The sequence below is a fragment of the Sphaeramia orbicularis genome, chromosome 14 (assembly GCF_902148855.1).
Source record: "Sphaeramia orbicularis chromosome 14, fSphaOr1.1, whole genome shotgun sequence".
Lineage (NCBI taxonomy): Eukaryota > Metazoa > Chordata > Actinopteri > Kurtiformes > Apogonidae > Sphaeramia > Sphaeramia orbicularis.
This window is the reverse complement of record NC_043970.1, coordinates 53,203,050-54,104,852: the sequence shown is the minus strand read 5'-3', so window position 1 is coordinate 54,104,852 and position 901,803 is coordinate 53,203,050. Positions and strand designations below refer to the sequence as shown.

General features: G+C 38.0%; 2 protein-coding genes and 2 long non-coding RNA genes across 13 annotated transcripts; 3 read left to right on the top strand and 1 right to left on the bottom strand.

The window, feature by feature from the left end:
- The first annotated feature begins 103,957 nt into the window (after positions 1–103,957).
- auts2a (activator of transcription and developmental regulator AUTS2 a) lies at positions 103,958–797,897 on the top strand. 10 transcript variants are annotated; one of them, XM_030154094.1, is made up of 19 exons: positions 103,958–104,105; positions 111,648–112,385; positions 286,278–286,487; positions 411,966–412,067; positions 584,886–584,915; positions 719,367–719,415; positions 755,825–756,371; positions 761,243–761,535; positions 767,542–767,786; positions 770,708–770,752; positions 775,203–775,298; positions 775,396–775,467; positions 777,831–777,860; positions 780,398–780,469; positions 784,556–784,694; positions 789,017–789,097; positions 790,702–790,785; positions 793,051–793,291; positions 795,231–797,897. In XM_030154094.1, exons 2-19 carry the CDS (start codon positions 112,092–112,094, stop codon positions 796,516–796,518), a joined length of 3,918 nt encoding a protein of 1,305 aa, XP_030009954.1. In that variant the 5' UTR covers positions 103,958–104,105; positions 111,648–112,091; the 3' UTR covers positions 796,519–797,897. The 10 variants fall into 10 exon arrangements, with proteins under 10 accessions (XP_030009954.1, XP_030009950.1, XP_030009955.1 ...); XM_030154090.1 differs by having other exon boundaries at positions 784,553–784,694; positions 793,039–793,291; XM_030154095.1 differs by having other exon boundaries at positions 761,240–761,535; positions 767,542–767,765; positions 784,553–784,694; positions 793,039–793,291.
- LOC115432960 (uncharacterized) lies at positions 305,109–305,474 on the top strand. Its single transcript, XR_003937272.1, has 2 exons — positions 305,109–305,163; positions 305,228–305,474. It is a non-coding gene; the product is annotated as an uncharacterized LOC115432960 (long non-coding RNA).
- A 60,145-nt stretch (positions 797,898–858,042) lies between the features above and the next one.
- On the top strand, positions 858,043–864,573 carry LOC115433559 (uncharacterized). Its single transcript, XR_003937381.1, has 4 exons — positions 858,043–858,176; positions 861,619–861,623; positions 863,764–863,774; positions 864,563–864,573. It is a non-coding gene; the product is annotated as an uncharacterized LOC115433559 (long non-coding RNA).
- Positions 864,574–877,004: 12,431 nt separating this feature from the next.
- Positions 877,005–896,166, bottom strand: LOC115432461 (coxsackievirus and adenovirus receptor homolog). The gene is given in 9 exon segments (XM_030153308.1): positions 877,005–877,365; positions 877,368–877,403; positions 877,406–877,464; positions 877,466–877,538; positions 880,314–880,318; positions 880,966–881,104; positions 883,605–883,727; positions 883,826–883,981; positions 895,946–896,166. Coding segments are annotated over 9 exon segments (912 nt in total). The 5' UTR covers position 896,166; the 3' UTR covers positions 877,005–877,264.
- Between the last annotated feature and the right edge of the window lie 5,637 nt (positions 896,167–901,803).

The window sequence follows — 901,803 nt, the reverse complement described above, 5'->3', positions numbered from 1 at the left end:
CAAAATGAATGTGATTTTTGGATTCAGCACCAAAATGATCCTAAATCAGCTCAAAAAACTGAAACAATACATTTGGTGTTGACCAGTGTAATCAAGGATGTTGAAATCATTTTAGATCAATTCAATCTAAAGTGGATCAGACCAGTAAATATGATCATAATAACCTATAAATAATGAAAACTGCAAATTTTCCTCTTTGTTTTAGCATAAAAAAAAGTAAAATTAGAAAAAAAAAAAAAGTTACATTTACAGACTATCCTTTGACAAAAAAATATGAATATCCTGAACAAATTTGAACAATCTGAAAAGTCTTAAGAGAAGTCTGTGGAATTTAACAATATTCTGCCTGTTACTGAATCTGTAAGTTGTGATGCACATGTATAATGATCAGCTTAGGTGTAAAATTGTTAACATTGCACTTTTTTCCTTCAGAATTTTCAGGTTGTTCATATTTGTTCATGTTATGTTCAAGTACAGTTCGTAAGTGTAAACATTTTCATCATGGTCCTAATTCAGTTGAAAAAACCTCGACAACTTGCAAAAAACATTTTTTTGCAACCTAGTGTAATTTTTTAGAGTGTGGTTAATGTCGGGTTGAACCTCCACAAATTGAATGGAAGTTAATGTGAGTCGCATAAAAGCACAAACAGCTCAGTTTCTTCTGCTGATAAGAGGTTCTGAAATGAAAGATGCATCTTCCTGTATAAACAAAAACAAGAAACCAAGAGTGGTGACACCTTCAGCGCTGAGTGATAACACTCTGCAGCGATGGAATTTTAGAAAGGAAATAAGACGAGCCAAGAAACATTTATCATCCGTCCTAAGTGGTGTGAAGATCTCCGGAGCTCTGAACACTAACATTCATCTGCATTCAGATAAACTTCAACCTATTAACTTATTCATGCTGTCGAGCTGCCATGAGGCTCACTCTCATTTCCTTGGCATTTGCAATCCTCCTCCTCCAAAACGCCGCTTTCGCATTCTGATAAATGATTGCTTTAACGTTGCCAGACAAATTACTGTCAGATGGCACTGTGCAAAACAAAACAAAAACACAAAAAAACACCACAAGTCATCTGCAGAGTTGTCCGTCGTCGGTAACGAGCCCAAACAGGAAACACACCTTCTTGTGCCATCGCCGTTGGCGTGTTGACAAAACGCTGTAATCGGAGCTAATGAACCATTCATCAAGGGAGATGATCTGCTGCTGAATGTGGCGCTAATATTGATGACGGAGACGATGGTAGCCACGACAACGCGTCAGACCACCCACCACATCCTGCTGGTCCCACAGGGAGGAGGAAGACGCCGATTAATTACTGACGGAGTTCAAAGGGATTTAAAAACTGCTTGTACGACGCCATCCATTTTATTGGATTGTCTGTACCTTAAACATCCAATATGAACCAAGTTCATATGGATTTGATCCAAATTAACAAAATAACAGATCAAATGGTTAATGTTTGAACTTGTATGATTGCCATACAAATGACTGTGATCAATGATATTACCAACAATCTGTTAAGTATATTACTAGTGTAACTTTATATACATATAGAAGAAGACATTTATCGACACAGACACTCAGAACTTTTAAAATGTATCATATTGTTTTCATTCTGGTAATAAACAAAAAAAATTAACATGGAAGACATGCCTATATATTTCTTTTACCCCGTGACCCTCACAAGGACTAAGGAGTAAAAAAAATGGAATCAGATTTTTTTTTTGGATTTTCTGTACTTTAAACATCCAATATACAAACTAAATTTATGTGGATTTGATCCAAATTAACTAAATAACATGGTTAATGATTACTGTTGAATTTGTATAGAGTAGTACTGAAATAAACATTTGAGCTGATTGCCATACAAAAGACTGTGATTAATGGTATTATCAACAATCTAGTTTAGTTTTATACAAATATAGAAGCCGTTTATTGATGCAGACACTCAGAACATTTAAAATGTATAATGTTGTTGTTTTAATTCTTGTAAAAAAAAAAAAAAATTCAGTGAAAGACATGGTTTATATTTCTTTTACCCTGACCCTCACAAGGACTAAATGATTTTAAAAATGGAATCAGATTTCTTTCTGAAGAATTTTCTGTACCTTAACATCCAACATACAAACTAAATTCATGTGGATTTGATCCAAATTAACTAAGTAACATGGTTAAATGTTGTTTGAACTTCTATAGAGTAGTTTTGAAACTGAAATTTGAGATGATTGCCGTACAAATGACTGGTTAATGATATATCAACCATCTAGTTTTTTATACATATATAGGAGACATTTATCGACACAGACACTCAGAACATTTAAAGTGGATAATGTTGTTTTCAGTCTCATAAAAAACAACCAAATTAACATGGAATAAATGACTATATGTCTATTTTCTTATGCTATGACCCTCACAAGGACTAAACAATTAAAAAAATGGAATCAGATTTCTTTTATTGAAGGATTTTCTGTACCTTAAACATCTGACACATACACCAAATTAAATTCTGATCAAAATTAACAAAATAATTACAAGACACTGTAATCAGACTTAATGAACCATTCAAAGGAGATGATCTGCTGCCTGAATGTGGCGTTAATATTGATGACAGAGACCAAGTAGCCACAGCGCATCAGACCACCCACCATATCCCACTACTCCCATGGGGGGGGGGGGGGGGGGGGGGGGGGGGGGGCACCAATTAATTACTGACTTGGAGTTCAATGGCAATTACAGACTGCTTGTCCGCTGTCATCCACTTCAGTCCACACCACCGCGCTGTACTTCCCCAAAAGACCAGACCAGGAAAAGAAAGGAGGCCGGACCTGAAGGAGTCTGGGAAAAAAATGTAAGTTCAGGAACAGACAAAGAAACATATGTGCAGAGAGACATAATCAGACCCCGGAGGAAATGAGAGCGGATCTGCATGACTGTGGAAAAGCTTTTTAGTCATCGTTTCAAGCAGCAGTGGGAGTGATGCGATGGAAGGATGCTGGAATATTTAGACTGACTGCACAGAAACCTAATCAAATCATACTGTTGTTGTGGTTTGTTGAGGGTTATGAAAGCCATCCTGTGTTTATGTGTGAGATTACGGAGCGGTGCAGTCCAGGTCTAAAAACAGAAGACACAGGAAGAAGCTTTTTATGGAACACAGAAAAGATCTATACACTTTAACCTGAGCCACAACCAGGAAATCCATGAACTCACCTCACAGCACAGTCTGTTTATCCAGGCTGAAGTGGACGATTAAACGTACACTGTAAAATAAATAAATAAATAAATAAATCTGTAATTTAACTGAATTTTCACTGTTTATTTTACAGATTTTTCCTGTGTTTTCAAGATACAGGAAAATATCAATGAAATTCCAAAAAACAGACTGTGATTTTACATGTCAAATGGAAAATAACACAAAAAAACTGTAACTGTGAACAACCATAAAATTTCCATTTTTTAAAAGAAATTTTTTTCTTTTTTCACAGAAAAATACAGTTAAAATTCATTTGCAAATGTATCGTAGTTTCACAAATATTTTTTTCTATTTATGAGATTAAACTGTTCATTTAAAGTTTAATACTGTAAGAAAAAAAAAAAAAAAAAAAAAAAAAAAAACGAGATAAAATTACTGACAATTAACCGTAAAAGAAGTATTAGTTCTGTCAGTTGAACCAGACTTGTTTGTTAATTGACAAATATCTTGTGTAATTACAGGAGGTTTCACAACAAAAATGTTGAATGAATGTATTTTTGTTAATGTATAACATGTAAGCCCTATTATTTTGTTTTATAACAATGTTTGTCCATATTTATAGGTAATTTGATCTTTTCAATACATGTAAATATTCTTTATTAAATATTAAAAAGTCAAAAAAAAAAGAAAAAAAAAAGAAAAATCTCATGTAAAGTTAGGGCAAAAACCTGTATTTTAATTATGAAAAATTACCGTATTTTTATGAGATAGACTATTTTCTGTTATTTAACAGGATTTTTTTGGCACCCCTGCTGCCAGAATAATACACTTTTTTTTACGTTTTTTTTTTTTTTACAGTGTCACACTGTTTGAAGCATTTATTACATGTAACGATGATAATTAATGGGCAGATATTGAAAGGTAAGTTCCTGAAAAAAATAGGTGCAAAAAAACTGGCAAAAAACACATTTTTCTGACACTTTTATTGCATTTTAGTGGTGATCTTAAAAGGATTAAAGGGTTCAAGATCAGATCAGGCCTCAGGCGGCAGAACAAACAGTCCACATGTACATGTCTTCTGAATATGAATATGGATCTGGTGTTTGACAGTCGGTGTAATCTGGTCTGTGATGGCGGACTCTGATGCCGTTTGATCGTCCTCTCATGTGCGGACGTGGGTTTTTCTCTTTGAGCCTCTTATGATTGGTTGAGTCGGAGCATGAAGGACTCCATGAATCGTGGGTTCGAGGGCTTCCAGGTGTCAGTTTCAGCAGCAGCAGCAGGAGGAGGAGGAGGAGGAGGCGAACACAGGCGTGAAGAGGCAGCACAAACACTCTGACAACTACAGAAAGTGAGAACATGTACGGCTGAATAGTGTGAGCAGCGCTTCTGCACAGGGTGGAATGTACCGGCTGATGTTTTAGATGAACCACCTTGAACTGAGAGCCAAGTCATCTTCATTCACATTCGTATGAGGATGAACGACTCTGCGTTGAACAGCTCCTACACCAGGGCTCTCAAACTCCTGTTCTTTCAGTTTGATCTGCAGTGGGCCGAACCAGTAAAACAGAAAATAACCTATAAATAATGACACATCCAAAGTTTTGTGTCTTTGTTTTAGTTAGGGATGGGAATCAAGAACCGGTTCTGTTTGAGAACTGGATCCCAGTCACTCGATTCCTTGGAATCGTTTGTCTGCCTGCTTAATGATTCTCCTTATCGATTCCGCCTTCGTTGTGCATGCGCGATGACGTCACATGTACGCTGCATTGTTTGGTCAGAACGAAGACAACATGGTTTGAGCAAGAAACGGTCCAAACAGACCGCACCAGGCCTAAACAGACCGCACCAGGTCCAACAGAAGACCGCACCAGGTCTAAACAGACCGCACCAGGTCCAAACAGACCACACCAGGTCCAAACAGACCACACCAGGTCTAAACAGACCACACCAGGTCCAAACAGACCACACCAGGTCCAAACAGACCACACCAGGTCCAAACAGACCGCACCAGGCCTAAACAGACCACACCAGGTCCAAACAGACCGCACCAGGTCCAAACAGACCGCACCAGGTCTAAACAGACCGCACCAGGTCCAAACAGACCGCACCAGGTCCAAACAGACCGCACCAGGTCCAAACAGACCACACCAGGTCTAAACAGACCACACCAGGTCTAAACAGACCACACCAGGTCCAAACAGACCGCACCAGGTCCAAACAGACACCCAGGTCCAAACAGACCACACCAGGTCTAAACAGACCGCACCAGGTCCAAACAGACCGCACCAGGTCCAAACAGACCACACCAGGTCTAAACAGACCACACCAGGTCTAAACAGACCACACCAGGTCCAAACAGACCGCACCAGGTCCAAACAGACCACACCAGGTCTAAACAGACCGCACCAGGTCCAAACAGACCGCACCAGGTCTAAACAGACCGCACCAGGTCCAAACAGACCGCACCAGGTCCAAACAGACCGCACCAGGTCCAAACAGACCACACCAGGTCTAAACAGACCACACCAGGTCTAAACAGACCACACCAGGTCCAGTTGAACACTGTCAAAGCTTCCATTTCTTCTAAAGGTGGAATCCCTCCAATCTGTTCAAACATTTGTCCACATCTGATTCATTTACAGGAATGTCACGTATTTGATTCTCTACGTAGTGGTGCTCGTGAATCTAACAGCAGAGTGAACACCAGGCCCAGTTCTGGTTCTGGTACGGGAAACAAATGTCGTACCTCCTCAAATACAAGTTTCTGAAGGTAGAGGAAAGGAAATGAGGTGCACAACAACAGGAGACGAGCCAGTTCCACATATTAGAAATGCAGCGATAGAGGAATTAGTAAAACATCTTTAGTTTCACTTTCACTGTACCCCCCCCCCACACCACACACACACACACCCGAACTGGGCCCACTGTCATCTGTTCTTATTTGTACATACTGTATATGTTCTATTTCTGTGCAGAGATGGAAATATAAAAGACAGTTAATGCAAACAAACCCATTTGTACTCTTTTATTCCTTCACTCAGTAAGAATCAATGAGAGAATCGATAAGAGAATTGGATCGATACGCAAAGTTGATAATGGAATCGGAATCATTAAATTCTTATCGATTCCAATCCCTAGTTTTAGTGCAAAAAAAACTCCATTAAATTATGAAAATACTTACTTTTATAAACTATCCAAACAAAAAAGATGTGAATAACCTGAAAAAACTGAAATTTCTTAATAAAAATCAGTGTAATTTTCTCAGTCTTCTTCCTCCACTTCTCATTAGTCCATGTGCATTCTGGATCAGATCTCCAAAGACACTAAACACTGAGGAACAGGAAGAAAAGAGTTCAAACTGGACTGAATTTAATACAGACATTTGGACACATCTGTTCAGGTTAGTCACATTTTATTGTTACAGGATAGTGTGTAAATGTAAATATTTTCATAATTTAATGTTATTTTTTGCACTAAAACAACATTTGAAGTTGTCATTATTTATAGGCATAGTGTAATATTATTTTTTTCACATCTGTCGGTACATTTGTCGGTTCTTCTGCTGTTATTATTTGACTGTAGATCAGATTGGTCTGTGTGGAACCTGAACTAAAATGAGTTCCACAGCCTGGACTGTGGAAGTTTTGCACTTTGCAAATTCATCCCAGGGGCCAAATTGGAACCTTTGGTGGGACGCATTTGGCCCCCGGGCCACGTTTGACACCCCTGATACATACTTAGCTTTTCAAATTTTCAAAATATAACAAAAATGAAAAATATTTCAAACAGGAAATCATTCTTTTATGGCCCAAAATATAGTAAAAATCATTATTTGTAACTTGACAAATTGACAGAAGTGGCATAAAAACACATTTTAATGTGGCTCATTTTTGACCCGTTTATGGAAGCGTTTCGGGTCCAGACACTGGTACATCTAAGGCTTAAAGCACAGTCTTGTCACCTTTAAGACTCCACCATCGATCGTCGTCTGACTGTACCGACACTGACCCTGTGATCACATGTCAGTGATTAGCATGACTGACCCTGGTGTTAAAGTCTGAACCAACTGCACGTCCTTCTTCATACAGACTCGTCCCGTGGTGCGTTCAGGGACGACGCTGTGATGCCGTATCTGGGCCGATCACCCGTCTGTGCATCTGATGGGGGTTTTCTAATCTGACAGGTAACCTGCCCACCAGACGCCAAGACGAACGACTCCCGGTGACACCGCCCCGCCTTCCTCTGCTCCGGATCACGACTGAATCGGCCCTGAGGTACGACGAAAACTAATCGATGTGTAACAGTGTAACGAGAAGCATGTGTAAAGAGTCTCCACAGCCTGTTTACCGTTTCGATAAAGGCCTCATTAAGAAGACGTAGATCTGGGATGGTTACATACGTCTAATTCAGGGCTGTCAAACTCATTTCAGTTCACTTCCACAGACAGACTAATCTGATCTAAAGTGGGCCAAACCAGTAAAATAATATAATAATAGGATAAGAACTGATAATATCAATTCCAAAAATTTTTCTATATTTTTGGTTGAAAAAAGTCAAATTCCATAATGAAAATGTTTACATCTACGAACTGTACTTGAACATAACACAAACAAATATGACCAACCTGAAAATTCTTAAGAAAAATAAATGCAATTTTAAGATTATTACGCGTAGTTTATCATTTCCACATGTACATGACAGCTTACAGATCACAGTGGGTCTACAAATACACAAAACATTTAGTCAAAGGCAGAATGCTGGTACAATTTCACATACTTCTCTAAGACATTTCAGGTTGGTCACATTTTTTTTGTCAAAGGATAGTCTGTAAATGTAAATATTTGTGTAATTTTACCTTTTTACACTAAAACAAAGAGAAAAATTTGTGGTTTTCTTTATTTGTAGGTTATTATGATTAAAGCTGCAACTGATTAATCGATTAGATGCTTGAAGCCAATGCAAAACTCACGATTCAATTAATTGACCCGAATTGATTGAAGGGAAGTATTCAATTGCAGTTTTCCTGAATTGAAGCTTCTTTGTGCGTCACAATAAGCGTCCGTGTGAAACACAACAGTGGAACCAATGTTTAACAACAGAGAAATGAAGGAAACAAAGCTTTGATTCAGGAGAACTGTGATACAAACAGGCCTCATTGTCTTTATTAAATACTGGACCTCTCAAGAATATATATATATATATATTAATATTATATATATATATATATATATATATTTTTTTTTTTTTTTTTTTTTTTTTTTTTTTTTTTTACTAATAATGTTGATATTTGTTTTATCTCTACACACAATTTGTTCCACAATTACTCCACGATAGTGATACAGAAACTTTTTAATGTAGTGTATACTTTATGAATCTTTAAATTTCACTTTCTCCTTAAATCACACTCCCTCTTTCACAAAACATTTCTTGAATATTGCCTGAGTTGCAAAGTGTTTGTTAAAATACTTAGTTAAAAATAATAATATTAATAATATGGAAAAGCTGTGCAAATGTTTTATGTTTTGTTAAAAAGTAATGAAAATGTATATTTGAAGTTATGTGTATTATGATCCTGGAGAATGTAGTTCGGGGTCAAGGGTAACAGGAAGTAGGAAGTGGAGAGAGAGAGAAACATGGTGAAGACGACAGGAGCGTGTGTGAGTGGAAGAATGACCCGGACAGTGTGTTCAAGAAGAAAACAATACCAGTTTTAGTGCATGAAAGTGGTCGGATAGATCCCTAAAAGTGACTATAATGGTGAGAGACTCTGTGTTTAACAGTACTTCGGCTAGAAGTCCAACGGTGAAAAACATAGACGGCGAACTCAGTGAGTTAGCTGCATGTGGCTAACTGTGGACGGACTGAGCTAGCGGGTTAGCTAACAGCTAACGGTTACCTAACAGCTAGCAGGTTAGCTAACAGCTAACCGCGGACAGCATGCAGACCCAGAGGACACAGACTGAGCCCACAGCCAGCACTGGAGGAGACGGACATCGCGGAGGATTGCCACGGACTGGAGGATGACTGTTTACTGGTTTGTGGATGTCCTTTTCCCCTGGACCGAACGGATTAACGTTTCTCCGGAGCTTGTGATACAGGTACCTTTTTTATTTTATTGCCCTGAGGGGTGAAGAGGCCATCTGGTTTCAGGCTGCGGTGCACAGGCCTGCAACGGTGAACATTTGGGTTTATGGTTGTTATTATTATAATTATTATTATATTTTTTTGGTTTAAGTTATTGCTGGTTATAGAGGGTCTGCAAGTGATGTCACCGCTAGCGGAAGTCACCGCTGTTCCACCCACTGAGTGGCAGAAAGAGGGAGATGAGTTTGGCTTGAATAGCTATCGTTTTAGCGGCGACCTAAAGCCAAAGACAGAAGAAGCAGATGGATCGCTGCAATTCATAGAAATAACTGGAATCCAGACAACCAAACCTAGATTTGCAGTTGCCATTTCATGTCAGCTAACGTTAGTTTATGCTGTATTCTTGTGTAAAATCATCCCTTAAATTCCATCTGGTTCTGGCTAACGTTCCTTCTTAGTAAAGCTCTTAATGTTAGCATCTGTCATTTAGTTCTAGATTTCAGAACTGAATCGTTTGTGTCTTCAGTTGTGTGATTGTGAACCTTGTGCTCTACATGATTTGTAAACTAGCTTAAACTGAGTCTAACCTAGTTTTCCAAATCAGGGGCTCCTCTAGCACAAAGCTGTTGGATCTGTGTTGGATCCAGTATTTGATGTGAACTGTCCTTAAATCTCCACAGTACCAGTAGATCATCCACTCACTTGGGTCAGTACTAAGGGTTCAACTCCAGTAAATCAGTAGTGAACTGTGAGCACTACTGCTGGGCCTTTACCGCCCAAATCACCGCCAAGAAAATGCGTCTGCACTGACACAAAACCTCCAAAACAATAGTATGTTGAATGAAAGCACTCACCAGCTGGAATCCTCTAATGAACCAGGACCAGGATGGACACAACTCTGGGTCTGTTGGATGCTTTCAGCCTTTGCATTGGGGATTTTCCTGGCGTTGAACTCAGGTTCATATAAATGTCAGGATAGGTGATTTCTGTCACAGATCAGTGTTGGTAGAACACTTGTTGTTTGGTAGCTTGTATGGATCCATGTCCAGTCCAGTTGTCTTTAATTTCATCTATATTCCACATTTTTCCCGGCCTGGCTTTAGTTACTGCTATGCTTCGCTATGTTGAGCGGGTTTGTTTTTGCCACTCAGTCTGACTGAGAGGGGCGTGGCCTGGGGGGAAGCTAGTTCGCAAATCATGTCGAGCACAAGGTTCATAATCACACAATTGAAGACAAAAACGTTTCAGTTCTGAAATCTAGAACTAAATGACAGATGCTAACATTAAGAGTTTTACTAAGAAGGAACGTTAGCCAAAACCAGATGGAATTTAAGGGATGACTTTACACAAGAATACAGCATAAATTAACATTAGCTGACACGAAATGCCAACCACAAATCCAAGTTTCGTTGCCTGGATTCCAGTTCTTTTTCTGAATTGCAGCGATCCATCTGCTTCTCCTGTCTTTGGCTTTAGGTCGCCGCTTAAACAATAGCTGAGTGCTTTTTAAACCTATTTGTGCGATCAATGGCACAACAGCTCTGCCCCATTTTTTAGATTGTTCTAAAGTTTTCGCAGTATTCAAGCCAAAACCGCTACTCATCTCCCTCTTTCTGACACTCAGTGGGTGGAACCACGGTGACTTCCGCTAGCGGTGACGTCACGTGCATACCCTCTATGCAAGTTTCAGCAGAAGTGATAGGAGGAGGAACTATTCAGAACCTGGTTAAAGCCTGTCAGCGGTAAAGTGTCATAAAACTATAAATAAAACTGTATCTGCAGTTGGACATGGGCTTTAAATGTGTTTAAAGTGGCATTAAAAAGGGCATTAAAAAGCATTAGATTAGATTTACTGCAGACACCCTCAAAATGACCCCCTTCATTTTCAATGGAATTTCATCTGAACGTTTGATTCATTCAACAGCAAAACCAAAGGACTCACTCACAAAATGGATGATGTTGTTCTACTGCTGTTATACTTTATGTAAACTTTGCTTTTCAAATTTTCAAAATATTCTAAAAATTTTTTGCTTACCTTTTATAGATTTTATGACATTGTAGTTTTTGTATTACTGCCCCAAAGGCCTCAGTAAATGGACATAGATCTGGAATCATTACGTACGTCTAATTCATAATACTATGAACCAAAGAGAAGCCGTGGAGAATGAAACACACTGTTCTTTTTGGACATTTGATGTAAAGAACCTGTTTGATTATTGACTTTATTCCTTCAGATTCTTCCTAATGAAGCCTGTTCATGCTTTACCTTTGTCTTTTATGCAGCAGGTTATTGATACACAATGATCCATGTACCTCTGCTCATTAAAATATGACGGAGGCCGCGTGGAAACAAACAGCATTTAGATGCAGCGCATGAGCGATTACATGTGAATGGCCTCGGTGCGACACAGGCGTGAAGAGGCAGCAGAAACACTGACAAATACAGAAAGGGAGAAAATGTACGGCTGAATAGTGCGAGCAGCGGTTCTGCACAGGGCGGAATGTTTTTAGATGAACCCCCTTGAACTGAGAGCCAAGTCGACGTACGAGGATGAACGACGCTGCGTTGAACAGCTCTTACACTGGCAGTTTGATGATTCAATATTGAATCAGATCCTTTTCATGTTCGAGGAAATCCTTTAAATTCCAAGTTTAGCTGATTAAAAGTGGAATGTGGACTCAACTCAAATATTATCTGAGTTACTGATATGTCGTCTCAGACAAATATGTAATGATTCTGGAAAAAGTCGATACACAGACAAAAGTATGTGGACACGTTGAATTCAGGTGTTTGGGATTCAAAACAATACTGACTATTGTCATAATACACACTACAAAGAAAAGTTAAGGATGTTTAAAATTTTGGGGCAATTTTTTCAGTTAGGATTCTTGCACAGCGCTTTTTACTTTTTTGCGTGTGAATTGCATTGAAACACATTTTTTTAATAACCAGACATAGTTTTATTTACAAATGGCAAAAATGACTGTAAAAATATCCTTAACGTTTTGTCTGTAGTGTAGTTTTATATTATGGGATATATCATTACATTGGTTAGTTTTGGTTTAAATCGTTATCTTTGCTTCTAAAATGCCTCAGAGATGGTTTTTACTTCATTTCTCTCAACATTGATTTTGTTTTTTTTATCCATGACTATGATTTTAAATGTTCTACATCTACATTTATAAAATATTGTGCATGCTCTGACTGTAAATAATAACTTTCTACCACAACCAAAATCTACTTATGATTATTGTAACAGGCCTCAACGTCTACAGTCAGTTTTGTCCGTAAGTGTTAATAGTGTTATATGTTTTCAGCTTTTTTCTTGAATTCTGTACACGGATACATTGGTCTAAATTGTTAAATGATGATGGAAGCCTGGTGAAAACAAACGGTGTTTCGATGCAGTGCATGAGTGATTACATGTGAACGGCCTCGGTGTGACTCCTCTGGGATCCGGGAAGCTTTTCTTATGTAAAGCAATTGAACAAGGGAGCTGGTGTGTCTAAATTTACACTGCAAAGGTAAATTGCTTGAGGGCCGAGCTCCGCCACAAGTTAATTCTCCCAATTATGTCGCAGCTCACCAATAAAAACCTCCTGCAATTTTACTTAAAAATTACTGCAGGTAGTGTCGGAGCATTTTAAAGAAACTGCTAAGGATTGTGGTTTTCCTCAAACACCCGGGCTTAAGTCAGGACTTTGATTAATGACCTACATGGAGGCTGAATGTGAGAGTATTTTTTATTATGTGCGGCACAACCGCTCTAATCCTATAACGAACGAGATGTGAAGGACGAGGGTTTGGACGGTGGAGTTTTGTTGTGAAAAGCCTCAGTGGAGTTCATCGTCTTCAACCCAAGTCTGGTTCACTGCGTTAAGAAATAAAAGCAGAATTCATTTTCCAATAAACCGTATGGCACAGGTGTCAAACATGCGGTCTGGGGGCCAAATCTGTCCCGCCAAAGGGTCCAAATCTGGCCCTTGGGATGAATTTGTGGAAAACTGCAAAAATTACAGTAAGACGTTAACAATCCTTTTAGTTCAGATTCCACATTCAGACCAATTCAATCTGAAGTGGGCAGGACCAGTCAAATACTATCATAATAACATAGAAATAATGACAACTCCAAATTTTTCTCTTTGTAAATGTAAATATTTCATGTATTTACACTAAAACAAAGTGTAATTTCACAAAAAATGTGAATAACTTGAACAAATATGAGCAACCTGAAATGTCTTAAGAGAAGTAAGTACGATTTTAATAATATTCTGCCTGTTATTAAATGTTTTGTGTTTGTAGATCCACTGTGATCTGTAAGTTCTAATGTACATGTGTAAATGATAAACTGAGGCAGAATATTGTTAAAATTACACCTATTCAGTTTTTTCATGTTATCACATCTTTTGAAAGGATAATTTGTGGATGTAAACCTTTTCATACTGTATTTTTTTTTTCTTCACTCTAAACCAGGGCTGTCAAACTCATTTTAGTTCAATTCCACATTCAGCTAAATTTGATCTGCTGTGGGCCAAACCAGTAAAATTAACATAATAATATATAAATAATGTCAACTCCAAACTTTTCTGAATGGTTTAGAGCGAAAAAAAAAAAAAAATAATTGCATTATGTAAAGGTTTGCAACTACAGACTCTTTTCAAACGATGTGAATAACATGAACAAACTGAAAAAATAAGTATAATTTGAACGATATTCAGCTTCAGTTTATCATTTCCACATGTACATTATAACTTACAGATAACAGTGGATCTACAAATACACAAAACATTTAGTAACAGACAGAATATTATTAAAATTGTACTCACTTCTCTTAAGACATTTCAGGTTGTTCATATTTGTTATTACCTCCGCCAAGGAGGTTATGTTTTTGCCAGGGTTTGTTTGTCTGTTTGTTTGTTTGTTTGTTTGTTTGTCTGTCCGTTAGTGTGCAACATAACTCAAAAAGTTATGGACAGATTTGGATGAAATTTTCAGGGTTTGTTGGAAATGGGATAAGGAAGAAATGATTAAATTTTGGTGGTGATCGGGGGTGGGGGGGCCCACGGGGGGTGCCACTGATCAGCCTTGGCGGAGGTCTGCGCTCTCCGAGTGCTTCTAGTTCACATTTTTTTGCGAAATTATACTTTGTTTTAGTGCAAATACATGAAAATATTTACATTTACGAAGAGAAAAAATTGGAGTTGTCGTTATTTCTGTTATTATGTAAAAAATTATAATTATTATTGTCATATAAGAAATGGGCAATTTGACTGCAGATACTACTGAATGGTGCACATCAGGGGATTTAGAAGTGGGTATACGCAATGAGGACTGAAAAATAACGTAGGTACTCCGTACACCGTCATATACCCTGGACTACACCACTAAATATACCCATAACCTGTATTTAGTCCATAACTATTATTCAGAAATATAGAGCTCAGGATTGACTAAAGAAAATACTTGTTTAAAAAACTAGGATCAATATTGGTAGTTGAGAAGAGGACATGATTTACCTGAATTAAAATTAAATATGTATTCTCTTCTGTTGTATATTTAGCAATGATTACACTGTAAATTATTTTTTTTTGTTTGTTTTCATGTGGAAACATTGAGTTAATTGTAAATAGGGTTAGTAAAGTAAGTCTTAACTTCAGCCTAAACCCTTTCAGTCGCATTGGGTATGGAACAATGGATATGTTGTTTATGTTTGTTGTTTGAAGTAATTAACGACCAAATAAACTACTACTACTGCTACTACTACTACTACTGGTGCTACTAAACAGGCAGAATCTTGTTAAAATTGTACTTACTTCTCTTAAGACATTTCAGGTTGCTCATATTTTTTCAGGTTATTCACATTTTTTGTGAAATTATACTTTGTTTTAGTGTAAATACATGAAAATATTTACATTTACCAAGAGAAAAATCTGGAGTTGTCATTATTTATGTTATTATGATGGTATTTTACTGATCTGACCCACTTGAGATTGAATTGGTCTGAATGTGGAACCTGAACTAAAAGGATTGTTCATATCTTAGTGTAATTTTTGCAGTTTTTCACAAATTCATCCAGGGGCCGGACTGGACCCTTTGGTGGGCCGGATTTGGCCCCCAGGCCACATGTTTGACACCTGTGCTCTAAACCATAGAGAAAAGTTTGGAGTTGACATTATTTTATGTATTGCGTTGTTATTTTACTGGTTCGGCCCACTGCAGATGAAATTTAGCTGAATGTGGAACTGAACTGAAATGAGTTTGACAGCCCTGCAATAAACCGTACGGAGACCACAATCGCAATAACCACGGCGTGGAAACACTAGCCTCCTGAATCGACAAGTGGAGTGTGTGATTGCTTCAGCGCAAAGACAAATGTTTGGTAAAATACTGTGAAATGAGCATGAACGTCGAGCACAGGATACATGTAATGGACATGATGAACTCCGCAGACGTTACATTCCTCCTCCATGAATATAAATAACCGGGACTGGAACGTTTTCATGGTTCAGGAGCTGAGTTTCACATCTTAACTGTCAGGTGAGTTTTCACATTTCTCATTTTTCATCCACTTTTTCAGCAGGTAACGTATGGAAATGTAAGACTGTAGTGTACGGAGCAGGATGTGGGAGTAGAACCTGAACGCTGTGTAAAAATAGAACATATTCTACACTTATGCAGATACAACTGTGGCAGGTATGAGTGGAAAAGACCTGCTGAGCTTTTCTAATAGCAGTGAAGGAGAATTCAGGTTTGATGAAAGGAAACACGCTGTTAATGGATGTTATTGAGAGTAGCATTAACGTAGAGGCTTCTAAATCCAGACAAAAACATTCCTCTTTTCATTTATCTGTGATTCAGCTCTAAACATTCCACCCAGGTTTTATTTCACTGTAAGTTTTTATTCATTTGTACAGTTGAAATGCCATTTTGAGCAACTGTACTTTATTTGAATCCTATTAAAATGTACTTCCTGACTTTTTTTATATACAGGGTGTCCCATAAGTCTCCATACATAGGAAAAATAAACGTTTCTTGACATAAACCATTTTTATTTCTATAATATGCTCTATATGACTGCCATTTTGTCGGGAACACATTTCAATGCGTGTCCTCCACTGCTGAAGAACTGTAAAGAAAAACATAAAGAAATACATGTTAGAACCATATGTATTATGTCTCCTATGTATGGAGACTTATGGGACACCCTATATATTTCTATTACTTACAGTTTAGATTTTATTGTTGTTTTTGTAAATGTAGAGCACAGTTATACACAAATATGTACATTTCATGGTTATTTCTTCCAAATTTGCTCCAAAAACATGTCATGTATTATTTCAACATTCCTTTTTATTACATATAACCAGTGATGTAGTGGTCCCTGGAGAAGTGGGTATACTCTCAATTTTAGCCTTATTTTTTTTTAAAGTAGTCCAGGAAAAAAATTAATGCCCTGTTTTAGAAACAGTAACATGTCAGACTACTCTATTTAGTTTACCCAAAAATCCAACAGTAGTATTTTCTCACTATTATAAAATATCATGACTTGATCAGGAGCAGTTTCTAGGTTTTACTGGAAACACAAGCAGCTGCATGAATGTAAATGGATTCAACAAGAGGAAAATACAGGATAACCTTAGCCTTTTATACCAATTGCCTTTCATAACATTAGCCTTCCATAACGTCAGCCTTTCATAATGTTAGTCTTCATATCATTAGCCTTTCATAACGTTAGCCTTTCATAACATTAGCCTAAAGAATGTTAGCCTAAATAACGTTAAGCTTTCATAACATTAGCCTTTCATAACGTTAGCCTTGCATATTAGCCTTTCATAACATTAGCCTTTTATGACGTTAGCCTTTCATAACGTTAGCCTTTCATATCATTAGTCTACTCACACAGTTTAACTATTGGTGACAAAATCTCTTGTCCTCTAAATGTGCAGTCATGTGACCAATAGTTTAAAACAGTGACTCATTCTGAAACCACCTTAAAATTTACCTCAGAATTCTGTATTCCATCAAAGTAGGTTCTCTCTATGTGTCACTCACTTGAAAGACGTTATTCTGCCTTTCTCACTCGCATTTCCAATAATTGCGCGTCTTTCAACGAGACTTGCAGTGACCTGTCAATCAACTGGGGGGGGCACTGGCACCTGAGGAGGTGTCCAGTCAGGTTCCAGAGGTGGCCAGCACTAGTTAGCAATATTTCCTCAACGTGACCCGCCGTACTCTGCCTCTGATTGACAGTGTTGTGTGAAAACTTTCTTTGGTAGATTACCCTCAGTATTATAATCTGTCAAAATGACGGACGGCCTTCAGAATTTTCCATCATTTAAAAAAAAAAATCAGTCAATGATGGAATATTTTCAGTTAACGCGAGCTCTGCTGACAACAGTTGCAAAGAGATTTGCGGACTTGGAACTGACTTTGAATCGCGACAAAAAAAGTCGGTGCATATGATGCATTGCAAAACATGCGCCCCCAAGACTTGTGATTGGTCCGGTATAAAATAGATGGGGCATAATTCACAGCGAATGGAGCAGTTCCAGACTGTTTTCACAATACTGAATACACTGAGAGAAGCGGATGGATGGACAGGCTTTTATAAAATACCTTTAGTTTAAGTTCAGATGAGGTTTATATGATTTATGTGTGTCTTAACACATTCATTTGATGTATTAGTGTGAGTAAAAATGCATACTTTGTACCTGAACAAATCCAAACCCTTTCCTATGGACATAATCCAGCTGATATTTGTCTTCTTTAATATTTCCTCCTGGACATGTGAAGCTCTTTGTTTGCCACTGAATCGACCTCCATGGCTGAATGGAGCTGTCGTGCTGCAGGATGGCAGTCGACACCATCTATTGTGACGCTGCTTCTTCTGCTGCTGCTGCTCGATGTGTTTTATCACAACGCAGCTGCCCAGACAGACAGCTTTAATCCATCAGTTCATTTATGAAGATGCTATTACCAAATGAGGGCCTGCTGCAGCTCGGCTCCACTGTGTTTTTTTCCACAGCCTCTGCAGTGTCGTTCTGTGACGGCTTCTCATTTCAGAGCACACTGCTCTGTCATTCTCTAAATAAACACAGATATGCCACAAGCAAAATGAGACCGGAGACTATCTGATGTGATGCAGTGCTGCTGCCGTGCCGGCTGGGCTGAATTAGCAGACGTTTTATACCAGAGTATTACATTTCCCGTCATTGGCAAGTGTAGGCCAGAATCTGCTCTGCCGTACATTTTCCTGCTCCTTCTAGCAGCTCCATAAGATTAGTTATTTTCATTTACATATATGGTGAGAATATGCAAGCAAATGAGGCAGGGAAATTAGAAGAAAGGGAAGCCAAAGTGGTTCCAGGTGGTGCACCGTGATTTTAACAAGGATGGAATAATTGGATGTATTATGAAATCATAAAAGATTCATTATAGCCTCCGTGCTGGAAATGGGATGAAAGTGAGGCTGTTTGTTCTGCGTTGGTGTGGATGTGCAAATCAGGTGGTGTATGAGGGATGTGCAGATCCAACGGAGACACTTACAGGCTTTATTCTGGACAGACCTGCTGCATCCAGGGTTCATCTGAACTCATTTGAACTCTGTCTGCAATTCTAGTTTTACAGCATTTCTGTTGCACTTTGTATGAGGCTCATGTTGTAAATGTTTTGTGGGGGTTTTTTTATTTATTTATTTATTGCGTTTTATAGTTTTCCAGCGGGTACGGTTACATGATGTTTTTTAAATCTGATTTCTTTTTCCAGAAGAAATTAATCCGGAACTTTCTCTGCTGTTTACATGGAAATGTTAAACCCGAATAAAGGTTTACATGAGAAATGTTTATTCGGTTCTCACAGCCCTTCTGTTAGCTTAGCTTAGCATAGTCACTGCATTTCCATGGTCACATGTAGCCAGTTTTTTAAAGGTGATTTGTTGTCTTTTGTCAGTGATTTGTGAAATCCGAGTCTCCCTAATTATTTCTTTAGATCTGCGACTTACTGCACTCATACAATCTGTGGACTGTTGTGTTGACGGAAGTTGGAAAATCTTTTTGTTGGAAGGGATGCATGAGCTAAATTAGCTTTGCTTTAGCGTTTTAGCTTTGCATTAGTTTTTATTTGCCAGATTTTATTCCTGCAGTAAGTCACATGACCATGATCTGAGCCTCAGTTTGTGATCATATTGACCCCAGTGGACTAAAGGAATGATTAGGGAGAACTGAACTGACCAAAATCACTCCTAAAATACTACAAATCACCTCTAAAAGCCTGGCTACGTCTGACCATAGGAATGAAGCCATTATGCTAAGCTAGGCTAAGCTAAGCTAACGTTAGGGCTGCAGTTCAAACTGTTTGTCCCACTTGTGGAACTCATTAGTTCATGACAAATGAATGAATCCAAAGCCAGTGTTGAACTGTTCCTTCAGGGTTTTCCAGGCTGGTAGATCCCATCAGAATATTCCACTGGAACGCTTTGGGAAGACTAGACTGCAGTGCAGATTCTTCCACCAGCGCAGAATGTGTGCGTCATCGCCACAGGACAAGACACTGAGCATGTGCAGAATGGAAGGAATAAAGTCCAAATGGAGTAAAGGCTTTACATGTCCAGGAAGAATTTAGACCGCAATTAAAAGGGGATTAAACCACTGACTTTAATTGGGTTTAAATTTAATCCCAACTTTTCTCTATCAACTGGAATAAGGTGTTTACATGGACATCTGAAATAGGATCGAACCTTTAATCAGTTTAAACCAGGAATAAAAGTTGTCATGGAAACGCACGGATTGACATGTACATGTTAGGCACATACAGATATTCACATACATATCTGGGTCCGATCAAGCGAAAGTGAACATTAACATGAAAAAGTACATTTGCACACATCATTTATCATGTGGGCTGATTTTATAGCTAAAGCTCTCTGTATTTTTGGAACTCTTATCCTTTTTAAAATACAACTTGCATAACTGTGTATTGACTGGTACTAACACTGCATTAATAATGAGTTATAGTTATTGTTAGGAGTAATCAATAGTGTTTACAGTGATGGCATTTCAGCCCTATAGGAGTCTCACAACAGGTCGGGTCAAATAACTCCATAAAAGCCCCGCGGGTTGAAAAAAACCCGACTCGCACATCACTACCGCACGTACCTCAGAATGAGTATGAGCAGACCGTGAAGTGAAAGTGAAACTTATAGATGCTTTACTAATTCCTCTAAGCCTCCCACTGTTGTGCAGCTAATTTTCCTTTTCCCTATCTTTGGAAACTTTCATTTGAGGGGGCAGGACGTTTGTTTACCCCCCACCTTTCCCACCCCAGAACTGAATCTGGATGAACCCGATCTCATGACTAAATCCGATCCAATCTTCTAAATCAGGGCTCTCAAACTCATTTTCTTTCAGGTTCCAAATTCAGCCCGATTTGATTTCAAGTGGGTCAGACCAGTAAAATATTAGCATAATAACCTATAAATAATGATAACTCCAAATTTTAGTCTTGGTTTTAGTGCAAAAAAACCCCATTAAGTTATGAAAATACTTACTTCTATAAACTATCCAAACAAAAAAGATGTGAATAACCTGAAAAAGCTGAAATTTCTTCAAAAAAATAAGTGCGATTTTATATGCCTCAACTTATCATTACCTCCGCCAAGGAGGTTATGTTTTTGCCAGGGTTGTTGTTTGTTTGTCTGTCCGTTAGTGTGCAACATAACTCAAAAAGTTATGGACAGATTTGGATGAAATTTTCAGGGTTTGTTGGAAATGGGATGAGGAAGAAATGATTAAATTTTGGTGGTGATCGGGGGTGGGGGGCCCACGGGGGGGGCCACTGATCGTTAGTGTGCAACATAACTCAAAAAGTTATGGACAGATTTGGATGAAATTTTCAGGGTTTGTTGGAAATGGGATAAGGAAGAAATGATTACATTTTGGTGGTGATCGGGGGTGGGGGGGCCCACGGGGGGGGCCACTGATCAGCCTTGGCGGAGGTCTGCGCTCTCCGAGTGCTTCTAGTTTAGTATATGCATTTGTTTAGATTTCAGGTTGTTTATATTTGTTCAGGTTATTCACATTTTATTAAAGGATAGTTTGTAAATGTAAATATTTTCATAATTTAATGTTATTTTTTGCACTAAAACAAAGACAAAAATTTGAAGTTGTCAATATATAGGCACAATGTAATTTTTTTTTTCACATCAAACAGATAAGAAAATATAGTCTTTTTTTTTTTTTTTTTTAGGTTATTATGTTATTATTTGACTGTAGATCATATTGGTCTGTATGTGGAACTGGAACTAAAATGAGTTCTAGTGCCGGCTGATACATTTACAGCTCAGAATCTGAATGCATGGACAGAAAATATAAAAATGGAGCTCTACATTAGCTCACATTTAACCCTTTCATGCATAGTGGTCACTCCAGTGGACAGCTATTCTACAATGTAATTTAACCTGAACTTCTATAAAACTACCTGCATAATATCTGCATGTGTGAATATAAAGGCTAGGACATAAAATGTTATTAATATTTAACTCATAAAGACCCCGCTTCTTTGATGGCAGTTCCCAAATTATTTTTTTCTCTCTATTAACCTTTCTTAAGTATTTATCACCATTTATTATTATATTATTCTCTGCATTTAGCTTTTTTTGTGTAGAGTAGGTATTTTCCTATATTTAATCTGTAGGTCATGTTGATGTTCATTGAAGCTCAGAGTAAATTCAAAGGTTATTAAATCAGAAATGGCGAAAACAGAAAGAAAGAGTGACTTTTTCAACAAATTTATCATTAATCAAGTGTGTCCATCCACTGTCACTGATCCAACTCCATGGGTTTTACTGGTGAATCAATGTTGTAGAAGATGACGGTGTTTCCATGGTAACTACGGAGCCTCGAACGTCCAAATATGGTCATATCTGATGACCGTGAAAATGAAGAACTGTATTTTACACCAATTATTGACATTTTCGTGCAGTTAAAAAACTGTCCAGCTGAGTGGACATTTTTTAACTGCATGAAAAATAGGTTCATCAAAAAATTTCAATCCCATCGAAAAAACAAAAAATTGACTAACATTCTCATTATTCATGCATGAAAGGGTTAAATTCTTTTGTCTCAACGTTTCCTGTATATGAAGGTTACCAGTTGCTGAACACAGTGCGATCGGGCTAATATAGAAATATCCAGCATCTGTGGATTGTGAAGAATTTAGAAACCTAATTAAGTCTTGTCGGTTTAATAGGCATGGGGTATGTTCATCATTAGGAGACTCATCACATATTAATTATCGACCTAATTGTGTGTCTTCCTTCCAGCTTCGGTCCAAAAAAAGCTTTTATATCAAAAATAACTGCGCTGCTTTCATGCATAAAGTAGTTTGAGAATCTCTGCGGGTGCGTGTTGTAATGGCGGCTGGAACTCCAGGCTTTGTGCATTAGGCATTAGGCCTTGTTCCTGCTGACGGCGGAGTTCTACCCTTCAGCAGCTGTTTTCATTAAGTGGCTTCGTACACGAACAGGACAGGAGGCGTTTAGTTACAGGCAGTCTGACAAAAGTTCCCACTGCTTTTAACCCTTTCATGCGCAGTGGTCACTCCAGTGGACAGTTCTTCTCCAGCTGTTCTCTTGTATATTCATGGATTTTGTTGTTTTAATTCCATATCAGCTAACACAGAGGACACTTGTGCACCATCCCATAATACACTGACATTCATACTATTACTCTGTGATACGGATCATATTAAATGGGAGCTGAGTGTGACTTTAAATTTTGCTCTACAATGTCAGGTGAATATCATACATCATACATCATGAACCAAAATGGGGAAGACAAAAAGTAATGTTGCGGGTTGTTTTGCTTGAAGCATCTTTTCTTTTCGCAGATGTGTCCGTCTTTGTACTGAACAGTCAGTGTCAGGTCAGGTTCGTGTGTGCTGATCTTGGAGAAAAGGTCAGATTCTAAGAAAAAGATCTTATCTTGCAGGTTTGTGGTAAAAGTGAGCTGAGTTAACCCTTTCATGCATAGTGGTCACTCCAGTGGACAGTTCTTCTCCAGCTGTTCTCTTGTATATTCATGGATTTTGTTGGTTTAGTTCCATATCAGCAACACAGTGGCTGTTTACACACCATCCCATTCACTGATTTTCAGACCATTACTGTCACTTTGCTGTTCTTCATAAACTTGATCTGCACTAACATGTTCGAGTGTAAATCACCTGTTATTTGTTAGACACAAAGTTTTTTTTTTTTGCATGTTATTTCCATAACGTGAGTATTCTGACTTTTTCATGTGCAAGGAGGAATAAAAACACTCAAGAAAAGTATTTACTAAGGTTCTCGTAATTCATGCATGAAAGGGTTAATCTTGATTATGAACTTAGGGACTTTCTGTGGTCAAGAATTGCTCAAGTGTTAGAACTAGACGTACTTAAGGAAACTCTTTGTGTTTAACTATGCAGTTTAAGCTAAACTGTAGGTGCAAATGTCAAACCAAGGTGTGATTAACTCAGGTGAACTTTCAAAATGTGTTTTTTTGTTAGAATTAGCTTACGTGGAGTTATTGACGTAAGCTGTGACATGTTTTAGCCACAAAAGTGTTCAACCAATCATTGAGATTATGTACCAAATATGGAAGTCTTCCAAGTGACTGAAGACTATAAAATGTGATGATGAGATGAGACAAAGTCAGAGACGGATAGTGTGTTTGATGCTAGGCTAATTAATAACTGACTTCTTTCTTTTTGTAACCTTTTTCTATTTTTGCCTAAAGCAAATAAATCAAGTTTTGTTTTAACTTTTTAAAATCTCAACCCTTCTTTTTTGGTGAGTTCTTCCATTTCTCCTGGTTTGGTCCATCCATCCAAAACATAACTGGTGAGCTAACTTAACACAGTGATTTGCCATTGATATAACATGCAGCTTCATATTGATACTTGTACAGACTAACGCCCCTATTTTGGTCTCAGCGCCTCCTTCACAGCTTTCTCGTTCCAAACCCCCCCCCCCCCCCCAACAGTGTTCCAATGCCCCTTGGGGGGCCGTATCGCCCCTGTTGAGAAACACTGCTCTAAACCATAGAGAAAAGTTTAGAGTAGACATTATTTATAGGTTATGTAATTATTTGACTGGTCCACCCACTTCAGATCATATTTGGCTGAATGTGGAACCTTATTTTTTTTTATTATTATTTTTTTTAATTAAAAAAAAAAAAAAAAAAAAAATTAAAATAATTACAATTAAAATAAAAAAAAATAATAAAAGAAAAAAATGGGGGAAAAAAAGAAAAATTAAACAATAAATAAATATAATATAATAATAATAATGAAAAAAAACAAAAAAACAAAGGAAGTGGAACCTGAATTCAAATGAATGTGACATGCTCGTTTCAGAAAATCGTCATATTCTGGGTAAAAATGGAGAAACACTGACATGTCTTTGAATCAGTTTGTTCTGTCATTTAATTCCAGACTTTTTCACCGAACGGATCCTGTATAAACACAACATTAATCACTGTGTTTTCAGTGTTGGATCTGACTTCAACCAAGGCGAAAACAAACAAACAGAAACAGACGGTTCTTAAAATGACGGATCCCTGAAGAGGCGGGGGTGGGGTGGGGGTGGTACTGTTCATGCGAGGGAACCTTTAAATCCTGCCTCTAAGGCCAGTTGAAGCGTACACAGACCCCCCCACCCCCACCATCCCCTAGGGCTCATTGATTTCCCAGCATCCCCTGTGTGAGGATGCATACATCGTAAACGCGTCGCAGAATTATACGCACACCGCTTTCTATAGTCAGCTCATCACTGTTTGCAGCTTCTGTACCTCAGGATGCTTTAGGTTTTCTTCCCTTTCTTCTGCAAAAGAGGCAGTTTTAAGAAGTCAGTGTATTATTTCACTACAGAGTATTGAGACGTTTTTGTTACTGTGAACAGAAATAATCCAGTCAGACACCATTTTCCATTGCTTTTTTCAAGGTGATTTTCCTGCTTTTTCTGAGGCATTAAATGTGTTTTTCAGCTGGAGTGGACTGCATGAGGGTCGCATTATATCTGGAAGGAACTGGACGGCTTTGTTTATTCATAAAAACAGAACAAACACTGCAAAAACACTCACTGTCCTGGAAATGTACCCTACTGTTAGTGGGTCCAGATGGTACCAATGTAACTTCAAGTGAGCAGAAATAAGGTTGAGGTAAAGTAAGGTACGGTAGGGTAAGATAAGGTAAAGAAGGTAGGGTAAGGTAAGGTAAAGTAGGGTAAGGTAAAGTAAGGTAGGGTAAGGTAAGGTAGATAAGGTAGGGTAAGGTAAGGTAGGATAAGTACTGAAAGGTAAGGTAGGGTAAGGTAAAGTAGGGTAGGGTAAGATAAGGTAGGGTAAGGTAGGTAGGGTAAGATAAGGTAGGGTAAAGTAGGGTAGGGTAAGGTAGGGTAAGATGAGGTAAGGTAGGGTAAGGAAAGGTAGGGTAGGTTAAGTTAAGGTAAAGTAAGGTAGGGTACGGTAGGATAGGGTAAGGTAAGGTAGGGTAAGATAAGGTATGGTAAAGTAAGGTAAGGTAGGGTAAGATGAGGTAAGGTAGGGTAAGGAAAGGTAGGGTAAGGTTAAGTTAAGGTAAAGTAAGGTAGGGTAAGGTAAGATAAGGTAGGGTAAGGTAAGATAAGGTAGGGTAAGGTAAGATAAGATAAGGTATGGGTAAGGTAAGATAGGGTAAGGTAGGGTAAGATAAGGTAGGGTAAGGTAAGGTAGGGTAAGATAAGGTATGGTAAAGTAGGTAGGGTAAGGTAGGTAGGGTAAGATGAGTAAGGTAGGGTAAGATAAGGTAGGGGTAGGATAAGTTAAGGTAAAGTAGGGTAAGGTAGGATCTGATGCTAAAAGTGTTGCTGTTTAACAGACTGTTGTTTATGTTTATGAAGGATGGAAATTTAACCAAAGAAGATGAAAAAATTGTCTTTAAAAGTCAGAAATATGACTTCATCAAAGTTGCATATGATAATCCATCACATTCACCGCTCATTGGTCCGGTCATTTAATTGGTTATTCTCTCACAGAAGGTAAAAACAAAAGCGATGTGGCTGCTGTTGAGTTTCCTCCTCATTCTTGCTATTGTTTCTCAGCCTGATCTTTAATCTGATTTAAACTGGAGCTGAATTAAATAACAGTTTCATGCGTTGCACATCCCTCTCTCTCTCTCAGCGCTGTGTATTGGAGACACCTTTCATGATTTACAGATTACTAACTGCTCATAGTGGAGCTTTTAACATATGAAAGAAGCAGCTGTTGTTTTCAGACGTGTGTGTGTGATTGGTTCAGTGTGTGTTGCTGTTGTTGTGCTGCTGTGTATCAAAGCAGGGAGGCCGAGGCCGTGGAAACGCACTGCTGTTGTTGTATCTGAGTGATATTCACACCACATTTGTTTTCTTCCACTTCCATATGCTTTCCGTCGCATGAGTTGTAGGACGACATGTGAACCTTTAGCTGCAGCTCGACGGCACGCCGCCTGATTTTACAGCATATGTAAACATAACTTTGATGTGGCGGCGCTTGTATAAATAATGCATTTCATGAATGAATGCGCAGGGGATTGTGAAAGGGTCATAGTGAGTTTACACAGCGATATGAGGCAGATGGAGGGCAAAAACTGAGAGTGAATAATTTAACAGCACAACTGAACGGAAAGTGACAGAAGGACGGTGGAGGATGAACCGGTTCGATGAGTCACTGCAGTCTCCCACTCCTTCACCGCGTCAGGAGGAAAACTTAATGCGATTCAACCCTCGTCCTTTGCCTTTTCGCTCTATAGCAGGGTTGTCAAACATGCGCCCGGGGGCCAAATGCGGCCCGCCAAAGGTTCCAATCCGACCCCTGGGATGAATTTGCAAAGTGCTGTTGACTAATTTTAGTTCACGTTCTGCACACCAGGTTCTAATAGTTTCTGGATTTTCATTCTAGTTTAGTTTATTTAGTTTTTGACTTTTTCTCTAATTTAGTTCGTTTTAATTAGTTTTTAGAGGCAGGTTGCTATGTTTGTTAGTTTTCATTTTTTATCTAATGCATTAGTTGTAGTTTAGTTGTAGTTTTAGTTGTCTGTTTTCTCTTCTTCTCTGTCGTCGTATTCAAATAAATCCCAACAGGACTCTGCTGCTTGCTTCCCCAACTTAAGTCTCCATGTTTCCAGGTAGAGTGGGGACCAGAAGCGACTGAACACCACAAGTGAACACAAGTGACGAGCAAAAAGTGTCGTATGGTGCCGCTAGCTAAAAGTGGCTCAAGTGAAACAATTGATTTTGTATCAAACCAACATTGACAAAGATGAAAACGAATGGAATTTTATCCATAATTTTTATCCGTTTTAGTTAGTTTTGTAAACACACAATACAGTTTCGGTTAGTTATAGTTTCTTCTTTTAATTACAGTTTTAGCTTACCGGCTGTCTGTCATCGTCTGTCGTCCGTTACAAAAATTTCAATCATCGTCTTCTCCGAAACTACAATTCCGACTGACTTCAAACTTGGTATACAGCTTCTGTATGATGATGTCAACACAAGGGATTGAAATTATTTAGGATCCGGATCCGATTCTGGATTTGGTGTGACTTGAAAAATTTTCCCATTATACAGATAGGAAGTGGATTGATCCAATAAATCAGTATCAATGATATCAAGTGTGAATTTGAATTTTTACAGATCTGATTGGAATATGACCAAACATGGAATATTTCTGTAATAAAATAAATACACAGAACTGGGTGAGAATAAATGACATCTGGATACATTTCCCAAAGCTTTGAATTTAAGGTAAGCTACAGGGCCATTGGTCCTGTTTTATTTATTTCAGTTAACGAAAATGTTTTAACCTTGCCACGTACAGACCAATATGATCTCCAGTAAAATAACAGCATAATAACCTACAAAAAATAATGAGTCCATGTTTTCTTCTAGGTTTGATGTGGAAAACTAAAACAAAAAAAACATGACATTAGGTCTGTAAATAATGAACAGCTTGAATTTTTGTCTGTTTCAGTGGCACAAAAATTAACATTATGAAAATATTAAACATTACAGACTATCCCGTAACAAGTAAATGTGAATAACCTGAAATGTCTGTATTAAATTCAGTCCAGTTTGAACTCTTTTCTGCTGTTCCTCAGTGTTTAGTGTCTTTGTAGATCTGATCCAGAATGCACATGTAAAAATAATAAGCTGAGGCAGAATATTGTTAAAATTGCACTTATTTTTCTTAAGAAATTTCAGTTTTTTCAGGTTATTCACATCTGCTTTGTTTTGGATAAGTTTTTTTTTTTTTTTTTTTTGCACTAAAACAAAGACAAAATTTACAGTTTGTTATTACTTATTCGGTTATTCTGTTATTATTTTACTGGTCCACCCACTGCAGATCAAATCGGGCTGAATGTGGAACCTGAAAGAAACTGAGTTTGAGAGCCCTACGCTATAGAATGTCAGACTGGGCTGCTGATGTAGACGGCGGTTTGCATAATTGCTGCTTAGCAAAGCCGCAGAGTGACAAAAGCAAATGTGACATCAATAGGAGGAAATGTAATAATTGAAGCAGCTTTGCCATTGAGCTGGGAAACAGTTATCAGATGAGCACAATCTCCACTTGATAGCACTATTGGTGACACTGAATCCCCTATTGATTTCCACTGACATACCGTACATACTGTAGCACTGAGGAGAAACAGTCTGTCATGCAATTAAATCTATAGCAGCTTATTGATTCCTTTTGTCAGCAGAGAGGCTGGATGCACAAGAACTGACGGGGCCTTTTCTTCTCTCACACGAGGCAGAAATAACAGAAGCAGAGCGACGGCTGCAATATGCACCGAACGAAAGACTAGGGCTGTTAGAAAATATCGGTTCCGCATGTATCGTGATATTTCATTTCACAATAAAGTAATCGATATTAAAAAAGTACTGTATCGATATTTTTAGGTATTTATCGAATGTTGATATTGTGGAGGTTAATTTTAGTTTTTTTTGTTTTTCTTTTTGTTTATATCTTATTTATTATTATTTAACACTCTTTTATTTAATAATGGTAGTTACTTTGTTTGGATGGAACTAAATCAGGGCTGTCAAACTTATTTTAGTTCAGTTCCACATACAGCCTAATATGAAAATAAAGTGGGCCAGAACCAGTAAAGTAATATAAATAATAGGATAATATAACTTTCAGTGGAAAAAATTAAAATTCCCTAATGAAAAATGTTATATCTATGAATTGTACTCGAACATAACAACAAAATATGAACAACCTGAAAATTCTTTAGTAAAATAAGTGCAATGTTAAGAATATTACACTAGTTTCTCTTTATACAGGTTTATCTCATCTTACAGATCACAGTGGGATCTACAGATACACAAAACATTAAATACAGGGAAAAATATTATTAAATTCTACATACTTCTCTTAGACATTTCAGATATTCACATTTTTTGTAAAGGGCTAGTCCTGTAAATGTAAACATTCTTGTGTATGTACTTTTTTACACTAAAACAAAGAGAAAATATGCATTTTCATTATTTATAGGTTATTATGATAGTATTTTACTGGTCTGATCATTTTAGATTGAAATGACCTAAAATGATTTCACATCCTTTATTGGTAATATCTTAGTGTAATTTTTGCCGTTTCACAATTCAGCCCCAGGGCCGGATTGGACCCTATGTCGGGCGCGGATTTGGCTCCCAGGCCGCATGTTTGACACCTGTGAACTAAAATACTGTTCTGATGTTAGTTCTGATCTAAGAGAATCTGACCATTTGAACAGAATCTGAAACTGTAATGTCTGTAAAACAGAATTGCAGTTTGAACACAGGAACATTTTGTGATATAACATCAGATCCTCTTGGGATCAAATAAAAATGTGTTTAGTATTTGTGCAGATTTCTGCTGTAATTCCATTCTTTCAGGAAATAATATTTAAAAAAAGAAACAAAACCAATAAAAAATTGCCTTTTAATAGTATTGTGTTATATCATGATATATCATATCGTGATCCTAGTATTCTGATTTGTATCGTATCACCAGATTCTTGCTGATACACAGCCCTACTACAGACACCCTGCAGTCTGGAATAACCTGAACCGTCTTTTTTATTATTGTTATTATTATTAGTTATTTTTTTTTTTTTTTTTATTTATTTATTTATTTTTTACTATTTTTATTTATTTATTTATCTATATATTTTATTATTATTTTTTAATTTTTTTAATTTTACATTTTAGTTATTTATTTATTTTTAAAAATTTATTTATTTATTTATTTTTTATTTAAAAAAATTTTTGGAACCATCTTAAAGTCTCACACACAAAACACACTTGTAAATAGCACTTCGTTTGCACCCGTCTTTGTTTCTTCATGTCTATGTCTTATGAATTCTCTTATTGTTGTTTGTTTCTTTGTCATCCCATCACAATATTTTGTCAAGCACTAAAAAAAAAAAAAAAAAAAAGAACAAATTGTATGAAAACATTTTAACATTAATACAGTGCTGAGCGCAGATTACGCATCTTTTCTGGCTAGAACGGTCTGTCTGGGTGGGATACAAGAGGGTTAAGACAAAGGTTCTGTATTTTCATAAATGCTGTAACTCCATTATTGTTCTGAAACATCTCATTCTTTATTCTTTTCGTCGTGCGTCTGTGGTCTCTGGTGTTGTGTAACTGCAGGTGTGTGCTGTTCAGTGGATGTAAATCCTGTTGTGTGTGTTTTGTGTCGACACCGGCTTGTGTCTACACGTGTCCTTGTCTGCTTTAGGCGGCGGCTGTGCGCCTTACTCTGCTGAAGACTTCTGGACACATGTCAGTCCTTTCATGTTTTATGAAGGTGCCGGCTCAGGGCTTGTTCACAGCGTGAGCTAAAGGCACAACAAGGGCACCTGTCACTTGATAGCACACCTATTGTGCTTTCCTTTCTCCCAGCCTTGTTTGAAAGAGAAGCCCTTAAGAGATGGAGAGGAGGAGGAGGAGGAGGAGGAAAGATGAGGGAGGAAAAAGGAACAGGGCTTTTATCTCTCGCTGCTGCTTCAATAATAGACAAAGATAATAATTGGCAGTAAAGGCTGAGTGAATGGCAGCGTATTTCAGATTCAGAAGGAGGAGGTGAGACTCTCCACAGGTCTGTCCTGGAATGTTTCCCTCTGGAAATGTCCCATTATTTTTTATTTTTCACTCACAGCTATTTAACTTTATTTGTACTGATATAAGTCAAAACATCAGTTGGGAATAACACACCAGCTGCCAGAAATTATAGACCTACACCTGCAAAAATCAAAATCTTACCAAGTGTATTTTGTCATTTCTAGACCAAATACCTCATCACACTTAAAATAAGACATAATTTCCTAAAGCAGGGCTGTCAAACTCATTTCAGTTCAGTTCCACATACAGTCTATATGATCTGCAGTGGGCTGGACCAGTAAAATATCTAAATAATAGGATAAGAACTGATAAATAATGTCAACTCCAAAGTTTCCTAAGTGTTTTAGAGTGAAAAAGTAAAATTATGCAATGAAAATGTGTACATCTACCAACTATCCTTTAAAATAATGTGAATATCATGAACAAACTGAAATTTCTTAAGAAAACTCAGTGCAATTTTAACGATATTCAGCCTCAGTTTATCATTTACACATGGAAATTACAACTTACAGATCACAGTGGATCTACATCACACACAAAACATTTACTAACAGGCAGAATATTGGAAAATTTGCACTTCAGACATTTGAAAATGTTCATATTTGTTCAGGTTATTTGCCTTTTTGTGAAATGAGTTTGTTTTAGTGTAAATAAAGTAAAATGACATGAAAATTTTACATTTATAAAGAGAAAAATTTGGAGTTGTGAGTATTTATAGGTTCTTCTGACAGTATTTTACGGATCTGACCCACTTGAAATTAAATTGGGAACCTGAACTAGAATGATTAATATCTTGGTGTAATTTTTGCATTTCACAAATTCATCCCAGGGGCCGGATTTGGCCCCCGGGCCGCATGTTTGACACCTGTGGGATAATCTTATAAAACATAAAAATAATCTGACGTTTGCCGTCTTTGGTCTGGAAGGGGGAAAACTGGGACAGAAACAGCCTGATTATCTTTATGTGAACTCCGCTTTAGATTTTCCAGAGATTCCAAGCGTCCACAGCACCCGGTCAGTAACGCTAATCATCATCATGTGTGACGTTTTCATTCACTTCCATCTCAGATGCATCAGCAGAACCGACCGGGGAGCCCGAGGTGGTGGGAGCGGCTGGAGGACAGACGAACAACATCCGAACATCTCCTCCTCAACGTGTTTCAAAGCTTCTGCAAATGAGCCGATCAAACGCAATTCTGAAGGAGAGTGGAAGCTCCTTAGGCAAAGACGGAGCACTTATTAGGAGACGGAGTAGATGACATTGATAAGGCTTTTTTAAGAAGCACTCTAGGGGACTTTTAAAATCCCTTGACATGTGTTCTTGTTAGCACATTTAACACTACAACAGCTCTGTGTTATCTGGTAGCCAGAGAGAAAGTGTGATGGGAAAAGCTCATTTCCACGCTTCTCCACCAGTACATTCCAGAGGCTGAAATATAATATGCCAGCGTTGCATCAGGCTCTTGTTTCTGCTGTGAAAGCAGCTCCCTCCCAATTGTAATTTAATCCAGTGCTTTAAAGCCTTTATTGCAAATCATTGGCTTAGCTATTAGGCCGGGTTGTAAGTGTGGCATTTATGGTTCTAAACAATGTTTGGCTTTCATAACTAATGATCATTATGCACTGTTTAAAGCCAGTGTCAGTGCAGAACTTGGCACAGCTCAGCAGGCCACAACAAATGACATTTCTGACTGAATGGTGGAGACGGTGACGGGGCGGAAGGTCGACCCGGGGCGAACGACGACTCCGGCGCTTCTTCAGTTTCTGTTTGTCGTTGTGTGACTGAACTACACACTCCAACCTATGCCAGGAATCTTTTAATTACTTGGCTCCGATCTTGTAATCAGTGTGTTCCTTTGTAAAATTATTTTCCAGATTGATATGATTAGTGTTTTCAGTACGTGGAGGCCTTTTCTGTGGTTCCTCTACTGAGTCAGTGTTTGTAGAATGCCAGCAGCAGTACGCCGACTTGTTTTGGTGTTCTGTAGTTTATAGCGAACAGAATCTGAGGGTACATTTCATCATGTAGAATAATGAAACAGACCAAGGTGGGATATGTTCTACTCTGTTATGTTCATGCGACCGTTGGTGTTGGAGGTGGTTTGTTTGTGGACTCTTCTTTTGTTCATAGTAAAAAAGCGTCCACATTGGAGAAACCCCCGCTGTAAAAGGGTTTGTTGGAACGCAAACCATATTTTCTTAAACCCAACCGTCTGTCTGTCCTTCCATCTTTCAGCTACCTCAGATTACTTTCTGAAGTTACCATGATACACTCTAATACACAGGTGTCAAACATGCGTTTCGTAGGGACATCCTTCATGTAAGCTGTGGTACATTTTGTACTTTTAACGTGGTTCCTTGTTATAAACGCCATCATTCATCCAATTTGAGCTCTTCATCTTTATCCTTCGCGCTGACGTCCATTAATTCTGCAGAGTGTCGTTCTCACTGAAGACGAGTGACAGCTGTGACACCAGCACGCTTTGGCTCAGCTCTTACACAACGGCTGAAAATACAGCGAAAAAAAAAAAAAAAAGCCCTGAACATGCATTATTTCTGCACACGTCTCCGACAACACACCAGCACCTGACTTCAATTTCAAGAAGCTACTGAGAGAAGGCAATGGGCTTTTTGCATTCCCTTTCAACCGGGGAAGAAGATTTATTTACTGTGACAGCTGCATGTTTCTTTTCTTCCCATCTCGATCCCTCATTTTCTCTCCTTGCTGTTTGTCGGGGCTCGGCGCTGTTCGGTGGGGAAAAGCCTGGCGGCGCTGAGATCTGTACGAGGTTTCACAGGCGTCGGGAGGCAAGCTCTGAGTGATCTCCTGGAAGAAGATTTAAACTCTGGGCTCTTTAATGTGTTTCTGTGGAGGCAGGCAGGTGGGTACACGGGCCCCATCATCTACACCCCCCCGCCTCCGAGATGGTGTGGATGGCGCCTGAAATGTGAATAAATTAGGAGCGAGGCGCTGTGTTGATGCTCCAGGAGATAACCTGGGAAAGTGGGGAGAGATTCTTCAGCAAATAGTTCCCTAAGGTTGCAGCCATGTGAGCAATAGCAAACTATTCATCTTTGCGTGTTTAAGCGAGGTATGGATGTGGTCTGGGCCTGGGGCGCTGCAGCGGGTGATTTATTTTCATCTTCTTTGCTTTAGGTTATTCCTCTCTCGCCTCTTCTCCTTCGGGTACATTGTAGCGCTGTAATGGGAACCTAAAATGTTCTGTGTCAATACAACTATGAAACAAAGTTAATAGAATATAAAAAAAAAAAAAAAATCAAAGATACCTAAAGAATAGTTTGACACATCATCCATCTAGCGGAATAAAAGCCCAAACGTCTCATTAAACGACAACCAAAATGCAAATACCCACGAGGAAGGAAACCTAATCAATAATTCATGAATTGTTCACATAAGCAACAACGAATCAATATTCTGCAGTCTGATCTGAGAGGGCCGTCTGTTTCCACAGCCACTCGGAAAATACCCCAAACTTCATTTTTGCAGTTTCGAAACAAATAAATAAACATGACGACACAGATTCGGGTTTAGTGTCAAATGAGGTTCCACAAAGACGATACATGAGGATCTGATTTAGAGCTTTAAACCCACAGCTTTTAGACACAGAGAATACACACTGTAAGACCAGATAAGTTGAGTTTACTTAACCCTTTCATGCATGAATTGTGAGAGCTGTAATCAAGGTTTTTTTTCTTGAGTGTTTTTATTCCTCGAGGCATTAAAAAAAAAATAAAGCGATAGAAGTTGTTTTTATGAACCCATTTTTCATGGAGTTGCAAAAATGTCCACTCAGCTGGACGCCATGCTTGAAATTTTTGAAGCAAAGAAACATATTTACTGATAAACTGTGTGAAAACTATGAAATAAACACATTTTTAATGCAGATAATCTGATGTTTTTTCACATTTTAACACACACTAATGCTAGTCATTACTCGCTTCATGGAGATAATATGCAAAAAAAAAAAAAGAAAGTTTAAAAAAAAAAAAACCTGTTAATTACAGTTTAATAACAATAACAAGCAATTGATTTCCACTCAAACATGTCAGTGCAGATCAGGTTTATCTAGAACAGTAAAGTTACAGTAACAGGATGAATATTAGTGTATGGGATGGTGCATGCACTGCAAAAATCTAAATCTGACCAAGTGTATTTTTCTCATTTCTAGTTAAAATATCTCATCACATTTAAAATAAGACATAATCACCTATAGAAGAACTTTTTTTTTTTTTTTTGCTTAATTCAAGCAAAAAAATCTGCCAGTGGAACAAGTGAAAATGATCTTGGTAAGATTACTTGAAATCAGATTTTCCAGATCTATTGTCTATAAATCAGTTCTTATATTTCACTGAAAAGTTCCTCTGTAGGTTTTAATGTCTGATTTTAAGTGTGATCAGATATTTGGACTAGAAATAAGAAAAATACACTTGGTAAGATTTAGATTTTTGCAGTGTGAGTGTCCACTGTGTTGGCTGATATGGAACTAAAACAACAAAATCCCTGAATAAACAAGAGAACAGCTGTCCACTGGAGTGACCACTATATATGAAAGGGTTAAAAAATCTGAGGTAAGCGGTTGCCTTAAAAAATTTCAGTAATGAGTAATGAAAACTTGAGTGTATTAAACTGAAATGCTTGATTTGAATGGAATTGCTATTTTAAGTACAACACACTAAATGCCAAGTAAATTTAACTTAAAATTAGTTTTAATATCAATTGTTTTGTGTGATCATTAGATTTAATATCATCAGTTTTATATATATATATATATATATACATATATATATATATATATGTATGTCTGGTCACACCTCTGCTTCCGGCTCAAAAAAGCCAACACGCCAACGTCTGGCTTCATTTTTAACTACAGTCTATGTTTTATACCAAGACAGTTCCTGTTGTTAAGATGATGTCACCGAGCTATAAAACTAATTCCCAGGTCCAAACAGTCGACAACAGCAGAGCCTGTACACCGGTTCAGCTTCAGAAGAGGCTATTTTAATTTTATCTTCCTCAAATAGAAGGATTTGTTTCCACAGTGAGTATTTTATCTCCAGTAGATCATGATTTTAAGGCTCTTAAATCCAGTTTCAGCTCCTTTTACAGCAGTGCTGTGCTGTGTGTCGACATAAATCATGACTTTATTTACCTTCAACTCAACTGGACAGAAGAGATAAAAGGCTGACAGGTGAAACATGAAGTGTGAAGATGTGAAACATCTTATAAAAGCCTTATTCGATATCAGGAGAATCCATAAAGGTCACTCTGACAGATGCACTGGGAACTAAGTTAGCCAACATGTTAACATTAGCTAGCACCAAACATCTTTTTTACCATTTCTGTAACTTAAACATTAACTTAAAATTTGTTGCAGTGTCAATTGTTTTGTGTAATCATTAGACTTAATATCATCAGTTCATTGGACTCAATTCCATGTATATTTAAAGCCAAGTCAAGTTTATTTGTATCACACATTTCAGCTTGTTTCCAATGGTAAAGGTGTTGGCAACCAGGTTATGAAAATCTCATGTATGATAGCATGATAAGTAGAACTTGTCTGCCACCACTATCTGTTTGTAAACTACCATTTAATCCTGCATTGTGCAGGTAATAATTTGAGGCAACATATGAGACATGAAGGGAAGAGCATGTATGTGTTTGTCCTGTCCAGCATGATTACATTCATCCAGCGGTAGTGAACTGCAGCCTTCACACTGTAGCATCATCTGCTAACAGTAGAAATGTCATTAACAGCAGCAGAACCACTTCTGAAAATGGAATATGGAGGCAGGGATGAAGAATTCAAAGTAGAGAGAGGCTAAAATCTCCCAGCATACCTCACAACCTTTAAATACGGACATAAAAGTGTGCCTAGTAGATAGTCAGGGAATGTTTTTATTCATTTGGTGAGTTTGGCGGAGATCGGGCCTGTGAAGGCTGAGGAGAAACCCGTACAAACACCCTCCTGTGATGGTGCGTTAGGGCATTAACTGAGAAGTCGGTTTGTCGATGTGTCGACGTCTGTGGCACAAGTCGACATTACTTTGGAGGAGTTGACTAGTTGTGTGTTATTCTCTCTCCCTTCCATCACCCGACAGCGCACGAGCCGTCATTCAGCGCATGTCGATACTCTCGTCTTTAACATGAAAACATGCAGCGCAGTGAGCGGTAGTGATGCGTGGATCAGCAGACCTGGGTCGGGTTGGTGTGGGTCCAAAAAATGTCACTTTATTTTCGGGGCAGGTCAAAAAATTCCACAAAACGGGTTAAAAAAAAACAAAAAAACACCCGTGCATTAGCAGTGCAAGGCCAAGACTGAAGGAAGATGATGACTCAGTAGGATTATTAAACTGACTGTGATCTATTTAAACTGTGGTGTCAGTAATGTTCTGAACCATGGAAGCAGCACCGATACTGAAGAACACTGTGGACAGACAGTGGGTTTGGATGAGTCTGTTGTTTTAGTTCATTCAGACACTGCGCTCTTTTCTCTAACATGCTGTGTGTCTTTTCTGCCGCTGTCTGAACCTTTAACCATTTTATGTTGTTCAGTTAAATTTAACAGAAAATTCCAGGTGTTAGCCTGTGTTTGTTTTGGTTAAATGTCTGAGAAGGACTGCTGATGCTTGTGTCTTAGTTTCTTATTCTGCTCTTTACTGTGCATTGTTCATGCTCCAGTTAATGTTAGTGTAAGTTGCTCATTGTTGAACATCTGTGTTGTTCCTCTGCTGTCAATGTGATGACGTCAGCATTAGGGCTGGGTAAAAAAATTGATTTAATCGGTCTTAGATCGATCTCATTTTAATTTTACGTAACTGATTAATAGTGGATGAGATCGATTTTCAGAGCAGGACCGGGAGTACGCAGAACCGCGGGTGGCTCCGTCTTGTGAACCCCTGTGGAAGACTTGGTCTCACTCACAACGGCTCTGACATGGAGGAAGGGTGAGGAAAACCCCTCCTCCCCCTCCACCCGGCCTCAAACTCGAACACGCAGTGTGAAGGAAGTGGCCGCCCCGCGAGTTGTGGAACCCGGTTGTTCTTAGAATAATAAGTTGGATCCAGGCTATCACCTATGGCTGAGTATGGAGGAAGAGGAAAGCGACAATGTCCGACCGCTACACACCCACCAGCCCCACTCTGCTCCAACCAACAATTACAGAGCACCCCACCCCCACCCCCACCCCCAGTGAGTCGAGCCTCCAGACATAAACAGAATAAAGATGACCAAGAAGTCCGTTCTGAGCCGCTGTAGAAGCATGGACATGTTTGTGTCCTGTTCATTATTTAAGAGCACATTCAGCTACTTCTGCTGAAATGTCAGTTTTATTTCCTTTCTAATATCAATATTTATACCAGTATTGATGTGTTGCATGACTGTGGCACTCAAATAATCAGGCTACAACTCAAAATTGTACTTTGGTGTCACTAAATTACTCTGAATCAGTCAATTAATACTGAATCAAGTCGATATTGAATCGAATTGAATCGAATCGTGATTAATCGATTCAGAACCTTATGAATCGAAATCGAATCGATTATGGAAATTGGCCATGATACCCAGCCCTGGTCATCATACGACAAGTCGACTCCACTTCGACTTAATTGACAAATAAGTCGATCTGAAAAAATCTGGAGTCACTAATGCCCTTGCGTGCATTATGTAGTAGGATTCGCCATCACCGCCGCCATCGTCCTCTCCTCAAAGTCACTGACGTTTTGATTGAGATCTTTTGGCCCTGCAGTGATCCTGCTGTCTAATTCTACCAGGGTGATGCTGTCTGTCACAGCCATATGCTTCAGATGCTTCACCTAGAGCCATGCAGATGTTTAGTATGCATGAGCTGGCGCTGGAAGACTGATAGCCGTCCGCCTCGGGCCTTTCAGCTTTTACAGCCGACTCCTCTGCGTGTCCCTATCATCCCTAATGATTCACTCAGGACCTGATCTGAAAATAAAAATGCGATGCAAGGTTTGGAATATGTCATTAAACAAGCAACAACACATTCTGCCCAGGGTCAGTCAAAGCCATTAGCCAAATTGGATCAGTTTTTAGGTTCATTACCTCTGTGTGAATTGGAACGCTTGGTGGGACATTTAGTTCTCCAGGCTGGTTCTGTGCAGTCCAGCCAACACAGGTGTTCAGTCCGACTAAACGCCAATGACAATACACAATTATTTATTCAGAGGCAAAAAAATTGCTCGATAATAGACTTTTCCTCTGGAGTTCAGAAAAAAATGTTTGTGGTAACTTCCAAATCAGTTTTCCTCTACATTTAACTTTTCCAAACCAATTAATCACCATTTATTACACTGTAAAAAAAAAAAAAAAAAAAAAAATTAAAAAAACGGAATTATTCCGGCAGCAGAGGTGACAAAAAAATACTGTTAAATAACGGAAAATAACCATCTCATAAAAATACGGTAATTTTCCATAATTCAAATACAGTTTTTTGCCCTAACTTTACATGAGATAGATATCTTCCTGTATCTTAAAAACACAGGAAGAATCTGTAAAATAAACAGTAAAAATTCTGTTAAATTACAGATTTTTTTTTACAGTGTGCCAATTAATATGAACAAATAAATACAACTATCACTATGTGAATCCTGTGCCAGTGGGCCTGAGTTTTTTCACACATTTTGTCGGATAATTTTAAAGTATGGCTTACTATTCATTGAACAGATATTTTCTTTGATGTGAAATATTATTTACAATTCCACAGTCTTCATCAGATTAGATTCTATGATTCAGTTTATCCATTTGAGGGTCCATCCCTTGCCAATTATCACCAAAAGTATATTTTGTTTCTAGCTTTTAGGATCAGCCAATCACAGCTTTTGAAATGATGACTCATACTTAGGAGCAGGTCGACCACACCTCCTCACTAACAGGAATTTCTGTCCATTCCTGCTCAGAGTTCTCCGACTGTTCTGGAATCACTCCTAAGCTCAGACTCCTTGCTAGGAATTTTTCGGTGAAGTTAGGAGCTCTGTGAGAGGATTCTCAGAATCTGTAGGAATACGGGCCCAGGTTTTTAAGGAAACGGTGTAGATTTAAACCTGATCCTAATGTCATTTTACTTTTTTCACTGGTATTATTTACTGGTCTGGCCCACTGCAGATCATATTGGGGTGAATGTGGAACTGAACCAAAATGAGTTTGACACCCCTGATTAGGGCTGCACGATTTTGGCAAAAAATAAAATCCCGATTTTTTTCTTCTAAAAACTCGATTTTCGATTTTTGGGTTAAAACTACAAAAGACAACAGAAGTCAGCATGTTGTTTTTGTGAGCAGCCCACAATGCAAGGCACTGCTCTGACCTCAAATCTGTGATGGGATCATGATGGGCCCACAGAAGTTTTATTTTTTCAGTTGTTTTTTTTTTTCATTAAATCTTTATTGAATGAAGTACAGTATACAAACAATGTATACAGCAAGAAAATAACATAAGTTTGCCAGGGGGAATACACTACAATACAATGTCCAAATCAGAGCAAATACTGATGGTTTTTTGTAGCCTTTTTGTTTCCAAATTTATGTAACAGCTTTAAATAAAGTTCAACATCTTTCAAAAAAAAAAAAAAAAAAAACTGGTTTTGTGTCACTGAATTTACATTTGTGAATGAAAAATTTAGCAACGTAAGATGAGTGATCCCCATGCAGCTATATTTCAATTGTGGGATCTGTGCGTGAAACATCGGCTTACGTTGGTATCAGCACTGCAGGTTCATGAACAGATTTAAAGTCCGGTCATTACACGGACTTCTGTGACAGACCGCTGTCACAGGTAGGAGGAGGAGCCTACAGTAGCCCGCAGGCACACGACCCGGAGGCACAAGAGAGATGAAATCGATTTGACAATTTTCTTTTTTAAAAATCGTCCAAATTAAAAAATCCAATTTTGATTTAAAATCAATTAATCGTGCAGCCCTACCCCTGATATATATGATACCAGATGGTCCAAATACATATTATATTCAGAGAGGTAAACGTTGACGTGACTAAACGGTGCTTTTTCGATAAACTCCCTCTACTGTTAAACACAATAGTGGCTCTTAAGTGTTTTACCCAAACAGGTGAAACAGTCATGTTTTGTGAATCTGAATTGCAAAGAACCTCTTAAGTGTTTGACATCTGTGACATCAATTTTTTTGACGTTTTCGAGTCTATGAAGTCAATTTTCACTTCCAGCGCATTTCTTCAATGAGCAGCTGTCAGGAATGTGACTCACTCAGGCAAAAAATGAAAATGGTCTTGCTCACAGAGTAGAGTAGTACTAATGTCATGAGTGCAGAGTGTTTGAGCATTTCATCCTCTCCAAAAAGAAAAAAAGCAGTGCAATAACAGGCGACGAAGAGACGATCTGTCACGTCCCTCTGTTGAACATTTTGACAGTCATGGCTGCGGCTGAACGGCTGTTTGCTGAGCTTTAGTTAAAGGTAAAATGTGTGGTAGCTCCCATTTAAACCCTGTAGACTCCCACTGGAATAATCCTCTGTCATAACCTCTGATTCTGTCGGTGGTAAAGGTTTGACCTGTAGACACTCTACCTTCAGCTGGATTGTAGATTTTTGCCGTATTTGGGACATTTCAAGCAGTGTTTACAGCGCTTTACGGAGTATACTGAAATATTATTTTAATTTAGATAGTTGAATTTTTAAGCTCAATCACATGTTAGTCCCACAAAAACCCAGAGAGTGTCATCAGTCATCTGGAATCTGTTCCTCTAAAAGCTAAAAATAGGACCAATGGCCCTGTAGCTTACCGGCCAAATTAAAAACTTCGGTAAATGTATCCAGATGCCATTCATTATCACCCAGTTCTGTGTATTTATTATATTACAGAAATAGCCCATGTTTTGGTCATATTCCAATCAGATCTTTATTTATTCTGGCAGAAAACACAGTATCAGTCTCACACAGGCAGACAGCACAGCCAAACTGCCGCATTCTCGACTAACAAAGTAAATACAAAGTGAATAAAATACACACCTGGCAGAAAACACTATCAGTCTCACACTGTCGAGATAAAAATAAAAAAAATCCAAGTTAGCTAACACCGCACGCCAATTAGACCATGAACATACAATAAAGAACATTACCATTCACAAACATGCTCAACCGACAGGGAGCCACAAACACAACAGTACAAAATAACCATTCAGATAGGAAATAAAAAAAATTTAAAAGATGTAAAATAATGACAGGACCTACATGTGTGTACTCACCAGGCAGTAGAGCCCGACCGATATGGGATTTTTGGGGCCGATACCGATATTGGGGGCTAAAAAAAGCCGATATCCAATTTATTGGCCGATAACCGATATATTGTCCGATATATGAAATAAGAACACTGATCTACACAGGATATAATAATCTTATATTAGATAATTGTGGACAGGTGGATAAACAGGTGCATAAATCTTTGTTTATCTCACAAATATAATTGACACAACTTTCAAATGCAAACTATTCAATCACAAAAATAATTAGAGTAAAAAATCTGACTGAGCACACAATTCTGTTTTCACTCACACATGTGGATGCGTCTGCCTCACGACACTACAACTTCTTATGTAGACTAAGGACTAAACTGAGCATGTGCAGAGTGAATTAGGTGAGTCCTAAGTTGTTCCTGATTGGAGCAACTGCAAGAGTTACAACTGACCCGTGTTCCAACTGTCCCCAGTCTCCCCTACACTATTGACACCCAGGCCTGTCTGCAGAATGAAACTGTGAGGGAGACAGGAAGTGCACGGACATGGGGGTGTGTGGGGGGGTGAATACTTCATAAGACAAGGGGAGGGGGGGGTAGTGGTCCATCCTGTTCAGAGCGCGCGGTAGTGGTCCATGATTTTCGCTGGGGGTGGTGTGGGGGTTTGCAGTAGCTCCGTGATTATGTGATTGTGTGTGTGGGGTGATAGCGTCATTGTCCGAGCAGGAGTGAAAGTGAAACTAACTCGCTTTACTGTTCGTCTGACTCTCCATGTCACACACACAGGAGCAGCGAGCGACAGAATCTCCGCGCAGCAAAAAAAAGTTAATATATCGGCCACATCGGCTACATATTGGCGGATGTTGATTAATTGCTGAAACGCTATAATCGGCCCGATGAATCGGCCGATTAATCTGTCGGGCTCTACCAGGCAGACAGCATCTCCCTGGGGTGGACGAGCCTAGTTCGCAGGGGTGTGGCGTTTAATGTCCATAAAATAAATTGTAATTAACACAATAAAACAGTGTGAGACGGTAAGTGGAATCCTAGACTATATACATGAACTCTGTTACATTAGAGTAGGTCACATCTTGGTCAACATACTAAACTGACAGATTTATGAACACAGGACTCAGGGTTTGACCGTAGGCTGTATTCACACCAGGAAAGTCTGATCGATAGTCCACTGGCTTTGGGCCAGACCAAATGTGTTTTGTTTTTTTTTTTTGGTGCGGTTCTCTTTCACATTGTACATTTTTTGTAAGTGGACATAAATCTGTAAACAAAACCACATGTGTTGAGGTCGTTCATCCATTGGACAGAAATGAGCAGTGTCCATTAAAGCGCTCAGTCCAAAGTGAAAGGACAGGATCATGGACATGTTGTGTGCTGTTTTTGTTATCGTCATAGCGATCTGGTTTTTAGCTTACCAGCCGACAGGTCGTAAGCTATTGTCGTCTTCGTCTGTCGTCCGTTACAAAAATTTCAATCGTTGTCTTCTCCGAAACTACAATTCCGATTGATGTCAAACTTGGTAGACAGCTTCTGTATGATGATGTCAGCACAAAGTATTGAAATTATTTCGATCTGGATCTGATTCTGGATTTGGTGCGACTTTGACACATTTTCCCATTATAACAGATAGGAAGTGGATTGATCCAATAAATCAGTATCAATGATATCAAGTGTGAATTTGAAGTTTTTACAGATCTGATTGGAATATGACCAAAACATGGGCTATTTCTGTAATAGAATAAATACACAGAACTGGGTGAGAATAAATGGATCTGGATACATTTCCCAAAGCTTTGAATTTGGCCGATAAGATACAGGACCATTGGTCCGATTGTTTTGGGTTTTTTTTTTGGTGTGGTTCTCTTTCACATTGTACATTTTTGTAAGTGGACATAAATCTGTAAACAAAACCACATGTGTTGAGGTCGTTCATCCATTGGACAGAAATGAGCAGTGTCCATTAAAGCGCTCAGTCCAAAGTGAAAGGACAGGATCATGGACATGTTGTGTGCTGTTTTTGTTATCGTCATAGCGATCTGGTTTTTAGCTTACCAGCCGACAGGTCGTAAGCTATTGTCGTCTTCGTCTGTCGTCCGTTACAAAAATTTCAATCGTCGTCTTCTCCGAAACTACAATTCCGATTGATGTCAAACTTGGTAGACAGCTTCTGTATGATGATGTCAGCACAAAGTATTGAAATTATTTCGATCTGGATCTGATTCTGGATTTGGTGCGACTTTGACACATTTTCCCATTATAACAGATAGGAAGTGGATTGATCCAATAAATCAGTATCAATGATATCAAGTGTGAATTTGAAGTTTTTACAGATCTGATTGGAATATGACCAAAACATGGGCTATTTCTGTAATAGAATAAATACACAGAACTGGGTGAGAATAAATGGATCTGGATACATTTCCCAAAGCTTTGAATTTGGCCGATAAGATACAGGACCATTGGTCCGATTGTTTTGGGTTTTTTTTTTGGTGTGGTTCTCTTTCACATTGTACATTTTTGTAAGTGGACATGAATCTGTAAACAAAACCACATGTGTTGAGGTCGTTCATCCATTGGACAGAAATGAGCAGTGTCCATTAAAGCGCTCAGTCCAAAGTGAAAGGATAGGATCATGGACATGTTGTGTGCTGTTTTTGTTATCGTCATAGCAATCTGGCTTTTACAGATGCAGACGTTGACACAAATGTTTGAGCAGTAAGAGTGTTTGATGCAACGTCAGGTTTACAGTATAGTAGAATTCATTTCTCAACGACGAAGACACAAACATCCATCTACGGAGGACAGTGTTCATGTGTGCACATCATGTTGTGACTGTCGTTCTTATTCACGCAGACGTAACAGGTCTGAAGTGTGAATTCTGCTGGTATATCACAGACTGTTCTCCAAAAGCATTAGTGCTCCGTACTGCTGACCTATTTGGATCTATCCTATATCACTGTTCAGTTTAGCCAGGGACAGAATTCCTGAACTCAGGTACAGTTTTCTGGGGCTGATGAAGTTGTTTATTATTTTTCTTTTCAAGCACAACAGACAAATCTAACCGGAGTTCTGAAAATGAAATGTCCTCATGTTACTGTTTTACAGAAGCACTGAATCCAGCCCATACCCACACTGAAGCTCAGTGACTGGGAACAGAAACCAAAATGATACTGGCTTTGACCTTTGACCTCTGCCTTTCTACAGTGTGAATATGAACTAATAATGCACCATTTACACTAGAGGAAAAAAAAACAAAAAAAAACAACTGTGTGGGATCAGGTCTGGGCTGCTTTCACACCTCAAACGAACCACACCAGGGTTCATATGGAACCATGCCCAGACCACCTTCAGCTGGGTCTGGGTTCACTGGTCCAGACCACCTTCAGCTGGGTCTGGGTTCACTGGTCCAGACCACGTTCAGCTGGGTCTGGGTTCACTGGTCCAGTCCACCTTCAGCTGGGTCTGGGTTCACTGGTCCAGACCACCTTCAGCTGGGTCTGGGTTCACTGGTCCAGTCCACCTTCAGCTGGGTCTGGGTTCACTGGTCCAGACCACCTTCAGCTGGGTCTGGGTTCACTGGTCCAGGTTCACTGGTCCAGACCACCTTCAGCTGGGTCTGGGTTCACTGGTCCAGTCCACCTTCAGCTGGGTCTGGGTTCACTGGTCCAGACCACCTTCAGCTGGGTCTGGGTTCACTGGTCCAGTCCACCTTCAGCTGGGTCTGGGTTCACTGGTCCAGACCACCTTCAGCTGGGTCTGGGTTCACTGGTCCAGTCCACCTTCAGCTGGGTCTGGGTTCACTGGTCCAGACCACCTTCAGCTGGGTCTGGGTTCACTGGTCCAGTCCACCTTCAGCTGGGTCTGGGTTCACTGGTCCAGACCACCTTCAGCTGGGTCTGGGTTCACTGGTCCAGTCCACTTTCAGCTGGGTCTGGGTTCGCTTGTTTGGTCCGGAACAGAGTTTGGTGGTTTTTATTCACACCAGCCCAAAAGGTCCAAACCAAGGGAGCGAACGAACTCTGGTCCGTTTGAAACGAACCAGACAAGGCAGGTGTGAATACAGCCTTAAACACACTTTTAAATACATATGTCCACATAGGATCGTACACAACAAGAGATAAGAGGTAAACACACTGAATGTGGGGTTTTACAGAGTTGAGGAATCACATCTGCTTGACTTTAGAGTCACATGACACCAGTCCATTTTCTGTGATCCAACCCACCTAGCACAAGGGGGTCAGCCCACAGTTAGCCTTGTACATCACTACCACTGTATTAAGGTCAACAAGATCATGTCTTTTCAGTAAATTAAATTTTAAATTCTGTAAAAATAGGATTTGTTGTTGCATAAAAATCTGCATTAGTAATAATTCTTATTGCCTTTTTTTTAAGTAAAAACATAGGATGAATATATGAATAGTAATTTCCCCATATTTCTGCACCATAATTTAGGTATGGAAGAATGATAGAGTTATATAGAATAAGAAGTGAATATTTATCAAGTGTAGTTCTCATTTTACCAAGTACAGCTATGTTTTTCGCTAGTTTTGTCTTTAACATGTTTATATGCAACTTCCAATCATGTTTACCATCAATGGTAACACCTGAGAACTTACTAGCAAACACTCTTTCAATTTCTACGTCATTAATTTGGATTTTAATTTGATTACTTATCTTTCTATTTCCAAAATAATATATTTTGTTTTACTCAGGTTCATTGAAAGTTTGTTGATATCAAACCTTTTTTTTTAATGCAATGAGCTCGCTTTGTACCATGACTATGAGCTGCTGCAGGTCCTGCTCTGAGCAGTAGAGGCTGGTATCATCAGCATATAATATACATTTAGACTTTTTTTTTTTTTTACAGCTCATTAACTACATTACATGTTGGCATACAGCCACTTCTTACTGACTAATACTGTGAGATGATCCAGGAGGAAAAAGGTCAAAGAATTCTGGAATAGGGATGTAATGATTACCGGTATAATGATAAACAGCGGTAAAATTGCAGACGGTTAGTATTACCATTTAAATTGTAATTATCATGATAACTGTGTTTGATTACTGCACTTTTAGGGGAAAAACCTTATGTGAAGATCTGCTTTTATGTCAAATATTTGAGTATAGTTTTAATTTGTTACAATTTTTATTTTCTATACCTAATATTTGGAACCAATATTCACTTTTAAAGTCTTTGAAAAGGTTCATTAAACATCTGTGTGTTATTTATGCGATAAAGTATATACATTTTTCAAATTGGATTTTATTTTTTGTGTTGTCTGTCCTTTTATGTTTTTATAGTAGGTTAAAGTGAAAAAATAATAGGCAGATGATATAGATGAAGTTGTGCTGAAAAAACAGATCCCAAACATGGGTATAGTAAACATTTGTTTATATAGTATATAAAGGCAAAATCAAAGGGACTGAAAAACGGACAAAATAGACTCAGACCACTAAGGGTTAATATTTGAATGTTTCTGCAACAGAAGGGACATTGTGCCTATTATTATTATTATTATTATTATCATTATTAGTAGTAGTAGTAGTAGTATTAGTATTTATTATTATAAATTCAACTTGGTTAAATTATTTCAGTGTGTGTATTAGTACTTTTTGAGCATTTTGAGCACAATTTCAATAATACCACGATAATAATGATAACCGTGATCATTTTACTCACAATAACTGTGATATTAAATTTTCATATCATTACATCTCTATTCTGGAATTTCTATTTTTCCGTCTTTTCATCTGACTAAGAACATACTTTTCAAAAATAATTCCTCCTTTTCGTACTGCCCACGTAACAGCAGACGGTGATATTATTTAGGATGTGATTGAACGCTAACTTTACCAAATATGTTGTTTTATTTTGAATTAGAGTCTGAAATCCTTCCAGATTTTCACAATCGGTCTCATCAGTTGCTCATCGATATAGAAGCTTTGACATTAAAACAATTTTCCTACATTCATGACTGAAACCAGCTCTATGACATTATCATTTTACACTTATAAAAATATCTGCAGTGTGAATATAGTCAATAGGTGAGATATGTGATGGTGTGGGCGGGTATATGTGGGTTTTAAAAAGGTAATTACTGTGGAAAGAAATCTGAAAATAAGGTTTTATTTTTCCATTTCACAGCTTTTTTTCTCCTCATTACCACTCGCTCTCCTATTCAGTCTATTGCTCGCTCAACTGCCGCTATAGTCCAGGTAAAAATCCATCTCTATTAATCCAGAAATCTGTGTCCGGTTGAAAAAAACAAACCATCACACACTGAGGATCATTGCTGAGGTCAGCGTGTAGTTTTAGGTATTTTACTCAAGTGTCTTGCCCATTACTAAAAGAACACCTTTAATGACCATAGGATATGATGGTAATAAGCACCAAGAAGGCAATATCTCAAAAAATAAGCTTGTAACTGCAAAAATGAGAAAAACACTGACATTGCAAACCTTATGGGGGTCATATTCACACTGAGTATTGCACCATTAGTAGCTGGGTTTGCTTGTTTCAGGCACATTGCATCATATGCACTATATATCACACAGGTTGTGTTACTACGTTTGTACGGTGTTTGGTGTTTCAGATCTGGGAGCGCTTCTGCAGGGAGAGGAAACTGTTTAGAAAAAGTTGTACAGCCATCCAACGGCAAGACTCACCAGCGCCCAGAAAGAAATATTAGTTACCAACTTGAAAACAAGATTAGTGTTTTGTGCAGTGTTTTGTGCTCAACAAACCCCCTGATATGAGCCAGTTCCACTGAATCCCCCATGCAAGTTCCATTATGTTTTGAAAACCATCCCAGAGGACTTTCTTTTTTTGGAAAATCTTGAGGGTTTTTTGACAAGAGGAAGGAGAAAAAAAAAAAACAGTAAAATGCAGTGTGTGGAAGCTGCACGGTATTCTTCTCTCTTCACAGGAAATTTATGCAAAGCTATTCATGTGCTGCTGCTCCTCTGATCCACGTAGATGCACAAGCACTTACAGACGCATCAGTGTGGAAAAAGAAAGACAAGCTCCCATCAGACGTCTGCTGGCTGCACCAAGGGCTGGAGGATGACTCTGCAAAGGGTTGACTCTGTTGCACGTGTCATCAGAGGGACGCAGATGCATTAAGTTTATTAAGCACTTCAGTAACACTGGGAATATTCCTGCTTTTTAGCTTACCGCCCAACAGGCCGTAAACTGTTGTCGTCATGCGGTGTCTGTCGTCGGTTACAAAAATTTCAGTCGTCGTCTTCTCCAAAACTACATTTCCAATTGACTTCAAACTTGGTATACAGCTTCTTTATGATGATGTCAACAAAAGTTAGTGAAATTATTTGGATCCGGATCGGATTCTGGTTGTGGTGCCACTTTGAAAACTTTGTAAATGACTCACCTGCTGTGGACAAAAGTTAGTGCATATTGGAGGGATTCCACCCTTTAGAAGAAATGGAAGCTTGGACAGTGGACCTGGTGTGGTCTGTTTGGACCTGGTGTGGTCTGTTTAGACCTGGTGTGGTCTGTTTAGACCTGGTGTGGTCTGTTTAGACCTGGTGTGGTCTGTTTAGACCTGGTGTGGTCTGTTTGGACCTGGTGTGGTCTGTTTAGACCTGGTGTGGTCTGTTTAGACCTGGTGTGGTCTGTTTGGACCTGGTGTGGTCTGTTTAGACCTGGTGTGGTCTGTTTGGACCTGGTGTGGTCTGTTTAGACCGTTTCTGCCTCAACACCATGTTGTCTACATTCTGACCAAAACAATGCAGCGTGTGTGTGACGTCATCGCGCATGCGCAACAAAGGCAGAATCAATAAGCAGAATCGTTAAGCAGGCAGGCAAACTATTCCAAGGAATCGAGCTACTGGGAACTGGTTCTTAAAAAGAACCGGTTCTCAATTCCCATCCGTAACTTCAGGTTTATTTTCTTGATTATTGGAGAAAATGTCCAGGTTACAAATGTAACACTAGCATAAAAATACAAAAATATAAAGGTAATTCAGGTAAAATGTGGATTTAAAGGTGCCGTATGTAGGATTGTGGCCCAAACTGGTACTGCAGTCACATCCAAATACTGTAGAGCTGGTCTCCTCTGCCCCCCCAGACCAGGGGTGGACAGATCCAGCATGAGCCTCTACTACTAGTGTTTCCACTACTCCTGTCCACCACACCATACATTTCAATCAAAAAAATCCAGACCAGACTGATTCTACAGGGTGTCCCATAAGTCTCCATACATAGGAGACATAATACATATGGTTCTAACATGTATTTCTTTATGTTTCTTCTTTATAGTTCTTCAGCAGTGGAGGACACGCATTGAAATGTGTTCCCGACAAAATGGCAGTCATATAGAGCATATTATATAAATAAAAATGGTTTATGTCAAGAAACGTTTATTTTTCCTATGTATGCAGACTTATGGGACACCCTGTACATCAGTCTAACATGGAATAGAACAGACAAACATCCGGAACATTCAAATAAAAGTTTGCACAGATTCAGAAGGTGGAGAAAACAGAAATGAGCCTGAAGTTTACCTTTGACTTCTGCCAAGTACTAGAAGCACAGACCACTGCTGTAGCGGAGCGCTGGACGACTGCTGTGAGTGAGACCAGTGTTGGAAATGAACAGGACTCCCTCATGTCTGGTGAATGACAAGGCCATTATAGAAATATGAGAACAGAACCCCTACATACTGCACCTTTAACCTATAGAATAGAATAGAAGAGAATAGAACATAATGGAAAAGAATAGAACAGTAGAATAGAACAGAGTAGAATAGCACAACAGAATAGAATAGAACACAGTAGAATACAACACAATAGAGTAGAATAGAACAGAAGAGAAGAGAATAGAACACAATAGAATAGAATAGGACAGAATAGAACACAATAGAATAGATCAGAATAGCTCAGAACAGAATAGAATAGAACACAATAGAATAGAATAGAATAGAATAGAATAGAATAGAATAGAATAGAACAGAACAGAACAGAATGCCCTTTATTGTCATTATACTGAATGTACAAGATGGGAGGGCTTCTCCTTTTTCAGTGCAAACAAGTAATTATAGATAAAATATAAGGTGCAAAATATATACAAGATAAAGTCGTACAACACAGTGCAGTTAGCTCTATGTACAAATATGAAGATAAAAGAATAAAAATTCAGAATATAAAAAATGTACTGCACAGAATGGTGGAGTATTTACAGAATAATTATAGTTCACAGGGTGTTCATGTATGAATATTGGGGTAGTCTGTATGAGGCAGCAGTGACAGTGGTCGATTATTGCTCATTATTGCACATTATTTTGGGGTGGTGATGGCTCTGGGAAAGAAACTGTTTTTCAGTCTGTCCTTGTTTCAGGGTTTGGTTTACATTTGTGTCGTGATGAAAAGGTTAAACTGATGTTGTTTGGATGATTAAACGCAGAAACTAAAACATGATGTCTCTCAAATGAACCCTAATGCATATTGGACTTGTAGTTCTAAATGTTAAAAGGTTAAATTGCGGCCCATTTGCAATAATTACACAGGCGGATTAATTATGCAGCCCTATTTATTCTTACTAATATTATTTTTGTTGACGTATTTGCAGATAAAATTAAGGCTAAGTGAATGAATATGTGATAAACCATGGTGTGCTGAGTGTGGTTTCAGCTCTAGATATGGTACACTAAGATGTCATTCCAGTGCGAGTTTGCTCAGTGTGTGTTTCTGCAGGAAATCTTCCTCCGACATCTGTGTTTCGAGCCGAGCCAAAAGTGCCTCAAAGCCCGGCTCTTCTCAGGGGCCTCGCTTTCATCCAAGTACATTACATGCTGGAGAATATGCTAATCAAGTGGAGGCCAGTGGAAAAATGACGCTAACACATTTTCTTTTCTCATCATTAACATCGTAAACTGGGTAATTCAGACAGCCTCCAAAAAATGCCTCATGTTAATTTAAGATACGTAACTGGGTAAACACTGACACCGAGGATGAAATGAAGAGATATTAAAGATCAAACGCTCCCCGTCTAAAACCACGCTGAGCTGCAGAGCGCTGCGTACACCCACATCTGCCTGGAGTTTGATTGCTCCGCAGGAAGCTCAATGTCCTGGGTTTGTACACTGTAAAAAAAAATCTGTAATGTCACAGAATTTTTACCGTTTATTTCACAGATTTTTCCTGTATTTTTAAGATACGGGAAAATATCAATGAAATGACAAAAATAGACTGTGATTTTGCACGTCAAATGTAAAATAACATGAAAAAACTAACTGTGAATAACCATAAAATTTCCTTTTTTTTTTTTTTTTTTTGATCAAGATCTTTTTTTTTTATTTTCAATTTTCAAATCCACAAAAACATACAACTTAAACACGAAACCACTGCATCCAATTCCCATCCACCAGCCCTCCCATCCATCTAATCCCCCCCCCCCCCCCCCCCAAGCACCGGACCCCAGACCAATCCATCTATATCCAGACATAATACACTTACATGTAGAAATATACAAACACCCTTCAAACACATACATGTAGAGACACACACATATACATACACACACACACACACACACATATTTATTTATTTATTCATTAGGGCTGGGCAAGTTAACGCATTATTACCATGTTAATGCATTCATTAAATAATGCGGACATTTTTTTTCTCTCCCGTTAATGCTGTTTTATTCTAACTCCTATTCTTCTGCTTGTGTGCGTGTAGCAATTAGCTGCAGATAGACAACAGGTTTACCAAGACAAGACGGACGCCCAAAACTTGTGTCCAGATCTGTTCCTGTAGACTCACTGTAAAACTGACACATACAAACAAAATATGTCTGAGTTCTGTTCACTGCCTTAGTACATTTACATGGCATTATACATTTAAATGAATGGGAAAATGACAACTAGCTCGATGCTAACTTGAATGGGAAAATCCATAGACACGCCAACGATTAGCATTTACAGATTAACTATCTATTAATTAATTAATTAATTAATCTTGGATAATCTGTCTTCGGACCAATGAAGACGATGCAAAAATTTCTGTTTTTAAATTTTTTTTTCTTTTTTCGCAGAAAAATACAGTTAAAATACATTTGCAAATGTACCGTAATTTCACAAATATTTCTTTTCTATTCATGAGATTAAACAATTAATTTAAAGTTTAAAACTGTAAAAAAAAAAATTAAAATGAGATAAAATTACTGACAATTAACGGTAACAGAAGTATTTGTTCTGTCAGTTTAACCAGACTTGTTTGTTCATTGACAAATATCTTGTGTAATTACAGGAGGTTTCACAACAAAAATGATGAATAAATGTATTTTTGTGAATGTAGAACATGTATAAGCACTGATAAACTGTCCAAATACAGTTTTTATCAGTGGACTGGACAACTGAGTCTCATTGAAAATTATTTATATATATATTTATAGGGAATCGGATTGTTTTAATACATGTAAATATTCTTTATTAAACATTAAAAACTAAAAAAAAAAAAAAAAATCTCATGTAAAGTTAGAGCAAAAACTGTATTTAAATTATGGAAAATTACCGTATTTTATGAGATGGTTATTTTCTGTTATTTTACAGTATTGTTTTGGTGCCCCTGCTGCCAGAATAATACCGGGGTTTTTTTGTATTTTTTTTACAGTGTATGTGTGTGAGTGCGTGGCTCAGCTGTATGCTGATCTCATCTTTTATCTGGTTTACATCTACTTTGATCTCTGACATTTATCTGCAGTTCATCTTTCATTCTCGCTGCTTCTCACAGCGCCGGCACTTTCCAGGGTCAGTGCATCTTTCTTTTTTTTTTTTAAAGTGATGACGGGTGAAAAGTGCCGCCGGTGTCACACTATCAAAGACGGGGTCGGCGCCGTGAACAGACAAGGGCAACCGCCACCTTTTCACTGGACTCCCAGCAGGTTTCTGACACGAACCAGGGCGTGAGCTCAGCAAAAAGGAACCAGACGGGCAGTATTTGACATGTGTTTATCTCCACAGGAATACACGCAGTGGTGGGTCTTCACACATGTACATAAATATGACTAAAACGGTCTATTTGACACCTAAGCCTTCAGTGACTTAATCCACCTTTTAACTCATAAAGACCCAGTGCTACATTTGTGTCCGTTCCCAAATGAGTTTTTCCCTGTATTTAACCTTTCTTAAGTGATTTATCAGCATTTATTATGTTTATGCATTTGGCAGACGCTTTTTTTCCAAAGCGACTTACAGGGGAAAACCAATCAAATCACTCAATCAATCAAATTTTATTTATATAGCACCAGATCAGATTATTATAATATAATACATGTAATAGTTAGCTTTTTTAAGTGAAAATCATGTCTTTTCCTATATTAAATTCACTGAACATGTAGATCAGGGTTCTCAAACTCAAGTTCTTTCAGGTTCCACATTCAGCCCGATTTGATCTGCAGTGGACCGGACCAGTAAAATAAGAACAGAATAACTGATAAATAATGACAACTCCAAATTTTTGTCTTTGTTTTAGTGCGACCCCCATTACATTATGAAAATACTTACTTTTATCAACTATCCAAACAAAAAAGATGTGAATAACCTGAAAAAATTGAAGTTTCTCAAGAAAAAAAGTGCAGTTTTAACAAAATTCTGCCTCCACTTCTCATTTGTCCATGTGCATGATGGATCAGATCTACAAAGACACTAAACACTGAGGAACAGGAAGAAAAGAGTTCAAACTGTGCTTAATTTTCTTTAGACAGGTTGTTCATATTTGTTCAGGTTATTCATGTTATTGTTACAGGATAGTTTGGAAATGTAAATATCCTAATAATTTAAAGCTATTTTTTGCACTAAAACAAAAACAAAAAATTTGAAGGTGTCATTATTTATAGGAGTATTGTAATATTGTTTTCACATCAAACCGAGAAGAAAACATGTAGTCATTATGTTTTGTGGGTTATTCTGTTATTATTTGACTGTAGATCATATTGGTCTGTATGTGGAACTTGAAGTAAAATGAGTTCCACAGCCTTGACTGTGGAATTTTTGCATTTTGTAAATTCATCCCAGGGGCTGGGTTGGAACCTTTGACGGGACACATTTGGCCCCTGGGACACATGTTTGAGACCCCTGCTGTAGATGGACCTGGGTAACACAGAGGTGAAGTGAGGACAGCTTCTGCTACACAGATGATTTTATTATTTTTTTTATTAGGTAATTGGCTGCTGCCACAGTACTGTGGCACACAATATGGGTTTGTCTGTTGCCACAGGCCAATCAAATATTAGTGTTTGTACCAGAGCCAATCACAGACACTGTTCCATGAACTCATTCTCCTCTTGTTGCCACAGTACTGTGGTGATATATGACGTATAGTGCAGTTCATTCTTTTGTTCATTTTTCTAACACAGTACTGAGGCACCTGATGGAAGAAACCACAAACTGGTGATAGTATAGAGCACAGGTGTCAAACATGCGGCCCAGGGGCCAAAACCGGCCCACCAAAGGGTTCAGTCTGACCCCTGGGATGGATTTGTGAAATGCAAAAATGACAGAAGATGTTAATCATCAAGGACATGAAAATCATTTTAGGTCATTTCCATATAAAGTGGATCAGACCAGTAAAATACTATCATAATAACCAATAAATAATGAAAACGATAAATTTGTCTCTTTGTCTTAGTGTAAAAAAAAGGAAAATTACACAAAAATGTTTACATTTACAGGCTAGTCTTTTACAAAAAATACGAATATCTGAAATGTCTTAAGAGAAGTGTGTGGAATTTTAATGATATTTTCCCTGTTATTAAATGTTTTGTGCATTTGTAGATCCACTGTGATCTGTAAGTTGTGATTCACATGCATAAATGATAAATTAAGGCGTAATATTAACATTGCACTTGTTTTACTAAACAAACCCCCCCCCATTTGAAAATCTTTAGGGGAAAAAAAAAAAAAAGCTACTCCGACCAGGAATTAATCCCGAGAGGCATTTTGGAGTCAAAGATAACAATTTAAACCAAACTAACCAATGCAATATCACTGGGTTACAAAAAACTGTTTTTTGCAAGTTGTCTAGGTTTTTTCAACTGAATTCGGACCATTTTGTACCGCTAAATCCAAAAATGACATCTGTTTTTCTCAATCAGGTCAGGTTTTTTTGCTAATTTGATTTTGAAAAATTTGATCTTCTCACAAATTGATTACATTTTTGTGACTTCATCAGTTGATTTTTTGTATAGTTCTCACCCAAAATAGGTTTTAAGAGAAAAAAAATCATTTGATCACTTGATTCCTGTTAGGTACAATGGTGTATTCACCGCAGATGGAGCAGAATACGTCAGGCTTATTTTTGCAAGATCTTCTAGTCGAAGCCATTTCATTCACCTGTAATATTAAAAAAAACATTCATCATAAATTGGCAAAAGTAAAATCTTCAGAACTCATTTATTGCAAGAAATATGAAAGAATTTTGTATCATATGATGTGAAAATGCCCATAAATGTAAGCAAAAATGTTCAAAAGCCAATATGTAGCATAGTTCAGAAAGTTGACCTGATTGAGCAAAATGAATGTGATTTTTGGATTCAGCACCAAAATGATCCTAAATCAGTTCAAAAAACTGAAACAATAAATTTGTTGTTGACCAGTGTATTTATCCCATAAGATAAAACTCTATTCTGTCAGTAGTCATTATTGTTTTGTATCTCAGACCCCTGTTAGAAAAGGAACACCTGAATTCAACCTGTCCACATACTTTTGTCCACATAGTTTCAATATTGCCCATAATAATAATCCCCATCGGAATTTTTCACCACAATTTAACCTCTGAACATCAGTATTTAAAGTTTGATGGCAGATTTAATATGATTGTTTTGTATCCCAGACCCCTGTTAGAAGACACACACCTGAATTCAGCATGTCCACATATCCTTTGATCCAAAAAGTGTATTTTTAAGCCTGTAATTCCAACCAAAGCTGTGGTTTTGACAGCTCTACACATGCTTTTCTTCGTCTCCTCCTGTTTCAAAGTGATGCAACATCTCCAGCACCATCGTGCCTGCGAAGCCTGGCCTCCTCCTGCCGCCTGCTTTCCTTCCCTGTCACTCTTCCTACCTTTCTCATTCCGCCTCTATCTTTTTCTCTGACATAGCTCATTACATTAGTGGGGCTGTGTAGTTAACCTAAACGTGCACACACACACACATACACACACAGTGCACGTGCACGCTCCGGGCTGGTTGGAGTTCAGCCACGGCTCTGTCACGCTCTGTGACCGAGGCTCGACAGCAGACAGACAGCGGGCTGTTGCTTATCAGACAAGCACTGAAATGCATGGCACTGTAATTGCAATGAAGGGATAATTTGACAGGCGTGTGGTTATGATAGCTGGCAATTCTCTTCTTTTCCCTGTATTCCTGCACTGACACACACTGTAAAAAAATCTGGAATTTAACATCTTCTACAACATCGATTCACCAGTAAAACCATGCATGGACACACTGGTTTTATGTTCAGTTAATGATCTATTTTGCTGAAAATATTTTTTCATGTTACGACTAAAAAATAGTCAATACATGCAGTAAGACAACACAGGAAAACACCAGCTTTTAACTGAATAAAGGCAAAAGTCAAATATAATATTATGCACTGTAAAAAAAAAAAAGTCTGTAATTTAACAGAATTTTCACTGTTTATTTCACAGATTTTTCCTGTATTTTTAAGATACAGGAAAATATCAATGAAATGACAAAAACAGACTGTGATTTTCATGTCAAATGGAAAATAACACGAAAAAACTGTAACTGTGAAGAACCATAAAATTTCAATTTTTAAATTTTTTTTTTTTCTTTTTTCACAGAAAAATACAGTTAAAATACATTTGCAAATGTATCATAATTTCACAAATATTTCTTTTCTATTTATGAGATTAAACTGTTAATTTAAAGTCTAATACTGTAAAAAAAAATAAATAAATAAAACCAGATAAAATTACTGACAGTTAACGGCACCAGAAGTATTTGTTCTGTCAGTTGAACCAGACTTGTTTGTTCATTGACAAATATCTTATGTAATTACAGGAGGTTTCACAACAAAAATGTTGAATAAATGTATTTTTGTGAATGTATAACATGTATAAGCACTGATAAACTGTCCAAATACAGTTTTTATCAGTGGATTGGACAACTGAGTCTCATTGAAAATTATTTATATATATATTTATAGGGAATTGGATTGTTTTAATACATGAAAATATTCTTTATTAAACATTAAAAAGCAAAAAAAAATGCAAAATCTCATGTAAAGTTAGGGCAAAAAACTGTATTTTAATTATGGAAAATTACCGTATTTTTATGAGATGGTTATTTTCCGTTATTTTACAGTATTTTTTTGGTGCCCCTGCTGCCGGAATATTACTTTATTTATTTATTTATTTTTTTCAGTCTATGTGTGTGAGAGCGTCACTCAGCTGTATGCTAATCTCATCTTTTATCTGGTTTACATCTACTTTGATCTGTGACATTTATTTAACAGCATTTTTTCGGCACTGGAATATTACTGTTTTTTATGAGTTTTTTTTTCCAGTGCATGCACACACAGCTTTTAAATGAGGCGAAGAAGCCAACCCCTCGACAACAGTCGTCATGTTCTTGCAGACATTTGCCTTTTTACTCAGTTTGTCTTCACATTTCTTGTTTCATTCTAAATCTCTTTGTGTGCGGAGGATCATAATCACTATGAAGACAGTTCAGTTCAGGCTGACTGAACACCTTTGTCTCCAAGTTGTATATATTGTTTTTCAGAGAAAGGTTTCAATTCTCATTTCATCATGACTGACGGCACAATTCATCACTCGCAGGTCTTCGCGAATACATTCTTTAAACAATGCCAGCGCATCATCGCTCAAGGACTGAGCAAACGAGCAGCGAGTACAAACCAAAACAACCTACATTTCATGTTTCCTTTTCTTCTCTCGCCTTCGGAGGCAAAATGAAGCTGTCGGGCCTGTGTTTTCTGCCGGTTCAGACTCCAGCTCTGTTCAAGGACACACATGCAACTGAATAAAGCATGACTGACATCCTGTCATCTGCAGGAGGACGGACTGGGAATGGGAACGGAAATAGAAAAGCTCACCTTTGGTTGTTTGTCAGTTTGGACAGAAGATGGAAAATCTACAGACGGACACAGGAGACGTTCACACTGCAGGTCAATGTCAGCCACACCTGGTGCTTTTTGAACGTCTGTGGCTCATATCTGATTCTTCTATGACAGTCTGAACAGCACAGTACTGTCATATACACTATATGGACAAAAGTATGTGGACACGTTGAATTCAGGTGTTCCTTTTCTAACAGGTCTGGAATACAAAACAATAAGGACTAGGGCTGTGTATCGTCAAGAATCTGGAGATGCAATACAAATCACAACACTAGGATCGTGATATGATATATCACGATATATCATGATACTGTTTTTATTTGTTTTGTTTCTTTTTTTTATTGATTATTTCCTAGAAGAACTGAATTACAGCAGAAATCTGCACAAATACTAAACACCTTTGTATTTGATCCCAACAGGATCTAATGTTATATCACCAAATGTTCCTGTGTTCAAACTGAAATTCTGTTTTCCAGACATTCCAGTTTCAGATCCTGTTCAAATGTTCAGATTCTGTAAGTTCACAGCTAACATCAGAACAGGATTTGAGTTCAATCCCAACAAAGGAACTAACATCTGCCTCTCAGACAGTAAAAAGTGCTTTTAGGATGCTTCAAATAACCATTATTTAATAAAACAGTGTTACGTAATAATAAAATGTAAACAAAAAAAACAAAATGAACCTCCACAATATCTGCATTTGAATAAATATCTAAAAAATATTGATACAGTGCTTTTTAATATTGATACAGTATTGTGAAATGAAATATTGCGATATATTGCAGAACCGATATTTTCTTGCACCCCTAATAATGACAAATGTTATAATAATGGATTAGCCCTTTTCTTTTAACACATACTCAAAGCACATACAGTGGATCCATTATTCATTCACTCACATATTCTCACTCTGGTGGTGGTAAACTAGGCTGCAAAAAGGGTGTCTAAAAAAGAGATAAAAACACTAAATCTGATGAAAAAGGTGCTCAAAACAACTGAAATAATTGTCCGTGCAGCAAGATATATCCGGATCCAAATCATTTCACTAACTTTTGTTGAAATCATCATAAAGAAGCTGTATACCAAGTTTGAAGTCAATTGGAATTGTAGTTTTGGAGAAGAAGACGATTGAAAGTTTTGTAACGGACGACAACAGATCAAGACGACGATGACGGACGCCGCATGACAACAATAGCTTACGGCCGGTAAGCTAAAAACTATCAAACCTGCTCTAAAAACTAAAACTAACTGAATTAGAGGGAAAAAAAGGTCAAGCCTAAATAATCTAAACTAGAATGAAAAATCCAAAACTATCATAACCCTGGTGTGAACGTAGCGTTAGCGTCGTGTTGACTTTGTAACGGTCTGAAGCTGGTGATAGCGCTCTGTGACAGTGAGTCTGAACCAGCCTTCTTTTATTTCACTGATGACTGCTTTCTAAGCTCATACATTAAACCCTGGATCCTTTGATTGCTGAGCCAATTGCCCGTCCTCGTCAGGGCTTCGTTAGCGCTAATATCTGACGTCTCTGTAATCACGCTGTAATCTCTGTCTGATCTTAATCCAACACTGATCTTTTCCTTTGTTGATCTTTGTCTTCTCTCGTCCATAACCCTTTTATTACTCATTTCCTCAGGCTCTCTGCTCTTATTCTTCAATTAGAGGTTTGTTTTTTTCTTCCAGATACGTCGGATAGAGGTTTTTTCGTATGCTCCTTCCTGACAGGCCTGCTCCTGCTTGAAGTGGGTGATGTATGGTTTTATACAGCGCCTTATGGCCCCGCCGCCGCCGCCGCAATGACACGGACCCAGAGTCATAACCTGGAGGAAGGAGGACGGCGAACAGTCAGGTAAGAGTTCTGAGAGCTCCTGTGGAGGACTGGTGCATTAACCCTTAGATGAACGAGTGTCTGGACCAAGGTTCTAATAGTTTTGGATTTTGACCTCCGCCAAGGAGGTTCTGTTTTTGTCAGCATTGGTCTGTCTGTCTGTTTGTCTGTCTGTCTGTCTGTTGTCTGTCTGTCTGTCTGTCTGTCTGTCTGTCTGTTGTCTGTCTGTCTGTCTGTCTGTCTGTCTGTTGTCTGTCTGTCTGTCTGTGTGTCTGTCTGTTGTCTGTCTGTCTGTCTGTGTGTCTGTCTGTTGTCTGTCTGTCTGTCTGTGTGTGTGTCTGTCTGTTGTCTGTCTGTTGTCTGTCTGTCTGTCTGTCTGTCTGTGTGTCTGTCTGTTGTCTGTCTGTCTGTGTGTCTGTCTGTCTGTTGTCTGTTGTCTGTTGTCTGTCTGTCTGTCTGTTTGTCTGTGTGTCTGTCTGTCTGTCTGTCTGTCTGTCTGTTTGTCTGTGTGTCTGTCTGTCTGTCTGTCTGTGTGTCTGTCTGTTGTCTGTGTGTCTGTCTGTTGTCTGTCTGTCTGTCTGTCTGTGTGTCTGTCTGTCTGTCTGTCTGTTGTCTGTGTGTCTGTCTGTTGTCTGTCTGTCTGTCTGTCTGTGTGTCTGTCTGTGTGTCTGTCTGTTGTCTGTCTGTTGTCTGTGTGTCTGTCTGTTGTCTGTCTGTCTGTCTGTGTGTCTGTCTGTTGTCTGTCTGTCTGTTGTCTGTCTGTCTGTCTGTCTGTCTGTCTGTCTGTCTGTCTGTCTGTCTGTGTGTCTGTCTGTCTGTTGTCTGTCTGTCTGTCTGTCTGTTTGTCTGTGTGTCTGTGTGTCTGTCTGTCTGTCTGTCTGTGTGTCTGTCTGTTTGTCTGTGTGTCTGTGTGTCTGTCTGTGTGTCTGTCTGTTGTCTGTGTGTCTGTCTGTCTGTCTGTGTGTCTGTCTGTTGTCTGTCTGTTGTCTGTGTGTCTGTCTGTTGTCTGTCTGTCTGTGTGTCTGTCTGTTGTCTGTCTGTCTGTCTGTCTGTCTGTTGTCTGTCTGTCTGTCTGTCTGTCTGTCTGTTTGTCTGTGTGTCTGTCTGTCTGTCTGTCTGTGTGTCTGTCTGTTGTCTGTGTGTCTGTCTGTTGTCTGTCTGTCTGTCTGTCTGTGTGTCTGTCTGTGTGTCTGTCTGTTGTCTGTGTGTCTGTCTGTTGTCTGTCTGTCTGTCTGTCTGTGTGTCTGTCTGTGTGTCTGTCTGTTGTCTGTCTGTTGTCTGTGTGTCTGTCTGTTGTCTGTCTGTCTGTGTGTCTGTCTGTCTGTTGTCTGTCTGTCTGTCTGTCTGTCTGTTGTCTGTCTGTCTGTCTGTCTGTCTGTCTGTCTGTGTGTCTGTCTGTCTGTTGTCTGTCTGTCTGTCTGTCTGTTTGTCTGTGTGTCTGTGTGTCTGTCTGTCTGTCTGTCTGTCTGTCTGTGTGTCTGTCTGTTTGTCTGTGTGTCTGTGTGTCTGTCTGTGTGTCTGTCTGTTGTCTGTGTGTCTGTCTGTCTGTCTGTGTGTCTGTCTGTTGTCTGTCTGTTGTCTGTGTGTCTGTCTGTCTGTCTGTGTGTCTGTCTGTCTGTTGTCTGTCTGTCTGTCTGTCTGTCTGTTGTCTGTCTGTCTGTCTGTCTGTCTGTCTGTCTGTGTGTCTGTCTGTCTGTTGTCTGTCTGTCTGTCTGTCTGTTTGTCTGTGTGTCTGTGTGTCTGTCTGTCTGTCTGTTGTCTGTCTGTCTGTCTGTCTGTCTGTCTGTCTGTGTGTCTGTCTGTCTGTTGTCTGTCTGTCTGTCTGTCTGTCTGTCTGTTTGTGTGTCTGTGTGTCTGTCTGTCTGTCCGTCCGTGTACAACATAACTCAAAAAGTTATGGACAGATTTGGATGAAAATTTCAGGAAAAGTTGATACTGACACAGGGAACAAATGATTAAATTTTGGTGGTGATCGGGTGGGGGGGTGGGGCCACTGATCTGCCTTGGCAGAGGTCTGCGCTCTACGAGTGCTTCTAGTTTTTAGCTTACCGGCCGACAGGTCGTAAGCTGTTGTCGTCATACGGCGTCTGTCGTCTGTTACAAAAATTTCAATCGTCTTCTTCTCCGAAACCACAATTCCGATTGACTTCAAACTTGGTCTACAGCTTCTTTATGATGATGCCAACAAAAGTTAGTGAAATTATTTGGATCCGGATCTGATTCTGGATTTAGTGCCACTTTGAAAAATGTCCCCATTATCAGAGATAGGAAGTGGATGGATGCAGTAACTCAGTAAATCTAAATGATCTCCAGTGTAAATGTCTCCAGTCCAGCCCTGATGGGGAGATGACCAGAACATAATGTCCACATGCTGATCAGGATCTTCTTCTGGATCTGGAACTGACGCAAAATTTAACATGGGCTCTTATGGGGAAAACATTTCAATCGTCTTCTTCTCCTAAACTCCGGTTCTGATTGACTTCAGACTTGGTATACAGCTTCTGTATGATGATGTCAACACAAGGGATTGACATTATTTAGATCCGGATCTGATTCTGGATTTGGTGCCACTTTGAAAAATGTCCCCATTATAACAGATAGGAAGTGGATTGATCCAATAAATCAGTATTAATGATATCAAGTGTGAATTTGAATTTTTTACAGATCTGACTGGAATATGAGCAAAACATGGACTATTTCTGTAATAGAGTAAATACACAGAACTGGGGGAGAAGAAATGGATCTGGATACATTTACCTAAGCTTTGAATTTGGCCGCTAAGATACAGGGACATTGGTCCTATTTTTTTTTTTTTTTTTTTTTTTGTCATTTCGTTAGTTTTCGTTAACGATAATCAGTCTGATAATTGGTCTGGACCCTAAACTCTTCCATAAATGGTTCAAAAATGACTCATGTTAAAATCTAAATGTTTTTATGCCACTTGTGTCATTTTGTCTTGTTAGAAATAATCATTTGTATTATATTTTGGTCCACAAAAGAATGATTTAATGTTTGAAATATGTTTTATTTGTATTTTTTTTAACATTTTTTTTTTTTTATATTTTGAAAATCTGAAAAGCAAAATATATATAGTATATAATATATAGTGTATAACAGTAATGATTATGTTTTCTTCACTGTTCTTCTTTTATGGCTCTAAGTTCATCTCCACATCATCTAAATGCAGTTAACAGACCGTGTGGAACATGCACATGTCTTTATTTAAATCAGGGCTGTCAAACTCATCTTAGTTCAGGGGCCACATTAAGCCAAATTTGATCTGCAGCGGGCTGGACCAGTGAAATAATAACATAATAATATATAAATAATGTCAACTCCAAACTTTCCTCTATGTTTTAGAGCAAAAAAAGTAAAATTATAGAATGAGAATGTTTCCATCTACCAACTATCCTTTAAAACGATGTGAATAACATGAACAAACTGAAATTTCTTAAGAAAACTAAGTGCAATTTTAACAATATCATGTCTCAGTTTATCATTGACACGTTAAATTACAGCATACAGTGGATCAACAAATACATGAAACACTTAATAACAAACAGAATATTGTTAAAATTACACTTCAGACATTTCAAAATGTTCATATTTGTTCAGATTTTTTCCGTTTTTGTGAAATGTTTGTTTGTTTTAGTGTAGATACAGTAAAATGACATGAAAATATTTACATTTATAAAGGAAAAAATTTGAATTTGTGAGTATTTATAGGTTATTATGATAGTATTGGACTGATCCGACCCACTGGAGATTAAATTGGTCTGTTTGTGGAACCTGAACTAAAAGGATTCAGATCTTCAGTGTAATTTTTGCATTTTACAAATTCACCCCAGGGGCCAGACCGGACCCTTTGGCCGGCCGGATTTGGCCCCCGGGCCGCATGTTGACACCTGTGATTTAAATGATGAATGTAAAGTTTCCTCCTGAATGTGAAATGCATTAACACCCATCTCTCTCCGTTGACCTTACAGAGAGTTGCTGGGATCTCTTCAACCAAGAGCAATTAAAAGAACAGCGGGATATAGATTTCCGTTGGCTGGATAAATGTGGTTGGGAATTCTAATGTGTGTGACTAATGGTACACCGGCAGTATTTAAGCATGGTTCTCATTAATATGTTAAGCAACCGGCGCTGGTGTTGTCAGCACCAGTCCTCCTGAAATCCATTCAACGCCGAGCTCAAATGATTCGCACTCCCTATTGTGTACGAGAGCCGACATCCCCTTTGAGATTTCACACAGTTGAAATGACTTTTACATGGTATTACAGGATCCAGAAGAGGCTTTCAGGCTACAGGGGCTTTTACAATTTACAGGATGATGTTCGGCGGAGTCACAAAGGTAAGAGATGGAAGTGATTGGAAGGAATGGAATAAAGCTGACATCCATCTGAGAAAAGTGGAAAATGGAGAAAAAGAACAAAAAAACACGGACAGCTGATTAATAATGTCACACAGTCATCCTCCTCTTCATTGTCTTCTTCATCCTCATCAGGCCTGAGATCAGTGTGAATGAAAATTAGAAGAATTTATTAATCGCAAAGGGAAGTTATTGTGTGTGACAGCTGTTCTATTCAGGTGGAAAGAAAAGGAGATAGATAGATAGATAGATAGATAGATAGATAGATAGATAGATAGATAGATAGATAGATAGATAGATAGATAGATAGATAGATAGATAGATAGATAGATAGATAGATAGATAGATAGATAGATAGATAGATGTCGGATGATCAATTAAAAAGTTCACAAAATGAGGAAAAAATGGAACACAATATGCATCAAAATGAGTAAAGACAAAAAAATAAGCAGCAAAGTTAGTGAAATAACTAACCAAATGAGACAAAACAAAAAAAAGAGACCAAAAAAGGCAAGAAAATGGATAAGAACAAACACAATAAGTAGTACAATGAACTGGATGGATGGATGGATGGATGGATGGATGGATAAGAAATTTGCAAAATATGTACCACACTGTTTAAAAAAAAAAAAAAACAGTACTATTCCAGCAGCAGGGGTGCCAAAAAGGTATTGTTAAATAACGGAAAATAACCATCTCATAAAAATATGGTAATTTTCCATAATTAAAATACAGTTTTTTGCCCTAACTTTACATGAGATTTTGCTTCTTTTTTTTTTTTTTTTTTAATGTTTAATAAAGAATATTTTCATGTATTAAAAAAATCCAATTCCCTATAAATATATATAAATAATTTTCAGTGAGACTCAGTTGTCCAATCCACTGATAAAACTGTATTTGGACAGTTTATCAGTGCTTATACATGTTATACATTCACAAAAATACATTTATTCAACATTTTTGTTGTGAAACCTCCTGTAATTACACAAGATATTTGTCAATTAACAAACAAGTCTGGTTCAACTGACAGAACTAATACTTCTGTTACCGTTAACTGTCAGTAATTTATCTCGGTTTTTTTTTTTTTTTACGGAATTAAACTTTAAATTAACAGTTTAATCTCATGAATAGAAAAGAAATATTTGTGAAACTGTTACATTTGCAAATGTATTTTAACTGTATTTTTCTGTGAAAAAAGGAAAAAAATTCTTTTAAAAAATTGAAATTTTATGGTTATTCACAGTTACAGTTTTTTATTTTCCATTTGACATGTAAAATCACAGTCTGGTTTTTGTCATTTCATTGATATTTTCCTGTATCTGAAAAATACAGGAAAAATCTGTAAAATAAGTGAAATTCTGTTAAATTACAGATTTTTTTTTTTTACAGTGTAGACAGTATAATATCAATATAATAATTACAGAAATCTACATGAATAAGTGTTGTTATTAAACATGTGGTTATAATGAGGAAAACAGATAAAAACAGGAGGCGGATTAATAATGTCACACAGTGATCCTCCTCTTCCTCCTCCTCTTCTTCGTCTTCCTCCTCCTCTTCCTCCTCCTCTTCGTCTTCCTCCTCCTCCTCCTCTTCCTCCTCCTCCTCTTCCTCCTCCTCTTCTTCCTCCTCTTCTTCCTCCTCTTCTTCCTCCTCCTCCTCCTCTCCATTCTCCTCCTCCTCCTCTTTCCTCCTCCTCTCCCTCCTCCTCTTCCTCCTCCTCCTTCTCCTCCTCCCTCTTCCTCCTCCCTCTTCCTCCTCCTCCTCCTCCTCATCAGGCCTTAGATCTGAACTGCTTCAAACTCAAGCTGCATCTTCTGTTTGGCGCGCACCGTCCAACTCCAGTTTTGTATTTTATCAGCGCATCTACAGACAATTTGCCAGATTGGAACACTTTCCCTTCCATCTGTCACAAGCACGTCATCAATTTGTTTTGTATCCTGCCATTCAGCGTTCAGCGCCGCTTCCAGAACGCCATCAAATGCCTTCTAATGTAAGTGTCAGGACATAACGTACCCAGAATCGACGGCTCGGTGTTTTTTTACGATGCCGTCCGAGTCTTCAGACAGTTCCCATTACCTGCACAGACCACACCTGCAGGCCAACACACAGGCCTGTCCAGCATTCTGTCTGCTGGTTGGTACCAGGGCCGTAGAATAGTGGAGGGACACTAGGGACCCCCCCCCACCACCACCACCACCAGTATCCATCCACTACTGTGTAGTCCCGATCAGTCCAACCTCTGTCCGTTAGTTTCAGTCAATGATCCTGGCACACAAAGGGTTAACAGTCGGTCTGTGCTAGAAGTCCCGCCTCTAATGTAAATATCGCTCTCCGGTTGGCTCTTTGGTTTGGCTAACGTACATGTGATTGGCCGTCCCCACTGTCCACTCCATCTACTTGTAAAAGGAACTTGTTACTTGGAGCGCTAATTTAAGTTTTCATCATGTTTACATTGTTCTGTCTGGGTCACATCAGCTAGACGGATCTGAATATCAGTGGAGTCAGTTACATGTACATTTGGACGTGTGTGTGTGTGTGTGTGTGGTGTGTGTGTGTGTGGTGTAGTGTGTGTGTGTGTGTGTGTGCGCGCTCAGTAATTAGGATGTAAAGGACGTCAAAGAAAAGAAAACTGGACGTCAGACACTTCTATAGGAAGTCCACAGTCTAAGTTAGTTCAAGGGTCTAGAACTGTAGAGGCTCCAACACAGATACTGAGGAAAGACACTATTTAATGACAAACAGATACACTTTTATTAAAAGTTACTTTACTGATTATTTTCAGATTATCTATGAAAGAGGAGCAACTGTTTAAAAAAATACAATGAAATTTTGTGGGGAAAATACAATAAAACCTCATATTCTAGATGTGAGTTTTATCCATATTTTTGGAGAATAAATGACATGTAATAATTGAAAGTAAAATCCTTTTTTGCTCAGACAGTAACTGTACCATCAAACTGTATGAACACTGTGTCCCTAATCTGTTCATATGTCATGAATCAATACATTTATGTCAGGTGACCGACAGTAGAGGAAGAGGAGGAGAAGAAGCAGCTGTAAATTCCCAGGTGAGGTTCAATAATAATGCATATGTTAATCATTAGAATAACTTTGCAGAATGCATTAAATTTTTGTATTGTCTTTAAATATTCAGATATGCATTATAAATATGTCAGTTACTGAATTTTTTTTCTGACTGATTGTTTTCTCGTTTGATCAGCTCTACATGATGTGAAATTATGATCGCAAATGCAAAAAAAAAATCAACTTTGAGGAGTGCTGCCTTCCATCACTTTTGTGTCCACACCAATGTCAGAATTAAACCTACTACAGTTCTAATGTCCACATGTGCATTTGTGTTTTAAGATCCAGTCTAGATCAAGGTTCTAATAGTTTTGGATTTTCATTCTAGTTTAGTTTTATTTAGTTTTGACTTTTTTTCTCTAATTCAGTTCGTTGTAATATATTTTTTGAGCAGGTTTGCTAGTTTTTATTAGTTTTCATTTTTTTTCTAAATGCTTAGTTTGTTTAGTTTTAGTATCAATTTTAGTTCAGTCGTCTCTTTTCTCTTCTTCTCTGTGGTCGTATTCAAATAAATCCCAGACAGGACTCTGCTGCTCTCTCCAACTTTAGTCTCCATGTTTCCAGGTAGAGTGGGGACCAGAAGACGACTGGAAACCACAAGTGACGGACCCAAGTGTCGTATGGTGCTGCTAGCTAAAATTGCTAGAGCGAAATAAATCGTTTTTGTATCAATCCGACGTTGACAAAGACGAAAACAAAGGGAATTTTATCCATAACTTTTATCTGTTTTAGTTAGTTTTGTAAACACACACTACAGTGTCTGTTAGTTACCATTTTTTTCTTTTAATTATAGTTTTTATTTATTTCAGTTAACAAAAATGTTTTTTCAATTCTAGTTTTCATCATTTCATTAGTTTTTGTTAACAATAACCTTGATCTAAATCAAGGTTCTAATAGTTTTGGATTTTTCATTCTAGTTTAGTTTTATTTAGTTTTGACTTGTTTTTCTCTAATTCAGTTCGTTTTAATTCCTTTTTAGAGCAGGTTTGATAGTTTTTATTAGTTGTCATTTTTTTCTAAATGCTTAGTTTAATTTTAGTTTTAATCTTACTTTGGTCAAATCTTTTATCTTCCTCGCCGTTATATTCTCATAAATCCCAGACAGGACTCTGCTTCCTCCCAGTATTAGTGGGGACCAGAAGACAACTCTCAACAACAAGTGAGAAGAAGTGACGGACCGAAGTATCGTATGGTGCCTCTAGCTAAAATTGCTAGAGTGAAATAAATCTCTTTCGTATCAATCCGACGTTGAGAAAGATGAAACGAAGGGAATTTATCCATAATTTTTATTGTTTTAATTAGTTTTTGTAAACACAATACAGTTTCAGTTAGTTATCGTTTTTTTTCTTTAATTATAGTTTTTATTTATTTCAATTAACAAAAATGTTTTTTCAATCCTAGTTTTCGTCATTTCGTTAGTTTTCGTTAACGATAATAACCTTGATCTAGATATATGTAAAGTATGAACGTCAGGAAAAAAAACCCTAAAAAAAAACCAGTTTGACCCACTTGTGCATCTAAGTGTTAAAAGAATATTTGTCTGAAATCTCTTTGTTACAGCGTTAAAGCCGTCCATGAAAGTGCAGCAGCTTGTCCTGTAATTGTAATTGTCCTGTTCCAGTTTCCTGGAGCGAAGCTGAGTTTACTGGACTGAAACAAAAGTGGTGGCAGATGATTTTAGATAAAGAGGAAACAGCACTTTGGTCAGAGTTTATCACAGACCGAAGCAGCTCGGAGCCTTTACTTTACACATTTCCACTGCACTCACACTGTCTGCTGGTTCACTGACAGACTCATTTATTCATCATCAGGAAAATGAGGTTTATTCTGATAAATAATCAACATGGAGTTCATACGGTCTCAGTCATTTGCATTTTTTCTCTGATGAAATACAAACCAGATGATGTTTTCTTATTGTTATTTACAAAGTTATGAAAAAAAAAAAATCAATGTGAAGCAAAAATTATTTAAAAAAATCGACAAAATTAACAAAATAGCTGCAAATTGAAAAGAATAATAAATAAAATTGATTTAAAAATTACTAAAATAATTAACAGAATGATCAAAAATAATGAACAAAATCAACAAAATGAACAGAAATGACCAAAATAATTAACAAATTGAACAAAAATGACCAAAGTAATCAACCAAATTGAATAGAAATGACCAAAATAATCAACCAGTTGAACCAAAAATGAACAAAATAATTGCAAAATGAGTAAAGTAATAAACAAAATGAATAAAAATGACCCAAAAAATCGACAATGACCAAAAAGAATATACAAAATGAACAAAAATTAACAAAATAATCAGCAAATTGAACCAAAAATGACCAAAATAATTGCAAAATGAATATAATAACAAACAAAATGAATAAAAATCACCAAAATAACAGAATGACCGAAAAGAATAAACAAAATCAGCAAGAATCAACAAAATGGACAACAAATTGAACAAAAAATTAACAAAATAATTGAAGATGAATAAAATGATAAACAAAATGAATAAAAAATGACCAAATAACCAACACATTAAACAATTAATTGCAAACTGAATAGAATAATTAAATGAATTTTAAATTACCAAAATCATCAGCAGAAGGACCAAAAAGAATAAACAAAATCAGCAAAAATGAACAAAATAATCAACAAATTGAACCAAAAATGACCAAAATAATTGCAAAAGGAATAACCAGCAAAATGAATAAAATATCCAAAATAACGAACAGAATGAACAAAAAGAATAAACAAAATGAACAAAAATTAACAAAATAATCAGCAAGTTGAACCAAAAACGACCAAAATAATTGCAAAATGAATAAAAATGACCAAATAACAACAGAATGACCGAAAAGAATAAACAAAATCAGCAAGAATCAGCAAAATGAACAAATTGAACAAAAATTAACAAAATAATTGAAGATGAATAAATAATAAACAAAATGAATAAAAATGACCAAAATAACCAACACATTGAACAAATTAATTGCAAACTAAATAAATATAATAAAATTAATATAAAAAATTACCAAAATAATCAACAGAATGACCAAAAAGAATAAACAAAATCAACCAAATGAATAGAAATGACCAAAATAATTAACAATTGAACAGAAATTACCAAAGTAATCAACCAATTAAACCAAAAATGAACAAAATAATAGCAAAATGAGTAAAGTAATAAACAAAATGAATAAAAATGACCCCCAAAAAATCAACAGAATGGCCAAAAAGAATATACAAAATGAACAAAATAATCAGCAAATTGAACCAAAAAATGACAAAATAATTGCAAAATGAATATAAAATAAATAAAATGAATAAAAATGACCAAAATAAGCAACCATTGAACCAAATTAATTGAAAACTGAATAGAATAATAAAATTAATTTAAAAAATTACCAAAATCAACAGAATGACCAAAAGAATTTAAAAAATGAAACAAATAATCAACAAATTGAACCAAAAACAACCCAAAATAATTGCAAAATGAATAAAATAACAAACAAAATGAATAAAAATGTCCAAACTAACCGACAGAATGACCAAAAGAATAAACAAAATCAGCAAAAATCAACAAAATGAACCAAATTACCAACAAATTGAACTAAAACATCCAAATGAACTGATCAGATTTCAACTGGAGGCTGGTTTTGTTTGTTGGTTCAGTGAAACAGACTCATTGAATCATCATCTCAGATACTTATTCAGATAAATAATTACTGTGGAGTAAACACGGTCTCGGTCATTTGCATTTGTGGATGTTGTCAGAGGTTCGTTTCAGATGATGTTTTCTTCTCGTTACCTACAGAGTTGTGAAAAAACCAGAAGCTCTCCACCAGTCGACGAACAGAAAGTGCAGCTGCATCGTCAGCTGTTCTTCCTCGTGTTTGAGCAGACGACGGCACATTTACTGGAATTAAGAGTCATTTTTCATCTGATTTGAAGATTCCACGCTCGGTTCATTTGAAGCATCTCTCCAAGTGTTGTGATTTAATGGATATTCCAGAAAACGGGCTAAATAAGAGTGCACATGTGAGAATGAGGAGGTGGTTTGGCTGTTGAAGCAGCGGTGGAGTGGACCCTGGAGAGGTGGGAGAACCTCACTATGTGACCTTTTTTTTTTAAGTTGTCCAGAAAAACACCCTGTTTTAGAAACAGTGACATAGTCAGACTACCTCTGTTTAGTTCACCCAAAAATCCATCAGTCGTGTTTGCTCAGTATTATGAAATGATCAGGACTGGATCAGGAGCAGTTTGAAGGTTTGACTGGAAACACAAGTAGACTGCATGAATGGAAATGGATTCAACAGGAGGAAAACACAGGAGAACGTTAGCCTTTCATAATGTTAGCCTGAATAACGTTAGCCTGAATAACATTAGTCTTTCATGTTAGCTTTTCGTAACATTAGCCTTTCATAATGTTTGCCTTAATAACGTTAGCCTTTCATAAAGTTAGCCTAAATAGCGTTAGCCTTTCATAATGTTAGCTTTTCATAACGTTAGCCTAAATAACATTAGCCTTTCATAACACAGCCTAAATAACATTAGCCTTTCATAACATTAGCCTTTCATAATGTTAGCCTTTCATAACATTAGCCTAAGTGACATTAGCCTTTCATAAAGTTAGCCTAAATAATGTTAGCCTTTCATAACATTAGTTTTTCATAATGTTAGCCTTTCATAATGTTAGCCCAAATAATCTTAGCCTTTTCATCACGTTATCCTTTCATGATGTTAGCCTTTCATAACATTAGCCTTCTATAACGTTAGCCTTTCATAACATTAGCCTTCATGACGTTAGCCTTTCATAACATTAACCTTCATGACGTTAGCCTTTCATAACGTTAGCCTAATGACATTAGCCTTTCATAATGTTTGCCTTTCACAACATTAGCCTTTTGTAACGTTAGCCTAAATAGCGTTAGCCTGTCATAACATGAGTCTTTCATAACATTAGCCTTTCATAATGTTAGCCTTTCAAAACATTAGCCTGTCATAATGTTAGCCTTTCATAACATTAGCCTGTCATATCATTAGTCGACTCACACAGTTTAACTATTGATGTCTAAATCTCTTCTCTAAATGTGCAGTCATGTGACCAATAGTTTAAACTGACTCATTCTGAAACCACCTTTAAACTGACCTCAGAATTCTGTATTCCATGAAAGTAGGTTCTATCAATATGTGTCACTCACTTGAAAGACATTTATTCTGCCGTTCTTGTTCGTATTTCTAATAATCCAAAAATGAGGGGAAATGTGAGAGTGAACGAATAATGGATAAAATAATGTAAAGAGCTTTGAGTGTCCAAAAAAAAGCACTACAGAAAATCTGTAATCCATTATTATTATTATTAGTAGTAGTAGTAGTAGTAGTAGTATTATTATTATTATAATCATGTGTCTTTTATTGAGACGTGCAGTGACCTGTCAATCAACTGGGCGTGGCACTGACACCGGCACTGTCCAATCAGATTCCAGCGGAAGAAAAAATTCACCTCTGTTTTTCTGAATTAACAAGATAATTATCTTGTAAAAACAGCTGAATTTAATTTTTTTCAGAAAACAGTATCTGGTTAATTCAGAAACACAGAGCCGAATTTATTTTTTTGTGTGTGAACACAATGCGCTTACGTAGAAAGGATAGTTGGTAGATGTAAACATGTTCATTGTTTAATTTGGCTTTTTTCACTCTAAAACACAGAGAAAATGTTGGAGTTGACATTATTTCTATATAATTGTTCTTATTTTTCTGGTCCGCCCACTGCAGGTCATATTAGGCTGAATGTGGAACTGAACTAACATGAGTGTGACACCTGTCGTATATGTTAAAGGAAAGCAGAAGGATGCAGTCTGAAGCCAAATCCTCACACGTCGAATCAGATTAAAACATAAATATGATTCTGAGGGAGAGTTCCCCTGATTAATTTCTAATGATTTGTTTTTGTCGCTGCTTGGGACTGAATCATTCATGTCTACTTTTGTCTCCCACACAGCGAAGCGTCGGATGTAACAGTTTTTCCTCGGCTCCACGACTGCACTTCAAGAAGGATTTAACAGGATTTATGTTTTCATAATGTCGGGGTTTTTTTTCAGTAAATCACTTGCCAACGTGTCAGTCTTGAGCACTTTGAACAAATGTTTGAACAAAAGTGGGAAGTGTAACGTCTGCGTGTGGATTTTTACGAATGAAGAACTGAAAACGGTGAAATCAATTAATTTTTCACAAGTGTCGGTACTTATATTTAGTATTTCCAATTAGACCAAAACAAGCGACCTCATTTCATTTTACGAACTTTCACTAAGATTGAAAGTAGAGAAATCAAGTTTAGTCTTTACCTTTAACATCTATATCAGATAATTGTTCATTGAAGGACCGCGCTATAAAAAAAAAAAAAAAAAAAAACACAAAAAAATTGTGATATTCCAGCAGCAGGGGTGCCGAAAAAATACTGTAAAATAACAGAAAATAGCCAGCTCATAAAAATACGGTGATTTTCCATAATTAAAATACAGTTTTTGCCCTAACTTTACATGAGATTTTGCTTTTTTTTTTTACTTTTTAATGTTTAATAAAGAATATTACATCTATTAAAACAATCCAATTCCCTATAAATATATATATAAATAATTTTCAGTGAGACTCAGTTGTCCAATCCCTGATAAAAACCTGTATTTGGACAGTTTATCAGTGCTTATACATGTTATACATTCACAAAAATGCATTTATTCAACATTTTTGTTGTGAAACCTCCTGTAATTACACAAGATATTTGTCAATGAACAAACAAGTCTGGTTCAACTGACAGAACAAATACTTCTGTACCGTTAACTGTCAGTAATTTTATCTGGTTTAAATATTTTTTTTTACAGCTTAATCTCATAAATAGAAAGAAATATTTATGAAATTACAATACATTTGCAAATGTATTTTAACTGTATTTTTCTGTGAAAAAAAGAAAAAATTATTTTAAAAATGGAAATTTTATGTTTATTCACAGTTAGTTTTTTCATGTTCTTTTACATTTGACATGTAAAATCACAGTCTGTTTTTGTCATTTCATTGATATTTTCCTGTGTCTTGAAAATACAGGAAAAATCTGTAAAATAAACAGTGAAATTCAGTTAAATTACAGATTTTTTACAGTGCAGTTTGATGCATCTGCATCAGTTCATTTCCTGTGTTTTTCAGCTTCTGTGTGATGCAAATTTTGTCCAATCACAGGCATTTTCAGACAGGTAGGCGGGTTAAATATGTAATTGATAGCTATACTCACTAATCACTGATCAGACACAACCTGAACACAATTTTACGGTTTTACTTCCAGTCTCAAAACTCTGAAAAGTGGTTTAATCTTTTCACAGTAGTATCAGATTCTACTCCAGCCTGTAGGATGAATTTTCAAATTGAAAAATTTTACACTGAAAACATTAACGGTCAGTGGTGTCAAAATCATTTTAGCCTAATTTGATCACAACTGGGTCAGAGCAGTAAAATAATAACAGAATAACCTGTAAATAATGACAACTCCAAATGACAAAGTGCAACATTTAACACTATTCTGCCTGTTATAAATGTTTTGTGTCTTTGTAGATCCACTGTCATCTGAAATGCACATGTATGAATGATAAGTTGAGGCATAATATTGTTAAAATTGCATGTTTTTTCGTAAGGCTGTTGATGTTAATCATTGTTTTTGCAAAAGGAATGTTTGTAAGTGTTTACATTTTAACATTTTCATAAATTAATTAGACTTTTTTGCACTAAAACAAAGACAAAAAATTTTGATTGTCAATATTTATAGGCTATTTTTGGATTATTTTCCTGGATTTTTACGAATATTCCCTCAGACCGAAAAGGGAGAAATCAGGTTCAGTCTTTGTCTTCTGTCTTTAACATCTTTATCAGATCAGTTTTCATAAAAGGACCGCTTTAGTGCGTCTGGAAAAGTTACAGCTTCCAATCTAACTTTAGCGTAACTGTTGGCTTGAACCGTTAGCCTCATCTGACCTCCATTTCACTGGGCCCAAATGTAATTTGTGTTGAATAGAGGTCAGTACATTCATATTAGCCAAATGACATCCTCAAATTCAGTTTCAAATTAATTTGTTCTGCAGACAAACTGTAATTTGTGCGGTTCGGAGGCTGGCAGCCGTCGTGTTCTGCAGCAGGAGGAAGGACCTGGAGTTGTAAATACATCACAGAGTTGTCATTTATCTCAATAAAAAAGGAAAGTGTGCCTTGAGAGTAGCTCATCTAAACTGCAGAACGCAGCAAACCGGCTTTTGTTGAGACAGAGATATTTTCAGCAGCTGGCATATGGAGGAGATGGAGGCAGCGTCGAGCCCGGCCAGATGGAGCCGCGTGTTGTTCACCAACAGCGAGCGCTCGCTGACATCTCCAGGGAATGGAAATAGAGAAAAGACTGGCATGTAATGAAAGTTTCTGGATCCGAACCAGTGTCGCCCTTAATAATCCACTTTTAATTGCAAGGGTTTAGTCGTGTAATTATTATGTGGAAAATTGTGCTCTGAACATTGGAGATTTTAAATAATTAGCATTTTTTTAATTAATTGAAGACACAGAATTTGGAAGGCATGTTGTTTGTCTGTTTGGAGCGACTGAAAGAAAAAAGTGAAGTGATTCTGCATTTACCTGTGCAGCCAAAGCGGAGGCGTTCACCATCAACAGCATGATGTGGTGAAAAATTCAAATGGGGATTTTTTTTTTTTTTTTTTTTTTTGGAGCTGCAGCCAACAATCGATTAGGTGCTTGAAGTGAATGCAAATACTCACAATTGGATTAATTGACTCAAATTGATTGAAGGAAAATATTCTATTATGGTTTTCCTGAATTGAAGCTTCTTTGTGCGTCACAATAAGCGTCCGTGTGAAACACAACAATGGAACCAATGTTGAACAGCAGAGAAAAGAAGGAAACTAAGCTTTGATTCAGGAGAACTGTGGTTGAATGATTTTTTTGGATCACTTTGAGTCGATTAATGGGTTCCAGCTCAATTATTATTATTATTATTATTATTATTATTATTATTATTATTATTATTATTATTATTATGGGCAGTATTGAAACTACATGGACAAAAGTATGTGGACACATTGAATTCAGGTGTTTCTTTTCTAACGGGTCTGGGATACAAAACAATACTGACTAATGTCTTAATATAGTTTTATAGTGGGGTAAATATCTTTACATTTGTTAGTTTGGTTTAAATTGCACTGTATGAAAAAAAAAAACAGAAAAACTGTATTATTCCGGCAGCAGGGGTGCTGAAAAAATACTCTTAAATAACAGAAAATAACCATCTCATAAAAATATGGTAATTTTCCATAATTAAAATATAGTTTTTTGCCCTAACTTTACGTGAGATTTGGCTCTTTTTTTTTTTACTTTTAAATGTTTAATAAAGAATATTTACATGTATTAAACAATCCGATTCCCTATAAATATATATATAAATAATTTTCAATGAGACTCAGTTGTCCAATCCACTGATAAAAACTGTATTTGGACAGTTTATCAGTGCTTATACATGTTACACATTCACAAAAATACATTTATTCAACATTTTTGTTGTGAAACCTCCTGTAATTACACAAGATATTTGTCAATTAACAAACAAGTCTGGTTCAACTGACAGAACTAATACTTCTGTTACTGATAATTGTCAGTAATTTTATTTGGTTTTGCTTTTTTTTTTTTTTTTTTTTGTACAGTATTTGAATTTTGAATGAACAGTTTAATCTCATAAATAGAAAAGAAATATTTGTGAAATTACGATACATTTGTAAATGCATTTTAACTATCTTTCCATGAAAAAAGAACAAATTTCTTTTAAAAAAGGATTCACAGTTACAGTTTTTTCATGTTCTTTTACATTTGACATGTAAAATCACAGTCTATTTTTGTCATTTCATTGATATTTTCCTGTATCTTAAAAATACAGGAAAAATCTGTAAAACAGGAAAAATTCTGTTAAATTACAGATTTTTTACAGTGTGTTATCTTTGCTTCCAAAATGCCTCAGATGGTTTTTACTTAATTTCTCTCAACACTGATTTTTTTTTATTTTTTTATCCATGACTCTGATTTTAAATTTTCTTCCTCTAAATTTCTAAAATATTTGTCATGCTCTGGCTGTAAATAATAATTTTCTACCACAACTAACCATCTACTTTCTTTACTTCTGACTGAGGAAGAAAAATCTCTTATTAAACTTGAAGGAAATATTGATGTTTTTGTCTCAAATCCTCATGAACAGGACATCTTACAGCTGTAGACATGATGTGTCCCAATATTTATGTCCATATAGTTTATAAACATCAATATTGCCTTCAAGTCTAATAGGAGATTTTTTTTTCTTCCTCAGTCAGATGTGAAGAAAATAGATGGTTCATTGTGGCAGAAAATTATTATTTATTGTCAGAGCAGGAAAAATATTGTAGAAACTTAGAGGCAGAACATTTAAAATCAGAGTCATGGATAAAAAAAAAAAAAAAGTAAATGTTGAGAGAAATTCAGTCCAAACCATCTGAGGCATTTTGAAAACAAAGATAACAATTTAAACCAAACTAACCAGTGCAATGATATTTATCCCAGTATACTCCAAATCTTCTGTTTCAGACAGATCGAGGGTTCTTTCACTTGTTGATTCATCTCAGATGCAGTAAATGAATAAATAAAAATGGTGAAAATTGTAACTATTTGTAGTTTTGGTCCCTGGAAACACCAAATATCTGTTGTGGGTCTTGAGCTCTGACTGTTTGTGGAATCTGATCTGAGTATTTTGCTCTTCAGACTGTTTCCATTGACTTCCACTCGTATTTTGGACTCTGAGCGCTGCTGTTGACTCGTCACCCTGGCGCTACATTAACATTCTTCTTGGAGTAGAGCACAGGTGTCAAACATGCGGCCCGGGGGCCAAATTGAGCCCGCCAAAGGGTCCAATCTGACCCCTGGGATGAATTTCTGAAATGCAAAAATACACTGAAGAAATTAACAATCAAGGATGTTCAAATCATCTTAGGTCAATTTAATCTAAAGTGGATCGGAAACAGTAAAATACTATCATAACCTATAAAAAATGAAAACTGTGAATTTGTCTTTTAGTGTAAAAAGTAAAATTGCACAAAAATGTTCACATTTACAGACTATCCTTTTACAAAAAATGTCAATATCTGAAATGTTTTAAAACACATGTCAAACGTGGCCTGGGGGTCAAATCTGGCCCACCAAAGGGTCCAATCTGACCCCTAGGATGAATTTGTGAAAAACTGCAAAAATTTCACTGAAGATATTAACAATCGAGGATGTTCAAATCATTTTAACTCTTTCAGTGCCATGGGCCGATCAGATCGGCTTTACGAATACAACCTTTAAAGTGCCACGGGCCCATCAGATCAGCTTTGGAGAACACGCCATATTTGTGTACAAACAAACCATCCACCCCCATTTCTTTCTCACATTTCGATGACGTTCTTTCAAATCTTCTTGCAAATTACAATCAGTAATGAATTGGCTGCGTCCGGTGCGTTTTGAATCTAAGTAGCAATCGGTCGGATGTTACCGAGCGGTTTTTGACCAAGGAAGAGCTCGCGTTTCGTTTTCTGCTTGGGAAATTTTATGAATGAATTTATGAATGAAATCATATGCAAATTAGATGGCCATTTTGTAGTAATATCGTAAACACAGCGATCTGTCAAAACAGTCCCATCTGCTAGAAAATGAGTTCTGATGACGATTCAGACTTCGATTATAAAAACAACGCGAAATACTGAAAAACGGCCAAATTCTGTGGCACTTTTAAGGCTTATTAGCCCCTTAACTGTCTGGCACCGAAAGAGTTAAGGTTCTACACACACACACATACAGTCCAATTAGATTTGAAGTGGGTCAGAACCAGTAAAATATGATCAGAGTAACCTATAAATAATGACAACCCCACATTTTGTCTTTGTTTTTCGGTGTAAAAAAGTCAAATTACATGAAAACGTTTCCATTACCAAACTATACTTTTACAAAAAATGTGAATAACCTGAACAAATATGAACAAACGGAAACATCTTAAGAAAAGTAAATGCAGTTTGACCAATATTCTGCCTGTTACTAAATGTTTTGTGTGGTTGTAACGCACGTGCAATTTAAACCAAACTAACCAATGCAATGATATTTATTCCAGTATACTCCCAATCTTCTGTTTCAGACAGATCGAGGGTTCTTTCACTTGTTGATTCATCTCAGATGCGGTAAATAAATAAATAAATAAAAATGGTGAAAATGGTAACTGTTTGTAGTTTTGGTCCCTGGAAACACCAAATATCTGTTCTGGGTCTTGAGCTCTGACTGTTTGTGGAATCTGATCTGAGTATTTTGCTCTTCAGACTGTTTCCATTGACTTCCACTCATGTATTCTGGACTCTGAGCGCTGCTGTTGACTCGTCACCCTGGCGCTACATTAACATTCTTCTTGGAGTAGACTGTGGAGCAGCAGATCATCCTTCTGATCCACATAATCTGTCCAAATCCTTGGGAACAATGCCTCTCTATTATGGAAATAGAAACCACCAGCATTACAACTTTTATCCCCGGGGCTTCCTTCTAATCTGCGTTTGTACGTGAGGCCGCCGTCGTTGCGTAGACCGCTGTTTTTATGGCTGTTACCGCTCTCCATATTTGTGTTACATGGTGTGTTTATGGGCGTCTAATGAAAGGCCTGTTGTAAAGCGCAAGTCCGCCCCTCAGGTTGGTTGTGATGACGCCGGCTCCTTCCATAATGGACTGCTCCAGTAGGTGGGCCACTAAATTAATGACTGGAAAACGACTCATCCCCAATAATGCAAGCCGGCAACTCGTTGCAGGAGGAGAGAAATGAGAATCAAATGGAGTGGTAGTGTCCTCCCCTCCCCCTCCCCCTCCCTCCCACGCTCTGCTTTCCCACCTCTGCTCGTCCACATGAACCTACAACCTCTGCACGAACTGAAAGAAAAAAAAGAAAGAAAATTCTCATGTCATTTTGTCTTTAGAATCCACTTCATTTGGGGGCTTACAGATTCTATTAGAGTCATCTTGTGTGCATTGCACGGTTGCTGCAGGGCAAGGGGGGGGGGGGGGGGGGGGGGGGGAGGGGGAGGGGAGGGGGAGGGGAGGGGAGGGGGAGGGGAGGGGGAGGGGAGGGGGAACAAGCTCCTAATACTAATAAACGAGGCTGACTTTGCCTCCCCTGCCTGTGAGATGGGAGAGAGAAGAACCAGAGTAATTGGAAAATATCCTTGCCTCCCAGTCCAGAGAGACCCCCCCCCCCCCCCCCCCCCCCCCCCCCCCCCCCCCCCCCCCCCCCATTTTTCAGTACCACCCCCACCTCCTCCACCTCCCCCACCTCCTCCACCTCCCCCACCTCCTCCACCTCTCCCCGGCCTAAATAACCATCCTCTCTGTAGAAGTACATCTGTCTCATCAGATTTTGAATTATAAAAGCCACTGAGTTTCAAGCACTGAATTTTTTTTTGCACTGAAATTTAGGATCTGACATTTTTGTCTCTGAGTTCAACTGTGTTCACACATTTAGAATAAAAAAAAATTCTGATGCAAAAACTTCAGATCATACGTCTGCGCTGACCGTCTTCCTGCATCGGTGTCACATGACCAACCTAACGTAACTTGATTGGCTGGCTGTCAGTTTGACTTGAGATAGAATCTATTGCTTATCCTTGGTGTCCCGGATGTGCAATCAGAATTTTTTGCATCTGAATTTTTTGTCGTCTCTTTTCTCTTCTTCTCTGTGGTCGTATTCAGATAAATCCCAGACAGGACTCTGCTGCTTTAGTCTCCATGTTTCCAGGTAGAGTGGGGACCAGAAGACGACTGGAAACCACAAGTGACGGAGCAAAAAGTGTCGGATGGTGCCGCTAGCTAAAATTGCTCGAGCAAAATGTTTTGGTTTTTTTCTTCTTATAGTGGATAATTTTTGGGGCTGTTCTGTTTTGTTTTTGTTTTTTTTCTTATAGTGGATACATTTTTTGGACTGTTCTTTTTCTTCTTATGTGGATAATTTTTTGGGTTCTCTTTTTTCTCTTTTAGTGGATAATTTGTTGGGCTGTTCTGTCTTTTTTTTTTCTTATAGTGGATAAATTTGTGGGCTAGTGGATAATTTTTTGGGCTGTTCTGTTCTGTTTTGTGTTTTGTTTTTCTTATAGTGGATACATTTTTGGGCTAGTGGATAATGTTTTGGGCTGTTCTGTTTTGTTTTTTTTCTTATAGTGGATACATTTCTGGGCCAGTGGGTAATGTTTTGGGCTGTTCTGTTTTGTTTTTTTTCTTATAGTGGATACATTTCTGGGCCAGTGGGTAATGTTTTGGGCTGTTCTGTTTTGTTTTTTTTCTTATAGTGGATACATTTCTGGGCCAGTGGATAATGTTTTGGGCTGTTTTGTTTTGTTTTTTTTCTTATAGTGGATAAATTTCTGGGCCAGTGGGTAATGTTTTGGGCTGTTCTGTTTTGTTTTTTTATAGTGGATACATTTCTGGGCCAGTGGATAATGTTTTGGGCTGTTTTGTTTTGTTTTTTTTTCTTATAGTGGATAAATTTCTGGGCCAGTGGGTAATGTTTTGGGCTGTTCTGTTTGTTTTTTTTTTCTTATAGTGGATAAATTTCTGGGCCAGTGGGTAATGTTTTGGGCTGTTCTGTTTTGTTTTGTTTTTTTATAGTGGATACATTTCTGGGCCAGTGGATAATGTTTTGGGCTGTTTTGTTTTGGTTTTTTTTCTTATAGTGGATAAATTTCTGGGCCAGTGGGTAATGTTTTGGGCTGTTCTGTTTTGTTTTTTTTCTTATAGTGGATACATTTCTGGGCCAGTGGATAATGTTTTGGGCTGTTCTGTTTTGTTTTTTTTCTTATAGTGGATAAATTTCTGGGCCAGTGGGTAATGTTTTGGGCTGTTCTGTTTTGTTTTGTTTTTTTATAGTGGATACATTTCTGGGCCAGTGGATAATGTTTTGGGCTGTTTTGTTTTGTTTTTTTTTTCTTATAGTGGATACATTTCTGGGCCAGTGGGTAATGTTTTGGGCTGTTTTGTTTTTGTTTTTTTTTTTTATAGTGGATACATTTCTGGGCCAGTGGATAATGTTTTGGGCTGTTCTGTTTTGTTTTGTTTTTTTTATAGTGGATACATTTCTGGGCCAGTGGGTAATGTTTTGGGCTGTTCTGTTTTGTTTTTTTTTTCTTATAGTGGATACATTTCTGGGCCAGTGGATAATGTTTTGGGCTGTTCTGTTTTGTTTTTTTTCTTATAGTGGATACATTTCTGGGCCAGTGGGTAATGTTTTGGGCTGTTCTGTTTTGTTTTGTTTTTTTATAGTGGATACATTTTTTGGACTGTTCTTTTTCTTCTTATGTGGATAATTTTTTGGGTTCTCTTTTTTCTCTTTTAGTGGATAATTTGTTGGGCTGTTCTGTCTTTTTTTTTTTCTTATAGTGGATAAATTTGTGGGCTAGTGGATAATTTTTTGGGCTGTTCTGTTCTGTTTTGTGTTTTGTTTTTCTTATAGTGGATACATTTTTGGGCTAGTGGATAATTTGTTGGGCTGTTTTGTTTTTTTTTCTTATAGTGGATACATTTCTGGGCCAGTGGATAATGTTTTGGGCTGTTCTGTTTTGTTTTTTTTTCTTATAGTGGATACATTTTTTGGGCCAGTGGGTAATGTTTTGGGCTGTTTTGTTTTGTTTTTTTTCTTATTGTGGATAAATTTCTGGGCCAGTGGATAATGTTTTGGGCTGTTCTGTTTTGTTTTTTTTCTTATACTGGATACATTTCTGGGCCAGTGGGTAATGTTTTGGGCTGTTTTGTTTTGGTTTTTTTTCTTATAGTGGATAAATTTCTGGGCCAGTGGGTAATGTTTTGGGCTGTTTTGTTTTGTTTTGTTTTTTTATAGTGGATACATTTCTGGGCCAGTGGGTAATGTTTTGGGCTGTTCTGTTTTGTTTTGTTTTTTTATAGTGGATACATTTCTGGGCCAGTGGGTAATGTTTTGGGCTGTTTTGTTTTGTGTTTTTTTCTTATAGTGGATAAATTTCTGGGTAATGTTTTGGGCTGTTCTGTTTTGTTTTGTTTTCTTATAGTGGATAAATTTCTGGGCCAGTGGGTAATGTTTTGGGCTGTTGCCCCTCTGGGCCGCTGTAGAATTGCCCTGTGTATGAGTTGTGCTGTACTCCTAAATCTGCCCTGCCTTCTGAAGCAGAAACACAAATCTTCCTGTCGAGGTTAAAATCCTGTTGCACATATTTACAGTTTCCTGAACTGCTCATCCACGGCCGAAGGTTAATTTTCCGACCCGGCCGCTTTACACCCAGTGTCCGTCTGTAATTCCCAGCCTTTAGTATTCATGAATCCCACATGGTAATGGCAGAAATCCGGTGACACGTCCTCGACCCCCCCCCCCCAGACCCTCCATGACTTGATTATGTTGGAGCTGAAACCACATGCTTGTGTCAGACCTCCGCTGTACTTAACACCAGCCAAAGCTGCCTGAATGATTCTCTTTTATCTCAAGTGGCTGAACTTGATGTTGAACTTGTCATCTCATGAATTACTTAGCGCTGAATGTTTCCGTAATAGAGCCGCAGATAGGCTGTTTAAACGAAGGCGCTCATGGTGGTGTGTGTACGGATCTGATAAAATCATTAGCGCAGATGGGTTGTTGTTTTAGTAGGTCAGCCATCATCGTCAGTATTCCTGGTTGTCACTCAAAGAAGCTTTTATTTTGGTTCTGGCAGCTCAAGGTAAACATCGCAGCATGTTATTCTCTCTTTCCATCTCCTATGAGGTTATATTTGGAAGCAGTTTTACTTTATTTGCTCAGATGACAGATATGGAAAATTACAGTACTCCTCAGAGCCGACACAAGAAAAAAAAAAAAAAAAAAGTATTTATTGAAAGAAAAACAGAAAATGGGAGTAAATGATGCGCTGTTAGAGCTGGAACATGCAGCGAAAGGTCAACCCTGGCATCTGAAATGAGGAGTTCATACACAGACCGTCACAGCAGCCAGCATCACACTCTGCCATGTGTAGAAGTCCTTCAACCATTCACTGATACACTGTAAAAAAAAATCTGTAATTTAACAGAATTTTCACTGTTTATTTCACAGATTTTTCCTGTATTTTTAAGATACAGGAAAATATCAATGAAATGACAAAAACAGACTGATTTTACATGTCAAATGGAAAATGACACGAGAAAACTGTAACTGAAGAACCAAAAAAATGTCAATTTCTTAAAAGAATTTTTTTCTTTTCTCACAGAAAAATACAGTTAAAATACATTTGCAAATGTATCATGATTTCACAAATCTTTCTTTTCTATTTATGAGACTAAACTGTTCATTTAAAGTTTAATACTGTAAAAAAAAAAAAATAATAAAACCAGATAAAATTACTTACTATTAACCATAACAGAAGTATTTGTTCTGTCAGTTGAACCAGACTTGTTTGTTAATTGACAAATATCTTGTGTAATTACAGGAGGTTTCATAACAAAAATGTTGAATAAATGTATTTTTGTGAATGTATAACATGTATAAGCACTGATAAACTGTCCAAATACAGTTTTTATCAGTGGATTGGACAACTGAGTCTCACTGAAAATTATTTATTTATATATATATATTTATAGGGAATTGGATTGTTTTAATACATGTAAATATTCTTTATTAAACATAAAAAGTCAAAAAAATATGCAAAATCTCATGTAAAGTTAGGGCAAAAAACTGTATTTTAATTATGGAAAATTACTGTATTTTTATGAGATGGTTATTTTCTGTTATTTAACAGCATTTTTTCGGCACCCCTGCTGCCGGAATAATACCGTTTTTTTAGGTTTTTGTTTTTTTTTTTTACAGTGTACGCTGCAGTTGTGCACAAACGTACATGTGCGCTACTATGGTCGGAATTCATTCCAAGGCAATGAAAACTTCCACACATCCAAGGACAAACATCTCCCCTTTCTTCAGGTATTTTCTCCCTGCCTCCAGTGTTTGAACATCTTTGTGGTAAATACACTTCTCTCATTGTCAGAGTAAACGTGGGTTTTATTCAGTATCCAGATATTCAACATTCATTTGGGAACGTCCACAAAAGTCGCACTGGGTCTTTCAGGGTTAATTTACAAATGTTGTCATATATTTACATTCCTTTTAAACTCTTAAATTAACCCCTTGTGATTGGTTAATATTTGACATGTGTTCCAAAAAAGTCCCTTTTTCTTCAGTTTTCTCAGTTTTTGATACAATAACCCTCAACTTTCATCTGAGCTTTTATGAACATGTAAATCAGGGCTGTCTAAGTCATTTTAGTTCAGTTCCATATTTAGCCCAATTTGATCTCAAGCGGGCCAGACCAGTAAAATAATGACTGAATAACCTATTAATAATGACAAATCCTTTTTTTTTTTTTGTTTTAGTACAAAAAAACCCCAATTAAATTCTGAAAATATTTACATTTTACAAAAATGATGTGAATAAACTGAAAAAACTGAAATTTCCTTTGAAAAATTAGTTCAATTTTAACAATAGTATGCCTCGACTTATTATTTCTACATGTACATTTACACACAGTGTTCCATAAACATTTGGGAACAGGCAGAATATTGTTACAGTTTTGGAGTTTGGAACTAAAATTTGAACAATGTCTTCAATATTCCGTCTGTTATTCTGAACACAACTGCAGATCCCAGTGGATCCATAAATGCACCAAACATTTAGGAACAGACAGAATATTGTTCAAATTGCACATTTCAGGTTGTTCATCTGTGTTTTTATTTAGGTATTTATTTGCATTTTATTGTGAAAGAATAGTTTTGTAAATGTAAATATTTTCACAGTGTAATGTTATTTTTTTCACTTAAATTTTTTCCACATAATTTTTCACAAAGAAAATTTGTAGTCGTCATTATTTCTGGGTTATTGTGTTGTTATTTTGACTGTAGATCTCATTGGTCTGTATGTGGAACCTGAACCAAAAGGATTTGTTCAACCTGGACTGTTCAGGTTCAGTTTTGCTCTTTCATCCTGCAGGGCCGGAATGGAACCTTTGGTGGGCCAGATGTGGCCCCTGGGCCGCATGTTTGACACCTGTGATCGACATGATCAGTGAATTAAATATAGGAAAATATATGATCGTTCACTGAAAAAAAGCAAAATGCAGAGGAATATATTTCAGTAAATGGTGATAAATCATATGAAAAAGGTTAAATAGATTTTTTTAAAAATATATAAATTTATTTGGGAACTTCCACAAAAGTATCACTGGGTTGTTAAGAGTTAATTTTCAAATGCTGTCAGATATTAACATTCATTTTAAGAGTATTAGCCCCTTGTGATTGGTTCATATTTGACGTGTTCCAAAAAGTCACTTTTTCTTCAGTTTTCTCAGTTTTTCATCCAATAACCCTCAACTTTAATCTGAGCTTTTATGAACATCTACATGATTAGTGAATTAAACGTAGGAAAACACATGCTCTTTCACTGAAAAAAGCAAAATGCAACAGAATATATTTCAATAAATGGTGATAAATCATATAAAAAAGGTTAAGTAGATTTTTAAAAAATCATTTGAGAACTGCCACAAAAGTATCACTGGATCTGTACGGGTTTACAAATGTTGTCATATATTAACATGCATTTTACGACCATTAACTCCTTGTGATTGGTTCATATCGGACATGTGTTCCACCCTCTGTATCCATGAACACAGACCAGACAGAGCTCGTTGTAAGTGCATCACTACAGAGGGGAATATCTAAGTAAGGACTATTGTTCTGCTCTCACAGTGCAAATAATCAGGGTTATTATCGGGCTGGTAGGCAGAACCTGGAGGGGGAGGAAAATGAGCTCATTCTTGGATGGAGAACCTCTTTGTTGCTCTAAGTCCTGTGCAGTTCAGCTCACATTAAGCTCATAGAGTCCTTCCATCCCACACCAGTTTCCTTCCACAGGAGAAGAAGTCGAGGTAATACTGATAATACTGCACGAGGGATGGAACCAAAGCAACATTTCACATCACGGTTATTGTGACCAAAATTATCACAATTATCATTATTATCGCGGTATTGTTGAAATTGTGCTCAAAATGTTCAAAAAGTACTGATACACACTGAAATAATTTAATTTAATAAGTTGTATTTTGAAAAACAAAAAAAAAAAATAATGATAATAGGCACAATGTCCCTTCTGTTGCAGAAACATTCAAATATTAACCCTTAGTGGTCTGAGCCTATTGTGTCCGTTTTTAAGTACTTTTGATTTTGCCTTTATATACTCTAGAAACAAATGTTGGTAACACTTTACAACACTGGGTTACAAAAAAATGTTTTTTGCAAGTTGTCTAGGTTTTTTCAACTGAATTGGGACCATTTTGCACCGCTAAATCCAAAAATGACATCTGTTTTTCTCAATCAGGTCAGGTTTTTTTTGTTAATTTGATTTGGAAAAATTTGATCTTCTCACAAAATATAATAATTAATACCAAAATCAGATTGGTAAGCACACTTTATGAAACTTGTGACTTGATTCCTGTTAGGTACAATGGTGTATTCACCGCAGATGGAGCAGAATACATCAGGCTTATTTTTGCAAGATCTTCTAGTCGAAGCCATTTCATTCACCTGTAATATTAAAAAAAACATTCATCATAAATTGGCAAAAGTCAAATCTTCAGAACTCGTTTATTGCAAGAAATATGAAAGAATTTTGTATCATATGATGTGAAAATGCCCATAAATGTAAGCAAAAATGTTCAAAAGCCAATATGTAGCATAGTTCAGAAAGTTGACCTGATCGAGCAAAATGAATGTGATTTTTGGATTCAGCACCAAAATGATCCTAAATCAGCTCAAACAACTGAAACAATACATTTGTTGTTGACCAGTGTAATAAGTCCACACTATGAAGCATTAGTTCAGCATTAACAAATACTGAATTCATTATTTATAAAGCATATTTCTGACATGAATACTCATTAATATATGGTTTATAAACACAGTTATAAATGTTTTACTCATCATTAATAATCCTAATCCTTCATCATTCACTCATGCAGTTTGTTTTTATAATCTCATGTGCTATGTCTTTCCTTTGTTAGAATAACTCAGACTTTTTTGAGTCTTTATTCATTTCCAACCTTTAAATGTCATTAGTAAATGCTTTAGATGTCATAGATAGTGCACACTTTAGATGAGCTCACACCATAGACTGAATTAATGAGTAGGAAGTGTTTTAGAACGACCTGAAATCAGGAATTTATGTATTAATAACTGTTTATAGGACATCTATTGTAAGTAAGTAAAGCTTCATTTATATGGCACTTTTTAAAACAACGTGTTACAAAGTGCTTGACATAAAGAGGAGATAGATCAAATCAAATTAAATCAAATTTTAAGCCAATTTACAGAAACCCAACAGAATCCTCCAGGAGTAAACACTTGTGACTGGTGACAGTGGAAGGAAAAACTACCTTTAACAGGTTTAAACCTGGAGCAGAGCCAGACTGAGGAGGATGGACGACTGCCTGGACCAGTTGGGGTTAAAGAGAGAGAGTAAAGGAGGAGAAAAGAGAGAGCGATAGAGAGAGACTGGGGGAGAGGGGGGAGGTAGGGGGAGACACATGCACAGATAACTGAACTAGAACATGTATAGAACAGTATAATAAACACTATCGTAACTATATGGATAAGTGAGTGATGACGATGAAGGTAGAGAGAGGCAGGACCACAGCAGCAGGTCCAGAGATGATCTTAGGAAAACCTGTGAAGATCCAGGGAAAAACCGGTGATGATCCTGGGAAAACCTGTGAGGTGATAAAGCACAGAGACTCCAGGGAAGAAGTCAAGTCAGTAACATGAATTCACTGGAGCGTAAACAGAAGAGACTTAATGAAATACTTGTTTATAAAAGTGAGTTTTTAAGAGTCGCTTGAAGGTGGATTTACATTTATTTTATTGGAAAATAAATGTGAGTTAGTATAAAATACACACTAACATATTCACTCACCATTAGTACATGTGTGAATAGTGTATGTGTGAGCAGAAATGCACATCACAACTGGTTTGTAAATGATGCTATACTCTATTTTTAAATGTTGAATCCATAATTTATAAAGTATGAAAATACCATCATTAAGCACAATGTAGATGAGCTTATTAATGATGAGTAAAACCATTATAACTGTGCTTATAAACCATATATTAATGAGTATTCATGTCATAAATATGCTTTATAAATGATGAGTTCAGTGTTTGTTAATGCTTAACTAATGCTTCATAGTGTGTTCTTATTCTAAAGTGTTACCCAGATGTTTACTATACCCATGTTTGGGATCTGTTTTTTCAGCACAGCTTCATCTATCTCATCTGTCCATTATTTTTTCACTTTAACCTACTATAAAAACAGAAAAGGCCAGAAAACACACACAAAAAAATCCGATTTGAAAAATGTATATAATTTATTGCATAAATAACACACAGATGCTTAACGAAGCTTTTCACAGACTTTAAAAGTGAATATTGGTTCCAAATATTAGGTATAGAAAATTAAAACTGTAATAAATTCAAACTATACTCAGATATTTAACATAAAAGCAGATCTTTACAGAGGTGTTTTCTGCGGAAAAGTGCAGTAATCAAACACAGTTATCATGAGAATTAGAATTTAAACGCTAATACTAACCGTCTGTAATTTTACCGCCGTTTATCTTTATACCGGTAATGGTTACATCCCTATACTGCACAAATAATGGACAAATACTCCTCAGTGGTCGTAGCAGGTGAGTGTGAGAGTAATGCAGGGCTTGTGTGGTTCTGTTTTGTGAATCCGGTTCTTTAATTACCACCATCTGCTGTGGGTTAAACGTTCAGTGGGAACAGACAGAATGAAGCCTTGTATTCTTACTTTACAATTAAAGAAAATGAGCCTCAGAAAACAGGAGTGCGTTGTGTTGCCTTCCACGGTAACACATGTTGCAGGATGGTCGGAGTGTGATGGACGTCTCCCCAGGGTTTCATCCTGTTCGAGGCTGTTTTCCAGCCTGCGTCGAATGTGGAAAATATCTGCACGGCAACAGCAACGGCAACGGTGCAAAAACATGACCCAGTCCAGATCTGACCTGTGAGTTTAAGGGATGTTTGAGGTAAAGGGGTTTCTGTTAGCGCCAGCGTTTGTTTGCTACTGTCTACTAGCTCAGTTATTGACCTTTGACCCAGACAAACAACAGTAATAATAATGATAATAATAATAATAGTAGCAGTAATAATAATAATAATAATAATGATAATAATAATAATAATAATAATGGTGATGATGATAATAATAATAATAATAGTAATAATAATAATAATGTTAATAGTAATAATAATAACAATAATAATGATGATGATAATAATGATGATGATAATAATAGTAGTAATAATAATAGTAATGATGATGATGATAATAATAGTAATAATAATAAAGATGATGATGATAATAATAATAGTAATGATGATGATGATAATAATAATAATAATAATAGTAGTAGTAACAAGATATAATAATAATAGTAATAATGATGATGCTGATAATAATAATAATAACAATAATGATGATAATAATCGGAGTAATAATAATGATGATGATGATAATAATAATAATAATAATTATAGTAATAATGATGATAATAATAATAGTCATAATAATAATAATAATAATAATAGTAAAAATAATAATAATAACCCATACAGACCCATATATTAACCCTTTTTGAACCCAGTGCTACTTTTGTGTCAGTTTCCAAATACAGTTTCTCTATATTTAACCTTTCTTTAGTGGTTTATCATCATTTATTGTAATATTATCCTCTATATTTTGCATTTTTCAGTGTAAATCATGTATTTTCCTCTATTTAATTCACAGATTATGTAGATGTTCATTAAAACTCGCAGTAAATTCAAAGGTTATTAAATCAGAAACAGAGAAAACTAAGTAAACAGTGTGTTTTTCAGTCCAGTCTGTCGTGAACTGAACATAAACCCAGTGTGTCCATCCACTGTCACTGGTCCAACTCCAGGGGTTTTACTGCTGAATCAATGTTGTAGAAGATGACAGTGTTTCCACGGTAACTACAGAGCGTCTGTTTAGTAAATTTTTTAAATTAATTTTGTTCATTTCTATTCATTTTATTTATTATTTCATTTGTTTTTGTTCATTTTGTCCCATATTTTTTTATTTTCCTACATTTTCTTGCCTCTTTTCTTATTTTTTCTTCAGTTTTGGGACTTATTTTGTCCATATTACTTATCGACAGTGTTTCCATGTTCATTACAGAGCCTCTGTTTGTAAATGTTTTATTCCATGTCGAATTTGGAAATTATCTGCACGGCAACAGCAACGGTGCAGAAACATGACCCAGTCCAGATCTGTTGTGTGGGTTTAGCGGATGCTTTGAGGTAGCTGTGTTTCTTTTACCACCAGCGTTCGTTTGCTACTGTCTCCCAGCTCGGTGGTTGACCTTTGACCCGGGGGTGAAGGGTCATTTTTAGAGCAGGTTGAGAAGATGCATTTGGAAAGGATTAGCCTTGACCTCCCTGTCGTCTCTGACAGATCTGGAGGCTCTGAGGAGGTTCCGATGCAGTACCTTTCTTCTTTCCTCGTTAATGTTTCATTTATTTGAGATTTGACCGATTTTTACACAATACTGAGCAAAATACTTTTACATGACCATTCGCATTTAACTGCATCATGTTCTATTATTTCTGCCCTCTCCACTATGAGACATTCAAAGTCAGTCCTGATTTTGTGTTTGCTGTACTTATCTCTTTTATTGTGTTGTTACCTCCACCAAGGAGGTTATGACGGATTTGGATGAAAAGTTCAGAAAATGTTGATACTGGCACAAGGAACAAATGATTACATACAACGTAATAATCACTATCCCACGTTGAGATCCTTGGATTGAGCGATGTGTGCGAGAGCGAATGAAGCCGTAAAGGCAGAGAAAGTTAGTTCGAAGGTGTAATTAAAGCTGATTATGGCGGGGGGGGGGTAGCATTCGTCTTCCACAGCTAATGAGTAGAGGCTGAATTAGCCGCTACGCCACTTTGTCACAAGGACACTCCTCCACCCCCTCCTCCTCCTCCTCCTCCTCCTCCAGGACGGGGTCAAGGTCAAGTGTATCCCCTGGCGTTCTTCTTACAGGTCAGTCGGGTGTGTGTGTGTGTGGGGGGGGGGGGGGGGTCTGTGCTGCTCTGAGCCTCTCCACTCAGCCTTTGCATCATTAAACCAGGCTAAAAATACACAGCCCACCCATGGAGGAGCGGTCCGGCTCCATGCTGACTCTCCTGGTCATGTGACCTGTGTCATTTTTCACCCTGTCTTTAACCCTTTCACACATTTCTGCGTCCACCCTCATTCATATGACAGTCACTCCTGAACCCGTCTCACTATCGACAGAATTCAAACAAAACTTGGGCTTTTTCGATTGGCTGAGGGGGAGGGGGTGGAAATGGGTGGAGCAGAGAGCAGCAGAGTGCAGCCGGTGAGAGAGAGATGGAGGATTTCTATCCATTTTTGCAGAGAATTCTTATAAATAATTGTATAGAATAGTAATAGTGGTGTTTTGGATTGTTCTACTGGTGTATTTTGTTGTGTTTTTGTTGAGTTTCACTGTTTTTTCCACCTTTTTTTCCACTGATTTTGCCTGTATTTTTGCAGATTGTGCCGTTCATTGATAGTTGTATTTTAGCTGTAAATATTATACAAATGTATGTGCATTCTTTATGTTGTCTTCTGTTATTCACAACTTTCCGACACGATTTTCAAGCAAATTTTATCTTCCGTACTGCCGAACTTCAGTCTGTCAGTATTCTCTGAAATATGATGGACCAAATCTGTGGAATAATCTAAGACCTGAACTTTAATCGACATCTACTTTATCATTGTTTAAAAAGCATCTGAAAAGGACTTTAATTCATGAAAAAATGTAAGGCTGTGTATCACTCGATTTGTATTTGATGATTTGTAATGTGGATTACATTTTTATTGTTTTTACTGTAGTTTATTATTTCAGTTATATTGCATTTTTTTTAATGTTTTTTTTGTGTGTATTGTTCCTTTCAGGGGAGGTATTCATATAAGCCTTCTTTTTGGCTTCTAACCTCTCCTGCACAATTTTGTTACTTCTTTGAATGTTGTTGTGTTTTTTTCTACTGCTGGTTTATTTTGTGCAAATAAATTAACAAAGCATATATATACATATATATAATTACATGCCCTGCTCCATGAATGTCTCGTTCCAGTTTGGCATCAGGATGTCCTGGTTCAACACCTGACGCAGACCTTGTTGTCCCAGTCGGTCTGACTCTGTCATTTATCGTAACGCTCATTCAGAGGTATAGGCGTATAGCGTAAAGGGCCATCTGGATCCATGCTTCGCTCCTGCCAGGATTCGAACCAGCAACCTTCTGCCCCAAAGTCAGTGATGCAAACCACTGAGTTATCCAACCGCTGTCATCAGACCGACCAGATGGTCATCGTGGTGGTGGACAAACATGGACAGACAGCAGTAGTGATAGATGGAGCAACCCCAAGTGATGGCAACATCAGAAAGAAAGAGCATGAGAAGCTGGAGAAACACCAAGGACTGACAGAGAAGATGTGGGTGAGAAGGCAGCAGTGGTCCCAGTAGTGATGGGGGGGGGGGGGCACTAGGGGCAGTGACCCCCCCAAACTGAGAGGATGGAACCAGCAGAGACCAGGAACAACAGCAGAGACCTGAGTCCAACAGAGAGCAGGCCTAGAACAGAGAAGATCCTGAACAGAACCCCCAGACCTCTGGAAGAGGACCCAGTCTGGAGGAGACACCACCCAGGTGGGACACAAGAAGATTTATTTATTTTTTAATATAAAATCTATATGCAGAGAGGTAACCAGGGCAGAAAGGGATGTAGTGTCTGTTTGACTCAGATGATGTTTTTGTCGGTGAACTGAGGGGCTCTGTCTGCAGCCGGACACAAAGTGAACACAGACTATCACACAAGGTCAAAATGACGAGAAAGAACTAAAAAATAAGAAGAACATGGACACAGAACAATCTAGACAAACAAAAATGTCTGAACAAATGTAAAATAGTTGAAAGTTTATTTCTGTATTCTCATAAAGTTTCATTATGTACATTTACGGTTGTTTTTCATCATAAATATAAAGACTCGTCATTTTTTTACATTAACACTTTTCAGCATTTATTACATATAATAATAATAATAATAATAATAATAATGCTAATAATAATAATAATAATAATAATAATAATAATAATAATATTAATAGCCCAATAAGAAAAAAGGTGCAAAAAAATAGGCAAAGTAGACATTTTCTGACACTGTTATTGCAAAAAAAAAAGAAAGAAAGAAATCTAGGCAGCCTGTTATAACAGTCGTCCATAAAGGGTTACATTTGTCTTAGGAGGCTACGACGTTACAGTAACATTATCAACAGGCTCACTCCCTTATTTTTATGATCATTATATGAATCCACACTGTTGTTAATGTTAATCCCACAGACGTTAATGGACCAAGAAATCCATCCACGTTGGTGTAATGAACTGCTTCAGGACCATCCAGCTGTTCCCTTCTATGTGTAAATTCAATCATATTCTTGTATTTATCATTTGGTTTCACTCAGGCCAATCGTTCTGCATTAAACCCATAGAACGTCTGTAAAACTGGACCTTAAACATAATAAGATGTCATCACTGTCACATGGTATGCAAATAGAAGATGTGAAGTTTTTATGTTTTGTTAATTTTATTGATTTTAAAGCAATTCTATGTGATAGAATAGAATAGAATAGAATAGAATAGAATAGAATAGAATAGAATAGAATAGAATAGAATAGGCTTTGTTGTCATTACACCACTAGTGCATGAAATGGCAGTTGTTTTGTGTTTTTTTTACTGTTGTTAGATGACTGAAGTTTTTGTCATATTCAAACCATCCAATGTCATCAGTATTCAGCTGTTGTCTGGTTTCCTCAAATCAAGGAAAAATCTGCCTTTAACCCTTTCATGCATAGCAGTAAATATCAGTCAAGTTTTGCTCAGATGTCCATTGGAAAAGCGACTCCAGTTAGGCCAAACCGTGGATCAACAAACGGCAACTTAGCAAAGATAAGAACATCCCATAATAACTTTGTACCTTCATAAGTGTCGAAGAAACGCTGACATTTCAGCCTCAAACTCCATTCTTTTCATTCACAGCTGTGTCCACTTAAAACAACCTGTTCTTCCATTTTTATCACTTATTTTCTTTGACAGTTGTTTCTTAATGGTTCTCACCCTCAACTTGGCCTTCAGTGACTCACTACTCCCTCTAGTGGTCAAACAAATCCCCCGCTCTATTGCAGGAAATAAATTCACTAAAATACATCAGCATCTATGACGGAACTTCACAGCTCTTTATTCTAAACACTGATGAGAATTAGTAGGAATTTTTATAATATTTTAAAGTACACTGTAAAAAAGTATCTGTAATTTAACAGAATTTTCACTTTTTATTTGACAGATTTTTCCTGTATTTTTAAGATACAGGAAAATATCAATGAAATGACAAAAACAGACTGATTTTACATGTCAAATGGAAAATAACACGAAAAAAACTGTAACTGTGAATAACTGTAAAATTTCCATTTTTTTAAAGAATTTTTTTTTCTTTTTTCACAGAAAAATACAGTTAAAATACATTTGCAAATGTATTGTAATTTCACAAATATTTCTTTTTTATTTATGTGATTAAACTGTTAATTTAAAGTTTAATACTGTAAAAATAAATAAATAAATAAATAAATAAATAAAACCAGATAAAATTACTGACAATGAACTGTAACAGAAGTATTTGTTCTGTCAGTTGAACCAGACTTGTTTGTTAATTGACAAATATCTTGTGTAATTACAGGAGGTTTCACAACAAAAATGTTGAATAAATGTATTTTTGTGAATGTATAACATGTATAAGCACTGATAAACTGTCCAAATACAGTTTTTATCAGTGGATTGGACAACTGAGTCTCACTGAAAATTATATTTATTTATAGGTAATGGGATTGTTTTAATACATGTAAATATTCTTTATTAAACATTAAAAAGGGGAAAAAAAGCAAAATCTCATGTAAAGTTAGGGCAAAAAACTGTATTTTAATTATGGAAAATTACTGTATTTTTACGAGATGATTATTTTCTGTTATTTAACTGTATTTTTTCGGCACCCCTGCTGCTGGAATAATATGTTTTTTTAACTTTTTTTTTTTTTTACAGTGTAGGAATACTACATACACAGACCCTTTAAATGCATTGCGTTAGTATTTAAATGTTGCTCCTCAGGTTTTTTCGATTCTTCGTGAGGAAACTGAACCGATCATTTGAAATCTGCTTTGAAAACCAATAAATCAACAAATCTGCTCCCATGTTTAACAATAATCACAATGTGTTAAAAGTGTATTCTTCCATCTATAATTGGTTTTAATGAACATTAAAGTATTATTGTATAATTTTCAAACTGTCCTCAGGTTATACTTGATATTTGACTTTTATTATTCTGTACAAGTCCTTCATGTGCTGCAAATTATCATTCGCCTCCAACGCTATGGCACTCCTATGATTTATCTATGTACATCTGTCACTATCAAACAAACCATGAATTAATAACATTTAGCCTGGTTTTATAAGGAACATCTGTTGTGCTGCTAATGAAGCCTGTATTGTATAGAATATGTTGTACAATAATGACATAGAATTATGCATTTGACAGAAAACATCCTGTTGCGACATACCTAGATTATAAAGTCAATAATTAAGTCATTCATTATCAACATATTGTTATTTTTCTGCTCGTACATGCAGTTACGATCATCTGTATTCTAGTAACACATTATAAATGCAAATAAATCATTAAATCTCAGTGTCGTCAGTTCAATTAGCATGTGACTAACTGTACAGTAATTATATTTTCCTGAACCGGGGAATCCAGGACTTTAAATCAACAGTGTTCCTAACGAGACGGATCAGACTGAAGTGAAACAGCTCTGCCTTCACAACAAGGTGTGAATGTATTTATTCCTGCTAAATGATGCATTCTATGGATTTGGAGTAACTGCCGACATAATCAGGTTTTTCTCTCAAGGGCAAAGCAATATCAGAACAATAAATCATACAGCAGTAACTGCACCCGGACTGCTTTTTACCTCCTCTCCAATCAGTCCCAGGGTTTTACTTATGCTGCCTTTGTGTGCCACGGGAATTATGGGAAATACTAGTTACGGACTTGAAAATTGCACATGAACACCCCCTCACGTTGTATTTTCCACTGGAGATTTGGGAAAAATGTAGATCCATGAGATGAAAATAACCTGTGACCTTTTCAACATGGTGGAGAACGACAAGGGATTCAAAGCAGATGATAAACAATACTTTTATGAACGTTCTGCTGCTGTTAGTGGATGGTTTTGCACTTTTATAGTATACACTGTAAAAAAAAAACTAAAAAAAACCCGATAATATTCCAGCAGCAGGGGTGCCAAAAAAATACTGTAAAATAACGGAAAATAACCATCTCATAAAAATACAGTAATTTTCCATAATTAAAATACAGGTTTTTTCCTCTAACTTTACATGAGATTTTGCTTTTTTTTCCTTTTTAATGTTTAATAAAGAATATTTACATGTATTAAAATAATCCAATTCCCTATAAATAAATAAATACAATTTTCAGTGAGACTCAGTTGTCCAATCCACTGATAAAAACTGTATTTAGACAGTTTATCAGTGCTTATACATGTTATACATTCACAAAAATACATTTATTCAACATTTTTGTTGTGAAACCTCCTGTAATTACACAAGATATTTGTCAAATAACAAACAAGTCTGGTTCAACTGACAGAACTAATACTTCTGTTACTGTTAATTGTCAGTAATTTTATCTGGTTTTATTATTATTATTTTTCACAGTATTAAACTCTAAATTACCAGTTTAATCTCATAAATAGAAAATAAATATTGGTGAAATTACGATACATTTGCAAATGGATTTTAACTGTATTTTTCTATGAAAAAAGAAAAAAAATTATTGTAAAAAATGGAAATTTTATGGTTACTCACAGTTACAGTTTTTTCATGTTATTTTCCATTTGACATGTAAAATCACAGTCTGTTTTTGTCATTTCCTTGATATTTTCCTGTATCTAAAAAATACAGGAAAAATCTGTAAAATAAACAGTGAAAATTCTGTTAAATTACAGATTTTTTTTTTTTTTTTTTTTTACAGTGTATACGGTTTTCAAAAATAAAAGTGCTGGAGTAGATGAATTAACACATCCAAAACTGTTTTACCCAAGTAGCAGGTCACAGTAAATTGTGTTTTGGACATTTTTCATTTCAGCTACACTATATGGACAAAAGTATTGGGACACGTCATGCCTTCAGCTGTCAGATGTCCTGTTCATGAGGATTTGAGATAAAAACATCAATATTTCCTTCAAGTTTAATGGGAGTTTTTTTCTTGTTCAGTCAGATGTGAAGAAAGTAGATGGTTAGCTGTGGTAGAAAAGGATTATTTACAGTCAAAGCATGAAAAATATTTCAGAAATGAAGATGTAGAACATTTAAAATCATAGTCATGAATTTAAAAAAAGAAAAAAATCAATGTTGAGAGAAATTCAGTCAAAACCATCTCTGAGGTCTTTTGGAAAACAAATATAACAATTTAAACCAAACTAACCAATGCAATGATATTTATCCCATAATATAAAACTCTAATATGACATTAGTCAGTATTGTTTTGTATCCCAGACCTCTGTTAGAAAGGAAACACCTGAATTAACCTCCTGAGGCCCAGGAAATGTCCGCAAAGTACAAGTTTTATTTATTGTATTTTTTTTTTTTATTAAGTGCGTGCCTGTATTGGAAACATCATGATGCAACAGTTTTTTCAGATGCAGTTTTTTTTTTTTTTTTTTATGGAACGTCCTTTGTGGTGGACAGTTTTCTTTTCTTTTTTTTTTTGTCTGAAGTTGTGAAACTCTTGTCCACAAATGTGGACAGAAAACCCATCGGTGGGTCTGAGGAGGTGAAACGTCCACATACTTGACAAGTGTAAAGTCTCATTTTCCGGATTGCACGTGAAGGCAGCGTTCCAGTTGACTCTGCACAGGTGGAAGTAATTAGACTAATTAAGGACGTAACTGCTGTAGAAGGTAACAGCAATATTTTTTTTTTTTTTTTTTTTTGACATTTTGAAATCCTCCAGCGGTGTAAAATACTGCGCTTATTGAATATTTTATTATTCGCCGCTGCAGCTCTGAGGTCAGACATCTTTGTTAGTGTTTTGGTGAATGGGGAATTGAGTTCAGTGTGCCCTGGGTGTCCCTGAAGCAAAAGCTCCCAGTCAACTTTCATGAGTCAAATGATAATGACACCTGAGCCAGAGGTGGTTTCACAGAGGAGGACACGGCTGCCGTTCTCCCCCACGTACAACCCGAGGAGATGCAACAACTCCACTTGTTCTGACACCAGCGAGTAAATAAAGCAGTGAGTAAATAAATATGTGACAGATGATTGTGTCATATGTTCAGTCGCTGCCTGCTGTCAGCCAAAAGAAGCTGCTCTGAGCCAGCCAACAGCTCTCTGGAAGCCGTACTCTCACTTTTTAATTACTATTTCACTTTTAGTCTTATCAATAACTGTGATAATTAACACTAATAACCTCCTGTGATGCACAAACTTGCACATGTCTGCACTGGGGTTTATATTTATTTATATTTGCAGGTTTTGTACGAATTAAAAGTGACGACAATATGAAGGTGATTCATTTTACTATTACTTTTTCACTTTGTCATATCAATAAGTGCAATAATTAACACTAATAACCTCCTGTGATTCACAAACTTGCACGTCTGTAGTATTTATTTATAGCTTTAGGTTTTGCATGAATTAAAAGTGACAAAGGTGATTCATTACCTCCACCACGGAGGTAATGTTTTTGCCAGGGTTTGTTTGTTTTTTGGTTAGTGGGGGGTGGGGTGGGGTGGGGTGGGGTGGTGTTCTGCCCTCTCCGACTGCTTTTCTAGTTATACTTTCACTTTTTAATTACTATTTCACTTTTAGTCATATCAGTAAGTGCAATAATTAACACTAATAACCTCCTGTCATGCACAAACTTGCACATGTCTGCACTGGAGGTTTTATATTTATTTATATTTGCAGGTTTTGCATGAATTAAAAGCAACGACAATGTGAAGGTGATTCATTTTACAATTACTTTATCACTTTTAGTCATATTAGTCAGTGCAATAATTAACACTAATAACCTCCTGTGATTCACAAACTTGCACGTCTGTAATATTTATTCATAGTTTTAGGTTTTGCATGAATTAAAAGCGACGCCAATATTAAAGTGATTCATTTTACTCGTACTTTTTAATAACTATTTCCCTTTTAGTCATATCAATAAGTGCAATAATTAACACTAATAACCTCCTGTGATGCACAAACTTGCACATGTCTGCACTGGAGGTTTATTATATTTGCAGGTTTTGCATGAATTAAAAGCGATGACAATACAAAGATGATTCATTACCTCCGCCAAGGAGGTTTTGTTTTTGCCAGGGTTTGTTTGTTGGTTAGTTGGGGGGGGGGGGTGATCTGCTTTGGCGGAGGTCTGAACTCTGAGTGTTTTTGTAGTTTTACTGTTACTTTTTAATAACTATTTCACTTTTAGTCATAAGTGCAATAATTAACACTAATAACCTGTGATGCACAAACTTGCACATGTCTGCACTGGGGGTTTATATTTATTTATATTTGCAGGTTTTGCATGAGTTAAAAGCAACAACAATACAAAGGTGATTCATTTTACTCGTACTTTTTAAGTATTTCACATTTTAATATCAATAAGTGCAATAATTAACACTAATAACCTGTGATGCACAAACTTGCACATGTCTGCACTGGAGGTTTATATTTATTTTTATTTGCAGGTTTTGCATGAATACGAAGGTGATTCATTTTACTCTTACTTTTTAATTACTATTTCACTTTTAGTCATATAAGTGCAATAATTAGCACTAATAACCGTCTGTGATGCACATGTCTGCACTGGGGGTTTATATTTATTCTTACTTGCAGGTTTTGCATGAATTAAAAGTGACAACAATACAAAGGTGATTCATTTTACTCGTACTTTTTAAGTATTTCACATTTTAATATCAATAAGTGCAATAATTAACACTAATAACCTGTGATGCACAAACTTGCACATGTCTGCACTGGAGGTTTTATATTTATTTATATTTGCAGGTTTTGCATGAATTAAAAGCGACGTCAATACAAAGGTGATTCATTTTATTCGTACTTTTTAAGTATTTCACATTTTAATATCAATAAGTGCAATAATTAACACTAATAACCTGTGATGCACAAACTTGCACATGTCTGCACTGGGGTTTATATTTACTTATATTTGCAGGTTTTGCATGAATTAAAAGCGATGACAGTACGAAGGTGATTCATTGCTGCTAAAAAAAAGGGCGTCGACTGGATCCGTGCGTGATGTAGTTCGGCTTTATTCCGCGTCTGAACCGGGCTCAGACCGAACCTCCACAGGCTGCACTCGTTCGCGCCGCGGAAGGAGCGCGCAGCCTGTAAAGCGGCACTGCGGCATCGGCGTATCACTCCGCCCCGGTTCCCCTCTCTCTTCACCGGGATCCTGAAGCTCGGATCAGGGAGAGAGAGAGAGAGAGGAGCGGAGGAGAGGAGAGGAGGTGGAGGAGGAGACACCACCATGCTTTTCCTTTGCGGGATTTATTTTGTCAGCTCCGAGCCTTTCTAAGTGTCTTAATGTTTTTGTCTTTTTTTCTAGTGACCGAAGGCCTGCAACTTGTCCGGACGGTTCCTCCCCACTCGCAAGGGTTTGCATTTCTTGGTTTTGCATGACGTGTCTTGGAGCACAAAAAAAAAAAAAAAAAAAAAAAAAAAAAAAAAAAAGCCAAAAAAGAAACAGCACCAAAAAAAAAAAAAAAAAAACCTGCAGAGTGCGTTGGCTTGCTTTGCTTTTGTTGTGTGTGTAGTGCAGACTGGAGCTGAGGCAGAGGCAGAGGCAGAGGCTGGGCTCCTCTGCTGCTGCTGCTGCTGTGGGCTGGACTGGATTCCACAGCCTGAGCTCCACTGACAGCACAGGCAGACAAAAAGGACCCGAGCCAACACAAGGAAAACACTGAGACTGAGCTGGGAGAGCCGGGGCCGGTGCTCCCATCCAGTCTGAGCAGATTCTGAGCGGATGTGAGGATGTGCGTTTGTGTCATTAGAGGAGTGCAGGCATGGGGCATCAGGTTAAAGGCATAGGCACAGGAGAGAGAGAGAGAGAGAGAGAGAGAGAGAGGGGAAGCAGAGCCTGGACTGTGACTGTTATTCCTGCTTTGCATTTTTGGATTTGTTAGAAGGCACATCACCATCATCATCATCATCTTCATCTTGCATGGGGAGACATAATTGTGAATGGTTTTGCTGCAGAGTTGTGCTTGGATGTGTCTTTTGTTCCACATGCAGATGCTTGGAAATGTGCAGGGCTTTCCAACATGTGGGACTTTGCAGGGTGTAGCACAAGCTGTGGAGCACTACATGTATGAAGCAGATGAGCTGTGTGTGCTAACAACCTGTGTCCAAGGAGACAATGTAAAGTTGGAGAGATGGAGGTGGTGATGGTGGGGGGGTGGGGGTGGCTGTGACAGATTAGGTTTGGGTTTGTGCGCTGAAGCAGAAACGGTGTGATTCTTCAGGATTTTTGGAGGTATGATGAGTTTTTGTTTTGTTCAAAGGTCTGCAGATTTGTTGTAGTTGGTTCAGTTTTCTACCGTGCACACATACTGTCTGTGTGATGTCATGGATTATACACTTCATATTCCGGACACATACAGAAGCACACAGCACACATCCATGGCCAAATACAAAACCAAAAAAAACCCTGGATCCTGGAGGATTCTGTAAACTGGCTTCAGTCTGGTTTGGGTCGACTCTATATGTAAAGTGTCATGAGAGAACTTCTGTTATGATTTGGTGCCATAGAAATAAAACTGGACTGATTGATGGTTCAGTTTATTATAGTTTGGTCTTTGTTGGATCACTACATGTATGAAGCAGATGAGCTGTGTGTGCTAACAACCTGTGTCCAAGGAGACAATGTAAAGTTGGAGAGATGGAGGTGGTGATGGTGGGGGGGTGGGGGGTGGGGGTGGCTGTGACAGATTAGGTTTGGGTTTGTGCGCTGAAGCAGAAACGGTGTGATTCTTCAGGATTTTTGGAGGTATGATGAGTTTTTGTTTTCCAAAGGTCTGCAGATTGTTGTTGTTGTTGTAGTTGGTTCAGTTTTCTACCGTGCACACATACTGTCTGTGTGATGTCATGGATTATACACTTCATATTCCAGACACATACAGAAGCACACAGCACACATCCATGGCCAAATACAAAACCTCCGATCTGAAAAAATGACTTTTTTCAGGAAACAAAAAAAAAAAAGTGGATCCTGGAGGAATCTGTAAACTGGCTTCAGTCTGGTTTGGACCGACTATATGTAAAGTGTCATGAGAGAACTTCTGTTATGATTTGGTGCCATAGAAATAAAACTGGATTGATTGATTGATGGTTTAGTTTGACTGTAGTCTGGTCTTTGTTGTTGTCGTCAGGTGACCTTCATGTCATAAGAAAGGACAGGATTATGTTGCAGATGGACTAAACATGTGGACTCATCCTGGTTCTCACCATTTAATGTGAAAACTCAAAATGTAAACATTTGCAGATAGCAGGTTTTGTTTTTTGGCCATCGACATGTGTTTTTTTTTTTTTTAGTCCACAGTCCAGTGTGGCTTTAGGCCTGGACTGTGTGTTCTGCTGTGAGAAGGCTGCAGAAGCAGACTGTAAACTGTAGAATGTTCATCTGACAGCGGCCACATGCCTCCAGTGTCAGTGGAGGAATGACCTGTGGAGTGCAGGCTGGTGTCATCAGAGGGTTGGACATGTGTGTACGTTTCATTAACAGCATGAGGAAAACTTCAAGGACGTCTGAGGACTGGGTTAGACCTGCGTTCACATCAGAACGACTGTAGCTTCTGCGCTAACGAGGGTTTGTGACTGACAGTATCCAAGGTGATGCTGTAAACCAGGGCTGTCAAACTCATGTTAGTTCAGTTCCACATTCCCCCAAATATGATCTCATGTGGGCTGCACCAGTAAAATAATAATAACAGCGAGAAACGTACATTTATATGATAATTACACTGGGTTACAAAAAAATGTTTTTTGCAAGTTGTCGAGGTTTTTTCAACTGAATTCGGACCATTTTGCAGCGCTAAATCCAAAACTGACATCTGTTTTTCTCAGTCAGGTTAGGGTTTTTTTGCTAATTTGATTTTGAAAAATTTGATCTTCTCACAAAATATAATAATTAATACCAAAGTCAGATTGGTAAGCACACTTTATGAAACTTGTGACTTGATTCCTGTTAGGTACAATGGTGTATTCAGCGCAGATGGAGCAGAATACGTCAGGCTTATTTTTGCAAGATCTTCTAGTCGAAGCCATTTCATTCACCTGTAATATTAAAAAAAACAATCATAAACTGGCAAAAGTAAAATCTTCAGAACTCGTTTATTGCAAGAAATATGAAAGAATTTTGTATCATATGATGTGAAAAGGCCCATAAATGTAAGCAGAAATGTTCAAAAGCCAATATGTAGCAGAGTTCAGAAAGTTGACCTGATTGAGCAAAATGAATGTGATTTTTGGATTCAGCACCAAAATGATCCTAAATCAGCTCAAAAAACTGAAACAATACATTTGTTGTTGACCAGTGTAATGTTTACCTCTACAAACTTTCGGTAAAAATATGAATAATATGAACAACATGAAAGGTCTGAAGAAAAACAAGTGCAATTTGAACAATCTTCTGCCTCAGTTTATCAGTTTATCATTTACACATGTGCGTTACAACTTACATTACTATTACAAATGCACCAAACATTTAGTAACGGGCACAATATTTGGTAAAATTCCATTTACTGTGCTTCTCTCAAGACATTTTCAGGTTCATATTTGTTCAGGTTATTCACATTATTTGTAAAAGGATACTTTAAGATAAACATTTTCATGTAACACTGGTCTACAGTTTTTTAGAAATGATTTGCTTCAGACATTAAATGTGCTAAATGTTACGTATTTTAATAAGATTAATTGGAAAATAAATGACAAAAGTGCCGGTTTGCTAAAGTTTTCAAGGTATATGATTAAATGTTATTCCACATATATATTGGTTTATGTACATTTATATAATAGTTGTATAAATCTTCCACTAATAGAACCTGTAAAGTGAATGTATTCTAACGTGCAGACAGTGTTTGGAAGTAGATCTTGTAGCTCTGACACAAATATTCCTTTGGAGTCAAACCCATTCTCTCATTAATTCTTGAATTTCACATTTTGACCCAAGGCTGTAACTTGGAAACTTCAGCCAACCAGTATTTATGACTGGATTTTCTTTATCAGTGACTCTCATGTGGTAAAATTTCATTACTTTTATTCTGGAAGCATTTTCTTAGCAGATCAGCGTAATTTAACTTTTTTACACTAAAGCAAAGAGAAAATTTCTAGTGGTCATTATTTATAAGTTATCATAGTATTTTACTGGTTCTGACCCACTGGAGATCATATTGACCTGTATGTGGAGCCTGAATTAAAATGATTTTGACACACTGATTAATTTCTTCAGTGTAATAGTAGTTTGCATTTCACAAATTCATCCCAGGGGCCGGATTGGACCCTTTGACGGGCCGGATTTGGCCCCCGGGCCGCATGTTTGACACCTGTGCTGTAAACTGAGATTATTGGAAAGAAAGCTGTATTCATTCAGATTCAGACCAGGATGTATGTGTGTGTGTGTGTGTGTGTGTGTGTGAGTGTGTTTGTGGAAGAGCTTTTCATCCAGGAGGAGTTCATATTAGTTTATTATTCGGTCTTGAACTGCAACACTGACGCTGCTTCACTTTGCAGAATTCTGTATTTATTTAATGTTGTCACAGGTTTTGCTGCTCATATGTGGATGTTCTATTGAGTCGTAAAACTAGCAAACAAACTCAGCAGCAGAAGTTGAAGGTTGTAGACTGTTGACAACTTCCTGTTCCTCTTGGATGTTTTCCCTTTTGTTTTAGGCTCAGCAGCCGTTACAGTCGGTTTAATTATTAACCTATAAACACCCAGCGTTACTTATGTCAGTTCCCGAAGGAAATTTTCTCCATATATAAGCTTTCTTAAGTGATTTATCACCATTTATTTATAATATGATCCTCTGTATTTTGTATTTTATCAGTATAAATCATGTTTTTTCCTGTATTTAATTCCCTGATCATGAAAATGTTGATAAAAGCTCAGATTGAAGTCAAAGGTTATTATATCAAAAACAGATAAAATTGAAGTAAGAGCAAGTTTTTCAGTCAAATCTCTCATTAACTGAACATAAACCCAGTGTGTCCATCCACTGTCATTGATCCAGCTCCATGGGTTTTACTGATGAATCAATGTTGTAGAAGATGACGGTGTTTCCACGGTAACTACAGAGCCTGTGTTTCGTAAATTTTTTTATTCATTTTGTTCATTTTTTATTAATTTATTTATAATTTTGGTTGTTTTCCTTCATTTCATACTATATTTTGCTTACTTTCCTAAATTTTCTTGCCTCTTTTTTTTAATTTATCTTCAATTTTGTTCATTTTGTGACTTATTTTGTCTGTTAATTATTATTTGGTTGATGGTGCTATCTGTTTTTTGCTATTTGTTGCTTGTTTTACTCTTTTTTTGCCTCATTTTAGTACATTTTTTGATTATTTTTTCATGTTATTTATTGTTTTGTAATTTTTTTAAAATTCTTTTTTGTTCATTTTATTTAACATATATAAACCCAGTGTGTCCATCCACTGTCATTGATCCAACTCCATGGGCTTTACTGGTGAATCAGTGTTGTAGAAGATGACGGTGTTTCCACGGTAACTACGGAGCCTCTGAACGTCCAAATATGGTCTTATCTGATGACCATGAAAAGATGAAGAACTGTATTTTACACCAATTATTTCCATGGATTGATAGAATTAGTGGATCAACAGGTATGAAACAGTTTAGATCAGTAGATGGTTTTAAGTGGTTTTGGTCTTTGAGGGGTTATTACTAAAAACAGACCAAATACTGAAAAATCTGAAATGTTATAGAAAAATATTTGGATAAACACCATAAAACGGTGATTTAAAAAAAACAACTTTGTTCATCTTGTACAACATTGATTCATCAGAAAAACCCATGGAGTTTCATAAATGACAGTGAATGGAGTTTTTATGTTCAGTTATTGATTTATTTACTGAAAAAGTCACTTTTTCTTCAGTTTTCTCTGTTTTTGATGCAATAACCCTCAACTTTAATCTGAGCTTTTATGAACGTCTACATGATCAGTGAATTAAATACAGGAGAAAACATAATCTTTCACTAAAAAAAAAGCAAAATGCAGATGATAATATTACAATAAATGGTGATAAATCACTTTAAAAACGGTTAAATAGATTTTTTTTTTTTAATCATTTGGGAACTCCCACAGAAGTAGCACTGGGTCTTTAAGGGTTAATTTACAAATGTTATTATATATTAACATGCATTTTAAGAGCATTAACCCCCTGTGATTGGTTCATATTTGACATGTGTTCCAAAAAAGTCACTTTTTCTTCAGTTTTCTCAGTTTTTGATACAATAACCCTCAACTTCAATCTGAGCTTTTATGAAGTTCTACATGATCACGTCCAAATGGGTCATATCTGATGACCATGAAAAGATGAAGAACTGTATTTTATATCAGTTATTTGCATGGATCTATAGGATAAGTGGCTCAACAGGTATTCAACGGTTCAGATCAGTAGATGGTTCTGATCGGTGATGGATGTTTGGGTTTTTATGGGTGAAAGTAGGACCAGAGAAGAAACAGTCGGTAAAATGTACATATTATGTGCACGTTAATTAGACTGAGACCAAACCAGCACTGAATGTAGAGCTGCAACCGATTAATCGATTAGGTGCTCGAAGTGAATGGAAAAATTCACGATTCAATTAATAGACTTGAATTGTTTGAAGGGAAATATTCTATTGCAGTTTTCCTGAATTGAAGCTTCTTTAACCCCTTCATGCACAGTGGTCACTCCAGTGGTCACTCCAGTGGTCAGTTCTTCTCCAGCTGTTCTCTGTATATTCATGGGTTTTGTTGTTTTAGTTCCATTTCAGCCGACACAGTGGACACTCATGCACCATCCCATACACTGACATTCAGACCAGTACTGTCACTTTGCTGTTCTAGATAAACCTGATCTGCACTAACATGTTTGAGTGTAAATCAGTTGCTAATAAAAATTGGGAATTTGATAAAATGTGAGAAAACATCAGATTAGCTGCGTTAAAAATGTTTTGATTTGATAGTTTTCACACAGTTTATCACTTTGATATTTGCATTCTTTGCTTCAAAAATTAAACACATGGTGTCCAGTGGATTGGACATTTTTGGAACTCCATGAAAAACTATGAAGGTAGATTTGTTTCTTTATTGCTTTAACAAAAAAAATGTATTTTCAATAAAAAAAAAAAAAAATCCAAAAAATGTAATATTTGAATGTTTCTGCAACAGAAGGTACATTGTGCCAATTATTGTTATTATTATTATTTTTTTAAATACAACTTGGTTAAATTCTTTCAGTGGTGTATCAGTACTTTTTGAACATTTTGAGCACAATTTCAACAATACCGTGATAATAATGATAACTGTGATAATTTTGGTCACAGTAACTATGATATAAAATGTTCATATGGTTCCATCCCCAGTTGCTTGTCTCATGACCAACTGGTTCTCCAGATTATCTATGGATTTATATTCTCTCATGCTTTTGTGCGTCACAGTAAGCGTCCGTGTGAAACACAACAGTGGAACCAATGTTTAACAGCAGAGAAATGAAGGAAACAAAGCTGTGATTCAGGAGAACTGTGGTTGAATGACTTTTGTGGATCACTGTGAGTCCATTAATTGGTTGCAGCTCTAACTGAATGGATCACCAGACGCTCAAGACACTGTAGCGAAGTGAAATTCCTGTTAATGAACGTCTAAAATGTGATGGTTCTAAACAGTTTGGGTCACAAGCTTAAAGCAAAGCCTTTAGAGACGTGAGTGAAGGAGCGTAAAATGAGCTCATCTTAACCTAATGACCGGGCAGTGTAAGAAAACCCGGTGTATCAGCAGGAGAGTCGAATAAAAGGCTGGTCCTGCTGCAGGTAGAACGGTAACGACCCCCCCTTTTGGAAAATGGCTGGAGGACTAAATGCACAGTTGAACTTGCTGAGTGAACATGTTGCAAATGCATGCTCTCTCTGTCTTTATTTTGCAGGAGGGAGAGTTTGCTGACCTTGGGTAAGAAGAGTCAGATCCCGGAGAAGAAAGATGTGGCGTCACCTGCTCAGCTGGCCGCGGCAGGACGTGTTCACCGAGCAGACGTTGGCTTTAACGTGAAACGCTCTTCTTCCTGTGGCGGATTCGACACCTTGGCCATAGAACGCGTTTAATAGCTCATTTTACACCTCTGTCATCGGATTTGATGGACCGCCTTTGGGGATGTTTGCTTGGAACCTAGCTGCACTTCAGTGACCCCACGCAGGGTTTGGGTGTATCTCTTGGATATTACATGGTTACCTTGGATCTAATACTTCGATAACAATCGCTGGGATATTTCAGGGATTCTCCTCGAGGGTTTTTTAACACAAGTGGAGGTCGAGCTGTGCCGGTGGTCGGCACTTGAAGAGTTTGATTATCTCTAAGAGGAGGATTTATCTGGATGTTTCCTGTGAAGAACATGGAGGGCCCTCGATCCAGCGGCCTCCGCAAGAAGAGGAAGTCCAGGTCGGAGCGGGATCGGGAGAGGAGATCAAATGGGATAAGGAACAACCACGTCAAGGGGGGGTCGGTGGTGTTCCGCTTCTCGTCGGATTCGGAGCGGGAGGGTTCCAGGGAGCCTTCCTCGTCTCGGCCCAGACCCCCGCGGAGAAAGCGAAAGGAGTCTAGTTCAGCGGAGGAGGACATCATCGACGGCTTTTCCATCACGGGGTTCGTGTCGTTGGAGGCTCTGGAGGTAAGTGTTCCAACGCCGCCGCCACGCTGCTTTACCTGAGCTGTGCTTAAAGGTGTGGGTGCCAATCCCAGAATGCTTTGCAGAAAGAGGTGTTTGTTGTTGTGCTGAAAACTGCTCCCCCTTCTGAAGTCAGCCATGAACAGGACAATACTGCACTTATGGTTTTATCTGTTTACCTTCTGGAGGGTTTTTTATTATGTTTTATTGCATCTTGTTTGTGTTTATTTGATCTTATTTATTTCTTTATTCGTCTCCATGCTACTCTACTGTTGAACGGTGGAACACTGAACACTTTTTGTCTTGACATTCGATCCAGTACCTGCCGAACAGGTTCAATGTATGTTTTTTATAGTACTGCCAAATGCAATCACTATGTCTGCAAAACAAATCTACCCACGGGTACAAATAAAGGAACCTGGAACCTTAATATTAAAGAATCTGCAAACTGTAAGGTACATAAAACCTTCAAGTTAAATCTTAGACACAACACACAAAAACTATGACAATAAAAACAGATACTGTTGAAAACTACATACAGTTTTCAGCAGGGAGCAGAATTTGGCACCGGGTACCACCGAAAACTGCACCCCCCATCAGAATACACTTGTGAAGCTAAAGAAGTGAGTTGACTTCAGCAGCTCACATTTGGAGTAGGGATGGAACCATATGAACATTTCATATCACAGTTATTGTGACCAAATCGTCACAGTTATCATTATTATCGCGGTATTGTTGAAACATGCTCAAAATGTTCAAAAAGTACTAATACACACACTGGAATAATTTAACCAAGTTGTATTTTTTTTAAAAAAAAAAACAGCAACAAAAAAAATAAAATAAAATAAAATAATAGGCACAGTGTACCCTCTGTGTCAGAAACATTCCAATATTAACCCTTAGTGGTCTGAGCCTATTTTGTCTGTTTTTCAGTCCTTTTGATTTGGCCTTTATATACTATAGAAACAAATGTTTACTATACCCATGTTTGGGATCTGTTTTTTCAGCACAGCTTCATCTATATCATCTGCCTATTGGGGCTGTAAGAAAATATCAGTTCTGGAATATATTGCGATATTTCATTTCACAATACTGTATCGATATTAAAAAGTACTGTATCGATATTTTTAGATATTTATTCAAATGCAGATATTGTGGAGGCTCTTTTTTTTCTTACATTTTATTTATTATTATTTAACACTCTTTTATTAAATAATGTTGGTTCCTTTGTTGGGTTTGAACTCCAATCCTGTTCTGATGTTAGTTGTGAACTAATAGAATCTGAACATTTGAACAGGATCTGAAACTGGAATGTCTGTGAAACAGAATGTCAGTTTGAACACAGTTGGAACATTTGGTGATAGAACATTAGATCCTGTTGGGATCAAATAAAAATGTGTTTAGTATTTGTGCAGATTTCTGCTGGAATTCAATTCTCCAAGGAAATAATCATTAAAAAAAAAAAAAAAAGAAACAAACAAAAAATTGCCTTTTAACAGTATCATGATATATCGTTATATATCATATTGTGATCCTAGTATTGTGATTTGTATCGTATCACCAGATTCTTGCCGATACGCAGCCCTACTGTCTATTATTTTTTTTCACATTAACCTAATATAAAAACATAACAGGCGAAAAAAAACACAAAAAATAAATAAAATCCAATTTGAAAAATGTCTATAATTTATTGCATAAATAACACACAGATGTTTAATGAACCTTTTCAAAGACTTTAAAGTGAATATTGGTTCCAAATATTAGTATAGAAAATTAAAATTGTAATAAATTCAAACTATACTGAAATATTTGATATAAAAGCAGATCTTTACATAGGAGTTTTCTCCCCTAAAAGTGCGGTAATCAAACACAGTTATCATGAGAATTAGAATTTAAACACTAACACTAACTGTGATTTTACCACCGTTTATCGTTATACCGGTAATCGTTGCATCCCTAATTTGGAGCTCTTCTGGTGCGACAGGGTGCATTTGGTGGCCGTGGCCCTCTTCGTGGCTGACTTGGGTGGGGGGTGTTGTTTTTCTCAGCTGCTGTACGCTGTGGTTCTGGTCGGGGAGTGGAACTGGGCCCAACACTGGTTCGGTCCTGCAGCCCCGTGCCTCGGACTGGGTGTGTTTTCAGGCTCTGGTGTGAGCTGGAGTTGAACAGATGTAGCTTTTAAACGTAGCGCTGCAGCCAGAGATGACTGTGTGTCACTGAGAGGCGTTTTGTTGAGAGTCTGCTCTGGATTTGTTTTCGCAGGAGTTTTCTGCCAAAGCCCTGGCTGCTACATGAGGGATGTCGGGCTCCGGTTGTAGCGGTTGTCGCGCCTTTGTACGATTCAGAGTGAAAAAGCAATTTGATCCATGTTTCAACAGTTACTCAGAGTGGGAGTAATTTATTGAGCACTGGCGATCCGTTTTCCTTGGAACACAAACTAGGCACAGGCTGCTGACGTATGACTTCCACCAGGAAAACATCCACACACACACACACACACACACACACACATACACACACACACACACACACAAACACACACACAAGTGGCACAAATTCAACACATTGGACGATAAATGAGGAGTTTAAGAGCCACTGTTCACTTCTACAACAACACACTTCAGTCTTTAAGGGTCAGGGGGTCAAACATTTAGAGCACAGGTGTCGAACATGCGGCCCTGAACCACATGGACAATCAATGGGATTTGATGGAGAACAAAAAAATAATGCAACTTTCTTTCTTTGGGATCCCTATTAGCGGTACCACAGCTACAGCTCTTCTTCCTGGGGTCTTTACATTAACCCTTTCATGCACACTGGTCACTACAGTGGTCAGCTACTCTACAGCTGTTCTCTTGTATATTCATGGATTTTGTTTTTCTTTTCGTTTTTTTTTTTTTGTTTGTTTGTTTTTTACACATATCTTTATTACAGTTTTAAGACACTACATATCTTTTCTGACATGAATTGGTAACATTATGTGGATCTCTCCTGAGCATAAACCCCCAGAATCATAAGCCCTCCCCATAGTTTTCACACAGTTCATCAGTAAATACATGTTTCTGTGCATCAAAAATTAAACGTGGTGTCCAGCTGAGTGGATATTTTTGCAACTTCATGAAGATTTTTTTTTTTTTTTTATGTATTTTTAAAAATTTTTAAAAATTATTTTTATTTTATTATTTTTTTTATTTATTTATTTTTCAGAAGAACATTTTCAATCACATTGTTTTTTTCATGCCTAAAGAGGAATAAAAACACTCAGGAAAAAATTTTTGATTAAGGTTCTCATAATTCGTGCATGAAAGGGTTAATCTTTACAACTTGTCAATGCAAATAACATACAATATAATCATTCAAAACAATTTTCACATTTCACTGTTACTGTATCTGAAGGAGTGTGACGGGGATCCTCTGACCTTTAAACACAAGGGAAATGTTTGCATCCTCTCATTTCATGTCTGCTGTCAGATCCTCGTCTCTTTTTGCCGGTGTGATCGTCTGGATAGTAGAAGCTGTCCTCACTTCACCTCCGTTACCCAGTTTTCACAGTTTCTTCATGTTTTTTTCCCTCATTTTAAGTCAGTTCCTCATGTTCGGTTTGACCTTTTCGATGGTCTTTCCATCGACGTTATCGCTTTCATTCTCTCGAGTTTGAGGATCAAATCAGCAAGTAGTTTTAGAGAAGGCATATTTATACACTGTAAAAAAAAAAATAAAACAAACAGTAAAAAAAACCCAGTAATATTCCGGCAGCAGGGCTAACTCCACCTCCCATTTGTTGGTAGTATTTGGATGTTCTCTTCGTTGCTGTGTGTGGGTGCAGGTGCGTTCCTTTTTGCTGATGGTTTGGTTGAAGTGCTGCTGTGAAGCTCGTCTTTGTTAAACTGTTTCTACCTGTGTTCCAGCCTACATGGTGTATATTCAGTACGTTTGTGTAGATTTTCATTCATCCTTCAAGAGCAAAGACACGACGGCAGAGAAACACAAACAAGGTCAACGAGTCTGCTCTGTTATTAAAGATTAAAGACGGTAAACACGTCTTGAAACGCTGGGGTTTGTGTGCGTTTCCGAGCCGTTGTGACACACTTTTCCTGCCTGTCTGTAAATGTGCTCGTGCATATGACAGCGGCGGCGTGTCTTTGTGTGTCAGGTAAAGTTGAACTGCTCTCAGGTCAGACCCCTGGAGCTCCATGCTAGTGTTCTCCATCTGTCACCGCCCAGGCCTGGGCTGCATGTGCACGACGCTGCGTAGGCTTCCAGTGTGAGGCTGGAGATGGCGGCCGTCAAACACACAAATGCGAAAATGACACTGAACATTAGAGCGGAAAGATATATTGTTATTGTATAGATATTTAGATATGAACATTCAAGATATTAATATAGAAAAAGAAACGATATAAATGATATAGATTTCCCCTGTGCTCGCCCTGCAAGTACAGCTGTGGAAGTCACAACAAATTTAATTTATTCGTACTTCATGTTAATGTTGATGACTGGCAGTGAGTTCTTATAAATAAAACTGCACTTTCCACATTCTTTTGTATTATGATGTTTGTATTTTTCTGAAAAATGTCTGGTTTTCACCGAACCCGTAGTCACATCGTATCATATCCAAATCGAGATATCTGGTACGAATATCGAGATATGAAATTTTGTCCATATGGTTCAGCCCTACTTAACATACAGGGGTTGGACAAAATAATGGAAACACCTTCACCTCAGGATGATAATGCCCCAATCCATACAGCTAGAATTGTTAAAGAATGGCATGAGGAACATTCTAATGAAGTTGAGCATCTCGTATGGCCGGCACAGTCCCCAGACCTCAACATTATTGAGCATTTATGGTCAGTTTTAGAGATTCAAGTAAGACGTCAATTTCCACCGCCATCGTCTCTAAAAGAGTTGGAGGGTATTCTAACTGAAGAATGGCTGAAAATTCCTTTGGAAACAATTCACAAGTTGTATGAATCAATACCTCGGAGAATTGAGGCTGTAATTGCCACAAAAGGCGGACCTACACCATATTAAATTATATTTTGTTGATTTTTTAAGGTGTTTCCATTATTTTGTCCAACCCCTGTATTAACCCTCAGTGGTCTGAGCCTAGTTTGGCCGTTTTTCTGTACTTTTGATTTTGCTTTTATATACTATACAGCACAGGGGTCAAACATGCGGCCCGGGGGCCAAAACCGGCCCGCCAAAGGGTCCAATCTAGCCCACGGGATGAATTTGCAAAGTGCAGAAGATATTAACAGTCAAGGGCGTTGAACTCGAAAATAACAGCATAATAATCTAGAAATAATGACTCCAGATTGTCTTCTTGGTTTAACCCTTTCATGCATAGTGGTCACTACAGTGGACAGCGGTTCAAAGCCGTTCTCTTCTATATTCATGGGTTTTGTTGTTTTAGTTCCATATCAGCCAACACAGTGGACGCTCATGCATTATTCCATAACACACTGACATTCAGACCATTCCTGTAACTTCACTGTTTTTGAAAAACCTGATCTGCACTGACATACTTGAGTGTAAACCACTTGTTTTTTTGTTTTTTGTTTGTTAGACACAAAGGTTTTTTTTGCATATTATCTCCATGAAGTGAGTAATAACTAGCATTAGAGTATGTTAAAATGCGAGAAAACATCAGATTTGCAGCATTAAAAATGTTTTTATTTCATTTTCATGTTACTTTCTTACGGAACAGGATTAGGCTTGTATCTCTAATTTCTATGTTTTAGAGTGAAAAAAGTTAAATTATATTATCAAAATTTTTTACACCCTTTAAAAAAATGTGAAAAACATGAACAACCATGACCAAAATGAAATTTATTTAGAAAAAAAGTACAGTTTTAACAATTTATGCCATTATTTGGCCTCAGCTTCTCATTTCCACATGTTCATTACAACTTACAGATCACAGTGGATCTACAAATACACAAAACATTTAGTAACACAGACATTTCAGATTGTTCATATTTGTTCAGGTTTTTCACATTTTTTGTATAAGGCTAGTTTGTAAATGTTAACATTTTTGTATAATTTTACTTTTTTTTTTTTTTACACTAAAACAAAGAGAAAAATGTGTGGTTTCATTATTTATAGGTTGCTATGGTAGTATTTTACTGGTCTGACCCACTTTAGATGGAATTGACCTAAAGTTATTTTGACATCCTTGATTGTTAATATCTTCAGTGTAATTTTTGTGTTTCACTAATTCATCCTGCTGGACCCACTGGCGGGCTGGTTTTGGCCCCTGGGCCGCATGTTTGACACCCCTGATGTAATAGTTTGCTATACTATGTTGCAAATAAACGCTAATTTTAGACACATTTAGTCTATATAATGTCTATTATTGTGGACAGAGGCAGTAAATCCAGGTGTAGATTACTGCACAAAGGGTCAGGATCTGTCCAGTCAGTCCAGCTGTGATTTACAAGGAGGACAATTAGTACTGGACAAACAAGAACTGAAACTATGAATTATGAAAGAGCTGCAGCATCTGAAACTGACCACAGTGAACATCTGACACAGAAACAGAACCACAGTGCTGCAGTTTCACAACCACAGTGTCATGTCTGTTATGTTTGTGATTGTCTCTTTCTCAACTCACTATTTATTTTTTATTAGTAAGTTTATTTTCAGCAATTACTAGAAATTTCAGGCGACCCCATTTGAATTCCAGGCGACCCCACCTGGGGTCCCGACCCCAAGGTTGAAAAACACTGTACTATATCAACATAAAAGGCCAAAAAACAAACAAAAAATATGAGATCCGAAAATTTGGAATTTTTTTTTTATAATTTAATGTATAAATACCTCAAAGATGCTTCATGAACCTTTTCAAAGACTTTAAAAGTGAATCTTGGTTCCAAATATTAGGTATAGAAAATTAAAATTGTAATAAATTCAAACTATACTCAAATATTTGACATAAAAGCATATTTTTACACAGGTGTTTTCTCCACAAAAGTGCATTAATCAAACACAGTTACCATGATAATTAGAATTTAAACGGAAATACTAACCTTTGGCAATTTTACCGCAGTTTCATTATACCGGTAATCGTTCAGGTGTGGACTCTGCTGTCTAATCCATGTGTAAAATGATGCTGTTGTCCAGTCTTTATGTTTTCTACAAACTGATGCATGAAGTAAACGTTGTGAGCTCATAGAAGTGATGCTGTTCAATTAAATATTAGAGCATCAGATTTGACCTGTTGTGTTCTATTCAAGGTTTTATTAACCCTTTCATGCACACTGGTCACTACAGTGGACAGCTGTTCAAAAGTGTTCTCTTGTATATTTGTCAGGGTAGAGACTGCGATCTGGTAGGATCGGCGATTCTACCAGTAGAGACTCCGATCGGAGTCTCTACTGATAGAAACTCCGATCGGAGTCTCTACTGATAGAAACTCCGATCTTACCAATAGAATTGCCAAATGCAAAGTTAATGTTGAAATTCCAAAGGTTTTGAGAAAATTGTTGTCATTTATATTTCACAAATGGTTTTAATATTTGGTGCTTTCCATAAATTATTCATATATTATGTGAGCGTGCTGAGACTAACTAAAAAGTCCAGATGTGGTCATTGTACACATATAGTTTGAATATTTTAATACTAACCCTAACCCTAATTTCAACATTAACTTTGCATTTGGCAGTTCTATTGGTAAGATCGTAGTCTCTACCAGTAGAGACTCCGATTGGAGTTTCTACCAGTAGAGACTACGATCGGAGTCTCTACTGGTAGAATCGCCGATCCTACCAGATCGCAGTCTCTACCCTGATATATTCATGGATTTTGTTGTTTTAGTTCCAGATCAGCCAACACAGTGGACGCTCATGCATCATCCCATACACTGCCATTCGTACCATTTCTGTAACTTTGCTGTTCTAGATAAACCTGATCTGCAGTAAGATGTTTGAGACTAACAAAACTAATTGTTATTACACTATAATTAACAGGGTTTTTTTTGCATATTATCTCCATGCAGGTACGTTAAAATGTGAGAAAACATCAGATTAGCAGCATTAAAAATGTTTTTATTTCATAGTTTTCACACAGTTTATCAGTAAATACATGTTTCTTTGGTTCTAAAACTAAATGCATGGTGTCCAGCTGAGTGGACATTTTTGTAAGTCCATAAAAATAGGCTAACAAAAATCAATAGAATTATTATTTTTATGCCTAAAGAGGGATAAAAACACTCAGGAAAAAACTTGTGATTAAGGTCCTCATAATTCATGCATGAAAGGGTTAAAGTGTAGGATTGAGCTGTACTGGTATTTCCATCTGTTAAATCCAAATTATTACTGTGAACACTGGTATCGATCCAGAATTCCCCCTTCAGTTTAGAAGGAATAATACAGATAATAATGAACAGACAAAGGAGACGGAGCTGGACTGTTTCCATCAGTTTGTCTATTTTTAGTTGTGTTCACTGGTGTGTTCGGTGTGTGTGTGCGTGTGTAGTTCAGGGACTGTACGTTAAACGGTGAGTTGTGTTTTCATTATGATGCTATTTGTGTCATTACGCCGCTCCGGGGCTCCACTATGGTCCTCTCCAACCCCCTCTGAACCGCTAACCGTTAGCTCACTATTGTTTCTCGTAAACACTTGTGATGTCTCTTCCAGTTGGAGCTCAGCGGCTTCATTTTCCCAAAACCCAAACTCTTTCACCTCAAATTGAGCAAGAAATTACAAAGACCCATTGAGGCTTTCTTCATTCGTTTCACGGAGATCAAAGAAGGCCGCTGCAGATGTCTGTTTCAGGCAGTTTACCCAGCACCACTGCTATCGCTGCACTTGAAGAAATGAGGAAATTATTGAGCGGCTTCTCCTCTCAAACCTTTACTGTGTTTCAGCCGTTTGACTTGAAAGGGCTTCAGAACCTGGACATGGCCCCGCCGACCAAAGTGGATTTTTAAAATGATGCCTCAGTTAACCCACGGCTCCGTTATTTCCACATAATTAGTAGTTTGTAGTCGCTTTAACATCGGACATCTGCACCAAACTTTACCCAGATTTACTAAATGTCCAAAAACAGACGTGTGTAATGTCGGTTTGTCCATTAAATCACAAATGCGATGATTTGTTTGTTTATTATCGCGAAATGGCACGAGAAGTCATTCCATACACATGGAGATGAACGTAAATATGGTGTTGATTTACAGATATATACATTATTATATGTTTCCCCTCTGTCTCCTACTAAATTAAAAAATGATTGGGTTTCCTGTAGAGCTGCAACCGATCGACTCAGTGATCCAGAAAAAATCCTTCAACCACAGTTCTTCTGAATCACACCTTTGTTTCCTTCATTTCTCTGCTGTTAAACATTGGTTCCACTGTTGTGTTTCACACGGACGCTTATTGTGACGCACAAAGAAGCTTCAGTTCAGGAAAACTGGAGTAGAATATTTCCCTTCAGTCAGCTCCAGTCGATTAATTGAATCATGAATGTTTGCATTTGCTTCAAGCACCTAATCGATTAATCGTTTCAGCTCTAGTCCACACATACTGCGACACGTTTCTTCTTCTTCTTCTTCTCCTTCTTCTTTTCTCCTCCTCCTCCTTCTTTTCTTCTTCTTCTTTTCTTCTTCTCCTTCTCATCCTCCTCCTTCTCCTTCTTTTCTTCTTCTTCTTTTCTTCTCCTTCTCATCCTCCTCCTTCTCCTTCTTTTCTTCTTCTTCTTTTCTTCTCCTTCTCATCTTCCTCCTTCTCCTTCTTTTCTTCTTCTTCTCCTCCCCCTCCTCCTCCTTCTTCTGCTTCTCCTTCTCCTCCTTCTTCTTCTTTTCTTCTTCTTCTTCTTCTCCTTCTTCTCCTTTTCTTCTCCTCCTCCTCCTCCTTTTCTTCTTCTCCTTCTCCTCCTTCTCCTTCTTCTTCTCCTCCTCCTCCTCCTTCTTCTTCTTCTCCTTCTTTTCTTCTTCTTCTTCTCCTCCTCCTCCTCCTCCTCCTTCTTCTTCTCCTTCTCCTTCTTCTCCTTCTTTTCTTCTTCTTCTCCTCCTCCTCCTTCTTTTCTTCTTCTCTTCTTCTTCTTGTAACCTACGTCAACATCTGTTTTTTTAATTCACCTGACTCTAGCTGTGAAAAAGGTCTTTCCGTTGCAGTTTCGTGTATATACCATTTGCACTACACCTGAAAAACCACTTCTTATTGTAAACATTGCACTTTTTTTCTTCAGAATTTTCACTTTGTTCATATTTGTTCATGTTGTGTTCAAGTACAGTTTGTAGGTGTAAACATTTTCATCATGGAATTTGACTTTTTCACTCAAAAACATAGAGGAAACTTTGGAGTTGACATTATTTCTCAGTTCTTCTCCTATTATTTTTGACTGGTCCGGCCCACTTTAGCTCATATTAGTCTGAATATGGAACTGAACTGAAGTGACTTTGACAGCCCTGCTCGAAGCTCTTGAAACACTCACAGTCCGCTGACGTCCTGCAGGCTTTGTCACTCGTCTAAATAAATTTTCCTCCCAACGTCATTTGTTACACGCCATAAAGAACAGAAGTCAACAGATCCAGAGTCTGCACAGACAGTTTTCAGGCCGACGCTGGGCACAGTGCATGGGCTGCATATGGACGGGGCTGGAGGGCGGCCTGGTGGACGCTCAGTGGAGTGGATGCTTCAGTTACCTCGTACGAGCAGGGTCACAGATGGCACGAAGAAAGGAAGAACCAACAGCAAGTGTCTGGTGGAGTGTCGAGCCAATGTTCCACACCAGAACACAGTCTGAGCTGCAGTGGACGGACCGACACACGTCAGATCATTTCACTGATCTGAGGTTTTATTATGGGTTTTTTTATTTTTATTTTGTGTAATTGAACTTAATGAAAGGCTCAGAAAAGGTTAAATTGATGCATTTTCATTTGCATCACCGAGATTTCCCTGGTTAAAAGAGTGGATAGATGAAAAAAAAAAACAACAGAAAATAACGCAATGATAAAAAAAATAATAATAATAAATATATTCAGTGCCAATGAAAACGCAACACTTGAAGATTCTCATATTTTTTTAAATCGATGAGGATTTTTATTCCATAAGCTCTTTGGAATTAATCATAGGCCATTTCTGTACAGTAAAAATAAGAAAATCACATCCAAATTTGTTGACAAAAAATAAGGATAAAGAAGGAAACTCCAGGACCCCCAAAACCAACAGTCACAAGGCGGTCCTGGAGGTTCTGCAGCTCAGTGTAGCGGTCCTGCTGTGGCGTGGTCACAGGTGCTGGTCCAGGTCCAGGTCTGTCTGCAGTTGTCCAGTTTCTTCATGCCTCTGTTGCATCCTGACTATGGTGGACACATTGCATCCAAAACGGTGCACCACCTGCCGAGCACAGATTCCGGCCTCCAGGAGCCCCATAGCATGGCATCTGTGGTCAGGTGTCAGTCTGGGCATCGCTGAGTTATTGCAAATGATTTTGGTGCTTTTCAGTTTGCCTTTATATACAGAACATGAGCACTCCTGAACTGACCACAGTTCCTTAAGTTGAGCAGTTCATTGCTGAGCAATGAGAAAAACCAGTCTTATGAACGCAGACAAGTTCATTCAAGTGTGACAACAGCTCAACTGTCTCAGGTTGTTAAGAAACTGTCTGGGATTATCTTCTACAGGTGAAACTGAAACATACTGATGCAGCTCAGGAACAAGAAAACACATTCAAGTGTTGTGTTTTCATTGGCACTGAGTGTAATATCAGTGTCAAAAAGCTGTATTATTGGAAGTGCTTAGACCACAGGTGTCAAACATGTGGCCCGGGGGCCAAATCCGGCCCGCCAAAGGGTCCAATCTGGCCCCTGGGATGAATTTGTGAGAAAATTGCAAAAAATTACACTGAAGAAATTAACAATCAATGGTGTCAAAATCATTTTAATTCAGGTTCCACATACACACACATACAGTCCAGTTAGATTTAAACTGGGTCAGAACCAGTAAAATATGATCAGAATAACCTATAAATAATGACAACCCCACATTTTCTCTTTGTTTTTTGGTGTAAAAAAAGTAAAATTACATGGAAATGTTTGCATTACCAAACTATACGTTTACAAAAAATGTGAATAACCTGAACAAATATGAACAAACGGAAATGTCTGAAGAAAAGTAAATGCAATTTGACCAATATTCTGACAGAATATTGGTCAAATTGCACTTGTTTTTCTGAAGACAATTCAAGTTGTTCATGTTATTCAGATTTTTATGGAAACTTTGTCGATGTAAACCTGATCAGAATAGAATTTTACTGTTTTCACTGTTATTATTTTACTGGTCTGACTCACCGCAGATCATATTAGTCTGTGTGTGGAACTGAACTGAAATGAGTTTGACAGCCCTGCCTTAGAGATAAAGTCATACTGTAACTGAGAAAAATATTGACTGTGATGCAAACTTTATGATGGGAGTAAATGTGCCCCTAGTGGCTATAGATGGAACTGCATCAGGAGTTTTCTTTTAATTTGGCACCAATACGTTTACAAATCATTTATACTAGTTTTATGTGACTTAGGGTTTTCTCCAACAGTTTTTAATTGCTGTGCTTTTTTTTTTAAATCTTTTGCTGATCTTCTGTCTATTTCTTATTCATTTTTATACAGAATTTTCACAGTTAGTATTGTTTCTGTTCTTTGCTCTACATATACTTACCGATAAAGGACTGTACATGTTATCTGAGAGGGCCACTTTCTGCGATTTCTTGTTTTTAAAAACATAATTATTTATAATTTTTTTGCTGCAGATTTAAGTTACATTGAACATTTGAATATTCAATTTCAGAGGCATTAAGCATGTCCCATTCTTCCCACCCCCTCACCCTCCCACTCCTGGTCCTACGTAACATGCTTAATGATAGTAATAAAAAACAGCAAAGTTCTCATAAAACAAAACAGGTAAAAGAAAAAAAGAAAAGAAGAGAAGAGAAGCAAAGAAAAACAACAGCCTAATAATAGACAAATCTGCTTATTCACAATTGCATCCTACGCATAAGATATGGACATGTAGTTTAATTAATGTTAGAGCGTAGACAAGTGTATATATAGCATGCCAAACAGGAAAAAAAAAAAAGGTGTGTATGGGAAAACTGACCTAAATGCATTTTTTATAGTTTAGAGCCCAGATGTCACACATGCGGCCCGGGGGCCAAATCCAGCCCGCCAAAGGGTCCAGTCTGGCCCCTAGGATGAATTTGTGAAATACAAAAATTACACTAAAATATGAACAATCCTTTTAGTTCAGGTTCCACATTCAGACCAATTCAATCTAAAGTGGGTCAGACCAGTAAAATAGTATCAGAATAACAGAAATAATGACAACTCCAAATGTTTCTCTGTGTAAATATAAAAATTTTCATGTATTTACACTGAAACAAAGTATAATTTCACAAAAAATGTGAATAACCTGAAATGTCTTAAGAGAAGTAAGTACACTTTTACCAATATTCTGTCTGTTATTAAAAGTTTTGTGTGTTTGTAGATCCACTGTGATCTGTAAGTTCTAATGTACATGTGGAAATGATAAACTGAGGCAGAATAGTGTTAAAATTACACCTATTTTTTCTCTTTGTTCATGTTATTCACATCTTTTGAAAGGAGAGTTTGTAGATGTAAACCTTTTCATAATGTAAATTTATTTTTTTCACTGTAAAACATATAGAAAAGTCTGGAGTTGACATCATTTGTGTATTATTCTGTTATTATTTGACTGGTTGGGTCCACTGCAGATCAGATTTAGCTGAATGTGGAACTGAACTAACATGAGTTTGACGGCCCTGGTTTAGAGTGTCTTAAGTTTTTGTCAGTATTTAACCATGGAGCCCCATACAACTGGAAATTTTGATGGCTGACCTCTCAAATTGTATTTAATCGTCTCTAAATTTGAAAAAAAAAAAAAAGCATGAGGTTGCTAAACTGCGAGTATGGTTTTGGGCTGAATGTTGATTTCCATCCAAATTTAGGGCAATTTTTGAAGGATACGATTGTTAAGATCTAATAAGTAATAAGCAAATAATTCATTTCCGACTCTACATTGAATTGGCATTTATCTGGTTGGTTAGGTTTTCAGTTTTTCTGGTTTAGTTTCATTTTTTTATGTTTTTGTTTGGTTGTATGCTTTGTTTTTTTCTTTTTCCTATCTTGAACGCTGGGTAGCTGAATGTGTTCTGTAGGACAGACGTTAACAGAAGCATTCTGTTTCTGCATGGACCTGTTCAGTCACCAACCTGATGGAAATGTTTGGAGTGTGGACAGGGGTTGGATGATGTCATCGTCTTCCTCATCATATCATATCATGTCATGTCATATCATATAAGATGTCATGTCATGTTATATGTCATGTCATATTATGTCATATCATGTCATGTCATATATTATGTCATGTCATATCATATCATATCATATGTCATGTCATATCATATCAAATCACGTCATATCATGTCATATCATATATCATAATTAGGGCTGTGTATTGGCGAGAATCTGGTTTTTTCATTTTTTCATGGAAGAACTGAATTACACCAGAAATCTGCACAAATACTAAACACATTTTTATTTGATCACAACAGGATCTAATGCTATATCACAATATTGTTCTAATTCTCCTAGTTTCCAAAGGAACAGAACTAGTGCTTTCAGGATGATTCAAATAACCATTATTTGAAAAAACGGTGTTAAATAATAATAAATAAAATATAAACTAAACAGAAAAAAACAAAAAAAACAAAAATGAACCTCTGCCATATCTGCATTTGAATAAATACCTAAAAATATTGATTCAGTAGTCTTTAATATCGATGCAGTATTGTGAAAAGAAATATCGTGATATATTGCAGAACTGATATTTTCTAACAGCCTGAATCATAATCATCATCACATTTCTGTGATTTCTTGTGAGTGAAAAGCACAGTTACAGTTGATTGTGTGAGTAGGCCAGCAGAAGAATGTGACCAGGCTTTATATAAAATGACCGCTTTAACAGGTTAGAATCCACCTTTGATTCTTGAGAAAAATTCCTGTGAATAGACGTGTTTAATGGAATGTAGAGCTGACTCACATCCACTTTGTGTTTGACGTATTCAGTTCTCATGTAAAAAAATGTCTGCTCAGGTTTTCCATCTCTTCATAAGGAGGTGCAGTACGTTTGATTAGGATTTTAAGCTGAATTAACTGTAATTAATAGCTTTTATTAAGTGAATGGATGGTGTGTTAGTTGTGGGTCAAATGTTTTTTTTAGTTAAATAACTGAAAAACTTGCATTAAGACATCCTTGAAATGGCAATTATATGATAAAGCAGAATGTTAAATGTTAGAGGATGTTACTTCTGTGTCCAACAGCCGCCTGTTAAGATCAGAAGTGAATATCTGACATTGATTTTAAAAGTGGAACCTTGGTTATTGTGTTGGGTTAGAAATAGTGATGCACTTACTGCAGAATTCTAGGCTGATGCTGATCCGGATGTGAACTCTTGATTGTAAATGTTCTAATAGTTGGTATTTTACAGTCTTTGAATCTGTCATCACTTTATAGATGAAATGACACAGATTAAAACATTATAAATCAATGATTGAACCTTAGATATAACACAACTGACACTGCCATTGTTTTAATATGGAAAAAATTTAAAATATGACATTTTGCCTATAAATAATGACAAATCCAGATGTTTCTCTTGGTTTTAGCGCAAAAAAATCATGAAATTATGAAAATGTTTACAATAGCAGACTAGCCTTTAACTATAAAATGTGAATAACCTAAACAAATATGAACAACCAGAAATGTCCGAAGAGGTGGTTTTGTAGATCCAAGCCTTAATGCATTTGTATAAATGATAAGTTGAGGCCGAATGTCGTTAAAATCGCACTTATTTTTCTTAAGAAATTTCAGTCGTTTCAGTTTATTCACACCTGTTTTGTTTGAATAGTTTGTAAATGTACATATTTTCATAATTACCTCCGCCCAGGACGTTATGTTTTCATCGGGCTTTGTCTGTTTGTTTGTTTGTTTGTTTGTCGGCAAGATAACTAAAAAGTTATGGAAGGATTTGGATGAAATTTTCGAACAAATTCACGTTGTGCATTCACATCTGACTGAGTCTGGGCGTACTTCAGTACACAGAACACTTTTCTGTTGCAGTAAACGGCATGTCTGTTCCTGAAAGCAGAACAATAAAAAATGATCAGGGGTGTGAGAAAATATCAGTATCGCAATATGTTGCTATATTTCACCTCATGATACTGTATCAATATTAAAAAGTATCGTATTGATATCTTTAGGTATTTATTCAAATGCAGATATTATGGAGGTTCATTTTTGTTTTTTTGTTTTCCAAACTCTTTTATTTCTATATTTACATGGGTGCTTTGTTCCGTTGTTTGTTGTCTACAAAAGTACTATTGTGATATTGTAGATTATAAATGTGGGTTTTTGAAATTGATAACACTGTTTTGTTAAATAATGGATAATTCAAGCATCCTAAAAGCACTTTTTACTGTCTGAAAGAGGCAGATGGTTGGGTTTTTTTGTTTTTTTTTTGGGAATGCACAAAAATAATGTTCTGATGTTGGATGATTTTGTGACTGAACACTATGGATTCTTTTTGCAATAGAACACAAACTTTTAAGCAGGATCTTGAACTGTAATGTCTGTAAAACATTATTGATTTATTTGTGTGGGGTTTTTTGTACTGGTAAAGCCACATGCTAAAACTTTTTTTTTATCCAAATGCTGTACTATACGTTTTTCCAAGAAATAATCTTTTAAAAAAAAAAAAAAAAAAAAAAACCCCAAAAATATCGCCTTTTTAACAGTATCGTGATATATCACAATATATCGTATTGCGATCCTAGTATTGTGATTTGTATTGTATTGCCACATTCATGTCATTACACGCCCCTAAAAATGATTACACTTTTTCGAGCAAAAACAGCAAACAAATTATTACTAGGCGTGTGTATTGGCAAGAATCTGGTGATACGATACAAATCACAATACTAGGGTCATGATACAATATATCATGATACTGTTAAAAAGGCAATTTTTTGTGTATTTCATTTCTTAAATTATTATTTCCTTGAAGAACTGAATTACACCAGGAATACTGAACACATTTTTATTTGATCACAACAGGATCTGATGCTACCTCACAAAATTTTCTTCTGTTCAAACTGAAATTCAGTTTTACAGACATTCCAGTTTCAGATCCTGTTCAAATGTTCAGATTCTATTAGTTCAGAACGAACATCAGAACAGTATTTTAGTGCGATGCTAACAAAGGAACTACCATCTGCCTCTCAGACAGTAAAAAGTGCTTTCAGGATGATTCAAATAAGCATTATTTAATAAAACCGTGTTAAATAATAATAAATAAAATATAAACAATAAAGAAAACAAAAAAAAGAACCTCTGCCATATCTGCATCTGAATAAATTCCTAAAAATATTGATACAGTACTTTTTAATATCGATACAGTATTGTGAAATGAAATATCCCGATATATTGCAGAACCGATATTTTCTTACTCCCCTAATCATTAGGTGATGAAATGATGTCAAATTTTTTGGGACACCCTGTATTTAGATCCTGTTCAGACTTCTACTGAAGCTAAAACCATGTTTTCTGCACTCACGCTCATAGTTCTGGAATGATGCACAGAATTACAGACTTGTTTTCTCTTCTCTTTTCCATGTTATTGGCTTTGTTTAGACCAGACGTTGCCGTGCAATGCTGACCTTAAACTCCTTCCCCTTGCAGCTCAACTAAGCACAAGAGGAAAAAAAGCTGTAAAGTTGTGTTTGGAGCCGTTGTAATACATAATGCATTAGTCGGGCAGTAGCAGTGGATTTGTCTGGTCATGCCTAACTGCACCGTACGACCGGCGGCTGACCACCGTAGAGCCACAGATACTCCATCGATTACAGAGAGATTTAATGCCTTCCACTGCAGGCCTCGCATCACTCTGACAAAAGAGTCCATGTACGAGGAGCTGACAGGGTTTGAGCAGGCCACGGAAGTCCTTCAGTTTCCATTCCAGCAGGTGGCGCTGTAGGCCCCGACATACGTCTGATAAATAGTGTAGAAGACCAGTGTTGGGTTGTATTCGTCTAAAACAGGAATAGTTCAGTGTCCCCGTCCTGGCATGTTGGATCAAACATGTTTATAAAAGACTTAATTCTGACATTTGAACACATACAGCGCAGTAGAGGGACATTGGAACTAGGGATGGGAATCAAGAACCGGTTCTTTTTGAGAACCGGATCCCAGTAGCTCGATTCCTTGGAATCATTTGCCTGCCTGCTTAACGATTCTGTTTATCCATTCCACCTTTGTTGTGCATGTGCAATGACGTCACATGTATGCTGCATTGTTTTGGTCAGAACAAAGACAACATGGAGTTGTGGCAGAAACGGACTAAACGGACCACACCAGGTCTAAACAGACCACACCAGGTCCAAACGGACCACACCAGGTCCAAACAGACCACACCAGGTCCAAACGGACCACACCAGGTCTAAACAGACCACACCAGGTCCAAACGGACCACACCAGGTCTAAACAGACCACACCAGGTCCAAACAGACCACACCAGGTCCAAACGGACCACACCAGGTCTAAACAGACCACACCAGGTCCAAACGGACCACACCAGGTCTAAACAGACCACACCAGGTCCAAACGGACCACACCAGGTCTAAACAGACCACACCAGGTCTAAACAGACCACACCAGGTCCAAACAGACCACACCAGGTCTAAACAGACCACACCAGGTCTAAACAGACCACACCAGGTCCACACAGACCACACCAGGTCCAAACAGACCACACCAGGTCTAAACAGACCACACCAGGTCTAAACAGACCACACCAGGTCCAAACGGACCACACCAGGTCTAAACAGACCACACCAGGTCTACACAGACCACACCAGGTCTAAACAGACCACACCAGGTCTAAACGGACCACACCAGGTCTACACAGACCACACCAGGTCTAAACAGACCACACCAGGTCTAAACAGACCACACCAGGTCTAAACAGACCACACCAGGTCTAAACAGACCACACCAGGTCTACACAGACCACACCAGGTCTAAACAGACCACACCAGGTCTAAACAGACCACACCAGGTCTAAACAGACCACACCAGGTCCACACAGACCACACCAGGTCTAAACAGACCACACCAGGTCTAAACAGACCACACCAGGTCCAAACAGACCACACCAGGTCCAGTTGAACTCTGTCAAAGCTTCCATTTCTTCTAAAGGTGGAATCCCTCCAGTCTGTTCAAACATTTGTCCACATATGATTCATTTACAGGAATGTCATGTATTTGATTCACTACTTAGTGACGCTTGTGAATGTAGCGGCAGAGTGAACACCAGGTCGTCATCTGGGCCCAATTCCAGTTCCGGTGCGGGCAACAAACATTGTACCCCCTCAGATGCAAGTTTCCGAAAGTAGAGGAAAGGAAATGAGGTGCACAACAATGAGAGACGAGCAGAGTCGAACCGGTTCCATGTAGTAGAAATGCAGCAACAGAGGAATTAGTAAAGAGTCTGGAGTTTCACTTTCAACCCCCCCCCCCCCCCCAAAAAAAAAAAAAAAACACTTATTGTATGTGTTCTATTTTCTGTGCAGATGTAAATATAAAAGACAGTTAATGCAAACAAACCCATTTGTACTCTGTTATTCCCTCACCCAATGAGAATTGATAAGAGAATCAGATCAATAAGCAAAATCGATAATGGAATCGGAATCGTTAAATTCTTATCGATTCCCATCCCTAATTAGAACTCTTGTGCGTTTCCCTGAGTCACGGAGCTAAAAAACACAAACAAAAACAAACCATAAACACAGCTAAAACATAAAAACAGTTTTTGCACAAATACACACTCAAATAGAGAATAACTGTTCATTGTTTCATTCCACTGAGCACCGTCAGGACCTGGTCCCAGTTAGGTGCCAGTTTCCGTTTGTGATCCGAGCCGTGCCCATCAGACGGGTATTTTTAGCCCGCTGTTTCACGCCCATCTGTCACGCCCACGTTGGCTTTGAGCGGTGACACGCCGGAGCTCGGGTGGAGTTGAGTCATCAGAGTCTGTGGAAGGTGTTTGGAGACGGGTGGTTCAGGCCGACGAGTTCAACCAAGTCAAAGGTGTCAAACCTGCGGCCCGGGGGCCAAAACCGGCCCACCAAAGGGTCCAGTCTGGCCCCTAGGATGAATCTGTGAAATACAAAAATTACACTGAAGATATTAATAATCAAGGGTGTTAAAATCATTTTAGGTCAATTCAATGTAAAGTGGATCAGACCAGTAAAATATTATTATAATAACCTAAAAATAATGAAAACTGCAAAGTTTCCTCTTTGTTTTAGTGTAAAAAAAAAAGTAACATTAGGAAAAAAAGTTGCATTCACAGACTAACCTTTTACAAAAAATATGAATAACCTGAACAAATATGAACAATCTGAAACGTCTGTGGAATTTTAACAATATTCTGCCTGTTACTAAATCTTTCAGTTGTGATGCACATGTATAAATGATCAACTGAGGCGTAATATTGTAAACATTGCACTTTTTTTCGTAAGAATTTTCAGGTTCATTTTTGTTCATGTTATGTTCAAGTACAGTTCATTGGTGTAAACATTTTCATCATGGAATGAAACTAGGGGCGTGAGAAAATATTGGTTCTGCAATATATCATGATATTTCATTTGGCAATACTGTATCGATATTAAAAAGTACTGTATTGATATTATTAGGTATTTGTTCAAATGCAGATATTGTGAAGGTTCAGTTTTGTTTTTCTTTTTTCTTTATATTTTATTTATTATTCAACAAAATACATAATCTTAGTTCCTTTGTTGGGATTGAACTAAAATACTGTTCTGATGTTAGTTCTGAACTTTTACAATGTGAACATTTGAACAGGACCTTAAACTGTAATGTCTGTAAAACACAATATAAGTTTGAACACAGGAACGTTTTGGGATACAGCATTAGATCCTGTTGTGATCAAATACAAATGTGTTTAGTATTTGTGCAGATTTCTGGTGTAATTCAGTTCTTTGAGGAAATAATCATTGAAAAAAACAGAAACAAACAAAAAATTGCCTTTTTAACAGCATCATGATATATTGTGACGTATCATATCGTGATCCTAGTATTGTGATTTTTATCGTATCACCAGATTCTTACCGATACACAGCCCTATCAAAAACATAGAGAAAACTTTGGACTTGACATTATTTTTCAGTTCTTATCCTGTTATTTATATTATTTTACTGGTCCGGCCCACTGCAGATCAGATTAGACTGCATGTGGAACTGAACTGAAATGAGATTGACAGCCCTGAACTAAGTGATTATTGGATTATTGATAAATCGTCAAGCGTGTCAGATAATAACATTTGAATAATGCCCACTGTTACTGTACTGGTTCTGCAGGACGGGGACACCAGAGGATGAAGCGGTCATACTTCAGCCAGATGCTGGGTGTTCTCCTCACACGGCTCCAGCTCTGCAGTCTGCGCTTGTGTTCTGTCTGTGGGACGGCGCTGTCGCTTTCCAGTGTTTCACAAACAATTGATTTAGTGTGGCGCGGGCCTCAGAGGACGACGAGGAAGCGCAGGCAGAGAAGAACACATTGATTAGTGCTTCATTGTAGAAAGAGGCTAATGTGAAATCAAATGTATCGACATCTTGTTTCCAAAACCAAAAAAACCCAAAACCCAGACATCTCAGACGGTTAAGACATAAGTGTGTCCTGTTTGAGAGAATGCACGAGGACGTACGCCTTCAGAGACGCCGTCTGCACGGGGTTTACATGGTTCTATTCTATTCTATTCTGTTCTATTCTATTCTATTCTCCTCTGTTCTACTCTTTCATATTCTATTCTATTTTCCTCTATTCTGTTCTATTCTATTCTCTTTCTACTCTATTCATATTCTATTCTATTCTGTTTTCCTCTGTTCTATTCTATTTTCTTCTATTCTATTCTATTCTATTCTATTTTCTTCTATTCTATTCTATTCTATTCTGTTTTCTTCTGTTCTATTCTATTTTCTTCTATTCTATTCTATTCTATTCTATTCTATTCTATTTTCTTCTATTCTATTCTATTCTATTCTATTCTATTCTATTCTATTTTCTTCTATTCTATTCTATTCTATTCTATTCTCTGTTCTACTCTTTCATATTCTGTTCTATTCTATTCTATTTTCTTCTATTCTATTCTATCCTCTATGGTATTCTATTCTATTTTCTTCTATTCTGTTGCATTCTATTCTATTCTATTCTCTTCTCTTCTATTCTATTCTATTTTCTTCTCTTCTCTTCTATTCTCTTCTATTCTATTCTATTCTATTTTCTTCTCTTCTTCTCTTCTATTTTCTTCTCTTCTCTTCTATTCTATTCTATTTTCTTCTCTTCTATTCTATTCTCTTCTATTCTATTCTATTCTATTTTCTTCTCTTCTCTTCTATTCTTTTCTATTTTCTTCTCTTCTCTTCTATTTTCTTCTCTTCTATTTTCTTCTCTTCTATTTTCTTCTCTTCTATTTTCTTCTCTTCTCTTCTATTTTCTTCTCTTCTCTTCTCTTCTATTTTCTTCTCTTCTCCTCTCTTTTCTTCTCTTCTATTTTCTTCTCTTTCTTCTCTCCTCTTTTCTCTTTCTATTTTTCTTCTCTTCTCCTCTCTTCTCCTCTCTTCTCTTCTCTTCTCTTCTTTTCTTCTCCTTCTCTTCTTCTATTTTCTTCTCCTCTCTCTCTTCTTCTCTTCTCTTCTCTTCTTCTCTTCTCTTCTCTCTTCTCTTCTATTTTCTTCTCTTCTCTTCTCTTCTATTTTCTTCTCTTCTCCTCTCTTCTCCTCTCTTCTCTTCTCTTCTCTTCTCCTCTCCTCTCTTCTTGCTGCTGTCTCATATTTCCGTCTGGTGAATAATACCACTCTGCAGACCTTTTAATTGCTTTCCCTCCTTGCACATGTATTTCTGTGGCAGTTAATGGAGACGTTCATTTAGCTGCCTTTGGTTTTGGAAGTATCACCCACTGATGTATGGTTTGCATTAATGCGTTGTGACAGCCCACTGACTGACACAGTAATGAAAGAAGATGTCATCTGTGGACGCTGATGAAAAACACCATGTGGACGGATCATCTGTTATTTGCCGTTTGTGAAATGAGTCTTCCCCGAACACTTCGACCCTGTCAGCGTTCTGCTCTCAGGCCTTCAGCGAACGTTGTGTTGTTTAAGGAGACGCAGGGTTTGGGTTTTTCACCGACTGAGGATCTGAGGACGTTGTTTATCTTGGTTTTCCATTCGCACACTTACAGTTGTTTGAACTGGTCTCAGATCAGTATCCACTTTGGGCCGTTATCATCATGTCCAAACACTTTTACACAATCCAAACTGAGCAAAGTTGTGAAAGATAGGCTTGTACACACCTGTTATGTATGGATTGTTTTCAATATCAGCCATCTGCCTTAATTCAAGAAATGTTTAGTGAAAGAGGGAGGCTGTGATTTAAGGGGAAAGTTAAATTTAAAGATTCATAAAGTACGCACTACGTTAAAAAGTTTCTGTATGACCATCTGTGGAGGAAAACTGTGGAACAAATTGTGTGTGGAGATAAAACAGATATCAAACATAATTCAGTTTAAAAAAAAGATAAAAAAAAAAAACTGATTCTTGAGAGGTCCAGTATTTAATAATGACAATGAGGCCTGTTTGTTTATGGATGATGTTGTACTGATAAATCTGCTGGAATTAGTGAAGAAAATGGTTGAACTGTTGAGTCTGTTTGTGTGACTGGACTGACATGATCATATTGTTGGGTGTAATTCAGTTACTGCATTATGGATTTGTTGTGGTTTGATGTTAAAATTAGGAAAATATAATTGTTTGACTTTTGTATCAAGTTAGTGATGAGTGTAAAAGCACTGAGGGGTGGGATTAAAGAAGTTCATACTTCTTCCTACTCCTTTTCGACCATGCAAAATTCAGACTTGTATGTGCTTGGAGATAGATTCTGTTCTTTTGAATGTTTTATTTAGTTTTTATTTTGTTTTGTCTTTTTGTTTGTTTGGGTTTTTTGCATGTTCGAAATAAATAAATAAATCAAATCAAATTTTTTTTGAAAGCTGATATTTGATCAGTAGTAAAAATGTTAGATTTGATCCGGCACCTGTGTGGGCAGCACTTGAAGTTCAATACATGTTAAAAGAGTACAACGTGTCCGTGTATTAATCATTTTATTTATACAGGTTCTGGGGTCTGCAGTGTGATGCTTTTGGATGGTTTTAAGTCCCGGGCCGATATCACTCATGTCGATAACGTCTACAAAGTTTGTTTTGAGTCATTTAGATTTTTGAAATTTTGATGAATTTTTTTAAATATCAAACATTTACTTTACTTACAATGGTCCATATTCTGATCGTTTATAACATGGAAGTGTTTAGCCATAGTTCCTATTGATCGCTGATAGAAGTCATATATGAACTTTCATTTGGGTCTGTGACCTTTGACCTGGAGTGACCTTACAGGGTCAAACCTAAGGTCACCACTGTCTGCATTTCAACAGTCTTCCTCTCTGAAACTACTGGTCGGATTCATGTCACATTTTTTTTGTGTGTGTATCTTCCTTGGAACAATGGTTCTAATGTTTGTTAACAGTTTTGATGGATTTAGATTTTTAACGAATTTTTGAAACATTACAAATGTGCCTTTTACTTATAATGGTCCATACTGTGATGGTTTAGAACATGCAAGTGGTTACAGATATCAATTAGAGATGTAAACAATTAATCGACTACCGATTAATTGTTGATAAGAATTTGCTCGATTAAATTATTAATTGTTGGTTAATTGCCCTTTTCCGCCCGTCCACACCTGTCTGAAGGCTGCCGGTTTGTCCACACTGCGACGCTGCGGCTGGGATCGGCGGTCACTGAACCAGATCATGGCGTTGATGAGTTAGAATGTGTGTATGGACACGGTGGACCAAACCCAGACCGACCGTCTGTTTGTGGGAGCGGTGCACCCCCCAGTAAATACAAATGTGGGGTCGGTATCAGAGCGTTTTCCCTGGAGGCTGGTCTAGTCCACGGTCAGTGAGACAGAAGTTGAAACCATCCTCCAGGCTCCTGATTCAGGACACAGGTATGGAACGCATTTGAGAAGCTTCAGGAGGAAAAGAGAAATGAGTGAAAAGTTTCACTTTCAGTTCTGCGGGGGCACAGACTGCACCGCCCCTATAGTATTAGAAGTAGGACGTTATTCAGATTTTTTGCGAAATTATACTTTGTTTTAGTGTAAATACATGAAAATATTTACATTTACAAAGAGAAAAATTTGGAGTTGGGAGTATTTATAGGTTATTGTGGGACTGAACTGCTCTGAATGTGGAACCTGAATGAAAACGACTGTTAATATCTTCAGTGTAATTTTTGCATTTCACAGATTCATCCTGCAGGGCTGGACTGGACCCTTTGGCGGGCCGGATTTGACCCCCGGGCCGCATGTTTGACACCTGTGACATAGAACATGACGCTAACGTACAGGGACACAGGAACTATTTTTCTTCCTCCTACTTTAGAGCAGACCTGTGTCATGCTCATCTGACTGGTGCATGCTAATGCTAATGCTTATGCTAATACTACTACTACTACTACTAATAATAATAATAATAATAATGGATTGGATTTCTGTAGTGCTTTTCTAGACACCCAAAGCGCTTTACATTATTGACCCATTCTTCATTTGCTCTCACATTCTCCCTCTGGTGGAGGTAAACTCCATCTGTATCCACAGCTGTCCTGTAGGGGGGGGGGGGCAGACTGACAGAAGCGTGGCTGCCAGTCTGCGCCTACAGCCCCTCCCACCACCAAACATTCATACACCAGTGTGGGTGGCACTGGAGGCAGGGAGGGGGAAGTGTCTTGCCCAAGGACACAACGGACTGACTAGGACAGAGCAGGATTCAAACCGCCAACCCTTCGGTTATTGGATGACCCGCTCTACCACCTGAACCACAGCCCCCCCCCCCCCCCCCCCCCCCCCCCAATGCTAATGCTAATGCTAATTCCGGTGTGGTTATGACTGTGTTGGTCTGTGAACTGGGGCCTGGTGGACTTCAGACTGAACCCTGTGGAGATCTGTACCTGCAGCTCTGAACCTCTGATCTCCCCCCCAAACCAACCCCACCCCCCACCCCCACCTCTCTGATCCTTCTTTCAATCTGAGCCAACCCACCACTGTTTCCGTTTCCATCTGCTTCCATTGATAAGCTTCAGACCTGCAGCGCTTCAGTTCTGTTTGAAAAATAACTGTTTACGCGCAGACATTTTAATCCAAAATCACACTTATTCAGAACCTGGCGTCCATCTCACAGCCCCTCGTCTATGTGGAGCAGGATGCACCGCCGTCGTTCCCACGTCACATCGTGTTGAAATCCTAATGCACAGGTGTCAAACATGTGGCCCGGGGGCCAAAACCGGCCTGCCAAAGGGTCCAACGCGGCCTGTGGGATGAATTTGTGAAATGCAAAATTTACACTGAAGTAAGAAGTAAGAAATGATAAACTAAGGCGTAATATTGTTAACATTGCACTTATTTTTCTTCAGAATTTTCAGGTTGTTCATATTTGTTCATGTTATGTTCAAGTGCAGTTCATAGATGTAAACATTTTCATTATGGAATTTGATTTTTTTTCACTCAAAAATATAAGAAAAAACTTTGGAGTTGATATTATTTCTCAGTTCTTATCCTATTATTTATATTACTTTACTGGTCTGGCCCACAATTATTTTAGTTCAATTCAAACCAGTAAAATACTATCATAATAACCTAGAAACAATGAAAACTGTACATTTTTCTCATGGTTTTAGTGTAAAAAAAAAAAAAAGTTAAATTGCATAAAAACGTTTACGCTTACAGACTAGCCTTTTATTTAAAAAAAAAAAAAAAAAAAAGTGAATAACCTGAAATCTCTTAAGAGAAGTATGTGGAATTTTAATAATATTCAGCCTGTTATTTAATGTTTTGTGCATTTGTAGATCCGCTGTGATCTGTAAGCTGTGATGCACATGTATAAATAATAAACTATGGCGTAATATTCTTAAAATTGCACTTATTTTTCTTAAGAATTTTCAGGTGGTTCATATTTGTTCGTGTTATGTTTGAGTACAGTTCGTACATTTCATGACGGAATTTGACTTTTTTTCATTCAAAAATACAAGAAAAAACTTTGGAGTTGATATTATTTATAAGTTCTTATCCTATTATTTTTTTTATTATTATTCTGTAGAGCTGCAGACGAATAATCGATTAGGTGTTTGAAGCGAATGCAAAAATTCACGTTTCGATTAATCGACTTGAATTAATTGGAAGGGAAATATTTTATTACAGTTTTCCTGAATTGAAGCTTCTTTGTACGTCACAATAAGCGTCCGTGTGAAACACAACAGTGGAACCAATGTTTGACAGCAGTGAAATGAAGGAAACAAAGCTTTAGTTCAGGAGAATTGGGCTTGAATGGTTTTTTTGGATCAGTGTGAGTCGATTAATGGTTTCAGCTCTAATGCTCTGACTGTTACTGAATCTTTCAGTTGTGATGCACATGTATAAATGGTCAACTCAGGCATAATATTGTTAACGCTGCACTTCTTTTCTTCAGAATTTTCAGGTGGTTCATTTTTGTTCATGTTATGTTCAAGTACGGTTCGTAGATGTAAACATTTTCATCATGGAATTTGACTTTTTTCACTCAAAAACACAGAAAACATTGAAGTTGACATTATTTCTCAGTTCTTATCCTATTATTTATATTATTTTACTGGTCCGGCCCACTTTAGCTCAGATTAGTCTGTATGTGGAACTGAACTGAAATGAGTTTGACAGCCCTGGACTAATGAAAGTGTCTGTGTCAGCGTGGCGGCATGGTCAACCCCCCCACCCCCACCCCTCATGTGGGCCAAGCGGACTCACCCAGGTCCATTAGACACAGATTTTCTTTTTTTTTTTTTTTTTCTTTTTGCTTGTTTCTTTTTTTTTTCTTCTTTTTTTCTCTTTTTTTGTTATCTTCTTTTTTTATTTTTATGCCTGTCTGTGTTTTAACAGCATTAAGTTAGTCATGATACGACGTAACCGTCATGCCTCTGTGAACTGTCTGGTTGAAAACTTTTCTAGTTGCCTTAAATAGCATATTGTAGCCTGGTCACACTGTTATAGGTTAAGAAAACTAACAATTTTCTAAAGAAATGAAAATATAAAACAATTATAGATCTTAAAATATTCTGGTTCTTTGGGTTTCTGCTTAGAAAGTTCATGACCCTTGTACAATTAGAGTTTATGATGCAAAACAATTACACTGGTCAACAACAAAGTTTTTTGAGCTGATTTAGGATCATTTTGGTGCTGAATCCAAAAATCACATTCATTTTGCTCAATCAGGTCAACTTTCTGAACTATGCTACATATTGGCTTTTGAACATTTGTGCTTACATTTATGGGCATTTTCACATCATATGATACAAAATTCTTTCATATTTCTTGCAATAAACGAGTTCTGAAGATTTTACTTTTGCCAATTTATGATGAATGTTTTTTTTAATATTACAGGTGAATGAAATGGCTTCAACTAGAAGATCTTGCAAAAATAAGCCTGACGTATTCTGCTCCATCTGCAGTGAATACACCATTGTACCTAACAGGAATCAAGTCACAAGTTTCATAAAGTGTGCTTACCAATCTGATTTTGGTATTAATTATTATATTTTGTGAGAAGATCAAATTTTTCAAAATCAAATTAGCAAAAAAACCTGACCTGATTGAGAAAAACAGATGTCATTTTTGGATTTAGCGGTGCAGAATGGTCCCAATTCAGTTGAAAGAACCTAGACAACTTGGAAAAAAAAAATTTTTATAACCCAATGTTATCAATGCTTCTTTCTGGGTTGTTTTTTTTTGTTTGTTTTGTTTTTTTTATTTATTTATTTTCTTTTTGTCTTTTTTAGACTCAGATTTTCAGTTCCGCTTCGTTCTGCACCTGCTGGGCGTCCACTGAGACGACGGTTTTGGGCTGTGTGCTTCATGTTTGATCACTTTGGAGGCAGATGGAAACATTTAGCTTTTGGAAGTGGGAGTTAATATTTTATCCAGTGGGAGTCTGCACATGTAGTCCAACCACCAGCTTTTAAATCCAGTTTTGTGGCTTTTATCTTCACTTTGTCCATGTCCTGGACTTACAGCAGTGTAGCATTAGGTGGTTTTATTACTGTTGTTATTTTACTCTTGAGAACATGTTGGTCTATATGTGGCCCCTGAACCCAAATGAGTTGGACCCCCCTGGCCTACAGGTTTGACTAATGGGGTCACATTCATAAAAAAACAACAACAAACAAACATAAAAAAGGCCAATAAACGTTAAAATAATAAACGTTGTAAAACAGACGTATTAACCTAAATAAACATTAACACAAACCTCCCCTCGGACCCCTGCACAGAAAATAGAACACAGTGAGTAAAATGTCCAGTACCCACAATGCAATGCAGCAGACTGGCTCTAATCATCACTCTGTAGAGTTGAACTTTACACTGGATCTGTGCAGAACTTTACACTGACTTTTAACTCTACTGTTAGAGCTAGTTTACTCTCATAGAGCTAGAAATACTCTGTCTGGGTTAAAATAGTTTGACTCAGAATTATTGACATTATTTATTTTTTTTACAGTGCATGAACTACAGATAAAATGAGCTCTTTAATGAACTCCATTGACGTCTAAACTGTATGTTGAGTGATGTGCGTTGTCTCGGCTAAATAAATATAAATAAATAAATAAACAAACAAACTAGGAAAGCCCCCCCCCCCCCCCCCCATCACCACCAAAATTTGATCATTTGTTCCTTGTGCCAGTATCAACATTTCCTGAAAGTTTCCTGAAAATCCGTCCATAACTTCCTACTCCCTTTCAGACACAACAGTTGTTCTTTTTTCTATTATTCTATTTTTTATTTTTTGTTTAATCCCCCCCCCCCCCCCCCTATGTTTTGTATTATGTTTGTGTCTGAAATAAACTAAACTACCCCAATGAAATCATCAAAAGTCGCTTTTCCATCGGACATCTGCGCAAAACTAAATGTCGAAAAAAAACAGAAGTGCGTAATGTCGGTTTTTCCTTTAAATCGCAAATGTGATGATTTGTTTATTTATTATCGTGAGATGACACTAGAAGTCATTCCATAAACACGGCGACAAATGTAAATGTGTTGATTTACAGATATATTCATTATTCTTATATATTACCCCTCTATCTTGTACTAGATTAGAAAATGATGTGGTTTCCTGGTGTGTCCACACACACGACACACGTTTCTTCTTCTTCTTCTTCTTCTTCTTCTTCTTCGTTTGTTGTAACGTACGTCAACTAGAGGTGCAACCGATTAATCAATTAGGTGGTGAAGTGAATGCAAAAATTCACAATTCGATTAATCGACTCCAATTGATTGAAGGGAAATATTCTATTGCAGTTTTCCTGAACTGAAGCTTCTTTGTGCGTCACAATAAGCGTCCGTGTGAAACACAACAGTGGAACCAGTGTTTAACAGCAGAGAAATGAAGGAAACAAAGCTGTGATTCAGGAGAACTGTGGTTGAATGATTTTTTTTTTGGATCACTTTTAGTCGATTAATGTTTCAGCTCTAATGTCAACATCCAGTTTTTTAAGTCACCTGACTCTAGTTGTGAAAAAACGTCTGTCTATTGCATTTTTGTGTGATATACTATTTGCGCTACGCCCATAAAACCACCTCTTGCCAGCGCTAAAACTTTTAATCGAAAAATGAGACTTTAGGCGAAATTGTTGTTGTTCCATTAGGTCAATTTTTATGCACAAGTTATATTTGCGCAGTTTGAGGGTTAATGTAAAAGCGACTAATGTCCACTAAAGGTGGTCATACACTGTGCGATTATTTCCATCGTTGCACGCAGCTCCATCTCAAACTGTGCGAATCAATGGTAAAGTCAGGCTCACGATTCATGTTCTCAGACTGTACGGACCGATGCTCGTATGCGACCTGACTGCTCACACTGTAGGACCATACACCAGAGGATGCACCACACAGTAGGACCATACACACACTGTAGGACCATACACCAGAGGATGCACCACACAGTAGGACCATACACACACTGTAGGACCATACACCAGAGGATGCACCACACAGTAGGACCATACACACACTGTAGGACCATACACCAGAGGATGCACCACACAGTAGGACCATACACACACTGTAGGACCATACACCAGAGGATGCACCACACAGTAGGACCATACACACACTGTAGGACCATACACCAGAGGATGAACCACACTGTAGGACCATACACACACTGTAGGACCATACACCAGAGGATGCACCACAATGTAGGACCATACACCAGAGGATGCACCACACTGTAGGACCATACACCAGAGGACGCACCACACTGTAGGACCATACACACACTGTAGGACCATACACCAGAGGATGCACCACACAGTAGGACCATACACACACCTGTAGGACCATACACCAGAGGACAAGCCACACAGTAGGACCATACACACACTGTAGGACCATACACCAGAGGATGAACCACACTGTAGGACCATACACCAGAGGATGAACCACACTGTAGGACCATACACACACTGTAGGACCATACACCAGAGGATGCACCACAATGTAGGACCATACACCAGAGGATGCACCACACTGTAGGACCATACACCAGAGGACGCACCACATGTAGGACCATACACCAGAGGACGCACCACACTGTAGGACCACACACACTGTAGGACCATACACCAGAGGATGCACCACACTGTAGGACCATACACCAGAGGACGCACCACATGTAGGACCATACACCAGAGGACGCACCACACTGTAGGACCACACACACTGTAGGACCATACACCAGAGGATGCACCACACTGTAGGACCATACACCAGAGGACGCACCACACTGTAGGACCATACACCAGAGGACGCGCCGCACGTTCCAGTGTTGTATCCGTAAATACAACGTTAAAATACCAAGGAATCCGTATGTGTGTAGACGATTGTGTATTGGCGTGAGTCATGAAATGGTCGTGCTAAAACAAAAACCAACGAGCTGCTTTGGTAATGTGTGCCGTTATCTGTGAGGAATGAAAACAGAAGAAAAGACGACGGTGTGTTTGGTGCAGGAGTTGTTTGTCCAGACGTGGACAGTATGGGCTGTCAGTCCTACAGCAAAGGTAACGAGAGGGAAGCTGCAACAGATAAACTGCACTAGGACAATAGCCAGCTACTGTTAGCTTAGCATTAGCTTACAGTAGCTGTTATTGTATTGGTGCATGCACAGTGTGAGAATCTGAGGCCCATGGGCTCGTGGCAGTGCTCTGACAGTGCCATACCCTCACCAGGAGCGAGCAGGATTTCAAACAGCTGCGTTTTCCTTGCGAACACACGATTGCTGGTGGTGAGGTGTTCCTGTCTTCTCCTTAGCCCATGTCCACTGCACCAAACAGCACACACCATCAGAGGAACATCTGGACCCATCCACAAAGAGAAGCACCAGTGACAAATGGTCTCTAAAATCATACAGTGTATGGACGCCTTCAGTCATGCACGGATGCCGTCGTTTTTCTGATAAAATCGCTGCTCTCTATGGTTACGGAGGTGACTGAGCAAAACGTAGAGTAGCTTTAAAAGTCCAACAGCTTCACTTTGTGCCTGTAAAATGCATTTCTTCTGATAGAGCGTGGAAATACCTGGGTTTTACATTTACATGGCTGAAATATTAAGCACCAAGGCCGGGGATGAGTGTAATACAGAATCTAAAAGGCATGAATCCTGTGACAAATGCTGTTCTGGGGAATTCCTGACAGGGGTTGGTGGAGTCGGGAGTGTCGGTCTGGCGGCGGCGGCGGCGTGCTGTGTATTTATGTTACGACTGTGTGTGTGTGTGTGTGTGTGTGTGTGTGTGTGTGTGTGTGTGTGGTTAATGGCCGCAGCCTGTCATTCATCACCTTGTTACTCGGCTGCTTTTTATTTCATTACTTACCCTGAATCCATAAACGGTGTTTGTTTGATTCCAGTGTGATTAATGCGTCAACATTTCATTACTTCTTTTATTGGAGGCACGAAAAACGGGGCGCTCCTCTAAATCTGAAATTAACCGTTTGAACGTCGGCTGGTGTTGAAGAGTTTTGCACAGATGGACTTGTTTAGGATATTTACACTGTTTGTAAAATGTAAACCACCACAGGAGTGAATACTCATCCTCTGAACTGACAAACAGACGCACGTTTGGCCTCATTTTTGCTCCACATTCATGTCAGTGTGGATGCATTTGGTGTGTGGTTTGTCTGTATATTAGTACACTGTAAAAAATGACTTTAGAATTAACACCAAAATGTTGTAAAATTGCAACATAAAAAACTGTAAGTGACAATACAATGCAAAGTTGTTGATTTGAAAAGATTTTTGTGTTAACGATTAAAGCAAATATAGCTGTAGTTTTTACAGGAAGAGGATATGAACAAAAGCAGATTAGTATGAAGAAATGATGGACTTCTATTGTTTTTAGAAAATAAAACCGTACATTGAAAAACAATGCATTGCAAGACCGTAATGTTGAAATAACAGCCTATTTGTTTTTTTTGTTTTTTTAATAGAAAAGTTATTTTTAAAAAAAGTAAACATTTAACAATGTAGTATTTTACATTAGTAAATGAATGGGTTGGTAGAGCGGCTCGTCCAATAACCAAAGGGTTGGTGGTTCCAATCCTGGCTCTGACTGTCCATATGTCCAAGTGTCCATGGAAGACACTGGACCCTAAACTGGTCCCAGTTGGACCTGGTGGATTTGGAAAGAGCTGTGGACACCATGAAGGAGGAGAAAATGAGCTAAAGAAGTGCAGAACATTTACCATTTAAATCCACTGTTAAATCTGCATGTTTAAACTGTTAGTTCTACATGTTTAAAATGTTAAAAAAGTTAAAATTACACAAATATTTACATTTACACACTAACCTTTTACAAAAAAATGTGAACAACCTGAAATGTTTTAAGAGAAGTCTGTGAAATTGTACCAACATTCTGCCTTTGACTAAATGTTTTGTGTATTTGTAGATCCACTGTCATCTGTAAGCTGACATGTACATGTGGAAATGATAAACTACAGCATAATATTCTTAAAATTGCACTTAATTTTCTTCAGAATTTCCAGGTTGTTCATATTTGTTCGTGTTATGTTCAAGTATAGTTCGTAGATGTAAACATTTCCATTACGGAATTTGACTTTTTTCACTCAAAAATATAAGAAAAAACTTTGGAGTTGATATTATTTATAGGTTCTTATCCTATTATTGGTTCAGCCCACTTTAGATCAGATTAGTCTGTATGTGGAAATGAACTAACATGAGTTTGACAGCCCTGCTCTAGATGTTCTAAAGGATGAGTACAACCTGTGGAAATAAACCTCTGCATCATTTGTCATATCATATGGTGCATTCAGGATGAACAAAGTCTGGATGCAGAAACGTCCCAGCTTTATCTGTCCCCATGTCATGTGTCCCGTCATCTGTGGACATGATGTTCTTCTCAAAGGATTGAGGTTCGCCCTTTAAAGGAATATTTAGGATCTATGCTGACGTTAGCCTCCTGAATTAGCACCAGAACACTTCAACCGTTCAGTGATCATCACCAGAGCAGCCTCCATCATCCTCATAGGCTGAAAAAATGCACAAAGGAAACACTGCAAATCTATCAAATTCTAGCAGTGTCGACTCACACCTCTACTTTTTACACAGAACTGCTGAGTCTGCTGGGAGAGAAGTGTCACCCACAACTACTGTTGTCACAACTTCCAAATGGTGTTTTTGTTTTTCCCAAGTGGATTTATCACCATTTATAATAAAAAAAAACATCCTCTACATTTTGCATTTTTCAGTGAAAATCACATATTTTCCTATACTGAATTCAATGATTGTGTCGATGTTTAGAAAAACTCAAAGGTTATTATATCAAAAGGGAGAAACTGGAAGAAAAAAAAGTGTTTTTCAACAAAATCTCCCATTAACTGAACATAAACCCAGTGTGTCCATCCGCTGTCATTGATCCAACTCCGTGGGTTTTACTGGTGAATTAATGCTGTAGAGGATGACAGTGTTTCCATGGTAACTACAGAACATCCAAATGGGTCATATCTGATGACCATGAAAAGACGACAAACTGTATTTTAGATCAAGTATTTCCATGTATTGATAGGATTAGTGGATCAGCAGGTGTTACACAGTTTAGATCAGTCGATGGTTTTGGTCACTGGTGGATGTTTGGGTCTTTATGGGTTAAAGTTTGCTTTTTCAGTGAATATCCATGTTATATCATGACACAAAACAGTTGAAGTTACCTCCAAATTCCATTACAACTATTCTTTCCATTGGCCGGTGCAGCCTCCGTAGTCCTTAAGCAGAAAATGAGCAGAATTATTGCACAGGGGGAACAAAAAAATCCACTGAATCACAGGGACGTTGATTCACACAGGATTAAAACAGCATACATGGTCTGCGGTGGAATTTTTTTCTGTACAGCGGATTAAGATCACAGATATTTATTTACAGATACAGATTTACAGATAATTATTTCAGATAACCAGAGGTCGTTAGGGGCGTGTATTGACAAGAATGTGGGGATACAATACAAAGCACAATACTAGCATCACAATGCGATATATCACGATACTGTTAACAAGGTGATGTTTTTTGTTTTGTTTTGTTTTTTAAAAGATTATTTCCTGGAAAAATGTATCGTGCAGCATTTGGATAAATAAAGTTTTAACACACGGCTTTACCAGTACAAAAAAACACGCAAATAAATCAATAATGTTTTACAGACATTACAGTTTCAGATCCTGCTTAAAAGTTCGTGTTCTATTGCGAAAAGAATCCATAGTGTTCAGTCCCAGAATCATCCAACATCAGAACATTATTTTTGTGCATTCCAAATAAAAAACAAACATTTGCCTCTTTCAGACAGTAAAAAGTACTTTTAGGATGCTTGAATTATCCATTATTTAACAAAACAGCGTTATCAGTTTCAAAAACCTACATTTTTGATCTGCAATATCACAATAATACTTTTGTCGTATACAAACAACAGAAAAAACACCCATGTGAATACAGGAATAAAAGAGCTTGGAAAACAAAAAACAAAAATGAACCTCCACCATACCTGCATTTGAATAAATACCTAAAGATATCAATGCAATACTTTTTAATATCGATACAGTATCATGAAGTGCAATATTGCGATATATTGTGATACTGATGTTTTCTTACACCCCTGGAGGTCGTCAGGTTAAACTAGTCCAGTCTCACTACGGCTTTAAGCAGGGTTGTGTATCAGCAAGAATCTGGCGATACGATACAAATCACAATACTAGGAACACGATAGGATATATCACGATATATCATGGTACTGTTAAAAAGGCCATTTTTTGTTTGTTTCTTTTTTTTAAATGATTATTTCCTTGAAGAATTGAATGACAGTGGAAATCTGCACAAATACTAAACACATTTTTATAAATATCGATACAGTACTTTTTAATATCGATACAGTATTGTGAAATGAAATATCACGATATATTGCAGAACTGATATTTTCTTACAGCCCTAGCTTTAAGTGCAGCATTTAAGCTGAAGAATCAGAAAAAACACACATTCTGTAAACGCTCATCTCCCACTTGGTACAGAAAAGATGCCATATTATTCTGAGTAAATACTATTTCTTCCTGGAAATAACCTGTGAAAACCGGTGTGACCTCATCTGTGAGCAGATCTGTGTTTGTTTTATTTGGAGCTGTGATAATATCGGGCCACAATTTGGCATAAATATTATTCTTTTCATCAGCCCTGCACGAACCGAGAGGAAACCCTGTGTTTGTATGTGGGAGAAAAAAAGAAGTGTGATTTCTCCCCACAAAAGACGCAAAACCTCATATAAGAGAAGAAAAATCCAAGTTGTGTGTTTGTGTGTTGCTGCGAGCGGCTACATTCCAGAAAACCAGATGGACGTGGAGCGTTTTATAGCGAACCAAAACATGGGCTTGTATTGTTTTCAGTGAGTGATAATCAGCTCCTGAGCCTTCTGCTGCGGGGAAAAGAGACACGACGGCAACATCACATCTACAAAGAGCACAACCAAAGAAAAGGCGCAGACCGCCATGTTTAGGATTCTGTTACAACGTACACACACCGGGTTTGGGCTGGGATTTCCCACACAGCACATTTACATTTGAATGCACCAGCTCGTATGTACAGCGGATTTGTCAAACAGTTGTGTTGTTTTTGTAGGAGGTAACGCAACCCATACACTGTCATCTATGGAACTGGGGAGAAGCATTTAACCCTTAGGAGTCTGAGTCTGTTTTTCAGGACTTTTCATTTTGCCTTTATATACTATATAAAGAAAGGTTTACTGTACCCATGTTTGGGATCTGTTTTTTTTCAGCACGACTTCATCTATGTCATCTGTAGGGCTGTGTATCGGCAAGAATCTGGTGATACGATACAAAGCACAATACTGGGATCATGATACGATATATCACAATATATCATGATACTGTTACAAAGGCAATTTTTTGTTTGTTTCTTTTTTTTTTAAATGATTATTTCCTTGAAGAATTGAATTCCAGCAGAAATCTGCACAAATACTAAACACATTTTTATTTGATCCCAACAGGATCTAATGTTCTATCACCAAATGTTCCTGTTTTCATACGGAAATTCTGTTTTACAGACAGTACAGTTTCAGATCCTGTTCAGATGTTCAGATTCTATTAGTTCACAACTAACATCAGAACAGGATTTTTTGTACAATCCCAACAAAGGAATGAACATTATTTAATAAAATAGTGTTAAATGATAAATAAAATATAAACAGCAAACAAAATGAACCTCCACAATTTCTGCAATATCTTGAATAAATACCTAAAAATACTGATACTGTACTTTTTAATAATACAGTATTGTGAAATGAAATATCGCGATATATTGCAGAACCGATATTTTCTTCATCTATTTTTTTTTTCACTTTAACCTACTATATCAACACAAAAGGACAAAAAACACACAAAACATATAAAATCTGATTTGAAAAATGTATATAATTTATTGCATAAATAACCCACAGATGCTTAACGAACCTTTTCAAAGACTTTAAAAGTCAGTATTGGTTCCAAATATTAGTTATATAAAATTAAAATTGGAATAAATGAAAACTAGACTCAAATATTAGACATAAAAGCAGATCTTTACATAGGCGTTTTCTGTGGTTTTCTCACCCCCCCCACCCCCTGCATCCAGTTCAGGTGGGGGTCACTCACAAAAATTATGAGGATATGGTCATAAATCTGACCCCTCCCCCAGCTCATTTTCATACTTTTATTCACGTTTTTTTGCTCCAGTTTCAAACCATCACATCTCCGCTTGTATTAGCTCAATCAACATCAAATAAAAAGTGGGACAGTGTTTCAAGTCCGCACTTTTGAATGCGATTATCCCCAGTGGGCTACGTGACCGACTGCCGACGCTACGACGTGTTGAATATGTCATGTGATTCTGTGACCGTGGACCCCAAAGGGTTAAATGGTGACGAAGGAACGGAAATGATGATAGAAACAGTATGAACCTAATGAGTTAATTATTAAGATAGATTTGTATAATTATTCTTAGATCGTTTCCTTCTGTCATTATCATGTTCGTAAACTTGTCAATATTGTTTTCCTGTAATCTCCTAATTTATTCAACTCACTGTAGTTTTTTTTTTTTTTTCCTGTGTGATCGTTGGATTATTCCTCTGCTCACAGCAAATCAAAGCTTGTTATGTAACGTCATGTATAAATAGAACATGAGGAATAATCAGTTGATTAAAAAAGGCCACTGGTTTGCAGCATCAGCTTCTCTTTTTATTCTGCTTTCCAAGTTTCTTTGTAATATCCATTTCTTTATTATTCATCTTTTTTTTTTATTACTGAAAAAAAATAACAAGAGCAAGAAAAATGTTCAGCATTTCACTAGAAAGTGGTGATAATTAGGCCCGTATTTTGAAGTTTTAATCAGAATAATGGTGACTTATTTATTTATTTATTTATTTATTTATTTATTTATTTATTCTCAAGGATGTGCAAGCATGAATAAACTTTTGTACCAAATACCGGAGCACTTTGAGGCTGCACATTTAGATCATATCTAGGGCTGGGTATCAGGGCCAGTTTACTTAATAGATTCAATTTCGATTCATAAGGTTCTGAACCGAGTAATCACAATTCAATTCAATCTGATATCGATTCGATTCAGTATTAGTTGTTTGATTCAGATTCATTTAGTGAAGTACAATTCTGAGCGGTAACCTGATTATTTGACTACTGCAGCCATGCAACACATCAATAATGGGATCAGTATTAATATTAGAAAGCAAATAAATCTGACATTTCAGCAGTAAACAGCTGAATCTGCTCTGAATAATGAACAGGACACAATCATTCCCATGTTTCTAAGTGGCTCAGATCGGACTTCTTCGTCATCTTTATTCTGTTTTATGGCCGGTGCTTTCTAGCATTAAGGTGCATTACTGTCACCCCGGGGCACCGCTACCAATGTAGGCCCCCCTGAAACACAATCATGTTGGGCGTTTGGAACAAAAAAGTCACTGGAGGGGGGAGGGGGTGAGGGTAGCGGTCCATCAGTGTGGCTTTACTCTTCCTCTAACTCCACACTCAGCCATGACATCAGTGTGGATCCAAGTTAATCTTCCTAGAACGTCCGGCTTCCTCCACCCACCTCAGAGAGCCTCTGAGCGGCCACCTCCTCTGCACTGTGGGTTCCTCCTCTGGTGGAGGGGTTTCCCCCACCCTTTCTCCACGTCCCTCCCGTGCCAGAACTATTGTGAGCAAATCTGAGACGCCCTGTCTCCTCCAGGGGCTCGTAGGTTGTGTCGGCGGTATCCGGGTCAGGTACTCGTGGTCCTGCTCTGAAGTATTGATCTCATGCACTATTAATCGATTATGCAAAATTAGAACAAAATCAATCTGAAATCGATCAAATCAATTTTTTTACCGAGCCTTAATAATATCAGTGACAATTAGGGATGGGAATCAATAAGAATTTAACGATTCCAGTTCCATTATTGATTTTGCTTATCGATCCGATTCCTCATCGATTCTCATTGGATGAGGGAATAGAAGAGTACAAACAGGTGTGTTTGCATTAAGTGTCTTTTATATTTCCACCTGCACAGAAAATAGAACATATACAGTATGAACAAATAATAAGAACAAATGACGCCGGGCCTGGTTTGTGGAGGGGGGGGGGGGTGTACAGTGACAGCGAAACTCCAGACTCTTTACTAATTCCTCTATCGCTGCATTTACGTGGAATCAGTTCCACTCTGCTCGTCTCCTGTTGTTGTGCTCCTCATTTCCTTTCCCCTACCTTCAGAAACTTGTATTTGAGGGCGTACGACATTTGTTGCCCACACCGGAACCAGAACTGGACCCAGATGACGGCCTGGTGTTCACTCTGCCGATACATTCACAAGCGTCGCTAAGTATTGAATCAAATGAATCACATGTGGACAAATGTTTGAACAGACTGGAAGGATTCCACCTTTAGAAGAAATGGAAGCTTTGACAGAGTTCAGCTGGACCTGGTGTGGTCTGTTTAGACCTGGTGTGGTCTGTTTAGACCTGGTGTGGTCTGTTTGGACCTGGTGTGGTCTGTTTGGACCTGGTGTGGTCTGTTTGGACCATTTCTGCCTCAACACCATGTTGTCTACGTTCTGACCAAAACAATGCAGCATACGTGTGATGTCATCGTGCATGCACAACAAAGGCGGAATCGTTAAGCAGGCAAACAATTCCAAGGAATCGAGCTACAAGGATCTGGTCCTCAAAAAGAACTGGTTCTTGATTCCCATCCGTAGTGAGAATGGACTTTAGCTGACCCACCAGCAAATGATTTCCAGTGGATGTTTGGGTGTGTGTGGGTTAGTCTCTTCTCTTCGGTCCTTTTTTAAAGTCCGTCCATCAGGTCTTGCCTTCAGTGCTTTAAACTGTAACCTGGTTCTCACAGTAACAGTCACCAGAACACACACCGACTGCCTCCAGCAGCACGTTTTTAGGATGGATGGATTTTTTTTCAGCTAATAGCGGGGTATCAGCTGTAAAGTACAAGTGGTGAGGAGAAGCAGCCCATGAGCGATCCACACCGTCCTTATCGCTGGCCAGGCAGACCCATGATAAGCTATTACTGTATGTTTTTACAATAGTCAGATGTGTTCCCCCTGTTTGTGCACTTTCCACATTGTGTACTCTATAATAAGCCACGGCTGCCAATTACACCAGCTCCGTGCACTGGCGGCGTTAAATCGTCTTCTGTTACTTCCATTCACGGCGCTGGTAATGATTCAGCGGTCTGAGCGACAGCCAGCGAGTCTCCTGAAGCCTGGATGTCAAGGCGTTTAATTTACAAGTTTTCAGGCCTGTGTGTTTTTAAGAGCGTCGTTCTTCTGCACTGTCTTCATTTATCTGTTCTGCTTGGAATATGTTCTGTGTGGATCAGAACGCTGTAGTTTTCTCGTATTGATCCTTAGTTCAGGTTTGAGGAAGACTTTGAAGTGTCTTATGACTGAATGAAACCACTCTGAATGTTAGAATTCCTGCTTCCTGGCTCTGTTCTGCTTGTACCTGGATTATTGGTTTGGGGTTTGATTTATTTTTTCCTGCTGTTTAACGGTGCATACAGGAAGATTCTGTGCAAAGGTGATGCATCGACTTCTATTTGTACAAACACATTTATTTGACAGACTCGTCTCTTCGCAGCCTTATCACAAAATCCTCAAGTGGTGTTGAGAGTATTTTTTTAGTGCGCTGCTTTCAGAACATGTCTCAGTTTGTGTTTTCCTTGAAGTGGAGAAATATAATGACTTTGAAGGAAACAGCTTCAAGTGTCTGTACAGCACGATTAAATATGGGCTCCGAATTCTACATCTTGATAAAAAAATATCTCAGCTTCAGTGAATTACATATGTATGATCCACTGCACAGTGTCTGGTTTTCCTTGATGAGTTAAGATTAATCAAACAAATATAACATGGACAGTTTATAATAGTGTGGACAGTCTAGTACAGGGCTGTCAAACTCATGTTAGTTCAGTTCCACATTCAGCCCAGTTTGATCTGCAGTGGACCGGACCAGTAAAATAATAACAGTGAAAAAAGTACAATTCCATTCTGATCAGGTTTACATCTACAAAGTTTCCTTAAAAATCTGAATAACTTGAACAACTTGAATTGTCTTAAGAAAAACAAGTGTAATTTTAATAATATTCTGCCTCAGTTTATCAGTTTATCATTTACACATGTGCGTTACAATCGCACAAAACATTTAATAACAGGCAGAATATTGGTCAAATTGTATTTACTTTTCTTCAGACATTTCCGTTTGTTCATATTTGTTCAGGTTAGTCACATTTTTTGTAAACTTACAGTTTGGCAATGTAAACATTTTCATGTAATTTTACTTTTTTACACCAAAAAAACAGAGAGAAAATGTGGGGTTATCGTTATTTATAGGTTGTTCTGATCATATTTTACTGGTTCTGACCCAGTTCAGATGTAATTGGACTGTAGGTGTGTGTATGTGGAACCTGAATTAAAATGATTTGGACACCATTGGTTGTTAATATCTTCAGTTTAATTTTTTGCAGTTTTTCACAAATTCATCCCATGGGCTGGATTGGACCCTTTGGCGGACCAGATTTGGCCCCTGTGCCGCATGTTTGACACCTGTGGTCTGGTACTAAATGACTACTGATGAAACAAGTGGTGTCAGGCGGTGTCAGGCACAATAAACCCCGCCCCTCACACGTATTGTAGCTTATTTTGGCATCGATCCAGCTGATGTCATCATGTCTGTGGGTGTGGTGATGTCAGCATATCAGTTGCCTCTATATATGTGCCACATTTGAATTGAAAGAAAATTGATGCTTTTATAGACATTTGAAATTTCACTCATTATAAGTAAATGGGAGAAAAAAAAAATTGAAAAAAATTCATAAAAAATGTAACTTTGACCTACTTTTCCCAAAATGTAATCACATCTGTCCTGGGTCACTGGCAATTTATAAACCCAATTAGTTATAAATTCAACAAATGCTTTTGCTGCTAAAGTGTTAACAAACAAACAAATCGGACTAAAGGCACGGCTGTGGTTCAGGTGGTAGAGCGGGTCGTCCAATAACCGAAGGGTTGGCAGTTCAAATCCTGCTCTGTCCTAGTCAGTCCGTTGTGTTCTTGGGCAAGACACTTCCCCCTCCCTGCCTCCAGTGCCACTCACACTGGTGTATGAATGTTTGGTGGTGGGAGGGGCCGTAGGCGCAGATTGTCAGCCACGCTTCTGTCAGTCTGCCCCCCCCCCCCCCCACAGGACAGCTGTGGATATAGATGGAGTTTACCTCCACCAGAGGGAGAATGTGAGAGCGAATGAAGAATGGGTCAATAATGTAAAGCACTTTGGGTGTCTAGAAAAGCACTACAGAAATCCAATCCATTATTATTATTATTATTATTATTATTAATAAAAACAAATAGAAAACCAAGGCAGACCCCACCACCACCACCAGCCCCCCGATCACCACCAAAATGTAATCATTTCTTCCTTGTGCCAGTGTCAACATTTCCTGAAAATTTCCTGAAAATCCCTCCTTAACTTTCTGAGTTATCTTGCAAACAAACAAACAAACACACACACACACACACACACACACACAGGAGGCAGGTCTGTCTTGGTGGAGGTCTGCGCTCTCCAAGGGCTTTTCTTGTTAATGTTATTCTTTTCCTTCTCCATGCTGCTTTACTGTTGAATGGTGGAACACTGAGCACTTTCTGTCCTGTCTGGAAGCTCCATCCAGTACCTGTCTGACATGTTCAGTGAATGTCTTGTTGTAATACCAAAGAAATTCACCTCGACTGCAAAATAAATCTACCTACGGGTGCAAATAAAGTAACATTGAACCTTGAACCTTGAATCCAGAATGTCACATTTGTGAAATTAAATCCAGGGCCGCACATAATTCATAATGTGTCTTGGAAACTTCACCTTTATTGTAAATGTTCTCTGCTGTGTTGTAAATACTCACCATTAAAACCCATTTGAGAAGGCTTTTTAATGCGTATCCATGTAACCCTCCTGTTCCCTCATGAATGGAAAGTGTTGGTTTTGTGCCCTGGAGGTACTTGACATTAGATAAGGCAGCTGGCACAGCGCCACATGCAGTGAAAGTGATTTAGTGCTGGCGCTGCAGTCTGTATAAATTCAGTCCAGTGCATATACAGTACAGCGTCGGCATAAATGCGCTGTTGCTCATCACGTCTGCTCCACGGCCTGTGCATTAGAATACAGTGTCACAGCGGAGGGATGCTCTGTGGTCGCATTCCTCTGTGCTGCACAAATGGATGAGGAGCTGCAGTACTGGGACCACTAGGAGGACGGGGGGGTGATTGGCGGCAGCGGTGGGGGTGGTGGGGGGTTCTCCTGCCTGTCAATAACCTCCTCACTGTCTGTGGGGTGGTCACTGTCCCGACGCCCCAGAGGCCTCAGGGTTTCACTCAGCACCGGAGACTCACACCGACAGCCTTTGGTACGGTTTTTTTTCTCACTGCCACTCAGCATCTCCTCCTCCTCCTCCTCCTCCTCCTCCTCCTCCTCCTCCTCCTCCTCCTCCTCCTCCTCCTCCTCCTCCTCCTGCCTCTCATCCTGATTGACATTGGAAGCATTCGATACTGTAGATCATTTCTACATCGTATATGATTTGACACTCATGCATGTAGCTGCAAAATTACCTGTTAGGATAACAACAACCTGTGAGGCAGTACCAGAAGGTGTCCCACAGGGCTCAAGTCTGGGTCCATCTCTTTTCACCATTTACGTTAAAAAAACAAACAAACAAAAAAACAAGAGATTAAAGATTAGATTAGAAAACTAGGTTACTGTGTATTTTTTTAATCCAGTCATTAAACCACATAAGGTTAGTTATTGATGCAGCTATGACATAGATCATTGTTTCTTTGTCTGTTTCTTTCTTTCGAGACAAATCAAAACCTTCTACTCTCACAGTAAATTATATTTTCAGATGTTTGGATAAGAACATGCACTTTATGCCGACCTGTCGGTAGGATTTGATACTGTAGACCATTACTACATCATTGAGAACTGTCACATCTGTGTATGCAGATGATACAATGTTATTTTGTGTTGTGATACAGTACATTTTTAAAGAGAAATGTGATTGATATTGGTATCTCCTCCTCCTCTTCCTCCTCCTCCTCCTCCTCCTCCTCTTCCTCCTCCTCCTGCCTCTCATCCTGATTGATGTTGGAAGCATGTGATACTGTAGATCATTGCTACATCATATATGATTTGACACTCATGCATGTAGCTGCAAAATTACCTGTTAGGATAACAACAGCCTGTGAGGCAGTACCAAAAGGTGTCCCACAGGGCTTTATTCTGGGTCCATCTCTTTTCAAAAATTTGTTTAAAAAACAAACAAAAAAATGAGAGATTAAAGATTAGATTAGAAAACTAGGTTAGAAAAAATTCTTCCTGTGTATTTTTTTAATCCGGTCATTACACCACATAAGGTTAGTTATTGATGTACGCAGATATGACATAGATCATTGTTTCTTTCTTTCGAGACAAAGCAAAACCTGCTACTCTCACAGTAAATTATATTTTCAGATGTTTGGATAAGAACATGCACTTTATGCCGACCTGTCGGTAGGATTTGATACTGTAGACCATTACTACATCATTGAGAACTGTCACATCTGTGTATGCAGATGATACGATGTTATTTTGTGTTGCTGATACAGTACATTTTTAAAGAGAAATGTGATCGATACTGGTCCCTCCTCCTCCTCTTCCTCTTATGACTCATGTCAGATGGAGATCTGATTGACCCAGTTCAGAACAAGAATAATATACAGATAAATGAATGAAAATCAGTGTTATTACCGACAGAAATCTGTCTAGAGAAAAATATATTTAATTCAATAAAGCATCAACTCGATGGGAAGTGACCTGTCAATCAAAGCCTGTCAGTTTTTGTTGTTTTTTTTTCCATTTATGTATTTTCCTTTTTTTTTCAGTGAAAATCAGGTATTTTCCTATATTTAATTCCCGATCTTGTACATGTTCATAAATGCTCAGATTAAAGTCGAGACTTATTTGATCAAAAACGGAGAAAACTGAAGAAAAATGGACTTTTTTTAGACAAAGATTTCATTAACTGAATGTAAAAACAAGTCTCCATCCACTATCACTGATCAAACTCTATATGTTTTACTGGTGAGGCGATGTTGTAGAAGATGACGGTGTTGCCATGGTAACTACGGAGCTTCTGAACATCCAAATGGGTCATATCTGACGACCATGAAAAGACAAATTGTATTTTACACCAATTATTACGTTTTTTTCCCGTCTATTTATATATTTTGCATTTTTTTCAGTGAAAATCAGATATTTTCTTATATTTAATTCACAATCATGTACATGTTCATAAAAGCTCGGTAAGTCTATGAGAGTCGGGGCTTTTTGGAGCAGCATCTAGTGGTCAGTAATGGTGTTACACTTTAACCCTTTCATGCATTGTGGTCACTCCAGTGGACAGTTCTTCTCCAGCTGTTCTCTTCTATATTCATAGGTTTTGTTGTTTTAGTTCCATGTGAGCCAACACAGTGGACACTTATGCAACATCCCATAATACACTGCAATTCATACCATTACTATAACTTTGCTGTTCTTGATAAACCTGATCTGCATTAACATGTTTAAGTGTAAATCAGTTATTTGTCAGACAAAAAGAGTTGTTTTTGCATATTGTATGAGGTAATAACTAGCTTTAGAGTATGTTCAAATGTGAGGAAACATCAAATTAGCAGCCTTAAAAATGTTTTTATTTCATTGTTTTCATTTTACTTTCTGATATTGGGTTTTAAATACATATTTCTTGACTTAAAAAATTAATTGCATGGACATTTTTGTAACTCCATGAAAAAAAAAACCTCGATCACAATATTTTTTTTAGGCCTAAGGAAGTGTAAAAACACTCCAGAAAAAAAAAAAATCTTGACTAAGGTTCTCATAATTCATGCGTGAAAGGGTTAAAATGCTAATGCGCTGACAGGCTTTGTTACAGTTTTTTCTCGCTGTCACTCAGCATCTCCTCCTCCTCCTCCTCCTCCTCCTCCTCCTCCTCCTCCTCCTCCTCCTCCTCCTCCTCCTCCTCCTCCTCTCATCTTGAAGGACTCCTGTGAAATGGAGCATTGATTGACCCTGTTCAGAACAAGAATAACAGACAGGCAAACGGACCAAAGGAAAAATCAACAAAGTGTCAATCACAGCCACCGGAGCAGCTTCAGCAGAGACTGATTCTGTTCTGGACCAATGAAAACCAGTTTTCCCAAAGATGCTTTTGATGAAGATCCGGTGGCAGTGAAGACCACACCGTCATCGGTCTTTTCAGTCAGTGGGTTTACAGACACAACTACAGTTTGACTAAACCAGGGCTGCCAAACTCATTTTGGTTCAGTTCCATATTTAGCCCAAGTTGATTTCAAGCGGGCCAGAACCAGTGAACTAATGTTTTAATAACCTATAAATAATGACAAATCTAAGTTTTTCTTTTTGTTTCAGTACAAAAAAAACCCAATTAAATTATGAAAATATTTACATTTTACAAAAAAGATGTGAATAACCTGAAAAACAGAAATTTCATTTGAAAAATTAGTGCAATTTCAACAATATACTGCCTGGACTTATTATTTCTACATGTACATTTACACACAGTGTTCCATAAACGTTTGGGAACAGGCAGAATATTGTAAAAATTTTGGAGTTTGGAACAAAAATTTGAACAATTTCTACAATATTCCATCTGTTATTATTATGAACACAACTGCAGATCACAGTGCATCCATAAATGCACTAAAACATTCAGTAACAGGCAGAATATTGTTCAAATTGCACATTTCAGGTTCATCTGTGTTTTTATTTATGTATTTATTTGCATTTTAATTGTGAAAGAATAGTTTTGTAAATGTACATATTTTCACAGTGTAATGTTTGGGGTTTTTTTTCACATTTTTTCCACATAATTTTTCACAAAGAAAATTTGTAGTTGTCATTATTTATGGGTGATTGTGTTGTTATTTTTTTACTGTAGATCACATTGGAACCTTTGGTGGACCAGATCTGGGCCCCAGGACACACACACACACACACACACACACACACACATATATATATATATATATATATATATATATATATATATATATATATATATTTCTTCCTTGTGCCAGTATCAACATTTTCAGAAAATTTCATGAAAATCCGTCCATAACTTTTTGAGTTATCTTGCTAACAAACAAACAAACAAACACACGCAGGAGGCAGATCTGTCTGTTGGAGGTCTGCGCTCTGAGTGCTTTTCTTGTTCTGATCATATTTTACTGGTTCTGACCCACTTCAGATCTAACTAGACTGTATGTGTCTGTATGTGGAACCTGAATTAAAATGATTTGGACACCACTGATTGTTCATATCTTCAGCGTAATTTTTGCAGTTTGTCATAAATCATCCTGTGGGCTGGTTTTGGCCCCGGGCCACATGTTTGACACCTGTGTTCTAAATGAACTCTACCAACTAGGCCTGTCCACAGTCTGCTGTTTAACCCTTTCATGCATAGTGGTCACTGCAGTGGACAGTTCTCCAGTTGCACTGTTAGACCGGATAGGTTGAGTTTACTTTAAAAATTTGAGTAAACTGGTTACCTTAAAAAATTTAAGTAATGAGTAATGAAAACTTGAGTGTATTAAACTTAAATGCTTGATTTGAATGGAATTGCTATTTTAAGTACAACACACTAAATGCCAAGTTAATTTAACTCAAAATTTGTTGCAACGTCAATTGCTTCGGATAATCACTAAGTGAATATCATCAGTGCATTGGACTCATTCCGAGTTGATTTAAATTAAAATCTTTTGCAATAAAAATTGCTTTATGAAATGATTCATCTTAATATATTGCAGCGTGGATGGAAGTTAAGCAGGAAGATAGCACAGTGTAGTTTACCAGTGCAGGAAGTGCTACTATATTGGCATGGTATAAAGACTTTTAATAAACAAAATCTATTTTAGATGAACAGTAAAGCCATTGTTCTTCCTCTGGCTCTGACTCATGGTGCAGCTGTACAAAAATACAAAAACAAACATAAAAAGGCCAGTAAACACTGACACACACACATTAAATCCAAATGAACACTAACACCACCACCCCGCTGAACCCCTGCACAGAAAAAGAACACATTTTCAACAACATGCCCAATACCCACAATGCAATGCACAGATAAAAAGGTGTGGTCATGGCTAAAACTTAGTGATTTAAATCCATTCAGCTTAAACTTTTTCGTACTTTCGACTATGTTTACAGATTAGTGGAATATACTGAACATTTTATAGTAATGGAATAAAACTTAAATCATTTAAGTACATTGTAATTAAAGCATTTTAGTAAATACAAAGTCCAGGCTTACAGTGTGTTCTCTTGTATATTCATGGGTTTTGTTGTTTTAGTTCCATATCAGCCAACGCAGTGGACACTTATGCACCATCTCATACACTGACATTCATACCATTACTGTAACTTTGCTGTTCTTGCTTGGTTCTTGAGTGGAAATCAATTGTTAATATTTATTTTTTGCATATTATCTCCATGAAGTGAGTAATAACTAGTATTAGAATATGTTCAAATGTGAGAAAACATCAGATTAGCTGCATTAAACATGGTTTCATTTCACTGTTTTCATATCACTTTATGATATTGGGTTTTAAACACTTGTTTCTTTGCTTCAAGAATAAAATTCATGGTGTAGCTGAGTGGACATTTTTGTAACTCCATGAAAAACAGGGTGATTTAAAAAAAAAAAAAAAAAAATCACATTGTTTTTTTTTTTTGCATGCCTAGAGAGGAATAAAAACACTCAGGAAAAAAAAAAATCTTGATTAAGGTTCTCAGAATTGACGTATGAAAGGGTTAATTCAGTGTCCAGTGGGACTCCCAGTAGTGCATCATGTCAGTCCTGTGCTTGGACTCGTCAGTGGAGGTTTTTATTTGAAGTGGGAGTTCTTCTGGTTCTGTTTGTGAACACAGCCCCAGGTTTTTGCACCGTTGAACTCTCAACTGTGCATCCGTCTTTTTAATGAGCTGTTTATGCGCTGTAACCCTGCTGTAACATCCACCTCTGTGTAGCTGCTGACTGACTGTTCTCACTCTGTTGGATCATGTTCCTCATTGACATTCTTTGTTACCTTCAGGAACAGTTCAATGGCAACTGGAGCTGCTTTAATCTTGTGCTTTTTACTAGAGTTGTACTGGATTTACACTCACTTTGAACGGCGGCGAGAACATTTCAGTATATGAATACGGAGCTGATCTGTTTATCTTTACATATTGTATTAAACATAATATCATACGAGCATCTTCAACCACATTTTTCTGCCTCTTTACTCATATTTTTTGCATAGACGTGAAAGCTCAGTGTCTGTGTTTACATGAAACCTAACGCTCCATGAAAATCAGAATTGAAAACACCACATTTCCACCTCAGACCAAGTAGTAGGATGGTCCAGACCTTTAATAATCCATTTATAGGAGGAAACACAAGGTCAGATGATGACATTCTAGAGCACAGGTGTCAAACATGCGGCCTGGGGTCCAAATCTGGCCCGCCAAAGGGTCACATCTGAACCCTAGGACGAATTTATGAAAGAAAAATTACACCGAAGAAATTAATAATCAATGATGTGCAAATCATTTTAGGTCAGTTCAATCTAAAGTGGATCAGACCAGTAAAATATTATCATAATAACCTAAAAATAATGAAAACTGCAGATTTTCCTCTGTGTTTTAGTGTAAAAAAAAGTATTCTATTCTATTCTATGCTATTCTGTTCTATCTAATGCTATTCTATTCTATTCTATTCTATTCTATTCTATTCAATGCTATTCTATTCTATGCTATTCTATTCTATTCTATGCTATTCTGTTCTATCCAATGCTATTCTATTCTATTCTATTCTATCCAATGCTATTCTATTCTATTCTATTCTATTCAATGCTATTCTATTCTATGCTATTCTATTCTTTTCTATTCTATTAAATGCTATGCTATTCTATTCTATCCAATGCTATTCTATTCTATTCAATGCTATGCTATTCTATTCTATTCAATGCTATTCTATTCTATCCAATGCTATTCTATTCAATGCTACTCTATTCTATTCTATGCTATGCTATTCTATTCTATCCAATGCTATTCTATTCTATTCTATTCTATTCTATTCTATTCTATGCTATTCTATTCTATTCTATTCTATTCTATGCTATTCTATTCTTTTCTATTCTATTAAATGCTATGCTATTCTATTCTATGCTATTCTATGCTATTCTATTCTATTCTATTCAATGCTATTCTATTCTATTCAATGCTATTCTATTCTATGCTATTCTATTCAATGCTATGCTATTCTATGCTATTCTATTCTATTCAATGCTATTCTATTCTATTCTATTCTATTCTATGCTATTCTATTCTATTCAATGCTATTCTATTCTATTCTATTCTATTCTATTCTATTCTATCCAATGCTATTCTATTATATTCAATGCTATTCTATTCTATTCTATTCTATTCTATTCTATTCTATTCAATGCTATGCTATGCTATTCTGTTCTTTTCAATGCTATTCTATTCTATTCTATGCTATTCTATTCTACTCTGTTCTATTCTATTCTATTCTATTCTATCCTATTCTATTCTATTCTATTCTATTCTATTTGTCGCTTGTAGAAGTTTTTTATGTGAGCTCCAGGATCTGTTTTCATCCGTCGTCTTCATCGTTGTAATAAAAAACACCTCCTCCTGTTTGTGACAGTTGTGGTGAAATGACTTTGCGTGTCATCAAAGTTTCACTCTGATGAAATACATGGAGGCGGTAAATGTGGATCTTATCTTCTTTTCTTATTTTGTACATGAGCATGATTGGATGTTGTGGATGAACGCCTACTGCTGCTGCTGCTGCTGATGAATCACTGAACGTTTCTATTTTTTGGGTTAAATTTCAACTCGAGGAAAACCTTAAGAAATCACACATTTTAGAGCCCGTTGTATGTTTTCAAAGCGAATAAAAGCGATTCATTCTCCGCCTTGAACTGCTGCACATTCACTCATTATCGGATCTGTTCAATTGTAGATTCGATGTTGCAATGTCAAGTATTTCTTCAGCTCATACTTGGGTTTTTATTCGCTCTACTGGGCCTTTTCATGCTTTTGTTTGGCCAAGATTGGTCTTTTTTTAACTCCAACTTTGTAGATTTCATCATTAATGTCTTTTCATACGTCTTACATCTGACTCCAATCTATACTCTGTGCCTGCGGGGAAGGATTTCCACGTCTGTTTCACCAGTTTTCATTATCGGGATTCATTTATATTTGTGCTGTTTTTAAGAATTTAATGAAGTGTTTACTCTTGCGCTGTGGCCATGAATCAGATAACTGGAGGATAGTGACATCCAACGAGATAATAATCTTAATTATTGTATTTGCATCAAATTGTCATTACAGTTCCATTTAGTCGTCTGTTCATTATAAGTGATAAATGGTTTTGTGTGGCGTGCTGCTGAATGCCAGCCAACACTTTGGCTAAATAGCTGCTTCAGAGTGGTCCGTCGAGAGGGAATATAGCTCCCCAGGACATGACTAGAAATTTGTTAATTATATTCACTGTGGAAAGAAGAACACATACACCTACACATTCAGCACTCCACAAACTTAATATTTACAGACTTAATCGCATGCCAGATAAACAGAATTTAATTGTAACGGTGTGAAAACGCTTAGTTTTTAATCCACGTTTCATGATTATTTACTCAAACACAGACGTACAATGTGCCGCCGCTTGTTTTTAATCTCTTTCATGTTTTTTCTATCGTCATCGCTGACAGAAGTAGAATGGTGCCTTGTTCTGTCGAATGTTCTTTAGGTGCTGTTTTAGCTCACCGGCTGATAGGTCATGAGGTTTTGTGTCTTCATTTGCAATTTCTTCAAACGTCTTCTACCAAATAACTGGTCAGATTCATTTCATAATGGTTAGAACTGGTTACACTGTAAAAAAAAAAAAAAAGACTCGTAAAAGAACAATAATGTTCCGGCCGCAAGGGTGCCAAAAAAATACTGTTAAATAACAGAAAATAACCATCTCATAAAAATACGGTAATTTTCCATAATTAAAATACAGTTTTATATACAGAGATTTTGCATATTTTTTTGACTTTTTAATGTTTAATACAGAATATTTACATGTATTAAAACAATCCAATTCCCTATAAATATATATATAAATAATTTTCAGTGAGACTCAGTTGTCCAATCCACTGATAAAAACTGTATTTGGACAGTTTATCAGTGCTTATACATGTTATACATTCACAAAAATACATTTATTCAACATTTTTGTTGTGAAACCTCCTGTAATTGCACAAGATATTTGTCAATTAACAAACAAATCTGGTTCAACTGACAGAACTAATACTACTTTTACAGTTAATTGTCAGTAATTTTATCTTGTTTTATTTTTATTTTTTTACAGCATTAAACTTTAAATTAACAGTTTAATCTTGTGAATAGAAAAGAAATATTTGTGAAATTATGTTATTTGCATTTGCAAATGTATTTTAACTGTATTTTTCTGTGAAAAAAAAAAATAATTGAAATTGAAATTATATGGTTATTCACAGTTACAGTTTTTTCCTGTTATTTTACATTTGACATGTAAAATCACAGACTGTTTGTGTCATTTCATTGATATTTTCCTGTATCTTAAAAATACAGGAAAAATCTGTAAAATAAACAGTGAAAATTCTGTTAAATTACACATTTTTTTTACAGTGTACATAACCATATCCTCCTGACACCCAGCAATGCATTTTTGTCCTCTGCAGTGGACAAGAGTTTCACAGCTTTACTTTAAAATAAAAAATTACATAATGTCCACTGAAAAGGACATTATATTAAAAAATATAAATAAATAAATGTATCTGAAAAACTGCTGCATCATGTTGTTTCCAATTAAGGTAATTATCTAATGTAAAATGGTGAAAATGTTTCCTTACTGGGCGTCAGGAGGATATGGTTGTGGTTAGGAAGTCATATAGGGCCTTTCATTTGGGTCCATGACCTTTGACCTTGAGTGACCCTGAAGGGTCAAACCCAAGGTCACCATTGTCTGCATTTCAACAGTCTTCTTCTGTAAAACTACTGGTTGGATTCATTTCACATTGTATCTGTGGCGTCCTTGGGACAAGATCACAATCATTGTATTTGCAGTTTGTAGACATTCGGGCACAGGAATGAGGATGCAGAGTGCAAGTCTAAAGGTTAGAAGATACATGCAATAGAAGTCAAAGATATAAGCAGTATGAACATGTGAAAGCAGTATAAAAACAATTAAAAAATAAAAGTTTGACTCGGAGCTCTGCGACGTCATCCACAGGGGAGTGCCTTTTTTTTTTTTTTTTTAACAATATCTTCAAAGTCAGTTCACAGTTTTCAGAAATTTAGATTTTTGAATTTTTGATGAATTTTTGAAATCCTACGTTATAATACACGTTCTGTGTCCGTCCGATCGATGTTCCATCCCAGGAGGGCGTTGGTGCAGGTTCTCCTCAGCCTTCACATGCCCCATCGCCTCCAAACTCACCAAATGAATACAAACATTAGCTGACTGTAAAAACTCTGAAGGTTGATGTTGAAGGGCTGATTTGTGTTGGAATAATTCAAACTTCTGCATTGGCATACGGTCAGACGTGATAACTGGTCAGGGATTCCGTTTAATGCTTTATTTGCTCTTCAGGCAGATTATTTCCAGGTGGAACAGTTCAGGTGATGACATGGATAGGATGACGTGGATGAGATGATTTTAAATCTTAAACAAAGGGAAACAATAACTGTATTACTAAAACAATTCCAAACATGTTCAAGGATATTCAGCTAACAACAACACAAAATACAACTCACTGAAGTATGCATCCATCCAGTCTGTGCATTCAAGTCTTAGTCTGTTCTTCATGCTCCCAGTCAAACAAAGGGAAAAGAGGATGGTCTGGGCCTGGTCCCTCCTCTTAAACGGGTGGGTGTGGCCTGACAGGTGAGGCGAGGTCCTGCCCCTCCCCAACCAGGAAGTGGAGTTTTTAACACTGACTATCTACTAGGCACAATTTTATGTCCGTATTCAAATGTTGTGAGGCATGCTGGGAGATTTGAGCCTCTCTCTACTTTGAATTCTTCATCCCTGCGGCCATACTCTGTTTTTGGAAGTGGTTCTGCTGCCGTTCAGTTTTGTTGACGAATACAAATAGGCAGTATTTCACTGCATATACTATAAACTTAACTTTAAAATTCCCTTAATACGCACGACTAGGAAGGGTTTGTGTGTTTCAGTCAGCGGGGTGAGACTGTGGAACAGATTTAATGTAGAGTTAAAGCAACAACCAAGCATGAAAGAATTTAAAAAGAGGTACAAAGACACCATTTTTCAGAGGTACAGGGATCACTGGGTGTGATAAAGATGTACAAGTATGTGGTAAGTGTGTGTAAATGTATGTATAGGTGTGTATGTGTGTGTGTATATATGTAGGTGTATATGTGTGTATAGATCTGTGTATGAATGTGTATTTACATATATGTGTTATTGTATTATGGGTTTATGTAAATCATATTATATTTGTTCATAATAATATAATGTCAGAAACCTAATTATTTACTAGTAAGTATCAGTCATATTATGGCATAGTGTATAGATCTGATTAGACAAGGAAGGTTATTATTGTTATTAATAACACTGGTCAACAACAAATGTATTGTTTCAGTTTTTTGAGCTGATTTAGGATCATTTTGGTGCTGAATCCAAAAATCACATTCATTTTGCTCAATCAGGTCAACTTTCTGAACTATGCTACATATTGGCTTTTGAACATGTTTGCTTACATTTATGGGCATTTTCACATCATATGATACAAAATTCTTTCATATTTCTTGCAATAAACGAGTTCTGAAGATTTTACTTTTGCCAGTTTATGATTAATGTTTTTTTTAATATTACAGGTGAATGAAATGGCTTCGACTAGAAGATCTTGCAAAAATAAGCCTGACATATTCTGCTCCATCTGCGCTGAATACACCATTGTACCTAACAGGAATCAAGTGATCAAATGATTTTTTTTTCTCTTAAAACCTATTTTGGGTGAGAACTATATAAAAAATCAACTGATAAAGTCACAAAAATGTCATCAATTTTGTGAGAAGATCAAATTTTTCAAAATCAAATTAGCAAAAAACCTGACCTGATTGAGAAAAACAGATGTCATTTTTGGATTTAGCGCTGCAAAATGGTCCGAATTCAGTTGAAAAAACCTAGACAACTTGCAAAAAACTTTTTTTTGTAACCCAGTGTTATATAAGGAGAAGGGGTGGAAGTTTATAAGTTGGACTTCTTCTCACTCCTTTTCGAATATGTATTATATGTCTTATGTTTAAGTGTTTTGTTTATTTATTTTCTTCTGTTTGACGTTCATGTTCGAAATAAACAAATCAATCAATCAATCAAACTGGTGGTACTGAAATAAGCAAACTAAATGCATAATTATGTCTTGAAAATATTCCTTAAATATCTACTCCCAAATAATGTCAACAAATAACATCACGACAATTTTTTTTTACAAAATTACTGCTGCTCTTGCTGTGTCCATTTACAATCATGTATCGGCACATTTCACACACAGTGGCACCACGGGTACAATGCCGCTAGTATTAAAACTGTGCCTTTAGGCAAGGCAAGTTTATTTGTATCGCACATTTCAGCAACAAGGCAATTCAAGGTGCTTCACACAGGACACTGAAATAAAAAACACATTTAAAACATTATAAAAGAAACATGTAAAAGGTGATTAAAAACAGCAAGTAAGAAAACAACACATAAAATCCCCAAAAAAATAAAAACACACATTAAAGTAAGAGTTGCAGTGCAGAGTTTCAGAAGAGGATATAAAATTTAAAAAGTCAAAGGCGGCAGTGAACAGGTGAGTCTTTAACCTGGACTGAACAGAACTCAGACTCTCAGATCTCAGACCTGATATTTTCTGGTAGTTTGTTCCAGATCTACGGAGCATAGAAACTGAACGCTGATTCTCCAGGTTTAGTTCTGACTTTTGGAACCCAGAGCAGACGTGCACCAGACCACCTGAGTGGTCATACTTCTAATGGTCCATATATTAATGGTTTATCTGTCAACCTAGTTCCTATTGATCACTGATCGAAGTCATATATGGACTTGGACTGATTTAGTTGCGTTCTCCTCCAGTGGAAGTCCCGCCCACTTCTGTTGGAGTTTGAGATGCGTCCAGAACCACAGAACTGGAACACAGAACAGAACCTGACAACCTCACACATTCAACTGGGATTGACTCAGATAGAACATGACGCTGACACACAGGGACACTGGAACTGTTTTGGAGTAAATGTTTTCACATCTGAAGCCACAAATGAACCATCAAACCTGGGGTCGAGGATTATTCTGTTACTGCAGGCACGGAACTGGAATGTGTTGTGAACTGAAGCGATGTCTGGACAACTGTTCTGTGTTGTGTTTGTGTGTTTTGGCCTAAAGTGTGTGTGTGTGTGTGTGTGTGTGTGTGTGTGTGTGTGTGTGTGTGTCAGGGTTTAAGCTGTGAGAGCAGCAGTGATGGGATAACAGCTGTAAAAGTCAGCAGTGTTTGTCCAGAGGCTTTGGACCCATGATTCAAGGCGTTACATTGAAGTTTCTGTGTCTGACCCACATACAACAAGACTGGACTGGAGCAGGATTTACTGTTTCTTTTTTTTTTTCTTTGTTTTTTTTTTTTTTTTTTTTTTTGCTGTGACCTCATCGTAGATTGTTTTGGTGAGAACATGAAGGTAGTGTAGAGGCAGAGTGTTGTTTAGGTGAAAATGTAATTATCACATTATTTGCTCCAGCAACAAGTACAAATGTTATTAGGATGGGCTTTTCAGTCGGATTGAGCGATTTTAAATGACTGGCTTCGAAAATGGTGAGGAGGTCAAGGTGGTCAGCAACTCAGGTGTTGACAACTAGACAGACCTGCATAGTGACCAGGAAGAGGCGGACACCAGATTGGTATTCCATGCAAGACATGCAGCAGAGTCTCATTCTCAGGTCATCATCAGATGTGATGATACAGACATGCTGGTTTTGCTTGTGTATTATTCCAGCCAAGGAATGTTTGGATCTTCAACGGTGTTCATGCACTCTGGACACGGTCCAAGGGAGAGGTTTGTCCCAGTCTGTGCAATTGCAAAGAAGCTTGGTGCAGCATTTTGTGCATGTCTGCCTGCATGCCACGCCCTCACAGGTTGTGATACCACAAGCAGCTTGTGTAGAATTGGGAAGGCTACTGCTTTTAACAGACTGAAGACTCATCTGAGTGACTTAAAAGAGATGGAAAATGTTGGACTTTCTGAAAGCCTGGAGGAGGCTATTCCTGTGGCGAGAAAGTATGCCCTCCTTCTGTACGGCCGAAGAAAAGGGAGGATGGCCGTCCTTGCACCACCTTGGATGAGCTGAGCTACACACTAGCATCTACGACAGATTCATCAGCTGCAAATCTACCCCCAACAGAAGATACCTTCAGCAGCATGTATCAAGAGCCTTGTACCAGACGGCAGTGTGGCGTCACAGCCATGTGGCAAAGCCTCATCTGTAGAACCCAGCTGGTAGAGGGTGGAGGCTCAGAGAAGATGGGTCTATTGAACCGGTGATGTCTGTCAGAGACATCACCCACCTGTACTGGAAAGACGGAAAGTGCAATGAAAGCAGCAGATGCCAGTGTCTGTCAGTAGGCTGGACCTGCACAGTTCTGCTCCTGTCCTTTCCCTGACTGCCCAAATATGAGCCATGTTGTTTTGGACGATAATGTGGATGAGTGATATAGAGATGTTTATGTTTCCCACAGACCTACCGCCCCTCTTGACCCTAGACACCTTATAGACAGACAGGACACACACACACACACACAAAGCATCTGCACACAACACACTCTACCACACACAATAGCTTTAGTGAGGTTTAGATATAGGAACATTTAATTTGAATAAAAGTTTGTTAATTAAAAAACGATGTTTCCTTGTCTCTGTGTCTCTCTGGCATTTTATTCTTTTTGGGACACCTCATACCTTTTGTGAGATAACTCCATGAGTATACAAGCTACCAATACACAATTGGTATTGTTGGATTCAGTAGAACCACAGCTTTCAAACAAGCCCTCATATGTGTGGTTATGGCTTTCTATTACAGAGTCACTAAAAAGGAAAGAGAATATTCTACATAGATTTCCATTCTCGCCAATTGTAGGTATGTGTTAAAATGACTATATCTCCTATTTGAATTCAGATATTTACATTCTGTTTTTTCTAGAATGTGTAGGGTTATCCTGGCTTCCACTATGCCGGGTTATAGACCTCCTGGTGCTTCCATAGTCAATCTACAGGGGTTTATATGCTTCAATCACCAGACGAACAGACTTCATTTTTTGTCTGTGGGTGTACAACAATATAGATCAGTTTTACCACTTTTGCATTAAAATATTTTTATACAAGAATCCATTTCATGTATGGGGGACGTTAGAGATGAGGAAAAATTATGTTGTGTTTGGTTCTACCTCCGGGAGGGGTATCTCATGTTTCTGGAGCCGAGGTCACAGGCCTATTAGTTATTATTTGTTTATTTATTCGCCAGCACAACTAAGAAAGGCATTGGTAAAAGATTATATGTGTATTTGTATGTGTGTATATGTATAAACGTATATATGTGTATATGGATGAATGAGTGTGTGTGTGTATGTGTGTTTGTGTGTGTGTGTGTGAATAGATATATAAATATAGAAGAGTAATGTAAAAGGAAGAGGGACATATATAATTAAAAATATTGTAGGGAGAGGGGGCTGGGTTAAATCAGTTGCACTTGTTCCCACCCCTTTTCGGGTAAATGTAAGTGGAATTATTGTGCTTTTCTTCTGACTAAGATTGTTATGATTCTTGATATTTGTATTATTATGTATGTTTTGCTAGTTTGCATATACATTAAATTGCATTGCATGTTCGGAATAAATCACTAAATCACAATCACTAAAGTTACGCATAAATCGCTCTGAAAAGTGTAAATTATGTTTATTTGGGTCCGTCTCATGGGCGTGGCCATATTGCTTTCTACTCCATTTGACCAATGAGATGCTCGTTTACAACGCGGAACTTGTATCGACGGCTCTGATTGGTCCGTTGATGACAGGTGGTCCGTTTCGCGTCTCTGGAGACAAGATGGTGGATTCACTTTGAGTATTTTACCACCGATGTATTTGGTGTAAATATTCTGTGGAATCCTGTCAGAATTCCTGGTCCTTCAGTGTGTGAGGCAGGAATCCAAAAGAAGTTCAGGTGCTCCATTGTGTGACATGTATTTTTTCATCCATTTTCAACCTTAATGCTTTACAGGGTTTTGCACCAGAATGCACCTAAGAGCATGCAGAATGAAACGCTCAGAAAAGTTCAGGGTTTTTTTTCTTTCCTCACTTTCATCACTGGAAAAACACTGGTCTAAACCAAAGGCACATCTGACCAAATATTGTCGTATTGAACTCTTTTTAATTTTAACAATAGATGGAACAGTGAAGAAAAAATTTATATCATATTTACATAAGATAATAAATGAGGATATGGGAGAGAATAATTTAGATATTAAAGAGAAATGGGAACTAGAGATGAACATTATAATTGCTGATGAACAATGGGAAACTTCATTTGAACAGGGACATAAAACAACAAATAGTCCTAATTGGAGGGAATACGGATGGAAGCTAAAAATGAGATACTTCAAACGCCTCGTAAAACATTGAGGTGGAGCAATACCTCATCTTTGTGTTGGAGGGGTTGTGGCTTGGTAGGAGACCATACACATATATTTTCCAAAATTATCAGAATATTGGAAAAATATTCAAAGAGAAATAAAAGCATGTTTGTCCATAGACCTACCAATGAAACCATCACATTTTATACTGTGCATAATACCTGAGAACCTTCAGGAAAGCAGTCAAACCAAACTGCTTAGAATACTTTTACTAATTGCAAACAAAGTAATAACAACCTCCTGGTTAAAGCCACAACCCCCCACAATAGACCAGTGGAGGGACAGAATTCAGATGTGTACAACATGGAATATACCACTGCAGTGTTACAAATGAAAAGAGAAATATTCATGAGCAACTGGACCCACATTAAGTCACATTTTAATTTGATGGGTTGTTGCTTTTCATTGTTGTTGCTGTTGTGGATTTCTGTTTTGTTCAATCTCAGATTCTGAAAGAATGTCAAGGTTCTACCATGTTGTATTTTAATGGCTGATGTTGATCTCTCCTGAATATTCTGGTCCCTGTGGCCTTGGACTTGAAACAACCATGGACTACTACCCCCATTAAGACTGAAATGTGTGTATATATATATATATAGATAGATAGATAGATAGATAGATAGATAGATAGATAGATAGATAGATAGATAGATAGATAGATAGATAGATAGATATTTCTGTTATATAATGATTTGTTACAATGCACTGTACGGCTACACATGTGAAATCTAAATAAAAAGAAGTTCAAAAAAAAAACCAAATTTGTCGTACTGTGGTGTAAACTGGGCATCAGCCAACACTACTGGTATCATGGGGGTATAATCTGGCCTCGTCTGCTTTTAACCCGGGTATAGTCCGGACTGGGGGGTGAACTTTGACCTGTTACACCAGGTTCATGCTTTCACATCCTTGGTCTCCATCCATCTCCAGAATCCTCCCTCACCTTGTCTTCGTCTGAAACGTAAGCCTCTCCTTCACCATCATCTGTACGTTAACATGACAATTAGGAACGGGAGGGACTCAGACGCAGGCTGGTTCACTAATGTGTCTGAGGGGGAGGGGGAGGGGCTGGGGGTTGTAATTGAGTATGAGTGTTGGCCAGATTGAAAGCCCCTCCAAGCAATTAGTTCACCAGTGAGAGGCTGTTAGACAGTCTTCATTAGCTGTCAAGGAATTCAGCCAGTGACTCAGATCAACAGTTTTCCTCTTTCATTCAGAGTGACATTGTTTTATGAAGTGAACAGAGTCGCCTACGCTGAAGGGGGGGGGTGGGTGGGTAGGGGAGGCTGTATCTGTACGTTACAGCCATATATCAACTTGTTTAGTCTGACATAGTGATATCGGGTCGATAGCGATGATTAATACGACAGTGATTAGTGTGATTTTATTTATAGTTTTCCAGTGATTTATCTGCATTAGACACATTTAGGAGACAGTACAGGAGCATCAGAACTGAATGAAGCCACGAAAATACTCTAAATTCAAGTTTTTGGGTTTGTTTTTTTGTCAATACAAGATATACAGAACCTACTGTACAATTAAACGTTAGATGTTGATTTTTTTTTTTTTTCAGCTGAACAGTGGCTTCACAACAGATTCAGTTTATTTATCTTCCACTGAACTGAATAACACAGAAAGATCTGACAAATGCAACTAAGACGGGAATCTGCCCCAAAAATATGATTTTCTACAGCATCAATATCCACAAACATCTGGGAACCATCAGAAGTTAATGAATGATAATGTCATTTAGTTAGCTTATTTTGACTCTACTCTGGGTTTTCTCTACCAGTATAAGGTTCAGGAACACTAACCCTAATATTATTATTAATGTAAAATCACTGTTGTTCTGATGTTAAAGTTTGTTCCCTGTGCAAAGTTTTGCAATTTTTGTCTTTAAGCTGTTTGAATAGACAATGTCTGCTTCATATTTTCCACATTGATGCACACAGACAATAATAATAATAATAATAATAATGATAATAATAATAATAATAATTATTATTATTATTATAGTTCAAAATGTGAAGTTGGGTATTAAACCAGTCTTCCATAAACAGATAAAATATCTGGAATGATCCTCCTCCAGGTTGAACGTTTTGCAGCAGCTGTAGAGGAAGCAGATGAAGAATTAATTAACAAACTAGAACAGCACTCGGAGAGCGCAGACCTCCACCAAGGCAGAAAAGTACCACCCCCCCCCCCCCGATCACCAACAAAATTTAATCATTTGTTCCTTGTGCCAGTATCAATATTTCCTGAAATTTTCATCCAAATCTGTCCCTCACTTTTTGACTTATCTTGCACACAGACAAACAGACAAACCAACACCGGCAAAAACAGAACCTCCTTGGCAGAGGTATAAAAAAAAAAAAGACAAATACAACAAATGATAGTTAAACGGTAAAGTTTATTGTTAAGTTTCTTTGAATGGCATACATTTTGCTATTTCTGCATATATTTTGCATATATTTTTGGATGTGTTAAGTCTAATATCATGTCCAAACATATGTTATCGGTCTATCAGTAATTTTTACAGTTCCACACTTTGATAAAACAGAACAAAACTGAACATGACAGATTCAGGGAAATGTTATATGTTAATACAATAGACAGGAATAATACAGATTTACCTTTAATCTCAAATCATTAAAATTAACTGTAATTTTCACTCTATATCTCATAGAACTTAACATCTGATGAGGACAGTAACTTCTAGACCTTAAAATGGGAACATGTCATAAATCAAAGCCAAATAAGTCTAAAAGAAGTCCATATGTGTACAATGTTAAAACCTGGTTCTTGGTCTTTTGATAAAATCTGTCCTTTTAGACCTTGTCATGGTTTTCACTTGAGGCTTCAGGAGCTTCTGGGTTGATCTCCTCCTTCATGAAAATGGCCTGTTTGTGTTTTATTACAGTTTTCAGTTCATGTTGTATGTTTCACCAGAATAGTGTTGGTGTTGTGCAGTCAGAGCAGTGAAATGATGACAGTAAAGGTAAAAATCATCTGTCTGTAACTAGGGATGGAACCATATGAACATTTCATATCACAGTTATTGTGACCAAAATTATCACGGTTATCATTATTATCACAGTATTATTGAAATTGTGCTTAAAATGTTCAAAAAGTACTAATACACACACTGAAATAATTTAACCAAGTTGTATTTTGAAAAAAAAAAAAAATAAAACAAATAAAATAATAGGCACAATGTCCCTTCTGTGTCAGAAACATTCAAATATTAACCCTTAGTGGTCTGAGCCTATTTTGTCCGTTTTTCAGTCCTTTTGATTTGGCCTTTATATACTATAGAAACAAATGTTTACTATACCCATGTTTGGGATTTTTTTTTTCAGCACAACTTCATCTTTTTTTTTTATTTTTAATTTTTTAATTTTTTTGATTTTTACTTTATTGTATTTTTTTTTTTTTTTTTTGATTTTATGTGTTGTTTTCTTACTTGCTGTTTTTAATCACTTTTTACATGTTTCTTTTATGTTTTAAATGTGTTTCTTTTTCCTTTTTCTTTTTCCTTGTCGTATTTCAATGTCCTGTGTGAAGCACCTTGAATTGCCTTGTTGCTGAAGTGTGCTATACAAATAAACTTGCCTTGCCTTGCCTGTATCATCTGCCTATTATTTTTTTCACTTTAACCTACTATAAAAACAGAAAAGGACAGAAAACACCAAAAAATATATAAAATCCAATTTGAAAAATGTATATAATTTATTGCATAAATAACACACAGATGCTTAACGAACCTTTTCAAAGACTGTAAAAGTGAATATTGATTCCAAACATTAGGTATAGAAAATTAAAATTGTAATAAATTCAAACTATACTCAGATATTTGACATAACAGCAGATCTTTACATAGGCGTTTTTTCTCCTAAAAGTGCGGTAATCAAACACAGTTATCGTGAGAATTTAAACACTAATACTAACCGTCTGTGATTATACCGTGGTTTATCGATATAAACATAATGTAATCGTTACATCCCTATCTGTGACATACGGTCATATTTTTTGTCCATAAGCTCTAACCCCGTCGTGTTATGTTGTGATTATTATTTGTTTTCGTGTACCATCGTTGATCCGTTCTGACCAGGTCCTGTGATGTAACCTGTTTATTTTTTACAGCCTTTCACTGTCTGTAACCGATCGGTGCTGAGGTGACGTACGACTTATTAAAAATCGATGCGAGCGCGGTTAAAGTGAGGAACAAAGGCTTTGCTCTCCCAGTGCTTTATGGCTGTGTTTACACCTCCAGCTCAGCGACACCTTGAAACCTTTCACAACCATGTGATCGTCAGCTTTGCTGAAGTCGTCTCTAAACCTCTCTACTTCACAAAGAGCCGGATTCCTCTGAAATGGCATTTGGAGACGCTGTCCTTCTTTCAAATACTCTAGAAAATGACATTTTGGAGCCGTTTTATCAGGCTCTGTTGTGTCTCAGTCAGACGTTCTCACAGAAGGTGACATTTTTGTCAGATTTCGACTTCAGAATGAGTTTACAACCCCTCGCAGACCGTCTGTAATTCCACCACTGCGATGAGGAATTAGATTTCCCTGCAGTAACAGAGGAGCATCTTCAGTGTTTTAACTGTCAAAGGGGGGGCGCTGTGGATGTGCTGAACCTGAACTCAAACATATTCAAAGAAAACAGGGTTCACTTTAGAGCCCGACCCATATGGGATGTTTGGGGTCGATACCGATACTGGGGGCTAAAAAAAAAGCCGATATCTATTATATTGGCCAGTATATGAAATAAGAACACAGATCTACACAGGATATAATAGTAGTAGTAGTAGCAGTTTATTTCGAGCACATAGAATCATCAGATAACAAAGAATCTAGTGCTGGGCAGCGATTAAAATTTTTCATCGCGATTAATCGCATGGATTTCTGCAATTAATCGCAATTAATCGCATAGCTGTTTTGGGGGGGGCATCAACAGCGTGTATTTCCTTTCAGTGATATTTCAGACTGCAGTACTCTGCTGATAAAAATAATTGCACATGTCAGTGCTTCCAAACACCTGTGTCCCCCCCACACACACCATCTGAAGACATTTCAAATGAAAATGTCCATGTAAAAAACCACTACTGTTACACATGTTTATGTCCACACCAGTTTATTTACAGTTTTGAGTGACTGACAGGAGTCTTAGTCCCACTAATAAGTACTAATACTAATAATAATTCAGTTGTTCAACGCAAGCAAAAGGGGCCCTGAAGTGGTCAGAATAAGTGGCACTAACGTATGTTTTGTCCTTGCAGTGTTCCCATAGTCAGTTCAGACATAAGAAGGAACTAACAGACACGTTTCTTTCACTCTGTTTGTATGGCCCCAAAAACGTTTACCTGTGAGTATTTTATGTTCAGTTGTTATTAGAATGAATAGTATCAAATATCTCTGATGTGAACCTTTGTTGCTGGATAAGACGTTGTAAATCTTAAATTAAGCTGTAAATGCTAATCGTTAGCGTGTCTATGGATTTTCCCATTCAAGTTAGCATCGAGATAAAATGACTGCTAATACAACATTCACATGGTAAATAAGTACAGGTTAGTTCAAAGGCTGGCATATTAAACACAACCAATGAATTTACATAAACTTAACATGAGCCTGCATAAAGAATTAGCAACCCATCTGCAACTGCTAGCATGAACGAATTAGCTTAAACATGTTAATAACACACTGTAATAAACACATCCAAAATAACGTCATAAACATGTTTCTAACAGCTCGTTTGCATGTGAAATTATTTAGTAAACAACAGAATGATTGATCCATACAGGTGCTGAACTGCAGGAGTTCCACACAGTTTGATTCTGCATTACTTGTACAGTTCGCTCTTTTCTCCTCTTAGCTGCACGTACACACAGTACCAGCGTGTGGACCGCCAAAATAAAAGCATGAGTTTCAAGATAAGAGTCCGTATGTATAATTCAACAAAGACTTGCTTGAAAGGCAGAACAATAATAAAACGGCGTTAACGTGAGATGAAAAAATTGTCGGTGTTATTTAATGAATGCGTTAACGTGGTAATAACGCGTTAACTTGCCCAGCCCATACAACATGGTCAAAACAAATAAACAAATACAATTTTTTTTTTTTTTGCACTCGAAAAGGAATGGGAAGAAGTATAACTTACTGACTCCACCCCCTGTTTACAAACTAATAATCAAACTAGATCCGCCTCCTTTGCTTTGTTAACACACATTTTTCTCTGTATATTTTTTACAATAACACAAAACATTCATAAAAATCATTCATATACACTTTTTTTTAGTCACCTCATACACAGATTTGCAATAATCAGCCATTTTCAATATAAACTATAATCTACATATTCACCCCAAATATTTACTCCAAATACAATGATCAATAAATATGATGGTATCTTCCTGTCATGAGAACCAATTAACTATAATATCTTATTTTATGCGTACTTCTAATAATAATAATCTGATATTAGATAATTGTGGACAGGTGGATAAACAGTTGCATAAATCTTTGTTTATCTCACAAATATAATTGACACAACTTTCAAATGCAAACTATGGAATCACAAAAATAATTACAGCAAAAAATGTGACTGAGCACACAATTCTGTTTTCACTCAAATGTGGATGTGTCTGCCTCACTGCACTACAACTGCACATGTGGACAAAGGACTAAACTGAGCATGTGCAGAGTGAATTAGGTCAGTCCTAACTTGTTCCTGATTGGAGCAACTGCAAGAGTTACAACTGACCCATGTTACAGCTGTCCCCGGTCTCCCCTACACTATTAACACCCAGGCCTGTCTGCAGAATGAAACTGTGAGGGAGACAGGAAGTGTGTGTGGGGGGTGAATACTTCATAAGACGGGGGGTCCGTGATTTTCGGAGGAGGGGGGTCAGAGTGGGGGCGGGGTTTAGTGGTCCGTCCTCGTCAGAGCATGAGGTAGTGGTCTGTGATTTTCGCCGGTGGTGGTGGTGTTGGGGGGGGGGGGGGGGGGGGGGTCAGAGCGGGGGGGATTAGCAGTCCATCCTTGTCAGAGCGCACAAGCAGGGGGGGTTGCTCCGTGATAATGTGATTGTGTGTGGGTGGGGTGATAGCGTCATTGTCCGAGCAGGAGTGAAAGTGAAACTAACTCGTTTTACTGTTCCTCTAACTCTCCGGGCAGCACACACACACACACACACACACACAGGAGCAGCGAGCGACACAATCTCCGCGCAGCAAAAAAGCTAATACATCAGCTACATATTGGCCGATGTTGATTAATTGGTGATACACTGTAATCGGCCGTCGGGCTCTTGTTCACTTAAAACCACATGTCCACTGGAGACGACATGAGCCTCCTAAAGAGCCGAACATACAGAGGACTTGGCGGCATGAGCTGACAACCTCGAAAATTCTACTTGTTGTTGATGTTTGATGGAACATGACGCTAAGATTCAGGGACGTTGGTCACAGTTTTACATGTTCACATACTTGACAAATGACATTAGTGGCTTTTCCATTGGATATCTGCGCAAAACTTGACCGATATTTAGTAAATGTCGAAAAAACAGAAGTGTGTAATGTCGGTTTTTCCATTATCACAAATAAGATGATTTGTGTATTTATTATCGCAAGATGACATGAGAAGTCATTCCATAAACATGGCGACAAAACATAAATATCACGCTGATTTACAGAAATATTCATTATTATTATAATATATCACTCCCCTATCTCCTACTAAATTAAAAAATGATTCAGTTTCCTGGTGTTTCCACACATATCGCACCATGTTTTTTTTTTAAATATCCATCAACATCCGTTTTTTTTTTTATTCATGTGACTAGTTGCGGAAAAAGGTCTTTCCATTGCAGTTTTGCTTGATATACCAATTTTGCTACACCCAAAACAAACCACCTCTTGCCAGTGCAAAAACTTTTCATAAAAAAACAATAGTTTTGCCGAAATTGTCGTTTTTCCATTAGGCAAATATTTTTTTTATTTTTTTTTTTATCAATTTTTTATTTATTTTCATTGTGCATCTCCAAAAGTACAATACAAAAAAAAAAAAGAAGGAAATTCCCATTTTATGATATAAGACTTTGTGACACACAAAGTATACCCCCCCACCCCCATACCAACCCAACCTGGATCTCAAAATGTGAAAACCACTCATAAAAACAAATGCATATATATGATTTGTCAAATTTTTATGAGCAAGTTATATTCATGCAATTTGAGGGTCAGTGGAAAAGTGAGTCCTGTTGGATGTTTTTCCTCCAGTAATAGACAAAAAGGTTTTATATGTTGTGTGTAATCATCAGTTTCAACCCCAATAATCACAACATGTTTTTCCTGTTAGCTTCATCGTGTTAAAACAGGCTGAGTTTCACGTCAGGACTCAGTCCATTGAAGAGTTGTAGATCAGGGCTGTCAAACTCCTGTTAGTTCAGTTCCGCATTCAGCTACATTTGATCTGCAGTGGGCCAAACCAGGAAAATAGTAACAGAATAATATAGAAATATTGTCAACTCCAAACTTTTATCTGTTTTTGAGCGAAAAAAGTGAATTTACATCATGAAAAGGTTTACAAACCATCCTTTTAAAAGGTGTGAATAACATGAACAAACTGAAAAAATGAGTTAATTTTAACAATATTCTGCCTCAGTTTATCATTTCCACATGTTCATTATAACTTACAGATCACAGTGGATCTACAAATACACAAAACATTTAATAACAGACAGAATATTGATACAATTGCACTTCAGACGTTTCAAAATGTTCATATTTGTTCAGGTTTTATTCACATTTTTTGCAAAATTATACTTTTTTAGTAAGTAAGTACATTTTATTTATAGAGCACTTTTCACAGACAGAGTCACAAAGTTCTTTATCAAATCAAATCAAAATCAAATCAAATTTTCAGAAACCCAACAGAATCCTCCAGGAGCAAACACTTGTGACTGGTGACAGTGGAAGGAAGAACTTCCCTTTAACATCAGAAACCTGGAGCAGAGCCAGACTGAGGAGGATGGACGTCTGACAGGACCAGTGGGGGTTAAAGAGAGGGAGTAAAGGAGGAGAAAAGAGAGAGCGATAGAGATAGAGAGACTGGGGGAGAGGGGGGAGGTAGGGGGAGACACATGGGATACATGTAACACTGTAAAGTAGCAAGTTAGTAGTGTAAATACATGAAAACATTTACATTTACACAGAGAAAAATGTGGAGCTGTCATTATTTCTGTTATTATGAGAGTATTTGACTGAATCCTGCCCACCTGAGATTGAACTGTTCTGAATGTGGAACCTGAACTAAAAGGATTGTTCATGTCTTAGTTAGGGATGTCCAATATTGACTTTTTTACCAAAAACCGATATGCCGATATTGTCCAACGCTTAATTTCCGATTCCGATATCTACCTATACCGCTGCCGATATATGTGGGATCTTAAACTAATTTTCGGTAACATCACATATCTCCTGTCATGGAATGAACACATCATGCCTAATTTTATTGTGATGCCCCATTGGATGCATTCTCAAATGCAACAAGGCTTTTAAAATGTAAACACTGTCTGTGCAAAGAACACATACTTCAACCGAAGTTGTGGAAAAAATGCCATATTTATTTCTTTTCTCTCCCTCCTTCCATGAGTCTATTACAGTGTGGCAACTCTACTGTGCAATTTTGAAAAGTGCACATTTCTTTCAGCTACAAACAAGGCTTCATTTACGCGTTGGTAAATGCCAGCGAAACCAAGGCATTATTTTATCGGTTTTAATGATGGGCAAAAAAAACGATAACAATATTCACCGATATTACATTCTTATGCCAATATCAGGCCGATAATATCGGTGGTCTGATATTATCGGACATCCCTCGTCTTAGTGTAATTTTTGCATTTCACAAACTGGACCCTTTGGTGGGCGGGGTTTGGCTGCTGGGCTGCATGTTTGACACCTGTGTTCTCGATAAAACCATCCGTTCTCTAACAGAACAGACGAGTCGACATGAACTCCAGTTCTTCCTTTAGTTGTTTTGTGTCGGTCAGTGTCTGCAGCTGCTGCACATTTATGTGTGTGTGTGTGTGTATTGTACGAGTGTGTGTCTGTTCTCACTTAAACTCGACGTCGTGGATGTCGAATCGAGCAAAAAGCCGGAGCCTGAAAGCCTGAGTTGTTGAATGTGCTTCTTGTCGTAGCCGGTCTTTCATCTCTGAGTGTCAAGAAAGAGCTGCTTTGCAAGGGAAATGGGCTTTTGGCAGACAGATCTGTAAAATATAATCGGAGACGCCAGAGTTGGAAGTAGTTAGCTTGCACAGAGTCTGCCAGCCCACATTTGGTATGCTGTCACCATCCTAAATATTTTGCAGCTCTCTCCGATTATTTACGAAGCCTGTAGGACGGCGCTGCCGCCTATTGTTGTTTGCGTCTGATTACAACAAAGCACAAATCGCAGCGTGTCGGAACATTAACATGCTTCACCAAATGAAGATGAAACAGAGCTGTGCGGTGCTTCACAGTGTGTGTTTAACATTACAGGGGTTTTCGGGTCTTTAAATGTGGCTGTTGGAGGGGATCTAATGTGGTTTTCTGGACTGTTCTATATCTTTAAGCGATCTGCTGCAGAGTGTGGATCACGCTTTAGCCCATTTTGCTGCCTCTTAGTCAGGCTGATGTTAGTTCATACGGGTTAATGCCTTCATACTCCAACCCTCTGGAGGCTCCACCGGTGTAATGATGTCCTGAAGAACTGTGTCTGGATGAAATTAGCCTGATGGACTCTGTTAAAGGGAAAAATCCAGCCACATCCGACTCGGATTAGAGCAGGGCTGTCAAACCCATGTTAGTTCAGGGGCCAGTTGAATCTCTAGTGGGCCGGACCAGTAAAAAAAAAAAAAAGTGAAGTAATATAATGAAAATGTTTACATCCAAAAATTGTCTTTAAAAAAATATGAATAACATGAACAACCTGACCTTTCATAAACTACATGTCATTACATCTGTTTATCATTTCCACATGTTCATTAGAACTTCCAGATCACAGTGGATCTACAGATAAACTAAACATTTAACAGCAGACAGAATACTGGTACAATTACACTGACATGTCAGATTGTTCATATTTGTTCAGGTTTTTCACATTTTTTGTGAAAAGATAATGTGTAAAGATAAACATTTTCCACATCTTACATTTTCATTCTACATATTTACTGTCTGGACAAAAGCTGCAAAAATGATCAATCAACTGATGAATCAGAATCTGTTTGATAATCGATTAATCAGACTAAGTGTAAATTCTCTCATTCCCAGTTTTAACATTTGGATATTGAATGTCATGTCTGAGGGAAACACTGGATACAAAACACAAAAACTCATTGATTAGTTGATTGAAATCCTTGTTAGTTGCAGACGTGTGTAGAACAGTGGAAGATTAACCCTTAGATGCAGAAGTGGGTCAAAATGACCCGGTGAGGTGGTTTACTTTCAGTGTCTTTGTGATGAAAACTTATTTCATATTCCAGATACAGTCTACTCTCGTTATACCGCCAACTTCCGTTCACGGCCAAATTGGCGGTATAGCGAAAATGGCGTTACAACGGGTTGCGTCCATAATGTGCATGTCTTTACTATATGATGTCTATGCTGCCTCCATTAACCCGTTCTAATTGCGTTTGTAAATAAATCTGGATTCTGTTATGTTGTAAGGGATCATTTAAAGTGGGGAAACATTTTAAGCATTATTATACCGTGTCGGGAAATGACACCCCATCATCTTGAGGCTTTGGCTTAATCCCACGTCCTCTTCCCGACATCCTGACCTACTGAGTGTTCTGCGATAAATGAACGGTGGCCGTTCCGTAGACCTACTCGTAGCTTGTCGCGATCAGCGTCTGGCGCATTTGTTTCAGTGCATTGTTAAAATTTATGTGTACTCGATGGCAATCACGCTGGCGGTATAACAGTCGGGAAATTGGTGTTTGTGCATGGAAATGGGCTGGCGGATGGCGATAGGCGGAAATGGCGGTATAACGGCGGGCGGTTTAATGAGAGTAGACTGTATTCCCCAAAAAACATGTTTTTGACATCATGCCATTTACTTTTGAAGTTACCTTTTATAGATTTTATGTAATTGTAGTTTTTGTTTTACTACCCTGAGCTTCCATCGTTGGGTCAAAATTGACCCACATTCATTAACAATGGAATTCCATCTGAACCTTTGATTCATTTAACAGTAAAACCAAATGATTCATTCACTAAATGGATGTGGACATTGTTCTATTGCTGTTGTATACTACGTATTATATACACTTTGCTTTTCAAATTTTAAAAATATTTTTAAATCGTTAAAAATAATGTTAGAAAAATGAAAAAAAATTGGACATGAAATCATTCTTTTATGGAACATAAATATATATATATATATATATATATATATATATATATATATATATATATATAAAATCAAACAGTTATTTCTAACATGACAAAATGAAAAAAGTGGCATAAAAACACTGATTTTAACTTGGGTCATTTGGACCCATTTATGGAAGAGTTTAGGCTTCAGACACTCGTACATTTAAGGGTTAAACTAAACTGCTGCCATGTCGGTTCGTCTCAGACTGAGTTCAAACAGCAGGTCTTAATGCACAATTTGGATTTTTTAGTGAAATCAGATTTTTTTGTGTTCGTTCATATAGATCATTCATTAGATCAATTTTGTTTGTCATGTCTTACATTCAAAATGTTAGAGATGTTCTCGTGATCAGACAAGTAGAATTGAGGAACGTGTTTTTTTTTACCTGCTGACAGTTTCAGCTGTAGCTTCAGCCTTCATCAGAGCCGTCAAACACTTCCTGGTGTGAAGTGTTTTAGACCCGTCACACCAGGAAGTGTTTGACGGCTCTGATGACGGCTGAAGCTACAGCTGAAACTGTCAGCAGGTAAAAAACATCTTCCCTACGTTCTACTCGTCTGATCACAAGAACATATCCAACATGACACGTTAAATGCAATTTCTATCAGTTTTTGTAGTAGTTTTGTTTTAGTCTGACCTGAATGGAACCCTGAAGTGACCCGCATGTGCTGAACAGGTCCTGATGGAATACGTGACCACACATTGTGTTTACGGAAGTGACACTCCTGGGACGCAGCGTTGGGATGTTTGTCGCATGTCAATGGCATAAAGGTCGGATAAATGCGACCTGGCTGTTCAGACTGAAGTCCTATTGTAAAATAGCAGATACATATCAACTTGATCAGGCTGCATTTGTAAATAAGAATCTGTTCTTAATTGCTTGCCTGGGTACATAAAGGTTAAATAAAAAAAATAAAATAAAATAAACACATTTATATGAAAGTGTCCTGGGTTGGATTTGTGCTGTTCAAACTGTCGTTAACAGATCAGATACAGGTCACATATAGGGCTGTGTACTGGCAAGAATCTGGCAATACGATACATATCACAATACTAGGATCACGATTTGATATATCATGAAACTGTTAAAAAGGCAATTTTTTTTTTTTAATGATTATTTCCTTGATGAATTGAATTACACCAGAAATCTGCACAAATACTAAACACATTTTGATTTGATCCCAACAGGATCTAATGTTATATCAGAAAATGTTCCTGTGTTCAAACTGAAATTCTGTTTCACAGACATTCCAGTTTCAGATCCTGTTCAAATGTTCAGATTCTATTAGTTCACAACTAACATCAGAACAGGATTTGAGTTCAATCCCAACAAAGGAACAAACATTATTGAATAAGAGTGTTAAATAATAATAAATAAAACATAAACTAAAAAACAGAATGAACCTCCACCATATCTGCATTTGAATAAATACCTAAAAATACTGATGCAGTAATTTTTAATATCAATACAGTATTGTGAAATGAAATATCGTGATATATTGCAGAACCGATACTTTCTTACAGCCGTACTCATCTGTCTGTTATTTCTTCACTTTAACCTACTATATCAACACAAAAGGACAAAAAATATAAAATCCGATTTGAAAAATTTAGATCATTTTTGCATAAATAACACAAATATGCTATTTTCTTACACCCCTAGTCACATATGGGCAAAAAAATCAGATTTGGGCCACATACGCCTGCAGTCTGAACGTAGCCTGAGTGGTTCTAAATGGTTGTACAGGGTGACACAAAAAACGGGAACTTTTTAACAATCCAATAAAACCAAGAGTGATGGAAGAAAAATATTTTATTCATAGTAATTGAAACCTTAAAACATGCCATTTAAGAAACAATGATGGAATTTTCATTTTTTAAAAATTCCTTCCTGTAGATGGCGTCCTCCTGTACGAATGCATTCTTGAAATCTGCTGTTGAGATTCCTCATTGACCGCTGCAACATCTCAGCTGGGATACTGTGAATTTCATCCTGAATTCTCTGTTTGAACTCATCCACAGTTCTTGGTCCAGTCGTGTACACTTTACTCTGAGATAACCCCACAAGAAAAATTCACAAACGGACAAATCTGGCGATCTAGGGGGCCAGGGAACGTTACCGAATCTGGAGATCACACGGTTACCGAACAATTCTCGTACAGCCGCCGATGGTTACTAAAATGGGGGTGTGTTTACTTGCTCAAGGTCGCTGTCTGGCAGTGCTGCCACTGCTCATGTCTGACAATACGCACTTCAAAAATTCCCATTTTTTTGGGTCACCCTGTATTCGTTTCTTTTGCTGTTAAACACCTTAATCTGCCTCCTGGTTTTGTTTGGTTCTTTCATCTTTGTCTTGAGACCAGGCGGCGGTGGCGGTGGTGGTAGCGGTGGCGGCGGCAGCGGCGTGTTGTCACCTGCCAGACTCCCAGTCCGACCGAAGGCAGCCATTCATGACTGTTAGTGTAATTAGATTGCTTAGAGATCCAGGTTGTAAAGTAAATGAATGTCTGGCAGATATTTTCCTCCCCTTCCCTAAATACATCTTTTAGCAACAGTAATTGATATTGATGCGTGCTGTAGGAAGTGCTCCTAAATCACAGGCAGACTTCGGGGACGGCTGTGGGTTTAGCACTTCCAAATAGTGTGAGTTATGTGTGAATAAGTACCCGCCGTCTTTAATGATGTGTTGTTGCCTCGTGCTCCTGCTGGGGAGCTCTGACAGGCCTGATGGATGAAGTAGTCTTGATGTGCCCTCCTGCAATCACCAATGTGTGCTTTCAATCAATAGTTCATTAGAAATTCTGATCACTCACCAGCAGCAGAGGAATTTCAGGCCCATTTCGCCGGAGTTTGTTTTTTTTCTGACTGGCTGCACAGTGGATACGGAGGCATTCACACACAAATATGTATTTTTAAGGCTGGTTTTTAATCAAATTCCACCTTTTAAATGGGCTCAGTTAACATTAGCATTAGAGCTGTGTACTGGCAAGAATCTGGCAATAACATACAAATCACACTATTTGGATCACGATATGATATACCACGATATGTCATGATAATGTTAAAAATGCAATTTTTTTTTGTTTCTTTTTTAAAATGATTATTTCCTGGAAGAATTGAATTACACCAGAAATCTGCACAAATGCTAAACACATTTTTATTTGATCGCAACAGAATCTAATGTTCTATCACAAAATGTTCCTGTGTTCAAACTGAAATTCTGTTTTACAGACATTCCAGTTTCAGATCCTGTTCAAATGTTCAGATTCTATTAGTTCACAACTAACATCAGAACAGGATTTGAGTTCAATCCCAACAAAGGAACGAACATCTGCCTCTCAGACAGTAAAAAGTGCTTTTAGGATGTTTCAAATAACCTTTATTTAATAAAACAGTGTTAAATAATAGTAAATAAGATATAAACAATAAAGAAAAACAAAAAACAAAAATGAACCTCCGCCATATCTGCATTTGAATAAATAAACATCGATTCGGTATTGTGAAATGAAATATCGCAATATATTGCTGAACCAATATTTTCTAACACCCCTAATTAGCATGTGTGTTTTGTTTGTGGAAGTGATGGTGTTATAAATGTAACGTGTTGTTCAGGATCAAAATACCTTTAATATCATTGTGAATGAAGTTAATAGTGATACTCCAGTCAGCGCAATAATATGAAAAATAAACTAATGTGCAAGAAATTAAGAATAGAGTGATTATAAATGACAAAAAGTAAAATAAGAAAATAGAATATACAATTGAACAACAGTAAAATTAGAATAGAACTGAAGTAGAATTCAATAAAAATAGACATGAAATATGAATATTAACAATATTAACAGTATGTATATCTATGAAAAGTCTATAAAATAGTGCATTTGTGTTTGAATATTGCATTGTTATTGCAAGAACAGAGGATTTTGCACAAACTTATTGCACATAATTCACATTATACAGGGTTGTTGTACATTAGTAGAAGTGATTGCATGAGGACACTTTTAGGAAGTCATTCTCTGTATTAACTCGTTGCACAGTGGATACGAAGTCATTCACACATAAATATGTATTTTTAAGGCTGGTTTTTAATCAAATTCCTCCTTATAATTGGGCTCAGTTAACATTAGCATGTGTGTTTTTGCTCATTGAAGCGCTGGTGTTATAAATGTGAGGAGTTACTCTGTTGTGCGATGGTTCTGTGTATGAACTCGCTGTGAAACTTGCTTTTATTGTCGAGGTGTTTTTCACGCAGGTTTGAAAGGATGTGTTAATCAGTCTGCTTAGAGTCTGTGTCAAACACACCCCCCCCCCGCTTCCTGATTCGCCCTCCAAATGAATGGAAAGGCAAATTAATTTGTGCGCTCCGTTGCTTACGGTATCGACTTGTTTCCAGTTTGGCCTCGTCATTAGCGGCAGATAATTTGAGCGTGGGGGGGGATTAGAGCTCAGGCTCCGGCAGTGGGGTTGATCAGCTGGAGGATGACGGAGGCCAAACGGGTGGATTCAGGCTGGAACGCAGAGGACTCATCCACGTGGATCACATTCATCCTCCTTTTGACTGGGTTCAGGTTCTCTATGGCTGTGGTTCTGAACTGGTCTGGCTTCAGGACCCAGGACCAGTCCTCAATGCCAAGACTAGACCCAAATCAGGGTTTATGCAGGTCATTAAAAAGCAGTAAAAGTCATAAAATGGAAATTTTGTGAAAATTTTGTGAAAATTAAGTCCTTAAATGGCATAAAAAAGCATTAAATTTGATGAAACTTCAATACACTTGATGGAAGAAAAGCGATTTTTTTAATTATATAAACATTTAATAATTTTGATGGGATGTATAATGTGATGATTGACAGGCAGAACCCTTTAATTAACTGTTGTTCCATTATTTGATTTCTTCTCGGAGTACATACATACGTTATGACACCAGACGTACACTTCCTGTTATTTTCAAAACATCCGGTCTTGTCTTGTTACCCATGGCAACGCCTACGATGTCAGCGTTCACTGTCCTAATGTGGGAGGAGCTAATAAGACAACAAAATAGGTCACATGTTAATTAGGGTTTCTGCGGGTCCTTAAAAAGCATTAAAAGTCATTAATTAGATTTTGTGTGAAACTTAAGGCCTTAAATGGCATTAAAAGCATTAGAAAATTAAATATGGTTGATGGAAGGAAAGCATTGTTATTCACGATTTATTTTAATTATATAAACATTTAATAATTTTGATGGGATGAATAATGTGATGATTGACAGGCGGAACCCTTTAATTGACTATTGTTTATGACTGATACACAAAGTCTCAACAGCGGATGCTTTGAATGCATCGTGCTGTGTTCAGGCTGTGGCGAAAGAGTGGAGGGTAGGGCTGCTCGATTATAGACAAAAACAATCACGATTATTTTAGCAATAATTGAAATCACGATTATTAAAAATGATTATTTGTTAACCTTAAAGTTGTTTACTTTTTTTTCTTGCAAAACAATGTAAAATATACTCATTAAACATAAATAAAGCTTTTAAACACTAAAACCAAGTATGTTCACTTTTGTACGAAACAAAAAAAGAACCTTTGAATGCTTTGCTTATTTTCGTCTGCGTTGTGTGGTTTCCTGGTTGTGTCCCATGGGATGGAAGAAGGAGGCGGAGCAGGTCTCGCTTATGGTGAATTTATTCTGAACATACAGAACAAAAGTTTGTAGTGGGTCAGTCACGTGGCTCGCTCTCTGCTACAAAAGAGTTAGCACAATTAGCTTAGCACATTATAATGTCACTGAAACATATGATCCAGTAACATGAACTACAACAAATTTACTTCAAAGCGATCACTACGCAGTATTATATGTGCTGAAATAGCTCTTCTCCAATTACAATTGGAATTTATGATTAATAAACTTTGCTCCTGTAGCAGACCGAGCATAGACACCTACCCCTGAGCATCCCTCATCAGCAGACTGACTTCTGTTTCCCCCGAATGACCACCCATACAGCTGACGTGTGGAGCTCAGGTGGAAGCAGACCTCTTACAAATGCAGCTTTAATCAGCAGGTGGTGATGCAAAATATAGAAATATTCCCTTTAACACTAAATTAGGTCCATTTGAACCAAAACTAAAAAATACACTCAATTAAAAATTAAAAGTGCATTTAGTTTTATATCCATATCCTTCTCTATTTTTTATAGTGTCCATTTTATTTATTCCTGCTGAGCCATTACAGCACAGGTGTCAAACATGCGGCCTGGGGGCCAAATCCAGCCCCCCAAAGGGTCCAATCCGACCCATGGGATGAATTTATGAAAAACTGCAAAAATTACACTTTAGATATGAACCATCAGTGGTGTCCAAATCCTTTTAATTCAGGTTCCACATACAGACACATACAGTCCAATTAGATTTAAACTGGGTCAGAACCAGTAAAATATGATCAGAATAACCTGTAACCCCACATTTTCTCTTTGTTTTTTAGGTGTAAAAAAAAAAAGTAAAATTATGTGAAAATGTTTCCATTACCAAACTATACTTTTACAAAAAATGTGAATAACCTGAACAAATATGAACAAACGGAAATGTCTGAAGAAAAGTAAATGTAACTGGACCAATATTCTGCCTGTTACTAAATGTTTTGTGTGATTGTAATGCACATGTGTAAATGATAAACTAATAAACTGAGGCAGAATATTGTTCAAATTGCACTAGTTTTTCTTAAGACAATTAAAGTAGTTCCTGTTATTTAGCTTTTTAAGGAAACTTTGTAGATGGAAACCTGATCAGAATAGAATTTTACTTTTTCATTTCACTGTTATTATTTTTCTGGTCCGGCCCACTGCAGATCAAACTGGGCTGAATGTGGAACTGAACTAACAGGAGTTTGACAGCCCTGCATTACATTGAAATTAAATTTTGATGTAAATCTAAATGACAGATAAAGTCTGTTTATCTATAAAAGAAAACCTCCCACCTCCGTTTTTTTAGTTCCACATTTATTGATTTGTCGCTTTGACTTTGGTGGTCAGCTCAACAGATTTAATTTCAGACGTACATGGTTCTTTTTCGGTGTTAGGGAATACTGTTGGTTTTTCTGTGCTCTGAACTGTGGCTGTTATTAAAGCGGCCTTTAAAAACCCTCCACACGTCGACTGATCCACTGCAGCAGAAGGGTTGACCTTGAAATGTCAAGGTTACACTCGAGTATCTGAGTGTTTTCCAACTTAAATACAGGTCAGTCTGGGTTGTATCAACATCCGAACAGAAGAAATGAACGATAGATCACAAATACGCACAAGGAAGACAAAATAATCCCAAATATATGCAGACACATGAACGATTCATAGAAAAGACAGAAACGACTGCTTTAGAGATCTGGCTTTACTTTTGCTTTTCTGTGTGTTTTAGGGTCAAAACAGGACGGAACAACAGAAAAAGACAGAAAAATGGAAATTTAGTATACATTACATTTAGTGTGTTGTTATTTTATCTGGTTTTATATTGAACTTTTCCCCTTAGCCAATAGCTGCCTGCCTAAATTCCGTTGTGTGTGCACATAAGGACACGTTTTACAGGTTTTTACTAAATAAGTCCCTCAGAATGTACATGAATAAGAGTTTTAGGATGTTAAACATGAACTGAGAACTGGAACAAACTGAACAACAACAAGGATTTGAATTAAGTTTTAGCCTCTTTTTTTTCTATATCAGTCCAGCTACTTTTTGGCACTTGGTTGAACTCCAAAAAGCAGTTACACAGTCAAATAAAGAACAAAATAAGCAACAAAATGAACAAAAACAGCCAAAGTGATTAGAATAATATGAACGAAAAGAAATAATAAACCAACAAAAAATAAATAACATGAACAAAATAAGCCACAAACTGAACAAAATTAAAGAAAAAAATAATAAAATAAAAAAATGTTGAAAAGTAAACAACATAAGCAACTAAGTGAAAAAATGAATGAAATATTTACAAAATAATAAATAACATGAAAAAATTAAGTAAAAAAAAAAAAATTTATAAAATAAAATAAGCAATAAGTATTTGAATTTGGTCCCAGTAGTTTTTGTTTTAGGCTCTTTTTTTTCTAAATCAGTCCATCTGCTTTTTGACACCTGGTTGAACTCCAAAAAGCAGTTACACGGTCAAATAAAGAATAAAATAAGCAACAAAATGAACAAAAACAGCCAAAGTGATCAATAAAATGAACAAAAATGAATAATAAACCAACAAAATAAGTAACATGAACAAAATAAGTCCAAACTAAACAAAATGTAAGAAAAATTATAAAACAAAAACAAAATGTAGAAAAGTAAACAAACTAAGCAACTAAGTGACAAAAAAATGTATAAAATATTGACAAAATAATAAATAACATGGAAAAAAAAATAAAGTAAAAAACAAACAGACAAACAATAAAATAAGTAACAAGTATTTGAATTTGGTCCCAGTAGTTTTTGTTTTGGGCTCTTTCTTTTTAAATCAGTCCAGCTGCTTTGTAACACCTGGATGAACTCCATTAAAGCAGTTACACGGTCAAATAAAGAATAAAATAAGCAACAAAATGAACAAAAACAGCCAAAGTGATCAATAAATTGGACAAAAATGAAAAAAAAAAAAAAGTAACATGAACAAAATAGCCACAAACTGAACAAAATTGTAGAAAAAAATAATAAAATAAAAACAAAATGTAGAAAAGTAAACAAAACAAGCAACTAAATGAACAACAACAAATGATGTATTTACAAGATAATGAATAACATGGAAAAATATGCAAAAAATAAAGTAAAAAATGTAAAAAAAAAAAAAAAAAAAAAAAAAAAAAAGCAACAAGTATGTGAATTTGGGCCCAGTAGTTTTTTGGGGGGGGCTTTTTTTTCTAAATCAAATAAACAAATTATGTCTTTTTCTGTGAATTTTCTAAAATGGCACAAATCACGATAATAACCAGGGGTATAAGAAAATATCGGTATCGCAATATATCACTTCACAATACTGTATCGATATTAAAAAGTACTGTATCGATATTTTAAGGTATTTATTCAAATGCAGACATGGCAGAGGTTCTTTTTTGTCATTTGTTTCTCAAACTCTTTTATTTCTATCTTCATGTGGGTGTTTTGTTCTGTTGTTTGTTTACTACAAAAGTACTATTGTGATATTGCAGATCATAAATGTAGTTTTTTAAAATTAATAACACAGTTTTGTTGAATAGTGGATAATTTGGGCATCCTAAAAGTAGTTTTTACTGTTTGAAAGAGACAATTGTTTGTTTGTTTTCATTGGGAATGCACAAAAATAATGTTCTGATCTTGGATGATTTAGCCACTGAACACTATGGATTCTTTTCGCAATAGAATACGAACATTTAAGCAGAATCTTAAACTGTAATGTCTGTAAAACATTTATTTATTTATTTATTTATTTATTTGAGGTTTTGTTTTTTTTTTTGTACCAGTAAAGCCACATGTTCAAACTTTATTTATCCAAATGCTGCACTATAAGTTTTTTCCAGGAAATAATCTTTTAAAAAAATAAACAAAACAAAAAATATCGCCTTGTTAACAGTATCGTGATATATCGCAATATATCGTATTGTGATCCTAGTATTGTGATTTGTATTGCATCGCCACATTCTTGCCGATACACAGCCCTAATAATAACCAAAGATCCTAGACGCTGTGTCGGAGCCGTCACTTGCGGTGGATGTGAACCACTCACATGTAGTTTTATTGTCTCGTTAAGTTCCTCCGAAACAAAAGCGTTGTTCTCACACTAATAGGCCGAGGTTAATTAAATCACCTCTTTGAAAGCCCTCAGGTGCTAATCTGCTCTTAATTGAATGGATTGTGGTAAATCAGGGGAAACGTGCCCCTTGAGCTCTGAATTACACAATCCCTGCTAATTGTGATTGGATTCAGCAAAGTAATTTAACTGTGTGTTGTCTGGTGGCATTAATGTATGGAGGACACGCACAGAGACGTAACGCTAGTTTATAGAAGACGCTCTGGGTTTAGTATAGCACAGGAGTACCAGGAGGAAACAAGCTGAAAGGACACGATGGGGACATTTTACTGACTCCATTAAAATCATGTGGAATTATTATTACTACTACTATTATTATTATTATTATTGTTATTATATTATGTTTTTTAATAAATGTTGCTGAAGGATGGAAAAATAGTCAACAAACACATGTACCTCTGACAGTTCATCCAGTAGAAACATGAAATAAACAGACGCACAAAAACAAAAGTTAAATGTATTAGTTTCATCTTGTATCTCATACTGGTTTTATTATTTATCAAACTAAAATACATAAATAAAATACATAAAAATAACACTGTGCATTATTTGATCATGTATCTTTTAGCATAATTGTCAATTTTTTTGTCTTGTTGCGTTTACATATATATATATATATATATATATATATATATATATATATATATATATATATATATATATATATATACATGTTTGCCTTTGATGGCATTTTCATGTTTTTGTATCTTTCACATTTTTGTTCTGCTTTTCATAGGTTTTCATCTTGTTGTGTCCTTTACGACGTGACGTATTCAATGTTTTCCATCTTTTGCGGCCTTGGTGTTGCTACTACTTTTACATTGTGTGGGTTTTGTCGCACCTTTTATGATGTTTTTGGCTTTTTTATGTTCTTTCTATGTTACTGTGTTGTTTTACTTTAATTTTGTTTAGCTTTTTATGATAGTTTTGTCTTGTATTGTTTACGATGTTTGTCTTTTGGGATGTTTTCGTCTTGTATTTTGTCTTTGTTTTCATCTTGTATCTTTTGCGTTGTGCTTTTTTATTCTTTTTTTTCTTGTGTCTTACACATAATTTTGGTTTTGCGTCTTTTACAATGTTTATCTTTTTCCATCTTTGGTGATGTTTTTGACTTGTATCTTCTTTGTTCTTTTTTATTTTTGTATCTTTTTACAGTGTTTTTGCCTTTTTTGCGTCTATATTAATGCTTTATTTGGCTGCGTCCTGTTATGTCTTTTACATTGTTTTCATCTTGTTGCATCTTTTACAATATTTTTGTTTTGTCGTGTCTTAAATACTTTCATGTGGTTGTGTCTTTTATGATGTTTGTCTTTTTCTCTCTTTTCTGATGTTTTTGTCACACATCTTTGTGTCTTTTACAACATTTTTGTTTTGCTGCATGTTTTCCATTGTCTTCGTCTTGTTGTGTGTTTTACATAATTTTCCTTTTGTCTATAAACACATCCATTCATCACTTTTCTTTTTTTTCTAAAATGATTAATTTTTCTTTGATACTTGATGCCCTGATAAAACAGTTTTAATGACCCTTTACGTCGATTCAACATTAGCCCTAATGAGCTGGATTTCTGCAAATAAGACGAGTTAATTAGCTGCAGAATTGGAATTATGTTTACTGCATCAATAAGAATAATTCTTTGCATTTTTCTGAACTATTTTCTAATTATTTGATTAAGTAAATGCATATTTTTTTCGTTAAACAACAGAAAAGCCTCTTAGCCACAGGTGTCAAACATGCGGCCCGGGGGCCAAAACCAGCCCGCCAAAGGGTCCAATCTGAACCCTAGGATGAATTTGTGTTATACAAAAATTACACTGAAGATATTAATAATCAAGGATGTTGAAATCATTTTAGGTCAATTCAATCTAAAGTGGATCAGATCAGTAAAATATTATCGTAATAACCTAAAAATAATGAAAACTGCAAATTTTCCTCTTTGTTTTAGTATAAAAAAAGTAAAATTAGAAAAAAAATGTTACATTTACAGACTATCCTTTTACAAAAAATCTGAATAACCTGAACAAATATGAACAATCTGAAATGCCTTAAGAGAAGTATGTGGAATTTTATACAATATTCTGCCTGTTACAGTCTACTCTTGTTAAACCGCCTGCCGTTATACCGCCATTTTCGCCCACCGCCGACCAAAACCATTGCACAAAAATCCCCAATGCATTATTCCATTAGCTACCGCCATTTCCGCCTATCGCCATCCGCCAGCCCAGTTCCATGCACAAACAACACTTATACCATTGATTTCCCGACCGTTATACCGCCAGCGTGATTGCCATCGAGTACACATAAATTTTAACAATGCACTGAAACAAACGCTCCAGACGCTGATCGCGACAAGCTACGAGTAGGTCTACGGAACGGCCACCGTTCATTTATCGCAGAACACTCAGTAGGTCAGGATGTCGGGAAGAGGACGTGGGATTAAGCCAAAGCCTCAAGATGATGGGGTGTCATTTCCCGACACGGTATAATAATGCTTAAAATGTTTCCCCACTTTAAATGATCCCTTACAACATAACAGAATCAAGATTTATTTAGAAACGCAATTAGAACGGGTTAACGGAGGCAGCACAGACATCATATAGTAAAGACATGCACATTATGGACGCAACCCGTTGTAATGCCATTTTCGCTATACCGCCAATTTGGCCGTGAACGGAAGTTGGCGGTATAACGAGAGTAGACTGTACTAAACCTGTAAGTTGTGATGCACATGTATAAATGATCAACTTAGGTGTAATATTGTAAACATTGCACTTTTTTTCTTAATTTTCAGGTTGTTCATGTTATGTTCAAGTACGGTTCGTAGATGTAAACATTTTCATCATGGAATTTGACTTTTTTCACTCAAAAACATAGAGAAAACTTCAGAGTTGACATTATTTCTCAGTTCTTATCCTATTATTTATATTATTTTACTGGTCCGGCCCACTGCAGATCAGATTAGTCTGTATGTGGAACTGAACTGAAATGAGTTTGACAGCCCTGGACTAAAATATCTCTAATGTGAACCTTTGTTGCTGGATAAAAAGACGTTGTAAATCTTAAATTAATCTGTAAATGCTAATCATTAGCGTGTCTATAGATTTTCCCATTCAAGTTAGCATCGAGCTAGCGATCTATTTTCTATTCATTTAAACGTATAATGCCATGTAAATGTACTGCTGTACTTTTTTCACTCAAAAACACAGAGAAAACTTTGGAGTTGACATTATTTCTCAGTTCTTATCCTATTATTTATTTAATTTTACTGGTCCGACCCTCTTTAGATCATATTAGTCTGTATGTGGAACTGAAATGAGTCGGATACCCCTGGTCTGAGCTTTTTTCAAACGGGGAAAATCCTGCACGTGGAAGCAGCAGCAGCAGCAGCAGCAGCAGCAGCAGCAGCGTTTCCTATTCAGGTAGAAACGACTCCCTGTTCTGGCTTGTGTAAGTCCTTATTAGGTTTCCAGTTTGCCAGTTGCCAAGTCTGTTGGAGTGTGTTGTGGTGAGATTGTAGTGGGCTGTTTGACAGGAGGAGGAGGAGGAGGAGGAGGAGGAGGAGGAGGAGGAGGGGGGCGGGGGGGTCTGCTGTGGTAGCACATGACATTATTTGCTTTGTGGAAGGAGGCTCCCAGGGACAGTGAGAGGAGAGGAGGAAAAGACGGATGTTTGTTTTCCTAAGAGGCTGAGCGGTGCGAGGCGGAGGAGGCCGGTCGTTGGCGGCGGTGGGGGGTGGGGGTGGGGGTGGGGGGGTAGACATCCCGACAGAGGAGCAGGTAAACGGACGGGGGAGGGGGGAGTCTGGACCAAGAGGAACAGGCTGACTGACAGGCAAACATACGCTGACAGAACGTAGACGAACCAACCGACACTCCTGACAGTCAGTCAAACCTGGGCCGTGGCGGCGGCGGCGGCGGCGGCGCAGACCGACAGCTCATTCCCCACGCGATCCACACTGTGACAAAACACCCAAAGAGGAGAGCAGAGACAGAAGACGACGGCCGCTTTTTCATCTCATCTGCAGACGAAACGGAGGAAGATGTCAGAGTTCTGTTCTCGCACTTCGATTCCAACTGCAAACCACGCAAACACTGGAGGAAACCCTGGGATGTGGGCGGAGTCTGACAGCGGAGCGCCAAACACTCACATCTGTTTATTTTACTGTTCATCTGGAGGAAACGGGCGAGTTTTTAGGTCACCAGTCTAAAGGCCATGAGCTGCTGTGAAGGTGTTGTGTCCATGCAGTGTTGTATTAAGTAGAGGCCGACCTTAATAATAATAATAATAATAATAATAATAATAATAATAATAATAATAGTAATAACACTAGGTTACAAAAAAATGTTTTTTGCCAGTTGTCTAGGTTTTTTCAACTGAATTGGGACCATTTTGCACCACTAAATCCAAAAATGACATCTGTTTTTCTCAATCAGGTCAGGATTTTTTTGCTAATTTGATTTTGAAAAATTTGATCTTCTCACAAAATATAATAATTAATAGCAAAATAAGATTGGTAAGCACACTTTATGAAACTTGTGACTTGATTCCTGTTAGGTACAATGGTGTATTCAGCGCAGATGGAGCAGAATACGTCAGGCTTATTTTTGCCAGATCTTCTAGTCGAAGCCATTTCATTCACCTGTAATATTAAAAAAAACATTCATCATAAACTGGCAAAAGTCAAATCTTCAGAACTCGTTTATTGCAAGAAATATGAAAGAATTTTGTATCATATGATGTGAAAATGCCCATAAATGTAAGCACAAATGTTAAAAAGCCAGTATGTAGCATAGTTCAGAAAGTTGACCTGATTGAGCAAAATGAATGTGATTTTTGGATTCAGCACCAAAATGATCCTAAATCAGCTCAAAAAACTGAAACAATACATTTGTAGTTGACCAGTGAAATAATAATAATGGATTGGATTTTCTATAGTGCTTTTCTAGACACCCAAAGTCCTTTACATTATTGACCCATTCTTCATTCACTCTCACACTCTCCCTCTGGTGGTGGTAAACTACATCTGTATCCACAGCTGTCCTGGGGGGTGGGGGGGCAGACTGACAGAAGCATGGCTGCCAATTCACGCTTATGGCCCCTCCCACCACCAAACATTCATACGTATTCATACACCAGTGTGGGTGGCACTGGAGGCAGGGAGGGGGAAGTGTCTTGCCCAAGGACACAACGGACTGACTAGGATAGAGCGGGACTCGAACTGCCAACCCTTCAGTTATTGGACGACCCGCTCTCCCACCTGAGCCACAGCTGCTACCTTATAGCGTACCACCGATTAATCAACATCAGCCAATATGTAATTGATTTATTAACCTTTTTTTACTACGGGGATTCTGTCGCTCACCGCTCTTCTGTCTGTGTGTGTGTGTGTGTGTGTGTGTGTGTGTGTGTGTGTGGGGGTGGGGGGGGGGGTTGATAGTGTGATTGTCCGAGTGGAGGTGAAAATGAAACTGACACACTTTACTGTTCATCTAACTCTCCGGGCAGCGCACCCACATACACACACACACACAAACACACGCATACACACACACGTAAAAGACATAACAGGATGCAGCCAAATAATGCATTAATATAGACGCAAAAAAGGCAAAAACACTGTAAAAAGACACAAAAACAGCAAAGAGTGAACAAGATACAAGTCAAAGACATCACAAAAACCAAACCAAAAAAAACTAAATTCTGTAAAAGACACTAGACAAAACAAATAAAAAAGCACAACACAAAAAGTGCAACAAGATGAAAACACAAAGACAGAAAATACAAGACGAAAACATCACAAAACACCAACATCATAAACCATGTGTTGTGGTGATTTTGTTTTGGGATTTTGTTGGTTTTTTATTCAATTTTGTTCATTTTATTGATCACTTTGGCTGGTTTTGTTCATTTTATTCCTTATTTTATTCTTTTTTTTGACCGTGTAACTGCTTTTTGGAGTTCAACCAGGTGTCAAAAAGCAGCTGGACTGATGTCGAAAAAAAAAAAAAAAGAGCCCAAAACAAAATTCAAATCCTTGTTGTTGTTCAGTGTATTCCAGTTCTCAGTTCATGTTCAACATCCTAAATCTCTTATTGATGCACATTCTGAGTGACTTATTTAGTCCAAATGTGTAAAACTTGTCCTTATGTGTACACACAACAGAATTTAGGCCGGCAGCTATCAGCTAAGGGACAAAGTTAAATATAAACCCAGATAAAATAACAACACACTAAACTTAATGTATACTAAAAAAGTGAAAGTGAAACTGACACGCTTTACTGTTCCTCTAACTCTCTGGGCAGCACACACACACACACACACACACACACACACACACACACATATATTAGTATTTGTGCAGATTTCTGGTGTAATTCAATTCTCCCAGGAAATAATGTTTAAAAAAATAAGAAACATCGATACAATAGAGAAAAAAAGAAAAAAAAAAAAAACAAGAAACAAACCAAATGTTGCCTTTTTAACAGTATCATGATATATCGTGCTATATCGTATCATGATCCTACTGTTGTGATTAGTGTCGTATTTCCAGGTTCTTGTCCATACACAGCCCTACCGCTATAATCCAGTACAGGAAAATGTTACTGATCAGTCGGAGTCCTTTCTGATCTTTTGTGTCCGTTTCCCACCGTCGAGGCCTTCATTGGCGGCTGCACACGGCGCCGACGCCGCCTTCAGAAACACTGAGCGTAACGGCGTGTGCATCAGTGTCTGTGCCTTCAGGTAATTGCGGTATCTGTTTCGACAGGGTGGTGATTTCTGAGCGCGCTCAATTGCGCGTGTGTGCGAGTGCAGTTTGCTCCTAAGGCTGATGGGAACCCGAGCAGCGGGGCGAGCGCCGCCGTTTCTGCCCCACCGAGCGTTTTGATTAGAATTTCAGATGTGAGGGTCTGCGCTTTCATCACAAAGTCCCAGCATCATAGACTATATGGACAAAAGTAATGGGACACATTTAATTCAGGTGTATCTTTTCTAACAGGCTCTGGGATCCAAAACAATAATGACTAATGTCTGAATAGAGTTTTATATTCAGATTAATGTCATTGCATTGGTTAGTTTGGTTTAAATTGTTACACTGTTAAAAAAAATCTGTAATTTAACGGAATTTTCACTGTTTATTTTACAGATTTTTCCTGTATTTTTAAGATAAAGGAAAATATCAATGAAATGACAAAAACAGACTGATTTTACATGTGAAATTTAAAATAACATGAAAAAGCTGTAACTGTGAATAACCAAAAAAAATTCAGTTTTTTAAAATAATTTTTTTTTTCACAGAAAAATACAATTAAAATACATTTGTAAATGTATCGTAATTTCACAAATATTTCTTTTCTATTTATGAGATTAAACTGTTAATTTAAAGTTTAATACTGTAAAAAAAATTATAATAATAAAACAAGGTAAATTTACTGACAATTAACGGTAACAGAAGTATTAGTTCTGTCAGTTGAACCAGACTTGTTTGTTATTTGACAAATATCTTGTGTAATTACAGGAGGTTTCACAACAAAAATGTGGAATAAATGTATTTTTGTGAATGTATAACATGATTAAGCACTGATAAACTGTCCAAATACAGTTTTTATCAGTGGATTGGACAACTGAGTCTCATTGAAAATTATTTATATATATATTTATAGGAATTGGATTGTTTCAATACATGAAAATATTCTTTATTAAACATTAAAAAGTCAAAAAATAGGCAAAATCTCATGTAAAGTTAGGGCAAAAAACTGTATTTTAATTATGGAAAATTACTGTATTTTTATGAGATGGTTATTTTCTGTTATTTAACAGTATTTTTTTGGCACCCCTGCTGCCAGAATAACACTGTTTTTTTACTTTTTTTTTTTTTTTTTTTTCAGTGTATCTTTGTTTCCAAAATGCATCAGATGAGTCCATAGAGTCAAATAAATCCCCATACTTGAGTCCGTATCTTGTATGTGTTGTGTCATCACTGACCCACAGGTTGGTTCTCATATAAACTGTGCATTTTGCTGCAGTCACAGAAACGAGGCCACATATGGTTTGACTGTAACGGCGTGTGATTCAGTAGCAGATGGTTTATTATACATTTAATGCCAGCATATGTGTGGAGTCATTTCTGTTTGAACTGGACGCTTTTCTCTATATCCTGGATCCTGGAGGGAAACGGGTAAGAATTAGCCCAGAATATTCCCCTGCTTCATTCTGTCCTAATAAACGGGTCAGAGGAATTCTAGTGGAGTTTCATGGGTGTGAGGCAGGAACCATTGTTTCTAATAGTAGAGTCATGTGACCGTTTCTTCACCACATACTGAATGTCTGAAAGATCATATCCATCCAGGATTATCTGACTCTGTGGGAACATTTTGGTTCATTTCCTGATCATCAGTCGGTTACAGTTCGACTCACTTACACCTGCAGTCATAACGTATTAACCCTTTAACCCCTGACGTGTCTGTGGTGAGCGTTCGGAATGTAGGATTTATTTGAAATATTCATCAAAATTCAAGCGTTTACTCAATAGGAAAAATGTCCAAATGTGTTGATAGAATAGACCGAGTTCTTTCCATAGACATCTGAGCATGCTCAGTTCACCCCTGACCACCTGTGGAATGGGAGTAAAACACGGAGCAGTGAGTGAGACCGACTCACTATAAAAACTTTAAAAAAAAATTTTTTTTACACTGTTTTCCTTGTGTTTTTTTTGTTTTTACTGTTGTTTGCAATGTTGTGGTGATTTATTTTTTTTTAAATTTTGGACTGTGTAACTACTTTTTGGAGTTCAACCAGGTGTTTTTAAGCACTAATTTATCTAAGAAAAAAAAAAAAAAAAAAAAAAAGAGCCCAAAACAAAAACTACATGGCCAAAATTCAAATCCTTGTTGCTTATTTTATTCTCTTTTTGTTTGTTTGTTTGTTTGTTTGTTTTAACTTCATTTTTAGACTATTTTTTGCATATTTTTTATGGTATTTACTGTTTTGTAAATATTTCTTTTGTTTCTGTTCATTTAGTTGATTATTTTGTTTATTTTTTTTTTTTTACATATTGTTATTAATGGATTATTTTTCCTTCAATTTTGTTCAGTTTGTGGTTTATTTTGTTCATGTTACTTACAATTTTTTGGGTTTATTATACATTTTTGTTCATTTTATTTATCACTTTGGCTGTTTTTATTCATTTTATTGCTTATTTTATTCTTTTTTAAAATCCTGTAACTGCTTTTTGGAGTTCAACCAGGTGTTGTAAAGCACTGATTTATCTAAAGAAAAAAAAAAGAGCCCAAAACAAAAACTACCTGGCCAAAATTCAAATCCTTGTTGCTTTTTTTATTCTCTTGCGTTTGTTTGTTTGTTTTAACTTCATTTTTAGACTATTTTTTTGCATATTTTTTATGGTATGTACTGTTTTGTAAATATTTCTATTGTTTCTGTTCATTTAGTTGATTATTTTGTTGTTGGTTTTTTACATATTGTTTTTAATGGATTATTTTTCCTTCAATTTTGTTCAGTTTGTGGTTTATTTTGTTCATGTTACTTACAATTTTATGGGTTTATTATTCATTTTTGTTCATTTTATTCATCACTTTGGTTTTTTTTATTCATTTTATTGCTTATTTTATTCTTTTTTTTAATCCTGTAACTGCTTTTTGGAGTTCAACCAGGTGTCAAAAAGCAGCTGGACTGATTTAGAAAAAAAAGAGCCTTAAACTCAAACTCCTGGGCCTAAATTCAAATCCTTGTTGTTGTTCAGTGTGTTCCAGTTCACAGTTGATGTTCAGCATCCTAAATCTCTTATTGATGTACATTCTCAGTGCCTTATTTCGTCCAAACCTGTCAAACTTCAGTTTTTCTCTTTATCTTTTTCTGTTCTTCCACCTGTTTTGACCCTAAAACACACAGTAAAACAAAAACCACTGAAGAAAAGGAACACGAACACAAACTCACAGCAGCTTTAATGAACTTGAAACAGACGCAGATTCACAGCAGAACCTTTAACTGGAACCAGGACTCAGGGGTTAAAGGGTTAATAGTGTAATAACCAATGTGATCTCACTTTTGTGTTCACACCTTGTATTTTTATCGCGTTCACCTCGTTGATCACATTTCTGTCCTGCATGGGAGTCATTTTGAAAAGAGCAAAACATGATTGTGTTCTAACAAAAGCCCAGTTTGTCAGATTCTTCCCTAAAGTACAGCTCTACCCAGCCTGGGTTCAGTTTATATGGTGGGTTTATCGGTGCATTTCTGGGATTTCACAGTCTTGCAGCATTGGGTTTGTGACATTAATGTCACTAGGACACATTTCTTGTCTAGTGAGTTTATTTTGTTCTGTTTATAGCACCACCTCAGCGTCTGCGCTAATGTGGTGGAATTCAGTTTGTGTTGACTGGCAGAGTTTGTGTAACATGTTCTATTGGTGTGATATTTGTGGACACACCAGGAAACCATATCATTTTGTAATTTAGTAGGAGATAGAGGGGTAATATAGAATACTAATGAATATATCTGTAAAACAACATGATATTTACGTTTGTCGCTGTTTATGGAATGACTTCTCGTGTCATCTCGTGATGATAAAAAAAAAAAATTGTGATTGTGATTTAATCCTTTCATGTACGAATTATGAGAACCTTAATCAAAATTTTTTACTGAATGTTTTTATTCCTCTTTGGGCACGAAAAAAACAATGCGATTGGAACATTTTCTTCTGAAAAATAAATAAAAATAAATAAATAAATAAAACAAAAATAATTAAAAAAATAAAATAAAAAAAAAATAATAAAAATGAAAAAAAAATTTCTTATGAACCTATTTTTCATGAAGTTGCAAAAATGTCCACTCAGCTGGACACCATGTTTAATTTTTGACGCACAGAAACATGTATTTACTGATAAACTGTGTGAAAACTATGGGGAGGGTTTGTGATTCTGGGGGTTTATGCTCAGGAGAGATCTACATAACATTACCAATTCATGTCAGAAAAGATATGTAGTGTCTTAAAACTGTAATAAAGATATGTGCAAAAAAAACAATGAAAAGAACCACAAAACCCATGAATATACAAGAGAACAGCTGTAGAATAGCTGTCCACTGGAGTGACCAGTATGCATGAAAGGGTTAAAAGTGGGGTGTGGGATGTTTTCCTGGAGCATTTTTTACTATATTGCTTAAAATCCCCTTCACACCCCGACTGCAACCAATTAATTAAATGCTCTAACACAAAAATTTAAAAAATGTAGTCACCTGTGGAACGGACAGGACTGAAAAAACACCACCCAGTCATTTTGAGCACCCACTCAAAATGATTGAACGGTGATATGTCTATCAAACTCAGCTGCCGTTTGTCCCTCCCCCATCCCCCCCGTGCGTACCCCTCTTCATGCATGAATCGTGCGTTCTCAGAGGCTCGGAGTACTTGTACAGGAAACGGAGCCAGAGCCAGAGCTTGGCTAATATTAGTTCTATTAGGATGGAAAGTTGACCGGCAGACTGTTTTGTCACCAACATAAATCACTAGGAAATGTAACGTTAGCCAGATAGGTCTGAACTGGGGCTGTTCTGGAAGAGCGGGGGTGTTGGAGCAGACTGAATGAGGTATGCATGGACCGGGGCCACCGCAGCTGGGGCTGCTGCAGCCGGGCGAACTGTCGCTGTGCAGCGCTCGTGAACCCTCGAGAACAAGCATTGCACATGTCAGTACTCTGGAGGCGTGGCTTCGGGGGGATGTCTGAAGGAAGGGGTTGGACTTTTGAATTGAGTATTTTCAAAATGTAGCTTGCTCAAACCATTTTTCTTAGACTTCATACCCCACCTGAATTCACATAGCTGATATCTACATTTTTTTTTCTTTTTTTTATATGTCAGTTTTTAAAATCTTTTTTATGTGATTATTTATTTTTTAAGGCTCATGGCCATTATGGCAGTTAACTGGTGTACTGCCCTATTGGACCTTTTTTTTACTGGTGTTGGGAAGGGGAGTGGCTCCATTGTGTGTTGTCCTGTATTGTGTAATTTTATTGGGGTGGCATCTGTGGGTGCTGTTTCTGCAAATGTGTTTTTGCGTATGTGCTTATGTGTTTATGACCCCTGCTGCACACCGAGTTTTCTTTCCTAAGGATAAATAAAGTTGAAAGTTGAAGTTAATGGAAAAACCGACATTACGCACTTCTGTTTTTTCAACATTTAGTAAATATCGGTAAAGTTTTGCGCAGATGTCCAACGGAAAAGTGACTAATGACAGATATTGAAAGGTCAGTTCTTCCTGGAAAAAAAGGTGCAAAAAAATGGTCATAGAAGACCTTTTGTGACACTTTTATTGAAGAACAACATGAAGTAGTTTCGGAGGTCTTCTAGGGTTAAACCACCGTCCATCAGACGAATACGACCAACCGAACAGTTTGGAGGAGGAATCTGTAGACGTCTGTCCATGAGTCATTCTTCTTTTCTTCTTCCTTTTCTGTAAATGTGCATCATCGGGGCTTGACACCAGACAGCAGAGGTTGGGAAAATCTCTGACAAAACTTTGCCAAACACACATTATCTGATTTGTTCTTGTTCCTGTTGTGTTTTCCTCCTCTAACATCCTCTGCTGTCGACTTCTGAAGGCTGACTCTGTTCGATCTGGTCCCACTGAAGCTCGACTGGGCTTGTTTTCCACTATTTAACACGAGCATCAGAGGAGCGGAAAGTGGTTCACTGTTGTAATAAATGCATTATTAATCGGCTGTTATGTTTTGGGTTTGCCTCCGAGTTAGACGTTCTACGTTCCATGTGTAATTTATGAGGGTTAAAGAAAAAGGATCCGATAAAGGAGGACGAGCTGAAGTCGATTTAGGAAACGGGGCTTCGCCATAAGTTCATAAAGTTTATGGAGGGTAAGATGTTCATTTTTACAAGTCGTAAAGTGACTGATGAGAAGCCTGGCAGCGTCCTCCAGCCTTTAATGTAAGCGTTGAACCTTTTCAGGACTGGTTAATATTGAACTGTGCAGCTGTTGTAGCGTCTGTGTTGACGTTGGGGTGGTCACATGATCTCATCTTGTCGTCTGTATCTGGGCCGGGCCAAGCCAAAGTGAACATCAGGGTCAATTTAGTTTTTCCCTAAAACCATGTTTTTGATTACTCAGCCTAAAAGACAGATCTCTAGTTTCTAAAAATATGTTTATTTAATTTGTACCTGAATTACAACTGGATATATAAGAAAATATATGAGAATACAGTGTAAATTAATGATAGGAAAGGTTGTAAATGAATGTATACAACATAAATTCAGAATATAATAATAATAATACAAATAAGTATTTATATAGCACCTTTAAAAACGGAGTTTCCGAAGTGTTTTGACAGACAAAACAGAAAACAACACAATAAAATAGACATGTACAGCAAACACAGAAACATGACACTTTGAATAAACCGAGTGAATGGAAGTAAAGAGGGCAGAGAGAACGTCACATGATTCTGTCAAAACAATGCAAAAATAAAGGAGTCAGATAAAATAACATCATGTATGAGAATATAAATTAATAACCAAACAGGATAAAATGAAATATTCAACATTAAAAAGGGACAAACATCACATAAAGGCAAGTCTGTAAAAATGTGTTTAAAGGCGTGGTTTAAAAGATGTAAATGGCAACGAGTAAATAAATATGTTCAAAATATACTGTCGCGGAAAAAATTATTAGACCTTCAAAAGTCATCCAAAACAACGGTTATGCAATCCAGTCCTAACTCCTGTGTGTAGGGATGGGAATCATGAAGAATTTACCGATTCTGATTCCGTTATCGATTTTCCTTATCGATCCGATTCCTTATTGATTCTCTTATCGATTCTCATTGGGTGAGGGAATAAAAGAGTACAAACAGGTGTCTAGGTTAGGGATAGTACTGAACATCTTTTTAAAGAAGCAGTCATCATCAAAGTTGGGTCCATAAATATTTACTAATACTACAGGACGCTGACGCAATTGCCCCACAACCATTCTGTATCTGCCACTGGGATCTGAAATAGTATTTGTTGCCTTAAACTGCAGATTTTTATGAAAAAGTATAGCAGCTCCTCTACTTTTATTATTAAACTTTGAGTGAAACATCTGTCCAACCCATGCTGTTTGAATTCTCTGATGGTCCTTATTACACAGATGGGTTTCCTGTAACGTTGCTATCCCTGCAGAAACAGGTGTGTTTGCATTAACTGTCTTTTATATTTCCATCTGCACAGAAAATAGAACATATACAGTCTGAACAATAATAAGAACAGACGACACATGGCCCGGTTCGGGGGGGGGGGGGGGGGGGGCAGGCATGCAGTGAAAGCGAAAGTTGAATACTCAAGTTTTCATTACTCAAGTTTTTTAAGGCAGTTGGCTACCTCAGATTTTTTAAGTCAGCTCACCTTATCTGGTCTTACAGTGCATAATGTGTTTCTCTACATTTAATTTCCTATAATGAATTGAACTTTTCATGAAACCTCAGAGTAAATATATAAATCTAACCCAGTTCAGGTGCTGCAGGTGTTGCTGTGTTCATCAGTGTTCACTGGGTCAAACAGGACATGAGTCCAGTTTCCGTGGCTGTTCTGAGCGTCCAGCATTAACCTGTCGGTTGCTGGAGTTGAGGTCCTGGTTGCCATGGAAACGTGGATGCAGTCCTGCAGTTGGGGGGGGCTGTGTCTCACTCTGGGTGTGAATTACACGGTTGGAGATGGAGCAGTTCCCATCTGGATGGTGATTTTTATTTCCTAAAGTGTGCGACTGCAGCAGAGTGGCGGTCAGAGTTCATGTGTGTGTGTGAAGTCCAACACATGCAGCAGAAGAACCCACGGATGGACTGGAGTCCTGTTGGACGGGACGGAGCTGCAGTGTTTGTGGTCGTAGTGTTACTGAACCCTCTGTTCTGCGGCTGTTTTCCGTTTCCCCTCCGGCTACCGAGCGCACAGCCTAACTAACGGCTTCACTGAAGCACGAAACAGCAGAAAGAATTATTCAAGTGTTTGTTTTTGGATCTATTCGACCGGTTTGTACTGTGTGGTGCATTTGGAAAAGAACAGTCTGTTCTAAAGCATTTGTAACTACAACAGAACACAGGTGTGTTCCTGCAGAACGCACTTATTCAACAACTGGTGACAAAGTACACCAGTTCATGGAACTGAGAGGTGGATTTTCCACCAGTCGTCCAGTTTTAAACATGGTTTTATGAAGGTTCAGGTACACATCCTGGAATATTCTGGGCTTTAGCTAACTCAGATTAGACTAGACTAGATTAGACTAGACTAGACTAGATTAGATTAGATTAGATTAGATTAGATTAGATTACATTAGACTAGATAAAACTAGACTATATTAGACTAGACTAGATTAGATTAGATTAGATTAGATTAGATTAGATTAGACTAGATTAGATTAGATTAGACTAGACTAGATTAGACTAAAATAGATTAGACTAGACTAGATTAGACTACATTAGATTAGACTAGATAAGATTAGATTAGACTAGACTACATTAGACTAGATAAGATTAGACTAGATTAGACTAGACTAGTTAGATTAGACTAGACTACATTAGATTAGACTAGACTAGATTAGATTAGATTAGATTAGACTAGACTACATTAGACTAGATTAGATTAGACTAGTTAGATTAGACTAGACTACATTAGACTAGACTAGATTAGACTAGACTAGATTAGATTAGACTAGTTAGATTAGATTAGACTAGATTAGACTAGACTAGATTAGATTAGACTAGATTAGACTAGACTAGATTAGACTACATTAGATTAGACTAGTTAGATTAGACTAGACTACATTAGACTAGACTAGATTAGACTAGACTAGGTTAGATTAGACTAGTTAGATTAGACTAGACTACATTAGATTAGACTAGACTAGATTAGACTAGATTAGACTAGATTAGATTAGATTAGACTAGACTAGATTAGACTAGATTAGATTAGATTAGATTAGATTAGACTAGTTAGATTAGATTAGACTAGATTAGACTAGATTAGACTAGACTAGATTAGACTAGACTAGATTAGACTAGACTACATTAGACTAGACTAGATTAGACTAGACTAGTTAGATTAGACTAGACTACATTAGACTAGATAAAAGTAGACTAGATTAGACTAGACTAGAGGTTTAACTTTTTAACTTTTTTTTCAATCCCTTCTTTTTGGTGAATCCTTCATTTGTCCTGGTTTGGTCCTCCCATCCCAAACATAACTGGTGAGTTCATTTGAAACCCCCCCCCCCCCAAGGGCAGTTTGGATAATTTGAGCTGGACTCCATTTTACAGAGTATTTGGGGTAAAGTAGAGGAACACCGGGCCATGTATTTGTGTATTTCACAAGAACACACAGTTTAAGTCGGGGCAAAGTGAAAACAGTTGCTCTGTGAATAAAGATTTTTCTGACGTAATAATCCATTAACTGAAGTTAATTGTGGTTTTTGAGATTTCCTGTTACTGGCGTGTTCACAGTTGGAATGAAAATAGAGCAGATTTTGGGTTTTAAATTCCAGCAGCCCACTTTGTCACTATTTTTAGGAGATCTTCCTGATGGTTTGACAGTCAGTGATAAATACTTTCTAAAAATCTTTGATGCTGCAGCAAAAAAAAAAAAGAAAAACACTCGAAAATGGCTTCACTTTGAAGAGGACTGGTTGAAAATTTTGATGAAATTCACAAAATGGACAGATTAACATTTATGCTGAGGCTGCAAGATGACGTTTACATAATAATGGGAAATGGATTAGTTTCTTTAAATGTAATTAGAGTGTGGTTTGTCTCATAGTCCTGTGAAATGCTTTATAAACTGCTGCTCTAAAAATGTAATTAATTAGATAACTTGATTGGAATTTCATAATTGTAACCCAAATTATCATTACTATGAGATTGTGACTATTATCTGTTGTTGATTGTTGTTTATGTTCTGTATGACTAAATGATAAATAACTGAAAAAAACTAGGTGTGGAAAAAAAGTGTCCCCATGTTACTCAGGTTATAGTAGTTTTGGATTTTTCATTCTAGTTTAGTTTTATTTAGTTTTGACTCTTTTTTTTTCTCCAATTCAGTTTTAATTAGTTTTTAGAGCAGGTTTGGTAGTTTTTATTAGTTTTCATTTTTTTCTAAATGCTTAGTTGTAGTTTAGTTGTAGTTCAGTTTTGGTTCAGTTGTAGTTCAGTTGTAGTTCAGTTGTAGTTTAGTTGTAGTTCAGTTGTAGTTCAGTTTTGGTTCAGTTGTAGTTCAGTTGTAGTTCAGTTTTGGTTCAGTTGTAGTTCAGTTGTAGTTCAGTTGTAGTTCAGTTTTGGTTCAGTTGTAGTTCAGTTTTGGTTCAGTTGTAGTTTAGTTGTAGTTCAGTTGTAGTTCAGTTGTAGTTCAGTTTTGGTTCAGTTGTAGTTCAGTTGTAGTTCAGTTGTAGTTCAGTTGTAGTTCAGTTTTGGTTCAGTTGTAGTTCAGTTGTAGTTCAGTTGTAGTTCAGTTTTGGTTCAGTTGTAGTTCAGTTGTAGTTCAGTTGTAGTTCAGTTTTGGTTCAGTTGTAGTTCAGTTGTAGTTCAGTTGTAGTTCAGTTTTGGTTCAGTTGTAGTTCAGTTGTAGTTCAGTTGTAGTTCAGTTGTAGTTCAGTTTTGGTTCAGTTGTAGTTCAGTTGTAGTTCAGTTGTAGTTCAGTTGTAGTTCAGTTTTGGTTCAGTTGTAGTTCAGTTGTAGTTCAGTTGTAGTTCAGTTTTGGTTCAGTTGTAGTTTAGTTGTAGTTCAGTTGTAGTTCAGTTATAGTTCAGTTGTAGTTTAGTTGTAGTTCAGTTATAGTTCAGTTGTAGTTTCAGTTGTAGTTCAGTTGTAGTTTAGTTGTAGTTCAGTTGTAGTTCAGTTATAGTTCAGTTGTAGTTTAGTTGTAGTTCAGTTGTAGTTCAGTTGTAGTTCAGTTATAGTTCAGTTGTAGTTTAGTTGTAGTTCAGTTGTAGTTCAGTTGTAGTTCAGTTATAGTTCAGTTGTAGTTCAGTTGTAGTTCAGTTGTAGTTCAGTTGTAGTTCAGTGGTCTCTTTTCTCTTCTTCTCTGTGCTCCTATTCAAATCAATCCCAGACAGGACTCTGCTGCTTTAGTCTCCATGTTTCCAGGTAGAGTGGGGACCAGAAGACGACTGGAAACCACAAGTGAACACAAGTGACGGACCCTTAAATATCATATGGTGCCAGTAGCTAAAATTGTTAGAGCGAAATAAATTGCTTTCATACCAATCCGACATTGACAAAGACAAAAACGAAGGGAATTTTATCCATAATTTTTATATATTTTAGTTAGTTTTGTAAACACACAACACAGTTTCAGTTAGTGATCGTTTTTTTCTTTTAATTATAGTTTTTATTTATTTCAGTTAACAAAAATGTTTTTTTCAATTCTAGTTTTCGTCATTTCGTTAGTTTTCATTAACGTTAATAACCTTGATGTCACAGCTTGATCTGACCCCTTTACTCTCATTCCGTCTCTTTCACTCTTTCATTCTCGCCTCTTTCGCCGCTGCAGTGACTCACACTGTCACCGTAAACACATCACAGCTGGATTAATAGGTCATGCGCTTTTTCTGACGCCGCTGATTAAATACTTTAATTATATGACACGGATCAGAGTTTCACCTCACAATATTTATGTCCAAATAAATATTCATGCTTCGACGGACATCAGACGTGTGTAAATGTGATGGGAGTCAGAATGAACACCATCATGTGATCACATCAGAGCACATTAGAGATCAATGGAGAGTGGGTTTTAATAATGAGAGTTCTGAGCAGGAAAAAGCCAATTAATCTGATCAATTACAGGAAATTAGACACATTTAAACGGTAAATATCTTCATTAGAAACTGAAAAACTGATATTAGACTTGGTTTTATTCCTAATATTTCTAAGCGCAAAGTGTATTTTAACCGTTTTTTCTTTCTGTTTGAGTAATTGTACATTTTTGTATTGCACACGTGTCTGTGTTTAGGTGTTTTAAATTCTTTTTTTTTTTTAAATAAATTGCATGTTTATAACCTCGTGTCACTTCTTAAGGTGACAGTTTAACAACAGATGAAAAATAGACATTACGCATTTACAGCAGTGTGAATTAATGTACAGTGTCCCTGTTAAATAAACCAATAAAATAAATAAATAAATGAATAACAGTAATCAGTTTATCAAGTATAGTATAAGTTTATCAAAAAATCTGGAGTTGAACATTAGACTGAATATAGAAAATAAGCAGGTTTTTCCCTTTAAACTCAGTATTTTCAGTCCAGACGTCTAGTTCTCCATCAGCCACATCGATCTGAACTCCTGCTGATACCAGTAGTTTGTTAAATGTCCTACCGGTGCAGATTAAATGGGTCAAGCTCTAAAATGTTCAAATAGTTGTCATCATTTTGTTTACGACAGTGTATTAGGGCCACATAAGAAAATAAAGACACTTGTCACTACGACAATAAAGTCATAAACTGTCGAGATAAAATACGTAATTTTAAGAGAATAAAGTCAAATCCAATAGATGTCATAATTTTATAATAACGAAGTTGTAATACTTTGAGAATAAAGCCATCATATTATGAAAATAAAGTAATAGTTTAAAAAAACTCACAATTTAATGAAAATAATGTCACACTTTTATGAAACTTTTATCATTTGTAAATTGTACACCTTAAGTCTTGTTGATGACAGTTTCCAGTTACAGTGAACGCAACAAGTGAAGCAGCAACTTTCACTTCTGTCGGACCGAACGACTAATGCTAACGTGTTGGTGGTGGGCGGAGCTAACAGGCTCAGTATTAGATGGGTGGGGCTAACAGGCTCAGCATTAGATGGGCGGGGCTAACAGGCTCAGTATCTGGCCTTTGTGCGTAAACCCCAAATGAAAGTAGAACCTCACAAAACGTTCCAAGTTCAATATTATACGACAAGTGGGTACGACATTAATCTTGTAAATTTTGATATTTTTACCACTTGTTTTTAAATTACCTCGTTATTACCTCCACCAGGAGGTATTGTGATCACTTTGCTTTGCTTTGCTTGTTTGTTTGTTTGTTTGTTTGTTTGTTTGTTTGTTTGTTTGTTTGTTTGTTTGTTTGTCAGCAACTTTAGTGTAAAACTCTTCCCCCCATCTTTCCAAATCTTCCCCACAGATAGGCCTAGGCCCTGGGATCAACCCAGTCCATTTTGGTCCCAGTAGGACAAAGTTCAAGGTCACAACATCTACAATTTTCCTATTTGTCATCATTGAGCCATTTTCCAAAATTCATCAAAAATTCAAAACGACTCCAGTTAGCCTTGTTGAGCCACATTATGTCATAAATTCCCATTCTGTAATAAAAGTTCAAAACGTAATAAGAATGTCACGTCATCTTGTAATAAAGCCGCATTATTAATAAACTGACACATTTTGTAATAAACTACCTCAATGCATTATGTAGTAAATTTTTTTGCATTATGTAGTAAGTTATTACAATTTGAGAAATTTATTACAAAATGCACTGGACACATTTTTCTTTTCAGGAAAATATCATGCGTTAAATTAATCTTTAAACTGTGGTTAAAGTTCTGATTCCATTACCTATAGCTCCTGTGACTCATTTTTTCTTCTAAATTGCTCTGAAATTATATTAATTTGGATTGTTATTATATAATGAACCATGTTATTACATTTTTCAAATTGTAATAACTTACTACATAATGTGAAAAAATGTACTATATAATGCGTTGACGTAGTTTATTACAAAATGTGTCAGTTTATTACATAATGCGGCTTTATTACAAGATGACGTGACATTCTTATTACATTTTGAACCTTTATTACATAATGGGAATTTATGACAGAATGCGGCTCAACAGACCTCCAGTTGGATCCACCTGTAGCTTAGAACAATCTCTCGTATGTGGAACTAAACTGTCCACATCCACTGTGGAATGTGGACTCTGTGGACATTTCCATTGAACACTGAAAATCCCATTTCCCACACATTTAAAATTAGAACTCAACTAATATTGATGTGAATTGAATCTAATTGGACAGACACATGACTGGGACCAGCTTCAGCTGTTTCTGTGTATGGAACAACCTGGAAACTGTGGAATTTCCACAGAAACAGTCGATCCACACATGCACACTGTTCAGGATGCTTGGTGGAGGTTTGCGTTCTCTGAACACTAGTTCTCATAATATTATGGCTTTATTCTGGAAATATGACTTTAATCTCATGAAAGTACATTATTTTCATTAAATTATGAGTTTTTTTAAAACTATGACTTTAATCTCATAATATTATGATTTCATTCTCATAAAATTATGACTCTTGTAATTCAACTTTATTCTCATGAAATTACAGGTTTTATCTCGACATTTTACGACTTTCTTCTCGTAGTGACAGGTGTTTTTATTTTCTTATGTGGTCCTAGTACGCCTCGTCCATCTCAGACTGGGTTCCGTCGTCTCTGCGGCGGTGGCGGCGTTAATTCGATCCCGGCTGCATCTGGCCGTCCTTCCTAAGTATTAGGTTCACATGGTGTCGAGGACGGCGCTGCCTCCACCGGTCCTGCTCTGGTTTCTACTTTTACTCCCCATGTCTCACTTTGTTCCAGTGAACGCAGGCAGAACAAACACACACTCAGATTCTACTGCATTAATTGGCAGCGCTGTGATCATTCAGAGCACATAATCCCTGAGTAACTTGTTTTTTATGATGAGCGTTTGCTTTGGCTCATTACTTTGCTGCCATGTTTCCTCTGCATCCTGCACAAACATATTTAATGTATGTGTGTGTGTGTGTGTGTGTGTGTGTGTGTGTGTGTGTGTGTGTGTGTGTGGTGAAACTCAGCTGTTGGTTTAATTCTGTCTTCATGGAGCGTTTTTTACTGTTATAAATACGACTTCATTCACTTGGTGACAGTAGAAGTTGTATTTTTTTACGTATATACTACACTCTTAATTTGAGAAATAAACTCTGTGACAACCAGATGCTTAAGGATGTTAAATATAAAAAAAAAAAAATTTAACCCTCTGGTATCCCGTCCAGTAAGGCCCTCACTAAACACTAGGTGTGTCTTTTTCACACACTTGTGGAATAATATCAAAAAATTTTCATACAGTTTGTTTTTAATTCTTTTACACTTTTTTCTATTTCATCAACTTGAGCCGTAAATAAAAATACTAAATACTCAATAACTGTCGCATTTTTAACCCTTTAAATGCCGTGTTTGTAATCTAACTAACCATTTTTTTGACGCAAAAGACACACAAAAAATATTTTTTTCAATATACTCCATAAAAAGTGGATCACATATTATTTGATTTTTGCAGCCTGGCATATGTCAGTGATTAACTCCAACACTGGTTAATTTGCATTATTATTTTTGGCGCTAGGTCAAATGTTCAAAAATACTAGCATCTGTCACCAAGTGTGCCAAAAATGCACACCTATAAATCAAACTATTAAATATCTTTTTTTTAAAAAGTGAATCCATTAAAAATGACTTAAAATTCAATGTGAACAGGATGATTCAAAGAAGCTGATGCATTTTTTTTGAACATTTCTTTGTCCTCTTTTTTCTCTCTGACAGTCTGATAGAAACTGCACAGGTTCACCTGGTTTGAAATGCAGGGGCTAATTAACTTTGCAGAGACGCAAAACAGCATTTGTCCTGAGTTAATTTCCACAGGCTTGACTAACTCTTTTCATTAACCCCAACTCTGAATGACATTTAACTCACAGTGAGTTCAAACTACACTTTGAGAGTGAAAATTGACTCTCAAATGTGTAACACTGAAATTCAACTCTCCACTTTTTGCTGTGAAGACATTAATCCTTTTAGTTCAGGTTCCACATTCAGACCAGTTTAACCTCCAGTGGGTCAGATCACACCTTTGATTACACTGGTCAACAACAAATGGATTGTTTCAGTTTTTGGAGCTGATTTAGGATCATTTTGGTGCTGAATCCAAAAATCACATTCATTTTGCTCAATCAGGTCAACTTTCTGAACTATGCTACATATTGGCTTTTGAACATTTGTGCTTACATTTATGGGCATTTTCACATCATATGATACAAAATTCTTTCATATTTCTTGCAATAAACGAGTTCTGAAGATTTGACTTTTGCCAATTTATGATGAATGTTTTTTGTAATATTACAGGTGAATGAAATGGCTTCGACTAGAAGATCTTGGAAAAATAATATAATAATAATAATAATAATAATAATAATAATAATAATAATAATATTCTGCTACAGTTTGTAACACTTGAATACATCCTGTTAGAAAATGATTTTTTTTTTTTCCTCTTAAAACCTATTTTGGGTGAGAACTATATAAAAAATCAACTGATAAAGTCACAAAAATGTCATCAATTTTGTGAGAGGATCAAATTTTTCAAAATCAAATTAGCAACAAAAACCTGACCTGATTGAGAAAAACAGATGTCATTTTTGGATTTAGCGGTGCAAAATGGTCCGGATTCAGTTGAAAAAACCTAGACAACTTGCAGAAAACCTTTTTGTGTAACCCAGTGTTATTAATATCTTCAGTGTAATTTTTGCATTTCACAAATTCATCCCACGGGCCGGATTGGACCCTTTGGCTGGCCGGATGTTGCCCCCGGGCCGCATGTTTGACACCTGTGACTTCAACTGTTCACACACGAGGCGGAGGTAATCATGTGAACACTGTGTATTTGTAAACCGTCGACAGAAAATCCTGTAATTTCCCCCTGAAATGTTGCTGGTATCATGTCCCAATTACAGCCCAGACTACGGGTCTTATTGTGATAAATGTTTGTGACAGTATTTAATAAAGCTGGTTCTTGTAGTTCACAGTGGGGGTCGGGGAACCGGGTCGGCGTTCCTGCCTGACTCAGCCCGTTCGCTGTGCTTTTAATGAGTCTTTTGGACGACGGCCTGCCAGCTGACGTCGCCGTCCCACCGCCGTCCCTCCTCCTCCTCCTCCTCTTTTCCCTCATGTGCCAAATGTATTTTCTCGGGCAGCTGTGTTCTCTCTGAGCGGTGACAAAGGGTCATCCTGTTATGATGAAAACAGCTCAGCGGCGTGAGGCTCCTGTTTTCTGTCTCACCCCGGGCTCTGTAACTCTTCTAAAGACACAAACAGCTCTTTCGCCTCATGGGGACGTTTTAATGGCTGCAAACCACACATCCATCTCCTGCTGCATGTCACCTTCAAATAGGCTCGGAGATGGCGAGGGATTGGGATGGGGGATGGGCTGGGGTGGGGGGGCGTTTTTAGTGCATGTGTGTTTGTGTATGTGGGGGAAAACACAACCAGGCCTGGGTAGATTTTTCATCGGTGAGCCCTTCACCTCTGGCAGTCACAACAGAGCGTTTCATCTTCGTCTTCATTCATCTTGGATACATAGAGCCACAAAGAGCAGGAAGGCATAAATAATGCACTTTTATACCAGTGGGCCCCCAGACGCAGCAGCAGCAGCAGCCACGTACACGGCCTGTACAATACATGTGGTTATGATGCATGGGCGCCGCTTAAAGCTGACCGCTTTACACTGCGGTGTTAGATAACGGCCCGCAGAGCACAGCGAGGGCCGTATTTTAGAGACGTCTTAATGCGTAAAACAGTAACGGGACAAAGTAAAGACGCAAGATCAGCGGTGGATTTACCGACCGGCACCCATGTAGGAAATATTTCTACTTTATTATGTTGTTATTTTACTGGTCCGACCCATTTGGAATCATATTGGACTGTATGTGTCAGAGGAGTCTGACACCTCTGCGATAGATAGCTTAATTTATCCTTACATTATTTACCGCAGTACTGTTTGGGCGGCAGCCTGTCCCACGTATCTCAATAAGATTCTCTTAATTCAAAAGAAATTTTTCGGAATGATCCGTTTTTCTAACAGACTCCACTCATCTGCTCCTCTTTTCCAAAAATTCTGTCTTCTCTCAGTTTTTGATGTGAACGTTTCCCAGACCTGTGTCTTCATGTACAAATATGGTCACTTAACTCATATTCTTCCTAAAGTTTTTCACAATTTCTTTATGTTGTCTTCTGTTATTCGCAACTTTCCGACACGATTTTCAAGCAAATTTGATCTTCCGTAGTGCCGAACTTCAGTCTGTCAGTATTCTCTGAAATATGGTGGACCAAATCTGTGGATTTATCCTTGTTTAAAAAGCATCTGAAAAGGACTTTCATTCATGAAAAAATGTAAGGCTGTGTATCACTTGATTTGTATTTGATGATATGTAATGTGGATTACATTTGTATTGTTTTTACTTGAGTTTATTTTTTCAGTTATATTGTATTTTTTAATTCTTTTTTTGTCTATTGTTCATTTCGGGGGAGGTGTTCATATAAGCCTTTTTTTGGCTTCTAACCTCTCCTGCACAATTTTGTCACTTGTTTGAATGTTGTTTTTTCCATTGCTGTTTTTATTTTGTGCAAATAAATAAATAAAAATAGATAGATAGATAGATAGATAGATAGATAGATAGATAGATAGATAGATAGATAGATAGATAGATAGATAGATAGATAGATAGATAGATAGATAGATAGATAGATAGATTAAAAAAATTAACAAAATGAGGAAAAAAGTGGACAAACATGCATTAAAATGAGTAAAGACAAAAAAAGCAGCAAAATTAGTGAAAAACTAATAAAATGAGACAAAACAAAAGAATGAGAAAAAAGGCAAAAATGGACAAAACAAACACAAATAAGTAGTGCAATGAACAGAAAGGATAGATAGAAGAGGAGTTTGACACCTCTGCGACGGACGGATGGGCAGAGCACTTGTATTGTCATTCTGCAAAATTACATCTGAGATCCACTGCAGAATGAAATTTTGATGCAGGGTCAACACTAAAAAAACACCTGGTTTAAAATAAGTTATAAAATACTGATGAGGTCATCCTAAAGAAATAACTCTAAAAAAGAGAGAATAATAAATATATACTAAACATTGCACACATAAGTAAAAGGTTATTGCACATTTCTACTCAGACACTTATTTAAAGTCTGTCATCATCGTGTTTTTTTTTTTTTTTGTTATCCATATGACTGTAGTTGTGGAAAAAGGTCTTTCCATGACAGTTTTGTGTGATATACCATTTGCCTGAAAAACCACCTCTTGCCAGCACAAAAACTTTTAATCTGAAAAGATTTTTGGCGAAATTGTCGTTTTTTTCATTAGGTAAATTTTCATGCACAAGTTATATTCACGCAATTTGAGGGTCAATGGAAAAGCGACTAGTGTTAGTGTATGAGATGGTGCACAAGTGTCCACTGTGTTGGCTGATATGGAACTAAAACTACAAAACCCATGAATATACAAGAGAACAGCTGCAGAAGAACTGACCACTGGAGTGACCACTGTGCATGAAAGGGTTAAAGTTAACAGTGCGTTTACATATACAGGTACATCTAAAAAAAAAAAAATAGAATGTCATGAAAAATTCAATATTTTTATACAACATTCTAATTTTCTGAGACAAGTTTTGGGTTTTCATTATCTGTAAGCCATAATCATCAAAATTTCCAAAAATAAGGCTTGAAATTTTTCACTCTGTCTAATGAGTCTATATAATATAAGGCAGGGGTGTCAAACATGCGGTCCGGGGGCCAAATGCGGCCCGCCAAAGGGTCCAGTTCGGCCCCTGGGATGTTTTTGCCAAGTGCAAAAATTCCAGTCTTGAATTGAATTAAGCAAAAAAAATAAATGCATAAATTACCTTGAATTAAGGAAAAAAAAAATCATGAATTAAGCCCAAAAAAAAAAAAAATCTTCAATTAAGCCCAAAAAAATCTCAAACTTAGCAAAAAATCTTGAATTAAGCCAAAAAAAATCTTCAATTAGTTAAAAAAAACTTGAATTAAGCCAAACAAAAATCTTCAATTAAGTAAAAAAAAACCTTGAATTAAGCCAAAAAAAAAAAATCTTCAATTAAGTAAAAAAAATCTTGAATTAAGCTAAAAAAAAAAAAATCTAGAATTAACAACTTAATTTTTTTTCTTTGTTTTAGTGCAAAAAAAAAACATTAAATTATGAAAATATTTACATTTACAAACTATCCTGTAACACTAAAATGTGAATAACCTGAACAAATATGAACAGTCTGAAATGCTGAAAGAAAATTAAACACAATTTTAACAATTTTTCTTCCTGTTCCTCAGTGTTTAGTGTCTTTGCAGATCTGATCCATAATGCACATGGACTAATGAGAAGTGGAGGAATAATATTGTTAAAATTGCACTAAATTTTCTTACATTTTTTAACTTAAATTTCTGTTTTTTCAGTTGTTTTTTTTTTTTTTTTTTTTTTTTGGATAGTTTATAAAAGTAAGTATTTTCATAATTTAATAGGTTATTTTTGCACTAAAACAAAGACAAAAATTTGGAGTTGTCATTATTTCTATATTATTCTGTTATTATTTCACTAGTCCGGCCCACTGCAGATCAAATTTGGCTGAATATGGAACTGAACTAAAATGAGTTTGACAGCCCTGATATAAAGGTTTCACTTTCTGAAGTAAATGACAAAAGTTGTTGAACTTTTTCATGATATTCTAATTTTTTGAGATGTACCTGTTTGTCAGAAGTATATCTTTTAATCAGATATATGTTTTTTTTCTACAAGTGGTTCTGACATTTTGTAAACAGTTCCATAAAATACAGTTCTTACGCTAAAAAATGAGAAATGATAGGTGAAACTGTAATTTTTGACACTGATGTTCACTTTAACTTTATCTGCCCAAAGATGGACGGAGATGTTTCTGATCCAAAGTGGAGGAACAGCCTCAGAGATGATTGGCGTTGATGGTAAACGTCTGTGATTCTACTTGTGGATGAACTCTCCTCATCTGTGTTTTTTTAGATGATGTTCTGGAGGCTGACACCAGGTAAATGCAGAGGTCGGACAATATAACTGATAGAATTCTCGTCCTTCCATCGAGCCTCGGTGCTCTCTGGAATGGAAGCGCTGTCATCCAGGATGAGAGTTTTCATCGTAAAACCGATCTGAGAACAACTTGGCATTGATTTGCAGTGACAAGTGGATCAAAACTATGCCAACGAAATGCCCCGAGAGCAAAACAGAGGAATTTCTGCACTGAAAGTCTGCTGACAGCTGCACAGCCTGACAGCTTTTTGGCATTCTCCAACAAAACCTCCATAATTACCTTTCAGCGTATTGTAATTCAAGAGGAAACAGGAATTCAAGCCAGAAAATCTATCATTTAACACAGACTTCGTAGCAGGTAGAAGGTTAAATACATGACGTAAGAACCGATCACTGGTCGGATTCAGTCAGATGTGACTCTGCTGCTCTACAAAAACAAATATCAACACGTGCATTAACTAATTTGACCAATATTCTGCCTGTTTTGTGTATTTGTAGATCCACTGTCAGCTGTAAGTTGTGATGCACATGTGTAAATGATAAACTGAGACAGAATATTGTTAAAATTACACTTATTTTACTCAAGACGTTTGTAGATGTGAACATTTTCATAATGTAACTCACAGGTGTCAAACATGCGGCCCACCAAAGGGTCCAGTCCGGCCCTGGGGATGAATTTATGGAATGCAAAAATTACACTGAAGATATGAACAATCAATGGTGTCAAAATCATTTTAATTCAGGTTCAAAGTTTTCACACACAGGGTGGGGAAGCAAAATGTACAATATTTTGAGGCAGGGATTGAAAGACAGTGTATGACCAATTAGTTTATTGAAAGTCATGACAATTTATTTGCCACAAGAAAATGTCCATAATAGAAAATGTTTTTATTCTATGTGTCCTCCTTCTTTCTCAATAACTGCCTTCACACGCTTCCTGAAACTTGCACAAGTGTTCCTCAAATATTGGGGTGACAACTTCTCCCATTCTTCTTTAATAGTATCTTCCAGACTTTCTGGTAATAGTTTTGCTCATAGTCATTCTCTTCTTTCCATTATAAACAGTCTTTATGGACACTCCAACTATTTTGGAAATCTCCTTTGGTGTGACGAGTGCATTCAGCAAATCACACACTCTTTGACGTTTGCTTTCCTGATTACTCATATGGGCCAAAGTTTCTGCAAAGGTATGGATAATAGTGTTAGGTATGATTATGACATCAGTATATGTTTGGGTTCAAAACCACTGACGTAGTGTCTGCTGAGAAAAAACAACTAAATGTTCAGTGTACATTTTGCTTCCCCACCCTGTACACGTACTATTCCAAATCCAATATTTCTGAAAACAGAGCTTCCACTGTCAAAGAATATCAGTAGTCTAAAGTTAAAGACTAAAGTTGCTAACAAACAAACAAACAAACAAAGCAAAGTGATCACAATACTTCCTGGAGGAGGTAACTAGTGCATCCTTGGTTTAATCGACGAGACAAGAACAACATCCGAGAATTCCATCCGATCGTGGTTTGTGCGAACTTTTAAAAGGAACAGTACTTGGGCCTAAACTGAAGGTGTTTCATGAGACTGTGAGAACAGAAGAACAGACAAGAACGCGTATCAAGGAACGCCTCTTACAACGTTACATAAAACTCATTATCTCTAACATTAGCAGCTTGTGTTGAAGCTCCTGTCGTCCGTGACCAACACCAAACCCTCCCTCGCTGTCACCCAGGTGCAGCTTTTCCATTTGCTTCTTTATTCTTGTTCCAGGTCTTCCTGTTGTCGTTTCCAGAAGGCGTGATCGGATGCTAATTGCTCATGTAGTTCACCTGTGTCGGCATGTTTACCTTCTTGTTTATCCTTGTTTTTCCTTTGAAGTTGTCACCCGTAGTCATGAAATGCATCATGTGTCAGTGTTTTCTCATCCGTCCTTGTATAAATGGGCGTTGTTACTCGTGTTTCCAGCAGGTCGTAGTGTTTGTGCGGCGCTAACGCATCGGTGAGTGTCGGTGTTTATCTTGGCGGACCGTTTTGTGCTTCAGGCTGATGGGACCTGACTGCCTGGATTTACAGGAGGCCTTTCCATTTGTCTTCATCAGGGCCCGAGTCCAGATAATGAGAAGGGATCGCTGCAGCACAAGTGATTAGTTGAATTAAAAGGCCAGTATCGCTTCATATGAGTAATGACACCTACTGGTCTTATGGCATCGGTCGGTGAACACCTGTTTATCTGAGCTCTAAAGTTGATGCGACTGAAGCCGGTTGGATGATTACCTACTGCGTTATACGTCATTATCTTCAGATGTTTCCAGTTTTTTCTCAGATGTGTTTTTCTTTCTTTTCCTTTGGCTTTTCCTGAGGCTGACATCATGGGACTTTTTAATCTGAGCGAGTCAGTGTTCAGGAAAAGGATAAGTGTACATGACAGATAAAATGGACTGGTGGAGGAGGTTTACCACTGACTGATCCACCTTCAACTGTCAGAAATAACTGGAAGTCATCACACTACGACAGCAACATCACAACTGTTTGATGCATTTGGGTGAAAAAGTAGAATATGTTAATCCATAATGGGGCATTAACTGAAAAGTCGGTTTGTTGACACGTCGACATCTGTGGCACAAGTCGACTAGTCGTGTGTTACTCTCTCTCTCCCTTCCATCACCCGACAGCGTGTGAACCATCATTCAGCGCATGTCCATACTCTCTTTCTACATGAAAACATGCAGCGCAGTGAGCGGTAGTGATGTGTGGATCAGCAGACCTGGGTCAGGTTGATGCTGGTCCAAAAAATGTCACTTTATTTTCAGGGCAGGTCAAAAAATTCCACAAAGCGGGTAAAAAAAAACAACAAAAAAACCACCCGTGCATTAGCAGTGCAAGGCCAAGACTGAAGGAAGAAGATGACTCAGTAGGATTATTAAACTGACTGTGATCTATTTAAACTGTGGTGTCAGTAATGTTCTGAACCATGGAAGCAGCACCGATACTGAAGAACACTGTGGACAGACAGTGGGTTTGGATGAGTCTGTTGTTTTAGTTCATTCAGACACTGCGCTCTTTTCTCTAACATGCTGTGTGTCTTTTCTGCCGCTGTCTGAACCTTTAACCATTTTATGTTGTTCAGTTAAATTTAACAGAAAATTCCAGGTGTTAGCCTGTGTTTGTTTTGGTTAAATGTCTGAGGAGGACTGCTGATGCTTGTGTCTTAGTTTTTATTCTGCTCTTTACTGTGCATTGTTCATGTTCCAGTTAACGTTAGTGTAAGTTGTTCATTGTTGAACTTCTGTGTGTGTGTGTTGTTCCTCCGCTGTCAATGTGATGATGTCATCATACGACAAGTCGACTCCACTTCGACTTTATTGACAAATAAGTCGATCTGAAAAAATGTGGAGTCACTAATGCCCTAGTTCAGGGGTCCTCCAGATCTGCTATCCTGCATGTTTTAGACGTTTCCCTCCTCCAGCACAGCTGACGCTCGTTATCAGGCTTCTGCAGAGCTGGATGATAGGCTTATCAGTTTAATCAGCTGTGCTGGAAGAGGGATACATCTAAAACATGCAGGATAGTGGCTCTGGAGGACCAGGATTAGGCCCCCCTGCCCTAAGTCATAGAGTGTGTGGATTATAGTGATTGGCTCTTTATGAAGTTGGGTTAGGGTGTGAAAACTGTTGTACTCTGTCCTTCTCTGGACGTCCACACCAGTGTTAAGTCCTGGAAAGCCCCACCTGCGTAGCAGTACAGGTACCTGACTGAAAAAGTACTTTATACTACTGAAGTTAAAGTCTGTAACTCACACAGACCCAGTGCTACTTTTATAGCAGTTCCTGAATGAATTTTTCTCTGTATTTAACCTTTCTTAAGTGATTTATTGAAAAGATAAAGGAAGGTCCGCACAACCTGTGAGCTCCCAAACCATTTATTAGTGACGTTTCGGGCCGCATATAAAACACCTGTGTAAGGTTGTCTGTCCTCAGTCTGATGAAGGGCCTTGGCCCGAAACGTCACTAATAAATGGTTTGGGAGCTCACAGGTTGTGCGGACCTTCCTTTATTTTTTCATGTCCTACTTTTTGGGATCCTGCACACCTCTAATTTTGGATGTGCATGTTGTTTACCTTTTTTTAAGTGATTTATTACCATTTATTGTAATATTATGTTCTTTACCACTGACTGATCCACCTTAAACTGTCAGAAATAACTGAAACTCATCGCTCTACAACAGCAACATCACAACTGTTTGATACATTTGGGTGAAAAGTAGAATATGTTAATTTATGGAGTATGTGGATTATAGTGATTGGCTCTTAATGAAGTTGGAAACTGTCTTTACACTTTGTTTTACTATCATTTGTGGAAGCTGTTGTCCACACCACTGTTGTATTAAGTACTGGAGAGTCCCACCTGTGTAGTAGTACAGGTAACCAACTGAAAAAGTACTGTGGTAAAGTTCAAGTCACCATCTGAAATACTACTGAAGTTAAAGTCTTTAACTCATAAAGACCCAGTGCTACTTTTATGGTAGTTCCTGAATGATTTTTTCTCTTTATTTAACCTTTCTTAAGTGATTTATCACCATTTATTGTAATATTTTGTTCTTTATTTAGTGCTTTTTTTCAGTGTAAATCATGTATTTTCTTACATTTAATTCACTTATCATGTAGATGTTCATTAAAGCTCAGAGTAAAATAGAAGGTTATCATGTTAGAAACAGAGAAAACAGAAGAAAAAAATGTTTTGTTTTGTTTTTTTTAGTAAGGCTGTTATTAATGGAAGATAAAAACAGTAGTGTCCATCCACTGTCATTGATCCAACTCCATGGGTTTTACTGGTGAATCAATGTTGAAGATGACAGTGTTTCCATGGTAACTACGGAGCCTCTGAACGTCCAAATGGGTCATATCTGATGACCATGAAAAGAGGAAGAACTGTATTTGACACTAATTATTTACTTGTATTGATAGGATTAGTGGATCAACAGGTGTTAAGTATTTTAGAACAGTAGATGGTTTTGGTCAACAGTGGATTTATGGAAATTTATGGGTTAGGTATCTAGTATTTACTGTACTTAAGTATTAAGTAATCTACAATTACATGTATTCAAGTAATAAAAGCAAAAGTACAAGTAAATGATAATAATGACTAAAGGCAGTCAGAAATTTGAATATTATAAAGTTTATCCAGGATTTTAAAACATGGTAAAGCAAAAGACAGTCAGTCCAAATATTGAAAATGATGGAGAGTAAAAAAGCAAAATGATTGAATAAAATTCAAGAATTGATGAAAAAGACATAAAAACAGCTGTATAATTAAAAACAGTAAAAATAAAAATACCAAATAAAACATACATTTTTAATGATTCGTTGTTGTCTTATGAGTCTGACCTGATGATTTAACATTAGTAAAACAGCGTTGTGTTGTTTGTGTGCTCAGGTTTGTACTTCCTGTCCCCGTATCCCTCTGGTATTTCTGTTTTTTTGTGTATTTGCACATGTATATCATCGTCCCTCCACTGAGGTCACGACCCACGACTGCAGAGACCGAACAGAAAACAAAAACAAAAACAGGCGGTTCAGAGCGAGCGTCGTTCTGCTGCAGAATTCCTCCCAGAGCCGGCGTGCATGTGAATCCTCACCATTAAAACGTCCTCTTTTGTGTTTGTTTCTGTGGGCTCTGATGGGTTGAACCCTCGCTGTTCAGGTTCAAGTGAGTTTACAGGTAAGGGTGAGAAAGACCCCCACCTGAACCGGATGCAGAAACTGGGAGGACTGAGGGTGGGGGGTGAGAACCGGAGAAAACACCTGTGTAAAGATCTGCTTTTATGTCAAATATTTGAGTACTGTTTTAATGTATTACAATTTAGATTTTCTATACCTAATATTTGGAACCAATATTCACTTTTAAAGTCTTTGAAAAGGTTCATTAAGCATCTGTGTGTTATTTATGCAATAAATTATATACATTTTTCAAATCAGATTTCATATTACCGGTAAAATTTACTTAGGGGGTCAAATGAGTGGCCCTTTTTGTCAAAAAAAACAGTTGTCATAAATGCATAGAACTGTGTTGAATTAATGCTAATCCATTTGTGCACAGACTACTGATATTCTCTGACAGTGGAAGCTCTATTTTCATAAATATTGGATTTGGAATAGCACGTGTATGTGAAAACTTTTGTTGGTGGACGGACGTGACATTACCCATGATGCTCTGGTCAGTCCCAGTACTTTATTAGGAATAAACTTCTAGACTTCCTATTGCTAATTCTGCTCTTCTTCATAAATGTTAGTATTGTGGATCTAAAACAATCCCAGCTGACACAAAAACACTAAATGTGTCAGTGGACGGATGTGACATGGTTGTTGTGGATCCCATCATACTGATGCTCTGCAGCCATGTCAGCGTTTACACTAATGATCCCTGTGCAAAAACTAGGAGCACTATTATTTATTGGATAGTTTAGCATCAGACTAAAGAGGAAAGAACAATCTAGAATTGTTCTTTGTGTCTAAAAATGCTTCTTATTGTAAAAGTGTTGATGTAAACAGTGCTGTGTGCCATTCTTCATGTATGTATTGGTGGAACAGAAGCAGGATGGATCAGCACCATACTCCAGATTGAACCTGTACAAATAAAACATGTGATATGGAGGAGAGAATCTGGGAAGAAAAACTGGGGAATCCAAAAGAAGAGAAGATTTGTTTTTCAGCTCAGTTCAGTTCAAATAGAACTTGTCCATTTGTGACATGAAAATATAGCATTAATTGTGCTGAAATGGTTCATTTTGGAGCTGAAAACATAGTTCATATGAGCATCAACATGTTGAACAGAACTGAAATCCTGTCCATTTGAACAACTGTCATTTACCAACACAGAGTTCCTTTGGATTCACTGAGACTGATTTAATATGAACACAGACACAGAAGAGCTGTGAACACATTTGAGCTGATTAGTAAAACAGCATTGTGTTGTTTGTGTGCTCAGGTTTGTACTTCCTGTCTCCGTATCCCTCAGGTATTTCTGTTTTTTTGTGTATTTGCACATGTATATCATCGTCCCTCCGCTGAGGTCACGACCCACGACTGCAGAGACCGAACAGAAAAAAACAAAAACAAAAACAGGCGGTTCAGAGCGAGCGTTGTTCTGCTGCAGAATTCCTCCCAGAGCCGGCGTGCATGTGAATCCTCGCCATTAAAACGTCCTCTTTTGTGTTTGTTTCTGTGGGCTCTTGCGGGTTGAACCCTCGCTGTTCAGGTTCAAGTGATTTTACAGGCCTGGCTGGATGTAAATGGCTCTGCGCTCCAAGACAAACACAGGTAATGAGCTAGATCCAGCCAAAAAGACGAGGCACGGCCTGCGTCGCCGTCGCCACCCACTCCCTTTGTGAGCGTTTTCAGCGGCGGTTAATGTGTGAATGGCCGGGGCTGATGGGGGATTCTCCAGTTAATCCACCCCGAAGACATCGATCAGTCCATCACGGGCAGAGGGGAAATTATTACAGATGAAAATGGCTGCCAGCTACATCACTCTTCCCTTTCTCTTGTGTGATTCATTTTTTCTTCTTGTCTGCCCTTAGTAAAATCAGTGATGCATTGTTGAGCCTGCACATTCGCTGATTGATTTCCCCTCTGTTTTCAATCTCTCTGTCAGCCAAGCTTAGCGTTCGCACTCTCCAATCCATAGAGTTGTTAAATTGCCACTTTCTACCAGCTTATGAGGCCATTTTCTCTTTGTGCGTGAGATGCGCTTTTGGCAATAAAGCATATTCAGATGCATCAATACTTTGCATCAACATTTTCTCTTCACAAAGCAGATACAGTAAAGCCTTTAAAGGAGTGGCTGAAAGACCCTGGGGTTCCAGTAAACCGCTCGTCATCTCGCTGAATAACTGGGTTCTTCGACTGTGTTCTTAGTGTCAGTGAATATTTCAGATAACCAATAACAGCAATAAAAATGCATTAAACACTTGATTTTTTTTTTTTTTTCATCTTTTCTGGTTGATCTGCAGAGGAATCAGAGGAATACCAGAGTTTGTTTTTAGTCTGTTATTGTGGACGTTGAAATGGGAAAATACTCCTTCTTTTTGTATTTTTTCAGTCTGGTCTGAGCGATTACAACTTCTGTGTTTCCACTGATGCTGATAAGACAGAACAGAAGAAGAAGAGGTTGTTCTCCAGCCTTACACTGTTAGAACGGCCAACACGGACCCAAGAATAGTCTAGAGCAGCTGTCAAAGTCATTTCAGTTCAGTTCCACATTCAGCCTAATATGAGCTAAAGTAGGCCGGACCAGTAAAATAATATAAATAATAGGATGAGAACTGAGAAATAATGTCAACTCTAAAGGTTTCTCTGTGTTTTTGAGTGAAAAAAGTCAAATTCCATGATGAAAATGTTTACACCTACGAACCGCACTTGAACATAACATGAACAAATATGAACAACCTGAAAATTCTGCAGAAAAAGTGCAACGTTAACAATATTTACATTTATACAGGTGCATCACAACTTACAGATTTAGTAACAGGCAGAATATTGTTAAAATTCCACATACTTCTCTTAAGACATTTCAGATTGTTCATATTTGTTCAGGTTATTCATATTTTTTGTAAAAGGATAGTCTGTAAATGAAACTTTTTTTTCTAATTTTACTTTTTTTATACTAAAGAAAGAGGAAAATTTGCAGTTTTCATTATTTTAGGTTATTATGATAATATTTTACTGGTCTGATCCACTTGAGATTGAATTGACCTAAAATGATATTAACATCCTTGATTACACTGGGTTACAGAAAAATGTTTTTTGCAAGTTGTCTCGGTTTTTTCAACTGAATTCGGACCATTTTGCGCCGCTAAATCCAAAAATGACATCTGTTTTTCTCAATCAGGTCAGGTTTTTTTGCTAATTTGATTTTGAAAAATTTGATCTTCTCACAAAATTGATTACATTTTTGTGACTTTATCAGTTGATTTTTTATATAGTTCTCACCCAAAATAGGTTTTAAGAGAAAAAAATCATTTTCTAACAGGATGTATTTATTAAACTTCAGAGAACTCTTCTTGCCTTTGGTCCACTGACGCAGATACTCGGTGCATGACTTGCATACCATGTGTGGCGCCCAAACTTTATCTTGGTCACCAAGTTTAAATCCAAAATCAGATTGGTAAGCACACTTGATGAAACTTGTGACTTGATTCCTGTTAGGTACAATGGTGTATTCAGCGCAGATGGAGCAGAATACGTCAGGCTTATTTTTGCAAGATCTTCTAGTCGAAGCCGTTTCATTCACCTGGAATATTAAAAAAAACATTCATCATAAATTGGCAAAAGTAAAATCTTCAGAACTCGTTTATTGCAAGAAATATGAAAGAATTTTGTATCATATGATGTGAAAATGCCCATAAATGTAAGCAAAAATGTTCAAAAGCCAATATGTAGCATAGTTCAGAAAGTTGACCTGATTGAGCAAAATGAATGTGATTTTTGGATTCAGCACCAAAATGATCCTAAATCGGCTCAAAAAAACTGAAACAATACATTTGTTGTTGACCAGTGTTATTCATATCTTCAGTGTAATTTTTGTATTTCACAAATTCATCCCAAGGACCAGACTGGACCCTTTGGGGGGCCGGTTTTAGCCCCTGGGCCACAGGTTTGACACCTGTGGTCTAGAGGGAATATATTTGCACTTTTTGGGTCATTTTTCTTCATTTAAGGCCTTTTAACCATCAACCGTCCTTAAATCTTTCAGGATCTATCATGCTATGAGCTGTTCTTTTTGTTTGTTTGGGTTTTTTTCTTAGCCCCTCCCACTTGTCACATGACAAAATATTACCTCTGTATGGGTGGAGCATGTGCAGACAGACTAAAGGCTCATTTATTTTCTACATATGCACATAAACAGATGCATTTATACCTCCGTGCATCCATTACATTGAAATGAGCATTTGTTGTTCATTGTTCATTTTTGTTTGTTTTTTTGTTTATATTTTATTTCTTATTATTTTTAACAGTCTTTTTTAAAATGTTCATTCCTTTGTTGGGATCGCACAAAAATACTGTTCTGATGTTAGTTCTGAACTCATAGGAAATGACCATTTGAACAGGATCTGAAACTGGAATGTCTGTAAAACAGAATTTCAGTTTGAACACAGGAACATTTTGCGATATAGCATTAGATCCTGTTGTGATCAAATAAAAATGTTTAGTATTTGTGCAGATTTTTGATGTAATTCAGTTCATCAAGAAAATAACCATTTTTGAAACAGAAACAAACAAAAAATTGGCTTTTTAACAGTATCATGATATTTTGTGATATATGGTATTGTGATCCTAGTATTGGGATTTGTATTGTATCACCAGCCTCTTCCCAATACACAGCCCTGGTTCTGATGTTAGGTCTGAACTGATAAAATCTGAACATTTGAACAGGATCTGAAACTGGAATGTCTGTGAAACAGAATTTCAGTTTGAACACAGGAAGGGAATAATCATTTAAAAAAAAAAGAAAGAAACGAAAAATTACCTTTGTAACAGGATCATGATATATCGTGATATATCGTAGTATTGTGATTTGTATCGTATCGTCAGATTCTTGCCAATACACAGCCCTATCTGTGATCTGTAAGTTATCATGCATATGTGTAAATAATAAACTGAGGCTGGATATTGTTAAAATTGCACTTATTTTTTCTCAAGAAATTTCAGGTTGTTCACATGTTTTAAGGATAGTTGGTAAATGTAAACGTTTTCATAATGTAATTTAGTATTTTTCGTACTAAAACAGGAGGAGTTGGAGTCGATATTAATTATTGGTTATTATGTTCTTATTTTACTGGTCTGATCCACTTAAAGTTAAATTGGGCTGAATGCGGAACCAGAACTGAAATGAGTCCGACCCTCATTTTCAGGGTTCATACTGTTCTGTCGATTGGGTTAATAAAGGTTTACACCGTCGCCTCTGCCTCTGTGTGAAAATTAATTCTGATGGAACCAGTTTGTTCTGATCGAAGAGGAAAATGTTGTATTCTGATTCATGGTGGAGTGTTAGTGTGAACACAGTCAGTGCTGGATGAAATTGGATGGAAATGACAGCGCTCAGCTTCTGTCTGCTCTGAATAAAATGAATAACAAGCCAAAAAAAAATCAGAGTGTAATTAAAATGAATACACCACAAACCCAGAGCAGTGACAGATGTGCAACTAAATCTACAAGCAGAAAATAAACTGGACAGAACACGACAATACAAACTGTTTTCATAGATATACAGACAGTTAATGTTGTGTCTATTTATTATTTTATGTCTGTTTTTCTTTTTATTCTGCTTTTATCTTGTTGAGCTGCATTATGTCATAAATTCCCATTATGTAATAAAAGTTTAAAATGTTATAAGAATGTCACGTCATCTTGTAATAAAGCCGCATTATGTAATAAACTGACGCATTTTGTAATAAACTACGTCAACGCATTGTATAGTACATTTTTTCACATTATGTAGTAAGTTATTACAATTTGAGAAATTTATTACAAAATACACTTGACACATTTTTATTTAAAAAAAAAAATAATAACATGGTTCATTTTGTAATAACAATCCAAATTAATATAATTTCAGAGCAGTTTAGACGAAATTAGTCACAGGAGCTCCAGGTAATGGAATCAGAACTTTAACCACACAGTTTAAAGATTAATTTTGCACTTTACATTTTCCTGAAAAGAAAAATGTGTCAAGTGCATTTTGTAATAAATTTCTCAAATTGTAATAACTTACTACATAATGCGAGAAAATTTACTACATAATGCGCTGAGGTAGTTTACTACAAAATGCATCAGTTTATTACATAATGCAGCTTTATTACAAGATGACGTGACATTCTTATTACATTTTGAACTTTTATTACATAATGGGAATTTACTACAGAATGTGGCTCAGCATACCTCTATTTCTACTTTTGTAAAATTTTATATTTTATTTTTTATCCTATTTTTACACTGTATAAAAAAAGGAGTTACATTGATCAATATGACCACAGTTATCAATAAACAGTAAAGGCCTGGTTCGTCCTGTGGCTCTGACTCATTGTACAGTTCTATAAAAATACAAATATAAACACAAAAAGGCCAAGAAACATTAGCATGCACACATTAACTCCAAATGAACACCAACACCACAACCCTGCTGAAGCCCTGCACAGAAAAGAACACATTTACAACCACAGACCCAATACCCACAATGCAATGCTGCAAACACACCACAGTATAGACTACAATTTCAATTAGAAAGGAGCAACATGTGTTTTATTCAGTCCTTGAAGAATTAAAACTACTGTTGCAGAAACAAAACTAAATTCTATCAAACCTTAACGTTTGGTAAAGTTCTGTGCAACATCATGTTTCTCCTTTCTTTTTTTTTTCTGTGTTTTCCTCCATTTCTTGTGGTGGGCGTGGTCTGTCAGTAAAACATGTCCAAAAAATTCAGATGCGAAAAATTCAGATGCAAGAAATTCAGATGCGAAAAATTCAGATGCAAAAAATTCAGATGCGAAAAATTCCAAAGCAAGAAATTCAGACCCAAGATATTCAGATGTGAAAAATTCAGATGCAAAAAATTCAGATTCAAGAAATTCAGACGCAAAAAATTCAGACCCAAGACATTCAGATGCAAAAAATTCAGATGTGAAAAATTTAGATGCAAAAAATTCAGATGCAAGAAATTCAGACGCAAAAAATTCAGATGCAAAAAATTCAGATGCGAAAAATTCTGACACAAAAAATTCAGATGCAAAAAATTCAGATGCAAGAAATTCAGACGCAAAAAATTCAGATGCAAAAAATTCAATGCAAAAAAATTCAGAAGCAAGAAATTCAGACGCTAAAAATTCAGATGCAAAAAATTCAGATGCAAAAAATTCAGATTCAAGAAATTCAGACGCAAAAAATTCAGAAGCAAAAAATTCAGAAGCAAAAAATTCAGATGCAAAAAATTCAGATGCGAAAAATTCAGATGCAAAAAATTCAGATGCGAAAAATTCAGATGCAAGAAATTCAGACGCAAAAAATTCAGATGCAAAAAATTCAATGCAAAAAAATTCAGAAGCAAGAAATTCAGACGCTAAAAATTCAGATGCAAAAAATTCAGATGCAAAAAATTCAGATTCAAGAAATTCAGACGCAAAAAATTCAGAAGCAAAAAATTCAGAAGCAAGAAATTCAGATGCAAAAAATTCTGATGTGAAAAATTCTGACACAAAAAATTCAGATGCAAAAAATTCAGAAGCAAGAAATTCAGATCAGACATCTGGGACACCAAGGATAAGCAACGATTCTATCTCAAGTTGAACCGACAGCCAGCCAATCAAGTTACGTTAGGTTGGTCATGTGATGCCGAAAAAATTCAGATACTTAATTTCATTGCAAAAAAATTCGGTGCTACAAATTCAGTGGCAAGTTAAACCGAGTGAACATTCTTTTTTTTGTATTTATCTTTTTTGAGCAATGTCACAGTACATACAAAGGAACAGAATGACAGTGCATTCATTATATAATGCCTTTTATATGGTTTTCCCCCCATGCCCAAACCAACCCCAAGGCCCTCTGAGAACGGCCAACAGCAGGAATGAGAACATTAGAACATGGTCTCTGAGCAGTAGAAACTCAAAGAAATACAAGCAGGCACGTCAGATTTGTACTCAGCTTTAAGAGGAAGTTTACAAGAGTTTTAAGTTGAACTAACTTAATATACTTCTATGTTCAGTTCAAGGCAGAAATGTCTGTTCAGAATCAATATGTTATTAAGTTTAGACTGTTTTCCTTGTTTTTCATTTAGACAAACTTAACAAAATAACTGATCAACTGATTTAAATGTGTACATGTAACAAACTGATTTTTTTAAGCAGAGAATGCTCTTGATTTGAAGCTTAACTTCCTAACCCCATGAACCATTTTTACAGTGATCAGTATGACTCTAAAACAGACCTGATACCACCAAACCCGGTTCAGATTCAGGGTCGATCAGCGCCATAGATCCGTTAAACGTGCACACGCAGCATTTGTGTGACAGGACTGCAGCTGTGTTTGTCACTTCACACAACAGGTACGCTGCTATTTTCATCCATCCAGCTGTCCGGGCCGGCCCAGGACCAACTCCCCTGTTACGCACTTGGAAACGTTTTGCACGCATGACGACTTTGATTCTCTGTCGGGCTCCGAGTCCAAACTGGACTGGATGTTTCCACTGCTCGCTGATGAGGAGAACAGTTGATCTGCCAGGGAACTTCAGGGTTTGGGGAATCTGAGTGGATCTGAGTGTTGGGTTTTCTTTAGCCCAGAGCTGTTTCCTGTTCATACTCACATGTTCCATCCTAATAGAACAAATACCACATGGACTGGTCTGTGTAAACGTCTGATTCCAACGTATATCTGTTGGTTCTTTCAGGGTTTAAATGCTCATACATATTTATGTGTCAGTCTTTTTTCTTCTCATGGTTTATTTTACTGCAGTAAATGTGGAAAGTGCTCATTTGCTCATAAGTAGCTGGGATAGGCTCCAAGCGACCCCCATGACCCTAGTGAGGATAAAGCAGGTTCAGAAAATGAATGAATGACATTAGGGCAGGGCACGTTAACGTGTTATTATCACATTAACGCATTCATTAAATAACGCCAACAATTTTTTTTTCTCTCCCGTTAATGCCGTTTTATTCTAACTCCTATTCTTCTGCTTGTGTGCGTGTAGCGATTAGCTGCAGATAGACAACAGGTTTACCAAGAAAAGACGGACACCCAAAACTTGTGTCCAAATCTGTTCCTGTAGACTCACTGTAAAACTGACACATACAAACAGAGTATGTCTGAGTTCTGTTCACTGCCTTAGTACATTTACATGGCATTATACATTTAAATGAATGGGAAAAACACCACTAGCTCCATGCTAACTGGAATGGGAAAATCCATAGACACGCTAACGATTAGCATTTACAGATTAACTTAAGATTTACAACGTCGTTTTATCCAGCAACAAAGGTTCACATCAGAGATATTTGATACTATTCATTCTGACAACAACTGAACAGAAAATACTCACAGACAAACATTTTTGGGGCCATACAAACAGAGTGAAAGAAACGTGTCTGTTAGTTCCTTCTTATGTCTGAACTGACTATGGGAACACCACAAGGACAAAACATACGTTAGTGCAATTTATTCCCACCACTAGAGGGCCCCCTTTGTTTACTTTGAACACCTGAACATCACATATTATTGTTCTTATTAGTATTAGTACTGATTAGTGGGACTAAGACTCCTGTCAATCACTCACAACTGGAAATAAACATGTGTGGACATAAACATGTGTAACAGTAGTGGTCTGTTCCATGGACATTTTCATTTGAAATGTCTTCAGATGGTGGGGGGGGGGGGGACACAGGTGTTTGGAAGCACTGACATGTGGAATTATTTTATCAGCGGAGTACTGCAGTCTGAAATATCACTGAAAGGAAATACACACTGTTGAAGCTGGGAACACCCCCCCCCCCCCCATATAACTATGCGATTAATTGCCATTAATCGCAGAAATCCACGCGATTAATTATGATTAAAAATTTTAATCGCTGCCCAGCACTAATATATATATATACCACATACTTGTACATCTTTATATCTCCCAGTGATCCCCAACCCCTCCCTCATCCCTGTGTCTTTGTCCGTCCTTTTAAATTCCTCCGTGCTTGGACGTTGCTTTAACTCTATATTAAATCTGTTCCACAGTCTCACCCCGCTGACTGAAACACAAAAAGCCTTCCTGGTCGTGCATATTAAGTGAAACATTTTATAAAACACAGAAGAGCAATTTGTACAGTATGCACTAGACAATATTATCAGTATGGTAATTCAAAGAAATGTAGACAAACAGTGGGTGTAAATGTTGTGTGTAATTGTCATTGTGGGGTTGTCAGGTTGTGTTTCCTTCAGACTCAGATGGTGTGGGTCCTGGACTGTCTGACCGCTCCACTGTCCTTGTCTGGCTTTGGACTGGACGCTTGGACTGGACCCAGGTCTGTGCAGTCGCTGTGGAACCAGTCACACACACGCTGTGAGTGGGTGTGGGCAGAGTGGGTGTGGGCAGAGTGGGTGTGAGTGGGTGTGGGCAGAGTGGGTGTGAGTGGGTGTGGGCAGAGTGGGTGTGGGCAGAGTGGGTGTGAGTGGGTGTGAGTGGGTGTGAGTGGGTGTGGGTAGAGTGGGTGTGAGTGGGTGTGGGCAGAGTGGGTGTGAGTGGGTGTGGGCAGAGTGGGTGTGGGCAGAGTGGGTGTGAGTGGGTGTGGGCAGAGTGGGTGTGGGCAGAGAGGGTGTGAGTGGGTGTGGGCAGAGTGGGTGTGGGCAGAGTGGGTGTGAGTGGGTGTGGGCAGAGAGGGTGTGAGTGGGTGTGGGCAGAGTGAGTGTGGGCAGAGTGGGTGTGAGTGGGTGTGGGCAGAGTGGGTGTGGGCAGAGTGGGTGTGAGTGGGTGTGGGCAGAGAGGGTGTGAGTGGGTGTGGGCAGAGTGGGTGTGAGTGGGTGTGGGCAGAGTGGGTGTGGGCAGAGTGGGTGTGAGTGGGTGTGGGCAGAGTGGGTGTGGGCAGAGAGGGTGTGAGTGGGTGTGGGCAGAGTGGGTGTGGGCAGAGTGGGTGTGAGTGGGTGTGGGCAGAGAGGGTGTGAGTGGGTGTGGGCAGAGTGGGTGTGGGCAGAGTGGGTGTGAGTGGGTGTGGGCAGAGTGGGTGTGGGCAGAGTGGGTGTGGGCAGAGAGGGTGTGAGTGGGTGTGGGCAGAGTGGGTGTGAGTGGGTGTGGGCAGAGTGGGTGTGAGTGGGTGTGGGCAGAGTGGGTGTGGGCAGAGTGGGTGTGAGTGGGTGTGGGCAGAGTGGGTGTGGGCAGAGAGGGTGTGAGTGGGTGTGGGCAGAGTGGGTGTGAGTGGGTGTGGGCAGAGAGGGTGTGAGTGGGTGTGGGCAGAGTGGGTGTGGGCAGAGTGGGTGTGAGTGGGTGTGGGCAGAGAGGGTGTGAGTGGGTGTGGGCAGAGTGGGTGTGAGTGGGTGTGGGCAGAGTGGGTGTGGGCAGAGTGGGTGTGAGTGGGTGTGGGCAGAGAGGGTGTGAGTGGGTGTGGGCAGAGTGGGTGTGAGTGGGTGTGGGCAGAGAGGGTGTGAGTGGGTGTGGGCAGAGTGGGTGTGAGTGGGTGTGGGCAGAGTGGGTGTGGGCAGAGTGGGTGTGCACGTAGGAGCTTTTTCAGGACCATTGTTTCGCCCACAGTGCAGCTGCGTGCACACCAGCACACACACATGAGGCCAAAACACGCCTGGCATCGCCACCGTCGTCCGCGGCGACCGTTGGAGCGCGTGCACTTTCACCTACACTATATGGACAAAAGTATGTGGACACGTTGAATTCAGGTGTTTGTTTTCTAACAGGGGTCTGGGATCCAAAACAATAACGACTAATGTAAGAAGAGAGTTTAATATTTGGGTAAATGTCACTGCATTGGTTAGTTTGGGTTAAACTGTTATCTTTGCTTCCAAAATGCCTCAGAGATGGATTTTACTGATTTTCTCTCAACATTGATTTTGTTTTTTATATCCATGACTATGACTTGTTTTTCTTTTTTTTTCTTTTTTTTCAAATTTCAAAATTCTAATTTTTATTCACAACAGTCTCATAACAAATTAAACAGGACATCATTGATACAAAGTACACTTCTCTTTTTTTTTTTTGAAAAAGAAAAAAGGTGTCAATATTGTTCACTGAAAGGAAGAAAAAGAAAGAGAAAAAAGGTCATTTGTGAATCTTTGTTGGATGAATATTGTCATATAAATATAGAGTTATCCATGACTATGATTTTAAATATTCTACGTCTAAATTTCTAAAATATTTTTTGTGCTGTGACTGCATATAATAATTTTCTACCACAACTAAGCATCTACTTTATTTTTTGTGTCTGGATTTTGATTATGATTCTCTTTTCTTCATTTTAGTTCAATTTGATGCATTTTTGCAACATTTTTTATGCTGCTTTTTCTCATTTTGGTTCATTTTAATGCTGCTTTTGTTCATTTAGATTTTTTTTTTTTTGTTCTTTTTGATGCCTGTGCTGTTCTTTTATTTTTTTTAATATAAATTTTGTTGGGGTTTTTTTTGTTAATTTTACCAGTTTCCATTTACTTTCTTCACATCTCACTGAAGTAGAAAAATCTCCCATTAAACTTTAAGGAAATATGGATGTTTTTATCCTAACTCATGGTGAACAGGACATCTTATCAGCTGTAGACATGATGTGTCCCAATACTTTTGTCCATAGAGTCTTACCAGTGTACATCCTGTTATATCTGGTTAGTTTGGTTTAAATTGTTATCTTTGCTTCCAAAATGCTTCAGAGATGGTTTCTCTCAACATTGATTTTGTTTTTTTGTTTTTTTTTATCCATGACTATGATTTTAAATATTTTACCGCGAAATTTCTAAAATATTTTTTGTGCCACGACTGCATATAATAATTTTCTACCACAACAAATCATCTACTTTATTTTTTGTGTCTGTATGTTGAACATTTTGATGCTGTTTTCTTCATTTTACTTCAGTTTGATGTGTTTTTGCAAAATTTTTCATGTTTCTTTTTCTCATTTTTGTTCATTTTAATGCTGCTTTTGTTTATTTTGATTATTTTTTGTTCTTTTCGATGCCTGTGCTGTTCTTTTTTTTTTTTTATTTTGTAGCTTTTTTTTGTTCATTTTACCAGTTTCCATCTACTTTCCACACATCTCACTGAAGTAGAAAAATCTCCCATTAAACTTTAAAGAAATATTGATGTTTTTATCTTAACTCATGGTGAACAGGACATCTTATCAGCTGTAGACATGATGTGTCCCAATACTTTTGTCCATAGAGTCTTACCAGCGTGCATCCTGTTATGTCTGACACACAGGGACAGTGTTCCATTTTCCTTTTTCTATGAAACTGTTTGAGTGACTGGACTTTCAAGTGTCTGGTGTTTGAGAACCTCCTACACGGCGTCGGTCTTGTCTCCAGTGTCGTCCGCCTTCATCGTCCTTTCGCTGGGTTTGATCTTCACTCGACAGCCTCGGAGCGTCTGTGTGAGCCACTTGAAAGCCTCCATCATTCATCTGTCTGCGAGACCAAGGAGGAAAACGCCCGGCTGCATGCAAAGCGCTGGATGCAACACATTCTCTGGGTTCAGTCACTTAACTGTGTGCAGTCACCGAACGGCGTCGTTTCTGCGGCGACGCGATGATTCGTACGTCGCATCAGGATGTTCGCATCTTTAACCTCTGCATTCACAGCAGAACACAGCAGAGAAGACACCAGTTTCTACAATAAAACTCCCCTGGGGGTAAATTTGTGCGTTACAGTTAAAGCACAGAAAGAAAGCAACTCAAGAGCAAGGACAAATAAAAAATAAATAAATACATAAACAACAAACAATGCTATGCAGTTCTGTACTAGAAATGTACAAGAGATTTACAAAGGAGTCACAGTATTCCTGTTTGAATGGGTCCTTCTATTGGAATGACCTCCTGTGGTGGTCTATATATATACACAGGGTGGGGAAGCAAAATGTACAATATTCTGAGGCAGGGATTGAAAGACAGTGTATGACCAATTAGTTTATTGAAAGTCATGAGAATTTATTTGCCACAAGAAAATGTCCATAATAGAAAATGTTTTTATTCTATGTGTCCTCCTTCTTTCTCAATAACTGCCTTCACACGCTTCCTGAAACTTGTGCAAGTGTTCCTCAAATATTGGGGTGACAACTTCTCCCATTCTTCTTTAATAGTATCTTTAAGAAAGTGGACATTGCTGTGTGATGTTCTATTGGTGCATGTTCTAAAACGCCCCAAACAGCAGAATCCAGAGAAGGCGGACATAAACATGATTCCCAAAAATTGCTAAAGTTGGATTTGTTGCTGTTGTCAACAAGTGTTTTGGTGTTCTTGTGTAAGAGTTTAACTTCAAATCATATTTTACTGCATTTCTAACGCTCTTGTTGTCTACCTCAAGTTCAGTTGCCGTTTTTCTCATGGACTTGGTTGGATCCTTTAGGATTTTGGATTGGAGAGCTTTAATAAAAGCTTTGGTACGTTTTTTGTTGCTTCCTCCACTTCCAGACTTTCTGGTAATAGTTTTGCTCATAGTCATTCTCTTCTTTCCATTATAAACAGTCTTTATGGACACTCCAACTATTTTGGAAATCTCCTTTGGTGTGACGAGTGCATTCAGCAAATCACACACTCTTTGACGTTTGCTTTCCTGATTACTCATATGGGCAAAAGTTTCTGCAAAGGTATGGATAATAGTGTTAGGTATGATTATGACATCAGTATATGTTTGGGTTCAAAACAACTGACGTAGTGTCTGCTGAGAAAAAACAACTAAATGTTCAGTGTACATTTTGCTTCCCCACCCTGTATGTTAATGCAGTCAAATGATTAAAATTTTAATCAGATTAATCACAGGGCTGCTGTGGATGAGTTTCAATTAATTGCATTTAAATATTCGTTAATAATCCTACTTCCTACTATAATGCACCTTTCTGTGCCCGGCGTGTGTGTCTGATCAATGTCCTGATGTTCCAGCACAGGAGGGCGTTCGTACAGGTTCTCCTCAGCCTTCACACGCCCCATCACCGCCAAACTCACCAAATGAAAACAAACATGACCTGACTGTCTACTAGGCACAGTTTTATGTCCCCATTCAAATGTTGTGAGGTATGCTGGGAGATTTTATCCGTCCTGGTTCACTCAGCCAGACACGACAGATGTGACGTTCACAGACGAGTCGAGACTTTTGAACAGCTCTTTTAAGTGAACGATAAGAACCGATTCGATTCATTCTTCTATTCAGATTACCCACACTGCCTTCATACTTCACCTGTGTGTCCATGAGTCTGAGTTGACCACGCCCCCTTCACCTGAACCACTGATGACATCTACCAGTTTGAGTTGAACCAGCACAACACAGGCACCTGAACGCAACTACGTGTACAGTTTAACTTAGGGGAGGAGTTATCAGCTAATTTAGGGGAGGAGTTATCAGCTAATTTAGGGGAGGAGTTATCAGCTAATTTAGGGGAGGAGCTATCAGCTAATTTAGGGGAGGAGTTATCAGCTAATTTACGGAAGGAGTTATCAGCTAATTTAGGGGAGGAGTTATCAGCTAATTTAGGGGAGGAGTTATCAGCTAATTTAGGGGAGGAGCTATCAGCTAATTTGGGGAGGAGTTATCAGCTAATTTAGGGGAGGAGCTATCAGCTAATTTAGGGGAGGAGCTATCAGCTAATTTGGGGAGGAGTTATCAGCTAATTTATGGGAGGAGTTATCAGCTAATTTAGGGGAGGAGTTATCAGCTAATTTAGAGGACGAGTTATCAGCTAATTTAGGGGAGAAGTTATCAGCTAATTTAGGGGAGGAGCTATCAGCTAATTTAGGGGAGGAGTTATCAGCTAATTTAGAGGAGGAGTTATCAGCTAATTTAGGGGAGGAGTTATCAGCTAATTTAGGGGAGGAGTTATCAGCTAATTTAGGGGAGGAGCTATCAGCTAATTTAGGGGAGGAGTTATCAGCTAATTTACGGAAGGAGTTATCAGCTAATTTAGGGGAGGAGTTATCAGCTAATTTAGGGGAGGAGTTATCAGCTAATTTAGGGGAGGAGCTATCAGCTAATTTGGGGAGGAGTTATCAGCTAATTTAGGGGAGGAGCTATCAGCTAATTTAGGGGAGGAGCTATCAGCTAATTTGGGGAGGAGTTATCAGCTAATTTATGGGAGGAGTTATCAGCTAATTTAGGGGAGGAGTTATCAGCTAATTTAGGGGAGGAGTTATCAGCTAATTTAGAGGAGGAGTTATCAGCTAATTTAGGGGAGAAGTTATCAGCTAATTTAGGGGAGGAGCTATCAGCTAATTTAGGGGAGGAGTTATCAGCTAATTTAGAGGAGGAGTTATCAGCTAATTTAGGGGAGGAGTTATCAGCTAATTTAGGGGAGGAGTTATCAGCTAATTTAGGGGAGGAGCTATCAGCTAATTTAGGGGAGGAGCTATCAGCTAATTTGGGGAGGAGTTATCAGCTAATTTAGGGGAGGAGCTATCAGCTAATTTAGGGGAGGAGCTATCAGCTAATTTGGGGAGGAGTTATCAGCTAATTTAAGGGGAGGAGCTATCAGCTAATTTAGGGAGGAGCTATCAGCTAATTTGGGGAGGAGTTATCAGCTAATTTAAGGGAGGAGTTATCAGCTAATTTAGGGAGGAGCTATCAGCTAATTTGGGGAGGAGTTATCAGCTAATTTAAGGGAGGAGTTATCAGCTAATTTAGGGAGGAGCTATCAGCTAATTTAAGGGGAGGAGTTATCAGCTAATTTAAGGGAGGAGTTATCAGCTAATTTAAGGGAGGAGTTCTCAGCTAATTTAAGGGGAGGAGTTATCAGGTAATTTAGGGGTGGAGTTATGAGCTAACCTAGGGGAGGAGTTATCAGTGACAGTCTGACTGGACTGAACACATTTCCTGCTGTATTCAAGAGGAGCCACTGAAAAAAGTGCAGATGTGGGATTAACTGGAGGAGCATCTGCTTCTGTAAATGCACATATGCACTTATGTGGTGGACCCCACATTTTCCAGTTCAGATCAGTAATAAAACAGCCTTTAATACAGTCAGAACAGAGGGAGTTTACATTTATCAGCTATATTTGCTTTATTTATTTCATTTCTTGAACTGAATGAGACATAATATTCCCTAAAGGATGAATGAAATTAAACTATCTGTGAAATCTGAGCCATGGAGTCAATATTCGCAGATGTCAAAAAAATAAAACTGATCCATGTTTGAGGATCGATGAGGCCATTTTTACTCAGAAACTCAGACGCTTGATGAAACGGCTTTTGTTTCAGGTTTTCATTTCTTTAACTAACAGTTAAACCAGTGAATGCATTAAAGGAAAACGTTCATGAATTAAAGAATTTTTCATTTCTATACGTCAATTTTCGGACATTTATTTAAAAAAAAAAATACAGCACAATTTTAACAATTTTCTGCCTGTTATTAAGTGTTTAGTGTCTTTGTATGTAGAAATGATAAGTGGAGGCATAATTTTGTTAAAATTGCACTTATTTTTCTTAAGAAATTTCATTTTTTTCAGGTTATTCACATCTTTTATGTTTGGATAGTTTATAAAAGTAAGTATTTTCATAATTTAATGGGGGTTTTTTGCACTAAAACAAAGACAAAAATTTGTAGTTGTCATTATTTATTGGTTCTTCTGTTCTTATTTTACTGGTCCGGTCCACTGCAGATCAAATCAGGCTGAATGTGGAACCTGAAAGAAAATGAGTTTGAGAGTGCTGCATTAAAGGAAAATGTTAATGAATAACAGAATTTTTCATTTCTATACATCAATTTTCTGACATTTATTTAAAAAAAAAACAAAACAAAACAAAAGATTGTGTGCAAAAGTTTTTTATAGTGTCTGAAAGTAAATATGAGTTGAACGATGGATGCAAATTTATGTAACAAAAAAATAGAACAAGAAGTTATGAGAATATGTTTTTCTTTTAAAGGGGTTCAGCTGAGGAATAGTGATAACACTGGGTTACAAAAAAATGTTTTTTTCAAAGTTGTCTAGATTATTTCAACTGAATTCGGACCATTTTGCAGCGCTAGATCCAAAACTGACATCTGTTTTTCTCAGTCAGGTCAGGTTTTTTTGCTAATTTGATTTTGAAAAATTTGATCTTCTCACAAAATATAATCATTAATACCAAAATCAGATTGGTAAGCACACTTTATGAAACTTGTGACTTGATTCCTGTTAGGTACAATGGTGTATTCAGTGCAGATGTAGCAGAATACGTCAGGCTTATTTTTGCCAGATCTTCTAGTCGAAGCCATTTCATTCACCTGTAATATTAAAAAAAACATTCATCATAAATTGGCAAAAGTCAAATCTTCAGAACTCGTTTATTGCAAGAAATAAGAAAGAATTTTGTATCATATGATGTGAAAATGCCCATAAATGTAAGCAAAAATGTTCAAAAGCCAATATGTAGCATAGTTCAGAAAGTTGACCTGATCGAGCAAAATGAATGTGATTTTTGGATTCAGCACCAAAATGATCCTAAATCAGCTCAAAAAACTGAAACAATACATTTGTTGTTGACCAGTGAAATTAAAAACGTAAGCAGTGGACTTCCTTTGTTATATTAAAAAAAAAAAAAACATCATATGCATCTATATTTGAGACTTACAGCTGTAATTGTCAAAAAAAAAACATATGTAATTTTTTCTTTCTACTTGACACCATGTATTGTGTAGCTTGAGCTGTAAAGTAGGCGGGCCGGAGCTTTTTTCAGTCCAGTTGTATCAGTTCACTCTTCTGTTTTTTTAAAAATGCATATATGACTGAAAAAAATAAAACTAAACAGAATAGTTCAGTCTAGTTCTCCAGGTTTGTTTAGCTGCGGTCGATGGTGGTGTGTGTGTGTGTGTGTGTGTGTGTGTGTTGGGGGGGTGTTTGACAGACAGGTAGATTGGGTGGGGGTGGGGTGGACTGTCATGGAGGTCACGGCGTCCTGGCGTGCCTCTGTCACACTCAGGTCCCGCCCTCCCCAGGGACGCCGCTGCCACAGGGCCAGAGCAGCAGAGTGAGTGACAGCTCCTTCAGACGTCTCCCACTGCACTCCCCTGCAGACGCAGCGGCACAGCCCACAGGATACTGGTCGTAAAAACACCAAACCCATATTTCCTGCCGCTGCCTGTACGTCAGGCCTGGAGTGCATTTTCCAGCAGTTTCTTGCGAGCTGTAAAAGCTGTCATTGCCTCGGCGCTGCTCCCATAAACATGAACGCTTTGAGCTAAAGCAAGCAGCCGGGCATGCAGCGCAGAGCCACGGGGGGGGGGGGGGGGGGGGTCTGGATGCTCCCCCCTGCACAGTAACTCTGTGGTCTGTGTCAGATAAGACCCATACGAGTGAAGTGAAATATTTAATGCATGTGTAGACCCACTAGTAATAAGTATAAACATTACACGAGTAGGGCTGAAGAAAATATCAGTTCTGCAGTATATCGCGATATTTCATTTCACAATACTGTATCGATATTCAAAAATAGTACTGTATCGATATTTTTAGGTATTTATTCAAATGCAGATATTGTGGGGGTTCATTTTAGTTTTTGTTTTTTGTTTATATTTTACTTATTCTTATTTCACACTCTTTTATTCAATAATGTTTGTTCCTTTGTTGGAATTGAACTTAAATCCTGTTCTGGTGTTAGTTCTGAACGAATAGAATCTGAACTTTTGAACAGGGTCTGAAACTGGAATGTCTGTAAAACAGAATTTCAGTTCAAATCTGTCAAATAAACAGTGAACATTCTGTTAAATTACAGATTTTTTTCACAGTGCACTCGTCTGTTTCCTATAACTGTCTGTGGTCTGCGTCAGATAAGGACACCAGTGAAGTGACTGGACAGATTTGGTCTTTTATGTGTCGGTGCTGTTTGTTCCAGCTGTTCAGTAAGTGGATGTTTCCGTTTCCACTGAGGCGGGTGTACAGCGTGGCGGTGGCGGTGGCGGTGGTGCAGAGGCATGTGCAGCTCATACGTGTGGTTTCCTCCACTGGATGACCAGGAGGTTCAGAGCAGAGGCTGGGTTTGGTGGTGTTCAGTCCATCTGAAATACAGCTTTAAAGCAGGTCATCTGTGGAAATAAACCTGGACAGATGGCTCCTCTCAGTCAGGGGGCGGACCTCTGTTCCCCCACTGACGAAGATTTACTACTGGGTTTGATGTGAAAAAGACCAAATGACATTATGTCTATAAATAATGACAACTTCAAATTTTTGTCTTTGTTTTAGTGCAAAAAACAACATTAAATTATGAAAATATTTACATTTACAAACTCTCCTGTACCAATAAAATGTGAATAACCTGAACAAATATGAACAACCTGAAATGTCTAAAGAAAATTCAGCCCAATTTGAACTCTTTTCTTCCTGTTCCTCAGTGTTTAGTGTCTTTGTAGATGTGATCCAGAATGTACATGGACTAATGAGAAGTGGAGGCAGCATGTTGTTAAAATTGCACTGATTTTTCTTAAGAAATTTCAGTTTTTTCAGGTAATTCGCATTTTTTTGTTTGGATAATTTATAAAAGTAAGTATTTTCATCATTTAATAGGTTTTTTGCACTAAAACAGAGACAAAAATTTGGATTTGTCATCACACTGGGTTACAAAAAAATGTTTTTTCCAAGTTGTCTAGGTTTTTTCAACTGAATTCGGACCATTTTGCAGCGCTAAATCCAAAAATGACATCTGTTTTTCTCAATCAGGTCAGGTTTTTTTGCTAATTTGATTTTGAAAAATTTGATCTTCTCACAAAATTGATTACATTTTTGTGACTTTATAAGTTGATTTTTTATATACAGGGTGGGGAAGCAAAATGTACAATGAACATTTAGTTGTTTTTTCTCAGCAGACACTACGTCAGTTGTTTTGAACCCAAACATATACTGATGTCATAATCATACCTAACACTATTATCCATACCTTTTCACAAACTTTTGCCCATATGAGTAATCAGGAAAGCAAACGTCAAAGAGTGTGTGATTTGCTGAATGCACTCGTCACACCAAAGGAGATTTCCAAAATAGTTGGAGTGTCCATAAAGACTGTTTATAATGGAAAGAAGAGAATGACTATGAGCAAAACTATTACCAGAAAGTCTGGAAGATACTATTAAAGAAGAATGGGAGAAGTTGTCACCCCAATATTTGAGGAACACTTGCGCAAGTTTCAGGAAGCGTGTGAAGGCAGTTATTGAGAAAGAAGGAGGACACATAGAATAAAACATTTTCTATTATGGACATTTTCTTGTGGCAAATAAATTCTCATGACTTTCAATAAACTAATTGGTCATACACTGTCTTTCAATCCCTGCCTCAAAATATTGTACATTTTGTTTCCCCACCCTGTAGTTCTCACCCAAAATAGGTTTTAAGAGAAAAAAAAATCATTTTCTAACAGGATTCCTGTTAGGTCCAATGGTGTATTCAGCGCAGATGGAGCAGAATATGTCAGGCTTATTTTTGTAAGATCTTCTAGTCGAAGCCATTTCATTCACCTGTAATATTAAAAAAACAATCATAAATCGGCAAAAGTAAAATCTTCAGAACTCGTTTATTGCAAGAAATATGAAAGAATTTAGTATCATATGATGTGAAAATGCCCATAAATGTAAGCAAAAATGTTCAAAAGCCAATATGTAGCATAGTTCAGAAAGTTGACCTGATTGAGCAAAATGAATGTGATTTTTGGATTCAGCACCAAAATGATCCTAAATCAGCTCCAAAAACTGAAACAATACATTTGTTGTTGACCAGTGTCATTTATGGGTTGTTGTGTTCTTATTGGACTGGTCCGGCCCACTGCAGATCAAATCGGGCTGAATTTGGCCCCTGAAAGAAAATGAGTGTGCGACCTCTGCTGTAAAACCTGTTCAAGTCATTGATTTTGCAGATTAATGTTTGTCTGAGAGGAAACGGAGCCTCATAGTCACAAAGCAGACGAGCGGCATGAGGGTGTTTTCCTGGAGTGGGTTCACTGAAAGCTCATATTTTCTGTGTTATCGCAGACGTAAATCCTTAGCAGACACTTGAGTTCAGCTCTTCTTCAGCCGCCGTTCAGAGTGGGACTGAATGGATGCTAAGTGCTTCAGAATGGATGGAGCGCTTCATAGTGTCATGTCTTTGTGTTCTGTTCATCAGTATCTGCCGAGCTGCATCTGTCGCTCAGGTAAATGTTGTGTTGGATTAGACAAATGAAAACAGACAAAGTGAACGCCGTCCCCGGGGATCGACGCGCTGACTGGAGACGTAATTAGACAAACTGTTAACGAAGGCTCATGTCTGTGAGGCTTTAAGGATTCATTTTGTTTGTGTGTGATGTGGGTTTATGTTTACACTGGTTTTAAAGTTGTTTGCAACACTTATCCATTAATGCAAAGGTGTCAAACATACGGCCCACGGACCAAACCTGACCCTCCAAAATGTCCAGTCCGGCCCATGGGCTGAATTTTGAGGATTTTAACCCTTTCATGCATGAATTATGTGAACCTTTGTCAAGATTTTTTTCTTGAGTGTTTTTATTCCTCCTTAGGCATGAAACAAAAAATTGCGCTTGAGGTTTTTTTTTTTGTTTTTTTTTTCATGTAGTTACAGAAATGTCCATGCATTTAATTTTTGAAGTAAAGAAACATGTTTAAAACCCAATATCAGAAAGTGAGACAAAAACAATGAAATGAAAACATTTTAATCCTGCTAATCTGATGTTTTCTCACATTGTAACATATTCTAATGCTAGTTATGACTCACTTCATGTAGACAATATGCTAAAAAAAAAAAAAAAAAAAAGAAACTTTTTGTCTCACAAATAACAATTGATTTCCACTCAAACATGTTAGTGCAGATCAGGTTTATCTAGAACACCAAAGTTACAGTGGTGGTCTGAATGTCAGCGTATGAGATGATGCATAAGTGTCCACTGTGTTGGCTGATATGGAACTGAAACAACAAAAACCCATGAATATACAAGAGAACAGCTGGAGAACTGTCCACTGGAGTGTCCACTGTGCATGAAAGGGTTAAACTGAAGATACTGTTGTGTCAAATCTTCAGGGCCACAGGTGGTCGATATCTTTGGTCTCTTTTGGAATTCTTCCACACTATATTTCAGAAACTTCTATCTTTATAGCTCTGTCTAAGCTCTGTTGAATAAATGCACACAGTCGAGGCAAAAGTCGGAGATCGAGCGGAATTCGAGCCGCGTGAAGTGTTTATTCTTACACAAAATAAACACTGAGTTGAAATCTGCAGAAGCAACTGATTTTTCACTCTGGGAGACCATTTTTATATTGTCAAAAGTAGGTTTAGCTACAAACCATACCCATTTTTTATCGTATTTTGAACATTATCCCTCTGGTATCCCATCCACCAAGGCCCTTATTAAACACCAGGTGTGTCTTTTTGGCACACTTGTGGAATAATGTCAAATGTTTTTAATTCTTTTACACTTTTTTCTATTTCATCAACTTGAGCCGTAAATAAAAATACCAAATACTCAATAATTGTCACATTTTTAACCCTTTAAATGCTGTTTGTAATGTAAACAAACCATTTTTTTGGATGAAAAAAGACAAAATAATTTTTTTTTCAATGTACTACATAAAAAGTGGATCACATATTATTAGATTTTTTCATCCTGGCATATGTCAGTGATTAACTCCAACACTGGTTAATTTGCATTATTATTTTTGGCACAAGGTCAAATATTCAAAAATACTAGCATCTGTCCCCAAGTGTGCGTAAAATGCACACCTATAAATCAAAACATTAAATATTATGTATTGATTTATTTTTCTGCTCTAATTTGATTTTATTTTTGTAAATCCAGCTCAGCCCTAATCATACAGATCAAATGTTAGAAATAGTGCGTTTTATGCACACTGGGCAGACAGATGCTAGTCTGGTCGTTTTCTTTTGTTTACAATGTGCACATTTGAGTTGGTGGCCAGAATTTTAAAGATCATGCAAAATGAACAACTTTTGAATTCTAACCTTATTTAAATTGTGAAAAATAATATGAAGTTTTTTAAAATGAAGTGCAAAGTGTGCCTAAAAGGCACACCTGGATACCAGAGGGTTAATGGGAGATTTTTCTTCCTCAGTGAGATGTGAAGAAAATAGATGGTTAATTGTGGTAGAAAATTATTATTTACAGTCGGAGCAGGAAAAATTTGTTAGAAATTTAGAGGTAGAACATTTAAAATGAGTCAAAACAAAATCAGTGTTCAATCAATCAATCAACCTTTATTTATAAAGCGCTTTTCATGCACAGATGCAACACAAAGTGCTTTACAGAATTAAAAACAATTACACAATAAAAACAGAAAAACAATTACAAAGAAAACCCCTCCCTCCCACCCTCCATACTAGACACGCACACACACACACACACACACACACACACACACACACACACACACACACACACTTACACACACACACACACACACACACACAACAGGGAGACATGGCATGGAATGTTGGGAGAAATGAAGTAGAATCCAACTCTGGTGCATTTAGAAGCAAATATAACAATTTAAACCAAACTGGTTTTAGATTTTAATAGTGCTGTTCTATTAATGTGAAGTGTCTTGCCCAAGGACACAATGGCACATGACTAGGACAGAGTGGGATTCAAACCACCAACCCTTTGGTTATTGGACAACCTGCTCTACCTCCTATTCTGACATTAGTCATTATTGCTTCGTATCCCAGACCCCTGTTAGAAAAGAAACACCTGAATTCCACGTGTCCCATTACTTTTGTCTGTATAGTGCACAGGTGTCAAACATGTGGCCCGGGGGCCAAATCCGGCCCGCCAAAGGGTCCTATCCGGCCCGCAGAATGAATTTGTGAAAAATTGCAAAAAAAATTACACTGAAGATATTAACAATCAATAGTGTCCAAATCATTTTAAACAAAAGTTGCTTGTTTTTTGTTTTTTTTTTTGTTTTGTTTTTTGCATATTATCTCCATGCAGGTATGTTAAAATGTGAGAAAACATCAGATTAGCAGCATTAAAAAGGTTTTTATTTCATAGTTTTCACATAGTATATCAGTTATTACATGTTTCTTTGCTTCTAAAATTAAACGCAGGGTGTCCAGTTGAGTGAACATTTTTGTAATTCCATGAAATATAGGTTCATAAAAAATCAATTGCATTGGGTTTTTTTTCATGCCTAATGAGGAATAAAAACACTCCGGAAAAAAATCTTGATTAAGGCTTTCATAACACTGGGTTACAAAAAATGTTTTTTCCAAGTTGTCTAGGTTTTTTCAGCTGAATTGGGACCATTTTGCACCGCTAAATCCAAAAATGACATCTGTTTTTCTCAATCAGGTCAGGTTTTTTTGTTAATTTGATTTTGAAAAATTTGATCTTCTCACAAAATATAATCATTAATACCAAAATCAGATTGGTAAGCACACTTTATGAAACTTGTGACTTGATTCCTGTTAGGTACAATGGTGTATTCACCGCAGATGGAGCAGAATACGTCAGGCTTATTTTTGCAAGATCTTCTAGTCGAAGCCATTTCATTCACCTGTAATATTAAAAAAAACATTCATCATAAATTGGTAAAAGTCAAATCTTCAGAATTAGTTTATTGCAAGAAATATGAAAGAATTTAGTATCATATGATGTGAAAATGCCCATAAATGTAAGCAAAAATGTTCAAAAGCCAATATGTAACATAGTTCAGAAAGTTGACCTGATTGAGCAAAATGAATGTGATTTTTGGATTCAGCACCAAAATGATCCTAAATCAGCTCAAAAAACTGAAACAATACATTTGTTGTTGACCAGTGTCATTCATGCATGAAAGGGTTAAACCACACTTTTCTGACGGTCGTCGAGTGGAATCGATTGCATATTTGCGTCGGCCGTCTCCACCTGCGCTCTGGCGTCGCTGATCACAGGCCGGTCGTCGTCCTGGATCTGAAGCGTTGGATGAGGTGTGAAAGGTGTGAAAGCAGACAGATGGTGTGGAAACCTCAGACTGATCCGTGTCATACTGAGAGAAAGTTGAAGGTTGGAAACTGTCTTGTTAGCGCCCACAACAGCCTCGCTCTCCTTCCTTTTTGTAACTAATTAGTTCTCGGCGGTCTGAGCGGATTTCCTCGTTGCCGTTCTCTTTGACTGGCAGACGTGGAGATGCCGCCGCCTGTTCTCCTGTTTATTTATTCCACGCTTGCGTCTGCTTCGGTTTATTTCACAGCACAAGTGGGTTGAAATCACAGCAGTGTAAACACGCTCGACTGTGTAAAACATATTCACTTCAGTTTCAGAAGACAAATCAAACCGTAGTGGAGTGACCGAGGGCGCCATGGCGACCGTGAACTCCAACGGTTTGACTTCTTCCACATTGTTCAGCTCTTTGGTATTCGGTGTTTTTATTCAACCACAAAGTAAAAAAAAAAAAAACCTTCACTGAAAGAAGCCATTTGACCTGCGTTGTCGTGTGTGAACTGTTGGATGAGTGGGCAGAATAATGTAGAAACCCATCCAACAAATGTTTTTCTAAATGCACTCACCTTTAGCGGCTCCGCTCGTTGTTATCTTTTGTTATTACCCAGAAACAGTCAAAGCCAGTAAATGCCAAAGCGTGGCCGTTTGTGCGTCCTGTGCGTTCAGAGGCGGTCGAGGACTTTAATTGGCTTCGATTCCAGAGATAATGTGATGTCACACACGCAGTTTGTGTCATTTTCCAGAAGTGGTTTTAACTGTGATGAAGGTTGAAGAGCTCGGGCTGATGTTGATGAGCTTCGTACGGGTTCACGCGGCAGCGGCGGCGGATCCTCTGAACCGAGTCGGGATCTGAGTCCAGTCCGGTCCGACAGGATGGACATGATCGAATATGGACGTAAATCTGTCTCATCAGATTTTGAATAAAAACAGCCAGTGAATTTCTAGCACTGATTTTTTTTTGCACTGAAATTAAGGATCTGAATTTTTTGTCTCCCAATTTTACTATGTTCATAAATTTCGAATAATAAATTTAGATGCAAAAAATTCAGAAGCAAAAAATTCTGATGCAAAAAATTCAGAAGCAAAAAATTCACATGCAAAAAATTTCAGATGCAAAAAAATTCAGAAGTAAAATTCAGATGCAAAAATTCAGAAGTAAAATTCAGATGCAAAAATTTTGATACAAAAAATTCAGACGCAAATAATTCAGAAGCAAAAAATTCTGATGCAAAAATTCAGAAGTAAAATTCAGATGGAAAAATTCAGAAGTAAAATTCAGATGGAAAAATTCTGATGCAAAAAATTCTGATGCTAAAAATTCAGACGCAAATAATTCAGATGCAAAAAATTCAGATGCAAAAATTCTCATGCAAAAAATTAAGACGCAAATAATTCAGAAGCAAAAAATTCTGATGCAAAAATTCAGATGCAAAAATTCTGATGCAAAAAATTCTGATGCAAAAAATTCAGACGCAAAAAATTCAGAAGCAAAAAATTCTGATGCAAAAAATTCAGATGCAAAAATTCAGATGCAAAAATTCTGATGCAAAAAATTCTGATGCAAAAAATTCAGACGCAAATAATTCAGAAGCAAAAAATTCTGATGCAAAAATTCAGAAGTAAAATTCCGATGCAAAAATTCTGATGCAAAAAATTCTGATGCAAAAAATTCAGACGCAAATAATTCAGAAGCAAAAAATTCTGATGCAAAAATTCTGATGCAAAAAATTCAGACGCAAATAATTCAGAAGCAAAAAATTCTGATGCAAAAAATTCAGACGCAAATAATTCAGAAGCAAAAAATTCAGATGCAAAAATTCAGATGCAAAAATTCAGATGCAAAAAATTCAGACGCAAAAAATTCAGAAGCAAAAAATTCTGATGTAAAAAATTCCGATGCAAAAATTCTGATGCAAAAACTTCTGATGCAAAAAATTCAGACGCAAATAATTCAGAAGCAAAAAATTCTGATGCAAAAATTCAGAAGTAAAATTCAGATGCAAAAATTCTGATGCAAAAAATTCAGACGCAAATAATTCAGATGCAAATAATTCAGAAGCAAAAAATTCTGATGCAAAAATTCAGAAGTAAAATTCCGATGCAAAAATTCTGATGCAAAAAATTCAGACGCAAATAATTCAGAAGCAAAAAATTCTGATGCAAAAATTCAGATGCAAAAATTCAGATGCAAAAATTCAGACGCAAAAAATTCAGAAGCAAAAAATTCTGATGCAAAAAATTCAGATGCAAAAATTCAGATGCAAAAATTCTGATGCAAAAACTTCTGATGCAAAAAATTCAGACGCAAATAATTCAGAAGCAAAAAATTCTGATGCAAAAATTCAGAAGTAAAATTCAGATGCAAAAATTCTGATGCAAAAAATTCAGACGCAAATAATTCAGAAGCAAAAAATTCTGATGCAAAAAATTCTGGCGCAAAAAATTTAGACGCAAAAAATTCAGAGGCAAAAAATTCAGAGGCAAAAAATTCAGAAGCAAAAAATTCAGGTTCTGGATTCTGATCCAGTAAGTCAGTTTTTCCATTTTGAACATTTGCCAGACGCTCTGGTACCAGTCCTCTGTTGCCGGTGCAGTTGGCTTTAACCTCCTTCTTGTCATAGATTTCTTGCTGGCTGCTAAAAGCGCCTGGAATCGTTTAGTATCCTCCCTCTGTTCTAGTACTGAGACATCACCAAGATACAGATTTACCCAGTTAGAGGTAATATGAACCTTGAAGACCGACGTTAAAGTCCTGTGAATATCCCTCTAGTATTGGTGCATGTTGGTTCAGTCCCAGAACACATGATCATGATGGGCCTCCTTTGATCCACACTGTGTCCAACGCTCAGAAGAACCACCTCTGGATTTACCCTGATGGGGGGTCGGAAAAATCTAACCACACTTTTCCAACTATGCTCTCTCCATTCGAACGAATTTGTAGAAGACCACTGAAACTGACAGATTTCTTCCCCTTTCTCATCCAAAATTCTTACTCCCGCTTCCTTTTCCCATTTATGTTTTATATGAACAGTATTATCATTTCTTGACATCATTATCCCTCTGGTACCCCGTCCACCAAGGCCCTTATTAAACACCAGGTGGGCCTTTTTGGAACACTTGTGGAATAATGTCAAAAAATTTTTCATACAGTTTGTTTTTAATTTTTTTACACTTTTTTCTATTTCATCAACTTGAGCCGTAAATAAAAATACCAAATACTCAATAATTGTCACATTTTTTTAACCCTTTAAATGCTGTGTTTGTAATGGAAACAAACCATTTTTTTGGATGCATAAAACACACAAAAAAATTTTTTTTTCAATATACTACATAAAAAGTGGATCACATATTATTAGATTTTTTCATCCTGGCATATGTCAGTGATTAACTCCAACATCGGTTAATTTGCATTATTATTTTTGGCACTAGGTCAAATGTTCAAAAATACTAGCATCTGTCACCAAGTGTGCATAAAATGCACACCTATAAATCAAACTATTAAATATTATATTTTGATCTATTTTTCTGCTCTAATTTGATTTTATTTTTGTAAATCCAGGTCAGTCCTAATCATACAGATCAAATAATCATTCATTTTACATTTTTTTAACCCTTTAAACGATCTCTTTTCATCATGATGTCACTACATTTTTTGATGCAAAAAAACACAAAATATTTTGGGTTTTTTTTTTCCCAAAATACTACATAAAAATTGGATTACATATAGGGTGGGGAAGCAAAATGTACAATGAACATTTAGTTGTTTTTTCTCAGCAGGCACTACGTCAGTTGTTTTGAACCCAAACATATACTGATGTCATAATCATACCTAACACTATTATCCATACCTTTGCAGAAACTTTTGCCCATATGAGTAATCAGGAAAGCAAACGTCAAAGAGTGTGTGATTTGCTGAATGCACTCGTCACACCAAAGGAGATTTCAAAAATAGTTGGAGTGTCCATAAAGACTGTTTATAATGGAAAGAAGAGAATGACTATGAGCAAAACTATTACCAGAAAGTCTGGAAGATACTATTAAAGAAGAATGGGAGAAGTTGTCACCCCAATATTTGAGGAACACTTGTACAAGTTTCAGGAAGCGTGTGAAGGCAGTTATTGAGAAAGAAGGAGGACACATAGAATAAAACATTTTCTATTATGGACATTTTCTTGTGGCAAATAAATTCTCATGACTTTCAATAAACTAATTGGTCATACACTGTCTTTCAATCCCTGCCTCAAAATATTGTACATTTTGCTTCCCCACCCTGTATTATCTGATTTTTTCATCCTGTCAATGATTAACAGCAACATGAACAGCGTTAATAACTTAATTTAGCCCCTCCCCTCTCAAATGAAGCCCAGATCTCAGTAAAAGCAGGAGTTCTGCCTTAAAGGCTTTGGATCAAAGACAGTGGTTCTAATGTTAGACATTGTGCATTTTATGCACACTTGGCAGACAGATGCTAGTCTGGTCATTTTCTTTTGTTTACAAAGTGCACATTTGAGTTGGTGGACAGAATTTTAAAGATCATGCACAAATGAACAACTTTTGAATTCTAACCTTATTTAAATTGTGAAAAATTATATGAAGTTTTTTAAGACGAAGTGCAAAGTGTGCGTAAAAAGCACACCCGGATACCAGAGGGTTAACACATTATACAGCTGAGACATGGCCCTCTTTAGTGTGGAGCTGTGAGCTTGTTTTAAGATGTTGGCAGAGGTTGTTTCTTTGGTTTAATCCTGTGGACGGTGGATCATGTGGAATGTGACTGAGCAGGTCTGAATGAGCGGTGGCAGATCCACGGCGTCGCCTTTAAGCGTCTGTCTCCTCCACTGTGGATGTGGACAGCGTCCTATTACCAACAGGACCAACCTCTGTGATCTCCTCTTACACTTTGAGCTTTAACGCCATCGAATGAAAAACGCCACTGACGATCCTTGGAGATTTGAATAACTGATCACAGACGGAACGTTTAGATGTTGTGTTTTTAAGCCTTGGGAGGAAAAGAGGGTTTTTAATTGGCCTAACGGAGCCGCTCTTTCACCGCTTCAGCGTCCGCTCATCATTTATTGATTTTCTTTAATTATCGTCGCTGTGTGAATGATCTGAAGTGAGCGGTTCGGATCACACATCATTAGTACCTTTTAGACGCCGCTGTGGATGTCAGAGACGTCCAAGTTGAACCAAATGAACATTCTTTTTCTTTTTCTTTTTTTTTTCAGATGCAAAAACTCAGATCCAAAAAACTGAGATGCAAAAATTCAGATGCAAGAAATTCAGACGCAAAAATTTCAGATGCAAAAAATTCAGAACCAAGAAATTCAGAAGCAAAAAATTCAGACGCAAAAAATTCAGAACCAAAAAATTCAGAAGCAAAAAATTCAGATGCGAAAAATTCAGACGCAAAAAATTCAGATGCGAAAAATTCAGACGCAAAAAAATTCAGACGCAAAAAATTCAGACGCAAGAAATTCAGACACAAAAAATTCAGATGCAAAAAATTCAGAAGCAAAAAATTCAGATGCGAAAAATTCAGACGCAAAAAAATTCAGACGCAAAAAATTCAGACACAAGAAATTCAGACACAAAAAATTCAGACGCAAGAAATTCAGATGCAAAAAATTCAGATGCAAAAAAATTCAGACGCAAAAAATTCAGATGCATGAATTTATTGATATACTGTGTGAGAACTATGAAATAAAAACATTTTTAATGCTGCTAATCTGATGTTTTCTCACATTTTTACATACTCTAACACTAGATATCACTCATTTCATGGAGATGATATGCAAATTTAAAAAAAAAACTCACAAAAACCCCTGTTAATTACAGTCTAATCACAATTACCAATTTTTTTTTTACTCTCAAACATGTTAGTGCAGATCACGTTTATCTAGAACAGCAAAGTTACAGTAATGGTCTGAACTGCAGTCTATGGGATGGTGCATAGGCGTCCACTGTGTTGGCTGATATGGAACTAAAACAACAAAACCCATGAATATACAAGAGAACAGCTGGAGAACAACTGTCCACTGGAGTGACCACTGGAGTGACCACTGTGCATGAAAGGGTTAAAATATTAGACATTATGTAGATGCATCAAATGTGACAATAATTAGTAGACAGAATGAATTATGACAAAAAACAACATCTAAACAATACCAAAACAGAGTAGGGTGGAGGTGTGAGAGATCAGTCTGAAGGCAGTGTTTGTAAAGACTGAAAGTAATCTAAAAAAGACTGACCATTTATTTAAAAAAAAATTTAGTTGAGGATCCTTGTAGTGAGAGTCTAATCTTTTCTAATTTAAGAAAAAAACATCTCATCCTTAAGCCAAAGTGACTAATGAACATTCTTAATCCACGGCAGGTCATAGCAACAAGTTCTGCGATACGTAACGAAGGACTGAATGAGCATCAGTGCAGTTTAATGATCTTCTTTCTGTACCCAGTTGCTAAGCAACCTGCACCATTCTGTCTGAAGCCACGGCGTCCCAACAGAACCATCACGTCATTGGTCTGGAGAGCAGACGACCGATTGAAGGGAACGCGACGCCACGGGGCTTCGACGACTCTTCATTTACACATGCGCCGATCTGAAGGTTGTGCACACGCTCAGTACGGATCGGCGCTTTAGGATCCGCGAGTCGTGATAATACGAACAGAATCGCCTCCGGCCCCGGTGATCAGAGCGCGAACAAGTGAGCGTAGTGTTAGAGGAGGCTGAGCCCAGAGTGGAGCCTGAGGGGTTAATCCAACAGCCGACGGACGGTGAAGAGGCGCTGAGTCCACCTGTGGTCACATGTCATTAAACAAACACTGGAGGAGGAGAAGAAGCAAAAGGAGACACAGCAGGACGAGTCTGTCCTCCTGGAAACACTGAGAAGAAGACAAACGCACTGAAGACGTTACCCACAATGCACTCTGTCCACCAGACAGTTTAGAGCTGGGGATGGAGGTGAGGGAGAACAAGGAGAACAGGGAGAACGAGGAGAACAGGGAGAACGAGGAGAACAGGGAGAACAAGAACAGAGGAGAACAAGAACAGGGAGAATAAGGAGAACAGGGAGAACAAGAACAGGGATGGGAGGAAGAGGATGGAAAACGGAGAGAATGAGGAGAACAAGTAGAACAGGGAGAACAAGGAGAGTAAGAACAGGGAGAACAAGAACAGGGAGAATAAGAACAGAGGAGAACAAGAACATGGAGAACAGGGATGGGAGGGAGAAGACGGAGAACGTGGCGAACGAGAACAGGGAGAAGAATGTGAATGGGTAGAACAGTGAAGGGAGGGGAGGCACAGCTTGAGTGAAATCAAGCATCTCTGTTTCTTTTCTCCACAGATCCCAGGAGGAGTGTGTGTTCCTTCTGTTGTGGTTGTTCAGGCTCCACCACACACAAAACACACACAAAACACACACAAGACACACACAAAACACACACAAAACACACACTAAACACACACAAGACACACACAAAACACACACAAGACACACACAAAACACACACAAAACACACACAAAACACACACAAGACACACACAAAACACACACAAAACACACACAAAACACACACAAAACACACACAAAACACACACTAAACACACACAAGACACACACAAAACACACACAAAACACACACAAAACACACACAAGACACACACAAAACACACACTAAACACACACAAGACACACACAAAACACACACAAGACACACACAAAACACACACAAGACACACACAAAACACACACAAAACACACACAAAACACACACAAAACACACACAAAACACACACTAAACACACACACGACACACACAAGACACACACAAAACACACACAAGACACACACAAAACACACACAAAACACACACAAGACACACACAAAACACACACAAGACACACACAAAACACACACAAAACACACACAAGACACACACAAGACACACACAAAACACACACAAAACACACACAAACACACACAAAACAGCCTAAAAACACACACAAAACACACACAAAACACACACAAAACACACACAAAACACACACAAGACACACACAAAACACACACAAAACACACACAAGACACACACAAAACACACACAAGACGCACACAAGACACACACAAAACACACACAAAACACACACAAAACACACACAAAACACACACAAAACACACACAAGACACACACAAAACACACACAAAACACACACTAAACACACACAAAACAGCCTAAAAACACACACAAAACACACACAAAACAGCCTAAAAACACACACAAAACACACACTAAACACACACAAAACACACACTAAACACACACTAAACACACACAAAACAGCCTAAAAACACACACTAAACACACACAAAACACACACAAAACACACACAAGACACACACAAGACACACCAAAACACACACAAAACACACACAAGACACACACAAAACACACACAAGACGCACACAAGACACACACAAAACACACACAAAACACACACAAAACACACACAAGACACACACAAAACACACACAAAACACACACAAGACACACACAAAACACACACAAAACAGCCTAAAAACACACACAAAACACACACTAAACACACACAAGACACACACAAAACACACACTAAACACACACAAAACAGCCTAAAAACACACACTAAACACACACAAGACACACACAAAACACACACAAAACACACACTAAACACACACAAAACAGCCTAAAAACACACACTAAACACACACAAAACACACACTAAACACACACAAAACACACAAAACACACACAAAACACACAAAACACACACAAAACAGCCTAAAAACACACACTAAACACACACAAAACACACAAACACACACAAACAGCCTAAAAACACACACAAAACACACAAAACACACACAAAACACACACAAACAGCCTAAAACACACACAAAAACACACACAAAACACACAAAACACACACAAAACGCACACAAAACACACACAAAACAGCCTAAAAACACACACAAAACACACAAAACACACACAAAACACACATAAAACAGCCTAAAAACACACACAAAACACACACTAAACACACACAAAACAGCCTAAAACACACACTAAACACACACAAAACACACACTAAACACACACAAACACACAAACACACACAAAACACACAAACACACACAAAACAGCCTAAAAACACACACTAAACACACACAAAACACACAAAACACACACAAACAGCCTAAAAACACACACAAAACACACAAAACACACACAAAACACACACAAAACAGCCTAAAAACACACACAAAACACACACAAAACACACAAAACACACACAAAACGCACACAAAACACACACAAAACAGCCTAAAAACACACACAAAACACACAAAACACACACAAAACACACATAAAACAGCCTAAAAACACACACAAAACACACACAAGACACACACAAAACAGCCTAAAACACACACAAAACACACAAAACACACACAAAACACACACAAAACAGCCTAAAAACACACACAAACACACACAAAACACACACAAAACGCACACAAACACACACAAAACAGCCTAAAAACACACACAAAACACACAAAACACACACAAAACACACATAAAACAGCCTAAAAACACACACAAAACACACACAAGACACACACAAAACAGCCTAAAAACACACACAAAACACACAAAACACACATAAAACAGCCTAAAAACACACACAAAACACACACAAGACACACACAAAACAGCCTAAAAACACACACAAAACACACACAAAACACACACAAAACACACACAAGACACACACAAAACAGCCTAAAAACACACACAAAACACACACAAAACACACACAAGACACACACAAAACAGCCTAAAAACACAGCATTTGAAGACAACAATGGACACAAATGAGCTCCATAAGGTTCTGGGAGGATGGAGTCCACAGTTTGTACCCTGTGTTCATATTCAGGTTTTCCATACATTCAACTGTAAACACATGTCCAGGGTTCAAAGGTCACCTCTGATCATCTGTCAGTAGACTGAAGCCTTCCCTCTTCCACATCCATGGACTGAACCTGAACAGTGTGTGTCATGAACCTCTGTGTCATTTTCAGGTTGGGTTTGAATCTAAACACGTTCAGTTGACGGTTCGAGTCCATCCCAGTCCACATGAGCAGAAGTGATGTCACTGGTGCAGACGCATGTTCAGTGGCAGAAGAAAACAAGCAGAGTTCAGATGGAGTCCAGGCCGAGGTTCCAATAGTTTGGGATTTGTCATTATAGTTCAGTTTCATTTAGTTTTGACTTTTTTTTTCTCTGTTTCAGTTCATTTTAATTCGTTTTTAGAGCAGGTTTGGTAGTTTTTATTAGTTTTCCTTTTTTTCTAAATGCTTAGTTTTAGTATTAATTTTAGTTTTGTCGTCTCTTTTCTCTTTTTCTCTGTCGTTGTATTCAAATCAATCCCAGACAGGACTCTGCTGCTTTAGTCTCCATGTTTCCAGGTAGAGTGGGGACCAGAAGACGACTGGAAACCACAAGTGAACACAAGCGACGGCGCAAAAAGTGTCGTATGGTGCTGCTAGCTAAAATTACTAGAGTGAAATAAATCAATTTCGTATCAATCCGACATTGACAAAGATGAAAAAGAAGGGAATTTTATCCATAATTTTTTATATATTTTAGTTAGTTTTGTAAACACACAATACAGTTTCAGTTAGTTATCATTTTTTTCTTTCAATTATAGTTTTTGTTTATTTCAGTTAACAAAAATGTTTTTACAATTCTAGTTTTCATCGTTTCGTTAGTTTTCGTTAACAATAATAACCTTGGTGTGTATGTCAAGGTTTTATTTATTCATTTATTTAATTTATTTAATAGGGACAGCGCATATTAATGAAAATCTACAACAATTGCAGCTGTAAATATGCCAGATTGTAGCAGCAGTGCTAATTTCCATCTGTAGTCCCTAGGCAGGTGACAAGAAAGACGGCTGACAAAAAGGCAAAATATAAGGTTCTAATAGTTTTGGATTTTTCATTATAGTTTAGTTTTATTTAGTTATTTAGTTAGTTTTATTTTAGTTTTTTTCTCTATTTCAGTTTGTTTTAATTAGTTTTTAGAGCAGGTTTGATAGTTTTTATTATTTTTCTTTTTTTTTTTCTAAATGCTTAGTTGTAGTTCAGTTGTAGTTCAGTTGTAGTTCAGTTGTAGTTCAGTGGTCTCTTTTCTCTTCTTCTCTGTGCTCCTATTCAAATCAATCCCAGACAGGACTCTGCTGCTTTAGTCTCCATGTTTCCAGGTAGAGTGGGGACCAGAAGACGACTGGAAACCACAAGTGAACACAAGTGACGGACCCTTAAATATTGTATGGTGCCGCTAGCTAAAATTGCTCAAGTGAAATAAATCAATTTCAACACTGACAAAGATGAAAACTAAGGGAATTTTATCCATAATTTTTATGTTTCAGTTAGTTTTGTAAGCACACAATACAGTTTCCATTATCATTTTTTTCTTTTAATTATAGTTTTTATTTCAGATAATGAAAATTTTTTTTCAATTCTAGTTTTCATCTTTTCGTTAGTTTTCCTTAACGATAATAACCTTGGTCCAGGCTCTGGGATCTGGACAGTTCGGTTGAAATGAATTAAGTTAAATGAGGTATTAGTGTTAGATCATCAAGAGTTCGGTGGGAGTTCTTTCTGTGGAGAAGTGATGATGATGATGATGAAGAACAGTCAGTTGAATTTACTCTGTTCTGTTGTTTTCTTCTTCTGTGGTTAAACTCTTGTAGAGGTTTTATCGCCCTGTACTTAAAACAGCGTATGACGTTCCTCACCAGTTTTTCATCAGGATAATAGGATAATTGCGAATAACAGAAGACAACATAAAGAAATTGTGAAAAACAGAACCTGGCACAGCGTGTTTGATGCCTGAACATGTTTGACTTCAGTTGAATTGTGGGAGGAGAATGAGCATAGTGGGATTTCTAGAGCGCCTACATATGTCTTTGTTGGTAATGTATGAGACGCGGCGCCGAACGCCTGCAGATTAGCTTTTATTGCACTGCCAGGTGATCTTTGTACAATCAATATCGCATTAGTCCCAAATACGACTGACTACAGGCAGAGAAACAAAGCGCTGATCACCTCCATCTCCAGAGTTAAACAGGAGGATAAAATGTTTAGAGCTGGCCAACAATCAAATATTTCTTCTTTATCGTCCCAGTGTTGTTGTGCAGGTTCATTTAAGGTGGCGGCGGCGTTTGTGCCGAACTCGATCCTCCAGCGCTAACGGCTTTGCAAGCATCTGAGCTGAATTACACCACGCTTTACCCCTCATAGCTTCAGTCACTTTCATAGAGTGGAAAAATGCCAGCGTATCCAGTTCCTCATACTGATGAGCTGCTGTTCCTCCTGCCTCCAGCCCCACATCACAGCCATAGCAACAAAAAGAATGTGTCATTGTGGATTCATGCAGGAGGTTAAAATGGAAAAAGACAACACTGAATTATATTAGATGGATTTGTTTTGTTTTTACTGTTAATGTGTGGCGTTGGAGACTAACTCTGTTATCTGGGACGAAATGGACAGAAGAATGTAAACGGACGGTAGGAAGTAGAACACACATGAACACATGATAGTCAGTGTTTCCATGTGCTTTTAGTCTCAGATCAGTCATGTGATCTTGTTTCCAGAGGGATCTATACATCATGTTGTTCAATATAAACACCGTCCAAGCTTTCCTGAACTGTCCACATGTCTGTGACTGTGTGTAATGCACACTACTGTCCTGGTTTATGGGGTTTACATGACGTATATGTCAGGGTAGAGACTGCGATCTGGTAGGATCGGCGATTCTACCAGTAGAAACTCCAATCGTAGTCTCTACCAGTAGAAACTCCAATCGTAGTCTCTACCAGTAGAAACTCCGATCAGAGTCTCTGACCCTAACCCTAACCCGATCGGAGTTTCTACTGGCAGGATCGGAGTTTCTACCAGTAGAGACTACGATCGGGGTCTCTACTGGTAGAATCGTCGATCCTACCAGATCGCAGTCTCTACCCTGATATATACATAAATGTAGACCAGCGTTTTTCAACATAAGGGTCTGGACCCCATGTGAGGTCGCCATGTCAGCATTTAACAGAACTACGTCTGCTGTAAACCAAAACAGCACAGATTTATCTAATGTCAGGTTGAATTAACACGTTAAAAACAGAACAGCAGCAGTGGTGAGTGGCAGCGACACTTATTTATCAGATAGAAGGGTCTAGATCACTGGTTCTGACCTGTTTTGGCTCATGACCCCATTTTAACGTCACAAATTTCTGGCGACCCCAGACATTCAAAACGGAGACTTTTTTTTTTTGGCTAAAATTAATTTGTTTTTGATCATGTAATGGTTTGCTATACCTAATTTTAGAAGACATTTAGTCTATATAATGCAGTGTTTTTCAATATTGGGGTGGGACCCCACATGGAATTTCTAGTAATTGGTAAAAATAAAAACTTACTAATACAAAATATATGGTGAGTTGACAGAGACAATCACAATCCATAACAGGTGTTGACATTGTTTATATATTATTCTGTTATTATTTTACTGGTTCGGCTCACTTCAGATCAAATTTGGCTTAATGTGGCCCCTGAACTAAAATGAGTTTGACAGCCCTGCTTTATATAAATGTAAAATTGCATGTTGGATATATAGTAGGTGTAATTTTTAAAAAGTATTTTACTCAATAAAACCACAGTATTCTGTATTTTTCTTTGTGTGGGTGTGTTTTTCAGTCAAATAAACCCTCATTTTGCAGAACCTGTCCAGTCTTTACTAACAGTGACCGACAGAATCCAATCAGATCTGACCCACCACAGTCACCGTAAACATCCCTGCCTCCTGTTTCGCCAAATGAGTCGTTTGCCTTTTCATCTGTCAGCAATTAGGTGTGAATATTTAAGCCAACAAGGGCAGAATCCATCCCATAATGCCGCTGGTTTTCGGTGGCCTTTAGTTCCTCTTATGCTGTTTGTTCTTCTGTGACGGCGACAGTGGACTCGGTTTCCCCTAACAGTGTTTATTCCAGTTGTCAGACGTATCTGCTATTTGTTTTATGCTGAACTCCTTTTATTCGCGTTGTTTTTAACACATTTGATTCGCTAATACGACACAAACACCAGTTGGTTCCCGTCTTCATGCAGCCGTTAAAGGACCTGCTCTGAGTCTCAGTAATTAACATGAAAACCCGTCTGACGTCTCATGTTTATTTAATCAGCTTAAATGTTGCGGGTCTTCGTGGCTCAGGCTGAATATGTTTGTTTTTCATTAAAGGCAGGAAACACATGCATTTACCAAACCACACACGTCAGCCACAGAAACACATTTTCTGACTAAACCCTTAGATCACAGGTGTCAAACATGCAGCCCGGGGACCAAAACCGACCCGACAAAGTTTCCAATCCGGCCCACACGATGAATTTGTGAAAAATTGCAAAAAATTTCACTTAAGATATTAACAATCACTGGTGTCAAAATCATTTTAATTCAGGTTCCACATACAGACACATACAGTCCAATTAGATTTGAAGTGGGTCAGAACCAGTAAAATATTATCATAACCTATAAATAATGACAACCCCAAATGTTCTCTCTGTTTTTTGGTGTAAAAAAGTGAAATTACATGAAAATAATTACATTACCAAACTATACATTTACAAAAAATGTGAATAACCTGAACAAATATGAACAAATGGAAATATCTTAAGAAAAGTAAATGCAATTTGACCAATATTCTGCCTGTTACTAAAAGTTTTGTGTGATTGTAACGTACATGTGTAAATGATAAACTGATAAATCGAGGCAGAATATTGTTAAAAATGCATTTGTTTTTCTCGAGACAATTCAAGTTGTTCATGTTATTCAGATTTTTAAAATTCATTCAAATTGATAAAACAAAAATCAATCATTAAAGAATATGACATGCTTTTTTTAATGAAGTATATAACAATATTTAGCTTTTATTCTTATAGACCCTATCAAAAGAGAAATTCAGGTTCTCAGGAGAATTGCCGCGTTTTAATTAATCGATAATTTACATCCCTATACAGAACACAACCTCCCCTGGTCATTTTGGCCCTGTAATGCAGGACCGTCAAACTCATTTTGGTTCAGTTCCATATTCAGCCCAATTTGATCTCAAGCAGACCAGACCAGTAAAATAATGACTAAATAACCTATTTGTAATGATAAATGCAAGTTTTTCTTTTTGTTTTAGTACAAAAAACCCCAGTTAAATTATGAAAATATTTACATTTTACAAAAAAGATGTGAAAAACCTGAAAAAAAAAAAGAAATTTCATTTGAAAAATTAGTGCAATTATTAAGAATATTATGCCTCGACTTATTATTTATACACGTACATTTACACACAGCGTTCCATAAACATTTGGCAACAGGCAGAATATTGTCAAAATTTTGGAGTTTGGAACTAAAATTTGAACAATTTCTACTCTATTCCATCTCTTATTATTATGAACACAACTGCAGATCCCAGTAGATCCATAAATGCACCAAACATTTAGGAACAGACAGAATATTGTTCAGATTGCACATTTCAGGTTGTTCATCTTTGTTTTGATTTATGTATTTATTTGCATTTTATTGTGAAAGAATAGTTTTGTAAATGTAAATATTTTCACAGTGTAATGTTTTTTGTTTTGTTTTTTTTCATTAAATTTTTTTCCACATAATTTTTTCCAAAGAAAATTTGTGGTTGTCATTATTTATGGTTTATTGTGTTGTTCTTTTGACTGTAGTTCACATTGGTCTGTATGTGGAACCTGAACCAAAAGGATTTGTTCAACCTGGACTGTTCAGGTTCATTTTTGCACTTTCATCCTGCAGGGCCGGAATGAAACTTTTGGTGGGCCGGATTTGGCCCCCGGGCCACATGTTTGACACTTGTGCTCCAATGCATCTAAGGGTTAAGTGTGTCTTTTGTTGTCAGTGTGCTTGTAGTGTTTCTAAAAGCTGTGTTTGTAGGACCATCTCCAGTTTCCAGTTTCCTTCAACACATTTACTGCGTCGTCTCTTCAGTTTTTCTAGTCTTGATCGTCGCTGCTGTAACGTTCTCGCCGTCTGTGTGGAACGTGTGCGTTTGAATCCGCCGTCTCCAGATGACTGATAAGACTAAAAGACTGGAGCTGGACCTGGTTCCTGAGGGTTTGTTGTTTCTCCAGCTGCTCTTTATCCTGTAAAAGCTCCAGGAAAAACACCATCCAGACACAAGCAGCCAATTAGTCTGTCGTACACTGTGTATCCTCTTGACTTTTTCCACACGTTTTTCTGACTGAAGTGAAAGAAAAAGAAAAAAAAAACCTCAGCTGTGATGAGATTAATGTCAAGAGGCTGCCATGGTGTCTTGATGTGCATTTTATACACTTACACCATTTAATCAGAGCGTCCTGTTTTATGACAGAGCATCAGTTTGATCTCAAATCAATGTGTTTTTGGTGTTAAAATTTTGATGGGCGTCATTCAACTGAGGCAAACAGAACATGTTAATGAACATTTAAGAACTCAGATGACCTTAAACAGCCAAACGGTTCATCTGGTTCTTCTTCTTCTGTGTCGGTTAAAGCTGCATTATGTGATATTTAGTGACATCTAAAGGTGAGGTTGTGAATCCACCTCCAAAAAAATGGAAGATAGATAGATAGATAGATAGATAGATAGATAGATAGATAGATAGATAGATAGATAGATAGATAGATAGATAGATAGATAGATAGATAGATAGAGGCCACAACACAACAGTGGGTTAGTACCAGGTTGACATTAAAGTTAGTGTATATACTCTAAAAGAAAATTCCTCTGTTCTGGATTTTCTGTTAGAACCTGCAGTATTTCATGGTTTTTACGTCAATGGGTAAAAAGTCCATGATAAGAATTTTACCTCCAGGTCTTTAAGTATTTGGACAATGAAGTAAGTTTTGTTTTAATGTCGTCTGTGTTTACCAACTAATAATTATTTTTTTTGTACTGGCCAGAGGTTTTTTTTTCGCATAGCACAATTAGTTTATCGTGCAAAACTGCAATGGAAAGACCTTCCGCAACTAGAGTCACATGAATTAAAAAAAACAAAACAAAACAAAACAAAAAAACAGATGTTGACGGACATTACAAGAAATGAATAAGAAGAGTTTTAAAAAGAAACATGGTACAGTATGTGTGGACACACCAGGAAACCAAATCATTTTTGAATTTAGTACGGAATAGAGGGGTAATATATAGTAATGTGAATATACCTGTAAATCAACACCATATTTATTAGGGCTGTGTATCGGCAAGAATCTGGTGATACAATATAAATCACAATACGATAATCATGATACGATATATCACGATATATCTTAATACTTTTAAAAAGGCAATTTTTTTTGTTTCTTTCTTTTTTTAAAAGATTATTTCCTTGAAGAATTGAATTACAGCAGAAATCTGCACAAATACTAAAGACATTTTTATTTGATCAGAACAGGATCTACATCACAAAATGTTCCTGTGTTCAAATTGAAATTCTGTTTTACAGACATTCCAGTTTCAGATCCTGTTCAAATGTTCATATTCTGTTAGTTGACAACTAACATCAGAACAGGATTTTTGTGCAATCCCAACAAAGGAACTGACATTATTTAATAAATAATAAATAACATATAAATGAAAAAGAAGAACAAAAAACAAAAATGAACTTCCACAATATTTACATTTGAATAAATACCTAAAAATATCCATACAGTACTTTTTAATATTGATACAGTATTGTGAAATGAAATATCGCGATATATTGCAGAACCGATATTTTCTTACAGCCCTAATATTTATGTTCTTCACCATGTTCATGGAATGACTTCTCGTGACATCACACGATAATAAATAAACAAATCATCACATTTGGGATTTAATGGAAAAACCGACTTCTGTTTTTTCGACATTTAGTAAATATCGATAAAGTTTTGCGCAGATGTCCCAATGGAAAAGCGACTTGTGACTTCATCGGTCTTTATGTTCAGTCTTTTGTTCTGAGAGTGGAAGCTGTTTCATGTTCTTTTTCCTCTAGTTTCAGTTCTTGCAGCTTTAAGGGGAGTTCTGCTCAGTCGCACAGCTGGTTTACATTTGAAGTGGATGGTGAATACAAGCTGCATAAACATCTTGTTCCTGTAAAATATTGTACAAGACGTCCACAGAAGAGGGGAAAAAAAAGCTGGTAGTGCAGGAATGTTGATTGGTTGAGGTTCTCTGACAGCTGGGTGATGCACGGTCCCATCCATTCTCCACCTCGTCTAGACATTCCTTTATCTGCTTCGGGTTGTCCAAACAGTCTGGGAGATTCCACCAGGTTTCTGGGGGTCTTGGGTTGCATAGATACTAAAGGCTTTATTACAGTGGACCCATCAGCCCCTGGTGTTCCCCACAACATCTCTGTGTGTTTACAGGTCTACACTGTAAAAAAAATCTGTAATTTAACAGAATTTTCACTATTTATTTTACAGATTTTTCCTGTACTTTTAAGATGCAGGAAAATATCAATGAAATGACAAAAACAGACTGTGATTTTACATGTCAAATGGAAAATAACACGAAGAAACTGTAACTGAATAACTAAAATTTCCATTTTTTTAAAGAATTTTGTTCTTTTTTCACAGAAAAATACAGTTAAAATACATTTGCAAACGTATCGTAATTTCACAAATATTTCTTTTCTATTCATGAGATTAAACTGTTAATTTAAAGTTTAATACTGTAAAAAAAAAAAAAAACGAGATAAAATTAGTGACAATTAACTGTAAAAGGAGGATTTGTTCTGTAAGTTTAACAAGACTTGTTTGTTAATTGACAAATATATTGTGTAATTACAACAAAAATGTTGAATAAATGTATTTTTTTGAATATATAACATGTATAAGCACTGATAAACTGTCCAAATACAGTTTTTATCAGTGGATTGGACAACTGAGTCTCATTTAAAATTATTTATATATATATTTATAGGTAATTTGATTGTTTTAATGCATGTAAATATTCTTTATTAAACAGTCAAAAAAAAGATGCAAAATCTCATGTAACGTTAGGGCAAAAAAATGTATTTTAATCATGGAAAATTACCGTATTTTAATGAGACGGTTATTTTCCGTTATTTTACAATATTTTTTTGGCACCCCTGCTGCCGGAATAATACTGTTTGTTTTTTTGTTTTTTTTACAGTGCAATAGAGGAATTAGTAAAGTTTCAAAGTTTCTATAGTTTCACTTTCACTGTAACCCCGCCCCCCAAACCGGGCCCGGCATCATCTGTTATTATTTGTACATACTGTATCTGTTATATTTTCTTGCAGATGGAAATATAAGACAGTTACTGCAAACACACCAGTTTGAACTCTTTTATTTCCTCACCCATTGAGAATCAGTAAGAGAATCGATAATGGAATCGGATCGATAAGCAATATCGATAATGGAATCGGAATCACGACATTCTTATCGATTCCCGTCCCGACCTACAGATGTGTTTTATTGTCCTTTCTTAGCTGCAGAATCAGTGTGAACGTGGTCAGAAGTCAACGATCCTGCACAGTTCCACCGTCCAAACGAAGCCAGATGAAGAACCCAGAGTTTGTGTGGTTTGAGTCGAGCGTTGACCCTTTAACTCTGCGTCCTTTCGTCTGCATTCAGGAGCTCCTTCCTCTTCAGCAGCTCTGGGCGCTTTTCCTCTCGTCTGATTTCTCGGAGCTCTAGGTCAGAGAGTTGGAATGACTGCTCAAAGAGGGGTTGCTGTTGTTGTTTTTTTTGGTCTGTGGATCTGAGTTTTCGGTTTTCGCTGTTTCTCTCGGTTCCTTCAGACAGGGGCGGGCGTTCTTGATGCCAGATCCGAGCTTCGGTGTGTCTGAATTCCTGACATGTTCTGAGGCAGAGCATGTGTTTTCTGCATCGTCTGCTGCCAAAAAGCGGCGCAGACGTGTTTGGCAGCGTCAGGGTCCAGGTTGGTCTGTTGAATTAGACGACGGCAGCTCTCAGAGACGCTCGGAGGCTTCATCCACATGTTTCCGCACGGATTTACTGTCTGGACTAGAGTCATACTAAGAACTGTTGTGTTTATACACTGCAAAAAATCAACCTTATCATGTGTATTTTTCTCATTTCTAGTCAAAATATCTCATCACACTTAAAATAAGACATAATCACCTCAAGAGTGACTTTTCAGTGAGATATTATTTTTAGACAATAGACCTTGAATATCTTATTTTAAGAAATCTTACCAAGATCATTTTCATTTGTTCCATTGGCAGATTTTTTTGCTTGAATTAAGCAAAACAAAAGAAAAATCTTGAATTAAAGTTGAATTAATAATAAACTATAACTTAAATAAATAAATAAATAGAAAAGCACTTGGAGAGCGCAGATCAGTGCCCCCCCTCCAATCACCAGCAAAATTTAATCATTTGTTCCTTGTGCCAGAATCAACATTTCCTGACATTTTCATCCAAGTCCATCCGTAACTTTGTGAGTTATCTTGCACACGGACAGACAGACAAACCAACAGCGGCAAAAACATAACCTCCTTGGCGGAGGTAAATATATACATAAATATGAACATAAATAAATAGATAGATAGATAGATAGATAGATAGATAGATAGATAGATAGATAGATAGATAGATAGATAGATAGATAGATAGATAGATAGATAGATAGATAGATAGATAGATAGATAGATAGATAGGTAAGTATTGAAACACTATTAAAACAGCAATTTGTTCAATATGTCGTAGTAATTGTAATCTAATGATCATAATTTATAATAATGTTTTGACAACAAATAAATAAAAATTAATAAGTTTAAAAAAATTTTTAAGCTTCAATTTTCAATTATTTTCTAATTAGTTGATTAATTCTTTGGTTATAATTCTTACCATTTTTCTTTTCTTGTATTTCTGGGTGTCTTTTTGTGTCTTGTCTGCATTTGATGAAAAAATTATTTGTTATTGTTGCCGTATCACGACTTATGCTTGAAAAATTTATTAAATCAAGAATTTTTCATCAGATTTTTAACATATATTCAATTTGATGCATGTTTTTAACTATTTGCTATGTGCTAAAAAAAAACACATTTTCTTGTACAGTGTAACCGATAACATGACACTACTCTGTCCTGCTGTCTTTACATTAACTTTAGGTATACAAAATGTAGACAAATAATTAAAATAAGCAACTTAATGAGCAAAAATGAACAAAAATATTCACAAAATGATAAGTAACTTGAGCAAATGTGCAAAAAATCAACTTAAAAAAAAAAAAAAAGAATAAAATAAGCAACAAGTATTTAAATTTTGGTCCAGTAGTTTTTGTTTTGGGCTCTTTTTTTTCTAAATCAGTCCAGCTGGTTTTTGACTCTGGTTGAAATAAGCAGCAAAATGAGCAAAACCAGCCAAAAGGTCAATAAAGTGGACAAAAAAGAATCATAAACAGACTAAGTAATTAGTAACATGAACAAAATAAGCCAAAAACTGAACAAAATTGAATAAAATATTTACAAAATAATAAATAACATGAGCAAATGTGCAAAAAATGAACTAAAAATAAATTTTAAAAAATAATTAAAAAACATATATATATAAAATAAGCAACAAGTATTTAAATTTAGGTCCAGTAGTTTTTGTTTTGGGCTCTGTTTTTCTAAATCAGTCCAGCTGGTTTTTAACTCCTGGTTGAACTTAAATACATAAATGTCTACGTGTACCAGCTTGTGGGTTGTGCACATATAGTATAGTGGACAGTATGATCCTGAACATCCTCAGTGGGTTGAATACTCTGGTCTTCTGTGTAAGTTTACTTAACATTTCCATGAGTGTGTGAACTGTTAAACACCTTCCACTCCAGCTGCTCTAATCACTCCTGTCATTGGTCGCATCACCACCAACACCATCAGCAGCAGGGAATTACCCAGCAATTAGTTCCACCCCACACTTAGAGCCTAATGCTGTTTCACACCCACTGACAATGTGATCGTCAGGTTAAGGACTCCCCAAAGAAGGAGAGACGAACCGTCGCTCACCTTAACCGTGAACCCTGAAGGTAAACTGGGCCGTCGCCCCAGACCGTTGGACAGATCACACGTATCAGCCTGGGTTCATGTAGCCGAGTTAATGTATGTAGAATGTGATTCCATTTGCCATCTCAGGGGCCGTTTACACGGCGTCGGAGTCAGTGGACTCCGGGAAGATTTCATGGCGGATTAGCCTTCTGTTAACATGGAAACGGTGCCTAGAGTGCCTGAATCTGGAAACTTTTGATACCAGGGTCCAGGGTGGAACGTTATCGATACGCTCCGCATTCCAGCTCCGTGGTAACGCGAGTCGGAGCGTTCCGGGGTAAAATATGACGTCACCGCATGCGCGCGCAGCCAAGAACCGCCAGTTAACCCACTCCAGGCCAGTTGGTGGCGGTAATGCGCCTCCAAGCTGGTTTGCCAGCCTCTATGACACAATAAATCTGCAGAAAAAGAAGGAACAACCACAACAACAATGGCCGGTTTCAGAACAACATACGTGCTGCTAACTGTGCTCAGCTCGTCTGTCCAGACACAGAAGTCCTGCGTCTTTGTACGACCACTCGCCATTGTTGTTTGTAAATAGTATTGTCCGCCTCCTCATCTTCTTCTTCTTCTTCTCCTCATTTAAAGGCTGTCTAAACCGGAAATCGTTTGTGCGCAGGCGTGTGTTTTACCGCCACTGTTTCACTACAGCTCTACATCGCCGGCTACTGGTCTGGCATGGACACTACAGCGTATTCAGCCGTCCTCGCGGACTCATGTGAACGCAGATCGTTATCATAGCGGCTTCATCTTAACGCGGAATGATTTTATAACACAAAGGAGAAATCTTTGCGGAGTGTTGCCGTGTAAACGTACCCTCACACTGTTTTATTGTATTCAGTACAATTTTATTTTATCCCCATACCTCTGAAAGCGAAATAAACTCATTTTAAAACACAAAATGATATTTATCCTTGTAATGACTTTATGAGACAAAGATTTAATATTGACAAAAATAACTGTGTTTTCTGTGAATTTGAAACACAGTCTTTAGAACATTTGTTTTTTGACTGCTCATACACCAGGGCATTTTCAACAGCATTTCAAGACTGGACATCTGAGAAGGACACTCGATTGCCCAAACTGGAGTGTAAAGATATTAAATTTGGAGTTAAAATGAAAAACAAAAAATGAGAAATTATGTACAAACACTTAAATTATTATTATTGCAAAACAATTTATACACAGATGTAGATTTATGAAGACACACCCACTGTTCTTAATTTACATAAATGAAACAACAAACTTAAAAAAAAACCCACTGAAATATGTAAAAACCAAACAAGCCTTGATTATTTGTGAAAATTTGAATGTATTGATACCTGATTAGACCTCTGACTTTACTTTGTTATTACTCTGCCAGGAGGTATTGTGATCACTTTGCTTTGTTTGTTTGTTCTTATCTTTAGTGTAAAACTCTTCCACCCATCTTTCCCAAATCTTCCCCACAGATAGGCCTAGGCCCTGGGACCAACCCAGTACATTTTGGTCCCAGTAGGACAAAGTTCAAGGTCACAGCAAGGTCACAACACCTACAATTTTCCATCTGTCATCATTGAGAAGTTTTCGAAAATTCATAAAAAATTCAAAACAACTCCAATTAGCCTCCAATTGGATCCACCTGTAGTTTAGAACAGTATCTTGTATCTGGAACTAAATTGTCCACATCCACTGTGGAATGTGGACTCTGTGGACATTTACATTTAACACTGAAAATCCCATTTCCCACACATTTAAAATTAGAACTCAACTAATATGGATTGGAATTGAATAGAATTTGACAGACACATGACTGGTACCAAGCTTCAACTGTTTCTGCTGTATGGAACAACCTGGAAACTGTTGAATTTAAACAGAAACAGTCGATCCACACATGCACAGCGTTCAGGGTGCTTGGCGGAGGTTTACGTTCTCTGAACACTTGTTTATTTTATTTTATTTTTTGTATTTTTTATTTATTTAGTTTTTTTTTTTATCTTCTTTACAGATATTGTTCAGCATAAGTTTGATGTTCACGCTCAATCTGGAAAAAAAAAGTCTTTTACTATGGAATTCTTTAGAGTGTATGACCAGATTTTAAATGTAACCCTTTCATGCACAGTGGTCACTACAGTGGACAGTTATTCTACAGCTGTTTCCTTGTATATTCACGGGTTTGTTGTTTTAGTTCCTTATCAGCCAACACAGTGGACGTTTCTGCATCATCTCATACACTGCAGTTCATACCATTACCGTAACTTTCTTGTTCTTCGTAAATCTGATCTGCAGTAACATATTTGAATGAAAATTAATTGCTAATTGTCATTAAACTGTAATTGACATTTTTTTAAGTTGTTGTTTTTTGTTGCATATTATCTGAGTAAGTAATAACGAGTATTACAATATGTTAAAACGTGAGAAAACATCAGATTAGCAGCGCTGAAATTTTTTTTTTTTACTAGTTTTCACACAGTACGTCAGTAAATGCATATTTCTTTGCTTCAAAAATACATTTCCATTTGTACATGCAATCTGTAATGCTACTCATTCTCTCAGTAAATGAGAATCAGTTCTGAACTAACTTACCTGGTTAATAAACGTTAATTGAAGAAAAAACAAAACAAAACAGCATAATAAAAACGCATGGTGTCCAGCTGAGTGGACATTTTTGTAACTCCATAAAAAATAGGTTCATAAAAAAATTCAATCACATGTTTTTTTTTCATGCCTAAAGAGGTATTATAACACTCAGGAAAAAAAAAAAAAAGATTAAGGTTCTCATAATTCATGCATGAAAGGGTTAACCAAGTTGGGAAAAAAAGGAAAAAAAAAAAACAATTTTATTTTATTGCCATTGAATGCAACACCCCTGCAGACTGGGGTGGTGCACCCCAGGGAGTTAGCATCAGTTTGGCTGTGCTGTTTACCTGGTGAGTACACATACTGTTAGCCCCGTCATTATTTTACATTTTTATTTTAATTTCATATCTAAGTGATTGTATTACACCATGATATTTGTGTAATGCTTAGATTTCTATCGGTCGAGCATATTCTGGAATGAAAATGACAATATTCTTAATTATATGAACATAGCATGATTAGCATGTGGTGTGTTAGCTAACTTTGACTTTTTTTATTTTAGCTTAGCAGTGTGAGAACAAGGCTCGGATGTTACTAATGAGACTGTAGACTTCTCTGCCAGGAATAAATGGCAAGTGTCCAAAGACGGTCGGTTTTATCATATCTAACACAAACGCACGAATACAGTATCCCATCACTGCATACTGTGTTTATTGTTGTTAACCCTTTGACCTCTGAGACATTATGTCAGTGGAATCTGGGTCTGAGGTTCATAGAAGCTGCTGTGAGTATGTGTTTGTGTTCCTTTGGTTCAGTGGTTTTGTTTTACTGTGTGTTTTAGGGTCTAAACAGGTGGAATAACAGAAAAAGACAAAGAGAGGAACTGAAGTTGGACAGGTTTGGACTAAATAAGGCACTGAGAATGGACATTAATAAGAGATTTAGGATGTTGACCATGAACTGTGAGCTGGAACACACTGAACAGCAACAAGGATTTGAATTTAGGCCCAGGAGTTTGAGTTTTGGCCTCTTTTTTTTTTTTTTTTTTCTAAATCAGCCCAGCTGCTTTTTGACACCTGGTTGAAATAAGCAACAAAATGAGCAACACCACTGAAAAAGATCAATAAAGTGGACAAAAATGATTCATACACAGACTGAATAGTTAGTAACATGAACAAAATAAGCCACAGACTGAACAAAAGTAAACAAAATAAAATAAAATGGAAAACAAAATGTAGAAAGATAAATAAAATAAGCAGCAAAATGAACCAAACCAGCCAAAAGGTCAATAAAGTGGACAAAAATTAATCATAAACAGACTAAATAAAAAGTAACATGAACAAAATAAGCCACAAACTGAACAAAAGTAAACAAAATAAAATAAAATAGAAAACAAAATGTAGAAAAATAAATAAAATAAGCAGCAAAATGAACAAAAATGAATAAAATACTTACAAAAAAAATAATTAACATGAATAAATGTGCAAAAAATGAACTAAAATAAAGTAAAAAACAATAAAAAAAAGTATTTGAATTTTGGTCCAGTAGTTTTAGTTTTGGCCTCTTTTTTTTTTTTTTTTTCCCTAAATCAGTCTAGCTGCTTTTTCACACTTGGTTGAAATAAGCAGCAAAATGAACAAAATCAGCTAAAAAGATCAATAAAGTGGACAAAAATGAATCATAAACAGACTAAATAATAAGTAACATGAACAAAATAAGCCACAAACTGAACAAAGTTAAACAAAATAAAGTAAGATAAAATTAAAAAATATAGAAAAATAAGTAAAATAAGCAATTAAATGAACAAAAACAAATAAAATATTTACGAAATAATAAATAACATGAACAAATGTGCAAAAAATGAACTTAAAAAATAAAATAAAATAAGCATCAAGTATTTGAATTTTGGTCCAGTAGTTTTTTTTTTTTTTGTTTTGGGCTCTTTTTTTCCCTTAATCAGTCCAGCTGTGTTTTGACGCCTAGTTGAAATAAGCAGCAAAATGAACAAAACCAGCCAAAAAGATCAATAAAGTGGACAAAAGTGAATCATTAACAGACTAAATAATAAGTAACATGAACAAAATAAGCCACAAACTGAACAAAATTAAACAAAACAAAATAAAATAGTAAACACAATGTAGAAAAATAAATAAAATTAGCAACTAAATGAAGAAAACAAATAAAATATTTACAAAGTAATAAATAACGTGCAAATGTGCAAAAACTGAACTAAAATAAAATAAAAAAAATAAAAAAAAAAGAATTAAATAAGTAACAAGTATTTAAATTTTAGTCCGGTCATTTTTGTTTTGGGCTCTTTCTTTCTAAATCAGTCCAGCTGCGTTTTAACACCTGGTTGAACTCCAAAAAGCAGTTACATGGTCAAAACTCAGTAAAAACACAGTAAAAAAATAAAGGAAAATCACCACACAATAAGGAAAATGGTGTAAGAAAAAAAACCCAAACAGACTCAAACCACTTATTTTTATAGTGAGTCGGTCTCACTTACTGCTCTGTGTTGTACCCCCCATTCCTCAGGGGGTGGGGGGGGTGCACTGAGCATGCTCAGATGTCTATGGAAAGAACAAAGTTTATTCTATTGGCATGTTTTGAATTTTTTGTTGTTGCGCAAACGGTCGAATTTAAATGAATATTTCAAATAAATCATCCATTCAGAATGCTCAGCACAGACACGTCAGGGGTTAAAGGGTTCATGTTACTGATGCAGATCTGATTCATGTGTTTGTATTTGCGTTGGGATGTGGTACCGAGAGGAGCCGTTGCTGTTCCTATCACCATGACTCTGCCCATAAACGGATTCATTAGTCCTAGTTTAGATGAGTTGATCAGAGCCTTTGATCAGATCATCACAGTCCTGTTGGTTTGGCAGCTCAGATGCTCGGTGGCTTTTAGAGTCCGGGTCCAGGTTGTTTTGTCTGTAGAAGTGGAGTTCAGAGGGTCGCTACATGGAACGATGACATGAGCCGCTTAATTAAGACACACAAAGCCTGTAGGAGGTCAACGGGACATGAGCAACATCTATTTGTCTGTCTGGATGAGCTCATTAAATAATAATTCATCGCATGGTTTACTTTTCGTCAAGTTTGTGTGATTAAAAAAAGAAATAACAGAATTGTCAAAGCTGTCTTACGCGGCTTAAATGTGTTTTTAATTACCTGTCTATCAGCGGTACTTAAGCTGCACTAACATGTTTCAGTCTGTATTAACCTGCAGAGTTTGTGTAACAGGTTTTACCACTATTTAAAGATAAAGAATTACTGTAACTGGTTTTGAACTCTGATAGGAAGATGATTTAATTGTAATACTGTGAAAATATAAGATAAGGAAAGGACTATTGGTTCTACAACACGGAAAGGAACAAAACTATTATAGCAACTCCAAAAACAGTGAAAAAAAGAAAAAAAAAAAAAAGAGAAAGAATGAGATATGAGGTATTCAGGGTCCAACTTGTACATGTTCAGACATCAAATATAATGTATTGATCAATGATTAGCAGATTAACATAAAAAAATCCAAACACTTAAAGTAGCTTAAAAGAAAATACATCACAAAAGGCAATGCAGCCAAATTCTATGCAGTGTGGCAGCGTGTTTTATCATATATCAAAAAGATGGACAAACAGTTTCTCATTGTATTTAAGGATATATATGTACAGTATGTATATAATTTATTTTAATTTGAATATTTAATTTTGTTCCATGTATTCATTTTGGATGTGTACGTTTATATATTTTTGTTGGAGTATGAGGTGCATCAGGGTTGGGTGGGGGTGCGTGACTATGTTGTTATATTTTTTGTACATTCAATTGTACAGTTATGATTGTTACAATACAAAAACTCAATAAAAAAAAACTTGGGAGAAAAAAAAATCCATTACTACCATACCATAATACCCATATTTGACTGAAACATGTCAAAGTACCTTATTATAATAATAATAATAATAATAATAATAATAATAATAATAATAATAATGATAATGGATTAGATCTCTATGGTGCTTTTCAAGGCACCAGAACACTTTACATTATTGATCCATTATTCGTTCGCTCTCACATTCACACTCTGGTGGTAGTAACCTACGTTTGTGACCTGGTGGGTGAAGTGTTCTGCCCAAGGACACAACATGAATGACTAGGACAGAGCTGGATTTGAACCGCCAACCCTTCGGTCATTGGACGACCCGCTCTCCGTCCCAGTTTATCTTGTGTGGTATTTATTGAACGCTGCTGTTGGAGTCATTCCACCACATCCTGCCTCGTATTTCCTTTTCTTTTTCTTGTCTCTTATTTCATTGAACCTTTCTCTCATCCCGGAGGAGCCTCTTTTCACTTTTACATCATGTACATTTTTAGCGCAAATGAAACACTTGACCTGAAATTTAAAGTGTTGAACTGTTAAATTCTGTCAGTTTGCAGCTTTGAAATGGCTTCGGTTCATTCATCCGAGTGGGTCCGCTGTCTGCCGTTCACTTCCTGTTAAAAGTCAAATTTAACGGCGTGTTTGTGTCGCTCTCGTCGTTTAACAGTCGTGTTAAACTTGGCTTTTGTTTTCCACCCGGTTGTAGGAATACCTGCAAACTTTCCTGGTACTAAACGCCGCCGTGTAATTATTTTGTACACTGTCAAATAAGTAATGAACAGTAGTTGAGACGGAACCATATTGAGCAATTACTTTCCTTTCAGTGTCATCATAAGATGCTGGAATAAGAAATGTGTCTTGCTATTGTCTGGCGGACAGGCAAAACATATTGTGCATAATTTATTCCAGGCAATCAGAGGCTCAGAAGCATGCAGAACGCTGGCACAATAGCAGCGCTCTCAGCCCCATCATAACTTTGTCACTTATTCTGCGCGCTGACAATGCATGTCATGTTGCATTATTTACGTCGGATGAGTGTGGGCGGAAAAGGCAAACAAGATTAGTTGATGCATGCGCTTGTTTTTCCACGAGAGAATTGAGGCCTTTAGAAATGGTTTAGTGAGTCGGCGCCAGAAACACACCCATCAAACCCGTTCCTCTGACAGCAGAGCGTATCTGTAACACTGACGGAGGGAGTCTCTGCCGCCGGCGTCGAAGGTGGCGTCGAGGTGGTCTGTCAGTGGGACGCTGTAGCAGAGGTCGCGTTAACCGAAAATTTTCCGTCATTGACAGATCTTTTTTTTAAATGACGGAAAATTCTGAAGGCCGTCCATCATTTTGACAGATTAAAATACTGAGGGTAATCTACCAAAGAAAGTTTTCACACAACACTATGAACAGAACCTGCTGCAGGATCGCTGGTCTGTCTGTCTCTGAACAAGGCATCAAACATTCCATAACAGCATCCTACCTGTAAAAAGACGGACTGATGCGGTGAAGGATGACGGACAAGCAACGAATACGCCAGTTCTTATTTCAGTTGGTGTGCTATATGTACGCATTTTCTACTTTTCATGTGTTATTTGATGGCATGTCAATTTGCGCCCAGATCTGAAGGTTCACATAAACCGAACTCTAACCCCCATCTATTCATCCATCCATTTGTCTCTTTATTTAATTTTTTCACTTGTTTGTTTTTTCTACTTGTCTTTTCTCTGCGCTTGTTTGTATGTTGCTGCTATCGACTCTGAAATATCTTACCTTATTTTATCTTACTTTACCTTATTTTGCCTTACCCTACCTTAAGGAATAAGAAATAGTGATTATTGCACTTTACTAACTTATTTTAGTTATTTATCCCATTTCTTTGCTCAATTTATTATTATTATTGTGACTTCAAATTTTTTAAATTTTATGTTCTTATGCTGGTTTTTATCCCGGATTGTTCTTATCTTTTCTGGTTTTTATTGTGTTTTATTGCATTTTGTTTTTGTTTATTTGATCTCATTTATTTATTTTATTCTTTAACTTATCCATGCTGCTATACTGCTGAATGGTGGAACACTGAGCACTTTTTGTCTTTTTGTTTTGTCTGTAAGCGTGATCAAGTACCTGTCTTACATGTTCAATGTATGTACTGTTGTTATACCAAAGCGATCACCTAGACTGCAAAACAAATCTGCCTACGGGTACAAATGAAGTAACCTTGACCTTACCCTCACTTACCCTACCTTACCTTACCCTAACTTACCTTACCTTACCTGTGTGTATATATACATACCAAATATACATATTAAAACACAGTTACAACTGTTATTTCTACAGTATAGACAATGTATTATCAATATAATTAAAAGTCTACATGAATAACGTCTGTGATTCAATGTTGTCCTTGGTTCTCATGTATGCTTTGCTTTCCTCCGTAGAAGAACCTGAAACCCCAGGACTGCAGAGACAACCAGGCCGGACCCCTCCACAAGAAGAAACCGGCCCGGGTCCCCAACGGGTACCCGAGTCTGGAACCCTGCAAGAACAATCACCACCACCACCAGCCTTCAGACCAGGAGAACAACCCCCGCCTGGCGCAAACCCACGGCAAGAGGAAGAAGAAGCACCTGAGCAAGAAACACTCCACGGTAGGACTGGCCTTCACCTACCTCCGCTTCCTGTTTGACTGTCTGTGAATTTAATGGCTGTTTAATTAGAGCTGGATTCAGATAAATATGACTTGTTTACTCTGTCTGCAGCGTCTGTGTGTTAAATAGTTTCCACGGGTGTCGGAACAGAGCAGAGGTTTGGTGGAAAAACACGGTAGCTGCTCGCTCTTTGTAAAACTGTGCCTCCGGGTTTTCAGGCTTTTTATCGACCGTGTGTTGGATTTGTTTTCAGTTTCTTAGAATGTCTCAATTTCACATGTACAGCGAGTGTAGTGTTTTATTAAAGCAGTGGTCGGACTTTGGAGCGGTTTTATTGGTGTGTTTGTCTTCTCAGATGTCTCTGTTGTACCTGAATAGAATAGAATAGAATAGAGTAGAATAGAGAAGAGTAGAGTAGAATAGAATAGAACGGGACAGAACAGAATAGAGTGGAATAGAAAAGAATGGAATGGAATAGAATGGAATGGAGTGGAATAGAATAGAGTGGAATGGAATGTCACTGTTACAGGAACAATGAAAATAGTATATTTCCACTTACAGACACTTTAAATAAGTGTCTAAGTGGAAATGTGCAATAACCTTTTACTTATGTGTGCATTGTTTAGTATATATTTATTATTCTCTTGATTGTATAGTTATTTATTTAGGATGACCTCATCAGTATTTTATGACGTATTTTATACCAGGTGTTTTTTTTTAGTGTTGACCCTGCATCGAAATTTTGTTCTGCAGTGCATCTTGGATGTAATTTTGCTGAATGACAATAAAAGTGCTCTATCTATCGATCTATCTAAAATCTGTTCAACAGCAAAAACACTTAAAATGCAATGAGATTATGAAAGTATCACACAAAATTATACTGAAAATATATACTAACAAGTGGTGCCAGGCACAACCAACCCCGCCCCTCACACGTATTTCGCCCATTATAAGTAAATTGGAATATTGTAGAAAAAAAAATCATTACAAAATATTACTTTTTTTTTGTTTTTTTTATTCCACAAAGGAAAAACAATATATGATGCATTTTAGATACAGTGTCTTGAATTGTTTTTCTCAGTTTAACCAACCAAATCCCTTCCCACATACACTACAAACAAAAAAGTTAAGGATATTTTACATTTTTGGGCTATTTTTTTCAGTTGGGATTCGTGCACAGAGCTTTTTACTTTTTTTGTATGTGTGAATTGAAACACATTTTTAAAATGACCAGACATAGTTTTATTTACAAATGGCAAAAATGATAAAAAAAAAAGACAAAAAAAAAAGAAATATCCTTAACTTTTTGTTTGTAGTGTACATACATACAAACTACAACTAAACATGGAACAAAACCAAACAAAAAATCAAACAAAAAAACCAAACAAAAATAAATACATAAATAAATAAATGAGGGGCTCAGCGATTTGATGTTTTTCCGAAAATTTTTAATAAGTAAAATATTTCACCAGAGGATCAATTGGAATGTTCCATAAGTTATGGGACCTCTTAATTTAGTATTTTGATCGGCTCAGCACCCTCCCATATAGCATCATATACCCTGTAAGCCAGAAATAATGTGTGAAAGTGCCCCCCACCTCATTTATTTCTTTAAAAAATTGGAGCTTTGACCGACAGTATTTTTATGTATCCCCAAACAAGCAAAGTGCACCCCCCCCCCCCCCCCAAATGACATTCTGGTCACACCTCTGCATCTCATCTGTTCTGATGGTTTTAAAGTCACTGTTTCATTGAATATATGAACAACTTGAGCCTTTTACACTTCAAATGGTCCTTTATCATCAGCCTCTGTTGTCAGGAAATAGACTGAATAAATGCACGGAAGAAACTAAAAAATATTGCAAATCCGTGTGTCTTTGCTGAAATACAGGATGCCATTTACTGTGGATTTTCAACAAATTACACACACGGCAAATTTAGACGAGGTTAAAATCACAGGCGACCTCTGCAATTCCAACAAATTACCACAGTATCACCATGTTGTCGTCGTCCTGTGCAAATAGGCCCGTGTCAAGTGTAATTTTGGTGATTTTCTTGATTTTTATTTAATGTTGTGAAAGCCAGTGTGCGACTGCTTCCATATTTTACACCATTTTAGTCTCATTAGGTGTTTTATGAATAATTTAACACCACAAATACCTGCCCGGCTTGTTTAACTTTCTGCAATAAATCAGCCGTTTAACTAAAACACCTCATGATTTTACACTTATCGTTGTAATTATTGATATTAACCCTCCAGTATCCTGCCCAGAGGTCCTCTAACCACCTAAACTAATATGCACAGCACTGCAGTAATGTAAATTGTTCTTTCGTACAGTTTTTTTTTTAAACTTTTTTTTGTTTTTCATCAATTTGAGCCATAAACAAAAATACCAAATACTCATTTTGAACCCTTTAAATGCTATTTTTATTTTGTAAACAAACCATAAATTTTAATGTGAAAAAACACACAATAAAAACTCTTTTGTTTTCAATATACTTCATAAAAAATGAATTACTTTACTAGCATATGTAAATAATCAATAAAATTTTTTGTGACAGGTCAAATGTTCGATGCTAAAATGTGTAAATGTGCATTTTGTACTCACTTGGTAGAATGGTGTTAGTGTAGTAATTTAACATTTTGTACGATCTGCTGAGTTTAGTGGCTGGGTCAGAATTAAAAAAAAAAAACATGCCAAAAAATGAGCAACTTTTGAATTGTAACATAAAACAAATTGTGAAAAATAATATGACCTTTTATAACATGAAGTGAAAAGTGTGCGTAATATGCTCAACTGGATAGCAGAAGGTTAACTTTACATCATGATCATGTTCTTGGTCCTGATTTTCTTAACATACGCAACTTTGAAGGAACCAAACCTAGACTTTAACGCTGTTACTTCCCTTATAATGAAGAAAATTCCTACACTAGCACTGTTCTTTGAAGTGAGTAAAAAATGCACATTAATACATTTTAACTTTTGATGTAGCACAAAAAAGAATAATGCATATTAACCAATGTTGGGAGAAAAAAACATTTTTTTTTTTTTTTAAATCAAAAAATATTGTTGTTTACATTATAAACAGGGCATTGAAAGGTTTAAAAAATGACATGAAGTCTTTGCTATTTCTGTTATTAGCTGAATTAATACAAATAGTGAAAAATAATATGAAGTGTAAAGTGTGCATAATATACTCACCTGGAAAATGGAAGGTTAACTTTTCATCATGATCATGTTTTTAGCTCTGATTTTCTTAACGTTTGAAGGAACCGAACCTAGACTTTAACGCTGTCGCTTCCCTTATAATGAAGAAAATTCCTACAGTAGCACTGTTCTTTGAAGTGAGTAAAAAATGCACAATGACACATTTTAACCTTTGACCTAGCACAAAAAAGACTAATCCTACTATATACACAGGACACGGGAGGGTGTTTGGGTGCAGTGCCGCTGTTGCACCATGGGAGGGCGCTAACGTACAAGGAACCATGGGTACAATGCCGCTAGTGCATATTAACCAATGTTTTTTTGGGGGGTGGTGTTTGTTTTGTTGTTTGCATCAAAAAAGATGGTTGTTCACATTCAAACATAGCATTTAAAGGTTTAAAAAATGACATTACTTGCTATTTTTGTTCATGCTGAACTAATACAAATTGTGAAAAATAATATGGAGTGTAAAGTGTGCATAATATACTCACCTGGACAACAGAATCATGTTTTTAGCTCTGATTTTCTTAACGTACGTGACTTTGAAGGATCCGAACCCAGACCTGAACGCCGTCATGTCCCTGACGATGAAGAATTCGTCATCTTCACCGTCGTCCTCGGTTACAGCCGAACCCGTCACGCTTTACGATATCTGCATAATTGAGTAGATCATCATCTTCGCTCTCTGCCTCCCCTCTTTTGTCCTCTCCGCCGTTATCGCTCCAAACTATAATCTTTTCTTTGGCTTCACTCTAAATAAATCTGGAGTTACTGTCCTCCCGCAAGGTTACACTTTCCATGTCAGAGGTCCATTTCAAGGGTTAATTCTCCGTTTAGAAAAGCTACCGTCTGGCAGAAGAGAGCCTGTTATCAGCACTTTTTGTTCGCTCGACTTTAAGCAGAATCAGGGAGAAAGAGATGGAGAGGGAGAGAATTTGGTGTTGAATAAAGCGAGAGGTGTTTTTTTTTGTCGTCTTCTTCTCCTCTCTCTTTTTTGTTCCTCTGCCAGCCCAGCTCACAGATTGCAGCAAATGTTTTCGATCTCTGGCACTGACCCAATGTACTGAACTATGAGATATTATAAGCTCAAGGGGGGGAAACAGAGAAATGTTTATAAGCGCCTCTGACATATCGCCTCACAGTAAAAAAAAAGAGAAAGAAATAAAAAAGGAAGTGGGATAAAGAGAGAGAGCTTCAGCGGAGATGGATGAGCGTACAGTAGCAAACCGCAAATTACACAACTCTCCGGTTCATTTATCATATTTTCACTCTTGTGTTTCTGTTTAATTGCCTCTTGACACGGTAAAGCGACTCGTTGAGTAAATTTAGACGATCTAATTTAAGAATGCATTTATAGCGGCTTCACTTTCTGCAGTCGATCGGCTCAAGACAGGAGTTGGAAATGTATGTGAATGGGACTAAATGGAGGCTGAAGTGGATTCCAGCTCAAACATATATAGAATAATGGAGGTGAAAGTACATTTACTGAGCGTTTGTTGGATTTATAGAAGTCAGTATCTCACTCCAGGTGTTTAAAGCCGATGTTTTACGCACATGTTCTAGGATCGCCTTAGAAAGACTTGAATAATGTAGGTGGGAGGGTGGGGGTACTACTTTTCTCTTTAGTTTTTTTTTTTAGTCTAAGTTTTTGTTTGTTTTTAGTTGGTGTTTCGAAAACTAGAAAATTGGACATGATTATACCTGTACTGAGAGGATATGTATACTGAAAACGTGTCCTAATAAAAAGACGTTTAAAAAAAAAACCAAAAAACTTTTCTAGGAAGAATTGAGTCACTTAAGAGCAGAATAAGTTGTAACAGGCCATTGCTGGCAGGTGGAAACCTCTTAAGTCCAGTTTTGGTCCATTTTTGATGGTGTTTCCATGTTCACTACGGAGCAAACCATAGGCTTTTGTACAACACAGTTTCAAAACATTAAAGTTGTTTTTCCCCTGCAACAAGAAAAATGCAACAAAATACTGTTTATGTAGAAAAAAGGATGTGCTATTTTATTGGTAGAACCTGCAAAACCATTAATGTGTGGGTAGGGTGGGTGGATGTGAGTACAATCTGAATAATCCTTTTTTTTCATTAACGTATTTGCTTTGAGCAGAAGAAACAATTAAACTTTTTTTTGTACAAGGAACTAATGGCAGAGCAAATACATTGATAAATAAAGCTGATCAAGACTAAATAACAATTGCCATGTACGCTTTTATTAACAAAATAAATTCAATATGTACTGCTCAAAAAGGAGTGGGAAGAAGAAAACTTAATAAATCCCACCCCCATCTCTCATTTATACAACATAACACATTACTTTTGCTTCCTTAACAATATAATAACATCTGTTTAGAGTCCTACTAATGTAAATAACAGATAGAAAACAGATTAGGAAAACTGATGTATATTACACACAGTAATTATCTAAATGATAGTCTGCATAACTTTATAATACAATATATTTCAACAATAACTGCATACCAACAATGGTAATGGAAGTGGAACATACCAACATGGTAAACAATGACAAGCACAAACCAACAAAGGTAAGAAAGAGCCAAGGATGGAATGGCCCAGAAATTAACAAAATAATAACTGTAATGTGCTATAATAGAGCTGTAAGGTGCAAAATGACTTTTAACCCATAAAGACCCAAAGAGCCATAGGTGACCAAAACCATCTACTGATCTAAACGGTTTAATACCCTACAATCCTACAAAATAATGAATAATGTGGAAAAAATAAGCTAGAAATTCACTAAAATAAAGGAACAAAGGATAAAATACGCAACAAAATGAACAAAAAAAAGCCAAAGTGCTCAATAGAATGAATGAAATTAAAGAAAAATAAAAAAATATGTAAATAATTGGTGTAAAATGCAATTTTGCTTCAGGTATTCATAGGGTAAAATGTACAATAACTTGTAAAATGAGAATAAAATGAACAAAATACTTTAAAAATAAGGGAAAAATTGCTCCAAAAACCTTATAATATGGCACAAAAGTGAAGAAATCCTTCTAAATTGAGTCAAAAATGAGCTAAATCCTTGAAAAATGAGGAAAATTCATCATTTCGTACCATGTAGAACCCTGTATTTATTCTGTTAACCCTCAAAAACCAAAACCATCTACTGATCAAAACTGTTTAATTCCTGTTGATCCATTTATCCTATCAATACATGTAAATAATTGGTGTAAAATACAGTTCTTCATCTTTTCATGGTCATCAGATATGACCCATTTGAATGTTCAGAGGCTCTGTAGTTACCGTGGAAACACTGTCATCTTCTACAACATTGACTCACCAGTAAAACCCATGGAGTTGGATCAATGACAGTGGATGAACACACTGGGTTTATGTTCAGTTAATGATAGATTTTGCTGAAAAAGACACTTTTTCCTCAGTTTTCTCTGTTGTTGATATAATGATCCTCAACTTTCATCTGAGCTTTTATGAACATCTACATGATCAGTGAATTAAATGTTAGAAAATACCTGATTTTTACTGAAAAAAATACAAAATACACAAGATAATATTACTATGAATGGGGATAAACCACTAAAGGATGGTTAAATATAGAGAAAAAAAATCATTTTGGAACTGCCACCACTGTCACACTGGGTCCTTATGGGTTAAGTGCAAATAGATTGATGACCAGAGACATCAGACAGAGGTGAGATGGAATGTGCACATGAGATTTATTCAGAATATGACTTTACTTCAACCTCAATGACATGAAAATCACAACAAAAAGTGCCTTTTCCATTCTGATGTCTCATTAACTGAACATAAACCCAGTGTGTCCGTCCACTACCATTCATTAAACTCATGGGTTTTACTGGTGAATCAACGTTACCTTAGCTGACGTGTCTTCATATGTGGACGTTGCGGTCATGGGTCCGGTTCTAGAAGCCTCTGTTCTGTTCTGATGTGGAAGCGGCGTCCTGTGATGCGCCTGGCGCTGTGTCCGACGGCGCCGTTGAACAGAGGGCGATGCTGTGAGGCCCATCTGCTCTGGCACCGGCAGACTGGGGAGTCAAGAGCGAACAGGGAGGGTTTAGATGGGACCTTCCCCTCCAAACCTCCACATGTCGGTCCAACCACCTGCCTGTCTGTCTGCTGGACCGTCTGTCTGACTGTCTGGCTCTCAGACGCTTTGTTTCCTCTCACCCTCTTTTCACTTTAGAATTACAATCACAGTCTTTTTCGATCCCAGGGGGAAATTTCTATGTGTTATAGTTGCTCCAAGTTTAATGAAAAGTAGTGGGAAAGAAATTAGCAATATAACTAAAGAAACCAAAAAATAATATATATATGTATATATATGTAAAAAAAAAAAAAGCATATTAATACTAGGGGTGTAAGAAAATATTGGTCCTGGAGTATATTGCAGTATTTCATTTACTGTATTGATATGAAAGAGTACTGTATCAATATTTTTAGGTATTTATTCAAATGCAGAGGCGGAGGTTCATTTTTGTTTGTTTTTTCTGTTTTGTTTATATTTTATTTATTATTATTTAACACAGTTTTATTAAATGATGTTCATTTGAAGCATCCTAAAAGCACTTTTTACTGTCTGAGAGGCAGATGTTTGTTCCATTGGAAACTAGAAGAATTATATATATGTGTGTGTGTGTGTGTGTGTGTATATATATATATATATATATATATATATATATATATATAATTTTTTTTTTTTTTTTTGTGATATAGCATTAGATCCTGTTCTGATCAAATAAAAATGTAATTAGCATTTGTACATATTTCTGGTGTAATTCAGTTCTTCCAGGAAATCTTAAAAAAAACCCCAAACAAACAAAAAATTGCCTTCTTAACAGTATCGTTGTATATCGTATCGTGATCCTAGTACTGTGATTTGTATCGTGTCGCCAGATTGTTGCCAATACACAGCCCTAATTAAAACACAGAACAGCAATTTGTACAATTATGTACTAGACAATACATTATCAATATGGTAATTGAAGAAATGTAGATAAATGTGTATGAAAATTGTGGTTATAATGTGCAATTACATCCATAACTCAATCAGTTCAGTTTATTTTGAATACGCATTGATTGATTGATTGATGTATTTATTTCAAATATGAATGTCAAAACAGAAGAAAATAAATAAACAAAACACTTAAACATTAGACATAAAATACATATTCGAAAAGGAGTGAGAAGCAGTACAACTCATGAACTCCCACCCCTTCTCCTTATATAATTAATAACAGTAACCTTCCTAGTCTAAACATATCTATACTATATACTATGACATGACTGATACTTACATACTGCATCAAAACAAACAAAATAATTCAACCTTAGTGCCTAGAAATACAACATGAAAACTTATACACGAGAATGACATATAATGACTTTGTTCACATATTGGAAAAGCAGTAGGAGGAAGTGTAACTTATTTAATCGTACCCCTTAGCGACACAACAGCTAATCATTTAGCTGCATGACAAATTAAATCCCTTGGATGCTTTTACAAATGGTCATTTATACATACAAAAGCAAAACATTAATGACAAATGTCGTGGTATAGTTTTATATTGGGATAAATATCAGCATTGATTTGTTTGGTTAAAATTGTTATCTTTGTTTCCAAAATGCCTCAGAGATGGTTTTTACTTTATTTCTCTAAATATTGATGTTTTTTTTTTTTTATCCATGACTCTGATTTTAAATGTTCTGCCTCTAAATTTTTACAATATTTTTCATGCTCTGACTGAAAATAATAATTGTCTACCACAACTAACCATCTACTTTCTTCACATCTCACTGATGAAGAAAAATCTCCCATTAAACTTTGAAGGAAAATTTATGTTTTTATCTCAAATAAGCATGAACAGGACATCTTACGGCTGTAGACGTGATGTGTCCCAATACTTTTGTCCGTACAGTGTACATACCTACTCACCTTTACTGACGTACAGTAAATAAATATATGCATACATCCTTGAAGGCAATAACTGAACAAAATAAAGTGAACAAGAACCCTGGTCAAAAACAAAAGATAAACAAAAAACTAGGAAGATTATATATTATTCATTATATATATATATTATGAACAGCAGTCATCTGTGAGGACCCAGACACCTTCTACAGTTTTATGTCCCATATAAACCGTCTCTTCATACGTCTTTTTAAATTGTCTTATTTCTTCCCAGTCAATCGTCTCTTATGAGCAGAAACAGTTTAATCCATGTGTTTTAACATTAAACATCTGCTCACATCAGTAGTTTTAAGTGGTTTTATGTCGTTCCAATCCTTCAAATGCTTTGTTTGTCATCTAACTGTGTCTGTGTTGTGTTTCCTTTGCATTAAGAGAATGATGGAATGAGCCGACGCTAACAGGCTGCATGTGTGTTTCCTCTTCGACATCCACAGCAAAAACAAAACACGGCCTCAGTTATAAAGATGTGGTTCCCCAGCGGCATTAGTGTCCAAACACACCACAGGGAGTCTGATTTGAGCTCAACGCAAGACTTACCCGCCACAGATCTGCACTCTCAGAGGACTGGTGTTTTTTTTTTTGTGGTTAATAAATCAAATAAGTAGCAGTAGTAGTGGTAGTAATAGTAGTAGTGGTGGTAGTAATAGTAGAAGTAGAAGTAGTAGTAGTAGTAGTAGTGGTGGTAGTAGTAGTAGGTGGCCAGATGGCTCAGATGGTAGAGTGGGCCGTCTAATAACCGAAGGGTTAGCGGTTTGAATCCTGCTCCGTCCATGTGCTTTTGTGTCCTTGTATGAATGTGTATGTGGTGGTGGGAGGGGCTGTAGGTACAGATTGTCAGCCACACTTCTGTCAGCCTGCCCCAGGACAGCTGTGGATACAGATGTAGTTTACCACCACCAGAGGGAGAATGTGAGAGTGAATGGATAATGGATCCACTGTATGTGCTGTGAGTATTCGTTCATAGAAAAGCGCTATATAAATAGATAAATAGTAGTAGTACTAATAATAGTAGTGGTAGTAGTAGTGGTAGTAGTAGTAATAATAGTAGTGGTAGTAGTAGTAATAATAGTAGTGGTAGTAGTGGTGGTAGTAGTAATAATAATAGTAGTGGTAGTAGTTGTAACAATAGTAGTGGTAGTAGTAGTAGTAGTAGTAATAGTGGTGGTAGTAGTAGTAGTAATAATAGTAGTGGTAGTAATAATAGTAGTGGTAGTGGTAGTAGTAATAGTTGTAATAGTAGTAGTAGTAGTAGCGATAGTAGTAGTAGTGATAGTAGTAGTAGTGGTAGTAGTAATAGTAGTAGTGGTAGTAATAATAGTAGTGGTAGTAGTACAGGGTTGGGAAGCAAAATGTACAATATTTTGAGGCAGGGATTGAAAGACAGTGTATGACCAATTAGTTTATTGAAAATCATGAGAATTTATTTGCCACAAGAAAATGTACATAATAGAAAATGTTTTTATTCTATGTGTCCTCCTTCTTTCTCAATAACTGCCTTCACACGCTTCCTGAAACTTGCGCAAGTGTTCCTCAAATATTCGGGTGACAACTTCTCCCATTCTTCTTTAATAGTATCTTCCAGACTTTCTGGTAATAGTTTTGCTCATAGTCATTCTCTTCTTTCCATTATAAACAGTCTTTATGGACACTCCAACTATTTTTGAAATCTCCTTTGGTGTGACGAGTGCATTCAGCAAATCACACACTCTTTGACGTTTGCTTTCCTGATTACTCATATGGGCAAAAGTTTCTGCAAAGGTATGGATAATAGTGTTAGGTATGATTATGACATCAATATATGTTTGGTTTCAAAACAATTGACGTAGTGCCTGCTGAGAAAAAACAACTAAATGTTCATTGTAAATTTTGCTTCCCCACCCTGTAGTAGTAATAATAGTAGTGGTAGTAATAGTAGTGGTAGTAGTAGTAATTAGGGCAGAAAGATATGTCGTTATCGTATTGATATCGAGATATGAACATTCAAGATATTAACATCGAAAAGGCAACGATATAAACAATATAGATTTCCCCTGTGCTTGCCCTGCATGTACAGCACTGCAAGTCACAGCAAATTTAATTTATTTGTTCTTTATGTTAATGTTGATGACTGGCAGTGAGTTCTTATAAATAAAACTGCACTTTCCACATTCTTTTGTAATATGATGTCAGTATTTTTCTGAAAAATGCTTGGTTTTCACCGAACCTGTAGTCATATTGTATCGTATCGATATCGAGATATCTGTCATGAATATCGAGATATGAAATTTTGTCCATATCGTTCAGCCCTAGTAGTAATAATAGTAGTAGTAGTGGTAGTGGTAGTAGTAATAGTTGTAATAGTAGTAGTAGTGGTAGTAGTAATAGTAATAGTAGTTGTGGTAGTAATTGTAGTAGTAGTATTGTAATTTTCCCTGCACATGTTGAGCACAAGCTCACAAATCCACTCTCCCAGACAAAGGAGCCTCCAGTAACGTAGGTACTTTTTGCTGTGAAATAAAGTCCAGCCCAGCACGTAGAGTAGAGTAGAACAAATAGAATAGAACAAATACAGACGGAAACAGACTGAACATTAGCTTATGTAGTCCATTTTGAACACTGAGGTGCAGAAAAGGCTCGGTCCTTATCATTCAGCATCGGTCGCCCACTCCGGCTGAACCCATGCATCGACCTCCTGCCGTCCTCGTGTAATGAGATCAGCCTGAAAGCTCTAATGGCGGATCTCCGGCCGCCTTGTAAATATTTGGACCGGAGCCCTGATGTTGTCGGGACGGGGGCGGGGCTTACATGCTTTTCAATCTGCACTGAAAATGTAATATAATGTTCAGCTCTTTCAGCCTGGTGGGTCACCCTTAATAAGCTTATCCGCTAAGCCAATAAGAGATTTGAAGAAAAGCAACGTCCTGATTGTCAGATAAGACGCTAAATCCATTCTGTCGAGGGTTCGGTGGCGAGGATGATAATTGTTGCCGTCACACTGGAGCTTTTATAGCGCTGGATCAAATCAAATCCAATCGAGATGGTGTTTTCTTGTGTCTTTGTGTCTTTGTGATGCACACGACAACAGACGGTAAACATTGGAATGCATCTGTGAGTTTAATGAGGCTGTGTGTAATCAGATTATTCATATGTTTCTGTAGATCCACGTTAATGCAGGAAGAAAACGAAGGGGGAAGAAATGAGTGAGCATCGAATGTACACACATATAGAACTAGACACGAACCACATACAACCCAATGGGATGTCAAATGGACATAATAATAGAAATAATATATAGAAATGATAAATAAACCTGATTTTGGTCTTTGTTCTAGTGTGAAAAAAGTGTAATTTTACTAATATTCTGCCTGTTCCTACATGTTTTGTGTATTTGTGGATCCACTGCGAGTTCTAATTCACATAAACTGAGGCAGGATATTGTTCAAATTGTACTTATTTTTTTTTTTAAGAAAGTTGACTTTGTTCATGTAATTCATATTTTTTCAACAGATAGTTTCTTAGATGTAAACATTTCACCTATGTAATTTAACTTTGTTCACTCTAAAACATCAAATAAATTTTCAGTTGTCATTATTTATAGGTTATTATGATATTACTTTACTGATCTGACCCACTTTAGATCATACTGGTCTGAATGGAATAGGGCTGCACGATTCTGGCAAAAATGTGAATCACATTTCTTTTGCTTAGAATTGAGATCACAATTCTCTAGCATGATTTTTTTCACGAAATGTTTATTGCACTGCTGTGGAAAAATGGGTTCTTTTACCTCTGATCTTTCAAATCACTCTGCAGTAGTCTGGTCACTTATGCAGTGTTTGCTGTGGAATTGATCTGTGGTGTGGCTGTGTGTAATGGGGGGGGGGGGGTGCACGTGCATACGTTTTGGTCGGTGTGTGTGGGGGGGGGGACTCGGCCGAGTGGGGTTGCACATGCGTGCCTTTTGGCCGGTTACCCACGTACATGCGTCAGTTTCCGTCCTACTTATACAATGGGGCTACGGGGCAGTGCAGTCTGTGCCCCCCCGCAGAAGTGAAAGTGAAACTTTATGTTCATTTATCTTTTCCCTGCCCTCCTGTCCTGAGCCATTATATATTATACATACGTATAATAGATGACAGTGATAATTTTTTTGTATAAAATGTTTGGTGTGGCGGCATGGATAAACCTTACCAGTGGAAACACTGCACTTATGGTCCCGGTTGCTAAGCGACGTCAGGTGATCTGTGAAAGTTTGCAGCGCAAAGAAAGTTCCCAGCAGCATAATGGAATATTTTAAATATGTAATTTTTAGAGAGGTTGAGACTTTTGATTCTTGGTTCAAGGCCGAGTTATCGTCACTGACAAAGAAAAGAAAAGGAGAATAAGAACAACAGCGCAGAAGTCAGAGAAGTGAAAATGAAAACACACTTGGATCAAGACGACAGAAAAGACCGACATGAGATTTAACACTGATGAGTGTGAACCTTTATTGGACTGGAGTTCAGGTGGGTGACTCTCCCACGACCACTGGGGTTTTCATCCATTTCACTCTTTACCGCAGTCGTTCCTCCTGTCATTCACTCTTTCTTCACTCAACTACAGCTGACAGCAGCAGGTCATGTGTTGTAAAGATGCTTTACTATTGGTTGAGGGAAGAGTAAAATAAAATGCTTAAAAATCGTCCGTGTTTAGAAATGAGATCGCATTCATGTGTGAATCAAGATCGCAATCTTTTAATGATTAATTGTGCAGTCCTAATGTGGAATCAGTTTGACAGCCCTGGTCCAGACCCTCTGTCACCCCCACCCCCGTCCTTGTGTCCACATGTCCAACTGATAGTTTGTGTCTTTATTTCGTCCCCTTCATTGACTGTCTGTTTCTACATGAACCCCTGATGCCGTTTGACACGTCCACGTTATCTATGAAACGCTTTAATTTTCCCTCCACTTTCATCAAAAACCCTTTTATTTGAAGTGTCACTTTTGTCTGATGCAGGAGGAGGAGTCCAGGGGGTGGGGGTGGATTGGACTCAGCATCTGCATCCTTGGAACACAGTCATTTCATAGCACTTATGTACACAACCAGTCAGTGCAGTTACGCAAAGGCGGCGGCATCTGCTCCGCCGCTGCTCACTCTGACTCTCCACAACCCTTACAGTCAATTTCTGAGAATTAAGTGGCAGCACTTTTATCCAAAGTGTCGACCACTCCAGGCCCGGGCCCATCTTGGCTGTCAGTCAGAGGCGGGCGGAGGTGTTTGAAGAAGCTTTTATCACGGCTGTCCAGCTCCTGTCAAAGGCGTCGTAGGCAGAACGCCGCCGCCAGACGCCGTCTAATCCAATCAGAGGCCGTTTATAACACACAAACCAGCAGATGAGTGTGGAGATAGTTCAAGTCCATCTGGATTTGGAAATTGTTTTTCTGCTGCTGCTCTCCTTGGCTCAGCACAAGGAGCACGACTGTGACAGTTTGGGAGAAAACCCCATCCTCCACCATTTTCAGGTGAATGAAAACAGCCTCTGTTTGGTGTTTACCTCCGCCAAGGAGGTTATGTTTTTGCCAGGGTTTGTCTGTCTGTCTGTTTGTCTGTCCGTTAGTGTGCAACATAACTCAAAAAGTTATGGACAGATTTTGATGAAATTTTCAGGGTTTGTTGGAAATGGGATAAGGAAGAAATGATTAAATTTTGGTGGTGATCGGGGGTGGGGGGGCCCACGGGGGGGGGCCACTGATCAGCCTTGGCGGAGGTCTGCGCTCTCCGAGTGCTTCTAGTTTGTGAATGTCTTTCCGGAGGACACTGAATAAGTGGACAGAAACAGGTCCCTAATCGAGTTCTTCAGTGTTTAAGAGTTCTTCAAGTTGTAAATGTTTATGTATTCATGCTTTTATTTTGAAGTGGCCATTTTATTCTGAAGACCATTTGTGCACTTCCTTTTCCTTTCTTCACGTTTGCCACTTGACATATTTACAGTGGTAAAGCAGTCACTGGCGATGTAAGATGAGTTCATAGTAATGTGAAATGAATGTGTACATGTTACTTACCACCTCTGATAGTGTTGTTTCGCTCCTGGTGTATATTTGCACTCCTTAAAATGTCCGTTTTTACTTGTTAGCATAATCGCAATTTAGCATAGTTTAAGCTAACTGAGTGGTTGTATGGCAGATCAGATGACTTTCATTCTACATGTGTATGACACATCATTCAGGGTTATGTAGCACTCATGAATACTAGGTGATTTATACTGATACAACTGTATTTTATTTCCTCTGAAGTGTTTATTTACTGTATTAGATTTACAACAGTACACAAGATAAATTAATTCTTTATTTCTTGTTACATATTTTCAGAAGCTGCTCTGTACCCAGAATGCATTGCTGTATCCATACAGTGGTCAGTTAGGCAAACAAATCTGCATCAGAGGTCATAATCCTCAACAGTGTTTTCTGTCTCCCAAACGTGTCCATTTGTCCAGGGACACAAACAGAAACTTTGTTTTTACCAAATATTTTTACTCCCGCCAATTTTTTACCTCCAGATTTTGATGAAATTTTCAGGAAATACTGATACTGGCACAAGGAACAAATAACATTTTGGTGGTAATCGTGGGGGGTGGGGTGGATTTGGGGGGGCTGATCTACCTTGGTGGAGGTCTGTGCTCTCCGAGTGCTTTTCTAGTTCTTGAAATGATACGTGTATGGACGTGAAACTTTTAGAATCTGCAAAAGAAAAATACCATGAGCGTTGTCATCTGAACATAGGCAAATACAAATCAGAGGACCCTTGAACATTTGGTAGACCCCCCCCCCCAGGTCTTATTAAACAGTGAAAGCTTATCTTTCTGAAGATATCTTTTCTGTTCTAGGTGAAGTGTGTTGGTTAACTCTTCTCGCCACCTCTTCAAGGCAGGCACAGTTACATTTTACAAACAGAAACTTTATGTCTATTGGATCCAGGAGTTAATGTAGTTTATTTTCACAGAGACTATGTACAACACACATTAATCACAGAGAGAAAAGAGGTGTTGCACCAGATTTAGGTACAAACTCATTTCCATCTGCAGTCCCTGGACAGATGAGGACGAATACAGAACATCCATAGGTCCACATCCACATGTATGTCCCACCAAAGCTGGGATAGATTCACAGAAAACACACATAAATGTTCCACAAAAACACACACCATCACGTCAGCACCATTGAACCTGCAGAGGGACAGGGTCAATAAATAAATAGATAGATAGATAGATAGATAGATAGATAGATAGATAGATAGATAGATAGATAGATAGATAGATAGATAGATAGATAGATATTTAAAGTTGTCATAACCTGTCATGAAGCCTCCTGTTGTAATTATTTATGTGTTTATTTCCATATATACATCTTCATTCTGTACTTTTGTCGTATAAAGACTGATGTGCAGAGTCTGATCTTAATGATTTCTAACACTTGGTTTAGTGTTGTCATATTAATATTGGTTTTCAAATCATATTGTTATCATTTAAAATTAATCTGTCCGCCCCCTGAGACCCTCATGAGGACTAAACGGTTCAGAAAATGGACAGATGAATTAATTTGTCCTTTTCATCCTGATTGTTTGGTTTCTTTCTTTCTTTTCTGGACGGATGGATCTAAAAGTGCAGCTTCGAATCCTAATATCTACTGAACATTCTCACCCAGTGAAAGGAGCGTCTTTGGATTACGTGACCAAAATATCTCATCTTAATGCGATGCTAATAAAATTCCTTCCATGCACAGCGACAACTGTGTTAATTCTAAAGTCAGCAGCAGCACATTAAAGCTATTGTTACTTCCTTATGGAATATTTAATATGAAACAGGGGTCAGTGGGATAAAGTGTAGATCTGCAACAACTAATAATTAGAGCTGTGACAAAAACACAATTCACTTCTTATGTAACTGAATTAATTATCAGTCATTTAAACAGTGATATAACCCAGGGTTTCCATGCAAGTATGGAAAAGTATGGAATTAGATTTTCTAAATTTTTTAACTGTTGTTCAATCATCTTTAAAATAAATAAATAAATAAATTAAAAAAAAAAGGAAAAACAGTGCACACAGGTACTTAAAGTTTATCACCATGGCAACAGGGATGCTCTGTGGCATATGAAGACATTAATAGTGAAATGTAGTGATTTTTATATTTTTGGTTAATATCATACAAGTACTGTACATAATGAGAAAAAGATCCAAATGAGAGGTTTTCAAAAGGGTTTAATGTCATAGAGACAGTAATACTCTGTAAGAAACACTGCATTTTTATTCTAATGAGATGTTCCCATGGATAACTTAGACTACATTCAGACAGCAGGTCTTAATGCACAATTTGGATTTTTTGGTGAAATCCGTTGTTTTGTGTGTTGGTTCATATTACACATTAAAGGAGTGATATTTAGTTTAAAAAAAAAATGGAATTCTTCATTTTCAAACATTTCCTTGTGGTCTCCATAAACTGTAAATGCTCTGCTTGGGTCTGAATTCTTCGTTCATTCAACTCCACACGTCCATCTTCAACCCTACTTCTGAGTAATGATGCCAGAAAGGTGGTTTTGGAGCACTGGCCCTTTAAATGCACGTGAGACACTTCAGGCCCCGCCCCCTCCAGGTTGTTGACTGTGCTGCTCTGTCCTGTTCAACCAGCAACTGAACGTTTAGGTAATCGGCTCGAAGTTTGGACATATTTTCAGTATGGACTACAACCACTGCTGCTGACAAGCAATTATGTCGTACTCAAAGAAATGTTCGTCAGAAGTCTTGACCTTATATGTGCAAATGTTGTGACGTAACTAGTTATAAAACGTAACAAATTAAGCAGGAATTGAAACAAGTTGTAGAAATCCACTCGATTTTTGCCAAAATTAATATAAAGATAGCTTTGCAGCACCTGGAGGGTTCAAATTCAAACTTTTATGAACTATTAGGGTCCAAATACACAAATAAATGAACCACAGACTAATATAAGTGGGTTTAGCAAAATATGACGTCTTTAAATGCGACTTATCATTTTCGAGTATGAACTGAATGCGATCCTGAAGTGACCCACATGTGCAAAAGAGGTCCTGACATAATACATGACCACGCAGACACGCACTGTGTTTATGGAAGTAAGTATGTTTTCCTGCCGCTCCTCCTCCTGGGATGCAGAATTGTCGCATTTCAATGACGTAAAGGTCAGACAAATGTGACCTAGTAGTTCAGACTGAAGTTGCATTGCAAAATATCAGATACGTATGAATGAGTTTTTATTTTTTATTATTGTGTCCTGCATAAGAATATGCCCAGCCCTTACATGGGCTTAGGCCTAGGAAAAAAAATGTTGTGTTTCCGGTTTCCCAACCGACCCTAGAAAAACCTGCCGACCCTAGCCTTTTTTTTGGGGTGGGCTGCAGGGCCGTCTGTCAGAGACCAATTCACAAGTGACTCTTTTTCTAAAGTGACTCTTTTTCTAGTCTTGTTGTACTAGTTTTAGTCCCTGATGTTTGTTGCAGGTTCAGGTTTAGTCCCTGATGTTTGTTGCAGGTTCAGGTTAACCGCTTAGGATATAGAACTTGGAATCAGAAGTTTAAATTTGCAGTAGCTACATTTCAACTTTGGAGAGAAAATTATCCGTCATTACACATGACAAGCAGTTTTGAATTGGAAACAGACTGAATAAAAGTTATAACTGGAAACTATGTGACTCCACTTGTCTTACTGAGTGGTGTGTCTCCATACATTTCAGTTTTACTATGTTCTGCTGCATTGTATTAGTTGGATCACTAGAGTTTGGGCCAAAGTGTAAAAAAAAAAAAAAAAAAAAAAAAAAGAGAATCCCTACCTACCTACCCTAATTTTTTCAGGACTGAAACCGGAAACACAACATTTTTTTTCCTAGGCCTTATAAGACACCAAAAATACAAACCAAAGACCAATAATACCAGACAATAGATATAAACAAGACAATGTACTGACCTATTTAAACCAACACATCTGCCGCTTTTTCCAGGCTTTACAGACAAATAATGCTAATTTATATACATTTGAACTAAACAACCATTTCATCTTGTCATCATCAGTGCTCCAAAACACATCAAGATTTCGGATAAACATGTCATCAAACAAAGAGGCTCTCAGTTCATCATATTGAGGACAATATAAAAGAAAATTTGATTAATTTTCTACTTCCCCCCCAGGTCACACAGTCCACAAAGTCTGTTTTTGTATCAGATTTGGGACCACATATGAAAGTGGCCTGGGTCGGATTTGAAAAAAATCACATTTGTGCTGTTCAAACTGTCTTTAATAGATCAAATACAGGTCACATGTGGGTAAAAAAATCGGATTTCGGTCACATTTACCTGAAGTCTGAATGTAGCCTACAGACTCTGTTATAGCTTTGCCTGTTTTAACTCATAAAATGCTGATTTTTATCATAGATTCCACAGCCACAATGCATATTCACACTAGTATTGATGACTTTGACCACAGCTGAATCAAATCATTTCATTTTCTGCTCATTAATTATTTTTAGCATCACTTTAAATATACAAACAGCCACTGAACCATTACACCAAGGCACTAAATAAACCACTGCAGTGCAACACGGTGACGTCATTAAACGACTCCAGTCAAACGATGTGGAAATAACAAAGAAATATGTCATGTATGTTAATTTCACCAACTGTTTTTATCAGGTGAACGCAGATAATTATCCAATTATTACGATTGTCACGTTTGTCATTAAAACGCTGCTTCCCCGAGCGCTGATACGACGTACAGCAGTTTTAATTTAATGTAAAACGTGTGGATTCTTGGACATAATGGAGCAGCTGGGATTCCGAAACATCGCACACACACACACACACACACACACACACACACACACACACGTACTCAGTGACACACATCCACATGCTGTGCCCTTTTCTACGTTACAGCGCACTAATAGGCTTTAATAAGGTGTATAATTGCTGAAACCTGCTTCTCCTGCTGCTCTTTGATACAGTCTGAACACCACTCTGACACTTTCTCTGTAAATATCAATTAGACACACACTTCACCAGGAAACGCCTCGATATAAATATATATGTAGATGTAGATTATTGCCGTTGTGTGGGCGTCCAGGGTTGGATTTCAGTACGTATGAGCTGAAGGCGTGTTCTCCCCCTCTTCTATTCGCTAGACTTGGTTGGCCTCTGTAAAAGTCGGGGTCAGGGAGCAGGTGCCGCCTCCGAAACTGGATTATTTATGGGAGCACCACAGGGTCATGGAGGAAGTATTCCCACATGGGGGCAGTTCAGAGGCGGCGCTGGAGAGGTTCTGACGAAACTACAGGGCAGATTTATTTCACATTTTATATGTTGCTTCCTGGGGACAATGTCTACAAAGTTGGTTGGGATTTTTGACCAGTTTTTGCCTTTACTTCAAATGTTCCATATTTGGATGGTTTATAACATGTAAATGGTTACAGATATCAGTACAGGTACTGTTGAGCACTGATAGGAAGTCATATATGGACTTTAATTTGGGTCCTTGACCTTTGACCTTGAGTGACCTTGAAGAGTCAAGCTCAAGGTCGCCAATGTCTAGATTTCAACCATCTTTTTCTCCAAAACGACTGGTCGGATACATTTAAACTTTTTTATGTATCTTCCTTAGGACAATGTCGCCAAAGTTTTTTCACAGTTTTGAGAATTGTAGTTTTTTTTTACCAATTTTTGAAATTTAAAAAATTAGCTTTTACTTATAACCAGGGTGTGATTTGTTGTGGCAGATGGGAAGGATCAACCCCCCCTCTTGTATTTACAGCCTTACTTCTGCTCAATGATTTCCATCTTCGGGGGGGGGGGGGGGGGGGGGGACGACCAACCACCAGCCAACTGAAATAAAAGGCAGGTTGTGTCAGTTTTCTTACGCCTATATCCTACATTACTGACAGTAACGTTCACCTGAACCGAACTGTCGGCAGTCTCAGAATTCACGAACGTCCCCATGCACTGGGGCGCTGTAAAGGGGAGGGGTAAACGTGACAAATTTATGAGGCCCAGCATTTGTGGGGGTCCATAGAGCAGTGGAGGGGGTCCAGTGGATACAGGTTAGAAGTTGTGACAATTTTGTGTAAGATCCGCTGAATAATAGAGGAATAGAACCCGGGAGTTGGACGTTTAAAGTATGTAAAGTTTCACTTTCTTTTCACGCCAGCGTTAGTATGTTAGTTATGGACCGCACCCCCATGTATATAACTGCCCCCCCCCCCCCCCCCCCCGGCTACCCACGGGTTCTAGATGTGGTAGATAATAAACTTACCTCTGATCCAGTTCATTCCTTTACTTTCTTGGTAAATTCCACTGGTGTTTTCAGTTGAATAACCTCTCAGCTGGCATGTCTGTTTCTGCACATAAAATTTGACACCATGGCAACGTGGCCCTATTGTTTATCTGCTGCTAGGTAACCCACTTCCAAAATTACTAATATCTGCCAAATTATTGGTCCTATCAGCTTGCTGTTTTTAAAAAAGTATGCCAAACTGCAGCAGTCAGCACTTTCTGGAGTCCACTTCCCTTTAATAATATAGATGGTCCATATTTTGATGGTTTATAACATGTAAATGGTTCTCCTCCAGTGAAAAGTACCACCCACTCTATTGTCAGATTGATCTCCTGCATCCAGACCACAGGACTCTGACATAGAACAGAACCTGACAACCTCACACATTCAGCTGGGGGTTGATTCAGATAGAACATGATGCTGACTTACAGGGACACTGGTCCTTTGTGAGTCCCCAGAAACCAGAACGTTCAACTCGGGTTCATCTACAACCAGCGGCACCAACATGTCTGAGTGTGGACATAAATCCAGGGGGAGTCATGTTCTGTCATGTTGTTTTACATTTTGGCTCTCAGGTCTCTGAATCCAGGGAACAGTCACTTTAACTTTCTTAGTTTTTTGTTACTTCATATACACTACAAACAAAAAGTTAAGGATATTTCTTTTTTTTGGCTTTCTTTTTTGGTCATTTTTACCTTTTGTAAATAAAACTACATCTGGTCATTTAAAAAATATGTTTCAGTTCACATAAAAAAAAGTAAAAAGTGCTGTGCAAGAATCGCAATTGAAAAAATAGCCCAAAAATTAAAAATATCCTTAACTTTTTGTTTGTAGTGTATATTGAAAACAACACCATGTACAATTTTATCATATTGCAGCTGGTGCGTCGTGTCCTAGTGTTTTTGTCCATATAATGTCTATAACATGGACATTTACACACATACTGTATTTATAATTACTAATCATTCACATGTACGTATTTACCTGTTTACCAGATTTCCACCACATGATAAAAGACAAAAAGAAACATGAAAAACATAAAAAATACATATGCAGAATGTTCACATGTGCATATAAAATTTGCATTTACATTAACATAGCCTTATGCTAATGTGATTTATGGTAAATATTGCACATAGGACGGAGTAATACGAGATGTTAATGTGTTTGACCTTTGAAAAGTTAGAATAAACTACAGGAGTGGAAGTAAATGTTGCAGATGAAGCAGATTGTCACTCCTTCACTCGCTGTTATAGCACAATATAAGAGCTACTACAAGCAATTTAGTCACCTAAATAGTGAATGTTTGGGATGATTAAAGCCGGCAGACGGATACAGAATCATGTTATGCTATTTGGATCCTCTCCAGATATTAGGAGTGGAAATTTAATGGGGACTTTTTGGATAAGACGTTGTATAAAGTGAGCGTAAAAGCAATTTACTGAGCCATTACTTTGTCTTTCTTTGTTTGAACCTGTTTAACATTCAGCCCATTTTATTCTGTCCCACATTTCTGCACTTTCTCAGCGTTTTTACATTAAATAAGACGACTTTATTAGATGACGATCTGCTCTGTTTTTGTTTTGATCATTTCTTGCAGATCAGTTTTTTTTATAATATAAATTTCACATTTATATAGATTTTTTTGCCGTGGTTTTCCCTCTGGAAGACATTGACCTTGAACGCACCACCATTCATTTTTTATTTAGTGCTTTTTGTAAAATTTATTTATTTTTTATTTATGGTCCACTGAATTAGAAAGAGCTCTGAGCTGAGGAGAGCTTGTTACTAAATAAATCAGATGTGCTTTATTTTACAGTTGTTTGGATGATAAATGACGAACACTGGATAATTAAATATCAATGCAGCGCAGGAAAAAAACCTATTGGATTTTGTGTCGTTGCATTGAATCCACATAATCCTGTGTTTACTCTCACGGAAGCAGTGACATTTAGCTCCGAAAGTGACATATCACCTTACACCCAGCGGCAAATTTATATGAAAACTGTTTGAGCGACTGATGATTAAATATAATTAAGTCGTCGTAATGACTGAGCTTTTGTTTAAACGTATTCTGTCTATTTTTCTGCAGAAAAATCAAAGCTTGTTTAATCCGTCTGCGGCACAGTTTGTTCCACTGCCGCTGCACAAATTAGCACTAAATACACAGTTTTTTGTCCATTGTGTTACGGCCTCCAACTGAAATGACTTCAATACTTGAAAGGTCTTATTTATGACTCCCAAACTTGCTGGTGATGAGCACTTGAAGTCGGCATAAGTAGTCCTTAATCATGTAGGAAATGAGAGTGAGGCTTTAATGAACATGGCTCCGTGTGCTTCGGGGGGGTGGGGGACATCTGAAGGATCGTGTTTGCATGTGTTCATTCATGAGTCCTTATCTGTGTTCACTTAAAATCAGATCCACGTTCCCTGACTGGGTTTAAAAAAAAAAAAAAAATCAATTCCTTTCCACCTCATTCATTTCCTCGGTTTTGATAACATGCTCGACCGTATCCTTTAAGTCATTTGTCCATGTTGGAGTTCTCTGATTCCCAGTGAATTGTGTCTGATTTGTGATTGCTTTCACTGCAGTGCTGATGTAACTGAGCTGAGCGCCATGTAATTGAATGTACTAATGAAGACTGCGTTCACAGGACGAGCCCTGTCCGATAAGAACGCTCTCGTGACTGTTGTGTAATTACTACATGTCATCGCTAATTGTCCGTAGCGCCACCCTTTGTTACCGTATCATCTCAACAACAAATCACACACCAGTAGGAGACGGAGGACAGGCCTCGGTGGTGTTGACAGACCCCCCCCCCGTCGGATAAAACCAGACACTGAGCCCGTTTATAAGACTGTAAAGATCCGATAACTGGGAGTAATCCGAATACTGCCATAACCGGATGTGACGCGTTTACATGCACTTCAGAAATGTGATAATTAGGGCTTCATGATATTGGAAAAAAGTGACATTGCGATTTTTTTTAATCCTGCAATATATATTGCGATATGAAAAAATACTCAGGAGGATATAATAGTTGTGTGGTGATGACGTAAATGGTCAAACAAATTAGTTGGGTTTCTTCTTGTTGTGTCGACAGGTGGAAGACACTGTCGGCACAGAACACGTGTTTCAATATTATCCTTCTTGTAGCCGAAATAATTCCAGATAACTGACGGTGCTTTTCTTTTTGGCACCAACTCTTCATTTACGGTGATTTTGTCTTGCTCGTTGCTCATTTTTCGGTGTTGTTACCAGTGACTCACTCCAAACGGATTAAAAAATGTTTGTGATTGGTGGATCACTGTGCACAGTGTATGTCAGGTAGGGCTGCAATATATTGGAAAAAACTGACATTGCGATTTTTTGGAACCCTGCGATATGAAAAAATACTCAGGAGGATATAATAGTTGTGTGGTGATGACGTAAATGGTCAAACAAATTAGTTGGGTTTCCTCTTGTTGTGTCGACAGGTGCAAGACACTGTCGACACAGAACACGTGGTTCAGTTTCATCCCTCTTGTAGCCGAAATAATTCCAGATAACTGACGGTGCTTTTCTTTTTGGCACCAAGTCTTCGTTTATGGTGATTTTGTCTTGCCCGTTGCTTATTTTTCAATGTTGTTACCAGCGACTCAGTCCAAACTGATTAAGAACTATTGTGATTGGTGGATCGCTGTGCGCAGTGTGTGGGTCAGGTACCCTTGGAATTAGTTGAGAACACGTTGAGTTCATTTACCTCCTACGTTGCAGGACCTGCGATGTGACTATCGCACACACGTACATTGCGATGTCGATGCTCAAACGATATATTGTGGTCACGCCTACAGTGTCAGCGTTGGCTGTCCTAATGTGGGAGGAGCCAATACGACTACGAAATAGGTCACATGTTGCTGCTATCCTTTATTTCATTTCATGACCTCTGCCAAGGAAGGGTGGAGGTTATGTTTTCATCAGGGTTCGTCTGTCTGTCTGCCAGTTTGTCTGTCTGTTAGCAAGATAACTCAAAATGTTAGGGATGGATTTTGATGACATTTTCAGGAAATGTTGACACTGGCACGAGGAACAAATGATACAATTTTGGTGGTGATCGGGGGGGTGGGGGTGGGGTGATCTGCCTCGGTGGAAGTCTGTGCTCTCCGAGTGCTTTTTTAGTTATTTACTTTTTTGCTTAGACTCATGTTGTCGTGGTGTAACGTCCGTTTATATAGTTTTTTTTTTTTACACATGCGCAGATGTAGAAAAAACCTAAATAAATCCGATTAGCCTGTACACATGCATGAAGACATTACTTTCATACTTATATCTGTGCAGAAAAACCGCTTTAAATGTAAATCTGCAAATACAAAGGATATGGAGTTACATTAAACATGTTGTTTGACTATTTCCAGGATTATTAACATGTATTTTCATATGTTCTGACGAAAATAAGTCAGTTGTATATGTTTAAAAGTGATTGTGTTTGTCTTATAAGTAAAACAGTCCAAACTAAATCCCTACACTGCAGCATCTGCTTCATTAAATATTAATGTGATTTAAGTGAAATAAGTTCCCACCGTCCTCAGGGATGTAGTGTTTTATTGTGATGCGTCGACTGACCAATCTGAGATTCCCTCTAAGCGGTGACGGCGGCGCCATGGCAACAGTGCATGCGTGGTTAAAATCAACACAAAGACAGAAACGTACCGGTGCCGCTCGTCTTTATGGCCACTGTTCCAATTTCGTGGTGAGGCTGCACAAGCTGTTGAGATGCACCGACTAGTGCCCGGCATCTGCCCGGAAACACAACGCCGTTTTCTTTCCATTTCATTGGGTCGCATGTGCTCGAAATGCAAACACCCTGCAGCAAATTACTATCATCTTGTTTTATTTTCCCGGCTCAGCACATTTACACCGGGTGAACTCAGCTCTGCACTCCACTCGACTGGAGAGGGAACTCAAGTGGGTCGGAGATGAGAGTCAGAGTCCCTCGGCCTCTAAAACCGTCCAATCAGAGGGCGGTGGCGTCTTCACCTGAGCTTCTCAGCCTCTTAACCTCATCCACAAACCAAGATCCAGGACCGACAAGGACTGGATCAGACCCTCTGTTCTAGACTGCAATGTGGATGAGGAGGAAGACGTCACAGTAATTTAGTTGAGTTGTGTGTTATAATAATTAGGAACAGCTCACGTTAATGAGCATCATAATTAGTCATATAAGATGGAAATATGTCAGTACTTTATTTTGCCAGGGAAAATCAATTGAGAACAGCTTCTCATTTACAGCGATGACCTGGCAAGACGCCCCAACAGACAAAAACAAAAATATGGTGGATTTTTGCCGCTATTGTTAATTGACATTCATAGTTTCTCAGCAGGTGAAGAACCAGTGTTTCCTGAAAGAGTTTATACCAGAGGATGAAGGGTTGAAGGGGTTTTTAACTCACTAACCGGTAGGATTATTGAAATATCACACATTTCCCTTTATTGAAAATGGTCCATATTTTGATGGTTTATATCATATAAATAGTTACAGATATCAATATAGTTACTATTGAGCACTAATAGGAAGTCATATATGGACTTTCATTCAGGTCTATGACCTTTGACCTTCAGTGACCTTGAAGGGTGAAACTCAAGGTCACCAATTTCTAGATTTCAACAATTGTCTTCTCCAAAACTATTGGATTTATTTAAACTTTTTTATGTCACTTCCATGGGACAATGTTTACAAGGTTTGTTCACGGTTTTGAGAAATTTAGATTTTTGAGTTTTTGATGAATTTCTAAAATTTGCCTTTTACTTATAATTGTCCACATTTTAGTGGTTTATACCATGTCAATATAGGTTAGTTCCTGCTAATCACTGATAGTAGTCATATATGGACTTTAATTTCATTAGTTGAGTTCTCCTCCAGTGACAGACCACAGAACTGGAACACAGAACAGAACCTGACAACCTCACACATTCAACCAGGGAGTGATTCTAGATAAAACATGATGCTGACATACAGGGACACTGGTTTTATTTTTTCGTGTTTTGTCATTGTTAGTTTATAGAGTCAGTGATGTTTGTTAATTTAAATAAACAGTTTCTCCACACAATGAAGCAGTGTTAAAGGGTTCATAATTATCTAAACCCACTTTTATTTGTCTTTGGTTCATTTATTTGCGTATTTGGACGCTAATAGTTCATCAAGTTTGAATTTGAACCCTCCAGGTGCTGCAGAGTTATCTGTAGGGATGTAACGATTACTGGTATAACGATAAACCGCGGTAACATTGCCAACGGTTAGTATTACCATTTAAATTCTAATTATCATGACAACTGTGTTTGATTACTGCACTTTTCTGGAGAAAACACCTGTGTAAAGATCTGCTTTTATGTCAAATGTTTGAGTATAGTTTTAATTTATTACAATTTTAAATTTCTATACCTAATACTTGGAACCGATATTCTCTTTTAAAGTCTTTGAAAAGGTTCGTGAAGCATCTTTGTGTTAATTATGCAATAAATTATATACATTTTTTAAATCAGATTTTATAGATTTTTATGGTTTTATAGTAGGTTAAAATTAAAAAAAATAATTAGCAGTTGATAAAAATGAAGTGCTGAAAAAAAGATTCCAAACATGGGTATAGTAAACATTTGTTTATATAGTATATAAAGGCGAAATCAAAAGGACTGAAAAACAGACACAATAGGCTCAGACCACTAAGGGTTAATATTTGATTGTTTCTGCAACAGAAAGTGGATTGTGCCTATTATTGTATTTGTTTTTTTTTTTGTTGTTGTTGTTGTTGTTTTTTTTCAAAATACAACTTAGTTAAATTATTTCAGTGTGTATTAGTACTTTTTGAACCTTTTGAGCACAATTTCAACAATATCGCGATAATAATGATAACTGTGATAATTTTGGTCACAATAACCATGATATGAAATTTTCATATCGTTACATCCCTAGTTATCTCTTATTTTCATTTTTGCAAAAATTGAGTGGATTTCTACAACTCCTTTCAATTTCTGCTTTATTTGTTATGTTTTATAACTTATGTCACGACATTTGCACATATAAGGTCCAGACTTCCGTCAAACATTTCTCCGAGTACGACATAATTGTTTGTCAGCAGCAGTGGTTGCAGTAAAAACTGAAAATATGTCCAAACTTGGAGCCCATTACCTAAAATGTTCAGTTGTTGGTTGAACGGGACAGAGCAGCAGAGCCAACAACCTGGAGGGGGCGGGGCCTGAAGTGTCTCATGTGCATTTAAAGGGCCAGCGCTCCAAACCACCTTTCTGGTGTCATTAGTCAGAAATAGGGTTGATAATGGACCTGTGGAGTTGAATTAATGAAGAATTCAGATCCAAGCAGAGCATTTACAGTTTATGGAGACCACAGGGAAATGTTTGAAAATGCAGAATTCCATTTAAAAAAGCAAAATATCACTCCTTTAAAGTATGTTGTTGTAATTCCGCTGATGGCCACTAGATGGTGACTCCCAGAGACTTATATTAAACTTATTGCATAAATTCCACGGCGGGCTGTGTTTACTGTCACTTCGATCCCAGATGGGCAGTGGAGATGCCGTCTCTATCTGGTGACGACCCCGCAGGGAAGGCCAGCCTCCATCCCGTCCACCACTTGCTGTCGTCGTGACGCTGCCAAGTCTTCGCCACCGCAGGCTGACGAGGCAATGGTCGCACTCTAGTTTCCCTGCTGCCCTGGGGCTCAGAGAGGAGTAACCATCTGTGATTTACCCAGACTCTGGGCTTTGTCTGCTGTTGGAAGGAGGGGGGGTCAGTTTGTATCTGATCTTATGGACTTATCTGAACTTACACTTGGACGTCACAGACCTAAACCAACACCCAGACACAGACGTATCTGCTGTTGGAACATGTTAAATAATGTTTCATCCACTGGTCCTGTTGATATTCTTTAAAATGTGACATAAAAAGGACATTCCCATATTTCTAGTGAAGGTTCTGTTTGGACAGTTTGAGGCTCTGAGGTGAATGCTCTGAACATTGATTTATCAGGTAACAACTCAGAAGTTGATAAATGGCTGAAACTTGATCAGGAAAGTTTAGAAAGAAACAAAAAGTCAATTTAAAAAGTTAAAATGTGAAGTGCATCTTTATAAATGATAAATTAACTTAAAGTTCATATATTAACTTCTTTTTTTTTTTTTTTTTTGTAACCTTAAAGCTGCATATGACTTTTGTCACCAATTTTCAACCCAGTCATAGCTTAAGTATCACGAACCTGTAAGTCTTTCCCTGATTACTCACCTAAATCTCTTTCCTCATGTTGAACAATTTCAAAGTGTACTTCACCATAAACCCTGTATGTGTTCACAGAGCCGGTAGGTCACTCGGGTATTTTCGGAAATTTGTCACAACATGCATTGTGGGAAGCAGCGTTTCATGCACCTGCTTTCGCTTGGACGACATGTTTGTTGTTGTTTCTACTGCGGCTGCGGAGCTCCACTCCCCACAATTCCTCCAACACAGAAAAATTGGTGATGGAAGTCATACGCAGCTTTAACTTTGGTACATCCGTCCATTCTTAGACAAACCATGGTGTATTTTAACAGGTTTAACTTTGACTCTTGATTAGGGCTGTGTATTGGCAAGAGTCTGGCGATATGATACAAATCGCAATACTAGGATCACGATATGATATATCTCGATACATCATGATACTGTTAAAAAGGCAATTTTTAAAATGTTTTTTTTAAATTTATTTTTTATTTTTAAGATTTTTTCCTGGAAGAACTGAATTACACCAGAAATCTGCACAAATATTAAACACATTTTTATTTGATCAGAACAGGATCTTTTGCTATATCACAAAATGTTCCTTTGTTAAAACTTAAATTATGTTTTACAGACATTACAGTTCATACATATTCATATTCTATTAGTTCGTAACTATACACTAACATTATTTTTGTGCAGTCACAACAAAGGAACTAACATTATTTAATAAAAGAGTGTTAAATAATGATAAAATATAAACAAAAAAGAAAAACAAAAAAAAATGAACCTCCACAATATCTGCATTTGAATAAATATCTAAAAATACCGATACAGTACTTTTTAATATCAATACAGTATTGTGAAATGAAATATCGCAATATATTGCAGAACCGATACTTTCTAACACCCCACAGTTCTACGCAGTTCAATACCTGCAGCCAATAGTCAAATAGAAATGACACATGCGAAACATAAACGTATGCAACACGTATCTTATTTGCTTAAACCTTGTTCAGTACTATATATATACAATAATAATAATGTTCAATCATTTGATCCTGTTGAAGTGTGTTAAAGTAAATGTGACGGTATTTACCTGGATTTCCTGTTTTTGTTGTGTTCAGGACATTTTGAGGCATTACAGCCTTCTGAGAACTTGTGTATTAGAACAAAACCACTGTGAAACAATCAAAATATTACATTTTACAGTTATGTTTTATCGCTTTTTTCCTCCTTAAAGCTGATTTCTCTCCATTCTGTGTATATTTGAGCAGTTTCCAAAAAAACATGAAACGTTTTGTAGTTTGCCTGTGAATAAAAGCTATAACATTTTGTATTTTTGTTTTTTCCGAAGCCACAACTCCCATTTTTTACAGTAAAACAGATCCATTTGCAGTTGTCATCATTCATAGGCTGTTATGATAGTATGTTACTGGTCTGAATGTGGAACCTGAACTAAAGTGGTTGTGACATCTTTGTTAATATCCTCTACAAATTCATTCCACGGTCTGGAATGGACCCTTTGGTGGGCCGCGGGCCTCATGTTTGACACCCCTGGTCTAGACTGTGGATGCCGTCTGCGTCTGCTGTAGCGTTCATCGACAGGAGGCGGAATAATTGAATCCTGAGCAGAAAAAGAAACGGTACCGGTGAAGCAGTGACGAGTCCAGCCTCCATCTTTCTTTGTCTGGTGTGTTTTCGATGAATAAACCGGACCTGGAGTTGGACGGGAGGCGAGAAGAGGCGTTGCTGGTGTTTTGTGTGATGTGTTGGCGCCCTCTGCTGTTGGAGGAGGAGAATGCCGCAGATTCAGGATGTGGAGGAGAAGGTTCTGGTTTTACCACTAGAGCTCTCCTTTCACCACCTTCTGCTCCAGTTCTGGTTTTTCTGCATCTTGGCCTGTGTGTTTTCCTTCCTGTTGACTGTTTGCACTTCAGCTCAGTGAGGGTTTGTTCATTTATTTGCACAGGATCAAAGATGTTGTGGTTGATTAATTGGTTAGTGAGAATACGACAAAAACATAAAAAAAACAAAAACTCTAAAATCAGCTGCAAATGACAGTGTTTCTATATACATGTGTGAGGTTTGTGTATGCTTCATGTCATGTATGTGTAAACAGACACACACACACACACACACACACACACACACACACACACACAGACCGCCTCTATCTCTTACACTCCTATTACTGTCTACCTCAGAGCCAATTTGCTGTGATGTTCTCTGATGCAGGGGAACCGGTCGGCGATAATGAAGCTAAAATAAGTAGAGCTTATTATACAGTGGCATATTGGAACTATGCAGGGCTTTTTCCTCTCAGCTGCACACACACACACCAGTCATTTGTGGGTAAAAATGTGCCACTCTGCAGGGATGGACCGGCGGGGACACAGCCTTGTTAGTGTCGAAGGCTGAAGCGCTGTAGCTGAAGCTGTCTCTTCTGTGTAAAGCAGAGATCTCATGTGTCTAGATGTCACACTTCACAGATAACTGGCTATAATGAGCAAAAAAATGTTGCAAAGCAAAACTAAGCTCTTTTGATTGTTGTCGGTCGCTAAAATCTTGACACACGTTGTGGAATTCCAGCAGATGCAGCTTACACTAGTAGCGTTTTGTTGTTGAATTCATGACGTTTTTAATGTGAGAAAAGGACTGAAATGATGGATGAGGTTTGAGAGAAAACACCAAACTGTTGTGTCCTGAACTGTGTCTTTTCCAGATGAAGATTGTGTGGTGAAATAGGTGTTGCTTTGTGTTATTAGTGTGTTTAATGAATAGTATCTATGAAAGGTAAATGACATTTTGCTGTAGTGTAGTTTTTTTTTTTCTTTTTTTACTATTCATCAGAACCTGAATACTTTTTTTAATCCCAGGGGGAAATTGTTTTGTGTTACAGTTCCACTATTCAAGTATAAGAAAAGGTAGCAGGAAAAACACAGAATATTATTATTATTATTATTATGCATATTATTATGCATATTTTTTTAATTATCATATTGGTAATTTATAACTTACTGCCTAGTGCAGGGGTGTCAAACTCATTTTAGTTCAGGGGCCACATACAGCCTAATACATTATAAAGTGGGCTGGACCAGTAAAATAATATAAATAATAGGATAAGAAATTTTGAGTGGAAAAAGTAAAATTCCGTAATAAAGATGTTTACATCTATGAATTGCACTCAAACATAACATGAACTAACATGAACCACTTGGAAATTCTTAAGAAATATAAGTGCAATGTTAATATTACGCCTTAGTTTATTATTTATATATGTGAATCACAACTTAGAGATCACAGTGGATCTAAAAATACACAAAACAGTTAATAACAGTGAGAATATTATTAAAATTCCATGTACTTCTCTTAAGAGAGTTCAGATATTCACATTTGTTTGTAAAAGGCTAATCTGTAAATGTAAATATTCTTGTGTAATGTAACTTTTTTACACTAAAACAAAGAGAAAATTTTGCAGTTTTTATAATTTATAGGTTATTATGATAGTATTTTACTGGTCTGGTCATTTTTAGATTGAAATGACCTAAAATGATTTCAACATCCTTGACTGTTAATACCTTCAATGTCATTTTTGCATTTCACAAATTCATCCCACAGGCCGGATTGAACCCTTTGGCGGGCCGGATTTGGCCCCCAGGCCGCATGTTTGACACCTGTGGATTAATGTAAATGAAACATTCATTTCTCTTAATGATTTTAAACATACTGTGGAGAATGCAGTGAAGGAGGAATATCACTGTTTTTCTTGATGCCATTATGGTTAAATAGGTGTTGTGTTTTATTGTTCATTGTGTATCGTGTACTGTATGTGTTTTCTGTTTTTTGGACTTCATATGGCTGATACCTTGGCCAGGTCTCTCTTGTAAAAGAGATTTCTAATCTCAATGGGACTTCCTGGTTAAACAAAGGTAAAATAAAATAAACAAAATAAAAACTTTATTATTATGTTATATACTTATTCTGTTGTATTGGTAATTTCTTTCCTGCTACTTTTTATTGTATTTTAATGGAGTGACTGTAACACCCAATAATTTCCCCCTAGGTTTATGAAAGTACTTTCTGATTCTGATATGTGTATTAAAACAGAGCTAAACTGCACAGAAACAACTTTTAAAACAAGAGGAACAAATGTTAAACTTGTCAGCTTAACTTAGAGCTGTATTTTTTAGGATATCTGCAAGTTTGATGACGCCAGATTTCTGCCTTTTTAAGACATTTCCTTCACATTTATCAGATCGGATCTAAATTCAGAGACAAATGCATTTGTGTGGACATTAGAACTATAATAAAACCAACAAACAGAATGTTTTACCAGGACTTCTACACAGGATGGTGTATGATTGGAGGTTCTGCACTTTGAAGGTTAACTGATGTGAGCTTATTATTTGTTTTCCTCACACATGTGTCAGAGAAACATGCACATTAATATAACCTCTGACGTAATGTTTAGAATCGTTCCATCCTCCTTGTGTTTGATTCAGTTTGTAGTGATTTTAATTGATCTCGTGCACCAGTTGATGCAGTTTCTTTAAAAACAGAGTTAAGGTTCATTGTTGTTGTTATGAAACACGATACAAAACCGTGTAATAAATTCAGTTCCGCCCTCGTGTTTTTGTTAAGATCAGCCGTCGTTTTTTCACAAACACACATCCACCTCTGGCCTAAAGGTGAGGTTCATGTGGATCAATACAAGCAGCTGTAATGGGCTCTACCTTGATTTGTTTTCTGTGCTTTAGATCACTTTGATAGCCCCCCCACCCCACCCCCGAGCTACTGTTAACCTCCATCCGAGCGTCTTTGGCTCGCCGCGATCTCTTTGAGTTGACCCGCTAAGAGCTGAGGTTGGGATGGCTGCTTTGATGCCTTTATGCTGCATCTGCTGCTTCTTGGAGACTCGCCTGCAGCTATACAGCACGAAACACAAGAAGAAGAAGAAGAAATGGAGCAGAGAACCGAGCCAAGCAGCGGGTGGGGGGGTTAGTGGTGGTGGTGGGGGGGTGTCAGAGACCATCCAGGGTGAACATGCATGTGTTTGTGAACCCATATTGTGATGTTTTTTCTTATTTCTTTGCTCTGGAAGTGAGTGATGCGAGATGGCTGTGAAGCAGGCGGAGTCAGAGGCTGCGTACAACAACAGCCCCCCAACCCCGCCCCCTCCCCCTCCCACTGTGATGCATTTCCCCTGTCAATGTTACACATGTAGTTCACAGGTTACGATCAATAATCTGTTCTCTCTGCCCCTCTCAAACAGACGCGGCCCATCCCCCACCCGTCCACAGTAATGGCTGCTGCTGAAGAGCGTGGGTAATGGGATGCGGTCTATTTTTCAGGCATGTTTCAAAAGTTTTTAATGGCGCTGCTCCCACATAAGAGCCCCTGTGTGGATTGGGATAATGGGGCAGTGGGATGAGCAGCATCCTTTTCTGTTCGGAGCTCAGAGGTCGTTATCCTCCGGTTCCCACGGCGACTTAACCTCCACCACCGACAAAGATATGAAGATGTAGACAGAGACGGCAAAAAATACTACAAAGTGGAAACCGTTTCCACCAGGGGAAGAAATTAATGATTATCATCACCATCAATTAATGCCTCAATTAATCAGTTTATTGGTAAAATGTCCAAAAAGGTGAAAAATGAGTAATTCATGTTACTGTAACTCTATAACTACTGCATTCATTCACCATTTATCCCTCTTTAATTAAAAAAAAATCTTTGTGCATGTGGATGTACACTATATGGACAAAAGTATGTAGACATGTTGAATTCAGGTGTTTCTTTTCTAACGGGTCTGGGATACAAAACAATAATGACTAATGTCAGAATATTGTTTTATTTTGGGATAAATATCATTGGGTGTGTAGTAGGGATGGGAATCGAGAACCGGTTCTTTTTGAAAACCGGTTCCCTGTAGCTCAATTCCTTGGAATAATTTGCCGGTGTGGAGGCAGAAACGCTCTAAAATATTGTTATATTTCCCACTTAAAGATGACACCCAAATGTCCTGCCCCCTCAAATAAAAGTTTCAGACGGTAGGGAAAAGGAAAATGAGGTGCACAACAGCAGGAGACAGAGGAATTAGTAAAGCGTCTTAAGTTTCACTTTCACTTTGTACGGCCATATGGTGTAACCCCCCCTCCTCCCAACCAGGCCTGACATCATCTGTAATATTTGTTTGTGTATACTTTATATGTCAGAGGTGATTTCTCATAGACTGCAAGGGAAGCTCGGCTTCCCCTAAAATTACGAAAATTAAATGGTTAAATATGAACAGTTGTGTTGACATTTCATTGACTCCAAATGTGTTAGAACACGGTCATCTCACAGACAAGTTCGTTCAGAGTTAGCTTTATCACAAATCAGTGGACTGGATGTTGTTCACTTCTCCTCCATTCCCGTGTCTGTGTTTTCTCATTCGATCTCTGCTCAGTGCATTTGTCGTAGATGCTCAGCGTCCATGCACTTCAGTGGGACTGAGTGGAACTTTTTTTTTCATTGCCTCAAAACTGGACGGCAATTGGATAAATGCTACCATGTTGTCCCGCCCCTGGACGCTCGGCGTCTCTGGGAGTGAATGGAGCTGCGGGCGGACCTTGGCTAGACTGGATGCCAAGCTTCCACGTGCTGATTGGAGGATCGGTCCAAAGGTTGAATCTGGTTTGATTGACAGCTGTTTTCAGATCTGCTCCTTCACTGACACAGTTCAGTTTAATACCGTCGCACATTCTGCTGTGAAATCAGAGAAACCACTACGAAATTACTTGTTCATTTCTTGCACTGTAAATAAAACACACTCATTGTACTTCCTTGTTTCAGTTTAACAAAATTTCAATGTTTTCTTGTTTACTTGGTACGATAAGGTCACTGACTATTTTCTTAAAAAGGAATGGAGGGACAAATTTATGTTTAAATAACTTGACATTTTTTTTAACGTAAGTCGACAGTAAGCTTCCCCTCTCTGAAAGATGAGCAGCCGCCACTGTTATGTTATATTTTCTGTGCAGAAATGTAAATATAAAAGACAGTTAATACAAACAAACCCGTTTCTACTCTTTTATTCCTTCACCCAATGAGAATCAACAAGAGAATTGATAAGGAACCAGATCGATAAGCAAAACTGATAATGTTCACTACGGAGCCTCTGAATGTCCAAATGGGTCATATCTGATGACCATGAAAAGACGACAAACTGCATTTTACACCAATTATTTACATGTATTGATAGGATTAGTGGATGAGCAGGTATTTAACTTTTTACATCAGTAAATTATTTTGGTTGGCAGTGGGTGTTTGGGTCTGTATGGGTTATACTGATCATATCTGATCTGGGTCGAATTGATCAGTAAAAGCTGATGAGTGAATGATTCCTTTAGTTTGATCCGGTTTCTCTGCCTCTGTTTGTCGGTGTTGCGTTACTCCAGTTACTCCAGTTACTCCAGTTTTATGTTGTAACTGATTCCCAGAGTCTCATGTGAATTCCAGCTGAACTGGTGTTTCCTTCAGCTGCTCCTGGTTCCGGTTCAGACGTGGTTTTCGTGCCGTTTTTTCTTAAACACATTATTCTTTGTTTCTCATCTCAGCCAGTGGAAACTTTCAGAGCTCTCCAAGGCTGATTCTCCTGGTGTTTCCCTCATCGAGGTCCTGCCAAAACTAGACGGGCATGAAACTGTGACCTTTAAAGGTTACACGTGTCTGGTTTGTGTAAATGGGTTAATTAATGGATGAGGTTGAAATGATCAGGAGGATTAGTCTGTCACAGTCAGAATATTAATGATTTCACTAAAAAAGGACGCTTTAATCACACATTAATGTTCTCTTCAGCTCGTCTGCATCTCCTTGGTGTCACTGTGGACAAACATCACCAGTCAGTGTTCACATCAGTGGAAAAGCATTGAGTCGTTACATTTAACTGGATGCACATTTATTATTTACACCAGGCTTTCCTGAACTTTTTTCTCATGGCCCATGTTTTATAGATGATCGATTCCCAAAAATATTGACTGTAAAAATAAAAAAAAAGTTTAAATAAAGGTTTCTGACCATGTTAGTGCAACACCTTAACCCTTAAAGACCTCACACATGGTTTTTTACTAATTTCTCTCAACATTAATTTTTCTTTTTAATCCCTGACTATAATTTTAAATGTTCTATTTCTAAATTTCTGAAATATTTTCCGTGCTCTGACTATAAATAATAATTTTCTACCACAACTAACATCTACTTTCTTCACATCTCACTGAGGAGGAAAAATCTCCCATTAAACTTTAAGGAAATATTGATGTTTTTATCTCAAATCATCATGAACAAATTTTACACCTGTAGATGTGATGTGTCCCAGTATTTTTGTCCATGTAGTTTATAAACATCAGTATTTCCTTATGCAGTGTAATTATGTTTATGACAATATTAAACTATTCTGACATTGGTCATTATTGTTTTCTATCCCAGACCCAGGTTATTATCATTAACAAAAGCTAACTAAATGACGGAAACTAGAATTGTAAAAACATTTTCATTAACTGAAATAAATAAAACTCTGAAAGAAAAAAAATTATAACTAACTGAAATTGCATTGTGTGTTTACAAAACTAATTAAAATGGATATAAATTCTGGATAAAATTCCCTTTGTTTTCATCTTTGTCAATGTCAGATTGATACGAAAGCGATTTATTTTGCTCTAGCAATTTTAGCTAGCTGTACCATACAACACTTTTTGGTCCGTCACTTGTGTTCACTTGTGGTTTCCAGTCGTCTTCTGGTCCCCACTCTACCTGGAAACATGGAGACTAAAGTTGGGAGAAAGCAGCAGAGTCCTGTCTGGGATTTATTTGAATACGACGACAAAGAAGAGAAAAGATACGACAAAACTAAAACTAAACTAAAACTAAGCATGTAGAAAAAAATGAAAACTAATAAAAACTAGCAAACCTGCTCTGAAAACGAATTAAAACGAACTGAATTAGAGAAAAGAAGTCAAAACTAAATAAAAATAAACTATAATGAAAAGTACAATACAATTACAACCTTGTCTCAGACCTGTTAGAAAAGAAACACCTAAATTCAACATGTCCACATACTTTTGTCCATATAGTGAATATGAAACCAGACCTGAATGTGACTCACCTGCAGATCTTAAAGGGCTCATATTTATATAAACCCACTTTTATTATTTGTCTTTGGTTCATTTATTTGTGTATTTGGACCCTAATAGTTCATACAGTTTGAATTTGAACCCTCCAGATGCTGCAAAGCTATCTTTATATTATATTATTCATTTTGGCAAAAAATCAAGTGGATTTCTACAACCTATTTTAATTCCTTCTAAATTCGTTGCGTCTATAACTAGTTACATCACAACATTTGCACATATAAGGTCAAGACTTTCGACGAACATTTCTCTTGAGTACGACATAATTGTTTGTCAGCAGCAGCGGTTGTAGTCCAGACTGAAAATATGTCCAAACTTTTACCTAAAATGTTCAGTTGTTGGTTGAATGGGACAGAGCAGCACGGCTAACAACCTGGAGGGGGCGGGGCCTGAAGTGGCTCATTTGTATTTAAAGGGCCAGCGCTCCAAGCCACCTTTGTGGTGTCATTTGTCAGAAATAGGGTTGCTAATGGACCTGTGGAGTTGAATGAAGAATTCAGATCCAAGCAGAACATTTACAGTTTATGGAGACCACAGGGAAATGTTTGAAAATGAAGAATTCCATTTAAAAAAGTAAAATATCACTCCTTTAACACATGTTCATTACAACTTACAGATCACAGTGGATCTTAAAAAGACACTAATCATTCAGTAACAGAATATTGTTGAAATTCCACATATTATTAGGTTGTTCGTGGTCATTCAGATTATTTGAATTTTTGTGAAAATATATTTTGGAATTGTAAACATTTTTATCACGTAACTTTCCTTTGTTCACACAAAAACAAAGAGAAAAATTTGGAGTTTTCCTCATTTTTACATTATGCTTTTATTATACTTGTCTGAGCCACTTGAGATCATATTGATCTGTCTACGTCCCCAGAACTAAAATCAGTTTGACACATTTGACTCTTACTGTCTTCAATGTAACTTTTCCGTTTCATTACTCTGAAATAGGGTTGAATATGGACCTGTGGAGTTGAATGAATGAAGAATTCAGACCCAAGCAGAGCATTTAGAGTTTATGGAGACCACAGAGAAATGTTGGAATATGAAGAATTCCATTAAAAAAAAAAAAAAAAAAAAAAAAAGCAAAATATCACTTCTTTAATGTGTAATATGAACCAACACACAAAACAATCAGATTTCACCAAAAAAATCCAAATTGTGCATTAGGACCTGCTGAACCGTCTGAACGTAGTCTAAGTTACTCATGGGAACATCTCATTAGAATAAAAATGCAGTATTTCTTTCAGAGTATTACTGTCTCTATGACATTAAACCCTTTTGAAAACCTCTCATTTGGATCTGAAGACAAAGCACAGAAACATTAATTTAACATCTACTGTACGTCCAGTGCATCCAGTTTATCATTACCCTGATTAATAAAGTGGTTCAGCTTATTTCCAGAGAAAAGGCAGTGGTGTTGAAGTCTGAAGCCCAGTCGAACTGAGCAGTGCAGAGGTTACTCCGACTACGTAAGAACTCTCTCTGTGGGATTGTTTAGCTGTTCAGTACTCATCCAACCCACTCAAGCTTCTAATTATGATATTGCATTTTTATTTTCTGTTTGTTGCTCCAGTAGATTTGTTTAACAGCTTGTGCTTAATCCCCTCAATATTTCCGTCAGGCTCCAAGACACACACTCATATAAACACACACACATTGTCCAGGATGCATGAGGGTGTTCATCCGGGGGGGGGGGGGGGGGGGGGTGTTGTTGTTAACTGCAGCAGAGTGTGGTGGTAATGTGTTCCTGAAGGTCACCCCAGGAACACAGGTTGTAGTTTTATAATGACTGAGCTGAAACTCCAGGTGTTTCTCTCACAAACCATTTAGTTGAAGGGTGTCAAACATGTGGCCCATGGGCTAAAACCAGCCCTCCAAAGGGTTCAGTACGGCCCACGGCATGAATTTGCAAAGTCCAAAAATTACACAGAAGACACTGACAGTCAAGGGAATCACTGAGTTTTAACAAGTTGTTTTGACCATAAAGTTAAAAGCAATATTTTGAAGTTTTAAAGATGCCTTTTACTGACTGTTTAGAGTATTTGTAGATCCACTGTCATCTGTAAGTTGTAATGCATGTGTAAATGATAAACTGAGGCAGAATATTGTACTTATTTTTGTCAAGAAACTTTAGGTTCATTTTTCTTCAGGTTATTCACATATTTTGTTTTGTCAGCATAAATTTTCATAATGTAATTTTACTTTTTTGCACTAAAAAAAGATAGAAATCTTTGGAGTTGGCATTATTTATAGATATTATGCTCTTATTTTACTGGTCCGACCTGTTTGAGGTCATATTGGGCTGAATGTGGAACCTGACAGCCCTGATTTAGTTGATAAGTTTGTGATCCGTCAGAGAACACAATAGTATATTTTTCTCGTGTCGACATGGGAGACAGATTTGGATCGGTATCTGACTCCAGCTTGTGTTCTAAACTCAGCTCCTCGACATCAGACTCCACATGTGGTTTAGTTTGTGAATGTGGTCGTATTAAACCCAGGTTTCTGAAACTAGGTCCATTAATGCTGCTGTGCTTATTTACAACCTCCAACAGAGGTAGATATGATCTGGATTCAGTCTGGGTTTAAAACTGTCACAGTGACGCATCAGTTCTCATCCTGATCTGGTAGTTATTGTCTTACTTTGGTTGGTTTTTAAAGCGCATAGTGAAAGAATTCCTATTAACTTTCTCTCACTGTCAGTCAGGCTTTAACTTACGCACTGATTTCCCCATGGTTGGAATGGTAAATGGTAAATGGACTGAACTTATATAGCACATTTTCTACACCTTCATGGTGCCCAAAGCGCTTTACAATTCCTCACATTCACCCATTCACACACACATTCATACACTAGCGGGCGGCTGCTGCCATGCAGGGCGCTGCCAGGCTCTACTGGGAGCAATTTAGGGTGCAGTGTCTTGCCTAAGGACACTTCGACATGTGGACAGTCAGAGCCAGGATTCGAACCGCCAACCCTTTGGTCAAAGGACGACCCACTCTACCAACTGTATTAGTTGGACTAATACAGCATTATCTTAGCTGACTGTTTACTTTCACAGAACATTGAGTTTTTGTCCCTTATTCCAAAATAATCCTGAATAGTTCCTACTAAAGTGTTTGTACAGCTACTGGCCCAGTTGAGGGCATTGACAGGAGAATAAACCTAGCATACCTGCAGGGAAACTAAATCAGAAACTGACCGCATTTGCATTTATTATTTTACTTCCTCCTTCGACCGTCTGTAGTCATGTGTACGTTCTCAAGGTTATAATAGTTTTGGATTTATCATTATAGTTTAGTTTTATTTAGTTTTGACTTTTTTCCCTTTAATTCTGTTAGTTTTAATTAGTTTTTAGAGCAGGTTAGCTAGTTTTTATTAGTTTTAATTTTTTTTAAATGCTTAGTTTTAGTTTTGTTGTAGTATTAGTTTTAGTTTTGTTGTATCTTTTCTTCTTCTCCGTTGTTTTCAAATAAATCCCCGAAAGGACTCTGCTGTTATCTCCCATCTTTAGTCTCCATGTTTCCAGATAGAGTGGGGACCAGGAGTCGACTGGAAACCACAAGTGAACACAAGTGACGGGATCGTCAAGTGTTGAATGGTACCACTAGCTAAAATTGCAAGAGCGAAATAAATCGCTTTTGTATCAATCCGACATTGACGAAGATGAAAACTAAGGGAATTTTTTAAGTTAGTTTTGTAAACCCACAATACAGTTTCAGTTAGTTATAGTTTTATTTCTTTTAATTATAGTTTTTATTTATATCAGTTTACGAAAATGTTTTTTCAATTCTAGTTTTCATCATTTCGTTAGTTTTCGTTAACGATAATAACCTTTGGACTGTTGTCATTTATACGTTGTCTTGTGGGGTTCACGTGAGGACCATTATTGGCTCTGAATATCAACCCCCCCCCCCCCCCCCAGGTCCGAAGCCCGTCCTGTCTGCGAACAATTAGGCTGTGTTTATCTGGGTTTCCTGCTTCCATGCGATCCGTCCTTGGGTCGGTGCTTGGACAGCTGCTGCGTCAGAGGATGCGTGAGGAGGTGAACTGAAACATGATGGCGCTGGCACCGGCTCCTGCATCTGAAACTCATTGGAATATGGAACTGTTTCCCCTCCTCCTTCTCTTGCCTGTTTCTCACCGGAGCCTTTTCCCTCCTCGTCCAGCCTTGGTCCAAATTGCCGGCTGACTTGTGTTTGGAAATGAGTTCCAAATGATAGTCCTGGCTCGGGTCTCAGACAGACACAGTGTTTGTGTGTTCAGTTTGTGTATGCATGTCTGATGGACTGGACCCATGTGCATCTGCACTGTTTTATTTATTCAGCTGGCATTTACCTGGACGTCTCCCTACAGGGTTTACTTGTAAACACACTACGTCATAGCACTTAACTTTAATTTATATGGAACAACTCCTCCAGATGCTGCGGAATAACATCTACCTGTGCGTTTGCCTTTTCCTCCGTTTACCGTTATTGCTTTCTCTTATTTCTGAAAGTGCATCAGGTTCATATGATGCACTTTCACCGTACCTCTCCTCTTAAATGTACATGTACATACTGTGAATACAGCCATATAGTCATGTAGTTTCATTGATGTAAGAGGGTTTTTTTTGGCTCTAAATGAGGCAGAAGTGATAATTTTTACCTCATCTTAAACCGTTTTAAGCAAAAAGAGCTACACAATGTATTTTCGGAAGTGTTGACTCTCCCCTTCTGCTCTCTCCCCATACACCCTAGTAGTTATTTGTGTTGTCTTAAACTTCATAGTCTCTTCAGCATTGGTTGCGAGTCTTGGATTCATCTGTACTGTTTCCTTTTATCTGTTTGTCTTTTGTTCTGTTTTGTTTTGTTTTGTCTTTGTTTTGGTCTGTTGGGGCCTCTTGCCAGGTCATCATTGTAAATGAGAAGCTGTTCTCTAGTAATTTGACCTGGTAAAATAAAGTACTAATAATAGGAGTTGCGATTATTATAGGACTGAATAAAATGACAGTTATCACTACAAAAAAGTGTGGTGATACTTTTACTGTAGTAAATGAAAGTGGAAGTATTGGGAATCTGTGATAATATCCCCCTGTCTACAGTTTAGACAGAAAACTGTTGGGTGTGTAAAATGAAAAATGATCAAGTGCCACCACATCAGGGTGATGTTGAGGTTCCAAGTACAAATGAGGGCAATAATGAGATGCACGTGGCCTCCTCAATATGGAAAAGTCCAGTTATATCAGTGAAACTGTTTTTTTTAAATCTTTTTCATCTAAAGGACTGTCCACCTCGAGACCTAAACCACTAACTGTAACAAGAAATAAACTATGTGCAGATGCAAATGTAAAGATTTGTTTCTTACCTTTAGTCCTCAAACTATACATTTTAATAAAAGACAAAAAACTGTTTATTAATCCACTTCAGCCCACCGAAAAATAAACATGTTGCACAAAATATTTCAAAATAGTGTTATAAAGTCCACAAAAAAATATCTACAAAGGCCAATATGATCCAAAAAAGGATGTTCAAAAACTGTCCCTCCATCTGTCTTTACTGTCGCTGACCTGGACCACTCAGTTACTCATACCTCGTCCACACTGGGATGCATATTTGTCCCAACGATGTTCCTCTCATTGACACGTACATGGTGTTTTATGTAAAAAAAAAAAAAAAAACAGAGATCTGATTTTTTCAGACAGATCAAGCTGTGATATGACAGTAGTTTTACTGCACATCTTTACAGTTCCTACCGCACGTTTACGAAGAGATAATGGTTAAAACCTGCACCTTATGCTAATATCTGTCTGTCTGTCCGTCTGTCTGTCCGTCAGTCATCCACTTTTTTTGTAACAGTGAACACAAATATAACAATTTAAACTAAACTAACCAATGCAATGGTATTTATCCCAATTGTAAAACTAAACTATGACATTTGTCATTATTGCTTTGTATCCCAGTCCCCTGTTAGAAAAGAAACACCTGGAAAAAAATTCTCTCTCTCTCTCTCTCTCTCTCTTTCTCTCTCTCTCTCTCTCTCTCTCTCTACACACACCAAATATGCATATTGAAAACATTCTTAGAACACAATTAGAACAACATTTTGTACAATATGTACTAGACAAATATTAGCGATGGGATAAAATAAATAAGTGTGCGTACACATTGTTGTGTGTAATTCTAATTCTGTGGTTATGAGGTGGACTTAAACAGTCTCAGATAGTTATGAATGATGGTTCCAAGATCCTTCATTAATAGTCCATGTCCTCATCAGTCTGGTTCCTGTGAATGCAATGCACATGTTTGTATTCATCACAGAAACAACAACCATACATTCCATAATTAGGCTCACATTCAGGCCCTTTGTACCAGGCAGCGTGGCACCGTAATCCCCAGAATCAGCAGGAGGAGGGGGGTGGATGGGGTGGGGGTGTAGAGGTGATTTCCTGGCTCTGGCCCTGATAGGACTCAGGCCTGTATTATCTGGCCATCAGAGATACTCCGCTTCAACTCTAATATGTGTTTGTGTAGAGCAGGAAGTGGCCTTTGTGTTGGTGGCCAAGTCGGCCTGTGGACAGGAAACATGCGCCGTGTCGGGCCACGCCGGGCCATCGCCTCTGGGCGCTCGGCGTTATTACACACAGATAGAACCAGGGCTGAGCAAGAGACGTAATCAGTTCAGTGCAGTAACTCCTTCCTTCCCTTCCTTCGCTGAATGGACACTTTTCATCCTACAGCAGAGGGTGAAACACTGCAGGACCCGTTCAGGTTAAAGCGTCGTCCACCTCAGCCTTTACTACGACTGGGTCTGAGCTGTACACCGTTTTTTGGACACATACTCTGACTGTGATCTGCGCCATGATTTTAATGCAAATGGAAACTTTTCCTTTTCATTTCTCCTGAAAAATACAAATTTTTTTTCTTTAACGTCCAGAGAAAGTGATTGATAGTGACTCATCCATAATGACATGATGTGACACATTTTACTTTCGTCATTAAAGCTCCTGCAGTTTTTCCTGTCACCTACCTTCGATTATGTACGTGTGGCACTTACCAGCACAAAGTATCGAACTGTAAATGATTATTGCATCCTCTGAGAAGGAAAAAATGGAGAGGCAAAGTGACAACAAATCAACTACCGACATGAGTGTACATTCTGTGCTTGCGGGAGACGTAAAACCGGAAATGATAGAGCATCTCTCTAGACCAGTGGTTCTCAATCTTTTTCTGTCAGCCCCCCTTTGCAGGATGAAAAATCTCCAGGCCCCCCTCAACCCCAACAACATTGTAACAGTGATGCAATTATCACTTCAGTATTGTAACAATACTTTTTGCTTTTCCTTGAATAATTTTGTTGTGCAAATTAAAAATAATTTAGATTTTTGCTGGAATAATTCAAATAAACTCAACAAGACTGAGACAATATTTTTCCAAATAAAAATGTGCAGTTATCTTACAACTATGACAATAGAGTTACTTTTTTAGAACAACAAACAATTTTTGGTAACAAAGATGAACATTTTGACAATATCTGATTAAACAAATTTAAATATTCCTCAAACATACACTCTCCCACACTTACACTTATTTACACATACTCTTTTTCTTTTATTCTTTGTTTATATTTTTGTTGTACTTAGTCTATTATTGTTTTATTTTATTGTCTTTGTTTATGCTAATGTTGTAATGAGGTGAGATTAATTTTATAAGCCCTATGGGGTTTTGTGATCTCACCTGCACAATCTGTTTCTTTGCTGGTCCTAATGTTTGATTTGTTGTTGTGTGCAAAATAAATAAATAAAGTAACAGAGTAATTAATTAATAACAATATCAGTGGCTGCAACGAGTCCATTTACATTACACATTTCCAAACATTAAAGTAAAACATTAGTTCCACCTGCTACATGTTGTAACCTGAAGAAAAAAAAAAAAAAAAAAAAAAAAAAAAAAAACACCCAGGGGTGATCCCATGCCCCCCTGGCAAGCCTTTGTGCCTCCCCTAGGGGGCCCGCCACAGTTTGAGAAACACTGCTCTAGACGAAGACACAGAGCTTACCGTCAGCAGAGAGTGTTTAGTAGTCCAGAGGGTTGTTGTTGTTGTACTCGTTGAACGGATGGTTAGTAATAAGAGGATATTGGCATTCTCAGCTCTTGGGCTTTTTCTTGTGGCAGAAGAAAAATGTCGCAGGCAAAAACTATGGAGAAATTAGGGCTGAACGATATGGACAAAATTTCATATCTCGATATTCATGCCAGATATCTCGATATCAATACAATATGATATGACTACGGGTTCGGTGAAAACCAAGCATTTTTCAGAAAAATACAAACATCATAATGCAAAAGAATGTGGAAAGTTCAGTTTTATTTATAAGAACTCACTGCCAGTCATCAACATTAACATAAAGTACGAATAAATAAATTACAAATCAAACATTTTACTGCAGAAAATGTTTTTTTTTACCGCAGAAATCTATATCGTTTATATCATTGCTTTTTCAATATTAATATCTTGAATGTTCATATCTAGATATAGATACGATAACGATATATCTTTCAGCCCTAGGAGAAATTGCGCTATGCTAACAATGCTAACAGTGTTGACTTCATGTAATGAATAAAGTCCATAATCAACACTGACTGTCACTCATTCAGATACGATACGAGCAGTGAATGGTCTATTATAGAAGACAGTAATAGTGTGAAGTACCTTGGCAGAGCTGGATTCACATGGAAACTTCTCGTTCACTGATGCACTAGTCCAGGGCTAACCCTTCACCAATCAGATTGGTCCGACTGAACGACGGGTAGTGGCCGAGTACACATGTCGAATCAGCTGAAAAGATTGGCGACGGTATTAACGACGGCCAATCGCAGAAAAAACACCAACCAGACTCATGTCACCGACCTCGCCAGACTGCCCGACGATGTCCAACCGCTGAAAATCATGTTGGTGTGTCTTTGCCTTTAGATTATGTACATCTGGTAATGAACAGCACAAAGAATCGACTTAGAATAGAGTAGACTTTATTGTCATCGTCCTAGTCCAGTCAGTGCAACAATATTAACAAAACACCAGTGCTACAGAAAGAAGAATAGGGCGAATATCAAATTCCAAAACTAAAAATAAGATTAAAAAATGTAATATCAATTTTACAATTTTACAAAGTAACATAAGAATAGAGCTAAGTACTCATACTTGTCTTCATCCTCCTATCCGGGTCTGGGTGGGGGTTGGGTGGTGGGGGGGGCGGCTTTGGCTGAGGAGCCCAGACAGCCCTGTCTTCAGCCACTTCCACCAGCTCTTCCAGGGGAATCCTGAGGCGTTCCCAGACCAGAGACAGAATCCCTCCAGCGTGTCCTGGGTCAGCCCCGAGGTCTCCTCCCAGACCGACATGCCCAAAACACCTCCCCAGGGAGACATCCTCACTGAATGAACCACCTCAACTGGCTCCTCTGGACATGGAGGAGCAGCGGCTGTACTCTGAGTCCCTCCCAGATGTCCGAGCTCCTCCCCCTATCTCTAAGGCTGAGCCTGCCCACCCTGTGGACGAAACTCATTTCAGCCGCTTGTACTCGCAACCGCATTCTTTCGGTCAGTACCCAGAGCTCATGACCACAGATCATAGAGCTAAGAAATAAAAAAAAAAAAAAAATATATTAATAGATGCACATTCACAGTTTGTGACGGTATGTATATTTATGAACAGTATTAACAGTATATTTATGAACAGTATTAACAGTATATGTATGAACAGTATTCACAGTATATTTATGAATAGTATTCACAGTATATTTATGAACAGTATTCACAGTATATTTATGAATAGTATTAACAGTATATTTATGAACAGTATTGACAGTATATTTATGAACAGTATTCACAGTATATTTATGAACAGCATTAACAGTATATTTATGAACAGTATTGACAGTATATTTATGAACAGTATTAACAGTATATTTATGAACAGCATTAACAGTATATTTATGAACAGTATTCACAGTATATTTATGAATAGTATTCACAGTATATTTATGAATAGTATTCACAGTATATTTATGAACAGTATTCACAGTATATTTATGAATAGTATTAACAGTATATTTATGAACAGTATTGACAGTATATTTATGAACAGTATTCACAGTATATTTATGAACAGCATTAACAGTATATTTATGAACAGTATTGACAGTATATTTATGAACAGTATTAACAGTATATTTATGAACAGCATTAACAGTATATTTATGAACAGCATTCACAGTATATTTATGAATAGTATTCACAGTATATTTATGAACAGTATTAACAGTATATTTATGAACAGTATTCACAGTATATTTATGAATAGTATTAACAGTATATTTATGAACAGTATTAACAGTATATTTATGAATAGTATTAACAGTATATTTATGAACAGCATTAACAGTATATTTATGAACAGTATTCACAGTATATTTATGAACAGTATTAACAGTATATTTATGAATAGTATTAACAGTATATTTATGAACAGTATTCACAGTATATTTATGAACAGTATTAACAGTATATTTATGAACAGCATTAACAGTATATTTATGAACAGTATTCACAGTATATTTATGAATAGTATTAACAGTATATTTATGAACAGTATTCACAGTATATTTATGAACAGTATTAACAGTATATTTATGAACAGCATTAACAGTATATTTATGAACAGTATTCACAGTATATTTATGAACAGTATTAACAGTATATTTATGAACAGTATTCACAGTATATTTATGAACAGTATTAACAGTATATTTATGAACAGCATTAACAGTATATTTATGAACAGTATTCACAGTATATTTATGAATAGTATTAACAGTATGTATTGCCTATGGAAACAGTATGTATATCTATGAACCAAGTCCATATAAAAATTGCAATAATATATAGATAAATATTGAATAAATACTGCATTGTTATTGCAGAACAGAAGATTCTTGCACAACTTCTTGCACATAATTTCACATTTGTAGGATTAATGTGAATTAGATATTTGTAAATGTAAGAGAATTGTAACTGATGATTGCATCTTGTGAGTATTTTTAAGGAAGCAAAAAGTGTAGAGAGACACAGTGATTTAGTGTGTTTTTGTGCCACATGTGTCATACACTTGGATGAGCACTGATGTCAAGTGCACCGACAGAGGAGTCTCGGTGGGAAAAGGTCCCGTACACACAGCGCTTCATCCAGTACATGGTGTGTGTTTAGCCTCAGGAGGAGCAGAGCCTCCAGCGGGGGAAGCATCTGTGCAGGCAGGCAGCTCCAGGGCCCGTGTACGCCTCCAGAACACATCCTGGGCTCGGACCCTGGGGACGCAGCCGTTCAGCGGGAGACAAACCCAAAGAAAACACATCATCAAACCAAACGCACCTCTGAGATGAGCCGCTTCCAAAAACTGGAGCATGAAAGCCGATCCCTGCGTGCTGATAAAGCCAAGCGGAAGCAATGTTCCTTAATCTCACATTATTCCACTCTGATGCCCCTGACGCTAATTGTTTTGATATGATCTTTTTGCATGCCATGTTTAATTGTGTAAGCGGAGACGCGAAAGGATCTCAGAATAACCTCGTAACCTCCCACTAGTGTGTATTTCAGTCCTTAACACCAGAGACTCGGGGTTCATCTGTTCGACTCTGAGCTGTGTCTGAAACCAAAGCAGGCGCTGATGCAGTAGAACCTCACAGCAGGAGTTTAATTCATTCCATGACTGAACTCATTTTTTGATGGTCATTTTACTAATCAATTTTCCCAATTGAAATTAATTGAAATATAATTAATCCATTCCAGCCCCCCAAAAAACACCTGAAAATCCTTTTTAAACCCTCGTATTATCCTTGGGGTCAATTTGTACCTGTTTAGGGCCGGATCTATTAAAGGTTTGTGTGTATTAAAACGTGTGCAAACTCATTGCACACGCAAAAAAAATGTACAAACTGATTTACTAACAGTGTGCACTAAGGGTTGTGTCTTTTAAAGGTGCAAAATAGTGCATCTGCCTCCACTTAGTACATTTGGCACAATGAATATGAAATATGGGGCATTTACATGCAATTATGCATGTGCTGGGAGGAGAAAATGTAAATATATTAATTTAGCACACGCAAAGTGATTTATCAAACCCGAGAGCAATTTTGCTGATGGAAACTGCGTCTGTATTTAACATGTATCAACAGGAGGAGCAAAAGGTTTGGATGGGTAATTGCACACACGGAAGTGGTTAGGAGACAAAGAAATGATGAAACGAGATGCAGAGAACGCATTTTTCACCCTCGTGTGAACATTTTTGGAGTGACGGAAGAAAAAAGTATTGAAACATACAAAATACAGGAAAAATCTGTAAAATAAACTTAAAATTCTGTTAAATTACAGATTTTTTTTTTTACAGTGTACAGTGGATTTCCACTTGTATTTCAAGACAAAAATACTCTGGAGTCGGGGCTTGTAAAGCAGATTCCTGGTCTAATGGTCCTTGGTTCTACTGTACTCGTGCTACTTTTGTGTGTTTTTTGGACTTGGTTGGTCCGAGCTCCTGCAGCCTAGCGCCGTCCACAGGGGACACGTCCAGGCGTGGGCGTACGAGTGGGAAGTGAACATGCATGCAGGCTGTCACTGAGCATTACAACACTTCACACACCCCACTGGTGACATGAACACAGAGGAAAGTGAGAAGACAAGTCACAGAGAAAGAACGGTAAAGATGAGGAAACCAGAGTGTGGAAAACGATCCACAGCGGCCCACATATCAGGACTCAGCTGAAACCGGATCCACCAGTCCAGAAAACCTGCAGAGGGTTTGTGTCATGAAGCAAGACTTCAGCCTGGATGGACGAGGAACGGTTTAAGAACAGGAATATAGTCCAGACAGTTAAGAACGGGGTTTATTTATCCATCAGTCTGTTAATGATAAACTCAGTTTAGTTCCGGGGTCACATACAGACCAATATGTCCTCAAATAAAATGGTAAAACCAGTAAAATAATAACATAACCTACACAGAATGACAACTACACATTTGTCTGTTTTAGTGCAAAAAAATTTAAAACAATATGTAAATGGTTATATTTACAAGCTATAACACTGATTCACCAGTAAAACCCATGGAGTTGGATCAATGACAGTAGGTGGAGATACTTGTTTTATTTTCAGTTATTGATGTATTTTACTGAAAAAGTCACTTTTTCTTGGGTTTTCTTTTTCTGAAGTAATAACCCAACTTTAATCAGAGCATTTATAAACATTTACATTATCAGTAAATTAAATGTTGGAAAATACCTGAATTTCACTGGGGAAAAAAGCAAAATAAAGGAGATAATATGACAATAAACAGTGATAAATCATCTAAAGGGGTCATATTTCTCTAAACCCACTTTTATTATTAGTCTTTGGTTCATTTATTTGTGTATTTGGACTCTAATAGTTCATAAAGTTTGAATTTGAACCCTCCAGGTGCTGCAAAACTATCTTTATATTCATTTTGGCAAAAATCAAGTGGATTTCTACAACTTGTTTTAATTCCTTCTTAATTTGTTGTGTACTGTAAGTTCTAATGTACATGTGGAAATGATAAACTGAAGCTGAATATTGATAAAATTTCACATTTTTCATAAATTATAGGTTGTTCATGTTATTCACATTTCTTAAAAGGCTCATATTTATCTAAACCCACTTTTATTAGTCTTTGGTCAATTTATTTGTACAAATCTGCATTTAGTACCCTAAAAAGTCTTTATTAGTATTTCCATGTATCGGTAGGATTAGTGAATCAACGGGTATTAAACAGTTTCGATCAGTTGATGGTTTTGGTTTTCGAGGGTTAACGGACAAAATGCAGGGTTTTGGATGTTATGAAATGATACATTTTCCTAATTTTTCAAGTATTTTCCTCATTTTTGCCTCAATTTAAAGCGCTCATATTTGACTAAACTCACTTTTCTTAGTCTGTGGTTCATTTATTTGTGTATTTGGACCCTAATAGTTCATACAGTTTGAATTTGAACCCTCCAGCTGCTGCAAAACTATCTTTGGAGTCATTATCTGTTTTAATTTCTGCTTAATTTGTTGCGTCTAAAACTAGTTCCGTCTCTACATTTGCACATATAAGGTCCAGACTTCCGACAAACATTTCTCCAGTACGACATAATTGTTTGTCAGTTGCAGCGGTTGTAGTAAAAACTGAAAATATGTCCAAACTTGGAGCCCATTAGCTAAAATGTTCAGTTGTTGGTTGAATGGGACAGAGCAGCACAGCCAATAACCTGGAAGGGGCGGGGCCTGAAGTGGCTCATGTGCATTTAAAGGGCCAGCGCTCCAAAACAAACTTTCTGGTGTCATTACTCAGAAATAGGGTTGAAGATGGACCTGTGGAGTTGAATGAATGAAGAATTCAGACCCAAGCAGAGCATGTACAGTTTATGGAGACCACAGGGAAATGTTTGAAAATGAAGAATTCCATAAAAAAAAAAGCAAAATATCACTGCTTTAACCCTTTCATGCATACTGGTCACTACAGTGGACAGCTATTCTACAGCTATTCTCTTGTATATTCATGAATTTTGTTGTTTTTCTTTTGTTTTTTTTTTGTTTTTTTTTACACATATCTTTATTAAAGTTTTAAGACACTACATATCTTTTCTGACATGAATTGGTAACATCATGGAGATCTCCCTTGAGCATAACACCCCCAGAATCACAAGCCCTCCCCATAGTTTTCACACAGTTTATCAGTAAATGCATGTTTCTGTGCATCAAAAATTAAACGTGGTGTCCAGCTGAGTGGACATTTCAGCAACTTCATGAAAAATAGGTTCATAAGAATTGTTTTTTTTTCTTTTTTTAATGTATTTTTTAAAAATTATTATTTTATTTATTTTTATATATTTTTCAGAAGAAAATTTTAAGTCACGTTGTTTTTTTCATGCCTAAAGAGGAATAAAAATACTCAAGAAAAAAATTTGATTAAGGTTCTCATAAATCATGCATGAAGGGGTTAAGAAAAGTTAAATATAGAGAGAAGTTCATACAGGAACTGCCACAAAAGTAGCAGTGGGTCTTCATGGGTTAATATTCTGAATTTAGCGTCAAACCAGGACTAAATCTAAGCCTTACACAGACGTTAATAGCCTGGTAATCATTTTTAGTTGCTGTTGTACGAATGCATCTGTTGTGGAAGTAACATTTTTGGGTAAATCTTTAATAATGACTAATATTCATCATTGAAACAGACTAAATGGTCCTGTTGTGGCCTCTGTTTGTCACCAGTATTATGTCCTTTGGACCTTTTACCTCCTGCAGTAGAAGGATCCCCTGGTTTAACTCAGTAGCTGCCAAATTTGGCCAAATACTGAAGGAGCCAGAAGCCCATCGGAGTTGGCAGACGTCTCAAACCGTCGTCAGAGGTGACATAATTATATACACAGTGGAGATGTGTGTATAGGATCTGGAACTCATGCACCGATGGGTGAAATAAACATGAGCTGGGTGGCCCGGGCTCTGCTCAAGATGTGGCCTTTTTAGTCCTGGACTCTTTAAAGGTCCACTTCATAATGTCAGTTCACTGTCCCCTGTAGAGGACACCACTGATTATTATTACATTATGATCTGCACTTTCAGATGTTTCCAGAGTTTCACCAATGATAAGACAGGGTGGGTTTATTAAGATATGACAGAAAAAATACCTCACAGTCAGGAAAAATATCAGAAAACAGTAATATTTGCAAGACGTTTGGATGGAAACCCTTCCATGTGCATCTCATTTTAATAGAAATATTGACATTTCACATCAGTCTATGGATAACAGTCTACATTAATTGTTTTCTTTTGATTGATGTTTTGATTGTTCATGTTTTATAGAAGCGTCTGCTGACTGTTTCCGTGTTTCACATTCGGGGTTTGATGATATAAGTTCGGCTTCTTCCTGCTCCTTTTCGGACATAAATTATTGTTAAAGAGCTGCAATGAAATGGTTCTACATTGTGTGACATTTATTTTCTTTTTTGGTTGATTTATTTTCATATATATGTCCTGTTTAAATTGGTCATTTCTTTTGCCTACTTCTGTTCGTAATAAAGTCTATGTATGTGTAGAAATTCTGGAATCACCAGTAATTGTTGGAAAGAAACATCTTTATTTAAATATAAAAGCGTTATTGTTGACTAAATTATGGCTATAAATAATAGTATCATGTGAAATTTAATATTTAACCCTTTCATGCATAGTGTTCACTCCAGTGGACAGTTATTCTACACCTGTTCTCTGGTATATTCACAGGTTTTGCTGTTTTAATTGTATAATCAGCTGAAACAGTGGACACTTATGCACCATCCAATACATTGACATTCAGACCATTACTGTAACTTTACTGTTCTTGATAAACCTGATCTGCAGTGATGTTTGAGTGTAAATCAATTGTTAATTGTTAGACTGTAATTAACAGTTTAATAAAAAAAAAAAAAAAAAAAAAAAATTGGCATATTATCTTCATGAACTAGGAAGATATTACTGTTATTAATTATTTAAGGAGAAGGGGTGGGATTTTATGAGTTAGGCTTCTGCTCACTCCTTTTCAAATATGTTTTATATGTCTTGTGTTTAAGTGTTTTGTTTATTTACTTCCTTCTGTTTTGACATTCATATTTGAAATAAATACATCAGTCAATCAAATCAATCGAGTCATAGCGAGCATTAGAGTATGTTAAAATGTGAGAAAACATCAGATTAGCCGCATTAGAAATGTTTTTATTTCATTGTTTTCATATCACTTTATGATATTGGGTTTTAAATACATGTTTCTGTGCTTCAAAAATAAAATGCATGGTGTAGCCAAGTGGACATTTTTGTAAATCCATGAAAAAACAAAGTCAATTGCACTGTTTTTTTCATGCCTAATGAGGAATAAAAACACTCAAGAAAAGATCTCGACAAAGGAGCTAATAGTTTATGCATTAGAGGGTTAAATGTCGACTGAAGCCAAATGAATGAGATGTTAAAATTCCATATTACAGACCAGTTGAACTGTTGCAGCCATTGTGACGTCAGATCTGATGACAATAATGATCTTTTGTGCAAAACTTGTAAATATTTGAAGCGACGGTGCAGAGTTGAATCCGATTTGGACATAAGTGCATTTGACAGAACGTTTTGGAGGCACATTTGTTCAGCCGTCAGAGTTTATTTGACTCGTGGGAATGCTTCGCTTTCGGGGTCAGAGCAACATCAGGGGCTGCAGAAATAATAAAGCAGACAGTGTTACTTTACAGAGGGCACAGAAACACAAGATTGAAATAGATATAGAAGGGGGTTAAACGAGGTCGGGCTGAAAGCGCTTAACAGTGCATAAACGAGAGAAAAAAGGGAGCGCTGGGGGGAGGCAAAGGGTTAGAAGAAGGGAAACTTTGAGAGACGAATCAAGGAAAAGGCAGAAGAAAGAGGTTCAGACGGAGCAAGAGCTGAAAGAGGAGAGAGAGAGAGAGGAACGATCTCCTCTGTCGGCATCTGCCTCCGCCGCTGAACACAGCTGAAGCCCATCTGAGGAGCGCTTCTGTCAGCCTTCCAACACTGCGCACACACACACCAAACGCACACACCGAATGCACACGCCGCCAAGACGACGGCGCGAAGGCAACAGTAGCGGCTCAGACACAGAACAAGCAGCGGCAGTGGAAACCGTTCAGACTTTCCCTCTGATCCCAGAAATAAGCCACAGCACCAGGATGATCAAATCCAGTTGGTTCTACGTCAAGTTCAAGTACAACGAGAAGGTGAGTCCGCCAGTCGAACCGCGATCCTGGCAAATACCAAGTCTGACCATGTGGTATCGATCGGCCGAGAAAATGTGGGATTATTAGTTTGTGAGCGGACCCAGGTTCCAGATCTGCCTTAAATGTTTTAGTGTTTTAGTGACTTTTTAAAAATCCAAAGTGGCCTGTGCTAAAGTGGAGGTTAATAACCAATGTTGTGTGTGTAATTTCGCCCATGGGAGTATTGATTCCTGGCTGCTGACTGTGTTTTTTTCCATTAATATAGAGCTGTGTTGAAAGGCTGAGTCACTGGAGGCAGGTTGGCTTTAATGCCAACTGTTATTGGCATTAAATGCTTATAAAACTCTTTGACATTATTATGTGTTTTATAAGTGCAGGGTTTCAGTTGGAGCATAAATTATGGCTTATTATAGAGAGTGTATCCAACTTTTCTTGGCTCTTATAGAATTACTGACTTTCCAGTTTGGTGAACTTGTTGCTTTAGTGTAAGGGTGTCAAACTCATTTTCTTTCAGGTTCCACATTCAGCCCAATTTAATCCGAAGTGGGCCGGACCAGTACAATAACAGCGTGATAGCCAGTAAATAATGACAACTCAAAATGGTTTTAGTGCAAAAAATGACATTAAATTATGCCAACATTTACAAACTATCCAAACAAAAAAGATGTGAATAACCTGAAAAAAAGGAAATTTGTAAAGAAATATAAGTACAATTTTATCAATATTCTGCCTTGACTTATCATTTATACATATGCATTAAAAAAGCACACAACATGTAGTAACAGGCAGAAATTTGTTAAAATTGCGCTTAATTTTCTTTAGACATTTCAGGTTCATATTTGTTCAGGTTATTCACATTTTAATGTTACAGGATAGTTTGTTAACGTAAACATTTTCATAATTTAATGTTTTTTGCACGAAATCAAAGAGAAAAAATTGGTGTTGTCATTATTTATAGGTTATGATATTATTTTTTAGGTTGATGCCCTGACTTGCACTTTGCAAATTCATCTCGTGGGCCAGGTTGGACCCTTTGGCGGACCGGTTTTGGCCCCCGGGCCACATGTTTGAGGAGCTTTAGTGTGAATGGGATCATCTAGACGTTGGAATATGTCAAGTAAAAGTGGTTGCATTCAGGGATGTGCTCCTAAAGTACTGTAGGACTTTTTGCAATTCCACTCTGTTGTATATACGTATATAATCTGTAGAGTTTTATTACTTACTGCTGTTTTTACTATTTTTTTATTGTTTGTCTTTTGCGCTGTGTTCATGCATGCACATTTTTTTGTTCTTGCACTTTACTCTGTTACTGCTTTGACCAGTGAATTCCCCCGCTGTGGGATCAGTAAAGTCTCATTTAACCCATAAGCATATCTGAGTACTTAGAAAAGAGCTATATAAAACTGATGTAGTATTATTATTATTATTATTATTATTATGAAGACCCAAACATCCACCATTGACCAAAAGCATCTACTGATCTAAACTGCTGATCCACTAATCCTATTAATACATGTAAATAATTGGTGTAAAATACAGTTTATCATCTTTTCATGGTCATCAGATATGACCCTTTTGGATGTTCACAGGCTTCGTAGTTACCATGGAAACACTGTCTTCTTCTACAACATTGATTCACCAGTCAAACCCATGGAGTTGGATCAATGACAGTGGATGGACACACTGGGTTTAAGTTTAGTTAATGATATATTTTACTGAAAAAGTCACTGTTTCTTAATTTTTTGTTTTCCGTTTTGATATAATAACCTTTCATTTTACTGTGAGGTTTTGTGAAAGGAAATTATCTACAGGATTGCCCAGTTAAACATAGGAAAACAGACGATTTCCACTGGAAAAAATGCTAAATTCAGAGGATAATATTAGAATAAATGGTGATAAATCACTTATGAAAGGTTAAATAGAAAGGGAAAAAAATCACACTGGGTCCTTATTCGCTAATCTAAAAAATAGTAATTTATGGTTTGTATCTTAATAGAAAAGAAATATTTGCATTATTGTCCTTTGTACTAGACGAGAGTTTCACAGCGTCACAGAAATGCCATCTACTGCAAAGGACTTCACATAAAAAATGTATCTGAAAAATACTGTTGCATTATGCTTTAAGCGTCTGCCAAATGCATAAACATATGCTGTTTCTAGTTACGACAGTTATTTAATGAAAAAAAAAAAGCCCAAACCCTGGGTCTCAGGAGGATGTAATGGAAGTTTGAACCAAGGTTATTGTTGTTAACGAAATGATGAAAACTAGAATTGAGAGAACATTTTCGTTAACTGAAATAAATAAAAACTATAATTAAAAGAAAAAACGATAACTAACTGAAACTGTATTGTGTGCTTACAAAACTAACTAAAACATTTAAAAATTATGGATAAAATTCCCTTCGTTTTCATCTTTGTTAATGTCAGATAGATGCAAAAGTGGTTTATTTTGCTCGAGCAATTTTAGCTAGCAGCACCATACGACACTTGACGGTCCGTCACTTGTGGTTTCCAGTCGTCTTCTGGTCCCCACTCTACCTGGAAACATGGAGACTAAAGTTGGGAGAAAGCAGCAGAGTCCTGTCTGGGATTTATTTGAATACGACGACAGAGAAGAGAAAAGATATAAAAAATCTAAAACTAATACTAAAACTAAGCATGTAGAAAACAATGAAAACTAAAAAAAAACTAACAAACCTGCCCTGAAAATGAATTAAAACTAACTGAATTAGAGAAAAAAACATCAAAACTAAATAAAACTGAACTATAGTGAAAAATTCAAAACTATTATAACCTTGGAACAGATGGTCGAAGGTGGAAGTAAAATATTAAGTGCATCAGCGAGTCCTGTCTGGGATTTATTTGAATACGACGGAGAAGAAGACAAAAGATACGATAAAACTAAAACTAAGCATTTAGAAAAAAAGGAAAACTTCTAAAAACTGTCACACCTGCTCTAAAAATGAATCAAAACTAACTGAATTGGAGGAAAAAAAAAAGTCCAAACTAACTAAAACTAAACTATAATGACAAATCCAAAACTATTCGAACCTCGGTTTGAACACTAATGTGTAATGGGATTGTCCTCCATTCATGGTTCTTCAGTTGTAAGAGTTTTAACCACTGAAACGCTGGCTGGGCTTGGCTGTGTCTTCTGATAAAGCTTTAATACGCTGTGTGAAGCCCGTATCTGCCCTGACATCCTATATCTGCTGTAATAGCATTAAGTCTGACAGACATGAGTCTTGAGTACCAGCCCTTTGAGTGCAGATGGCATTACACCGACAAAACAAAGCAGCGTTCCAGCCACTAGCGCTTTCCCCAAACGTCCCCTGCTGTATTAATGAAGACGGCTACGGTTACAATTACGCTCAGTCAGTTAACCAGTCATTTAGCGGGCGAGACGGTCGATCGGCCAGGCCCCGCCCACCAGTCAGTCAGCTGCTCGGCCTCTAATGCCCTGTCTGTCTTTGTGTCAGGACCGGTTCTGGCGTTGACCCTTCACGCTGATCAGGTTCTCGTCTCTAGCATCAAGTGTCCGCCTTGTAGAATCGATAAAGCTATCCCGTTACATAAAATAAACCGACACGGAGCTCCGTTTACGCACACGCTCAGTCCAGTTAAAGCGTGTGGAAATATGTGGAAGTAGTGTGAGTTGGTTGGACTGTCTTCTCCATAATCAGGCTTATTACAGTGGGTGAGTGGGAATGTGCCAAGTGGCCTCATGGGAGCATCTGTCGGTGCCCGAGGTGCTCCCGTTCCATCTGCTCGGCCATTTTGTACTTGGGCAGTCTTAAGGTGGAGACGTGGGAACATGGCCTCTGTTTTTGTCCTTTTTTTTTAGCTCAACGGCCGATGGGTCACGAGATGCGTCTGGCGTCATCTTCATTAGTACTTTCTTCAACGGTTAAAACACAGTAATGTCCCATCAGAGAGCGAACTTTAATTGATTACCATTCCAACATTTATTTCAATACAAAGTAGCTCCGTGTTTTGGATAACCCCTTATGGTCCAACTAAAGTAAAAATGAATTTAAAAGTAAAAATGTGGGTCATTTAGCAATAATAATCTGTCCAATTGTCTCTAAAATGCCCCATTAGAGAAATTTCGAATACGGTGTTTTGACCCAAACGCTGGTTTAGTCTCGGTGTTCTCATGTTGCTTTTTTGGCAGCAGCAGGTCGTTGTTTTGGTGAGAAATGTGTAGAAACCAGCCCAGCACCATCAGTTGTTCTCCAAAAGTTCTGCTCAAATCTCTGCTAATTAACCCTTTAATCGGGTAAATGACTATTTTTGATCATTTCTGCACACATTACAAGACAGTGACAGCAACAGTTCTGGTTCCAGTGAGGACAGTGAGTCTCCAATCTCAGGTCCAATGTGGTCTCCAGGGTCTGTAAGGTCCACCTCTGCATGAACAGTGAGTGGACCTGCTTTGTTAGCCCTTTATTGGGCAAGTGATTATTTTTAGTAATTTCAGCAAAATATTAAATATGGGGCCAATCTCGTGCCTCAGTGAGGTCAAGAAGCATGTTGGTTTTCATAACACTATACAGTGATTCAGAGAGATTTTATATCAATTTTGAAGCTGTAAATAGTGAATATGAGTAATTTTTTTTTTTTCAGTTTATGACCTTATAACAGTTGTTTTATTACGTGTTTATTGCAAGAGACAATGTGATATCATGAATTGTGTACAGATAACACGCCACGTTTAATTGGTGTGTTATCTGCACACATTAAAAGCTTTCAGCGTGTATATTTACGCCTTGTAAGATACCATGCCATTAGCGCGATTGGCGGCTAGCACAATTAGTGGTTAGGTTTAGGATAGCTATTAGTGATTAGTGCGATTAGCAGCTAGCACTATTAGTGGTTAGGGTTAGCAGTTAGCACAATTAGTGGCTAGCACGATTAGCAGTTAGCGGTTAGAGTGATTAGCGGCATTTAGCAACAATAATCTGTCAAATTGTCTCTAAAATGTCCCGTCAGAGAGATTTCGAATACCGTGTTTTGACCCTCAAACATCATCTCTGATGAAACTACTGATTGGATTCATTTCAAATTTTATATGTAACTCCCTTGGGACAATGTCTACAAAGTTTTGAGATATTTAGATTTTTGAATTTTTAGCCTTTCTTTCTAATGGTCCATATTTTGATGGTTTATATCATGTAAATCAGGGCTGTCAAACTCATTTTGGTTCAGTTCCATATTTAGCCCAATTTGATCTCAAGCAGGCCAGGCCAGTAAAATAATGATTTAATAACCTATAAATAATGACAAATCTAAGTTTTTCTTTTTGTTTTAGTACAAAAAAAAACCCTAATTCAATGATGAAAATATTTACATTTTACAAAAATGATGTGAATAACCTGACAAACAAATTTCCTTTGAAAAGTTAGTTCAATTTTAACAATATTATGCCTCGGTTTATTATTTCTACATGTACATTTACACACAATGTTACATAAACATTTGGTAAAAGGCAGAATATTGTTAAAATTTTGGACTTTGGAACTAAAATTTGAACAATTTCTACAGTATTCCATCTGTCATTATTACGAACACAACTGCAGATCCCAGTGGATCCATAAATGCAGAAAACATTTAGGAACAGGCAGAATATTGTTCAAATTGCACTTTTCAGGTTGTTCATCTTTGTTTTTATTTATGTATTTATTTGCATTTTATTGTGAAAGAATAGTTTTGTAAATGTAAATATTTTCACAGTGTAATGTGATTTCTTTCACTGAAATTTTTTCCACGTAATTTTTCACAAAGAAAATGTGTAGTCATTATTTATGGGTTATTTTGTTGTTATTTTCACTAGAAATTACATTGGTCTGTATGTGGAACCTGAACCAAAAGGATTTGGACAGCCTGGACTGTTCAGGTTCATTTTTGCACTTTCATCCTGCAGGGCCGGAATGGAACCTTTGGCGGGCCAGATTTGGCCCCCGGGACGCATGTTTGACACTTGTGATGTAAATGGTTACAGATATTAATACAGTTACTGTTGAGCACTGATAGGAAGTCATATATGGACTTTAATTTGGGTCCATGACCTTTGACCTTGAGTGACGTTGAAGGGTCAAACTCAAGGTCATCAATGTCTATATTTCAACAAACGTCTTCAAAACTGCTGATGGGATTCATTTCAAATATTATATCTATCTTCTTTGGGACAATTTCTACAAAATTTTTTCACAGTTTTCAGAAATTTTGATGTTTTACGAATTTTTGAAGTATTACAAATCAGTCTTTCCTCATAATGTTCCATATTTTGATAGTTTATAACACGTACATGGTTATAAATAAGAACAATAAACCAAAACCAAATAAAACAATTGAATAAAAATAATGCATTCAAACTCCTCACATAGATGGGTTTTAAGAAGCGATTTAAAAAAAAAAAGGTGGATTTTAGCCAATATTGTTAATTAACATTCATAGTTTCGCAGCAGGTGAAGAACCAGTGTTTTCTGAAAGAGTTTATACTAGAGGCTGAAGGGTTGAAGGGGTTTTTAACTCACCAACCGGTAGGATTATTGAATTTTCAACAGATTTTTGAAATATTAATATTTCCCTTTATTGAAAATGGTCCTTATTTTGATGGTTTATAACATGGAAATGGTTAGAGATATCAATACAGTTACTATTGAGCACTGATAGGAAGTCATATATGGACTTTCATTTGGGTCCATGACCTTTGACCTTGAGTGACCTTGAAGGGTCAAACTCAAGGTCACCGATGTCTAGATTTTATCAAACTTTCTGTCCAAAACTACTGGTTGGATTAATTTCAAATATTTTGTGTCTTCCTTGGGACACTGTCTACAAATTTTTATCAGTTTTCAGAAATTTTGATTTTTTTTTTTTTTTTTTTTTTTTTACAAATTTTGGAATTATTTCAAATCAGCCTTTCCTTATAATGTTCCATATTTTGATGGTCTATAACATGTAAATGGTTACAGATATCAATATAGTTACTATTGAGCACTGATAGGAAGTCATATATGGACTTTCATTCGGGTCCATGACCTTTGACCTTGAGTGACCTTGAAGGGTCAAACTCAAGGTCACCAACGTCGTCATCTTCTTCAAAAGTGCTGGTCAGATTCATTTCAAATATTATATGTGTCTTCCTTGGGACAATGTCTATAAAAAATTTTTCACAGTTTTCAGAAATTTAGATTTTTTACGAATTTTTGAAGTATTAAAAATCAGCCTGTCCTGATAATGGTCCATATTTTGATCGTTTATAACATGGAAATGTTTAGCGCTATTTCTGATTGATCACTGATAGAAGTCATATATGGACTTTCATTGAATTAGTTCAGTTCTCCTCCAGTGAAAGTACCACCCACTTCTATTGGCAGATTGATCTCCTCCATCCATATCGCAGGACTCTAACAGAGACAGAACCTGGCAACCTCACACGTTGAACTGGGGATTGATTCAGACAGAACATGCTGGTGAGATACAGGGACATCGGTCCTATTTTTAATGTGTTCCAGGGATGTTTACCCTGCACACGACTCCAAAGACTTGATTCCTGAACAACAGATTCAAGTACACTTTATATTTACAAATGGACATTTAAAGTTCTACCATTTCATCGTCAAGAGTGACATAAACGTGGAAAGTGTTCTGCAGTTATGCGTGTAGGAGGTATTATTGTGTCATACTAAAGCTGCTAAGTGGCGGGGCTGGAGATAATTGGGACACTTAGTGCAGTGTTGGTCACTGGATGAATCCATGAGCCAAAAATATGTCGCATCAAGTGTTCAGTGTTTGGGGTTCAGTGTCATGTACCAGTTTTGCTGCTCAGAGGCAATTCAGCGTGTTGATTTTCACCTGAGAGCTCTTACTGATTTATTCATGTATTTATTGTTCTATATTTAACCAGGTAGGCCAAATGAGAACTGTTTGTCATTTACAACGACCTGTGACAGTCAGATGTATGACAGTATAAAACACACAAAACCCTTTTAATAATAATAATAATAATAATAATAATAATAATAATACAGTTTATTTGTATATTACTTTTCCTGGTACTCAAAGACCCTTTACATACAGCAGATAAAAACATAAACGAAACACATTGAAAACAGATAAAAAGCAGGTGCAAAAGGCAAGTATATGAATGTAAAACATTAAAAGTCATCACAAAACTTTTGTATAGTGAAGTGAAATCATGCCATTGTTTTTTGTTTTTTTTAAGCCTTTACCTCAGACAATATGAAATTTATTGCATTAATTTTCAGATTTTTTCTTTTTAATACTTTCTTTTTGATATATTTTACATTTCGAAACCATGCCATTGTTAAATAAAAAATAATGTGCCAAGTTGTTTTCAAGAAATTATGGCATTAGAATCATGAGTCAGATAATGTATTACTACAAAGTATAAAAACTGTGCTTTGTCTGGTCCAATGGGTAATGACCTCTGGTCCAGAATGAAACCATTTGTTCAGTTTGTTAAAGGTGTAATACCACCGATGGCCACTAGAGGCTGTTTCTATAAACCTTGACACCCATTGACTTACATTGGACTTTTCTGTTCAAATACTGTCATTTGTTACAGGACTCATTCTGGCCTCACTGGTTTTATTTGGACCTTCTAATCCATGCTCTGGTCCGTGGTTTGATGTCTTGCATGTCATGCTGTGATTATCAGGTGTGACTGACAGTTCGGTCACTTAGACTTTCAGAGTTTCATTTTATTTCATAAAACACTTTGTTGTGGTTAATTTGTTCCACTAACAAGATGTAAAATGCCTTTGTTACTCAGTGCTTGATGAAGTTTACCATTTACTGAATCGGTAAGCTACACTGTAAAAAAACAAAACAAAACAAAACAAAGAAACGGTATTATTCCGGCAGCAGGGGTGCTGACAAAATACTGTTAAATAACGGAAAATAACCATCTCATAAAAATACGGTAATTTTCCATAATTAAAATACAGTTTTTTGCCCTAACTTTACATGAGATTTTGCATATTTTTTGACTTTTTAATGTTTAATAAAGAATATTTACATGTAGTAAAACAATCAAATTACCTATAAATATATATATAAATAATTTTCAATGAGACTCAGTTGTCCAATCCACTGATAAAAACTGTATTTGGACAGTTTATCAGTGCTTATACATGTTACACATTCACAAAAATACATTTATTCAACATTTTTGTTGTGAAACCTCCTGTAATTACACAAGATATTTGTCAATTAACAAACAAGTCTGGTTAAACTGACAGAACAAATACTTCTTTTACAGTTAATTGTCAGTAATTTTATGTCGTTTAATTACTTTTTTACAGTATTAAACTTTAAATTAACAGTTTAATCTCATAAATAGAAAAGAAATATTTGAAATTATGATACATTTGCAAATGTATCTGAACTGTATTTTTCTGTGAAAAAAGAAAAAAAATGTCTTAAAAAATGGAAATTTTATGGTTATTCACAGTTAAAGTTTTTTCATGTTATTTTCCATTTGACATGTAAAATCACAGACTGTTTGTGTCATTTCATTGATATTTTCCTGTATCTTGAAAATACAGGAAAAATCTGTGAAATAAACAGTGAAGACTCTGTTAAATTACAGATTTTTTTTTTACGGTGTAGCATTTAGCATTAGCTCATTTCTGACCCCTTGCACTTCTGTAACGCCACCCCTTATGTCCAAATATGGTCACTCTGATGTTCATTAACCGACAGGTGACGTCACAGCTCCTCTGTCCTCCTCTGGTTGTTGACGTAAACCCTGGTCTGTCATTCAGAGGTCAGTCGGCGCTGAGTTGACGTCTTCTGCCACCGTCTGCTTTTCCTTCTGGCCTCGGGAGCATTCCGCCTCCGTTTGATTGACAGCCACACTTTGAGCAGCATGCGCAGAGGAAGTGACCTTAAACAAACGCTGCCAGTTTTGACTGAGCGCCCGTCCCCTCCCCCTCCCTCTGAAGGGACGGGGTGAGAAGGGCATTAAGCGCCGTGTACTCCGGGTCGACCGCTCCAGGTCGTCCATGTCTGGGGAAAGGGTAATTGCTACCCCTGTGTGTGGGCTCATGTCCTGAAGTGAGAGGGTACGGGGGGGGGGTGGGGGGTTACATTCCTGTGAGTGGAAAGAGAACACACCACTGTAGTCCAGCTCTGTGTGTGTGTGTGTGTGTGTGTTTGTGTGTGTGTGTGTGTGTGTGCTCACATCTCTTTGTCCTCTCAGCTGGTGCCAGGACCCCCCAGTGGGCCAACGCTGGGGCTGCACATCCACACCGGCTCACCCGGCTCATGTGGACTAATTCAGTTTTACACAAACTCACAGTCCTGTGGTCGGTGTCTTAACACTGACCAGGGCACGACGACTTTCAGAATAACACATTTACACGTCAGGGTTCGACTCACGCCTTCATCCTTTTAATAAATTCATGCTAATGTTGAGTTGTTTTTACCTCCACCAGGAGGTATTGTGATCACTTTGCTTTGTGTGTTTGTGTGTTTGTTTGTGTGTTTGTTACCTCCGCCAAGCAGGTTATGTTTTTGTCGTCGTTGGGTTTGTCTGTTTGTCTGTGTGTAAGATAACTGAAAAAGTTAAGGATGGATTTGGATGAAAATTCCAGGAAATGTTAATACTGACACAAGGAACAAATGATTACATTTTGGTGGAGATTGGGGGTGGGCCCACTGATCGGCCTTGGTGGAGGTCTGCGCTCTCCGAGTGCTTCTAGTTTGTTTGTTTGTTAGCAACTTTAGGGGAAAACTCTTCCATCCACCTTTCCCAAATCTTCCCCACAGATAGGCCTAGGCCCTGGGACCAACCCATTAAATTTTGGGCCAAGTAGGCCAAAGTTCAAGGTCACAACATCTACAATTTTCCTATCAGTCATCACTGAGCAATTTTCGAAAATTCATGAAAAATTCAAAACGACTCTGATTAGCCTCCAATTGGATCCACCTGTAGCTCAGAACAATATCTTGTATCTGGCACAGAATTGTCCACATCCACTGTGGAATGTGGACTCTGTGGACATTTACATTTAACATTGAAAATCCCATTTACCACACATTTTTCATTGTAACTCAACAAATATTGACTAGAATTGAATATAATTGGACAGACACATGACTGGTACCAAGCTTCATCTTTTTCTGCTGTATGGAACAACCTGGAAACTGTTGAATTTAAAAAGAACTAGTCTATCCACACATGCACACCGTTCAGGGTGCTTGGTGAAGGTTTGCGTTCTCTGAAAACTTGTTCATAAAATGCATTTTACTTTGCGAAGTTGACTTTCACTGTCAGACTTCATTCAGACAAATTCACCAGTTATTGGACGAAGTGGGTTGATTTTGTAACACTATTAAGAGCTGATTTTACTTGATAAGAATACGTACATATAGACCCATGTAAACCCTTGGTTCATGCTACACACTTTAAATGTTGGGTGTTCATCTTATACAGGGGAAAAGGGTTTCTGAAAGGAAAGAATGGAATGGGAAATATACTTATTTCCCTTTAACTCTATTTTAGGGTACTGTGTATATGTTTGCTTTTTCTGTCATTGCTGCCCTGTATGAGTATGTTTTTGTTTTTTGTTTGTTTTTCTTTACATATATAGAAGTTATATACATGATGTTAAATGCTGATAAGATAATGCTGACTGAAAAAAAAAAAAAAAAGAAAAAGATAATTACAAAAAAGCATTTTACTTTAAGGATTTCACTGTTAGTCCTTTATTGAGGACCGAAAACACATGAGAAAATACTTACAACCACATCTTACTGCTTGAGAGTCATGCACATGCTAAGCTAAGCTAAGTTAGCATAGCCTAGGGAACAGTTTGAGCTCCATTGATGTAAAACTGGAACTGATGAACCATTTTTGTGCCTGTTAATCTCCTCATACTAGTGGTATGCATGTGGATATTTAATACTGTACAAACACATAACAGTGGGCAGGTTCTGTTCTCAGATTCAGTACCATAACAGTAAATAGAGAACGCATTAGGTCACAAAAATGCATAAATATTATATGATTATATAGATTAATTTTCTTAATTAAGCCCTGATCCATTTGTTTAATTTCGTAGAAAACCAAGTGATGATCAAAAAACAGCTAAGACAATATTTGTAATTATTGCTTCATAATGTGACCTTTTTTTTTTACTTTTTACTTTTCTTTGTCTTGTTCAGTGAGTTTTATCAGTACAGAAATAATCCTTGCACTGCTGGATCTACTTAGTGTTAGCTTAGCGCTGTGAACTGTCTCACTGATCTGTTGTTTTATTAAATGATTCATGACATATGCATGGTTTACATGTTTGTCTATTTAAGTGCTTGTTGTTTGAGTTGTGATCTGTTGTACCGGAACTGGTTTGGTAGAGCTTTTATCTGACATTCTTCTGGTTCCGTGGATGTATAGAATGTGTATCTTGATAGAAGCGTTGCGTAGCATTGCTATGGCAACACAAGGCGGATGTATTTTCTATATATAGTCTCACTCTGTTTGTTGTAAACCCGGACCTGGGTGTGATCTCACTCTGGCTGATCTGATATTGAATGTGATTTGCTGACTCTTAATCATGTGTAACAGTTTGTCAACACTGGTTTTAGCAGAAGGGAAGACCTCGGTGTGAGTGTGTAGTAGTGAAAACCTAAAAATGAACACGTATTTCCAAATGAAGTGTTCTGGTATCAGGGTGAATTAAAAGTTTTTATTGTGTTTTTTGACCACCTAAAAATAAATGAACCATGTACATTTGTATATTTGTGTAAGTTGTTGCCTAGTGTGGTTCTTATTAACATTACTGTCAGTGTTAGATGTTAAGGTAGCAAATGCCTTCATTCAACATTGTTTTGATGGTTTAATTACCTGTAAAACAGGTCATATTTACATTAGTTAAACATTAAGAGGTCAGTAGGTTTACATACACTTTGGCTAAGGTCCTGTCCAATGAGTTTTTGTTCTGGTGTCCAAACTATCCCAGTCATTTAATGTCCTGGAAATAAAGGCGAACTTAGTTTTAGATCGTAAACTCCATGGATTTGTTGAAGTGTGCATAGATTTCTAAGATGAACACTTTAGTTATGTTTGGACAGCAGGTTTTTATGCACAATTCAGATTTTTCGATGAAATCAGATCTTTTTGCGTGCTTGTTCATATTACACTAGTGTTTTTCAGCCTTGGGGTCGGGACCCCATATGGGGTCGCCTGGAATTCAAATTTGATCGCTGGAAATTTCTAGTACTTGATTAAAATCAAACAAAAAAAAAAACTTATTAATAAAAACATATGGTGAGCTGACAGAGACAATCCCAATCCATAACAGACATGACAAACTGTGAGTGTGAAACTGCAGCACTGTGGTTCTGTTTATCTGTCAAATGTTCATTGTGGTCAGTTTCAGATGCTGCAGCTTTTTCATAATTCATAGTTTGAGCTCGTGTTTGTTCAGTATTAATTGTCAGCCTTGTAAATCCAAGCTGGACTGACTGTACATATCCTGACCAAGAAAAATCCAATTCTCCCTTTGTGCAGTAATCTACACCTGGCTTTTCTGCCTCCGTCCATAATAATATAATGGACGATAATGGACGATATAATACGAAACACTCAAACGTGTGGTGCGTCCTCTGGTGTATGGTCCTACAGTGTGAGCAGTCAGGTCGCATACGAGCATCGGTCCGTACAGTGTGAGAATGTGAATCGTGAGCCTGACTTTACCATTGATTCGCACAGTTTGAGATGGAGCTGCGTGCAACAATCGAAATAATCGCGCAGTGTATGGCCGCCTTAAGACTTTCCACTAATGAGACCTGTTGGAGCAGCCACTGTCAACTCTGCACAACTGTGTAAAGATGGTGGGTCATGGAGAGCTGTTGGTGGTGTTGGTGGTGGGTTTAGTCTGTATTTACTGCCCCCATGTACCAGTCCTGGTTTGTTGACCCAGGAGCTGGGGGTTGCTGTAATGACTATAATGACTATGGAAACCACACTAGTGGGGTGTGGGTTGTCATTAAGGGAGGCTCGTTGCAGCCTCTGATGATGCCACAATTTGTTATATGAGAGTCACTCGGTGTGGAAACCTCTCTTGGGTGGTATCAAACAGAAACTCCAGGAGAAGGTTCAACCCAGTGTTGAGCGTTGGTCTGAACCCACAACTGTTCAAGAACCTAATCCTCAGTTCGAACTCTACCGGGAGGCTGTTGTTGGCCGCTTTTCTTGCAGGTTTGTTGTGTTTTGTCTGATTGTCGTCGCTGTTTCAGAAGATTCCTCTGGTGTAACTCTCCCAGTGGTAAATCTGTTCCCTTCCCATCAGATACAGAGTCAGTTTATCTGCATCAAAGTCATGTTCCTGTTCCCAACCGTCCACGCTCGGAGGACTTTAATGAGAGTTCATTGGAGCCATTTTAGCCAAGCCAGTTTAATTTATTTACGCTGAAAAGCTGGAATGGTAAGAGGCTTATGGAACTTTTGACCCCGGCAACGCTTGTCGCAAAGCAAGCTTTTTAAGCTCCCCTTTTTTTTTTTTTTTTTTCTCCAAGACTAGACTGGCTTCCTTACTATACAGACACATTGAAATTCTAGGAGAGCGCTCCACAGCTTGCCGAAGGGATTACTGGTAAATCCCTGCAAACTCCAGATGTTTTCCCAGGCAGCACGCAGTGAGGAAACATCAACCATCCCCTGTAAACATCTGTCAGACAAAAGCCTCTGCCACGGAGGAGACAACAGAAGCTTAGAGGGAGTAAAGTAGCTTGACTAGTCAGATTTTCACTCTGTTAGATCTGTTTGTTCACCAACAGCTAAGTGGTTTTGCGAGGCGTGCTTATGCCATAATTCAAAGTGAATGAGCTTTTATGAGACATTTGGTAAATGGGAGTGTTTTCCTACTGGACCACCAATCGAGACTTTGTCAAGCTCCTGTAGTTTTAGTTTTTATCGTGTCTCTAAAAGATGAAGAAATCATCTCTGGGTCAATATGACCCTAAGGTGGCTTTGGTGGTGAATCCAACTGTCACCATGAACACACTGCAAAAATAATGGAATTCTGGGGTTTTATTATGAATGGGCAAACACGTACACATGTATCAGTACAGTTTTAAACCCTTTGAAATGTGATTTTATTATTTTAGACAATTGTCTTTGAGGGAATGTACATTATTTGTACATGTTCTCCACACTGCCCTTCTAACTTTAGAGTTCCAAGTGTTTAAAGGAAAAAAAATGTTAATACTTTTTAGATGTTGTCATTATACTCAACCTTTTTTTTGATAAAACACATCATTTTGATAATTTATATTTTCTTTTCATAATATTTAACATTCTGCAGTGACAGGGTGGCCATATTTGTTTCATATTTTATAGTGTGTTTGTATTTTGTCTACTTGCAAAGAATTGATTAAAAATGTGAAAAATTGATAAACCTGCATTTCCAACAGCCTGCAGTTAGGCTGTGTATTGGCAAGAATCTGGCGATACGATACAAATCACAATACTAGGATCACGATATATCATGATACTGTTAAAAAAGGCATTTTTTTATTTGTTTCTTTTGAAATGATTATTTCCTTGAAGAATTGAATTACACCAGAAATATGCACAAATATTAAACACATTTTTATTTGATCCCAACAGGATCTAATGTTCTATCACAAAATGTTCCTGTGTTCAAACTGAAATTCTGTTTTACAGACATTCCAGTTTCAGATCCTGTTCAAATGTTCAGATTCTATTAGTTCACAACTAACATCAGAACAGGATTTGAGTTCAATTCCAACAAAGGAACTAACATTATTTAATAAAAGAGTGTTAAAAAATAAGAAATAAAATATAAAAACCATGATGAGCTGAGATGGGGTGTGGGTGGGGGGGTTTGTTTTAGGGTGTTTTGGGGGTTTTGCATTTGTTTTTTGTTCCTTTTGGGTTTTTTTTCTTCTTCCTTTCTCTGACTTTGTATATATGTAAAATGGAAATGGTAAATTGTATTTTTGTAATTGTTGTAAAAGTTTTGTTTGGCATATTTCCAATAAAATATCCTGGGAAAAAAAAGAAAAAATAAATAAAATATAAACAAAAAAGAAAAACAAAAATGAACCCCCACAATATGCATTTGAATAAATACCTAAAAATATCGATACAGTACTTTTTAGTATCGATACAGTATCGTGAAATGAAATATCACAATATATTGCAGAACCAAAATTTTCTAACAGCCCTACCTGCAGTCTACATTGAACATGAAGTGGAAAATCTCCAGAAGTCTAAAGGCTGGTTATAGTGACGTTAACCCCCGTGTGTTAATACATTACTACAACCATTGCCTTCCCTGTAGTGACAGGCTGCTGCTTCCTCCTCCTCCCGGTCTGAAACGTTTCCGTCGTCCTCCATTACAGCAGCAGTGTGGATGGAAGTGGCGGTCGCTGTGGGGCTCAGACCCCGGGCAGGGTCCCGTACCCCCCTGCCATGTTTGTGTTAATTTGGTGGATGTAAACACAGTGAGCGGGCTGTAACGAGGCAGCGCCGGCCTCAGAGTCTCTGCTCTCCAGCCTCCTCTGTGGGAAGAACGAGTGGAGAGAGGGAGCAGCTGACCAGTGTCTGGATCACTGAGCAATTGTGGGCAAGAGAGACAGAGGGAGAGGGAGAAGGAGCGAGGCCTGGGTGTAGCCGCTGGGGACGGGCCTGACAGATGGATGGAGCCAATGACTGGATGCCCAGCCAACTGGAAAGACAACTTTCACCCACACAGGCTATATTCTTTTGCCTGTCGTCTTTTATCTCCATCTCTTAACAACCTGAAGGATAGAAAACAGTATCTGTGTGTATCTATTACCCTGACATCCACTGCACACTGTTATTTCCATTTCTACTGGAATTTTTGGATGTTTTCTTTACCACCGAGGATCCCATTTAGACAGATTCATAAGTAGTCCTTTAAATTACGCAAATATAACTTGCACATAAAAATTTGCCTAATGGAAAAACGAAAATTTGGCCAAAACCCTCATGTTTTGATGAAAACTTTTAGTAGGGGTGTGTAATTGCAAAAATCTGGCGATACGATACAAATCACAATACTAGGATCACGAAATATCACGATATATCATGATACTGTTAAAAAGGCAATTTTTTGTTTTTCTTTTTTGTTTTTAAAGATTATTTCCTTGAAGAATTGAGTTACACCAGAAATATGTACAGATACTAAACACATTTTTTTTTTATCAGAACAGGATCTAATGTTATATCACCGAATGTTTCTAATTCTCCTAGTTTCCAAAGGAACTAACATCTGCCGCTCTCAGCAAGTAAAAAGTGCTTTTAGGATGCTTCAAATAATCATTAAACAATGTTAAATAATAATAAACAATAAAGAAAACCAAAAAACAAAAATGAACCTCCATTATATCTGCATTTGAATAAATACTTAAAAATATTGATACAGTACTTTTTAATATTGATACAGTATTGTGAAATTAAATATCGTGATATATTGCAGAACTGATATTTTCTTATACCCCTACTTGCAAGAGGTGTTTTTTTTTTTTTTGACTAGCGAAATTGGTACATTGCACAAACCTGCAACAGAAAGACCTTTATGCGCAGCTAGAGACACGTGAACGACAGACAACAGGATGTTGACGGACATGACAACAAGCAAAGAAGAAGAGCTTTAAAAGAAACATGGTGTGGTATGTGTGGGGGGGCTCACTGTTCGGCCTTGGCGAAGGTCTGCGCTCTCTGAGTGCTTTTCTAGTTGTTGTTGTTTTGCTGATATTTGTTGTCTGTCTGTAAATTCTTGCACTGAACCTGAGAGCTTTGCCTCTGTTTTGTTGTACTTGGTACAGTGACAATAAAGAGATTCTGATTTCGATTCTGAATCCGATATGGGCCAACACATGTGGGGCCGCTAAGGAAACTGCAGACAAACCCACATGGGACCCTTATATGCAGCCCAGTTGTAACCCTTCTGGGGCCCACATGGACTTGCTGGCTAAAGACTTCAACACACACTGACATCAGTCTAAGAAGTAGTGACTCCATTCAAATCACCTGCAGCTTTATATAAAATCTGAATATCTGTGACCTGCAGAATTCCATATCATCTCATATATACTGAATATGATACGTTCCCATATGGATATTCTGCCTCCACCACCATCGCCGTCACATTCACAGGTATTATATCTCCGTTTCTGTGTAGAACACATACATCCTTCATTTTGCCAAATAACATTCGTCTTCTTTAGCCTCATTTATTAAAACAAAACAACACCATGAATCTTCTCCGCCTACAGTGTGTTTGTGATGTTCTGTAGCTGCAAACTGATACAGTTCACTCTGTCTTTGTTATAATTCTGCTCTTCATAAACGCCTCCGTGTCGTATTAACCATAGTTTCTATCAGATGTCTTCATGAGAACTGAATGAACCTCTTGACAGTATAAGTCTGGGTTTGGGCTCATGTTTCACATCAGAATCCTTTGACAGATGAAGGTCAAAAATGGGTCAAAAAAGACCAGCGTTTTTGTGCTGCTTTTGTCATTTTATCATGTTAAAAATAATCATTTGTATTATATTTTGGTCCAACAAAAGAATGATTTCATGCTTGAAATATTTTTTAAATTTATTTTATTTTCCTTATTTTTATTTTTAATTTTCTTTTTACTTTTTTAACAAGTTTAAACTGTTTTTTTTGTATATATATTTTTTGAAATACAATAATATGGTATATAACAGCAATAGAACAATGTCCACATCCATTTTGTGAGTTAGTCCTTTGGTTTTGCTGTCAAATGAATTAACGGTTCAGATGTAATTCTATTGTAAATGAATGCAGGTCAATTTGACCCACCTATGGAAGCTGGGGGTAATAAAACAAAAACTACAGTTTCATAAAATCTGTAGAGGATAACTTAAAATGTAAAATGGAATGATGTCAATAACATGTTTTTTTGAGGAGGACTTAGAATCCTCCTACTATATAATGCACGTTGTCCATCCGATCGATGTTGCAGCATGGGAGGGCATTTGTATGGGTTTTCCTCAGCCTTCACAGGCCCGATCGCCGCCAAACTCACCAAATAAATAGAAACATTACCTGACTATCTACTAGGCACAATTTTATGTTTGTATTCAAATGTTGTGAGGTATTCTGGGCAATTTTAGCCTCTCATGCTATTGTACAATGGTACCACGGGTACAATGCCGCTGTTGCACCACAGGAGGGCGTTTTAGCCTCTCATGTTATTGTACAATGCTGCTGGTATGAAATAACTTTTCATTACAAAGACATTGCACTAAACCAGAGTTTCTCAAACTGTGAGGCGGGCCCCCCTAGGGGAGGCATGAAGACTTGCCAGGGGGTCATGGGATCCCTCCTGGGTGTTTTTTTTTCTTCAGGTTAGCACATGTAGCAGGTAGAACTAATGTTTGAGCGTTGGAGCATCCTGGGTTCATTTTAGGGATGCACAACAAACAAATCTATTGCCATGGTGAGCTGTCACTGAACTAGACAAAGAGTTTAGGTTTGGAGAACGGACAAGGATTTGACTGTAATGTTTGTGTTTTTGCATAGTTTATACAGTTTGCACTTTAATGTTCTGAGATGTGCAATGGAAATGGGCTCATTGCAGCCACTGATATTGTTAAAATCTTTGTTACCAAAATTTGTTTGTTGTTCTAAAAAAAGTTCTGTTATTGTCATAGTTGTAAGATAATCGCACATTTCCTGTTTTTATTTGGAAAAATATTGCCTCAGGGAGCAGTCTGGTTGAGTTTATTTGTGTTATTCAAGCAAAATCTAAGTCATTTTTAATTTGCACAACAAATTTTTCAAGGAAAAGCAAAAAGTATTTTTACGATATTGATGTTTCTTTCAGTAAAAGTTGTAATTGGACCACTGTTGCAATGTTGTTGGGGTTGAGGGGGGCCTGGAGATTTTTCGTCCTCCAAAGGGGGGCCCGACAGTAAAAGACTGAGAACCACTGCACTAAACCCACCTCAGCGGGTCATTTTGACCCACGTATGCATCTAAGGGTTAATCTGTCCGGCCGTGTGTTCCTAATCGTCTCCTCAGAGGGGTTCTCAGACTCATTTAGGCCCCGTCGGGTTCCCATTGGAATGCCGGGTCCTGCCTGCCGTCTGCCGCCGCTGCAGCAGCTCTGGTTTCAGGCTGCTGGATGAGTGGCCACGGCGACGGTTCCCACAGCCGGAGGACGGTGGCGGCCGGTCAGACCCCGGTACCCCGACTCAATGAGCCCTCTGTTGTCAGCAGCATGAACACACAGGCCGGGTCCGGTTTCACAAACACACACACACACACACACACACACACACACACACACACACACACACACACACACACACACACACACACACACAGCTAGGGATGAATGTGAGCAATGGGAATGTCACAGATTTATGGAAGGGTGGATCACATGCTCGCAGACGGACGGAAAGCGAAGCCTGACAATTGCTTTTTGTCTGACTGTAAACTTGTGTAACTGCCTGGCAATACCAGTCTGTGCTGATCCAAAGAAACAATCCGATGTTTTTTTCATCAGCCTCCTCATGAGCGAGGCTTGGCTCCAAATCTATCCAACTTGGCTCGCACTATGGAACAAATCTACACTCACACACACATTCTGATGTGTACATTATTACGACCTCGTGTTTTCAGTCGGCACATCGAGGAAACTGTCTTAAACGTGCTCTTTAGTTGTGCAGATGGACGACAGCTCCATCAGATGTAGAGCCCGCTGGAGTTTGGAGGTTGACTGTACGCCGAAAACTTTTACCCAATGAGAGGAAAAAAAAAAGTGAAACGGCAGGAGTGTGGAGGGAGAGTGGGCCAAAGAAGAGTGCATATCAAAGAGAAGCAGCCATCTGTCAGCACAGGCAGCAAACAGCTGGTGGAGGAGATGCAAGATGTCTGAACAAAGACTGACAAGATGGAAGATGACAGGAAACAGATTTCCCTCCCTTTTTACCCCTCCTGCAAGAGGAGAGGTTGACCATCGGAGGCTGTGATGTCTCCAGTCTCCAGATGCCGACTCTCCTCCTTCTTCGTCTTCTTCACCTTCTTTTTCTTCCTCTTCTTCTTCGTCTTCTTCTCCTCTTCTTCTTCGTCGTCTTCATCTTCGTCTTTTTCTTCATCTTCTTCGTCGTCTTCATCTTTTTCTTCATCTTCTTCGTCTTTTTCTTCTTCATCTTCTTCGTCTTCTTCTTCCCCTTCTTCGTCGTCTTCTTCGTCGTCTTCTTGGTCTTCTTCTTCCCCTTCTTCTTCTTGGTCTTCTTCTTCGTCTTCTTCGTGTTCGTCGTCTTCTCCCCTTCTTCTTCGTTTTCTTCTTTGTCTTCCTCGTCTTCTTCTCCTCTTCTTCTTCTTCTTCATCGTCTTCTTCTTTTTCTTCTTCTTCTCTTGTCATCTCTTTGGTTTTCTGTTGCTTCTGTAGAGACCTGAAGTCCAGAAGTATCACCATTTACACATAAGATATCTGGTAATTTCCAATTCAGTCCAACTTTATTTGTAAAGCACTTTAAAACAACCACAGCGGACCAAAGTGCTGTACAGAAAAAGAAATAAAAACCAAAATGAGCAAAATACAGAATAAAATACAAGAATAGATTAAAAGACATAGAACAACTGTAAAAATAAATAAAAAATAAATAAAAATACAGAAGAATAGATAAAACCTTAATAAAATACAAGAATAGATTAAAACATAAAAAGCTGTACAATTTAAAAACAACAAATAAGAACAATAAACCAATACCAAATAAAACAAGTTAATAAAAATAACACAGTCAAACATCTCACGTGGTTTCAAAAGCCAAGAAGAAAAGATGGGTTTTAAGAAGGGATTTAAAAACAGACAGATCTGGAGAGGCAGATGGTTCCAAAGTTTAGGAGCTGCTGCAGCAAAGGCACGCTCACCCCTGAACGTGTGCTTGGTAATTTAAAACATAAAGATTGAAACAAACATGTCGCTTTGTGCTGAACAGCTCAGTGGACTGTATCTCACATGGTACATCTCACCAGTACCACTGTGGTTCTTACCTATGGCAGGTTTCATCTTGTTGTTTGAATGATGTGAAAAAGTATTAAGAGTTGAGAATATTTACACGTCTGGTCATGTTGAAGCTGCAGAGATGTGTTTGACCGCCGTGAACAGACACTTCCACTGACGTCACTGTAGTTTGACCACAGACTGAAACAGTTTTACAACAAACTGCAACTTTCATGTAGACCACAGGTGTCAAACATGCGTCCCGGGGTCAAATCCGGTCCGCGGGATGAATTTGTGAAATGCAAAAATTACACTGAAGATATTAACAATCAATGGTGTCCAAATCATTTTAATTTAGGTTCCACATACAGACACATACAGTCCAAGTAGATTTGAAGTGGGTCAGAACCAGTAAAATATGATCAGAATAACCTCGGGCTGCTCGATTATAGGAAAAAACAATCACGATTATTTTAGCAATAATTGAAATCGCGATTATTAAAAACGATTTTGTTAACCTTCAAGTTGTTTATTTTTTTTCTTGCAAAACTATGTAAAATATACTATTTAAACATAAAGCTTTTAAACACTAAAAGTATGTTCACTTGTGTACGAAACAAAATAATCTTTGAATGCAAATAAGTATACTGTAAATTCAAGTATGTTTCCTTTTGTAAACAAATAGTGCAGTGTAATTAAACTGCTGTAGAACTGTAGCAATAAAAAAAAAAAAAATCACGTAAAGTGCAAATTAGAAATTTAAGTATGTTCAATGTATGAAACATGGTAAATTATATACATATATTCAGTGGCGTGCCGTGAGGTTTCAGTTCAGGCCTTCTGTAAACATCAGCCATCTATAGAATACACACGTGCACTAAAACACAACAACCATACACCACACAGAAAACCAACATTAAGCCACAGTGTTACACCACGCATCCAACAATACACAACATTAAGTAAATACTAAAAATCCTACTCTGAGTAAAGGAACAATATATTCCAAAAATCAAAGCACAGTTTGCCAAAATGCAGGAGTTTCATGCAGAAATCATTGAACAGCCAGCAAAGCAACAAAACCTTCCATAACCTCCTGGTTATAGCCTACGCAGTGTTCCACACTGCACAACGCTTGCACAGTGTAAGGTGGCGGTGGTTCAACTTTAGATGGTTTAAAGGTTTGTTGTGTTAGCGGTCGGTGCGGACACAACTACAAAACACTTTTTGCACGTGATGTGTTTTTGCTCTTCGTCTTCTTCATCAAACCCAAAGTGATTCCATACAGTTGAAGTTGACTTTTTTGTTTACCAAATGCTTCTGCTGTGATTCTCCTGCCATTTTTCAAGACCGCTAGGTACAACTTTCCTCGTGAGGTGGACCTTCCGGCTAGCTGGCAGCTGGAGCTGAGAGGGGGGCGGGGCCCAGCAGCTCACAGTAGCTTTCGTCCGTGTGAATTAAAACAACTCAAAATTAATAATCGTTTTTTCTCGATTACATAATTTTTGTAATCGTTGAGTGTAATAATCAAAATCATAATTGAATTTCGATTAATTGCACAGCCCTAGAATAACCTATAAATAATGACGACCCCAAATTTTCTCTTTGTGTTTTGGTGTAAAAAAGTAAAATTACATGAAAATGTTGACATTACCAAACTGTACATTTACAAAAAATGTGAATAACCTGAACAAATATGAACAAATGGAAATGTCTTAAGAACAGTAAATGCAATTTGACCAATATTCTGCCTGTTATTAAATGTTTTGTGTGATTGTAATGCACATGTGTAAATGATAAACTGATAGACGGAGGCAGAATATTGTCAAAATTGCACTTGTTTTTCTTAAGACAATTCAAGTTGTTCATGTTATTCAGATTTTTAAGGAAACTTTGTAGATTTAAACCTGATCATGATAGAATTGTACTTTTTTCACTGTTATTATTTTACTGGTCCGGCCCACTGCAGATCAAATTGGGCTGAATGTGGAACTGAACTAACATGAGTTTGACAGTCTTGATATAGAGCTACCAGAGTTAACCCATAAAGACCCAGACCTACTTCTGTGGCAGCTCCCAAATGAATTTTTCTGTATATTTAACATTTCTTTGGTGATTGATTGTAATATTATCTTCCTTCTTTTGTGGTTTTTGAGCACAAATCATGTGTTTTCCTATATTTGATTCACTGATCATGTAGATTTTCATTAAAGCTCAGGGTAAAGTTGATGTTTATTGTATTAAAAACAGAAAACTCAAGAAAAAGTGATGTTTTCAGCTAAGATATCATTTACTGAACATAAACCCAATGTGTCCATTCGCTGTTATTGATCCAACTCCATGGGTTTTAGTGGTGAATCGATGTTGTAGAAGATGACAGTGTTTCCATGGTAACTACGGAGCCTCTTAATGTCCAAATGGGTCATATCTGATGACCATGAATCAATGACAAACTGTATTTTACACCAATTATTTACATGGATTGATTGGATTAGTGGATCAGCAGGTATTAAACTGTTTAGATCAGTAGATGGTTTTGGTTGCCGGTGGAGGTTTGGGTCTGTATTGGTTAAATTATTATTTTTAAGTGTCTGTATGTAATATTTCTACTGTCAAATATATTTTAAAAAGGCCAAAAATTGTCATTGTAATGTTTAGAATGAAGTTTGGCCAAAGATGTCAGTGTATTTAAATTGTAGCTATGAAGTGAATTTATTTACTATGACTATCCGGGGGACTTCTGTGACCACTAGAGGGAGTAATGAGTCACTTTGTCGTACAAGGCTGAGTTGAGGATGAGAACCATTAGGAAACAACTGTCAAAGAAAAGAAGTGATAAAAATAGAAGCTGTTGTTTTCTCCACTGGACTCGGCTGTAAATGGAAAGAATGGAGTTTGATGCTGAAATGTCAGTGTTTCTTCAACACGTTTGAGTTTGATCCTGAAACTTATGAACGTGTTAAGTTATTATGGGATATTCTTATTGTTGTTAAGTTGCTGTTTGTTGATCCACGGTTTAGACCACAGGTTTCCCAAACAACATTAGCTTCTGGCCGAGGCCCCCTTTTGCAAACCCACTGACAATATTGCAACATATGTTAGGAAATATTGACTTTTAGGATGTGTTTTCTTACTTTTATTCACTCTACAATAATTATTACATTTATTTAGCGTAAGAATATTATTACCTAACATTTTTCCACACTGTATATTCATAATAATCCTTGATAATTAGCATCAATTTTTTTAATGTTGTTGTGTTTTGCCTTTTTTCCTTATCTTGCCTCCACTTTTATGAGCTCCCCTAGTGCCCCCTGGTGACCCCCACTTTGAAAACCACTGGTTCAGATTAAACTGTGACAGTTCTGACCTTGTTTGTTCGATTCCAAACAGATCTGTAGTTTAACCGTACAGAAAACAGAGGTGGTTTGTGGTTTTACTGTGGCTGTTTTCAGTCTATAAACAGAGCTAAGCTAAGTAGTAATAGTAGTAGTAGTTAATTCCATCATTAATTACTTTAAACAACAAACAAAAACATTTACATTGTTCCGTGTACAATGCGACCGAAAGGTTTTAGGCTGAAGTTAAGACTTATTTTGCCTAATTCTGTTTACAGTTAACACAATATTTCCACAAGAAAACAAACAAGCATAAAAAAATAAAATTAAATAAGTTCAATGTAATCATTGCTAAATATACAACGGAAGAGAATACATATTTAATTTTAATTTAGGTAAATCATGTCCTTATCTCAGCTTCCAGTATTGATCCTAGTCTTTTAAACAAGTACCGTGATTTCCGGTCTATAAGCCGCTACTTTTTTCCCCCACACTGTGAACCCGCGGCTCTAAAATGATGCGGCTAATTTATGTTTTCTGGGCTAACGATCGATCCGGTTGACGAAGAAGGAAATAGAGCTGCTGCACGCAAGCTTCGCATCAATGAAGCGATGTTGATACGTTGGAGATGGGGTGAGTGCGGCTTATAGTCCGGAAAGTACGGAATTATCTTTAGTCAATCCTGAGCAGACAGAGCTAAGCTAACAGAGCTATAATGTAAACTATCAGCCGACGCAGCACGTGAAAATTATAAGACACAGTGTTATTTCATAAGTGTTACTGAGTTTTAGACTGAAGAAAACGTCATGATGCAATAATACAAATGTGTGGAAACAATGATCTCTATTCTTTCTTCAGTGTCTGATTCAGTCTGTGGAAACTTTGGCACCAGACTGACCCCTGCTGGTCAGAGTCTGGAATATTAATACTACATAGAACGACTTGCGTAATGCGTAATCCAGACAGGATCAAAGAACTCCTCGTCTCAGCAGTGACTGTAATATATTTTTTTCTGAAATAAGGTCCATGGAGTCGAACCGACGGGGGCTTCGTTTAATTTCCGTCTGTATGAGTCTTTTCAGTTCATTCGCCTGCTCTTAAATTCTCCATTTGCTATTTTTCTGCATCTTCAACAAGAACAAAGACTGTCTAATTCCTCACGTGAACATAAGCATTTTTTACACCACCGATACAGGAATTATCATGAAATAATTATAAGACGATACGCTTTAATTATACTAATTACGATCGCATTTATCCAAAGCAGAAGGCTTTTTTTTTTTTTAAAGAATTGGATTTTCATAGGCCTTAAATATTACATTCTGTAAATTATTTAGCTAAAGTAATTGACCTGCTGCAGCTTAAGTAGATACACATCTCTCCGCTCATTTGCTCAGATAAATGAAGCGGTGTGATTCTTGTTAAGTACGTTTTTAGGAAATGAGTACAGGGCTTTATGTTAATTAGTGTTGCAGCGTAAGCCTTGTTACATCAGGACTTCTCTCTCTACTTAGCACAGTCTATTCCCCTTTGTGCCTTTTTCCCCCTGCACTGTTAATTTGAACAGAAAATGCAGTCTATTTCTAAATAGGGCAGTGGTGCACACTAGAGCCTCTCTGCAATCATTAAGCCCATTTTCTGCCAGCTTAGAGCCGTTGAAACGCCTGTAATGGAGGGAAAACGAGAGAGTTTTTGTCTTCTCTCTCTACCCACAGTGTAATATGTGATGTGTGACATTGGCCAGTGTAATACTGTAATGGCCCTAATTGTCTAATCACTCTAATATGCGGCTTTGCTCTTGGACATGACAAGGGCAAAGTGAGCTAATAAACAGTGATTACTGTCACTTGAAATCAGCGCGTAGATGAGGGGCTGAACGTTAGTTGCAGGGAGACGGTGTTTCTTCCCTCCGTTTCACTCGTCTCGCCTGTAGTTTGATGGAGGACGGTGGCGGTGAAAGGTCAGCGACTGGTTGCGCACAAGCGACGGAATGAGAGGAAGACGGAGAGAGATCAAACCGAGAGAAAAAGAGCTGTCATCTCCAGATCCGGTCCCATCGGTTTGTTAGATTGACAAGCTGTCAGCCTGGTCAGCGTATACTCGACGGAACCAAGAACAGACAAGACAGAGCTTTCACTTTCCCCAGCCATCTGCTTCTCTCACTTGTGTATGTGTTTTTTGTTTTTTTTTTTCCCTAGTACACTAAGTCAGAACTCAGATTTGGCAGAAACACAGAGGCTGTTGAATATGAAACTGATGCAAATGCCGCTGTGCTTAATGAAACTCCAGGTACACTATACGGACAAAAGTATGTGGACACGTTGAATTCAGGTGCTTCTTTTCTAGCAGGGGTCTGGGATACAAAACAATAATGACTAATGTAAGAATATAGATTTATTTCGGGATAAATGTCACTGCGTTGGTTAATTTGGTTTAAATGCTTATTTTTGCTTCCAAAATGGATTTTACTGAAAAACAATCTCCCATTAAGGAAATATTGATGTTTTTATCTCAAATCATCATCAACAGGACATCTTACAGCTGTAGACATGATGTGTCCCAAATGTTTTTGTCCATATAGTTTATAAACATCAATATTTCCTTAAAATTTAGTGGGAGATTTCACTTCCTAAGTGAGATGTGAAGACACTACATGGACAAAAATACTGGGACACATCATGTCTACGTCTGTATGATGTCCTGTTCATGAGGATCTGAGATGAAAACATCAATATTTCCTTCAAGTTTAATGAGATAATTTTCTTCCTATTATGACGTGTTTAATGAAACTCCAGGTACACCATATGGACAACAGTATGTGGACACGTTGAATTCAGGTGGCCCTGGAATATAAAACAATAATGACTAATGTCAGAATATAGTTTTGTTTTAGGGGATAAATATCATTGCATTGGTTAGTTTGGTTTAAATTGTTATCTTTGCTTTCAGAGTGCCTCAGAGATGGTTTTGACTGAATTTCTTTCAACATTGATTTTTTCATGAATGTTCTACCCCTAAATTTTTACAATATTTTCTGTTCTCTGCTGTAAATAATAATTTTCTACCACAGCTAGTCATCTACTTTCTTCACATCTCACTGAGGAAGAAAAATCTCCTGTTAAACTTTAAGGAAATATTGTTATTATCTGAAATCCTCATGAACAGGACATCTTACAGTTGTAGACTTCATGTGTCCTAATATTTTTGTCCATGTAGTTTATAAACATGAAACTACATGGACATCATATGGTGTATCTTATTGGAGCAGAACATACATTTTCCTTCATGGACAGCATATTTTCAGTTTGTCAGGGAATTACTACTGTCTTGTGATATTTTTTTTCCTCACTGTGAGGTTTTTTTCTACCATGTCATAATAGGAAGAAGACTCTTCCATTAAACTTGAAGGAAATATTGATGTTTTTATCTCAGATCCTCATGAACAGACATCTTACAGCTGTAGACATGTGTCCCAATACTTTTGTCCATATAGTGTCTCCACATCTCACTTAAGAAGTGAAATCTCCCACTAAATTTTAAGAAAATATTGATGTTTATAAACTATATGGACAAAACTATTGGGACAAATCCTGTCTCCAGCTGTAAGATGTCTTGTTCATGATGATGTGAGATAAAAACATTAATATTTCCTTCATGTTTAATGTGAGATTTTTTTCTCCTCAGTGAGATGTGAAGAAAGCAGATGGTTAGTTTTGGTAGAAAACTATTATTTTTAGTCAGAACACAAAAAATATTTCTGAAATTTAGAGGTAGAACATTGAAAATCATAGTCAGGGATTAAAAAGAAAAATCATCGTTGAGAGAAATGAAGTAAAAACCATGTGTGAGGTCTTTAAGGGTTAAGCTGTTGCAATAAAATGGTCAGAAAACTTTATTTAAACTCTTCATGATGATTTTAGATAAAAACATTAATATGTCCTTTAATGGGAGATTTTTCTTCAGGAAGCAAAAATAAGCATTTAAACCCAACTAACCAATGCAGTGATATTTATCCCAATACAAAACGACATTATGACATTTATCATTATTGTTTTGTATCCAGACCCCTGTTAGAAAAGAAACACCTGAATTCAACGTGTCCACATACTTTTGTCCATATAGTGTACGTCTGATTTGGAGCGAAAGAGATGAAGCTGTAAATCAGTTTGATGCTCAAACCCCAAAACAAACTCCACAGAGTTGCAACTGCATGAAAAGACTTGAGCGAAGGCAGGACTGTGCCAGGAACATTTACTAAAAAATCTCTATTTGCTCTGTTTGTGCCTTCAGAGATGAATGTGTTTGTGTCTGCATGTTTGGAGTTGATGTTTTATGCACCATCTCCAGGCTATGAAACCTCATTTCACAGTTCCCCAGAGACCAGTTAACCCCTCATTTCCTCCCTAGAGCATCCAATAAGGACCACAACAATCTGGAGTGTGTTTGTGTGTGTGTTTGTGTGTGTGTGTTTCCGGTATCTTCTGTGAAGCAGACTTTCTCTCTAGTAGTGGGGTGCTCTGATAGCCTCCATTCATTATTCAGCTCTACTCCAGCTGCACCACACCCCCGAGCAGCACAGAAATAAAACAAGGTTAAGAATTGGCATGAAAAGTGTCTCAGCAGATCAAGTGTTGGAGGGGGAGGCAGGGGTGGGGGCGTGGGAGGGGGGGGTTGGAGACAGGGAGGTATGGGCCTTTATCTGCGTGCCATCTTTTATTAATTGCCCTGGTGCTTAGACTGCGAGTTTCTCAGTGATCATTAATGCATGCGCGGAATAACGTATTTACATGTTCTCATGCATTATGCATGTGTAGGGAGGGGGCTACAGTGTTGTGGAGGACCCTCTGCCCACAGGTCCTGTGTTTTTCTGTTTCTGTGTGTGTTTCTGTGTCTGAGCTGATTCAGATTCACGCTCGCTGTCGAGTTCGTGGACGCCGTATGACGCCGAATCAGACGACGGACACCACTTTGACAGAGGATGATAAGGGTTGTGACTTAAACCAAGGTTATTATCGTTAACGAAAGCTGACGAAATGACGAAAACTAGAATTGAAAAAATTAAAAAACAATAACTAACTGAAACTGTGTTGTGTGCTTACAAAACTAACTAAAACAGATAAAAATGATGGATAAAATTCCTTTCGTTTTCGTCTTTGTCAATGTCGGATTGATACGAAATCGATTTATTTTTCTCTAGCAATTTTAGCTAGCGGCACCATGCGACACTTCACGGTCCGTCACTTCTCGTCACTTGTCGTTTAGAGTCATCTTCTCGTCCGAACTCTACCTGGAAACATGGAGACTAAAGTTGGGAGAAAGCAGCAGAGTCCTGTCTGGGATTTATTTGAATACGACGACAGAGAAGAAGAGAAAAGAGACGACAAAACTGAAACTAATACTAAAACTAAGCATTTCGAAAAAATTTACAACTAATAAGAACTAGCAGACCTGCTCTAAAAACGAATTAAAACTAACTGAATCAGAGAAAAATGTCTAAACTAAATAAAACTAAACTATTATGAAAAATCCAAAACTATTAGAACCTTGACTTAAACCAGGAAGTCTGATCACATGTGTTTGTATGAGGTCAGAGGTCAGTGAAACATCAGTCGCCTCCTAATGAAGTTTCAGGTCCTTAATTAATTGTGTCAAGATTCCTTTTATTGTCATTGTATAACGAAATTCTGATGGGACTTCTCAAGTAAAAAAAAAACGTGAAATATACAATGCAAAAAATGTAAATAGTAAAAAGCTGCAAAAACGATATCAAAAGAAAAAGAAGACACACACAAGCTCCGCCCCTCTCCCATTTTGTCAAGTCACACATTCACAAATAGTTAAAGTGCAGAGGACAGTGGGGGGTAAATACAGTAGTTATTGCACAGTTTTAGATTTTCATTATTAGACATTGTTGTTTATTACACTTTGCTGATTGTGATATTGATTATTGTATATTGTTGATTATTGCATGTGTTTAGTTCATGTAATACTGGGACACATCATGTCCCAATATTTTTGTCCATATAGTTTATAAACATGAAACTGCATGGACATCATATGGTGTATCTTATTGGTGCAGAACATACATTTTCCTTCATGGACAGCATCATATTTTCAGTTTGTCAGGGAATTACTCCTGTCTTCTGATATTTTTTTCCTCACTGTGAAGTTTTTTTCTGCCATGTCATAATAGGAAGAAAACTATCCCATTAAACTTGAAGGAAATATTGATGTTTTTACCTCAAATCATCCTGAACATGACATCTTACAGCTGTAGACATGATGCGTCCCAATATTTTTGTCCATATAGTGTCTTCACATCTGACTTAGGAAGCGAAATCTCCCACTAAATTTTAAGGAGATACTGATGTTTATAAACTATATGGACAAAAATATTGGGACACATGTCTCCAGCTGTAAGATGTCCTGTTAATGATGATGTGAGATAAAAACGTCAATATTTCCTTCAACTTTAAAGCAGAACCTTAAACATAAAAAAACTACAAAACCCCCCCCAAAATCAATGTTGAAGGAAATTGTCTCTCAGACAGAACTTAACCCCACTCAAGCTAATGCAGAATGAGAAGAGAGCAGGATCTGACCATCTGAGGCATTTTGGAAACAAAGATAACAATTTAAACCAAACTAACCAATGCAGTGATATTTATCCAAATATAAGGCACGTTTATTTCTGTAGCACATTTCATGTACAAGACAATTCAAAGTGTTTTACATCAAACATTAAAAGCATTACAGCTGGGAAGCAATAAAAAGTCTAGGCACGAGAAAAACAAACAAAAAACAGATACATAAATAAAACAGATAAACAGATAAAAACTTTAAGCTGAAAAGAAACCGTGCAGATCTGAACTGATGAATCAAAACTCTATTCGAATGCAGCTGAGAACAGGTGGGTCTTTAACCTGGATTTAAATAAAATGAGTGTTTCAGCTGATCTGAGGTTTTCTGGGAGTTTGTTCCAGACCTGTGGAGCATAGAAGCTGAACGCAGCTTCTCCATGTCTGGTTCTGACTCTGGGAACTGACAACAGACCAGATCCAGATGACCTGAGGGGTCTGGGGGGTTCATACTGGGTCAGGACTAAACTATATTCTGACATTAGTTAGTGATGGGACTTTTGGCTCTTTGAAGGGAGTCGTTCAATCAGGAGCCGTTCACTGAAAAGAGCCGTTCAAAAGACTGGCTCTTTTATGTTTTTTTTGCATTATTTTGAAACACCAATGTTTTAATGACTAAATAGGCTACATGTGATGATTGACATTCCATTTTAAAGGTGTTTAACAGTAAGTATTACACTGGTCAACAACAAACTTATTGTTTCAGTTTTTTGAGCTGATTTAGGATCATTTTGGTGCTGAATCCAAAAATCACATTAATTTTGCTCAATCAGGTCAACTTTCTGAACTATGCTACATATTGGCTTTTGAACATTTTTGCTTACATTTAAGAGCATTTTCACATCATATGATACACAATTCTTTCATACTTCTTGCAATAAACGAGTTCTGAAAATTTTACTTTTGCCAATTTATGATGAATGTTTTTTTTAATATTACAGGTGAATGAAACGGCTTCGACTAGAAGATCTTGCAAAAATAAGCCTGACGTATTCTGCTACATCTGCGGTGAATACACCATTGTACCTAACAGGAATCCTGTTAGAAAATGATTTTTTTTTCTCTTAAAACCTATTTTGGGTGAGAACTATATAAAAAAAAATCAACTGATAAAGTCACAAAAATGTAATCAATGTTGTGAGAAGATCAAATTTTTCAAAATCAAATTAGCAAAAAAACCTGACCTGATTGAGAAAAACAGATGTCATTTTTGGATTTAGCGGTGCAAAATGGTCCTAATTCAGTTGAAAAAACCTAGACAACTTGCAAAAAACATTTTTTTGTAACCCAGTGTTATCTTACCATAAAAAAGAATCGTTAGTTCAAATGTGTGGGTTAAATCCATGACATGAGAGGTGACGTTAGACAAATGATGAAATTGGACCAAAAACATCATGGTACATTATGTGGACTAGTCTGTAGGCTAAAAATGAAGAAGAAAATAAAACATTTTCTTATAAAATAACATTTTATTCTCCTCAAAACAAGAACAATAAATGTGTGTAAACATATGGAAAAAATTGCACAAAACACAACAGTGATGAATCACTGCAGTTACTGAAATACCTGAACTATAGTGCAATTCTTAGAACAAGAACAGTGTGTTGGTAAATTGACAGGCAATCGGACACTCCCTCCTTAAAAAAAATAAAAAATAAAAAATTAAAAAATTAAAAAAAAAAAATGAACAGCTCTTTACAAAGACTCGGTTCCCATCATTCATTTCAAAGAGCCATTCAAAAGATTTGATTCATTCGTGAACGTCACATCACTAACATTAGTCATTATTGTTTTGTATCCCAGACCCCTGTTAGAAAAGAAACACCTGAATTCAATGTGTCCACATACTTTTGTCCGTATAGTGAACATATTCCTGCTGTTTTGGTCTTTATTTGCTTCCGTTTCTGTCTGTGACTCGTGAGTTATTGTGTGAGTCCCGCCCCCCCACCCCTAGTATTTATATCTGGCATAAGCCTCTCGGTCTGTGTTGGTTAAAGAACAGGCGGTGTTTTGTCGCCGTCTGATTCAGAGGTGTTGATTGATCAGGCCTCCGGGCTCAGCTCCCTATTGGCCTCCTCACCTCTGTGATCGATCGATCTCTGACTCTGTCTCCACCGCTGTTCGTCGACACTTACAAGAGCTGCATTTCATGAAGTCGCTTCTGTACGGGAGCTTCTCTTCTATCAATTTTGTTGAAGTATTTCCTTGTGTTTCTTTTGTTCTTCTATTACCATAAGTGCAAATTCACCAGTTACCGTGGCATCGATTGACACCGTCGCCAACTGTTGGCCTTTAACTGGTAGTTGGTGAACTCCGCGTGTCTCATTATTTTTTTGCTGATCTCTGTGTGCAGTAATTTATGTATTGTAATGTATCTGATAAGTGCTGGTCATTGCGCTTCGCCCACTGCTTTGCATTAGCGCAGACCCTGTTGGATAATTAGAATTGATTTAGTTACAATTTAATTAATCACATTGTTAAATCTCTTCTACTTACTGCAGAGTGAGGTGGTGTGTAGGAGTGTGTGTGCATCGTCAGGGTTGTAAGTGGGAAGAAATGAAGAAAACGCTGTGAAATAAGAGTGTGATGTACTTGAATAAAGTTTTAAAGCTTTATTCCACACAACCTAAACCTGAAGTAGAAACAATAAAAGGAAGCAGTTAGAACACAGGCGTCAAACATGTGGCCCGGGGGCCAAATCCGGCCCGCCAAAGGGTCCAGTCCGGGTCGTGGGATGAATTTGTGAAATGCAAAAATTACACTAAGATATTAACAATCCTTTTAGTTCAGGTTCCACATTCAGACCAGTTCAATCTCAAGTGGGCAGGATTCAGAAAAATACTATCATAATAACATAAATGATGACAACTCCAAATGTTTCTCTTTGTAAATGTAAATATTTTCATGTATTTACACTAAAAACAAAGTATAATTTCGCAAAAAATGTGAATAACCTGAAATGTCTAAACAGAAGTAAGTACAATTTTAACAATATTCTGTCTGTTATTAAATGTTTTGTGTGTTTGTAGATCCACTGTGATCTGTACGTTATAATGTACATGTGGAAATGATAAACTGAGGCAGAATATTGTTTTATTTACACTTATTTTTTCAGTTTGTTCATGTTATTCACATCTTTTAAAAGGATAGTTTGTAGATGTAAACCTTTTTCATAATGTAAATTTACTTTTATCGCTCTTAAACATAGAGAAAAGTTTGGAGTTGACATTATTTATATATTATTATTATTTTCCTGGTTCGGCCCACTGCAGATCCAATTTAGCTGAATGTGGAACTGAACTAACATGAGTTTGACAGCCCTGAGTTAGAAGGTTTTAGTGGACAGATGGAACTGGTCCGATGGAGATGATTACAATATTGGCACTGTCGGGTGGAAACCTCTTATGTCCAAAACAGAAACTGGAAAAAACGCTGTATATTCTAGATAAATTACCGGAGTTCAGTGAAGTAGTCATAAGTTGTTTTCAATGCTTCATTGGTTAAAAGTTTCTAAAACAATCAGGCCAACGTGAAGACTGACCAACAGAACTGTTTTATGATGAAAAAAAAGACCAAAAATGGACTTACTAGGTTTCTGCCCTACAGCAACAATATTTTTTATTTAATGAAAATAGGAATCAAAGTTAGATGAGTTTACATGGAATTTAAAAGATTAATAATATATTTAAATTTTGGATTATACATCTACTGTTTGACCTTTTGCATGATGTTGAAATTATAGAAACACTCTCTCCAATGGAGTATGGATGTTCCAAACTCTGACCAGCAGGGGTCAGTCTGGTACCAGAACACACTTTGGACCAAAACCACTAAAGAATCAACCCTATGTATCCACAGACTGAATCGGTTACTGAATAAAGTATAAAGATTATTGTTTCCTCACATCTGCATTATGGTGTCATCAAGTTTTCTTCAAACTAAAACTCATAGACGAATATGCATAATGTTCTCATGCTATGTCAGCTGATAGTTTACATTTTAGCTCTGTTAGCTTAGCTCTGTTTTCAGACTGAAAACAGCCACAGAAAAACCACAAATCACCTCTGTTTTCTGTACAGTTTGTGTTGTCAGTAGCTGAACTAAAGATCTGTTTGGAATCGAACCAAGCTCAGAACCGTCACATTTCAGTCTGAACTGTGGATCAGCAAACAGCAACTTAGCAAACATAAGAACATCCCATAATAATTTTGTATCTTCATAAGCCTCAGAATCAATCTCCATTCTTTACATGTACAGCTGAGTCCAGTGGAGAAAACAAGGACTACTATTTTTACCTTCACCAAGGAGGTTATGCTGTCATCGGGGTTTGTTTGTTTGTTTGTCTGTTAGCAAGATAACTCAAAAAGTTATGGAAGGATTTTGATGAAATTTTCAGGAAATGTTGATACTGGCAGAAGGAACAAGTGGTTAGATTTTGGTGGTGATCGGGGGCGGGGGTCTGATCTGCCTTGGTGGAAGTCTGAACTCTCCGAGTGCTTTTCTAGTTTGTGATAATGAAACCCTAAGAAAATACAATGAAAGGAATATGAAGACATAGTCTGTATAAGATAATTAAACTGCTGACATAAACATAACAAATAGATAAATACATAAAATAAAAATAAATAAATAAATAAATAAAAAGGTAGGGAATTACACTGTCTCAAAAGCAAATTGCAATACCTAATATCTTCAGTGCAATTTTTTCATTTTGCAGCTTCATCCTGCAGGCCAGATTGGAACCTTTAGTGGGCCGGTTTTGGTCCCCAGGCTGTATGTATTACTGTTTCCACTACGTGGAACCGGCTCGGCTCGACTCGACACTGGCACCAGGTCCTATTTCTGGAGACTGTTTCCATTACAGGATATTACCCACTTTACAGTACCTGGACGTCATAGCGTTGCGGCGCGTTACTTTCATGTCATCTGCTCAGAGTTGCTGATAAACTCGCTCGTTGCGTGTTGTCTCGCCAAGCTCATGCTGAATTTTTACATCTGAACCTCCTGGACAAACCGTGGTGTAGTTTTACAAGCTGTCATCATGTGGATTAACCTACCGACTTATTTACTGTCAACTTCTGCATCTGTTTTTTGTAAAACGGTGGGTCACAGAGACGACTGCCTGACCAATCAGTGGTCTGCAGTGTTTACACGTCACCTTTTAGTATCTGGTCCCCAGTCCTGGAACCTCAGTGGAGGTGATACCAAAAAAACTAGTACCAGATTCCAGGTCCTTTTTCATCACGGAAACGCAAAAAGGATGAGTCGAGTCGAGTCGAGGCGATACCACGTTGTAGAAACGCGGCATTTGACACCCCTATTCTAGACACTCTGATGATTTTAGGTCATTTTTTAATATTTTCAAGCAGAAGTACTGTAACCAGCTCCTTTAACGAAGCCGTTTGACACGTACTTCCAGTGTAAATCATATATCGTGTATATCCGTACATGTGTCGGTGTTCTGTTCGTCCTTGTGGCGTATGTGCGGTGTATGACTCAGATGAGCAGAGCAGTGGCTGTGGTGGTTGTTGTTGTGCTCTTCAGGTTTATTCATTGTGAAGAGCGTTGGAGTGTGTTGTTGTGTGTTTGTATCTCTTTGCCTCTTTTCACAGCATCAGGGAAAACAAAGCCCTGATTGCAGTCATTAGGATGCACGGGCGCTCCCGGTGTGACGGGGCCTCTCCTTGAGGGGATTCATCTTGCAAAGCGCCGCCGCTTGCCTGTTTTTAATAACAATCATCTAAAATCGCTGCAATTAGCCCGCAGCCACAAGGAGATGGAGAGCAGCTCGGTGTTTGTGTATGTGTGGGCACTGGAAGCTCCGACTCACTGAACCTTTCCAATGTCAGCTCCTCTTTCACATGGAAAATTCAACAGGGCCTTTGTGTTCATCAATTATTAGCCATGAAAGTTAAAAAGATCCATTGTGTATTTTTAATCAGAGTTATATAGGGAATCTTTGAACTGATTCCCAGCCTGGCCCGGGGCTAGAAGCAGAGGTAGAGGTAGCCCTGGCCGCCCCTCACATCCCCCTCCTCAGCTCAATACTGTATTATTCCTGCTAAACCCAGGCAAACTCTTCAGTGTTGTTTCACTGCTCTGACAGACGCTGCTGCAGTCAAACCACAGAGGCTGAGCACAGAGCGCAGTCTGTTTCAAGGCGAAGACCAGGCCCCGCTCAAAAATTTAGATCTTATTTTTAAGGAGAGTATAAACACCCAACAGCGAAGGAAGGAGTTTGTGTAGGAATGGAATTAAAAAAAAAAAATACAGAGGAATGTGAAGTGTTTAACATGTAAATACACTTGTGATGCCCTTGATGCTCTGTCTTTGCCAGAAGCTCAAGTATTTCCACACAAGGTTAATTTACTGTATCAGTGAACGGCACTTTGAATCATATTTTATCGGCTTTATCAAGTGATGCTTCCTCTGCAAGTCATTGAAGCTTTTTCTTCTGCGTTCTTTCTGCCATCCCTGTGATATTCTTTTCTTTTCTTTGTCTAAGAGCTTTAATAATGCATTATTCTATCGTTAACCTCTTCAATTTGGGGTCTGATATTAAAATACACCCCCCACCTCTCAGAATCACAAACAAAACTCCTCAAGGGCGAATGGAGTTACACGGCCGGTCTAGTCCTGAGGCGAAGTGGAAACCAGCAAACAAACAGAACCGGAACATCAAGTGGTTCTGAAAAGAAGAGAAGAGAGGGCGACCGGATAATACGGAGGAGAATAATATGAGTTTGAGTTGTTTTCTGTTTGGTTTCGACGTCGTGGGGTAACAGGAAATAGTCCTTATAGAGCAGGGGTGTCAAACATATGGCCCGTGGGCAAAAAACAGGTCACCAAAGGGTCCAACCCGGAATTTGTGAAATGCAGGAGTTATACTGAGATATTAACAATCAAGGATGTGAAAATTATTTTAGGTCATGTTCGACGTTTAGATCCTGGGGCACCGTAAAGGGGGGTAAACTTGACAAATTCATGGGGCCCAGCATTTCCAGGGGGCCCAGAGGATGTACAGGTCAGGAGCTGTGAAAATTTTGTTTAAGCTCCACAGTAAAAGAGAGGCATAAAAGCTGGGAGTCTGCATCCAAAGTTCAGTTTCAGTTTGGTTTTTACGCCCGTTGCAGTTGTTACAGCACTTATGAAACACACCCCTATACCTCGAGTCGTTACGGTATGTTCATAACCCCCCACCCCACCCCACTGCAACGACAGATTTACAGATGATGTCTTTTCTGAAGGGCCCACAACGTTTACCTTCCATGAGGTCCACAGTTGGTAGCGGTGCCCCAGTTCAGACCAGTATGATCTAAAGTGGGTCAGACCAGTTAAATATGATCATAATAACCTATAAATAATGACAACTACAATTTTTTTCTCTCCTTTTTTTAGTGTCAACAAGCAAAATTACATGAAAATGTTTACATTTACAAGCTATCATTTCACTAAAAATGTGAATAACCTGAACTGTCTTAAGTGCAATTGTACCAATATTCTGCCTGTTTTTAAATGTTCTGTGTACTTGTAAGTTCCGCTGTGATCTGTAAGTTGTAATAAACATGTGTAAATGATAAACTGAGGCATTACATTGTCAAAATTGCACTTAATTTTCTTAAGAAATTTCAGATTGTTCACATTGACATTTTTTTTAATATATATATTTATTCATTTTTGCAAATAACAACACCCCCCCCCACACACACACATCAATGAATTTACAGCAGCACAGTCCTGACAACAATAAATTATTATGCTACAAATCGGTAATTGTATATCAAATAAAAGAAAGAAAAGTATATGTAACGAGCCAAAAGTCAAATGTAGGCACTGAGTCCTTCTTCCACACACTCAGGATGAACTTTTTAGCATTACTGATACATTTTTAAAGTATATTTTGTAGATGTAAGCACTTTCATAATGTTTTTTTTCTCTTTGAAACATAGACAAAAGTTTGGCGTTAACACTGTTTATAGGTTATTCTGCTATTATTTTACTGGTCCCGCCCACTTGAGGTCATATTGGGCTGTAATTGGCCCCTGAACTCAAATGAGTCGACACCTCTGTTACAGACGGTGATTATTCTCCCATCAGCGCAGGTAAATATAGACCATCGGGATGGACTTTTGTGCTTTAAATTGTGCAGTACCTTCCTCCTCGCCTCCTCATCCTGATGTGTTGTCATGCAGCACCACCCACAGGTCAGCGGGGGGGTGACAGGCTGCAGCTCAGTGAGGGAGGAAGGAAAACGGCAATCTGACTGAAGCACAAACACAAAGTTAAAAAAAAAAAAAAAGCGCAGAAGCTGAAAAACTCCCGTCACGAGTCGAGAGAAAAGAGCCCGACGCGATGTTCTTCTTCTTGTGGGACGAGGAAAGAAAGTACAGCGTACACTAGAGAGAGAGAGAGAGAGAGCACAGAATTGTCTCAGATTCAGTCTTTGTTCAGACTGTGCTGAATTATTTACCCGTGTGTTTAAATGATGGCTGTGGGGAGTTCCACTTCCACTCTCTGGAGCTCACACTCCAGATTCCTGTCCTACAAAAGCACCGGGTCCTTTCATAAAGTGCAGAGTATACAGACATTTGTAAATGAAGAGTTATCAGGGAAGGGGGGGGTGGTGGTGGTGTTGAAAGCCTGCTTTTAAATGCAGCAGATGCTTGTTTTAACATTGTTCTTAGGCTCATATTGTGGTTTCCTGTGAGATTTACACACAAACTCAAGCACTTCTCGCCCAAACCCCAAATGTTCCTATTACTTTTAAGATCGTACCCAGCTTTGCATGTTTTCTCTGCTTCACTTCTTTTCTTCTTTGTTTTTTTTTTTTTTTGGGATTGAAAGGGAGCCTTATGTAGTCCTCATTTGCATTCAGTGAGCTCCTTCCATAATTTATAACACAAGTACCTTTAGACTAGAGAGTCGGAACGCGCCGCCGCCTCAGACGCTTTCGACTCAACTGTTGTTTCGTCGCCACAGTTTCAGGTGTTGATCCGCTTTGCTCAAATCATTCTAATTTTAGACTATTTCACTAAAAGCTTTGGAAGTAAAACATCTGAAGGGTCAAAACACTCATCGCAAATCATTTATTATGGAACAGCGGCTCCTTGGCGGAGTTCGATTATGTTTGTGATTACGTAACCCGACTTTGTACTGAATTCACATGGTTTTGTTTCGTGCGTCTTGTCTTTTTCCCAGCCTTTCAGGCCTGTGATGTACTGAAATACCTTCAATTATCCGCTGACGCCACATCATGGTCATTGTGTGAGCGAGTTAATGAAATGTATAGTTATTAAATGACACCCAACTTTACCCACAAGTCATAATTAATCTGATCAGTCTGCATGATGGACAGGTTATCCCCTTTGAATATCCATTACCTGCAATTATGTGAGAGCTACTCTTTGACTTGCTTTTGCAGGATAATTGATTGTGTTGTGTGTAGGGGTGTGAGAAAATATCAGTTCTGCAATATATCGCGGTATTTCATTTCACAATACTGCATCGATATTAATAAATACTGTATTGATATTTTTAGGTATTTATTCAAATGCAGATCTTGTGGAGGTTCATTTTAGTTTTTCTTTTTTGTTTATATTTTACTTATTATTCTTTAACACTGTTTTATTAAATAATGGTAGTTCCTTTGTTGGGATTGCACAAAAATAATGTTCTGATGTTAGTTATGAACTAATAGAATATGAACATTTGAGCAGGATCTTAAACTGTAATGTCTGTAAAACGTAGTTTAAGTTTTAAAACAGGAAAATTTTGTGATATAGCATCAGATTCTGTTGTGATCAAATAAAATGTGTTTAGTATTGGTGCAGATTTGTGGTGTAATTCAGTTCTTCCAGGAAATAATCTTTGAAAAAAGAAACCAAACCAATAAGAAATTGCCTTTTTAACAGTATCATGATATATTGTGATATATCGTGTTGTGATCCTAGTATTGTGATTTGTATCGTATCGCCAGATTCTTGCCAATACACAGCCCTAGTTGTGTGCACGCAAACTAGTGATGAGTTTGCGTCTAGGTTGTTTGTGTATCATCATGTCATCAGCGGCGTATGTACTTACGAGCCGTTTGACACAAAAGCTGCTCTCATTAAACCTGAGTGAATGTTTACACTGCTGCGCTTATAGAAAGTCTTCGTCTCTCACCGGCCGATCTGAAATGATTACACCAGCTTTGTTCCAGAAAATGCCTGAAGTTTCGAGTGATAAAACTCAGGCTGAGAACCCAATTTTCCCAAGCAAACCCTGAAAGCCACAGGCGGACTCCCACTCCTGCCGAGCCTGCCTTTTAAATTGTGCTTTATTCATTTTTTGTGTGCTTTTACCAAAATTGCCACTCTGAGGGTTGCAGAAATAATTTTCAGTGTTTCCTCAGGAGGGGAAAAAAGCTGTACTCCTTTTTTTTTTTTTTTTTTTTTCCCGCTTTTTCGCTGCAGCACGACTAGGGGTGAGCACAAAAGGGAGACAAACAGCTCAGTATCAGCCATGATTTCCTGAATAGCCCAGTGGGAGCGCTGGAAGTCGGGGTGCATGCAGCAGATCGGCATTGCCCTGAAACAGCGGCCATGCTGTGAGCGAGATGGCTTTTCTCTGCGACAGTCCGACTGTGAGCCACGGGTCTGCAAATGAAACAGGGGGGAGGAGGGGATGCTGCCTTTACAGATTCAAGGCCCCTGTTGCCTTATTGGGCATGTCTGGTGCTGTGGCGAGGCAAAGGGAAAAAAGCAGCAGCAACGGATAAACAGACAAAGAGCTGCAGATAATTCCACTGAAAATACAGTGGCTCTATTTCCTGCTGTTTGCGAATGCATCAGGCCACATGCTGGGCCACTAGTGATTTCTAAATGTATGCAGCTCATCTGATGTAGATGTGTAAACTGTGTGTAGGGCTGTGGATGGCTGTGCAGACAAATTGTTTGCTTTGGGCCCTCCGTGCTCCTGGTGGGTGGGATCTGCCGGCACCGCTGTACATTGTTTTTCACATGAGCATTACTGAGTTCCCAATTACAATGCTGGTCCTCTTGTCTGGGGCTCACCGCTGCTGCTGAATTGACCTTGCCTTTTTGGGAGGGAGTTGTGTTGTGTATTCAGGCCAGCAGGTTCTGTGAGGCAGGCAGACAGTGTGGCAGACCCACGGCTTCTCTCAGGCCCTGCTCCAGCAAGACCCTGTTTAACAGGCATCAGGCTTCCACTCTTAATACTTGGGAGGATAGAGCGGGCTTAGCTCTTAACTCTCACTGCAGCTGACATTGTATGAGGCAGTCAGACAAGGCCAGGCCGCCGCAGCCTGATTAGCCGGGTCTGGATCCGCTATTCCTCGCTCTGATGTAAAATGTTCAATGAGTAAAGTCTCTTTAAACCAGGGGTGTCAAACATGCGGCCCGGGGACCGAATGAGGAGGTGAGGAGGAAGGTACTGCACAATATAACCCTTTCATGCACAGTGGTCACTACAGTGGACATCTATTCTACAGCTGTTCTCTTGTATATTCATGGATTTTATTGTTTTAGTTCCATATCAGTCAACACAGTGGATGCTTGTGCACCATCCCATACACTGCAGTTCATTGTTCTTGATAAACCTGATCTGCAGTAACTTGTTTGAGTGAAAATCAATTGCTTGTTAATGTTATTAGACTGTAATTAAGTTTTGTTTTTGTTTTTTTAAACAAAGTTTTTTTTTTGCATATTATCTCCATGAAGTGAGTAGTGACTGGTATTAGAGTATGTTAAAATGTGAGAAAATGTCAGATTAGCTGCACTAAAAACAATTTTATGTCATAGTTTTCACACAGTATATCAGTAAATCTGTTTCTTTGCTTCAAAAATTAAATGCATGGTGTCCAGTTGAGTGGACCTTTTTGCATCTCAAATAGGTTCATTAAAAAAATTCACTCGCATTATTTTTTTTAATGCCTAGAGGAATTAAAACACCCAGGAAAAAAAAATCTTGATTAAGGTTCTCATAATTCATGCATGAAAGGGTTAAGCACAAAAGTCCATCCCAACAGTCTATATTTACCTGCGCTGATGGGAGAATAATCACCGTCTGTAACAGAGGTGTCGACTCATTTGAGGTCAGGGGCCAATTACAGCCCAATATGACCTCAAGTGGGTGGGACCAGTAAAATAATAGCAGAATAACCTATAAACAGTGTTAATTCCAAACTTTTTCCTGTGTTTTAGAGAGAAAAAAACATTATGAAAGTGCTTACATCTACAAAATACACTTCAAAAATCTGTCAATAACACTAAAAAGTGGATCCTGAGTGTGTGGCAGAAGGACTCGGTGCTCACATTTGACCTTTGGATGGAGGAAGTGGCAAACACGCTACATCTGGAAAAACTAAGGCAGGGGTGTCAAACATGCGGCCCGGGGGCCAAATGCAGCTCGCCAAAGGTTCCAATGATGAATTTACAAAGTGCAAACATTCCACAGTCCAGGCTGTGGAACTCATTTTAGTTCCAGTTCCACATACAGACCAATTTGATCTACAGTCAAATAATAACAGCAGAAGTACCGACAAAAAATAAGGACTGCATATTTTCTTCTGGGTTTGATGTGAGAAAAATATTACACTATGCCTATAAATAATGACAACTTCACATTTTAAGCACAACTTTAACACTTTTCGGGCTGTTACTGTTGCCTTTGTAGATCCGATCCCTAATGTTTGTTAAAACTGCACTTAGTTTTCTTTAGAAAATTCAGTTTTTTTCAGGTTATTCATATTGTTTTTGTTTGGATAGTTTAGAAAAGTAAGTATTTTCATTATTTACTAGAGTTTTTTTGCACTAAAACAGACAAAAATTTGGAGTCATCATTATTTATAGGTTATTCTGCCATTATTTTACTGGTCCAGCCCAGTGGAGATCAAATCAGGCTGAATGTGGAACCTGAAAGAAAATGAGTTTGAATAGAATAGAGTAGTCTTAATTTTCGTTGTAACATGAAACATGTACAACGAAATTAAAAAAGTGTCAGTCAGTGCATAATAAAAACAACACAGACACAAACATCACGATAGTAAATAAATAATTACAGAAAACAAACACACACAGCCGTTCATTGTGTCATTGCACGATCCCATCACTGCATATATGTGTTGTGTTGAAGTTTGCTTTTTATGGCATTGAGGGTGGTTATTGCTGTTGGATAAGAACTATTTTTGAGTCTGTTCATGATCTGCTTTAAACCGGAGTGTAGTGAGTAGAAGCTTGTGTGTGTGTTTCATGTGCAGTCATCTCCTGCTGGTGTTTTCCCAGAGCTGTGGAAGGGGCACAGAGGAGGCACTTGCAGTAGGTGGAGCTCTTGCGTTGGATTTTGATGTCGGAGCTCGAATCACCTGCTCGTGAAGGACACGACAGCTGCCTCGGTGTGTGTGTGCACGCGCAGCCCTTCCACATTACATTTATGCAAAATGCAAAGATAGCATATAACGAGAGATTTACAAGCCTAACGCAAACACACGCAGACCCGGTCGTATAAACACATAAAGCACATTTCCAGTCTAGAGCTAATTGACAGCTCCTGATGGGTGGTACAACACTGCCAACTGTTCGTGTTTACATTGGACCTTATTAGAAATTGTAATGGGCCTCTTCTGTTTCCAGCCGGTAATCGTCTACAGCGTGAGTGTACCTGAGGATACGCAGCCGTTATTTACCGCCTGCAGCCACGCGCTCCCTTTCACCGCTCCCTGACACCTCTATGCACAGGAGAAATGTAAACGTATCCCCCCGCCGTTCCTCCTCGCTCTGTCTGCAGACCCTCCCCATCGTCCTCTGTGCTTCCCCTCCATCCGGCCCACTGCAGGCCCTCCATCTCTCTGGCCTGTCAGCATGCTTTTTCATTTGGCTTGTTGCTACAGGGGGCTCGACGCTGGCAGATTACAACTCGGCAGCCAGTCATTTTCGATTTATCATAGCCCCCTCCCTCCGAGCCTCCTCTCTTTCTCTCTGCCTCTGTCAGCCCGCCACACTCACCACCCAAGCCAGAATCAATCCAGACACACAGCGATTCCTCCGCCGCCGCCACCTCCGCCCTCCTCCGTTCCCTCCCACCTTCCATATCTTCCTCTTTCGATCACTGTGGAAAATTTAGCTCGCAAGCCCCCGAAACAAAAAAAATAAATAAATAAATAAAAAGAAATATTGCAGCGGTGGAAGCATTTAAGTTAGAGAGGCAGCTAGGGCTGTATTATTACTTAGGCCTCTGTCACTGGTGATGACCCGAGAGAGTGGAGAATATCGATCGCGTGTCACTCAAGGCATTCAGCAGATTGCATTGACAAAGCTTGTCGGGGCCTTTAATAGCAAGGTTAGCAGCCTTGGCTGGGACCCAGGAGAAAACTCTAACTGTGCCCTATTTCATGGTGGCTTTTAACCATTCCCTGGGTCCAGAGAGCGGATTGATAACAGTAAGGAAGTAATTTTACTCTCATAATTGCCTTCCTGTGGTTGACATTTGTGGCCCTCAGCGCCTGTAAAGAGCCTTTCCAAGAACAGAAGAAAGAGGGCCGGCATTGTCTGGCTGCTTTCTGTGACAGAAAATACCTTCACGTGAACAAAGATGTAGTACAGCCAACGAAACTGGGCGAAGGAATGAGGAAAAAAACAAGGGAGAAAAATCAAAAGAGGTCCTCGAGTGTGATTTATGGGCTGAAGGAAGTCCATTACGTGCTAGAGGAAACCCAGACAAAAACACAAACAGAGTGAGGACATGCCTTGCAAAGAGGGTCATGGAGTCATTCTTCAGCCCTGCCGAGATCACTGATAGCTGCTGAAAACACAGCTTGTCAGTGGGAGAAAAAAACAGGCAGGATTTTGAAGTCACTGTAATTTTCAAGATAAATAAGAGCGTTAAACCCCCCCTAAATAGTCTCTCTTTAGGCCAAGTGATGTGGAACTAGACTGAAATGTAACAGGTCCCCTGTGTGTTGTAATTTGCTTTACACACGTGGGTAAGTTATTTCTACAACAGCGTAGTCATCGCTGGATGCTGTTCGGTCTTGCGTGGCAGGTAGCTATTCTCAGTGCTGTGTAGGCCTAAATCATAAAGCCGGAACAGATTTGACTTCTTTTATTTCTGTGCTTATTTTCCACACTGAAAATTACAGCATGTTCAGAGAAAACAAGACGGCGAGATTCGATCTTCTTTAAAAATCTCATTAATGCTGCGATTACAGACGGAGCAACTTCTGTTTTCAAAGTTATTTCAGAGTTTTCAGGAGTGGTGCTGAAAACTCATACATGGAAGGATAAGGCAGATGATAATCATGGATCGTTTTTGTGAATATGTTCATGAAGGAGGGTTTTTCGTGCAGAGACAGTCGTCATATCCTCCTTTGACCCAGCAATGCAGTTTTGTCCTCTGTAGGAGACAAAAGTTTGACAGTTTTACTTCAAAAAATGCTGTCCATTGCAAAGGACATTCCATTAAAAACTAATAAATAAATAAAAATAATTTAAAAAGTGTATCTGAAAAAACGGTTGCATTATACAGTTTCCAATCAAGACAGTTGTTTAATGTAAAAAAGCTAAAAAAATTCACTTTCCTGGGTCTCAGGACGCTATAGTAGGGTCAAAACACGGTATTCGAAATCTCTCTGACGGGACATGTTTAGAGACAATCTGACAGATTATTTTTGCTAAATGACCCACATTTTTACTTTTAAATTCATTTTTGCTTTAGTTGGACCATAAGGGATTATCCAAAACAAGGAGCTACTTTATATTGAAATAAATGTTGGAATGGTAATCAATTAAAGTTCACTCTCTGACTGGACGTGACTGTGTTTGGACCTAGTATTAGTCAGTATCATCATTTTACCCATAAAGACCCAGTGCAACTTTTGTGGCAGTTCCCAAATGAACTTTTCTCTTTATTGAACCTTATTTAAATGATTTATCACCATTTGTTATAATATGATCCTCTGTATTTTGTGTTTTTAAGTGAAAAACAAGGTATTTTCCCATATTTAATATACGTATCATGCAGATGTTCAGAAAAGCTGAGGGTTATTATATCAGAAACAGAGAAAACTGAAGAAAAAAATGACCTTATCAATAAATCCATCATTAACTGAACATAAATCAAACATTTCCATCCACTGTCACTGATCCATCTCCATGGGTTTTACTGGTGAATCGATGTTGTAGAAGATGACGGTGTTTCCATGGTAACTATTGAGCCTCTGAACGTCCAAGTGGGTCATATGTGATGACCATGAAAAGATGAATAACTGTATTTTACACCATTTGTTTCCATGTATTGATAGGATTAGTGGATCAACAGGTCTTAAACAGTTTAGATCAGTAGATGGTTTTGGTCACCGGTGGTTGTTTGTGTCTTTATCTGGTTGATTTAATGTTACAGATTTACATTTTCTACACATTTACCAGAGATGTTTTCAGAAAAATGCAGTGAAAATACAGTTTTTTACAGACCCTCCAGGGTACAGGTGTCAAACATGCGGACCGGGGGCCAAATCTGGCCCGTTAAAGGGTCCAGTCTGGCCCGCGGGATGAATTTGTGAAATGCCAAAATTATACTGAAGATATGAACAATCCTCTTAGTTCAGGTTCCACATTCAGACCAATTCAATCTCAAGTGGGCAGGACCAGAAAAATACTATCAGAATAACATACAAATAATGACAACTCCACATTTTTCTCTTTGTAAAGGTAAATATTTTCATGTATTTACACTAAAACAAAAATGTGAATAACCTGAACAACCTGAAATGTCTTAAGTACAATTTTAACAAGATTCCACTTGTTATTAAATGTTTTGTGTGTTTGAAGATCCACTGTGATCTGTAAGTTCTAATGTACATGTGGAAATGATAAACTGAGGCAGAATATTGTTAAAATTACACTTATTTTTTCAGTTTGTTCCTGTTATTCACATCTTTTGAAAGGATAGTTTGTAGATGTAAACCTTTACATAATATAAATTTACTTTTTTTTGCTCTAAAACAGAGAAAAGTTTGGAGTTGACATTATTTACGTATACATTATTATGCTATTATTTCACTGGTTGGGCCCACTTCAGATCAAATTTAGCTGAACGTGGAACTGAACTAAAATGAGTTTGACAGCCCTGCTCTAGGGAGTTATTTCCTATTTAGTATATATGGATGTTTCAGACTTCCAAATGCATGCTCTGCATAAATCTAACCTTTCCTAAGCAAACATGAGCAATTTAAAGGCTAAAATTAAGAAATTATGATGAATTAACTCTACGGAGTGTGAGGGCTTGAACACATTCACTATAAATCCTCTGAATGCTTCAACAGGATGTGTGTGTTACCACTGGAAAGGTGACAAAGTACATTTTATCTGACTTTTTACCAAATACAGTCGTGGAAAAAATTATTAGACCACCCCTTGTTTTCTTCAGTTTCTTGTTCATTTGAATGCCTGGTACAACTAAAGGTACATTTGTTTGGACAAATATAATGATAACAACAAAAATGGCTTATTATAGTTTAATTTCAGAGCTGATATCGATCCATTTTCCATGTTTTCTTGATAATAAGCAAAATCACTTCAGTTCTGACATCAGTATCTATGGCATTGTACTGACTAAAACAGTGCTTTTATTCATTCCATGCTTTCTTTTCTGTCTGTTTTAGTCACATGATACACACAGGAGTTAGTACTTGATTGCATAACCACTATTTTTGATGACTTTTGATGGTCTAATAATTTTTTCCGCAACTCTGTGGGCAGGATTAATGGCTCATTTTTCGGGGAAAAATGCCATTTTAGCCACAGATGATGCTTTTAGTCTTTGAGGGTTAATTAGATAAATTGGGTAAATGTTGTTATTCATCTTCCATATTGTTACTTAAGTCTTTTTAGTGAGGACTAATAAAGTTAATATGTCATTACAGGTGAAATTTGGAAAAAATAGTCTTCACCACTTGTCAAAATTGAGCATCCTCTTTATTTATTCAACATATTTTGGATATTATGGATGAATGAACACATTAAACAGGTCTGACTCATCACTATCAGTAACAGCCCATCATTAGTGTCCATTTATTTGTAATATTTTCCATTTTTGCCAAACAACAGAGGCTGCCATACACTGAACACTGAGTCGAGAATGATTGGAATTCATGCCGTGACATTCCCAGCAAGTTTTTTCCTCTTGGAATCGATAAAAATAATCATATATTGCTTGAAAATGATCAGTGAATAAAGCGGGTCACATAAAAACAGTGGTTTCTGGTGAATGTGCCGCTACTCTATGTAAAAACCTGAATATAAGACACATAAGGTGGGTTTATTTGCAGTAAATTGGAATGAGGGTATTGAAAACAGTTATTTCATGTCATTAAAGGTTTGATTGGGGTTTTATTTTTCATCTCATCATGTTTTTTTTTCTTTTTTCGTATTAACATTCTGGGAAAAGCAGGTGTTTACTCGCGTCCTCATCAGCTCATACGGCTATTAACATGTTACCGAGATAGAAGGGGTATTTTATGTTTTCTTTTCTGTCTGTTTTAGTCACATGATACACACATGAGTTAGTACTTGATTGCATAACCACTATTTTTGATGAGTTTTGATAGTCTAATAATTTTTTCCGCAACTCTGTGGGCAGGATTAATGGCTCATTTTTCGGGGAAAAATGCCATTTTAGCCACAGATGATGCTTTTAGTCTTTGAGGGTTAATTAGATAAATTGGGTAAATGTTGTTATTCATCTTCCATATTGTTGCTTAAATCTTTTTAGTGAGGACTAATAAAGTTAATATGTCATTAGAGGTGAAATTTGGAAAAAATAGTCTTCACCACTGGTCAGAATTGAGCATCCTCTTTATTTATTCAACATATTTTGGATATTATGGATGAATGAACACATTAAACAGGTCTGACTCATCACTATCAGTAACAGCCCATCATTAGTGTCCATTTATTTGTAATATTTTCCATTTTTGCCAAACAACAGAGGCTGCCATACACTGAACACTGAGTCGAGAATGATTGGAATTCATGCCGTGACATTCCCAGCAAGTTTTTTCCTCTTGGAATCAATAAACATAATCATATATTGCTTGAAAATGATCAGTGAATAAAGCGGGTCACGTAAAAACAGTGTTTTCTGGTGAATGTACCGCTACTCTATGTAAAAACCTGAATATAAGACACATAAGGTGGGTTTATTTGCAGTAAATTGGAATGAGGGTATTGAAAACAGTTATTTCATGTCATTAAAGGTTTGATTGTCGTTTTATTTTTCATCTCATGTTTTTTTTTTTCTTTTTTCGTATTAACATTCTGGGAAAAGCAGGTGTTTACTCGCGTCCTCATCAGCTCATACGGCTATTAACATGTTACCGAGATAGAAGGGGTATTTTATGTTTTCTTTTCTGTCTGTTTTAGTCACATGATACACACAGGAGTTAGTACTGGATTACATAACCACTGTTTTTGATTACTTTTAATGGTCTAATAATTTTTTCTGCAACTGGATGGGCAGGATTAATGGCTCATTTTTCGGGGAAAAATGCCATTTTAGCCACAGATGATGCTTTTAGTCTTTGAGGGTTAATTAGATAAATTGGGTAAATGTTGTTATTCATCTTCCATATTGTTACTTAAGTCTTTTTAGTGAGGACTAATAAAGTTAATATGTCATTACAGGTGAAATTTGGAAAAAATAGTCTTCACCACTTGTCAAAATTGAGCATCATCTTTATTTATTCAACATATTTTGGATATTATGGATGAATGAACACATTAAACAGGTCTGACTCATCAATATCAGTAACAGCCCATCATTAGTGTCCATTTATTTGTAATATTTTCCATTTTTGCCAAACGACAGAGGCTGCCATACACTGAACACTGAGTCGAGAATGATTGGAATTCATGCCGTGACATTCCCAGCAAGTTTTTTCCTCTTGGAATCAATAAACATAATCATATATTGCTTGAAAATGATCAGTGAATAAAGCGGGTCACGTAAAAACAGTGTTTTCTGGTGAATGTGCCGCTACTCTATGTAAAAACTTGAATATAAGACACATAAGGTGGGTTTATTTGCAGTAAATTGGAATGAGGGTATTGAAAACAGTTATTTCATGTCATTAAAGGTTTGATTGTCGTTTTATTTTTCATCTCATGTTTTTTTTTTCTTTTTTCGTATTAACATTCTGGGAAAAGCAGGTGTTTGCTCGCGTCCTCGTCAGCTCATACGGCTATTAACATGTTACCGATATAGAAGGGGTATTTTATGTGTGTTTTATGACTTGATAACGACACGTGTATTTCAGAAGGTGGCTAAATGAGGACTTTTACAGCTGGGATTAGTGATAACGACGCGGCCTCGAGCAGGTATCCTCAGTCACGCAAACAGGAAATGTATATCCCACCATCAGATTTTACTGCTCCGTTTAATCCCCTGAATAGCGGCGCAGATGGAGCCAGGTAAACCGAGACGCTATCACGCTCATTGGTTTACAGCAGACGAGCCAAATGCCACTCTCGATACGCAGGGTCACATCATCAACCCGTTTAGCAGGTAGATATCGCCATTAACCCGTGACCCCGTGAACTCTCCTTATACAAACACAAACAGAAAGCACAGCCTGTACTGATCTACAAAGGTATTTACTAATGAGGGGACTGATAATGAGGGTTGTGTCAATAAAACGCTCACAGCAAAAATCCAAATCTTACCAAGTGTATTTCTCTCATTTCTAGTCCAGACATCTCATCACACTTCAAATAAGACAGAATCACCTAAAGAGGAGCTTTTCAGTGAGATATAAGAACTGATTTTTAGACAATAGATCTAGAAAATCTGATTGAGAGAAATCTTACCAAGATAATTTTCACTTGTTCCATTGGCAGATTTTTTTTGCTTAATTCAACCTTCTCCTTAACCTTCCTAGTTTGCCTTCAAATCGAACATCTTGCCCTCCTTGTAGATTCTACAGCTGATGTATTTGATGTATAAATATAGTGTGTTTTACATATTTCAACCAATAGAATCTACAAAGTGGGCAAGAATTTTCTTTTAGATTTTTAAAGTCCATCCTAATGATTTTTCTGTATTGTCCAACATGATATTCAAATGAGTTCAGGTCAAAGGTCATGTTTGGTCATTCCATGGAGCTGGAGACGTATTAACCCTTGTGTGGTGTTCAGATGTTTGTTGTTCAGCCAGTGTTCGTGGGTGTGGTGGTCCTGCTGCATTTGTGGGTTTTTAAATTCAACATAATGAAACAGTTTTATGTTAAAATACTCAACAGATGGTTACTTCATCCCAATTATAAGCAACATAAAAAGCATTTGTTTCCTATTTACCTTTGCCTTTGCTAGATGAAATTTATGAATTAAAGTGTTACTTGTTTTTAGGTGTTTTTTTTTTTTAATACAATGTAATCAAGATATGCACGGAAGAGGATTAGGGCCACTGGGGAAAAAAAACAAAAAACATTAAGGTCCAATATTTTTTTTATTATTATTCTGAGAAAAAAAGTCTGAATTCGGACTTTTTTTCCCAAAATTCTGGCTTAAATCTCAGAATAAAAAATATATATTAGACCTTAATTTTAAAAAATAAATAAATAAATCCAGTGGCCCTAAGCCTATTCTGTAAGATATGAGAGGAAAAAAAATCATTAAAAAAATAATTACTCATCATTACCTCCGCCAAGGAGGTTCTGTTTTTGTCAGTGTTGGTTTGTCTGTTTGTCTATCTGTTTGTGTGCAAGATAACTCAAAAAGTTATGGACGGATTTGGATGGCAATTTCAGGAAATGTTGATGCTGGCACAAGGAACAAATGATTACATTTTGGTCGGGGGGGGCACTGATCTGCCTTGGTGGAGGTCTGTGCTCTCTGAATGCTTCTAGTTTTTCTTTTAATTAAAAATGAAAACAGGTCCCACAGACCCAAACACCATACAAGGGTTAAAGGCACTATTTCAGTGTTACATGCATGAATGATATAGAAGTGAGAAGTGCATCCAACTGTAAAAGAGCTTTGATGGGATTTTTTGGAAGTATTGCTGGTGCAAGGTGATGTCAAATGGAGGTGAGTTCAGCATCTGGAGGTTTAGATAGTTGAAAATCAGTATATGGCATCATAACATGATAACACTATTTCTGAGTAAGTCTGTGACAGTGGGACAGAAAGGAGACAAACCCTTTGAGGTGAATGTGGCCCCTGAACTAGAATGAGTTTGACGCTCCTGCTTTAAATACTCCCGTTTGTCTTATTTTCTTCAGGTAAATCTGGCGCTAAAGTCTGTAAAATTCAATCACATTCATGCTTCTGTGTAGTTTCACCACGAACGGAAATTTACATGTTTATTGAACGGCCTTTTCTCTCAAGGATTCAACTGTAATGTCTTTTAATTAATCTTCATTAGCCTCCCCTTTATTTACTGCATTAGTTTTCGGCTGCTGGTTCTTCCTCCCTCTGGGTTTAATATAATGACACAGAGTTGACCTATTTAGTTCGCCTCTAAAATAGCCATAACTCGGGTTTCGTGCTGTGCCATTTTGCGACTGTTTATGTCTCTGTTCTTCTAAAAGGCTCTGCTTATGCATTTTCCATATTTTTTTTTTTTTTTTTTCTTGCAGCAGCATGTGTCAGCAAGCACTCTACTGCTATTCCTGTAACATAAAAAGAGCTCTCCCTAAACTGGAAGCGTTTGTCTATCATATTACCACCACACATGAGCTGCACACAAGGCTTGACCCAGTGTTAAGTGTCTGCACTAAATTTCATTGCCTCCATCTACTGGAAGGCCTGCCAATATACTGGCAGTGAATTCCTGGAGGAAAATAAATGGCAATAAAAAAGAGAAATGATAGCCCCTGCAAGCCGATAGGAGAGGGCTTTTTCTCTGCTGTCTTTTTTCCATACCGCTCTTTATTGAGGTTGCCCAGCCCGGGGAGCTGTGATTTGGCACAGCGGCTGTGGCTTTACTTGGACGGGTCTCTGAAAGCCAATACCCAAGTAATGACTCGCTAGCACAGATTGAAGAGCTGGGGAATCGTGTAATTAATTGCACGTAAATTTCTTTGATGAGTAGTTATGTGGTGATGAGCGCTCGACCGGGCAGCGCGAAGTCCAATCCCCCACCCCACCCCCACCCCTTCTCTGTCTCTCAGTGTGTCCTCGTTGCATTCTGGGTAAGAATCCCAGTATTCTCCGGGTCCTCCTCCTCCTCTACGTGGGGAATGTCGGAGCTCAGGGAATTGGAGGTGCGTAAAGTGGGCAGCGAGGTTATTTTACTGCCACACTGGGCTACTATAACAAGATGTTCAGATATGATCTAAGAGAGTAGAGGTCTCCTGCTGCTCTTATATTCTCCCTCCCCACCACCACATGCTTTTTTTCTCCACCTGCTCAGTTCATTATTAAATCTGGGAATTGTCCCCATAACTCAGTCCAGCACACTACAGCATTATATGACCATTTGTGAGAAGGGAGAAGGGGGGAGGGTGGGGGGTGATTGCGACGCAGGGCAGAGGATGGATGTTAAAAGCATATTGATTTGTCTGTAATGTCGTCATAGATCAAAGATTTATGGCGATACATAAATGCAGCCACAAGCTCTCGTAGCCTCCAGCCTGCGGTGGAGGAAATGGAGTCCTTAGTATGACTGATGAGATCAAGACAGTGCTCTCAACCACTTTTACCCCCCCTACCCCCCTCCACTTCCTCCCCCCCTGAGCCTCCATTTCCCACTCCACCTCTCCTCAGGATGCTCTCACCCTGCAGCTGCTGCCACGACTCCTCGCAGCATCGGCTTCGGCTTTACATTCCAGCACAGAGGTTCGAAAAAACGCCTCTGGGAGAGAAAAACACTGTCCAAGGCAAGGTTAGAGTAGTGTGGGATTTTTCATTATCATTACACTTTAGTTTTATTTAGTTTTGATTTTTTAGTCCTATCTTTTACAAGCGCATCAGAATTTGGTTATATAATGACGATAAAAGGAGTCTTGAATCTTAACACAATTAAGGACATGAAACTTCATTAGGACGCATGTTTGTTTCACTGACCTCTGACCTCATACAAACATGTGATCAGACTTCCTGGTTTAAGTCAAGGTTCTAATAGTTTTGGATTTTTCATTGTAGTTTAGTTTTAGTTAGTTTTGACTTGATTTTTCTCTAATTCAGTTAGTTTTAATTCATTTTTTCATTTTCGTTATTTTCTAAATGCTTAGTTTTAGTTTAGTTTTAGTTTTTTTTTTTTAATATCTTTTCTCTTCTTCTCCGTCGTATTCAAATAAATCCCAGACAGGTCTCTGCTGCTTTCTCCCAATTTCAGTCTCCATGTTTCCAGGTAGAGTGGGGACGAAAAGCTGACTATCAATGACAAGTGACGAGAAGTGACGGACCGTTAAATATCATATGGTGCCAGCAGCTAAAATTGCTTGAGGGAAATAAATCAATTTCGTATCAATCCGACGTCGACAAAGATGAAAACAAAGGGAATTTTATCCATAATTTTTTCCGTTTTAGTTTTATAAACACAATACAGTTTCAGTTAGTTATCGTTTTTTCTTTCAATTATAGTTTTTATTTATTTCAGTCAACGAAAATGTTTTTACAATTCTAGTTTTTGTCATTTCGTTAGTTTTCGTTAACGATAATAACCTCGGTACATACCTAGTAGTAGAAGTATCATAGTGTTTGTTGTGAAAGCTAATTTACGACACTAGTCCATAGTAGGACTTTTATAGACTCAAAAAACGATGGTCTTTACAAACTGTGGGTGTTGTTTCACTGCAACTAATTCACAATTCATTAGAGCGGTGGTTCCCAACCTGTTTTGCCTCGTGACCCCATTTTAACATCACAAATTTCTGGTGACCCCAGACATTCAAAACACAGACTTTTTTTTTTTTTGCTAAAATTACTTTGTTTCTGATCATGTAATAGTTTGCTATACTATGTTGCAGTTTTCGTTGACGATAATACCCTTGGTCCAAGGTCACCAGAGATGATCAGCGCCACAGTGATGCAAGAGGACTGAAAGGAAATGGAGCTTCTCCGCAGTTAGATAAGTACGATAATGAAAAGTCAGACTGTGAGTCATATCTCAACCGCTTCGGGATAAACACGCCACGACTTTTTAGCATCTTTTTGACAGCGACGATAGAACACACAACGCGAGTAGATAAATAAAAAAATAGATATTTAAGGGTTATTTTTACACTGTTTGGCTGTGACCTCTTTGCCACACACAGAGGCAGCGGTAAACAAATCTGGGGCATCGGCGGCAGGGCGCTGATGCTCAGTGACAGGCTGTGAGCGAGGGCGGCGGGAGGCGTTATGGGTGATGAGAGGGCGAGGCAGGGCTGCTGTCGGCGGCGGTTAGAGCAGCCGGGCCTCAGAGCCGAGCGCCAGGTCAACGCCGGGCCACGCTGGTGGGCCCGCCCACGCTCGCACTGTCACAATAATGACGTAGGGTTCCCTCGTCGGAGCGCCTTACAGGCCCTGACAAACCTTTAGCTTCCCTTCCGACACAAGCGTCTCATCAGATAACGCCGGCCGTGGGTTAAACAGGCCCAGCACATTCCAACTGCTGTTGTCGACCAGCCCGGGGTGCTTTCCCTGGATGGGCTCAACTGTGAGGCTGATGTGATGTGCACTCTGGTAAGGACATAATTAGAGATGCTTAATGTGCTCTAATGGTTGGCATCAGAGTCTCCTAAGGCGATACAAGCGCGCCTCTACAAAGTCGACAAAAATTCTTGAAGTTGTTCAGTTTAACTGCTGAGTCGTGAAGCTCCTCAGTGCTTTAATAGCCCTGGTATATAGACCTCTGAAGGTAGCATAAAGGAGATATTCAAAGTGTAGTCAGTGGGAACCGAGGGGATTTGACAGTGCCGCAGGAAATAGACAATTTATTATCAGCAACCAAGCCTAGGTAGTGGATTATCTATAAAACTTTCATGGTTCTCCCTCGGTGGCAAGCAGCCATAAAACTTCCCAAATGAGGGACTTGTTAATTTACTTGTTAAAGCAAATTAAAAATTTATAAGCGCTTTTAGGTAAATGAGATCCTCTTTCATTGCTGCCCTAGTGGGATTCTCTCTGCCAGATCCTGAGAGGACAGGTTAGCTGTTGTGAAAGCCGCGGAAGAACAATAAAAGCCGTTAAATTGTTCCAGGTTTTATTACCGCCAAGCTCCGCAGCTGCTGTTGTGCGTAACTAAGGGAAACCAGGAGCTGATGACTACAGAATCCCACTGAGGCCAGTACAGAAAACTGAGCCCGGTTCTCTGTGTCGTCTTTTTTTTTTTCTTTTTGTGGGATGAGAGATGGGGGGGGTTGGGGGGCGGAGCCGCCGGGGCTGGCTGGTTGTGTATGGCTCTGTTTAAAAAGACTGTTGTGGTTAGAAATGTTAGCAGACCTACTTTTGTGCTTGATTGCATTGAGTCTGTAGTGCAGCCCTTGAGAATAGGTCAATACACTTGTAAAATTCCACTAAGGCAATGGTGAGCACTTTTCAGTAAGTGAGAAAATAATTGACTCCACATGTTCAAGACAATGTTGTAATAGCTGTAAATGATGTTTCAGTGCAGTGTGCAGAGGGGCGCGCCATTAAATAAGAGGTTTCGTACTTTTTCTTCACTCTGATCGGGGAAAAGTGTAAATGCTACGAACAATTTTTCAGTGCGTCAATAAAAATATTATCCCTGTTTGTGCAAAACCAAACAGCACGATTGAAATGGATGATTTATCCTTTTTAGTGAAACAGCTGAATAGTGTAAAAACTAGGGGCGGCAATATATCGCGATATTTCATTTCACAATACTGTGTCGATATTAAAAAGTACTGTATCGGTATTTTTAGGTATTTATTTAAACGCAGATATTGTGGATGTTTATTTTTGTTTTTCTTTTTTGTTTAAATTTTATGTATTATTAATATTTACTTATTTACTTACTACTTATTTTCTTTATTAATTAATGTTGGTTTCTTTGTTGGGATTGCACAAAAAGAATGTTATGATGTTCATTATGAACTTTTAGAATATGAACATTAGAGCAGGCTCTTAAACTGTAATGTCTGTAAAACATAATTTAAGTTTGAGCACAGGAACATTTTGTGATATAACATTAGATCCTGTTGTGATCAAATAAAAATGTCTTTAGTGTTTGTACAGATTTCTGATGTAATTCAAATCATCAAGGAAATAATTATAAAAAACAAAACAAAAAACAAAACAAAAAAAATTGCCTTTTTAACAGTATCATGATATATATCGTATCATGATCCTAGTATTGTGATTTGTATCTTGTTGCCAGATTCTTGCCAATGCACAGCCCTTGTAAAAACAGCAATATTTGTTCTAGTTTGATAGAAATCACGAGCAAATTGTCTGTTAACTCAGCTTATAAACACTTCTGTCAGAATATCTACTGGAAGCCTACACTCCACTCTGAAAAACAGCCCCTCATTCTTTTCTAATTGACAATAATGAAAATATAGTGCACACATGTAGTCAGCACAACCACTGGCGCAGAAGAAATGACAATCTTGTGACACGATTGGAAATCAATGCTACAAAAGACCTTGAAGAGGAAGTCATTGACAGCTCGATATTCTGTATTATCTGTTGAGATAAGATGACATATTCTCTCACAAGTGCGCATTGTTGGCAAATAATCAGGTTGTATTTTAACCACAGAAAAACAATACAGGTCCTTTTTTTTTTTTTTTTGTCTAAGCTCGGTCCCAGATGTAGCAGATTTGAGTCGACTAACAAAACTCCAGTGTAATAAAGTGAATACACTGAACAGAAGTAGAAAATACTCACCCAGAAGTATTTTCCATTAAAACTATCCATACAAGCAGCAACCATAGACAGTAGAAACAGTAGATGAACCCTTTGTGACATGTAAGAAACCTTCACATGCTCAATATGGCCGTCGTCATGTTGGTTTTTATTGGACTCAGATGATGGTGAAGAATGAAGGATGAAACTAGAACTTACTCTGAGTACTCCTGCTACTACACTGTAAAAAAAAATCTCTGATTTAACAGAATTTTTACTGTTTATTTTACAGATTTTTCCTGTATTTTTAAAATACAGGAAAATATCAATGAAATGACAAAAACAGACTGATTTTACATGTCAAATGTAAAGTAACAGGAAAAAACTAACTGTGAATAACCAAAAAATGTAAATTTTTTTAAAAGAAATATTTCTTTTTTCACATAAAAATACAGTTAAAACACGTTTGCAAATGTATCATAATTTCGCAAATATTTCTTTTCTATTTATGAGATTAAAGCTATACCTACCGATGTGGTATTTCTCACAGCACTTAGTAAAAGTTTGAACATGAACAACCCGCCTCCCTCCAAAGCCCCGCCCCCTTCCCGCTGCCTGAGCTCTGAGGCTCCTCCTCCTCTCTCCTCCTCTCCTGATGCGCGATGGAAACGGAGGAGGAAGCAGAGGCGGAGGTCCGGTCCGTTTTGGCGTGTCCGCGGACCCCTCCCTCAGTAATCAGATGCATCATCCACCTGCCGCGGGCCCGCGGCTCCTGTTCCATCAGTAGACCTGTTCCATCAGTAGACCTGGTCTGTGCAGTACTGGGTCAGGGTCTTCACTGCAGTGCCCAGGGGATGGGCGCGCGCACTGTGAACGCGCGGCCTCCGTGAATTTTCCGTGGACATTTGAAGTTTCATAGTTCATACAGTTATCATCCTACATCATCTTACATGTGTGACACCATGTACATGTACCTGTATGAGTCCCACCGTCAGAAAAGCTGAGCTTTATGCAGACCTGTTCAGTCCAGTACAGCTGACTTCCGGACTTTTACCTCCATCCTTCATTCATCAGACTCCTGTTTGTTCTCCTTAGTTGTTGTTTCTGTTCATAAATCCGTTTTTTCCCTTCCACATGTGCATGTCAGTTCTATCCAAACACATCCTAGACAGTAGACTGTGGTCAGTGACAGGAGAAGCAGCGCCAATGAAGCGTCAGATTCAGAGGAACACATATCAGATGTGAGACGGAGATAATGGAACGGATGCTGGACGGCCGTAATGGATGATTGATTGACAGGAGGCTCAGTCAGGTTCGGCCAATTATTTTATTCGGACCGACTAAAATGATTGGTCAGACTTTTATCAGAAATATATGAGAATTAAACATTTTTGAGTTTCAATACCTGGTGGATTTCTTTTACATTTTAGTTTGACACACACTTATTAGGAGCATTTTAAGATGACAAAAGAAAAGTGTAAAAATGCCACATCATACGGTACAGCTTTAAGCTGTTGATTTAAAGTTAAATAAAAAAAGAATAAAACGAGATAAAATTACTGACCATTAACTGTAACAGAAGTATTTGTTCTGTCAGTTGAACCAGACTTGTTTGTTAATTGACAAATATCTTGTGTAATTACAGGAGGTTTCACAACAAAAATGTTGAATAAATGTATTTTTGTGAATGTATAACATGTTTAAGCACTGATAAACTGTCCAAATACAGTTTTTATCAGTGGATTGTTCAACTTAGTCTAATTGAAAATTATTTATGTATATATATATATTTATAGGTAATTTGATTGTTTTAATACAAAATATTATTTATTAAACATTAAAGAGTCCAAAAAATATGCAAAATCTCATGTAAAGTTAGGGCAAAAAACCTGTATTTTAATTATGGAAAATTACCGTGTTTTTATGAGATGGTTATTTTCTGTTATTTAACAGTATTTTTTCGGCACCCCTGCTGCCAGAATATTACTGTTTTGTTTTTTTGTTTTTTTTGCAGTGTACTACTACCACCACATCCACTAACAGTATCATAGTAAACCCCATCAGGTCATTTCACATCCTTGATAAATGTAAACCCACATGTACAAACACTAATAACAGCTACCTGAGCTAATTAGTATGCTAGCACAGACCATAGACTTCAGTACATATTAATGCTAGCGTTAGCCAATGCAGCTAAGTTCCTCTGAACTATGAGTTGGACACCTCTGATCTAAACAATGGATCAAAAACCTCTAATGACGTGAACTAATTTGCAGTGAAACAACACCCACAGTTTGTAAAGACCATAGTCAGCGTCAGCCCAGATCATCCAAACATTATAGTCGCATCATAATTATTTCATCACTTTCCAAATAAACTATGACAGTAACAGTTTTAATGTTGGGCAGTAAACAGAGTTTTTTTTAAACAGTGATTTATAAGGTATGTTAAACGCTTTCTCATAGTTGCGGGCTGAAATGTTTCATGCTGAGGTTTGGGCTGCTGTCTTCCAAAGCATCCTGCTGACTGCTGATTGAAAACAGTTGTTGATTCTCTCCTTCAGTAAGTTCAGAGTGGTAAGAGAGAGAAGGAAAAAAAAAACAAAACAACTTTATGCTCTAACACAGAACAGATTGCAGGAAAACAAGACCTCACTGTGTGGAAATTAATGGCAGATGCACTTACTAGTAGTTTAAATGTTTCATTAGATGCTAATGTCTCACTGTGTCTTTAATTGTTGTGAAATTAGCCTCTGGAATATTAAAACCATCTGTTTGTTATCTTCCTACAGGGCCAGTTCTGCGCTCATACAGTAAGGTCATTAAATAAATAGATCCGTATGCCTCAACCTGCGTCTTAATTAATCTGTTTATGTTATTGCGCTGCTGCAGAGCACCAGTCTGAGGCGTCTGCGCATCCACAACGCCGGCTTTTATCTCTGCATTCGAGTCAGCGCTGGATGTGAAGTGTTCATTACAGGAGATAAAAGTGAAGATAAATGTAAAAGGCTATAAAGAACAGAAAATGACACCAGCGCTGGAAGAAGTGGGCGTGATCGGATCAGCGCCACTACAGCTGAGGTCACACGGAGATGCCCCACCCACCCCCTATCCTCCATCCTCCACCCCCTCCCCCCACCCATATAGCACAGATTTATCATCAGACGGCAGGTCATTTCATTTCACCGTTAACTTTTTGATGGCACTGACCACCAGCATTTCCTCCATTTGCTTAAGACATCCATTAATCACACCATAAAAAGAAATGAATCCATCATGTGAACCTCCGAGAGGGGAGCGCGGAAGGAAAAAAACAATTCTCTGAAGTAATTTAAGGGAGCTCAGGGGGAAATTAAAGGGAACAAGCTGAGGGATACATTCTCAAATAGCTGTGTAATCAGGTCCCGAGCTATGTAATCACCCTGAAAGATGAGACGCTCTTTATTGGAATGTCTTTATTAGACATGTTCTTCAGGCATTACACACAGTTAAATTTGTGCAAGATTTCTGATTTCATGGACTACTTTACTACTGATAAGCTGGCGCACAGACTGTGTGATTATATGGTTTCACTGCTGCAGAATCACTTTGATTCCACTTTGATTAATAAAGACAAATCTGTACTTGTTTCCCACGTCTGCTCGGCGTTACACTGTAAAAAGTAATACACCCTGAAGCTAGATTAAAATACATTTTTTGCACTGGTTCAGTTAACCCATAAAGACCAACGACCAAAACCATCTACTAGGGATGTAACGATATGAACATTTAATATCACGGTTATTGTGACCAAAATTATCACGGTTATCATTATTATCGCAGTATTATTGAAATTGTGCTCAAAATGTTCAAAAAGTACTAATACACACACTGAAATAATTTAACCAAGTCCTATGTTGAAAAAAAACAAACAAAAAACAAATAAATAATTGGTACAATACACATTCAAATATTAACCCTTAGTGGTCTGAGTCTATTTTATCCGTTTTTCAGCACTTTTGATTTTGCCTTTATATACTATATAAACAAATGTTTACTATACCCATGCTTGGGATCTTTTTTTTTTTTCTGCACAACTTCATCCATATCATCTGTCTATTATTTTTTCACTTTAACCTACTATAAAAACACAAAAGGACAAAAAAAATCTAAAATCTGATATGAAAAATGTATATAATTTATTGCATAAATAACACACAGATGCTTAATGAACCTTTTCAAAGACTTTAAAAGTGAATATTGGTTCCAAATATTAGGTATAAAATTAAAATTGTAATAAATTAAAACTATACTCAAATATTTGACATAAAAGCAGATCTTTACACAGGCGTTTTCTACAGAAACGTGCGGTAATCAAACACGATTATCATGAGAATTAGAATTTAAACGGTAATACTAACCGTTGGCAATTCTACCGTGGTTTATCGTTATACCGGTAATCGTTACCGCCCTACCATCTACTGATCTAAACTGTTTAATACATGTTGATCCACTAATCCTATCAATACATGGAAATAATTGTTGTAAAATATAGTTATTCATCTTTTCATGGTCATCAGATATGACCCATTTGGATGTTCAGAGGCTCCGTAGTTACCGTGGAAACACCGTCATCTTCTACAACATTGATTCACCAGTAAAACCCATGGAGTTGGATCAGTGACAGTGGATGGAAACACTGGGTTTATGTTCAGTTAAGGATGGATTTTACACAAAAAAGTTATTTTTTCTTGAGTTTTGATCTAATAACTTTTGCATTTACTCTGAGCTTTTATGAAAATCTACATGATCAGTGAATTAAATACAAGAAAAAACCAAATTTTTCAGCTGAAAAATGCAAAATGTAGAGAGTGATATAATAAAAAAATGGTGATAAACCACTTCGGAAAGGTTAAATTTAGAGGTTTTAAAAGGTCAAAGGAAAAGTAAAAGAGAGACAAGTAGGAAGCATATAGATTATATAGTTTCATGTGCAGTAGGTTATATAGTTTGTGTCTGTATCCTTAATAACAAGTAACTATCGAGCACTTGGGCCTTTCACCACTGCTTAGGTTCACTTAATGATAGATTTGACCAAAAAAAGTCACTTTTTCTTCAATTTTCTATGTTTTTCATATATTAACCCTCAACTTTACTCTTAGCTTTTATGAACATCTACATGATCAGTGAATTAAATACAAGAAAAAACCTAATTTTTCAGCTAAAAAACTCAAAATGTAGAGAATTATATAATAATAAATGGTGATAAACCACTTTGGACAAGTTAAATTTAGAGGTTTTAAAAGGTCAAAGGAGTAGTAAAAGAGAGACAAGCAGGAAGCATATAGATTATATAGTTTCATGTGTAGTACATTATATAGTTTGTGTCTGTAATGAGCAGGATTTAGGATTTAAGGAAAGTATAGTCGATTATATAGTTTGTGTCTGTATCCTTCATAACAAGTAAGTACGGAGCACTTGGGCCTTCCACTACTGTTTAGGTTCACTTAATGATAGATTTTACCAAAAAAAGTCACTTTTTCTTCAATTTTCTGTTTTTCATATAATAACCCTCAACTTTACTCTTAACTTTTATGAACAGCTGCAAGATCAGTGAATTAAATACAAGAAAAAACCTAATTTTTCAGCTAAAAAAACGCAAAATGTAGAGAATGATATTATAATATAATGGTGATAAACCACTTTGAAAAGGTGAAATGTAGAGGTTTTTAAAGGTCAAAGGAGTAGTAAAAGAGAGACAAGCAGGAAGCATGTAGATTATATAGTTTCATATATAGTAGATTATATAGTTGGTGTCTGTGTTCTTCATAACTACTAACTATTTTTTTTTTTTTGATCAATTTTTTATTTGTTTTCATTGTGCGTCTCAGAAGTACAACACAGAAGAAAAAGAAAGAAATTCACATTTTATAATACAAGATTCTGTGACACACAAAGTATAAACCCACCCCCCCAGAACCAGTGGTGACCCCCATACCAACCCAATCTGGATCTCAGAATACGAAAACCAACTAATAAAGACAAAGACAAATGCATGTATATAGATGAAAGAGAATCTAATTTACAGATATAAACGTAACTAGTAACTATTGAGCACTTGGGCCTTTCACCACTGTTTAGTTAGTTGGTTTGTTTAGTTTATTTCGAGCACATAGAATCATCAGATAACAAAGAACCATACAACATGGTCAAACCAAATTTTTTGGCACTTGAAAAGGAGTGGGAAGAAGTATAATTTATAGACTCCCACCCTTTTTTTCCAAGATAATTATTAAATTAATTCCACTTCCTTTGCTTTGTTAACACTTTTTTTTCTGTATGTTTTTACAATAACACAAAGCATCCGTACAAACCATTTACATACACTTTTTTTTGTCACCTCCCACTTAGGTTCAGTTAATGATAGGTTTTACCAAAAAAGTCACTTTTTCTTCAGTTTTCTGTTTAAGAAACTTATAAGAAACATCAACTTTAATCTGAGCTTTTATGAACATCTTCATCAGGGGTGTCCAACTCATTTTAGTTCAGTGGCCACATTAAGCCAAATTTGATCTGCAGTGGGCCAGACCAGCGAAATAATAACATAATAACATATAAATAATGTCAAGTCCAAAATTTCCTCTATGTTTTAGAGCAAAAAAAACCAAAATTATGCAATGAAAATGTTTACATTTATCAACTATCCTTTAAAACAGTGTTAATAACATGAACAAATGAAAATTTCTTAAGAAAACCAAGTGCAATTTTAACAATATTATGTCTCAGTTTATCATTTAAACATGTAAATTACAACTCACAGATCACAGTGGATCTATAAATACACAAAACATTTAATAACAGGCAGAATATTGTTAAAATTACACTTAAGACATTTCAAAATGTTCAAATTTGTTGAGGTTGTTTGTGTTTTTGTGAAAATTTAGTTTGTTTGTGTGTAATACAGTAAAATGACATGAAAATGTTTACATTGACAAAGGGATCGGTAAAATACTGTCATAATAACCTATAAATATTCACAACTCCAAATTTTTCCAACCCACCGGAGATTAAAGTGGTGTTTTTGTGGTCCCTGAACTAAATGATTAATATCTTCAGTGTAATTTTTGCATTTCACAAATTCATCCCAGGGGCCAGACTGGACCCTTTGGATTTGGCCGGATTTGGCCCCCGGGCCGCATGTTTGACCCCTGTGATCTACATGATCAGTGAATTAAACATAGGAAAATACCTGATTTTCACTTGAAAGTACAAAGTACTGATCATAATATTACAATAAATGGTGATAAATTGCTTAAGAAAGGTTAAAAATAGAGAAAATTTTATTTGGGAACTGCCACAAAAGCAGCACTGGGGCTTTATAGGTTAAAAAATAATATGTTATGTAGTGGGATTTTCCCCCATTTGCTCAAAGTAATACATTTATTTCACTCAAATGAATATTTTCAGGTTCAGTCAATGGAAAATGACTCGTTTGGTTGATCCAGTGTTTTGGTTTTTCCAGTGTCGTCTTAACTATGGACTGGCTGAGTTTGGTTTTTCGCCGGCTAATATTTGATGCTGGAGTCAGCAGCGGTGAAGTCTGCAAAATATTTGTGTGTGCACATTCATAAATGCATGAGCATGCTGGCTCACACTCCTCTGTGTTGTCAGCAGGGACAGCGGCTGGTTAATAAATATTATAGGTCAACATGTTTTGATGAAGGAGGTGCAGACAGGGGTGTAAACAGCATCCCTCGCCCTTTCTTCAAGGACCAGTTCACAGACCGGGTGGAAGAGATATTATTCCCCTTTTCTCTCTAAAAAATATGTTAACTCCCCTCAGACGAACTGGCATTTACAAGGAAAAGATTAAAAAAAAAAAAAATGGCGCCCTGGTTTTGTGGGAATAAAATGTGTTGGAGGTAATTAGTGCTATCACAGCGCAGGGCATGGCCACATCCACACACACACATTTGTACAGACACACACATTCAGACAGAGTGGAACAGGCCCATCAGGCATTTCCCACCGCTCAGACTCTCTTATCATGTTCAGCACTCTGGCGAATCCACCGCCTTCCACCCATCATGCAATTCTCCCAAGGAATAGACTTCCTTTCACAGCACTAATGGCTACAGAAAAGGGAACATTTTCATTTTAATTATCTGCTCAACTCAAGGGTTCTTTTAGTATTCCCCCACCTTGTGCCCTTTCATCACATTAAACGATGGCCTATACCTGAAAGGAGAATACGAAGGAGACGTTTACAGAAAAAAAAAAAATCGCTCTGGAGTCGGAAAAGGAGCAAAAACCCAGTCCGAGTCCTTTGTGTTCGCCGCCGCTGTGGTTCAGAGCCGCCGCTACCCGCTAACCGCACTGTCCCGTAAAGCCGTCGTTTTATGTGCTTTGAAATGAAACCTGCGGCGTCGGTCTGGTCTGGAAGGAGCAGCATGGGATCTTTAGAGGACATCAATGGTAGAATTGGACAGGGGGAAACAAGCCCCGCCTCCTTCCACTCAGCCCCCCGAACCCGCCAAGACTCTTTCATTGTTCTCCAGATTTTTGAAGGGCCTCGGCTGCTGGCAGATTGGCACATCCTCCTCTTTTTTTTTTTTTTCTTCTTGTCATTTCGCTGCATCTCGAACACAGCGTCTAGAGGATGACACTAGCTGAGCTCCTGCTGCCTCAGCATGTGGTGTCTGCTTGGAAAAGGATAGTGGCTCCATTTGAAGGTTCTGGAGGGGTCTTTGTTCCCCTTCTCTAGTCCGTGGGCAGAGAGGAGAGTTTCATACTGCGAGATCAGATGGCGTCTATCATTGGCAAGCCGAGTGATGGCCGCTGAATGGGCTCCGAAACATGACAGATTTACAGAGACAGCCCCGCAGCTCCTGCCAGTTCGCACATATTCATGAACCCCTTTCCGTGGGACGCCTTCCCCTCGCCCGTTCCTTGTGTAAAAGCGCTCTAAACTGCAGTGTTAAGCGTTTCCCTGGTGTTCTTAACCCACGCTCTCCTTCTGTGTTGTGTTTTGCAGCTGAAGCCAGGACAGAACAACTGTAAGGACAGTGACAGCGAGAGCGTCAGCGGAGAATCCAAACCCTCCATCAGGAGCAGCTCCAGAGACAGGCTGACGGATGTGAGTACACTGTCAAACACGCTCAGTGACAGCCCGCTGCCGCCGCCGAGACGGGCAAAGCTTCTGTCAGGGTTTTTCAAATGTCAGACTGAGCTTAGCAGCAAATTAGCACCGACTGGAAATTCGACAACTTGACGCAATTACTGGTTTATTTATTTGTAATGAGCAGGATTTAGGATTTAAGGAAAGGAAAAGATTAGACGCCACAGTTGAAATCTGAGCAAATATTTTATTAGCAACCGTTCGACAGGCCTCATTTAATCAAAACTCACTGTTTTTGTGGATGTTTTTAATAACGGAGCTGAATATGAATACAAAACTACACGAGTGAAGCACACACTGTACCTGTTCTACTGCACTTATTAACCCAAAAACATCCCAAAATAAGGAGGATACCGGAAAAATGTGTGCACTTTATCCTCCAAAGTACAGCTAAATGAACAAATAAGCACTAATTAGTCATATCGACACCATCGAATTCATACATAACATGAGGTAATAAATGAAATGATGTATTTAGCAGAAGGTGAAGCAAAAGTTTCCTCATAAGTTATTGTAGTTGCTCCAATATTTCTCTGTATTTATGTCCATTTGTGCTCAAGTACGTCCTCATATTTTACTTTAGGCCACCGACACGGTCAAAGCTTGTCAGGGTTTTTCAAATTTTCAGACTGAGTTTAGCAGCAAATTAGCACCGACTGGAAATTTGACAACTTGACGCAATTACTGGTTTATTTATTTGTAATGAGCAGGATTTAGGATTTAAGGAAAGGAAAAGATTAGACGCCACAGTTGAAATCTGAGCAAATATTTTATTAGCAACCATTCGACAGGCCTCATTTAATCCCAACGTTCTGCAAAATTCACTGTTTTTGTGGATGTTTTATACTTTTTAATAATGGAGTTGAATATGAATACAAAACTACACCAGTGAAGCACACACTGTACCTGTTCTACTGCACGTATTAACCTGAAACAGCCAAAACTAAGGAGGATACCAGAAAAATGTGTGCACTTTATCCTCCGAAACACAGCTAAATGAACAAATAAGCACTAATTAGCCATATCGACACCGTAGAATTCATACATAACATGAGATAATAAATGAAATGATGTATTTAGCAGAAGGTTAGACAAAAGTTTCCTCATTAGTTATTCTACTTATTCCAGTGTTTATCTGTCTTTCTGTCCGTATGTGCTCAAATACCATTAGCTATTGTGAAGAAGCTGTGTTAGCTTCGTTAGCAAGTCCTTCAAACAACTTCTCAGACAAAACTACTGGTTGGATTCATTTCATTCATTCATTTTATATAGATCTTTCTTGGGACGGTGTCTACAAAGTTTGTCCACAGTTTTCAGAAATTTTGGTTTTTGTTTTCACACATTTTTAAAATATTAAAAATGTGCCTTTACATATAATGGTCCATATTTGATGGTTTATAACATGGAAAGGGTTACAGATATCAATATAGTTACTGTTGAGCACTGGTAGGAAGTCATACATGGACTTTCATTTGGGACCTTGAGTGACCTTGAGGAGTCAATTTCAAGGTCACTAATGTCTAGATTTCAAGTCTTCTCTGAAACTACTGTTCAGATTCGTTTCAGATTTTCTTTTTATTATTATTTATTTATTTATAGAGCTTTTCAACATTTAACAAATATAACACTTCTAATTTCAAGTGATGTGTTCATAATGCAAAAATTGACATGGGACATGATAAACAAACAGAACCCACAGGAGAAAAAAAAAGGCAATACAAACAAAACACGCATAACAAGATAGTCATTTCAGATTTTATATTTATCTTCTGAGTTTGTTCACTTTTTTCAGAAATTTTAATTATTGAAAGTATTAAAATCTGCCTTTACTTGTAATGGTCCAGATTTTGATGGTTTATAACATGTAAATGGTTACAGATATCAATATAGTTCCTATTGATCACTGATAGAAGTCATATATGGACTTCGATTGAATGAGTTGAGTTCTCCTCCAGTGAAAGTACCACCCACTTCTATTGTCAGACTGATCTGCATCCAGACCACAGGACTCGAACATAGAGACAGAACCTGACAACCTCACACATTGAACAGGGGAATTGATTCTTGATAGAACATGACGCTGACATACACGGACATTGGAACTATTACTCACGGTGCAAAGGTTCAGAAAATCCAACCTTGTTCTGGAAAAATAAACATTTTTTTCCGGTGTAGTGAAAGTCCTCATGATACAAACAATGGATCAGAAAACTCTAATGGCTTGTGAATTAATTGCAGTGAAACAACACCCACAGTTTGTGAAGACCATAGTTTTTTGAGTCTGTAAAAGTCCTACTAGGGCAGTGTTTTTCAACCTTGGTTGGAATTCAAATGGGGTCACCTGAAATTTCAAGTAACTGACAAAAACAATAAAAAACCCCAAAACTTACTAATAAAGAATATATGGTGAGTTGACAGACAATCACAACACGTAAAAGACATGACAAACTGTGAGTGTGAAACTGCAGCACTGTGGTTCTGTTTATCTGTCAAATGTTCACTGTGGTCAGTTTCAGATGCTGCAGCTCTTTCATAATTCCTAGTTTCAGTTCTTGTTTGTTCAGTATTAATTGTCCTCCTTGTAAATCACAGCTGGACTGACTGGACAGATCCTGACCAAGGAAAATCAAATTCTCCCTTTGTGCAGTAATCTACACCTGGATTTACTGCCTCTGTCCACAATAATAGACATTATATAGAATAAATGTTGTCTAAAATTAACATTTATTTGCAACATAGTATAGCAAACTATTACATGATCAAAACAAATTAATTTTAGCAAAAAAAAAAAAAGAAAAAAAAAAGTATCAGTTTTGAATGTCTGGGGTCACCAGAAATTTGTGACGTTAAAATGGGATCACGAGGCAAAACAGGTTGGGAACCACTGCTCTAATGACTTGTGAATTAATTGCAGTGAAACAACACCCACAGTTTGTAAAGACCATAGTTTTTTGAAAATATACTATTTTTGACGTGTCATTGAATGACACGTCAGCAGCACGTCAGATGACGCTTCTGAGGAAGACTGGAGCCACAGTCCAAACTGTCAAGCAGGTAACATCTAAAAACTATACGTTGTCTGAACAAAAGAGAATAGTATATTTACATAAACAGAAGACAATGTGAATGCCATTAGCCATAGTTTTTTGAGTTTGTGAAAGTCCTACTATGGACTAGTGTTGTGAATTAGCTTTCAGAACAAACACTACGATACTTCTACTACTAGGTATGTATCAAGGTTATTATCGTTGACGAAAACTAATGAAATGCTGAAAACTAGAACTGTAAAAACATTTTCATTAACTGAAATAAATAAAAACTGTAATTCAAAGAAAAAAATATAACTAATTGAAACTGTATTGTGTGCTTACAAAAATAACTGAAACATAAAAATTATGGATAAAATTCCTTTCGTTTTGGTCTTTGTCAATGTCGGATTGATACGAAATCGATTTATTTCGAGCAATTTTATCTGCTGTCACCATACGACACTTTTTGGTCCGTCACTTGTGTTCACTTGTGGTTTCCAGTCGTCTTCTGGTCCGAACTCTACCTGGAAACATGGAGACTAAAGTTGGGAGAAAGCAGCAGAGTCCTGTCTGGGATTTATTTGAATACGACGACAGAGAAGAAGAGAAAAGAGACCACTGAACTACAACTAAACTACAACTAAACTAAAACTAAGCATTTAGAAAATAACAAAAACTAATAAAACCTAACAAACCTGCTCTAAAACGAATTAAAACGAACTGAATTAGAGAAAAAAAAGTCAAAACTAAATAAAAGTAAACTATAATAAAAAATCCAAAACTATTATAACCTTGGTATGTACATGTACATGACTGTACATGGACTCTGAGCCAAACCTGCTGCGTTTTCATCCATTTAGATTCATTATATACTGTATATGCGACTGTGCGCACACATCACCCAGAAAAAGGTAAGTTCTTACTGTGATAATATCGGATATTTCAGGATGTCTTCTGGTCTTGAACCAATAAAGGTCTACAGCACTTTGTGTCAGATCTTAAACATCCCGAGTGCACCCTTGAAGTGCTTCAGGTGAAGTGCAGTATTTACATTCGTGCTCCCTGAGGTTTCTGATACAGAAAAAGAGGGCAGAGGCGTCTTATTCCTGCTGGAGAATCTGAGGTCGAGCTTTAAGTGACAGAAGAAAGAGGCCTACGTGTCCCTGAACGCTGTGACATATTCTGGGATGTAAAGGCAGCGGGCTGGAGGGACGGCGCCGCCGCGAGACACCCACCCCTGGTCTTTGATTTGTGAGGAGAAGCGATCAGATATCTGGCCATAATTAAAGCTGTCAGTTGGGAGGCGAGCTTGTCTTTGAGAAAGACATGGCCGAACAACTGAAGCAAAACTGATTCTTCGTGTAGCTTTACGACGCTTGACTGGGCATGAAATGAAATAAGTAATTTGATGTTGACAACAGAAATTGAAATGATACTTGCTGATGTTTGTCAGACTACAATGTGGCTCTGCAGCAGAAAGTAAAAGACGGCTAACGCTTCGACACTGCAGCCTTTAACACCGGGTGAACGTTCTCCAACAGGAAAGTACAACTGACTTTCAGTTAACGAGTGAAGTTCCATGTCTCCATATGTCGCACTAAGACTAACAGTAACTACATATCATGCTTTATTGAATAATGGACCTTTGGTTTTATCTCAAATAAAAATAGATTTTCTGTTTCTCTTTTGTGTGATAATTGATCACATTCTTTCTGTTAGGCCTTGATCATTACTTTTTGCTTGGTGTAAGGCGGTTGGAAAAGTTTCTTTAAAACAACTGAAGAATAATGCATTTATTTGTTTACATCAAGGTGAGTCCAACAGATATTTGAACATGATGGGCGTATGTGTCTTTTAGAAGGTTTCTACTCTTGGATCACAGTCTACATTTAGATTCTGGGGATTATTATGAGTTACTCAAACATACGGCCTGTGGACCAAGACCAGCCCAAGACCAGCCCACCAAAAGGGTCCAGTCCAGCCCATGGGATGAATTTGTGAAATGCAAAAATTACACTGAAGATATTGAACAATCAAGGATGTTAGGTCAAGGTCAAGTTTATTTCTGTATCACATTTTCAACAACATAAAGTGTTGAACAAAGATATAGGTAATAATACAAGCTACGATAGAACTAGTAAAAAATATATGACGTTCTAAAACTGATAAAAACATACACAACAATAGGAAAAATCGTGTCTAAAAACACAACCAGAAGATAAAACAAATAAGTCACACACTTGTATTGAAAAATATAACCTCAACTGGGTCGGACCAGTGAAATACTATTATAACTAGAAAAGCACTCGGAGAGCGCAGACCTCCGCCAAGGCAGATCAGTGCCCCCCCCCCCCGATCACCACCAAAATTGAATCATTTGTTCCTTGTGCCAGTATCAACATTTCCTGAAATTTTCATCCAAATCCATCCATAACTTTTTGAATTATCTAGCACACAGACAGACAGACAAACAAACCAACGCCGGCAAAAAACATAACTTCCTTGGCAGAGGTAATAACCAATAAATAATGATAGTTCCAATGTTTCTCTTTTTGTGTAAAATAGTAAAATTACATGAAAATATTTACATCTACTCACTATCCTTTCACAAAAAATGTGAATAATATGAACAAATATGATGAACTTGAAATGTGTTAAGAGAAGTCAGTGCAATTTTGCCAATATTCCGTCTATTATTGATTTTTTTGTGTATTTGCAGATCCACTGTGATCTGTAAGTTTTAATGCACGTGTCAATGAGAAATTGAGGTAGAGTATTGTTGAAATTGCTCTTATTTTTCTGAAGAAATTTCAGTTAGTTCGTGTTATTCACATTTTTTGAAAGGATAGTTTGTAAATGTGAACATTTTTAATCCTGTAATTTAACATTTTCACTATAAAACATGGAAAAAAGTCTGGATTTGACATGCTTTACAAGTTATTACGTTAATATTTTACTGGTTGGTACTATCATATTTATTGATCATTGTATTTGGAGTAAATATTTAAAGTGCATATAAATATTATAGTTTATATTAAAAACAGTTGATTATGCAAATCTGATTGTGTATGAGGTGACTAAAAAAAAGTGTATATCAATGGTTTTTATGGATGTTTTGTGTTATTGTAAAAAATATACAGAGGAAAATGTGTGTTAACAAAGCAAAGGAAGCGGATCGAGTTTGATTATTAGTTTGTAAAAAGGGGGTGGAGTCAATAAGCTATACTTCTTTCCACTCCTTTTCGACTGCAGAAAAATTGTATTTATTTGTTTTGACCATGTTGTATGATTCTTTGTTATCTGATGATTCTATGTGCTTGAAATAAACTACTACTACTACTGCTACTACTGGTTCAGCCCACTTTAGGTCACATTGGGCTGAGTGTAGCCCCTGAATTGAAGTAAGTTTGACACAAATGCAACAGGCTTCAGCCTCTGTTTCATATTCTTCCAAGGAAATCATCAGTCACTCACACTGCTGAATCACCTTCATACTATAAATATAAATGCAAATCCACAGCATCACACAATGTGTTTGCTTTGAGGAGGCTTCGTGGAACACTGTCCTAAATTCTAAACATGTCCCTAATTCATTTTTAAAGCAGGGTTTCTCACTTCCCTCTGAATCACTGCAGTGTGTGGCTCTCATAAGCGCTTCCACCTGCGCTGGCATTTGGCTTCAGTGGCTTCACTCTGGAGGATAAGTGTAGCGGCGGCCCCGGTTCGCTCCACTCTGTCTGGTCAAGACACCCCACAGGAGACCGAGCATGTCTTCAGAAGAGCTGCTGAAAGCTGGGTGGCATGAAGACAGACTTTTAGACCCCGTGTCACTTTAGATGGTCACACTGTGTGAGGCTTCATCTTCAATCCCCGTGGGTTTCTTAACAAGTCCCCTCCAGCAACGCTGTAAAAACCCACTTCACACTTCGCAAGAGGTGCAAGTCGGAGGGTTTGTAGCCGAGCTCTGTTCCACAGACCGAGAGGGGGAAGGAAAAGATCACACGGATAGAAAAAGACAGAATGGTAGGGCTTTTTTTCTGTTTAATTCATATTCTATCTGTGGTGAAAGGCCCTAGTGCTAGATAGTTACTAGTTATGAAGGATACAGACACAAACTATATCATCTATATGCTGAGCTCCTGCTTATTTCTCTGTATTACTGCTCCTCTGACCCCTAAAAACCTCTCCATTTAAGTGGTTTATCACCATTTATTATATTCTACATTTTGCAGTTTTCAGTGAAAATCTGTTATTTTCCCATATTTAATTCACTGATCATGTAGATGTTCATTAAAGCTCGGAGTAAATTTAAAGTTTATTATATCAGAAATGAAGAAAAAAATGACTTCTTCTGTAAAATGTGTCATTAACTGAACATAAACCCAGTGTGTCCACCCACTGTCATTGATCCAACTCCATGGGTTTTACCGGTGAATCAATGTTGTAGAAGATGACAGTGTTTCCACGGTAACTACGGAGCCTCTGAACATCCAAAAAGGGTCATATCTGATGACCATGAAAAGATGACAAACTGCATTTTACACCATTTTTTTCTATGTATTGATAGGATTAGTGCACAGGTGTCCAACATGCAGCCTGGGGGCCAAATTCAGCCCGCCAAAGGGTCCAATCCGGTCCACAGGATGACTGTGCAAAGTGCAGAAGAGATTTACAGTCAAGGGCGTCAAACTCGAAAATAACAGCATAATAACCTAAAAATAATGACTTTCTTCTTGGTTTAATGTGTAAAAATAATGACATCATACCTATAAATAATGGCAATGCCAATTTTTTCTCTTTGATTTACTGCGAAGAACATTAAACTCTGATATCAGTGGTCTACAATTTTTTAGAAATGATTTGCTTCAGAGATTAAATGTGCTAAATGTTCCATATTTTAATAAGATTAATTGGAAAATAAATGACAAAAGTGCCGGTTTGCTGATGTTTTCAAGGTATATGATAAAGTGTTAATACACATATATATTGGTTTATGTACATTTATATAATAGTTTTAGAAATCTTCCACTAAATAGAAGCTGTAAAGTGAATGTATTCTAATGTGCAGACAGTGTTTTGAAGTAGATCTTGTAGCTCTGAGACAAATATTCCTTTTGAGTCAAACCCATTCTCTCGTTAATTCTTGAATTTCACATTTTGACCCAAGGCTGTAACTTGGAAAGTTCAGCCAACCAGCATTTAGGACTTGATTTTTCTTTATCAGTGACTCTCATGTGGTTAAATTTCATTACTTTTATTCTGGAAGCATTTTCCTTGTAGACCAGTGTATCCTTTAAGAATAAAACATCAATAATCTAAACAAATATGAACAACCTGAAATGTCAAAAGAAAAATAACTAATTTTAACAACATTCTGTCTATTTTGTGTCTTGGTAGATGCATGTACGTATAAATATTGATAAAATTTTTCTTATTATTTTTTCTTATTTTTCTTCAGAAATTTCAATTTTTTCAGGTTATTCACATCTTTTTTATTTGGATAGTTTGTAAAATATAAAGGATTTTATAATTTAGTGTTAGTTTTTGTTCATAAAAAATTTGGAGTTGTCATTATTCATAGGCTATTTTGCTATTATTTGACTGGTCCGGCCCACTGGAGGTCAAACTGGGCTGAATGTGGCCCCTGAAAGAAAATGAGTTTGACACCCCTGGATTAGCGGATCAACAGTTATTAAACAGTTTAAATCAGTAGATGCTAGTTTGATCATCGAAGGTTAGCGTCTTTCTTATATTAGCTTTCATGTATATAGTGTATTTTATATGTATTTTTGGTTCCTTGTATTTGATCACTGTGATGCAACGTCACTTCTGTCATTTGATCAAAGTGAAAATTGACCACATTGACATACATATTACCCAACATACTGGGAGAAAAATAACAAAAAATGTATTTTGACTGATTTGTAGATTTTGCATTTTTATGTAGATTAACTACTAGAAAATAAAACCCTTATAGACATGGGTTCATGTTTTCACTGGGGTATAAAATACACTGATGGGCCAAACAAGTCCCACATTTGATCAGACCCTTCTATGTTTCTGTCATGTTACAGTAACTGTCACCTTTAAGCGTCTTTGAGTACTTAGAAAAGTGCTATGTAAAACCGATATATTATTATTATTATTGTTATTGTTATTGTTATTTCTGCCCATACATTCATTCATTTTAGTCCAGATCTTTATTGATGATGGAGAGTCGACCACTGTGTGACGTCTTATCCAAACCCAGTCCAGGTCCTCCATGTGGGTCACGTCTGGACTCTGTGCTGTCTAATCCATGTGTAAATAATGTCTCCTGCTCCTGAATGACTCTTTGACAATGGTGAATCCTGCTGTTGTCCAATCTTTATGCTCCTTTAATAAATGAGGAGGTCCTCAATGCATCAGTTAAATCAGGGGTGTCATTTTAGCTCAGGTGCCACATTCAACTAAATTTGATCTGCAGTGGGCCGGACCAGTAAAATAGTAACATAATAATATATAAATAATGTCAACTTCAAACTTTTCCTTGTATCTTAGAGTGAAAAAAGTCAAATTAAACAATGAAAATGTTTACGTCTACACACTGTCCTTTTCAACAATGTGTATAACTTGAACAAACTGAAAGAATAAGTGTAATTTTAACAACATTCTGCTTCAGTTTATCATTTTACACAGGTTCATTATAATGTACAGATCACAGTGGATCTACAAACACACACAACATTTAGTATCAGGCAGAATGTTGTTAAAATTGCTTTTACTTTTCTTAAGACATTTCAGGTTGTTCATATCTGTTCAGATTATTCACATTTTTTGTGAAATTATACTTTGTTTTAGTGTAAATACATGAAAATATTTACATTTACAAAGAGAAAAATTTGGAGTTGAGTATTTATAGATTGTTATGATAGTATTTGACTGGTCTGACCTACTTGAGACTGAATTGTTCTGCATGTGGAACCTGAACTAAAATGATTGTTAATGTCTTAATATCTATTTTTGCATTTCACATATTTATCCCAAGGGCCAGACTGGACCCTTTGGTGGGCCAGATTTGGCCCCCAGGCCGCATGTTTGACACCTGTGAGTTAAAGGGTTAAAGAACTGAAATATATTAATCACTGGAAGGATCTGAGTCACATCCAGGTGAAATACTTTGTTTTGGCTGCGTATGGAAGAAAAGAAGTAAACCATGATGGATGTGGGTTCAGGTTTTCAAGTTTTAATCTAAAATATGTTCTATAGTGAAGGTTTATTTTGATATTCTAAATTCTTTATGAACATCTGAATCTCTCAGGGGCATATTTTCCAGTAAATCCACACATCTGCCCTGTGTTTAAACCCAGTATTACAGATGTATTTACTATAAAACTGTCTTTTTTTTACCATTGAAGGAGCCTGTTCTGTCCTCTTGTGCTCTGTTGAAACGCTGAAACAGTTTCCGTCGGCGCTCTGGCCTCTTCTGTTCGACCGGTCATGTGGTTCATCTGCGCAGCGACACTCCCTCTGAGCGCAAACACAAAGACAGTGCTTCTAAGTCACTCGTTAGTACCAGGGAACAGTGTGAAACAGGGCCGAGCTTTGACCCAAACTGTTCATTAGACCAACAGTTCGCTAATGGTATTTGCTGTAGCACTTCCTTCCCCTCGCTGAGCGACTACGCTCCGATGAAGCAGATGAACTGAGTTTGCCGACCCTGGCACAGGCTGGCAGGGAGGCGAGGCCAGAGGAGGTCAGGCCTGGCAGCCTCCTCGCGCCGCTCTCCGTCCCTCCTCACTTTGTCCTGCCAGCTCATTAAGGCCTACAAATGGCACATCAGCTCGGCTGTGTTTGCCTCAACCCCAAACCCCAGCTAAATTGGCAGGCTTAGCCGTATTTGCTCTGAAGCGCCGGGTTCCCTTTTGGGTTCGTTTGAAGCCGGCATGGCAGCCGCCCTCCGCACGCCCCCCACCCCCACCCCCTCCCACCCCGCTCCTTCAGTCTGGGTGGCAGGCATTCAGGCAGGCAGCGGTCTTGAGCAGGGGGAGTCGGCTGGAGGAGGGAGGGCAGGGAGCTCGGGATGAATCACTCCCGTTTAGTCTCTGCGGCAAGGGGTGAAATGCCATCATTACCCAGCTGCCTATCAAATAAATTGGCAATTACGGACCTGGGATTGCGAGTAAACAGCATGTTACTCCTTTTTTTTCCACCCAAAGCTCTTGATGAGAGTTGCAATAGAGAGAAGCTTCGGAGTACTGGGTCAGAGCCCGCCAGTCAGTGTTATCCAGCCTGATGGGAAGCACAACAGACAGGCTGTAATAAATGCACCCCTATATTTCAGTGGTCAGTTTATGATCATCCCCACTTTCCTGTTGTTTCTTGTCTTAGCCTTTCTACTGGATTTCAGATGCGGCAACAAAACATCTGCATATGCATTATACTAGTGTTTTTCAACCTCGGGGTTGGGACCCCACATGGGGCCGCCTGAAATTTATAGTAATTGAATTTAAAAAAAAAATACTAATAAAAAATATTTTTTAATGATTCAATACAGATTTCATTATAATTAAAACTACACACACTTTTCCTGATAAAAAATCAAGTTCAGTGCTTGCTTGTATAGAATTGTAATAACTGCTGGCAAAAAGGCTGTGACCAGGCACTGGCTCCAACCTGAACCACCTGATCTGGAAAAATGGGTAGATATTGTGAATGAAATTTACCAGATGGAAAGACTAACCTTCTCCCTTCAGTTAGAAATCAACAAATTTTCAAATCTATGGTCAAAGTGGATATTTTTTGTTTACACTTACCAAACACAATCTGTTGGAACCCTAGATGTACAAGAAATGTCAATATAATGACAATGTATCTGGAATTGTCTTGTTTTTTGTGTAATTAATTAATTCAACTTTTCATATTTTATTTATTTATTTTTTTTCTTTAGAGAGGAGGTCAGAGTCTCTTGGTCTTTCGTATGTTTTTTCTTTACGTAACAATGCATCAATTGTTCATTGTTCAATTGTTTTGTTTATTAACAAAAAAAAAAGAAAAACTGAAATGTTGAGAATGGAAAGATTGGTCATTGGTCACATCCTTGTTACGTGACCACAATGTAATTTAAATTTATGTTGAACTTTTCTCAATATTTCTAAATAAAAATCTGAAAAAAAAAATCAAGTTCAAGTAAATTGCTGTATATAATATTTGAGAGGGCATATCTTGATCATGTGACCGCACCGCGTCTTTCAAATGTTCATTGTGGTCAGTTTCAGATGCTGCAGCTCTTTCATAATTCATAGTTTCAGTTTTTGTTTGTTCAGTATTAATTGTCCTCCTTGTAAATCACAGCTGGACTGACTGGACAGATCCTGACCAAGGAAAATCCCATTCTCTCTTGGTGCAGAAATCTACACCTGGATTTACTGCCTCTGTCCACAGTAATATACATTATATAGACTAAATGTCCTGTAAAATTAACATTTATTTATTGTAAAAGTGAAATGTGAAAGAGAATTTGACATAGAAATTGACGATATAGATTGGCCAAACGTGGAAATTCCATCATACAACTACTAGCTCTCGGACATGGAGGGAATTTGCCTGGAAAAATCTTATAAGATTTTTTATTCCACATAAGTTTAAAAGTAAACAGTTCCAGGGGCATCAGGAATGTTGGAGAGAAGGTGGGGAGATGGATGTTGACCATTCTCATGTTTTTTGGAAATGTTCAAAACTTTCGGAATATTGGGAAATGATCTGCAATGTCCCATGTCAAGTATTAGGATACACAATTCCAAAGAAACCTGAAATTCTTTATTTATGCAACTTTGGTGATGGCACTATATGTGAATACGATAAATATTTGGTAAAGGTGATGTTGATAGCTGCAAAAAAATGTATAACAAGGAATTGGGGGAAGATGGACGTACCATCAAAGGATCAATGGATAGCTATGATCGAGGACATATTTCTAATGGAAAAACTAACACACAGATTGAGACTACAAGAACCACAAATGAACAAAAGGTGGAAAAAATGGACATTATATAAGCAAAATAATTGTTAAGACTGTGCTACCCAGACTTATTTATGTTGTTGTGTTTTCTTTTTGTTGTTCTTTTAAAACTAATAAAATATAAGTTACAAAAAAATGAACATTTATTTGCAACATAGTATAGCAAACTATTACATGATCAAAAACAAATTAATTTTAGCCCAAAAAAAAGTCTCTGTTTTGAATGTCTGGGGTCGCCAGATATTTGTGACGTTAAAATGGGGTCACGAGCCAAAAAAAGTTGGAAACCACTGCATTATAAACTCTAACCCCATACAGATAATGCCTTTATACGATATGTGGCGTGGAATATCCTGAGGTTTAACAGTAGGAAATGATTTTTGTGTTGGCTTTGTCAGACGGCGTTTAATTCCTTTGTCCGATGCTGGTTTTTCTGAGTGAAATGAAAATGTGAAAATTGTGGGTTCCTGAAATCTACACCCCAGCGGCCTGGCTCCGCTCACATGAGGACGAGGTTTCTTTTGCGGCGAGGCCTTTTGAAAGTTATTTTGTAATGAAACATCTGGAAGTGATATTGTTAAAAGTCGAGCCCATCGTCTTGCCATGCTTTTGAAGCGGTTTCAGCCCAAACACGGCTCGAGTCTCTCTTACGGATTGTAAAACTGAACTGGGTTATTACTGGCTTCGGGATGAAAACATGACAGACTGTTCCGAATCCTGTGTGCATGTGGTGAAGCCATTTCAAATACTCAAATTACAACTTTTGGAAACTGATTAATGTCAAAGAATATTTGTTGTTGTAAAGATCACTATTATGATTACATGTACTTGAGACTGTACCAAATGGTTTTCTTTGACGTGCGAACGCAGTCTTTTCCATGAATTCCGGCCGTCCAAGTTGAATTGGTTATGTAATGGGAAGCGGGATGGTCTGCATTACACTATGCCCATCCCACCTCCTCAGTACATTCTCCAATTATTTCCTGACACTCTGATGTAAATGAGGTCGCGGTCCCCCTACATGTCCAGATATGCCGGCCAATTTGCTCTGACACAGAACTTGTAATTGCTTGCATCAATTATCTGTCTCCCTCCCTCTGCCTCTCAATAATTTGAAATGTTTCTTATTAGAGACAAGCATTTAGATATGGAAGCAGGAATGTTGTACCTATAATTAGCTCATTATCATGGGATCGTACTCTCTGTCGAGGCCTCGCTGTGTGCATGGTGTAATGTGAAAGGAGCAGCAGATGCGTCGGGGATTGTTTGACAGTCTTTTTTGACCGGCTTAATGGCTTTTCCACTGTTGGATGGATCATGTTTCAGGGCAGACGAGAAGATAAAAGACAACAGAAAAAGACAAAGCAGTCACATAATCTGTTGTCCTGGTAAATAATAAGGACATGGGCACTTACATTTATACCGGAGGCGGTGAAAGGTTAATTATGTGTGGTTTATTTATTCCCAGATTACGTCAAATCGTGGGATAAAGAAAAACACACGTGTACCTCAGTGCTCCTGAACGTTTCAGACTCTATTTAATGCTCAATTTCTGTGAATATAGACCATATTCCTTTTTTCACTAGCTTCGAGTCTCCAGTCTTTTTTTTCACATTCATTATTCCAGCTTCTATCGCTCTCTGCATCAGAGTCCAGGCACAAGAGCATTTGATTTGCTGACATCTTTGACCGCGAATCAACCTAAAGAGTCGACTGCCTCTCCCGGAGTGGCCAGACGTACTCATTACCTCTTGCCAAGGAAGTTGTACGATCTCTCACATGTGTCCGTCAAATACTGAACCAGTTTTCCTGAAACTCGGGTGCTTGGTTTGGGCCTGAACCAAAGACAAGGATGCTCACGTTTGGAGCAGAGGCTGAGATTTGGTATTAGGGATGAGACTGGATTTCAGTTGATTCGATTTGTTTGCATTAACTCTTTCATGTCAAAGTTGCACTAATATTTTCCATTTAATTCGAACAAAACTCCTATAGCAGAGGTGTCCAACTCATTTGAGTTCAGGGGCCACATTAAGCCAAATTTGATCTGAAGTGAGCCGGACCAGTAAAATAATAGCATAAATGATACCTTAAATAATGACAACTCCAAACTTTTCTTTTTGTTTTAGTGCAAAAAATCACAATAAATAATGAAAATAGTTTTACATTTACAAACTATCTGAACAAAAAAGACATGAATAACCTGAAAAAACAGAAATTTCTGAAGAAAAATAAGTGCAATTTTCACAATATTCTGCCTCAACTTTTCATTTATACATGTGTTACAGATCAGATCTACAAAGACACTTAACATTTAGTAACAGGCAAAATATTGTTAAAATTGCACTTAATTTTCTTTAGACAACTCAGGTTGTTCATATTTGTTCAGGTTATTCACATTTCATCATCAGATAGTTTGTAAACGTAAACATTTTCTTAATTTAATATTATTTATTTATTGTACTACAAATAAAAAAATTGAAGTCATTATTTATAGGTATAATATAATATTATTTTTTCACGTTAAACCAAAAATTATTTGGAGTCATTATTTTTAGGTTATTATGACATTATTTTACTCACAAATTCATCCCACGGGCTGGATTGGAACCTTCTGCGAGCCAGTTTTGGCCCCCGGGCCGCATATTTGACACCTGTGTCCTCTAGGGTTCTAAAGGTGTAGTTAAAGGGGGGTGAGATCTACCTGCTGCAGCCTCTGAGCCTGGTCGTCATCTAAATGTAATCCTAAAACATGGAGATGATTCCTAAACAATAGTAAAGCAGGTTGACACAGTGAAATGATGCTAACGTTAACAGTATCGACAGGGGAGTTTAATGTTAGCGGCTGCGACAGAGGATGTCTTGGTGTAGGCTCTGCTTCCAGAGTCACCGCCCACTTCATTAAGCAGCCAATCAGATTCCACTCCACTGGTGCAGCCTAATTGGATGCTGTGTGTTTAAATGTTTGTGCATGTCGGAGGTATTTCCTCCTTTGTCGTAATGGAAGCTCTGTAACTGTTGCAAATGGCCCTAGTGTCACCTTTACTGGTGAAATACAACCAGACTTAAGAGGCTTCTCAACCAAAGTACAGAAATAGTTCGACACATTTGACAAGATCATGTTGCAGAACCAATAAGTGGAATCATTAAGCAAGCAGACTAATGATTCCAAGGAATTGAGCGACTGGGAACCAGATCTGGATTCCCATCCCTAATGGGTATTCTTTAACATTGGAGCAGGTTACCCACAGAATAAATTACAACTAAGATTTTTGTTGCCATGGTGACAAGGCTGTTAAACTAGAGTTGCCAAATGATGAAATGGAGGAATGTACAGGTTTTAATTTGTGTGTAATAGTGTTGATGAGTGAAGGGAGTGGACTGAAGGCCTTGGTGGAGGTCTTTGCCCTCCCAGTGCCCTTCTAGTTAGCACTGCCGGCGTTTTGGATCAAAGCGCCTTTTCTTTCCCATTCGACTCTTTCATTTCTCTATCTCGTTTCCTCTCTCGTTGCCTGCAGTCAGGTTGTCACGAACAGATTGTGACACTTTGTGACATGGCAGTCGGGCAAAATTATGCTGTGCCTCCATCGCCCTGCCAGTAACCCAGCAGCCGAATGTCCGTCAGGGGCCTGCGAGAAGTCCCACCGGATGGCTTGTCTCGACAAGTACCGGGGGCACGCCGGCCTGCCCGACCAATGTTCACAAGTATTTAACTCAGACTTGACTGGATGTAATCTCCAGAACTATAATTAGAATGGGAGAAAGTGCAGTGTGATGGTGTGCAGTGACCTCTGAGCAGCCCTCGGGTTCAGAGTACACAGCTCTGGTTTTTCCTACTAATTATTTCCCACACCTGAAGGGCTTGAAGATGAGAAAGAATGCAAAGGAACACCGTGACCCTTCTGTGTAGACGTATACAGTATCATTGTATGTCCAGGAAACAAGACTTTTTAATTGTTGAAAGCGATACAGTATGAGGATTGTGTGGTAAATACTGTTCAGGCTGATGCCGACTGAATGCGATCCCTCAGTGCTGTGAATGATAAATCTATTCTCATGGAAGATTAATGGACTGGAGAAGTGGTGTTGAATGTCATTGTTGAAGGTTGAAAGTATTGAGCGCCTGAATCCTATCCATATGTTTTCAGGAATGACATAAATAGGCTCAGCCGGAATCCATTTTGACTTATCAAGCTTAAACCAGTGCCAGAGCCACGCGACACTTGCCAAGAATTCAGGCTCTGAGGCTTCCAATAACAAATCCTATTCCACATAATTTCCACTGAAATTGGCTGTGGCCGTGCCATCGCCACCCTGTTTTTTTGCTTTTTGCCTCGCGTCCTGCAGCTCTTGGCTACGTATTACTTCCGCATTCCCTGTAACCCGACCCTGTAGCCCCAATTTTTGATGTCATACCAGGCTTTGGCGAGGGAGTCTCTCCTCTCTTTGTTCCAGCCTTTTCAGTGTGTATGCTGTTCCGGTGGGGTAAGTTGAATAAGTGGAGCCCGGAGGAATCTCTACAAAGGTCTCACTCTGATTGGATGCATGCAGAGCCCAAGGAGAGAGAGCACCGGTTGCCATAGCAATGTGGGAACTGGCTGCATGACGGAGAAAGGGGAAGTGGCGCTTTCTTTTGTGACGGGCGGTCTTCATTGACTGACGTTCGCCTTTATGAATACACACTGGAAAGCCCACACGTAAACACAAACGCACACTACAACACTAACGGCATTACATGCCCCCCCCCCCCCCCCCCAAGGAGATACTGAGCTAGAGTGCATACTTCAATCACAATGGCCTGGTGGGGGTGTACTCGGGCCCAAGCTGAGAGCCAGAGAAAACACAATCAGACGCACTGGGGGTCCTGAACCATCTCCTCCTAATAAACATGATTACTGGCCATTCACTGCTACATATCGCTTACCTCTCCTGAGCCAACAAATCATCTTTACCCCGTCTGGAAGCTCATCTCAGACATGATAAACAAAGAAATATCCTCCAGTCCTCACTGTATCTGTGTTGTGTCTGGCTTCTTGTTACTAAATTTGAGCACAACATTCATTCATTCATTCATTCATTCATTTATTTATTTAGTTAGTTCATGGTTGTGCATTTCATCAGTAAACATTCAATAATCATCAAGTAAACAAACATGTACACACCCATGCTCGAAAAGGAGCAGGATGAAGAAAATCTTATACTTCCTGTCCCCTTCTAAATAATAACCTTAATGGTTAGCCATACACAACTAGCTATAAAATCATTTATCATTTATATGTCGAAATGTCATATATGTATAAATCAGTGTTTTTCAACCTCGGGGTCGGGACCCCACATGGGGTCGCCTGGAATTCAAATGGGGTCACCTGAAATTTCTAGTAATTGATAAAAACAAAACTTACTATAAAAAATATATGGGGAGTTGAGAGAGACAATCCCCATACATAACAGACATGACAAACTGTGAGTGTGAAACTGCAGCACTGTGCTTCTGTTTATCTGTCAAATGTTCATTGTGGTCAGTTTCAGATGCTGCAGCTCTTTCATAATTCATAGTTTCAGTTCTTGTTTGTTCAGTATTAATTGTCCTCCTTGTAAATCACAGCTGGACTGACTGGACAGATCCTGACCAAGGAAAATCAATTCTCCCTTTGTGCAGTAATCTACACCTGGATTTACTGCCTCTGTCCACAATAATATACATTATATAGACTAAATGTAATCTAAAATAAATGTTTATTTGACATGTAGTGTAGCAAACTACTACATGATGAAAAACAAATTAATTTTAGCCAAAAAAAAAAAAGTCTCAGTTTTAAATGTCTGGGGTCACCAGAAACTTGTGACGTTAAAATGGGGTCACGAGCCAGAAAAGGTTGGGAACCACTGGTATAAATTAAGGTACAGGAGCTGAGTTCGGCTCGTTTCCATTCATTCAGGTCATCTTGAGTTTGTTTGAGGGGTACAAGGACTTAGATGAGGATTACACAGGAAGGCCTACTGGTTCATGAACCCGGTCTAATCTTTCATATCTCTGACCAAACACAGCCGTTGAATACACCACATGTTATCTCTTCTTCATGGGATCCTGCTGGGTGCAAATGAAATCGAACCACAAACTGCACAATCGAGGTTATCGTTAACGAAAACTAAGGGAATGACAAAAACTAGAATTGTAAAAGCGTTTTTGTTAACTGAAGTAAATAAAAACTATAATTAAAAGAAAAAAAACAAGATAACTAACTGAAACCGGATTGTGTGTTTACAAAACTAACTAAAACGTCTAAAAATTATAGATAAAATTCCCTTCGTTTTCGTCTTTGTCAGTGTCGGATTGATATGAAATCGATTTATTTCCCTTAAGCAATTTTAGCTAGCGGCACCATATGATATTTAACGGTCCGTCACCTCTCGTCACTTGTCATTTAGAGTCAGCTTTTCATCCACACTCTACGTGGAAACATGGAAACAGAAGTTGGGAGAAAGCAGCAGAGTCCTGTCTGGGATTTATTTGAATACGACGACAGAGAAGAAGAGAAAAGATATAAAGAAACTAAAACTAAGCATTTAGAAAATAATGAAAACTAACAAAAACTAGCAAACCTGCTCTAAAAATGAATTAAAACTAACTGTATTAGAGAAAAAAAAGTCAAAACTAAATAAAACTAAACTATAATGAAAAATCCTAAACTATTAGAACCTTGTGTATAATCCCATGAAATCCAACCAAAACATCCAAATACTTCAAAAGCCGGTTCGGACCAAAAATTTGCAACGGCCATTTCAGAGCTCCACTGGTAAAGGTCATGGCGGTGTGAACTGACTCGTCTGAATGCGTCGCCGGTGATTCAGTTTGCCAAACCTCCAGAGGCTGATTTTAGAAGGTCATGCGCCATCATGTGTACTTTTTCATGGGCCGTGGCTCACCTGTTATCATCACTCCGTCACAGTAGATCTTGTCTTGAGAGTCCGTGTTTTCATTGAGTATTAGACATAAACTTCTCTAAACAATAGAATGAGATGGAAAATCCTTGATCCTTTTTATTGTTTTTTTTTTTTTTTTCAGCTGTAGTAGAAGTACACTATAAAGTATATCCAGATGAAACAGAGCATGTAAACCACCAGGACATTCATCAGGATGGAAATCTGCCATTTCATTGTCTTGGGTTTCAGACTGTTGTGGAAGTAGTGGCAGGTTTTCAGCTCGTCTTCTTGCGCTGCAAAAATCAAAATCATACCAGGTGTATTTCTCTCCTTTCTAGTCAAAATATCTCATCACACTTAACCTCCTCAGACCCAGCTCTGGGTTTTCTGTCCACATTTGTGGACAAGAGTTTCACAACTTTACACAAAAAAAAAGAAAAGAAAACTGTCCACCGCAAAGGACATTCCATAAAAATTTTTAAAACTGCATCTGAAAGAACTGTTGCATCACGATGTTTCCAATATAGGCACTTATTTAATAAAAAAAACAAACAAAAAAGCTTGTACTTTGCTGACATTTCCTGGGTCTGAGGAGGTTAAAGTAAGACGTAATCACCTACAGAGGAACTTTTCAGTGAGATATACAAACTTCTTTTTAGACAATAGATCTTGAAAATCTTATGTCAAGAAATCTGATCAGGATAATTTTCACATGTTCCAATGGGAGATTTTTTTTGTTTGAATTGAGTAAAAAAATCTTGAATTAAGCAAAACAAACAAACAAAAAAATCTGCCAATGGAACAAGTGAAAATTATCTTGATAAGATTTCTTGAAATCAGATTTTCCAGATCTATTGTCTAAAAATCAGCTCTTATATCTCCCTGAAAAGTTACGTTTTAGGTGATTATGTCTTATTTTAAGTGTGTGGAGATATTTGGACCAGAAATGAGAAAAATACACTTGGTAAGATTTAGATTTTTACAGTGTGTAGATCTTTGGTCTTGACTTGGACTTGATATGAACAATATGTTGTTGTTGCACAATTATTACTCCACTTTTACCTACTGTTGATCATTACTTTGTAGATTCTGTGGAGATATATATATATATATATGAACATACTGACATCCAGGACAGAACTAAATAGACAAAGCTACTACCTAATGTCAACGCCGTACCTACATATGTGGACAAACTAATATGATGATTTGTCGTATTCAGCAGTTCAATCATAACCCAACATATGATACTGTTCCTACAGTAACGTTAGCTTTAAATAGAGTTCACAAGGTGCAGCAGGATACCCAGAAGTGATATAACAACAGAAAGCCAAACACTATTCAGGTTACATGGAATCAAGACACAGTTAAGGTAAAACCAAAAGATACAAACATTCAGCTGAACTCATTGAGTATATACATTTATACAGGGGTGCCCCTACCAATTATGGGCCCCATGAAAGCATCATCGTTGTGCACCCTACAGAAATTAACTATGCTGTTAATCTGTCGGACCGGGGTGGGGGGTTTACATTTGTGGGGGTGCAGTCCATAAACAACGTCACTTATTATACCGTGAAAATGAAACTTAACATAACGTTAAGTTAACATGAACAAACTTAACTTAATGTTCGCCTCCCGACTTCTACACCTCTCTTATACAGTGGATCTTACACGAAATTTTCACAACTTCTATATCCATTGGGCCCCCTCCACTGGTCTATGGGCCCCCCAAAAATACTGGGCCCCATGAATTTGTCATGTTTACCCCGCCCCCCCTTCAGCGCCCCACTGTTTATGTATGTGTCATAGATAACTCAGTGCTGTTTAAGGGGAGTAATAAATGCTGAAAAACAAATGTAAAGGGTAAAAAGCAACTGACTGAATATTTAAATTGCTACAGACTCTACTCTTCCAGTGTGACTTTAAAACACTAAAATCTGACCCTATGATGATCAGCCAAACATTCTCTTAATTCTGAAACCTATCCATATATTGTTGCATTTTGTATTTTAGTACTTTGTGTTGTGGTCTTGTACCAAAGGTGCAACACTGTGATGCATTGCACATGACATATCTGTGTTTCTTGGTTTAGAATAAATGTATTTCCTAGTATTGGAAGTAGATATGACTTGAACGTGTGTATATAGATTCTACAGTGTTGTGTAGCAGAGCGTTGTATGTCCTGGTTGTGCAGAAGGGCATGCCCTGTGTCGGTCTCTACATGTCCATCTGACAGAATCACTGGGAGGCACCGGGTGTCACATCACTTCTACTTCACAGCCCAGTCCAATTTCCCTTAAACCACTAGGCAACAGCCTCAATGATAAATAAATAAACTGATACTGTAGGTAGACGGACAGACAGACGCATACATACGACGAGAACAACACAAAGACGGTGCCTCTGGAATTACAGGTACAGACGATTATTCCAGAGACATTATTTCCCTCAAGTCGTGGGCTTAAGTCAAATTTGGAAGAGAAATGAAATTGCCAGCAGTGAAAAACCAGACTAGGTAGGAGTTCATGAGCAGAGAAATAACATTTTCATTTGTTTCTGCCCCAGTGGGAGATGAGCAGCCTTTCAGTAAATAGAGACAGCTATGAGAAATGATTTTTTTTGGTCGGCGGGATATTGTTTTAACGTGCACTTATCCATCTGCAATCTAGATGTCAGGCCCCAGGAATCCACAGGATGGCCATTCTACTGTTGTCTTTACGACACCAGTAATGTCCTCGTCTTGCCTACAGTTGTCTGCGTTAGTGTCCCATTTCCACCGGAGATTCGCTCCTATAGGTGGTCCTTTTTTTAAACTCGTCTCGTTAAGAGCAGCCAGCTGATGCCACTGTTTGGAACGCAGGCTTTTTAGACAAAGCCTCAGAAATGGAAAAACTCTCTCCTGCTTTTGGAGTCACAGGTAGGGCTGTGTATTGACAAGAGTCTGGCGATACGATACAAATCACAATACCAGGATCCCGACACGATCTATCACGATGTATCATGATACTGTTAAAAAAGGCAATTTTTTGTTTGTTTCTTTTTTTAAATGATTATTTCCTGGAAGAATGGAATTACACCAGAAATCTGCACAAATACTAAAGACATTTTTATTTGATCACAACAGGATCTAATGTTATATCACAAAATGTTCCAACTGTGTTCAAACTGAAATTCTGTTTTACAGACATTACAGTTTCAGATCCTGTTCAAATGTTCATACTCTATTAGTTCACAACTAACATCAGAACAGTATTTGAGTTCAGTCCCAACAAAGGAACTACCATCTGCCTCTCAGACAGTAAAAAGTGCTTTTAGGATGCTTCAAATAACCATTATTTAACAAAACAGTGTTTAATAATAATAAATTAGATATTAACAATAAAGAAAACCAAAAAAAAAGTGAACCTCCGCCATATCTGCATTTGAATAAATACCTAAAAATATTGATACAGTACTTTTTAATATTGACCCAGTATTGTGAAATGAAATATCGCGATATATTGCAGAACCAATATTTTCTAACACCCCTAGTCACAGGTACAGTATAATTTGATTCACAGCAGTTTTAATAATTCACTTTAATGTATTTAGTAATTAGGGGTGTATGCGAATATTGGTTCTGCAATGTATCGCGATATTTCATTTCACAATACTGTTTTGCTATTAAAAAGTACTGTATCGATATGTTTAAGTATTTATTCAAATGCAGATATTGTGGAGGTTCATTTTTGGGTTTTCTATTTTGTTTGTTTTATTTATTATTATTTACTTATTTACTTGCTTATTTACTTTCTTATTTACTAATGTTAGTTCCTTTGTTGGGATTGCACAAAAATAATGTTAAGATGTTAGATCTGACCTTTTAGAATATGAACATTTGAACAGGATCTTAAACTGTAATGTCTGTAAAATAGAATTTCAGTTTGAACACAGGAGCATGTTGTGATATAACATTAGATCCTGTTGTGATCAAATAAAAATGTGTTTAGTATTTGTGCAGATTTCTGATGTAATTCAATTCATCAAGGAAACAATCATTAAAAAAAAGAAACAAACCAAAAAACTGCCTTTTTAACAGTATCGTGATATATTGTGTTATATCGTATTGTGATTCTAGTTTTGTGATTTGTATCGTATCGCCAGATTCTTGCTGATGCACAGCCCTATTAGTAATATTATGGGTTTTGAAGTGTGGTTCATCTGACGTATAAAGGAGTTCTCTTTGACATTAATTGTTTGTTGAGTTGGTCTTAAATCGCCACATGCGTCGGACTCCTCGTCTCCATCTCTGGATGCTGTTTGATATCTGAAGGCGACTTTTTTCCACATTTCTGACACGAATAAATGGTCTTGGTGTTATCATCTCGGTTATTGGTTTCAAAGAGATTCGAGGGGGATTATTAGGGGATTACTTCTACTTCCATAAACTGCAGCTGTCTACTTCTATGAAACCTCTGATCAATGAATGTGTGTCTATATAGATATATATATATTGGCTCTCCATTGAAGTTATTTATACTGTGCATTACAATTCATGATTAATCTTCAGGAGCAAAGCTTTGATCCAGAGCTGTCAGCGCTGATGTACTCCCTGGTGATTACGTCTACTTCCTGTCATCCAGTATCAGCCGACGCACAAAGCACGTGTCACATAGCCCATTCTGATTATGGTAGATATTGACACTGGAATTGAATAAATGTACGCAATAAGAAGATTAGTGTTTCCCAAGAGGCGCGTGTCCCCCTGCTGTATTCATCCTGATGAGGCGAGCTGAGCCGTTTCAAAGACTCCTTTCATACCAGCAAATCCTATCTCTGACTGTATAATGTGCAAATAAAAAATAGCAATACACATTAATCTGCTGGCCATCTTAAATGGAACACCACTGGTCTCGCGTTGGTGCAGGAGTGAAATTGCGTTTTCAAAAATAAAATTGTCCCAGTCTTCATTGCATATGCGTGTCACGACCTGTTACGACTTATTGCAGATCGGTGCAGGACTCCTGTTCAAGTCGTACATCATGTACACAAATGTCTTCATTTTTACAGTCGTTTTTACTCCTAAGGCTGCTTTTCCACTGATGGTGTTGCCTAGGGCTGTAAGAAAATATCGGTTCTGCAATATATCGCGATATTTCATTTCACAATACTGTATGGATATTAAAAAGTACTCTATCGATATTTTTAGGTATTTATTCAAATGCAGATATGGCAGAGGTTCTTTTTTGTTTTTCTTTATTGTTTACATCTAATTTACTGTTATTTAACACTGTTTTGTTAAATAATGGTTATTTGAAGCATCCTAAAAGCACTTTTTACTGTCTGAGAGGCAGATGGTAGTTCCTATGTCGGGATTGAATTAAAATCCTGTTCTGATGTTAGTTCTGAACCAACAGAATATGAACATTTGAACAGGATCTGAAACTGTAATGTCTGTAAAACAGAATTTAAGTTTGAACACAGGAACATTTGGTGATAGAACATTAGATCCTGTTCTGATCAAATAAAAATGTCGTTAGTATTTGTGCAGATTTCTGGTGTAATTCAGTTCTTCCAGGAAATAATCATTTAAAAAAAGAAACAAACAAAAACAAAAATTGCCTTTTTAACAGTATCATGATATATCGTGATATGTTGTATCGTGATCCTGGTATTGTGATTTGTATCGTGTCGCCAGATTCTTGCCGATACACAGCCCTTTTTATAACATATTTGATTTATGTAGGCAGAAGTGATCATTTATATCCGTTATTTAGGCGTTCAGTCAAACTTAGCACTTTTCAAGATATGAATAAAATGATAAGACAAAATAAACTTGAATAGAGTGAGAGCAAATAGATGAACGTGACTAATACATCAAAATAAGAAAGAATATAATAAAATATCATTGAGAAAAAGTATTGTTTAAAAGAGAATGAAACTTTACAAGCAATAAAAAACAAAACCAATCTAATACTGTAAGTCAGGGCTCTCAAACTCATTTTCTTTCAGGTTCCACATTCAGCCTGATTTCATCTCTAGTGGACCGGACCAGTAAAATAATAACAGAATAACCTATAAATAATGACAACTCCAAATTTTTGTCTTTGTTTTAGTGCAAAAAACCCCCATTAAATTCTGAAAATACTTACTTTTATAAACTATCCAAACAAAAAAGATTCGAATAACCTGAAAAAAACTGAAATTTCCTAAGAAAAATAAGTGCAATTTTAACGTTATGATCTCTCAAATTATAATTTCCACATGTACATTATGGATCGGATCTACAAAGACGCAACACTGAGGAACAGGAAGAAAATTGTTAAAGTTGTGCTTAATTTTCCTTAGATATTTCAGGTTGTTCGTATTTGTTCAGGTTATTCACATCTTATTGTTACAGGAGAGTTTGGAAATGTAAGTATTTTCATAATTTAATGTTATTTTTTTTGCACAAAAATTTGAAGTTGTCATTATTTATAGGCATAATATTAGGTGGTTTTTGGGTGATTTTTATGTGGTTTTTGGGTAATTTTTGGATAATTTTTAGGTGTGTTTTTTGGGTGGTTTTTTTTGTGGTTTTTAGGTGTTTTTTGAGTATTTTTTTAGGTGGTTTTGGGGTCATTTTTGGGTGATTTTTTGGGGGGGGGGTTGGGGTGATTTTTAGGTGGTTTTGAGTAATTTGTAGGTGGTTTTAGGGCATTTTTTGGGTGAATTTGGGTGATTTTTGAGTCGGAACTTATCATTTCTACATGTACATCATGGATCACATCTACAAGACACTAAACACTGAGGAACAGGCAGAAAAGACTTCAAATTGGGCTGAATTTTCTTTAGACATTTCAGGTTGTTCATATTTGTTCAGGTTATTCACATTTTATTGTTACAGGATACTTTGTAAATGTAAGTATTTTCATAATTTAATGTTATTTTTTGCACTAAAACAGACAAAAATTTGAAATTGTCATTGTTAATAGACATAACGCAATATTCTTTTCACATCAAATGGAGAAGTCATTATTTTTTGTCGGTTATTCGGCTGTTATTATTTGACTGTAGGTCATATTGGTCTGTACGTTCAAATGCCAGTTTAAACCATAAGTTTACATTTCTATCACATATTCAAAGTAAAAGCAGCCGGAGTTCCATTTTATTGCACGCTTGCTAAATCTTACGTAAACTAATTAGACTATCGGCTCTGACCTGTTTAAGGGGAGTTCCATGGGCTGTGTTTGGGTTGTGGGGAGAGGTCAAAGGGCAGCGCAGGGCCACATAGTACAGGGGATTGGATGGGATTAACCTTGGCCTGCCCCTCTGGCCCCCGGCCCAGTCGGCTCAGGAAGAGTGGAATTAGCCAAGCCGGGCAGGTCCATCTGATTCCAAGCCCTCATCCAATTACTGCCTTATCTCCTGGCCAAATGAGATCAATGCATGGAGGGCACAGAGACCTGGCAAGCTGGCGAAGGTGCGATAATCAGCAGTAGGGAGCACGGCACTTAACTCCCCTGTGTCCCTGAAAGAGCCAGAGCATGTGTTCGGAGCACCACTCACTGCCATTAGCTCCAGAGCCTGACCTGCACTTTGCATGAGGACAACCTGGCATAGTGCATTTAGGCGTCTTTGCTTTTTGTGTTCAAGTGCAGCACTTAGGAAGGTGAATAATGTTCATAATTACAGTTTTACCTCTTATCCTCGGTGAATCTCCCTAGCAGATTACATTGGCTAAAAGGCAGCACAGAGGGGAAAAACAGTATAATTGCTTTTTACATGTATTGCATATGAAAGGCACTTTTAGACATTTTTACGGTGGTTAAGGACAACCCCACACATGTAATACTGCACGCTGTGAAGTCTCTTGTCAATTAGGGGGAAAAACAAATGTTTGACGTTTGGGGGTGTAATTAGGAAAATCATTAACCTTTGTGCACATCATAAAAGCCAACAATTCTGCTCTCTACCTGCACTGCTTGAAATGGAGCTTTTTGGCTCAATGGTTTCTAGTGTTAAAAGGAGGTTCACTATTAAGTGGGGTATTTTTCATAATGTAAAATTAGATTTTTAATTCTTTGGCTTTTTTTTTACACAAGTAAATGGTGCACAGGGTAACACAAGGCAGCTACAGCATTGCACTGTAACTCAAATAACATTAATTCTGCTCTTTTACGGGGTTTTCTTGATGAGATTATGTTAGCGTTACCAACACCTTAATAGTCCGTGGGCCAGACGAGATGTCAGTACCACTGAAGGTAGCAAAGGTTCCTTATACGTTTTTGAACAGATCCATGTCTGTAGTCCACATTTTGGTCTGATAACCTGTCTGCAGTCACAGCTAAATTACTGTTATCAGCTGTTAAAGTCACCCACCTCCATTGAAAAAATGCATTTTTGACACTGGTGCCTATCTTGGTATTGGCCCTGGTTAAGGACATGTTTCAGTGTTTTATATTAATATGTTTGGTATCATTTTAAAGGGGACACTCTGGGCTTTCATTCAAGCTCTTTTGTGAATACTTTTGACAAGTATAATAGACACTGGAGCTCTTCAGACTTTCAGTCACACGTTTTCCTACCATTTTCGCCTAAATCATCTCATTTCTTTTAGCCTTTTTAGTCTTTTAGTGGCATCAGAAAGCATCAGAGATACAAAATACAAACACTGCAATACTGGCATGACTCTAAGGATTCAGGAAATGTATAATTTACCCATATTATCTCATTGTGGGGGGGTGATTTTTAGCCTTTAACAGTTGATAACAGTAATTTAGCTGTAACTTCAGAAAGGTTATCATACCAAAATGTGGACTACAGACATGGATCTTTTCAAAAACGTATAAGGAACCTTTGCCACCTTCAGTGGTACCGACATCTCGTCTGGCCCATGGACTATAAGTTGGAGCTACAGAACTTGCTTTCCCACTAATGAAACATCATCTGAAATCAATCAGTTAATCTTTATCTAGTGCCTAATCATGACAAAAGTTATCTGTAGACACTTTATATTTAGAGCTGGACTTTTAATGAACCAATTCAAAGACACCAACAGAATCCTCCAGGAGCAGACGCTTGGCAACAGTGAGAAAACACTACGATTTAGCAGCTTTGGAGGATGTTCGTCTGCCTTGACCACAGATCAATGACAAAACAAAGACACATTTTGCTCACTCTATTCACCGTCCATAACATTAGTGGATCCATTTTGAACATCAACTTCACAGCAGTAATTATAGATTTGTACTTTTTTCTTCAGCTGAGGTGCAAGTTGATGGCAAACCCCTAAAAATCACTTTTTTAACAGCTGGAAAGAGAAGATTCCTCTTCAAATGTGTAATCAAATTAAACCCTGAGTAGGAAAATTCTTTGCTGGCTGAGCCTTTCTACAGATATAAAGCTCTTCATATTTATTCCTGATACTTCTGCTCATGCCAGTGATTGTATTGCACCACTGGTGTGTCCCTTCGCCATCTGGAGGACCGTTCTGTGCCCACAGTACGGCCGGACAGGGAGCCATTCTGCTGAATTTATGTTGGGCTATTTCTTCCCGTGCTTGTGTTCTGGGCACAACTATGCAACGGAGAGCAATAGGTAGCCCTGAAAGAGTGTCTGTCCTCAGCTGTGGCCCTGAGATTGTACATCCACTACCCACACTGTAAAAAAAATCTGTAATTTAACAGAATTTTCACTGTTTATTTGACAGATTTTTCTTGTATTTTTAAGATACAGGAAAATATCAACAAAATAACAAAAACAGACTGTGATTTTACAGGTCAAATGGAAAATAACATGAAAAAACTGTAACTGTGAATAACCATAATATTTCCATTTTTTAAAAGAATTTTTTTCTTTTTTCACAGAAAAATACAGTTAAAATACATTTGCAAATGTATCATGATTTCACAAATATTTCTTTTCCATTTATGAGATTAAACTGTTCATTTAAAGTTTAATACTGTAAAAAAAAAAATAAAATAAAACGAGATAAAATTACTGACAATTAGCCGTAAACGAAGTATTTGTTCTGTCAGTTGAACCAGACTTGTTTGTTAATTGACAAATATCTTGTGTAATTACAGGAGGTTTCACAACAAAAATGTTGAATAAATGTATTTTTGTGAATGTATAACATGTATAAGCACTGATAAACTGTCCAAATACAGTTTTTATCAGTGGATTGGACAACTGAGTCTCACTGAAAATTATTTATATATATATTTATAGGGATTTGATTGAAAATGTTCTTTATTAAACATTAAAAAGTCAAAAAAAATATGCAAAACCTCATATAAAATTAGGACAAAAAAACTGTATTTTAATTATGGAAAATTACCTTATTTTTATGACATGGTTATTTTCTGTTATTTTACAGTATTTTTTCAGCACCCCTGCTGCTGGAATAATACTGTTTTTTTACTGTTTTTTTTTTTTTTTACAGTGCATCCTCCTCCTCCTGCTCCCACCTGTCCCCGGCTGTTCCTCCTCTCTGCAGCCCAGTTAGATTAAAGTCCTCTTACATTCACCACAGCAGGCCGGTCACACGGGGAGAGCTAGCATCACAGGGGCCCTCTGACAATCAGCACCCGGCTAGAAAGCACTAATGAGCGCTGGGAGGGAGGAGAGGGTGTTGGCAGCGTGCACAGACAGCAGCGGTCGGTGGGGGGGTGGGTGGGGGGGTTGTTAGGAAGGAGGCAGTGGGCTGGTACGTTGTTGGGCTAGGTCCGGCACAGCGCTGACTAGATTAGCTTCCAGGGGCAGAGCTGCAGTCAGTTTGGGAAAATATCACAGCCCATTAGTTAGGAGCAATGAAATGGAGTCAACTTCTGGGACTCCATTAGGCACGCTGCGCTTAGGCAGACAGCGTCCCTGGGTGTGATGTTGCTATTCTGGAAGGATTGAGCACAGAGATATAATTGGACTGGGGAAATCAAGCAAGTTTCAGTGGTCCTGGTGGGGCTCTCAGACAGAAAATGAGAACACAGCCCTTTGTATTTTCGCTCCCTCTCCCTGTTAGCTTTACAGCTTTTTGAAAAACAGGAGTGAAAAGGCAGCCAGTGTGCTGGGGTTTTTCTTTTCATTTTCATTTCTCTCCCCTACATTCTCCAGCTCTTTTGCTCCATCTTTTCTTATGTTCTTATTGGATTTTACCATCTGCTTTAAATTCATTTTTCTTCTTTTTTTTTTTTCATTTCTGGCTCTTGCTAACCCTAAGCTAAACAATATGCATTTATTCATCCGTGCCTTTCTCTTAGCATTTGATGAGACTGAGGATTGTGCTCGATAATAAACATGGCTTAGTCGAACACAGGCTGCTTGCTAAGCCTCGCAAGACTGTTTACTGCGGATCAGTGCCAGTAACTCCACTAGTTTGGAATATACAAGTACATTCATGAAACTAATTCCCAAGTATAGAATACCATATTTTTATCAAAAGTGCCCTCCTTCTAACAAATATGTCAGGGCGGCTGGCTCACATTTTGGTTCCTTATAGGCCCATCTCAGATGTAGATAGAGCGGACAGGCCTCAGTGCTTCAGGTAATTGATGTGCAGTTTTTAGCACCATCCTGGGACATCCCCATCCCTCCAATTTCTAGCGGGCATGCCTCACTTGGTTTGCCCAAAACGGTTGATGTACTTTGTCCTAAATAAAGGACATTTTACCAATTTTCCAAGTTCATATACTTCACATTAGTAGTCCATCATATTTCTGTCATGTCTTTAACTTAATCGCTGCTGAGTAATTAGACGGACGCTGTAATGGCGCTGGAGTTTTCTCTGCTGCTTTTTCAGACTCGTGTTGACTCCTGACCTCATGTCTGGTCGGTGTTAGGACTAGGGCTGTGTATCGGCAAGAATCTGGCAATACGATACAAGTCACAGTACTAGGGTCACGATACGATATATCACGATATATCATGATACTGTTAAAAATTTTTTTTTTTTTTTTTTTTTTTTTAAGGCAAGGCAAGTTTTTGTATCGCACATTTCAGCAACAAGGCAATTCAAGGTGCTTCACACAGGACATTGAAATACAACAAGGGAAAAAGAAACACATTTAAAACCTTATAAAAGAAACCTGTAAAAGGTGATTAAAAACAGCAAGTTAAGAAAAGAACACATAAAATCCAAAAATATAAAAACACACACATATTAAAGAGTTGCAGTGTAGAGTTTTGAAAGAGAATATAAAATTTAAAAAGTAAAAAGCCTTTTAGTCAGCGGCAGCAGTGAACAGGTGAGTCTTGACTTAACCTTGACTTCAAAGAACTCAGACTCTCAGCAGACCTGATATTTTCTGGTAGTTTGTTCCAGATATACGGAGCATAGAAACTGAACGCTGATTCTCCATGTTTAGTTCTGACTTTGGGAACAGAGTCGACCTGCACCAGACGACCTTTTATTTTAAATGATTATTTTCTTGAAGAATTGAATTACACCAGAAATATGCACAAATACTAAACAGATCAGAACAAGATCTAATGTTATATCACAAAATGTTGCTGTGTCAAAACTGAAATTGTGTTTTACAGACATTCCAGTTTCAGATCCTGTTTAAATGTTCATATTCTATTAGTTCAGAACTAACATAACATTGTTTTAGTTCAAACCCAACAAAGGAACTAACATTACTTAATAAAAGAGTGTTGAATAATAATAAATAAAATATAAACAAAAAGAAAAACAAAAATGAACCTCCACAGTATCTGCATTTGAATAATACCTAAAAATATCATTACGGTACTTTTTAATATCGATACAGTATTGTGAAATGAAATATTGCGATATATTGCAGAACTGATATTTTCTTACAGCCCTCGTTAGGGCAGACTGTTGCTGCTTAAATATTCACTGTTACTCTTAAATGATCCGCTTTGTTGTACATGGCACAGCTTTTCCAAGGGATTGGTGAGAGATCAGTCCCAATCTATCCATTTGCTTTAATTGGCTTTGTGAGGGATTGATGAGTATAATTAGATTAGAAGGTCACAAGGTGATATATCAATTGAGACGAAAAGACGGCGGGAGCCTCAGCCCAAATACTGTGGTCAAAGATGTCAGCGGTCATCGATGGCCAGTGTTCAACGCTTCGAGGCGATGTAACTGCATGTGTCGCACCAAGAGGGACGCAAAATTAGACAATAAACACACCGTCTAGGACCACTCACAGACTTTTACTAATCTGAACACTTAAATGAATAATACTTAAGATGATAAAGGGATGGTAAAGATGAGAAAATGATGTATATGTGTAAGTTTCACTCATTTCCAACACGACCACTTTTTTTTAAATTAGTGATAGTTAACAAGACAATGTGGACAAAAAAACAACAACAACAGCACATAAAGGGGAAATCAAACAAATAAACAAACAAACTAAAAACAACAACGACAGAGTATTGACAAACAACAACAACAACATCATGTTACAATGAAAAGGATCATAAAAGTAAATAGCAACTAAACAGTATAGCTTGGTTAGGGGCGATACGGAAAAGGGGAAGGGGGGGTGTGAATGAAAGAGAGAAAGAGTGAGGGGGGAGTGAGGGGGGAGATAATGATTGTTGTAATAATACAGAAATGCATAATAATAATACCAGTAGCCTAATTTGCTAGTATTATTGTAGCGGCAGAGGTGGCCACAATACAACAATGAGTTAAATAATTTAATATTTGTAACAATGTATTTGTATCAGTTACTATCAGTTTTGAGTTTATATGAGTCCATTTAAATGAATATGGCTATGGGGGGGTGGGGGGGTGGGGTGGAGCCCAGCACACAGAGCCTGAGGAGGGGAGAACACCATTTAACCTCCAGCACGACCACTTAAAAGAGTGATATTTTACTTTTTTAAATGGAATTCTTCCTTTTCCCACATTTCCCTGTGGTCTCCATAAACTGTAAATGCTCTGCTTGGGTCTGAATTCTTCATTCATTCAACTCCACAGGTCCATCTTCAAACCTATTTCTGACTAATGACACCAGAAAGGTGGTTTGGAGCGCTGGCCCTTTAAATGCACATGAGACACTTCAGGCCCCGCCCTCTCCAGGTTATTGGCTCTGCTGCTCTGTCCCGTTCATCCACTTATGTTCGTTAATACAACCAACAACTGAACATTTTAGGTAATCGGCTCAAAGTTTGATCATATTTGCAGTTTTTACTACAACTGCTGCTGCTGCTGATAAACAATTATGTCGTACTCAGAGAAATGTTCGTCAGAAGTCTGGACCTTATACAGTACAGGCCAAAAGTTTGGACACACCTTCTCATTCTTCGCATTTTCTTTATTTTCATGACTATTTATACTGTAGATTCTCACTGAAGGCATCAAAACTATGAATGAACACATGTGGAATTATGTACTTAACAAAAAAGTGTGAAATAACTGAAAACATCTCTTATATTCTAGTTTCTTCAAAGTATCCACCCTTAGCTCTGATGACTGCTTTGCACACTCTTGCCATTCTCTTGATGAGCTTCCAGAGGTAGTCACCTGAAATGGTTTCCTAACAGTCTTGAAGAAGTTCCCACAGATGCTTAGCACTTGTTGGCCCTTTTGCCTTCACTCTGCGGTCCAGCTCAACCAAACCATCTCGATTGGGTTCAGGTCCGGTGACTGTGGAGGCCAGGTCATCTGGCGCAGCACTCCATCACTCTCCTTCTTGGTCAAATATCCCTCACACAGCCTGGAGGTGTGTTTGGGGTCATTGTCCTGTTGAAACATAAATGATGGTCCAACTAAACGCAAACCGGATGGAATGGCATGTCACTTCAGGATGCTGTGGTAGCCATGCTGATTCAGGTTGCCTTCAATCTTGAATAAATCCCCAACAGCGTCACCAGCAAAGCACCCCCACACCATCACACCTCCCCCTCCATGCTTCACGGTGGGAACCAGGCATGTAGCATCCATCCGTTCACCTTTTCTGCGTCGCACAAAGACACGGCGGTTGGATCCAAAGATCTGAAATTTGGACTCATCAGACCAAAGCACAGATTTCCACTGGTCTAATGTCCATTCCTTGGGTTTCTTGGCCCAAATAAATCTCTTGTGTTTGTTGCCTCTCCTGAGCAGTGGTTTCCTAGCAGCTGTTTGACCATGAAGGCCTGATTCACACAGTCTCCTCTTAACAGTTGTTGTAGAGATGTGTCTGCTGCTAGAGCTCTGTGTGGTATTCATCTGGTCTCTAATCTGAGCTGCTGTTAATTTGCGATTTCTGAGGCTGGTGACTCAGATGAACTTATCTTCAGCATCAGAGGTGACTCTTGGTCTTCCTTTCCTGGGGCGGTCCTCATGTGAGCCAGTTTCGTTGGAGCGCTTGATGGTTTTTGCGACTGCACTTGGGGACACATTCAAAGTTTTTGAAATTTTCTAGACTGACTGACCTTCATTTCTTAAAGTAATGATGGCCACTCGTTTGTCTTTACTTAGCTGATTGGTTCTCGCCATAATATGCATTCTAACAGTTGTCCAATAGGGCTGTCAGCTGTGCATCAACCTGACTTCTGCACAACACAACTGATGGTCCCAACCCCATCAATAAGGCAAGAAATTCCACTAAGTAACCCTGACAAGGCACAGCTATGAAGTGGAAACCATTTCAGGTGACTACCTCTGGAAGCTCATCAAGAGAATGCCAAGAGTGTGCAAGGCAGTCATCAGAGCTAAGGGTGGCTACTTTGAAGAAACTAGAATATAAGAGATGTTTTCAGTTATTTCACACTTTTTTGTTAAGTACATAATTCCACATGTGTTCATTCATAGTTTTGATGCCTTCAGTGAGAATCTACAATGAAAATAGTCATGAAAATAAAGAAAATGCAAAGAATGAGAAGGTGTGTCCAAACTTTTGGCCTGTACTGTATGTGCAAATGTTGTGATGTAACTAGTTATAAAACTTAATAAACTAAGCAGGAATTCAAACGGTTGTAGAAATCCACTCGATTTTTGCCAAAATGGATATAAAGATAGCTTTGCAGCACCTGGAGGGTTCAAATTCAAACTGAATCAACTATTAGGGTTCAGATACACAAATAAATGAACCACAGACTAATAAAAGTGAGATAAATATGACCACTGACGGTCCAGACTCATGAATGTGATTCATTTTCAACTTCATGACTTTTGCAGCATCAGAAAACACACAAAGTTCCGCAGGTTAAAATGAACAAACCCAACACTTGGACACTGGAAGACTGGAAACAGAATGAAACTAGAAGCACTCTGAGAGCGCAGACCTCCGCCAAAGCTGATCAGTGGCCCCCCCTGTGGGCCCCCCCCACGCCAAGGAGGTTCTGTTTTTGCCAGGGTTTGTTTGTTTGTTTGTCTGTCTGTTTGTTTGTCTGTCCGTTAGTGTGCAACATAACTCAAAAAGTTATGGACAGATTTTGATGAAATTTTCAGGGTTTGTTGGAAATGGCCCCCCCCCCGTGGGCCCCCCCACCCCCGATCACCACCAAAATTTAATCATTTCTTCCTTATCCCATTTCCAACAAACCCTGAAAATTTCATCCAAATCTGTCCATAACTTTTTGAGTTATGTTGCACACTAACGGACAGACAAACAAACAAACAAACCCTGGCAAAAACAGAACCTCCTTGGCGGAGGTAATAAACCCACTAACCTGGACACAGTAACACAGGGTTAATGGGCTTAGGAGGACCCCCCCCCATCTTACACATATAGTATATCTGTGACAGGATGTATTATTCTTGTTTAGTTTTACAAAGTAGCCCAGAATAACTGTATTGTTAACACTGCAGGTCATTATTAAAAGTGAATATCCACACCAAGGTTATTATCGTTAACGAAAACTAACGAAATGACGAAAACTAGAATTGAAAAAACATTTTCGCTAACTGAAATAAATAAAAACTATAATTAAAAGAACAAATGATGAGTAACTGAAACTGTATTGTGTGTTTACAAAACTAACTAAAACTTATAAAAATTATGGATAAAATTCTCTTCGTTTTCATCTTTGTCAGTGTCAGATTGATAATGAAATTGATTTATTTCCCTCCAGCAATTTTAGCTAGCAGTACCATATGACACTTGACGGTCCGTCACTTGTTGTTTAGTTGTCTTCTCGTCTGAACTCTACCTGGAAACATGGTGACTAAAGTTGGGAGAAAGCAGCAGAGTCCTGTCTGGGATTTATTTGAATACGACGACAGAGAAGAAGAGAAAAGATGCGAATAAACTAAAACTAAACTAAAACTAAACACTTAGAAAAAATGAAAACTAATACAAACTAGCAAACCTGCTCAAAAAACAAATGAAAACAAACTGAATTAGAGAAAAAAAGTCAAAACTACATAAAACTAAACTATAATGAAAAATCCCAAACTATTAGAACCTTGATCGACACACTTAACAAGTGTTCAAATAGTTGAATATTGTCATCCATCCCCAGAAACGTGAATCACACAATTAGCCTATGTTCAGACTGCAGGCAAATGTGGCGCAAATCCAATTTTTTTTTGTTTCCCATATGTGACCTATATCCGATCTGTTAAAGACAGTTTGAACAGCACAAATCCAGCCCAGACCACTTTCACACGTGGTCCTAAATCCGATACATATCTGATATTTTGCAATGGGACTTCAGTCTAAATGGCCAGGTAGCATTTTTCCAAACTTTGTCATCTAAATGCAACAAACGTCACAATTCTGCATCCCAGGAGTGTTACTTCCGTAAACACAGTGCGTGTCTGCGTGGTGACGTATTCCATCAGGACCTCTTTTGCGTGTGCAGGTCACTTAAGGGTCGCATTCAGTTCATACTCAAAATCGATAAAAGTCGCATTTAATGTGTAATATGAATGAGCACACAAAAAAAATTGGATTTCACCCAAAAATCTGAATTGTGCATTAAAACCTGCTGTCGGAATGTGGACTTAGATCTGTCATGTTATTAAAGATTTTAGCAGATGGTTAATTTTCGTACAGATATCTGTGATTTCGTCAGTGCTTTAACTCTGTCTCTACTGTCGAAGTATAATAATAATAATAATAATAATAATGATAATAATAATAATTACACTGGTGAACAACAAATGTATTGTTTCAGTTTTTTGAGCTGATTTAGGATCATTTTGGTGCTGAATCCAAAAATCACATTCATTTTGCTCAATCAGGTCAACTTTCTGAACTATGCTACATATTGGCTTTTGAACATTTTTGCTTACATTTATGGGCATTTTCACATCATATGATACAAAGTTCTTTCATATTTCTTGCAATAAACGAGTTCTGAAGATTTGACTTTTGCCAATTTATGATGAATGTTTTTTTTAAATTTTACAGGTGAATGAAATGGCTTCGACTAGAAGATCTGGCAAAAATAAGCCTGACGTATTCTGCTCCATCTGTGGTGAATACACCATTGTACCTAACAGGAATCAAGTCACAAGTTTCATAGTGTGCTTACCAATCTGATTTTGGTATTAAACTTGATGACAAAGATAAAGTTTGGGCGCAGATTGTGAGAAGATCAAATTTTTCAAAATCAAATTAGCAAAAAAAACCTGACCTGATTGAGAAAAACAGATGTCATTTTTGGATTTAGTGGTGCAAAATGGTCCTAATTCAGTTGAAAAAACCTAGACAACTTGGAAAAAACATTTTTTTGTAACCCAGTGTTGTTGTTGTTGTTGTTGTTGTTGTTATTATTATTATTATTATTATTATTATAGTTAAATTATTCACATACACTTTAAGAAGAAAAAAAAGCATTTGCTGGAACAGAATTCCGAACATTGAATGAAATATAAATGTCAAAATGAGAATAACTGTGAAAGTATTAAATAAAATGTCATTTCTGTTGGTTTCACCTGTTGGTTTAAAACAGGTGAAAGGTTATCCTGCAAAATAATAACAATTTCAGTATAACAGTTATAAAATACGCGACAGGCTAATTGTAATTCTTAAAGCTCTGATCTCTGAGTACAACAATAATAAAAGACGTAGTATAAAAGGAGTGTGGAATCATGGGAGTTGGTGATAAAAGTGCATCCGATGTGACCGAGACAGAAATCATATTTACAGACAATAATGTGTTATAAATGACTTAAGTATATGTAAAATACATTTAGTACCATATTTCCATGCGACATAAACTGGTGGTGACTCATAAACCCCATCTTCATCATGAATATGTTAAATAAACTGGTCCTCAAAGTGAAACTAAGGAACACAGCCTTTTTTTTTCCACTCGCCAGCGTCCATTTGTCTGATTTGTCTGAGTTTGACTCCCTCTGATTACAACTTCCAAATGCCACAGAGAAATAAATTAAGTCAACTCATTATCATGTTAAGGGCAAGATGATGATAATTTGGGTTTATTTCATTATTTAAGTTGTTTTCCAGACATTTTTGTCCTCTTTCAAGATGTTTTTGTGAGTTTAAAGGAAACAGAAGAACATAAAATTTAATTTCTTGTAGTCTTCTCTTATTTAAATGAATGTTCTGTGTGGTTGGTTTGATTTAGTCATGTGCAATTTGTTCACTAAAACATTTTTTTTTTCTTTATATAGTATGAAAATGCTTTTTACTTTTAGTATCAACATTTCCTTGGTACATGTATCACGAATACACACACTTTTGTGTTTGTTCACTGAATTTGGACCCCACTGACATTAATATATTGAGGGATATTTTCATGCATTGTAAATTTTCCTGAAATTGTGCAGATTTGTCATTAATATTAGTGAAGGGGACACGATACCATCAAATGAAGTATTTTTATGCATGTTATTGTTTAATTGAAAAGGTTATTAAAATCTGGTACAGTTGCATTTAATTCCTTTAAATTCCTTTAAATTAAAAGTTAAAAATCAAGACAACACTGCAAAAATCAAAATCTTACCAAGTGTATTTTTCTCATTTCCAGTCAAAATATCTCATCACACTTAAAATAAGACATAATCACCGAAACAGTAACTTTTCAGTGAGATATAAGAATTTATTTTTAGACAACAGATCTTGAAAATCTTATGTGAAGAAATCTTACCAAGATATTTTTTGCTTTTTGCTTGAATTAAGCATAAAAAAAAAAAAATCTTGAATCAAGCAAAAAAAAAAATCTGCCAATGGAACAAGTGAAAATTATAAGATAAGATAAGATAAGAAATCCTTTATCTGTCCCACAATGGGGAAATTCCAGTGTTGCAACACTCATTATAGGACAGTGCAGAAAAAGTTCACACAGAAGGTTTTAAAAAAATAAATAAAGATGTGCATGCATTAAAAATATGTACAATATGGATACAGATAAATATAAGTGTCCGTTTTGTGTATTGCAAATGGGATTCTTGCACCAGGTTAAAAGTGTTCATTGTAGAGTCTAACAGCAGCAGGAAGGAAAGATCTGCGAAACCTCTTTCACACAGCGAGGGTGGATCAGTCTGTCACTGAAGCTGCTCTCCAGAGCTGACAGTCTCCTGCAGGGGGTGGGACTCATGGTCCAGCATTGACCTGAGTTTGGTCAGGACCCTCCTGTCCCCCACCTCCCGAACCGAGTCCAGAGAACAGCCCAGGACTGAGCTGGATTTCCTGATGATCTTGTCCAGCTTCTTCCTCTCCCTCTCCGTGATGCTGCTGCTCCAGCAGACCACACCGTACAGTACCGCTGATGCCACCACAGAGTCATAGAAGGTCCTCAGGAGTGGCCCTCTGTGGTTATCTTGGTTAGATTACTTGAAATAAGATTTTCTAGATCTGTTGTCTAAAAATAAGTTCTTATACCTCACTGAAAAGTTACTCTATAGGTGATTTCTGTCTGATTTTAAGTATGATGAGATATTTTGACTGGAAATGAGAAAAATACACTTGTTAAGATTTTGATTTTTGCAGTGAAACGCATCACTGGAGCTTATTTTAAGTCTTACATATGACTTTGTTTGGCTACTGACAAAAAAAAAAACCCAAAAAAGAAAAAACAACTACTGTATTTAAGATTTTGGTAGAATCTGTCTCCCGTAAAATCATTAGTGATGTCTTCGCCAAAGTCATCATTTAATGAATTAAAACAACATCAGGACGTCACTGCTGCATTCTAATATCTTCTGTCACAGATGTTGACTGACTGTAAAACAGGTAACAAACTGAAATATAAAAAAAACAAAAGGGCAGTAAGGAGAGGACAGACATAGTTCAAATGTTCCCGTTTGCAGATTTACACAACAGAACTCCACTGTACTGTGACAGAGCAGTAACTTAAATAACTTAATGAACTTTACTGTCTATTTTTACTGGGTTTGCTTGTATTAGAACGTCTTAGGCAAAACTGATTAAACAGGATGACCCCTAATGAGCTACAGAGTCTGAAGTCCCACGAATGAAACATCTGAAATGTCCACAGTTCAATGATCATACAGACAAAACAAAGTGAAAGTGAGGAGGTAAATGTGATGTTGCCGTCTGAGCTGAACTCCGTGTGAGTCCTGTTGTCGAGCTCTTTAAGCCCAGGAACGCCCACGTCATGTCACTCAAACAAGGCAGGTATAGAGAAATGAAGCCCCGCCCCTTCCACTGTGTACTATGTGATGTAGCTTGGTTAGAAAATATCAACAATAGTCGCTTTTCCATTGACCCTCAAATTGCGCAAATATAACTTGCGCATAAAAATTTACCTAATGGAAAAACAACAATTTTACCTCAAAGTCTTATTTTTGATTAAAAGTTTTTGCGCTGGCAAAAGGTGTTTTTTTTTTGGGCGTAGTGCAAATGGTATATCCTGCAAAACTGCAATGGAAAGACCTTTTTTTGCAATTAGTCAGGTGAATTTAAAAAAATGATGTTGATGGACGTTACAAGCGAGGACACACCAGGAAACCCAATCATTTTTTAATTTAGTACAAGATAGAGGGGTAATATATAATAATAACGCATATAAGGCTAATGACATTCATTTTGTCTTCTGTTGATGTAATTATACTTTAATTTTTTTCTCTTTTGTTCAGACAAAGTATAGTTTTTTAGATGTTACCTGCTTGACAGTTTCGACAGTGACTCCAGTCTTCCTCAGAAACAGGTAATATCTAAAAAACTATACCTTGTCTGAACAAAAGAGGAAAAAGCAAAGTATAATTAAATAATGAATTTATCTGTAAATCAACACCATATTTACCATGTTTATGGAATGACTCCTCGTGTCATCTCACGATAATAAGTAAACAAATCATCACATTTATGATTTAATGGAAAAACCGATATTACGCACTTCTGTTTTTTCGACATTTAATAAATATCGGTAAAGTTTTGCGCAGATGTCCAATGGACAAGCGACGAATGACAGATGAATGATTATTTGATCCTGTTTGGATTGCATTACTATTTACACATATTATGTTTGTCACAAATGTCGGGTTGTGAGAGGACGATAAAACAGCATCTACTTTAGCGTTAAACAGCTCAATGGACTGCATCTCTTGTTGCATCACCAACACCAAAATGGCCGCCACTTCAACATATTTCTTGTTGTCCATCTAGAGCGAGGTGTAAACTTATGTCTTCTCTCATTTTTATATTTACAGATTTTCACAGTCTAATACTTAAACAGTTTTACAACAAACTCACACTATTCACCTGGAAAATTATCTTTCAAACTGACGAACACCACATGTGGAAATGATAGAATAATTGGTTACGTGACTGTAACATAATGGGTATGATGGAACAGTACAGGAAGGGGTGGGAGTTGGATTTGATTAATAAAAATGTGTCATCAGCATATAAAGAAATCCTGTAATGATAGAACCTGGACTATGTATATATTTGGAATTAAACATTTGTATTTATTAAAAATCTTTTTTTTCTGTTTACCTTGATTTTTCTGTAACAAATGAACAAAGAAATGACATCACTTTAATCCTGGCCGAAAAATAAAAATCCACACATAGAGAAAGTACATACCTAAAAGTAATTACCATAAAATTGAGGGTTTTCTAACTAAACAGAAATAATAATAATAATAATAATAATAATAATAATGAGAAGAAGAAGAAGTAAATAAAATTAATTAAATGAACTAAGATAAATTGACAACACAATTGTAAAATTATTAAATCAGATTATAGTAGTGTCCAATTGTAGCACAGAATAGGAAATCAAATCATACAGAACTGTGGTTTTTCAAGAAAGTCGCATACGGACCCCATAAACAGACACATGTCTTGTCCTTCTTTCTACCAATATATGTTAGCGTTGCCAAGGTGAGACTAGCGCCAGTTCTTTTATCTACAAACCAACAGAAGGTATGCCCATACTTTTCCATAGAAGTGTAATTATACATCGAATGATTGAATAATTGAATAAATGACTGTCACACAACAAGTTTGATTGGACACAACAGGGAGGGGCGGGACCTGAATTTTATTCATATAAGTGTGACATTAGCATATAAACAAATCCTGTAATGATAGAACCTGGACTTCAAAAATAATGTTTTATTCCAATATAATACAGTTCACTGCTGGTTTTTTTTTTTTTTTTTTAAATAAATTGATTTACATGAATATGTAACAGTATTTTCCAGGTAAATACAGTGAGATGCTGCTGTAAATTTCCATCTCTGGGTTCTACAAAGTCTACCTTTGGCCTTTAGATGTTTCGATGCAGAGACCTTCCTAGTTTTAATGCATGATCTTGAGATGCTGCCTGACAAAAGGGGCTGCTCTGTCCTTTCTGTGTGCAGAATTATAAGTCCATAACAGATGAGTGTTGACATTTGTGCACCTCTTGGGGGGAAAAATCACCATGAATGTTATCAGCACCTTTAAGACAGGCCTGAGTCCTCATACGTCGGTGGTTGGCGCTTTCAGCACTGGCCTCAAAGGGCAAACCCCACCTCAACCTTCCACCCCTGACCTGTCTGCCAGCCGCAAGAAAGAGCCCCTGACAGCTGCTTTGATGGCAGGAGGGGGGGCGGGGGCGAGGGGGGCTTGTAAAGAATAGGTGAAATGGAGGGTAAAAAGGGGGCCAGCCATTTAAAATGTCTGCACTGAGATCTAATCAGGTTGCAGTGGCTGTGGCCCTTTTTAAAGTAGCACCACTGTATTATAGCTAGCAGCCTCTCCTGGGTCCAGGCCTCACAGGGCGTCTCATGTCAGCCCCCCTCACCCCCCCCCACCCGACCAACCCTCTGGAACACATCATCCGCCTCAGTCGCAGCTCTGGATTTATTCCCCCCCTAAAGCCGCCTTGACAGGTTTGTTATCTGTTCACCCGGTCGGCGAGCCCTGGAGAGTCGCAGCACTGGCAGTTAGGAAGGGGAATGCTACAGGAGAAGCGGGGCAAGTAAATGTCAAGTGAACCGCCAAGGATGGATATTATAGCTTCTGGGGACCGCAGAAAGGGAGGGGGAGACACAGAGATGGTCGGTCTTTTCACTTCTCAACATGGCAGCCGTCACAGAATTCTCCTCTCTATTTCTGGACTGAACTTCCTTTACCTGTAGATGATGTGGCCTGAACAGAGCAGCGGTACAACAGGGCTTTAATTTCATGTACCCGGATGCAAAGTAACAGCAGTACAGAAGTGTTGTATCGTTGTGCTTCGTGATCAATTTGTAACTCATTAGTTGATAGGCTCTGAGGTGTTGTGAAGGCACTGTGTCCAACGTCGTCTTTGTTATCGTTGCCATTGTCGCCTTCGTCGATGTCGCCTTCGTCGATGTCGCCTTCGTCATCGTCGCCTTCGTCATCGTCGCCTTCGTCATCGTCGCCTTCGTCATCGTCGCCTTCGTCAACGTCGCCTTCGTCAACGTCGCCTTCGTCAACGCCAGTCTTTGTCACCGTCGTCTTTGTCATCGTCGTCATCGTCATGTTCATCACCGTTGTCTTTGTTAACGTCATCTTTGTCAATGTCACCTTCGTCATCGTCGCTTTTGTCATCATCGTTTTCGTCATCGTTGCCTTCGTCATCGTCATCTTTATCATCGCCGTCATTGTCGTCGCAGTCATTGTCGTCTTCGTCATCGTCAGCAATTTCTTCAAATGTATTCTCTCACAAAACTGCTGGTCGGATTCATTTCTCATTTTTTTATTCATCTTTCTTGGGACAATGTCTACAATGTTTGTTCACACTTTTGAGAAATTTTGATTTTTGAATTTTTAAGGGATTTTTTAAAAACTAAAAATGTGCCTTTACTTACAATGGTCCATATTTGATGGTTTATAACAGTGTTTTTCAACCTTGGGGTCGGATCCCCACATTGGGTCGCCTGGAATTCAAATGGGGTCGCCTGAAATTTCTAGTAATTGATTTAAAAAAAACAAAAAACAAATAAAAAGTATGTTTTAATAACTCACTACAGATGTCATTATAATTAAAACACCACACACTTTTCCTAATAAAAATTTAAAAAGCTGCATTATACACATTATATAGCTTAAATGTCGTCTAAAATTTATGTTTATTTGCAACATAGTATAACAAAATATTACACGATCAAAAACAAATTAATTTTTAGCTAAAAAATTTCTCAGTGTTGAAGGTCTGGGGTCGCCACAAATTTGTGATGTTAGAATGGGGTCATGAGCCAAAAAAGGTTGGGAACCACTGGTTTATAACATGTAAATGGTTAGAGATATCAATATAGTTGCAACTGATCACTGATAGGAAGCCATATATGGACTTTCATTTAATTAGTTGAGTTATCCTATATATAGACATAGACACAGATAGACTTTATTTCAAACATAAGTAGGCAAAAGAAATTCCAAATTTAAAAGGACACTCCAATATATGAAAATAAATCTATCAAAAAAGGAAAACAAATATCACAAAGATGTCTAACTATTTAATTGTGGGTCTTTAATAGTACTTTGAGTCCGAAAAATAGTCGGAAGAAGCCGAGTTTATATTGTCCAACCTTAATTTTATATGACTTGGCTAATCAGCTAATGTATAGAGTTCATAACGAAGAATAGGTCAGTCATTAAATTGCAAAAAAAAAAGAGAACAAATGATTACATTCCATCAGTAACAATAACTGTTGTACTTGTGTTTATTGTTAATATATCTCTGGAAAATAAGGTTTTTATACATCTTTTTAAATTTTGTGATGTTTTTACACTGTTTGATATTTAGATCCAATCCATCTTCCAGGGAACGTACCACCCACTTTTTATTTTTTTGTTTGTTTTTGTTTAACTTTATTTATAGAACTTTTCAACATTTATAGAAGTTTCCATTCAGCAAGTATAACATTTATAATTTCAAACAATGTATTTATGATACAGAGCTTGACACTGGACGTGATAAACAAACAGAACCCAAGGAAAAAAGAAAAAAAAAGTAATACAAACAAGACACGCATAAAGACAGTCAAGACAGTGCGTTCTGGTACCGTTAAAGGAGGAAAGAAAATAAATAAATAAATAAACAAAACAGGTCAATAACAATATAAGCACCTAAAATGTTATTAAAGTTCCAGGCCAGGTAACATATTCACGTAGTGTAAAAGAGGCTCCCATATTTTGTAAAATTTACTGGTAGTTATTTAGGGTGCACCTAATTTTTTCTAACTTTATATTAAGCATGATGTCTCTGATCCATTGATCGTGTGTTGGAGGTGATGAGTCCTTCCATTTGAAGAGAATGGTACACCTAGCTAGTAAAGATGCAAAGGCCACAACTTTTTGTAGGTTAGCTGAAGGAACTGAGTCATCTGTGCATGAAATGAAACCAAAAATAGCAGGAAGGGGAGACGGCTGAATACAGCACCCATAAGCCTTGGAAATGAAATCAAAAAAAGAGTTCCAGAAGGGGATAAGTTTGGAGCAGGACCACGTACCAGCCACTTTTATTGGGAGATTGACGTCCTGAATCAAAGCCACAGGACTCTAACATAGAACAGAACCTGACAACCTCACAAATTCAAGTTGTTATTGATTCTTGGTAGAACATGCAGGTGAGCTACAGGGCCATTGGTCCTATGTTTTATCAATTATTAAAGCAATAAATCCCACAGCGGTTGTGGTTGACAGATTTTATCACGGCTAAGGGGCGGTGTTCGTCACTGTAAAAATCACTCTAAACTACAGCTCCAGGTGGTTCATGCTTTCATAAAACATACTAAAAGTACAACTGCGAGAGTTTCATGAATAAACACACAAGGCAGGAATGTGTAGAGAACACCAAGTTCTACAGGTTAAAGCAGGGCTGTCAGACTCATGTTAGTTCAGTTCCACATTCAGCCCAGTTTGATCTTGTCGTGGAAATTTACCGTTCAACTGTTAACTCACACAAAGAAAAAGGGAGAAAGTTAGAGTTAAAATAATAAATGCATTTATTGAGAAATCAATCACAGACAAAGCTCTGTAAATGAAGTCTGCCTAAACAAGAGAAAACTAAAGATTATATAGAACCAAATCCAACCCCCTCAAACTATGCTGTCATTCCTTACGTACATCGTACCACCCCATACTACTCCTTCTCTGCTCCGTGAAGAGGTCATGAGGACCTCTTCACTCTAACCTTGCTTGAATACAGGCGCCATCCTCTATCTACACATTCAGACATTTAGGTGTTTGGGTTTCAACTCAAGGTAAGAACTTCGTCCCCAAGTCGGGGTTGCTACAGAGTGGTAAACATCACACATAACAATGACTCAGCATGTACTTAACAGTATAACATATTAAAAGAGTATAAAATATAAAAAGTAAATTTTTCCACCACAATCTGCAGTGGGCCAGACCAGTAAAATAATAACAGTGAAAAAAGTACAGTTCTGTTCTGATCAGGTTTACATCTAAAAAAGTGTCCTTAAAAATCTGAATAACATGAACAGGTTTAATTGTCTTAAGAAAAACAAGTACAATTTGAACAATCTTCTGCCTCGGTTTATCAGTTTATCATTTACACATGTGCGTTACAATCACACAAAACATTTAATAACAGGCAGAATATTGGTCAAATTGCATTTACTTTTCTTCAGACATTTCCGTTTGTTCATATTTGTTCAGGTTATTCACATTTTTTGTAAAAGTATAGTTTGGTAATGTAAACATTTTCATGTAATTTTACTTTTTTACACCAAAAAACACAAAGAGAAAATGTGGGGTTGTCATTATTTATAGGTTATTATGAAAATATTTTCCTGGTTCTGACCCACTTCAAATCTAATTGGACTGTATGTGTCTGTATGTGGAACCTGAGTTAAAATGATTTGGACACCATTGGTTGTTAATATCTTCAGTGTAATTTTTGCATTTCACAAATTCATCCAGGGGGCCAGATTGGACCCTTTGACGGGCTGGATTTGGCCCCCGAGCCACATGTTTGACACCTGTGGGTTAAAGGCTGAATCCCAATTCACTCTTTGGCCACTCCCCCTTAGCCCTACCCCTCCATTTTGCATGTACATGTGAAGGGGTAGTGTTGTCCCGATTCTCAATTAGATGAAGGGGAAGGGCTAAGGGGGTCTGGAAGGGTTGTCCCATTTCATAGAATGTTAGAACCCCTACCCCTTGCAGCTTCATTTCAAGGGGTAATGCCAAGTGCAAGGGCCAAGGGGTAGGGGTAAGGGGTGAGAGGGAGGGGGAGGGCCAAGGGGTGAATTGGGATTGGGCCAAAGTGAACAAACTGAACACTGTTAGAGCTCACCGACACTAAAGAATCCCTTGAAATGGACTGAAATCAACCCGTTAGGCTAGCTGTAGCAATGCAGGGCTAGGGGGCTAAAGAGTCCTCCAGTTTACCCCGCCATCAAAAGCGGGTCTACGTGGGTTAGTTCTCCTGTCAGAGTCTTTACCACGGTGCTGATGAAGATCTGGAGTCGCCCCCCCAACTGCCTTCAATGGCAGCTCACTGCTCCTAATATGCTAATGCTAATGCTAATGCACTGAGTGTATGAACATGGTTTAAATGCAGCGAACAGGTATTTGATTAGATGAACATTTGGGTTCAGCTCTAAAAACAAGTTGAAGACTCAGTTATGACTGTCATATATTGAAAATTGAGCTGATTCGTCGTCATACAAATAATTACAGCTTCTGTTAACTTTATGCCGCGACTATTTGAGTCTAATAATTTCATTCTGCACAGACACCGTAAGAAGAAGAAGATGATTTACTGGCATAGTGGAGTGTTGGAACATATAAATTAAATTATCTTGACTTATTCGGCTTTATTCAGTATTTAATGATAGATTTAAGTTGTAATTGCCACCCATATTGAAATAGATCATTATTATCATCTTTTACTAAAATATGGATGAGATGCCACAGAAGTCAAAGGTAATGCACCAAAGTTGAGAATAGAATAGAATATCTTTATTCTCATTGTAACAAGTACAACTAAATTAAATGTGCCTAACATTAAATATAAAACCTACTCTGAAAATATGAACTCCAAAAACACAACAGTATATGAAGCACAGATATTAATACACGGCAAAACTTTTCATATTTTCTTCATATTAAAACGGAGAATGCTCTTAGTATGACTCATCCTCCTTCTAATACAAAACTTGATTTCATAATCGAAAACAGAAGTGAAGTCATTCTCCGACGTGGAGCTTTTAAAAACAGAGTTTCACTCGGTGCCAGACTACATTTCTAATCAGTTTAACTCCAAACATCTGATGCACAGACAGCGTCTTATTTCATGAGTTTGGAATCAGAAGGTTCTGTGTGGGTGGAGTGCAACTCACAGACTCGAAGCATCAAAGATTTGATATATAAGCTGCGAAACTGTCATGTACTTTATATCTTTTTGAATATTTTATCCTGCAAAATAACACGGTTCACTCCATAAGTAAAATTCAACAGTTCATATGAGGAAAAGCACAATTTTAATAAAAAGAAGTCAGATCTGTGCAGACAATTCTGAGCTCACAATTTACCAGCATCCACTAAGGCTTTATTAAATTCCAGCATCTTCTCATTTTATTGAGAGTTTTTCTGGTTTCAGTAGAAGTTGATAAGAGATATCTTTGGAACACTGCATTTCTGAAACTAGTTACATTAATTTTAGAATGTATTTTTGCAAAAGTGAGATCATTCAGTTGTAATAAAGTTTGAGAATTTTTCTCCTTATATTGAGTTTGTGTTTTATAACTTTTATTTATTGCTCAGACTCAACTCAGTAAAGTTTATTTTTTGAGCAAATCTAAACACAGGTTGACCCCAGAACAAAACAGAATTCAAATAAAAAACAGTAGTCCATAAAAACATAGAGATACTAATGCTCTTGATTCAATTCAGGAAACATTTTACTTATAGTTGCTTGTAAATTTCTACAAACTACAGTCACACACACAGAACAGCAGTGTTGAAAACAGCTGGATTATATAAGTGAATTAATAAAAATGGTGTTTTGGTCCCAAGTTGCAGCTCATTATTTGACACATTTTTTAACCCTTCCTGTTTTTAAGGACCAGCTTTTATTTATTCATGTCACCACTTTATCATTTTTAGAGCCCTGATTTTTAATTAACCTTTACTTTATTCAGCTCATTGTACTTGTTCATTATGAAACAGACCTTTTTTGCGTTGGTTTGTAATAAAGCACGGTTTCACTGCCCTGTATTTTCTATTCACTGTTTGTCTGGCACATTCATCATGTTTGATTGCACTGAATAATTTTTCTGAAAATACAGCTTTTTTTTTTGCTGAGATTTTATTCCCCAAATGCTGCACCATTCAGCCAGTTAGACTGAATATTGCATCTGAGTATAGTTTTAAGTACAGAGTTATTAAACTGCCTGCCTCATTCTGTCGAAGCCTCATTTTGACCACATAATCTTGTAGAGAGGACTCCTCGGTTGTATTTTGGGAATGAGTGCTCCTCTTGATTAACTCACATGCTAATAAGTCTTGTCACAACAGTTTTCACCCTCTTGACTTCCAGCTGTGTCTTTTCTTGTATTTCTAGCTCCAGGTCACATGAACTCCAGTGTTGTGTATTTGCTGTTTATCTTCATGTTTGTTTCCATATTTAATTCTACACCTCTTAGTGTTCTCTTCCTCCTCCCGTGCTCACAGAGGAGAGGAGGATCTAAATTGTGCGATAATTTATCTGGCCTTAATTGCGTAGCTCCAGTGAAAGCTCGGCTTCTCTCTCAAATCCTTTTAGAACTACTTAAACGTTCCGCTTGGGTGTGGATTAGTGGATAATGGGCCCAGCAGCAGGCCAGGTACAAGCTATTGAAATGTTCCTGAGATAGCCTTGGTGGGCCCTGGGGGTAGAAGGGGACGCTTCATTGTTGGTGTGACAGTTTGGCTGAGTGGATTACATGCAGTTTAGGGGACTGGATTGGATTGGGGCTTTGCCAATTATCCTCTTGGAGTGGATTGCAAGTGAGTAACCTCCTATCCCAATTTCCAGTGCACCAGGTGAAGCCTACAGTGTCCTGCTGCTAGCAAAATTCCTACACTGTGTTGGCACTGCTGTACTGTGCACTCCCAAATATAAATCCTTACAGATATCTTTGCTGTGAAACCTCTTTTCCCACCCATTATTACTTGGAGTTTATTCATAGGAAGCACTGGTAGCGTAATATGGGTCTTTGAGCATAAAGGTATACACATCTTAATGGTTTTATTAGTGGTAACTTTAAGGATTTTGGTCAGAACTTTGGTCAATTGTTGATGTTTTTACCCCCCCCAAAAACAAACAAACAAAAACAAACAAAACAAAACAAAAATTAAGACAGATAGAACAGCCCCTTGTCGTACTATCTTTGAAAGAACATGAATACATGTTTAAAACATTAATCCACAGGTGTCAAACATGCAGCCCAGGGGCCAAATCCGGCCCACCAAATGGTCCAGTCCGGCCCCTGGGATGAATTTGTGAAATGCAAAAATTACACTGAAGATATTAACAATCAAGGATATGAAAATCATTTTAGGTCAGTTCAGTCTAAAGTGGATCAGAAACAGTAAAATGCTATCATAATAACCTACAAAAAATGAAAACTGTACAGTAAATTTGTCTGTGTTTTAGTGTAAAAAGTAAAATTACACAAAAAGTTCACATTTACAGACTAGTCTTTTACAAAAAAAATGTGAATATCTGAAATGTCTTAGTAGAAGTATGTGGAATTTTAATAATATTCTGCCTGTTATTAAATGTTTCATGTATTTGTAGATCCACTGTGATCTCTGTTGTGATTCACATGTATAAATGATAAACTAAGGCCTAATATTGTTAACTTTGCATTTATTTTAATAAGGAATTTTCAGGTTCGTATTTGTTCATGTTATGTTCAAGTACAATTCATAGATGTAAACATTTTCATAAAAAGTCATTTTCAATAAAAGTGCTCTATCTATCTATCTATCTATCTATCTATCTATCTATCTATCTATCTATCTATCTATCTATCTATCTATCTATCTATCTATCTATCTATCTATCTATCTATCTATCTATCTATCTATCTATCTATCTATCTATCTATGTTTTGACTTATTGAAACATCTATTACTCAGCAAAAAGACACACTGCTAGTTATTTAAAGTGGTTCTATGAAGTGTTGATATTCCAGACTGACCCGTACCAGAACACACTTAGGACCAAAACCGCCAATGAATCATATATCATCATGGATCCATAGACTGAATCTGAATCAGTCACTGAATAAAGTATAAAGCTCATTGTTTCTGCACATCTGTATTATGGTATCATCAAGTTTTCTTCTTCAAACTAAAACTCATGTTTTCAGACTTGCTCAAAATAACACTGTTTTATAATCTTCACATCTTGTGTTGGCTGATAGTTTACATTATAGGTCTGTTAGCGTAGCTCTGTTAGCTTAGCTCTGTTTTTAGACAGAAAACAGCCACTTTAAAACCAGAAATCATGTTTTCTGAACGCTTTGTGTTGTCAGTAGCTTCTGTTGGGAATCGAACCAACAAGCTCAGAACTGTCACAGTTTAGTCTGAATTAGGGCTGCTCGATTATAGAAAAAAAAAAAAATCACGATTATTTTAGCAATAATTGAAATCACGATTATTAAAAACGATTATTTGTTAACCTTAAAGTTGTTTATTTTTTTCTTGCAAAACAATGTAAGATATACTCTTTAAATATAAATAAAGCTTTTAACCATTAAAACAAAGTATGTTCACTTTTGTACGAAACAAAAAAATCTTTGAATGCAAATAAGTGTACTGTAAATTCAAGTATGTTTCCTTTTGTAAACAAATAGTGCACTGGAATTAAACTGCTATAGACTTGCCATAGAACTGGAGCAATAAAAAAAAACTCACGTAAAGTGCAAATTATAAATTCAAGTATGTTCAATGTAGTATGAAACATAGTAAATTCAGTGGCGTGCCGTGAGGTTTCAGTTCAGGCCTTCTGTATACATTAGCCATCTAGAATACGTACGTTAGGGTTATACGGGTTAGGGTTAGGTTAATACAGGAGTTGCAGCGTAAAGAGATTCGGAGACTGAAGATTGCATTGCGGACGAAGTTGTAGACGGAGTTTTTTTTTATGTGTTTTAGTTTTTCATGAGATTATGATAAAGGTCACGGTGGTTAAACTTTAGATGGTTAAAAAGGTTTGTTGTGTTACCGGTCGGTGTGGACACAACTACGAAACACTTTTTGCACATAATGGGTTTTTGCTCTTCATCAAACCCAAAGTGATTCCATACAATTGAATTTGACTTGCCTTTTTTGTTTACCAAGCACTTCTGCTGCGATTCTCCTGCTATTTTTCCAGACCGCTAGGTACAACTTTCCTCTTAGGGTGGACCTGTCGGCTAGCAGGCAGCAGTAGCTTAGAGGGGGGCGGGGAAGAGCAGCTCATGGTAGCTTGCGTGCGCGTGAATTAAACAACTCAAAATTAATAATCGTTTTTTCTCGATTACATAATTTTTGTAATCGTTGCGTGTAATAATCGAAATCGTAATTGAATTTCGATTAATTGCACAGCCCTAGTCTGAATCATGGACCAACAAACAGCAAAGTGACTCACTACTCCCTCTAGTGGTCACATAAATCTCCCACCTTTTAGTGGAAGTAAATTCACTTCATATCTCTATAATACAAAACATTTGCATCCTTGGCATAACTTCACAGATATTTATTCTTAACAGTCGGATGCAATTTTTTTGTTGCTGAAAGTAGAAATACTGCATATAAGAAAAGGGATTAAACGACGAGCGATTTGGTGAAGTACTGCATACTTTTTGGCCACATAATATCAATACTACGTCCATGATGACAGATGGTTATTACCCATATTTGTTATTGAATGTGGTACTCATGGGAGGTAGATTAGATTCATTGGCACCGACTGGACGTTTTATATCAGTATTGGCAGAAATTACTGCCAATATTGGCTGATGATTAATATTACACATCACACTGGGGAGTACAGACTTTGAAGGAAAATAATTGCTCAAACAATAAAACTCCTTCCTATCTATGGCATGTTTTTGTTTTTTTGTACAGGTAGTTTGACGTTCATGACCATATTTATTGATGGATTATTTTGGCTTAGATGTTCAGCTCAACACTTGTGGGTTTAAAAGAAATAGCAAATTTAGACTTATGAATTAAACTAATGAATTTTTGGGGCGATAACATTACCTACTTGGTCGGGATTCAGCTTTTTCCTGATTCAAACTACAAACATTACCTCAGCCTTTTAAATCTCAGTATTAGTAAACCTCTAATGCTCACTCATAGGAGTATTTCATGAGTAAATGTTTTTTTTTTTTTTTTGCAAGTACACACCAAGGTTATTATCGTTAACAAAAACTAACGAAATGACGAAAACTTGAATTGAAAAAACATTTTCGTTAACTGAAATAAATAAAAACTACAATTAAAAGAAAAAAACGATAACTAACTGAAACTGTATTGTGTGCTTACAAAACAAACTGAAACGTATAAAGATTATGGATAAAATTCCCTCAGTTTTCGTCTTTGTCAATGTCATTGTTGATAAATTGATTTATTTCGCTCTAGCAATTTTAGCTAGCGGCACCATTCGACACTTTTTGGTCCGTCACTTGTGTTCACTTGTGGTTTCCAGTCGTCTTCTGGTCCCGACTCTACCTGGAAACACGGAGACTAAAATTGGGAGAAAGCAGCAGAGTCCTGTCTGGGATTTATTTGAATACGACGACAGAGAAGAAGAGAAAAGATATGAACTGAAACTAAACCAAAACTAAGCATTTAGAACAAAAACAAAAATTAATAAAAACTAGCAAACCTGCTCTAAAAATGAATTAAAATGAACTGAATTAAAGGAAAAAAGTCAAAACTAAATAAAACTAAACTATACTGAAAAATCCAAAACTATTATAACCTTTGTACACACTAAATATTTGACAATCACTAATGTTTTCTGCTTCTGATTTTACTAGAAGAGTCATATCGTGTATTTTCCAGGTTAATAGTTTCTACTAGTTTAAGAAATGGTGTAATTCATCTTTAAAAATGTTGACCAGCTTGTTTGTTCCTGTTAAATGTTTTGATGTATATTCATTTTGTGTTGGGGAAAAAAAAAAAAAAAAAAATCAGTGTCCCAGTTTCTTTCCCTTTTGCATCCTCCATCTTAGGCTGCAGATTAATGTTGCAGTGGTTGGCGTTCATTCATTTTGTTGGTCATATTGCCCAGGTTTGGTTCTGTTATCACGTCTGAAACTCTTCAGAATCTAAACCCCCCCACCCCATCTTCACAGATCTGTGCCTGGATAATGGAGGTCTCATTTGTTACAATCTAGTCATTAGTTATGCAGTCATTTGAGCCACTCCATGTGTCCTTGCTGTGATGTGTGAATGCATTAAAGACTTTTTGCCAGCCATTCATTATTAGATTGGAAATTGCTCTTGCCTCTTTTGCTTCTGAGGCTCACAGGGACTTGCCTCTGAAATCCGTAAAATGGCAACTTGACCTTGCCGAGCCACAAAGAGAGTTCATTCGGAGGAACCTTGTAAACAGTAGCGTTGGGTTTTATATATTTTACCTTTGCCTTGACTTGGAATGAATGTGAAAGGGTTTACGTCTGTTTACATGACTACCTGCATCTATAATTGGAATAAGTTTGATTGTGCAATTTTAATTAATATAACACATTCCTTGTCACGATGGAGTAGGAGTGTTCCGAGTTTAGTGTCCACAAGCCGTTGATTCTCATATGGTGAGCTGTCAAAGTCTGCTGTCGCATTTTTTCCTATTTTCTTTTCTACTTTTTTGCTGGAGACTTGCAAGTGGATAACAATGGGTCCCTTGGCTGTGCTCATCTGATTCCATCAGGAAGAGGAGAAAAGCACTGCAGCGCCTTGGGAATATTGTGCCTGAAAATGGTAATTTGCCAGCTCGAGCAAATCCTGGGAGACCAGGGAAGATGAAGAGTAGACAGATTTCACTTGCTTTATTTATTAAATTTGATAACCGGTACAGGCCTCCAGAGAGGAAAAAACATTCTGCTGTGTGTCATTTGTAAAGAGGGAGAGAATATGGGGAAGATTTGTAAAACTGCCTCCCAATCATTTACTCAGTCTGATAACGTAGGCATCCCCAGGTCAACAGATGCCTTCATGTACCCTTCCACGCCTCCTTCAGACTGAAAGCACATTATTTATAGGCTTGATGTTAGGGCTGTAAGAAAATATCAGTTCTGCAATAGATCGCGATATTTCCTTTCGCAGTACTGTGTCGATATTAAAAAGTACTGTACTGATATTTTTAGGTATTTATTCAAATGCAGATATTGTGGAGGTTCATTTTTGGTCTTCTTTTTTGTTTATATTTTATTTATTATTATTTAACACTCTTTCATTGAATAATGTTAGCTCCTTTGTTGGGATTGAACTAAAATACTGTTCTGATGTTAGTTCTGAACTAATAGAATATGAACATTTGAACAGGATCTGAAACTGTAATCCTACTATAATGGACAATTTGTGTCTGGTGCATGTTTGTCCGACGCATGTCCTGATGTTGCAGCACGGGGGGGCGTACAGGTGCAGTGTCGCTGTTTCACCACGAGAGGGCGCTATCGTACACTGGCACCATGGGTACAATGCCGCTAGTGTCTGTAAAACAGAATTTCAGTTTGAACACAGGAACATTTTGTGATACAACATTAGATCCTGTTGTGATGAAATAAAAATGTTTAGTATTTGTGCAGATTTCTGGTGTAATTCAATTCTTCAAGGAAATAATCATTTAAAAAAAAGAAACAAACAAAAAAATTGCCTTTTTAACAGTATCATGATATATCGTATCATGATCCTTGTATTGTGATTTGTATCGTATCGCCAGATTCTTGCCGATACACAGCCCTACTTCATGTGTGGCTGCCGGTATAGTTTTCAGTGTTTTTTCGCTGCTCTGTAAATAGCTGGTGGATGTTATGCCTGAACACTGTGGGCCAAATCTTTCATTGCACTATTTGATTTGAATCCAGTTCAAGCAGATTTATTTTCCTAAGTGGTTGAAATATGTAGAAGTGAGTCAATAATGTGAATTGATTTGTATAGACCAAACGCGTCTTTCCCATACTTGATGTCTGGGAGGGACATGGCTGCTGAGCTTCCCCTGGGTTTGGCCTTATGGTAAAGAGGAAGTAAGCTAATTGATTAGCTGACATGCGTTGTTTGGTGTCAGGCAGGCAAAGAGGCTACCTCAAGTCTCCACTCCCCCAGGCTATTATTTAATACAACTGTTGTTCTCAGTTTCCTCCCTTTGTCCAGGAAAAGCTCCCTGCCCTCTCAGTCCTCCGAGGGCTCCTCAGGGACACTTCACACAACTCAGAAAGGAGGGGGAAGAAAGAAACATAGCCACAAAGCCATACTTGAGAGGTATCACTTCGCAATCTGCCTGTCTCTCTGCTCTGGCGTCTCATTTGTTCTGTGTGCTGATGTGGATCAGGGCTTCAGGGCAAGGTGATAGTCTCCAGGGACAAGTTGCAAAGGAAAGTTACCTGAGGAGATAAGATGGTAAAGGTGGGGGGGGGGATCCTTTTCTTTGCTCTGCATCTTTGTGTTTCTGTTAAAACCAGAAGCAGCAGTTTAGCAGCGCCAGTGCAGAAACTTGACTGCAGTGTCAGAGGTCCTTGAATGGGTTGGCTTTGAATCGCTCCGGTCTTTAGAATTTGCTCTGTTAGAATCTTTGATAAGTGGGGCTTTACAATCCACCTGTGCTGCTCGTTGTTATCAGCGCTGATGTCTCAATGTGCTGGAAGACAAAACGCTCCTATTACCTGGATCTGTGATTCCCAAACTCAGGGCTGGGACACAGACTGGGTCCTAGACCTGGTTCGACTGGGTCACCGATAAAATATATAGCAATAATAAAATAAAAAAGGTTAACGATTGAACATTAACTCACTTTAATATCCCCATAGAGAAATTCAGTCTCTGCATTTTTGCACATCTTAGTACACTTAGCATTAGCATTAGCCATTAGCATTCTGAGAAATGTTAATGAAGAACAAACATTTGTTATCAATTCGTTACTGTAGTTTTCAAATTGTATTCATTCATATGTAGTTATTGTGTTGTACATAACATAATTGTGCATTTGCATAATCATTTTCATCAGCAATTATTTTATTTTATTTGAATTCATTTTTTAGTTTATTTATTTGCACATCATAAGCAGCAAGAGAAAAAACGAACAAACAAAAAACAACAGCAGCATTCAAACAAGTAACATCATTGTACAGGAGAGGATAGAAGCCAAAAAAGGCTTATGTGAATACCTCCCCAGAAATAAAAAATATACAGGAAGAGGAAAAGAAAAAAATAAAATAAAAATTAAAAATACGATGTAACTTAAGTAATAATTTACATAATCATAATAATCAGCACCTGTTAATGAAACAGAAATAATACGTTTCATCATAATTTCTGCCGTATTCCTTCTTACTGGTGTTGATATATTTTTTCAATTATACATTAACATAATTTCATTCACATTTTCCAAAATTCCAATATACCAGTAAGTCGTCTTTTTTTTTTAAGGTGCTTGTACAGAATGAAACTATAAGATTCAAATAGTAAATAAACTAGTGTATAAAGTTAACACAATCCACAATTATTTTGTTTGTCAACTAATTGTCAGCTCTGATTTCAATACTGCGACATATGTAACTGTGCATTTAACAGGATTTTAGGGCTGGACCCAAATGTTCGACTATTCATACTCATTCAGCGCCTTTTATCCATACTAATACACCTGGCATTTAGCATTAGCATGAGCCCATTAGCAGCTGTGATTGAAGGCCTTCAGGGTCCAGGTCCAGATCTTCGTCAGCACTGTGGTCAAGGGGAATGAACCTGTATGTACCTGTTTTTGATGGCAGAGGAAACTGGAGGACAGGAGAACAGGCAAACTCAATCCAAACCCTTCTACCTCTGAGGTGGAGGTGTGAACCACTACACCACCACACTACAAAATGTGACATATGACGACATATGTAATATGTGATTCCATTTTATAGTTTATAAATGGGGCTGTGTATTGGCAAGAATGTGGCGATATGATACAGATCACAATACTAGGATCACGATACGATGTATCACGATATATCATGATACTGTTAAAAAGGCAATTTTTTTCAGTTGTTTCTTTTTTTTAATGATTATTTCCTTGAGGAATTGAATTACACCAGAAATCTGCACAAATACTAAAGACATTTTTATTTGATCAGAGCAGGATCTAATGTTATATCACAAAATGTTCCTGTGTTCAAACTGAAATTATGTTTTACAGACATTACAGTTTAAGATCCTGTTCAAATGTTAATATTCTATTAGTTCATAACGAACATCATAACATTATTTTTGTGCAATCCCGGCAAAAGAACGAACATTATTTAATAAAAGCGAATAAGTAGTAAGTAAATAATAAATAAAATATAAACAAAAAAGATAAACAAAAATGAACCTCCACAATATCTGCATTTGAATAAATACCTAAAAATATCAATACAGTACTTTTTAATATCAATGCAGTATTGTGAAATGAAATATCGTGATATATTGCAGAACCGATATTTTCTTACACCCCTATTTCTAAACTGTCGGTATTTGGTCCGTTGTTGAAAATGTAACAAGATAAAAGTTGCAACAAGATGAAGATGATGGAATAAGACATGATAAAAACGATGCAATAAGATAAAGAGAAAAAAGAAGAAGAAGCAAATAAACTAACAAAACACTCAATGAGATGAAAGTGACATAAAACTCAAAGGAACACAAAGTAAAAACAAAGTAAAGGACATGAAAATGTGCATGAAATGAAGATCTGTGACAATTAATGATATAGTTTCGTATGACTGGTCATTTTAGGGGTCACTGTTCTACAATATTCACAGCCCAGCTGATAATAAGTCCCACCTTCAGTATTTCGTGGGACCACCTTTAGCTTTGATTACAGCACATATTCACGGTGGCGTTGTTTAGACCACACAGTGATGTAGTCAGACGCTGTGTGAAGGCTTCTCCTTCACATCTGTAGATTGTTCATGTGGGTCAGGTCTAGGGCAGTGTACCGGCAAGAATCTGGCCATATGATACAAATCACAATACTAGGATCACGATGCAATATATCACGATATATCACGATACTGTTAAAAAGGCAATTTTTTTGTTTCTGTTTTTTTTTTTTTTTTTTTTTTAACATTTTTTCCTTGAAGATTTTAATTACACCAGAAATCTGCACAAATATTGAACACATTTTTATTTGATCCCAACAGGATCTAATGCTATATCACAAAATGTTCCTGTGTTCAAACTGAAATTCTGTTTTACAGACATTACAGTTTAAGATCCTGTTCAAATGTTCAGATTCTATTAGTTCAGAACTAACATCAGAACAGTATTTTTGTGCAATCCCAACAAAGGAACTAACAGTATTTCATAAAAGAGTGTTAAATAATAAAAATATAAGATATAAACAAAAAGAAATACAAAAAACATGAATGAACCTCTGCCATATCTGCATTTGAATAAATACCTAAAAATATTGATACAGTACTTTTTAATGTCGATACAGAATTGTGAAATTAAATATTGTGATGTACTGGGGTCCAACCCATGTGTAAATGTCTCCTGCTCCTGAACCAGTCTTTGACAATCTGATCCGGATCAATCCTGGTGTTTTCATCTTGGAAAATTAAAAAAAAAAACTAAACAAAACAAAACAAAAACTCCATTGTCATCCAGACCTGCTCATTGAGTTTATTCAGCTTCAGGTGGACTCAGTATATCAGGGCTGTCAAACTCATTTTAGTTCAGTTCCACTTTCAGCTAAATTTGATCTGCCGTGGGCCGGACCAGTAAAATAATAACATAATAATAAGGTCAACTCCAAACTTTTATCTGTTTTAGAGTGATAAAAGCAAATTTATATTATGTAAAGGTTTCCATCTACGAACTATCCTTTCAAAATATGTGAATAACATGAACAAACTGAAAAAATCAGTGTAATTTTAACAATATTCTGCCTCAGTTTATCTTTTCCACATGTACATTAGAACTTACAGATCACAGTGGATCTACAAACACACAAAACATTTAGTAACAGGCAGAATCTTGTAAAAATTGTACTTACTTCTCTTAAGACACTTAAGGTTGTTCATATTTGTTCAGGTTATTCACATTTTTTGTGAAATTATACTTTGTTTTAGTGTAAATACATGAAAATATTTACATTTACAAAGAGAAACATTTGGAGTTGTCATTATTTCTGTTATTATGATAGTATTTTTCTGGTCCTGCCCACTGCAGATTGAATTGGTCTGAATGTGGAACCTGAACTAAAACGATTCTTAATATCTTCAGTGTAATTTTTGCATTTCACAAATTAATCCCAAGGGCCGGACTGGACCCTTTGGCGGGCCGGATTTGGCCCCCGGGCCGCATGTTTGACACCTGTGCATTATACGGACAAAACATTAAACTTAAACCTGAACAACTGAGACAACCCCAACACTGTAGGCACTAGGCATGATGGGTAATCACTGCAGTATTTATCCAGTGGAAGGATCTTACCTTTTTGCATGGTTAACCTGTTTAATCCTGACCATATTTTCAGGGGAAAAACGCCTAAACAGACAAACCCAAAGTAAATGAAGAATTCCTTCACAGTACTAAGGTTCATATGAATGTTCTTGGTGTCTGTGGACATTTACAGACCTCACAGAATCTATTCCCATTGTCTAAAATATTGTATCTATTACTATGCCTGAGTAAACTGTAACAAACTAAAAGAGAAACTGGAATTTTTTATCCTCGCCTGTTTTTTTTTCAGCTGGATTGACGATGATATGCATAAATTAATTGTTCGTGCTGGAGATTTTTAATAGCGTATATTTCATCCCACAAAGATTAAAAATCATGTTTGAACATTAAAGTTTGCACTAAAATACACTTTTGATGTACTTTTATTAACATTAGGGTCTAAACTTTGAGCAAAAGTTGAAAAAAACATTAATTGTCCTGATTTATTATATTTTTTATAGTAGATGAATATTAATATAATTGTTTCGGCCCACGGGCGGGCTGATAGGGCTAAAGGGGTTAAATTCAGATGTGTTGTTTTTTGTTTTTGGACATGCTGTGTACCATGGCAGCTGTTTTTAGTGCAGCTAAACTCCCCTCATGCCTGTTGTGCAGTTTTATTTCTTTCCAGTAGCAAAGAGTGGCCTTTACCTAATGGAATATGAAATATTAAAAGTGTAGGCGTGCGGTTGTGCAGCGATGGATAAATCATGTTAGAACGACTGTGTACTATCCTCTGTAGAGGACAAGAAATTCATAGCGGGTGATTGACGTACCACACCTACAAGCAGTTGTAATATTTAATCCCTCCCGCTGGAATCCTGAGCCTCTTAATTCTTCAAAATATAGAAGCTCACATAGTTTTTGTAATTAACAAATCACAATTTAATCCACAGTGCATGACAATTCAATTTGTTGATTGCCCTCCCCCTCCTCTCTTCGTCTATTTAGGAGCGGAAAGGAAAGAAAAATAATCTCATTGAATGTATTAATTCAACATGATGAATCCTGTATTCAAGTCAGTGGAGTGAATAATTAAAATTAGCTGATAAAACTTTCAGCAGAATTACTTTGCCGAAATTGCTGAACAGATGTGTCATTTTAATGAAAATCCACAGCCAAGCTCCTTTCCCCTTCCCCTCTGTCGGATAAAAATATTATTCCCACAGCACATTCTTAATTTGGTGGTAAATACACTCGGAGCCATCTCTGGAAGGGTGGGTGGGGAGGGGAGGGGGGGGGGGGGGAGAGAGCAACTTGTCACACTTAGTAACTTGATTTCTCCCCCTGCATGCAGTAACAGCTATCTACAGTAATTCACAGCACTCCATTGTTGCAGCAAGTCCCAAGGAGGACTTATTAAAATGCAATAATCTCCCTATTTAAACAGAAACAATAACCATTAGAATTCCCGCAGATCTAAAACAGAGCGTAAGCCCCCATCTGCTGTGAGTGATTAGAGTCTTGACGAGGGAATTTAATTTGCAACATTCAAAGATGGGAATCTGAGCACATCTCTCCTTCGAGGCTCTCACCCTCATACTCATTTGCTTCTCGCTTTATTTGTCTTTTTAATTATTTATTTAGCTGCCACTAACATCGCTCCAGAGAGAGAGGGGCCATCGGATGCATCCACGCTGACGACAACATGCTTCCCACCGCAGCCCTTTGTAGATCCACCTTAAATGTTCTGATGTTACGTACAGTACGTGACGCGATTGTGCAGAAAAAAACCAGTCCAACCCTCGAATTCTGACGTTTTATTTGTACGACGTCCACCGTACAGCAAGGTTATAAAAGTTTTGGATTTTTCATTCTAGTTTAGTTTTTTTTAGTTTTGACTTTTTTTCTCTAATTCAGTTTTAATTAGTTTTTAGAGCAGGTTTGCTAGTTTGTATTAGTTTTCATTTTATTGTAAATGCTTAGCTTTAGGGTTTTTTTTTTATAGCTTTTCTCTTCTTCTCTGTGGTCGTATTCAAATAAATCCCAGACAGGACTCTGCTGCTTTCTCCCAACTTTAGTCTCCATGTTTCCAGGTAGAGTGGGGACCAGAAGACGACTGGAAACCACAAGTGAACACAAGTGACGGACCGTCAAGTACCAAATGGTACCGCTAGCTAAAATTGCTAGAGCGAAATAAATCACTTTCATATCAATCTGACATTGTCAAAGATGAAAACAAGGAATTTTATTCCTAATTTTTATAAGTTTTAGTTAGTTTTGTAAACACACAATACAGTTTCAGTTAGTTATCGTTTTTTTCTTTTAATTACAGTTTTTATTTATTTCAGTTAACGAAAATGTTTTTTCAATTCTAGTTTTCGTCATTTCATTAGTTTTCGTTAACGATAATAACCTTGCTGTACAGTTAAGGCGGCCATACACTGTGCGATTATTTCGATCGTTGCACGCAGCTCTATCTCAAACCGTGCGACTCAATCGTAAAGTCCGGCTCACGATTCATGTTCTCACACTGTACGGACCGATGCTCGTATGCGACCTGACTGCTCACACTGTAGGACCATACACCAGAGGATACACCACACGCTCGAGTGTTGGATCTGGAAATGCAACATTAAAATACCAAGGAATCCGTAAAGTGCATAGACGATTGTGCATTGGCGTGAGTCACGAAATGGTAGTGCTAAAACAAAAACCAACGAGCTGCTTTGGTAATATGTGCCATTATCTGCGGGGAAACAAAAAGAAGAAAAGACGACAGCATGTTTGGTGCAGGAGTTGGTTGTCCAGACGTGGACAGTATGGGCTGTCAGTCCTACAGCAAAGGGAACTAGAGGGAAGATGCAACAGCTAAACTGCACTAGACCAATAGCCAGCTACTGTTAGCTTGTATGCTACTGTACGCTTCTGTGTTCGCGCATGCACAGTGTGAGAATTTGAGGCCCATGGGCTCGTGGCACTGCTTTGACAGTGCCATACCCACACGAGGAGCGAGCAGGATTTCAAACAGCTCTGTTTTCCTTGCGAACACACGTTTGGTGGTGGTGAGGTGTTAATGGCTTCTCCTTATCCCATGTACACTGCACCAAGCACGATTAGAGGCACATCTGGCCCCATCCCAGAAAGAGTCACACGAGTGAGAAATCGTCTCTAAAATCGCACAGTGTATGGACGCCTTTAGCCACTCAACCAAGGTTATTATCGTTAACAAAAACTAATGCAATGATGGAAACTAGAACTGAACTAAAATGAGTTTGACACCCTTGGTTTACAACATGGAAATGGTTAGAGATATCAATACAATTACTGATGAGCACTAATAAGAATATATGGACTTTCATTCAGACCCATGACATTTGACCTTGAGTGACCTTGAAGGGTCAAAGTCAAGGTCAGGATTTATTTATTTTTCATTATTATTATTATTATTATTATTATTATTATTATTATTAGTGATAGTTAACAAGACATTATTGACAGAAAAACAACAACATATAAACAAAGGGAAAATCCAACAAATAAACAAACCAAAAACAACAACGACAGAGTAATGACAAACAGTCATGTTGTCGTGTGTTGTTGTTTGTCAGAATTTGGCTCTAATTGGTTTGTTAGCTCTGTATGTCTGAGCTCTAAGTGAACGTGGGGTTTTCCAGGGTTGAATCAGGTGAAGGACAGTTCCAGCCCCTTTTGATAATCTGTCAAAATCACTGCTCATCATTGGTCTATGAACGTCAGGCTCCTGTTTCTTGCCCACAGACAGATTGACAGATGTGAGGGATTCCACGACATCCGTGATAAGTATGAAACAGCTAGAGGAAAGATGGAGGACGCTTCCAGACCTTAAACTCCAGTTCCCTTGTTATCTATTTTGGTGAATCTATATGAAGTCACAACCGTCTCAACGGAACATCACAAATTCAGAGGAGTGTTCCACAGCCACTCCAGTCAGGGCTCTCAAACTCATTTTCTTTCAGGTTCCACATTCAGCCCCGATTTGATCTCCAGTGGGCCGAACCAGTAAAAGAATAACAGAATAACCTATAAATAGAAACTCCAAATTTTTGTCATGGTTTTAGTGCACAAAAAAAAAACCCACATTAAATTATGAAAATACTTACTTTTATAAACTATCCAAACAAAAAAGATGTGAATAACCTGAGAAAACTGAAATTTCCCAAGAAAAATAAGTGCAGTTTTAACAATATTCTGCCTCCACTTCTCATTTCTACATGTGCATTATGGATCAGATCTACAAAGACACTAAACACTGAGGAACAGGAAGAAAAGAGTTCAAATTGGGCTGAATTTAATACAGACATTTCAGGTTGTTCATATTTGTTCAGATTATTCACGTTTTATTGTTACAGGATAGTTTGTAAATGTAAATGTTTTCTGAATTTAATATTTTTTGCACAAAGATAAACATTTGAAGTTGTCATTATTTATAGGCCTAGTGTAATATTTTTTTCACATCTGTAGGTACATTTGTAGGTTATTATTAGGGCTGTGTATTGGCAAGAATCTGGCGATACGATACAAATCACAATACTAGGATCATGATATGATATATCACAATACTGTTAAAAAGGCATTTTTTTTTATTGGTTTTGTCCCTTTTTTAAAATATTATTTCCTGGAAGAATGGAATTACACCAGAAATGTGCACAAATACTAAACACATTTTTATTTGGATCTAATGTTCTATCACAAAATGTTCCTGTGTTCAAACTGAAATTCTGTTTTACAGACATTACAGTTTCAGATCCTGTTCAAATGTTCAGATTCTGTTAGTTCCGAACTAACATCAGAACAGGATTTGAGTTCAAACCCAACAAAGGAACGAACATTATTTAATCAAAGAGTGTTAAATAATAATGAATAAAATCTAAACAATAAAGAAACACTAAAATAAAGAACCTCCACAATATCTGCATTTGAATAAATACCAAAAAATATCAATACAGTACTTTTTAATATCAATACAGTATCATGAAATGAAATATTGCGATATATTGCAGAACCGATATTTTCTCACACCCCTAGTTGAGATGTTATTTGACTGTAGATCAGATTGGTCTGTTTGTGGAACCTGAACTAAAATGACTTCCACAGCCTTGACTGTGGAATTTTTGCACTTTGTAAATTCATCCCATGGGCCGGATTGGAACCTTTGGCGGGACGCATTTGGCCCCCGGGCCATATATTTGATACCCCTGAGCTAGAGGAAAGATGTAGGACGCTTCCAGACTTTAAACTCCCGTTCCCTTGTCATCTATTTTGGTGAATCTAGATGGAGTCACAACCGTCTCAACTGAACATCACATTCAGAGGAGTGTTGCACATCCACTTCAGTGATGACGGATCACACGTTTTTTTTTTTTTTATGCATCTTTTATTCAGCTCTTGTGCAGCAGCTGAACTTTAAAGCCAGTTCTCAAATGGTGGGGATTCTCACACAGGTGCACAGCGAACCACAGGTACATGTGGTCCACCAGTCAGCGTCGGTTGGAGATAGAATCAGTCCATAGAGGCACAGCAGTTCTTCATCATTTCATTTGACTGCCAAAAAGGAGAGCTGCACCCTCCATACAGCACCTCAGGAGGCTAAAACCAAGCAGGTGCAATGCTAAATATATATTAAAAAGTGCCTTACTCTGCAAGTTGCCTGGGTCCCATGGGCTCCTTGCACTACTGATCTCTCTGCCTGGTATCATCCATTTCTGGTTGAGAGTGTTCCTAGCGAATCCTAATTCCTCTCTCTGGTTAGCTCTGCGCCCTAGAGACTTCTGATAATGAGCTCGGAGGTTAAAAAAGTAGAGTGCCAGTCCCAGAAGGTGTTGTTGAGTTATGGATGGGGGGGAAGAGATCTGTGGAGCCTCCTGAGACCCAGTTAGGGCCAAACCTTTGGCGAAAGCATATTATTCCCCAATTTGAAAGGAAAGCTGTGGCGTTTTCAATTGCAGTTAATTGGCAGTCAATGGAGGAACACTTCCAAGGGAAACATTTTTATAGACGTGTCCCAGCAAAGAGCTCCTTTATCTGCACTATAAGCACCACAGGACACGGTTCAACATAACTCACGCTGATAGAATCTGTGTATGTGTTATTGATGATGATAAAAAAGGCACCGACCTGCAGGAAAACTCCCACACTGTGAGACTGGATATGTTGAGTTGACTTAAAAAATCTGAGGTAACTCGTTTCCTTAAAAAATTGAAGTAATGAGTAATGAAAACTTGAGCGTATTCAACTTAACCCTTAATAGGTAACCATGGTGCCCCCCACAGCTACAGGTAACCTGGGGTCCAGCTAGACCCCAGGTTACCTACGGTGATAAAAACATCTAAAAATGTCATTTTTTAGTCAGTTACAATATTTTATTCCTTATAGTATGAAAGGATAGCAGTGAAACGAAAAAAATATAACAAAATTGTGCTTTATTTTCCAGATAAACTCTCCTTTACTGCGGGAAGTATTTCCTTCACTAAAGTTAACAGAAAATTTCAAAAAAGTTTCACATGTTACAAATAAACACACTACATTGCTATAACACATTTGCAATACAGTTTCAACTAGAAGCACTCGGAGAGCACAGACCTCTGCCAAGGTTGATCAGTGCCCCCCCCCCACCCCCGATCACCACCAAAATTTAATCATTTCTTCCTTATCCCATTTCCAACAAACCCTGAAAATTTCATCTAAATCTGTCCATAACTTTTTGAGTTATGTTGCACACTAACGGACAGACAAACAAACAAACAAACCCTGGCAAAAACATAACCTCCTTGGCGGAGGTAATAAAGTTTCTGTAAAAACTAAACTATAACTAATAACTAAACTAACTACACAATTGGGTAGTACGAATAGGTGCTCACAAACAGTCTTCACAGAAGGAAAACTGACGTCATAAACACTATCAATCGATAAACGGTCATCATCTGATTCAGATTCTACTTCTAAATCTGCAAGCTCTATCCTAATATCTTCATCACTTAGAGTTTTCCTCTTAGCCATGGCCTCACACGATGTTAAAATTACTCAAAAAAGATTGAAGCACTGAAGGTTAGCGTTATTAGAAATTTATAATGTCAATTATTGATCGTATTCTGAAATACCTGAAATGGAAAAACAAAAAATCAATATACGTTAAAGGTAACCTGGGGTCACGGGCGTACCCAAAATGTCTGTATTGCCTATATTATTCTACGAGTTAATTTTTTGGTTCCATTTTACTTTTCAGATCCCTATACTAGGAGGGTAAATGAAGTAACACGCACAAGCTTCAAATAAAAACATAGAAAACATAAAAAATTAAAAACGTGGGGTCTACTGGGACCCCAGGTTACCTATTAAGGGTTAAATGCTTGATTTGAATGGAATTGCTATTTTCAGTCTAACACACTAAATGCCAAGTTCATTTAACTTAAAATTTGTTGCAATATCAGTTGCTTTGTATAATCATTAGATTTAATATCGTCAGTTCATCAGACTCAATTCCAAGTTGATTTAAATTAATACCTTTTGCCACATAAATTGCTTTGTATAATTATTCAACTTGATATGTTGTAGCTATTGATGGAAGTTGGACAGGAAGTTAATTCAATACAAGCACAGGAAGTGCTTTTAATTTGGAAAGGCATAAAGATTTAAATAAAACATGAACAACCCTATCTGAACAGGAAAGCCACAGTTCTTCCTCTGGCTCTGACTCATGGTGCAGCTGTACAAAAATACAAAAACAAACACAAAAAGGCCAATAAACACTGACATACACACATGAAGTCCAAATGAACACTAACACCACAAAACCACTGAACCCCTGCACAGAAAAAGAACACATTTACAACAACATGAACAATACCCACCATGCAATGCACAGATAAAAAGGTGTGGTCGTGGCTAAAGCTGTGTGATTTAAATCCATTCAACTTAAACTTTTTCGTACTTTCGACTATGTTTACAGATTAGTAGAATATACTTAGCATTTTTTTAGTAATGTTATAAAACTCAAATCATTTACGTACATTGTCATTAAAGCATTTTAGTAAATACAGAGTCTGGGCTTACAGTGCACTGATAATAAACTGATCCTCAAACTGTGGTGTCTGTTGGTAGAGCTCAGATTTATTTAACCAGGCTCCTGTTGAAGGCAGGGACTGACGGATATAAGGACCAAAGACATGCGCAACTTCATCTAATCAGGTCAAATCTCTGTATTCTCACTAATAATGTATTTATCGAGTAAGAATCAGCCAATAGTCACTTTTCCATTGACCCTCAAATTGTGCAAATATAACCTGTGTATAAAAATTTACCCAATGGAAGAACGACAATTTCACCAAAACCTTTTTTTTTTTTCCTATTAAAAGTTTTTGCACTGGCAAGAGGTGGTTTTTCAGGTGTAACACAATTGGTATATTACGCAAAACTGCACTGGAAAGACCTTTTTCTGCAACTAGAGTCACATGAATTTAAAAAAAAAAGAACAAATGTTGACAGACGTTACAACAAGAGAAGAAGAAGAGTTTAAAAGAAACATGGCATGTTATGTGTGGACACACCAGGAAACGGAATAATTTTTAAATTTAATACAAGATAAAAGGGTAATATCTAATAATAATGAATATTTCTGTAAATCAACACCATATTTACGTTTGTCGCCATGTTTATGGAATGACTTCTCGTGTCATTTTGCGATAATAAATAAACAAATTACCGCATTTGTGATTTAATGGATAAACCAACATTACGCACTTCTGTTTTTTCGACATTTAGTAAATATCAGTAAAGTTTTGCGCAGATGTCCAATGGAAAAGCGACTACTGTGAAATTAAAGAAAACCTACTGTGGAAAGTGAAACAAATATGAGCATTTGGTTGTAAATTTGTGGAAAAATCTTGATCCAAGTTGCAATAATGAGCAAGTAATGTGGAAATAATTTATACCGTTTATGTTAAATGCACCCCACCATCCAAAGACATGCACTGAGAGGTTAATTGGTTAATCTAAATTGCCCATAGGTGTGAATGTGAGAGTGATTGTCTCTGTATGTTCAGTCCTGCGATGAACTGGTGACATGTCCAGGGTGAACCCCGCCTTCGCCCCTATGTAGCTGGGATAGGCTCCAAGAGACCCCCGTGACCCTAGTGAGGATAAAGCGGGTTCAGAAAATGAATGAATGAATTAATGTTAAATGCACTATTTAAACTACAGTGAGGCTGGAAAAACTGTACATGAGCACTGAGGGGAAGGACTGAAGGAAAGGTGCTCTGCAGTTCAGTAGTTGGCCAAGCTGACCAAGTGTGGATACCATGTTAAAAATTTAGCTTTCCACAGAAAATACCTTCTTTTATGAACCATGCCTAATTTACAACATAAAAAAAGAAATACGAGAAGACTTGGCCACCAAGACCAGTTGTCCGCTCAGCCTGAACTGGTCATCCAAGTTAAAATGCCTCCAAAAACACAATAAGGCATAGTAAATGAGGTAAAAATGAACCATGACAATGCCGGGCCACAAAAATGAACCGCAGCAGTGCTCTAAATTTTAATAGACGCATAATAAACACTGCAGAATTCTGATTGTTGTGTTGGACCATGGCTGCAGACACACTTCATGTTTGACACAGTGACTACAAAACAAGGTTATTAAATCCAGTGGTTCATTTATTCTTTCCATGGGGTTTGCATATTTCTATTTTCTAACACATTGCATCTCATGGACCACAGATTAAACCTCTGACTCAATTTAATTAAATAGAAAAATTGTGAATTCTATGAAACTGGTCCTAAAAACAGGACATGGGGACTAAAAATTTAAACCAGATGTAGACGAATGTTATGAAGCAAGTGTGGAAGCACTTTGGGTCTATTTTAAAAATAAATATTTACTGAGATAAAAGAGAAACTATTTTTCAGATAAAACTTATTTTTATATTATTTTACATTATATTTAATACAAAAATCCACACGTAACACGGTCAAAAGGACACCAAAATTTTGTGCAGCTATTTTTTTTTTTAAATATCTCTTTATTCTCTCACAGGTACATTTTGGGAATTGAACTAATTACAGCGGTCCCCTCGTTTATCGCGGGGGTTACGTTCTAAAAATAACCCACAATAGGCGAAATCTGCGAAGTAGTCAGCTTTACCTTCCTTCAGCATGTTCAGAGGTCCAACTTTTTGTGCGATGGTTAGCATCTTCCTCTGCCTTTTGGGTGCGACCGCAGGTGCCTTTGTCGGCGCAGAACATTTCGGCGACATTGTGGATTTTGTCGGACAGAAAACTTGCAAACATACACTACATACCACTTCAGAGTCACACTGCTAGAGATCAAACATTTATGTAAATTTGGTGAAAAGAACGCTTTCTGTACTGTACAGGAAACATGGCCTGGAGGAGATTGACTGACGATGGTCTACAGTCCCTTACCCAATCAGGACGCAGAACACAATGCACGTTCATACGCTGTAAAAAAAAAAAAAAAAAAGCATGCAAAATTGCACAAAAAAAATCTGCAAAACAGCGAGGCTGCGAAAGATGAACCACGTTATAGTGACGGACAACTGTATTCAAGGCAGTGTGTTTCATAAAAATAACCGCTGTTGCAAAATCATTTGCGATTTATATGCATTAACTGCGCACGTTCTGCATGTAACGCAAGTGGACACAATGGGTTAGACACAAAATCTGGAATGAGACTGAGATTGATGAAAAACTGACGTGTGTGGATTAGAAAAACCACTAGAATCGCCACATTGAACACAGTGTCTTTATTTAGAGTCTATAGAAGACCATTTACACACAGGTTTACACATCTAATGCACTGACGCCTAGGGAGATTTAATGTCCATATTTGGGTCCTATTTTTGGACCCAATATTTGATTAAAAATTCATGAATTGTGGGATGGCTCAGAGCAGGAGTATATATATATTTTTTTTATTTATCTGAGGTCATCATTAGGTCCATCCTGGGGGAAATATTTCTGAATTTCGCTTTTATTATTGGGTCTAAAAAGATGGAAAAATGACAGAAAACAAAATGTGCCCAGAGTCACAGAAGCACCCGTTTATTAAAAACACTTGTAGATTCATTACATACTTACCATTTTTACAAAACTAATACGTCAGTGTTCACATCCTAAGCCAGATCCAGTCAAATAATAAAGTAGATAAATACAAACTGCTGGAAGAATCCAGTTATAATGTATACGAATAATATTTAGATACATTTTAATGTAGCAGAATTAGTTTTTTTGTCCCGCTCTCACTGCACTGAAAATGTGTTTTATGTTACAGAATGTAAATCAGGCAACAGAATTCTAGCATCTTATTGCCGTCTTTACAAATTTGCCATTTGTTTATGCTGTTGACAGTGATTAGGTTTAGCAGAGCTGATGCACTTTGTCAACATTAGTTTTTCTCTTTCAGTTCGTTTCCTGACAAAGCAGTGAGTCACTGATGGAAGAGGAAAAAAAGGAAATTAACACAGAGATAGAGGTGGATCATTGGAAACCACATCGGATGTAGTTTAGAAAAATTACGCCTGTGTTATTTCAGGTTGAAGCTTTACAATAGCTGTGTTTTTGTGATGACTACTTTGTCCAGGTGTTAAACCGTCAGCAAAGAGAACAGTTATGTTCAACAGGCAACACAAGTCCAACGCTGGACATGAAGCACTGGGGGCACTTTCACACGTACTTCATTTTCAGATTTTCCAGCTTGATTGGAACCAAATGTGCAGGTGTGAAACCTCCCCCAGACCAAAGACCAAACAGCTGGTCTGTGAACAGGTCCTGGTCTGGTCTGGTCTGGATATTATCACTGAAATCAACAGAAAAGGAAGGAGGAATAAGTAAACTAGAAAAGCACAGACCTCCACCAAGGCAGATCAGCCCCCCCTCCATTATCACCAAAATCATTTGTTCCTTGTGCCAGTATCAACATTTCCTGAAAATTTCATCTAAATCCATCCTTAACTTCTTGAGCTATCTTGTTAACAGACAGACAAACAAACCCCGAAGAAAACATAACCTCTGCTGTTCCTTGGCAGAGGTAAACATGAGGTGAATTAGCAACATGCTGACATCAGACAGACAACAGACTATAAACCAGTGTTTATAGACAGTGGCCGACAGGCCGTAAGCTATTGTCGTCTGTCCGTTACAAAAATTTCAATCATCTTCTTCTCCGAAACTACAATTCCGATTGACTTCAAACTTGGTATACAGCTTCTGTATGATGATGTCAACAACAGTTAGTGAAATTATTTGGATCCGGATCTGATTCTGGATTTGGTGCGACTTTGAAAAATTTCCCCATTATAACAGATAGGAAGTGGATTGAGCCAATAAATCAGTATCAATGATATCAAGTTAGAATTTGAATTTTTTACAGATCTGATTGGAATATGACCAAAACATGGACTATTTCTGTAATAGAATAAATACACAGAACTGGGGGAGAATAAATGGATCTGGATACATTTCCCAAAGCTTTGAATTTGGCCGCTAAGATACAGGGACATTGGTCCGATTTTTCAATCATGGGGTCGCCTGGAATTTCTAGTAATTGATATAAAAAAAAAATGTTCTAATAAAAAAATACATGGTGAGTTGACAGAGACAATTCTAATCCATAACAGACATGACAAACTGAAGCTGAAACTGCAGCACTGTGGTTCCAATTCTGTGTCACATGTTCATTGTGGTCAGTTTCAGATGCTGCAGCTCTTTCATAATTCATAGTTTCAGTTCTTGTTTGTTCAGTATTAATTGTCCTCCTTGTAAATCACAGCTGGACTGACTGGACAGATCCTGACCAAGGAAAATCCCATTCTCCCTTTGTGCAGTAATCTACACCTGGATTTACTGCCTCTGTCCACAATAATATACATTATATAGACTAAATGTCATCTAAAATTAATGTTTATTTGTAACATAGTATAGCAAACTATTACATGATCAAAAACAAATTAATTTTAGCAAAAAAAAAAAAAAGTATCAGTTTTGAATGTCTGGGGTCACCATAAATTTGTGATGTTAAAACGGGGTCATGAGCCAAAAAAGGTTGGAAACCACTGCTATAAACCAATCGATGTCATGTACAGGGAGACATTGAGCCTGTTTACATGCACACCAATACTCCAATCATTATCCGATTTCTGGAGTCATCAGATTATTCTAGTGATCATGTAAACAAGATAATCTGATCGGGTTTATCTGATAACAGCAGTAATCAGATTATTATGAGGAATCGGATTAACATACCCAGATTTCTCCCCAGTACTCTAATGTCTTCACGCATGTATAAAGGTTAATCAGATTTATTTTGATATTGTACATCTGTGCATGTGTGAACACAATTAAACATAGTAGAGAACGGAAGTTACATAGTCAAACATGAGTGGAAGACAACAGGAAGTTTAAGTCTACCGTCGTTAGGTAAGTACATACGCCGAAAGAAATCCGATAATGGACTGGAGCATCTAAACCAGGGTTTACTGATTACACTGGGTTACAACAAAATGTTTTTTGCAAGTTGTCTAGGTTTTTTCAACTGAATTCGGACCATTTTGCACCACTAAATCCAAAAATGACATCTGTTTTTCTCAATCAGGTCAGGTTTTTTTGCTAATTTGATTTTGAAAAATTTGATCTTCTCACAACATATAATAATTAATACCAAAATCAGATTGGTAAGCACACTTTATGAAACTTGTGACTTGATTCCTGTTAGGTACAATGGTGTATTCACCACAGATGGAGCAGAATACGTCAGGCTTATTTTTGCAAGATCTTCTAGTCGAAGCCATTTCATTCACCTGTAATATTAAAAAAAACATTCATCATAAATTGGCAAAAGTCAAATCTTCAGAACTCGTTTATTGCAAGAAATATGAAAGAATTTTGTATCATATGATGTGAAAATGCCCATAAATGTAAGCAGAAATGTTCAAAAGCCAATATGTAGCATAGTTCAGAAAGTTGACCTGATTGAGCAAAATGAATGTGATTTTTGGATTCAGCACCAAAATGATCCTAAATCAGCTCAAAAAACTGAAACAATACATTTGTTGTTGACCAGTGTTATCGCATTTCTTAAGTGCATGTAAATGTATTAGATCTGATTATTACAATTATCCGATTACTCCCAGATATAGGACAACAGAACCATTAAAGGGTTAAAGCTGTGGATGTAAACGTACTGAACGAAAAAACCAGGCAGTGAATAAACATGTTCCATTGTGTTCAAACCAAACACTATAGACTGTGAGAACTGGATTAAACATGGCTGGAACATAATTTTCTAATACAGTTAAGTCACCTTTTGTAGTCGGGTACAAATGTAAGGAAAGTGAATCTTTTCCCATTTGGATGTGTGCTTTGACTCGGCTTCATCTCCCAGTGTCTGTGTGAATGTGTGAGAAAACACAGTTACCTAAACTTTACACTATTTCTTTTGATGAATAATTCTTCTTGAGTACCGTAGTCTTCTTTAATGTTGCTGCTTCGTGTTCTACTTATCCTTTCCCTTTGAAGATGTGCAGGAACAACAGCGTCCAAATCAGATAGTTGTCTTAATGGATAAATCGACAGACGTGCAGCTGTAGCGGCGTAGAGGACATTTTACGCCTTCGACTACAAACCAGTCTCACTTTGTTGACTTACCTCATTTCTGATGCGGTTAATTAATGAATGGAGAGAAATGGAAGTGTTTCTGTTAAGGTAATGCATGGAAGCCCCGTGCCGGCTCTGCCTAGTGAGGCTAATTATCTATTGTGGATGTCCAATCCAGACAGGCCTTCCTTTTGATTGCTCTGATTAATTACAACATGCTGAGTGGTGCTCTTACAGTCTATTAGAACGGCACCGAATTAAAAGCACTGCAGCTAAACCGGCAAAGTGGCAAAGGCTTTGCAGTCAGGAGGATGCATCAGCATTTTAGAATCAGGTAAAATACCATTTAGTGTGGCTTTCACATGCTTTACTGCATTAGTTAGTATGGAAATTAACCCATAAAGACCCAAAACATCCACCATCGAACAAAACCATCTACGGATCTGAACTGTTTAATACCTGTTGATCCACTAATCCTATCAATGCATGGAAATAATTGATGAAAAATACAGTTTGTCATCTTTTCATGGGCATCAGATATGACCCATTTGGACATTCAGAGGCTCCGTAGTTACCGTGGAAACACTGTCATCTTCTACAACATTGATTCACCAGTAAAACCCATGGAGGTGGATCAATGACAGTGGATGGACACACTGGGTTTATGTTCAGTTAATGAGAGATCCTTCATTCATTCATTCATTCATTTTCTGGACCCGCTTTATCCTCACTAGGGTCACGGGGGTCTCTTGGAGCCTATCCCAGCTACATAGGGGTGAAGGCGGGGTACACCCTGGACAAGTCACCAGTTCATCACAGGGCTGAACATACAGAGACAATCGCTCTCACATTCACACCTATGGGCAATTTAGATTAAGATATTAAGGCTAAGATAATCCTTAATGATAGATGCTGTTGAAAAAATATCTTTTTTCAAAAATTTTCTCTGTTTTTGATATAATAACCCTCAAATGTAATATCAGCATGATGATTAAAGTTTATTGTCACTGAAAAAACGCAAAATACAGAGGATATTATTATAATAAATGGTGATAAATCACTTAATAAAGGTTAAATACAAAGAAAAATTCATTTGGAAACTGCCACAAAAGTAGCACTGGGTCTTTATGGGTTAAATGGGCCTGATTATTGTTAAAATGTGGCCTGGGGGCCTAAACCAGCCCGCCAGAGGTTCCAATCCGGCCCCTCACGATGAATTTGCAAAGTGCAAAATGCAAAAATTACCCTGAAAATATTAATAGTCAAGGGCATCAAACTTGAAAATAATAGCAAAATAACCTGGAAGTAATGACTCCAAATTTTCTTCCTGGTTTAATGTGAAAAACATAATGTGATATTATGCCTATAAATAATGGCAACACCAATGTTTTCTCTTTGATTTACTGCAAAGAACATTAAATTCTGATATTCTTTAACAATAAAATGTCAATAACCTGAACAAATATGAACAACCTGGAATGTCCAAAGAAAAATGAGTGCAATTTTAACAATATTCTGTCTATTTTGTGCCTTGGTAGATCTGATCTGTAATGCACATGTAGACATCATAAGTTGATGCACAACATTAATAAAATTGTACTTATTTTTCTTCAGAAATTTCATTTTTTTCAGGTTATTCACATCTTTTTCGTTTTGGATAGTATGTAAAAATGAAAATAGTTCAATCATTTAATGTTATTTTTTGCACAAAAAAATTGGAGTTGTCATTATTTCTAGGTTATTATGTTATTATTTGACTGGTCCGGCCCACTAGAGATCAAATTGGGCTGAATGTGGAACCTGAAAGAAAATGAGTTTGACAGCCCTGTTCGACAATATTGATTCGCCAGTAAAACCTGGATGGACACACTGGGTTTATGTTCAGTTAATGACAGATTTTGCTGAAAAAGTCACTTTTTCTTCAGTTTTCTCTGTTTTTAATCAGAATCAGTTTATTTGCCATTTGCAGAAAAACTACATTGGAAAACGAGTTGCAAGAGTTCAGCATAAAAATACATAAAAAGACAGTACAAAGTAAAAACAATGAAAAATTAAATGAATAACTAATAAAAAGACAGTCGCCCCCGTAGATCAACCGACATTCACACGTTTTTATCACATAAAAACTGTAAATTGGCTGAAAATTTGATTTGATTGATTTGATCTATCTGTCCTTTATGTGAAGCACTTTGTAACATGTTGTTTTAAAAAGTGCTATATAAATAAAGCTTTACTTACTTACATGACCCAGATCAAGTATTTACGTTGACTTCCCTCTGGTATGGCGCTCATCAGTAGGAGTTTCTGGGCACTGTTATGACCACAGGGTGGGATACGATGACATGGAGTCATCAATACTGTCATATCCAGTTTACCAACACTAACTCCCATGATCCGATACTATTTCACCAGGTCACCTACTTGTGCGTCTATGGTTATTGTTTTTGGTAGACCCCCAGCGGCAGACCTCACTGTCCACACTGGAGGTCTAAGTGTGGTGGTAAATGAAATGCCTGTGGGTTGGTTTTGGAGGGTTTTTTTTTTTTTTTGCACGTCGTCAGGTTAGCGATGGATACCCTGGTCATTAGCTGCGCTGGTTTTAGTGCAGGTTCTTATCACATCCTCAGCTGAGCCCAGCAGCACACGACGTATTACAGCTGGAATGTCACTCAGCTGAATAAATCTGCGCTTTGTTACAATCCCATGCCACACGTTGGGGATCCATGAGTAATGTGATTGTTATAGTGCCGAGCCACCTTTCTGATTTCCAGGAAAGCTATTTTGAGCTTTGTAGGCAAGATTGGACCACATTAATGTGATTGGGTAGGAGGGTATTCAACGTGCATTTTTGGACACTTGCAGATAAATTTCCCTCATTTTATAGTAATCATGTGTTTCATTATGTCCTGAATTTCCTCCAGTGCATATAGTGATCCAGTAAAGGGTGCAAAAACCTCCGTCCTCCTCTGCTCCATGTGGAATGTGACTGGTATTTATAGTGATGTTGGAGGACAGTGCTGTTGCAAGTCACTGAGCAGATTATCAATCCATATCCTCTTCCCTATTCCCTATCATTTTACACCGTCTCATGCATGCATTTAACATCAACGTAGGAAGGAGTGGAAAATCTGTCAAAGATTTATGCACTTAAGCAATAGACTGCCTCCACAGCCATTTGGCTGCAGCACAGTGTGGAAAATTGGTAATGAAGAGAGGCAAGTGAGGGGAAAAAATTCTTGACCTGAATTTTGTTGGTTTGGTGACAATGAGAAAGATAAGTGGTTGTGACAGTTGTGAATGATGTTCTGCCACGGGCCTGTGAGCTGCGCTGTGGCTAAATTGACACCGTTGTCAAACACACTTTTCACGATGCCCAAATCTCCCGTGAACCGTCTAATACGACAAATGGGAACCCTAATTCTTCATTAATTTGCAGGAAAAAGGAGATTTGGTCGTGTAATTTTCTTCTCGCTGGCTGTTTTAAAGATTCCAATAACCGAGCATTTACAGTTGACTGAGCAGGAATTGCTCCTCCCTTCCACCCGTCCCAGCCCCCGTCCTCACCCCCCCCCACCTCCCCTCCACTTTTTACAGCATCGACATGCCGGTTGTGAACCTAGTGATGCTTATAGCCAGACTTATTGCCATGGTTATCTTTAATGACTTTGAAATGCATTGGCCTCGTTAATAAGCGGCGAGGTTATCAATTCCTCTAATTAGGCTGCATGCTCCCTGAAGAAATTTCACATTAAAGAGCCAAAAGATGAGTCGAAAGGCGAGGGACGCTCTTTGGGAAGAGGTGGTGGTGGTGGGGGGGCTACAGACTAGGGGTGGTGGTGTTTTGAGCCAGAATTCAAAGTCTTACCCTGTCTGGGGGATTAGCATTAAATCATCGTACCCCCCACTACCACCCATCTCCAATTTTAATACGACTACCCCACCCTTACCCTTTCCAGACCCTCGCCGTGCCTTTTCCCTCTCTCTTTGCAAATGACTGTTTCCCTTACACATTACAGCTATCAGTGTGTGTGTGTGTGTGTGTGTGTGTGTGTGTGTGTGTGTGTGTGTGTGTGTGTGTGTTGCAGGGGTGTAATCACAGCCGGGCAGGGCTGGGTGGCGGTAATGGGACATGAGCACTGCTGAGGTGTGTAATACGATCAGGAGTTACTGTCACAGAGCACTGATGTGCATATCTCAGGCTGACATGTTGAGGCCGCAGCGAGGCCATTTGGGTAAGCTTTATGCGGCGTTCCAGCGGCGCTTCACTCAGCTGCCAGCAACGAATATTGGCCTTTTAGATGAAATGGATGCCTGCCTTCTGTCTTTGTCACTTCCCTGAGTCTGTGTGTTTGGCAGCTCTGATGCAGGCGGATGTGGACAATCCAGTATCTGCATGACTTACACGGATGTGGTTTGTGTTTAATACGGAGAAGACGGCAAAACAATGGACTAGAAGGGAATGAAGAGCAAAAGAAAATGAGCGCTACACTTGGGACATTTGATTATTACAACTAATGATAACATCCAACAGTTCATTGCAACATACACTTCAGTTATGAATAGGGCGATACAATACGATGCACGATGGATCACAGAAATATCTCAATATGGCAATACTGTGATTATTGATATATTGCTCTTAATAACCTACAATATATCTGTGTGTTTATAGAAGTGAAACAATAATAAATAAATGTCATAGTTTATATTTTGCAGCATAATTTAACCAGAGTACAAACATCAGTAGTGCAAAAACAATGACACTGTTTTAGTTCAACAGAACTGTAAACAAGATTTTCGTAGGTGTCTGACAAACACTGACACTATTTCAAATTCATTCAGAAAACGTCTCATGTTTCTGAAGTGTGCATGTTTGGGTAACACTTTATAATAAGTACACACTATGAAGCATTAGTTAAGCATTAGCAAATACTGAATTCCTCATTTATAAAGCATATTTCTGACATGAATACTCATTAGTATATGGTTTATAAGCACAGTTATAATGGTTTTACTCATCATTCATAAGCTCATCTACATTGTGCTTAATGGTTGTATTTTCATACTATTCAGACATGTAACAATGGTTAGTAAATATTTTCATGGGTATTTTATACTGACACATTTATTTTCCAATAGATGTCCTATAAACAGTTATTAACACAGGAATTCATTATTTCAGGTCGTTCTAAAGCACTTCCTACTCATTAATTCAGTCTATGGTGTGAGCTCATCTAAAGTGTGCACTATCAACGACATATAAAGTATTTACAAATGACATTTAAAGGGTGGAAATGAATAAAGACTCACAAAAGTCTGAGTTATTCTAACAAAGGAAAGACATAGCACATGAGATTATAAAAACAAACTGCATGAGTGAATGATGGATTAGGATTATTAATAATTAGTAAAACATTTATAACTGTGTTTATAAACCATATATTAATGAGTATTCATGTCAGAAATATGCTTTATAAATAATGAATTCAGTATTTGTTAATGTTTAACTAATGCTTCATAGTGTGGACTTATTCTAAACTGTTACCCATGTTTGCCGTGCCGCGTGTGTATTGTATTTTTGTGAGACAGTTCGTACATACTGTAAAGTCCTAATCCAGCTTCGTCCCATCCACACTAGAAAAGCCAAAGTCCACACTTTGGATTTAAATTATGTCAGTGGATCTTTCAGTTTGACTTCACTGACCGTTATATTAGCGCCGCTGTTTGTTTTTTCTTCTTCTGTGATTTCGGCCCAATTTTCAGCCACTCATGTGAGGAGCGCCCCCTGGATGACATGTAAAACAGTGACTAGACTCACTAAGGAGGAACCATGAAAGAAGTTAAAAAACAAATACACAGTGAGAGTAGGGATGTAACGATATGAAAATTTCATATCATGGTTATTGTGACCAAAAGTATCACAGTTATTATTATCACAATATTGTTGAAATTGTGCTCAAAATGTTCAAAAAGTACGTATACACACACTGAAATAATTTAACCAAGTCATATTTTGAAAAATAAATAAATAAATAAATAAAATTTTATAATAGCCACAATGTACTCTCTGTTGGCAGAAACATTAAAATATTAACATGTAAACAATCAAATATACAAATGTGCATTAAAAATGTCACCTTATGGACACTGTTTGACCATTTTCCATATCAAGTTTGAGTTGTTTGCGTTTCTTTTTCATAGATAGATAAATGGATGGATGGCTGGATGAATGGATAGATAGCGCCTGGAGTGCTGCTGCTTCTCCAGGAAATGAGCAGTACCATTAGTTTTCAAAGTGCTGTAATCAAACAGGGTTATCATGATAATTAGAATTTAAACGGTAATACTAACCATAGGGAATTTTACTGCGGTTTATCATTATACCGGTAATCGTTACATCCCAAGGTGAGAGCGCATCGGTAACACTGGGTTACAAAAAAATGTTTTTTCCAAGTTGTCTAGGTTTTTTCAACTGAATTGGGACCATTTTGCACCGCTAAATCCAAAAATGACATCTGTTTTTCTCAATCAGGTCAGGGTTTTTTTGCTAATTTGATTTTGAAAAATTTGATCTTCTCACAACATATAATAATTAATACCAAAATCAGATTGGTAAGCACACTTCAATAAACTTGTGACTTGATTCCTGTTAGGTACAATGGTGTATTCAGCGCAGATGGAGCAGAATATGTCAGGCTTATTTTTGCAAGATCTTCTAGTCGAAGCCATTTCATTCACCTGTAATATTAAAAAAAACATTCATCATAAATTGGCAAAAGTCAAATCTTCAGAACTCGTTTATTGCAAGAAATATGAAAGAATTTTGTATCATATGATGTGAAAATGCCCATAAATGTAAGCAAAAATGTTCAAAAGCCAATATGTAGCATAGTTCAGAAAGTTGACCTGATTGAGCAAAATGAATGTGATTTTTGGATTCAGCACCAAAATGATTCTAAATCAGCTCAAAAAACTGAAACAATACATTTGTTGTTGACCAGTGTAATCCATCATAAGATTAAATATCGCGATAGTTTGCCATATCATATTTTGACACACTCCTAGTTCTGAATAAATACTCAGTGGGAACAAAGATATCAAATGTGGAAACTAGCGTTGGATAAAGAACAAAACCTTGAGCTGCATTTGTACAAAAATGTTTTCCTTTTCATGTTGACCCACTCTCTGCATTTCCACACATACTGCACAGTATACAAGAATATATTATTGTATGTGTGTGTCCCCGTCTGTACACACAAGCAAAAATAGAGATTAGCTATAAATGGTTTGATTTATTTGTGCTCTGGCCCCGGCAGCCAGTCTGAGCTACCCGCAAATTTATAGCCAAACGTCACTTTTACATGATGGGTTTGTAACAAATATCTGCTGCATATTGTTAAATTAATCTTCCATTTAAAATTAATGGAGTTAGACTCCCCAGGTTCAATGTAATTTGGTGTTCACGGGCAGCAAGTAACGCAGTGTGAATACAGAATGAGCTGAGGCCAAACGGCCTAATCTTCCATCACCTTGAACCTGAGAGGAGAGGACGCCTCATCCAGCAGTGGCTAATGAGATTGTGCTCACCTCCAGGGAGAAAAGAGAGACAGGGAGGGAGGGAGAGGGTTTTAGTGGGAGGGTGAGCGAGTTAAAAAGATGGAGGGAACCAGGATGGATGTGTCGAAGCATCCACTGGCAGAAAAAAGGAACAGGATATGAGGTGAGAGAATGATGGTCCGAGTGCTGGAGGAGGACGGAAAAAGTGCAAGCAGGAGATATATAGAGCATGTGCTGATAGCTGCTTGTAGTTCTCCACCATGCTTCACCACTTGTCTTATTTTCCTCAGGTCTAAACTCCTGCTGCATGACGTGGCTGATGTATGTATGAGAGAGCCAGGGCATGCTGAGATAAAATGAATTCTATATCATTATTTCACCATCCTCACCCACCCATGACAAAGACAGAGGACATATTTCACAGTTAAAGATGCACCACTCAGCAGGGGTGTCTGTCTCTACATAATTCATAAAATGAGAAAAGGTTCCCCTGTGCAAGCCAGGCCACATTATTGTCAAAGAAACCACAGGGAATAGCTCTGTAGTACCACACACAGAGCCCTCTACACGTCTGCCGCTACATATACGTTCAGATTCCTGTCAGGGTGGGAACCAGGAAGCTGTCGTGGCACATTTGACTTTAATACTGAGCCGGATCTGGAAATTAAAGTCAGGAATGTGTAGAGGGCTGACAAATTAAAGGAAGAACCTAAAGGGATTGGTCACGAAAATGATCTGAAATCAAAAACCACCTTAGTCATCTGAGCTTTATTAAAACTTTCCATCAAAACTTGACTTAAAGGTAAACCTGCTCACCACACCGGCTGCTTATTAGTTTGTAGATTAGCATCCATGACTCTACTGGTCGATATGAAGCACTTATTAAAGCTGTACTCCCTCCTAATTACTACTCATTAATAGTTAAGTGTTGTAAATACTCATTAAAGCACTAGTAATGTGTCAAACTAGACTTGATTTTCAGTTATTTGGACTCTATTAACACTTGTTTTTTTTATGGGTAGACCATATTTATAAAGTCTAATTATAGAATATTGACTCTTATTTCAGTTCCACCTTAATAAAATCCAAATGGAGCAGGATATATTAACCTTATAATTAATTTACACCTTCCTTACTTAATAGCAATAATTAATGAGGAGATTATTCGGGGAAAATTGTCAGTTAAAAGTGCAGTAGCTTTAGAATAAGGTTTAAATGTGTGATATTTAACGGCATCTAGAGGTGAATTTGCAGATTGCACGGATCTGCCATCCCCTATGGTGGCCGTCAAAGTCTCTCATTACAGTCAGTAGTTGTTTCCAGTTAGACAAAAAAATTATTATTTATTTTTTTTTTTTTACTTTATTTATAGAACTTTTCAAGATTTAAAAAACTTTACATTTAACAAATGTAACATTTATAATTTCAAGTAATGTATTGACACCGGATATGATAAACAAACAGACAAACATTTGATTTGTATTTGATGGTTTGTAATGGGATTTGCATTTTTATATGTTTTTACTTTAGTTTATTAAGCGACACGGAGAAAATGACAGACAGGAGGAAGAGAAAAGAGACATTTGTAGGGGACATTCAAGGAGAAGACAGACATGGGACAAGACAAAGGACAGCTAGTGTTCATCTGTTAGAGTGAGTTCAGATTCAGACTGAGGACACAGAACAGATTCAGCTGTAGAATGTCAGCAGGACACAGGGAAGACACTGTTGGATTTGGCTGGAGTAGGAAATAAATAAATACATAAATTCATACATAGATAAATAACTAGATGTCCGTATAATTATTTCCAGATCAAACACAGCAGGTGGTCCAACAGGAGGACCTGGTGCAGCCAAGGAAAGGCCAGGAATCTGACAGTATTTAGTGAATTTGTTTCTTTTTTTCTTGAAAATGAGGAATATTGAAGTGTTTACATCAAAAAGCTAAACTACTATGTGTTAGACTTATAACGGATGTATGTAAATGTGATAAGTTTAGAAGGAACCTGGTGCTTTAGAAGATGTTCGGTCTAAAGTTTGGTGTGGATTCCTCTAATATTTTGTGGAATGATGGGATATCTTAGAGCTGTTTGTTATTATTATTGTTATTATTATTTTATTTTGTGATTTGGAATACAGTGTTACTGTTGGTAAATGAGAAAGAGTCAAAAATGTAAATAGGAAATCAATTTTATCTTGAAAATCAATATCTTTGGAAAAAAATGCAGTTTTCTCAGTTTTTTGCTCAAAATTCAGTTTTTTCCTGAAAATGACCAATATTCAAATGTTCATATCTCACGAATGAATGAAGATAGAATAAAATCGTTTCTTGTGTTTAAAAGTTGAAGTTCTGTTCTTTCTTTTGATGTATTCAGTGTTCACATACTCCTAACACAACATTTTCAGTCAGCCTCCAAAGATTAGTGAAAATGACCAAACAGGCTGGTGCTGGCTACCAACTGACTGGAAAATGTTCTGGAGGGAAAGAGTTCAGCTGAAGTATGTGTTCTGTGCACAGACAGAGTTTACAGTTTAAAAGTCTTGTTGCATTTGAGAATGCATCCAATGGGGCATCACAATAAAATTAGGCATGATGTGTTAATTCCATGACAGGAGATATGTGATGTTACCTAAAATTAGTTTAATATCCCACATATATCGGCAGCAATATCAGTAGAAAATTGGAATCGGAAATTAAGCGTTGGACAATATCGGCATATCGGTTTTTGGCAAAAAAGCCAATATCGGACATCCCTATTTAACACTGTTAAAAAAATAAAACAAGATAAAATTACTGACAATTACCTGTTAAAGAAGTATTAGTTCTGTCAGTTGAACCAGACTTGTTTGTTAATTGACAAATATCTTGTGTAATTACAGGAGGTTTCACAACAAAAATGTTGAATAAATGTATTTTTGTGAATGTATAACATGTAAAAGCACTGATAAACTGTCCAAATACAGTTTTTATCAGTGGATTGGACAACTGAGTCTCATTGAAAATTATTGATATATATATTTATAGGGAATTGGATTGTTTTAATACATGTAAATATTCTTTATTAAACATTAAAAAGTCAAAAAAAAAAAAAGCAAAATCTCATGTAAAGTTAGGGCAAAAAAAATATTTTAATTATGGAAAATTACCATATTTTTATGAGATGGTTATTTTCTGTTATTTAACAGTAATTTTTCAGCACCCCTGCTGCCGGAATAATACAGTTTTTTTTACTTTTTTTTTTTTTTTTTTTTACAGTGTGAAGGCTTAATTCAGTCTGCTCTGAAACAGAAAAAGTAGAAGAAAATGAGGTCTAATGGAGCTGCAGAAACCATATAAACTGGTGACATGGACTCTGTGGATGCAAGCGGCCCATTGTAAAATAATAAAACCAAAATGTTTGATATTTTCCCATGATTACACACTAATGAAAACATAATGATGAATATTATATCTGGCTTGTGCAGTTAATTCCTCCTAAATCTTAAACACTGGAGCTCTAATATGTGTGTATAATATAAAACCAACATATATGCTTATAAAAAAAACTAGTTAATGGTGACTATGTGCAGCTTAATCCTCTGTTTTTATTCATCTGGGTAATGATATTGTTCTAATCTATGCTGGTGTCGTTAGGCTTTCTCCTGCTCATCATTTATACTGCACATTTTCATGAGTTCATCGATTAAGCCTTCGTCTTAATCACCTTCACCTTTCATCACAACCTCAGACCTCTGTCCTTTTACTTGTTTCTAATTTTTCCTGGCTAGTATATACTAATGTACACACCCACACACTCATTTGTTTGTCCATTCGTTCATTGATTCCATTGATCTGTTCCATTGATCCTGTGCTCTCGTTCTCTTTTTGCTCCCGTATAATCGATGTACTTCTTTGTTTAGAACCTAAACAGCATGTTAAACACCCAAATGCTTAATTTCTACCAAAAACAACTCGCCGTCCAGGGGTGTAAGAAAATAACGGTATCGCAATATATCGCAATATTTCACTTCACAATACTGTATCGATATTAAAAAGTACTCTATTTATATTTTTAGGTATTTAGTCAAATGCAGACATGGCAGAGGTTCTTTTTTTTTCAGGCTCTTTTATTTCTATATTCACATGGGTATTTTTTTGTTGTTGTTTGTATCCTACAAAAGTACTATTGTGATATTGGTGCAGACTGGTGCAGACTATGGTTATCTCCCGTCTTGACTACTGCAATGCTCTTCTAACGGGCCTCCCAGCTTGTGTTGTCAAACCACTACAGATGGTCCAGAATGCAGCAGCGCGTCTGGTCTTCAATCAGCCTAAAAGGGCACATGTCACCCCCTTACTCATTGAGTTACACTGGTCTACCCATAGCTGCCCGCATAAAATTCAAATCTTTAATCCTAGCCTACAAAATTCTCCGTGGGTCTGCTCCTGTCTACTTAGGTGCACTAATAAAAGCTTATGTCGCCCCACGACCACTCCGCTCGTCTGGGGAACGTAGTCTGGTGGTCCCCAGACCTTGTACAAGACAATCCAGGCTCTTTTCATGGGTCGTTCCACGTTGGTGGAACGCTCTACCAAGTGCTACAAGAACAGAGTCATCCCTGCCTATCTTCAAGAAGCTCCTGAAGACCCAGCTCTTCCGAGAGCACCTCCTGTCCTAGCACTTTCAAACATTCCATTTTAAATATTCTAATAAGGTTTTTCCCAGGACAACCACAGATTCTTTCACGATTATCTCTGGACCTGCTGCGGTGGTCCGGCCTCTTCCCTGCCCTCATCATCACCACTCACTTATCCTCAACCGCCTCCATGTGTCTCCCCTACTCCCCCCTTCTCCCCCTCTCCCCCAGTCCCTATCTCTATCGCTCTCTCTTTTTCCCCTTCTCTACTCTCTCTCTTTAACCCCAACTGGTCCTGTCAGTCGTCCATCCTCCAGGAGTCTGGGTCTGCTCCAGGTTTCTGCCTGTTAAAGGGAAGTTTTTCCTTCCACTGTCACCAGTCACAAGTGTTTGCTCCTGGAGGATTCTGTTGGGTTTCTGTAGAATTGACTTAGAGTCTGGTTCTGACCAACTCTATATATAAAATGTCAAGAGATAACTTTTTTGTGATCTGGCGCTATATAAATAAAATTTGATTGATTGAGTGATTTAATTGGTTTTCCCCTGTAAGTCGCTTTGGAAAAAAGCGTCTGCCAAATGCGTAAACATAAACATAAACATATTGCAGATCATAAATGTAGTTTTTTGAAATTGATAACGCTGTTTTGTTAAATAACGGATAATTCAAGCATCCTAAAAGTACTTTTTACTGTCTGAAAGAGGCAAATGTTTGGTTTTTTTTATCGGGAATGCACAAAAATAGTGTTGTGATGTTGGATGATTTAGGAACTGAACACTATGTATTCTTTTCGCAATAGAATACGAACATTTAAGTAGGATCTTAAACTGTAATGTCTGTAAAACATTATTTATTTATTTATTTATTTGTGTGTTTTTTGTACTGGTACAACCGCATGTTAAAAATTTAATCATCTAAATCACAGGGGTCAAACATGTAGCCCGGGGGCCAAATCTGGCCCCCCTGCCAAAAGTTCCATTCCGGCCCTGCAGGATGAAAGTGCAAAAATGAACCTGAACAGTCCAGGTTGAACAAATCCTTCTGGTTCAGGTTCCACATACAGACCAATGTGATCCACAGTCAAAATAACAACACAATAACCCACAAATAATGACAACCACAAATTTTCTTTGTGAAAAATTATGTGGAAAAAATCTGAGTGGAAAAAATACATTACACTGTGAAAATATTTACATTTATAAAACTATTCTTTCACAATAAAATGCAAATAAATACATAAATAAAAACAAAGATGAACAACCTGAAATGTGCAATTTGAACAATATTCTGCCTGTTCCTAAATGTTTATGGAACACTGTGTGTAATCTACGTGTATAAATAATAAGTCGAGGCATTATACTGTGAAAATTTTGGAGTTGGGAACTAAAATTTTCACAATTTCTCCAATATTACATGTCTTATTATTGTAGAAATTGTTCAAAATTCAGTTCCAAACTCCAAAATTTTCACTATGTTCTGCCTGTTACTAAATGTTTATGGAGCACTGTGTGTAATGTACATGTATAAATAATAAGTTGAGGCAGAATATTGTTAATATTACACTAATTTTTCAAATGAAATTTCTGTTTTTTCCAGATTATTCACATCTTTTTTGTAAAATGTAAATATTTTCATAATTTTTTTTTTTTTTTTTTTTTTTTGTACTAAAACAAAAAGAAAAACTTGGATTTGTCATTATTTATAGGTTACTAAGTCATTATTTTACTGGTTCTGGCTCGCTTGAGATCAAATTGGGCTGAATATGGAACTGAACCAAAGTGAGTTGGACAGCCCTGATCTAAATGCTGCACTGTAAGTTTTTCTAGGAAATAAAAAAAAAGCAACAAAACAAAAAATATCGCCTTGTTAACAGTATCATGATATATCGCAATATATCTTGTTGTGATCCTAGTATTGTATCGCCAGATTCTTGCCGATACACACCCGTACTGCCGTCTGAGGACTTCCTCCGTGTGATATCAGCCGACTGGCATTAATGTAATAGAATCCCCACATGGACGCTAATGAAACCCCGCCTTCAGCTGTTGGCCATGTTTCCAGCCGACGCGTCAGGATGATCTTCCTCACCTCTGAGCGTCCACTTGGCTCAGATTCGTACCTGTCGTGTTTGAGCGATGGAGTGCCTGGCCGTCCCACCGTATCGATCGTTTGGGGGGCACCCAGCATTCAGCCGGCGCAGATTGATCAGCAAATGTGTTGATGTCGACTGGCTTTAAAAAAGATTAAAGATTTTGCTCTTGTCTGTAAAAATGGATCTGCACGCTTCAGTCTGATAATCACAGCCCTCCCCCTGCTTACATTCCTCCTCCCTGGGCCAAAATGTATTGAGTGGGCTGTAGGGTTATAAAGTTCCAGCTGGCAACGTTTGTTTAATTACTTAAATCCATTCGATCAAAGCTTTTCAAGCAATTATGTCAGTGCTTTCAAGGTCCTAACACGGCTATAAATGGATTAATTCAGCCGGGCTCACACACAGCAAACATTCCCGTTTGTAGGGTCAAAGAAGGGTCAGTAACAAGTGATCTGAGTGCGTCTCCAGTGTGTTATTGAATCTGTATTGTGATCACAGGCTGTACAATAGCACGAGGCATTACAAGAAGATCATAACCTTGAGGTTGTACCTGAAAATGGAGTTAGTGACATTTACTGAAAGGCTTTTATATCATTTCATGTTGGAGCTCTTTCTCAAACGGCCAAAGACAAATGAAAGGAACAAACACCAACTAGACACGGTGCTGGAAGTCGTTTCTGTACGCTCCATTAGGTTGTTTTAATGCAGGTCTGCCATTAACGCTGATGAAGAGATGTGATCTTCCCTATACAGAGCTGCACAAAAGCATGAACCTTCCTCCACTCGACTCTGTAGAAGTTCTGAACATGTAGCCTTCGGTCTGCATGTGGATGTGTGGGTTTAGTCTAAGGATGATTGTAGGTGCAGTTATGGTGAATGACTGCTGGTCCTTCTTGTTTTAAGGCAAAAGAAACAGATTTTCTTCAACGTTTGTGAAGGTTCAATACTGTTCAGCAGGTCTGCCACATGTGGGATTTAACATCAACCATAACATCAAGAAACACAGTTCGCATCTCGGTCTTACCGTCTGTTAATTTAGCAGCTGAGACTCTTATAAATAATTTTCAGTGAGACTCAGTTGTCCAATCCACTGATAAAAACTGTATTTGGACAGTTTATCAGTGCTTATACATGTTATACATTCACAAAAATACATTTATTCAACATTTTTGTTGTGAAACCTCCTGTAATTACACAAGATATTTGTCAATTAACAAACAAGTCTGGTTCAACTGACAGAACAAATACTTCTGTTACCGTTAACTGTCAGTAATTTTATCTCGTTTTTTTTTTTTTCTTTTATCTCGTTTTTTTTTTTTTTTTTAAATTTTATGGTTATTCACAGTTACAGTTTTTTCGTGTTATTTTCCATTTGACATGTATAATCACAGTCTGCTTTTGTCATTTCATTGACATTTTCCTGTATCTTAAAAATACAGGAAAAATCTGTAAAATAAACAGTGAAAATTCTGTTAAATTACAGATTTTTTTCACAGTGTAGCTTTAGTTTTATTGTCACTTAAACTAGAACTGCACAGTATATCGTTTGAGCATCGTTATTGCGATGTACGTGTGCGCGATAGTCACATCGCAGGTCCTGCAATGTATGAGGTAAATGAACTCAACATGTTCTCAACTAATTCCAAGGGTACCTGACACACACTGTGCACAGCCATCCACCAATCACAAACGTTCTTAATCAGTTTGGACTGAGTCGCTGGTAACAACATTGAAAAATGAGCAACGAACAAGTGAAAATCACCGTAAACGAAGACTTGGTGCCAAAAAGAAAAGCAGCGTCAGTTAACTGGAAATATTTCAGCTACAAGAGGGATGAAACTGAAACGTGTTCTGTGTCGACAGTGTCTTGCACCTGTCGACACAACAAGAGGAAACACAGCTAGTTAGTTTGACTATTTACGTCAACACCACACAGCTATTATATCCTCCTGAGTACATTTTTATATCGCAATATATATCGCAGGGTTAAAAATAATCTCAATGTCAGTTTTTTTCCAATATCGTGCAGCCCTAACTTAAACATTGTATTGCTTAATTACTGAGACGTAGATATTCAGGTCAAAACTACTATGGTTTCAGATGAAGTGGAGTGGAATGGAGATGATGTTGGCTTTTTCTGACCCACACTATGATAACAGTGGTCTACATTTTTTTTTTTTTTTTTCTGCTTCAGAGATTAAGTGTGCTAAATGTTACGTATTTTAATCAGATTAATTGGGAAAACAAATGACGAAATTGCTGGTTTGCTGATATTTTTAACCCTTTCATGCACAGTGGTCACTACAGTGGACAGCTCTTCTACAGCTGTTTTCTTATATATTCATGGGTTTTGTTGTTTTAGTTCCATATCAGCCAACACAGTGGACGCTTATGCACCATCCAATTCACTGACATTTATACCATTACTGTCACTTTACTGTTCTTGTTAAACCTGATCTGCACTAACATGTTTGCTTGTTATTGCTATTAGACTGTAATTTATAGGGTTTTTTAAACAAAAAGTTTTTTTTTCTTTGCATATTATCTCCATGGAGTGAGTAATGACTAGTGTTAGTATATGTTAAAATATGAGGAAACATCAGATGAGCAGCATTGAAAATATTTTTTATTATTTCATAGGTTTCAAACAGTATATCAGTAAATACACGTTTCTTTGCTTCAGAAATTGAATGCATGATGTCCAGCTGAATGGATATTTTTGCAACCCCATGAAAAATAGGTTAATAAAAAACATTCAATTGTATAGTTTTTTTTAATGTTTTAAGAGGAATAAAAACACTCAGGATTAAGGCTGTCATAATTCATGCATGAAAGGGTTAAAGGTATTTGATAAAGTGTTATTACACATATATGTTGTTTTATTTACATTTATACAAAAGATTTATAAATGATCCACTAGATAGAACCTGTAAAGTGAATGTAGACAAATATTCCTTTGGAGTTAAACCCATTCTCACGTTAATTCTCAGAATTTCACATTTTGACCCAAGACTGTATCTTGGAAACTTCAGCCAACCAGCACTCATGACTAGATTTTTCTTTATCCGTGACTCACACGTGTTAAAATGTCACTACTTTTATTCTGGAAGCATTTGACTTACAGACCAGTGTAATTTTATTAGTGTTTAAAGTCTACCATCAGCTGACATCAGTCAATGCAACAAGACAGAAATGTGTCGTTAATCCTACTTTTAACACTGGAGCTTTAACCCTTTCATGCATGAATTATGAGAACCTTAGTTGAGATTTTTTTTTCCTCAGTTTTTTAAATTCCTCTTTAGGCATAAAAAAAAACAAAACAAAAAAAACAATGCAACTGAAATTTTTTTATGAACTTATTTTTCATGAAGTTACAAAACTGTCCCCTCAGCTGGACACCATGCATTTAATTTTTGAAGTAAAAAACAAACAAACCAAAAAATGTGTATTTAAAACTCATCAGAAAATGAGATATTGTGTGAAAACTATGAAATAAAAACATTTTTCATGCAGCTAATCTGATGTTTTCTCACATTTTAACATACTCTACTAGTACTATAATATATAATACTCTACTAGTTATTACTAACTTCATGCAGATAATTTGCCAAAAGGCAGTAATGGTATGAATTGCATTGTATGGGATGGTACATAAGTGTCCACTGTGTTGGCTGATATGCAACGAAAACAACAAAACCCATGAATGCACAAGAGAACAGCTGGAGAAGAACTGTCCACTGGAGTGACCACTGGAGTGACCACTGTGCATGAAAGGGTTAAAGTAAACAGTCTTTACATTGGATTTGCTGCCGGTAACAGTATAGAAGATGCCATACTTGAGCTCCAAATCCTGAGTTGTTTCCGTTTGCATGTTGTGCCTCTTCTTAGAGTTGGGGTTAAAAATAAAAAGCTGTCATGACAGTGTTGGAAGACCCTGGGACGACAGCTCGTCCGTATTTCCCACCTCCTCGCTGTATCTCGAAGCAAAACCCGTCCACAGCAGACTGCTTTTCAATAAACCCCTTTCCGTGCCATTGTATTTATTTGGGGAGTAAAATTTTATTGTGAAGCATCATGAGGCAGCTGTAAACACGGCTTCGCAATAAACATGAACAATAGCGCAGCAGAACGGCAATGTAGCATAGAGAATGGATTTTCAGCTGTTTTTCTTGTGACAGATGTTGTGTATAACCTTTACAATTGAAAACATCTGACTTGAGGAGAAAGCCATAAACTTGCTTCTTTGAAACCTCAACAGTTTGTACATTTGCTTAATTTATCAGGTGGGACTCTGTAAAATGTCCTTGTCTTGTAGTTGCAGCATGTTTACAAGTTGCCATCCTCATGTTTCTAGCTTAGTATGTAGGGGTGTAAGAAAATGTTAGTTCTGCAATCTATTGTGATATTTCATTTCACCATACTGTATCAATATTTTTACATTTTTATTCAAATGTAGTTATGGTGGAGGTTCATTTTTGTTTTTTGGGGTTTGCAGAAGCCAATAATGTAATAACAACCCATAACATAATAAATTTGCCATTTGTAAAATGTAATAGGTGAATAATGTAATAACTGGCCAATAACATAATAAAAGTCCTGAACCAATAACGTAATAACTTATTAAGAATTTTTTTTACCAGGCCAATAACATAATAACCAACCGATAATGTAATAAGTTATTACGTTATCGGTTCAGGACTTTTATTACGTTATTGGCCTATTACATTTTAAAAATTGCAAATTCATTACGTTATGGGTGGTTATTATGTTATTGGCTTCTACAGGGTTTTTTTTGTTTATGTTTATCTCCGCCAGGAAGTATTGTGATCACTTTGCTGTGTGTGTTTGTTTGTTTTTGTGTTTGTTTGATTTTCAGCAACTTTACGGGAAAACTATTCCAACCGTTTTTCCCAAATCTTCCCCACAGATAGGCCTAGGCCCTGGGACCAACCCAGTCCATTTTGGTCCCAGTAGGCCACAGTTCAAGGTCACAGCAAGGTCACAACATCTACAATTTTCCATCTGTCATCATTGAGCAATTTTCGAAAATTCATCAAAAATTCAAAACTCCGATTAGCCTCCAATTAGATAGCTCAGAACAATCTCTTGTATCTGGAACTAAATTGTCCACATCCACTGTGGAATGTGGACTCTGTGGACATTTACATTGAACACTGAAAATCCCATTTCCCACACATTTAAAATTAGAACTCAACTAATATTGATGTGAATTGAATATAATTGGACAGACACATGACTGGGACCAAGCGTCAACTTTTTCTGCTGTATGGAACAACCTGGAAACTGTTGAATTTAAACAGAAATAGTCGATCCACACATGCACACTGTTCGGGGTGCTTGGCGGAGGTTTGCGTTCTCTGAACACTTTATTTATTATTATTTAACACTTTTTTTAAATAATGTTAGTTCCTTTGTTGGGATTGCACAAAAATCCTGTTCTGATTACCTCCGCCAAGGAGGTTATGTTTTTGCCAGGGTTTGTTTGTCTGTCTGTCTGTCTGTTTGTCTGTCCATTAGTGTGCAACATAACTCAAAAAGTTATGGAAATGGGATAAGGAAGAAATGATTAAATTTTGGTGGTGATCGGGGGTGGGGGGGCCCATTTCCAACAAACCCTGAAAATTTCATCAAAATCTGTCCATAACTTTTTGAGTTATGTTGCACACTAACGGACAGACAAACAGACAGACAGACAAACAAACAAACCCTGGCAAAAACATAACCTCCTTGGCGTGGGGGGGCCCACGGGGGGGGGGCACTGACCAGCCTTGGCGGAGGTCTGCGCTCTCCGAGTGCTTCTAGTGTTAGTTCTGAACTTACAGAATCTGAACATTTGAACAGGATCTGAAACTGGAATGTCTGTGAAACAGAATTTCAGTTTGAACACAGGAACATTTTGTGATAGAACATTAGATCCTGTTGGGATCAAATAAAAATGTGTTTAGTATTTGTGCAGATTTCTGGTGTAATTCAAGTCTTCAAGGAAATAATCATTTTAAAAAAATTGCCTTTTTAACAGTATCATGATATATCGTATCGTGATGCTAGTGTTGTGATTTGTATCATATTGCCAGATTCTTTCCAATACACACCTCTGTTAGTATATATGATGAATAAGTTGTTTGCACTTTGCCCTCCAGAGTATTCACCACTTTGTCCCTGATGCCATCTGTGATTCAAACATCCTCTGCTTTTAATACATGTCATTCTTTACTGACTGGCGTCTAACTTTGCGGTACAGCCTCGTTGCTGGTTTGACTGACAAAGCTTTGAGAGTGGAGTATGTCAGGTTTGGCTTTGAATTGTTTTTGAAGGCTTTTGAAATATTCACAGATAGCCCCAGAGTTCAGGCTCAAAGCTGCTAACTAGCCTACAGAAGCTCGGTTCACACGGCGTCCTTGATTCTTTTAAGAATAAAGTCAACATCAGCTAATGTTTTCAAGCTACTCATGAATAGTGTAGGCAGCCAACAGCCCGTGTGAATTTCAACGTTCTTGCTCGAGGCGCATACATTGTAAAAGCCGTACAAAAAATGGTTGCCGTGTTGTCTTTACCAGTGTGATTTTGGAAGCTTTTAGCTTTGTTCCATTCACAGTGTCCACATCTTTCACATCATGTTTGTCTTCTTTGGTCTTGCATCTTTGTAACCTGGATGTTAAAATAGAGCATTACCGGAACGCTGACAGTTATCAAAGCTCCACCGTTGGTTTAACGTTCCACTTTTTCCAGAATTTTTAGAGTCTTAAAAAATTAGCTCATTCAGTTAACAGTACTGTGTTAAAGTCCAGGTCCCACATTCTGTTTGTTGGTTTATTACAGTTCTAATGTCTACACACATGTATTTGTCTCTGTTTAGATCCAATCTGATATATGTGAAGTATGAACAGCAGGAAAAACATTTAAGAAAAAAGTAGCTTCTATAAATCAAAGTGTTTACTGTGACCTCTTTGCACTTAACTCTTTTGTTCAGACAATGTGAGATTTATGGCATACATTTTCTGAGGTTTTATACCAGTAACAAACTGAACAAAAAAAGCAAAATGATCCAAAAATGAACAGAAAAAAATTAACAAAAGGACCAAAAATTATAAACGAAATAAACAAAGTAATCAACAAGATGAGTAAAAATGACCAAAATAATCAATAAATCGAACAGACAACAGCAAATTTAACAAAACTGAAAAAATAATCAACAAAATGAGTAAAATTTACCAAAATAATCAACAAAATGAACAAACTAATCGGGTTTGATTCAACACGTCAGATGTTTCTAATTGTTTGGGCTGTTTCTTGTCATGGGGTCAGAGGTCAAACTAAATAGTGACTTTAACCTTTGCAACACATTTAGTTCAGTTTTTGTGTCTCTTAAGGCTGTGCACATATTTCCTGTGTTTTGATGTTTTATCTGAAGAAGATAGAATGAGAAATAAATATGTACGATCATTTCAACCCAAAAACAGTAAATATAAAGTTGGAATAAGACTTTTGCGCACAACTGTAGCTCGAATAAAAGTGTCTCTACGCAGTGATAATGAAGTCGTCCGTATCCTGACACTAATCCTGTTCATCCTGGAAATAGATTACTAGTTCACATAAGGACACATGAACAATGGTGTCATCTCAAATAATAAACATACAGGCTTCCATCACGTCGTTCTTTCTTCCCCCAGTCGCTCAGTTCATCTTTTTCTCCTTCTTTTCCAGCCCTCACAACTTTTGATTTAATGACCTGCTTAATGATCAGCTCTGAGGGGAGTTTCCACAGACTAAGTGCAGATTCACAATTTAAAATGCAGGCTTAGCAGTGGCAATCTCTGCTGCCAAGAATGGATTTTCCCCAGTGCCCTGATGGTGAAGTAGTTAAGCTCCTCGTTGTAGCCCATCCAAGTCTTTATTCTCGCCTCTGTGTCTCTCTTCCTCATTCTGGTCTTTTACTCTGTCATAAAAATACCAAAAAAGGACTCAACCCTTTTGTGTGCTGTCCTCACAGATGAAGTCATGACTCTACTGATCATCCTAATTCTTATCTCTGTTCTGAGGTGGAAATATGACACTGTGAATTTTCGTCTGTTGAAATCAGCGGAGCTTCTGAAGGAGTGGTGTGAAAATATAAATGAGCAGAGTTCTGAACACACGCTGGATGTAAACTCCCCATAGAGGAAAGCAGGTATTGCATTCCATAGTGTGAATAAATTCTCCTCAGCTTACACCGGGATCAAAAGAAACAGGAGGAAGGGCCTTGAAACATTTATGACTTGTGACGGATCTGACCTGGGGGAAAACATCCTTGATCTGATCGCAGAACTCGGAGTGGATCTGCCGGGTCCCGAGATGCTTGAAAAAGGCTCAGTTAGACCTGGAACCACAGTGCTTTTCCTAATTTATACCCCTTGTTGCTGACGCATACTCCTGTCCACCGGAAAATACTGCAGCATCCCCCTGTGAATAGCTGGCGGGTGACAAATAGCTCCTGCTTTCCACTCCATTTGGTGGGAGGCAGCTCACACCCTCCTCCCTGTCTTCCTCACCTCATCCTTGAGCTCCCATCATACCCTGCCCCTCCTGTTTCCTCCCCAGGCACTGACCTTTCAGATGATGCCTTTCCTGGCCTCCCTGGCCAGTAGCTCCCCTGGGAGCTATAATGGACTCAGTGTTAATTGCCTGTTGAAGGACAGAAGCAGTTCTGCTCAGCCTGATTACAGACTCCCTTGAGAATACAGCTGTCTGTTAGTGGGATTGTTGCTCTAATGCAGCACAGCTGGAAAGTCCACCCAGCGTGTGCCTACGCATATGACACAGCGCAAATCATGCTCACATTACTGAGAATTTAACATCTGCAAATATCATGTTACTGATGAGTAAAGTGTCTTGAAGAAGACAATTAAATATGGAAAAACCTACTTTCTCCTTGAACTGTAATTTGGATAAATTTATTAATTACTGGTTAAAATGGACATCTATCCCAGAAGATGTGACGCCCCAAAAGGACAACACCTTGTTTTTCTCATGAGTAATACACACATATCTCAGTTTCTCTGTGTTTTATTATCAACATGTGTAAATATTAGGGATGCGCTGATTCCAATACCAGTATCGGGCATTGGCTCCGATACTCAGTGTGTGTACTCGTATTCGTACTCATAAAACATATCCGATACAAATGCTCCGATACCACTTACAGCCATGTGACATTCCCAGTTCAGTGCAGCAGGTACGAGGAGGAGGAATAATGTGTGTGAGTGTGAAGAGTGTGGAGGTTTAACCAAATAAATGACAGCGATAAAAGTAACGCTGACTGACAGTACCGTTCAGACACAGATACAGACGCAGCGTTCTGTCCGTCCTCTGCGTACATTCCATCTGTTTTCCAGGTGATGGAGGATGAGTACCCAGACAGAGAATACCAGCAGAACTGTGGAGGTAGAGGATCTGTTCAAAGAGCCACAGTGGGAGTTAGAGAAAAACTGCTGACACATTTAGGACAACTACCCAGGGCTGGACCGGGGGTACGTAGTGGTGCGGACCGCCGCCAACAGAAGTGAAAACGAGACTTATGGCTCATTTCTCTTTTCTCTTCCTGCTGAAGCTAAACTTTTAAACCTTACCAGAGAAAACGCTGTAACATTAGTGTTTCCTCTGTCGTCTCAATGTTTGTTATTACTGACTTTCTTCTTCTTCTTCTTCTTCTCATTAAACTTTCCTCTTCTTCATGGTATTTGTCCAGTATGGTTAATTCAGAGTGGCGCCCCCTGGTGGATTAATTGAGAAATGCTCATTCCAACACATTAAATGTCAGTAGCAGCACTTTGTTCCAGTCAGACTAATGACAACGACAATAAAGCACATTTACAAAAGGAACTAACAACTGGAATGGGATTATTAAGGACTCGTATTGGTACTCGGTATCGGCAAGTACTCAAATGTAAGTATTCATATTCGTACTCGGTCTGGAAAAAAGTGGTATCGTTGCATCCCTAGTAAATATGCACTCGGGGAAAATGTGCACAAATGTTTATGAAAATGATGGATGTAATTATGTCAGTGGGTGTATGGGTGTCTATTGAGAAGCCACTGAGTGTTGTCTGTGTGCAACAATAGTCTGTACATGTGCTGGTGTTTGTGGACTTGTGGCTGGATGTGTGTCCTTAGTTAAATGTAGTAGTAAAATGTATGAAACTCCTTAAGGACTACAAAGTGAAGTCACAGATGAACCACTTTGCACACCGGGACATGATCTGATGCAACAGGAGGATATATGTGAATGATCTGACATGGACTGAAACAGGACAACACCCGAACTAACTCACCCCTCTTATCATGACGGGATAACATTGTGACTCATGGACCCACTTCTTTATCGTTGTATGTTAAGTTTCGATGCTGCCCTGTCTGCTTGTTGACATCTCTTGCTTCGTATGTCTTTACTTTTTTTGTTTTATTGTCTGTTTGTTAAAAATTTAAAATCTGTTAAAAACAAAGTATAAAAAAACAAAGAAGAAGACAAATTGGTGTCTGAGCTTTTTGGCAGGAAAGCACAGTTTAGGTTTGCGATGCATGGCTAAAAAAAGAACTCTGTGGGTCTTTTATTATTGTACATTCGAGGGATATTTCAGCAGCAGGCTTAAAATCATCCCTTTGCTTGTTTTTGCCCCCACACAGTGGTTCACGTCAACATGCCTCCCATGGTGACCCGGGTGTTAGTTTAATTCATGGCCATAGACCCGAGCCGGAGAAGAGAGATTTATCACTTTCTCCCTGGATTGTTTTTGTATCTTTTATTCAGGGGAACTGAGCTGGATGTAAGGTTAACTCCTTCGCCCCTCTGATTCTTGAGGGTCATTGAATAATACTCGTCTACTGTGCTGTGATTTCCATGGATACAGCCTGTTGTGTACTGCAGCTACAGGATTACCACCTGAAAAACAGGGAACAAAACAGTCTGACAAGGAGTATGTGTCCTGTTCAGCGTCTTTAGCATCATTTCACTCCAAATATTCACTCATAATGTAACATTTTCATGGAAGTAAAGTTACTGAAGGCAAATAAATGTTGACAAATTCCACGTTTCCACTATGTGGTTTCGGCTCGACTCGACTCGACTCAGCCTTTTTGCATTTTCACTAAGAAAAAGGACCTGGAATCTGGTACCTGGCGCTAGTTTTTTGGTATCACCTCTGCTGAGGTTCCAGGACTGGGGACCAGATACTAAAACATGACGTGTAAACACTGCAGACCACTGATTGGTCAGAGAGTCGTCTCTATGATCCACCATTTTACAAAAAACAGATGCAGAAGTTTCCAGTAAATATAGCGGTAGGTTAATCCACATGATGACAGTCTGTAAAACTACACCGTGGTCGGAGGAGATTCAGTCTTTGGTGGCCGACGTAAAAATTCAGCATGAGCTTGACGAGACAACACGCAACGAACAAGTTTATCAGCAACTCTGAGCAGATGACACGGAAGTAATTCGCCGCATCACTATGACAACCAGGTACTGTTAAGTCGGTAGTAGGGATGTAACGATTACCAGTTTAATGATAAACCACAGTAAAATGGCAGACAGTTAGTATTACCATTTAAATTCTAATTATCAGGATAACCGTGTTTGATTACCGCACTTTTAGGGTAAAAAAAGGCCTATGTAAAGCTATGCTTTTATGTCCAATATTTGAGTGTAGTTTTAATTTATTACAATTTTAATTTTCTATTCCTAATATTTGGAACCAGTATTCAGTTTTAAAGCCTTTGAAGAGGTTCGTTAAGCATCTGTGTGTTATTTATGCAATGAAGTATATACATTGTTCAAAATTGATTTTTTTTTTTTTGTGTGTGTGTATGTGTTTTTTGTCCTTTTATGTTGCTATAGTAGGTTAAAGTGAAAAAATAATAGGCAGATGATATAGATGAAGTTGTGCTGAAAAAACAGATCCCAAACATGGGTGTAGTAAACATTTGTTTATATAGTATATAAAGGCAAAATCAAAAGGACTGAAAAACAGACAAAATAGGCTCAGACCACTAAGGGTTAATATTTGAATGTTTCTTCAACAGAAAGTACATTGTACCAATTATTTTATTTGTTTTTATTTTTTTATTTTTTTTTCAAATACAACTTAGTTAAATTATTTCAGTGTGTGTGTAAGTACTTGTTGAACATTTTGAGCACAATTTCAATAATACTGCAATAATAATGATAACCGTGATAATTTTGGTCACAATAACAATGATATAAAATTTTCATATTGTTACATCCCTAGTCGGTATTATCCTGTAATGGAAATGGTCTCCAGGAATAGGACCTGGTACCAGAGTCGAGTTGAGCCGAGTCGAATTGAGCCGGATCCATGTCGTGGAAATGCGGCAAAATATTTTTGTCATTGGCATCCATTGAATGTCACATGTTTAAAGTCTAACTAAAGTATATTTCTAGTGTTGTTTGTTTATTTTTAAGTTTAATTGTAATGTATTCTTTTTTCATTGAGGTCTAATTATGAGGCTACATTCCATTTATTATACATTATCATGGAAACGACTTGCACTAATGCTAAAAAAAAAAAAACACCAACCAGTTAAAAACCCCCTTTTCCACCATTAGAGCTGTTGTAGTGTTGACAGCAGAGCGGCCATCTTGAATTTTGAATGCGGGGTTGATGGAGTTGAACGTCCAATGTTAGCGTGCCATTCGAGTCCACTGGGAACTCAGACATCCTGACTTCCTTCTGACCCAGTTTTGATGGAACACACCATTAAGGACCAGCCCTGAAGAGGACACGTATGGAAACTGTCACCACACAGTGTGAAGAAGATGGTTTGACTGGTGGAAGAATCTCTGAGGAGTTCAGGAGGAGAACTGTGGAGGTTTTTGGAGTCATGGGATAGAAGGTCGCCAATGTGACCATCCAATGCCACCTACGAATAACTGGAGACGATAGCCATAAAAAGTCATCGTTATCAATTGTCAACATGAGGATAAACAAGGAGGACACTGTTTAATTTTAGAAAATGTGGCCAGTATATGCTTTAAGGCACTGTAGTTTTAGCCTCTCTTCTTCTAGTAAATCTGACTTTGTTGCCAAAAGTGTGACTGAATTAGTCGCCCAGTAGCAGGATTTTTATCCTCCATTATAATTTTGTTAGTATTCTGAAAGTCGTCCTTGTTTCATCAAAGGACAACAACCTATCAAGGTTATTATCGTTAACGAAAACTAATGAAATGATGAAAACTAGAATTGTAAAAACATTTTCGTTAACTGAAATAAATAAAAACTATAATTAAAAGAAAAAACGATAACTGAAACTGTATTGTGTGCTTATAAAGCTATTTAAATTGTATAAAAATTATGGATAAAATTCCCTTTTTTTTCCGTCTTTATTGGATTGATATGAAATCAATTTATTTCCCTCGAGCAATTTTAACTGGTGTCACCATACGACACTTCACGGTCCGTCACTTCTCATCAGTTGTCGTTTAGAGTCATCTTCTGGTCCCCACTCTACCTGGAAACATGGAGACTATAGTTGGGAGAAAGCAGCAGAGTCCTGTCTGGGATTTATTTGAATACGACAACAGAGAAGAAGAGAAAAGAGACCACTGAACTACAACTAAACTACAACTAAGCATTTAGAAAATAACGAAAACTATTTTAAAAGCTAGTAAACCTGCTCTAAAAACGAATGAAAACTAATTGAATTAGAGAAAAAAAAAAGTCAAAACTGAATAAAACTAAACTATAATGAAAAACCCCAAACTATTAGAACCTTGCAGCCTATGAGCTGTAACTACAAACTACAAGAGGCTTTTTTTGTCTCTGTCTTTTTTAAAGCGATTTAGTCATTTTAATACCACAGCATACACATTATCCATCAAAGCCACTTCTCTTTTCACACTATTTTGCAAAGCCACTTCACTCAGCGATGCCCAGGATGAGTGGGATGCATTTAAAGAACTGGATGAACAAACTAGAGACTATTTCACCTCCAGACCAAACGTCCAATCTCCAGCATTAGCACAAAGTCTAGACACACAAGACTGTTTTTTTTTTAAAATTTTCTTTAAGTATGAAAGTCTCATTTTTGCCTTTGTATGTGCCGTTGCTGATTCCTGTTTTGGCACCTGCCTCTCAGACCACAGATCTCTTGTCAGCTTTCAGAAGGGAAATGCAGCCTCACAGATGAGCTTTTAAGGAAATGTCAGTGGGAGCAACCAGGTGAAAATTCCCCACTCCTCACCCCCACACCTAAAGAACAGTCTCTGTGTGCATGGCCTATGGCTGGACCTTGATCTCCGTGGTTTGAAGTTGAAAGTAGGTCCCATGGCCCTGGCGGCCAGTGCGATTCCTGCTAGATAAGGGCCCTCTTTCATCCCCTGTTCATCTCTGAGCTGTGCTGTCACGGTGAGGCTGATTCGCATGAACAGGCTGCCTCCTGGGCAGACCAGGGCCAGGATACGGCCATGCTGGATATTTATTTTGACATGCTGCCGAATTTCAAACTCGCCATAAATGTGGAATTTTTCAAGATTTGTGAAGACTGAATATTGACCGTGACAGCTGTAAATGTTTTGTCACAGCCGTAAAACAAGTGACAGTGCATGCGAGGCTTTGATGCGGGACATTTTCCAAATTTTGACAGATTTCAGAACAGGGCAAGCCATGTTTATCTGTTTGTAATGCGCCGTTAAGTGTGTCTTTCTTTGTTCGCCAATTCTCTAGTTGTAACTTGTTTCATGCAGTTTTCATTATAGTCTCCGCTGACTGTTGTAATTTTTAATGTGTGTATCTTTTCGGTGTGGTAAGTGTCTAAAAGCAAGCCAGAGTCAACTGGAAATACTTAATGTTTTCGAAATCCGTTTTGGTTAAGTGGACATGATAAATCATTTCCATTACACACATGACTAATTTTTTTTAATTTAGTCGGGGATTCAATTAGCTCGAGTCTGATGGGAGGACTGGGGGAGGAAGAAAGGTCCACCAAGCTACATACAGCAGCATAATCACATTAGAAAGCCATGAAGGAGCCCTTGTTAAGACCAAGAAATCACCTTGAGTTAGGAAAAGAATAATTTGAGAGATCATAGACCTCATGGGCAAACGAGTCATGGACAAAGAGGCTTCAAATGCACTGTGAACACAAATATGGAGGGCTTGTGAAGTACTTAAATGAACTTAAGTACGAGGAATATAAATGAGTATGGGTAGTAATTCCTGTGTTTTGATAGAAGGTTGGCTGTCTGTGCTGGTGCACCATGAAATAAGGGAAAGCAGATTTTTTATTTTGCAGTTAGGACAGTTGGACCTGGACTTGACCTCACATTTTTTGCTTCCATATTTTGGTCCGTGGTGTCTCTTTACACTTGCTTGGACCCTATAGAGGGTCTGCACGTGACGTCACCGCGGTTCCGCCCACTGAGTGGCAGAAAAAGGGAGATGAGTGGCAACATTGGCTTCAGTACTGTCTAAACTGAAGAACAATATTGAATAAAAAATGGGGCAGAGCTGTTGTTGGTTGGTTGTATTTTCAGGTTCTTAAAGCAGTGGGAGCTATCGTTGTACAGACACCGAAAGACAAAGAAAAGAGAAGGAGATGGATCCACAAATCCAGGAAACCAAACCTAGATCTGTGGATCCTGTTTGGTGTCAGCTAACATTCATTTATGCTGAATTTTTGGGTCCAATCAGACCTGAAATGACCTATTGTTTTGGCTAACGTTCCTTCTTAGTGCAGCTCTTGGTTTCATGATCAGATCTTTCATGGTTTTTGTCTTCATTTTGTGATTGTGAACCTTGTGCTCCTACATGATTAGTAAACTAACTGAAACTGAGGCCAACCTAGTTTTACAAATACGGAGGAACTGGAGAATAAAGCTACGACGGAGTATTAGGACCACAGAAGAAAAGAAAAACACTGGGCACTACCAGAAGAAAGTCAGAAAATATGGAGATAAAACCTGTAATTTTATGAGAATAAAGTCAAATACAAAAAGAATCACAATGTTATGAGAATAAAGTCATAGTTGTAAAAAAAAAAAAAAACACCTTCATAATTTAACAAAAATGTCATTGGTTTATGAGATGAAAATCGTCATATTCTGACAATAAAGCCATAATATTATCAGAATAATGTGTTCATTTAAACCAGGTGGTGTAAATCTGCTAATTTCCCAGAATGCAGTGGTGCCCTGCTGGTCCACAGCAGTAGTATCTGTGTTGGATAAAGGACTGGATCTGAACTAGACTCAGTAAATCTGCTCAGTCCCAGTAGATCATGCATATATTCACTGGGGTCAGTCCACGCTCGACTGGAAATGACCTTTGGATCAGCTGGTTCTGGGCCCTAGTTTTGGAGCTTTTGGATCAGCTGGTTCTGGGCCCTAGTTTTGGAGCCTTTGGATCAGCTGGTTCTGGGCCCTAGTTTTGGAGCCTTTGGATCAGCTGGTTCTGGGCCCTAGTTTTGGACCCTTTAGATCAGCTGGTTCTGGGCCCTAGTTTTGGAGCCTTTGGATCAGCTGGTTCTGGGCCCTAGTTTTGGAGCCTTTGGATCAGCTGGTTCTGGGCCCTAGTTTTGGAGCCTTTGGATCAGCTGGTTCTGGGCCCTAGTTTTGGAGCCTTTGGATCAGCTGGTTCTGGGCCCTAGTTTTGAACCCTTTGGATCAGCTGGTTCTGGGCCCTAGTTTTGGAGCCTTTGGATCAGCTGGTTCTGGGCCCTAGTTTTGGAGCCTTTGGATCAGCTGGTTCTGGTCCTAGTTTTGGACCCTTTGGATTAGCTGGTTCTGGTCCTAGTTTTGGAGCCTTTGGATCAGCTGGTTCTGGGTCCTAGTTTTGGAGCCTTTGGATCAGCTGGTTCTGGGTCCTAGTTGTGGAGCCTTTGGATCAGCTGGTTCTGGGCCCTAGTTTTGGAGCCTTTGGATCAGCTGGTTCTGGGTCCTAGTTTTGGAGCCTTTGGATCAGCTGGTTCTGGGCCCTAGTTTTGGAGCCTTTGGATTAGCTGGTTCTGGGCCCTAGTTTTGGAGCCTTTGGATCAGCTGGTTCTGGTCCTAGTTTTGGACCCTGGTTGTCAGTCCTGATGAAACCATGTATATTAGTTTCAGGTCCAAATAGCGCTGACCCCCTCCCCCCTGGATCAGGTCTGGATCCTCCATGTGTGTCCACATGTCAGTGTTCATGGACCACTTGTTCTTTGGTAGCTCGTACAGATCCATGTCCAGTCCAACTGTCCTTCATTTAATTTCAGATTTCCCATGGTCCTTTGCTCTGGCTGTGTTTACTGCTATACTCCGTCATGTTGAACAGGTTGGTTTAAGACACTCAGTCTGACTGAGAGGGGCGTGGCCTCGGGGGGGGGGGGGGGGGGGTTGATGTATGTGCAGACCCTCTATACATGTACTATTGACTACCCATCATCCTTTGCTTAAGCTGACTTCCTATGAATCAACATATCAATGGTAACAAATGTGAGATCCGAAAAGGAAAATTAGATTTATTCCTCTCTCATTTCCCTTTCCTTCCTACTCACAAGGCAAATTACAAGCACAGTTGTTGATCAGGACAAAATGGAGCAGAATTTGGGGGGGTGGGGGGGGCGGAGTGTTTTTTTTTTTTTGTCTTCAATCAGCATTGCCACACTTATTTAGTTTTTTGTTAAAGCAGTGGCATCCATCAGCAGCCTCCCGTTAGGACTGTAAGGAAGCTAATAGCAGGTGGTGGTAGGTGTGAAATGGGCCTTTGGATGGAGGGGATAATGCAGCCATTCAGCTGCTCTGTGGCGGGGGCCCCCATTGTGCCCGGGGTTGACATACTACTTCACTGGGGCTTCTGAAAGGCTCCATTTTGTTCAATTTGTCTGAAAGCCGCTGACTTATGTGAGAATTTAAAGACTTTGAATGTTCAAGTTTCCTTAACCCACTGACTACTAAACGTTTTTTTTTTTGGTCCCGGCCTGTGATGTGTCTGTCATTCTCGCTTGATCATAGAAAAAAAAAAGGAACAGAAAAAGACTTGAAAGTAGCAGAGATGGAACCCTGGTGGGAGTCCCTTCAGATGACCAGAGGCCCGGATAACTTAGAATTTATGAAAAGCCTGAGACCTAGAAAAAGACAGGAGGTTAGATTTGGATCCCAGTTTGTTGCAGTAAATGTATGTTTCCAACTGAGCTCCAGATATATTATTCAGCTTCAGTGCTCGACTACACAGACTCCTGCAGCGAAGTAAACTTGCTTATTGGAGAATTTATAGTTTCTGGGAGAGCATGGGGAGAGACCATTTATAGGCCAAGATGTGCTCATGATAAAATAAAAATAAGTCAAGCACAATTCCACATCGATCACAGGTGTCAAACATGCGGCCCGGGGGCCAAATCCGGCCCAACAAAGGGTCCAATTCGGCCCGTGGGATGAATTTGTGAAATGCAAAAATTACACTAAAGATATTAACAATCAGTGGCGTTAAAATCCTTTTAATTCAGGTTCCACATGTAACCGGTGGTGTCCGACTCTGCGTTGTGTTTTTTAAGGATGAGACTCGCACGTTCGACTTTGGAGGCAGTCTCCGTTTATTGTTTCTTTCGTTCCTGACAAAAGTGGCATAAAACAAAAACCTCCAGTCAGCGACCCCCGTAAAACATGCCCTTCTCCCATAGAAATCCAGAACAAAAGGGCTACATTAAATTATTAAAACAAAATACAGCATACCTGACAAAAGTGGCATAAAACAAAAACCTCCAGTCAGCGACCCCCGTAAAACATGCCCTTCTCCCATAGAAATCCAGAACAAAAGGGCTACATTAAATTATTAAAACAAAATACAGCATACCTGACAAAAGTGGCATAAAACAAAAACCTCCGGTCAGCGACCCCCGTAAAACTTGCTCCTGCACAAACCAAATGATACGGAAATGTGTTCCAGCACGTCATAAGCACCTCATACAGTTCAATCTATGTTGTAGTTTATACAAGCGATCTTTGTAAATCACCCGCAAACCACGGTTCAACCCCACGCACAAAATTCTAGATTGCGCACACAAACTATGCTGCATTCCAGGCCATTTTTTGAGCCTGTAAGTCATGACTTAAAACCACGACTCATGACTTTGTAACGTTCCTGGCAAGTCACACCAAACTGTCTGAGCGCATGGAATTGTAATAGCTAGATGTAAACAAACCAGCATGGCGGACTGTACTTTATGCTCATTTACAATCATTTCTATCGCCAAAGGTGTTTGTTCTTTGCTTATCTGAGGGAGACAGAGGAGGAAAAACGGCGCATAAGGCAAGAGAAGCTGTTCTACCTTTTATTTTGTTATTTGTATATTTGGATTCGTATTTGTTATTAATTTATTCTTGCACTCACTGGACTGAAAACTAGCTAACGCTAGAGCAGCTGCTGATTATGCAGAACATTTGCAGATAAATAATGTCAGAGCAATACCTTCTTTTAATAAACAGTTTGCATAAACACCACATCCATGGGGGGGGGGGGGGGGGGGGGGGCATTGCTATGTGACATCAGAACTTGGAACTGGGAGAACATGGATCTAGTACGAGTTCACGGGTGGGAAGTCACAGGTTTGACTGAACGTTCCAGTGCATTTTCACCGGTAGAAGGTTGGAAAAACACAAGTTATGGATGGACTGGAACGCAGCATTAGTACATGCAAATTGGGACCTTAGTACACAGGTGTCAAACATGTGGCCTGGGGGCCAAAACTGGCCCGCCAAAGGGTCCAATCTGGCCCCTAGGATGAATTTGTGAAATACAAAAATTACACTGAAGATATTAATAATCAAGGATGTTGAAATCATTTTAGGTCAATTCAGTCTAAAGTGGATCAGAGTAGTAAAATATTGTCATAATAACCTGTAAATAATGAAAACTGCAAATGTTCCTCTTTGTTTTGGTATAAAAAAAAAGTAAAATTAGAAAAAAAGTTACGTTTACAGACTATCCTTTTACAAAAAATATCAATATCCTGAGCAAATATGAACAATCTGAAATGTCTTAAGAGAAGGATGTGGAATTTTATGCAATATTCTGCCTGTTACTAAATCTTTAAGTTGTGATGCACATGTATAAATGATCAACTAAGGTGTAATATTGTAAACGTTGCACTTTTTTTCTTAAGACTTTTCAGGTTGTTCATATTTGTTCATGTTATGTTCAAGTACAATTGGTAGGTGTAAACATTTTCCTCATGGAATTTTACTTTTTTCACTCAGAAACAGAGAAAACTTTGGAGTTGACATTATTTATCAGTTCTTATCCTATTATTTATATTATTTTACTGGTCTGGCCCACTGCAGATCACATTACTCTGCATGTGGAACTGAACTGAAATGAGTTTGACAGCCCTGCCTTAGTAGATCTGACCCTTTGTACATCGTCGAAGCTGTTGAAGCTGCATTGTCGTCATCTTTATGTGCAGTCTTTTGCTGATATAATTACATTTAATTTTCCAAACCCAGACAAATGTATTTTTTAGGTTTCATTCGGGCTCCAGAAATAAAAGTCTAATATAAGCTCAGTGTGTTTCCCACAGGTGTCTCCGGTCCTGATAATTGGTATTAGTCTTCTCCACCTCCTCTTCTGCAGACTCAGAAAAGACGGTCAATAACAGTTATTGAAGGAGGGGCCCTTGTGCATTCAGTCATCTTGACATCGACACAGCGGCTCCACACACATGAAATGTAGACCACGTCCGCAAAGAATCGTCCCTCTGTTCGCCTTTTGATTAATTATTACTGGCTAACTGTAGAACTGTCCCTGATGCACATACAGAACATGAGCCGCACAATGGAAGTGCAGCGAACTGTTAAAAGCTATTATGTCTTTGAAATGAAATGAACACAGAATGGAGGTAAGGCATTATACTGTGAAACAATGCAGGGTTCAGGGTCTAAATGATGCCTTGCACTCAGGGGTGAGTTCTGGCACCGAGAAAAGGCCAAGTCCAAGACAAAGGCCACGGCTCACATCCATTTGGAAAATTACTAGAAACCGGGAGGACTTCTTCTTTAATGTGTAACGACATTTCAAATGAGAATCTATTCTCTACTATTGTTAAAGGTAATTTAAGTCATTGAATGCGGCTGTAATTAAATTAGAGGTTTCACTGAGTAATACGCTGTGAATTTCAGTTTTAATTGAACAGTTTATGATGCAACATTTAAGATTGACTTGGCATCTTTTTTTATTAATGTGACTTGAATTATGTGCTACTGAAAATATTGAGTTTGGAAATGCAAACAAACCTTTTGGCAGTTGTAATTCTTTATAAAAATCCAAAGTACAGAGAGTTCAATCCAATACAAACTCCCCAAAAAACAATAATAATGAGAAAATGAATCATGGGAGTGTTAATATTGTTCCAAAAAGCTCCATAATCAGTACTGTTTGTCAGAACAACTATTGAAGCATTCGTTTTCTAATGGTTTTTATGGAAACAGTGAAAGAATATGACTTCTATTGCACAAACCTGCAGATTATATGACTTTATAGGAAAGTAGATCAGCTGAAACAGAAGTACAAAACAAATCAGGTGATTGTCTAGAACAGGGATGTCCAACTCATTTTCTTTCAGGGGCCACATTCAGCCCAATTTGATCTCCAGTGGGCCGGACCAGTACAATAATAACATAATAACCTTTAAATAACAACAACTGCAATTTTTCTGTGCAAAAAATAACATTAAAATGGACAGGGGTCTGGACCAGCACTTATGTTGATGCAATGTTCTAAAAGTCGTGTTCTAATGTTCTTCCAAGTGTTTTTCTTCTATTTTTTGTGTATACTTTTTTGTGCCACTTATGGGTAAGGAACCAAATATGGTAACTTCACTGACCTTGATTTTGTACATAATACAAAGGAGGCAGCTGTGGCCTAGATGGCTGGAGAGTTGGCTTGTGACCGAAGGGTCGCCGGTTCAACTGGCAGAGAGTTGTTGGCTGATTTGCCCTTGAGCAAGGCACTTAACCCGCCCATTTGACATGGCAAGTCAGGCAGTAGGGATGGGAATCGATAAGAATTGAACAATTCCGATTATTGATTATTGATTTTGCTTATCGATCCGATTCTCTTATCGATTCTCATTGGCTGAGGGAATAAAAGAGAACAAACAGGTGTGTTTGCATGAACTGTCTTTTATATTTCCATCTTTACACAGGACATATATACAATACATATACAATACAACACATATACAATATGTCCAAATAATAATAATAATAGATGATGCTGGGTCCGGTTCGGGGGAAGGGGGGTGGGGGTGCTTACAGTGAAAGTGAAACTAAAGTCTCTTTACTAATTCCTCTAATGCTGCATTTATGTGGAACCGGTTCGACTCTGCTCGTCTCCCGTTGTTGTGCTCCTCATTTCCTTTCCCCTACCTGTGGAAACTTGTATTTGAGGGGGTACGACGTTTGTTGCCCACACCAGAACCAGAACCAGGCCCAGATGATGGCCTGGTGTTCACTCTGCCGCTAGATTCACAAGGGCCGCGAAGTAGAGAATCAAATGAATCACATGCTGTGGACAAATGTTTGAGCAGATTGGAGGAATTCCACCTTTAGAAGAAATGGAAGCTTTGACAGTGTTACATGTGGACCTGGTGTGGTCTGTTTGGACCTGGTGTGGTCTGTTTGGACCTGGTGTGGTCTGTTTGGACCTGGTGTGGTCTGTTTGGACCTGGTGTGGTCTGTTTAGACCATTTCTACCTCAACACCATGTTGGCTTTGTTCTGACCAAAACAATGCAGCGTACATGTGACGTCATTGCGAATGCGCAACGAAGGTGGAATCGATAAGCAGAATCGTTAAGCAGAATCGTTAAGCAGGCAGGCAAATGATTCCAAGGAATCGAGCTACTGGGATCCGATTCTCAAAAAGAACTGGTTCTCGATTCCCATCCCTATCAGTCAGTGTGTGTGATGCATGATATCGTGATGGGTTAAAGGCAGAAGACACATTTCGGTGTGTGGTTTGTGTTTACGTGTGTGACAAAAACTACTACTGACAAAATAAAGAGTCTATTCTATTGAGTAAATTTTACAAAAGTAATAAAGTCTTGTTCGGTCCTCCAATAACACACTAAGGTAGAAATTTTAAAGTTTGGAGTATTTCTGTGAGTGAACAGTAAAGGGTTAACTACAACTTGGTTCTGATAGAAACAAAAAAAAAACACAATTCAGTCTAGTCAGTTTGACCCAATATGAAGCTGTGGAAAAACTCCCACTGATTGTGTCCTTCTGTGATGTTAATGTGACAGAATGAGCTTGAATGTGTGTCAGTAACACTATGCAGTCGTGGTCTGATGATCACGGTTCGTCTCTTTATCGTCCCTCCGTGGACAGATTTCGCAGACTGCTTCTACGCGCCTTTTGCAGGTGTGTATTGTGAAATGTTAATCTGTTCATGAAAGGGTTAACCGGCAGAGACGGACCTCGCCTGCTCTCTGGATGTCACGATTCATCTCAGAGGTTGAATATTTCATGTGGTAATTAAAATGTGTAGGTCAAGTCTCCGATGACACCCATTTCTTCTGATATTGGGGGAAAGCGGCAGCGTCTCTTTTAAGCGCCTCCTTCACCCAGCTGAGATTTAAAGGATAAAGGGTGACATTTTCCCCCGTTTTGTAAATTAATGCAATTGATCTACCTAAGAAGAACAAAGTTGGGTTTCCAAATACTGCATGATAAAGAGATTAAGCCTTTAAATGGCTTTCCAAAGGCAATCTTTACTTGAAGCCCTAAAGTAAGGGCATTGAACTTTCAATTAGAATTTCTAATAGGCTATTGACTGGAATATATTAAATGTTGCTACACAGCTATATAGATCCTGACAGGGGATATTTTCTCGATCCAGGGTACACGACCCCAAAATCCCTCAGAGTGAGATACACAAACATTGGCCGCAGTCACCTGACGTGTGCGCTGATTGAGTTGAACATGTGTTTTCTCTCCGCTCACTTTGTTCTCATTGGGATTGCGAGATGTGAAGGTGTTTACTTTAAACAGCATTACACTGGCCCACCTTTGTAATCTATGGTAATTTCAGCAAAGCCTTTTGATCCACGTATCCGTTTATTTGTGGTCAGGGTGGGTTTTTTTGGGTTTTTTTTTTCCCAGCACTGTGTCAGATTAGTTCATTCTTTCTCTTGCTAAGCTTTGAAGTTCAGCCAAGACTTTTTGTTAGCCTCAATTTCTTCGGTTCTTCAAATCCAAGCACATGAGCTGTTTCTAATTTCTGGTGATTGATCTCTGGTTCTAAATCTGATTTAATTGACTCTAATGCCGTATTAACTGCTGTCAAAATATTTGTACTTGTCATCCTAATTCAGCTCGCTACTCGCACAACATCATGGTCAAGGAACGTTACATCTGTGTTTCATTTTCTCCTCATCCCGCTCTTCGGTGCCTCGCTCTGTTTTTCCGTCTCTCAGCCATAATTTTCTTTGTCTTTGTTATTCCCACCCTCTCTTTCTTTCTGTTATGCACGCATTGTAGCTGCAGGTGATTATAAGCTTTGAGAAAACTGCATCAGGATACAATTTGTCAGGGCCTAACAGCCCATTCTGTTCTGAGGGGTTAACATTCTGTTTGTGTTACAGTGCATTCAAACTCTAATTAAAACAACATTACATTCCCCATCTGCCAATCTCCCATAATCTTCTTTAATTGCTGTAATTAAACTATATTTACATGTGCAAAATACTTGTAATTTAGCAAATTGCACTCTACACACTGCACATTTAATCAGTGGCGCTGCAGCGGAATGAAGTGATTTCAGTGTTTTGATTTCAGTGGTGGGCTGGTTCTGACGGGGTAAGTGGACCTCTGCCTGAGGCCTCGGAGAGGTTAGGAAAACAAGCCATTGGAGAGTATTGTCATTGGGCACTGATTGCAGCTCGTGTGGGTAATTATAAGCCTGAGCTCCCTGGTGAAGCCAGGAAACGCTCGGTACTCGTGTGTTTGTGTGAGTTTGTACGCTAAATGTATTCAGACAACTCTCTGTGGCCTTGTGCTGCTGTTGATTGACATCAGCTATCGTCTTCATTTATTCAGAATGCAAAGTGAATTTGCTGAGGTGTATTTGCGACCCAAACAGGGAGAGCTGAGACAAGGCGGTAAATACCTGGGAATTAAACCTGCAGCTCACTAAGCGTCTGCTGTAATGAAAACGTCAAGGACTGGCTCTGACTGAAGAGGAACAGCATGCTTGCTTTCAGATTAATGGTATTAGATAGGGATTAATCTAGAAGAGGGAATTTGTCAGACTGTGGCTTTATATTAGCATCGCTAATAATCAAGCTTTATAACCCCCCCACGTGATAATACTGTATTTCAAAGAGTTTCTCTGCACTTGATTTATTCTGTCATTTGCCACTGAACGCTGAGGCCGTAAGCTCGCAGTCGGACACGACAGCGTTCATCTTGTGTTTATTGTTGGTCCTTGGGGAAGTCGCTAGAAAAGTCTCAATCATCTACAGCAGGCAAAGGCCCAATCCCATTTCACCCCTTGGACCCTCCCCCTTTCCCCTACCCCTACCCCTCCATTTTGCACGTTAACATGTAAGAAAATATCGGTTCTGCAATATATCGCAATATTTCATTTCACAATACTGTATCGATATTAAAAAGTAGTATATCGATATTTTTAGGAATTTATTCAAATGCAGATATTGTGGTGTTTTGTTTATATATTTTTATTATTATTTAACCCTGTTTTATTAAATAATGGTTATTTGAAGCATCCTAAAAGGACTTTTTACTGTCTGAGAGGCAGATGGTAGTTCTTTTGTTGGGACTGAAAAAAAAAAATCTTCTGATGTTAGTTGTGAACTAATAGAATCTGAACATTTGAGCAGGATCTTAAACTGTAATGTCTGTAAAACAGAATTTAAGTTTGAACACAGTTTGAACATTTTGTGATATAACATTTGATCCCATTGTGATCAAATAAAAATGTGTTTAGTATTTGTGCAGATTTCAGGCATAATTCAATTCTTCAAGGAAATAATCATTAAAAAAAAAGAAGCAAACAAAAAATTGCCTTTTTAACAGTATTGTGATATATCGTATTGGGATCCTAGTATTGGGATTTGTGTCGTATTGCCACATTCTTGCCAATACACAGCCCTATTCACATGAAGAGGTCGGGATGTCCCCATTCTCAATTAGTTGGAAGGGAGGGGCTGTTTGGCCCTCGACACTGAGATTTTTCAGGACCACGCTACAAACGAAGGGATATGAGAAATCTGTCATAATTCTGTTCAAATCATCGGCAAGATGGAGGTCAACGTTTGCGAACAACTGGAACCCATTCATAACTTTTTTAAAACAAACATAGCCAAAAACTGCATATATCATCAGAACAGAACACATACTAACCCCCCCCCCCGAACACCAGTTTTTCTATCTCAGCATTCAACTTCCACACCTCACTCCCACTCATCATTAACATAAATATACACACATACACACTTACAACAATGTAATACATCTGATCCACATTAGTATCTCTAAGAGTAACCACTTGGTTTGTTTGTCCATTTATCTTGTCTTACGTCTGTTTTGTCCCGCTGTCATGTGTCAGTCTGTCACTTTGTTACGTCCTGTCCCTGTGCTCTTCTGTTTGTATGAACCCCTCCCTCTCTGTAAATGTGTACTAGCAAGGAACGGTTGACAATATGAGTGTAAACTGGAAATTGTCACTGGTCACTTGTTAAGGACAAGCTGCAATTAAAAAACAAAGTTGTCCTCCGAAGAGGGGTGGTGGTGGTGGGTTAAAGAAAAATAAGATGGAGGTAAACACAGCAAAAAAGTGCAGCAGTGAGATGAAAGAAACACAAATGTACGTTTTTGGGTTTTTTAGTATACAACTTAATCACTTAATCAACCGTTTAATGCAGTTTCAGTGTATTATAGATTGCATGTCTGTGGTTTGCGGTTGAAAGCCACAAAAAGATGCCCGAAGCCCATGGAGCAGAGATGGTAACAGCTGCTGACGGCATGATGAATGGTGAAGGAATAGCTGCATCGATGACCGCTGATGACGTAACAGGTCTTGAAGGGTCGTCCTATTTCATAGGGGAATATTTGAACCCCTACCCTTTGCAACTCCATTTCAAGGGGTAGTGCCAAGGGATAGGGGTAAGGGTAAGGGGGAGGGCCAAGGAGTGGATTGGGGCTGGGCCTTAAGTCAGAGTGGATGATATCACCCCCCCAGTCATAGGCATGGGCTTAATGTAAAGATGGAAGATGCTGTTTCATGCCTCTGTAGAAGTGGAGCATAAATATTATGAGTAGGGGAGCTACTGTGTTGGGAGTCTGTACAGTGAACACATCGTATTCAGTATTTGGTCGTTTCAGCTGTCAGTCACTTCCTCTGAAGTCTGAAAAAAGAGGCAGGAGAAGGTGCAGGAGTCTTGTTTCGGCTCAGACATCTTAATCCACAACATACTGAGCTCATTTACTTGCATAATAATACACTGATCATTATCCGGTCTCTGGAGTTTTCAGATTATTAGTGATCATGTAAACAGATAACAGCAGTAATCTGATTATGAGAACTCAGATTAAAACACCTAGATTTCTCCGTAATACTCCAGTGTCTTTGTGTGTGTATACCCATTAATCTGATTTGTTTCATTCTTTTACATCTGCACATGAGTTAAAGGAAAAAAAGAAGTGGTAGAAAACAGAAGTGACGTAATCAAACATGAGCAGAAGAAAATAATAGTACGTTTGATTCTACCCCCACTACATATGTACGAATTCCAAAAGAAATCCCATAATGGACTGGAGCGTCTAAACCAGGGATTTTCAGTTGTCATATTTCTGAAGTGCATGTAAACACATCAGGTCTGAGTATTAAAATTACCCCAGTTATCAGATTTTTATGGTCATGTAAACATGCTCATTGAAAGGTTATTATGGAAATTTTGCCCAGTGATGCAAAAAACAGGGTGTCAAAACATCAACTTTTCATTTTGTAATATTTTCCACAGATTAAATTGCTTTTGCATTTGTTAAATTGTAAAGTAGGGGTGTAACGGTGCACTCGTTTGTACCGAACCATTTCAATTTGGGGCCTTCAATACAATACGGAAGCATGCCCAACAAATACATGGAGCCTATGTGAAGAACGCAAACGCTCACCTTAAGTTTCACCTTAAATATGAGCAGGGTGGCCGCAAGCAGAGCCCATGTGTAATATTTGGTATCCTAGACTGACATCTAAGCGGTCCACGCACCATCCACATGCTGAAGGTGAACCAGTATGGCAGCTCAGAGCAGCGTCACAGGTACAAAGCCAGAGTTGGAAGACCCTCCCTCTTCTCTAAAGTCTCCGATTTGGGAACTTTTAGGATTCCCTGTCAGTTATGTCAGTGGAGAGAGACAAGTCGACAAAACAAGAGCAGTGTGCCGGCATTGTTTCGTCTGGTAACATGTCAAATTTTTATAACGCATTTAAAACGACACCACCGACCGTTAATATGACCGCTACCAAGAGAAAAACTGTAACCCACAGGTGTCAAACATGCGGCCCGGGGGCCAAATCTGGCCCACCAAAGGGTCCAGTCCGGTCCTTGAGATGAATTTGTGAAATGCAAAAATTACACAAAGATGTTAACAGTCATATGAGTTCAGGTTCCACATTCAGACCAATTCAGTCTCAGGTGGGTCATAATAACCTATAAATATTCACAACTCCAAATTTTTCTCTTTGTAAATGTAAATGTTTTCATGGATTTACACTAAAACAAAGTATAATTTCGCAAAAAAAAATGTGAATAACCTGAACAAATATGAACAACCTGAAATGTCTTAAGAGAAGTAAGTACAATTTTAATAATATTCCACCTGTTACTAAATGTTTTGTGTTTGTAGATCCACTGTGATCTGTAAGTTATAATGTACATGTGGAAATGATAAACTGAAGCAGAATATTGTTAAAATTACACATATTTTTAAGTTTGTTCATAATATTCACAACTGTTTGAAAGGATAGTTTGTAGATGCAAACATCTTCATGATGTAATTTTACTTTTTTCACTCTAAAACAGAGAGAAGTTTGGAGTTGACATTATTTATATATTATATTGGTTTGGCCCACTTCAGTTTAAATTTAGCTGAATGTGGCCCCTGAACTAAAATGAGTTTGACGCCCCTGCTATAACCCAACTACACATACCAGCAGCGTTTAAACAGCCTTTTTACTTCAATAAAGTTTTTTTAGTGAAATGGGTCTCCTTCACTCTGCTGAAAACATATTGAAAGTGTGTCAAACTGAAGACCCCTGTACCAAGAATGTACCAAACCGAAATGTTTCTGTACCGTTATTAGGGATGAGAATCAATAAGAATTTGATGATTGTGATTCCATTATCGATTTTGCTTATCGATCCAATTCCTTATCAATTCTCTTATCAATTCTCAATGGGTGAGGGAATAAAAGAGTACAAACGGGTGTGTTTGGAGTAACTGTGTTTTATATTTCCATCTCTGCACAGAAAATATAACATATACAGTATGTACAAATAATAACAGATGATGGCAGGCCCGGCTGGGGGAGATGGGGGGTGGGGGGTGTACAATGAAAGTGAAACTAAAGACTCTTTACTAATTCCTCTATTGCCGCATTTCCACTACATGAAACCAGTTCGACTCTGCTCCTCTCCCGTTGTTGTGCTCCTCATTTCCTTTCCCCTACCTTCGGAAACTGGTATTTGAGGGGGTACGACGTTTGTTGCCCGCACCTGAACCGGAACTGGGGCCGATGACGGCCTGGTGTTCACTCTGCCGCTAGATTCACAAGCACCGCTAAGTATCGAATCAAATGAATCCCATGCTGTGAACAAATGTTTGAACAGATTGGAGGAATTCCACCCTTTAGAAGAAATGGAAGCTTTGACAGTGTTCAACTGGACCTGGTGTGGTCTGTTTAGACCTGGTGTGGTCTGTTTAGACCTGGTGTGGTCTGTTTAGACCTGGTGTGGTCTGTTTGGACCGTTTCTGCCTCAACGCCATGTTGGCTACGTTCTGACCAAAACAATGCTGCGTACATGTGACGTCATCGCGCATGCGCAACAAAGGCAGAATCGATGAGCAGAATCGTTAAGCAGGCAGGCAAACGATTCCAAGGAATCAAGCTACCAGGATCCGGTTCTCAAAAAGAACCGGTTCTCGATTCCCATCCCTAACCTCCCTTCCTATCCCTTAAGGCAGCCTTACACTGTGCGAGTTTAGAGACGATTTCTCACTCGTGCGACTATTTCTGGGATCGGGCCCGATGTGCCTCTAATCGTGTGTCGTGCTTCGTGCAGTGTACATGGGGTAAAGAGAAGCGATTAGCACCTCACGACCAGCAATCGTGTGTTCGCAAGGAAACCAGAGCTGTTTGAAATCCTGCTCACTCCTCGTGAGTGTATCGTACTGTCAAAGCAGTGCCACGAGCCGATGTGCCTCAAATTCTCACACTGTGCATGCGCAAATACAATAATAGCCAGGTACTGTAAGCTAATTCTAAGCTAACAGCAGCTGGCTATTGTCCTAGTGCAGTTTAGCTTTTGCAGCTTACCTCTAGTTCCCTTCGCTGTAGGATGACAGCCCATACTGTCCACGTCTGGCAAACCAATTCCTGCACCAAACACATCGTCGTCTTTTCTTCTTTTTTGATTCCCCGCAGATAATGGCACATATTACCAAAACAGCTCGTTGGTTTTTGTTTAGCACTACCATTTCGTGGCTCACACCAACACACAATCGTCTATACACTTTCGGATTCCTTGGTATTTTAACGTTGTATTTCCGGATACAACACTCGAACGTGTTGTGCGTCCTCTGGTGTGTGGTCGTACAGTGTGAGCAGTCAGGTTGCATACGAGCATCGGTCCGTACAGTGTGAGAACATGAATCGTGAGTCTGACCTTACGAATGATTCGCACAGTTGGAGATGAAGCTGCGTGCAACGATCGAAATAATCGCACAGTGTATGGATGCCTTAACATTGTAACGAGACTTTATAGAGGACACCCTGTATGTCCAACTGAAACTCTACCAGCTTCTAGCAGTAGCCATGTTCCCCCTCTGCCTGGATAAAAGCAACAATCAGACCAGATGGAACCTCCGTAACAACTCTGCAGTTTAGCGTAACGGGTCCTGGCCTGAGTGACCCACCCTCCCACCCTCCAGCCAATACAGGTGGAGATGAGTGGAGGCAGACCTGGCAGGGACACCACGGCTACTGCTGCCACTTAGGTAATTGGCATACTTTTGTAAGCAGCACTAGTATCCTGCAAGAGCAGCTTATTAGCTTCACACTAGCAGTATACACATCATTAGTGCATACCACAGAGGAAAGTAGGAGAACTAAAGAGACATTTAGCAGAAGGGAACTATCTGTACCCAAATGCAACACTCGGCTTCAGCTTTTCTTAGGGAAGTCGTGGTAATGGGCATCACAATTCTTACAACTGTGTATTTAATTGCTCATCGTATTATTGCTGTTTTATGAGTTGATGCACAAATGACAGTTTCACCTGCTTTGTTGGAATATAAAAGCCACCCATGGATCTGTGAGCTGGAGAAGATGCTTTAAAGGGAAATAGAAATAGCTAACGGGTACTGCAGTGCAAATGATGTTATAGATGGACACAGCCCCAAATCCTCATTAGCTGACACGTAGTTCCTCTTAATTAGTTTCCATTCACTGTAATTAGCATGGATGAGGCTAATCATCTGATGTGAAAGCAATCTAACGCTTGGGATACAACGTCCTTGGCCTCACTTTGATGTCAGGTTCACACATTTTTCTTCAGGTGCTTTTGCTTTTTCAGAAAACTTTTGAAACAACAGGCGAGAATTGTTTTGTTTTTTTTTTTCTTCATTTTTCGGTGATTCATGTATGAGAATATATGTCATATTGTATAGGTAAATCCTTAAAGAGAGAGAAAATGGAAGCCCAGAAATCAGTTTCCTGTCAAAGCTGTTGTCTGCTATTGTTTTCAAGTGGGTTTTTGAAAGACTAACTCTATATTTGATAGGCTTCGTATTTTGGCAATGACATTTCAAGGCCTTCAGATATTGTATTGACAGTTGTGTGATGTTGGAGGTTGTTTTCTGTCTTGCTTTTTCCTGAAAAGAAAGCCTCTCGTCCCAGATCAAAACAAACATATGGGTTATATAACACGCTGGAGCAGGACCATGAGCAGAACAAAAACAAGAGATTGAGGATGGCATTGTTGGAAGCACCTACTGTAGCAGAATGATTGATACTTTCTCCTTGCCTGTCAAGCCCTTGAGAGAGATATTCCTCCCACTAATGTTGTGTCTGCTGCCAATCATCCTTTGTCTTCCAGTTGTTAGAGTTCTCCATGCTCTCACTTCTCCAGTCCTTCCTCTGTATTTGTTTTACGGTATGACTTTCTGATGTGTTTTATCTCTAAGCCTTGAGCAGCGATCATACAGTAGATGCTTAACTGTTATAAGGGGTGGGGTTTCAGAGGATATGAGCTTTTTATTTGATTTGAGCCTTCTGCTGTCCGTCTTTATTGATACCAAATCCAGAATATGATCGCCTCAAATCTTAAATGTGTATCCACTCACCATAAAATGTCCTTGCACCTAATCTTTTGGCAGCAGACAAAAGGATGTGAGCTCCGGCCAATCCAGGAAAGTGAAGTCTGATTTTCCCAGACTGATGAGAGCATACCCCCCCCCCCCGCCCCCCCCAGCTTGGCCCCTCGGAGCTGCAGATTCTAGACTGATGTAAAGCAGAACCCTGTTTATCCGCTCCACTCAATGTTATTATGACACTGATTATTTAAGACTGAGAAGAGCTGGATGGACTCGCACTAAATTAGATGTGTACAGACCAAACAGTATCATATTTCTGGCATTTAAACATCATTCTGTCATACTCTTGTTTCTCTGTCTCTTATTATTCCTTTCCTAATATGCTTTTGCTTTTCCCGCAGGCTGAATCTTTTTTGTGAAATGGAGTGTTTGGCATGAACTTTTGCCATATGCCTGTAGATTTGCCAAAAAATATTCAGAGCAGCTCTTTTCTTGTGCCAAGTATTTGGCCATCTGCTTAAGTCTTTAACCAGCAGCATCCAGGGACTTCATCAAGCCTGAACTGTGAAGTCAAATGGTTTTCTTCGGCTCCCAAATCAAGCGAGGCACTGCTGTGCAGATTTACTGCACTGGCAACTCTGACAAATCTCACATATATTTTTTAAAGCAGTATATAGTCTCATTTATGGGATTTTCTCTTAATGACAGCCAGGTTTTCCCCAAACTATTTTTATGTCGTTAAAATTACAATACGGATAATTCAGACAGAGTAGTCTCCCGGATAACATTTAGCAGACAGGAAATATATTGAGTTAGTTGGTTTGATGGTAAGTGTTTAGTATGTGCAAATGAGGGTGCAGACAAATGGCTCAAACAGCTGGAAAAGTCATTCCCACAGATGTCTTTAGTAGCTCCGACTGCCCCTGGAGTTTGGACGACACTGCCACTTGCAGACGGAGGATTATAAAGCAGCCGACTGCTGAAGAATGTGCTGCTCGTCAAACCGCCAGAGTAGAGGAGATAGGTTTTCTATGGGGGTGGGGTTCATTATACGGCGCGCAGGACACCATTATTAGCCCCATTACACACACTGACAGCCACACATTCATTTTCCTATACCTGCTTTTTAAAGCCACCCATAAATAATGAGGACTGCAGCCAGCCTTGTCTTAGAGGAAGGGAAAAGGTCATTACAGACCAGGCCTCCATTTGTCAAAATTATTTCATAATCAGAGGTCATGAAGAGGGTTTTTGCTTTAGTTAATTGTAGATTGGACCAGTGAACATAAATTTCCATTAGCAATTAATTTGTTCCTCTCTGCGGATTCTGACTTTATCTGCTCTTTGTTGTGAGCGTCGGTGACAGATGTAGACAGCTGGAGTCGACACCGGACACCGCTGCAGTGAACGGACGGAATCCACTTAAGATTTACTGCCATGTCGACAATAGTAAATTTTAAATGACAGCGTGTTTTATGCAGAAATTACGAGCGAATGAAAATGTGTCGTTTTGTTGTAAAGATACAGTTCTTGCGGGGCGTACTAGAAAATGTCACCACGCAGAAGCTCCATCAGTGCGGTTTTGCAGCCACTCTATTGTGATGTGGAGGTCACAATACTGCCCTGGTTAAATGCGCTCTGACTGGTAATCGGTGGTCCTGTGCAGTATAATTACCCTGGCTTTTATCAGAATGACCTCTCTGACAAACTTCCCTGGTGGAAGGAGACACCTGAGAGCTTCCACACTTCCTATCTGCCCTTGTTTTATCGAAAAGGCCCCGCCTGAATGGATAATAGAGCCCCTGTTCTCCCAACAGACGGATAATGGAGGGTGGAGTGGTCCTCTTTGGCAGACTACTGCCTCTTCCCTGCACTAGAGAAACCAATACCAGGCCTATCGGCTGATATATGACACTAATACACAGGCTGACTGGGGCCCTAAACAGAAAAGAGGGATTGTTCCGACTTTCGACTGGCTGTAGGATCCATGACTCACAGGTACCGCACTGTCTGGCCCCTGAGACTGCTCTAATTGCTTTACATCTGTACAAAGGTTTCTTGTAATCGGGCCTTCTGCCTCCATTTGTCTTCCTTTCAGTCTCATAGTGAAGGCCTTAATTGGTCTTAGTGGGGCTTTTTTTCCAGTTAGCTCCCGGGCCTGAGCAAGTAGAAGACTTTACCTCGGGGGGCAGTGGGGTTTGCTGGTTGCTAGTGGTTGGGGAGGTTGCAGAAGAGAGGAAGTCAATACTTCTTTTACCTTTAACACTTTAATTAATGTTCTCCTGACAAGCAGTTTTCCCCCCCTAGCTTCACAAAGGGGGGGTTGAGCTCCTGGGATCCCCACAAGAATCAAGACTTGTACAGCTTTGTGAGAAAACCTCCCATGCCGTCTCCAGTGGCCAATCGACATTTGCTGAGAATCCAGTTCTTTTTTGTGTTGATTGTTGTGCTTGTGTGTGTTTTTTTTTTTTTTTTTTTTGCCTCGGAGGGACTAAAATACAGTGGTTGGTAAGAGGTCAGTAGCAAAAATAAAAGCATGACCTTTTTCTGGCTGTATATGAATTATCAGAGCACATTAATGCAAACTAAATGTGCTCAGAGGAAAGTTAGTCAGTTATTTAGTGTTTACAGATGCGCGACAAATTAAAGGGATAAAAAATAACATGAAGCCACGGGTCTAGGTTCCGTTCTGGCATCGATTCTAGAAAACTCATTGACCGTATCACTGTTTTTCACATCTACGAGGACCAGTGCTTATGGTCTTTGCACCATTTACTCTAAACTGTGCATTCGTCTTTGTAATGAGGGGTTTATGCGCTGTAACCCTACTCTAATATCCCACTGGATGTAATTGTCAATGGACTGATTACAGCCTGCAAAAAAAGAATTGGTCTTTTTTTTCCTTTTTCCGTACTTTACATTATTACATTAATGCACGACTACTGTTTCTGACCATGTTTACTGAAGCCTTTGCCCAGGATTTAGATGCTTTGGTTAGTGTTCTCAGGAAAACACCAGTCGGTTTAGTCTTACAGTCTATCCCAGTCAGTCCACAGCCCAACACTGAACCAGCTTTAGAAGCCACTTCGGCTACGCTCAGACTGCAGGCAAATGTGGCCCAAATCTGATTTTTTTTGCCCATATGTGACCTGTATCTGATCTGTTAAAGACAGTTTGAACAGCTCAAATCTGACCCAAGCCACTTTGATATATGGTCCTAAATCCGATACGTATCTGATATTTATGTTTTCATCGGGGTTTGTGTGTTTGTTTGTGTGTCTGTTTGTTTGTTAGCAAGATAATTCAAAAAGTTAAGGACGGATTTTGATGAAATTTTCAGGAAATGTTGATACTGGCACAAGGAACAAATGATTAAATTTCAGTGGTGATCGCGGGGGGGTAAAATCTGTCTTGGTGAGGTTCTGCACTGTCTGATTGCTTTTCTAGTTTGCGATGCGACTTCAGTCTGAACGGCCAGGTCGCATTTATCTGACCTCTATGTCATTGAAATGCGTCAAACATTACAATTCAGGAGTGTTACTTCCGTAAGCACAGTGCATGCCTGTGTGCTCATGTACTACGTCAGGACCTCTTTTGCGCATGTGGGTCACTTCAGGGTCGCATTCTTTTCATACTCAAAACTGATGAAAGTCACATGAAATCAATAATAAAATATATCTTGACCTTGACGTTAATGCAGTGTTTTTCAACCTTGGGGTCGGGACCTCAAATGGGGTCACCTGAAATTTCTAGTGATTGCTAAAAATAAAAAAATAACTTACTAATAAAAATATATTTATCTTTCAAATGTTCATTGTTCAATTCATAGTTTCAGTTCTTGTTTGTTCAGTATTAATTGTCCTCCTTATAAATCCAAGCGACTGACCGTACATATCCTGACCAAGGAAAATAAAAATCTCACTTTGTGCAGTAATCTACACCTGGATTTACTGCCTCCGTCCATAATAATATATATTATATAGACTAAATGTCCTCTAAAATTAATGGTTATTTGCAATATACAGGGTGAGTCAGAAAAAACGCTCTTTTCATTTAAAGAAATTGTACCACTGAAATGGAAATGCTTATTTTTCTTTTGATTATACAGTCATATTGATGTGGTTATTGAGCATGTCTGGCGATTGAATCATTGATTTATGGCATAGCATAACAGAGGGAATGTCCATTGTTTATTGTGCACCGAAATATCTGCCAACACAGTTTATGCCACCGTGAATGAAATTGAAATTGTCAACCATTACAGCATGTTTACTCGCCATCAAAATGTTTTGTCTCAACGAAGTCATCCGGCACGACCTTCAACCTGGCCACCATTCAGATTGATGCAAATCTGTGCTCGTTGTCGCATCTCTAACACAGCTCTTCTCGCCATTCGTGTTCGTCGTAGGGCTTGGATTTCAGCCGTGATGCGATTTCGGAGTTCCTGAAGAGTTTGTGGAACAGTCTGATACACACAGTTTTTAAGATACCCCCACAAGAAAAAATCAAGGGGGGTCAAGTCTGGGGATCTAGGTGGCCACTCTCTCTCCTGACCCAAACAGACAACTCGATGAGGAAATAATCCCTGCAATCGCTGTGGTCTTGCCATGATGAAAACTCCCTGGGCACTGTCATGTAGGCCTATGTCCTGAGTGTGAAAGCAAAGCCCCGACTCCTGTAATTGTTGTCAATTTCAAGTTTGTTCACTGTGGCATACATTGTGTTTGCAGGTATTTCAGTGCCCAATAAACAATGGACCTTCTCTCTCTTATGCAATGCAATAAATCTATGACTACATCACCAGACATGCTCAATAACCACATCAATATGACTGTATGGTCAAAAGAAAAATCAGTGTTTCCGTTTTAGCAGTACAATTTCTTTAAATGGAAAGAGTGTTTTTTCTGACTCACCCTGTAGTATAGCAAACTATTACATGATCAAAACCAAATTAATTTTAGCAAAAAAAAAAAAAAAAAAATCTCCGTTTTGAATGTCTGGGGGTCGCCAGAAATGTGTGATGTTAAAATGGGGTCACGAGCCAAATAAGGTTGGAAACCACTGCCTTATTGTGTAATATGAACAAGCACACAAAAAAATCGGATCACACTAAAAAAAGTCCAAATTGTGCATTTAGACCTGCCGTCTGAATGTAGCCTTAGATCTTTTCCTCCTGCTTTTGCATCCAACATCAGATTCTACTGGACCCACTCGAGTAGAAACATCTGCATGTATTACATTTCTTCAGTCAGTTATTAAAGTCTTCCTTTAATTTGTTACTTGTCTGTATATTTGCCTTCACTCATAAACTTGGCGTATGTGTTGTAAAGCTCTTCTCAGATCAACCCTCCATTTTCAGACCATCCTATTACTCAGAAATAGAGTTGAAGATGGACCTGTGGAGTTGAATTCATGAAGAATTCAGACCCAAGCAGAGCATTTACAGTTTATGGAGACCACAGGGAAATGTGGGAAAATGCACAATTCCATTTTAAAAAAAAAGCAAAATATCACTTCTTTGACTTAGGACATAGCCAAAATATGTGGGTGTGATTAGCTATATAGCACAGGTGTCAAACATGTGGCCCGGGGACCAAATCCGGCCCACCAAAGGGTCCAGTCCGGCCCGTAGGATGAATTTGTGAAATGCAAAAATTACACTCAAGATATAAACAGTCGATCCTTTTGCTTTAGGGACCATATAAAGCCCTACTTTAGTCTCAAGTGGGTCAGATCAGTAAAATACTATCAAAATAACCTAGAAATAATGGCAATTATAAAGTTTTCCTCTGTTTTAGTGTAAAAAAAAAAAAAAAAAAGTGAAATTACATGAAAATGTGTACATTTACAAACGAGCCTTTCACAAAAAATATGAAAAACTAGAAATGTCCTAAAAGAAGTAAATGCAATTTTACTAATATTCTGCCAGTGACTAGATATTGTGTATTTGGTGATCTGTAAGTTTTAATGCACATTTACAAATGATAAGCAGAGGCAGAATAGAGTTAAAATTGTACTTATTTTTCTTTATAAATGTCAGTTTTTTTCATGGTGGTTCATGTTATTCACATTTTTAAAGGACAGTTTATAGATGTAAACATTTCCATAATGTAATGTTACTTTTTTACACTATAACATTCATTGAAATGTTTGGAGTTGGCATTATTTATATATTATGTTATTAATTTAGTGGTCCGGCCCACTGCAGATCATACTGGGGGGGATATGGCCCCTGAAGTAAAATGAGTTGGACAGCCCTGCTCTGTGGGCTCTGCAGTTCCTTCAGAATGAACTGGAATGTTGAGGACCCATCTTGGACACTATCATTGTCATTTTGACTGAGACCACTAGTGGCAGTAATTACACACTGAGTATAGAAAATGAAAACTACCAAAGCCAGTTTTGCTGTTTTTGATGTGATGCTTAAATTAATTGTCATCGCCTCCTGAAGAGAATCTGTAATCTGAGCTCAGTGGTAGCTCTCCAAATGCACCCTTTTCTAAGTAAAGGACAGATCGAGCTCCTGACAGGAGTGCTGGAGCTCAGTGTTGTGAGTTCTCGTCTCTGGGTTCTGCTCTGCTGTGCTCTCTGCATTTCCCGCTGACTGACTGATATGGCGCTCGGCTGCCAGGGCTTAAATAGCAGCTGTAAGCGTCCAGCTGCTCCCTGCCACGCTCCACTTCTCCCCAGATGGCTCCAAGACGTTCCAGCAGCCCTCCGGAGGAGCGCTCATGAGGAAAGTGTTATGGAGTGGCTCTCTGAAACACCAGGGAGCATCCCCAACCGCACCACAGGCACCTCCCCCCAACCCCCCCCAGCCCTCAGGCCCAAAGCCCAGATCAGGGGAGGGCTGCCTGCACGCCCACGTTTGCCAACTTACCAACGGGAAGGAGTGCAGATGGTGGTGTCCGCAGTGCAGGCCAGCATGCAGCGGGGCCCGGGGGGATGGGGAGGTGGTCCTGGAGCGAGCACATGCCATGCCTGGCCTGGGATGCCACTGATATCCTCCAGGAGGAGCTCTCAGCGGCCCTGAGCAGATGACCAGCAGAAGTCTGGCAGGCTTTGCCCCGAGACGGTGCAGTGAAATGCTTTTCTTTACCCACACGGGTGTCTTTGATAAGTGGGCTGTTTCCGAGCGCCGCCGACCCAAGAGAGAAGGTGCTGGGTTAAAACGGGTGTGTTCAAAGTCAATGTAATTTCCCTTGAACACTTGGTGTTAATATATTATGCTAGCTGTAGAGCTCCAGGGCAGCAGACTCTGACCTTGGCTGCGTGTTAAATTGATAAATGGTCCATAAACTTCACACCACTAAAGAAAACTGCAGGGTTCACTTCAACCGTGACATTGCCAACAGAGATAAGATCATGTCAACACTGGTCAGAGAGCCTGGTTTATTTAAAGGTACCAGAAGGTTTTTGACCAGTAGTGGTGCTGCAGAGCAGAAATTTGATGCATATGATCTTATACTTGAATAAATTGTCCCTTCTGGAACAGTTGTTGCTTGTGATAAAAGTATAGTAAGAAGCTTTAGAAGACCCAGAGCTACTTTGGTGGTAGTTCCCAAATGACTTTTTCTCTCTATTTAACCTTTCTTAAGTGATTTATCACCATGTATTATAAAAATATCCTCTGTATTTCACATTTTAAGTGAAAAATCAGGTATTTTCTAATATTTAATCTACTGATCCTGTAGATGGTCATAAAAGTTCAGATTAAAGTTGAGGGTTATTATTTCAGAAACAGAGAAAACTGGAGAAAAAGTGTTTGTTTGTTTTTTCATGAAAATATATCATTAACTGAACATAAACACATTCATCTCCATCCACTGTCATTGATCCAACTCCATGGGTTTTACTGGTGAGTCAGTGTTGTAGAACAGGGGTGTCAAACTCATTTTAGTTCAGGGGCCAAATTCAGCCAAATTTGGTCTGAAGTGGGCCAGACCAGTAAAATAATTATATAAATATTATATAAATAAATACTGTTAACTCCAAACTTTCCTTACATGATGAAAATCTAAAATCGATGAAATCTACAAACTGTCCTTTAAAACAATGTGAATAACATGAGCAACCTAAAATTTCTAAAGAAAAGTAAGTGTAATTTTAAAAATATTATGTCTCAGTTTATTATTTACACATGTGCTTTACAACTTACAGATCACAGTGGATCAACAAATGCACAAAACATTTAGTAACAGGCAGAATATTGTTAGTTTCACATACTTCTCTTAAGATGTTCCAGGTTTTTCATATTTGTTCAGGATATTTATGTTTTTGTGAAATTATAGTTTGTTGCAGTGTAAATACAGGAAAATTATTCACAAAGACAAAAAAATTGGAGTTGTGAGTATTTATAGGTTATTATGATGATATTTTTACTGATTTGTATGTGGAACCTGAACTAGAATTTTTGTGAATATCTTAAGTGTGATTTTTGCATTCCACAAATCCATCCCACGGGCTGAGTTGGAACCTGTGGCGGTCTGCATTTGGCCACTGGGCCACATGTTTGACACCCCTGTTGTAGAAGATGACGGTGTTTCCACGGTAACTACAGAGCCTCTGAACGTCTAAATGGGTCATATCTGATGACCATGAAAACATTAACTGTATTTCACACCAATTATTTCCATGTATTGATAGGATTAGTGGATCAACAGGTATGAAACACTTTAGATCAGTAGATGGTCTCCAGTGGATGTTTGGGCCTTTACGGGTTAAAATCTGGTATGAATGTTTTAATAGATAGTAAGTTCTACATAGATTCATTGTTGTGCACTGAGTTGCACGCACAAAACTAGAACATTGGATTTTAATCTGTCTTGTTTTCTTCCATATTCTTCTCATTTGCTTCTTTTCCACGGCAGCTTGTTTCTGCCTATTTTCGGTTTCCTTTGGTCTCCCGTGGTCAGATATGCTGGGAGTGTGTTTCGGGGGTAGATGCTGGACTCCTGTTGCTCCCAGCGGGGGGGAGTCCTTGCTCTGCTGACCTCACTGTTATCCTTGTCGTGACAGGAAACATACATCATAGCAGGGGCCTCTAATGTGAAACATATTCCACCACAACTCGATCAAAGCCAGGCTGTCCAGACAACAAAGTGCCCTGTAATGCCATATTTTGACCATATAATTGGAGAGTAATTATGGCTGACAAAACACTCCAGTGAGTTTCTCTGAGTCCTTCTGTCGCTCTTATTTCCAGTGTCTTCTGCTCTTGTGTGGAAGCCCAGAGAATTGTCGTCGTAAACTATTGTGGGATACTGTGCGCCGAGTCGACTTGAAAGCTTCAGCGTGGAGGCAGGGCCAGTTTTTATTGGAGCGCAATCACTTATTTAAAAACACTTTAACAGCACATGAGGCTAACGGTAACCATCGACCTAGAAAAACACCAGCAGACCATGTGACCCTTGCCTCCTGACAAGACACGACTAAAAGGCTGTGTTCGCTCCGACTCCAGGCACTTTTCTTGTCTCTGATGACTTTGTCTAAATAACAGAGCGCAGTTCATCTTATCTTTTTGACTGAGCTCCATGTGGTCTTAACCGCTGATCCCAAAGTGTGGACGTTTGGGGGACTGACTCTGAAATCCAGGCTGCAGCGCAAACATAGAAAAGAACATCGGAAGACAAGACTCCAAAGTCCGATATTTTTATAAGCATGGGCAGCGTTGACATAAAAGGTCCAAAACAACATCATTTTAGCTATAGAATAGAAAAGAATACGAGATGTGGATTGTATGTGGATTTGGGTGCTTTGTTTTGCTCACAGTGCAGCGGTTGTCCTAAACATTTTTATCCATGGGTAGCCTTTCATTCTGAAGTCTGCCCCCCCGCTGGGCCAGTCAATATGAACATGAAGCCTGGAGGTTTGAGCTCTGCGGTATTGTGCTGTACAGCAATCAAACAGAAAACACATGAAACCATGCAAAACAGGCCGACTGCCTCGTTGTTTTCAGCACATCCTAAACCCAGGGCCAAGAAACACGGCAGGAAAATGGAATCTCAATTTTGCATTTGTATTTTTTATGGATGTCATGATTTTAAAAGATTTTTTTTTTTGTCGACGAGCTCATAAAAGGCATGATTCAACAACAGGTTTCTCTATTATAACTGCATTTTGCATTTACAATATTAACAAATTAACACTAAAAAGCAGCACCTGAAAGTGAAGCAGTGTATTCTGTGTGTTGTATACTAAATGTGACCACCTTTCTCTGGGATTAATTTGTCTACAGCGGCATTCCTTGTGCATGCTTTTGACCGGAAATGCTAACACATGTAGGCATCGATGTTTGAGTGACGGCAGAGGAAGAGCTACCTGTGAAGTATTTTCAACATTGTTCAGAACATAAACTTGACTTCCCCAGCCCTAGTTTGACGTTGATGTTAGAATACTGGGTTAAAACTCTAACAGATGTGTGAATAGAACCAGGATGCATGAGGATACGCTGAGACCCAGTCAGTCAGACCATATCCAGACCTGCTCTGGGACTAATTCTTCCAGGAGCAAATGTGTCCTGGACCGCCTACTCAAAACATGCCTTTTCTGTGCAAGTACAAATGTGGACTCACACTACTATGAGTCTGTTTGGGTTTGAGTTCTTCTTTAATAACTTTTTAAAGAGGCAACCACTTTATTTGGACCCCCTAAAAAGTGTTCTGGTCCATTTTGAAAAGTTTCCACTTAATACGATCTCGTTTTTTTTTCGTGTGTTTTGATGACTGCCATTTTGGGATTTTATTGGCAGCTTACTCACCTCATCTCAGTTATTTGTAGTTATCATCGAATAAAATATATTTTTTCACGTCAAACAGCTGCACTGTAGTTTTGGTTAAAAAGTCACTGTTGAGAAGTAAAAGGACCACTAGAGAAATTCAAGTTTAACCAAGTTTGATCAAGTTCACCATTTACTAAGTCTGCAAGTTAACATTTAGCATTTGCTCACCTACAATCTTTTCCTATCCTGTCCAAATATGGTCACCTCTGGCTCCTTAAAGCCAACATAGCGATGGTTAAAATGCAAACGACTGCCTTCAGAACAGCGGCTCCGAAACCAATGGGATGTGTCACTTATATTTCATCCACTTCTTATGTAGAGACCTTGGTCTTTGCCAATAGATGATGATGTGTTTATGTACTTACAGGATGGAGAAGTGAAACACATGTTGATGCTAATTGTGGGCAGGTTCTATGGTCATGTGATACTGTACAGTAGAGTAGTACTAGTGGTCACTGCTGATTTGTCTCAAACCATCAGTTTACATGAATCCTGCCGTAATAGGAACAGTAAGTGTTCACAGCAGAGGATGTGTAGATGTGGGCTGTGTTTGGATCTGAATGATGTTTGTTGCATCCTCACATCTGGACTGACCTGCCTTTATCTGGAGGTTGGCTCATGCTTTGAGAGTCCTAGCGAGGCCTGATGGGTAAAAGTGTTTCCATCCTGTTGGTTGGATCTTGTGGGAGGTGGTGGATGTCAGATGGCTGGTCCATTGCTTTCAGCCTGCTATTGTGCTCCACCACTTAGCATGCTAATTAATCCCAACCAAAGGGCTGTGTCAGTCACCCCACGCTCCACCAGGGATGCTCCCACTGGGCTCATCCTGCTTTAATTGAGCACGTTTTTTAGGAGCCCGCTGTCCCTGGGATTACATTAGATCCCTCTAATTCACCCAGGCTGCCACCGGCGTGGGCAAAGTAAACGAGACGGGGAGGAAGAGAGTTGAGATGTAGAGCTGGGAAATGTATAAATAAACCAAACAAACAAACACAAACCCAGACTGAGTGTTTATTAACACCCCTGGGATGAAAAAGGAGGTGAATGCAGGAAATCATTAGCACAGGAGAGTCAAACTAGGCTCGTTTGATCTCACTGATGGAGGAGCAAATGTAATTTAGCGCGCTGCGAGTAATTTGTTTTAGCAGTTAGCATGGGTTCCTTTTAATTTAATTTTGCCTTGCATCAGTCTTTCAAATTAAATATTTTTATTTTGTACAAAGTGGATCTTTGTGAGCCTCGCAGCTCAAAGACCAGCCCTCAACAACAACTAATGTTTATTCATCTTTGCTTGTTTGCATGTGCAGTAGACAGAATCTTGACAGGAGTGTGCTGTGTCGGCTTTTATTTGAGTACTTTCTGTATAATGAGGCAACTCAGATGTACTCTGTGACAGCTAGCAAATCATAGTAAGAGAATAACAAAGTGTTTTTGTCACTGAGGCTCTAATTATTGGGAAGACGGTGCTGAAACAGCTGCATCTGTTTTAGTGTCTCACCTTATGTCCTTGTTCGACTAAAAGCAGTAGATTTCGCAATCTCTTTGTAAAAATCACGATGCCATTTTTAAACCCTGGCGGTTCCAAAACTGTTCTGAATATAATGTGGACTTTTTATCAGCTCAGAGACCGCCAGCCTCCGCCAAGTCCAATGGAGTACATTTATTCAGGTACTATAACAGTCATTTTTAAACTACAAAAAAGCCTAAATTATAACCTTTATTGTCATCTTTTTTGTTATGGTGCCACTCGTTAAGGCTCAGACTACAGGAATTTTAGACCCAATCCCAATTCACCCCTTGGCCCCTCCCCCTTACCCCTATCCATCCATTTTGTGCCTTCATGTGAAGGGGTGGGGGTGTCCCCATTCTCGATGAGTCAGAAGGGAAGGGGTAAGGGGGAGGGCTGTTTGGCCCGCAAAATGGAGATTTTTCAGGACCACACTACGAATGGAAGGGTATGAGAAATCTCCCATAATTCTGTTCAAATCATTGGCAAGATGGAGGTAAACACAGCAAAAAAGTGTAGCAGTGTGATGAAAGGCACTTGGCACACTTGTGGAATAATGTCACAAAAACTTTCATACAGTTTGTTTTTAATTCTTTTACACTTTTTTCTATTTCATCAACTTGAGCCGTAAATAAAAATACCAAATACTCAATAATTGTCAAATTTTTTAACCCTTTAAATGCCGTGTTTTTAATGTAAACAATTTTTTTGATGCAAAAAACACACAAAATATTTTTTTTCAATATACTACATAAAAAGTGGATCACATATTATTTGATTTTTTCATCCTGGCATATGTCAGTGATTAACTCCAACATCGGTTTATTTGCATTATTATTTTTGGCACTAGGTCAAATGTACATCTGTCACCAAGTGTGCGTAAAATGCACACCTTTAAATCAAACTATTAAATATTATATATTGATTTATTTTTCTGCTCTAATTTGATTTTATTTTTGTAAATCCAGGTCAGCCCTGATCATACAGATTAAATGGAAGAAATAGTGCGTTTTAGGCACACTTGGCAGACAGATGCTAGTCTGGTCATTTTCTTTTGTTTACAATGTGCACATTTTAGTTGGTGGCCAGAATTTTAAAGATCATGCACAAATGAACAACTTTTGAATTCTAACCTTATTTAAATTGTGAAAAATAATAAGTTCTTTTAAAATGAAGTGCAAAGTGTGCCTAAAAGGTGCACCCGGATAGCGGAGGGTTAATCATTTGATCGACTGTTTAATGCTGTTTCAGTGTGTTATAGATCACAATTCTGCGGTTTGCGGTTGATAGCTGCAGAAAGATGCCCAAAGCCCATGGAACAGAGACGCAGCTGACAGTATGGGGAATTTTTTCAGAAACAAAGTTGCTGCATCTGTTTGTAGCGGCATCGATGGCTGCTATGACGTAACAGGTCTGGAAGGGTTGTCTCATTTCATAGTGGAATGTTTCAACCCCTACCCCTGCAACTCTGTTTCAAGGGTTAGTGCCAAGTGCAAGGGCCAAGGGGGGGGGGGGGGTGAATTGGGTCTTAGAATCTGTTTGCATCACATACATAAGAAGAATCTCCACAGATAACCTCTTTAATCTCAAACATGCACACACTAAAACATCAGAAAACATCCACTGACTACAGGATGCAAATCAGATGATCATGCCCGACGCAGCAGCGCATCACCTCACATGGTCACACATAATGGTATCTGATGCGGGCGTAGATGTAAACACTAAACTTTGTGCAATGTAAAGGAAGTTTGAGATTCTCCAGAGTCAAAGACAGTGAAACTCACCTCCAGGCTCTGCTTCTTTAAAGGGTCAGTATGTAAAGCTGAGCATGTGGAGGCCATGTTGTTTTTGACAATAGTTCACATCGTTGACATTGGTTGTGTTTCCGTAAAATGCCAAGTGAATATGATGCAAACTTTTGAAAAGTTGCAAAAATGAAAATGCAAATTATGTGCTTTCCTATGAACTGGTTTGAAGACATAATTTAGCGTATGTTGTGTATACAGGTGGTGCTGTAGGCTACGTCACACACGGATCTAATAAACAGAGTAGAAGAAACCAAGAGTTCTGCTGTTTTCATCTGAAATGGTTCTGATTCCTATTACACAGAACTGATCAGAATAATTCAGTCTCCTCCTCGTGACCTGATGTTTTACACCTTATTACAGTATCTGGAAGACGATGCAAACAGTTGATGAGTCTATCAATCTGATCAGTCACATGAGCTAAATGTTTACTATAGGTTGGAGTTTATTCAAAAGTTGTTCCATTTCTTCTGTGTGCATTGGCTCTTTGGTGGGTCAACTTTCATCTTAAAATATGGGGTGTGTGATGGTGAAAAACAATACTGCGACATCAGTTTCATGGCATTTTTGGAATATGTCATTGTGTAGGTTTATCATACTCGCCTCGCAGGTATACAGGGTATGGCCACGCCCTCACCGCTCACTCACTCCTTACAGTACGTGTACGATAAGCCTGCACTCCATGTTTGTTGCTGCTGCGTCTGCGTGGAATTCCCACTCCTACAGTGCACTTCATAACAGAATTTCCGTAAAGGCCAGTGACATATCAGTTTGGTATGTAAACAAACGGACTGCTTGTGATGGAGTCATCTTTGAAGTTCTTCACCGTGAGGGAAGTGATTTAGGTGTGTTAGCATGGAAAGACTAATGGATCAGTGATAATTAGGGCTGTGTATTGGCAACAATCTGGTGATACGATACAAATCACAATACTAGGATCATGATACGATATATCACAATATATCATGATACTGTTAAAAAGGCAAATTTTGATTTGTTTTTTTGTTTTAAATGATTATTTCCTTGAAGAATAGAATTACACCTGAAATCTGCACAAATACTAAACACATTTTTATTTGATCAGAACAGGATCTAATGCTATATTACAAAACTTTCCTGTGTTAAAACTGAAGTTCTGTTTTACAGACATTACAGTTTCAGATCCTGTTCAAATGTTCATGTTCTATTAGTTCAGAACTAACAGCAGAACAGTATTTTTGCGCAATCCCAACAAAGGAACAAACATTATTTAATAAAACAGTGTTAAATAATAATAAATTAAATGTAAATTAAAAAGAAAAACAAAAACAAACAAAAGTGAAGCTCCGACATATCTGTATTTGAATAAATACCTAAAAATATCAATACAATACTTTTGTTTTTTCGAATTATCTTTTTTTTTTTTTTCAGTCAGCATCACCTTAGTATTTTACATTGTTTACATGACTTCTATGTATGTAAAGAAAAAAAAAAAAAACTCACAAAAATACACTCAAACGGGAGCATTTGTAGAAATAGTAAAAATACACAAAGCAACCCAAAATATAATTAAAGGGAAATAACAAATGTATTTCACATTCCATTCTTTTCCCCTGTTTAAGATGAACATTGAACATTTCAATACAGTACTTTTTAATATCGATACAGTATTGTGAAATGAAATATCGTGATATCTCACAGAACCAACATTTTCTTACAGCTCTACTTATTGCACAGTTCTGGAAGAGACTTTTGCTCAGTGCTAATGATATGATGTGACTTTTCTGGAAACATCTCAGGACTACCCACTGGAAAATCCTCTTATGATGCTGTATTTCTTCCAGGAGGCTTTAAGTACTTTATGTTAAAACATGAGTAATCGCATCCACTATTTACATCAGTTTATTTGGATGGTAAGTGAGAATCAGATTTGGGGATGTCAGTATCTTGTCCGTGATTTCAAGCCGTCTCTAAGACAAGCATTGCTAGCTGCCGTTTCAGACTGATAAACAAATGTGTGCTCTAATGTGAGGCGCTGGGGGAAGTGTGTGCTCCTGTGCATCTCAGCTGTGTGTCTGGCACAGCCTGCAGGGGTTGTTAGCATTGACAGCGCCAGTCTTTATGCATGAGACTGGGAGGCAGATTGTTGGCAGAGCTGGGCACTTTTCTCTCAGATGGGTGTCAGCTGGCTGTGAGCCTCCCAGTCTTTTCCTCCTCCACCTTGCTTTCCTTTCCATCAAGGCAGAACCCAAGAAAGAGCTTTATGGAGCCCCATAATGATACGTAGTGAATGTGCAGCACTGGGGTGATTGTTAACGGCGGCAGCTGTGCAGATAGTCTGGATGATGGAAAATCAGTGGGACCTCATTTTGGTTTGCCAGTATGAATATTAATGGCTCGTTTCCAGGCCATGGCTAATGATGAGGAAAATTCCCTAATAAAAACTTGATGTGATGGGCAACGACCCGCGGGGTCACTGGAGACAGTCAAAGTTAATAGTGTGCCATCAGGTGTGAGGAGTTAAGTGATTAGAGGCACAGAACCCAATCCTGATGTTTTTCTCTCCCTTCTCTCTGAGGGGGGGTGGGTGGGGGGGTGGGGGTCTGAGGCTGCAGAGGAGGGTAACGTCTCCTGACAACACACGGCTTCAGCGCCTCGTCAAACCCACGTCCAACAACAACCTGCACAGTGTTACGTGAACAAGTAGAGGGGGCAGAGACGATTCCACTGAATAGAATAGAATAGAATAGAAAGACCCATTCTATTCTATTTTGTTTTATTCTATTCTATTCTGTTCTGTTCTATTCTACTCTGTTCTACTGTGTTCTATTTTGTTCTGAATAGAACAGAATAGAAAAACAAATTTTCGGGGGGGGGGGTATGAGTGATTTCTAATGTGGTGATGTACAACAGTAGTCACTAATGCACATGCTCACATGCACAACCATGTTGCTTGTGACACCCCCATGTGCTTGCACCCCCCCAGCTGAGAACCACTGCACCATATGGACAAAAGTATGTGGACACGTTGAATTCAGGTGTTTCTTTTCTAACAGGGCTCTGGGATACAAAACAATAACGACTAATGTCAGAGTATGGTTTCATATTGGGGTAAATATCATTGCATTGGTTAGTTTGGTTTAATTGTTATCTTTGCTTCCAAATGCCTCAGAGATGGTGGTTTTTAGTCAGTTTCTCTCAGCATTGATTTTTTTTTTTTTTTTTGTCCATGACTATGATCTTCAATGTTCTACCTCTAAATTTCTACAATATTTTTCCCGCTCTGACTGTAAATAATAATTCTCTACCACAACTAACCATCTACTTTCTTCACATCTCACTGAGGAAGAAAAATCTCCCGTTAAACTTGAAGGAAATATTGATGTTTTTATCTCAAATCATCATGAACAGGACATCTTACAGCTGTTGATGTGATGTGTCCCAATATTTTTGTCCATAACATTTATAAACAAGGTAAAATTAAAAACGAGGTGTCTGAGTGATCAGTATTGCACTGAAGGGTAGGGCTGTGTATTGGCAAGAATCTGGTGATACTATACAGATCACAATACTAGGATCACGATACGATATAGCACGATATATCATGATACTGTTAAAAAGGCGATTTTTTGTTTTGTTTCTTTTTTTAATGATTATTTCCTTGATGAATTGAATGACATCAGAAATATGTACAAATACTAAACACATTTTAATTTGATCAGAACAGGATCTAATGTTATATCACAAAATTTTCTCATGTTAAAACTTAAATTCTGTTTTACTGTTCAAATGCTCATATTCTAAAAGTTCATAACTAACATCAGAACTTTATTTTTGTGCAATCCCAACAAAGGAACTGACATTATTTAATAAAAGTAAATAAGTAAATAATAATAAATAAAATATAAACAAAAAAGAAAACCAAGAAAGAACCTCCACAATATCTGCATTTGAATAAATACCTAAAAATATCGATACAGTACTTTTTAATATTGATACAGTATTGTGAAATGAAATATCGCAGTATATTGCAGAACTGATATTTCCTTACAGCCCTACTGAAGGGTGAGTCTGTTTGTTCTAGTGCTGAGTCTTCTGGATGAGGAAACTGTATTTTTGTTCAGTTCTGTTGTGGTTGTGTCAGACTGAGCAAACCTGTGTGTGATGATACTATCACATTTCACCAGGGCTGGATACTTTATTTTATTTTTGATACCAGTGCTGATAAAACCCATGTTTCCGTTGCTCTGGTCTGAAACAGTAAATCTCAATATTTTTCTTCCCAACATAAAACCACCATCCATTAAAAGTCCTCATTTGTTAGATTTGTCTCAGTGGAAAGAGGGTATATAAATACAAGACTGTCCTGAAAACACCATCCTGTCATAAATGACAAAGACATCCTAATTTTTGCTGGTCTGGGTCAGGTTTATTCTTGCCCACCTGGTTAGGAGCCATTTAGCTCAAGCCTGAACACGGTTACAGCAGAATCCGCCTCATCATTAGGTCAGGATTTGGTCACATAAAGTTTCCATCATAAAGTTTCAGGCTCTGTGACAGATTTCATTTGTGGTTTTTCTGCAAAAGTCTCTCTTTCATTTATCCAGTGACTACATTTCAACACTGGGTGATGTTTATACAGAACTTAGATTCAAAATTGTTCTAGCTTATAATATAAACGTGCTGTGTGTGGGGTTTTTTATATTAAGTTTATATTTTATTTTAATATATCATAGTCATTGAACCCTATTATAGCAATAACTTATTTTCATCTGTCATCATATCCCTACATTTTCTTTGCAGTTAAACATTGTCATGTGTTATTTTTAGCTTTAAATCATATTTTCTGTGTCCATGTTCACTGGTAATTTTTCCTCTTCTTTTTTTGGTGCATTACTTTGTAGAGCTGAAACGATTAATTGACTCAGTCATTCAAAAAATAAATCATTCAACCACAATTTTCCTGAATCAAAGCTTTGTTTTCTTCATTTCTCTGCTGTTCAACATTGGTTCCACTGTTGTGTTTCACACGGACGCTTATTGTGACGCACAAAGAAGCCTCAGTTCAGGAAAACTGCAATAGAATATTTCCCTTCAGTCAATTCCAGTTGATTAATGGAACTGTGAATTTTTGCATTGGCTTCAAGCACCTAATCGATTAATCGTTTCAGCTCTATGACTGTTTGGTTGCACATTATTACAGCTACAGTTAGTGATTATAACACGAAACTGAACAGCAGGTAGCGCCCCCTGCAGGATCAGACGCATGAATGCACTATTTTATATGTATATGATACTGTTAAGTCATGAATCTGTATTTTCACTCTTCTGCTAATTCTCCTTTAGCCCTTTCATGCACAGTGGTCACTCCAGTGGACAGCTATTCTACAGCTGTTCTATTGTTTATTCATGTGTTTTGTTGTTTTACTTGCATATCAGCCAACATAGTGGAGCTTATGCATCCCCCCAAACACTGCAATTCATACAATCACTGTAACTTTGCTGTTCTTGATAAACCTGATCTGCAGTAACATGTTTTAGTGTAAATCAATTGCTAATTCTTATTAGACTGTAATTAACAGTTTTCTGATTTTTTTTGTTTGTTTTTTTTTGTTTTTTATTTTGCATATCCTCCTGAAACCCAACAATGCATTTTGTCCTCTGTAGGGGACAAAAGTTTCACAGTTTTACTTTAAAAATGCTGTGCATTGCAAAGAACATTCAATTAAAAAAATCAATCAATAAATAAGAATGATTTAAAAAATGAATCTGAAAGAACTGTTGCATTATGCAGTTTCTAATCAAGACAGTTTTTTTTAATGTAAAAAAGCTAAAACTGTCAGTTTCCTGGGTGTCAGGAGGATATTATCTCCATGAAATGAGTAATAACTAATACAAGAGTATGATAAAATGTGAGAAAATAGTAGCAATTTAGCAATTAGTGGCATTAAAAATGTTTTTATTTCATAGTTTTCACACAGTCTATCACTTTCTGATGATGAGCTTTTAAATAAATGTTTCTTTGCTTCAGAACTTAAATGCATGGTGTCCAACTGAGTGGACATTTTTGCAACTCTACGAAAAATAGGTTCATTAAAAAAAAAAATAAATCAATCGCATTGTTTTTTTCATGCCTAAAGAGGAATAAAAACACTCAAGAAAAAAATATTGACTAAGGTTCTTATAATTCATGCATGAAAGGGTTAATATCTACCTTTGTTGTAGAAGCCAGTTCGCTTTTGTTACACATTTTTGTTTGTGTGAAGTCTGCGAGTCTGAAAATGATCATTTTTTAGGTGATTGTTGCTACAATAACATCAACGCTAACGTCTGGCATTCGATGTAATTAAAATGCACACTAAGTGGACCCTTCTCAGGGGAGTTCCCATAATGGTGCAAACAATGCGATCTGATGTTCGTAATTATTCCAAAATCCTCCTATTAATCTTTGATTAATCCAGCATCTGTTTTGTGCCTGGGTCCCCTGTCGGCATATGGAAACAGGGTGCAGATCTGGCATGAGGCGAGGTGGATGGTAGTGGGTATCTGTGGATGTACCCACCCTTGTGCAGCTGGCTCTTGTGTTGTTGTTTTTTCTCCTTTTCTTTCCTTTTCTATCAGATAACAGTAAACACTTCCCACCTCAAGGCGCCCCAGAGCCTCGCCTGTAGCCGGGAGGAACGCTGAGATGAATCTGGAAGCAAAGATATTGAACTTTGCGCTTGTGGATTTTTAAGAAAGCCGAACGCTGCCCCTGTGTGTTGTGTTGTGTCCTACCTGGTCCTTGTCAGGTGTGTGTATTGACTGAGTGGGAGGATGGAAGTGATCAGTGGAGAGCTTTCCCCTGCAGCAACATCTGTTTGTGCCAAACACCACTTCAGGAGTGCACCGACACATCTCCACTCCACTTAAATATCTTCCCTCCTTCCTCATTTGAGCAGAAAACAGCACACAAACACTAGTCGCTTTTCCATCGGACATCTGTGCAAAACTTTACCGATATTTCCTAAATGTTGAAAAAAAAACAGACGTGCGTAATGTGGGTTTTTCCATTAAATCACAAATGCGATGATTTGTTTATTTATTATCGTGAGATGACACGAGAAGTCATTCCATAAACATGGCGACAAACATAAATATGGTGTTGATTTACAGATATATTCATTATTATTATTATTATTATTATTATTATATATTCCCCCTCTGTCTCCTACTAAATTAAAAAATAATTGGGTTTCCTGGTGTGTCCACACATACCGACATGTTTCTTCCTCTTCTGCACTTATTGTAACGAACATCAACATCCGTTTTTTTAATTCACCTGACTCTAGTTGCGACAAAAGGTCCTTTCATTGTAGTTTTGTGTGATATACCATTTGCGCTACGCCCGAAAAACCACCTCTTGCCAGCGCCAAGGTTCTAATAGTTTTAGATTTTTCATTATGGTTTAGTTTTATTTAGTTTTGACTTTTTTTCCTCTAATTCAGCTAGTTTTAATTCGTTTTTAGAGCTGGTTTGCTAGTTTTTATTAGTTTTAATTTTTTTGTAAATCCTTAAGTTTAGTTTAGTTTTAGTATTAATTTTAGTTTTGTCGTATCTTTTATCGTCTTCGCTGTCGTATTCAAATAAATCCCAGACAGGACTCTGCTGCTTTCTCCCAACTTTAGTCTCCATGTTTCCAGGTAGAGTGGGGACCAGAAGACGACTGGAAACCACATGTGATGGACCAAAAAGTGTCATATGGTGCCGTTAGCTAAAATTGCTAGAGTGAAATAAATCGATTTCGTATCAATCTGACATTGACAAATTTTTCATTTTTAATTTTTGTATGTTTGAGTTAGTTTCGTAAGCACACAATACAGTTTCATTTTGTTTTTGTTTTTTTTTTCTTTTAATTATAGTTTTTATTTCAGTTAACGAAAATGTTTTTTCAATTCTAGTTTTCGTCATTTCATGCTACGTAGCACAGCCTCAGGTGTCGTACATGCAGATCAAGGTTCTAATAGTTTCTGATTTTTCATTATAGTTTAGTTTTGTTCAGTTTTGACTTTTTTTCCACTAATTCAGGTTGTTTTAATTAGTTTTTAGAGCAGGTTTGCTAGTTTTGATTAGTTTCTGTTTTTTTCTAAATGCTTAGTTTTAGTTTCGTCATATCTTTTCTCTTCTTCTCTGTCGTCGTATTCAAATAAATCCCAGACAGGACTCTGCTGCTTTCTCCCAACTTTAGTCTCCATGTTTCCAGGTAGAGTGGGGACGAAAAGCTGACACTAAACATCAAGTGAACACAAGTGACGGACCCTTAAATATCATATGGTGAAAGCAGCTAAAATTGCTTGAGGGAAATAAATTGCTTTCGTATCAATTTGGCATTGACAAAGACGAAAACGAAGGGAATTTTATCCATAATTTTTATACGTTTTAGTTAGTTTTGTAAACACACAATCCAGTTTCAGTTAGTTATCTTTTTTTTTTTTTAATTATAGTTTTTATTTAATTCAGTTAATGAAGATGTTTCTTCAATTCTAGTTTTCATCATTTCGTTAGTTTTCGTTAATTATAATATCCTTGGCCAGCGCAAAAACTTTCAATCAAAAATGAGACTTTTGGCGAAATTGTTGTTTTTCCATTTGGTACATTGTTATGCACTAGTTATATTTGTGTAATTTGAGGGTCAATGGAAAAGCGAATACTGCTGGAGTGCCTTCAGAGCCAACAGTTTCCCAGGAAGTTATCACATAAATCATTAGAGATTTAATGCTGGAAATACTAATACAAATGAGTCTGGTTTCAAAGTAATTTTTCTCAAATATTTCAGTGAGTTTGGGTGCAGCCCAGTGAAATAAAATATAAAAAGAATGTACTCCAGAGTATTGAAACCAGAGGTCACAGACTATGAAGTTCTTATTATTTTATGGAAGGCTTCATTTTTCTGCCCTTCGCTTTCATCATCCCTATTTTAGCTCCACTGTCCGAGTGACTAGAATACAAAATTTGCCGTCAAATTGAATATCTCCTGGATAAAGTTTTACATTTGAAAGGAAATTGTGTTCAGATGTGCTGGCTGTGTTTGCCGGTGCTGTACATGTGCATTAGCGGCGCTTGTATGAGTCCGTCCTGACGACACATGCTGGGCTGCCGCTGGAGGAGGCGTTCACCTTTTGGGACCGTATGGACTGTCTCAGACACTCCGGCTGAGCTGTTTTCTTTTCCCTACGAGTTTTAAGGCCTTTTCTTTCCTATCGTGCTTTTATGTGACAGACCTCAAGGAGATGCAGTGGAAATTAGACGTTCAATGTCACTGCTGCGGAGCCCTGCTTATTTTAATAATGATCTCCTCCAGTCGGCCGTGTCATGTCGAATTTCCTTTCACTCGCTGAACCTTTGGGTGTATTTACAAAACTGTCTTTTATAGATATTTTTTAAATTAAATGCGGGTCTGTTGGACTGCTGCAGTGATGCCGGAGGTTAGCTGAGGTTTACTTAAGAGTACGGTCTCTATACGTTTGTGTATTCGGCCTCTTTTTTGAAGAAGGTGTGAAAGGTGTATTTAATGTTTCAGAAAAGGTTGATGGAAAAGGCAGAACTGGAAAATATTCCACTCGCTTTGTGGCCTTTTTGAGGAAGACATAATGTAATTCATGTGAGTTAAACATTTGCAGTAGTGAGCGTTTAACCCTTTATAGTTCACTCATAGAAATACTCTGAAATTCACATTTTCAACCTCTGTGTGTTATTGGAGGACAGAACAAGACTTTATTACTTTTATGAAAACTAAAAAATACATATATTATGTAGAAAATCAAGGTCAATGAAGTTACCGTATTTGGTGTCTTATCCATAAGCGACAAAAAAATGAATAAATCCAAGAATTATATTTTAAAAAATACAAGAAAAACACATGTAAAGTGAAAGGAACATGTATTTTAGAACATTAGACCAACATAAGTGCTGATCCAGACAGAGGTTGCGCTGGACATTTTTATTGGGTCATAAAAATTCCGTCATGACATATTATTATCTGTCATTTCAAATTTTTTATTTTTTAATGATAATGAGATATATGTAGTAGTATTTAATGTTCAAAAACATCTCAGTGATGCAGCAGCTGTAGTTGCTGCTGGCTGATAAACCAACATGATATCACGACTCGCATAATTATATACGCCACTTTAATTGGTGTGTTATCTGTGGACATTCTAAGCTTTCCTTGTGTTTGTTTATGCAGTGTCAGATCCCATGCACTGAGGGTTAGGGTTCAGGTTATGTGAACCACAGATCTGAAAACAAACTGACATGCCATCAAATAACACATGAAAGGTAGAAAATGCGTGCATACAGGGTGGGGAAGCAAAATGTACAATATTTTGAGGCAGGGATTGAAAGACAGTGTATGACCAATTAGTTTATTGAAAGTCATGAGAATTTATTTGCCACAAGAAAATGTCCATAATAGAAAATGTTTTTATTCTATGTGTCCTCCTTCTTTCTCAATAACTGCCTTCACACGCTTCCTGAAACTTGTGCAAGTGTTCCTCAAATATTGGGGTGACAACTTCTCCCATTCTTCTTTAATAGTATCTTCCAGACTTTCTGGTAATAGTTTTGCTCATAGTCATTCTCTTCTTTCCATTATAAACAGTCTTTATGGACACTCCAACTATTTTGGAAATCTCCTTTGGTGTGACGAGTGCATTCAGCAAATCACACACTCTTTGACGTTTGCTTTCCTGATTACTCATATGGGCAAAAGTTTGTGAAAAGGTATGGATAATAGTGTTAGGTATGATTATGACATCAGTATATGTTTGGGTTCAAAACAACTGACGTAGTGCCTGCTGAGAAAAAACAACTAAATGTTCATTGTACATTTTGCTTCCCCACCCTGTATAACACACCAAATGCCATCAGAACTGGTGTATAACTTGCTTGTCCGTCATCCTTCACCGCATCAGTCCCTCTTTTTTTCACCACATTCATCAATGCCATCACATTTACTGGGCTTTAAAAGAACTGAGGAGACTCGGCTGTCTGCACAGTTTGCGCTAGCAAAGTAGCATCTAATTTAGGCTAAAGTTAGCTAAACAACGATTACCCTCAGTATTTTAATCTGTCAAAATGACGGACGGCCTTCAGAATTTTCCGTCGTCTAAAAAAAATCTGTCAATGGCAGAATATTTCTGGTTAACTCGACCTCTGGATCCAGACACCTGTCCACATCCACAAAGGAGAAGTCATCCCCTTCCTGGACCCCCACTGCGGGGCCATTGTCAACTGGCTGCCCCCACTACTCTGTGAGGAACTCAGAGCACTGATTTACTTCATTTTTCTCATTTTCTCCTTTCAGAAAGAACAAAAAATGTCAATCATAGATGGTTCCGTTTATTATCCTTTCAGAAATTCTCTTTGTTTGTGGAAACTGTCCGACAAATCCAGTCATAACAGCAAAGGCACGACATTTACAGGCAGATATAACATGGGTATCTCCAAAAATCAAGAATTAAATACCACAAAGTCAAAGTGTTACATACGCACGTTATCTGTTTTTCTTTAATTCTTGGAGTTGAAGTTAAAAATTTCAAACTTAGTGTGTTATTAGAGGACAGAACACGACTTAATTACTTTTGTGGAATATTTCAAAATTTTTTATCAGGGTCAGTGAATTTACCATATTTGGTTCCTTGCCCATAAGTGGCCAAAAAAAAAAAAAAAAAACAAGAAAAAACCACATGTAAGGTGAAAGGAACATTTATTTTAGAACATTAGAACAACATTTTTAGAACATTAACCCTTTCATGCATTAATTGTGAGAACCTTCATCAAGATTTTTTTCTTCAGTGTTTTTATTCCTCCTTAGGCATGAAAAAAACAATGCAATCGAGTTTTTTTTTTTCTGTGGAGTTACAAAAATATCCATGCATTTAATTTTTGAAGTAAAGAAACGTGTTTAAAACCCAATATCAGAGAGGGATATGAAAACCATGAAATAAAAACATGTTTCGTGCTGCTAATCTGATGTTGTGTCACATTTTAACATTCTAATGCTAGTAATTCCTCACTTCATCGAGATAATGTGCAAAAAAAAAACTTTTTGTCTAACAAATAACAATTGATTTACACTCAAACATGTTAGTGCAGATCAGGTTTATCAAGAACAGTAAAGTTATAGTAATGGTCTGAATGTTAGGATATGAGATGATGTGTAAGTGTCCACTGTGTTGGCTGACATGGAACTAAAACAACTAAACCCATGAATATACAAGAGAACAGCTGGAGAAGAACTGTCCACTGGAGTGACTTATGCATGAAAGGGTTAAACCAACATAAGTGCTGATCCAGACACCTGTCCACATCCTGATGATCCCTTTGAACATCATTCCTTACATTAGTTCCATTACTTCATGGTACTGCACAAAGCAGGTCCACTCACTCTGAGCGTTTCCATGACAACTTTTCTTCCTGGTTTAATCTGAATGAACGTTCGATCCTATTTCAGATGTCCATGTAAACACCTTATTCCAGTTGAAAAAGAATAGTTCAGAATACATTTAAATCCGAATAAAGTCAGTGGTTTAATCCCCTTCTGAATGCGCTCTAAATTCTTCCTGGACATGTAAAGCCTTTATTCCGTTTGGACTTTATTCCTTCCATTCTGCACATGCTCAGTGTCTTGTCCTGTGGCGATGACGCACACATTCTGCGCTGGTGGAAGAATCTGCACTGCAGTCTAGTCTTCCCAAAGCGTTCCAGTGGAATATTCTGATGGGATCTACCAGCCTGGAAAACCCTGAAGGAACAGTTCAACACCTGTTTTTTTATTCATTCATTTGTCATGAACTAATGAGTTCCATCAGTGGGAGAAACAGTTTGAACTGCAGCCCTAACGTTAGCTTAGCTTAGCCTAGTTTAGCATAATGGCTTCATGCCTCTGGTCAGACGTAGCCAGGCTTTCATGGGTGATCTGTAGTATTTTAAGAGTGATTTTGGTAAATTCAGTTCTCCCTAATCATTCCTTTAGTCCGCTGGGGTCAATATGATCACAAACTGAGGCTCAAATCATGGTCATGTGACTTACTGCAGGAAGAAAATCTGGGGAAAAAAAAAAACTAATGCAAAGCTAAAACGCTAAAGCTAAGCTAATTTAGCTCATGCATCCCTTCAACAAAAAAATTTTCCAACTTCCGTCAACACAACAGTCCACAGATTGTATGAGTGCAGTAAGTCGCAGATCTAAAGAAATAATTAGAGAGAATCGGATTTCACAAAATCACTGACAAACGACAACAAATCACCTTTAAAAAACTGGCTACGTGTGACCATGGAAATGCAGTGACTATGCTAAGCTAAGCTAACAGAAGGGCTAAGCTAAGGTAACAGAAGGGCTAAGCTAAGGTAACAGAAGGGCTAAGCTAAGCTAACAGAAGGGATAAGCTAAGCTAACAGAAGGGATAAGCTAAGGTAACAGAAGGGCTAAGCTAAGCTAACAGAAGGGCTAAGCTAAGCTAACAGAAGGGCTGCCAGAACAAGGTAACATGAGCGCTGCAGCACAAACCCTTTAGTTCACTTCTCTACCTCATTAATACCTCATGTAAACCTTTATTCAGGTTTAACATTTCCATGGAAACAGAAGAGAAAATACTTTAGTTCTGAATTAATTTCTTCTGGAAAAATAAATCGGATTTAAAAAACATCATGTAACCGTACCCACTGTTCATGCAGAGGTGGACCTTACAGACCCTGGAGACCACATTGGACCTGACAGACCCTGGAGACCACATTGGACCTGACAGACCCTGGAGACCACATTGGACCTGACAGACCCTGGAGACCACATTGGACCTGAGACTGTTGACCCACTGTCCTCACTGGAACTGTTGCTGTCACTGTCTTGTAATGTATGTGGAAATGACCTAAAATATGCCCAATAAAGGGTAACTCACATGACTGATGAGCTCAATAATAACAACAACAACAATAATGATGATGATGATGATGATGATAATAGGATCATTGGGGGTCGACCCTCCTTTGCAATGATATCAAGTGACCCTGATGTTTTACAGGTAAAGGTAAAAATACATTTTTAAAAATCGCATTAAAATGTGTTTATAAAGACAGTTAGAGAAGGTGAAGGATGAAAGTATAACACTAAACAGAAGAACACGATAACAGAAAATGAGTGATTCTTGTCCAGTTAATTCATTAAACGTGACCATAGTGTTCAGTTTTAAGCTCCTTTGTTAAAAATTTCCACTCAACAGGAGCGTAAATGTAAAACCAGTTCTTCCACGTTGCATAAAAACATGTGGGACTTGTAGTTGGATGGAGGATGGTAATTTCCAGAATACAACTGTAACAAGGACGTGACATAAGAAGGTATTTAAAACATCTGTATATTTAATCTTGCATAAAAAGAAAGCAATTAAACCTTTTGTATAATGAACGTCCCCAGTGACGAACCTGATCACAATAGATAGGATTGTTGCTTCCACTGGTTCCTGCAGAGCATGGGGAGGTGTATTCTGTTTGAGTTCATGTGATCTTTAATTCTCCCATAAAGAGCAGAAACGTGGCTGGAAGTGGAGGTAGGTTAGGTCAAACTGCAGGCGGAGGGCGGGGTGGGATTTTCTACATGGAAAACACTGTCCAAATGCATCTGGTTTGAGTCCGTCAGTTCAAGAAAAACAAAGAGTTTTTATCAAGTGGGAATAATTGTTGTTCATGAGGGAGAAAATGCAAGAAATTAAAGAATGGAAAATGGTTTGGAGCTGTGTTTCAGCTGTACTTCGTTCATTTCAGCTGTGTTTACAACTGTAGGAACAATACCAGTGAAACTTCAATCAGGTTATGACATAAAAAAAAATAGAAAAACAGTGGAAACTGGTTTTAATGATCAGTCCAAATCAATTACTATTAGCCAATGATTACACTGGTCAACAGCAAATGTATTGTTTCAGTTTTTTGAGCTGATTTAGGATCATTTTGGTGCTGAATCCAAAAATCACATTCATTTTGCTCAATCAGGTCAGCTTTCTGAACTATGCTACATATTGGCTTTTTAACAGTTTTGCTTACATTTATGGGCATTTTCACATCATATGATACAAAATTCTTTCATATTTCTTGCAATAAACGAGTTCTGAAGATTTGACTTTTGCCAATTTATGATGAATGTTTTTTTTAAAATTACAGGTGAATGAAATGGCTTCGACTAGAAGATCTTGCAAAAATAAGCCTGACGTATTCTGCTCCATCTGCGCTGAATACACCATTGTACCTAACAGGAATCAAGTCACAAGTTTCATAAAGTGTGCTTACCAATCTTATTTTGGTATTAATTATTATATTTTGTGAGAAGATCAAATTTTTCAAAATCAAATTAGCAAAAAAACCTGACCTGATTGAGAAAAACAGATGTCATTTTTGGATTTAGCGGTGCAAAATGGTCCCAATTCAGTTGAAAAAACCTAGACAACTTGCAAAAAACATTTTTTGTAACCCAGTGTTATCATTAGTCTCAGTCTAAGGCCACATTCAGACAGCAGGTCTTAATGCACAATTGGGATTTTTTGGTGAAATCTGATTTTTTTGTGTGTGTGTGCGCGTTCATATTACACATAAAATGCGACTTCTATCAGTTTTGAGTATGAACTAAATGTGACCCTGAAGTGACCCGCATATACAAAAGAGGTCCTGATGTAAATACAGTTGCGGAAAAAATTATTAAACCACTCGTGTTTTCTTCAATTTCTTGTTCATTTTAATGCCTGGTCCAACTAAAGGTACATTTGTTTGGAGAAATATAATGATAGCAACAAAAATAACTCATAAGAGTCTAATTTCAGAGCTGATATCGATCTATTTTCCATGTTTTGTTGATAATAACCAAAACTGCTTCAGTTCTTACATCAATATCAATGGCATCGTACTGCCAAAAACAGTGCTTTTAGACATTCCATGTTTTCTTTTCTGTCTGTTTTAGTCACATGATACACACAGGAGTTAGGACTGGATGCACAACCATTGTTTTTGGTGACTTTTGATGGGCTAATAAATTTTCCCACGACTGTACGTGACCATGCAGGCACACATTGTGTTTGCAGAAGTAACTGTCAGACTCACAGATACACAGCGTTCTCTTTGGTCTTAAATGACTGAATAAGGAACCAGGGGAAGGTGTAAAACTGCCCCATCTCTTCTGACTTCACTCCACTTCAGCATCAGTTTACCTCCTCAGCATCTTGTCTGTGTGTATTAATTATCTGTAAATGTTCACTAAGAGAACGTGACGTCAAACAGCAGCACCGTCGTCCTTAGGTGTGAAAAAGACCTGAAGTGAACACTGTCACATGTGAATTTACTCACATTGATGTTCACTGACATTTCTTTGGTCCTTTGAGACTCATTACTCTGATGTCAAATGAACAATTATAGTGTTAACGTCGAAGCCCTTTGACATGTTTGTTAAGTTAATCCACAGCTTTTCATTATCCGCATTAGTAGTAGAAGCTTCTACTGCCTCATTTACAGGTAAAACTGTCACTTTAGTCTAAAAACAGCTCTTCACAACTAATGCTAACGTCCGACATATGCTGTTATCTCTAGTTTAGTTTTTTTTACTTACTTTTTTTGTCTGGCATCGTCTTCGTCAGCAATTTCTTCAAACATCTACTCTGACGAAACTACTGGTTTGATTCAGTTCTAATTTTTTATGTATTTAGATTTTTTTTTTTTTTTTTAATGAATTTTTGAAATTGTAAAAAAAATTGCCTTTGCTTATAATGGTCCATATTTTGATGCTTATGACATGGAAATGGTTACAGATATCAATATAGTTACTATTGAGCACTGATAGGAAGTCATATATGGACTTTCATTTGGGTCCATGACCTTTGACCTTGAGCAACCTTGAAGGGCCAAACTCAAGGTCACCAGTTTCTACATTTCAACTGTCTTCTCCAAAACTACTGTTCGGAATTATTTACATCTTTTATGTATCTTTCTAGGGACATTATCTACAAAGTTTGTTCACAGTTTTGAGAAATTTAGATTTTTGATGATTTTTTTAAAGTGTAAAAAATGTGGCTGTACTTATAATTGACCATATGTTGATGCTTATAACATTGAAATGGTTACAGATATGAATATAGTTACTAGTTCCTATTGAGCACTGTTAGGAAGTCATATAGGGACTTTCATTTGGGTCCATGACCTTTGACCTTGAGCAACCTTGAAGGGTCAAACTCAAGGTCACCAGTTTCTACATTTCAACTGTCTTCTCCAAAACTACTGTTCGGAATCATTTCAAATATTTTATGTGTCTTTCTTGGAACATTGTCCACAAAGTTTGTTCACAGTTTTGATATTTTTGGATTTTTGATGATTTTTTTTAAATATAAAAAATGTGCCTTTACTTATAATTGACCATATTTTGATGGTTTATTACATTTAAATGGTTACAGATATCAATATAGTTCCTATTGATCACTGATAGAGGTCATATATGGACTTTGAATGAGTTGAGTTCTCCTCCAGTGGAAGTACCACCCACTTCCACTGAGAGATTGATCTCCTACATCCAGACCACAGAACTCAAACATAGAACAGAACCTGACAACCTCACAAATTCAAGTTGATTCTTGATAGAACTGGTGAGATACAGGGACACTGGTCCTAGTTTGTTATCTCCAGTAGGGTCAAAACACAGTAATGTCCCGTCAGAGAGCGAACTTTAAATGTTTACCATTCCAACATTTATTTCAGTATAAAGTAGCTCCTTCATTTGGATAGTCCCTTATAACCAAATAAAGCAAAAAATGAATTTAAAAGCAAAAATGTGGCTTATTTAGCAACACTAATCTGTCAAATTGTCTCTAAAATGTCCCGTCAGAGAGACATCGAATACCGTGTTTTGACCCAGTAGTACTAGTTGTAGTAGTTGTAGTTGTAGTAGTAGTGTTCAGTGATGAAAGGGTTTCGGTTTTTGCTGGAAATCAGTATTTTCTGAAAACTGAGCATATGTTCTGCTAAATTAAACGTGTCCGGATCATTTCCGTCTGGTTTGGCAACATTTCAGCTGGAAAATTATGCATAAATTGCTCCTAAAAGTATAAATTATGTTTATTTGGGTCCGTCTCATGGGCGCGGCCATATTGCTTTCTTCTCTCCATTCGTCTCGACCAGTGAGATGCTCGTTTACAACGTGGAACTTGTATCGACAGCTCTGATTCGTCTGTTGATGACACGTGGTCCGTTTCGCATCTCTGGAGAAAAGATGGAGGATTCGCTTTGAGTATTTTACCGCCAATGTATTTGGTGTAAATATTCTGTGAAATCCTGTCAGAATTCCTGGTCCTTCAGTGTGGGGATGAACTGAACGGTGAGGTATAATATATAATTTATTACATAAATAACACAAAGATGCTTAACGAACCTTTTCAAAGACTTTAAAAGTGAATATTGGTTCCAGATATTAGATGTATAAAATTTAATTTGTAATAAATTAAAACTATACTCAAATATTTGATATTAAAGCAGAATTTTACATAGGGTTTTTCCCCCTGAAAGTGCAGTTATCAAACACGGTTATCATGATAATTAGAATTTTAACGGTAATACTAACCGTCTGCAATTTTACCGCGGTTTATAGTTACACCGGTAATCGTTACATCCCTACATCCAACATATGCTGTGATTTTCTGTCAGTACTTTACGTTGTATCATCTAAACCGCAGTCATCTTTCCTGTATTGTGTTGTTAACTTCCTGTTTTCCATCTGGATTTCAGCCTCACCAGAATGACGTGGTACATATTCCAACCCGTACATATTCCTTGTTCTCAGATATTGCATTTCATTAGATTTTGTTACAGCGTCTCCTGTACCGCCTCCTTCCAAAACTACTGCACCGCCTCGTGTATTTGCTCTAAACCAGTTGATGGAAATTGGAAATGCACTAATTTCTCTTTTCATCTGTTCATATTAGCTTGACAGTTTTATAGAAAGGATCATATTAACTCATCAGACTCTTTCGGCGAAGTGGATGGCTCACATTGCCAGTCTTGAGGTTGTTTCCAGACTAATGTAGCTGAGTTTACCATCACCAGTTTATTTTTATTTCTGTTTTATAAGAAACAAATTGGTGAGTGTATTGTGACAGGGCCTGCTGCTACAGGTTTCTGTGCCAAAGCAGGTGCTGTGTTGCAAACTCTGAGCTCATCAGTCTCCTCCTGCCCAGCTCTATTTGTTGTTTCTCAATTCACAGTAGCAGGACTGGCAGACTGTGTACTGTGTGGGTGAGAAAGAGAGAGAAACAGATCCGGGAGGTGTGAGTGGGGGATTTGAGTGGAAGTATGGCACAGATCCCCATTTTGCCATCCTGCTCTTCCATCTACCCTGTGAATAATGTGGCAGCCTCTACCCAGCATTAAACCCGGCATCCTGCCATATCCAGCCGTGGCGGAGGGTTGAGGTGTCCAGCTCAGTGAGCCTGCATTCAGGCACATTCTAGCTCCACAACCCCCCCCCCCCCCCCCAATCCCCATCCTAAACCTGCAGAGAGGAGCACTGGGCTCCAAGATGGCAATCAAGGCTTGATTTGCCAACACATTTCCAATGATTAAAATGTAATTAGCACAAGCGAGCACCTCCTCCCCAGCTAATTTCCACGCACGCTGTGACAGGCAGGCGGTCGGCGGCACCGAGGCCCCAGCAGCAGATGGAGGAGGATGCAGCAGGAGGGTAGGAAACCATTTTGCCATGTGACTGTTTGCATCAGAAAACCATCAGGATGCGCAGCTATATCAGGAAGGAGCTGTTGGGAGAGGGAATTAGGAGCCCTTGACAACGGCACATCAAATTGGCACCGTCAGAGCTGACCCTGGCAATGGCTGCCATCCTTCATGCTGTCTTTCCAGCTTCCAGGCATGCAGGCAGGTTGGCGTCTTCCAGGGGCTTTAACCCTTTTAGCTATCCTGCAGGACAATCTGGCTCGGGCTGATAAACAGACAAAGGGGTGCTTTAATGAAGCCCAAATCAACCATAATTAATTCTGGGGTCATGGATTGCATTACCTGGGGCTAATATCACTTCTCAGGGCTACAATCCACATCTGTCACACATCCAGATGTAAGATTTTCCATCTGAGAACATGTCAGATGAGAGGCCACTGGTAAAACTGGAGACAGCAGGTCAGAAATCCGAATAAGCTCTTTAAACGCTCCATATTTTCCTTCAGGATAATTGTTAATGCATGTCATTTTTTTTTTCTTGATTGACTTCAACAACATCTGTTAGTATTTGTGGACGAGGAGGTTATGTTGGGAAAAGGACCGTGGCATACTTGTCTTGCACGCATCCCCATGTGATGTGGTTACCTCCCTAGTACAGACATTTTTCTGTGGGTAGCTTTGGCAAGAGGCTTTGGTGAGTCCTGCTGCCCCAGACGATAGCGTAGCTGCATCATTTAGCATTCGGCACATGGCTCCTTATGTTCGTCTCGTATTGGGCCAGTATTACTCTCAGCTGGAGAGGATTTAGGACAAGAATAATTTACTCCTACTTTCAGACCAGTATAAACAAACGGCTCGTTGCTTGGACAGAGCGTAGGGAAATTTGTAAGAGCACTCAGCCAAAAGAGAGGCCCGGGTAAGAGCAGTGGGGCAATCAGAAGTGCTCCGGATACAGGCCAACATCAACAGCTCTTAGAGCTGAAGCTAATGTTTGACATTCCTGTGTTACTTTAACTAAACACCAGGGTCTGGCCGTACAGTAAAATGCCGGGCCTGTGTAAATAGCGGTGGGCCTGGGCAGAGTATTACTTTTCTTTGTCAGTCCCCTCCCAGGACTAATGGTTTCCTTATTGTACATGACTTTAACTTTAAATAAGACCCATTTCCTACCTCCGACAGCTGACATGACTGATGTCAATGGCACCATTGTTGTTGTTTTCCATCTTCAGTTTAACCCATAAAGACCCAAACATTCACCTGCGACCAAAAGCATCTGCTGATCTAAACAGTTTAATACCTGCTGATCCACTAATCCTATCAATACATGGAAATAACTGGTGTCAAATACAGTTCTTCATCTTTTCATGGTCATCAGATATGACCCATTTGGACATTCGGAGGCTCTGTAGTTACTGTGGAAACACCGTCATCTTCTACAGCATTGATTCACCAGTAAAACCCATGGAGTTGGATCAATGACGGTGGATGGACACACTGGGTTTATGTTCAGTTAATGAGAGATTTTGCTGAAACAATAATTTTTCTTCAGTTTTCTCTGTTTCTAATATAAAAACCATCAAGTTTAATCTGAGCGTTTATGAACATCTACATGATCAGTGAATTAGATATAGGAAAATGCCTGATTTTCACTGAAAAAACACAAAATAAAGAAGATTTCATTGGAATAAATGGTGATAAATCACTTTAGAAATGTTAAAAATAGAACAAAAATCATTTGGGAACTGCAACAAAAGTAGCACTGGGTCTTTATGGGTTAATATTATTTTATTTTGACCAAAGTGAACCACATTACAACATAATATCCAGCTCATTTTTGGATTCTATTTATGATATTCACATATTCACATCACACCTCATGGATCTTATGAGCAGCAGTATACCCAGTGACTCGGAACTAGAGATCCAGATCTACTCTAATGATTTAGTAATGCAGTTTGTCATCTTTTCGTGATCATCAGATATGACCCATTTGGACGTTCAGAGGCTCCATAGTTACCGTGGAAACACCATCATCTTCTACGACATTGATTCACCAGTCAAAGCCATGGAGTTGGATCAGTGACAGTGGATGGACACACTGGGTTTATGTTCAGTTAATGAGAGATTTTGCTGAAAAAGTCACAGTTTTTATATGTTTACTCTGACCTTTAATGAAAATCTACAGGATTAGTGAATTAAGTATCGGAAAATACATGATTTTTACTGAAAAGATGCAAACCACAGAGGATAATATTATAAGAAATGGTGATAAATCATTTCAGAAAGGTTCAGTATAGAGAAAACATAATTCTAGAAGTAGCTCTGGGTCTTTATGAGGTAATGCACAGGTGTTAAACATACGGCCCAGGGACCAAAACCGGCCCAGGGACCAAAACCGGCCCACTAAAGGGTCCAATCTGGCCCCTGGGATGAATTTGTGAAATGCAGAAATTACACTGACGGTATTGACAATCAAGGATGTTAGAATCATTTTAGGTCAATTCAATCTGAAGTGGTTCAGACAAGTAAAATACAATTATAACAACCTGTAAATAATGAAAACTGCTATTTTTTTGTCTTTGTTTTAGTGTAAAAAAAAGTAAAATTACACAAAAATGTTGATATTTACAGACTATCATTTTACAAAAAATGTGAATAACCTGAACAAATATGAACAATCTGAAATGTCTTAAGAGACGTATGCAGAAGTTTACCAATATTCTGCCTGTTATTAAATGTTTCATGTTTTTGTAGCTCCACTGTGATCTGTAAGTTGTGATGCACATGCATAAATGATAAACTAAGGCATAATATTGTTAAAATCGCACATATTGTTCTTAACAATTTTTAGGTTGTTCATGTTGTGTTCAAGCACAGTTCATTGATGTAAACATTTTCTTGATGGAATTTTTTTTTTCACTCAAAAACACAGCAAAAACTTAGGTGTTGACATTATTTATCAGTTCTTCTCCTATTATTTATATTATTTCACTGGTCCGGCCCACTTTAGATCAGATTAGGCTGAATGTGGACCCTGAACTAAAATGACTTTGACAGCCCTGAGGTAACGGATCCATTGTTGTTCTAAAATATTGTTCACGGTACATTTAAGTGGTGTTTTGTAGGTTTATTTATGCTGATCCTTCACTGGATATTCATGTTACCCATAATCATAGCAATAACTGAACGTCTGAGCTCATCCACACCTTCAAAACAAAAACATGCCTTCGTTATTAATGATGAATCTACTGATCACACTTCCAGCCGGTGTGTGCAAAGCCAACACACTCTCTTTCTATCTCTAAAGTATGAGCTGGTAAAGAGTAGAAATACGTGGATTCCTCCTGCCTGCATCAGATTGCTTCATGCACGGCGTTGAGCATTAGTTCACTATGATCACTTATCAGTGAGTGACAGCTCAGGCTTGTTTGTTTGTCTGAGATGTGTTTTTTTATCTTCTCGCCGTTATCATTATTTGTAACTTTTTGCTCTATAGTTAAGCAGCCAGTGCGAGGGAGCTTTGGCATATGCACTGTAAGGACGATCAAACCGCCTGCCCTCGCCTGTCAGGTCTGATCTGAGGATTTTTTACTTTGCTCATTATAAAGGTATTTCCATTTTATTAAGTTTTCCCTTTTTTCTATCCTTTGTCGCTCTGGGAAATTTGCATACCTCTATTTCCAGGGAAAAAAAAGTAATGACAGCAATTTCTTTTCTTTTCTCTACCCCACTAGCCGTGTGAGTGCTTCGTTTAGTGGCACCTGCGAAAGCGACAGGCGTGGGGATGAGAAGTGAAAGAGAGCAGTTGATTAAATCATCATCAAGTCGCAGCACAGAAAGTCAATTCTGCTTGCCGTCTACAATGATATCCTTTTATCTTAAAGTAATGAGCTATGGCACTTTTGCATCGGGTAATACGATGAGTTCCATTAGCATGTTCCATTTGCTTCACAAGCAAGGGCAAGTCATTCCAGCCGGCTTCTATCTTGGCAATCAAAGCAATTGGCTGCACAGCCAGGGAACAAGGAGAAGGAGGGAGAGGAAAGAGGGGAACGGAAGAAAGAAGCAAAGAAAGGCTGGTGGTGTTTTTATGGATCACAACACAATGGAAAAAAACCAAAATGTCCATGATTTGAACTCTGCGCATGTTCGTGTCCAAACTGTGTACAATATACACACAAAATGAGAAATTAATAGATTGTAATGCATGTAGTTATGACTAATGCTGCCCATCAGGTCTGTATTTCTGCTCTAGATTTGAAGATACCAGACCTTGAGTATAAGCGATGTAATAGAACAAACCGGTTCAAAATGATGGTGTTTGTATTAATGCTTCTTAAATGATAAAAATCCAAGTAGGAGGACGGAAATGCTGGTAACAATCTAAAATGTTCATTATTTCAGCTCCTTGAAAATAGTGTAAACACAAGGAGAATTTAACATTATAATCCTGAATACATGGATGTAATTAAGATGACTAATGCTCCCCATCAGGTCTGTATTTCTGCTCTAGATTTGAAGATATCAGACCTTGAGTATAAGAGATGTAATAGAACAAACTGATTAAAATGATGGTGTTTGTATTAATGCTTCTAAAATGATAAAAATCCGAATAGGAAAAGGAAAGAAGGAAGGAAATGCTGGTAACGATCTAAAATGTTCATTATGTCAACTCCTTGAATATAGTGTAAACATAAGGAGAATTTAACATTATAATCCTGAATACATGGATGTAATTATAACTAATGCTCCCCATCAGGTCTGTATTTCTGCTCTAGATTTGAAGATACCAGACCTTGAGTATAAGAGATGTAATAGAACAAACCGGTTAAAATGATGGTGTTTGTATTAATGCTTCTAAAATGATAAAAATCCAAGAAGGGTCCAAACATGGTATATGAAATTTGTCTGACAGGACATTTTAGAGACAATTTGACAGATTAATGTTGCTTAATGATGCTCTTTATCTGCTTGAAACTTGATTTTTTTTGTCTTTGGAATGTACATTTGTTCAATCCTCATCCAACTTGGAGTATAATGGATACTTGGTGGTTATAAACAAAACAAAAATGGCCAAAAATACGGTGATATTTATACTTCTACATAAGAAAAGGAAGGAACAAACCAACACAACAGAAACGTTCAACTGTTCCCCATTAACAGAAGTCCTTCTGTGTATGTTTGGAAGTGAACAAAAACACAGAGGTGAATAAATGCTGGTTCATGTCGCTGCAGGTACGATGGCTGATGCTGCTCATTGGCTTCACCATTACTGTTTTTTCTTTACTTTGGGATGGAAATTTGAAGATTTAAGACATAAAAGATGCTAAGTTAGCAAAACAAAATGGTCAGAATTAGTGGTATTTATGTAGCTGCTTTTTAACAAGTAAAAATCCAAGTAAGGAAATAGAATGGAAAACTAGAACTGTTACTATTGTCATCATCATCACTGTTATTATTATTATTATTATTATTATTATTATTATTATTATTATTATTATTATTATTATTAGTCCTTCCATGTCTGTTTAGGGTGTATAAATGCTTGTTCACATTGTTGTTAAAGTTACGATGGCTGATGCTGCTCATTAGCTTCATCATTACTGTTTTTTCTTTTCTTTGGGATGGACATATGAAGATTTAAGACATAGAAGATGCTAAGTTAGCAAAACAAAATGACCAGAATTAGTGGTATTTATGTAGCTGCTTTTTAACAAGTAAAAATCCAAGTAAGGAAATGGAATGGAAAACTAGAACTGTTACTATCGTCATCATCATCATCACTGTTATCATTATTATTATTATAATTATTATTATTATTATTATTATTAGTCCCTCCATGTCTGTTTAGGGTGTATAAATGCTTGTTCACATTACTGTTAAAGTTACGACGGCTGATGCTGCTCATTGGCTTCACCATTACTGTTTTGTTTGTTTTTTCCCTTGGGCTGTACATTTGAAGGTTTAAGAAGTAAAAGATGCTAAGTTAGCCAAACAAACTGGTCAGAATTAGGGCTGCAATGGTACAGAAACATATCGGTTTGGTATGTTGTCGGTACAGTGAAGGAGACCAATTTCATTTAAACAAACGTTACATATAACCGATCTTCACGAAACGATGCCGGCACACTGCTCTTGTTTTGTCGACTTGTCTCTCTCCACTGACATAACTGACAGGGAATCTGAAAAGCTCCAAAATCGTAGACTTTAGAGCAAATGGAGGGTCTTCCAGCTCTGTCTTTGTACCTGCGACTCTGCTCTGAGTTGCCGTAATGGTTGACCTTCAGCATGTGGATGGTGTGTGGTGGGTCCACCCTGCTCATACTGTGTGTGTTCCGCTTCAGTGTTCATTGTGGAAACTTAAGGCGAGTGTTTGTGTTGGTCACATAGGCTCCATGCATTCGTTGGGTACACCTCTGTATTGTACTGAAGGTACAAACGAGTGCACCGTTACAGCCCTAGTCAGAATGGGTGGTATTTATGTGGCTGCTTCCTAACTAGGGGTGTAAGAAAATATGGATTCCGCAATACATCGTGATATTTCATTTCCCAATACTGTATTGATATTAAAAAGTACTGTATCCATATTTTTAGGTATTTAGTTAAATAGGTATTTTGCTCTGTTGTTTGTATAGTATAAAAGTAGTATTGTGATATTGCAGATCATGCATGTAGTGTTTTTTAAACTGATAACACTGTTTTGTTAAATAATGTTTATTTCAATCATCCTAAAAGCACTTCTTACTGTCTGAGAGGCGGATGTTAGTTCCTTTGTCGGTATCGCACAAAAATAATGTTCTGATGTTGGTGATTCAGTGACTGAACACTATACATTCATTTCACAACTAAAAGAATATGAACATTTGAGCAGGATCTGAAACTGTAATGTCTGTAAAACATAATTTTATGTATTTATTTATTATTATTATTTATAACAAATTTTCATTTTTACAAGGCAAGGCAAGTTTATTTGTATCGCACATTTCAGCAACAAGGCAATTCAAGGTGCTTCACACAGGACATTGAAATACAACGACAGGGAAAAAGAAACACATTTAAAACATAAAAGAAACATGTAAAAGGTGATTAAAAACAGCAAGAAAACAAGACATTAAATAAAAAAAAAATAAATAAATAAAATGAAATAAAATAAAAACACACATTAAAGTAAGAGTTGCAGTGCAGAGTTTCGAAAGAGAATATAAAATTTAAAAAGTCAAAATCCTTTCAGTCAAAGGCAGCAGTGAACAGGTGAGTCTTTAACCTTGACTTAGAACTCAGACTCTCAGCAGACCTGATATTTTCTGGTAGTTTGTTCCAGATATACGGAGCATAGAAACTGAACGCTGATTCTCCATGTTTAGTTCTGACTTTGGGAACACAGAGCAGACCTGCACCAGACGACCTGAGTGGTCTGGATGGTTCAGACTGGACTAGAAGGTCTCTGATGGATTTTGGGCCTAAACCATTCAGTGCTTTATATGCGAGCAAGAGAATTTTGAAGTCTATTCTCTGAGAGACAGGGAGCCAGTGTAGAGACCTGAGAAGTCCATTCTTTTGGTACAGAGGAAAGTTTAGTGATATAGTATTAAATCCTGTTCTGATCAAATAAAAATGTGTTTAGTATTTGTGCATATTTCTGGTATTATTAAATTTTTCCAGGAAATAATATCTTAGAAGAAGAAACAAAACAAACAAAAAATATTGCCTTGTTAACAGTATCGTGATATATCGTGATATATCGTATTGTGATCCTAACATTGTGATTTGTATCGTATCACCAGAGTCTTGCTGATACACAGCCCTATTCCTAACAGCTAAAAATCCAAGTAAAGAAATGGAAAACTGGAACTCTTATTATTTAATTATTATTCTAGGTCCTTCCGTGTGTCTGGCTGAATAAATGCCTGTTCATGTTGCTGTCGTTGCGATGGCTGCCTCTGCTGCTGCTGCATTAGTCAGTTGTGTGGGCGGATGCAGGACAGAACCGTCGTCAGCCAACACACCTATTAGTCCACATGCTGAGATAGACGTGGACACTGCAAATGATTTGGATCTTACCAAGATTAGAAACAACTTAGATTTAGAAATGTTAGATAATTTACCTGGTTTTAACAGTTAATTTAGTTTAGGTTAATTTATTTCGAATATGCAACAAAACAAAATAATCCTTATAGAAGCCAATAACATAATAACAGCCGATAATGTAATAAATTTGCCAATTTTAAAATGTAGTAAGCCAGTAACGTAATATCTTGCCAACAGCGTAATAAAAGTCCTGAACCAATAATAACTTTTGGCCAATAACGTTATAACTTATTGGCTGGTTATTACGTTATTGGCCTGGGAAAAAAAAAATCATTGCAAATGTAATAACTGAGCCAATAACGTAATAAGTTATAACGCTATTGGCCAAAAGCTATTACATTATTGGTTCAGGACTTTTATTACATTATTGGCCTATTACATTTTAAAAATAGCAGATTTATGATGTTATAGGTTGTTATTACATTATTGGCCTCTACTACTTAGTCTTAACAAATGAAACAGATAATAAGAAAACAAAACAAACAAAAACCTACACATATACATGAAAACGAAGTATGACTTCATTTGCACATTTGAAAAGCAGTGGGAGGACGTAGAACTTATTTAACCCTTAAGGGTCCACGGTCACGGCGCTGTGACTCAATCACATGACATTTTCAACACGTCATAGCGTTGGAACTCAGTCACGTAGACCACTGCATTTGAAAGTGCAGACTTGAAACACTCTCCTTATTTTTATTTGATGTTGATAGAGCAAATATAACCAGAGATAAGACGTTTGAACTCAGAGCAAACAAACGTGAATAAAAGTATGAAAATGAGGTGGGGGTGGGGGGGTGTTAGATTTCTGACCATATCTATGTCATTTTTTGTCGTTTTTCAAAATGGATAAAAACTGGCCAAATCTGTAGATTCTAATCCACAGACTGTATAAGCATTACAGGTGAGGGGGAGAATGACCCCCACCTGAAACAGATGAGGAAACCAGGAGGACCAGGGGTGGACGAGTGGGGGAGGGGGGAGAAACCCGCAGAAAACACCTGTGTAAACATCTGCTTTTATGTCAAATATTTGAGTATAGTTTTAATTTATTACAATTTTAATTTTCTATGCCTAATATTTGGAACCAATATTCACTTTTGAAGTCTTTGAAAAGGTTCGTTAAGCATCTGTGTGTTATTTATGCAATAAATTCTATAAGTTTTTTAAATCGGATGGTATATTTTTCATGTGTTTTTTGGCCTTTTGTGTTTTTATAGTAGGTTAAAGTGAAAAAATAATAGACAGATGAGATAGATGAAGTTGTGCTGAAAAAAAAAACCCAGATCCCTAACATGGGTATAGTAAACATTTGTTTATATAGTATATAAAGGCAAAATCAAAAGGACTGAAAAACGGCCAAAATAGGTTCAGAGAACTAAGGGTTAATCCCACCCCTTCTCCACACAACAGTCTGTGGTTTAGCTTCCTGTCGATATAATATGAAAAATCAAGTCCCTTGGGTCAGTTAACCTCATTTGTCATCTTCACATACACATACATGCATACACTGACATACCAGAAAAGTAAGAAATAAATAAATACATACATCTTTGAAGGCAACACAAAATGAACACACAATAAAGTAAACAATACGACTAGGGATGTAACGATTACCGGTATAGTAATAAACCGCGGTAAAATTTCTGACGGCTAGTATTACCATTTAAATTCTAATTATCATGATAACCGTGTTCGATTACTGCACTTTGAAAATCACGGTGATGCTGCTCATTTCCTGGAGAAGCAGATCATCCTAACATGTTTTTAAATCCTCATTTTTTCAGCATATTTACATTTGTTCATTAAACAGTTCAGGAAAATATGACTGTGTTTCACTTTCTGTTTGTGTGTACACAGTGGTGTATATGTGTGACACTGAATGATCTGATCTGGAAAATGTTCAAACCAGCTCCACTCTGACCTGTCCAAATACTTTTTTTCCTACTCAAAAAAACCACTCAGGAATCGATAGTAGAACTGATAAGGAATTGGATTGGTTAGCAGAATGGACAATGGCACTGATACTGGTCAGATCCTATTAATTCCCACCACTAGTGCAGATATCTCTTCTGGCCACAAGGTGCCATCTTTAATGCACATTTGTATGTTTGATGTTGACATGTTAATATTTGAATGTCTCTGCAACAGAAAGTAGATCGTGCCTGTTATTTCATTTTTTTTTGTTTTTTTTTTGTTTTGTTTTTTCAAAACACAACTTGGTTACATTCTTTCAGTGTGTGTATTAGTACTTTTTGAACATTTTGACCACATTTCAACAATACCGCAATAATAATGATAATCGTGATACTTTAGGTCACAATAACCGTGATATGAAATTTTCATATCGTTACATCCCTACATAAGACAAAGTGAACAACAACAGTAATCAAACAAAACATAAACAAATGAACACACACACAAAAACAAACAACCCAGCATCCATGTGTTCACACCAAGGTTATTATCGTTAACGAAAACTAGCGAAATGACGAAAACTAGAATTGTAAAAACATTTTCGTTAACTGAAATAAATAAAAACTATAATTAAAAGAAAAAACGATAACTAACTGAAACTGTATTGTGTGTTTACAAAACTAACTAAATCGGATAAAAATTATGGATAAAATTCCCTTCGTTTTCGTCTTTGTCAATGTCGGACTGATATGAAATCGATTTATTTCGCTCAAGCAATTTTCTCTGCTGTCTCCATACGACACTTTTTGCTCCGTCACTTGTGTTCACTTGTGGTTTCCAGTCGTCTTCTGGTCCCCACTCTACCTGGAAACATGGAGACTAAAGTTGGGAGAAAGCAGCAGAGTCCTGTCTGGGATTTATTTGAATACGACCACAGAGAAGAAGAGAAAAGAGACGACTAAACTAAAATTAATACTAAAACTAAGCATTTAGAAAATAACAAAAACTAATAAAAACTAGCAAACCTGCTCTAAAAACTAATTAAAACGAACTGAATTAGAGAAAAAAAAGTCAAAACTAAATAAAACTAAACTATAATAAAAAAAATCCAAAACTATTATAACCTTGGTTCATACTCAAACACCTTCTTAATTTCTTATTTTATGCGTTTGTAGCGGCTGTACAGATACGTTGTGAAAGACGTTCTACACAATCTTTTTTTTTTTCCTTCCTTTTTCGTTTAATCTGGCACACACAAAAACGATACGTCACATAAAAATCATGCAGTCCGTCTTATGAGGCAGGAGAAAAGGACAGCAAAACTGCTGCTTTTTAATCAAATAACAATGTAAATATAAAGTAAATAAAATACATACCTGGCACACACAAAAATGATATGTCACATAAAAATCATGCAGTACGCCTTATGAGGCTAAAAAAAAAAAAAAAAAGATAAATAAATCAGTTGGCTCACTCCACAATCATACCACGAACATACATAAAGAACATTGCAATTTACAAAAAAAACATACTCAACCCACAGAAAGCCAGTCATGACACTAACACAATGGTACATAACACCCATTCAAATATGACATAAAGAAAATAAAAAAATGTAAAATAAAGACAGGACCAACATACGTGCACTCACCAGGAGAAAAGGATGCAAAACTGCTGCTATCTCCTGGGGTGCACGACCCCAGTTTGCAGGGGTGAGGCGTTCATGTCCCTAAAATAAAACTGTAATTAACACAACAAAAGTCTGCAATGGCAAGTGGAATCCTACACTACATACCTTAACTCCGTTACATGTTCACACATCTGTAGACATGCATGGACAGATATTTCACTTGTTCTGAGTACCTTTTTCCTCAGATTTATTGTTTTTATCTTTTTTTTTTTTGCAGTGCATACATACACAGACTGTGTTTCATAGACATTCACATGTAATCAGAAACCCCACTCATCTTTCATTAGTGTTATTTATTCTTCCAGATGACAGTGTGTGGGGCTACTGGCTCTGTGCACACTGTATTAAATCTGGGGGGGGGGGGGGGGGGGGCAGGGGGTGGAATGTTGTGGGTAGAGGAGAAAAATGGAGAGCAGGGGAACGTCTGAGAAGTGTTTGCCCAGTGCGTTTATTGCCTCTGCATAATTTATGAGCTGCTGGAGCTGACCATCATGGCAGTGTGCCGCCGGTGGCCCCTGGGGCTGTGTGGGACAGGCCTGTAAATTGGATGCTATGCTCCTGCTGAGCTCGCACAGCCCCTTTTTACTGTCCAGCTTGAGCACCAGACCAGCCGTGAGCCCAGCCAGCGATACCTTTGAGCTCTGCAGGGCCCCAGATCAGCAAAAAACAAGAGATGGAAGCAAAAAAAGAGGAGGAAAAAAGGCAAAAGGAGCCGGGCCCTTCTGTCACTGCCTCCCCGGGCTGTCAGTCATTCCTCCCCCTCCCTCCTCGCTTTAATCGACACCCACCGGCCCCTCCCCCCCGCTCCCCCCGCCTCCTCGCCGTGTGCCAGCCCCTGCCCGTACCCTCCCCCAGTGCCTTCTTCATTACCGACTCCAACGCTTCTGCGCACCTCAGCCATATGCACAACGCTGAGGGCCGCCAGTCACCCAGCATCGCACTAATTAGTTGATAAAGAATTAAGTGGACCTTGAAATTGAAATTGGAGAGAAAAAAATGAAATCTAACCACTTTTTGCTCCTTCTATTACAAAGTTCCCTTCCTTTTCTTGTCATTTCTCCATGCCTGGCCTCGAGCAGGAGCTCACATCAGGGAATTATAACTCCAGCGCCGGTTGATGTTTTGAGATTCAAGTGCTATCCGAGGTTATTATCGTTAACAAAAAGTAACGAAATGAGGAAAACTAGAATTGTGAAAACATTTTCATTAACTGAAATAAATAAAAACTGTAATTAAAAGAAAAAAATGATAACTAACTGAAACTGTATTGTGTGCTTACAAAACTAACTAAAACGGATAAAAATTATGGATAAAATTCCCTTCGTTTTTGTCTTTGTCAATGTCGGATTGATATAAAATGAATTTATTTCACTCTCTCAGTTTTCTGTGCTGTCTCCATACGACACTTTTTGCTCCGTCACTTGTGTTCACTTGTGGTTTCCAGTCGTCTTCTGGTCCCCACTCTACCTGGAAACATGGAGACTAAAGCAGCAGAGTCCTGTCTGGGATTTATTAGAATACGACGACAGAGAAGAAGAGAAAAGAGACCACTGAACTACAACTGAACTACAACTAAGCATTTAGAAAAAATGAAAACTAATAAAAACTAGTAAACCTGCTCTATAAACTAATGAAAACTAACTGAACTAAATAAACTATAATGAAAAATCCAAAACTATTCGAACCTTGGTGCTATCTGAGTTTCACATATAGGTTTGAGTGCCAACGAGGGCACGACTCACCACAAGAAACAGGCTTTGTTTGACATTGGAGTCGTCATGCCGCCTAATAAAGGGATGTGACTATACGCCGACACTAACACAAGTTCATCACAAAAGATCTGATAAAATAAAATACAAACTAGAAAAGCACTCAGAGAGCGCAGACCTCCGCCAAGGCAGATCACCCCCCCCCCCCCCCCCCCGATCACCACCAAAATATAATCATTTGTTCTTTGTGCCAGTATCAACATTTCCTGAAAATTTCATCCAAATCCGTCCATAACTTTTGGAGTTATCTTGCTAACTAACCAACAAACAAACAAACAAAGCCCGATGAAAACATAACCTCCACTGTTATTTGCTGGATGTAAATATTAGGCAATTGAATTTAATATTCCAATTTTCATTTTTATGTTTTGGAATTTTCTTTTTTTTTTTTCTTTCTTCATGGGCTCAGCTGGCTGACAGGCAGCTGTCTGCACCGATAAGGCAGCAGCCGACACCAACTGTACTCCCAGTCATCACTGCCCATTTTTCTGACACCTTTACTTGTGTATCCTCTTTTATTTGGACATTTTACCAGGGAGTATCTCACACTACTTTTTTTTGTATTTTTATTTTTTTCCTACTTGTCTTGTCCAGCATCCTAACAGCAGAATGGTAGTCTGGTTCCTTCTGGTGCTGAACAAATGTGCTTTGCCAAGGGTAACTTCATAAAGTATATTAAGCGCCCTTTGATATTCTACTAGGGCTGCTCGATTATAGAAAAAAAAAATAATCGCGATTATTTTAGCAATAATTGAAATCACGATTATTAAAAACGATTATTTTTTAACCTTAAAGTTGTTTATTTTTTTTCTTACAAAGCAATGTAAAATATACTCTTTAAACATAAATGAAGCTTTTAACCACTAAAACAAAGTATGTTCACTTTTGTATGAAACAAAAAAATCTTTGAATGCAAATAAGTATACTGTAAATTCAAGTATGTTTCCTTTTGTAAATAAATAGTGCACTGGAATTAAACTGCTATAGACTTGCCATAGAACTGTAGCAATTAAAAAAAAAAAAAACTCACGTAAAGTGCAAATTATAAATTCAAGTATGTTCAATGTAGTATGAAACAGTAAATTCAGTGGCGTGCCGTGAGGTTTCAGTTCAGGCCTTCTGTTTACATCAGCCATCTAGAATACGTACGTTAAGGTTATACGGGTTAGGTTAGGTTAATACGGGAGTTACAGCATAAAGAGATTCGGAGACTGAAGACTGCATTGCGGACGAAGTTTTTATGCGTTTTAGTTTTTCATAAGATTACGATAAAGGTGGCGGTGGTTAAACTTTAGATGGTTACAAAGGTTTGTTGTGTTAGCGGTCGGTGCGGACACAACTACGAAACACTTTTTGCACGTGATGTGTTTTTGCTCTTCGTCTTCTTCATCAAACCCAAAGTGATTCCATACAATTGAATTGGACTTGCCTTTTTTGTTTACCAAGCACTTCTGCTGTGATTCTCCTGCCATTTGTCCAGACCGCTAGGTACAACTTTCCTCTTGGGGTGGACCTGCCGGCTAGCAGGCAGCAGTAGCTTAGAGGGGGGCGGGGCAGAGCAGCTCATGGTAGCTTGTATGCGCGTGAATTAAAACAACTAAAAATTAATAATCGTTTTTTCTCGATTACATAATTTTTTAAATTGTTGCGTGTAATAATCGAAATCGTAATTGAATTTCAATTAATTGCACAGCCCTATATTCTACTGTGTTTATTATGAGTTTTGTTGAACCACATTTTGATCCCAGACCTGACATGGGGGGGGGGGTAGAAGAAGGGGAGAGAACAAGAGAGAAGAAGATGGGAATTTTGGATTTGAAATTGAAAAACATAGTCTAACTAGAAAAGCACTCGGAGAGCGCCAACCTCCACCAAAGGCAGATCAGTGCCCCCCCCCCCCCCCCCCCAATCACCACCAAAATTTAGTCATTTGTTTCTTGTGCCAGTATCAACATTTCCTGACATTTTCATCCAAATCCGTCCATAACTTTTTCAGTTATCTTGCACACGGACAGACAGACAGACAGACAAACCAACGCTGGCAAAAACAGAACCTCCTTGGCAGAGGTAATAAGATCACGGTTCCTCCGCACTGAAAGGGTCAGCTGAGGAACAAATGTAGACAAATTGCTTCAAAGTTTTAACCTCGCTCTTCTCTTTCTCTTCCAGTGCGACACAGAGAGCGATCAAGACGACAAGGTAAGCCTGTCATTATTTCACATTTTCAATCCCATCGACCCCTATCACCTCAGCGGGTTTCAGACAACACACTTTCTTTAAGGCTGAGAATTTAATATAATTAGATTTAAACAGAACTGAACATCCCACTAATAACTATGAAAACCCATTATTAGCTGTGCATTAATTATAAATGACTTAATGATGTGCAAAATCTAAATTGAACAGTTCAGGCTTTTTAGGATTTAGATTACATTAAAATGAAGCAGCGGCGGCAGCCAAGGCTCTGGCTTTAATGTCAGCGCCTACAGTGCTTACAGTGTATTTGGATCTATTGATCTATTGATTGGCCATTGGTTATGGGCCAGAGTAAACAGTATGCTAATCAGAGTATTTGGCACCAATTTAATAGCTTGAACTGATCCTGTATATTTTCTCTCTTAACCCAGGATGTTAAACATACAGCCCATGGACTGTAGAGAGAGAGAGAGAGAGACAGAGAGAGATCAGATCAATTAAAAAAGTACACAAAATGAGGAAAAAAGTCGACAAAAATGGACAAACATATGCATCAAAATGAGTAAAGATGAAAAATAAGCAGTGAAATTAGTGAAAAAACTAACAAAATGAGACAAAACAAAACAAAAAAATGAGACCAAAAAAAAATATTTAAGAAAGGATAAATATAGTGGAAAAAAAAAAAAATTGGGAACGGTCACAAAAGTAGCACTGGGTCTTTATGGGTTAATGTTGTTTGATTTGGACCAAAGTAAATGTCATTAATAACACAGTATCCATGTCATTTTTGATAGATAGATAGATAGATAGATAGATAGATAGATAGATAGATAGATAGATAGATAGATAGATAGATAGATAGATAGATAGATAGATAGATAGATAGATAGACATCAGATCAATTAAAAAAGTTCACAAAATGAGGAAAAAAGTGGACAAAAATGGACAAACATGCATCAAAATGAGTAAAGACAAAAAATAAGCAGCAAAATTAGTGAAAAACTAACAAAATGACACAAAACCAAAAAAATGAGACCAAAAAAATTCTTTAAGAAAGGATAAATATAGGAAAAACTGGGTCTTTATGGGTTAATATTGTTGGATTTGGACTAAAATAAACCTCATTACAACACAACATCCACGTCATTTTTGGATGTCACGCTGACTCTTGGCGTGGCAGCGTTGGGCTGGGCTCCGTTTCTAATATTCCCATATTCACATCACACCTCCTGGATGCTAAGAGCGGCCGTCTTACCCAGCGCCTCCTAACTAGAGATCCAGATCCGCTCTAATGATTTAGTAATGCCATTTGCTTGTGGTGTTTAGACTGTGAAGCAAATTGAGTCATTACTCAGTGTTGTCGATTTAAATTGCTCCTGTCTCGGTGGCAATTCTTTTTTGTTTCAGGAAGAGAGCGAGTGCACGGTAAGCTGTAATCCCCCTAGTGACTGTATTAATTCACTCTGGTTCACGTTACGCTCCTGATGAACAGCGTCGACTACACCTTCCTGTCATTGATTAATTGTGTGTTGAAGTAATAGAGGAGTGAATTAGTAAATAGCGGACCCCTATGACAGGGGCTGACTCATGTGTTCTTCTTTGATGCCGGGGAGTAATTGGAGCTCCCACTCAACTCTTTTACCCCCTCCTCAGTCACCGTCACCTCTCTGCTACTATCTGTTCCTGCCAGGCGACGGGCACGCTACGCCCACCGCCGCCGCCGCCATCATTTGGATTCCTCGAACGACGCCGTCTACTTTACAAGGAGGACACGGGAGAGCGGAGTCGTTTTAATGGGTCAAATGTATTCAGATGAGGACAAACGTGGCTTATTTAGAGTCCCTTCAAAAGCAGGAAATGGAAAAAGAGCTCCCGGGAGAAATCACGTTCTGCTCGGCGTAGAAGGCCGCCGCCGTGTCGAAGGAGCTGCCAGACTGTGATAAGACGCGGTTAGACGTGCGCACAATGCTCTGTTTGTGCATGCGTTGGAAACTGTCAGAGTATTTGCTCATTACAAAGTGACCTGTAGGATGCGCCCTCTGCGACGCAGGCATGTTAATGGCATGCTGGGATACGGTCGGAGACAGACTCGCTGCAGTCGCTTGTCACACAACACTGGTATTATTAGCTCTGTATGGGTTATCATTAGCTTCCGTGGCCCCATTAGCTTCACTCTGCCTTTCTTTTTGATAAAGGAAAGCAGCGAGGCGGATGCATGCGACGACTCACCCGACGTTACACGTTATTGTGACTCGTGCACTTAAATTATAGACGTGTTTGCAACTATTTCCCAACAATTTGGAGGAAATGTGTTGTTTTATTTGGTTTCCTGTCAGTGACATCAGATCAGAACGAAGCAGAGGTGGTGCCATCATCTTTGAACTAGATAGATAGATAGATAGATAGATAGATAGATAGATAGATAGATAGATAGATAGATAGATAGATAGATAGAAAAACAGTCAGATCGATTAAAAAAGTTAAGACAATTAGGAAAAAAGTGGACGAACATGGAAAAACATATGCATCAAAATGAGTAAAGACAAAAAAAAGCAGCAAAATTAGTGAAAACTAACAAAATGAGACAAAACAAAAAAATGAGACTAAAAAAAGGCAAGAAAATGGATAAAAACAAACACAAATAAGCAGCACAATGAACAAAAAGGATAGATAGCCAGAAAAAATGTCAGATCGATTAAAAAAGTTCACAAAATGAGGAAAAAAGTGGACAAAAATGGACAAACATATGCATCAAAATTAGTAAAGCCAAAAAAAAAAGCAGCAAAATTTGTGAAAAACTAACAAAATGACACAAAACAAAAATTAAACCCAAACAAAACCAGAAAATGGACAAAAACAAACAAATGAGTAGCGCAATGAACAAAAAGGATAGATAGATAGATAGATAGATAGATAGATAGATAGATAGATAGATAGATAGATAGATAGATAGATAGATAGACAAAAAAGTCAGATCGATTAAAAAAGTTCACAAAATGAGGAAAAAAGTGGACAAAAATGGACAGATACATTAAAATGAGTAAAGACAAAAAAAAGCAGCAAAATTAGTGAAAAACTAACAAAATGAGACAAAACAAAAAAAAGAGACTAAAAAAGGCAAGAAAATGGATAAAAACAAACACAAATAAGTAGCGCAATGAACAAAAAGGATAGGTAGATAGATAGATAGATAGATAGATAGATAGATAGATAGATAGATAGATAGATAGATAGATAGATAGATAGATGGAAAAAATGTCAGATTGATTAAAAAAGTTCACAAAATGAGGAAAAAATTGGACAAAAATGGACAGATACATCAAAATGAGTAAAGACAAAAAAATAAGCAGCAAAATTAGTGAAAAACTAACAAAATGAGACAAAACAAAAAAAAGAGACAAAAAAAGGCAAGAAAATGGATAAAAACAAACACAAATAAGTAGCGCAATGAACAAAAAGGATAGACAGACAGACAAATAGACAGATTTATGAATCCCAAACTGCGAAATTGTAGTGAAGTAAAAAAAAAAAAAAAAAAAAAAAATGAATATAGGAATGAAAATAGAATACAAGATTAAACACACGATACATAATGAATTAAAAGTATAAAAACGGAACTGGTAGAAAGAATTATTCTGGATAATCAAACAGTAAGGTTCAATAATAAACTGTAACGTGCAAAGTAAAATATTTTTTTGTATAAATAACATTAAAAATAAAATAAAATTTTTTGCATAAATGATATTAAAATACAATTTTTGCACAAATAACATTAAAGGCTAGTAGTATATTTCAGTTGGTCTAATACACTGTTGCCCTTAAAATTGGAATAAAATATTTGTACCACATCTTATGAAATGATTTAATCTTAACAGATACGTTTTTACTCATAATCGTAACATAATCATTACATCAGGTCAAATTGTCTGAAAACATAATTGTTCCAATTCTGTGGGCAACAGATGTAGTTGTATGATTGAGTTTTCGCATTAACAAGTATAGTAGGTTATTTTACTCTGACTTTATGGAGCACTTCTTCGAGTCAAAGTTCCAGATATGCTGATGATCTTCTATTTTACACAGTTTAAAGGAGGTAGATGCCAGGAGCAGATGGTTAAGGCGCTGTGTCCAGGGTCGTCATCCTTAGCAATTTCTTCAAACATCTACAACCAAACTACTGGTCGGGTTAATTTCAGTTTTTATTTGTAGTATGTAGTGTAACTTTGGACAGTGACTCCAAAGTTTGTTCTCAGTTTTGAGATATTTGGCTTTTTGAAAAATTAAAAATGCGCCTTTGCTTATGATGGTTCATATTTTGATGGTTTAGAACATGTAAATAGTTACAGATATCAGTATAGTTCCTACTGAGCACTGGTAGGAAGTCATATGTGGACTTTCATTGGGGTCCATGACCTTTGACCTTGAAGGGTCAAACTCAAGGTCACCAACATCTACATTTCAACAATCTTCTTCTCCTAACCTACTAGTCGGATTCATTTCAAATTTTATGTGTAGCTTCCTTGGGACAATGTCTACAAAGTTTGTTCACAATTTTCAGATATTTAGGTTTTTGAATTTTTGACAATTTTTTTGAAATATCACAAATTTGCCTTTACTTATAATGCTTCAAATTTTGATGGTTTATAACACAGGTGTCAAACATGTGGCCCGGGGGCCAAATTCGGCCCGCCAAAAGGTCCAGTCTGACCCGCGGGATGAATTTGTGAAATGCAAAAATGACACTGAAGATATGAACAATCAGCGGTGTCCAAATCATTTAAATTCAGGTTCCACATACAGACACATACAGTCTGATTAGATTTGAAGTGGGTCAGAACCAGTAAAATATGATCAGAATAACCTAGAAATTATGACAACCCCAAATTTTCTCTTTGGTTTTTGGTGTAAAAAAAGTAAAATTACATGAAAATGTTTATATTACTAAACTATACTTTTACAAAAAATGTGAATAACCTGAACAAATATGAACAAACAGAAATGTCTGAAGAAAAGTAAATGCAGTTTGACCAATATTCTGCCTGTTATTAAATGTTTTGTGTGATTGTAACGCACATGTGTAAATGATAAACTGATAAACCGAGGCAGAATATTGTTCAAATTGCACTTGTTTTTCTTAAGACAATTCAAGTTGTTCATGTTCTTCAGATTGTTAAGGAAACTTTGTAGATGTAAACCTGATCAGAATAGAATTTTATTTTTTTCACTGTTATTATTTTACTGGTCCGGCCCACTGCAGATCAAACTGGACTGAATGTGGAACTGAACTAACATGAGTCTGACAGCCCTGGATTAGAACATGTAAGTGGTTCCAAATATCAGTCTAGTTCCTATTGATCACTGATAGAAGTCATATATGGACTTTGATTGAACTAGTTGAGTTCTCCTTCAGTGGGAGTACCACCCACTTCTATTGCAGGGCTGTCAAAGTCCTGTTAGTTCAGTCCCACATTCAGCCCAATTTGATCTCAAGTGGGTCGGACCAGTAAAATAACAACAGTGGAAAAAGTAAAATTCTATTCTGATCAGGTTTACGTCTACAAAGTTTCCTTAAAAATCTGAATAACATGAACAACTTGAATTGTCTTAAGAAAAACAAGTGCAATTTTAACAATATTCTGCCTCAGTTTATCAGTTTATCATTCAATTCATTCATATCATTACAATCACACAAAACATTTAATAACAGGCAGAATATTGATAAAACTGCATTTACTTTTCTTCAGACATTTCCATTTGTTCATATTTGTTCAGGTTATTCACATTTTTAGTAAAAGTATAGTTTGATAATGTAAACATTTTCATGTAATTTTACTTTTTTAAAGCAAAAAAACAAAGACAGAATTTGGGGTTATTTATATATTTATAGGTTATTCTGATAATGTTTTACTGGTTCTGACCCACTTCAAATCTAATCGGACTGTACGTGTGTGTATGTGGAACCTGAATTAAAATGATTTGGACACCATTGATTGTTCTAATCTTCAGTGTAATTTTTGCATTTCACAAATTAATCCCGCGGGCCAGATTGGACCCTTTGGCGGACCAGATTTGGCCCCCGGGCCACATGTTTGACAACTATTGGGACATTGTTCTCCTGCATCCAGACCACAGAACTGGAACATAGAACAGAACCAGACAACCTCACACATTCAACTGGGGATGATTCAGACAGAACATGACTGAGATACTGGGGCGTTGTTTTTATTTTTGTCTGTTGTCGTCAGCATCTTTGCGCTCATCCTTTGCCATCCTGGTTCTGGCAGGTCCAGGTAGGATCAGGTGTGTTGTTTATTGGGTCCATGCAGCGGCTGCTCTGTTCATTTGGAGCAGTTTGTTCCCAGTTATGATGATCTGCTTTACTGGCAGGAGGCTCAGTCAAAGCGCTGCGTAGCACAGCCTCAGGTGTCGTACATGCACATCAAGGTTCTAATAGTTTTGGATTTTTCATTATAGTTTAGTTTTGTTCAGTTTTGACTTTTTTTCCTCTAATTCAGTTCGTTTTAATTAGTTTTTAGAGCAGGTTTGCTAGTTTTTATTAGTTTCTGTTTTTTTCTAAATGCTTTGTTTTAGTTTCGTCATATCTTTTCTCTTCTTCTCTGTCGTCGTGTTCAAATAAATCCCAGACAGGACTCTGCTGCTTTCTCCCAGCTTTAGTCTCCATGTTTCCAGGTAGAGTGGGGACCAGAAGACGACTGGAAACCACAAGTGATGAGCGGTGATGGACCGTTAAATATCATATGGCGACAGCAGCTAAAATTGCTTGAGGGAAATAAATCGATTTCGTATCAATCCGACACTGACAAAGACGAAAACTAAGGGAATTTTATCCATAATTTTTATCTGTTTGACTTAGTTTTGCAAACACACAATACAGTTTCAGTTAGGTATCGTTTTTTTCTTTAAATTATAGTTTTTATTTATTTCAGTTAACGAAAATGTTTCTTCAATTCTAGTTTTCGTCATTTCATTAGTTTTCGTTAACGATAATAACCTTGGCCAGCGCAAAAACTTTTAATCGAAAAATGAGACATTTGGCGAAATTGTTGTTTTTCTATTAGGTACATTTTTATGCACAAGTTGTATTTGTGCAATTTGAGGGTCAATGGAAAAGCGAATGCTGCTGGAGTGCCTTCAGAGCCAACAGTTTCTAGGAAGTTATCACATAAATCATTAGAGATTTAATGCTGGAAATACTAATACAAATGAGGCTGGTTTCAAAGTAATTTTTCTCAAATATTTCAGTGAGTTTGGGTGCAGCCCAGTGAAATAAAATATAAAAAGAATGTACTCCAGAGTATTGAAACCAGAGGTCACAGACTTAACAATAATAATGATAATAACCTTGATGCAGATACACCAACAGGTTTTCACCATATGAGGTGGTGGTGGTGGGGGGTGGGGGGTTTGTGAGAACATTTCTCCATCAACACCTGTATCATCCAGATGTCGGTGGAAATGTTTGATATAAATGTAAGCGCACCTTGGCTCTTTTATGTGTTTTTAAGTACTCTGAAACCGTCTCTCACTATTAATCTTCTTGATTAGCATGAAACCGCAGCATTTCCTTTGTCGTCTTTGTATTACTGTCAAGAGCACTCAAACACTCACTCTGTCTGTACTTGCTAATGTTTAAGTGATTTTTGCGACTAAGTGGCACCTTGAAACTGCCAAATATTTTTCGTCTGAATATCTGCTCGTACTCAAGTGCTCTTTACAGCTTTACCTTTTTTTCACCGGCTGCATAAGTCTTTTGTCACGACAGGACTCTGAGCTTTAATCTGCAGGACTTTATCACTCTGTCGCCTTTTTATTTCTCTTCCCTTGCCTCGGGGCCTTTTTTTTATAGAGACCACACCTTTGCTAAGTGTTATTTACTCGCTCTATCAGCAGCAGCAAGCTGTAAATGCCATTTTGAAAATGCTTTGCGTCTTATTAATGGCCGTGCGAGGGAGTGCTGTAATTTGCCTTGCTTCGCTCTCATTGGAGACGAGGGATCTAAGTGGGTGCTTTAGAGCAACCGAGAGAACCTGTTTGTCCTTGACATAAAATAAAGATCTGAACTGGTAATATATTTGCTGTTTCTCTTCCTTTATTGTTTCGTTGTGTTTGCCCTCAGGCAATTACAGCAGAGGAGTCGTGTTTCTCAATCACTCGGCAGCACTGTACATAAAACCATTTTATACAACCCCCCCCTCCCCACCTTCCTCCTGAGCCCTCCCTCTTTTCACCGCAGTGGGAAGGATGAGTAATAAAAAGGAGAGAGCAACTTGTCAGCGTTAAAAGATTATGTGTTTTGCCCCCTCCAAAGAAGAGAGTAGTGTTTACAGGCTTGAGTGGGTGCTCGCCAGGCCGAGGCTGAGGCTGATTGCACTAGAGTACCCTGTCAGCCAGTGATTTGTCATGTACTTTATCATCCTTGTCACTCTGCAGAGCGTTGTCATAGGTAACGTTCCCACCCGCCCCCTCCCCCTCCGATGCTTTGTACCCAGTCGGTGTAGGAAATTTGTATTTACTTTGGGGGAGTGTAATTTGTTCCTCATGGATAATATGACCCTTAGCGGAGCCGGATCACGGGTTAGTTGAAGTGATATTTTCCGGTAATGGTAGTCGTACATCATGGCTGTCAGGCCGGGTTAGGAGGCGAGCACATTACAGCTCCATTTTAGCACTGCAGGCATCTGGGATTATTTTCCATAACCAAGTATGACATGACCGCTCTGTGGAGTGCATTAAATTTTTACAAGCTTTTTTCCCTCCCCCGGCAACTTCTGTGGCTTTTCCCCTGGTCTGGGTCCCGGGGCTGCCACAGTGATGGATACCCCCAGAGTCCCAGTAGCCCTGGCCAAGGTTAGCGGGTGTCACGGACCTACACCGCTCTCCTCTATCCAATAACTGGCAAATCCCTGCTCCCTCTGAGGGGCATGCACATAGGCCCGGGTCCTGCACCTCCATCCTTATCGGGTTCTTGTGCACACACCAAAACTGATGCTCACATCATGTATTCGCCTCTTGACAAGTTTTAGCATTAGCCTTTTATTAAATCACAGTCAATGAGAGTAATGAACATACATACACTATATGGACAAAAGTATGTGGACACATTGAATTCAGATGTTTCTGGGATGCAAAACAATAATGACTAATATCATTACATTGGTTAGTTTAGTTTAAATTGTTATTTTGGCTTCCAAAATGCCTCAGAGGTGGTTTGACTAAATAATAATTTTCTGCCACAACTAACCATCTAGTTCAGTGCTTTTCAACCTTGGGGCCAGGACCCCATGTGGGGTTGCCTGGAATTCAAATGGGGTATCAGTGTCAAATTCTTAACCCAATAAATTTCCTTCATCGGCTATCACGTTAAAATAGATAACAATACATAACTAGCCAAAGCACTTTTGTATTGGCTGTATCGCTATTGCGCAACAATTCTGCCAAGAAATAAAAAATAAACAAATAGAGAACTCAACTATGCAGGGTTTAATACGTAAACCTCAAACTTAAAGCTGCGGGAGACTTTCGTGACCAGTTTTTCCTCAGATCTGTCAAACCTCAGTCATATCCTCAGGATCATGAATCTGTGAGTCTGTCTGAATCTCTTGCATTACAGTGAACAGTTTCTTAGTTCCATCCACCAGAAATAAACCGTGTGTTTACAACCAGAGCCGGGAGGTCACTCGGGCATCTTTGGAATTTTGTTGCAATGTGCATTGTGGGAAACGGAGGTTCGTGCAGCCACGTGACAGCAGCAGTGGCAGTGCGACCATGTGGTATTATATGGATGAAACAAACACGTGGAAACGGCTGGAGGAATACGCATAGAAGGAAGGGAGCTCCTGCCGTTTCCGATCGTGTCTGTTCCAGCTGCTGCTGTCAGGTGGCTGTGCGAGCCTTCGCTTCCCACAATGCACGTCGCGATAAAATTCCGAAGATGCCTGAGTTCCCTCCTGGCTCTGGTTGTAAACACACAGTTTGTTTGTGGTGGATGGAACTAAGAAACTGTTCACCGTAATGCAAGAGATTCAGCTGAGGAATGACAGACAGACGAACAGATTCATGATACTGAGGATATGACTGAGGTTTGACAGATTTGAGGAAAAACTGGTCACGAAAGTCTCCAGCACCCTTAAGATAAACCCATCAAAAATATATCAAATTACACAAACAATAATATGACAGGAAAACAGACGAGACTCAGTAGCACTAATTAGAGTCACTCATAAAGATGAAGGAAAACTAAAATATGGACTTAAGTATATACTGAAAGTCCATTTTTGTGCGGTAAGTTAAAAAGGCACCACAAGTGTTTTATAGTATTTCACTTAAATTAGTCGTTCTTAACAGAAAAAGTCGGCGTGAGTACCTCGGCGTTGATCCTTTTAATCTGTTTCTTTTACAGCAGATGGATAATAAGCTTATCCTCGGCCTCATTTGACTTCTATGAATACAGATCATCTTTAGACACGCCGTCGCTTCCCGTTTCTTTTCCTACTCTTGGCTCTTTCTCCTTCATTCGGATTCCTCTCTCCTTGGCAGAAGGTCAGCAGTGTAAATGCCACCTCTTGCCATTGACAAATGGTCACCCCCCCCGTCGGATAATCAGTGGGGTCTCGAAGGTGGACGAGCAGGCGGAGCTCATTAGGGCTCCACAGATGAGAAATTAAAGTGGAGAAACCGAGCCTGGCAGAGCGCCGTGCTGATGGGGGGGGTGGGGGGTATTATCGGTGGGGGGTGAATGGATGGACCCCGTCTGATGGATGAGGAGGTCAGCAGGAAGCAGCAGTCCTCAGACAGGCCCCCACATACACAAACAGCCCCTTCCCTTCCCCTCTGCATCACTGGTAGTGCAGCTGGGCCCGCCCCCCCAGCCCCTTCGACCCCCCCACCCCACCAGCGGTACAGTAATGACACTGCAGAGCATAAGGCCACAGGAGGGAAGGTCAGGGGGGAGGCGTCTCACCCCCTGACTGACACACTGGTAATTAAATGGAAGCAGCCTAATTGACAGAAATTTCCACGTCATTTTCCCCCTGAAATAACTCCGAAGCACAAGGTGAGGGTGTCAGCCTGTCCATGTGCTTTACAACTTATTTATAATGCCTGCTTTTGATATTGCCATGCCAACAGATTGCAACGTTTTTCTTAAATTACAGTTTTTACACCATGGCTGTGAAAGTGCTGTTAATATGGAACCCCCAGGAGTTTCTCTACATTTACATTCATTTAAGACATTCCTGCATTTTCACTTTACTTTTATAATCTGTGCCTGCCTTCCTGATGTTCATGTGAGGTTCAGATGGATGGAAGCACTGGATGTTGCGGTATTATTCCTATTTTTCATGTTTTATAAAAGAAACAAAACAAAAAAACACTGTAGTTTTTAAAAAAGGGATATGGCCAAATATTAAATCCTATGAGCATTTTCTTACATCCAGTTATACAGGTGTCATCCCTTTGATTACTAACAATGTAGAATAGAATAGAATAGAACAGAATAGATCATTATTGTCACTGTCACAGCAACAATGAAAATCCATTTAGCAGCAAAAACACGTAGTGCAAAAAAACGCCTGTGTGAAAATATTTTGTAAAATACTGAAAAATGCAGGCATGTGCAAAAAGCTATATACAGATACAGATATATACAGACAATATAGGATATATACAGGTAATATAAGATATATAAAGACAATATAGGATGTATATACAAGTAATATAAGATATATACAGAGAATATAGGATATATACAGGTAGTATGGGATATATACAGACAATAGAGGATATATATATGTAAATTTTAGCACATTTAATGTCTGAAGCAGATATTTTCTAAGAAACTGTAGAGCAGTGATATTTGTTGACAAAAGAAGCCAAGTTTTTAAATAAAGAATCTGAAAACACAGTGATTCCATCGATTTAGCGCTAAATTACAAAGAGCGATTTCTGTGTAAAGGTGTAGACATTCACACTCAAACGCAACTTTATTCAAAGGCAAGTGGAAAAAACGTATTTTTGCTCCTAAAGGGCTTCGGCATTGCTTTTTAGATTACCTTCTGATGCTTTTTGATAGCTTTTGAACAGTTTTGATGTCGAAACACAAGATTATAGAAGGTTTGACTGTTACCTTGAGACGTGATATTATAAAAGCCCTAATGTGTTACACTTGCCTCTAGAGTGCTCAACCTCACCATTCATTTATAGCCAACAATAAAAGGTAATAATGCACACGTTTGAATAGGACAAGGTTGCCAAGTCCTTGAAATTGAATGGGGAGAAAAAAAACAGTCGCTGCAGTGAATCATGTTTCAAAGGCAATGATTCAATTCCCAGCGCAAACTGAGAATACAGGGAATGGAAAATAATTCAATCAGCAACAAAAACCATAAATATGCTGTTTGACTGAGATGTTCACTCCTGTGGAAAGAAAAAGCCATTTCCATCTTTCCTGACCTGGAAAAGAAAAATGTCTCAGGCAAATTGTCTTCATATATCAAAGACTTTATGAGATTGGCCACATAGAGGGAGGCTTTGGGGTGGAAACAAAACCACAGTTAGAGATATAGAAGAAAAATATAGAAGAAAAGGAGCACGCCAGACATTTTCCACTGTTCAACATGCACACACGCTTTAACAATTAGTCTGCAGCCTCCTTTATCAATAGGCTATGGCATGTTATTGTTGGTAAGTGATTGCAGTGCACTCACAGTCATTTGTTAAGCGCATCATTGACTCACCACAGACACTATATGGACAAAAGTATGTGGACACGTTGAATTCAGGTGTTTGTTTTCTAACAGTGGTCTGGGATACAAAACAATAATCGGATAAGCGGATCAGCTCATGGTGCAAGGAAATGTAACTCAATAGAAATATTCATTCAACAAAAAAACTAACAAAAAGTGTCAAACTCACCAGAACTGTGCTGTATAAAAAGAATAACACTTCTTATCAACTCAGAACACTGTAAAACACATAAAAACTGACCCAACTAGTTTGTCCTAATGCATGCTGGGAAACTCCCCCCAGCTGCTCCTCCAACACATCACAATATTATGGGGTAGATTTATTATATTATTTTAAGCAGCAATTGTTACTGTTAACATATAGGTAGTGTACGTAGAATTGAACCAGTCATAATAGATTTTACTGGCAATTATTACTGTTGATTAAAATGTAACTGATGTCCATAGTTTGTATTTACCAACCCCCAAAATCCTGTTTTACAGTGCAATATAAAACTATATTATGACATTTGTTATTATTGTTTTGTATCCCAGACCCCTGTTAGAAAAGAAACACCTGAATTCAACGTGTCCACATACTTTTGTCCATATTTCTAATATTGTCTCTGATGTTGCTTTAATGCAGTGTTTTTCAACCTTGGGGTCAGGACCCCACGTGGGGTCGCCTGAAATTTCTAGTAATTGATTTTTTTTTTTTTAATTACTTAACCCTTTCATGCATAGTGGTCACTACAGTGGACAGCTGTTCAAAGGTATTGTTCTCTTGTATATTTATGGATTTTTTTGGTTTATTTTCATATCAGCCTACACAGTGGACACTTACGCATCATCCCATACACTGTAATTCACACCATTACTGTAAATTTGCTCTTCTAGATAAACCTGATCTGCAGAAACATGTTTGAGTTTAAAAAATGTCTAATTGTTAATAGATTGTAATTAACTGTTTGTTGTTGTTTTTTTGTTTGTTTTTTTTAACAAAAAGTTGTTTGTTTTTTTTTGCAAATTATCTCCATGTAGGTATGTTAAAATGTGAGAAAACATCAGATTAGCAGTATTAATGTTTTTATTTCATAGTTTTTATGCAGTATATCAGTAAATACATGTTTCTTTGCTTCTAAAATTAAACGCATGGTGTCCGGCTGAGTGGGTATTTTTTGTAACGCCATGAAAATACGTTCATAAAAAATTTCAATCACATTGTTTGTTTGTTTTTTCATGCCTAAAGAGGAATTAAGAACACCAAGGAAAAAAATGTTGATTAAGCTTTTCATAATTAATGCATGAAAGGGTTAATAATGAAAAATATATGATGAGTTTACAGAGACAATCCCAATACATTAAAGACATGATAAAGTGTGAGTGTGAAACTGCAGCACTGTGGTTCTGTTTATCTGTCAGATGTTCATTGTGGTCAGTTTCAGATGCTGCAGCTCTTTCATAATTCATAGTTTGAGTTCTTGTTTGTTCAGTATTAATTGTCCTCCTTGTAAATCACAGCTGGACTGACTGGACAGATCCTGACCAAGGAAAATCCAATTCTCCCTTTGTGCAGTAATCTACACCTGGATTTACTGCCTCTGTCCACAATAAGAGACATTACACTGGGTGACAAACAAATGGTTTTTGCAAGTTGTCTAGGTTTTTTCCACTGAATTCGGACCATTTTGCACCGCTAAATCCAAAAATGACATCTGTTTTTCTCAGTCAGGTCAGATTTTTTTGCTAATTTAATTTTGAAAAATTTGATCTTCTCACAAAATATAATAATTAATACCAAAATCAGATTGGTAAGCACACTTTATGAAACTTGTGACTTGATTCCTGTTAGGTACAATGGTGTATTCACCGCAGATGGAGCAGAATACGTCAGGCTTATTTTTGCCAGATCTTCTAGTCGAAGCCATTTCATTCACCTGTAATATTAAAAAAAAACATTAATCCTAAATTGGCAAAAGTAAAATCTTCAGAACTCGTTTATTGCAAGAAATATGAAAGAATTTTGTATCATATGATGTGAAAATGCCCATAAATGTAAGCACAAATGTTCAAAAGCCAATATGTAGCATAGTTCAGAAAGTTGACCTGATTGAGCAAAATGAATGTGATTTTTGGATTCAGCACCAAAATGATCCTAAATCAGCTCAAAAAACTGAAACAATACATTTGTTGTTGACCAGTGTTATATGGACTAAATGTCATCTACATTTAATATTTATTTGCAGTGTAGTATAGCAAACTATTACATGATCAAAAACAAATAATTTTAGCATAAAAATGTCTCTGTTTGAATGTCTGGGGTCGCCAGAAATTTGTGATGTTAAAATGGGGTCACGAGACAAAAAGGCTGGAAACCACTGCTTTAATGCTACTGCAGCTGTGAGCCAAACATCACAGGTCAAACGAAATTGCATGTATTTGAATCCCTTCAACCTCAGACATAATGAAGCGACTCCATCCGGTGCCACATGTCAGGTGGAATGACAAAACGTGACGCTGGCGGGTAGAGAAGCGGGCCGGAGCGTGGCGGCGTTCTGGGTCATGTTAGGCCGGCGAATATGTGGCCGATCAAGAGCGAGCAGCGCCCCGGCTCCTCAGGTGTCTGTCCTCATCTCTATTTATGAGGCGCTGTTGCCAGTTACTGGGCTTTAATAATGTATGGAGGAAGACCTTGGGTTCAAACCAGTGTCTCTGGAAACTGGCTCCTTATGAAAAAAAAAAAGCTTGTTGTTATGCAGGAGCCCTTAGCGCTGCCCATCTCTTTTCTCCAACACGCGCTGTCTTCATCCCTCGCTGCCCCCACCCCCCACCCCCCCACTGAGAGCCAGTTCTCCAAAACACCAAGGTTAAACTTTCTGGCTGTGCTGGGCGGATGTCAGTCAAGGCCCTGCTCACCTGCACATAAACCCCTCCAGCAGACACAGGCTCTGGCACACAAACCCTCTGCTCCCTCACTGCCCTTTGGTCAAGCCAATGATTTCTGCAGGCCACTGGCTGCACAAGTGAAGGGCTTCTAGTTTTCTCCACGTGAACCTCAGCTCCTTCGCTTTAGAAAATGGCTTCATCCCAAACGCCAGAGCGGCATTTCTGATCTGATCTGATGGTGTCAGATGGTGAAACCCAGCCCAAAACTCTCAACATGAATCCTGTTAATTATCGCAAATGACTTTGGGATATGGGTCATTTAGGCCGCAGACTGTGAAACTGGGAGATGTGGAAGTAGAAAATGTGATCGCTAAAATAACACAGCAACTTTTATACGATCAAAGACTCTTCATACAAATCATCCTTACAGTCAGCTTATAGTTTGGATTCAGGATAAGACAAGATAGGATAGGATAGGGTAAGGTAGGATAGGGTAAGGTAAGATAAGGTAAGAGGGTAAGATAAGATAGGGTAAGGTAAGATAAGGTAAGAGGGTAAGATAAGATAGGGTAAGGTAAGATAAGTTAAGATAAGATAGGATAGGATAGGATAAGGTAAGGTAATATGAGATAAGATATCTTTGGATAGGATAGGGTAAGATAAGATAAGATAAGATAAGATAAGATGGACTTTATTGATGCCACCATGGGGAAAGGTCTCATTTGACAGCAACAAATACACAAATAAAATGCAGGAAAGATAGAAAACAGAAAATATACACTTGTGAAACATAAAATGTAAAGAGGGAAAAAAAGTTTTCATTTAAATTTTGATTTAAATTTAAATATTACATACATATTTACAATGTATTTGCGCATGCACATGGTGTGATGGGGGGTGGGGGGGTGGACATACTTCCGTGGACATACAAAAGTATGTCAACATACTTTTGCTCTTAAGTGATTTTTCAGCATTTATTGTAATATTATCCTCTTTATTTTGATTTTTTTCTGCTTAAATCCTATATTCTCCTATATTTGATTGACTGAAGTTCCAATTAAAGTTGAAGGTTATTATATCAAAAACAGAGAAAAGTGCAGAAAAGTGACTTTTTCAGTCAAATCTCTCATTAACTGAACATAAACCCAGTGTGTCCATCCACTGTCATTGATCCAACTCCGTGGGTTTTACTGGTGAATCAATGTTGGAGAAGATGACGGTGTTTCCATGGTAACTACAGAACCTCTGAACGTCCAAATGGGTCATATCTGATGACCATGAAAAGATAAATAACTGCATTTTACACCAATTATTTCCATGTGTTAATAGGATTAGTGGATCAACAGGTATTGAACAGGTTACATCAGTACTTGGTTTTGGTCACCAGTGGCTGTTTGGGTCTTTATCGGTTAAACGATGCAGCAGTGAATGTTGGTGTTCATTTTAACTGATGTAACCTAATCAACAATCAGCCATCAATACAGAAATGTGCAGCAGTGGTTCAACTGGCCCTGGTCGAGTGGATTTATAACAGCTGATCAGACATAATGACCCCTTGGTGATGGAAAATGGGCAGAGAAATTGGCTGCAAGCCTGGGAGAGGACAGATTTAGTTAATTTTAATGTTCTCATTGGTTGGTTTGTCATGTCGTATCAGTTAACCCTCCGGTATTCCTCCCAGAGAGACGCTTCCTAATCACCAAAAGCACATCATCTACAGTAATGTCAACATTTTTTAATACAGTTTGTTTTGAACTTCAGCCATAAAAAATTACCAAATACTCAACAGTTGTCATATTTTTAACCCTTTAAATATCATGTTTTTAGTGTAAACAAACCATTTACGTCCCTTTTTGATGCAGAAAACGTTGTTTTTTCTTCAATATACTACCACAAATATGGATGACTTATTTTTTTATTTTTGCAGCCTGGCATCTGTCAATGATCAGTGATTGGATAATATGCATTATTATTTTTGCGCTAGGTCAAATGTTCTAAAATGTGTCGATGTGCATTTTTTAGTCACTTTGGAGAAGGGTGTTAGTTTAGTAGTTTAATATTGTTCGCAATGTGCTGATTTTAGTGGCTGGGTCAGAATTTTAAAAAACATGCAAAAGTTTACTTTCAATTTTTAATCAAATACAAATTGGGAAAAATAATGTGACCTTTTATAACATGACATGCAAAGTGTGCATAATATGCTCACCCTGGTACCAGAAGGTTAAAACTACAATTACAAGCAGAAACGACTAAAGACTCTTATAATTATATCCCTGAAATTGAGTTTTGGGGAAGACACCTATGGATTTCAGCTCCTCTATGACTATTATAAATCATCTCCATGGGGGCGCTTTAGTTGAAAATCAGTTTTTTGATATAGATCAGGCAATAATAGGCCGATTGAGATGAAACTGGGTTCATACTGATCGTCTTACAAATGTCCATGTTCTGCCTACCATCCAGAGTTCATATGGGGTCACTTTCATTCCCTAGGTGGAGTTTTTTGGGGAAAAATTGGTTCTCTGACCTTAATTCTTCCACTGTCAGGTCCATGTAGCTCAAACTGAGCCCATATCGACTGTCTAACAGTTCTCTTTCTTCAGGCCACTACCTTGAGTTCTCATGATGTCATAGTTTGACACCAGGTGGTGTGTTTTTTCCAAATGGTTGCAGGAGCAGAGGACTGGGGGGTGTTTAGGGATATACCCTTGCTGTCGGCCCCTGACAACGTAAGCCTCGCTGTGAATCTTTGATGTCAGGAATAGCATATGTGTATGAACATAAAACGAGCCAAAACATCTCCAACCACCACCAGGACCATCAGTTAAAGGTTAATAAAAAGGGTAGTTTACTTTCAGATGGGAAGTAAAATTAAAGCAGTGTCTTTCAACCTTGGGGTCAGGACCCCACATGGGGTCACTTGGAATTCAAATGGGGTTGCCTGAAATTTCTGGCAATTGATAGAAAAAAAAAAAAAAACAACAACTTACTAATAAAACATATATGGTGAGTTGACAGACAATCCCATTGAATAACAGACATGACAAACTGTGAGTGTGAAACTGCAGCACTGTGGTTCTGTTTGTGTGTCAAATGTTCACTGTGGTCAGTTTCAGATGCTGCAGCTCTTTCATAATTCATAGTTTCAGTTCTTGTTTGTTCAGTATTAATTGTCCTCCTTGTAAATCACAGCTGGACTGACTGGACAGATCCTGACCAAGGAAAATCACATTCTCCCTTTGTGCAGTAATCTACACCTGGATTTACTGCCTCTGTCCACAATAATAGACATTACATAGACTAAATGTCCTCTAAAATTAACATTTATCTGCAACATAGTATAGCAAACTATTACTTGATCAAAAACAAATTAATTTTAGCAAAAAGAATGTCTCCGTTTTGAATGTCTGGGGTCGCCAGAAATTTGTGATGTTAAAATGGGGTCATGAGCCAAAAAAGGTTGGAAACCACTGAATTAAAGGCTTAGTGATTCACGTCTTGAATTGTTCAGAACCATATGTTATTTCACCAGCGGTTGTAGTTTTGAATGGAAAACTCAGTGGTGTTTTGTACAGAAATGTACTGCATAAGTCACGAGCAGATAAGTGGTGTGGAGGACTGTCTCCCTAATCCCCTGCTGTGTAAACCCCAGAGATGCAGTGAGTCACTGCAGAAGAGGATCCTAAATGAGGGGAATGGAGAGCAGGCCTGTCACAATGACAACGCTGTCCCAGCATGCATGGCGGCAGCCGCAAACAATCCTAATGACATCAGGGGCTTCGAGGAGGGGCTGCAGACTGTCAGCTCCAGGGCTCAGACCAGTCCCTTCCCCCTAACTTCCCTTCCTCGCCACCGCCACCGCTCTGCTTGTTAGAGCCAGTGTAATTAGGTGGCTGAGCTTGTTGCAAGTAGCCCAGGTCACAGAGGCATGTCCAACCCTTGTCCTGATTGCTCCTCAGGGAATTATTGACAAAACACAAGGAGCATTGCATGTTGGGCTCTAATTATGTGTACAAGACATAGATGGCCCAGGGAAATTAAATGAAATTCCCCAGCTTGATGGGTCCTCCACACTCATGGGACCCATTCTGCTTCTTATTAAGCTCAGCCATTGTCTGCCTTTATGAGGCTGCTGTGTTCAGCTAGGCACCAGCTAAATGCTTTTAAGTGACTCTCTTTTCACAGTGGCAATACATCAATGGCTCATGATAGAAAATTGCCTGCCAATTGTGATCTACCCTGAACAGAGTGTAAACAATAAAGCAGCAAATAAGTTTAACAGACGCCGGCTAATGCTGTAAATATAGGGTGTAAAATAGGACACCTGCATGCGGTTTGAATGTGTAATCAGTTTCTTGACACTGCAGCGCCGTCCGGACACTTCCAAACACTTCTGCTCTAATTCCCTTGGCCCACATACTGGACAGGAATTGATAGTTCCCTGCTTGTGCAAATGAAGTGATAAGGGGTCTCACCCAGATTACACAAGGCCTAAGTGGTGCTGAGAAAGCTTATGGAGATGAATGAATTCATGAGGCCGCCTGACAGATTCTTAAGAAGCAGTGTAATAAGGGATAAATCAAACAGCTACCATTTTGCCTTTGAATGATTTCAAATTAAAGTCGAGGGAGATGGCGGACCTCCCGGGAGGCGACTCTGCCTCGGTACGAAGCCAGGACTGACCCCTATGTATATTCCTCTATCATTCCAACTACCTAATGGCTAATTTAAAAAGGCTGCATAAGCAGTAAATACTCCATTCCTTTTGATTCAGCTCAGTGGGATGTAAGATGTCTTTGAATTGCCAGACTGTGGGGGCAGACTGGATCCCAGAGGTCTGCCCACTGATTATTCCTACATCTATTAATAATTCAGCATATTATGTCGTAAGATGGTGAATCTTCAGGACTATTTGGGAGAAATGTATTATCTGTAGGTCTGATAGCGGAGCTGCGCCTCATTCTTTAGTAGAATCAGTATTGCGTCATTATTTTACATTCACTCTGCAGAAACGGACCCATTAGAAAGAAGCCAAATATTCTTAAATATAAACGGTTTGTTTTTTACGAAGCAAAATAAAAATGCACCAGCAGGGTAAGCACATTTTTCTTGGATATATTTCTCAACTCTACCCACTGAAAAATACAAAAAAAAAATGCAAAGTTGAATTAAGTTTCTGTTATTATGAGCAATGAAAACTCAGGTAGTTAAGGTAGATTTAATAAAATGAGAAGTTGTTTGAGTTCAGTCTCCCTTAAAATCAAAATAAGGAAAACAATCCTCTGCTGGGATGTTATTATCATCATCACTGTAACCGGTCACTGGTTAAATGTAGTAAATATTAGCTTGAATAATGTATTATGTAGATCTATTTTCTTAAAATTAGATTATTTTCCAACTAAAAAACATGCATTTTGCATTAACAAGGCGCTTTTTGCTTTCTTAAAATATCCTTTTCTGTACTGCAGGTTTATTCAAGTAGCGGCCCGTGGACCAGATATGGACCTTTTTACATGATTTGCAGCCCACAAAAGGCTGCCTGTAATTCAGAGTTGAATGTAGTGTAATTAGAAAGACTACATCTCTTTGATTCATGGTACCATCACACCTGTTTGTAGCAAACTTCTGCTGTAAAACCAGTGACAGTTAATCAATGAACCTGATTTATAGAGGGTCTGCACATACGTCACACACACCCCCAGGCCACGCCCCTCTCAGTCAGACTGAGTGTCTTAAACCAACCTGTTCAACATGACGGAGTATAGCAGTAAACACAGCCAGAGCAAAGGAACATGGGAAATCTGAAATTAAATGACGGACAGTTGGACTGGACATGGATCTGGACCAGCTACGAAAGAACAAGTGGTCCATGAACACTGACATGTGGACACAAATGGAGGATCCAGACCTGATCCAGGGTGGAGGGGATCAGCGCTATTTGGACCTGAAACTAATATACATGGTTTCATCAGGACTGACAACCAGGGTCCAAAACTAGGACCAGAACCAGCTGATCCAAAGGCTCCAAAACTAGGGCCCAGAACCAGCTGATCCAAAGGCTCCAAAACTAGGGCCCAGAACCAGCTGATCCAAAGGTCATTTCCAGTCCAGCGTGGACTGACCCCAGTGAATATATGCATGATCTACTGGGACTGAGCAGATTTACTGAGTCTAGTTCAGATCCAGTCCTTTATCCAACACAGATACTACTGCTGTGGACCAGCAGGGCACCACTGCATTCTGGGAAATTAGCAGATTTACACCACCTGGTTTAAATGAACACATTATTCTGATAATATTATGGCTTTATTGTCAGAATATGACGACTTTAATCTCATAAACCAATGACATTTTTGTTAAATTATGAGGTTTCTTTTTTATAACTACAACTTTATTCTCAGAACATTGTGATTCTTTTTGAATTCGACTTTATTCTCATAAAATTACAGGTTTTATATCAATATTTTCTGACTTTATACTCGTAGTGATCAGTGTTTTTCTTTTCTTCTGTGGTCCTAATACTCCGTCGTAGCTTTATTCTCCAGTTCCTCCGTATTTGTAAAACTAGGTTGGCCTCAGTTTCAGTTAGTTTACTAATCATGTAGGAGCACAAGGTTCACAATCACAAAATGAAGACAAAAACCATGAAAGATCTGATCATGAAACCAAGAGCTGCACTAAGAAGGAACGTTAGCCAAAACAATAGGTCATTTCAGGTCTGATTGGACCCAAAAATACAGCAGTTACCCGACATGAAACAGGATCCATAAATCTTCTAAAACTTCTCTTCTCTTTGTCTTTCAGTGTCTGTAAAACGATAGCTCCCACTGCTTTAAGAACCTGTTCATACAATCAGTTGCACAATGGCTCTTCCCCATTTTTTATTAAATTGTGTTCTTCAGTTTAGACGGTATTGAAGCCAACGCTGTCACTCATCTCCCTCTTTCTGCCAGTGGGCGGAACCGCGGTAACTTCCGCTAGCGGTGACGTCACGTGCAGACCCTCTATACTCTCGAAAATATTGCAAACAGATCTACTAACTGTAGCCTGATGGTTACCATTTGACTAAATTAATCTGGGTTTTATATTTGTGGTTCTGCATCCTGTGTCTGGAATTGATTATAATGTAGTTAAATTGTAAAAAGAACCATGTATGACAGCTAATTGCATTAATGTTTCTAACGTCATAGTATAAATTGAGTTACTTGTGTTCTAAAGTTCACTACCTTCGCTTTGGTTCCAAATCCAAATCCAACCATGAAGTCACATCAGTGTCACCAGTAAGATTCACCGAGCATCATTATGTGACTTCAACCCTGACTCCAGCAAAAGACACACAATTAGGTCACACAACCTCCTGCTCCACACCGTAGTCAGGTATCGATCGCTGTGATTATCCTCCATTGATTGCTCATATGAAAGTTGGAGAATCCTTAGACAAGCACAGACCTTTATGAAGCCAGAATCATACATGAAAATGTCAGGTCGCCTCATTGATATGACCCGTATCACAACAGCACACATCCCTCTAGTCAATTAAGGCCGGGCTGAGCGAGCGGCGCCTCAGCCGTCGTTCCACCGGGTCCCTCATGCCCCGTGGCTATGCAGACAGCCAGCTCACTAGTACAGTCAGCACACACACTGTTACCAAGACAGGCATTCAGAGAATAATTGGCAAAAGATGCAGATGTGCTGGCTGGCACGCTCTGAGGCCGGAGAAAAGAATGTGATGTGTTTCGAATGGCAAGTGGAGGTGAGTCATACTGACACCGCCGGCCATTATGGTATTTCTGCTTGGCAAGGCTACACCACCGGGGAAAGGAGACGAAAAGAATGTCAGCGTGCAAACTAATGTGAGGATGGCATTTGGTACTAGCTGTCATGCATTGTCTTGAGTAATGTGATTTAGCGTCTGGAGTCTCAGCCCAGATACAAATTTCATGATTTTAATCAGTGCCAGACTCTGTGTATATCCCTTTTCTCATCATCTAATGCCTGTATATTCTCCCTTTCCCAAATCTGCAACCTATTCTTCAGATATATATATGTATATATATATAAGAATAGAATAGAATAGAATAGAATAGAATAGAATAGAATAGAATAGAATAGAATAGACTTTGTGTGTTGGGGGGAGGGAGCTCGCATTTGTGACAGAAACAGACTGAACAAACTCCTTAAGAAAGCGAGCTCCGTCATTGGGACTGGACTGGACAGTTCAGCAGGTGGCTGGGGTGAGAATACTCAGGAAACTGGACTCTATTTTGAAGAACACATCTCACCCACTGCACCATCTTAAGGTGTTCAGAGAGAGCACCTTCAGCCACAGACTGATTCCTCCTCGGCCCAGGACTGAACGCAGTAGAAGGTCCTTCTGCCTGCAGCCATTAGACTTTGTAATATTGCTGTGCGATAAATTATTGTATGCTGTGCATACTTAGGTGTTTGGGTTATTGTATTATTTACATGACTTATATTGTACATATATATATATATATATATATATATATATATATATATATATACACATCTTTTATTTTGTTTACTTCTTCGTTCCATTGTTGGTTGTTTGTGGGATGTTCATGTGATGGGTCAGTGTGTTTTTGTTGTACTGCTGCTGTAGTAACGAAGCAATTTCCTGCAAAGGATCAATAACGTATCTATCTATCTATCTATCTATCTATCTATCTATCTATCTATCTATCTATCTATCTATCTATCTATCTATCTATCTATCTATCTATCTATCTATCTATCTATCTATCTATCTATCTATCTATCTATCTATCTATCTATCTATCTATCTTTATTGCCATTTGCACAGATACATCACAGTATTGGTACATTGGAATTCTTGTGCGTTTCCCTGAGTCACAGAGTTAGAAAAAGACATGAATAAAAACAGAAGCAAAACATAAACACAGCTAAAACATATAAAAACAATTATTACACAGACAAACACACATACACATTTGTAAAATAGAGTACTGATCAGAAAAAGCGTAATAATAATAATAATAAGAGTAATGAATAGAGGTCTTAGAAAGTATCGGTTCTGCAATATATCATGATATTTCCTTTCACTATACTGCATCGATATTACAAAGTACTGTATGGATATTTTTAGGTATTTATTCCAATGCAGATAGGGTGGAGGTTCATCTTTCTTTTTTGTTTTTCTTTATTGTTTACATCTTATTTATTATTATTTAACACTGTTTTATTAAATAATGGTTATTCGAAGCATCCTAAAAGCACTTTTTACTGTCTGAGAGGCAGATGGGAGTTCCTTTGGAAACTAGGAGAATTAGAAACATTCTGTGATATAGCATTAGATCTCCTGTTGTGATCAAATAAAAATGTGTTTAGTATTTGTACATATTTCTGGTGTAATTCAATTCTTCCAGGAAATAATCTTAAAAAAAAAAAAAAAAAAAAAATAGAAACAAACAAAAATTTGCCTATTTAACTGTAAGGCAAGGCAAGTTGACTTGCATCACACATTTCAGCAACAAGGCAATTTAAGGTGCTTCACACAGGACATTGAAATACAATGACAAGGGGAAAAAAACACATTTAAGACCTTATGAAAAGAAACATGTAAAAGGTGATTAAAAACAGCAAGTAAGAAAACAACACATAAAACCCAAAAATATAAAAACACACACATATTAGAGCAAGAGTTGCAGTGCAGAGTTTGGAAGGAGAATATACAATTTAAAAAGTCAAAAGCCTTTTAGTCAAAGGCAGCAGTGAACAGGTGAGTCTTTGATCTTGACTTAAAGAACTCAGACTCTCAGCAGACCTGATATTTTCTGTATCATGATATATCGTGATCCTAGTATTGTGATCTGTATTATATCGCCAAATTCTTACCAATACACACCCCTAGTAACGAAAGGTAAAAACAAGTTATTGCACATTTGAATTAAAAGTACTGGGAGGTAGAGCAGGTTATTGCACATTCAGTTAAAATATAATATAACACTGGTCAACAACAAATGTATTGTTTCAGTTTTTTTAGTTGATTTAGGATCATTTGGTGCTGAATCCAAAAATCACATCAATTTTGCTCAATCAGGTCAACTTTCTGAACTATGCTACATATTGGCTTTCGAACATGTTTGCTTACATTTATGGGCATTTTCACATCATATGATACAAAATTCTTTCATATTTCTTGCAATAAACGAGTTCTGAAGATTTTACTTTTGCCGATTTATGATGAATGTTTTTTTTAATATTACAGGTGAATGAAATGGCTTCGACTAGAAGATCTTGCAAAAATAAGCCTGACGTATTCTGCTCCATCTGCGGTGAATACACCATTGTACCTAACAGGAATCAAGTCACAAGTTTCATAAAGTGTGCTTACCAATCTTATTCTGGTATTAAACTTGGAGACCAAGATAAAGTTTGGGCGCAGATTGTGAGAAGATCAAATTTTTCAAAATCAAACTAGCAAAAAAACCTGACCTGATTGAGAAAAACAGATGTCATTTTTGGATTTAGCGGTGCAAAATGGTCCGAATTCAGTGGAAAAAACCTAGACAACTTGCAAAAAACATTTTTTTGTAACCCAGTGTAATATAATATAATATAATATAAAAAAAAAAAACATGTCATGAAAGTAGGTGCACGCTCGCCAGGATGCTTATATGTCAGCTCACACAATCGAAAAAGCGAACAGTTCTAAATAACAAAGCAAAAGACATGTGCCCTTCGGGTGGTGAGATAGCTCATTACCTATGAGCGACCTTCCATCTGCACTCATGGCTGCTCTGGGAGCCATTATGATTATGATGGAAATCTCACAAGCCATTACTGGGAGACAGCACAGGGCTCACTGCAGACACACTAATGGACTCATTTGTAATTGGGAGAGAGGGAAATGACTCTGTGAGTTAGCTGTGGCTTTGTTTGATGGAGTATGGAGGAGCGCATACCAGATTTGATAAATGAAACAGGTTAGTTGTCTCTGTGAACTAAACTGCGGTGCTTCCTTTATCACTGCGCACATAGAAACAGTCATTCATATCTGGGAGTCGAAGGATGTTTAAAGTTTACATTTGTGAGACAACGACGATGACAGTGACGACGATGATGATGATGATGATGTTGTTGTTGTTGTTGTTGACAGTGATTGTAGGTTCGGGTGGAGATGATTGATTTCATCTCCTAAATCCTGGGATTTGTGTTGAATTATCTTAATTACTATAAGTGGAGATCCGTCTGCCTTTGAGGATATTTTCTGTTTTGCTAACAGCTTGTCTGAAGTGCGTATTGATCCACTCTATATTGTAGCATATTTTCTACTTACAAAACCATCTATTTTTCTGTTTATTGCAGCAAAATCTGGGAAGGAAACAGCTTTGTTTTTGTTTTTTGTTTTTTTCCCTATTTCTAATTATTTCTAATTAGCTGATATTTCCTTGTTTTCTGTTTCCATTGTCCCCGCTGTGTCGCTGTACGCTGTGGTTATGATTTGCGTGTTATGTCCCAATTCTTGGAGGATTAGACGAACCGTAAGTGCCATTGTGGTGAAGCATTAGCTCAGCTAGTAAAAACATTGGTTGACTTCATAACAATAAATGTTCTACGGCTGAGACAAGCCCACGGTTTAAAAGCAGATGACGGTGGAGTGCAGAAGACATCATTTAACTGAAGAAGCTTAGAACAGTTATTAGGTGCATTTTAATCTGGAATATAATGCAGTCCATATTAACATTACATGAGGAAAATAGGGTTGAGAGACTGCGTTTATTAGTCGGATGGACTTCAAAATAGTCATATGAATAGTTCTGTTGTGACCCTGAAAGCACTGATACTGACCTGTGCTGTTGTTTGGTATGAGGATTTTTTTTTTTTTTTTTTTTTACTGTATGTATAGAACTTTTTATCATTTAACAAATATAACACTTGTAATTTCAAGTCATGTGTTCATAACACAAAGAAAAATAGGTAACACAAACAAAACCCGGTTAACAAGACAGTGCATTCAGGTACATTTAAGGAAAAAAACAAACAAACAAAAAAAACAATGAATAAACAGGTCAATCACCATGTAAACAGCTGAATTGTATTTCCAGTTCCAGGTAACATATTCACATAATGGAAATGAGGCTCCCATATTCTGTTAATCTTGAATATAATGCAGTCCATATTAACATTACATGAGGAAAATAGGGTTGAGTTACTGCGTTTATTAGTCGGATGGACTTCAAAATAGTCATATGAATAGTTCTGTTGTGACCCTGAAAGCACTGATACTGACCCGTGTTGTTGTTTGGTATGAGGATTTTTTTTTTTTTTACTTTATTTATAGAACTTTTCAACATTTAACAAATATAACACTTGTAATTTCAAGTGATGTGTTCATAATACAAAGATTGACACCGTACATGATACACAAACAACCCCCCCAACAAAAAAAAAAAAAGCAATATAAACAAAACACGCATAACAAGACAGTGTATTCTGGTACATTTAAGGAAAAAATAAACAGGTCAATCACAATGTAAACAGCTGAACTGTATTTACAGTTCCATCCAGGTAACTCTTGCTGGCTCGGCTCGACTCGGCTCAACTCAGGTACCAGGTCCTATTCCTGAGACCGTTTCCATTACAGGATACTACCCACTTTATAGTACCTGGTCGTCATAGCGATGCGGTGCGTCACTTCCGTGTTGTCTGCTCAGACAGTTGCTGTTAAACTCGCTCGTTGCGTGTTGTCTCGTCAAACTCATGCTGAATTTTTACGTCTGAACCTCCTCAAAAAACCATGGTTTAGTTTTACAGGCTGTCATCATGTGGATTCACCTACCGACAGATTTACTGGAAACTTCTGCATCTGTTTTTTGTAAAATGGTGGATCATAGAGACGACTCTCTGACCAATCAGTGGTCTGCAGTGTTTACACGTCACGCTTTAGTATCCGGTCCCAAGTCCTGAAACATCGACGGAGGTGATACCAAAAAACTAGTACCGGGTACCAGATTCTAGGTCCTTTTTTGTAATGGAAACGCAAAAAGGCGGAGTCGAGTCGAGCCGATACCACGTTGTGGAAATGCAGCAATATTCATAAAATGGAAATGAGGCTCCCGTATTTTGTTAAATTTGTTAACAGAGCCATTTAGGGTGCACCTAATTTTTTCTAACGTTACATTAAAGATGATGTTTCTGATCCAGTGATCATGTGTTGGAGGTGATGAGTCCTTCTATTTGAAAAGAATAGTACGCCTAGCTAGTAAAGATGAAAAGGCCACAACTTTTTGTAGGTTAGCTGGTAGGGCTGTGTATTGGCAAGAATCTGGCGATATGATACAAATCACAATATTAGGATCACGATACGATATATCACGATACTGTTAACAAGGCAATATTTTTTGTTTGTTTTGTTTCTTCTTCTAAGATATTATTTCCTTGAAAGATTTAATAATACCAGAAATATGCACAAATACTAAACACATTTTTATTTGATCAGAACAGGATTTAATACTATATCACAAAACTTTCTCCTGTAAAAAGGAAAATTTGTTATAAATAGTAATAATAATAATAATAAATAAATACATAAAATTATGTTTTACAGACATCACAGTTTCAGATCCTGCTCAAATGTTCATATTATATTAGTTGTGAAATGAATGTATAGTGTTTAGTCACTGAATCACCAACATCAGAACATTATTTTTGTGTGATCGTGACAAAGGAACTAACATCTGCCTCTCAGACAGTAAAAAGTGCTTTTAGGATGATTGAAATAAACATTATTTAACAAAACAGTGTTATCAGTTTAAAAAACACTTCATGCATGATTTGCAATGTCACAATACTACTTTTATACTATACAAACAACAGAGCAAAATACCTATTTAAATAAATACCTAAAAATATCGATACAGTACTTTTTAATATCAATGCAGTATTGGGAAATATCACGATATATTGCAAAACCGATATTTTCTTACAGCCCTATTAGCTGGAGGGATTGAGTCATCTGTGCATGAAATGAGACCAAAACGATGGGAGGTTTTGTTGGTTAAATTATGACATTGTCCAAGTACCAGTGCAGTTGTATCCAGCCTGTATTTTCCATCCATTATTTATCATTATCCTAGTGTTGGTTGTAAAGCTGTGTTGTGCTTTCTGTTGAACATGTCAGTATGAAGCGTGTATAGGTAAGCTCCTGCATAATGCATCCAATTCTGCATGACAGTTTCCTATGTTGTGAGTCCACATCCTACTTATTAAACCAACAGGGCATTTAACTGCATGTTTATACAAGGAAGCTCCCTCAGCAGGAACCTGACAGGGACCAACTCAACAGAGAGAGATGGGAAGGAGGTCGCCGGTGGTGGCAGGGGGGGCGGGGGGGGGGGGCTAATACGATTGCCGTGACCTGGGTGATTTATAGATTCATTTGTGTGCTTGTTTTTAGAACCTGATCTGCATTATTCATGTCCACAGAGGAGCAGTACAGAGGACATTAGCTGGTTAACCTCTGCTCAGGTTAGGCCACATTATTTTAATGGGCATTGCGAGGGCAGGCCTCTCAGCTCCGTTGCCAGAGCACGAGAGGAAATGGCGGAGGGAGGAAGAGGGAGAACACAGCTCATTTATTTCAACCAAAGAGCCATCTCCCTTCTACAGAGAACAGGTGGGGCCTCGGCGTTATTATTCAATTAGGTCTGTTAATGGTAAACAATGCTCAACGCTTTAATGTTCACAAGAGAAGGAATAATTGGTAACCAAACGCCCAGCGACTTTTGACTGCCGCGCAATCCATTGTTTTTCGCCGCACACCACCTGTCATGCATATCATGTGACCGCAGCGTACCCATGTTTGCTGTGCATGTAATTACTATTCATCTCTGTAATGATCGAGCCTTGTAGCCATTAAATAGACTGAACCGGCCTGACGGGAGTTGGTCGACATCGCGGTTGTTTGACATGGTGCAACTTTTTGACCATGAATTTTTAAAGCAAATGTTTTATGTTTAAAAGATTTTTTTCCTTAGTTTGGGGCATTGTATCATGATAATTGAACATTTTAGTACCTAATTATGTTTTATCTGATGTTTCGCCTCTAAATGAGCCTGTTTACATGCACGCCAATGCTATGATCATTATCCACTTTCTGTAGTTGTCAGATTATTTAAGTGATCATGTAAACGGCATAATCTGGAAATATGTAATCGGTAGGGATGGGAATCGAGAACCGGTTCTTTTTGAGAACCGGATCCCAGTAGCTTGACTCCTTGGAATTGTTTGCCTGCCTGCCTAACGATTCTGCTTATCCATTCCACCTTCGTTGCACATGCGCGATGACATCACGCATACACTGCATTGTTTTGGTCAGAACGTAGCCAACATGGCGTTGAAGCAGAAACGGTCTAAACAGACGACACCAGGTCCACTTGTAACACTTGCAAAGCTTCCAGGCCCAATTCCGGTTCCGGTGCAGGGAACAAACGTCGTACCCTCTCAAATACAAGTTTCTGAAGGTAGGGGAAAGGAAATGAGGTGCACAACAACGGGAGACGGGCAGAGTCGAACTGGTTCCATGAAGTGGAAATGCAGCAATAGAGGAATTACTAAAGCATCTTTAGTTTCACTGTCACTGTGCCGCCGCCCCCCCACCCCCAAACTGGGCCCAGTGTCATCTGTTATTATTATTTGTACATATTGTGTATGTTATATTTTCTGTGCAGAGATGGAAATATAAAAGACAGTTAATGCAAACACACCCGTTTGTACTCTTTTATTCCCTCACCCAATGAGAATCGATAAAAGAATCGATAAGAAATCAGATCGATAAGGAAAATCGATAATAGAATCGGAATCATTAAATTCTTATTGATTCTCATCCCTAGTAATCGGTTTATGAGAAATCAGATTAACACACCTGGATTTGTTCCCAATACTCCGATGTCTGCCTGTATGTATGCAGGTTAATGTGATTTATTTCATTCTTTAACATCTGCGCACGTGTAAAAACAATTAAAATCGTAGAGAACGGAAGTTATGTGGTCAAATGTGAGCAGAAGACAAAAACAGGAAACTTGATTCTACCATCACTAAATACGTTTGTACTCTGAAAGAAATCGGATAAAGGACTGGAGCCTCTAAACCAGGTTTATTGATTACTGCATTTCTTAAGTGCATGTAAATGCGTTGGATCTGATTATTACAATTATCCAATTACTCCCAGTTATCGGACTTTTGTGGTCATGTTAACAGGCTCAGTGGTTCAAATGATGCCGCCAAAAACAACTCTACTCACGCTCGTGCTCTGATATTTCTCAAATATCTGTTTTCTGCACATCTGAGGATCACTGTATTGTGACAAATCACACACACCCCAGTTTAAGGAAGGACAAGATGGGATAGTTTTCCCTCCATCTTCCCAGTGAGGATGATCCACCTCTTTCTGCGCTCCTTTCCCCTCTCCCTGGGGAGAACGCCATCATGCATAAAGAAATACTCGGAGAGCGGCAGCAGCATATGTCTGCGGCGGTGGATGTGGCACTGACAGGCCGGGCTTATCGTCTCTGCAGCTCTTCACTACAAGCGTGATTACCGCTGACAGCTCCGACTGCTGATAAAAGCGGGAACATTAAAGAAAACAGAAGAGCTGCACAGTCGACGCACCAGTGTTTCTTCTCATCAAGCCCCCACCTGCCCCCCTTTCCCAACCGCCGCCGCTGCCACCGCCAGCGCTCCAGTAGCTGCTCCTACTGCTCGTCTTCCCACTACCCCACACCAGGGTGTCAGAGCTGTCGAAAGAGGGAAGTGACATCACAAGAATTTGCCAGCAGTCTCGAGGCTCATCATGTCAGCGGCAGCCTGTCTTGTGTCAGGCTTCCCCCAGGCAAGCTGTGATCCAGCCCTCGTCTCCGCACATCAAGACTCCTCAGCGAGGAGGGGAGAGAAGGAGGGAGAGGAAAAATTAACAGAATGTTTTTCCATCTTGTTAACTGACAGCATCGTTTGTTAGAGCGCTGTCTCAGCAAGCAGAGTGTGTGGAAGGGTTTCAGATTGGCAGAGGGAAGAATTGGCAAGTGAAAGCATGGTGAATTATTGAGTTTGGATGAGGTGTCAGAGCTACCGCGTTGCTTTGCGTGGGTTTCAAGAAAACATCTGAAGTGTGATAGGAGAACAAGTGTGGAGGAGTGCTTGATTAAAAAGCTGCGATGATCGCGGGGCTTCGTTTTCTCAGGCTGGTCAGAATATCTGTGTTTGTGTCTGGATTTGTGTGCATATATAATTACATTGAACATCCAAGTTCAAGGAAAAGGTACAAAAGCTACCCCGTGTTCCTCCAGAACTGTTTTCTGGTGTGCCAGAGTGAGACACTGCTTCTTGGAGTCATGGAAAATCTGCTCCATCTCCTGGGTAAATCTCCATCTCGCAGAGCTGGCCCTCTGTCAACTCATTTGGACGGAGAGAAGGGCTGCCTCGGCAAAGAATGCTTTTGATTCTCTTTTCATTTATTTGAACTGATCTGCTGTGATTAAGAGCTCCGTGTCTCATTATTCTCTTTTGGAGAGGAGCGGGGCATTGGCTTTTGCCAAAATATTTGAATGATTAGGGCCCAGGCACGGGCCATGCCAAAGCGACGGGAAGCATTCACTCTGCTTATTAGATTCACTTAAATGCTGTTGTAAATCATTGCTGCCAGTGCACGCTGCCAGGCCCAGGCTTTAGTTCGAGAAGCTTCCACTGCCAATACCAAAGCACACTGTGGAGCCACTAGAGGCAGCTGAGGCTGTTGGTCTGAGCTGCTGTTTGTTTTAGCTTGGCCTCCTAATATAGCAAAACGCTTGTTTGACCGGTTTTGGATTCATTTCCCATATGAAAATGCAATTAATCAGACCGCTGTGAGACATGGGTGAGTTTGGGAAATCTGATCCAGTTCAATTGAGGTTGAAAACAGGAGACAGCAGCTGGAGATGATTTCTGTCTCTGAGCAGTAATTTTTTAAGACGTGAATAACGAGGATTTCAATTTCAAGGCACGGAAACCGATTAATTTTACGACACTGTTCCTTAGCAAATCCACATATGGCATTTATGAAAGAACCGAAGTGTTGAGAGTGTTGTGGATGGTTATTTTTGTTGTTGTGGCCCTGACGCTGAACGAGTGTGATTAACTCTAGAGTTAAACTTGAGTGTTATTCTGTTGTTCTGTCAATTTTAAGATTGCAGAGTGAGACAAAAGAGAGAGAAGAAGGCAGCTTGTTGAGCACTCAGAGAAAAATACTGGCTTTGCTCTTTGAAAACACCCCTGGAAGCTCAATCAGGCCTTCAATTTTGGCACATTGTCAAGAAGCAAATGCAACAAATCAGAACATATTGTTCCTCAGGAGGTGTAATAACAGTCTTTGAACCGTGAGCTCCACTGCTCTGCTCATGCCCTCTTGGTGACAAACTGACTCCATCATTTTCGTCTTCATATTACACCAGTCAGCGTCTGTCATGAAAAGCTATCTGTGGTGATACGCCATCCCTATTTTAAGACTCCCCTCACAGATAGCTTAAAAGATGTATCATCTGTCTGTCTGCTACGGTTAAGTATTGACGAAACATGTGAGTGGGATTTCCTCGGTCCTGAACGGCCTAACACCCACCGCTGGCTTTTGGCAGTGGCACAGCTTCTTTTTAATAAATGCTGCAGTGCAAAGGAGGACAGATGAGGATCATGAGGTGTGACTGGGGCTGGGGAGGCGGGGGCTGAAGAGAGGGAAGAGGAGGGAAGGGGACAGGCAATTTAACAGCGGCTGTGACTCGGGAGGAGGGGGAGATGTATGGCACCCAGCCAGCAGAGCAGTGGAAAACAGTGGTCCAGACTAATGATCCACAGCCTGATCGTTATGGCCCCCACAGAAAGGATGGGCACAAGGTGCAGTTCCCTGGAAATCAATTCCCAGGAAGCACATGAGTACTAGTTGTAAATCATGGCGGTATGGAACGATGGATGGGGATGAAAGGGGAAGATGGTTTGAACGAGGAGAATAGGAATAGAGGGAGCTTTCTCGGGTGGATAGATGGAGCATGAAGGGGGAACTCTTTCGATCATAAACCCTGAAGGCAAAATTACTTGCGCCCCTTGTCCCCTCAGCAAAAGCAAACCAATGATGTGACTGTTCCAGCCCCTTGCCCCCCAGCCACCCCTTCGCTTGATGGCTCCATCGCAGGTTTAGACTGAGGTTTTAGAAAAGTATTCTCAAATTGATTTATATCCCTCAGAGGGGCCCCATCAATCCTAATATGAAAATAATGAAATCATTGGCTGTTGAGAGGAGATGTGCAAGTGTGCGTTCAGGCGTTAGTGTTTGTGTGTGTGCGGTGGGGGGGGGGCTAGAAGTCACAGTAGAAACGTATCATGATAAAGAAGGCATTGATCAAGGGGAGTCCGATGATGACAAATGCCACAGCTCTTCAGATAAACAGCCTCAAGCAACAGTAATGTTCTTCAACGCCATCAGAGAGTCAGCGTGTCCTCCAGGCTCCTTCAAGGATGGGCCACATGATTTATCTACTCTTTAATCGTTTATTTTTACTATCGCATTTTACAAAACATCACATGCATTTTTTGTTTCTATCAACAAATGACCCCAGACTATATATAAAGATGGACCAAGGTTCTAATAGTTTTCGATTTTTCATTGTTGTTTAGTTTTATTTAGTTTTGACTTTTTGTCCTCTAATTCAGCAATTAGTTTTTAGAGCAGGTTTGCTAGTTTTTATTAGTTTTCATTTTTTTCTAAATGCTTAGTTTTAGTTTAGTTGTAGTATTTATTTTAGTTTTGTCGTATCTTTTATCTTCCTCGCCGTCATATTCAAATAAATCCCAGACAGGACTCTTCTGCTTTCTCCCCACTTTAGTCTCCATGTTTCCAGGTAGAGTGGGGACCAGAAGATGACTCTTAATGACAAGTGACGAGAAGTGACGGACCCTGAAGTGTCATATGGAGCACGCTAGCTAAAATTACTAGAGCAAAATAAATCGATTTTGACATTGACAAAGTCGAAAATGAAGGGAATTTTATCCATAATTTTTATACGTTTTAGTTAGTTTTGTAAACACACAATACAGTTTCAGTTAGTTATCGATTTTTCTTTTAATTATCGTTTTTATTTATTTCAGTTAACAAAAATGTTTTTTCAATTCTAGTTTTCATCATTTCGTTAGTTTTCATTAACGATAATAACCTTGAGATGGAGGACACACCAGCTCTCTAAATGCATGAAACCAGAACATGTTGAGTTGAGGTGAACATAATAAAATAGTGTAAACATCAGTCTTTCGTAACACTTCCTGGACAGAATAGGAAGATTGCCACTTGTGTCGACAACAAGGGATGAGGACCTCAACTCCAGAATGAAGCCAGTGCAGAAGAGTTTTAAGTTGTAGTACCACTGATGCCCACTAGAGGCTGATCCAAAAAGACCTGGCTCTAGGGATGGGAATCGTTAAGAATTTAACGATTCCGATTCCATTATCGATATTGCTTATTGATCCGATTCCTTATCAATTCTCTTATCGATTCTCATTGGGTGAGGGAATAAAAGAGTACAAACAGGTGTGTTTACATTAACTGTCTTTTATATTCCCATCTGCACAGAAAATATAACATACACAGTATGTACAAATAATAACAGATGACGGCGGCCCTGTTTGGGGGGGCGTGCAGTGAAAGTGAAACTAAAGACACTTTACTAATTCCTCTGTTGCCACATTTCTACTACGTGGAACCAGTTCAACTCGGCTCGGCTTGTCGCCCGTTGTGGTGCACCTCATTTCCTTTCCCCTACCTTCAGAAACTTGTATTTGAGGAGTTACGACGTTTGTTGCCCCCCCCCCCCCCCCCCCCCCCCCGAACCGGAACCAGCCTGGCGTTCACTCTGCTGCTACATTCACAAGCGCCATTAAGTATCAAATACGTGACATTCCTGTAAATGATTCACATGCTGAGGACAAATGTTTGAGGATATTGGAGGGATTCCACCCTTCTGAAGACATGGAAGCTTTGCAGAAGTGTTCCAGTGGACCTGGTGTCATTCTTTTAGTCTGTTTCTGCCTCAACACCATGTTGGCTACGTTCTGACCAAAACAATGAAGTGTACGCATGATGTCATCGCACATGCACAACGAAGGCGGAATCGATAAGCAGAATCGATAAGCAGGCAGGCAAACGATTCCAAGGAATTGAGCTACTGGGAACCGGTTCTCAAAAAAAAGAACCAGTTCTCGATTCCCATCCCTACCTGGCTCCCATAAACTGATGGTGCATTCAAGTACTGGGAGGTTGGAAGTTTCCGACCTCCAACGGTAAAAATCACTGGAACACCTGTCGAAGCTGGAGGTCCTAGTTGCAAAGTGGGGCCAGATCGAAGTACCCCGACCTCACTGCGAACTACAATGTGATGTCAACACTGGCAACAACAACGGCGACGAAGTTCACGATGAAAGAAAACTTGAAACGCAATGTATTAATTAGCTCATCCGTCATTTCCCCTCTTTCTTCTCGTTTGTGTATATGAGAACACTGGACTGTCGACAGTCCAAATGTCTGTTCAGCAACAAAGAAAAGAGGAGCTCAGATCTGCGGTCCTCCATATTTGTTGTTTATGTTCAACATGGATCGTCTGGAATGCTTTGAGGTGAGATGTAGTTAACTCCAAGTGAGATATATCCCACCTCCCAGCACTTTGGAAAGCAGCATTACATTGACTTCCTTTGTAATAATAGAAAATCAACAACTTTATAAACAACTGAATTTATTTATTTTTTCCAGTTTCATCCATTTTATTTGGACCCTTTAATAAGTGTTCTGGTCCATCCTTAAGTCTTTCCTCCATTAATCAGATCTCAGGTTAAAAAAAAAGCTTTGATTGACAGGTCTTTTTCACAGCTCACTCACCTGCTGAGTCGGACGTTCAGAGTTTTTAATCATTTAATAAATCACATTTTCTTTACAGACACTTTGATTGTTGTGGTTAATAGGGAACACTAAAAAGTTTGTAAAAGACTTTGCTGTGTGATAGTTGGTGACGTTTACTGCTTTACTCAGTCAGTCAGCTAGCATATAGCACTAGCTCACCTCTGACCCCTCTGGCTTCTGTGGTTCTGCCCCCTTTGTCCATATATAGTCACTTCTGGCTCCAAAAAGCCACCATGGTGATGATGGGATAATTGGTGAACATCTGTACGGGCAGCTGCAGAATATGGTGGGTGTAACACGGTAGTAGATAGCAGTAAGATAATGTAGATTTATCAAGATTTGTTTAGGTTTATGTGCAAAAAATGTTGCATTTAGGGTACATTATATATATTCAATACTGATTATTTACATAGAAACAAATATTATTAGATTTAGCTACTAAAACAGTAAGAAAAGAACTTGGTATGGGTTACAATAACATACTCCTGGTTACAAAAACATATAGACATAGTTGAATACAAACTGTTTTATTGGGCTATAACCACCCTGACATTCTGTGTCTGTTTGTTTGTATCAGTCCGTCTTGTCAGTTTCGTGTCATAAAATTGTCATTAAGGGCAGTGGTTCTGAACGTTTTTTCCCCTGCTTGTGTCCAAGAAAACCAGCCCCCCACTAAAACTGTCCTGTCCTTCACTAAACCAACGTGAAGGTAACTCTCAACTTTCTTTTTCATACTGCTGAGTCATCTGTATTTTCCAGACACTGTGTTTTATACATATGATGACACACTGACAGGAAAAAACAAAACTGATGAACTATCCATCTGACCTGACCAGACTGTTACTGTGGCTGAGGGGGTCACAAAGCTTATAGGTCAAGAGGGTGTGGTGACCGAATAGCTTAATATTTTTAAATATAGACAAAATATGTTTTGAGAGGGTTCGTACAGACTTTTGATTATCTTATTGGGTGTATACATGTTTTTTCTATAACATCCACAAATAGAATTTTCACAACTTGTAACATCAAAGCAGACAAAGTCCCCCCCCGGGATCTCTGGCGTCCCCTGAGGGGAGCCCACATCCCAGGTTAAGAACCACTGATTTAGGGTATGACCACCTATGTAGCTCCTTAAAATGACTGACCATCGTTGCAGTTGTATTTCATATAATCAGGATAATATTTTCAGTGTTTTGTCAGGTTTTTCCCCAAACATGTAGCCAAAAAACTCATAGTATATTTATTTTTTTCTTGTAAAACATAGGTGAGTGTTGTCCTGAGGCGTGCTGTATTGTTGGTATGTTTCCATCCGGTGGATTTCAGGGTCTAACCCATATACACACACGCTAAAAAATGATAAGTTGGCTCAATGTAAAAAAAAAGATGTAGCAATTTCCATTAATCTCTTTAAGTTATTTCAACTTGGCCATAATTGCTTCAATGCCACCAGACTTCTCTAGTTCGGTAAACTCTATTACTTTAGTACAAACAACATGATTTGTTTTGTACTCTACAAGCTTAATTAAGTTGAACCAACTTAATTTAATTGTGTAAAAACTACTCCATTTAGTTAAACTGACTGATTGTTTTACTTTTATTCTACACACAAGTAGTTACCTTAATTTTTTTAGTCGGCCTAACTTATTTCTGTACATCAGAACAAATTCCACATAGAAATTCCAGTTATATGATCAAACTGCTTATTATTTCTCTATGCATCTCAATTACTAGATCTGTCTGCATGTTAATATCTCAGTTGTACACTATACTGTTGTCCCCATTCTACTACAGTCAGTAAATTATATTTGTCAAGCAGAGAGGAGTTTCATTGAACGATATCACTACAGTTTTCAATAAACAGTAAAGGCCTGGTTTGGCCTATGGTTCTGACTCATGGTACAGTTCCATAAAAATACAAAAATAAACACAAAAAGCCAATAAACATTAGCATGCACACATTAACTCCAAATGAACACCAACACCACAACCCTGCTGAAGCCCTGCACAGAAAAGAACACATTTACAACAAAGACCCAATACGTCAGATTTGTACTCAGCTGTTAAAGGAAGATTACAAGATTTTGAAGCGGTACTAACTTAATATACTTCTATGTTAAAGGCAGAAATGTCTGTTCAAAATCAATATGTTATTAAGTTAAGACTGTTTTCCTTGTTTTTCATTTAGACCACAGGTGTCAAACACGCGGCCCAGGGACCAAAACTGGCCCACCAAAGTTTCCAATCTGGCCCACGGATGAATTTGCAAAGTGCAAATTAGGCATCAAACTCAAAAATAATATCATAATAATCTATAAATAATGACAACACCATTTTTTTCTTTTTGATTTAGTGCAAAAAACATTAAGTTATGAAAATATTTAAATTAGGAAATTATCCTTTAACAATAAAATGTGAATAACCTGAACAAATATGAACAACCTGAAATGTCTAAAGAAAATTAAGTGCAATTTTAACAATATTTTGCCTGTTACTAAATGTTTTGTGCCTTTGTAGATTGGATCTGTAATGCATATGTATATATGATAAGTTGAGGCATAATATTGATAAAATTGTACTTACATTTCTTCACAAATTTCATTTTTCAGGTTATTCACGTCCTTTTTGTTTGGATAGTTTCTAAGTGTAAATATTGGCATAATTGAATGTTATTTTTTGCACTAAAACAATTTGGTTTTGTCATTATTTATTGGCTATCATGCTATTATTTGACTGGTCCGGCCCACTGCAGATTAAATTGAGCTGAATGTGGAACCTGAAAGAAAATGAGTTTGACACCCCTGATTTAGACCAACTGAATAAAATAACTTATCAGCTGATTTAAATATGTACATGTTACCAACTTAATTTTTTTAAGCAGAGAAAGCTCTTGATTTTAAGCTTAACTTACTAACCCCAGGCATAATTTTTTAGAGTGCAGGTTTCAGGGAGGAAAAAGTAGTGCGCGTTGCACCGATAATTAATCAGGGCGCGAGTAAATGTTTCATCTCCTCCTGCCCACAAGCGAAGCTCCTGCTGCTTTTTACACTGTGGTGGAACCGTATCACTTTCAGCAATAACAAATGAAACCATTCCCCTTTTGCTATTTTTTTCTCTCCCACCATTCTCCTCACTTCATTATGCAGGCAGCCTGACGCTATTTGACAGAATGTGCTATCTGCAACCCCCAGCTGCAGTCCCCCTCTCACTATCATCGCATCGCTGGCAGCTTAACCCCATTGCTGCCTGCCACGGGGAAGCAGGGAGGAAATGATGATGCCGCTGTCTGAAGCCAGAGCAAGAGAGGACACAGGCAGACCCCAGAACACCTCTGAATGTGGCTGTTCTGGCATCACTAGTGTATCTGTGTGGCAGCGATTCGACACCGCTGTCCCTCAAACACCTCTCAGTTTCAGTCCTTAAAGGTACATATATGTGAGGATGTACCTGTGTTATGTACCTTTAAAGTCAGCCACTCCCTCAGTTACTTACATCCATGAAAACAGCTCCACACAAATCCAAAGGGTGCTGTGTGTCCTCTCTTCTGCTCTTCTACAGCAGCAGCATTATGCTATGCTAGCGACCCTTAGCTTAGAAACAGAGTCTAATGCCGCGTTTCCACTACATGGAACTGGCTCGACTCGACTCGGGTACCAGGTACTATTCCTGGAGACCGTTTCCATTACAGGATACTACCAACTTTAGAGTACCTGGTCGTCATAGCGATGCGGCGCGTTACTTCTGTGTCGTCTGCTCAGAGAGTCGCTGATAAACTCGCTCATTGCAGCCACCACAGACTGAATCTCCTGACTGAATGGTGTAGTTTTACAGGCGGTCATCATGTGGATTCACCTACCGCTACATTTCCTGTCAACTTCCACATCTGTTTTTGCAAAAGGGCGGGTCACAGAGATGACTCTCTGACCAATCAGTGGTCTGCAGTGTTTACACGTCATGTTTTAGTATCTGGTCCCCAGTCCTGGAACCTCAGTGGAGGTGATACCAAAAAACTAGTACCAGGTACCAGATTCCAGGTCCTTTTTCGTAATGGAAACACAAAAAGGCCGAGCCGAGCCGGTGCCACATAGTGGAAACACGGCATAATGTCAACAAATGGCACAAACACAGACTTCAACACAAACTTCTTGTAAGATGAGATGTTTGAAGGTACTATCTTTATTGTCTTGTTTTTATTTGGTAGTGGTTTATTGTTCTTAATTATTTATTTATTTGTTTTTAATTTTATGGCTTTTTATGTTTTGTTTTTTTTTCAAATCTATTCTTGTATTGGATTCTTTTATTTGGGTTTATTTATTCTTCTGTGCAGCACTGTTTTCTTTTTTTTTTTTTTTCCAGTTTCTATGTCTTTAAATCTATTCTGTATTTTATTCTTCTATTTTGGTTTGAATTACTCTTCTGTACAGCACTTTGGTCCACTGCAGTTGTTTTAAAGTGCTTTACAAATAAAGTTGGATTGGATTAATCACACAAGAACATAGTTAAACATATCATCCTCATAGGGCTTTAGACATCGGAGCAGTGACACAGAGATGACACAAAATACAAAATGCTCACGTGAACATTTCTCATCAGAACTCTTCACAATAGCAGCAGTTTGAGTTTGTGATAACTACAGTGCTTCTGGAATATTTTCCCCAGCTCTTTGGAGAGAAGTAGTATCACATTCAACATCACTTGGGCGTCCCCTGTAGTCTGTTTCTGATCCAGTATCTTCTGGTCCTTTGGGTTTATTGCATCTTTTCCACCAATATCAGCTCAAGTCAGCTCCACACAGCCTTTTTAGCATTTCTACTATGGGAGTGGGTTCAGCAGGTACTATCACAGACTGTTTCTGCTGTGGGTCAGTGCGCAGCGTGAGCCAAAACAGTGTCAAATATGGACTGGTCACATCAGAATCATTACTGTATTGGTATATATTGTCATGTTGTAATGTGGAATACTGACCAAAACAAGTAGGTAGTCCCTGAGGTCATTGAAGCAAACCTTCAAATACACTCTATCTTGATAAATCAATCACAAATTTGAAGTGTAAACAATTATATTCTTACCTGAAAAAACTAACTTTATAACTTAGTGTTTGGTTCATCCTCTATCACCTATAAAAAAAAAAAAAAAACTGTACAAAAACAGTAATATTCCGGCAGCAGGGGTGCCGAAAAAATACTGTTAAATAATGGAAAATGAGCATCTCATAAAAATATGGTAATTTTCCATAATTAAATACAGTTTTTTGCCCTAACTTTACATGAGATTTGCTTCTTTTTTTTTTTTTTTTTTTTTTACTTTTTAATGTTTAATAAAGAATATTTACATGTATTAAACAATCCAATACCCTATAAATATACATATAAATAATTTTCAGTGAGACCAGTTGTCCAATCCACTGATAAAAAACTGTATTTGGACAGTTTATTAGTGCTTAGACATGTTATACGTTCACAAAAATACATTTATTCAACATTTTGTTGTGAAACCTCCTGTAATTACACAAGATATTTGTCAATTAACAAACAAGTCTGGTTCAACTGACAGAACTAATACTTCGTCTGTGGTTAATTTTCAGTAATTTTATCTCATTTTATTTGATTTTTTACAGTATTAAACTTTAAATTAACAGTTTAATCTCATAAATAGAAAAGAAATATTTGTGAAATTATGATACATTTGCAAATGTATTTTAACTGTATTTTTCTGTGAAAATTTTTTTAAAATTATTTTAAAAAATTAAAATTTTATGGTTATTCACAGTTAGTTTTTTCGTGTTATTTTACATTTGACATGTAAAATCACAGTCTGTTTTTGTCATTTCATTGATATTTTCCTGTATCTTAAAAATACAGGAAAATTCTGTAAAATAAACAGTGAAAATTCTGTTAAATTACAGATTTTTTTTTACAGTGCATTATTGCATTGCTTGTAGCTCCAGTTGTGCTGGAAACGTTGATGCTGTTGTTTTGGTTGCATTGCTATAACAACCAGCCACACTTAGCATGTACTAAATCTGCAGTGGAAATGCTGTCTGCTGATTGGTCAAGCCCAGTCAAGGTGAGGCTAGCCAATACCAGGAAAGGAAAAGTCCAGAGTCCAGGTTAAAAGACCCAGTCTGCAAACTGGACCTGGTTCCTGTGACTCTCACATTACTCACTGTCCTGATGGTCAGGGGTGTCAAACTCATTTTAGTTCAGTTCCACATACAGCCTAATATGATATAAAGTGGGCCGGACCAGTAAAATAATATACATATAGAATACAACTTAGAAATAATGTCATCCTCCAAAGTTTTCTCTATGTTTTGAGTGAAAAAAGTACAATTCCATGATGAAAAATATTTATGTCTACAAACTGTACTTAACGTAATGTGGCAAATATGAACAACCTGAAAATTCTTAAGAAAAATAAGTACAATTTTAACTATATTACGCATCAGTTTATCATTTATACATGTGCGTCACAACTTACAGATCACAGTGGATCTACAAATACACAAAACATTTAATAACAGGCAGAATATTGTCAAAATTCCACATACTTATCTTAGAGACATTTCAGGTTGTTCATATGTGTTCAGGTTTTTCACATTCTTTGTAAAAGGCTAGTCTGTAAGTGTAAACATTTTTTTATAATTGTTTTTTTTTTTTACACTAAACCAAAGAGGAAAATTTTTGTTTTTCATTATTTATAGTTATTCTGATAGTATGTTACGGGTCTGATCCACTTTAGACTGAATTGACCTAAAATATTCTAACATCCTTGATGTTAATATCTTCAGTGTAATTTTGCATTTAGCAAATTCATCCCAGGGGCCGGTTTGGACCCTTTGGTGGGCCGGTTTTGGCCCCCGGGCCTCATGTTTGACACCTGTAGTCTGGGGTTGATTTAGTCCATTCAGTTTTTTGCGTCATTTTCCTGATCAGTTGTGTGTTCATTCGTAACAGTTTTGGTCGATATTAACAGTTCTGTTTCACATAAGTAATTTTGCCTTTATTTGTCATGTGAAAGCTCTGAAAACTTGAACTTGTGTTCTGTGTGAAAGTATCACGACATAAACGGCGGTTCTTCAAAAAATATGAGATAAGAATTAACCTATAAAGACCCAGTGCTACTTCTGTGGCAATTAAAAAAAAAAAAAAATTGTGTCTGTTTAACCTTTCTTAAGTGTTTTTTATCACAATTATTATAATACGGTACTATCCTCTGCATTTTGCATTTTTAAGTGAAAACCAAGTATTTTCCTATGTTTAATTTTCTACTGCTCATAAAAATTCAGATTAAAGTTGAAACTTATGTCAGAAATGGAGAAAACTGAAGAAAAAGTGACTTATCAGCAAAGATATCAAGAATTGAACATAAACCCACTGTGTCCATGTGTATAATTTGGGGGGGGGGGGGGGGGGGTGTGTGTGTGACATACTTTGTTCTTACTGATTTTTCAGCATTTATTGTAATATTATCCTCTTTACTTTGAGTTTTTTCAGTGTAAATAAGGTAATGTCCTAATTTAATTCACTGATCATGTAGATGTTCATAAAGTTCAGATTAAAGTTGAAACATATCAAGAACAGAGAAACTGAAGAAAAAGTGACTTTTCAGTAAAATCTCTCATTAACTGAACATAAACCCAGTGTGTCCATCCACTTTCACTGATCCAACTCCGTGGGTTTTACTGGTGAATCAATGTTGGAGAAGATGACGGTGTTTCCATGTAACTACGGAGCCTCTGAACGTCCAAATGGTCATATCTGATGTTCATGAAAAGATGACAAACTGCATTTGACACCAATTATTTACATGTATGGATAGGATTAATGGATTAACAGGTATTAAACATTTTAGATCAGCAGATGCTTTTGTTCACCAGTGGCTGTTTGGGTCTTTATGGGTTAATCACATGAAGAAGAACCTTAAAACTGACACTTTTAACCGAACATTTATAGGTTACATCAGTGGTGTCAAACTCATTTCACATTCAGCTAATTTGATCTGCAGTGGGCCGAACCAGTGAAATAATTACATAATAATATATAAATAATGCCAACTCCAAACTTTTCTTCTATGTTTTAGAGCAAAAAAAGTTATTTACATGATATAAAGGTCTACATCTACAAACTGTCCTTTCAAAAGATGTGAATAACATGAACAAACTGAAAAAATAGTGGAATTTTTACAATATTCTGCCTCAGTTTATCATTTCCACATGTACATTATATATAACTTACAGATCACAGTGGATCTACAAACACACAGAACATGTAGAAACAGACAGAATATTGTTAAAATTGTACTTGCTTCTCTTAAGACATTTCAGGTAATTTGCATTTTTGCAAATTATACTTGGTTTTAGTGTAAAAACATGAAAATATTTACATTTACAATGAGAAACATTGCAGTTGTCATTATTTATATATTATTCTGATAGTATTTTAGTGGTCCTGCCCACTGGAGATTGAATCAGTCTGAATGTGGAACCCTGAACTAAAGGATTGTTCATATCTTAGTGTAATTTTTGCATTTCACAAATTCATCCCAAGGGCCGGACTAGACCCTTTGGCGGGCCGGATTTGGCCCCCGGGCCGCATGTTTGACCCCCCTGGGTTACAGTGTTGAATGTACTCACCAGCTGAAACAGGCTACGAGTCTGTAACAGTCCCTTCAGTGTTTAGTATAAATGCTTGTGGACTAGTGTGTTCCAGACAATATGCTGAAGGCAACGAGTTACTGTTGCAGACTGCATTCATCATGTCTTCTTCACAAACAATACTTGCAACAACATCCAGATCCGTCTCCAGAGAGCAGTAAATGAGCTTAATGAAGAAACAAACAAACAACAAACGGCTTTAAGGGTGAGCGTCAGAAAGCTGCAGGTCTGGAAAGCACAGCATATCCAATTTGTAGGTTAATGTTAGTATGTGCTATTTATCTTTATCTGGGTTATCCTCCTCTCCACATAATTAGATGTAGCATTAGAGGCAATGTCAACAAAGGCCTGTGCTTATGTTTGGTTTCTGCAGCTTTTATTGTTTCTGTCCTTTTCTGTCATGGGAGCGCTGTGTCGAGTCACTCTCAATATTTTGATATTAGACTTATATTGGATGGAGATTGCTATGGCTGGCTTTCATTAGTGTTTGATTTGCTGACACCGCTGTTAAATTTAATACTTGAAAGATGAGAATCTAATAAAGGCTGTGATATGCTTCTGTATATCCTAAACAAATAGCCACTTAGAGCGTAAAATGCATTTGCGCATCATATGCATAACAGTAGCACTAATGATGCATGATGTGGAATCATAAGCGTCGTAGCGGCTGGTGCATTGTGGGTAGTGGCATAATGAGTATGGTGTGAGATTTAGCAGTGACAGGTCTTCATTCCCTGGACTTGGCTGTGGTCTGTCTCTCCCAGTGTGTGTTAACTGTCAGGTGTTGAGAGCCAGACTTGCCGTTAAAGTTTTTTTTTTTTTTTTTCTCCTCCATGCTGTCTGCTTTGATTTCTTTTCCCAGAGGTGTTTAAAAAGCAGCTCGATTGTTAGTGACAATCAGCCCGCTCAGGCCCTTTTGAAACAGAAGGTTTGATTTAATCGTGAGGCTGTCATTTATTATTCTGGAGCAGGCGGCCGCCCCCTGCGAGGCCTGGGCCTGATCAAGCGCCTCCGAGCTGTCCCCAAGATCTCACTCTTTTCCCTTTTCCCCAGTTATGTCTAAATCCTCATACAAATCGCAGTGTTTCGGCTCTCCCAGTGGGGCCTATTACTGCCTGTGGGGCATTAAAGATCATTAATAGTGCTGTCAGAGAAAGAGAGAGAGAGAACGGGGAGTGAGGAGGGGGAGAGCGGGAGCCGTAGTGAGTTGCTTAGCTGCTCATAATGGGAAATTAATACATCTGCTTCATTAATGCTGCCTCGTGTTTGATGTTTGTTAGCTGGCAACTTTAATGATGTAGGTTTGAGCCGACGGGGGCGCTTGACTAAATTTGATTCCTCCAATTAAGTAGTCAGGCTTCTTTTCTTTTGGGAAAATGGTTAGAGAGAAAAAACTGCTGCCTAATTATGGGCTCCAAACCTTCAGTTTTGTGGCTCCTGCTCTTTTTTTTCTTTTTTTTTTCTTCTTTTTTTTTTCTCGATTTCACTCCTCCTCTGTCAGCGACTGATTGCAGCAAGATGTTTATCAGCGTTGGCCCTTACCAAGTTGTTTACTGTTCACTAATCAAGGGGAAATGTTTTAATCAGCACCTGCAACTTTCTTAATCATTACCATTAGTGAGCGGTGTATGTTAATTGCTATATAGTACAAGGTGATGATAGTCAATCTTAAGTGCAAATGATGAAATTACCACTATCAAGGTTTCTCGACAGGAGCAGCTGCATCTTAATCGCAGCCTTGGAAATCCAACACAAAGAAAACATAAAAGCATATGAGAGCTTTTTTCTTATGCATGGATTCCATCCCACTATACATAAAACAAAAAAAACACTTGCAGCCGGTGAAAAGGAGACGGCTGGAAACTGGAAAAAAAAAAAAAAAAAAAATACGGAGCGTCGTAGGAAACCACATTCATCCTGCTGTGGAAGCCCCAGGATGAGTCACCAGCGAGTGTATTAGTTCCTTAAATAAAGAACAGACGTATCTGCGCATCGATCACAAGGCGACATTTTCCACGCAGTTACCAAACCATTTAATTGCACGAACAACTCATTTTTCTTTCGTAGCGGCTGAAAATTAATTGTCCAGTTATGGTTCATTAGCTGTGGTGACACACGACGACCTGCTACCCTTTATCACAGCTGATGAATATTCTATATTTACAGATGATGCTAACGCGGACGGTGGCCGCTGAGCTAACAGTGTAATGTTTTCTACCTTGTATGAAGATGAATTTCATCTTTTATCTTTATAATATATGTGAATTTACAGATCTGATGCAACTAGTTTATCCTCAGTAGCACCTCTTTTAATCATTATCACTGGTTTTCTCAAGTTTACACTCAGGTCTGGACTTCAGCTACATGTGGACGCCTACACTCATGTATTTCAGTCATATTTATTGTACATCATTAGGCTCATAGCATAATTGCCAAAATATTTTTGGCCAAATTGAGATTTATGCATAAGATAAAGCAGCAGTGTTAGGAGAGTAAAGTTAAGCTGTTATTTTTTAATTTGGCCAAAAATATAACTTAGCAATTATGCTATGAAGCAAACAATGCAATGATTTTATCACAGCTAACGATATTATCACAGCTGATTTATATTCTATATTTACATTTGATGCTAACGAGGGAGTGGCAGCTAAGCTAACAGTGTTATGTTTTCTACATCGTATGAAGATGAATTTCATCTTTATCTTTATAATATATGTGAGTTTATACAGTAGTTTGTCCTCAGAAGCACCGTATTTAATCATTATCACCAAAGAAACCTTAAGTAATCGTCACATTTCTCATGTAAGGATATATCTGCACTGGTTTTCTCAAGTATAAACACAGGTCTGGACTTCAGCTCCATGTGGACGCCTACACTCATGTATTTCAGTCATATTTATTGTATATCATTAGCCTCATAGCATAAATGCCAAAATAATATTGTTGTCCAAATTGAGATTTATGCATAAAATGAAACAGCAGTGTTAGAAGACAAAATGATGTGGTTATTTCACAATTTGGCCAAAAATGTGACAAAGGCAAGTATGCTATGAAGCTAATGTTATGAACGATATCACAGCTGATGAATATTCTGTATTTACAGATGATGCTAATGTAGATGTGGCCGCTGAGCTAACAGTGTAATGTTTACTACCTTGTATGAAGAAGAATTTCATCTTTTATCTTTATAATATATGTGAGTTTATACAATCTGGTACAACTAGTTTATTCTTAGTAGCACCTTATTTAATCAAGAAACCTTAAGTAATCATCACATTTCTCATGTAAGGATATATCTGCACTGGTTTTCTCAAGTATAAACACAGGTCAGGACTTCAGCTCCATGTGGACGCCTACACTCATGTATTTCAGTCATATTTATTGTATATCATTAGCCTCATAGCATAAATGCCAAAATAATATTTTTGACCAATTGAGATTATGCAGAAGATGAAGCAGCAGTGTTAGAAGAGTAAAGTTATGCTGTTATTTCACAGTCTGACTAAAAATATGACTTAGGCATTATGCTATGAAGCGAATGATATGAAAGACAAAATTAGGCATTTCAATAGATACAAAGAGTACAAACTGTAACAAAGAAACCTCTGTAATATCAAAACATCCTGAGTGCACCGTCAAAGAAAACAGAGAAATCATCATGTCCACTGTGAACAGCTGCTTCTGACCTGTAGTCATACGGCACATGTACAACCATAGTTTACCTCTTCAATGCAAACGCAGGATCAGTTTTATTCATATTGGACATTTCATCCACTATTGTCCCAGATGAGATGGTTTCAGAGTGAAGGCCACTGTTTCACTTTGTCTTTGTTGTTAGCTTTTATGAGGGTGTATGGGGGGGGGGGCATCAGTAGACTGGGCCTGGGGCTCTGCAGACCTGGGACTGATGTTAATAGTCATTCATGAGAAGCAAATCAACCAACTAAGCTCTTTACTCTGTCCTGTCCTGTCTTCGCTCTGATCCTGTCGTTTGCTCGGCCCACCCTCTGCTTTGGAAACGTGAGGTGAAGTGTAGGTGATCGTAACTCAGAGTCTTAATGTAGAACATGACTGTACTGTAGTTGAACCCTTAGACGCAGAAGTGGGTCAAAATGACCCGCTGAGGTTGTTTTCTTGGAATATCTTTGTAATGAAAAGTTATTATTGTTTTATATTCCAGGTATTCCTCAGAAACATGTTACTTACAACATACCATTTAAATTTGACTGTTATATACTATATATTTTTTACTATATATGCTTTGCTTTTCAAATTTTCAAGATATTTTAAAACACATTTTAAAATTGTTAAAAAAAAAATTATTTCAAACATGAAATCATTCTCCAGTGTTCATTTATAGAAGAGTGGAGGGTTCAGACACTCATGCATTGAAAACTGTGTGTATTATATGTTATAATTTATGAATTCTACATCTTTAACAGAGTGTTTATTGTTATAGGAGAAAAAAATTTGCTTTCAGTGTTAATTCAGTGTTTTTGCAAGTTGAAGTAAAGCAAGCCATTGTTCTTTTTCGCCCCAGATGTAGTTTTACTTAGTGATTTCTAACATATTGTATTTTCTGTATGCGATTCAACAGAAAAACAACCAGTTAAAGCAGTGATTTCTCGCTCATACTTACCCAGCGTCTATTATCAATGTAAATGAGCAGCCAACTTTCCCGTTTAAATGGGAACAAAGTGAGAAGTGCGCTCGCAGGCACGCTGAGGGAAGACGACGCGAGCAAAGAGGGAAATGAGAGCTGCACACAACAAGCCATTATTAAACACGTTTCTTCTTTAAGCTGCTTTCTGAAGAGCATCGGGCCTAGAGCACTTTAACTTTGCCAAAAACAAGCTCTTTTTTTTGTGCTTTGAAATCAGGAGGTAAGATCAACGCGGGATAAAAAGCTCAACACACAGGAAAGCAGAAAGGACGCTTTATATTGTTTACCATGCGGCAGGCCGAGGGCGATAGTCAGGCTTCTCTTCATCCACAGGAGAGCTCCTGGTTGGCGGCGGCGCCGATGCAGCACATTGCCTCCCACCAGCATCTCGCACAGCGCCATCTGCTAGGACCTGTTGGCTTGTTTGTTTTCCAGAGCAAACAGCAAATCACTTCTTTCCTGTTCCTGCTTTTTACCATATGCCACTGCCTGTGTATCAGAGCGAGGCATGTATATTAATGAAGTTAATCAAAGACACGCACACAACCACATCTGCCAAGGGAATTTTCAGATGATCACACCCTCCGGTTGATTCATCACGGCGCCGCCCTCACCTGTCACCGCCGCCACCTTCCACTGCAGGTTGACACCATTATGAGCGATGTTCATCGTCTTAACCTGTAAGAACTGCTTTTATCATTCCGCAGGCCTTTTAGCGATACTTTCAAACACACTCGTTACAGTCTGATGTAGAAACTGTATGTATTTATAGGTAACAGAGCTTCACAACAGCAGGCAAATGTCAATATTATATAAATAAGTCAACCCTTTGTGAAGCAGAACTTGAAAAGACGCTGAGATCCCAGCATCCTTTCAATTAGTGGCTACGATAAATAACAGGGACAAAACGGCGAGGCAATATGTCTTCTACAGATGGCAAATTATCCTGCTGAATAGTCACCGAAACCCTCTAATCTGTCAGGTACATATAGTGGGCGCATCACCGGAACATTGTGTAAAGTATCAGTAGTATTCTCAGGTTCGGAGTTTTATCCATTATGATCTCCCCACATGGACTTCTATACTGTTTAACTCCATGTGGAGGAAAACGGCAGCAGTTTTGGAGTTTGTTTACATTTGTCAGTCCTGGTCCACCTGCTTTTTAGCTCAACCGCTGATAGACCTTCAGCTATTTGAAGGCGCTGTGTCCGACGTCATCGTTGTTGTCTTTGTCGGCAATTTTAGTCCATTTTAATGTATTCATTTATTTATTAGTTTTATTCTATATTGCTATGGCTAATACGGGTCCTCAGTAACTAGTTTCATTCTTTGTCTCCTTTGAATCCTTTGGAATCCTTTGAATTTTTTCAAGCATCTTCTATGATGAAACTACTGGTGGTACAGTTTGGAGAAATTTTGACTTTCTAATTTTTGACGAATTTTTTTAAATATTAAAAATGCTAACGGCATTGTACCTGTGGTGCTATTGTATGATAGCATTAGAGGCTAAAATCTCCCAGCATACCTCACAACATTTGAATACGGATATAAAATTGTGCCTAGTAGATAGTCAGGTAATGCTTCTATTTATTTGGCGAGTTTGGAGGCAATTGGAAACCCATACAAAGCCCCCCCCACCCCCGCTGCAACATTGATCGGACAGACACAGAACATGCATTATATAGTAGGATGTCTTTACTTATAATGGTCCATATTTGGATGGTTTATTACATGTAAATGGTTACAGATATCAATATAGTTCCTACTGATCACTAATAAAGGACTTGGATTGAATGAGTTGAGTTCTCCTCCAGTGACAGTACCACCCACTTCTGTTGGAGTTTGATCTCCTGCATCCAGACCACAGGACTCAAACATAGAACAGAACCAGACGACCTCACACATTCAACTGGGGATTGATTCAGATAGAACATGACGCTGACATACAGGGACGTTGGTCCTATATTTTTAAAAATACATGTGAAGTTTTGTCACAATACTGACCCCTAGTTTATACAGCTTTTACTACATATCATAGGTTTTACTACATTATAAATTTAATTCTTAAATTTTTAGTTTATTTTTACCTGCCTTTCTTTTGCACTGGTGTGTTGCATATTGCTGCTGTAAACTGTTAAATTTCCCCAATCTTATCTTATCTTATCTTATCTTATCTTATCTTATCTTATCTTATCTTATCTTATCTTATCTCTTATTCTTTCTCTGCTCTCTTTAGCTCTCAAAGATATAAACATTCACTGGTGAATGAAATCATCTACCGATCTAAAACGCTGATAAACTGTTGATCCACTAATCCTATCGATCCATGTCAATAATTGGTGTAAAATACAGTTTGTCGTCTTTTCATGGTCATCAGATATGACCCGTTTGGACGTTCAGAGGCTTTGTAGTGAATGTGGAAACACTGTCATCTTCTCCAACATTGATTCACCAGTAAAACCCATGGAGTTGGATCAATGACAGTGGATGGACACACTGGGTTTATGTTCAGTTATTGATATATTTGACCGAAAAATTCACTTTTTCTTCAGTTTTCTCTGTTTTTGACTCAATAACCCTCAACTTTCATCTGAATGTTTATGACCATCTACATGATCAGTAAAATAAATATAACAAAATGCCTGTTATTCACTGAAAAATGCAAAGAATAAAATGACAAATAGGGAAAAAATCATTCGGATGTTTAGATGGAAATATTTGTTGGTCTTTATGGTAAAATTGACTTCACAGGCCGTCCATCTTGATCAAGATTTAGTTTAGGGGTGTAAAATTCCAGACTCCTCCCTGCTTCTTCCACAGTCTTGGTTTTTTTTTCAGCTTTGTGCCGTCCACATTCATCTCTCCTAATTTTTACATATTGTCCTCCGTAGCGTTCCACAAGTAGCATCGATTCCGTCGCTCTATTGTCATTTCAAGTTACACAAATGACATATCCGCTCTGACTAGACCAGGCTAAGTTCAAACCACCTCTAAATCTGGTTTGGATCCACTTTGCAGAAACATTTACTGTGTGTGTTTGCTGCCCAGGGACCTTTTCAAAGCCATTTGGATTCAGTCTGGATGTGGGCTGGCAGTCTGAACAAGGGCTTAGTGTTCGGCTTCCAGAAGGATAACCTCATCTTTGTCCTGTTTTGTGCAGCACTCCGGTGATGTTTATGTCTTTATAAAGATCTAAGATGCTGCCATTATTACCACATTCTGAAAACTAGAACAGCACTTGGAGAGCCCAGACCTCTGCCAAGGCCCACCCCACCCCCTCAATCACCACCAACATTTAATAATTTGTTCCTTGTGCCAGTATCAAGGTTATAATAGTTTTGGATTTTCATTATAGTTTACTTTTATTTAGTTTGAATTTTTTTTCTCTAATTCAGTTTGTTTTAATTCAGTTTTAGAGCAAGTTTGCTAGTTTCATTAGTTTTCATTTTTCTAAATGTTTAGTTTTTGTATTAATTTTAGTTTCGTCAAAACCTGTACAGGACTCTGCTGCTTTCTCCCAACTTTAGTCTCCATGTTTCCAGGTAGAGTTGGGACCAGAAGACGACTGGAAACCACAAGTGATGAGAAGTGACGGATCGTGAAGTGTCGTATGGTGCCGCTAGCTAAAATTGCTAGAGCAAAATAAATCGCTTTCGTATCAATCCGACATTGACAAAAGACGAAAACGAAGGGAATTTTATCCATAATTTTTATAGTTTTAGTTAGTTTTATAAGTACACAATACAGTTTCAGTTAGTTATCATTTTTCTTTAATTATAGGTTTTTATTTATTTCAGTTAACGAAAATGGTTTTACAGTTCTAGTTTTTGTCATTTTGTTAGTTTTCGTTAACGATAATAACCTTAGTATCAGCATTTCCTACAAATTTCATCAAAATCCATCCATAACTTTTAGTTTTTTGGCTAACAGACAAACAAACAAACAAACAAACAAACAAACTCCCATGAAAATATAACCTTCTTGGCAGAGGTAATAAACTAATTCCAGTCTCTTCTTTTTCACCGTTGTAAATATTCAGTGTTCGCTCACGCTACAAACACAAGAACAAACCTGACATGTAATAATTTAAATGAGATATCACAAAAATAGACACAGTGTCGCTGAAAGAAAATGTCAGTCAGAGTCGAAACCAAAGCTGTGTTCTTGTATTATTATGCTTTTTTTTTTTTTTTTTTTTTCTTAGCAGTTTTTAATTTCTGCTCTTATTGATAAAAGAGGATTGTTCCTTAAATTACTAATTGAGACTGACAGCAGAAAAGACAACTGCTCCTTTGAGTGAGTCTGTTCACTTCTGTTCAGTCTTTTCTTCTGGAAGTATTGTGTGTCAGTATTACTATACGACTGGCACCGTGTGTGTTGATTTGTTCCTACTTAGTGCATAATTACACTCGTGGGGTTGCTGAGGGGAACTTAATTTGATTGTTCAGAGCCTGTCACTCAGTGTGAAAAAAGACAAATATGATATGACGCGTTGAGGTTATTTATTACTGGCTTTGCTTCGACATAATTAAGGACATATTTTATGAAACTCGGCTTTGCGGCTTCCCTTCCTACTTGCCAACTTTCCACCACAGCAGTTACTGTAATGCATTTTTAATGCGTCGAGTGGTTAGTTTGTTTTGGACCGTGTTTTGTTTACATGCGGCTTTTGTTTTTTTTTTCTTTTTTATTCGGAGGAATTTGACAAGGCTTTCCTGTCTTGTCTGGTCCAATAAAGTCTGCTAAAATACAGACGTGGATTTCACAGGCTTACGACCCAGTGCTGGACCCACGTGTCGGCGCCTCAGGCTGTGTCATGCATGATTGCCTGCATGATGCCCACAGGAATTGCGAAAGAGAAAGCATCAAAATACAGCACACACCGATCTGGCCAGACTTAACCCCACACCTTGGTAGATCACAATCTTGACAGGAGGATCGCTCTGTCTGACTTGAGGTCTCCAGGTCCTCTAATTTTACCACCCCTAAAGCTCTGAAAACACACAAACTGCCTTCCCTCCCCTCCCACTGGTTTTCTCTAGCTGGAGTCTAGCTTATGGCGATGCCCTGAACAGGTACGTTAGCGGGCCAATATCCTCCACACAGACAAGGATGTAGTCCAGAAGCTGCTGGACCTTTTGTTAGCTTGACTGATGGGTTTATACTTTCTCAGAATAGAACGCTTGCTGACATCTCCATCGAATATCCTGAGAAGCACAGTTAAAAAAAAAAAAAAGTAGACTTCTTCAGCAAATATCCTCACTGTGCAGCAACATGTATGTGTGCAGACATCGATCAGCTATCACTGTAGTTGCACCATCCCAGTGGGTTAAAGCATGGATCTGTGCGAACCCGTCTGGTTCGTCTCATCACCCCTTTTACTAACCTAAACGGACTGTGTTTTAAAGCTGCTTCTGGCGGTGTAACCTCGTCCACCAGGCTCTGTGTTAGAAATGTCAAAGCGCCGTCTCGTTCTGCAGCCCTGAAGTTGCAGAATTCTGAAAAAAAAAAAAAACTAAGCGAGTCTTAAAATTTTTAGAGTGTGCAGTGGAGTTTTGGTTAAAATCGTAATTCTGCTCCGGTTCGACCCGTTTGCCGCGGCCTACGTGATGCAGTAACGAGCTGTAGGCTGTCAGAGGGAGACAGAGAACATCAGCCCACTTGCTTGCCCTCCAACCATCACCCCAGTCCTGACCTCCGCCTCCGTGGCCGCCGTTCCAGCCCGCTGTCTGCTGCTGCAGCTCCACGCCGCCGCAGGCCAGGCCACATGGCCAATCAGTCCGCTTGGTAAACCCAGGGCCAAGGTCACCATGAGCCAATCCATCAGATATTTACAACACCCCCACTATCGAGAACCTCCAGCGTTTGGTTTTACCACCACATTAACAACTCTGGCCGCTGGCTTAGAAGTCACGCCATCACAAAAGAAGGGCATGTATCAGCAGCGTAGGATGGATTTATGTATTCAAGTCGACATACAGCAGCTGCAAATGAAGCTTTAGGATGTTATTCACTTTTTCACTTGTCTTCTACTGTGTGATCTCAGACCTCCCTTATTTTCGTATCAGTAGCAGCCAAATAATATATTAACAATGAGACAGAGTCTTGAAAATGTCTATATGGAATAATTCTTCTTTAAAATATTTTCAAAATGACTGAAATTACCATAAGTGTGTAGAAAAATGAGTTGTGAAGTCAAAGTTGCCACTGGACTGGATTGAGATATGAAGTGAATTTATTTACACCAATGGGCCGGTGGATTTATGTGACCACTAGAGGGAGTAGTGAGTCACTGTTGGACTAACAAAGTGGATTCCAACCTTTTTTGGCTCGTGACCCCATTTTAAACATCACAAATTTCTGGCGACCCCAGACATTCAAAATGGAGACTTTTTTTTCTTTTTTTTTTGCTAAAATTAATTTGTTTTTGATCATGTAATAGTTTGCTATACTATGTTGTAAATAAACATTAATTTTAGAGGACATTTAGTCTATATAGTGTCTATTATTGTGGACAGAGGCAGTAAATCCAGGTGTAGATTACTGCACAAAGGGAGAATGTGATTTTCCTTGGTCAGGATCTGTCCAGTCAGTCCAGCTGTGATTTACAAGGAGGACAATTAATACTGAACAAACAAGAACTGAAACTAAGAATTATGAAAGAGCTGCAGCATCTGAAACTGACCACAATGAACATTTGACACAGAAACAGAACCACAGTGCTGCAGTTTCACACTCACAGTTTGTCATGTCTGTTATGTTTTGTGATTGTCTCTCAACTCCCGATATAGTTTATTTATTTATTTTTTTTCTTATCAATTACTAGAAACTTCAGGCGACCCCATTTGAATTACAGGCGACCCCATGTGGGGTCCCGACCCCAAGATTGAAAAACACTGATCTAAGGGTTCAACTACAGTACAGTCATGTTCTACATTAAGACTCTGAGTTACGATCACCTACACTTCACCTCACATTACCAAAGCAGAGGGTGGGCCGAGCAAACGACAGGATCAGAGCGAAGACAGGACGAGACAGAGTAAAGAGCTTAGTTGGTTGATTTGCTTCTCACGAAGGACTATTAACATCAGTCCCAGGTCTGCAGAGCCCCAGGCCCAGTCTTCTGATGCCCCCCCCCCCCCCCCCCCCCCCCCCATACACCCCCATAAAAGCTAACAACCTGACCCCAAGGTCCAAAAACACTGGACTAACACCACAGAGCCTTTGAACAAAGCATCAAAAAGTGACCAGATGGGATGAGAACCATAAAGAAACAACTTTTAGATTCAAAGAAACTAATAAAAAATAGAAGTTGTTTTCTCCACTGGACTCAGCTGTAAATGTAGAGAATGAAGTGTGATGCTTAAATGACAGTGTTTCTTCTACATGGGTGAGTTAAATTCTGAGGCTTATGATGGTATAAAGTTATTATGGGATGTTCTTATCTTTGCTAAGTTGCCGTTTGTTGATCCATGGTTCAGACTAAATTGTGACAGTTCTGCGCTTGTTTGTTGGATTCCAAACAGATCTTTATTTCAGCTACTGACAACCCAAACCAAACAAAAAACGGAGGTGATTAGTTTTTACTGTGACTGCTTTCAGTCTAAAAATAGAGCTAAGCTAACAGAGCTAAGCTAACAGAGCTATAGCCTCCTGAGACCCAGCAATGTTTTTTTGTCCTCTGTAGTGGACAAGAGTTTCACAGCTTTACTTTAAAATAAAAAATAAAAAAAATGTCCACTGAAAAGGACATTATATTAAAAAAAATATTGAAAAAATGTATCTGAAAAAAACTGGTGCATCATGAGTTTTCCAATTAAGGCAATTATTTAATGTAAAATGGCAAAAATGTTTACCTACTGGTAAACTATCAGCTGATGCAACACATGAAGATTACAAGACAGTGTTTTTTTGAGTATTTTGCTAAAATAAGTGTCTGAGTTTTAGTTTTGAAGAAGACTTGATGTTACCATAATACAGATGTGTGGAAACAGTGAGCTTTAGATTTTATTCAGTGACTGTGGATACATAGGGTTGATTCGTTAGTGGTTTTGGTCCTAAATGTGTTCCGGTACCAGACTTGGAATATCAGCACTACATAGAACTATTTAAAAAAAAAAAAGTTAAATAATAAACAGTTAAATTCAGGCCTATGTTACATATTGTATTGACTAGTGTACATACACTATGAGGTTTATATTCAGATAAATCTGTCTCATTTCCTCTGCTGTCAGTGCTGTCATATAGTTCTTACCATCATGAGGATACAGTTACATAACATGGATATACATGACTACATATACAGTGAATAAAACTTTGAATGCATTACCTGATCTGTAAATATGGTTTACATTATGTTAATAGTGCCATTGCATTTTCTTGGCAAAGCGACAATTCCCATGATACAATGCTGCTTCCTAACATTATCTGTTGTGTCTTATATAACTGTTTTAATTAGCAGACCTCTAGCAACGTGTTGAATGAAATAAAAATAAATAAGTAAAATGAATTTCAACCTTGGCCTGAGGTTGAAATGTTTGTTTTTTCTAACCGTTGTACCTGTTTGTCTGTTAGTCGAAAAATTTCTTCATTAATGCTCAGCGCTTTTGGTTTACAACCTGCTCGAGTCTTTTTATAAGCATATTGTTTCAGAAAATTAACTGGAGGCTCTTTTTAACACAGTGGTAAAGGCTCATTAAACAACCCAGATGGTGCTTTCTAGTGTCATTCTAATAATAGCGTGGTGTTTTCGTTATGATCACCCCGAAGGCCCCGGTGCCTCTTCTCCACATCTTCCCTCTTTGACGCTCACACCCTCTAACCCCGCTTTGACAGGCTTAGCAGAACAATAACCACGCGCCAGCTGATGCATGATCCATGGGTTTGACCCGCTGACCCCGACACACATTGTTACAGCCTGTTTACATTGTGAAAATTGACAAATGTTTTCATGAGACCTTTTAACTGGCTCCCATTGTGTCTCCGCCACGTCCGCTCCATCATCATACATCCCACTCTCTCTTTTCTCCACTTCCTGTGTAAATAGTTGGTCCTGTCTTGAGATAAGTTGTTATCTGGAGATTACGTGGAAGGACCAGCGGTGAGGATGAGCAGCAGAAAACGTAGGCAGAGGAAGGGGCGCATTTGTATTCCGCTCATGTTCTCGGACATTAGGAGGGCATCAAGGTGCAAATATGAGTCAGACAGCTCTCATAATGAAAGAATCGAGACACATTATGAAATAAGTGGAAGTGACCAACGAAGAGAGACGCGCCACGAGCTGCTTTGAATTCCAATTACGGAGACCGATAGAGAGCGAGGTGCCTTTTTAATGTCTCCTGAGGTGTTGGAGGCTCCGATAACGGAAACCCAGCTTCACATAAAGGTCAGTGTTGCAGAGGTTGGAGGGTCACGGCAAATAGACTCAAGATTCTCCACTTCATTAGAATCGGAAGACCTTCCCTCTGCTCTACGAGTCGATGAATTCATAGCTGCGTTTGAATTTTTTTTTTTTCTTAGATATCTACGGTATCTCTGCAGAGGGGTGAAATAGGGAGTGGCGAAGGGCCTCTATTGAGAAGAGTGGATTATCTCATGAAGGGAAATCAATTAGAACGTTATGGCGGACTGTGAACATTTATCCATTTAGCTTGACCACTATTGAATTTCCATGATGGGCTTTGACTGTTCAGAGGGGGAGATCAGAGTTAATGGCGATTGTTCTGCACTCCTCCAAATGTATTATCTGCCTTATTCAATGAGAGACACTTCATCAAACCAGATAGAGCCCTGCGGCCTATTGATAGATGGGCTTTGTGTGGGGTTTGAAGAAAAAAGATGAGGCATGGGGGTTGAAGGCTGAGGGGAGGGAGTGTGTTGTTGGATGGGGGGGTGTCACAGATGTCCAGCCCTTTGAAAGAAAATTAAACAAGTACCTCATTAGCCAACGCTCCAGTGCTCCCTGGAGGTGGCCACTGAGCCAGTCTTTTTAATGAGCTGGGAACTTAAACGCTGCCAAAGTTTACCCCGGCCTTGCCTTTCTCTGTTAGGCCACTGGGAAGAGCCTCACCCCCCCCACCCTCCCGCCCCACCCCCTTCACCCCCGGTCCCCTCAACCCCCCCCCGCCTCACCCCAGCCCTCCTCTTCCATTGAGGGCCGCTCATGCAGAGGAGAGAGAGGCACCACGCTGATTCCCTGCCTTTCAGCTCCGAAGAAGGGGATAATGCTGTTTTTGTACCACGCATCCAGAGGAATTATGTGCGCTAATTTGATTAGGGGGAGATTTGATTAACTGGAAAATGAGGGCTTTGCTTAGACTTTCACACGCTTAATTTATCCCTTGCAAAGCAGACGCAACATTGTGTCATGAAACTCAGAAGGCATATGAGAAGCCCATTCACCAGCTAGATGGCCCTTTCAGACTCAACAATATCTAGGACTGCCACGGTTCAAATTGGGATAATCAGTTTAGAGCTTTTTGCCCGGCCTCAGAATACAAATTGTATTTGGCATTAACAGTGAAAAGGTTCAAAGGATAATGAGATTAATGTAGCAGGGAATTGAGCTAAGGCAGAAAAATTTTGAGAAGAAAATGCAAAAGTAGTTGCATTGTTGCACAAGGTGGATGGAGGATTTTTTTTTTTTCTCCTCCTATGATTTATATTGGTGCGATTTCGACTTGCAGAGAGATTATGATAATGCTTTGGCAGTGAATGTCAGTCAGAGATGCAGTATGTCTTACGCAGTGTTAAAATATTAGAAACTGTAGCAGTGTTTAACACATATGCACTGCATTTGCATTTACATTTCTGTGCAAAGTGAAAGGGCTATTATTCTGCAATGCTTTGAATTCATTTAGTGGTTTTCGCTTGTCTCTATGATCCCTTTGTATACTCTGGAATGGCCACAGGGACCGAAGGAGCTGAATGCTTTGCTTTTGCTCCTTTTAACATGCAGCCATGAAGGTCATATTACTGCGCCGTGATGATTACATTTGAATGAAAAGCGACTTCTTCTGGGAGAGAGGAGAAAAAAAAGAGCCACAGGCAGGCCTGATCTTTTTTCTGATCTAAAACCCTACACTGAGTGACCTTCCCCTCTGTCTGGCTAAATCTGCGGTTGGCGGTTCTCTATTTTAAACAAATAGCTCCTTTATTTTACACAGGGATTGCCTGGATTACCTTTTAATAAGGGCTTTGCCACTCTCCATCACAACATCCTCGGCCCAGTGCTGAGCTCTCCAGCTCCAGCCCAGTCCGTAATTATCCCGAGTAAACTAAAGGCCCGTGTTCCTTCAAGAGCTAGTGTGAGCTGTTTTATTTTATTTTCATTGTTTTTGTCATCTGTCTGGGAGCCAGTGTAGAAGCTTTGGATTGGGACACCCTGGAAGCCAAGAATTTATCTAAATAAAAGCAGAGATGAGAAATGGAGGGAGGATGGATGGATGGATGGAGAGAAATGTTGAAACCCAAACAGATGAGCTGTCTCCTGTTGGACTTCACTCCATCTTCCCCATCTGTTCACCGCAGTTTTAATTAAATCTACTGAGATGAGGATTTGTCCCTCTCTTGCCACCTATCTCATTCTCTTTCCCTCCTTGTTCCTTTTCCCTGCCTCGTTCCCTTGCTGTACTTGAGTGCAGGTGGGTTGATGCCAGCGTCCACTCATCTCCCCACCTCGCTGCCAGCTGCTAATGAGACTGAGCCAGGGTGGCGCGAGGACATTGCCAGTCATTATGAGCTGTTAATGAGGAGCATTCGAGAAAGGCCCTGGCCTAGGCCCGCTGCCATCAGCTCCAGCTCCTTTATCGTCGGCACACAGAGCCACGCATACTGGACCGCAAATACACAAATCTACAGACGCCTTCCGACACATACCGCACCTGTCGGTCGTATTTATTAACAGTGAAATAACTGCTGCACATTCAGCTCTTGCCACCTCTAGAGGCAGTGTATTTACGCACAGTTCTCCCTGTAACACAAAGCAGCATATTAGAGCTATTTCCCATGTGATCTGCTCATGTTTGGTTGGCTAACCTCTCTCAGCCTCATGCAGGAGCCCTCTGTTCTTTGCTATTGACAAGTCCCTGGCAGACTACCCCCCTATTACCATAATGGCCTTCACATCCAGTTCATTTCTCCGGGCCAACCCCCGTCAGCCGTCGCTGTGTGCTTCACCTGCTTTTGGCTGTGAAAGCGGCGTCTGCTGAACCTGTTGGCCATGTGACGGAGAGGGCAGGTTGCAGCAATGCTGTGAGCACATTTCTCTTTCCAGATTGGCACAGATGCCTAAAGCCATCGCCTGTCGTGCTGGATGACTATAATGCAAAACCTCAACTCCCAGTGGCTCTTTTCAAATCTCACAGCCATAAAATTCTGTAGGGATTCAGCTGGAGAGTATTTTTTCCTCTTTGGATTAGCTAGGTCTGCTTCCTGTTATCGCACCAATTCTGTGACTCAAAAATGATCACATTTGGTGTTCTGATGTTTATTCGCTGCCATGTTTTAGGTGAATTAGATCCTGTTTATGCCTTATTCAAGTTTACGGTCGCTTGCTTTTGTATTGCTTTTTGGATGATATCAACTACCATAATTTTTATTTAATAGTTCATCTTTCAGCAGGTGCAAACAAACATCTCTTGGCCTTGTACATCACTTCACCGCCACTCTCTCCTCTGATATTTTCTCTTACTGCCTATTTGCTTCACCTTTTACTCGACTCCTCTCATCCTCTCTGCCTCTGAAATGCAATCATCTATCTTTTCTTTTGTCTCACCATCCTACGCCAAACAGCTCTTACACTATGAAGAGCCTGACTCTCACTTAGCGCTGGAGTTCCTATCACTTCATTTGCATGGTGGCAAAGTGTGGCAGCACTTAGAGCTGTGTAAATGCTTTAACAGTTTGCCATTTCCAGTGCAGATAAGAGAAGGGCCAGAATTTAAGCAGCACCTCAGGTTTAAGATCTACCATGTCACGCTTTTCAAGTTGAAGCCACACTTTTTTTTTTTTCTTCTTTTTTTTTATAAGAGCTAGAGAAAGCAAACACTATTATTTTATGTTGTTTTCAACAGCTGAATGTGTTTTTGTCACTGAAGTGCTACTGCTGCATGATGCATTGCAAAATATAACTGAATATTTCAGTTTAAGGCTGTGTTTTTTCTAATCATACTCTTGGAATGCTTTGACCTGTTATTGGGCAAGTGACTATTTTTGGTAATTTCTGCAAACATTACAAGACAGTGACAGCAACAGTTCCATTGAGGACAGTGAGGCTACAATCTCAGGTCCAGTGTGGTCTACAGGGTCTGTAAGGTCCACCTGTGCATGAACAGTGAGTGGACCTGCTTTGTCAGGGACTGTCCAAGGTTCTAATAGTTCTGGATTTTTACCTCCGCCAAGGAGGTTAGGTTTTGTCAACGTTGGTTTGTCTGGTTGTGTGCAAGATAACTCAAAATGTTATCGACGGATTTGAATGAAAATTTCAGGAAATGTTGATACTGGCACAAGGAACAAATAATAATAATAATGGATTAGATTTATGTAGTGCTTTTCTATGAACGCATACTCAAAGCACATACAGTGGATCCATTATTCATTCGACATCACATTCTCCCTCTGGTGGTGGGAAGCTACATCTAGAGCCACAGTTCCCCTGGGGCAGACTGACAGAAGCGTGGCAGCCAATTCGCGCCTATGGCCCCTCCCACCACCACCAAACATTCATACGCATTCATACACCAGTGTGAGTAGCAGCACTGGAGGCAAGGGGGGTGAAGTGTCTTGCCCAAGGACACAACAGCACATGGACTGAGCAGGATTCAAACCGCCAACCCTTCGGTTATTGGACGACCCATTCTACCATCTGAGCCATGGCCGCCCCCAAATAATTAAATGTTGTGGGTGATGGGGGTGGGGGGGCCATGGGGGCCCACTGATCTGCCTTGGCGGAGGTCTGCGCTCTACAAGTGCTTTTCTAGAAAAGACAGCGCAGACCTCCGCCAAGGCAGATCAGTGGGCCCCCGTGGCCCCCCCACCCCCAATCACCACCAACATTTAATCATTTGTTCCTTGTGCCAGTGTCAACATTTTCTGAAATTTTCATCCAAATCCGGGGCACTGATCTGCCTTGGCGGAGGTCTGCGCTCTCCGAGTGCTTCTAGTTCATTCTAGTTTAGTTTTATTTAGTTTTGACTTGTTTTCTCTAATTCAGATCATTTTAATTCGTTTTTAGAGCAGGTTTACTAGTTTTTATTAGTTTTGTTTTTTTTTCTAAGTGCTTAGTTTTAGTTTAGTTTTGGTATTAATTTTAGTTTTGTCAAATCTTTTCTCTTCCTCGCCGTCATATTCCCATAAATCCCAGACAGGACTCTGCTGCTTTCTCCCAACTTTAGTCTCCATGTTTCCAGGTAGAGTGGGGACCAGAAGACGACTGGAAACCACAAGTGAACACAAGTGACGGACTGTGAAGTGTCATATGGTGCCGCTAGCTAAAGTTGTTAGAGCAAAATAAATCAATTTCATATCGATTCGACATTGACAAAGACGAAAACGGAGGGAATTTTATCCATAATTTTTATATGTTTTAGTTAGTTTTGTAAACACACAATACAGTTTCAGTTAGTTATTGTTTTTTCTTTTAATTATAGTTTTTTTTATTTATTTCAGTTAACGAAAATGTTTTTTCAATTCTAGTTTTTGTCATTTCGTTAGTTTTCATTAATGATAATAACCTTGGTACTGTCGTGTAAAATTTATGGCCACAGGTGGGAGTCATCTCTGGTCTCTTTGACACTCTTCCACTGTACTGTGGAATGTCGTATTTATGTCTCTGTGCTCCCATCTATGCAGTGGAGCTTCGTCAAATAAATGCACACAGAGTCGAGTCAAAGTCGGAGATTGAGTAGAATTCGAGCTGCGTAAAGTGTTTATTCATACACAACTATCTGCAGAAACAGCTAACTTTTTTGCTCTGGGAGACCATTTCTATTTGCCCAAAAATAGGTTGTGTTTTAGCTGTAGACCTTCCCTTTTTACCGTATTTAGAACATTATTCTACAACGTCAGAAGCTAACGTTCTTGGCTTTGTCTCCGATAGAGTAAGTTTTTCCTGGTGTCTGTCTGGACTGGGCAGCATGCTGCTATTTCACAGTATTAGTTTATCATATATAAATATGTAACTTTTTAACAGAATATGTAAATTATTTCCCAGAATGTCCAAAATTTGCATTCACGTGTACTTTTGTCCACAATGTTTTGAAAACTTTTCATGGGTGCACGTGTCTTTTTGTAGTGTTTCTCCCAGGAATCTTCACATTACATTAAGAATAACTTTGAGCATGCAAAGCAATACAGGTTGAACACTTTTAAGTATAAATTGAATACTTTTGATCAATATACTGGTTTCTGACTCCACAGTACCATGAAGTAATGGTGTTAATGTAAGGACTGATGTTCAAAGGGATCATGTGGATGTGGACAGGGGTCTGGATCAGCACTTATGTTGGTCTAATGTTCTAAAATACTTGTTCCTTTCACCTTACATGTGTTTTTCTTGTATTTTTTATATTTACTTCTTGGATTTAATAATTTTTTTTGCCACTTATGGGTAAGGAACCAAATATGGTAACTTCATTGACCTGAATTTTCCACATAACATGAAATTTTGAACAATTTCACAAAGTAATAACGTCGTGTTAGGTCAGTGGTTCCAACCTTTTTTGGCTCGTGACCCCATTTTAACATCACAAATTTCTGGCGACCCCTGACATTCTGAGACCTTTTTTTGATAAAATTAATTTGTTTTTGATCAAGTAATAGTTTGCTATACTGTGTTGCAAATAAACGTTAATTTCAGAGGACATTTAATCTATATAATGTCTATTATTGTGGACAGAGGCAGTAAATCCAGGTGTAGATTACTGCACAAAGGGAGAATGTGATTTTCCTTGGTCAGGATCTGTCCAGTCAGTCCAGCTGTGATTTACAAGGAGGACAATTAATACTGAACAAACAAGAACTGAAACTATGAATTATGAAAGAGCTGCAGCATCTGAAACTGACCACAATGAACATTTGACACACAAACAGAACCACAGTGCTGCAGTTTCACAACCACAGTTTGTCGTGTCTGTTATACATTGGGCTTGTCTCTCTCAACTCGCCATATATTTATTATTAGTAAGTTTTTATTTTTATTTTTTCTTAATTACTAGAAATTTCAGGCGACCCCATTTGAATTCCAGGCGACCCCACATGGGGTCCCAACCCCAAGATTGAAAAACACTGTGTTAGGTCCTCTAATAACACACTAAGGTTGATATTTTGAATTTCACAGTATTTCTAGGAGTGTCTATAAAGGGTTAATAAACCGCGCTTCAGTATTAGATCTCAGAAGGGCAAAAGATTCCCATGTAAAGGGTGTAGCTTTATATAACTCTGGTATATATATCTTGTGAAAATGTCTTTTCTTGGAATTCCGCCTAACTAAACCAAATGCAGTATCTTTGGGATCCTCAGGAACCATGTGTCTTTGTCGTACAGGCTGCACGCAACAATCTTGTAACAACTGTTGTGTCAGTTGGTGGCAAAGCTGATTTTTCCACGGTGGTGATTAATATCAAGTCTGACACAACAGAGGGAGAGGTACTTCACTGCGTTGACAATAAAACAAGTGTTTGCATCATTCTACAGACAAGCGCCTGGAGCCAAACAGCTTGCGTGTCACATGATTACAACAGCCAGATTATTAGCTTTGGGTGCCATCGTTCTGTCAGTAAACTCCACACTTAAGCAAAGTGTTGGGCTCGTAGCATATGATTAAGATGTTGACAGAAATAAATGCTTATCTTGTTAGTTTCAGACATGACATGACAAGGAATGCAACAATTTACTCTTTGTGTTGGAGTTCCCTGCCTTTAGACGCTGGTTGAGATGGTGGAATATTAAACAGATGGAAGTAGCTGTAATACCATGTGAGGTGTTATTTGGGAATAATAGACAAGTGACCTCGCATGGAAATGTTGTCGCTACACTCCTGGTGCTTTATGATGTGATCTCAATGCAGTCAAAGTCTACACTCTGAACATTTCTTTTCAATATTCTCTCCGGTTCAGCGCGACTACAAGTGAATTCAGAGTAATAATGTAGGGGATTTTTTTTTTATTTCAGCTTTTTTTAATCAGATTCTCAGAGGGTCAGAGGTTTACATTCACCAAAGCCACTGTCATCAGTCACTCTGGATGGTTCTAGAAACTGATGTCATGGTTTTAGAAATTTCAGTTGGCTTGAATTTAGGGCTAGGGGCTTTTTTACCTCCACCAGGAGGTATTGTGATCACTTTGTGTGTGTGTTTGTTTCTTTGTTTGTTTGTTAGCAACTTTACGGGAAAACTCTTCCACCCATCTTTCCCAAATCTTCCCCACAGATAGGCCTAGGCCCTGGGACCAACCCATTCAATTTTGGTCCCAGTAGGCCAAAGTTCAAGGTCACAGCAAGGTCACAACATCTACAATTTTCCATCTGTCATCATTGAGACATTTTGTAAAATTCAAAAAAAATTCAAAATAACTCCGATTAGCCTCTAATTGGATCCACCCGTAGCTTAGAACAATATCTTGTAATTGGCACAAAATTGTCCACATCCACTGTGGAATGTGGACTCTGTGGACATTTACATTTAACACTGAAAATCCCATTTACCACACATTTAAAATTAGAACTCAACAAATATTGATTGGAATTTAATCTAATTGAACAGACACATGACTGGTACCAAGCTGCAACTTTTTCTGCTGTATGGAACAACCTGGAAACTGTTGAACTTAAAAAGAAATAGTCGATCCACGCATGCACACTGTTTGGGGTGCTTGGCGGAAGTTTCCGTTCTCTGAACACTCGTTCATTATTATTATTTCATCTTGGAAAAAAAGAAATCAGCCAAGACCTTAGAAAGACAATTATAGACATGAGTTTGGATTATACTTAGAGAGACATTTCCAAATGTTTAACCATGTTGTGGCACGTTCATCAGTGCAGACAATAGTAACAAGAAAAGCACTCCAAGAGCACAGACCTCTGCCAAGGTCGATCAGTGTCCCCCCCCCCCCCAATCAGCAACAAAATTTAATCATTTCTTCCTTGTGCCAGTATCAGCATTTCCTGAAAATTTCATGAAAATCTGTCCATAACTTTTTGAATTATCCTTCTAAAAAACAAGCAAACAAGCAAACAAACACACACACACAAAGCAAAGCGATCACAGTACTTCCTGGTGGAGGTAACAAATATAAGGGTGACTGTGGTTCAGTTGGTAGAGGTTAGAAACAAACTAGATGGATATTTGTTCAATTGCAGTGTAAAGAGCTTTTAATTAATCACCGAACAGAGTCCCAGAGGAAGCACCTGCTCCAAAACTGACATAAAATAGCGTGAATATATTTTGCAAATGAGTACGACAAAGATCTGACCTTTTCGATGAATGTTCTGGGGTCAGGTGAGACAAAAATGGAGGTGTTTAGTCGTAATGATCAATTTGTGATAACAAGGGTGGCCTCTAACCCACGAAACATCATCTTATGAGGGCGTTTTCCTGGAGGATGGAGCTCATAAAAGTGGTAGCGTCACAAAGAAGGAGTTATGTGGACATGCTGATCCTGAACGTAGCTCCAACATGTCAGCATGGCCTTGACCTGACGCCAGTAGAAGGTTGAGCTCAAATGAAAAAGCAGATCTTGAACCTGACTTGGTAGTTCTTGGAGGAGAACAGGGTCAAACCTCCTGCAGGATGGGGGGGGGTAAAGCTTGTGGAAGGCAATAGATTCAAGTTGCACAATTTAACCCTTTCATGCACAGTGGTCACTCCAGTGGACAGCTCTTCTACAGCTGTTCTCTTGTATATTCATGGGTTTTGTTGTTTTAGTTTCATATCAGCTGGGCCACCGTTAAGGGAGGGGTAAAAAAAACAACAACTAATAAAACTAAATTATTTTTGTAAAACTAATTATTAGACTGTGATTAACAGTTTTCTTAAACAAAAAGATTTTTTTAAATATATTATCTCCGTGACGTTAGTAATAACTAGTGTTACAGTATGATAAAATGTGAGAAAACATCTGATTAGCTGCATTAAAAATGTTTTTATTTCATAGTTTTCACACAGTATGTCACTTTCTGTTATTGCGTTTTTAAACACGTTTCTTTGCTTCAAAAATTAAACCCGTGCTGTCTAGCTGAGTGGACATTCTTGAAACTCCATAAAAAAAATAGGTTAATTTAAAATATTTCAAACATGTTGTTTTTTTTTTTTTTTTCATGCCTAAAGAGGAATAAAAATACTCAGAAATCTCGACTAAGGTTCTCATAATTCATGCATCAAAGGGTTAAAGTCAGTGGCACCAAAAATGAACCAAGAACAAACCTCTGACAATATATGATAAAATAAAATCTGCCATTAACTCTGTGTTCAGTTGTTCTGAGATTCACATCATTAGACATAGAGAATATTATGAAAAGAAATATTGAGAATAGTGAAAAACTGAGTCTGAATGCATTTATGCAAACTCTGACCTCGCCTTCACTCTGTGATCAGTTTTATAACTAGTATAAGCCAACAGCATTTCTTGAATTGAAATGTTTAGGCCAGAAGTACAATTATATATGAAAGAATATGTTCTGTGATTACAGGTGCTGCCCTGTCAAGGCTCCAGCCTTTTCATTTTCACTGTTATCGTTGGAGCTTACTTTGGAAGTGCTGTTTCTGTGGAGAAAATGGCTCCAGCACTCTTCTGTATAAACACAGGTTCTCTTTTGTCAATGAATTTGTTATTCACCTCAGGGGTGCACGGGAAAGTTTTATGGGAAAAAGTGAAAAAGATGGAAGAAAATGCAAATCTTTCTGCAGAAATATTGAGAATTATTCTACAAAGTTAGAAAATGTAGTCATTTCCAACAGTGAGAAATATACAATCATAAACTGTGCCTTTTTTCTGTAAATGTACAAGGGGGGCTCCAAAAAGTTTACAGTTGGAAAAAATGGTTTAAGTTATGACGTTTATTTTTCAATACATCGTTAGCCTCATAGCATTATTCCCTAACTAACAGACAAATGGACAAAAGTATGTGGACATGTTGAATTCAGGTGTTTCTTTTCTAACAGGGGTCTGGGATACAAAACAATAAGAACTAATGTCAGAATATAGTTTTATATTGGCATAAATGATATATTGATTATCAATATTAATGTTTTTATCTCAAATCATCATGAACAGGACATCTTACAGCTGTAGACATGGTGTGTCCCAATATTTATGTCCATATAGTTTATAAATATCAATATTTCCCTAAACTTTGATGTTAGATTTTTCTTCCTCAGTGAGATGTGATGAAAGCAGATGGTTAGTTGTGGTAGAAAATTATTATTTACAGTCAGAGCAGGAAAAATATTTTCGAAATTTAGAGGCAGAACATGTAAAACTAGAAGCACTCAGAGAGCGCAGACCTCTGCCAAGGCAGATCAGTGCCCCCCCACCCCACCCCCGATCACCACCAAAATTTAATCATTTGTTCTTTGTGCCAGTATCAACATTTCCTGAAATTTTCATCCAAATCCATCCATAACTTTTTGAGTTATCTTGCACACAGACAGACAAACAGACAAACCAACGCCAACAAAAACAGAACCTCTTTGGTGGAGGTAATCATAGTCATGGATAAAGAAGAATCAATATTGAGAGAGACTATTTAAGGCATTTTGGAAGCAAAAATAACAATTTAAACCAAACTCATCAATGCAATGGTATTTATCCCAATATAAAACTATATTCTGACATTAGTCATTATTGTTTTGTATCCCAGACCCCTGTTAGAAAATAAACACCTGATTCAACGTGTCCACATACTTTTGTCCCTTTGTGTAGTTATGCTGTGAGGCTAACGATATGCTCCATTTAGGCCAATCCACTTCTGCAGGCGTTGATACCAGCCTGTAAGTCCACCAGGGTAAAACTGAGGACCATGCGATTTAAACCATGTCAAAGCTATGTTGTTTTTGCACAAACTTTTCGAAGCCCCCTCATAATTCTGTTTTCCATTTCTAAGTTTTTGGAGCGGCTCAGACCTCAGAAGCTTCACATCTGTTCAGTCCTGACATTCCTCATTGCCATTATGTATGTTAAGTGTTCTTCTTGTTTCACTCACTGCTTTCTGCTTTTTCCTCCTGTGTCGTTTTCAAAGTGGATAATTGACAACAACAGCAGCTGGAAGTCCAAACCCAGGCCCATTTCAGCTTCAAAGCTTCCTCGCGTCCAAAGGAGCTCAGACTTAAACCCTGTTGCCTTGAGTCTCGGCTGCTTCGGTTCCTTTCACACAAGTTGGGAGTCATTGATTCTTGAGTCGATTGTTCTAGTCTAGTCATCGGGAAAAGCCTTTGCTAGCTCCGCCGCTGTTGTGTACAGCTGCCAGTGTGTGTATATGTCTTAGAGTGTGTGTGTCCTGTGTGTAAATGAGCTCCGGCTAGATTTAGTGGAGGGTTTTAGTCGTAGGCGAGGCTGAGCCCATGGCACAGTCAGAACAGGTTGAGTTTCAAAGGGGTTTATCAGGGGAATTAGGCGAGCCTTTGGAGTTTGAGCATAGCCTAATTCCTGGTGACCTTTCCCTGGCTCTGGTTTGACTTTTTGTGGTGATCAGCAAGTGCTCTAACAAGCTTTTCCGTCTGTGTGGCTGGGGATTAGTGTGGAACAGCCGTGCCCTCCCCTGCACTCACAAGAAGCCATCTGTGGTGGAGAGAGAGGAGGTGAGGGAGAGTGAGCAGAAGTCGGCGATCGCCTGAAGGGGCATTGTCATGCCTGTCTCTGCGTTGGGGAGGATTCTGCGCTTGTCAGAGTCTCCTTTTGTGACAAATTGGTATGTTTTGTTCTGCCATTTTAAACTGCCAGGCGCTGGCAACATTTCCAGCATTATTCGAGCCTTCACGGACACTTAAATTATTTTTTCTTTTTTTCCAAGGGGATTCTATTTGCTTTGTTTTGGTTTTTTTTTCTGGGATTTAGTCTTGATATTCACTTCACCTTTTGTTGAGCAGAGGCTAGGATTATCGCTGTTTAAGAAAAGGCTGAGTGGTGTCTGAGGTAAGAGCCTGCTTTCCTTTATCGACATTTTGGTTTCACCGGTGGACCTGATGGAAAATTGTCAGCTCGCTAGAATCGAGCATCAGGTGCAGAAACTTCTCCAGAGAGAGTTTGGTGAAAGTCAGGAATTTAACTACACACCTCCTGATGTAACACCAGCATGTGATGTGTTTTTAGTATCTCCTCTCTCCTTCCTCTCTCTAAAGCCCCCCCCCAGCATACATTCACAGGAAACATATGGTTTAATCAAGCTTTGGGAATCTTTTTGTGTTTGAGCACAATATGTAAATTAGACATTATGTCATCTGATTGCATTCATTATACTTCTACAGTTGATCTTTGTTCACAATCCCCTGCTGTGTTAACAATTGAATTGATTGCATTTAATCAGAGCACTTCTGAATTAATTATGGAAACCGAGAATGTCACATCAGTTATAATTAAACTGTAGATAGCTTGTTGACTAAATGAATAAGAAGGCAATGCTTATTTTATTCATTATACTAGTATGTGAATTCCTCAAGTGCATCAGTACTCGTCTGTGAAAAAGAAAGTAGACTGTGTTTTTATGATTGAACATGTGAACAGTGATGTTACACAGTTATACAAGTAGGGCTTTAATTTGTTTAGTAAATCCACTAATTCACACGCTGGTAGAAACCGGAGTTTTGGAGATCTTTTTTAAATCAATGGATGCCTTTATTTATCTAAATGTAATGAAAGCTTTATTTGCAAAATAGAGCACAAATGTTGTCAATGCAGAAAAACACTTAGATCCTTGTAATCTTACAGAAATGAGCTGAAATCCAAACCTCCTGCTGTTATGTCGACCGTGGAGACGACGCATTCCAAAGTACAGATAAATGCAGATGAGACGAAATCATACGACTTCCATCTTGAAACAGTCTGTGCATTCAAATGAATTCAACCACAATAGCTTCACTCTGATATTACATCACATTTCTGCCTTTTTCTTTTTTTGGTTTTTTTCGCTACTTGCAGCAGAATCCGTCGTTCACTGTTTCACCTCTTCTGTTAAACGTCCCTCTGACTGAATTTTCTCTCAGGTGATTTCAGATCAGTAGATCACCCAGTAGATCACCACATATGTGGAGGAATAACAACCCTCCCTCTATCCCATCTATGCTGTATATACTCAAATCTGTATTTATATATATATATATATATATATATATATATATATATATATACATATATATTTATATTCTAACCATTGCACTACATCATACCAAACCATATTTGCACTATCCTTTTTAAACACTTTTTTATTCAAATTTATATGACTGCTCTTACGTGTATGTGCATGTTGTGTGTATGTTTCATGCTGCTGATAACACTGTGAATTTCCCCATTGTGGGATCAATAAAGGAATATCTTATCTTATCTTATCTTATCAGTTAAGGACAGTCGGAAATGTCACTGCAGGGTAAAGTAAATCCCTGAACCGTGTGTCTTTATTCACTAGATACCAGATCAACATACATTACACACATTAGCTTCTCTGCTAAATCTGGTGCATGCATCTTGTTCTTTGTAACTAATGCCAATACACACTGTCCTGTAATTCAATAAATAAATAAATACAAATACAAACATAGTAATATGTTCAGTGGATGCAGCTTTAAAGGTGTAATATCTAATGTCTCTGTGTTAAAATATCAAGAGGTGAAACTACAGCAATCATGGTATATTTAGTAACAGTAATACAACACAGCATGTTACTTTTATTATACGAGTGTGATTTTGCAGCACGGGAATCCAACAGGGGAGATAATTTGTTGATATACAGTATTTCAATATTAATTCAGTTTACGTTAGATTACATTCAACTTCATTGTGAGACTTTGCAGAGAGATTGTAAAAATGTAAAACCATTCGAAAAAACAAAGGTAAAATATGCAATCATATAAAAACAACCCTGAACGACAAAATAATCGCATAGTTCATTGTTGCAGAAATATCTTGAATGAGTGTGTAAAAGCTGAAAATCATGTAAAAGGTGTAACAGAAGAATGAAAACAGCTTGAATGATGTAGATTAAAATGGCGAGAGCTGAAAACAGCATAAAAATGCTACAAATAAATGTGTTGCTAGTAAGCTAATGTCGTTTGATGTAAAAAGTCGTTGATATCGTCCTGTTTTTGAAGCTCTGATATCGTTCCGAAGGTGCATTAACTATTAAAGCCAAATATTATGCCAATACTTGGTAGATTATTGTACATTTTGGTATGAACCACTGGACTAGACCAAACAGAGATGGTTTTATTTTGCGCTGGTCTCTTTCACTGCAGTTTTATCTGTGATTAGGGCTGTAAGAAAATATTGGTTCTGCAATATATCCTGATATTTCATTTCATGATACTGTATCAATATTAAAAAGAGTACTGTATTGATATTTTTAGGTATTTATTTAAATGGAGATATGGCGGAGGTTCATGTTTTTGTTTTTTATTATTTTTTGGGGAATCCTGCGAGCTGTTTTATTTCTATATTCACATGGGTATTTTGCTCTGTTTTTACTAAAAAAGTAGTACTGTGACATTGTAGGTCATGCATGTAGTTTTTTTTAAACTGATAACACTGTTTTGTTAAAGAATGTTTATTTCAATCATCCTAAAGGCACTGTTTACTGTCTGAGAGGCAGATGTTCGTTCCTTTGTTGGGAATAATGTTCGGACTCAGGGACTGTGCACTTTGCATTCTTTTCACAACTAATAGAATATGAACATTTGAGTAGGATCTTAAACTGTAATGTCTGTAAAACATAAATTTATTTATTAGTTTTTTTTGTTTTTTTTTAAATTGTTTTTACAGAGGAAAGTTTGGTGATATAGTATTAAATCCTGTTCTGATCAAGTAACAGTTTGTTTAGTATTTGTGCATATTTCTGGTATAATTACATTTTTCCAGGAAATATTCTCTTATAAGAAGAAACAAAACAAAACACAAATATTGCCTCGTTAACAGTATCATGATATATCACAATATATCGTATCATGGTCCTAGAAGTGGGATTTGTATCGTATCGCCAGATTCTTGCCGATACGCAGCCCTGTCTGTGATGCTGATGGTGTACCTGGTACTTTATTCCATTTTATGCACAGTGTCGATTCCCAGACAGTCACTCCAGGCCACGGCGCATGAGGAAATGCAGTTGTATCACTTTAAGAAACCTCCATGGCTACGAAGCAGGAGAGAGAAGAGCTTCATCATCATCATGCTGGAGTCATCTGGGTAGCCTCTCCTCCCTCTCTACTGCATTATCATAAAAAGTGATTTAGGACTGATTGATGCAAATGGCCCTCTGTTCTTTTCTATCATTAACGGGCCCTTCGCCGTGGCCACAGGCGGTGATTAAAGCTGTCATTTCCAGCTACTCATTAAAGGAGAGCACAGGGCCATGGGAGGGATTCAGAGAGGGCTGGAGACGAGCAGAGGGAGGGAGGGAGGAAGGAAGAAATGTAGGAAGAGGAGGAGGTACGGGGCCATTTTCCTCCTGAAGAAGTGCTATCCAGTCCAAGTACCTCAGTGAAGAAACTGAGGCCCGTACAGTGTTTTCATAATTGTTGTATTCCCCCACGTCTGGCGAACAGAGAGGGAAAAAAAATCTGTGGTCACAATCCATTATAATAGCATCTTTTATGATTCCCCAAATGCTTTTTTAGTTTGGATTGCCAGTGGGGTTGCTTATGAAAAAAGCAAGCAATAACAAGCGACAGTAGGGTTCAAATCGAAGTCACTTTACAGTTTGTATTAATTTTCAAATTTTGTGTGGAACTAGGAAAAAGTTATGACGCACATAGACAGTAAAAAAATCAATACGACTCTGTTTTATATTTCTGTTTTGCTGCTGGCTATAAATCACAAACAATGCTCTCAAAGAAAGTGAAACTGTTGACAAAACAACCACAACTACCCGAAAAACTGAAGTGTGTCTGCAGCCGCCCCATGACTCCTGGCAAAGACATTACTGTGGGTGTGTGCGTTTTACTGGGGCTCCCACTGCACTTCAGTGTCAATGCGTGTGTGTTTCTACGCTGCTGGGATGGGAGCCTTATCTGCTCTAATGGGGGGGTTCTTGGCTACGAGGCACTGAGATGTGAAGCTCCAGCTGAGCTCTACTCCGCCGTCGACAATACCAGCGTGTCCTGGGGACTCGCGCTAATGGCCTGGGGAGTCCTTACTGCTATTGTGCCCAGCAGGCCCACCCCCCAAATCCACATCCATAACCCCAAGCTTCCACCTGCCCCCCTCTACATCTTCTTAATCTTTTAGTATGACTCAGTCTCCTTCAGATCACATGTTGGGAATCTGGTCGGGGGGAGTGCACGGCTTATAGCGATGGGAATTGGAGGTTGTGGGGATCACCAGGGAAACAATGGGAGGGAGGAGGATGTGTGTTTCTTTAGTTGTGAGGCACCAGGGCAATAAGCTCCAATCAGAGAGGTCTATCGATCGACATAATTCTGCAGCCAAGGTTTCCTCGCTCAAGATGTGAAACAGGCTCCCACCTTAGCAGTGTTCAGAGAAACACTACTGGAGGTTATCACCTCCTCTAGCTCGCTGTTGATCTCAGAGTAATCGCTCTATTGTCCCAGTGCTTCCCTGATATGTCCTGACAATGTTCCCTCTGCACAACATCCAAAATTATTCAATGCACACAAGAAAAAAAATCAATTGCAAAGTCCTGCTCAGTGGGGACCAGCTATCAGGGCCAGTGTTGAATTGTGTGATCAGTCACCTTTGACCTTTCCCCAGAGCGCCCAGCACAAGCTGCTGTTGACTCCGCGCTCTGTCTGAAGGACTGGCTGAATAAGTAATGCAGGACTGTGCATGCAGCCTTGTAGACTAACAGCAGCTCTTAGACATACTGCGGATCTCTTGTGAGATACATTAGAAGCAATTAGTCACCAGATGAGAGCCCATTAATTACTTGCCAAAGGCAAAGGAGAACAATTATTTAATGGGAGAATTGCAGGCAGTGTAAAGGCTTTTGCTGGCCAGTCTGCTCTTAGTGCTGGTGAACACTGGCTTCTTTCAGCTGACATGTTGCTTGACAGAACATGCTGTTAAAAGTTTGATGTTGGTAAATCATAACTGTTTAATGAACTGCATTCAGAGAAGAGCAGCGATGTTCCAAAACACAAGCCCATACGACGCCTCATAATGACAAAATAACTCTGCTCCTTTGGAGTTATGTAATCTCCTACCTGTTTTATTGCCCATTAAATCAGACTTTATTTTTATGGAAAGTGGTGCCATAATTGTCTGTTTAAGAGCAATGTGTAGGCACACATGCATCTGTGAAGGAAAACCACACCAGTATTGTCTATTGGGGGCCTAATGGTGCAATTAATTTTGTTCCGTCTGTTCTGGAGACTTTCAAGGAAAATGGATTTTTTTTCCTCCCCACTTGCTCTCTAAACTGGTTTTAATGAAGAAGATAAAGTGGTTCCTTGGGTGTCTCATAGGCTCCCAGCAGTCAGTTCATTTGACATTATTCTAGTGCAGCTGAATAGTGCAAGCAGACTGCCTCATCCTTGGCTCCATGTTGACAAGCCAGCAGCTCCCTCCTAGGGCTGCTGTAATGAGGAACAATCTCTCTCCCAGGATTGGGGCCTAGGTCCATGTAGGGGCCATTATGCAGTCAGCATTAGTAAAGCAGAGAATTGCCAGGCATCCATTTGCCATTTGCAGCCTTAACCCCACCTTAACATGGATTATGTCATATGTCAAGTCATGCTGCACTGCTGTTCCAGCATTATCTGCAGCAGGCTGGACCCTCAAGGTGCCCAGACAGCTGACAGTGGCATTATTACTCCTTCGCATATGCCTGCAGGGCTCACCTCTCTGGGGAAGCTCTGCCCACAGACTGCAGTGCCCACTGCTGGGAGGGGCTGACAGGGTTTTATGACTAGACACTCTCCCCAAGGACCACTCAGGAATAAATTAGCATGGCCACAACCCTTCTGGCATAATGTGATTGGACATGAGGGAGGCGGCCCCACCCTTCATCATGCTCCCCTCCCAGAGGACAATATATATTCAGTGCTCAACCTTATCTTTGTTGAGCACTAAAATACATGATTGCACCTCCAGGGCATGCACAAAATCTGTCCTTTGTGTGTATTCATCTCACCATCCACCCTGCAATCATACATCATACACTTTGCAGCTGAGCCGTTCCACAGCAAGATATTAGTTGTAAGTTAATAAACATACCAGTTGATCTTGTGCAGTTTTTCATTGTCTGCAGAGTTATATTATGTTTTTGTTTCTTTCGGTGACTGAATGCGATCCAAGAGAGAAAGTGAAGCGTGGAGCCAGGGAGCAAGTAGGAGAGTGGCTTAGTGTAAGACGTTAAATCCCCAGCTAAAATACATAGCCCTCAGGTGGTGCAGCTTCTTAACCTCAGCCTGCTCGGTCTGATAAGAATGTTTCTTTGTTGTTGGCTGGAGAGTAATGCAGACTAGCTAAAGGCTATTAAACCGAGCTTTCCCTGAGTGTTGTTAATCAGGAGATTTCATCACCCTGTTGTGTATTGAGAGCAAAACAAAACAAAAACCAGTCTCCTAGATCTATACAAACTGGCTTAACAAACAAACCAAAAGCAGATATTTTTCTTGAAGTGCTTTTATGGTGGATCCAAAAGCAGATACCTGGAGGTGCATCGTGTTTCGTTCCAGGATGACACTGTCTGTGACCTCCTCCCTGTATTAATGAAACTGTTTCCCGAGAATTTGCCGTGGCCAAATCCAGCTGTTTTTGTGTAAGTCAAGCTCCCAGCTGACAGTGATTACTGCTGTGGACCGTGCCCAGAGCCGCGCCGACAGTCCCCTTTTGATTAGCAATTATCCTGAAAAAAGGAAACCCAGACACTCAAGAGAACATGGTTCCAACCTGTTTTTCCACTGAGTAAGTTTCTGTCAGGGCAGACAAAGGTTGCTGTGGTTCACTGAGGTCCACGGTACCACTTGGCTTTGATTCTCCCATGCTACCCAGATGTTGGAATCTGGCTCCACAATGCCCCATATGGTTCCACTTACTCGCCGGGGGAGGAAAATAAATGGTTTGTTTTTCTATTGTGGTCTCACTCATTATGCACTTATAAAACTGGCTTTTGAAGATTAGAAACTTGTGCCTGTGCTGAGCCAGATATAAGCTGGCATGTTAGCATGGAATGTGTGGCTTTTCCTTTTAAGCTCATAGTATTTTCCTCAGTTCTGTTTTATATTTACAGGAACACAGATTAGTACCGGTGTACTACATCATCCATTCTTTTTGGTTGTAATTTTAGCTGCGTCTGGTTTGCTTTGAGTGATCCCAGTCTTGAAACATCGATTTCCTAAACCTGAGAATATTTTAAAGCCTGCAGCTAATATCCTTTGCCACATAAGCTCCTAAAACCACTTTTATAAATAGAATGGCGACAGCGGAGCAGCGAATGATTTGTGCCGAGACTGTTTTGCAAAGGGATGAACTGATTTACTTTGCAGACCTGCACAGGGTCATAAACTATTGGTTAATAACATGGGGCAACAACAGCGTCTCCAATGCAGACATAGCTTAAAGAGTAATAACACTCGTGGCCACTAGATGCCCCTCCACAAACCTTGGTTCCAGTAGATGTCCATTTATGTTCCCTTTAGAAACAAATCAACATGTTTTTCAGGATTCACTGTAGTCTCGTGAACTGGTCGTCCTTTTCTGATTCAGTCTTTCACTTACGAGATGTTGGTACTGAAAGGTCTTGATGTCTGTTGCATGGGCATTGATTGGCAGGAGACTGACAGATGAGTCAGGTTTTTTTCCTCCACTGTAGTTGGTTTTGAGAAGTTACACTAATAAGTATAGATGGACTAATATACTGGCCAAAAAAATAAAGGAAGGTCCGCGCAATCTGTGAGCCCCCAAAGAATTTATTAACCAACATGACGTTTGGGGCCGAGGCTCTTCATCAGACTAAGGGCAGGTAGGATTACACAGGTGTTTTATATGGAGTATCTAATCACAGGATCACATGACGTGCAATATACGTCATCTTAGAAAAGCAAAACAAAATGTGAACTTTTTGAACATACAATCAACCATAAAAACTCGACAGTCAAATGTTCCAAATGTCCACAAATACAGTGATCCAGCTGCTTTCAACCCATACAAATACAAACAGATATTAACCCTTTCAAGCATGAATTATGAGAACCTTAGTTAAGATTTTTTTTCCTGTGTGTTTTTATTCGTCTTTTGGCATGAAATAAACAATGCAATCAGGTTTTTTTTTGAAGGAGTTACAAAAATGTCCACTCGGCCGGACACCATGCATTTAAGTTTTGAAGCCAAGAGACATGTATTTAAAACCTAGTATCAGAAAGTGATATGGAAAACTATGCAATAAAAATATTTCTAATGCTACTAATCAGATGTTTTCCCATATTTTAACATACTCTAATGCTAGTTATTATTCACCTTATGGAGATAATATGCAAAAAAAAAAAAAAAAAAAGAAAAGCTATTTTGTTTATTGATTTACACTCAAACATGTCACTGAAGATCAGGTTTATAAAGAACGGCATAGATACAGTAATGGTTTGAATTGAAGTGTATGAGATGATGCATAAGTGTCCACTGTGTTGGCTGATATAGAACTACAACAACAAAACCCATGAATGTATAAGAGAACAGCTTTGAACAGCTGTCCACTGTAGTGACCACTATGCATGAAACGGCTAATCAAGTTTCTTTACATTTGTACAAGTCCGTGTAACTATACTGCCCATCTGAATGTGGTGACAGAACCACAGCATGAGCGCACAGTTTTCTTTTATACAAATTTACAAAAACAAATTCACAAAAACAGAAACTGTGTTCAAGGCAACATTGAAATACATCCAAATAGACAACTAAACTACAGTGTTGGAGTAAAAATATAAATATACTGCGTACACTGGAGTGAAGAGGGATATGAAGACAAATGAAGACATGTGGAGTCTACAGAAAAGGTCTGAGATCAAATTCTTCATTGAGACCTTTAGGGCTAAGTGTATCTAGGGTAGGGATCCAAATACTAATATACTGGCCAAACACTGGTATCAGCCAACACTGGCCTTGTTGACTGCCATTGGTTATTGGCTGCTAAGGTGATATTTCACTGTTGTGTTATTTTCTTGGCTTTTTCATGAATTCATAGGCTTGAATTTGTGCTCATTCAAAGATTAACTGGTGAAGAACTCAAAGACTCTAAGACAGCCCAATTATTTTTAAGATTTCTTTGTTTCCATGGTGCAAGAAAGAGAATAAATAAAACAAAACAAAATGTAGTAACAAAACATGAACATCAGTATCCACATGGGCCCAGAATTTCACAATCCACAGACCTAGAAAATACAAGAAAGGCTCCCACACACTGTCTCACTGGTCTTAACTTTAATGCAACATTTCATTCCTTTCACCCTTCATCAGGAAACAGTCGGTAGAGTTAGCAGTAGAGTTGGCTCGTAGAGATTTACCCATCATCCCTCACACTTCCCCAGATACTCCCTCTGTCTAAATATGGCTTCGACCTCCAAAAAAACTGGATGGCGAGGGTTAAAAGGCAAACTCAAGACTCCAGTATTAGCCACAGCTAACTGGTGGCATCACGGTGGTTCTGTCCACTACTTTTACTGTCTACTTTGAAGACAAATACACACTTTAATCAATTCCCGATTATGTGATTCTGGATTTTAACCATATGTGTTATACTCTGTCCTACACTGTTATGATTATTAAGCAAATGTTCCACCTTGTTTGAACCAAGGTTATTATCGTTAACGAAAACTAACAAAATGCCGAAAACTAGAACTGAAAAAACATTTTCCTTAACTGAAATAAATAAAAACTATAATTAAAAGAAAAAAAAAGATAACTGAAACTGTATTGTCTTCTTACAAAACTAACTAAAATGTATAAAAATTATGGATAAAATTCCCTTCGTTTTTGTTTTTGTCAATGTCGGTTGATATGAAATATGATATGAAATCGATTTATTTCCCTCTAGCAATTTTAACTGCTGGCACCATATGGTATTTAACGTTCCGTCACTTCTTATCACTTGTTTAGAGTCGGCCTCTGGTCTCCACTCCACCTGGAAACATAGAGATTAAAGTTGGGAGAAAGCAGTAGAGTTCTGTCTGGGATTTCTTTGAATACGACGACAGCGAGGAAGAGAAAAGATATGAAAAAACTAAAGCTAATACTAAAACTAAACTAAAACTAAGCATTTAGAAAAAATCAAAACTCATAAAAACTAAAAAAAAAAAAAACCTGCTCTAAAAACTAATTAAAACGAACTGAATTAGAGAAAAAAAAGTCAAAACTAAATAAAACTAAATTATAATGAAAAATCCAAATCTATTATATCCTTGGACACAACCAAACATTATATCCTGCTGCCCCTCAGATGGAATTTCCATCTCCATGCTTTCCTTCTAGAACTGCTGCTTTCAAGTGCTTTAGACTGTCAACAACTTTGTTTTGCTCTCCGGTGTCCCGCCTGTCCACAGTAACTGGATCCATGCTCCCACAGTTCCTTCCAGCACTTAGGGAAGTGTTGGTTCTGTTGGGTAGCAGGTGTTCCAGCCTCTTCTGGCCTGACCTTTCAAGGGGTTAGTCGTCTGTCAGTGGGTGTCAGGCCTATAAGTAAGAACAGGGTCATCCTTCACACTGAGAGGTCACAAACACACTATGGAAAAGGAGAAAGGCTGCAGATGAGAGAGGGAAAGATTGACTGGACGAGCCCTCCCCTCAGACACAGCCCCTCTTTGGGTTTCTTACCTTGGACTTTTTTCAGTTCGACAACAATGAGAGCACATCTGGTTGCTTCTCCCAGGTTTTGTCACAGTTGTCCTTCACTCTTGAAAGACAACGCCTGGCGGAATAGCAGTTAGACAGCCAGTGTTATTCTTCACTCACTTTGTCTGCACTCAAAAACAGGACTCTTTGGAATGTTAATGTTCCCTCAAGTGGAGCTGGAAGCAGCGGTGTGTGGATCAATACGGCATTCAACTGACAATTCAGGTGTTTAAAGGTGAAGCAAACAAACACACCCCTCACTTTAGAAGTTCCACCCCAAATTCTTCAAAATGCTTTGCTGTTGCATGTCATTGCTATTGTCCCCTCAGAAGCACAAATACCGGTTTTATTTTTTGTAATGTATGATTTAGTGCAGGGGTGTCCAACTCATTTAAGTTCAGTTCCACATACAAACTAATGTGATCTAAAGTGGGCTGGACCAGTAAAATGATAGAAATAATAGGATAAGAACTGATAAATAATGGGACCTCCAAAGTCTTTTTCTCTGTTTTTGAGTGAAAAAAGTCACATTCCATAATGAAAATGTTTCCATCTACGAACCGTACTCAAACAGAACATGAACAACAGGAAAAGACCTCGGAGAGCACAGACCTCCGCCAAGGCAGATCAGTGCCGCCCCCCCATCACCACCAAAATTTAATCATTTGTTCCTTGTGCCAGTATCAACATTTCCTGAAATTTTCATCCAAATCTGTCCATAACTTTTTGAATTATCTTGCACACAGACAGACAGACAAACCAACTCCGGCAAAAACAGAACCTCCTTGGCGGAGGTAAATATAAACCTGAAAATTCTTAAGAAAAATCAGTGCAGTTTTAACAATATTACACCTCAGTTTATCATTTATACATGTGCATCACAACTTACACATCACAGTGGATCTACAAATACAAAAAACATTTAGTAAGAGGCAGAATATTGTTAAAATTCCACGTACTTTTCTTTAGACATTTCAAGTTATTCATATTTTTTTACAAAAGGCTAGTCTGTAAATGTCAACATTTTTGCGTAATTTTACTTTTTTTACACTACAACAAAGAGAAAAATTTGTAGTTTAAATTATTCATAGGTTATTATGATAGTATTTTGCTGCTCTGACCCACTTGAGATTGAATTGACCTGAAATGATTCTACCATCCTTGATTGTTAATATCTTCAGTGTAATTTCTGCATTTCATAAATTCATCCCAGGGCCCAAATTGGATCCTTTGGCGGGCTGGATTTGGCCCCTGGGCCACATGTTTGACACCTGTGATTTAGTGCTTCTCCAGGCAGCTAACTGTAATATTACTATCATCAATTCAGTTGAATTCATTTCAGTTTTATTTGTGGAGCCCTATATCACAACAAGGTTGCCACACAGGGCTTTACAGTATTAGTTGGACATGAAAACAAACACTCAAATAAATCAGAAACTGTCTCATCAGAAACTCTACAGTTCACTGTTACTTATGCTTACCCTTGATAATCACAGTTTTAACTTTATCATACAACCCATAGCTTATTTTCTTTAACAGTCCATCCATACAAAGTCATGGTCAGGCTGTTATGTTAAAATCATCGGGGGGTCAAAACACGGTATTCAAAATCTCTGTGATGGGACATTTTAGAGACAATTTGACAGATTAGTGTTGCTAAATGACCCATATTTTTACTTTTCAATTCATTTTTGCTTTAGTTGGACCATAAGGGATGAACCAAAACAAAGAGCTACTTTATACTGAAATAAATGTTGGAATGGCAATCAATTAAAGTTCACTCTCTGATGGAACATTACTGTGTTTTGACCCTGGGATATCAGTTTATTTTTAGGCATATTTGATTTTTAGACTCAGTATCTCTGGAACTTATCGACAGAACGTCTTCAAAGTTGGCACTAATGTTCACTTGGACTCAGGGATGAACTGAAAAGACCTCGGGAGCCAAAGGTCAAATGTCAAGGTCATTGTGTTGGCCCAAAAGGTCACCTCAAAAGGTAACTTCTCTGGTCTGAGTCCAGTATCCCAGGATTGATGTTAGGAATGTTTGTTTTGGACTCTAGGATGAACTGCTGAGAGTTTTGTGGCAAAAAGGTCAACGTTTGCTTGACCTCAAAAGCCTCATAAATCAAGATATTAAATTATGTTACAAGGATGAAGGACTGCTTGAACTTAGGGTTCATGTTTTTAACTCCATTTTTTGTTCTGGACTTTGTACAATATAAACCTGTATGCATTTATTTGCTGCGTGCGTTTTACTTCATATCATCGCATCATTCTGTGGCACCAAGTCAACACCACTGAAATCACAGCCTTCAGTATATACCCTGGGTGTCAAACTCATTTTAGTTCAGGGGGCAAATTCAGCCAAATTTGGTCTGAAGTGGGCTGGACCAGTAAAATAATAACATAATTATAAAGAAATAATGTCAACTCTAAACTTTCCTTACATGATGAAAATGTTTACACCTACAAACTATCCAGTAAAACAACGTGAATAACATGAACAACCTAAAATTTCTTAAGAAAAATAAGTGCAATTTCAATAATATTCTGCTTCAGTTTATCATTTACACATGTACATTACAACGTACAGATCACAGTGGATCTACAAATACATGAAACATTTAATAACAGGCAGAATAATGTTTACACTTATGTCTCCTAAGACATTTCAGCTTTTTCATATCTGTTCAGAATATTTCTGTTTTTTGTGAAATGAGTAAATACAGGAAAGTTACATGAAAATATTTACATTTACAAAGAGATAAATTTGGGGTTGTGAGTATTTATAGGTTATTATAATAATATTTTTCCTGGTCTGTAAGTGAAACCTGTACTAAAATTTTTGTGAATATCTTAAGTGTAAATTTTGCATTTCACAAATTCATCCTATGGGCCAGATTGCAACCTTTGGTGGGCCACGTTTGGCCCCCAGGCCACATGTTTGACACCCCTGGTATATACGATGAAATCTGAATGTTTTTGTGTTGTGGCATCACTTTCACAGAGTTTTTTATTTTTTTATTTTTTATTTTACCTTTATTTAACCAGGAAAACCTCATTGAGATTAAGAATCTCTTTTTCAAGAGTGTCCTGGCCAAGACGGGCAGCAGTACATTAAATAGTTACAGACAGACTTCCATACATAAAACGAATGCATAAAAAGCACATAGACAAGTCAAACCTTCCAAAGTCAACTCAAAAAGTGCTCATGAAATGTAGACAAAAGTGCGTCAGGTTAAACATCTGCAGCCAGATGTCTCCCTCTCTAAGTCACACAGCATCCTCTTAAAAGTGTCCAACGAAACCAGATCCTTCAGTTTCAGGTCTTTTTGTAGTTCATTCCAGGTGAATGGGGCCGTATACCTGAAGGCCTTTTTCCCCTGTTCAGTTCTAACTTTAGGAACAGACAACAAATTTGACGAATGCTATAAAATGATGTATAAAAAAGTATGTATTTTCAACATTGCACCTCTTTAACACACACAGAGAGTGTAACTTTTATGTCGATGAAGGTTTTCATTCCATGAAAAGACATTTAATGTCAGTGTATTGATAATGTATTGCAACTTAAAAACAGAAGTCTGGAATAGTGGATTAGTATTCTGTGCACACAGAATGAACTGTGAGAAAGCATTATGAAGTGAATGTGAAATAGTGTGTTGCATAAGAATCATCTACTCATCCACCTTTAAAGTAAATATGTGATGGAAGTGTCAGTAAACAGCGACCGACTCCGGCATTAGACACAAATGACAAGGCAACAGCAGGGTGTCAAGTACACGATAATGTCCTTTTACACCGCGCAATCTATTATTTTTAGGGACCAGTTGTTTGTTGGACTCCACTCAGTCAGATTGACAGGTCCTCTTTCAAATTAGAGCGTCTTGTCAAAATCAAAGAGAGGCGGTTAGATGTAGCCCATCTTCATTAAACGTTCTTTAATTGGCTTTGTAAGGAATAATCTCCCCATCTCTCTGAGCTCCGTGGTTGGCAGACAGGCGGCAGAACAGCACTGCTCATCTGTCAAAACGTCAGCCGGATCTCAGAAATGAAAGCGACACATGCCAGCAAGTTGTTCAACACTGTGTACAAACACTCCAGATCACACTCCAGTAGAAAGGCCTGTCATAATTCAGTTTCAAGGAAATTAGAGTTTAGGTAAACACAACTGTCATGTGCAGTGTTGCTTGGAAAACTTTTTTTTTTCTTGGCTCTTAATCTTTGAAGGACCCCAAGCTCTGAATATAGGTATACTTCCATTCATCACATGGCTTATCTGCTATTGTTGGTGAAACGCTGACAGTGTCTGACAACAAAAGCGCTCCAGAGTCTTCAAAATGTGCAAATTGAAATGTTGGAGACAGATTTTCTGCCTACATGTGCAGCTCAGAGTGCTCCAGGGTCTCGCCTTGATGTGTGATAGAAGTGTGGTACCACAAAACGAAACAAAACATGCAATGTGCCCTTTGCTGATTAGCAGACGGCGCCGTGATCTTCCATGTCCTTCACTGGAGCTTTACGCGGTGACAAGCGCACACCGAAGCCCTGCTGAAATAACAATAAGTGACTCGCCAGCTTGTCAGTCTATTTGCTCCGTTTCCTGTCTCGCAGCTTTCTCCGTCTCTGTCGGTCACGTCGCATCCTAGAGCTTAATAAGCTGTAGAGGTCTCAATTGAAAATGTGAACGTGCCCATCAGAATGTGCAACCTTGTTCACCCTGGGTATTTAACACAGGACATCTAAAGGCAGTGGCTTGACAGAGGCATGTCAGGGACAAATGAAAAGCTATTACTAGAGACAGGCCGTTGTGAGGGCTTGTATTTGTGCATATGTGTGTGTTTGTGTGCTCAAACCTTCCAGCAATGCCCCGACTCCCTCAATTTCCAGTCGGTGTATCAGTCCATGCAGGAGTGACATGCGATGGCATTCTTTGTTTATCTACTCCAGGGCCACGCTCTTCATGTCTCTTTGTGTCGCTGTCACCAGAGCAGTAAGCACTGGAGGAGGGATGGAAACACGGTAATAACAGTGGAGATGCCTTTGTTTGTCAAGCCAGTCTTGACTCTCCAGGCGGGGGCATTTCTGGATTCATGAAACATGACAGCTGTTTAGATAGAGAGGAAAATAAAGAATCATCCTTCAGCTGCACGACAAAACAACTTGACGCTTAGTTTACCCACTTTGTAATGGCATTTAGATGTAAGATTTAGTATTATATTGTACATGTGCTCTAGTCTTTCACAGTTGTACCACTGCTGCAGAAACTAAGTCCTGTTTGTATTTTCTTTAACAGAATAACAATTGTCTTGGGCGGCACTAAGCCAAGGATGCAGTGGTGGTGCCTTTACAGAAAGTGCTGGAGGATAAATTATTATGGTAGAATAATGCGCATGGAGAGATGAGCTCTGGCTGCAGAAGAAAATGCCATAAAAAACAACAGGTCTGTGAGTGAACAATCTGAAATCTGCACCAAACCTGCCATTTCAGTGCAGAGTTGCTCGCTTGGAGGTAGATGTTGCTATTAAAATGCAAACATCCAGTTGCCGAAAAGGAGGATGTTGACTGAAATAGATGGTCAGTGGAAACCTTATTCCAACAGACCACTTGTGAGTCAAATACACACAACAAACTCCTGACTATGAGGTCATGCAGCAATTTTTGCAGATAAAATTAAAATGAACGAGGCCTTTTTAAGTATTTTATTCTTCAATTGTAAATATCTAAAAGCATACCTTCATCCCATGGAGTTTACCTTAAAACAATTAGAAATGAAGGAGTTTGTCAATGTTCAGTTGTAGCAACCCCCCCCCCCCCCCCCAAAAAAAAAGACTCAGTATTAGAACATCCATAATTACATACCATCTATGTAAAGAAACTGAGTCTAATATTGAATATGTGTGAATATAATGGTCCAGTTTGTATTCTTGTGAAAATGACCGTTGTATTTTCCTTATCTGAAAATGAGGCACTTACGTCTACAGTGGGATCAGGTCTTCTTCCATAGAGTCCGCCGTGTTTCTACATCAGCTCAAACTGGTTCCAAAATGAAGCCAGTGCAGATGTATCTGTGGTTCTGGTTAATAGTTTCCATTGACAACGCCATAAAATAACTGAGTTACTTGGTGCTTGATGATGTTTTATTGTTTTGCTGAGTCAGTAAGCTAGCAGTTAGCACACCTCTGACACCTTGTCCTCCTATAGTTCAGAATCAGAATCAGAATCAGCTTTATTGGCCAAGTATGTGAACACGTACAAGGAATTGGGCTTCGGTTTGTAAATTGCTCACGTCATGCAGTTCCAACATGAACCCAGACAACATGTGGACCTAGACACAATAAAGACAATATACACGAACAGTCAACTAGAGACAGAGACAACAATGGGTTGAGATTTAAATTTAGTTTAGTTCTGTCCTGTTTGTCCAAATATGGTCACTTCTGTAAAAAGTCACCATATTTCACTTATCTAAAAAGCCAATGTGGTGACAACCAAATTGGGAACTACTGATTTCCAAATGACTTTCCAGACACTAGTGGCAGACTCATGGTCCCTCTGTTCAATGTAAAGACCTATTTGAACTGCAAACATAAAGACGTAACAAGATGAGAACAACATTAAGATGTGAAAGCCATAAAAGGTAGAAAGCATGTAAAAAATGTACCAAGAAAACAGCGACACGAAGAAGAGACTTTTTACAATTTTTTGACAGTGAAACATGTCATGAATCTGTTGGTGTTCATGTGTTAATCTTAACTAGCATTACTTTTCATGCATTTCAACAATTTGCGTAATGATGTGTTGATGGTGAACATGTCATATTTTTGTACATTTTGACCTCAAGGAAACACAAAACTGATCATTTGGTTGTAGATCTTAAAACTGCCCTATATGTTTAGATGGAGAGAAATGTGATCTCCTGTCTCACCACTAGATGCCACTAAATCCAACACACTCCACTTTGAAATAAAACGACATGAACCTTATTAAGACCAGTGGTCCCCAACCTTTTTTGTACTACGGACCAGTTTCATGCATGAAAATTTTCCGCGGACCAGATAGAGGTGCAGGGGTTCCAATCACAAAAACCTTTGTCAGTTCAGAGCATATGATCTGAAACACTTCCACTGTATATCAGACAATTCCAATGACTCTACAGTAGAATATCAACTCACCCTATTGCAGAACCAGTGGAACCCTGGAGTGGTTTCCCTGCAACTAGACGGTCCCATCTGGGGCTGATGGAGACACACAGTCCAGGTGTGTTCCGTAGATCCAGTCTACTCATCGCAGAAATCCCAGCCTCACAAAGATATGAGGTTGGAAACAGAAGAAGGACTTTCAGGGCTTTTGTGGCGATATCCGCATATTCTGCTTTGACTTGAATCCAGAATGCACAGAGGTTTGAAGTTGTCTCAAACATGGACTGATGTGCTGGAGCAGTTTTGAAGCGCTTGCGTGTCACCTGTTGTGATGAACCTGTAACTTAGGCAGGAATCCTGATATTTCCTTCTAAATGCCACTTTCTGTTTGCAGTCTGTGATCCTTCTGCAGACCCATCGTTTCCTCATTTCTTCCTGAAAAAGTTCCCCCGTGAATTTTGTTTTTGGCTCATTTCTTTAGCTTGTGTTTCTACTGATTCATGAAATGACATCAGAGTCAAGAGCGGTTGTGAGGCGAGGGTGGAAACGGTCACTTTTCAAAACTAGAAAAGAACTTATTTAGTTATTTATTCCATTTCTTTGCTCTATTTATTATTATTGTGACTTCAAATTTTTAAATTTTTAAATTTTATGTTCTTATCCTGGTTTTTATCCCAGATTGTTTTTATTTTATCTTTTCTGGTTTTTATTGTGTTTTTATTGCATCTTGTTTTTATTTATTTGATCTTATTTATTTTATTCTTTTACTTCTCCATGCTGCTATACCAATGAATGGTGGAACACTGAGCACTTTTTGTCCTGTCTTTTTGTCCTGTCTGTAAGCGTGATCAAGTGCCTGTCTTGCATGTTCAATGTATGTGTTGTTGTAATGCCAAGGCAATCACCTAGACTGCAAAACAAATCTACCTACAGGTATAAATAAAGTAACCTTGACCTTGACTCGGAGAGCACAGACCTCCGCCAAGACAGAGCTGCCCCCCCCCAGATCACCACCAAAATTTAATCATTGGTTCCTTGTGCCAGTATCAACATTTCCTGAAAATTTCCTGAAAATCCATCCTTAACTTTTTGAGTTATCTTGCTAACAAACAAACATGCAAACACACAAAGTAAAGTGATCCCAATACCTACTGGTGGAGGGAATAAAATCTCAGCAAGACTAATGGAAAAAACTGCTTTAATATTAACCACAATTTTTTTTTTCCTTGCGGCCCGGTACCAAATGATCCACGGACCGGTAGTTGGGGACCACTGATAAAGACGACTTCCAAATAAGTGGAAAAACTTGTGTTTGACAGTAGATGCTTGTAAAAAACAAACTACCTCATAGGCATAATATTCGTCTACATCTACTGTTGCAGACGCCATTAGCCATTTATGGGTATTTCCACTAATGGACTTGTGTTAATGCATAAACATAAGAATGATCCATCAAGCACTCAGGCCCACGAGGCCCCCGCACGATTCTTCATTAATCATTATAAATATGGCCTGGCTTTCCCGGTGACATTCTGGTTTTCAGTGCAGCAGCTCTAGGACTCTGTGTGTGCACAGTCAGGTCGCACCAGGCACTTTGCTTTTAATGAGGATTGCACTGAACACATGCGTTCTCCTGTCATCGCACTAAAGAGCTTGATTAGAGATGCCGATGCTTCCGATGACAAAAACGACATCTGTGAACATCTGCTTTGGAAATTGAAGCCGGCCTTGGAATGGAACATTGACTTTGTTTTCTGTCTTCGTGGACCAATTAGAGCTAACAGATTTACACAGCCGGATCAATCTGAAAACAATAACAGGATTGCCGTTATTTTCTCCCGTTTGATAGCAGTGTGGCTCCATTGTGCCCATTAGCATTACAGAGCAGCCGGCACCCTGACCTCTGCAAAATCTCCATCTCGTACATGTCCCCAGAGATGTTTTTCCTTTAATCTAGAGAACACACGAGGCCATGCATGTATGCGCGTGTTTTCCCCTCCCCTGCTTCCTCCTCTCCGGCATCCTTGCTACAGTTAATTAACAGTTATTAGTGTTAGCGCAGAGCACCGGATAAGATGTCACAAATCATCAAGTCTCTAGGTGCAGTTCCAGCAATTAAGAGCTCTGTCGCACCTTCCCTCTCCACAGTCATTTGGTACGCATCCAGGTTCCTTTTTAGACCTGAAAACACTAATCAAATCATTTCTGCTTAGAGATTTTGTCGTCATTATTTCAAGCCCTAACGACGTGAGACTCCCAACTCGGCACCTCCCCCGACTCCAACTTCTGTCTGCAAAACAATGCAAGAGCTACTCTTTTCTTAGTGCTGCTACCAGGGAATACTGACTTGAAATTCTCTGCTTTTTCTGCCTTGAAAGTGAAGGTTGTAATTACACTGAGCAGGCTTGTGTATACCTAGAAATGTGCAGGTATAATAACACTGCTCAGTAGTGATGTTCTTTAATACTTAGCCCATTTTTAGAGACGATCTGCACCACCTGTCCTGCGAAATGATGTGTTAATCAACCACCTGAAGCTGACCTGCAAAGCTACAGACCTTAGCCTGTATTTGAAGCTCTGTCTGCACTTATTGGTTGTGGTTCTGTATTTCAGGTTTGTTTTTTTTTTCTCTGTCGCAGATGGTCTGCCCATGAGGGATGACTGAGTCTGAGTCCACTGCCCCATAACATGCTCCATATTTATTTTTCCTGGTGCCACATGGGTAAACCCATAACCAGATGCAATATCGAATGTACTCAGGTCAGAGCAGCAAAACGCCACAAACTCATCCACAAATTTTGATTTGGCATCAAGTCCCACCTGTTGGGAAGCAGGTCTATGACAAGAGGCTTCAGTTGTAAAGATTTGTGACACCTATAAGAGGCCATGCAGCCTGTAGTGCCGAGGTCTGGGACTCCTTGAGGATCCTTGTGGCTTTTTTGGGGATGAATACCTTTTTTACCTCCACCAAGGTTATGTTTTTGTCAGCATTGGTTTGTCTGTCTGTGTGCAAGATAAGTCAAAAAGTTATGGACAAATTTGGATGAAAATTTCAGGAAATGTTGATACTGGCACACGGAACAAATGATTACATTTTGGTGGTGATTGGGGGTGGGGGGGCATGGGGGCCCACTGATCTGCCTTGGCGGAGGTCTGCGATCTCCGAGTGCTTCTAGTTTTTTGTTTTTTTTTTTGCATAATTGAATATTATTGTGGACCTGAAATAGAGCTGCATAATATATCATTTGAGCATTGTCATCGCAATATACGTGTGCACAGTAGTCACATCGCAGGTCCTGCAACGTAGGAGGAAAATGAACTCAACCTGCTCTCATCTAATTTCAAGTGTACCTGACATACACTGCGCACAGCGATCCACCAATCAGAATCATTCTTAATCAGTTTGGAGTGAGTCACTGATAACAATATTGAAAAATGAGCAACAAACAAGAGAAAATCACCGCAAACAAAGAATTGGTGCCAAAAAGAAAAGCAGCATCAGTTATCTGGAATAATTTCGGCTACAAGAAGAATGATATTAAAACACATGTTCTGTGTCGATAGTTCCTTCCACTTGTTGACACAACGAGAGGAAACACAACTAATTAGTTTGACCATTTACATCAACACCACACAGCTGTTATATCCTCCTGAGCATTTGTTCATATCGCAAAATATATCGCAGGATTAAAAAAAAAATCACAATATCAGTTTTTTCCAATATTGTGCAGCCCTGACCTGAAACCAGTCTTACATTGTTCATATGTAAACATTTAAATAAACAACTTGTACACTGAAAATAATGATTTAATAACATTTCATCAACCACAATGTGTCAGTTGTGTTTGTTCATATTCATTTATTGTTTATTAGGAACACTCTGAAGCCCAGATAGTCTTCCTGTTGTCCGCCTTTAATCATCTACAGATAATTATCACAGCACTGTAGCTCTTTTGTGTTTGTCTCCCATATGTATGGTCTGGCACACTGCAGTTCTACTTAAGTTATGCATATGAAGATGAATATCTCAGATGCTTCGAAAGCATTAGGCATCGCAGTCTGTCCAACATGTCCAAATGTATCTAATCCTAAACCAGAAATAATCCATCAGATATTATGGTTAGTGCATACGTGCACCTCTTGAACAAACAACACTACAAATGTCCATATGTCCTACAAATATGATAATAGCAGAGCAGTAAAGGATTACATGTTTTCATTGCTTCATATACTGCTGTGCATTTGAGGATAAGTGTTTCCTTTGCAGATTAAAACCGGCCTCTGTCGTCTGCCTGGTAGTTTATGTATAAGACTGTAAACTGGGTTGGAGTCGACAGCACTGATATGATGCCATGTTGCACGGAGTCATGCAGTCTACGCAGGGTGGTGTACGTTTTCTCCAATACACGATGAGGAAGTGTAGTGTTTTGGAAATAGTACGCCTGGTTAAATGAATACAAGACTCATCTTTTTTCTTTATTGTAGTTGTAGAATTTCATAAATGGACCAAACACGGGAAGAAAATGTGCAAAATAATAAATAAATGGGATACTGCAATGAAGAGAGGGTTAAATAGTTTTTGATTCTTAAAAAATAGCCGTTTAGATTGGAAAGTGGCAAAGGGATCAGTAATCAGAGCCCAACCTTGACGGTGATGTTTCTGTAACTTATTTATACAGAATTTAAGCAGCAACAGTTTGAAGGACTCAAAGTGGATTTACGGTTTTTCATAGTAGTGTTGGAGGAGAGTTTAATCAGAATTTGACTCCTATAGTGGCCAGAAAAGGAGCATTTTAACAAAACGTCCATGTGCATATAATAACACTGAGTTACAAAAAAATTTTTTTGCAAGTTGTCTAGGTTTTTTCAACTGAATTAGGACCATTTTGCACCGCTAAATCCAAAAATGACATCTGTTTTTCTCAATTAGGTCAGGTTTTTTTGCTAATTTGATTTTGAAAAATTTGATCTTCTCACGAAATTGATTATATTTTGTGACTTTATCAGTTGATTTTTTTGTATAGTTCTCACCCAAAATAGCTTTATGAAACTTGTGACTTGATTCCTGTTAGGTACAATGGTGTATTCACCGCAGATGGAGCAGAATACGTCAGGCTTATTTTTGCAAGATCTTCTAGTCGAAGCCATTTCATTCACCTGTAATATTAAAAAAAACATTCATCATAAATTGGCAAAAGTAAAATCTTCAGAACTCGTTTATTACAAGAAATATGAAAGAATTTTGTATCATATGACGTGAAAATGCCCATAAATGTAAGCAAAAATGTTCAAAAGCCAATATGTAGCATAGTTCAGAAAGTTGACCTGATTGAGCAAAATGAATGTGATTTTTGGATTCAGCACCAAAATGATCCTAAATCAGCTCAGAAAACTGAAACAATACATTTGTTGTTGACCAGTGTAATAGATTGATATATGTAACCTGCGTGCTTATTTTTTGTCTGCGTTGTGTAGTTTCTCTGTTGTGTCCCACAGGATGGAAGAAGGAGGTGGCACAGGTCTCACTTAAGGTGGATTTATTCTGAACATACAGAAATACAGTTTGTGGTGGATCAGTCACAGCTGGTAGCACTGCTCGGTCTAAAAAAGAGTTAGCATAATTAGCTTTAGCTTAGCACATTACAAACGTCACTGAAACGTATAATCCAGAAATATCAACTACAACAAAATAACTTCAAAGTGATCACTATGCCATATTATATATTGATGGTCAAAAAACAAAACCTATCTGAAAAATGTACTTTGTCGAAAAAATTAAACAAAACTGCCTGTTTTCTTGCAGAATGATACTAGGTAATGAAACCCAATAAATAATGCATTGTTGTTGGGCTATGTTACTTTTTACGCAGCACATAGAGCAAGAAAAAACAAGATACTTAAAAATTTCTCAAACAGTGCATTTTTCAGGTAGGAGGTTTTGGTTTTTGGCCATCAATATATAACACTGGTCAACAACAAATGTATTGTTTCAGTTTTTTGAGCTGATTTAGGATCATTTTGGTGCTGAATCCAAAAATCACATTCATTTTGCTCGATCAGGTCAACTTTCTGAACTATGCTACATATTGGCTTTTGAACATTTTTGCTTACATTTATGGGCATTTTCACATCATATGATACAAAATTCTTTCATATTTCTTGCAATAAACGAGTTCTGAAGATTTTACTTTTGCCGATTTATGATTAATGTTTTTTTTAATATTACAGGTGAATGAAATGGCTTCGACTAGAAGATCTTGCAAAAATAAGCCTGACGTATTCTGCTCCATCTGCGGTGAATACACCATTGTACCTAACAGGAATCAAGTCACAAGTTTCATAAAGTTTCATAAAGCTATTTTGGGTGAGAACTATATAAAAAATCAACTGATAAAGTCACAAAAATGTAATCAATTTTCCGAGAAGATCAAATTTTTCAAAATCCAATTAGCAAAAAAACCTGACCTGATTGAGAAAAACAGATGTCATTTTTGGATTTAGCGGCGCAAAATGGTCCGAATTCAGTTGAAAAAACCTAGACAACTTGCAAAAACAGTTTTTTGTAACCCAGTGTAATATGCTGAAATAACTCTTCTCCAATTACAACTGGAATTTCTGATTAATAACTTTTGTTCATGTGGAGGACCGAGCATATAAACCGACCCTGACATCCCTCATCGGCTGACTAACTTCTGTTTCCACCAGCCAGGAGGAGAAGCCCCTGAACCAGTCACCAGCCATACAGCTGACATGTGGAGGGCAAGTGGAAGCAGAACTCTGTTACATATACAATACAAAACAAGCTGATAATTGATATAGTTTGTACTTAATTAAGGCTAGTATGTGCGGTGATGATGGCAGTTTCCTCTTGCATGTGGTCAGATGTCCATGTAAAAGAGCGGAGATCTATTCGTGGTTCTTTGACTCCACCTCTGCTTTAACTGTCTTATAACTTATTGGATTAGTTGGCTTTGTCTCTTCTGACCTGCGTCACCCAAACCTGTGGTGTATTCTGGTCGGTTTACCCGAGCCCACCTGATCTGTGGATTACAGTTCAACCAGTGTATCACCGGTGCCAAGAAAACACTGAGCGATGGTTGTGTAAACATTGTGGAAGAGGCAGTTAGTCGTGTTTAGTTGTTAATTTTTGATGCAATGTGTGACTTCTCTGCTCCTTTCCATTTATCCTCTAAATGGAGACTTAACGGTAATTGCATCTGTGTGATGAAAAGGGACCTTGAGTAGTGCTTCTAGTCGTTTTCAACACCCCGTCCTTGTCTGTGATTTTTTTTTTTTTTTAGACATTTTATCACTCTTCAGAGCAGGTTTATTTGTTGGTATTTCTTTTGTGGCTGACACCGGCTCCAGCCTCTTAATGCTCTCGGCTCAGAAGTGTATTGCAGTGAAGTGGTGCTCAGCGCTGGCAAAGGGGAGTCCTGATGAATGAACAAGTTGTTTGATAACTTCAATCCGTGTGAATTCAGGACATTGGAGAAATTGCAGCTATTGAAACAACTGCACCACGAAGCAACTAAAGGTGTTTGAAGTAGTTGCAAAGGTGACGGTGTTGATTAAAACAAGTCCTGGTTTTCAGGTTTGTGGAGCAAAGGTGTGGTGTTGAATGCTTCTCTCTGTTGGGTTTATTTCTGTACATTCTATATGTTAGTTGTGAGCATGTATACATTTTACAGACACCTTACATGAAGCACTGGTTGGCAGTGTTGGGAGTAACATGTTACAAAAGTAATGCATTACAGTAACTGATTACTTTTTGCTGTAACGCAGGAGTGTAAGGCATTACTAATCAAATTTTCAGTAATATTTTACTTGGTACATGTTCAATAGCACTTGCGTTACAACATACTTTTTGCCCATAATTTAATTGCTCAAATGAAAAAAAACATAAAAACAGAAAGACTGCGAAACTTTAAGGAAACAAAAATGTGTCTGTAAAGTTCTGTTTCCTGTTGGTGTTCAGCCAATGGGTGAAGACGACAGAAGACATACGTAGGCCACATGGATGTATGCTCATTATTAACCCTGCTTTACAGAAGCTAGTTAGCATGTTAGCTAGTTAGCATGATCCCTGTGATCAGCGATGACAAAGTAAGCTAAAGTTTCTAGGACTAGTTAGAATCCTTTATCGATTGCGCTGGAGTTGGGTGTTGCACGAGTTACTGCTGACCACTGTTGGAAGTAAGGCCCTACAAAAGTAATGCATTACAATAACAGATTACTTTTTGCTGTAACGCAGTAGTGTAAGGCATTACTAATCAATTTTCAGTAATATTTTACTCGGTACATGTTCAATAGCACTTGCGTTACAACACACTTTTTACCCATAATTCAACTGTTCAAATGAAAAAAAGCAAAAAAAACCAAAAAAAAAACAGCAAGACTATGAGACCTTAAGGAATCAAAAATTCATCTGTAAAGTTCTATTTCCTGTTGGTGTTCAGCCAATGGGTGAAGACGACAGAAGACATACGTTGGCCACACGGACGTATGCTCATTATTAACCCTGCTTCACAGAAGCTAGTTAGCATTAGCACAATCCCTGTGATCAGCAATTACAAGGTAAGCTAACGTTTCTAAGATTAGTTAGAATTCTTTTTTTTTTTTTTTTTTTTAGAAAACTTTATTGATAATTGACAAGTAGAAAGATGCAACATTTAACAGAAATAAGCATCACATATAAATTCAATTATTGATACAAACAGTAAGCAGGTAAGCATAAAAAATGTATTGTATTGCAAAAATGTGTAAAACAATAAGCAAACGTTATAAAGTATTAACAAAAAGTAAATTATCAAACAGTCCGAGGGTATGTTCACTCTTGCAATAAAAAGGTAGAAAGCAGGTTCACAGATATACGTGTTTTTTTGTTTGTTTGTTTTTTTCAACTTTATTGAAAACATTTGAGTATATAATACATAAATTTGAACAAACAACTAGATGTCAAAAAGGGAAAAGCATTTGACTAGTTAGAATTCTTTATCAATTACGGGTTTATCTACTGGTGTCCTCGGTGCCGTGCCCTAAGGTTGCACTGATCTGATATTAGGATCGGATAGTAAGTGAGCTTCCCTCACCTGTAGTGGAAGTACCCCCGAAAACAAATCTGCAACTGGGGGGAGACGATGTGCCGGACGATATGCCCCCCCCCCCCCAGATGAACTGAGGTATGTGCAGGGCAGAGTATGTACTGAGTGATTTACACTGTTGTGATGGACAACAGTAACACACTAAAGCGCACACACGTACAACAATGTCACTTGCAACAGCATGGATATCAGCACTGGAACTGAAAAAGTCGGATTGGTGCATCCCTGCCGCACCCTCTGTTTGAAAATGTAAAATGTTGTAAAAAAATGCAACATTGACATGTACAAATGTGCAAATGTATACGTCCTAAGGCTCTTCTATCTCTTGTACTGGGGGGGGGGGGGGGCGGCATATATGACGAGAGTCTGTATGTAACTCAAAAGTAATACAGGAGTCATGTAATGCATTACAATTCTGAGATAGTAATATTGTAAGATAAGGATTTACTTGTAAATAACAATAACAAGTAGGCCTGTAACGGTACATAAAATTTTCGGTTCGGTACGTTTTCGTTTTTCAAAGCCACGGTTCATTTTTTTTCGGTTCAGTACGGGAAGAAAGAAAACCCCTCAAAATGTCTTTAATGCATTTATGAATTTTTGAACATTTTTCCCCCAATTTTTGGCGACAATAGAATATAGAAAAACAGGAATAATATAATTCTGCTGCTATAAATCAAATAGAAAATAAAATAAATAAAATATTATTAAATGTATTTTAAACAGTAGTTTTGCACTTTTCCCTGAAAGGCAGTTTTGAGCAAACAACAAAAATCTAATCCCAGTTCTGTCAGTTCACATTCTGCAGAAAAATAACAACAAAATTCCACATGAAGTGCAACATTAACAAGAGGACAAACTGGTATTCTGTTTAAACAAACTGAAGAAAAACACTGATGACAAAATTAACCTAATTATTTATTTTAGGACACAGAAACTGGTTAGGACACTGTGTGTACTTGTGACTTGTGTGTGTGTGTGTAGGGTGCGATTTGGGGGGGGCACAGTTATATACTGGTCCATAACTAGCATAACTAACACTGGCATGAAACAAAAGTGAAACTTTCTGTACTTTCAACGTCCAACTCCTGGGTTCTATTCCTCTATTATACAGTGTGTGTGTGAGAGAGAGAGACAGAGACAGAGCTAGTGTAAGCGTTTCAGAACTACCGTAGTTCGTCGGCGTCAAATAACGTTCGTCCCATCAGCGTCCCTCCAGGACCTGAACTGATCCCAAACAGGACTGTACTGATGGTGGAGGGTCTTCCACCTTTTCCTTCCAGGTTCACATCATATTTGTTGGTTTGTTTGTTTTTTTACCTTGTATCAGCTGCTATTTCATATTTCAGGTGAATGTGCACTCCTTCAATATGTCCGTGTGGAACTTGTGTGGATTTAAAGTTCCACATTGACAGACATCTTTCGTTCCTTCTTAGCTTACCGGCTGACAGGCCGTAAACTATTGTCGTCATGTGGCGTCCATCACCATCGTCTGTTGTCATCGTCTGTCATCCGTTACAAAAATTTCAACCGTCGTCTTCTCTGAAACGACAATTCCGATTGACTTCAAACTTGGTCTACAGCTTCTTTATGATGATGTCAACAAAAGTTAGTGAAATTATTTGGATCTGGATCTGATTCTGGATTTGGTGCAGCTTTGAAAAATGTCCCCATTATCAGAGATAAGAAGTGGATGGATGCAATAACTCAGTAAATCTAAATGATCTCCAGTGTAAATGTCTCCAGTCCAGCCCTGATGGGGAGATGAGCCAAACATAATGTCCACATGCTGATCAGGATCTTCTTCTGGATCTGGAACTGACGCAAAATTTAACATGGGCTCTAATGGGGAAAACATTTCCATCGTCTTCTTCTCTTAAACTCCAGTTCTGATTGACTTCCGACTTGGTATACAGCTTCTGTATGATGATGTCAACACAAGGGATTGACATTATTTTGATCCAGATCTGATTCTGGATTTGGTGCCACTTTGAAAAATTTCCCCATTATAAGAGATAGGAAGTGGATTGATCCAATAACTCAGTAAATATAAATGATATAAAGTTGGAATTTGAATTTTTTACAGATCTGATTGGAATATGACCAAAACATGGGCTATTTCTGTAATAGAATAAATACACAGAACTGGGGGAGAATAAATGGCATCTGGATACATTTCCCAAAGCTTTGAATTTGGCCGATAAGCTACAGGGCCATTGGTCCGATTTTTCTTTTTGTCAACGTACTGTGCCGTTTCGTTACAACTGTGGACTGAACCGAACAGGTGTGTACCGAAACGGTTCGGTTTGGTATGTGGACCGTTACAGGCCTAGTAACAAGTAATCTGTAATGGATTACAGTTTGGACGTAACTTGCACAACACTGCTGATGGCATCTCTGTAACAGCTCTTTGACTGCTTTGTCTGGTTGAAAACAAAGTGATTGTAAATTGTTCAAGTTAAACACAATGATTCAGTCTGCAAACGTGAGAAAAAGAAGGTCGCTCAGCTTGATCCTGTTACCGAATAGACTTTCACACTCAATGAAGCATAATCAGCATAAAAATGGACTTTATTATATTAGAACAATTGCCTCAGTCATAACATCCTGGTCTTATAATCTGTCTAGTATATATACTATTGAAGTTGCACACTGATAAAACATAGAAACAAAGTGCTAAACAGAAGCGCTAAAAACACTCGCAGAAGCAAAGCAAACTGTTAATTTGTGACAAGTTTATCCCACGGGAAATATGAAAACAAAATGAAGAAGAAAACAAACAACAAAATCACGATGACAAGCTTCAAAAACTGATTTCCATAAAAGAATTGAAGAGATAGTGAAATATTGTCATGCAACGGTAGCACAGTGTGGATTTAAGAAAAGACCAAATGAAAAGCACTTCACTGAGCGTCCTGTTGGAAAGTGTCTAATAGCACAGGTTAGTAGGAGCACTTTAAGCACATCAAGGCCTCATTAAAAGGGTTTTCTGACAGCAGCAAGAGCCCAGTTTCAGCTCGGAGAGGAATCGTGCTAATGGTGATACAAGAACCAAATGTGTCCTGGTGATTCTCCAGGGGATACGAAAGAAATGGGCCTCAGCGGACATGTACAAACCCAAGATGGCAGCCAGTCCATAACATCAGTGATCAAGAATTAAGTTCAACAAAGTACCAGTGAACATACAGACGTCACCTGATGTTGTCGAACAGTAAACTGGAAGCTGTGGTATATAATTATCTTTGGTGGCCATGTACCACACTCTAATGTTTAATTGGACCACCTCTAACTTTAATCAGAAACATTTGACGTAGCATCAGTTATGCAGTGTTGTTTATTTCCGTCCATAGCTGCATTAGTTTTCATAGTGAGGATGTAAATCCACACACATAGATTGTCCTTGTGGTTCAGGTCTGGATTCTTTGGTGTAAAAGTTCGATCCAACAGACTCAAAAACCTGAAAGTACACATGCACTGCTGTAAGATTAGGGATGCACATTATCGATTAATTCATTAATCGTTAGTTGGTTGCCCTTATCGATCGATTAACGATTAATTGATAAGTGACAATTTTCCTGAGAACCTGAATTTCTTTTTCAATACGGTCTATAAGAATAAAAGCTAAATATTGTTTATACACTTCATGATAAAAGCATGTCATTTCCTGTAACCCTTTCATGCATAGTGGTCATTACAGTGGACAGTTCCTCTACAGCTTTACTCTTGTATATTCATGGGTTTTGTTTCAGTTCCATATCAACCAACACAGTGGACACTTATGCATCATCTCATAAACTGACATTCATACCATTATTGTAACTTTGCTGTTCTTGATTGGTTCTTGAGTGGAAATCAATTGTTAATATTTATTTTTTGCATATTATCTCCATGAAGTGAGTAATAACTAGTATTAGAATATGTTCAAATGTGAGAGAACATCAGATTAGCTGCATTAAACATGGTTTAATTTCACTGTTTTCATGTCACTTTATGATATTGGGTTTTAAATACATGTTTCTTTGCTTCAAGAATAAAATTCATGGTGTAGCTGAGTGGACATTTTTGTAACTCCATGAAAAACAGGGTGATTTAAAAAAAAAAATTCAATCACATTGTTTTTTTTTCATGCCTAAAGAAGAATAAAAACACTCAGGAAAAAACATCTTGATTAAGGTTCTAATAATTCATGCATGAAAGGGTTAATGATTGATTTATTGAACCATTGGATACAGTCAGTGTTTCCTGTGGAATTCATCTATTGATGTGGCGTGTGTAACTGGGGGGTACACACGTGCATTTCGTCGGGGGGGGAGTATTGCATGCATGCAGTTTGGCTGGGGGATGTGTGTGTGTTGGTTGGTAACCATGCATGCGCGTCACTTTCCGTCCTGCTTCTAATACTATGGGAGTGCAGTCCGTGCCCCTGCAGAAGTGAAAGTGAAACTTTTTGCTCATTTATGTTTTCCCCACATTTGTGCATGTATTTAGTCGGGGGTGCACAAACAGACGGGCCGGTTTGTGTTCAACTCCACCATGTCCATAAAGACATTCTAACTTATCAACAGCATGATCCAGTTCAATGACCGGATATCCCAGCTGCGACGTCGCAGCGCGGACAAACCGGCAGTCTTCGGACAGGTGGACAAGTGCAGTTAACCGACAATTAATAATTTAATCGGGCAAATTCGTATCAACAATTAATCATTAGTCGATTAATTAACCCTTTCATGCACAAATTATGACAACCTTAATCAAATTTTTTTTCCTGAGTGTTTTTATTCCTCTGTAGGCATGAAAAAAACAATGCGATTGAAAATGTTCTTCTGAAAAATAAATGTAAAAAAAAAAAAAAACATAAAAAAATAATGAAAAAAAAAATTCTTATGAACCTATTTTTCATGAAGTTTCAAAAATGTCCACTCAGCTGGACACCACACATTTAATTTTTGACGCACAGAAACATGTATTTACTGATAAACTGTGTGAAAACTATGGGGAGGGCTTGTGATTCTGGGGGTTTATGCTCAGGAGAGATCTACATAATGTTAACGATTCATGTCAGAAAAGATATGTAGTGTCTTAAAACTTTAATAAAGATATGTGTAAAAAAAACAAAAAACAAAAAGAACAACAAAATCCATGAATATACAAGAAGAGAACAGCTGTAGAATAGCTGTCCACTGTAGTGACCAGTGTGCATGAAAGGGTTAATAAAAATAAAAATAATAATAATAATAATAATAATAATAATAATAATAATAATAATAATGGATTAGATTTTATATCACGCTTTTCTAGACACCCAAAGCGCTTTACATTATTGATCTATTATTCATTCGCTCTCACATCCTCCCTCTGGTGGTGGTAGCCTACATCTGTATCCACAGCTGTCCTGGGGCAGACTGACAGAAGCGTGGCTGCCAACTCGCGCCTACGGCCCCTTCGACCACCACCAAACATTCATACACCAGTGTGAGTGGCACTGGAGGCAAGGAGGGTGAAGTGTCTTGCCCAAGGACACAACGGACTGACGAGGATAGAGTGGGATTCGAACCGCCAACCCTTCGGTTATTGGATGACCCGCTCTACCACCTGAGCCATGGCCGCCCCTAATTGTTTACATCCCTAAATAAGATATATCATTTTCATCAGATTTACTATGTATCACCTGGAGAATAAGAGCAGAATGTAGGAAAACGTAGTTATTCCACTAAATTAACGTGAATATAACCTGTTTATTCTTAATGTTGCACGTATTCCAACCCATTGTATTATGAGTTGTTGCCTTCTCGGTCATATTCAGAGCAGTTTCCGTTAATCCTAAGTGTTGAGCGTTTGATGTTGTGGTGGGCATCGTTCTGATTTCTCTGTGCCCACATTCCTCTTCCTCAAGGTCTTATCTGTCAGATGTCGGCAAAATAATCAGGAGTTAACAGTTATTGGAAATGACGGAGGAGCTGCCATCAATCAGCGGTCGTGAATCATGAGGCGAACGCAGACCGACAGCCTGTTTGACCAAGGAGAGACTGGCTGGTTTTCATTAAAGCAGGAGATGACATCAGGGAAGTGCAGGAAGCGTTGGTCCTCAGTTCTGCGCTGGTGTGTCTTTGTGTTTGTGTGGTAACATACTGTGTGGCGGCGTTAACAACAATGATAGCTATCACAGCCCAGAGGAGTGATATCAGCCCTGGCAGCTTCTGAGAGGCGTTATTATCCTACAGTGATCTGGACTGAGGGGTCAGAGTCACACTCACACTCAGACACACACACCAACACTTCTGGCCTCCAAAAAACATCACGCCGATGAAAAATACTGGCACAATACCAACTCTTCTATACAAAATAAGGCTTTATGTAACGGCCTTTGTGTCCTCGGAGGAGATATGGCAGAAACTCTTTACAATGCAGTCCAATTTAATGCTTAACTTCTGCCCGTTTTGTACTGAATGAATGAAATACAGGGTTATTTTTTTTTAGCTGTGTGCAGTAATTGTACTTTAAAATGTAAAATAAAATGAAATAAGATTATCATTAGTGTTTGGAAGGAACAAGCTTTGTCATTATGGCCAGGGTGCGATTTGTTGGGGGGGGGGATGGGGAGGACCCCCCCCCCCAGGTTTTTACATCCCTACTTCTGATCAATGAATTTCATCCTGGGGGGGGGGGGGGGACCAACCAGTTGAAATAACTGGCAGGTTGTGACAGTTTTCTTACACCTATATCCTACATTACAGGCACTAACGTTTCTTTGGTTTTTTTGAGCTGTGTGCAGTATTTCTATAAAATATAAAAAAAAAAAAAAAAACAACTAAAATTATCATTAGTGTTTGGAAGAAACGAGCTTTGTCATTATGGCCAGGGTGCGATTTGTTGGGGGGGGATGGGGAGGATCAACCCCCCCGCAATGAATTTCATCCTCGGGTGGGGGGGGGGCACAGGCAGGTTGTGACAGTTTTCTTCCACCCATATCCTACATTACTGGCATGAGCGTTCACCTGAACCGAACTGTCGGCAGTCTCAGAATTCGTGATCGTCCCCATGGACTGGGGCGCCATAAAGGGGGGGTAAACGTGACAAATTCAAGGGGCCCTGCATTTGTGGGGGTCCATACAGCAGTGGAGGGGGTCCCATGGATACAGATTGGAAGTTGTGACAATCTCGTGTAAGATCTGCTGTTTAATAGAAGAGTAGAACCCAGGAGTTGAACGTTTAAAGTGTGTAAAGTTTCACTTTCATTTCACACCAGCGTGAGTATGTTAGTTATGGACCGCACCCCCGCATATATAACTGCCCCCACCCACCCACACACACACACACTCCGACCAAAAAAACACCCAAACACCCCCCCCCCCCCTTCTGTTTTTTGACAAATCGCACCCTGATTATGGCAAAGTTGTAAATGTGTTGTATCACAGATATGAGCGAATTTATGCAAAGTGACGGACTAGTATGTCCACTAGAGGGAGTGGTGAGACGTTCTGTTTTTAAGTCTGTTAATTAACACTAAGGCTACGTTCAGACTGGAGTCAAATGTGGCCCTAATCAGATTTTTTGGTCTGATATGTGACCTGTATCCGATCTGTTAAAGACAGTTTGAACAGAACAAATCCGATTTTTTCAAATCCGACCCAGGCCGCTTTCATATGTGGCCCTAAATCCGATACCTATCCGATATTTTGCAATGTGACTTCAGTCTGAACAGCCAGGTCGCATTTATCCGACCTTTACATCATTGAAATGTGACAAGTCTGTGTTTTAGCAGGGGGAGTGGCGAGTAAAACATATGCCGCGTTTCCACTACGTGGTATCGGCTCGACTCGACTCGACCTTTTTGCGTTTCCGTTATGAAAAAGGAACTGGAATCTGGTACCCTGTACTAGTGTTTTTGGTATCACCTCTGCCGAAGTTCCAGGACCGGGCACCAGATACTATTTCATGACGTGTAAACACTGCAGACCACTGATTGGTCAGAGTCGTCTCTGTGACCCGCTGTTTTACAAAAAAACAGATGCGGAAGTTGACAGTAAATATGTCGGTAGGTTCATCCACATGATGACACTCTGTAAAACTACACCATGGTTTGTCGAGGAGGTTCACACGTAAAAATTCAGCATGAGTTTGACGAGACAATGCGCAACGAGCGAGTTTATCAGCAACTCTGAGCAGATGACACAGAAGTAACGCGCCACATCGCTATGACGACCAGGTACTGTAAAGTCTGTAGTATCCTGTAATGGAAACGGTCTCCAGGAATGGGACCTGGTACCAGAGTCGAGCCCAGCCCAGCCGGTTCCATGTAGTGGAAACGCAGCAATAGTGACTTGCGTAAACACTACTCACTACTCCCTCTAGTGGTCACATAAATCCTGTTGGCCCATCACTGGGACTAAATTCACTACATATCATACATAACTTCAGTTGCGACCTGAGGAAACCTGCGATTTATCTGCATTTAAATGGAAGTTTTCTCCTTTTGTGCTCATGACGAAGCTTCTATTTTCTTGTTTGAACAGAACCTTGTTTTTTTTAAAGGAGAGGAATGAGAACGATGCACTGGAGTATTGCCTTTAAATGGGAACACACAACGTGCATGTTACCAACAAGTACTAATTTATTACACCCTCCCAGTGCAATATAGACCTAATTATATAGTTTCTGTGATTATTTTGTATGAGCTTTGTGGCTCCCTCGTTGATTAGCTGGCTCAGTGTTTTCTATTGAGAATAAACTAACAGTAGGTTACTTGGCTGGTGGAACTACTGCTACTGCAAATACTCTTAATATTAAAAGGATATGCCGTGTGAACATGGAAGTATTTGTACTATTATTATCAACAGAGTCATGTATTACTGTAGGTCATGTCTCTATATGAAATCTGTTACTATATAGGGAGGAAATGGTTGGCTCCAGTTATATAGTGAATAAGGATGGGGACATTTATATGTTTTTAAGAATAATCAGGCCAATTTAACCCATAAAGACCCAGTGCTGCTTTTGCTGCAGTTTCCAAATTAATTTTTCTTCGTATTTAACCTTTCTTAAGTGATTTATCACCATTTATTATAATATTATCCTCTGTATTTTGCCTTTTTTCAGTGACAATCAAGTATTTCCTGTACTTTAATCATCATGCAGATATTACATTTGAGGGTTATTATATCAAAAACAGAGAAAATTTTTTGAAAAAAGATACTTTTTCAAGAAAATCTATCATTAACTGAACATAAACCCAGTGTGTCCATCTACTGTCACTGATCTAATTCCATGGGTTTTACTGGTGAATCAGTGTTGTAGAAGATGACAGTGTTTCCACGGTAACTACGGAGCCTCTGAACGTCCAAATGGGTCATATCTGATGACCATGAAAAGATAAATAACTGCATTTTATTTCAGTTATTTACATGTATTGATAGGATTAGTGGATCAACAGGAATTAAACAGTTTAGATCAGTAGATGGTTTGGGACACCAGTGGCTGTTTAGGTCTTTATGGGTTAAGTTCAATAGTTGATTAGTCGTAGCATCATGCATCATCGGTTGGTTGGTTGGTTGGTTGGTTGGATGGATGGATGGATGGATGGATGGATGGATGGATGGATGGATGGATGGATGGATGGATGGATGGATGGATGGATGGATGGATGGATAGATAGATAGATAGATAGATAGATAGATAGATAGATAGATAGATAGATAGATAGATAGATAGATAGATAGATAGATAGATAGATAGATAGATAGATAGATAGATAGATAGATAGAAAAGTGACCCAGTGTACTGTTTATATTCTTACCATTCTAGACTATAGACTGTTTAGACTTGAACATTTAACATATGCAGAAACATCCCATAAACATAAATTCTGCATATCTGTGAGGTACAACATAAATCTCCTCTTCCCCCCACGTCCATTCCAAATAAAAACTAGTCAATTCTTAGAAAAATCAGTTGACTCTCCTGCTGTTCTGACTAATCTACTACTGATTATTTGTGCACATCCCTACTAGTGAACATTATGCCCTATATAGTTGAGTCAGTTACCCACAATGCATCATGAAAATAAGTGACCATGCCATGTTCTGTTGTCTGTAAACAATCCCACAATGCAACATGCTGAATCTTACAGAAAATTACTGGCAAATAATTGCATGGACCTTTTCAGTGCCATAAATACATGAACAAACACATTTCTATCCCGTGGCAGTAAAACCGGTGCAGTTGGACCATAATGCTTCTTGGGATTCTTGTGCAATACCTGAACTGAGTGTGTGTGATGGTATGTGTGTTTTCATACACATGAATGTTTCTACAGTGGCTGTAGTGAATGAGTGAATAAAGGAGGAATTTCTAACACGATTCATGAAAAATGTTTTGAAATGAAATCACACATAATAGAGAAAATCCAATATTTAGAAAGATTTAACATGACTGAAACTCCAACAACACACTGTGTAGACCAGTGGTTCCTAACCTTTTTTGGCCCATGACCCCATTTTAACGTCACAAATTTCTGGTGACCCCAGAAATTCCGAACAGAGATTTTTTTTTTTTTTTTTTTTTTGCTAAAATTAATTTGTTTTGTGTAATAGTTTGTAATACTATGTTGCACATAAACGTTAATTTTAGAGGACATTTAGTCTATATAATGTCTATTATTGTGGACAGAGGCAGTAAATCCAGGTGTAGATTACTGCACAAAGGGATCTGTCCAGTCAGTCCAGCTGTGATTTACAAGGAGGACAATTAATACTGAACAAACAAGAACTGAAACTATGAATTATGAAAGAGCTGCAGCATCTGAAACTGACCACAGTGAACATTTGACAGATAAACAGAAGCACAGTGCTGCAGTTTCAGACTCAGTTTGTCATGGATTTGATGTATTGTGATTGTCTCTGTCAACTCACCATATATTTTTTATTAGTAAGTTTCTAATTTTATTTTTGTCAATTACTAGAAATCTCAAGCAACCCCACGGTTAAAAAACACTGGTGTCGACATTACGACTACTACTACAAATACAGGCTGGTTTCACTGGTCTACTAGTCAAATACTTTGAGAATAAAAGTAGTGAAATTTTACCACGTATGAGTCACTGATAAAGAAAAGTCAACTCATAAATGCTGATTGGCTGAAGTTTCCAGGATACAGTCTTGGGTCAAAATGTGAAATTTGAGAATTAATGAGCGAATGGGTTTAACTCCAAAGGAATATTAGTGTCAGAGCTACCAGATCTACTTCAAAACAGTGTGCACATGACAGTACATGCACTTTACAGGTTCTATCTAGTGGAACATTTATAAATGTGTTGTATAAATGTACACAAACCAGTATATATGTGGAATAATAACATTTTATCATATACCTTGAAAACATCATCAAACCAGCACTTTTGTCACTTATTTTCCAATTAATCTTATTAAAATCCGTAACATTTAGCAGGTTTAATCTCTGCAGCAGATAATTTCTCAAAAAAAAAAAAAGAAAGGGTAGACCAGGATTACTGGCTGGTACGTTTTTGCAATAAAGTGGAAAATACACTGAGTTTGTCATGAGATGATACTGATCTAAAACTGCATGAACCCATGTGTGTTTGTGTGGATGCGTATGATTCCGACTGTTTATCTGTAATGACATCAAATTAAAAAATGTAATTTACTGTACATGATTGATTTCTCTCTCCGTTTCCTAAAACCCTCGTCTTAACCTGTGACGTTGTGAGTCTAAAAGCGGCGTTGTGTCGTCAGCGTCTGCTTATACTCGTGACTAATGATGGATGAGTTCATTTCACATGGTCCGTCCGTCTATCCATCCATCCATCTGCTCGACTCTACCTCCCTCTCCTCTCTGATGAAGGTCTCATCAGAGGGTTAGTCAGACACTGAGGGAATGGTTTCATTTTCCCCTCATTATTGCAGGCACTGGAGAACCATTGAGCTTCAAAGCCGCTTGATTGCATTATGGGACATTTGGTGTAACACGGGCGTAATCTATGCCATGTGACAGAGGAGCCAGGCCAACATTACAGAACCGGACCTGGAGGTCAAACCAAGGGTCAAGGCGATGACTGGAATGACTCAGATGTAATTCACCAAACAGTATTCATCCACATCGACTGTTTACCCACAGACCGCCGTTACATGACCTGTACACGCTGTTGAATGGAGGACGTGAACGGTTTACGCAGGGTCGGTAATGACTCACATGTGTCAGTCATCAAGACGACGCACAAAGAAACGTAATGGAAGGGAAAAGCGAAGGCAAACATCTCCGAAATTACTGGTCGGATTCATTTCAGATTTTATATGTAGTTTTCTTGGGACAATATCTGCTCAGTTTTTCACTGTAGCAGCCTTTGGCATCAGTGAAACGGCCAAGAGTTCGACTGGTACAAGTCTTTATTTAATCATCGAGCACCGTGAAACTAAAACACAAACATTTGTACATAAGTTATTTTGCAAAGTTTACTTAGGTTACATTTTCTTTAAAAGCACAAACATTATTACAAACAAACAAGACATATTACTCATTATTACCTCCACCAGGAGGTACTGTGATCGCTGTGCTTTGTGTGTTAGCGTGTTTGCATGTTTGTTTGTTTGTTAGCAAAAAAACTCAAAAAGTTCTGGACGGATTTTCATGAAATTTTCAGGAAATGTCGATACTGGCACAAGGAAGAAATTATTAAATTTTGGTGGTGATCGGGGGTGGGGGGGCCCTCGGGGGGGCCCCACTGATCTGCCTTGGCGGAGGTCTGTGCTCTCCGAGTGCTTTTCCAGAAAACACATCGCAGACCATCAAAATCCTTCTGTACCTTTTTGTGTTATCTTGCTAACAGTCAGACAAACAAACAAAAAAATCCACCCCCCCCACCCTGATCACCACCAAAATTTAATCATATATTTTTTGTGCTATTATCAACATTTCCTGATAATTTCATCCAAATCCATCCATAACTGTCTGAGTTATCTTGCTAACAGACAAACCCGGATGAAAACATAACCTCCGCCCTTCCTTGGTGGAGGTAACAAAGGTTGTATGGACAGAATTCCTTTAAAAGACGGCAGAAGAAAATATCTTTGTTAGCTTTGGGAGGGCAGTAGTTAAGTGTGTTCATGTGTGTTGGTTTAAGTGAATGCAGGGTCAGTGTGTATACATTCATTTATGTTTTGTGTGTGTGTGCGTCATTAACAGTTCAATCCCCTCTTCACTTGTCGAAGTGTCCTTGAACACAACGTTGGACTCCAACTTGTTCCCACAGAGTGAACGTTGGTGTAAAAGGTGGAATGTAACGTATTGTAAAGCGCTTTGAGGGCCGACAAGAAAAGTGTTACAGAAACATCCATTAGTGACGCCTTAGACACTGGACTCCTGTGTTTTTGCTTAACGCTCTTTGCTGGATTCCTCACGGGGCTTTTGTTTAAGGACAATGAGGAATCCTTTTAACTAACCTGTGACACCAAAGAGGAGGAAAACAGATAATGATTGTGGTTTGTTCATGATTTGATGATATTGTGGAGGGAGAATGGGCTGTCGTCCTTGGCGGAGGTGTCCCCTGTGTTTGTGTCCTTCTAGGAATTAATCAGCAAACTGTCTCATGAATTCATCGCTGTTAAATGGGAAAAAAAAAAAAGAAAACGACCCTACAACACAATATCTGTTGAACATGAAGCCGGAGCCAGCAGCTAGTTTGTTATGTCAGTGCTTTCAAAGGTCAAACACTGACAATCACTGTTTATCACTCCTACGATCATTATCAAGATTGGCTGCAGATAAAGAGCTATAAAAGAATTGTAATTATCACCATTTTAGAAGCGGTAATTATGGGCATCATTAGCATCCATCATTATGTTTAAGTGGGGCCACGGTCCACTAAATGACTGTTCATCCTGCTCCTTTTGTCTGCTCTCGTCTCCGAGCAGCGAGGGGGAATGTTTGAGGACATTTTGGAATCGGAGCCAACTTAAACAAATGGATCCACTGTGGCCGAGGGCTGTACGAAAATATTGGTTCTGCAATATGTTGCGATATTTCATTTCACAATACTGTATCAATATTAAAAAGTACTGTATTGATATTTTTAGGTATTTATTCAAATGCAGATATTGTGGAGGTTTATTTTTGTTTTTCTTTTTTGTTTATATTTTCTTTTTTATTATTTAACACTGTTTTATTAAATAATGGCAGTTCCTTTGTTGGGATTGAACTCAAATACTGTTCTGATGTTATGAACTAATAGAATCTGAACATTTGAACAGGATCTAAAACTGGAATGTCTGTAAAACAGAATTTCAGTTTGAACACAGGAACATTTTGTGATAGAACATTAGATCCTGTTGGGATCAAATAAAAATGTGTTTAATATTTGTGCAGATTTCTAGTGTAATTCAGTTATTCCAGGAAATAATCATTTAAAAAAAAAAAAGAAACAAACAAAAAAATTGCCTTTTTAACAGTATCATGATATATCATGATATATCGTATCGTGATCCTAGTGTTGTGATTTGTATCGTATCGCCACATTCTTACACAGCCCTACCAATAAGCTGATCCATAAAGAACACAGCTATCTCCATACTCAGCAAAGTGACCAGAATTCTGTGGCTTCAGACAGAAATGGTCAGTTCGAGGCGTAGAGGTGGGGGCGGGGTCTTTGTTTGTCATAACATTAGATCCTGTTCTGATCCAATAAAAATGTGTTTGTGCATATTTCTGCTGTAATTCAATTCTTCAAGGAAATAATCATTTAAAAAAAGAAACAGACAAAAAAATTACCTTTTTAACCGTATCGTGATATATTGTATCGTGATCCTAGTATTGTGGTTTGTATCATATCGCCACATTCTTGCCGATACACAGCCCTACCGTGGCCTTGGTTTATCTCAGGGGCCAAACACTCACGCCTTCATCTTTAACCAGGTCACACAAAAAGTTTCACCCTCCCGCTGTTGGAATCAGTTCGGTGAAGGATTGCTTCTGTTCGACTTGTCTTCTTCTGTCTGTCAGCGGAACATGAAAGCATGGACAGTATGTGGATTCGCAGGAAAAGAGTTGAAGGACAGTTCGCAGCTTATCTGAGGCAACAGAAGAAGCAGAGCTTAACTGAAATGAAAAAGAACTGACGAAAGTAGGTTGCATTTAACAATCCCCACTGATAGACATCCACCTGGTATTCACACATTTCACAAGACACAGCACAGCTTCATCTACGAGCCGCTTAATGTTTGTATTCCGGAGCCTAACGCACAATGTCTCAACCACAGCTTTCCCGTGGATGAATTAGTAATGCTAAAAGATTCCATTTCGTCTATCTAAATGCTGTGTGCGACGCTCAACCTGGTTAATATAAGGAGCCACTCAATTTTTCATGCCCACGCCAAGTGTAGCCTTCAATTTAACATGCGCTTTTAATCCTGGGAGTACTAAATTGCTTTTTAATGTCGAGGAACATGGTGTTTTCAGAGTAACTCGTGAAAAATGCATCAGCAATATGCAGAGCAAATCAGATCCAGTGGTTTTTTTTTTTGTTTTTTTTTTTTGGAGGGTAAAGGAACAAAGCAACACCACAGCCAAGAGGAGCAAAACCAATATGTTGTTTTGACACATCTGTCACCTCGGGGGTCTCAGGAGGACCCCCCACCCCACCCCCACAGGCCATCAACATGTGTGTGTGTGTTTGTGTGTGTGCAGTGGTGTGAGGGTGTGATTAATTGCATGTCTCTTTTCACACGTCTGTTTTGTATATTTTCAGTGCTGCATGCAGATCGCTGTAGTTTGGCGTTACAAAAGGAACCATGTTGTTGAGTATGTCGTATACGTACGACGGCCCCTCCACGTGTGAATTCATTAGCGGTGTCAGGTGTTATTGTGCCCAGAGCGGCGGTGGATGACAGGTGTTTGCAGGCCTGCCTGGCCCTGTTAAAATCCATGTGGAACAGAGGCTTTAGTACAGTCAGAGTGGACTACTGAGCATGACTAAAAAAGGTTCCCTTAATATCAACAGTCAGAGAGAGAGAGTGAACTCACTCTGGATAAGTTCATCAAGGCTGACGAGCAGCTGCATGGTCATCTGAGCAGCCAATCAGACGACAGCAAAGGAAAACCAGTATTATCATCCACAATGTATGTTATGGCTCATACATAATAAAAAAATGCACTTTAAAAACACTTGAAAACAGGATTTTACATAAATTATAAAAAGATACTTTTTCCTCAGTTGATAGATAGATAGATAGATAGATAGATAGATAGATAGATAGATAGATAGATAGATAGATAGATAGATAGATAGATAGATAGATAGATAGATAGATAGATAGATAGATAGAATTTGCATATCATGAGGTCACAGGGCGATGGCCATATTGGATTGCATAACTTTTGATTTTTGAACTTATTCCGTTATTGGCTCAGTTATTACAGTTGCAGAGAATTTTTTTAAATTTTTTTTTAACCAGGCCAATAATGTATTAACCCACCCATGAGTTATAACATTATTGGCCAAAAGTTATTACGTTATTGGTTCAAAACTTTTATTGTTGTTGGCCAGATAATACATTACTGGCTTGTTACATTTTAAAAACAGCACATTTATTACGTCATTGGCTGTGATTACATTATTGGCTTCTCATCAAACTTATAGTGTTTTTTACAACAAGAGTTAACATGTCATCGCAGTGAAATAAAATCTTTAATTGGTGTAAAATGTGTTTGCGTATATAGATAACCTGCTCCATGAGGAGCTGCTTTGGAGTCAGTATCGTGTTAAATCCATTAGCATAAAGGCTAAAGCTTATTTTACGTCAGTTTTGGATTTCGACTTCAATGTGTGATTGTTCGTTCATCAGACTGAGCTGACACGTCATCGTGCTGTAAACCGTGTCCGTGTTTACCTGTCCGTCAGGCGTGCGGGGGCGGGGTCAAGCCGGGCGTGGGGCTGCAGCTTTCTCTGTGGATAAGCGACATGGCCTCCTCCTGTCGCCAGTGCAAATCCTCTTACAGGCTGGATGTGAGAGTGAGACAGACAGCGAGCTGAAGCAGATCATCGCGTTGAAGCTCGGTGTTGGTAAACACACGACAGGCTAAGCCTCGCTGAGACGCCGCTGATGATTAGGCTTAACGCCTGCGCTGTCCTGGGTGGCCTCGAACGCCCATCAGCCTCCGCGGCCGCCGCTGAAACCGCAAACACACACTGAACGTACTGCAAGAAGAACACGGTGTTCTACCGCACCGATCGATACTGATATTTAACGCAGTGTATAATTTACTAAAGCTGCAGATGGAGAATATCTGATTCAGTGAGGTCTGAAGAAGGCGATAGGAAAATAGTTTAATGTGTGAATGAAGGCAAATAAAAGTTTTAAGCAATTTTTGTGGTAATTCAAATATAGATTTCAGAGTTTACAAAGTGTACCTGAATGCACCATGCAGTCCCAAACTCCAACACAAACCAAAAACCAGCGGACGATTTTAATTCTATGATGAATTCTTCACCAAACATGTACCTGACGCCTTTCAGACTCTTCTTCAGGGTGTCCGGGGATCCTTAAAAAGTCTTAAATATGATTGTCCTAAATCAAGGCCTAAATTATCCTTAAAATGTACAATGAATCTTTAAAGCTGACACTCAAAGGTCTTAAAAATCCCACAGTCAAAACTTAAAATATGCATCTATTTGTAAAAAAATAAATAAATAAATAAAATGCATGTAGTTTCTTCAGGACCAAAGAAAAACTTCAAAATGTTCCCCTTTAACAAATGCTCATAATGATCCTGATGAATCATTAACCATTTGAAAGCATTAAAAAGAACATCTTTCTTCAATTTTTTTTTTTATATTTAGTGCATTTCAGTGAATTTAAGTGTATTCTTTTGCTTCTTTTTTGTGCATGTTGGTTTATAATAACTATTGGGACTAGTGGACTGTTATTTATATGAATGGACAGTCTGTAGTTTGACCAAAGACAACAAGAAAAATGTCTTAAAAGTCATTGATATAGCTTCATCAAACCTGCAGATAGTTGTTTTTGTATTTAGTGCATTTGTTGGGTACTTTCGCATATTTTTTTGTATGTTTTAGGGTGTTTTAGTGTATTTTAGTGTATTCTTTAGTGAACTTTTAGTGTATTTTAGTATATTTTTGCATATTTTAGTACATGTGAGTGTATGTTTTGTGTATTTAAGGGTATTTTTTTGCGTATTTTTGTCCATGTTGGTGTATAATAACTATGAGGCCCGTTGAACTGTTATTTATGTGAATAGAAGCTCTGAAATTTGACCAAAGACGACGAGAAAAATGTCTTAAAAAGTCATCAATGGTTTCAACGAACCTGCAGATAGCTGTTTCTGTATTTAGCGCCTTTGTTGGGTACTTTTGCATGTGTTTTGTATATTTTTGCATATTTTAGTACATTTGGGTATGTTTTTTGTGTATTTAAGTGTATTCTTTTGGGTATTTTTGTGCATGTTGGAGTATAATAACTATTGGGACCAGTGGAATGTTATTTATATGAATAGAAGGTCTGAAATTTGACCAAAGATGACGAGAAAAATGTCTTTAAAACTCATCAATATGACTTCAACAAATCTGCAGATAGCCCTTTCTGTATTTAGTGCATTTGTTGGGTACTTTTGCATATTTTTTGTATGTTTTAGGGTGTTTTAGTGTATTTTAGTGTATTATTTAGTGAACTTTTAGTGTATTTTAGTATATTTTTGCATATTTTAGTACATTTTAGTGTCTGTTTTGCATATTTAAGTGTATTCTTTTGCGTATTTTTGTGCATGTTGGAGTATAATAACTATTAGGACCAGTGGACTGTTATTTATGTGGATAGAAGGTCTGAAATTTGACCAAAGACGATGAGAAAAATGTCTTAAAAAGTCATCAATGACTTCAACAAACCTGCAGATAGCCCTTTCTGTATTTAGTGCATTTGTTGTGTACGTTTGCATATTTTTTTGTATGTTTTAGGGTGTTTTAGTGTATTTTAGTGTATTCTTTAGTGAACTTTTAGTGTATTTTAGTATATTTTTGCATATTTTAGTACATGTGAGTGTATGTTTTGTGTATTTAAGGGTATTTTTTTGCGTATTTTTGTCCATGTTGGTGTATAATAACTATGAGGCCCGTTGAACTGTTATTTATGTGAATAGAAGCTCTGAAATTTGACCAAAGACGACGAGAAAAATGTCTTAAAAAGTCACCAATGGTTTCAACGAACCTGCAGATAGCTGTTTCTGTATTTAGCGCCTTTGTTGGGTACTTTTGCATGTGTTTTGTATATTTTTGCATATTTTAGTACATTTGGATATATGTTTTGTGTATTTAAGTGTATTCTTTTGCGTATTTTTGTGCATGTTGGAGTATAATAACTATTTGGACCCGTGAACTGTTATTTATGTGAATGAAAAGTCTGAAATTTGTCCAAAGACAACAAGAAAAATATCTTAAACAGTCAGAAACTTCTTCGAACCTGCAGATGCACTGTTCTTTTAGCTGCATGGTTGATGTGTTTAGTTTGTCAGATTTGTTCATATTCACTGAAAACGTCTGCGGTTTATTATTATTATTATTTTTATTATTATGTTCCTTCTCATGTCTCTGTCGCCTCCCAGATCTAAGTCCGTTTTCTGTGCGCGGCGTCCTCTCATCACACACACACCATCCCTCTTCTGGTTCCTCTTTAACAGGAAAAACAAAATCTAATCACATAAACAAACACAAACAACACACGTTTACCGAGCGGCACACACACTCTCTTAGAGAAAACTGTGTGAATGTGTCCTGGGAGCCCGGGTCCACTCGAATAACCCCGTGGTGAATGCGCCGCTGTCAGGCCGCCAGGGGGGCAGCCTCACAATGTGCACATTTAGGACCCGAAGCCCGATGGCGGTGCAGAGTTTGTGGAGGAAAAGTGTGGAATGTGTCCCGCGGGCAGATGCAGGCCGCTCTCAAAGGCATCTCTATTACCAGCAGACAAACAGCGCCTTATGTCACGGTCGCCGGCCTCGCAGACACGTTTCAGAACCGATGCCCCGCGCCGCGTCCGCACGCGCCCTCGTGGAAATCTACTGGCCCACGCCGCTCGGCTGGAAACACTGATCTGATAATACGACTGTTTACCGCAGGAGCCGAGTCATGTGTGTTTTAGCCGGAACCGAAACACACTCCTTTTGATCTTTTTTGACGATAATGAACAGAAATAAGGCTGTTGCGAGTAGTTCTGCCGTTCCTTTATTTGATATCATCGCGCTGATTATATGATAGCGTGTAAAGCCTACTGTCAACTTGGTTTATTTTCATTTAGGCTGAGAACCAACAAAAATAAGCTTGTGCCAAACATGACAGCTCTGCAGGTCTGTCTTCAGCCGGTGGCCTTTTATCGATAGTGACAGATAAAGAGGCCTGTGATCTCCCAAAGCGTTGATTATCATCCCCGCTGATAACGTTGCATGCTAATCATTGTAAACATCATGTTGTGGCTTTGACACACTTAGACTTATCTGTAATTGGTGTAATTGTTACTAGCGTTTAACGAGATTCTCTTCCAGATAGCGGAGTGCCAACAGGCTCGGGTTTGGGAGAGGCTCCTCAGATCTGTCTCGCTGAAGGGGGGCGTGAGATCGACGCTAACGTCTCACCGCGCTATTAATGAAAAGCAGCCACGAGCCACAGCGCAAATCTGATAAAGGGACCAGAGATGAGGGGGTCATGAAATATTTAAATATACAGGCTTCAAAGCGGAAAGAGGCCTCCTGTTCTTGTCAACAGACGGACCCCCTACAGCCCCGACGTGGCCCCGGTCTCTGACTCGCAATCAGATCCACATGTAGGTCACCAACCACCGGCTCAGTTCTTCTGTCTAAAGACGGAAACGAGGGAAATGAGGGGATTCGCAGATGAAATTACTGCCGCGTTCTCCCACAGAGGTGGAGATGAGCAGTAGAAAAGAGACGAGGTCACAGACGGAAACGTGGACCCTCCACACGAGTCAGATCCACTTCAGCCCACATGATCTCACACCATCCAGAGATTAAAGATGGAATATATACTTGGTGGACAAAAGTATGTGGACACATTGAATTCAGGGGTTTCTTTTCTAACAGGGGTCTGGGATACAAAACAATAACGACTAATGTTAGAATATAGTTTTATATTATTGGATAAATATCATTGGATTGGTTAGTTTGGGTTAAATTGTTTTCTTTGCTTAATTTCTTTCAACACTGATTTTGTTTTTCTATCCATGACTATGATTTTAAATATTCTGCCTCTAACTTTCTAAAATATTTTTCTTGTTCTGACTTTAAATAATAATTTTCTACCACAACTAACCATCTACTTTCTTCACATCGCACTGTGGAAGAAAAATCTCCCATTAAACTTTAAGGAAATATTGATGTTTTTATCTCAAATCCTCACGAACAAGACATCTTACAGCTGTAGACATGATGTGTCCCAATATTTATGTCCATGTAGTTTAGAAACATAAAGAAAAAATAACCCACTGGACTAAAACCAAGGTTAGAATAAGTTTGAAGAAGTTAAAAACGCACAAACTTTGCTTCTAAAATGCCTCGGAGATGGTTTTGACTTCATTTCTCTCAACATGAATTTTGTTTTTTATCTGAATTTGTAAAATATTTTTCCTGCTCTGACTGTAAATAATAATTTTCTACCACAACTAACCATCTACTTTCTTCACATCTCACTGAGGAAGAAAAAACTCCCGTTAAACTTTAAGGAAATATTGATGTTTTTATCTCAAATCCTCATAAACAGGACATCTTACAGTTGTAGACATGATGTGTCCCAATATTTATGTCCACATAGTTTATAAACATCATTTCCTTAAATATTTCCTTATTAAACACAAAAAAAGAGAAAAAAACAAACAAAAAAACAAACCAAAAACACAACTACAAAAATCAACAATAAAATAAATAATATTATCAACTCCTCTATACGATGCTCAGAGCTAATTAAGAGTTAATATAATGTTCATACTAGCAACAAATTTCTCCATCAAGACGACACAGGAGACAGCAGGACACTGTTGTTGACAGCAGAGAAAAAAGGATTCCATTGTTGATAAAACAAGTTAATTTGTCCACGAACAGAAAACGTAATCTTTTCCAACTTAAAAAAGAAAAGTAAATCATGCACCTATTGCACAAAGGCGGGGGGCAGAGGATCCTTCCACTTAAAGACTATCACACAACAGGCCAAAACTTCTGCATCCTCTTCTCTCACACCAACTACCTTCATGTCCTCTTGCAGTACATCCATAGATCGAATGTAGGACGTTTCGGCCTAGGACGTTCCGGACTAGGATGTTTCGGACTGCACTTTTTGCAGTCCCTAACCCTAACCCTCGAAAGGCCGAAACGTCCTAGGCCGAAACGTCCAAGTCCGAAACGTCCGTCCACCCCATAGATCTGGTCTTGGGTCTTCCTTTAGACCTCCTGCCTGGCCGTCCCAGTCTTAAAACCAGTACAATCCTCCTCAAATACATTCTCCGAGGCATCAACACTGAAACAAATGCGAGCAGGAAGCTGAGCTCTACTTTGTCCTGTGATGTTTTTTTTGTTTGACCCCAGGAGGCCGAGTAAAGTTATCCCATAATTCTAATATTTTGTCTGCGATTGGTTGTGTTTGTCTGTTAGCAACATAACTAAAAATTAATTTTGGTGGGGATTGGGGGGATTGATCAAATTTTCAGGGAATGTTGATACTGGCACAAGGAACAGATGATTGAATTTAAAACGTTTCTGCCTCGGCGGAGGTCTGCGCTCTCCGAGTGCTTTTGTAGTTGTAAATATTCTGGTTTTATCTGATGTTTGAGTAACACTTTGCATGAAGAGTTAAAGAACTGAAACATATCAATTAGGGATGCACCGATACTGATACGAGTATCGGCACCGGCTCCGATACTCAGTGTGTGTATTCGTACTCGTAAAAGATATCCGATACAAATTCACCGATACCACTTACGGCTGTTTGACATTCCCAGTTCAGTGCAGCAGGTACGCGGCGGTGGAATAATGTGTGTGAGTGTGAAGAGTGTGGAGGTTTAACCAAATAAATGACGGTGATAAAAGTAACGCTGACTGACAGTAACGTTCTAGACACAGACATACAGACGCAGCGTTCTGTCCGTCCTCTGCGTACATTCCATCCGTTTACCAGCTGCTCACAGATGCGTAAACAGAATGAGAATACCAGCGGGAGTACGGAGCGGTGCAGACCGCCACCTACAGAAGTGAAGATGAAACTTCTCACTCATTTCTCTTTTCTCTTCCTGCTGAAGCTAAACTTTTAAACCTTACCAGTGAAAATGCTGCAACATCAGTATCACAGTAGTGTTCCCTCTGTCATCTCCATGTTTGTTATTACTGACTTTCTTCTTCTTCTTCTTCATTAAACTTTCCTCTTCTTCGTGGTTTTTGTCCAGTATGGTTAATTCAGAGCGGCGCCCCCTGGTGGATTAATGGACAAACGCTCATTCCAACACATTAAATGTCAGTAGCAGCACTTTGTTCCAGTCAGACTAATGACAACGACAATAAAGCACATTTACAAAAGGAACTAACAACTGGAATGGGATTATTAAGGACTCGTATCGGTACTCGGTATCGGCAAGTACTCAAATGTAAGTACTCGTACTCGGTCTGGAAAAAAGTGGTATGGGTGCATCCCTAATATCAATCACTGCAGTAATTAGCCAATGGAAGGACCTGGACTATGGTTAAATCCAGCACTAGTGGACCTAATTATTGGACCTAATCAAACACTGTGGTGTGATTGGAGGAACTGACAGGACCAATCAGTGACTGTAAAATGTGCTGATGTTGACGTTTAAAGTCGTCCTGGGTGTTTGGAGGAGGTGGGGGCAGCTGGCAGCTCCTCTGACCTGTATCTCCATTCCACCTTGTATTTCTGTGCCTGTCAAGGGCCAAACCACCCCCCCACCCCCACCCCCCCAGCAGGGAGGATACTGTAGAACAACAGCCTGATTTAGTTCTGGCCCTGCAAGGCCCCTGAATGACCAGAGAGGCCCAGGGAGGAGATGCAGGGAGAGAAAGGGACGGTGACAGAAAGAGAAAAGGAGGGAAGACTGGGGGTGGGAGGGGGGCAGAGAACTCCCCGCTGGCTTTTGATGTCCGTGGCCCATCTCACGTCCCCCTGGAGAGCCTGTCATCAGCCCCCCACTCTGGAGCTGTTGAGCACTGAGAGCCTTGGAGAGGCTTGTTTGAGTGGAGGGGGGGTGGTGGTGGTGGGTGGGGGGGTTGGATGACGGAGGCTGTCTCCACCGGTGCCTGACAGAATGGTCTTGACAGAACGTTTCAGACACCAAATCCCTCCGAATCGCCGGCCGAATCACTTGGGGGGTCTGCGGAGGGTCAGACAGGTTTTCATACAACGCCTTAGCGCTGATTTCCTGTCGTCATTCCACCTTAAAAGACGCAGCAGGGCCGTTTCTCTGCCCCTCTTTTCCCTGTTACCTCCCTGTTTGGCTCCTTCTCCCTCCCCATGTCGGCTGTCTCTCCTCGTCTCCTCCTGTTTTGTTTTCTTCCTCTCTCGTTCCCCCTCCTTTATCTCCATGCCTCCCCTTGTCTCCTCGCTCCCATCGCGCAGCCGAGAAGAAAGAAACAAAAAGGGAAAATATTATCCCTGCCAGCGCCGTTGCTCTCGGTTAGTATTAAGTCGAGGCCTCATGGGGGGATTCCAGCGGCACGGTTCTTTGGTTGTAGATGTCTGCTGGGTTTCCGCAAATATAAAGACATGCAGATTAGGGAGAGAAATTAAAGCTGGGGGTTCGTCATGCAGTGGGTTATCTGTTCTGAATGTTTCTGTCTGGGATACGGCTCCACTGTAGAGCTTTGCAGAGAAAATTAGGGTCACATGTAAAGAGGATTATTATTCCACCGTACTTTTTGTCAATGAGATCAAATGACACCGCAGCCTGATGAGGTTATACCGGAGAAGCTTATCAATTAATTTTTATGACAACCGGCCCCGAATCATGTTTACAGCGCCGCCTTCGTAGGCAGAGAGCGCTGGTAACACAACTCAAGGACGCAGACAGGGTGTAGAGAAGAAAGCAAACATCGAACAAACATATAATCTGTTCAAATACAGAACGTTGGAGTGTGATTTCCTTTGTTTCTTCTTCTCCGTTCAGCGGTTGTGTGAAGTCAAAGGTGACCGCGACGCATGTTTAGCCCTAAAAATGTGGCTTAGATTTGGGATTTAGTAATGACGCTGATACACGAAACATTCCATGTAAGCATTATGGGTAAATCAGGCCGATGCCAGCGTGTTTGATGGTATGTCCGTGTGTGTTTTGAAGCCGACTGCACACATACTCGTTTCGGTGGAAGGGGGCGGGTGTGATTGACTGGCCTGAAATTATCCACGGCATTGCAGCCCACAGCCCGCATTCCACGGCAATGTCTATAATTTAGGCAAAAAGGGTTTCCCATTTCTCTTGTGACTCGCAGACTTGTGATGCGAGAGGGGGTGTGCAGAGGTAGGGGTGCATTAGGGATGTAACTAAAGCGTTTGAGGCAGCGAAGGTTAAACCAATTTTCTTGTCTGCATTGTTTTCCAAAGTGAGTCCCATGGCAGCGACATTAGACTGATGGCCGGTGAAGTGCCTTGGGCTCCGCTGACAGGCCAGTTCGTTCTGCGCCCGCAATGTCAACTGGATCTGATTATTGCCTACCAGATCCAGATAATGTCTACCATTGATCAGGCCATTTATCTTGAACTCCTGCAGCCCGGCCTGCTTTCAGAGACCACAGGAGATAAGCAGATACAGATAAGCAGATAACATAGTCTCTACAGGCTTTTAACATCCGGGAGAAATACTTGTGTGCCGCTTCCCCGGCTGACATATGATGTGAGTTTCATATCTCTGAGCTTAGGAAGCTTTATTATAACACAGAAGATCTGCTTTTAGAGCTATCGTCATTATATCGAGTAGACGCTTTCATCCCTACATCCATCAATCTTCCCTAACTGTTCCCAGAATGCCAATCACATCCTGTGTGATAAGGCGGGCTTGGAATAACTGTGGATAGATATGCAAATCACAGATACAGTTTTGGCATTGTTATATACAGGTTTAATACCGAGAAGCATGTCTGTGGCAGTGCAGATGGAAATTTTCAGGTCCTTAAATCTCTCATTCTCTGTGTCAGGATGTTTGATTGATGCAGTTTAACAGACAAGACTGTCAGCTTTTCCAAAGGCTTTTTCCACTTTTGGCGTGCTGTGGCGTCCCAGTTTGTGTAACAGTTTTAATGCTGGATGCATTCGTCTTTGTCTGTGTGTGTTTGCATGCACGGGCGTGTGTCATCCCCACATTAATATTAGCAATGAGTGACAGATTAATTTATGTCTGGCTACGTGTCTGAGGAATTGGGAAGAAAGGGCCTGTCAGTGCTGCTTGTCGGGGGGGTAGAGATTAGAGCCAGTTGTCATTGACAACCCAGTGCAGGCTCTGGGAGATAAGGTCGGATGTAATGACTGTAAAAAAAAATAAAATAATAAAATTAATTTTGAAAAAAAACATCCTCACTCCGCCCTTGAAAGGCGGTGAGGAGGGAGGCGTTGGCGAATGTGGATGTGTGGGTTTGCGTATGTGCAGTTCGGGATGTTTCTCAGATGTTCACGGCAACGTTTCAACATTTCAAGGTTTAGCAACGAGAAGGCGATGAACTAATCCGATCCCCTCTTCTGGGAAGACTAAGATGTTCTTAAAAATCCATGTAAAACATTTCTATTCACTTTGATCTATGTACAGTACATGTTTTAATCAAGAATTTATTTCATAAATTCCAGTTTTCGTACTGTGGGTAAAAGCCATGAGACACTGACATTGAGTTATAGCATCGAAACCAAACTGAAATCTTCTAGAAATTTACTGTGAAGAAACTCATGTATCGACTGCTGTTTTATTACCACAGTATGAACAGACTGTGTCATTTAACTTAAATTACCGACCTTCCCTGACTTACTTTGTTTGCTGTTAATAACCTGTACATTGATTTCTCTGGACTCAGGTCAGATTATCCTGTATTTTCCAGTATTTGACGTTTCTGCCACATTGGGATCCGTCAGCACCTCTTACATTCATCAACTGCAGCAACAGTGTTTAACCCTAGCTACCATTAGCGTAGTGCGCTAATGTCAACAAACAACACAACGTAAACTCCATGTGAACACTATAACTGGGCTGTCAAACTCATTTCAGTTCAGTTCCACATTCAGCCTAATGTGATCTAAAGTGGGCCGGACCAGTAAAATAACATAAGTAATAGGATAAAAACTAATAAATAATGTCAACTCCAAAGTGTTCTCTATGTTTTTGAGTGAAAAAAGTAAAATTCCATTATGAAAATGTTTACACCTACCAACCATACTTGAACATAACATGAACAAATATGAACAACCTTCTCAAGAAAAAAAGTGCAATGTTAACAGTATTAGGCCTAAGTTGATCATTTATACATGTGCATCGCAACTTAAAGATTTAGTAACAGGCAGAATATTGTCAAATTCCACATACTTCTCTTAAGACATTTCAGATTGTTCATATTTGTTCAGGTTATTCATATTTTTTGTAAAAGGATAGTCTGTAAATGTAACTTTTTTTCTAATTTTACTTTTTTATATACAAATACAAAGAGGAAAATTGGCAGTTTTCATTATTTACAGGTTATTATGATAATATTTCACTAGTCTGATCCACTTTAGATTGAATTGACCTAAAATGATATTAACGTCCTTGATTATGCATATCTTCAGTGTAATTTTTGTATTTCACAAATTCATCCTAGGGGCCAGATTGGACCCTTTGGTGGGCCGGTTTTGGCCCCCGGGCCGCATGTTTGAGACCTGTGCTCTATAATAACAGCTGGTTAACTACTGGCTGCTGGTGTCAATAATACCAAGGTTTATTAGACTTGTACCTGTCCTTAAGTGGCCATAAGGTTATAATAGACACGTCTAGTTCAGCTAATTTCATCTGATGCTTAACCTCGTTCGATGTCAAACTAAATGACAGGAGATGATGCTTTGTTGAAGGGACTCGTCGGTTATTGTTGTAGTTTGATTGAAGCCTAAGTGGTTTTAAAGACACATTTTTTCATCAGTTTTGGTCAAATCTTAGAAATGTCACTATGAGGTCCAATCCTGTACTGTGTAGTGATGTGACGTTCACGAACGAATCGAATCTTTTGAACGACTCTTTGAAATGAACGATGAGAACCGAGTCTTTGTAAAGAGCCGTTCATTTTAAAAAAAAATTTTTAAGGAGGGAGTGTCCGACTGCCTGTCAATTTAGCATCACTGGGGAGGCACTGGGCAGGAGGAGAGTGTTCGAGCAGAAAATGAAGTGTTTGCACACTGCGCATGTCTCATGGTAAGAAGTTAGCAAAAAAACAACAGTTTGAAGCGTGAGGTGAGCAGACTGGAGGAGGCGGAACTAGAAGACTGGTCAAAACCGGAGAAAAGTTTGAGAGTGAGTGAGTGACCACCTGTGCATAATGAGCCAAAGAAAAAGGTTATCTCATAAGAAAATGTTTTTTTTTCCTCTTCATTTTTAGCCTACAGACTAGTCCGCATAATGTACTGGGATGTTTTTGGTCCAGTTCCATCATTTGTCTAATGTCACCTCTCATGTCATGGATTTAACCCACACATTTGAACTAAGTATTCTTTTTTACGGTAAGATAATATTTACTGCCGCGCCAATTAAACACCTTTAAAATGTAATGTCAATCATCACATGTAGCCTATTTAGTCATTCAAACACTGGTGTGTCAAAATAATGCAAAAACATAAAAGAACCAGTCTTTTGAACGGCTCTTTTCAGTGAACGGCTCCTGATTGAACGACTCCCTTCAAAGAGCCAAAAGTCCCATCACAAGTACTGTGTCTAAATACAGACAGTGTTTTTCTCCTCAGTCATCACATTTTCCACTTTGCATGTTATCGTACGATGTGCAAGACAGATTTTTAGCCCTTGTAAGCAAAGATAGCGCTCCGAGTTAAGGGGCAAATGTAATGAGAGCTTTTAACATATTACATTGCCAGCACTCATGTTACACTTATCAGTAATATTTTAACTGAGGGTAGATTTGGCGTAATGGCAGGAAGGCTCATAAAGGGGAACCAGTCCCCTGTGATTGTAATCTAGAGGAGAGTTCCTGTAAAATTAAACCACGGTTGCAGGGGTAGAGGAAAAACATGCCTCTGGTTTCTTTGAAATGCAGAATCAGCGTTGAAAAAAGGAATAAAAGATGACAAAATGTCAGTGTGAAGCTGATGGTCTATAGACAGAACTTACGTGCCCAGACAGCAATTACTGAGATACATCGCATATTTCCAGACATTGTGTTTGATCTCGGATCTTAATTCTCTTGAACAGACAATGTTTTCCATGTGAAACTGTGCAGGATTTCTTTTCTCTCCTTCTTGTTCATCTGTGTCAGCGATTCATTTGAATTAAAAATAATGTGCAGTGAGAGATCCGGACGCCGATTGTTTGGCAGCGTGGTTGTAATCATAGACTTGCGGTTGCTCTCAAATCTGATAATGACCATTTAAAATGGAGAACAGCAGCTCGTTTATGGCCGCCGCCGAGGCCCGTGAAAAGGACTGGTAGCCATTTTGTCAGTGGCAGTCGTAAAAATACATATCTGAAAGCAGCCGCATCGGGTGTTTGAAGCCAAACCACGATAAGCGCTTGATGTTTCATCACAATCACCACTTCAAACATAACAACCCTGTGATCTAATTACACATCACCGCAGTTTGTGCATTTGGAACTAATTTTAGACGAGCGCCGCTGGTTTACCGATATTCACGCATGATGTTGAACGGCTAAATCAACTACAAGGAGCGACTCGTCATCTGAGAGGCAGTAGTTGTTCATTGTTCAAAGTGTGATTGGCTGCCTTTGCGTTGATGAACACATGTTGTCGTGGTCCGGTCTCTCCCAGGACCTGAGTGACCACGGTCTTTATCCTCTGTAGAGTGGACGGACTGAGGCCACCTGGGGCCAGACTCCCCCACCCCACCCCCTCCTCCTCCTCCTCCTGATGGTACTTCACATTCTTTGTCCATAAACTGTCTCTGGAAGCCTCGCTGTTACTCGATGCAGATAAATATTTTGCTGCTAAATGTGAAGTCACATGTTTTCAGTTCAACCAGACCTGAACCTCTGATGGTGAGGGTTGGATTTACTGATCTGAGGCTCAGTCCACTTTCTATCCCATTTCCCATGACTTCATGGTACTCTGCTCGATCCCAGCCAACAGCCCTATGGTTTTTCTGTCACCGAGGGACGGATTAGCATCTCAGCTATGAGCTCAATCTGTTCTCTGCTCGGCGGTTGCTTGGGCTGAACTGGCAGGAAAACACTTTTGCAATGTGGCTCCATTGTTGGTCTGCTGACCTCCCAGTCCGAGGGTTAATATTCATCAGACAAACTGCGGGAGTTGAACTTTGGGTTTTTCAGGAATGTCCGGCATCAGATCAGATGATGCGGACGGAGGTTTTGATGGATGGGTGCTGTTGGTTCTCAGGTACACATTACATTCAGACGTTCCCTGTGAATCTGACGGCGTTCCACCTTAAACCTGTGTCCTCTCTTTTCCCTTTGGGCTGTTCCCTTCAGGGGTCGCCACAGTGAATCATCTTCCTCCTTTTAACCCTATCCTCTGCATCCTCTTCTCTCACACCAACTACTTTCATGTCCTCTTTCACTCCATCCATAAATCTGGTCTTGGGTCTTCCTTTAGACCTCTTGCCGGGCCGTTCCACCCTGAAAACCTGTACGATCCTATGTCATGTGTGAAAACTGTATGATGTCTCATGTATGTGCTTGCATTATCCTATCTGTTCCTAACTGCAAATGTCAAAGAAAAGGGTTCTGTGGTTGTGCGACCGGAGTTGCAGCGGCTCGATGTCCCTAATCATCAATCATAGTTTTGTTTGATGTCCGACTGTGCTGTCAAATGACAAAAAAGGCAGTTCTGATTCTGAATTCTCTGATTCTCACACCAGCTACTTTCATGTCCTCTTTCACTGCATCCATAAATCTGGTCTTGGGTCTTCCTTCAGACCTCCAACCTTAAAATCCGTACCATCCTCCTTAAATACATTCTCCGAGGTGTCAACACTGAAACAAATGCGAGCAGGAAGCTAAGCTCTACTTTCTACTGCAGGTTTTTTTGTGTTTGACCCCAGGAGGCCAACCTCAGAAAAACACCCACAGGGTTTAAGTCAAGTTATGAAAAAATAAAGGAAGGTCCGCACAACCTGTGAGCTCCCAAACCATTTATTCAGCTACGTGACGTTTGGGGCCGAGGCCCTTCATCAGACTGAGGACAGACAAACTTCCACAGGTGTTTTCTATGCAGCATCTAATCACAACATGTGACCTGCAATAGATGTCATTTTGGAGTAACGGAAAAAAATCTTATCAAACTTTTCAAACAGATGATCAGTTATAAATGATCAAGAGTCAAACATTTCAAATGTCCACAAATACAAATTACACAGGTGTTTTCTCTGCAGTGTCTGACCACAATAGCGTGATATGCAACATACGTCATCTTAGAAGAGCAGAAAAGAACTTATTAAACCTTATCATACATACAATCAATCATAAATCGTCAAATGTTTCGAATGTCTACAAATAATTTTTAGTGATCGGACTGCTTTGCACTCATACTTAAAAACAGGTATTAATCACATTTCTACAGGTCCATGTAATTCTACTGTCCATCTGAATGTGGGACAAACACCACAGCATGTGTGCACACTTCTTATTGACAAAAATACAAGAACAGATTTACAAAAATGCTTGATTTTCTGGGATCCTGCACACCTCCTATTTTTGGTTTACCTTTTTTTAAGTCAAGTTATCCCATAATTCTAATATTCAGTCTGTGCTCGGGTGTCCGGTGGAAGGTTTTGGGGTCCTGGTGGGCCCCGGAACCACCTGAACACTGGAGCTGAAGGCTGTATGAATGTCTGAATGAGCCAAAGTGCTGGTTAAATACCAGCTGACCTCCTTTCAGGCCAGTGAGGTGGGAGTTGATCCAACAGGAAGACAGCGCCTGTGGGCCTGAGGAGGTGCGCGCTGCTCATAAAGGAGCGTTTTGTTTTTCCTCCCCTCACGGTAGCAGCACCCTACTGGGGAATTCATTAGCGGCTGACATCATCTCACTCAGAACAGAAAGAATATCTTTCTGCCTCAGCTCTCCCCTCCCTCCTCCTCCTTTCTCTCCTTCCCTCTCTCTCTCTCTCTCTCTCTCTCTCTCTCTCTCTCTCTCTCTCTCTCACTTCGCCTCAGCCACGGTGCGCCACTGTCTCTGCTTTTTTGCGCGCCATTTACGCAAAAGGAAAAGCATCGATGTGCGCGTCTGCGACCGAGGTCCGAGCTTTTCCCCAGCTTTAAAGTGTGTTTGCTTTGTGAAGGAGCAGGTTAAGGTGAAATCCGCCCGGAAATCAGGAAGTGGGAGGACCCGACCGCGAAGGCAGCGGCTGTGAAGGCAGTGCGTGTGGATGAATGGGAGTTTGTGTGGAGCTGGGAGCGGAGGAGAGGCGGCGATCTGAGCCGACCACCGGGCTCCGTCACTGACACCGCAGGTCGAAAACCGGGCTCCTGCCTCCCGTTGCCCCCTCCCTTGTCTTTGTGGTGTGCCTCCGTGCGTCTCCGCTCAGGACTGGCCGTGCGCTTTTGTTGGATTGGTTTGTTCCGTCGGCTCTGCGCACCAGCACCGACCAACGGATCCGGTTTGTTCCATCCCGCGGATATTTCCGACAGGAGAATATAGGTGAAAAGATCCACTCTGTTCCCGAGAAAAGGAAAAAACCAACCGGGAGGACGAGTGGATGTTTGGTGTCGTCGTGTGAGTGCTGGTGCAGAAGCTCCTCCGCCTTCACACACATGGTTCCCTTTGTCCAAAAGGCGCAGTAGCTTTGTCCACGGCTTGGGATTTTTTCTTGGAAAGGCTTCTTGTTCCTCCGCATGGCTGTCCTCTACGTGGACGGAGTAGACTCGGTCGCTTCTTGTGTGGATTATATTGTTTGAGAAGCAGAATGTGAAACCAGGCCGTATTTACCTGAGCCAAGTGTTCTCCGGACTGAGTGCTTCTCTCCGTTCCATCAGAGGTATGCGCACCGGCTCTGAGCCACTTCCAACCACGGTTCGGTCTTAATTATGTCCAATAAGATGCAAAAAGGTCTGAGTGGATTTATTCCAGTAGTAAACCCCTCCATGTCCCGTTGATTGTGTCATTTCTTCTGCTGCTTTCATTGTTTACATCCTGTCAGTGTTGCACAAGTGAAAAACTGATCCGTTAAAACCGAACAGGAAAATGCAGTTGTTTTGCCTTTTTCCTCGGTTTTGTTCAGATTGTATTTTAACATTATTTGGCTTTTTTTGGGCACCGTTAATGACAGGTCTGCAGGAGCACAGACATCTGATCTGACACCGGACGCACATTTGGAAGAATCCTGTTATCATGAGGTTATGAAACAGAGAAAGAAAGCAACACTGTGTTAGTTTGAACTGGAGGATATTCACATTTATGTGGAGTATTTTTGCAGATAATCTCTTGACTTGTGAATCCACTAAGACAGAATGTGTTTAAATCAGATAAATCTGGTCCCCCGTCCTGGTTCTTACCTGTGGACCCAGATTCACCTGAACTGATCCGGATCTAATGGGCTTTATCTGTAAATCGGTGTTGTCTCTTAAATGACTATTGTAAGAACTAATTTAAAGAGGGAAATCGTTTCTATGCACATTTTATTCTAAAAGGTGATGTTGGGATCTGCCAGGGGCTTGGACGGATGCGGGGGGTTTGTTGCGGATCAACAGTGCCATCAAGTGGCTGCAAAGTGAAGAACCACTTGTTTTGTTTCCGTCATGTATCAAATATTGGTTTGGATTATGATGATCAGGTTATTCAAATAATTCAGAACATCTGAACACGGCGCTGTGTGGACAGTAGCAAATCCAAGTTTGATGTTTGTTGCAACAAAAATAAGCAAATATCCAGAGTTACCCGCAGATACATATTTCTACTTTAGATCTATTTATCTATCCCTAAAATGTAGAATTCTGGATCATTTTAATATAATAGAAATGTCACATGTTAGTGTCATTATTCAGATTTCACCAGGTAACATCTGGTCCGTTGTGAGTTATCCTGTTTTCCCGAGGAAATGACAGCGCATTCAGTCATTTTGGTGATTTTTTTTTTTTTTTTTTAATTCAGGTTTTTATGATGTTTTTCTGTTTTCCAGGGTTCCGATGCTGGATCAGAGAAGTTTTTCAGCACAGCAGCAGTTAAAGGTACAGATATTATAATTATTATTACTGTTATCATTCTAAAAGGATGTGTTAATAAGGATGATGCAGGTGGGTTTGCTATTTTCTGGAAGTTCTTCATGTTTGTTATCCACTATAAAGCACTGTCTACCATAATGCAGAACCACATCTAAATAGACAGATACACTCATATAAAATACATGTATTTCTTGGCGTGGAAACATGAACATAATTTGGAATAAGAACAAACAAAAGCTTTCACACTGTCGGTTCTGCTTCATGTCGTTTTTATCTTCGTATGTGTGTCACATGGAATCAGAAGCAGTGTTTTAACCATGTGGCGTTTTTGCAAATGTGCAGAAATGCATCAGAGCTTGTCCTGTAGCCAGAGCAGGAGGAGGAGGAGGACGGACTAATGCTGCGGGGAATGAAGTGAGGGCAAGAAAGGCATCTGTTTATGGCCTCAGTGTGCCAACACCACATGTGACCTCATTATCAAGTCACTAATTTGCTGTTAAAAGCAGCCCCATTTTCTCTGGCTCAGGGATAATGGAAGAGCCCCGCGTGAATGGACATTCCTCTGTAATGGGGGGAGTTACCAGGCCGGGCCGAGGGGAGGCTCAGGGCCCAGGGTTGTGACCCCTTCAGGGCTGTGGCAGAAATGGGGCCGATCACCGCTGATAGGTCATTGCGCACCCCCCTCCTCCTTTTTCCTCCTGGTCTTCCTCTGCTTTCCTCTACGCAGACCTCCGAACACATTTCCCACATTCTGGCCTTTGATTCCCTCCAGGGCTTGATTTGTGGCGTCCACTGGGGGCTCAATGGCCATGCTTGACAGGGAGGTTTCCTTTTGAACGCACTTCTCTGTGGACTGATTTGGTTCCCTTGAAAGGATTAAGGCCCCCTTTGTGCAGCCTAAATCAACAGAGGGCCGCCCTCTTTCCCCCTCCATGAAAGGACCTGACTGGGGAAACAGTACACAAAATACGCTTTCTCTCTGCTGCACCGGAGTCCACTCTCTTGGCCCCTATTTCCATTTAAATATCGCTGCTTCTTCTTCTTCGTCTTTTCCCTTTTACCATCGCCACCTCCTCCTCCTCTCCTGCCATATGCTAATGCTGCCGTTAGTGCGAAAAGCTCAGTAAAAGAATCCAGGTGCAAGGAGAACAGGGACCACTGGTATTTTTATGGAGGATGGTGTTGAGATTAAAGAGCTGGGTGGGTTTTTGTTGGAGGGGATTACCAGCGTTCTAATGCAACCAAACCCCAAGACAAGCAACTGCTCGATCCGAAATAGCAAATGAGCCCAGTTTGAGGGACAGCGTGTGTCAATATTTGCCCAAGAGCAGGTGCAAAAAAAAACCACCCATTGTTTGAGAGTCTTTGCAGAACGAAGTGGTGCTAATAACAAATATGCACGGCGTTAATACTGAACTTAACATAAGAGATGGGAGGCTGGAAAAATTCATAAACAAATGTAAACAAAAAGCCTATTGTTGTAGTAATTAATAGATGCATGAGTCAAACAGGTTCATCCAGACACTGATAATCCTCAGTAACACTGTGAATAATTGGGCACAAACACACACTGAACGCACCTTTAAAACCTGTGCATTGACGAGGCCATTGTAATTCAGCTGCTGATGTGCAGCTTTGGTAATGACTGACTGTTGGCTTTTTTCTCTGCAGCAAGACTGGAAATCAGCCCTGGGCAACTTCAGGTCTCTTTGAAGACTTAACGCTGGTCCCTCATCTTTTAATCTCGCAGCCTCCTCACCTACTCAATAATTACAGTGTATTTTTCATGCTCCTTCAAAAGCCATAGTGTTTCTTTTTTCTCGCCCGAGGCCTACACTGCATTTTAAAGAGGAAATCTTACTGATGAGAATGCAGGTTTTGTGTTTTCAGACGTTGATTTGTTTTCTTCTCCTTCGTGTCGGCTTCACCTCGAGGCCATCGGTGTCGACTGCGCATAGTTGTTTAATGTGGAGCTTCCAGTCCTCATCACTCTCCGCTCGCCTCTGTTTTTCTCTGTGCACTCTCTGGGTTCACTTTGCCCAGGAATGGATTTCATTAACTAAGAGTCATTAAATGTTAGCTCTAATTACCGCTGCTGTCAATGCACCTGCAGGTGTCAGCCGGCTAACCTGATTCATTTGCTCTCCAGGAGAGTAAGCACCAGACAGACACAAACCCACCATGGAATCTATTGGCCACCGGTGAAATAAACAACTTCTCCAAAGTCTAAGCTCTTTTCAAGGTGCCGTGGGTGGAAATCGGTAACGAAGCATTATTAAAGCTGTGACGGCCGTCCGGGGAGTAGATTGAAGTGCTGGGTCACTCAAATACTGATATGTCACCAAAACAGCCCGCAGACAGATCCATCAAATGATTAAAGCTGCATCCTGGGGCGCTAATATCTTGTCACCCAGTTACATTCCCATCCTTTGTGATACAGTCAATCACAGAGACTCTGCCCAGACGTCGGAGCCTCTGCATTGTTTGTGAAGCGTCGCCACAGCAGCGAGATTAAGATAATGCTCGATGACATTTAAAAAGCTCTGCAGAGCCGTTTATTAACAGGACGCCTCAAATTTTTCATATCGGTGAGTTTTCAGTTCGCTGTGAATCTGTATAGAATCAAAAGGCTGTTTTCAGTACACACACTGCAAAATCCAAATCTTTCCAACTGTATTTTTCTCATTTCTAGTTAAAATATCTTATCACACTTACAATAAGACATAATCACCTACAGAGTACCTTTTCAGTGAGATGTAAGAACTTATTTTTAGAAGAAATCTTACCAAGATAATATTCACTTGTTCCATTGGCAGATTTTTTTTACTTGAACTGAGCAAAAAAATCTTGAATTACCAAAAAAAAAAAACTCTCCCAATGGAACAAGTGAAAATTATCTTGGTAAGATTTCTTCCAATAAGATTTTTTCCAGATCTGTTGTCTAAAAATCAGTTCTTATATCTCACTGAAAAGTTGCTCTTTAAGTGATTATGTCTTATTCTAAGTGTGATGAGATATTTTGACTAGAAATGAGAGAAATACACTTGGTAAAATGTAGATTTTTCCAGTGCAGTGTGCAGCTCATACCGTTAGGGGTCACTCAATCGAATCAGGAATAGATCACGTAACCAGCGAGGGAGCAAGGGATCATGGGAGATATCGATTAAGATGCATCTGGTGTAACTCAGAAAGCACATTTAGACAATGATGGAATAAAGTTTTTATTCACGTGTAATTTAACTTGGATGAAATATATGCAAATATTAATGGTAGCAACGTTAGCATCAAATTAAACAGATTTCCTTGAATGTGAACGTCACTGGAAATGTTTACACATCCACAAATGGATATTCAACATGAAAATGTGACATGTTTTGGCTGAAACTCTAGGAAATGTACACTGCAGGATTATAATCCAGTGAACAATGTGTGTGTTTGGTTCATTTTGATTCTTTTAGCATATATGAAATATATGAATAACGGTAAATATCAATGATAGCAACATTAGCATCAAATTAAACAGATTTCCTTGAATATGAACATTGCTGGAAATGTTTACACATCAACAAATAGGTATTCGACATGGAAATGTTACATATTTTAGCTGAAACTAATAATAATCCAGTAATAATATGTATGTTAGGTTATTTTTGATTCCTTTAACATGTATGAAATATATACAGATAACAAAAATATCAAGGTTAGCAACGTTAGCATCAAATTAAACACATTTCCTTGACTATGAATGTTGCTAGAAATGTTTACGCGTCCACAAATAGATATTCAAGGTGGAAATTTGACATATTTTATCTGAAACTAATAATAATCCAGTGAACAACATGTATGCTGGGTTATTTTTGATTTCACTGTAAGCTAAACTTAGAATAAGAAACTGCATTTTTATGTTTGTTTTATTCCTAGAAATGACTCAATCATCCTTCTTCTTTTTTGTTTCCATATGATGTGCGTGTTGTGGATGTATATTCCAGTGTCTGGTCCCTGGTCGACGTGCACCTCCTGCAGCTGCGTCTGCGATGTGAGACCGAGTTCAGTGCGGGGGTGAATTGAAGTGCACAGTGTAGTGATTCTCAGTTTCCCCCCTCAGCATAACACTGATTGCACCATGCTTTGCTGGAGTTAATGTGAAAATGAAGCGGTGCTACAGCGAGACCCGGGGCTGACGCCAGCGTGAAGAGCGCCGCTGGTGAAGTGTGTCGGGCTTGAGTGCGTCTGTCACCAGGGGAGAGAATAATGTGCGATGTGGAAGGTGTAATTTGCAGAGCTGATGGCATTGTTTAAAAAAATAGTGGAAAGAGAAAAGCGGAGGTGAACTTTTGTGGCAGATATCAGAGCTGAAGAGCTCCCTGGATTGTCATAGAGAGCTCTGCTGGCAGCGAAATTGCCTGTGAGCGTATTACTGCTGTGTGGGAGTGAGCTGAGGGCTTGTTTTTCTCTCTCTCTCTCTGCTTCATTCTCTTTCTGTTTCCTGAGAGGAGGACTGGTGATAGAGCTGTGTGTATTTCCAGGCTGTGGGCCGCCACCTGCTGTAAGCTCAAGTGATATAGAGAGCAACAATCATGCCACAAATCACCCAGGCAGCTCTCTAACTCATTCAGTGGACTGGAAAGAGAAGGTTGGTCTTTCACAGCTCCAGTGTTGGTTTACTGCCTCGGGCTCCGGCGCTGCCCTCGCGCTGACCTCTGCCGTCTGTGTGGGTTTGTGTGTCAAGAAATCAGTGCTGCCTGTGGAACTTGACCTGATGCGCAGTGGATAGATGACCTGACTAGCATTGGCCTTTTGTGCGTTGTGTAGTCAAGGACGGACTCTTTTTCCCTTGTAGGGACGGTGAGGTCGATGCCGGGTCACTGACCCCCCCTACCACCCCCTCACCCCGCAGACGTAACCCAGACGTAACTGCCGAGATAAAGCGTTATTGTTGTTTTGGCTCAAACACCAGCTTAACTGCAATCACAACACTCCTCTGATATTTAATAACCGTCTGTGTTTTCAGAAATAAGTGGTGGATCTGAAGGATTGGGCTCTGTCTGATAGATCAGTGAAGTGGATTCCAGTTGTTTCCCTGGAGGTTTTTGTGCGTCTGTTGTTTGCCCGTCTCCTGCAACGAGCATTTAATACATCTCTGGGGGTAAAGGAAGCTCAATATCCTGTGCAGGCGGAGGGGAGGGGGAGGTGGGGGGGTGCCCACTCCCCACCCCACCCACCCACAATGGCCTGAACCGCAGAGAGGCTGTATTTCATGGGTATGAAAGGAGCCGCTCCAGCGATGGCTCATCTGCTGACACAGCCAAACAAAGGTTAACAACTCAAGAGGAGCGCTCGCTGATTTACTGCCCCACAGTGGCAAACAAAGACCCCGCCCCCACGTCTACGCCTCGAACTGACCATTTCTGTCTGGAGCCACAGAATTATGGCCACTTTGCTAAGTATGCATATAGCTGTGTTCTTTATGGATCAGGTTAGTGGTAGGGCTGTGTATTGGCAAAAATCTGGCGATACGATACAAATCACAACACTAGGATCACGATACGATATATCAAGATATATCGTGATACTGTTAAAAAGGCAATTTTTTGTTTCTTTATATTTTTTTAAATGATTATTTCTTTGAAGAATTGAATTACACCCAAAATCTGCCCAAATACTAAACACATTTTTATTTGATCACAACAGGATCTAATGTTATATCACAAAATATTCCAGTGTTAAAGCTTAGATTCTGTTTTACAGACATTACAGTTTAAGATCCTGTTCAAATGTTCATATTCTATTAGTTCAGAACTAACATCATAACATTATTTTTGTGCAATCCCAACAAAGGAACTACCATCTGCCTCTCAGACAGTAAAAAGTGTGTTTAGGATCCTTCAAACAACCATTATTTAATAAAACAGTGTTAAATAATAATGAATAAATTATAAACAATAAAGAAAAACAAAGATGAACCTCCGCTATATCTGCATTCGAATAAATACCTAAAAATATCCATAGAGTACTTTTTAATATCGATACAGTATCGTGAAATGAAATATCGCGATATACTGCAGAACCAATATTTTCTTACAGCCCTAGTTATTGGTGCTGATCTGTGCAGCAACGGGAGCGGCCATTTATTCCTTTGCATTAAACTCAAGTGAAGGACTTTTTAAGCTTTCTTCACATTTAAGAACGAAGATCTGAAAGCAGTGTTCCTGAAACGATTTTGTGATTTCAAGTCAGGTTTATTATAATCAGAAAATTTGGGAACCATTTTCTCCAGTAGAGGCACTAAAACAGAGCAGCGCCTGAATGTGACATGTACAAATGCAAACACAAAATATCAACATTAAAGAATATTAACAGAATTATTTTAGTTTTTATGGGATAATGTTGCTGCAATAGTGGCTTAACAGATCTGTCCATACACTCATGTTCTGTATTTATGATACTGTGTTCTGTTTACTGTTGGTTAATGCATAAACATTCCTCAAGAAAATCCCCAAAGGGACACACTGGAAAAAAGGCCTGTACAAAAATAAGAAAATTAAACTCATTGTTGGGTTAAAATGTCTTATTTGAAGTAAAATTATCTGCCAGTGCAGAAAGAAAATGGCAAGTTTTCTTGAAATAAGAAAATATTTTCTAAGGATTACAGAATGCTAAAATTCTTACTTATTTGAAATCTTCATACTAAGATTTTTTTTTTTTTATCTATGGTGTATATATGTATAGGCAAAAGTGCAATAAACAAGCAAAAATTTCTTGAAGGCAAACACTTACTGTGTCCGCCATACTCGTCTCCCAACAATGGAGCTTGTTTTGTTATAAATATTGCTTAAAATTTGATGAAATATCTAAGTGGGGTAGCTCAAGATGAAAATTCATGGAACAATTTAAATAATCTAAACAGGATTAAGTCGCAATAAATGAATACATCTAAAAAAAAATGATCTCTCAAGATAAATATTTCAAATTCAAGTCAGTTTATCTAAGTCAGACATTCCTTTTTTGCGGTTTAGTAAAGTATATTGTATTATATTGTATTAGCAGTTCATAGAATACTTATACTCTATATTAATGGAAATAAATACAAGCTGCTTAACGCATAATGAATAAAATCTAACCCAAACTCTCTGTATCTAATGCGTGAAGTTAATTTTGTTTAAACATTTGTTGCTTGTCCCTTTTATTCAGGACAGAAATGCAGCTGCAAACACTACAGAATGGGTTTCTTCTCTGTAATGTGTGCAGTTTAAGCATTTTCCTACTGTTATCGTACCATCACCAGCTGTTCAAACAGATCTAGTTCTAGTTCTGTGATTTCTACCTGGTAAAAACCATGTCTGGTCATGTATTCGACGTCCACTCGGTAGAACTTTTGTTGATCATGGGTCTGATTTGAGGCAACACACACACACACACACACACACACACACACACAGACGAGTACAGACGGTTGTCTTTCCATCTCCTTCCACGGCACAAAGAGGTCATTCAGAGTTTGTTCCCTGAGTCCAGAGGTTAGAGACTAAGTAAATCCATCCATCTTAATGCACTTATTTCAGCACCAGGAGGGCAGGAGGGAGACTGTGTAAACACTCCTATATCCGACATGCCATGCTAAACCCAAAGAGCCTGGAACCCATCAGGCCAAAATTAAAGGTCTACATCTGAAACACAAACATTTAAATGGGCTGCACTCCAGAGATCAAAGTGAAAGGCTTCGGTTTTTCCTGCCGGCCTCCGACATCTGCCACGCCGAGATATGTGGCGGGTTCGCTGGCCAGTCAGGGTTGAACGGCGAGCGGCGCAGTACTGTACACGACTGTTTCTGTCAGGTTCCTGAAGTAACGCTCTGTGGCAGGTCTGAAGGATTTATATAAGCACCCTCAGTTTATTCAGAGATCTGACTCAGGTTCCAAAGACAATATTTAGGGCCATAATGAGACAGATTGTATTTCCCGATTAATAACAAACTGATGGAGCTCATCGGGGTTGGTTTAGTTAATGAAAACTGAGACTAAAACCAAAAGCAGCTAAAAGGTTACTGCAAAGAAAATGACAGATTCCACAAACTGGAAGAATACAGTGATCAGCGTAGAATGTCAAAGTAGAATAGAAACATTTTTTAGCAGTTTTGTAAATCATTTTAGATGTTGTACATTTTTATTCAACACTATGGCCTCCCCCTTGGCCCCTCCTCCTTACCCCTATCCCTCTGTTTTGCACATTCAAGGGTAGGGGTAGGGGTAGGGGTGTCCCAATTCTTGATGTGTCTGAAAGGAAAGGTTGTTTGGGGCTTGAAACTGAGATTTTTCAGGACCGCACTGCAAACAGGGGTATGAGAAATTTTCGATAATTGTGTTCAAATCATCGGCAAGATGGAGGTAAACAGCAAAACAGCGCAGCAGTGTGATGAAAGAAACGCACAAATGTACGTAGTTTCTTCGTTAACAACTTAATTATTTGATCAACCGTTTCATGCCGTTTCAGTTAGGGGTGAGTATTGTCAAGAATCTGCCGATATGATACAAATCACAATACTAGGATCACGATATGATATATCATGATATATCATGATAATGTTAAAAAGGCAATTTTTTTTGTTTCTTCTTTTAAAAGGATTATTTCCTGGAGGAACTGAATTACACCAGAAATCTGCACAAATACTAAACACATTTTTATTTGATCACAACAGGATCTAATGTTATATCACAAAATGTTCCTACTTAAATTATGTTCTACAGACATTACAGTTTCAGATCCTGCTCAAATGTTCATTTTCTATTAGTTCAGAACTAACATCAGAACATTATTTTTGTGCGATCCCAACAAAGGAACTAACATCTGCCTCTCTTAGACAGTAAAAAGTGCTTTTAGGATGCTTCAAATAAACATTATTTAATAAAACAGTGTTAAATAATAATAAATAAGATATAAACAATGAAGGAAAACAAAACAAAAATAAACCTCCACCATATCTGCATTTGAATAAATACCTAAAAATATCAATACAGTACTTTTTAATATTGATACAGTATTGTGAAAGGAAATATCGCGATATATTGCAGAATTGATATTTTCTAATACCCCTAATTTCAGTGTGTTTTAAATCGCGTTTTTGCGGTTTGTGGTTGATAGCCACGAAAAGACAACCAAAGCCCATGGAACAGAGACGGTTACAGCTGCTGATGGCATGGGGAATACTTTCAGAAACAAAGTTGTCGCATCTATTTATAGCGGCATCGATGACTGCTGATGACGTAACAGGTTGTAAGGGTTGTCTCATTTCCCAGGGGAATATTTCAACCCCTTCCTCTTGCAACTCCGTTTCAATGGGGAAGGCCAAGGGGTGAATTGGGATTGGGATTGGGCCTATGACTACATTCAACCTCTTCTTTATAAAGTTTCTCTTCATTAAACCCGAATCACATTAACTAGAAGTTTAAGATAGTAGGTTTTTATTGACCAAAACAGTAACGATAGATTGGGTCAGGGCTGGCTGATATCATCCTTGTCCTATAATGCACTTTTAGGCCAAAAAATGCATTATATATGTCTGAAATAACATATGAGGAAAGGACAGTACTTTATTAATCATGAAGGAAATTCACCTATTTGTGAGCTTCTCCCAGTCACTCAAAAACAGGACTAAATTAAAATACCATAAAAAAAAATGCAGTAAAAGTACAGTAAAACCAGGATAATAAATAACATTAGATGCATCATAATAAAGTGTCCTCAGTCGTGATGTTTATCTGCCCACATCATCATCATTCCTCCTCCTCCTCCCAACAGTAGAGTTCACTCTCAAGGGACAAAAATAGCCTCTGAGAGTTAAAATAATAGATATCTAAATGGATAAATCAGCTAAAATAATTAATCTCTCCAACAGTAATTTTAGACTACCCATTGGAAAGAAACCTGAAATCCAAAATCACATTGAAAGACTAAATAACTCATGTAAAGCTCCAAACTGTGACACCCCTGGACCTCATTAGACGATATATATCAGATAGGTACGTCACATCTTCTTCGTGTCCTTTTTTGGTGTTTTAAAGGTGTGGGAGACTTTCGTGACCAATTTTTCATCAAATCTGTCAAACCTCAGTCATATCCTCAGTATCACGAATCTGTAAGTCTGTCTGTTATTACTCACCTGGATCTCTTGCATTACATTGAACAGTATCTTAGTTCCATCCACCAGAAACAAACCATCTGTTTACAAACCGAGCCGGGAGGGAACTCAGGCATCTTCAGAATTTTATCGCGATGTGCATTGTAGGAAAGGGAGGTTCGCACAGCCACCTGACAGCGGCAGCACAACCATATGGTATTATATGGATGAAACATGACGCGAAAACGGCTGAAACGGGGAAACAGCTGAAGGAATGTGCATAGAGGGAAGGGAGCTCCTGCTGTTTCCGAAGATGCCCGAGCTCCCTCCCGGCACTTAAAAATTGTTCACCATAATGCAAGAGATTCAGGTGAGTAATGACAGACAGACTTACAGATTCATGATACTGAAGATATGACTGTGGTTTGACAGATCTGATGAAAAATTGGTCACGAAAGTCTCCCGCACCTTTAAAGACTAAATAACTAATGTAAATTTCCAAACTGTGACACCCCTGGACTAGTGGTGCGTATTGGCAAGAACCTAGCGATGCGAAATAAATCGCAATACTAGGATCGCAATACGATGATATATCACGATACTGTTAAAAAGGCAAGTTTTTTGCTTGTTTCTTAATTTTTTTAATGATTATTTCCTTGAGGAATTGAATTATACCAGAAATATGTACAAATACTAAACACATTTGTATTTGATCCCAACAGGATCTAATGATAGATCCCAAAATGTTCCTATGTTCAAACTGAAATGATGTTCTACAGACATTACAGTTTCAGATCCTGTTCAGATGTTCATATTCTATTAGTTCAGAACTAACATCAGAACAGTATTTTAGTTTAATCCCAACAAAGGAACTAACATTATTGAATAAAAGAGTGTTAAATAACACTGGGTTACAAAAAATGTTTTTTCCAAGTTGTCTAGGTTTTTTCAACTGAATTCGGACCATTTTGCACCGCTAAATCCAAAAATGACATCTGTTTTTCTCAATCAGGTCAGGTTTTTTTGCTAATTTGATTTTGAAAAATTTGATCTTCTCACAAAATATAATAATTAATACCAAAATAAGATTAGTAAGCACACTTTATGAAACTTGTGACTTGATTCCTGTTAGGTACAATGGTGTATTCACCGCAGATGGAGCAGAATACGTCAGGCTTAGTTTTGCCAGATCTTCTAGTCGAAGCCATTTCATTCACCTGTAATATTAAAAAAAACATTCATCATAAATTGGCAAAAGTCAAATCTTCAGAACTCGTTTATTGCAAGAAATATGAAAGAACTTTGTATCATATGATGTGAAAATGCCCATAAATGTAAGCAAAAATGTTCAAAAGCCAATATGTAGCATAGTTCAGAAAGTTGACCTGATTGAGCAAAATGAATGTGATTTTTGGATTCAGCACCAAAATGATCCTAAATCAGCTCAAAAAACTGAAACAGTACATTTGTTGTTGACCAGTGTAATAATAAATAAAAAAGAAAAACAAAAAAAACCTAAAATGAACCTCCACCATATCTGCATTTGAATAAATACCTAAAAATATCGATACAGTACTTTTTAATATCGATACAGTATTGTGAAATGAAATATCGCGATATATTGCAGAACCGATATTTTCTTACAGCCCTACCCTGGACCTCATTAGACGATATATAATAGATATGTACGTCACATCTTCTTCGTGTCCTTTTTTGGTGTTTTAATGTCGGCGTTTCACTGACGTACGTTGACGTGATGCGAGTGTATGGCTGAGTAGAGGTGTTGAAAGCACCGGCCTCCTCATCCCAGGAGAGTCTTCCCCCATCACCGTCACCTTCATCCGCTGATCCAATGTGACATCAGCCACTCTCCTGCCAAGCGTGAAGCATTAACAGGGTCAAGGCACCACAAACACACACTCATTCCCATTCCACTTATCCAGAGCCCGGTGTTCCCACTGCGCTGTTGGTGTGTTCAGGCCAATTATGCCTGTGTCAGTCTTTGGTCCCTGAGGCAGAGGTGACATTGCCAAAGAGGCGGCGAGAGCAGACCTCCATAATGAGGCCTCATGGTGGCTTAGAGGTCTGTGTGGATGCATGTGTGCATACATAACACTTGGCGTCCTCGGCCACCATTTTTGCCATCAACGTTTTGTACATCAGGCAGCTTCCCCGACATTATAAGTACCTGCTGCTGCTTCATGATGTCTCTCTAGGAAAATGGATTTTGGCTCTGGTGACTGGAGGACATTGTTCCAGAAATGTGGCATAGCAGCTTTGCAGACAGATGCACCGAGGAGAAGATGGGATTAACGACACAGAGGATGTTACTGTTAGTGGAAGTGATTTCTACCTAGTGACGTTGGTGTTGCTTTGAGCAGCGTGAAGCAGGATCTGGTCTTAACCAAACATTCATTGATGATCATTGAGTTGAGTTATTGTATGGACATAGGGGTTTGGGTAAAACAACAGCAGGAGGCCACCAGAGCTAAAAACGTCCGGACTGTATTTGCTGGAGTCTTTGGTCTCTGCAGGGTGCCGCTTTTATTCTCTTTCCACCAATGCAAAGCTAATTCTGGGATAATGCTAGCCGACTAATTTGCTATTGCACAGATGAAAAAGTCACCACAGTCACATGATCACATTCGCAGCGATAATAAACACCATCAACAACAACAACATGTGGCAGATGACAACTCTTACAAGGTTTTCTCCCAGATTTGCATCTAAACACAGTCTTGTGCGGCACATTTTTGCTTGTGTTGGAAAAAATGCCAGAAACAAACTTTCATTTGGTCTTATTGGTTATGATAGTCCCTCCCTCAGCCCCTGATGTAAGCAGTTTCTGATGCTAGACCAGTGCAAAAATAACTGTTATTAGGCTTTTGAAATGGAGAGTCGAGACAGAGGCATCGACTCTGAACAGACCCTCAAACTGCTTTTTGAAAACAGTAACACGATGTCTGTGTACGTTAGTGTTTTTCAACCTTGGGGTCGCCTGGAATTCAAATGGGTTCGCCTGAAATTTCTAGTAATTGATAAAAAATAAAAGCTTACTAAGAAAAAGTATATGGTGAGTTGAGGGAGACGATCATAATCCATAACAGACATGACAAACTGTGAGTCTGAAACTGCAGCACCGTGGTTCTGTTTATCTGTCAAATGTTCACTGTGGTCAGTTTCAGATGCTGCAGCTCTTTCATAATTCATAGTTTCAGTTCTTGTTTGTTCAGTATTAATTGTCCTTGTAAATCGAAGCTGGACTGACTGGACAGATCCTGACCAAGGAAAATCGCATTCTCCCTTTGTGCAGTAATCTACACCTGGATTTACTGCCACTGTCCACAGTAATATACATTATATAGACTAAATGTCCTCTAAAATTAACGTTTATTTGTAACATAGTATAGAAAACTACTACATGATCAAAAACAAATTAATTTTAGCAAAAAAAAAAAATTGTCCGTTTTCAATGTGTGGGGTCGCCAGAAATTTGTGACGTTAAAATGGGGTCACGAGCCAAAAAAGGTTGAGAACCACTGGTGTAGGTTCTCATCTGCCCAGGCCATCATTCTTCTTGGTAGTTCTTCTCGGTTCATCTGGACTGGTTTAGCGCTTTAAAAACCTTTCATCTCTCATCCAAGAGACTTCTTCAGTTCTAATAATTCTAGTTGTAGTAGTACGACGCACAGCTCATTTGTCATGTTAATATTGAGGCTCCACTTGTGTCAGGCGATGTGCTTTCTGTTTCCTGTCCACTCCTGTGGTTCGAGGGCAGGGTCAGAAATGGGAAAGAGTAAACACGGCCCTAAAACAAAAAGCAGTGAGGGATGGAGTGCAGCAGGACTGTGATCAGGACGGATGAAAGCGAGGCTTTAATTGCTCCCACAAGAGAAGAGGTTATCTTTTTTCCCCTCTCACCCTCTCTGATTCTCATAAATATGCAGGGCAGAAATAAAGCCCTGATGAGCCGCAGGGCAGATTAGAGAGGACTATAGAGCAGGATCCTGGTTTGTTAGCAGCACTCCACAGATCCTCTGCATGTGTTTCTGCTCTGCTCACACATTCTCTGGCTTTCATTTGTCTCAACCCCTTTTCATTAAACGTCCACAGGCTATTGGCTGCAGAGGGACCGATACGAACTCATTGTTTATCTGTCAGACCTCAAGTACAACATCGCCCCCTGGTGTCGGGTCAGATCTCAGTAGATTGAGAGCTGTGGGCAGAATGGATGGAGAGGATATGCTTAATTTGCAATGGGTGATGGGAATGGGTGTAAAGTTACATATGTATCCTGTAAGGGACATTTGAAAGCATGTGGATTTGATATAAACAAAGTCTAACGAACTGCACAATGTTCCATTTTATCGCCATCCTTTGGTTCATCATCTCTGGCTTGTGGCCACGGTTCTTAGAAGCCTGCCCAAACCCATCAGTGTCCGTCGGACTGTCACCATCTGTTACAGATTACCCTGCTCCTGGCGGGAGCTATTTGATTTCAGGGTTCCAACATCCCCGCTTTATTCCACGTGTCAGGTTTTACTGTAAACACTGTCGTACAAAAACCAAAATCCCAGAAGGGATTGCTTTTTCAGGCCTTTCAAGCCAAGAGCAAACGGGCCGTTCCGCCGGTACGGTCTGGTTTAGCTCTTAGCGTGCTGAGAGGGGGGCTCTGTTGGGCCATTTAGAGGCAAAGCTGTTTGGAAGCTTTTTCCCTAAACCCTGTGCTCAGTCAGTGTGCTGTGTTGTGATGTATGAATCCCCTGGCCATGCCTGACACTAGCGAGCCTGTCTGAGCCTTCACCAAGTAGGAGGCCGTGGACAGAGGCTGCATTGTTCCCCTAAAGTAACCCAAGCTCAAGGCAGCCACTGCCCAAAGGGGGATATCAAGTTGTTCTTTCCCCACCAACACCACAATCCTAGCTTAAGCTCTGAGGCTTGACGAGGGAGCAGAGAGCCAGCTGACTGTTTGGACGACAGCGCAGTTCAAATAAACAGCTCAAATCCCAACCAGCCTCCCTTTTCACTAAACCTCCCTCGCCAAGTATCACAGTCCCACAGCCATAGCTCATCACCGTGAAGCTTGCCAATAGCCCTTAGCTAATTTGTGGTGTTATTTTGAAAAGCATGTTGATGTGGCTGCTCCGAGGTTTCCTGAGAAAGAGGTCTGTACGCAGAGAGAAGAGGGTGAGAACTAACGCCCGGTTACTTCTCCTGTTTGCTTTTTTTTTTGTGAGCGATGGGCTGGTTTACCACCACACCAGCAGACCACACAGCAGATCCAGGCTGCAGAGGAACAGGGATGGGAGTTTGAGCGTAGAGGGGAGAGGCTGCCATTAACAGCTCTGTTTCTACCCCGGGTGTGTTGCTAATCCAACTGCAGTGAAACCTGAGCATGGGGTAATGAGACGGCACTTGACACGCTCACACACACATGCACACACGCACACACACACACACACACATATGAACGTAGACGGATCGGCTGCCGCTGAAGATTTAAGAAGAGAAAAGGCTACATGCAAATTGATACTTCATCAGATTTTCAGACATTTGATCTGTGCATTCAGAGCTATTACCCCTCTGGAACGAGTTATTCTTATATCGTTTTAACACTCGCCACAGACTGCGTTGAACCTGATCCTCACTGCTGGTCTGAATGTGCAGGGTGGATGTGTGTGCAACCAGTTGGCCTCATCTGAAAGAAAGTGAAAGAGGCCCAGACTGATGACTCTCCGGGGACAGATTTCTCTTTCCAGCCGTCCATGCCTCTCTCCCTGGTGAAATCACGGTGGTGTCAGTGTGTCAGCTTGAGCTGTCAGTCTCCTTATTGCTGCAAGCCACTTACTCTCACACTCTGCCCCTGGCTATAGAAATCAAGAAGGAGCGGGGAGAAGAAAGCACAAGGAAGAAATAGGGCCTTTTCTACACTCGACACAGCAGATGAGCAGTGCTTCAACCCCCCTTATGTGCAATCGGAACTCTCAAAAGAATGAAGGCGAGACCCAGAGCCTTGTATGGCCTCTGAGGATCCAGCTCTACAATCAGCAGTCACCCCCTGCTGATGGGTTGGTACAGTCTGACGGGTTTAGTGACAGACTGACAGGGCCGACACTCTGCAGATCCAGGAAACCGACACAGATCTGAAGTGAACGCACCACGACCAGGGTGGCATCGGACCCGTCGGCCGGTTCGAGTCTCATCTTGCGAGTAAGTGGGAGAAAACTGGGAGAAAGTGGAAGGTGTTTATGAGTGGGTGTTGGTTTTTTTATGAGCGTGTGACGGTAATTGAGATTCAAGCTTGTCTGCCTTTGAAGTTTGTTGGCTCAACAGGCAATTGTCTATTGTTCCCCTAAGCTGCCACAGTGACTGACAAGAAACACATGTTCCAATGGCAGCCGGTGTGTTGTGAAACGCTTCAGTTGTCCTGACATGCAGACAAAATTTTCTGTATCCTGAGACTCTAGTTGTTTTGACACTGGTTGCTGACTCTGACCTGCAGGAATTTGAGGTAGTAATTTGAGGTATTACTGCCATTTGGAGTAGATTGCCATGCATATCAGGAGTCCACCCAGTATCGAAGACACTGACACCATTGAAACCCATGTGTATTTGCAGTAAAAAAAAATGTTAGCATTAAACTGTAGATCAACTTCGCTGCAAACTTTGAGATGCATTTAAGCTGACTGTCAAACTACATAAAAACTGAACAATTCAATAGTATTTCAGCGTCATTTATTGTCAGTTGTTGCACAGATGTTCTCATATCAGTGTTGATTAGCTGATGTACATGACAGACAACCAATCAGATGAAGATTAAGACTAAACGGTGGTGACGTACTTTACCCTTTCAGGGAGCGTAGGGTAGATCTTAATTTTTCCACCTTTAATTGTGTTTTTATTGTATTAATTGTGTCTAATGACTTTTACTTGTTTTGATTTTGTGCCTTCTGTCTTGTAGCACTTTGGGATCTGCCTGTCACGGATGTAAAGTGCGTTACAAATGAAATGTATTATCATTATTATAATTATTACAACAAATGAAGAGAGGTAGCACATGTTTAATAAGTTTATGTATTTGGATATTGAAAACAATACAGATGCTCCTAAAGATGCTCAAGTATGCGATTCATCAACACATACATTAAGATATTATTTATTGTCCTCATAGAGAAATTTGTCTGGAACTGTAGTGTTAAATACAGCTGCAGTAACATAAATACAGAACAGTGTAGTATAAGTATTTATATCAATAACAATAAAAGGCAAGTTTTTTTTACCATTGTAACTGCATAAAGACTGCTTCAGAATCATTAGGGGCTTTGTTTTATGGATTTCTATCTGTTCCCTTGAACTACATAGTGACGATAAGGATCCTGTTTTCTTCCTGTCGTTTCATTCGTCTGTGGGTTGTTTTTACTGGGACGATGGACTGGAGAGGCAGTGACAGAGGTTTCATGTCTGGCTGTGAAATCGGCCTCTTTACCCGTTCAGTGTTTGTGTCTCTGGGGAACAACACACATACACAAAGAATGGACACATACCATTTCTCACTCCTCACCAGTAAAGATATCAGACCCTGTGAGAAGCCCCATCAGCTGCCTTATGTACATGTGACATGTTGAGGTCAAACGGTCCGCCTCGTTGCACAGCTGCCTTGTCTCGGTTTAGTTTTACACCGCTGTGACAATGTGCGCTGACCAATTGCTGTTGGTCGGATGGATGCTCATTACACGCCGCTGTTATTTCAAAGCCTCAAACAGATCGGGCATGACAGCCAAACCTGCAGAGGATCTGTCAGCCACAGGCAAAGAGTGTCCCCCCGAGGGCTGCCCTGCACCGGCCCCTGGCAGCAGCAGGACGGCCTCTTGGCTGGCGTTCCACCCAGCCCTTCTGGTGGTCACCTGTGCCAGCATGCCCGTCATCGAGTCCCTGACCCAGCTCTTCTCCGGTTACGTTCCCTGCAGCCTGACCTCACACCCTCAGGGATATATAAAGATTTGTTCTCTAAAGGGAAGCTGGAAACGGGACACCTTGCTGCCACCGATCTGACCGCTACATCCTCGTGCATTTAGAGATGGCGACGGTGTTTTCGGTGAAGGAAGGTATCCAAACATTTAGGCCTCAGGAGCTGCCTAAGCAGCAAAGAAGCAGATTTTCCACATGCTGGCTGGGTGAGAAGTGAGCAGTGAGAGCAGTTAAGAGCCATTACAGCAGCAGCTGTAATCAGAGCTACTGTGGGTGGAAGACTGTTGTCGCTGCAGCTCCTGTTAGTAAATGTCTTCATTATGACCCAAGAGAGACCAGACACAGTACATTGTCCTCAGCAGACAGAGTATGAAGTGAGCTCGGATGGATACTAGGAAAGGTAGGAGACGGGACAGAGTGAGCACTGTTGCCTTTCTGCTGTTCTATCGTGTTTCTTTCCCTGTCACTCTTGGATTTCCCTCCTACTCTACCTTTTCTCTGTGCACTGGCTCACACTGTAAACATGTGTGAGTGCTTGTCTTTTGTGGTCTGGCACTCGCCCTCGTCTGGCCTTGCATCTGTCAGAGCAGCTCAGTATGTTCAGTGGCTTACTAAGCCCAATTATCCCAGATTGCTACCATTTTACAGAGGATCACAGTCGCAGACAGTCTATCTTAGAAGAGGAGTCAGGGCTTTATTTCTTGGTTAACCGCACGCAACATGCACCATGACATCAGTGCGTATGCACACTATTTATATTAACATACGCTTGCGCTTTGGCTTCACAAGTTGTAATGCAAAATTCATAAAGTGAATGAGACAGGCACGAAATATAGATGTTAAGAGGGGCAGCTTAACAACTCTCCCCGCCTCCTGCTCACACTGGCCTTTTGCTCAATCACTGCTTGTTAAAGCAGCAGTTTGTGTTACTGTGAGGTGATATCAGCATGCTCTGGTATTCGCACTGAAAGACTACACATGTCACGCTCTCGCAGCCAGAATAGTTGGCCTGCTCATCCAACCCCCCAGCCTTTATTTCTGTTTAGCTTCCCACTCCCCTTCCCAGCCACCCCTGGGAGTCTAGCACTAATAAAACAGCTCCAGTCCAAGACCCTCCACACGGCGGGATGTCCAGCCTGTGTAACCCAATCCCCCTCGCTGCTCTGGCTTTAGAGAGCTGCTGACATGACGGAGAGTCTGGAAGGGCCAGCAGGGGAGCGTCCATCATTGTCAAGCCCCAGCGCCCTGGGCGTCCATCTGGGCCATGTCCAACACACATGCCTCTGCACCGTGGATTCAGTGAGGTGCTCCGACACTCTGGAGACGTGAGGGTATCACAGAGTGTGATGTTACTGCTCTTACAGCAGCTAATACTTAAGTCTTTAAAGCAGAGGAAGGGAGGGATATGAAGCTAATAGACTGGAGATTCTCCAGAGGCTTTAGCTCTGAGATCAGGGAGACGCTCCTCCACCTTTGGTTACTGCCTTGGGTTTCAGCGCTTCAGCGAACACATTTCACACAACACAGTCCAAGTCTGAGCCGTTCTGTTCACTCTTAAAAGGCAGTTTGACTGTTGACTGATTGTAGAATTTAACTGCTGTTCTGCAAAAGTCCAATTCAGCCGCTGTGTGAAACAACGCTTAGCTGTCCATATGGAAATATAAAGCGCATATAATGTACAGTTAACATGTTTATATTGTGAACGTTGTCATTATGTCACCTATAACAACGTATTATAAATATAAAACTATATGAATATGAAATAGAAACAGGCGAATTTGAAAATGTACATTTTTTAAATGTCAATATATTGAATAGATTTCTTATATAGTACATGTTTTACTTCAAATGCACATATATTTACAACAGGAAATTCAATAGATGTACATATATTACACATACATTACATTTGTATGTATGAAACAATTACTGTGTGCTTCATGTGCAGACGTTAGTGACATGGATGGGCTCCTTAGTGGGCACTAGAGAGGAGTATTAGAGCTTCAGGGATCTGGAAACACCTTCTGATCCCACAGATGAGCTCGTTGAGCTCAGATGTCATCCACTAATATGACCTCCAGGGTTTTCCTCTGTGTTCCCAGAGAAGACACAGAAGCATCACAGAAAGACTTTCATGAGCTCAGAGAAAACCGAGGCATCATTTTGAAAAACACCTGCAGGCAGCAAATCAATTTCAGTACAATCTACCTCCAATATACAGATTAAAATGTACACAGCACTAACAAACCTGTTGGAGTTCAAGTTAATTAATTTGAAAAGATATACAGAAATAATTGCTCAAATAGTTATTAGTTCTCAGTAAAAAGAGTGTCTCTCAGTTCAAGTACACATGCTGTGTTTGTTCCTATTAATAAGGAAACGCTGTAAAGCTGCAGTCGAGGCAGAACATACAAAGCGAATAAAGAAACGGCACAATGTGTATTTTTATCAGCGCTCTCCGACACAAACGAACAGCCCGCTGTTTGTTGATCTTCTCTGTGTGGCAGGGAGATCTGTTAAAGATGTCTGCCATTAATGCGACTGCAGGCTTCATTAAGAGCAAATAAACAGAGCCCAGTCTGTCACCGAGGAGCTCTTTGGGGAGCATATGCTATCGGAACCACTCCTGAGGTCGCACCACTGTCAACACTGGCTGCTCAATTACAACTGTAATTCTGTTGTCAAACAAAATATGCAGATACAAGGGACTGAGTTTGTGGTATTTTTCTTTTTTTTTTTTTTTTCTATGCAGTGACTAAATGGTTTCCAGACTGAGGCCTGGGGCTAAATTGCCTTTTAAAACGTTCTGTCTAACTGGGGACAGTGAATATGTTTTTGGTAGATTTTATTCTTCCAGCCTCTGGATGCTCAGCCCAACAGAGATCCTGATTGAAATGAATGTTTACTGAGACATACCAGTGCAAGATGGAATTTTCAATGAGGGCTGCCGTTCGTTGTGCACTTTAATTCATTCAACTTGAACAAACAGTCTGCCTCCCTCTGTATGGTTTTGTTTTACTGAGGAGGAGGAGGATGATGATGTGTGTGGAGGAAAAAGACAATGTAGTCCCACCTCCATCAGTGCTGTCCATGTTTACTGGGCCACGCACTCCAAAAATATCTTCAGACCAAATTCATCTGTTTTTAGGTCACCGCCCGATAGGCCTACAAAGGTCTATAAAGTTTGTTCAGTTTTGAGAAATTTAGATTTTTTTTTTTTATTTTTTTTCTTTTACAAATTTTTGAAATATTAACAATGTGCCTTTACTTCTAATGGTCAATATTTTGATGGTTTATAACATGTAAATGGTTACAGATATCAATATAGTTCCCACTGAACACTGATAGGAAGTCATATATGGACTTTCATTTGGGTCCATGACCTTTGACCTTCAGTGACCTTGAAGGGTCAAACTCAAGGTTACCAATGTCTAGATTTCAAGAGTCTTTTTCTTCAAAACTACTGGATGGATTAATTTCACATTTTTTATGTATCTTCCTTGGGACAGTGTTTACGAAGTTTGTTCACAGTTTTGAGAAAGTTAGATTTTTTTTTTTTTTTTTTACATTTTTTACGAATTTCTGAAACATTAAAAATGCTCCTTTACTTCTGATGCTCCATATTTTATAATAATAATAATAATAATAATAATAATAATAATAATACATTTTATTTGTATAGTGCTTTTCATGGAACTCAAAGACACTTTACATAAACAGATCAAAACAGAAATCAAACACATTTAAACAGATAAAAGCAGGTGCAGAAGGCCGGTATATAAATATAAACCAATTAAACATTAAAAGCAATCTTAAATAAATGAGTTTTTAAAAGGGATTTGAAGGTGTTGAGGTCGGAGCAGTGTCGGATAATAGGTGGGAGAGAGTTCCAGAGGGTTGGGGCAGCAATAGAGAAAGCTTTGTCCCCCCAGGTTCGGTGCTTTTGATGGTTTATAACATGTAAATGGTTAAAGGTATCAATACAGTTCCTATCGATCACTGATAGAAGTCATATATGGACTTTGACTGAAGGAGTTGAGTTCTCCTGCAGTGAAAGTACCATCCACTTCTATTGGCAGATTGATCTGAATCAAAACCACAGGACTCGAACATAGAACAGAACCTGACATCCTCACAAATTCGACTGGGGATTAATTCTGATAGAACATGACGCTGACATACAGGGACACTGGTCCTATTTTTGTGATTGGTTGTGGAGATGCCGGACGCAGTAAAACCGATGTGAAGTTGGAGCAGTTTGGATTGGATTGTGCTTCCAGCCGCTGAACAGGGAGTGAGATGGAGAAAACCAGACAGCGATGGAGGAAAAGAGTTCCAGGGGTGACAGTGAATGAGTGGAACTACAAAGGTGTGTGTCAGCTGTGATGGACAGCGCCGGGTTTTGAAGGTGTCAGCACTTCTCCTCAGATTGGCTTCTCCTTTTATATTCCAGGTGGTAGATTTAGTGAACAATGCCTGTGGCTCCACTTTACTCTGGAGACACCGAGCCACTAAAAGAAGCCACGGTTCTGACTGGACGTCAGTGTTGTGGTCACTCTGAAAGGGAATATTTATGCAGTTTCAGATTAGTATCGTGTTCTGCAGTCAACATCCAGTCGTTAAAGTAGGGATGCACCGATCTGACTTTTTCAGTTCTGATGCCGATACGAATGCTGGGGCCTTGCGTATCGGTCAATACCCGATACCGATCTGATATCAATGTTGATTTAAAGCAGAGGTTCTCAACCAGGGTGGTACTCTTTCTCACAGCTTTATCTACAGCAGGGGTCTCAAACATGTGGCCCAGGGGCCAAATGCAGCCTGCCAAAGGTTCCAATGCGGCCCGTGGGATGAATTTGCAAAGTGTCAAGACTGTGGCACTCATTTTAGCTCCGGTTCCACATACAGACCAATATGATCTACAGTCAAATAACAGCATGAAAACCTACAAAAAATAATGACTCCATAGTTTCTTCTCTGTTTGATGTGAAAAAAAAATTATTACATTATGCCTATAAATAATGATGACTTCAAATATTTGTCTCTGTTTTAGTGCAAAAAAAAACATTAAATTATGAAAATATTTACATTTACAAACCATCCTCTAACAATAAAATGTGAATAATCTGAACAAATATGAACAACCTGAAATGTCTAAAGAAAATTAGGCACAATTTGAACTCTTTTCTGCCTGTTCCTCAGTGTTTAGTGTCTTTGTAGATCTGATCCAGAATGCACATGTAGAAATCATAAATTGAGGCAGAATATTGTTAAAATTACACTTATTATTCTCAAGAAATGTCAGTTTTTTCAGGCTATTCACATCTTTTTTGTTTGGATAGTTTATAAAAGTAAGTATTTTCATAATTCAATGGTGTTTTTTTGCACTAAAACAAAGACAAAAATTTGGAGTTGTCATTATTTATAGGTTATTACACTATTATTTTACTGGTCCGGTCCACTGGAGATCAAATCGAGCTGAATGTGGAACCTGAAAGAAAATGAGTTTGAGAACCCTGATCTACAGAACTATGTAACCCACCATGTCCTCCACATACAGGTCTGTTGCGTTACTTTTAGAATTACGTTCGGCATGCACGAAATAGCCCGTGTCGCAAAAATGTAAAGGGGAAGGGTCCGTCTTACAGATAAGTTGCTTTTACAGATTCCCAATCCTCCTAAAATGTTGATATCAGGGCCGATATGCAATCCTAATATCAGATCGGTGCAACCTTAGTTTATACACTTCCACCAGGTACAGATTAGTGTCGTGTTCCGCAGTCAACATCCAGCCATTAAAGTGAATTGTGACGGGTTTAATGAATCGTTTTTTTGTCTTTCACAAATCAAACCCATAAATACAGAGATGTGACTGTGCTCCTCTGTACAATATAGGGATGTAACGATATGAAAATTTCAAATCACGGTTATTGTGACCAAAATTATCACTGTTATCATTATTATCGCGGTATTATTGAAATTGTGCTCAAAATGTTTGAAAAGTACTGATACACACACAGAAATAATTTAACCAAGTTGTATTTTAAAAAAAAAAAAGTAAAATAATTGGCACAATGCACTTTCTGTTGCAGAAACATTCAAGTATTAACACTTAGTGGTCTGAGCCTATTTTGTCCGTTTTTAGTGCTTTTGATTTTGCCTTTATATACTATATAAACAAATGTTTACTATACCCATGTTTGGTATCTGTTTTTTCAGCACGACTTCATCCATATCAACTGCCTATTATTTTTTCACTTAAACCTACTATAGCAACATAAAGGGACGAAAAATCACACAAAAAATATATAAAATCCGATTTGAAAAATATATATAATTTATTGCATAAATAACACAAAGATGCTTAATGAACCTTTTCAAAGACTTTAAAAATGAATATTGGTTCCAAATATTAGGTATATACTATTAAAATTGTAATAAATTAAAACTATACTCAAATATTTGACATAAAAGCAGATCTTTACATAGGTGTTTTTTCCCCTAAAAGTGCGGTAACCAAACACGGTTATCGTGTTAATTAGAATTTAAACGGTAATACTAACCGTCTGCAATTTTACCACCCTTTATCGTTATACTGATAATCGTTACATCCCTAGTACAATAGGAGATCAGGAGTCTCAGTGCGACAGCGGTGAATTCCACACCTGCAATTACCACCCAGAGGTTACCTGCCCTTGCATCATCTGGTGTCCTTCGTCCCTCCAGACCCCCCCCCCCCACACTCTTTTGTTCGCACCTGTTTCCTCAAAGCCCTCGGCAGCTGTGGCGAACCTTGCTACCATGACGCCTGTCCATCTTCTCTGGGCTGTAAATAGAGATGTTTGTCAGTGAAAATAGACGTCTGCTGCTGTTCTCGTTCAGTTTACTCATGAAGGCCACAGGTACGGACTCTGGGCATGGGGAGGTGGTGGTTTTGTGAACTTTTGGTGATTGTTAAGTTGATTGTGCATCAGTAAGAATCCATGAAATCAGATAAGACGACACATTAAGCTCCTCTAAACAGAGCAGTATATTGTCATGTTTTAATCTGCTTTCAGTAAATGTGTTATATTATGTAAAGCATATCACCATCTGCATAAAATCTGAGTTAAAACCCTCCATTTATTGGCAGATATTGCAGCTGCATTTGCATTTATCCTCCCTGTAACATTCATCATCGTACTGAACAAACTGTGCAATCTGTGCAAAATGAGTTAGCCACAGACCTTCGCATGTACACCTCTGGGAAGCTAATAGTGTTTTGGAGAATCAATGCATCACAAACCATGATGATGCTCAAGTAGACTGATATTTACTCGGGCACTTTTCCAGCACTGCAGTGATATTATTGCCTGTATCACACATGCATTAGTGTAGTAACATGTAAAGGCTCATTTCCATGTAAACACATAGCTGCTATCTGGAAAAACCTCTATTTTCTCATGTGTTTTTGCCTTTGAGCCACATGAAAACTGGGCTATGTCGCTAAAAATGATTATTTTTAGCATAACTGCTTAAGCATAATTGCTTAAGTCACCTTTTTTCAGGTCACAGTGAATTATGAAAAATAAATTAGCAGTGTTAGGAGAGCAAAGATTAGAGTAGATTAGATTAGATTAGACTTTATTGATCCCATAATTGGGAAATTCGATTCAGTGGTCAAAAGTGAGGGATTTTGTCTTTTAATTCTACTTTCTTTTTAATTTAATTTAATTTAATTTAATTTATTCTTAGCTATTTACACTCTGCATTTTTTAAAATGTATTTATTGTTGATGTGGTATGACAGTTTCTGTGGAGCAGTGACCGTATTTTTGAGTTTCCCCTTGGGGATTAATAAAGTCTCTGTCTGTCTGTCTGTCTGTCTGTCTGTCTGTCTGTCTGTCTGTCTGTCTGTCTGTCTGTCTGTCTATCTATCTATCTATCGCCATGTGAGTCATGTGTGACCTTTGTTTATTCCAACTCTAACCTGATGATGGCGCTCTACTGCGTATTTATGCAAGTTAGTGTAGATGAAAATGATCTGATGCCTACGATGTTATTGTTGATAACAGGTGGGAAATATCACTTTCTATAAATACAGATATGTGGACACATGGGCTCAGTTTGCTCCAAATACATGCCGGTGTACACGAAGGGTGATAAACAGGAATAAACCAGGCTGTTAGTTGCATATTCTGCTGCTAAGCCTCTTGTTTATTATTAATGAGCGGTCTGCACTAGGGCTGTTTATTGGCCAGAATCTAGCAATACAATACAAATCACAAACTAGGATCATGATACGATATATCACAATATATCATGATACTGTTAAAAGGCAATTTTTTGTTTGTTTGTTTGTTTTGAACGATTATTTCCTTGAAGATTTGAATTACACCCAAAATATGCCCAAATACTAAACACATTTTTATTTGATCACAACAGGATCTAATGTTACATCACAAAATGTTCTTGCGTTCAAACTGAAATTCTGTTTTACAGACATTACAATTTAATATCCTCTTCAAATGTTCAGATTCTATTAGTTCACAACTAACATCAGAACATTATTTTAGTTCAATCCCAACAAAGGAGTGAACATTATTTAATAAAAGAGTGTTAAATAATAAATAAAATATAAATAAAAAACGAAAAACAAAAATGAACCTCCACAATATCTGCATTTGAATAAATACCTAAAAATATCGATACAGTACTTTTTAATATCGATACAGTATTGTGAAATGAAATATCGTGACATATATTTCAGAACCGATATTTTCTTACAGCCCTAGTCTACACTGGTCGTCTGTAGGGCTGTGTATTGGCAAGAATCAGGCGATACGATACAAATCACAAACTAGGATCACAATATGATACATCACGATATATCATGATACTGTTAAAAAGGAAATTTTTTGTTTGTTTGTTTTAAATGATTTTTTCCTTGAAGAATTTAATTACACCAGAAATATGCTCAAATACTAAACACATTTTTATTTGATCACAATAGGATCTAATGCTATATCGCAAAATGTTCCTGTGTTCAAACTGAAATTCTGTTTTACAGACATTACAGTTTAAGATCCTGTTCAAATGTTCAGATTCTATTAGTTCACAACTAACATCAGAACATTATTTTAGTTCAAGCCCAACAAAGGAACTAACATTATTTAATAAAAGAGTGTTAAATAATAATAAGTAAAATAGAAAGAAAAAAACCAAAAATGAACCTCTGTCATATCTGCATTTGAATAAATACCTAAAAATATCAATACAGTACTTTTTAATATCGATACAGTATTGTGAAAAGAAATATCACGATATATTTTTCAGAACCGATATTTTCTTACACTCCTAGTCTGCGCTGGTCGTCTGCTGTTTTTGCCACTCGTCTATGTTTCTGAATGTCCGTCGTCAGCATGTTGTCGGCCGTGGCTGCATAACTGTGACGTCCTCCAGGCTCAGCTGTCGGCCTCGTGGCTCCTGCTATGTGTTAGCTTGTTGGTTTTGTGTGATTGGAGCTATGTGACCTCTGCCTGGATGCAATCTCATAAACGAGCGCCGCGGTTCAGAATGCGCCGAGGTGCTATTTTCAGGCGCGTTGGACCGAAGACCCGACGGCCTGAGACGAAGGCTCGGGATGTCCCGGAGGTCTGCGCAGCCATCAATTTGTCAGGATGTGTCCGTGTCCGGGGGAAAAGCTGTCAGATCCACCCCCTCGCGCTCACAAGTGAGAGGCAGAGGGAGATTAGCAGAGCGGCGTTGGCTCGGCTTCAGCGCTAATGTATTTTTCAAAAGCGCAGGTGCTGGCCTGCCAGTTGCACTTTGAAAAGATGATGATGTTGGCGCTTGTTTGTTAATCAATTAAATGCTCTGGGCCCTGTCAAGTGAGGACATTGAAATATAATATGCTAAATTAATCCTCTTATGTACTGCAGTAATGACCCAACAACACATTCAACTACCTTATGTTCTGTGTCACACTTTGCCAAGCTCCCATCAGCCCCTCTGCTTCAACATGGATGGAACAGCGCTGTGCATTGGCAACACTCCAGTCTATTGTGACTTTTCTTTTTTAGTCTAATTTTGGACAAAGAAATTAGAGTAAAATATGCAACAGAAAGGAAATGGAGCACAGTCTGTCATCGGTCTTTGTAAATGTGTGTGGATCGTTAGAAAGTAAGTCCTTAATTATCTGTAAAATTGATAATTAATCCTTAAATCGGATGCTTAATGGTCTTTAAAAATCCCACAGACACAATAAATCAGTGTTTTTTAACCTTGGGGTCAGGACTCCACGTATTGTCGACTGAAATTTCTAGTAATTGATTAAAAAAAAATAAAAACCTTACTAATAAAAAAATATATGGTGAGTTTACAGAGACAATCCCAGTCCATAACAGACATGATAAACTGTGGTTCTGTTTCTGTGTCAGATGTTCATTGTGGTCAGTTTCAGATGCTGCAGCTCTTTCATAATTCATAGTTTGAGTTCTTCTTTGTTCAGTATTAATTGTCCTCCTTGTAAATCACAGCTGGACTGACTGGACAGATCCTGACCAAGGAAAATCACATTCTCACCTGGATTTACTGCCTCCATCCAGAATAATATACATTATGTAGACTAAATGTCGTCTAAAATTAACATTTATTTGCAACATAATATCGCAAACTATTACATGATCAAAAACAAATTAATTTTAGCAAAAAAAGGTCTCCGTTCTGGGATTGCCAGAAATTTGTGATGTTAAAATGGGTTCACGAGCCAAAAAAGGCTGGGAACCACTGCAATAAATGATATATGTTTCTTTGTAAATCATTGTACAGTAATAATTCAATGTGTCATTAACCCTTTCATGCACGAATTATGAGAACCTTAATCAAAATTTTTTCCTGAGTGTTTGTATTCCTCTTTAGGCATGAAAAAAAACAATGTGATAGAAAATTTTCTTCTGAAAAATAAATAAAAAATAAATGAATAAAATAAAAATAATTAAAAAAAAAAAAAACATTTTAAATACATTTAAAAAATTAATAATGCCAAAATATTCTTATGAATCTATTTTTCATGAAGTTGCAAAAATGTCCACTCAGCTGGACACCACACGTTTAATTTTTGAATCACAGAAACATGTATTTACTGATAAATTATGTGAAAACTATGGGGAGGGCTTGTGATTCTGGGGGTTTATGCTCAGGAGAGATCTACATAATGTTACCAATTCATGTCAGAAAAGATATGTAGTGTCTTAAAACTTTAATAAAGATATGTGTAAAAAAACAAAAACAAAAAAACAACAACAAAATCCATGAATATACAAGAGAACAGCCGTAGAATAGCTGTCCACTGGAGTGACCAGTATGCACGAAAGGGTTAATGTTGATCATTTAATCCGAGATGGGATTGAGTGGAGCCTCCAACAGTCATTTCATAGGTGGGGGGGTTTCAGGTATGAGCTTTAGCAGCTTCAACATCAATTAAAGAAACATTATTCAAAGACGAATGGAAATGGAACGTTAGTGGATTGAAACATGGTTCAGTCTGTTTCAATCCAATAACTATGAGGCTGTTGGACTGTTATTTATGTCTATGTAAGGTCTGAAACTGGACCAAAAACAACGTGAAAATGCCTTAAAAAGTCAGATATTCAGCGTCATCAAACCTGCACATACCCTGTTTCTGTATTTAGCATATTTTTTTGTGTATTTTAGAGTGCTTTATATATATTTTAATGAATCTTAGTGCTTTTTTTTGTGCATTTTTAGTGTATTATTTGTCTATTTTAATATATTCAAGCATATTTTTGGTGTATTCTAGTGTATTTCTGTATATTTTAGTGTATTCTAGCATATTTTTTGTACATTTTAGGACATATTAGTGTGTTTTGTAGTGCATTTTAGTGTTTCTTTTTGTGTTTTTTTATGCATGTTAAGTGTATAATAACTATTAAGCCTGTTGGACTGTTATTCGTGCTAATGTAAAGTCTGAAATTTGACCAAAGATACCTTGAAAAATGTCTTAAAAAGTCAGAAATTCAGCTTCATCAAACCTGCACATACCCTGTTTCTGTATTTAGCATATTTTTTTGTGTATTTTAGAGTGCTTTATCTATATTTTAGTGAATCTTAGTGCTTTTTTTGTGCATTTTTAGTGTATTATTTGTCTATTTTAATATATTCTAGCATATTTTTGGTGTATTCTAGTGTATTTTTTGTATATTTAGGGCATTTTAGTGTATTTTAGCATATTTTCATATATTTTAGTGTATTCTAGCATTTTTTTTTGAGCATCTTTGGACATTTTAGTGTATTTTGTGGTACATTTTAGTGTTTTCTTTTGCGTTTTTTGTACATGTTAGTGTGTAATAACTATTAGACCTGCTGGACTGCTGTTTGATACGGAAGCGTATTGCATTCACTCAAAAAAATAAATTCGGCTCTATTTTTTCTGAATTAACAAGATTAACAGCAGCTTAATTATAGCAAAATATTCCTCCAGTCTGGCCATGATTCTGTTTGTTTATTTTTTCCCTAGTTACAACTACTTCTGGGTCAGACAACTTTAACTATATTGAAAATAGCAAAATCGGATGAAACGGTCGTTATCCGTTTTTTTTCCATTTTTCATTTGAGCACAAAATCGGGAAATGGAAAAATGAACCGTTATCCGTTTTTCATTCTGGTTTTGAAAATGAAAAACAAAAAAACGAGTTGTATTTTTTTTTTTTTTTTTTTTGTGATTTTTGGTTTTAAATTGAAAAACTAATGAACGAATGATACGCGGATTGAAAAATCACACTTGTTGTGCTTTGTTATAAATTACACGTTTCAGCTCATAGCTCCGTGTGCGATCCGTCTAATGATTACATGCAGCGGCGTAGCTTTAACCACGTCGGAGGCGCGGGGTGGTGGGTGTGGAGCTAATGCGCTGTGAACAGTACGATGGCTCACCCTGGGATAATGAGTTATCCCCCTAAGCCCCTGGCCGGCTCCCCTGACATCCAGCCTTAATGAAGGGCTTTCCTGAACACACACCCCCAGCTGACCCACACAAAGCCTCCCTCTACTCCCCTCACCTCTTAAATCCGGCCTCTGGCTTCTGCCTCCCGTGCAGACCCGCACACCCACGGCCCTCATTCTCCATTCTGACGCTCCGCCAGGCAGCGTGTACTAGTTAAAACCTGCAATAGCACTGAAATGCAGAGAAAACAGCAGGGATCCACATTTTGAGAAGCCATCGGGGAATTGCGCTTATTTGTTTCCAGGGATGAAGAAGACTGACAAATGAACCCTCGCGGGAGGAAAGCTGGCGTACACTCCTCTTCATTTCTTCCCCGCTTTGCTCCGGCCCTGGAGTCTTCATTATGACCAGAATAGACACCTTCTTTTTAGCGTGTTAGCACAATCTCAAAACAAGCCGTGGACCTCGGGGACCGAGAGGTGCAGCGAGAGATTTGAGAATTGGGATTTTCTCATCTCCCCATCTGCTGCGGAGAAGTTGTTTGCCAGCAGCAGTCTCTCTTGACCGGTAATAGCATTTATAAGTGGAGAAGATTGACATGGATGTGGGAGATGGATTTAAGAGCTGCACACTTTCTGCTTGTTCGCTGATGCACATGAAGAGTGGAATGGGAGTGTTCTTATGCTGCAGGTTTCCAAAGAGACACTGGTTTGGTTTGAGGACTATTAAGCCTTTACTGGAACATAAATGGTTCTTCTAAGCCACGGTTTGGGTCAGATCTTGAGTTTTGAGCCACAGTTGAGAAAACAGTATGGATGTTTTGACTAATATTAGGAGAAAACAGTCTTGTATTACTTTGGGCTGGGACCAAAAAGGACACCAGAGGGCATTGTTAGGGATTTGGAAAGCACCGAGTCTGTTTACATGAGCTTAAAAATCTGATGATTGTAATATTTTTTTTTTTTAACAGGTGTATTTAATATTTTCAAAGCAAATAATCCCTCTACAACAAATAATTAATAATAAATAACACGGTAAATAATGATACAAACAATAATGCCGGTGTGAAACAGAACTATCACAGTAAAGCTCTTCTTCAATAAAATAGACATGACAGGGCAGCAACATGCAATATAAATGGTACAGTCCGAGACATAAATCATCCTTATCATCCTTAAACGTCACTGATGGTCCAAGAGTTAACTTAGTGGTCTCACAGTGAAACTTATTTCAAAGAGAGCAAAACAAAAACAAACAGGCGTATACTAAATACATAGCAGTACTCATTTGTTGATGGACATACACAGAGAACATGCCTCCATTGCTCTCCTGCCCTCTAAGAACATCATAAAAGATCTCCACATGTGTTCAAAGATGAGAGATTTACCCTTTAACAAAGAGGTGAGTTTGACCACAAACTCACCAGATAATTGTAATAATTAGATCTGATGCGTTTACATGCACTTCAGAAATGTGAAAATCGAAAAACTTGGTTTAGACGTTTCAGTCTAAAGTCGATTGGATTCTTTTTGGAGTTCATACATATAATACGTATTGACAGCAGAATCAAACTTCCTGTTAGTGTCTTCCCCTCACATATGACTATATTTTGTCAGTTTTCTGCCATTTAAATTGTTTACACGTGCAGATGTAAAAGAATGAAATAAATCAGATTAACAGGTATACATGCGTGAAGACATCAGAGTACCGGGGAGAAATCCAGGTGTGATAATCTGATTTATCATAATCAGATTACTGCTGTTATCTGATTAAACATACCAGATTATTCTGTTTATATGATCACTAATAATCTGATAACTCCAGAAATCAGATAATGATCCGAGTTTTATTGTGGATGTAAACAGGTTCACTGAGGAACGTTTTTCTACTAAACACTGACACTAATGAAACTCATCATGTGTTTCATCCTCAGTATCATTTCCATCTTGTCTTCGCTTTAACAGATACTAGTTTTATGATTTACGTGTGTAGGGGTGTCAAACTCATTTTAGTTCAGGGGCTACATTAAGCCAAATTTGATCTGCAGTGGGCCAGACCAGTAAAACAATAACATAATAATATATAAATAATGTCAACTCCAAACTTTCCTCTATGTTTTAGAACGAAAAAAGTAAAATTATGCAATGAAAATGTTTACATCTACCAACTGTCCTTTAAAACAATGTGAATAACATGAACAAACTGAAATTTCTTAAGAAAACTAAGTGCAATTTTAACAATATTATGTCTGTTTATCATTTAAACATGTAAATTACAACTTACAGATCACAGTGGATCTACAAATACACAAAAGATTTAATAACAGGCAAAATATTGTTAAAATTACACTTCAGACATTTTAAAATGTTCATATTTGTTCAGGTTATTCGTGTTTTTCTGAAATGTTAGTTTGTTTTAGTGTAACTACAGTAAAATGACATGAAAATGTTTACATTTAAAAGGACAAAAAATGTAGAGTTGTGATCATATATAGGTTATTATGATAGTATTTTAATGATCTGACCCACTTGAGACTAAATTGGTCTGTATGTGGAACCTGAACTAAAATGATTAATGTCTTCAGTGTAATTTTTGCATTTCACAAATTCATTCAAGGGGCCAGGCCCTTTGGCGGGCTGGATTTGGCCCCCGGGCCGCATGTTTGACACCTGTGTTTTAAAGTTATGATAAATGGGTTTTGTGACGCAGCTCAGCGGCAGTGACGGCGTTTCTGTCTCAGATTTGGTTTTTGGTTCCAGACCTGTTCCTCCTACAGGTCCAGGGTCTAGATCCAAAACACTACAACCTGTCCAAGTGTTCCTATTGTGTCTGGACAGAGTCACAGATGTTCCAGTAAGAAGATCAGGAGTCAACAGCTGTTATTGTTTGCGATCTTTAACTAGGAATTACCTCCCCTGACCCATAACTAGAACATCACATGTGCGTGCGCCTGCTAATACTGCACTTAGCATTTTAATGCTAATGGCTGGCGGTGGCGGCGGAGGCCTGTTGGTTGAGGCCGGTCCCGGTGGGGCTGGTGTGGGCCTGTTGAGAGCCTGGTGTCAGGGTGAACAAAGCCCAGTGTGACAGGCCCCGGGCCGGTCTCCGGGGACCGGGGCCACAGCTACACCTTTTTGGCAGGTAAAGGATTGAGCTGTGCTGAAGGGGGAGGGCCCTCCCTCCTGCCCCCAACTCCCCAAAGGCCCTCAGAGAGTTAATTACATTTTATGTATGCACTGTCATTTCCCATGAGCCTCTCTGCCTCTAGAGCAGCCAAGCTGACTGCACTTTGTTCCGTAGGAGGAGGTCCCTGCAGAGAAATCCCCAGGACAGAGCTTATTAGTTATTGTTCTGTGTGGCTTCAGCGTTGTGCAGCGGTTATTATCCAGCTCTGGACATAATGGTTGGATCCTACAGCCTCTAATAGCAAGAAATTGCTGTATTTTGGCAAATAATGCAAGACCAGAAAATGAACCCTTATCTTTAGAGACAGCCTTCGCTGTCGTCCTTCACTCAATGTGGAAAAATGAAGTTTGTATCGTATATGAACAGTATTTGCAAAGACTTGGATTATTTTGGGTTTGTTGGGTCATGGCTTAAACATTCATTTGATGGATATAAATCCTCCACAAAATATACACAACTGTGTAAAAGTCTACCACCATGTTGGTTCTGCAGCGTTGTAATGAACAGGCAGTTTTATTTGTGACTTTCTTTATAATGAAATAAGAGATAATACAGGGAATAAGTGCATAGTAAATAAATCAGAACTGAATGTGTTCTACAGGTAAAAGTTGGTATTTAATGTGACTCCATCGTAAACATCTTGACATTCTGGATGTTTTCTTAAATAATTTGGTCGTACATTAAATGGAGCTTTGGGCAGAGTATCCCACAGTTTTTCTTTTAAACTGTCTTTTAAAATGTCTTTTGCGCATGCCTATGTTTTTCAGTTTTTTGTGTCATATTTTTAGTCATTTTTTGCACAAAGTGTTTTTGCTGCTAAACAGAACACAGCTGCCAAACCGATTTTCATTGTTCCTGTGACAGTGACAATAAAGATCTATAATATATAATATAATATCTATTCTATTCTATTCTATTCTATAATTTTGTGCCATATGGCTTCTATAATATACATACTTTTTTCTAAATGTAATTTTTTTACTTTTGTTTAGATGTGTTAGTTCTTCCAGTTGATGTACTGATGCAGAGACTTAGAAATCCTTCTAATTTTTGCTAAACCAGCTCATCTAATGGTGGCCTAAGCCTTTTGCACAGTTCTGTACATGTGTGAAACAGCAGTAGTTGAAGGTAACTGAAGGTTCTAGTTTGTGATTTTACTGCTTGAACTGTGTGGAGGTTTTGGTTTTTTTTTCTCTTTTCAGAAAAACACATTAGTTTTAATAACTTTAATGTGCTCCTCCTATTCGTCGAGTCTCAGAGAAAACAACAAACATCTGTATTTTGTTTTTTTTTTTCAGGAAATGAAAAGTTCTGGTGTCGTGTAATAACCCTCTGTGGTTAACATCACTCCTTCAGGCTCCACCTACTTTACATCATTTTCTCCAGTGTTGAATTATCAGAACCGGTCAGAAAAAAGAACAAACTCTTTGTCCAGGTGATCACACATGTGAATGTGTGTGATCACCCTCCTGTTTTTGTAGAATTAGGTTGAATTTAAACCTGCCCTCATTCACATGGGAAGTCTAATCCAAGACCATGTAAAACACTTGTGCGTCATTACCTCCACCAGGAGGATTGTGATCGCTTTGCTTTGTGTGTTTGCGTGTTTGTTTGTTAGCAGGATAACTCAAAAAGTTATGGACGGATTTTCAGGAAATTTTCAGGAAATGTTGATACTGGCACAAAGAAGAAATTATTCAATTTTGGTGGTGATCCGGGGGGGTGGGGGGTGTGCACAGATCTGTCATTGCGGAGGTCTGCGCTCTTCGAGTTTCTTGTTTGTCTTGCAAATGGAAGTTTTGTCACAAAGGAAACATTAACCTTGAAGTCCAGGTGATGTTTGTACAAGACAAAGTGATTTTGCACAAACAAGAAAAATACAATGTAGCTGTGCAGGTCGCCCCTGGGGGGGGTTAGAGGGTGAATGAAAGGACCGGGGGTTGGTGTTGGGTGTTTGTACCAGAACAGGAGGGGGGAGGGGGTGTCAGTCAGTTCAACGCTATGGAAGCAGAAGAAAACAACCAAATGAAGCAAACACGTCTGACTTTCCAGCCCCTTTGAACCGACACATTTACATGTTAAAAAACTGTAACATGGACTTGAATCCAGTGCATGAACCAACTCAGCCTGTGTTCTGACCTTTTTAATGTTTTCTGACTTTCCTTCCATTGAGCGTCTGTTGTTTTTCTTGTTTTTCTTTCTCAGTTCCTGATTTTGGCTTCGATGTCCTTTCCACCAATGGCGGCCAGGAGCCCCAGGGCCCCGGGGTCCTCAAGGTGTCAGGCCTAGAGCGCAGTCAGGAGAGGAGTGAGGAGAGCGTCAGGGAGGCCCCGTCCCCGGCACCCAGCCCCCCCGGTCAGCCTCTGCTCCCCCAGTCCCTACCGGCCGTCCGGCCCCTGTCCCCACGCCGGATCCAGACCAACGGCCCCGCCCAGGCTCCGGCCACGTCCCACCCGCCGCCGCCGCACTCAGAGGCTCCTCCCAGGCCTCAGACGCCCGCAGCCCTGCCTCTCGCCCAGGGCCAAGAGCCCTCGCCGCCCCCCCCTCCCCGGCCCCAGCACCAGCCTGAAGTACTGTCGCACCCCCGGCCCCCGCCGACGCCCAGTCTGCACCCGCACCCGCCGTCGCCCGCTTTGCCCACCCACCACCCGCATCAGCAGCATCCCAGTCAGGCAGGGCCCCACCGGCCCCCGTCACGCTGCCATCCCCGGCCCCTGTCCGCCTACAACGGCCTCAGCCTCAACGGACACAGGTACGGACAGACGGACACGGCCTAGAAACACTCCTTAAATTAAGTTAGTGTTTGTCCCATGGCGTACTTTATTTTATGACATTTACATTTGACATGATACATTAAAGCAGGGGTGTCAATCATAAGGCCTGTGGACGAAAACCGGCTGCCAAAGGGTCCAAACCGGGTCCATGGGATGAATTTGTGAAATGGAAAAATTACACTGAAGATACTGATGATCAAGGAGGTTAAAAACATTTTAGTTCAGAGCAAGGTTATTATTGTTAGCGAAATGACGAAAACTAGAATTGTAAAAACATTTTTGTTAACTGAAACAAAAAACAACTATAATTAAAAGAGAAAAGATAACTAACTGAAACTGTATTGTGTTTACAAAACTAACTGAAACAGATAAAAGTTATGGATAAAATGCCCTTCTTTTTCATCTTTGTCAATGTCAGATTTATACAAAATCAATTTATTTCCCTCTAGCAATTTTAGCTAGCAGCACCATACGACACTTTTTGGTCCGTCACTTGTGTTCACTTGTGGTTTCCAGTCGTCTTCTGGTCCCCACTCTACCTGGAAACATGGAGACTAAAGTTGGGAGAAAGCAGCAGAGTCCTGCCTGGGATTTATTTGAATACGACGACAGAGAAGAAGAGAAAAGATATGAAAAAACTAAAACTAATACTGAAACTAAACTAAAACTAAGCATTTAGAAAAAAATTTAAACTAATAAAAACTATCAAACCTGCTCTGAAAACTAATTAAAACTACCTGAATTAGACAAAAAAAAGTCAAAACTAAATAAAACTAAACTATAATGAAAAATCCAAAACTATTAGAACCTTGGTTCAGAGGTCACATACAGACCAATAGGATCTTAAGTGAAATAATAGCATAACAGGCTGTAAATGTCAACTTCAAATTTTCCTCTTGGTTTAATGTGAAAAAAGTAAAATGACTTATGAAAATATTTACATTTACAAACTATCCTTTCACAATAAAATGTGAATAATCTGAACAAATATGAACAACCTGAAATGTCTCAAGAAAAACAAGTGCACTTTTACTTTTATTCTCCGTTATTAAATATTTTGTGTATTTGTAGATCCACTGTCATCTGTAAGTCATGTTAATATAAAGATGAGTCATAATATTGTTGACATTGCATTTATTTTTCTTATGAAATTCCAGGCTGTACATGGTTTTTCAGATTATTCACATTTTCATGTCATTTTACTTATTTCACACTCAAAAGAGAAAACATTTATTTTTCTGGTCCAGGCTGTATGTGGCCCCTGGACTAAAAGACTGTCTTTTCTACATTTACACATAACAATAGTGTTAAATTCCCCTCATGTATTGGACCTTTGTACCCAATAGAAAGTAGTTTAAGAAGTCAACAGATCTGCTTATTAAAAAAAAAAAAAAAAAAAAACAGGTCTACTCTGTTTGAAGATTTGCAAGTGCAATATGGACAAAACACTTGAAAACAGGAGTGTTTCTGTGGAGCTGATCAGTATGTAAATTGCCATCAGAGCCCGAAGGCCTCGGAGCCAAACAGTAGCACTGATTATTAACAGCAGAGTAGAAGGGCCACGGTGACTGGGATTTATCAACCACCCACACTGTCATCTGCACCGGCTTTATATGAAAATACATACTCTCAAACACTATTATAGAGGGGGGTTTTTTTTGGTTTCGAAGGGTTTATTTGTGCATGACAACAAAAGGAACTTCAACTGATGCTGATACTGTTAACCCTTTTAGCGCCAAAGTCACAATATTGTGACAAACGACTAGGAAAATTTCATATCACGGTTATTGTGACCAAAATTATCACAGTTATCATTATTATCACGGTATTGATGAAATTGTGCTCAAAATGTTCAAAAAGTACTGATACACACACTGAAATAATTTAACCAAGTTGTATTTAAAAATAAATAAATAAATAAAGTAATAGGCACAATGTGCCTTCTGTTGCAGAAACATTAACCCTTAGTGGTCTGAGCCTATTCTGTCCGTTTTTCAGTACTTTTGATTTGGCCTTTATATACTATATAAACAAATGTTTACTATACCCTTGTTTGGGATCTGTTTTTTAAGGCACAACTTCATCTATATCATCTGCCTATTATTTTTTTTCACTTTAACGTACTATATCAACATAAAAGGCCAGAAAACACAAAACATATATAAAATCTGATTTGAAAAATGTATATACTTTATGTATAAATAACACAAAGATGCTTAATGAACCTTTTCAAAGACTCTAAAAGTGAATATTGGTTCCAAATATTAGGTATATACAATTAAAATTGTAATAATAAAACTACACTCAAATATTTGACATAAAAGCAGATCTTTACATAGGGTTTTTCCCCCTAAAAGTGCAGTAATCAAACATGGTTATCATGATAATTAGAATTTAAACGGTAATACTAACCGTCTGCAATTTCACCGTGGTTTATCATTATTATACTGGTAATCGTTACATCCCTTCAAGCGACATAATGGACTGAAACAGACCATACCACCTCCCATCAATAGATGGCAGACTTGTGCTCCTTCAATCCTAACATTATTTCAGGGCATGTTTCTATTCAAAGTGAAGAAGAAAATCCAGTTTGAATGTGTGGTCCTGAGCTGCTTTAGAAGTGAAGTTGATTTAGTTGTAGTTTGGAAAGATAAGGACACATTTGTCTACTCTGGTGTTTGGATGAAAAGATACTCAAACTTACTGCAACTGGGCTTCACCTCTGTCCACATTATGTTTTGGAGGAAGAAAAATCCCACTTGTTGTGCTTTGTTATAAATTGGAAGTTCAGCTCGTAGCTCCGTGTGCGATCCGTCTCATGATTACATGCAGCGGCATAGCTTCAAACTTACTACTTTACTTTCTACTAATGTTTAAGTTCATTTATTTTAGGGATAAGATGATAAAAAACCAAAAACACAATGAAAACTTCTCTGTAAATATGTTCAGAGTTCAATTTTACTAAAAGTTATGCAATCCAATATGGCTGCCGCCCTGTGACATCACAATATGCAAATTAGATGAGTACGTTTACTCCCTTTAGGTCATACCTAATATTTTTCTCATTTACAGTATGAATTTATCTCTAAACACTTCCAACATACAGCTTTTTAAAATCTGGATCTGAAATTCAGTGGATATTTTTTAAAAACACTTGGACATCTAAAGGGTTAATTTGTTGCTGATCTTTCATCGGATCCGTGCAGACCTGAGTTCACTCCAAAGCTCTGTTCTCCGTTCATTTAAGACTTGTGTTGTGGAAGCCACTCGCTCCAACAACAGCTCTGCCTCGGAGGCTGTGAGGACTTGGCCGGGGCGTCGTGTCCTGGTGCCAACGGGCCCTGGCGCCCGCCGCGAACGATGACGGCGGGGGCCCGCGGCGAAGAGCGGGCGACGCAAATGAGCTTTTAAGCTTAGAGCGTGGAGCGGTGTAGACGCAGCGCTGCGATGCCCCCGGGGAAAACCCACACACACTCCACAAAAGGCGGTTTGGCTTCCACATGCGTCCGCCCGCTGCCTCTCGTGGCGTCTCCGTGCACATGCTCAGTACCTGCTCTGAGGAAGCGCCTTCACAGAGGATGTTCAAAGACAGATGCTCGTTCTGTTCTGCTTGCCAGCGGTGGTTTATTTGCATCCGAGGGTGTTGCAAATGTTGTGTTTTCGCGGATCATGTTTGCCCCGGATTCTGTGAAGCACAAGAGAGAGGCGGGGAGGCGTTGTGTACACAACAGAGGACAGTCGAGGTGTGAAAACACTGGGATGGGAATCTGAAGTCAGAGCAGATGGAGACGAGATTTTGAGAAACAAGTGTTAATTTGGACCAGGGATGGGGACTGATAAGAATTTAGCCATTCCACCTCCATTATCGATGGCAATTATCAATTCTAATTGGATTAGGTAATAAAGTACAGTACAAATAGCTTCATTTGCATTAACTCTTTAATGTCAAATATGCACAAACATTTAGGATTTGAATGGAACAAACCTCATAAAGGATGATAAAGGGGTTGTTAAAGGAGGGTTAGATCTACCTCCTGCAGCCTCTGAGTCTGTAACGCAAGTATAGGGAATAGAATCGAATCCTACCATATAATGCACATGGTCCAATCCATGTTGCAGCACGGGAGGGCGTTTGGGTACAATGCCGCTGTTGCACCACAGGAGGGCGTTTTAGCCTCATGCTATCGTACAATGGCACCACAGGTACAATGCCGCTAGTAGAATAGAATAGAATAGCATAGAATAGCATAGAATAGAATAGAATAGAATAGAATAGAATAGGTCTTTATTGTCACTGAACAATGAAAATCAGTTTAGCAGCAAATACTTAGTGTAAAAAGAAAGATCACACAAAATTATACTGAAAATATTCTGAAAAATACTGACAATATACAAAAGTACAAAGAAATACAAAAAAATATAAAAAACTCTAGACCAGATAGAAGAAATATATGCGACTTATAAAGGATGGAGGTTATTCCTAAACGATAGTAAAGCAGGTTGACTCAGTGAAATGATGCTAACATTAACAGTATCAATTTTAGTGTTATGCCTTAAGTGTAGGCTCCGCCTCCAAAGACCCCACCCCCTTCACTAAGCAGCCAATCAGAGACATTCCATTGGTGCAGTTTAATTGGAGGCTGTGTTTAAATGTTTGTGTATGTTGGAGGCATTTAACCCTTTGTTGTAACTGTTGTAAATGGTCCCGGTGTCGTCTTTAGTGTCGTTAGAGTCCAAGAACCAGATCTCCTGGACCCGGTTCTCCTGTCCTTCTTTGCTTCTGGACCTGGTTCTTTTTGACCTGGTTTAACCCGGATCCTTCCTCTATGTTTTCTCTCCGCAGCAGCAGCAGGAGCAGCACCCCCGGCTCCAAGCCCCACGGGCCCCCCGGCCCCCCCTTACACCTCCCCCACCACCCGCCTCCTCCAGCGGCGGCCGCTGCAGCCGCCTCCACCTTCCCGCTGCCCTTAGCGGCGAACCAGAGCGCCCCCCACAGCTTCCCCCCTGCCTTGCAGTCCTCGCCACATCCACATCACCCCAATATGTTCGCTCCTCCAGCGGCTTTGCCTCCACCGCCGCCGCTGACGTCGAGCGCCCTGCCAGTACCCGGACATCCTGCTGCTGGGAGTGCATACTCAGGTAACACACACACACACACACACACACACATACCCACAGCACCCCCAAGTGGTGTGGCAAAGAACTGCACCTCCCAGTGGAGTTAATACAGCTCTGACATGAATCAAACACAGGACTCAGGGATGTCAAACGTCATGGGATGAATTTGCAAAGTTCAAAATTACACTGAAGATATGAACAGTTAAGGGCCGAACCCGGTTTAATTCAGGGGCCACATAGGATCAAATTTTGATCTCAAGTAAAATAATATCATAATAACCTTTAAACAATGAGTCCAAATGGACTCTATGCACAGCCTCACTACTTCCTGAACTTCAGGTGGGTCCTTTATTTCCTGTCTTTCATTATTGGACACACTGATTAATCCAGGTGTGTCTGATTAATCAGTAGTCACAACAAGAAGTAGCAGACACACCTGGATTAATCAGTGTGTCCAATAATGAAAGACAGGAAATAAAGGACCCACCTGAAGTTCAGGAAGTAGTGAGGCTGTGTATAGAGTCCAAATTATGAAAATATTTACATTTACAAACTGTTGTTTATCAATAAAATGTGAATAAACTGAACAAATATGAACAACCTGAAATGTCTAAAGAAAATTAAGTCCAATTTTAACGACATTCTGCCTGTTACTAAATGTTTTGTGACTTTGTAGATCTGATTCCTAATGCACATGTATAAGTGATAAGTTGAGCCATAATATTGTTAAAATTGCACTTTTCTTTCTTATGAAATTACACTTTTTCAGGGTATTCACATCTTTTTTGTTTGGATAGTTTGTAAAAGTAAATATTTTCATGATTTAATGTTATTTTTCTGCACTAAAACAAAGAGAAAAATGTGGAGTTGTCATTATTTATAGGTTATGATGTTTTTATTTTACTGGTCCGGTCCATTTGAGACCATATTGGGCTGAATGTGGAACCTGATAGAAAATGAGTTTGACATCCCAGGTTCAGAGCAGCAGAGTGTGAATGTCATGGAGGAATATTCACCTGAAACACGAAGCTAAATGAAGGATTAGACGCCTTTTATGGAGCTCTGAATGATTCTAGATTCCAGCAACAGTCATGGAATGTTAGAAAAACTACTATTGGAATTTTCCATCAGGTATTTAGTCTATATTTGGTGTTTGATCCTAGTTTAATTTTTGTCAGTGTCATTTTATTTTGAGGAATTGACTAAAGTTAGGTTGAGTTTTAGATTATTATAAGGAGAACATTCGTTTTATATTAGATATAAAAGACAGAAAGAACAAATGCAGTCAAATATGATTCACAAAACCATAGTTAATGTAGTTTTTCATCATGAACCTTTAACACTGGGAGAAAATGAAAATGCATCTGCTTCTACCTGCAGTTCTGTGTTATTTTAACAAACCAAACCAAAGAAGAGTCTTATTTTATCTGGTTGTTGTGTCAGTTTGGCTGGATGATCGATTGAACCATGAAAATTACATGAGAAACACTTCAACAGACTCTAAAATATGTAAGTCGAGCAAACAGACTCATATAATTATTTAACCCTTCAAGACCCAAACGGCCACCGGCAGCCAAAACCATCTACTGATCTGAAATGTTTAATGCCTGCTGATCAATGAATTCTATCACTACATGTAAACGAATGGTGTAAAATGCAGTTATTCATCTTTTCATGGTCATCAGATATGACCCATTTGGACATTCAGAGGCTCTGTAGTTACTGTGGAAACACCGTCATCTTCTACAACATTGATTCACCAGTAAAACCCACAGAGTTGAATCAATGACAGTGGATGTTTTTTTGTTCAGTTAATGATATATTTGACTGAAAAATCACTTTTTCTTCAGTTTTCTCTGTTTCTGATATAATAACAATCAACTTTAATCTACTTTTTTTTGTGTGTGTGTGTGTGTGTGTGGGGGGGGGGGGGGCGGGGGGGTATTGTTAATTGAACTCGATCCTGTATTACATGTATGTGGCTTTTGTTTTGTAATTGTGATGAATGGTTTTTAGTTGTTGTTTTGTTTTACTTGTTTTGTTTTGTTTTGTGTGTGGATGTTTTTGGTAATTTTTGCACTGCAGTGTAAAGACAGTTATGTTGGGTGTGGACCAAGGTTATGATCGTTAACGAAAACTAACAAAATGACGAAAACTAGAATTGAAAAACATTTTCGTAAGCTGAAATAAATAAAAACTGTAATTAAAAGGAAAAAAAAAACGATAACTAACTGAAACTGTATTGCGTACTTGCAAAACTAACCAAAATATATAGAAATTATGGATAAAATTCCCTTTGTTTTTGTTTTTGTCAATGTCAGATTGATATGAAATTGATTTATTTCGCTCGAGCAATTTTAGCTAGCGGCACCATACGTTACTTGACGGTCCGTCACTTGTGTTCACTTGTGGTTTCCAGTCGTCTTCTGGTCCCCACTCTACCAGGAAACATGGAGACTAAAGTTTGGAGAAAGCAGCAGAGTCCTGTCTGGGATTTATTTGAATACGACGACAGAGAAGAAGAGAAAAGATATTTAAAAAAAAACCTAAAATTAATACTAAAACTAAACTAAAACTAAGCATTTAGAAAAACAATGAAAACTAATAAAAACTATCAAACCTGCTCTAAAAACTAATTAAAATTAACTGAATTAGAGACAAAAAAGTCAAAACTAAATAAAACTAAACTATAGTGAAACATCCAAAACTATTTTAACCTTGATGTGGACTCCAGGAAGAATAGCGATGGCCTAAGCCAAAGCTAATGGAGATCCAAATAAATAAATAAATAAATCTGAGCGTTTATGAAAATTTACATTGATCACTAAATTAAATATAGGAAAATATATGATTTCCACTGAAAAACCGCTTTATTTGGAGCGTAATATTTTAGTAAATGGAGATAAATCATTTAAAAAAGGTTAAATACACAGACATATTCATTGGGGAGCTGACACAAAAGTAGCTCTGGGTTTGTATGAGTTAAATAAGTCGACGTCTGGACAGTTTCTGTCCTTATTGATCGACTCCACACCAGTACGATTCACCAGTGGCTCGACCCACGTTATAAAAGTGATTACAGACCATGTGCACGCATTCAGTTTGTGCTGTGGAGCTAAATGTTAGGGTCAGTGTTTGGGGGGGGGTCTGGCTTTAACCGCAGACCCAGTCCTTCCATTTCCGCCTGAAACAGCGTTCATGTGCGACAAATCAATGGGTCAATACGGACCAGACCCAGCTACATTCTGCTCTAAAGATACTAATGAAAGTTTTATGAAGAGAAAATTCCACTCTGATAAAGCCTGAAATGAAGGCGGACGATATTGTAGCGGGTCACAGTGGAATAATCGGAAGGATAGGGTTACTCCAGAGGAGAGCCAGTCTCCCATGGCAGGTTTGGTTGAATTTAGAAGAAAAGCCTGTGATTAGTTGAAATCCATTCTTTTGTCCACAGGCTGTGTAAATGTTATTAGAAGCCCAGATGTGGTCTCTGAGGGGCTGGAGTGGATCTGATCCCACTGTCGGACAGTTCCAGCTCTCAGACACGACAGTCATCTCAAGTTGAGCATCAATTTAACATGACAAGCTGCTAATCACTCATTTCCTGGTTCCTTTTCTCATAACTTTGTCGTGGAATGAAATTTGATGATACGAGTCTTTGTCACAGCGGAGTCAGTGGCCCCCCAGGGGACGGTGGGGGCCGTTCACAGGACACTGGAGAATGACATGCACTTAATTTCACTGTGATTAAATTAACTATAATATATCTTAATTAGAAGCACAACTAATTAACTTGGGCATAGCTTTGTCTGGCATATAAAGCTAGTTTAATGCAGTGTTATTCAATCTTGGGGTCGGGACCCCACGTGGGGTCGCCTGGAATTCAAATGGGGTCGCCTGAAATTTCTAGTACTTGATAAAGCACTAAGGAAAACTTACTCATGAAAACACATATGGTGAATTGACAGAGACAATCATAATCCATAAAAGACAAACTGAGTGTGAAACTGCAGCACTGTGGTTCTGTTTGTGTCAGATGTTCATTGTGGTCAGTTTCAGATGCTGCAGCTCTTTCATAATTCATAGTTTCAGTTCTTGTTTGTTCAGTATTAATTGTCCTCCTTGTAAATCACAGCTGGACTGACTGGACAGATCCTGACCAAGGAAAATCAAATTCTCCCTTTGTGCAGTAATCTACACCTGGATTTACTGCCTCTGTCCATAATAATATACATTGTATAGCCTAAATGTTTTAAAAAATTAACGTTTATTTGCAACATAGCATAACAAACTATTACATGATCAAAAACAAATAAATTTTTGCAAAAAAAAAAAGTCTCCGTTCTAGGGTCACCAGAAATTTGTGATGTTAAAATGGGGTCACGAGCCAAAAAAGGTTGGAACCACTGGTTTAATGGTAAAATATGTAACATTTGAGCCTAAAATATTAGAAAATGTCCAGACATGTCATATATTCTACCAAATGTACTTATATTACAACAGATTTTCCCGGTAATATGCAAATTAAGAGAAATCGATAATTTTATTCAGTTTTACAACTCCTTTTAATGAAGATGTGACACTTTTAGATGAGATTAGACTTTGACAGTTAACAGCAGCAACATACAACAAGCAAGTGCAGAGAAAAGACAGGTATGACACCTGTGACTCTAGTGTTGGAGTCACTGGTGTCAAATACTGTGAAATACTTTAGTAATCCTCGGGGAGAAATTGTTATGTGTTACAGTTCCTCCCCCTCTTGATGGGAAATTTGAGTACAAAAAAAACAAAAAAAAACCCAAGACAAAACAGTTGTTTCACATGGTTTTATTGAAACTATTGAAGGTGTTTAATAAACACGTTAAGTGCATATATATTCCCTTCTTTCTTGAGTCGGTTTGCTCATGCAAAATGAAACGCGATTAATATAGTTTAAAAATGAATGATATTTAATTGTGATTAATCAAAATGAATCCCCAGCAACCCTGTGATTAATCTGATTACAAATTGTAATCGTTTGACAGCACTAACATTAGGGCTGCACGATATTGGAAAAACCTGACATTGTGATATATATTGTGATATGAAAAAATGTATAACAGTTGTGTGGTGCTGACGTAAATGGTCAAACAAATTAGTTGTGTTTCTTCTCGTTGCGGTGACGGGTGGAAGACAATATCCACACAGAACACGTGTTTCAGTATCATCCTTCTTGTAGCTGAAAAACTATAATTAAAAGAAAAAAACAGTAACTAAGTGAAACTGTATTGTGTGCTTACGAAACTAAAACGGATAAAAATTATGGGAAAAACTCCCTTCATTTTTGTAATTGTAGGATTGATTCGAAATTGATTTATTTCGCTCTAGCAATTTTAGCTAGCGGCACCATACGACACTTGACGGCCCGTCACTTGTGTTCACTTGTGGTTTCCAGTCGTCTTCTGGTCCCCACTCTACCTGGAAACATGGAGACTAAAGTTGGGAGAAAGCAGCAGAGTCCTGCCTGGGATTTATTTGAATACGACGACAGAGAAGAAGAGAAAAGAAACGACTAAACTAAAGTTAAACTAAAACTAAGCATTTAGAAGAAAATGAAAACTAATAAAAACTAGCAAACCTGCTCTAAAAGTGAATTAAAACGAACTGAATTAGAGAAAAAAAAGTCTAAACTAAATAAAACTAAACTATAATGAAAAATCCAAAACTATTAGAACCTGGGGTGGATCGCTGTGTGCAGGTTGAACTTAGATGAGAACACATTGAGATCATTTACCTCCTACATTGCAGGACCTGCGATGTGATTATTGCGCACATGTACATTGCGATGATTACGCTCGAACGATATATTGTGCAGCCCTAACTAATATATATATTATTGTTTTGAATCAGAGTCTGTAGTGATAGAAATTACAAACTGCACCTTTAATCTTTTCTTTTTAATAAAACCTTTGTGAATCTGATGTTCGTGGGTCTGTTCTCGTTCACTTATTGATAATCTTCCTCTTTTTCCTCCTTTTCTTCCTTCAGAACAAGATCTTTTGCGTCAGGAGCTCAACACTCGTTTCTTGGCGTCCCAGAGTGCCGACCGCGGCGCCTCGTTGGGCCCGCCCCCCTACCTGCGCACCGAGTTCCACCAGCACCAGCACCAACACCAACACCAGCATCAGCACCAACACACCCACCAGCACACCCACCAGCACACCTTCACGCCCTTCCCCCACGCCATCATGCCCACCCCAGCACCGCCCATGGTGCGTACCCCTGCCAGAAATGTGAGGATAAGTAGAACGCAACCGTGTTGGGTTTCATGGGGGGTGGGGGAGGGGGTGGGGTCAGCAGGGGAAAAACTGTATATGTGTTAACGTAATGACTTGTACATGTGTAAAGGGGGGGTGGGGGTATGGCACTCAGAGTGTTTTCTCTTTGTGGTTGTGACTAAAGGTTTTTACACAGTTGGACTTGTGTGTGAGCGTGGCGCTGCAGGGACTTGTGGGTTTCTGTGGCGTCCTTTCAATGATGACCATGTGTGTCCATCCACACCACAATGATGCCTTTATTCTCCCAGAATGCCTTTCTAGTGTTTTCTCTGGCTTTCTCCTGGACTCCAGACATGAATACTGTTTTTTTCTAAATTGGCAATAACTTGCCCTGAGCGCGTTGGAACCAGAGCCAGCTTTTATACCATAATACACTTAATGTGTTCTGAATTAATGACATCATTTGGTCCCGTTTGGGGGTTTTCATTACTGGCAAATGACTTGTGTTAAGAGCCCTGCTGTTTGTTGGGGGAGACCACAGGCGATGGGTGGTACGACCTCAAAGTCACACAAACATGTACGTTCGCAGAGTCGTACTGTAACTGCCGAAGCCGCCGAGGGCTCGCGGGCTCTGATGGTTCCTCAAAGGCAGCACGGCGAGGCCTCTGACAGCTAATGAGGCCATAAAAAGCCTCTTTATAGCTGCAGTGTTTAGTCTTGACTGGGGAAATGTTCGCCCTGAGCCTGCACTGCACCACTAAAAGGAGACCAAATGAGACACAGAGGCCGCACTGGTTAAAAATGTCTCTGATCATCACGAAAAAGGGAAGATGAAAACAGCCGGGGCCTCTGGGAAAGGGATGGGGTTTGGATATGGGAAGTGGTTCAGCCCCGACTTACAGATGACATCTCATTCTTAAATTACAAGCATGATGTTCGTCTGAAAACACAGTCTGTGATGTATAAATAACCCTTATAGAGGCCACTTTGAACCCTGTTGAAGTATTTATATGTACATTATACGGACAAAAGTATGTGGACACGTTGAATTCAGGTGTTTCTTTTCTAACAGGGGTCTGGGATACAAAACAATAAGGACTAATGTCAGAATATAGTTTTATATTGGAATAAATGTCATTGCATTGGTTAGTTTGGTTTCAATTGTTATCTTTGCTTCTAAAATGCCTCAGAGATGGTTTTTACAGAATTTCTTGCAACACTGTTTTTTTTTTGTTGTTTTTTTTTTTATCCATGACTATGATTTTAAATGTTCAACCACTAAATTTCTAAAATATTTTGCATGCTCTGACTGTTAATAATAATTTTCTACCACAACTAACCATCTGCTTTCTTTTCATCTCACTGAGGAAGAAAAATCTGCCATCAAACTTGAAGGAAATATTGATGTTTTTTTTCTATCTCAAATCATCATGAATAAGACATCTTACAGCTGTAGACATGATGTGTCCCAATATTTATGTCCATATAGTTTATAAACATGAAGAAAAAATAACCCTCTGGACTAAAACCAAGGTTAAAATAAGTTTGAAGAAGTTAAAAACCCAATGAAAGTGTATAAACCCAATATAAAGAAGAAAATCCAATCAAATACCTGCATAAACACAAGGTACATTTATAACTAAGTAAGTAAATAAATAAATTATGTGCAGTATATTACCACAGCTTGTACAGATACACTATAGCTACAATATTTATGTCCATATAGTTTATAAACATCAGTACCTCTTTAATTAATGTTGAGAGAAATTAATTCAAAACCATCTCTGAGGCATTTTAGGAAACAATGATAACAGTTTAAACCAAACTAACCAAGACGACAGCAAGCAACATGTGAAAATCGATGGAAAAAATTGACAATATACACGACGTCAACTGACACTATGTTCTAAATTTTTGTGTTGTAAAATTTCAAAAATGAAACAATAAAATATAAGTTTAAAAAAAATAGACAGTTTAACTCTGATGTAAAAAAACAAAAAATAAATAAATTAACCAATGCGATGATATTTATCCCAAAATAAAACTTATTATAACATTAGTCTAGGGATGTAATGATATGAAAATTTCATATCACGGTTATTGTAACCAAAATTATCATGGTTATCATTATTATCGCAGTATTATTGAAACTGTGCTCAAAATGTTCAAAAAGTACTGATACACACACTGAAATAATTTAACCAAGTTGTATTTAAAAAAAAAATAATAATAATAATAATAATAGGCACAATGTACTTTCTGTTGCAGAAACATTCAAATATTAACCCTTAGTGGTCTGAGACTATGTTGTCCGTTTTTCAGTCTTTTTGATGTTGCCTTTATACACTATATAAACTAATGTTTACTATAGCCATGTTTGGGATCTGTTTTTTTCAGCACAACTTCATCTATCTCATCTGCCTATTATTTTTTTCACTCTAACCTAATATATCAACACAAAAAGACTAAAAACACACAAAAAATATAAAATCCAATTTGAAAAATGTATATAATTTATTGCATAAATAACACACAGATGTTTAACGAACGTTTTCAGACTTTAAAAGTGAATACTGGTTTCAAATATTAGGTACAGAAAATTAGAATTGTACTAAATTAAAACTATACTCAAATATTTGATATAAAAGCAGATCTTTACATAGGGTTTTTTTCCCCTAAAAGTGTGGTAATCAAACACAGTTATCATGAGAATTAGAATTTAAATGGTAACACTAACCGTCTGTGATTTTACCACAGTTTATCATTATACCGGTAATCGTCACATCCCTACATTAGTCATGATTGTTTTGTATCCCAGACCCCTATTAGAAAAGAAACACCTGAATTCAACGTGTCCACATACTTTTGTCCATATAGTTTATACATACATGTGTGTGTGTGTGTTTGTACTTAGCTCTGTTTTATTTCTCCTACAGTTTGACAAATACCCAACAAAAGTCGATCCCTTCTACAGACACAGTGTGAGTTTTCCTTTGCGTCCTTTGTGCCTGCAGAGTTGTGTTGCTTTCCCATCATGCCGTTTGTAGCGTTGGCTGCATTTGTTGGCCTGTGTGTGTGTGTGTGTGTGTGTGTGTGTGTGTGTGTGTGTGTGTGTGTGTGTGTTAGAGTCCATGCAATCACTCATCTGCTTCTTAATGGATACTGTAAGCATCCTGGCTGTATCATTTCACCCTTCAGCCTTGGCAAACGCTGTGTTGAATGAAGCAGCGCTAGATTCTTAGATTTCCATGCGTAAGATTTATTGTGTGTGCATGTGGCAGTAAAATTGTTGTGCGTAGAAATTAATACAGAACGAGGCTGTGGCTGCGTTTATAGACAGTGTGTTATCGGCGGTGGAATACATCAGCACCGCCGTCCTCACTGCTCTTCATTTGTATTTGTCTGCTAACAACAGTGGTTTGTTCATTTAATTACTCACTATTCCAACCCTGAACACACACACACATACACACACACACACACACACACACACACACACACACACCTGCTTCTTTTCCCTCAGAGCTGATCGGAATCATCTCCTTGTTGTTATTATGCTGACAGCGATAGCCCCGAGCAATTTCATCTGCGAGAAAGGAAGTTGTGTCTTAAAACTAGGGCTGTGTATCAGCAAGAATCTGGTGATACGATACAAATCACAATACTAGGATCACAATATGATATATCACGATCTATCATGATACTGTTAAAAATGCCATTTTTGGTTTGTTTCTTTTTTTTTTTTTAAATTGGGTTATTCACATTTTTTGTAAAAGTATAGTTTGGTAATGTAAACATTTTCATGTAATTTTACTTTTTTACACCAAAAAAACAAAATATTCGGGGTTGTCATTATTTATAGTTTATTCTGATAATATTTTACTGGTTCTGACCCACTTGAAATCTAAATGGACTGTATGTGTCTGTATCTGGAACCTGAATTAAAATGATTTTGACACCATTGATTGTTAATATCTAAAATTTCACAAATAGGGCTGTGTATTGGCAAGAATCTGGTGATACGATACAAATCACAATACTAGGATCACGTTATGATATAACATGATATATCATGATACTGTTAAAAAGGCAATTTTTTGTTTATTTTCTAAAATGATTTTTTTCCTGAAAGAATTGAATTACACCAGAAATCTGCACAAATACTAAACACATTTTTATTTGATCCCAACAGGATCTAATGTTCTATCACAAAATGTTCCTGTGTTCAAACTGAAATGATGTTTTACAGACATTACAGTTTCAGATCCTGTTCAAATATTCAGATTCTATTAGTTAAGAACTAACATTAGAACAGTATTTTTGTGCAATCCCAACAAAGGAACTGACATTATTTCATAAAAGGGTGTTAAATAATAAGAAATAAAATATGAACAAAAAACCAAAAATGAACCTCTGCCATATCTGCATTTGAATAAATACCTAAAAATATCGATACAGTACTTTTTAATATCGATACAGTATTGTGAAATGAAACATCCCGATATATTGCAGAACTGATATTTTCTAACACCCCTACTAACAACAGCGGTTTGTTCATTTAGTTACTCACTATTCCAACCCTGAACACACACATACACACACACTTCTGCTTCGTTCTCCCTCAGAGCTGATCGGAATCATCTCCTTGTTGTTATTATGCTAACAGCGATAGCCCCGAGCAATTTCCTCTGCGAGAAAGGAAGTTGTGTCTTAAAACATGATGCACAGGGAAACACCAGTTACATTTCAAACCTTAAAGCATCTCCTCAAATGTTTCCATGAACTCAACCTGCCGACACACGCTTAAAACATGTGGTTCCATAATATGTGATTAAAGCAACACAAGCAGCAAATCCACCAAGTTCCCGCTAAAGCTACTGTGATTGACAGGAACATTATCCAGATTAGCTGAGTATCTGTGTTTGTCTATGGGATGTACTTCTAAACGCCTCCAGCATTTGTTTGGTTTTTCTTGTATTACAACATTCTAGTTTTTATGTGAAAGCCTGGTTTTTCCCTCTTAAATCCACCAGGAACGAGCCGTGAATATTTTATGAGTTTCATGAAACATGTGAGCAATCACTGGTAACTTCTCTAACCCCCCGGTATCAGGCCCAGAGAGACCGTCATAACCCCCCACCCCCAATCTCCAAAAGAGCATAATCTGCGCTCAGTGCTGTAATAATGTCACAGTGTTTTTCAGATTATTTGTTTTTAATTATTTTACATTTTTTTGTATTTCCGCAACTTGAGCCACAAACAAAAATACCAAATACTCAATAACTGTCATATTTTTAACCCTTGAAATGCCATGTTTGTAATGTAAACAAGCCCTTTTTTTATGCAAAAAACACTTTTTACCCCCATATACTACATAAAATTTGGATTACTATTATTTTTCTTGCAGCCTGGCATATGTTAATAATTAACAGCAATATTATTTTTTTAATTCTAGGCCAAATGTTAATCCTTTCATGCATAATGTCCACATTTGTGAACACATACAGGGGTTGGACAAAATAATGGAAACACCTTAAAAAAATCAACAAAATATAATTTAATATGGTGTAGGTCCGCCTTTTGAGGCAATTACAGCCTCAATTCTCCGAGGTATTGATTCATCCAACTTGTGAATTGTTTCCAAAGGAATTTTCAGCCATTCTTCAGTTAGAATACCCTCCAAGTCTTTTAGAGACGATGGCGGTGGAAATCGACGTCTTACTTGAATCTCTAAAACTGACCATAAATGCTCAATAATGTTGAGGTCTGGGGACTGTGCCGGCCATACGAGATGCTCAACTTCATTAGAATGTTCCTCATGCCATTCTTTAACAATTCTAGCTGTATGGATTGGGGCATTATCATCTTGAGGTGAAGGTGTTTCCATTATTTTGTCCAACCCCTGTAGTTTAAGTTCACTTTCCAAAGGGTTCTAAAGGCAGTCTTCTCCAAACCACATGGGGGCAGTCTCTATAGACCCTAAGCAATACAACGGAAAAAAGGATCATCTTAGTTTTAGAATTTGGACTGAGATGTGATGTCATAAAGTTAACCTCCTCAGACTCCGCTAGTTTCACAGCTTTACACAAAAAACAAACTGTCCACCGCAAAGGATATTCTATGAGACATTTTAAAATGCATCTGAAAAAACTGCTGCATCACAATGTTTCCAATATAGGCAATTATTTATTTTAAAAAAGCCTAAACTTGTACTTCCCTCTGTCTCAGGAGGTTAGATATCTTCTTAATAAAAGCATATTTTAAAAAACAAAATTAAAATGCATTTCAGCGTTACCCTACTTTTGAGAAATAAAATCAATCTAAAAAAAAATCTAGGTACTTTTTTTGCCTAATTCATGCATGAAAGGGTGTCATTGTGCATTTTTAACTCATTTTGGAGAATGGTGTTAGTGTAGTAGTAGTTTTCTATTGCATGTGTGTGGACATTAGAATTTTACTAAACCAACAAACAGAATGATGGACTTTCAAACCTTACAGTCACATAAATAACAGTCCAATGGGTCTCACAGTTATACATGAAAAATACACAAAAGAATACAGTAAATACCCAGATATACACTAAGATGTACTAAATATACAAAACATATGCCATTGTTTACAATGTGTTAATTAGGGCTGTGTGTTGGCAAGAATCCAGCGATACGATACAAATCAGAATACAAGGATCACGATACGATATATCACGATATATCACGATACTGTTAAAAAGGCAATTTTTTGTTTGTTTCTTTCTTTAAAATGATTATTTCCTGGAAGAATTGAATCACACCAGAAATATTCACAAATACTAAACACATTTTTATTTGATCACAACAGGATCTAATGTTATATCACAAAATTTTCCTTTAAGTTTTACAGACATTACAGTTTAAGATCCTGCTCAAATGTTCATGTTCTATTAGTTCAGAACTAACATCATCACTTTATTTTTGTGCGATCCCAACAAAGGAACTACCATCTGCTTCTCTGACAGTAAAAAGTGTTTTTAGGATGCTTCAAATAACCATAGTTTAATAAAACAGCGTTAAATAATAATAAATAAGATATAAACAATAAAGAAAAACAAAAATGAACCTCTGCCATATCTGCATTTGAATAATTATCTAAAAATATCGATACAGTCCTTTTTAATATCGATACAGTATTGTGAAATGAAATATCACAATGTTGATTTTAATGAGTGGGTCAGAATTTTTTTTAAAAATCATGCAAAAATGAACAACAGTTGAATTCTGTCCTCATACAAATAGTGAAAAATAATCTGACCTTTTTCAACGTGTCCACAATATGCTCACGCAGACACCAGAAGGTTCATGGTTCTGTTTGAGCGTCTTCAGGTTCATGTTTCACCAGTTTGTCAAACCCAAGCGTCCTCACTCATCTCTTCTTCTTCTTCTTCTTCTTCTTCAGCTGTTCCACTCCTACCCACCGGCCATGTCTGGTCTTCCCCCCGTCATCCCTCCGACCGGGCCGTTCGGATCGCTGCAGGGTGCCTTTCAGCCGAAGGTAACATGGAGGCAGAACGCCCACGTTCCCACCAACAAACCCACAACAGGCCCTTTTCACAGAGCCTCTTGTTTTGTCTGTGTCTCGTGCTCTTTAGACCTCCAATCCACTGGATGTGTCGGCCAGACCGGGTGCCGTCCCACACACATTCTTACAGAAGGACCCCAGGGTGAGCACCGCCAACAAAACAAAACTGTTTACACAACAACAGAACATTCACGCCATCTGTACGTGTTGCATAAGATGGAGAATTTAAGGGTTTCTGCTCCAAACTCCAGAAGAGCAGCTCTGCACACATCACATATGGAAACGACGAAGGAAAAAAAACCAAAAAAAAGTATCTGTGGATAAAAAAAAAAAAAAAAAAACACCTGCAAAGATTCAGTCACAGCTGCAGCTTCATCCGGTCAGAATGTGGAGAAAAAAAAGATAAGACTCTATTGATCCAACCATGGAGAAATTACACAGCTGAAAGTGTAGGAAAGACAGAAAACAAAAAATATACACTTCTGTTTTTGCCCTGAAACTGTAGTTTTTCCTTCTGTTCATACTTCACATGTATCAGATTGGATGTAAATACAAAGACAAATACATACATGTGGACATTAGAACTATAATAAACCAACAAACAGCCTTACATTCACATAAATAACAGTAATTATTATACATGAAAGTGCACAAAAAACACACCGAAGAATACAGTAAAACACCCAGAAAAACAGTAAAATGCACCAAAATATACAAAACACATGCTAAAATACACTAAAATCTTCAAAAAATGCACTATAATATACAAAAAAATACACAAAACGTACATTTAAATACACAAAAAATATACTAATTACACAAACATGGTATCTACAGATTTGAAGCCAAATTTCAGACTTTTTAAGACGTTTTTCCAGACCTGTTAAGTACAAAAGGAGGTGTCACTAAATATGACCACTGGGGTTTAAAGAAGCTGTTTTTAACCTGAAACTGGAGTTTTTCCTTCTGTTCATACTTCACATATGTCAGATTGGATCCAAATACAGAGACAAATACATATGTGTGGACACTAGAACTATAATAAACCAACAAACAGCCTTACATTCCCATAAATAACAGTGGTTATTATACATGAACGTGCACGAAAAACACACCAAAGAATACAGTAAAGAAGTTAAAGAAGCTGTTTTTAACCTGAAACTGGAGTTCTTCCTGCTGTTTATACTTGACATTATGAAGGCATATTAGGACCAAATAAGAAAATAAAAACGCTTGTCACTATGAGAATAAAGTCGTTAAATATCGTGATAAAAACCGTAATTTTACGATAATAAAGTTGAATACAAAAGAGTAAAAAAAAAATAAAAAAAAAACTCATAGTGTAAACTAAAATAATGTCATACTTGTATGAGATTAAAGTTGTTATATTTAGAGAATAAAGCCATAATATTACAAGAATAATGTCGTAATTTAAAAACAGGTGGGAAAAATATAATTTACAAGAATAAAGTCGTACCCACTCGTTGCATAATGGAGAACTTGGAAGATTTTGTGAGGTTTTACTTTCATTTGGGGTTTTCGTACAAAGGCCAAATACTGAGCCTATTAGCCCCGCCCACCAAATACTGAGCCCATTAGCCCCGCCCACCAAATACTGAGCCTATTAGCCCCGCCCACCATCAACACGTTAGCATTAGTCGTCCGGTCCGACAGAAGTGAAAGTTGCTGCTGTTATCAATAAGGCTTAAGGCTTACAATTTCTAAATTCTGACTTTTTATCGCACTATCAGGAATTTATTTTCAAAATATTGCGACTTAAAAGTACGACATTATTTTCATTAAATTATAGTTGTTGTATTTTTTTGAACTACGACTTTATTCTCATAAAGTTATGGCTTTATTCTTGTACAGTTTTGACTCTTTTGTATTCGACTTTATTCTCATAAAATTACGGGTTTTATCTCGATATTTTACGACTTTATTCTTGTAGTGTTTTGTATTTTCTTATGTGGCCCTAATACGCCGTCGTATGACATCAGATTGGATCTAAACACAGACACAAACGCATATGTATGGACATTAGAACTTTAATAAGCCAACATGGAGCAGGACTGGATAGAAGACAGAAGATGAGGATGATCCAACCACTATTTCTATTATGTTTCTTCATTTTTCTCACGTTCTGACCTGACGATGAGGATGAAATGTTGCTCCTGTTAAACACTCGCGGCTCAGAGTGAGTGTGTTCTGCTTTCAGCTGTAAATCCAGACTCTGGAGACTGAATCTGTAGTTAATTAAAGTCCTCGTTCTTTACTTTACAGCGTCTACACGTGTTCCTTATATTGTTCTGTTACATTACTCTACACGAAAACCGCCGAGGAGGAGCCCCGACAAACGCCGTGTGTTAATTACTCCTGAAATGCTTTGGTTTTTCCTGATATTTCAACAGCTCAATTTGGTTCGTAATGAATGTCGCACACAGAGGCTAATTAGAAACACTGTGATTGACAGTTCAATAACTTTGTTCCTTCTCCGTCCTGCAGCTAACGGATCCTTTCCGGCCCATTCTCAGGGTGAGTTCCCAATCTGAAAACACACTCATTATATTACCCACAATCCCTTTAAGGACATTTGTTAATAGAGGTGATAGTGTCTTTAATTAAATGAGTGCTGCACTTGAAGGCACAGTGGATTAGTTTAGAACACGGGTGTCAAACATACGGTGCAAGGGCCAAAACCGGGCCTCCAAAGGGTCCGATCCGGCCCATGGGATGGATTTGTGAAAATAAAAATGACACTGAAGATATTACAGCACAGGTGTCAAACATGCGGCCCGGGGTCCAAATCTGGCCCGTCAAAGGGTTCAGTCCGGCCCCCGGAATGAATTTGTGAAATGCAAAAATTACACTGAAGATATTAACAATCAAGGATTTTAAAATCCTTTTAGGTCATTTCAGTCTAAAGTGGATCAGAACCAGTAAAATACTACCATAATAACCTATAAATAATGACAAGTGTAAATTTGTCTGTGTTTTAGTGTAAAAAAAAAAAGTAAATTACACACAAATGTTTATATTTACAGACCAGCCTTTTACAAAAAAATGTGAATATCTGAAATGTCGTATGAGAAGTATGTGGAATTTTAATAATATTCTTCCTGTTATTTAATGTTTTGTGTATTTGCAGATCCACTGTGATCTCTATGTTTTGATTCACATGTATAAATGATAAACTAAGGCCTAATATTTTTAACACTGCACTTATTTTACTAAAGAATTTTCAGGTTGTTCTTATTTGTTCATGTTATGTTCAAGTACGATTCATAGATGTAAACACTTTCATTACAGAATTTACCTTTTTCACTCAAACGTTCTTATCCTATTATTTATATTGTTTCACTGGTCCGGCCCACTTTATATCATATTAGGCTGTATGTGGCCCCTGAACTAAAATGAGTTTGACACCCCTGTATTACAGGGTTCCGACAGGTTCCTTTAAGTTAAATTTAAGACATTTTAAGACCTTTTTAAGACGACTTAGAACAGAATTTAATGCCTGTTTCACAGCCATACTGGCAAAAATTTGTGACTCCTAGAGTTTAGGAAAAAAAATGTATTTACTCCAATGCCTTGATTTCTACCATTCCGAGTCATTTCTCACCAGAGGCTGCAAAGTTCGCAATAATTGGTTCCTGATTTCAATATAAATTGTCGGAACGGGTGTAACTGAGTCGACTAACATTGGTTTCTTTACGGTTCGGACATTTAACTGACACATTTAAACACAATACAGCCGACAAGTTTATAACGTAAGACCTAACATTTTAGGACAGGAGTGAGTATTTAAAAGTTATTATGTTAAATTATTTGAAGATGAGAATGAGGGTAGGATTAAATAAGTTTTTCTTCTTCCCACTCCTTTTCGAGTATAAATGAATTTTTTTTTTTTTTTTTTTTTTATTGAATTTGCATGTATTCCGTGAATGCCCGAAATAAACAAACAAATGAAATGAATGAAAAAAGAACATATTAAATTTTAAGGACTTTTAAGTCTTTTAAGGACCTTTTAAGGACTTTTTTAAGGTATTAAATGCAGATTTGATCCTGCGGGAACCCTGTATTAACAATCATTTTAGTTCAGGTTCCACAGTTGATCTCCAGTGGATTAGATCAGTAAAATAATAACCACAATAATCTATAATACAGTAGAATATTTTTTTTGTCATTGTAACGAGTACAGCTAAATTTAGAAGTGACATCCAATCTGTACATCGTATATAAAATCTACGGTAAACATATGAATAAAAACAGCTAAAAAAATAGTGACGACTCCAAATTCGTCTTTGTTTTAATGTTTAAAAAATGTAAAATTACATGGATGTGGTTACATTTACAAACTACTTTCACAAAAAAATGTGAATAACCTGAACATGAAAAATATGAAATGTCTGAAGAAAAATAAGTGTAATTTTAACAAGATTCTGTCTGTTACTAAATGTTTTGTGTCTTTGTAGATCCACAGTGATCTGTAAGTTTTACTGAACATGTGTAAATGATAAACGGAGGCAGAATGTTGTTAAAATTTCACTTATTTTTCTGAACAAATTTCAGTTTTTTCATGGTTGTTCACGTAATTCATATTTATTTTAAAGAACAGGTTGTCGATGTAAACATTTTCATCATGTAATTTAACATTTTTCACCCTAAAACAGAGAAAAGTTTGGAGTTGACATTATTTATATATTATTATATTATTATTTTCCTGGTGTGATTCAGCTCAGATCATATTTGGAGGATGTGGAACTTGAACTAAAATGACTTTGACAGCCCTGATTTAGAAAACAACAACCAGTGGAGTTTTGTGGAACAGTTGATTTCAGGTTAAGCTGAAGCGATGATGAACAGACGGTTCCAATCACATACGAACGAACAGAACAGTGATGTCAGATGAATTATGACGGTTAAGACACTGAAGTGAAGACACTCGACATATGTCAAAGATTAGAGGTTATTAATGCTGCACACGACGGCTTTCTTCACAGTAATAATGATTTCCATCTGCTGTTCACGTTGCACAGCGGAGTCGTGATAAGTTTGTGTTTTTCTTGCAGAAACCAGGGAAGTGGTGCGCCATGCATGTGCACATCGCCTGGCAGATCTACCACCACCAACAGAAAGTAAAGGTGAGAACTCTTCTGAATCCTGCAGGTTTTCTGCTCATCCACACACACAAACTAATAAGATAAAATAAGATACTTTATTGTCATTATACAGAATGTACAATGAAATGTAGGTGCACTGTCAGGATACAGACTCATAAATAGTAATAGTATGAATGAATGAATGAAAGTTTTTATTATTGTGTCTTGCATACAGACATGCCCAGCCCTTCCATGGGCTTATAAGACACCATAAATACAAACCAAAGACCAAACACCAGACAATAGGCACAGTATATAAACAAAACAAAATACTGACCTATTTAAACAAACATATCTGCCGCTTTTTCCAGGCTTTACAAACAAATAATGCTAATTTAAATACATGTGAACTATGTGAACAGATCAGGATTTCGGATAAACATGTCATGTAACAATTTTTCTTGTTACAATAGTGACAAAAAAAGCACTCAGAGAGCGTGGACCTCCGCCAAGACAGATCTGCCCCCCCCCCCCCCGATCACCAGCAAAATTTAATCATGTCTTCCTTGTGCCAGTATCAACATTTCCTGAAAATTTCATGAAAATCCGTCCATATCTTTTTGAGTTATCTTGCTAACAAACAAACACACACGCAAACACACAAAGCATAGTGATCACAATACCTGCTGGCGGAGGTAATAAATAGTAATAATAACTATAAAATATAAAATATTTGATAAAAATAAAATATATATCCCTCACACATCCACCTCCTTCTTTATCACAGCAGTACGTCACACACACATCTCGTCAGTGCCAGTGTATACAGTGCAATATATAAAATAGTGTAATTAAAAAACGTCTGTGCTTTGGTGGTGGAGGTCATTGTTCAGTGTGTAGTTGTGGCTCTGGGGTAAAAACTGTTCTGGAATCATGTGGTGCATGTTTTTATGGATTTATGTTTTAATGCAAATGGTTTTTTTCTGTTTATTGATTTTCATATTTGTGAGTGGATTAAAGTGAGGACAAATGTGAAGTCTAGATGAACTGGGACTGTGGGGGTGAAATTATGGAATGGACCTTATGATGCAGTTAAGTTATCCACTCCTTTGGCGAAGTTTAAAAAAAAAACTACCTTAAGTTTAAAATTATTCAGAGATATTGAATTGAGATGGTAGATATGTTTGTGTTGTTTTTTTTATTTTACTTTTTTTATTTGTTATTATTCTGGTGTGAATGCTCGATGCTGTACACATTTAAGCTGATGTAAGCGGTGTATTAGTTCAAAAGGATCGGCAAAAAAATAAGCTTTTGCTTCTAGCCTATTCCTTTTTTCGTTTTTATGTTTATTACAATTAATGTACTGAGTACAATGATTGATGTAAAACCAAAAATAAATTCATTCATTCATTGTCAACAAGAAAAAATAACCAGACTAAGGCTACATTCAGACTGCAGGCAAACGTGGCCCAAATCTCTTTGTTTTTTTTGCCCATGTGTGACCTGTGTCCGATCTGTTAAAGACAGTTTGAACAGCACTAATCTGATTTTTTTCAAATCCGACCCAGGCCACTTCCATACACTACAAACAAAAACTTAAGGATATTTCTTTTTTTTTTTTGTCTTTTTTGCCATTTGTAAATAAAACTACTGTATGTCTGCTCATTAAAAAAGTGTTTCAATTCAATTCACACACAAAATAGTAAAAAGCGCTGTGCAAGAATCCCAACTGAAAAAAAAAGCCCAAAAATTAAAAATATCCTGAACTTTTTCTTTGTAGTGCATGTGGTCCTATATCCGATACATATCTGATATTTTTGCAATGCAACTTCAGTCTGAACGGCCTCGCTGGAGAAAAATCTAAATCTTCCTAAGTGTATTTTTCTCACTTCTAGTCCAAATATCTCATCACACTTAAAGGTGCATGAGACTTTTGTGCAATTTTTCATCAGATCTGCCAAACCTCAGTCATATCCTAAGTATCATGAATCTGTAAGTCTTTCTGTGAATACTCACCTAAATCTCTTACATTACGGTGAACAGTTTCGAAGTGCCATCCACCAGAAACAAACACCATGTATTTATGTTCAGCCTCCGTTTATATTTATATAAATATAAATAAATATAAACTCCATTTATATTTGCACATGCACATGGTGTGATGTGGGGAAAATAAACACATCGGATTATACAGTTTACATGATCACCTAAATAATCTGAAAACTGCAGAAATCGGATCATGATCAGAGTATTAGTGTGAATGTAAACAGGTTCATTCTCTTGCTCAAACATCCAGTTTTGACCTCAGTGGAACTGAGCACGTGCAGAAGGGAACAGGAGTGACTGATAGTGCAATACATCACAAATGCATGGGGGAACAGAAGTGTTTGTACCTGTTAAGACAAATGTCCATATTAGTGCAGACAGGACGGAACTGACCCGTGTGTGTGTGTGTGTGTGTGTGTGTGTGTGTGTGTGGGGGGGGGGGGGGTCAAGGTTCTAATAGTTTTGGATTTTTCATTCTAGTTTAGTTTTATTTAGTTTTGACTGTTTTCCCTGTAATTCAGTTAGTTTTAATTAGTTTTTAGAGCAGATTTACTAGTTTTTATTAGTTTTCATTATTTTCTAAAAGCTTAGTTTTAGTTTTTTTATATCTTTTCTCTTCTTCTCTGTCGTCGTATTCAAATAAATCCCAGACAGGACTCTGCTGCTTTCTCCCAACTTTAGTCTCCATGTTTCCAGGTAGAGTGGGGACCAGAAGACGACTGGAAACCACAAGTGACAAACCGTTAAATATCATATGGTGCCAGCAGCTAAAATTCCTCGAGCAAAATAAATCTCTTTCGTATCAATCCGACATTGACCAAGACGAAAACGAAGGGAATTTTATCCATAATTTTTATACGTTTTAGTTAGTTTTGTAAACACACAATACAGTTTCAGTTAGTTATCGTTTTTTTCTTTTAATTATAATTTTTATTTACTTCAGTTAATTTCAGTTTTTTCAATTCTAGTTTTCGTCATTTCATTAGTTTTCGTTAACAATAATAACCTTAGTGTGTGTGTGTGTGTGTGTGTGTGTGTGTGTCCGACCTCCTCGTACCTGGATTCTTCTCAGAATGATCTGACGACTGAACCAGACGCATCATGAGGCTCATTTACCACAGGAGGAGAACTCCTGTTTTGACTTCTTTTGATTTATTATCTCTTCCTGGTTTTACTGGAAACCCTGAGGTTTTTATTGGCGTGTTTTGTTGTGAGGAGATGTTTTCTGTGTCCAACTAAAGCTGTGTTCTGTCGGAGCTGCAGCCTGGGATTCATATTTTTGGATCTTTATAAAACCTTCGCCCTCAGTGTTCGGATGCTAACGCTGCCGGCGGCGGCTGGTTTGTGCGGGGGTGAAGCGTTTGTTTTGTGAATGAAACTTGCCCACACATAAACGTTACCTGAGCGGCACCAACTGCCTCCAGGTTTAAGGCTGATAATTAAACCTCCTGAGTTTGTGCCTCCATGTGAAGAAGTGGCGTTCATCAGACTGAAAAGGAGCAATTTATGACAAATTGGTGTTAACCCTATAAAACAGTTCGTATCATATTTGCTACACCAGGTTCTGAGATCTCTGTCTTATCAACAAGATCAGTACTTTCCTTAAAAACTTGTTGTATTTGACCTGGTACGTGTTTACTGCCCCCTGGTGAATAGTCATCCCACTACAACCAGTGGATTGCCCCCCCCCCCCTTTTTTTTCAATATGGCCGCTCTGGTTAAATCATCCACAGACATTTTGCAGGAAAATACAACAGCGTATTAGGGCCACATTGGAAAATAAAAACACTTGTCACTAAGAGAATAAAGTCGTAAAATATCGAGAGAAAACCCGGAATTTTATGTGAACAAAGTCGAATACAAAATAGTCATAATTTTATGAGAATAAAGTTGTAATATTTCAAGAATAAAGCCATAATGTTTTGAGGGTTAATAGACTTTAATCATCTCCAATTCCAAACAGGAAAATAAAACGGAATGCAAATCCAAATGAACCCCCCCCCCCCAAAACCATCTCTCTGCGTCCTGGTGTAAAGTAGTTTTACATGTGTTTCTTCCTGTCGGTTTCTCGTCTTCCAGCAGCAGATGCAGGTCGACCCTCACAAGTTAGACTTTGGCCTCAAGCCCGAGTTCCTGAGTCGACCTCCAGGCCCGAGTCTGTTCGGAGCCATTCATCACCCGAGCGACTTGGCCCGACCCGCCACGCTCTTCTCTGCAGCAGGTGAGTGGACGTCAGCGCTCTGATGGATCACCACGGTAACCTCGGCCAGATTCTACCCATAGATCAGATCCTGCTGTTGTGGACATAGATCACTGTTCCGATGTGTAGAAGCAAGAAAATGATGCTCAAAATGGAAATATCATTCAGTCTGCGTGTTGATGTAGTGCATCTCTGACATCAGACAATTTACTCATGGGAGGATTTAATGAAAAAACACGACTAGTTAACTGTACTTTACACTGAGCCCGTTTACAGAAGTATCCATAAAAAAACAGTAACTTGGAGTAATCAGATAATTATAGTAATCAGAGCTGATGTGCTTACATGCACTTCAGAAATGTGACCGTGGTTTACATGTTTCAGTCCAGACAATCAAGTGTTTACCCATATTTAGTTTACTGATCGTGTACTTTAATTATCATGCTGATATTACATTTGAGGGTTATTATATCAAAAACAGAGAACATTTTAGAAAAATCTACTTTTTCGACAGAATTTATCAGTAACTGAATAGAAACTCAGTGTGTCCATCCACTGTCATTGATCCAACTGCATGGGTTTTACTGGTGAATCAATGCTGTAGAACAGGGCTGTTCAAACTCATTTTAGCTCAGTTCCACATTCACCCCAATATGATCTGCAGTGGGCCAGACCAGTAAAACAAGAACAATGAAAAAAGTAAAATTACATTATCATAATATTTACATCTACAATGTTGTCCTAAAAATCTGAATAACATGAACAACTTGAAATGTCTTAAGAAAAACAAGTGTAATTTTAACAGTATTCGGCCTTGGTTTATCAATTTATAACTTACACATGTGCCTTACAACTTACATGATAATAACAAATACACAAAACATTTAGTAACAGCTATAATAGTGGTAAAATTGCATTTACTTCACTTAAGACATTTCAGGTTGTTCATATTTCTTCAGGTTATTCACATCTTTCATAAAAGGATAGTTTCTTAATATAAACATTTTCATGTAAGTTTACTTTTTTACACTAAAACAAAGATAAAATCTGCAGTTTTCATTATTTATAGGTTATTGTGATACTATTTTACTGGTCTGACCCAGTTGAAATCGTATTAGTCTGTATGTGGAACCTGTATTAAAATGATTTTTTTCACCATTGATTGATAATTGAATTTTTGCATTTCACAAATTCATCCTACGGGCCAGATTGGATCCTTTGGCGGGCCGGATTTGGCCCCCAGGCCGCATGTTTGACACCTGTGCTGTAGAAGATGAGTGTGTTTCCACGGTAACTACGGAGCCTCTGAACGTCCAAATGGCTCATATCTGATGACCATGAAAAGATGACAAACTGCACAGGGTTCCTACGCAAGTATAGAATTGGATTTTATAAATTTCCAGGTCTGGAAAATTGTGGAAAATGGAAACAAAAGTATGGGAAAATATTCATGTTTCCCAGACTGTTCCCACTGTTCTATTTTCTAAAACATAAAATTATGGATATCTAAAAAAAAAAGAAATGGATCGATCTGTTTCTTTAGGTGCTTGCTAGTGTAGCTACAATGTTTGTGTGAGAGCACATACAGTTGGCTACGTGTCCCAGAAAACATTTGGGCAGATTGACAAGTTGAATGCCCCGCCTTCTGCTCTTATCCTTCCCTAACCCATTTTAAGGCCCGTCCAGGTGTCGTCCACACACTGTTGGTGAATGACATATTCGGCATGCCTTGTATGATCGCTGGCAGAACTCGTAATGGATAGATGGAAATTCTCTGATGCCCTTTAAAAATCTAAATCCTCCCAAGTGTATTTTTCTCATTTCTAGTGAAAATATCTCCTCACACTTAAAATAAGACATAATCACCTAAAGAGGAACTTTTCGGTGAAATATAGGAACTGATTTTTAGACAATAAATATTGAAAATCTTATTTGAAGAAATCTTACCAAGATAATTTTCACTTGTTCGACTGGCAGATTTTTTTTGCTTGAATTAAGCAACAAAATCTTGAATTAAGCAAAAAAAAAATCTGCCAATGAAACAAGTAAAAATGACATTGGTGAGATTTCTTCAAATAAGATTTTCCAGATCTGTTGTCTAAAAATAAGTTCTTATATCTCACTGGAAAGTTACTCTTTAGGTGATTATGTCTTATTACTCCTCCAGGAGGTATTGTGATCACTTTGTTTGTTTGTTTGTTTGTTAGCCACTTTAGGGGAAAACTCTTCCACCCATCTTTCCCAAATCTTCCCCACAGATAGGCCTAGGCCCTGGGACCAACCCATTACATTTTGGGCCAAGTAGGCCAGAGTTCAAGGTCACAACATCTACAATTTTCCTATCTCTCATCATTAAACAATTTTAGAAAATTTATAAAAAATTCAAAACAACTCCGATTAGCCTCCAATTGGATCCACCTGTAGCTTAGAACAATATCTTGTATCTGGAACTAACTTGTCCACATCCACTGTGGAATGTGGACTCTGTGGACATTTCCATTGAACATTGAAAATCCCATTTACCACACATTTCAAATTAGAACTCGACAAATATTGATGTGACTTGAATCTAACAGGACAGACACATGACTGGTACCAAGCTTCAACTTTTTCTGCTGTATGGAACAACCTGGAAACTGTTGAATTTAAACAGAAAGAGTCGATCCACACATGCACACCGTTCGGGGTGCTTGGCGGAGGTTTGTGTTCTCTGAACACTTGTTTTAAGTGTGATGAGATGTTTGGACGAGAAAAGAAAAAATACACTTGGTATGATTTAGATTTTTACAGTGTGATGGCTCATAAATCCCAAATATAAAGACTGGTTGGCTAGTTGGAATTTTTTTTTTTTACAAAGACATCTAGAAATTAGGTCTGGAAAAAGTATGGAATTCAGAAATTTGAAATGTGTAGGAACCCTGACTGTATTTTACACCAATTATTTCCATGTATTGATAGGCCTGGTGAATCAACAGGTCTGAAACAGTTTAGATCAGTAGATGTTTTTGGTCAGCAGTGGATATTTGGGTCTTTATGGGTTAAAGAGGAAAAAAGAATTCTTCCCATTTAAATCGTGGACAGTTTTCAGGCTGTAGAAAGTCTACATTATGACCTAAATATTCCCTCAGACGTGACATGAATCAACATCAGGTTCATTCATCTTTATATTTAGTCTTTTGTTTTGGACCCAGAGGAGGTGTGTGTGTAGTTTCAGACTGGGGTGTTTTCTTCTTCGTGACCTTTGGACTCATGTTCTAAAGTGTTGTCTCTTTGGCTGACGTCCTGGCTGGAGTTAATCATAAAGACTGAACTGAGAAGAACCTGGACTTAAAACAACGTTCTGACTCAGACACATTTTTGGCAGAGAACGAAACTTTTATCTGAGAGGAAATCCAGCGTTTGGTGTTGTTCCCCTCAGCTGGTACGAGTGTTGAGTTCTGATGTAGGTCAGTTCAACTCTGGTTTATCTGAGGATGTGATAACGGAACTACATATATGATTAAATTATGACATTGTTTGTAACCCTTAAAAACCCAAATATCCATCATTTACCAAAAGCATCTACTGATCTAAACTGTTTAACACCTGTTGATCCACTAATCCTATCAATACATGTCAATAACTGGTGTAAATACAGTTCTTCATCTTTTCACGGTCATCAGATATGACCTATTTGGATGCTCAGAGGCTCTGTAGTTACCGTGGAAACACAGTCATCTTCTACAACATTGATTCGCCAGTAAAACCCATGGAGTTGAATAAATACTGTGAAAAAATGTGCAAAATAAAACGAGTGAAATTCAGTTTAAAAAAAAAAACAACAAAATTAACAAAAACAGCCAAAGGGATCCAGAAAATGAACAAAAATGAATAATAGGTCAACAAAATATAAGTAACGTGAATAAAATAAGCAACAAACTGAAACAAAATTGAAGAAAAACAACAAAAATGTAGAAAAATAAACAAAATTAATAAATAAAATAAGTAAATAACAAAAAAAAGAACAAAATAAGGTAGTACACATTGAGTTTATGTTCAGGTAATGATGTATTTTGTTGAAAACTCACTTTTTCTTCATTGTGATTTGATTTAACAACCTTTGAATTTCCTTTGAGCTTTAATGAACATCTACATGATCAGACATTAAATATACCAGGAAAACACCTGAGTTACACTGAAAAAGTCCAAATGCAGACGATAGGATTATAATAAATGGTCATAAATCACAGAAAAAATCATTTGGAAGTTGTGACAAAACCAGAGGTGGGTCTTTAAGGGTTAATGTCTGTTTTCCCTGTTGACCAGCGGCTGATCTTCATCATGGTCTTCCTCTTCCTCCTCAGGTCCCACCCACCCATCAGCAGGTCCCTTTGGACACCCACCACACCATCCTGGAAACTTCCTCACCCCAGCGTCTCACTTAGGTACAAACACCTCCACATCCTTCCTGTGTTCAAACACAACATTTAACCCAGTGGTTTCCAACCTTTTTTGGCTCGTGACCCCATTTTAACATCAGAAATTTCTGGTAAATTAATTTGTTTTTGATCACGTAATAGTTTGCTATACTATGTTGCAAATAAACGTTCATTTTAGACACTTTTAGTCTATATAATGTATATTATTATGGACAGAGGCAGTAAATCCAGGTGTAGATTACTGCACAAAGAGAGAACTGGATTTTCCTTGGTCAGGATCTGTCCAGTCAGTCCAGCTGTGATTTACAAGGAGGAAAATTAATACTGAACAAACAAGAACTGAAACTAAGAATTATGAAAGAGCTGCAGCATCTGAAACTGACCACAGTGAACATGTGACACACAAACAGAAGCACAGTGCTGCAGTTTCATCTTCAGTTTGTCATGTCTGTTGTGGATTGGGATTGTCTCTGTAAACTCACCATATATTTTATCTTAGTGAAGTTTTTTTTTTTTTTTTTAATCAATTATTAGAAATTTCAGGCGACACTGATTTAATCCATTAATGTCAAAGTCATTATAGTTCAGGTTCCACTTTCAGCCCAATATGACCTCAAACAGGCCAGAGCAGCAAAATAATAATATAATAATCTATAAATAATGTCACCTCCAAACTTTTCTTTATGTTTTAGAGTGAAAAAAGTAAAATCACATTATGAAAATGTTTACATCCAGACACTATTCTTTAAAAATAATATGAACAACCTGACATTTCTTAAGAAAAATAAGTACAATTTCATAATCTTCTGCTTCAGTTTATCATTTACATGCGTACATTATAGCATACAGATCACAGTGGATCTACAAATACACCAAACATTTAATAACAGACAGAATATTGGTAAAACTGCACTTATTTTCCATGTTGTTCATATTTGTTCAGGTTATTCACATTTTATGAAAAGATAGTTTGAAAATGTAAACATGTCCATGTAATTTTAGTTTTTTACAAAGAAAAATGTGTAGTTATCATTATTTATTGGTTATTATAATAATACCAGCGTGTTGACCTGTATGGATCCAGGGGTTCTAGATGTGGTCGTTTTTATGCTGTTGTGTATTCATGCATGCTGTACCACATTTGTCCAGCAGTCACCGCCAAAGCATTCAGGCCATAGCAATGTCATTATAAGGCTATTGTATTCCAAAATTACTAATATCTCCCTAAATATTGGTCCTATTAACTTGTTGTTTTCACTAGTCTGTTCTTAACCAAAAATACTTAAGTATGACAAACTGCAGCAGTCAGCTGTGTACGGATTTAGTGTGAATCCACACACACACACACACACACACACACACACACACACACAGAGGTCACATGGCTTTTATAATATAGATTTTAATGGTCTGGCCCATTTTATATCATACTGGTCTGTAAGTGGAACCTGAACTAAAATGATTATGAATCCTTGACTGTTACTCTCATTCATCCCATGGGCCAGACTGGAGCCTTTTACGGCCCGGTTTTGGCCCACGCACCACATGTTTGCCACCGCTGATTCACGCTGTGGTTTCCTAACCGTGGCCGTCTGCTCGTGTCCTCCCAGAGCCTTTCGGCAGACCCACTTCCTTTGGAGGACTCGGATCCCTCAGTTCTTCAGCCTTTGGTGGACTCGGAAATCCAGCACTAAGTGAGTTTCAGCTTCATGAAGGATTCTGTTGGTTCTGAGTTTTTTTCCACTTACTGTTCACATGATGTTCTCCTAAAAGTCTGTTCATCAAAACTCTTATGCTGCGTTTCCACTACGTGGTATCGGCTTGACTCGACTCGGCCTTTTTGCGTTTCCATTACGAAAAAGGACCTGGAATCTGGAACCTGGTACTAGTTTTTTGGTATCACCTCCGCTGAGGTTCCAGGACTGGGGACCAGATTCTAAAACATGACGTGTAAACACTGCAGACCACTGATTGGTCAGACAGTCGTCTGTGTGACCCGCCCTTTTACAAAAAACAGATGCAGAAGTTGACAGTAAATCTGTCAGTAGGTGAATCCACATGATGACAGTCTGTAAAACTACACCATGGTTTGTCCAGGAGGTTCAGACGGAAAAATTCAGCATAAGTTTGATGAGACAACATGAAACGAGCGAGTTTATCAGCGACTCTCTGAGCAAATGACACGGAAAAAAACGCGCCGCATCGCTATGACAACCAGGTACTGTAAAGTCAGTAGTATCCTGTAATGGAAACGGTCTCAGGAATAGGACCTGGTACCAGAGTCAAGTCGAGCTGGTTCCACGCAGTAGAAACGCGGCATTATAGTTTGACAAATGCTTGTTTTTCAGTTCATCATCATCATTTACTTGTATCAGACATGTGAATAGTTCCAGTCCATAGAGTATAATGAGCATTAAAAAAATAATAAGACAGGTTATAAATGTAAGAACGACACGCATGCACACAGCCTGTCTTCAATAACAAGTCTACAGATGCTGGTGCCAGGATTTAACAAGTGTAGAGTCAGTATAAAAGTCAGTTAACCACTGTAAAAATCACAGCATTTCTAGAATGACTTATAAAGTATAGTATAAAATTCAAAATTGCTTTCCGTAACATGTCATAAATTATTAAAACAGAACATACCACTAGCACTACAGCTACGATAAAAACCATGTATAATATGGAATGAATCGTTAAAAGCAGCTCTGACTGAGTGAGCGGTACAACGTGTAAAATGAACCCATAAGTAACAGGTAAATATTCCAGCAAAAAGATATGAATTATTTATTGTTAACGGTAGTGGAACCAAAATTAAACCTGTGAGAGATAAAATGACTCCTGCCATAAACACTCCTAACCTTAGTTTGAATGTCGTTATTATCACTAAGATTATCAGATACAATGAGTTCAGTTCAAGTTCAGTTTATGGTATGGGCTATTTTGCTGAAGAAGACACTCTATTTTTTTGTTTTGATAAAATAATCTTTGAATTTACTAATACTCTACCTCATCAGTAAATTAAATATAGGAAAACAGCTTACAAAATGCAAAATGCAGAAGATTATATCACGATAAATGAGGATCAATCACTTGGGGAAGGTTAAACACAGAGAAATTCATTTTTTTCATGTAGTTTAACAAATAACAGAGGATGTAGACGCTTGTTTTTATGTTCAGTTCATGATATATTTTGCTAAAAAAAAGTCACTTTTTCTTCAGTTTTCTGTTTGTATATAAGAACCTTTGAATTTACAGAGTTTTTATGAACATCTGTGTGATCAGTTAAATAAATATGGGGAAAAAGCTGATTTACATTGAAAAATGAGAATTAATGGTGATAAATCACTTAAGAAAAGTTAAATGTTGAGAAGAATTCACCACAAAAACATAACAGTAGGAACTTTAGTGCTAAGTTTGAAGATATGGATGTTTTTTTTAATGTGGTGAAACCTGACATTGACCTCAGTGTCCAATCACATTACAACAAATAGAGGATTAATTCCCCACATTCAAATCCAGACTCAAAACTCACCTTTTCAGAACAGTCGACCCACCGCAAGTTCTACTCTGCATTTTACATCTTCATTTCTATACACAGTAATTATTCTTTTATCTGTTTATTTCTTTTTATTTTATGGATCGTCTGTTTTATCTTGTTGTACAGTGTCCTCAGGTGTCTAGAAAGGCACTTACAAATAAAATTTAGTATTATTATTATAAATAAATCATTAATGTGACTTGGTCAAAACAAGCAAAAATGTACTTTCTATGGGCAAATAAACAACTAAAATTGTGAATGTAGACTTTTCAAATTTCCAAAGAATAAAAGAGTTAAATGTATATTATTTTAACTTTCATACAACGTCTGAATACCAGATACGACCGAATGAATATTCTGGTGAGATATGCATTTAACTTGCGTCCTGTGTTTTTTCCACGTGTTGAATCCCTAACAGCGGCCAACTCCATGTTCGGCCATAAAGACGGCCCCAACGCGCAGCAGCACTTCAACAGCGGCGGCAACAGCGGCCACCAGGAGCCGTGGAACCGCCTGCACCGCACGCCGCCGTCCTTCCCCACGCCGCCGCCGTGGCTGAAGCCCGGAGACTCGGAGCGCAGCGCCTCGGTCAGCTCGCACGAGAGGGACCGCGACTCGGACAAACGGGACTCGATGGTCGGCAAAGACGACAAGGACAGGTAGGAAAACGCCACTGGAGGCTCCGCGGAAGGGACGGCGGTTACCATGGCAACCCCTTTTTACCAGTAAAACGCTGTGTTTTTACTGCAGATGTCGTTATGGCTCTAAATTTCAGATGTACACAAGATCTTTTTTGGATATCCAGAGTAAATATTCTGGATGTACACGGTAGAATTCTTACCGTTGTTGCTGTTTAGAATTTTAATATCAGACTAATAGGGCTGTGTATCGGCAAGAATCTGGCGATACGATACAAATCACAATAGTAGGATCACGATACGATATATCATGATACTGTTAAAAAAGGCAATTTTTTTGTTTTTTGCACAAATACAAAACATTTTTATTTGATCCCAACAGGATCTAATGTTCTGTCACAAAATGTTCCTGTGTTCAAACTGAAATTGTGTTTCACAGACATTCCAGTTTCAGATCCTGTTCAAATGTTCAGATTCTATTAGTTCACAACTAACATCAGAACAAGATTTGAGTTCAGTCCCAACAAAGGAACCAACATTACTTAATAAAAGAGTGTTAAATAATAATAAATAAAACAAACAAAAAAGAAAAACAAAAAAGAACCTCTGCCATATCTGCATTTGAATAAATACCTAAAAAAATCAACAGTACTTTTTAATATCAATTAGGGATGCAAAATAACGATTAATTGATAAGCGGCGATTTTCTTGAGAACCTGAATTTCTTTTTCAATACGGTCTGTAAGAATAAAAGCTAAATATTGTTTATACACTTCATGATAAAACCATGTCATCTTCCTTAATGATTTATTGAACCATTGGATACAGTCAGTGTTTCCTGTGGAATTCATCTGTTAATGGGGGGGGGTGCACGTGCACAGTACGGCCAGGGGATGCGTGCGTGCATCACTTTCCGTCCTACTTCTAATACTACGGGGGTACGGTGCAGTCCGTGCCCCCGCAGAAGTGAAAGTGAAACTTTTCTCTGACTGTAGACCAGACCAACCTCCAGGGAAAACGCTCTGATACGACCCCACACGTGTGTGTATTTCTTTGGGGGTGCACCGCTCCCACAAACAGACAGGCTGGTCTGTGTTGGGTCCACCAGGTCCATACACACATTTTAACTCATCAACGCCATGATCCGGTTCAATGACCGGCCATCCCAGCCACAGTGCAGCGTGGACAAACCGGTCGCCTTCGGACAGGTGTGGACGGGCAGAAAAGGGCAATTAACTGACAATTAATGATTTAATTGAGCAAATTCTTATCGACAATTAATCGTTAGTCGATTAATTGTTTACATCCCTAATATCAATACAGTATTGTGAAATGAAATATCACAATATATTGCAGAAGCGATATTTTCTACCACCCCTACAAACTAATATCAAATAGATCGTCCACCTGCCAGCTGAGCACCACAATAAATATGTAGATATCTGAGAAGGAAATTCAGAAGAAGTTTACGTTAAAACAGCAACTTAATGTGAAGGTTTTTTAGAAATAGTTTTCTAGTTTTGACTAATGTTTTAGTTCTGTTTTTTTCTATTAATTACCTTGATCCTAAAAACTGAAAACAGAAAAAAAACATGAGTTTGGCTGAATTTTATTTTCTTTTTCCTTTAATTCTGGACATTTTTCGTGGTTAAATTGACAGGTGCTTATCTTTAATATAATTATTACTTTGTTTTTTAGGTTTCTTTCTTTGTTTTCTGTTTTTAATTTTATCTTGCAGTATTGTTATTATTGTTAATGTTTTGTTTGACAGTTGAGTGTTCTTAAGAAGAAAACATGAGGGTGAATCACGTTGTTATGCTCGTAAATGGATACAGTATGTGTGTTTGGAATAGGAGGACCCCAGGAAGAGGAGCTGATGTCCGGCATCAGCTGATGGGGATCCTAAATGAGAAAGAAATAAGAAATAAATAAATATTACAGGTTTGTCGTTTATTTCCAGGGACTCTGTCGAAAAGCGTCACCCGAGCCATCCATCCCCAGTCCCCATCAATCCCATCAACCTCCTGGGCCACAGCCGGCCTCCGGAGCACCACAGGAACCACCTTCCCCCCACCTCTGGTGAACCCCCCAGGGACAAGGACAACAAGGCCAAAGACCGGGACAGGGAGCACTCGGACTCCTGGAAGGACTGCAGCACAGACGACCACAAGCTCAAAGACAACCAGCACAGCGACAAGGACACGCCCATCATCCACGACGGCCGCGTGTCCGAGGACAAGGCGTCCAACCGGGGGACGACGTCGCCCTACATCCGGCAGACGAGCCTGGAGCGTCCCAACGGCGGCCTGAGCCGGGACGTCCTGGACAAGAAAGGGGAGCTGTCGTACGAGCACCAGAAGAAGAACAGCGAGATCAAGGTGAAGGAGGAGAGGAAGGAGGAGCAGGACGGCGCCCCCGAGCGGCCGGCGGAGCATCCCACCCAGGCGCCGTCCACCCCCAACCTGCACCCGCCCCCCTCTAACCTACACCCGCCCTCCTCCAACCTGCACCCGCCCTCCTCCATGCCGGTGCCCATGGGCATGCCCGGCGTCCACCCCATCAACAGCATCAGCAGTCTGGAGAGAACTCGAGTGGTGGCGCCCTTCATGGGCATCAGCCCCATCCCGGGCGCCGACCGCTTCCCCTACCCCGCCTTCCACTGGGACCCGATGCGGGACCCCTACAGGGGCCTGGACATCCACAGACGGGACCCTCTGGCCAGGGACCTGCTGCTGAGGAACGACCCTCTGCACCGGCTGGCGGCGCCGCGCCTTTATGAGGCGGAGCGTTCGTACAGGGACCGTGAGCCGCACGACTTTAACCGTGACCACGCCCACCCTCTGGCCCTGGAGCAGAGGAGGGAGCAGGAGCGCGCTCAGTTAGAGGAGCGCGACCGCCTCAACATGCTCAGAGAGGACTACGAGCACGGGCGCCTCCACCCCGCCATGCACCACCCCGCCCTTGACGGACACCTGCCACATCCCGCCCAGGGCCTCATGGCTCCCGGACTTCCCAGCATGCACTACTCCAGGGTGAGCCCGTCAGCTGCGGCGGCGGCAGCGGCGGCCGCGGCAGCCACCGCCCACCAGAACGGTATTCTGAACAAAACCCCCCCCACGGCCTCTCTGAGCGCCCCGCCCCCGCTCATCCCCACGCTGGGCGCCCGGCCCGGCTCGCCCAGACGGACTACGCCCCTCGCCACAGACATCAGAGACAGACCCGCCCACAAAGACATCGAGGCACGGTGAGCGGAGCCTCGGCGTGGGAGCCCCTGTGCCTCAGACACTGAACTCACCCAGCACTTAGCTTCGGGCAAAGCGAGACTGTAACATAGCTGTGAATAAGGGATGTGGGCGGAGACCGGCCCACGCCATCCAATGTTTTTGTATAAAACCTCAAACAGACAATAATCATCCGACAAAAAAATTAGACTTTTTCAAAGTTTTTTTTTTTGTTTTTTTTCCTCCAGTTTGCTCCAGCTTTTTGTGTGCATTCTTTCTTGTAAAGCCAGTCAGACCAGGATGGGTTGGAATGTACAGGTCCTTCAAACACTGACAGACGAAGGGTGTAGATACTGTGTACAGTCGCCGTGCTCACTCTGTATGGTACAAATATGCAAAAGAATGTTTTGAAAGCTTTACTTTGAACAAATGTAAATAGAGGAGTACGAGGTGGTGATTCAGAATGTGCTTTTTGCTATTGTTTTTTTTTTTTCTAGTCGTTTCGGTTGATACAGCTGATTAACGTGACACCAGAGACCCCCATATTCAACTATGCAACAAAATATCTGGGCTCCCTTTCTGAAAGCTGGCCTTCACACCACAACTGACTGTGTACTGACAACAGACAACGCTGTATTCTCCCCGCAACCCGGACCTCTACTGACACAAAAACAAACCCACACAAGCTTTAACCGCTCTGCACAGGGTTTAGAGGAGCCAAATTTGGAATGAAACGAAACATGAAGGTGCAAACGTTTAAAGAATGAGTTCCTCTGATATGCTAAATTGTGGTGACAATCCTGGGAACAGTTGCATTTCAAAGGATTTTCAGCATCAATAGTCAGCAGCACAAACGTAAAAGCGTGTTTTCTCGTCCGCGGTTTGTAGCAGGTCGTGTTCTTGGGGGAGGATACGGCGCCATAAACACCATGACAGCACATCAGCCCTGCAGACGGAGTGTAAAGTACATGTTTTGGAAATAGGTTCTGTTGGTCGAACAGTGTATTCAAGTGCTTTCCTAAGTTGTTGTACCTACAAAATCAAAAGACAAAAAAAGCAAGTCTAAACGACGGACAGTTTGTTTCTAATGAGCAGAGATCTATTTTAGTAGTCCACTGAAGGTTTAGTTGTGCGCTTCAAACTCTGTGATATCATGTCGTGCAGTGTTTTTTAATCCAAACATAAAAATGTCCACCGGAGCCATAGTGGTTTAGTCGATGCGTACTGCAAAAAGATTGTTAAATGAGAAACTTTTTTTGCTGTTTACTATGTACAGGAAAAAAAATGAAGTCTTTCTAGATCATGTACAAAAATGAGAAAAAATGAAGCGACTGAATCTTCAGCATGCTCCTCATTTAAACTTGTGTTATGTAAATTGTGCCATGTTATTAAAAAATGTGTACTAATCCTGTCTTTTGGGGCTTTTATTCGTTCACCTTTCGAGCGGTCAGGCCGTACATCATCCACAAACGCTTAAGAGGATAAATCACCTACAGAACACTCGCGCTCTGCATCGCAAGTATTTAACCGCCTAAAAAAATGAAAAAAAAACTCCTTAAAAACCCTATAGTACAGGACTGTCAAACTCATTTTACTTCAGGGGCCACATTCAGTCCAGTTTGATCTGCAGTGGACCAGACCAGTAAAATAACGCTGAAAAAAGTAGAATTCTATTCTGATCAGGTTTACATCTACAAAGTGTCCTTAAAAATCTGAATAACATGAATAAGTTCAATTGTTTTAAGAAAAGCAAGTGCAATTTTAACAATATTCTGCCGAGCGGCCAGGCCGTACATCTTCCACAAACGCTTAAGAGGATAAATCACCTACTGAACACTCGCGCTCTGCGTCGCAAGTATTTAACCGCCTAAAATTTAAAAAAAAACCTCTGTAAAAACCCTATAGTACAGGACTGTCAAACTCATTTTACTTCAGCGGCCGCATTCACCCCGATGTGATCTGCAGTGGGCCGGACCAGTAAAATAACAGTGAAAAAAGTAAAATTCTATTCTGATCAGGTTTACATCTACAAAGTGTCCTTAAAAATCTGAATAACGTGAATAACTTCAATTGTCTTAAGAAAAGCAAGTTCAATATTAACAATATTCTGCCGAGCGGCCAGGCCGTACATCTTCCACACTTAATGACTGTTCGCATTAGAGGATAAATCACCGACAGAACACTCGCGCTCTGCATCACAAGTATTTAACTGCCTTAAAAAAAAAAAAAACTCCTTAAAAACCCTACAGTACAGGACTGTCAAACTCATTTTAATTCACTTCCACATTCAGCCCAATTTGATCTGCAGTGGGCCAGACCAGTGAAATAATAGTGAAAAAAGTAAAATTCTATTACACTGGTCAGCAACAAATGTATTGTTTCAGTTTTTTGAGCTGATTTAGGATCATTTTGGTGCTGAATCCAAAAATCACATTCATTTTGCTCAATCAGGTCAACTTTCTGAACTATGCTACATATTGGCTTTTGAACATTTTTGCTTACATTTATGGGCATTTTCACATCATATGATACAAAATTCTTTCATATTTCTTGCAATAAACGAGTTCTGAAGATTTTACTTTTGCCAATTTATGATGAATGTTTTTTTTAATATTACAGGTGAATGAAATGGCTTCGACTAGAAGATCTGGCAAAAATAAGCCTGACGTATTCTGCTCCATCTGTGGTGAATACACCATTGTACCTAACAGGAATCAAGTCACAAGTTTCATAAAGTGTGCTTACCAATCTGATTTTGGTATTAATTATTATATTTTGTGAGAGGATCAAATTTTTCAAAATCAAATTAGCAAAAAAACCTGACCTGATTGAGAAAAACAGATGTCATTTTTGGATTTAGCGGTGCAGAATGGTCCGAATTCAGCTGAAAAAACCTAGACAACTTGCAAAAAACATTTGTAACGCAGTACATTTACATCTACAAAGTTTCCTTAAAAATCTGAATAACATGAATAACTTTAATTGTTTTAAGAAAAGCAAGTGCAATTTTAACAATATTCTACCAAGTGGCCAGGCCGTACATCTTCCACAAACGCTTAATGACTGTTCGCATTAGAGGATAAATCACCTACAGAACACTCGCGCTCTGCATCACAAGTATTTAACCGCCTAAAAACAAAAAAACTCCTTAAAAAGCCTGTATCTGATGCTCTGGTACAGGGCAGGGCTGTCAAACTCCTGTTAGTTCAGTTCCACGTTCAGTCCAGTTTGATCTGCAGTGGGCCAGACCAGTCAAATAATAACAGTGAAAAAAGTACAATTCTATTCTGATCAGGTTTACATCTGCAAAGTTTCCTAAAAAATCTGAATAACATGAACAAATTGAATTGTCTTCAGAAAAACAAGTGCAATTTGAACAATATTCTGCCTCGGTTTTTCAGTTTATCAAAGGAGGAGAAATCTGCTGAAGTTTCCAAAGTGTCCGTGAAGCAAAATGAGGTAAAGGCTGAAAGATATTCTGGGATAAGAGGTCGATGGTGACTCATGCAAGATACACAATACAAGGTTTTTTTCTCTTAAAAGACTTAAGATATTTTCTTCTGCGAAAAGGTTCCCAAAGATATGGTGCTTTAATAAGTCTGTGTTGACTTTAGAAGATTTGTTTTGTGTTTCTTTGAACAATTTTCTAAATATTCTAAAGCTAAATATAAAGCAAAAATGCATCACATCACAGTAAAGTGCCTCCTAATTTTATGGCAAACTGATGAAAAATGACGAAATAAATTAAAGTAGCCAACAACTAGATGATAGGACGACAGGAAACTTTTTTTTTGTCTTTCATATTTTTGCATTATTTGAACTATGGTATAAACCAGGTCTGTCAAACTCCTGTTAGTTCAGTTCCACATTCAGTCCAGTTTGATCTGCAGTGGGCCGGACCAGTCAAATAATAACAGTGAAAAAAGTAGAATTCTATTCTGATCAGGTTTACGTCTACAAAGTTTCCTTAAAAATCTGAAAAACATGAACAACTTAAGAAAAACAAGTGTAATTTGAACAATCTGCTGCCTCAGTTTATCATTTACACATGTGCGTTAAAATCACGCAAAACATTTAATAACAGGCAGAATATTGGTCAAACTGCATTTACTTTTCTTCAGACATTTCCGTTTGTTCATATTTGTTCAGGTTATTCACATTTTTTGAAAATGTATAGTTTGGTAATGTAAACATTTTCATGTAATTTTACTTTTTTACACCAAAAAAAACATAGAAAATGTGGGGTTGTCATTATTTATCGGTTATTCTGATCATATTTTACTGGTTCTGACCCAGTTTAAATCTAATTGGACTGTATGTGTGTGTATGTGGAACCTGAATTAAAAGGATTTCGACGTCATTGATTGTTCATATCTAAAGTATAATTTTTGCATTTCACAAATAGGGCTGTGTATCGGCAAGAATCAGGCGATACGATACAAATCACAACACTAGGATCACAATACAGTGTATCGTGACACTTAAAAAAGCAATTTTTTTGTTTCTTTTTTTTTTTAAATGATTATTTCCTTGAAGAATTGAATTACACCTAACATTATTTAATAAAAGAGTGCTAAATAATAATAAATAAATAAAATATAAACAAAAATAAAAAACAAAAATGAACTTCCACCATATCTGCATTTGAATAAATACCTAAAAATATCAATACGGTACTGTGAACTGAAACATCACGATATATTGAAGAACTGATATTTTCTTGCAGCCCTACTCGCAAGTCCAGATTTTTTTCTTTGTAAATGTAAATATTTTCATGTATTTACACTAAAACAAAGTATAATTTTGCAAAAAATGTGAATAACCTGAACAAATATGAACAACCTGAAATGTTTTAAGAGAAGTAAGTACAATTTTAACAATATTCTGTCTGTTATTAAATGTTTTGTGTGTTTGTAGATCCACTGTGATCTGTCAGTTCTAATGTACATGTGGAAATGATAAAACTGAGGCAGAATAGTGTTAAAATTACACTGATTTTTTCAGTTTGTTCATGTTATTCACATTGTTTGAAAGGATAGTTTGTAGATGGAAACCTGTTCATTGTTTAATTTGACTTTTTTCATTATAGAACATACAGAAAAGTTTGGAGTTGACATTATTTCTATATTATTGTGTTATTATTTTCCTGGTTGGGCCCACTGCAGATCAGATTTAGCTGAATGTGGAACTGAACTAACATGAGTTCGACGCCCCTGCTATAGTAGGAGATGACTTAGTTCACAGGTGTCAAACATGCGGCCCGGGGGCCAAAGCCGGCCCGCCAAAGGGTCCATTCCGGCCCTGCAGGATGAAAGTGCAAAAATGAACCTGAACAGTCCAGGCTGAACAAATCCTTTTGGTTCAGGTTCCACATACAGACCAATGTGAACTACAGTCAAAATAACGACACAATAAACCGTAAATAATGACAACCACAAATGTTCTTTGTGAAAAATTATGGGGAAAAAGTTTAAGTGAAAAAAAATATTACCCTGTGAAAATATTTACATTTACAAAACTATTCTTTTACAATAAAATGCAAATAAATACAGAAATAAAAACAAAGATGAACAACCTGAAATGTGCAATTTTAACAATATTCTGCCTGTTCCTAAATGTTTGGTGCATTTATGGATCCACTGGGATCTGGAGTTGTGTTCAGAATAATAAGAGATGGAATATTGAAGAAATTGTTCAAATTTTAGTTCCAAACTCCAAAATTTTAACAATATTCTGCCTGTTACCAAATGTTTATGGAACATTATGTGTAAATGTACGTGTAGAAATAAGAAGTCGAGGCATAATATTGTTAAAAGTTTGGAGTTTGGAACTAAAATTGGAATAATTTCTACAATATTCCATCTCTTATTATTGTAGAAATTGTTCAAATTTTAGTTCCAAACTCTAAAATTTGAACAGTATTCTGCCTGTTACCAAATGTTTATGGAACACTGTGTGTAAATGTACATGTAGAAAGAAGAAGTCGAGGCATAATATTGTTAAAATTGCACTAATTTTTCAAATGAAATTTCTGTTTTTTCAGGTTATTCACATCTTTTTTTTGTAAAATGTAAATATTTTCATAATTTAATCGGGGGTTTTTGGTACTAAAACAAACAGAAAAACTTGGATTTGTCATTATTTATAGGTTATTAACTCATTATTTTACTGGTTCTGGCCCGCTTCAGATCAAACTGGGCTAAATATGGAACTGAACTAAAATGATTTCGACAGCTGTGCGATAGTAGGTGACGACTTCGGGGAAAATTGCGGTAACAGTTTTAACATGGAAACATCATCCATCACACAGCGTCAACCGCTCGGACAAGTGAGGGCTTGTGCTCAGGTCAATAACGATGCTTTAAACATCAGCCGCCTTCACTGGTGAATCACGGCCTGGTACTTGTGCATTCATCAGCGGATGCCAGACTTATTGACATTTCCATTACGCCAAATAACCACAGCATTCATGCGCCGTTCTCTGATGGATGTTTAGCACCCGAGCGTCCGGGTCACGCATCAATCAAACGTTGGCTCAGACGGTCACAGGTGGGAAATGTGGGTTTCCTCCTGCCAAGTTCAAGTCTCCTTCTCCAGGGACCAACACTTCATATATTAAATACAGTGAAGGAGTGGTGCAGTTCAGCCATTCCACCAGCAGAGGGAGCCATGAAGCTGCAAAACTACAGAGAAGTACAGGCCAGCAGTGACGGAGGCAGAACCTCCACCTTTATCAACTGGATTCAGGTAACACTGTTTTTTCTTCTAATGTCAAGAAAATACAAGGAGTTTGTCAATAAAAAAAAAAAAAAAAGTAAAATTACCCTATTGTTTCTGGATCAAAATACTGTGTAAATTATGACACGTTTGTCTGTTGTGCTTTTTATCTGACTTCATTATGACACGCCTTTCTAGAATTTTTTCATTTTTCTCAACATTCATTCATTCATTCTTTCATTTTCTGAACCCGCTTTATCCTCACTGGGGTCACGGGGGCGGAGCCTACCCCAGCTACATAGGGGCGAAGGCGGGGTTCACCCTGGACATGTGACCAGTTCATCACAGACTGAACATATAGAGACAAACACACACTGTCACATTCACACCTATGGGGGATTTAGATGAACCAGTTAACCTATCAGAGCATGTGTTTGGATGGTGGGAGGAGCCAGAGTACCAGAGAGAACCCACGCAGACACGGAGAGAACATGCAAACTCCTATTTTTGTTTTTTTTTTTAAGTTTTTGTTTTTCTCAACAAAAGAATCTAATTTGTGCACAAATAATTTTTTGAGTATTTTAGAAAATTGTGACGGTAATGATACTGGTCTGCAACAAGGTTATTATGGTTAACGAAAACTAACGAAATGGAGAAAACTAGAATTGAAAAAATATTTTCGTTAACTGAAATAAATAAAAACTATTATTAAAAGAAAAAATCATAACTGGAACTGTATTGTGTGTTTACAAAACTAACTAAAACATAAAAATTCTGGATTAAATTCCCTTCGTTTTCGTTTTTTGTCAATGTCGGATTGATAAAAAATCTATTTATTTCCCTCAAGCAATTTTCTCTGCTGTCACCGTATGATATTTAAGGGTCCGTCACTTGTGTTCACTTGTGGTTTCCAGTCGTCTTCTGGTCCCCACTCTACCTGGAAACATGGAGACTAAAGCAGCAGAGTCCTGTCTGGGATTTATCTGAATACGACCACAGAGAAGAAGAGAAAAGAGACCACTAAACTAAAACTAAGCATTTAGAAAATAACGAAAACTAATAAAAACTAGCAAATCTGCTCTAAAAATAAATTAAAACGAACTGAATTAGAGAAAAAAAGTCCAAACTAAATACAACTAAAGTATAATGAAAAATCCTGAACTATTAGAACCTTGGTCTGGTTCTGTTGGTCTCCTGCTTTAAACAGTGGAATGACCTTTACCATCTTCAGTCTGTCTAGAAGAACTCCTTTGCAAAAGGAAAGATTAAAAATGTGGTTTAAAGGCTTTGTTAAACAATTAATCGTCTTTTTTACGATAATCATATCAATTCCATCCCTGTCTGTAGAAGTCTTGTTTTTTTTTTTTTTACGTGACCACAGATCTAGTCTCCTCTTCACTCATCTCATTAAAGAACGTGGGCAGAGTTCCTTCAGTTCCTCCATTCCAACCACTGGTTTTTTGTTCATCCTGTTTCTCTGTTTGTAAGACTGGGTCCAATATTGACAAAAGAAGCATTGCATTCATTGGCTGCTTCATTCATATTCTCTGGAACATCCTTACCGTTAGTGAAATGCTTTAAAGGCAGATTTGTAGACGCAAGTTTATTTCCTATTACTGTTTTTAAAATGATCCACGTTTCCTTTATTTCTTTTCTGACTTGATTGTGAATTTTAAAGAAAATTACTCAATTTCTCACTTGAAATTCAAAAAATGAGTGTCATTTAGGCTTTGAACCGAATTTATCGATATTTAGACCAGGGTTGAAACTAACAGAGTATTACAGCGGCATTGTTCTACACCAAAAAAACATTATAATACAAGAAACTGAACCTATTTACTACAACCTGCAAGAATGAAATATTCAAATCAGTGTAAACGAGTCCATCCTAATGAGGTTCAATCCTACATTAATGACATTTCATATTAGATACATTCCACTAATACCAAGAACTTTTTAATACTGCACAATATCTGAGAGATTTACTCAATAAAGGATAAAAAATATACAACACAGAACGTAGTAGCTTTGGCTTAAACCTTCTGAAACAGGATGAGAGCTGACAGAGGGGTTCAGACATAATATAGTCTAAATACAGCATCACTGCAGGAAAACAGAGAACGCCTGGAAAACACACTCATCTAACACCAGTTTGAATGGTGTTTACCGTGTTATTCATATGCATTTTCGACATTTAGCGTCTTATTCAACTCCGTTTGATCACGTGTCAATTTACACAAATACACGCCGTTCACATAAACCTAAGTGTGTTTATCTGACGCATGGATTCAGGGTGGAGAGAGGGTAAGTGACGGCATGAACAAACACACAGAAAGTTCATAATGCGTGAAACAAGTGGGTATATTCACAACCCGTTGGAAAGTTTTTAAAATTTTATCTAAAATGCCCATTTTTGGACATACTATAGTCTTACTATTGGACCACAAGAAGAGATCAGAGACCACCTGGAAAAACCTTCTAAACACCCTTTAAATACCTCACAGATGGTTTAGTAATGCATTACAAAGGATCTTAGACCCTTTGTAAAGTTTTTAAAATTTTATCTAAAATGCTCATTTTTGGACATACTATAGTCTTACTATTGCACCACCAGAGGACATCAGAGACCACCTGGAAAAACCTTCTAAAAACCCTTTAAATACCTCACAGATGGTTTAGTAATGCATTAAAAAGGGTATAAGATCCTTTGTGAAGTTTTTAAAATTTTATCCAAAATGCCCATTTTTGGACATACTATAGTCTTACTATTGGACCACAAGAGGACATCAGAGACCACCTGGAAAAACCTTCTAAACACCCTTTAAATACCTCACAGATGGTTTAGTAATGCATTAAAAAGGGATTAGAGCCTTTGTGAAGTTTTTAAAATTTTATCCAAAATGCCATTTTTGGACATACTATAGTCTTACTATTGGACCACCAGAGGACATCAGAGACCACCTGAAAAACCTTCTAAAACACCCTTTAAATACCTCACAGATGGTTTAGTAATGCATTACAAAGCGTCTTAGACCCTTTGTAAAGTTTTTAAAATTTTATCTAAAATGCTCATTTTTGGACATACTATAGTCTTACTAATTCACCACCAGAGGAGATAAGAGACCACCTGGAAAAACCTTGTAAAAACCCTTTAAATACCTCACAGATGGTTTAGTTATGCATTAAAAAGGGTATAAGATCCTTTGTGAAGTTTTTAAACTTTAATCAAAAATGCCCATTTTTGGACATACTATAGTCTTACTATTGGAAAACCGGAGGACATCAGAGACCACCTAGAAAAACCTTCTAAACAACCTTTAAATACCTCACAGATGGTTTAGTAATGCATTACAAAGGATCTTAGAGCCTTTGTGAAGTTTTTAAAATCTTTTCCAAAATGCCCATTTTTGGACATACTATAGGCTTGCGTTTGGACCACAAGAGAAATTTAGAGGCCACCTGGAAAAACCCTCTAAACACCCTTTAAATACCTCACAGATGGTTTAGTAATGCATTACAAAGGATCTTAGACCCTTTTTTAAGTTTTAAAAATTTTATCCAAAATGCCCATTTTTGGACATACTATAGTCTTACTATTGGACCGCCAGAGGACATCAGAGACCACCTGGAAAAACCTTCTAAACACCCTTTAAATACCTCACAGATGGTTCAGTAATGCATTACAAAGGGGATGAGATCCTTTTTAAAGTTTTGAAATTTTTGTCCAAAATGCCCATTTTTGGACATACTATAGTCTTACTATTGGACCACGAGAAGAGATCAGAGACCACCTAGAAATACCTTCAAAACACCCTTTAAATACCTCACAGATGGTTTAGTAATGCATTACAAAGGATCTTAGATCCTTTGTAGAGTTTTTAAAATTTTATCTAAAATGCTCATTTTTGGACATACTATAGTCTTACTATTGGACCACCAGAGGACATCAGAGACCACCTGGAAAAACCTTCTAAACACCCTTTAAATACCTCACAGATGGTTTAGTAATGCATTAAAAAAGGAACTTAGACCCTTTGTAAAGTTTTTACAATTTTTTCCAAAATGCCCATTTTAGGACATACTGTAGTCTTGCTGTTGGACCACAAGAGGACATCAAAGACCACCTAGAATGGTTTTACCTCACAGATGGTTTTGTCATGCATTAAAAAGAGTATAAGATCCTTTGCGAAGTTTTTAAAATTTTATCCAAAATGCCCATTTTTGGACATACTATATTCTTACTATTGGACCACCAGAGGACATAAGAGACCACCTGGAAAAACCTCCTAAACACCCTTTAAATACCTCACAGATGGTTTAGTAATGCATTACAAAGCGTCTTAGACCCTTTGTAAAGTTTTTAAAATTTTATCTAAAATGCTCATTTTTGGACATACTATAGTCTTACTAATTCACCACAAGAGGAGATAAGAGACCACCTGGAAAAACCTTGTAAAAACCCTTTAAATACCTCACAGATGGTTTAGTTATGCATTAAAAAGGGTATAAGATCCTTTGTGAAGTTTTTAAAATTTTATCCAAAATGCCCATTTTTGGACATACTATATTCTTACTATTGGACGACCAGAAACCATCAGAGACCACCTGGAAAAACCTTCTAAACAACCTTTAAATACCTCACAGATGGTTTAGTAATTCATTTCAAAGGGTATGAGATCTTTTGTGAAGTTTTTAAAATTTTATCAAAAATGCCCATTTTTGGACATACTATATTGTTACTATTGGACGACCAGAAACCATCAGAGACCACCTGAAAAAACCTTCTAAACAACCTTTAAATACCTCACAGATGGTTTAGTAATGCATTACAAAGGATCTTAGAGCCTTTGTGAAGTTTTTAAAATCTTTTCCAAAATGCCCATTTTTGGACATACTATAGGCTTGCTTTTGGACCACAAGAGAAATTTAGAGACCACCTGGAAAAACCCTCTAAACACCCTTTAAATACATCACAGACGGTTTAGTAATGCATTACAAAGGATCTTAGACCCTTTTTTAAGTTTTAAAAATTTTATCCAAAATGCCCATTTTTGGACATACTATAGTCTTACTATTGGACCACCAGAGGACATCAGAGACCACCTGGAAAAACCTTCTAAACACCCTTTAAATACCTCACAGATGGTTCAGTAATGCATTACAAAGGGGATGAGATCCTTTTTAAAGTTTTGAAATTTTTGTCCAAAATGCCCATTTTTGGACATACTATAGTCTTACTATTGGACCACGAGAAGAGATCAGAGACCACCTAGAAATACCTTCAAAACACCCTTTAAATACCTCACAGATGGTTTAGTAATGCATTACAAAGCATCTTAGATCCTTTGTAGAGTTTTTAAAATTTTATCTAAAATGCTCATTTTTGGACATACTATAGTCTTACTATTGGACCACCAGAGGACATCAGAGACCACCTGGAGAAACCTTCTAAACACCCTTTAAATACCTCACAGATGGTTTAGTAATGCATTAAAAAAGGAACTTAGACCCTTTGTAAAGTTTTTACAATTTTTTCCAAAATGCCCATTTTTGGACATACTGTAGTCTTGCTGTTGGACCACAAGAGGACATCAAAGACCACCTAGAATGGTTTTACCTCACAGATGGTTTTGTCATGCATTAAAAAGAGTATAAGATCCTTTGCGAAGTTTTTAAAATTTTATCCAAAATGCCTATTTTTTTACATACTATATTCTTACTATTGGACCACCAGAGGACATAAGAGACCACCTGGAAAAACCTCCTAAACACCCTTTAAATACCTCACAGATGGTTTAGTAATGCATTACAAAGCGTCTTAGAACCTTTGTAAAGTTTTTAAAATTTTATCTAAAATGCTCATTTTTGGACATACTATAGTCTTACTAATTCACCACCAGAGGAGATCAGAGACCACCTGGAAAAACCTTGTAAAAACCCTTTAAATACCTCACAGATGGTTTAGTAATGCATTAAAAGGGTATAAGATCCTTTGTGAAGTTTTTAAAATTTTATCAAAAATGCCCATTTTTGGAAATACTATATTGTTACTATTGGACGACCAGAAACCATCAGAGACCACCTGGAAAAACCTTCTAAACAACCTTTAAATACCTCACAGATGGTTTAGTAATTCATTTCAAAGGGTATGAGATCTTTTGTGAAGTTTTTAAAATTTTATCAAAAATGCCCATTTTTGGACATACTATAGTCTTACTATTGGACAACCAGAGGACATCAGAGACCACCTGGAAAAACCTTCTAAAAACCCTTTAAATACCTCACAGATGGTTTAGTAATGCATTAAAAAGGGAATAAGATCCTTTGTGAAGTTTTTAAAATTTTATCAAAAATGCCCATTTTTGGACATACTATAGTCTTACTATTGGACCACAAGAGGACATCAGAGACCACCTAGAAAAACCTTCTAAACACCCTTTAAATACCTCACAGATGGTTCAGTAATGCATTACAAAGGATCTTAGATCCTTTGTAGAGTTTTTAAAATTTTATCTAAAATGCTCATTTTTGGACATACTATAGTCTCACTATTGGACCACCAGAGGACATCAGAGACCACCTAGAAAAACCTTCTAAACACCCTTTAAATACCTCACAGATGGTTCAGTAATGCATTACAAAGGATCTTAGATCCTTTGTAGAATTTTTAAAATTTTATCTAAAATGCTCATTTTTGGACCTACTATAGTCTTACTATTGGACCACCAGAGGACATCAGAGACCACCTGGAAAAACCTTCTAAAAACCCTTTAAATACCTCACAGATGGTTTAGTAATGCATTAAAAAGGGAATAAGATCCTTTGTGAAGTTTTTAAAATTTTCTCAAAAATGCCCATTTTTGGACATACTATAGTCTTACTATTGGACCACAAGAGGAAATCAGAGACCACCTGGAAAAACCTTCTAAACACCCTTTAAATACCTCACAGATGGTTTAGTAATGCATTAAAAAGAGTATAAGATCCTTTGTGAAGTTTTTAAAATTTTTTCCAAAATGCCCATTTTTGGACATACTATAGTCTTACTATTGGACCACCAGAGGACATAAGAGACCACCTGGAAAAACCTTCTAAACACCCTTTAAATACCTCACAGATGGTTTAGTAATGCATTACAAGGGGATTAGATCCTTTGTAAAGTTTTGAAAATTTTTAGTCTAAAATGCCATTTTTGGACATACTATAGTCTTACGTATTGGACCACCAGAGAGATCAGAGACCACCTAGAAATAACCTTCAAAACACCCTTAAATACCTCACAGATGGTTTAGTAATGCATTACAAAAGCATCTTAGATCCTTTGTAGAGTTTTTAAAATTTTATCTAAAATGCTCATTTTTGACATACTATAGTCTTACTATTGGACCACCAGAGGACATCAGAGACCACCTGGAAAAACCTTCGAAAAACCCTTTAAATACCTCACAGATGGTTTAGTAATGCATTAAAAGGGTATAAGATCCTTTGTGAAGTTTTTAAAATTTTTTCCAAAATGCCCATTTTTGGACATACTATAGTCTTACTATTGGACCACCAGAAAACATCAGAGACCACCTGGAAAAACCTTCTAAAAACCCTTTAAATACCTCACAGATGGTTTAGTAATGCATTACAAAGGGTATGAGATCCTTTGTAGAAGTTTTTAAATTTTATCAAAATGCCCATTTTTGGACATACTATAGTCTTACTATTGGACCACCAGAGGACATCAGAGACCACCTAGAAAAACCTTCTAAACACCCTTTAAATACCTCACAGATGGTTTAGTAATGCATTACAAAGGATCTTAGATCCTTTGTAGAGTTTTTAAAATTTTATCCAAAATGCCCATTTTTGGACATACTATAGTCTTACTATTGGACCACAAGAGGACATCAGAGACCACCTGGAAAAACCTTCTAAACACCCTTTAAATACCTCACAGATGGTTTAGTAATGCATTACAAAGGATCTTAGATCCTTTGTAGAGTTTTTAAAATTTTATCTAAAATGCTCATTATTTGACATACTATAGTCTTACTAATTCACCACCAGAGGAGATCAGAGGCCACCTGGAAAAACCTTCTAAAAACCCTTTAAATACCTCACAGATGGTTTAGTAATGCATTTCAAAGGGTATGAGATCTTTTGTGAAGTTTTTAAAATTTTTGTCCAAAATGCCCATTTTTGGACATACTATAGTCTTACTTTTGGACCACCAGAAAAGATCAGAGACCACCTAGAAATACCTTCAAAACACCCTTTAAATATGTCACAGATGGTTTTGTAATGCATTACAAAGCATCTTAGATCCCTTGTAGAGTTTTTTAAATTTTATCTAAAATGCTCATTTTTGGACATACTATAGTCTTACTATTGCACGACCAGAAACCATCAGAGACCACCTGGAAAAACCTTCTAAAAACCCTTTAAATACCTCACAGATGGTTTAGTAATTCATTTCAAAGGGTATTAGATCTTTTGTGAAGTTTTTCAAATTTTATCAAAAATGCCCATTTTTGGACATACTATAGTCTTACTATTGGAAAACCAGAGGATATCAGAGACCACCTAGAAAAACCTTCTAAACAACCTTGAAATACCTCACAGATGGCTTAGTAATGCATTAAAAAGGGTCTTAGAGCCTTTGTGAAGTTTTTAAAATTTTTTCCAAAATGCCCATTTTTGGACATACTATAGGCTTGCTTTTGAACCACAAGACGACATTAGAGACCACCTGGAAAAACCCTCTAAACACCCTTTAAATGCATCACAGATGGTTTAGTAATGCATTACAAAGGATCTTAGACCCTTTTTTAAGTTTTAAAAATTTTATCCAAAATGCCCATTTTTGGACATACTATAGTCTTACTATTGGACCACCAGAGGACATAAGAGACCACCCGGAAAAACCTTCTAAACACCCTTTAAATACCTCACAGATGGTTTAGTAATGCATTACAAAGCATCTTAGATCCTTTGTAGAGATTTTAAAATTTTATCTAAAATGCTCATTTTGGACATACTATAGTCTTACTATTGGACCACCAGAGGACATCAGAGACCACCTGGAAAAACCTTCTAAAAACCCTTTAAATACCTCACAGATGGTTTAGTAATGCATTAAAAAGGGTATAAGATCCTTTGTGAAGTTTTTAAAATTTTATGAAAAATGCCCAATGTTTGACATACTATAGTCTTACTATTGGACCACAAGAGGACATCAGAGACCACCTTGAAAAACCTTCTAAACACCCTTTAAATACCTCACAGATGGTTTAGTAATGCATTACAAAGGATCTTAGAGCCTTTGTGAAGTTTTTAAAATTTTATCCAAAATGCCCATTTTTGGACATACTATAGTCTTGCTGTTGGACCACAAGAGGACATCAGAGACCACCTAGGAAAAACCCTTCTAAACACCCTTTAAATACCTCACAGATGGCTTAGTAATGCATTAAAAAGGGTCTTAGAGCCTTTGTGAAGTTTCTAAAAATTTTTCCAAAATGCCAATTTTTGGACATACGATATGCTTGCTTTTGGACCACAAGAGGACATTAGAGACCACCTGGAAAAACCCTCTAAACACCCTTTAAATGCATCATAGACGGTTTAGTAATGCATTACAAAGGATCTTAGACCCTTTTTTAAGTTTTAAAAATTTTATCCAAAATGCCCATTTTTGGACATACTATAGTCTTACTATTGGACCACCAGAGGACATAAGAGACCACCCGGAAAAACCTTCTAAACACCCTTTAAATACCTCACAGATGGTTTAGTAATGCATTACAAAGCATCTTAGATCCTTTGTAGAGTTTTTAAAATTTTATCTAAAATGCTCATTTTTGGACATACTATAGTCTTACTATTGGACCACCAGAGGACATCAGAGACCACCTTGAAAAACCTTCTAAACACCCTTTAAATACCTCACAGATGGTTTAGTAATGCATTACAAAGGATGTTAGACCCTTTGTGAAGTTTTTACAATTTTTTCCAAAATGCCCATTTTTGGACATAGTATAGGCTTGCTGTTGGACCACAAGAGGAAATCAGAGACCACCTGGAGAAACCTTCTAAACACCCTTTAAATACCTCACAGATGATTTAGTAATGCATTAAAAAAGGAACTTAGACCCTTTTTAAAGTTTTTACAATTTTTTCCAAAATGCCCATTTTTGGACAGAATATAGTCTTTCTGTTGGACCACAAGAGGACATCAAAGACCACCTAGAAAAAACTTCTAAACACCCTTTAAATACCTCACAGATGGTTTAGTAATGCATTAAAAAGAGTATAAGATCCTTTGCGAATTTTTTTAAATTTTATCCAAAATGCCTATTTTGGACATACTATAGTCTTACTATTGGACCACCAGAGGAAATAAGAGACCACCTGGAAAAACCTTCTAAACACCCTTTAAATACCTCACAGATGGTTTAGTAATGCATTACAAAGCGTCTTAGACCCTTTGTAAAGTTTTTAAAATTTTATCTAAAATGCTCATTTTTTTGACATACTATAGTCTTACTAATTCACCACCAGAGGACATAAGAGACCACCTGGAAAACCTTCTAAAAACCCTTTAAATACCTCACAGATGGTTTAGTAATGCATTAAAAAGGGGATGAGATCCTTTTTAAAGTTTTAAAATTTTTGTCCAAAATGCCCATTTTTGGACATACTATAGTCTTACTATTGGACCACCAGAAGAGATCAGAGACCACCTAGAAATACCTTCAAAACACCCTTTAAATACCTCACAGATGGTTTAGTAATGCATTACAAAGGATCTTAGATCCTTTGTAGAGTTTTTAAAATTTTATCTAAAATGCTCATTTTTGGACATACTATAGTCTTACTATTGGACCACAAGAGGACATCAGAGACCACCTGGAAAAACCTTCTAAACACCCTTTAAATACCTCACAGATGGTTTAGTAATGCATTAAAAAAGGAACTTAGACCCTTTGTAAAGTTTTTACAATTTTTTCCAAAATGCCCATTTTTGGACATAATATAGTCTTGCTTTTGGACCACAAGAGGACATCAAAGACCACCTAGAAAAAACTTCTAAACACCCTTTAAATACCTCACAGATGGTTTAGTAATGCATTAAAAAGAGTATAAGATCCTTTGCGAAGTTTTTAAAATTTTATCCAAAATGCCTATTTTTGGACATACTATAGTCTACCTATTGGACCACCAGAGGACATAAGAGACCACCTGGAAAAACCTTCTAAACACCCTTTAAATACCTCACAGATGGTTTAGTAACGCATTACAAAGCATCTTAGACCCTTTGTAAAGTTTTTAAAATTTTATCTAAAATGCTCATTTTTTTGACATACTATAGTCTTACTAATTCACCACCAGAGGAGATCAGAGACCACCTGGAAAAACCTTCTAAAAACCCTTTAAATACCTCACAGATGGTTTAGTAATGCATTACAAAGGGGATGAGATCCTTTTTAAAGTTTTGAAATTTTTGTCCAAAATGCCCATTTTTGGACATACTATAGTCTTACTATTGGACCACCAGAAGAGATCAGAGACCACCTGGAAGAACCTTCTAAACACCCTTTAAATACCTCACAGATGGTTTAGTAATGCATTAAAAAGAGTATAAGATCCTTTTTGAAGTTTTTAAAATTTTATCAAAAATGCCCATTTTTGGACATACTATAGTCTTGCTATTGGACCACCAGAGGAAATCAGAGACCACCTAGAAAAAACTTCTAAACACCCTTTAAATACCTCACAGATGGTTTAGTAATGCATTAAAAAGAGTATAAGATCCTTTGCGAAGTTTTTAAAATTTTATCCAAAATTCCTATTTTTGGACATACTATTGGACCACCAGAGGACATAAGAGACCACTTGGAAAAACCTTCTAAACACCCTTTAAATACCTCACAGATGGTTTAGTAATGCATTACAAAGGATCTTAGACCCTTTTTTAAGTTTTAAAAATTTTATCAAAATGCCCATTTTTGGACATACTATAGTCTTACTATTGGACCACCAGAGGACATAAGAGACCACCTGGAAAAACCTTCTAAACACCCAATAAATACATCACAGACTGTTTAGTTATGCATTAAAAAAAAAACTTAGACCCTTTGTAAAGTTTTTACAGTTTTTTCCCAAATGCCCATTTTTGGACATACTATAGTCTTGCTGTTGGACCACTAGAGGACATCAAAGACCACCTAGAAAAACCTTCTAAACACCTTTTAAATACCTCACAGATGGTTTATTAATGCATTAAAAAGGGTATAAGTTGCTTTGCGAAGTTTTTAAAATTTTATCCAAAATGCCCATTTTTGGACATACTATAGTCTTACTATTGGACCAACAGAGGACATCAGAGACCACCTGGAAAAACCTTCGAAACACCCTTTAAATACCTCACAGATGGTTTAGTAATGCATTACAAAGCATCTTACACCCTTTGTAGAGTTTTTAAAATTTTATCTAAAATGCTCATTTTTGGACATACTATAGTCTTACTATTTCACCACCAGAGGACGTCAGAGACCACCTGGAAAAACCTTCTAAACACCCTTTAAATACCTCACAGATGGTTTAGTAATGCATTACAAAGCGTCTTTGACCCTTTGTTAAATTTTTAAAATTTTATCTAAAATGCTAATTTTTGGACTTACTATAGTCTTACTAATTCACCACCAGAGGAGATCAGAGACCACCTGGAAAAACCTTCTTAAAACCCTTTAAATATCTGACAGATGGTTTAGTAATGCATTAAAAAGGGTATAAGATCCTTTGTGAAGTTTTTAAAATTTTATCAAAAATGCCCATTTTTGGACAGACTATAGTCTTGCTGTTGGACCACAAGAGGACATCAAAGACCACCTAGAAAAAACTTCTAAACACCCTTTAAATACCTCACAGATGGTTTAGTAATGCATTAAAAAGAGTATAAGATCCTTTGCGAAGTTTTTAAAATTTTATCCAAAATGCCTATTTTTGGACATACTATAGTCTTACTATTGGACCACTAGAGGACATAAGAGACCACCTGGAAAAACCTTCTAAAAACCCTTTAAATACCTCACAGATGGTTTAGTAATTCATTTCAAAGGGTATGAGATCTTTTGTGAAGTTTTTAAAATTTTATCAAAAATGCCCATTTTTGGACATACTATAGTCTTACTATTGGAAAACCAGAAGACATCAGAGACCACCAAGAAAAACCTTCTAAACAACCTTTAAATACCTCACAGATGGTTTAGTAATGCATTACAAAGGATCTTAGAGCCTTTGTGAAGTTTTTAAAATTTTATCCAAAATGCCCATTTTTGGACATAATATAGGCTTGCTTTTGGACCACAAGAGGACATTAGAGACCACCTGGAAAAACCCTATAAACACCCTTTAAAAGCATCACAGACGGTTTAGTAATGCATTACAAAGGATCTTAGACCCTTTTTTAAGTTTTAAAAATTTTTTCCAAAATGCCCATTTTTGGACATACTATAGTCTTACTATTGGACCACCAGAAGAGATCAGAGACCACCTGGAAATACCTTCTAAACACCCTTTAAATACCTCACAGATGGTTTAGTAATGTATTACAAAGCATCTTAGATCCTTTGTAGAGTTTTTAAAATTTTATCTAAAATGCTCATTTTTGGACATACTATAGTCTTACTATGGGACCACCAGAGGACATCAGAGACCACCTGGAAAAACCTTCGAAAAACCCTTTAAATACCTCACAGATGGTTTAGTAATGCATTAAAAAGGGTATAAGATCCTTCTTAAAGTTTTTAAAATTTTATCAAAAATGCCCATTTTTGGACATACTATAGTCTTACTATTGGACCACAAGAGGACATCAGAGACCACCTGGAAAAACCTTCTAAACACCCTTTAAATACCTCACAGATGGTTTAGTAATGCATTAAAAAGGAACTTAGACCCTTTGTAAAGTTTTTACAATTTTTTCCAAAATGCCCATTTTTGGACATACTATAGTCTTGCTGTTGGACCACAAGAGGACATCAGAGACCACCTGGAAAAAACCTTCTAAACACCCTTTAAATACCTCACAGATGGTTTAGTAATGCATTACAAAGGATCTTAGACCCTTTTTTAAGTTTTTAAAAATTTTATCCAAAATGCCCATTTTTGGACATACTATAGTCTTACTATTGGACCACCAGAGGACATCAGAGACCACCTGGAAAAACCTTCTAAAAACCTTTAAATACCTCACAGATGGTTTAGTAATGCATTAAAAAGGGTATAGATCCTTTGTGAAGTTTTAAAATTTTATCCAAAATGCCCATTTTTGGACATACTATAGTCTTACTATTGGACCACAAGAGGACATCAGAGACCACCTGGAAAAACCTTCTAAACACCCTTTAAATACCTCACAGATGGTTTAGTAATGCATTACAAAGGATCTTAGATCCTTTGTAAAGTTTTTTAAAAAATTTTTCCAAAATGCCCATTTTTGGACATACTATAGTCTTACTATTGGACCACCAGAGGACATAAGAGACCACCTGGAAAAACCTTCTAAACACCCTTTAAATACCTCACAGATGGTTTAGTAATGCATTACAAAGCATCTTAGATCCTTTGTAGAGTTTTTAAAATTTTATCTAAAATGCTCATTTTTGGACATACTATAGTCTTACTATTTCACCACCAGAGGACGTCAGAGACCACCTGGAAAAACCTTCTAAACACCCTTTAAATACCTCACAGATGGTTTAGTAATGCATTACAAAGCGTCTTAGACCCTTTGTTAAATTTTTAAAATTTTATCTAAAATGCTAATTTTTGGACATACTATAGTCTTACTAATTCACCACCAGAGGAGATCAGAGACCACCTGGAAAAACCTTCTTAAAACCCTTTAAATATCTGACAGATGGTTTAGTAATGCATTAAAAAGGGTATAAGCTCCTTTGTGAAGTTTTTAAAATTTTATCTAAAATGCTCATTTTTGGACATACTATAGTCTTACTATTTCACCACCAGAGGACGTCAGAGACCACCTAGAAAAACCTTCTAAACACCCTTTAAATACCTCATAGATGGTTTAGAAATGCATTACAAAAGATATTAGACCCTTTGTGAAGATTTTAATAATTTTTCCAGAGTGCCCATTTTTAGACATACTATCGTCTTAGCGTTGGACCAAAAGAGGACATCACAGACCACTAGCAAAAAAACCTTCTAAACACCCTTTAAATACCTCACAGATGGTCTAGTAATGCATTACAAAGGATCTTAGACCCTTTTTAAAGTTTTGAAAATTTTATCCAAAATTCCCATTTTTGGACATACTATAGTCTTACTATTGGACCACCAAAGGACATAAGAGACCACATGGAAAAACCTTCTAAACACCCTTTAAATACCTCACAGATGGTTTAGTAATGCATTACAAAGGGGATGAGATCATTTTTAAAGTTTTGAAATTTTTGTCCAAAATGCCCATTTTTGGACATACTATAGTCTTACTATTGGACCACCAGAAGAGATCAGAGACCACCTGGAAAAACCTTCAAAACACCCTTTAAATACCTCAGAGATTGTTTAGTAATGCATTACAAAGCATCTTAGATCCTTTGTAGAGTTTTTAAAATTTTATCTAAAATGCTCATTTTTGGACATACTATAGTCTTACTATTGGACCACCAGAGGACATCAGAGACCACCTGGAAAAACCTTCTAAAAACCCTTTAAATACCTCACAGATGGTTTAGTAATGCATTAAAAAGAGTATAAGATCCTTTGCGAAGTTTTTAAAATTTTATCCAAAATGCCTATTTTTGGACATACTATAGTCTTACTATTGGACCACAAGAGGACATCAGAGACCACCTGGAAAAACCTTCTAAACACCCTTTAAATACCTCACAGATGGTTTAGTAATGCATTACAAAGGGTCTTAGATCCTTTGTGAAGTTTTTAAAATTTTATCAAAAATGCCCATTTTTGGACATACTATAGTCTTACTATTGGACCACCAGAGGACATCAGAGACCACCTAGAAAAACCTTCTAAACACCCTTTAAATACCTCACAGATGGTTTAGTAATGCATTACAAAGGATCTTAGATCCTTTGTAAGTTTTTAAAATTTTTATCCAAAATGCCCATTTTTGGACATACTATAGTCTTACTATTGGACCACCAGAGAGATCAGAGACCACCTGGAAACCTTCTAAACAACCCTTTAAATACCTCACAGATGGGTTTAGTAATGCATTAAAAAGGGTATAAGATCCTTTGTAGAATTTTTTAAAATTTTTATCCAAATGCCCATTTTTGGACATACTATAGTCTTACTATTGGACCACCAGAGGACATCAGAGACCACCTGGAAAAACCTTCTAAACACCCTTTAAAATACCTCACAGATGGTTTAGTAATGCATTACAAAGGTCCTTAAGATCCTTTGTAAGTTTTTAAAATTTTATCAAAATGCTCATTTTTCTGACATTACTATAGTCTTACTATTGACCACCAGAGGAAATCAGAGACCACCTGGAAAAACCTTCTAAACACCCTTTAAATACCTCACAGATGGTTAGTAATGCATTAAAAAGGGTTAAGATCCTTTGTAAGTTTTAAATTTTGTCCAAAATGCCCATTTTTGGACATACTATAGGTCTTACTATTGGACCACCAGAAGACGATCAGAGACCACCTAGAAATACCTTTAAATACCCTTAAAATTCCTCACAGAGGGTTTAGAAATGTATTACAGAGGGTCTAACATCATTTGTAAAGTTTTTTAAATTTTTTCCGAAATGCCCATTTTTTTGACATAGTTTTGTCTTACTGTTGGACCACCAGAGGAGATCAGAGATCACCTGGAACCACCTTCTAAAGACTCTTAAAATACTTCACAGATGATTTCAAAATGCATTACCAAGGGTCTTAGTTCATTTGTAAAATTTTTAACATTTTTTTCAAAATGCCCATTTTGTGGACATACTATAGTCTTACTATTGGACCACCAGAGGAAATCGGAGACCACCTGGAAAAACCTTCTAAACACCCTTAAAATTCCTCACAGAGGGTTTTTTTAATACATTACAAAGGCTCTTAGATCTTTTGTAGAGTTTTAAAAATTTTTTCCAAAATGCCCATATTTGGCCATTCTTACTATTGAACTACTGGAGGACGTCGGAGAGCACCTGGAAACCTCAAAACACCCCACAGAGGGAGTAGTAATGCAGTAGAAAGGGTCTAAGACCATTTTAAAGGTTTTTTAAAGTTTTGTCCAACATGTCCATTTTTAGACATAGTCCAGTCCTACTGTTGGACCACTGCAGGTGGTTGGTGAAAAACCTTGAATACCTCAGGGATTGTTGTTCATTCCTAAATAATAATCTGAAACCCTCTGGAAACACCGGACAACAAAGAGTTGAACATTTGTGAGATGCCATCATCCTAAATCCTCCTGAACGTTTGCTCTTAGTCTTCTTCCTTCTCCACTCCTCACATTCAGATCCTGAACCTCTGCTGTACATTTAAACCATTAGAACTGACTTCATCTGACCGGTCTGTTCATTTTCTGAACATCAGCTCATGGAGCTCCAGTCGTTCTGGTTGTGTTCAGCCCATCCTGTCTCAGACCCAGCGTCCACCTCCGTCCTTTGAACCGGTGGTCATGGTCTGCGTCGGCCTAAGCCTCCGTCTGCGTCCATCTGCCTCTGAACGCTGGTGAGAAACCCTTAAGTGCAGCAGGACATGCACCGTCCTCTGGATTTTCATCCTCCACCGAGTTTGACTTAATCTCAGCGTCGTCCTCCGATTCAGTTCATGTGGAAGGTTAGAGACGCATGAAACAAACACAAAACACTGTCACTGCAAATAAAGCGACTGAACCCTTCGATGCACGAGTGTCTGGACCATAAACTGTTCCATGAATGGATCCAAAAGGCTCCATGTTAAAGTCACTGTGTTTTCATGTCACTTTTCATTTGGTCATGTTAAAAATGATCATTTGTATTATATTCTGGTCCACAAAAGAATGATTTAATGTTTGATTTTTCTTTGAAAATTCTTTTTTTGCAATTTAATTTTTTTTTATATTTTGAAAATTTGAAAAGCAAGTTATATATAATATACAGTATAGTATACAACAGCGACAGAACAATGTCCACATCCATTTTGTGAGTGAGTCCTTTGGTTTTACTGTCGAATGAATCAAAGGTTCAGATGGAATTCAACTGTAAATGAATGCGGGTCATTCTGACCCAACTATGGAAGCTGGGGGTAAGAAAACAAAACCTACAGTTTCATAAAATCTGTAGAAGGTTAGTGAAAAATTTAAATGGTATGATGTCGATAACGTGTTTTGAGGAATACCTGGTATGTGAAATAACTTCATTTCAAAGATGTTGAAAGAAAACCACCTCAGTGGGTCCTTCTGACCCTCTTCTGCATCTAAGGCAGGGCTGTCCAACTCATTTTAGTTCACTTCCACATTCACCCCAATCTGATCTGCACTGGGCCGGACCAGGAACATAATAACAGAATAATATAGAAATAATGTCAACTCCAAACTTTCTTCTGTGTTTTTAGAGCAAAAAAAGTAAAATTATGCAATGAAAATGTTTACATTTACCAACTATCCTTTAAAACAATGTGAATAACATGAACAAAGGGAAATTTCTTATGAAAACTAAGTGCAATTTTAACAATATTATGTCTGAGTTTGTCATTTAAACATGTAAATTACGACTCACAGATCACAGTGGATCGACAAATACACAAAACATTTAATAACTGGCAGAATAGTTAAATTTACACTTCAGACATTTCAAAATATTTATATTTGTTGAGATTATTTGTGTTTTTGTGAAATGTGTATAAAACTAATATAGACCCGATAATTAAACTCCAAAAAAAAAGCTATTAGAGTCATAAACAACGCTGGTTATCTCCAATCAAGTAATCCACTTTTTGTAGATTCTGGTTTACGAACATTTTTTGATATTGTATATTTAAAAACAATGGAATTTATGTTTCGTGCTAAAAGTAAAAATCTTCCTGTTTGTATTCAGAAAATTTTGAAGTTAAGGGAAGGGAATTATAATTTAAGAGGGATGTTTGTGTTTGAAACATGTAAAGGAAGAACAAACGTTAAACATCACTGTGTTTCTGTTATTGGGGTCAAATTATGGAACAAACTGAAGGATGAAGTGAAACTGTGTCGCTCGCTGTCGAGTTTCAAAAAAGCTTTAATTTGTCAAATTCTCCAGGGCTATGAAAGTAATATGATTACAAAGTGACTTAAGAAACAGAATGTAGAAGAATTTGTGTTAATGTTTTATCTGCTGCAACTTCAGGTGTGGAGTCGGAGGACGGAGAAATACGCCTCTGCCTTCAGCTTCTTCCTTTTTCAGTTAACGATTGTGTTAATTTTATGTTTGTTTGTTTTTAATATGTGTGTGTTTTGTACATAACTGAAATAAAAATATTCATTCATTCATTCATTCAATGTTAGTTTGTTTTAGTGTAAATACAGTAAAATGATATGAAAATTTTTACATTTACAGAGAACAATTTGGAGTTGTGAGTATTTATAGGTTATTCTGACAGTATTTGACTGATCCAACCCACTGCAGATTGAATTGGTCTGTTTGTGGAACCTTAACTAAAAGGATTCATGTGTTGGTGTCATTTTTGCATTTCACAAATTCATCCCAGGGGCCGGACTGGACCCTTTGGTGGGCCGGATTTGGCCCCCGGGCCGCATGTTTGACACTTGCGATCTCAGGGTTAAAAGAATACAGATTTGTAATAATTCTGACAGAATGTGGACGGTTAGGAGTCGGACTGAGTGTATTTAAAGCTTTCTGCTCTGGAGGCAGCGCAGTCTGATAAAACCAGGATAATCGGACTCAAACGCAGCCACATTTAGCTGTTATCAAACATCAGAGGAAGTTTTTTTTGCCTGAAATGAGAGGAGGTGTCGGTGTGAGCTGATAGACACCAGGCTGTGATTAATGAGCTCTGACAGCGGGGTGTCTGATGAGGTTTTAGTGCAAATGGAATCCAGCGAATGCAAACTCCTCCATCAAACGACGCCTCAAAAGCTGACAACAAAAACAGCAGCGAAATAACAAGACAAAGCACAGCCACAGCAGTCAGCAGAACCTGAGCTGATGGATGTTTCATCTGGACCCGTTCAGACGCTTCTGCACCGTGACGTGACCAAAAGGCTCCATCAAAGCAACAGTTTTTTAAGGGGTTTAACCATCGATTAAGCACCAAAATGTTCCTTCAACAGAATTTAAAAGTGCAGACCAGTATCATGGTGGTTTGGTTTTTGTGGAGCTTGTTTTTTTTTTCCCAGGAGACACAAACCATCAGCACCACGACCACATTTATCTGGAATTTATGAGTTTTTTTTCACATCACTGCCCAATACAGTGATGATGAACAAAAACAGTAGGACCAATTTCCCTGTACACTGCAAAAAAAATCTGTAATTTAACAGAATTTTCACTGTTTATTTTACAGATTTTTCCTGTATTTTTAAGATACACGAAAATATCAATGAAATGACAAAAACAGACTGTGATTTGACATGTCAAATGGAAAATAACACGAAAAAACTGTAACTGTGAATAACCATAGAATTTCCATTTTTTTAAAGAAATTTTCTCTTTTTTTACAGAAAAATACAGTTAAAATACATTCGCAGGTCTGGAGAGTGACAAGTAAACGAACACAGTCCAAGTTGTTCTCTGGTCTTTTCTTTAACTTGTAACTCGGTATCGTCTTTGAAGGTCGGCGTTGTGGGAGAACGCTCGTGTTTTCATCCCCGCCTACAGAAAAAACAGCTCCAGTGTTTTTCCTCCGCTGTCTGGGGGAATGTTGGCACAAATCTGCTGCAGGTTTTAGACTCTCAAGGTCCAATGCATGAGCCGTGACATCCCATCATACACTTCCCATCAAGTAATCACTGCACTGTAAAAAAAATCTGTAATTTAACAGAATTTTCACTGTTTATTTCACAGATTTTTCCTGTATTTTCAAGATACAGGAAAATATCAATGAAATGACACAAACAGACTGTGATTTTACATGTCAAATGGAAAATAACATGAAAAAACTGTAACTGTGAATAACCATAAAATTTCAATTTTTTAAAAGAATTTTTTTCTTTTTTCACAGAAAAATACAGTTAAAATATATTTGCCAATGTATCGTAATTTCAAAAATATTTATTTTCTATTAATGAGATTAAACTGTTCATTTAATGTTTAATACTGTAAAAAAAAATAAAAAAATAAAACAGGATAAAATTACTGACAATTAACCGTAAAAGAAGTCTTTGTTCAGTTAAAAACTCTTCATCAGATCAACATGTTTTTAAGGAGCTCAACTTTCAATTAAACACCAAAATGTTCCTTTAACATAATTTATAAATACGATGCGTGTTAGTGTTTTTGTGGAGCTTGTTTTGTTTTTTTTCCCAGAGGACACAAACCACCCCCACCATCCCAGCCTTTATCTGTAGTTCATGAGCCGTTCCATCACCTCCTGATGCAGTGACTTCATAAAACCAACCAGTTCATGCAGTTCTACGTTTGATAAATCACATCTGTGCTTCATCTGTGTATTATTATATTATCAGTCTTTAATAACCTGTTGTAATCATTTAAATGAGCCTAAACAAAGGAATTTAAAAAGGTCACGAGCATATTTTCCTTCATCACTAAAAAAAAAAAGTACACTTTCAGACTCTACAATCATTATTTTTCCCTTGAAATGCAAATGTATTTGTTGACCCAAATAAAATCTCAGCAGTTCGTCCTGACCCAGTCTTTGGAAGTCAGTTATTCTTGTGGGATATTCAGAGTAATATTAGACATTTGTGAAGCCCATGTTTAATAAACCAACACCAAGAGTAAAAGGAGTGGTTCCAGGCACAAGCCCCGCCCCTCGCATGTATTGTAACTTATTTTGGCATCGATCCAGCTGATGTCATCATGTCTGGGCGTGTTCTGATGTCAGCACAGACATAAACAGCACAGACAGTTTTCACCCATTACAGGTAAATGGTAAAAAAATATATATATATATATTTTTTAAAAATCCATTTAAACATTTTTTGACTTTGACCTACTTTTCCCAAAATGTAATCAGATCTATTCTGTTCCACTGGCAATCTATAAACACAATTTGGAATGAATTCAATCAATAGTTTTGCTGCTAAAGTGTTAAACAAAAAAACAATTCAAATTTTGAATGAATTTTTAAAATCTTTTTCCCCCCATTTATTTATAATGGTCAAAATGTCAAATTCAATTCAATTCAATTCAACTTTATTTGTATAGCCCAATATCACAACAAGGTTATCTCAAAGGGCTTTACAGAGTCAGTTAGAGTAAACAACAGTCAAATAAACAGCAAGAAAATGAGTAGTGTCCAGGGCATCCCCCGTCCTTAGACCCTCCTTCTCGGCAAGGAAAAACTCAAAACCCAGTGGGAAAAGGGAGAAACCTCGGGGAGAACCACAGTGAAGGAGAGATCCACTCCCATGGACGGACAGGCTATAGATGCACCAGGACTGATGGACGTCCATTTGCAGATGTAGTGCTAGTCTACAAGGATGCAGTAGGGTGGACACATGGGGGGTCCATCCCGCTGGATGAGACAGGCAGGGGCGAGGAGGCCCATCCACAGTGGTGAGGCCGAGGACGTCCATCCAGACAGGTGGGGGAGGGGGTCAGGACACAGGACAGGGCAGGACACAGATGGGTCAGCACAGATCCTGTCCTCATTGTCTGTAGCAGCAAAACCACTGGTTGAATTCAAACCAAACTGGGTTTCTAGATTGTCCATAGGGGTGTAAGAAAATATTGGTTCTGCAATACATTGTGATATTTCATTTCACAATATTGTATCAATATTAAAAAGTACTGTATCGATATTTTTAGATATTTATTCAAATGCAGATATTGTGGAGGTTCATTTTTGTTTTGTTTTTTTTCTTTTTTGTTTATATTTTATTTATTTATTATTATTTCACACTCTTTTATTAAATAATGTTAGTTCCTTTGTTGGGATTGAACTCAAATCCTGTTCTGATGTTAGTTCTGAACTTTTAGAATCTGAACATTTGAACAGGATCTGAAACTGGAATGTCTGTGAAACAGAATTTCAGTTTGAACACAGGAACATTTTGTGATGTAACATTAGATCCTGTTGGGATCAAATAAAAATGTGTTTAGTATTTGTGCAGATTTCTGGTGTAATTCAATTCTTCAAGGAAATAATCATTTAAAAAAAGAAAAACAAAAAAATTGCCTTTTTAACAGTATCAAGATGTATTGTGATATATTGTATCATGATCATAGTATTGTGATTTGTATCATATCGCCTGATTCTTGCTGATACATAGCCTAATTGCCTGTGACTCAGATTAGATGTGGTTACATTTCGGGAAAAGTAGGTCAAAGTTCAAATATTTTATGAATTAAAAAAATAATTATAATAAATTCTCCCATTTACTTATAATGGCCAAAATTCCAAATGTCTATGAAAACATCCATTTTGTTTCACTTTATTTCAAACTTGGCACATATATAGAGGCAAATGATATGATGACATGCACACACATAGACATGATGACATCAGCTGGATCGATGCCTAATTAGGCAACAATACATGTGAGGGGCGGGGTTTGTTGTGCCTGGAACCATTTGTTGAAATTTTGACCATTTTTTGCTCGTTTTCCATTTTGTATTCCTATATTTTATTTTTATGGTCGCGTACTCCTGCTGCTCTGCAATTTCCCAGTTTGAGATCAATAAAGACTGTCTGTCTAAATCACAGGTGTCAAACATGCGGCCCTGGGGCCAAAACCGGCCCACCAAAGGGTCCAATCCGGCCCATGAGATGAATTTGCAAAGTGCAAGTTAGGGCATCAAACTCAAAAATAATACCATAATAACCTATAAATAATGACAACACCATTTTTTTCTCCTTGATTTAGTGCAAAAAACATTAAATTATGAAAATGTTTACATGAACAAACTATCCTTTAACAAAAAAATGTGAATAACCTGAACGAATATGTGTAACTGGTGGTGTCAGACTCTGTGTTGTGTTCTTTTTCTTTTAATGACGAGACCCTCAGGTGAGTCTTTGGAGGCAGTCTCTGTTTATTGTTCTGACAAAAATGATAAAACATAAAGACCTCCAGTCAGTATCCCACGTAAAACACACTCCTGCACAGACCAAATAATAAAGAAATATGTTTAAATACATTATGAGCGCCTAATACAGCCTAAACTAGTTGGTTCATGTAAAAAAAAATTAAATTAACAGAAGTTAAACCAAAAATTTTTACAAACTACACGGCTGCTTACCTCTTCCACAGAAAACCGGAACAAAAGGGAAGAGGCAAAGGCGCGAAAACTCCGGTTCTAGTGCGCAGTGTCACACTGTAAATTGTTCGATGGGGAACAGACCAAAACCAACAGTTCCACACACTGACCTGGAGGCCCACAATGTCAGGTACCAAACCAAAAGAAACTGAAAAAAAATGAACAGATTTTGTGTAATTATAACAATACACAATATAATATACATACCCACACTGCTGCTGGATAATTGACCCTGTTACATATGAACAACCTGAAATGTCTAAAGAAAATTAAGTGGAATTTTAACAATTTTCTGCCTGTTACTAAATGTTTTGTGTCTTTGCAGATCTGATCTGTAATGCATATGTATAAATGATAAGTCGAAGCAAAATACTGATAAAATTGTACTTATATTTCTTAACAAATTACATTTTTTTCAGGTTATTCACATCCTTTTTGTTTGGATAGTTTGTAAATGTTTTTATACATTTTAGTTCGTTTTGTAAGCATACAATGCAGTTTCAGTTCATTATGTTTTTTTCTTTTAATTATAGTTTTTATTTATTTCAGTTAATGAAAATATTTTTTCAGTTCTAGTTTTTGTCATTTCATTAGTTTTCATTAATGATAATAACCTTGCTTGGGTATAGTATGGTATTGAGTAAAACCATCAACAGCCTGTAATTACTGACCATAAATCCCATCAATTTGCTGATAATCCTGTCAGTCTGACTGATGGGAGAACCCATGTGGACACCTGTTCGTCTGTTACTGGATCCACTGGGTCATGTAAGTCCCTTTAAGAACACAGGGTGGCACCAAATCCACTCTGGAACCCACAATACAATCAGCTGAGTGTGTATGTGTGTGTTCAGCAGGTTGTTCTCTGTGTTGGTCATGTGACCAGACAGATGAGCCGGTCTGGCAGGTTGACTTCCTGTGGCGTTCACCTGGACTCAAACCGACTCTGTCATCACAGCCGTCCAACTGGAGGAGCGGCCTGGACTTCCTCACATGCCTGTCACATATCTGAACCCCATCCCCGGATCACTGTCATCTGTCTGGTAACCGTGGCGACACACCTCTGCCTCCGGGTCACATGACACGAGCAAACGCCGACATCTGACGCCTCGACGCCACAGTCAACAAACCCTGTCTCTGGGAAATGGGCGGAGCCTCCGTGTCAAACCTGAACAATGACACCATCAAGTTAACCCTTTCATGCATGACGTCCACATTTATGGACACACAGTTGAAGCTCACTGTCCAAAAGGTGAGAAAGGAAATATTCATCAAACCACATGAGGGCAGTCTCTGTAGACCCTCAACAATACCATGAAAAAAACTATCATGTTAGTTTTAGAATTTGGACTGCTCTGCTAACCTCCTAAGACCCAGCTGTGGGTTTTCTGTCCATGTTTGTGGACAACAGTTTCACAGCTTTATACAAAAAATAAATAAATTTAAAAAAAATACTGTCCACTGCAAAGGACATTCCATACATTTTTAAAAATGCATCTGAAAAAACTGTTGCATCATGATGTTTCTAATATAGGTAATTATTTAATAAAAAAAAAAAAAAAAAAGCCAAAACTTATACATTACTGGGTCTCTATTTTTAAAAATTCAAAATGCATTTCAATTTGGGACATCCCAATTCCATCTACAGATCGGTATCAGCTGCTGAACTAACAAACATCCGCCACAGGGTCTAATTAGGCCCATAGTAGGAATTTGGAAAGTGCAAAAATTATACTAAAGTTATTAAGAGTCAAAGGTGTCGTATTTGTTTCAGTTCAGGTTCCACATTCAACCCAATTGTGATCTCAAGTAAAATAATAGCATAATAATCTCTAAATAATGACTCCAAATTTAAATCAAAATTTCAAAGTAAAAAAGTGTCAGTATCGGATCGGTATCAGCAAACCTAATCATAAAAAAAATTGGATCGGAAGTAAAAAAAAAAATCCAGATCGGGATATCACTAATTTCAACTTTAGTTTAATTTTGAATAATAAAATCAATATTAAAAAAATCTACATTCTTTTTTTCATAATTCATGCATGAAGGGGGTTAATGATGATGTAGAACGGGGGGGTCAAACGTGAGGCCTGCAGCCCAAAAGTGGCCCGCCAAAGGGTCCAATCCAGCCCATAATAAACATATTTCACTGAAAATATTAACAATTAAGGATGTTTAAAGAGGTCATATTTTGCTTTTTTTTTTTTTTTTTAACCCTTATGTCTCCCTCTGGTATTTTTGTCCATTTTTCCTCTTTTTTTTTTCATTTGTTGATCCTTTTGGCTGGGCAGCATCTTTTGGCATGAAATTTGGCAGAAATGTTTTTTTTAGTTATATTTTTGAAATCCAGCATCTTTTACTCTTAGATGTATATTTATTTTTGTTTTATCAACCCTAACTCTAACCCTAACCCCAAACCCGCTGTTTTCAGCCGTGGGGTCGGGACCCCACATGGGTCACCTGGGATTCAAATGGGGTCGCTTGAAATTTCTAGTAATTGATAAAAATTAAGAAAAATGTACTAATAAATAATATATGGTGAGCTGACAGAGACAATCATAATACATAACAGACATGACAAACTGTGGTTGTGAAACTGCAGCACTGTGGTTCTGTTTCTGTGTCACATGTTCATTGTGGTCAGTTTCAGATGCTGCAGCTCTTTCATAATTCATAGTTTCAGTTCTTGTTTGTTCAGTATTAATTGTCCTCCTTGTAAATCACAGCTGGACTGACTGGACAGATCCTGACCAAGGAAAATCGCATTCTCCCTTTGTGCAGTAATCTACACCTGGATTTACTGCCTCTGTCCACAATAATGTACATTATATAGACTAAATGTGTCTAAAATTAACGTTTATTTGCAACATAGTATAGTAATCTATTAAATGATTAAAAACAAATTAATTTTAGCAAAAAAAAAGTCTCAGTTTTGAATGTCGGGGGTCACCAGAAATAGTGACATTGCACTTTACTAACTTATTTAGTTATTTATTCCATTTCTTTGCTCTATTTATTATTATTGTGACTTCAAATTTTTTAATTGCATGTTCTTGTTCTGGTTTTTATCCCGGGTTGTTTTTATCTTTTCTGGTTTTAATTGTGTTTTATTGCATCTTGTTTTTATTTATTTGATCTTACCTATTTTATTTACTTCTCCATGCTGCTATACTGATGAATGGTGGAACACTGAGCATTTTTTGTCCTGTCTGTAAACGTGATCAAGTGCCTGTCTTGCATGTTTAATGTATGTGTTGTTGTAATGCCAAGGCAATCACCTGGACTGCAAAACAAATCTACCTACGGGTATAAATAAAGTAACCTTGACCAGAAATTTGTGATGTTAAAATGGGGTCACAAGCCAAAAAAGGTTGAAAAACACTGCCCTAACCCCTAACCCTCAGTGCGCGGTATGTGACGTGGACAGCTAAAAGTGGCGTTTATATTTATGCCATTTCACGATATCACGTTGGTACAGATGAACAGATTGCTTATATAGTGGTGCTTTAACAAACTATCAGTACAAATAGTGTCTGATGAATAAGAGCAGGCTAAACTGGAAATACTGACTGAAGGAAAATAACAGCTGAATAATTAAAACTGCATCTAAAATTGTGTAGATGTGTGATTTAATTTAATATCCAGGTGCACATTTATTTAATACTTTGACGTTAGCTGATCATGATTTATAAATCTGTTGCTGTATCTGTAAATTTGACATTTATCTAATTTCTTATTAACCCTTTCATGCATGAATTATGACAACCTTAGTCAAGATTTTTTCCTGAGTGTTTTTATTCCTCCTCATGCATGAAAAAACAATGTGATTGCAGTTTTTTTTAATGAACCTATTTTTTATGGAGTTACAAAAATGTCCACTCAGCTTTAATTTTTGAAGAAAAAGAAACATGTATTTAAAACACAATATCAGAAAGTGATAGACTGTGTGAAAACTATGAAATAAAAACATTTTTAATGCTGCTAATCTGAAGTAGTCTCACATTTTAATATACTCGAATACTAGTTATTATTCACTTCATGGAAATAATATGCAAAAAAATAAAAAATATTTGTTTAACAAAAACTGTTAATTACAGTCAAGCAATTAATTTACACTCAAACATGTTAGTGCAGATCAGGTTTTTCAAGAACAGCAAAGTTACAGTAATTATATGAATAGTTGCTTTTCCATTGGACATATGTGTGAAACTTTACCGATGTTTACGAAATGTCGAAAAAACAGAAGTGCATAATGTCGGTTTATCCATTAAATAACAAATGCGATGATTTGTTTATTTATTATTGCGAGATGACACGAGAAGTCATTCTATAAACATGGTGATGAACGTAAATATGGTGTTTATTCACAGATATATTTTTTCTGTGATGTCTGTCCCTTTTTAACTTTTAATTTTAATTTTTAAATTTGATCCTGTTTGATTATTAATTTGTTCATACATCTCTCTAGTTGTGTTGCTTCTGTTTGTGTTTTCACTTGCTTCGTGTATCCTGCTGTTGTGCCCTCTGTCAAAGCACTTTGTAAACTTTGTTTTTCAAGGTGCTATACAAATAAAGTTATTATTATTATTATTATTATATTATTATTATTATTATATTCATTATTATTATTGTGTTCATTATTATTATATATTACTCCCTCTATCTCGTACTAAATAAAAACAAAATGATTGGGTTTCCTGGTGTGTCCACACATACAGTGACATGTTTTAAAACTTTTCTTCTTCGCTTGTTGTAATGTCTGTCAACATCCGTTTTTTTTTTGTTTGTTTTTTTTATCCACGTGACTCTAGTTTTGGAAAAAGGTCTTTCCATTGCAGTTTTGTGTGATATACCATTTGCACTATGCCCGAACAACCACCTTTTGCCCGCGCAAAAACTTTGAGAGTTTCGGCGAAATTGTCGTTTTTCCACTAGGTACATTTCCATGCGCAAGTTATATTCTCGCAATTTGAGGGTCAATGGAAAAGCAACTAGTGTCAGTGTATGAGATGATGCATAAGTGTCCACTGTGTCGGCTGATGTGGAACTAAAACTACAAAACCCATGAATATACAAGAGAACAGCTGCAGGAGAACTGACCACTGGAGTGACCACTGTACATGAAAGGGTTAAGGATGCACTGATTACTGAATTCCAGAACAAATCATTCAACGCTGACACTTGTGTTACTTGCTGTTTATGTTGTTTTTATTTATCTCCCTCGTCATTACGTATACAGTATAAAAATAGACTAATGCAACTGTTGCAATGGATAGGATTCATACATATTAATGATGAAACCTCTAATCAACACCACTGTTTGACTCCTATACAGTATCTCAAGTCAAAAATAGTCCTTTTCTAATTATGTCTCAATAAACGATTACACTGGTCAACAACAAATGTATTGTTTAAGTTTTTTGAGCTGATTTAGGATCATTTTGGTGCTGAATCCAAAAATCACATTCATTTTGCTCAATCAGGTCAACTTCCTGAACTATGCTACATATTGGCTTTTGAACATTTTTGCTTACATTTATGGGCATTTTCACATCATATGATACAAAATTCTTTCATATTTCTTGCAATAAATGAGTTCTGAAGATTTGACTTTTGCCAATTTATGATTAATGTTTTTTTTAATATTACAGGTGAATTTTTTCTCTCTTTTGCCTATGACCTTTAACCCGAACCTTTTATTTCATTATACTGCTACACAGGAATTTTGTCTTTGAAAAACCTTCCATTGTGAAAGCTTCCAATGTTTTTGTTGAAATTTGTTCTAACCAATATTTACCTTAAGGTATAAATAAAAAAAAAAAAAAAAACATCTGAAAGAGCTACATCGAGAAATACTCAGATGATCTGTGACTGCTCATATGTAAATGTTATGGTATAAATATATGCATATATATATTTATATATATGTATGAGGAAGAATGTAACAGATTGTGGCATAGCCATTTGTAAATGCTCTTTATAAATTAAAAAAAAAAAAAAAAAAAAAAATTACAGGTGAATGAAATGGCTTCGACTAGAAGATCTGGGAAAAATAAGCCTGACGTATTCTGCTCCATCTGCGCTGAATACACCATTGTACCTAACAGGAATCCTGTTAGAAAATGATTTTTTTTCTCTTAAAACCTATTTTGGGTAAGAACTATATAAAAAAATCAACTGATAAAGTCACAAAAATGTAATCAATTTTGTGAGAGGATCAAATTTTTCAAAATCAAACGAGCAAAAAACCCTGACCTGATTGAGAAAAACAGATGTCATGTTTGGATTTAGTGGTGCAAAATGGTCTGAATTCAGTTGAAAAAACCTAGACAACTTGCAAAAAACATTTTTTTGTAACCCAGTGTTATCAGTCTTGTATGAACCTGTTGGCGTGAAATGAACAAAAAAAAAAAAAAAACTATTAAAATGTTAATCACAATTATTGGTATAAAAATCATCACGTGAAATCATTATCCTGACAGCCCTACCTACTGTACACGTCTCCATCACCTTAATCTTCTGTATTATAACATACTGCTTCCAGCTAATAAACCACATTTTTCCTGTTGAAGAAAAAAAAATAAAGAAGCAATTACGTGGGAATGCTCGTAGTCTTTCCTCCCCGCTGACAACATTTCTAATCACATCCAAACAAACGCACTCAGGCGCTCCTAAAAATACTTTCCTGTTTATAAATGGAAGGCATCCCGTTCTCCCCTGACGTTTCCGCTCTCCTGAGAAAAAGCCCATAAACCTGCTGGTACCGCTGACGGTTCCACTGCTGGGATTAGGATGAGACTCAGGCCTCCAGCGGGAACACGGATCTCAAACAGAGTTCATTCGTTCATCATTAGTTGAATCGTTTAAGTGGGGTAGCAAGAGGAGGAGGAGGAGGAAGAGGAGGAGGAGGAGGAGGAAGAGGAAGAGGAAGGAGAGGGGAATCTGCTGAAGTCTGGAAAGGATGGGATGAACAAAACAGGACCAGTGTCTGAATGTCAGCGTCATGTTCTAATACCAGCTGAATGTGTGAGGTTGTCTGGTTCTGTTCTATGTTCCAGTCCTGTGGTCAGTAGAAGTGGGCGGTTCTTCCACTGGAGAACTGAACTAATACAAACACAGTCCATATATGACTTCTATCAGTGATCAATAGGAACTACACTGATATCTGTAACCATTTACATCAGGGGTGTCCAAACTTTTTTTAAAGAGGGCCAGATCTGATAATTTGGAGATTGCCAGGGGCCAGTGGTCCCTTCGGACGTTTTTTAAACAGTAAAAATTACGTATAAATGCGCTGTTCTACAATAATTTTATTTTCATTGTCACAATATAATTTTTTAAATGGCAGTGTAACCAAATCTACGTCACTCAGGTGTGAACAAATTAAAAAAAAAAAACAATTCTGCCTTCCTTTCACATCTGGAGTCAGATAACATAGAACAAACTGTGTGGAGTATCTGAAACTTCCAAGAAGTTGATAAAAATCTTAACCCCACATTCATTTTAAACATGACTTATATGAGTAATCATTACTCATATATTACTCAGTAATGCAAAGTCTGTTACCATTTCAGATGAAAACATATGACTCTTACTCTTGTCTTTCACAAAATCATTCAGAAAGTAATATTTGTGTCACATCTACAAGTACATAACACCAGCAGTTCTAGGCAACTAACCTGGCAACTTGGTATCCTGCCCTGGTGGTGAATTCATTGAACTCCCAGGTTCACATGAAGAGTCACTGTTGTGAGTTTAAAGCAGCTGGAATTTGCTTCACTTTTTCTCACTCCCTGCTAGCTTGTCTTATGCATTAGCATGTTTTGTCTGCTAGTGTCTTTTTACGTTGAATTCCTTAAACAAGGCAACAATCTCTCGACAAATTAGGCAAACACAATCGCCTCGATTTTCAGTGAAAAAAAAATTGTAATTCCCATCTCTCCTGGAAGCGGCGGCCCTCACTGTCAACTTTCCTTTTTTTATTTACAGGCGCCGTGGTTAGAAATTAGCGAAAAGGGTTCACAGCAAAGTCACAGATCCTGATAGAGTTAGAGTGGTGCTGCCACCATGAGGTGAAAGGAGGAACTGCATTTGGAACCTTTTATGATTCATGTACTCGGTTCAACAGTCCAAGCGGGCCATAAATAATACATTATAAAACCGAAGCTGTGGGCCATAGAAAATCTGACCGCGGGCCGTGATTGGCCCCCGGGCCAGACTTTGGACATGCCTGATTTACATGTTATAATCCATTAAAATATGGACCAGTAGAAGTTAAAGGCTACTTTTAATGTTTCAAAAAATGGTCAAAAATTCAACAAATGTTTCCAGGCTCAACAAACTCCGCCCCTCACTTGTATTGTAGCTTATTTTGGCATCGATCCAGCTGATGTCATCATGTCTATGCATGTGCTGATGTCATCATGTCTATGCATGTGCTGATGTCATCATGTCTATGCATGTGCTGATGTCATCATGTCTATGCATGTGCTGATGTCATCATGTCTATGCATGTGCTGATGTCAGCAGATCAACTGCTTCTGTATATGTGGCAAGTTTGAAGTAAAATGAAACAAATTGCTGTTTTTATAGACGTTTGAAATTTCTCCCATTATAAGTAAATGGGAGGAAAAAAAAGATATTTAAAAATTTATTAAAAATTTAAATTGTGACCTACTTTTTCACCAATGTAACCACATCTATCCTGGGTCACTGGTAATCTATAAACCCAAATTGGTATCAATTCAAGCAACAGTTTTGCTGATACAGACATTTGAAATTTCACTTATTATAAGAAAATGAGGGAATTTTTTTTTAAAATTCATAAAAAATTTGAACTTTGATCTAGTGTTTTCAAAATGTAATGACATCTATTCTGGGTCACTGGTAATCTATAAACTCCATCTGGTATGAATTCAACCAATGGTTTTGCTGCTACAGACATTTGAAATTTCACCTATTTTACAAAAAATGGGGAGGAATTTTGACAGCTGATGTCATCACGTCTGTGCATGTGCTGATGTCAGCACATCAACTGCTTCTATACATGTGCCAAGTTTGAAGTAAATTGAAACAAAATTGATGTTTTTATAGATATTTGAAATTTCACCCATTATAAGTAAATGGGAGAAAAAAAAAGATTTTAAAAATTCATTAAAAATGTGAACTTTGACCTACTTTTCCCAAAATGTAATCAGATCTATTCTGGATCACTGGCAATCTATAAACCGAGTTTGGTATAAATTCAACCAATAGTTTTGCTTCTAGAGTGTAAACAAACAAACAAACAAACAAACAAACCTTCGGGGGGGGGGGGGGGGGGTAACCATTTAAACCACAGGTGTCAAACATGTGGCCCAGGGGCCAAATCCGGCCCGCCAAAGGGTCCAGTCCGACCCCTGGGATGAATTTGTGAAATGCAAAAATTACACTGAAGATATGAACAATCCTTTTAGTTCAGGTTCCACATTCAGACCAATTCAACCTAAAGTGGGCAGGACCAGAAAAATACTATCATAATAACAGAGAAATAATGACAACTCCAAATTTTTTCTTTGTAAATGTAAATATTTTCATGTATTTACACAAAAACAAAGTATAATTTTGCAAAAGAAAATGTAACTAACCTGAACAAATATGAACAACCTGAAACATTTAAGAGAAGTAAGTACAATTTTAACAATATTCTGTCTGTTATTAAATGTTTTGTGTTTGTAGATCCACTGTGATCTGTACGTTATAATGTACATGTGGAAATGATAAACTGAGGCAGAATATCATTAAAATTACACTGATTTTTTCAGTTTGTTCATGTTATTCACATCTTTTGAAAGGATAGTTTGTAGATGTAAACCTTTACATAATTCAAATTTGCTTTTTTCACTCTAAAACATAAATAAAAGTTTGGAGTTGACATTATTTATATATTATTCTGTTATTCTACTGGTTGGGCCCACTGCAGATCTAATGTAGCTGAATGTGTAACTGAACTAAAATGAGTTTGACAGTCCTGATTTAAACCATCAAAATATGGACTGTTATAAGTAAAAGCTAATTTTTAATTCATCAAAATCATAAAAAGAAAAAGTCAAAAATTACAATTTCTCAAAACTGCGAACAAACATTGTGGACATTGTTCAAAAGAAGCTACGTATACAATTCTAAATGAATCCGACCAGCAGTTTCGTCGGAGAAGATGTTTGAAGAAATTGCTAACGAAGACAAAGACGTCGATGAAGACCACAGCGTTTTTACAATAGCTCATATCAGCCGGTGTTCTAAGAAAAAGCAGGAGCTGGTCTTAAATCTGAACAGCTGCATTTAGAGCACATGGGACCAGTGGGAAATTAGCATAATCCTCACATGTATCTGCTGATGTTTCTCAGCGGTGGGAATGAGATGAGTGGGTCTGGCTGTGCTCTCATCTGCTCTGAGCATCAGGAAACCTATTTACTTTAAGCACAATGTAAATATATTCTGACTCCAGGTTCAGGACGGCCGCGGTCTCCAAAACACCGAACTGTTTTCTTGGCTGTGATAGATTCTTTTGATCCTCCCACGCTGTACTGTACATGTGTGTTTGATGTCAGAGGTAAATCAGAGGTTTGAGCCAAGCCCGAGGCTGCTGCACACTGTAAAAAAAAAAAAAAAAGTAAAAAAAAAAGGGTAATATTCTGGCAGCGGGGGTGCCGAAAAAATACTGGAAAATAACGGAAAATAACCATCTCATAAAAATGCAGTAATTTTCCAGAATTAAAATACAGTTTTTTGCCCTAACTTTACATGAGATTTTGCATATTTTTTTGACTTTTTAATGTTTAATAAAGAATATTTACATTTACAATTTTATGTATCTTCCTTTGGACAGTGTCTACAAAGTCAGTTCATGGCTTTGAAAATGTTTTATTTTTGAATTTTGGACGAATTTTGAAATATAAAAATGTGCCTTTACTTCTAATGGTCCATATTTTAATGGATTATAACATGTAAATAGTTACAGATATCAATCTAGTTCCTACTGATCACTGATAGAAGTCATATATGGACTGTGTTTGTATTAGTTCAGTTCTCCTCCAGTGAAAGTACCGCCCACTTCTACTGACCACAGGACTGGAACATAGAACAGAACCAGACAACCTCACACATTCAGGTGGTATTGATTCAGATAGAACATGACGCTGACATACACTGTAAAAAAAAAATTGTAAAAAAAAAACTGTAATATTCCAGCAGCAGGGACACTGAAAAATATTGTTAAATAATGGAAAAAAAACATCTCATAAAAATACGGTAAATTTCCATAATTAAAATACAGTTTTTTGCCCTAACTTTACATGAGATTTTGCATATTTTTTTTTTACTTTTTAATGTTTAATAAAGAATATTTACATGTATTAAAACAACCAAATTACCTATAAATATATATATATAAATAATTTTCAGTGAGACTCAGTTGTCCAATCCACTGATAAAAACAGTATTTGGACAGTTTATCAGTGCTTATACATGTTATACATTCACAAAAATACATTTATTCAACATTTTCGTTGTGAAACCTCCTGTAATTACACAAGATATTTGTCAATTAACAAACAATTCTGGTTAAACTGACAGAACAAAGACTTCTTTTATGGTTAATTGTCTGTAATTTTATCTTGTTTTTTTTTTTTTGTTTTTTTTTTTACAGTATTAAACTTTAAATGAACAGTTTAATCTCATAAATAGAAAAGAAATATTTGTGAAATTATGATACATTTGCAAATGTATTTTAACTGTAATTATCTGTGAAAAAAGAAAAAAATTCTTTAAAAAAAAACTGACATTTTTTGGTTATTCACAGTTACAGTTTTTTCGTGTTATTTTACATTTGACATGTAAAATCAGTCTGTTTGTGTCATTTCATTGATATTTTCCTGTATCTTGAAAATACAGGAAAAATCTGATCTGTAAAATAAACAGTGAAAATTCTGTTAAAATACAGATTTTTTTTTACAGTGCAGTGATTACTTGATGGGAAGTGTATGATGGGATGTCACGGCTCATGCATTGGACCTTGAGAGTCTAAAACCTGCAGGAGATTTGTGCCAACATTCCCCCAGACAGCGGAGGAAAAACACTGGAGCTGTTTTTTCTGTAGGCGGGGATGAAAACAGGAACGTTCTCCCACAACGCCGACCTTCAAAGACGATACAGAGTTACAAGTTAAAGAAAAGACCAGAGAACAACTTGGACTGTGTTCGTTTACTCGTCGTTCTCCAGACCTTCAGGCACCCTGTGTTTACTACTCCCACTTGTTAACCGTCGTTTCCTTACGAAGCGCATTCAAGGTTCATCGCAGCTACCTACATTTTATCAGAGCGTGAACGCATCGCGGCATAATCCTACAGGTTTACTCGTTTTATTTTCATCAGGATGACCTTCACTCAGCCGACGCAGCAGGGCCTCATTAGCGGCGAGATTCAGCAGACGAACGCACGGTAATTATGAGAGGAGTCTCCATCATTTCATGTGCTGTGAAAAGGCCAGTAGACAAGTCAACAAGCAGCGACTCCCATGATTCACTGCACGAGGAGAATCTAATATGATCCTACGGCTGTTATGGAGAAGATTTCACCCATTTCAGGTTAAAAAAAGATACAAACAACACATCATTTGTCCTGGCAGAGAACAGAAAGAGTCCTGAAGGGTGGTTTTATGGAGAAAATACCACTCAAATTTGTCTCACATCTGTGTTAAGGTTGGGTTATGTTAAGCTAAAACCACCCAAAATACTTTATTACTGCATTATGACATTCATGAGCTTCTCAACCACAAGTGAGAACAAAACAAACAAGTGTTCAGAACGCAAACCTCCACCAAGCACCCCTAACGCTGTGCATGTGTGGATCGACTATTTCTGTTTAACCCTTTCATGCATGAATTATGAATTATATTACGTTTTAATTCCTCTTTATGCAAGAAAAAACAATGCAATTGAAAAAATTGGAGGTACAAAAATGTCCACTCAGCTAGACACCATACATTTAAGTTTTAAAGCAAAAAATATGTATTTAACAAACCAATATCAGATAATGATATACTGTGTAACAAGTATGAAAAAAAAAAAAAACATTTTCACTGCTGCTAATCTGATGTTTTGTCACATTTTCTAATACAATTTGTTACCCACTTTATGGAGATAATATGCAAAATATTAATGTTACTTGATGCTAGCATATTTTTTCTAAGATCAGCTGTGTCCTGATATAGAAGATGTTCATGGGACTTCCTGTTCGCCATCTTGTTTAAAAACAAATTTTAATAAAAGGACTTCCCATGACTGGCTGATAGGTGGCAGTATATGGGATGATGTGGAAGCATCCACTATGTTTGCTGATATGCAACTAAAACAACAAAACCCATGAATATACAAAAGAACAGCTTTTGAACAGCTGTCCACTGTAGTGACCACTGTGCATGAAAGGGTTAAATTCAACAGTTTCCAGGTTGTTCCATACAACAGAAACAGCTGAAGCTTGGTCCCAGTCATGTGTCTGCCCAATTAGATTCAATTCACATCAATATTTGTTGAGTTCTAATTTTAAATGTGTGGGAAATGGGATTTTCAGTGTTCAGTGTAAGTGTCCACAGAGTCCACATTCCACAGTGGATGTGGACAATTTAGTTCCAGATACAAGAGACTGTTCTAAGCTACACTGTAACACATTTTACCGTTAAATAACAGTCAAATACTGTCAGCTAGAGCTGCCAACATGTTACTGTTATTCTACAGTATCTCTACTGTAATCTACAACTACAGTTTCTTACTGTAAAAAGTATTACAGTACTGGGCTGTACATAATGTTCCTTTTACAGTCAAATACTGTTCGCCACATCTGCTGCATTTTACAGTAACTATTGTATTCCAAGAAACAATATATTACTGTCAAACATATTTAATGTAATATTTACAGTATAACACAGCGAAAAACTACGATTTTAATATTTCAAATTACATTTTAAAATATAAAATCATGAACATTTCTAGAAAAAGCTCAAACAACAGATGACATTAGAACATATAACCATGTAAACTGACACACTGTTTAGTTGAACTGTGTCCACTTCACAGCTGGTAAATCTGCTTCAGCTTAAATGAGCTGCATGTTTGCTACATACGGTTAGCACCCCGAAATATGAAGCAGTATTATCACATGTGTTATACTGTGCAAGTTGCGTCCAGTGTGAACGCAGTTTATGGAGGCAATTTAATGTTTAATGAACCCAAAATGCCACAGTTATGTTGATGAAATCACAATTATCTGATAAATGAATAACTGCAGCAGGATGGAGTTCTGTCAGTGTTGGTAGAAGCATCAGGTGACCTCTGTTCCATACTGTATGGGGTTCAGTCCAGCTGAAAACAGCCATCCTCACTTATTTTCTCTTTTTATTTTATCCTCCTGCTTCGAAAAAGAACCACTAACCTTTGACGCAGACAGTCTATAGTTAACATTCGTTGGATTGAATCTTTTCTAAATGAGCTGGTGGGATTTGACACCAGATGACTTTGTTCAGAGCAGTTCTGGGTGGACAGCAGTGGAGGAACTGAAGAACATACTGGAGAACACTGTCACATTCTGCAGGAGCTGACTGTTTTAAATGTGCACCTGAAAGACCTCATTATTTACAGCATTATACTGGATTTACTAATAACAGCATGGTACTGTACAAAATGTACTGTTTTTTACAGTCATTTGTTACAGTGTACGGGTGGATCAAATTGGAGGCTAATCAGAGTCATTTTGAATTTTTTATGAATTTTGGAAAATGTCTCAATGATGACAGATGGAAAATTGTAGATGTTGTGACCTTGCTGTGACCTTGAACTTTGGCCTACTTGGCCCAAAATGTACTGGGTTGGTTCCAGGGCCTAGGCCTATCTGTGGGGAAGACTTGGGAAAGATGGGGGGAAGAGTTTTCCCCTAAAGTGGCTAACAAACAAACAAACAAACAAACAAAGCAAAGTGATCACAATACCTCCTAACTTAATCATAATGAGTGAAGTCATATAAATGTATAAAAATTAAATTAAGTGACTACCAAAACACACTCAAAAACAAACTTATATTTTCTTAGTGCAGACATCAGTCGTCTCTTCCAACACAAACACCAGCCACAGGGAGTGAAGACACCGCTTTAAATATTTACTTAAGACACAAATGCCATTCATCAGGTGACTCACAGACTCTTAAATAACCATTAGAGCGAGTCAGACCAGATCACATGTTCCGGGTAAAAAAAAAAAAAACCTCATCTGCCTCATGATTTAACTGTTACATTGAATTTAAATCTGCATCTAGTATTTCCTGTTTCAATAATGATGTAATAAATAACCTGACACATGGAGGACAAGTGGAAACTGCCCCCACCTTCAGGTTCCTGGACATCCACATCCCAGGTGGGTTACAGCAGACCCCTCACACCCACCATCTGTTTGACCTGCTGTCCTCTGGAAGACGCCACAGGTCAGTCCGGTCGGACACCCCCAGAATGACAAAGAGCCTCTTCCCCCAGGACACACGGACCGCAAACAATCACTGAACTAAAGTCTATTCTATTCTATTCTATTCTATTCTATTCTATTCTATTCTATTCTATTCTATTCTATGCCATGGGAAAAGTGACAAGGAAAGAGAGGTCGACCAATAGTGGATTTTATTATGATATAATATCAGAAGTTTGAAGCCAGTATCATATTCAGTCTTTACCCTAAAACACGTGAACACTGCCTCAAATTTAAGGAAAACTATTTAAGATTTCTTTCTTGTATTTTATTTTATTTATTTTTTTCTTCATAATTCATAGTTTCAGTTCTTGTTTGTTCAGTATTAATTGTCCTCCTTGTAAATCACAGCTGGACTGACTGGACAGATCCTGACCAAGGAAAATCACATTCTCCCTTTGTGCAGTAATCTACACCTGGATTTACTGCCTCTGTCCACAATAATATACATTATATAGACTAAATGTGCTCTAAAATTAACATTTATTTGCAACATAGTATAGCAAACTATTACATGATCAAAAACAAATTAATTTTATTAAAAAAAAAAAAAAGTGTCAGTTTTGAATGTCTGGGGTCACCAGAAATTTGTGATGTTGAAATGAGGTCATGAGGCAAAAAAAGGTTGGAAACCACTGGTTTAAAAAAAATCGCAATGTCAGTGTTTTCCAGTATCGTGCAGCCCAAGTCGGCATGATTTTATGTCAGGTTTAGTGTTGCTTTCAGTTTCTTGGAGCCTCATCGAAGGCGGTACTAGAAACTGGTGAGTGCTGGTTGTTTCTCTCCCACAGTGGAAAAAAGTCACAGTGGGTACGCTTACATGATGTTTTTAAAATCTGATTTATTTTTCCAGAAAAAATTAATTCGGAACTAAAGTATTTTCTCTTCTGTTTCCATGGAAATGTTAAACCTGAATAAAGGTTTACATGAGGTATTAATGAGGTAGATCAGTGAGCAGAAGGGTTTGTGCTGCAGTGCTCATGTTGCCCTTCCTTTACTGTTTTAACTTTGCATTAGTTTTTTTTTTCCCCAGATTTTATTCCTGCAGTAAGTCACATGACCATGATTTGAGCCTCAGTTTGTGATCATATTGACCCCAGCGGACTAAAGGAATGGTTAGGGAGAACTGAATTGACCAAAATCACTCCTAAAATACTACAGATCACCCATAAAAGCCTGGCTACGTCTGAGCAGAGGAATGAAGCCATTATGCTAAACTAGGCTAAGCTAATAATAATAGGCTGTAATAACAACCCTCCCTCCATTCTACTTATGTTGTCCATCACTGTCTATAGGCACCATATTTATATATCTAAAACCGCACCTGTCCAAATCTGTATATATTCAAATCCGTATTTATATATATATTTTTTATATTTATAACCATTTGCACTACATTCATATCAAACCGTATTTGCACTCTCCTTTCAAACACTTTTTTATTCAAATTTATGACTGTTTTACGTGTATGTGTATGTTTATGTGCATGTGCATGTTTGCTGCTGACAACACTGTGAATTTCCCCATTGTGGGATCAATAAAGGAATATCTTATCTTATCTTATCTTAAGCTAATGGAAGGGCTGCGAGAACAAGTCAATGAGTGCACTGCAGTTCAAACTGTTTCTCCCACTTATGGAACTCATTAGTTTATGACAAATGAATGAATAAAAAAACAGGTGTTGAACTGTTCCTTCAGGGTTTTCCAGGCTGGTAGATCCCATCAGAATATTCCACTGGAACGCTTTGGGAAGACTAGACTGCAGTGCAGATTCTTCCACCAGAATGTGTGCGTCATCGCCACAGGACAAGACACTGAGCATGTGCAGAATGGAAGGAATAAAGTCCAAACAGAATAAAGGCTTTACATGTCCAGGAAGAATTTAGTTCGGAATAAAAAGGGAATTAAACCAGTGACTTTATTCGGATTTAACCCTTTCATGCACGGTGGTCACTCCAGTGGACAGTTCTTCTACGGTTGTTCTCTTGTATATTCATGGATTTTGTCGTTTTCATTCCATTTCAGCCGACACAGTGGACGCGAATGCACCGTCCCATACACTGTAATTCATACTATTACTGTCAATTTGCTGTTCTTCATAAACGGGATCTGCACTAACATGTCTGAGTGGAAATCAGTGGCTTATTATCATTATTAGACTGCAATTAACGGTTCGGTTTTTTTATACAAAAAGGTTTTTTTTTGTTTTGTTTTGTTTTGTTTTTACAAATTATCTGTTAAAAAGTGAGAAAACATCAGATTAGCTGCATTAAAAATGTTTTCATTTCATAGTTTTCACACATTATAAAAGTAAATATGTTTCTCTACTTCAAAAATTAAACACATGGTTTCCAGCTGAGTAGACATTTTTGCAACTCCATGAAAAATAGGTTCATAAAAAAAAAATATATATATATATATAATAATAATCACATTGTTTTTTTTAATGCCGAGAGGAATAAAAACACTCAGGAAAAAAAAGAATATTGATTAAGGCTCTCATAATTCATGCATGAAAGGGTTAAATTTAATCCGAACTATTCTTTTTCAACTGGAATAAGGCGTTTACATGGGCATCTGAAATAGGATCTAACGTTTATTCAGATTAAACCAGGAAGAAAAGTTGTCACGGAAACGCACGGAGTGAGTCAAAGCGAGTGGAGCTGATACTGTCCTGGACAAACCAACAGAACTGTGCAAACGTTCCTGTTCACTCAATGGTACAGATGATGAAGCAAACAGGCAACAGAATGACTGGAGACAGTGAATGTTAATAGCTACTTTTTTTTTCTCCACAGTGGTTAAGTTCTAAAAACACACTACAGAGGATTTTACACAAACTGACACGTTTAGACAAATGTAAACAACAGCCACTTTCCACCTCAGTGAGAATCCTGAACTGTCGCAGTAGTCTTATTCCATGTGGACATTTTTACAAAACACTTCCATTTGTGTCCATTTGACCGGACGGGTGTAAAAGTGACATGGAGCGTCGTTAAGATGATTAACAACACAAACCCTTCAGAGCAGACAAACACCCTGAGGCTCAAAAACTAATTCTACGTGACACTCAACCTCCAGTTTTCCATTCAAATACAGAACATTAATATAAACAAAGGTTTAATAAGGTAACAGGAGCATTTACAGCCTTTCAGTCAATAGTATAATATTTGTATTAATGACAACATCCACATGCAGACAGGCGACAAATTAAAGGAAAACCTGATGGAGTGGTCTAACAGGAAGTCAAGGCTCCTGTCTGTAAGGAACGAGGGTTTTCTGGAAGGTTCCACGGATAAATGTGAATCATGCGCCACAGTCGTCATCAACACGCCTATAGAGGAAGTATTTATTTATTTCTACCTGTTGATTCATTGGCATTTTTTTTTTTTTATTAACATCTATATTTAGATTAGTTTCTGCTCATTTTAATGTGATTTAGTTTTTTTAATTGAAAGCATTTGTACATATATTTTTTAAATTTTCATTACCTTCATGTATGTAATAAACTACTTAAACTAAACAGAACAATCTCATCTCAGACAGTTTGGTGCGAACAGATAAGCTGTGGTTCTGCTCAGGCCTGGGGGCCCTAAGCAAGACAAGCCCCCCACCCCCCCCCCCCCCCCACTGTACCATCCATCCAATAAACACAAAATAATTTCACTCTGAATTACGACACTATTTCATGTCAAAACCTCACTGACTATACATACCAGTGTGTTGTATTTGAACCCAGTGACAGTAAAACAGTACAGACTGTCATAAATACTGACTGGCTTTGGTGCAGGAGGCTGGGGTCTGAGTTCTGGTCGGGGGGGTCCCAGTTTGTGATGCACTCAGCTCCAGTCAGAAAGGCCATGAGGGGCTGGTGAGGAGGACACATGTAAGACCAGTCATCCTAAAAGGGTTCAAATCCCAGTAGGGGTCTGACTCTGGGGTCCATCCAGCAGTGGAGAGGGTCTGGACAGGCAGAGGAACAGGAAAGAGTTTCAGTTTCAGTTTCAGTTTGTGCCTTTGTTTATGGATGATGTTGTATTGAAATACATGTATATTCTTAAAACCCATCGTTTCTCTTTGGCTTTTGAAACCATGTGAGATGTTTGAAGTTGGGATGTAACGATTACTGGTGTAACCATAAACCGCAGTAAAACTGCAGATGGTTAGTATTAGCGTTTAAATTCTAATTATCATGAAAACTGTGTTTGATTACCACACTTTTCCAGAAAACACCTGTGTAAAAATCTGCTTTTATGCCAAATATTTGAGCATAGTATTAATTTATTACAATTTGGATTTTCTATACTTAATATTTGGAATCAATATTCACTTTTAAAGTCTTTGAAAAGGTTCGTTAAACATGTGTGTTATTTATGCAATAAATTATATACATTTTTCAAATTGGATTTTATATTTTTTTGTGTTTTTTGTCCTGTTGTGTTGCTATAGTAGGTTAAAGTGAAAAACATAATAGACAGATGATATAGATGACGTTGTGCTGAAAAAAAAAACATGGTATAGTAAACATTTGTTTCTATAGTATATAAAGGCCAAATCAAAAGGACTGAAAAACGGACAAAATAGACTCAGACCACTAAGGGTTAATATTTGAATGTTTCTGCAACAGAAGGGACATTGTGTCTATTATTTTATTTGTTTTTTCCAAAATACAACTTGGTTAAATTCTTTCAGTGTGTGTATTAGTACTTTTTGAACATTTTGAGCACAATTTCAACAATACCGCGATAATAATGAGAACTGTGATAATTTTGGTCACAATAACTGTGATATGAAATGTTCATATCGTTACATCCTGAGTTTGAAGGTATTATTTTATTCTACTGTTTTTATTTGGTAGTGGTTTATTGATCTTATTGATCTTATTATTTATTTATTTATTTATTCATTTTGTTGTTTTTAATTATATGGCTTTTTATGTTTTTTAATCAATTCTTGTATTTTATTCTTCTATTTGTGTTTTATTTATTCTTCTGTACAGCACTTTGGTCCACTGCAGTTGTTTTAAAGTGCTTTACAAATAAACATGGATTGGATTGATTAATGTGCTGTAATTACTGAAGAAAATTGTTGAATAGTTGAGTCTGTTTGTATGACTGTACTGCCATGATCATACTGTTGTGTATAATTTAATTACTGCATTATGTATTAGTTGTGGCTGAATGCTAAAATTAGGGAAAATGTATTGTTCGATTATTGTATTAAGTTAGTGATAAAGGTGTAAAAGGGTCGGATTAAATAAGTTTAGACTTCTTCCTACTCCTTTTTGACCATGCAAAATGCAGACTGGCACGTACTTCAAGATAGATTCTGTTCATTTAAATGGGATTTTTTTGTCTTAATTTGCTTCGTTTTGCATTATTTTGTTTCTTTGCATGTAATAAATAAATAAATAAATAAATAAATAAATAAAATTAAAAAATAAACATTCATGGACCTTTACCTGCCTATTCTAACATAAGCTGTTTACTGGACTGACTAAAATGCATTTGTCCCAGTAGTATTTCTTGCATATAAACAGTTCAAAGTGGTTTTGACGGTGACTCATGACGTCATGGACTCTGCATTAGATTGGAGCCGAACACTAAAACCACAGAGTTCAAACACTCCACTGCGTTACCAAGAAGCATTAGTTGTCATTATGTGTTCATGGAAAAATGGATTTCACATTACCTTCAGAGAGTTGTTTCTGTTCTTCTTTAAAGTTTTCTTCTCACTTTCATCGGTGCTCCACTGGTTCACCCATTTGCTCAGGGTGAAACCAATTGATCCAACAAACTGACTAATTGCTTCATCCTGGGTTGCCAGGTTTTCATTACATCCACCTTTCTCATTGTTTGGTGTTGCCAGATCATCAAATCAAATGACATGATCCATAAGTTTGGAGCCCCCTGGTGACTGCAGGGCCCCAAGCAGAGGATTAGTTCGCTTATGGGGGGGGGGGGGGGTTTGTAGCAAGGTACGAATCCCCACTGAGAACTGTTTCCCCCTGACCATACGAGCATGAATTTGAATTTATGTCATAATTAAAACTTTTTGTCTCAAAATTTTGACTTTTTTTCCTCATAATTTTGACTTTTGAGCTAATAATTTGGACGCTTTATCTCATATAATTATGACTTTTATCTCATAATCATGTCTTTTTATCTCATAATTATGACTTTTTATTTCATAATCATAACTTTTAATCTAATAATTATGACTTTTATCTCATAATCATGTCTTTTTATCTCATAATCATGACTTTTATCTCATAATTTTGACTCTTTATCCCATAATTATGACTTTTTATCTCACAATCATAACTTTTTATCTCATATTCATGACTTTTTATCTCATAATTAAGGCTTTTTATCTCATAATTAAGACTTTTTATTTCATAATTTCAACTTTTTATCTCATAATTTCAACTTTTTATCTCATAATTTTGACTTTTTATCTCATAATTAAGACTTTTTATCTTATAGTCATGACTTTTTATCTCATAATTAAAACCTTTTTATCGCATAATTAAGACTTTTATCTCATAATCAAGACTTTTTATCTCATAATTTCAACATTTTATCTCATAATTTCAACTTTTATCTCATAATTAAGGCTTTTTATCTCATAATTTCAACTTTTTATCTCATAATTAGGACTTTTTATCTCATAATTTTGAGTTTTTATCTCATAATTTCAACTTTTATCTCATAATTAAGCCTTTTTATCTCATAATTAAGACTTTTTATCTCATAATTTTGACTTTTTATCTCATAATTAAGACTTTTTATCTAATAATCATGACTTTTTATCTAATTGTCATGACTTTTTATCTAATAGTCGTGACTTTTTAATCTCATAATTAAGGCGTTTTATCTCATAATTAAGACTTTTTATCTAGTAATTTCAACTTTTAATCTCATAATAATGACTTTCTTATCTCATAATTAGGACTTTTTATATCATAATTAGGACTTACAATGGTTTTTTTTTTTTCAGTGGTGGAAACAGGTTTCCTATGTACAGAACCCTGTTTTGTGCCACTGAAAAAGAAAAAATATTGGTGTGTGGTAACCATTGGTAAGTCATAATTATGAGATAAGAAGTCAAAATGATGCTCCCACAGCCAGGGGAAACAATTCCCAGCAGGGATACGCACCTTGGTACAACACCGGCTCAGAGTCTGAGGTCCTGTTCGGGGTCAGGTTCAGGTGGATCTAAGGGCGTGGTGGGTCAACAGGTGTTCTGCAGGTGTTCTGGTCCTCCTGGATCCTGGTCTTTAACCTGCTGACCTCCTCAGAGCGGGCTATGCTAGCTAGGGAGATTGTGGAAGAAACAGATGCTCCTTGTGTATTTTCATGTTCTTCTTCTTTTAGTTTTCTCTGCAGTACTACCTCTGCTGACGTTTTCTCTCTGTTCTTCCACTGTCCTTTCCCTCTGCTTCTCCGTTTTTCCTATTCCATTTTGATAGTCATCAGCTAACTTTAGCATTAACTCAGCCTTCAGGTGCAAAGTTTTTTATTGACAAAGTATATACACAAGTATACAAACATTTCAGGATGGAATGCATTTATAACATTTATATCAGAACAAAGATACAACAAAGAATCAAAAACAATGTAAAAAAGCTGGAGGTTAATTAGAGTTCTGGCAACATTATCCTTTTCACACAGACTCCTTGTTTTGACTGCTTTGGGATTTGAACTTTGCTTATTATTATTATTATTATTATTATTATTATTATTATTATTATTATTATTATTAATAATAATAATAATAATAATAATAATAATAATAATAAATTGAAAATCTCAGTCTAGATCTTTATAAGCAGATTAAGACTATATTTGGCGAAAATAAATGAAAATTGGTCCTAAGTTATTCACTCAAAGATAAAAACATAAATAAATTCTAGTCTGTGCCACCAGAAAACACCTAATTAAAGTGAATTCTCATTTAAAAAAACACAAAACCTCCATCTACATTGAATTTTTCTCAGATTATCATGCCTTTATAAACAGATTACACTATAATTTTGTGAAAATAAATGAAAATTAGTCATTCAAAAGATAAAAATGTAAATCAGTCTAGTCCTGTGACATCAGAAAACCTATTAAAGTGAAATTCTCATTAAACCAACACCAAAACCGCCATCTAGATGATATTTTCTAGTTCCTGCAGTGCCATTTATTTTAATTTGCCCCCCCAACCCACACCAGGCTATGCAGAAGCCCCTTTGCATTACCACCTGTGACAGCTGGTCGGCTGCAGCGAGCCCAGGTTTCAGCCGCTGAAGGTGGTCTGAGCTACGTGTCCCAGCATGAAGAGGACACACTGTCTAATTGCTTTGCTGGAAATAGCCCGAGGCGGGGCTGTGGCTGCACCGGGGGCTGCACAGGGAAAAGGGATTGCCCCATCTTGTTAAATCACCACCCTGACCTTTGACCTCACTGTGGCCACTCAGGGCGATGCCGCCGCCGCACACGGATCCGCACGGCCTCGGCTAATGCGTCCGAACACACACGGCCGGCGTGCAGACATGCAGCGGTCCACGCAGCAGCAGTACACACACATACACACACACACACATACACACACACACACACACACATATACACACATACAGTACACACACATACACACACACACACACATACACACACACACACACATATACACACACATACACACACACACACACATATACACACACACACACATACACACACACACACACATATACACACACACACACACATATACACACATACACACACATACCACACACATACACACACATACAGTACACACACAACACCCCCACACATACCAGTACAACACACCCACACACCAAACAACACACAACACACACATACACACAACATACACACACACATACACTTCCATTCATCAGGACATGGCCCCCCGGGTGGCTAATAATAGACGTGACCCCCATCACCAGGAGGCAGGAAAAAGGGAAAACTGAGCCCCAGCGGCTCGCCAAGGCTACGTTTTATTGCCGGCCTCTGCTGACATGGCATTGGACGTTGATCACCTATAATAGAGTCCGGCCGAGTCCGGCAGATTAAAAGTACAAATCACATTGTAAACGACTGAGTCACCCTCCATCTGTGACCGCAGCATCCAGAGGACTGTCGGCCATGTTTGTGATCTGACATCTGACTCACCTGAGAAAAAAGTCAGGAGGAAGGAGGGAGGAGAGGACTCAGTTTAGACGGACTATTATCCCTGAAAATTAGTCAGTTTTGTTTTTCCATCATTAAGCATTTCAAAACAACAGAAGAAGAGAGAAATAATACGACTGGACTGAAAAGGATCAGGCAGAACAAAGGTTTATAATGCCGTTTACAGCTTTAGCTGCACAACACATGGTGTGTCAAGTAGAAAGAAAAAATATATACCGTCATTTCTGTCTATAAGCCGCTAACTTTTTTCCACACACTGTGAACCCGCAGCGCTAAAATGATGCGGTTATTTATGTTTTTCTGGGCTAACGATCAACTCCCTGCTGACAATGAAGAAACTAGAGCTGTGCTGCACATAAGCTAGCATCAATGAAGCAATGAGAAGTTGGAGACGGAGGTGTGAGTGCAGTTTTAGTCTAGAAAGAACAGTGTGTGTGTGTATACGTAGAAAACGAAAAAAAAAAAAAAAAAAAAAAAAAAAAATATACTATATATAATTTTTATTTATATATATACATATATCAAGGTTCTCAATAGTTTTGGTATTTTTCATTCTGTTTAGTTTTATTTAGTTGTGACTGTTTTTGTCTAATTCAGTCATTTTAAGAGTTTTTAGAGCAGGTTTGCTAGTTTTTATTAGTTTTAGTTTTTTTTTAATCTTCTCTCTTCTTTTCCGTCGTCGTATTCAAATAAATCCCAGACAGGACTCTGCTGCTTTCTCCCAACTTTAGTCTCCATGTTTCCAGGTAGAGCGGGGACCAGAAGACGACTGGAAACCACAAGTGACGGACCGTCAGGTGCTGCTAGCTAAAATTGCTTGAGCACAATTAATCAACTTCATATCAATCCAACATTGACAACGATGCAAACGAAGGGAATTTTATCCATAATTTTTATAGGTTTTAGTTAGTTTCGTAAGCTCACAATACAGTTTCAGTTAGTTATCGTTTGTTTCTTTTAATTACAGTTTTTATTTATTTCAGTAACAAAATGTTTCAATTCTAGTTTTTGTCATTTTATTAGTTCGTTAACGATAATAACCTTGATACATACACACATATATAATAATTAGTGCTGTCAGATGGTAAAAAATTTTAATCAGATTAATCACTGGGTTGCTGTGGATTAATTTGATTAATCAGGATTAACTATCACCTGGCTATGAATTTAGGAACAGTCCACGAACACTTCATTCTTATAAATCCGCCTTGAGAAGGTCGTATGAAATGGTCCATGAATTGTTCGCTCAGTGTTTGTAGACGTTTGTAAGGACATTTGTGACTGAGGCTTTAGTCTTCATTATTTTCAGTCTATTGTTTAATATTCTGTTAGTTTGTTTCTATGACAGAATGGTTAAAAAGCCTTCACATGATCTCTGTTTGACTTCAGGTCCAGTTTTCTTTGGTACAAATGTCCTTCAGATGCATTTTGAACCTGCTGAGGTCATTTCATTACCTGCACCGTCACACTTCCACTCACAGAAGTTAAATTCTACTGCGGTTTTTTTTCACACCAGTGTCTGAGCTTCTGCTTGACTAAAGTATATTTTCCACCTCTGCATATTAATAAGAATATGAATAAGAAAACATCTGAATAGAAGCAGCGGCCGCCTGCTGAGAATCCTTCACAGAAACACAAGAGAAAGAATTTTTTTATTGTTTTGAGGGCGAGAAGGAAAATGACGTCCTGTACACATGTTGGATCTGTGAATGAAGTGAGTTTCTATTTGTGGAAATTTGATTTAATATCCAGTAGAAATGTGGCCATGGAGGGGAGTTGAAAAGCAGCTCAGTGCTATGAACAGCTTATGCAGAACATGAGATGTTCTGTATCAGGGCTGTCAAACTCCTGTTGGTTCAGTTCCACATACAGCCCAGTATGAGCTGCAGAGGACCAGTAAAATAATAACATAATAATACATAAATAATATCAATTCCAAAATTTGTATGTCTAATTTCTATGTTTTAGAGTGAAAAAAGTAAGATTATATTATCCAAAATTTCTACATCTACAAACTATCTTTTGCAAAAATATGGAAGAGCATGAACCATGACCAAAATGAAATTTATTAAGAAAAAAAGTGCAATTTTAACAATTTATGTCATTATTTGGCCTCAGCTTCTCATTTTTACATGTTCATTACAATGTACAGATCACAGTGAATCTACAAATGCACAAAACATTTAATAACAGACAGAATATTGGTACAATTACAAGACATTTCAGGTTGTTCATATTTGTTCAGGTTTTTCACATTTTTTGTAAAAGGCTAGTCTGTAAATGTAACATTTTTTGTGCCATTTTACTTTTTTTTTTTTTTTTTACACTAAACATAGAGAAAAATATGTGGTTTTCATTATTTATACTTTATATGATAGTATTTGACTGGTCTGACCCACTTTAGATGGAATTGAACTGAATTTATTTGACAGCCTTGATGTAATATCTCATGTAATTTTTGTATTTCACTAATTCATCCTGTGGGCCGGTTTTGGCCCCCGGGCCACATGTTTGACACTCCTGTTCTATATGTTTCACTGCGTTGTCCCCGACAGATAGATAGATGGATAGATGGATGGATGGATAGATAGATAGATAGATAGATAGATAGATAGATAGATAGATAGATAGATAGATAGATAGATAGATAGATAGATAGATAGATAGATAGATAGATAGATAGATAGATAGATAGATAGATAGATAGATAGACAGACTAGAAGCAGACCTCCGCCAAGGCAGATCAGTGCCCCCCCCCCCACCACCACCATGTCTGTCTGTCTGTTTGTGTGCAAGATAACTCAAAAAGTTATGGACGGATTTGGATGAAAATTTTCAGGAAATGTTGATACTGGCACAAGGAACAACTGATTACATTTTGGTGGTGATCGGGGGGGCACTGATCTGCCTTGGCGGAGGTCTGTGCTCTCTTTTCTAAAACAAGAACTCATCGAGAAGTTTCAGTTTTTTCAGGTTATTTACATTTTTTTTGTTTGAATAGTTTATACAAGTAAGTATTTTCATAAGTTACTGGGGGGTTTTGCACTAAAACAAAGACAAAAACTTGGAGTTGTCATTATTTCTAGGTTATTCTGTTATTATTTTACTGGTCCGGCCCACTGCAGATCAACTTGGGCTGAATGTGGAACCTGAAAGAAAATGAGTTTGAGAGCCCTGAATTAAGTCAAAACTGAGGTTATTATCGTTAACGAACAAATGAAATGATGAAACTAGAACTGAAAAAACATTTTCGTTAACTGAAATAAATAAAAACTAGAATTAAAAGAAAAAATGATAACTAACTGAAACTGTATTTTGTGCTTATAAAACTAACTAAAATGGGGTAAAAATTCTGGATAAATTCCCTTCGTTTTCGTTAATGTTGGACTGATATGAAATCGATTTATTTCCCCCAGCAATTTTAGCTAGTGGCACCATACGACACTTTTGGTCCGTCACTTGTGTTTCCAGTCGTCTTCTGGTCCCCCACTCTACCTGGAAACATGGAGACTAAAGCAGCAGAGTCCTGTCTGGGATTTATTGGAATACGACCACAGAGAAGAAGAGAAAGCGACCACTGAACTACAACTAAGCATTTAGAAAATAACGAAAACTAATAAGAACAGGCAAACCTGCCTGTAAAAATGAATTAAAACAAACTGAATTAGAGACAAAAAAAGTCAAAACTAAATAAAACTAAACTAGAATGAAAAATCCAAAACTATTAGAACCTTGGTCAAAACCATATTTGAGGCATTTTGGAAACAAAGATATAAAATTTAAACCAAACTCACCAAAGCAATGATATTTAACCCAATATAAAACTATAATTCTGACATCGGTTATTATTGTTTTTTATCCCAGAACATCACCAATGTCGATACTTCTGAGATTCCACACAATCTCATAAACAGTTTTCAGTGAAGCTCCTGTTTATGAAGTGGAGTAGACCCCCCCCCCCCCCCGCCGCCGCCGCCGCTGCTGTCACTCCAGTCTGAACCCATGGGTGTGGATGTGGGATGTGGACCCTCCAGCTCAGTCTGCCTCCGTTCCTCCTCCGGTGCAGATGGAGGAGGATGTGGAAAATATCTAATGAAGTCAATTTCCCGGTGAGCGGGGCGTTCTCCCGTGGAAACGAGCCAAGTGCGACGCTCTATTTTCGCTCGCGCCGCACGCAACGCCTCTGCCAGGAATAAAATGTCACTTGGGGCGACGAGCGTCACCTCACTGATCCATGAAGCTCAAGCAGACAAACCCCCAGAGGACGGGAACTTAAAATACCAGCGTTCTGGGACCCAGCGTAAGCCTGCAGGTTTCCACCAGCTCCGGGTCCGCCCCCAGCTGAGGGGAAGGTCATCATCTGAAGTCAGCTGGTGTTACGCACCGAATGTGAACGGAGTGGGCTCGAAAGAGTGACCCGAAAGAGTGACCCGAAAGAGTGACCCGAAGAGTGACCCGAAAGAGTGACCTGAAAGAGTGACCCGAAAGAGTGACCCGAAAGAGTGACCCGAAATAGTGACCTGAAAGAGTGACCCGAAAGAGTGACCCGAAAGAGTGACCTGAAAGAGTGACCCGAAATAGTGAACCGGAAAGAGTGACCCGACAGATTGACCTGAAAGAGTGACCCGAAAGAGGGACCTGACAGAGTGACCCGAAATAGTGACCTGAAAGAGTGACCCGAACGAGTGACCCCGAAAGAGTGACCTGAAAGAGTGACCCGAAATAGTGACCTGAAATAGTGACCCAGAAAGAGTGACTGAAAGAGTGACCTGAAAGAGGACCCCAGTCAAAGACGAGATGACTGGCTCAAGGCAGCCCCTAACAGATGACTGCGTATCGACCCGGTGGAGGAGGTGGAGGTGGAGGAGGAGGTGGATGTGGAGGAGGTGGAAAAGGTGGAGGAGACGGAGGAAGTGGAGGGGAGGAGGTGGAGGAGGTGGAGGAGGTGGAGGAGGTGGAGGAGGAAGAGGGGGAGGAGGTGGAGGTGGAAAAGGTGGAGGAGGGGGAGGAGGTGGAGGTGGAGGAGGTGGAGGAGGGGGAGGAGGTGGAGGAGGAGGTTGAGGAAGAGGTGGAGGAGGAGGTAGAAGAGGTGGTGGAGGAGGAGGTGGAGGCCCGGCCCAGTTTGGACTCTACTCACTGTTAGGGAGGGAATCCAGAACCAGGTCTAGTAGAGAACCGGTTCCCAGTAGTTCAGTTCTGTGGAATCCACTTACAGGTTCTGTGACATCATCACTAGGGCTGGGAACCTCAGGGTACCCACGATACGATACGATACGATACGATACGATAAGATAGAATATGATAGGACAGGATAGGATACAATACAATACGATATAATGCGATACGATACGATATGATACAATGTCATATGATATGATATGATTTGATACGATACAATACAATACAATGTGATACAATACGATACTATACAATATGATAGGATAGGATACAATACAATTACAATGCGATGTGATACGATACAACCCGATACAATATGATACGAACAATGGCATACAGTACGTTACGATACAATATGATACTATAAGATGCGGACTGTACAGATCCTGACCAGGGAAATCCCATTCTGCCTTTGTGCAGTAATCTACTCCTGGATTTCTGCCTCTGTCCACAATTACAGACTAAATGTGTCTAAAATGAACCTTTATTTGGCAACATATTATAGTAAACTATTACATGATCAAAAACAAATTAATTTTAGCCAAAAAAAAGTCTCTGTTTTGAATGTCTGGGTTCGGCAGAAGTTTGTGACGTTAAAATGGGATCATGATCCAAAACAGGTTGGAAACCACAGGTTTATGGCAGAAACCTCAGACTCCTGTTCCTTCAGGTTCCACATTCAGACCAGTTTAATCTGCAGTGGAAGCCAGTCAAATAACAGTGTAACAACTGATAAATAATGACAACTGCAAATTTTTGTCTTTGTTTTAGTGCAAAACCCCCATTAAATTATGAAAGTACTTACTTGTATGAACTATTCAAACAAAAAAATGTCAATAACTGAAAAAACTGAAATTTCTGAAGAAAAATCAGTGCAATTTTCCCAGTCTTCTGCCGTCCACTTCTCATTAGTTCATGTGCATTCTGGATCAGATCTACAGACACTACACACTGAGAACTGGAAGAACAGAGTCAAGTTGGGCGAATTTTCTTTACACACTTCAGGTTGTTCCATATTTGCTCAGGTTATTCACATTTTAGTGTTAGAGGAGAGTTGTAATGTGAATTTTTATAATTTAACCCTTTCGGCACACAGGTCACTCCAGTGGAACAGCTGTTCTACAGCTGTTCTCTTTGTATAGTCATGAATTTTTGTTCTTTTGTTGTTGTTGGTTTTTTTTAACATCATCTTTATTAAAGTTTTAAGACCACTACATCTTTTCTGACCATGAATTGGTAACATTATGTAGATCTCCTCCTGAGCATAAACCCCCCAGAATCACAAAGCCCTCCCATAGTTTTCACACAGTTTAGCAGTAAATACATGTTTCCTGTGTCAAAAATAAACGTGCTGTCCAGCTGAGTGGACATTTATGCAACTTAATGAAAATAGGTTCATAAGAATTTTTTTTTTCATTCTTATTTTTTAAACTGTATTTTTAAATTTTTTAAAAATTTATATTATTATTCTTTATTATATTATTTATTTTCAGAAGAAAATTTTTAAATCGCATGTTTTTTTTTGTTTTTTTTCATGCCTAAAGAGGAATAATAAACACTCAGGAAATATTTTTAAGTACGGTTTCTCATCATTCATGCATGAAAGGGTTTAATGTTATTTTTTGCACTTAAACAAAGACAAAAGTTTTAGAAGTGTCATTATTTACACTGGTCTACAATTTTTTATTAGAAATGATTTGCTTCAGACATTAAAGTGTGCTAAATGTTACGATATTTTAATCAGATTAAATGGAAACTAAATGACAAAAGTGCCGGTTGGCTGATGTTTTCAAGGTATATGATTAAGTGTAATTCCACATATATATTGGTTTATGTACATTTATGATAATAGTTGTATAAATCTTCCACTAAATAGAACCTGTAAGTGAATGTATTCTAATGTGCAGACAAGTGTTTGGAGTATGATCTTGTAGCTCTGACACAAATATTCCTTTGGATGTCAAACCCATTCTCTCCTTAATCTTGAGTTTCACATTTTGACCCCAGGCTGTATCTGGGAAAGTTCAGCCAACCAGCATTTATGACTGGATTTGTCTTTATCAGTGACTCTCATGTGGTAAAATTTCATTACTTTTATTCTGGAAGCATTTTCCTTGCAGACCAGTGTATTCAGCATAATGTAAGATAATTGTTTTCCCATCAAACCCAGTCGTAAATCTGCAGTCCTTCGTTTGTGTCAGTTCTTCTGCTGTTCTTATCTGACTGTAGATCAGACTGGTCTGGATGTGGAACCCACACTAAAATGACTTCCACAGCCTGGACTGTGGAATATTTACACTTTGTAAATTCATCCCAGGGGTCGGACGGAACCTTTGGGGGGACGCATTGGGGCCCGGGCCGCATGTTTGACCCCTGGTCTGTGGGGTTTGTTCCAGTGGAATCCAAAGCCTTCGCTCATATTTGACAGGACGGTGCGTTCTCATCAGTCCCCACCCGTACGCCGTCTGCAGAACAACCTCCACCGTCGTCCGATACCACGCAGGTTGTTCGAGGCGACGTACGGTTCAGTGCTGTGAGTGTTCGCTGGTGGACACATCGATGTTTAAAGCTCCTTTTCAGATTCCTGTTCATTTGACATGGCACAGTGACCTGCTGCATTTAAAGTTCAGACTGTCAGCTTGAATTTCAGGGTCTCCTCAGACGGACGCTGGCTTTGTTAAAGAGCTACAGGGTGGAGCTGCGGGTGGATTTCAGACTGTACACTTCAGTAGGATCGGAATCTGACGACGGAAGGAAACTGAGGACTTCCACTCAGGTTCCAACTGGGTTTAACTGTAAGGTTCCCTCTGCACTGTAAAAAACATCTGCAATTTAACAGAATTGTCACTGTTTATTTGACAGATTTTTCCTGTTTTTTTCAGATACAGGAAATATCAATGAAATGACAAAAACAGAATGATTTTACATGTCAAATATAAAAGAACACGAACAAACTGTAACTGTGAATAAGCATAAAATTTACATTTTTTAAGAGAATTTTTTTCTTTTTTCACAGAAAAATACAGTTAAAATACATTTGCAAATGTATCATAATTTCACAAACATTTATTTTCTATTTATGAGATTAAACTGTTAATTTAAAGTTTAATACTGTAAAGAAAAAAAAAAAAAAAAAACGAGATAAAATTCCTGACAGTTAACGGTAACAGAAGTATTTGTTCTGTCAGTTGAACCAGACTTGTTTGTTAATTGACAAATATCTTGTGTAATTACAGGAGGTTTCACAACAAAAATCTTGAATAAATGTATTTTGTGAATGTATAACATGTATAAGCACTGATAAACTGTCCAAATACAGTTTTTACCAGTGGATTGGACAACTGAGTCTCATTGAAAATTATATATATATATATATATATATATATATATATATATATATATATATATATATATAGGTAATTTGTTTTAATACATGAAAATATTCTTTATTAAACATTAAAAAGTCAAAAAAAAAAAAAAAAAAAAAGCAAAATCTCATGTAAAGTTAGGTCAAAAAACCTGTATTTAATTCTGAAAATTAGGTATTTTTATGAAATGGTTATTTCTGTTATTTTACAGTATTTTTTCAGGCACCCCTGCTGCCGGAATAATACTGTTTTTTTGGTCTTTTTTTTTTTACAAGTTTTTTTTTTTTTTTTGTTTTTTTTTTGTTACAGTGTGGGATGAATAAAGTCTCTATCTATCTATCTATCTATCTATCTATCTATCTACTCTATCTATCTATCTATCTATCTATCTATCTATCTATCATATATCTATCTATCTATCTATCTATCTATCTATCTATCTAAATCCATACAGGACCCAGTGTGATATTTGTGTCAGTTCCCAGATGATTTTTTCTTCTATTTAACCTTTCCTCAGTGATTAACACCATTTATTAGACTATTATCCTACTGCTTTTTTTTTTTTTTTTTCAGTGAAAATCATCTGCTTTTCTAGGTTTAAATGATCAGTAGATGTTCACAGACGCCTCAGAGTAAATTCAAAGGTTATTCTATTAACCATGAAAACATGATAAGCAGTATTTACACTATTATTTACAGTATTGATAGGATTAGTGGATCAACAGGTAGTAGCCCCTGCCATTTAAAATTTTTTTTTTAACTTTAGTTTTCCTCTTAACACCAGGCTTTCAGATGATTCCTTTTAGGATTATTCTGTGGATGTTGATTGGTCTAGACCACTGGTTTAACTGCGTCTGGTGTCAGGACCCACTATCACCCCGTAATGACAAGACAAGACCAAACACGATAAAAGTGAAACTTCTGAAACTTTATTAACGAAAACAAACTTTGGAGTTGATGTTTATGTCTACGTTCTTATCTTACTACTGCTATTATTTTTCCTGCCGTCCGGCCCACCTTTTAGGTCCTATTAGGGAATGTGGATCTGAACTAAATGAGGTTTTAAACACTCTGCGATCTATTAATTTTTCAAACCAAACAAAAACTTTGTGATAAATGGAAACATATTTGAGCCTCTATAATGTGAGTAATTTATCTTATTTGGATTCAATTCTTTGTTAGCTTACTGGCCAATAGGCTGTAAGCTGTTCTCGTCATGTGGCGTCTCCGGCGTCAGTTACAAAAACTTTCCATCGTCTTCTTCTCTGAAACTCCAGTTCTGACGACTTCAAACTGTACACAGTTCTGTAAGATGACGTCAACACAGTTTGTCAAATTTTTTGGATGCAGTAACTCAGTAAATCTAACTGTCTCCAGTGTAAATGTCTCCAGTCCCGCCCTGATGGGCAGATGGACCCAAACAGAATGTCAACATGTGATCAGGATCTTCTTCTGGATCTGGAACTGACGCAAATTTCACATGGGACTCTAATGGGGAAAAACATTTCAATCATCTTCTCTCTGAAACTCCAGTTCTGATTGACTTCAGACTTGGTATACAGCTTCTGTATGAGGATGTCAGCCCAAGGGATTGCCATTACTTGGATCTGGATCTGAGTCTGGATTGGTGCCACTTTGAAACTTTCCCATTCTAACCAGATAGGAACGTGGATTGATCCAATAACTCAGTATCAATGATATCAAGGTGAATTTGATATTTTTACAGATCTGATTGACTATGAGCAAACCATGGACTATTCTGTAATAGAACTAAATACACGAACCTGGGGTGAGAATAATGGATCTGGATACATTTACCTAAGCTGGAATTTGGCGATAAGATACCGGGCCATTGGTCCGATTTATTTTTTAATACTCTCATGACGTGTTGTTTTATATAGTATTTCATTTTGTAATGTATGTCTTCAAGCACTGTCTTTTTTATCTGTATCTTGTTTATTATTATCATAATTGTGTGGCCTTTGTCTGTGATGACTCAGCCCAGTGGACCATAATGTCTGGGGGAACTCGGGGTACAGATCCTGTTTACTGAGAATGAATGCGCTGACCTCTTCTCTCAGTATTTGTATGTGTTATCAGACTTTTTACTCCGTACCACGCTGGAATACTCTTCCACCGTCGCTGCTCAGACTGGACAGACATGAGGGAACGTGTCCACAAGCGTTGAATCCTCAGTCATTCATCCGACCGGGCGCTAAAAGTCTACATTCACATCCCTAATCTGTGTCGTCGTCGTACATTTAAAGCGTTAAGAGCGTGAAGCCAAACTGTTAATGTACTGACTGCGCCATTGAGCTGCCGTTCATGCATATGCATATTCACTATCCTACCCAGAATTCCCCAGCAACCCTCTCCGACCTGACTGAGGTTTCTAAAACAGCAAAAAGCTCTAATAGTCGTCGTGACAGCAGACGTCACGTTGGAGGAGAAGACCTTTGATGAGTACCAATGCTTTTTAGAGGCCTCTTTCTGTTAGCGGGGAGCGAATCACGCTTTACAAGATAAATCATCCGCTAGCAGCCGGCTTATGACTGGTGTACAACCAGATAAGGTTGCCAAGGAAAACCCTCCTGGAGAACCAATGAGCTCCCTTTGCCATACCAGCCTCCTTGATCTGTGCAAACATTAATACCTCACCCAGAAAAAAAAAAAAAAACGGAGGGAGACGGGGAAGTGGGAGGCAGGAACAAATCCCCAGGTGCTTAGTGAAACACCACTCACTGCTTCCATCCATGTGAACGAGGACAAGAGGCAGAAAATGTCACAAATGGATATTGGGCTGGAGGACGTGAGGGATGATGTATGAGTCATTGTACATTAATTCAATGAGAGAACAGCGTTTAGTCCATAAATCTAATCTGCACACATGCAGCAGCGCGCATCACTAATGTTCTTTTAATGAATGTTTGGAATGTGCAGCCATCAAAGTGCCATTACTTCTGCTGTATCTGTTGGAGGGCGGTGGCGGTGGTGGCGGGGTGGTGGCGGTGGTGGCGGCACCAGTAACAAACCTGGAACTGAACGGACCCGACTGGGAGCCATTAGGATCCATGAGTGACTTCGACGAGCTCCAGATCAATGCTCCAGGGCCGTATCTGTTACTGACATCCAATTATAGCCATGGACGTCCACTTAGCAGCGCCACTAAGTGTCTGAGTCTGTTTATTGACGAGCTGTCAAGGCTGCACACATGGAGCTATTGGCTAATAATCAGCTATCGATCGCCCACGTGGGGAGATCAGCGGCACGTTGTTAAGTTTATAAAAGGCTGAGGAGGGTCCGGATGGGAATAAAAACAGAACGTGTTTGACACTGGTTCCAAACCTTTTTGACTCCTGATTTCATTTTAATGTCACAAATTTCTGCCAACCCCAGACATTCAAAACAGACTTTTTGTTGCTAAAATGAATTTGTTTTTATCATGTAATAGTTTGCTAAACTATGTTGCAAATAAACATTAATTTTAAACACATTTACATTTTAGACAACATTAAATTATGAAAATACTTACATTTACAAACTATCCTTTAATAATAAAATGTGAATAACCTGAACAAATATGAACAACCTGAAACGTCTAAAGAAAATTCAGCCCAACTTTAACTCTTTTCTTCCTGTTCTCAGTGTTTAGTGTCTGTAGATCTGATCCAGAATGCACATGAACAAATGAGAAGTGGAGGCAGAAGGTTGGTAAAATTGCACTGATTTTTCTTGAGAAATTTCAGTTTTTTTTCAGGTTATTGACATTTTTTTTGTTTGAATAGTTTATACAAGTTAGTATTTTCATAATTTAATTGGGGGGGGGGGGTTGCACTAAAACAAAGACAAAAATTTGCAGTTGTCATTATTTATCATTAGTTATTACACTATTATTTGACTGGTTCCACTGCAGATTAAACTGGGCTGAATGTGGAACCTGAAGGAACAGGAGTTTGAGGTCCTGCCATAAAGCAGTGGTTTCCAACCTGTTTTGGCTCATGACCCCATTTTAACGTCACAAATTTCTGCCGACCCCAGACATTCAAAACAGAGACTTTTTTTTGCTAAAATTAATTTGTTTTTGATCATGTAATAGTTTGCTATACTACGTTGCAAATAAACATTAATTTTAGACACATTTAGTCTATATAATGTCTATTATTGTGGACAGAGGCAGTAAATCCAGGTGTAGATTACTGCACAAAGGGAGAATTATATTTTCCTTGGTCAGGATCTGTCCAGTCAGTCCAGCTGTGATTTACAAGGAGGACAATTAATACTGAACAGGTCTGGGTGTGATGGCCAATTTCCATAATCGATTCAGTTTCGATTCAAAAGGTTCTGAATCGATTAATCACGATTCGATTCGATCCAATATTGGTTCCGTATTAATTGATTGATTCAGATTAATTTAGTGATACCAAAGTACAATGTTGAGTTGTAACCTGATTACACTGGTCAACACAAATGTATTGTTTCAGTTTTTTGAGCTGATTTAGGATCATTTTGGTGCTGAATCCAAAAATCACATTCATTTTGCTCAATCAGGTCAACTTTCTGAACTATGCTACATATTGGCTTTTGAACATTTGTGCTTACATTTATGGGCATTTTCACATCATATGATACAAAATTCTTTCGTATTTCTTGCAATAAACGAGTTCTGAAGATTTTGACTTTTGCCAATTTATGATGAATGTTTTTTTAATATTACAGGTGAATGAAATGGCTTCGACTAGAAGATCTGCAAAAATAAGCCTGACGTATTCTGCTCCATCTGCGCTGAATACACCATTGTACCTAACAGGAATCAAGTCACAAGTTTCATAAAGTTTCATAAACCTATTTTGGGTGAGAACTATATAAAAAAATCAACTGATAAAGTCACAAAAATGTAATCAATTTTGTGAGAAGATCAAATTTTTCAAAATCAAATTAGCAAAAAAACCTGACCTGACTGAGAAAAACAGATGTCATTTTTGGATTTAGCGGTGCAAAATGGTCCGAATTCAGTTGAAAAAACCAGACAACTTGGAAAAAATATTTTTTTGTAACCCAGTGATATTTGAGTACCGCAGTCATGCAACACATCAATACTGGGATCAATACTGATATTAGAAAGGAAATAAATCTGACATTTCAGCAGAAGGAGCTGAACCTGCTCTGAAATAAGACACATTCCCATGTTTGTACAGCGGCTCAGAATGGACTTCTTTGTCGTCTTTATTCTGTTTTATGGCTGGTGGCTTCTACTCACTGGGGGGGGGGGGGTGTAGCGGTCGGACATTGTCGCTTTACTATTCATCCAAGTTATTATTCCAAGAACAACCAGCTTCTGCGACTCACAGGAGAACCTCTGGGCGGCCACTTCCTGCACACAGTTTGAGTTGAGGCTGGGGGGGGGGGGGGGTGTCTTCCCCACCCTTCCTCTGCGTCTTTTCTGCACCAGAGCTGTCGCAAGCCAGACCAAGACTTCCTCAGGTGTTCGCAAGACGGAGCCGGTCGCACTTCCACGTACTCCTGGTCCTGCTCTGAAAAATCGATCTCATCCGCTTTTAATCGATTACGCAAAATTAAAATGAAATCGATCCAAGACAGATTAAATGGATTTTTTTACCCAGCCTAATACTGAACAAACACGAACTGAAACTATGAATTATGAAAGAGCTGCAGCATCTGAAACTGACCACAATGAACATTTGACAGATAAACAGAAGCACAGTGCAGCAGGTTCACACTCACAGTTTGTCACTGTGGTGTCAAAAAATCAGTATTTTGATCAAAAGTATTCAATTTGTATTCAAAAGTATTTCACCTGTGTTCAAAAAGTTTTCAACCTGTATTCATTTGCATGCCTGAAGTTATTTTTGGTGTAATGTGTGGATTGTACCAGAGTAGCTGACTTCTGGCCTGGGAGACCTTCGAAAAAATGAACACGTGAAGTTGTGGAAAGTTTAAAATGGGGCGGGAAGAAAGAGCATGTGAGCTCATGGAAAGTTTCGGCGAACGTGGTGTACAGGAGAAGTACATGGGGGGAAATTTTGGACATTCTGGGAAATAATTTACATTTTCTGGGAAAAAGTTTAATATTAATATGATAAATTAATTGTAGGAATCATCTGCATATGTATATTCTCTGACCAATCCTGACAGACACCAAGAAAACCGTACCCTATCAGAGACGAGCTAAAAAAGGGGTTTCAGACGTGACTAGATTAATGCTCAAAATATGATAAAAAAAATGGGTGTGGTTTGTAGCTAAACCCAACCTACTTCTGGTAACAAAAAATGGTCTCCCGGGGCGATAAAGTCAGTTGCTTCTGCAGATGTCAACTCAGTGTTTGTTTAATGCATGAATAAATCCTTTATGCGGCTCCAGTTCTGCTCGATCTCCGACTTTGACTGTGTGTGCGTTTACTGGACGAAGCTCCGCTACGTAGATGGAAGTACAGAGACGTAAACTCAACATGCCAGAGGACAGCGACGAAGAGCGTCAAAGGGACCAAAGATGTCTCCCACCTGCGGCAGGAAATTTTTCACGACATCGTGTCTGTTATGGATTGGGATTGTCTCTGTCAACTCACCGTAGATTTTTTTATTAGTACATTTTCTTTTTATTTTTATCGATTACTGGAAATTCCAGGCGACCCCACGTGGGGTCCCGACCCCGAGGTTGAAAAACACTGGTGTATGATGTGTCCCTCAGTCGTTAACGCTGAGGCTTTCACATCGTTTAGACTTAATTAGACAGCTAATTTTGTACATCTTTGATTAGCGCTGCCTCACAAACATAATTACCTCCACATTATCTAAAGGAGGAAACGAACTGTAGTTGAAAAAGTAAAACAAATGCAGAACCGGTGACAACCAATCGAAATCCAGGTCGAGCGGAGGCCCCGGATCCTGGATCCAGACCCCGGCGTAGGGGACCAGGTCATGACCCTGGGCCTGTTTGTGCTGGAGCTGAATGAGGAGCATTAGAGGTGGCAGGCGTCCACTGCGCCTGCTCGCATCAGTGATTAATGACAGTCGTTAAGTGGTTAGAAAGTCACCTCACCTGTTGTAAAGGCTGGAATTCAGCGGCTGATTAAAATGAATGGGGTTCAGAAACACTGCAGGGACCCGGGTCCCTGGAGACGGAGCAACAAACAACAGGGTTCAGTCTGAACAACCCAGCACAATACATTTGTTATTGACCAGTGTAATTTGCAGTGAAGTGGTTCTACATCAGGGGTGTCAAACATAAGTCCCATGGACCAGAACCAGCCCGTCGAAGGGTCCAGTCTGGCCCTGCAGTGACGACACTGAAGATACTAAGGCTACGTTTACACGGCAACGCTACGATCCAATTCCGCAAAGATTTCTCCTTTGCGTTTTAAAATCATTCCGCGTTAAGACAAAGCCGCTATGATAACGATCTGCGTAACGTGAGTCCGCGAGGACGGCTGAATACGCTGTAGTGGCCATGCCAGACCAGTAGCCGGCAATGTAGAGCTGTAGTGAAACAGTGGCGGTAAAACACGCGCCTGCGCACAAACGATTTCCGGTTTACACAGCCTTTAAATGAGGAGAAGAAGAAGAAGAAAAAGAGGCGGACAACGCTATTTACAAACAACAATGGCGAGTGGTCGTACAAAGACGCAGGACTTCTTTGTCTGGACAGACGAGCTGAGCACAGTTAGCAGCACGTATGTTGTCTGAAACCGGCCATTGTTGTTGTGGTTGTTCCTTCTTTTTCTGCAGCTTTATTGTGTCATAGAGGCTGGCAAACCAGCTTGGAGGCGCATTACCGCCACCAACTGGCCTGGAGTGGGTTAACTGGTGGTTCTTGGCTGCGCGCGCATGCGGTGACGTCATATTTTACCCGGAAAGCTCCGACTCGCGTTAACACGGAGCTGGAATGCGGAGCGTATCGATAACGTTCCACCCTGGAATCAAAAGTTTCCGGATTCAGGCACTCTAGGCACCGTTTCCATGTTAACAGAAGGCTAATCCGCCATGAAATCTTCCCGGAGTCGACTGAATCCTACGCGTGTAAACGGCCCCTAAAAGTGAAGGAAGTCAAAGTCGTTTCAGTTCAGGTTCCACAGTCAGTCCAGTATGATCTGAAGTGGGTCAGACCAGTAAAATAATGACATAATAACCTATAAAGTATTTAGTTTTGGTGTTTAAAAAAAATAAATAAGAAAATAACACAAAAATGTTTACGGTTACAAACTACAAAAATGAGAATCTTAACAATGAACAACCTGAAAAATTACATTGGTCAACAACAAATTTGTTGTTTCAGTTTTTTGAGCTGATTTAGGATCATTTTGGTGCTGAATCCAAAAATCACATTCATTTTGCTCAATCAGGTCAACTTTCTGAACTATGCTACATATTGGCTTTTGAACATTTTTGCTTACATTTATGGGCATTTTCACATCATATGATACAAAATTCTTTCATATTTCTTGCAATAAACGAGTTCTGAAGATTTGACTTTTGCCAGTTTATGATGAATGTTTTTTTAATATTACAGGTGAATGAAACGGCTTCGACTAGAAGATCTGGCAAAAATAAGCCTGACGTATTCTGCTCCATCTGCGGTGAATACACCATTGTACCTAACAGGAATCAAGTCACAAGTTTCATAAAGTGTGCTTACCAATCTGATTTTGGTATTAAACCTGGTGACCAAGATAAAGTCACAAAAATGTAATCAATTTTGTGAGAAGATCAAATTTTTCAAAATCAAACTAGCAAAAACTGATCTGATTGAGAAAAACAGATGTCATTTTGGATTTAGCGGTGCAAAATGGTCCGAATTCAGTGAAAAAACCTAGACAACTTGGAAAAAACATTTTTTTTGTAACCCAGTGTAATTGTAGTGTAATGTTAATAATATTCTGCCTGTTGCTAAATATTTTGTGTATTTGTAGATCCTCTGTGATCTCTAAGTTGTAAAGTACATGTGAATGATAAGATGTGGCATATTGTTAAAACTGCACTTTTACTTTTTTTTAATACAGTAAAAGAAAGTTAAAATTTTTATTATTCAGTTTTGAACTAAAATGAGGTTAACATCAGTGTTTTACACTATATACAACCTACACACCTGTATCTGCTCCAATTACGACAAAAAAAAGTTGTTCTAGTGTTTATTTCCTATAAAAGAGTTAAAAAAAAAAGCATTTTCATCCTCCTTTCAGAGAAGTTTCATACAGCTGCAGGTGTGGAACGCCAAAGGTTCATTAACCAATCAGAGCAGGCGGAGCTTTTCAGGAAGAACCCCCCCCCACCACCACCACCACCTGTTAATCAGGTTTGAACACAGAAGAACAAATAACATCCACTAAACGAACATTAAAAACAAGCCATTTTCTCGTCTTTTAAACAACACAGTAAAGCTGATGTCGCAGATCGGCCATTTACATTTTTACCTTTCACAATAAAAGCCCTGAACATGTACCTGCAGGACTGAACCTGGAGATTTAACCACATAAAACTGAATCCACATGAAGTTTACACATTTATATCCACATTGTAACTTCTCTTCAATGAAATAGCCTCCACATTAATTCTAAATCGACACGTGAACAAAAAAAAGGTAATAAATGGCAAATTTCAGCATATTTGACAAAATTAAAAAACACAAGGCAAGATAATGTAACGCAAAAAATGTAGATATATTGAAAAATGCTACGTACCTTGATCGCCTGTGTTTTTCTTTTTCTCCAGATTTGTCTTCTCGTTCATAGGAATCCGGGTGTTTTTAAATCAGCATTTTTCAGCCTAAATATGAGCTGCATCTACAGTCAGAGAGTCGGACTTTACTCCACATAACGTCGACTGTTGTTACTCTGTTACAGTTCTGTCAAACTCATGTTAGTTCAGTTCCACATTCAGCTAAATTTAATCTGCAGTGGGCCGGACCAGGAAAATAATAAAATAATATAGAAATAATGTCAACTCCAAACTTTTCTCTATATTTTACAGTGAAAAAAGTCAAATTAAACAATGAAAAGGTTTATATTTACACACTATCCTTTCAAACAGTGTGAATAACATGAACAAACTGAAAAAATAAGTGGAATTTTAACAATATTCTGCTTCAGTTTATCATTTACACATGCACATTAGAACTTACAGATCACAGCGGATCTACAAACACACAAAACATTTAGTAACAGCAGAATATTGTTAAAATTGCACTTATTTTTCTTAAGACATTTCACGTTCTTCACATTTTTTTTGTGAAATTATACTTTGTTTTAGTGTAAATACATGAAAATATTTACATTTACAAAGAGAAAAATGTGGAGTTGTGAGTATTTCTAGTTTATTCTGATAGTATTTGACTGGTCTGAGCCACTGGAGACTGAACTGGTCTGCATGTGGAACCTGAACCAAAAGGATTGTTAATTTCTTAATATCTATTTTTGCATTTCACACATTCATCCAAAGGGCCGGACTGGACCCTTTGGCGGGCAGGATTTGGCCCCGGGCCGTATGTTTGACACCTGTGCTCTATTAGATGTTTGTGGAGCTCCTTTCCAGGTTTTTTCTTAGTTTTTCTCGACCACATGAAAACAAATCAAACCCAACGTGACTTTTTTTTTTTTTTTAAGTTTCGTGAGCTTTTATTATTCAAAAGAACAGCACAAAAATACACACAAAAAGAAAAAAAAACAGGCTTTCACATGTTGTGCCAACCTCAGAAGGATATCAATATTAGTACGCTGATCCAAAGCTACAGTTAATAGTGTTAGTATTTGTCGTCAGTGTTGTGAGCGTCCAGGGACAGGAACGGGGGTTTGTCGCTCTAAACGCTCTCTACGGTTCGTCAGCGGGTGAAAATCTACATAAAACTCTAACGGGGCCCGAGCCGACGCCAAAACCCACCGTTTATGACGGTAACCGATGCACCTGCTCCGACACCAACGCACACTCACACTAGAAATGACTCTGAAAGACGGCTCTCCACAACCGTCACTTGCCCTTCTGTTCCAAACGTCACAAACCGTCGAAACAAACACTACGTGGACAAAAGTATGTGGACGTTAGATTCAGGTGTTTTTTTTCCTAACAGGGGTCTGAGATACAAATCAACAGCAACTAATGAAAATAATATACTTTTATTGGGATAAATATCATTGCACTGGTTAGTTTGGTTTAAACTGTTATCTTTGGGTCTAAAATGCCACAGATGGTTTCGACTTCATTTCTCTCTACAGTGATTTTCGTTTTTTATCCATAACTTTGATTTTAAATGTTCTACCTCTAAATTTCTGAAATGTTTTTCCTGCTCTGACTGTAAATAATAATTTTCTACCACAACGAGCCGTCTACTTTCTTCACATCTCACTTAAAAAGACAAAATCTGAGAGATGGCAATGTGTGTTACATTAGAAAAGCTGACCATGTAATTAGGGGTAAAGCGCAAGAATTTGAAGAGGTATGGACGAGGGGTGTAAGAAAATATCGCTTCTGCAATATACCACGATATTTCATTTCAAGATACTGTATCGATATTAAAAAGTACTGTATCAATATTTTTTGGTATTTATTCAAATGCAGATATTGTGGAGGTTTATTTTTGTTTTTGTTTAGATTTTAATTATTGTTTAACACTATTTTATTAAATAATGGTTATTTGAAACATCCTAAAAGCTCTTTTTATTTTCTGAAAGAGGCAGATGTCAGTTCCTTTGTTGGGATTGCAGAAAAATAACATTATGATGTTAGTTCTGAACTAAAAGAATCTGAACATTTGAACAGGATCTGAAACTGTCATGTCTGTAAAACACTAAAGTTTGAACATAGGAACATTTTGTGGTGTAGCATCAGATCCTGCTCTGACCAAATAAAAATCTGTTTAGTTTTTGTGCAGATTTCAGGTGTAATTTAATTCTTCAAGGAAATAATCATTAAAAACAAACAAACAAACAAAAAATTGCCTTTTTAACAGTATCATGATATATTGTATCGTATCACCAGATTCTTGCCGATACACAGCCCTAGTGTGGACACCCTTTATGGACTTTCTAAAGCCACAATAGATTATACTCATCTGTAAAGCTACTGAGTAAGACAGTTTCCTTTTTTTCCTTTGTGTACCATTATTAATATTTTTTTGGTATTTTTGTATTTTATTTTTCTCTTTCGTTTTTTTTTGTGTGTGTGCAGTGAGGTCAGCTTGCATTTTATTGTGCAATTAATGTAGTATATATTGATATGTTCTGTATGTTTTTCTATTGGATATCAACAAAAAAACTTTTTTTTTTTTAAAAAAAGGAAAGAAAAAATCTCCCATTAAACTTAAACAAATATTGATATTTCTATGTCAAATCATCATGACCAGGACATCTTACAGTTGTACACGTGTCCCAATACTTTTGTCCACATAGTTTATAACATGATATTTCCTTATGCAATGCGATATTTATCATAATATAAAACTATATGATGACATTTGTTATTATTGTTTTGTATCCCAGCTCCCTGTTGGAAAACAAACACCTGAATTCAACATGTCCACATACTTTTGTCCATATAGTGTACCTGGGAGCAGGTGTATCGTCCCGCTAAACTCCCGACGCCCCCTCCTCTTATTTTTTTTAGATATAGATTTGCCAAGCACAGCACGGCAGAGCATGACATATACAGAAAAAAACCTGTTCATCATCCGTTCATTCAGCTGCGTTGTGATTAGATACAGACGACCAGAGCCATACATGTTGATCTAAAAAAAAAAAAAAAAAGCACATCAATTTTACTCTCATTTAAATAAAGTTTAAAAAAAATGTGTTTTGGAGTAAAAAATAAAAGCTTTAAGACAGTGATAAAGACTGGTGAGGGTTCGATGAGGCGACATCCACAGAAATACACTCAGATCTGTTTTAGGAAACTTTAGAATCTGCTCTGAAATGACAGACGGCCTGTCGTGAATGTAGACAGAATGGAAGTAGACAAGGACAAACTGGTTGTATTTCTTGTTTTTGTCCAGAAAAGGTCACATGATATTAGTGGACGAATCAGAGTAGGACCTGTAGTTTATGTCTTTTGCGGCTTTTCAATTGACCCTCCAACTGCGCAAATCTAACTTGCACATAAAGATTTACCTCATGGAAAAACGACAATTTCGCCCAAACACTTGTTCGATTAAAAGTTTTTGCGCTGGCAAGAGGTGGTTTTTCGAGCGTTTTATACTGGAATATTTATAAATCTACTGGATAAATGGACATAAACCAATATATGTGGAACAACACTTTATCATATTCACTGAAAACATCGGATAAACAACACTGTCATTTGTTTTCCATTCATCTTATTAATGTATGTAAGATTTAACACATTTAATCCGAGGCAGATCATTTATTTAAATAAACTGTAGACCAGCGTACATTTACCTCAGTCTAAAGGTGAAATCTAAGTAATGACCGTTTGGATGCTGTTGACGTGTAGCTTTAACACTGAACTAGATGTTTCTGACTCTTTTTATGATAAACTGTGACTTTGACTTGTAAAATTATCTTTTAATTTGATATATGTGTAAATTGATTTTAAAAATTACTTGACCACTTATTTTAATTTTACTTATCAAATTTTCATTTGTCAAGACAGTACTTGATAATACTAAACTTGATATTTTCTTTCACTGTACACAATGTACTTGTCACAGATTACCTACTGAATTATATAATGCAAGAGAGAAGCTGTTGTTTATTTATTATTTTGTATCTTATGTTAAAAAAAAAAAAGTTTGACCACTGTTCATATTTAGATCCAATGGGGCACCGTGAAAGGGGCGGGGCTTAGGCTCTATTAGGGTCAAAAGTGTTCCCAAAAGTCGCTTTTAACCTTAAACACTGTAAAAAGTGTAAAAAAACCAAAAACATAAATATTTGCTGTGGATGTAGCCTGAGATGAGATGAGAGGATCTGGGGGAATCCTAAACCTGGTCTAACCGAGGCGACACCAGTGGAAGTGGCTGTGCTAACGCCGCCGCCGTGGGCTGCGGCGAGCGTTCGGTGGACGCGACTGCACGAAGCCACATGAGATGACACAACTGAAGTGGAAAACAAGGCACGAGAAGAATCCGACTGCAGCTGTGAGGGCTGAGCAGAGGTGAAGGGACAGAGGAGTGTAAGGAGGAGGATAAGGCAGAAAGAAAACAGAGCCTGCTCAGTATTCCTAGTGTTTGGTGCCGATTACGGAAGCGTTGGTTTCCTTCAAACGCCCCAGTCGACCTACGGCAACTTCACCCCGACGCAGAACATCCGCTCACACATTCATCCTTCTTTGTCCGGAGCCTTCGTATCATTCATTAGAGTCCCATTAACGCTACAGACGCCTGGATGACCACCGGGAGAAGGTTCATGTAGACCAGGGGGTCCAACGTACGGCCCATGGACCAAAACCAAGACATTAATGGTCAGTTTAGTTCAGGACACACAACCCACTATGATCTAAAGAGGGTCAGACCAGTAAAATAACCCAGAAATAATGAGGATCCCAAATTTTCTCCTCGTTTTAAAGTGAAAAACTGCAAAAGTAAAATGACATCATGAAAAACCTTACATCTACAAACTATACTTTGGAAAAAAATGTACATAACTTATGAACCTGAAATTTCTGAAGAAAAACGAGTGCAATGCTAACAGTTATGCCTGTTATTAAATGTTTTACACATTAATGCACATGTATAAATTATGAGGCATAATATTGTTCTTAAGATATTTCAGGTTCCTATTCACATTTTTAAGGATAGTTTGTAGATGTGAACATTTTCATCATGTAATTTAACTTTTTTCACTCTAAAACATACAGAAAAGTTTGGAGTTGTCATTTTTATAGGTGATGTTATTATCTTACCGGTCCGACCCATTTGAGATCATATTGGGCAAATAATGATACTAAATTTTTCTCCCTGTTTTAAAGTGAAAAATTGCAAAAATAAAATGACATTATGAAAAACTTTACATTTACAAACTATACTGTGGAAAAAAATGTACATAACTTATGAACCTGAAATTTCTGAAGAAAAACAAGTGCAATTTTAACAAAGTTATGCCTGTTACTAAATGTTTTACACATTAATGCACATGTGTAAATGATGAGACTTATATTGTTCTTAAGACATTTCAGGTTCATATTATTCACATTTTTAAAGGATAGTTTGTAGATGTGAACATTTTCATCATGTAATTTGACTTTTTTCACTCTAAAACATACAGAAAAGTGTGGAGTTGTCAATATTTTTAGGTGATGTTATTATTTTACTGGTCCGGCCCATTTGAGATCATATTGGGCCGAATGTGGAACCTGAACTAAAATGAGTTGGACTCCCCTGATCTAAATATAAGCTTCTTGTTGACATATGCTTCATCTTTGGAAGGGGGGGGGGGTGGGGGGTGACAATGCCACAGATGATGAATTAAGACCATGTGCTCCCATCCTGCTAATAACATGAGCGTGACGTCCTGGTGGTCATTCAGGTTGACAGTCAAACCCAATCAGAGGTGAATGCTCGCTGAACCCTGATGTCCAGCTGCCACCATTATTCCTCCGTCCTCTACCCCTGGAAGACCTCCGAGGGGGAGGGGACGGGGGTAGAAACCGGCCTTTTGTTGTTTTAAGCTCGGTCAAGAAGCAATAATCCACCCAATCACAAGATTTGGTGGCCTGAGCCTCCCCCTTCGAGGCGAGCCAATCCGGTCGCCTTCAGCGCCCGCTCAAACGGCGAGGAGCGCGGCGGCGGCCAACGGCTGACCTAAATAGACCGTTTACAGCTCAAACAGTCACAGGATCTACACCAGATGACTCCAGATTCCCTAAGTAGTCGGGTCTTTGAATTCGTGGAGAGCTTTTGAATTTATAAAACTAAAACTCTGCCGGATGAGACGAATAATCATACTGCTGTAGGCGTCCAAAGACAACTAATGACCGTTACGTTTCCCAATCTCCCATACACACAGTTTTATATACAAATGCATGCATACAGCTGTACAGCCGGCCAATCATGGGCCTGGATCTGTTTAGACATACATTACCTCTACAGCAAGGGCCATCTATTAAAAAAACATGCATCCACGTATGTACAATAATTTGTATATTGACCGTTCTGCTGTATATCCGCTCTAATTTCAGTGAGAAAGTCCAGAAAGTAAAATTCTATTGTTGATAAAAGGTTCATGTGCTCTGTTGTGGTTCCAGTACAACACAACAGAGCCTGGTCTTCATGAGAGGGTAAACTCCTGTTTGTAAATACGAGGAGCTGAGGGCGGGGCTTATTGGCCCCTCCCTGCTCCTGCTCCATCCTCATTGACTTGTGTCTTACTCCTGTTCTGTCCCCGGAGAACGGGACGGGCTACACGATGGATCCGTCCCTGTTCTGGGCCGGGATCATGACCGGGATGGCCCCCATGCGGCTCAGGTTGGGCCCGCCCATCCTGGAGGCGGTGGGCGGGGCAGGGGGGCGTGGCTCGGGGGCCTGTCGTACTCCTCGTCGACGGGATCTTGTCGTACTGCGGTTTGAGGGCGTACTCGTGCAGGTTGGATGGCGACATGGCCCAGGGATGAGCGCTGGCTGCCCACGGTGAAGCTGCGCGCTGTGGAAACGCGACTCTTGGGCGGGGGACATCCTCTCTGAGGGGGAGGACAGACACAGCAGGACATTAAGACAAAATAAGAGCAGACATCTGTCCTCAGGAAGACATCTGAGGCCTGGTTCACGTGGACACAGGCGCGGTTTAACATTAGTGTTCCTGCTTCACTGATGCATCTCCTAACACAAATGAAGAACTGCTGAGAGTAGAGCCAACAGGTGGTGATTTAACCCAATCAGATGCCTGAGAAAAGCAAATATTAGAGCAGGTGTAGACATACTTCTACACAGACAAACATCAACCGCGCTGCCATATTGGATCAGTCACAGCAGGGATGAAAATGTGAATGTAAACTGATTAAAAAGGTCTACAATGCTAACATTTCTCAACTGATTTCATCATTAACCCTTAGAGACGAGTGTTTGGACCCTCCACCCTTCCATATATGGGTCAAAAACTACCCATGTTAAAAACAATGTGTTATGAATAAGGTATGAATAATTCTGAACATGGCATTTTTTGAAAATCCATGAATAAAATACTCCTGAAATAAAGTATTTCTTCAAGTGTCCCATGTTGTACTTCCTCTTGTTTGTTACAAACCAACTGAAAAAACTCATTCGCTCAATGGTATGACCTTTAGAAAATACTTTTATGTTGGGTCTTGTGTGGATGTCAACTGGCAGAACCTGTTTTCCTCAGGTGTTATAAACTCTAGTTCAGTGGCGTCTGTATTGTCAGGACTGATCGACCCATCAAAGCCCTCGCCGAGGACAACAGTGAATAGTCAAGAACTCGGTGTGCGTCACTTTAGGAGTCGGACATGATTCGACTGAACAAAGAAGGACAAATAATTGGAAATGGCCTTGTCTGATTGTGGCTGAGCGTGCAGACGCTGCCCAATCACTGCCTGTCTAATGGCCTGTAGAGACGGAGCTGAGCAACCATACAGCAATGCCCTCTATTCCCTCTGCCAGCACATTAACTACTAATAAGCAGTAATAATCCAGTTAAATGCTCAATCAAACTGAGCCTGAGGGGCTTGTTGAGTTCAGAGCTTCGTGCTGTGGAGTTGCAGTGGTTGAGTCTCTGTGTACGAGACGAGGCCGGCGGTCTAATCCTCTTTGTCCTACAGTGTTAGCGGTGTCACATTGTGGTCTTAGACAGATTCAGTCCGCGGCGTAGCCATAGTAAACCTGGCGGTCGTACACCGCCCGCGGGCCGGATGGAGGGTGGGTCGGCTCTGGAGGGGGGGTGGGAGGCAGCCAGCAGCAGACATGACACAGAATCCACAGAGCAAACAAAGCTTTCAAACTGATTACCACAGCTGTTTATTTGAGGAGGGTAAAAAAGGAAAATGCTGATGGAGAAAGTGTTTCTGTGGGCGGGTGGTGGAGCTGATGGAGACGTGGTGGAGATGGACGGGGTCACATGATCACTGCGTTCAGATCAACCTCTGCTTATGTTTAACAACTCTAATTCAGTCTATAAATGTTTCCCAGATGATAAAAAATAGGTCTAATGTCCCAGTATCTCAGCATCGTGTTCAATCCAGAATCAATACCAGTCGAGTTTGTGAGGTTGTCAGGTTCTGTTCGAGTCCTGTGGTCTGGATGCAGGAGATCAATCTCCCAATAGAAGTCGGTGGTACCTTCACTGGAGGAGAACTCAACTAATTCAAAGTCCATATATGACTTCCTATCAGTGACCAATAAACTACATTGATATCTGTAACCATTTACATCAGGGGTCTCAAACATGCAGCCCGGTGGCCAAATGCCAAAGGTTCCAATCTGGCCCGTGGGATGAATTTGCAAAGTGCACAAATTCCACAGTCAAGGCTGTTGAACTCATTTTAGTTCAGGTTCCACATACAGACCAATGTGATGATGAAGTCAAATGATAGCATAACAACCTAAAAAATAATGACTTCATATTGTCTTCTCAGTTTGATGTGAAAAAATTATATTATGCCTTTAAATAATGACAACTTCAAATACTTGTCTTTATTTTAGTGCAAAAAATAACATTACATTATGAAAATATTTACATTTACAAACTATCCTGTAACAATAAAATGTGAATGACCTGAACAAATACGAACAACCTGAAATGTCTAGAGAAAATTAAGCACAATTTGAACTAGATCTGATCCATAACGCACATGTAGAAATGATAAGTTGAGGCAGAATATTGTTAAAATTGCACTTATTTTTCTAAAGAAATTTTATTTTTTCAGGTTATTCACATCTTTTTTGTTTGGATAGTTTATAAAGTAAGTATTTTCATAATTTTGTGGGGGTTTTTTGCATTAAAACAAAGGCAAAAATTTGGAGTTGTCATTATTTATAGGTTATTCTGTTATTATTTTACTGGTTCGGCCCACTGAGAGATCAAATCGGGCTGAATGTGGAACCTGAAAGAAAATGAGTTTGAGAGCCCTGATTTACATGTTATACACCATCAGAATATCTCTGCTCCTCCTCTATTTACACTCCAGCAAATCCATGTTACTGACTCTCCTTCTTCCCTGGAGTCTTTGGGCTTTATGTCCTCACAGGTTTTCCCTGGATCATCTCTGGACCTGCTGCTGCGGTCCTTCTTCTCTCCTGCCTTCATCATCATCACTCATTTGTACATATTGTTGTGATAGTGTTATTATATAGTTACGTAGATGGTAGAGTTGGTAATGGTAATTGGTAATGGTAATTATACTAACACCAGATTTTCTACTTTTTAACACTATTAGATTAATTTGCTGTGCATTCGTGTGTCTACCCCCCTCCCCCAATCTCTTCTCTCTCTCTTTACCCTCTCTCTTTAGCCCAAACTGGTCAAGGCAGACGACCATCCTCCAGGAGTCAGGGTCTGCTCCAGGTTTCTGTCTGTTTAAAAGGAAGTTTTTTTCTCACCACTGTCACCAAGTGTTTGCTCTTGGTGGATTCTGTTGGGTTTCTGTAAACAGGCTTGAGAGTCTGGTTTCGCGCAGCTCTATATGTAAAGTGTAATGTGATAACTTTTGCTCTGATTTGGTGCTATATAAATAAAATATGATTGATTTGATTGATTGAAAATATGGACCCTTATAAGAAAAGGCACATTTTCAATATTTCAAAAATTCGTCAAATATTCAAAAAACAAAATTTCTCAAAACTGTGAATGAACTTTGCAGACATTGTCCCAAGGAAGATGCAGATAAAATTTGAAATTAATCCTACCAGTAGTTTTGGAGAAGACGATAGTTGAAATGTAGACATTGGAGACCTTGAGTTTGACCCTTCCAGTCACTGAAGGTCAAAGGTCATTAACCCAAATGAAAGTCCATATATGACTTCCTATTCGTGCTCAATAGTAACTACATTGATATCGCTAAACATTTACATGATATAAACCACCAAAATATGAACCATTATAAGTAAAGGCACATTTGAATTTCAGATAAACACAGATCTCTACTACGTACCTGATCTCGTTGCAGATTTCCTTCTCGTACTTCTTTCGGTGACGGGCGCGGCAGCAGCAGAACAGAATGATAGCGATGATGATGAGGATGAGGAGCACAGCGATGATGGCTCCTGCGATGATACCCGCGGTGTTGGGGGCTTCACGACAAAGAAAAACATGTTACAGTGAAAAATGAACAATGAGGGCAGAAACACTTGAACATAACACATGCCTGAGTCTGAATAAGATCTAGAATACGGGTTTAAACACAGTGGGTGGCATCTGCTTCTAGGCTTTGAAAAGGATAAGAAAAGATATAGTGGTAGATGATGCTGTGAAGGAGCATGGGATCATGGGAATTGTTGTTTTTTCACTACTATTTATTAAGAATCTGACTTGACTTTGAGAGAAATCACATTTATAGATAAGGTTATGTATTAAAGTTTAAGTTCACATTATATTATTAATGTTTATTCACATATTTTCATTTTATTGTGATTCAACAAAATGGTGGTTTCATTAAATAAACTACAGATTAAACATTTTGTAGAATCTGTGCATAACGAAGGTACTTGGATGTTTTTATACTTAGGTTTCATGAAATGTATTTTTTCTTTCTCCACAGTAAAATGCCATCATAGATCTGGCAGCGTATCATTCACATGACATATGTTTTCTGTATGTAGGTCACATCCATAACATAATATACAGCACAAGAAAATGGATTTTAAAGCTGCAAAGATGACAAGGTAACACACCATCCATTACTGCAGTTCCAACAAACATATGATCCAAAGGTCATTATCAAGATTATAACAGTGCTTAGGTTTTCAGATGATGTGCGTCTAAATCTAGACACAAAATGAGTAAAAACTGGAGCAGATTATGAATGAGGAACATCCAAAAAGCCTAAAAACACCATCCAAATGCAAACGGATCTGTAAAAAAACCTCTCCCATCATCGTTTTGGTTTCCAGTCCTGTTTTAATGTCTGTTCTTTAACATTTATGAAGCTCAGTTGAAGCCTGTGGTTCCGGCTGCCACCACTCAAGAGGTTTAAATCTCACACTTTATTTCTACATGTGCAATGAAGTCTGAAGTAGGATTCTCACTTTAGACACAGTCGCATCAAAAACAGGGGTTTATATTTAATCTGCCACCTGAAATGAGTTGATATTTACTTTACTTACGTCAGAGATGAAGTATTATCTAACCCAGATGAGCCTTCAGTTTCACACTGTGAGTAATTATATGTATTTAAAGCTCTTCAATCCACACATGACTCATCTATAAGTTTGAACAGATGAATGTTTATTCTGGGCAAACCAGATCATCCTTTGGAGGATAATGTATATCCATTGTGGTTACTTGAGTGTAATTGCTGTGAAATTTAAGATATTGAAGGAGAACAGTCACTACAAGGACAAACAAACTTTGTTCCACAATCCGATGCTTTTCATTTTTGGGACTTGTTTGCCTTATCAGCTGGTGAAGTACATCTTCTGGACTCAAAACAAAAACTGGAATGGCATTTGTCTCTTTTTTACCATGTTGATCTGCTGGTGAATTTAGCTGTTCATTCCAAATAGATACAATTAAAAAAAAAAAAAGTTTCAACACATCCATCTCACTCATGTATCTGTTCTTTTTTATTCCATTTACTGTTTTATTCATAGACTGTTACTGTCCATCATCTTCAATTGCTTAATTCTTGTGTTTTTTTCTGTTTTTAGAAATGTAAAGTGTTTTATGAATAAAAGGTTCTTCCTATTATTATAATGATAAACTTTACTTCGAACATAAGCAAAAAAAATATAGACGTGAACAAAAGGCAAAGAGAAATTACAAATTTAAATGGGACACTACAACATTGAAGGCAAAAAGTTGATAAAAACAATAACAATAATAATTTTAAAAAAGGCACTACAACTATTTCATTGTGGCTCTTTAATAGGGTAGGAAAAAAAACGAGCTTTTATCATCCAACCCCATGAGTAATGTATTGAGTCTATACAAAAGAATAGATCAGTTATTAAATTACTACAAAAAGAGAACAAATTACAACATACCATCAGTAACTATTACTGTTGTACTCCTGTTTATTGGTATTATATCTCTGGAAAATAAGGTTTTTATACATTTTCTTAAATTTTGTGATATTTTCACACAGTTTCATGTTCTGTTCCATTTTATTCCACAATATGAGATACACGTTTTAAAATTTGTTCTTGCAAACCATTGTTTCATATTTAGTTTCTCTCCATCTGTCAATAATTTCTGCATGTTACTTGAAAGTCATTTATTTCTTGCTTTGTATAATATTTCTGTTGTTTCAAATTCAACCACATCCCTTAATTTGAATGTATGAGTGTAAGAATAGTTTATTGGTATATTCCAAATGTCCTGTATTGTTTAATATCTGTATTGCTCTCTCGAAGTGTGCATAATGGGTTGTAGGTTGGTTTAATTATTATAATTATTCTTATCGGTAACTCTGACGTTCATTGAAGGTTCCACTGTTGTAACCTGTGATGCCTCTTCATTTCTCTTCCATCGTCAGCACAAGACAGATGAGACCTGTGTTTCACTTTTGGTTTAAGCAGTTCACCCGGTTTCAGTATGAAGCGGCTTCAGCACAGTTTGTTGTTTTGTACTCACGAGGTGTCACATTAAGCTGCAGTATACACTCCTCGATGCCAACCCGGTTGCTGGAAGTGCAGCGGTAAGTGCCAGATGCGCTGGCAGATGCGTTCTTGACATTAATGGTGCCTCCAACGGGATCTGCAGCCAAGGATGAAGAAATGCCAAGTTAGAAAAGATGATGGAGTTCGAGGGGAAGCCCTACAGGACTGGAGGAGTTGCCTGTGAGAGGCGGTTACCGAGCATGGCGGTGGCGGGCAGCAGCTTGTTGCCGCTGGTTTTCTCCCAGCTGTACTGCAGAGGGCTGGTGCCTTCGCTCGATAAGCAGCGCAGTACGATATCTTTGCCTTCCTGCGTCGGGCCTTCGGCGAAGCACCTGGGCTTGGACGGCTTCACTGTGGAGAGAAAACAGTGAAGAAACAGGTGAAACGGAGCACACACAAGCAGGTGGACGCATTATCTGGCATCAGCGCTGCCGTCAGATGCTGTGGGCCACTCCAGTCTTTGTATTGTGTTTTCCTAAAGTTGATTTCCTCCGCTCTCAAAGCACCAGTCATCAACGTAATGAGAGTGGTAATCAGAGTAATTGATACAGCTGCTGTCATTACAGGGGCCGTCACTCAGCTTAATGGCGGCGAAAACACAAACACACGTGCATGGCGTCGAGTCGGGTTGAGGACGGAGGCGACGTTTGGAGTTGAGCAGCAGTACCTGAGCAAACACTCCTCAATCAGAGAGAGTGTTGGCAGGAGAGGAGAGGAGAGAAGAGGAGAGGGAGGAGAGGAGAGGGGAGGAGGGGGGTGGAAAACAAACACAGATCCAAATTAAAAACAGGCCGAGTCCAGAAAGACTCACGGCCAGTCAGGAACTGAGGAGAACAGGAGGCGAGGGGGGGTACGGGGGTATGGGGGGGGGGCATCAGGCAGGGTTTTCCCTGTGTTTGTGGAGGGTTTAAGGGCTTTGATGGTTTCTACTGAGGAGATGGATTCATTATTTGTCTAAAAACTACCCATCTTTGTACAATTTAAGGCTGATACTAAAATATTCAGCCAAAAATCCAGAAGAAACATGAAACACACCCACGCATTGTTTGAAGAAAACAATATGTCCAGGACTAAACCTTCACGTGTTTCATTTCTGGAGGAATGACGTTGTCATGGAAATATTCTCATGACTATCTCCTCAGTGTCAGAAAAACATGAAAACTCACACAGATTAAAGCTGACTCATCAAATACTTTTAGTTTGGACTTTTAGTTCTCACTATACATAGACATTAAGGACACAAATAACCCACAATGCAATGGTCTCTCTAATATTTACACTGGTACACAAACAACTGACAATAAATACAGCATAATTTATCAGATTTTTTTTTTGTTACTTTATGTGCAGTAGCAGCCACAGATGTGGTGTTGTTGGGTATTGTTCTCAAGTCATGCAATGCCTACATTGTGTGTTCTGGACTTTCCAGTTTGATTGAAACCAAATTTACAGGTGTGGAACCTCTCCTGGATCATGGTGAGGACCAAACTGCCGCTCAAAAGAGGTGGTGTTGGGCCAGAACAAAGTTTCTGGATGAGTTATACGCAAGGACACTGGCTGAAAAGAAGAGAAAAAACTAATGGAACACGAAAAACACAAGAGAAATACGTTGATGTATAAGAGGCATGGACATGTCTAAAGGGAAATGTACATGATAAGGATGGAAAAGGAGAAAATCTGAAAGTTCAGACTAAACAAAATAGGTCAAAATATCCTTAGACCAGGGCTGTCAAACTCATTTAGGTTGGTGAGACCAAGTAAAATAATGACAGAACACCCTACAAATAATGACAACTCCAAACTTTAATGAACGTTTTACAGTGAAAAAAACTCAAATCATATTATGAATATATTTACATTTACAAAGTGTGCAATTCACATTTCACATAATTTTACTTCTTTACAGTAAAACAGAGAAAAATGTGCTGTTGTCATTATTGATCGCTTATTACGACAGTATTTTACTGGTCTGACTTACTTGAGAACAAATTGGTCTGTATGTGAAACCTGAACTAATATGAGTGTGACATCCTTGGTATCTTCAGTGTAATTTATGCATTTCACAGATTCATCCCACTGGCTGGATTGAACCCTGTGGTGGACAAGTTCTGGCCCGCAGGCCGCTCGTTTGACACCCCTGCCTTAGACACAGAAGCAAAAACCAAAATATTAAATATCAGACGAACTACGCTACTCTGGAGAGGAAAGACGCCAAATAAGCTTTTAAATGGTGTAAATATATCAAAGTGCCCAAAAACATGAACCTTAGATCCAACTTTCAGGTGTGAAAGTGCTTTTATAACAAACTGGGGGGAAACCCTGTAAGAGGTCAAGTTCACAGTGCAGGTCTGTGTTCACGACTAAAAGCTGGCATCAAAGTGAGGAAACAGGTTCTGTAACATCATCACCCTGCAGTGGAGCTCTGGAGATCTGAACCAGGTGTTGGGTGGGTGGGGGCTTAGCAGGCGTAGCGGTAGGATTAACAGTAGACCGGTACTGAGTGCTCCTACTAATCTAATAAACGCACAGTGGGTCAGGACGGAGGGGGCGGGGGGAGACAGTGAAAATTAAGCAAGTGGTGATGGACAGATGGTTGAATGATGGAGGCCCAGGCTGTGCATATTCCAACTCACTGGTTGCTCTTTTCTGCTGCGATGCTGCACCTATGCACACATTCACGCTACACACCATAAATGTCAAACAGCTATGACATTTTGAAGGCATCTTTTAAAGGTGAAAGTCAGCCAAAACGTTCTGCGGCCGGACCACGACACTCGGCGGACGTCTTACGAGCAGATTTATTTGTTGGAAAGATGAGGTCAAAGAAGACGGTGACAAAGGCTGGAAGACCAACGGGAGATAAAGGGCAGAGCGATTCAGCCAATGTGGCTCCGGTAAATGAACAATGAATACAGATTTATGAGTCGCACAAGGCTACAGTGTACTGTGGACAAGATAAGCAGAGCAGCAAAGCTCGACTGTGGTTTTCGCTGCGGTCGGAGAAGCTGATTGTTCAATAGAAAGTGACATTCGACTGGTGAGTGGGAACTAAAGCCGGGCGGACAGAATTAAATAGATTGGCTGCTGAGCTGTGCAGTGAGATCCTGATTGTGATCTGGATGAGGATTGTCTGGGGTCAGATCTAAGGCAGAAAGGGCTGCAGTGATTAGCTGCACAGAGAATAAGGAAAGTTAGCAGGGCTACGTCCATCATTCCAAATTACACTCTGTTGTTTAGTTCAGTCACAAATCACACTCTTCATTAGGACTTTCCATTGTGACACAGAGCAGAGACGCTGCAGGGACGTGGTTTTGTCTTAAAGTCTGCAGTGGACCGGGAACCTTTGTGAATTATGCTGCAGATCGATTCCCAAAACACACACACAAAAAAAAAAAGTTCAAAAAAATCATGGGAAGGAATGCTTCTAGGACCCAAAAAAAAGAGTCGGTTTGAGGTACTCTTTGGAAAAAGGGATAATAAAGTAGATGACCAACAGGAAGAAAACTCCACGGCACTCTCTTTGAGCAAATAAAATGCCTTTATTCTCATGGCATGGTCATATAGACCTTAAAAAACACTTCAACGCATTTTAGCTTCAAGCCTTCATCACTTTGACTTCCAGATGGAGGCTTGAAGCCAAAACGCGTTGAAGTTTTTTTTAAGGTCTATATATGACCATGCCATGAGAATGAAGGCATTTTAATGCTTAAAGAGAGTGCTGCGGAGTTTTCTTCCTGTTTGTCAACTACAAAAAACAGTTTCCTATGGAAGAATCAGGTCAAATAGTACAGAGAGTTTAAAAAGTGTGTTCTGTTTCCTGTTTTATGCTTTGCCAGACTATTAAGATATATTTTACTGGTTCTGACTCATATAAGTTATTTGTATATTGTGTATCGATTCTATATTTGGTGCATTTCTAATTTTATTGATATTATTTAATTGCATGTTTGGTAGGGATGCACCGATCCGATACCAGTATCTGGCATCGGCTCCGATACTCAGTGTGTGTACTCGTATTTGTACTTGTAAAAGTAATCCGATACAAATGCACCAATGCCACTTACGGCCGTGTGACATTCACAATTCAGTGCAGCAGGTACGAGGAGGAGGAATAATGTGTGTGGAGTGTGAAGAGTGTGGAGGTTTAACTAAATAAATGACAGCGATAAAAGTAACGCTGACTGCAAGTAATGTTACAGACACAGACAGATACAGACACAGCGTTCTGTCCGTCCTCTGCGTATATTCCATCTGTTTTCCAGGTGCTGGGATGCATACCCAGATGGAGAATACCAGCGGGAACCATGGAGGTAGAGGATCTGTTCAAAGAGCGGTTGTGTGAGTTACAGAAAAACTACTGACACATTTAGGACAACTACCCAGGGCTGGGCCGGGGGTACGGAGCGGTGCGGACCCCCGCCAGCGGAAGTGAAAATGAAACTTGTCGCTCATTTCTCTTTTCTCTTCCTGCTGAAGCTGAGCTTTTAAACCTTACCAGTGAAAATGCTGTAATATTAGTATCACGTTAGTGTTACCTCTATCATCTCCATGTTTGTATTACTGACTTTCTTCTTCTCATTAAACTTTCCTCTTCTTCCTGGTATTTGTCCAGTATGGTTAATTCAGAGCAGCGCCCCCTGGTGGATTAATTGACAAACGCTCATTCCAACACATTAAATGTCAGTGGCAGCACTTTGTTCCAGTCAGACTAATGACAACGACAATAAAGCACATTTACAAAAGCAACTAACAACTGGATTGGGAATGTTAAGTACTCGTATCGGAACTCGGTATCGGCAAATACTCAAATGTAAGTACTTGTACTCAGTCTGGAAAAAAGTGGCACTGGTGCATCCCTAATGTTTGGTTCTACACCAACTGTAATTCGTGCAGCTGCCGTGTTGGTCAGGACACGGTAGCTAAAGAGACTTTTAATCTCAATGAGGCATTAATGTGATCTTTAACTGCATGCTTTAGAAGTAGTGGTTCTATAAATGAATTGAACTTTATCAACAAAACAGTAAACAATAAATGAAACTATAATTGTTTCCCAAAGCACAATGGCTGTGTTAAACCTAAAGAGGAAAAATAGTGTATATAAATAATATATGTGGGATATAAATGCATAAATACAGGCCTTTCCATATGGTAATTCCATGCTAGTTCAATGAATCTCCAGTAAATGTGCTCTACTGTGATATGTATCGTTATCAGATATGAATGACCTATATCCACTCAGCAGATTTCAGTCGCGTCACGCAGCCCTGGAGTCAAGTCACAAACGGTAAACGGTAGTGAGGGCTGCTGAGATGCGATGCAGGACTGCAGGTGGCTCCTCTGCTCCTGTTAACTTCAACGTCCAGAAGCAGCAGTTAAAAGAGAACACACGACAACAGACGCTACCTCCTGTTCACCGCCGTGACGCGACACACCAGTAAACCGTGTGTGTCAGGCGCGTGTACGGCTGCGTACGTGAAGGTGAAGGACCGGCGGAGTAAAGGCAGAGCTGTGTTCAGGTCTCTGGACCGTCGCTACCTCGTGACTAGATCAACGTGAAGGTAAAATGCAGAGCAGGCAAGATGTCCTCGCCTCTCCTTGTCACCGTTTCAGAGCTGAAAACACCCGCGGCCGTGAGGTCAACCGCCTGCAGCCTGTCAGCACCACATATCACACACAAACAGACACACACTGTAGCCACTACAGCTGCATTTTACCCACAGTTCAATGCTTTCTCTACATTGGAGCTCCAAGGGCATTTTCTCCATTTCTACATATTTTCTTAACCCATACAGACCTACCGCTACTTTTGTGGCAGTTTCCAAATGATTTTTTTCCTCTATATTTAACCTTTCTAAAGTGATTTATCACCATTTATCAAAATATTATCCTTTGTATTTTGCATTTTCAAGTGAAAATCAGGTATTTTCCTACATTTAATTCACTGATGATGTAGATGTTCATAAAAGCTCAGAGTAAAGTTGAGGGTTATTACATTAGAAACAGAGAAAACTGAAGAAAAAGTTACTTTTCAGAAAAGATATCAATAACTGAGCATAAAAACAAGTGTGTCCATCCACAGTCATTGATCCAACTCCATGGGTTTTACTGGTGAATCAATGCTGTAGATGAGAGTGTTTCCACAGTCACTACGGAGCCTCTGAACATCCAAATGGGTCATATCTGATGACCATGAAACAATGACAAACTGCATTTGACACCAATTATTTGCATGTATTGATAGGATTAGTGGATCTACAGACATTAAACATTTTAGATCAGTAGATGGTTTTGGTTGTGGGTGGATGTTTGGGTCTTTATAGATTAATTTCCCTTTTTTAAGTTACTTACAAATAACACAATACCTAAGTGTTTTATTTAAAAATGTTCAGGACAATCTCAGCTTTATGTAACTCAGGCCTGCTTCCATCTTAGAGCTCTGTAGGAAGAGAAAATTCAGCCTAAATGCCAAAAGTTTGAATCAGACTTGTGATGATGTTCAAATCTCTTGTGAAAACACACCGTCACTCATGTGGACAAAGTGTTTTGGTGTTGAAATAGGTATAACAAAGTCTAATCTTCAAATAAGTAGTGGAATATATGAATAAGATAACAGGTAAGTGTAGAAAACATGTCTAAAATGACATTTTGTAATACAGTCTTTTGAACATGAATGTTCAGCAAATGTCTCTAATGTGAATAAATGAGGCTGAAGAATAACAGATTATATTACAGATCATGAGTCACTGTATTATAGTTTATGTATTTACTAAGCACATAATATTTGCATTGTTTTCATACTATTTATTGATTAGTAGTTTTTTTTTTTTTTCTTGATGGCGTGCAGTAAAACAGTTGTTGTTCTTGTCCGTCACGCAGAGGGGGACGTCTCATTTTGGACAGGTCTATTTCTGTCCTGTCTCTCCTCATACCTCTACAGACTAAACTGAAATAGGGCGGGCCTTAGTGATTCCAGAGTGCCTATTGGTTGGTAAAAACTGACAGATGAGGGATTCAACCCATTATGTTGCACAAGTTGATGCACAAAGGACTGATCCAATTCCGTACAGTGGGAGGTGAAGATATGTGTATTGATCTGGCTGTCAATCACAAGGGACATCAATGGAGCTTGGAATGGAAAGATGCGATTCTCTGTTCAATGAAGGATTTGAAATGCTCTTCTACGGAGGAAAATGACAGAAATGATAATAAAACATAATGAAGCTGTAGTGAAAACATAGCGGTGCATGTGCTGCCCTTGGAGGGTTTTTAAAAGTATCATATCTGAGGTTCTGAAGATGAAGAAATGCATTTTGCAAAACCTGTAGATGTGACCTATAAACCCCCCCACCCCCAGGATGTCCATATAAGGAGTTGTACATCCCATGGCAATTTACCCAGGGTACATCTGCAGCTCAGGTATGCGATGCATGAGTGGCAAGGGTTCATATCTGCACCAATTCATCTTCAAGTTTTCAGACATTTCATGTAAAGCAGTGCATGTTATGAGCGTCGAAATGTTAGAGGAACTGCTGTAATAATTTTAGGTGATCGTCAAAACTGTCAGCGTTCTTCCTCAGAGCGTCACAGATATTTAGAGCATCTAGGTCTGACACAATTATTACATAATCGACTTATCAAAATTATTTAAGCTAGCCACAGTTGTTTTGCATAATCGTGGTAATCGCATCCATTCAGCTGGATAAAAACAGCTGGATGAAACGGAGAAATGTCATATTTCATTGGTATTTCCACATCGTTTTCAGCGGTTTGAGGTTTGACTGGTGCACATCTTCTTTCACTTTCACCAGTCATTACCAGTCCTTCCTTTGTATCTTTAAGTAACAGGCTTTGTATATTCAAGTTATTTTCATGTCATAACTGCTCTGTGCAATTTCCTTTTTTTTTTAATTTCCATGCATTCCACTGTTCAATGCCAGTAAAGGGTTCTTCAGTAGGTGCAACAAAATGTGTGTTAAAATTAAGTGCTTTTAAGCTTTTACTACACTAGTGCCGACGAGACGAGAATCATTAAATGCATTTACATATATAACAGCTGTAGCTCTACACGGAAGTTCATGGAAAACCCATTTAGCTGAGACATTTAAATATATATATATATATCACAATTTATGAAGTAGACTACTGTACATAAGAAAAAAACATAATAGGTTTGTTAAAAGAAATAGAAAACAGAGTGATTTGGAATTGGGGAAGTAAGTCCTATTGCGATAAAGATTTTTGTTTCACTATTCTTGCCTGGTTATGATGGAAAATACACACGAAACTCATCTAGAAATATTAAGTCAAACATACAAACTTGAACACAATAGAAACTTTAACCAATAGGAGAATGTAGCTTCTATTTAGCATATTTTGCACTGAACCTGTGGCTTCTAACCTGTCACTAAATGAAAAATATATCCAAACAACAGAGATTTTGTTGGTCTTTTTTCATTATATGCAGCCTTTTGTCAGAAATTCACTGGCTGAGATTGTGATTATGACTCATTTAATCATGCAGACCTATTAGGAAGCAAAAAACCTTAACTAAATTCTAGAAGGAAAAGTGCAGGATGGAACAAACAACGCTCATCAACGGTGCTGCTAATATGACCTAAAAAGCAGCTGTACACCAAAAGCATTTACTGATCAAAAATGTTTATTACCTGTTGATCCACTAATTCTATCAATACCTGTAAATAATTGGTGTAAAATGCAGTTTGTCATCTTTTCATGCTCATCACATATGACCCATTTGGACGTTCAGAGAATCCGTAGTTACCGTGCAAACACAGTCATCTTCTTCAACATTGATACACCAGTAAAACCCATGGAGTTGGATCAATGACAGTTGTTTTATCTTCAGTTAATGATAAATTTGCTGAAAAAAAATAAAAATAAAAATAAAAAATCACATTTTCTTCAGTTTTCTCTGATTTGATATCATAACCTTTGAATTTACTTTGAGCTTTAATCAACATCTACACGATCAGTGAATTAAATATAGGAAAATACCTAATTTTCACCAAAAAAATGCAAAATACAGAGGATAATATTACAAAAATTGTGATAAATCACATAAGAAAAGTTTGGGTAGAATGATACCACAAAAATAGTTCTAGGTCTTTAGGGGTTATGTTACAACTAAAGGGGCAAGAACTGATAAGGTGTGAAGAATAGCGAAGAATAGAGAACAAATGACTGATTCTGTTGTTTTATGGCCTAATACAAATGTATGGTTTGCTCCTTGAAAGGATTTAAACTGGAACAGTTTGTCTCCAAAATGGGATTAAACATTTACATGAAAATGAGAGGAAAGTGTGAAGTGGCAGGAAGTTGCAGACGTGACTAACAGCTCAGTGTTTTACTTGGTCTCGTAAAAAAACACTGCCTCTTCACCGTCGGCTGCTGCTGCTGAAAATGTGTGAACATTAATCTTATTTACTCCGGCTGAAGTCACTGCTGCTTCTGTCCTGTTTGTTTGCCTTTGGCTCATGTCTTTCTGGTTGGACTAGTTTCTAAAGTGCAGCAGCTTTTGTACACAACACGACGTCAACGGGAGCAGCCGCCATATTCTGAGCCTCGCCCCATCTGTAGGAAGGTGAAACTCCGATAACGACGATAACACCAGCTTATTCCATAACACTGAGCAGAGTGTGGGTTGTTTTGTCCATATGCAAATACGGCGCTGGTTTCGGGAGGCGCTTCACTTTCAGCTTCATTGAGTCAGTCGACTGACCAGCAAGGCCACAGAGTGAGTGTGTGTGTTTGCCTCGGGACGGAATCATCGGACTTACAACTCGGATGTGTCATCGTCTCACCCTGTGCAGCAAAACGGCAGCTGAGTGCACACGCCAATGCCAGCGTTTGTCCACTTTCACAAGACAGCACCGTGCACTTATAATGATGGGCAAAGTCACAGAGGTGTCATTTAAAACTGGAATACTACAGGCTGTCCCTAAAGTCTGGACACACTGCAAATCTCATTAACTATACTTTCGTTTTTTTTTTTTACCTCCACAGATTGAATAGGGCTTTGTCGAAAGAAGAAAGAATTGAACTGGTACTTCTCAGTGCATGTGAAGGATAGTCATTAATATTCCAAATGAATAAAATGCTGTTGAAAATTTTATTTCTCGAAAATATGCATTTGTGCCTGTGTCCAGACTTTAGGAACACCCAATATTATTACTGTCAAACCAGTATTATTATTACAGTGTTTCTGCTGGTAAGGTTTCTGCCACACCATACATTTCATACAAAACAATCATCACTGTCGCATTAGACTTATTATACAGGGTGGGGACGCAAAATTTACAATGAACACTTAGTTGTTTTTCTCAGCAGGCACTACGTCAGTTGTTTTGAAACCAAACATATATTGATGTCATAATCATACCTAACACTATTATCCATACCTTTGCAGAAACTTTTGCCCATATGAGTAATCAGGAAAGCAAACGTCAAAGAGTGTGTGATTTGCCGGATGCACTCGTCACACCAAAGGAGATTTCAAAAATAGTTGGAGTGTCCATAAAGACTGTTTATAATGGAAAGAAGAGAACTATGAGCAAAACTATTACGAGAAAGTCTGGAAGATACTATTAAAGAAGAATGGGAGAAGTTGTCACCCGAATATTTGAGGAACACTTGCGCAAGTTTCAGGAAGCGTGTGAAGGCAGTTATTGAGAAAGAAGGAGGACACATAGAATAAAAACATTTTCTATTACGGACATTTTCTTGTGGAAAAATAAATTGTCATGACTTTCAATAAACTAATTGGTCATACACTGTCTTTCAATCCCTGCCTCAAAATATTGTACATTTTGCTTCCCCACCCTGTACATATGTGTAATACATAATAGGCCAGTATAAATGTCCTGCCTCCAAAACGCATGTGTCCAACAGCCCCCCCCCCGAGACTGCATGCATGAGGCTAAGCACCCCAACCACCACCACCACCAACTGAAATGCAGGCATGTGCACGTTTTACACTGAACCTGTGGCTACTCACTGTCACTAAATGCAAAATATATCCAAACAGCAGAGACTGTGTTTGTCCCTTTTCACTACAAGCAGCCTTTTGTCAGAAATTCACAGGTTGAGATTGTCACGATTCATTTAATCATGCAGACCTATTAGGAAGTAAAAACCCAACTAATTCTAGAAGGAAAAGTGCAGGATGGAACAAACAACGCTCATCAATGGTGCTGCTAATATGACCTCAAAAGCAGCTGAACACCAAAAGCATCTACTGATCTAAACTGTTTAGTATCTGTTGATCCACTAATCTGATCAATACATGTAAATAATTGGTGTAAAATACAGTTTGTCATTTTCATGGTCATCAGATATGACCCATTTGGACGTTCAGAGGCTCCATAGTTACTGTGGAAACACCATCATCTTCTACAACATTGATTCACCAGTAAAACCCATGGATTTGTATCAATGACAGTGGATGGACACACTGGGTTTATGTTCAGATATTGACCTATTTTATATAATGCAAAATATATCCAATCAACAGAGATTGTGTTTGTCCCATTTCGTTATATGCAGCCTTTTGTCAGAAATTCACAGGATGAGATTGTACTGATTCATTTAATCATGTAGACCTATTAGGAAGCAAAAAACCCCAACTAATTCCAGAAGGAAAAGTACAAGGTGGAACAAACAATCCTCATAAGTGGTGCTTCTAATATGACCTAAAAAGCAGCTGAAATTTCTATTATAGCCTACATAAAAAAGCAGATCTGGAATATGTAGTGAGTATTTATTACTACCGGTACCTTCAACTGTATAAAACCCGCTCTCATTATTCAACAGAGTCTTCAACCAACAGACAGCTGAAGACTGAAAGATGTGGTGACAATAATCATCTGATCATCCGTGATGATGATAAGCGGCTTCCACTGTGCTATTAAATATTCCACAACAGAGCAGAACTGTGATGGAAAACAAAGATGCGATCAGGGAGCAGAATGCACTGAAATTGTACCGTTGCTCCAATCATAGACACTAATACAACATGTAGAGTATAAAATGGTGATGATTTAGAGACAATGACAGCATGAGAGCATCTAGGGCGAACGCTGAATTATATCACAAAGAGGGCAGTGCTCCACAGCCTCTAGGAAGGTTATGCACTCGATTTTAGGAGGGATTACATCAAAACAGCCAAGGAGGGCAAAGGCCGTGTGATTTGGTGCATTTCCACTCTGCAGAGAGAGTGAATTTACCATGTGAGGCTTCACACAGAGAACTGAGGGTGTGTTCAGTGATCTATCTCGCCATCGCCGCCGCCGTACTCACCCATGACGATCAGCAGCATCTTCCTGCTGCGAATCCCCGGCGCCTTCTTCACCTTACACTGGTAGGTGCCCGAGTCAGACGATTTCAGGCCAGTCAGGGTGATGGAGGCATCGCCATTTTTGGGGTCAGGTGAGTTGAAGTGGACTCGACCCCTCATGGGAGGGTAGTAGTCCTCATAAGCCCTGTCACCTGAGTACAGCAGCACCTGGAGAGTCCACATAACAGAGTCTGAGTTAAGACATGATGGGAAAAGGTGCCAAACATACGGCCCATGGGCCAAAACCGGCCCGCCATAGGGTCCAATCTGGCCCACGGGATGAATCTGTGAAATGCAAAAATTCCACTGAGATATTAACAATCAAGGATGTTAAAATCACTTTAGCTCAGGTTCCACATATAGACCAGTATAATCTAAAGTGGATCAGACCAGCAAAATATTATCATAATAACATATAAATACCAACAACTCCAAATTTTGTTCTTTGTTTTAGTGTACAAAAAGTAAAACTACAAGAATATGGTTTACATGTACAAACTATCCTTTCACAAAAAAATGGAAATAACCTTAACAACCATGAACCACCTGAAATATCTTAAGAGAAAAAAGTGCAATTCTAACAATATGCCTGTTACTAGATGTTTTGTGTATTTGTTGATCCACTGTGATCTGTAAGTTGTGATGCACATGTAAATGATACACTGATAAAATGACAATATTGTTAAAATTGCATTTCCTTTTCTTAAGACATTTCAGGTTGTTCATGTTATTCGCATTTTTAAGGAAACTTTGAAGATGTAAACATTTTCATGATGTAATTTTAGTTTTCACGTAGTATTTCCCATATTTGCCTCACTTCACATCATATTGGGCTGAATGTGGAACCTAAACTAGTATGAGTTTGACATCCCTGTGATAGAAGTACTTAGAATGATGTACTGTACCTGGTGTCTATATAAAAACCAAAGACTGACTAGAAAACAAATAAAACAAAGGCCTTGGATTGACAGTTGTGAGCTTTCTAAAAGCAAAGGCCTGTTCAGTGAACCAGCCAAAGTGTATAGAAGAGAGGAAATACACTCCCTTTTATCTGTGCATTGCCCTTCAGTCTGGCAGCCTGTGCCCTTTCGCTGCTTAAGAAGAATGACGGTGGAGCAAACAAAGCAACCACTGTGGAGCCAAATCAACACCTGCTGTGTCAACAAAGAGTAGTGACCCCCACCACCTCGACGCATCGTCTGGGTCTTCCAAGAACCACGGAAATGTCTAGAAACCAAGGCCAGGTGGAGCCGGGAGGAAGCTCAGGAGCTAGTAGCTGGTGTTATGGAGAAGCGGAAAAAAACCCAAAAAACACAAGAATGAGAACAAGCGAGGTAAAAGAAAAGCAAACAATGAAAAGAGTTCTCATTCTCTTTTATAGGCGCTGGCATATTCCTCCACATTTCCATGGAGACAGTCAAACAGGCGTTTCTGTGCCACGATCAGCACCAGGCGTATGCACGGCAATACCCCTGGGTGGAGAGGAGACGGAGGAAAAACTAAACATGGCAGGAGGAGAGGAAGAATAATGAACCCATCAGAGGAGGCTGAGCACTCAAAGGAAGCACAAGAGGAGCAAAACAAGAGGCGCCGTGGTTCTCTAGCAACTTGTCTTGTTGCTCTACTTCCAACTCAAACACTGGTTTCTCTCTCTCTCTCTCTACAGCAGTCGGCAGATGTCATGTACCGCTTGTATGTGTTAGCCATGTAAACAGGTAATTTGGTTGAAATGCTTTACTTCTCCTGGGAGGGAAATCTCTCCTTCAAACTTCACCTGGGATCAGAAACATCAGCAGTAATAACAGTGAGATGTGAGATGAGTCCGTGTAGAAGGAGGAAATTAAATTGCCCCGAGCTCAAGCCAGAAAAGAAGCCTGACTCGGGCTCAAACACTTTGCTGGTACACAGATGGTAGCACTTACACACATGCACACCTCTAACAAGACAAAAAAACCCATCCCTGCTGCACAATAACCTTGAGAATCATGATCCAATGAAAAAAAAAAAAAAATCCCATAAAGAGCCTGGGGAGTAAAAATGAAAAGGGCAAATGACTAGACAAGCTGGCGAGGCTGAAAAGGACACAACAGCAGCACTGTCTGCGTTGGCTTTCATAACAGGTAGGACACTCAATGATACAATCGCCACCTGGACTGAGCATTCTCAGTGGACGGATCATGCAGCAGAGGTAAAACTCCTCCATTGGCCGGCCTTATTTTCATCAGACACATGTGAAGATGAGGTCACCGTCACGTGACGCTGTTGCTCGGGGAGGGAAGAGGAAAAGGTGCAGATCATTTGAGAGGCAAAAGAGAAAGCAGTGCTACCTGTGTACTCCCAAAAAACCGCGGAGCTGAGAGGGCGTTACAGCTTTGAGCTTCACTCAGGCTTTTAACGCTAACATGTTGTTGTTTTCACAAGTGGCCCGGCGCCGAACCGCTTCCCAAGGTTAAAGCAGAATCAAGACCTGAAAATGGATTAAGTGTCCTTCGCCACAGACGCCTGAAAACATGCAACAAAACATGGCTGTGATCGCAAATGATTCCTGCTTACATACGAAACATATTTCACCAAACGCTGTCGAGGCTTTCTGTCTAAATCCTACAACAACATAGTTCTGTGTCAACACTAACAAATTCCTGTTGCAATAACTTGGGTAAACAACAGGCCCTGCTGCAGCTTCAAGGACAAAGGAGGGGAGAAAGCAACATATTGTAAAATGATTTTCTCCACGTACACACACTATTCACGCCGTCCACATTTGGTTTCAGTGGCGGTTTAATAATTGTTGTTCTCACAGTGGTGGTGAATAGTCGGGGCACCCTCTTTTCAGCTCATCTGCAGCCCTGCAACGGAAGGCAAATGCAAATGACTGATACTGTAGGCATGTCTGGCATCTCCCATTCAATCCCAACAAAGAGACGTGCATTAGCTATGCTTCACCACCCTCAAAAAGCCTCATAATATGTGGGATATGTCGGCTGAAGAGGGCCATCATTTCTCGTTACCAATTGGACTCGATAGACAAAGCTGTGGCATTACTTCTGATTGCATCAACATAAAGAGAGGCGTGGTTGGAATAGAAGCACCATAAATATCAAGAAAATTCTTTTAATTGAGGCTTCTTTGCATATTCCAGGCACACCACAGAACTTGCCGCTTGAAAAAACAGCATCTTAAGAATCCAGACGTTGACCTTGTGGACTGATCCTGTAGTTTTCTGAAGGATTTGTTCATCCTGAGCCATAAGAGTAACCCCTCTGGCCGTAAAAGTTTAGTTTTCATTCCGTCCTCGTCCAGCCTGGGAGCGCTGGTCCACGCACATCAGCCTAATCCTATCGAACGCTGTCACATATCTTAAGCAGCCATTTAGAATTAATACGCTGCTAATTATAAAGAATTTACTCTGTGCATGACTCTAGCTTGGTTAAAGGCGATTCAGACGGCAATGTGTGTGTTTAGTGCCATCTGATAGGTCAAGGAGAACAAATGCGTTCAGAGAGAGATGTCCGACTAGTTTAAATTTCTACAAATGTTTGGCAACAATAGTCTGATGCAAATTCACTTTAAAAAAGGAAAATGTGGAAGCAGATGTAAATATGGAACATCAGATATGGCTGCATTTAGATGAAGATTTAATCATCCCTGAGATTAAGTAGAGCCAAAATAATGATAAAAGTCTATTTTTTTCTTTCAACCATTATTTAACCAGAAAGGTGGCGCGACTACAAGAATTTAGACAGAGTTACATCCACACAGAATCATAAATTACAGAATTGTGAAACATAAAACAATCAACAAACGTTCATCAGAAAATTAGCAACGCATAAATTAATCATCCAAAACATGTACATTAATAAGTTTTCTGCCTCCAATCCATTTAAAAAATCCCTATAAAATTGTCTCATCTATAGAAATCTCCTGATTGAAAAAAAAAAAAAAAAATTCAAAATAAAAAACAAAGTGGGCAACAACAAATACATGGCATTGATTGCCGACCCAACGGTGGCCAATGGATGAGAACTGTCAGATCCACTAGAGTTTGGGTTTACTGGTTCCTTTTGGAAATACCACCATGTACTTCAACATTATAAAGCTTACATGCAGTAGACATGGTGATTTGGGAACCACCTGAGACTTAATTCAGATAAATCAGATCAGTATGTACGGAATCCAAACTAATTAAAATGACTTCTCCCAAATCTAGTGGTCACAGTTTGTCCCCAGTGTTTTTGGGCCTGTGAATAGTAATGAAATAGTCCAAAATGATGCTAAATTACATATTTCTTTTGAGAAACATAAAATATTCTTGCAGAAGTACCATCACATTCCACAGACATCCACATAAATCTTACTAGAACCCAAACGGCACCTAAGCCTCTGAAAACCAAAGGAAATCCCTGGACATGAAACTCCAATAACTAATAACAAGGAGCCACAAAGGAGGAGGAGGAACGGTCCAAGGTACAACTTCATTTCATAACAGGCTAACTGCAGGTTTGAAGAAGTTGAATTTATGTCTTTTTAAGACCTTTCTCTCAACTATCTTTGGTCAAATTTCAGGGCTTCCATTCACATAAATAACAGTCCAACAGGCCTCATGGTTATTATACACTAATAAACACAAAAAACACCACAAAAGAATACAGTAAAATGCACTAAAATATACTAGAATACACCAAAAATATGCTAAATACACATTCAGGCTGTCTGCGGATTTGATGAAGCCAAATTAATGACTTTTAAAGACATTTTTTTCTGCATCTTTGGTCAAATTTCAGTCCTTCCATTCACATAAATAACAGTCCAACAGCCTCATAGTTATTGTGTTGAACCAGTCTAAACCATGTTTCAGTCCACTAAAGTTCCATTTCCATTTGTCTGACTGTTTCTGTAGAAGCTGCTAAAGCTCATACCTGAACCCCTCCACCCATGAATGACTGTTGGAGGCTCCACTCATTCCCATCTAGGATCAAATGATCATCACATTACACATTGGACTAATTCTGTATAAAGATTTACAAAGTAAATATACTGTATCAATATCATTTGTCTGTGGGATCTGTGTCAGATTTAAGGATTAATTACCAATTTTAACAGGGTTCCTACAAGCTAAATTTAAGACTTTTTAAGACCTTTTAAGAGCCTATTTCACAGCCATACTGGCAAACAATTGCGACTCCTAGAATTTAGGAAAATTTATTTATTTACTCCAAGGCCTTGATTCCCATCGTTCCGAGTGGGAAAGTTAGCGATAACCAGTTCCTAATTACATATAAATTGTCGGGTTGGAACGGGTGGACGCAGCTTCAACAAGTTTATGACAACATAACTTAAGACCTACCAAAATAAATGTAATACCTTTTAAAGACTTTTTTATGGTATTATAAGCAGATTTGTAAATTCAAGGCTTTTAAGACCCCACAGGAACCCTGTTTTAAGGATAATTAGGGCCTGAATTTTTTAAGGATCTGCAGACAACCTTGATAGAGAAAGATATCGACAGTGTTTGTTGTAATGCTGTAAAAACATCAGCTAAAATAAGACCATGTGACTCTATCCACCGCCTCCAGGCTCTGCAGCTCATCCGTTACTGAGGATAAATATCCTGCATGTTATAATAACATTAACACCATGCGGGGGGTGGTGTGGATTTTTTTCTTTGAAAAGGATGGCTGTACAAATATTCTGTCATTTCATCTATTCTGGATGATGACACTCAAAACTTGTGTGGCTTTTTTTGTCCCACAATCGATAAAGGAATCAATAAGAATCAGTCGCAGAGCAGAATTGAAAATGACGTTGGTATCAATAAAATCTT

Bases quoted from the DNA above. Each gene is read 5' to 3' on its own strand.
- auts2a (XM_030154087.1), top strand. From the start codon at position 112,092: ATGTTTCCTGTGAAGAACATGGAGGGCCCTCGATCCAGCGGCCTCCGC. The intron at 286,488-411,965 runs GTAGGACTGGCC...TGTGTTTTGCAG, and splicing joins TGAGCAAGAAACACTCCACG to CTGAAGCCAGGACAGAACAA. The intron at 789,098-790,701 runs GTACAAACACCT...GTGTCCTCCCAG, and splicing joins CACCCCAGCGTCTCACTTAG to AGCCTTTCGGCAGACCCACT.